The sequence below is a fragment of the Macaca fascicularis genome, chromosome 12, assembly GCF_037993035.2.
Source record: "Macaca fascicularis isolate 582-1 chromosome 12, T2T-MFA8v1.1".
Lineage (NCBI taxonomy): Eukaryota > Metazoa > Chordata > Mammalia > Primates > Cercopithecidae > Macaca > Macaca fascicularis.
The window spans coordinates 91,062,295-92,215,727 of record NC_088386.1 but is presented as its reverse complement, the minus strand read 5'-3'; the positions used below and the strand labels follow the sequence as shown (position 1 = coordinate 92,215,727).

Here is a 1,153,433-nt window from a genome sequence, read left to right as displayed (position 1 = left end):
AGGGTACTGGGCTCAGGTACAGATAAGGTGATGGCTTCGTGAAGAAAGGAAGTTGTACTTAGAAAGCAGCCAATCCACATGCTACCCACTTCATGAAGATGTAGTGCCTTCTGATCTTGAGGAAACACAAAAAGAAACAGTGGAAACTATGGATTCAGCCAAACTGTGGCCCCTGCATCAATGAGTTTGCTCTGCAAAGTGATGGGCAGTGAGGGTAAGACTGCTTCCCCAAGCTGACATATGCTAACTGCATAGTGGAAAGGTGCTTGTGTAATATTTTATCTGTGGAGTCAGATGTCTGTGGAGTGAGAAAAACATTTCCTTATGACGCTGATTAGAAATGATTTCTGTTATATCAAGTGGTATACCTAAGTCATATGCTTAGTCTGTGGTGAACCATGGCAAGGACAGAGAGGAAAGGGAGACTTATTAACAAATAAAACAATATGCCACAATCTTAGACTATGAAATTTTTTATTAGAGAGTTGGAAGTTCACATTGACTGTAAATTAAGGAAGCGATGTCTTCAGTAATAGACAGCCATTTATATAATAAGGATAGTATCTCTCAGTGACCTGCTAGAAGAATAAGAGCTCAAAGTAATAGAACTTAGACCCAGCAAGTTTTGATGAGGAGTGGACACAAGTGTGTGTATCTGGTATTTGAGAGCATGTAGAGAACCATGGCGGGAGGGACCCAGACTTTTAGGATTTTGTACCAAGATATTGGGTGGCAGGGAGTACAGGCCGAAGGAGGTAGAGAAAACTGTCAGATTTCTTTGACAGTTGGATATGACCTTTCTTATATTTTTGCCTTAGGCTTCACTTCATTTCATCCAAGTGGACTTCATACTCAAAGGTTTTCAGGACATAATCTATATTGCCGTTGGCCTAATGTAGAAAAAATGAATGATTTCTTATGGTCTTATAGTGGTCTTGGATTCTTTCCGTATAGGCCCCTACCCCTTCCTCCCTCCAGTTTTTCCTCCCTTCTTCTCTTTCTCCTTCTCCTCCTTTGTTCTCTCCTTCTTTAAGCCATTGAGTTGGCATCTGTAAGCTAGATGAGCTAGAAGAGCTCATCTTCTGTATCACTGTTATCTAGGTAGATATATGTGCTATTCAGGGAACAAGGGAAAGGAGCCCCTAGGGAAGGGAAGTTCTGTACCTTGCTCAACTAACTCATCCTGATGTCTGATATCCAGCTATAGCATGCATTTAAATGTAAACTCCCATTTTTCAATAAAGACTCATTTCTTTTTTTCCCTCTTTGGACTTTTAGTAAAGATGGAGTCATTGTCTTTTGTTTAATAAGTCGTCTATTGTGATGGCTATTATTTAATACTAGGACAAAAGTCATTCATGCATTATTCATTGAACCTTATATGCCAGGCTCTATGCTAAGTAATGGGTATAAAAGAGGTTAGTAATCAGACATGGCTCTGTCCAGATAAGACAGAATCTAATGGAAAACAGGCCACACAGATATGAATAAATAAATAAGTAGATAATTGCAAAGCAAATATGGCAAAATTATTAATGTTTGTTAAATCTGGGTGTTGGTATGTATGGTATACCGCAGTAACATACTTAGCCCACAGTGAATCATGGCAAGGACAAAGAAGGAAGGAAAAATTATTAACAAGTAAAACAATATGCCACAATCTTAGACTATGAATTTTTTTTTATTAGAAGTTAGAAGTCTACATTGACCTTAAATTAAGGAAGTAATATTTGGTATATGGGCTACTGTTATGTTAACTTCTTAACAATATGAACTTCTACATGTATATTTTAAATATTTCATAAGCAACAAATGAAAAAACCTAGTTGGAAGTACATTAAGTGCTTTGTCAAGGTGGGCTTTGGCAGATAATATTGTGTAACTGAGACTTCCTTTAGATGGAGTGCTCAGGGAAAACCTGAAGTGTAATTCATCACTTGCCTATATAAGAGGGATGGGGATAATTTGGAAAGGGTTCAGGGAAGAGTCACAAAGACGATTGATGACAGAGTTGAAAATAGCCCTATGAGAACAGTCTTAGGGAACTGGGGATGCTGAGCAGAAATGGAATGCTTAACCTAATGCAGTGATTTAGTGTTTTGTTTTTTTTTTTTTTTGTAAATTTATAGGGACTTTTACACATCTACCTTCTCTTCACTTGTCTCCCATGATCAACAGCAGGCAAGACAAGTGATTCAATTTAGAATTATGGGTTAGAAGAGAATCAGAGTTTTGTTCTGCACTTGAGGAAAAATTGGAAAGGATCTGAGAGGTAAACTAGTTCAGCCTTTCATAAAGAAATATCTCTTCAGTGTTTTTAACAGGTGGTCATCAGGTTTTTAGGAGATAGTTTCCATGCTTCCTCCATCAAGAATAGGGTGATGGTGAGTGGGACACTCTAGTTTACTTTAATTAGACAGGTCTTCTTCCTGTCCCATAAATACCCTAGACTCATCTCTACCTCAGTACTTTTACCACAGGAAGCAACTCCCACCTGGAATGCCCACCACTTCTACTTACTCTTTCAGGCCCCAGGTCTCCATTGCCCTCTGTATGCAATTTAAAAACAGTGGTTTTTGTCATTTTCCCCACCTCATTCTTCTGAAGAATATGCCATTCCTGGAATTCAATGTAATTTCCCTCGTCAGTGATTGACAGTAAGAATAAGGGTAGGGTAAGTATCTTATAGGAAGAGTTGGGAGGAATTGTGTTTAGCTTTCTACCCAGATGCTGATATGCTACCCTCTTGGGAATCACTCATTTGTAGCAATTAAAATCTTAATCATCTGCTGTTCTAGGTGGTGCACTAGTTATTGTTTTCCGTTAGTCTTCTTGCCAACTAGATTTTAAGCACTCTAAATATTTGGAAACTTGGCAGATGTCCATGTGTAATGCCCAGTATTGATCACATAGTGAATATTCAATAACCAATGCCTAATGGCTAAAGGAACGATCTATTTCTTCTTCATGGACCATTATGAAGGGTTGTTATTTATATAGATCAGATATTACTTGACACAGGATGCTAAAAAATTAACATTTTGGACTTTTAAAGTGTCAGAAAGTCAAGTCTTGTAGGCCTAATTCATTCAGATAACTCTCATCTCAGACACTTTCTTCGTAAGTCTTCTAACTCCTTGCTATTCAAAGTGTGGTCCACACAATCCAGGCAGCATCAGGATCACCAGAGAACTTGTTGGAAATGCAGAATCTCAGGCTCCACACCAGACTTATTGAATGTGAATTTGCATTTTTTTCTTTTTTTTTTTTTGAGACAGAGTCTCTCTCTGTTGCCCAGGCTGGAGTGCAGTGGCACCATCTCTGCTCACTGCAAGCTCTGCCTCCTGGGTTCACGCCATTCTCCTGCCTCAGCCTCCTGAGTAGCTGGGACTACAGGTGCCCACCACCATGCCTGGCTAATTTTTTTTTTTTTTTTTGCATTTTTAGTAGAGACGGGGTTTCACTGTGTTAGCCAGGATGGTCTCGATCTGACCTCGTGATCTGCCTGCCTCAGCCTCCCAAAGTGCTAGGATTACAGGTATGAGCCACCACGCCCAGCCTCAATCTGCATTTTTAAAAGATCCTCACATATGTTGGATGCACAGTAAAGTTTGAAAAACATCATTTTAGATAATCAGAACTCAGAAATTTAGGAGTATTTATCTTCAAAGAGAAGTAAGTGTGGAAATGAATGAGTCTATGGATGAGATCCTCAGTGCCTTCTGCCATGTGGTCTGGAATTTTGCTACTTCATATAGGAGCTTGCCAGGCCAGAAGATGCTCGCAGGAGTTCCCTGGGGTAGTTCAGGTATGTAGGTGATATTTAGGATTGGTGATTACAGGAAGAGGAAGCAGTTGTTGGCATGAGAAACTAGGAGAGGTTGTCGTAGGTCGAGGAGCATGGCAATGCAACCCTAAACCAAGAGATCGCTTTATGATTGGACACAACTTCTAACTCCCTGGACATGGACTTGTCTCAAACTCCAACATCTCCAGAGCCAACAGATCACAAATGAAACGAGCTGGATGTGTTGTACATGGTAGCCTTGTGGAGTGGTGAGGATCATGGAGAGACATACTTCATCAGAAGGAAAGGCGATGTCCCCACTTGGCTCACCTTATTGTTGCCACATGGGAATTTGGACCCACCATGGCCAAATCTTCAGATTTTTCATATGAAGCTAAACTTAATTACATGTAAGTTTTTATGTAAAACATCTCTTGGGTGTAATTTGTTGGTAAGTAATTATACTGTTTTTAGAACAGCTCATGCCAAACGAAATTCATGTGCTGTTGTGCTGTCTGTGTCTGGTTTGCAGTACCTGTTCTGGATCAACTGAATGTATGAGGTGGTTTTGATACCCGGCTTCTTCATTGCAGGGCACCAGGCACAGGCATTATGGATCTTTACGTAGAAAATGAAATAAAAAGATGTAAAGGAATGGAGCTGCATATGCTTTGATGGCCTGATTTAAAAATCTGTGATAATCTCAAGAACCTCAATGGTGTTTGAAGAAAGGGTTAGGTGCCTAAAGGAATAAAATCTAGGTTTTGTAAAAGCAGTAGGCAGGGGTTGAGGCAAGGGTAAGGAAATACAGAAACAGAAAGTACTTGGCATCCTCAAGCTAGGATCACACACTGCAACAAAGCAGTCAGGGCGAGGATGCTGGACCACAGCTGGGACCTTCTTGTGCTGGAAGAGAAGTGTGACTGTAGCTAGAATTTGAGTTAGTTTGTCTTCAGCATCTGGTTATTGAATTTGGTGGCTACTGATACTGAGTTTTGCTGAGTTTTCAATTGAAGTTTGTCGTGGCAAAATGACATATTTTGAGAGTGAAAACCAGGTGAAGAAACCAAAATTCTTCCTAAGGATTTGCTACTTATTGTATTTGTTAAAGACTAAATTTCTCCAGGGTGAGGATAGTTTATTATTATTATTACTATTATTATTTTTTGAGATGGAGTCTCGCTGTGTCGCCCAGGCTGGAGTGCAGTGGCGTGATCTCGACTTACTGCAAGCTCCGCCTCCCAGGTTCACGCCATTCTCCTGCCTCAGGCTCCTGAGTAGCTGGGACTACAGGCTCCCGCCACCACTCCTGGCGAATTTTTTGTATTTTTAGTAGAGATGGGGTTTCATCATGTTAGTCCAATCTCCTGACCTCGTGATTCACCCGCCTTGTCCTCCCAAAGTGCTGGGATTACAGGCATGAGCCACCGCGCCCGGCCATGGTTTATTATTTGTCTTTGCATCCCTAGCATCTATCACAGTCCAAATCAATGAATGTTTCTTGACTTGAACTGATTATAAGACAAAATAAAGTTTTATTTTCTATCTTGGAAGTCTTTCTATAGGTGTTCATTTTCCTGACTAAATTTAAAAAAACAACTTTATTGAGATACAATTCACATACCATAAAATTCACAATGTTAAGGTGTGTAATTCAGTACTTATTATTTTTATCTTTTATTTATTTATTTTTTTGAGATAGGGTCTCCCTCTGTCACCCAGGCTGGAGTTTAATGGCACGATCTCAGCTCACTGCAACGTCTGCCTCCCGGGTTCAAGTGATTCTCGTGCCTCAGCCTCCCGAGTAGCTGGGACCACAGGCATGTGGCACCATGCCCAGCTATTTTTGTATTTTTAGTAGAGATGAGGTTTTACCATGTTGGCCAGGCTGGTCTTGAACTCCTGACCTCAAGTGATTCTCCCTTCTTGGCTTCCCAAAGTGCTGGAATTACAGGTGTGAGCCATCGTGCCCGGTCAATTCGGTACTTTTTAGTACATTCACAACAGTATGCAACCATCACCACTATCTAATTCCTGAACTTTTTCATCACCTCCAAATAGAAATTATATACCCATTTGTAGTCACTTCCCATTTTTCCTGCTCCCAAACTCATCAACCACTACTCTAGATTTGCCTATTCTGGACATTTTGTATGAATGAAATAATATAATATGAAGTCTTCTGTGACTGGCATCTTTCATTTAGCATAATATTTTTAAGGTTTATGCATGTGTAGCATGTGTCAGTACTTCATTCCTTTAAATGACCAAATATTTCACTGTATGAATTTTGTTTATTTTGTTTATCCATCCATCAGTTGATGGACAATGGGATGATGTCACTTTTCAGCTGTCATGAGTAATGCCGCTATGAACATTTATGTAACAGTTTTTGTGTGGATGTATGTTTTTAGTTCTTTTGCATATATACCTAGGAGTAAAATTGTGGGCCATATGGTAATTCTGTGTTTTGAGGACCTGATTAACAGAAAGTAGGTGCAACATTTTATATTGTAATGAATGATGTATGAGAGCTCTAGTTTCTCCACCTCTTTCCCACTTATTTTATTTTATTTTGTTTGCCATTGTAGTGTGTGTGAAGTTGTATTTCATTAAGGTTTTAGTTTGCATTTCCATAACGACTAATGATGTTGAACATTTTTTCATGTGCTTATTGGTTATGTATTTATCTTCTTTGAGGAATTGTCTATTCAAATTCTTTGCTAATTTAAAAAATAGACTTGTCTTTTTATTGTTGAGTTTTAAGACTTCTTTGTATTATAGATACTAGACCCTTAAGAGATATATGCCTTGCAAATATTTTCTCCTGTTTTGTAGATTGTCTTTTCACTTTATTGATAGTGTCTTTTGAAGCAGAAAAGTTTATAAATTTAATGAAATCCAACTTACCTTTTTAAAAATGGTTCCTTGTGCTTTTGGTGTTATAACTGTCATTGTTGGTCTTTAGTTGTTTTATCCATTAGGAAAAGTGGGGTATTGATGTCTCTGATTATTGCTGTCCATTTCTCCCTTTAGCTTTGTCAGTTTTTGCCCATGTATTTTGCTGCCTTGTTGTTAAGTGCATATATGTTTGTAATCATTATGTTTTCCTTTTCAATTGATCCTTTTGTCATTACAGAATATCCTTCTTTGTCTTCAGTAACAATTTTTGTCTTAAAGTCTATTTTGTCTGATACTAATATTATCACTCCAACTCTTTTTTTGGTTGCTGTTATCATAGTGTATTGGTTTGCTAGGGCTGTGATAGAAAGTACCACACTCTGGGTGACTTATACAACAGAAATTTATTTTCTTGCAGTTCTGGAGACTGGAAGTATAAGATCAAGGTGTTTTGGCAGGTTTGGTTTCTTCTGAGGCTTCTCTCCTTGGCTTCAGGTGGTCACCTTGCTATGCTCTCATACAGGCTTTCCTCTGTGCATGTATCCCTGGTGTCTGTCTGTGTGTCAAAATTTCCTCTTCTTATAAGGACACCTGTTAGATTAGATTAAGGTCTATACTAATGGCCTCATTTTAACTTAATTACTTCTTAGAGGTCCTATCTCCAAATTTAGTTACATTTTGAACTACTTGGGGTTAGGACTTCAATCAACATATGAAGTTTTTTATAGGGGGACAATTCATCGTATAACACATGGTATGTATATTTTTCTATTTAAAATTTTTATTCTACTTTTATCTCTGAATATACAGTATCTCTTGTAGACATCATATAGTTGGATCACTTAAAAAGCGTTTTCTGCCAGTCTCTGCCGTTTGACTGGATTGTTTAATTTACTTCCATATAATGTAATTACTGATAATCAAGTAGCATTTGTGTCTGTCTCTTTCCTATTTGTTTTCTATGTGTCTTCTACATGTCTTGTAGAAGAGTTCCTGAGTTCCATTACTGTCTTATCTTGTGTTAAATATATATTTTCTAGTGTACCATGTTAATTCTCTTGTTGCTAATTTTTTGGAGGAGGAGATTTTCATAGGTCTTTACTCCGTAATTCCTGATGATACTGTTATGGTATTTTTTGAGTTATTTTCTTAGTAGTTGCTCTGGGGATTACAATTAAATTTCTTAACTTAAAACAACCTAGTTCAGATTAATCAACTTAAATTCAGAAGTATGCAAAACTTCACGCCAATTCTTCACTTTGCTCTTATTGTAATACAAATTACATCTTTATACATTATAAGCCCATCACTACACACTTAAAATAATTGCTTTATGCCATTGTCATTTAAATTAGATAAAAAGAAAGGGTTATAAATAAAAATATATTTATCCTTTCTGTGTAGATAGCTTTACCAATACTCTATTTCTGTGTGGATTTGAGTTAATGTTTAGTGTTGTTTTTATTTCAGCCTCAAGGACTCCTTTTAGTATTTCTTGTAGGATGTGGTGGTGACAGATTCTCTGAAATTTTGCTTATTTGAGAATGTCTTAATTTTGCCTTCATTTTTTTAAGGATAGTTTTTCTGGATATAGAAGTCTTGGTTGATCTTTGCTTTCAGCACTTTGAATTGTTATACTACTGCCTTTTGGCATCCTTGATTTCTAATGAGAAATCAACTGTTAATTTTATTCAGGTTCCCTGTACATGATGGAATATTTTTTCTTGCTGCTTTTGTTTCTTTCTTTGTGTTTTGAAATTTTGACTATGGTGTATCTTGGTATGAATCTTTTTTAGTTTATCCTGTTTGGAGTTTGTTTGAGCCTCCTGGATACATAGATTAATGGTTTTCATCAAATTCAAGAAGTGTATGGCCACTAATCTTAAAAATATTCTTTCCATTTCTTTCCTCTTTTCCTGGAACTCCCAGTGTGCATATGTTGCTTTGCTTGCTGGTGTTTCACAGGTTTCTGAAGCTCTGTTAATTTTTCTTTGTTCTTTTTCTTTCTGTTCCTAAGACAGCATAACCTCAGTTGATATATCTTCAAGTACACTGATTCTTTTTTGTGCCTGTTCAAATCTACTATTGAACCCCTCTAGTGAGTTATTCATTTCAATTACTGTATTTTTCCACTCCACATTTTCTTTCTGGTCCTTTAAAATTTTTTTCTTTATACTGATATTCTTTGGTGAAGCATCATTTTAATACTGTACTTTAATTCTTTAGACATGATTTCCTTTAGTAATTTGAACCTATTACATAGCCTATGTAAAGTCTTGGTCTAATATGTCCAACACCTAGGAGTTTTTGATTGCCTACTTTATTTCCTGTGAGTGGGCCATGCTTTACTGTTTATTTGTGTGTCTTGTAAGTCTGTTAAAAAGTGGACATTTCAAATAAGATAATGTGACATAGATTTTCCTCCCTCCCCAGGGTGTGGTATTGTTGCTCTTTGTTGTTGTTTGTTTATTGACTTCAGAATGAATTCTGTAGTCTGTATTCTTTGTCATATGTGGCTACTGGAGTCTCTGTCTGGTTATGTTAGTGGTCAGCTGATGGTTGAAAGAGATTTCCTTAATTGTCTTGGACTAGTAAATCTCAGTCTTTGCTGAGAGCTCTGTGTGCATGTTGGGAGCATACCTTCAACAATCAGCAAGACAGTTGACAAATCTCTTTAGCCTTCACTTACTGCTTGCACACATCTTCAAAATGAGCCAGAGATTAGGGCCTTCTTAGGTATGTTTTGGGTTTGAGTACATATGTGTGGCATTATAGATCTTAAGGAATATGTCAGAGCTTTGCAAAGACCCCTATGAACATGTCATTCCCCAGATCTTCCTTTTTAAATTTTTTCTTTTTGCCAGTCTTTCCCCCAACATTGGGTCCAATAAATCCCTTTTCTTTGTTAATATTGAAGCCTTAAATAGATGACTAACATTATTATATGTAGTAAAATTTAATAAATGACTTTTTAATAAAATGACTAATTTGCAAAAGTAAAAATAAAGGTATAGTGAAAAACAACATAATTAGAAGTTATAATATAAAAACTGAAGCACAGCACACCTAATTTGTTCCTCATATTTTTCTGGTTTTGAAGGCCTATATATTCCAATTGGGCAACATTCTGTGAATGCAACCAGCTTCTCCACATGTGGTGCATATGAACCTGGAACATATCCATCTTGTAAATACTGATTCTGAGATCGGATATGTCCCTAATAAGTTCTAGCCTATCATTATCTCTTTTCCTTCTTCTTACACTTGCCTTGACAAAATCCATTACTTGCCTCATTTTGAAACATTTGATGTATCATAAGTTTGTTGAAGAGTCTTCAGCCATTTTCCTTCCTGTATAAGTGGGAAACATTTTTAGTCTGAGATGCTTGAAAACTGGATTGATTGATGAATCCAATGGTTTATTTTTATTTCTACATCAATTTCCTTTTTTTCTAATAAGCCTTTTTTCAGCTTTATTGGGGTATAACTGACAAATAGAAATTGTATATTTATAATGTGTATAATTTGGTGTTTTGATATATGTATACATTGTGAAATGATCGCCACAGTGCTTGTTAATGTTTGTTATCTCACACGGTAATCATTTTTTTTTGTGGTGAGAATACTTAAGATCTATCATCTTAGCAAATTTGAAGTATAGAATTAGTGTTGATAACTATAGATACCATGCAGTATGTTAGGTTTCTTGAACCTATTCTTCTTGCATAACTGAAACTTTGTATGTTTGATGAATAAATCCCCATTTCCCCCACTTTCCTGATTCCTGGCAACCACTATTCTACTCTGTGCGTCTGAGTTGGACTGTTTTCGATTCCACATATAAGTGAGATCATGCAGTATTTGTCTTTCTGTTCTATTTCACTTAGCATAATGTCTTCCAGGTTAATTCATGTTGCCACAAATGGCAGGATTTCCTTCTTTTTTAAGACTGAATAATATTTCATTGTACATACATATACAGTCATGCATCACTTAATGATGGGGGTAATTTCTATGAAATGTGTCATTAGGCAATTTAGTCATTGTGTGAACATCAAAGTGTGTATGTACACAAACTTAGATGTATAGCCTACTACACACTTAGGCTATATGGTATATATGGTATAGTTTATTGCTCTTGGGGTACAAACCTGTACAGCAGGTTTGTACTGAATACTGTAGACAATTATAACACAATGGTATTTGTCTATCTGAACTTATATAAACATTGAAAAGGTATGTTAAAAATATAGTGTTATAATCTTATGCGACCACCGTTAGTATAGTTTAGATATTTGTTCCCTCCAAATCTCATGTTGAAATATGATCCCCAGTGTTGGAGATAGTGGGAGATTTGGGTCCCACTCATTTATGTGGGTGTGGATCCCTCATAAACGGCTTGGTGCCCTCCCGTTGGTGATGAGTGAGTTATTGCTCTGTTAGTTCATGCAAGAGGTGGTTGTTTAAAAGAGCTTAGCAGCTCTCTTGCTTCCTCTCGCCATGTGACACACCTGCTCCTGCTTAGCCTCCTGCCATGAGTAAAAGTTTCCTGAGGCCTCACCAGAAGCCAAGCAGATATTGGTGCTATTTGTACAGCCTGCAGAACCATGAGCTAAATAAACTTCTTTTCTTTATAAATTACCCAGTCTCATGTATTCCTTTATAGCAATGCAAAATGGACTAATACAGCTGTCATCTATGCAGCCCATTGTCTACGGTAAATGTAATTATGTGGCTCATGACTGTGTATATATATCTATATACATACACCATATTTTCTTCATTCATGTATTGATGGACATTTGACTGTTTCCATACCTTGAGTATTATGAATAGTGCTGCTTTGAACATGGGAGTGCAGATGTCTTTTTGAGATACTAATTTCATTTCCTTGGGTTATATACCCAGAAATGCGATTGTTAGATCATATGGTAATTCTATTTTTAATTTTTTACATTCTCACTAACAGTATACCAGAGTTCCATTTTCTCCAAATTCTTGCCAATACTTGTTGTCTTTCGTCTTTCTGATGATAGCTTTTCTAAAAAGTGTGAGGTGGTATCTCATTATGGTTTTGATTTGTATTTCTCTGGTGATTAGTGATGTTGAACATTTTTTCATATATATGTTGACCAACTGTATGTTTTTTTTTGGGACAAGGTCTTGCTCTGTTACCCAGGCTGGAGTATAGTGGTGTGATCATAGCTCACTGTAAGCTTGAACTCCTGGGCTCAAGCAATCCTTCCACCTCAGCATGTGGATATTTAGTTTTCTCAACATCATTTATTGAAATGACTGTCCTTTCCCTGTGGTGTGTTCTTGGCATTCTTGTCAAAGATCAGATGACTGTAAATGAGTAGATTAATTTCTTGGCTTTTTATTCTGTTCTGTTAGGCTATATGTCTGTTTTTATGCTGGTACCATACTGTTTTGATTATTGTAGCTTTGTAATATGTTTTAAAATTAGGAAATGTGATGCCTTCAGTGTTGCTCTTTTTGCTCAAGATTGCTTTAGCTATTTGTAGTGTTCTATGGTTCTGTATAATTTTTACGATATTTAAAAATTTCTGTAAAGAATGCCATTGGAATTTTGAAAGGAATTGCATTGAATCTGTAGATCATTTTGTATAGAGTGGACATTTTAACGTTATTAATTCTTCCAATCCATGAACACAGATGTCTTTTTATTTATCTGTATCTTTAATTTTCTTCATCGATATTTTAGAATTTTTGATATACAAGTCTTTCACCTCTCTGGTTAAGTTTATTCCTAAGTATTTTATTCTTTATTTTTTTTCTTGAGACAGAGTCTTGCTCTCTCACCCACACTGGAGTGCAGTGGTGCGATCTCTGCTCACTGCAACCTCTGCCTCCTGAGTTCAGGTGATTCTCCTGCCTAAGCCTCCTGAGTAGCTGGGATTACAGGTGCACACCACCACGCCCAGCTAATTTTTGTATTTTTAGTGGACATAGCATTTCACCATGTTGGCCAGGCTGGTTTTAACTCCTGACCTCAAGTGATCTGCCCACCTCAGCCTCCCAAAGTGCTGGGATTACAGACGTGAGCCACCATGCTCGGCCAAGTATTTTACTCTATTTGTTGCTATGTAAATGGGGTTATTCTCTTTATTTCCTTTTTGGCTAGTGTGTTGGTTGTGTATAGAAACACCAGTGATTTTATAATGTTGATTTTGTATCCTGGAACTTTTTTTTTGAAATGGGGATCCCACTATGTTGCCCAGGCTGGTCTGGAACTCCTGGGCTCAGGCAGTCCTCTTGCTTCAGTCTCCTCTTGCTTCAGCTAGACTACCCTGTCTAGCTGTTTATTATTTCTCACAGTTTGTTGTTGTTGTTGTTGAGTCTTTAGGATTTTCTTTGTATATGATTATGTTACCTGCAAACAGAGATCATTTTACTTCTTCATTTATGAGTTGGATGCCTTTTATTTCTTTTTCTTGTCGAACTGCTCTGTTTCACCAGCCTCTTGTTTACCATAGCTGGTATTGCTGCTGAGGCATCTGCAGTGTTCGGCAATTGCAGCTGATTGCTTTCAACACATGCTGTGGAGATACCGCTTTTCCCATTGAGTGGGCTCTGAGTCAGGTCCTATTAAGACAAGTCCTGAGAATGGGGCTTTTCCAGCTAACTGCCAGGTCATATAGTGATAATTTTCTGGGTTAGGGCCTTTTTGGGGAGCTCCAGACCTGTTTGCTCCCTTGTCCACGCACTCTGCCAGAGTGCTGTTTTCCATAGTTACCATGGCTACAAGGATCTGGGTTTTCAAGGGTCCTGTGATGCTGGGGAGAAAGTGATGGAAACAGGGCAAAAAATTAAAAAAAATAAAGCTTGCTATTCTTACTGAGACTCAGACATTTTTCTTGAGTAAATAATCCTCATAATGTTGTAAGCCTATTTTTGATTTCCAGAGTTGTGAAAAAGTTGATTTTGACATTATTTTGGTCAGCATTCTTATTGCTTTTATGGAGAAACACATTTCTGGAGGTCTTTATTTGATCATTCTGAAAGTGTTTTCCCCTCTTACTGAATTATAAAACTGCCTGCCACTCTCCTCATGTTTTATTTGATTGTTTTCTTTTTTAGATCTTGAAACATGGTTTGTATTATCGCCTTTCTCATCTTTGTCATCTGTTTTTTCACCCCTTCCCTCCCACAGGTACATACTTAAAAAAAAAAGTCCATGTGTAGATTTTAAAAGATTTTTAATTGTGTTAAAATACAAATCTTAGTCAGCTCTGACTGCTATAATGGAATACCATAAACTGGGTTGCTTAAACAGCAGATATTTACTTCTCACAGTTCTGGAGGTTGGACAACCAAGATCAGAGCGCCAGCAGGGTTGGGTTTTTGGTGAGGGCCCTCTTTCTGGCTTATAGACAGCTGTCTTGTGGCTGTGTAGACACATGGCAAAAAGGGAGCTAGCTAACTCTGTGGCCACTTCTTATAAGGATACTAATCCCAGTCATGAAGGCTCTACCCTCATGACCTAATTACCTCCCAAAGTCCCCACCTCCAAATACCATCACATTGGGAGTAGGGTTTCAACATGAATTTGGAGGGGGCAGGCACAAACATTTAGTCAATTGTAACATATACCATAAAATTTGCTATCTTAACTATTTTTAAATGTACAATTCAGTAATGTTAAGTATATTCACACTGTTGTGCAACCAATCTCTAGAACTCTTTCATCTTGTAAAACTGAAACTCTGGGGCATGGTGGCTCATGGCTGTAATCCCAGCACTTTGTGAGGCTGAGGTGAGTAGATCGCCTGAGCCCATGAGTTTGAGACAAACCTGGGCAATACAGTATGACTTCGTCTGTACAAAAATTTAAAAAATTAACTGAGCGTGGTGGCACATGCATATCATCCCAGCTACTTGAGAGGCTGAGTGGGAAGATCGCTTGAGTCCAAGAGCTAGAGGTTACAGTGAGCTGAGGTCATGCCACTGCACTTTAACTTACGCAACACAGTGAAACCCTGTCTCAAAAAACACAAAACAAAAACTTCTGAAACCCTGTACCCATTAAACAAAACTCGCTGTGTCCTTCTTCCATCAGTCCTTGGCAGTCACTACTCTACTTTTTGTCTCTGAATTTCTGAATCTGATTGCTCTTGCTCCCTCATATAAGTGGACTCATACAGTATTTGTCATTTTGTGCCTGGCATTTTTCACTTAATGTAATGCCCTCTAGATTCTTCCATGTTGTAGCATGTGTCAGAATTTCCTTCCTTTGTAAGACTGAAATAATATTTTATTGTATGCATATACCACATTTTTTATTCATTCATTCCTCGATGGATTCTTGGTTTACTTTTACCTTTTAGCTATTGTGATTAATGCTGCTATGAACATAGGTGTACAAACATCTCTTTGTGAGCTTGCTTTCAATTTTTTTGGGTGTATGGTTGGTTTGTTTTTGTTTCGTATAGAAGCATCTACAGAAATACCCAACTTGATAATTGATACTTTTTTTTTTTTTTTTTTGAGACAAAATCTCACCCTGTTGCCCAAGCTGGAGTGCAGTAGCAAGTAGCATGAGCTCAGCTCACTGCAACCTCCGCTTCCCATGCCTCTCGTGCCTCAGCCTCCTGAGTAGCTGGGATTACGGGTAACTGCCAGCACACCCGGCTAATTTTTGTATTTTTAGTAGAGGTGGGGTTTCACCATGTTGGCCAGGCTGGTCTCAAACTCCTGACCTCAAATGATCCACCTGCCTTGGCCTCCCAAAGTGCTGGGATTACAGGCATGAGCCACCGTGCCCGGCCTCAACTTGATGCTTTTTTAATAGGCCAGTAAACTTAATGATTTGCTCACATTTTGCTATTTTTGATACATTCTTCAGTAGACATGACTAAGTATTGTTTGCTGTTTATTCCCAAACATTAGACATTACCTCACTTGTTCTCTTGTGTTTAAAGTGATAAAGTTTAAACAATTTTAAGTGACACAAAGCCATGTCAGGGATTAGGAAATGAGTACATTACAAAATTAAATGTAATCTGACTTCTGATTCCTAGTTGAATCCTTAAACTGCTGTGCTATGTTATTATTTTTGTCTAAAAGAAGAGTATAAGGGTAAACAGTACTGTAGTTCTTTTGAATAAGCAATTAACAACATTTCATAGTCTAAGTTTCATTGATAAATTACTAGGTTATTGGGGAAATATATTTAGAGAAAGAAAGTTACAGTTTTAGTCATTGAGATAGACGTGAGTGGCCATATGTTCTTTGTACATCAGGGAAACAAACTCAAATACCTGTGCTGCACAAGCAGGTAACATAAGTCTGTGAAGCAAACGGGGTGAAGAGTCTGGCAAGCTGGACTTCACAAGCACTTTCTAAAGGGACAGCTTCTACTGGCTGTTGCTGGTTATTGTCCCCTGATGCTAGCTAGATATGACTATTTTTTAAGAAAAATCAGAAATAATAATTTTTATGTGAAATCTTTTTAGTTTGAAAAGTGAGCAAATTATTTATTTCTGTTTTTTGTATTACACTTTAAGTTCTAGGGTACATGTGCACAATGTGCAGGTTTGTTACATAGGTATACACGTGCTATGTTGGTTTGCTGCACCCATTAACTTGTCATTTACATTAGGTATTTCTCCTAATGCGATCCCTCCCCCTCCCCCACCCCATGCCCGGCCCTGGGGTGTGATTTTCCCCGCCCTGTATCCCAAGTGTTCTCCTTGTTCAGTTCCCACCTAGGAGTGAGAACATGCAGTGTTTGGTTTTCTGTCCTTGTGATAATTGAGCAAATAATTTAAACACTTTAATAAAATACTGTGCTGGCCAACCAGATAAGTTTGCAAGCTTGATTTATGACTCTGAGGTCAATAAATTTGTGAATTCAGAGGGTAGCTGGTTTGATAGACACAATATAAATGATATGTTCATTATAATCTGAGAGAATTGACTAAAATGATTATGATAATTACATTTCTCGTGTTGCAAAGTACCGTTAAGGATCATCTAGTGTATCCATTTTATCTTACAGTTGAGAAAACAGGACCTTACAAAGTTTAATGACTTTCTATGTTTGCAGTCGTATCTAGTGAGACTTTTAGAACCATACAAAGCAAGCTAAAGGGTAACAGTGCCAGCGCCGCCTTCTGAAAATACATTTGGATATCTCTTGTGTCTTTTATTTTCAGAAACAAGGTGTTGCTGTGTTGTCCAGTCTAGAGTATAGTGGCTGTTCGCAGGTGTGTGATCATAGCACATTATAGCCTTAAACCCCTGGGTTCAGGCATTCTCCTACCTCAGCTTACCAAGTAGCTGGGAGTGCAGGCACGTGCCACCCTGCCTGGTTCTTGTGTCCATATTAGTAATAACTTGGGTTTACACAGAACTTTTCCATGTGTCTTCACATAGATAGGTGTTATTCTCATTTGACCAAAGAAGAAACTGAGTCCTAAAGAAGTTTTGTAACTTGCTTAAGTTCACACAGCTCATTTATGAGAGATGGTGTGTTCATTATAATTTATCCTACAGCCTGGTACATCTTTGGGCATGATAATTACACTGGGACAACAGGCACAAATCGGGGGTCCTGGGAAGTCTCAGATATAGAGGCACCCTAGTGATAGAACTGATGTTAGGATCTAGTGCCCTTATTTGTAAACTTTCCCTGTCTTAGCAGGAAGATAAATAATATGACAAAATTAAGTTTTCTCAGGGGAAAAATATATGTGTACAGAATAGAGAAGCATAAAAAAGTATCATATGGAAAAAGTAGACAGAAGTCATTTTCTTCTTTATGGTATTTATTTATCAAGGAGAAGTTGATTCTTGAGACACAAAGCCTATGTTATGTTATGTTATGTTATGTTATATGTTATTTTAGACACAGTGTCTCACTCCGTAACCCAGGCTGGAGTGTGGTGGCACAATCATAGCTCATTATAACCTTGAACTCCTGGGCTCAAGTGAGCCTCCTGCCTCAGCCTCCTGAGTAGCCAAGATTACAGATGTGTACCACCATGCCTACCTATTTCTTTTTCAAAGTTTTTGGAGAGCTGTGTTGCCCAGGCTGGTCTTGAACTCCTGGCCTCAAGTGATTCTCCTGCCTGGCCTCCCAAAGTGCTGAGATTTCAGGCATGAGCCACCTTGCCCAGCCAGAGCCGATCTTATAATAAAGCTGTGAACATCTCGTGTAATTTAGTGAATACTGCACTGAAAGTAAAAATTAGGATGGTTGTATGGGTATTCACAATTAACGTACACAGCTGAAAGCACACTGGACCTGAAGGATGTTTGAAGCATTGAAGTAAAATTAATTGTGGGTGCTGGGGATGCTACAGCGACCGGGTTATCAATTTCTCTGTTTCCTGATGAGGCTCGAGAGTAGCTGGTAGGGGACCCTGGAGTATCTATACTTGTTGATGGCTTAGTGGGCGTAGTGCTCTTCAAGAAGTTAGTAAGTATTGGTTTTTTACCTTTGTGATTGTGTGCCTGACTAGGATCTGTGGCTTGCTGCACTACCCAGCATTGCAAGAGTATCACACTGTATATTGCTAGGCCAGGACAAGATCAGAGTTCAGAATCTGAAGTACAGTTTCAACTGAATGCATGTTGCTTTCACACCATCGTAAAGCTGAAAAATTGTAAGTCAAACCATGGTTAAGTCCAGATGCTTCTGGACTTATGATGGGGTTATGTCCTGATAAACCCATGATAAAATTGAAAAATCATAAGTAAGCTCACCTATCATAAGTAAGGGGCTGTCTTTGTTTCCTAGTTTTTGGCTTAGTGCTTTGTTAGGCTTTTTATTTTCTCCCATGTATTTTACTCATACATCAGGTCTCCATTTTGTAGTAGATAAGAGTGGGTGAAACCAAGTACTGTTTGAGTTTTTAAGTTGGCTGCACTGACTGAGATGCTTCTAGGAAGTAAGTTTTCATATAATGGGAATACAAAAGTAACTACCATAACATAGAGGATTTTAATTTAGATATATATTTGAGTGTCCTAATGACTTTTTTCCCAAATTTTTAAAAAGAAACAGACACACAGCTTTATCTTATGAGGTTCTAATGGATCCTTGAAAAAATTTGGAAACAAAAATTTAATAAAGAGAGAACAAATGTAGCAAAATATACAAACCTTCAATTAGAACAATTCAATATTTCTAGGAAATATGTTTGAAATATTATATTTATTAATTACTTTAGATATGTGTAAGGCTAAAGTAAAATGAAAGATTTACTGGATAACTGTGATTAAAATCTTTACTGGATAACATGATTAAAATATTTTCTTTCAAGCTTTAAGATAAAATATTCCATTTCTTAATTTCCAAAATGTGAGAAGACTTTATTTAGTGCTTTCAGCTTAATTCCCGTTAAGGAGGAATGAGATTAATCTAGAAACAGATTTATCAAGACATCCTACTACTGACATTTTTATTGTAGAAGGTAAAGAAGACTATGACTTTTGCCAAAGAACATAATTAGTTCCAGGATTTCTTTGTGATAATGGCCCATATCAGTGTTAGATAATTAATTCTGGTTGAACATCTGGAATCAGAGAAATATCTAATTCCTGCACTTTCCATCATCTACTTTCCCTAGAGCAATAGGCTGTATAGGCATGTGGTTCCTCCTACCTTCAAGGGAGTCTCAGGTGACAGGTTTGCCAGGCATTTTACTGTGACAAACAAGGGTCACCAGTTTATGACCTTTTTCAGTTAGCAGCATCTGCTTTCTTGTTTTGAGGGACCCAACTGCCAAACCAACACTTCATATTTTATATTTATGTAACATCAGCACACCACTTCTGGCACCCGTTTCTGTAATTATTTGGATATGAGCTAAGCTGCTATAATAGGCACTCCTCCAAAGCACAGTGGCCCAATAAAGACAGAAGCTTATTTTTGTCTTAACATTCTTTCTGTTGTTTCTCTCTTATTTCTACTTAAGGGAAACAGGTGGGTCAGGATGGACAGCACTGCCCATTTCTTTTAGTTTGTTGCTCTGCCATCCGTCGTCATCTGTGTGGTCACAGCTGCCTCATCCACATTTGCACCCCGGCCTGTGAGAAGGGAGAGAAGCACATGACGTGGAAATGGCATGTTACTTCCACTGACATTGCATCAGTGAGAATTTAGTCTTATGACTATGCCTACACTGAGTCGGGGGCGGGCAGGTGTTTTCTCCCCATGGATGGTCATGTACCCAGCTCAAGTGCTGTTACTAGGAAAGAAGGAGAGATTAGATTTTGGGGAATGCCTAGCAATCTGCCAGAGTTACTTAATTCCTTGGAATCTTAGTTTCCTCTTCTCTAAAATGTGGTGATCTATCTATCTACCTCAGAGAGTTGTCTCGAGAATTGGGCAATACGTAGAAAGTATAGTTTTGGAGGCCGAGGAGGGTAGATTACTTTGAGGCCAGGAGTTTGAGACCAGCCTGGCCAACATGGTAAAACCACATCTCTACCAAAAATACAAAAAAAAAAAAAAAAAAAAAAAAAAAAAAAAATTAGCCAGGTGTGGTGGCCGGCAGCTGTAGTCCTGGCTACTCGGGAGGCTGAAGCAGGAGAATCGCTTGACGACCCCAGGAGGCAGAGGTTGCGGTGAGCCAAGATCGCGCTACTGCACCCCAGCCTGGGCGACAAGAGTGAGATTCCATCTCAAAAAAAAAGAAAAAAGTATAGTTTCTGGTATATATAGTATGCTCAATAAATGTTATCTTTTAATTATGAAGATATTTTTCTAATGACAAGAGTAACTATTGGTTTTTAGTTTTTTAATGCATAAAGAACTTGTAAGCAATGCTTATTTTCCTTCAGAAAAAGTCTACTATTTAAAGCAGTAAAAGGTGCAGACTTAAATACATGGAGACCATAGATATTACAGAACCATACATCTGGGTTCTTTTTTTTTTTTTTTTTTTTGCTTAGTTTTGAAAAAGCAAAATTGTGAATGAAACAACCATTTACCCTGTTTCTTAGAATGGTTTTAATGTAGATAAAACATAAGTAGGTTTTGAGGTAAGTAGTCCATTAGAGTAATTTAATTTCCCTTGCAAAAATTTTAGTTAGTTTTTTTTTCCTTTTAAAATGGGTCATTGCTAGAAGCAATTCATTTATTTGGCAAGATGTTCTTAGCATATAGATTTGATGCAGAGGTGAGAATTCTAAAATGCCTATGTAATTTAAAAAGTTGTTTCCTGGCAATTGGTTGAGGGAAATAAACGATAAAGTTTTTACTAGCCTAAAGAAAAACAAAAGCTGAAACGTATACAAAAGTGGAAATAATCTACTAATATTTTAAACTGCCTGAGTTTGAAAGTACGGAAAGTAACCTAGTATTGTGACTATTTGCATGTACTGTACACTATTTGCCATTGATAGCTATAATGAAACCTTTAAATCCGTAAACAATTATTCTTTATTATAGAAAATTATTATTTTTGAATAAAGAAAGATAACTTTATTTTGGGTTTTGATTTCTTTGCTTGTTGATTTCAGCCAGTTAATTGTTAAGGTTCATTATAATTTTTGAAAGCACTTTTTAGCAGAACTGTTTTTGGTCAAGAAGCGAAGATGAAAAGTGACTAGGAAGTTATTCTGAGATTTTTCACTAGTTTTGTGAAATTGGTGGTTAATACGGTTAAAGCAGTCTGTATCCATTAGAAATATGTCTTAAAGATGAGGAAGCTGAACTTTAAATCTATCTGTTCATCAGTTCCCTACTTTCAAAGGACATATGGGAAAACAAACTAAAGAACATGTCAAGTTAAAATTTTTTTTAAACTTAGCATCTCTAAAGCATGTTCATTTGTTGCATAAGAATTCTTCTTTGGTTTCCTATTTTTTGGGCAAAATGCCTAAAGAGGATATGTGTGCCATCTGCTTTGTCATCATCAATTTTAGATTAAATTCCCCAAATTTAGATTGAGTTTTCACTGATTTAACCTGCAGCTTTTGGTAATTTTTTCCCTTGATCTCTGGAATAGCTTCTGACTATTTTGTGGGTGAGTTAAAGATGATGTTTAGATGTAGTAAGATAAGGGTTGGGTCACTGCAGCCACTGGCCTTGCAATTAGTTAAGTTGGACTTTGTTGTGAAGTTAGCGGGGAGCATTGGGCAAAAGACAGTGGTGAATTTTACCAAAAGGTTTTTCTGTTTAATTAATTCATTATTAGCTAGGCTCTGTTTAACTATCTCTGTGAAGAAATAGTTAAATTGCTTGCCTCAAAAAAAAATCAAAGCACAGAAATAAATTACCACTCAACTTTTAATGTATTGTCTGCTAGACTGTACTGCTCATTAGACCTTTAATTGATATTTATTTTTCAATTTTAAATTATAATCTATGTAAATTTGGAATATTGAATGTATAGGTTGGAGATGACTTTAATTGCTCTCAGACTTCAAGGATAAGTTAAGTAGGAGGCATGAGGCTAAGGAACATAGTTTTTATGAGAAAAAATAAGGTTAAGAGGGAATAAGAAAAAACAATAATGAATGTGTAAATTAAAAATATTTTCCTCTTTCCCTCAATTTTTAATTAAAAAAAACTTCTAACTGCAAAAAAAGTTGAAATAAAAAGGAAAAGCAGCACTCATAAGATCCATCTGTTTCTTAGCATTCTGTCACATTTGATTCTCTATGTATGTGATATATTTATTTAGAACGCTTTTAAAAATAAGTTGTAGATACCATTAAACATCCTGCCTGAATACTTCCACACTTCCTGAGAATAAACACATTCTCCTACCATCCCTAATATTGTTTTTGTGGTTATTACTGTTGCTGAATCTTCCTAATTTATCATAATTCAATAATATCATCTCATGTACATTTTATGTTGAATTATCCCATTTTTTAAGGATCCAGGATGCAATAAAATTTCACACATTGCATTTGATTGTCACGCCTCTTAATCTCATTTTAATCTGTAAAAATTCTCCTGCCTTTTTTTTTTTTTTTAAATGATGACTAATTTGAAGAGTGTAGACCAGTGATAGGATGTTCTATATTCTGGATTTGTCTGTTTCCCATTTTTTAGATTAACCTTTTTTTGGCAGGAAGGCAGCTGAGGCGATATCACTACTACTTCCCATCAGGAGGCACAGGATGTCTGCTACTGGTGATTGTGGAAAGGGATTGTTTGGTTAAGAGTTAACTACTGTAGCTTTCCCATATACAATTACCTGTGTCCTTTTGTGATTAGTAAATAGTCTCTGGGATGATAGTGTCTGTGAGATCATGTGAATATCCTATTCCCCAATAACATAATCCCAGGTACTTCTAGGCATTCATAGGTGATTCTTGCCTGAATTAATTAAATGAAGATTGCAAAGGGATTATTTTCTAATTCTGTAATCCCTTTTTCATCTAATAGATAGCATTTTGCAAGAACTTCCCTCACATCCTTCCACTCCCCCTTAATACAGATTCATGCATTTTTAAATTAAATGTATTATATTTAATAATTGATGATCAGTATTATATTTTTAGATGCACAAATTGTTCAGATCTAGCCAGTGGGTGCCCTTTCAAGCCGGTTCCTGTCTTCTTTACTTGACTCCTGTAGTCTTTGAGCACTTTCTTGCGTTCAGGAATGAACTTTGTTTGCTTTTGTTTTGTTTTTTAAGAGTCTCACTTTTCACCCAGGTTTGAGTGCAGTGGTTTGATCTCGGCTCACTATGACCGCTGCCTCCTGGGTTCAAGTGATTCTCCTGCCTCAGCCTCCTGGGTAACTGGGATTACAGGTGTCCACCACCACATCTGGCTAATTTTTATATTTTTAGTAGAGACGGGGTTTCACCATGTTGGCCAGTCTGGTCTCAAACTCCTGACTTCAAGTGATCTGCTTGCCTCGGCCCCCCAAAATGCTGGGATTATAGGTGTGAGCCACTGTGCCCAGCCAGGAATGAATATTTTTTATGTGACTAAGATAACGTCATAATATTTATTTTATAATAAAGCAGTAAAAGTGGTTTAGACATTTTACACAAACTAATTTTCTTCTATCATCAATTGTTTGATGGAAAGCTCTTCTTATAGTTTTAGTGATAACCGAAATAAGTGTATACCTCATAATTACTGAAGAGTATAAGCATATCAAGAGGCTGGTTTCTGGTGTGTTTCTCAAAGCTAGTACTTTTCTCTTATTTTTGAGACAGGGTCTCTCCCAGGCTGGAGTACAGTGTGCGATCATGGCTCACTGCAGCCTCAACCTCCCAGGCTCAAGCTGTCCTTCCACCTCAGCCTCTGAGCAACTGGGACTACAGGTGCGCCTCACCACACCTGGATAATTTTTAAATTTTTTGTAGAGGCAGGGTCTTGCTATATTGCTGAGGCTGGTCTTGAACTCCTGGACTCAAGTGATCCTTCTGCCTCCCCAAAGTGCTGGGATTACAGATGTGAGCCACCAAACCCGGCCAAAGCTGGTACTTTTCTGATTTACGATTTGAAAAAAAATGTCTGAGTGCTGCCTCCTGGGAACCTCTGTGAATGGATGTCTAAGATGGAGAAATGCTTTGGGACAGCCCTCCTTACATGTATTTCTGCTCTGTCCCTCCCGCTTCTCGTATATTTTGGAAATGCAATGATAAGGCTGGGGTTTACTTTGCCCGTTTTCCATTATCTTTCACATTTTAATTGGACACAATCTAAATTGCTTCTCTGTATCTACTTTTCCTGCCTTTTATATTTCCAAGCCCTCTTTAAGCTTTAGCTACTGAAAGTGCCATTGAAAACAGTTTAAATAAATAACTCATACAGGGAAAATATCATTAAATTTTAAATATTGTCAAAAGAATGTGCTGTAAAGTATACTGAATTCCTCTTTTGTAAAATTCTGGTGTAAGTGGCTTTACTTCTTTATACATTTAAAGTACATGTAAGAAATTTAGTATGTATCACTTGTGGTATTGTTTGTAACTTGGTTGGAGGGTGGGAAGGTTTAAAGCTGGCAAAGGGAAGGAACTATGAAGGAATCTTTTACTAGGCTGACATTTATTCCATCAATTCATTCTCCTTGGATATTCTGTTTAACCACCTGCAAATCTGTTCAGCATATCATTATTTAGGCTACATTTCTCTATTCATGGCCACAAGAGTGTTTTAAGCGACTTCATACCATGCCGACATCTAAATATGCTGTCTAAAGCATTGTCATTACCCACCGTTCTCCTAACCCTGTCAAAAAGAAATAAAGTGTTTGGCGTAACTTACTCTTAGTGAAACCCTGCTGTTTTCTACTGATTGCCTCTTTTCATTGCCTCTAAGTTCTCACAAACCATTTACTTAGTAAACTGTTTTAGAGGTCTGCAGGGTAGGAGATCAGGCTCTGTGAGACTCAGAATCTACCTTTCCTCGTAATCTTTGCCCATCCTGAGACGTCAGTTCTTTTCCTGTAGCTGGATGTTGCCTGTAAGAAGTCATTGTATGGACTTCTTAGTTGAGAAACTGATTTTCTGGACACGTTGTATCAATTATTTGTGTAAAAGAGAAGTCACTGAACTGGTAAAATATTTATTTTTTAGATTATCCAAAAAAATGAACATGCAATTAAGATTTTTTTTCAAGCTCAGTTTCCTGGGGCAGGGTTAGGGAGTGTGGGCATATGAAGATCTCACATAAGAAACAATGGTTAAGGCCAGGCACAGTGGCTCAGGCCTGTAATCCCAGCACTTTGGGAGGCCAAGGTGGGCGGATCACCTGAGGTCAGAAGTTTGAGACCAGCCTGGCTAACATGGTGAAATCCCGTCTCTACTAAAAATACAAAAATTAGCCAGGCATGGTGGTGGATGCCTGTAATCCCAGCTACTTGGGAGGCTGAGGCAGGAGAATCACTTGAACCCGGGAGGTAGAGGTTGCAGTGAGCCAAGATCATGCCACTGCACTCCAACCTGAGCAACAAGAGTGAGACCTTTGCTGTTAAAGGGTGGTCCCTGCAGCAGCGACATCATCAGGGTACTTCATAGAAATACAGACTCTCAGGCCCTAATCCAGCCCTGTTGAATCACAGTCTGCATTTTGACACCATCTCCAGGTGGTTCATATACAAATTAGGTTTGAGAAGCACTGGAAATCATTTTCATTAGACCGTCCCTCTCTGCAAGTGAACTGGTAGAGAGATAAAGACTCATCTTGTGAAGTACCTGCAGGTACTAAATAGCATAATTAGGAAAATCCTTTTAGGGTGAAAGGAATTCAGATATTTATTGTACATTGTTGGCTCAATACAATTGTTTAATATTGACCTTCCCACACTGTACCTTGTGAGATTTAAGATGTTTGCAAATACTATGACTATTATTTTCAAAAAATGATTTTTGTAGTCATTTTACTAGTCATAAGCCAGAGTGCTTAAAACCTGTCCCCCTTTTTCTGCTTTCTCTATTCTTTGTAAAGGTGGCTAAATGTTGAAGTTATGCTTCGGCATGAAGGGAAAACTCCAAGAAAAAAGGCTTCAGCTGGGACTGTGCCTCTGTTGTTTGCATCCTAACTTTGTTGGAGCTCCTTAAGCACAGTAGGACCTCATCTGTTCCATGACACTGCAGGCTTGTCGCGTAACCCTATGAATAGTAATCAACTGGACTCCAGATGTTACTATCTCACATTAGCCCAGTGTTAGCTTCAATAATGTTGATGGCAGCTTGATAAATATCAGGGTTTCCTAGTTTTCTAGATGTCTTACTTATATTGGGGGTGATGAAGGAATTGAACCTCCTCCCTTTATCTGAGACATCCCTACATGTTTCTGAGGGGTGGACATGTCTGAGGTAGGACTCTGATGGGCTGGTGTATGTGCTATTGAAGAAAATACTTTAAGCCATATCGGATTGCAGGTGCATCTTACTGGCTCACTCAGGTGGGAGGGTCTAGTGGGAACTGTGGGTGTTAGGAGCTGGCAGAAGGCATCAGTATGGTGTAGTGAAAAGAACATTGTGTTTCAAATTAGATAGATGTAGTTTGAATCCCAGCTCTCCTGCTTATTAGTTCTGCAACCTAGTAGCAGGTATTTAGTCGTTGATTTTTGAGTTCCATAATTGTAAAAATAGAGTTAATTTCTATCACCCCGGGTTGTTGTGAGACATGTACTAAGAGCCTAATATAGTGCCTGGCACAGAGTAGGTGCCCATTGAATGGTGAGTTCACATTACTAATCCATTTGGTATATTAAACAATTCCTTACAGTTTTTTTTTTTTTTTTTTTTTTTTTTAATGCCTGCCCCAGCTAAACTAAGTAAGGATTTAGGTAGCTTCTGATAGTTTTGCCCATCAAATGTATTTTGAAGTGATTCTTTGCCAGGTAAGCATCATCTTCTGTTACGGCTGCTGCAGCAGACACAGGCCTTCAAAGGCACAACGCTGTCAACCTGGCAGATTCATCAGCTGGATCAGAGCCAGCAGGGATTACATGTCCAGAAAGCTGAGAATATTCCATTTTACACATGGGATATGCCAACATGTCAGTTAGAATCAAGCAAAGGGACTGTGTGCTTAAAACAATAACAAGGGGTAAAAAGTGCTTTGGTGAATTAATCACGTTCAAATGGTTGCAGTACCTGGCATTGTTTTCTGTGAAGAAGGCTATGAAATGCAACATTTTGTTTCAAAAAGTATGCTCATGCTCATATAATATCCTGGAAAGGACATTTTTCTTTATATAAAGGGTATAGAGTTTGATGTAAAGCTCTCCAAATTCACAACTCTGCTTATATCAGGAAACCAGGAGGTGTGGCACAAAGTCCTAACTTGTTAATGTTCTACCTGTGAATATTTGACTGTAGGCCTCTTCCATTACTTTTCTCCCTCTGTCTCTGAATCTGAATCCATAGCCCGTCTGAGTTTGAAGGCTCTGAGTTTAGGTATCGATGTAGTGCCTTGCTTTTTTTTTTTAACTTTTAAGTGGTTGCTGTTTGGAAAATGGTAGAAAAATAACTTTAATCAGATTTAAGAAAACTACTGGATGAAGAATATTTTTTGTTTGGACTAAATTACATTTATTCATCTTTTAAATGGGGATTATAATGGTACCTATTCCATAGGATTAGTATCTACCTTGTAGAATAAATAAAGTATTAATAATATATGTGAAGTGTTTAGTATATAGTGCTTGACATGCCACAAGCATATTTTATAATAGTGTTAAGTATTATTAATTTTTTGCTATTGGTTTCTGTCTGCATACAAAACAAATTTTCTTTGTAGAATATGTAAAATAAAACAAAGAAAAAAAAAGTCACATTAATGCTCTACCTAATAGCAGATACTGACATTTTAGTACATCTTCCCAGCCTTCTGTTTCCCTACATACATATGTTTTACGTAAGCAAATCAAAATTATAGTAGTTTTAAACTTGCATTTTTCACTCATTATATTAGCAAATATTTTCCCATGAAATATTATCACATGATTTTAATGTCATTTTGTTTTACTTATGTCCTAAAACTTGTTTCCCCTATTGTTAGATATTTGTATTGTTTTCAGTCTTTCGTTAGTTATTAGTAACTCGCCAGTGAATTTTTTTTCCCCTTGGGCTGAGTTGGAAGAGGAATTGCTGGATTAAAAGCTGTATACACTTTTGTGCACATTGCAAAACTGTCTTTCAGGGAAGTTCTACAAATTTATATTCACACTTGGAATATATGAAAGTTGGTGCTTACTCCTTCTGACACTGGGCCATGATACCTTTTTTTTTTTTTTTTTTTTTGAGATGGAGTTTTGCTCTTGTTGCCCAGGCTGGAGTGCAATGGCGTGATCTTGGCTCACTGCAGCCTCCACCTCCCGGGTTCAAGCAATTTTCCTGCCTCAGCCTCCCAAGTAGCTGGGATTACAGGAATGTGCCACGATGCCCAGCTAATTTTGTATTTTTAGTAGAGATGGGGTTTCACCATGTTAGTCAGGCTGTTCTTGAACTCCTGACCTCAGGTGATCTGCCCACCTTGGCCTCCCAAAGTGCTGGGATTACAGGTGTGAGTCACTGCACCCAGCCAGACATTATAATTTTTTAAAAAGTCTCAATAGGTTAAAAAATACCATTTTTATGTAAAATTTAAAAATTGTCTACTGGTATTGAACTTTTTTATGTTCAGAAACTCTATTATTCTATATGAGTTTGCTTATCTGTGTCCTTTGAACATTTTGTGGGAGTTAGTTGTTTATAGAAATCTCTTTAATTTTAAGGCTATCAACTGTTGATCAGGAATACTGCAAATATTTTTCCATAGTTTTCAATTTGCCTTTTAAGTTTGTTCACAATATTTTTGATAGAGATTTTTAGTTTTTGGTAGTCAAATGTAACAGTTTCTTTTTCTTAATTGTTCCTGCCTCTGTGTTATGCTTAGGATATCTGTCTCCACTCCAAGATTACACGATCATCTGCGTTTTAGTTCATTTCTACATCCAGAAGGAGTAAGCACCAAATTTCATATATTCCAAGTGTGAATATAAATTTGTACTTTAATCCCACAGATGTTCATTGAATGTCTCTTATATGGCAGGGCTAAGACAATTGTCAGACAAAAAGTATTATACCTTACCCATTTGGAGCTTCAGTCTAGTAGGAAATTGACCTTAATAATGACATGATGCTAAGTGAAATATGCCAGGTACAGAAAGGTAAATACTGCATAATCTCACTTATTAAATGGAATCGAAAGAAAGTCTACTCATAGAAACAGAGAGTAGAAGGGTTGGGAATGGGAGAAAGTGGGAGATGTTGGTCAAAGGGTACACAGTTCTAGTTATAAGATGAATAAATTCTGGAGACTTACTGTACAGCCTGGTGACTATAGTGAATAATAATATATTGTATATTTGAAATTTGCTGAGAGTAGATCTTGCATATTCTTGTCACAAAAAACAAGGTAATTATGTGAGGTGATGGACATGTTAATTGGCTTGGTTTTGGTAATCATTTCATAATGCATACATATATCAAAACATCATGTTGTACTCTTTAAATATACACAATTTTCATTTGTCAATTATACCTCAGTGAAGCTGCAAAAAGAAGAAAATAGGCCTTAATTTCTTTTAAATTTGCACAAATAAAATTAAAACTGTGCTAAGTATTAAGAAGGAGAGGTAAATAGTAAAATGAAAATGTCTACTGAGGGTAACTGACCTGCTTGGAGAGGTCTGGGGGGGTTTCCAGCGGAAGCGGCCTTGATGGAAGGTTGTAGTTAAATCACATAAGGAGGTGGTGGAGGAAGGCATTTCAGGCCTGGCAGACGCCATTGTGGCTGAAGTACAGAGACCAAGCAAGATAAAGCAGGATTATGTCAAGAAATGGCTGGAAAGGAATTTTGAAGCTAGACCATGTGGGGACTTGTAAGTCTTGTTATGGATTTTGATACTTTGTTGTAAGAGCAATGGAAAACCACTAATGCCATTTAAGGAGGATGCTCAAAGTACACGATATGATGCTGTCTTTTCTTTTTAAAAAGTACTTAACTCTCTAATTCTTTTGGAGTTTGTTTTTATGGGGCCTACAAATATTTTTTTCCAAGCAGTTAAAGTCACTGCACCTTTTGTTGAATAATTTTTTTCTTTTCCCATTTTTCTGAAGTGTACTCTTATAAAGTAAAAATTTTGTATATCACTTGTGTCTTTTATGCAGTAAGATGTTTTGATAGGACCTATGTGCTATGATCTGAGTATTTGTGTCCCCCCCTCCCCACCAATTCATATGTTGAAACCTAACCTCCAATGTGATGGTATTAGGAGGTGGCCTTTGGCAGGTGACTAGGTCATGACAATAGAGCCCTCATGAATAGGATTAGCACCCTTACAAAACAGGCCCCATACAGCTGCCTTATCCCTTCCACCACATAAGGACACCGCAAGAAGGAGCTCTCTGAATCAGAAAGGAGCCCTCCCCAGACACCAGATCTGCCTGCTTGATCTTGGACTTGATCTCGCACCTCCCAGCCTCCACAATGATGATAAATACATTTCTGTTGCTTATAATCTATCCGGTTTATGGTATTTGTTATAGCAGTCCAAACAGAAAAAAATTGCTTGTTTTTTCTTCCTTATTTAGTCTTATTTCAGGGGAATCTGTTCATTCATGTTGTAGGCCATATTTATCTTTATTCTTGGTGTCTGTATTTTGGGCAGCCTTGAAGGTTTGACAATCCCCCTTTGGCCTTTTAAACTAGAGGGCAGAGTGTTGTGCACAGTCTGGACCCAACTGTGTTTTATCTTGGCCTTTATTGGCCTGTGGATCTGTTGTCCAGTGCAGGGATTTTTTGGTCTCTTGTTCAGGTCTTTTTATGAGGGTGGGAATTGATTCCTTAATGATGTGAAAACATAAGTATTTTGCAAGCCAACAATTTTGCACACTGCAGAGCCTACTGCTCTTCGTTCTTCTAGGCTAAACTTCTCAGATGATTGACTTAATATTTGTGGATCAAAGCTCCAGACCCATTGCTTGCTGGAAAATGAAGCTGGTGGAAATTAAAGTGGAATTGAAACAAGAAAAGACTTACTAAGAGAAAGGGACAGTTCTCAGTGATTTTAGAAAGCAGGTTAAGGGAATAGTTTGCTCCCCTTTGTGTCCAAAGCCCAGTTTCTGGGAGGTGGGACACATATTTTGGCTAGGTGGAGGAAATTCTGCTATTTGACCATCCTCCTCATTCTTTGATTAAGGTCTCAGGGCTTCAAATGAGTTTTAGTTAGTAGATGTTTCTTCAGTTTTTTTCGTAGGTCGTTGAGCCATTTGTCAAGATTCCAGGACTGTGAAAACATCAGTAAGATGATGGGCCAGTGAGTGTAAATCACAAGTGGTTTGTTTTTTGCCATTGTAATTCAAAAATCTTTTTAAGAAAAGCCCTCCAGCCCTGTCTTAGATATCAGGGAGCTACCCTTCCTGGCAAGCAACCTCTTGGCTTCTGTGACATTTGGGGCTGTACTATTTTGTTTGAGTGAGATGTCAAGTTTACTGACTGAAGAGTTTTTTATTGGTTAGGTGGAAGTGACACTAGCATATAAATATATTTTGAGGCTTGTGTGGATTGGATATTACTGATGGCTCAAGTTAATGGTGGTTTAGGTTAAAAACTTACCTAGTGTGTGGAGCATCAGTTTGATTGAATATAGAATTCTATAAGAAGCTTCCTTTGGTCTAGTGAGCCATTGGCCTGAAAATTCTCCAGACTGTTGTTCTGCAAATCAGAGTTTAAATTCAGATGTCTCCTAGACCAACAAATTGCTACAATTTTCTACCATGTTTTCTTGGTCACCGCTTCATCCTGCTGAGGAGCCTGATGGCAGTGGGGTAGTGCCTGGAAGTATAATTTTGTTGAAGGGTGTAATGCAAACACTTATTACCACTTGTAATGCTCTGCTTACTTGCTTATTATCTGTCTTCTCAGTAGTCTCTAAGCAGTGGCATGCATATCTGTTTTATTCTCTACTGTGTGCCCAGGGCCTAGCACAGTATCTGGTGCTCCAGGTATATTTGATGAATGAATGAATGAATGAATGAATTTGAAAAAGTCTCAGTACCAAGTACCCACAGGTTATAGGGAAATTATAGACAAGTTTTTGCCTTTCTTGGTTAACCTGCAACTTCAGTTAACTTGGTTCCAAAACCTCTTCCGGATGTAGTAGAATTACTGCATGTAATGCATACTGTTGGGAGGAATTTGAACAAAATGGTGTTTCTGAAGAAGACCAATTGCATATGAAATACATTTTCTTGTGACTAGCAAAAATAGTTTGTTAGCCTCTTGCTTATTTAAATTTGATTCCTAGAAAGCAGTTATAGTAAAACACAAAAGCCTGTGAGAAAGGATGGGATATTTTTTCCCTTTGGCCCTACTCACCCGCCCTTTCTGGGGCTTGGGGCACAGTCATCTCCCCTCGGGGCCTTATCCAGATTAGGTAATGGAAACAGTTTTCATCAGGTGTGATGGAGATTTGGAGACTTTCTGGATTCTAGGGTTATGCTGAAAGGGACTTCATTTTGCTAGGGCCTTTGTTAATGCTGGAGACATTTTAAAGCCATACCTGGAAGTTTCTTTCTCCTGATTCACTGAAGAGGAAGGATTCACCCTCTCACTGCCATTCTGGCCTTTACCCTTTCCACAGAAGGAAAATCTAATGGAACCAAATGGTGGAGATGCTTGGCCAGCCACAGAGAAAGTTGAGAGGAGGCCTCAGGCTCAGGAAGAGGAGGTAAGACACTTAAGGAACCATAGGGAGGGGGAGAGAGGAAGGACTTCCCTTGGCCTCTCAAGGTGATTATGTGAGAAGTTCAGCTGGTGATTTAGGGAACAATGAAAGAACTGTTTTGTACCATGCTCCTGACTTTGCACTTTATTTTATAATAGTAAGACTTCTCTGCTAATGGACTACGAATGTATCTCTGTTTTCTCTGAAGATGGAGGCTAGGTCATCTTCTGTGAGTGAGACAGATAAAGGCTGTGTGGAAATTTTGAGGACAATGGGGAAAGTAAGAAATAGTTGCATGAAAGTGGACCAGAAAGCTGCCGGGATAAAATTTGGAAGGATTTCCAGGCAGCCAAGGGCCTAAGGGTCACTTTGTTGGGAGAATATAAACGTTTTCTCACAAAACCTGATTGGTCAGCTGCACAACCTTTAAGACACTTTCTTTAACCATAAATCTTTAAGTTTGATTTACAACTTAAATATCTCTCCCTGGTACTACCATGTCAACTTGGCCATGCATTATAATTCTTATCATTTTGTGTTGAAATATTAGTTTCCTGCATCTCTCTTCTCAAGGACAGGTCATGCCTCGTTTCCTCTTTACCTATAGGACCTAGTCCTGTGGTGCTGTCTTAATACGCTCTGGGTAATGTTTGAATTAACTCAGATAGGTAGAGAAGGGTGAGAAGTGATTCAGGATGGTATGTTGTCATGAAGGCTGGGGAAGTGATAGTTGACAGTAAGAAATGCTAGGAAAATAAAAAGAAGTATTGCATATGAAGAAAGTCAGCTGATGACCTTGCAGAAGAGAGCTCCAGGCAAATTTGGATCCTGAAGACAGATTGCAGAGGCCTATGAAAAGAATGCCTGACTGAATATTATTGTTTCCTCAAAATTTAGTGTAATTTTGAATTCATATTGATTCTCTTTCAAATCAGAGAGCAATTATTGTACACTTAAGCTTAAAAGAAATTAAGAAGTCATGTTTACCATTTAAACAAAGTTATCAGATGCTATATTTAGATGAACTTAAACTGCAGAGATGTTAAATCTTTCTTTATGTAGTATGTGCAGGGAAAAATTATATTATACCTGTATAAAGAAACATGTTAAATCCAGACATTTGTGTATTTTGATTTATCATCTGGAAGAGAGTTTTAGAGTAAACAGAAGCCAAGTTCTGCTAGGTCGTGTCTATGAATATTAGTCTTTACATTTTCTAGAGTGGAGTGATTCAAAATAGTTGTGTTTTCTGTAGATTGTCACTTTTTAACAATAGCTTGGCTTTTTTTTGGTCTTTTAAGGTCTCATACAAATGTTTGCAAAAAAGAGTATTTACTTAACTATTTCTTTTCACTTAATTTTCTCCTGCCTCTGTCCTTGGCTGTAAGCGTGACTGTGTTTCTTCCTAATAAAACGAAGTGGGTGTGGCTCTGAGCTGTTTTCATTGTGAAACTTTTATTCTTTTGGTCCCAGATGTATTGCATTTCTTTGGCTTCTTCTAAACTTATGTAGCCTATGGAGCTATTTATCTGGTCTGTTGTGATGGAGATGAGAGGAACATTTGGATTTCATTTAACTTCTTAGTTGCCATCGGAGGCAGTGGAATTTTTACTGGATAAAACGACAGACGCTTAGATTTCATCCTAATTGGAAGTTTGAATGTTTGGCACTGTCTTGTGTATATGCTAGCAATAAGGCATGAAAGATTAAAAATCTTTATTGATCTTACTAAAAATTCTTTTTTAGTCATTAGTCTTCTTGGTTGTAACTAAGGTTCTTCCAGTTGACTGTATTTGGTCTTAAGGTATAACAAACTGCTAAGGCAGAAGATAAGAATTGGATGTTCTCATTGATCATGTATACATCTTCCTGAAAGAGATTATTTAAATAGATGCCTAATAAATTATAGTACATTCTTACAATAGAATTCTATTTTGCCACTTAAAATGACACTATAAGGAAAAATTTATTACCACAAGGTGGTCTCTGCAATTTATTTTTAAGGCAATAAAGGTAGTCACAAAATAGCATTTATAACATGTTCTCATTTTTGTTATCAATTTACCTGTGTATTTATGAATAGAAAAGAAAAGTCTGGAAGGATATATGGCAAAATGTCTCTGAGTATTAGAAATAAGGGTGGCTTTCACTTTATTCCTAGTAATACTTATAGACACTAAAAAGCAATAGTAATTTTAAAAGGAAAAACTGTTTTCTTAAAGAATTTTCAATGAAACTGTCATGTTTCTTAATTTTTTTTTTTTTTTTTTTTTACTTAGCTGGTTTCTACTTCATAGAGATATATCTGGAATGACAGGGAAAACAACTTCCCAACTGTGATTCATTTTGTAGAGGAGTCACATCACTGTTCGAACTTGTATTTAAATTACAATCAGAAAATACCGCTGATCATCAGGACTAGGAAATGAAGTCTGGATGGAGACTTCTAAGCAGGAATTAGAGACCAAGCTTAGAATATGAAGTGAAAGAGAGTCAGTCAGTCTATCTATGGCTGGTAGATGAGTTAACCAAACTAGTGTCCAATTCCAGTCTTTGTAGGCAAGGTCAGAGCACTGAGGAAACCTCAAGTTGAATCGATTAAGAAGCAAATATTCTCTGCTGAAAATCCAACAAGAATTGGGCAAGCCTCTAAAGTCAGCACAGTCTGGCAGGTTACATTGAAGATTCTGTGTTCATCAGTGAAGCTTGTTAGCCAGACCCTGCAAATGCCTGTCCCCTTCAACCACTGAATCACGCCCTCTTTCACCTTTACCTTGCCATTAACACACTTTGGGAGAAAGAATCTATAGGCCAGTTCAGTTTAGAATATTATAGCATTGCCTGAAACATATCAGGTCGATTGGTAAATATACTTTTTTATGAGTATCGTTTCTTTTTCAGTTTTTCTGGGAAAATATCTGTGGAGGCATTGCTGAAGAAAATTGCTTGTAGGAGCTTTAAACAAAAAGTGGTTTTTGTAAGATAAAAACTACAAAAAGTGAGTTGTAGTCATAGTAGTTTCAATGTGTAAATTTAACTTTGATGTAGACATTGAAGGATGTGAGGATGTTAAAAAAAAAAAAAAAAAAGAGCAAGACTGGCAAATATCAGAAAATGCAGTGTTGACCAGCTAAGTTGGATTTAGGATAATGGAATATTCTTTGAAACCATTTAAAAATGTAATTACATGGATGAATCTTACAAATATCTTGAGTGAAAGAAGACCCTAAATAATGTATTACAATATCGTTCCACTCACATGCAGTTCAAAAACCAAATTGTATTGTGTTTGGGATACATTTAAAAGTGGTAAAACCATGAAGGAAAGAAAAGAAGTCATTTTCCTTAAAGTAACGATAGTGAGACCTCCTGGAGGAGGGAGGGGCATGTGACCCGGAAAGGGCATACAGGGGTCCCAGACTGCTGACCGTGCTCTGTTTTTTGACCTGGATGGCAGTTATGCAGGCGTTTCCTTTATAATTATTTGTTATACTGTAGATTGATGTCTTAGCATTTTCCAAATCTATTGTATTTTCCAATAAAAAGGCTTTTAAGAGGATAAAATGACTATCATAGTGAGTATGTATTATTCAGTCTGAGATGTAAAGGGTTTCTAAGTTTGTGGGGCTGGTTTGTGTCCCCTGCAAAGTTCACATGTTGAAGTGCCAACACCTTGTAATGTGACCTTAGCTGGAGGTAGGTGTGTTAAAGAGGTAATGAAGTTGGAAAGAGGTTATTAGGGTGGGCCTTAATCTGATATAACTGGTGTCCTTATAAAAAGGGGAAATATGGGCAGAGGTACATGCACAGAGGGAAGAGTATGTGAGGAGACATAGGAGAAAAACTGCCACCTATAAGCCAAGGTGAGGGAAGAGCAGATTCTTCCCTCACAGCCTCAAGAAGGAACCAACCCTGCCGACACCTCGACTGTGGGCTTCCAGCCTCCAGAACTGTGGAAAAATACATTTCTGTTGTTTAAGCCACCCAGGCTGTGGTATTTCTTATGGCAGTCCTAATAAAGTAACAGTTCAGAAGACTGACAAACGTTTTATCTTTTAGTCAGTGGATTTACTTATTACAATGACCTGTTTTGGGGTTTTTCAAAGTAGAGCAGGTGCAGTTAGCTTTCCCATGTGACTCAGGAATTTCTAATTAAAGTGATTGAAGGCTGGGAGCAAGGATGTAGTTTATCCTCAAGTCATCCAGCTTTCGTTTAACATAATAGTTATCGAATTATCTTTCAGAGCCCTGACTATTTTTTTGGTGTTTTTTCCTCTTTTTGTAAGCATCTGTATTATGTAAGATTAGTGGATTTCTTTTTTCTTTTTCTTCTTCTTCTGTTTTTTTTTTGAGATGGAGTCTTGCTCTGTTACCCAGGCTGGAGTGCACTGGCGCAATCTTGGCTCACTGCAACCTCCACCTCCTCAGTTCATGCTATTCTCCTGCCTCAGCCTCCTGAGTAGCTGGGATTACAGGCAGGCAACCACCACAGCCGGGCTAATTTTTGTATTTTAGTATAGATAGGGTTTCAACATATTGGCCAGGCTGGTCTTGAACTCCTGACCTCAAGTGATCCACCCGACTTAGCCTCCCAAAATGCTGGGATTACAGGTGTGAGCCACTGTGCCTGGCCCACAGTGGATTTTCTTATTGGTGTTAGTTAAGCAATGAGTTGCATTTGGATTAAAATCATCCAGGCTGTGAAGAAGACCTCACTCGAATTCCCTCAGGTGATGAGAGTTGTCCAGGGAAGAGGTCCCCCAAGTGATGTCTTAACAATATGATTCCACTCAGTTGCCCCTCAGTTGCTGGTATAGAGATGAGTTTCCTCACTGACCGTGAAGCTGGATATGATCATGTGATGAGATCTAGCCAACGGGGAAAATCTAGCCATTTCCCTTCCTGCTGACTGGGAGATGGTGAGACTTGAAACAGCCACCTGGAGGTAGAAGTGGAAGCCCTTCCAGTGTCTTGCTTACCTCTTGACTGTTAAATGTGAAACATAAATATTGCTCCTGTTCAAGCCACCTTACTTCTTGGTTTCTGTGTGGTGGCACCTGAATCTATATCCACAACTAATACGCACCACTAGTTAGAGGCAGGTGAAAACTATATTATCCTACCAACACCCCCACCCTCAGACGTGAAAGCAAATCTTTATTTGTAAGAGGACACAAAAGTACACCTACAACCTATTTTATAAGTTTGATAGAGTCTATGACTCGCCCTTTTAGGTGTTCCTTGCATTGTTTAAGAGGTTCACGTGGGGCAAATATGAAGTTTTATATTATAAAGGCAGGATTCAGTTAAACTTACAGTTGGCCTTGGACAGCCAGAACCTTCCATCTGAATTGTGCCTGAGTGCAGTATCCCTCCTAGGGTACTATTCTTGAGTCCAGCCTTCTGAACATGCCAGGTTGTAGCCCATCATGGAATGCCGGGGTGCCCCTGAAGTATTTCTAGTCAATTCACAAGTCTTGAACATCTCAGATTTTAACAATAAAAACCCGTTTCTTTATTTCTGATATCCATTTTGGTAACTGAGAACTTCAGCTCTTTACTAGAGGTAAAGATAGCAGAAAACTTGAAGAGACAGTAGCCGTCTCTTAATGTGGCCCTTTTATTAACTGAGTCTTCATACTATATTGTAGATGAAGTTTCAGGTCACATAACAGTGGCTGGTTGTACTTTCCCGATGCTTACTTCAGCTTCTTTCTGTGTCTTTTCCTTCTCCTCTTTCTCCGCAGTTGTATATGGTCTTTTCTCTCTAGTGTCCTCATAGCTTTTACTTATTCTTGGCCTCTCCTGCTTTAGAGTTTCAGTTTTTACTTTCTCTTTTTTTGCTGTCCTTCTCCTGTGTGACAGCTCTTTCTGTACCAGTTGCGTTCAAATGCTCTGAAAAAGAATCTTGTTGTATTGCCTAATCACGTTCAGTACAGTTTATCACCCATGGGGTTGAGCTCTCATGCCTGACCACCTTGAAGCCAGTGGTCTTTCTCATGCCCAGTCCAGAGCTGAAACCTTTAGGTAGGTCAAGCACCAACCCCTGATCCAGATAGCTGTAGCCAGGGTTGCAGGATACATTTCGCAAAGATTGATAACTTGTGCACCATAAACTGTTTCTTAAAGGGAAGTCACACACCAGATTACTAAGTCTTCTCTCCAATACTTTCCTTGATGCTTGAAACCAAACAATGACATAAAAGCCACAAGCCAGATATTCTGGTAAAATTCTGACAAGTTTAATTAATTAAATCCATTTGACTAATGTTTACAGAGCATCTGCTAGACACTGTGCTAGACTGGTCATGAAATCCTCTGAAGTCTATTAGGGTAGACGTGTAAACAAATGATGACAAAGGTTTGAGGAGAGAACTAATTGCTTCTCTTTGTGGCTTGGGTTAATTAAGACAAGGAGCTGGGAAGTGGCACTAAGGGGGGGTCCTCAAAGAATCTAACCACAGACAGGAGTTGTGCCTATAAGGAAGAAACTTTCATTTGCGTAAAAGGTAGCTGTAATAGGAGCTAAACTTGCAAACATGCACTTTTATCTTGTCCGGTGAATTTCTTATAGCGGTGAGCATAAACAACTCCTTGTGTTCGAAATGATGTGAGTTTAAAGAACTCACCTTCATTAAAGTATGAGCGATGTGTTCTCTGTAATTGAAAATGTCGTCAAAGATACAGTCAAAGATATATATGTATCTTGGAAACTATTGAGTATGTCATTTTGCTACTGTAAGTGATTTTTTGATGCCAGAATTCACTGGAATGAATTCATTGCATTTAATTTGGAGGAATTGAGTTCTCTTGGGCAACATAGAATTTTATAATCTATTAAGTGGTTTTCAATTACTCTCAGTACTTGGGACCAAGTGATGCATCCTCTTAAGAACTTGGAAACAGGGGAAATCTGATTGCTCTCTGAGAGTTAAATTTTAAAGTTATTATGTAATGGAGCAGAGACAGAGTGACTTGCAGGCCTGCCAGAGCTGACTAAATGTAAGAGCATGGTTTCAGAGGACTGTGTTAGTGGCAGGTGCGCTTGGTTAGGTGTTACAGCAATATGCCTAAGGATGATCCCTGGCCTGCCCTGATGTAAATGCTTTCAACTAATGCTGATTAAATATTCAAATCATATTACAAACTCTCCTTAGCCAGTTCCATTTTCCCTATCAAAACTCTCATCTATTAATCAGGACTTTTTGTTTGCAAGAGATAGATACAAACCCACCTTGAAGTGGCTTAAGTAAAAAGGGAATTCATTGCCTCTTATTAGTGAAAAGTTCAGGAGGTACCTCGGTCTCAGGCATGGCTTGACTCTGATGTAAAGTGATGTTGTCGGGCTATGGCTGTCTCCATTTCTTCCTTCTGCTCTCCTGTTGGGCTTTCAGTCAATGCTCTCTCCTTGATATGGCCCTCAGTGTGTTCCAGCTCATATCCTTACCTTTAGCAATCCGACTGATTACTGAGACTGGCCAGTCCTGGAACATGTGCCCACCCAACCATCTAAACTGTAAATTCTCATCATGGGTGATGAGTGGTTCCCGCAAGTAAAATTTTGTGATTTTGTAAGAGGGCATAGATTTGAATAGGTAGACATTGCAGGTTTCCTCTGTCGTTCTATTATTTGATTTCCATGTGATGCGCTTACAGGAAGCAGAGTTTTCCCTGTCAAGGAATACATTGGCATTCTTTGTGTTTGGGTATGTGTGATCTCACACACACACATCCACACACCCACTCACATGTAGATCTTATGAGTTTCACTAAAGTGAGCTTGCCCTTGAGAGAGGGGTCTACTCAGAATGTGGCAACTCATGGGGTTCCTAAGCTTCCCTGGCTAAGAAGCAAAGTCTGAACTTGAGCAAAGCAAGGTATGAGGTTTGAGGTCCTGTGGGGCCTTTTTTCCTTTGCCGTTCCCTCTTCCCCCAGCCCCTGTTCTTTACTGTTGAATTCCCACACAGATTACCACACTGTGTGGTGGTATGCCAGTTTTTAAAAAGGGTGTGGCAACAGGAAGATGGAATTGCCACAACTGATTGGACCTGTCATCTGGCCAGCTTTGTGTTTAATAGAAATACTCTCCAGGGACCTGTGATTTGACTTGCTGTTTGAGAAGTAGCACCATTATTTATCCCATTCCTACATCGTGCTGTGCAAATGACTTGGGTTGAAATTCATTTCTCAGAAATGGCGGTACCTGTGGAATTGTGAGGTAGTTTTGCAACAGTGGGCTGAGACTTTCCAGCAACGCTCAACTGAAATGGTTACAGCAGTCAGGCATTGGGGAGTCGTAGATGTACGCTGTGAAAGGAGAGGGGATGGCTGTTCAGGTCTTGCCCGTCCATCTCTCCCCTTCCTTTCCTTTTCACACTGAGGGACTCATGTTTCTTAGCTCAAGGACAAATGGGACCTCACTAACCACTCTAGCCTGCCTTTCAGGGGCTCATGAGGCTGAGGAAGGGGAGCCAGCTTGAGTTGGGCACTTGGTCCTGCTAGAGGCTGGGCTGGAGGCATGCCATCCCACAGAGGCCTGCGTGGGGCCTTGGGGTAAGAGCAAGGCCACACTTCTGGTCTTGATCTGAGTGAAGCTGTGTCAATTCTTCTGAGGAAAACTGGTTACTCTCGTTAATGCTGGCTGTAGTTTTTATAGTGCCTGCTTTGAGAGCTGCCTGAGGTAGTCACTTTGCCTCCTTCATCTTTGTATCCCCTTTACCTAGCAGAGTCCCGGAATGTGGAAACATGGGGCTGCCTCATGGGTAGATGAATTGAATGCCCTGAGAATGTTGCCTCAGCCTCTCTAGATACTTTATTATCAATTTACCTGTCTTTCTAAGAAAAGTTCCTGGCTGGGTGCAATGGCTCACACCTGTAATCCCAGCACTTTGGGAGGCCTAGGCGGGCAGATCGCAAGGTCAGGAATTTGAGACCAGTCTGCCTAGCATGGTGAAACTACGTCTCTACTAAAAATACAAAAAATTAGCTGGATGTGGTGGCCCATACCTGTAATCCCAGCTACTCGGGAGGCTGAGGCAGGAGAATTGCTTGAACCCAGCAGGCGGAAGTTGCAGTGAGCCAAGATCGCGCCACTGCACTCCAGCCTGGGCGACAGAGCGAGACTCCATCTCAAAAGAAAAATAAAAAAGAAAAAAACAAAAGTTTCTAAACCATGCCTTAGAATATGAACAGCAGCACACCAGGTTGATTACATACTGAGAAGGATGGCAACATTAAAGTTAAATTTTTGTAATTACCTCTGCTTCTGCACATCTATAATAAGATCAATAATTTAACATTTGTGTATGGCATTTTACATTGAGTATATAATTATATGCACATTTACAAATACATTAAAAATACATTATAATATTTCCAGATTTGTGTTTCTGGGTAGGCCTTTAAAATGTATCTTGAATGTTTTGTGTAGGAAATATATAAATTTTTAATTCTAAGAAGTTGCAGGCATCTAAATATGTGACACTTCACTTGTAGATTTGTACTTAACTGAACTATTGATGTCTAAAATATTTTCTGACTATAGCAATATTTGATTACTGCATAGAATCTGGAAAATATGAAAAGGCATAAAGAAAAAATAAAAATCACTGAAATACCACCTCCCAGTGATAGTAACTGCTAATATTTGACAAACTTACTGTTGTCCTCTTTTCCTTTCTCTGTGTGTGTATGTATTACAACTGAATTTCGAGGCCTGATTTTATATATATTAGATATATATAATACCTATATATCATTAATATATAAATATATAATATATAGCTATCTGTATCTATAGATATATATTACATATGGGTATATATTAGATATATCTATATCTATGTATAGATATATATTAGATATATAATACCTATATTTTATTAGATATATAGATATATAGAGAGATAGATATGTCTTTCTCTGTGTATCCCTGTATCTATCTAGATCTATTTATATATATGCACATATAGATCTTTGTATCCTACATTTATATTATTTTCATACCCACCTGCTTGTATACATGGACTGTCCCTAGAAGCAAACAGAAGAATCTGTTAACAGTGGTTGCTTCTGGGAGAGGAATGGGTGGCTGACAGAAAAGGGTGTAAGGGAGACTTTTCAATATTTACCATCTTATTGCCTTTGAATGTTGTACCATGTGCATATGTTACTTTTTCTAAAAATATGAATAAACTATCTAAAAATCATGCTAGGAGCAATTTCCCATGTCAGTAGGAACTTTTTCAATACTTAAGTTTTAACTGCTGCTTATTTTTCTTAATGTTTATTTTTCATGTCATTTGGTTTTCCAGTGTTGGGTTTGCCTTTCTCTATGTCCTTTCTCTAGTGTGGTTTTAATTCTAGTTCTTTTGTTCTTCTCTCTTGTTTACCGTACTTTTTAAAAATGTGTGCCTTTGTCTTTTTTTTTTTTTTTTTCCTGAGACAGAGTCTCACTCTGTCGCCCAGGCTGGAATGTAGTGGCCTGATCTCAGCTCACTGCAACCTTCGATTCCTGGGTTCAAGCAATTTTCCTGCCTCAGCCTCCTGAGTAGCTGGGACTACAGGTGCGCACCACCACGTCTGGCTAATTTTTGTATTTTTTTAGTAGAGACGGGGTTTCTCCATGTTGGCCAGGCCGGTCTCGAACTCCTGACCTCATGATCTGCCTGCCTCGGCCTCCCGCAGTGCTGGGATTACAGGCGTGAGCCACCGTGCCCAGCAGCTTTGCCTTTTTTTTTGTTGAGACAGAGTCTCACTCTGTCCCCCAGGCTGGAGTGCAGTGGCAAGATCTCCGCTCACTGCAAGCTCTACCTCCCGGGTTCACGCCGTTCTCCTGCCTCAGCCTCCCGAGTAGTTGGGACTACAGGCGCCCGCCACCATGCCCAGCTAATTTTTGTATTTTTAGTAAAGACGGGGTTTCACCATGTTAGCCAGGATGGTCTCGGTCTCCTGACCTAGTGATCCGACTGCCTCGGCCTCCCAAAGTGCTGGGATTACCTTTGTCTTTTTTTATGTTACATTTCATTTCTTTTCAGTTTGTCCTGCTATTTATATATTTACCAAATATAAAAGTAAAATTTCTTTTTTTCTGCAATTATTCCTTTAAATAGTTCTTGCATACTATTGAAAATGTTGTACCTTTTTCTGAAAAGGTGTTCAGGTGTTGGAAGGAGTTTGTTTTCAAGAGATAGAGTCCCTCTGGTTTTGGACTTGTAGTTTTGGAATGAAAGCAAAAAGAAAACTTTTAAATGTTTTCTTATAGGGATCTTTAAACATAACTAATCAGTTAAAGCAGAGAGTCATGAAAGGTGATTAAATTATTCTTTATGCACACTCACTAATCTTTTGATATAAAACTGAGGTCTTCTCTTTGAGCCTGCATCTGCTAATTTGAGTTCCTCTGGGATTTCTTGCAGAAGCCATACCCATAATCCTTCCTCCATGCTTTCCTCATTAGACAAAAGACTTAAAGCCTCTTGGGAAGCAATCTGAGATAAGATTTCTTCTAGAATTTTAAGATTTCTCCCAGTCCTCTAGCCATTCTGAATTTGACAGAAGTATTTTTAGTTACCTGCCTTTTACTAAATCTTTCCAGAGCATCTAACTTGGTTTCCATAGATATAATCACTTTTTCTTTTGCTCTCAAATTTTTGTGGTTTACATAATATAAAATTATACAATTAAATTACATAATATTAATTATGTTACATAATTACATAATTACAATAACAAGCAGAGCTGGCATAAAGAGGTTTGTTAACAAATACAGTTGGCTTTTGAGGGCAGCCAACCCAGCTGATAGGTACAGAGGTGCACAGGCAGCCTGCAGAGCCACTCCTAGGAGGTCCAGTGGGTATCACTCAGCATATCTTATGGTCTTACAGAGGAAATGAAGAGCATTGGTGATTTGGGTGGTTGGTTAGTGAAGGTTAACTTGGATGAGGTGTTTTTTTATTTTTTATTTTTTTGAGATGGAGTCTCGCTCTGTCGCTCAGGCTGGAGTGCAGTGGCACGATCTCAGCTCACTGCACACTCTGCCTCCAGGGTTTATGCCATTCTCCTGCCTCAGTCTCCCGAGTAGCTGGGACTTCAAGCGCCCGCCACCACGCCCGGCTAACTTTTTGTATTTTTAGTAGAGGCGGGGTTTCACTGTGTTAGCCAGGATGGTCTCGATCTCCTGACCTCATGATCTGCCCGACTCAGCCTCCCAAAGTGCTGGGATTACAGGTGTGAGCCACTGCGCTCGGCCCGAATGAGGTTGATAAAGGAATTTGTAGTATAAAGATACTAACTGATGGAAGGGAACATTGATGGATTGTTTTATGTTCAGTCTCTTGGCAAGATGCTACATTTACAAGTTTGCTTTGTTTTTTCTTTCTAGTTCCTGATAATCACATTCTCTGTCATCAGTAAATAGGATGAACAGCCATTTCTTTGTATGATTATCCTGTGGAGAAAGTGTAGTGATTAAAAATACTGTGCTTACTCATAGTGACTCCTATTCATTATATTAGAAAAAATACATGGTAAAAGATGATGATGTCTGAAATTTAGATTCCTGGTCAGGTGCAGTGGCTCATGCTTATAAACCCAGAGCTTTGAAGTAGGAGGATTGCTTGAGGCCAGGAGTTCAAGACCAGCCTGGGCAACAGAGCGAGGCCCCGTCTTTACAAAAACATTAAAAAATTAGTCAGGCATGGTGTTGTACTCTTGTAGTCTCAGCCACTTGGGAGGTTGAGGCAGGAGGATGCTTGAGCCAGAAGTTCAAGATGACAGTGAACTGTGAGCTATGATCTTGCCACTGTACTCCAGCGTAGGTGACAGAGTGAGATCCTGTCTCTAAAAATAAAAATTAAAAAAAAAAGAAAGAAAAAGAAATTTATATTCCTTAGACACAAAAACCCCTTTCTTACTTGATTATTAAATTCTGATCTATGTCATTGACATTAACAGATTTCTCTAGGGGAGTATAATTTAAAGATTGATAAGTAAGTCATTAATAAGTAGAACAACTACTTGCTCTTTCAGTTTTTAAAAAGTTTAAAGGAGTAACAGTCATGATGATAAAATATTTATTAAAAAATTTTAAATATTTTTTCCCCCGAAAATTGTATTGAGGGAAAAGTACAAAACATTTGCAGTACAGTATTTACAGTCACAAGTTGTAGTGAGTGAATTCCCAAAAATATAGTACAACTCAAGTTGACTTGTTACATTAAAAAGCCTAGTTCTGTCAAAGTAGTTCAGACAGTACGTACATTGTGCTCCAACTGTACCTACTTACAAACAAAGTGACTGCTCATTCATCCACTGTCCTGAATAGCTTGGGAAACATCCCTACCTTTTTACATGGGAAAAACAAAACAGAAGATAACATCAGTTTTGGAATTCTCTGTAATTAAATAAGGCATATTCATGTACCACATATCCTTGCAGTGCTCAGAGGTAGCCTCTTCACTTTATATTTTTAAAAGTAGTAAAATTCCTTTCCTTTTGTGCTATTGAACCTATCTTATATTCAGATTCTCTCAAGCACTAATAAACAAAATACTTATTTGGTTGAGGAAGATTTAAGGCAAGTTCAAGCCCTTCCAAAGGGACTCTCATGTGAGACTACTCGCCCATTTTTGCTACACATAAAAGTGTTTGTTTTCTTTTTTTCCTTTTTTTTTTTTTTTGAGACGGAGTCTTGCTCTGTCGCCCGGGCTGGAGTGCAGTGGGGCGATCTGGGCTCACTGCAAGCTACGCCTCCCGGGTTCACGCCATTCTCCTGCCTCAGCCTCCCGAGTAGCTGGGACTACAGGCACCCCCCACCACGCCCGGCTAATTTTTTGTATTTTTAGTAGAGACGGGGTTTCACCGTGTTAGCCAGGATGGTCTCCATCTCCTGACCTCATGATCCGCCTGCCTCAGCCTCCCAAAGTGCTGGGATTACAGGTATGACCCACCGCGCCCAGCCCACGTAAAAGTATTTATTGACTAACATTTTACGAAACATTGTCACATGTTTCCTGACATGTAAGCCTTACCGTTTCCTGTGAGGAAGGATGGGAGGGAAGAGTTCCCTCATTTCACAGATTTGTAAAAATCAGTCTCAGAGGTTAAGTGATTTTGCCCGAGATCTATAGGGCCTGAGCGCCCCAGACAAGAACTTAGGAGTGTTCAGAGTTTCTCCACCAAACTATCTTCAGTCTGGGCTTAAGACTCCAGGGCACTTCTGGACTTCTGCCACTATTCATGCCTGTTGGGCAATCGTTCCTTACTTTTAGCACTAAAAAAGTTGAATGGAGTCTCCCCTTTCTGACCACCACTTCTCACTGTTGGAAGCACTTGGTGTCTTTTTTTCAGGGACATTTAGGAAACCCTTATTTTTTCCTCTTTGAAAGAGTACTTGAGCTCCGAGGAAACTGCTGTGGTGGTGCGTTCATTGGTAGAGAGGAGGCGGCTGGTTCCTAGGTGACTGCTAAGCTTTTATTGCTGGTGAGTTTTGATTAGCAGCCTGCCAGCTGTCCTTTCTCTCTTATCACCGGAGCTGTCCTTCGTATAAAATGAAGGTACTTGGGAGAAAAACCTATACGAGCAAAAACAAAATTGTCAGAACATGTTGGCTCATGAGACTGTTATAGTTTTTAAAACTGAAAGTTTTAATAAGACAAGTCATTTTTTTCTTACATACTCAAGGCTGGGTATAGAGGGGCACTGGCTAAGTCTGGGACTAACCAAACTCCAGGGTGGCTTCCCCGATACAAGACTAATCTAAGCTGCCATCCTAAATCTCCCAAAAATGTACTGTGGGACAGGAGTGTAAAGAACTTTCCCGAAACCTCTCTGAGGACTGCTAAGTGTGGGGTACCTTTTATGCTGCCAGAATGAATGTAGGGCTGCTGCGCCAGCTAGCATATTACCCTTTTTACTGCCCCCACCGCAGTTCAGTGTTTGCCAAAGTGTGATCCAGAACTGCTTGTATCACGCAATCTCTTGGGGCAGGGCCTGGCGTTCTTAATTTTAAACAAGCTCTCCAAGTGCTCAGTGATACTCTAAAAATTGACAGCCACTGGCTCCTTTATCACCTCCTTTGTTTGCCTTTATCAGAAAAAGTGGAGGATATGCCTCAGGTCAAATCGTTTTGTGAAACGAGGTGGGGAGGTTACAGGGGAGCAATCTTTGTAAGGTAGAGAAACGACAATGCAGGTACTTGACTATCTCTGTGGGACTCCTTTGTCTTTCTGTTGAGTACGAGTGTTACGGGACAGGGGTCCCGATCCAGACCCCAAGAGAGGGTTCTTGGATCTCCCACAAGAAAGAATTCAGGGCGAGTCTGCAGCGCAAAGTAAAAGCAAATTTATTAATAAAGTATAGTGGTGAAAGGACAGCTACTCCATAGACAGAGTAGGAGGCTCCCTGGATACAATGCTGGTATATATAGGGAGATGGGCTCTGCTACAAGGGTTTGTGATAAAGGATTAATTTTCTCAATTACTGTATTTTGCAAGAATCAATATTATTATCTTTAAAGAAAAATTAGGAATGCCTTTGTTCTCCAGATATTGGGATATCTGGACACTCCCAAGCCTGGGTCTGTTTAGTAAACATTATTAATTTGTTCCCTTAACCATAAACATCTATAGGCTAGGAATGCCTGACTTTCTGAGAATGCAGCCCAGCAAGTCTCAGCCTCGTTTTTCTAGCCCTCACTCAAGATGGAGTTGCTCTGGTTCGAAAGCCTTTGACACCAGTACCATTCAGCCACACCTCAGCGTCTCCTGTTCTCCGTCCTGGTTCATGCTGTCCCTGGTTTTCTAGACATGTTTTCATAATTACAATCGTCTGTGCCCTGTCTGGTCTGCTGGGCAGGCCAAGAGCTTTGCTGCCTCCTGATCTCCAGCTTCAACTGAATTAGAAACGTTTTGAATGTAACTCGCCGGTCTCTGGGTTGGATGTTTAAATTCCTCTTGGATTTACTGGCTTCCATTGCGAGGCTTTCCATCTTCCTACCTCCCACCCTGTCCCCATACATGGAAAGCACATTCTCAGTTTCCACACAGGTTTCCCCAGTATCGCTTTGTCAGTTTTCTGTTTATGTCTAGGAGCACATTTTCCCGGAAACTCTATTGTAGTGTTTAGATGTTCAGGTTCTTCCACCAAAGCTCATTCACTGCATATGGAACTGAATTGTTCTTTCCTAGGAGCAGGAGGCCTGAGATATGGAGGGAGAAGGAAGAAGAATAGCTTTCTTCCTTCTTCCTAGGATGAAAATGATTTTAGGCAAAATTGAACAGAAAGGAATTGGTTTTCGCCCCTGCTTTCTTTTTACTAATTTCATCTTTCCTGGCCTCCTATGTTTGAGATTAGATGATTAAGCCATGAGATGTGGGTGATTTGTGTCCCTAGTGAATTTGGGGAGCTCTGGACTTGCTCAGTTACAGTGGCTGCTGTCTTTCATCCAGCACAACCACCGATGCAGCCATCAAAGATCAAATGAGTTGCAGTGGCCTTCTAACTTGGTGTGTTGATGCTCAGTTTGAATAGCACAGTAGCCTTTTAGCAGATTAATGATGGGAGTAACTGACTCTGTGGCTCTTAGCCACTAGTCCAGAGAGTTGGATTATGTGCTCCTGAAGATTATTTGCTGGGTGACTTTTTGAGATCTACAATCTCCTTTTTTCCTTCAAGCTGGAGGTTAGTCCTGGGAGGGGGTCTAGGAACAAAATAGCAGACTCTAGTGGTTATCAAGAACAAAAGTTTTTTAAAATTGCTTCTTTGCTTGTCAGTAGAGGAATTTTGAAGGTTGGTGGGAGCAGAGATACCTAGGCAGCAGGAGTTCTGTGAGGCTGAGCATGCCAGCTTTTAGTATCTGTGGGCTTTAGATACATCCTCCGGAAAACAAGTGCCCACTGACATTTCTAATCTTTCCAGCTCTCTCATGTAGTCCAGTGGCTTTTACAGTCGTCCCTTATGCAGAATACTGTCACAGCTATTACAGTTCAGAGTGGCAAACCATGCATCTAGATGTACCAAGAAAACTAATGAACTCAGAAGTTCTTGAAAGCCAGAGGGTCCCATCCCGTGTGTTTTTATAGGAACATCAAAGTGTTTACAGATCAGGTTACTGGTCCATGAGATCTATTAATCATCGGCTTGTTCAGTGTGTCCTTCATGCCCACCCTTGGCCGTGTAGAAAAATTGGTATTTATTTTCCAAAACCTTGAGTTTTTAGGAAGTCATATAAGTCCTAAGGGCACACATTACCTTTCCAGGTTGTTCTAAAGTGCTCCCAAATTATTTAGCCTCTATCAACCATTCTTTTCCCTCTGTGATTCTTTGATAGGTGGAAAGCAATCTGATTGTATTTTTCATAGTCTAGTGATCCCCCTGGAGGTAGTTTTTTTTTTTTTTTTTAACACGTAATACTTGTTAACTCAGATCTCTAATTGATGACATCTCAGGCAATGTATCATAACAAAATGAGCCATTTCAAACATTCTAGACAAAAGTGAAGGGAAAACAGAAAATAATTTATGGCAGTTTGTCCCTGGAGTCTCTTCTTCTAAATTGTTTCTGCTTTCTCTAACTTTATTTTTGCTAGTTTTGAACTCATAGCACCTCTGCATTTCCAAGGTGACTGTGATGATTCGGGATCGATGAGGAGAGGGTAAGGTAGAGAAGATCCAGGACTATTATGTACCTGTTTAGGTTTGACTCTGCCACAGACATTAGACCCAGAAAGGTATGTGGTAAGGGGATAAGGGATTTTGATGCAGCATTCTCACTTATAGGATGTAAATGCAGTGTGCTTCAGCCTTATAATTAAATTGCCTTATAATTTACCTTTAGCAAGTCTCTTGTCTTTTAATATGTTATCCAAGGCATTATACCAAGCTCACCACTCTAACCGTTGCATGTAAATTTGATGTGGTGTGGTATTACATTTTTAACATTGATGTATTTGGAATCTTGTCCTTTCCTATGCATTATGTTTGAAGTGGTGCTCAAGAAATAACAAAACTAGCATGGTAAACAGGCTGCAGTTCTCACAGTGGTGGCAAGGATCCACCCACATCTAGTTTAGTACTGATCTTGATTTTGTGTTTCTTCATTTGGAGTCTTTGCCAGCTTTATGAATACAGGACTGATTTTCACAAACTGGGAAATCTATTTTTTTCTCTTATGGGAGTGTTGTGAAAAATGAAACTGATGAAGCTTTAAATATGAGTTTTTAGGGGCTAGCATTTTTAGCAGTTGAAGGAGAGTGGGCTTTTTTTTTGTTGTTGTTATATTGACAATTGTTTTCTTGCTAGTCATTTTGTTGTGCAAATTGGTATAGATTGAAGGGGACATACATTAGTTGGGGAGTTAGCCACTTTGTTAAGTTAGTATTTGCTGTTTCAAAAATTTCTCCATTAAGATGTGGGGAACTAAGTGGCAATTGAAATAGGACTTGATTTTGGTATCTTGTGCTTCAGTGAGACACCTACCCTACCCTGCTCATTCTAGTCAGCCACGCCCTGCCAGGTGAAGCCACTGGAGTAGGCAAAGGAAGCAGCATCTTGTTTCACAGTAGAGACTGACAATGGAAGTGCTTTCTGAGACAGGGGCAGGCGATTGTGTTAAGCAGGTTCTTGGGTGCTACTTTTAGCTCTTTGAAAAATTTATATCTCAAAGCCCCAGCTCTCCCTTCTGCGTCACAGCAGCTGGCCTACATTTACCAGAATATGCAGACTCTCTTCTGATATTTATGGGAGATGGAGTGAGGCATCAGAGACTAGAAGAAAATTCAGCTATCATTTCAACCCCGTTCTCATTTCTGAGGCTGAAAAGATTCTTCCATGCTCCTTAGGCTATATATTATTTAAAGAGGAGAAAAGTAACAAATTCCTCCCTAGTGTTTTTCACACTCAATGAATTGAGATCTCAGAGTTCGTTGCTACTAATAATTTATACCTGTTTATTAATGCTGACATACGAGTAGTTTAGTGCATGAGTCGGGAAGGGCTACATAATTGAAGAACAAAACAGAGTAAAGTTTTTTTTTTTTTTTTTTTTTTTTTTTTCCTGCGCAAGGACAGGAGGCCCTGACGTACACTGAAGACTCATTTACAGTAAGACTGAAGCTTTCCTGTGGTCAGGAAATACTTCTGTGAAATAGAACTATAAATACCCGATCTTGTAAAGGATGCTAAAGTGACACATACTACTTTCAAATTGTCTGGTCTCATTTAGTTTAGACACAAAGTTGGAACTTCTTAGAAGATACATATTATCGGTGAAAGCAAATGAAATCAGGATTCCAGAAATAGTGTGCAACAATAAATCAGGGAGCAGCAACAGAAAAACAAATCAAATCCTCAGTCCAGCTGACAGCTCATGAACACTATAGCGCAGTGGCTCACGCCTGTAATCCCAGCTCTCAGGGAGGCAGAGGCGGGAGGATAGCTTGAGCCCAGGAGTTCGAGACCTGCCTGGGTAATATAGCGAGACCCCGTTCTCCACAAAAAGGAAAAAAAAAAAAAAAAAAAAAAAAGACAAAGTAGCAGATGTACTAGGTAAGGTGGTTCATAGCAATGAGGGTATAAATTATGTACAATAATTATTTTCCAAAAGGCTAGTATTCTATTTTAGTCCCAAGCAAAATTTAGTTTCTTTTTCTTGATACAAAGCGAAATGGAAGCAGTTGTAAAGCTTTCATCTTACACACTTAATTAAGTTCTCGAATCTAGCATTGACCTTATAACTGTTTTATAGTGAGACAAGTTGAGCCAGAAAAATATCAGGCTAGTTTAAGGTGACAGTAACAGAACTTCTTGTCTAGTTAAACATGTTGTTAATGGAAAATAAAGAATGAAATTACACCTATATATTCCTTTTCCAGTGTCATGGACAAGGATACATATGATTTTGCTGAGATTAAGGAATAGAAGCTCTTCCATCCTGCAGCCTGCAAACTGAAGGGGAAGGCAGAAGGGTGGAGAAAGGATTGAGAATTAGATAAAAGAAACACACACACACACACACACAAAAGATGAGTAGTCTCTTGGCTGCTGTGATTCAAAATAATTTAAAGGGCAAGTTTCATTTGTGGTGGTTGAAGTTGCTTCCTGTTATGGAAGGGGCTCTATCCAACGTCAATAATAAACATTTATATGCTAGAAACTTAACACTGGAAATAGATAGCGGTCATTGGTTGCTAATTCGTAATCAACATAGGGATCTTTGCTACAGTTTCTCTGCAGAGGTTAAGATTACCAGTTTGAACATTTTCATAGCATTATAATTTGTAAGTTCACCAAAAGATCAGCTGGCCAATTCCTGGTTACCACAAATAATTAAAATATAGTAGCTAAGCATCTGTTTTGGTCTTAAAACAAACATGGCTAAGATACAATTGCAATCTTATTTAAGGTAAGAATAGTAAAGGGATATTCAGTTGGTCTCCACACCAGAAAAATTACATGGTATGGACCTAAAAAATATTAGTATGATAGCTGAAGAAACTGTATGTTATCTGACTTTCTTCAACTTCCTTCCCCAAATATTTTGAATGTATTTTCTTAATAAGATATCTTGGGGAGCAACCTAGACAGAAGAGTTCACTGAGCCATGCTAAGTTATGCCAAATTAGTCTGTCCCTCCTCCTCCTCTTTTCCCCACCTCTTTGCTCTCCTTCTCCTTACTAGGGTTACTGTAAGTAAAATAAAATAATTTAAGCAATAAATATAGATGATAGCAAAGTAGTTGATAAGATCTTTCCAGAGATCATTGTAGCAAGCATGGAGGAATGTGCCCTGGAAGATGGTAATTTTTAAATAAAATACTAACTTATATTCCCTATTGCACATACTATTTTTTAAATTATTATATTTTAAGTTCTGGGGTACATGTGCAGAATGTGCAGTTTTATGACATAGGTATACACGTGCTATGGTGTTTTGATGCACCCATCAGCCCGTCACCTACATTAGGTGTTTCTCCTAATGCTATCCCTCCCCTAGACCCCTACCCTCTGACAGGCCCCAGTATGTGGTGTTCCCCTCCCTGTGTCCATGTGTCCTCCTTGTTCAACTCCCACTTATGAGTGAGAACATCTGGTGTTTGGTTTTTTTGTCCTTGCGATAGTTTGCTGAGAATGATGGTTTCCAGCTTCATCCATGTCCCTGCAAAGGACATGAACTCATCCTGTTTTATGGCTGCATAGTATTCCATGGTGTATCTGTGCCACATTTTCTTTATCCAATCTATCATTGATGGACATTTGGGTTGGTTCCAAGTCTTTGCTATTGTGAATAGTGCTGTAATAAACATACATATGCATGTGCCTTTATAGTAGAATGATTTATAATCCTTTGGGTATATACCTAGTAATGGGATTGCTGGGTCAAATGATATTTCTAGTTTTAGAGCCCCGAGGAATCGCCACACTGGGAAGATCATAATGTTAGATGCCAGTTGTGTGCAGGGCACATTGCTAGGTGTTGCAAGTGCAGCAATAAATAAGTGGGATGTGATTTCTTCCTTCAAGGAGCATATAGTGCTTTTGAGACTTTTAGAAAACTAAGAGCAGTGAAATATGTTGAAGTGATGATGAGAGGGTACAGGGTCTTCTATTGGAGTATGTGATAGGGATCTAATGCACCTTCAAGATTAGGGAGAGTCTCTCTAAGAAGACGATTTTTAAATAGTGATCCAGAGGCTAATAAGTTAACTAGGTTAACATTAAGAGGTGGTAAAGTATTCTGAGCATAGGTAACAGCATGTGCAAAGGCTCAGAAGTAAGAGAGAGCATGGTCTTATCCTGAAAAACTTTTTTTTTTTTTTTTTTTTTTTTGAGGCAGAGTCTCACACTGTCGCCCGGGCTGGAGTGCAGTGGCACGATCTCAGGACACTGCAACCTCCACTTCCTGGGTTCAAGCTATTCTCCTGCCTCAGCCTCCTGAGTAACTGGGATTACAGTTGCCTGTCACCATGCCCAGCTAACTTTTTGTATTGTACTTTTAGTAGAGATGGGATTTCATTATGTTGGCCAGGCTGGTCTCGAACTTCTGACCTTGTGTTCTGCCCACCTCAGCCTCCCAAAGGGTTGTGATTACAGGCCTGAGCCACCGCACCTGGCCAAAAACATTTAATAATAATACGGTTAGTGTATTTGTTAAAGTACAAGCTAAGCTGCTGTAATAAAGTCACTCCATATTACAGTAGATAGAACAAGACAGAAGTTTATTTCCCCTCATGAAATAGTCTGGAATTAGTCAACAAACCAGGGTGATAGGCAGCTCTCCTCTTAAAGGTCATTCTGGAACTTGGGCTCTTTTTATCTTGATCACTCATTTCACTAATGAAACATTATTTCTGGCATCCCTTACACTAATTAATGAACCACAGTGCATAAAATGACAACTGAAAGTCAGAGAGAAGTCTGCTATTAGAATCCATATCAAGGGAAATGGAACCCAGTCTTAAGGTTAGGGATAATATCACGGAGGAAGTGAGAAGTGAAGTAGAAGTTGGCCAGATGAAGGTTAGGAGGTGGGAGAGTTCCAGAGGGAAGAACATGTGCAAGAACTCTTGGTAAGAGGATAGTGTATTTAAGGAAATGAGAAACACTGGGTGTAGTGTTAGAACATACTTTAAGGTACTGCAACAAGGAGGACACAAATTACAATGAATCAAACAAGACAGAAGTTTATTTCCCTCCCATAGCAGTTAGGATTTGGTATAGTGGCTTGTGGAGAGTGGACACCTCCATAGCGTCCTTGCAATGCTAGTAAGAGTAAATTACTGATTAGGGAACTTGAATTGTTGTATTTAGTTGTTTACGAATAACTAAATAATTGTCTTACTGTGTTTTAAAGTAGATTATAAGACAGCTCACTAAATCATGTTAAGGAGTTTAGGCTTTATCCAAAGGGAAACATGAAACCATTTGAAAAGAGGGAATTAAGCTTGCAATTTATAAAGGTGGCACTGGTTTTAATGCCATGAATGAATAGGAGAGCAAGATGGAAGGCTGGAAGGTCAGTTAGGCTGTTGCTGTAATCCAGGTGAGAAAGGATATGGTGGTGGTCTGGACTCTGTTGGGATGGTTATCTGTTAGGCATAATATAATTAGTAGGCAGAACTTCATGGAGAGGAGTTTGGTAGAAATTATTTTAATCTATTACTGTCTAGGCCCGAGCTTCATAACATTGTATGCATCCCTGGAATTCTAAATGTCCACACATTTATTTAATGAGGGTTGCAAAGTCAAATATTTACCAAGGCTTACTTAGAACAGGAAAACTAAATAAAGCAGGCTTGCTATAAGAGTGGGAGGTTTTGGGGAACTGGATAGCACATGCCCCCTTTAAAAAGGACAAGTCTATTCAGTTCCAGGCAAGTGTTGCCATTTGTAAATAAGAATTAATTGTTGCCAAATCTTCTGACTTTTTTTCTTTTTCCAAAGAATCTTGGATTCTTATATGAAATCTAATTTTTACATGTTGATGTCTAAGTAAAAAGTAAACAAACATGCAAACAGGATACTGAGTAGGCCAACATTGTTAGGGCCAAATAAAACAAGTAGGAGTGGGATTTGATTTGCCTGGGTTCATTTGTGACCTTCAGTTAATAACTGTATTAGTTAGGGCAGGCTGACATGACAAAGAAATCCAATAAGAAAATGGCCTTGGCCAGGCGCGGTGGCTCAAGCTTGTAATCCCAGCACTTTGGGAGGCCGAGATGGGTGGATCACAAGGTCAGGAGATCGAGACCATCCTGGCTAACACGGTGAAACCCTGTCTCTACTAAAAAAAAAATACAAAAAACTAGCTGGGCGAGGTGGCGGGCACCTGTAGTCCCAGCTACTCGGGAGGCTGAGGCAGGAGAATGGCCTGAACCCGGGAGGCGGAGCTTGCAGTGAGCTGAGATCTGGCCACTGCACTCCAGCCTGGGTGACAGAGCGAGACTCCGTCTCAAAAAAAAAAAAAAAAAAAAGAAAAGAAAATGGCCAAAAGAACAGAGATGTTTGTTTCTCATGTGACAATTCCAGTATGAGTGGGCCAGGTGGCCAGACATTGTTGCTCTTTGTGGTCACTCAGGTACTTTCCAAATTGTTATCTCCTAGTGTAGACTTGTTCACTGGCGTGGTTGTAGCTGGCCATCCCCATGTCTGGATTCCAGCCATCGAAGAGGGAAGGAGAGTATGGATGAACATGAACACACTCCTTGTCCTAAGGCCCTGGCCATCTATTCATAACAATGTAATATTTATGTATGTTTGTGTAGCATTCTTCTCTGTTAATTTTTTAAATCCTTGTGACCGTTTGAGCCTGGCATGAGGGGCATTATTTCTGTGTGACAGATGAAGAAGTTCAGGTGGGTTGTGACTTGCCCGAGATCACAAAGAGAATTAGTGGCAGAAAGACCAGAATCCACCTCAACTCTTTTTCAGTGATAATAAAATACCTTTTAAATGCATTAATAATAATTTATATGAGTTTCTATTACCAAACAAAGTTGAGTAACTCACCGAAGTGTGAAGGGAGATGGCAACATGTTTTTCCTCCTGAATATGTTACCATATTCCTCTTCCAAAATATCGTTCTTGATCACTGCTGGCAGCACGTGCGGAGATACACAAGAGCCAGAAGTCCTTTGAGTTCTTAGTAGGATGGTTTTGCTTTGGAATACCAGAACATTCTTTTGTCTGAAATATTACAGTGTAATTGTGTGTAGGCACATTGATTCTGCATGGTGTGGCTTCTACTTGTGGTTATAAGCTTCAATCTCATTTGATTTCTGTTTCTGAGAAAACGGTGAGAGAGTCATGGCCAGAATTGCTCTCATTAGTCAAATCACGTTCCTGGTTCTGGGTAACCACAACTCCCTACACAGATAAAGGAAGTCTCATTTGACAGTTTTTGGAGCATTTCACTAATATAGAAAAAGAGAAAGCCGGAGAGTTTCCGGATACCTGACTGTTCTCATTCATTGTTACCCAAGTTTTTGAATGAAACATTTAAACAGTAAATTCAGAGTTCTGCAGAATGAAAAGTTACAGGGATGTGGAATTCTTTCTCTTCATTCTTCTATTAGCATTAGGAAAAGAACCAGGCATGACCACATAATTGTGACTGCTCCTGTGAAGAATGGGCAGAACAATGAAACAGTGATGTGCTGACAATGCCTTGGATGTGCACAATAGAAAAGCCTTCCTTTTTTGCTTTGTTTTGTTTTGCTTTTGAAGGAGCATCGTGTTCTGGTTGGTTGAGGCCCGGGTTATAATTCCAGGATACCAAGGTTCTAGTCCTGGTGTTTCTGCCACTGATTCTCACCACTGACTTTGCAAATCTATTAGTGTTTGGTTGCTTCGGGCAAGAAATCAGTTTTAAATAGGGGAGGCCAAGTATGTTCTGCCTCCTGTGTGGAGAACAGAATAGTGTAATGTTGTTTTTATGTAATTTAATATATGTAATTTAAAATAATACAGTTGACTCTGCTTTCCACCAGTCAATTTTTAATAATATAGGTACCAATGTTAACTTAATATTTAATTAATTATTTGATAATGCATTTATATAATTGAAATCATTATACATTTATGTAATTGAATCATTTACAGATATATTTTTAAAATTATAGGTCATGTTTATTGAAGGAAGAATTTTGCATGTTATGTGATGGCCCAAATGATCTCTTGGTAAGTATAGGAACTCTGATCAAAGTTACTACCACCATTACACTTGCCATCACCTCCATCAACTCAAAGAGTTCCTGCTATAAGACTCATTTTCTAGAAAAGGAAAAGGAACCTTTTAGAGGAAACCAAATCACTCCATCTTTTACGGGCTTTATAAACAAGAAATTAAGGAATCCTTATCATTATAGTTTTAAAATGTGGAAACAATCAGAAATGAAACCTGATAGTTTTCAAATCTGTGAGCCTTTTTAAAAAATTAATTTACATGACTGCTTGTAAAATTTTAACCAGGACATAAAAGTCACTTAAATATGTTTCTTAAAAATTTCAAATGAACTTCTTCTAGGACAGGACTATAAACCCCTGGTGTTGAAATATGGTTCAAAGTGTGCTGTTGTAAGTCTGAAGTTTTTCTGCAATGTATTGTTTTAAAAATTCATGCAGATATAGTATTTTGTTTTGTATATTTTTTGTTTCAACATAAAAATACTGTTTTAAATTATTCAACGTAGGGTAAAATTTGACACTCCAGGAAGGTTTTCTTGTGGTTTGCCCTTAATGTTGCCTAAGACCCTCAGTGTGAGCTTGGGCAAGCCTTTATGTTGTTCATAGTGGCTGGATTAAAATGAAGGGATTCAAGTGACTTTCTAATATTCGTATATAAGTTTCTGAAACATAATTGGGAAGCAAATTTTTTGTAACTAGTCTCTATTGGAAGTTTTCTGTATAAAATTAGGTATGAATTGGCAGTGATAGTATTTTTTCTTTTTTTTTTTTTTGTTATCACGTTTCATAGTGAGGGTGAAATACAAGAAAGACTGCAGGGTAGAGGAAAACCCTTTGAAGTAATGAGCCTGGGTGTGATGCTGGTCTCACTGCTTTCTGGCTTTCTGAGCTTGGACCTATTGTTATTACTTTACCTACAAAAGAGCTTTGATTCTTCCTCCGTAAAATGGAATGGTACTATCTACTACATTAGCCTGTTGTGAAGATGAAATGAAATAATGCTTTTCTCCTGATCTGAGCCCTCCCTAGTGTGTTGCATGTCACAAGGCTGCTGGGTTTTGTAGGGTCGTTCCCCAGCTTTAAACACATACTTTCTTCTGTAAATCCTAAAATCATACTGTTTGAACTAGCTCTCTTGTGTTCACAGTATATTTTTTCTGACCTTATAGATAATTTTATGTCTTATACGTGGTGAGTTATTCTTCTTGCATGTCCTTCTGTGTGAACTGAGCATTACTGTAGATTGAATCCCCTCTGACCTACTGTTTTCATCTTAGCCATCCTGCTTAACTGTGGAACGTTGATATATGGTAGTCGTTAAAAGCTACAGTGGAAAAACTGTTTTGAGTATTGTATTACAAACTGATGTGAGACATTTTGGTTCTGCACAACTAGTAGGTTCTTTTGCTTTGGTGAACATTTCTAACCTCCAATAGTTAGGGGTGATTTCTTACCAGATTACAGTGAAAGCAATTTATAGACTTCATTCCATTTCACATAAGTGTTTTTATTAGCAAGAATGTAAAAACAAATATACAACCTGTCTTAAAAGCCCTATGAATTTCCCACTGTCTGCCCTTTTGGGTGCTCTTAAGGTGCACATTACATGATAGTTTTACCTGTGGCAATTGCAACCACATTCTATCAGGAAGATTTTGTTACCTACATAGAGTTGGGTAGACAAGAATCCATTGGAACAGAGACTATAGGTAGGGTCTTTAAGAATCAAGCCTAAGATGCCAGCCTTAATGGCACAGTCTACCATGCTCACTGGATCTTTTTTTTTGTTTTTGGTAATAGTTTGAGGTTGACAGAAAAATTGCAAAGATAATACAGAGTTTTAATATGCTTTACCCAGTTTCCTCTATTGTTAGCCTTTTACATTGCCATGGTATATTTATCAAAAGTAAGAATTCAATGTTGGTACATTACTGTCAACTAAACTTCAGACTTTTCCCCATAAATATCATTTTTTCAGTTCTAGAATCAAATCTAAGATACCACATTGCATTTATTCACTAGAGTTTTGTATCATGTTCATGGAAGGAGTCAGTCCACACATCTTAAACTCTGTTAATTTCACTAATGAAAACTTATCTCTAATATCTATAATGCCTATGATTACCATCACCAGTGTGGACTGGAGGGAAGATCACTTCCTCTGGGAGTGTAATTCTCTCGAGACAATGTCAGTTGATTACCCCTGGAGCATGTCCCAATTAGAATGGAGATTAAAACTAACACATATGATTCATATAGTTCTCGTATTTTAAAGTAAATGCCAGGTAGTGTAAGTGCCATTACACTTACTTTCTTGGCTTAAACATTAATTTTTCCCTTAAATCTAATTACTCCTGTGACCCCTGGCAACAAAGGGAAATGTCAGAAATATTTGCAGTCCATGAATCTGCATTTATCCTTCTCCAGCTAAATGTTTCTGGGAAGCTTTTACCTTTTTGCCTTCAAGGGTGGACTGGCCTGATCTCAAGAGCTAAGAGGCAAGAAAAAAAATTTTTTTTCTAATATAAAGCATTACTTTTGTTTAAGCAGTTTTTTTTTAAAAAACAGAATTTCATACTTATATATTTTAAGAAAGAAGAAGGTGTTCATTTTCTTCAGAACATAGATGGGTTACCATGCTGATGTTATAGCTGAAGCAAGTTGCTAGTGCTGTTTTCTGTTTATTTATTTATTTATTTATTTATTTATTTATTTATTTATTTTTGGTACAGTTGTTGAGTACATTGTGGGAGAAATTGATGACAATGGCTTTGCATGCCTGCTCTTCTGGTGAATCTATGAAAATGGAATAGGGTGGCAGAGGGAAGTCAGTGTCACGTGAAATGGGGAGTTTCAGTCCTAACTCCACCGCCTTCTAAAGGTTTGAGACTGGACATGCTGCTTAGCCCCTTCCCACTTTGTTTCTTCACCTATAGCATGGAGATAGCGATAAATACCTCCTCAGAGCTGAAGGTGACATGAGCCGAGATGGTCTATGTAAAGCACTTACACATATGCTAGCTATTATTACTATTAAATGTGTTGTTTGGGCAATAGTTATAAATTGAAACAATTCCAGTTCTGAAGCAGACATCTACTGAACTGCAGTTGTTAAGCTCTGGACATGGCACTAGAGACGCAAAGAAAGAAATGACACGTTCAGGTTCTCAAGGTTCTGCACATAGTAGTGGAGACAGCCGCCAACACCGTGGGATACTGTGGGCCAGGCCTAGCGGAAGGACTGGTGAGGAGGCAGAGAAGGCTGCTTGCGAGAGGCAGAGATACAGAGAGGAGACATAGGTGGGCAAGAGGGCAGCAGGCACTGAGCTAAGGCCAACTTTGAAATTATTGAGGGACATTAGGTCATATCAGAGGGGAGTGAAGGATCCTGTGGAGCTTCAGAGTACAGAATTCTCTAAAGGGGTTCTTTAAGGTGGTGCACAGAAGCCTTTTGTAAAGTGAGCCATCATTACTTAGCTCTTATCTTATAAATTTGGTTTTAGGCATCCCATTTCCCATAACGTCAGATTCAGATGCCACCGCGTGGTTTTGTGTTGTTTTTATATTATATTTTATTTGTAATCGCATTTTTGGATTATAAGAGACCTGTAACAGCATCACAAAACTTGGAAAACAGAAAAGGAGGAAAAATACTTGCAATTCCATTGCTGTGTTAGTGTAGGGGATTTCTGTCTTTTTTCATTTAATCCAAGATGTATTAAAAGCTTTCTTTCTCCCCTTCCTATTTATGTTGCTAAAATTTGATTAACACAAACATCAAAGGACATCTGAATTGTAAAGTGCATGGTCTTTAAGGGGCATTGAAGGAAGAAGGGGTGTAGTGTGAAGGGATTGTCCCATGAGGTTTTTACCTGGGTGATGCTTTGAGGTGGAATTAGGGGAAGTTATGAACCCCCAGCCTTTTTTTAGCAGTAGCTGCCCTCCCAGTCACTGGTGAGCTGCTGTGTCCTGAAACTCTGGGGAGGTTGAGTTGGAGTGGTTCAAAGTAAGCATAATTTAGCAGAATAATTTTCCTAAGCTTTTACCTTATGTGAGTGCCACCTCTACTATTGATTATCTAATATTTTTGTTCTATTTACTCACTTTTTATTTAAGAAAACATTTTAAAAGGTAACTCTGTACCATTATTATATGATTAAGACAAAGTAACTGTAACAATCTTTACTGTGAAAACAAAACAATGTCACTGACTTCTAATTGGATACTGATACTTGCCAAAGGCTCTAAGCTAAATGTCTGCTCTTTGTTAAAATGGGAGATTACCAACTGCCAAAGATTTATTAAAGCCATCTTACCATTAAATACAGACTTTATTTCAGTAAAACTACTGAAATAAAAATTTTATATAGTGTTGTCATTTCTTTTTCCTTTTTAAAATTTTATTTTTAGGAACCCTTGACCATGGTCTTATTGTATGGTAATTTAGTTTGAAAGTGATTTAGTATAAAGGGTGTGATTCTTCTCTAATTTTCTCCTTAGAGTATGGTTAGTTATTATCCCAAGAACCCTCATAAGGAATTAACATCTTTAGTATTGAATATTTAGAACTTCAAATACTGGTTTAGAAATCTACCTTAGAGGATTTAATGAGCTTGAGGGATATTAGGAATAGTTTTTCATGCATGAGATGAGTGCCTCCTTGTATGAACGAGCGGTGGGAAGCCTACGAGTCACTGTAGTTTCACCAGGACACTGGCTTATCCCGCTATCAGAACACCTTGGTGTCTCTCTGGGAGTGAGTCTGTCAAGTTAGGTAATGGCAGGAAGAAATTGGGACTTTCTAGACCTATAAAACAGATTTGGTGCCTGCTGGATAATGTATGTACCTTTGGCTGAATGTAATCCATGACTTGATATCTTTGTAACAACTTGTGAGGAATGGGATATTTTGCCTGGTAGCAAGCTTGTGAGGATTGGGATATATAGCCTGTACCTAGCTTAACTGATGCTTACTCAAAGACCCAGACGTCTTCTGAACAACTCAGCTTGCAATGACTTTCTTGCTGTCTGTTTCAATGTAATTTAATGCCTAGTCTGTTACCAAGCAACACATCCTGAATTTTGGAAAATATGGCCCTAGGGAAAACTATGATTGCATAACTGGCTGGTTTCTAGCAGTTTGAGGTAGATCAATATTTTTCAGTGAGAGACTAGTGTTTCTTTTATTAAATTTTAATTCCTGATACCTTGTGGACTGATACTGTTAATTATCAGAAAAATAAAATAAGAGCCAGGCATACAAAATAGAAGCCCAGACTTTTTATTATTTGATTCAACAGACAAAATTAAATTTTATTATGTAATACGAATAAACATAGCATAAGAAAAAAATACAAAATTATAATTACCAAAACTGTACACATGTTCCTTGAAAGTGTGTGTATAGGCAGTTAATATAAAGAATTATTATTACATTTGTAAGTTGGTAAACTGCAATCATAGCTAAACAAATGGCTTTAAGAGAAATAGTGATTCCTTGTATGTTTATATGCTTTGAACATGAACTGTCTGTATCAGTATTTAAAGTTTTTCATGCTACAGATGAGCTTGCTTCCTGCTTGTTAAGTAACCTAAACCATGTTGGAGTGATGGTAATGCTACTCACAAGGCATAATCCAACCTACAAATATTTTAGGCTTTTGTTTTGTTTTGTTTTGTTTTTTTGAGACAGAGTTTTGCTCTGTCACCCAGGCTGGAGTGCAGTGGTGCGATCTCAGCTCACTGCAAACTCTACCTTCTAGGTTCGAGTGATTCTTATGCCTTAGCCACCCAAGTAGCTGGGATTACAGATGTGAGCCACCATGCCCAGCTATATATATATATATATATTTTTTTTAATTTTTAAATTTTTGTATATATATATTTTTTAGTAGAGAGGTGGTTTCGCCCTGTTGGCCGGGTTGGTTATGAGCTCCTGACCTCAAGTGATCTGCACATCTCCGCCTCCCAAAGTGTTGGGATTACAGGCATGAGCCACCACACCTGGCCTAGGTTTTGTTTTAATAACACTCATAGTAGTGAAACCAGTTTTGTGGAGGGGATCTTAACAGGAGTGAAAGAAGAGATTTTTAAAGTAATGTCAGCAATCACAGGATATTAACTTTCCACTTTTGATTCAAAGTAAAGGTATTATTTTCAAAATTAATCTTTCATTCATTCTCAGTAAACAATTTCAACAATATTGTAGTAAATAATTTGTTGAAGAAATAAATGATTTCTGGGTTTGATACCCTTTTGCGTTATAGCTGGAAAGGGTTGCATGTTGTTACATGGTCCTGCTGCACATTACTGGCATGCAGCCTGTGCCACATGTGTTCTAACTGGTCAGTGACATGCTTGCCAAGCCAAATCCATGGAACATGAGTTTAGATGTCAGAGTGTCACAAGATCCTTAGGGTGTTGTTTTGCCAGCTGGAAACCTCTGTTGGCGGCAGCACCTTCTGCCTGAGTTTTGTTTGCACCTGCTGGGCTTATTCTGCCCACTTGGCCCCGCAGCCTGCACTTGGCTTGTACTACCAGCCTGGGTCCCACACCTGCCAATGGCAAGCCGGGTGCAGAACAGCGAGAAGTGTGTGGGTAAGTGAGCATGGGATCTGGCCACTGTGCATGGTCAGGCACGCTAGCTCCTGTGGCAGGGTGGGCAGCTTCAGGTGCCAGCACAGGTGCTGGCTCTGTGCGAGGCTGTGGCTGGACCAGATGTACTGCACATGGCTTCCACTGTGGGCACCTGTGTCTGGACAAAGGAAATGCAGTGGTCCCTGGAGGCTTGGAGATGGCAGGAACTGCAGAGCCCCAAAGAGGGTGCCACAGCCCTGGCTTGGGGAGCCTCTAGGTCTGGGATCCCTAAAGGGCCGCAACTCTTCTCTCCTTCTGGACCCGTAATGTGGTAAGCAGGGGTGTGTGTTTCAGCCCTGTTTGTGTTACAGCTCTTTTAGTCCCACCATTCGGCCGGTCCCAAGTTCTTGTCCTGCATCCAGGAAGAATGAGGTGTGCTGACAACTGGAGGGTGAGCAAGGCAGAGAGGAGCTTCACTGAATGGCAGAACTGTTCTCAGGACACCCAGAGTGGGTAGCTCCTTTCTGCAGGCAGGTCGTCCCAACGAGGGTCCAGCTCTCCTTGGAAAGGAGACCTGGACTGGGTAGCTCCTGTCCTCAGGTGGGTCGTTCCATCATCTGCCCAAGTCTGGCTGAGTCTCAGACTTTTATGGACTTCAGAGGGGAGGGAGTGCATGCCGATTGGTCCATGGGTAGCCATGGGCATGTCTGGAAAAAACACCATAAGTTCTCACTCCAGTTTAGGGAACTGACAGCCTTTCTTCCAGGCTTCAGGCTGTCCCTGGCTTGAAGGTGGGACTTCACCAGGGACCCACCCCTTTCCACCCAGGAGCCCATCTGCCTCCTGCTGGTGTTCATGGCGCCCACACTTTTCTGCTGAGGAGTGCCTGCAGGCCTGTGCCGAGCCACCCTCAGCCCCACTGTGGTCTCCTCCTGTGCTGGTTGGTGCCCAAGTCTGAAGGGGACTTTACAGACTATACAGAGGTGGCAGGGGCCAGGTGTGTCAGCGCTGTATGCACACCTGGCTGGGTCGTGACGGTGCCCAGGCTCGGCCACAGCTTTGCTCTGAAATTGGAGTGGGCACTAGAAGCAGGGAGAGGCCAGGCCGTGGGAACAGGTACTTCCGAGACTATGGGGTTGGGGAGCTTCCTGGGCCCCTGAGAGTGCAGGGAAGCCTGGGTCTGCAGCCCTTGATGGGGTGGCCGATACTGTGCCTGGGAGGGCGAGGCTCCTGCCCCTCCAACTCGGAAGTGGGTGGGACTCCGGCCTGTTGCTGGCTCCCATCGGCTCTGGAGTGGGCAGCCCCAGCAGCACCTCCCCCGCTGCCGCCTGCTTCATGGCAGTGGCCACTCCAGATGGGCTGCTGCTGCCATCAAGGGCAGTGTCCAAATGCTAGAAAGGTTTCTAACCACTTATCCTGTATTTCTGTACTTCACGGACCAGTAGCAAACTGTTTGCCAACTGGCACTGGTCCATGGACCCCTCTTTGAGCACCACTAGTGTAGATGATCCCTTTTATCTGCTCTGTCTCTTCACATGTGACTTATTTTTTCCCTATTTTATCCCTATCCAAATCTTACACCAGGCCTATTGGAATCTTAGTTTTGTGGCTTCTTACTATGTTTATTTGTTCTGCACAGTTAAAAATTTCTTTAGATGCTGTTTTTATATTGTCTTCTAGTTGTTGATGAGTTTTTTTCTCACCAACAAAAATGTAAGCCCTTTGAGAATAGGGGCTGAGCATTATGCTGAACACATATTAAATGCTTATTGAGTACTTTTTCTTTTTGAGACAGGGTCTCACTTTGTCACCCAGGCTGAAGTTCAGTGGTGTGATCATGGCTCACTGCAGTCTTGACTTCCCTGGGCTCAGGTGATCCTCCTACCTCAGCCTCCTGAGTAGCTGGGAATACAGGCATGTGCCAACATGCCCAGCTAATTTTTCTGTTTTTTGTAGAGATGAGATTTCGCCGTGTGGCCTAGGCTGGTCTCACTCCTGGGCTCAAGTGATCCACTTGCCTCAGCCTCCCAAAGTGTGAATACTTTTTATATGAATTGTTGTGAAAGATGAAATTACTGCTACCTTCATTGTGGTAGATTTATGTTTAAAAACAACATTTACTTACAAAAATATAGAATATTATAAAATATACTATTATATCTTCACTGTAATCCATTCCTTAAATGTATATGATTTTTTAGGCTTAAGTAATAAAGGACAAGAATAGTGGAATTGATTATCCTATAGTTTTTTGTTTTCTCGGTCTGAAGGCTTGTGCTAATAGTATATTAAAAAGTAAAATCAGCCAGGCATTGTGGCTCACGCCTGTAATCCCAGCACTTTGGGAGGCTGAGGTGGGCAGATTGCTTGAGGTCAGGAGTTTGAGATCAGCCTGGCCAACATGGTGAAACCCTGTCTCTACTAAAAATACAAAAAAATTAGCCAGGCATGGTGGCATGCGCCTGTAATCCCAGCTACTCGGGAGACTGAGGCAGGGGAATTGCTTGAACCAGGGAGGTGGAGGTTGAAGTGAGCTGAGATCGCACCACTGCACTCCAGCCTGGGTGACAGAGTGGGACTCCATCTCGAAAAAAAAAAAAAATAGTATAATCTGGCCAGGTGCAATCTCATGCCTGTAATAGCAAAACTTTGAGAGGCTGAGGCAGGATTGCTTGAGGCCAGGAGTTCAAGACCAGCCAGGGCAACATAGTGTTCATAGGAGTTCAAGACCAGCCAGGGCATAATTTTATGCCCCCCAAAAAAATTAGCTATGTTTGGTGGCATGTGCCTGTAGTCCTGGCTGCTCGAAAAGCTGAGGTGGGAGGACTGCTTGAGCCTGAGAGCTTGAGGTTGTGGTGAGCTGTGATTATGCCACTGCACTCCAGCCTGGGTGATGGTGAGACTATGTCTCAAAAAAAAAAAAAAAAAAGTAAATCAGTTGAAGGGTTAGAAAAGTAACATCTTCTGTACCTAGATAACTGACATAAAATATTAAAGGAAGGTTGCAAAGTGGTGGGCCTCAAATTTGCTTTATTTGCCCTGTATAGTCTTTAAAAACCAAAATGTTTCACATGAAAATATTTTCAGATGTCTAGCTTCTCTTTTGAAAGCCTGTTATGTTTGGCCCTGTGGGTCCTGCATTCCCACGTGGCCTGTCATTGTGATGGAATGACAATGACATCCTGCCTGTTTTCCAGGTCTCCACAGGTCTTTTACAAAGGCTGTGCATACATATGTCTTCATTCACTTTCTTCACCTGCTTGGCCTTGTGGGCAATGAAATTTGTGACCTCTGGCATAGAGTAGTGTGTTAAAATCTTTCCTGCTCCACAGAACATGCAGTGAGCAGGCCTCAGTGAGGGACACCATCTAAAAGAATCCATCGGTTTGCTTCATTAGTAACATCATAAATCCTATTAGCAAGGGTGCCAAGTTCCTGAATCACAGGGCCTGCTCTGAATGGCTAGTTTTTTTCTTTACCACTTCTCCCATCCTTCTATGCCCTTATTCCCCTTCTGGCCTCTCTAGAAACCTCCTTGTTGTATCAACCTTGATTGTTTGCCTGCCCCTTAAGACTCTGCCCTTTGGATCACACACTTTTCTCATGCAATGCTAACCTTGCGATGCCCCTGGGTTTGCCTTTTCTGTCTTCCTTGTTCAGGAATATTTCCTCATAGCACTTTTTGTTTCTTTAATAACATCTGTCATAGTTTGTAATGATATATTTATGTGCTTATTTATTTAATACCAGACTATAAGCTCTGTGAAGATCCACCTCTGCTTTGTTCACCAGTGAATTTGCAACCACTGCTATTGTATCTGGCATACGGTAAATAGGAACTCACATATTTGTTGGATGACTGAAATGAAGGTATCAGTGAAGTAGGCTTGAGGGTAGGTTGTGGAATTTATTTATACCTCTGCAGTACACAATGCAGCATTCAGTCTTAAAGTCCATTTCTACCTTAACGATTCTAGAAAATGAATGGAAATATTGATTGGTGTTTTGATAAGATCATTTAATTATATTTTTTGAGGTTGTGGTTTCACATTTAGGAATTTAATATTTTATAATTCCCAAAATATTTATTGTATCTATATGATTATCAGTCAGGTTACAAAGTTTAATTTTTACCTGCCTGGCCTGGCCCACATGGTGAAACCCCGCCTTTGTTAAAAATACAAAAATTAGCTGGGCGTGCTGGTGCACACTTGTAATCCCAGCTGTTTGGGAGGCTGAGGTGCGTGGATCACTTGAACTTGGGAGGAGGAAGTTGCTGTGAGCCAAAATCACACCACTGCACTCCAGCCTGGGCCATAGAGTGAGACCTTGTCTCAAAACAAACAAACAACAGCAGCAAACCCAAACAAACAAGAAAAAAACCCCAAACAAACAAACAAAAATTCTAATTCTTAGAGATTTTTCAGTAGAGTGGGGGAGTAGTCCTCATAGTCCTCACTACTAATTGCTTGTCGTTATAATCCTGAGGGGAAAAATAAGTCACCCTTAAATTAGCTTCATACTACTAATTAAAACCACAGTGCTACACAATAATTAGAACTACTTCTCTGTAAGCTCTTCTGGGCTTTTGATCACACCATCATAAAAAGATAGCTAAGTAAAAAAATGATATAACAATTCCCATATTTGTGGAAAATAACAATTAAAACCCCACCTTAAAAAATCAGTGTCTTTAGTATTGGGGGGTGAAAGACTTAAAAAAAAAAAAAGGAATTATAACAATTAAAGGAATCTTCTAAAAGAAAACCCCACAACCTCGAGATAAAAGCATGAAGGCCTATAAATCTTCCCGAGTGTGTGCTCACATTCAGCATGAGTGGGAACAAACGAGTGTCCCCACTAGATTTTCCTGTTTCTCTGGTTGATCTGGGCAAGAGTGGGTGGAGGAGGATACTGGTTAGACTATGAAATTCTTGCCAAGGGAGGAGTAAAGCTGGTTTAATGATTATACTTTTTCTTTCTTCCCGACACCACCTCAATTTATTTTTCCTCTCCCCTGCCTGATGTAGTGGTTCTAGGACTGGTCTGCAACTACGAGTACAGAATTCCTAAGGGCCTGATGGTGGTGGGTTGTGCCTTCATCCCATCTGGAAAAATTGGGACTGAGAGTGAATGCAACCATATTGCCTGGTGGTGAAGATGGCTATGTAACCTTACCCCATCTGAATGGGAGTGGATGGGGGAGGCACTTGCTAGACTGGGATTGCTGCCTGTAATCTAGACTAGCAGCACAATGGTGGATTCTCATGTTTCTTCCAAAAGTGGTAAAGTTTGGCTATTAGTGGAGAGAAGGAGGAATAGCAGTGAAGGGTTAAGAAATGAATAAATAGGTTATGAATTGAGGGGAGCACAATATTACATTAATACCTTAAAAGAGGCCCAGAGCAAGGGACTATATTGTCTTTTAGCTCACTTATTCCACATGCCTGAAGGAGTGAAGCTATGTGTTTGCCAAGATCACTCCTGCTTTTGGAACCTGGCAGGATCGAATGGAAGCCTGCAAACCTGAGTGGCCTCACCCTGGGAGTCATTTTTACAGTATGATGGACTGGACTAACTGCTAATGATAGAATGGGATTCCGGTAATGTGGTACTATCTTTTGAGTTGTATGTCCTTTTTATTTAAGGAATCCAGGTTCAAAGACTAGGAGTGGACTGTGGTACTGTGAATTTCATATTTGGTCTTTGTCCTTGTTTCCTGACATACAATTTCCAAAATCCTTGGGATCCCCAAAGTGATGCCTTTTTGTATGCTAATGATTGATTGATACCTGGAAGCCCCTAGTAGCTTCAGGATAGCCACTGGTCACCGGAAAAACAAAGGCACTGTTAGAAGATTGGGACTCCCACCCCACTCGTTGACTTCCAGGGAAATGAGAGGGGCTGAAGGTTAAGCTGATCACCAGTGGCCAATGATTTAATCAACCATGCTTACATAATGAAGCTTCTCTAAAAACTCAAAAGGTCTGGGTTTGATGAGCTTCCAGAGAGCTGAACACATGGAGCTTACAGGAAGGTGAAAGAACTCATCTGGGAGCCAGGAGGGTGGCACACTCCCACTCCACCGTTACACAAGTGTTAGCACTTGGGACCCTTCCACAGCTCACCCTATGTATCACTTCATCTGGCTGTTTATTTATTTGTTTATGTGTAGCCTTTAAATATCTTTTGTAGTAAACTGGCAAATGTTAAAAAAACCCCACAATCCTATTAAACCTATTTATTTTCCTGCGTTTGAGCTGAAAGCTTAATTAAACATTTAATGACTTACTTTTGTCCTAAGTTTGATAGATGACTCATTTTTTTTTTTTTTTTTTTTGAGATGGAGTCTCGCTCTGTCGCCCAGGCTGGAGTGCAGTGGTGCAATGTCGGCTCACTGAAAGCTCCGCCTCCTGGGTTCATGCCATTCTCCTGCCTCAGCCTCCTGAGTAGCTGGGACTACAGGCGCCCACCACCACACCCGGCTAATTTTTTGTATTTTCAGTAGAGACAGGGTTTCACTGTGTTAGCCAGGATGCATTTTTACAGAGTAATAATTGTGGTTATTTGAAAGCTTAAGATGAAAATATTCATAAAAGAGATTCTGAAAGGAAAGAGTGAAGTTTTCTTCAGGGATGGGGACACTGGAGGAGGAATGAAAGAAAGGAATGGGGGTGCTCATCCCCTGCTAAGATGCCTAATTGGGGGATGAAGTGATGGAGGAAAAAGAGAGAGTGGAGGAAGGCTGGGGAGCCCCTGGGAGTGATTTGCATACTTCACAGATATTAGTGGGAGACTGGGATGAAGGAATTAAATCCGCTCAAGAACCAAAATACTGTTCTTTCTTATTATACCCCCACCTACTCATCCTACACACAACTCTCCGCACACACTGAAGCTTTTTATAATCCGTGAACTTTGAAAGTCAAACATTTACTGCTCATCAGCTGCAGCGAGCATCCAGTAGCTTTCTGTGGCCAGCTCTTAAATGGTGATCTTGAAGAAAATGTTTAATGGTTTAGTTTTCCAATTTGTATTTTAGCTGCACCACAGGGAAAGATGGAAATACTCAGCCTGTTTGTCTTGAGCATGCCCAGAGACTGATGGATTCAGGTTTCTATATTTGACACAGATGGTTTATTAACTGTTCTTTTCTCCCTTCTGCAGTTGTAGTAAAGAAGTCAAAAACAGGTTAGAAAAAGTAGGTCAAGAATGTTAGCTGAAGAAAAGTAGTGTATTTATGTCTCCTAACTTTTTTTTTTCCAGAAAGCAGTACTCTTTTAAAGACAGTTGAAGAAAGATAAAAATACAGTTTCAAGTAATCCAGTCCCCCACCATATATAAGTTGTATAAATGGCATAAGAAAACATATTTAAAACACACTAGCCTATTATAAAAATTTCTAGAACAGTTTGAAACAATGAACGCCTGCTTCCAGAGCATATTGGGGTTGAAGAGGAATGTTAGTGTCACACGAGAAAAATTAGCTGGACCAATGCTTTGGTGGACTGCTCTTCAACCATCTGACCATTGGTTGGTGGTAGAAGGAATCCCTGAACTTCCCTTAGTGCTGGAAAAGTCCTCAGTAAATATTCATTGAATGAATTAATACATGCGTATTTCCTAGAAAGTTATCCACCTGGGTTAGAGATCCAAATTTATTAGTATAAATCTATACTGTTTTCTTGATAAGGATTAGCTATTATGTCCCTTTATGATTTTAAAGAAAACCCTGGTTTTACTTGCATGTTTCCTCTTTTGAAAATTCAGACCAGCCTGTGATTTGTCTGCTTTATTGGTCTTTTCCAAGTATCATCTTTTGGTTTAGTAATCAAGTCTAGTTTCTTTGTTTTCTCTCTCTCTCTTTTTTTTTTTTTTTTTTTTTGATGAAGTCTTGCTCTGTTGCCCAAGCTGGAGTGCAGTGGCATGATCTTGGTTCACTGCAGCCTCCGCCTCCTGGGTTCAAGCGATTCCCCTGCTTCAGCCTCCCGAGTAGCTGGGATTACAGGCACACGCCACCATGCCCAGCTAATTTTTGTAGTTTTAGTAGGGACAGGGTTTCACCATGTTGGCCAGGATAGTCTCAATCTCTTGACTTCAGGTGATCCACCACCTCAGCTTCCCAAAGTGCTGGGATTACAGGCATGAGCCACTGTGCCTGGCCTTGTTTTTTCTTTATTCATTGTTGTTTTTGTCTTAATTCTTACTGCTCTCTTGGTTTTTAAAATTACTTTAAAAGGTTTGTTTGTTTTTTTTTAACAGCAAGGTGTGGTTATTAATCTAATTTTATTATTATTATTGTGAGCAAGTCCTTAAAAGCCTATTTAAGGCATGATGGAGCTGATGTCCCTGTTGACTGATACATAAGACTCTTTGGAGTCAACCATTCATGTAGGCAGGAAAATAATACAGTGGAATGACAGTAACATTGTATTAATAGTTTTACAGATATAGGTAGAGCTGTGTTGGGTGTGGTCAGAGATGTTTTTAGCTATGTGGTCTTGAGTACCTTGCTTAATCTCTCTGCACTCATTATTTTTTTTCAGCCGGAAAATGTGTACAGTAATTATGGTTGGTAAAGTTTTGTGAAGAGTAAATGAGATAATCTATGTAAAAAGCATAGTTCCAGAGTCTGGCAGACATGTTCAAAAACTCCTTCCCTAATATTGAGCGCATAATATGTAAGGTTTGATCATACACTCTCTGTCCCAAAGAACTCACAAATAAACAATTAATTCAAGTCCAAAGAGATATGTCACATAAAAGAGAAGGGTCTTGAATTCTTGTGAGAGTGAGGGCTGACGTAGAGGCTTGCTGAACTCTAAAGAATAGACTGGTGGACTGGCGTGGACCTGTTAGCATTTCCTTAAATCCCATAGCGTTTCCCTGCTAGGTAGACAGAGGGAGAGGAAGGAGAGTTCACTCCCATGATGATCATGTGAGGCAGCCTCCCTGCCGTGTGTCCCTGCTTGGAGGGACTGAGTGGGCCTCAGTCAGGAGGATAATTGCGCAGGTGAGCCAAGGTGAGTATGTACTGCATCTCTTTGATTGGGGTTGGGCCTAACAGGGTCCCGGCACCTGTAGTTAGCCAGTCATGGCATGGCCTCCGCCAGTTTTTTTTTTTTTTTTTTGAGACGGAGTTTCCTTCTTATCCCCCAGCTGAAATGCAATGGCACACTCTCGGCTCACTGCAACCTCCGCCTCCCGGGTTCAAGCGATTCTCCTGCCTCAGCCTCCCAAGGGATTGCAGGTGCCTGCCACCATGCCTGGATAATTTTTGTATTTTTAGTAGAGACGGGGTTTCACCGTGTTGTCCAGGCTGGTCTCAAACTCCTGACCTCAGATGATCTGCCCGCCTCGGCCTCCCAAAGTGCTGGGATTACAGGCGTGAGCCACTGCGCCTGGCAGCCTCTGCCAGTTTTTAATGAAGTCGGCGTTGGATGCTCCCAGATTACAAGCATTTGTGTTGGATTTGACAGTGGGAGTCCCTGGGTTGGTGGCTCTGCAGTTGGAAGTCTCACAAGGAGCACAGTAAAGCCTATGGTGGGAAAAGTACTCTACTTTTAAAAATGTGGGGGTTTTGTATAATTTAATAAACAACTTTTAAAATGCTGCTGCTTATGTTTGAAACTTTTGTGTTTGTGTTTCTATCCCTCTGAGATAGGCAGACCTGGCCTGGAGCAGAATCTTAATAAATATCAGTTGCCTTCCACCTTTTTTCTTGTTTCCTGTCTCCCCTCCTGATTCTGCTGGGCTGTGTACTCTGCTGTTATGGGGAGACACCACTCCCTGCCACAGCAGAGTAGGGGCCTCTCCCGTTTCCCTTCCTTTTGCTGCTGTTGGCCGACTGGGTGAGGGGAACAGGAGGGCAGAAGGGGTAGGGGGATCGCTCAGTAGCATCAGCATCAGGACAGTATGTGTTTTTCCCTTGTCCCTAGTTCTTTTTCTGCCCTTTCCTCTCAATGCGGCTCTTGACTGACACTGAACAATCTACCTCTGCCTGTAGATGAACCCACTCCTGCCCATAGATCTGAGCAAGAGGCCCTTCCCTTTCTCTGGCCCTCTTCTATCTTGCCCCTCTGCATAGGGCAAGCAGTCCATAGGCCCAAGGGAATGTGTTCACCTGGAGCCTGTGCCCTGCCCACGGTACTCTGGGATATAGGATTTCCATGCCCAAAAGCCCCAAGCCTGTTTCTTGGGGTTGTTTGGGGTTCTTTGTGGGGGTTCCTACTGGGGACAGACAGAGAAGCCAGTATACACACTCTCAGTCCAAAGGGTTGTCTAAGGAATTGCAGAGATGTGAATGGAATTTCATGAGCTGGCACAGGTGCCCATGATTATGTAGAGGTGAGGCCCCTTGTGTTGCTGGATGGAGCTAGGGATGGAAGGAGAAGGGTACCTGTCACCTCCAACACTCCTGCATTCTGATCGGAATTCTCAATTCAAATCTGGCCTTTTAGGCCATTATGAAGGTCAAGGTAGAAGAATAGAGCATATTTGTTAGCTTAATTTAGAGCCTTTAAATACTTAGCCATAGGGATTTGGACCTCCATATGTACTCTTTGCAAGCATGAGGGGTAGCCCTGTGTAAGAACATTGCCCTTGCCTATTCTCTACTGCCTGGTGGTATTGGGAAGAGCAAGGCTGGGTGAAGAGCATGCCTCTCCCACCACACATCTGCTCCATTGGGCGGGACCATCCATAGTTGCTCTTACCCATTGTTGTTCCTTAGAACCATGCCTGACACGTAATTGTGGAAGGAAGGAAGGAAGAGTCATGGGATCTGAGGAGTAGTAGAAGGGAGGGAATTAGCCAGAAGTAGAAGGGAAATACTGCTACCATTGGAGTATGAATATGTATAACATAATCAATCACGTTGGAGTGTGCATAATGAATTGCATTGGAGCGCGATTATGTGTAACAAACGAAAGCCAGCTGTTCCAAGATGCTCTCTGATACTAACATGAAGTTTGAACTTTTTGTGGAATTTAGGGATCCTCAGTCATGTGAATTTGATAATATGTTGTTTGACTTTGTATCTGTAACATATTTTCTCTCTGAGGGAAGGGAGCTCCACAACAATATTTTAATTCAGATTTTCACTTTAAATATCCATTCTAGGATGATGTACAGTTTAATTAGGTTGGAACAAACAAACGAACAAAAATAAAGAAAAGTCTGGAACATAAGGTTGGTTAAATGAAGACAACGAATTAAGAAATACATTATAAAAAACTGTTGTAATTGCTTTTGATCATCGATCCTGTATGTTTTAAGCAAAATGAGAACATTATATTTTTTGACAATTTTTTCATGTAAATACCAGCACTATTTTGAAACCATTTCACAAAATAAACAAAACTATCTATGTGAGCTGGATTCAGGGGAAGTCCAAGCTTTCATACTAAAGAACGTTGAACTCAACATGACTTGAGTGATTGTAATCTAAGCCATTTGTGGGGATTGGGGGACTGTGCGAGAAGAGAACGTAAAGTGAGATTCATCCTGTGTCTTTGCTGCTTTTTGGGAATGAATGATAGATGAAGGCTTAGGAAAATGTTATATACTGCTTTTATTTAGGCTTTGGAAAAGTATGGACTTGAATGCTCAAGAGAAGTGTAACCATTCATGTTTCCAAACCAAAATATATTATTTTTCTCTAAAATTTAATTAGAAGTAAGCTTAAGTCACTTAATGTTTTGATCTATGACAGTACTTGTAGATTTAGGTATTGAGAGTCTTTAACTTCTTAAATAAATATTTAAAAAAATCTAAAGCAGGAGAAACTGTGCTGTCATAAATGTAATTGCAAAATACATGGAGAACTTAGGCTTTTGGTTCTAATTTGAGAATTGGTAGATTTTCCTTAAAAAAAAAAAAAAATTCTTGGCCAGGCATGGTGGCTCACGCCTGTACTCCCAGCACTTTGGGAGGCTGAGGCAGGCAGATCACTTGAGGTCAGGAGTTTGAGACCAGCCTGGCCAACATGGTGAAAAATACAAAAACTTATATTTTTGTAGAGACTCCCACGCCCGTCTCTACTAAAAATACAAAAATCAGCTGGGCGTGGGAGGTTGCAGTGAGCCAAGATCGCGCCACTCTGCTCCAGCCTGGGCAACAGAGTGAGACTGTGTCTCAAAAAATAAAATTCTTTTTGTCAATTTCTGTAATTGTGGCATCTCTGCCAACTGTCTCTTTAATACAATGCAACATTTAAAAGGCAAGTTTCACAGTAAAGAAACCAGTTTTTAGAAAATATTAGTCACCTTTAATAACTTACAATTTAAAAAAGTTATTCTGATATTTTAGAATTTTCATAAAAAAGATAAAATATATTTCTGCCATTATAATCAGATTACTATTACATGAAAATTCTGTTATTATTACTTCAATTTCTGAAAAGAGCCACCTTCTGGACCAGAATTAAGTAAGTCTAATCTTTAATCTTGGAAATGATTTAAGGCTGGAAAATAAGGAAGCCCTCCCTGTTGGAATCTTGCCTTCCATCTGGGGGCTTTGTTTCCCTCCAATCAAGCCTGCCTTGACCATAGATTCTAAAGTGTTGAGTCCTGGATAGGTGACTCATCCTGTTGACGAGATGGGGTGGAGGATGAAAGGAAGTAACGGGAATACAACAAGAAATGTAGGGACCATGGTTGTCCTTAAAATCCAGTGTAGTTTAGATAAGTTGTTTTCAAATGCTGTTCTGAGACAATGTTTTTATGGGCTTAGAAAAACATGGACAATGGACTGACTTTTTATGAATGCATAGGTTATTCAACTTAAGGAATTAAATGGCAAAATGGTGTTAATTGAGCTAGTTTTAAAAATATCATTGATAAAATAAAAGTTAGTTACTTTATTTCGGTCTGCAAAATGGTTTTGGAATTTTATTGTTCTTTGAAACTCAAAAGTTTTCCATTCATGCTTTTAGCGGCAGCAGCAATTACTTTATTAGCATTTACTCTTTTTTTTTCTAGCAGTGGTAATTGTTTCTATGCAAATTATTTGAACTGCTCACATCCTTTGATAGTGTAAGATTGCACGTATGTATGTATGTATGTATGCATGTATGTATGTAAGTATGATGAAGTGGTCCAACATGCTGCTAATGCTTACAGTGTCTGGAAGTCATGGGATGGGGAAGTAAACTTTGGATTTCTTCCCCTCACCTCCCATAAAAGCAAAAAAATTGATATTCACAGAGTTGGATCTACTCAAAAAACTTCAAGTTCTAGAGTTGTTTAGAGCATTTTCACATGTATCATCTCATTTGATTCTTCTTGGGGTCACAGAGGTAGCATCAATCATTTGAGAATTTTAATTATGAGCAAAAGGTTTATATAATCTTTCTTTTTTTTCCTTGAGGAGGAACATTTTTGGGGATGCTTGAGATTGGAACAAAGTATGTGGTAGAACTTTATGTAAAATAGAATCTGAGACTCATTATTCCATCTGCTGTCATATGTGTATAGAAAAGAGTAGGAATGTAATACACAAGGGAGGTTTGTTGTAACAAAGTCAGGTCTCTTTGAAAGGTCATACAGCATAGTCATTAACTCAGAATGATTCAGAACAATGGCGTTAAAAGAAATGAAACCCTTGAGGAAAAGAACTTTCTGGATGACCTTGAGTTCTTTAAAGGAGGTGTTGAGGGTTTGGTCAACATTGATGTTTTAGTTTATAGTAAGTAGTTTTGAACTAATTTTTTTCCCTTTTAAAAAATGCGTGCATTTTAATACATTGTCAAATCTTAGAGTGAGAAGTAAGTCCCAAAATTTAATCGAATATGAAAATTTGCAGAGTGGCAGACCATAAGTTTGCCTTTGAGATGGTTAGCAATAAAGATAAAATGTGTCTGGAGCTGTCTGTAGAGGCTAAGAAAAAAGTTAAGCCCCCATGTAAATAGCTTATTTCCTAATAAGCTCTTCTGAAGTCTTTACAGGGTCACCTGCTTTGAAACTGTTAGATGCAGAATGCATTTTTTATATTTGTAATGTAAGTTATTTACATTATCAAGGCATGTTTAAGTTAGGAAACCAGCATTGGTTAAAAAAAGAATGCTTAATGCTGGCAAACGTCCAGTAGAACGAATACTTTCATAACTTGCAGTCAGAATGAATTTAAGCTTTTTTTTTTTTTTAAAGAAGTTTGTCAATATGTAAAAAAATTTTAAATATATTACTTTCCTATTTCCATTTCTGGTTTCTATTGTAAGAAGTAATCATGTTACAGCCCAATGGGTTCTTCTTGCCCACTGCCCAAAAAAAGCCAATACACTGAGATGGCGAGTATTGCAGCAGAGAAAGCGTTTAATAATTGCAGGGCCAGCTAAGCAAGGAGATGGGGGATATTTCTCAAATTTGCCTCCGCCTCCCTGAGAATTTTGAGGCTAGGGTTTTTCAAGGATAGGTTGGTGAGCAGGGGGCTGGGGAATAGGGAAGGCTAATTGGTTGGATCTTAGATGAAACTATAGGGGGTCAAAACTGTCTTCTTGTGCTGAGTCAGTTCCTGGGTGCATGTTACCAGTCTGGGTGGCACCAGTTGGTCTGTTGGAATGCAAGGTTTGAAAAAAAAAGTGTTAAACACTAATCTTAGATTTTACAGTAGGGATGTTTTCTATAGAAGCAATTGAGGAAGTTATAAATCTTGTGACCACTGGCCATGTGACTCCTGTTAGTAAGCAGTTACAAAAAAAGGCAAGTTATAAAACAATGACTGGTTAGAGTTTCACTATACCTACGCCTTAGCAGAGTTTAGTCCTCTACCGTAAACTAACCCTGTGGCCTTTCATTAGTTTTACAAAGGTGATTTCAGTTCCCTAGCAAGGAGGGGATTAATTTTGGTAAGGGACTATTAGCATCTTTGTTTTAAAGTTAAACTGTAAACTAAATTCCACCCATAGCTTGGCCTGTGTGCAGGTATGAGCAAAGACAGCTTGTGAGTTTAGCAGTAAAATGGAGTCAGTTATTTTTTGTCTCTCTCACTGTCATAATGTTTGCAAAGGTGATTTCAGTCAGAAATCCATACAAATTTCTATTCATAAAGATGTTCACCATGATATTGCACAGAAAAATAAAAAAGGGACCTTCGAGCTATTTCTAATAGGAATGGTTAGAAAAATTATGGTGTAGTCATGCAATAAGATACTTACATAGCTTTTAAAATGACACATACTGGAAATTTTTTAATTAAATGAAAACAAGCACTTGTGTTATAATATTATGTGAAAAAAACCAGGCTCTGAGATTTATATAAGTTTCAGTTATTAGGAGTGACATTATCTCTTGTAGTCCAAGATGCTTTTACCTTACTGGTTAGTTGGTGCTGTCGGGGCCACGGAATAGCTTTCCCCTTGGCCCCGTGAGAGTTCACTGAAAAAGCAACTCTCAAAAGGCAGATTAATTGGAGAAAAGGCATAAGGATTTATTTAATGAGTATACATAGGGGGCTTTAAAATGAAGACCGAAAGATAGAGATGAAATTCTCCATTTTCATGCTTAGGTTCAACAAGTATGGACAGCCACGTAGAAATAGGATTGGACAAAAAGAGTATGATCTAATGTGAATGGACTGAGTGGGGAAACCCAGAAAGCCCTGTCTGTCTAGATGCTTCTTGCCCTCTATGAGCAGCATTCCTTCCTTCTGGGTATGGAGCAGGACCCTTTATGGTTAGGTAGTTTCTCTATGGCTAGGTTTTGCACAGAAGGTGGAGGTAAGTTAGGGTAATATTTTTAGCTTTTTTGGCTGGTGTTGGGGAAAAGGGGTTCTGACTTCTATGACATGCCTTGTGGAAGAGGGATTCTAGTTTCTATGGCTAGCCTTGGTGGGGAGAATGGGACTGAGAGACAGGAACATAGGAGAAGGTCAGAGAACCTTTTGCTTCTAAGGCTGTTGCTAACGCCTTCATTTGGGGTATTGTTTTTTGGATGCTGACAGTGCATTATCATCGCCTAATACTGGTCTTTTAATTCATTCAGTTAAGTCAACAATCTCCCCTCTACTCTCCCAGATATTGAGCTGGTCCTTGAGATACAAAGATGAATAGCATAAGAACTACAATATTTGAATGCAAACTTAATATTTACTCATATTTGTTTACTAGGAAGCTATAGAGTTTTAGTCAAATGTCACAGCCTGGATTTCTTTCCTAGGTGTAATGATTTGTTTGCTTTAGGAATCAAAGTGGTACAAACTAAAGTTCAGCAGAAAAGAGGCCAGGAAATACAAGTTACCTTAGGAAATCTTAAGTGGATGACTTGGTCTAAACGTTTTTAGCATGCATATTTTGGGGGAACCTATAGATCTTAGAATTGAGATTTGAGAGTAAAATTTGATATACTTTTTTTAATGTTGTATTCACATTTCTCCCTCCTTTGGGCTCCTAAAAACCAGTCCTGCTTTGATTTAGTCTAAATTATTAACTGGGAGTGGGTCTGTCTCCCCCACTTAACTGAGAATTCCTGTAAGGCAGATACCAAGACTTAGGTGCGTTTTACTCATTTTTTTTCCCCCTAGTTGTTCATAGTATCTGGCAAATGGTAGGTACTCATTAATGTTTGGAAAAATGAATTAGTGGTATAGTTATAGTTAACTGCCATGATATAGAATAGATGGATGGAGATATAACGTTTGAGTAACATGGCCTCCACAGTGCTGTCATTCTTCTGCAGTGAACTTTTAGAAAGAATATTTACTTCTCTTTTACAGGCCAGCGAGGTTATATAGTATTTCATACCTACTATCTCACAAGGACTTAGCAAATTTTAGACTAATTATAAAGCAACATAAGCTGCTTGGAAGAAAAGTGCTTGTATATCTGAATTGGAAATTTGGTTATTTTTAATTCTAGTGGGAGTTCAATAGCAAATGAAGAGTGAAAAAGGACTTAAGGTTTGGATGAAAACATGCTGTAAAAGGAATATGAGCTTTATGTGTGATAATTATAAAAAAGTGCTTGAGATTAGTCATCTTGATAGAATATAAACATATGAGAACTACTCTATATGTATGCATGCATGTATAAATGTATGTACTATATATACACACATATATGGAAAAAGCTTATCAGTGTTGCTCATATCATTCATATCAACCCAGCATACTGCATTTGCGATTAGTAAAAAGAAAATACTATCAAAAACATCAACAAATCTTCTGAGTCTTACGTTTCAAATACAGTACTAGTCTCTGAGGCCGCCATGGCCCAAGGACTTATACAGCACACACCTGCGCATGCGTGCGCGCGCGCGCGCGCGCACACACACACGCACGCACAAAGGTAAAGTTAAAAAATGTGTAAGCTGTAGAGTTTCAGCCAATTTTTTTAAAAAGCAGATCTAGAATTAGTATTTTCAACCTCTGTACTTATTGAAAACTCATGTGGTCAAGCATAAGATGGGAAGCAGATCATTTTATAATTAGAATTTCTTATATTTTAAATAAAAAGGCTGATGTTTGGAAATATAAAAGATGCTCATCTTCCTTTCCTGCTCTAAAACCTTCAGTGGCATCTCTTGCATGTAGAATGAAGTCCAAAATCTTCTTTGCTTTTTTTAACCTCTATAGTCTATTTTATACTTTCCGCCCACTGCTCAACATCATGAACTGTACACTGCAAATTCACCTTCCCCGGTTTTCTGTCTCTGTCTGTCTGCTAAATGTGATGCCAGCTGCCATGTGCCCTGTGCTAAGAGTCTTACATATATTATCTCATAGAATCCTAATGGTGACTGAAAGGTAGTTGCAGTTATTCTCATTTGGGTTCATTATTTTGTCCAAAGTCATACAGCTAGTGAGTGTTAGAGTCCTAACATAAAGGCAGGCTCTCCGAGCAGAAGCCTTTGCGCATGCCCTCTGGCTTTTTCCCAGCACGTGGAATGCGCTTTTGTCTCTGTCTCTGCATGTCTAAATCCCACCCATTCTGCAGGCTGAGTTTATATGGAAGTTCTTCCCTAGATCTTTCCTACTAGTGGTCTCTCTTTCTCTGACCACTCATCACTCTATTTCTTTTTTAGAGGTTTCTCTGATCACTCATCACTCTATTTCTTTTTTAGAGGTATCCATCATCTTTCACAGTATATTATGGTGTTTTTATGTTACATATTTCATCCTCCCCCTCCTCCCCAGCTCATAGAGTTTCTAGTATAAAGAATGATGACAGGGCGCGGTGGCTCATGCCTGTAATCCCAGCAGTTTGGAAGGCTGAGGCAGGCAGATCACAAGATCAGGAGATCGAGACCAGCCTGGCAAACATGGTGAAACCCCATCTCTACTAAAAATACAAAAATTAGCTGGGCATGGTGGTGCACACCTGTAATCCCAGTTACTTGGGAGGCCGAGGCAGGAGAATTGTTTGAACCTGGTAGGCGGAGGTTGCAGTGAGCTGAGATCGCGTCATTGCACTCCACCTGGGCAACAAGGCAAGGCTCCATCTCAAAAAAAAAAAAAAAAAAAAGTGGTATATATTACATTTTACCAACTTTTATTGATCACATACAAGGTGCTTGGTGTCAAGCCATGCCTGAGAGTTATTTAACACTCTCAGCAGTGCTAGGTAGAAGAAATCTGCATTTCGCAGAGCAACACAGTAGGTCAATGATTGTTGGAGACCACAAAGTAGGTGCAACCTGGATTTGTAATGTGAGAATCTTGACTCCAAGTTTGGAGCTCTTTTCGCCATGTACAGAAGCCTCATCAAATGCTCAGTGGAATAGCTTGCCTCTGGGAAGCTGGCAATAAAGATCTGTCAAGTGATTAAACCTGGACCTGCATAACAGTCACCTGAAGTGTTATGCACGAAGAAAATGTCTTGGGAAGGTTCAGTAGTCTTAGACTTTTGGATTTCATATATTCAGTTGTGTATCTGACATCTTAAGTTTTACAAGTATCTTAAACACAACTATCCACCCTCGATTGTCATGCCTTCCCTATGTGCTCTGTTTTTGTAAATAGTAGTACCATCCACCCAATTGGCTGGAGGAATCTGGGAACCTTCCTAAATTTGTCCCTTCTGTAACTGTCCCTCTCCCTGCCTTCTCCCCATCTGATTGAATACTAGATTCTGGAAATTCTGCCCCTTAAAAATATCTCTTGAATCTGTATCATCTTCCCTGTTACCTGGGGCCATTGCAATTGTTTTCAGGTTTTCTCCTTTCCGTATCATCCTCCACATTGCTACTAGAATGCTCTTCTTAACATGATGATGTGGTCATATCACTTTGTGGCTGGAAATTCCTTTTCAGGGCTCTTCCCAGCCCTTGCCAACATATTAGCTTGACATACTTGTTGCTTTATGATTTGGATTCCAACTCCATCCAGCTTCAGCTCCTGCTGCTACACTGTTGGCAGCACAGAAACATTTTCCTGAACAAGTCCTGTTCTTGGACTTTGGTTCCTCTATGCTTGGGATTCCTTTCTCTTGGAATGCCTCTCCTTACTGGTGAATTCCTACTAATTCTTCAGTACCGAACTCAAAGCCATAACATCTGCGAGACATTACTGAATCCTTGGAGAGACATCACACCCTTTTTGTTTCTAGTGCGATTTATCCTTAAAGTTGAATTGTAGTGTGTCTACTTACATGACTATTTTATCTCTTAGATTTTTGAACAACTCGTCTTTGTAGTCTAGCACTGTGCTGGTAACCACTGAACAATAACTCAGTAGATGCTTATATTGGGAAGCCAGTTTCCAATGCCTAAAAAGGCTTCTTCTTCCTCCCACAAATTTAGGAGCTAATGTTGACTATTCTATAAACCTGATTGTAATCTCTCACCTCCAGCCCCAAATTTGCTTTTTGAAAAGCATTCAAAGGACCTCGGAAATATTTCTCTTCTGTCTTTGGCTTAAATCATGACCAATTAAGCCCTTGACAAAGAAGAGAAACACAGACCTAATTTTTTAAAAAATTGATCACTTTTAATTTTTGGTGAATCAGTCTACTTATTCTGTTTTTGAATGTGTTTGCTATGAGGATTACATCGTACAGCTTTAAAAAATATACTTTAAAAAAGGAGATAGATAATATCGAATACACTGACAGACTCAATAGTTAAAAACAAGTATTTTCATCAGTGGCAAAGATATATCTGAGTTTCTGTTTATGTCACCTAATTTTTTCTGTGCTTTTTGGTTGCTGTTGTTCTGACAGGGTCTCAGAACAGGGTCTCGGAGCCTGTTGCCCAATCTGGAGTGCAGTGGTGCAGTCATAGCTCACTGCAGCCTTGAGCTCGTGGGCTCAAGTGATTCTCCACCTCTGCCTTCCTCATAGCTAGGACTACAGGTGATGCTACCATGCTGAGCTAATTTTTAAATTGTTTTTGTAGAAATAACGTCTTGCTATGTTGTCCAGGCTGGTCTTGAACTCCTGGCCTCAAGAGATTCTCTCACCTCAGCCTCCCAAAGGACTCGGATTACAGGCATGAGCCACGATGTCTGGCCTGGGTTATCCAATTTTGATCTTATTAGAAATAGGCACATTCTTCTGAAATATCCTGAATGTGCATATTTCAGTCAGCCATCTCTATTCTATTCCCCCGATAACTTTACAGCAGGGTTTTTGTCTATTTTTAAGACTCAAGATGTTTATTAAAGTTAACATCTCTGTTCTCTAACATCATAAACTTGAAAAGCCTTTGTTGTTTTTGTCAAAAAAAGCCTGTTGAATTTTGTTTATGAAATTTTTGTTAAAGTAGCAGCTTTTCCTGACTACTTCAAAGGTATGCATTGCAAAATTCAAGCAGAGGAAGACAGTAAAAGATGTGACAACACTTACTTGCCACTACCGACGTTAATCTCTTTTGAGTACAGTTCCCCCCTCCCCCCAAACTTTCTTTTAAATTCAGGAAAGAGAATACTTTGGTAAAAACAATGGTATCTTTGAATTAACACCTCAGAAAGAAACAAGTATTTCATATGGATTGCACTCCCGCCCCTTTTCCCCCCAATCCTTTGTTCTCTGACTGAGAATGCATTTGCAGGAGAGTTTAATAACTTCAGTTTGATAATCTGTTCTTTAACAGGCTGACACTTTATGGACTATGTGAATTTTTTTTTGCTATTTGCTCTTCCATAAGTTGTTGCAGGTTTGGCCATTCCACATGGCACTGGGCATTTTCCCTGTGGTTTGTGGGAGTAACTTACATTGGAGATTTTTAGTGAGGGGCAGGAGGTCACCGTAACTCTGTCTAGTGGCCTGGCATCATGGGAACCCATGGTCTGGACGATGGTCCAGGCTAGATGTTGATGTGTGTTGGGTAACAAAGGGACACTTGGACTTGCCCACCGTGGTGTCCCCTTTGTCCCTGGAGCATTCTGTGACAATCTGCAGGTTTTGTACTGCAGAATATAACTCTCAAAAATAAACGTTTGTTTTTCTCTATTTACCTTGCGACATTTTTGACTATGTTAAATTGTTTTGTAAGAGATTGTATATTTTTATTTTAAACATTAAATGGTTATGTGTACTATGTTTAAATCAAGATTTTATTTTAGACCTGATGTTTGAAGTATTCACTCAGATTCAGAGATATAACTTACTTGAAATCTTTTAGTTCTGTCACTATTGTATTCACTTTAAATGAAATCTTAGAAGAGCTGATCTGGAATTATAGTGCTTTGTAATTGTTATCTTTATCTTAGAAGCCAATCATGTACTTGGGAATAAATTTGTTTTCTTTAATTATTATACTAGTATGTAGATAATTATAATATTGAGATTAGACTTGAGACCATTTGCAAATGATATCTTTATTATTTTAAGTTATATCAACTATCTGATAACATCTTGAAAATTCGTTTTGATTGAGTGTGGTTGGATTTCTTTCATTAAAGACACAAAGCTCTTTGTTAATAAACAAATCAGTCAGAAGGCTTAAACTTTCTGTTTTTTTATTTTAAATGTTAACATTCTAATATATATGTGTATACATACACACATATGTATGTATATATATGTATGTATATATTATTTTAGGCTTATCCATATATACACATATATGTGTGTATATATGTGTGTGTATATACATATATACACACACACACCCCTAAGTGTGTATATATATACATATATATGTATGTATATATATGATTTTGTATTTGTTTTAGACATGGGGTTTCGCCATGTTGACAGGGCTGGTCTTGAACTCCTGGCCTCAAGTGATCCATCTGCCTTGGCCTCCCAAAGTGCTGGGATTACAGGTGTGAGCCACCATGCCCAGCCAACATTCCATTGTATTTTATGTTTGTTCAGTATAGTAGGAATGGAATAAACCTTATTTGTAAATGGTCTATGTATTCACACTTTTCTTACAACTTTATTGAGGTATGATTTATATAACATAAAACTTACATACTTTGAGTGTGTGATTTGGTAGTTTTTAGTAAATTCTCTGAGTTGTATAAGCATGACTAAAATCCAGTTTTAGAATATTTTCATCATCACAGTAAAATTGCTCATGACGTTTTACAGTTAATTATTTTCCCACCCCCAGTCCCAAGCAACCACGAATCTACTTTCTGTCTTTCTAGATTTGCTTTTTCTAGATATTTCTTATAACTAGAATCATACAATATATGGTATTTTGGTTTTGGCTTTCTTCACTTAGCATGATGTTTTTGAGGTTCATTCATGTTGTGGCAGGTATCACTACTTCATTCCTTTATATGGCTGAATAGTATTCCATTTTATGGACATACCATATTTTGTTTAATCATTCACTAGTTTATGGACATTTGGGTTGGCTTTTACTTTTTGACCTTATAAATAATGCTGCTGTGAACTTCCATATACAAGTTTTTATGTAGGTGAACATACATTTTTATTTCTCTTAGATAGATATCTAGGGGTGGAATTGCTGGGTTTTATGGTAAATGTATGTTTAACTTTTAAAGAAACTGCCTATTTTCCAAAGTGGCTTTTCTGTCTTGCATTTTCACCAGTATGTGAGGGTTCTTCTTGTTGGAATAACTTTTTAGAGTCTTTGAAATCTCATTTTGAATCAAATGAGAGCATCTTTGTGAATGAATTTAGTTTGTGCACAGATATATCTCCTGTCATTGTCAGGTGACAGTGTGGCTGCTTTCATGAGAAAAATGAAACAGAAAAGGGAGAAAAAATAAAATGGAGTGAAAGAGGAGCAACCTTTGAACAACCCCTCTTTTAATTTGTTGTTGTTTTGTTGAATTTGGGTTTAGTTGTTGGTTTTTCAGAGCTTATCAAGTGTAGTTAAATAAAATCCTTCCCAAGGAGGGCCAGCCCAGAGGGCAAATGGAGTTTGCCAGGCAATTGGGCACCTCTGTTGTTTTTTGAGGGGTGGGGGTCCATTAGCCATCTCCCACAGTGGTTGAGTGTGGGAAGGTAAGGCTACTGACATCTCCTCTTGCTTTGCAGTGGTCATAGTGGAGAGTGGCATGGACATTATGCAGTATGGAGGAGCTCCCATGTGGAGTCAGAGTGCTTTGGCTTTGAAATTTGTCTCTGCCTCTTACTGTGTAGACTTGTTTAGGTCCCTTGGCCACCCCAGTCTTCAATGACCGCATTCTTTTTGGTCACCTGGCTCTTTCCTCTTTGTAGTGTTCTCTGCAGAGGAACCTCAGATATAATAATGGAGGCTAAAGTGTCATCCACTAGACAGAAGAAAGTAGGGGACAGTGCATTCCCATTCTTTACCTTTTGCTGTGCTGCCTTCCCACTTCTCTTTGGGTTATTTCCTCAGTAACAAGACCTACTTCCCAAGGCTGGGGCCGAGTGGATGGGCCATCCTAGACTTAAAATGGCAAACTTGAGTGTGTGAAGGGTAAGCATTTGAAACAGGCTTGTGGTCTGCTCCTTCACACGCCAGGGCTGTTTTTGTTTGGAATTTTTTAGTTTAATGGTTTGAAGGAAAGGATTTGGAGTATGTTGGCCCTGTGGGACTTTCATTACAGAGTGGAACCATGATGTGGGTTCTTTTGATCTTTCTTCTGGTCACTCATTAGTCCCTGTTGAATTTAGCTGTGTCCCTTTAGCACACCACTGAACTATAATAGTGTCTTTGGGAATAAATAGCTTTGAGAACCTTAGAAGAAAAACAGTACTTTGTTGCAGAAAATGATAGCTTTGTTATGATAGGGGAGTTATATCTCTCTCTCTCTCTTTCAGTCCTTGAAAAACCTCCTCACAGTTTCTAGCCTAGCATAAAAACAAAGCACTATTTAAAAATATGTTCAGTATATGCTTCTATAAGCCTACTAATTTATGACCTCATGCTGTCTTCTGATTAACAAAGCAAAGCAATGCCAAGGACTTATTACCTCTGTAAATTCCATGTTTTTTGAGATCTTCTTTCTGTAATTTAAATAAGACTACAAGAATAAAAGGTAACTAACTCCATTTGCATTACTCCCAAGTCTCTTTTTTGTTTTAGTTAGTATATACATTTTAATATAGCATAGTATGTATAGGTAATATTTTTCCCTTTGCTTTTAACTTACTTCTATGTATGCATTTTATGCATGGAAGTTTTAAGTTAATGTTTATAGAATGCTTATTATGTAGGCACTGAATTTCGTGCTATTCCCAGATACAATCTCATTTAGTTTCCACAATATCCTATGTGAGGCTAGATCCTATTTTGACCTTAAAAGTCATGGTCATTGTAGAAACATAGGAAAAGTAAAAATAAAAAAACTATATTAGGAATTCAGCCATTTAGAGATAACTTTTTGGATAAATTTTATTCCTTTCCCCCTTAGAGTTTTATGGAATCAGGTGTGTTTTATGTGGGGTGTGTGTGTGTGTGTGTGTGTGTGTGTGTGTGTGTGTGTGTATTCATTCTTCATGATAAAATTAGTATCTCATTGTATATGTTGTTTTGAAATGTGCTCTTTACATTTTAACAAGATATAGTGGTATAGTGGAATGAACATTTCTCCATGCCATTACATCTCCTTCTATAACATCACTTTAATGATTTTCCCTGCTTACTGTAAAGGGAATAAAGCTCATTGTCATTCAGTTAGTCAATTCAGGAAGGTAAGGACGAAAGAGAAAGAACTGCTGTTCGGTGTCTATGCTTTGAGACTTTTTTTCTGGTCTCAGTCTCTTTTAAAAGAGCTATTTACATGTGGGTGGAAATATTTGTCAGAAATATAGTGTGACATATCTTAACTCTTACTGATTTTTATTGTAAGAGGGGAAGTAAGTGTTATGTGGTTTTGAATATAAGAAGGATATGGTCCTGTTTCTTACCATACGCCTTTCAGAAATGGGATCATAATAGACACCTTGGAGACTATGAGCAAGCTGACTTCTATGCATGTAGATCCATTGCTCAGTGTGGTAATGACAGTCTTACTGAATAATCCCCAATCTTGGAATACGCACGTACAGATTCTCATTTTAAAAAGGAAGCACAGTAAATGGAATTTCAAAAACATCGTAGTCTTTGAAGCTATGTCAATTGTTAATTTGTAGTTCTAGAGCTTTGCTTTATTCTTGTTATTTTTAACTAAGGTTTGTTCATATTAGCCAGCAAATTTAAAAATAGAAACGTCCTGAAAGACCTAAGGACTCCTGTTATAAAGATGTTGCATTCTGGACAGATGTCATTGATACCGTACCCTTGGGAATACTGCCTAGTAAATACGCTGATCTGATAGAATTACTGTTTTTATGTGGAAATTTTATCTTAACAACTATATCAAAACGTTTGAGCCATGAGTTTAGGATCAGTACTACAGTTTTGAGATGGTTAAATTCATGCAGTCTTTGGCCATTCTCTTAGAAGACCATGTGTGTCAGAGTCAAATTATCTAACAAAGCATTGCTCGGTGTGGTATGTAATGTGAGGCACCCCTTCTGCTGGTGCTGTGACCAAATAGGCCAATTTCTTTCCCTGGAGAGTGGGGTGTGGTTCCATGGCAGGGTCAGCATCAGCACACTGGAACATTAGTAAGCAAGGTCTGAATAAGGTTACATTTTCCCAGAAATAAACAGGGAGTCTTTCTGCATGAGCTAACTTGAGCATTATCACCCCGAGATTGGGGATGTAGTGATAATTACCCACAGCTCATGGCACCACTTGGGCAATAATAGCAGTTTATTTAAATCCTTATTATTTTGTTTGTTTTTGAGACAGGGTCTTGCTCTGTCACACAGGCTGAAGTACAGTGTCAATAGCAGGGCCCACTGCCACCTCAACATCCTGGGCTCAAGTGATCCTCCTACCTCAGCCTCCTGGTAGCTGGGACTACGGGTGGAAGCCACCACGCCTGGCTAATTGTTTTGTTTGTTTTGTTTTTCGAGGCGGAGTCTCAATCTGTTGCTCAGGTGGGAGTGCAGTGGTGGGATCTTGGCTCACCACAACCTCTACCTCCCGGGTTCAAGCGATTCTCCTGCTGCAGCCTCCCAAGTAGCTGGGACTACAGACATGTGCCACCATGCCTGGCTCATGCCTGGCTAATTTTTTTAAAAGTTTTTTGTAGTGACAGGGTCTCACTGTGTTGCCCAGGCTGATCTTAAACTCCTAGGCTCAAGTGATCCTCCTGCCTTGGCTTTCCATTAAATTCTTGTTTGAAGATTTAATATTAGCTCTGCTTTCCTAATTTTAGTGAATAGAGGTGGAGCTGCTTAAAATGATCTAAGCTTATATTTGGAATCACATGGATAAGAGGTGGACACTGAGGATTTCTGTTCTTGTTTAATAGTTCCCTTGGATGCCGGGTCCCAGTCTTTGTTACCACGTTAAAATATCATTCCATTCATTAAACCTCTCTAAAAATAGTCCAAGTTTGCAGTAATAATTAAGGGAGCTTCATTCCCTCTGTCTTCTTCCCATTTCTGTCCCTTCCAGAGGAGGGCTGCCACCCACACCCCGGACCCTTAGAGGAGGCTCAGTGTTGCCACTTCTTTATCTTTTCTGTTAGGATTACTCCTGTGTATGACGCTGGAAGAATGCATGGCGCTTGAGGGTTTTCCAGAATCATAGTTTTTCTCTGAGCCCGGGGGTGGGGGGCGTTGCATCTGTAGCGTGTGACCATGTGAAGTTTGGCCACCCTCCCTGTTCACTGACATAATGAGAAGCTCTGTGTAACCGCTAGTCCCGCTGGCTGACATCAAGGTTAGGAAACATGCAAGCAGCTCAGCGGGGAGGCTCTGGAGAGCTGTGAAAATACCATTTAGTTTGCATAGAGAAATGTTGTGACTCCATGTAAAGGCTCCAGCTAGAACTTCTAGAACATTTTCTCACGTTTAGAATTGCTCTTGGCCCTTCTATTAAGCTTTCTTTTTTCCTTCCTTATTCATAACCTACCTGCCAGACATGTTCCACGTAGCCAGAATCCGAATCTAGACTACTACCAGGCCCTTTACAAAACCCACACAAATTGCCATGTTTCTCACACTATTTTTGTGAGGGATAGTGGGGAAATTATAGGTGCCATATTTGGTATTGGTAAGAGTTAGGAATAGTGTGTTATGTACGATGAAAGCTAATTCTGAATTGATTCAGGGATTAACTTCCTGTGTTTTGCAAGTGTCTACCTCTTGAGTTGCTGGGACTACAGATGCATACTACCATGCCTGGGTGTCCCTTTTATTTTTCTAAGTATCTTCCTCCCTCACACTTTTGATCACATTTTTCTTCTTTACACTCATTTTTATTGTTTTATGAAGTACTTTTTTAAGCCTTGGCTTTTATGGTGATATATCATCTAATTTTCCTTATTATCATATCTCTGGCCAGTTCCTTCCCAGTGGCTTCCTAAACACACCTTCCTCAGTCCCCTTGTTACATGTTGACATTTGCTGTGGTCTGGATATCACCCAAAATTCGTGCGTTGAAACTTAATCGCCGTGTGATAATGTTAAGAGATGGGGTCTGTAGGAGGTAAGTAAGTCATGAGGACACAGAGCCCTTTCTGCTCTCTCACCCCCCTGCCTTCCACCTCCACCTGTGAGGACACAACAAGGCACCATCTTGGAAGCAGAGAGACATTGCCCTCACCAGACGCCAAACCTGCTGGTACCTTGATCTTGGTGGTCCAGCCTCCAGAACTATGAGAAATGAATTTCAGTTCTTTTAAAATTATCCTGTCTCAGGTATTTTGTTATAGCAGTACAAACAGACTAAGACAATGTTCTCCCATGTTTTGTCTTTGACCTGATATTTTTCTTTTTCTGGTTTCAGCTGTGTGCTATGCTCCCAACTCAGCTTCTCTAAGTCACACCTTTCTGGAGACCCCCACTTCAGTATTTCACAGATACCTCACACTCAGTGCTCCAATGGAACTCATCTTTTTTTGACATTTTCTTTTCTCCAATGGCTCTTTCTCTTGTGATTCCACTCTTAAGAAAATGGGGAGTTGTTCTGGACTTTTCCTCCTCTCAGTAATCACCCTCAGCCCTGTTAGCCCTTCCTCCTTGCTGACTGATAACTCTGTCCTCTTCTCCCCTGCTCCCCAACCATACTGGGTTGATTCAGACTTGCCTCCCTTTTGACCTAGAATCCTGCAACAGAACCTCTAACAGTTTCATCTTGCTACCTACCCAAAGTATAGCCAGAGGGTTGCTTACTGCATTGAATCTTTAACTTTCATGCTTGAATCTGTCTATCACCTTCATAGTTTTCAAGATGAAGTTGAAAGTCCTGCCTGTATATTCGGAGTCCTCTATGATTTGGCACATGGAGTGAATGAAGTATGAACTTGCCACTCCCCCAGGTTGGGGAGGGTGGTGCCTGGCATGGGGTGTGTTAGGGAGTGAATGTATGAACCAAAATAGGTTGTACCTAAAGAGACTTAGTCTAGGAGATGAACGAGAGCCCTTTTCTGGAGACCCCTTGATTCCTGGGATGGTATTATTCAAGTCTATAGGGCAGTGAAGGATAAGAACAGGGATTTGTGAATTTGGCAGCTGGGAGGGCAGGAGCAGAATAGGGTGACTGTGAGGGGGGACTGCAGAGTGAATGGTGAGCTCCGATTAAGTGTAGTCCTGCAGGCTTTAGGGTGTGCTGGGCAGCCTTGAGGATCACACTGTGTAAGCAACCTGAGGGAGATTGTGAGCAAAGTTATTTTAAACGTGAATTCTAAAGAAAAAACTAAGTTTTGATCACTTAATGAGTGTGCAGTATATGGAGAATGCAAGAGGAGTAACCTAGTTCAGATATTAGAGTAACTGAGCTGAGTGGAATCAGCAGCAAGGTTTTAAAAAGTTCCTAATCATCTTAATAGTAATATACATGGAATGAATGCTCACTGTGAACCAGGCACTGTGCTAAGCACTTCTTCATGCTGTAGCTCATAAACCTCCAACAACTTAAGGAAGCAACAACTATTATTATTTCCCATTTTAGAGAGAGGACATGAAGCCAGACTTACCCGGACCTTACCCCAATTTTTGTTGCCCAGTCTCAGAAGAGATATTTCAAATGAGAAAACGATTTCAAAGCCTGGACCCTTAACCATTACTCTGTCATGCCTCTTTAACCATACATACATCACTATTATGACATCTAAAAATGAACGGTTCCTTAATTTCATTAAATATCTTGGTCCCATTAATGTCATGTTTTGCCCCCACCCCAAAAGATTCAAAAACCTTTCACAGAAGGCCCACACTTTGCAAGTGGCTGGTATATTTTTAAAGTCTCTTTGTATTTAATAAATGTTCCTCCGCGTTGCAATTTAAGTTTTGAAGAAATTGAGTTATTTGTCCTCGTAGAATTTCCCACAGTTTGCATTTTGCAGAATGTGTCCCTTATGGTTCGGTTAATATGTTTCTTTGTCCCCTGTATTTCTTGTAAATTGGTAGTTGAAACTGGAGGCATGAGCAAATTTGGGTTTGATATTTTTGGTAAGACTGCATTATACTTTAGAGGTGATGGTGTCTTCTCACTGGATTCTGAAAGTTTGTAGGAAAAGGACTGTGTAACTCCAAGGTACTATTGGTTTTCTTGAGAAAGATGTTTCTACTACTTAATGGGAAGGGTCTGGTAAACCTCCTCCCTGTCCCACCCAGCAGGGTGAGATGTTTTCCCTTTGTGTTCCATGGCAATTGATTCTGTAACACTTACCAAACTAAAGTGTCAATTTTCGTGTCTGTCTTCTCTATTTCAATGAGCATTCTTCATTCTTCAAGGGGTTGTATATCCCAGCACTTTGGGAGGCAGCACTTTGGGAGGCCGAGACGGGTGGATCACGAGGTCAGGAGATCGAGACCATCCTGGCTAACACGGTGAAACCCCGTCTCTACTAAAAAAAAATACAAAAAAAAAAAAATTAGCTGGGCGAGGTGGCGGGCGCCTGTAGTCCCAGCTTCTCGGGAGGCTGAGGCAGGAGAATGGCATGAACCCGGGAGGCGGAGCTTGCAGTGAGCCGAGATCGCGCCACTGCACTCCAGCCTGGGCAACAGAGCGAGACTCTGTCTCAAAAAAAAAAAAAAAAACAAAAAAACAAAAAAAACCAAAACAAAACAAAACAAAAAAAGGGGTTGTATAATTCTTGATTTTTGTAACATGGAGCTTAGCATAATGCCTGGCATGTAGACACACAAGATTTGTTAAATATCTATTGAGTAAATAAATTATTAGAGATTAATGCATTATGAAGGCATGTTTCAATTCCATATTATTGTTATGCTTGTCAACTTGTCTATATTGTCAGTATTTGGAGACTACCACCAGGGTTGGAAACATGATAAATAAGATTTTTTTTTTTTTCCCAACTAGTAAATCAACACACATTGTGGATGTTGCTTAGCCTTTAAAATACTAGTCTGAAAATAATTTGTTCATTAAAGGGACACCTTAGTTTTCTTGAGGTAAGCCATTGAGTTGTAGCTGTTGGCAAAACTGGGCTACATTTGCACATTAGAGCTGTGGCGTACCCAAGGACACTAAGAAGAAAACAAAAAGCCAGAGAAGCAGAGCTGGTGTTGTGATGTGTAACCAGTGAGTCACACAGGGCACCCCACTCAGAAAGGCTCTGCATTTGGGGCTCAGTGCTCTGTGGTTGCTATCTTGAATTCTTAGTAATTTTATTCTTGAATTTGTGATTTCGTAAGTGAAGTCCAATAGGACAGTGGAGCATGCGTCAGCAGCATGGAGCTCTGCCTTCTGTTGCCTCCTTGCCTCCCAGGACAGATGCTCAGCGGCCAGCTCCCCGGGCCCCTGGTACCCTTGTCTCTCCTGGCCTCCCTTTGCCTCCACCGTCAAGAAACCACTATTACCCTCTGTCCCTAGTTGGAGTCTGGGAGCAGGGGGGTCAATGTCTGCTATGCATACCCTGTGGTATCTTGTTGTAGGCATGGTGGTGGCTGTCCCCACTCCCAGCTGGCAGTGCCATCATTCTTTCAGCAAGCAACTCAGGTGGCAAGCCTCCCACTCACTCCTGATTCAGGTGCTGAGTGCATCCCAGCACAGAGGTTGTAATCCCTTGGAGTTGTCTGTCCACTGTGAGCAGGGCAGCATGCTCCTTTGCAAGGGGAGATGCCCGGCTCAGGCTCACCACCTCCGGCTTGGCACTGTCAGTCCAATAACTTGCAGAAGGGGGAGCCCTATAGCTGATGGGTTGCATGCTTATGCCCTTGATCATGGGACAAGGCCCTTGGGTGCCTGTGAGGGTCCATATTGGCTCTGTGAGTATCTCTGTGCTCAAGGGAGTTTGATATTAATGGCAATTTTAAAGCACCATGAGTGGTTGAAAGAGAGACACAGAAGAAAGGAAAAATTTTATAGTTTGGTGCCTTTAATGGCACTTTCATCCTAGTTTTTCAGCAAGGAAACTCACATTTTTATTTTGGATTGAGCTCTGCAAATTATGCATCCCACTCTGAAGAGAAGGTAGTTAGAAGGCATACAGAAAAAGAGGGAACTTGGACATTGTGCAGGTAGTTCTTTCCATGGGGTGGGAGTGGTGGTCAATTTACTTGGATTTTTATGGTAATAGTCTCTTAAGCTATCTCATCTGAAATATCTTTGGTTAGAGCATTTAAATCCCTTTTTATTTGATTTCAGTGTTCACCAAAGCAATCTTACGATTGTGGTTTGTCTTCCATATAGCTTAGCTACTGGAGAGAATGTAGCGATTGGAGAACTTTAAGTTTTCTGATTCCTATGATAGTTATATTTTATTATAAACTAAACTAACTAGCATTTTGCATTTCTGTTTTGGTCTATAAGCTTGTTTTATGAAAGTCCGTCTTTGAAGATATACTCAGCTTGGAGGAATGCCACAATATGTTTTTGAGCTTGCAAGCCTGAGGGCTTGACCCATGGTCAGTTAATCCCAGAATGAGCAATACTCTGTGAGGTCTCTAGGGAGATGGTCTGCCGGTGGTTTCCACTGTGAATGAGTCCACAATATTGCAATGTGGCAGAGCACATATGTGCTTATTTTTCCAAAGCATTTATGCTCTGGGGCAGAGATAGCAACTGTGAAGCTTACTTGAGCCTAGAACAATACAAGCATAACTGTATCTCTTTTGGCAGCACCTATAAGCCTATGGCTTCTAAAAAGGATGAAATTAATATGTAATTGAAAGGGTTGGGGAGGCCAAGCTAAAATTGTGACATTCCTCCTAATTTTAGAAAGATAAACAAATTTGTGGTCTTCAAAAGATCTTTTAAAAAACATTTGCTGCCAAACACCTGCTTTACCATATGCCACTAGTACTTAAGCAGTCCTGAAAGCAGGCATGGGTTTTCACAGAAGAGTTTAATTGTGAATCCAAAGCCGTCTTGAAACTTGCTAATGAAAGCTTTTCAGTGTCTACTGACTACAAGTGATAAGGTGATGACTAAAGGGACTGCAAAGGGCTAAAATTAAATCCTCTTTTTCCTCCCAATGAAAATATTTATTCTCTAATTCATGTCAAAAATATTTCTTGAGTACCGGTACTTAACAAGTACAATCATGTATGTGTATGTACATGTGTCTCGTGGACAGTAACTCAGTTGAGCTATGCACAGAGGGAAACATGAGTCAGGATCAGACATTCTGCTTACTTAGCCAGTAGACAATAGAAAGGATGGTGTAGCAGGACTCTGTGATTGTGAGGGACCTTAAGCAAGAAGAGAATATTTTTTACTCAGGTCACTGAAAATTTCAGGTATAGGACTAGGTTTTGCGTGGCATTGTTGCCGAGACAAGGTCTCTCACCTTTCAGCTCTGTGTTCTGCAGTGGATCCAGCTCTCCATCCTCCCTATTCAGTGCTCTTCCCAGTTCTTGAAGAAAACTCAGGGACTGCGTTCTGTCCCAGCACTGTCTTGTTGACTTGTACAATGTCCACATCCAAGAGCCCATCACTGTGGCTGGGGGATGGAATATGCTACCTGTCCTAGGCTGGGATCCTCTGCTCTACTCTTGGGGCCTTGAGGGAGGCCTCACTTGATTTTAATGGCCTACAAGTTGAGGGGAAAGGGATCCCCCAAATAGAAGTCAGGTTGTCTCACCACCTGGCAAACAACCTCATGATGTTTTTTCACTAAAGTGGATAAATGAGCACAAGGAGAAATATGTTAGAATAATCAAGTATAAACTGTGTGTGGAAGGGCAGATAAAAGGAGAAAACATCTTATATTGAAGAAGTTGGCAAAGCTACGTGAGAGGGACCCCAAACTGATGTGATTTGACTAGGAGTGTGGAAAGATATTTCAGACAGACACCTTTTTTTGTTTTGTTTTGTTTTTAAATTGGGAGCAATGGGGAAAACATATGACTGAGATGGGAACCTGGTTGGGGAAGAATATACAGATTGGAAAATAGGTATTTTTGGGGGAGTGGCAGTGGTGTGCCAGGAAAGACAATGGGGTCATGTTATAAAAATTCTCAAATTCTAGGTCAAGGCATTTAATTTAATAGGCAATAGAGAGTCCTTTAAATATTTCTAAGCATGAATAATGCATAAATAGAGTTGAAGACAGTAGAAGTAGTTTCAGGATGCTCTGAAGGAGGTAGACCATTAAAGAGACAAGCTAAGAGTTTTTCAGGCAAGAGGATGGTAACAGGAGTAGAAAATCAGGGCAAGATGGAAAAGAAACTTGGGGCTGGTAGGAAGAGTCAGAGAGAACTCAGAGCTCTTAGTCAGAGTTCTATTATAGAAATAAGGAAATCTGGAGAGGCTGCTGGTGGAGGGAGAGGAGAGAGATCCTGAGTTTGTCCTTGGAAATATTGAGCACTGTGTTAACACAGTGTAATGTGCTTGGTTAAGCATTGGGTGGAGACTCAGCCAATGAGACAGAATGCATAGCTGTGGTCCAGTGATCCAGTGATTCAGAATCAGAGGCAGTCTGGGAAATGTGTTGGGGCAATTGTGATTGTGACTGGGAATGGCTACTGGAATTTAGTGAACTTGTTCTGCATACTGGACACATCCCTGCACAAGGAAGAACTGTTCCACCCAACTGCCAGTAGCACTTCCTATTCAGGAGATTGGCAACTCCTTACTGATGAAAGCTTCAGGACCTTGGCAGTGAAAGAGCATGCAGTCTTGCTGGCAAACATAAATTCTTGGTCCTTGTTTTTATGTCTATAACGGAATGATGAATATTGTGCCAAGTGCCAAAGGTACTTTGGGGGTTTTAGATAGGAAATTTCCTTTTGGGAGAGAAGGAGAAGATGTGTGGCCGAGATAGAGTTAAAAGTGGTGTGAAAGGCCCTGGATTCACTTTCTTATTTTGCCACCAACTTGTATGTACTCGCAGTGCTCAATTTTCTGCACTACTGCTTCTTTATCCATTACATTGGAAAAGGAGGGGGAAACTTTGCATGTTAGTGATAATCCCAGTGGAGTGAATTGATGCTATACTGTAGTGTGCTGAATTATGTACCCCTCTCCTTGGCCCTCACATTGGCTGTGTTGCTCTTCACAAGGTGGGGTCCTAATGGGTGCTGCTTGGCCTCTTCTTTCTCTTGGGATAAAACCCAGTAATCATCAAGTTTGCCGTAGGATGACCCCTCTTCTATGTACCACAAATAGAAGTTGTCTTGGCTGTAGCCCTGGCTCCTGCTTGTTCTAACTGGTGCTGTGGGTGAGTTTCTATTTGGGGATGCACATCAGCACAGAATTTCCCATGACATGGATAGGAAGGTAGCTTTCTAGGGCCTGTCCTCCATTGCAGGGCTGGGTTGCGGCTTCTGCTGAGTTGGGGGTCTCCTCTGACTCTTTTTTTTTTTTTTTTTTTTTTTTGAGACAGAGTCTCATGCTGTTGCCCAGGCTGGAGTGCAGTGGCGCGATCTCGGCTCACTGCAAGCTCCGCCTCCTGGGTTCACGCCATTCTCCTGCCTCAGCCTCCTGAGTAGCTAGGACTACAGGCGCCCGCCACCGCGCCCGGCTAATTTTTTGTATTTTTAGTAGAGACGGGGTTTCACTGTGGTCTCGATCTCCTGACCTTGTGATCCGCCCGCCTCGGCCTCCCAAAGTGCTGGGATTACAGGCTTGAGCCACCACGCCCGGCCCCTCTGACTCTTTTGACATACTTTTTAAAATGATACTGTTCTTTATGAAAATGTTTATGGGGATTATGTAAAAAGTAACTGTTGAGAGTGAAGTTAAAATGAATAGTGATGATAATAATAATTATTCCCCTTCAACATACCCTTTTAATCCACTCAGTTTGTTGGTTGTGAGCAACAGAATGTGTAAACTGAAAGAACTAGATAGATAACAGTGACTGCAAAGCTACTGGGCAACGTGAAACCTGCTTTTTATATCACTGAACAGTGAAAGTAGTAATACCATCACAGACCAGTAGCCAGGAGACCCATTTGTGGAAATGTGTTCATTGTCACAAGAACCATTGTGAGCTACTTGAGCAGGGACTTCAGTGGGATGTTTTTCCTTCTCTTTTCTGCCTGTCTAAATCCTATAGCTCCTCAGAGCCTAGATCGGGTCCCTTCTTGGCCTGAAGGCACTCCTGATGTGGTGACACTCTGATTTCTCCTTTTGAATTTTCTGCTGTTTCTGTGCCTCACAAGCAAGTGTCTAAGTTTCTTTAGAGACAGGTTTCATGAGTGCGACTTGTGTCCTCTGTGAGGTGTTTTGTTTTGTTTTGTTTTGTTTTTGTATGTTTGTTTTTTGAGACAGAGTCTCACTCTGTTGCCCAGGCTGGAGTGCAGTGGCGTGATCTCGGCTCACTGCAACCTTCACCTCCCAGGTTCAAGCGATCGTCCTGCCTCAGCCTCTCTAGTAGCTGGAATTACAGGCAAGTGCCACCATGTTTGGCTAATTTTGGTATTTTTAGTAGAGACGGGGTTTCACCATGTTGGCGAGGCTGGTCTCGAACTCCTGACCTCAGGTGATCCACCTGCCTCGGCCTCCCAAAGTGCTGGGATAACAGGCGTGAGCCATCGTGCCCGGCCTCTCTGTGAGGTGTTTAACTCCTAGAAGACAGGGGTGGTCCTCGTACCCGCTGCTTTCCAAGCCTCTTTCCAAGCCTGCCAGTGGGAGCTTGGAATGTTTTTGTCAGTTTTATTCAGATTTCATGTAAAAGAAGTATGTAGTATTCATTCAGATTTTTGTGATAATAAGTATTTGAAAAGAATTAAAGGGAGATAAATTAATAGCATAGACTTTGTATGAAATTATGGCCCTATTGAAAGTGAAATCCTCTCTGACAGTTGAAGGGATTTTGAGGAAAAATGCATTATGTATCCCATTTAGACTTTTCCTTCTGAAACACTTGAAAGCTGAGAACTGCCTGGAAGAACTGTTTTCTTTATTTTAAAAAGCATATAAGGTTTCATACAAATGGTCTATTAATTTCTAACTTTAATAAAGGAATTTTGATTGAGTTTGATGTTTTTTAATGGCAACAATTTGATGACTTGAATAGACCAAAATTTTTTGTTAGACGACTGCTGGAAAAATATTCATTACAACATTCTTCCACATATTAAATATGGCTAATTTCTCCTTTGCATGTATTCATTTAGCTTTTTCTTTTAATGAGTTAAGGTCAAATATGACTTCTGCCTAATTTTTTTTTGTTTTTTGTTTTTGCTTTTCCCTCCAGTGAAAAACCCTCACCTACACAGGAGTGCAATGGTGCAATCACGGCTCCTGTAACCTCAAACTCCTGGGCTCAAGTGATCCTCTCACCTCAGCCTCCCAAGTAGCTAGGATTACAGGTGTGTGCCACCATGCCTGGCTAGTTTTTAAAGTTGTTTTCTTTTTTTCTTTTTTTTATGGAGATGGGATCTTGTCATGTTGTCAGGTCTGGTTTTGAACTCCTGGCCTCAAGTGATCCTCCTGCCTTGGCCTCCTAAAGTGCTGGAATTACAGGCATGAGCCATTGCACCCAGCTGAAAAAACTCAAATCTTTTACAGTTTAGAATTCCACTGTTCTGTGTACCCAAATTTTAAGCTCCCTTCTTTTCTGAGTTTATCAGTAACCAAATTAGATAATTGTCACAATATAAAACCAGTGAGAGCTTTGGACAAAATGTAAATTAACTATAATCTTTTTAGATTGGTAGGTGTTTAATGTCTTGTGGATTAAAAAGAAGATCTACTTGATAGTTATTAACTGAACTTTTTCAAAATGGCTTTGTTAGAAGACTTAATTCCTAATATTTACTGAGAGATAACTTTCTGCTGGGCAGTGTTTTAAGCACTTTGCCCGTGTCATCTTATTTTTTGTCCCAACAACTTAATGATATATGTGCCATTGTTGCCTGCCTTTTTTTTTTTTTTTTTTTTTTGAGATGGAGTCTCGCTTTGTCATCCAGGCTGGAGTGCAGTGGCACAATCCCGGCTTACTGCAACCTCTGCCTCTGGGGTTCAAGTGATTCTAGTGCGTCAGCAACCTAGTAGCTGGGACCACAGGCATGTGCCACCATACCCGGCTAAGTTTTGTATTTTCAGTAGAGATGGGGTTTCGCCAGGTTGGCCAGGCTGGTCTCAAACTCCTGACCTCAGGTGATCTGCCCACCTAGGCCTCCCAAAATGCTGGGATTACAGGCGTGAGCCACTGCTCCCTGCCCACCTGCCTTTTTTTTTTTTTTTTTTTTTTAAATGAGGAAACTGAAGCACAGAGAGATTACACAGCTTGCTAAAGTGATGGAGCCAGAATTAGAACCCAGGCTGTTTGACTCTAGGATCCTTCACTACACCAAATGGGTTTTCCCTGTATCGGAGAAACGTATTGAGGGTCCTGTGCTAGATGGACATGATGAGGCACAGCGGGTCGTAGGCTGGAAAAATGTGCAAGAGGATTTGAAGACAAGGCAGAACAAGGAGAATCCTGAGATTGGCTGTGGTTTGCCTGAATGCTCTCCTGTAGCAACACCCAGTTTGCCTTTCGAAACTGTCCTTCCTTCTAATGCCAGAAGTGGGCAAATGGCTCAGGCCAGGCTGATCAGAGGAGTCCTTGCACCTCTCAAACTACAGTGATTGGTTCACAAATGGGTAGATAACCAACAGGGGCCAATTAAACTGATGAGTTTTCATTCTGGAAATTTTATTGCAGTGCTTTAGAAAGCCTGTCTTTTCATTGAATTTAAAGTTAGGAAGATGTAGGCCTGGTGCTGCTGGCAGATATCTTGCAACTATTAAGGTGAGACCCTGCTAGAAAAAGGGGATCATGCAGAGAAAAGCAGAGGTTAGAAACTTGGAAAAAGAGATGACGTTCTGATAATATCCCCTGGATCTGGCTGTGTTTGAAGATAGGAGACCTACTCCTCAATTTTTCAGTTATGTGAGCCTCCCTCCTTTTTTCCCTCCCCTCGTCTCTCTCCCCTTCGCTCCCTTCACTCTCTTCCTCTCTCCTCATCATCCTATCTCCCCTCCTTCCTTTGCATGTCCCGTCCCTCTCTCTCCCCCCATCTCCTTTATTCTCCCCCGTCCTTTCTCCTTCCCTACCATTATTTGCAGCTGAAGGAATTCTCGCATAAATGGTGATTAGATTTGGGAACTCTCCAATCTGGAAAGTTCTTCATTTCTGCCGTTGGCCTGAAGGGATAGCTGTTCAACTCTATAAGGGTACAGAACCAAGTGGATGGGGGCAGTGTTATGTGTGTGTGGGTGTCTTCTGAGCATCTCAAAGAAAACCACTGAAAAAGGGCTTTGTTTGTTGATGGTCCCTGGGAAGCAGAGCCGTGGGACCATGGACCAAGCCACGGTAGGTGTATCAGAGAAATTCGTTAAACTGTGTTAAGCGTCTGTGACGACGCTGCTCACTGGGCCCAGAGAGTTGAGGATCAGGTGTGGGAGTGTGATGATACGTAGCATATCTTCTGGTATTGAACATATTGGCCTCTGCCTTAAGAGTCTAGATGTTAGAGTGATTAATTTGCTTAGTTTCATGCCCTTGAGAGAAGAAATTAGGAATCTCAGCAAGTGCTTTTATCAAAAACTTACCTATCCTGGTATGACATTATAACATTCCATGCTGCACTTTGTAGGAATCAATCCTAAAAAAAGATGGCAATGGAGATAGAATGAGAATTGCTTCCATTATCAGATATGAAATGACAGATAGCTTTCTATATAAGCTTTGCACATTTTATAGAGCTATGTAGCTTCCTTACAGCAAGCTACCAAATAGATATCTGTGTCTACTAAAGGCCTGTGACCTCTAGTGAGATTTTCTGAGCTAGTATCCAAATGAATGTTTGTAAAGAATTCTTTGAGAAGGCTTTCTTTTGCCTGGTGTGAGAACGTCATTATTATTAGAGTAAAATGCACACTATCCTAATAAATATATTAATGTCTCTCAATTTATGACTAATGATATTTGTGGTATCCACACACCTCCATTTCTACTTCTGCCAAAATGCAAGCCATTATGGTAGCTGACTGATGTGCAGTTTCTTACATTATCTGCTCATTGTTAAATTGATAAATGGTACATGTGAATAGTCCTCTCATTGTCCCCAAAAGGTATTGGAATACTTATTTTCACCAAAAGCATGTTTATAATACTTTGCTAAACATTTGACAGAACTGTATCCTGTTTATTATGAATGCTATTGGCAGTAACCAAGATCACTAGCTTAAAGGCCAGGAGGAGGAGTTTATTTTAAAATACTGCTTCTTTAAATAGTTATTTAGTGTAAGACAATACTACTTGATTTTGTATAACTTATTTTATTGGAAGATTACACTCTCATCTAAAGGGTTTGTGAAACAGAGTTTTCTTTTTTGGCTCCTGAAGTTGGTTCTAGAAAAATTCTAGCTGCATTGTATTAGTCAAAATCCCACACTCTCACTCACATTTTCTGGTGATGTGCCATTTTCTAAATATGTCCTGCCTGTTCCAAAATGAATATCAATAGCTGGAAGCAGTTGGAGAATGTTAATTTAGCACTTGTGTTACAGAGTGGCATTCAGTTTCCTAGATTGTGTCCTGTTCCCACGTGGGCTTTTCAAGTGATTTATTATCTTTTTCAAGCAAAGCCTCCAACACGAATAAGGCCAGACCTGTTACTGCACTGGTTGGCAGTTCCATCAACCTCTGTCTTGAAGCCTGATGTGAAATTTGGTCTGTAGAAAGTTGGCAGACGTAGGCTGTTTTCAGACTGCAGTTTTAGTCATCTAGTTCAAGATTTTTTTTTGACTAATAAATTATCTCTAAAAAAATCCAGTCCTCCTGTATAATCTCTATTTTTAACTTTCAGGGTCTGAATGTAGGTTACTTGGACGGGTGGTTTAGAAAGTCCATTAATGGTCATCTCTAACAGTGGTTTTTAAACTTTTTAGACCTTGCACCTTGATCAGTAAAAAATGATTTATAAATGACATGATATACCACTGTGCAGGAATATATTATATAAATTCATTTAGGTTTGTGTCTGTTACGTATTTTCTACAACAGATGAAACCTAGAAATTGAAAGGATTTTATGGAAAAACACACAGTTCCAGTATTTTCTTCTTGTGGCCCAATGCACTCCACTTTGGAAGCTACTGATTTAGAAAACAAAAGATTATTCAGTATGCGCAAATGGTTCTTTTGGAGTTATCACGCTTATCCCAGCTTGATTTTTGAAAAGTGTGGTTTTTAGTAAACTTTCAGTAAATTTCTAAAATAAATGTGTTTGGAATACAACTTCTGGTCATGATCAATTGCTATCAGTTATCTGTTTCAGTTATCTATTATGGGAATGTGGTAACCAATTAACCAGGACAAGATTCTACAATTTCATTATGAAATATTTAAGACATACAAAAGTATAAAATGTAAGATGACAAATGTGCATGTTTTAATCTACCACCTTAAAAAAGTTACCTTCCGGCCAAGTGCGGTGGCTCACGCCTGGAATCCCAGCACTTTGGGGGCTCACGCCTGGAATCCCAGCACTTTGGGGGCCAAGGCGGGTGGATCACCTGAGGTCAGGGGTTCGGAACCAGCCTGGCCAACATGGCGAAACCCCATCTCTACTAAAAATACAAAATTAGCTGGGTGTGGTGGTGCATGCCTATAGTCCCAGCTACTTGGGAGGGTGTGGCAGGAGAATCACTTGAACCTGGGAGGCGGAAGTTGCAGTGAGCCGAAATCGTGCCATTGCACTCCAGCCTGGGTAACCAGAGTGAAACTCCATTTCAAAAAATAAAAATAAAAAATAAAAAAGTCATCTTCCTCCTGCAGAGATCCACTGTTCTGAAGTTGCCTTTTTAAATTTCCATATAACTATAGACCTATGTTTGGGTCCTAAACAGTGAGTTATTGTTTTGCATTTTTTTTTTTTTGAGACGGAGTCTCTGTCACCCAGGCTGGAGTGCAGTGGTGCGATCTCAGCCCACTGTAGCCTCCACCTCTCAGGTTCAAGCGGTTCTCCCACCTCAGCCTCTCGAGTGGCGGGATTACAGGCGCGCCCCCCCACCCTCTTACATTTTTGTATTTTTAGTAGAGACAGGGTTTCTCCATGTTGGCCAGGCTGGTCTTGAACTCCTGACCTCAAGTGATCCTCCTGTCTTGGCCTCTCAAAGTGCTGGGATTACAGGCGTGAGTCACCGCGCCCAGCCTGTTTTGAACGTTTTAAACTTTATGCAGTACATACGTACAATATATAGGACACATTTGACTACAACTATTTGTTTTTTTTGTTTGTTTGTTTGTTTTGCCCTCTCAGTGTGTTTGATTATGGGTAAATCTAGTTCGTTCATTCCCACAGCTGCATTCTCTAAAATTTGAGAATGCCACAGTATATCCATTCTTCTATAAGTGACTTCTAGGTTCTCTTTTTCTTTTTTCTTTTTTTTTTTAACTTTTATTTTAGGTTCAGGGCTACACATGCAGGTTTGTTTTACAGGTAAGCTATGAGCCATGGGGATTTGGTGTACAGATTATTTCATCACCCAAATATTATGCTTAGTACCCAGTAGTTATTTTTTCTGATCCTCTCCCTACTCCTTTCTTCCATCGTCAAGTAGGTCCCAGTGTCCCTTGTTCCCCTCTTAATGTCCATGTGTTCTCATTGTTTAGCCCCTACTTGTAAGTGAGAACATGTGGTATTTGGCTTTCTGTTCTTGCATCAATTCGCTTAGGATAATGGTCTTCAGGTGCATCAATGTTGCTGCAAAGAACATAATCTCATTCTTTTTTATGGCTGTGTAGTATTCCATGGTGTATATGTATACCATTTGTATACATGGTGTATATGTATAACATTTTCTTTATCCAGTCTGCTGTTGATGGGCATTTAGGTTAATTCTATGTCTTTGCTTTTGTGGGTAGCGCTGCAGTGAACATATATGTGCATATGTCTTTATGACAGAACAATTTATATTCCTTTATATATATATCCAGTAATGGAATTGCTGGGTCAAATGGTAATTCTGTTTTAAGTTCTTTGAGGAATCACCACACTGCTTTCCACAAAGGATGAATTAATTTACACTCCCACCAGCAGTGTATAAGCGTTGCCTTTTCTCTACAACCTTGCCAGCATCTGTTAATTTTGACTTCTTAGTAATAGCCATTCTGACTGGTATGAGATGGTATCTCACTGTGGTTTTGATTTGCATTTGTCTATTGATTAGTGATGTTGTTTTTTTCTATTCCAAATAATCCTGCTAGGGATTTAAAAAAAATTTTTAAAATAAAAATGTGTTAATGTTTTCTTAGAATATACTTAGGAGCAGAATTGCTAAATTATAAGATGTGTACTTTATTGCATTCATGAGATACTCCCACCATTGTCCGTATGAATCTCCCCTGCTCCTTGTCCTTGTTTACACTTGGTATTGTCAGACTTTTTTTTTTTTTTGCCAATTTGATGGATGTGAAATAATATCGCATTGTGGTTTTATTTTTTTGTAAACTGCTTATTGGCTTTTTGATTTTATTTTCTGTAACTTGCTTACTCATATATTTTGCTGTTTTCTTTTTTTCTTTCTGAGTTTTACACATTCTATACATATGCAGGATACTAACCAGTTATCTATTATAGATGCCTGCAACCTGTCTTCACTTTTAAAAAATGTTGTCTTTTAATGAACAAAACTTTCATATATAAAGCTTCCATATATCAATGAGTCTATTTCTCCATGCTTTATTTTTCAGTCATGTACTCATAATCTAAATTACTTTGACTGGATAATAAGTATTAGTTATGGCAGAATAAATACTTCCCTTATCTTACTCCTCTAATGTAAGATTATTTTCTTCAATCTTGCTTAGTTTTTAATGCCTCATTTAAAAAATTGAATGGGCAACCAAGAATCACTGGACATTTTCTGAAAACAAAACTCCAAAACATAACTTGAATATGAAAGCAAGAGATGAAGATAAACAGAAAAAATAAATTTTAGCACCCACAAAGTACTAATATGCATAAAGCAATATTATTTAGGACCAATCCTTACTCATTTGCAAAATATCCCTAAATTTAGCAGTGTTAACAAATCAGCCTTACTGTGACCCATTTATTTACTTAATATGTTTTATTGGAAACTCAAAATTGTGTATATATGTATTTTTTTTATTTTTTATTTTTTACTTTTTTTTGAGACAAGGTCTTGCTCCATCACCCAGGTTGGAGTATAGAGGTCGGCTCCTGGCTCACTGCAACCTCTGCCTCCCAGGTCCAAGCAGTCCTCCCACCTTAGCCCCCGAGTTGCTGGGGCTACAGCCACATGCCACCATGCTCGGCTATTTGTTGTATTTTTAGTAGAGGTGGGGTTTTGCCATGTTGCCCAGGCTTGTCTTGAACTCCTGAACTCAAGCAATCTGCCTGCCTCGGCCTCCCAAAGTGCTAGCGTTACAGGTGTGAGCCAACCGCACCCAGCCAAAATTGTATGTATACTCAAGGGTTAAGCCTGCTTGTATCCCCTGTGAGTTCAATAAATACAATAATATGTTAAAAAATACTGAGATCCTTAGAAGAAAGGTAATATTTTCCTGTATTCATGATCTCTTACCAGTCTTAATGAGAGCAAAGTCTAGAAATCTCACATTAATTCTGTGAATTAGGAGCCAGTTGCTTGCAACTGATGCTTGTCCAGATGAATAAGTAGTACACTAGAAGTATAGTAAGGTTTTTTTGTTGTTGTTGTTGTTATTATTGTTGTTTATTTGCCTGGTATCACTGTGACTTGGCTGTGTTATAAAACAGAATATAAATTTTTATTTTGCATATGTGAATTTTTTTCTGTGATCTTAGTCTTTTCTGATCATTCTTTTGTGGTGAATATGTATATTATTTTTATAGATAGAATGGGAATTTTTTTTAAAGAAAGAGTTTTAATTAGAATTTTTTTGACAATTAGGTTTTATTCTAGAAATCCTTGTAAGGTGAACTTGAATTTTGTTTTGACTCATTGTAAGAAAAAGTCAATTTCCCTTATAAAAAGTCATCGATGTGTTTTTTACTTTTATGACCTCCAATTAGTCCCCTGCCCCAGAGATAATAGCCTTATTTTTTTCTTCATTCTATATATTTCTTGGTTAATTACTTATTATCTTATATGGAGTATTTATATATTTATCTCATATGTCATCATGTTATAATATTCCTCAACTTTTTATTTGTCTTTTACCTTTGTTTATAAACTTTCTTACCACCTACATTTAATATTTTTGTTATGACTATTTAATGTCATACGTAAAGAGCCTTCTCTATCTCAAGATCATAAAACATACTTAATTTTATTTTAGTACCCCTCTACTTTTTATTACTTTTTTATTTTTAAAATATATTATGAATATTATAGATATATAAAGAATGAGATATTTAGCATCTGTGAGTCCACCACGCGATTCAGGAATAACTACAGCCTGTCCTCCTGAGCTCCGTGGGGGTTCCTCCTCAGGTGCATTTCCCTCCTTTTACCTCTGAGGTAGCCCCTCTGCCAAAATGGTTAGACAGTTGTCCCCATTTTTAAAATATATAACACTCTTATTAAAGTCTAACTTCTTACAGAAACTTGATTCTGTTTCTAGTCCTTCTAGTTTGTTCTGTTTAGTTGTCTCTATATTTTGGTACCCATAACATGTTCTTTTATTTAAGGCAGGGCAACTTCCCTTATATTATTCTTCCTTTTCACAATTTTCTTGGCCGGTCTCACTTATTTACACACACACACACACACGTTCAGTGACTTGCAATAAAAAATAAAATGGCTCTTTGTCTTCCTTCTTCACATGTAGCTCTGATGGGAAGTACCATATCACTCCCTTCTCCTTGAAAAAGAATTGTTGCTTCTTCCTTCAGGATATGGTGTAGTGCAAGTAACCTGTCCTTAGCCCGCTAAAAAACATTTTGCAACTTAAATGCTGTCTAGGAGGACAAGGCAGATGAACATAGGAAAAATCTCAACAACCCAGGCTTTCCGAAATTCGTGCTTGAACACCTGCAGGCTTGGCTTAGATAACCCATGTACGTATATTATCTTTCCCTTTGCTTCCCCGCTCCCAGAGTCCAAGTCCCATATTACAGATCTTGCTGACCCTAGAATTATTTTGAAAACACACCTTAGACCTTCATTCATTTAGAAAATCTGTAGCTTTGGAAGTGGAAATATTGACAGGCAGGGGAAAAATGGAATAGTTTAGGGAAGTGCTGCTTAAAGTGTGGTCTGCAGATGGCAGTATCACCGTCACTTGGAAGTTTGTTGGAAATTCAGATTCTCAGGCTCCACTCCAATCCTATTGACTCAGAGGCTGCATTTTAACAAGTGACGCTTGAGAAGTTTTGCTTTAAAAATCAGAATTCCAGGCAAGGTTGACCTGCCTCAGAAGTGTCCACTCCTCCTCTAATCTTTAAAAAGTAACTGAAGCATAGGGGTGGGTGGGTGTTGACAATATTGTACATACTCCATGCAATTTGAGGTTCTACCAGTGAGAGATTAATTTTAGTTAATGTAATTAATTGAAACATTCGTCTTTAAAGAAACAACCAGCTGGGCATGGTAGCTCACACCTGTAATCGTAGCACTTTGGGAGGCCAAGGCAGGCAGATCACTTGAGGTCAGGAGTTGGAGACCAGCCTGGCCAACATGGCAAAACCATGTCTCTACTAAAAATACAAAAATTCGCTGGGCTTGGTGGCACGCACCTGTAATCCCAGCTACTCGGGAGGCTGAGGCAGGAGAATTGCTTGGACCCTGGAGGCGGAGGTTGCAGTGAGCTGAGATCACACCAGTGCACTCTAGCCTGGGCAACAGAGTGAGACTCCGTCTCAAAAAAAAAAAAAAAAAAAAAGAAAAGAAAAAAAGAAACAACCAGGAGAATGAAGGATTACTGGCTACTGGCTATTTGTATTGCCAGTATGATTATTAGATGCTGTTTGTGCTGATGATTATTAGACTCTGTTGCTGTATTCTATAAGGGCACCTTTAGCAAGAGAAGAGAAAGTAATTTTGTAACATGGACACTTAGGGAATAGGCTAGGCCTGGATTGGAGGGGACTGTCAGGGAAACATGACATTTATTTAGTAAGAAGAGGAATTAGAGGGTGAGATAAAGGTAGCATGGGGGTTTTGCTCAGAAATGAGAAAATCTTCCCTTTTCCTGCTTTTATGTTGTGATAATTTGTATGCTCAAGATCCAGTGTTATTATTTTGACTTTTCAAGTTTAACCTGGAAAGTGAATTGCCACTTCCAGTATTGTTTCTGTTTACAAATACATAGCAGCCATTTCCTGCATGTAGGGTTCCCTAAGAAGAGTCAGACGCTGAAACCAAAATTAGAATGAAGGATAGTAAGCGCATCATAGAAGTATTGACTTGAGCCGCCGTGTCTTCCTTTTTCACAGGATTACAACGAGGATTAAATGGAATCTGCAAGAAAGCCCAGAGAAAGCTCTCAATAAATAGCAGCTCCTCCTCCCCTTCCCTCCCTCCTTCCTCTCCCTCCCTCTCATCCTATCCCAAGCAGTTTGATTCCAGATTCTGTAGAGGCTAGTAATAATACTAAGAATAGCAGTAGTGGTAGAAATATTTATGAGGTGCAAAGATAAGGAGGAAGTGATTTCGTATAGGAAGAGGTATTTGGGGTTCCAAGGGAATAGCTTTAAGAATGCATATGCAGAGTTTTGAGAATTGTCTTCATTTAAATTATAATAATTTATAATTACTGAAGACAAGTTAGGCTGAAATTTATCCTAAACCATTTCTTTGGGAACCCCTAACAACAGCTTTAGGAGTTAAAGCTGACATTAGCTGGTACTTGTTGTAATCCCTAGCAGGAGGTTCGGGGTTACCAAGTGACATGGCAGCAGGCTTGGTACTAGTATGCATTCTAGTCTAGCAAGTCTGAAAACTAAGAAGGTTGGAGTTATCAGAGATCAGAAAACAAGCTAAAGATCAGAAAAATCAAGGAGTCAGCAAAATTTGAAAGAATATTCTTAAAACACTTCTTTATCACTCTTATCATAGAACTTCAGTAGCTCCTTCTGCCTAGCTGATTTTTCAAGGTATTGCCAGACTGGCCCAAAGCCCATTTCTAGCTCACCTTATGCTTTTACCCATTTTTCTGCCTATTCAGTAATTCCACTGGAGATGACGCTTTCTACTTTTTCTAGCTGTCTAAAATCATACTCATCAATTAAGATCTGCTTCAAATCTCCCTTCCCTTTCCTCTCTAAACTCTTCTGGAGAATTTCAAACAATTTGAATTCCTGCTGTCCAACCCTCTCATCAACTTCAGTAATATTTTTGCACCTGCTGCTCTGTGCATTTCCTATGTCTTTTCCCTGTGAGTACTTTGGAAGTGCCCTGAGGGCTGGGAAACCTATAATTTTCCATTTTTACAAGTTCATACTTACAAGTAGTAATTTCTTAATGTAAAAGGTAACCCTTGCCAGCTAAACTTTTATCCCTGTATTATCTAAACCCAGGGACAGAATGGATTTGGATAACATTTTGGAGAGGGAAATATTTGGAGGAAAGTCATTGAAGTGTAAATATTTTCATTGTGGCTTATTTCAGGCCGAAAACCTGAGGTCTCAGGATTGGGAAGCCAACTCTAGCACACTGCTAAAAGGGATCCCCCACTTTCCAACTCTTTTTTCAAACTCTGGAACCAAATATTAATAGATTTGAGTAACACTGTTTTCCTCACTGTCAACCTGATGGATGGAGTAGGGAGAGTCATTTATACTTGATCACTGGATTCTGCTGGTATATAGATGTGACAAAGAAAATTCTTAGTCATTAGGTAAATATGGTTATTTCTAAAAAATATTCTTAACAGCCAGTCTGTTAGAGAGCCAATTAAAAGGTTATGGGACTGGATGTGATCATAACTTTGTAGCTGTATATTTGGACAGCCTATGAAAGCAATTTCTCTGAAGGACTGTGAATAGCAAATGTTCAATAAATATTGGCCAGATGACTGATAGAAGAAAAGGGCTAAAGAAAAGGGAATGATTGTATTGTACATCCGGTGGAATTGCAGAAGGCTAAAGTAATAGAAAACAAGAAATGGTGAGGCTTCATTTTCATTTTCTGTCCTTTTGGATCAGTGGTCAACCAGAATGTCCATGTATTTGCCTGGCACAGTTAGGAAACATGAGTTTATTTGAACTTAATATAAGCACAGGAATTTGTAGAGAAAGTTTACTAATCTTTATCATGGAAAAGCAAAAGTTAAGGCAGGTTCCCTAAAGTAAGATTAGGCTTAGAAGCAGTAGAAAAAATGGCGACTTTACCTCAAGAGCACCCTAAAAATCATGATGTAAGCTGGGCCCAAATTGTCCTAGGCACATGGTTATTTTTAAATCCATGTTTCTTACTTTGGAGGACTAAGAACACTGAATCCAGCATTATTTTAATTATTTGAATTTGGATTCCTAATTAAAGCTAACTACTGCTTCACAGATTAATCTAGATAAGAAAGTTAAAGCAATTCTGTTGCCTTTAATAAACACCTCTGAATCTGGAAGAAGACTAGATTAGCCAAAATCTTATTTTATAACTTGAGGTTCTAAAAAGCAATAGCAAATCAGCCCCTTAGCATTTCCCAAAATATTCCAATCCATCTGCTTAAAAAAATTACTGCCAAATACTTTAATTTGTTAGAAATAAAACACTTTACTCTTAAAGCTATGCTTTGAGTTGTTCATTCTCCATTGAGGTGCATTTAGAACCCTGCCTCTCCAGGAGAGCATATTAGGATTACAGGCGAGTAAGGGTATTGCTATCCTCTTTTTTTTTTTTTGAGACGGAGTCTCGCACTGTCACCTGGGCTGGAGAGCAGTGGCGCGATTTTGGCTCACTGCAACCTCCGCCTCCTGGGTTCAAGCGATTCTCCTACCTCAGCCTCCCGAGTAGCTGGGATTATAGGCATGTGCCACCACTGTCGACTAATTTTTTGTATTTTTAGTAGAGAGAGGGTTTCACTGTGTTAGACCAGGCTGGTCTCGAACTCCTGATCCGCGATTCTCCTACCTCAGCCTCCCGAGTAGCTGGGATTATAGGCATGCGCCACCACTGTCGACTAATTTTTTGTATTTTTAGTAGAGAGAGGGTTTCACTGTGTTAGACCAGGCTGGTCTTGAACTCCTGACCTCCTGATCCGCCCACCTTGGCCTCCCAAAGTGCTGGGATTACAGGTGTGAGCCACTGCGCCTGGCCACTATCCCCTTCTTTAAGCAAACATTTCTACAAGCATAAAGTCTTATCCTGTTTGGAGGTTTATCATCCTCTTTCCTAACATGAACTTAAAAATATTATCATTACACTAACCTTTGCCTCCTCTGAATTCTTATGGGTTCGAACATGGCCAATGGGATAATTATAAGCTGAGTTTTTGCCTCTTGTTTGTAAAATCCTGGGAATTATACTTCAGGTTTTCCTTTGGCTTTTCCCCTTTCTTGCTTATTTGGTATATAGTGGAAAGAGGATTGAATGTCTCAGCTTAGTCACCAAAAACCTGTAATTTGATATCTTGAAAGGAAACAGGATCTGCTTTAGCTTTGGTGGCATCTTCATGATTAGTAAAACAGAATAAAACAAAAATATTGATGATACTTAAGTTATCATTCTAACTCCCAGCATTACTATTGAACCCTAGTTCTACATGAAATTTTTCCCCTCCTATATAACCTGTGCAGTTTTTCAGATGGGAATTCTGGGGTATGTTTAAAGGCCCTAAAATGAGAGTTAAGATGAGGCAATAACAGCTGGTGATAAAGTGGCAGCATATGCTTTCTTAGGTGCCATTTTCCTAATGTTTTATGTTGAGAGATCCAAAATGAAATTGGAAGCAGTCGAGATGATAATGGCCCCAAAAGTGGGTAGCAATTTTAATGTATTCCTCTTCAGAAGTATTGGTTAAACCATTTCCAGAAAAAAAAAAAAAAAAAAAGAAAAGAAAAGCTGGAAGATGGAAAAGATGGATTTGAAAGTAAAATAAAAGGACCTGACTTTTCATAGGTGGAGGAAGGAGGATGGGAAAGTAGATCAAAATAGTGCTTACTTTCAGTTCCTTTATATGAAGCTTTAAGCACAGTTTGATTTGCATTTTCTAGGTCAAGGTGAGGCCCAGATATTGAGTATTGCTAGTTGGACTTGGTTGCCCCTATGGATTTTCAGGGAAAGGAAGATCACTGTACAGGCTGGTTTTAGCAGTATAAAGAGTAGAAGGTTTCAGAGTGAGGCAGATTATAACAAAAAACAGTGTTATCTAATAGAATTCAAAGAACAAAGAGATCAGGTAGTTCAGTTAATCACCTTGGAAATAGTTTCACTTTGTAATACAAAATACAATATTATATAAGCAAGTTTAAAACAATGATGAAAAAATTAGCACTTCCTCTGCAATTACTACTGTTACAGTCATAATGCAAACGAATGCCAGTCTGCATTAGTAGTCTCAAAAAGCCTAGCCTTGTAGTTTTGAACTTTCGTTTCTATTAAAATTTCCCCTTTGTAGCTGGAATTTTTCTTTTCTTTTCTTTCTTTCTTTTTTTTTTTTGCAGGGTAGAGGGTGGTGGTGGGTGGTGTGCAGCCTGACTTGCGTGACGAATCTACACTGGATCTGTTTCAGTCCACTCCCAAACATTCTAGGCACTGAGGCAGCTCCATGGTTTTTTTAGAGAACTCATCTCTCAGTAGTAACCCATGCTAACAGTTACAATTGATAATGCAATCATCTGTTACAATAATTACTGCTGCTTTTCTCCTAATCTCATGTGAAAGAGGTAAGACACCCCTTCTGTTATACACCCAACAGGATTATTGATGCTGTCACTCGTGACCATTAGAGAAGAAAGCATTGGGTTATTACATATCCCTATGACTAATTGCCACTTAGTGACTACAGAACAGTTAAATTCCTACCAAGACTCTGAAGCCCAGGCATAGTACCTCTGGGGAATGGGGGAGTTTGCAGTTTCCTTCACTGCTGGTGTGAGTGGAGGGCACTTCTCTCTTGTATCGGAGTCTCTCCAGAACAGGGGATAATGGATAAGTGAGAGTTTGTTTCTTTCCTCGGGCATTTGTACCCATTTGTTTCATCTCCTTAGGCCACTCTCTTAAGGCTTTCTCTTGCGTTTTATTTTCTAGTCTTTGTTGTTGAGATGAAAAATACAGTTGTTTTGACCTGACTTGTGTCTAAGATTACTCAGAATTGTTAAGCACCTTGAAAGATCGTTTCATTTTGTTCAACATCTTTTTTCGGGGGGAGGGGTGGGTGCTTGGGAACTGCTTCAGAGATTTACAAATTTGTAATTTACTAAAAATTTCAAAACTGTCTGCTTTGTAAATAAGTGGCCTTAAAGGAAGACCTGTTAATGAAAAAGATACCTGTTTTGGTTGTGTTTCTGAGAAGGAGTGATTATATTAGGTTTTAAGATTCTGTTCACCTAAGATCTGATTAAGGCATAACCAGAAATTGGCCGTCTGGAAAGCACTATTAATGGATCCAGAAATGTCATTGTCATCTTGATCATACAATAGAATTTGCATTGAAGAAAAATATGGTGGGCTGAGTAGAATTCAAAGTCTATGAAAAAGTCAGAGTTCCTTAATTTTATTCTTTCTTTGGGCCAGTTTATTGTACATACCATTTTTAATTACTATTTTTCCCCTTTCCCATTTCCCCCTTTCAAAATTTACATTATGATAGACTGCTTTTCAATATGTTTTGAAATATAAATTGAATGATTACATAAAAATAACAATCCAGGTTTTATTATTATGACTTGTTGCCTTTGTAAAGTTTTTGCCTTTCTTTAATATGATTCGAATTATGTTACGAAGAGGAAAAAACCTGTTTCTAAATGTATGTGTGTCACACACACACATACAGGATTGCATAGTGTATACGCACACACACACACACACACACACACACACACACATATGAGTAAAGAAAAGATCTGACAGGATGCTCACATATTGATGGACATTTGGGGTTTTTTCCAGTTGTGGGTTATTACAAATAAAGCTGCTAGTGAACATTTGTATGCAAGTGATATGATTTGGCTGTGTCCCCACCCGAAATCTCATCTTGAATTGTAATCCCCCTGGTTCCTGTGGTCCCCATAATCCCCGTATGTCAGGGCAGAGACCAGGTGGAGGTGGTTGAATCATGGGGGTGGTTCCCCCATGCTGTTCTCATGACAGTGAGTGAGTTCTCACGAGATCTGATGGTTTTGTGGGTGTCTGGTGGTTCCTCCTGCATTCATTCTCCCTCCTGCCGCCTGGTGAAGAAGGTGCCTTGCTTCCCCTTAACCTTCTGCCGTGAATGTAAGTTTCCTGAGGCCTCTCCAGCCATACTGAATTGTGAGTCAATTAAACCTCTTTCCTTTATAAATTACCCGCTCTTGGGCAGTTCTTGACAGCAGTGTGAAAATGGACTAATATAATAAGCCTTTGTGTGGATATATGTTTTCATTTCTCTTGAGTAAATAATTAGGAGTGGAAAAGCCGAATGGCATGGTGTGTGTATGAAAATGATTTTCCAAAGTGTTTGTGCCATTTTGTACTCTGATCGGCAATGTATGACATTTACAATTGTTCTGTACCCTTGTGAGCATTCAGTATTGAGGGGCTGTCTTAAATTTTAGTCATCCTAGTAATGGGCAGGTGTGTAGTAGTATATAGTATCTTGTTGTGGTTTTTTAGTAGTTCCCTGTTCATTGTTTTAATACTAGACTTTGGTTTGTAATGTAATTCTTCTGACATGTTTTTAATCTTTGTTGCTTCTTGCCTGCTTGCCTTCCTTTCTTTCTCCCTCGCTCCCTTTCTTCCTTCCTATCAGGCTGTGCACTTATCCATGTATGCTTTCTTTTTGTTATTACCCATCTTCAGCTGAAGGCCATTTTATCTATGACAACTGTTTACTCAAGTATTGAATGGTGAGGAGACAGAGAGTGAGTTGGGCCAACATCATCATTAATTCAGGCATTTTATCTCAGAATATTTTCTCACGTAATTAATTTGATCCTGTTCTGTGGTGTGTCTCCATTTAGGAGTCTCTTTATTAGGCTGGAGATAGTGGCTCACACCTGTAATCCTAGTACTTTGGGAGTCCAGGGTAGGAGGATCACTTGGCCAGAAGTTTGATACCAGCCTAGGCAACATAGTGAGAGTCTATCTTTCTCTATGAGATAGACTTTAAAAAAAATTAGCCAGGTGTGGTGGCGCATGCTTGTAGCCCCAGTTACTTGGGAGGCTGAGGTGGGAGGATCATTTGAGCCCAGGAGGTTAAGGCTGCAGTGAGCTAGTTATGGCACTGCTGTACTCCAACCTGGGCGACAGAGCAAGACCCTGTCTCAAAAACAAAAACAAAACAAGACAAAAAACAATTGAGGTTTTTCCCTGCCCTGGGAAAAAAGCAAAAAATTAGACGGAAAGAATATGTTCTCTACTCTTTAAAAGAAAAAGCTAAATGAATACATGCCAAAAAAAAAAAAATAGGTTTAGTCTGTTTTGTTTTTGTACCCTCATTCAATTTGGTTCAATTTTTACTTCATTTGAAATTATTCCTCATAACTTGTAGATGAGATGGCCTTCTAGTTAGGTTGAATATTGAGCCCGTTCTTTTTTGAGTTCTTTTTATTTTGGTTGGCTTTAGGAGGAAAGTCGAATAAAAACGCCTCTCTTCTGTTAACTTCAATCAAAAGTCTTACTTGATGTTTCTTAGAGTCTTTTGATTATGCCCATCCCCCTTTCAATAAACTGTTAGTGGCTTTAATGCATCAAGTCTGACTCCTTGGTTTTCTAGAATTTAAAAAACTCCAGCCTCATTGTCAGCTGAAGAATGACGAGGTTCATAACTTTGGAAAGGAGAGCTTTATTTTTCGTAAAGGGTTGCAGCCTGCAGGGTAGCCATTCTGACAGACTGGGAAGCATAGCCTTCGTTGGAGACCAGAAACAAACACTTGAGGGGTGAGAAGAATAAGACAGGGATTCACGCTGAAGGAGGTGGAGGAATATTCGTGGAGGAGTCATGCGTATTTAGGAAGGGAGAAACGTGCGTATGCACAGCAGAGCCTCATCCCTCTCCAGGGGACCCGTGGTTTTTAACTATGGCAGCATTAGCATGATCCAGGGTGGAGTTTTCAGATCTCTGACTTCAAAAGGTGAAGCAGAAGACGCAGAACCCCTCCCTGCACATCCTCCATGGACTGGCCAGAACCCCTCTGTGGTCTATGGTCTCTTATCAGAAGGAATGCTGGTCGGTTATTTGGTTAAAAACCACAAAAAGGAGGGGCGATTTCAGGAGGTTGATTGACATCAGAGGTGGAGCGGGCTTTCCAAAGGGCTGGTTTCTGTTTAATCCTTACGGAGGAAATCCTAATGGCGGTTATGGAGGGAGGGGACATCATGAGGCATGTCTGACCTCCTGTCTGGTCATGGTTGGAATTGAATTTTCAAGGATTTCTGCTGTCCCCTTGGCTAACAGCGGATCTGTTCAGTAGGTTGGGGGGGCTTAGGATTTCATTTTTATTTTTCACTATATCTATACAACGTAATTTTTTAACCACTTTCCAGTACTCACTTTTATACTCAAATACTCTAATCTGTACTTTTTCCCCCTTTAACTGTTTTCTTCTCCTCATGCTAAGGCTCATTGGCGCTTCTAAGCCCACTTCTGTATTTCTCATAGTCTACATCTCCAGACACGTCTTCTCAAGCTTTAAGACTCAGCTCAGTATTACTGCCTCAAAGATGCCTTCCCTGTCTAATCTGATCTGAAGTGGTCCTCCTTTTCTGGAAATTTCTCCATCACTTATGTGCTGAATGTAACATTTAATTATACATATAGTCTTGTGGTGTTTGTTGTGCTTGTTTGTTTGTTTGTTTTAGCATTATCTCCCCCAACTGGACTACTCAGAGAACTACTAGAGAACGTGGACCAGATCATTCCTTTTTCTGTAAATCCTGCAGTACCTAATGTGGAACCGGACATATAATAAATGCTTAATGAACAACTAATAGTTAATTAGTCATGTGAACATATGAGTTTTAGCCAGTGTGTTTACGCTTATCTCTTTTTTTTTTTTTTTTTTTTTTGATACAGAAAAAAATATTCTGTTGTCTTATTCTGTTGCCAGGCTGGAGTGTAGTGGTGTGATCTTGGCTCACTGCAGCCTCCTCCTCCTGGGTTCAAGCGATTCTTCTGCCTCAGCCTCCTGAGTAGCTGGAACTACAGGCACATGCCACCATGCCCAGCTAATTTTTGTATTTTTAGTAGAGATGGGGTTTCACCTTTGGCCAAGATGGTCTTGATCTCTTGACTTCGTGATCCACCTGCCTCGGCCTCCCAAAGTGCTGGGATTACAGGTGTGAGCCACCGCGCCCAGCCTACACTTGTCATCTTTATCATCTGGTTTCACAGTTTTCCATCTGGAGCTTTTTAGAGTCGTGTATGATTTGCCTCAGTACTAATAATGCCAAGTCACATATTTTCATCCCTTTGGCGGGGGGGTGTGTGTGTGTGAGAGAGAAACAGTTAAGAGCCAGAGATTCTGGCTCTGAGATATTTCCTTTTCAGAGTCTGGATATTTCAGGTGTAAAATATAATAGAATTGGTAGAGGGCACAGGAAAGAGATAGTTTCCAGTATTTTACTTATTTAATAATTCTTAGAGACAGGGTTTCACTCTGTCACTTAGGATGGAGTACAGTGGCACGATCATGGCTCACTGCAGCCTTGACCTTCTGGGCTCAAGTGATCCTCCTGCCTCAGCCTCTTAGGTAGCTCCTAAGTAGCCATGTGCTGTCATACCCAGCTAATTTTTAAATTTTTTTGTAGAGATGGGGTCTCACTATGTTGCCCAGGCTGGTCTCGAACTCCTGGGCCTAAGCAGTTCTCCCACCTCAGCCTCCAAAAGTGTTGGGATTACAGATGTGAGTCACTGTATCTAGCCAGTTCCCAGTATTGTAGAGCATGGTGACTTTTAAGAATTGTGGCTATTATCCCTTTTGATTATTTGTTTAGAGCAAATACCATGATGCTTTATTGAAAAAAAACTTTGGCATACCGGAAATACTTCCTAAGTATAGAGAGTGCTTGTGTATATAATGCTTTTCAGGTTTTGTGGTAGTAGTGGGTGTGAGTATGCCCTGAGAAAAAGGAGAATAGAAGTGAAAGACCTGATTATACTTATTTATAAATGAATCATAGACTTACAAAATTTGTAGAGCTGAGAGATATCTTGGAAATCATATAGTCCAACTTCTTCATTTTTAAGGTTTGGGAATATAAACGACCAGTGTGGTTGACTTATATAAGGTCACAGTAGTAGTAAGGAATAGAACAGTACTGTGAATAGGCTGAAATAATCAATTTATATTATTTCTGGATTTTCTGACCCAGTTTGAGGAGAGTATTATTATGTTTGAGAAACTCACATATTCTTTAAAAATAATTTTTAAAAAGCCTTTCAAAAGACCTTTCATATGCTAAAATATTGGACAACATGCTTAGAATATAGTTAAGAGGCGACAGTACCATGTAGTGGACATGTAGTTAAGAAATCTAGGTCCTCATTCCAGCTCTGGTACTTACAACCTTGGAAAAAGTCATACAGAATGAAGAAAGTCAGTTTGTATTATTCAAAATGAATGGATTAGGTGAGATTCTCTCTGAGGACCCTTTTAGTTCAAAAATTCTGTGTAAAAGTAAAGCAGTCGTAAGCCATTGAAACTTAACGTGATCAAAGCTTTATGACATCAGAGCAGAGACATATATGTAGTATCTCTCCAAAGCATATCAGCAGCTCAACATTTAGAATTTCATATCTTGATTTCATACCATACCTACTCATTAGGCACTATTAATGCTTTCCAGATACTTTCTATTTCTTAGGCTTAATTTGGATGCTTTTTGTTTGTTTGGAGCTTGGTACAGGAATATGAATACCAGGAATAGATATATATGAAGCAATAAACTTATTATTTGATCCTCTTTTGGCTCTTCCAAATGAATAGTTCACACATGTGGTAGATGTGTTGGTGTATTAAAGAACGAAGAAAGCCTGAGGTTTGCTTAAATTTGTAGCATCTTTTACTGAAAGGTACTATAACTGCTCTGTGGGCTAGTTTTGTTGAATTGGTATGTTTTGCCTGATCAATTTCCCTTATTTGACATTCTGGAAATTCTGTAAAAAGGTAAATCCAGAGTTTCTTAGCCAGCCTTATTATAATTCAACAAAAGTGTCCTGTAAGAGCAGTAAACAAGAAGACTATCTGGACACACTTCAGTGTCGTTATACCTTGTCTCCTATCACTGATGCTGGTATATGGTTACTCTTATTTGCTGATTGCAGTGGTCTCCAAGTTATCAATCTGTCACCAGCCTAAGCTCAGACCATGTTTGCAGTGAAGCTTCCCCAGCCTTTCTCCAGAGGACAAATGGTCAGCCCCAAGGAACCATTTACAATCCATAGATAGAAAGTGCTCATGGAAGATTGTGTAGCAAGGGCAATGTGAAGCCAGTAGTGTGGCAATACTTTCTTTGCTGGGATGAGGTAAATCAGTGATAGGAGATAATATATATAAGGCTTATAGCTTAGAGTCTGACTCATTTATAAGTGTTCAGTAAACATGTTCTTATTCTGCTTTACAATTTGCCTTTAGACTTATAACCCTCAAGCAATCATGTATTTTGTTAAGGCTTGGGAAATCTAGAATATTTGACTTAGTGTAGAGTTTTGATATAGTGTCCTTTCTTCTGTTGTTTAACTTAAAGAAGAGCTTAAATGTTTTGTGACTTCAGTATTCCTCATTTTGGGGCTTAGCAATTTAGGGGCATGATTTATATTAAAGACCTTCATATCTAGAAATAATTTATACTCCTCAGGGTGTGGGAGTATAGGGGTATGAATTGTGAAAAACTGAGTCTCCTTTCTGAAATTTATATGCTGTTTTAGGTCGAAAACACAAGAAGTCAAGAATACTAGATGAAAATGTTATCCTTTAAAGTTAAAGGGCTCAATATTTTTTATTGCAAATGGTGTTCTAACTTTTTAATTTATATCATGTATTTATTTGACTAAATAATTGATTTTGGATGATTGTACAAACTGCATTATTGTCTTGTGAATTTCTTTTGTCTTGCAAATTAATTTGAATAAAATAATTTTTTGTTTTATCCTTCGTATTTCCAGGGTTAAAAATTACTGTGATCTTTATTAAAAGTGCGTTCAATTTAGTTAAAAAAGATTGTTTTAATGTAAAATGTTTAGTACTTTTTTCCCAAAAGAGAATGTCACAATTTAGAAGCAGTCCAGAGTTTGTATTTAAAGGACTGTTTATAAGAAAACTATATGGAAAAAGTTGTCTGAATTGCAACATTTTATTATTTTGATGTTTGAAATATTTAAAAAATTCTTTTGTTGTCATAAAGTCATAATTGAGATAAGAATATTTATGACCACTATTATCACTCACTTTTGTTTTAGAAGTTCTAACCAATGTATTTGTCTCAGAAAAATAAATCAGGAAGATATAGAAATCACTATTATTTATAAATGATATGATTGACTACTTTTAAAAAAGTTAATAAAAATTAAGTAAAAGGGGCCGGGCGTCGTGGCTCACGCCTGTAATCCCAGCACTTTGGGAGGCTGAGGCGGGCACATCACGAGGTCAGGAGATCGAGACCATCCTGGCTAACATGGTGAAACCCCGTCTCTACTTAAAATACAAAAATTAGCTGGGTGTGGTAGCACATGCCTGTAATCCCAGCTACTTGGGAGGTTGAGGCAGGGGAATCTCTTGAACCTGGGAGGTGGAGGTTGCAGTGAGTCGAGATGGCGCCACTGCACTCCAGCCTGGTGACAGAGAGAGACTCCGTCTCAAAAAACAAAACAAAACAAAACAAAAACAAGTAAAAGGTTTTGTGGTCAATCCTAGAAAGAATCAAATGAATACAGATTAAACCAAAACCCGAGATTTGTTTTTACCTTTCAGGTGGACAATATCTCATATAATAAGTATACACTTATTGTTTATTGTACATAAAGTATTATATTAACTCATTTAATTCTAATAATAACCCTTTCAGGTAGGTAGGTACAATGATACAATCCCCATTTAACAGAAATCCGCAGAAAAGTTGAGTAGCCTTCCAGAGGTCATACAGCTAGTGCATGGCAGAGCTGAGATTTGAACTCATGTATAAAATTCTAGTTCTAGAACCTATATTTTGTGCACTAAACTGCCTCCAAAGATGGATAACATTCAGTGTTGGTGAAGGTATTTGCAAGAAAATAGCTACCTTCTCTGCACTGCAAATATGGGAATGCTTATCATGCGTCTTTGTCAAAAGGCATTTGGTAACACTCATCAATAGCTTAGGGTACAGCTATTTCACTTCTAATAAATAATTCTAAGGAAATAATCAGGCAAGTGTGCAATAATGAATGTGAGGGTGTGTTTACAGCATGGTTTATAACAATAATCTAAATGACCATCTTGAGGGAATTGTGTAACCAAATTATAGTATACATCATACAGTGGAATGTTAAATAGCTATTAAAAAGGATGATATAATTTCATATTTATTAATATGAATGCCCACTTTACATTTTGTGTAAAAACAAAGCAAAATACAAAAGAGTTTTGCTCTATAGTATCATTTCACCTTATCTATACATCAAAGTGGCTATACATTAAAGTAACTATACATGTATTTACACATGTATAAATCTGCTGAGGTGGACGGATCGCTTGAGGTCAGGAGTTTGAGATCAGCTTGGCCAATATGGTGGAACCCTGTTTCTACTAAAAATACAAAAATTAGCCATAAATTGCTTGAACCTGGGAGGCAGTGAGCTGAGATCATGCAACTGCACTCCAACCTGGGCAACAGAGCGAGTCTCTGTCTCAAAAACAAACAAACAAACAAACAAAACCCATAGAAGTATTTCTTTTTTTCTGTTCCCCCAACTCTTATTATTTTGTGGTAAAATTAGGCTGAAAATTTCAGTTTGGTTTTTTGCCTTCTGAATGTGAGGCGGTCTTACATGGAGCTTTTCATGAAGCTCCACGTCACAATTTTGTTTTTGAAGTTTCAACTTGCAAGGTTATCTCTATCCCCAAACTGCTCCAGTAATCTAGGTGTGCTGTCATTAGGTGGGGCTAGTGAGCTTTGGATGTTCTAAACTGCAGGTCCCACCCTCGTTTGCCTGAGCTTCCTGGTCATGAAACATGACTTTTAGGTAATATAATTTATAAGAAAATAGAACTCTGCTAAAGTAACTAAATATAAGCTATCACTGAATGTTAAAGCAGATGATATTTTAAACTGCATTTAAAATCAACAAATGTCATTATTAATCAGGAATCTTTTGTCAGACAGTCAGAATTTTTCTCTGAGATTCTCTGTGTGGATCCTAATTACAATACTCTTCTTTTTAAGTGTTAGGAAGAGCTTCCTAAAGCTTGTGCTCCACAGCACACCCCATCCTGGGTTCGGTCTTAGCTGGTATTGAAGGGCTTTGATGCAGTTCATTTTCTACTCAGACTTTTAGTTCACATGCTTAAAACTAATTTAGTTGGCTGCGTTCTTTCAAAGTCTTCTTTAGAAGTAATTGTATGACACATTTTAGCATCACCCCAGTCCAAAACCCTAAACTGATATGATGTAAAAGAAGAAAGAGTCGCCACTGATTTATTGCAGAGAACCCAAACTCTTGGTGATAGAGATCTTGAAATTCTGTGTCCTTAAAGAGGAATGAAGCCTACCCCTTCTTTCTTATGTGAGTGGATTAATTTGCTTGCATGGTGTCTGTAGGCAGAACAAATATAAAGGTCTTGCTGAGTTGCCTAAACATATTCCTTAGAACAGAACTGCTATAAAAAGCAAATCAGGCCGGCCTGTAATCCCGCGGTGGCTCAAGCCTGTAATCCCAGCACTTTGGGAGGCCAAGATGGGCGGATCACGAGGTCAGGAAATCGAGACCATCCCGGCTAACACGGTGAAACCCCGTCTCTACTAAAATACAAAAAAAATTAGCCGGGCGTGGTGGCGGGCACCTGTAGTCCCAGCTACTTGGGAGGCTGAGCCAGGAGAATGGCGTGAACCTGGGAGGCGGAGCTTGCAGTGAGCTAAGATCCAGCCACTGCACTCCAGCCTGGGTGACAGAGCGAGACTCCGTCTCAAAAAAAAAAAAAAAAAAAAAAAAAAAAAAAAATCAAATCAGAAAATAAGCTTTTTAAAAAAATTTGTCAGAGGCCACAATTTCATCATGGAGTCTCACTGGTTCTTATGGATGGGGTTTAGTCTCATTTTTTGTATTCCCAGCCCTGTCATTGATTTGCTCAAATTAGAGGATTATCTTATTGGGCAGTCTCCCATTGATAAGCCCTGCTCTGGAAATATACCAGGCTACATATACATATGCCCATGTTTTTTTTATTTGGCGCTTTGGGGTCAGTCACTCATTTGATCATGCGTAGAAAAATCCCAGAATTGTTTTCTGAGGAAGATTTTACCCAGAGATGATCCCTCTACCACCCTCTGTGCCGGAGAGGAGTAGTCTTTTGTGCAGGTGCACATGTTGGTCAGCTTCCTTCATGTTCAGAAAAGGATGAAGCCCTTTCAAAGTGGCTTTGCACTGAATCACATGTCAGATGTTCAAGGTCAGATTTATATTAGTGGATATTACCTTGAACTTTCTGCTGCCAGTTCTTACAAGAAACTCATTATAAAGAATTGCTTGAAAAATAGGAAGCCCAGACATGGCTTTAAGAGTTAAAATTTAAGTCTAAATTTTACCCTTGGATTAAGTTGGGAGTATGATTGTTTATGCAGCACCATTCTAGTGAGCCACACATGTTAATTTTGTAAAACAGCCACATTGAAAACAGGTGAAATTAATTTTAATCGTATATATTATTTAACTCAATGTATCTAAAACACTACCATTTGTAATCTTGTAAAAACTTGTGATCAATATAAATCTTATTGATGAGATATTTTAATTTTTTGTGCTAGTTCTTTAAAATCTGGTGTGCATTTTATACTTGCAGCGTATCTCATTTTAGACTAGCCACATTTCAAATGATCAATAGGCACATGTATCTAGGAGCTCCTGTAATGGACAACACAGTGCTGGACCATTCCTGAGCTATGTATGCTTGTTCCTGAATTGGGTTTATTTGTGTTAGGCTAATGAGATACTATAAAAATGGTAATACAACACTGTAGTATTTGACGTAGATAGAAGAATGGAGACTAATACTTCATACACCATGAAGACCAATTGGAGAAAGTTCTCTCAGATCTCATCACCAGGAAATCATTTCTTATTTATCTACTTATTGAGACAATGTCTTGCTGTGTCGCCCAAGCTGGAGTGCAGTGGTGTGATCTGGGCTCACTGCAACCTCCGCCTGCTGCGTTCAAGGGATCCTCCCACCTCAGCCTCCCAAGTAGCTGGGATGTTAAGTATGCGCCACCACGCCTGGCTAATTTTTATGTTTTTGGTGGAGACGGGGTTTCACCATGTTGGCCAAGCTGGCCTCAAACTCTTGACCTCAGTGATCCTCCCACTTTGGCCTCCCAAAATGGTGAGATTACAGGCATGAGCCACTGCGCCCAGCCACCAGGAAGTCGTTTCTGTTTATCTTATGGATGGGGAATAAGTCTGTGATTCTTGTAACTCTTTGGATGTCAGAAAGCTCAGAGATAAATTAATGGCCTGTTTCTAGTATCTAAGCAGAGGAGAAAAGCAGGAGTTCTGGGTATAAACTTTACCCCATATTTCTTACGCTTGCTTTCCTTTTTGACAACTTTCAGCTTGTTGAATGTAATACTGCAGTGTTTCATGCCTTTTAATTAATAAATAAAATAATGTTATTTCAATTTTCACAATGTTTAATTATGTCTGCCTAAATTTTATGGGAAATAGAATTTAAAGATTCTTAGAAAGACAAATCTCTTGGTTGACTTTTGGTTCATTTTAAATTTGTTTAACAAATTTGGGTATACTTGGAGAGAGAGAGTGTCAGTTATTTGGTCTAACTTGGGACTACATATAGATAATACCTGGTGATTTCTTATGTCAGCAATTCTCAAATTTCATCTTTTATCAGTATCAAATGGGGAACATGTTAAAAACCTGATATTTGGGCTGGGCGTGGTGGCTCACGTCTGTATTCCCAGCACTTTGGGAGGCCGAGGCGGGTGGATCACCTGAGGTCAGGAGTTGGAGACGAGCCTGACCAACATGGTGAAGCCCTGTCTCTATTAAATGCAAAAAATTACCCAGGTGTAATCCCAGCTACTTGGGAGGCTGAGGCAGGAGAATCACTTGAATCTGGGAGGTGGAGGTTGCAGTGAGCCGAGATTGTGCCATTGTACTCCAGCCTGGGCAACAAGAGAGAAACTCCATCTCAAAAAAACAAACAAATGAAAACAAACAAACAAAAAAACAAACCTGATATTTGGGCTGTATCTGACAGGTGGCTTATGATCAGTAGATCTGGAGTCTAGACAACGGTGGTTGAACATGTTCTCTGCTGTTACATTCCTGGTAGCTGCCTCTTCCATCTTTCTTCTTCCTCTCATCTCCAGAAAAAATGTTGTAACCCCACAATCCTTTTCCATCTTTCTTTCCCGGCCACTCTCTGGCTAAGCCCCATGCTTTTATCAGTCAACTCAGATTCTTTCCCTTCTGCTTCACCTATTATCTTGGTTTTGCGTGGGATGTATCCATTGTATTACTGAAGTTCTTTACATCTATGACAGAAACCCAGCCTAAACTCTGCAACGCGAAAAGAGAAAAGTTTTGGATGCAGAGGGATGGGCTTTGTCTCAGGCACACTGGGTTAAGGTTGTAGGGATGCCCACAGCTTTCTCTCTGGTTCTCAGCATAGCAGACCTCCAAGGCCTGCATACTTATAGCAAGCGGGAGGAGGGACAACTGTAGGCAGAGAAAATGCATATAAGAAGAGGAGACAAGGAGTGCTAATATTTATGATTCCAAGTCTCTTCTTTATTCCTGTTTCCCATGCATTATGGCAGAAAAATCACACCATTGCAAAGGGTGGGTTCTTGTCTTATCTTTCTATAAATTAAAAAAATGGATTAAGGAGGTAATGGATAAGTGTGTGGTATTTGAAAAGTTTTTTCCTAATTACAACCAGTTAAAACTGTTTTGCATTTTAATTCATTTGAAATTATTATTTAAGGCCATGGTATTTTTACATTTTAGTAGTGCAGCATTCTTAGCAAAAATAATTTATTTATAAACTGATGGATTTATTTCTTTGAATAGATTTTAATCTATTAATGAAAATGCAGCTTCTTTTAGTTTATTGAATTTACGAGCAGGAATCCAATTTCTATAAATATAATGAGTTAAAATAATTTGACTCACTAAAACAAATGAAATCTTTCAGCATCCATAGAAAGAAATTGGCAGTTTTACTTATGGTCATATAGTACTATTTTGTAAGGATTATCTAATTATCTATTCTGCAGAAATCATTCCATCAGACTTCAAGCCTTGCTTCATTTATATGGTCTCATTTGTTCCATTTTTAGTGAATAGTTACAGTGTTTCTACCCCTGCACTAGATATATTGCTAAACTAGTGAGGTGGAACAGAGGTGGGGAAGACCACGGACCATACAACTCATAGTTCCGAGGTCAGCTGGAGAGCTGTAGTATGTCCCAAGGATTAGTTCTGTGCATCAATGCGCTGGAGTGGGAGGAAACTGGTACTGTAGCCCAGCAAAATTCCCAGACTTGGCACCACACTTTCTTCCTTTTTCCGCGTATCTTTAGGCTAAGAGACCATCACTGTCTTCCTTTTGAACACATAACCAGGTGCCATGGACACTCACCCCATGGCGTGAGGTGGAAGTGGAAGGTAGAACTTCACATCTCAACTTACTGTAGGATTCCCGTGTACAAATGTTCACATGCTTGATTTACTTTGACTCAAGGAGCCATCCAAATACTTATTTTTTCCCCCCAAAAAATGGATAGGTGAGAGAGTAAGGGCAAAAAGGATGTGATTTTTATTGAGCTGCTACTCTGGAAGGGCTCTCACCACCAGAGCGACTCCTTTGGGCCTCTTTAATTATGCCTGCACATCAACGAGTTGTCAGGGTCCATAGAGACTGTCTTGAGAGGGGGAAATTGCTACTTCTCAACAACGTGATGGGCTTCTAAAGTTGACTTAAATCTGTGGCTCACAATAAATAAATACATAATTGCTTTCTATATCTGCAAAGTTAACCGTAGGTGAACCACAAGTGCGAGTGAGAAAGCGTGGAGACAGCAGAGCCAGTCGGGCAGTTCTGCTTTGGCAGTGCGAGGCTGCTTGGCTCCTGTTGATGGCACTGACTAAAACCTGTAAACGGTTGATTACATCTTTCTCCCCAAATTTTGTGGATAAACCTGGGTTCCATATGATATAGCTTTCATAACCCATTTGTAACCCAGAAGCCATAGGAGGCGTAGCATATTGGAATAAAATCAGACTTTAAAGACCTCAGAGTAGGTCTCAGCTGTGTCACCCACTAGCTTGGTGCCCCAGTCTGGAAATCAAATCTAGGATTAAGAGCTGCATGATAACATGGGAGTGAGGGATGGGAGCGGAGGATAGACAGGAGTTACAAGGAAAGCAGGCCTCTTAAAGTGAATCTATTTACATTGATTGGGAAGTCAAATTGCAGAGTAAATAGGGAGACAAAGGACTTGATCTTGACAAAAGTTCAAATGATGGGAATCAGTTTATCTTATCTTACACTAACATTTAGATTATAATCACAAATATGGCCTAATCATTAGAAGGAACAAATGACAAATGAAGTGTTGAAACTTTTTCATTTGTTTGTTTTTGAGATGAAGTCTCCCTCTGTTGCCCAAGATGGAGTGCAGTGGTGCAATCTCTGTTCACCACAGCCTCTGCCTCCTTGGTTCAAGTGATTCTCCTGTCTCAGCCTCCCAAGTAGCTGGGACTACAGGTGCGCGCCACCACGCCAGGTTAGTTTTTTTTTGTATTTTTAGTAGAGATAAGGTTTCACCGTGTTGGCCAGGCTTGTCTCGAAGTCCTGACCTCGTGATCTGCCTGCCTTAGCCTCCCAAAGTGCTGGGATTACAGGCATGAGCCACCGCGCCCGGCCCAAAGTGTTGAAACTTTTAGAGAGTTGGAGTAATTCATTTTTTTCAATAAAATGGTATGATAGCACTTTATGATATTTGACTTTCTCACCACAATCATAAAGAAAGTCATATTGCAAAACCTGTTTCAAGCCTCTGTTAACTTTCCCATGGCTTCTCTCTAATCCTAAGAGAGTCAAATTATCCTTAATTTTTTCTCCTTAAGTTATCAATTGTTCTGACTTTGCCAGATCCTTATTACTCAGTGGTTTTGCATGTGACTTTAAAATCACTTTGACTTTTATGAATTCCTGAATCTTTTACCAGTTCATGTAATTTCTCTTTGCTATCAGTTTATTGTTGGAACATCTAACATTCAGTGAGAGACTAGCAGAAATGGGGTTGACAGGGGTTCACTCTCTCATTGCATGGGAGCAATGGTTGAATGGGGACTGATTTTACTTCTTCAGTTCATCGTTGTGTGATACTTTTTGCTTTCATGTCAGCCCCTTAATAGAGTGGAGCTGGGCCATAGACACTTAGGTAATAACAATCTCTTTGTTAAAAAAAAAATTTGGAAAATACAGTGCTCTGTAGGTAGTCCTTTTGGAAAAGATTCCAAGCATTTTTTTATCCCAGTATTTGAAGTAAAATTAAACTTGGTATCAACAAGCTGGATCGTGACACTGAAGAGAACGAATTCCTTATTCACATGTTGCGTATTCATTTAGTTTTTTGGTTCTTCCAGATGAGTCTCTGCCCTCATTGGGGATCTCATAAATTGAGTAGTTTATTATTATTTTGAATTCATTCTTTTTCTAGTCTTATAACTGTAAGTTCCTTCAGAAGGAATTTGTTCCATTTGTTTGTTCTAGTGAAAGAACAGTACCTCATACTTAATAGGCATTGGATAACTATTATTTGTATGAAAAACCAGGTAGGTTTGACACTCTTGTTTGTGACTTATATATGCCTTTTCTTCCTAATGTGGTTCTTCCTTCTTGTTTGATTCCATCCCTTCTTGCTTTTTTCTGCTTTGATGCACCTTTTGTTGATTTCTGTAGTAATGATAAGCATCAGTTGATAACCTCAGACTTTGAAATTTAACCTGTGTGTTTGCAACATCCGCTTACAACCATTGCATTCTGCCAGTGAAATGACTTCAATTAAAGATCTTACTGTGGTGCCAAAGATTTTGTAAAATTAACGATAATTGATTAATTAAGTGAAACATTGTTCCAGGTGCTGTACCAAGAAAACCATGTGGGTCCAGCTGCCAACTTAGAGGTGATGTCTGTCCATCATTTCTTACTCCTCATGAAGCATACATTCTAGGGGGAGGAGATGCAATAAACAGGTGAATAAGTCATACTATATGTTACAGTATGAAAAGTGCTGCAGGAGAAAAATAAAGCAGGAAAAGGGAGTAGGTAGTGTTGGAGGAGTTGAAATTTATCATAGGGTGGTCAGGGAAGGTCCCTCTAGAGGCTGCCATTTGGTAAAACCATGAAAGAAGTAACAAAGTGAGCCGTGTGCATATTGAAGAGAAGAGCAGAGGAAATAGCATATACAAAGGCCCTGTGGTAGAGAGTGGCTGGAACATTCTAGGAGCAGCAGTGGGACTGGAGTGGTATGAACATGGAAGGTAGTAGCAAAAGATGAGGTCAGAGAGGACTAGCAGCCGGATCATGTGGGACTTTCTAGACTGCTGTAAAGGTTTTGGCTTTTTCTCTGCTTGAGATAGGGGTTATTGGAGGATTTTTGGTGGAGAACAAAATAATCTAACATTTGAACAGGGTCACTCTGGCTGTCATATTGAGAACATACAAAAAGAAATCCAGAATGGAAGAGGGGAAGGAGGCTATTCATTCAGAGGAGAGATGACCATGGCTTGGATAGAGTGAAGGTAGTGAAAGCTAACTCCTATCTATCTTTACTTTTTAGTTGTACTGTATGGCTTAGAATGCACACCATATTTTTTAGTTGTACTCTAGTATGGCCTAAAATGCATGCCATATTTCATGGCCCCTTCATATCTTTCAAGGTCTGGCTCAAATTTTCTCATGAGACTTTTCTTTACTTCAGCCCCTGCTGATCATGCCCCATAATGAGCTTTCTTACTGCCTTTTGCACTTACACATTGCAGCACAGAAGGCAGTTGCTTTGCTTCTTTGTTGACACTTGGATAGACTATGACTTCATGTATGTTTACTGAAAAATAGGTTGGAATTATTAAAAGGTAGTGAAAACATACGAAGTTTTGGCTTTCATTTTCCTAATCTGGCATGACATTTAAAAATGATTCTTGAAATGAAGTTTTGTTCTTCTTAATTGACTAACATTTTAAAAGTACAGGTTAATGTAAAAAACTGATACCTCTGCCAATAAATATTGTTTCAGTGGGGGCTCATCACAATCTATCCTGTATTGAGATAAATGAGTAAGAGATGTTGCCCTCTTTTTTCCCTTATTTGCCACTCTATATTCTTCTCTCGTTGCATATTTAAGGGTCTGTGATATTGGCACTGGTGTTTTGTTAGTGTTTTCTTTCTTTTATTTTTGTCCAGCATTCATTTTTTATTCATCTAGTAACAGCAAACCTTCGTTTTCACTAATTTAATTCTTTTTGAGGCATCACTTCTCCCCAGCTGCCTTCAGTTTTGGTAGAATTGCCCATTCAGATGCCGTCTCCTCTCTCTGTGGGTCCCTAGGCTCCTGTCTCCCACCAGTCAGTTCTGAGCAACATCATGGAGAAAGGACGGATGTTTAGGTGGATTGATCCTGGTGGCTACTGTTACCCAAGAGCATCTTTGGTTCATTATTTTTCCTTTATTTTGATTCTGTGGGCTACCTAGTATCTTTCTAGTAAATTTCCTTTCTGTTTCAGTTTATCAGAGGGGGCTTCTGTTCCTTGGAACTAAGGAGCCCTCGAACATAACCATTTATTGTAATAAATAAATAATAAATAAATAGTAGGAACCATCCTTTCATATCAGTTCTATTTTAAATAACATTATTATATATCTTATTTGTAGCAAAATTCAAAAATTGAATATCAAGAGGTAAAAACAATTGTAATCCCACTATCTATAACTTGAAAAAGTATACCCTTTTTCTATGTGTGTTATTAACACAATTTAATTATATTGTATATGTAACAGTATTTGATAATACTTAACCTTATAGCATGAACAAATTCTCATGTCAAATCTTAAAAATATGTTTTTAATGGCTTCATAATAGTCTGTAAGGTAGACATGCCATAATGTAAATACTTCTCCATTGTTGGACATTTGTTTTGTTTTTAATTTGTTCTCTATTTTGAATAATGTTGTGGTGATCATCTTTTTATAACTCTTTGCCGGCACCTCTGCTTCTTTCCTTAGGGCAGAGCCCTGGAAATGAATCACTGGGCCTAAGGGTGTGAGCATACGTAAAGTTCCAGAAAGCTTTGTAAAACCATCCTCTCAGCAACATATGAGTGTTGTATCTCACTACATTTTCACTTGAGTACTATTGTTTTTCAAAGTTGATATTTTAGTGGACAACAATTATAGCTCCTTTTTAAAAGTGTGTTTTGATATATACTTATTGTTTCAATTTTTTTGTAAAATATCTACTCATACCTTCGAAGAAGGTTTTAATTAAATAATTGAATTAAAAATCCCACTGAGTTTAAATAACTAAAAAGAGTTAAATATTAATGATTTTCTCTTTTTAATCTAGTTGCATATTTAATGATTTAAAGCTAACCCAACATCTTGAAAGCATTCTTGAACTCAGTCTTTAAAATTAACAATTTTTTGGAACCTAAAATTATTTCTATTTGTGTACATTTCTTTTCCAAATTTACATTTGGGCAATTTTTATGTTGTGGATTATAACGTATTCGTTAGTAAAATTTTGGGGAAAACAGGCTTTTCCTAAAGGGCAGCAGGCTGGAGGATAAATTGCATTTTCTGATACTTTTTTACCTGGCAAGAGGAAGTGAGGTGCAGCTCCAGTTACCCCAGGTTCTCTGTTAAGTTCTCATTTCCTAGCAGGTTGTGTAGAAGGACATTTTCTGGTTTTCCTAATCATTTTATTAGCATACTCTTGCAGAGTAAGATAAGCATGAAGTTATGATTGTCTGTGATAAACACGGAGTTTATCTGAATGCTCATTTATACTGAATGACTGTAAAGGCTCTCTCTTGCTACACACAGGGGAAATCCACTGGGGAGGGAGCTTTGGTGGAAGATTTGGTGGTGTCTGTTCATCTCAGATGCCAACTGGCCTTTCTGGGGATGGGTTACTGCTTTCTTTTCCTATAGTTCTCACATCTCTACTTACTGCAGGCTAGTTATATCTTGACTGTAAATATAGTTTTTCACCCTTTGTTTTCCTTATTTAAATAGTAAAAAAAAAAAAATTAAAAATCACTTGGAGTTTGAAGCATAGTATAGTTGAACAGGTGTGTGTGTGTGTGTGTGTGTGTGTGTGTGTGTTGTATGTGTGTCTTTTGGAATTTGAAGGGTTAAACAAGTTTGTCTTTTATTATTATTGGTTTTATTTATCAGTGCCAACTCTAGGAAGTTAGATCCTAGGATGCATTTCTTAAATTCTATAAAAATCCTCTGACAATGTTTTTCAGTACCTGCCCTTCAGGTGAGGTTTAGTAACTTGACATTCACCTCCAGATTCTGTAGCAAAACTATTTGAAATAAAAAACACTTGCTTAATGTATTTGTCATCTGCTACTGTCTATATCTTCTGAACAAAATTTGCTGGTTTTGGAATTGAAGTTGTATGCTGTTGCATTTGGTGATTTGCTTAGTAATTAAATCTCTCTTGACCTCTTGAAGAAAAATGATTTTGTTTTCAGTTGTTTGAAGCAGATGTCTTTTATCTAGGAGAGCAGCAGAGTGCAGACCAAATCCTGTTTAGAAGGAGGGTTTTTAAGATTTTTTAAGGAGCGCTCCATCATGTTACATTGTGCCCACTGGGCATGGGACATACAGCTGCAGCACAGACTCACCCTGGGCGGGACGGGTTATCTAAGGAGCTTTAAAGGACCAGCTTTCTACTTAAGCCGTATAGTGAATATTAACCTGTTTCCCTTGCCGTCGGCTTCATTTTCTAAAGCTTTTCAAAAGAATGTGGATAATTTTCTGAAGAAAATGTGTCTTTCTTATTGCAGAAGGCAATAAGAAATGTGAAATCAAGAAGCAAATTGAGAGTTCTTAGGTTTCAGTATTAGAAAATGTGCAGCAGCTGTTCTCTGTTACTGGGTAACACTGATTTTCCCATATGAAAATATTGCATTGAATAAGGTAGTTAAAACTCAAATTTTAGGTATAAAGTTTAGAGTGCTTTGATTTTTTCATTTTTATGTGACTTTGCAAATTAATTTTTGCACAGTGCTTATTTACAATCAAAACATGAACTCTAAAAACTATATTACATTTCCTATAAGGGAAAAATTAAGGTTTCCGAAGCAATTAGATAATAGTCCCTTGTTGTAATCTAAGTAAAATCATTGATTTATTTCCTTTCCAGTTGTCCTCAGTTATGTAAAGTAAAGCATCTGAATGAGGTTTTTAAATCCTGAAATAAGACTTTTAGAGATACATTGGTATAGTCAATTTAATTAATACTAAGGCTATTATTGAGCAGAGACTTGCATTTGAATATTTGTTTTATCCCCGGCCTCATAATAACTGACAATTTGGACCCACCCTCGTAAGGGTTATATTTACTTGGATATATTGCATTTACTTCCATCTCACCTGAAATGATTTTGATTTTCTCAGCCCTGTCAATGTTTCTGGGATTCTATTTACCACTTAGATTGAAAATCCAGAATTTAGTCCTAATTTCACCCTCACTTTTATCCCCTATATTCAATCTGTCATCATGTCTATGGCTTCTTCCTTTGGAACATTCTTGATTGATATTTTCTTTTCATGTCACTAAAATCCATCTTCTGTAAACAGCACTGGGTTCCGTGACTGATCAGCTTCTCACTGGTTTCCCCACCTCTGTTTTCTTCCTGTTATCATCAGCCTATTATAATCTGCATAAACTCTCAGATTATGTTTCCTCAGACTTCCCTTTCCTATTTTCGCCTCTCTTCTCAAGACCCTGGAATGGCTCCCCACTCACTACTCTTGTTTAGGTTCCAACAGGACTACTTCAAGTTCTGTGGCCAAGTTTCTTGAATTCTTGTCTCCTCTTTCTTACATCTTACACTGTCCATTCGCTGGCTTGTGGGCAGTGGGCTCTGCAATTCTTTTCTAAGGGAGTTGTTTGGAAGTTGTCATTACTTTTTAATACAGAAACAGTTCTATAAAAGCTACGGTTGAGTTCTTAAGCTATAACTCAAGGCCTGTATAACCTAATGTGGCTGATTTCTGAGCCCTGGAAGCCAGGAGCCATGTGGAATAGGTGGAGGCAGGGGAAGAATGGATGTTTTCTTCTTCTTTTCTAAGTACAGGGTCATCCAGACTAGGCAGAACTTCTAGTAGTTTTTAATATGAAAGGTTGGTCTTCAGCATTTGTTTTCTGTTCACTGCCTTCCAAATCCTGGTGTTCCTCTCCCCAGGCTCTTAGGAATAAGTAGTTACCCTAGACTAAATAATGCATTAATTAATTCAGTAGTTATAATGTTTACCTACTAAAATAACCATGGCTACTTTCTATTGAACACTTTCACCCACAGTATTTCAGTCCTTACAACAACCTTGCATGGTACATTAAAATTACTTCCATTTAATAGATAAATAAATTAAGGCAGGGTGAAGTTTAAATATATATAGCTATTGATTTATGTACTGATTTACAAATAACCTGTATATATTTGAAGGTCACTTAGGAAAAGTTTGTATCATATATGAGAGTTTGTTAAAGGAATATGTAGAAAACCTCCATCCCTTCCCCACTTCATCTCCTCCCCTGACACACAAGCACCTCTGGGACACTGTTCTGCTTTTGAAGACTATACAGCTTCAGGGTAGAAGAAAAGAAGCAAAAAGAGATATAAAGTATTGGCTGGGCCTGGTGGCTCAAGCTTGTAATCCCAGCACTTTGGGAGGCCGAGACGGGCGGATCACGAGATCAGGAGATCGAGACCATCCTGGCTAACACGGTGAAACCCCGTTCCTACTAAAAACTACAAAAAACTAGCTGGGCGAGGTGGCGGGCGCCTGTAGTCCCAGCTACTCGGGAGGCTGAGGCAGGAGAATGGCGTAAACCCGGGAGGTGGAGCTTGCAGTGAGCTGACATCCAGCCACTGCACTCGAGCCTGGGCGACAGAGCGAGACTCCGTCTCAAAAAAAAAAAAAAAAAGAGATATAAAGTGTTTCTGAGACTTGTCAACCTCCCCCCATCCTCAAGTCTATCCCGAGAAAACCCTCTACTCCCTGGGCTGGATGTCTTCATATAACAGGATTGAATAATGATTCCTATTAGAGATTTGGCTCAAAAAGCATCTTTGTGCTAAAGTGTAATAAAAAAAACCCTTGGAAGGATTAAGGAATCCTCAGTTGTTAACACATTATTGTCAGCTAGTTCAATGACATCTTCCTCTTAGCTACCTTCAGGGCCTTTCTGATTGCATAGAGTTGAAAAGAAAGTGGGGGCACCGCCATGGTTTAGATCTGTACTGCCCAGTCCAGTATGTGGCTGTGGAGCACATGAGCTGTGGTCAGTTTGAACTGAAATGTGCTTTAAGTGTAAAATTCACACTGGATTTAAAAGCCTTAGCGTTTAAAAAAAGAAATAAAAAAATTAGTAACTGTTTATATTAATGTTGAAACATAAGTTTGGATATAGTGAGTTAAATAAAATGTTATTAAAATTTTCATCTGTTTTATGTTTTTAAAATGTGATTACTAGAAAATTTTAAATTACACCCATGGGTTGTGTTATATTTCAGTTAGACAGTGCTGGTTTGGACTAATTCTCCATCTGTCCTATGTCTTCCAGCTTTTGTTCAGCCTAGTAGCCATGCTCTGTACTATGTCTCCTCTCTTTCATTCTCTCCTCTTTACTGGTCCTTTTCTCTCAGTTTTTATTCATTCAGCAAATATTTCCTGTTTTCTTAGTTCCTATGCTGGTATTAGGAACATGCAGAATCTCTTCCATCCTAAAAACAAAACAAGGCTGGGCATGGTGGCTCACGCCTGTAATCTCAGCACTTTGGGAGGCCGAGGTGGGTGGATCACGAGGTCCGGAGATCGAGACCATCCTGGCTAACACAGTGAAACCCCGTCTCTACTAAAAATATAAAAAATTAGCCAGGCATGGTGGCGGGTGCCTGTAGTCCCAGCTACTGGGGAGGCTGAGGCAGGAGAATGGCGTGAACCCGGGAGGCAGAGTTTGCAGTGAGCCGAGATGTACCACTGCACTCCAGCCTGGGTGACAGAGCAAGACTCCATCTTAAAAAACAAAACAAAACAAAACAGAAAACACAAAACAAAACAAAACATGAAAGCAAACAAACCCAACTCTGTCTCAATCCATGTCACCCTCCCTACATGCCTCTTTCTCTTCGCCATCTAGCCTTTTGAGGAAGAGCCTGAATTCTTTACTCCACTTTTACCACTCCATGCTAACTCTTTTGGCCACCAATTTTCCCCACTCCTCAGTCTTTCCCTGCAGCATTGGACACTGTCCTTGGAGTCTCTCCTTCCTTGACTTTGAAATTCTCTCTCTCTCTTTCATTTTTCTCTCTCACGCTTTAACTTTGTTTTTAAGCATGTGACTGACTCATCAGCTTTGTGACACTGGGTGGACCTAACCTCATGGAGCCTCAGTATCTTCTGTGTCACGCTGGGGCTTGCATTCGTCAGTGGGCACTGTGGTGACCCACCCCCTCCAAGGCTGGTGCTTTTTATTTTTTGAGACAGAGTCTCACTCTGTTGCCTAGTCTGGAGTGCAGTGTTGTGATCTCGGCTCACTGCAACCCCTACCTCCCTGGTTCAAGCGATTCTCGTGCCTCAGCCTTCCGAGTAGCAGGGATTACAGGCATGTTCCACCATGCCCAGCTAATTTTTGTATTTTAGTAGAGACAGAGTTTTACCATGTTGGCTAGGCTGGTCTTGAACTCCTGATGTCAGGTGATCTGACTGCCTCAGCCTCCCAAACTGTTGGGATTACAGGCGTGAGCCACTGCGTCTGGCCGGTGCGTGGTTTCTTTTGCAGAATTCTCATCATCTTCACCAGGTTCTGTGGAAACTCTACGTTTGTTTTTTAATTCCCTCCCTCCCAGTACTCTCCCTTGGTAGTTTCTTTGTATCCATGCTTCCAATTAGAATGCTCTTCATGCGTTTGCTTTTTTTTTTTAATTCTTTAAGGCTCACCTCAGATATCACCTCTGCCACCAAGTGTTTTCTGTCATCTTCAGCCAAACTTTTGCCTCACAAATCTTTCTCAATTTCCTCATATGAAAACAGACATAATGCTGTTATCTCTCGGAATTAATTCACAATATTCTGAGGCCTTACTCGAGATACTCGATGTGAAAGTGCTTTGGAAAAGGTTAAGCCCGTTATAAATATATTTTTATCCCTTTCAGATGCCCTACAACATTCATTGTCCCCACAACGTATTTGTTAAGACTAATTATACATAAAGTGCCATTGAAACCTTGAATTATCTCATATATGAATATTTGCTCTTGTTCCCCAAAATTCCATGTTCCCGCGGGGGAAGGGCTATGTTAGGAAAAGGAAAGAAAGAAATTGAAAACAAATACCTTACTCTTTTTACTATTTAGCATACACTGCAGCTTTATGGTAGACATGTATAAGCTAGCACATTCACACATTTCTAGCTCTTTTTGCTCTTTCACTGAAAACAAATATATTATGTATTCAGTTTTTGGCCCTTAGTTGCGTGTCTTTTCTTGTTAGAATGCAGGCTTTTTTGAACTAGGGACTTTGACTTTTGCTGTTGTATCCTTAATGCTTTTCACTTAGGAGGAGCACAGTAATTTGTTGCATGAACGAATGAACCCACTACTGGTGATAAAGTTGAATTTCAACTTTTATCTCTGGCTTGAGGACCAGGGAGTGGCTCTTGTCAGTGTTACGGGGCCAAAGCTTGGGCTCTGAGATATCTGAGGTCCTCACTGCCTACAAGGCTCTTTTGTTTCTGTTAGGGGCTATGTTTTGAAATACTGAAGATGCTGATTAAGTAGAAGGGGTGATGGGAATTATGGGAATATTAAAACCAGTTCTTGATATAATTAAAATAGAATGTAGTCACATAATGGTATTAATACCTAAACTTAACAAAGCTCTTACTATATGCCAGACAGTGTTGGAAATGTTTTATCTGTACTGATTTATTTAGTTCTCTCTAAAATCCTATGAGGCAGATGTTATTATGTTCTTCCTGGATAGGTGGGAAAACAGAGGGACGGAGAGTTAAAATAAATTGTCTAAGATCATAGAGTGATAGAAAGTAAACATGTAGCCAAAATCCGGAAGTTGGTCTTCAGAGCTTTTTCTCTTAGCTGCCGTGCTAACCTCTCTCTCTGCTTAAATACAGATAATTTAAAAACAGTAATGTGGGTGTACATACATGTTATTTCATTTTTTTCTACAGCGAAATAATTGTCAGTAGTTCTTCTGTTGTGGTTTTAGGCCATAAGGGTTGTGACCTATTTCTTTCTTTCAGGGAAGTAGTTTAGACAGCCTGCATTTTTTATTGAACTACAATGTGTTAGGAGTTAATTATTTATAGTTCTTGCTGAAGCTGGTGTGCTGCTTGGCTCACTGAGTTTATAAAGAAATAATGGCCTGTTGAAAGTCAGTAAAATGAAATTTCATGAAACTATCAGATTAGAAGTTGACCTGTATTTTAAGCTTCATAGATTGGAGATTTTCTAATAATTATGGATTCTTTTATGGTAGCAGAGTTACCATAGACCACATACAGAAAATAAGTGCCATCTTTATGAAGAGAGATACAGGATTTAAAACCACTGAACTGAGTAAATCAGCTTATCTGTTCATTTTTATTTGTATCCTTTTCACAAAAGGTATCTTGTCCAAGTTATTTTCATTCAAGAGATAGTGCTCAAAGTATGAGATCCACTTTATGTCAGAAACTACTTGAATAAATACATTTACAAGTGCTATAAACCTAGCACAGAAGCATGTCCTCTTCACCCAAAGTGTCTGTGAACTGAGTGAGAGGATGGGAGAAATTAGGGAACCCAATCTTCCCTTGTCCTCCTCTCAGACTCAGTAGCCAAGGTGGTTAGCTGTCACGTAAATATTGCACCCAAGGTTACTTTGTTTGTTTTTTAAAGGAAAACTCATGCTGACTTCCCAAGACCCAATAGGGTTTACCTTGAAATGAAACATGACATAATGAAGATGGTGGCAGGTACTAAGAGTGCGGAGTAAGTGTTAAATCCGTAAATGCACGAGTGGATTATGTAGTTCTGAAAGGGATGGTACAGAAGAAAATCAGATCAATTCTATATAAAGCTAATGAGATCCGAGTGAGGTAATGTAAACCCATGGCAAACAGGTAAGGCGCTGGTAGATAGAACCTTAGTTGTACTGCGTTAAAGTACAGGAGGTACTGGAGTCTCTGTGTGTGTCTGGAAGTATTTTAGAACTAGACTCAGTGAGCCAAAAAGGGGCTGTCTAAGTTCCAACAGGGAAGGCCTTGTTCCTTTGGACGGAGGCCAAGTGGGAGCCAAAGGAAATAGCTTATCATGATCCAGATGGCCCAAATAATGTGGACTCGCCAGAAAGTCAGGATGGCAAGGGGCAGGCTCAGGAAAGGGACTGGAGATACAAGTTATGCCAAGAAGTATCTAGGAGAAAGATGCTCACTCTTCCTGCATCTCTTCATTTAACAAATATTTATCAACATGTACTGTGTAGCAGGCACTGCTGTAGACACTGGGGATAAAGTAGCCAACAAAACAGATGAAAATCCCTGTCTTTGTGAAACTTACATTCTTGTCAAGTGAAGTAGACAATAACCAAATAAATAAGTAAATTGTATGGTACATTAGATCACAAAACTTGCTATAGAGAAAAATAAAGCAAGAAAAGAGGGATGGGGAATGCTGGGGTGCTGCGGTTTTAAATGCGATGACCACTATATTTAAGGGAAGAGGTGATATTTGAGCAAGCTCCTTAAAAGATTTCAGTGAGTTACATTCTTATGCTAAGGAAACTGAGCAAGTGAACTTGTACTCAGTGGTATACTTCAACTGTATTTAGCATGTGTCTTGCTGTTTTAAAATTTCATTGCAGCAGCAAATAAATATGTGTGTGGAATGGAAAAGGAGAAGAGGGTGCCATGTTTGAACATGGGGTGTTTGGGAAAGGATAGACCTAAAAGGGATGGCAGGGAGATCCTCTCCTCCTTGATTGCTAGGAGAAAGCTATGCCAAGTGAAATCGAGGGTCACAGGCATGTGACAGCCTTTGCCATCACGTGACTTGACTCTATAGAAGCTGTTTCTGACATCATCAGTTGACAGTAGAATAATAGGTTTTATTTTGACAGCAGAAGATTACATGGTCAGGCTTTAATAAACACTCTTTAAGGCTTTATGTCTGGAAAGCTTAAATCTAATTCTTTGTGTCGTAGCACTAATGTTTTATGTTTATCTGTCTCCTGCAGCTTTGTAGGCAGCCAACCCCAGAGAGGCAGACGGGATGGCTAGTTCAGCCCGGGAGCACCTACTTTTTGTGCGGCGTCGAAATCCCCAGATGCGGTACACGCTGAGCCCAGAGAACCTCCAGAGCCTCGCCGCCCAGAGCTCCATGCCAGAGAACATGACCTTGCAGCGGGCCAACAGCGACACCGACCTGGTGACTTCTGAGAGCCGCTCCAGCTTAACTGCCAGCATGTACGAGTACACGCTGGGGCAAGCCCAGAACCTCATTATCTTTTGGGACATTAAAGAGGAGGTGGACCCCAGTGATTGGATTGGACTTTATCATATAGGTGAGTCAAATGGAATGGACTTGCATGTGACTCAGAGCATACAAGTTTCTAGTCTGACATTTTTACCATTCTGTATTTTCTCCTGGAAAAAATTCACACGCATATATACACACAGCAGATTCTGGGAATTTTTTTTCTTCTTTGGGAGGAGGGGATTCAACAGTACCTTTGCTTATATTATGAAGTTTGTGGTTACATCTCTACCTAATTAAATGTCAGAACCTTCAGAACCTGTAGGTGTTACAGTATTTTCTATTAGGTCGATGCAAAAGTAATTGCACCAACAAAACTTCGCATTTCTCTTGGTCAGCAGTCCCATTTTAGAAAGAGATATCTATTAACATTTACTAACATTTTTAAACTGATGAAAGAGACGTCTAGATTTAGATGACGTATTTTAAAAGCTCTGTATTTTCTAAAATTTGAGTTTTGTTAAGAACTACTTGTAGCCTAAGATGTCTTTTTATTTTTAAATTTCATGACTCTGTCCTAGATCAATTAGGGGAAGGAAGTGTCATGTTTTCCTGACAAATGACTTATAAATAATTGCTATTTGTTTTAGTAAAAGCAGTCCAGCTCTGTTTAGCTAATTTACGCTTGTTGTTCTTAGTGAACTTACATTTGCTGAGTGAGCGATGAATGAGACATCCAAAAAGTACGAAGTCTGCCACATTGGAAAGCAGAAATCTAACCTACCAACTAAACAGAAAGAAAATTGAAATCCAACCCAATAATAAAATCTAACATTCTCCAAAGTTGGAGAACTTTTTCATTTAACGAAGACAATTCTCTCCAAAATTTAGCATCAGATACTAGGAAGCCATTGTTGCTTTCAATGTAAGTTGTAAGCCAAGCATCCCCCGCCACCCCGCCGCCCTTTTTTTTTTTTTTTTTTTTTTTTTTTTAAAATGAATAAATGAGAGGAAAAAGAAGACCCATCTGTTTATGGCAGTGCTTCTTAGCCAGGGAAGATTTTGCCCCCTAGAGGACATTAGGCAAGGTTTGGAGACATTTTTGGTTGTCACAACTGGGTAGGGGGATATGAGGCCAGGATGCTGTGAAACATCCAGCAATGTACAGGACAGCCTCCTCCACAAAGAGTGATGTAGCCCTAGATGCCAGTAGTACCACTGTTGAGAGGCCTTGTTTGAGGCAAAACAACACTCTTGCTGAAATTTTGTTAGAATGTTAAACCCACTGAAATTTATTTTTCTCTGGGATAAAGAATTTTATATTGACTGAAATAAAAACATTTGGTTTGTATTCACTTCTATAACTCTTAATGGTTAATCACGCTGGAAAACAAAAAATCCAAAATGGGCAAAACTTTAATGAATTATTATCTCTCTTTTTTTTTTTTTCTTATGGTAACCAAAAAGTCTTCACAGCATTTTCCCTAAGTGTGTTTAAAAATATAATCAAATTGAGGAAGATACACAATTTAAAAATTACATTTGTATTATTATGTTCACAAAAAATCTTACAGTTTTGATGGGACTTTAGAAGTAACCCTTTTGATTTGAATGTAATTTCACTCTTTTGCACTTCATATAACTTCTCTTTAGACTTTCTCATTTTTTCCCATTTTAGATTTTATTTTATAATCTTAATAGAAGACTTAATATAAGACTACGATACGCATACCAAAATGTGTTTTTAAAAATCCTTTTATGATATTTATTTGGGAAATAATCAATTTTACTTTTTCATATAAGGTGATTTATTTTGTGTATGAATAACTTAATCTTTAAAATGCTAGAATCACTTAAAAAATTGATTCCCATACACACACTTGCTATATTTCCCTGTTTAAATGTAATCAGGAAGGAACTAAGGAATTCCATCTACAGTGAATCTTATCTCCAAGTGACCAAAACCGCAAAATCTTGATGTTGTTGTATTTTACTTTCTAGAGGAAGAAGTATAGTTCAGAGTCCTAAGTCTGGAATTAATCCAAGGCTATCACTAGGAAAGCAGAATTAGGAAATAAATCCCTTTGGAAAAGTGGTAACTCTTCATCAGTTTATTTCAAGAAGCTTCTGTGTCTTTCTCATGTAAGTTATCGTTATCATTGTGTCTTTGTTCCCCATGTTACGTGTCTTTTTTCCCCTCCTTTGGCTGCTTTCAAGATTTTTCTCTTTTATCTTGGTTTCTAGCAGTTTGTCTATGGTATTGCTAGGTGTGATTTTCTTTTTATTTATTCCCGTTGATATTCCCTGAGCTTCGTAAGTTAATGTTTTTGATGAAATTTGGACAAATGTTGGCCATTATTTCTTCAAATTTTTTTCTATTTTTATTTTTTTCTTCTTTTTCTGAGATACCAGTTATACATATGTTAAACTCATTTCATGTTGTTCTGCAAGGCCCCGAGGCGCTGGTTCATTTTCCTTTGACATCTTTTCTCTTTGATATTCAAATTGGATAATTTCTAATTATCTATCTTCAAGTTCACTAACTTTGCCCTTTTCTTGTCTTCATTCTGTTGTCAATCCCACCCAATGGATTTTTAAACTTTGAGTTATTTGACTTTTCATTTCTAGAATATGCATTTCTCTTTTTCTAGTTTCCATGTCTCTTATGAGATTTCTTGTGTGTTAACTCATTGAGATCATATTTTTATTCAGTTCTTCAAACTGAATTGAATATGGCTACTTTAAAGTTTCTGTCTTCTAATTTCAACATCTAGGCCATCTCAGGAGGAGTTCCTATTGACTAGTTTTTTTTCATTGACCATGGTTCTTATGATTTCTTTGCATAGCTAGCACTTTTTAATTTTACACTGCATATTGAGGATTCTATGTGGTAGAAATTCTGAGTTCTGTGGAATAACAGTGTTTTCTTTTTTCTAATAGGTAGATTTATTTCTTTGAACTTGTGTAGGTTTGATTTTTCACACTTTGTTAGACTGGATCTGCGGAAAGGCCGGTGTATTTTTCTACTATTTCTAACTTGGTTGAATTCATCCTCCGAGTTTGGTCTCCCCTGTGGATTTTGTTAGGTCTTGCTTTTGGGCTGTGGTGAAATAAGTGTATGGTAGGTCTTATTCTAGTACACTGTGCTTATTCCTAAGCAGCAGCATTTCTGATGTCTTAGCTGGATGCCTGGAGTGCTAGCCAGGTCTCTTCACTCTGGCTGAGCTATAGCTCCAATGTTCACCAGCACTGCTTAACCTCTGGTCACTCTGTTGTCCTCTCAGCCCTGTAAAGCTGCTGTTTATGAAGCCTTGGTCATTTCTTTCTGAGTATGTGCAGCCCAGACCTTGGCCAAAGATTTGTAGGGGATCCCCTTTGTGGACTTCTGCCCCTCATCCTTCTGGAGCTCTTTTGCTTCCAGGACCCTGGCCTGGAGATTCTAGTACTGCAGTTGACCCAGACTCTGATCTCTGTATCCAAGCTCAGCAGAACTACTATGGACTCTAGCTTCTTGCTCTACACTCAGGAAATTGTCCTCCATCTGAGATCTGGGTGATCATAGTGTCACCTTGTGAGTTTCTCTTTTCTCTGAGATTATAGTCTAATACCATCTGTTTTCCAATGTCTGAAAACCACTTCTACTTCTAATTTTATAGTTGTGTACATTGGGAAGGCTAGTCTGGTGCTAATTACTTCGTTAAGGTCTGAAGCTGAAGTTCCTCTATGATTTGATTTAGGATGGGAGATAAGAGGTCTCAGTTTTCCCCTCTAGCCTTTTCCAAAGAATGATGAATAAAATTGATTGCTTACATCTATGTTGTCACTTCTTACTGTATTTTCTAATAGATTTCTATCCCAGCAGGAAAAAGGGGTGAGGACCTGGCATCCCAGACCCCACAAGGGTCCATTTTCTGCCCCCTTCCCTCTGTAGTCAGAACCCTGATTGGGTCAGTGGGGTGAGCAGTAAGTCCTTAATCTCAGGGTAGGTAGGCCCTCCCCAGGCTCAGGAAAGGTCTAAACTTGTATGCTAATCCAACCATTGAGTAGTCTAGAAGTAGACATGTAACTCGGTTCTTGCCCATGAGATCTAATGGGAAAACTTTGGGGGAACTTTGCTTTCCAATGAAAAACCAGAGTTTCATGAAGAGTCTTTTAAACTTCCTCTTCTATTGTCCTTGGAACTCTGGTGAAAAGATACGATGTCTTGAGCTGTTGCATCCATGTAGCAATCATGAGGCATCAATCAAGAGAATAAAAAGCTATGGATGGCAGAGCAGAAAATAGATCTTGGACTGGCACTCTGAAGTTCATGTTATATGTGGAAAAAAATGTTCTTCTCTTTGTTTAAGTCAGCAGCAGGCTTTCTTGTATCTGCAGTTGTTGCTAATAGAGCCACTAACACAGCTAGAAATATAAGAAAGGGAAAAGGGTAACAACTGCTTTTAAAGGCAAGATAAAGAGTGAGTGGGCTGCTTTGGTAGTTACTACTTCGTGGAGAGTGTTAAGGACTATTTTAATATCTGTGAAAGCCACCAGGTTTTTAAAAGAAGTAACAAAATTTTGATATAAAAATTCTGAACACAGTAACTCCAAGCCATGTGGAAATTTTCAGTGCTTTAATAGGACCAATAATGTGATGGGAATAATGTTTCAAATGAGTACTTAGTAACATGATAATGTGCAAAACAATTTTTTGGATGCTGTTAAATGAAAGTAGGTAAAATGAAACATTTGGAGAGGAAGTGAAAGAAAAGAGGCAGCACCATGCTAAATGGGAAAAGATTTTTGAGGTTCAGGTTAAATCATAAATTTAATACTGTGTGGATAAACAGGAACATGCATAATAAATTCTCTCTTGGGCTCTGTGACATAGATGTGCTGAGAATCCAGATTTCATAACAATAGCATGTGTGTCAGAAATAGCTTAAGATTTCTATACCTTTTGGTAGGAAGCAGCCTCTGCCCTTCAGTTGTGTCCTGAGAAGCTTGACTGTTTCCTAGCAACTTCTAGTTTTAGTTATGGAACAGAGAGATGGTCTCTATAGAAATAAGTCCCAAAGGAGAAGGAATTTAGTGGAACATCAAGCTGATGAGGTGTGGTTTGTTGGCACACTCTGCATTTTGATTGTGTTTCTCTTGGCTTACATTTTCTTCCCCTCTAGAAGTGTGAGTTTTGTTTTTGTTTGGCTCATTGTGCAGAATGTTTTGAACTGTACAACGCACTCCAGATGACTTGTAGCACTTCTTATCTGGAGGGAAAACATATGCATGTGAATCAGAAAAATAAATCTTTCTTTAGGCATTTTTAGGCAGTAAATAGGCCCTATTGGAAATACAAAGAAAAAAGTTGAAAATATCGAAGCATTATTTGAGGAGCCTTTGGTGTGAACACAGTTCTCAAAACATATGCTAATTATATTTCCTCCTTCCAGAAAGCCTCATATACACCCTGAGATTTCTGGAGATGATCTCAATGGAGCTATAGCCCCAAACCTCTAAATTACAACAATTCCTGCCTTGCAGATGGTTTGCAGAAATCACTAGGCTTATAATTTATTGTTGGTCTCCAAAATTAGAATTCATTCCTTACAAATTTAACAGCACTCCTTATTGCCTCCTCCTAAGTGCACCAAATAAAAAGAACCAAATGTTTGTCTTATACAAAGACACTTAGGTCATGCAACACAAACAGCTTTCCATGAAGAATCAAATGGAAACAATTTAAAGAGGACATAGATCATAGTAAATTTGTTTCAGGCTCACTGTCTAATTCCCCTTTACCTTTGGACCTATGCTTATTTTTTTGGCTGTTCAAAAGAAAAGCTTCCTTCAGGGTCTCTTGTAAGGCAGGCCTAGTGGTGACAAAATCTCTAAGCATTTGCTTGTCTGTAAAGGATTTTATTTCTCCTTCACTTATGAAACTTAGTTTGGCTGGATATGAAATTCTGGGTTTAAAATTCTTTTCTTTAAGAATGTTGAATATTGGCCCCCACTCTCTTCTGGCTTGGAGAGTTTCTGCCGAGAGATCTGCTGTTAGTCTGATGGGCTTCCCTTTGTGGGTAACCCGACCTTTCTCTCTGGCTGCCCTTAAGATTTTTTCCTTCATTTCAACTTTGGTGAATCTGGCAATTATGTGTCTTGGAGTTGCTCTTCTCGAGGAGTATCTTTGTGGCGTTCTCTGTATTTCCTGGATTTGAATGTTGGCCTGCCCTACTAGGTTGGGGAAGTTCTCCTGGATGATATCCTGAAGAGTGTTTTCCAACTTGGTTCCATTTTCCCCCTCACTTTCAGGCACCCCAATCAGACGTAGATTTGGTCTTTTTACATAATCCCATACTTCTTGCAGGCTTTGTTCATTTCTTTTTCTTCTTTTTTCTTTTGGTTTCTCTTCTCGCTTCATTTCATTCATTTGATCCTCAATCGCTGATACTCTTTCTTCCAGTTGATCGAGTCGGTTACTGAAGCTTGTGCATTTGTCACGTATTTCTCGTGTCATGGTTTTCATCTCTTTCATTTCGTTTATGACCTTCTCTGCATTAATTACTCTAGCCATCAATTCTTCCACTTTTTTTTCTAGATTTTTAGTTTCTTTGCGCTGGGTACGTAATTCCTCCTTTAGCTCTGAGAAATTTGATGGACTGAAGCCTTCTTCTCTCATCTCGTCAAAGTCATTCTCCGTCCAGCTTTGATCCGTTGCTGGCGATGAGCTGCGCTCCTTTGCCGGGGGAGATGCGCTCTTATTTTTTGAATTTCCAGCTTTTCTGCCCTGCTTTTTCCCCATCTTTGTGGTTTTATCTGCCTCTGGTCTTTGATGATGGTGATGTACTGATGGGGTTTTGGTGTAGGTGTCCTTCCTGTTTGATAGTTTTCCTTCTAACAGTCAGGACCCTCAGCTGTAGGTCTGTTGGAGATTGCTTGAGGTCCACTCCAGACCCTGTTTGCCTGGGTATCAGCAGCAGAGGCTACAGAAGATAAAATATTTCTGAACAGCGAGTGTACCTGTCTGATTCTTGCTTTGGAAGCTTCCTCTCAGGGGTGTACTCCACCCTGTGAGGTGTGGGGTGTCAGACTGCCCCTAGTGGGGGATGTCTCCCAGTTAGGCTACTCAGGGGTCAGAGACCCGCTTGAGCAGGGAGTCTGTCCCTTCTCAGATCTCAACCTCCGTGTTGGGAGATCCACTGCTCTCTTCAAAGCTGTCAGACAGAGTCGTTTGCGTCTGCAGAGTTTTCTGCTGTGTTTGTTATTGTTTACTGTGCCCTGTCCCCAGAGGTGGAGTCTACAGAGACAGGCAGGTTTCCTTGAGCTGCTGTGAGCTCCACCCAGTTCGAGCTTCCCAGCAGCTTTGTTTACCTACTTAAGCCTCCGCAATGGCGGGCGCCCCTCCCCCAGCCTCGCTGCTGCCTTGCCCGTAGATCACAGACTGCTGTGCTAGCAATGAGGGAGGCTCCGTGGGTGTGGGACCCTCCCGGCCAGGTGTGGGATATGATCTCCTGGTGTGCCTGTTTGCTTAAAGCGCAGTATTGGGGTGGGAGTTACCTGATTTTCCAGGTGTTGTGTGTCTCAGTTCCCCTGGCTAGGAAAAGGGATTCCCTTCCCCCTTGCGCTTCCCAGGGGAGGCAATGCCTCGCCCTGCTTCAGCTCTCGCTGGTCGGGCTGCAGCAGCTGACCAGCACCGATCGTCCGGCACTCCCCAGTGAGATGAACCCAGTACCTCAGTTGAAAATGCAGAAATCACCGGTCTTCTGTGTCGCTCGCGCTGGGAGTTGGAGACTGGAGCTGTTCCTATTCGGCCATCTTGCTCCGCCCCCCCAAAAGAAAAGCAAACACTCCAAAAGGCTTCGTTTGCCATTTCTCATTTGTAGGCAACTTCAGGTACTTAACAGAACTAGGAAAGTGCACATTAAGACAATTATTTATTTATTTATTTTGCATAATGAAAATGTAGAAGTGTATACTATGCTATATACCAGTAGTTATTCTAAGTACTGGTCTGCAAACTGTTACTGATCTGTGAACAGATAAGATGCTCCTTTCTAGAGTGTAAATCAATATCTGATTCCTTCAATGAGAAAATGTTGCTATGAAAAAAAATCATCTAAACTAAAGTTTCTTAATGTAAGTATTTCAGATTCTGGCTCAAGCTTCTTATATTGTCATGGACCGGTAACAAATAATTTACCAGCATTTCTTTGGACCACACTTTAAGTAGACCTCTCAGTGTCTATGGATTGATTATGTCTTCAAAAATGAATGGCAGAACAACTGTATTTTGACTGTCAGTCAAAAATAGTATCATGGTAATATATTTTGACAATTTTCATATTTCTTCACATTTGGAGAATAAAATAAAGTAAGATTGCAATAGTGAGCCAAGGCATTATGATCATGTATCTTAGAGCTTTAAGATCCCAAAGTTTAAGCTTATGTTTTATAAATAAATAACTAAGGTCTAGAATGGTGATACCCTGCAGCTTGTTGGGGGGAAGAATCAAGGCTGGAACTTCAGTGTCCTATGTCCCAAGTCTTCATTTTTCTTTCCTGTGTTCAGAATTGTAGTCTGGTATTTCCCAATTGTTAATTACTTGCTCACCACCTTCTTGATTTTTTGGCAGTTTTAGATGATTGGCTGTAGTGTTAATATTTTTCTTAAAACCATCTAATTGACAAAGGGCCAGAATAGACACTTCTCAGAGGAAGACAAGCAAATGAACGACAGGTATATGAAAAAAAAATCAACATCACTAATCACCATCAAAATGCAAGTCAAAACCACAATGAGATGTCACCCCACACCTATTAGAATGGCTGTTATCAAAAAGACAAAATATAACAAGTGTTGGTGACATTTGGAGAAAAGGGAACCCTTACACACTGTTGGTGGGAATGTAAATTAGTACGGCCATTATGGAAAACAATACAGGAATAACTCTGAGATAGTGTGGTTTTGGTTCCAGATTCCTATAATAAAGTTAATAGCAAATTAAAGCCAGTCACCCAAAGTTTTTTGGTTTCTCAGTACATGTAAAGGTTGTATGTACACTATAATCTAAATATTAAGTGTACAATAGCACTAGGTCTTAAAAAAAACTGATGTGTATTCCTTAATTTAAAAATACTTTATCATTAAAAAATGCTAATGATCATCTGAGCTTCAGTAAGTTGTCATGTTTTTGCTGGTGCAGGGTCTTGCCTCCATGTTGATGGCTGCTGATTGATCAGGGTGGTGGTGGTTGCTGAAGGTTGGGATAACTGCACAATGTCTTTAAATAAGACAGAGATGAAGTCTGCTACATTGACAGACTCTTCCTTTCACAAAAGATTTCTCTGTAGCATGAATGCTATTTGATAGCATTTTACCCATGGTAGAACTGTTTTTCAAAATTATAATCAATCTTTTCAAACCCTGGTGCTACTTTCTCAACTCAGTTTATGGAATATTCTAATTTTTGTTGTTGTTGTTGTCATTTCAACAATGTTCACAGCTTCTTTATCAGGAGTAGATTTTATCTCAGGTAACCACTTTCTTTACTCACCCATAAGAAGGAGCTCCTTGTCTATTCAAGTTTTATCGTAAGATTGGAGCAACTCAGTTACATCTTCAGGCACCACTTCTAATTCTAATTCTCTTGCTATTTCTACCACATTTACAGTGACTTCCGTCACTGAAGTCTTGAACCCTTCAAAGTCATCCATGAGGGTTGGACTCAACTTCTTCCAGACTCCTGTTAATGGTGATATTTTAGTCTACCCCATGAATTGTGAATGGCATCTAGAATGGTGAATCCCTGCCAGAAGGCTTTTAATTTACTTTGTCCAGGTTCATCAGAGAAATTACTATCTATGGCAGCTATAGCCTTAAGAAATGTATTGCTTAAATAATAAGACTTGAAATTCAAAATTACTCCTTGGCTCATGGGCTACAGAAAGAGTGTTGTGTTAGCAGGCATGAAAAAAACATTAATTTCCTTGTAAATCTTTATCAGACCTCTTAGGTGACTGTTTTTTTTTTTTTTTTTTTTTTTTTTTTTCCCAAGCAGTAGGTCTCAATAGTGGCCTTAAAATATTCAGTAAAAATATTCAGTAAATCTAAATGACAGAAGTGCTGTCATTTACGCTTTGTTGTTCCATTTCTAGAGTGCCAACAGAGTGGATTCAGTATAATTTTTAAGGGCTCTAGGATTTCTGGAATGGTAAATGAGCATTGGCTTCACCTTAAAGTCACCAGCTGTATGAGCCCCTAACAAGAGAGTCAGTCTGTTCTTTAAGCTTTACAGCCAGACATTGACATCTCCTCTAGCTATGAAAGTCCTAGATGGCACCTTCTTCCAATAGAAGGCTGTTTTGCCCACATTGAAAATCTGTTGTTTAGTGTAGCCACCTTAATCAATTATCTTGGTTAGATCTTCTGGATAACTTACTGCAACTTCTACATCAACACTTACTGTGTTACTTTGTACTTTTATGCTATAGAGATGGCTTATTTCCTTAAACCTTATGAATCAACCTTTCCTAGCTTCTAACTTTTCTTCTGCAGCTTCCTTACCTCTCTCAGCCTTCACGGAATTGAATAGGGTTAGGGTCTTGCTCTGGATTAGGCTTGGTTTAAGGGAATATTTTGACTACTTTGATCTTCTCTCCAGACCCCCATAATTTTCTCCATATCAATAATAAGGCTATTTCACTTTCTTATCATTCGTATGTACTCCGGAATAGCACTTTAAATTTCCTTCAAGAACATTTCCTTTGCTTTTACAACTTGGCTAACTGTTTGAAGCAAGAGGCCTAGCTTTTGGCCTGACTCAACTTTTGAGATACCTTCCTCACTGAGTTTAATCACTTTTAATTTTTGATTTAAAGTGAGAGATGTGTGACTCTTCCTTTCATTTAAACACTTAGAGGCCATTGTAGGGTTATTAATTGGCCTAATTTCAATATTGTTGTGTCTCAGGAGATAGGATGGCTGAAGAGAGGGAGAAAGAGGATTGTTGGGTCATTGGAACAGTCAGAACACACACAATATTCATTTTGATTAAGTTTACAGTCTTACATGGGCACAGTTCATGGTGCCTCAGAACAATTACAATAATATCATCAAAGACCACTGATCAGTGATCATCACAACAGGCATAATAATAACGAAAAAGCTTGAAATATTGCAAGAAATACCAAAATGTGACAGAGAGACGTGAAGTGAGCATATGCTGTTGGAAAAAAAATGGCACCAACTTCCTCAGTGTGGGGTTGCCACACACCTTCTATTTGTAACAAAAACACATTATGAAGTGCAATAAAGCAAAGCATCATAAAAAGAGTTTTCTATGTAGGCTCCTCAAAAAATTAAAAATATAAATGCTCTATGACCCAGCAATCCCACTTATGGGTATACATATCCAAAGGAAATGAACTCAGGATACAGAAGAGGTATCTGGATTCCCATGTTTATTGCAGCACTATTTACAATAGCCAAGATTTACCGTCAACTTAAGTGTCCATCAGTGGATCAATGGATAAGAAAAATGTGAGATACACGCGCACGCACACACATACACACACAATGGAATACTATGCATTCATTAAAAAAGAAGGAAACCCTTTCATTTGTGACAACATAGATGAACCTAGAGGTATTCTGTGAAGTGAAGTAACTCGTTTGATTAAAACAAAACAAACTGTCTACCCTGACAATGTTCTAAGCAATAGTGTTAGAGAAAGGTTTGCATTGTTAGGTATATTTCTTTCTGACATGCATTAACTGTTAAGGAATAACTTTTGTCAATGAACTACCCAGGACCGTCACAGCAGCACACTTTGAGAAGCTCTGGCATTATCAGTTGTTGAGATCTCAGGTGCTACAGTTAGACACATTGGTAAATTCAATGAATGACTAGCTGAATGACCATGGGCAGATTATTTAACTTTTTAAACCTCAATTTCTCCATCTTTAAAAAAATGACTTAAGAAACCACCGACATGAGAATTACGCGAGGTATTGCGTATAAAATGCTCAGCAAGGTGCTTGGGCAGATTGTAAGGTTATGATTATTATAAACTATCATTAATATTTTTTAGTAAATTATTAATAATAATAAAATCATTTTACTGGTAGCCTGAAGCTACAGCACAAACTTAACCACTGAATGAATTCCCAAGAAGGGATTTCCAGTTTAAAGTGACACAATGGGCCACTTCTACTTAAGGAAAACAAAATTCATTTATTTGAAGCAGAGCTCTAGAAATTATGTAAGCACTTAAAATGTGAATGCTAAATAATACAGTATTTTAATTTGAGTATTATGTAGGTTCCAAATCAACATGCTTTACAAGGCGATGGGAAATCTGCAATTTAATTTGAAATTCAATCAAATGGAACAAAGAATTAATGTATTAGGTATTTCATCTTCAGAATAGCTATCAGATACAGTTAAGAGTGGTTGATCCTAAGTTCTTTTGATTTTTTATCATGATTTCTGCCAAAGAAAAGTTGTTTTAGGTCATATCTTTAAAATATTTAAATGCTCTTAGAAAATAAGAGCTTTGAACATGAAATTGTTTTTTTGGAACAACTTAACTCTAAATTCTTGTCACCTAGTCAGATTATGCTGCAATAATTTACTAACCCTGCATCCTCAGGGCTTAACAGAACAAAGGATTATTTATTGCTAATGCTGCATGTCTAGTGTGGGTTGGCAGGGGGCTTGATTCATATTGTCATGTAGGGACTCAGGCTCATCACCTTTATTTTTTCGTTTTTGGATTATTAAAGGCTCAACCATTTTATCATTATGCCATCTGGACACATGACCTCTTTGGGCAAGTGTCAGGGAAGAGAGCGCTGGAAACTCTTATGCCAGCTCTTAAATGCGTAGGCACCAAAACCACACATACCACTTCAGCTCACAGCTCATTGTTCAGCATTGTTAGCAAAATTCTGCCTAACTGCAAGGGGAGTGGGAAATGCATAGAAGTCTGGCTATTCAGTGAGCAATCAGTGTCTCTGCCATAGTAGAATGTCTTGCTAACAATGTATCTAGTCTTCTAGTCTGTTTCAAAGCCTAAGACATCCTTGCATGGTCACTGCAAGAATAGATATTAGGGGTTAGAAAGTATCATACTTTGGAATACATTTTGCAAAGTGTTCAAATACTGAATGAGCAGGCATACCCAGGGCTGTACCAAGGACAGTGCATGACCATTGTGGATGAAAAATAGCTTAGTGGAATCTGAATTCACAGGATCACCTTGGTATCTCAGACTATCACGGATCTTCCTTTTAAAATGCGTATGGAAGTTTTGGTCCACAGAGGAGTCCACATGTTCAAAATGGTTATGAAAGACTCCCCTGGATATTTGGTAGGTTTTCAAAAATTGCATAGGTTGGTGTAACCAAAGAAGCTTTAGTGTATTTTATGCCTTAACATATTGATTGCAAGCAATACTTGATATAGGCATTCTTCTCTCCATAGATTGAGATGATTCTAGAAACATTACCTTTGTTTTATTTTTATTGCCCCCCATGCTTATTTGTGTCACTTTTCATTAAAGGAGACTCATATAGCCGAAATTAGTAAATGTTAAATACTTGTAAATATTTTATGATTGAGTTAAGATAGCTTTTGCATGAGGTTTAGAAATTCTTTGTTCTGGTTGCAACTGTTACTAACCCACGAGATAATTGCTTACTACATATACTAATTTTATCGTGTTTGTTATAATTAGCTTTTTATACTTTCTTAAGGACTAAATAGTGGGCACACCTATAAAGTTACTTATAATGCCATTATTGTATCTTGCTGTATTTCTTAAAGTCTGTTTTGTCTGTTATCAGTTGTTATATCAACTTCCTTTTGGTTAGTTTTTGCTTAGTGTATCTTTTCCCATCAATTTACTTTCAGCCATTCTTTGGTGTGCTCTAGATTTAACTGCTGTAAATCATGTAAAGCTTTATGATTTTTGATCTAATCTAAGTGAGCATCTTTTAAAATTGGTACATGTAGAATTTTTTACATCTGCTTTTACTTTTGATATGTTTGGACTTATTTCAACATCTTATTTATTTTCTGTATATCATGCTTTTTCTTAGTTTTTTTCCCCCCTATTTTTATGCCCTCAATGGAAATGATGAGTTGTCTTTACTCCCACATCTCACGTTCTTCTTGAGCGTATTTGTTGGAATTTAAACATTCTAGTCTATTCTCTTAAAGGTTTATCCTTTCAATTTTTGACATGTGTAATTGAGTTAGCATATAATGAATCGGGATCTTTAAGTGCCTCAAACTGTACAAGAATTTTAGGATCTTTTCATCCCAATCACTTTCTTTCCCATCTTTTCTTTTATTGTTGACAACATTTAATTCCATCCTATTTTAAACCCCTTCTTCCACATTAGTCATTACTATTATTATTGTGTTTCTTTCATAGACACTTTCTATGTAACAAACCTCCATAACATAATGGCTGAAAACAATAATCATTTGGATAAATAAACAATTTGAAGATGAAAAAAAAACCTGACTTATCTGAATCAGCAGCACCAGAGTCCACTGGGCTTGATTTTCTTATAGAACACAGACACATACAAAAAAAGTTGCATTATAAAATAAACGGAAGCACATAGGTAAAGTTTACAATTTAACTTCAAATCCTTGTTGGTTTACCAAACCAAAGAATATCTTTTTTTCTTGATTAATGTAGGTTATGATGAAAGATGTCAGATACATTCAAAATCTTCTCTTCATTTTCTCCAGTGGGTCTTCCCCTTAACAGGCTCTCACGTGTTCTCTATTTCATTTTGCACCAGCTATTTTTATCATTATTTGTAAAGTCAAGGCCTTAAACCAACCTTATGCTTGCAATCTTTGAGTTACAGTGGAGCTGTGATAACTATCAAAGTCATTATAATTTTTTCCGTCAATTGTTCCCCGCAATCTGGCTGACATTGTTGAATAAATACAGACCTGCTTCACAATAGTGTGCAGTTCATACGGACTTCGGAGAAACTGCATTGAGCAACTCAGATTTTCAACCTGTTTTAAGTTTTAGAAACCAGAGTAACTCAGATTTAGTGGTGATGTTAAGGGATTTTTTCCACATTTTCATAGTTTGAATTTTTGTACTTATTTTATTTAAATTACGAATTGCAAAACTCCAAATGTATGTTCATTGAGAAAGCATGATATTTCTCTTCCTTCATCAAAATGTGTAAAACAGCAGTCAAATAGCATAAATGATCACATTTTCTCAGCTACTGTAATTCATAAAATCATTATCAGAACCACGATAATGCCTTACCTACGAACAAGCTGGAACTGGATAGAGTCTCCATTAACCTCAACATTGGGTAATAATACAGTGGCCCCGAAGATGGTTTTGGAGTGGGGGTACGGGACAGTAGTATTTGGCAGTTGGAAGAGTTGCTGAACCATTCTGAGTCTCAGTTTCTTAATGTACCAACCTCATAAGATTTCACCAAAGGTGAAACAAGATAACATTTATAATTGTGATACGTGAGTAGCCAGGTAGCCACCCCACTACCCACATCCCCAGCAAACATTTGTTGAGAACCTACTGTGTGGCTGCCACTAGGCAATAGGATAAAACGTGAATCAGCTCACAATAGGGTGAGATATAAGTAGGAAGGAAATAATTGTAATGTACTGTGTTTAGAACAATATTACAAAGACCACAAGAGCATGGAGAAGGGGCAGTTTAATGCCTCAGATGGGTTCAGAGATGGGAAGGGTATAGAAAGGGCTTTACCAAGAAGATGATATTTGGACTTAGTATGAAATTGAGATGTTTTTTGATGTTCACACACAAGAAAGGTCATTCCAGGAGGTGGAAATTGTATGTGCACATGCCAGTCTTTTGTCCTGAAGGGCTTGCAGGTGTACTTGAAGAGAACAGCTCCTGTTCCCTTCCCTTTTTCTGTCTAACTTCTGTGTATCTTTTAAGTGAGGAATCAGAAAATTCTGTCACCCACTCTGTGGGTAATCTACCTAACTATTCTGGGTAATCAGTCTGTTTTCCTACTCCCTTTCCTACTCCCTTTCCTACTCCCTTTATAATATCACTGTCTCAGTGCTGATTACACTGTGTTATTTATAATTTGTCTTTCTCCATGCTTCTTCCTTCCATTGCACTCTTATAAGACTCCTTCACTGCATCTTGTTCATGTTGTAGGCTGAGCACCTTACCCAGCTCTCTGTGCTGCATCATCTGTGCAGATTCATTAATTCGTTCGAGAGTCAGTTTTAAGCTAGAGTAATTATGGTATGAGTAAATACTTTTTTACTGAGGATGATTCCATATTGTGTAGATTTCAACTAATGATTTTATTGAACAGAATATTTTGGGTATTCATTCATCCATTTGTTTAACGATGTTAGAACTTTACTATGTACCAGGCTTCTGAAAGAAGATTTTAAATATCCTCTATATCCAGGATCACAGTTAATGAGTCATCATTGCAGGTTTTTCCTAATTTTTTACAGTGTACCAGCCTTTTGTTTCCCATTTCCTTACCTATAGGATCTGTCTTCAATATTGAAAGCATTTTATCTTTAAATAGAAATAACTTTTTCCTGAATTCAGTGTGTCTACTGCTTTATACTCTCATTTTTTGGTCTTTCTTATTCTCTCATTTCTGAAAATGTGCATCTGCTGCTCTAAGCAGTCATAGATGTTTCCCTAAAAGTTATAACTTCTTTGGCATGAAGAATATCTATTATATTTTTGACACTCTGAAATATGTACCAGTGTATATGTGATATAGTTATTATACCTCTAGTACAAGCAAGTACTGTTTTGAGATTATTGATGGATCAAGAAGTGATCATCCGGCTGGGCGCGGTGGTTCACGTGTGTAATCCCAGCACTTTGGGAGGCCGAGGCGGGCGGATCACGAGGTCAGGAGATGGAGACCATCCTGGCTAACACAGTGAAACCCCATCTCTACTAAAAATACAAAAAATTAGCCAGGTGTGGTGGTGGACGCCTGTAGTCCCAGCTACTCAGGAGGCTGAGGCAGGAGAATGGTGTGAACCCAGGAGGCGGAGCTTGCAGTGAGCCGAGACTATGCCACTGCCTTCCAGCCTGGGGTACAGAGTGAGACTCTGTCTCAAAAAAAAAAAAAAAAAAAAAAAAAATAGAAGTGATCATCCTTTCCCTCTACAAAATTAAGTACTGCTTTTTTGGGGACTATATTTATAGCACTAAGCTATACTATTAGACTCAAATATGTTAATGAATGACTAACCTAAAGAATGTGAAATTTCCAACTGGGAATTTACATTAAATTAACTAACAGGATTCTAAATATTTAGTATGTATCTTTTTAAGGCATCCAAATAAATAGTAGGTTTTTTTTTTTTTTTAAGTGTAAGTCTGTGGCATATTTTTGACATTGTAAAGCATTCACCATGAAAAGGAAAGCTTTAAGAATTCAGCGAACATCTAGAGGTTAAATTCTTGGTTTTGGGCTCCGTGACAGCCACTTTTTCTCTTTTCACTTTAACTGCCAAAAACCTGTCATTTCTGAGACATTTCAAGGAGATAAACAAGGAGAACTATGCTATGCATATGACCCGATGTAACTGCTGATTTGAGCAAGGTTACTGGTCAGCATACGTAAGGTAACTTGGAGTTTTCTGGTCCATCATGTGATTCATTTGCCTGAATGGAGTGCTATGAAACTAATAAAATTCTTTTGAAAAATCAGGATTGTTTGCCTGTAGTACCAGTGACTTGGGAGGCTGAGCCTGGAGGATCGCTTGAGCCCAGAAGTTTGAGTCCAGCTTAGGCAGCATAGCAAGAGCCTGTCTCTAAAAAATTTTTTTTACTTAAAAATAATTAGGATTATTACTTGTAAAATTCTTTCTAACTGCATCAACACTGCTAGGACAAGCAGCAACATTGTCATCTTAGTGACATTATGTGAAGCTGTCTTTGGAACCTCCCGAATTCTACATTTTAAATAAGTTTCACTCAAATGTAAGGAAACTGTGTTACTTATTTAAGGAAATTGAATGCTAGCAGTGAAGTATGATATTTTTCGTCATTTGGAATCATTAAAATATTATTTATCTGTTGAAGTGTATTTTAAAATGTAGAGCCATAAAGGTTTTTAATTTAGAAAGAAAATTCATGATCATTTACTCTACTGGTCTCGTTTTATAAATTAGAAGCTGAAGGCTTAGATGGATTAAGTAATGTGTACACGGTTGTTCAGTAAAACAGCAGGGAAAAATACAGTGCTTACTAGGAATTTCCTTCATCGTGGAGGAGCTTCTTAAAAAGGAATTAGGTGCTAAAGCCACTTCCTGAAGGTGATTTTTTAGTAGAGCCAAAATTACCCATGAAAACTCCTTAGGAAAGCAATATGACTTAACACCAAATTCAATGGCAGATTTTTCTTCCCATTTTAGAACAGACTGCTGTCTCAGACTGAGTGCCAGAGAAGAAGTTAGCTTATATTTACGGGCTATTTTTATAAGAAAACAAACAAACAAATAATAACAACAAAGCCCTTGTCATCAAAAACTAAAATTCTCTGCAGCCTGGTGGGATACTTGGAAGAACTGCATATTTCACATTCCCTCTTGGGTCATGTGCAGGATTTGGAATTGTTCCCATGCTGCTTCGATTGTCCCCTTTGTCAGTCTCCTCTCTTGCACCCAGCAAGCTTGTGTGGTTACACTGAAATATGTTAAATGGGCATTTACTGGGCCTCCCACTGAACATGAATCTGATCCTCCAAGATTCAGTAGAATGTGATGATTCAGTTTCTTAGATGGAGGCTCATAGAGGTTTAATTTATAATTTTTCGCTAGTTTTTAATAGCACCATTTAAAATATCTCACCAATACTGTTTTTGTAAAGCTGCCACAGTTTTTCAGGTGATCTTTATGATCAAATACATAGAAATACTTTTTCTTCTGTTATCTCTTATGTTTCCTTTTTAGTGCAGCACACCTTCCTTGGGATTTTAAATCCATGGGGCTGAGTGCTTGCTTATATAAGCCCTAGGCATAGGAGAGAGTGAGATGATCTAACATGATTGTGTATAGTACAAACATTTCTTTGCCATAAAATTTAAAAGTTACTCATCTTTCTTTAAACTGTAACTGATGTAATTTATTGTTTTCTAAAGGTCGATGTGACCAATGCAAGTATCTATAAGCTAAAATATTTCAACATAATTTCTTTAATATCTCTATTAAGAAAAGCTATCTCTATTAAGAAAAAGATATGAAGAAATAAAATTCAAATAGAAAATTCTTATTTTTATGAGAAATTACAACTAGAACCCCTCTATCCATACTATGTACTAAAACCATGCACTTGGAAATCAACAGTAACTCTTAAATGTTAGATTACTAGACCTTTTGTTATTCTTCAACCCCCAACACCCTTTGATACTGTTTTTTGCCCCTTCTTTTCGAGACTTTTTTCTTCATTGGCTGTGACACTGTCCTGGATCTCCCAGTTTTCTGACCAATCCTTCCATTTTTACAGAAACTTGTTTCTTTCCTTACGCTTTAAATATTCTTCAGACTTTATTGTGGATTTCCTTCTTTTTAAGAGGCCAGTTTAAGCAGAAAGCTTCATCTCCAACCAAAGGTGCCTGGAGCCATTTCTTGTTGGCTCCCAAGAGCCCATTCTGCACGTCGTGCACTGAAAGCACAGCTCTGCATTCAGTGCGTGCACGTTGGTAGCAGAAAGTCAGCTGTGATGAGAGCATTTACACCACAGGAAGCAGCAAACACTACACATCAGGGCTTTCCCTCCCTCAGAGAGCCAGTGTCCCAGCATACCCCTATTGAATCCCAACCTCTGTCTAAAGCTCCCAGGATCATTTCTCTCCGAATATGCTACTCACTTCTCAAACTCAGTTTGTTCAAAACGAACAGACTGACAAGTGAAACCAGTTCTTTTTTTTTTTTTTTTTTTTTTTTCGAGACAGAGTCTCACTCTGTTGCCCAGGCTGGAGTGCAGTGGCAGATCTCGGCTCACTGCAAGCTCCGCCCCTGCGTTCATGCCATTCTCGTGTCTCAGCCTCCCGAGTAGCTGGGACTACAGGCACCCGCCACCACGCCCGGCTAATATTTTGTGTGTTTTTAGTAGAGACAGGGTTTCACCATGTTAGCCAGGATGGTCTCGATCTCCTGACCTCGTGATCCACCCGCCTGGGCCTCCCAAAGTGCTGGGATTACAGGCTTGAGCCACTGCGCCTGGCCGAAACCAGTTCTTGATTTCCCTGTTTTTGTTGGTAGAAATGCCATTTTTTCAGTCTCACAGGCTTGGAAACCTTGTACAAGATTTTGACTCCCTACTACACTTTTAACATGCACATCCAGTCTCCTACCGAGGAATTTAAGTACCCCTGCTTCTCTTCAGTGTATGTGTATGTTTTTGACAAATATAACAGGTTCCCCAGAACATAGACAATGGCCCCAGAGAAATCCCCTATGAAATCAACAACTCCTGTCTCACGTGGCAACCGGGTAAGGGTCATGAGAATGACTGGACCACCTCCTTCCATGTTCTGCTTGGACAGTCAAGCATCTCACTTTGGATTTTGGGTGTACTTGTCACCTTTCGCTTCAGGGCCTCAGCAGGGGTACTTCCCTCTACCTCAGGTCAAATAAATGATTGAGGCATGAAGGGAACTGCTCTAAGAGCTTCATGAGTACTGTCTGTAGTGGACTGGTGTCCGACCCACACCTGATGACTCCCAAGGTGAGAGGCTGTGGCTGGAACTCAGAGTGCGAGGGGCTGTGCTGACCATAACCTGCACTGTTTGAGTTGTTGAGGCAAGAACACATGATTCTCGTGGACCAGATATGGGGGATCTTCCCACAACAGAGCTGGTGTTGGGGCATTGTTACTCCTGCTGGAAAGGAGTCCCCAGGGGCTGATGTTACCCAGGGGCCACAGAGGCCAGATGGAAGACCCTGGCAGAAAGAGGCGGTGTGTGCTCCTGAAGCCCAGTGTCTAGGGCTAGTGACCACCTTAGGGGAATTTGCAAGCGCGAGTCTCCAGAAATGGGGCCTCTCTCTAGGACTTAGGAAGGCCCCTTTGAGAGAAAGAGAGATGCTCCACACTCACAGAATGTTGACACCAGATCATGGCAATACCAGCTCAATCAGCCCTTCCCTGCCTCCTAAGCACAATTTAGTGCTTTGAAGTTAGAAGGGGAGAAGGTCCTAACACATACTGAGATTTGTTTGGCTTGATTTTTCAAGTTGGAAATGGAGATGTTACAGGAATGGAGGACAGGTAGGGTTTCAGTCTCAGATTCAGAGGTGAAATTGAGCTGACTCTGGCTGAGTAAAGTGGGATACAAAACAGTGCTGTTGGGGGAAATGTTGCCTTTCTCTGGTCTGTTGCTTCTAAGTCAAGCTAACTGACAGCTGTGCTCAAGTCCCCTGGAGAGAACCACTTTTGAAGAAGTATTCATGTGGCGTGAGGCTCTGAACTATTTATGGAAAAGCAAAGCATTTCACTCAAAAGCAGCGAAGAAGAGAAAATCAGGGGACTGTCTTCTCAGTGCTTTTTGATGACTGTGTTGGTGGGGTGCAGCTGAGTGCACAGGTGAGCTGCAGAGTAGTGATCACCAGCAACATACAACGAAGGCAGAACCTGCCTCAGTCCTTGAGGCTTGAAGCACGGGGTGAGGGAAATGAGGTCATCTGTCACTAAGAACAGCTTCCGCGTTCCTATAGAGACCAGCACCAGCCAACAGGCTAAGACAAGTGCGGGCTGGTGTGGGCGAGCAGTGTAGCTGTAGGAAACCTCAGAGAATACAGGGAGAGCTCCAAATTAGAGAGTAGAAAAGAGAGCAGAAGTGAGGGTTCAAGTTTTTCATCTGCTATCCATTTTATCCATGATAATATTTTATAGTGCTTTTATATTGAGAGAGCTCTTCTAATAACATTATCTCATATAATTTTTTTTGAGACAGAGTCTGCTGGGCATGGTGGCTTACACCTGTAATCCCAGTACTTTGGGAGGCCAAGGCGGGTGGATCAGCTGAGGTCAGGAGTTTGAGACCAGCCTGGCCAACATGCTGAAACCCTGTCTGTACTAGAAATACAAAAATTAGCCGGGCATGGTGGCACGTGCCTGTAATCCCAGCTACTTGGGAGGCTGAGGTGGGAGAATTGCTTGAACCTGGAAGGCGGAGGTTGCAGTGAACCAAGATTGCACCACTGCACTCCAGCCTGAGCAAGGGAGTGAGACTCCATCTCAACAAAACAACAACAACAAAAAACAAAGGGTCTTCCTGTGTCACCCAGGCTGGAGTGCAGTGGCACAATCATAGCTCACCGTTACCTCGCACTCCTGTGCTCAAGCGATCCTCCCACCCCAGCTTCCTGAGTGGCTGGGACTGCAGGCAGTGCACCACCATGCCTGGCTAACTTTTTAATGTTTTTGTAGAGACAGGGTCTCTCTATTTGCCCAGGCTAGTCTTGGACTCCTGGCCTCAAGTGATCCTCCAGGCTGGGCCTCCCAAAGTGCTTGGAGTACAGGAGTGAGCTATTATGCCCAGCTCTATTTCATATTATTTCATATTTCATATAATTATTAGGGCAGCTCTCCACCTGATTAACTGTGCCACCTGAGGGTGGGAACCAGAGGAGGAAGTTAATGGGTTAAGTTGCTTACCCATGACAGATGATGGTAACAGAATTTGGACCAAAGTTGTCTAATAATTTCCTAATTGGGAGGGCTCCTTCCAGCCTTTAGGGCTATGTTGAACTGGGGCAAAAGGATTTCAGATGATTCATGGAGAGTATTTTAAAGTTTAATCGTAATGTGTTTAGTTTTAAATTTGCCTTCTGTTTTGGCAGAGATACTGGTTTTCCATTAATGGTCTGAGGTAAACTCACATAAATAAAAACAGCAAAGATGAAAAAGCATCAAGTAAATAGTAGCATGGAGATGTGGCAGTCATTGTGAAGGGGACTGTGAACATGAAATTTCAAAACCACTGCTCTAAAGGTTTCCTGGCCAAAACAAAGAGCTTATCATTTGATTACATTTCCTAAAGGGTGTTCTGAATGTGTCCTGTAACTAAGTCCTGACCTCAAAATGCGATGATAAACTCTTTGTGAATAAGGGCTGTGCCTTCTGTAATCCAGGTGCTGTGTCTTGGCACCCCCCAAATTCACATGTTGAAGCCCTAACCCCGGTACCTCAGAATGTGGTGTTATTTGGAGACAGCATCTTTACAGAGGTAAGCAAGTTAAATGATGTCATTAGGGTGGGCCTTAGTTCAGTATGATAGTTGCCCTATGGAAAGGGAAAGCAACATGTGACGTGAAGACAGTCACCTGCACAGCAAGGAAAGAGGCTTCGAACAGATTTTCCCACACTGCTGGCAAAAGAAAACAACCCAGTCAGCACCTTGATTTTGGACTTCTAGCCTCCAGAACTTTAAGACAATAACTTTCTGTTGTTAAAGCTACCCAGTTTGTGGTACTTTATCATGGCAGCACTAGCAAACTAATACAATAGGTTTGTGCATAAATTGTGTAAATAGTGGGGACATAAATAATGAACCTTAAACTGAATAACAGGATCTTCCCATGTAATTTTTTTTTTTTTTTTTTTTTTTTTTTAGACAGAGTCTTGCTCTGTCACCCAGGCTGCAGTGCACTGGTGCAATTTCGGCTCAAGCAGCTGGGACTACAGGCGTGCGCCACTACACCAGCTAGTTTTTGTAGAGATGGGGTTTCACCATGTTGACCAGGCTGGTCTGAAACTCTTGACCTCAAGTGATCTGCCCACCTCGGCCTCCCAAAGTTTTAGGATCACAGGCGTGAGCCACCGCATCCAGGCTTTCCATGTAATTTTGATCCAAGTCACTCCAAGTTTCTAATTAAAAATGCCTCCTCTTAAGCTTTAAGGCCTTGTTGGCCAGCTTTTCTCTCTCTTTGCATTTCCACAATGCTTCCCACTGCCCCAGTACCGCTCTCTCCTGAGCTTGGGCACTTCCTAGTATGTCTTCTTTTACAAAAGTACAGTGCCCTGGATGTCTGGACTTTGCCACTTGATTCATGGGGAGAGCCATCCTCCTTTGCACAAGGCCTTTGTATTGAAACAGGATTGCTTTTTTAAACCTTAAGTGCTTTGTGAGTTTTTTGTTTGTTTGTTCGTTTAACTTCTCTGACCAGAAAATAATTGTTACCTTTAGAAGTGATAGCACACACTAAAAAGGAAGAGCACTGCACCCTGGAACCTGGCCTTTAATTAAAAGATGCTGCTAGGCCAGGCACGGCGGCTCATGCCTGTAATCCCAACACTTTGAGAAATGGAGGTGGGAGGATTGCTTTAGGCCAGGAGTTCAAAACCAGCCTGTGTATCACAGGGAGACCTTGTCTGTACAAAACTAAAAATAAAAAAAAAATAGCCATATATGGTAGTGTGTACCTGTAGTCCCAGCTGCTCAGGAGACTGAGGCAGGAGGATCACTTGAGCCTGAGAGGTCAAGGCTGTAATGAGCTGTGGTCACACCACTGCACTCCAGCCTCAGCAACAGAGTGAGACCCTGCCTCAAAAAAAAAAAAAAAACAACAACAACAACAAAACAAAACAAAAAAAACTCCTGTCTCTAGCTGAGCCACTGCCTGGAATGGCATTATGATCTCAGAATCTGCATGTATCTTGGTGGGCTGTTGTTATCACTGCTGTCCTTACACTATGTTGTTACATTTGTGGGTGTGCTGGCCTTCTACTGTGCCCTGTGGACTTCTTGGCTTTACAGACTGGCCATGTCTGAATCATATTTGCATCAAGTTCAATACAAGTCCAATGAAAATGTGTTCAATAATGAACATTTTAGAAGGAGAACTGAAGTTCAGTGTCCTGTTGGCTATATTTCTGTTTGACATACAATTGAATTTTGTGACATGGTTCACTGGAAATATTCCTTTAGTCTTTAGATTTAAATCTTGTTGGTTTGGGAAAAGCTGTTAGTCCTGGACTGAATTTCCAAGACTTCATGGATCCTGTATTCCTAGGGAGCTTTAAGAATTGTTTTCAGTGGTTTAAGTACTGATCTGATCGGACATAACAGACTGACCTAAAAAACTCCCCGCTTTTAGTTTTAGTCTCTTAAAGATTTATTTTTATGAATTAGATTAGATACATATGATCATTTTCTAGAATTCATTCTAAGTTTAAACCGCTTTTTCTATTTTTAAGTTCAGCTCTCTCTGACTGAATTTTTAGAAATCTGGCTCCAATACACTTACAAATAGATGCTGCTAGATATTGTTCTTGTCATCACTTTTAGGATTATGTCAAAATGTGCCATTGCTATTTACTTGATCCCAAAATATGTTACATGCATTTTTCTTTCGAAGTGCATGACCATGGAACAATGATCATATTTACAAATCTTTGCATCCCTAAGTGAGAATGCTTGGCAGAGCAGAAGCAACATTTCCATTTTTTTCGTGATCAAACCTTGCACAATAACACTGCCGTCCTACATGATAGGATAAATCTGTGCTGGCTTGTCATGAGCACTTATTTTGAGGCGTCCTCTGTTGCTCTGGGAGAAACATTTAACTAAATGTTATTATACCAATCTCAGGTCAGTGAACCCCAAACTCTACCAAACTAGGGAATTGACTTTAGCAAATCTTTTTTATGATTCTTGTGCCAGGTTTTGTGGGTAATACACAGTCTCTCCCTTCAAGGGACTTACTGTGTAAGGGATTCAGGATGGGGGCTCAGGATCAAGACTGGAACTCTGGTGTTAGGATAATGTGCTTTTTAAAAATCTTCTGGTAGCATGGCACTTTTCATTTCTGCCCTCGTACCTAGAGGGCTTCTTATGGAACCTCACGACTGCAACAGGATAGAAGTAGCAAGCACTTGACAAATATGGCCAGAAATGCTCTGAGAGCCTCTAGCCTAAGTCTAAGTGTAACCCTTGAGTCAGCTGGAGGCTTTCTGAAACTTCTTTTCATGCAACTCAAAAATTAAGAATCCTGAGAACTTTAGAACTACGACCAAGTTTGAGTGTGGTGCATTGGCCAAATGCATCAGACTGAAACAGCACTAAACTGTGGTCTAGCAGAAGATGGGAAGATTGATACATGTCTTGGTGCTGCCCAGTTTTTGTTTCCTGGAGCATTTCCTGTAAGATCTCGGGAGTCAGGGTAGGTATGACCCAGACAGAGAATCATAAAATCCCAAGTTTTAGATCCTAAAGAGATACTTGAGTTCATTTGTTTAACTTCTCTTAAGATTTTAGTCAGCAACACAGAGATTTAGAAACTTGCTCCAGTTTTCATGGTCAGTTAATGGGAATATTAGAGCTAGAACCCAGGTTTCTTGATTTATGAATCTTCTCTTTGTTCTCTGTTCTTTGTTGGTGTTGCATTATCTATTTTTCCCAGAGCCTTTCTAGCCAAGTGCCATGGTCAGTAGTGTGTTGACAAACTGGATTTCTCTTTCTTTTTTTTTTTTTTTTTTTAATTTATTTATTATTATTATACTTTAAGTTGTAGGGTACATGTGCATAACGTGCAGGTTTGTTACATATGTATACTTGTGCCATGTTGCTGTACTGCACCCATCAACTCGTCATTTACATCAGGTATAACTCCCAACGCAATCCCTCCCCCCTCCCCCCTCCCCATGATAGGCCCCGGTGTATGATGTTCCCCTTCCTGAGTCCGAGTGATCTCATTGTTCAGTTCCCACCTATGAGTGAGAACATGCGGTGTTTGGTTTTCTGTTCTTGCGATAGTTTGCTAAGAATGATGGATTCCAGCTGCATCCAAGTCCCTACAAAGGACTCGAACTCATCCTTTTTTATGGCTGCATAGTATTCCATGGTGTATATGTGCCACATTTTCTTAATCCAATCTGTAACTGATGGACATTTGGGTTGATTCCAAGTCTTTGCTATTGTGAATAGTGCTGCAATAAACATAAGTGTGCATGTGTCTTTATAGCAGCATAATTTATAATCCTTTGGGTATATACCCAGTAATGGGATGGCTGGGTCATATGGTACATCTAGTTCTAGATCCTTGAGGAATCGCCATACTGTTTTCCATAATGGTTGAACTAGTTTACAATCCCACCAACAGTGTAAAAGTGGATTTCTCTTTCAAACAAAAACAAAAAATCCTGGTTTGTAGTGTTTGTAGATTTCCATGGTATAAATACTTCTACCATGGCTAATTTCAAGCTGCCAACATCTAACAACCAGCTTGCAAGTTTCTTGAAAAAGTTCACAATAGACTCCAGCACACCATTGATTGTATTCTCCTGTATGCTCGTTCTTTTTGGCATTGTTGATAGCATATCAGTGACCAACCTTTTGTGAGATAGGTGGGCCCCTTATAGCGATGGGAGATAAAATAATGGAATTAAGAGAAGGACTTGTTTCATTGATTAGCTTACTTCAAACGAGTCCAGCATTCCCCAGATCCTAATCTCTCCATAAGACTCAGTAGTCTTCTTGAGTTAACATGTGATAAAAAATACTGGAAGCTAAAGGGAGATATTTCTTTTGGTTCTAAAGCATTTTGAAACTGTTGTGTTGTGGGACTTAGGATTTGCTGTTGATAAAGATTCTGCTTCTACTTTGTATCTTGAAAGAAATTTCAGTGGAGGGGTGTAGAATTTCCCATTTATCTAGTCCTTTGTTCAGTCATTCAATTATGTTTGACTATTACCACTGTACCCTAAGCTAATTATGGCAATCCTCTAGCTATTTTGAGTTCAGAGACTGAGGGGGATAAGATACTGGATACAGTGTCATAAAAATCATGACTTCTTACAAAATAACAGATTTTAGAGCTGGGAACGACCCTACAGATGATCATCACCCCTATGCTGTAGATAAGGAAGCTGAGAGACTGACAGAAATCTGCATAGAATCACGCAGTTGTTTGGAGTCTTCACTGGGTTCATAATTTGTGATTCTTGATACCTCATTCAATGTTTTTCCATTATACCATTATAACTCACTTTTCTCCCACATTCAGAGCATGAAAAAAATATATAGCATATGTCTCTAGCCTGTGACTTCAGATGGAATAAATCTTAGATCTTCAACACAGCCTTTTGATCATATCAGGAAGGGGGAAGTGAATTGGAGTACTGATTTAGAGGACTGCCTACTGCTCTTCTAACCTCCTGCATCTTGTGGCACATACGTTGTCAGTGAAAGACTCAGAAGGTGCTGGATGCTGTGAAACAGGGCTTTTCAGAAGAATCATTAAGAGTTTTATATATTCAGAGTAAAGTCTTTAGTATTGAGATGGAATAACCAATCTGTTTTGCATGGAGAGGAAGACTTGGCTCTGATATGAGTATTCAGTTAAAACAAGCATTTTAACACCTACAAGGTACCACGCAGTGTACAAAGCACTAGGAATACACAGATGAATAAAACATCAACTTTGTTTTATAGGAACATATCGCTTGTGGGAAAAGAGACATATGAACAAATAACTTCAGTATAGTCTTCTAAGTGCAGCACACACACAGTTCATTATATTGTTTTCATTTGTTAATTTAGGCTTAGTGGGAGGAGCACTGAGCAAGGAGCCATTTAGGTTTTAGTCCCAGCACTGCCACTGCCTGACGGTGTGACCTGGTGTAGATCATTTAGCACATTCCTCTCTGTGTTGGGGAAAGGAAGGATCCTGAAGACCTTCTAAAAGGTAATCTGGAAAATTAAACAAATGTCTGTGAAAGGGTTTTGAGCCAGGTGTGCTGGCTCATGCCTGTAATCCCAGCACTTTGGGAGGCTGAGGCGGGCAGATCGTGTAAGTCCAGGAGTTTGAGACCAGCCTAGGCAACATGGCGAAACCCTGTCTTTCACCCTTCCATGGTGGAAGTATTTATACCATGGAATAAAGAAAATTAGCTGAATGTAGTGACATGCACTTCTAGTCCCAGCTACTTGGGAGGCTGAGGTGGGAGGACTACCTGAGTCCAGGAGACGGAGGTTGCAGTGAGCCAGGATCGCACCACTGCACTCCAGCCTGGGTGACAGAGTGAGACCCTGTCTTAAAAAAAAAAAAAAAAAAGAAAGTTTTGAAAGTATTATCTGCCACATAAACCTAAGTATATTATTTTTATTTTGCAAATAGGTAACTTTTTTATACCAGAAAGCTCATATTCTTTGACTAAGCTCTACTGAGAAAGCACTTATTATCAAATATTTATTGAGCATCCACTTGGCACTAGACATACTTCTAGATCCTGGGATATGGCAGTAAATACAACAGAGCATCTCTCTACTTGTGGAGCTTACATTCCAAAGGGAAAAGATGGAACATAAATACACAAGGAAAATATCAGATAGTATTTCAAGTAAGTACAATGCAGATAATAAAACAGGGTAATGCAACAGGAATGATTGGACAGACTTTAGATTAGGGGTCAGGAAAGACCTTTCTGCAAGGTGATGTTTAGGCTGAGTGACTAGACGAAACAAGCATTGCCAACATCAGAGGTAGGAGCATTCTAGGCAGAGAGAATGGTTCCTAAGACCCTAAGCAGGAACAAGCTTGGCAGGTGTCAGGAACAGAGAGGGCCAGGGTGACTAGAGCACGGTGGGCCAGGTAGAAATAGGACACAGTGGGTTCAGAGAAGAAGGTTGCGGTCAGATCACAGATAACTTTGTCAACCAGCATAAGGAGTCTGGGTTTTATTCCAAGTGCGCTGGATACCAGGATTTTAAGCAAAAGATTAATAAGGTTTGACTTTTAGAAGATGACTCTGGCTTTTGGGGGAGAATGGATTATAAGTCAGTCTTGCAGCAGTGCAGATGAGAGGGAATATGGGTTTATACTGGGCTAATAACAGAAAAGTTGATAGAAGTAGAATATGTATAGGGTATCACTGAAGATGGTATAAAGAGAAACTCCTCATGGCTTAGAGTGGTGTGGGAAACAGAAGTGTCAGGTGTGGTTCCTTGATTGTTGGCCAGAGTAGGACAGTTTACTGAAGGAAAAGTAATTGCGGGGAATGAAGAGGAAAAGGAGAGTCAGGAATTGTTTTGACCGTGGGAAATTTGACATGCCTATCAGTCATCTGGTGAATATGTCAAGAAGGAAGAAGCTGGGTCTGCAAATCTCTAGTGTGGGAATAATTGGCACATAGATGGAGCTGGAGGAGGTTACCCTGAAGGATAGTGTACACAGAGAAAGGAAGGGGTTCTAGCATGGAGGCTGAGCCCAGAGAGGAGGCACAGAAGGTTGAAAAAGAATAGTCAGTGAGGAAAACCACAAGAATGAGGTGTCCTGGAAGCTACTAGAAGAAAGTAGGAGATAATAAAGTAGGAGGAAGGTCAAGCAATGTAAGAACAGAGAAGTGACCACTGGGCTTGGCAATGTGTCAAGGGAAGCTGTCCGCTGGTGTCTTGACGGGATTGGAGGGGGCAGAAGTTGAAATGAAATGGGTTGAGAAAAAGATGTGAGGTGAGGAAGTGGGTATTTCAGCTGTAGAGAATTTCTTTAAGAAGTTTGCTGTGAAAGGGGACAAAGCAATGGGGAATGCCTACTGGAGAATTCAGAATAAAGTAAAGATATCTGGTGTGTTTGCATATTAATGGATATGATCTAGTAGACATTGTCCAGATGACATTGATGATGCACAAGGGGGGATAATTGTTGGAGATAGATCCTTGGGAAGGTGTGAGCAGATGGGATTTAGAGCATAAGATGGGGGCTTGGACTTCAACAGGAGCAGAGACACTTCATCCAAAAGAGCAAAAGGGAACATAGAGAAGAAGTATGGCAGATGAGTGGTAGAGCTGGCATTGAAAAGGCGAATCTGTTTGCTTCTGTTCTTTATGCATTTGAAAGCGGTGGGGAGCTAGAGGAGAGAGGTAGACATGTGATATCATCACCTGGATAAGTCAGGAAACACGTATGTAGAGCAGTGTGCCAAAGTTGCCTGGCAGTATTGAGTCCCCTGCAAGATTTGTGGTCCTGAGTCTAAAGTAAGACTCATGAGCATGCTTGTGTTTGGTTTTGTTTTATTCTTCTACCAGCTGGACTGCAGGTATGGTTTAAGTAGTGGCTAGTTTAATCACTGTTGGGCTTTGCCAGGGGAGTGCAGTGGAAGGGGAGATAGAAGATGGAGTTAGAAATACTATCAACAGGATGATTATAAGAATGGATCAGGGAATCTGGCAGGATAAAGAGGAGATTGATAACTGGGGGTGATTAATGGAGAAAAAGTGGATTGGAGAGCTTGAGATGGAAGGGTTTCTGTAGTGGGAGCACTGGAACTGGTGACCTGGAAGATCTGGAAATGTTTAAATGCAGAAATGTGCCAAAAGACAGGAAACAATTTCCAGGATGATAAAATAAAAATCTCAGGAGTGAAAATCTCTTTGGGGTTAATGTGAGTATTTTGAGGTTTTCACCGCAATTAAAAAGTGACACTAATTCTGAAGTTATAGATCTTTGACTAGGGGAGGCAGAAGAAGACCCTCTGAACCTTCCTGGCTGGTCAGGACAAGCTTACTGGGTTTTGGGAAATGAGAAATTCATTTTCTTCTCCTAGAAGGTCTAGGAAGAGACTTTGAAGAATCTCTTTATTACATAATCCTAGCAGACATGACAGAGAGAAGCATGACTAATGCTTAGGCAAGTAAGTAAATACTCATGGGGCAAATCATAGGGAGAATTATGCTTTTAAACTATTAAAGTTCACATAATGGGACTTACACCCAGTTTCCAACTCCAGTGCCATGTTTCTCCTCAATGATTACAAAAATCAAGAGTATCCTATGTGGATACTACAAGTTGATAAGCTCTTTATTGTATGGACTCAAACAGAAGACTTTTTTTCTGGCACTCAATTGCATTTAGTAACAATCCAGTATAACATGGTTAGCCAACCATAGCCATTGCATGGTTCCGTTGTATACTACTAGAGTGTTTTTCTCAGGTGAATGTGAGGCCTAAAACACTCAAAGTGACATAATTTCACAAGAAAGTCTGGGTTCTATAGAGAAGGTTGGCAGTGTGATGCTGAAATAGGGTAACATGCCTGATATACAACCTGAAGGAATACTTGAAGAAGTGTCTGGCTTTCTGCTACATATCTTAAGCAGGAAGACAGGCATGTTCTTTCTTGTTATTATTATTTCCTTCAAAAGATCTGAGGACCTGTTACATGTGGTCATTCTTCTTCGCTGTGTACTTCCTTAGGCTGACCAGTCTTATAGCCATGGTTATCTTCCCTGCAGAGAATGAATATTCCAGAATGTTTGGTTAATTTCCTTGAGAGCTTTTAAGCTTTAGAATTTTTTCACAGACTAGAGATAGCTGTAAAACTTTAGAAAAGTGACTCAGTCTTCTAAAATAAATAATTTAAGCCACTGAGGACTTTGTAATCAAGTCACATTTTGCAGAAATGAGCTGCATAGTATAAATGTCTTTTTAAAAGGACATTAAAAATTATGGGCATCTTGAAGATCTGGAGGTTTGTGTTTACTGTATCTCTCATATGAGGAGATGCATTTTTAATGACAGATTCTACCTTTCCCTGGAAGTCTTTTTAATAGTCTCTGTGGATACCCTATGTGGAAAGCAGAAACACTTAAGCATCTGTTGCTTTATTACTGTGATCATGTTCCTGAACATGTATCTGTTAAATACTGTCTTGCACATTACATCAGCTGTCAAATGCAGTATCAAAATGCAGCATTTAGTTGAGTGACATTTTAGTAGCCTGTGGCTATTTAGTACTTATTTGCTCTTTCTATGCCTGTGTCTCTGTCCTACCCAGCACAGTTAAAATTGGTCATCAGTGGAAAGAATGACAGAAGAATAAGAATCCCAAGGTGGACGGGTGTGGTGGCTCATGCCTATAATCCCAGCACTTGGGAGGCCAAGGCGGGCAGATCACCTGAGGTCAGGAGTTCCATACCAGCCTGGCCAACATGGTAAAACTCCGTCTCTACTAAAAATACAAAAATTAGGCAAGCATGGTGGTGCGCACCTGTCATCCCAGCTACTCGGGAGGCTGAGGCACAAGAATCACTTGAGCCCAGGAGGCAGAGGTTGCAGTGAGCCGAGATTGTGCCACTGCACTCCAGCCTGGTGACACAGTGAGACTGTCCCAAAAAAAAAAAATACCAAGGCAAGGAATCTGTTTGTTAATTGATTATTATTGATTATTATTACTTTATTTGATTTACAATATTTACATTTCCAAGTATGTATTTGGCCTCCCAAATTAAATTTTTAGCTATAGAAATTTTGTTTGTTCTTTTACAGTTTGTTTTTAGAGGTTCAGGACTATTGTCAAAGGTATACCATGACAATGTGTATTCGATACCATCAAAAATATATCATTGAATATGCTGTATCACTCACGCTGACAAAAAGCTGTTAAATGAATGACAGAGAAACATTATAGAACATAATATCTGTCAGGGGGACTGAATCAGTAAAGGAAAAGTAGCCAAAGTAACCCATGGTGTGGAGGTGCACCATGCGCAATATTGATGACTCATAGTCTCTCACTCCTATCCCCATGTTAGACAACAATTTCAAAGTTTCTTTGACTAAGAATAAAAAGTAAATCTCTTGCAAGCCATCCCCTCAAAAATGAAACTCAAGGTCTGTTAAAGGGCCAGGAACTATATAGTTGCACAATTATTGAATTTCTGAGCTACAGCTTGTCATTTCTTTTTTCCTTTTGTAACTTATGGCAAATTTCTCTTCTTATGATGCCTAGTTACTGCTGGTACCCTCTTCGTTTGAGAACATAGTAGGCCCTTGATTCAATGTCTTAATTTATCTGAGGGATTTTGTTTTCCATTGGAAATCATATTGATGAAGAAAATATTCCCGTTAGTAAAAAACTTCTCTCTAAGATTACAAATGAAAGCTCTTTAAATGTTCATTTTAAAACATCCTGAGTGGCCGGGCGCGGTGGCTCAAGCCTGTAATCCCAGCACTTTGGGAGGCCGAGGCGGGCGGATCACAAGGTCAGGAGATCGAGACCACAGTGAAACCCCGTCTCTACTAAAAAAAAAAATACAAAAAATTAGCCGGGCGCGGTGGCGGGCGCCTGTAGTCCCAGCTACTCAGGAGGCTGAGGCAGGAGAATGGCGGGAACCCGGGAGGCGGAGCTTGCAGTGAGCCGAGATCGCGCCACTGCACTCCAGCCTGGGCAACAGTGTGAGACTCCGTCTCAAAAAAAACAAAAACAAACAAACAAAAAAAAAACAAAAAAAAAAACATCCTGAGTATTCACATCTGTGTGATATATATGATGAATATATACCCTGACTGTGTATTCACACCCATGTGTATAAAACATCTGTGAAAGGTATATGTCACCTGAACCTAATATTTTGAAAATTTGATAAGAGGAACAACTGATCCATATTTTTTGATAGAATTTTTAAAGAAAAATTCTATTTAAAAATTGCACAAGAGTATTGTATTTTTTGTAAAATTTCAAATAATACTAATTGTTTCCCTTTCTTCACCAAAGGAAAGACGTGTTAATGATGGATTATATATAATACACACAGACATATATGCACAAGTGTACTTTTAAACAAAAATGTATTATGTTATATGCATTCTTCTGTAAATAGTTGCTGCTACTTTGCAATATGCCTTAGACATCAATCCATCTCAATGTTCATTGCTTATAACTTCTTGATAGTACTCCTTAATATGCTTGTACTATAATTTCTTTAACCCTTACCCTATTAATGGTCCTTTGGGTTGGTCTTAATATTTGATATTACAAATAGTGCTACAGTAAACATTCTTACACTGACATTTTTGAGCATTTGTGTCAGTATTTCAAAAATTAATTTCTAGGCATGAAACTGCTGAGGCAAAGAATGTGCACATTTAATTTGAGACATACTGATAAATATCCCTACAGAAATGTGGTTTCAGTTTCTGAAAGTCTGTTATTAATCATGAAACGAAATAAATTAGAAGTTTCTCAAATGATAGGAATTACAAGTCTGCTAAATGATTAGGGCATATATCACAGATGAAGTTTTATAACTCTTTGGTTTTGTATAAATTTAAAATTTATGTTTTAAGTAGATACAAGTTGAATACAAGACATAGAAATTATTTTAACTCTTTTTTTTTTTCTTGGCATTTTGTGGGAATGGAGGTTAGTGGCTCAGAGAGAGGAGAGTCACTATTTGGTCTTGGAAATGGAGAAATGTAGGTGAGTGAAAGCATCTTTATAAGAATATGCTGTCTGGAACAAGATGGTATTTAGTAACGTTTTCATGAGTTTTAAGTAAACCAGCTGTGACTGGGATTCAGTCCAAGAAGGTCTTTGTGCTGGGACAATACAGATCTTTAGGCTGTGGAATAGGAGTAGAACAACAAAATTTCCTGTGCATATTTGGTTTATAAAAATAACCTCTTTGAAAGCACATTTTAAGTTTCAAGTATCCCGTACTTCTGAACTATTTCTAGGCTATCCTGTTTCAGTCAAAGGGCTTGATTTTAATACAATACCTAAGCTTATCTTTTCACTCAAGAGCAAAAATTCTATATCTTTTCCAGAGTTATGCAGGCATTAGTCATATACTCTACTCTCCTTCCCCCCAAGACGAAAATCCTTCCTCTGTCTGTCCCATTTCCTCACTGATGTATGTAACAGGAGTGATGCAATTTCTCTGCAATGTTTGCAGTTATAATTAGGCTATCTCTTTTGGAAAGGCCTCAAGAATCCCACAGTGAAGGCTGCAAAGGCATCACATCCTTTTTTATTCACTGTGTGATTAGAAAGATTATTGAAAATTTGAGATTTGATTCTTAGATCTCTGAAGAAGCTCCTGTGAAACTGGCCTGAGAAAGGGAGCCAGTTAATTTCTTATAAGACAAATTCTCCATGCTTTCAGATTCTAGCATATTTTATTATTTTAGCAGGCACCCAGTTATTAATTACTGTAGTAATTCAATTAAATCTGATAAGATTGTTGAGTGCTCCTTAGGACCTTCTCCAGGAGTCTACTTAACTCCTGAGGACCCTTTCTCATGCTAATACTGGGCTTGGCCATAGCTGGTGCACTATTCTCTCACCTAGGAAATGTCAGTAGATACAGCGGTGAAAAGCTGTTGAACTGTTTGTTCAAAGATACGTTAATACTTGCTTAAAATTTGAAGTATTATCTTGAAAACTAGTTAGGCCTGCAGGTCCTATCTGTCAGTCCTACTTAGGAGACTGTGTGGTTAGAAGGAACAGTAGCCTTGGTGTTCAAATAGGCTTGCGTTCGAATCCCACTTTTGTTTTTGTTACCTAGCACAGTGGCTTCAGCTTGGGCAGGTTATGTCAGATGGGCATCGTAACTCCTGTGGGACTAGAGAAAGAAGAGAGCAAATGTTTGTAATATGCGTAACACCATACTTAACTTGGAGGAAGAGCTGGATCAACAATCGTCGTTCTCGTCATTAGCACTTCCTTCTCAGTTTTGGGGAATCCTTAAAATAGTGCTTCCCAGAGTGTTCCACAAGGGTATTCCTGCTGCAGAACATCCTAAGGTCTCTGGTCACTGGAAGTTTAGCCGAAGAGTCTGCTGCTAGGGCGAAATGACTTGAAGTCTCGTTTTACTTTAAACTCTTTGCAATATACACATGTTTTCATGCAGAAATGATATTAAAATTACCAATTAAATTACTTAGTGTAACTTGATGCTTCCCCTTCTTCAAATTGTTGGGAAAAAATTAGCCTCCAAAAATATGCTCCACATTTCTAAAGGGGCTGAGTCTGGGGCAGCACGCTAGTTGTGCTTTCGGAGTGTACGTGCTCGACCTGAGAATCATACCCAAGAGAAACTCTAGAACTACTGGGACTTGTATGCAGTTGGCCTTTTGAGATTAAGAATAGATCTTGGGGGCCAATATATCATCATGAATTGAAATAAAATCATATAATAACATTGGATTGTAAATATATGTTGTTTTAGAAGCCATACTTCCATCTCTATTTTTTTTTTTTTTTTTTTTTTAAGATACAGGGTCTCCCTCTCTGGCCTAGGCTGGAGCTCAGTGGTGAAATCACAGCTCACTGCAACCTCTAACTCCTGGGCTCATTTGAGCCGTCCTCCCATGTCACCCTTCCAGATGCAAGTAGCTGGGACCACAGGCATGCACCACCATGCTTGGTTCAGTATTTTTAAAAATTTTATTTCTCCTCAGTTATTGAGCTTCTGTATCTGCAGAATAACCTGACTCTTTTGCTCTCACTGGGGGAACCAGATAGGGGAATACAAGGTATCAGAAGATTCATAGCTATATGCGGTGGCATATGATTAGGTGAGAAATGGGGGTGTGGATCATAAATAACATGTTTAATAGAGAAAGATGCCACCTTGGACTGAAAGCCAGAGGTGGTTTCTTCGAGATGCATAGAGAACTTGATGAGTTTTGAGAATGGGTGGGATTTGATTGGTTGGAAAACAAGGCATCTTGGGATATTTCTTCTTTTCCGTCCTCGTAACTATTACTAAATCTTACTGCTTATGTTTTCTACCAGCTCTTGAAACACTAATTTATTTGAACCTATGGCAATATATCTTGTTTTTGAAAAGACCTGTAGTAACGGTATAACATTTTTGTTAAATGTGTTTATTTAAAACTGTCACATTTTACTATATGTCTGTGTTTCTCTGCATACATAATCAAAACATTATTTTTTCCCACTGACTTGGCCATATTGTTTTGTCTTCAAAACCCTTAACCATTAACCTTTCTCATCAAATTATGAGTCTTTCCCATTTGACTAAGATTATTTCTAGGCCAACGTATCCTCGCTACTCACATGGATGCATTTTGACTTCCCAGGCCATTTCCTCTAACTCCCCCACCCACCTACACACCCATCCAGCCACCTTTCCCCCACACTCACTTTTTTTTTTCCCATCTGTTGTGTCCTTCCTTCCCCTTTGCTTGCCTGAAACCACCTACCTCTTCTTATAAAAGACTCCACTTCCTGGTGAGGTATCTCAGAAGGGTATGCTTTCTGCAGGGCTGTTAGGACTTTGTGGAAATATCTTGGCTCAGTGTGGCTTTATTGAGCCCTTCCGTGACCATCTTTGGGAGCAGGTGAGGAGAATGGGGTATACGAAGCAATGCTATTGGGACTGCTGTTGAGTCCATGAACATCTTTGGGAGCAGGTGAGGAGGATGGGGTCTACGAAGCAATGGTATTGGGACTGCTGTTGAGTTTTAAAAGACTACATTGGAAGCATTTGGAAAACAATGTCTTGGCATGTGTGGAAGGAAATGATATCTAAACAGTTGGTGGAAATCCCAACCTAAAGAATTTAACATCTTCCAGGGAAAACAGATTGTTGCAATTTACTTTCTTAATTTAAGTGGGAAAACATGCCTTGGCCATTTTCAACTAATGATGCTGTCTGGTATTTGCTGGGGGATTAAAGGGGGTTCTGTCACTATTATCTGGAGGTTGTATAGAGAGCCAGCAAAGCTGTTAAGCATAAAGAGAATACATTTTTAAAAAATAATAAAAAGAAAAAACAGAAACCAGACTCACTTTTATCCTTGCCCTCTACTGCCTTCACCCCAAAAAGAATTTAAGATTTGACAAAGCCAGATCCCTAGAGGATGGCCAGAAGAGGTTTGTGTGAGTAGATGTAGATCATTGAGATGATATAAAATGGGGTAGGTTCACACTGGCCCTAGGAAGTGAATGTCAGTAAACCCTTTCAGATGTGAATGTAAAGCTTTTCAGAAGAAGATACATTTCTCTCATACCTGCATCATATTAGGTGCTACCTTATATTACCTTAGTTAGGACAGAAATCAGGGACACACAGCAGTGTCTTTCCTCTGTCACACCAATCTGTCTAAACAGCTCTGATTCTTCCATATGTAGAATTCCCAAAGACAGTTTTTTATTTTTGTTTTGTTTTGTTTTGTTGAGATAGAGTCTCTCTCTGTCCCCCAGGCTGGAGTGCAGTGGCGCGATCTCAGCTCACTGCAAGCTCCGCTTCCCAGGTTCATGCCATTCTCCTGCCTCAGCCTCCCGAGTAGCTGGGACTACAGGCGCCCACCACCACGCCGGGCTAATTTTTTTTGTATTTTTAGTGTAGACGGGGTTTCACCGTGTTAGCCAGGATGGTCTCGATCTCCTGACCTCATGATCCGTCTGCCTCAGCCTCCCAAAGTGCTGGGATTACAGGCGTGAGCCACTGCGCCTGGCCAGTGTTTTTGTTTTTTTTTTTTTTTTTTTTTTTAATTGGAATATATGCAAACCTAGGTCTGTAACATTTTTGCAAGAAAACAGTTTGCTGGAACTGGAGGGGGACATTGCCACATCCCGTCCAGGCCGCTTTACTAATTTTTGTTTCCTTCTTGATCTCTGTAAACATTTCAGAGCCTCTGAGGAAATGCCTCTAGGCAAGGCTCTAGGTTAGTTTGGGGCATATTTCTCCAAAAAGGGAAACAATGGGGATACATTTATAGCTTGTATTGAACATTTATACATTATTCTTTAGAAGATCGAAATGGTCTTATATGTTGCAACCAGAAATGTGTAATAATACCTGTTTTTATCTGTTTATTTTTCTTTACCAGGTGTTCAGGGAATCTGTAAAAATGGCACTTGTGGACTTTTCTCTATGTGATGATTTACTTTCTTTTTGGTTCTGCATATATTTGCATTCATCATTTTGTAAAGAGATTCTGGGAATTGACTATATGTGTTCATCTAAAAACTATTCCTATAGCTTGAATAGTAGAGTTCTTAGTTACTTTTGTGGTGTTGCTTGTTTGTATACTTTTTATTGCATTTAGACATGCAAACTTATTCATTCTCTCGTCTCCCCAGCCCCTGGCAACCATCATTCCACTTTCTGTCTCTATGAATTTCATTACTCTAGGTACCTCATATATGTGGAATCATATAATATTTGTCCTTCGTGACTGGCTTATATCACTTAGTGTAATATCTTCAGAGTTCATCCATGTTGTAGCATGTGTCAGAATTTCCATCATTTTTAAGGTTAGACCATGTTCCATTGTGTGTATATATTACATGTTGTTTATTCAGTGGACACTCAGTTTGCTTCCACCTTTTGGCTATTGTGAGTAGTGCTCCTGTGAACATGGGCCCCTGTGAACATGGGCATACAGATACCTGTTTGAGTTCCTTTTTAATCCCTTTAGGTGTATACCCAGTTGTAGAATTGCTGGATCATATGGTAATTCTATGTTTTATTATTTGAAAAATTACCGTACAATTTTCCATAGCAGCTGCACCATTTCACATTTCTACCAGCAATGCACAAGGATTCCAGTTTCTCCACGTCCTCACCAACATTTATGATTTTCTTTTTTTTTAAAAAAAAAAAAACAAAGTCATCCTAATGGGTGCACAGTGGTATCATTGTGATTTTGACTTGCATTTTCTTAGTGATGATGTGCATCATTAGTGATTGTGAACATCTTTTTAATGTGCTTAGTGGTCATTTGTATGTCTTCTTTGGAGAAATGTCTATTAAGTTCTTTGCCCATTTCTAAACCAAGTCGTTGGTTTTTTGTTGTCGTTGTTGAGTTGTAGGAGTTCTTTATATATTCTGGATATCAATCTCTTATCACATACATGATTTGAAAATATTTTCTCCTATTCTGTATATTGTTTTTCCATTCTGTTGATAGTGTTTTTTGATGTACAAAAGTTTTAAATTTTGATGAAGTCCAATTTATCTATTTTTTCTCTTGTTAACTGTATTTTTGGTGTCATATCCAAGAAATCATTGCCAAATCCAATGTCATAAAGTTTTTGCCCTATGTTTTCCTCTAAGAGTTTTAAGTTTTAGCTCTATGTTTAAGTCCTTGACCCGTTTTTGAATTAATTTTTGTGTACTATATAATGTAGAAGTCTGCTATGGTCTGAATGTTTGTTTCTTCCCAAAATTCGTGTATTGATATCCCCAAGGTGATGAGAGTAGGAGTTGGGGCCTTTGAGAGGTGATGAGGTCCCAAGGGCAGACCTCTCATGAATGGGATTAGTGCTCTTATGAAAAAGACCCCAAAGAGCTATCTGGCCCCTTCTATCAAGTGGGCACACGTAAAAGGCACTATTTGTGAGGAAGCAGGCCCTCACCAGACACTGAATCTGCTGATGTCTTGATCTTACACTTCCCAGTCTTCAGAGGGAAATGAGAAATAAAGGTTTATTGTTTATAAGCTACCCAGTTTATGATATTTTGTGATAGCAACACAAAGGGACTAAGACATGGTCCAACTTCATTCTTTCACATCTGGATAATGAGTTTTCCCAGCACTATTTGTTCAAAAGATTGTCCTTTTCCCATTGAATGGCAGACATTTTAAGAAGTATTTTCAAAGCCATTTTTCTCTCTCAGAGAGGTATTGTGATATTTTGAACTTTAGAATCATACAAATCTTACTTCACTACTAATTAACTGATCTGGGATACATTAATTGACCTTTCTGAGATAGGATATTGGATGGATCATTCATCTTTCTGGCTCTCGTGTCTGCCTTTAGGTGGTCTGAACTCTCTAAAGGGGGTGATGTTTATTGACTCGCTAAAATTACACCAGCTCCAATTTCAGGCAAAAAGATGAAAGGAATATTTTATTCTAAAACGTGAGATTTTTAGTTTCTCTTTATCTAATTGATCTATCTTATACCTTAGGTTATAAGAAAAATAGAAAATAAATTCTGGCCTATCTTTACATTTACCATCTGTACCCTTATTCTGGGATCATATTCTTTCTTCTTTTTTAAAATTATACTTTAAGTTCTAGGGTACATGTTACATATGTATACATGTGCCATGTTGGTGTGCTGCACCCATTAACTCGTCATTTACATTAGGTATATCTCCTAATGCTATCCTTCCCCCTCCTCCCACTCCCCGACAGGCCCTGGTGTGTGATGTTCCCCACCCTATTTCCAATTGTTCTCATTGCTCAGTTCCCACCTATGAGTGAGAACATGTGGTGTTTGGTTTTCTGTCCTTGCGACAGTTTGCTCAGAATGATGGTTTCCAGCTTCATCCATGTCCCTACAAAGGACACGAACTTATCCTTTTTTATGGCTGCATAGTATAGTATTCCATGGTGTATATGTGCCACATTTTCTTAATCCAGTCTATCATCGATGAACATTTGGGTTGGTTCCAAGTCTTTGCTATTGTGAATAGTGCCACAATAAACATACGTGTGCATGTGTCTTTATAGCAGCATGATTTATAATCCTTTGGGTATATACCCAGTAATGGGATTACTGAGTCAAATGGTATTTCTAGATCCTTGAGGAATTGCCACACTGTCATCCACAATGGTTGAACTAGTTTACAGTTCCATCGACAGTGTAAAAGTGTTCCTATTTCTCCACATCCTCTCCAGCACCTGCTGTTTCCTGACTTTTTAATTATCACCATTCTAACTGGTGTGAGATGTTATCTCATTGTGATTTTGATTTGCATTTCTCTGATGGCGAGTGATGATGAGCATTTTTTCATGTGTCTGTTGGCTGCATATATGTCTTCTTTTGAGAAGTGTCTGTTCATATCCTTTGCCTACTTTTTGATGGGGTTGTTTGATTTTTTTCTTGTAAATTTGTTTAAATTCTTTGTAGATTCTGGATATTAGCCCTTTGTCAGATGGGTAGATTATAAAAATTTTCTCCCATTCTGTAGGTTGCCTGTTCACTCTGATGGTAGTTTCTTTTGCTAGGCAGAAGCTCTTTAGTTTAATTAGATCCCATTGGTCAATTTTGGCTTTTGTTGCCATTGCTTTTGGTGTTTTAGTCATGAGTTCCTTGCCTATGCCTATGTCCTGAATGGTTTTGTCTAAGTTTTCTTCTAGGGTTTTTATGGCTTTAGGTCTAACATTTAAGTCTTTAATCCATCTTGAATTAATTTTTGTGTAAGGTGTAAGGAAGGGATCCAGTTTCAGCTTTCTACATATGGCTAGCCAGTTTTCCCAGCACCATTTATTAAATAGGAAATCCTTTCCCCATTGCTTGTTTTTGTCAGGTTTGTCAAAGATCAGATGGTTGTAATGTGTGGTATTATTTCTGAGGACTCTGTTTTGTTCCATTGGTCTGTATCTCTGTTTTGGTACCAGTACCGTGCTGTTTTGGTTACTGTAGACTTGTAGTATAGTTTGAAGTCAGGTAGTGTGATGCCTCCAGCTTTGTTCCTTTTGGCTTGGGATTGTCTTGGCAATGTGGGCTCTTTTTTGGTTCCATATGAACTTTAAAGTAGTTTTTTCCAATACGAAAACGTTTTGTATGTAAATAGTGGTGTTTTCACGTCTCCCTTTTCTCCATTTATTACCAACTGTTGTTTCAGTGTTGATTTGTATTGCTTTTGCATTTCTTTAATGTTTTCCAGAAATATTTCTGAAACATGGTGGCATTTAGCATTTTTGTATTTTATATTTTGTTAAGAGGAATGATTCATGCTTTTCTGTTACCTACTCCTACTTATAAGATTTATAATTATTTTGATGTTAGAAGATGGAACGCCTTGTGTTGCATTGCTGATAAAACACAAACAAATCTTTAAATTAATTTAAAAAATTTTTTTAAATATACCACACTTCCTTAAACTTCTCTATGTAGCATTTTAATTAAGGAACATAAAGCTTTAAAGCAAAGAACTAGAAGGAGCCTTATAGGTTACACAGCCCTGGCACTGAAGGTAGGTTTTATCTTACATTCCTATCCAAGTTGTGTAGTGGAAGCTGCATAGAGTGCTATGTTAGGAAGACTGAGGCTTCATTCTGGAAAGAGTTGTATAATCAATTAGCGATGTTTGGCATGGGCAAGAGATGAAGCAAAATATTACTCAATTTTATTCTATTCATTACCAATCTTAATATAATTTGTTTTACAGATAAAGAGATTGAATCTAAAAAGGAAAGAAGTTTGCATAGATTTACATAGCATATGTGTAGTACTTTGAATAATGTCCCCAAGTGTCATGTCTACCTGAACCTCCGAATATGACCTTGCTTGGAAGTAGGGTCTTTGCAGATATAATTAGTGAAGATAAGGTCATACTGGATGACAGTGGGTCAATGAATCCAATGAATGTTGTCCTTAAAAGAAGAGGACAGGATAAGAGAAAGACACAGAGAAGACCCTGTGAAGACAGAGGCAGCGACTGGAGCCATTCAGCTACAGACCAAGGAGTGTGAAAGATTGCCAACAACCATCAGAAGCCAGGAAACGGCAAGACAGGATTCTTCCCTAGAGCCTTTGGAGGGAGGATGGCTTGCTAGTGCCTTGATTTTAGACTTCTAGATTCTAGAAGTATGAGAGAGTAACTTTCTGTTGTTTTAAGTCACTCAGTTTGTGGTACTTTGTCATAGAAGCTCTAAGAAACTAATATAATATCTGGGACTAAAACCCATACCTCCTTAATCTAATTCCAAAGAGTTAAGCGCAGCATGAGAGAAAAAATATAGAACTAAACTTTGAAAAGTAGAAAAACTGGCCGGGCGCGGTGGCTCAAGCCTGTAATCCCAGCACTTTGGGAGGCCGAGACGGGCGGATCACGAGGTCAGGAGATCGAGACCATCCTGGCTAACACGGTGAAACCCCGTCTCTACTAAAAAATACAAAAAACTAGCCGGGCGAGGTGGCGGGGGCCTGTAGTCCCAGCTACTCGGGAGGCCGAGGCAGGAGAATGACGTGAACCCGGGAGGCAGAGCTTGCAGTGAGCCGAGATCCGGCCACTGCACTTCAGCCTGGGCGACAGAGTGAGACTCCGTCTCAAAAAAAAAAAAAAAAAAAAAGAAAAGTAGAAAAACTATGGGGTTACATGTGATAAGCTTTTGGGTTTCAAATGTGAGATCCTGTCATCTAAAACATACATTCATGAGAGTTAAACAGTATAATGACAGCAATATCAATTCAGTACAAAAAACAGTGCAAGGAAGTTCTTGGTTGATTGCTATGTCAATCAGGATCCCTGCCAGATACAGATGGCCATCTCAACTTAAATCATTTGTGTGACCTTTAATACAGGGGCTGTTTATAAAAGCATAGAGATCATAGGGGTGATACATTACAACCCGGCCAGTAACAATGGGGCAGGGTACTGTTACTACTCCTAGGCCTGAAGATGTAAGAAGAGGAAACAGTTATTAGAACCTGGGTTACAGAGACAGCTGGGTGGAGGGGTCACCTGGGGGAGATACATAACCTGCAGAGAGACTATATATTTAGGACTAGGAGTTTAAATATTCCAGTCTTACTCTTCTCCTTTCCTCCTGTCTCTTGCTGGTGCTCCTTGTTGACTAAACCCACTTGCAAATTTGAGGTCAGTGGAGCTCAGTGATTCAGTGCCTGTGGGTCAGTTTCCCAGGGCAGAGAGCAGAGTGTATGGGGGAGAGGGTGAGGCACATGGAAGATAACCAGCCAATGCCAATGAGTATAAGACAGCAGATTACTAAAGAAATTGAGCTATCGCAATGTAGAATTTCCTAGACAATATTCAAACCAGAAAGTCCTCTTGTGTGTAAGTACTTAGCCCATTCAAATAAAAACGACGTTTCTGCCTGTTGCGAAGTCTTAATCTACTTATCTCCAAGCATCTTATTGCTTATGGTGACAGGTTTTGCACAGAATGTATTTGTGTCTAGATCCATGAATGCCTTGGCCTCAAAAGGCATTAAATATGAAACTGCTGCATTAATAAAAAACAATAAGGTTATAGATGGCACTTTTTCCCCTAGGAGGCTAAACGTGCAGTCACAGTACTTTCTCTACCACATTATGAATTAGTGCAAGTGTGATTTGTGTTTTACAGGTGAGCAAAGACAGGCACAGAGAAGGCTAGTAAGCTACCTAGGGTCACTAGTGTGTTTAGTTTTCCATGCAGCGACTTTTGCTGCTCAGTTTCAGAGGTGACCAAGTGTCTGCTGCAAAGTCATGATAAGTGATGATTTGGGGGGAGTACAAGGAGTGCTGGCAAGAATATAAAAGCAGTTCCTTCTGATAATTAAACTATGAGGTTGACATATTGATCATTCCAACAACTTGAAAGGTTCTCCGATCTTTAAACCGGTAAAGCAGCTGGTGGAGAATGTGGATTCCAAAGACAGGTGGCCTGGATGCAAATTTTAAGTTGGCCTTTCTTTTTCTGTAGTTTTGGGCAAGCTACATAACTTGTTTGAGCCTCAGGTATTCATGAATAAAATGGGTATCATAATAGGGTCCACCTCATGGAGTTGTTGGGAAAATTATGAGATAATAAATATAATATAGTATCTGAGCATAATATCAGTATTTCATGCCATATCTAACATTGAAAAAGTACTAAATAAATGTTAACTATTATTATTTCAAGCTTAAGCTTTCAAAGTATCTGAAGAGGTCCTGAACCATCAGGAGAGGCTTTGGCTGGTTGTGGAAGCTTAGCACGAGCAGTAGTGTCCATCCTGTGACAGTTCAGGGAGAGGATACACTCATCCAAGGATGAGGTCTGTGGTCCCCAAGGCCAGACCTGCATGAATCAGACTCTGTTAGCTAGAAACCTTTAAACATCTGAACTTACCCCCCTCTTCTGATTTCTTACTACCAAGAAAACTTGCGATGATAAATTGGCTTTCTCTATAGTTTTCCTAGAAAGCCAGAAGATGCCAAGAATAAGACCCCTTTCAAAGTTACCTTTCTTAGTCAGCTTAGTCTGCGTTTCTGGTACTGACCAACTCTGAAGCCCTGACAAGGTCAAGTCTCTTGCAGAGGCAGGACGCAGATCCAGAATAGTGGGGAATTCATCAAGTCACAGCATCTCCGGTTACACTCCCCAGGCTGTTGTAGGTGTACTGTTATAAAGAGTTCCTGGGTCAAATCAGTTTAGGATGCCATAGAAGCCAGAGGGCTTCCGGAGCTTTCATATTTGCTAATGCATGTTGTGAACTGCTAAAAGGGGAGTATGGTATCCACCACATCCTAGTCTTATTTGACCAGGAGCCCCTTTTTCCTAGTAACTCCTCAAAACACTAGGGTTTCTCAAAATGCACTTTAGAAAATGCTGCACTAAGGAAATAACTCTCTGTAGGTCTTCTTGGTAACACATCCATTTGCCCATTTGCTTGTCACAGACAGTTTTGCAATATGACAGTTAATTTTATGTGCTAAATATTCTTTAATTAATGGTGTGAAGTGGCTGTGACGTAGGAAGAGAGAAACCAGATATGGGTGAAAAATTTGTCCTGAAGGTCCATAAAGTGACTCCACAACAGATCGCGCTTCAGTCACAATTTATTGTTTACCAATATATTTATGCTTCACATTCTGGGAACAATATGACTTTTCTGTTGCCTATAAAGGCTATCCTGTAGAGACTTATATTTCTGTTCAGTTTTTCACTGGAGTGCCCCTCATAGTGGCAGTAACCATGATTCCAAATGCTAGTCTTCCCTGTCAGCAAAAGTTAATTTATATAACAACAAAGCAACTTTGTGGACCAGTGACTCTGGTGTCTGAGAAGTATATACATCTAATAATCCTAAGATTTTCACTTTTGAAAAACGATGATGATATTTTACTTTTGATACCTAGACAAATTTGCCCCGTGTTTTTCTAGGTTTCCATTCTTAGAGATTGAAAATTATACATATGATTAGATGCTATCCATACAGTAAGGAAAAAGAAAAAAGATATATGTTGAAGTCCCACAAGTAAATATAGAGTAGCATAGCATAGCAGTTACATACCTATACTCTGAAGTCAGATATTTGGACTGAATTCTGGCCCTAGTACTGACTAGTTGTGTCCCCATGGGTATATTACATAACTTCTGTGTTTCAGTTTCCCCCACAGGTAACATGGGAATGATAATAGCATCTCACTTAGAAGATTATTGTTAGGATTAAATAAATTTACATTTGTAAAGCACTATAAACCATATGTGACAGTTAGTAAGGACTATATAAGTATTACATTGATATACCTAAAGAAAGCCATGACAAAACAAAAATCTCTAGAAATGACGTTTTGTACAATTATAATAACAAAATTGTATATATTTTTTTGAGACAGGGTCTCACTGTATCATCCATACTGGAGTGCAGTAGTCCAATCATAGCTCACTGCAACCTCGACCTCGTAGGCTTACATGATCCTCTTGCCTCAGCCTCCCAGGCAGCTAAGACTACAGGCGCATGCCACCACTCCTGGATAATTAAAAAATTTTTTTTCTTTAGTAGGATGATGTCTTATTATGTGGCCCAGTCTGGTCTTGAACTCCTGGGCTCAAGCAATCCTCCTACGTTGGTCTCCCAAAGTGCTGGGATTATAGGTGTGAGACATTGTTTCTGGCTACAAAATTGTATTTTAAGGAGGGTTTACTAATAACTCAGTGCTTGTAAGCCTTATTTAATTTAGTTGAGGTGAATTAGGGCCTTTGAATTTGATAAAACTTATTTACTGCTGTTACTCTTCAGTGAAATATGGAGGTTGCTAAATGATATTCCCAAAGTCACAGCATGGAAGACAAATGCTCTAATTTGGCATGTAATTTTCTTACCTGCATCACTCACCACACAGACCCCAGTGGTCTCTTTTCTACAATTGGCTTCATGTTGACATAGAGCCACAAGATTCTGATCCCTGGAGATATATATGTATATGCATATTTTCAGGATTATGTTTTTTATAAGACGTTTCAAGTTTTGTGTTTTTGTTTAAAATAATCCACCTGTCTTAGTCCATTCAGGCTCCCATAACAGAAGACCTTAGACTAGGTAATTTATAAGCAACAGAAATTTCTTTCTCAGTTCTGGAGGCTGGGAAGTGCAAGATCAAGGTGCCAGCAGATTCACTATCCAGTGAGGGCCTATTCCTCTTAGATGGTGCCACCTTTGTGTCCTCATACGGTAGAAGAGCAGAAAGGCAAAATGGAATGAACAAGCTCCCTCTTTTATAAGGATGCTAATCACATTCGTGAGGGCTTATCCTCATGACCTAATCACTGCTTAAAGGCCCACCTCTTAATAATGTTGCATTGGGGATTTGAAGTCAACATACGGATTTTGGGGGAGACACATCCAGACCATAGCACCCCAAAGTATTTAAGCATATTCTAACTAATAGAGATAATCAGTTTATACCCTTTGTGCTTATAATATTGCTGTCACCAAGTAATACTGCTTTAACTGTCTGAGTTTATGAGAGAAGAGGTAAGTTTAAAAAGTAAATTATGTATTTGTGCCAACAAAGGGCCAAAACAAAATATTTTTCTAATAGAGAAAAATGAGAAAAATTGAGTCATCACCTAGCACCATGCATTATTCTTATGATGGACTCAAAACAATCTTTGCTATTAGGAGTTAGTATTATAGCCTTGTTATAAGCATAGTGATTTAGTTCTAGCAAACTGGTATCATCATTCACAGTGAGCGAGTGTTGTTAATCAGAACTTGATTTTTTTCATATTTAATGCATAATTTTTTGTTTTATGAATTTGTTTAGCACTATTGGCAGTTAACTGTATTTTTTTGTACATTTAATGATACTACGATAACAGTATCTACACTAGGGATTGTGCCAGAAATTTTTTCCCCTTCATATAAGAAATCCATTCATTAGTCACATTCAAAAATCATTGCCTAGGAAGGAGAGACGGTCTTGTCCCTGAGGCCTTCAATTTGCTTAAAAAGAGACCCAGAGCAAAGAAGGCCGAGGAGACTTTTCTCACCTTTTCCTAATTTGCAGTGCTGGGATGCCCAGCTTGTCAACAGAGACGAGTCAAAACTATGCACAGTGGCTGCAGTGAAAAGCTAATTCAAACAGGTGTCTGCTTCTTTGCATTGCTGTTAATGTCTGCATTCCTTTTATCTCCCTGCTGCTTCTCAAGCATGTTAGCAAGCTCCCTCACTGGGGCCTTTGCACTGATTGTTCTTTGTGCCTGGAATATAAGGCCAAATCCAAGACCTCCCTCAATTCTTTGCTCAAACGTCCTCTTCTGAATGAGGCCTACCGTGCTTCCCTACTCTTGAGTCACTTCTTTCCCTCTCTGCTCTCTTTCTTTCCCCCAACACTTATCACCATCCTATACACTATATGATTTACCTTAATTTGTTCCTTGTTTACTGTCCATCTCCCCTTTCCATCTCCTGCTAGAATGTAAGCTCCATGAGGGCAGGTGGTTTTATTCTTTGTTGAATTCACTCGTGTATCCTAAGGTCCTGGCACAAAGTAGGCACTCAGTAAATAGTTATTTAATAAATTAGTCTTTCTACCATCTCATTAGTCCGATTATTCATGAAGTTATAGCCTAAGTTTCTCCTTTCTAAACAGTTTCAGAGTTGAGTGTAGAGGTGGCACATTTATGTATATTAATAGGAAGAAGTTCTAGATACACAACTCTACACTGTTGTGACATTTTTCACATTAAATGAGGCATTTTACATTCAATGAAACATACCTAATAGGTTTTGATAAATAGGCTTCCAATCAAGTTAGTTTCATTTGGACCAATTTGATCTAAGTAATTAGGAAAAAAAACAAAACCCATGTATTACAGTAGTTATTTTAATCTAGACAAGTTATATTTGCATTTATATTGCACTTGACAGTTTGAAGAGCAGCTTATATAAAAATATCCTTGGATTTTCTTTTCAACCACCATGACTGGTCTGAATAAGTATTTTCAGTCCCCATGCGCTCCATTTCCAGAGAAGTTAAAGGACTAGCTTCGGATCACAAAAGTGATTCTCTGAGACCTGCCACCCAGGTCTTTTAGCATCCTACCTAGGTGAGTAGAGTGCTCTTTTTAATAAGAGCCTTTGGTATCAGGGTATAAGACTGTTAATTGAGAGGGATGGCCAATGATACATGATTTTAGGAAGAAGTTCTGCAAGATGGAAAATTACTTTCTAGTGAGATCATATTTTAAAAATTTGCTTTAATATCTCCATGTTCAGTAGTTTATTGAATACTTTTCATTAAGTTACTAGAGCTTTTATATTCTGATTAAGTAAATGACCTGGTGTTTGTAAGATGGGGAAGGCTTTTACTGTCTTAATTAAATGAGATTATGATTAATTGCATATGAGATACAGAAAAGAAACCATCAGGTCAGGCACAGTGGCTCATGCTTGTAATCCCAGCACTTTGGGAGGCTAAGGCGGGAGGATTGCTTGAGCCCAGGAGTTCAAAACCAACCTGGGCAACATAACAAGGCCCTGTCTCTACAAATAGAAATTAGCTGGACATTGTAACTGGTGCCTACAGTCTCAGATATTTGCAAAGCTGAGGCAGGAGGATGGCTTGAGCCCAGGAGTTGGAGGCTGCAGTGAGCTGTGATTGTGCCACTGCACTCCCCAGCCTGGTGAAAGAACAAGACCCTGACTAAAAAAAAAATGAAAGAAAGAGAAGAAAGAAAATAAAAAACATCTAACAGGTGGCTCAGGAGATTTATTGTTAATTTCATGAAGTTATTGAGAATTGCACAGAAAAACAGATTAAATAAAAGTATTTAGGAGAAGTGATTAACATTTTATAAAGCGTGTAAAAGAAATTAATTGTCAGCCTAGTGTTTCTGTTTTTTGTAACCTTATTTCAGGATGTCATAATGAAGGAATGTAAAAAATACTAGGGAGGGGCATTATAAGTGTTTTCATCATTTCATTGTGTAAATACGTATGAATAACTCTTCAGACTTCTGTTGTTTTATTTGCCACCTTATGATTAAAACAATTTTTTTTTTTTTTTGGAGACAGGGTCTTGCTCTGTTGCCTAGGCTGGAGTATAGTAGTGCTGTCTCGGCTCACTGCAACCTCTGCCTCCTGGGCTCAAGTGATCCTCCCACTTCAGCCTCATGAGTAGCTAGGACTACTCATGATGCCACCATGCTTGGCTAATTTTAAAACTTTTTGTAGAAATGAGGTCTTTCTATATTACTCAGGCTGGTCTCAAACTCCTGGGCTCAACTGAAGTGATCCTCCTGCCTCAGCCTCCCAAAGTGTTGGAATTACAGGTATCAGCCACCATGCTCAGCCTAAAAGAATTTTTTTATGTAGCCTGTGAGAGCTAGGATCAAGCCTTAATCATTTTTTTTTTTTTTTTTTTGTCCCTGGGTTCCAGTAAATTAAAGCCCATGGAAAGGGCTTAATAAATGTTTATTGCCAAGTGAATGGGTCAGGTTAATGAACAGTGCCGAATGAGATTGTTAAACAATCTGACCTTCAATTAGGAAGGTCAAGGTTTAATTTCTTTTTGGTTTTACACAGATGGAAGAGTTAAGAAATACAATAGCATCTGAATGAGTGAGCAGGCACTAAGCTAGTTGCTCACCTCATCTAACCCTTAGTAACCTGTTGAGGTTGTACAATTCCCATTGCCATTTTACAGATGAGTAATATGGGACACAGAGATGTTAAATTATTTGCCTAAAGTCACACAAGTGATAGAAACAGGATTTTAACTCAGGGAATATATTTAACCACTCTACTAAACTGTTTAACCCTTTGCCATGAAATAAATGAGAATATGATTTCCATGTTCACGTCTTAGGGATTTGAAATGAATGATATGTGAAGGGCCACTATTGAATGATTTAGTTTTCTTAGTTGAAATGTTCACCTTCCATTTTATTCCTCAGCCCGCCTCAGCCTAGCTTTCAACTCCAACTTTTGACTGTCACTGCCCCACTGAAGCCATTGGATACGTTGTCATTGCCAGCTGGGTGAAGTGGGGGCTTTATCCTCTTAAATCTTGGCAGTATTTGATGCTGTTGATATCACTGCTCCCTTCTTAGAAAGGTCTATTCTTTAGTCTTTCCTAAGACCCTTCTTTTCTAGTTACCTGCCTGAAGTTATTTCTGCTTTGTCCTTTGCTATCTCTTCTTCCACCTAAATTGGTGTTCCACAGACTTTTCTCCTAGGCTCTTTTCTTCTAATTTTGCTCTTGGCATCCTACAATCTCATCTATTCCCATGGATTCAGTCAATTCCTATACACTTACATCTCCAATCTTCATTCTTTTTCTGAGTGCCATTATTGTATTTCTAGCTGTTGACTTGGCATCTCCACCTGGATGGGCCTCAGACTCCTCAAATTTATTGTAGCCCCAACAGAACTTGACCACATCCTTCATCCCCCTTCATATGCCTCTTTAATGGTGCTGGCAGCAGTTATGCAAATCAGACATTTAAGACTATTCTTGCATTTTTCTTCATCACTTCCATCCAGGTGGCCTGGTCAGTTAACCTCTTCAACTTTGTCTATATGTTGCTCCACTGCTTCAACTTTTATTCCTATCTTTGTTATCTTTCTTCTACCTTCAACCATTCTTCTGACTGGTGTTTCTGCCACCAATTTCCTCTTGCTGCAATTCATCCCCCATACTGCCACCAGAGCCACCTGTCTTATGAAAAATATAGTTTTATCCCTGATCATGAAAGTCAAGCTTAGTGAAAAACATGTAAAATACAGAAAATAGAATGAATAAAATGAAAGCTACTTGTGGTCCTGCTACCAGTTGTGATATCATTTTTACTAATATTGAAGCTGGTTACGTTTCTAAAGGTCAGGGTTATCATGCCAGCTACCCTGGTTTAGAACATTCATGTAAAGCAAGTGCCATTTCCATTGGAGTCAGTTGCTGTAGATGCTTTTTAAAGCCAGGATATTTATAAATAATGAAGACAAAATAGGGCAGATGTTGCTACAAGACAGAGAATACAATCCACTGTCATATTGTACAAACTCTCATTCTATCCTTTTTCATGTTATATACCTATTCAGAAATTTTTTCTGGGGTTTACTTAGGACTTCATTAACTAGGGATTTGCAAAATTTGAATACATCTCTAGTTTCTAATTTTTTAAAAAACCGTAAGATAATTTTATTACACTTTTTTTTTGCCCTATGTGAATAACCAGAGGCCTTTTTTGGATTAAGTAATGTAGTCATTTGTCTCAAAAAACTTTTTAAATGCAAAAAAGTAGTTTGAGAAGTTTCCTTTCAACCTCTCATGCATTTGCAAATTTTTCCCTTTTTTTCCTCACACGTAACAATGCTCATTATTTTCAGGTTTGTTGTTTCAAAGTTTTTATACATATATGGATGGAGATATATTCCACACATGTATATATATATACACACATATACTGTATATATATACACATACATACATGTATATCAATAAGCAAATACAACTATAGAAATTTTCACCTCTTCTAGTATAAAAAATAGCAAAATATTTGCACTGTTCTACACTTTGACTGTTTCACTTATATATTGTTCAGATTTTTCCAGGTCAGAACATAGAAAGATTCCCATTCTTATATATGTGCACACTTTTATTGTTAAGATGTAACATAATTTATTAACTGGTATACTTGATGGGTTAAGTAGTGGACATTTAAATTGTCTCCAGTTTTCACTATTACAAACAAATAGTGTTGTAATGAATAATCATACATATATGTATATATTTAAATCACATTAGTGTCTCGTCTTGTTTAATATTATGTTTAATTTTATTTCAGTTTAAACTAGTTAAAGACTATGTCAGCTGTGTCCTGCAGTAGACAGTACACCTCTGGCAGTTTAGGAAAGCTGTCTTCTTTATATCACACTAAACTTACAGTCATGGTCCACAGAGAACCTTATCACGGGGATGTTGCCTTACCAGTGACCCTTATAACCTCAGCTGGGTCTGATTGCTGGGAAACTCTTGCCCTCCTGGTAGGAGGCAAATGTCTGCTTCCTGACTTCCCAGAACTTTTCCTCTACTTTTATTTATTATGATATAAGGGACATTTTCTGGCTATTAATAGACTGGAACCTGCTTCTTTATAATCCTGACGCTACGAGAAACCAGTGACCTGCTTGAAAATTTCACTGTTGGATGATTTTTGGTAGAATTTTATATGGACATTGATTTTACTTTATTTTTCTATACTGATTTACAACTTATTAACAGCTAAGGCACCAAAGCATTATGAAATGAAGATAAAACCTTCATAGAAGCTGCTGTCATAGTCCACATGGTTAGTAGGACATGATGATTTTAATACTTTTTCTAGTAGGAGGGATGACTTTGTGCTGAACTGATCCTTAGACTCAGTGACGTGATAATCATGTGGGGTGATTGGTGAGATTCATGGTCACAGAACAGTGTCTTAAGGGACTTTTGACTTTCTAAAGAGCATCATGCTTTAAGCAACTGTGCTTATTGTAAATGGCAGCTGAGAAGCCCAGTAGGGTTTTCCTACGGGGCTTAGATCAGGGGTTTTCTTACCCCGATCTAATCTTCAAGGGATGATTGTGAGGAGAAGCACTTTGGGAATGGTAGAGTAAGAACCCCCCCACCACCACATGCTGCTCCCCCAAAAAGCCATGAAAATGCTGGAGAAAATTGCAAAAGTCAACTTTTTTCGAACTCTAGAAATCAGCCAAAAGCTTTCAAGTACATGAGGAGCATTTATTCAAGAAACAGGTTGAACTCAGCACAGTAGGCTTTGGCTGTGTAACATTTTATTACAACTTGCCTTTTATCATTCCTGTCTCCCCAACTCTGCAATAACTGAAAGCCATAGGCTCTGCAACCATGGTAGTCATGAAAACAAACACACCTTACAAGCCACTAATGGCAACAAAATGGATTTGGAGCTTCCCCAACAACCTCATCCCTGTTAGAGAATTGTCAGTAGCTGACGTGTCTGGCAGCTCTCTGGAAAAGCCCCATTTGCAAGACTTTCGTTAACCTGGCTCATTGCTTCCTTGATGCAAACAGCCCTATCACCAGAACACTTTTCAAAAACAACCGGTGGCAGTTGTTGAACACTGCACTTACCTGAGGTGGCGATACCACTTGGGACGCATAGGGGACTAACAGAAAAAAACAAAAACAAAAACAGAAAAGGACAATATAGAGAAAGAGATGTGCATAGGAGGCTTTGAAAAGCTCAAATATATTCCTGGGAATTGGGAAAGCCAGATGCATACAAAGGGCTGTGTGCATACCCAGGAGAGACCTTATTTTCTTCTGTGCCTGACCTTCAGGCTCTGTGTAAGCAGGAAGTAAAAGCTAAGGCAGAGCTATAAACTGCTAGAGTACTGAAGGAGTGATCCATCAAACACACACAGCCCATCAGCAAAGGCTGGGAGACTTACTGATTGAGTGCATTTAAGCACATCTTTGTGCATTTGTTATCCAACCACTGAGTGAACTGAGCAGGGACTTAAATAGCCACACAGGACAGCTGCTTCACCCCTATGAGCTTTTTAAATAAGCAAAATGTCATTATTATACTTACTGTTACACACAATAATGATCTAATATTAAAATTTCACTGTTTCTCAAAAATCAATTGATTTAAGCAAAATCCAGTTAACAATTTATTATGTCACCTTTAATATAGAGCAGTACCTCCTCCCTTCATCCTTTTTTTGCTGGAGAATAGCATACATGCAGAGAAGTAAAATCTTCATACATTTATGGCTCTTGCATCTTCTGAGTAACACTCTTTCTTCAAGGTAACCATCGTCCTGACTTCAAACACCATAGGTTAATTATGCCTCTTTTATTGTTTTTATCGAGGAATTGCACATATTTAGGAAAGTCCTTAAGATGCCGTAATCTTAAGTGTACTGTGTGGTGAACATTTACATATGTATAGACCCGTATAACTGCCACCCAGATGAGGATATAGAGTATTCTCAGCACCTCAAAAGTCCTCCTCATACTCTGTTCCAATCACAGCCTCCCTAAGGCTTGACTTCTAAAACTGTAGGTTAGTTTTGCCTATTTTTGAACTATAAATAAAGAAGATAATTATTTAGAGCGCATTCGTTTTATCTGACTCTTTTCACTATCATTTTTTCCTTTCATTTTTCACAGTGCCAGTGACAACTGTTTCTGTTGTCCTTGAGAATGTCCCACATTCTGAATTTGTTTTTTTGCTCACTGGTAGTGTCTTTTAACTTGTTCCACTGACTCCCTTATTTCTTATAAATTGGAGTTTAACCAAAAGGGTCTTGAATATCATCAAGTTCATGTTTTTCCCCAAGGATGCTTCTTTGGTGGTGCTGTGTACTTCATGTTGCATTCCATCAAAAGTTATACAAGAGTTTGGCTGCCCCGTTCTTCGTGATGCTAAGATTGATTAATGGGTTCAAGTTGTGGCAGCATAATCTCTTCATTAGGATGTTTCTCATTGATTTTTTTTTTTGTCTAATGTTTTCAAATATGTTATTTTCTTATGCATTGAAAAATTATGAATTTTGTAATTCTCTTATTCCTTCTATACTTATTTCCTGGAATTCTTACATAAAAAGTACTTCTCATTAGCTATGGCCCCTTAGTATCTTTGAAAAACTACTCATTCTAGAAAAGCAAAACGAGGCTTAATTCTTTAATTTTCATTGACAGTTTTCAGAATATGTGGGCATTGGTGCCCTAGTTGTCAATTGTGACTAATGAGGTTTACTTTTAGTTAGGGGCTACATATATTTTAATATTGTTTTTGACTCATGTTTAAACATTTTTTTCATGTGTTCTAATGAATTGTTGGGTTTTGAAAATATTCTATTTGGGCCAATGAGGAAATCTACACAAGAAAGTGTTTTAAGAGTAGTTTTATATTTTATCCCCGGTATCTCCACTCTGAACACTTATTCTCTGTGTAGGTAACCATTTGTGGTGGCTTCTTCTTTATCATTTCCATGTTTCTTTTCATAAATAAAAGCACATTGTATGAAATTGTGTGTCTGTATGGGAGTGGTGGTGCAGTATGTATGCTATTTCAGCCCTAGGCAATGGGAGTTAAAGTGACGTAGCCAAGATGACAAAAAGATGACACGGTAGGGCCTGGATTTAAACTTAGGAATCTCACTTTTGAGCTTGGGTTTTTAACTACTCTGCTCTACTTATGGCAGTCCCATTGATTCACAACCCAAAGAAAGGCCAAAGAGGAGACAGTTGTGATTTTGCTACTCTTAAAGTAATATGTGCAAAACTAATCTGAACACAGATTTAACAGTGGAACTTGGTTTTAAAATAATTGCAGAAATGCTTTGTGAGACTGCATCTGAGTAAACTTGTGCCAAGAAAATATATACTTGTTGATTTTCTTTTCTTTTTTCTCTTTTGTATTTTGCTTGTTTGTTTGGTTCACATTTTCTAATTTGGCTTAGCAGTATTGACTTAATCTGCTGGTAAGAAACAGTGAGAAAAACTTATTTTAAGCGCTTTCAGATGTTGCAATTGTTATTGCGTGAGGAATTTGTAAAATGGAAACTTTGCTTCATTCATGCATTAATTATGCTGAGGATATTTCAGGAAAATCTGCATGATATGGTTTGGCTATGTTCCCACCCAAATTTCATCTTGAATTGTGGCTCCCACAGTTCCCACGTATCATGGGAGGGACCCAGTGGGAGGTAATTGAATCATGGAGGTGGGTCTTTCCCATGCTGTTCTCATGATAGTGAATAAGTCTCATGAGATCTGATGGTTTTATAAAGGGGAGTTCCCCCTGCACAAGCCCTCTGTTGCCTGCCACCATGCAAGACGTCCCTTGCTCTTCCACCATGATTGTGAGGCCTCCCTAGCCATGTGGAACTGTGAGTCAGTTAAACCTCTTTCCTTTACTAATTACCCAGTCTCGGGTATGTCTTTATGAGCAGCATGAGAACAGATTAATGCACTGCATCAGGACACTTTTTAGTACCTTTTATCAAGAATACAATTGTTGCAAATAGATAACTTTAAAACTGACAAAAAAATTAAAATGAACATAATATAATTTGCCTCTTAGGTTGTGTTTGAGACTCTCTGTTCAGGATTCTCAGAATTTACTCATTGTTTTATCACTGAAAGTTTAAGCTACTTTTCCCTGGCACTAACTAGTGGATAGCTTTGGCCAACCTGGTTTCCCTTTGATTTAGGAATTAATGTTATTAAAACTTCCCTGGCATGTTTATGAAATTTGAGTATGATCAAACAATAATTTTTATAGAGTTTGTAACTCTATATTTTTACCCCAAGGAATGAAAAACCATTTTATTTAATTCATTCATTTACTTTTATGTATTTTTTTTTTTTGAGATGGAGTTTTGCTGTTGTCACCCAGGCTGGAGTGCAATGGCGTGATCTTGGCTCACTGCAACCTCCGCCTCCCGGGTTCAAGAGATTCTCCTGTCTCAGCCTCTTAAGTAGCTAGGATTACAGGTGCATGCCACCACATCTGGTTAGTTTTTGTATTTTTAGTAGAGATGAGGTTTCATATTGCTCAGGCTGGTCTCGAACTCCTGACCTCAGGTTGATCCGCTTGCCTCAGCCTCTCAAAGTGCTGGGATTACAGGCATGAGCCACTGCGCCCGGGCTTTTTTTTTTTTTTTTTTTTTTTAATGACAGAGTCTTGCTCTGTTGCCCAGGCTGGAGTATGGTGGTGTGATGTGATGTTGGCTCACTGCAGTGGCTGCCTCCCGGGTTTAAGCAATTGATACCTGCCTCAGCCTCCTGAGTAGCTGGGATTACAGGTGCACACCACTGCACCCAGCTAATTTCTGTATTTTTAGTAGAGATGGGGTTTCATGATGTTGGCCAGGCTGGTCTCAAACTCCTGACTTTGTGATTCATCCGCCTTGGCCTCCCAAAGTGCTGGGATTACAGGTGTGAGCCAATGTGCCCAGCTGAAAATCTATTTTAATTTATGTTTTGTTGTTGGATTCTTGTTTTTTACTTCCCAGTATGAGATTATTTTTGATGTGGCTTTTTGTCTGTTACATTCTCAGTATCTCTTCAATTGTTGTTTAAATAGTTGCTCTTAAATACACAGATTTGGAGACCAATAAGTTATGAAGTACTTCACACTTCTGGTGTTTGGGGCAAAGTTTGAGGGAAATAAAAGCTAAGATTCAGAATGTGTTATTACTCTTTTAATAAAAAACACGTATTGTGCCCTTCCCACCATTAGGTACTTGTTAGGAATGTGGAGATTAATGAAATATGGTTCTGATCCTGAAGGAACTTAGATTAATAGAGGGAATTGGACCTGACAGTGTATCCAAATGGACCAGATTTTCCTAACTGGCATGAGAAGGCACAAGTGAAAGTACTTTGAATAGTAGACATATAAGCTTTAAGAACATGTTCATCAGCCTTGGAAAAATGTATGGCATTGGTGACATAGAACAAGTGTCATTTATAATATCTGCATAACTGTAATAAAGTAATAAGTAGAGGCTAGTTCACTTTATTCTGGACAATCTCCATTAGAAGAATTGAAATAGATGATGTTTCTCTGTAGACGTTTTTCCCGCCTCTCATGTTTGATTCATTTTTCCTAGCCATTGAGTGACACCAGTATCCACATCTTTTTCCACTGTTGTGTTCCCACTAATAACCAATTTTGGTTCTCAAGTATACCCTGTGCCAGTCTTTTACCCATCCTGATGTTTTGAAAAAGGTTACCACTTCCTTTTCTTTCAAAACCCGTTGGTAACAAGCTGTGAAATTAAAAAAATACTTCACAAACTGGCAAAAACTATTGTCTCAATGAAAAAGTAAAAGTAGAATCTATTAAAGTTTATAGAGAAACTGGAAATATCTGTGATCATGAATGCTCACAATGATTGATTGCCGTGTGATTTCTGTGTGTGTCTGTCTGTGTGTCTGTGTCTGTTTCCAGTCAGAGTTAGAGAGGCCCTAAGATAGACTGGGACTCTGAATTCTTTTAATATTTGTGTTTGATTTAAATTGATGTCATAGTTCCATTTGGGACAGTTCTCTTTAAGTTGGTAACTGCTAAATACTTGAAGTTTAGAATACAACAGCTCAACAGATTGAAACTCGTTTCTTTTTCTTCTCTTTTTTTTTTTTTTTTTTGAGGCTGAGTCTTACTCTGTTGCCCAGGCTAGAGTGCAGTGGCACGATCTTAGCTCACTGCAACCTCTGCCTCCCGGGTTCCAGCAATTGTGCCTCAGCCTCTCGAGTAGCTGGGATTACAGGCGCCCACCATGACGACTGGCTAATTTTTATATTTTTTAGTAGAGATGGAGTTTCACCATGTTGGCCAAGCTGGTCTCGAACTCTTGACCTCAGGATCTGCCCACCTCAACCTCCCAAAATGCTGGCATTACAGGCATGAGCCACCACACCCAGCCAAAACTAGTTTTCATGTGCCGTATTTGCTGCTGCTTTTTTTTTTTCACCCTTCCCTTACTGAATGTATCCCACATCTATGCTTTGTCCCCTAGAGGTGACCTTATGGTGGATGATACTTGTATTTTTTAGAATCTTGAGACATGAGTTGTTGATAATACTTTGTGGATAGCTACAAGGTCAGTTTTTGGGGAAACTGCTTGATAAATGAAAACTTCTTTTTGAATGAGTATTTCATAAATCCACAGTACAAATAAGTTTTTCAAATGTCAAAATAGTTGATAATTAAAGATAGATTTGCAAGGGTAATGCAGAGGATGTGGAAAGATAGGAGAGAGATGCCAACCTTCATTTTTTTCCTGTATTACTGTTTCTGTATTTGTCTGTGACACTAAGCCACATTGAAACCTTTCTTTTCTGATTAGTAAAGTAATGCAAGTTCATTGTAGGCCACTTGGAAATTATGGACGAGCTTAAAGAACTTAGGTTTTCCTGCCAAGCTGTAACTACTATGAACATTTTGGCATATTTCTTTTACAACTTTAAATATAGATTGTATATATGTTTATTTTATAATCCAGTTAAGTTCATATTGAACATACAATTTTGCAGTATGTTTTTCCACTTATTATCTCATGAATGTTTTCCATGTTATTAAAAATTATTTGAGAATATCATGGGATGGCTACATAATACCCTATAATATGACTGTACCATAACTTACCTTTTCATTAATTTCTGGACAGTTATTTAGCTTCTAATTATTCTGAATCATGACATATTATTCACCATTGAATTTACATAATCTTTGGTGACACATATTTCTTGGGCATGCACCTTTTTTGCTTATCAAGCCATGGCAGATAATTTTTTTTCACGTATAATCATTACTTTTTTGTTTGTTTCCCCTTGTACGCTTATCCTTTACTGAAGGAAGTTGTTAAATTTTAAAAACAATAGCTTTTTTTAAGTTTGAGATGTTTATATATAAACTCTGAAATAGGTTAGAAGGTAAAATTACAAATCCTGATGACAGCAGTTTATGATGGAAATGCTTACGGGCCTTTAAATATAGCTTGGTAGGGAAGGGCGGGAGTGAATCAAGTTGTTACAGTTTGTTCCAGGAAGGGCATTTTGGATGAACGCCATCTACTTTTACAAAGATGTCCTGTGATTTTAGTTATATTTGCTCCACTTAACCTTTCCCAAAGTGATTGCTGAAACAAATGTATGTGGTACACTAAAAGAAATTAACATAATTATAATTCCTTTGGTTAATTGAAAACAGGCAATTCTTTTTCTCTGAAGATGTTACTTAAATTACAATCAAAGTACTGAATTTGAGCATGGTTTGGGCATGTCAGATAACCTAGATCAAGGAGACACCAGAGGTCAGTTCATCTAGCCAGCTGCCTTCCTGGTGGACTATCCTTTATCTATTTAGTGTACTTGTCAGAGTGAGAAAATTCCAAGAACTTTGCTAGATTTTGTTTCAGTGATTTAGAGTCTTCCTTGTTAAAAATAACAACACTCACATCTGAGCTTTTACTGCTGCAAGCATGGACTCTGCACCAGGCCCTATGCTGCTGACTTTATGTAGTTTCACAATCCTCTCAAAATTGTACTGGCCGTGCCCCGTTATCCCAATTGTACAGATGTGAAAACTAAAGTTTAGGAAGTTAAATCACTTGGCCAACCTCACACAGCTAAAAAGGTGTCCATTTTTGGCCGCAGAACCAAAGCTGTCCTGTACAGCCTACAAGCTGTCAGAGAGTTCTTAGCCATATAGTTAACTGATTACATGAGAAAATGGCTAAAATTGGGTTTCTAAAAAAATGTTAAGCAAATATAATGAACAAATTTAGTGTGCATCAGAAATTTAGTAAGCATCAGAAAGCAAATTTGGACACTTAATGGTTGACTTCCTAACTCTTCTAAAAGGGGGACACAATTATGTAGGGAGGAAAAAATCCTCGTTTTTATTCTTCCTGGCTAGAGATCTTGGCAGCTGGGAAAGTGGTTGCTATTATTGTGACTTTACCCATTGTATGCACAGATTCATACTTCCAGGTTCTCCATCCTACACCTTTTATAAACACCATGTTTAACTTGGAAAGGGAAAATGTTTTTCTTGGCAACACTTGTATACCAAAAGTAGAAACTGTAGGGGACTACCAAGGGATACATCAACCAGGAAGCAGAAACCGTAAAGAATATATCTAACATTTAACTTTAATACTGTTTACAATGCAGGTCTTCAACAAGGGAGAAAATTAGGTTTCAAAGTTTACAAGGAGGCAGGGAAACCGCAAAATGAGACCCGTGTCCCATGTATTTATGACTAGAATAATTTACTGATACTTTGTGCTTCTTATTACTGTTATCATTGCCACATATCAAGAAAGTCATTAGATAGTTGATAGGGAACTGGCATTAAGATGAGCAAAGCAGTTAAAGGACCTGCTTTTTGAGAATAGCCTGAGACCATAGTTTCGTGTTAGCAAAAATACATAGATAGGGTACAGATATTAATACAATCATAGCATTCGTCACTGAATCCTCAAATGTTAAGACTCAAGGGTCTCTTTGAAAATCAAAAGAAAAATAAAAGTGAAAAAGTACTGCTTTACACTGTTGAAAGTAAACTTTTAAGAAATGTTACTAAAATGTTATTCTCAAAGGGGATATAGGCTAAAAAGAGGTTGGTAGATTCACAGAAAACAGAGATCGTTCATTGCTGACAGATTCACAGTAAGTAATTATGAGAAATTGAGGATATTCACTTTTGTGTTAAAATCCTGGGTTAGGAGAGGCTCACTGGACTAACCAAGAAGGCCAATTATTTTCTGTAGAGTTCACCAATGCTTCACTGACTACCTGTGGACCCATCATGGACATTGATCTTTTAGGTAAAATAGAGTAAAAATAAACTAGTAGAAAAAGAAATGGAATAAAATATAAGATCCACAAAATATGAGCCCCAAATTTTATCATTAGATTGAATAGACATGAAATTACTCTGACAAATTTCTGTAAAACTTTCTAAGAGCTTCCAGTCAGTTTCTAGACCTATCTCAGATTATTAACAACCAATTCGTAGACCAGCACTTGCCCATGGTCCATATTTTGTGGAGCACTGTTCTCAGCTTAAATAGAACCTAAAACTTTGTTCTCATGTTAGTGCCCCTTTCTGTCTTCATTATTCCTGTCCTTGCTTGTCCTTTTACTGTGCTCTTTTATTCTTTATTTAAAAGTAGATTGAACATAATAATTGTGAGCTGTTAAGGTAAGAGACACAGTGCAGGTACAGATGTATGTCTGTTTCTGAGTTTAATAAAATGAATATGCAAAATCAAAAATGACATGTGCCTATACGTGTACATTAATACATGGTCTATTGGATTTTAAGACTCTACACCATTGTTTCTTAGAAATGTGGTTCGAAGAGTACCTGTGTCAGAATTAGCTGAGGTAACTGTTTAAAAATGCAGACTTTAGGGGGCAGAGCAAGATGGTGGAATAGAAGCCTCCACTGATTGTCCTCACCACAGTAACACCAAATTGGACGACTCTCCACACACAAAAAAACACCTTCATAAGAAGCAAAAATTGGGTGAGCAATCACAGTATCTGGTTTTAATTTCATATCACTGAAAGAGGCACTGAAGAGGGTAGGAGAGAGAGTTTTTCATTGCCGACACTACATCCCCCCAACCTCTAGCAGCAGCGAGTGGCACAGAGGGAGAATCTATGTGCTTGGGGAGGAAGAATGCAGTGTTGTGGGACTTTTCATTGAAATGCAGTGCTGCATTGTCACAGCAGAAAGCAGCACTGGGCAGAACCTAGCTGGCACCCACAGAGAGAGCATTTAGACTAGCCCTAGCCAGAGGGGGATCACTCATTCTAGCAGTCAGAACCTGAATCCCAGCAAGCCTTGCCACCATGGGTTAAATTGCTCTGGGGTAGTAAATAAACATTAAAGGCAGTCTAGGCCACAAGGACTGCAATTCCTGGGCAAGTCCTGGTGCTGTGCTGGGCTTGGAGCCAGTAGACTTTGGGGGCATGTGACCTAGGGAGATACCAGCTGGGGTAGCCAGGGGAGTGCTTGTGCCATCCCTCTCCCACCCCCAGGCAGCACAGCTCACGGTTCCAAAAGAGACCCCTGCATTCCACTTGAGGAGAAGAGAGGAAAGAATAAAGAGGACTTTGTCTTGCAAGTTGGATACCAGCTCAGCCACAGTAGGATAGGACACCAGACAGAGTCTTGAGGCCTCCCTTCCAGGCCCTAGCTCCTGGATGACATTTTAGACACACCCTGGGCCAGAAGGGAACTCACTTCCTTGAAAGGAAGGACTCAGACCTGTCAGGATTCATCACCTGCTGACTAAAGAGCCCTTGGGCCCTAAATAATCAGCAGCATTACCCAGGTAGTACTCACCATGGGCCTTGGTGAGACTCAAAGTCATGCTGGCTTCAGGTATGACCCAGCAGATTCCCAGCTGTGGCAGCTAAGAGGAGGGACTCCTTCTGCTTGAGAAAAGGAGAGGGAAGAGTAAGGGGACTTTGTCTTACTGCTTAGGTAGCAGCTTGACCACAGTGGGTGAGGACAGTACTCACTGGTGTCCTCAGTTCTAGGTCTTGGCTTTTAGATGGCATTTCTGGACCTACCCTGGGCCAGAGGGAAGCCCACTGCTCTAAAGGAAGAGTTCCAGGCCTGGCATCATTCACTGCAAGCTGACTGAAGAGCTTTGTAAGCCTTGAATGAATATCAGCAGTAGCCAGGCAGTGCTTACCATGGACCTAGGGCAGTAGTGGCCATAGGGAGAAATGCCTCTGTTTGTGGAAAGATGAGGGCAGAGTGGAAGGACTTTGTCTTGTGGCTTGGGTGCCAGCTCAGCTGCAGTGGAATAGAACATCAAGTAGATTCCTAAGGTTTCCTACTCTAGGCCCTGGTTTCTAGATGGCATCTTTAGGCCTGCCCAGGACTGGGGGGGATTTTGCCACCCTGAAGGAAAACACACAAGCTTGGCTAGCTTTGTTTTGTGCTTATTGTAGAGCTCTAGGCCCTTGAGTGAACAGAGGTGGTAGCCAGGCAGTGGTTAACATGTGCCTTGGATGAGACCCAGTGCTGTGCTGGCTTCAGGTCTGACCCAGTGCAGTCCCAGTGGTGGTGATAACAGGAGTCTGTGTGTCATTCCTCTCTTAAGTTCAGAGAGCTCATCAGAGACACACACACACACACACACACTCACACACACCCAGAGAGAGAGAGAGAGAGAGAGAGAGAGAGAGAGACTCCATTTGTTTAGGAGGAATAAGGGAAGAGAGCAAGAGTTTCTACCAGGTAATCCACGGAATTCTTCTAGATCTTATCCAAGACTACCAAGGTGGTACCTATAGGAGTCTGCAAGAGTCACACTGTTACTATAAGGCTTGGGATGCCCTGTAATGAAGATATGGCTGCAGTGACCAAAAACTTAAGATCACAATACCCAAGTCCCTTAAATATCTGGAATACTTTCAAAGAAAGACAGGTACAAACAAGCCCAGACTGCAAAGACTACAATAAATACCTAACTCTTCAATGCCCAGACCCTGAAGAACATTCACAAGCATCAAGACCACCCAGGAAAACATGACCTCACCAAAAGAACTAAATAAGACACAGTGACCAATCCTGGAGAGGCAGAGATTTGTGATCAGTCAGACAGAGAATTCAAAGTGACTGTTTTAAGGAAACTAAAAGAAATTCAAGTAAACAAAGAGAAGGAATTTTGAATCCTATCAGATAAGTTAAACAAAGAGCTTGAAATAACTAAAAAGAGTCAAACAGAAACTCTGGAGTTGGAAATGCAACTGACATACTGAAGAATGCCTCGGAAACTCAAGCAGAAGAAAGAATTAGCTTGAAGACAGGCTATTTGAAAATACACAGTCAGAGGAGACAAAAAAGAATAAAAAAGAATGAAGCAGGCCTATAAGATCTAGAAAACAGCCTCAAAAGGGCAAATCTAAGTTACTGGCCTTATTCAGGAGGTAGAGAGAGATAGTGGTAGAAAGTTTATTCAAAAGGATAATAACAGAAAACCCCCCAAACCTAGAGAAAGATATCAGTATTCAAATACAAGAAGATTATAGAACACCAAGTAGATTTAACTAAAACAAGACTACCTCAAGACATTTAATAATGGAACTTTCAAAGGTCAAGGATAAAGAAAGGATGCTAAAAGCAGCAGGAGAAAAGAAACAACATACAGTGGACTTCCAATATATCTAGCAGCAGAGAAATACACATCAAAACTACAATGAGATATCGTCTCACCCCAGTTAAAATGGCTTTTAAAATGCTGGTGAGGATATGAAGAAATGGGAACCCTTGTACACCTTGGCAGGAATGTACACTAGTACAACCATTATGGAAAACAGCTTGGAGGTTCCTAAAAAGTGAACATTGAACTAACATATGATCCAGCAATTACACTGCTAGGTATATATGCAAAAAAAGGAAATAAGTGTATCAAAGAGATATCTGCACTGTTTGCTGCAGCACTGTTCACAATAGCCAAGATTTGGAAGCAACCTATGTTTATATCAACAGATGAATGGAAAAAGAAAATGTGATATATATATGTATCATATATATACACACACATATTCACAGACACACACACACACACAATGGAGTTCTATTTGGTTATGAAAAAGAATGAGATCCTGTCATTTGTGACAACATGGATGAAACTGGAGGTCATTATGTTAACTGAAATAAACCAGAGGCAGAAAGACACACTTCACATGTTGTCACTTATTTGTGGGAGCTAAAAATGAAAACAATTGAACTCATGAAGACAGAGAATAGAATGATGGTTCCCAGAGGCTGGGAAGGGTAGTGGGTTGCGGGAAAGTGCAGATAGTTTATGTGTACAAAAATATGGTTAGATAGAATGAATAAGATCTAGCATTTGATAGCACAACAGGGTGACAACAGTCAACAATAATTTATTGTACATTTAAAAGTAACTAAGAGTATAACTGAATTATTTTTAACACAAAGAAAGGATAAATGCTTCAGGTGATGAATACCCCATTTACCCGGATGTGATTATTATGCATTGTATGCATGTATCAAAGTATCTCATGTACCATATAAATATATGCACCTACCATGTACCCACAAAAATTGAAAATTAAAAAATGCAGACTCCTAAGACCCATCCTATACCTACTAAATCACAATTTCTGTGGTTTGCTCTATGGGGTATGAATTTTAAACATGAGTCCCAGATGATTCTAAGACACAATAAAATTTAAGAACTACTCTTTCAGCATGTGGGAATCTGCGTGATATGTTTAATTCTGAATCATACACTATGGTGGTAAAGTATAAATGCCAATTTTGTTCACTAATGTGAATCTGTTAGAATCTCTGAGTGTGTTATTTCAGGAGAGCATCTCCAGGGTATATTATTGTGTTCATTGCTATATGCAAAGCATTATTGGAAAAGGGTAATGTTCCCATTTTACAGACAGAAACAACATAAATGTACAGGTGAAGTAATTTCACATCCTTCTCTACTAAGTGCTTTCATCTTAATTGAAGATTTTTGCATGCTTAAAACCTATTCTTAAATTCCCTCTGGTTTACAATAATATAATTTAATTTGGAATGAAAAATAACATAGCTGAAGAACCCATTAACTGTGCATTTAAAGAGTTATAAGTTGAATTAGAGAAGAGGGGTTGCATTTAAACCCCTTAATATTTCACTTGGAAACATTTGTGTTTCCATTAATATGGAGTTAATGCAATGTTAACACAAAGTTCACCATTAAGGAAAAATATAGTACTCATAGATATTAATATGAAATTCTCCCATGAGGAAAAATATTAAATCCTAAGAGCTTCAAGACATATGCCAGTCAAATAAAGCAGATACTACTATAGCTGGGTCTTCTGTGGTGGAAGTAGGTGAAGGGAAAAGAACTACATTTATTCTAATTGGTGTATAGCTTTCAGAGTTTTTGGCACATTACATCTGCTTGTGGGTATTGATCTGTTAAACGTAGATAACTGAGGGTCATTTATTTTTGTGTATGGAAGTAATGGATCACAATGCTGATATTTTGGCTTGAATGAACATTCCTAGAGGGATTTCCTTGTCCACCTAAGATGAGGAAATCTGTCCTTTGGGGATTTTCTTCTCTTCCAAAGCATATTGATAATTTCCCAGATAAAACTGAACAACCCTGAGAAAGCAACAAGTCCTTAATTACTTTTACTAAACTCATCGTACCACACAGATTTCTCCTGAAATTGTGCAGCGTTCTGGGAAATCTCCCTCTGCACCTTTCAGCCTTGCTGTGGTGTTCTCTTGGTCAAGTTACTGGAATTCTCTGAGCTCCGTTTCCTCATCTAGGGGCTGAGGACACTTCTCAGAATTACTGTGAGAATTCTTTCAGTGAATGATTCTTAATTACTGAGCGTAATTCTTGACATTCTGTGAATGGTAGGTAGTTATTGTGGGGGGAAGCTGTAGAAGAGTGGCAAAAGTATGGGTAAGCTTTGATGTCATACAGACCCAAGATTTGAAGTCCAACTAGTTTCTAGCTATGTGATCTTCTGTGAACAAGTTATTCAATCTATCCCCTAGTTTTCTTAATTTATGACATAGGGATTGTTACTCTCGTTACTCTGAGGATTAAGTGAGTGTGTGTACACACTTATAGGGCCTAGCATGTATTCAGTTTTTATAACATAACAAATAATAGTCATGATCGTTTTTAGTGAATTTAATGGCCTACTTTCTAAGCCAGATTTGAAAATACATGTATTTTGTACACATATATCAACTTGGGTTTAGATTTGAGGTCCTACCCTTGATATTTTAGCAGCTACCTCACTTCTGTGTATATTTTCAAAAAGCTCTCTGATTTATACACAGAATGATGTGTATTCCCATTGAAAGATTTTGGGAATCTGAAAATGGAGTGACAACGGGACAAGCATTCCTCTGGCTGCTTTAGGAACACAGGGTTGGAAGAAGAAGTCTCCAATAAAAATTACAGCAGATAGGCAGACACATGCTGTGAGGCTTCAGTAATGTATATGAGTGATGTCAGCCTCAGAGGCATGCAAAATGCAAAACACAAAGGAAATTCATAATGGGATTTTCAGGAAAAAGGTTGTTCCTTCCTGATGTGCTAACCTTGATTCTAGTTTGTGTTTTTGTACCAGCATAAAGATAGGTGGAGGAGGCACTGCTGAATTTTTCCATTGCCAATTTGTGTTGTAATCTAAGGACTATGTCTTTGCTCTTCCCTGCTTTACTCTCAATAAATATTCTGCAAGCTTTGGGAAATGAGCTACTTTATAAAGTGATGTCTTTAATTGTGTATAATTAATCCATTCAGCATCCATAAATCACATTTCTACCCATGGGCATCCTTGCTAGATCAGTAGCTTTGAATGTTGGAGACTGTAATAATCAGTTGGGCTTGCAGTAGGAGATCTGATGGAAATGGGAAAGATGATTGGGGGATAATTTCCATTCCTTCATTCTTAAGCTTCCCTTTTTCTCCTTTACATCAATTCTTGAAATTTCTAGATGCTGTTCTCCTTCACCAGCCTCATCCCTTCAGAGCGTGGTTCATATGCCAATGCCTGGAGTGAGCGCTCTCTTTTTCTCCTGACCACGTCGTGTTGACGGCCCATCCATACTCTGAGGATGTTTTCTTTTTCCTTTGTAAGCATGTGTCATAATTGTAATTAAAGAATTCATTTTCTATTTATTTAATGTTTTTCTCTCTAAAATATAAGCTCTGTGAAGGCAAGGGCTATGTTTATTTTGTTCGTAGCTACCTCCCAGTGCCTAGCACCATATGATATCATAGTAAGTAAAAACATAAGAGTGTTTGGTTGATAAAAAGTTGTTATTAATGTGCTTCCCCTTTTTATTTGTTGCTGTTGGTTTTGCTCGACTTTCACCACAACAGGGTGTGGTTTGGAGAAAGGAAAGCATATGTGAATTTATGATACTCTGGATATAGCTTCTCAATATAATCATTTACTATGATTAAAGTAGTACTGGCTGAATTACTTGTGCTTAAAAAATTACCATCCCAATGAAAGAATACATGTGTGATGGCTTGAAATCGAAGCGCCAACATTCATCAACCACTGTTGCCCTGCCTTTTAGTTTCGTTCTTGGTTAGCCGGGAAATCTAATTCCATTATGATAGTGTCTTATGCTGGGAGGAAGTAGGTTTTCTCCATATCGGAAAATAGATTGTCACATGTAGGCATTGGTAATATGAGGGTGACCCAGAACCTAGAGTGCAGATAAAGTGTTGTATGTACCAAATGTTATGGTATTTGGAAGGCAAAGAATGATGGTTTGCAGGACCAGAGTGATAGGAGCAGCAGGTGGAATTCGGAGACCAGGGATTGAGTGATAGTAACAGCTGCACCATAAGCAGAGTGGGTGAGTCTCTCTTCTACCCAACAGAGAGTCTGTTGGTCCGTAACTAGAAAGTAGTCAAGAGCTCAAGATTATATACTCTATCCCTGCCTGGGGATAAAAACAGAGAGGCTTACCTTGTTAAGAAGTCTATTTGTTATACATAGGCTGTAGCCAACTTTGATGCCAAAAAGAGGAAATGTATTTATTCTTTCTGATTTCTTATTTTTTCTTTCTCTCCTTTCTTTTTCTTTTTAGAGACAGGATCTCACTCTGTTGCTCAGACTGATTTGCATTGGCAGGATTGTAGCTCACTGTAGCCTCGAACTGCTGGGCTCAAGCGCTTCTCCCACCTCAGCCTCCTGAGTAGCTGGGACTACAGGTGCATTCCACCATGCTGAGCTAAGTTAAAAAAAAAGTTTTTGTAGAGATGGTGTCTCACCATGATCTTGAACTCCTGGCCTCATGTGACCCTCCTACTTTGGCCTCCCAAAGTGCTTGGATTGTGGGCGTGAGCCATGGTTCCTGGCCTAGATTTATTTTTCTTATCTCCCAATGGTGACTGAGCCCACTGTGGACCCATTGGCCACCTAAGTTAGTGAGGTTGCTGGTGTTTTTAAGAGTGTTATTTGAGGAAGGCAGAGTATCTTAAAAGAGCTCAGGTTTAAGTGTCTTTCAGATGAGACTTCAACTCCTGGCTGTTATCACTTCTTCTCGATGAGCCTCAGTTTTATCATCTGTAACATGGGCCTAATGACACTACTGACCTTATTATTACAGCACAGTGGCACTCATTTGATACTATTTTAAAAGCATCTCCTATGTGTCCCTGGCACATAGTTGCCATTCTGAGCGTACTTGCTATTATTGTTGTTTGCTAGGACGCTGGAAAGTCGTAGTGATTTCTTCTAAAACTGGGCTGGGTTTACATGTCCAGAAGAGGCCTGGACAGGGTGATGGTGATCCTGGAGTGCCTGGCTTGCTATGTTCACTCATCCAATTCCAGAATCAGCCCAAAGCTCTGTGGTCCTTCGAAGTTTCAGGGCAAACTGTGTCTGGGTTAAGGGAATAATAGAGAGGTAATTGCAGCCGTCAAATGTAGTGTGCAGCTTAAATCTAGTTTGCATCTTTTCACAGCAAATGTACTTGACATGTAAGACCATTTTGTCTCGTTTTCCTGGAGATTTGCTGGAGAGAGATGGTCTTATAGCCTTTGATTACATTAAACCAGCACTTTGTAATTGCAACTGCTGACCCAGGTGGGCTAACAGCTTCAGAAAGCCCCTTTCTCGATTAAAGAATGATGGATCTGAACTGGGGATTTCCCTACCCCAACTCTTTCCAGTATAAGACAAGAGCATTAGCTAGATTGATGATTGTATCTATTTTCACATTAAAAGTCAGGTTTGAAAATAACTTCTGAATTGATAACTGCATGTTTGGATTTTCATTAAAGCTATAATACATTTGAAAAAACTTTAGTCCATTTTCACAGTTTGAAATCACAAGTCCACAAATTTCACTCTGGATTAGTTAAAATACTGTAAGCCCATTTCAGTAACCTAAATGAATGCTCTGTCTGATTTATGGTAATGGTAAGTTGGAGTTCTCAGGTAGTGACCACTGTATTCTGAGTAAATCAAATAGCAAGCTCCTCTTTCTGTGACTGCAGTCAGCTTGTCTGACATCAGCCCAGGCTGTGTGTGTGTGTGTGTGTGTGTGTGTGTACACATAACTCATTCTTTGGAATTCTCCCATGGAAAAGCAAAGGAAGGAAGCTGAGGGGAGGATGGGGCGATTGCATCCTGTACCCTTTACAGGGGTGTGGCCACGGCTGCCTCGGCCGAAGGGACGTGATACATTTTTTTTCACTTAGGATGCCTGGACAGTGATAAGTCTTGATGAAAGGCAGGAGTGGCTTTTATTGTCATTCGTACTGGACAGGAGCCTCTTGCTAGAGACCTGCCGGAATCCTATCTAGTATTTCATTTCTAGAACTTTGGGGGAAGAGGAAGAGAAGCAGGAGCATCCGTGAAGTTGACCTGCAGAGCTTTCAAAGCCACCTTAGAACTCCAGACCTGCCTTCACCTCAGTTCAGCTCTGGCTGCTTCTGTGAATGAAACTGCCACATGGGTTGGCCAGGTGTATGATTTTAAGGAGAATGCCATATTTCTTCTTGCTGCTCCCTAAGTCTCATTTGAATGATGGATTTTAAAACCTTTGGATTATATGAGGTAAGATACTGGAAAGTGCTGTGGAAGGAATTCCACTGTCACCTGATTTCCTTGTCCAGCTGTTTGGGATTTACAGTTTTCTCTGCCTTACACTTTGAAAAGCTCTTAAATGTGGTCACCTCCCAGCTGGATGAGGGACAGTTATTAACAAACTATGCGGCACATTGATCACTTGACAACTGGGCATAAGAGATCAGTGCTGAGATTAAAGCATGCAAAACTTTTATATATAAATAGACAATCACCTCATTGTGAATTTTTAGGGTCTGCTTGTTTTAAATGGATTGTGATGTTACTGTGATGTTAAGTACAGGTTCTACCTACAAGAAAATGCTTTGGAAAATTGCCTTAGGTTGAGTCTAAATAGATTTCATGGCAGGTTATCTGTCCCTGGAATAATCATGGTTTTTGACACATTTTAAAGTTCTTCTCTCAGGGAGTGTGATGTGAAAACAGATTTACTTTTAAGGTAAATTTCATATGGGCAAGTATTCATAGACATCCGTATTCTAGAAACTGTTGATTGAATGACAGTCTTACAACCAAACTTTAACTTGAGAATAAAACCATGGTTTTTATATATTATCTTGTGGCAACTGTGGCAAACTGACCCAGTTTTCTATAGACCTCTAAAATTTGCAAGCAGAAAATCTACTTTAATTAATTATTTAACAACTGAAACAACTCCAGGGCAAAATTTTAGTTTTATCCTAATCCCTTGCAAGTTGGTTTTATACAGTGAAATTTTTGACTTTTTGGCTATTAAATGCCAATCAGTGATTCTCAAGAGGGGTGGTGATGTTAATTTTTATTGCCATGTAGGGTGCAACTGGCATTTAGTGCCTGAGAGCCAAGGATGCTAATGTTTCTGCAATGTATTGAATAGACTCTCACAAAGAATTGCTCACTAGAATGCCTGTAGTGCCCTCACTGAGCACAGTTTAGTGAAAAGTATGTTGATGATTTAGTAAAGACTTACATGAGCAGTCATCTCTGGAAAGGTAACTGATCTAATAAAGCAGTTTTGGGGAGGGACCCACAGGGAGCAGTCACTTTGTAACATTGTTCTTTAGGATCAGGAGCAGTGAATGTTTCAGAATTATTGCTCCCACCTGCTTCTTTTCGTTTTTTTTTTTTACTTCTGTTTTAGGTTCAGGGGTACATATGCAGGTTTGTTATGTGGGTAAACTTGTGTAACAGGGGTTTGTTGCACAGATTATTTTGTCACTCAGGTACTAAGCCTAGTACCCAATAATTTCTTTTTCTGATCCTCTCTCTCCTCCCATCCTCCACCCTCGAGTAGGCCGCAGTGTCTGTGGTTCCCCTATTTGTGTCCATAAGTTCTCATCTTTTAGCTCCCACTTATAAGTGAGAACATGCAGTATTTGGTTTTCTGTTCCTGTGTTAGTTTGCTAAGAATAATGGCCTCCAGCTCCATCCATGCTCCTGCAAAATACATGATCTCATTCTTTTTTATGGATGCATAGTATCCCATGGTGTATATGTACTACATTTTCTTTATCCCATTTGTCATTGATGGGCATTTAGGTTGATTCCATGTCTTTGCTATTGTGGATAGTGCTGCAGTGAACATACACAGGCTTGTGCCATTATGATAGAATGATTTGTATTGTTTTGGGCATATACCCAGTAATGGGATTGCTGGGTTGAATGGCAGTTCTGTTTTTAGCTCTTTGGGGGATTGCCACACTGCTTTTTTTGTGTGTTTTTTTTTTTTTTTTTTTTTTAGAGACAGGGTCTCACTCTGTTGCCCAGGCTGGAGTGCAGTGGCATGATCATAGCTCACTGTAGTCTGGAATTCTTGGGCTCAAGCAATCCTCCTGCCTCAGCATCCTGAGTAGCTAGAACTGCTGGTGTGTGACACCATGCCCAGCTAATTGTAAAAAATTATTTGTAGAGACAGGGTTTGCTGTGTTGCCCAGGCTAGTCTCTAACTCGTAGCATCAAGCAATCCTCCTATCTTGGCCTCCCAGCGTGCTGGCATTACAGGCATGAGCCGCTGCCCCCAGCCATTCCCATATGCTTCCAACTAATATTTTAAGGATGAGATTAGATGAGCTCCAACAAGTATTTGGTTTAGTTCAATAAGAGTAACCTCCTTCTTTAAATAAAGTTAACTGTTAGAGTTCCTCATCCATATTATATGAACTCATTAAAATCAAAGGAATAATTTACTCCTAACCAAAGGATGCTTTTGTACTGAACATTGTATTTCATAATGATTATATATTTCTCTGAATTTTCAGCATTAGATGCAGTGTAAAAGTAACATCCTACAGATTCTAGAGTTTGCTAAACTTCACTTACTATTAAAAGAGATTATCTTTGAGTGCAAGCTTAATATATGCATTTTGTTTGTTTGTTTGTTTGTTTAAGATGGAATCTCACTCTGTTGCCAGGCTGGAGTGCAGTGGCACCATCTTGGCTCACTGCAACCTCTGCTTCCCAGGTTCAAGCGATCCTCCTGCCTCAGCCTCCTGAGTAGCTAGGACTACAGGCACCTGCCACCACACCCAGCTAATTTTTGTATTTTTAGTAGAGACGGGGTTTCACCATGTTGGCCAGGATGGTCTTGAGCTCCTGACCTCATGATCCGCCTGCCTTGGCCTCGCAAAGTGCTGGGATTACAGGCGTGAGCCACTGTGCCTGGCCTGCATGGTATGTTTTAAATAATTAGAGGAAAGAAAGGAGGGTCTGTAATCAAATTGCTATTATCATTCCTGGTAACTTTTTACACACATAGTGACAAGGTAGAGATTCTCAAGTTGAACACTATATTCAAGATCCTGGTTTCATTGTGTAGGGAGATGAGGGCATCTCCATCTGGTTCCTTATCAAGCCAGGCCTAAAGCTCATTGACAGAATTTTAAGCTTTGAGTGACCTTCCATTCAAGAACTGGGCAGCACTGAGATACTGCGTGTGATATACTGTGCTATGCTCTTAGTGGCATAGTTTACAATCACCGTACAGTAAGGACTTCACCCGTGCTGCCTGTTCTTTCGGCATCTGTGGATTAAGAAAGCAGTGTTTCAAGAAACATTAATGAGCATGCTTTTGTTTTAATTTATGTATATTTATGAGAAATTAGAATAAAATAAATTTTAAAAGTAAAAGCTAAGGAAATGAAGTTGGTGAATTGTGCTTTTGAGTACTCAAATGAAAACATAACTCCCTTTAAAAGAAGGAATAAATAGGGTTTCATTTTTTTTTTTTTTTTTTGAGACAGAGTCTTGCTCTGTCGCCCATGCTGGAGTACAGTGGCGCAATCTCAGCTCACTGCAACCTCCGCCTCCTGGGTTCAAGGGAGATTCAAACAATTCTCCTGCCTCAGCCTCCCAAGTAGCTGGGATTATAGGCACCTGCCACCATGCCCAAATAATTTTTTGTATTTTTAGTAGAGACAGGGTTTCACCATGTTGGTCAGGCTGGTCTTGAACTCCTGACCTCAAGTGATCCACCTGCCTCAGCCTCCCAAAGTTCTGGGATTACAGGTGTGAGCCACCATGCCTGGCCTGAAATAGGTTTTTAAAACTCGTATGTTTAGCTCCTGATATATGCCAGGTTCACATACTATACTCATGTACTCCTCACAGCTTTCTGACCTGAAGTGTGATTATTGTCATTTTATAGATTAAAAAAAAACAGAGTCTATGCAGTTTTCAAGACTTGCCCAAGGTCATAAATCCAGCGAATGGGAGAAATGAAATTTAAACCCAAATCAGCTGTTACCTAGCAGTGGCAGCCTGGCAACATCAGTATCAAGTAATGTGTTATTCTCATTGCACCCGTAATGTGTGATATATACATAGAAAAGGAAAACATACTTTTGTTGGTGTATTAGTCCATTCCACACTGCTATAAAAAACTTCCCTGAGACTGGATAATTTATAAAGGAAAGAGATTTAATTGACTCACAGTCCACATGGCTGGGGAGGCCTCAGGAAACTTACAATCAGGGCCTAAGGTAAAAGGGAAGCAAGCACCTTCTTCACAAGGTGGCAGGAGAGAGAAGCTAGCAAAACCAGGGAAAACTGCCTTACAAAACTGTCAGATCTCATGAGAACTCACTAGCTATCACAAGAACAGCATGGAGGAAACCACTCCCATGATCCAATGACCGCCCTCCCTCGACATGTGGGGATTACAAGCCCTTCCCTTGACACATGGGGATTACAATTTGAGGTAGGATTTGGGTGGGGACACAGAGCCAAACTTTGTTGGTAAATAAAGGTTTATGTAGACTGAACACCAGTGGTATAGTAAACATGTTGCATTAAGGGTTTCACTGAGCTACGAAGTGGTAGAGAATCAGAGCTTTATATTTTGACTGATTAAAATTGAGTGTGGGGAAAATTGGACTTTCGGGAGTTGTTTGAATAAAGAGAGGGAGGAGAAGAGCGTAGTGGAGGTAGACAGTGAAATTACAGGATGGTGTTTGACTTGGAGAGGGCTTAGAGGAGGATGAGTGCCCCCCCGCCCCTACCACTGAGCGTTGTTGAACTGAAGAACGTGAGATTGGGTCACAGCCTTTTGCACTAAGGTGGATATTTGTATCAGCTGTAGCTCTATCTGCACAGGTAGGATGGAGATGGAGGAGAGTCATGTCCAGGTTATGGCTCCCATGCTTGGTGGTTGGCCTGGGCATGAAGCATTGTGCATCATCCTCTCTTGCCCTTCTACAGTCTGTTCTGCACACAGCAGCCAGAATTATCATTATCATTTTTTAATGCAGATCATGTCACTTCCCTGCTTTAAATCCTTCAATGACTTTCCATTATCCTCAGAGTATGGTCTAGACAGACAGTAAGGTGTGGTGTTGAGGAGCATCGTCACCGGAGCAGGACTGAGTTCGCTCTGTACATACAGTAATTCCCCCTTATCCATGGGGGATACGTTTCAAGACCCCGAGTGGATACCTGAACCTGCGGATAGTGCTGAACTGTACCATACACTCTTTTTCCCTATACATATATCCCTATGATAAAGTTTACTTTATAAATTAGGCACAGTAAGAGATAAACAATAACTAATAACAAAATAGAACAATTATAACAATGTATTATAGCAAAAGTTATGTGAATGTGGTCTCTCTCAAAATAGGTTATGTGATTGTGATCTCTTTCTCTCAGAATATCTTACTGTACTGTACTCACCCTTCGTCTTCTTCTTGTGATGATGTGAGATGACAAAATGCCTGCGTGATGAGATACTATGACAGCTGATCTGATAATTGAGATGGCTACTAAGTGATTGACAAGCAGGGAGCATCTACAGCATGGACCTGCTGGACAGAGAGATGATTTACATCTGGGCAGGATGGAAGGGACAATGCAAAATTTCATCACACTACTCAGAATGTGCACAATCTAAAACTTATGAGTTGTTTGTTTCTGGAATTTTCCATTTAATATTTTCAGACTAGGGTTAACGTTGGGTAACGGAAATTGCAGAAAGTGAAACTATGGATAAGAGGGGACTGCTGTACCAGCTTTATCATCCTAGACAAATTTCTTAACCTCTCCCTGTTTTACTTTCCTCATTGTTAAAAATTTTATAGATAATAGTTCCTACCCTAAAGGGTTGTTAGAGGTTTAAATGAGTGAATAAAAGTAAAACGCTAGAACAGCACTGGCATGCAGTAAGCTCTAGAGAGTGTTATTGTTATTATTACAGTCTAGAAGCTGGCCCCTCCCTGTTTCTCTCATCTCTTCTTCTCCCAGTCTCTGCCTCATTCATGCTGCTCTGGCTACATCACGTGGATGTTCCTTGGAACATGGTAGGCTTGCTTCCGTTTCAGGGCTTTTGCATTTTTGGGTTATGCCTTTTCCCAAAATCTCCCTGTGGTTCAGTTTCCTGCTTCATTCAGGTTCCTGCTCAAATGCTTCCCTGACCAACCTATGTAAAATTGTACTCTCCTACTAACCTGTCTCCAACCCATACCCAAGCTCTCTTTCTTTAAGCCAGTTACCACTACTTGACATTACATTTTTGTTTATGTATCTGCTTACTGACTACTTTCCCCACCAGACCAAAATCTCCACCAGGACAGGGACTTTGACTCTTTTATTCCTACACAAATCCCTGTCACTTAGAATATTGCCTAGCAGATAGTGGATGCTCAGTATGTATTTGTCGAATGAATTTTTATAAATATCATTTTCTCTATCCCTTCTATAATTGCTATTTTCATTCTGTCTTTGAGGCTTAAACTGTTCTTTTCAACTCTCTTTGGCCTGTTACACTTGTCCAAATTATCCAAATGGAAAAAGAGCATTTACTCTGCTCTTTCTTATGAAAGTTCTTTGACAGCAGGAAGTCTTGTTCTGATATTGTGAGTCTTGTTACAGGGAATAGGATTGAGGCATTTTATCATCATGTCATAGAACATTCTTGAAGGGCCTAATGTTGGATCTTGCACTAAGGTGTTTACTGAGCTACCAAATGCTGGCCATACTTCACCATTTAAAAGGGCTTGGGTTTACATATTCATTATAAAGCATAATTGCCAAAGGAAAGTAGTCATGCAAGTATGATGGGGAAAATCATGTACCGACAGCAGTTGTGTACTTGAAAGAGACTTCGGAAATCTTTAAGTCTCAAGTTTTACAAAGAACACCTCATTCCTGCTAACATTTTTATCATGAAATTGGATGCAACTATTGCAAATGCCTTATTTTATTTTCACGTGAGATTTATCATAAATTTTACAATAGCCACCATAAATTATAAGTTTCTTGTTTGATGTAAGTAAGCCTTTAGTAATTTTCCATTTGAAGCATTATCAAAGAATTTGAGTTATCACAAATTCTATGTAGTAAAACATTCAGTTGGGGGGAAAAAATCTTAATTTAGAAATGCTCTGAAAGCCCTTATCAAGAAGGAACTTTAAGATGTTTCAAAGGCCTTACTCAAAACTGGTTATGTGATCTTAGGTAAGCCTCTTTATCTTTTTTGTGTTTTGGTGTGACTAACTGTAGGACATAAACAAAGTTGAATGGCACATCAGCAGTGTGGATGAATTAAGTGTGAATGTTAATTGGAAATTATTATTATAAAGATCCAGAGTTTAAGCTGGTCTTGTGGAATTTGCCTGATAATGCTTACGAAGAATTTGCAATGTTGTCCTTGTTTTTCCCTATACTGAATAAGATGGAGATCTCTTTAAAAAGGCTTTGTATATTCCATGGTGAGCATTTTATTTCTCTTTTGTATATTTTAAGAATATAGTACTAATATTAAATTAATATAATATAATCAAAAGAAGATACCGAGATACTGATGCAGGATTTTTCTCGGCCTCTGCAGCAGGAGTCACCCTGTCTAGTTGGCCCACCCGGCCACGTTTGGCTTGCAGTCCAGTGTGGATCCTGGAGCTGCTGCAACTGTGTGCTCAGCCCCTAGAGGAAGCGGGTATGTGAGCGAGCGAATGTGTGGTCTGGCTGGCCATTTCAAGCACTGGTGCAGTGGCAGGCTCTGTGCAGAGCTTGTGGCTGGACCAGTCACGTCACCCTAAGGGGAATGTGGTGGTGCCTAGGCAGGGGTGGCCACAACCCTGAAGCCTCAGAAGGGGTGTTACAGTGTGGTAATTAGCTCTTTTAGTCTCACTGTCTGCAGCCTGACTGTTGGTAGTGTGTTAACAGCCCAGTTAGCTCCTTGCCCCACTCTGGCCCATGGCTCTGGGGCCGGGGCTTGGCCCTGGTGTTGCTTCTTGTTGCATGGGGTGGCTGCCCTCCACTGGTGGAGGGCAGAGGGCCACAGTATTAACAGCCTTCTGAGTACCTGCATTCAGTGGGTCCTGAGTTCTTGCCCCACGTCCCAGAAGAATGACGTCACACTGACAATCGAAGGGTGATGAGGTTGGAGAATTATACTGAGCAATGAAACAGCTCTCAATGGAGAAGGGACAGGAAGGTGATCTTTCACCCTAAGTCAGGTCATCTGTCACCCTAAGTCAGGTTGTCTCTCCCAGTGTGGCTGAGTCTGGGGTTTTTATAGGCATAGGATGGGGGAAGGGCAGATCATAGGCAGTATTGGAAAAGGCAGCATTTGATTGGTTTAAAAGCATTATTCAGAAAAAACCAATGAGGAAAGGGTGGGCAAACACGAACAGAGGTTCTCACTCTGGATCACAGCTTTCATCCAGAACCAGTGGCCTGGTCTTTCAGCCTTCAGGCTGTTTTTGGCTTGAAGGCGGCATTTCACCAGGGACTCGCCCCTATCTACCTAGGCATTTATCTGCCTCTTGTCGCTATCAATATCTTTCATTCAACCAAATGTGAGCACCTACTATGTGTCAGGTTTTATTCTAGGCACTTGGGATACATCAGTAAACAGAATAGACAAAATTCCTTGACCTCTTGGAGTTTACATTCAAGAGAGGAAGACAGACAATATATTAAAATGTGTAACTAGATTCGTATAGAGTATGTGAGAAGGTGATAAGGATTATGGAAAGGAAATTGAGCAGAGTAAGATAGTCCAGGAATGCTGGAGGAAGACTTGCATTTCAAAATGAAGCAGTCAGAGTAGGCCACATTGAGAAGGTGACATATGAGCTACAAAATTGAAGGGAGCAGTTGAGACATAAGGGTATCTGGGGGAAAGTTCCAGATGAATGGAATGGCCAGAGCAAAGTCCCTGGGGCCAAATCCTGAGCACACCTTTGGGGACATCAGGGAGGTCAGTGTGGCTGGAAGGGAGTAAGGAGGGAGGCAGGGAAGGCAGGAAAGGGTGAGGTCAGAGCTGTACTTGGAGGGAGTGGTTGGTCATGTCCTGTGGGCACTGGAAGCCATCATCAACACTTTGGATTTCACTCTGAGAAAAATAGGGAGCCACTGAAGAGAAGAGAGACATGTTTCTATATGCCAGTGCGACCTGTGTTTGAAATTGATTCTTTTGTAAGCCATTTCTGAACTGCACCTTATTATCTGATATACTGGGTCATGACTGTAACTCTTGGGAGGGATTTACTGAAATGAGTCCAAGTGTTTCTTCTCACTGGGCTGTCAGTAATTTTTTTTCCTTTTCAAATGAGTGTTTAATCAAATAGTTTAGGACCAATTGTTTTTATCTAGGAAGTTGCTTAGCAGAGCCTCCTCCCTTTGACTAGTACATCTAGAGGTGTGAGTGTGCAGGTGACCCCTCAGGGGTGTGGTTCAGACTTGACTATATGTCACCCAGTTTGGATCTAGTGAAACATTTCACATTCTCCAGTTGGGCCCCACGCCCTGCTTGTGATACCCTGCTATAGAGGATACAGCGATAAAACATCTCTCTCAAACTTGGTAGTGCATGATGTGAGTTCAACAATGTGCCCTGTACCTCTCCACCCTGCCAGCATTCCCTTCCAGGGTGGTGATGAGGTCCATGTCAGAGATAGTGTCTTGCACACCTTTCAGTGCACAGATATTCCCAAGGCCAGACCTTGCAGTCTTGTCATTGGCTCTTCTCAGCATGTGTTGTTTTTTTCTGCCCTGTAATGTCTTGGTGCCCATTTCTGCAATCTCGGGCACACTGTTCTCAGCAAGTCATTCTGGTGCCATTCAAGTGGCTTCAAAGCCGTAGTCACCAGTAGGTGCCCTCTTAGCAGGTGGCCTGGTGGTGCCATGACTGTAATCTCTGAACATGTCAGACACGCTCTTTTCTCCATTCAGAGATTTAATGTAAAGAATTGGGCATCTAGGGAGATTGTGTTAAAAACTAATGCTAAGTTTGCAAATTCCTAAGGAAGTTTGCCAGTGAATTATCCTAGCGCTTAATAAAATTGGTGCTTGATTTGCTACATTCAGTGGTGAAGACCCACCCCTTTCCACAGTATCGCTCAGCTCTCAAAGTCGCTGTCAGTTTTCTCCTCAGTGTTGCTCTGGGATTCCAGTAACTGGCCTGGTACGTGCTGGTAAATTTGTACCATTTTAACGGTCAAGCAGTCCCTCTGAAGGGGTGTTCTTTGCCCAGGTATGAATGATTATTTTGGTTCAACTCCTAGCTTAGTATTGCTCTCCAATCCCAAATTCCAGGCAGGCATCTAATTCCCGAGTGTACCCAGAATAAGATCAGGCATCTTTATGGTTCCAATCTCAGGACACAGTTGTTTTCAATTTATACACAAAAGGTAATTGAAAATCAATTTAGAATTTATGCCATTTTTAAAGAAAATATAGAGGAGATGGAATTACTTTAAAGCAAAATAAAATTCGAAAGTATTATTTTTCTTCTCTCTGGCACAATCGGTCACATGGCATCTTCCTCAAAAAATTTCTCCTCTATTTTCAACTCCCCTGGGTTGATTGGTAGGAGGGTAAGTGCTTTGGATACTTTTTTTGTTTCTATTTTATTTCTAGTACCGTATGGAGGTTTTGGAGATATTTAATATAGACATAAAAATGTTTCCAAATCTAGAATATGTTTGGATTGTCTGATATGTCTGGTCATGTTTCCTATATATTCTCTTGTTATCTTAAAAGGATAATTTTCTGGAAATCCAAGAATCATGTACAGGAAAAAAATTAATCTTTTAAAAATAATTTTCACACCCATCTCTCTGTGTGGAATATTATGGGGAACAAAGAACTTGAAAAAAAATTAAAGTTTTTATTTTTACATTATTTTAGCTTTGTGTGTCATTTTTTAAAAAAAAGAATTAGTTTTTTAAAAGATTACTCTTTATAATTACATTGTAGGTTAATATAATTATCAACTTTTCCAGGGAAGAAAAGGATAATCTTGTGGGGTCCAAGCAAAAATGGTAACATTAACCTCTGAATTCAGCTTTAAATATGGCCACTCCTTGGTTGTTTCTGATGACCATTCATAGAACCAAAAATGAGAACCGTGGAAGGTAAAGAAATGTATATGTCTAGGGAAAGGATGAGGAAACAGTGTCTGGCTTCGATTTGTAGACTTCTCAAAGGAGATCTCCGTAAACCCTTTCCAAAGACACTTTAAACCCAGCAGCTCAGAACCATATGAATCGCACACAGATACCAGGATGGCTAATCATTCCTCCTCTTTTTTCCTCTTTTAACAAAACACGGTTACCTTTACCATAGTAATTTTTGCATTGCAGTATATCTATGTGCCGGTCTCCCACCACTATCCTGTCAGCTCCTTATGGCAAGAAATAGATCTTTATGATCTTCATAGTAGTCAGTCAATAAATACCTGTTAAATGAATGAATGAATGAACAAGGTAACAAATGAGAGGGACAACAGTCAAAGATATATGCATGGTCCACAGCATTGCTGTGATTGCTCAATTTCCCTGGAAATAACCATGGAACAGAATTTTTCAAAATGTGGTCTTTATGGTATTTGCATCTGAATCATCTGGTTGGGGTGCTTGCTAAAATTCAGATTTCTGAGCCCAGACTCAAACCTACTAAATTCAAAATCTCTGGAAGATCAGCACAAGGATTAGCATTTTGTTTGTTTATTTTTTTGAGATGGAGTCTTGCCCTGTTGCCCAGGCCGGAGTGCAGTGGCACAGTCTCGGCTTACTGCAACCTCCGCCTCCCAAGTTCAAGCAATTCTCCTGCCTCAGCCTCCCTTATAGCTGGGATTACAGGCATGCACCTCCACGCCCAGCTAATTTTTTGTATTTTTAGTAGAGTCGGTGTTTCACCACGTTGGCGAGGCTGGTCTCAAACTCCTGACCTCAAGTGATCTGCCTGCCTCGGCCTCCCAAAGTTCTGGGATTATAAGCATGAGCCACCATGCAGGAATTAGCATTTTAAAGTAGCACCACCCACCCCCTCATTCATTGTGAGCAATGAAGTTGGGCATTCTTTGCCCTGGAGGATCAGGTAGCTAAAAGAGAAGGTAACCCGTGAGGCTGTGACAGTGAATATGCAGGAGATGTTGGTAAGTCTGCTTATATACAGATTCTATTTAAGACCCCTAGGTGTTCTTCCTAAAAATAATGTTACCTTTATGTTTTAATAATGTCACTAATGTTTTAATGAAGGAAAAGGGGCCTATTTCTCACCTCATTAACAAGCTCTGAGAAATTTATCTGAGTCATTATATAGTTAGTAGAAGAGGGTTGTGTGTTGTAATCTTTTATTTCTACTCTTTTATCTCCTCGGTCCAAACACTTTGTTTCTCCCTTGAAGAAGCAGAATTAACATAAGTAATTCCAGTGTTAGTAACAGAATTAATTGGAGTAGCCCTAAGTTGTAATTTAAAATAATAATAATAAATGAAATCACTTTGGGTAAGTATCATGTTCAGGCATGGTGGCTCACATCTGTAATCCCAGTGCTTTGGGAGGCCAAGGTGGGAAGACCACTTGAGACTGTGTGCACGTGTGCACACACACACACGCACACACACTTCACTTTTCTATTTAGAGAAAATGTGTAGCCAACTAGATTTGTAAGAGAATGAAGAAGTTGTGAGACATGAAGAGACAAGCTTAATATAAACCCTACCAAACAAAATTAGATTTAGAAGGTATTTGGGTATATATGTATTAACATCTCCAATGTTTCTTTCTTTGTAATTATATTTCCACTAGGAAGTGACCTAAGAATCTAGAATATATACTCCTGTAATATAGACTGTATTGTAACAGAAAAACAGACACTTTAATCCTAGTAGGAGAGGAAATAGGAATGAGGATGGGAAAGACGGCAAGGAAGATAATGGTCAAAGAGCAAAGACAAAAGCACGAGAGTATGCCTCATGGAAGCTGGCAGGTTTCTAGGCTGAGTGGAAGGTCCCTCTAGAGGAAAAGGTTAAATATTAAGATGAGAGGAAGTGACTGGTGGAGAGGAGGGGGCCGCAGGCACCACTGTAAGGGGGAGTAGAAAAAAAGGCAAGAAGTAGGCACAGATACAGAGGAGATAGTAGTAGGAAGATGGAGAAATCAAGGGAGATAAGGCCTAATGTCCTCTATAGATGCCACAGAATGCACGAGTTTAGGGACACAGAGTTCATACAGAGTTCCAGTGAGGGTAGAAATTAGGTAGGGGATGTGAGGACAGAGACAGATTTGGAATAGTTAAGAGAAACGAGAGAGGGAAGTGGCCAAGTGTATCTTGGTTTTAAAGACCAGTGGCATTCGATGATTTGTCAGAACCTTTACTCGGTTAAAGGAAGAAATAAATTTATAATTACTTCTGTATTACACATGTGGGGGATTCAGAATTGTTTCTTTGATATACTTATTTATATTCAGTTATTGTTCTTTTTTTTTGAGACAGGGTCTTGCTCTGTCATCTAGGCTAGAATGCAGTGGTGCAATCATGGCTCACTGCAGCCTCAAACTCCTGGGCTCAAGGGACACCCCCATCTCAGCCTCCTGAGTAACTAGGACTACAGGTGCATGCCACGATGCCCAGCTAATTAAATTTTTTTTTTTTTATGTTAGAGACAGGGTCTTGCTATATTGCCCAGGCTTGTCTCAAACTCCTGGCCTCAAGCAGTCCTCCTATCTTGTCCTACTGAACTGTTGGGATGACAGACATGACCCACTGCACCTGGGCCAGCTATTGTTCTTACTTTGGGATGGGGGCGTTTTGAAAAAAACCAAATCACCTCATACAGGTACTAAATGAGGATAAAAAAATAGTTAATTGAATATAGGAAAAAAATATGTTACGTATACAAAAAAATCCATGAACAATAGATCTGAGCAGAGAAAATGCTACCAATCTAAAAAGATTCTCAGGCTAGACCAGAATTGACTACAACCTAAACAAAGGTGTGAACAAAAAATTTAAAGGATTACTTAAAATAGATCTTCTTGGAACAAAGAAAAGGAATGAGTCATTCTAGGCATTTCTTAGTATGATGTGCCAAGGCTGGCCATGGCTCTGCTAGCCACAGTAGGAGCAGTAGCAGTTGTAGAGATTGTAGTAGGCATTTCACAGTAATGTGAACTCTGTGTCCCTAAACTTGTTTATTTCTCAGGATTCATATTTGCAATTAAGGGTTGCTGCCACTCAATGGCAGAAGTGTTTGTATCTGTCAAAGATAATGAATTATCAGGAATATGATCTCATCAAAGAAAAATTTCCATTTAGAATAATCAGAATAGTACTTGACAAGCACCATGGTTGGCAGGGAATAACGCAGCAGCTTTTCTTCCTTATGAAGGCCAAAGGATGGTCACTGGCTATGGCATTTGGACTTGTTTTCTGCAATCAAAACAGCCCCATCCAGCTTCTGCTCAGGGTCAGCTCATTCTGCTTCTGACCTATTTTTTTGTCATATATGGAACATCTGTGTTCTGTGTGAACCTGAATATTCATGGTACAATTTAGCCACTTGACTTCAAAGGGCTAACTTTTATTTCTTTAAATATCACAGATTTCACCAGGCTGAGCGTGGTGCCTCATGCCTGTAATCCCAGCAGTTTCGGAGGTTGAGGCAGGCAGATCACCTGAGGTCAGGAGTCAGACCGGCCTGGCCAACATGGTGAAACCCCATCTCTATTTTCTATTTTGTATTTTGAAAAATACAAAAATTAGCCAGGCATAGTGGCTCACACCTGTAATCCCAGTACTTTTGGAGGCTGAGGCAGGTGGATCACAAGGTCAGGAATTTGAGACCAGCCTGGCCAACATGGTGAAATCTTGTCTCTACTGAAAACATAAAAAATGAAAAAATTAGCTGGATATGATGGCAGGCGCCTGTAATCCCAGCTACTCTGGAGGCTGAGGCAAGAGAATTGCTTGAACCCGGGAGGTAGAAGTTGCAGTGAGCTGAGATTGCGCCACTGCACTCCAGCCTGGGTGACAGAACGAGACTCCATCTCAAAAAAAAAAAAGTCACCAAACAGAAATTGAATTTTTTGTTTGCTTGTTTTTTTGTTTTTGGAGACAGAGTCTTGCTCTGTCGCCCAGGCTAGAGTGCAGTGGCGTGACCTCTGCCCCGAGGAGCCATGTGATATCTTTGAAATGCAGTGATTTTTAAGTGATTGCCTGAGTACCATCTAAATATCAGCATCTTGGTTACATTTCTGTGATGAAATGGAGTTGTTTGCTCACATTGTTTGTCCAGGAGAGGATATGATGCCATGAATGGGTTATGTCTTTGCATTCTTACAAAGAACAGTGGCTGCTGCTTGGCCTTTCACAATAAAGAACCTTTGACTTATAAAGTGCTCAATGCAAATGCATGAAAGGACCGTCCCTCCCAAAGTTCTTTGGCTTTTCAATATGATGAAACTAATAGGGCAACCACAGAAAAGACAGAAATCCCTCTGACCCCTTGATTTGACCCATTTTCTGTTTCTTTCAGGCTTAAACGAAGACAGGTTTTTCTTCTCAGGACTATTCCTTTGGTCTTGGGACTTTCTCCATCTTTCCTTTTTTAGTGTAGCTCTTACTTCACCCCGTCTGCTTCATTCCAACTCTCAGTTAAAGTAAAGCGCAACCTTGATCCTTCCTCCTTGGAAAGGGATTTGGGGAAACGAATGAGGTACATCTGGCATTAAGAGCCAGGATCACTATATACTTTTTAATGTGCCTATAAAACTCCATTGGTCTTTTCATGTTTTCTAGTTTCATTTCCTATTCTAGGCCACTAAGACAGAGCTTCAAACTAGTGTAATGTGAACAAATTACAGAACATGAATCCCCAGTCTTCAGGGTGCTGGGGGCAGAGCCTGAGGAAGCCAGAGCATCCCTGCCTGTCATATTAAATTGAAAGCATGGCTTCTGTTGAATCTAGTGTGCCATACAAATATTACCATTTTCTTTGTGCCATGAGGTCAGAAAGCTTGGAAAATGCTGCTTTCAGGCCTGTTTGGGGGATCACTGTTCTTTCTATTCTTCTTCCACACGAAAGCCTATAGAAACTCTTTTTTTTTTTTTTCTTATCTTGTCTCAAGGTCTATGCCTTTGGTCTTTTGCAAAGAACTGTCCTGGCAGATGTGATGAAATTGGTTTGTGTTCCCTAAACACTGTTCCTGGCAAAGCTGTGCTGTATCTTGACTCACTTTCATAGCTTAACATTCCTTTTGTTCATCCCATCTTGAATTCCATTATATTCTCCTAGGTCTGCTCTTCCTTTCCTTTTTATAAAAGGGTTTTACAAATGGGAGCACACCCAACCACTTTGTTATAAATCAGCTCATAGCTAAAGTTGTAGCAGTTGTACCCTTCGTTCTTTGCAGTTTTGTCTTTTGGCAACATTGACCACCTTGGCCAAGCCCAGAGATGCCATCTTCTTTCCACCCAGCCCCCTTTCTCCCACATAAATGCGAGCATAGAAACTCGGGTAATACTCTGCTGGGAGGTAGTCATTAAGGATAAAATGCATTGTATTTTCTCATTTATCTTTTTTCCATTTATTTTAGAATGTATGTTAATCTTCCTGCTAAGCAGAGACAGGTTATAATTAAGCTGAAAAGTGTTTCTTTGGTTTTTCCAGATGAGAATTCTCCAGCCAACTTCTGGGATTCTAAAAACAGGGGTGTGACTGGAACCCAAAAAGGGCAAATTGTATGGAGAATTGAGCCTGGGCCCTATTTCATGGAACGTAAGTAGCTGAGTGTGAAATACAAACTTATTATTGAACATTGCATAAGTATGCAGAATTCTACGGAGTCTTTTTGAATGTTATTTTGAAATTCTTTGGTTTGAATTTCCATATTTATGCCATGATGGAAAATATATTGTTTTAGAAAATGCTCAGTAAAGAATGTTCACATATTTTGAAAAAACTGTGTATGTTTCAATATACAGTTAGCCACCCATATCCGTGGATTTCACGTCTACACATTCAACCAACTGTGGATCAAAAATGTTCAGGAAAAAAAAAAGTCAGTATACTGAACAAGTACAGACGTTTTTTCTTATCATTCCCTAAACATTATAGGGTAACAATTATTTGCATAACTTTTATATTGTATATTGTATTAGGTGTTTTAAGTTATCTAGAGATAATTTAAGTATTTGAGAGGATGTACACAGGTTATATGCATCTACTCTGACACTTTATATAAGGAACTTGAGCATCTGTGGATTTTGGTATCCCATGGGGGTCTTGGGATGAATCCCCCATGGATATCAAGGGACAGGGACAACTATGTAATATGTGCATGTGTGTATATGTATACACACACACACACACAAACACACACATTTACATATATATGCAAATAAATATTACAGGTACATACATATACATGTGTATATATACATAAATATATATGCTGTATTATATTTTACATGTACATTATGAATGTATGGTATATAATTATATGAGATTACTTTAGTACTTTACACATTTTGTATACCCTTTATATCTATAATTAATATTTATTCATATTAATTTCAGAAAGAATAATTCAAGATTTCAATTAATAACATGACTTGCCTTTGAAATACCTCATTATAATTTTTGCCAGCAGCAGAATAACTTCATGTTTGGACCCCAGTCTTTTCAAAGTGTTGATGAAATAGACTGGGGCTCACTGCCATTGAGGTCAGCTTACTAGAAAATCAGACATTGACTGCAGATAACTCAACTATTACCTAATTAATTCAGTGTTATAGTCATTTGTAAATTCAAATGCTCATATATAGTGCCTGGTTCACAAAAATATCTTGTCCCTTTTTATGTTGGGTGATGGTGTTATTTATGGTTGTCACCAATATTACTGAAAAAGTAGTAAATACTCAATACATTTTTGTGGAATATATAGAAGAATGAAGGAATAAATGATTTACTAGTTGGTCCAGGTTAACTTCTACATTTATAGAGTTTATTTTTCTTTCTTTCTGTTTTTTTTTTTTTTTTTTTTTTTTGAGACAGAGTTTTGCTCTTGTTGCCCAGGCTGGAGTGCAATGGCGCAATCTCAGCTCATCGCAACGTCTGCCTCCCGGGTTCAAGCAATGCCCCTCCCTCAGCCTCTAGAGTAGCTGGGATTACAGGCATGCACCACCATGCCCAGCTAATTTTGTATTTTTAGTAGAGACAGGGTTTCTCCATGTTGGTAAGGCTGGTCTCGAACTCCCGACCTCAGGTGATCCGCCCATCTCAGCCTCCCAAAGTGCTGAGATTACACGCGTGAGCCACTGTGCCTAGCCATTTTTCTTTAATGTAAAAAAAAAAATGGGCTCTTTAAACTTTTTCTGAGTTGTTGAGCTCTGAGTGAGCCTTAAGATTAGTATATGCAAAAGATTTAATATAAAAGAGAATGTGTGGGTACTAGTACTTAAAGATAGCACTTACTAAACGTGAACATTAAAGATTTGATTAAATGGAAACCTGCCGCAAGCATATCTTTATTGAAGCATATCAAACTTCTCTAATACACAGTTATCTTAAAAGATTAATGTCTATTACTTTGAATTGCCATTAAAGGCGTGAAATAATTTCTTTCACCATCCTTACTAGTAAATCAGCACTCTAGAACTTTCTCTAATTCTGCTTCTGTCCCATAAGGAATGTCTTCTTTTCATATTCCAATTTTCTGACTGGATTCTCTCTTAAACCTTAAAAGAAATGTCATTTTTAAGGGAAAATGCTCACAAAAAGCAGAGAGGAAGGAAGGTCGGAAAGGGGAAGCAGGTACATTTAGCAGAATCCTAGCTAATAGCACAGCTTATAGGAAACAGTTTGGAAGAAAACTTGCCAACATGTGAATGAGGATGGTTTCTGGCAGGTGGAATTATGGATGATTTGTTTTTCTGACCTACGTCTACATAACTTTCCAACATTGCCCAGCTGGCACGACTGTCTAAGTAATGAAGAAATAAGTGATAAAAGAATGTGGGAAAATGGAATGGGAAATAGCTGGTTTTACTTTCAATGTGATTCCTCCTTTGAAAGGATCCTAGTGTTTAAAAGGCTGATCTAGCGGGGAAATATTGCCAACTGAACTTCAGGGGAAAAGGTAAAATCACTTCCTTTGGAGTGATTTTAGCAAAATCACTCCAAAATGCTGAAGGCTGCTGGTAATTATTGCCTGTTGCAGTGTGCAGACTGATATTACAAGGCTCATGTGAACCCCTGGGAAGAAGTCAGTACCACATGCTGCTATAATTTGGAATATTATTTGAGAAAAAGCCCATTTACAGAGTATCCCCTTTGCTGTGATTGATTTTCTTTCTCCCTCCCAAAGTGTTAGAGATTCATCATGTGCTGGCTGATTAGGCGATAGTTAAATAGCTCTGTCTTGACTGATTTCTCTACATCTCACCCTAGTATTTAATAGAAATGGGCTTGACATTGAAGCTAAGAGTTGGGAATGAAGAAAAGAGAAGTTTTGTTTTTTTCTTTTTCTTTTCTCCGTATTTTAGCATTTCCACCTTAATTCTTCTCACATAAAATTGGGAGTATTGTGGAGCATAATTGTAAAACTGGAAATATTCAGTAATGCATTTTTTAAAGACTGAGAAATGTAGTATAAGTTAAAGTTCAGGACAATGAATAGGAATTTTAGAAAGATTCTCCTTTGAATAAGTCTTTCTTCATTAAGCAGAATGAAACACTCTCCCAAAACACTCATCCCTACCCTTGCAATATAAAAGAAGTTGTAATTATATTTATAGTGCCTAGAAATAGTCTGTGTCTTTGGGATGTCAATTTTTTTTTTTTTTTTTTTTTGAGACGGAATCTTGCTGTGTCTCCCAGGCTGGAGTGCAGTGGCACAATCTTGGCTCACTGCAACCTCCACCTCCTGGGTTCAAGCGATTCTCCTGCCTCAGCCTCCCAGGTAGCTGGGATTACAGGCATGCATCACCATGCCTGGCTAATTTTTGTATTTTTAGTATAGATGGGGTTTCACCATGTTGGCCAGGCTGGTTTCAAACTCCTGACCTCCAGTGATCCACCCACCTCGGCCTCCCAAAGTGCTGAGATTACAGACGTGAGCCACTGTGCCTGGCTGGATGTCGTTTTTAAAACCCATTGTCTGACTAGAGCATTCTTAAAGGGACTCACAAGGGAATGTTGGTTGAATCTCTGGAGCTGATGGCATGGAACTTTTTTTAAAAATTGAGAAGAGATTAGACAGCTTCTAAAATATTTTTCACCTCCAATCCTGAAAATGCAAAGTATTTAAAAATGTTTGTTTTCATCTGCAGAAAGGAAATTTGTTTATCTTTAACTCACCAGAAGTCCAAACAAAGGTTTAAAAATCTCTGAAAATTGATCTATTAAAGTTCCAGGGAAAACCTGGATTTGAGCACTATGTAGGCTATTTGTGAATTTAAGATGGTTTTAGTTTGTCTGGATAAATCCCCAGAGGAGGCAGGTAGTCCAAACTTATTTCATTATAGGGCTTACTTGAACGGATTTGAAGGACAAAACCAAGTGTAAATGTGGGTAGACGACCCTCAGGGCATTCAAGAGGAGGGTCAGCTTCATCTGCACTTACTTGTTATAAGACAGTCAAATATTCAAGAGAACTCAGGCTCACAGAACCTGAATGGGTCATCTGTGCAGTATGCATCTGTGAGTTTTAAAATTTAAGAGGGTTCAAATGTTGTATTGGCATACCAGACTGTCTGTTTCATTCTATACAGTCTTTTATGGGTTATGGTAATTCATTTATTCATATTTGCCTTTTGTTCTTCCTTCCTTTCTTCTATCCATCCATCCATCTATCTCCCCTTCTATCCTGAAGTATTCATTGAGTACTACCTTTGTGCTAGGTCTTATTCTAGGTACTCACTAAATCTTGTATCAGTGAGAGAGCTTAGAGTACTAAACTTCATCCTACATTGCTGTGTACTGAATTGTTATGTGATCATTGAGGAATATGACAAAACACTGATAAATTATGTAGCGATTTCACATACTTACCCATCCTAACCCTGGAAAATGTATAAAGGATTAGGAAACAGTATGCAAGTGACAACTGTGAGTGAGTCTTTTCTCTGAGTGGTGCTCAGTTTGGTACCTTGCCAAAATAGATGTGTCAAGGGTGCCTTTTTATTTGGTGGAGATGGGGTGACCTCGGTCTCTTGTTTTTAACTATCAGAGCCCTTTCTGTAACTTGCACCATTCCTAAGTCCCCTCCCACCAACATCAGAAAGGTCTTTTTGCCCCTTGGATGGAGATTTAATGCTTTTCATCCCCCATCCTCATACTTTATATTTTAGGCCCAGTTAGTTCTCTAGTCCTGTTAGGTTTCTGCCACATCTGCATGGATATTGTCCCTTTTGTTTTTCTCAGTTTTAGCAGAGGAAAGCCTGGCTATTTCAGGCTCCACTGGCCCTTGTTAAAGAGAAGACAACTTGCAATGACATATAACTGACAAGTGAGCATGTCACTGGTATGTGGGTAAATTTCCTCAAAAGCATGAGAAGTAAAGCTGTGAATAAGAATCATAATATTAATAGTTTAATGAAAACACATAGGGCAATGGTGAAAGTCATGTTCTAGAATAAATTATGATTAGCTTAATTTTTTAGGTTATTCTACCATTTAAGTAAAATAGAAATGATTAAAGGAAGAAGGACATTTATATTCCATCCATCTTTATGCTTCAAAATATTCAACTTCTAGAAACTTGGGGAAAATCCAGACTCTCTAAATAGGAACAGGCTGTTAACTACTGCCTAAGTGAATCGTGTAGCTATTTAAGATAATGGATGAGATCCTAGTCTGAGGCAAAACCATTTCTTGCAGGGAGTGGCTTGTGGAACCTTTTTTCAGAGAGGGCTTGAAATATAATCTTACATAAATACCTAGGGTTAATACAGCTGAGTTGAGATTGCTTTTCTAAAAACTACTTTTGAATAGGTAATATGCAAAACAGTATAATGTTTAAAAAGTATAAAAATTGAAATTAAATGTCTCCCCAGCTTCGTGTCCAGTTGCCAGTTTTCCCACCCTGAAGGCAACCACTACAACCAGTGTCAAGTTATCTATCTGGAAATATTTTATTCATATACAAACCAGAAATGTGTTCTTGTTTTAAACAGGTGGTAGAATGATTGATTTAAAATGCCATGTCAGAATTACACAGTTACAGAGACCCCTTTAGTTAAGAACAGGTTTAAGTTCCTAAACACTGTTCAAAGCCCCTCTGCCTCCCCAACTTGCCCTGGAATATGCCCAAAGTGACATCTCACAAATGATCACCCTCCAACCCATGGTAGAGGGCAGCAGGCATGCTGCTACCCTGAGGGACGTCTTCGCTTGTATTTTTGAAAATTAGTAAGTCAAAAACTTGAAAATAGAGGGCCTTTTCTGTTTTAAGAACATTCAAATACAGAGTACTAAACTGTATTTTGGTAACACTGTAAGTAAACATATCCTGAAGATTATCGAAAGGGGCCCTTATATTGCCGTGATCTATGACTGGCTTCAGCTGTTCGGAAGGGGCCGCAGAGAGGAGATGCCGCTCATCCTCTGCTGTCTTCCTCCTGAGGCTGACCTGGCTCAGCCGACAGCAGGTCCTTACAGGTTCATACAGGATGCCTTTCCCTTTTCCTGGCTCACTGCCCTCCGAGGCAACATGCTTTTGATTAGTGGATTCAAAATTCTCTTCTTTTTGTAGCCCAAAGAAGTGGAAATACATATATATATGTGTGGGGGGGGGATATATATATTACATATATTATATATTTGGATATATAAGTATATGCAAATATTAAAATATATTTCTATACAAATATGTGTATATACAAATATATATTTTATATATATTTTTTCATAATTTGAGGCCAGCAGGGGGAGATGTTGCCTGCCACATCAGGCTGTGGGGAAAGCAGCTAGGATAGATGGACTCATACATTGCTCTTTGGTCCATGTCCTCCATCTCTCCTGCTTATAAACAGGGCTGGGCTCTGTTGATCACTGGGGTCCTCCCTAATCGGATGCTCCATCATCATGCCTGTGCTTACTTCCACCTGCTTTTGTATATATTTCTCAGAAATAGCTTTTTACAAAAAAAAAATGCTCCTCTTGCAGTTAGAGGTCACACATTGTAGCTGCAACAGAAGCCCATGACCCTGGGCACCAACTTCCCTTTTCCATCCTTCTGAGTCTTCTTCCGTTACCTCTTCCAATAACCAAAATATTCAAATACATTAATCAAAATGCTGCTCTCCCCCTTTGTCAGAGGGGATGTTGCTTAGTTACACCATTTTTTAAAATCTTGTGTGACGTTCTGAAACATTAAATAACATCTGAAGATGAAAACTCCCACTCAGAGTGGAACATTCCGATATTTTGAGGGGCAGGAATCTTCACTGATGTCCTGCTGAAGGATGCAGCTAGTTTGCATCCCCACGCAAACCACTCCTCATTCTGTCCAGGACTGTTTTCCTCTCTGGTGACCAGCCTGTGTGTGTGGTTTTGTAATGGGTGATCTGTGGAAATCCCCTCAGCTGTTTGCTTCCGCGACACACAGCTCTGTAGCATTTGGGGGGATTGGATCTGCCCACAAAATCTGCTTTTGTGCAATTTAAGATACATTGATCTTAGTTTCAGGGATTCTACTTTGTCATCTGGGTTGGAGATTTTTGTTATAGCAAGGAATAAAATAACACCCAAAATGGGTCAGCCAGCAAAGTTGGCATGATTATCATCATTCTCCAAAAAAAAAAAAAAAAAATAAGCAGTCACATTTTTTTTTTATCTCATTGTCTGTTACCTAGTTGACTATTAAAACCTTAGGAAAAGCAGATGGCATCCTAACTTGAGACAGAGTTAGCAGAAGATGTCTTATAAAAATGCACTTCTCTCTGTGGAAAAAATGGCCTCCTCACTTGCTAACCGTTGATTTGATCTATGAAGTGCTGCCTGTAGACAGAGCCACCGACGTTGCTTCCCCAGCATGAAGAGTGCAATGCCAATGAGCTCATGTCCAAAGAATTCAATCCCCATGCACGTTACCACACTTTATTCCGCTCTGACAGTCCTCGTGCACACTACTTAGCTTTGTTCTTGCAGACTAAATGCTATTGGTCTTGGAAAAAAGCAAGTGGGAGAGTAAAATTTGCTCATGTCTGTCCAGCTATTACTATTTCAGAAATAACCAATAATCTGTGTTAGTGTCCAGGAAAGTCATTTACAGAAGAGTTCTCAGGGAGGCAAAGTAATAGTAAAGCTAGAATTTCTGCGTAGGTCATCTCGCTGTTCCTTAAACCCAACATGCTTCATCTGTGCCTCCCTGCTTTTCCCATTCTTTACTCTAACTCTCTCTAGCCCCATTTTGCTCATCCATTAGACCTGTTTTTGTCATGACACCTTTCTGACTCCACCATGTCTTCTCTAATCTCCACGGTCTCTATGCTCTTCGACCTGGTGCTCTTCCTTTTTACTGTGTGTCTTCTGTATTTTGCCATGCCCGTGATTGGCATCTGAGCGGCTACCCTACAGAACACCCACGAGACCAGAAACCTTTCCTTGACTCCCTTGCACTCTCTGGCACATTGCTGCCTGGCCATGTGCTATAGCAGGTACGTAGTAAAAATCTTCTGGCTGATGATGCTTATTAAATTATGAATTACTGAATAGTGATTAACATAAATAATAGAAGGACTCAATATTTTTCCTCCATAACAACTTTTTTTTTGAGATTTAGTATTTGGTCATTGGTAGGAAGAGTGTAATGATATAAATTCCTGTGAGAGGATTTTTCTTCAGTTATTATATATTTCTCTTAAAATAAGGAAACCAAAGACTGCAGGAGGCCATTGGTGCAGTTGGGAAAGTCAGTGGAAGAGGAACTTCCTTAGGGAAATACGTTGAGCAACCCCATTTTAATAGTCCTGGTGACTCATCTGAGAGAGGAACTCCCTCCCGTAGCCTAGGATTCTCCCTCCAGGGCCTGCCCATCAGCATCCTTGCATATTTAGAACACACCTTGGGAAAAATGCATCTCGCAGTGACCCTTCAGTGACTCAGGCGCTTTGTATACAGAGAAATTCCAGTGACTGTAGGTTTATCTTTAACACAGTTTGGTTTCATGCTCTTTGGAATTGTAGTTACTTTCCAAAAACCATAATTGGCATTTGTATTACTTTCTATCGAAGTGGAAGTATCAGAACAAAATTTATGAAATGTGTGGATTGCTACAAGCTGTGAGATATAGAATCAGTTGTTTGTAGATTTGATCTCTGCCTACTGGGTATATTTAAATGACTTGGAAAATTAAAATAATGTAAATTTCCAGACCCTGTCACTAGAGAATCTACTACAGTATACTTCCATGCTTTGTTAGACTGCTTTTCCTCTATTTCCACTGGGAGCTACAGTCAATGTAGGTAGAGGTTATGAGTGAAGGCTTTGGAATCAGACAGCTTGGGTTTGAGTCCTGACTCTGTCATTTCTTATCTGTCTGACCTACAGCAAACCTCAACATCTCATCTGTAATATGGGGACAGGAATTTCTGCCTCCCAAGGTTCTGTGAAGGTTCACTGACAACATGAACGTGAGGCATAACACTGTGGTACATTGTGGAGCACCTCAATAAATGCCAGCTAGTCCCATTCTTATCACTACACTGTTTCTATTTTGACATGACGTTTCTGTGCGTTATTTTTCTGATATGTTCGAGAGGTTACAAAGTTTGGGAGAAGCATATAATATCAAACAGAAATTGATGTAATCTGTTGCCTCTGAGTGGAAAAAAAGAGGTCATTCAGTCATGAGTAGGATTCCCTGAGAGGTGGGATGGTGGATTTCCACAGCTGATTCCTAAATGATGTGTTTCACTGTTTAAATTACTGTTTTCTCCAATTGCTTTGCAGCGGAGATTAAAATCTGTTTTAAATATTACCACGGCATTAGTGGGGCCCTGCGAGCCACGACCCCCTGCATCACCGTGAAGAACCCGGCTGTAATGGTGAGTGCCCCTCGCTGCCAGCTGCCTTGTGAGATCCATGCTGGGACTTGATTTCTATTTTTGCCTGTGAGGCCCTGACAGGGTTATGAGGAACAATGAAAAGGAAACATGTAACAGTGTGGGCACTGTTATAGGAAAGGAAATAGCTTACAAGGTTGACATACCCGAATTCCTAATTCAAATCAGTGGAAACGTAGGATTTGATTTGTAACAGCCGTTTGTAGAGTCAACTCTCGAGGAAACCCATTCATGAAGCAAAGTAGCAAGTGCCCCATTCTGGAAGGTTTAAACTTAGTCTGGGTGACCAGTTGGTAGGAAAGAGTGGCATTGCATCTTATGTGAATTTTAACCATTTAAAGTGTGGGTGATTTACCTGCCAGTCAACTCAAGGAGCTGTTGCTGCAGAGAGTAGAAGTGGGGAGTCACAAATGCACCGTTTCCTTAAGGTCTTAGTGCTGGTTCCTTCTTAGTGCTGAGTTTGGGTCTAGTGCCTAGAGGTACTGCTCATATTTTGGGTAAAATGTGGTCACTCAATGGAAGTCAACTTCTTTAACTTCAGAAGTTGACTTCAGAAGTCAGGCCTTCAGTTGAAGAAACAGATATCTAATTTACTTTTGTAGGAAACTTGTGGTGTTGGACTTTTGAAAGAAAACCCGCCCATTTCCAACATGGCAATTTTGTGATTTTTTAAAATTTTATTTTAGAATCTAACAGTCTCACAACACACAGCTCCACTGTATATGGGTGGTTGGACTCAGGTGGTTTGGGGAGATTCTTAGAGTCCAAGATATGTAAATTACTTCAGTTGTAATTAGTCATTACTAAAAATGAGGTCATGAAAGCATAGAAAAAATTACTCCCATGACATAGAATCTTTACAACGTTGTATGTGTGGGTGTGTGTGTATATACACAGTTATAGATGCTTGCATTTTTGGAAATAGGCAAGTAGTCAGGTTGAAATTCAGAAAGCAGTCTTTGCAAATAGCACTTTGAAATTGTTCAGACTCACCCTATGCTGTCTCTGATAGTGCTTGTACCTCTGTATCAGGCATTCTTTCCCTCTCATCTATTCATTTAAGCAAATATTCATTAAATGTCTGCTAAGTACTAAGCATTGTGCCACCACTACAGATGAAATATGAGGAAAAACGCCGTCATTGATCTCGTAGGTCTGGTGCAGAAGAGAGACATCAATCAAATATTGTATTTGTTTGAGTGATAATTGTATGAGAGGGAGCAAAATGGGGCAAGAGAGCATGTTCTATGTAGTAGGATTTGTCCTGATTGGGAAATTCCTGGAAGGCTTACCTTAAGAAGGTGTGTCTAAGAGACAAGCTGAAGAAGTTTTATAGGTGAAGAGGGAGGGAAGAGCATTGCAGGCAGAGGGAATAGTGTGTGCAAAATCCTCAATATCTAAGTACTCTGCTCACTTTAGAATTATATTTGAGTTTTCATTGTAGTAAACATAGTATAGAACATAAAAGAAAAGCCTACATTTACTATATAAGACTTTGAAGGTCACAAAGAGAATAGCAATTGTTGATTACAAAGTCTGCCATGTCACATAGTAAGCACTGGAACAGACTTCAGTTACTATTCTAAAAAGAAAAGTTACAAAGCTAGAAGAGTGGGGCTGTTTTTAATAAAATCTTAAAAAAAATCGTTGTGTCTGAATTTAGACAACAGCTTCCAAACATGATTAAGCATTTTCTGGATTTAGATTTTTATACTTGAGCAATTTCAGTATTCAGATCTCATCGAAGGCAGTGGGAGTTTATGGTTTGTTGAACACTGATCTTATTCCATTGATTTTTGCATTGAGATTGCTCTGTCAAAGCCTGTGGATAGTTTGGAGATAATTAATTTGCTTCAAATGGGTTTCAGAGCATCTTAAAAGCATCACAGATACAGCACTAGCAATCAGTATAGTGTATTTTGGTTCAGAGATTGACTAATGCAATGAGTGGTTAATCGATTTCTGACCAAGCTTGGGACAGTTTGGTCTATGTCCAAAATTGAAAGGCTGTGCCTCATGGGCACCTCATTTTGGGGATCAGGATTATGACCATAATAGCATGATGGTCACCTAGGTATATGACGTATGTTTAGTTATGTGACTGATTAACATCCTTGATACGTACACATCCCACTTAGTACAATTATACCATGACCAGATACAAAGAGTAGACCTGGAAGAAGTAATTGAGAAACTCCACATGGAATGAAATGAGCTGTTATCCTAATCATGTGGTTTCTTTTCTCACATATCCTTTTGCAATGAATTGAAGATAAAAAAAATTGTGACTTGTCTGTCATTTGTATTTTGTTGTCATTGTCATTCATCAGCATACACAGTGATATGTGTCTCAGATACTTGGAACAGGAAATCTTTCGGCTTCAGGGACAAATTAAGGCTGCCATTACTCACTACCATGTATTGTTTCAACACTTGGTTGACATTCTTGTTTCTGGGTTTTCCTGGAATGAATCTATGGAGTGAGTTTATTTTAAAGCCAGTCTCTAAACATTGAGTGCAGATGTGTTTATTATCCCTAATGTCCCTGTATCTAATGGTAATGCCTGGTTTTTCCTGGCTTTATTGTAATGAATGATAAAAATTGAATTATTTGGATATGATTTCAGATGAGCATTTTGCCAGAGTTGTTGTGCAGTACCCTTTTTCTGTGAATTCTTTGAGAATTGTTTCAGGAAGCCTTTTGCCAGAGGGTGAATTACATTTGAAAAATGAGAATTAGAGGACATTTTCTTTTGTTTCTCATAATTTCTTATAATTTTCAAGTAGGTTTTAAATGAAGACAGGTTATGAATTGTTTCAGCCTCATTAAACTCACTGAGCACAAGTATCCGTAGCCGACAGAGATGTGTTTTGAGGGGTGGCACATCTTACTGGGGCATGTGGCCCATTTGTGGAGAGGCCACAGTTTCTGGGATATCTTCCTATGCCCAGACACAGAAGGAGTGGCAGGTTACCGAGGGTGTGTCTCAGTCGTAGTCCAGCGTGGTGTGTGTGAAAGCAGGGTGAGATGGCCACAGCAGTTTGTTGTCTGGCCAGTGTACTGCTGCCTCTGCCCTAGTTAATCTGGGAATGCTGAGTCAGTGGAGTACAATACAATATAATAAACCACCTGTGTTTGTTGAGAGCCAACTCTATGATTGAGGAATTGGATTTGTAGATGGAAGGAAATACAGATACCCGGATGGACCCTGGTGTGTTGCAGAGGACATGTGAAGCAATCAGGATGCAGTTAAGTGGCACGCAAAATAGTTTGACTAAAGTACAAGAGTTACAGCGGAGGGAGTAGAAATTTATACTTCAAAATTTGAATGGGGTTTCTCAACTTTGCTTGGATTAGTGATGACTTTTATCTCCTGGGGGTATGTGATTTTTATAGAAATGTGGGGAGTGCAGCAAATATAAAGTGGAGAAAAAGTTTTAAAAAAAATCAGACCTGGACAGTAGTTAAGTAGTAAAAGCAAATTCAGGTCAGGAACTATTGCATTAGGGGAAAAGAGAACTCACTATAGAATTGGCTCAATTCCAGATATAACAAGGGAAAGTGGGGGTTAGAAGCCAAAAAGCAGGGTTGGAGTGGAGGGATTGGCAGATGGAAATTTACCAAGAGCTTAGGGGGATTCTTGTTAAACTGACCTAACAGAATTCTTGCTGAAAGAGGGCCAGAGTGATCAGTTATCGCACGGAGGATGGTGGGAGATGAGGAGTTTGATCCGATACCGAGAGTGATCACATATTGAGGGTGGGGATGGACTCTAAACTGACTTACCAGGGATTTTGCTAAAACTAAACTCTATAAGGATGGAGATAAAAGCCCAAGGCCTGCCTGGTTGAACAGAGGGCTCCAAAGAGCCTGAGTAAAGTTTACTCAAGGAAAGAATCTTTGTCAGAAGAACTTAATCTAAACTTCAGAATTAAAACGTGGTTCTATTTCCCACATTTGGGTACTTTCTGCCTTCAATTCTGTCTCTTACAGTATTGTTGACTTCTTTTGCAGAGTATTGTGAAGGTTTTTCTTCCTAATGTACCACAAATTGTGCATTAATTGCACATAAATTGAGAGAAAGGTCTAAATTTGCTGGGTGGTTTATAAATTACTGGCTTCTTGTGAGGTATAATTTACTCAAAAGCTTTCAGGAAAAGGTTATCAGTATAATAGCACTGCAAATTTTTCTTATTGCTAATTATAATAGCATGTGCCATGTACCTGCAGCATAATAGAACACAAGCCTACAAGGGAGATAGGACTCCATGTGGATTTTCAGAAATACTTGAGGAGAGAGGGTAATTCTATATATACAGGTAGGTCTGATATAAATCAATTGTTTCATTTATTCTAGATTTTCCTAACAAATCTGAAGGAACTTGATATTTGGTTTTTAACTAAAGAGAATATTTAGTATAGTAATAGTAATATATTTACTACAAATCAACTATATTCTTATCAAAGGGAAAAAAGGATGTAAATTAGTTTGATTCATAGTTATTGAGAATTTTTAAGCTTATATCTTTTTTATTTGGGGTAAAGTTTATATTTTAATCTTTCCTCCAAGAATCAGCATTTGTGTCTCTGTTCCAAGATTTGGAAATGAAAGGACACATGATACAATACCTGTTTGATGCAAAAATCATTGCATCTGGGTACATACATGGTTTCCTAGACAGATCCAGTGGCATCATACGCCTCTGAAACTTCAGACGCATGTTTTTTTCCTTTCAGATGGGGGCAGAAGGCATGGAGGGAGGTGCTTCAGGAAACCTGCATTCTCGAAAACTCGTTAGCTTTACATTGTCAGGTAAGAATGTCTTTAAACATGACATTCACTTTGAAAGTGTACAGTTTCGAAGGTATAAATAGTCACTTCTTTCTACAGACTTTCGTATATGATATGATGATATGTGAACTAGTTTTTGGGCGTCATACTTCTGAAAATTCAAGTATATCTCTTACCATGATAAATTAATTATTAACATAAATTCAGAAATTATTTCTTCTACCAAGTTTTCTGGCGATAGACAGTCTGTATAACTATGTATAGTTACTTTAAGAAAAACTGCAACGTAACATGTGCTAACCCCACTGAGGAGCTTTGATTATTGAAAATCATTTATTCTTACTTCAGCTAGAGAAAGGAAAAGTTTGAAGACTGGAGAAAAAAACCCAATATACTTCTTTATCTGTGGAGGAATACACATAAAATTTGGAAAGTGGAGAAGCCAATTGTTTTTGGCTTGTCAAATTGCTTGTATGTTTACCATACAAGTAAAGCACTGCTTTTCAAGTTATGAGACAGGACTCATTTCCAGTTTGTAAGTTTGATTTAGTTAAAATCAGTAATTTAAAAAAAGAATAATGTCAGAGTTTACCACTGAAGGGAATTTTTTTGGGTAAAGCATCAATTTATACAAACTGAAAATTTTCATATACAATAATATACATCCCTATATTTGTGTGTACTAGGTTGCAATGTAAAATGTATTTCATACATAGGACACTGTCGAAAAAGTTTGAAAGACACTGATTTTAGAAAATAAATTGGTAGTCATAAAGTCAAGAATACTCTAAGAAAATCCATATTTGAAATAGACTTTTAAAACAGATAACCATGCTACAATATATAGAAAATAAAGTCTAATGGATCTCCTTCACTGGAATATGTTTTGTTTTCATTTTTTTTGTGTGTTGTAGTACACTACAATACATAGAAAATAAAGTCTAATGGATCTCCTTCACTGGAATGTCTTTTTTCATTTTTCTGTAGTTGTACTTCCAAAATTTAAATTAGATCCACTTTTCTTGACTGCAAAAAACAAACAAGCAAACAAACAAAAACATGTTGTGAGAGTGAGCGTTAAAAGACCCGATCCTGAAACAGACGCTTCCACAACGCATAATTACCACATATGACTAAAGTGTACACATCAGTTCACTGTTGGCCCATGGCCTTCTGAGTATCTGTGTTTGGTTTTGCATGTTTCTCCTTTCCCCATATGAGCTTGCTTTTTTGCTTTGCTTCTCTGGTGAATCTCAGCATCTGTAAACTAGTGACTTATGGTTCTAGTTTGACCAATAAATATGTTCCGTTAGGAACCATCAGGGTTTAAAAAATATCTAGGTTTGTAGAAGGGCACTAAAAATAACCATGCCTGTGGTACTATCTCCCTACCCCTCTTATCTGCCTGTTTCCTAAAAACATCTTGGCTATACACCTGTGCTTTAAACCTTCACGGTACTGAGGGTCTGAAGCTACTGAAATCCCTGATGATAGGCAAGAAACAATTTGTGGACCCAAATAGCTCAAAAAATTTAGAGTATGACCACACCATGGGTTTCTTGGTTTTTTTGTTTTTGTTTTTTTTTTTTTAATTGACTGGTAAAAATTGTTTTTTTAATGGTGTACTGCATGATGTTTTGATATAAACCATAGGTTTCTTAGTTTAAAATTATTACCCTATGCTTTTAGGTGATCCGTATCGCATGACACATGCTTATTGGTTTTGACTCCAGATGGGATGTTATTAACTGACTATGTGAGAATGACCATCTGTGAGTTAAAAATCTTAGGACATTTTCCTAAAAAGTAGGAAGCAAGCTTTGAGGCACAGCCAGATGCTTCTTCCTTACACATTTCTTCCAACATCGCACCTCCATTCACATGGAGGCTAGCTACCTAACATCTGTTTTATTTCTTACCGTATAGCCAGACATTTGCAGACAGTATACAGAAATGACAAGGAGCTAAAACCAATTCTATAATGTTAATTCTAAAAAGTTAATCTGGTTATAGCATACTGACAGTGGATGATAATATTTATCTGAGAGCATTTAAGCAGTATAGAATGGCTGCCTGCAAATATTCCACTGTTGATTATATGTGGATAGGTAGGGGCACAAATACTTGAATTTTACAGCTAAAATTAAAAATGTATTTTCATTAATATTTTAAACGTGTTTCAAATAAGGCTTTACTTAGGATATTTAACACGTCAAACCTTTGTGACTTTGAGTCCTTCTTTGGCCTATTACATGGTGTGGATATTTGTGAGCAATAGCATATGTAAAAGACAAAAAAGAAAAGATCAGAAATGAGATGGATAAAGGGAACCAAATAATCAGATTACAAATAATTGGTAGTTTGTTGTATTTATTAAGGAAGATTTATTTGTTCAGTGTTCCATTGTGGAAAAATTTTGTATCAGGCTTATCTGACAGTGATATTATTTATCACAGTGACTTAATCATCTGGTGGAATGCTTTTTGTTCAAAGGAATATTTTTTGTGAGTTATTTAACTCTGTCAGACTTTGTGGCATTCATTTCTGTCTATGTTACTCTTCATTTACTACAAAGAAATCCCTTTTTTGGGCATAGATTTAATACATAAAGAAATTTCATTCTTCTGTCTGGATTCAAGGGGAACATAATCAAGAAAGGCAAGAAAATAAATGTGGCAATTGCCTTTTCTTCTCAAAGCTGTTCCCTGCTGAAGAAAATCAAGTGAAAGTAGCATCATTAAATTGACAGTAAGATGCAAATTCTGCATTTAATAATGAGTACGTAGTTTATGAAGTGTCAGGAATGGGGATTGCAAGGCTAATGAGATAGTGGCAGCCTCTCTGAAGTACCTATCTAATTCTTTACCCGTCTTTTCCTTCTCCTACTGGTTTTCAGATCAGAGATCTTACTATATATTTCATGCAGTGTTCTCAACGCACAGTGACTCACGCCTGTAATTCCAGCACTTTGGGAGGCCGAGGCAGGCAGGTCATGAGGTCAGGAGATCAAGACCATCCTGGCCAACATGGTGAAACCCCGTCTCTACTAAAAATACAAAAAATTCACTGGGTGTGGTGGTGCGTGCCTGTAATCCCAGCTACTTGGGAGGCTGAGGTACGAGAATCGCCTGAACCCGGGAGGCACAGGTTGCAGTGAGCCAGGATCACGCCACTGCGCTTCAGCCTGGTGACAGAACAAGATTCTGTCTCAAAAAAAAAAAAAAAATGCTCTTGGTTTAATTTTTATATATATAAAACTTCCCCCCTCTACTGCCAGGTATGTGTCATTAGACATTTCCGGAGTGTTTTCAGCACATGTGCCTGGGCCATGAGTTCTTGTGGGCCACTGGTGAGCCACCTCCTGGGAGCGCTCATTCAAGAATATGGTTCTATGGGCAATTTCAGGCCCATTCTGTTTTTCTAAGAAAGACCTTGTGTTTCAGGAGTGGGCTTGTGTGGGATGACCCTGGTGACCTCCTGTAATTTAGGGTCACTATCCAGGGTCTGTTTGCCAGCTGATCTGGGTAATCCAAAGGTCTGTGGAGGTTCAGGGGCCATATGCAAAATTTCTCTCTGAACCAGTGTTCAGAACTTCCCTAGATTAATCTTCCAGCATTTTCTAAGATGACTTAGCTCCCAGGCGTATCTTATTCAAACCAATATTCTCAGAAATGTTGAAGACTCAGTGGAGCCAGCTTTATTTCCTGACATGTTTGTGTCTCTTAGCCTGACCATGGAAAAACATAGTCTCCTCACTAAATGGACTTTGGCTAGGACTTTTAGCAGCATATAGTATGAAACAGCAATTTGTGAATCTAAGGTGAGTTATAGGACATTCTCCAAATGTTTAAGTTACTTTACTGGCTATTTAAAATAGCAGGTAGCACTTACATTTCAAAAAACATTTCCCCTAACATTCATCACATTTATGGAATATATATGACATTTTAAATGTGGTACAAATGGATATATGCTCTGATGTTTCATCTCCCATTAAACAGTTCTATGTATATGTAGAAGATTCATTTTTCTCTCATGAAGGAACATGTTTTTCAGTGAACTGCTTACTAAGTGTTTCTCTCAAGATGTTGTCTTGGGAGGCCAAGGTGGGTGGATCACGAGGTCAGGAGATCGAGACCATCCTGGCAAACACTGTGAAACCCTGTCTCTACTAAAAATACAAAAAAATTAGCCAGGTGTGGTGGTGGGCACCTGTAGTCCCAGCTACTCTGGAGGCTGAGGCAGGAGAATGGCATGAACCCAGTGGGCGGAGCTTGCAGTGAGCAGAGATCACGCCACTGCACTCCAGCATGGGCAACAGAGCGAGACTCCATCTCAAAAAAAAAAAAAAAAAAATGACATTGTCTGAGATTCTGGTTGTCGAATTACATTGCCCTAGGGAAAAGGTGGTGAAGGTGCACATGTTGGAATCAAAAGGGAGCTGAAAAACTGAAAAGTCAGTTTAGGGATGTGAGGTGGTGCTAAAGGTTTGGCTTCACTTATGCGGCCTGTTAGGTGACCCCTCTGCTGAAATTACTGCCATAACCCATTTGACTTCACCTATCTAAGCAATCATAGTGTGAATACTGCTATTGTGTTACTGAGTCATTTCTGTTTAGAGCTTCCTGTGTGTTTATTTAAGAACAAATTGTCTTTGAGCTGCTTGTTCTAATCAGGACATATGGATCCTTCCTTCTTCTATCCCTTGTTCTCTCCCTTCCTCCTTTCTTTCCTCCCTCCCTCCTGCTTTCTCTTTGTCCCTCCCTCCTTCTCCCTCTTTCTTTAAAGATCTTAGGGCAGTTGGGCTAAAGAAAGGGATGTTCTTCAATCCTGACCCTTATCTTAAGATGTCAATTCAGCCAGGAAAGAAGAGCAGTTTCCCCACCTGTGCCCACCATGGGCAGGAGAGACGGTCCACTATCATCAGTAACACCACCAATCCAATTTGGCACCGAGAGGTAAGATGATCCCTAGGGGTCTCCTACTTGTCAGTGAGGAAGTCAGCCCAGTCTGTCTCTTTCCTTGGGACTTTTGCATCCTCAGGTTGTTGATGAAGTGACTAGGGGTTCTGTCGGGAACGGGATACAATGAGAATGAGCTATTCCTACCTCTCCAGAGCCGGGTCTAAGGTAAGACAAATGAAGCTGTCACTTCAGGGGAGCAATTTAAGGACCCTCCGAAAAATTCAGTTGTTAAAATAAAGATCCTAATGCAGTTTTTTAAAACTCACAATTAATGCAAAAAGTTCATGAATAAAATATGAAAATTTGAAGTAAGGACAGGATCAGTAACATTGCCTTGTAGAGTCCTAGTGGGACCTGAGGCAAGAGGAAAAATCAGCAATACTGGTCGTGTTTTTCTTTAAAATTTTGATATTTTGTTGTAGCATACATTTAGTACAAATTAAAGGAATTTCTCTCTCTACGGGCTTTGGCAAATGTTTTATGAATTTCTAGATTTTCGTTAATTAGATGAGCCATTCAAGGAGTCATCATCCTGAGTGAAGCCAGATTGTGTTGATGGTATTTTAGACTTCCTCACAGCTACAGTATGCTACCAGTCATCTTAGTGCACCATATCAGTGAAATCAAGCAAAGGGTTTTCTCATTTGAACTATGGAAAGTCAGAGAATGAACAAACAGACACTTCTTATCTAGTGAGCAAAGCTTGAGCTGTCCCTCCATTTCTCAGAGATCTGAGGTGTGTTTTACATAACTAGTGTGAGAATGTTTCTGGGCTGGCATAGGAGTTACGCAGTTAATTAGATCATACCCTCAATATTTAACGACAACAATATGTTCTAACAATGTTGTAGAAATATTTAATTGGAGAGAGGTATTCAGGGGATCTAAAACCAATTGGAGAAAAGATATGGTTGTTTGAGACTTGCCAACACAGCAAGGTATTTCTCCTGGGCGGTTCCTATGGTTTTGGATATTGAATATGGCTTGTATTCTTATGCTTGGTTTAAGAAACTACTAATGATCTATCATGGTAAAAAACTATTAAGGGCATACCACTTAGTCTAATGCATTTCAAAGCCTAGAAGAAATAAAAATATATCTCAGTATGATTCCAGAAGGCACATAATAGATATGATGATGAAACAAGCAGTAACTATTTTCCTAACATTTTAAATTTGCAAAGTTTTTGACCATGTCACCAGTGCAAGCCTGAAAGAGAGGCACAAAGGATGAGATTATTATGTCTTAATTTTGGTGATTAAGAAATTGAAGCTTAAGGTGTTTATAGGACTAGGTATTCAGAGACAGAAGTGGGGCTTAAACTCGGCTTTTTTATTCTAAGCAAGTACTTTTTTCCATTAAGCAGACTGCCAAATTGCATGGTCCTTTGGAAAACCTTAATTGTTATGACTAGATAAACCTAGAGGCACCTAAGTGAAAAGTTGGCTAACACTGTTCACATCACTGTAGTTGATGGGTACTCTCAGGGAAGCAGTGAAATAATTTAGGTTAGATTCCTGGCACCATCATTTACTTATACTGAGATTCCCATCTTTAAAAAGAAAATTATATCATTGTAAAGATAAAGTGAAGATAATATATGTAAAAGTCTCTGTAAGTGAGTAAAGCTCTTCATATTTATTTTATATCTTATTAATGTTCAATCCAAATTTCCCCAGTGGCATTCTTAAAATGAAAACAACAAAACCTATCTTAACTTCATACTTTTATTTTTCTGTCCCAGAAGAAAGAAATAACCCTGTGTGCTTTTTAAACTTAAGGAAAAATTCCATTTGAACATTGTTTTAACATTTATCAGGGAAACCACAGTATTCTGCAGATGTTCCTATTTTAACCACTAAGTGGAGGAGTATTTTACACTATGTTTTGCAACTTCAGAATTTCATGAGATTAGGAATTCAAATTGTCAATCAAATATACTAGTTAATTCTAAACCATTCTATAACAAGATATTAAATATCAAAGAATTGAGATACAATAAATGTAGAGAGTACTAAAATTGCATTGTGCATAACTTAATATTTGATAACATCTCCTAAAACTGTGAAACTAGGAAGGGCTGCATGATTGACTGAGAGGGCTTCTTTTGTCATACAGATCTTTGACTGCTGCTTTTTAGTCATGGTGAATGCTTCTGCTTCTGAGTGAATAAAGGATTGACAGTAGCTGCAGCTATTTCTAGCTATGTGGAACTCTATGTTGTTAGAATTTAAGAGATACCATTTCCTATACAAATAAAATGATACAGTATCATATTTGTCTTTCTTTTAAACCAGCATGTTATCTGTTTGTGTTTTCAGAAATATTCCTTTTTTGCACTTCTTACTGATGTCTTAGAAATTGAAATTAAAGACAAATTTGCCAAGAGCCGTCCCATCATCAAGCGTTTTCTGGGGAAACTAACCATTCCAGTCCAGAGGCTGCTGGAGCGACAGGCTATCGGGTAATCAGCCCTTACCTTTGGGGATCTTGTTGAGATTAGTTCGTATAGGAAAAAATGAAATGAAACTTGGTACTCCTAGGACTTTTCAGACTGGTAAGAAGTAGTAACACAATTCTTTTAAAAATAAAGATGTCCTTACACTTACTAAAATATACTTGACAAAAAGTAGTTTATTTTAATTATATACATTTTTTGCATCTTTGTCTTTTCCATGAGGTACCCACCATTAACATTTCAGTGTCAAATCTCATAGTGTTTGATTGTTTCTCAGTATATTGGAGTTTTTTATAAAACTTACTCCCTAGGGCAGAATTCTAAGGTCAGGTTGATGCCTATCTTATCCTAATTAATTCCATCCAGAGAACTTGTTACTCTTGAAAAACAGAAACAATCTTGTTTTGGAGCCATTTGAAACAAGACCTAGACTTGAGGAAGTGTTATAATAAAACTCCTAGACATATACATTCATTCAAGCAATTAAAATTTATTCATTGACATACTCTTAAAATTTAGTTAATGTGTAATTAATGTATTTTCTTTTTGTGAGCTTTTTGTAAGTTGTGAGTAAAGTAGTAAGTCATACTGAGGAGATAGAGAAGACCAAAAACAAGTTATGCAAATTAATAATGCATCACTGACTAGAGGCTGTAAACTGTACAGTGGAGCAAACGGTAGATAGAAGAAACATGGTGTCTTCCTTCTGAAATAGCCATTAGAGGGCAGAGGTGGAGTGATTTGGCACTATCCTTCTGATGATTTTCCTTAATTAAGAATAGGTTGGCGGGCACAGCGGCTCATGCCTGTAATCCCAGCACTTTGGTCAGCCGAGGTGGGCAGATCACCTGAGGTCAGGAGTTCAAGACCAGTCTGGCCAAAATGGCGAAACCCCATCTCTACAAAAATACAAAAAAATTAGCTGGGTATGGTGGCAGGCGCTTATAATCCCAGCTACTTGGGAGGCTGAAGCTGGGAGAATTGCTTGAACCCAGAGGCGGAGGTTGCAGTGAGCCAACATCGCACCACTACACTCCAGCCTGGACAACCTCGGCAACAGAGCAAGACTCCGTCTCAAAAAAAAAAGAATAAGTCATTTAATTCAGAATAAGATTGTTGCTTGTGTGCAAGAAAATGAAATGACTGCATTTGACTTGATAAAGAGTCAGACTTGAAACAGATGGACAACTCCATCCTTGAGGAGGCAGGTGGCCTCGAGCCCGGGGCCCAGGCAAGGCAAAAACTGAACCTGCTTCCAAATCTGGGATATGACCCCACCATAGTGGCACATCTGACTTTGCCAACCATCCCATCAACACTGCTTACAAGGCACCCTGAGAATCAGTGATAGGCCAGGCTCCCCAGCAGGGAGGGCCAGCAGCTCCAGCCTTCTTTCTCTACAGGCGAGAAAGGAGAGCTTAGTGGCCCTCTCCCCATCACACAGCCAGGGCTGCTGTCTTGGGTATGAAGGGCCCTTTCCTTCTTGTGTTCTTGTGCTTCTTTCCCCTAACTCCCAGCTCCTGTTCTTCAGGGTATCACACAGTGCCCTACGTGCCGTGTTGGGTGATAATCCTTAGCTGCAAGTGTCCTTTTAGAACCAGCTTCCTGTTGTGCTAAATGCTGAGGAAACAGGCCCTCTCCCCTTTTACACCCGAGTCAAAAAACCCCTAAAACTTGAGGCCTTTCACAACTCCTTTATGACCTTCAAAATGTCCTTTTCCTGGTCACCCCTTAAAAGTGAAAGAGTGAATCAGCGTCCTTAAAAATATTCACATAGCGTGTGATATCTTATGCTCTTAATAATAATTTTTCTTTTTTTTTTTTTTTTTTTGAGACGGAGTCTCGCTCTGTCGCCCAGGCTGGAGTACAGTGGCCAGATCTCAGCTCACTGCAAGCTCCGCCTCCCGGGTTCACGCCATTCTCCTGCCTCAGCCTCCCGAGTAGCTGGGACCACAGGCGCCGCCACCTCGCCCGGCTAATTTTTTGTGTTTTTAGTAGAGATGGGGTTTCGCCGTGTTAGCCAGGATGGTCTCGATCTCCTGACCTTGTGATCCGCCCATCTCGGCCTCCCAAAGTGCTGGGATTACAGGCTTGAGCCACCGCGCCCGGCCAATAATTTTTCATATATAAATCATGCTGCTATAAAGACACATGCACACGTATGTTTATTGCGGCACTATTCACAATAGCAAAGACTTGGAATCAACCCAGATGTCCATCAGTGACAGACTGGATTAAGAAAATGTGGCACATATACACCATGGAATACTATGCAGCCATAGAAAAGGATGAGTTTGTGTCCTTTGTAGGGACATGGATGCAGCTGGAAACCATCATTCTTAGCAAACTATCACAAGAACAGAAAACCAAACACCGCATGTTCTCACTCATAGGTGGGAACTGAACAATGAGATCACTTGGACTCGGGAAGGGGAACATCACACACCGGGGCCTATCATGGGGAGGGGGGAGGGGAGAGGGATTGCAATGGGAGTTATACCTGATGTAAATGACGAGTTGATGGGTGTAGCACACCAACATGGCACAAGTATACATATGTAACAAACCTACACGTTATGCACATGTACCCTAGAACTTAAAGTATAATAATAATAAAAAATTAAAAATAATAATAATAATTTTTCTTAGGGCAACATTTCCTTTTATCCCGGGGTTTATAAGTGTTCCATTTGTGTGAATGAATAATATTACACTGGACTATAATGTGCTTGGAGCCTTTAATGTTCTTGTGAGTCTGAAAGTTTCAAGAGAGATAGGAGGGATTTGGGGGGTGGCCTGTGGAAAGAAGGCGAAGGCGAAGGCTGACTCCAGTGTAGTCAGGATGAAAGAAACATTTCTCTTCTTACAGTGATCAGATGCTCAGCTACAACCTTGGCAGAAGGCTTCCAGCTGACCATGTGAGTGGGTACCTCCAGTTTAAAGTGGAGGTTACATCTTCTGTTCATGAAGGTGAGATATCAGTATATCTGTATGAATACATTGCTATAGGAAAAACTTGTTAAACATAACTCAGTTGTCAGTTTGCTTCTGAACAGAATTGAATTCATGTTCTGTTTTGAAAGTAAAATAGCTGTCAAACAATTACCTGCTGAAATTTTCTAAGCAAGTAGGAAAGCCTGTTTGCCCAGAAATGTCTCTCAGATTGATGCCTACATTTTGAAACTGGGCTGTAGAGTTTTCAGCCATACTAACATATTTAGCTCCTGTGCCAAACCGACTAGCAGTCTCCTCGTTTAGTAGTGAGTGGTGAATCTCAGCAAGTCAGTAGAAAGCCCTCAGTGGAATGACTGATTTCTTTGAACTTAATGGTGGCAAAGCAAGTAGGTCATAAAACGTTCATTTGTTATTTCTAGTTAATTTTTAGAAATGCTGTTTTCTCATACAGATGCCTCTCCAGAAGCTGTTGGCACAATACTTGGAGTCAATTCTGTGAATGGAGACTTAGGTAGCCCTTCCGATGATGAGGACATGCCAGGGAGCCATCACGACAGCCAGTTGTGCTCTAACGGGCCACTTTCTGAGGACAGCGCTGCCGATGGGGCCCCCAAACATTCATTCAGGACTAGCTCCACACTGGAAATAGACGCCGAGGAATTAACCTCCACTTCTTCAAGGACCTCACCTCCCAGAGGACGTCAGGATTCACTCAATGATTACTTAGATGCTATCGAACACAACGGCCACTCCAGGCCAGGGACAGCGACCTGCTCTGAGAGGTCCATGGGCGCCTCTCCGAAACTGAGGAGTAGTTTTCCCACCGACACAAGACTCAATGCCATGCTTCATATTGACTCAGATGAAGAAGATCACGAGTTCCAGCAAGACCTGGGTTACCCATCTTCCTTGGAGGAGGAGGGAGGCCTGATCATGTTTAGCAGGGCACCCAGAGCTGATGATGGAAGCCTGACATCTCAGACAAAGCTGGAGGACAACCCTGTTGAGAATGAGGAAGCCTCCACACACGAAGCCGCTTCCTTGGAGGATAAGCCAGAAAATCTTCCAGAGCTTGCAGAAGGCTCCTTACCTGCAGGCCCAGCCCCAGAGGAAGGTGAAGGCGGCCCAGAGTCTCAACCCAGTGCTGACCAGGCCAGTGCTGAATTGTGTGGCTCTCAAGAGGTAGATCAGCCCACAAGTGGGGCAGACACGGGGACTTCTGATGCATCAGGAGGAAGCCGAAGAGCCGTCAGTGAGACCGAGTCTCTCGATCAGGGCTCCGAGCCTTCCCAGGTGTCCTCTGAAACAGAACCCAGTGATCCTGCCAGGACAGAGAGTGTGAGCGAAGCCAGCACCAGGCCCGAGGGAGAGAGTGACCTGGAATGCGCTGACAGCTCCTGCAATGAGAGTGTGACCACGCAGCTGTCCTCTGTGGAGACGCGGTGCTCCTCTCTTGAGAGTGCGCGGTTTCCTGAAACCCCAGCCTTCTCTTCTCAGGAGGAGGAAGACGGAGCCTGTGCAGCAGAGCCCACCAGCAGCGGCCCTGCCGAAGGGTCGCAGGATTCCGTGTGCACTGCTGGTTCTTTACCTGTGGTACAGGTGCCCAGTGGGGAGGAGGAAGGGCCAGGGGCAGAATCGGCCACTGTACCTGACCAGGAGGAGCTGGGGGAGGTCTGGCAGCGGAGGGGGAGCCTGGAGGGAGCTGCAGCTGCTGCCGAGAGCCCTCCCCAAGAAGAGGGCAGTGCTGGGGAGGCCCAAGGCACCTGTGAAGGAGCAACTGCCCAGGAGGAGGGCGCTACTGGAGGTAGGATATGGACACCACTGTGGCTTTTGGCTCGAGCGTAGCTGTGCAGAGAGAAGCTCTGTAGTTTTCCCCTCAATCTAAACAAGGCCGCAGGTTGCATATTACCTGAATTCCTCACCTTGAGGTTTAGCAGGGGAAGAGAGGCACGATTGAAAACAGGGCCAGGAAGAGAAGGAAACAGGTAACAAATGTGTGGGCAGCTGAAACCCTTCCTCTAGATTAGGCCTCCTGTTTCAGAGTGGGGAGACCGAGGGACTTCATCACATAGCTAGGAAGAAGGCAGCATGATTTGCGTCCAGATGGGCTTGAGTTCAAATTCAGTGCTCTTTTAAAAAATGGCTTTTCTGCTGCTGAAGTAACAGGCCTGTTAAACAGCAGTCTTCACACTTAAATAATGGGTCTCTTTTGGAACCTGGGTCTGTAGATACACAACCACACAGGCAGGCAGCTTCAGCCTTAGTGTAATCTGCAAAGGTTATGAGAAACACCTAGTCACTCCTCCTTTCTAAAATTTCACAGTGGAAGATTAACATATGCTATGCATCAAAGGTAATATTTTTGTCTTCTACAATTTAGTAATGTCTACTAGGTTAGGTGATGCATTCTGACTTGGAGAATAAGCTGTTTTTGTATCCAAGGATACAAATTTACACCTGAAATTTGTATTACTCCCAGTGAATGTGGCTCTCTAGAATGATTACTTTAAAATGCCCTATAAGGATGCATTAAAAATCAAAGAGCAATTTCGTATGTCTGGCTGGCATAACTCAAAAATAGGAATGATTTTCTTATTCTGTAATTTATTTTTCTACCTACATGATCCCTTCTTTTCTTCCTCCTCTTTTTTTTTTTTTTTTTTTTTTTAATTTTGTTTCCTTCATTATATCGTAGCCACCATGTGACCCTGAAGCATTAGCACATGGCCAGGACAGAGGCCATTGTGGGTGAGGGATGAGGAAGTGAAGCCGCAGGAGGGGAGGGATACATGCAGAGGACAGTTCTTCAGGAAGCCTGCTTCTAAGCATTCACCTCCTATTCTCTTCTTTTGTTTCTAGGTCCTCATATGGGAAATGAGACTAAACAGAGAAAAGAAACTAACCTTGGAATTTATGTTAGGTTTTTATATAGAGTCTGTTTTGATACTGAAAGAGAAAACAATACCTGGTAACTTTCTACCTTTAATCCTAGGTTCTCAAGCCAACGGCCACCAGCCACTGCGATCACTACCTTCAGTGCGCCAGGATGTTAGCCGGTACCAGAGGGTGGACGAGGCTCTCCCACCAAGTGAGGACCTGTTAGTTCAAAGGGCCCACCTTAATCAAAGGGTGAAAGGTGACAGGCAGACCCATTCCCATGAGTCTTAAAAGATGGATATGTGGTCTTCAAGCGGAAGGAATCTGGGGGCTGCCACTTAGCATAGCAGGTGTAGTCTGGGACGTGCTAGGCTAATGACTCTTCTCTGGCACCGTTCTGCTGAAAGAAAGGGCAGCTGTAAACCCTGCGCTGCCCATGGGGTAAACACTATAATAATGGAGGTAGATCCAGATTTTTTGGGAAATTGGGTGCATAACAGAATTTTTTAAAATTATGCCTAACCACAGCATGAATGTTCTATCAGCTAATAGACAAATTGGTACACTCTCTTAGAAAAACCCCACTCTATGTAATATACTGCCTTTCTGTTCACTTACAGCGTTTAAAATCATTAAGCACAAGGTTCTGATATTTTTCCTTAGGGATATGCAGGGAAGTATTGTTAATTTCAGAAATTAGTCTACTACTTATTTGGGACATGACAGTTATCTGGGGATTTGAAAGACATTTCATTTATTTCACTTTCAGAAAACACGTAGCACTTAAAGGAGAGATGGTGGAGGATTAGGGATGCTGGGATATAGTTACATAACCTGTGTTAAAGGTATGAGTGATACCCTCAGCCAATCATAATCCAGATGAAATGAAAACTCGTATGTAAATTTCGACAGTTCTTTAAAGAGATGTAGCTCTATGAGAGCAATGCATTTTGATGAATATTGATAAAGCCTGGTAAACATTGCTTTAAAAAAAAAACACTGTAAGGTACACCCTTTTGCCTTACCCCTTTCCTTCTTGCTCCCCCCCTCCACTTACCCATCTTATATGTGATCATGACAAGAGGCTGATGCCTGGGTTCCTCTGTGTTTTAAAAATGGTGGGACATAAAGAAGAGAGGGGACGAATTTAAAGGGTTACAATTCTGAGTGGTTAGTCTGGCAAGTACCGACAAAAGAGCTGAATGGTACTGTGGAGAATTTATCCAAATATCGCCTTGATCCTTTTGAAATTATTTTGGACACAGATCTTTCCCTTGTTTGTTTATTTGGATAACTAAGGGCTGTGACTCATAGGAAACATATTTTAAGCAGTTTAAAATAAAATGGACTGAGAGATTAATTAACCTTATGTCATCTTAGGCAGGTAGAGGGGCCCAGGGACCCGAGAGGGCCACAGAAAACTTCCTTATTGATAAAACATTTGATAAACCCTTAGAGAAAAGATGAGTCAAAAAAGTAAAATGTTCCTGGAAGATATTTAGGTATAATTGGAGCAAAACAAATTCGGAACACTAGGAGAGAGTTCTGGGAGAGCTTTATTTTTATGTATATACAGATTAATAGTCATTTAGAGTTTCAGAGTGTTGGACAGTAGCATTGCAGAAGTGCATTGATAAATCACGTCTTCCTAGCCACATCCAATTGCTGTAATTTTTGCTATGTAAGTTTGGTCTCCTGATTGTATTTAATAAAGACAGATACTTTCCTGCTGAAATTATGACCACTGTTTGTGATATCTCAATGTATTGTTTAAATACTGGTGTTTGCATTACACCTGTAGATACATCTTGGGAAATTTTTTTTTTTACAATTGGCAGTTTCTTTTAATGAGTTGATGTATTTGCAAAAGTAAAGGCCACTTAGTGACTCATCATATTTAATCAGTGACTGACAAACAAGAGGAAAATTCTTAAGAAGTATTCCCTTTTATTCAGAGGTTTTCAGTGGTGGCAGGGGGTGCCACCCACTAGGCGATGTTTAGAGTTGAGGCGGGGTGGGTAGCCTTTCAGTGTAACAGTGGTTGAAGGGTGCTACTGGCATTTAGTGGGTGGAGGCCAGTGTATCAAACATCCTGCAATGGTGAGACAGTTGGATACAACTAAGAAGTGTCCCACCCAAAATTCGACAGTGTGCCCTCTAAGAAACACTTCTCTGTGCTAATTTATTTAATGCTTGATAAATAACATTGTTTTTGTAAAATATAAACAGAATTTTTATATTTTAAAAACTCAGAAGTAGCCGGGCGCGGTGGCTCAAGCCTGTAATCCCAGCACTTTGGGAGGCCGAGATGGGTGGATCACGAGGTCAGGAGATCGCGACCATCCTGGCTAACACGGTGAAACCCCGTCTTTACTAAAAATACAAAAAAACTAGCCGGGCGAGGTGGCGGGCGCCTGTAGTCCCAGCTACTCGGGAGGCTGAGGCAGGAGAATGGCGTGAACCCGGGAGGCAGAGCTTGCAGTGAGCTGAGATCCGGCCACTACACTCCAGCCTGGGCGACAGAGCGAGACTCCGTCTCAAAAAAAAAAAAAAAAAAAAAAAAAAAAACTCAGAAGTAAAGATGCCTCCCTCTAAAAATATTAGTTATACACACACACACACACACACACACACACACACACACTCAGACACTCGTGTTATAGGACCAAGCAACTTGCACATTTGGGGATGTGTCTTCTCATGGCTAGATTGTGGATTGTGGTCTGAACATACCTGACTGCTGTTCAGCTCTGTCAACCATTCCCATGTGTGTCTCGTCCTTGTGACAGTGGTAATCGCTTGGCTGCCCTTGCTACTTGTCTGTCCTCACCTCAGCTAGGTCCCTGCCCTCCTTTTCTAACTGGACAACTCTGCTACTACCTCTGGCCATACATCTGACTTACAGCTGTGGCATCTACACTGTGGTGTCTTGTGGCTTCTGAGGCTCAGCTAGGGGTGTCGGCTGGATCGTGCAGACAGGCCCATCTCTTAAATGACCTGGCTGAATTTTAAGGCTAACAGTTGTGATTTTTAACACTGTCAGTTATTATAAGTTCATTTTTGTGGTGATTTACACTTTACAAAGCACGCTTTTGCATGCTTTCCTTTATTTTTTGTTCTTTCAATAATTTTGCGAGGTAGGTGAACAGGTCTTGTCTGTAATTTATAGGTTGTTGCATAGAAGTCAGCTAATCTGATTCTTTTATTTTATAGTTGCAGAAACTGAAGCCCAGATCAATTAAGTAATTTGTTTAAGATTTCATGCAAGTAAAAGTTGAGACAGAGTCTCAGATATTCCCTCTCCTCTAACAGGTATTCTGATCTGCGATTGGAGGGGAAGGGCCTATTGTGTGGGTAGATGAATGTAAATCCTGAAGGTCTGGTTTGAGGCAGAGGGTGGCTTACATGGTGATATGTTATTTATTGGGCACCACCAATGCCTCACATCAGAGGGTTTGGGGGTTTCTCTGAAACTTCAATATATTGCAGTGCTTTGAGGTCAGACCCACCAGAAGACTCAAAAAGTGCTCAGCTTTCTCTTCCTCTGGGATAGAGTTATGCAAAGAGGCCCTCCTCAAGGAGGCCCCTCACCTAGTAGGAAAGTGGCTGCAGTGGTTTGAGCCAACATGTTGTGGTCCAGATAGATGTGTTGTAGTCAGCATCTGTATTAGACCCAGCAGCACCTTTCCTCTCTGTGCAGGTCACTTTCTTTCTACCCTAGGGACAAGCTCCTGAAGCAGTGTAGTTTGAGCTTTGGTGGCCGCCATTCTTGATTCTTTTTTTTTCCTTGCTCTGTCACCCAGGCTAGAGCACAGTGGCATGATCATGGTGCACTGCAGCCTCAAACTCATGGGCTCAAGTGAAGCTCCTGCCTGGGCCTCCTGAGTAGCTGGACTATAGGCGAGCATGATCATGCCTGGCTGGTTTTTTTATGTTTTTATTTTTTGTAGAGAGAGGGGTCTCACTATGTTGCCAGGGCTGGCCTTGAGCTCCTGGCCTCAAGCAATCCTCCCACCTTGGCCTCCCAAAGTGCTGGGATTATAGGTGTGAGCCACTGTGCCTGGGCTTGATTCTTTTTTTCTTTTTCTTTATCATTATTATTGTTGTTCTTGTTATTTTAGCTCCTTTTCATCATATTTTCAGGGATTTATTTGTTTGCTTTCTTCTTTTTCCATTCTTATTTCTCCCATCTCAAGAAGGGAAACAGATCTTGGACTTAGTACTAAGACTGATCAGCAGTGACGGTGATCTACCAATTGGTTCTCAAAATCTTACTCTTGCCTTAGGCCACACAGAGTGCACTGTGGCCTTGTGGCTTGTGTAGCTCCAGCTCTGGTTAAGAGATATTCTAATGATTCGTAAAAAATGAGAAAGTTCCAGGCCTTGGAGGCAGCATGACACTGTTGAGAGCCTCCCAGGGAAGTAGCTTGGACTCAGTTATGCACAGAATGCCTTAAGAATTTGCTGTATCTTCTCATTCTGATGTTACTGATGGTCCTGGCAGCTAGAGCTAGTTCAGGGCTGAAGCCCTGTAGAATATTATTGGCATGACAAATGTTGGTCTTTTTAGCATTAAGATGAGTGAAAAAAGAATCACCAGCCCAGCCCTTCTGAAAAACTATTTTCTTTTTCTCTTATTGATTCCAATGTAATTGTGACTTAACCCATTGCTGCACTGGAGACAATATGGAATTGTTGTATAAATGTTTTTCCCCCAAAATGGTAGATTTTGTAGGAATAGGACTAGAATCAGGATGAACAGTCTGGGTTAGTGGACTCTGATAGGATCCAAGATGTTGCATATTGTTAGGACTAGTCTATTACTTACGTGAGGGGTTCAAATGGGTAGTTCTGGACAACTATAGGGGAACATTTATCATTTTTGTGTGGTTGTACACTTTCATTATTAAAGTGTTTTTTTAAATGAAGGCCTAAGACCATGCAGTGAATCTGAAAAGTATAATTAATCTAAACTTAGAGTTTCTACTATGTTTAGGGTTAGGGGCTCTTATTCTCTAAGCTTACAACTTTGTTTTGAGAAAAAAAAATGGATACTTTCAATCTAAAAAGCTACCTTATTAAAAATTGAAGATTAAAGTGCCGAATATGCAACTACTTGACTTTTTAAAAAACTTTTTGTTCAAATAAAATAGCAGAAAAGAGCACATACGGCCTGCTGAATTCTTTCCACTAAACACACATGGCAGCCCACACCATCAGCACTCTAGAAGTCCCCTTTGTACCCCGTTTCAATCACTGTCCGCCACTCTGTATGGGGAAATGGGCCTACCGTTCTGATTCCTAAAGTCACAGATAAGTTTAGCCTACTTTTATACTTTATACAAATGGAATTTTACTTCCTTGAGTGTTCAAATAAGAAAAAAATAATCTTTTAAACACTGTCATCTGTCATTTATCACAAAGCTTATAATTTTCCTTGAAAGTACCTTTAGTTCATTAGAACTTAATCATCTCGTCATTTTGGTGATGATACCTGTGGTTATTGCGGTTTTTTATAGTGGATTTATACATTTACTTCACAACATTCAGGGGCTTGATTTTACTAAATCCGGTGATAACCAATTCAAAACCCTGCCCATAGCCCACCCCCTCCCCACCTCTAATATGTTGTAATTCATGCCGTTTAGTTGTTGACTTTCCAATATCAGCATCTGCTGAGATGTATTCACAGCTCATGTGATTATGAGCCAAGTGGTGCGGTGGAGACCGAGGTCTGGTTTGAAGGGAGTGGGAAAGGCTGATGAGATGAGCCGAGGGATCATAGGAACAATCCTACCCCCTTCCCGCATATGTTGATTTTAAAAACTGAAACTCTAACGACCTTACCTCTTCTACCTGCCTCTGTTCCCTGCTGAGGAGACCAGTGCTGTGACAGCAGCCTTGGAGTAGTTTTATCCACTTTCTAATTCTCCGACTTTCCTTTAGTGTCCAGCCACTTAAAAGGGCCTATTTATATTTAAGTCTTAGGGTGTCTAAGAGTCCACTTGCTCCTGGATTTTAGGCTGAGGTTTAGGTTTTGTTTGTTTGTTTGTTTTTTGTTTGTTCGTTTTTGAGATGGAATCCAACTCTGTTACCTAGGCTGGAGTGCAGTGGCATGATCTCAGCTCACTGTAGCCTCTACCTCCTGGGTTCGAGTGATTCTCCTGTCTCAGCCTCCTGAGTAGCTGGGATTATAGGCGTGCACCACCACCCCCAGCTGAATTTTGTACTTTTAGTAGAGACAGGGTTTCGCCACGTTGGCCAATCTGGTCTCAAACTCCTGCCCTCGGTGATCCGCACGCCTTGACTTCCCAAAGTGCTGGGATTACAGGTGTGAGCCACCATGCCCAGCCACTGAGGTTAAGTTTCTAGTGAGCCTCCATTTCATGGTCTCTGAGAAATCTGGCATTTGCTTCGTGGGTTTGTCCAGCAAATTAGCTACCGTTTTAAGTTATTATTCATTTATGTCAGTGCTGCTCAAAGTTTAGTGTGTCTAGGAATAAGCTGAGAAGGTTGTTAAAAATGCAGATAACTGAGCTGTAGCTTCGGATAGTCCGATTCTGAAGACCTGGGGCACATCATAGAAATCTGCATTTTTATTGATCCTCAAAGTGATTCTGGCACATGTTGTCAGAGTCCCACCAGCCTTGAGAAACATTTCTCTAGGTAATAGTTTTCAAACCTTATTATTGTCATGAAGTTATTTATGCAAATGAAATATTATGTGGAACACCAGTATACACAACAATAACATTGGAGCTGTTGTGGCTAAAATAGGATTGGCAGATGTTAGTGGAGCCCTGTCCCTCGGGGACTCAAAGCTCCTGGCCCTTAAGGCTAACCTAGACATAAAATGTTGCTAAGTTCTTGCTGAACCTAATATAATAAAATGGGTGTCATTTTATAGATTCATAGAATACTAGAACTGGAAGGGACCTTTGCAGTTGATTGTGTCCTCTAATTTTTCAAAACTGTGATTCATAGAGGTGAAGTGACTTTTTTTAAGGTCTTGTAGTGAAAGTGTGACAAGCCACAGCCAGATATCAGGCCTTCTGTCTCCCAGTTCAGTGCAGAACAGACACAGACAGACACACATACCCTAACCCCCGCAAACATTGCTCTCATTTTCACTGCACCCTCATTATATAACCTATTTGACAATGTAGCAAGACAAGGAAGTAAATGTTAAGTCCCCAGTCTTCTAACTGCCTATCTCATTTTAGCATTGTCTATCTGAAAGAAACTTTGATGCTATGAAATGAGTTTTCATATGCTTTCTTATACCAAAAACAAACCAGGCCCGATATAAAGACATATAAGATGTTGGAGCAGTTGTACTCAACGAAGTAACTGTGATAGGTACAACAGAGAGCTAACCTTACTGCAGGCACCTCTGCTACCTTTGCCTGGGTAGAATGATATCAACAGTGTGGGTAGAAGTGGATACGTAGTTCATGGATAAACCAATAGCATAACAGCCCTTCCTGATTTCAGAGTCAAGCATTCACTTGAAATCGGCACTATATAATTTGTCTTTATGGGGACTTGAGTAATTACATCAGTGTGAAGATACAATATTTGATAGGGATAATTTTAATATGCATTCAGTGTTCCATGACCTTAGAAAGCAAATTTTTGGTCCTTGTTTTCTTGTTCTCCCCATTGCACATTGAAAGGTCTTTATTGAACTATAAATTAAGGTGATTACTGGCCTTTGTGGAAGGTGAATACAAGAATCATTCTTTTTTGTGGCTTTGTGTCATTTAAAATTTTTTTTTCATTTATTACATGCTATGTGCAAGACACATTTATTTGGCTGTTCTCTCTTCCACCTCGCCATTTTGCTACACATAGACCTCAAGCAAGCCACAGTCATACCTCACTTGGTAAATTCCTACTTTGTTAGTTCCAGGAAAAAATTCCATCTTTGAGAATTTTTTTTTCACTGTTTTTGTCAGAAAACGGAAAGTATGCAACAATGTGTTTTCTTTTCTGCCATAACTGCCAGAAAATTGAGAGCCAAATTTTAGTAATAATCTAATCTTGGGAGTTTGGCAGCATCTCCTCTCTCTGTTTCCTTTAGTTTGTCTAGTTGGTCTCTTATTTTTTTTATCCTGAATTGACCTATTCTACATTTTTTAAATTGGGGCTCCTGTAAACATTCTTTGGAGAAGGATTGGTCATTTCTTTTCATGTGCATTTGATTTGATGTCTATGTGCCTGAATTACCCTGACTCTAATGAGAAAGGAATGAGATAGGGGTAATTGGTTCCCAGAATCTTTGAGATGGAAAAGCATGCAAGGAGCAGAGCAAAACAGTGAAATACATCAAAGTGTTTTGAAAAATGGTTCCTGAAGATGCTTTAATGTACTTGCTATTTGTGAGCATATCAACAGGCTGAGCATGAGGTCTTTTGAAAATGTCTTATTGATGGGACTGTAGTGCCCAAAGAATTCAGATTTGGCAGGCCGTTTCATGGAAGAGTCTGTGTTACCTTGGAGCGTGAATGGCATTGAGTTGTTTATTGTCTGTGTGGTGCTTTTGTTCAGCCCAATTCCTCTTTCTTTTGCCATTTGTCATACATTACAATGTGCTTAGATCAACAAAAGATGTCTTTCTGCTCCCAGCTGAGGCGACGGCCTTCGGCGATGGTCTGGTGCAGGCTGATCTCTACTATGCAGGTCTTTCCAACCCTCCTAAGGACGCTGTTGGTAAACTTGCCCTCTTCCCTTACAGAGCAAATGCCGTAGGTGGTCAGGAGAAAATATGCCCTTCTCCTGGTCTCCAGGATTAACCCCACTGTGTCTGTTGATAAGCATGGGATCACATGGACAGTTTTGAGATAATTGAATGTGTCAGGAGAAAAATGCTTATTAATTTCAAGAAATAACTTACACAAAAATATAAATGCATAAAGAACTTTCCTGGTTAAGGAATAGATTTCTGCTGTTTTCACGTTTCCTGTGTAAATTACCCTTCCCACGTGTAATAGGTTTCAAAATTTTGCCTTTTGAAAAGATCAGCTCGTGCTCTGTGGATTTTAGTAGTGGAATGGCCTTTTAGAGAGTCACAAAGGTGGGGTGTCTGACTCTGAAGACCAGTCTGCCTTCTGAACATTCACTTGTGTATTTCTCTAGAAAGATTTAACACACTTAAAAATAAAATTAATCTGTTAAAATGTTATGTTTATTTGAAGTTGGAAGGCAAGAAATTGTCCTTGCTCTGAAAATGTAGCCTTCTTTGGAAAAGTGCAAATAGAAGTTTGTAGATAATGATACTGTTTCATCACTAGGCGAGCATAGTTATTTTAGTTATTTTTTCCTGAGGACTAAATTTACTACAATTGTGCATGAATATGCATGTGGAAGTTTCCAGCTATGAGGTTTTCGTTGAAGCTAGAAAAGACATGGAGAAATCAGGTTTTTTTGGTGAAAATAAACATCAATACCCATTTTGATGTGAATATCTAAAGTGAAATGAAACCAACTACATGTATTTTTTAAATGCTGAGGCTCATATGTGAAGGGTGAGCATAGTGGGCAAATTTGGAATGATTCTCTACATTTAAAGATTATTTAAGGTACTGGTATTATACACACAGGATAATACCAGCTTAATAATCAGTCACAACAGATTCTGGAATGGACTGGGGAGAACTATGGGATAGTGCGGTGAGATGTATGTTATTAGTCTCAGATTATAGCATGTCAGAGAAAGAAAACATATGCCGAACTTAATGAACCCCATTAATGGTCTCAGCTCCTCCTCCTAATTCCTTTCGGTGCCTCACTGCTATTTAGACTGGGAGGCACGCATTGACAGCCATGGCAGGATCTTCTACGTGGATCACGTAAACAGAACCACAACGTGGCAGCGACCGACAGCTCCCCCAGCCCCGCAGGTGCTGCAGAGATCTAACTCCATACAGCAAATGGAGCAGCTGAACCGGCGGTGAGGATGAGCATTATGCTGTGACTGTTGTATTTTGTGGTTGGGCTAATTTTTACCTGGCACAAAGTAGAAGACATGGTTGTCTCTTTGATCTTTGGGTGTCCTGTCATTAAAGTGTAGCTGTTACCTCTTTTGATTCCCAGACTTCAATTGGACTTCTCTTGATTAAAAAAAAATAATAATACCCACATATATACTTGTTTGGAAACTAGAGAACAAATAAATAAATATGACCTCTTTTGTCAACCCAAGCCTTGATTTTTAGTAAAGCAGAACATATGTATTTGCTATTTAAAGCCAAACATCTTTTCTAGTCTCTAGAATCTTTATTTGTGGCTTCTCATTATTATCAACCTAAGCTTTTTAGATGAGTTATTCTTTTTCAAGAATTAACTGCTACGGAACATAAAGATTTTTTTCCCTTTAACAATATAGGAATTTACTTTTCTTTGGTTAAGGGCCACAGAATTTTTTTAGTGTTATTAATTTGCCAGGAAAATGTTCCCCAAATAATGGACAGAAGAAATTTAATGCAGTGTAATTTAAACAGCAGATGGCCAAGAAGTCCAGGGAATGGGGGTTAGAGGAGGAAATAGTTGAAGCCGAGAAGATAGTGAAAAATGCTAGACTCTTGGGGAGCAGTTGAGTCCCATCTTTTGAAGGCTGCTGGAATGTAACTCTAGGCTCATGATTTTAGATATCAGAGTATCCGCAGAACCATGACCAATGAGAGGCCTGAGGAAAATACCAATGCTATCGATGGGGCAGGGGAGGAAGCTGACTTTCACCAAGCCAGTGCAGGTAAGAGCTTTGGGCTTTGTTTTTGTAATTTCATAAAAGTCAAAAAAGAAACAAATAAGGATTCCCAACAGATGAGGCTTTTCTTTTGGAGAACTTTTTCTCTTCAGTAAGATATGGTAATCCAACTCAAAAAACAGAATTCACCAGAAACCTCTTCTAATCCTCAACTTTTAGTTAATATTAAGAAAGAAATCACAAAACCCAAGTAGAATATAAATTACTTTAATTTCTTGATCTGTGGGATATTGGAAAAAGAATCAGATCATTTAAAACACATAAGAATGCATTAAAATGTTAATAGTGACTAGAAGTATTACTTAACTGAATTTTAGTGTAATTAAGAACAGTCATGTTTTAGGTATGAATTTGCGGCAAAGAAAAAAGCATTGGGGGATTAAAATGATAGCACATGATGTAGGTATCCTATGGTTCTTTTAAAATACAGACTGAAGTGAGTAGATAGTTTTCACATCATAGAAAGATTTCCTTGACAGCCTCTGTGGTCTGCCCTGTCTAGATTTCCGACGGGAGAACATCCTGCCTCATTCTACCTCCAGATCCAGGCTCACGTTGCTGTTACAGTCTCCCCCCGTGAAGTTCCTCATCAGCCCAGAGTTCTTCACCGTGCTGCATTCTAACCCTGTAAGTAGCAAATCTGAAAGAGTGTGAAGGAAAACAACAGGCCAAAGAAAATGATCCTTGTTTTTGTAGTAATAGCAGGAATGATAATGGCGAATGTTTCCAGAGCACTTAGTGTGTTCCGAGTTCTATGTTGAGCACTGAACACTTTAACCTGTTTAGTCCAAAGAAACCATTTGAGTTCACTGGGCTGCTGTAACAAAGCACTGTAAGCTGGGTGACCTGTCAGCAACAGAAATTTATTTCTCATGGTTCTAGAGCTATGAAGGCCAAGATTGAGGCACTAGCAGGTATGGTGTCTGATGACAGTCCATTTCCTTGTGTGTAGATAGCCATCTTCTCCCTCCATCTTCGTATGGTCTATGGGCTGAGGGCTCTCTCTCAGCCTTCTTTTATAAGGGTATTAATTCCTAATTACCTGTTAGGTCACCTCCTGCCCCCACCTTCTAATACTGTTATATTGGTGATTAGGTTTCAACCTACGAACTTTGGGGGACACAAACATCAGACCCATAACAGGAGGATTTAAAGGATTATTCCATGAGTCTCTGAGGGCTGAGGGAGTGGCTTGCTGAAGATAATAATTAAAGGAAGGTCATCTTAACTGCACATGAAGTGATTTAGAATGAGGAGAACATTGACCATAGAAGTCTAGCTGGATATAATCCATTCATCATGGCATGTGTTGTTAGGAGCCTGGACTAGGATATAAGAAAATAGAGAAAAAGGATTCAGCATGAGAGGAATCGCAGGCAGGGAGTTGGCAAGATTTGGTGGATAAATAGGTAGAATAGAAACTGAAGAAGTTGACCTTGAGTATTAATAATAATAATAATACATAAATAATGAATAATACATAATTAATAATACTGGGAAAATGTGGATGAGGGACTTGTTAAAGGAATTGAAGGAGAACATATTGAATTTAACAAGACATATCATACACTTTCAGAAAAACAGAGTAGATCATAGAGAAAAATAAAAGTCAATAGAATCCTATCACCAGGAGTTGGTGGTGAGGTAATTAGTATATATTAATACATATTTATTTATGTTAATATTTTTCTGCCTTCTTCAGCTTTGCTTTACAAGTATAAACATCTGCCTGGCTTTCCTCATCATTGTCTCCTGGTTTACAGATTTAGCTTGGAGCAGAGAAGACTTGGGAGGAGAGTAAGCAACGAATAACATGCTACCTATCCTCGTATATTATGCGAGAGGGGTTAGATTTACTGAGCACTCAGCTTAGCAAGTTTGTTGATGATTATGTACTAGGCACTGAGCTAAGACCTAGGGATACAGAGATGACAGCAACTGTGGGCCCTGGCATCCCAGACTTGAGAGTAATTATAATGTCATAACCAGAATTACAAGTGCAATAATGGATGGCTATAGAAGATACACTGCTGGAGTGGACGATTAACTCTAAAGGGAAGGCACATGGAAGGAGCCATAGACAGGTTTGTATTTGAGATGAGTTTTAAAGATTGATTAGGAGCTTGCCCCAGAAACAAGATGGGCAGGAGTACTCTAGGTAGAAGGAGCATCATTTGCAAAACAATCGATTCATGAAGCTGCAAGTCTGTCTTGATCATTACTGCAGAGGTTCTAAAACTGGATTATTAGTATTGTAAGCAATTCAGTGTTGCTGGTGTATTGAGAACATAGGACACTAGTGAAAGTCAGATTTGAGCCTGGGAAGGGATACAGAAGCCAGGTTACACAAACCTAAACTCATGTATGGGACGATTCTAGGAGGTGACAGGCTTTCATGCAAGGCAGAATGGGCTAACATTTAAGCTGTCACTGTAACACAGAAAAAAATCATGCTTTAATAGGAAGAGCCTCAGACTTGGAGTCAGATGGCACAAGCTCCCCTTTGTTTTTTGTTCATTTGTTCATGCCTTCATTTAATCAGTATTTATTAAATGCCTGTAATTTGCTTGGTACATTCTAGACTCTGGGAATGAGTGGTAAATAAGACAGTTCTAGATAACAGACTAGTGAATAAAAAAGGTAATGCAGGTACTGCAGTGTGGTGTGAGGCAACTGAAACCACACACTGGGATAGAGTTACTTGGGGATGAGGTGGAGGAGGCACTATTTTATTTTTATTTTTTTTAATCTCAAAATCTCACAAGGAGGCACTATTTTAGATCAGGTGGACAGGAAGGCCTCTCCAGTAGAGCCACATTCAAGCTGTCATAAAATGCCCAGAAGCCGCTTAGGTAAATGTCTGAGAACAGAACCTGCCTTGCCAAGGAAGTGCAGAAACTCCGGGGTAGGAATGAGTTTGCGGTGGTACGTAATACGGTCAGGGAAGCAAGCAGGGCTACAGAAGGTTGGGCTTGCATGATCTGGCAAGGCATTTGAGCTTTATTCTGAAAGAGTTTTCTATATGGGGATAATGTAGAGTTTTAAAATTTCCTTCTAGCTGTTATGCAAAGAATGGGTTTTCAAGGGCAAGATTGGCATCAGGGAGACTAAGTGAAAAAGTCCCATGGTAAGGCATGGAAGTGGCTTGGGCTAATGCAGTTAGCAGTAGGGACGGTGACAAAGTGGATGAATATTGGATATATTTTGAAGACAGAGATGACATTCTTGCTAATAGATTGGAATACGGGATAGGAGAAAAAAGACTTCAAGAAGGAGCAACTGTAGCTAGACTAATAAAGAAGAAAAGAGATAAGACTCAAATAAACACAATCAGAAATGATAAGGGACAGATTACCACTGACCCCACAGAAATACAAACAACCATGTCAGAGAATACTATAAACACCTCTATGCACATAAACTAGAAAATCTAGAAGAAATAGATAAGTTCCTGGACATATACACCCTCCCAAGACTGAACCAGGATGAGATTGAATCTGTGAATAGACCAATAATGAGTTCAGAAATTAAGGCAGCTATAAATGGTCTATCAACCAAAAAAAGCCTGGGATTAGATGGATTCATAGCTGAATACTACTAGAGATACAAAAAAGACCTGGTACCATTTCTACTGAAATGACTCCAAAAAATTGAAAAGGAGGGACTCCTCCCTAACTCATTCTGCGAGCAGCATCATCTTGATACCAAAACCTGGCAGAGATATAACAGAAAAAGAAAACTTCAGGCCAATATCCTTGGTGAGGATCGATGTAAAAATTCTCAATAAAATACTGGAATCCAGCAGCACATCAAAAAAGTTATCCACCAAGATCAAATTGACTTCATCCTCAGGATGCAAGGTTAGTACATTTACAACATACGCAAATCAATAAATGTGATTCATCACATAAACAGAACTAAAGACAGAAACCACATGATTATTTCAATAGATGCAGAAAAGGCCTTCGATAAAATTCAACATCACTTCATGTTAAAAACTCTCAATCAACTAGGTATTGAAGGAACATAACTCAAAGTAATAAGAGCCATATATGACAAACCAACAGCCAATATCATGTTGAATGGGCAAAAGCTGAAAGCATTCCCCTTGAAAGCCAGCACAAAGCAAGGAATGGCCTCTGTCACCACTCTTATTCAACATAGTATTGGAAGTTCTGGCCACGGCAATCAGGCAAGAGAAAGAAATAAAGGGTATTCAACTAGGAAGAAAGGAAATCAAATTATCTTTGTTTGCAGATGACATGATTCTAAGTCTAGAAAACCCCATAGTCTCAGCCCAAAAGATCCTTAAGCTGATAAGCAACTTCAGTCTCAGAATACGAAATCAATGTGCAAAATTGCTAGCATTCCTATACACCAACAACAGGCAATCAGAGAGCCAAATCATGAATGAACTCCCATTCACAATTGCTACAAAAGGAATAAAATACCTAGGAATACAGCTAACAAGGGAAATGAAGGACTTCTTCAAGGAGAACTACAAACTACTGCTCAAAAAGAAGTCAGAGAAGACACAAACAAAAGTAAAAACATTCCATCCCCATGGATAGGAAGAATCAATATTGTGAAAATGGCCATAATACCCAAAATAATTTATAGATTCAATGCTGTTCCCATTAAACTACCGTTGACATTCTTCACAGAATTAGAAAAAAACTATTTTAAAATTCATATGGAACCAAAAAAGAGCCTGAAGAGTCAAGACAATCCTAAACAACAAGAACAAAGCCGGAGGCATCACACTTCCTGACTTACACCTATACTAGTAACTTGTAACTATACTAGTAACTTACAACTATACTAGTAACCAGAACAGCATGGTACTGGTACAAAAACAGACACATAGACCAATGGAACAGAATAGAAAAGTCAGAAATAAGACTGCACACCTATAACCATTTGATCTTCAACAAACCTGACAAAAACAGGCAATGGGGAAAGGATTGATTCCTTATTTAATAAATGGTGCTGGGAGAACTGGCTAGCCATATGCAGAAAATTGAAACTGGACCCTTTCCTTACATTATATACAAAAATTAACTCAAGATGGATTAAAGACTTAAATGTAAAACTGAAAGCTATAAAAACCCTAGAAAAAAATCTAGGCAATACTATTCAGGACATAGGCACAGGCAAAGATTTCATGACAAAAGTGCCAAAAGCAATTGCAACAAAAGCAAAAATTGACAAGTGGGATCTAATTAAACTAAAGAGCTTCTGCACAGCAAAAGAAACTGTCATCAGAGTGAACAGACAACCTACAGAGTGGGAGAAAAATTTCATAGTCTGTCCATGTGACAGAGGTCTAATATTCAGAGTCTATAAAGAACTTAAACAAATTTACAAGAAAAAAACAACTCGATTAAAAAATGGGCAGAGGATATGAATAGACATTTCTCAAAAGAAGACATACTTGTGGCCAACAAACATATGAAAAAAAGCTCAACATCACTGATCATTACAGAAATGCAAATCAAAACCACAATGAGATGTCATCTCATGCCAGTCAAAATGGCCATTATGAAAAAGTAAGAACACAACAGATGCTGGCGAAGTTACAGAGATAAAGAAATGCTTCTACACTGTCGGTGGGAGTGTAAATTTGTTCAACCATTGTGAAAGACAGTGTGGCGATTCCCCAAAGATCTAGAACCAAAAATACCGTTTGACCCAGCAATCCCATTACTGGTTATGTAACTAAAGGAATATAAATCATTATATTATAAAGACACATGAACATGTATGTTCATTGCAGCACTATTTACAATATCAAAGACCTGGAATCAACCCAAATGCCTGTCAATGATAAACTAGATAAGGAAAATGTGGTACATATACACCACAGAATACTATACAGTCATAAAAAGGAATGTGATCATGTCCTTTCCAGGGACATGGATGGAGTTGGAAGCTATTATTCTCAGCAAACTAAAACACAAACAGAAAACCAAACACCACATGTTCTCACTTACAAGTGGGAGCTGAATGATGAGAACCCATGGACACATGGCGGGGAACAACACACAGTGGTGCCTGTCAGGGGTGGGGTAGGAAGAGGGTGAGCATCAGGGATAATAGCTAATGGATGCTGGGCCTAATACCTAGGTGATAGGGTGATCTGTGCAGCAAACCACCATGGCACACGTTTATCTATGTAACAAACCTGCACAACCTGCACACATACCCCTGAACTTAAAAGTTGAAGAAAAAAAGAGCAACTGATTGCATGGCAGTGTTCATGAGTTTTCTGGAGAAAAAAAGTGTGTGCGTATTTGTGTGTATGTAGGTTGTGTTTATACACACATGTATGTATATGTTTAAATATATGCATGTGAGATATATATATAGAAAGATATCTATATATGTATGTATAGATATAGATATCTATGTATGTATAGATATAGATATCTATAATTTACAAACAATAGTAAAAGAGACACTGAATGGTTTGTTGATTTTGGTGCCTACAGTGGTAATTGAAGAACAAGTATAGTTCCAACAAGACTATTTTCATTTGCATTAACAAGCAAAGACAACAGTGTAACAAGGGATACATGTTGGAGTTTCATATTCCTTTGTCAATAGTTTTTGCATACTAGACTTACATTTCTTCATTTTATGTGTGTTTGTGCTATTTGCAATGTAACAGCACAATTTGAAGTTTCATCTGCATTTTAATTTTCTCCATTAATTTGTTAAGTCTGGACCTTAAGTAGAAAAAAAGGCAGTAAACTTTTCCTATAAAGGACCAGAGAGTAAATATTTTAGGCTTTTGGCCCAAAGACAACATGTAAGCAAATGGCCCTGGCTGTGTTCCAATGAAACTTTTTTTTATAAACACAGACAGGTAGCCATTGGGCCTGTAGGTTGCCCACGTGTAGTCTAGACAGCCCACAGAACAATAAATTAAGCCCTGATACTGCATTTCCTGATTTCTGTAGTGTTAATACACCCACTGTGGTCAACGTCAAACCACCAATGACATCATGAAGCACAGAATTCTAACTTCTCTCTTTGGGCTGCCTTCTTTCATACAAGTTCCTCATCACTGCAGTGTTTCAAGTAGATATTGGATTAATAGTCATTGAGTTGTGGTATAAGACTGTGGAAATTTTTTTTTTTTTTTTTTTTTGAGATGGAATCTCGCTGTCGCCCAGGCTGGAGTGCAGTGGCGCGATCTCAGCTCACTGCAAGCTCCGTCTCCCGGGTTCACGCCATTCTCCTGTCGCGGCTTGCGGGGTAGCTGGGACCACAGGTGCCTGTCACCACGCCCAGCTACTTTTTTGTATTTTTAGTAGAGACGGGGGATTTCACCATGTTAGCCAGGATGGTCTCGATCTCCTGACCTCGTGATCCACCCACCTCGGCCTCCCAAAGTGTTGGGATTACAGGCGTGAGCCACTGTGCCCGGCCCAAGGCCGTGGTTTTTAAACTTGGTGAGTTTAAAAAATAAAATGCATATTCTTGGTACCCAAACCTTAGAGATTCTGGTTCAGTAGGTCTGGAGTGGGTCCCAGCAGTCTGTTTTTATTTTGCTTTGTTTTGTTTTAGGCCCTTTAAGTGATTCTGATACAATTGTTCTGTGGCCTGTAGTCTGGGAACTCCTAGGATAAAGAGATTTTGCATTAAATGCCCTTACCTTGTTTGTCACAACTATAACTCTCTTGGACTTTTGACAACTAACATATTTTAACAGTATGAAAATACTAAGCAGCTTACAGGCTTTCTTTTTTTTTTTTTTTAAACTTATTTTGTTTTCATGTTTTTGTCATGTTTCCTTTTTCTTTAGTTGAGCATGATTTTAGAATTTATTTTGCTGGATAGCCTAGTTTGTTTTCAAAGTATTCTTTCTAAAGCGTTTTAATTTTTTTCTTCCTCTTACTGAACTGCATTCGTATTAGCTAAAAAGATGATCCATGCTGTGCATTTGTACATTTCTGTAAGACTTAAATTCTGCGGGTTTAGGAAGTATTATTTTCCTGACTTATATATGGGAGCTATTGAAGTAGCTGGATTTGTCTTGCTAGAGGTCTCAAGGTATGAATTAATGGAGATAACTCAGACAATTTTTTCTAAAGGGCATTACTTGCTGGAATGTTTTCTTTTTTCCTAGATTAACAGAAACTGTTACAAAATAAACTTTTATTTGATTTCTGTATTTTAAGATTTATTGTCTAGGGTTCTTTGCTTGAATTGTTTATGATCTACACCTCTTTCAGTGAATTCCCTGTTTGTATTATTGAAAATGTTCAGTATGCAAAAGGAATGAATTTAATAATTTTCCTAACCTTTTTTTTTTTTTAATGACTTGAAGGTATCAGTTTATGTTGAAAGAAAGTCATGAAAAACAGATTACGTGTAGTTGTAATACCTAGTAATCCTCATTGGAAAGAAAAGTGTTAAATAGATATATGGTTGTCATAACACTAAAGTAAAACTTGAGAAAGAAAATTTTGTGGGTTTTTTTTCTTTCTTTTTTTGCATTGTGGTTGCTTTAGGAATTATTCTACTGCCCTCTAATGGTTGTGATCAGATTTCTTTCAAAATTGTTCTGACAAACAATTTCTCTTGTAAATTCAAGATTTAGTTATTAGTGCCATGTCTTTTATAGCTCATGTGCCTGTATTTGTCTAATTAATGTCATACATAAATATATTTCATTATATTCAATTGAATAATTTTCCAACATACATGCCAAATAATTACTACTGTGGCTTTTCATGAGCTCTAAAAATACATTAATTCTATCATTTAAGTTTCTTAGTACTTAATGAAGAAAAATACTGTTCCAAAATCCACAAGTATATTCTTAAAACTCAGGAATTCCTGCTATTGCAAAATAGAGGAATTGATCATTTGTAGTTAGTTTTGTTAATGTTAAAATTCTCTTCCATTTTACTCTAGCTAGATGAAAACAATGTAAATCCTGTAAAATTAAAAATATTATGAAGACAGACTGTATAAAACAGGACTGTTTTCATATCTGTGCATACCTATTTGCAAACTTTTCTTGATTTTGTGTATATTAAATTTTTTTAGTGAATAATGTATACAAGTGCTCAAATCTGCTCCCTTGTGAATGTGAGAGATGTTTGCTGTAGATTCGGTGACGTGCTTTTCCAGACCTGAATTCAGAACGCCTATTCTTGATGAAGGCTTTCTGAAATATGAAAGAAAGATTTTATTTATCAGTAATGTACTTAACTATGTTATCGAAGAGAACAGAATTAGGTGAAATTAGGACTGGGCCAGGTAATCTAGGACATTTGGTCATCATAACACTAAGGAAAACCTGCAAAAAAAGGAGAGGGGATTGATTATTATTTGCATTGCAGTTTGTAAGAACTGAGTATTTGCATATAATTTTCTTATTCTGCTGCCAAATGGCAATGACATTTACTTCTACAACCTCAAACAAACATGTAACCAAACAAAAACACATTTAAGTTCTAAGGAGTGTTATTTAACAAAACTCCACTCAAGAAATTCAGTTGATCATTCACTCAACCATCAAGTGTTTATTTCTTGCTAGGAAGACGAGAAACAACCAGGAGGGAGTTTGGAACAGGGATTTTTGGAATTGAGAAGGAATAACTAAAAAGAATATTTAAATTGTGTCAAAGGAAAACAAAGTGTTGTTTCCTTTAGAGATCATTTAAAGGGGCTTTGTCTACTGTTAACAATTACCAAATCTTCTTAACTGCTCGAGTCCACGTGCAGCAGCTTCCCAGGTGAATTCTGTTCATTATCATGAGACTATGTTATGAAATAGGTATCATGGGTTCTTCTCTAATCTACTTTTGTTTCAGGTAAAATATCAGATTCATTTACTGCATCTTTTTCTATAAGATAAGCAAGCAAACAAACAAACGTAGAAAAGGATCCTCACCTAGTTAGAACCACTAAACCCCAGGAGAATAAATATGCCTCTTTTCTCTTAACCCACAGCTTTGTCAATATCAGCTTCCATGAAGACTAAACTCTTGTCAACCTAATTCTATCTGTTTAGTGGTTTTGGGTCTTTGGACTGCTCCCATTCTTACCTCTGCTCGTTCTGTCAGCGTGTTTCAGTATTTTCACCACTGTCGTGGCCTTTGTTTTTCCAACTCTTTCTGCCTCCAGTGAAATCTCTTCCTTCCACCTCCCCCTATAATTCTCCCTCTTCATCCTTTTGAATGATCAGGCCTTGCTCATCTCTGTATCCTCAGGGTTTAGCATGGGGCTTGGCACATGGCTTAGCACATAACTAATGAAGCTTAGCTGGCGCAAGATCTTTAAAGACTAAAAGTGGTGAACAATTTTGCCGCTCTCTTTATCTGTTATAACACAGGTATGATGTAACACAGGTATGATAGATATAATCCCCTATATATTTTTATTTACTTATAGCCTGTATTCGTAAAGTGATTTTGACCTTTTCAAATTACTTTACCATCCTTTGTCTAACTGGATTTGAATCTCACGTGCCTATGGAGAAAGCAAGGGAGTTATTATTATCCCATATTACAGTTAAGCAAATTGAGACAGAGATTAAATAGTTTTCTTTGTCTCTCTGAGTGACAGAGCTGAGACTAGAATCTGCACTGTAGTTCTATATGGAGTATACATATCCTTCCCAAACTGTAGATCTATAAATTATATATATATACACACACACATATAAACTATATATACATATCTATACACATGCAGTTTTTGCATAAACATATATATGCACTTATTCAAACATAGTTTTGTGGTTTTTTTTATAGAAACATAGCAGTCTAGAAGTATGTTCCTGTTTGGCTGAAGTGTTTTGTGTAGACCCTAACAGTCATGTACTTACTATTCAGACTTGAAAAGACTGTGGATCTAAAGGTTGTTTACTAGTTACTGAGAGAAGTCTTTCTTGCTTTGAATTACTTTGGTAGATGCTCTTTGCAAAGATCGGATGTGTTTGGCACCATATTACATGTTTCATTGAGTGGAGAGGAGGAAGATGAAAGGGCATAATTAATTATAAGACCAGCATTAAGATTTCTGTGCTTAAAGAGCTATTCAGCCCCAGGGAATTACTTCAAACCTGAGGTTGGGATGGGTTTCTTAACTTAATTGCCACTACTTCTTGCCCTAATGAAGTTCTTTTCTAACAAAGTGAGGAGCATTTCTGGTGCTCTAGATAAGAAATCAGAATGTGGCCTATTTACTTATTTTAGTGAGAAGAGGGAGCAGTGAAGGCGACAAAAAGGTATACCTATTTAGAACAACGGTTAATGTAATGATTTATCTGACAGAATTATCCCCCAAATAATTTGTCCCTGAAGAGATTTAATATTTGTTTTACTCTTAGGTAGTTAGACCTGAAAGCTCACTATGATCCCTACACAAACTAGTGTGGTCTCAGGACTCTAACTTGCAATGACTTATGTGAAAATATATCAGCAACACTGAGCCAAATGTAGAAAACAGTTGCCTTGCTGATTGTATTTAAAACTCAAAGCAGTCAGCCAATAGAGGCAAAACTATTACTTAGCTGAAGTTAGGTTTTTTTCTGACATTGCCCAACTTCTGTTATTTCCTTCTCTGCTTTCATGGTATCACTTTCCTGTTCTCTCATGCTCTCTAATAGCCCAGAGCCCCTGCATAGGCCTGCCTCCATTGACAGTACTCTCTGCTCTGAACCACACAACTGCTCACAGCCATCAAAACCTCCTCTCATTTAGACTGTCGGTTGAAATATGACTCCAAAGTACTTTATATTCAAGTGTACTGAGGAACTAAGGTTCAAGGATGGTTCATTGTGGTCTTCTTTCTTTTTCCGTTCCTCCTCCCTTCCTTTCATCTTTCCTTTAATTTGTTTTGATAGGGAACAAGTATTTAATGATGGTGAATCAATCAGAATAGTTTAAGTTGTACTTCAGCAATAACAACCAACAAATCTCCGTGGCTTAAGCTAACAAAGGATTACTTCTCATTCCAAGTCAGGTTATCAGGGTCCCTGTGGTCACTCAGGGGCCCAGGGAGCCAGACTGGGGAGTATCCCTGTTCAAACATTGCCAGTTGCTGTGTCAAAGGGAAGAAAGCTCTAGAGGGACTCACATCAGCAATAAATGCTTTGACCTGGACATGACACATCTTGAGGGATCCTAGAAAGACTGGAGTACTGTTGACTGTCTTCATACTCATTCCTCTTTTGATCCCTAATAATGACCACAGTACTGGGCACAGCAAAGACAATAAATGTTTATTAAAATGAAATCATTTCCAGAGACTTTAGAGTCCTTGTGGTTTGCCTTGGGCTGTCTTAGACTAAAATAGATAACAGAACCCATAAAGTTTAGACTAAAATAGATAACAGAACCCATACAATGTAGACTAAAATAGATAACAGAACACATAAAGCTGGAAGACCTCCAGACTCAGTCTAGTGTCCCTGAGACACTAAAGATAAAAGGAATCCAAAGCCCTTTGAATCAATCTGAGAAGAATACAGTTCCAGGATAGATCATTCACGGCCTGGTCACTTTCATGAATATCATATTCCCTCTGATGATTCAAGGAAACAGCTGCCGTACAGTTATTCCTCTTCTGCTGTTTTGTGCATGGTATTATGCAATAAATATTTATTGACTGACTCATATGTGGACAATCATGACTTATAATCAGTTTGTGGAATCATCTTTAAAGATAGAAATGAAGACTGTAAGGTTTTAGATAAAACAATCGCTTTTCTGTGTGGTGGTGTAGTGGAGTTTTTTTTAACTTGCATTTCATTTATATACATCCAACCAAATATACACAGGGAAAAAGAGAGAAAAAGAAAAAAGAATGAGATGTACAGCCTAGGCACCTCAGCCTGCTATTCCATTCACCAAGCTTATATGCCTCTATGAAGGGTGAGATTCTAAAACCTCAGTCTATTGTGATCTCAGTTGGGTGTGATGGTCAGTGAGAGCAGCTCATTCCATTGCATGTCCTTCTAGTATAGAAATATATGGCAAGCATTTTTCCATGCAACTTGGCCCTAAAGTATATACTACTTGTGTCATCTGACACTCACTCAAAGAGCCAATAACCTAGTCCAATACTGGGGGAGAAACTGGCTATGTCAGGGCTCTCTGTAAGGTGGCATATTCATCTCCAGTGTCGTGTAATTTTGACTGTGTGTTTCTTTCCTAAAACCAGCTTCAGGATTTAATGGCCCATGTGTAGTGAGACTCCACAACATGCTTGTTCTTTAGTAAATTAGTTCCACCATTGTGGAAGACAGTGTGGCAATTCCTTGAAGATTTAGAACCAGAAATATCATTTGACCCAGCAATCCCATTACTGGGTATTGACCCAAAGGAATATAAATCACTCTATTACAAAGATACCTGCACATATATGTTCGTTGCAGCATCATTCACAATAGCAAAGACATGGAATCAACCCAAATATCCATCAATGATAGACTAGATAAAGAAAATGTAGTATGTATACAACATGCACCATGGAATGCTATGCAGCCATGAAAAGGAATGAGATGATGTCCTTTGCAGGAACGTGGATGGAACTGGAAACCATTATCCTCAGCAAACTAATGCAGGAACAGAAAACCAAACACCGCATGTTCTCACTTATAAGTGGGAGCTGAACAATGAGAACACATGGACACAGGGAGGGGAACATCACACACACTGGGACCTGTTGGGGAGTGGGGTTGGGGGAGGGAGAGCATTAGGAAAAAATAGCTAATGCATGCTGGGCTTGATACCTGGGTGATGGGTTGATAGGTACAGCAAACCACCATGGCACACATTTACCTATTTAACAAACCTGCGCATCTTGTACATGTACCCCAGAACTTCAAATACAAATAAAAATTTAAAAGAAGAGACCTAGACACCAGCTGTGGAGACTGCCTTACCTTCTGTGGTCTTTATGTTTTCTTTTGTTCAAGATATTTTGCTCTGTCTGCTGTTTCCATACATGGGTCTAGAATTCTGTCGAAGCCTATATATGCATTTCATTACTTATTGGAAGAGTAGCCATACCCATGTGTAGTATTTCTGGTGCTTCTGCATGTCACAAATGGGTTAACATGGGTTCTCCATTCTTTTCTTTAGAGTGCCTACCGCATGTTTACAAACAACACGTGTTTGAAGCACATGATCACCAAAGTCCGGCGGGACACCCACCACTTTGAACGCTACCAGCATAACCGGGACCTTGTGGGATTCCTCAACATGTTCGCGAACAAACAGCTAGAGCTGCCGCGGGGATGGGAAATGAAACATGATCACCAGGGCAAGGTAACACGAGGGAGATGCCTCAGGGAGTGCCGAATGCCTGTGGACTGCTTGTGGCTTCGGCACTTGGCTCTACCCTTCAAGTGAGGGCCAAAGCTCATTGTGAGGTGAAACATTCCACCTTCTGTTCAAGTGAAACCTGGACAGCAGGTTGTTTGTGACCACAAACAGTGACTGTGCCATTCCGAAGTCGTGGAGGGAGCGGAGGGAGGGCTGTGAAGCTGGCAAAGCATTTGCTTCTCCCTGGAAACTCTCCTGCCTGTCATCTCTCTCCATGCTCTGCTGATTAGAGAAAAGGGTTCTCAGGCAGTGCTTCCTTCTCCCTAGTGACTCAGCTTGTGTTGTAGATATTTGAATAAAAAGTTGTGGTATTGTTTGGAGAAGGTGGCTAGGAGGTCACTAACCAAGCAACTGCATGAGGTGTGTCTTTGTGACACTGTCTGGGCTTCGGCCTCAGTCTTGCTGGTTCAGAACCGTGATTTTGTTAGCACATTAACCAAAACTCACTGATTGATTAATTTATGACAAGAAATATGTAACTGTGCAACACAGGCCAGAATAGCTACCTCTGTACTTCCTCTGTAGATGGATGAACCGGAAAGCCTGGTTACAATCAGGAAGTCATTCTATGAGTAAGAAATCAGAATGAGAAAGTTAGTGCTTGTTATAAGGTGACCCTCAGCTAAGATTTAATTTTTATTTATGTAACTCTTATGTAGTACCTACTATGAGACCTGAACTGTTTAAGCTCTTTATAGATAGAAGGCCCTCACCACAACTTTGATAAAGCAGTACTATCATTATTGCCATTTACAGATAAGCAGCTCCGTGTCCAGAATGGTTCAGTGACTTGCCTGACATCATAGAGACAGGCAGTGGCTGAGCCGCGCTGTAGGCCAGCCAAGCTGGTTCCAGGAACCATGCTCTTAACCATGACATTATGCTCTCCAAGTATTGAGTAACCAACTTCAGTTTCTCTGTCTATAAAAAGTCTGGGAATATGTGACTTGAAGGGTAGGGAAAATTAAAATGGCATGATATTTAATGTATTTAACAACCCTTGGAGTGTTTGTTCAACAAATATTTATTGAGTACCTAAGCAAAACAGATAAGCCAACTACTTTGTGGAACTGCCATTCTCATGAATGCAGCATTCATGTCTCAGAGACAGGCAATAGACAAATAAACAAACATACTATTCTTTGTATACCAAGAGCTGATTAATGCTATGATTAAAAATAAAGCAACAAATGAGGTCTAGTGAAAGACAGGAATGGAGAATATTATTTCATAGAGGGTGGTTGGGGAAGGTGTCACAGATAAGGCCATAGGTGAGCAAATACCTGAAAGAAGTAAGGAGTAAAGTATATCAATATTCAAGGCAAATGGAGCACGTAAAGTACTCAGTAAATGCCATCCCTGCTCCAAAGTTCCCTCTAGCAGAGGGACCTTTACCACAATAGCCTCTTACTTATCCTGAACTCAGCTTCCAGCAGTATTACCTGAGAACCTATGAGCAGCCAAAATGGTTGTCAGAAAATGCATGTATTTTAATGCGTGGGAGGAGCCCTCAAACTCTCATCCTGCAAATGTTTTTAATAAACCTCTAATTCCCAGCCAAGAGAAGATTAGAAGTGGCAAGCACGAAGTTTAGGAGAGGTGAAAGAGAATTGGGCTTGTGATTATGTCCCTGGACCACAGGTAAAATGACACTGAATTAGAGTCAAATGGGCATGACAGAGAAGCCTTTCCAGAACACTACGCTGGAAGCAGGGACACCAGGGGAAGATACGGCTTTGCTGGTACTGCATTTGGTTCAACAGCCTGAGAGCCCAGTGTCTGTAAATGTTCCGTTGGATGGAAGGGCATAGATGGTCCAAGTAAGGACTTTGAAAAATACTGGTAGTATTATACCTGGGTATTAAAGAGTAGTAGCACAACAAGAATTCATCTGTTTTCAACTCTGACAAGATTTTACCTGAAATCGTGAATGAGGGAGCTGTGTTCATTAGAGAATCAGAGGTCCAGGGAAAACCCAAGTTAAGATAATGGATAATGCTGCATCTGTTTCTGCTCTGTGTTGAGATTTAACTTGTTAAGGCAGGGGTTAGTCCCTTCTTGCCAGTCATAACTTGCCAGACACACTTTAGGAGAGAGGTTCTTTTACTAACCCCTGGACCTTGAAAAAAGTTTCAATTACATTTAGGATACTATTGAAGAAGAGTTGTAATGTATTCTTAAGAACAAGTTCTGTCTCATAGCTTTTATAAAAGTTTTGGTGGTTAAACAGGAGTAAACATTATCTCAACAATGTTCATGACATGACTATCCAAAACGTCCTATTCTCTGGGGATGTTTTTACTAATCTGGGTGTTACAACTTGAAGTTGGCATTGTACAGAACCTTGAGTGTAGGCTGGTAGAGAGCTGACCTCACAATCTGCTGCTGGCTTTTACATTAGAATGCTGTTTGGGGTGAAAGACTTGAAGGACCCCTGCCTTGTGGACAAGACAGATTAGTAGACAGACCCAAAAGCTTATCACTTTAGCCTGATCTCTCTCTGTCATGCATTAAGACTTTAATACGATTTTTAGCTAAGCTGGATACCTTAACTAAAGCAAGTTTATCTCTGTGTGATTCTCCTATGTAAGTTTCTTTCCAAGTCACCAGCTTCCGGTAGATTAAAATAACGTAAAGGAACATTCAGGAAGGCTGGCGCTTGGTCTATCTGGCGACTCTGCTTTGGGCAGCATGTTAGGAGTCCTGTCTCCTGTCTTATGAATAGGCAGCTAATAGGTTTTCTTTCAACCCCGGAATTTTAGCCCCTTTTAATTGAATTTAATAATATTTATTTTAAGAGACTGGATCTTGCTGTGTTGCCCAGGCTGGAGTACAGTGGCTATTCACAGACATGATCCCACTACTGATCAGCATGGTAGTTTCAACCTGTGCCATTTCCAACCTGGGCTGGTCCCTCCCACCTTAGGCAACCTGGTGATCTCCAACTCCTAGGAGGTCACCATATTGATGGGGAACTTAGTGTGGACACCTGATTGGCATAGCACACTGTAGTCCAGAACTCCTGGGCTCGAGCACTCCTCCCACTTCAGCCTCCCCAGTAGCTGGAACTATAGGCACGTGCCACCCTGCCTGGCTAACCCCTTTTAAAAATGAGTTGCTGTGCTTCTAGAACATTTGAACGGAGAAAACATTTTTCGTGTAATACAACATCAAAAGCTATTAACTATTATGAAGTTATTTTCCCACAGTGATAACTGATTTTTAGAGTTGATGTGGAACAGGATGTCCATATCCTCATCTACATGAAAGGAAATGATGCTTAACAGGAATGTTCTCAGGCTAAAATTTGCCTCCATCTTGTCTTCTCTAGTGTAACATCTTCCTTTCGTGTTTTCACTTATTTAGTCATTCAGCAACACTTCTGAGGTGTGCACCATTGTGCTAACAATGATAAAAATTTACCACTTAATGTAGCATTCTGGAGTGTGTAGCATTGCCCCTGGGCCAGTTCATTTAGTGCTCACAGCAGCCTGGAGATAGGTGCTATTTTTATCGACATTATATGGAAGAGGAAACTGAGGCACAGCGTGATTAAGTGAATTGACCAAGGTCCCACAATTAGTAAGTGGTGGAATTGGATTTGAACCCAGGCAGTCCAGCTCCAGAGTCTGTGCTCTTCTCCTGCCTCTCACCAGTAAGGAGGGTGAAGGGATAGCTTCAGCAATTATAATGAAGATAGTAAGGGTTTGGCAGGATGCTGTGGGAGCCTCCTGATAATTTGTAAGGTAGGTATTATTATCATTCATAATTTACTGAAATTTAGAGGTAGAAGCAGGGATCTATATAGAACAGTAACTAAAAAGTTTCATCAGTTTGGCATTTCGTGAAAATGATACAGATTTGTTAATTGACGAATCCTTACTCTTATAGGAAATACATGATGATGTAAAAGTGATATACTGTAGAATTCATGTCAGCGTCCTATTCCTCCTCTTAAGGAACTGCTGGTCTCCCTTAACCATGGCGGTCTGGTATTTTCACAGCAGGGTTTCTTTTTGGTGTTACAGTTCTTTGCTGTCCACGTCGTTCTTGATTGCTGCAGGGTCGTCTGGCCTGGGCTGTTTGCTCCTGCCTTACACCTGTATAATGACGTGGAATGTTCTCTGTTTCTCTACGATGAGTGCTCTGATACTGTGGTGTCTCAGTGGATTTATTCTCTTGCTGTACCAGTGGACAGCTACTCTGGTGGTTGTATTCTCCATCAGCCATGATCATGAAAGTAAGGTTTTAGAAACATTCTTGAAAGCCAAATAACTTAGAACTGGAACTGAAATCAGATCCACACTTTGGCACAAAATCATGCCCTGCCTGTGTAAAGCCACTAACCATTCCTTTCCTAAACATTGCTCTTTTACCCTAAATGCCTCTTCTTTGAATTATAAAAGAATGTGCGCCTTAGCACTGGTTTGTGCTATGCAAGGGTCCACTGTCGAATGACTTATTTCTGGCATGAGATACCTGGAAAGTTTTCATAGTAACAGCAGTATTTGAGGTGAGCTTTAAATGAGGGGTTGAAGTTTGGTTAAAAGAGATTTTGGAGGAGAGAAAAAATAGGAATGGGGTGGGGAAAACACCCAAAGTAAAGGCACAGAGACAGGAAAGCACCAGGTGGGTATTTCTGGTTCCTGTGAAGAAATAATGAGTGAATTTCAGGAGAAACATAACAATTCAATGAAATCAGTGGATACTACACTGCAGAGAGTTAAACTGAGAGAATGCTACAAAATGACTTGGATAATGAGTAAACAAAACTGTGAAAGTTGTTATTTCTCAAGTTTACATAATGGGCTTATTTGATTCAATTTTGGGGGGGAAAAAAGTCTTTTTCGTCTTCTTTTTTTTTTTGAGATGGAGTCTTGCTCTGTCACCCAGGCTGGAGTGCAGTGGCGCGGGCTCACTGCAAGCTCCACCTCCCAGGTTCACGCCTTTCTCCTGCCTCAGCCTCCCAACTAGCTGGGACTACAGGCGCCCGCCACCATGCCCGGCTAATTTTTTGTATTTTTTTGTAGAGACGGGGTTTCACTGTGTTAGTCAGGATGATCTCGATCTCCTGACTTTGTGATCCGCCCGCCTTGGCCTCCCAAAGTGCTGGGATTACAGGCGTGAGCCACCGCGCCCGGCCAAAAAGTCTCTGTTTTTTAAAAAATTCCCTTTAAGATGTTAAATATGGACTATTTCCCCCTGCCTCTTTGCTTTAGACTCTCAAACAATATTAACTCAGGGTTTTTTCCCCGCATTATTCTCTTTGGGCCTAAATCGAGATGCAAAGAAACTTTGACCTTTATAAGTGACATATCATACATGTCATGGGATTTAAAAAAAAAAAAAATGTATAATGGGAACCATCTTCTTATTTAAAGTGAAATATCTTTCCCATAGTTTCTTGTGTTTTTCCCTTCAGAAATCATGTGTTACAATATCTCCCAGCTAAATTGGCTTCCATTTCTATGTCCAAGCTTTGTAACTCTAGAGGTTTTGACTTGGGGTGTCAGATTGGGAGTTTAAGTATCAGAATGGTCCAAATACTCAACTTTGAGAACCACAGCAAATAGCAGCTATGGTCACGAGGACAGATTTTAGAACAGAACAAATATTTGTATGGTAGAAATTACCACAGGCTGGGCCGATTGGAGAATTCTCATTTTACCAGACCCTAATAGCCTGTGTGGCTACAGTTGTTTCAGTAATGACCTAGACCCTGGTTTCAATCTTGCATGAAGCCGATGGCAAGTATTTACTGGGTCAAGTCCTATTTAGCTCATTGAGTAAAGTGCAACTTAATATTTGGAGGCCACAACTTACTATAATTTCAAAAGTCTCTTAGCAAGATAAGTGCTACATTTTGAAAAATACGTTGTCTACTTGACCACCACATTTGTTACTTTTGTGATACATTTTTAATTGCTTGGAAACAACAAATACCTCTTGTGGTGGGCACCTGGTTTAATTACCTTAAGTTATGCAGCAATCTAGCTGTTGATGGAATTAAACTATAAATTGATAGATAGCACTTGGTTTTTAAGGACTTCTTGTCTATTTTAAAAGGTAAAAATATGTTAGAAAAAAATAATGCATAAGTATACATAGAAGGCAAATGGCAAAAATAAACTGTCTAGGGGTTATGTACCTTTTTGAATGAGAGAATAGAGCAGAGATCAGTTTTATGAATAAATTTCTGAGTAAAATGGTAGACTCATGGAATCTTGAAGAAATTGCCTAAGTACAGAGATGGCTTTTGCCTTTTCTTTTTTAACAGTTGTCTTTATGACCTGCATGGGTTACATACATACATACATATATATATATATATATATATGATTTCAACATTTCATGGTAATGCCCTTCTACTCCACCTGAAATGTGATAATTTGGATAACTATATTCCCAGTGTTCCACAGCTGTAAGCTGGGAAATGTTGAACAATCTGCTCTCTGGGGCAGGTGGGGAGGAGGGCTGATTTGTAGCACTTGCCAATTTTCATGGTGTAAATTCTCCCAACATGGTCAGTTACATGCTGTCAGCATCACATCAACCTGCTCACAGAATTCCTTAAAATTACAGTTAGCTTTCACGAGCTGGTACAAGCTATCTCCAACATACCACTGGCTCCCCTCTTACGTTAGGTTGAATACCTAAATACTGTCACTCCCAACACATAAAATACCACTCCCTTAGCTAACATTTTACATCAAAGTGTGGTACTTATATTATATTTGTCCACAGCTACTAATCGTCTGTTTTCAGGACTCTGGCCCAAGTACCACAAATCTCTGTTTCCTCTCCTAGCACCTTTAGAGCTACAGTCATAGCAGTTAAATGTAATACTTTTCTATAACCGTTTTTGTGACTTATACAGATGTCATGAAATAATTGGGACTACTGATTCCTTCAAAAGAACCAAGTTAGCATGACGATTTTTTACTGAGGATAAGCTGTATCATTCAGCCCTTTTCATCTCCACTATTTGTGACAGAGTTTGTCTAAGATATAATGTAGAGAAAATAATAGCTTGTTTATTCCTTATAACTGGGAGAATCTTGGGGGAAGGAGCCAGAAGCTGAGAAGAGAGTTATAAGTTGGAAGGAAGAGAATGGGTAAGTAAATACAATCTTTAGAAAATGAAAGTAGATTACAATGAGCCCTTATTTGAGCACTTCTAAGACTTTGTAGGCTAAGAAACCAGAATTCAGAATAGATACAATACATAGTGCTTCTGGCTTATCAATTATTGTCCTTTCACTGTTTCCATCACTGTTTATAGAAAGAAAAATGGAAGATCAGATGTTCTGTCTTTCTGTAGCATAGTTGCAAGCACTTTTTGTTTTATTTTGTTTACATAGCCTTTTAATATGTATTCCTTAGTGGCAAAATAGTAACTGGAAACAATTTCAAACTTCTTTAACTTAGATTTGTTGAGCCTGAGATTGGTATTTCTTCATAAATAGTGATGGTTTTTTCTTTTCTTAAAATAATAGGAGTTTGTTGTTTTTTTAAAAAAAGAAAGAATGAAAGAAAGAATTGTGTAAAGAAAAAATTGTATTTTGTTTGGCTTCACTAAAATACCACTTGGCTCCAACTAACCCATATTTTTTGACTCTGACTATGCCCCGAAGCTGTGAAAGGGTAGACATTTTAAAAAATGAGATTCAAGTTTGTGTATTTGCATTCCTTTCAGTTTTTGAGTTGTTAGTTGGCCCAGCACTGTAAAGCTTGAGTGAATTTCCTTAATGAAACTTAGCATTAGGGAATCAATGTTGTTCAAAATTTGCTTTACTAGTGACCAATGTGAAAATGATCTATTTTTCCATACGATTTCTTTTTTTCATGTCCGCATTATCAACATACTCTCCTCTAGACAGTATTTATTAATACATGGTAGATACTTTCATAAATAATTGAAGGCTATTCAAAAATTGTGACATAAAGTGATCCAAATTTACTAGGTCAGCTTCATTGCTGGCTTGAACTAGGTGGCACTTCCTGTGGGAAAGTGATCCATTTTCCTGACATAATTGATATGTGTGTCACAAATAGAAATGCCATGCTTGGACTTTGCGTGCTCTCCTCTTCGTTTTAAAGTAGAATCTATTTTTCACAATTCAACTGTGACCTGAGTAATCTCCTTTAAGTGAATAAAGCAAAGCTCTAAGGACATCTGTCCAAGGTCACACAGTGGGTCCAGAGCGGAGCCAAAACTTACACCAAGGGATTGCTCCTTAGAAGTGCTATATTCAGTCAGTGCCCTAGCTGTGTGGCTTTGATGGAGGTCTTAATCAAGACTTTTCCCCCAAGTACTTGGCAGACATAAAAAGCATGTGTAAACAATATACACATTCCATTTGACTCTGAAATAGATCCCCTTGTGGGATACAAATAGGACCTATTTTCCACCCATGGCCATCTTTCCAACAGATTAGCAATGAGAATTGGGCATAGTATGTAGAGCATGCTGTCTAGGATCAGTAGCAGTCTTTCCACTTGAAATTTTGCAGTGTTGAAACTGGTGAGGCCAAGCACTGTGAGTGGCTGTTACTGTCAGTCTCATTCAATACCTACTGAAATGTTTTCCTAAAATAAAGTATGATATAAGGTGTGAGGGGAGTGGGAAGAACATAAAAAGGAAAAGATGGTAGGCAGAAAGCAGAATGGAAAAAAGGAGATGATGTATGAAAAGAAGAGAGGTGGGGGAAAAGGTATTGCTCATTGGGCTTTGGGGTCAGACAGAAATATGGGTTCAAATCCCAGCTTGATAAATTCCCAACTGTACATTTTACTTAAATTGGGAATTGTATTCTAACTGTATTAAAGGTGAATGATAGATATATCACTATTCACCAAATAGGGAAAATCCCTACATATAATGGTGTTTTCTGATTTTTCTTTTAGAGAGACTGTCTTTCCTCTGCAGTGTGGAAACTTTAGTGTTTCCAGTAGGATTTGATTTAACTGTATTGTGGTGCAAAACCCATATACATTTTAATGTACAAGATTGTATTCTTGCCGGGCATGGTGGCTCACGCCTGTAATCCCAACACTTTGAGAGTCTGAGGCAGGTGGATCATCTGAGGTCAGGAGTTCAACACCAGCCTGGGCAACATGGTGAAACCCTGTCTCTACTAAAAATACAAAAAATTAGGTGTGGTAGTGTGGTGGTGTGTGCTTGTAATTCCAGCTACTTGGGAGGCTGAGGCAGGAGAGTCACTTAAACCTGGGAGGCAGAGGTTGCAGAGAGCCAAGATGGTGCCACTGTGCTCCAGCCTGGGCAACAAAGCAAGACTCCATCTCAAAAAAAAAAAAAAAAAAAGTGCATTCTCTCCCATAAAGATGTTCAGAGGTAGGCAGTCTAGGGTTGACCAGGGAGTTCATCATGTTGTGAGAGCCCCAGCTCCTTCCAACTTTTTTTTTTTTTTTGAGATGGAGTCTTGCTCTGTCACCCAGGCTGGGGTGCAGTGGCACGATCTCTGCTGACTGCAACCTCTGCCTTCTGGGTTCACACCATTCTCCTGCCTCAGCCTCCCGAGTAGCTGGGACTACAAGTGCCCGCCACCACTCCTGGCTAATTTTTTTGTATATTTCTAGTAGAGACGAGGTTTCACCATGTTAGCCAGGATGGTCTCGATCTCCTAACCTCGTGATCCGCCCACCTTGGCCTACCAAAGTGCTGGGATTAGAGGTGTGAGCCACTGCGCCCGACCGCTCCTTCCAACTTTTTGCTCAGCCATTCTTCATCTTGTAAACCAAAAATAAAATTCTAAGCCCCTAAGCCATCTGAATGCACCCCTCCTCTCATCCAAGGACATTCCAAAGTTAACCTAAAAAAGCTAGTTCAGGCCGTGATGGAAAGTGGGGGGGGGGTTGGATATGCCTCACAGCTGACCGGCGTTAACACAACAGAGACCTTAAGACTGATAGAACAGACCCTTTGAGTCTGATAAGAAATATTTACAGCGTTTTGTCTCTGAAGCCTGCTACCTGGAGGCTTCATCTGCATGATAAAACCTTGGTCTCCACAACCCTCATCATAACCCAGACATTCCTTTCTATTGATTCCATCCAGATCTTTAGATAATAACCAACTGCCGAACAGAAAATCTTTGAATCTCCCTATGACCTAGAATCGCCCCCACCCCTACTTCCAGTTGTCTTGCCTTTCCAGACTGAACTAACATATATCTTGCATGTGTTTTTGGTGCCTTAGCCCTCTCTAAAATGTATAACACCAAGTCTACCTTGGGTAGACATTCTCAGGATCTCTTGAGGGCTGTGTCACAAGCCATTGGCCACTCATGCTTGGCTCAGAATAAATCTCTTCAAGTATTTTACAGAGTTTGACTCTTTTCCTCAACAATCCCCATGGTTCAGTATGGCTACTGGAGCTCCACTATTAAATTTGTGTTTCAGAGAGTAAGATAGGCGAAGAACAGAACGAGGGATCATCTGTCCTTCACCAGGAGATTTCCCAGAAGTACCATGTTTTACATCTTACTGGTCAGAACTTAGTCTTGGCCACACATACTTACAAGGAGCCTGGTAATAAACAGTTTTCACTGGTCCTCCTTTTTTTGAGCCTTGTATATGGGCTTTAGCAAGAAACATTGTGATCCTTAGGAAATGGTTTCAGAAAAGAAAACTATTATTTGTGATAATAATAGTACCTCATACTTGAGGTGTCACAGGCAGCATGCTCAAAAATTCATATGAACCATCTCAGTTAACCTTCCTTTAATGTAGTTATGATCCCCATTTAACAGGAAAAGAAACCGAGGTTTAAAAATTTTAACTAGTTTGCCCAAAGTGGCATTACTAGCAAGTAGCAAACTAGAGCTCAGAACCAGGCTTGTCTTTTTCCAAATTCCAAGCATTTAATCATTATGTTGCCTCCTACTTCTCAATTTTTAACCTGGTACTTTATCCATATTTACAATGGGATTTTTAAAATCTTCTGTTTGTGGTTTTAGGGTCTTTAGCTTCCCTCAATTTTTTTTCCCCCAAATCTTCAGTATTTTTGTAAAAGAACGTGCTTTTTTTTTTTTTTTTTTTTTTTTACATGGGGTCTCACTCTATCACCTACCCAGGCTGGAGTGCAGTGGTGCAACCTTGACTCACTGCAATCACCACCTCCCAGGCTCAAATGATCCTCTCACTTCAGCCTCCCAAGTAGCTGGGACTACAGGTGTCCGCCATCGCGTGCCTGGATAATTTTTGAGTATTTTGTAGAGACAGGGTTTTGCCATGTTGCCCAGGCTGGCCTCGAACTTCTGAGCTCAAGCAATCCACCCACCTCAGCCTTCCAAAGTGCTGGGATTACAGATGTGAGCCATCGCACCTGGCCCAAGAACATGCTTTTTAACACTTGGTTAGTTAATTGTTAGTTGTCTCCTTGTATTTTGGTTGGAAATTCAAGTTTTTGGCAATTTGTTTTTATCTGAGCACCCTCTTTCTTCCAGGCACAACCCTAAAAGCTATTGGGGATAACAGAGTGAGTAAGATAGAGTCACTACTCTCAAGGCTTTTGCAGTATAGTTCTTTTGAGAATGGATTTTAGACAAGCCTCTTAAAATCACATTAGGCTATGACACTACATGCAAATCACGGTTGACCTACATGTAGACACCCATTTGTCTTTATAATTACAAGTGCATCATTGTACCGTTAATGACCACCCATCCCTTCAAAACATTCCTGAGAAATTAGGTAAATAGGCCATTCTAATTTATGCTCTTTGTATTTTTCCCTTAAACAAGATGGTTAATAGGATTGTGTTAGTAATAAAAGCTTGTTACTCTCCATTTACATAAAGAGGATATGGGTTTGGTTCTAATATGTATTATTTAAAAATAGGTATTAGCCACATCCATTGGTACAAAATAATTTAATTGCTATTTTATGACATTTTGAATAGTGGCAGAAATAGTGGACAATTGTATTAGAAGCACAAACCAAATGGGACCAATGTGACATTTGGGGTCAGAACCTGTCAATGCAAGTCCACACAGGTTTTATCACTGGAGTACTTTTTCCAAGACCTGAGAAGAAGGATGTTTCACCCAAGGTTAGTGAAGAGGAAACATTACCCAGGATGTAAGGCTGATGACAAAATGTCACACAAAGCCTTTATTTTTTGTACCCAGAAATTGGATAGTAAGAGAAAGGACTGGGAAAGATTCCTGTTCTGTCCATTTTTCTGCTTTGTTTTCTGGTACATCCATTGCTTAAAGTTATTTCTTTATAAAGATGTAAAAATGTTTTCTATATGGGACCTGCCCCATTTCTTAATGATGTACATACAGTTCCATATGAAACATTTGGTTCCGTAATGGGAAAGTAGGTTTCTAAATAGGCATAAATATACTATCTGCCTCTGGCATTTGCCTAGATAGCTTCATCTCTAGGTGTTAAGGTACTTTGTTAACTGAGCTCCATCGATTTGAAAGGTCAGTTCTTTTTGCCTGTTATTTGGCATACATCATGTGCCTTGACACTTGGTTTATAGGTACTGAGTCTCCTGGCTCTCCTAATAGCCCCTTTCATCTTTGATGACCTAATTAACTATCTGATCATGGAAAACTTACAATTTCTAATTGTACTTAAGATAATGGGTTTCATTATTACCTTGAGTAAATTTTACTTTGAAAACTTACAACATTGGGCCCCTAAGGATAATGATAGATAGCACTTGTATAGTTTTAGAATTAAACAAATAGACCAAAAAATGCTTTGCTACATTGTATTTCATGTTACTGCAATGCTGAGGTAAATGGTTTATGCTCATTCCTGATTTCATGTTACCAGAGATTCTACAGTGATCATGCCAGACATGGCTTCCACTCTTCTAACACATTGTGGGGGAGAAATGTTTGTTAGGAATGAAAGAGACAGGTTTTTGTAAGAAATATATAGCTCAGAGAACTTAAGTGGCTTGCCCAAAGTTCTAGACAGTATGTGATGAATTTGAATGGGTGTGTAATGGGTGACTAAACTGGAAAGGCATGTAGGCAGACTGTTAAAGAGTCATGAAAAACTGACCAAAGAGTGGGAATGTATTTTCTGTGGACAATGGATAGTCACAAGAAGCTTTGGATTGGGTGGTGTGTAATTGATGTATTTAGAAAGAATATTCCTGTAGTAATGGGCCAGTTAAATGACTACGGTGATAGAGATGTGGAGCAGCTGAGAAACCACCAGTACTTATACACATAAAATAAAGTCCCAAAATAATGGGGTGGTGTTCAGGCTGGGAGGGGACAAATAGAGGATACTACAGTGAGAAAATGAGAAGGATTTGGTGGCTTGCTGTATAGGAGAAGGAAAAAAGAAGAGAAGTCAATGATGTTTAAAAGTTTCAAGGTGGTAAGAACTTTATAATAACCACCTATGATAGTAAGAGCTCAAAGACCGTCAGTTAAGAGAAGCCCAAATGTCCATTCTTCTGGCTTCCTTCTCAGATCATATCTTTGATGACTATCTTGTAGAGTATTTCCTAAAACCAAGCATAATGTTCCTTCCTGCTCTCTTCGTTCTGGATCTCATCTAAGCTTGGCTTTCTCTAATGTGATCTGTCCTGTGGGGGTACGGAGAAATTTCCCCAAATATTGAAAATTATGAGAAAATAGAGCTAAGATCGTGACTCAGAAGTGAGTCTTTTCCTGACCGTCTGATGTTATAGCTCAGCTAAGACATGTGAGTGGCATGTATTTGACTCAGTGTATTGTATCCTAGGCGTTCTTTGTGGACCACAACTCCCGTACCACCACTTTCATTGATCCCCGACTCCCACTTCAGAGCAGTAGACCTACAAGTGCGCTGGTTCATCGGCAACACCTGACAAGGCAACGCAGCCACAGTGCGGGTGAGGTGAGTCAAGCATGTTGGGGACTGACCTGTTGGTTGATAGAAGCTTCTAGAATGTGATGGTTTGAGGAATTGGATTTTTTTTTTTAAGTATTTTTTTGTTTTGTTTTTTTGAGTTTGATTTAGAGGCTGAAAAGCTTTCAAATGTTGACAGGGCTTCTCTGGAAATACATACAGCCTAAATCACAAATTTAAAAAGGTAGGATATGTGAGGAAAAACTGAAGAAATTTAAGATTTTTTGACTCAGACGAAGGTGAGAGGGAGTTGATAATGTACTAAAATGTTCAAGACGGGGAGCTGATAAGCCTGTTTGCACACCCATTTTCAGCCTCACAGGAAGAAATGAATATAACTTGGTTAAATATAGAATTTCTTAAGTGAGGTGTTCTATATTACATTACAATATTCATCCAGGGCTATGGGATTATGGAATCCTCACTAGTATTCTTTAAAATTAGGATATTTTTGAGAGAGTTGTTTTATATACTTTATGTGCCTGGAGAAAATGGGCTGAACTAAGAATTGCTAAAAACTGCTTAACCAGTTTGCAGGCACCAATGGTAACCACATGAGGGCCCTCTAATATCCTAACCAAAAAAAAAAAAAAAACCACACACACAAAAAATCTTATTTCACTTCTTCCTTTTGCAGTTTAAATATATAAAAGAAATGTCTTAAGTCAAGTTTTCTTCTCCTTCCTATGGGCTTATGATTTGATTATATACCATCACTTGATTCACATTGTCTCTGAAAATTCCCTTTAGAATTAGGATCCTTTACCCGCCTTTACATGCCTTTTCTGTGTCTATGTGCATGTCATGTTTTCAATATTATATTGTATATCAAATATCTTTGTAGCCGTATATTTTGCATAAGAAAAAATATGAATACAGTAAATAACTGGATCTGATTCATCAAAATTCTGCTCTTGGAATTTCCCCTCATGATTTACATACTTGCTCCAATGCATCATGTGTTCACTGGTTGTAAGTGCAGATATAGAAGGGTACACATGAGAAGCTCATATAAAAATGATATACAAATATATTACAGGATGAGATATGTACAAAAATATTTATGTTTTATGAGTAGCTAATAAATCTTTACCTTGCTGTCATGTAACCCATTAGTGGTGAACTGAATGTCGCTAACAGCATTCCATCTTAAAAGCAGAACAGACCTCTCACCTTTGGACCTTGTGTGCGATGTGTAGCACAATTAGGGCTCTGTCTGATATTTTATTGCATAGCCCGTGCCCTTTAACCACTCACCTTATCATGACTTCATAGTATGAAGCTGGCTGTTTGGTCTAGTCAGGACTATTTTTCTGGGAAAACAGACATGAGATTAATAGCTATACTTTCATTTTTTTTCAACCCCTCCACCTTAGAACATGAATTATTTTCATGGTCTAGTAGTAGTAGCCTTTATGAGAGAGGGACCCTAAGGGATACGTTAAGGCTTTTCCTCCTATGGCTGGAAACTGAGCAGTGGCCCAGAGATAACTCCGTACAGACTGAGCGTCCAGCCCTCCACGTTGTTAAACCTTCCAGGGGAGTGTCCTTTCTGACATGGCTGTTGGAATCATGCACATCTTGCAGTGCTGCCCTTCCGAGGGATTGCCCACTGTCTGCTGGTCTGGTTACAAGGACTGAGGTCTCAGAAAGAAGACCTTTGGCTTTTCTGGGAAATGATGAGACATGGCAACATACTGTAAGGAGAGAAAGTATATATTGGAGTGTCAAAATGATCAGATATCTGACTAACAATCTGTACTTAGTGATCAGATCTCCCCAGAGAGTAGCTGTATTCATCCCTCAAAGCCAGTAACTCAAGAGAAGCAGGATGAGAAAACTTCTAATTACATACATGAGTCATTTCAGCCACCATCTTGTATTCCTTCAGCAAATATTCCAGTCAGTAGAAAGATTGATGTCCTTTCCATCTAACAAGCTAACACCAAACACCTACTACAATGAAGAAACATAATGGTTGCTGTTATAAGGGATGCAAATAAATAACACATTTCCTGCATCCTTTTTCTTTTTCTTTTTTCTTTTTTTTTTTTTTTTTTTTGAGACTGAGTCTTGCTCTGTTACCAGGCAGGAGTGCAGTGGTGCAATCTCGGTTCACTGCAACCACTGCCTCCCGGGTTCAAGAAATTCTCCTGCTTCAGCCTCCCGAGTAGCTGGGACTATAGGTGCCTGCCACCACACCCGGCTAATTTTTGTATTTTTAGTAGAGATGGGGTTTCACCGTGTTGGCCAGGATGGTCTCGATCTGTTGACCTTGTGATCCAGCCGCCTTGGCCACCCAAAGTGCTGGGATTATAGGCGTGAGCCACCACGCCTGGCCCACACATTTCCCGCATTCTTAATAGGCAAGGAAAACATGAAACCATACTACAAATGAATAAAAATATGAATGAAAAATGCTTTGTAAATTTTCTTTTTTTAATAGTTGGGAAAGAAAAATATACCTTTAGATAATCATGTTTTTTTCTTTTTATTTATATCTTTCTAGCTTTATTGTGGTATAATTGACAAATAATATAAACTGTTTGCAATGGCAGCTGCTTGTTCTGCTTGTTCTGTGGGAGCTCAGAGAAGGTTGTATTTTACTTGGGCTTGAAGGAGAGGGAAGACCTTGTTGAGGAGGGGCTGTTTGAACTACTCTTTGAAGAATGAGTGAGAGCATTCTTAAAGGACAAGCAAGCGGTGGAGGGTGGGGAGGATATTTTTAGCATTAGGGTCTTTAGAAAAATCTTCAGCAAATACCCAAGTGATGCCATATGATAAAAGGGCTGCAAATGGTTGTGGGTGGAATAAAAGTCTGTTTTCAAAATCCCAGTTTATAAATCCAGTGCAGTATGTTATTTTTTCTTATTCTCTCTTATACTACTGTTCTACTATTGTCTTAAAAGACTTCTGTAATATGGGGAAAAATGCTAAAGCAGAAGCGAAAAAAACATTAGAGTTTTCTGGTAAGACTGTTGATGGATATTTTTGGTTATCTACTTGTGTGTATGAGTTTCTAAATCTATATTAGGTGCAATAAATAATTCAGGTTAGGACAACCCTATTTAGCTCCTCCGCACCTGTTCCTATTAGCACCCTGGTGTGGGAGGCTCAAACCAGAAAGATCTGTTGTACCAGGTGTTCTAATAGGCACAGAAAATTGCTCCTGAGGAGATAATATACTAACTCGGAACCCCACATGAAGATTGCTGCTCTTCAACCCCTCCTCTGCTGAGCCAGGGAATTCCCTGGCCTGCCTCAGCCAAAAGAAGAAATATCTTGGCACTGCCCCAAAACATTTTATACCACTCAGTCTTCCCTTTGATTGTGTTGTTGCAGACTGTGCTCTGTCAACGCAGAAGTTAGTCCTGATGAACAAGTCTGCTGTTTAGCTGCTGCAGCCTCCGTAATTATAAGCAGATTGAACTACTTCTGTGCCGCTTGGTAAAGAGTCACTGCCCCAGCCCCTCTCAAGAATGTGGATGCCTCAAATCCTTCCCCCCCTCCCCATTTAGCCACTAAAACAAGACTTTCAATAACTAAGAACCCTGCTTCAGCTCCACAGCTGGTGTCCGTTCTGATCAAGTGGTACTTCACCATGCTCATTGTTAATATTTTGAACAACTTGGTTTGGGATGCTGATACAGAGCATTCTGGCTCTTGGTGCAGAATATAAAAGATGCCTCTGTTTGCAGGTAGGAGAAGATTCTCGACATGCAGGACCACCAGTTCTTCCCAGGCCATCCAGTACATTCAATACAGTCAGTAGGCCACAGTACCAGGACATGGTTCCAGTGGGTATGTCATCCCTTTCCAGAAATTATCTGTCCTTTTGTGCTATTATCTGTACCATGTACATCTGTACCATGTACACACTTCTCCTGTTGTTAGCCTGCTACTTTTTGCCCTGTATTGAGAAATTGCTGCATTATCCTTAAGAAATGTACAACAAAATCCTATATACTTGAGTCTCAAAGGGCTTCTGTCTTATCATATCCTAAAGGATGAGATTGTTTTTTAATAGCACCCTACCTTTCCTGAGTAGAGGTGTTATATTAGATTATTGAAGTTAAGGAAAAATAATTTATTAAGGTAATATGTTATGCAATCATTATAAATTAAGAATTTGGACGAGCATATACTTAGTATGTATTTAAGGCCGAGACAGAATTTAAATGGCATGTGAATCTGTAGCAGCCTCACAAAATAAACAATCAAAGAGAGCACATTCTTAAGGGCTTTTGTCACAAATAGAAGGCAGCAAGAACCTCTAAAATAGTAAAATAAAAATAAATGAATGTAGGAAAAAGTCCTAAAAAACAACTTGAGTTGTTATTAAAAGGATGAGGTTGAAGTAGATCGGTGGTTGCCAAACCTGAAGTGCCTAAGGCAGGGGGAGTGGACAGACTGGTGGGAGGCCATATGGGCTCCGTGCTCCGTCTTAAATAAGACTAGGTTGGCCGGGCACAGTGGCTCACGCCTGTAATCCCAGCATTTTGTGGGGCCAAGACGGGCAGATCACAAGGTCGACAGATCGAGACCATCCTAGCTAACACAGTGAAACCCCGTCTCTAGTAAAGATAAGAAAAAATTAGCCAGGCCTGGTGGCATGCACCTGTAGTCCCAGCTGCTCAGGAGGCTGAGATAGGAGAATCACTTGAACCCGGGAGGCGGAGGTTGCAGTGAGCCGAGATCGCACCACTGCACTCCAGCCTAGGGACAAAGCAAGACTCAGTCTCAAAAAAAAAAAAAAAAAAAAAAAAAATTTAGACCAGCTCTCCATTTATCTTTGTTTTAAAACGTTTTTGTTTCTTTTTTTTATTATTATACTTTAAGTTCTAAGGTACATGTGCACAACATGCAGGTTTGTTACATATGTATACATGTGCCATGTTGGTGTGCTGCACCCATTAACTTGTCATTTACATTAGGTATATCTCCTAATGCTATCCCTACCCCCTCCCCCTACCCCACGACAGGCCCCAGTGTGTGATGTTCCCCACCCTGTATCCAAGTGTTCTCATTGTTCAATTCCCACCTATGAGTGAGAATGTGCGGTGTTTGGTTTTTTGTCCTTGCAATAGTTTGCTGAGAATGATGGTTTCCAGCTTTATCCATATCCCTACAAAGGACATGAACTCATCCTTTTTTATGACTGCGTAATATTCCATGGTGTATCTGTGCCACATTTTCTTAATCCAGTCTATCATTGATGGACATTTGGGTTGGTTCCAAGTCTTTGCTATTGTGAATAGTGCTGCAATAAACATATGCGTGCATGTGTCTGTATAGCAGCATGATTTATAATCCTTTGGGTATATACCCAGTAATGGGATGGCTGGGTCAAATGGTATTTCTAGTTCTAGATCCTTGAGGAATCGCCACACTGTCTTCCACAATGGTTGAACTAGTTTACAGTCCCACCAACAGTGTAAAAGTGTTCCTATTTCTCCACATCCTCTCCAGCACCTGTTGTTTCTTGACTTTGTAATGATCGCCATTCTAACTGGTGTGAGATGGTATTTCATTGTGGTCTTGATTTGCATTTCTTCTACCTCCCTGGCTGACTACTAATTAATCAGAAGATGGTTTTTCATTTCTGACTTGTCATTTCTGTGAGGCTGATTTTCATAAGCTTAAAATGATCAAGATCTAGAATCTCGTTGGTGACCTCATCTTGCCATTTGATAATAAATATGGCTTATCAAATGAGTTTACTAAGAATGTTTAACTAAGCCACAGCTAACAGATCTAAGTCCAATAATCATATAAAAGGTTAGATAGAAATTGGAATGTAAGCACCTACAGTGGTGAGCACAGTCTAGTTCTAAACTATAACTTTGAGTATAAGTAATATTAGCCAGAAAAACAGATTTCATTTATTTTTTTATTTTTCAGTAGAAACAAGTTCTCACTATGTTGCCCAGGCTGGTCTTAATCTCCTGAGCTCAAGTGATCCTCCCAACTCAGACTCTCAAAGTGCTGGGGTTACAGGCGTAAGCTACCATGCCTAGCTGAAAAACAGATGATTTTGAAAAGTTTGGATGTATAGTCCGGGCGCAGTGGCTTACGCCTGTAATCCTAGCACTTTGGGAGGCCGAGGCAGGTGGATCAAGATCGGGAGTTCGAGATTAGCCTGGCCAACATGGCAAAACCCCATCCCTTCTAAAAATACAAAAAAAAAAAATTAGCTGGGCATGGTGGCGGGCACCTATAATCCCAGCTACTTGGGAGGCTGAAGCAGGAGAATTGCTTGAACCCATGAGGGCAGAAGTTGCAGTGAGCTGAGATGATGCCACTTCACTGCAGCCTGGGTGAAAGAGCGCAACTGCACCTCACACACACACACACAAGTTTGGATTTATATACATAAAACTAATAATAGATTCTTTTTTAAATTGTTGTCTTTTCTGATTTTTTTTCAGCTTACAATGACAAGATTGTTGCATTTCTACGTCAACCCAATATCTTTGAAATTCTACAGGAGCGTCAACCTGATCTTACCAGGAATCACTCACTCAGGTAACAATAATATTGGTGTCTGGTTCATGTTGTATAAGCACAAACCATTAAATCTTAGTTGTACTGATATTTGTCTTGGAAATTTATTCTTTCTTTCTGACATCCTTTGCTAAAACATCTTGTATGCAAATATTTTGTCATCATCACCAGGTATTGCAGTGCTGACTTCTCTCTATTAAGTATAAAAGTTGAATAAAATCAGCCAGGCTCAGTGACTCACACCTGTAATCTCAGCACTTTGGGAGGCCAAGATGGGCAGATCACGAGGTCAAGAGATCAAGACCATCCTGCCCAACATGGTGAAACCCCGTCTCTACTCAAAATACAAAAATTAGCTGAGCGTGGTGGTGCGTGCCTGTAGACCCAACTACTCGGGAGGCTGAGGCAGGAGAATCGCTTGAACCTGGGAGGTGGAGGTTGCAGTGAGCTGAGATCGTGCCACTGCACTGCAACCTGGTGACAGAGTGAGACGCCATCTCAAAAAGAAAAAAAGGTTGAATAAAATCAACTAAACAATCCAGAATCCTATTTAAAAAAAGAAATATGAAAAAAACACAAAAAAATTAAGCCAAGAGTTTATCCTAGATGTGCAGATTATAATGAAATTAATGACATAACCTTTTTGAGTGTAACTTGAGTAAGCAAAAGTAGCATACAGTTTATTGAATTGAGATGCGTAGAGTTCCAGATTTGGTATTCACATTTTTCCATAATAAAAACAGATTAGAACCTAAGTAGGGAATGTGATACTCTCTAAAACTGAGCCTCCCCTTGCATGAACCCTCTCTTCTAAACAACTTTTCAAAGCATCATGCCTCAGGCCCGGTTTTACTTTCCTGAATACATGCTGTTCCCCTTCCCTGGCAAGCTTTTCTCTCCTTCTGAGTTTGGGAAGCAAGATTTTTCCACTAAAACCCAGCAGAAGCGTTCCCTCCTTGAAATCTTTCCAACTCCACTGTGGACTCTCACTTTCATGATCTAGATTAGTATTTCTCTATCTAAGTGTGCTAGGCATCAGTGGGAATAGGAAAAGAAGAGTTTCTGCTGACAATCTTTCTTAACCCCAACTCCAGTTGTCACCTTTACTGGTAGAAGTATATTTGCCTGGTGGTACCATCCTGGCCCACAGCAGTGATTCTCAAATACTGATCCACTAAGTTGTGCCAAACTGTTTTCATCAGTATGACCTGGGAAGCTTATATAATACAAAATGCCAGGTCCTGCCTCCTCCAATTCCTCTCCCTTCTGTGAATTTATACCCCCTGTTCTCCCATGCCCTACCCAGAAATTTAATTCAAGAGGTCTGGGGTGGAGCCTAATAATTATTTTTTCAAAACCTCTCTGTATAATTGTGATGGCACAGTTGGCTGCAATAACCTTTGGTCTTGACACTATTTTGATGATTAGCCATGAAATGTATCACATTGTCCTTTGTACTGTTTTGACTTTATGACTTTTGTGTTTTGGTTTGACTTTTCAAGTCCTTATGTGTTATTTTCCAGTTAGATTTTAAGAGCCTTGCAAATAGGGATCTTATCCAACTCATCATCATTTTTCCTCCTTACTGTTCAAATATCTAGAATAGCATTTTGCACATAGTGAATGTAAAAATATGTATGTATATAGTTGTTGATTTGAAAATAAATTACCAAATATTCTTACGATATTCTCGGTCTCATGTCTTTTTTTTTTTTTTCTTTTTTCTTTTGAGACGGAGTCCCACTCTTATTGCCCAGGCTGGAGTGCAATGGTGCAATCTCGGCTCACTGCAACCTCCGCCTCCTGGGTTCAAGCGATTCTCCTGTCTCAGCCTCCCAAGTAGCTGGGATGACAGGTGTCCGCCGCAACACCCGGCTAATTTTTGTATTTTTAATAGAGACAGGATTTCACCATGTTGGTCAGGCTGGTATTGAATGCCTGACCTCAGGTGATCCGGCTGCCTGGGCCTCCAAAAGTGCTGGGATTACAGGCATGAGTCACTGTGCCTGACCTTAGTCTCATGTCTTTAAAGTTGTCACTACCTTCTAAAGTTTGTAAAGGCTAAAGCTACACAACATTTCAAGTATTATGCTATAAACATTGAGTATATAAAAATCCCAGTTTCACCTGGTTTCACATGGTTAATAACATTTGACTCACCTCTTAGTGCTTTCCCCAACATAAGCATGCTGTTCTTAACCACAGAAAAATTATAATAATTATACAAGTGAAGATTTTGTATGTTTGTTTATTATGGCATCCACTCAGTAATCCATGTTCCCCTAGAGAATCTTGTGTAAGAAGTTTTAGCTTTAAAAAATTGCAGAAACAAGCTCGTCAGTGGTCTAATTAGAAATGTTAGCAATCCTAGACCTCAAAGCAAAACAAACAAACAAACAAAATTCTTCCTCTTTTGCTAATCACAAAATAAAGAGAACTCTATTTCCTCTCTCTTCTACCACTTCCAACCAACACACACCACACGTTAATATCTGTTCCTCTAAGTGTACCCCATCCCCCACAAAAAAGAGGAAACTCAAGAAGTTTTTCACTTTTTCTCTGCACTTCACATTAGTATGTAATACGAATTAACATATCTTTAAATCTCCACTATCAGAGAGATTAGGTGATCTAATCTACCGGGACAAGGCATTTGTCATTATTCTGTAATGATTTGACAGAATCTTAACAGATCCTAACAGAGGGAAAAGTTGCAGGCCCAAGTTGGTAGCTTCAAGTTTTGTTTTGTTTTCTTTTTGCTTTTTAGAGTCTGAAAAGTCTCTAATCTCCTAAAAATTGTTGAAGATTTTTTTTTTAGTGGCATCTAGGGTCCTCAGTTAAGCATAATCTTTCTTCTAACATAGGATTCACATGGTAATCTATTTTATGCATTTATTTGATAGGCTATGAAATATATTTCCATCTTTACAGAATGTGACCGTGGAAAGCAGACGCAGTCATGATAAGTAAAAGGAAGGGGGAACTTAAATCAATGAGATAATGCCACTCCTCCTATCCAGAGTGTGTGTCACACTGCACTTTCATTTTCTGTCGAGTTTTTGGGAGTTAAATATTTTGCTTATCATAACATTGAAAAGGGGAAGTTTGTATATCTAAGAGAACATTCTGTTTTATATAGTTGAGGAGCATTCCCACAAACACAGGGGTGGGAAATCAGCTGAGTTTCTTTAATCTCCTATTTCAGTGATATTTTTGATAACAGATTTATGCATGGAATGGAGCCACTGAGCAATCTATATGTCAAAGTTCGCTGTGGACCTTATATTCATACCTGGAACAAGGATTCCCAGTACCAACATAGCTTTGTATATGTTCTTTCTCATCTGTGGCATACCACTTACGATAAATATTCCTTCTTATTCTTCCCACAATATCCTGGTAAAAGTGGCAGCCCTTAAGAGATTGAAATAGGTATACCTCTTTACTTTGTGTTTTCCTGGTTTGCTTGTGATTCCTCCTAAACCAGAGGATAGCAGGCAATTCATTTAGTTTGCATCTATGTATAGTTTTCTCTTCCCTGAGACTTCACTGGTGTGTCTTCCTGTCTATGTGGCTATGGTTTTCCATGCATTGTGATATGGCTTTTACTTTCAACTGCTGTATCTAAATCACTGCTCCCTATAAATTCATTTATCACGTAAATGTGAATGGTACTAAGTTACTGTCCTTTTTTTAAAAAAAAAAAACAAACCTTAGGAGATGTTTATTTCTCCTATTAGAAAAATGAGCTTCCAAAAGTTAGTACCACATCTGTAAAATGGGTAGTGTCCCCATTGGATTATTATACGCTACTACTGGTTCTCACTGAAAGAAGATGTTTGTATGCTATGACATTAAAATAAAAGCTGAAAAAAAAGTTCTAACATTTTATATGAACACAGATATATTCATTAGAAAACAACCTTTAACAATATTTGATAGGTGAATGTAATGCATATTTAAAAGTTCAATAAAATTTTTAGTATTGGTGTTTGTACAGCACTGTGTAATGAGAAAGGCTATGACCCTGAGTTAAGAGTTGAGAATTTCCCCTCTAATATGATCATTAGGTCCAATCAGTAAATCTGTTCCCTGCTAGTCCAGCTCTCCCCAGGCACCAGTGATTATTTTTGGCAGCAGGCTGTTTCCTCCTTGAGTGCTTCCTATATAACTCACCTTGCCATGAGGACATGATCTGTGATTATTTTTTCATTCTGGGTAGATTAGATCATTCCATATTTTATGTTATTAGGAAATCAGTAACTTGGGAGTCAATAAATTCTGAACCACAAAAGGCAAATGGATATGTGTTTCAGGATTCACCAGACTAGAGGCAAATGCAGACTTGAACCTTCTATTTCCTTTCATTATCCTATTTGAAGAGCCCTGGGGTTTTGTCAGAGTTTAACTTTACTCCTAATTTTTTTTTTTATTTTAAAAATAATTGCCCATTTTGAAATTTTTCAAACAATACAGAATTTTAGGTAGTAAAAAGTTAAAGTATCAAAAGCTGTCTTTCATAAGATAAACCCTAGTGTTCAAAATTGCTAATCTATTTCTTTTCCAGCTTTGTGGCAAATGAATTTTTCTACATGTAATATTAGACTGGAAATGTTAGTCTTGGTTAACATCTGAACTATTTGGGTGAAAATAGCATGAATTTACTTCTGTTGATCCGTATGCATTTTCCTGTTAAAACCTGCCTAGCTCTCTCCCTTAGTCTTCTCCTGACTTGTTTACTTATCACTCAGATGTCTGGACCAACATGGCAAACTTCTGATCTTTGCTGTACCAAACTTAAATAATAGCAAATCTGGACTGAGACTATTATTTTCCTACAGACAATTCACATAGGGATAATTATTGAATTTTTAAAGATACCTTTTTTTTTCTTTTGAGACAGGGGGTCTCACTCTGTTGCCCAGGCTACAGTGTAGTGTCGCGATCACAGTTGACTGCAGCATCAACCTCCTGGGCTCAAGCCGTCCTCCTGCCTTAGCGTCCCAAGTAGCTGGGACTACAGGAGCACACCACCTTGCCCTGCTAATTGTTTTATGTTTATTTTATTTTTTCTTATAGAGATAGAGCCTTGCTATGTTGTGCAGGTTCATTTTGAATACCTGGGCTTAAGAGATCCTCCTGCTTCAGCCTCCCAAAGTGCTGGGATAACACTGGTAATTTGTTGCCATTCAACACCATGAGCCATTGCTCCTGGACACCTGATTAAAATAATTTATTGACACCACATAGTAATGGTCATTGAGAAGTCCTAATAGTAGACTCTGTCTCACTGGGAGAGCAGCAGTAATGGCTCTTAGAAGGTAGTTGAGAATAGCTCTTAAGATTTTGTTCAGGTTTGGAGTCAGAAAGACCTAGGTTTGAATTCTGGCTCTGCAATTTACCCACCAGCTGACTTTGAATGAGACATTAAACAATCCTCCAAGTTGTCATCCTCATCTGTAAAATGGGGATCAGAAATTCTAACTTCCAGCGTCTTTTTGAAGATTAAATGAAATAATATATGTATAAAGCATTTGGTACTGTGTAAGCATAGTAAGCATACAGCAAATTTAAATCAATATTATATTAGTAGTCTGCCCTTCACTTCTTTGTGCTATCAGAAGGACTCAGTTTTTTTTTTTTTAAGACGGAGTCTCGCTCTGTCGCCCAGGCTGGAGTGCAGAGGCCGGACCTCAGCTCACTGCAAGCTCCGCCTCCCGGGTTCCCGCCATTCTCCTGCCTCAGCCTCCCGAGTAGCTGGGACCACAGGCGCCCGCCACCTCGCCCGGCTAGTTTTTTGTATTTTTAGTAGAGACGGGGTTTCACCGTATTAGCCAGGATGGTCTCGATCTCCTGACCTCGTGATCCGCCCATCTCGGCCTCCCAAAGTGCTGGGATTACAGACTTGAGCCACCGCGCCCGGCCAGGACTCAGTTTAAAGTAATTTGCCCCTAAACTCTAAAAACCACTATCCCTGAAATTGATCATACGTATAAATGGAACCATGTGATTCTGTGGATATAATTTAAATGCAACTAGGATCTAGGATCTCTCTTCCTTTTGGGGGTGGGGAGCAGACGAAGTCTCGCTCTGTCGCCCAGGCTGGAGTGCGGTGGGCACAATCTCGGCTCACTGCAACATCTGCCTCCCAGGTTCAAGCAGTTTTGTACCTCAGCCTCCTGAGTAGCCAGAACTACAGCAATGCACTACCACGCCCGGCTAATTTTTATATTTTCAGTAGAGATGGGGTTTCACCTAGTTGGCCAGGCTGGTCTTGAACTCCTGGCCTCAAGTGATCTGCCTACCTGGGCCTCCCAAAGTGTTGGAATTATAGGTGTGAGCCACTGTGCCTGGCCATCTTTAATTCAACCATTAATTTGTTTATAGGAGGGCTTTTTAGTGGTGCTGTCACACTGTTTCCTACAGCGAGCTTTACTCTAAAATCTTTTACATTTATGCAATAAAACCAGCCTTGACTGCTCCATGCCTGGACTGAGGACTGAGCCTTCTGGCTCGAGGTTTAGCCAGAAATTACTGAGGGCCAAAATATCATGGCAATATCATTAAGATAACATTTTAGAAGCCATCCAAAGGTATATTAAAGTATCTTTCCAAGCAGCTAATTATATTGTAGGCCTAATAAGAGATTAGAGACTTTGTTCTTCAGGGCAGTAAGGAACACAGATTCTTAGAACCTGTCACTTATTCTATGACTTCTGCAAAAGAAATAAGTGCTAGTCATGTTTTATTTGGATGGATGTGCTAATTTATAGATCTGCATATGCTTTTGAATTATATATCATGTATATATCTAATTTTCACAGTTTTGATGCATGGAATCTCTTAACTATTAATGTCAACTTTAAGACAACTGGACAGTCAATCGCCTAAAATTTAAAAGGCCCAAAACAGGAACTCCAATAGCCAAAATTAGTTTAGGTTATTTTCATAGTATCACACTCAGATATTTGTTAAATTATTTTCCAATAAACATTGTTCTCTGATGTAACTTTGAAAGATTCCCCAAATTACACATACATTCATCCACTGGATGTTTCTCCAAAGCATTGTGGTTTTTTGCTAATAAGTGGTTCAATCATGTTTTTCAAGATGATTTTCTTACATGAGGAATAATCATGTTTTAGGTATATCTGTTTTACTGTTGATTTTTCCTACATTCTGTTATATTTATGAAGAAAACAATTCAGTAAAATGTCATTTTCCTTTAGTCATTAAACTTGGACTCTCTGTGGACCAAAGCAAAATATCAGCGCTGAAACCAGTCTCAGTGCCTTCCCTAACCCAAAAGAATAATAAATCCGCTTCTAAATCGTAGAGAACAATGAATTATTTATGATAGCACAAAGTAGTTTTTAATAAAATCTGCTTTTTACTTATATTTAAATAAATTGCCCAGTTACTGGATCAGAAGCATTTCTTACAAAGCAAACAAAATAAGCATCCCTTCTATGTTAATAATATGTTGGCAAGTTTATTTAGAACAGCTTGCCAACAATACAAACAGAAAAAGGAGTGGGTCAACAGAAATCTAGTCTGGCTTTATTTTTAATAGATCATATTATCTGTTGAAAAAGGAATAAATAATTATGGAGCCTATCTAATAATATACTCAATAGTTTAAAATTATTGAGTGCTTCCTATATAATAGGCTCCAGGCTAAGTATTTCATTTGCATTCTATAATTATGTTTATTTTAACATGAGGAAACAGAGTTCAATAACTCTCTAAGTTCTTAGCATGCAGATAACTTATATCTATTTATGACAAACTTTGTCCCTACGCATGTGGCTAATTAATTTCACATCTCTGGGTCCATGAGAATCATATGACCATAAAGGACTTAAATTCCCATAACCTTTCAACTGCTTGACTGTATCTGTCAAGTCAGACAGTGCCCTGTGACTGTAATAATGAGTGTGAATGATCCGTGCTGGTCTTCCTTTCTTGACATTATACCATTAGGGAAGTCAAAGCATTTCTCTAGAACTGCCTCAGGGCAGTTTTTAAAAACATGTATTTGTGAATGTGCCATTGAACTATATCTAGAGGAACCAGGATGTGCAGAGTCGGCAGTCCAGAGTTTTGTGGTTCTGAGCATTGGTCTTCTGGTTGTCTCCAAACACGTGCCCTTTGACTTCACCAAAATGTTGGGTGGTTTCATGAGAATGTTTTCTGTGGGAATTCAGTCTTGAGACTTTGTTCATTGTCCTCAAATGATCTAGTAGAGTTGATCTTCTGGGGTGATTTCGTGCAGAGGAGGAAGTGGTTACACATATTGTGAGAGTCTGAGAGACAGCAGTAGCTGGAGACTTTTTCCTGAGCTTGTCACTGTATGGTTTAGGTTCTCGTTTTACGTTGTGAGTTTTCATGTTAAGAGATTGCCTTTTTACCTGCCTTTACGTTTCTCTCCAGTAGATTCTGTTTTAGTAAATAATTAGACATCAGCTTTCCAATTCTTTTTTTATTTCTCTGCCACAGCAAAAAAAAAAAAAAAAAAAAAAAAATAGATTGTTTATTCCAAACACCAGGTGGATTCTTAGGGGAAATTGTTAGGAGCCACATATGTTATTTTGGCCTAAATTAATCATGTCCCTGGTTTGTATTTTACTAAGCACTTATCAGGTAGACAGAAAAGTGTTTGGTACTTGGGGAACACAAAAGATAAAGGAGGAACAACTGGGCACCATAGCTCACGCCTGTAATCCCAGCCACTTTAGGAGGCCAAGGTGGGTGGATCACTTGAGGTCAGGAGTTCACCTGGCCAACATATGAAACCTCGTTTCCCCTAAAAATACAAAAATTAGCCAGATGTGGTGGCGCATTCCTGTAATCCTAACTACACTGGAGGCTGAGGCAGGAGAATCACTTGAACTCAGGAGGCAGAGGTTGCAGTGCGTCGATATTGAGTCTCTTCACTCCAGCCTGGGTGACACAGTGAGACTCCATCTCAAAAGAAAGATAAAGGAGAAAAGGCTTTTGCCCTCAAGAAACTTGTGTTTCAAAAGGAATTTAAGTTGTACCTCACTAGCCAAATCAGAAGGTGCACCCATAAAAGTGCTAGAATGTACTCTAAGGGGCACAGAGAGATAAATGTACCCATGTAGAGAGGACCAAATGACAATATGTTGTATTAATATAACCTTAATCTTCATTATATACCACTAAGGTTGAATTGAATTTATTTGTTAAGGAAGAAGCCAGGCTAATGCAGTAAGTAACTCACTCCTATAATCCCAGCAGTTTGGGAGGCTGAGGCAGGAGGATCACTTGAGGCCAGGAGTTCAAGACCAGCCCAGACAACATAGCAAGACCCTGTCTCTACAAAAATGTTTAAAAATTAGCCGGGTGTGGTGGTACATACCTGTAGTCCCACCTACTCAGGAGACTGAGGCAAGAGGATCACTTGAGCCCAGGAGTTTGAAGCTGTAGTGAGCCATGATTGTACCACTGCACTCTAGGCTAGGCAACAGAGAGGACTGCCACAGATTCCTTCTAACTGTATACATTAATAAACTTGAATAAATATATTAAAGTAATTTTCAAATATTCCTCTAGTCATGATCAGTTGTCTTTAACAACATTTCTCAAACTTGTTATGTTATTCCAAACGCTGCGTGGACTCATGAAAATTTGTAGGAGTCACATCTGTTATTTTCCACTCTAAAAAGAAAAAGAAATATCGCAGACCTATAATGTTGACATTAATCGCTTTTATTTTAAACTTAAATGTGTACAAATATAAAATATGTATAATAAAAGCTTACAGCTTTTATAAACTACAAAACCAAAAGACATACAAATTAAGTTAAAAACTAGAAAAAAAATCAATAATATTTGAATTAATGCTATTAATGTGAGGATATTTTGTTTTGCAGAAGCCAGATCACCGATGTTGAGACCATTATCGGTGGAAAGACATATTTGTGCTTTTCTGTGCTTGTGTTTGACTTGATTCTTTTGATTTTGCATCTCTGGCCTAGCATGTGCCGCCTTGGAATTATCACAGTCATTGTTTTTCCTTCTTAACAAAAAGCTTATTTTTATCTACTGATTCATTGGTTTGATAAGCCAATTCATTTAATAATGTAACCCAAAATACAATACTGAAAGATAAAACATATCATTGAATGTGCCCTGGGATGAGTGGATTCTACCACCACTTTTCTATTTGCAAACTATTGCAGAACTTTTGTTCTTAGAATAAGCCAGGGTATCTTTTATGCATTATTTAGCATGAATGCATAATTTTCTTTTTAAATCCATCTCTTTTGTTTTCTCTTTAGACTATGGTAATTTACATATACATTACTTAACCTCCCTTGATCGTTTTCATGATGCAAGTTAATACTGTAGAAGAAAAGGTTTTTCTAATTGGTAAGCGAAGTGTGCGTAAGTGGCAGATGGGGACTGGTGTTATTATCATATTGAACATCAAGGCCCTGCCAGCCTAAGGGCAGCCAGGTGTGTTCACCGTCCCTTTAAAAGCTCATCTCTGATCACTTTGCACCAAGTGCCCTATAAATACAAACATGGGACCCAAAGTCATATGGCAAGATTCAGTCATAAATGTCATCCATCTCATCTAAAATATTATTATATTATTTCATGTGCTTTGATCATCAAAGTGAAGACACAACATTTAAAAATTCTTGCAGAGCTTGAGCTGATGTATGCAAATTTCTGGTAGACCAAGGATGCCAGTTTGAGAATCACTGGTCTATAGCATATTGGGCAAATACCTGGTAACCAAGAAGCAGTTCCTTTGTTTTTCTCAGAAAAGATTGGTGACATTTCCGGGATGTCTGCTAACTTCTGTCTCTTCCTCAGCCTTGATCTGCTCTCTTTACAGGCAGTAAACTAATGCCTTCTTTGTTTCTACGTGAAAGGACTTTATATATAACTGTTTAGACCAGGAGCAGGTATAAAGCCTAACCACAGTTCAATTAAGTGAACAGAAGAATTTAAATATTTTGACATCAAATGAGAATTACCTTTTGACTTTCTTCCACTGCACTGTAAGCTCCTTGAAAATGGACTTTCTCTTACTCCCCATTGGATTCCCGTGTATGGTACCATGACTGGCACACAGTAGGCACACAGAAAATGTTCACTGAAAGAATGAATCAATATCAACATAAGAAAGTACTTAGTGGTGTGATGTACATCAGACGACATGTTCCAGTGTCTGGTTCCTGGAAGAATATGACCCATAGCTTGTCATTGTGATAAATTAGCTGGCCTGGTAGAAAACTGGTCTCAGCCTACCTCTCATATATTCTCACCTGAAAAATCAGACCAGTTGCCTTCACAGCCTGCTAGTTTACATCTGGAAAGTGATGAAAACTTTCCCAGTTGGCATACTTCCTCTGGTGCCTTTGTCCTTTCTTTTTCTCACCCTATCATCCTTGTGACTCAAGAAGCGATGATGTTTTTCTTATTCACAGGAAACTTACAAGCCGCAGTCCAGGGCCTGATATCTACCATCACTCAACTCCTTCTGTGTAGCCCCAGTTAAGGAAGGAGAGGAGAGTGCTCAGCCTGTTTGTTTTTTGTCTTGTTCTATTTGCCTGGATTCACTGTGTTGATAGACAAAAGAGATAAGCTGCATATTTGTGGGAGACAGCTTTTGATTCTTCAAGATCAAAGCATAGTGTTACTGACCCTTATAAGAGTAGTTCTTTGGTTAAGTTATTATTCATTTTTCTTCAAGATAACTTTTCTCTGATTTAGCTTTTATTAGCCAACATTTACATCTCTTATCAGAAAAACCATTCACCAGAATGGGCCTGGGTTTCCATCACGTGTTTCAGATGTATATGATTCCAACACTTGAGGGAAAATGTTCCGCCTGGTCAAGCCTTCACTGAAATAACCTTCAGCAGAGAGAGGCTGGCCTTCTGAGCACTCCTTTACGTACATGCCTGCCACTAATTTCTAATAGTCTTTTAAAAAAAAAAAAAAAAGTAGTTAGCTGATGGCAATAAAGTACAGAAATAAAAATTTGGCAATTACTAAAGATTAGCTGCTTCATCTATCATATAAAATGGATCTAGCCAGAAGAAATCAAGGACTGAACTCTGTTTGTCATACCTCGTAAGCTGTATGGCTAAGGGCAAATCCACTGACTTTTCTGTGCATTAGGGAATTTTTCATGTGAACACGAAACCTTGTCTTCCACCTCAGGGCCTTCAAGTCAGCAAGCAATCTTAAGAAAAAATCTTTGAAATTTGGAAATACAAAAATCAGTGGAACTTGGCCAGGCATGGTGGCTCATGTCTGTGATCCCAGCATTTGAGAGGTCAAGGCAGACAGATCACATGAGGCCAGGAGTTTGAGACCAGCATAGCGAACATGGAAAAACCCCATCTTCACCAAAAATACAAAAATTAGCTGGGCGTGGTGACGCATGCCTATAATCCCAGCTACTCAAATGTCTGAGGCAGGAGAATCGTTTGAACCCAGGAGGCAGAGGTTGCAATGAGCCAAGATCACATCACTGCACTCCAGCCTGGGTGACTGAGTAAGGCCCTGTCTCAAAACAAACAAAAAAATCGGTGGAACTTTGTGAAAATATCAAAGGGAAAAACAAGTTGCTTTGTAGATAAGAACTGAATCTAAATAAACACTTGTATCAGTGATTGGTGTTTTACTTTGTGGTACAGGAATCAGAATACATTGTCCATAGCACTCAGAGTAAAATTGCGTATTTGCATTATCCTCTATATTCCAATGAAATAGAATGATTTTCATACCATAGTTTGTGTTTTTATTTTTTTCTTCACCTTATAAAAGTTAATATGGTGTGCTTTAAAATAGCACGATGTAAATAAGGGAAGAAAGCAACTAGGAAAAAAATTATTACAGTTGTATTCATTTAACAGATTGAAAATAGTGACATGATGATGACTCATCAAACAAAAAGAAAAAAAAAACTGGTGTTATCACATTTATCTGTAACAAAATAGTGGTAGAAATAACTCACCTTGTTGTGTTTGACATATATAGGTATATGTACGTTTGTAGAGGTATGCACACAATCTATTTCACCAACTGTTGTAGCAAAGTATTTCAGTGTTTATTTAAAAAAGGCATATGCTTTTATACTGAATATATAATGCATAGATACTATCTGCTTCCAATTAGGAATGAGCTCATCACATGTAACTTAACAGTATGGCCTCAGGAAAATAGATGACTCTCCCAACACAATCCTTTTTTGGAACAGCAGGGGATCAGCCTAAGACTATCGCTAAGATTCAGGCCCACAGTCAGCTTTAACTCAAAGCAGACACTGATTTTATTGGTTGAATGGTATACTATTTATAGTAGTAGTTGGGCAGCAAAATGAGGAAGCCAGTGAAAGAATCTTTTTCCCCACAACTTTAGAACTGGGAGGTGTTGATGCTTACAGGATACCCCGGTTGAAGGCAAAGACCATGTCTCTCTTGGATGTGTATTCCTAGGGTATCACACAGTAGCTGCCACATAATAGGTACCAAAAAACGTCATGACTATTATAAAAAATGCTCTTTACTACTGAGTTATAGCCTAAAGGTCTACCATATACATTTTGTGCTATTTCTTTTCTTGAATAGGGAGAAGATCCAATTTATCCGAACTGAAGGGACTCCAGGATTGGTGCGCCTTTCAAGCGATGCAGACCTCGTTATGTTGCTGAGGTACGTACATAACACTCACTCTTGAAGCAGACGGTCTCCTGTCATCAGATATCATGGAATATTGGGGAAAATAATATGCCAATATTCTTAAATTATTCTTATTCTGTAGACTTGTGGAAATACGTTGAAGATTTAGGGCACTGATTGAGTGATCATTCACTTCAGGTTGCATTTGTTACACTGATATCTGTTTAATTTTCTTTTTACCCTGCTTGCAAGGGAGATGGTACTGGAAAAGGGAAAGGTTGTAATGAATAGAATCTGCCACTCACAGAATGGAACAGAAGGGTATCTGAATAAACCATCTACCGTTTACCCCTCAGTGTTTACCCCTTCTGTTTATATATTCTTTCAAATGTTTTTCTCAAAATATGTTTTGTCCCCTTTTGCTGACTCAAGACATTATTTATTTACCTTGTGGTTTTGAGAGTGTACGTTTGGGAAATCATATCAGAAAGTTGACATTTGGTCCATACTACTCACTGCCAACTTGATAGCCCTTCATAAAACTGACCAATTGTTTTTTGTTTTTTTGTTTTTTCACCCCCCGATGGTTCAGCTTTGGTTTTAAATTTTAGAGTAGTTTAGAAAGGAAACTGGCAAGTTTTCAAAAGACGTTCTCATGTTTTTGTATTATCCCTCAAACGTAGGCAAGCCAAAGTAAAATAATGCTTTGCTCTACCCAGTGGTTGGGATGCTCATCCCTGTAACCTCCACAGAATTAAAGGGAACGTCATACTGAGCCTTTCAGGCAAGGTTCTGTTTATCCCTGAGTGCTAATAACCTCATTCAAGTATTCATGATTATCTTGACCCTGACCATTTCTAATTCGCCATTCCATAGTTGCCCTATTTGTTGCCGTATTTCTGACTGCCCATGTGATTGTTGTCAGAAAGTTACTTTTTTTTTTCTTTTTTTGTGAGGCGGAGTCTCGCTCTGTTGCCCGGGCTGGAGTGCAGTGGCCCAATCTCAGCTCACTGCAAGCTCCACCTCCCGGGTCCACACCATTCTCCTGCCTCAGCCTCCTAAGTAGCTGGAACTACAGGCGCCCACCACCACGCCCGGCTAATTTTCTGTATTTTTAGTAGAGATGGGATTTCACCGTGTTAGCCAGGATGGTCTCCATCTCCTGACCTTGTCATCCGCCTGCCTCAGCCTCCCAGAGTGCTGGGAGTACAGGCATGAGCCACGTTATTTTTCTTTATGTGTAGTCAAAGCATAATTCAAAGGGATGTAGTCACTTTCTATAATACTTCACTTCCATTGACTCTGAATAGGACCTATGGTGGGGGTAGCTTCTCAACCTAGTGGGTGGCCTCTCTCCTGTGGTATTGAGCCAGTTCTGAAAGCTGCATATAGTATGCTAGGTGGTCAGGAAGACTACTGGTCAATTAATATTAGAGTGTGATGTTTCTATCATGGTTTGGTTGGTGATAAAATAGTTTAACTTTCTGTTAACAGAATTCTGGCCAGGATATGCTCTTTTTCTTCGTTATAGAAAGCTAAGGTTTTTTTCTTTTAAACTAAGAATTCTGCTTTTGGAATTAGTAAAAAAAGAAGTCATAATTATCACTCACCTATCCATAGTTAAATTACATTTAGATGGTATAGTCTTAAATTTATTATACTATAGCTTAGAATATTTGTATTTTGATAACACAACAGTTTGCATGAGTTTCTATGTGTTGTGTAGTAGAATTCAAATGTATTTGAATTCAAATAATTCAGAACTCATTCATACATAAAGAGCAAGGCTGCATTTTCTCCTCTTTGGGAAAATAAGCAGGTTCTCTAAAGCTAATGGGCCTTTGGAGAAGTGTGAGAAATTTTCTTACATATAATAGTTCTATAATTATTGCATACAAATGATGTCATTAAATTCTAGACTTTTCATGTGGGTGATCACATGTGTTTATTATTTTAATAATAGTAAACAACACAATGTATTATATGGACATACTTAAGTAATGTAATTAGTGATTATTGAAAAATTTGGGGTTTTATTCATGTCCTCAATTTTTTATTTATTTATTTATTTATTTAATTTATTTATTTTTTGAGATGGAGTCTCACTCTGTTGCCCAGGCTGGAGTGCAGTGGTGAGATCTCATCTCACTGCAACCTCCACCTCCTGAGTTCAAGCAATTCTCCTGCCTCTGCCTCTCGAGTAGCTAGGACTACAGGTGCATTGCACCACGCCTGGCTAATTTTTTGTATTTTAATAGAGATGGGGTTTCATCGTGTTGCCCAGGCTGGTCACAAACTCCTGAGCTCGGGCAATCCACCTGCCTCAACCTCCCAAAGTGTTAGGATTACAGATGTGAGCTACAGCACCCAGCCCTTTATTTTTTATTTTACTTTGAAATTGGAACGATTTGAATTAGTGACTACAAACTTCAGTCAGCATACTTGTCACTTACATAATGGAAGCCTTTGTATCTATTTTAATGTTTTGTCTAATTTCTTAAAAGGGAAAATCACTCCTGGTACAAATTGACTTGATTATCAGTAAGTTGCAATGTACAGATAGTATTGCTCTAGGACATTATTCAGTTCAAAATAAACCCATGTAAAGTTATTTTCCACTAAGGTTATTTTAAAATCCAATAATTTTTAAATGACCTTGTTGAATTTGTTATTGATTTTTCTATTTCATGTATCTTTTCACTAATTCAATTCATGTAAAAAAATATACCTCTATCAGAGCTCATATAAGAAATGATTGATAAATTTGGCTACATAAATATTTTTAAATGGATATAATGAAAGATACCACATATAAAGGCATAGAGAAAGAAAATCAGCTGGAAGAATAGGTTTATAACACGTAAAAAAAAACAGATCAGCCGGTCGCAGTGGCTCATGCCTGTAATCCCAGCACTTTGGGAGGCTGAGGCAGGTGGATCATGATGAGGTCAGGAGATCGAGACCACTCTGGCTAACTTGGTGAAACCCCATCTCTACTTAAAAAAAAAAAATATATATATATATATTGTAGCTGAGCATGGTGGCTCACACCTGTAGTCCCAGCTACTTGAGAGGCTGAGGCAGGAGAATCACTTGAACCCAGGACGTGGAGGTTGCAGTGAGCCAACATCACGCCACTGTGCTCCAGCATTGCAACAGAGCTAGACTCTGTCTCGGAAAAAAAAAAAAGAAAGAAAGAAAGAAAAGAAAGAAAACCAGATTGTGGATACATAAAGAAGGCCTTTAAAAGAAGAGAACCCAATAGAAAAATGGATAAAGGATATGAAAAGGCATAGAAATGGAAGTGTGAATAGCCAATAAACCCATGGAAAGATGCTAGTAATTATAAGTGTAGTTTCAAATAATGAGATACCATTTCACACTATTAGATTTGTAAAAGTCCAAAAGTCTGAAATACCTAACGATACATAAGAGCTCTTGTCTGGCTGGGCTTAGTGGCATTGCAGTTTCTACAGACTTGTTGGAGTACAAATTGACGCTGTCTTGTACAGCTGAATAGAGCTCAGGTCTCTGGTAACTCTCCTTTAGGAGAATATCATAAACAGACATTTCAATATGGAGAAGAAAGAAGACAATTAAATGGTCTAAGATCCAAATCCTCACGTTTGAAAAATAGTAGCCAGGGTAAACAAGGGAGCTAATTATTTTGTGATTGTAGTTATTTAGGAGGAGTTTTGTTTTATTTTGCTTTTAATTATCCAGTTAAATCCTAAGCCCTTCGAAGGCTGAGACCCTATTGTTTATTTATTGGAATGAGGATATATAACATACTTTGTGTATTTATGATGAGTTCTCAATAAACATTTTCTATTTTGTGTTGGAATCCTGTTTCCAAATCTGAAAACCCAGGTATGATTTTCAAACAAACATGTACACTCAAACTTATATATTGAAATAGTAAAATAAAATCACGTTGTCCAAAGTTGGTAGGAACACAGTCAAATAGCCGCAGGGTTCACAAAAAGTACCACAGCCAGCCATTTTGTCCCAAGAATTACCTGCAAGAGAAAGGGGGTAGGTGCTCTCTTTGGGATGTAAACCGGATCTTGGATGGAATATTCTACCCTGTTGGGATTTAGGCTTTTCAGCACTACTTTGGCTGAAGGACCCATTTTGCTTCTTGTCTTTCCCCAGCTTATTTGAAGAAGAGATAATGTCATATGTGCCTCCACATGCCTTACTCTACCCCAGCTACTGTCAGTCCCCACGTGGCTCTCCCGTGTCATCTCCTCAGAACTCACCAGGTGAGTCCACCTGCTGCTCGCAGTGAATTCTCTGAGGAGTGAACCTTCAAGCCAGACGTTCTCTCCTCCCTAAAGACAGGACAGGAAGGGAACACTTCAGGTACATCTTTGGTGTTAGCATAGATACATGTGTGTATTTCCTGTCTCTTAAGAGTGGCTTATTTCCATAAGGATTCATTTTGACAAAGAGATAATGAATAGGAGGATTAGTGGTATGACATACTCAGATATAGAATTTACTTTTCATGATGTTATGTCATACAATATCAGGACACAAAATATTAGGTTGCTTTTTGACTTTAGAAAGTTCTAGCGAAGAGAACTTTTTTGATATACAATGAAGATAAAGTCTCCACTCTCAAGAAATAATATGGAATTGAAATTATTCAGTTTAATAGACTTGGACATTCTTTCCTACAGTATTCATTAATTGCATTAGATAGAACAGAGATGGATTGGCAAATAGAACATGTTGATAGGTAAACTGAAATGTGTACATTCAATCTCTTTTTGAAAGAGATAGGCATGAATGAGTGAGTGAGTAGGTGGATGAGCAAATGGTAGAAAATGCAGCTTAGCAAATAAGCTTTGAAAATGAAGGCAGTCATGATGTTGACAGAATATCAGCTGTATATAGGTCCTTATTATAGGCAATGCATTGTTCACACTTTAACAGCTATCAGAATTGAAAACAATTTCAGTAGAAATGCAAACTCCGTATGTGTCACTAAGCTGCTGTATGTTCTTTGGTATATATAACATGTGTTTTCACATACTGCAATGATAATGAAGCTGCAGCCTGATTGGATACTGCAAACAGGAAAAGATCTATTAATTTGTTCATTTAACACAGATTTATGGAGCATCCAACTATGATCCAAGCACTGAATTAGACTCTAGGACTACAGAGATGAATAATACAGTTTCTTCCTTTGAAGAATTCATGGTGTGGCAGTGAGTCAACAAATGACTCTGTGAAGCTCTGTAGTTAGTCCTGTAATGAAGAAATGTATGAGAACACAGCTGTGGGAGCAATTATTCTTTCAGGGCTGGGGATGGGGTATTTGAGGAAGTATGAAGTGTAGCCTTGAAGGATGATGAATAGGAGTTTACCAGGTGGACCAAAGAAAGAAGGGCATTCTAGTGAAGAGGGTAATGTGTTGGGCCATTCTTGTGTAAGTATAAAGAAAACCTGAGGCTGGGTAATTTATAAAGAAAAGAGGTTTCATTGGCTTATGGTTTTGCAGACTGTGCAAGTATGGTGCCAGCATTTGCTTGACTTCTGTTGAGGGCCTTAGGAAACTTCCACTCATGTCAGAAGGTGATGGAGAGCCAGCATGTCACATGGTGAGAGTGGGAGCCAGAGAGAGCAGCGAGGAGGTATCGCACACCTTTAAACAATCAGATCTCCTGTGAGGTCACTCATCACCAAGGGAGTGGTGCTAAGCCATTCATGAGGAATCTGCCCTTATGATCCAAACACCCCCTACAAGGCCCTACTTCTGACACTGGGGATTATGTTTAAACATGAGATTTAGAGGGAACAAACATCCAAAAAAACCATATCAGGTAGCATAAGCTAAGCCATAGAAGCATGCAAGTAGTGTAGGAAATAGATACACGTGTAGTTAATAGATACAAGGGAAGGGAAGTTCTCAAAGCTCAGTTTGGAAAGGTAGGCTAGGGCTGGTTGGTCATTGAGGCATCATCATTATTATTATCATTATTATTATTATCTTGAATCAGAGTCTCACTTCTTCGCCCAGGCTGGAGTGCAGTGGCGTGATCTTGGTTCACTGCAACCTCCGCCTCCCAGGTTCAAGCAATTCTCCTGCCTCAGCCTCCCCAGTAGCTGGGATTACAAACACGTGCCACCATGCCCATCAAATTTTTGTATTTTTAATAGAGACTGGATTTCACCATGTTGGCCAGGCCGGTCTCAAACTCCTGACTTCAAGTGATCTGCCCACCTCGGCCTCCCAAAGTGTGTGAGCCACCATATCCAGCCAACCTTATTCTATAGTCCATGTGAAGCCACTGAAAATGTATAAGCAGAGGAATACAAATAATATCCTGTTTTTCAAAGATCAGTCAGTCTGGTGGCAATTGGGAGGATAAATTAGAAAATGAGAGACTGGAGACAGATTCTCAGAGAGACTGTTTCATTAGCCAGAGTAACATGATGAAAGACTGGCCTAGGCAGTGGAGATGGAGACCAGGGAACGAATTGAAGGGATATGTAGGATGCAGAGACATCAGGACTTTGAGTAGAGGTAGGGAAGAGTCAAGGAAGATTCAAAGGCCTTCACTACGTAGGCTACCAGGCAGATGGTAGCACCCTCTGCCAAGAAGGCGAAATGGTTAGACTCAAATGGGAAGATTGAATGAGTTTGGTGTTGGATAAGTTTTATTGAGAAATCTTTGGGCCGTCAATGGCAGATTCCCAAAGACAGCTGGAAATGGCAGCCATGTCGCACAGGGGAGGTTGAAAACAAGGAGTTCAGTGTACTGGTGGCAACTGAAACCTAGAGTATAGATTAGAGCAATTGGGGAGAAAGTCATTGAAAAGGAGAGGAAATAGTGGGTGATGATATGAGAAACTTCAATATTTAAGGGATGAGCTGAGACAGAGAAGCAAGTGAAAGAAAGAGAGCCAACAGATGTTGAATAGAGTTAGGAAAGTCTTTTCAAGGGAGCCAGGTTTCACAGAGGAGTGGTCAGTAGAGCCATATGCTCAAAGGGCTCAGGAAGTCCCAGCTACTCATGGGGGCTGAGGTGGGAGGGTTGCTTGGGCTCAGAAGGTCGAGGCTGCGGTGAGCCATGATCATGCCACTGCACTCCAGCCTGGGCAACAGAGTGAGACCCTGTCTCAAAAGGGGGGTGGGGCATCTGAAAAGGATGAGATCTGAAAAGAGGCCTCATTTCGATTTGAAAATCATGATGTTATAAATGGTCTTTGCCAAAGAGATTCTGTGAGGTAATAGGTTATAAACCGGATCTTGATTGGTGACAGATGATACAGGATCTGAAGCAGAAGTCAAATGCTCTTTTCATGAAATCTGGAGGTGAAAAGAAAGCAAAATAGAACAGTAGTTAGGAGAAGAGAGAGGGAAGGGATTTTAGGTTGGGAAGTTGAGCATACGTGTGCAGAGGACACAGGACGTGAGTGGAAGGAAAGTGGTTTGTGGAATAAGGCAGGCTCGTGGACAGCATGACACTGAAGGCAGAAACACAGGCCAACTTTGAAACAAAATAGGGATACCTGTTTTGATGGCACAGGTTGAAAGGAAATGTATGACACTACAGGTAGGTTTAAAGGTTTAGGGGAAAACTTCATGAAATTCCCAACTGGCCTCATTCTTTTACCAGCTATCTGACTTTGGGCAGGGTACCTCCTTCCCTGAGCCTGGATTTCTTTTTCTGTAAAATAGGGATAATAATAATTACCTCACCTCTCATGATTATTTTTGGAGAACACTTTGGTTGGTGCTTGGAACATAACAAGTAGCCAATAAAGGTTAATGTGTTTTCTTTCTTTTTTTCTGGAAATTTGATTCTGAGAAGTATAGGTTGTTCACATTTGAACCATTAATTACTGGAACAAACAGACGCTGATTTGCAGAGCTGTCTGCTTAGATACTTAATCATTCAGAGTGGTCTTTGTCTTAGTAAGAGCCTATGCTGGGGTTTAAAGTGGACCATCCCTTTACCTATGTTTTATGGTTAAAGATGTGAAGCCATGTGGATTGTTGCTTGTGCCAGTCAAGGCTGTCCTTTTCCAGGCCTTTTGTGTGGGCTGTCTTCACTGAAGAAAAGGTAGATCGCCAGATGCTGCCCCTTCCATGCCCTTTAAAGGCATGCATTGAAGACTGTACACATTCTTCAAGACTGTATGAGCGTTCTAAATGTGGCTAAGTTTACTTCCTCATTTAGCATCGCAAATGCACATGAGTAATCCTTGGTGACAATCAAATCCATTCTAGAAACTTACATTTAAAGTTAAACATTTTCCAAAGACATGTGTAACCCAAATATATCTAAATTGCTAGCAGTGTTTGTGGTGGTTTTAATTTTCAGGAAGAATCATCTCCATATTTTTGGCCTACTCTGTTTCAGTGGGCTTTGTTTGATCTTGAAACTGGGTTGTACGGCCTGATATCAATGGAAGTCACTATAACAAATTCCACATGATACCAGGGCAGGCCTACCTAACCTCATTTCCCCTCTGGAGGCATCTTCTGTTTCTTTGAATAAAATAGCTTCTCCTTCTACCAGTATTCCTGAAGGTTTTGTGAAAGCAACATTTCAAACAGATTTTTTGAAGTGGTCTGATCCTCCTCGTGACTATAATTTCACCCCTTTTAGTGGTATGAGAATAATATTGTGAAAATTATGACAGTAATAAATTTTAATGATCTTCATTGAGAATTCCTAGGAAACTGGTAAACTTTCCACACTTTTCCTCATTCCAAGCACATTGACATGTATTTTCAAGTGCAGAAGAGAGAGGGGCTTTGGAAACTTTGACTCACTGCTTTTTGCAGCTGTTAGAGTGCTCACCAAAATTTGTCAAAATTTTGGAATGTGAAGGTTTGTTTTTCTAGGACCATTATAATGCCAATCCCAACCTCAGTGATGCCAGAAGGAAAAGATCTTTCCAAACACCATGTGGCTTATTATGCCAAATATGGGACCCAGAAGTTTATATAAGCTGCACATTTCTAGGAAATTAAATGCAGTAATACCTAATTTATCTGATATTATTGGAGATGTGCTCTCTTATGTGGATTTTCCAGGTAACCAAAGCTATGATTTTAACTGTATGAGAAGTTGTTTAACCCACTATTTACTGAAACTCTTTCATAAATGGATTATATTTCTCTTTACTTTCCTATACACAGCACATTGAGGATATTTCATGGTTTGGGGGAATCATTGTGCCCATGAATCATGATGCAGAGCTCTTGTTACTTGACTAGAGCTGGACTCCCTGGAAACTAGCACCAGCAGAAAGTCACCCTCAACAGAAGTAAAACACTCAGAGAGCACAGAAGAGCCTTGCGGGTCTTTACTAAAGGTTGTCTTGAGGGGATGGGTTGTGAGAGGGAATTATTTCTCCCAACACATTGTGTACCCTTAATGATCTTCGTTTTCTCTCTCCCACCACAAAGACTTAGCATTTTACCAGCTGTTTATGTCATCTTCTCCTCTTTTCACAATTCCTCTTCTCTGCTCATTCTCTCCTTTTTTCCTTCCTCCCTCTATATTCCTCTCTGTCTCTCTCTCTCTCTCTCTCTGTCTCTCTCTCTCTCTCTCTCTGTCTCTCTCTCGTCTGTCCTCTTCCTTTCCCCACCTTTCCTACAGTCCCTGAAATAGCTTTAGACCTGTTTTTAGAAAAGGTGTTTGATCCCTTCCCTTGACTCAGCCCTACAAAGATGATGTAGGAACCAAATTGCACAAATGAAGGATGCTCCCTGGGTGGTTAGGGATGGGGAAGTTGTGATCCCAGAGACCAGAAGAAAGCCCCAGACACTGTCTCTTTCATAATATAGAGACTTAACTTTTTGTTGTTGTTAGTCTCCCTTGTCCTCACCCATAGAGCTGTCAGAGGGTGCCTGCTATTGGCAGACCCTTTACATTTCCCTTTAATAAATCACTTCCCTGCCAAGATCTCTGTCAAGGTTTGAGAAGTCAGAGCATTAAGTTATTTTCAATAAATGGTATGTACATGAGCATCAGCAAGCTCCAAGAAATGACCTGAGGGCCTTTTACTACTCAGAGAATAAAGCAAAAATGCCAGGTCTTCAGTGCTTGTGCTTTGTGCCAGGGATTTGGACGTGTTTTTTCTTAAGTTCCAGTGTTGAGCTATGTTCCAGAAGATGGAGCCTTCCAGAAATTATTGTAGTGCTTGATGTTTTGTTTTCATTCACTCACAGGGCATTTGTTTTAAATGTCATAGGGATTTTTTGAAAGTGAAGCAGGAAAGAGGTAAGCTTCTGAGCTGTCCCAGGACAGCATGGAGCCATGCTGGATCAGGCTAAGATCCAGCCCCTGTCCAATGTGGAGAACCAGTGCTAGTCATCAGAACGATGCAGGTTCTGGGTCACACACCCAGAATCAAAAAAGACTGAGACTGCCCGGGAGTTGGATGCCAAGCTATTTCTAGTGTCTTCTGAAATATTTTGTCAGATAGAATTCTTTAGTTTGTATATGATTATGCAATTTTGTAACAGTATATGAAAATAGGGTAATACAATATAGAAGTTTTTTTAGACCTGCCTGCAATGACAAAGCAAAAACTCCCCAGTGTCTGTTACTGAAATTTTTTCCTGCACAGTATTAGTAAAATGCTGACTCTCCATGAAGTCAGCCCTTCATTTGATCACTTTCTAGATATAACTATGGATCTTTTGTATCTGATTTTCTTTACGACCATAAAGACCATGAAATTCCTCTGTCTTATAAAGTATTATAACCTAGAACTTCACTTACAGTTGTAGTTCCCATACAATTTTATTATCTCAATCTTCCAAGAACATTTTGTATTTCCAAAGTAGAAGTAACATCCTTCCTGCTCTGGAATTTCTTGGCAATTATACCTCACTTTTATTAAGAATTTGACAAAGGCCAACAGCATAATTTACTGTAATTTTATTTATTTATTTATTTTGAGACGGAGTCTCGTTCTGTTGCCAGGCTAGAGTGCAGTTGTGCAATGTCAGCTCGCTGCAACCTCTGCCTCCCGGGTTCAAGTGATTCTCCTGCCTCAGCCTCCCAAGTAGCTGGGACTACAAGCACATCCAGCTAATTTTTGTATTTTTAGTAGAGACGGAGTTTCACCACGTTGGCCAGGATGGTCTCGATCTCCTCACCTCGTGATCTGCCCACCTCGGCCTCCCAAAGTGCTGGGATTACAGGCGTGAGCCACTGTGCCTGGCCAATTTACTGTAATTTTAAAATGAAGTAATGTGTAAATGACTTTTTTCATAATGGAACTATGAGCAAAAGAATTTTTGCATTTAACAATTGTTGTCTCAGAGTTTTTATAATTAAATCCCTTTACCTAGAGTATAAACAGAATCAGAGCTAATTTTTATTGTGTCTGTATTGATATTGATGGAATGCGTTATGGCATTTCCCACATCCTTTTAAGCATCTCAAATTATACAGGAGTAGTTACTGTCTGTGCTGTTTTTCAAAGTAATCAGCTCTTAAAAAAGCATGTTTCTTGGCCAGGCACAGTGGCTCACGCCTGTAATCCCAGCACTTTGGGAGGCCATGGCGGGTAGATCACGAGGTCAGGAGATGGAGATCATCCTGGCTAACACGGTGAAACCCCGTCTCTGTTAAAAAAATACAAAAAATTAGCCGGGCGTGGTGGCGGGCGCCAGTAGTCCCAGCCACTCTGGAGGCTGAGGCAGGAGAATGGCGTGAACCCGGGAGGTGGAGTTTGCAGTGAGCCGAGATCGCGCCACTGCACTCCAGCCTGGGCGACAGAGCGAGACTCCGTCTAAAAAAAAAAAAAAAAAATGTTTGTTTTGTGTCTTAAAAGATTTTCATTCAGTTCTTTGTCCTTCATTTTTATCTTTCTTGTCAATGATTTTGCTCTTGAAAGTTGATTCATTACAGCTGCGTTCTGCACTGTCTGGGTTTTCTAGTCTGCAGTTTCTCAGACTGGAGCACTGACACCGTGACTGTGCCGCCCCTGAGTGGACTTGAACTGCACTGTCCTATTCCTCATCCATCTAGGACAGCAGCCTTGTGTTCATGCAGATAATGTTCCTTTGTATTGCAAATGATGCCTTTTGGTACACAGGAAACGTTTGCCCTGTGTTAGTCCTTGGATGCTGCCCATGTGTTTCATTGGTGATGTTTGACCTTCCAATGAGGGAATAGTGGTTCTCAGCCATAGCTACACGTTGGAATCATCTGGACAGCTGTGTTTAACACTCATGCCTGGGTCCCACCCCACATTCTGGGTCTTTACACATTTTGATGTAATGCATCTTGGGTGTGGCCTGGACATTGGAATTTTTAAAAGCTTCCTAAGGGATTCTAATGTGCAGTCAAGATTGAGAACCCCTGCCTAGAAGTCTCCTCTGCCTCCCAGATCTTTAAAGTCAAGCTTATTTGCTTGCTTTCTGACATAACTCAGCTCTTTGCCTAACTATACAAACAGATCTCCAGACAGACTGTTGGTCAATAGCCAGTTTTGTACAGATTCATTACTAAAATCTCAACTCATTTCCCCATCTTTAGTATTCACCTCTATGCAGATAACAACAGCTAATACCTATGTGGGATCTCTTATGCAACAGTCACTGCATAAAGTGCCATAAACACACTAACTCAGCTCATCCACACGTGTGGCCCTGAGCTCTCACCCCAATTCCAGCCCAGTATTTTTCAGTCTCTAGGGCATTTGGTCAGCTGTCATATCCAAGTCAACATGTATAAAGTTTCACGTGCCCTTGTCCACCTGCATCACTTCCCACACTCTTCATAGCATCAGGTAGGTAGATCTGGCTCAAATCCCAAATCTACTGTCACTGGAATATGACTTGGACAAGAAACTGCACCTTCATTTTCCTTAGTTGCAAAGTGGTGTATGACGGTCCTAGTAATACCTGCTTCGTAGACTTGTGAGGATTTCTCAAGATCCCCCGTGTAATGTGCATCACCTGTAATGTATAGCAGGTGCTTAACAAGTAATACGTGTTGTTATTGTGTAAATATACTTTATATTATCATCATGCTTCCCATTCTTCTTCCTTGGTTATTTACTCTTTTCCCAGTGCATATTTCACATTGTAGATGTTTCTCTGAGTCACCCACTCCAGTCTAGTCCTTATCCCCTTAGGCTTCAATTACTGCAACAACTCCTAACTGGGGCTCTTTCCTCTTACCCACCGTTAATTTACTCAACACACTCTGAAAATAATTTCTTAAATAAAACACCACTTGTATGTTATTCTTCTGCTCAAGAACCTGTAAAGGCACTGTTCAGTTCATCATGCCCAAACTCCTCTGCTAGGTTTTAAAAATTCTTGTCATAATTTGGCTCCAACCCTTCTGATCAATTTCATTTCCCATGTACTCCCAGCACTCCTCCTCCACTCTAGGCTAGCTTGGTTCTCTCGGTGTTTTCTGAACACACATGCAGTGCTCATGCCAGCTCTTGCTGCTCTATTCCAGTATAGAATATAAATTCTTCTTTTGCAAGGTGTGGTTCCAATTAAGCTTCCTCCCTAAGGCCTTTTCCACTTTGATCTCTACTTATACGCACTTCTTTTTTCTAACATTACTATTACTTTTGTATAACACTAATCTTAACAAATGCTTGCGGGGGTCGGGGGACAGGCAGCCGTGTCATTGAGTGACTGCCGCAGAGTGGTGAGAGCATGCCTCGTCTAACAGAGTAGCTGCAGCTGCCCGCTGGATCCCCAAGGAAATGCAAGCCAGTCGTTACAAGATTTCCCAAATAATTTTCAAGAGAATAATCTGGAATTTTTTAATTTGAAATTTAATTTGTAAATGTTGGCAATTAATTTAAAATCTTCAAAAAAGATTATGGGGCAAACAACGGGTATCTATATAACTAGGTATAGCCCCAGGGGTATAGCTTTGCTCCCTCTGCTTTCTAGTCTATATACCACCTAGTTCAGGACTTAATTATTCTCTAATTTTTGACATTTTATTTCTATTTCCCCACTCCACTCCAGCAACCCCACCTTATTCATTTTGGACATCCATTGGTGAACCTAACACAGTATTCACTATGAATAACAACTATTTAGTTCACTCATTTGTTAAAGAAATTTTTAATGAACTTACATGGTATGTAATGAACAAGACTTCCCAGCTTTTGTTTTCTGGTTTCTTTCATCGGTTGGGAAATATTTAGTGGAAATATCCAGTGTTTTTGTCATGGCTCTGTGTCTGATTTCCATATTCATCATCAGTTTTCTATCCCAGCCTGCTGCTTAGTCACCCAGTGACACAAAACCAGATTTTTCTATGGAAAGAGGAATAATTGGCTGGGTGTGGTGGCTCATGCCTGTAATCCCAGCACTTTGGGAGGCCGAGGTGGGTGGATCACCTGAGGTCGGGAGTTCGAGACCAGCCTGACCAACACGGTGAAACCACGTCCCTACTAAAAATACGAAATTAGGTGGGCATGGTGGCGCAAGACTGTAGTCCCAGCTACTCAGGAGGCTGAGGCAGGAGAATCGCTTGAACCCAGGAGACGGAGGTTGGGTTAGCCAAGATCACGCCATTGCACTCCAGCCTGGGCAACAAGAGCAAAACTCCGTGTCAAAAAAGAAAAAGAAAAGAAGGAAAGAGAAACAATGTTACTTGTACATTTTATTAGTGATAATTGCCATTGAATAACGTATGAAATATCCTTATATAATCTAGATATTCTCAGTACTTGGCACATGTTAAGAATGCAATAAATGGTCTGGTGCAGTGGCTTACACCAGTAATCCCAGCACTTTGGGAGGCCGAGGCAGGTGGATCACCTAAGGTGGGGAGTTCGAGACCAGCCTGACCAACATGGAGAAACCCTGTCCCTACTAAAAATACAAAATTAGTCGGGCGTAGTGGTGCATGCCTGCAATCCCAGCTACTCGGTAGGTTGAGTCTGGAGAATCACTTGAACCTGGGAGGTAGATGTTGTGGTGAGCTGAGATTGTGCCATTGCATTCCAGCCTGGGCAACAAGAGCAAACTCCATCTCAAAAAAAAAAAAAAAAGAATCCAATAAATATTAATATTATTTATTCTTTGTGCAACCCAGAGACAGGTGCCTTTTGCAAGTATGTGTTATATTAAGATTTTACCCTGCAATATGAAATTTATGTAATTATGTGTCTAAAATCATTCTTGGTGATAGTGCATATCTAAAAGAAGTTTTGTAGGCCAATCACAGTGGCTCATGCCTATAATCCCAGCAGTTTGGGAGGCCGAGGTGGGCAGATCACCTAAGGTCAAGAGTTCCAGACCAGCCTGGCCAACATGACGAAACCCTGTCTCTACTAAAAATACAAACATTAGCCAGGCATGGTGGCAGGCACCTGTAATCCCAGCTATTTGGGAGGCTGAAACAGGAGAATCGCTTGAATCTGGGAGGCAGAGGGTGCAGTGAGCCAAGATCACGCCACTGCAATCCAGCCTGCCGGGTGACAGAGTGAGACTCCATCTCAAAAAAAAAAAAAAAAAAAAAAGAAGTTTTGTGAGGAGTTTTTGGTTAGGAATTTAGAGTGAATGATTAAAACCTCACTCTTAGTGCCACTTACTTATATACCACATACTTTCCGTTGCAACTTCCTGTCTAATTGCCATTATATCATTTCAGCAGCAAGCAAAGACATTTCATCCTAACAGTTACTACTAGACATGAGTAACTCTGTTTGACTCATATTAGTTTGGACTGAAAAGGGGAACCATACTTGAGAAACACATGGGCACCATTGTAACTATTCAAACAGGATTTTAATTCTCAACCAAAATGCCACAAAGAAGACGTCACTTAGGACCCTGGTTGAGGTTTGTTATATCCTTCAAGTTGCAGAAGTTAATCCTTCAAATGCAGAAGTTAAGACAGTTGCCTCATTGGACTTGTTGATTGTGATAGCTTTTGTCCATGGTGATGTGATGAACATAAGAATGATGCACAAATCCATATTGTCCTCTCTCTGTGGTTTGCTGTAGGTACCCAGCGTGCCAATGCCCGGGCTCCAGCCCCTTACAAGCGGGATTTTGAAGCCAAACTGAGGAACTTTTACAGGAAGTTAGAGACTAAAGGATATGGACAAGGCCCAGGGAAGTTAAAGTAAGTCAAAGCGACACAAACCACATAATGTATAGATGGTGAAAGGAGGGGGCGCAGTTGGGCCTCTAGGAAATTGATTGTGATTTGGGATGACTAGCCTTCATTTTAGTCGGCATAATTATTTCGGCATTTGTAAATTATAGGATCATCTAAAACATAGTCCTGGAATGAAATGTGATTAAGCTTAACATTTTAAAACAAGTAGTGAAGACACTGCCTTTTCATGTAAAAATAAAGGCAAAATAAAAGGCTGATTTATTTTTTTCCTCTGAAAAGTACCTCTTTGTTGGTGCATAGTATATTCATTAGCTATAAAGCCATCCCAATGTCCTTCACTACAAGTTTCTGTCTCCTGAACTGACCTGAGTGCAGGAATAGTGCTCAGCTCTGTTCAGTTCTGTGAAACAAACTTCACAGCAGAACATGTCATGAATGTTGTTTCTGCCTTTCTTCATCTGCCTCCTCCCTTCAAATGGGGAAGCTGAAACATCATCATGTTGTTTGGCCTACAATTGTTTCCATTCCCTACTTACCCTTCTTTCTCTCCCTGCCTTCAACCCTGTCCCACGTCCCCACTGGAGATCACTCTGCCACTGAGAGAGGACAGAGGAGGGAGGGTCTCCACTGGAGCCCCCCTGTGACCCTGGGTGCCTGAGAGAGGGTCCAGAGACCAGACCAACAGCAGCCCCACGGCTCACTGCCCCACCCACAGGAAGGCTTGCTTGGTTAAATTTCACCTTCATTGCCCTAAAAAATCATCCGCCTGCCCAAACACCATACTTCTCTGAGCTTTACTTTTCTCACGCTTAATTTACAAAGGTCTAGGATGATCCAGCTGTCATGCATTCAGCCTCCCTATCATCTCTCTGCCTGTTACCATTTACATGAAGAGCAAATTGGTATCTATGGAAGAATGACTTTTAGTTGTCATCATCACAAGTAGATTAACCTACCACACACATCATTCATTTGTATCTCTCCCTTAGGGACTGTCAAGATTCACTTAATTTAACAATTAACTATTGGAAACTCCACTGCTTTGGAGGACATTGAGAATTTTTTTTTTCCTCTTCATTCTCACAGTCATCTCGCTGGGCACTTAATAATTGAATTCCTTGTCTAAGTGCATTGAGGCTTAAAACATTGCCTCATAGAGTTGTTCTTGCTTTACTTAACAAAACGTGTGTGTGTGTGTGTGTGTGTGTGTGTGTGTGGTGTTGTTTTATGATCTTTTTTTTTTCTGGGATAAACTGATTTGACCGTTTAGGTAGGATTCTTCAGTTGTTCTCACAGGTCATAGGTAGGGTGCTCTATGTACCAATGATTCTCTCATATAACTTTTGCTAATGCTATTAAGAGTTAAAGACAAATGTGTACTTTATTGCAGACAGCAATGATATTAAGTAACATTCTTCTTACCTAGTTAACTGTGGCAAATGGAAATGTTCTAGAAAGATAAGTAAATTATCTTTAATAGTAGAGTAATAATCTGTATTTTCCCAATTGTCTCATTGTGGACAGGTTAATTATCCGAAGAGATCACTTACTAGAAGATGCTTTTAATCAGATTATGGGCTACTCCAGAAAAGACCTGCAGAGAAATAAGCTATATGTCACCTTCGTCGGGGAGGAAGGGTGAGTAGAACAGAGAAGTGGCCTGTGGAACATAGGCTGTGGCCACACGGCGGATGTTTCTCCACGTTGCTGTGGTTGCCTGAAACAGGAAATCCTTCTGGCAGGAAGTGCTGTTCTCATACACTTAAACCTTTGGGTTTTTTTTTTTTTTAAAGGTCTCCTCTGGCTTTTAAATCACTTGACATAGAAATTCTTTAGTAAAAACATGTAGCTTTAGATCATTTTTGAGAACAGAAGCCTGGTTTAGTTTCTTCTCTCCAGACCTCTCTTTCTCTTAAAGGGAAAAAGTAAGGCTTTGCGAGGAAAAAAAAAAAAAAAACAAGGAATTGCATTTATGCAATTGCTTTGTGATCCGTGATCTTATTTTCTGCCCTGCAGGGCTAAGTAGAACGTGCTTCCTCTATTAAATAAGTTCAGTTTCAGAAACATGAATTAGAATCTTGCTGTTCTACCCGGAAGCCTCCACAGAAGTAACTCTTGGGCCTTGGCTCTTATTTCTCTGCCTCCAATTTTTCTCTTCCCTTGGGAGGGCAGCACACCACCAACATTACTACCTAACATAAACAAACATGTCCCGCCTTCCATGACTCTTCCATGAGTGAGCTCATTGAGATAAGGGTTAGGAAATGAAGCTGGGAAGACTCCTACACAGTGTCAGCATTGCACCCAAATAGACATAACTGTTATTATGCATCACCTTAAAAGAGGCCAGCTGTCATCCCTCCCAGACCCCTTCTTCTTCCTCATTTCAGGTCTGGGTTCAAGTCTCAGCACCTTCTTCATAACTCAGCAGCCACTAGAGGGAATTTTTTTAATACCATACAATTGTCTGGTTGCGTTTTCTGTGGTTCTTGTTGATTTGGATCATTTTAAGTCTATCCTTCTCAGTCGTGCCTCGGAATAAAAGTATATTCGATTATGGAATCATATTAGTGATATTGAACAAATCAGCCATTCAGTACACAGTGGATGAAACAGTGACTCCAAACTATAAAATAATTTGCCTGTACTGATGGAACTAGGGAATAGCAAAATCAGGATTCAAATGCAGGCCCTTTGTCTTTCATCTAGTACTGTTGGACTAGCTCTGGGACCTAAGCAATACTCCTGCACTCCAGCCCATCTGAATTTTTTTCCTATCTCTGGACATTTTGCCCATTCCAGCTAATGACTGATAACTTCTGCTCTTGTCACATGCACTGCTGTGTAGTCTCCCAGCTATGCCTACATTAAGGTAAAGTAGTATGTGCAAACACACTATGACATGACAAAATTTGTACAGAAGTTTGCCTGAGACCTGAGCCCTTCATTGCTGATGTGCATATGTGGACTTCTCACTTGTGTTAGTTGGCTTAAAGATGAAGGTGCACAGTTGAAAATGAATGCAAATGTTGTTAGCCTAATCACCGGTATGCATGGGATTCCAAGTATTTCCTTACATAATAAGTCTGGTTTGGATGAGAATACTTTTCCTCCCCCAGAACTCCAGCTGCCTCCCTTCATTGTTGGACCACAGTTTGTTGAGATCTCAAAGATGTAGGGAAGAGTCTTTGGAAGCACTGATATTTAAGTTTGAATAGAACAGACGTTTATCATGATTGGTTATCCTAAAGCAGTCTCCTCATGGCTTGGACTAATGACATCCGTTCCTAGGAGGAGGTCCAGGGTGAGTGGGGCTTGATGCCTCTGTATTTGATTACATTACATTGATGTCCAAATGCTTCCTGCCTCCATCACCTGTCTCCTTCCTGTGACATCAGAGGGAAAACAAGGGAGAGGATGTTAAGCTGTGAGCTCGGTTAGCAGGGACAATCTCTTAATCTGTTCACTCTGCATATGGTTTATTGAGGCTGGATTTCTGGACTCATGACGTTGTCAGGTCAGTATCATAAATTATTAGATATATACTTTAATTTGCTATTGAGGCACTGAGGATACATATGCTGTTTTTGAGAGATGAAAATAGTAATTGTGCTGGAAAAATAGAAAGCTGAAAAAAAAAAACGAAAGAAACCTTGTGCTACATAAAAGTAAGGAGCTCTTTTAGCCTTTGCCACCTTCTCAAACACATTGACCCTATCACATGAAAATGAATGACCCTAACTTTTTTTCTGGATTATAGTAAATACCCAAAGGGAAAAGCTACCCAATCTTTCCACTGAACTATAAAAATGGAGCTGGAGGTTTTCTGTTTTTTTTGTTTTGTTTTGTTTTGTTTTTTGAGACAGACTCTAACTCTGTTGCCCAGGCTGGAATGCAGTGGTGTGATCTTGGCCCACTGCAGCCTCCGCCTCCTGGGTTCAAGTGATTCTCCTGCCTCAGCCTCCTGAGTAGCTGGAACTACAGGCACATGCCACCACACCCAGCTAATTTGTTTCGTATGGAGGTTTTCTGTTACTGTCCCTTTACCAATTTTAATCCCCTCAAAATGTATCATTTTGTAAGTTCTTCATGTCCAGGTCTAGTAATGAGCATTTAAAAACACACATATCTGGCACCCAGACCTTGGTTTCTAGTACCATTCTTTGATAAAAAGAATCAAGGTTTTTAGAGAAATGGCTGATTCTAACACTAAGCAGGAAATATACAAGATGGAGCCCAAAGCATCTTTTGGTGTCTGCCAGAGATTAAAGAAATCCTCAAAAATCCCAGTCATGGGGGTATGTTGAAAAAACCCAGGAGCCAACTGAGAGTTCCCAGTGGACAAAACTGAAATAATTTGAGCAACAAAATAAATACAAGGCTATTGGATTATAAAACAAAGTATAAAATAGATATCCATACTGATATAAATACATGGTTGAGTATGTAAATAAATGGGGAAGAATAGAAAAGTAGAAAAATCTCTTTTGTAAAATATGGAAGCAGCCCAAATGCCCGTCAATCAATGAGTGGATAAAGCCAATGTGGTGTATATATACACCATGAAATACTACTCAACCATAAAAAGGAAAAAAATAATGACATTCACAGCAACCTGGATAGAATTGGAGACCATTATTCTAAGTGAAGTAACTCAGGAATGGAAAACCAAATATCTTACATTCTCACTCATATATGGGAGCTAAGCAGCTATGAGGATGCAAAAGCATAAGAATGATACGTTGAACTTTTGGGACTTGGGGGAAAAGGCTGGGGGTGGCAAGGGATAGAAGACTACACATTGGATATAGTATAAACTGCTCAGGTGATAGATGCACCAAAATCTCAGAAATCACCACTAAAGAACTTATTCATATAACCAAACACCACCTGTTCCCCTAAAATCTATTGAAATAAAAAAAAATTAAAAAAAAAAGAATCTCTGCTCTCAAGGTAGATATCAATTTGTTTAAGGCAAACAGTAGAAAATATGCCCTTCAAAACTGCTGTAGGTCTGGGGTAGGCACATGATGTCATCTGGCCCAATTAGACTGAAAGAAACTCTGTTATGTTGTAGTTGGTGAAAGGTTTCACTAAAAAAGAAAAAATCTATTTTGCAGAATATTTCCATACAATAGGCAGAACTCTCTACTCCTTAGGTATGGAATGTGCATAGTGACTTTCTTCCAAGTAGTATAGTATGGAAAGAGGGGGAACAAAGTAACTTCACCGTAGAGAAACCTGACAAACATTATGGCAGTCAGGTTATCAAGGTCCACATCAATAGCCACGAGTCATGTTGATAATATGTACCCTCGATATGATGCAATGAGGATGGCACTTTACCTCTGTGTTTTTCCTCCCAAACACGTAATGATAGTCCAACCGTGAGAAAAATACTAGACAAAATCCCAACTGAGAGACATTGTACAAGATACCTTACCAGTACTCCTTAATACTCCCAAGGTCATCAAAGACCAGAGGAGCCTGAGAAACTGTCACAGCCAAGAGGGAGACATGACAATTAAATGTAATGTGGTTTCCTGTATGGGATCATGGAACAGATAACGGACATTAGGTAAAAACTAAGGAAATGTAGATAAAGTATGGATTTTAACTAATAATAGTGTATCAATATTGGTTTATTAATTATAACAAATGTACTATACTGATGTAAGATGTTAATCTGTGTGTGAGGTATACAAGAACTCTCTGTTTTATCTTTGCAATCTTTCTGTAAATCAAAACCTGTTCTAAAACAAAACATTTATTAAAAGAAAACATATAGTCAGGATTCAGGGAAATTTAGGAAATGTTTCTCTGAACAACGTATTTCCTCGTTATCTGATAAATGACAGCCCCCAGGGTAAATTTTGGTAGGTATATACCTCTGTCTGCACTTGAGGTCATTAGAGTAATAAGTGTATATATGGGGTTAATTCTGTGGGAAGTCCAAATTAGTAGTGGCATTGGTATATATAAAGTATGATTTTGTGTTGCTCATGTCAACTATGTTGTCTATGAGGGAATAATACTTTGCAATTCATATTGATATCATTTCAGTGATTATATTTTACCTGTTACCATCAAGGTCTTTATTTACAGTAGATTAGCTAAAGCATAAAGAAAAGGAAGTTTATTTTAAAGAATAATGCATCAACCAGGTGTGGTGGCTCACACTTGTAATCCCAGCACTTTGGGAGGCTGAGGCGGGTGGATCACGAGGTCAGGCGATCGAGATCATCCTGGCTAATACGGTGAAACCCCGTCTGTATTAAAAATACAAAAAAATTAGCCAGGCATGGTAGCAGATGCCTATAGTCCCAGCTACTCAGGAGGCTGAGGCAGGAGAATGACTTGAACCCGGGAGGCAGAGTTTGCAGTGAGCTGAGATTGTGCCACTGCACTCCAGCCTGGGCAACAGAGCGAGACTCCGTCTCAAAAAAAAAAAAAAAAAAAAAAACCTAGAGTCTATAAATACAAATACATTAGTTGGTTAGTTCATCATCAACTAAGAGCACATTTTGTATTATGCTTTGGCTTTTTACAAAAAGTAGGTAGTTTCTAAGCACTATCTTGTAACTAGTGATTTAATTTGGTTAGAGCTGGAGGTTTTGCTTTAGTCATGAAAATTTCCACACAACTTAATCTGGTTATCTGCCTTTGCAAAGTTGTGGGGAAGGGAGATCAGCTGTGGTGGAGTGACTGAAAACTGAGTCATCTTGACTGAATGTGGTGTGAAATTGCGTACAGGGGTTGCCTATTTCTGCTGGCCATCAGTCTACCTAGAAGTTGCTTCTTTAGGGTTGAGGTCAATGAAATACTACATATTCTCTAGTGAATTATTCTACGTATTTTCCAGCTGTATTATTATATTACACATTCTCCAGTGTATTATTTTCTTTTGAATTAAAAGTCCTAGCAACTAAAGGTTACATGATTTAAAAAGTTACCTAGATGCTAGGCATGGTGGCTCATACCTATAATCCCAGCACTTTGGGAGGCCAAGGTGGGAGGATTGCTTGAGGCGAGGAGTTCCAGACTAGACTGGGCAACATAGTGAGACCCCATTTCTATAAAAAAAAAATAAAAAATTAGCTGGGTGTGATGGCTTGTGCCTATAGTCCTAGACACTTGGGAGGCTAAGGCGAGAGGATCACTTGAGTCCAGGAGCTCGAGGTTACAGTGAGCTGCGATTGTGTCACTGTACTCCAGCCTGGGTAACACAGCAAAACCCTTTCACCCTGTCTCTTTAAAAAAAAAAAAATACTGGATTAGACTGTTGTGTTCTGGTAAGGCGTGGGGCCACTAACTTCTTAATACCCAAAACATTAAAGAAATAGTGACCTGGATAAAGAGAGGAGGTTTACACTGTGATTGCCCTGCCTCTTTTTCTTCATAGCCAACCCTGTAAAAGGCACCTTTCTTAAAGAAAGAATGAGTTTATTATGTGTGAGGTGCCATCAATATGACATCAATCATGTCTTGCAGAGCCACACTTTGACTAGGGAGGAGATGTGCACAAGCAGTTTTCGTTTGGGAGTTTAAGAACTTCCTGTAATATCTTCCTTTTGTGCTTTCTATAACCCCCTGAGACAGGCAAATGAAAGCAACTAGGGAAGATGAGATCTGAAAGAGTTTTCTTCAGTCTCTGCTTATAAAGTAACCAGCCAGTTCTTACATATGACTGATCAGATCCTCACTAGAAGCTGTTTGAGGCCCTGAGCTTGGTCATTAATTTCTCAGAAATCTGTGAAGCTTCAAGGTACACTTTATGATCTTGCTTTTTTTTCTTCCAAAAAGAGACATTTGCAGGATAACCTAAATTACCCAAACCTTTCTAAAGAAGGGTGCTTCTGTATCTAGGCTTTGGTTTGGTAGCACCTGGTAAGACTTTGTTTATCATATCAAACTTCCTTACTCACCTACCAGGCTTTCTTAATTGGCTCAAGAACTAACTCCTTGCTACTATAAATATCTAAGAGTGAATCAGAAGGTGTGTAGGCCATGTGTGCCTGAACCAACTTGAAGGAAGTGATGGTGTGACTTCCCAAGGCCATCATCTTCTTTCATTTTATAGTCTGCTTTCATTAGAATACTTAGTTTTCAGTAATTCTTAGTTGAAAATAAAGAATGAGATAATAAAATTTGTTATTTTAACAAACTTTGGGTGCCACCAACAACTTGGGTGGAGTGCCATCCGAGCCATGTGATGATGTTTAAAATGCTTTATCAGCACTTGGGGCTCCAGACTACATGACCACCCCCTGGAGACATCTGTTCTTATTCAGAAATGCCCTCAGATGCAGCTGTTGTGCGGCTACACACCCGTTGTCCAGAGTTTTTACATTTCCGTGCCAAGGCTTTAGCTGTGGAACCAACCTAACTGGCAAAACAGGAATGTAACAGACAATCCTTGTGATATGAGTCATATTAACTATTTATATTGAAAGAGGTTGCTAAGACATTACAGGAAGCAAAGGCATGATGTACCCTGCTGTGACATGTTTTACTGAATTAGCCAGGCTTATTTACAAATTGTAATCTACAACCTGCTCTCAGATAGGCAGTTCTAGGCTTTGGATTATAATCAAATCAAAGTTTAAGACTATTTTGGCTTTAGAGGTGACTCCATCAGTGCTTCTAGAGTTAAAAGTCAGCAGCTAAAAACTTGACCAGTTGAAGATACATTTTCTCCTAGAAGAACTATTAGCTTTGTTTTTGCTTGGGAAAACAAGACTTTTCCTTTTCAGTTTAATTCCTCAGGGAACATTCATCTCATCTTCAGCCAGATTCAGCTATTATCATAAAAAGGGAACTAATCAGTGAGGTCAGTCTTTGTTGTTTTAGCAAACTTTACCACATGAGAAGATTTTACTTATTAAACTTTCTAAGCATAATTTACTTGTTGATTTCTGACAATGTTTTCAAATTGAGCAATCTTTTAGGGATTGGTATAACCTGTTCATGTCATTGAATCAATATACCACTCAAAGGCAAATGTGCAAATCTGCTAGATACCAAATAACAATGTAAGCAACGTTGATTTTCTTCAGAAAGCATCAAAGAGCTCCACTCATTGATTCAACAATATATATTGAGCCCACACTGTGTATCAGGCTAGGTACGGATATAAAAATGAGTAAAACATGGTCCCTGCCCCCAGTGTAGTTATAGACTAGTACGTATGTATAGGGGAGGCAGGCACATATACAGATAATTGTAATGCACTTTGTAAGTGCAGTTATTATTAAAATACTCAGAGTTAAAGCTTAAAGAAACCCTGATACTTCTAACTGAACGCCACAGCTTAATTTTAAGCAGGCAAAATCCTATTTTACTTTTACCAGTTGTCTGTAAGAAAACTGACTCCTGAAGTATTTGCCTCATGTGTCAGCTGTCTCTGACCTTATCCATTGTATGCTTTATTGTGTCTGAAAGCCTCGCAGAGAATGACCATAGCTGACCGGCGCTCACTCTGTGCCTCACACTTAGTAGTCTACCCACTCCTTGAGGTTGCGTACACCCTAGGATATTGTAAGCTAGATTTTTTTTTTTTTTTTTTTTTTTGAGATGGAGTCTCTCATAGTGTCGCCCAGGCTGGAGTGCAGTGGCACAATCTTGGCTCACTGCAAGCTCCCCCTCCCGGGTTCACACCATTCTCCTGCCTCATCCTCCCAAGTAGCTGGAACTACAGGCGCCTGCCACCACACCCGGCTAATTTTTTGTATTTTTAGTAGAGACGGGGTTTCACCATGTTGGTCAGGATGGTCTCAATCTCCTGACCTCGTGATCCACCCGCCTCGGCCTCCCAAAGTGCTGGGATTACAGTCATGAGCCATGACACCCGGCCGTACTAAGGCTTTTAAAAGATGCAGCTACATGCAGATAGGATGGGGGAGTCCTGGGTTAAAGCAGCATACATGAAAGGTTTGGGGCTTTAGCTGATGACTAGCACCTTGTAATTCAACAAAGTAAAGTTGTTGCCCCAAAGGCAGGATAAGTGAAACCAGCATCGCTGGAGAAAAGTGTTGAGGATTTTCTAAGCTCTATGCTGAGAAGACCTCACCTGGAGTGTCACCATCAAGTCTTTATTGACACCAGGGTAGAGAGGGAATTCCCACCCCTGCCCTGAGAGAAGGTTGAAGGAAGTGGCCATGCTCAGGAGTGGGAAAGGGAGAGAAGGAGGCAGAGACCAGGAGACGGAAAGTGCTAAACCTAGAGCTCTGATGGAAAATGACTTTCAAAACATTTTACATCTTTAGGATCTAGATTAGTACCCCATATGTAATCAGCACACAGACTTTTGTTAAAAGAAAGTCTCTTGCGTATGTAAAGAACGTTCAAGTGGAAGAAGTATTCTACTTGTTCCTGGCGGTGTCACAGGCCAGAAGTAGGTCAACGGGAGGAAGCCACAAAGGCCGCCTTCGTCACAGCATAAGGAGGGACAGGTAGTCTGTGCATCCCTGCACTGAGGAGGCAGCCAGGGTACTGCTTTGGGAGTCCTCAGAGTAACCTGAGGATGGTCCCACCGATCCTGGGAGCCACCTGTGAGCATGTTCTATTCAGCCGCCCCAGAGGGCAGGTCCATTGTGTCACCTACAGCCTCGCTGGCCCTGGGAGTCTGCTGTTTGCATTTTTCTTTACACAAAAGTTGCCTATCAGCACAGTATGGGTGTGAGGATTTTAATACCACTGGTGATATGTTAAATGATGTTAGCTACTACAAAGACTGATGTGTTTTATTTTAATATTCATGTATTCATTTTAAGGTATATTGGGAAACAATAGTTAGCACATCAAAACTTTATAAAGATTGTATAAGACAAAGTTTTATTAAAAAAGCAAATAGATCTAAAGTTGATTTAATGAAAAATATTAAATCAATAATAGTACATATATATTCAGATATAACAAAAATTGGGAAAGTAGTATGAATAGTTGAAGTCTGTTCTGTAAACCATTTTTATTTATATTCTGCCTGTAGTATCCTTTTTGTTGCTGTTGTTCTTTCTCCATCGCCGGGGCTGGAGTGCAATGATGTGATCATAGCTCATGCAGCCTTAAACTCTTGGGCTTAAGAGATGCTCCTGCCTCGACCTCCCAAGTAGCTGGGACTACCAGCATATGCCACCACACCTGGCTAATTTTTTCTTATTTTTTGTAGAGACAGGAGTCTCACTGTGTCACTATGTTTCCCAGGCTTATCTCAAACTCCTTGACTCAATGAATCTTCCCGCTTTGGCTTCCCAAAATGCTGTGATTACAGGCATGAGCCAACATGCCCGGCCTAGGATCCATTTTTTTCTCCATCACACAATCCTATCACTGAACAAGACTCAGATTTTTTTTCATTAAAAAAATGCATTGATACCCACAGAAAAAAATTCAAAAAGAAGAAAAAAATAAGATAGAGAAAAGAAGAAAAAGGAGAAGAAAAGTCTCTCACAATCCCTCCTCTACCCCAGCTTCTCAGTTGCCTTCATTCCCTTTTCAGCATTCCTTCCCTATCTTTGAGCCCACGTGTATACTTTTTATCCATAGGGTCGATGTACTTTGTATTTTTCATTTTAAATTTAGCACATCACATTGCTTTACTGCAAACTCCTCCTTACTTTGCGTTTTTTCCTCTCTTCATTTTTGGCCACTTGTCATTCCTCAGACCTCACACAATCTTTTCTTATACTTCAATTTGACCCTGACATCTTTGTGAGTAAAGTAGAATTTATACCATAGCTCGGATGTTAGTTTCAGCCTCTTTCTCCAAACGCCTTCCTTAGGAAGCTTTAGGCCCCCTCATTTTTCTTGTCTGTAGTTTTCCTTGGTGTTTTATCATTTAAAGTTTTCATTTGCACCTTATCACTCCATTTTTTGCTACTGATCTCCCTAAGGGGACTTGTATCTGTAATGTCTTATCTCAAATTCACGGAAGTATCTTTCTTCTCCCATTTAACAATGTTTCAGACATCCATGAGGACTCCATGTCCTGTGAGCATATGTAACTGATTGCCCCTGGTTTTACCCTGTTTAAATGAAGCTTTCACATTGTGCTCCCTTTTTGTATAAGCTTGCTCCTGACATTTGAAAGATTTACCTCTTTATACATATTTACATAATCAAAATATTAGCAGATTGCCTATTGTATGTATTAGAATATTGCCTGTTCTATGCCTGCTGTATGATGTGTGGCTTGGTTTTAGGTGTGTTCCACATAAATGTCCATTTTTCTAATCTGGATCAAGACACAATGAGATCAGAAACTATGATCATTCAGTTTGTTTTGGACAGCTCTGGCATGTGGACAATTAGATTTGTAATGAGCATCCTATGGAAACTTGAGCTCTGGAGAAAAAGTGCCCAATATCTAGAAAAAAAGTAACAGATTATTCTTTTTGTGGATTTTTGTTACAGGCTGGATTACAGTGGGCCTTCCAGAGAGTTTTTCTTCCTGGTATCCAGAGAACTCTTTAACCCATATTATGGCTTATTTGAATATTCAGCCAATGACACATACACAGTACAAATAAGTCCTATGTCTGCTTTTGTAGACAATCACCATGAATGGTAAGTATTTTTTCCCCAACACTTCTTCAGGCGATTTTCTATGATATTTGTTTTTTTATAGAACCCACATTTACACATTAAAACATTTTTTCCCTTGGGCAAAATCACATTTTCAGTTAAATACCTCACTTGACTCTTGTTTTTATTGTCAAATTTAAATATGTAGTCAGTCTCCAAGCTAGGACTAGATCTGTTGATAGCTGGGAATTGATCTGTTCCATAAGATCGATTCAAGTGAGTTGGGTAGAATTCAAAAGGTATTTCCCATTGCAAGAAAAAGATGATGAGTTCCTGGTGAGATCCCTGTATTCCTCGCTGTACCTTTGGGTGCCTATGAGCTCTAAGCTGAGGTGGGGGTGAGGAGGGAAAGGCCTGATCCAAAGATCAGACAGCCTCTAGAGCAGCCCTTGGGGAAGTGGCTGCCATGGGAGAAGATGGGGCAGCTGGAACTCTGGCTGGGGCTCTGACTCTTAACTGTGGCGATGATGGTGCTCTAGAGGGCAGTGGGGCTGGTGGGGTGACCTGGGGGCATTGACGGTAGAAGGGCAGGAGTGGGGAATCACAAGCAGTGGTCACTTACCGTATTAGCCATTTGAAGTTTGTAACCAGGTGTTGCCTCCCTCTTTCCTAATTTCTCACACAAAATCAAGGAAACTGATTTAGGATTCCCATCTGAAGATTATTTATGCTGAAAATCCCAGATTGCACTCTTTCCAAATGTCCTTACATCTTTTTTAAATCTCTGCGTTTATAGACTGTAAATATTTGTATAACCCCTGGTAGCTTGTTCCTGTTCATTTTCCCTGATAGCAACAAAGGAAAGAATATGAGCAGGATTCATGGGAAAAGCGTATTTGAATCATGAGATTAATATTGGTGGGTGGAGGGCATTATCTTTTAGGACTTACTCTTCAAATTGAACATCTGTTTAGCTGCAATTTGGAGTCCTTCTTCTAACTGTGACTATTACAGTTGTGCTAAATAAATGGAAATAAAGAGGAACCATACTGCTGGACATTGTTCTTAAAATGGCTGCCTAATACTAAAATTACAAACTTACAGTACGAACTCAGTATGGATTTACACTTTTGGAAGACATCAGACTTTCAAAGAGCTAGAAACTTGAACCCTTTTGAAAGAGAAAGTAAGTTTGCATCTCAGGCAGCAAATCCAGTCATAACAAATATGTTTAATAAAGTTTCCAAAGTGATTCAGAATAGAATTGAGCCTTGACATTTTAGAGAACAGAATGTCCCAGAAGAAACCCCCCCAAATGTCCATGTGCATAATTCTTGAATGGTGAAAATATCAGGAATGGGGCTTGATAGAGAATAGATATAGGAACTTTCTTGATCTGAGACTGGGCCTTTCCTCAGAAGAGAATTGCTACTGAGTTTGTGTTAGAGAAATCCTGCTAATATTCATGCATACACACTAGGAGGGGATAGCATTTTCCCCACTTCCAGAGGTCTCATCTGTCAACATCTCTTAGAATTGGTTTGGGGAAATGTCACTGAAATGCTCACACGGGATTCATGAATGTGGGGTGCTACATTGCTGACATGGAGTGAAGGTGGAGCAGGGTCTCTAAATATGAGGGAAACTGACTCTTCAGCAAGTAGGTACGAATTACTGGCTGTATTAGTCCATTCTTGTGTTGCTATAAAGAAATACCTGAGACTGGTAATTTATAAAGAAAAGAGGTTTAATTGGCTTATGATTCTGCAGGCTGTACAAGAAGCATAGCACCCAAATCACTGGGCTTTGGGGATGGTCTCAGGGAGCTTTTAAAATCATGGTGGAAGGCAAAGGGGAAGCAGGCACATCATATGACAAAAGCAGGAGAGAGAGAGAGAGAGGGAAAGTTGGGGGGAGGTGCCACACACTTTTATATGACCAGATTTCATGAGAACTCACTATCACGAAGATAGCACCAAGCCATAAGGGATCAGCCTCCATGATCCAAACACCTCCCACCAGGCCCCACCCCCAGCAATGGGGATTGCAATTCAACATGACATTTGGGCAGGGACAAGTATACAAACTATATCACTGGCCTGATGAAGACACAGCCCATGGTGCATACAAACTCTCACGACCTAGTAGGCAATTAATATTGGAAAAATTTAGATGCTTAGAGCTGGAAGGCATTCTAGAAAGCATATGGAACCACCTAGAAACTGCTCCATGACGTGTAAGCCATCTCATGCGTTTCCTTCACAGGTTCCGATTCAGTGGTAGGATCCTTGGTCTTGCACTAATACATCAGTATTTGTTGGATGCCTTCTTCACACGGCCCTTTTATAAGGCTCTTCTCAGAATGTAAGAATATTTTTATCACTTGTGTAATTAGCATGTAAAATACAGTATTTACTTTATTGAAAAAATTCTGTCAAAGTCATTGTTTATCTGTTCACAATCTCAAATCTGTTATTAAACCTAATAGTGGTTTAGATTTCTGAAAGTAATACAATTTCAAATACGATTACTGTGTTTTTCCTGCCTCTGACCTATTTAGCCCCCAGAGTTTTAGTTTTGCTCTATCCCCCAAAATCTATTCTCATTTGTTGCAGCGCATGTTTCTTTAAAACAATTGTACTTCAAATGCAGCCCTGGAATTCCTGTGGTGTTAATGCAGATTATTAATAGAATAGTTGTGGGTTAGTCTTAGTGACTCACAGCCCCCTCTCCTTTATGAGATACATTTTGTGTTTGGCTTGATGCAAATTTTCAAATGCTTACTCCTCATTCAAATCTTCGTTTTCTTTTGTTTTGTTTTTATTTGTTTGTCAGGGATGGACAGTGCCATATGTTTCTTAAACTTTCTCTATGACCTTAGTAATTTATTATGGAAAATGAAAATTCAGCATTCACAGAACTTTTTCTTCGTTGTTAATGAAAGATTGCGATTATTGTAAAATACAGGGCTAATTGTTTCTGTCCTGTAATCAGCAGCCATTTACAAGGCTGAACAGAAGGCAACGGCCTGTGGGATAGTAGCTCAAATCTGCAATGAGAGCTCACTGAATTCTCCCTTGGCTCTGTCCAGCCCATTCCCTAACTGAGGCCACGTACCTGCTTACTGTAAAATGGAAGCCTAGACCTCAAATGAAAGCAAACAAAATGCTTCTTGTGGGCCCTTGGGAGGGTCAGTAGAAAGACTTTTGCCTTCCTGTCTTTCAGTGTCTTCACAGCTGTAGCACTGGGAAACAGGTGCCATTTTCTGTCACTTTGGTTCTTTGTGGCCACTTTGCATCTTCCCATTTCATTGCCTTATCTCTTATCTTCTCATTTAAGCTTCCTGAAAGACTAGTCTCTACTGACTCTCTACACTTACCTCAAATTCACACTCTCAACACACTTCAGCCTGGTTTCTTTCCCACCAGAAAACCTGTGGAGGCATTTAAAGAATACTGGTTAGTCTGTATCTTATTGGGTCATGCTGCTGCTTCTGACACTGTGTACCACCCGCCCCCACCACCATTTATTCCTGGGTCTTTTCTCCAGAGCTGGCATCTATGACACTGTACTGTGCGGGCTCTTTTTTTTAACTTTTCTGTCTTCTTCATGAGCCCCTCTTCTGATTTGCCCTTAACCCTTGGTATACCTGAAGCTTCTGTCATTGGGCCCCTGCTTTTCTCACTCAGTATGCCCTCATGGCGGGGGGGGGGGGGGATTTCTTTGCCTGTCTTATCTCCTCTGATTCTCAAATCTGTACTCTCAGTCTTGATCTCCCTTAAGGTGTAGCCTCACATGCTCAACAATCCACCAGACTCCACTCGGATGTCTTACAAGGACTTCAGAATCAACATGGTTAAGACTAAGCTCATCAAGTTTCCCTACTTAAAAGTATACCTTCTCCCACAGGCCCCGTTACAGTTAATAGTGCCACTATTCTCAGGCCACTCTGGTCAGAAATTGGGAGTCACCCTTAAACAGCGATGACAAATACACAGTACATGTTCTACTCTTCACCATCTCTACTCTACCCCATCATTCCCAGGGTAGAGTTCACAAATCACCTGTGGTACTTTTTCCCACTGAACTCATTGTGGTCTTAGAAATCTTTTTAACGGATAGTGCTCAAGCTTGGCAATTAATTATAGTTAGTTTTGACATGAGTTCATTTGTCACCCCTATTTTAGATATCCTTCTTTATACTCCCCCAATAAAACTATTTCATGATTGCTACATGTTTGCCTCCTAAATGATTTTCAAATTGATCTTCTTCTCTCCAACCTTAATAGCCCAGCCCTAGTTAGAGCCCTTATCTTATTTTGGCCATATTATTGTAGGGGTCTATTCATTGGTCTCTACCCTCTAATGATAACGACCCCTCATCCCACCCCATTTTAAATAATCCTTCACACTGGGACTTCCAGAGGAGCTGGAAGTTTATGTGTTTATAATTCACATTTCACTTCTGATCATGCCATGCCCTGTCTTAAAATCTTTTGGTAGTTCTGAATCACCAGTCTCCTTAGGATGGCATTAAGGCCTGCTGCCTTGCTGGCCTCATTCTCTAGAAATTCTGTCTTGAGGTTAACTCTCTCAAACTGCCGATATGCTTGGAGTCCTCTGTACACTTCCATGCCTTTGTATTTTGTTCATGTTATTCTCTCTCCTTTCTCTTTCCCCTTCTCCTCCTTTATTTATTCCTTTTTACCTCTCTTGCTTTTAAACATCCTGAATGATTTAATGTAGGCATCATCTTCTGCAAAAAGCTTTTCCTGAATCTCTCAGTCAAAGAAAATGGCCCTCGTGTGTGCTCTGACAGCTAAATCCCTGTCCCTACCTTCTTTTGTTAAATGGAAATGTGACATACATTTAAAAAGTACATGAATTTTAAATGTTACCAATCTTATGTTATCACTTATCACTTTGTATTAACTTATCTATTTGTGTACCTGGCTCCCCAGTTAGCCCATCAGCTCCTGAGGGTAGTGACTGTTCATCAAGTAGCTATCCAGATGTCTGGTACATACTTGATGCCTAATGAATGTTCAGATTGAACTGAAAAAAAAAATGACCCTTGAAATTGGGCTTAGGGGAGTGAAATTTCAAAACAGCTATGGCAAACTGATGACTACCGCTGTACAACAGGACCATGGAACAGTAACTATACCTCATGTAGACTCTTTCTCTGCAATTAAAAAATGTGGGGGAGAAATACAGATTGAAGACAGGTTCTGTGGCTTACTGTGTTCAGAATGAGAACCATGAAGAAAAAGGGAATGTATGTGAACATGAATCATGTCTTTAATAAAAAAACAAATAAAATAGTAAAGTAAAATAAATATTAAATAAAATAAAAATCATGTCTTTCAACAAAAAAACAAAGTTAAAATATACTATAGAAATATATAAATTATTTCAAATTAAGATAACAGTATTTTAAGGTAGCATAATATAGCCAGCAAGAATACTGGATCCCAGTTGTCAGCCGAGTGCCAGTTCCTGACCTGCATTGATGATGGATGACTGCGCAGATGGCACTCATTCTTTGCACCTCCAGTTCTGTGTCTATAAAGAAAGACGCAGTCTGAATGATTCCTGTGGCATATTATATATTTAGGACTTTCTAATTTTGTAACAAATTTCTGAATTATTTCACTGGTTTAATTACTGGACTTGGACTAAGAACATTCCAGAAATCACTGCCCATGTAGTGGCTCTTGTTCTTCTCTTTAATTCTTAGTTTCTTTCCTTATTACTGTGGGTTTTTGCTAATAGCCATGCCTACATATTTGTTTCTGTCTGTTTGTCATCTTAGTCTATGTGACCTGAGTGATCTAGAATACCTTGATGAAGAGTTCCATCAGAGCCTGCAGTGGATGAAAGACAATGATATCCATGACATCCTAGACCTCACGTTCACTGTGAACGAAGAAGTATTTGGGCAGGTGTGTGTCTCTGCACACCTGGTGCCTAAGTGTGGTAACTGAAAGCTATTGACGAGTGAAGAATTAACTCCATGGCTAAGATCAGATGCTTATTTATTTGTGGTTTATTGGGTGATTTAAACTCCAGATCACACACAGTTACAATAATCGCAGTTACAAAGGTTAGAATTAATGTCAGCTGCAGATTAAGATGCTGTAAATTACAGATGGTGATAACCTTTTATGTTGTAAGCAATCTTCTTTTTATTTCCAACTGAAATATTCCCTAAAATATGAGAATTTACCTTATATAGAATGCAGTTTTTTTGAAGTCCACGCTACAGAATTTTAAAATTCCATTTATAGAATGGTGGCTGGGCACGGTGGCTCATGCCTATAATCCCAGCACTTTGGGAGGCCAAGACAGGAGGATCAGTTGAGCCTAGAAGTTCAGGACCAGCCTAGGCAACATGGTGAAACCCTGTCTATACAAAAAATACAAAAATTAGCCAGGTGTGGTGGCACACACCTGTAGTCCCAGCTACTCAGGAGGCCAAGGTGGGAGGGTCACCTGAGCTGGGGAGGTTGAGGCTGCAGTGAGCCTGGATCATGCCACTGCACTCTAGCCTGGGGGACAAGAGTGGGACCCTATCTCAAAAAAGAAAAGAAAAAAAAAAAGAACCAAAATTGATTTTTTTGAAGCTAAGGGAACATAAACAATGTTTTGGGGAAGACTTAAAAACAGAATATATTGATTTTTTTTTTTCAATAAAAAAAATTGAAAGAGTAGGGAAAGAGTAGGGAAAACATTTCTTCCAGAAATTATATACTAGTTTATAAGTAATATTCTTTTTTTTTTTTTTTTTTTTTTTTTGAGACGGAGTCTCGCTCTGTCACTCAGGCTGGAGTGCAGTGGCCAGATCTCAGCTCACTGCAAGGTCCGCCTCCCGGGTTCCCGCCATTCTCCTGCCTCAGCCTCCCGAGTAGCTGGGACCACAGGCGCCGCCACCTCGCCCGGCTAATTTTTTGTGTTTTTAGTAGAGATGGGGTTTCGCCGTGTTAGCCAGGATGGTCTCAATCTCCTGACCTAGTGATCCGCCCGTCTCGGCCTCCCAAAGTGCTGGGATTACAGGCTTGAGCCACCGCGCCCGGCTTATAAGTAATATTCTTATTTAGGCATTAATCTTTAGCTGCTTTTCTGATTTCCATGTGTTTTGAAAAAGTTCTCAATTTAACATTCACTTGAGTGTAATTCTGCTTCTTTAAAGTAAATCTTTACTCTAGATATAGTCAATTCTGAGAAATTTGTGAAAATGGGTTTTGTCAAACATTCAAATAGTAGCAGGCTGGTATCTGAAGCCAATTCGTCTGCATTTTAAAACTTAACCTGTAGTACCAGCAATATATATATATATATAAATCACCAAAGCTTTCAAGCACCAGCTCAATGCCTAGTTTTTCCTGAGTGCATGTGCTCCATGAGTGCCTGGGGCCTCACTGCCAGCTTGTGGGATGTGCCTAGGGCAGGGCTGGGGACAGGTAGCTGGCTGATTTCAGCTCACTGCTAGTCATGTTCTTATAACAGTAAGAGTATTGCTTTATAGTCATTCTTTTTATTTTTTAATCTCAGATAACTGAACGAGAATTAAAGCCTGGGGGTGCCAATATCCCAGTTACAGAGAAGAACAAGAAGGAGTACATCGAGAGGATGGTGAAGTGGAGGATTGAGAGGGGTGTTGTACAACAAACAGAGAGTTTAGTGCGTGGCTTCTATGAGGTAAAGACAATCAGCAGTAGGAGGAGTTTGCAGTCTGATATCAATGATGCCACAATCCATCTTATTGTACTTACATGTGTAGACGATTTCTGCTGTGTTTACTGTTGCTCTCTCCATGCGAAAAGTTCAATATTTTTTCCCTTATATTTCAAGAGCACCAAAAGAAGCTTAACTCACTGTTACGAGAGATCACTGAAATAAATGTTAGGGACTGAACTCAAGTAGCATTTGTTGATTTAATGACCACTAGTAACATTTAAGCCATGCATCTTATGCTTAGATACGGGTAATCAAATCTCATGCTTGCTATGTGAAATAATTATATCTGAGGTCAGAATGAGTTGGCACATATTGTATGTGGCTTTTTCTGTAGAAACACTAAGTATTTTCCTAAAGGTGGACGGGACCTAGATTAATCAGCAGTCAGTTATAAAACAAAAATTCTGTCGAGGCAAATCTCATCAACCTTAAAGAATGCCTTATATTTGTAGGGAGCTTTACAGGTTTTCAAGTGCCAGCTCAAGGTACACACATATTATTCCTGAAACTCCACGTGTCCCTTTTTCTAAGACTTAATTATAGCTGATATTTCTCCAGGCTCCTAAGCCATGCCTTGTACTCTTTTTATTCCACAGGTGGTGGATGCCAGGCTGGTATCTGTGTTTGATGCAAGAGAACTGGAATTGGTCATCGCAGGCACAGCTGAAATAGACCTAAGTGATTGGAGAAACAACACAGAATATAGAGGAGGTGAAATTTGATTTATAGATGGCTAGATTTTAAATTTCAGATTAAAGGAAGGCATTGGTTCAGCTTGCCAACTGAATATAGGACAGGCAACAGCACTTGGACTCTAATCATAGGTCTGATTGCAGGCTCCCTTGAGACCTTGGGCAAGGTACATTCTCTTCTTCTCCTAGTTACCTCATCTGTCAGATGGGAGAAGGACTGTTTACACAGCATCAAAGGATGTCATAACTCTTAATTGTTGGTGAAGAAATGTGACCATAAGAACACTAATTAATTACTTTATGGTGTTGCCAGTGAAGCACCAAGGAGCTAACATCCAGCTGGTCAAACTCCACCTATTCCATTTTGTTTCTAAAACTTAAAGAAGCACACCCTTTGAGGTTCCCAGTCAGCACAGGTTTCCCACCATTCACTACACTCCTTAACAGTTATCATTCATAGTCAGAATACTTGAATGGAATAAGACACAGTTCCCAAAATATGACATTATTGGAGAAGTTCTAAATTCAAGCATGAATTTCAAGTGAAAAGAAGACTGTAGTAAGGTTAGTTAAAAACTGCACTATCTGAAACTTCACAAAATGGAAAGCTTTAAAAGTGACCTTTCTGCAGATTAGTACAAATTATCGATTCATAACCGGGACCAAACCCATTGAAATTTGAGTGTTAAACTAATACTTTGCAAGGGACCTGATGGTAACCCAGAGTTAAGGTTTTATTAAATAATTTTAAGCAAAGAATACATGTTCTGAAATTTATCACCATGTTAGAAAGCCTTCAGAAATTCATGACAAATACCAGTTATTTTCTGGTTTGGGTTTTCTTTTTTAACTCTAAGTGTAAGAGATTAGAAGTGGTTCTGAACTTGGAGAATGAAAACTACAAACTTCATATCACTGAATTCATCACTTAGCAGAGTAAATTGAGAGCTGAACAGTTCTCTAGTTATCTCTAAGTTGAAGCAGAGATTTTTTTTTAAAAAAAAGTAGTTTTAAAAGTTTGGAGTAAAAAAATGCCTTAACATTTGCTAAATTGCTTTTGGTTATGCCTGTGCTTGCCTTTTCCAGCTCATCCCTGTACCGCAGGCTGGCCTTGCTTACACATTTAATCTGAAAGGCTGTATTTAATTGCAGTTTCCATTGCTGCTATTTCTGAAATCCAATTGCTGAAATAAGTCTTTTCCAATTGGCCCCATGTATAATCTCTTTGGTTATTACAGCTTTGTTAACCCATCGATTTCTATTGAGAGCACTATTTCTCTGACATGCTGCATAAGTTATATTTTACCATAAATATTATTAGCTCATTCCTTCCTTCCAGGAGATGATTCTTTTTTTTTTTTTCTAAGACAGAGGGCGTGCGCCACCACACCTGGCTGATTTTTATATTTTTAGTAGAGATGGGTTTCACCATGTTGGCCAGGCTGGTCTCGAATTCCTGGCCGCAAGCGATGACCTGGCTCGGCCTCCCAAAGTGCTGGGATTACATGCTTAAGCCACCGCGCCTGGACCCAGGAGATTCTAATAGCAATGCATTAATAGAATCAACCGTTTTTGTTTTTCCATGGTATACAATCTTATTCACTAAATCTGATTAATCAAGGACCTATTTATATGGTTATTGTAAATCTTATCAAATGAAATATTTGGGAGGGGGCAGAAAAATTCTGAGACCCTCAGCTGCCATGTTTGCTCACCCAGCTACTTGGCACTGAGTAAAGAAGCAGCTCTGTGGCTGCCACCTGCCATATGTTCACACACCAGCTGCTAGGAGAGAATATGATGAGACACATTCACTCTTCTTCCTCCAAAAGGTTTGGCACAAATAGCAAAAGGGAAGCAGAAAAGGGCTAATTCATAAGGTCAAAAAACTTTAAAGCTACAAAGAGCCAGTGCATTTCTTTTGTAGATGAGAAACTATTTGCTCAGTACCAAGTTGCTAGTCTTCACCAAATTCTGGGCATGGCCCATGTGTCCCCATGTCCAGTCCAGTTTTGATCACCCTTCCCTTCCATCCTTTTTTTCTCCAAAGGGGACTAAACATCACTGAAATGGTAAACAGTAAGGTGAGATTCCTCCCAAATCCTACAACTACTGAAATGGGAGGAAAAATTTGGATTAAAATAATTTCTACCCACCTTCTGTTCTGGACTACTAACTCAGTACCCATTAACTCTGTCTATTCATTGGTTTGAATCACTAAATCCTTGTTAGCCTTTTCTCTGAATTTAATTTTTTTTTCACTGAAAGGTTTTTGGAATCCACCACCACTGCCCATGAGGTGATTCCTTTGACATTTTCTTAAATTCTACTGAAGTATGGAATAAAAGTAAAATTAAGTTGGTGATTATTTAGGATTTATTTAAGAAACTAAAGGTCACTTTTCCCTTTTTATTAGTAAATCAATGTGAAGCTAGTTTGATTTTAAAATATGAATATTATATATAGCTTTTAAGAGAGCTTGCAGTTACGTACTTGTTTGTATGAATTATTTGATTAATGTGTCTCCCCTCTGCCAGAAGCCCTGGAAGGGTCTGTTTTCTTTGCCATTATGCCCCCAAGCTTAGTACAGTGCTTGGCATAGAGGTATTTGAAAATTATTTCTTATGTGAATGACCGAAAGAGTTAAGTATTTCCAGTAACAACTGTTGTATTTTACGGAAATGATATGGTTAAAATAACTCATTTGTTGTTCTTCTCTTTACCAGTTTCACTTAGTGACCACCACATGAAAACAGAGGCCTCTTGGTTCACTTAGTGTTGTTTGGTTTAACTTTTGACACTCATATGATCATATATACAGTGTTATTCGTTAGTCTTAAAGTTAGAGACAACTCTTGTTTTTCTTTTCGTTTTGTTTTTTGAGAGGGAGTCTTGCTCTGTCGCCCAGGCTGGAGTGCAGTGGTGCAATCTCGCCTTACTGCAAGCTCCGCCTCCTGGGTTCTCGCCATTCTCCTGCCTCAACCTCCCGAGTAGCTGGGACTATAGGCGTCCGCCACCACGCCTGGCTAATTTTTTGTATTTTTTAAGTAGGGACGGGGTTTCATCGTGTTAGCCAAGATGGGGATGGTCTCGATCTCCTGACCTCGTGATCTGCCTTCCTCGGCCTCCCAAAGTGCTGGGATTACAGACGTGAGCCACCACACCAGGCCAATTATAGATAACTTTGAAAGAATCCAAGAGGATGATTTATGTCTGGGGACTTTTCCTGTCACATATCTTGGTGGCTTAATATAGAAGAGTCAAAGTAACATGGGCTTTTGTGATTGGTTTGATAGGATACCATGACAATCATATTGTAATTCGGTGGTTCTGGGCTGCAGTGGAGAGATTCAACAATGAACAACGACTAAGGTTGTTACAGGTGAGATGCCATTATTTAATCTTTTGAATGTATCGATATGATTATTGTTGGAAGTATGTGTTTTTAATAACTGCTAAGTATTCTCCATAAATACATACCATGGCTATCTGGAAATATGGGATACACCATTTCCAGACTCCTGATAGCACGGTTATGTGACTCCATGGCTAATCAGAACATCCCTAGCCAGGTTAAAGCATTTCATGAGAGTTTGGGGAAGTGTCAAGTCCAGTCCAACAATCCCAGTAACAACATCTGCCTTCAGGACAGTTTGGTCCCTTCAGCAAGAAGCACCCAGGGTACCCAAAGTACAGGCCAGCATCCCTAGCAGCAGAAAGAAATGATCTTCAATTCTTTAAAAAGGGATGCAGTTAGTTAACAGTCCTTTCTTCTCTTTCATCTAACTTTCCACAAATTTGAGAAAACAGTGACATTCAAGAACATTGGGTAAACTAACTTGTGTGTGTGTGTGTGTGTGTGTCTGTGTGTGTGTGTGTGTGTGTGTGTGTGTGTGTGTGTGGTGTTTATGGTCATCCAGGACAATTACTGGTTGGTTGCAAGACACAAGGAGGCCTCTGGATGCTCAGGCAGAGCCTTACAAGTACTCTTAGCTCCTTCGGATCTTAGCTCCTTTGGATTAAGGGTCCGGGCCTCAAAATTGCAGGCCCAGACATTCTCTTTTTTAAATTCACCTGACATTGATCAGGGACTGATACTAAGTAGACTCAGGTTAATTGATATGCCCACTTTATTCATCTATAGTAGGAAATGTGCCTGGTTTGAGCTTCTGAGCTGGTCAGCTGCATCAGGTGCTTTATTTTCTACAAACCGTCCACATCTCCTTTCCCTTTATCATGCACAATATTCTCTTTCTTAGTATTCTCTTCTGGCTCTGTGTCAGAATTGTGTTGTGATTATTCCACACCTGTGAAGTTTTGTCTTCAGAACTTTCCTGCCTGCTCTTCCTCAGGAGCTCTGCCCGTGAATGATGCGATGCCTTTCCTGGCTGTTGGTCTCTGGCTTCACCTTCTCCTTCTGTTTTCTTGGGTTGACAGTTTGTTACAGGCACATCCAGCATTCCCTACGAAGGATTTGCTTCTCTCCGAGGGAGTAATGGCCCAAGAAGATTCTGTGTGGAGAAATGGGGGAAAATCACTGCTCTTCCCAGGTAAAATATAAAATAATATTTCTTTACTGTCACAATGTTTGGTGGAGACATTCATTTATGTATATATTGATTAATTACTGCTATTATATTACAAGTTTAGGAGACTGGAAGAGCTCCTAGAATGAATTTCTCCCTGATAACCTTTCTAAATGAAAGGAAAAAAGATCTCTCCGGTCACACTTAAAATATATACATCCATATCTTAAAATACAAAACACAACAAAAGCAAAGCATTTGTTAGCATCAGTAAAGCGACGTTGGCTATCATGCTTGTGGCTTATGATTGTGGCTCTAATCTAGGTGTTTCCAGAAGCTTCAGTTTTAACTTTACAACTATTTAGAATCCCTTCAGTAAAAATTACCATTGTAGTTTCTAAAGAATATTAAATAATGTGGATGTGCTCTAGATCTCTTTAGCCTGTCTCATACATGTCTTAATTCCGTACTCTCTGCATTGTATTCTCATTCATAGTAAGATCACATATTTCCTTAGAATAGAAAAAAATGTTTTGCTGCTGCTGCTAATAAAAGCAAAAGACTGATCCTTTTGCAGTTTGTAAGTGTGATAATTGGGTGTTCATGCACATATGTGAGATGTGCCACCCTCAAACCTTATTACAACATCTGCACATTACCCATCTGACATGGGAAAGAAAAGCAAGGACTAGTAAGATAGTATTTGTGAAGACAAAAAGTGTTTGAGATTGAGTGGAGATAACTGGAGCTGGAGCAACGGAAAAGGAGCAGATGAACAAAAGAGGAATGGAAGAAAATTTGTTTTAGAATTCCTTTATCCAATGAGTAGTAATACTGTAGCATTTTTGAGGTAAAAAGGAGCTGAAATTGCCTCTAACTTTACTAATAATACAACTATAGTCTAGAGAGATTAAATGATGTTGGGTACTCCAAGATGTTATCCTAAGTTTAAGTATAGATGACTTTGAGAAACCTGTTTTATTGGTGATATTAGGAGATACTATTTATATTATAATAAGGTGATGTTAGGTACCCCAAGATGTCATCTGTTTCTTTAAGTACAAGCAACTGAGCAATCTGTTATCAAAGCTTTCTTCTTAGCAATTGAAAGATGCCAGTTCTTAAGAACTGTATTGTTAGCATCAACAGATGAGAAAAGGGGGTGCTGAAAATACAAATGGAGAGAGTGATAAATAATGACGGCTCAAGTGCTTGCCTGAGCCTCCTCGGCTGCCCCACATGCATCACAGTCTGAACAGGCTCTGCATCCAGACACCTAAGTAGTACCTGGCATATTTGATTTCCAAATCTGGGAATTCATTATTTGATTTCATTATTTGAAGAACTAGCTCATTTTATTTATGCTTGGATAATGAGTTTTCTCCCCTTCAACACATAAATCAACAGATTTAGACTATCTGAATAAGACTTTTTACTCTTCTGTGAGAAACTCTTTAAGAATTTGCATTGACGAAGGAAACGGCAGATCAATGGTCACCTTTTTGTTGAAATCTATTTCTGTAAAGCCACTAAAGTATATGGAATAAAGTGTCACAATAAGCAGATATGTCAACTGTTCTTATTTAGTCACTGTAATCTTCACCAAACCTGATGGGCAGAGACAAGTAATTTGATATAGACCTGGAGCTTTAGCTTCAGAGAGACCTAGGCTGAGTCCCACCTCTGTTACTTACCTGCAGCGGGGTCTTGGTGAAGTTGCATGATCTTTCTGGCCTCTGTTTCCTCATCTACCTGGTGGATTTGAAATTCTGAGGATTATCTGAAATCATTCATGAAAAATACTTAATACTGTCTCTGGCCATGAGTAAGCATCCAGTCAGTGACAGCTGCCATTGTGATTTCTGTCACCATCATCTGTAATACATATCAGGCAGGATGTTTGCATATTGGAAAGAGGGCAGGGGTAGGAGTTAGCAGACCTAGGTTCTAGTCCCACCTCTGCCACCAGCTAACTCTGAGACCTTAGAGATCACTTCATCTTTGAGCCTTGATTTTCTCATCTGTAACAGGCCAGGAGGAGGTGGCATATTAGGTTGGGTTGAGCGAGAAGTAACACCGAAGGGTTGCTGAAGAATCTTGAGGGTCAGGCTGGATTTGCATTTCTACTTCCCCCTGGAGCCCCAGGAAGTTCATGTGCTAACTCATTGTAAATGGTGGTGTTGTTCATTATTGTTGCATACACACAGTTGGGTAACAGGCACTGTCCTTTCTTCCTGTCTTCACTATGACCTAAGTTTGCTTCTACATTCCTAGTTTTACCCAGATTATAAAACAGCACAAATGAAGATGGTCTTAGGCACGTTGAGCAAGCAGCCTCTTTTCATAACCTCTCTGCAACAAGCCCCATCTTTTGGGGTCTGATGAGAAGAGTTACTTGGCTTTTCTGCTTCAGAGCTGCAGTCACCTTATGTAACCCAGCTAACAGGCATGAGCACAGATCTAAGCCCTGTGACACACTAGTTACATCATCATCATCCTAAGCAAGACCCCTAGATCCATCCCTCTAAGGTAGGAGTAACAATGTTCAGAGTATTTTGACAATTGTAAGATAATGTATATGAAAGTCTTAGGAATACTGTGTTTACTTTGTTCTTTTTTTTTGAGACGGAGTCTCGCTCTGTCGCCCAGGCTGGAGGTGCAGTGGCCGGATCCCAGCTCACTGCAAGCTCCACCTCCCGGGTTTACGCCATTCTCCTGCCTCAGCCTCCCGAGTAGCTGGGACTACAGGTGCCCGCCACCTCACCCGGCTAGTTTTTTGTATTTTTTTAGTAGAGACAGTGTTTCACTGTGTTAGTCAGGATGGTCTCGATCTCCTGACCTTGTGATCCACCCGTCTCGGCCTCCCAAAGTGCTGGGATTACAGGCTTGAGCCACTGCGCCCGGCCACTTTGTTCTTTTTAAACTTTTTATCCTGACTCTTTTGTAAGCCACTGTACTACTTTAACTATTAACATTGGCTCCACAAAGAAAAAAAGTACATTTGGAGGGAAAAAATTAAAAGAACTTAATTGCATGACAGTATAGTTACATGAGAAGCAACTTCTTTACTGACAACATTGTCATCACCCTTAATGAAATGTGGGGCATTACTTAGATGTAAAAAAAGATCTGTAAAATTGGTTCTGGCCTAAAGAGATTCTTTTATATTATCAAGTCCTTTTCTCCTACTATCAGAACAGAAACACTAAAGCCACTTTTCCGCTATTTTTGATAGGTGTAAGTTGCACAACTGAAGAGCTGGTCTGTCTCAAGCTAGTCAGCTCCAGTGTATTTCTTTTTCCTATGAGTGAAATGATGTTTAACATTTAAAATGTGACATTGTACAAAAAAAAAACAGATGCTGGTAAGGTTGCAGAGAAAAGGGAATGCTTGTACACTGTTGGTGGAAGTATAAATTAGTTCAACCATTGTGGAAGACAGTGTGGCAATTCCTCAAAGACCTAAAAACAGAAATACCATTCAACCCAGCAATCTCGTTACTGGGTATATGCCCAAGGGAATATAAATCATTCTATTATAAGACACATGCATGTGTATCTTCATTGCAGCTCTATTCACAATTGCAAAGACACAGAATCAACCAAAATGCCCATCAATGTAGACTGGGTAAAGAAAATATGGTACATATATACCATGGAATACTATGCAGCCATAAAAAAGAATGAGATCATGTTCTTTGCAGCAACATGGATGGAGCTAGAGGTCATTATCCTTAGCAGACTAACACGGGAATAGAAAACCAAATACTACATCTTCTCACAAGCAGGAGCTAAATAATGAGAACACAAGGACACATAGAGAGGAATAACACTCACTGGGGCCTAATGCAGGGTGGAGGGTTGGAGGAGGGAGAGGATCAGGAAAAATAACCAATGAGTACTAGGCTTAATACCTGGGTGACCAAATAATCTGTAAAACAAACCCCCAGTGACACAGTTTACCTGTATAACAAACCTGCACAAGTACCCCTGAACTTAAAATTAAAAAAAAAAAAAATGTACATTGTACACGTGGGAGAAAAATGGCTAGATGTCCTTCTTACTTAAAACATGAATCCTGGCTGGGCACGGTGGCTCACAGCACTTTGGGAGGCACCAAGGTGGACAGATTGCCTGAGGTCAGGAGTCTGAGACCAGCCTGGCTAACATGGTGAAACCCGTCTCTACTAAAACTACAAAAATTACCCGGGCGTGGTGGCATACACCTGTAGTCCCAGCTACTCGGGAGGCAGGAAAATCGCTTGAACTCAGGAGGCAGAGGTTGCAGTGAGCCGAGATGGTGACACTGCACTCCAGCCTGGGCTACAGAGCAAGACTCCATCTCAAAAAGAAAAAAAAAAGAATCCCCTAAGAAGTCTGGCATGGGCTTGTGTCAGGCATGGGAGTTTCTGCCCTGGAGGGTTGGAGGGGCTGTAAATGATGAGGGCAGTCCTGGCAACCGGAGCAACGAGGGAGAGAATCTTAGTCTTTCTAGACAAGGATGATGGAGGGCCTTTCAATTTTCAAGCAGGCAAATGTAAGTCTCCTTCTTTTCTCAGATTTCCTAGTCTCACTTTGTGGTAGCAGTGGATAGTGCTGCTCACAGTGTGAGCCAAGGAGTACATAAAAGTATATGTGGTTGTCTCTGCAGCCAGTACAAGTTGAATCCATGGCTCGCTCTTTCTCTTGTGGTTACAAAGTGACTAGAGACCCAGATGATAAATAAGGATGTAGACAGAAGGGTGTCTCCATGGAGACCTAGAGCCTGAGCACATGACTGCACTTCCTCTGCTTCGCGGTTGGTGGTTAGCTCTGTATTTTGCATTTCTGTGGAAGACTTCATACCCCTGGTGCTCTGATGGACTTTATGAAAAGAGTAAATTCACTTTATGGCAATTGCTCTCAAACAGTCCAAAAAATGGGCTGCTAAGATGCCAGCCTGAAAACTGCAGAGCAGTCCTCTTTCCCATCATGGTATGAGTTTCTGTGTTCATCCCCAGGGTTCTTGCCAAGTTGGGTGATGGGACGGAGGACCTACAGAGCTGCAATCGTCATGGGGGTGTGTTGGTTTTTACCAAAGGGAAAAGCATTTTTGAAAATGGCTGTGTCTGGAGATTATTATGAATGAAATGCTAACTGAAATTAAGAAATAAATTGTAAGAGTTAATTATGAAACAGATGTCTCATGGAGACAGTTAATCTAATAGAATAGAACTTGAAAAGATAAAATTATTTTTTAAAGACATGACAACTTTTTTGTTTTTAAAATTCTGCTTTTTGGTGGAGCATAGTGGCTCACACCTGAAATCCCAGCACTTTGGGAGGCTAAGGCAGGCAGATCACTTGAGGTCAGGAGTTTGAGACCACCCTGGCCAACATGGTGAAACCCCTGTCTCTACTAAAAAAAAAAAAAAAATACAAAAATTAGCCAGGCATGGTGGTGTGCACCTGTCAGCCCAGCTACTTGGGAGGCTGAGGCAGAAGAATCACTTGAACCCAGGAGGTGGAAGTTGCAGTGAGCCAAGATCATGCCACTGCACTCCAGCCTGGGTGATAGAGTAAGACTCTATCTCAAAAAAAAAAAAAAAAAAAAAAAAAAAAAAGCAAAAAAAAACCTGCTTTTAAATTCTAATTTATAGAAAAAAATTTTACAAAAAATTGCTAAGAAATATATGGATATATTAAATATATATTAAAATAACTACATATGTATCAATCCAATATCCACTACTAGCTGGGCGTGGTGGTGCATGCTTGTAGTCCCAGGTACTTGCGAGGCTAAGGCTTGAGCATGGGAGTCTGAGTCAAACCTGGGCAACATAAAGAGATCCCATTTCTGAAGAAAAAAAAAAGGCAACTACTAAGATAAGCTGTGTTAACATGTTAGAGTATGTGATTTCACTCGTTTCTTCAGATACACACAGACACACACACATTTTAAAACAACATTCTGTTTATCACATAGAACATCTTTCCATGTCATTAAATATTGCTCTGTAATGTCATCAATAATTCAGTTTTCCCTCCTCCATTATAGGGAGCATTGTCTACTGTCAAGTGAATTATCAGCCAGTATACAGGAAAGTAACCAAGTCCTGAAATACAATGTCACTTTCCTCAATTAAAAGAAAAGCCATCAGAACAAGAGATGAGCACTAAAAGGACCCTTTGGGGCCATCTCCTTTCTGTATTTGCCTTGAGGTGTCCCTCCTTGGTCTTCCTAATTCCCTACTGCCTGCTGATTAGCTGAGGTGGCTTTTGGTGTGGGAGAGAATTGACAGGCGATTCTCATACAGTGGTCTGCTCTGTAGTTTAACCTCGGGTCCAAGACTCTCTTCAACTCCTTTCTCCTCTGCCCTCTCGCTCAGTTCTGTATAACTATATTTAAAATTTTCACTTTATTCTGCCATTGAATCTGCATGTACTAACAAAAACATATCAGAGTTAACCCATCACATCACCATATTAAAGGTTCTTAAATGTCATATACCTTTTGGATTGGTCTTTACTTTGGGAGGTGGGTAAATTTCTCAAAAAAACAGATTGTATTAAAAAAAAGGGATTCTTCTGTAATTAATGTAAAAGTCACGCCATTGAAAGAATTTGTGACTTTAATGGAATGAGATAATCATTCCCCTTGCAGTCCATCAGCATTGTTGCTGCTGACAACAGAGGACAGGATAGTCCAAGTCAAATCTACTAAAGGTCCTTGAGAGCTGTTTCACAAGTCAGATTTTAAAGTGTCTATTTGTGAGTGACAGACATTGCAACAGTTAAAGAATGCTTACCACCTTTTCCTTGGCCTCAAGAGCAAAAACCAGTTTGGGCTCATTTCTTTCTACCAGCCTAGTCCACACGACACCATCCCCCCCTCACCTGGACTGCTGCAGCAGACTGCCGGCTAAATGCCCTGCTTCTCCTACATCCCGCCATTCCTTCATTCTGCACTCAACAACCGCTGGGATCTGCAAACATCTCAAGGTCACCTCCCTCCCTTGCCTACACCCTCCGGTAGTTTAGAAAATCCAGACTCCTTCCCAAGGACTTCCTGTGGAGACCTGTCTGCCTCCTCCTGTGACCTCAACATGTACCCTCTCCCCCAACCCACGACACACACCAGCCTCCTTCTGGGTATTCCTCAAATATGCCAAACTCAATTATGCTTCAAGGCTCAGGTACTTGCTGCCTATAACACTTTTCTGCTGGTCCTTCATGTGCCTGGCTCTTTCTTGTCCCCAGGACTCAGGTTAGAGGCGATCTCCTGAGAAAGGTCCACCAGGCTTCTGTCCCTAGTGCACTTGTCACTCACCCTTTACTTCCTTCACTAGAGTTAACCCAATTCAGTCATCATGTTCAGTTATTGGTTTACTTGTTGATTATCTGTCTCCTCCTCTGGAATATAATCCTGTGAGAACAGGTACCTTATCTGAATTAATCATGACTTTGCTCCTAGCACTGAGCCCAGTGCTTAGCACATGTTCTCCATAAATATTGTTTTTAGTGAATTTGTAAACTTGAGAGATAACTTTGGACCACTCCAGATAAGAAATTCCAAAATCATAATCCAGACTTTCATATCTCTGTATCCATATCTGAAAAGTTGGGATAGAAATTAACATTTATATTACAAAGTTGTTTTGAAGATTAAATGAGATAACATGTGCAAAGTGCTTAGAATAAGGCCAAAACATCATTCAATACATTTATCCATTATTACTATTCTTCCTAATATGTAGCCTTCAGGGCTGGCCGGATACTTTACAGTCTTTAGGTGTGTGAGAAATGCGCCATATTCACCAGCGTATTTATATTTTATTTGGACTTACAGGAGTTTCCATTCCTGGAACTGTCCTTAGTGGACTTTATTCTGTTGGGTTTAAATTACTACATTTGAAATGTATGTACCCTCTTTATCTTTCCCCAGAGGCGTTCACAAGTGAAGAAGGTACCTGCTCAGAATACATAGTTTGAAGAGTTTCTTCTGCTAGTTACCCCAGATACAGGAATTCCCCCTATAGGAACATTCCACTTTGTATTTACAGATCCAAGTGCACCTTAACCAAAGTGACCTAATGAGACTTTGGAATAAAACATTAATTAGTGAGCAGATTAATTCCCCTCACCTGCCTGTAGATACTCATCATGCCTTCACTAAGCGCCGAACCTTGTAGGAGATACACATTCACCTTAAGACACAGGGAGAGAAGCAATGGATATTTACATGAACCAACATCATTGGTCCCCAAATGGCATATGACGAATGAGTAGTTGGAGTAGCAAGCACCATAGAATTTCTTTCCATGAATTCACCTTTACCGAACACCTGGTGAAGGTCAGGGCATTGTGCTGTGCTGCCATAAGTTACACACATATTTGTGCCCTGGTCTTAACAGGAATTTCTGCTCTAAACATCATGACCTAAGAAGGTATTCATGAGGATATTAGATAAATTATGAATATTTTTAAAATCCTAACAAGTTATACCATTAGTTGTGTTAATAAAGCTACCCAGGCTAACAAAAGTATAACTGGATTCTTTTAACGGAATTCTATCACTGTTTGATTGGTAACTTTGGATTTCTCATGCTGATTTCAAGCCCTTGAATTCATCATCTGTCCCTCTACCCATATCTTATATTCCCTGCCTTATTTAAAGATACCTCTGCCAACCCACTTTTCTTCCTTTCATCCATGAAATAACTAGAAAAGGTCTTTGCAAGAACACACCTGGCTTCCTGATGTGACCGTGCCTCCCCATCTGGCCTCAGGTCCAGCCTTGGCTCCTGCCCCTTAGGCGCTTGCCCCTCTCAGGTTTCCTGATGATGCAATGTCATGCTTCCGGGCCATCTGCTGGGAACATCCTTCTCCTTGTTGTTGATTCAGAAAAAAGCCTGCACACCTACAAATCTTTCAAGCCTTGGCACAAATAGCGTCCTCTATGAACCTTCCTTGGCTCTGCTGAGCAGACTTGTAACTCATTGTATTACTAACTGTTTGTAGGCAGGGCCACTAATAGCCCGTCCTTGGGACTAATGAAACAAAGGTATCTCCTAGTCTTCTGGAGAAATGCAGCCCACAGCTAGTGCTCACAGTTTGGCAGGCAGAGCCAAAGGAAGGCTGAATTTCAGTTCCTACTTGCCCCAGAGCACAGGCTACACACATTTTAGAGGGTCTGTTTGCCTGTATATCCTTGAGGACAGAAATCAGACTTTTCATCCTCATCTCTCAGGGGACAGCTGAATGCCTGGCATGGAGTATGTGCTTAGTAAGTATCCAGTGAGTGAAGAAATAAATGAAATATAATGCAAATTGGAAAATTAAGTACATTCACATACACGGAGAGAAATACATTAATCAACGAACCAATCTGTGGAAATGGAAATGGAACTGGTACTTTTGGCTCACTGGATTTGTCTAATTGACATGTCTATCTGTAGGGAAAAAGAGAGGGTAAGCGTGTGACCTCCTGGTTAACATTTCTGAAGAATCCAGAAAGCACCAAGAGATCTATTAAGTCAGACCAGATGTCTGGAGAATTTTTAAATCTTCTTAATATTGATGTCAGCATGATTTCCCAAAGATGGGTTCAGAACTGCTCTCCTTGAGTGGTTCTGGCTGCATAGATTAAAATGAGGTAAACCCATTATAGTTTTAGTGTGGCTGACTTTGAGAGATTTGAAAAATGTTCTTTTATTGAGACTGAATAGCTGGATGCACTTTTGCTGCCAACGTCAACACAGTCCAGGGCCCTCCTGTTATTTTCTGCTAGAGTTTTCTTAGGACATGGAATGGGGTGGGGGTGGGGGTGTGAAAAGCCTCCGAGGATTATGTGTTGCTTGCCTTTTTTTGTTTTTCCTGGTCTTGGCTCATAGAGCAAGTTCATGGTAAACATTGGGCAATTTATTTAACCACACTATTCCTTAATTTCCTTATTAGCAATGCTGTCTTGTTTATAAGGAGTTTTGAAATTTTTTCAAGCACACAAAACACTGGTGCAAATAGCCAATGTAGATATCATATTGCTAATCCACTTGATGTCTCTCTGTGGAGACCACCTGCATCAAACTCACTTGGCATGTTTATTAAAATGCATATTCCCCCAGGCCCAACCCAAACCTTCTGAATTAAAATCACAAGGGGTGCAACCAATAATCTCCATTGTAAAACAAGCTCCTGGAGTGATTTTGATACACTGTAAAGTATTCTTTTGAGTATTTGCCTTCTTCTGTTAAGCCTGAGATTGAACTAGAGGGTATAGTCACCTAAAAATCCCCTGGTATTTTTCAGGGTTTTCTGGATTGACCCAATCTCAGCCATTTTCCCCAGAGCTATTGCATATTGTGATTAAATTATTCGTTTAAAAAATATCTGAAGCTTTATTTTGCCAATCCTTGTCCTCAAAATGTAGACAATCTGGTAGGATGTTGAGGAATAACAGTTCATAGTCAGAGGTAGGATAAAATTAATACTCAGGCTTCCAAAAGTAAAAGAATAAAGCCAGTGAGCATTAATCTCCCTGCTTTCAGTTTAATGTTGGACTTTCCCTAGGAGACCCAGAACTGAGGTCCTGTTCTTGATTTGGCCACTGACTCAGCTCTGACCTTGGGAAAACCATTTAATCTTTCCACACAGTTTCCCTCCACAATATATGCTTTCTCCATCATCACAAAATATTTTCCAGAGGAACTGTTTAGTTTATTAGAAGGAAAGTTGTGTTATGGTAACCATATATTATGCAACCAGATGTAATTTATGAAGCAGCAATAGCTTTAGATTATGGATTGGTAATCATGATTATGTCTTATGACTGAAGAGGAACAAAAAAGGTTGTCTAGTCCTTCCCTTTGTGTTGAGAACTGGAAAGAGCATTCAGGCTTGTGGATTTACTGGATAAGCTTCAAGAGTACCTGCAAAGATACTACAGAAATGGCAAACAGACATTCGAAGTTCCTGTTTGTCTACTCAGAAACCTGGAAGAATGAAAGAACTGCTGCCAACTCTTAGCTTTGTTTCACCACCTGCCCTGGATAGATGATACTACAGTATCACACTTAACATCACATTTGCCACCTTTTCTTGAACTGTTTCACCGCCTTGAGACCTGTTAATGGTTCTACTGATGCAAAACAAATTACCACAAATTTAGCAGTGTAAAACAACACACATTTATGATATCACTGTTTTCATGGAGCAGGCATCCAGGCACAGCTGAGCTGGGTCTTCTGCTCGTGGTCTCACAGGCTGAAATCAAGCTGTCAGTGGGGCTGCATTCTCATCTGAAGGACCAACTAGGGAAGAATCTGCTTCCAAGTTCCCTTGGGTTGTTGGCAGCATTCATTCTGTGCAGCTGTAGAATTCGTGGTAGCTTCCTTCTTCAAATTCAACAACAGTGAGAGTCTCTCTTGATTTCCATAAGAAGTCCTAAGGCTTTAAAAGATGAATGGACTTTGCACCCATTACAATAGCTATTATAAAACAAACAAACAAATGAGAAAAAAACGAAATAAGTGTTGGTGAGGATGTAGAGAAATTGGAACCCTTGTGCACTGTTGATGGAAATGTAAAATGTTGCAGCCACTATGAAAAATGCAGTATGATGTTGCACTTCTGTGTATATCCCCCAAAAAATTGAAAAGAAGGACTTCAACAGATAATTGTACACTGATGTTCATAGGAGCATTATTTACAATAGCCAGACGGTAGGAAAAAAACTCCTTTTCATCGATGGATGAATGGATAAAGAAAATGTGATATATACATACAATGGAATATTATTCAGCCTTAAAAAGGAAGGAAATTCTGACCCATGCTACAACAAGGACCTTAAAAATATTATGCTAAGTGAAATAACCCAGTCACAAAAGACAAATATTTTAAGATTCCACTTATATGAAGTACATAGGGCAGTGAAATTCGTAGAGACACAAAGTAGAATGGAGGTTTCCAGGGGCTAGGGGGAGAGGAAATAGGAGTTACTATTTAATGGATACAGATTTCAGTTTTGCAAAATGCAGAAGTTCTGGAGATGGATAGTGATGATGGTTGCAAAATAATTTAGGTGTACTAATGCCATGGTACTGTGCACTTAAATATAGTTAAAATGGTGAATGTTCTGTGTATTTTATCACAGTAAAAATATTGAAAAGTTAATCAGGCAAGAGAGATGAACGCGTAGGTCACAAAACAGGAAATGTAAAAAGCAAGACGCGTGGGGGAAACATGCTCAACCTTATCGGTAACCAAAGAAATGAAAATTTCAAAATAGTATTGTGGTATCATCTGTTAGTCTAATGGGATAATAAATGTTATTTGTCTAACACACAAAGTTTGGCATATACTTATATTCAAAACATATTCCACTTTTCTGCTTCCTCCTCCCCTACCCCTGGAACAGAGCTAAATCTTTATGTAATATTTTTATTCCAATGTTTCACAGGTGATAGATTATAAACCACTCCTAGGACTCTATTTTAGTATACAAGTTGAGTTTTGACTTTTCTTGAGGCTCCATTTGGGTTCCAGGCTAAGGATATCAATTGCAATTCTGAAATGATTATTGTATCAAAAAAGGGTTTGCCTGCAAAGATTCAGTAGATGATTTCCACCAATATACCCCAGAGTTTATAGTACTAGGAGTGGGTGAGTCGGTACTATCTCTATACCCTGAAACTGATACAGTTTGAGTATCCCTAGTCAAAAAATTTTAAATCTAAAATGCTCCAAAATCCAAACTTTTTGAGTGCCGACATGATGCCACAAGTAGAAGATTTCACACCTGACCTCAAGTGACAGGGTGCAGTCAAAAACGCAGTCAAAACTTTGTTTCATGAACCAAATTATGTAAATGTTGTATAAAATTACTTTCAGTCTGTGTATGCAAGGTGTATATGAAACGTAAATGAATTTCATGTTTAGACTTGGGTCGCATTCCCCCAAAATATCTCATTATATATATGCAAATATTCCAAATTCCAAAGAAATCCGAAATCCAAAGCACTTCTGGTGACAGGTATTTTGGATAAGAAATACTCTATCTATATTCTTACAATCTAACAGATCCCCTTCACATTCCTGTTTTTAATAAGCCATGTGGCCATACACCTACTTTATTATCCTTTTATTATCTCATCGTTCTCATGGGTCATTACTCTTTGTGGCAATTCACTGAAGGCAATTAGAGTCAAATCTTGTTGATAGGAATGAAATGTAGCTAACAATACAACTATTATTAATTGGTCAAACACTACGAGCCAGTCATTCTGTTAAGCATGTTTCTGTTATTTCACTTAATCCTCACATCCTTCTGAGACAAGTTGTATAACCACCCTTTTAAAGGTGAGAAATAGGGGCTCAGAATTTTAATAACTCACTCCAAATCACACACTTGTTGGTAGAGCTAGAATCCAAACCCAAGTTATGTCCAACTGCAAATCTCTGGTCTTCCCACTACATTACACTGCATCCAGGAATATTAATTATATTTATTTCATAAGGAAAAGGGATTTATTAGAGTATAAGTATAAACATGCGACTTTGTAGAAATAGCCTGTTAATAATTATAGTTCCTAAAATTTCTTATTCATTCAGGAGTATTTTTTTAAGTCAAAGTTATGTAGGTCCCCCAAACAAGCTGTTGTACATTCAGAATAGAATGTTTCCTATTTCATGTCAAAAGTGCAGATTTGCTTCCTGATAAGATGTGCTATTTGGAGACTGTCTATTTTTTATTGTGATTCAGATGCAAATAACAGGAAAACATTTTTTTTTCCTATCTTGGCAAAAGAAGTATTTCTAAAAAAGAACACTTAATGTAATGATTTAAATTGCTTATTTTGTTATTGTGTATTGGGAGAAAGCAAATTTTAATACAGAATTCAAAGAAGTAACAATGGCCTACTGACTTAGAAAAGTCCAGCCAGGGAATTTCCCAAGACTCTAAGCCATAAGGCGGACCCTCAGAGACACTGACTGCTCTTCCCTCTCCAAGAAAATGAAAAAATGCCTAACTCCAGAGTATTGAAGAGACACCCAGGCATATGCCAACTCAAAATGAACTACTTTGCAAGGCCTTATGTCCATGTATTAGAAAAACAATCTAACATCAAAAGAGAAACTAAAACCAAACTTGTCTTTGTAATCCTTAGACCACTCAATAAATGGTCATTTATATGTAATATAGCTTTTAAATGTTGGTGAAATGTAAATAAAGTATTTTTTTTAATATCCTCTTTTCCTTAGAGAAATTCAGTTCTGAATTTTTAAGGTCAAAATGTTTTCAAAGATTTTTCAAAATGAGTGTGAAAATTGGCAACAAATAAATTTGAATGTGAAAGACAATCATACACACACAGACACACACACACACAGACACACCCCACACATTTTCATTTCACTCAGCCTGTTCTAAACTATGTGCTGTTTCTTGTGTTTTCAGAGCGCACACATGTTTTAACCGTCTGGATCTGCCCCCCTACCCATCCTTTTCCATGCTTTATGAGAAACTGTTGACAGCAGTTGAAGAAACCAGTACTTTTGGACTTGAGTGACCTGGAAGCAGAATGACCATCTCTGTGGACAGGCAGTTTCAGAAGCTGCCTTCTAGAAGAATGACTGAACATTGGAAGTTTCAAGAGGATGCTTCCTTTAGGATAATGCTACGCGCTGTTGTTTTCCAGGAACAAGTGTTCTGTCACATTTGGGGACTGGAGATGAGTCCTCTTGGAAGGATTTGGGTGAGCTTGATGCCCAGGGAACAACCCAACCGTCTTTCAATCAACAGTTCTTGACTGCCAAACTTTTTCCATTTGTTGTGTTCCAAGACAAAGATGAACCCATACATGATCAGCTCCACGGTAATTTTTAGGGACTCAGGAGAATCTTGAAACTTACCCTTGAACGTGGTTCAAGCCAAACTGGCAGCACTTGGCCCAATCTTCAAATTAGTGCAAGTTAAATAATATAATAAAAGTAAATATATTTCCTGAAAGTACATTCATTTAAGCCCTAAGTTATAACAGAATATTCATTTCTCACTTATGAGTGCCTGCATGGTGTGCACCATAGGTTTCCGCTTTCATGGGACATGAGTGAAAATGAAACCAAGTTAATATGAGGTACCTTTACAGATCTGCAATAAGATGGTCTGTGACAATGTATATGCAAGTGGTATGTGTGTAATTATGGCTAAAGACAAACCATTATTCAGTGAATTACTAATGACAGATTTTATGCTTTATAATGCATGAAAACAATTTTAAAATAACTAGCAATTAATCACAGCATATCAGGAAAAAGTACACAGTGAGTTCTGTTTATTTTTTGTAGGTTCATTATGTTTCTGTTCTTTAAGATGTATATAAGAACCTACCTATCATACTGTATGTATCACTCGTTCCATTTTCATGTTCCATGCATACTCGGGCATCATGCTAATATGTATCCTTTTAAGCACTCTCAAGGAAACAAAAGGGCCTTTTATTTTTATAAAGGTAAAAAAAAATCCCCCAAATATTTTGCACTGAATGTACCAAAGGTGAAAGGACATTACAATATGACTAACAGCAACTCCATCACTTGAGAAGTATAATAGAAAATAGCTTCTAAATCAAACTTCCTTCACAGTGCCGTGTCTACCACTACAAGGACTGTGCATCTAAGTAATAATTTTTTAAGATTCACTATATGTGATAGTATGATATGCATTTATTTAAAATGCATTAGACTCTCTTCCATCCATCAAATACTTTACAGGATGGCATTTAATACAGATATTTCGTATTTCCCCCACTGCTTTTTATTTGTACAGCATCATTAAACACTAAGCTCAGTTAAGGAGCCATCAGCAACACTGAAGAGATCAGTAATAAGAATTCCATTTTCCCTCATCAGTGAAGACATCACAAATTGAAACTCAGAACTATATTTCTAAGCCTGCATTTTCACTGATGCATAATTTTCTTATTAATATTAAGAAACAGTTTTTCTATGGCATCTCCAAAACTGCATGACATCACTAGTCTTACTTCTGCTTAATTTTATGAGAAGGTATTCTTCATTTTAATTGTTTTTGGGATTACTCCACATCTTTGTTTATTTCTTGACTAATCAGATTTTCAACAGAGTGAAGTTAAATTGGGGGTCATAAAAGCATTGGATTAACATATGGTTTGCCAGCCTATGGGTTTACAGGCATTGCCCAAACATTTCTTTGAGATCTATATTTATAAGCAGCCATGGAATTCCTATTATGGGATGTTGGCAATCTTACATTTTATAGAGGTCATATGCATAGTTTTCATAGGTGTTTTGTAAGAACTGATTGCTCTCCTGTGAGTTAAGCTATGTTTACTATTGGGACCCTCAAGAGGAATAGCACTTATGTTACACTCCTGCACCAAAGGCACGCACTGCAGTGTGAAGAAATGTTCTGAAAAAGGGTTATAGAAACCTGGAAATAAGAAAGGAAGAGCTCTCTGTATACTATAATTGGAAGAGAAAAAAAGAAAAAATTTTAACTGGAAATGTTAGTTTGTACTTATTGATCATGAATACAAGTATATATTTAATTTTGCAAACTGTTTTCACTTGTTTGTATTCTTTTCATGATAAGGAAAAGTAGTATAACACACTTTTTTTTAAGGTCACATCTTTGATGGTATATAAGATGTTTCAGGGCTGGCATTCTCTAAGCAGCAGATAAAGGTTGCATTTCTTTCAAAAATACATTCAAAGACCATGTTAGCATTCAGTTTGGTTTGAGACATTTAGTTATGATATTTCATATTATTAGGTAAAAGAGATTTGAAATAAAATGTATCTCCTTAATTATTTCTAACAAATCTATTTCTTTATTAAGGCATCCAACTTTTTCCCAAATAACAGTACACTTTAATGTATGTAGACATTCTTAATTAGTATAATCATCTAGTTGATACTGTTCTCAGATTCGGAATTATCAAAGATGTACTTAGCATATCAGAACACCATGCTAACTTATCTATTATTCTTTCTTAGTAAAACAAAACAGCCAGTAATAACTATATAAAATATTAAATAACATTTCCACAGAATAAATTAGACTTTCATATACTCTACAATTAGAAATATCCATAAATATTTTCTTCTGGACTGTGAGCCCAGATCACTAGGCTTTCTGGTCTTGTTTTAAGTGATGCTCTTTATACTATAGAAGACACTCTTAATACATCATATATGTATGCAGAATGTCTCTTAGATGAGGGAACAAGCACATCACTGGCATTCCCTCTGTGCCAGTTTGATGTTTGCTTGACGATGGAGCTACAAGAGTCTAAATCTGCCCTTGAAAAGCTCAGTTCACAGTGGTGTAGAGTAGACCCCAAGGTTCAAAAAAGTGTTTTTAATAAAATTTGGTAAGTTCTACAATCAAGGAATGAAGAGAGAAGATAACAGCTTTTTCCACCTGGGAGATTCAATAATGGCTTCATATATAGATGATAGTGTGGCTAAAAAAAAATTATATCAATGCTGTTTCTATTGGGAAGTAATGGCAAGTAATAGTGTGTCAATACTGGTCAAGTGTTGAAGCCAGGATGCACTTACACAACGAGAGTGTAAAGTGTGTAGGGAGCTGATCTGTGAAGGAGCAACTCAAGGATTTTCAAATTATCAATGAAATGCCAAAATTAAGTCAGGTTGTTTCCCTTCATCTATTCTACAATGTACCATTGATTTTCAGTGTGAAAAATCCCAATGCCTGAGCCTAAACCACTTCTGGGGTCAAAACATTTTTCTTGTGCACAAAATGAATGGATCTTGGTCAAAGAAGTATGATCCCAATTTTCTAGCATATATTGTGTTTATAATTTAGCAGAAATTCTGCAATAAATAAAGGAAAATCTGTTTTACCTGTGCAACAATCAGAAATGGTAAAAATGCATTCAAGTGTTTGAAAGTAATGGTAGAATATGCTTGCATAGTGCTTTATAGTTTCAAAGTGCTTTCAGGTACATCGTCCATTTAGCTCCTCACGCACTTTGTAGGGTACAAGCATCATGTTCCATCTGGGTTGAGGCTGATTTTCATGGATGGCTTGTGGCATCAGTTTCATTACTTCATAGTCACAATTCTGTGTTTCATCTTGAGAAATGTGGAGACTAATGTTTGTACAGTATATTCCACATTCAGTGAGGTTTCCAAGATGCTTCCTCCAAACTCTCACTTTCTTAAACAGACACATTTAAAATGTGACACCTTCTGTATAGTCCATGAAGAAATTAGTATATTCATGGAAAAAATTTCCCCATAGACTTATTTGCATTTCATGACTTGACATGAGAAATTTAAAAAACAGAAGGCAAAATGTGATTGCTTTTGATGGATTTATACAGAATAGTCGTTTACTTTTCTCAAGTATTATTTGGAAACAAGATAATGGAAAACACTAATCAGAAGCCTTATTTTATTTTTTAATTTTTAATAGGGATGGATCTAGTAAGCCCTGATAGCTGAATTCCAGTGATATCCAAGAAGGATCCACTGCAACTTCTCTTTTCCTCCCATCCTCCTCACATTCATCCTAGTGACTTTTTTCCTGACTTTCTACACAAATTTTATTTATGATTTGACCACTTCTAACAAGGCAAATATCTTATAATGAAGATGGGAGTCTGTTCAATTTAGCCTTATTCAGGAAACTCCGTATTTATGTGAAATGATGCAATGCCATTATTAAGAGGTATCTGTAACCCTGCATAATAAAGACATGCATAAGAAGAATGTGGTCTAATCTCCAAACTGAGTCTGAGTTTCAGGGTCTTTTGCTTTTTGTTTGTTTGTTTGAGACGGTCTGGCTCTGTCACCTAGGCTGGAGTGCAGTGGCACAACGTAAGCTCACTGTAACCTCCACCTCCCAGGCTCAAGCGATCCTCCCACCTCAGCCTCCTGAGTAACTGGGACTGCAGGCGCACACCACCACACCCAGCTAATTTTTGTATTTTTGTAGAGACAAGGTCTCAGTATGTTGCCCAGGCTGGTCTCAAACTCCTGAGCTCAAGTGATCCACCAGCCTTGGCCTCTCAAAGTGCTAGGAGTAATTACAGGTGTGAGCCACCGTGCTGGCAGTTGTTTTCGTTTGTTTTGTTTGTTTATTTGTGATAAGGTCTGGCTGTCACACATGCTGGAGTGCAGTGGCATGATCTTGGCTCACTGCAACCTCCGCCTCCCAGGCTCAAGCCAGCCTCCCACCTCAGCCTCCAAGTAGCTGGGCCTACAGGCATGCACCACCATGCCCAGCTAATATTTTTGTATTTTTTGTAGACACAGGGTTTTGCCACATTGCCCAGGCTGGTCTTGAACTCCTGAGCTCAAGCAGTCCTGCCACCTTGGCCTCCCAAAGTGCTGGGATTACAGACATGAGCCACTGGGCCTTGCTGCTTTATCTGCTTTCTGATTTAGTCGGTGAGGGACAGCACTCTGGACCTTAGCCATTTTACTTCCATCTTACCGTAGTGAGTTTAATGAGAATGTCACTTTTAGACTGTAATTTTCCAAAACTTAGTTTCTTTCTGTTCATTTGTGTTTTCTAAATTAATTTGTTTGTCTAGTATGGATGCAAAGGAATGCCAAAGACATTAAAGCTTTCTGAATTGTGGCTTAAGGCCAGCTGCTGCCCACTGAAAGGGTGATAAAAATAAAAAGGAAAGAGGAGTCCAGCAGTTGTGCCGCCCCCCAAGAATGTAATGCTAATTACTGATCAACTGTCAAGATTCAGAGTGGTAACTCCATTCCAAGGAGCTGGCAGGAAGGAGGGGCGTGTGTGTGCTGTCCATATCATAGCCATCCGGGCCAGAAGGAGCAAAAGGATGGTTAGGACAGGAGTGCAGCGGAGGGAAAGTTAAAACAACGATGGACGGATCATCTCAGGGCTTGCTGGTGGGGGTAGGAACATACTTCAATCTGGTTTCTGGCTGAGAAGAAGAAAGCTATGCTCCCCGATGAAAGCACAGTTTGATCTACTTGATGGGAAATACTCTCATTTTATAGCTTCAGTAATTTAACATTTTCTGTATTGCAAAATGGAATTTAGTCCCATAGTATTAAAGCTAACCACAGCTTAATCAGGAGATTCAACAATTTAGCATGAAATTATGTTGTGGATTTTTTTTCATTTAAGAATTATTGTTACTATTATTGAACACCATGTATGAAATAAAAGAAAGCGTGCTTTTACTTCATTATACTTATTTGTTTTTTTAGCAGACATCTCTTGACATTAGAGTAGCATTTGAGACATTTTCATGATTTTTAAAGATAAATGCTCTCTGTTAATCTGGAAAGCGAAATCCTAAGAGTGAGATTGCAAATGGAGACTGAATCAGTGTTTCCAAGTCAGGAAGTTAAGACCGAAAATACATTTGCTTAGATTTTATCTGCAAAGTCGCTTATTTGGCTTTCGTAATTGAACAGCTCAGCAGAATAAGATGGCCCTGGTTGTATGGTTTCTGGGAAACACAGGAAAATTAAACTTATGTATGTGATTTTTATGTCTAGTGCCCTTGGGCAGGTGATATCTTTCTGTCCGACTTTTAAGATATTACAACCTGAGGAGTGTGGATAGCCATGTTGTGTGATTCAAACTGAATCACCTCTTACTGATGCAGGTAGGGAACCATCAGTCAACTTCTGATTACTATCACCTTCGTAAAAAAGAATGGATGATGTTCAAGAATTATCTTGGAAGGATTAACCAGAAATTAACACAGAATGGGATGTTGTTTTAGGACCCTAATGCTCTAAAAGATGTAATTACAACCTATTTTTCTTTATATGATAGCATAAGTAAAATTTGGGGCTGTTAATATGTTGGAAAGTGCTTAAAATTACATGTATTTATAATAGGGATGCAGGCATTCCAAAATAAATGAATAAAAATACATGCATCTCTCTCGCCTCTTACTGAAAGTATTAATCTAATTTTATAATAATGATTACTTTTTAATATTAAGGCTCTGTAAAAAAATTATTTCTAAGATTTCAGTAGAACACAGGTGGTGTATTTTTTTTAATCTTTTAATTTCTCTTCACCAACCTCAGTCATTACGTTCACCACACAGTGTGTCACAGTTAATAGTGGTATTTCAGTTTTTGCATTGATTTAAGCTTCATATTTATTTAATGTGACTGTTAATGGAGAATAATAATGGGAGATGCTTGCTGTTAGCATTAGGGTTATACAGCTCTCCACCTTATATGTAATTTTTTTTTCAAAGTAAATCAGGCAGATTGTTGACATCCTAGAAATGGTATCTGGGTGGTACTATATGGGGCCTAGGACTGGGACTAGTTGTTTATTTTCTGGGAAGTCTGTATTCTTATTCTCAACTGAACCCCTGACTCTTTTGTTGTATTTTTTATGATTCCGAAATGCTTTGAGGGAAAGATATTTTAATGTGTACAATTTGTTTTATTTTCATACTGATCTCTATTTTTGTTTAAAACCATGTTGCATCATGAAATCACTTAATCCAAAATAAATCTTCTTTAAGAAAAATAGGTTATGACTTTTCTGTAATACTTTTGGGGAGGGAAAACTCAGAAGGGAGGAGAATAGAAGTAGAGATAAAGATTTCATGGCGTTAGTTTGCAGCTCTATAAATATGGGAAGTTCTGTTTTCATAGTATTTACAATATTGTGTTTATTTTTATTTATATTTTTATTATTGATTAATAACATATTTGTTTATATTGTTTGGAATCTATTATGTTTATCCCTACAAGAATATTTTACTATTTGATGGGCTGTTAATGTTAAAGGAATGAATTATAACACAAATCATAATTCCTTAACTCACATGGGTTGAGACTATTTGTTAAGCCATCTTAATTGAATGTTTAATTTATAAACACATATGCACACCACTGCTGCCATCACCATTACCACGCACATCAATTTAATCTAGGGGTTGCATGTGCATATGCCTACAGGGACCAGATAGGTATTTAACGAGTGAAATTGGCTAGGTGGAAGCAACACAGAGTGGTAGGGCTTACCTAAAGGGACATTCTAATATTTTGCTCCAGCAAATCCTAGCCACATGAAATTCCAGTCTAGTGTTAAAAGATCTGATATATCAAGGGAAAGCCACAAACTCAAATTTTTGTGTGCTATTTCCAGATCTTTTTAGAACTGAGTGGATCAAACCAAATATATCTACAGATTGATTTGCCCTGCACGTCACCAGTTTGGAACCCTTGTTTTAATGGATAACATTATCTTTTATATTTAGTTGACTAGTGGTGTAAATTGACCAGATACATAAAATGTTACTAAAACACGGCAGTTAATAAAAAGAGATGGGGAAGGGAGAAAGGTGCATATATATATATGGCCATATATATGTGTATATATACACACACAAACTATGAGGGCAGTCAATCACTAAGGGATGCCCTTAAAAATGTATTTACCAATTCATGTTAATTTTTATGAATTAACTTGTGAAAACCAACTTGTGTTCATTCATATGAGTTAAGAGGAGCCCTGTCAAGATTTCATGGAATACATGTGTCATTAAGCTTCTTATTACATATTCTACACTAGAAATGAATTTCGTATGTCACATGAGAGCGTTTAAAGCAGAAGATTCATCTGCTATCACTGACTGAAGTCTGACATTGTTATTGAAGGGGGAAGAGCAAGATACTGATTCACAGCACTGACTTCCTGGTTTTTGTGCCATGACATCTCTCTATATCCTTTGACCTCAATGTGTTTTTAGAATGATAAATATATCTGCCTTCATGATTTCCTTTAATCCTGAACCCCATTTAATTAGTGAGAGTTTAGTAATAAATAATAATGGATAATTCCCACTATCTGCCATCCCAGGAAGTCTTTCATACTGTTCTTTATTTCATACTTAAACCAGTTAAAGACATTCTGGTTTAAGTATGAAGTTAAGTTTAAGTACGAAGTTGAAGTATCTTCATACTTTTCTCCTTTTCTTGCTCAAAAATGTTTAACCATTAATTACCTTTTTTTTTCCTTCTAAATAAGATACCTCATTTGTCAACCAAAGTAAACTTTGGAATCATAAGAATAAAGAAATGAGAATATCTGATAAAGATATAATGTTTACCTTGATACACATGAGTTTCACGCACTTTATTTGTCCTATTATTTTCAAATCCTTGTATGGGTAGATGCTTCCAAAAGATGTTTAATCACTGGTTTTTCATTTAGACAGGAAAAACTAGGGGCCAGGAGCAGTGGCTCACTCCTGTAATCCCAGCTCTTTGGGAGGCCGAGGCAGGTGGATCGCCTGAGGTCAGGAGTTCGAGACCAGCCTGGCCAGCATAGTGAAACCCCATCTCTACTAAAAATAGAAAAATTGGCTGGGTGTGGTGGCTGGTGCCTGTAATCCCAGCTACTCGGGAGGCTGAGGCAGGAGAATCACTTGAACCCAGGAGGCAGAGGTTGCAGTGAGCCGAGATGGTGCCACTGCACTCCAACCTGGGCAATAAAGAGTAAAACTCCATCTCAAAAAAAAAAAAAAAAAAAAGCTAGAACTTTTCCAAAGTATAAATTATTGGAACAATATATATTTTCTGACAATTTATAATGTGATTAAATACCACCCTTGCTACACAGAATACCACCCCTTGGCTAGTATAATAATTCGTATCTAGGTTGGTTTTCATTTGACATGGAAAATGGACCCAAGTCCAAATTCTTGAACCTCGTCAACACATCCCTCTCCCTGCTCCTGCCCCCAAATTAAATTCCTGATTTCATAGCCAAGTAAAGACCTACTTTTTACTACTATGAGGCTTTTGTCCCAACATCCAAATTAATCTCTTTAGAATTGAATTAAACCATATGAAGTACATCTTTTAAGTATAAGTAGACTAAGGTCTAAGAAGACTGAATGCTTTACAATGAATGTTTGTGTCCCCTCAAAATCTGTATGTTAAAACCTAATTTCTAATGTGATAGTGTTTAGAGATGGGGCCTTTGAGAGGTGACTAGGTCCTGAAGGTGGAACTCTCATGAATGGGATTAGTACCCTCATAAAAGAAACCCCATAGATTCCTTCTGCCATGTGAAAACACAGTGAAAAGACAGTAATCTAAGAACCAGGAAGCCAGCCCTTACCAGACTCCAAATCTGCCAGAGCCTTGATCTTGAACTGCAGGACTGTAAGAGATAAATTTATGTTGTTTATAAACTCCCCAGTCTCTGGTATTCTGTTATAGCAGTTCACATAGACCAAGGCCCAAAAGAGGCCAAGAGGCTGCTTGTTTTTTCCTAAACCCCACATTCACAGCTTGACTTTCTACATCTTATTTCAAGGGAAGGGCAAATTCCAGAAAGAGAAAGCCAGCATATAATGAGAAGTAGGATAATATATTTTCTAATACTTAAAGCAGCTGTGGTCCAGATTGCCCACTTCAGGTCTTCCTGGGGCAAAGGAACCCTGAATGAAAAGAGTCCAGGTCCTTCTGATGGGTCCAGAAAAATGGGGGTGGGGGGCCCAGAAGAGATGGTCAGACTTGCCTAAGGATGGGTAGCTTCCCTGCACTCCCGCCTCATGGCCTAGAAATTCAAGAGAAATCTGAAGTGATCAAATCCCCAAGAACACAACTCTGGATTCTTGAACCTGTCCTAACTAGAACAGTGCTTCTCCTCTGGGAGGAAGTGAGGGAGAATGAAGAGGAGCCATACATTTCCCTTAGGGGCCAATTCTAGTCTTGAATGGTTGGCTTTCCAGAACAAAACAAGCCATTTTTAACTGTTAGCTAAAGATTATTAACCAATTAGTGCTAATTTACTGTTACTCCATATCAGCATTTCTTAAACTTTGATCAAATCACCAATAATAATAAAGGACCCTTCAAATATGAACAGGTAGCTAGCTCCACCAATATAAAATTATTCATGTTTCATTTATTTTTAAGTAAATTTAAATTTTTCATATGTCAAACTTGGTTTCAATCTGAAAATAGAATTTTACCCCTTTAGCTTTAATAACAATTTGTTATTATTAAGTAACCCTAAGTATTAAAGACATTGGATGATACGCTAAGATACTACTTTGATTTTGCCTTTTCCTTGACTTGCTGCTTTGTACCCTGAGATGTGTGTACCACTGGTTTGAAAAGCAATGTATATATCATGAGTCTCTTCTCACACTATAGTACTGATAATTTGGAGCGAAAATGTTTGGGTTTGTTTTGCTCTCATCTGCAATTAGCCTGTCTGTTATGTCACTCATAATAATGTTTAAGGAGGAATGAAGATAACAGGCTGCCTGAAACTTAGAACCAAGCAGGAATACCAATAATGTGTTGGCTGGAGTGTATGTACCTATCTTTTTCATCCTGCCGCAGAGTTTAGGTGTGGTAATGGTTGTACAAGTGCACGTTAGCAAATGTTTTCTAACTGACTTTGAACCTGTCCTTAGCTAAGCCTTTTTTACTTAAGACATAAAATCGTATATCAAAATTAGCCCTACTCCTTGGAGAAATGACCGCTTCTAGGAAACACACAAGGTAAGCCTAGAGCATCTTGTAGTGCTAGAAAATGAAGTAATTTTTAAAAATAAAACCAAAAACCACCATGAAAGTCCATCAAAGGGAAGTGAGGAGCTAACTAAAAGAGCTCCAGTGGCCAAAGCTGGAACAGTTTGGACAACAAAATAAAGTAGTATAAAATAACTAAGTTCATACTGATAAATAATTGATTGAATAATTAACAAATGAAGAGACAAATCTGGGCAGAAGAATTCCAAATAATTTATGTAGATACTCCACTCTTAAGTGGGGGCTACCCATACTGACTTCTTTCCAAAGAGTACAGCAAACGAAGGAGGAAAGGGGAGAAAAGTTACTTTACAGTGAAGAAACCTGAGAAACACTACCTCAGCCAAGATGCTTAAGTTCAACATCAGCAGTTATAAATTACGTGAATAGTGTGTGCCTTTGATATGATGTGATAAAAATGACACTTTATCTCTGTGGTCTTTCTTCCCAAAATACATAATCCCAATCTAACCACGGGAAAATCATCAGACAATCTCTAGAGGGACAGTCTACAAAATATCTCCCCAGTGCTCTTCAAAGCTGTCAAAGTCATCAAAACCAAGAAAAGTGTGAAAAATGATCACAGCCAAGTGGAGTCTAATGAGATATGATGACTAAGTGGAATGTGGTGTCCTGGATAGGATCCTAGAACAGAAAGATAACACTGGGTAAATACAAAAGAAATTTGAATAATGTATGGACTTTAGTTAATAAAAATGTACTGATTTCTTAATCATAACTATTGTACCATACTAATGTAAGATGTTGGCAAGGGAAACTGGTGTGAGGTATATAGAAACTCTCTCCTATTTTCTCAATTTTTCTATAAATCTAAAACAATTTTTAAAAATTAAAGTATTTAAAATTTAATAGCTAATTTTAAAATTAGCCCTAAAAGCAGAATATGTAACACAGCCCCCCAAATCAATTCATTAATGGTTCTTTACTCATAGGGTAACCAGAGGCCAATCTTTAACTGCAACCAAATAGCAACTATTAACAATGAGCACAGACAACTGCATAAACACCAAGAAATGAGAAGAATATGAGGAAGCATTGCTGGTTCAGTGGCAGAATTCTTGCCTCCCACGCAATGGGAAGAATATTTGCTTGATAGGTAAGCAATGTTTTCATCCTAAGCAATATAATTGTGTTATAGATATTAAATCTGATATTTTGTATTAAAAGTTTTTTTAAATAAAGAAGGAGGATGAGGAGGAAGAAGAAGGAGAAGGAGGAGGAGGAAAGAAGAAAGAAAGAAGAAAGAAGGAAAAAAAGAAAGAAGGAAGAAGGAGGAAGAAGAAGAAGAAAAGAGAATTATTGGTTACAGAGAAATACTTCAGTGACAGAATCCACCTAATAAAGTGAATAAAGTGCCAGAGACTTGGAAACCAGCTACTATGGTGCCATGCCTAGAAATGTTCTGGATTAGCTAACTCATTACACAAATGGGTGTGCAGAAATCTAAAGAAGCAGTTTCACACTAAGTAGTCAACTAAATTCATCATTCAAGCCACACATGACACTGTTTGTCAAGTAATCGATAATACATCTATTTCTCTTTTTACTTCTTAGAGTAATACCTTCACTTATCTTCTATTGCCAATAACTAAATTATTCCACATAAAAGGCTTTTACAGCTTATTATAACTCTCTAAGTGTGAAAAACCTAAACATTTTAACTCTTCTTATGGGCATCTTTTAAAAGATATACAAATTTCTATGATCTTAAATAGGACACACTGGAGAAAATGTATTTGTGATGACTTAGGGTCACCCTTATAGACAACAAACAATATTATGCTGTAAATTGTTGGGTAGATATTCCTAACATTTTAGGGATGTTTTATCCCTAAATTAAATGGTCCAGACTATGCTTTACCATGAATACCTTTCTAATTCTCCTTTCTGATTCACTAAAATTTCATTTTGACTCAAGTAGCCCCTCCCCATTCTCTACTTTGCTGCCTTAAATTAGTGATATGCTGAGAAATCAGATACACAAACTCACCTAACCTTTGACTACATGAATAGAGAGGATGTTGCTGACAAGAACCTGAGGGCTATTCTTGGATACAGGATGAAAGTGCACATGTATTAGAGAACAGTGTGAAACAGTAACTTTCTCACCTGCTTGCCATGTAGCAGCAAAATTCAGCCCCACACACACTTCAAAAGAAAAATATTGATTGGTGGGAACAGGGGAATGGCCTAGTGTTACAAACTATACGTATAGTTAAAAGGAACATTTACCAATAACAAGCAGCAATTATCATCCACCCATCATTATTGCATAACAAGGAATAAATTTTACCACATTTATATAAAGAGAAGGAGAATCTCAGAATAGCTGTCCTTTAAGGAAATTAACCTTTATTAATAAGCAGGTCGGTCCAGAGTTGGAGAAAATTTTTGCAATCTATCCATCCGACAAGGGTCTAATATCCAGAATCTACAAGGAACTTAAACAAATTTACAAGAAACAAACAACCCCATTAAAATGTAGGCAAAGGACATGAGCAGACACTTCTCAAAAGAAGACATTCATGCAGCCAACAAACATATGAAAAAAAGCTCAACGTCACTGATCATTAGAGAAATGCAAATCAAAACTACAGTGAGATACCATCTCATACCAGTCAGAATGGCAATTATTAAAAAGTCAAGAAACAAGAGAAACTGGCAAAGTTGTGGGGAAATAGTAACGCTTTTACACTGTTGGTGGGAATGTAAATTAGTTCAACCATTGTGGAAGATGGTGTGGTGATTCCTCAAAGATCTAGAGCCAGAAATACCATTTGACCCAGCAATCCCATTACTGGGTATATACCCAAAGGAGTGTAAATCATTCTGTTACAAAGATAAATGCATGCATATGTTCATTGCAGCATTATTCACAATAGCAAAAACATGGAATCAACCCAAATGTTCATCAATGATAGACTGGATAGGAAAAATATGGTTCATATACGCCATGGAATACTATGCAGCCATAAAAAAAGAATGAGATCATGTCCTTTACAGGGACGTGGATGGACCTGGAAGCCATTATCCTCAGCAAACTAATGCAGGGACAAAAAACTTAACACCACATGTTCTCACTTACAAGTGGGAGCTGAACAATGAGAACACGTGGACATAGGGAGGGGAACAACACACATTGGGGCCTGTCAGGAGGTAGGGTCGGGGAAGGGTGAGCATTAGGAAAAACAGCTGATGCATGTTGGGCTTAATACCTGGGTGATGGATTGACAGGTGTAGCAAACCACCATGCCACATGTCTACCTATGTAACCTGCACATCTTGCACATGTATCCTGGAAATAAAAATAAATATTTTAAAAATTAGGTTGGATTCTGTTATTTACAACCCAACAGTCCTAACTATTACATTCTATAAAGCGAAAAGCACTGTGTGTAGCACATACAAAGTGCTCAAAATACAATAACTGTAGTGACAGTTGTCTGACCCTCTACATGAGGCAAGCACTTCCTTACTAAGTTCAAACTAGTTCTGCTCTAATAGTCCAGTTCAAAAGGTGGACTGACTTTGACGAGGCTTTATTCACCCCTCTGTTGGAGGTCTCTGTGGTTCTGACCATAGAGGTGAAAGTCTTGCCCTTGGCTCTGACCCATTTCTCTATTTGCCTTAATCGCATTTGTGAGCCAGTTGTTAGTCTGTTTCTATTCTTTGGGGAGACTCCCCTTCACCTAGTAGGTGGCCAGAAATGTAAGCCTCATTTTATTGAGACCAGGGAGTAGTATCAAGTCAGATTCATGTAAGATCCAGAAGCAAACTCTTGGTCTTTCCTTTTCTGAGGGCTTATAACTCATTCTAAGGTGCCATTCATAGTTTATAAGAGCATGGTTTACCTTCACCAGAGCAACTCAAATGAAAAGAACTGATGATAGTAACACCTGTCAAGGATATGGAGCAATGGGAATTCTCTGCATGACTGGTAGGAGTGTAAATTGATGTAATCAATTGATGTAATCACTTTGATAAACTGTTTAGCAGCATCAACTACAGCCAAATATATGCACACCATAACTAGCAACTCCAATTTCCGAGTGTGTACCCAACACAGAAATGAGTGCTTATGTCCACCAAAACAAATGTTCAAGAACTTTCATAGCACTTTATTAATAAAACTGAAAACAGTGCAAATGTCTGTCAATAGTAGAACAGATTGTGATTATAGTAATTCACGGTAATATAACTCGGTGATGAAAAAGATCAATTGCTGCTGCAAGCAACAACATAGATGAATCCACAGACAAAAGAGTCCTAACACAGCCAGGCACAGTGGCTCACGCCTGTAATCCCAGCACTTTGGGAGGCTGAAGCAGGCAGATCATGAGGTTAGGAGTTCAAGACCAGCCTGGTCAACATAGTGAAACCCCGTCTCTACTAAAAATACAAAAAATTATATAAAATTAAATTTAAAAAAAGCTGGGCATGGTGGCGGGCTTCTGTAGTCCCAGCTACTTGAGAGGCTGAGGCAGGTGAATCGCTTGAACCCAAGAAGCGGAGCTTGCAGTGAGCTGATATAGCACCACTGCACTCCAGCCTGGGCAGCACAGTGAGACTCTGTCTAAAAAAAGGAAAAGTCCTAACACAAAGAGGGCATACTATTAAGGTTCCATCATGTGAACTTTAAAAACAGGCAACAGGAGCCGTTGATGATAGAAGTCAAAACTGTGCTTACCATGGAGATACTGGAATTGGGGAGGACTTCTCCGTAGTTAGAAATGTACTATTTCTTGATCTGGGTGGTGGTACAAGGGTGTATACATATTTGTTATCAACTGCACGCTTAAAATATAAGCACTTCTTGTATGTAAGTTATGGGTCAATAAAAAAAGGAAAACATGTTTTAAAGTAAATTTGCTTCTTTTTGAGACAAGATTTCACTCTGTCACCCATGCTGGAGTACAGTGGTATGATCATGGCTCACTGTAGCCTTGACCTCCTAGGCTCAAGTGATCCTCTCAACTCTGCCTCCTGAGTAGCTAGGACCACAGGTACACCTCCATGCCCAGTTAATTTTTGTATTTTTTGTAGAGATGGGGTTTTTGCCATGTTACCTACGCTGGTCTTGAACTCCTGAGCTCAAGCGATCCTCTCACCTTGGCCTCCCAAAGTTCTGAGATTACAGGCATGAGTCATTGTGCCTGGCCAAATTTGCTTTATATATATAAAAAAAGCATGGTCTTCAAAGTGACAGATTAACTTCGTATCCTGGTTCTGCACTTCATATCCTGGTTCTGCCACTTTGTTGGGTGACCTTGGGCAACCTCACCAGTGTAAGTCTCACTTTTTTCATTTGTAAAATAGGGGTGATTTCTTTCTCCTGCAGTGCTTTTTATGTTAAATAAGTCCATGTATAGCTATTAGGTTGGTGCAAGAGTAATTGCGGGTTTTGTCGTTACTTCTTTTTTTTTTTTTTGAGACGGAGTCTCACTCTATCACCCAGGCTGGAGTGCAGTGGCACGATCTCGGCTCACTGCAACCTCTGCCACCTGAGTTTCAAGTGATTCTCCTGCCTCAGCCTCCCAAGTAGCTGGGATTACAGGCACCTGCTACCACACCTGGCTAATTTTTGTATTTTTAGTAAAGACAGGGTTTCACCATCTTGGCCAGGCAGGTCTTGAACTTCTGACATTGTGATCCACCTGCTTCAACCTCCCAAAGTGCTGGGATTACAGGCATGAGCCACCACTGAGCCACCACATCCAGACACCATTACTGTTAATAGTTCATTGCTTTGTACTTGTTAAGGGTTCAGTAGATGTTACTTTCCTTCCTCCTCCTGTCCCAGTGGACTGGCTTCATAGTTCCTGTCTATTGTCTTTGGGAGGCCACCAAATCTCAAGGTTATTTATATGGAAATGGTGATTGAGCTCCTAGCTCAAAACGTAATCCGGTCTTCCCTAGGTCAGACGACCAAACCACCTATTTCCACAGGTCCATTTGTCCATCCATCCATCCATCCCATGAACACTTACTGAGTGGCTACTTTGTGCCAGGTACCATAAGTGCTGGGAAACACTGCTGAATAAACAGCCATGTTTCCTGCCTTTGGGGAGTTTACAATGTTATGGGGAAGACAGGCAATAAACAAATAAGTCCATAATTACCAATTGTTATAAAAAGTGCTATAAAGAACAGGGAGCAGCAAGGGGTGGAGAAAGCCTCTCAGAGGATGTAACATTTAAGATGAGAACTGAAGTTGGACAAGCAGCCAGTCATTGGAAGATCAGAGGGAAACCTCCTGCAGTATCCTATCATTGCAGTCCTATAAACATCCAAAATAATTACAGAGTATACTTGAAAGACAGAATGACTGCCAAGGAGAATCTTCTCACATGTGAACGCTGTAACATCTATTATGTTTCTCAGAAGAGTTTTGGCCTACTTCCTGTTCCTTAGAAGTTAGACAACCAGATAAGTAGGTTCCCACTATAATAATATAAACTTATTTGAATAATGAGTTACAGAGATGGGACATAATGGAAAATAAAAATGAGACCAGGTAAGCTGTACTTAGATTGTAGTGCAGTATCCTGAAAAGAAATGGGATTTGTAGTCTGAGTTCAAATTTTGTCTTCACTCACTCCCTATATGGCCTTAAGTAAGTCACTCAAACTCTGTAAGCCTGAGTTTCCTCATGTGAGAAGTGAGAATAACGATTCAAGGTTCCGTTCCAAGAATTAAATAAAATGACGAACACATTGCATCTTACGTATAAATGTATTGCCCCGCTTTACTTAGAACATTCCTCTGTGTCATTTACTGTAAAAACAATTATTTGTACTCTTAGTTCTTCATTCTTACTACAGAAATATCAACTTTTAAAAACAGCAAGTGCATTTCTTTCTCTTAAATATCTTCCTCTAACCTTAGCTCTTGGTTTGCAATTCTTAGTTCTGTGCTAAATCTTATTACTTTAGGTGGTAAATCATTCTTAATTTTCCTAAATCCCCACGTGAAACCTCCTCAGGCAATCTGGGCCGCAGCAGGGAGTGAGTGTGGCCCAGCCAGGTGGGGACATGTGAACACCGTTTTGGGGCTTCTGGTGCTGCACACACCTGCAGGTAAGACAGTCGTGGGGCTCGGTCTGGCTTGCCATCTGGACTTTGGGTCCTCCAGACAAATTATGTTTCCCTTTCTTCTGCATTGTTCGCAGCTGGTCTGTCACAGGGCTCCTATAATGCTTCAGACAAGGGGTGGGGTGAGTGAGAAGAGAAAGCACGTCTCGGGTAAGTGTGCTCTCTGGCGAGTCTTCTCTGTTAGGAGTCACTGAGAAGGGCTCACAGTCTTCAGCCCTAGACTGAGCCCTGACCTCTGATGGACAAGTCACTTTCATGACCTCTGTTCTCATCTGTAAAATGGGATAGCACTGGCTTTGCTAACAGTAATCCCTAGACTGTTGAGGCTCAGATAAGTCATTGCATGTGAAAGCTCTATATTGACTAAAATGCTGTACAGACATCAAGTGTTATTCATATTAATATATCCTGTGCCATATTCAGCATGTATGATTGACCCAGAAGCGTTCAGACCTGCTCAGGACTGAGCTACTAGCAGGGGATTTTTCTAGGTCAATGAGTAACAGAAAGTGTCTCAAAGGTACTGCCTATTTTTACTGTGAACGGACAGCCTCCTCAGAGACAGGCTTAATGAGAAGAAGAACGCGAGGACTGGTGATTGAGATAATTATATACAAAACTAGCCTATTCTGATAATTTGTATGATTTGAGCAAATTATTAATGTGCTGTTAGCTTAGGTTAAACGAAACAAAGTTCACTGAATTAATGGGAACTGATCAAATCTTTATTTCTGCAATTTCCTGTTCTTAGCAGGAAGAAAAAAAAAAAAGGCCTGGGTGAGAGACAGGAAGAAACAAAGACAACTGATTTTATGCCTATGGAACGTCTCTCAAGTAGACCAAGATAATCATCTGTCAAGTGCTCAAAAATCTCAAATTTAAAAAGGTGTGTCCATAGTTTAGGCTTGCAAGAAATAGGTTAACATTGGTCATTCCACGTGCCGGTTTTTAAATTTCTCAAGGTGGGGTGTACTAATTTATGCTTGTCTATGGATTTCTACTATACACAAGCCTTTCTCCTGAGAAGTTAACTGTGGAAATTGGAGATGAGAGGAAATAGCAATGGGTTGCTCTCCTTGTATGTTTTCCCTAAATTATTTCAAGACGCTGCTTCGAAGAATCCTTCATCTGTGGTAGTATTTCAATTGTAGAAGAAGATGCTTTTTCTAGTCAAAATTAATTTAAGTCCCTAATAATTTGAGTTAGCATGAAATGGAAAGATCTGAAGGGCCCAACTGACCTGCACACTTTTCACCTTTGATGTCTAGCAATAAGGTAGTAACTAGACTAGAATAGAAATGTGTTAAAATTTGCTTGCGAAATTGTAGAAGGCAGAAGCATTCCAGGCACTAGCAGCTCAAACAGAAAAGTGTTATATTTTATATGTCGTATTAAATAATAATGAAAGTAACCTAATAGGAACCAGTTCCAAAATCCTTTCTGGATAATTTGGTACATTTGAAATCTAGTATGCTTTTCATGCCTCTCTTAAGCACTCTATAAAATAAGATTCTCTCAAATGCGTTAGAACATTTCTGTTTTGATTGGCTCAGAGAGGCTGGAGGTACTTGAAATGATTTATAATGAACTAAGCACATGGCATGGCGTCACTAGGCATTCTCTTCAGAGTCTTTTGCCCATTTTATAGAAATTGCATAGCTGGGAAGTAATACAATGAAAATCTTACACTCTGCTTGTTGAAAGTTGGATCACAATTCCAAAGTCTAAGTAAAAGTTTATAGCCAGAGTAGAATGCCAACATTTTTTTTCATCTTTCAAAAAGCTAGATGTTTTAATTTATTTGTGTTGTTGTTGTTGTTGTTGTTTTTCTTTTTCTTTTTTTTTTAAACAGAGTTGCCCAGGCTGGAGTGCAATGGCACAACTATAGCTCACTGCAACTTTGAACTCCAGAGCTCAAGCATTCCCCCTTCTTCAGCGTCCTGAGTAGCTAGGACTACAGGTGCATGCCACCATGCCTACCTTATTTATTTATTTATTTATTTATTTATTTATTTATTTATTTATTTATTTTGTAGAGACAGAGTTTTGCGATGTTGCCCAGGCTGGTCTCAAACTCCTGGCCTCAAGTGATCCTCCTGCCTCAGCCTCTCAACATGCTGGGATTACAGGCATGAGCCACCGTGCCTGGCTGTTGTTTGTTTTCTGTGGCAGATAAAACAAAGGGTCATTTATTTTGCTTTCTTTTCATTTTGGTTAGCCATGGTTTATTTGTAGAATTTCAGAAAGGCTGATTAATGTAAAAGTGGTCAAAATATATAACCATAGAAGCTAACAAAGAAATCGGTTTTTCATAGGACCAGTCAGAGTTCTTAATTGCAAGCAACTAAACATCTCTGGATATCTGAAGCTGAAAAAGAATGTATTGTTCATAGAGAGGAGATCCAGGCTGGAGAACCAAAGTCAGGACAAGATAACTAGGAAAAACATCCAAAGTCATGTCTGTGGATTGTTCAGGGGAAGATGATGACACTATTGCCCAAATTTAGGATTCTACACCGCAGCTTGTGCCGTGGACACTGGAGATGCCACTAGACCTGCTGTTTCCAGGGCCTGCTCGCTCTGCTACGCCTCCTTCTGTCTCAGCATTCTTCATGGCCCAGACTTACTAGCGCCAGATTCAAAGGTTCAAGTGTGTATGTGTGATTGGTTGATAGAACCTAAGGTAATTGTTCCTCCCAAGCTGCAAGGAGTATATTTGTCACTTTCACTGTCATGGACTCAAAAGATGAGGAATTCTCTAAATTCAGGGTGGCCATAGAGTAACAAATGTCCCAGTCTTGAAAGAGCAAACTGGTCACTATGATGAGAATAGCAGTTCTCAAGCTGTTTGGTTCTCAAACTTTCTACACTCAAATATTACTCAGGACCTCAAAGAGTTTTGGTTGATGCAGGTTATATCTATGTAGATAAGTAATGGTAAATACAGTAAATATGATAATCTAGTAAGTATGGCCCATAGGACACGGTTAATATGGTCAATATTTACCATATTAGAAATTAAAGGAGAGGCCAAACACAGTGGCTTATGCCTGTAATCCCAGCACTTTGGGAGGCCAAGACAGGCAGATCAAGTGAGCTTAGGAGTTCAAGACCAGCCTGGGCAATATGCTACATGAAAGATTCACTTTGTGATTAAAATCAGATGATATACATGATATCAAAACACAATTTTCTGGATCTTTTTCTGGATTCCTATTGCATATACTTTTATCTGACTTGGAAATCTTGATTGGAGATTGATATTGGATTGAACCTGCATCAAATTGCTAACAGGATGGTGTTCTGAACAGATTGCAAAAATAATAGCAGGACTATATTTTGATTATTTGATTAGTTCTACATTCTCTAAATTTGAATATTTAAAGCAATAGCAGACTCATTCATTTTTCTAAACAAAGCCTTTCATTTTAGAACAGTTTTAGATTCACACCCAACCAATTTCCCTTTTTATTATAGGATCTTACATTAGCAAGGGTGCATTTGTCACAACTGATAAACCAATATTAATACATTATTATTCAATAAAGATTTCCTTAGTTTTTGCCTAACATCATTTTTCTATTCCAGGTTCCCACCCAGGATACCACTACACTCAGTCATAGCATCTCCTCAGGTCCCTCTTGGCTGTAACTATTTCTCAGACTTCCCTTGTTTTGGATGGCCTTGACAGTTTTGACGAGTATAGGTCAGGCATTTTATAGAATGTTCCTCAACTGGGATTTGTCGAATGATTTTCTCATGGTTGCACTGGGGTTATGGGTTTTTAGGAGGAAGACTACACAGGCAAAGTATCATTCTTATCACGTTATATATATATATATATATATTTTTTTTTTTTTTTGAGACGGAGTCTCGCTCTTTCGCCCAAGCTGGAGTGCAGTGGCCGGATCTCAGCTCACTGCAAGCTCCGCCGCCCGAGTTTACACCATTCTCCTGCCTCAGCCTCCCGAGTAGCTGGGACTACAGGCGCCTGCCACCTCGCCTGGCTAGTTTTTTTGTATTTTTTAGTAGAGACGGGGTTTCACCGTGTTAGCCAGGATGGTCTTGATCTCCTGACCTCGTGATCCGCCCGTCTCGGCCTCCCAAAGTGCTGGGATTACAGGCTTGAGCCACCGCGCCCGGCCCTTATCACGTTATATTAAGGGTACACAACATCATGACTTATGACTTATGACTACTGACCTTAACCTTGATCATCTGGCTTGAGGTGGGTTTCATCAGGTTTCTCCACCCTAAAGTTCCTTTCTCCCCATCTCTTCCTGTATTTCAGTCTTTGGAAGAAAGTCACTATCGGCAGCCCACACTTAAGGAGTAGGGAGTTATGCTCCACCGACTTGAGGGTGGAGTATCTGCATAAATTATTCATATTTCTTCTGTATGGAAGATTTGCCTATTTCAACCATTTATTTATATCAGTATGAATTCATAGATATTTATTTTATACTTTGGGTTATAGTCTACTACTGCTTTATTTCTTGTGTTGCTCAAATTGTCCTAGCTTTGGCCATTGTGAGCCCTGTAGTTGGCTCCTGGGTCCCTTCCCTTTGAATGCCCCCATAATTGCATGGTGGTGTTTGCTTGCACTTCCTTCTTTCTGGTCTACAAGATACTTCAGGCCCATCTGTATATTTCCATCCTCAGTCATAGAAGCAGCCATTTCTCTGAAGAGCTTTGATTCCTTTTCTTGGAGAATGATATTAGTGTGCTAAGTATGCTGTTGTTTCTGAGGTGTCATTACTTTTTAGGCACCCTCAGTTGACAGAGCAAGGAGCTATACATGTGTATATAAACCTATGTATATATACATAACTTACAAATATTTCTATATGTAAATATCTATATCTATATTAAGCTAAACAGGAGTTTCAACCAGATGTCTCTAACTCTGATCCATTACATAAGGATCATTTTAGCCCTCTCTTTTTGCATGTTTTATATACTTGTAAAGTTATTTTAACAATAAAGCAATTTTGGAATGGTGGATATGAGAAGAAACAAAAGGCTGAAAAGAACAAGGACGCCAGGAACTAGATGAATAAAACACCCAAGAAAGTGTGCTCTTTTGTTAGTAGCTAGTTATTAAATATCCACAGTAAAAGTCTGTGTAGGCTGAGTGCGGTGGCTTACGCCTGTAATCCTGACACTTTGGGAGGCTGGAGGAAGGTGGATTGCCTGAACTCAGGAGTTCGAGACCAGCCTGGGCAAATGGCGAAACGCCATCTTCACACACACACACACACACACACACACACACACACACACACACACACAAAAAGTAGCTGGATGTGGAGCACATGCCTGTAGTCCCAGCTACTCAGGAGGCTGAGGCATGAGAATCACTTGAGCCTGGGGGGCAGAGGTTGCAGTGAGCTGAGATCACGCCACTGCACTCCAGCCTGGGTGACAGAGTGAGACTCTGTCTCGAAAAAAAAAAAAAAAAGCCTGTGTAGTAGAGGATGGACTTGAATCCTGGCTCTACTCATCACTGCTTGGATGACTGCAAGCAAGTATATAACTTCCATGTCCCTTAGTTTTCTTATCTTTTTTTTTTTTTTTTTTTGAGACGGAATCTCACTCTGTCGCCCAGGCTGGAGTGTAGTAGCACAATCTCGGCTCACTGCAAGCTCTGCCTCCCGGGTTCACGCCATTCTCCTGCCTCAGCCTCCCAAGTAGCTGACTACAGGTGCCCGCCACCACGTCTGGCTAATTTTTTTTTTTTTTTTTTTTTTTTTTTTTAGTAGGGACGGAGTTTCACCATATTAGCCAGGATGGTCTCGATCTCCTGACCTTGTGATCCACCCGCCTCAGCCTCCCAAAGTGCTGGGATTACAGGCGTGAGCCACCAGGTCCGGCCAGTTTTCTTATCTTTAAAAGAGGAAGGTATAGCACTGTAACTCATAGGAGGATGTGAGGATTAGATGAATTAACATAAGCAACACATTTAGAACAGTGTCAGTCTCATTATTTATGAGCTGTTGTTGCCATGTACACTATGAGGCAAGTATATTATCTCCATTTTACAGTTGAAAAACAGAGGCATAGAGATTTTCTAACCTGCTCAAGATCTCACAGCTGGTAAATTACAGAACCATTCTCTCATAATCTGTGACCTTCTAAAGGTTCTGAACAGCTCTGAACTTACTGCTTCTTCAGTAAAAAGTGAAGCCATGAAATGCTGCTCTATAAATCTAAAGGAAAGGCCAACTACTAAAAAGACTCAAGAATCTTTGAATATTCTCAATGTCAGGAATGCTGTGATAATCAGGAATAGTACCATTTCCCACATTACTAATGCTTTTATGCCACAAAATGGCTCAACTTTCAGAGTAGATTGGCCTTCTCAATGTTCATGCTATCACCTTACACCAGTTGACACAGAGACCACTCCTAACAAGGGAGTTGCTGGGGATTAAAAGTTGGTTCTGCCTTATCTATATCTGCTACTGCCTGCTGTAAGAAGACTCACTCAGTGAAGGGTTTCTGGAAGGGTACCTGCCATGTACCCTGGAGAATGTGATAGCAGGTTGTCATTCATGGTATATGCAGTTGGTAGAGGAAGTTTCTTAGCAAAGTGAAAAAGGAAGAGATTTATTACGGAGAGCTCACAGGCGTTATCTACTCAAATCAAATAGATGGCATCCTATATTTATACCCTATATTTATTTCTTTGCACCACTTGATATCTATTTCCTTTAAACACTAGTGACTAATTTCTTTATCTCACACGGGTCCTTGGACGCCACCATTTGTTGACCTTAGAGCTTCATTCTGAACTTGGGTGTCTCCACCAGATAGATACTGAAAGGAAAAGCAGTCACCTCCCTCTCCCCTTTCCTTTCCAATGACTTTTTTTTCCCCAATGATCCCTACTAACATCAACCATAAGATTTGAGGAAAATCAAAAGTATCTTATAAAGTCATTTGACAAATATTTACATAGGACCCACAATGTCTTGAGCATCTTACTAGTCACAGGGCGCAGTAGTGCACATGGGGAGCTGGCAAACCACTGGTAAATAATAATAGCTTATAGGAATGGAACCAAGGGTTTACTCTTGTTAGGCACTGTTCTTAGTATGCATTATCCCATTTCAATCTCATGGAGGTAGCTATTATTATTATCCCCATTTTACAGATGAGAAAACTGAGGATTGCCCAAAGTCACACAACAAGGAATAGGCAGAACTGGGACTTGAAGGCAGAGCTGTCTGATGTCACACACTTAACCACACATATATCTTCTCTTTCTCTCTCACAGCTTCTCACGAGGTAGAACTTTAGAGCCTGGTGTGTTTGTGGCTGGAGCATAGCAGCTCTTCTACAACTTTGCTGTAGTTTCTACTGAATATTTTGGTTTGCAAATATAAAGGATTCTCTGAAGCACAACCTTAAACAAAGTGTGGTAGACAGCTGGGATAGGAAAACTGCAGACAGAAAAATGTGGCCGGATGCTCTGGGGGTGGGCGGCAGCGATGTTCGGCCAGGTGGCTCCAAAGAGAGGAAGCGGTGACGCATTGAGGTAAGAGGGCTGATAGATGAAACCACATGGACCCCATGACAGAGTGGAAGCAGGGTGCCTTAAATATTGTAGGGTGTGCTTTTATCAGGTTATGAGAATGCAGTTGGGATACAGGTTTGCTTTCTCTTGCCTGTATCATGGGAGTGATGATTCAGATAAATTTAAAAATTACTTTATCCTGAAGTATGTCTGATGTGAAGAGGCTTAAATAATATCTTAGGATTAAGAGTCAGGAGACCTAAATTATTGTTCAGATATAAACCACTTAGTTTAGGTGTGTGATCTTTTGCAAGTCCCTCAACTTCTCTCATTGTAGGTTTCTTCCCTTTTAACACAAGGGAGTTGGGTTACTGAACTGCAAGAACTTTTCTAGCTCTAGACTGCTCTGATTGTCTCTAGCACTGGAAATTTAGACACAATTAGAAGGCACGTTTCTAGCCCTTTAGACCTACACTGCCTAACTTAGTAGCCACACGTGGCCATGGAACACTTGAGATGTGGCTAACATGACTAAATTTTCAATTTTATTTCATTGTCATTAAATTTAGAGTAAGAAACTGATACCCTATTTAGTTATTGAAAAACTTTATTTATTTTTGAGACAGAGTCTCGCTTTGTCGCCCAAGCTGGAGTGCAGTGGCACACGATCTCGGCCGACTGCAACCTCTACCTCCTGGGTTCAAGTGATTCTCCTGCCTCAGCCTACCAAGTTGCTGGGATCATAGGAAGCTGCCAACATGCCTGACTAATTTTTGTATTTTTAGTAGAGACGGGGTTTCACCATGTTGGCCAGGCTGGTCTTGAACTCCTGACCTCAAATGATCCACCCGCCTTGGACTCCCAAAGTGCTAGGATTACAGACGTGAGCCACCGCACCTGGTGTGAAAAACTTTAGTATGTTCAAAACAACTTAGGAATGTGAATCTGCTTTTTGCAACAGTAAATTTTGTGAAATCTAAATACGGATTAAGTGTTTCCGATGAAAATTTGGCATACAAATTGGGACATGCTGTAAGTATAAAATACACACCAAATTTAAGACAATATTAAAAAAGGAAGTAAAATAATTTTTATTTTACTATAAATATTATTTTAAAATAAAGGAAGTCTCAATAATTATGTTGATTACATGTTGAAATGACAATGTTTTAGAAATACTGGGTTAAATAAAATGTTAAAATTAATTTTATCTATTTACTTTTAAAAATATGACTACTAGAACATTCACCAATGTGCATGGCATTTCTTCCGGGTAGCTTTTACAGGACAGGTTATACGCTATAAACTGCAGTGAGTGGTTGGATTGGCATACTGGCCCTAGTTGAACATGGATGTTTTGGAGAGGAAAACTGTGTCACCCTTTAAGGAAGACACTTGTACCAGTCTGAGTTATTATTCTCATCAGACAAAACATGCCCCAATTACCTTTGCTAATAGTGTTTCAAGAGAGTCAGGGAATGTGAGGTCTCTTAGAGTCTCTCGTTCTCAGTGCTTTCAAAATTGCAATTTGTTGTAGGTACCATGGGTAAATGCACTGTGACATCTCCATCTGAGTACACTCACCATTCCTACCTCCAGAGAGGGGATCTGTTTGGAGGAGCCTGTCTCCATTCAGTGAGCACCCCTGTTGGGTGGGGGGTTGAGCCACACCCCTTCAGAGGCTGTTGGCCTTGACTGTGTCTGGCTACCTTTAGCCTGGCCACAGGTTTCTGGTGTATTCAGTTCTAGACAGGTAGTAGAGCTTGTTCTGCCTTTTCCACATAAATTCTTCAGAAGGAGGGTGTGTCAGTGGCTAGAGTTTTGAGTTTGAGGCCTTCTTCTCTGTGCAAAACCCTCCTTTTCTGCATCTATAGGGAGTAAACATGGAATCAGTGAGAGTCACTTTCCTGATCATTATGTGGTCAGTATGAGGTGACTGACTTGGTGTGACTGGGGAAGGTCCCTTCCCTGGACAGAATATGGTAAGTGTCTTGCCATTACCAGAGAGGATCACCTGCCCTGGCCACATGTGGTAAGCCACTTGCGGTGACTGGGAAGGATCACTCCTAGTCAGTGTGTGATTACTAACCTGGAGTGATCCGGGAGGACCACTGCATTTGTTTGCTCGGGCTGTCATAACAAATACCACAGAGCAGACGGCTTTAACAACAGACAGTTCTGGAGGCTAGAGGCCCTTGATCAAGATATCAGCAGGTCTTGTTTCTTCTGAGACCTCTCTGCTTGCTTTGCAAATGGCCACCTTCTTGTTATGTCCTCACAGGGTTGACCCTTAGTCAGTGTTGTATGTGTCCTAATTTATTCTTATCAGGACATGGTCATCTTGGATCAGGGGCCACTCATCTCGTTTTACCTTAATTACTTCTTTAAAGGCCCTATCTCCACATACGGTCATACTCTGAGTTCCTGAGGGTTAGAATTTCAACGTATGAACTGGAAAAGAACACAACTGAGCCCATAACAACCACCATCCATGGTCAGACTGTGTCATTCAAGGAAGGTCAACTTAATGAACTGTGTGGTCAGAGGCAATGACCACAGAATGAACATCAGCTCACCTGGAGATTTCCTACTTGAGGGAATGAGAGCAAGAACATAATCTCTGACATGGTTACGAATGAGTTTAGGTAAATGAGGTGGATGAAGGAATGTGTTGACTTCTGAATTTTCCTGCAAGGCCACAGATGTACTGTCTCCTCCTCAGCACCATGAATTCCTTGTTTCTTGAACCACAGTGCCTGAGACCAAGTAAGTGCAGTTGAATGTCCTTGGGATAGTGTGATAAATCCTAGTTAACAAATCTGGGCCGGGCACGGTGGCTCAAGCCTGTAATCCCAGCACTTTGGGAGGCCGAGACGGGCAGATCACGAGGTCAGGAGATCGAGACCATCCTGGCTAACACGGTGAAACCCCGTCTCTACTAAAAAATACAAAAAACTAGCCGGGCGAGGTGGCAGGCGCCTGTAGTCCCAGCTACTCGGGAGGCTGAGGCAGGAGAATGGCGTGAACCCGGGAGGCAGAGCTTGCAGTGAGCTGAGATCCGGCCACTGAACTCCAGCCTGGGCGACAGAGCGAGACTTCGTCTCAAAAAAAAAGAAAAAAAAAAAAAAAAACAAATCTGACATCAGGCACAAGGGTTAACAACCTATTTAGGGTCATAAAAGAAACACAAACTATCAGCCCTGCACCAAAGAACATAAGGCAGAGGTGATCAGGCTGGGAAGAGAAAGTAGGAATCAGCAGAGTTCTGATTCCCGAAGAGGGTAACCTTCTTAAAGTCAGAAACTGATGAACAGGTGTGGATGAGGAGGATAGTGATAAGCTGGAGCTAAGGCAGAAGCAGGAAAATGCAAGACATGACAATATCCCTAGGAGGCTGGCTGATTACAGCAGAGGTATTGTGACCAAGAGGACTGGCTTACAGTGGTGCCAGAGAGAGAAAAGTCTGTGTCTAGGTGTGAAGTGATGTGGGACTGGATTCGTGACAGGGAGGATGGGGTGAGTGTGAGAAGGTTGCCAAAAGCTGGCAATTGATGAAATGTTGAAATTAAGGAGGTCCAAAGTTAAACACACAACCCCAAAACCCACCATAATGATGTAATCCTGTGACCACCATGAGGTTACTAGTTTTGGTACTGGTGCTGAGACCTCTGGAATGCAACACCTATGTTCATGAAAGAAAAGATGGAAACAGTCTCATTGCTTACGGATTCTTAGACCCCAGAAAAGTTAATTCCAGTGTGTGGCATTTTGTTTATTTTCATCCTAACTTTAGGCTTCTCTAGTCAGCCCAATTGTTAGCAACGAGACATTAGATAGATGGAAGCAATATTCTTCATTTGACAAGGTTTAGGGGCAAGACATTATTAAACCGGGATGAGTTTTGGTAAGTAACAACAAACAGACTTCATAAAAAGGGCTGTGATGTATTCGATACCTTTTTCTTGGGGAAAATGCAGTGGGAAAGGGAAACAGCTAGCTTCATAGGAATTTGCTTGGCTTGGTGGGATAGAACAAGAAAACCTGTCCTTTATATGTTAACTGAGCATTAAGTCTTTTGAAAGCAAGAGCACGACTCCACTCCCAGTATCTTTTCCCAAGGAAGGGTTTTCTGCAATTATCTTAAATGTCCTCTGAAAGCAATCCTAGATTACATAACTAATCCCATATATGTATGAGTATGTGTGTATCCTATACATATAAACTAGGATTATATATCTATGTAAAACATTTGTGTCTTGCACAGAACTTTGAAAATTTCCACTGTCTTCAAAGGGTAACAGATCTTGAGTACATTGCTGAGGGCTTTCATCTTTTTCCTTGGCACCATATATGCAAAATCGGTTATTCAGCCTATTGGGACCCTCCCTACATTGCCTTCAGTCAGTGCCTCAGAAGGGACACCATTCGCGACAGCAGACTTTAGCAGTGGGGTCCGGGTTCCATAAATCCCCAACTGATGTTGACGCTCCGAGGAACCTCTGCCAAGTTGAAGAAAACTGGGTTCTCCACTTAGAAGGTAGGTTCAGGTCCTAAGGAAGATTCCCAGGAAGAGTCAGAAAATAGGTCTTTGGTAGCCACTAAAGTTTGGTAACTAGTTGCAGGCAGCTGGGATTTTGCGGCTTCCTTCTCCCGGGTCTCCGGATATTCACACCTCTCGACTGACCTCTCTGAAGGTAGGAAGGAGTGCACCCAGCAGGAGCTCCAGCCCTACGTGCCTCCTCTGCAGCGCCGCCCCTCCGCCCCTCCCTCGCGGCAACCCCGGTGCGTCCCACCTGCGCCGCCACGCCGCAGCGCCTCCCCGCCCCGCCTGGGGCCGGCCCGGAGCCGCACCCTCTCACCGCCGGGCCCCGCCCCGTACACGCGCCCCCAGCCGGTCCCCCGCCCCTCCCGTCACGTGACAGACCCACCCTCCGCACGCGCTCCGATTGGCTCTCCCGACCTAGGGGGAGGGATCTGGCGAACGGCAATGCTCCAGACGCGGCTGCAGTTTTCAAACCTCAACTGCAAGCTTCGGTAGTTCACTCCGCTGCCGTCGCCGGGAGTCACTTCACGGAAAGCCAAGTCACAACCGTCGGCCCTTGTCTGGAAAAGTAAAAGTGGGTCCTGCCACGTTCCGGGCTCCCTGGCGCCTCGCCCGGCTGGAGCTAGAGAACTCGTCCTGTGGCGGCCCCCGGCGTGGGGCGGGACAGCGGCCCCCTCGTGGGGGCAGTCCCAGGAGAACCTGCAGCGGCCGGAGCGGTCAGTGTCCTGCGGGATTGGCGGGTGGGCTCGGGGCTGCGACGGAACCAGCCCCCTCGGTGCAGAGACCTGGAACGTGAGGAAGGAGGAGCCGAGGAGCGTTTAGGCGGTGCGGGGGGTTCCAGGATCCCTTCGGATCCCCGGCTTGGCTGAGAGGGGCTCAGACTCCGTCGCCGCTCAGGTAGCCGATTGCTGCTGGCGCCTCTCCGCTTTGGGGCTGGAGTCCCGGTTCCCTGTGGTTCGGCGCCGGGAGCGGCCGGCGGTCCTCCCACCACCCTCCTCAGCCCGGGCGCGTGTCTGTGTCTGTGCGTGTCCGTGTGTCCCCGTGTGCCCTCCACCCGGCCGGCCCGGGCTCTCCCCGGGTCGCGCCAGGCAGGGCCGCCTTCGTGGCGGGCCCGCGCTGGTCCCTTCCACAGCACGGCCACGCGGTCACCCTTGCCTCTCCCGAGTCCCAGCTGCGGCGTGGGCACGGGGCGCGTTCCCATAGAACTCGTGGTCGCGTCCAGCTCCCAGCTGTCTTTAGTCTAGAGAAAGTTCGTGCTCATCTTGTGGGACGTTTTCAGTTACTGCTTGGGAACAGTGTTTTAAAACCAGCGAGAGAGCAAGACGGGCTACAGCTGTTTCTGTGATTTTTTCAGCGATCTGATTTTTACTTTGATGCCTTGTAACCCACTTAGTGTGCACGACTCATCCTCAAACTATACGACTACTGGATGCCAACGATTTTTGACATTTACCCAGGCTCTTTGTTTTATTGTAGGGAAAAGCGTTTCATTTGAATTCCCTCCGAGGGAGTAGAGACAAAGTTGAAAGAGGCTTTATAGCAGCTGGTAGCTGGCATTAGTTTCTGTCCGGACTAGAGGCACTCTGACATCAATTTGGAAATTGGAGTTAAGAAACAAAATACGTTTTTAAAACCATAATACTGATCAGATTTCACTAATATTTAAACACATGAGGACTGTGTATCACATTCACCGATTGTTTTGTCGACGTAATGTTTACATCTGTGGTGCTAATGATAAGCTGAACCTTGCCAGGGACGTTTGACGTGTGTGACGTGTGGCCACTTTACGTTTTCAAGTCTATGAGAATGTCTGCGCGGAGACAGCATAGCCCTGTAGAAATGAGTGGCAGCGTTTTTGAACCCAGCAGCACAATTTTATTAAAGGAAAATATAATAAACTTACTTTCTCATTGATAACACTTTTTTAGTTTTATGGTGAACTGCTCAGAAGTAATTTTCAACAAGTGCTTATTTTATAAATATTAGACCGTATACCCGTAGGATTGTGTATTTAAAAAAAAAAAAAAAAAACTGGTCCATAGAAGCAGTGCAAAAGTTTTACACTCATATCCCTCGGATCCTCCTCCTCGGAGCAGATGCTCAATTAAATTTTTTTCTACTATCTTAATAATTGGAGGCATGAATAGATGTTTTATTTTTGAGATACATATTGTACATTTTAGATCACTTTTTTCTAAAGTAGGGATCCAAAATTGAGGTGAAATATATTTGCTTACCTGGCAAGACTTTTTAAAAGTAGAATTTCTGTAATTGGAGACCATCCTTTTTTGTGTGTGGATAGAATGGTTGCAGTTTATCTTGGGATCATTGATTGGTGAATTACAATTTGGTTAAGATAGAATCCGTTTTTAGGAAGTAGGAGGCTTGACTAATCGCTGTGTTAGCATATGAGTAACAAATTTGAAGAAGATACAAGCATTTTTATGGCGGACGTTTCTAGTCAGATAATTTTATTTTTAAGCTTGCACTGTTTTACTGCTGTTAAGTGAACATTTTAACATGTTTTAAAGCTCTTTGATAATTATAAGGGAGAATTTCCTTATCAAAATATTTTTGTTTTAATTTTAGAGACACCAGAAATCAAGGAAATCAGTTAATGACACTTTCACTTAATCCTTAAATTGTCCCCAAATTGCATGCATAGTATATTGTAATTCACATTTTCTGTGTGTAAGATTGTCAGTTAAGAATGGTATTCTGGCCGGGCGCAGTGGCTCACGCCTGTAATCCCAGCACTTTGGGAGGCCGAGGCGCGCGGATCATGAGGTCAGGAGTTCGAGACCAGCCTGACCAATATGGTGAAACCCCGTCTGTACTAAAAATACAAAAATTAGCTGGGCATTGTGGCGCGTGCCTGTAGTCCCAGCTACTCAGGAGACTGAGGCAGAAGAGTTGCTTGACCCGGGAAGCGGAGGTTGCAGTGAGCGGAGATCGTGCCACTGCACTCCAGCCTGGGCAACAGAGCGAGACTCTGTCTCAAATAAAATAAAATAAAATAAAAAAGAATGGTATTCCTAGGCTTACTACTTTTCAAGGATACTGATTGATTCTTCTTTTTGTAAAGAAATCTTTTGCACTGTATGGGTATTTGTTTTGTCAAAAACATTAGCAATCATTTATCTACTACCTTTCCACTTAGGAAAACTTCAAATGTCAGTTGCTTTAGTTTTTCATCATATTGATGACAAAATTCAGTGATTTTATGTTTAAGTACTGTAGTTTGTATTCTATGGTGGACTGTTATCAAAGGCTATTTCTTTGAATATTTCAATTAAATGTTCTTACAAAGTTACAAACACGTATTTTTATCTATGTTGTAATGTTGCAATTTTCAAGGCATACTTAATTAAAAGTTTTTTATTATCCTTTTCCCAGAACATTTAACCTCAAACTTCAGTGCCATTTAAAAGATGTATATTAGTTTCTTTTAATATTTATATGCATTATATTTTGGTTCATCCCTGACCCTTTGCAATTACTCCAAAAGAGTGTGTAGTGATACTCTAAGCATTGAAAATTTTTAACAGTGAGATGGTAATTTCCTCTTTAATTCTTAAAGGATCAGATTCCATTTTGCATTGTAATAGTTACTGAATAAATAGTACTTCAGCGGTGCTGTTAAGTAAACAATATTTTACAACAGAAACCTAATTTTCCATCTTGTGAATGACAAGCACCATGCATTTGTTGCCCACCCCCGCATCACCCACTCTTATTTCCGTTTTTCAACGTCTTGTCCTGGTTCACAATTACAGGGTTTAATTCTTTTTCTGGAGGTGGGAAGACACAGCATTAGGCCTTAGGGTCTTGGCACAGAATCAGGCCTAGGAGTCATTGCCTGACTCTTCAGCCCTTGGATAGTATATACTAGAATAGTTGGATTAGAGTTAGTTTAGCTGACTTTCTATTGTGATTTTTAGAGGATTAAATTTATGAATTATATTTTCTGTTCAAAATATTTTTAAAAACAAAACCTGTTAGCAGAATACACATAAGGAATCTCTTCCTTGAAATTGAAAATCATCATAATTTCCGTCTTGATACCAATACTTCTAATCAGTGACTAATTAAAAACAAATACTTCTGCCACACCAGGTGAAAGTTCTTCCTTTACTTTTGATGGACGCTAAATCTCTTTTTCGGTTTCCTAGGGAAAGCTTGCTAGCAGTAAATGCCTTAAACGCCTATGTAGAAAGGAGTTGCTTCCCTTACAATCTTGGGGCTTACTTTGCTTCCTATCGCCTTTCCAATTTACTTCGTGAAGATCTAGACTTATCAGTGATAAATCTTGATAGGACACTTACCTGAATTTCCTGATTTGTGGTGGCTCCTAAAAGAGTGATGTTCTTAACTGCAGTAGGTATTTGTATTAATAGCTTGTATTAAAAACAAGTAGCCGCCTTGTCTGGAAACAGTGGAAAAACAAAAGGTCTATTGGCATTTCGTTATAGTATATGACAAAATCAGTTTATCTGTGTTTCCAGACTTTGTGGCTACCTGTTTAGAACTGACATTTTGTAAGTGCAATTTAAAATAGTTACTTTATTTGTCCAAATACTGAATTAAGCAGAGACTAGCTGCATTCAGAGGTCCAGTACTGTAAATTCAAGATGGATCTCAAGTTCTCCTAATCCCTCAAAGACATGAGATGTACGTACAGTTTCTTTTTGCTCTATCTGATGATTCTGACAATTCAGTTTATCAAACATTTTTTAAATTCCTACCGGGTGGCAGATACCATGCTGGTTGCTTAGGCACAAAAGTAAAAGGATGCTGCCCTTTAAACACTAAACAGAACTGTAATCTAACATGTTACATTTTGAGGTAAGGAAGTATGCCAAGGGTCCTCTTATTTGAAGCATAAAGGAGAAGCATTTAAATCAACCTGTGGTTTTTAGGCAAAGCTTCCTGGGGGAGAGGCCATTCTGTGTTGAGTTATGAAGGATGTGTAAGAAGAGTTAGCCATTTAAGGAAAGTAGAAAGGCTTTTTCAAGCAAAGAAGTATAACAAAGATGTGGTGACAAAATATGAAATATGAGTGCCTCAGGAAATGTAGCTGGTGTATACTTGGCCTCAGAGGCCTTTATGTGTCATGCTGTAAGTACTTGAAAGCTGCTTCTACTGGGGAGCTAATGAAGGAATCAAAACAGACAATTTGATTTTCTAAATGTCTTTATTATTATATACTCTATTTTTTAAAAACTTATAATTTTGAAATAAATATCATGATAAATACTTTTAAAAATAGAGCTAGAGGTTTGTAGACATAGTCTTGCTTTTGTTCACGTCACACTTGCTTTCTGCATTCAAGTAAGTGAAGGCCCAGGTCAAGCCTAACATTTGCTTCTTTTCCTTCCTTCACTGATCTACTTCTAAATTCTTATGGCAATTATTATAATGAGAATTAATGGAAAAAAATCTTTTTTTTTTTTTTTTTTTTTTGAGACGGAGTCTCGCTCTGTCTCCCAGGCAGGAGTGCAGTGGCCGGATCTCAGCTCACTGCAAGCTCTGCCTCCCGGGTTCACGCCATTCTCTGGCCTCAGCCTCCCGAGTAGCTGGGACTACAGGCACCCACCACCTCGCCCGGCTAGTTTTTTGTATTTCTTTAGTAGAGACGGGGTTTCACCATGTTAGCCAGGATGATCTCGATCTCCTGACCTCGTGATCCACCCGTCTCGGCCTCCCAAAGTGCTGGGATTACAGGCTTGAGCCACCGCACCCGGCCTGAAAAAAATCTTTAAAAATAAGTGAGATACCATTATTTTTAGTAGCACTATGTGATTAAAAGCTTAATTGTGTCTTACCTTCTATTACACTTTTTATAGGATCTAATCGTGCCTATAAACGTGTATACACATGCATATAAATTTACTTACCAGATCCCTTAAGATTTTTTTTAACCGGTATAACCTGATAAAATGTTATGAAATGGACTTCAAATGGAGTGAGACGTACTGGTAATTTAGAATCAGTTATAGGTATATGAAGTGTGGTAGAAGACAAGAAAAGGCCTGAGAATTGTTGGAGTTAAAGAGAATTTGGTGGGAAATTTAGGAAGATACAAGAAGGAGCGACAGAGAACTGACTGATAACCTGCATGTACCTTATATGAAGGGCAACCAGATGTTTGTGGAGAGCTTGGTGGACAAAGGTGACATTCATGCTCCACTATATGCAAAATTGGCTAAAGGAGAGGAAAGGGAAAAATATCTTGGCTCTGACAATTGGTTCCAATGCAGTAAATAAAAGGAAAATGAATTTAAGAAATGCTTAATGGATGCCTAAAGCAGCTTATGATGTAGGTATATTTCCAATAAATAGATGAACTTATGAGGAAATTGGTACCCATATTGATCTTTCAGAACAATGGAAAAAAATCAGTGAAACTCAGCACTATCAGAACTAAGAAGATACACAAATAGTTAAAACAGAAAACAAAAATGCTTTTAAGAATTAAGTTTAGACTATGTTGGGATGAGAATTTTGTACATGGAAATGGTACAGCTATTCAACAATGGCAGAGAACTGCAGGGAGAGTATTTTTGGGTAGAATGTTAATTTTGTTTTGTGGAACAATAATGATATGCCCTGGTGACTTGCATTGTACCTGTGTCAGTGGATGTGAGTTCAGCATATTTTACGTTTTAATCCTTGCAGCACTGGAAGATAGATTCTTTTATCATTCTTTTATCATCCATACTTTAGAGGCAGCACAGTCGAAACTTTCTTCACGAATAAACAGGGAAATGCGAAGTAAATCGCAACAAAATTCCATTTCACCTTCATCACGCTAGAATAGCCAAAATTAAAAGTCTGAATTGGGCAAGTATTGTCAAAGTAGTGATAAACTGTCCCATCCAGTGCTAGTGGGAGTGTAAACTGGGGGTGGAAAAAAGGGGCTGTGTCTAACATGTTTTATTCTTAATTTAAATGAAATATGACCAAGTAATAAGATTGGAAAGTAAATGTTTATATATGGTGTTCCTTGTCTTATATTTGAAATATTACATGTTTTGTTTTCTTTTTAAATAACTGTGTTGCCACAGATCAGGTGACTTAACAGAAGTGTATTTTCTCAACAATTCTGGAGGCTAGAAATCTGGGATCAGGGTGTGTGCGGGGTTGGTTTCTTCTGAGGCCTGCCCTCTTGTCTTGTAGATGGCGGTCTTCTCCTAGTGTGTTCACATAGTCTTTCCTGTGTGTGTCTGTGTCCTAACTGGTCCACTTTAATGACCTCATTTTAACTTAATCGCCTTTTTAAAGGCCCCATCTCCAAAGGTAGTAACATTATGAGATACAGGGGTTAGGGTTTTTCAACTTAGGAATTTGGGGGAGGACACAATTCAGCCCATAACAATAACAAAGTTAAATAATTTAATTAAGGTCTCATAGCTGGTATGATGGATGAATGGAATTCAGACCCAGGTGTCTTTCAGTCTAAAGGTTATTCTCAGAATGCTACATTATGACCCTCCTAGAGATGTACCCCAAAACTGGTTAGAGCTTTGTTTCCCCAAAGACTAAGAGATGTAGAGACAACAATTTTACTATCTAGTTGTGTGAAAGCTGTAATTTTAATTTAATTTAATTTTTTGAGACAAGGTCTCCATCTGTCACCCAGGCTGAACTGCAGTGACGCATTCATAATTTGAGAAGAACACCAAAAAGAGAAAATGTAGAAACTGAAAACACTGAACTCTAATGACACTGCTTTTTGGCTAAGTAGAATATAGTTGGCATTTGAATTTAGGAAGATAAAGAACAGTACATGTAAGTAGAAAATAGGAAATAAAGGTGGCAGAGAAGGAACAAATGCTTAGCAGGAGGGTGCTAAAAGAATAATACTTGATATTTTATTAAGTAGGCATAGCAGTAAGTCATAAGTGTCTTGAAATATAGTATCTGTTATTGTTTTATGAATGCAATTAACATAATAGTTTTGATAACACTGAATGCATGTAAACATCAAAAATTTCCAGATACATATATGAGCTTCAGATACAGAACTTCAGAATAAAGCTTTATGTATAGATTAGTCACTCCTCCAACAAAATTATTGAGCACTTCATACATAGCAGGCTCTGTGCTAGGTGCTGTCAAAGGAGGGACTCGTAAGACCTTTGAGAAAGTTTAGTACTGAAACTAGCCAATCCATGGAAAAATTTCTGTTTCTTGTAGTCCTTCACATCAGTAATATAACTCACAGTATGTGCATTTACCACCAAATTTCTTTAGCCATGTGAAAATTAGTTTAAAATGAATAATTATTACCTTGTTGTATTAAATTACCTATTATGTGAAGCCTATAACTTTATTTATTTATTTATTTATGAGATAAGGTCTCGCTCTGTTGCCCAAACTGAACTGCAGTAGCACATTCATAGCTCACTGCAACCTCAAACTTCTGGGCTCAAGTGATGCTTCTGCCTCAGCCTCCCAAGCAGCTGGGACTACAGGTGCGAGCCACTACACCAAGTTAATGTTTAAATATTTTCATAGAGATGGAGTCTTGCTGTGTTGCCAGCACTGGTCTTGAACTTCTGGCCTCAAGTGATCCTCCTGCCTCAGCCTCCCAAAATGCTGGGATTACAGGCGTGCACCACCGTGTCCAGCTGAAGCCTCTATAACTTTAAAGAATGGAGTTTTATGATGAAACTAAGTGATTGTTGGTGTTATAATTTTATCATAACTATTTTTTTTAATTGAGAGAACTTTCACAGTAGTTTTATTCTGAAATGAAGTCAGTAACTTTGTTCAAGTGCCACAGTGTTACTGGGTTATGTGTGTGCTTTTTGTTTTTTCCTCCTGGGTAGAATGTGCTCTTTAAATCTTTTTTTTTTTTTTTTTTAGTTGTATTTTATAGCTATATTTGGAGCTGTGTAATGTAATGCACATCCTGCCCGAGATAACATCTTTTCTCTGTCTTCTCTTTTTTTGCATAGGTAAAAATAAGTGACTAAAGAAGCAGACCTAGGAATCACCTAACATGTCGAGGAGGAGATTTGATTGCCGAAGTATTTCAGGCCTGCTAACTACAACTCCTCAAACTCCAATGAAAATGGAAAACTTTAATAATTTCTATATGCTTACATCTAAAGAGCTAGGGAGGTAAGAAAACCATATGATGTGTATGCCATCTAAATTCAAATTTTGGATTTGTGTTTTTATAATTCTATAAAACTCACTTTGGGATCATTATTTAACAATGATTAGGAAGGAAAGCTGTCGTCTCTGTTGCTATTACCTAGGGTCTAGTCTTAACTGACTTGAAAACCAAATCTGAGGAGGGTTTAGTGAACTTACATCATACATCCTACCTAGCCTCAGAGCCTCTGATAGGAGGTCTCTGTCCTTATGTGAGGCTGTGCAGGGGAAGAGGTAGCTCAGCATAGTGGACTGCTGAGTTCAAGTCTGGACTCCACTATTTACTAGATGTGTAACTTCAACTAAATCACTGTACCTCTTTTTTTAAATTTTTATTTGTGGCGGGATCTCACTCTGTTGCTCAAGCTGGGGTGCAGTGACATGTTCTTGGCTCACTGCAACTTCCTGTCTCCTGGGCTCAAGGGATCTCCCACCTCAGCCTCCTAAGTAGCTGGGACGACAGGCACACACCACCACACTGGGCTGGTTTTTTGTAGAGACAGGGTTTCGCCATGTTGCCCAGACTGGTCTGCAGCTCCTGGGTTCAAGCAATCCTCTGGCCATGGCCTCCTGAAGTGCTGAGATAACAGGTGTGAGCCCCTGCGCCCTGCCTACTGTACCTCTTAGTGCTGTCGTTTCCTCATCTGAAAAGTAGGGGTGAAGGTAATTGTGTCTATCTTATATGGTTGTTATGAGATTAAGTTAGTTAATATTTGTAAAGTGCCTAGTACAATGCTCTGTAAGTTTTTGTTAAATGAAATATTTTTTTAAATTCCTAGGATATTGTGTTTGGCTTAAAAAAAAAAAAAAAAAAAAGAATAGGGAGATTCTCCCCCATCTCCTAAGTTGAACAGAAAGAATGAATTCATATTTCATAGTCTGATTCTATGTCACAACAAATGAGTGTTTTATAAGTAAAAGCCTTTACAAATTATTTTCCCTTAACCAGTGTATAAACTCTGTATGACCAAGAGTGACATGATATTATGAAACCGTTCTGTACTACCATTTTAATATATGTAAAGTTATAAAAGATATACCAAGTTATTTAAGTTATACATTCAGCATCTTTTGAGCTTTAAATTAAAGGTGCTTCATGAAGGGTTGGAAGATGGTGATCATTATGTATCTTCAGTTTGATTTTAGTTCTGCAGGTAGATGTTTTGTCGTATGTTAAATGGTTTACTAAGTCCATGTTTGTGTTGATAAATGTGCAGCAAAACAGTGTGATTGATTTTTATCTTTGAAAATCTCAATGTGAAAAGAAAAGTTGACTGAATCATGAAAAGTAGTTTCATTCTTGGTGGCCTTTTACCTTATGGGCAGAGGCAAGTCCTGGCTTTTTCACGTTGCAGATGTTGGATGCAGCCTTTCTTTTGCAAAATAAGAATTGTAATATCTGGCGAGGCGTGGTGACTCACGCCTGTAATCCCAGCACTTTGGGAGGCTGAGGCGGGTGGATCATGAGGTCAGGAGTTCGAGACCAGCCTGGCCAACATAGTGAAACCCTGTCTCTACTGAAAATACAAAATTAGCCAGGCATGATTGTGTGTGCTTGTAGTCCCAGCTACTGGGGAGGCTGAGGCAGGAGAATCACTTGGACCCAGCAGGTGAAGGTTGCAGTGAGCCAATATCACACTACTGCACTACAGCTTGGGCAACACTGTGAGACTTTGTCTCAAAAAAAAAAAAAAAAAAAGAATTATAATATCTAACTTATTGACCAAGAATTAAATATAAAAGCACATTTCATAATACCTGGCATACTAATTTAATGTGCAAAATATTTGGGTGTTTTAATGGTGTATTACAAGATATAGTTTTTAGAACCTTTTAAAATGTTTTTAAGAAATTGTTCTAAATCTTAATTACTTCACTTTGCATTATAATAGGAAGAAGAAAGGTTTTTTTTTCTTTTTTTTTTTTAAGTTTCCTGTATCTTGCATAGAACCATAGAATCTCTGCATTGGAAAGACTTCAGTGGTCCATGGTCTTACTAATACAATGTTTGTATGCAGTGCAGCAATTTTTCCTATAATTTCCCCCAGCAAACTGTTATCCAGCCTCAGTTTGAATGCTTCAGCGACGGGGAAGTGAATATTATGCAAGGTCTTGAAGAGTACACACAACAAAAGGCAATTTCTTTTCTATTTTTCTGAGTTAGTATTTGATGAGTAAATTTACTTACATTTTTTAAATTAACTTTTCAAAATTGAGGACCTTATAGGAGCTAAAAAGTCTATAAAGTGTTTTTCCTTTGAGTGCTTTGGACAATTTAAACTTTGAGGACAATACTAATAATTCTAAATTGCTTTATAAATGAAGTGCCAGCATAAATAAAGTTGAATTAGGCATAGTTTTTAGAATTTTAGATCAAAAACTCATGATAGAATTTGATTAAAACAAATTTAGATTGATTGCTAAATTCCCATTTTAAAATATCTTTATGAAAGAGACCAAGTAACATCTTTCTTTTGAATTGATATGGGCTAATGAGTCACGTGGTAGATATTGATATGTTTAATTATTAGATCTTGATAAATTAGAAATCATGACTTTTCATCTGCCAAGAAGGTACTGAAAGTTCTTTCAATATTGTTACCAATTTTAATAACCTATACTTTTGTGAAATGGAAATTAGAATCATAATCATTTCTTCTGAGGTTTGCACATTTTGAAAGTTACCTTTCTAAATCAACTTTTTAATTTCAGAGTGTTAGTGTTTAATAATTCATTTTCCTTTAGCAAACTAAAGGAAATTATGTAAAAGTTAACAGTTCATTTTTTACTATTCTCAAAAAACTTGCATTGTTCCTGTTTTTTAACATGTTGGGTAAGTTTTTTCTACCCCTCCCCCAACTGAGGCAAAGGTTTCATAGGACTTCTTGTGGTTAGAAGGGTGAGGCAGATTCAGAAATAAACGTCAGCTTCCTTTGTGGCTTACCCTCCCGACTCCTTTCACATTTTATTGTGTATTCTAGAATGCAGAAGGGGAATGCAGAAGGGTAACTACTAGACCTTTTCACTGCTGGGAAATCTAGTTAGCCTTGCCTTTTTAGGGTATGACTTAAGGATTATTTTTAAATGCTTTAACTTTTCTTAAATGTTTCAATTACATTTGATATAGAAACATATTTTAAAGATCATTTTTTATACTTTTAAACTATAATTAGCATTTTAGAACAGAAAACAAATATTTGGGTTTTTTTCCTAAGTCATCTGATAGTTATGGTAAAAATATCTACCTTCATAGCATATAAATGAATATATAATACACACACACACACATATATATATATAATTTTATTGGAATCTCAAACTTTTAAGAAATACAAACACTTTAAGTACAGGATACAGAATAGCACAGTATGTGGTATTATAGTGGATACATATTTCTGGCATTCATTCAACAGATATTTCACTTCCTATTATATGTTAATGAACTGTAGATTTTATAATTACTGTAATAATTAGGACAGACATGGTCCCTGCCTTCATGGAGCTTTTACTTAGTGGTGAATGTTGACAAATAAATAAATCATTATCCACATCATGTGGTCACCTTTGCCCTGGATTAATGAGTGCTATACTTGCTTAGGAAGGCCTCTTGGGCCGGGTGCAGTGGCTCATGCCTGTAAAATTTCAACACTTTGGGAGGCTGAGGCAGGAGAATCGCTTGAGCCCAGGAGTTTGAAACCAGCCTGGGCAACCTAGGGAGAGATACTGTCTGTACAAATTATGTAAAAAATTAGCCAGGAGTGGTGGTGCGTGCCTGTGGTCCCAGCTACACAGGAGGCTGAAGTAAGAGGATCTTCTGAGCCTGGGAGGTTGAGGCTGCGGTGAGCTGAGATCCTAACACTGCACTCCAGCCTGGGTGATAGAGTTGAGACCCTATCTCAAAAACAAACAAACAAACAAACAAAAAACCCTCTTGGTAATACCTGGAACGATTAGATAAGAAGTGTTATTTAATTTTGTTCTTTGTTTCTGGGAGAATTCTGGCTTGTAGATATAATAAATAATAAAATTATTGCAGAACTGAATTGTCACAAGCGCTACTTTAAACTGTTTTTTCAGATGCCCAGTTTTCTTGGCTAACTGGTTTCTGTTTCCTAAATTTTACAAGTGAATTTTTTTATAAAACCCAAAATTTCCTTCCTGTTTTAGACAAGTTTTTGCTTCGAAATCTAAGTAAGAATTGATAGAAGCAAGTGAGTTACATTTCTTTAACAATTTTTTTTTTTTTTTTTTTTTGAGACAGAGTCTTGCTCTGTCCCCCAGGCTGGAGTGCAGTGATGCGATCTCGGCTCACTGCAACCTCCATCTCCTGGATTCAAGTGATTCTCCTGCCTCAGGTTCCTGAGTAGCTGGGATTACAGGCACATGCCACCAGGCCCGGCTAATTTTTTGTATTTTTAGTAGAGATGGGATTTCACTGTGTTAGTCAGGATGGTCTTGATCTCCTGACCTCGGAATCTGCGCACCTCAGCCTCCCACAGTGCTGGGATTACAGGCGTGAGCCACCGTGCCCGGCCCAACAAAATTATTTTAAAGGGAGGAATTGTTTTATAGTGATTAGAACAGAAAATTAGGAATTCACATTTCACAGTTTATTCTTGGGGCTCCGATTCCATTTATGACCTTTGATGAGGTGTTTAATCTTATTCTGACTGAGTTTATCCAGGATAAAACATATGAAACACCAATGGATTGAATATAAAGTAAAGGGACTAATTTTTGTGTGTGTGTGCTCATTGAAACCCATCAATTTGTATTCCTTCTGCATACCATGAAAAAATATTTTATAGTTAAACATTCTCAAATCTTAAAACTGCTTTCAAAGAATCAGGTTTTTATATGCAGATTTATTTAGTTGATATATTAATATATTTTGATAAATGTAGAAGAGTGAAATTATAGTTTGATTTCCAGTACTTTTCGTTAGCACCAATTTTGAGGAAATTTGGGTAATAAAAAGTAGGAATCTTTGTTATCTTGACCTTCGCAAATAGCTAGTAAAATACAGTCAAGCAATTTAGTCCCACAGTTTCCACCCAGTACCCCCTAAACACCAAGTTTTGTTTTCCATGCTAAGAGTCTGATAGACTGTGTTAGAAATATATTGAAGGGAATTGGGGCAAGAGGAGTTCTGGAGCAAACATTGCTTCCTGAAGATCTTTTATTTATACCTGATTTGTTAGTATCAGAAACCAGAGAGTAATTCAAAATTTAAGGTAGAGGTTCTTAATTTCAGATCCCATATACTCAGCCTTACAAGGTTTATGGATGGGCTTTAGGATCTGAAAACCCTCTGGAATTATATGTAAAATTTCCTATTTAAGGGCTTGTGTACATTTTTCTGGGTAGGCAGTCAATAGAATAGCTTTTATTAGTTTCCCAAAATAATCCATGACTCAGAATAGCTTTAGGCCATTGTGAAAATAAATTTTGGGCAACTGTAGACTTACAGTACACACATATGCCGATAGAAATGAATTTTCGGTGTCTTTAAATTTTGGCAGAGGTTACTAAGCACTGCCATTGGAGAGAGCTAAAAGCATACTTCTTTCTAAAATGATAAACATGACCTTAATGGGTGTGCTTGTACTAGCTGTTGATAACCACTATTTTCTTAGTTTATCATGAAGTATCTTTGAATATTTTCTGAGGGACACATATACCTTAGTTACCTGTTACAGGCTTCAAAGACTACTGAGCATTACTAAGAGATATATTGCTAAAACAATTGACAATTGTGATAGAAAGTTTCGACGGTGGTAAACATTGATTGTGTTAAAAGGAAAAATTACTAATAAAATTAAATAAGTCAAATACCCATTTTTTGCATTCACTTTAATTTCTTATAATTGAAGGTAAGCTATTCTAATTACAGAGTTAATGTGATACCCTATGAAGGGTACAGTTTTTGGAAATAGACCTGAGTTTAAATCTTTACCTTGACTAAATTACATATCTTCTCTGAGGTGTGAAGAACAGGAGAGCGTTTATTATATAGGATTGTTGTGATACTTAAACACAATAATTTATACCAAGAGCAGAGCATGGCATTGAGTTGGTATGCAAATGAGATTATTTCCCTGCAATGATAATGTATCTTTTTTTTTTTTTTTTTTTTTGAGACAGTCTCACTCTGTCACCCAGGCTAGAGTACAGTGGCGTGATCTTGGCTCACTGCAACTTCTGCCTTCTGGGTTCAATAGATTCTCCTGCCTCAACCTCCTGCATAGCTGGGATTACAGGCATGCGCCACAACGGCTGGCTAATTTTTGTATTTTTAGTAGAGACAGGGTTTTGCCATGTTGGCCAGGCTGGTCTTGAACTCCTGACCTCAAGTGATCTGCCTGCCTTGTCCTCCCAAGATAATGTATCATTTTAATAGTGAAGAATAAATATAATTCTGTCTTATCCTGTTGTTATTGTTTGCCATTTGCCTTTGTAAGTGATAGCACTATACATTTTATAAAAGTACATACGATACTTGATTCAATTTAGAGAACAAAGATAAGTTCCTAATTGCACAGATATTTCAAAGAATTGACTTTAAGTTGGAGGTATAACAGAATCTGTAATATACTAACTTTGTTCTCTGCAGAAAAATTAAAATTGATTGTTCTCATCTTCCCCCAGAGGAAAATTTGCTGTGGTTAGACAATGTATATCAAAATCTACTGGCCAAGAATATGCTGCAAAATTTCTAAAAAAGAGAAGAAGAGGACAGGATTGTCGAGCAGAGATTTTACACGAGATTGCTGTGCTTGAATTGGCAAAGTCTTGTCCCCGAGTTATTAATCTTCATGAGGTCTATGAAAATACAAATGAAATCATTTTGATATTGGAATAGTAAGTATATACTAAATGGTACCTATTTTAATTGGTATGATAAGATGATTAAAATATCAAGAATAGGAATGATAAAAGTGTGACAAGAACTTGTAAAGATTCCTGTTAATAAAATGTAAAAGGGACCTAATTTATATTCAGATATTTTCATAAGACTAAATGTACAACCTCAATCACATACACAAAAACTAACAGCACAGAATAAACAAATGAAACACACAACATTTGAGGACTGTGGAGAAGGGAATATACATTATTTTGTTAATGGCTGATTGATTAAATTTTTCTGGAACACAATCTGATGGGCAAATACAATTGAAGTAATTTGTATATTTTCTTCATCTATTTGAAAAATACCTTCAAGAAAATAAGGAGAATGGAAAGTTAAACGGCATAAAACTATGCTTAGTACATTGTTTGTTAAAGAAATGCATTTAGTATGTGTAATGTGTAAAGCACTATGTTAGTTGTAGCAATAAGAAATAAATATATCTCTTGCCACAAGTCTGTGAAAAAGTGAGAACACCCCAGTATTGTACAGTTCACCAGGTGATAGGGGTAGAGGATTGTTAAGGTAACTGGTTTGTTACCGAGTATATTGACACGTGACTCTCACAGAGTGCCTTTGCTGCATGGTTGTCTGACACGTTTATTCTGAGTATGTAAAATGCGTTTGAACATCTGCGACAATTGGAAGAGATCAGCTAGATTTATGTTTAGTATGCCTTAGGTGCCAATAGTTTTTAATAAGGTGAATCTATTTTATGGTAAACTACGAAGAGGTAAATGTTTATTTTAGTAAAAAAACGTATTGCTAACTATAGTAATTCTTTTTAGTAACTAACTTGCATCATTGCCTTTTTAAATTTAAAGGTATATTAACCTTATTTTTGTATTTAGTTATTTTAAAATTAATGTTTTTGTTCCACAAAATAGATTGGCTGGAATCAACTTGTGAATGAAAATGAAGATTTTGCAAAATGTTCAACTGACAAGTAGTTCATTTAAGAATGACTACTGTGTACATTTCCCAGAACCATATTAAGGCATGTTATATAGCACTTTCAAAATAAATTAGAATTGCAGAAAAGGCCAAGATACTAGCAATATGATTTCATTTTTTATACATTTTATAATTACTTTTGTCAAAGATTCTTCAGCTGACCTTTGAAAAGTTACCTACTTGCATAACATCTGCATGTTTGAAGTGTGTCAAAAGTAGCTAACATTTGTCAAAAACGGTAGTAGAATACTAGGTTTAGAGGATGAATATACATAAGAACATTGATTACTTTCATAAAATCCTCTTTTGGGGGTTCATCCAAACAGCAGCGACAAAATACATCGGAAAGATTTGAGACATTTTATGGATGGACCTTGTTCATACTCCGGAAAATTGACCCAGGTACCTTACCCAGTCAACTGGGAGAACTTACTGATCTCTATACCTCTGGCTGAAATGCAGCAAGCACTCAGAAAATGTTTAAGTAGATCAATGTGTTAAATTTCTTACCAGAGTGACTAAGACCCACCAAAATTTATTGCTAGGACTTCGGCTTCGTTACTATGCCTTCTGCTTTTGGGCTGGCATTGTCACATTTAGTAGTCTCAGTTGAAGGTAAACATTTAATCAGGTTTAGTTGTTTTAGTAGTGTGGCATAATTTTTATATGGTGAAAATAAAATGGTGGAATCTTTTTTTTGTTTTTGTTTTTGGTTTTTTTTGAGACAGAGTCTTGCTCTGTCACCCAGGCTGGAGTGCAGTGGCGTGATCTTGGCTCACTACAAGCTCCGCCTCCCGGGTTCACACCGTTCTCCTGCCTCAGCCTCCCAAGTAGCTGGGACTACAGGCACCCACCACCACGCCCGGCTAATTTTTTTGGTATTTTTAGTAGAGACAGGGTTTCACCATGTTAGCCAGGATGGTCTCGATCTCCTGACCTCTTGATCCACCCACCTCGGCCTCCCAAAGTCCTGGGATTACAGGCATGAGCCACTGCGCCTGGCCTGAATCTTTAATAACTATCACCCAGTCAATTCTGTCCTCAAATCATCCTAAACACTTTTTCTTCCCCAACTCTTATTTTACAAAATTTCAAATATATAGAAAAGTTGAAAAAAATAGTACAATTAACATCCTTATAATCTTCACTTTTATTCACCAGTTGTTGGCATTTTGCCACATTTACTGAACCATTTGAAAGTTGTGGGTATTAAGATATTCCTTTTTATGCTGAAGTATTTGGTGTGGGTGATGATGTGTATTGTATCACATCAGGTGGCAATAAAGTCAGGTTGTTTTATTACTGATTTTGCTAATTTTGAACATGCTTAAGATGTAGTCTTCTAGCTCTCCTTATTGTAAAGGAACATTTTCCCCTTTTAATTAATCTGTGTTGTGATATTTATAGACCATGTGAATATTACCTTTTTTTTTTTTTTTTTTTTATGGAGTCTTGCTCTGTTGCCAGGCTGGAGTGCAGTGGTGCAATCTCAGCCCACTGCAACCTTCGCCTCCCGGGTTCAAGCAATTTCCCTGCCTCAGCCTCCCAAGTAGCTGGGATTACAGGCATGTGCCACCACGCCCAGCTAATTTTTTGTATGTTAGTAGAGACAGGGTTTCACCATGTTGGCCAATATGGTCCCCATTTCCTGACCTCGTGATCTGCCCACCTCGGCCTCCCAAAGTGCTGGGATTACAGGCATGAGCCACCACACTTGGCCAATATTATCTTCTTTAACAACTTTTCATCTAGTGATTTCCCTTTCCCACTTTTTAATATTTCAGTGGATTTCATGTTTTTTAAAAATTAATCTAACACATGATGTTAATGGAAAATAACCCATTATGTTTTAATTAATGAGTTCTAATCAGTTTCTGCCACTGTCTTTTTTTCATGCTCAAATTGTCCCAAGCTTATCAGTGGTTCCCTTTCAAGCTACTTCCTATGTCCTTTTGATATAATCTCATTAGTGTTTGAGGACTCCCTTGCTTTATGCACACCAAGATTTCCAGGGTCATCTTGTTATCTTCCCTGCCCCAGACCTGTAATTAGCCATCTGTCTGAGAAGTTCTGGTTCTTTTAAGCGGGGAATAGCATTTAGAAACCAAATACGGGTGTTGGACATGCTCACTTTTAACGGAGTATCATAATTTTTAGGCCTTTTCTAAGGATAGTGTTAGGAAGTCATATTTTTTCAAAATCATGAATTTAGTCTCATAGCTCCAATTCAAGTCCACCAGTTGTACTAAGTAGTTTGCTGTTGGTAGTAGTATAAGTATTGTTACACTAAAACTGTTTTGTACATATTGTTGGATAAAGTGAATGAGCAAGTATTGCTGAGAACCTGGGTTTTCACTGTGAGAGAGGGGAGATGCCATATAGAATGTGAGAAGTGATGGAAGAACCTTCTGCTCTCTTCCAACTGAACCTTTATAGGTAACCTTTATAGGTAACCACATGTATTCATTCTGGCTCATTCTTTATGTGTTTCTTCTTGCAAATTTAAGCAAACTTGTATATATTGACTATTCTTACTTACAGAAAAGGTAGTATATTAGATATACTCCTTTACACCTTGTATTTTTGTTTACTTAAGAATATATTCCAGAAATCATTCTACATTAGTTCATAGGCAACTAATGTATTAGTTCATAGGCAACTAATAATAGTTAAAAAGATTAACTATTTTTAGTTATTTTTAACTTTTTAACTATTATTATGGCTGATTTCTTAAATGGCTGCATAGTACTCTGTTGTATGGTTGGATCTTGCTTTAGTCAGTCGACCTTCTGTGAATGGGAATTATTATGGAGATGTAGCTTTAGAGTAAATTCCTAGAAGAATGATTGCTGGTCAAAGAGTAAATGCATATGTAGTTGTATTAGATGTTGTCAAATTTCCTTCCATATGAGCAGCACACAGTCACTTTTAAAAGGTACATTTTTGGCCAGGCACGGTGGCTCACACCTGTAATCCCAGCACTTTGGGAGGCTGAGGCAGGGGGATCACAAGGTCAGCAGATCCAGACCATTCTGGCTAACATGGTGAAACCCCATCTCTACTAAAAACTACAAAAAATTAGCCGGGCATGTTGGCGCACGCCTGTAGTCCCAGCTACTTGGGAAGCTGAGGCAGGAGAATTGCTTGAACCTGGGAGGCAGAGGTTGCAGTGAGCCGAGATTGCACCACTGCACTCCAGCCTGGGCAACAGAGCGAGACTTTGTCTCAAAAAAAAAAAAAAAGCTTTTTTGATTTGTTACATTTGCTAATTATATGAATCAATCTAGAACTTTCTTTTGGAACAACTATAGCCTCTTTTTGCTTTTGTGTTTTGTTTTGCCTCTGCCTAACCTATTTTTTGAATCAGTTTACTTTTGTGAATTAATCTCATTCTTGCAACCTGCTTGTCACTTTTAATGATTATTAAAATCTTTCATTTTTTATTTTAATACATAGTTCATAGGAAAGTATTTCATTGCCAGTTATGAAGTCTACATGATTGTTTTAGCCTTTCATTTTTTCAGAAAGTAATATAAATCTTACTTTTCTGGAAGGTAGTATTAGATTTATTTATACATATGGAGAAAAATTTGAGGATAATTGAGTCATTCCATCACCACCATCCATGAGACAAAGACTTTACCATACCAAGTGTCTTTAAAGCATATTTGTAGAATTAAATAAAATATAGCTATACATTTTAAAAAGCTTTTTAAAAAACTTCTGGAAGGAAGGTATTATCTAATTGGACATATTACGTTTTTAATGCTGCATTTTGAGCAAATTAAAGTTGGTTATAAAAAATACTTAACTTTGGTCGGGCACGGTGGCTCACACCTGTAATTCCAGCACTTTGGGAGGCCGAGGTGGGTGGATCTCGAGGTCAGGAGATCGAGTCCCTCCTGGCTATAACACGGTGAAACCCCATCTCTACTAAAAATACAAAAAATTAGCCAGGCATGGTGGTGGGTGCCTGTAGTCCCAGCTACTCTGGAGGCTGAGGCAGGAGAATGGTGTGAACCTGGGAGGCAGAGACTGCAGTGAGCTGAGATTGCACCATTGCACCCCAGCCTGGGCAACAGAGCGAGACACGTCTCAAAAAAAAAAAAAAAAAAGTACTTACCTTTTGGAGAGCACAGAACAAAAACATTGTCCTAGAAATAGGGAAGATCAAAAGGGGAACTTACAGTTCAGTCAGAGGCAACTCTGAGATTATGTGAGAATGCTATTTTCTTTTTGTCAAGAAATTTTGTCTACTAAACATCTCTAAGTAAATACTAAATACCCAGCAGAAAAGGATGGAGACTATAACAAAACAAACAAAACATAACAAAAAAAGCCTTACCTTCTGGAATGATCTTAATCACCAGAGAAATAACATTTTAATATGATCTTAACAATTTTACACATAACGTATGTTGAACATTTACACTCTGGCAGGCACTGTGATAGGCATATTATCTGTATTCTCATTTGATTTTTAAAACAATCCTCCCAAAAGGGAGATTGGTATTCACATCATATGTCTAGTTAATACTCTAATGTCTTTCCACTCTAAAATCCCGTGGACTGTATTTCTTCCATTAGCATAGGAATAGAATTTTAAAGAGACTCTTAATATTCAGATTTTAAAACAAGTTCATTTTGATCACTAGAAATAAATGCTTATTTTAAAAATCTTTACCATGGTTTTTCAAAGCTATATGACTTGATTTGCATTTTATGGATAATTGAGATATTACTTTGTTTTCCTGAAATTCTTGGCTCTCTGTAACTCACAGAAATCTATCATTTTTGATAGGAAAATATTCTGATTTTAATCTTTCATATATTAACTTTATGTTGTAGGAATATTTCTAAAAGAGTTTCTCTACTTGCTGTTCCCTATAAAAAACAGATGTAGATCTAGATAACATATAGCACATAGGTTTTCCTGACTGTATAACCTGTGCTAGAGTACTGTTATCACATATTCTTACACATAACACATGTATACATGCATTAGCGAGTGAACACAGATGCTGAATTTCTAAATTTTTTTGTTGATATCCCTGCAAGGGGCAAACTGTTGTTAGAGAGAAAGAGTAGAAGTCACCTGATTGTAGCTCCCAGGTCAATGATAATGATATAGGTAGCTTTTCTGACTGTAGATATTTTTTCTTTTTCTTTTCTTTTCTTTTTTTTTTTTTTTTTAGGCACTGCTCTGGGTGACTGCTCAGGGTGGTTTCCTTAACAAAAGTCTTGTTTGCCACTCACTGCTTCTGTTTCTTTTTCCAATTTCTGCTAACTTCTGCAATTTGCTTCTTGTGTTATCTGTTCTTTCCCTCCTCTTAACTCTTCCTAATTTTCCTATTTTCTGTAGCTCCACCTATGTTCCTCTGTTGTGTGAGAAATGGCAGTTCTACGAAAGACATTGGTCAGCTTGTCAAACTAAAAGCAACAGTGTGATTGGCTGACGATCATAGTATTTTATTTGATCTCATTATTAAAACAAACAGGCAAAAAATTCTAAGGATACTTTCCCTGATTATAAAAGTAATACCTATTTATTGTGTTAAATTTAGGAGATATAGAAAAGAGAAATCACATGTAAATGATGGTTACTTTATGGTATGTTCCTGTATTTAAAAATTATTGTCATTTTTTGGTCTGTGCATATGTACTTTTAGAGACAAAAGTTTGATCTATGGGCATATTCTATTGTAACCCTCTTTTTTCACTTAAGAATATAGTGTGTGCATCTTTATATGTACCATATAGTGTTTCTAAAAATAGATTTTCATTTAGCAAAGACTTTAAAACTTTCCTTCAAAATCAGTTCAACAAAAAGCCCCAAAATTCGGAAAGGCAAGACATTGGCTAGATTTGCAATTAATGTTTGTTGGTTCATTATAATAATAGCTGATATTGGCTGGGCGCGGTGGCTCACGCCTGTAATCCCAGCACTTTGGGAGGCCGAGGTGGGTGGATCACGAGGTCAGTAGATCGAGACCATCCTGGCTAACATGGTGAAACCCCGTCTGTACTAAAAATACAAAAAATTAGCCGAGTGTGGTACCATGCACCTGGAGTCCTAGCCACTTGGGAGGCTGAGACAGGAGAATCTCTTGAACCCAGGAGGTGGAGGTTGTGGTGAGTCAAGATTGTGCTACTGCACTCAGCCTGGGCAACAGAGCAAGACTCAGTCTAAAAAAAAAAAGAAAAGAAAAAAACTGCTGTCTATTGAATATTTACCATGTGTCAGACACTGTGATAAGTATTTATTGAAGTGATCTGCTTTAATTCTTCTAGGATCTTTTGTGCTCAATACTTTATGTGCATTAGCTAATTTAATTCTTAGACCACGAAGTAGGAGCTATTATATTATTCACATTACAGTACATAAACAGAGGCACATTTTGTCCCAGTTCAGCTAGCCTGGTTAGTGACAGAGCTAGAATGAAACCCGGGCAGTCTTGATTTCAGTAGGCACTCCTGTATGCTCCGTACTATCCTGTCTATTCCTAGGCACTAGGAATCGCTTTCCTTACTTTCACTTTACTTTCTTGTATTTTGTTTTTAAGTTTAGAATTGGAGGAGTGTTCTGGTTATTGAAGTAACTTTAGCGAATTTGTAATATAAAAGGTTGGTAAATAATCATAAAGTATTCAAGATTAAATTTCTTACCTAAACAATTTATGTTGCTGTACATATGAAGAATACACATCTATTTTTTATATATTTAGGGGGTGTAGATATGTAAATTCATATTTGATACTGTTTTCTAATCATTTCAAGTTATTTGGTCTGATTTTTATAAGATAGGACTAGATTATTAGTATTTATATCTTATAAAGTACATAACAAAAAATATATTCTAAGAGAATCTAAAGGGTTCTTTCTTCATTTTCTTCTTTGCTTATGATTGCATTAGTACTATTACCTAATATAATATTATTTGTAATACTATTTTGAGTGTCTTTGCAGGAATGTATTTAGACCACTTTCTATTTTGAGAGGATTTGTATCATTGAAACTAAACAATATAACCGGAAAGGGAAGGAGTGATGATGTCACTGCCAGTCTGTGCCTGGGTTCCCACTCTGACATGCAGACCAAGGGCCTCTAGGCAGTCTGTATATTAATTATTCTCAAAGATTATTTCTTTTTTTAGATTAAAAAAATGTGAATTCCCAAAATTGTCTTTCTATACCTTATTTTGGAGTTCACTACTGTAAATTTAACAGCAAACTACACTTTTCATTACTCAGATTATCTTTATCATGATATGTTGAGGCAGATATTAAAATTAATGTCTCGGCCAGGCACGATGGCTCACTCCTGTAATCCCAACACTTTGGGAGGCCAAGATGGGCAGATCATGAGGTCAAGAGATCGAGACCATCCTGGCCAACATTGTGAAACCCCCGTCTCTACTAAAAATACAAAAATTAGCTGGGCATGGTGGCATGTGCCCGTAGTCCCAGCTACTCGGGAGGCTGAAGCAGGAGAATCTCCTGAACCCAGGAGGCGGAGGTTGCAGTGAGTCGAGATGGCGCCACTGCACTCCAGCCTGGCAACAGAGTGAGACTCCGTCTCGAAGAAAAAAAAAAAAAAAAAAAAAAAAAAAAAAAATATATATATATATATATATATATATATATCTCATGAATTTACAACGAGTTTTGGTGGCTGTAATGGGGTTAAAGTGACATATATGTGATTGGAGCTTTCATGTGTATTCCCTATAAGCTGTCCTACAGTTTTTTTTCTGCAAAGTCAGAAAGTGTAAAGCAGCAAATCTTTGTGGCTTCTAACTGGCTTACTGTGTTTAGATTGCTCAATTGCAAATTATATCTGCAGTGTGAATGTCAGTCCTTGTGACTTTCAACTTGGGACTCAAATTTGAGCCCACCATTATTTTTTCTTCTTATGGTTCCCAACACTTATGACATATTTCTTCCTCTTGGCAGTCACTGAGACCTCTGAATCCCCAGTTTCAACCCCTCTAAAGAATCACCACCCATTCCATCATTCATTCATTCAACAAACATTACTGACCACCTACTGCAGTGCATGCTAGATACTGTTCTTGATGTGGTTGTAGCAGTGAACCAAAGAAGTAAAAATATAGTAATAGTATTTTCTAGAGTGAGTTCCTATTTTTCAAATAGAATATACTTGCGTATTCCCAAATATACCTTACAAATTTGACGAATAACTGTATAAATGTTTTTGCATGATCTGACTGACCAATTTTATCTTATTTAGATTTAATCCTCCCCCCAAAAAACCTGTTGATTTTATTGATATTTCTGCTTTATGGATGACCATAAGTAACTGACCCTAAGTTATATTTATTGCAGGTAAATAGAAGAGTTAGGATTTATGTTTCAATAATTCATTCCAAACCTAGGAATTTTTCACTGTGCCTTTTTCAGTATTCTTTAAATTTCAGTTCTTTAGAATTTATTTATTTATTTATTTATTTGCATTCTGGCCCCAAGTATTCTGCATGAAGCTACAATACAGGATGGTATTGGCTAAGAATGAAGATTCTTACTCATATTCACATTTGTTAACCTAATTATACTTGTTTCTAATGTAAAATGAGTGTAATAACCATGTACCTCACATGTTTGTCATGAGGCTCAAAATAGATGATATGTATCTAAGAATTCATGTATATGAAAACATACATATGTATGAATACATATAGATGTATATATATGAGAAGAGCATAAAGAGCTACTTTTTTTTTTTATCTTTATTGCAGTGAAGGCAGGCTGCAACATTATTGGGTCATAAAGCAATTCAGTTTTATTTATTAATATTCAAGTATTAGTACCCAGAATTTGAAAAAGAAGTCACATCGCTTCTTTTCTTTTCTTTTCTGTTTTGAGACAGAGTATTGCTCTGTAGCTCAGGCTGGAGTGCAGTGGTGCCATCTTGGCTCACTGCAACCTTTGCCTCCCAGGTTCAAGTGATTTTCCTGCCTCAGCTTCCCAAGTAGATAAGATTACAGGCAACTGCCACCACGCCTGGCTAATTTTTGTGCTTTTAGTAGAGATATTTCACCATGTTGGCCATGCCGGTCTCGAACTTCCAACCTTCAGTGATCCGCCTGTCTCAGTCTCCCAAAGTGCTGGGATTACAGGCATGAGCCACTGCGCCCAGCCATCGTCACTTATTTTTTTCTTAAAGATCTCTCACTTCTCTGCCCTGTCTTTAAGTGTAGTGTATTAACATTTATATAGTTGTATGTCTTTTACTTAACAGGTACAAAATATTTAAAAGTGTTCAGGTGAATGAATTTTCAAGTCTCTGTTCTTTGAATTTTATTTCAGTGCTGCAGGTGGAGAAATTTTCAACCTGTGTTTACCTGAGTTGGCTGAAATGGTTTCTGAAAATGATGTTATCAGACTCGTTAAACAAATACTTGAAGGAGTTTATTATCTACATCAGAATAACATTGTACACCTCGATTTAAAGGTAATGTAACATGTGATTTAAAGTAATGCAACATCTGTGTTGTTCTTCTGCTCTTAGTATGCGCAATTGCAAACTGGTATTAACAGGAAACAATGGTTGGTTCCTGGTTGTCGAGACTGCACTGGTGTGCTCTTTGCTTACCTGTGTGCTACATGGCCTTAATTTTATATTGGCAGAAAGGAGAAGACTGCATGTGTGAGCAGCTCAATTTACTGGGCTCTTAAAATGCATCATTCCTGTGTTCTAATCCTACATTAGATGGAATTATTATTCCATTCCATCCCACTCTTGCAACCACATCCTGGACCTTCTTATTTTAAAATGCCGTCTATCTCTGAAATGCTCAATTATGTAATCTCCATCCCTGAAAATAAATCCTGCTAATCCTTATTCATTTGCTGCTATTATTTTCATTCATTTTTGTCTTGAGATTTTCAGTCTTTTGGCTCCTTCCAGATCATTCAGGCTGTTTACCCAAACCCTGAACCTCTAGTCTCTGATCTCCATCTCTCATGTTATCCTTTTCTCCTTCTCCATCTCTCATGTTGTTATCCTTTTTCCTTATCCTTCCTCCATAGCCACACAAGGACCTTAAGATCTGAATCAGTCTGTCTCTCATTTCTTAAGCATTAGATTCTTCTATTTTTATGTGGTCTCCTTGCATGATCCTTTGGCTTCTACTACCACTTTAATAATAATAATAATTCAAAAATCTCCACCTGCAGCCCAGGCCTCTCTCTTAATTTCCAAATCCTCTTACCGCTTCTTCAAAAGATAAAACCCTGTAGTTCTGTTTTGGGCCCCACTATGGAGCCAGGGGGACAGTATTTACCATCTAGTATCCCTGCTATTTCCCCAACTGATAAAATATTGGAAAAGAAGCAACATAGTAAATGCCAAGATAATCATGCTCCCACCAGCTTCCTGTTGGGTCATTTTCCTGCTAACATCAACCCAAGTACATTACATAGCATCGCATAGCCCTTGAAGTCCGGGATGGCATATAAACCTGTGATTGACAACAACAGAACTAATTACCTTTACCTTTTCTCCTGTAATAGGCTCTGTGCTTTAATAATAAACAAGCATGAGATTGTCCCAAAATTAAGTGACTGTTATAATTCTTTGCACAGATTTTGGGAGCAGCACCTTGGCAAAGGTACGGGTTATGACAGCAGCAGGGAACTTTGTAATACGCCGTGGGCCTGCGATAGTAGTAAAGCAAAGTCACGTGGTTCTAGGAGGCAGTGGGTGAGGTGTACTATGCCTCTTACTGTCTAAGCTAAAGCCAGGGAACAGTCAGACCCGGCTCATCCAGAATCATCACATTGTACTGAACCATTTTTCGTTTCTGGAAATGTTTACATGCTCATTCCTTCATGCCTTCTTTAGTGCTGCTCCCTAGAGCACCTTTCTGTTCTTTTTTTTTTTTTTTTTCCAATTCTTTAGAATTTATTTATTTATTTGCGTTCTGGCCCCAAGTATTCTGCATGAAGCTACAATACAGGATGGTATTGGCTAAGAATGAAGATTCTTACTCATATTCAAGTTTGTTAACCTAATTGTACTTGTTTCTACTGTAAAATGGGTGTAATAACCATGCACCTCACATGTTTAACTGCACCCAGCTACCCAGAGCACCTTTCTAACCAGCATACTCTTTCTCAGCTTAAGCATCATCTGTACTGCAAAGCCTTCTTGGAATTTCTTATTGACAGAATGAGGTAGTCTTTTTATTACTGAGTATTCTATATCTTAATCTTTCCATGTAACTTCTTTTTTCTTCAAACCTAGAATCCTTTTTGGGTGTGGTTTTGGCTTTATGCATCATTGAATAATAGTTCCTCCGAAGTAGTAAGTCAGTAAATGTTTGATGCATGACTCAATATACTCAAATTATATTGACTCATGACTCAAGTGATGATTCCACTTAATATACCTCCCATCTGAGACTAGTATGCTTTTATTGTATATTACTTATCATGTTTTTGTTGTACTTTATTTAGCCACAGAATATATTACTGAGCAGCATATACCCTCTCGGCGACATTAAAATAGTAGATTTTGGAATGTCTCGAAAAATAGGGAATGCGTGTGAACTTCGGGAAATCATGGGAACACCAGAATATTTAGGTAAGAATTTCCTTTTATTTTCTATGCCATTTTGAAATTTATTAAGTAAATGATACCTCTGTACAACTATATTTTAGAGCATGTAATTCGATTCAGTTAATAGGATTTAATTGGTTCAAGTATTTTGATACATTAAAACTTGGTTACGACACATTTAAATGAAATGTATTGAATAAAAGTATGAAACATGTACAGCAATTCAGGGGACACTGAATATGTAAGTGTACAAGTTGAACATTTGTGTATAAAGGCTTTGTACATAAGGAAAAAAGAAACGAGTAAGAGGGAAGTTAGGGAAAAAGAGAAAAATGGAAAAAGAAAAAATGCAACAGTCAAGTGGCCCATGATTGTCTTTGATGCCTGGCTGTTGGCTAGATCTCACTTCTATTTCTCTCTGGTCCCAATTCCAGAGCTGTTCGCAATACAGATATCTTCAGTTTAAACTTACAGGAATTGTTAGCCGGCCTCCCCATTTTTATTGCTGCTGCTTTAAAATATAAGGTTTTGCATAGGATTGTGAAAGTAGGGTTTTGAAGAGTGCCAAAAAGAACCTTTGATTAGGTAATCTGGGTATATTGTATGAAATCAACAAATTAGATTATGCATATGAAAGGTTTTTAAGTTGTATGAAGCAGCATATAAATTTGAAGTATTTTAACTTACAATCTTTTTACCTTTTTTTGTTTGTTGTTCATACTGACGTCCCCCTGTGGACATTGAAAAGATACAGTTAAACAGAACAGATGTGACTCAGCTAGGCAGCTGTCTTTTCCAAAAATAAAAAACAGAGAAAATTACTAACTTTTGAATGCTAACTGGGGTCCTAGAATAAATGAATGTAATTATTGGTAACACAGCTCACAGACGTATGTGAAAATGTTGTAGGTGGTTTAACAGAAGCTGACTGTATATGATTTAAAGGCTTTATTAATAAAAATGTTAGGCTTTAGGAAACAGTTTCTCTTTGGAGAAATTATGAAACCGTATTATGAAACAAACTTATTTTTCACTCATAAATCCTAGTTTGAACTCTACTAATTTGAAATAATATGGTAATGTTTAGAAAGCATAGAGAATTTATTTTGCACTTTTTTTGGCAAGTGAAGACAGCAGAAAATTAATCACTTTGGAAATTAGGTCCTTGATAATTTAAGAGGAATGTTTAATCCACTTGAAAATCTAGCATTTCTGGCCAGGTACGGTGGCTCACACCTATAATCCCAGCACTTTGGGAGGCCAAGGTGAGTGGATCACTTGAAGTCAGGAGTTCGAGACCAGCCTGACCAACATGTTGAAACCCTGTCTCTACTAAAAATATAAAATTAGCCAGGCATGGTGGCGCATGTCTGTAGTCCCACCTACTTGGGGAGCTGAGGCAGGAGAATCGCTTGAATCCAAGAGGCGGAGGTTGCAGTGAGCTGAGATCATGCCATTTGTACTCTAGCCTGGACAATAAGAGCAAAACTCCGTCTCAAAAAAAGAAAAAAAAAAATCTAGCATTTCTGAGCAACAAACTTTGCTCATAATGTCATTGCAGATGCACATGATTCTATTACCCCAAAAGAAAAACCTAAATTAGTCTAATAAAATAATGCAAATTAATTCCAAAGTAATAAAACTAAATTATTTTTTAAATTCTAGCTTCTAACATTTTACTTTTTTATAATTGTTTTTTCTCAGATTAAACTTAATGAGTTTAACTACCTAGCCACTAGATACTCCAAGAATAGTATCCGTGTTTTTGAACCATCTGATCATATAATTTACTCAATATTAGGGATGTTTAAATGTCCAATCACAAGATAATTAATACTGTGCTAAATTTCTATCATCTTATGTCACTAGACTTTCCAAAATTAAATCCAGTTATAATTTTTTTTTTTTCCCCCGAGATGGAGTCTCACTCTGTTGCCCAGGCTAGAGTGCAGTGGTGGGATCTCAGCTTACTGCAACCTGTGCCTTCCTGGTTCAAGGGATTCTCCTGCCTCAGCCTCCTGAATAGCTGGGATTACAGGCATGTGCCATCACACCTGGTTAATTTTTGTATTTTGAGTAGAAGCAAGGTTTCACCATGTTAGCAAGGCTGGTCTTGACTGTGACCTCAGGTGATCCACCTGCCTTGTCCTCTCAAAGTGCTGAGATTACAGGCATGAGCCATCATGCCTGGTCCCAGTTATAATGTAATATAAAGTGATTTTCTTGTTTTAAAATTTGTCAGTATTGAATTTAAATTTTATCTTCTCTTTCAGCTCCAGAAATCCTGAACTATGATCCCATTACCACAGCAACAGATATGTGGTAAGATTTTGTTAGTTACCTAAATACTTCTTTATGGAAAGTTGGGAAATGTATATTCTGAGATTCTTTTACTCCAAGAGTAAATAATAAGGCTTTCTTCAAAAGATTTTATTTGAATATCATTATTATGCTACAGGAAAATATTTACGTATCCATTCTTTTTAAATAATACTTAAGTTCTGAGCCAAAAGTATGGAAATAAATAGGAAAATCTCTCTCTGTGATGAAAACTCAGTTGAGTAAAAGAACAAAATAACTGCAGTATAGTGCTACGTGTTTTAGGATAAAGGTGAAATGCTTAATAAGCATAGAAGCAGCAGCAGACAGTCCATTGCTGGGCTCCACCTCATGAAGGGAGACATCTGATCTAGGTCTAAAAGAGTTGGCCAGGAGTGGTGGTTTAACACCTGTAATCCCAGCACTTTGGGAGGCCAAGGCAGGCAGATCATCAGGTCAGGAGTTCGAGACCAGTCCGGCCAACATAGCAAAGCCCCATCTCTACTAAAAATATGAAAATTAGCCAGATGTGGTGGCGCGTATCTGTAATACCAGCTACTCAGGAGGCTGAGGCAGGAGAATCAATTGAACTGGGGAGGCAGAGGTTGCAGTGAGCCGAGATCATGCTATTGTACTCCAGCCTGGGTGACTAAAAAAAAAAAAAGCTAGAAGAAGGTATTTGTTAAGCAGAATAATGAGATCAGGCCCACCCAAAAATGTACTTTTATGAGAGTACATCTCTGGGAAATTGTGAGTTTTTGTGGCTAGCAAAGAGAGAATATGATAGGGAATAGAACCAGAACTGATACTGGAGCTTCAGTTGAGACCGCAAAGGGGACTGACTCCACAGACCAGGTGGAAGGTTTAGACCTTTTCTGTGTTCTGTGGAACTGCTCATGCGTTTGCCCAGGAAAAAAGATGATATGGCTAAATAAGTTGGTGAAACATGTACTATATTGTCTTTTTCTGGCTCCTGGGCACCAGACTTACCATTAACATATTTACAGATTTTTTTTTTTTTTTTTTTTTTGAGACGGAGTCTCGCTCTGTCGCCCAGGCTGGAGTGCAGTGGCCGGATCTCAGCTCACTGCAAGCTCCGCCTCCCGGGTTCACGCCATTCTCCTGCCTCAGCCTCCCGAGTAGCTGGGACTACAGGCGCCTGCCACCTCGCCCGGCTAAGTTTTTGTATTTTTAGTAGAGACGGGGTTTCACTGTGTTAGCCAGGATGGTCTCGATCTCCTGACCTCGTGATCCGCCCGTCTCGGCCTCCCAAAGTCCTGGGATTACAGGCTTGAGCCACCGCGCCCGGACTATTTACAGATTTTTAAATGTTTACAGTGAAAAAATTTGCCTGCCCAGCTTTGTGCTTCGCCAAACTTGCAGCCTCTATTTGCGCAGAACCTCTCTTTACATCTCACAAGTCATTACTTTGCCATTGGAAACCATTTAGGAAATGCTGCAGCAGCTTTGTGTATTCCACAGCAGGTATCTGTGTGAAGGATAGATGGTAGCAATAATATTATTTATTGAATACATTGTATTTATATAACACGTGCATTCCCTTGTATTCTCTTTCTGTGAGGCACACTTTGAGATCATTATTTTAGTTTTAATAATATAGGAACTTTGAAAAGCAATGTAAGTCTGTAGTTTAACCGTACCAGTTTTGAGGAGAGGAGTATGTTGAATGTCGATTATACTTTATATAAATGTTTAAAAATTAATATACATTTTAAGTTCCCCTCCCTTGTTTTTCAGGAATATTGGTATAATAGCATATATGTTGTTAACTCACACATCACCGTTTGTGGGAGAAGATAATCAAGAAACATACCTCAATATTTCTCAAGTTAATGTTGATTATTCAGAAGAAATTTTTTCATCAGTTTCACAGCTGGCCACAGATTTTATTCAGAGCCTTTTAGTAAAAAATCCAGAGTAAGTAATAATTTGTTTAAATATGATTACAGATTTGTTTAAATACTATTACAAAATAAATAATATATGCCTATCAAGAAAAGTATATTCTAAAATAGTATAAAATTATTAGAAGTATGCTCAAGTTCTAGGTAAAATGAAGAGAGAGGTGGTATGAGCAATCATTAACAAATACATAACTTCAGATACGAAATATACAACAGGAGATTTTGAAGTGAAGAAAAGATTTGAGTTATTTCTCTCACAACCCACTACTAATCTCTGAAATTACCTAAAATAATCAGACATAGAAATTTACAGTACACATGGCTGGTTATAAGACTTTATTGTAAATGATTTATAGTTAAATAATTTTACTTACATAACAAGTATCATTTACTGATTGTGAAATCTTGAAGGATTGGATGCCCTTTGACAGCCTTACAAAAGAAGCGAGTCAGCTGGGCATGGTGGCTCATGCCTCTATTCCCAGCACTTTGGGAGGCCACAGTGGCCAGATTATGAGGTCAGGAGTTTGAGACCAGCCTGGCCAATATGGTGAAACCCCATCTCTACTAAAAATACAAAATGTTAGCTGGGCATGGTGGCGTGCGCCTATAGTTCCAGCTATTCAGGAGGCTGAGGCAGGAGAATTGCTTGAATCTGGAAGGCAGGTGTTGCAGTGAGCTGAGATCGCACCACTGCACTCTAGCCTGGGTGACAGAGTGAGACTCCATTGCAAAAAAAAAAATTATTTGGAAAGCAGTTAAGCACCATCTTTCAAAATATAAAGACCCAGTAACTTTACTAGTAACTCATCCTATGAAAATAATTAGAGAAGCTCCCAAAAAACATTTTCTCAATATTCATTGCAGCATATTTATGATAGCAAAATGCTGGAAGCTTCAATGGGCATCTGGTTAAATAAATTATGGTGTATCCATATGGAAGAGTACTAAATAATACAGCTGTTAATAAATATGTTAACTCTGTACTGATGTGAAAAAAATGCTTGAAATGCATTATTGAGCGAGTGAAGAAAGCCAATTGTAGAAACGGAGTATGTGAAGCCGTCTGTGTGTGTGTGTATGTATGTGTGTGTATATGTTTGTGTGTATGTATATGCACATATATGTAGAAAAAATATCTGGAGGTGGGATGGGGGAATGAAAAAAAAAAAATTTTACTTTTTACCGTCATGAGAGATAATATGGTGTAATGCTTAAAAGCACAGACGCTAGAGTCAAAGTTCCACTTGACCATTTACAGGTTAGGAGATTTGGGGTAAATTTCAAGCCTCCTGGTACCCTACTTTGCATATTTGTTAAATGAGGGGAATAATAGTACCCATTTCGTTAGTTTCTTGTGATTGTTGAATGAGTATTTGAAGCATATAGAATAGTCCCTGGCATATAACTAAGCATTCAGTAAAAGTTAGCTGCTATTATCATTATTATTCTCTTCTGTACTATTTGGATTTTATATTATGAGTATGTTTTATTTTCACAATAATTAAAAAATATGTCTATAATCTATCCAACTGAAGACATTTTCAATTTGATTTTTAATTCTCAATTTTCTCTTTCTGCTTTCTTTCAAAGGAAAAGACCAACAGCAGAGATATGCCTTTCTCATTCTTGGCTACAGCAGTGGGACTTTGAAAACTTGTTTCACCCTGAAGAAACTTCCAGTTCCTCTCAAATTCAGGATCATTCTATAAGGTCCTCTGAAGACAAGACTTCTAAATCCTCCTGTAATGGAACCTGTGGTGATAGAGAAGACAAAGAGAATATCCCAGAGGATAGCAGCATGGTTTCCAAAAGATTTCGTTTCGATGACTCATTACCCAATCCCCATGAACTTGTTTCAGATTTGCTGTGTTAGCACTTTTTTCTTTGACTCATTTGGACTGAATTTGAAATTTTATATCCACTCCAGTGAGATTATGGTTTGTAGCTTCATATATGACATGTTTATATTGTAAATGCACTTTTGCATAGAATAATTTAGGGAGTGTTTTAATGTTAAATTACTAGTTGCTAGCATGTTATGGTTTCATATCCTGAGATAGCTCTGCAGATAAGAAAATATTTAAATATATGACAAAAAGTAAAATTGTACATGTATGTGAGTTTACATGTTAATGAAATAAGTTCAGATGAACTTATCACAATGTTTTGCATATCAACAAAAAAGTGGCTTCAGTTTTATTATGGTTGGTATAAACTGAACGCAAGACATTGGACTTTAAGGGGTTCTCTCTCTAAGGTGACTCTTATACCATGCCTTATCAACATAATTTGTTTAGGAAAGCATTATGAAGTTTAAGCCAAAGTAATTTCTACTTTACAGATGCTCAAGAGACATTTTACAATTGAAAATGTTTTTCAATTACAAATATTTTGAAACTGCATAAGATTTTCATTCTCTATGGTCTGTTATATGAGAGAGATCCTTTAACCAGAGCAAAGAGGGAGTTAGAAACCTGATCAGGGATATTCTTTACAAGTTGGAGCAGAGAAAAGAGTAGCATGGCTTCATTTTAACGCAAATGTCTTTTTCCTCCTCCCAACCTACTTGAGATCTGATAAGGTCTGGATGGAGATATTTGGTATGCAAGTGTAGAGTTTTTTAAACCTCCAGAATTTCTAGGTAGAAGATACTTAGGTAAAGTTAAATATTCTCTATTTTTAGGCAAACATATTTATTAATTGAATATAGAAGAAAATGTTGACACACTCAGACAGCTTACTGAATTTTAGATGTCTTCTGTATCTTAGAATACAAGTCAGTCATTCAGAGTTCTAAAAGTGTGCTTAAAAAATTACAGCACCGGTAGGTCTATTAACACAGTGCCGGAGTCAGCAGTAGCAAGACTAATGTGATCATAAAACATGACGTTAGGCTCGTCTGAAGTTCTTGTGTGAAATTCCTAGTGAGTGAGGAGGCTCAGCTTAAAGCCATCTGCAGAGTGGCCCCTCATTGTGGTCTTTTGCTGGGACAAATGCAAGAAAGAGACTAGGGAGAGCAAAATGTTTGCTTATGGCTAGAGACTATATCCAGCCCTAATGATGGGGACACAGTCCTTTTTGGGTAATCTTTTATGAATTTTCACCTGATGACTGTTATATTGGTCTGTTATCATGTTAACTGTGATCTCATGACCGTGTTGCTGTATCAAAAGAAATATTTTGACAAACAGTAACAACAACGTGGTGTTCCCCCTTTAGACCTTTAACTTCTCAAAATTTTGGTAAGTTTCCAAATTCTTTAATAATAACTTAAAACCGTTTTGAATAACTGTCAGGTCACTTTATTTGACCACATGGTGAATTTCTTTAACATCTTTGGCATTTGTTAAGGAAAAGTTTTTTCTATTTGTATATGTGTGCACATGTGTGTATGTATAGGTGTATGTATATATCTATAGATAGATACAATACATTCTTTAGACAGTTTTCAAGATTCTTTGCTGTGGTATATTGTGCTCAACTCAGGTGCCGAAGGAGTTTTGTTTGTTGTTGTTGTTGTTGTTGTTGTTGTTGAGACGGAGTTTCGCTCTGTCGCTCAGGTTGGAGTGCAGTGGCATGATCTCAGCTCACGGCAACCTCCGCCTCCCAGGTTTGAGCGATTCTCCTGTCTCAGCCTCCTGAGTAGCTGGGATTACAGGCACATGCCACCATGCCCAGCTAATTTTTGTATTTTTAGTAGGGATGGGGTTTCACCATGTTGTCCAGGCTGGTTACAAACTCCTGACTTCAAGTGATCCACCCGCCTTGGCCTCCCAATGTGCTGGGATTACAGGCGTGAGCCAGCACGCCCGCCCAGGAGCTCTCTTCTTATGACATATAAATTATGACATTTATATTCTTTATATGACTTTATATTCTCTTCTTATGACATTTAAATTCTTTATGTAGTTTGTTGGTCCAACAAACCAGACATCATATAATCTAAATTGAGCCCTTGTATATCTAAAACTGATGAGTTGTTTCTAAATTGTTGATTGTCCATTTACTTGCCTTTGGTATTAAGATAATGCAAGTAAAGCTTAGTAAGTCATTGGATAATGAGGAAATGATTATGTTTCTGAAGACCATATTGTATTTTTAATTTTTAGAGGAATTATGCCATCCCCCCAAAAATCAAGAAATATTTGAATTTTAAATTATAAGCTCATTTGTAAAAAGACACTTTATACCAACTTTCTCTTTCTCTGAAAATCTTAAAATAGTTTACATCTACCTTTAATTAGTAGAATACAGAGTTGTAAATTTCCATGCCTTTTTTCCTAACATTAAGTTTTATAGTAGAAAAGCAACTAGTGGTTGCACAAAGATATAAAAATCCAGTCTTTTTACAAAGGTGTGAATTTAAATAATTTTATTGATTGAAATATGAAAATAAACCAATCATTTAAGAGCTTTTTAGCAAATGATTCAGTTCTTACTCTTTTTCTCCCAAGATTGAAAAGCATAATGTATTTCTCTGAAGTAGGAATCTAGAGAGCCCCTATGAGTGGACAGATGTCAGTAACACTTGAACACATGCAAAGATAAGTGTTATATTGTGATATTTTAAAGTTTAATTTGCTTTTTGGGTAGGATCCCTAAATAGATAGGATTTTTAAATAGATGATATATACATGGCAATTACAATTGTCATTTTAATTATTTTCCCTACAATAAAAAACCTAGCTCTGAGCAGTGAAATTGTAATGGCACTTTAAAGGAAGTAAGCCGTTAACTGTTCTCTAGTCCAGCGATCCCCAACCTTTTTGGCACTAGGGACAGGTTTTGTGGAAGACAGTTTTTCCACAGGACTGGGGGGATAGGGGGATGGTTTCAAGATGATTAAAGTGCATTACATTTATCATTAGATTCTTGTAAGGAGCATGCAACCTAGATCCCTTGCATGTGCGGTTCACAATATGATTCGAGCTCCTTTGAGAATCTAATGCCATGGCTAATCTAACAGGAAGCTGAGCTCAGGCGGTAATGCTTGGCACCGCCCCCCCGCCCCCCACTTTCTGTGCAGGCCAATCATGGCCTGGGGTTGGGGACCCCTGCTCTAGTCAGTAATGAGATAAGGTACTTGTGCCAGAATATAAATCAACACATTGCTTCCTTTATTAAAGACATCTTGTTATTTTTAAAAAGTCAACTGAGCCAGTATGATTAGTGATGTAATTGATTTTCATTCTGGCACAAGCCTCTTTCATTCTGGACAGCTCACAAATAGTTAATGGGCCATGCTTTGAATAGCCTTCCTCTAAGCAACATTTATAAATATTGATATTTTATAACTGTTTACATTTCTTCTGTTTATTTTTGAATTTTCAGTTTGATATCTTGTCCTTATTCATTGTTGTATAAACAACTGTACTTTAATTTCAAGTAGTAGTAAAATTATTTGACTTCAGTTTGTGGGGATTATTATCAGTTTATAATTTTATAAAAGTAGTTTAAAGAATAATTGTAAATTTTACATAAATTACAACTTCCCTGCCATGGTTTATTAAATAATAATATTGCTTGAGGCATATAGACAGACATTATTATGAGTATTCCAGTAAGAAAACTACATCAACTTGATCATTCTGGCTAAAAATTAAAAAGCACTTTTTTATATCTGTGGTTGTCATTTATTTCAAAGCATTTCTAAATCTATTGTTCTTGAAAGTATGTCTGGATGTTCTATCCTTTGACATAGGTCATCTATGAACCCTCTTTGTGTCTAATAAACATATCTGTAAAGGCATGTAAATCTGAAAACAATTATTCACTGGCATCAAGGAATAATTTTTAGAAAATGTCAATGAATGAATTTAACTGTACTACATGTTGCACTACAGTGCACTACATGTTACACAAAACATGAATGAGGGATTCTTCAAGATATTTATAATCTGGTTGTAGACTAAGGAACAGTCAGTTCTCATTATGCATGGTAGTTATGTTCTATAAAGTTCCCACACTTTAGTTACTAATCATTGCTCCTTGGGGAAATACAGAGTTAGGTTCCTGCAAGGCTCTGTTCATAGCATTTTAAACAATTGATCAATACATAATTTTGTGTATTTCTATTTAATCGTACTTCATTTAATATATATTGTTGGTTCATTAACATTGAACTAACAGGCAATAGCACTGTAATTCATGCCTGAATGAACTTACCTAATGTGTTTTTGAGGGAGAAGGAAAGGAAAAATGATTGGAAAAATTCAGACTGCAGAAGCAGCCTGCCTGAAAAGTCACACAGCAATAGGCAAAAAATAAAACAACCTTGGGAAAAACTCAGGCTGCACATGGACAGGTAAGAAGATCAGGCTGTAAAACACAGATAAGCAACTCGGGCACAGAAGGAGGGGGCAAGTCTCCTGGGTAACACCAAACTTCACACATACAGTGGGCCCCAGTAAAAACAGTGGGCCTTAATAAGCACACTCCTTTCCTTTAGGCACACTAAGATAGGGAAGCCAGAAGTGGATGTTGGTGGGGGATGTCTGCAGCTGCAAGAAAATGTCTGGGAACGCAGGAAACTCTCCCTCCCAAATAAGTGACACAAAGCAGCACACAGTAACAGATTAAGAGTCTGCCTAAGTGATCAAGGAATTGGGTAAAGGCTGATAGAAACTCTGCTCTATGCAGATAGCACACCTGGTCCCAACGAAAGCTTCAGGCCCTAGGAAGATAAGATGCCCCCTTCCTCACTAGCCCATGTATAAAAACCGTGACATTTTTACTGGAAACCCGCTGGGGACCCCTCCCTGACAGCTGTTCTTTCCTTTTGCCTATTAAACTCTTGCTCCAGTTTCTGTGTGGGTTTGTCTGCAACCTCAATTTCCTTGGCCGTGAGACCAAGAACCTTGGTATTTACCCCAGATAATGAGGCTGCTTCTTTTTGGGGGCTCACCCAGGCTTTGAAAGTGAATTCATCAGAAGGGTAAGGTAGCAGACTCTCTACTTTCACTTCCGAGGCTTCTCATCTTCAGTTTTTATTCTCTCAAAGAACTATCAAAAAACGAGGCATCTGTCTGCTGATTAATGAGCCACAAGGGCTAGCTGCTGGTCTTAAAGATTCAAATGTCAGGCTTGCAGGGGAGGACTTGTACATCCCCAGTGCCCTCAGGGTGCTGGGAATGTTGGCTCTGTCCAAACCAGTTTTCTGTCACAGAGAACTTTGCTGTTGCATGGGGCTGGAAGAGGTCCTGGAGCAACTGAGAATTTCTGACCATGGTTACTCCTGGACTGACCCCAGCCTCCGATTGCCCAACCAGGTGTTGGCCATAGGATCACCAAGCTTTCCTATGTAAACTTTAGTTTTCTCCTTTCCTTTCCACAGTCACTGTGTCTCTTATGCTCTCTCTCTATGCACTGCTGCAGGGGTTTTTACATCCTGGGGAAGTAATTCAATTAGGCAAGTTTAGCAAGCACCTTAGCAACCAGGAATGCAGGTCAAAGGATTGCTGTTTTTGTGACTTTCTACAGACAGGAGGACTTCATAATCCACATCTCAAAGACTACTTAACTCCTAATGACAGCACTTCCTGGGGTTGGGTAGGAGGTCACACCCTGCCAGTGAACATCTCTCTTTCCATCCGGGCTGTTTCCTTTCCCACATGAGGAGCTAATACTGCCCAGTCAGACTGGATAGCCCCTCTATGAGACAAATTAACTTTCTCCTGCTAGGAGGTATGCTATGGGAACAACTTGCCACATGTCAGACTTCACTCTCTGTCCTTTGTTTAGAGGGCATATGGAGGCAAAGTTACTGCCTGGTATTTTGAGGCTTACATAGCCACCTAGTGGAATGAGAATCCTCTCCCTGGGTGACCTGTATGCCCTTTGCCAAATGCCTCTAGTTTTCCAGTTCTTCTCTTTTTCACATCTGCTAGAGACCAAACGTTATGCCCCCTCTGCAAGCAGGAGATCTCTGCTTTCAGGAGTGAGGAGAAAAATGTCCTCCAAAACCAAATTTTAGTCTCAATACTCTCCATTAACAGGAAGGCCACCAATTGACCCTTATGTTCTCTTGAGACACCTATTCTGCCTACAACTAGAATGGCATCTAAATAGAAAGGGGATTTTATGTCTGGAAGTTAACTAGAACCACCACCTAAGAATACATTCTCTAGTCTGGTCCATAATAGCAGAGTATAAAGCTCAGTCCAGTACACTCCCTCCATTAAAGGGCCTTGCTCAAATGCAACTGTTACATAATCTCTCCCAAGACTCATCCATCAAGGAGCCACACAGGTCACACAAGTCTGGGAGATCAAAGGACAGTCACCAGGCAGGGGACTAAGGCTACATGGGTATGTGTGACTATCCCCATTATTTAGCTCCTCTGGGACCATGGTTTGAGGATCATGCCTGCAACCACTGGGTGGCACACACAGTGCTGGGACCCAGTGACCAAGGAGGGAGAACAGTCAGGGGGACGTTCCCACTGTCTTCCCCTCTACCTTGGGTCATACCAAAAAGAACAAGGAGACTGAGGAATGCCTCTTCTCTTGTCTCTTTTCTAGGATGGGTAGCAAGCTATCTTCAGCCTGCACTCCTCTGGAGTGCATTTTGAACCCCTTTGACCCCAACACTCATTTTCTTTTGCCCAAGGGCATCCCTTTCTTACCATCTCAAGAATGAACAGACCCGGTCAGCCAAATGAAGCCTTGACTTTAATCTTATTCAACAATTAGATCTTTTCTGTAGACAGAAGGGCAAATGGTACAAGGTCCCCTATGTACAGGCTTTCTCTGCCCTGCGAGACAACCCAGACCTTTGCAAGTATTGCACAATTGACTCAGCCCTCTTAGCAATCATATCAGGCAGGTCTGTGGAGAGTAGTTCCCCTAAGTCAGAAGAGCAGGTTTTAGAGGAACCATTGGAGGTGGCTTCTAAGTGCCCCAGTCCTTCCAGTTTCCCTTATCCAGGGACCCCTCCAATTGTGCCATCAGCTCCTCTAGCTCCACCATCTCTGAAACTCCCCATTGCCCCAGTTTCACCCTACCCCTACAAGAAATGCCAGATGGAAGGGGTACCACTAGGGTACATGCTCCCTTCTCATTACAGGACCTTAGGGAAATAAAGGGACACTTGGGCAGCTTGGGCAGATTTTCTGATGACCCTGATAGGTATATAGAGGCTTTCCAAACTTTAACCCAAGTGTTTAATCTAACATAGAGAGAGATGCTGTGCTACCTTTAAGCCAAACTCTGTCACAGAAAAGCATTATAGGCAGCAAAAACATTCAGAGATAAACAGCATATCTCCTATAGCTGGTCTAAAGTTCTTTTTTTTTTTTTTTTTTTTGGACCAAGTCTCACTCTGTTGCCCAGGCTGGAGTGCAGTGGTGCCATCTTGGCTCACTGCAACCTCCACCACCCGGGTTCAAGCAATTCTCCTGCCTCAGCCTCCCGAGTAGCCAGGATTACAGGTGTGTGTCACCACGTCCAGCTAGTTTTTTGTATTTTTAGTAGCGATGAGGTTTCACCATGTTGGCCAGGCTGGCAGTCTAAAATTCTTGAAAGGAAAATGTCTAAAGAGAGACAGGATCCCCATTCTCAATAGAAAGAGTGCCCCTTTAAAACCCGTAAATGGAGCCCTAGTGATCCCACAAACAAATGGCTAAGAAAACATTTTCTAATGTGCATTTTAAAAGGCTTGCAAAGAACCAGAACAAAACCTCTTAATTACTCTAAACTGTCCTTGTTGAACCAGAAACCAGATGAGAACCCCTCCGCCTTTTTGGAAAGGCTGAGAGAAGCTTTAATAAAATATACCTCCCTGTCTCCCAATTCCATAAGAAACAAGTTCATTACTTAGGTAGCCCCTGATATCAAAAGAAAGTTGCTGAAACAGTGTCTGTCTAAAGATCTTCCTAGTTTTTCTCACCCTGAAGTTAAAACTTTGCAGTGTGTAAATGCCATTCTCCTCTGTGTCCCAATCAAAGAAGTCTCAGAAAGGCCCTGAGGCTCTCTTCAATTTCTTAGAAAGGGAGTATAGGGTCTCAAAATCTAAAGCTTAGTTCTGTCAAACTTCAGTAAAGTACCTAGGTCTAATCTTATCAGAAGGAACCAGAGCACCAGGTGAGGGAAGGATTAAGTCCATTTCCTTTAATAGTTAAGGGGGTTTATTCATCATTACTGAATTTTGCAGTCTGTGAGTACCTGGGTACAGGGAAATGGCTCACCCTTTATACCACCTCATAAGAGAAACTCAAACAGTTAAAACTTGCCCCCACCCCCTTTGGAAACCTGAGGCTCAAAAAAGCCTTTAACTAGCTAAAGCAATCCTTACTTAAAACACTAGCCCTCAGTCTTCCCATAGGGAAAGCATTCAGTCTCTAGGTATTAAAAAGGAAGGAAATGGCCCTGGAAGTTTTAACTAAGGCTTGACGTCCAGCTCAACAGCCAGTGGGTTACTGAAGCAAGGAACCTAACTTGGCGGCTAAAGGATTGTCAGCCTGCCTCCAAGCAGTTACAGTGGTGGCTTTGCTGGTGCCAGAGGCCACTAGGTTAACCACAGGGAATAATATAACTGTTTAACCCCCCACAATATAGCAGCACTGCTGTCCTCTAAGGAAGGGCTCTGGGTAACAGACAATTGCCCACTTATGTATCAATCCTTGCTGCCAAAAGGATCTGCAGGCCAGTTGAAAACCTGCTCTTGCCTGAGCCACTTTCTCCCGAAGAAAACTGGAGAACATAAACATGATTGTAAACAGGTAGTGGTGCAAACTAGGGGAAAAAATGGCAAGAATCACTGTTCACATTCTCTGTAAAGTTTTAATTAAGAAAAAGGATTGTCTTAAAGAGTGTTCAGCTTAATTGAAAGTGGATATCCAAGCTATGGGTATATTTAAAAGGCCTTTATGTTTTTCTCTTCATAAATCTTGTTTTCCTGGAAAAGGTTTTTTTCTCAGCCGACTGAATTACTTTTTTCACTATATGTTGCCCCTCCTGGTGCACACATGAAAGACCCTAGAATAACTTCTGGTAGCCTGGGACTTCTTGGGAAAACAGAAAAGGTGACACAAATCCCATTTTGGGAAAAATCTCCGTTTTCCTCATGGAACTCCTGAAATTAGAGGTGAATAAGTACCTCTCAAAAATCTGTCTTTGTCTTCTGTCTATACCTATTTATTAGGTCCTGGAAATTGTATTCCTAGTCCTGTTCTTAAAGGGCCTCACCCAGTGGCCAATAATCCAACTAGGAAATTGGCAAATGTTAATCGTATAACTACTGGATCTTCTGCTGTTTGTCTGTGTGATTACATATGTGTTATGTGTGTAATGTCTTTTTAAAAAGAGCTCTGATTGGCTTAAGAAAAATAAGCACTTAAATCAAATTTTTTAAGGAAAAAGTAAAAGCTGTGGTACCTTTCAGTTCACGTGACTTTAATCTTTAAAAATAAAAAAAGTATTAGGAATTATTGGTAAAATATAAATGTCTTCAAGGTGTAAAAATGTGGTCTAAATTACACAGGTCAGATACCAGATTTGCTAAATGTTTTAAGATTGTAAACTGCTTCTTTAGCCTTTAAAAACTGTCAGCTTGCCTGCTTCACAATTGGTAAGGCCTGGGAACATACGGAAGTAACTATGCCCCTAACTACGTGGAAAGGAATCAAACTTTGTCTGCATCTAGTACATAATGAAAACAACCTACCAGGTTTTACATTACAGTTAAAAATTGCTAAGAATTACCATTGTGCCATGTAATTGAAATTACTGAACATGGAATTGCATGCAAGATGTGTTAAAAACAAAAAAAAAGCAGTAAAAGATATTTCTAGTTAAAGATTATAAGAAGGCATAAAAATGGGCCGGGAGCGGTGGCTCAAGCCTGTAATCCCAGCACTTTGGGAGGCTGAGGCGGGCGGATCACAAGGTCAGGAGATCGAGACCACAGTGAAACCCCGTCTCTACTAAAAATACAAAAAATTAGCCGGGCGCGGTGGCGGGCGCCTGTAGTCCTAGCTACTCAGGAGGCTGAGGCAGGAGAATGGCGTGAACCCAGGAGGCGGAGCTTGCAGTGAGCCGAGATCGCGCCACTGCACTCCAGCCTGGGCAACAGCGTGAGACTCCGTCTCAAAAAAAAAAAAAAAAAAAAAAAGAAGGCATAAAAATGTACATTTTGCCTAGAAACAAAGGATTGCCTTAAATTAAAATAAAGTAGAAGGTTTAAGCAAATTGTAAAAAGATTATAAAAATTAATCTTGCAAAGGAAACTCTGTGTGAACATATTTACTAAATTCAAAAGGGTATTATATGATTTTTTTTCTGTAAATTAAACACTGAAATAAAAGTGCAACAAGGTTTTCTTGGATGCCAATCCCTTCTTCAGCAAAACTTGTCAAGGGTTATAACAGGTGTGTAAAAATGTCACCTCATGGTCAAACTGGTTAAGATTAAGTAGTATTGTCTATAAGGGTTCATTAAAAATTAGGGTTAATATTAATAGCAAACTAATGCAAGAGTGAAATTTAACTTTCTCTCTTGAATAGGATTTTCATGTAATAGAAAAAGCTGATGAATGGTTTTTGCTTTTTCAAATTTTTGACTCACCATTTTGGCAAAACAAATAACTTATGGTAATCTAAAATTCTATTTCATAATATCAAGTGTTTTAAATTTAAAATATATTTAACAGGCTTCCCAACATCAAACTTTAGTCTCAAGGTTGTCTTTCCTGACCCCTGTCTTTTGGCTGCTGCAGAGAGCCATGGAGCATCTGGAACATCTGGTAAACAGAATTGTAACATGTTTGGCACATAGAATTGCCTAAATGATGTTTAATACTCTTCAGGTTATATTTTAGGGAATAATATCAACATATGTTCCAAAACTGTATGGGATGTCCAAGGTTCTAATGTCTGAATATGTGCTATTAATCACAATTAAGTTTGTTATGTTGGGTTATTGTAAGCCATGGAAATAACCAAATTTGTCAAGCATGTTCTTGACTGTAACCACCCTGGACATTTTGTCATTTATGGGGAATTGTTGTCTTGTTTTATCTTCTTCTTCCTAAGAAAAAAAGTTTATAATCAGTTGTGGAACTTTAACAGGTGCTCTTAAATACAGGTTTCTGATAACAACAAAAAAAAAATGTACAGAATTCATAAAAAGCTGAAACATTTACAAATATCAAGCAGAAAAAGAGTTAACTGATCAGACTGAACTAATAGAAAACTAAAGCAATATTCTTGATTTATTCTTGGAACATTGCTGATCCTTATTTTATTTTTCAAAGTCAAGGAAACTTGTCTTGGGCTAGCTACAGCCTTTAACAACTAAGTAAAGTATACTCCTGTAAACAAAGTTTCAAGCATGTTTGTTTCTCTCTGCCTGGTTCCTCCAGAATTCAAAAACTGGTTGTAACAATATAGTTGTTTGCATCAGTGCAATAAGAATTCATTTTATTTTGCAACTGGACACAATTGGAAAAACTGGTTGTTTTACCAAGGCTTTGATTGAAAGGGTGTGTTTCCCTCTAAGAAGTCAGGCTTGACTTGCAGAACCAATAAAAGCCCCTTGGGAAACTGGCCTCATTCCTTGACTACACCATCTCCATACAGGATTCCTAACCTGCCGTGAGTAAAGAATGTCACTGGACACAGGAAGGGGAACATCACACACCAGGGCCTGTTGTGGGGTGGGGGATGGGGGAGGGATAGCATTAGGAGATACACCTAATGTAGATGAAGAGTTAATGGGTGCAGCACACCAACATGGCACATATATGCATATGTAACAAACCTGCACGTTGTGCACATGTACCCTAGAACTTAAAGTATAATTTAAAAAAAATTTAAAAAAAGAATGTCACTTTCTAACAGGCCTAGGAACTCCATGCTCTTGGAACCTCAAGAAGGAAGTTTACCCAACTCACAGGTATTTGAAGGTACAAACACATGTCTGGGCTGGGCTTTAGAAAGTCTTATCTAAGATTCCTTATGGAATAAAGTTCCATCAAAGCCAATCTAAAAGGCCTGTGTGGCTGGGCGCAGTGGCTTATGCTTGTAATCCCAGAGAGCCGAGGTGAGTGGATCACCTGAGGTCGGGAGTTCGACATCAGCCTGGCTAACATGGTGAAACCCTGTCTCTACTAAAAATACAGAATTAGCTGGGCATGATGGCAGGCGCCTGTAATGCCAACTACTTGGGAGGATGAGGCAGGAGAATTGCTTGAACCTGGGAGGCAGAGGTTTCAGTGAGCCAGGATTGCACCACTGCACTCCAGCCTGGGCGACAGAGTGAGATTCCATCTCCAAAAAAAAAAAAAAAAAAATTAATTAAAAAAAAAAAAAACTATGTAAAAATAGTTATTCTTGTTGCACTTTATGCAAATAATCAAACCAAGTTTAAAACTAAAGTCTATTTTGCAAATGACTTAGTGCTATCATAATTTGTTTTTAACAGGTATGAGGACTGGAAGAGGGAAAATATGTTCCAAACTTATCATGAATCTATTATTAACCTCTAGTCTCATTAGTTGTTTTTAAGTTTTTGCCTATGTTTAAAACTAACCATGCTTATTCCTTTGAGCCAACCACCAATCTCCAGATGTGGCTCAAAGGAGACAAAAAGGAATGGGTAATGTAAAAATCTGGATCAATATTCCAGTTCTAAGCAATTATCCTGCAGATCCTGCTGGGAAACAGGAATAAATAGGGTGCCCATAACCCAAAAGTCTTTTTGGAAGGATAAAATCAAGAAAGTTGAACAAAGCACAAAGCCAAGTCCCATACACCCAAATCTTTGTTTGTTTGTTTCTTGTTTGGTTGTTTTTTTGAGATGGAGTTTTGCTCTGTTGCCAGGCTGGAGTGCAGTGGCTAGATCTTGGCTCATTGCAACCTCTGCCTCCCAGGTTCAAGTGATTCTCCCGCCTCAGCCTCCCGAGTAGCTGGGACTACAGGCACGTGCCACCACGCACAGTTAATCTTTTTATTTTTTATTTTTATTTTATTTTAGTTTTTTTTTAGTAGAGACAGGGTTTTACCATGTTGGCTAGGATGGTCTCGATCTCTTGACCTCGTGATCCACCCGCCTCGGCCTCCCAAAGTGCTGGGATTACAGGCCTGAGTCACTGGGCCCAGCCCATACACCCAAATCTTAACAGGCATAACTATAGCCACCAGTTATCAGGGAGCGTCAGCAGCCTCAAGATTTTTAAGCTTACCCTTAACCTCCTTGTCTCCTAATAACCCAAATTATTTCTTTTTGCCTAGAGGCTATCAAGCTCCAAGTGGTAATGCAAATGGAATCATGCATAAACGTGCCTTTCATCTGAGGACCCTTAAACCAGCCCCTGGAGGAATCCTAGCTGCTGTTCCACACACAACCCGCCTCTCCAGCAGGAAGTAACCAGAAAGATTAACGCCCAATCTGCCTAACAGCAGTTAGGGTTTCCTCTCCTGAGGAGGGGAATGAGGGAGAAGGAAAGGAAACATCATTGGAAAAATTTAGACTGCAGCAGCCTGCCTGAAAAGTCACACAGCAACAGGCAAAAAATAAAACAGCCTTGGGAAAAACTCGGGGTGCACCTGGACAGATGAGAAGATCAGGTTGTAAAACACAGATAAACAACTCGGGCACAGAAGGAGGGGGCGAGTCTCCTGGGTTATCACCAAACGTCACACTCATACAGTGGGCCCCAGTAAAAACAGTGGGCCTTAATAAACACATTCCTTTCCCTTTAGGCATAGTAAGATAGCGAAGCTAGAAGCGGTCGTTGTTGGGGAATGTCTGCAGCTGCAAGAAAATGTCTGGGAACAGATACAGAAACTCTCCCTCCCAAATAAGCGACACAAAGCAGCACTCAGCAACACAGACTAAAAGTCTGCCCATGTGGTGAAGGAATTGGGTAAGGGCTGATAGAAACTCTGCTCTATGCAGATAGCAAACCTGGTCCCAACCAAAATTTTCGGGCCCTAGGAAGATAAGATGCCCCCCTTCTCACTAGTCCATCTATAAAAACCCTGACATTTTTACTACAACCTGGCAACCCTCTCGGGACCCCTCTCTCTGTGACAGAGAGCTGTTCTTTCCTTTTGCCTATTAAACTCCTGCTCCAATCTAACTCTGTGTGTGTGTGTCCGCGACCTCAATTTCCTTGGCCGTGAGACCAAGAACCTTGGTATTTACCCCAGACAACCAGACTGCTTCACTTTCTCTGTTAAGTCACAGTAGAGTCCTCTTGTGCATAGGACCACTATGCAGAACTTCAGTACTATACTTCGGGGTCATTTTAAATAGTGAAATCACTAATTAAAAGCATCAAAATGTGGGAAAAAAAAAAAAGAAGAAGAGCACTAAATTGCCCACGGAAGGGCGTTTGTTTCATAGTATGAGAGCTGAAACAAGAAGGCAGAATGTCATCTTGCTCAGCCTCAGAATGAGTTGTGTCTGATGACTTGAATTTCTTTACCACTCTGAATATGTCGGCAAATGACCATAAAAGAACCATACAGGTTGATTTTGGAGCTCCAATAAATTTTGGCAAGTAGGTAAATTCACAGATATGGAAAAACAGTTGATTCATAGGAGTAACAAGGGTCAACTGTACATAATAGAATTACCAGGTAAAGGATATGAGGTGTGATGAGAGATAAATGGTGTGCAGATCTTGACAATTGTTTAATCTGTAGGAAAGAGAAATTGGTCTGTGTTGGAACTTTTAAATTATAAACACTTCCCTTTGAGGTTCCATATTTTCTTATTCTGACATGTATGCATCTCCAAATTTTTCACCTTCACCCAGATCTTATTCCTCGATTCTGAGGTTTAGATACGATACAAGTAACTCCAGACATAAAATAGCTCTGCATAAAATTATGATCATATTCTCCCTTTCGGTATCACCTCCTCACCCAAACTTCCTGCTCCATGTTACCTTCCTTAGTTAACATAGTACTATTCACCCACACATCAACTGGAAATCTCTACATGTCGTTAAAAAGTTTGTGTTTTCTTACAGCACCCTTTCCAATTAGTTGTTAACTTCTATCACTTATATTTCCTTAACATATTTTATAGCAATCCCCTCTTGATTCCTGCTAGTAGACAGTCTTTCGTCTAGATCTAGATTGTCTAGATCATCTAGAAAGGGGTCAGCAGACTTTTTCTATAAAGAGCCAGTTATTAAATTTTACAGGCTTTCCAAGCTAGACCCTGTCACTACTCAACTCTGCAGCTGGAGCGCAAAAGCAACCATAGACAATATGCAAACAAAGGATGTTCCAATAAAACTTAATTTACAAAAACAGACATAAGGACATTTAGTTTCTTAACCTCAATCTAGATTATTGCAATGATGGTTTAACTAGTTATCCTAGCACGAGCATAATTAAGATGGAAAGAGAGGCCAGGAGGAGACAAGGCAGTACAGTGTCATAAGCTAAGGGAGAAACAAGTCTCATCTGAATTAACTTTGTCTAACAGACTTCCAAGAGGAAGAGGACTGATAGATGATCATTAGATATAACAATTTCACTTGAATGGTGAGTTTGCAAGTGGTTAAGAAAATGTGAAAGAAGAGACCACAAGTACAGATTATTCTTTCAAGAAATCTGGGAGAAGAGGAAGAGAAGCATAGTTTAAAGAGTGTTTTAAAAATGTTTTAGGATGGGGAGGACTTTAAAATCTTTGTGGACAAAGAGATAGGGGTCCACATGGAAGCAGCAGTTGAAGTGCATGAGAGGGCAAGATGATCAGTGATAGAAAATGCTGGACAGCCAGGTGTGGTGGTTCACACCTATAATTCTAGCGCTTTAGGAGGCCAGGGTGGGAGGATCACTTGAGCCCAGAGTTTAGGACCAGCCTGAGCAACAGGCTAGACCCCATTTCTACAAAAATAAAATAATTAACTCTGCATGGTGGTGCACACCTGTAGGCCCAGCTAGTTGGGAGGCTTAGGTGGAAGGATTGCTTGAGCCCAGGAATTTGAGGGTTTAGTGAGCTTAACTGCACCACTACACTCCACCCCAGTGACAGAACAAGACCCTGCCTCTAAAAAAGAAAAGGGCCAGGCGCAGTGGCTCACATCTGTAATCCCAACATTTTGGGAGGCCAAAGCGGGTGGATCACCTGAGGCCAGGAGTTTGAGACCGCCCTGGCCAACATGATGAAACCCCGTTTCTACTAAAAGCACAAAAATTAGCCAGGCATAATGGTGGGTGCCTGTTATCCCAGCTACTCAGGAGGCTGAGGCAGGAGAACTGCTTGAACCCCAGGTGGTGGAGGTTGCGATGAGCCGAGATCACGCTATTGCATTCCAGCCTTGGTGACAAGTGAAATTCTGTCTCAATAAAATAAAATTAAATTAAAAGAAACACATAAATAAATAAAACAGAAAAAGAAAAAACCAGAAAAAGTGATGAGACCACAAGCAAAAAATGGAGGGGTCAGCCTTGGGTAGAGGAAGGAAGAATATTTTTCTTCTCATGGACAAAAATGAAGAAAAAGAAGGTGGATGATAATAGAGATGTGAAGTAGAGGGCTAATCAGTTTCTCCTTTACTAAGAAGATTGCAGCCAGTCTTCTGCTGAGAGTGAAGAAGATGAAGGTGGGTGTGGCTTGAAGAGAAAAAATTTGGCAAAAGGTGAGAGACAGTATGGTCCTTGAACAGTGTGTGTTAACACTATAGAGCTTATAATCTATCAGGGGAGACAGACATTAAATACCAAATATTTTCATTTATGATTAAAGAGCTTATTGAATAATCGTTGGAGCCAAGCAATCTTTGTGATACTAATTTATCATATCTGCCTGTATTTTCCCTTTTCCATCAGAAGGCTGTCTGTCTTTACATCAGGGGAGATATATTATTTTACTCAAAATGGGGGGAAAAACTTGAAGCTTTCCTCTGGGGCTTTTATTTGCAAATACTTTAATCTATTGGGAAAAATACAGTTTAAAAAGAATAGAAAAAGCTCAGAAACAAATAAGGAGAGATCAATCTCTGGATTTTAGAGCAGTGGCGAGAACCTTGCCCAGTTCCCTCGTACATGTTGAGAACATCACAGGACCTTGTAGAGAACCGTCCAACACCAAGAATGTGGCTTCCAGGGCTAAGATAGAACCAAAAGTTGTGTAGGGGTTAACATCGCCTCTGGAATGAGCATGGGACGGGGAAGATAGCATTGTGCCTGAGAAGAGTATCTCATGTGGGTCTTATTACAGCTATTCTTTTATTTTGGACAACAACGGCATGAACCGAACGTTTTTCACTATAAAAGCAGTAGATTTCAAGTAACTAGTTCTAACCATGTCTCTTGGTGGAAGCTGAAAGTATAAAACCACAATACAAGTCCCTGAAGGTAATTCTACCATTGCTAAGGGCACTGTAGGTTGGCCAACTCACCAGTCATAGCCAAGATCTTTCTCCCTTGCCTGCCTCCACTCTAGAGGCTATTCCAGCTCAGCTGGAGTTAGGGATGAACTGGAAGTCTGGTGGGTGGCTTCTGAAAGGCTTTTGATTCCTTGATGAAAAGCAGAAATGCTGCTGGCAGCCTTATACCTCCTCACCTTGTCCTCAGGGGCAAGGCAATGTTAGAGATGCTGGCCCTGACATTATTGACCCACATAAGTCACTGGAGCAATAACAGCAGTCATCTCCTTCTTGACTTTTCAGTATATGATCAAAATAAAGATCTATTAGATTAACCTATTTTCTTTTGTGTTTTCTATTATGAGAAGCTGAAAGCATCTTAACTGACATAATTATCCATGTTTCCCAAACTCACATTCCTCATAATGTGGCAAAGGTATGTGGTACTAAGCATACTGTGCCCAATTATGTTTTGGGAACACCATATTTAACAGTGTTAAATGTGCATTTTTACCTCAGGATCCTTTAGAGACTTTTACACAAGAAATCCTCAAATGAGGATGGCAATATGTAATGTGTTTCATAATTACTTCAACCATACTGACATCTTTTTAAGTATTAATCAGGACACTTATTTGGAAAACAAGGTACTAGCTGTCAAAGCAATGTGGTCCAATAATCTCCAAAGATCTGGCTTATCCCAGAATTGAATTCAAGTTATTTTGTGGGAAGCCATCAGTTCTTGTACTGGAGAAGGGCCTGGGAAGGCCAGGCTCTTAGAAATTACTGATCCAAGTAAGACCATTTCAGTAATTGTCTTCGTAGCACTGCAAGCTTCATACCCTTGTTAGAAAGCAGCAGTAGGTTCCAATACAACATGCTCTTGTTCTCATGGGCCCTCAATATCTTGAAGCTTGAATTTCTTGGTACAAAGTCATTGTCAAGGCCTTCTGCTGGGGACTCAGCTTGGCCATGCCTTGGCTTCCAGAACCAGGAGATTGCACTCTCATGCCTCTTTTAACTCTATCAATTTACCTCTTTTGCAATATTTTCCATACCTGAAAATAAGGGTCTTTCCATATCTTATGACTTGTTTATCTATCAAAGCTTTCTAGTGAGAATAGGGAAGTTCCAAAATTTTCCCATATAATTTACACACACACACACACACACACACACACACACACACACACGCATGCACTTTTCCATCTTTTTAGATGGTAATGTAAGTTTTTCTTGCAGGAAACAAACCAATCATCCAGCTTGTTGAAAAGTCCTTCCCTGTAAAACACCTTACTAAAGGGGCTGGGTGCAGAGGCTCACACCTGTAATCCCAACACTTTGGGAGGCCAAGTCTGGTGGATCACTTGAGTCCAGGAGTTCAAGACCAGCCTGGGCAACATGGTGAAACCACGTCTCTACAAGAAATACAAAATTAGCTGGGTGTGGTGGCGCATGCCTGTAGTCCTAGATACTTGTGGGACTTTGGTGGGAGGATCACTTGAGCCCAGGAGGTCAAGGCTGAGATGAGCTGAGATCATGCCACTGCTCTCCAGCCTGAATGACAAAGTGAAACCCTGTCTCAAAAATAAAATAAAATAAACTAGATTACTAAAGAAAATTTTCAAGAATGCCTCCAATGGACAGGGTACGTGCAAGTGTGGTCGAGTCAGATGAATTGTCTCTCACGTTTAGGTCCTGTGCCAACCCTATGCTGTGGTCAACTCCCAGAATAAGCAAAAAATGGATTATTTTATAATTAGTTGCTAGGATTCCACTCTCTGTGGTTTCACCACTGGAATTTAAATTTAGTGATGGCAATACCCCTTTGAAAGGCCAAAGGAAAGATATATGCTAATTATACTGATATTTCTAGCCAGATTGTAAAATGCAACTAGGTCACCAATTACAGACACAGTTCCAAGTGGACAGTCGCTCCAGCTATACTGAATAACAAACAATGGTTGCAAAATATATGTGGGGAAAAGTATGACAGAATTATTGAACTAACAAAACATAGATTATCCATGTTCTATAATGCATATCACAATCCTTCCTTACCATGTATATATATCAATAATCATGAATAAATCTATGAGGCTTCATGATCTTTTCTCATTTCAGCCTGGATCATTTTATGACTAAATTTTGTCATTTTTATAATTGAATTAATTGCCTGTATAATCATAGAAAGTCAAATTCTGTAGATAAATTATTGTAGTTTGTTTCTTCTTTTGAAAGCAGTCGTTAGCCCAATTTAATAAGAACGTGATTGAGTTTTAAATTGGGATTTGCACAAAAAGTCCTCTGAAATAAGTGAATATCTAAGTAATCACAAACTAAAGACCATAGAAAACAAGTTTAAAAGGAGAAAAAGAGCTTGGCCATTTATTTAGAGGCCTTTTTGGCTGCTTTAACCTGTGTGAACATCAACTACTTCTTTCTTTTACAAAGCAGCCGTAATCAGCTGTTTGCTTCTTTGATTCGTTCTGGTACTAATTCATTTAATACTAATGATTAAGCATGGGATACTACAAATAAACCTGTCCCCTTTCTTCCCAGAAATAGAATAATTACAATGGCCAATGGCTAGGGACTTTTTTTATTACTAAATTTGCTAGAGATTTAATTATTTTGGCTGGGCTCCAGTACCCTTGAACAACATTAGAAATAATCCCACGATATTGCATCTAAGTAGTCAATTTAATTTCAGAAGTTGTTTACAATATACGTTTTTATGAAATGGGGTGTGTGTGTGTGTGTCTATATAGAAATAGTTCCTGTGAGTATGTTTATATTCTGAGACATATGATATATAAATTAAAAGAGAAAGAATCAAGTTTTCAAGGGCCCATTATGAATCAGGAATTATATGTGGCTCTTTTATTCAAGATGTTTCATTTAATCTCAACAACCCTGCAAATCAAATATTATCCTTATTTTGTAGGTCAGAAAACTGAGTCTCAGAGAGGTTAGACAACTTTTCAAAGTTACTTAATTAATTACCCTAAGCTGGGATTTGAGCTCAAGTTTACCTGACTTCAAAAGGCTTTGCCTTTCCTATCACACCAAATATTAATTACATTTTCTAAGAAGAAATTTTTAAACTAGGAGAAAATGATTGGAATCTGCATAATCTGTATTTAAAAAAAAAGTTTGGAGTAAAATTTTAAATTTTCATATGTTTGTTTAAAAAACCAAAAATGTAGCTGGAGATGGTGGCTCATGCCCCTCCCAGCACTTTGGGAAGCCAAGGCAGGAGGATCACTTGAGCTCAGGAGTTTAAGACCAGCCTGGGCAACACAGAAAGACTCCATCTCTACAAAAAGTAAAAATAACAAATTAGCTGTAAGGGGTGGTGCGTGCCTGTGGTCCTAGGTACTCAGGAGGCTGAGGCAGGAGGATCCCTTGTGCCTAGGATGTCAAGGAAGCCATGATCTGTGATTACTCCACTGCACTCCAGCCTGGGCAAAAAGGTGAAACCCTGTGTCAAATAAATAAATAAAATTAAAAATAAATATTAAATAATTAAAAATGTATCATTCATGAAGTCAATTAAAGTTAAAATAGAGTACTCTAAATTACAATATTTGCTGCATTAACAGAATGTAGTATTTGCTAAATAGAAGAGAGAAACATGAACAATTCACTACAATGTTTCCTGGTATGCCGTTTGTACTATACAAATAGGTGTGCAGATTGTCTATATTCACACACAATTTACTATATGTGGAGCAGAAATTGGTATAAAATGAGTCTTCTATAATTCTTTATTTGTAATGTCTGAAAACTGTCTTGTAAAGACAGATTTTTTTCCTTTTCTTTTTTTTTTTTTTTTTTTTGAGGCAGTGTCTTGCTCTGTTTCCCAGGCTAGAAACTGCAGCCCTGAATATCTGGGCTCAAACAATCTTCCCACCTCAGCCTCCCAAGTAATTGGGACTACATGTGCATACCACCATGCCTGGCTAATTTTTTTAATTTTAGCTTTTGTAGAGACAAGGTCTCACTATATTGCCAAGGCTGGTCTCAAACTCCTAGGCTCAAGTGATCCCCCAACCTCAGCCTCCCAAAATGCTGAGATTACATGTGTGAGCCATGGCACCTGGCCTATTTTGCCTACTTTAAAATGGAATGATTTGTCTTTTTAGAAAAAATTTGTTTTTAATTATTTATTTATTTTGAGGCTGGATCTCACTCTGTTACCCAGGCTGTGGAGTGCAGTGGCACATCGTAGATCACTGCAGCCTCAACCTCTTGGGCTCAAGCAGTCCTCCCACTTCAACCTCCTGAGTAGCTGGGACTACAGGTGTGTACCACCATAGCCGGATACTTTTTTGTTTTTTGTAGAGATAGGGTCTCACTATGTTGCCTAGGCCAGTCTTGAACTCCTGGGCTCAAGTGATCCTCGTGCCTCAACTCCCACACTACTGAGATTATAGGTGTAAGCCACTGTACCAGGCCTGTATTTTTATGATTGAATTGTAGGAGTTCTTTGTATGCTCTAGATACAGATAAGTCTCTTTAATTTTCGAGGAACTACATCAAAGAAAACAAATATTAGATAAATCAGAATGTCTGATGTCGGCACTCAAAATTGAGATGTACACATAGTCACAGAAATAAATAAAGGTAAAATTCTTTCATACTTTAACAGGGATGGTTTCTCATTAATTGCAATAATAAAACATTCCAACAGTGTACAGATATACAAAAGAGAGAAAACAGTTAAGCCCGATATGGTGTATTTGGGTAATGAAGCATGATTATGCCTTCAAAATGGCAACTATGTTCTCCATGACTTCCGAGAATTTCTGTGATACATTAAGTGAAAAAACTTCACTTATGCAGTACAATCTCAGCTAAGTTTTTAAAATCATGTAGAAAAATATCAAGAAATAAAAACATGCCAGTATCCACTGCCATAAAAAAAGAATGAGTTTATGTCCTTTGCAGGGACATGGATGAAGCTGAAAACCATCATTCTGAGCAAACTAACACAGGAACAGGAAATCAAACACTGCATGTTCTCACTCATAAGTGGGAGCTGAACAATGGGAACACACATGGATACAGGGAGGGGAGCATCACACACTGGGGTCTGTTGGGGGATGGGGAGCAAGGGAAGGGAGAGCATTAGGACAAATATCTAATGCATGTGGGGCTTGAAACCTAGATGATGGGTTGATGGGTGCAGCAAACCACCATGGCACATGTATACCTATGTAACAAACCTGCACGTTCTGCATGTGTATCCCAGAACTTAATGTAAAATAAAAATTAAAAAGAAGACAATATGTCAGTATGTTACTTATGTCAGCACCTGGGCAGTGGAATGATAGGTGACTTTTTTTTTTTTTTAATTCTTTCCAGTTGTCTCTGATGAACATGCCTATCTTTTATAATCAGGCGTTTGATGGGAGAGGGTGGCAAAGCTGTCTTAGGAATAGCACAAAAAGTGCAAAATGAAAATAATAGATTGTCTTTAAGGAAATATGACGATTTTAGAAGTATTTCAGGGCTTTCTGTTATATCTTTTTTGAGTAATCCCCCCAAATTAGGGTGATTTTTACCTGCAACATCCCACAACCATTTATCTTGGATTTTATTTGTCCAAATGTTTCAGTGACTTCTTGGAGGGTAGTTAGGCACACTGAGACACGTTTCCCTGCTTGGAAACAATATCTTACAGTATGAACGCCCCTCTCGATTTTGCAATATCTATGAAATCCTAATTAACGACGAATTTTCTTTGTTTACTTTGATTATTTGTCTGCTTGCTTCATATATTATTAAAAAGAGGCCCATAAGGCTTTGAAAAACATATTTCATGCCACAATAACTCCATGCAGCTTGTTTTTCTCAGAGGCCAAGGATATTCCCATGATGTAGACAAGCAATGGCTCTCTGGCCTCAGTTCTCGCAACTGCTATCATTTCAAGAGAAACCACTAATTGCTGAGGAATTCACCGGGAGCTAAAAAAGATCTTTTCTTCATAACATACTCATTGAGACCTCTTGCAGATTTCTCTTGTTCTCAGACTCCGAGTTCTCATTATTCACTACAGCTCTCATTCCTTACTCTCCACGTGAATGTATTTTCAGGCAAAACTGCTTTTGAAAAACAAAATGTTCTGGTGGATTTGGAGCCACAGTGACACACTGATACTGGCACAGAGCTGAGGACACACGTCCAGAACTGCTGCTTGTAAATGTGATAGTAATTTTACTAAAAATAAGGGCGTTCTTTGCAATTTCTAGAGGTATGGATAGAGGGAAAAGTGCCCTTTCATTTCCTGCTGTGTGCTGATGTTTCAAAGCCTCCACATGAATTAAAGTTCCAATGAGATTTGCCATAGCGGTTTCTTGGGAATGTCCATAAATATTTTTTTTCTTTGGTTTTTGTTCTCAGCAGAAAGTGTTGTTTGTGGTTATCCCTTTTCTAAATTATATCTCTTTTTAAGATCTGAAAAATGAGCTTTTGTGTGTTTCAGGAAGTAAACAACTTTTTTTCCTCTGCCTTGTACAGGACTGTGAGGTTTTACTTTTGGACCTGGAGCTAGAGTTTTCAATTACTGACTCTACTGGAAGGTGACAGAGAACTCACTAATGTTTTCCTCTTTTAAGTAAACTTTTTCTGCATTTTTCCTGTGAGCGCTCATTGTTTTAGCAGGTTAATTATTTCACCACATTAAATGGTCATTGTTCCCTATCCCCAGTGCACTGAATAATTTACAACATTTCCTTGTATTGAGAAGACTCTTTGCTGGACTTCAGGAATGTTTACCAATTTGTTCAGATTTTCACCCATCCAGGGACTTAAAAGATTTTACAATAATAAATAAATAAATAAATAAATAAATAACTTTAAAGGAGGAAAAAGAATTATGCAAATCAAAGTGAATACTCTGAAGCCGTAACCCCTGCTGGGCTCTGGGTCACAAAGCAGTGAATATATTACTCTCCAAGGCTTTGCAATATTAACTATGGTGTACAGCTCCTGTTTTCTTCTACGCCATTTTTTTAAACAAAAAATTCCTTAAGGCAAACACACACACACACACACATACACACACAGGAAAATAAAGTAGGAATGCAAGGGCATTTGCAAATTCAATTTCTTGCACTTTTTATTCCTTGGGGAACATTGAGGAACGTGGGAGGTTGTTGACTAATCTTGCTATTTGACATCAGCCGCATAGGACTGAGCAGGTTTCAAATGCACCAGTCATGTGATGAACTTATTGATGCTAATAATAGCTAAAGCTTATTGAGTATTTATTTGCCAGGTACAAGGTAAGTTCTACCCTTGTCACTCCAGTTTTCATTTAAATCTAAAACAACAGGCAGAGGTAAATATCATTATCTCTGTTTTACTGGAGTTAAATGAGTCAGCGAAGGTAACATAGCTGTCTTAGTCAGTTTGTATTGCTCTAACAAAATACCGTAATCTGAGTGGCTTAAACAATAGAAATTTATTTCTCACAGTTCTGTAGGCTGAATGTTCAAGATCCAAGTGCTGGCCGATTCTGTTCCTGACTGGCAAACAGACGCCTTCTTGTATCCTCCTATGGTGAACAGAGAGCTCATCTCTTTCCTGTCTCTTCTTACAAGGGCACTGATCCCATTCATGAGGGTTCTACCTTCATGATCTAATTACCAAGACCCCACCTCCAAATATCATCACCCTGGGAGCTTCAACACATGAATATTGGGGGAGAGACAAAATTCAGTCTATACAACAGTCAGTGAAGGACAGAGGCAGGAATTTAATGCAGGCCACCCTGGATAGCAAGAGGGTTTGCTTTCTACCTCTGTTATTTTGGATTCAACTACAAAAGTACCTACATCTGTCATTAGTTCCTGTTATTTCCATGTGCTTCCTATGGACAGGAGTGCAAGTTTGCAAATCTCAGCTGTCCATTGAAATAGTGCATAACCACTTCATGTATTATACAAAATGTTTAACAAGGGGCACTAGAATTCTATGTGTTTACAGTGTTTTCAACAAATATTACATTCTATATTATTTGGAGCTCAATTGACAAAACTAGCAGAATATAAATTTTAACAAAGTTATTCTAACAGGGATTGTAAGGTGAATGCCAGTATCTGTTTGCTTTAATAGCATTTAGAAGTTTATAGGAGTTTAAAAAGCATTATATTATATTTCATAAATGTTTTTCTTAAAAGTATTACATTATATTTTGTAAGTATTTTTATTAAAGTGGTAAATGCATTTACCACATAAAATACAGAAAAACAAAAAATGAAAAAAATTTAAAAATCAACTTAGATTCATATATTTAGTGATAATCACTGCTAACATGTTGGTTCATCTCTTTCTTTTACTTAACACATCATAAATATGGCCAGGCACAGTGGCTCATGACTGTAATCCCAGCAGTTTTGGAGGCCAAGGCGGGTGGATCACTGGAGGTCAGGAGTCCAACAACAGGCTGGCCAACATGGTGAAACCCTGTCCCTACTAAAAATACAAAAATTAGCCCAGTGTGGTGGCACGGGCCTGTAGCCGCAGTTACTCAGGAGGCCGAGGCAGGAGAATGGCTTGAAGCCTGGGAGCGAAGGTTGCAGTGTGCCAAGTTCACGCCACTGCTTTCCAGCCTGGGTGACAGAGTGAAACTCTGTCTCAAAATAAATAAATAAATAAAAGAGAAAAAGAAAAAAACAAATATATTCTTGTCACAAAACATTCTAACATAACATTATTTTTAATGATTACATACATTACATTGTATGGGTATAGTATCCTTTGTTTAACCAATTCCTCATTGTTGCATGTTTCATTTTTTAAACTAAACTAATTGTTGAAAACAGAGCAGCAATTATCCTTGAAGGCAAACATTTGTGTACATTTATGATTATTTTCTTAAGATAATTCCTTACAAGTAGAATTTCAAGGTCAAAGGATACATATTAGGATTTTTTTCTTCTGGGAAAAAAATACTTTTTTTTTTTCAGCTTTTTGATCTATCTATAGTGGAAAAATCATACCATATTAAGGCCCACTGGCTAAGTAAGAGTGCCTGTTTCTCCACCCTTGTTAACATTGGATATTACCAATTTTCAAGTCATTACCAATTTAATAGGATAAAATAGTATTTTGTCTTGCTTTATTTTTCATTTCTTTTATCACTGTGAGACCAGGCATCTTTTTGTGGTTTATTAGTCATTTATATTTCTTCTCGAATTACATTTTGAGAAGCAAGATTTTAAAATATTTTTGGCTCAGTTTAAGCAATACCAAATATCCTGATGATAGGTCAAAAAAAAAAGTTTAGGCTTTTTTCTGGAGTCTTTTTCCTTTATTTAGATGCCAAAACCGTAGCCTTTTGCGTTGGTAGGGTAGCTTAATGTTGATGCCATCTAGGTATGGCCTTGGGTAGCTTGGTGGGCTTTTCTGCTGAATGGATATACACATGGTGGGTACTAAATGAACATTTGAAGAAATGTGCAAACTAATGACTAACGTGACCCAAAGTAGAACTTTTTCTGACCTGACCAAAAACTAAAATGCTGAGTTGAGAGGTTATTTGTGGCTACAGAAATATTATTGGCAGGTAGTCTGGGGCTATCAAATTCAGTTTCATTTGTAATTGAATTAGAGACCTACATTCTTTTCTCCAAAGAGACTAGTATACTAAATCCTGCCTTTGACATTTGATAGTATTAAACAGGATTCTAGCCAATGAACAAAGTTTCTATTTATGGAAAATGTCAAGGGATAAGCATGAAAGGGTAGTAATATCATTATTTTCTATCTAACTAACTGAATAATTGAACATGAAAAGTGAGAAAATTTCTGCCAAACAATAACAAATGTTCTGTCCTGAGAAGCTGGATTAAAGATTTGTTGAATCGTAAAAGATCCAACACAAATGCAAAACAAATATTTCATATGTGGGCAATTACAGGTAAAGAGAAAACGCCATGGAAACATGCATATGTTTCATGCAGAATGAAAGGAGCCTGTTCCTGAATGGCCAAGATAAATCCAGCAATTAGTCTCCTCTTTGTGGTTCGTGTATTTTTCAGAATTTGAAAATTGTTATTTGCAGTTGGAATATCCATACCCCGTACCTTGCCTCATCACCCCTGCACATGCATTCATGTCACACACACACACACACACACTCTCTCTCTCTCTCACACACACACACACATACACCCCCACACCTGTCTAGGACTGCATGTTCCTCCAGCATGAATTACTCAAAGTAACAGATACTTTGCATGTCAGGCCTCCAACACGAGTCTGGCACAAAGCAGGTACTCACTAAATGTAAATGTGGATCATGGAATGAAAGAAGAAACCTGCCAAAGCACTCCAGAATAAAGCATTCAGGAGGCAGTCCTGGCATTGTCACCTCTATCTGTGAAGTGAGAAGACTGAGGCTGAGTGGAGACTTTCTCAAGATTATATAGTTAATGATAGAGCTAACACTTGAATGCAAAGATGCTATTCATAGAAAGAAAATTATGGTGTTTTAAATACAAAAAATACCTGTTTCTGCATTTTTGAGTCTACTCCATATCATGAAAGTAATTTAATAATATTATAAAGGTTATTTTCCATTCTATATACTTTGTTTCATTTCCCAAGTAATTCAGAGCAACCTATGACTGTGCAATGAGGTGGGGAACAGAGGTGGCGATGGTGAGAGAGAAAGAGAATAAAGATCAAGAACTGTGAAAATGTACGCTAAAATTATAATAGTTAACATTTAGTAAGTGCCATGTGCCAAGCATCATTCTAAGTGCTTGCCATAGATTAACTCATTGAATACACACAATGACTCTGAGGTAGGTACTACTATTATCCCAACTTTACAGTTACAGGAACTGAAACACAGAGAACTCCAGTATCTTTCCTAGGTCACAGAGCTAAAAGATGGTGAAGCCAGTATATAAACCTAAGCAGTTATAGCCCTTGATCCTATGCTCAAAGCACTATATATTATTCTGCCAATATATCCTTGGGCTATATTATATCCTAGTGATACGGTTCAGCTGTGTCCCCAGCCAAATCTCATCTTGAATTCCCATAATCACCACGTGTCCTGGGAGGGACGGAGTGGGAAGTAATTGAATCATGGGGCTGGTTTCCCCCATGCTGTTCTCGTGACAGTGACTGAGTTCTCACGAGATCTGATGGTTTTATAAGCATCTGGCATTTCCACTGCTGGCGCTCATTCTCTCTCCTGCAACCCTGTAAAGCGGTGCCTTCTGCCATGATTGTAAATTTCCTGAGGCCTCCCCAGCCATGTGGAACTGTGAGTCCATGAAACTTCTTTTCCTTATAAGTTACCCAGTCTTGGGCAGTTCTTTATAGCAGCATGAGAACGAACTAATAGGATCTGTATTTCTCCAATTTTGGTCTCCTGACCCATACCCTGAGAGCCTATGCCCTAAATCTACCCTCACACAGGGTTCTAACAGCCGAATCCTAGGCTCCCCTCTCAGGCTTATTACACTTCCACTTTGGTAACTGAGTATTTATTGAGATGAACATTGGACAAAGCTTTTTGATTTCCTCAGCAGGAGGGTTGATCCATATTAAGCTCCAATTTTGAGCTCCTTTATTTACTGCTGGTGTGATCTTTGGGCAAAGCACCTATCTTTGTGCCTCAGTTTTCTCATCTGTCAAATTTGGATAATATTATATGTTTAGTGTGAGTGTTAAATCTGACCATGCATGAAAAATATTAGCACAGTACCTGTCACATAGTAAAATTAATTATTAAATCAATGTTAGCTGTTATGATTATTATAAGAAAATATAATACTTTGAGTTTGTTACCTTAAGGCTCAGTTTGGTCAGATACTCAGAGAAGACTAATCAGGACTAAGAAAATAAAATCAGGCCTGGATAATATAACCACTAACTGTTTTCAGTTTAGTCTTAATTAACCTCTAGCTTTCCATTCAATTGCCTCACCTTAATTGGGTAAGTCTGGCTTATCCAGACGCAGGTATAACATATCTATTGAATTTATTTTTAATCTGCAAGCTTTCTAGATCAGTTTATTGTTTTTACATTTTAAAAGTATAAAACTAACTATAGAAATTTAGAAATTGGCCGGGCGCGGTGGCTCACGCCTGTAATCCCAGCACTTTGGGAGGCCGAGGTGGGTGGATTGCCTGAGCTCAGGAGTTTGAGACTAGCCTGGGCAACACGGTAAAACCCCGTCTCTACTAAAAATACAAAAAATTAGCCAGGGGTGGTTGTGTGCACCTGTAGTCCTAGCTACTCAGGAGGCTGAGGCAGGAGAATTGCTTAAACCTGGGGGGCAGAGGTTGCAATGAGTCGAGATTACGCCACTTCACTCCAGCCTGGGGGAAAGAGCGAGACTCTGTCTCAAAAAGAAAAAAAAAAGAAATTCAGAAATTGTAGAAATGTATGTATAATGCGAAAAAAGTCACTCATAATCTCCTATTTTAATAATGGTGAAAATGGAATGAATCAGAATTATTGGTTTTTGGCACATATTAATCACTGGTCCATGCATGGCCATTCTTCATTGTTTATTCATCATGAAATGACATAATAACAAAGACCCTCTGCCCTGTCCAAAAGTAAAATGTTTATGTCTCCTGTACTTGTTTTCCCTGGTGCCTCCTGATCCTGTGCCTTCCTGCCTGAGGTGACTGTTATCCCCAATTTTGTGTTTCTCATTCCTTTTTTTAGTTTCATAATGCACACATGTACACCTGCAAACACACATGTATGTGTATATGCGCCTAAATAATATATTTAGCTTAGCTTTTTTCCGAACTATCAACAGGCAGTTTTAATATGTTATCGAGATACTAAAATTCAACCATATTGTTTTATATGGCTGAAGTAAGATCAAATGCCAAATGCAATTTTGCCTTTTGCCATCTACATGTCCCTGCACTTGTCATATTTAAGAATTTTCTCATTTTATCATAACTGTTGCAAACAGTAACATCTCATTCAGTGGTTGTATCATAATTTGCTTAACTATCTTGCCATTACTGGCTGTTTAGATTATTTCTTGTCTTGGCTAGTATAATTACCACATGAACAAACATTATTGAACATAAATATATTTTCTGAATTTTGTCTTATTTCCTGAAAGTGACTTCCGCAATCAGAACCATTGGGTCAGATACCAAAACATTGTAGGACTCTTGTGTATTCTGCCAAATTGGTTTCCAAAGGCCTGAGACTAATTAAAACTCTACCCGCAATGATTCAACATTCCATAGAAATGTCAATTTAAAATCTAGAGATTCAGAGGAAATCATGTGTTCAGAACTGCTTGGCAAGAATAAATCAGCCTGGGAAAACTAAATGCAAAGAGGAAGTACATTCGTAATTATCAGTGAACTATTTTATTCAACTCCTTTTGGAAATAGTTATAACAAGAACAGTTTTAGAGTCAAGTTCTGAAAAGAAGAAAATCTGGATCATTACTCTTTTCCTGGTACCACATCAAATATTTATTTGGAGCCATCCAGATAAATTACGAATATTTTCTTTCTAGACATTTCATCTGTTTAAATGTAGCCGTAATTAAAACAATGTACTGCTGTGATGAAAATTGTTTTGCTTTAGGAACTTTTGTGTTTTATGCTTTGTATTTTACCATAAATTAGCCTTTTATTTCCCTTTATGTGTTTCAGGATTTTGTGTTCCTGAAGGCATTCCTTGGTTTACTTTGTATCATATAGTTTAGTTCTAATAGAACTCAGATGAGGGGAATTTTTTTAAAAAAATCTTTATTTACTCAGTATAGAAATTCCTACTGTTCAGTAGATTATTTAAAACCATCTCAATTTCCCTTACAGTGCCAAGCAGCATAATGATACCAGCATTTTCAGGCATAATTGTCTCTCCTAGAAGGAGTCAATAAATTAACATGAAGTTTATTACTATCCCTACATTTATGAAATGATTGATGAAAACATTTGGCTGTATTAAACCAATAGATAAATAGTTTTATACAATAGGCTGTATTGTATTGTATAAAATTAAACAATAGTTGTATACAATAGACTGTATAAAACCAATAGCAGTAAAATGGATAACTAGTGATTGGGAAAGTCCACTAGCCAAAACATAGTCTAGGCTTACAAGTGTAGAATGGTTATAGCACAATATTCCATATATACTTTTGAAAGAAGAGGTTAATGTAGAGAATAGTCAACATAGTTATACAAACAGTAAAAATGTTGGTCTCCAACTAGGGAAAGCCACAGGATTTTGATTCCAAGTCAACTACTTGAAATCTCACATTTTCCCTCTAGTTGATATCAGAGTTTTATGCCACAATCTATAGTTTATATTTTTCTGTTGGTTTCTTTCCCACATACACATTATTTATCATTTTGTTTTTGTCGGCCGTTTATTTAGGTTTGAGTGCTCTTTATATTATTTAATTTTATACCTAAAATAATTTTTTGGATAAAATCCCCCTGCAGTTTTTATCATGTATCAGGCATGTATTTCCTAAATTGTTATCACTGTCTTAAGAAATATAATTAGAGAGCTACCCCTATGGGAAAGGTTAAGCAATGGTAAGGGGTGGCTCTCTAATTGCTCTTTTCCTGTTACCATATCAAATATTTATTTGGAGTCATCCAGATAAATTACCAATATTTTCCTTCTAGACATTTCATCCATTTAAATATATCCATAATTAAAACAACATATTGCTATGATGAAAATTGTTTTGCTTTAGGAATTTGTGGATTAGCAATGGTTTTCCTCTCTGTGCCTAAATTTCTTCACCTATAAAATGGGAATTAAAAACAGTAGCACTTCCTATAGCTAAGGTTAAATGAATTATGTAAACTTCTTAGTATGACAGGCACAAAGAAAATGTTATATGAAAGTTAGTACTTTTATTTTTATATATCTATGCCTCATGAAATCTCCAACAGATTGTAAATATCAGCCCACATGGTTGAGAACCAAACTATAATACAATAATATCACTGGAGGCGCAAACATTGACCCCGAGTTCAGTAAACATTTATTTAGGGCTTACCCTATGCAAATAAAAATATAAATTAAATGAATGTTTCAGTAGTCAGAAGATCCTGAGCAAAAAGAATAAGAATTATAGACATTTGCACACCTTGCCTAAAAGAGCCCTCATTTACCTTGGAAGATTGTTCTGTCTGGTAAGGTTGACTGCTCACAAGGAACCTTGAGGAGGGTGTATAACAGACATTGCTATTTGCTAATTGTGCTATCCTTCTCCCCTCTTCTTACTCACTAACACAACCCAGGAACTAGGCCAGCACATCTTTCAAAAGAGGTCAGACCTTCAGTTGTCCCAGGAGGTGAATCTTGATTCTATGCCTCTTTCAGCAACTGGTTTAGAAATGGCTGAATGACTCCATTCTTGCTAATGCTATGAGAAGCAAAGCCTACTGGGAGACTTCTTGGGAAATATTCCTGGTACTTTAAAAACGACACAGGAAAGAGGAGGTTTTCTCTTCCAACTTTTAGACATTAACGTGTAAAGATATAGTGCTCAGAACTGCAGTAACCACTTTTGACCATGAGTGTAACTGCAGCAACCGCATTTGACCATCAGTGGGCCAACCCAAAAAGGTAAACGTTTGTACTGAAAAAAACAGAGCAAGGATTTGGGGAAAAAAAATCCTGGATCTTTGATGATGTCATTGAGCTGTTGAATGAACCAACTTGTAACATCCTGACTCTGTTACTCTTTTTTTTAAATATGTGAGACAATAGATCCCTTCACTGTAGAAACCATTTTGAGTTCAGTCTTCTGTTATTTGCAGCAGAAACATACAAACTAACAAAGGGAGTTAGGGAGTATGTCTCAGCTGGTTAGTCAGGTATATTAATTTCCTGTTGCAGGTGTAACAAATTATCACAAACTTAGTGGCCTAAAACAACGCAGATGTATTCTTGGACAGTTCAGGGGTCAGAAGTTTAAAGTTCGTCTGTAGGCAGGGCTGTGTTCCCTCTGGATGCTTCAGGGAGAATCTGTTTCCATGCCTTTTTCAGATTCTAGAGACTGCCTATATTCCTTCGCTTGTGGCCCCTTCCTCACATCACTCCAGTCTGTGGCTTCCATTATCACATCTCCTACTGTTGACTTTCCTCCTTTTTATAAGGATCTTGGGCTCTCCTGGATAATTCAGGATAATCTCTTGATCCGATCCCTAATGTAATCACATGTGCTAAGTCCCTTTTGTCATTGAACTAAATTAATATTTTCATAGGTTCCAAGGATTAGGACATGGACATCTTTGGGAAGAATAGTCATTCATTATTCAGTCTATCACACCAGGTGAACTAAACCAATCCTAGAGACAAACTCTGGATGAGAGCTGCAGTCACACCCAGCTCACCCATGTACTTAGGGGGAGTACATGGGGCTTTGGGAAAATGGTTTTTCTTCCTAGTAAAAGAAAGCTTGATATGACTGAGCAGCTAAATCAACCCACCCTGCAACCCTAATTTTGGACTTCTTGTATAGAGAGATGATAAATTCCTTATTGTTTAAACCCCATTAGATATAGTGAAAATTGCACCAAAAAGCCATCCTAACTGGTCCTCAGGGGTAAGAACCTGAATTTACTTTCAATTTCTGGAAGAGTATTATAAGCTTGAAACTATCAACTCCTATATAAGTTGAAAACATAAGCATTAATGGTAAACCGTGGGTATGGAGGAAATTGTGTTCATGCAAAAGGAATGAATGTGAAGAAAAAGCCCTGATCAACTGTAATTATGATCTCCTCTATATTACTTTACTACTAGCCGGCCATGCCAGGTGTCTGCCATCATCTTTCTCTTTGCAAGTGAGTATCTTTGTTCCTAGTTGGTGTCTCTAATTTAGCCCCAAATGATCAATCCTTCTTGCCTCATCTCTATAATAACACTTGACGATTAAATTGTGTCTTTACTATGTGCTAGGCACTGCTTTAAGAGCTTTGCCTGGGTTAAATTAATCATCAGGATGAAACTTTGACATTGTTACTGCTGATATTCCCATTTTACAGGTGAGCAAATTCAACTGCGATTTCTTCAATGCCCCCAGTTTAACATGGATGCTTGTTTTCTCAGCTCGTGTAGGAGTTGACAGTCTGTGGCTCATAACAGTCTTCCAGAAGTTGAAATAGATTCAGGTTCCTACCCCTGAGGACCAGTTAGGATGCTTTTTGGTGCAATTTTCACTATATCCAATGGGGTATAAACAATAAGGAATTTATTATCTCTCCAAACAAGAAGTCCAAAATTAGGGTTGCAGGGTGGATTGATTTATCAGCTCAGTCATACCAAGATTTCTTTTTCTAGGAAGAAAATACTTTTTCCAAAGCCCCTAAGCAGTGTTTCTTTTTTTGGCATGATCCCTACACCATTCACAGGCAAAGGGGAATGGATGATCCATGACTCCTCTCTGAGCCTGAGCCTAACTACCATAAGCATAGTGTTGCCTGATCCCTGAACAAAGCCTGGGGTCTACTAGCAACAGAAAAGTGAGGGAACCAAAGGAGCCTTACTCTCCAGGACATGTGCATGCCACCAGAGTGCAGAATGTAAGCTGTCTAGCATGCATATGAAAAACATAACTCTAACGCTGACCCCAAGGTCTCTCCTGCTGTGTGTAACTAATAGGCCCTGTGACTGCTTACTGCTGTGATGCAGAACAGACTTCACAGGTGCTCCTCTGCTGGGACTGGTGTGGCAGCATGGGAGGCAGGGGCATACTATCACCATGACTGAGCGGAGTATTATTGGAAACAGTGTTTGACGCCCTTCTTATTGGTGCAACTCAAAAGGGCAATGTAGTAAACAGTTCCAGACAAATTTGAAGACAAGAATTTTTTCATAAGTAAGGAAAAAATTCTCACAACAAGCCAAATGTGCATCTTCAGATAGGAGCCTTTCATATTTACTGGAATTTCTTAAAAAGTAACTTTCCACGTATTTCCCCCAAAATAACCTATTTCACTAAGAGTAAAGCATGTTATCTTCCCTGAACAGAGTAGAGCTGAGTTGTTGACAAAAGAACTGAAACCTTCACACCCAAGCAGGCTCAAGGGACTTGGCCAGAACTGATTCTCAGATAGCTCAATCCTCCCTCCCTCTCCCACAATAAAGGTTCATGTCAAAATCACACTCTGAACATTTGACTCATATCTCATGATTATTGAACATACTCTTCCTGTACCAATGTTCCTGTGGACATTTGACCATTTCCATGTTCATTAGGAAAAACAGGATTGTTTAGCCTGAAGGTTTCATCAAATCGATATACATATTGGAACCAAGGGTCTCCTCTTGCTCTCTGAACATCCAAACAAAGGTAGGAGCAGCCTCCTTACCGTTGATCAATGACCAGATAAACAGCTGTCTGCTGAGGAGAGCTTCTGCAGCAATGGCTTAGCCCACACCTCTGGCACAAGGAGGGGTGGATGGGTGGGCTGCAATTAGTTGGCATATTCAAAATAATAAGAGACAAATGGCAGGGAACACCTCTTGTTTTGACTTCAGCTTGCATCAGTGTGGCTCTTGACTGCCATTTCTACTAGATCAGAGGCTCTAGTCCATACCCCTAGGAAGTGCAATAGTGCCCTTTGTACAGGTGGAGAGCTCCATCTTCTAGTTTGAGTCAGAATGTGTTCTGTGCATAAATACAGCATTACAGGGAGTCCAAGAGATTTCTTTCCTTCTTAATTTATGCATAATCATTGTACATATTCATGGGGTATATAATGATGTTTTGATACATATAATGTATGATGATTAGATCAGGGTAATTAGCATATCCATTATCTCAAACATTTATCATTTCTTTGTGTTGGGAACATTCAATATCCTTCCTTCTATTTGAAACTACATATTGTTGTTAACTGTAGTAGTCCTACAGTGGTATAGAACACTAGAAACATATTCCTCCTTCCTTGCTCTAATTCTGTAACGCTTAACAAATCTTTCCCTAAAGGTTTCTGATAACTCCTAATATGGGAGTTGGCAGAGTCAAAAATGAGGTTAAATGGAGAATTATTGGCTTGAGGACTATGAAGACTTTTTTTTTTTTTTTGACCCATTTGGTTCCACGTGTGCCCCCAGATCTCTGGTGCTGTGGAGCAGTGCCTGTGCTGTGTGCTGCACACCTCACTCTCTTGCCACCTTCCCTGGTCTCCATCAGGACTTTACCAAAACACTCAGGTGCTGTGGCATCTGAGAATGTCCCTCTATGCAGTGTTCATCCATGTAGTGAGATAAGGGAGGTGCTGGAAACAATCGTTCTCTCCCTCTATGATTCCTGCAAGTATTGCTTTGCAATTGTGCTCACCGCCTCGAAAAATCACATGGTGCCCCACTGGCAGCTATATGATCATTTCTGTAAACGAAAGTGAGAGGTTATCGGATTTGCCTAGTTTAGTGTGAGTCACTTATATGCCTGGGAAATGAAGTCCTATCCTGTGTTATTGATATTGGAAGCTGCACAAAAGGAATGAGTCTCTGGAGTTTAGAACTCACCTCATGAATCTCACACCAACCAGTGCTGTCCTGGCTTTTCATTGGGATGGAATGAGAATCAAGTCCCCATGGTGGAGGTTATCATGAAAACCCCAGATTTTAATAGAGAGGTAATTTGAGTACATAACATATTGAACTTTAATATTATGCACTTGAAGGAAAACTATTTCCTTTGTAGTGGGCAGCCTCTATTATGTTTTGGAGGAATTTTCCAGTAAATCATCTAACAGCTGCTTTACTGTACAGGCCTTGAAATTGTATCTGTTCATTGGTTACAGACGCTTTTGCTTTTGGAAACTTCACATACTTCTCTTTACCAGTAATATTTTGTTTCCAAAATATCAGCTCCTGGGGAGGATTTAATAAAGGCTGACCCAACAAGACATGTTTTTAAGCAAACCTTTTGGATGTCTTTGGCTAGGAACCATGTCCTATGTAAGTATATTCTATGTAAGATTATTACTAAAAATCCAAAAAGGCAACCTACGGAGATTTTGTGACAAAAAGAAAATGCTAACCATCTCTGAACCTAAAGGCATTTTGCATCTGTGAATGTAGAAACAGTGATTATAGTGGGTGCTAGTAGAGGTATAGAATGTATGTGTGTGTTTTGGAGGAGTGGCAAGGAAGAAAGAATGGGACAAGCATTGGCAAAAATATGGCTGGTGGAGATTCTTTCCTTCAGAATGCAGATTGAAGACACCCTTCATAGACAGGAGCCACTGAATAAACACCTCTAAAGAGGGTAGAAAGAGAATTGCTTGCTCAATGCCATGCTAACTGAAATGAGCCTGCAATTCTTCAAAATATGTTCTATTTGAGGGTTACCTGGAAGATGCCTATTTCAGAACAGAGGCATGATGTGTTGATTTCTGGAAGGCGCTCCTGGCCAACAGGAATTGAAAAACTGAAAGAAAAATGGAGGCTGAAAACTCACCAACCATGACTTCAGTTAATGGGGCAAGTCATTATTTAAGTCGTTTAAGAAAGAAAGATTCCACATGGACAGTGCATGAAGACAGTGAACAGGGTGAAGGAAGAGAAAAAGCTTTGCTCTAAGGGGCCCATCTGACACTGGCCACAGGTCAGTATAAGGCCGAGGAGAGGAGGGCAGGAGGCTTAGCTTGGAGTTGGTAAATGAAAGAGTTTTCGAGGAGATTTTCCAACAGAATTTAGAGAGAATAAGAGCAGAAGAGGGGGCTATTTATGGAAACATTTGCAATAGGTGAATAGTTTGCAAATTATTGGAGAACCTGCATTTCTTTTTGTCTCATCTATTTATTTTAAGTCAGAATAATTCTTTATTTTAAAAATCATATGTATTGGCATATTAAAAGATCAATAAGGAAAATAGTTCTTTCCCTCTTAGGTTCTGTAGCACTCAAACCAATGGAGATAAAAATATCAGTCTGATTACTGAAAACAATTATTTTGCAGGGTTTGACTATATAAATAGTCAAATAGACATGCTAATACTCAACTTCCTCAATCTTGGCCTGGATTCAGCCCAATCAAGGGAAGTTTGGGGTACTTTTACCCATGATTCTTGTGTCATATTAACTGGGGACATGGAGAGAAGAAAAGAGAAACTCGTAGTAATTACAGGTTTAAAAAGTTTTAAATAGATAAGCTCTAGTCAAATGAAACCAATAGATTTTACATAGCAATTATTAGGGGGTAGAACAACAGGACAAAAGAGTTACCTCTTTGAGTGAAGATCATTTACTTTTAAAAATCTGTGACTTTCACATGGTAGCACATGTAGAAAATCATAATCATACACAGTAGTAGAAAAAAATGGATGAGTCGGCTTGAAGTTAGAGAAGTTAGCTTAGGGGCTCTGGCTTTCAGAAGCCCTTCACGGACTTGGTTCACCTGTAACCAAGGTTGTGGTCCACTATGTACACAATACGGGATCTGGGCAAGCTGCTTGGCAAGGTCAGCCCTAAAGGATCTGCCACGTATTTTCTTATTGTCCTTTTTGTGATGATCACGTAATTTTTCTTAATTTGTTAACCAGTGATGTGTCTTTCCAATCATTCCCTGATTCTCTGACAGCAACTGGGTGTCCTACAATGTAGTTCAGTTCTGACACAACCCAGAATGAGTGCAGATTCCACAGGTTAAGGGCTCAGTCCCACAAGACCACCCTCATTTCAGACACCATTGGTAAGATCTGGAGGCTATGCATACTTCTGACTGACCAGCTATCCATGTGGGGCTCCCTACGACCTCCACTTTGGTTTAATAATTCACTAGAATGACTCACAGAACTTAGGAAAGCTTTATAATTATGATTACGGTTTTATTATAGAGAATACAATTCAGAAATTGAGTATTGAGTGTGTGTAGGTGGGGGCGGGGAAGACACGGAGCTTCCATGTGCTCTACGTGTACCACCATCCCAGCACACTGATGTGTTCTCCCACCTGGAGGCTTCCAGAGCCTCTTGTTCAGAGTGTTTAATCAAGGTTTCATTACATATACATGATTGACTAAATCACTGGCCAGTGGTGATTCAACAATCTCCAGCCTCCCTCTCCTCCCCAAAAGTGGCTGAGTGGGTGAGTGTGTAAGGCTGAAAGTTCTAACACTCTGATCCCAAGCTTTGTCTTTCCGATGATAAACTCCCGTCCTGAAGCTATCAAGGGGCCCTGCCTTGAGTCACCTCAGCATGAACTCAGGTATGACGGAAACAAGCTCGTTATGAATAACAAAAGACACTCTGTCCCTCAGGAAAATCCAAGGGTTTTAGGAGCTCTGTGCTAGTAATCTGGGACAAAGACAAATACGTTTTATATTATACAATAATCAAAAGGTAAATTATATTCGTATATTTTTAAAAATCATAAACAGTTCTTTCATTCTTTAACTGCTTATATTTTATATACCATTTGATTTGGTATACTTGTTTTGGGTTTTCTTACCGTAAAAATGGCCTATAGTTTTCCTTGTTCATATTGTCATTGTCTAATTTTGTTAGCAAGGTTCAACTGGGCTTGTTAAATTAGTTTGGGATATTTTCTCTTTTTCTAGTCTTAGAAAGAGCTTGTTTAAGAATAGAACTGTATGTTCCTTGAATGTTTCATTGAATTCACATATAGAACTTTCTGAGCTGGAGTTTACTTTTGAGAAGTGTCTTAATTACCATGTTAAAAGAAAAACTTTAAACAAATTAAATTTAATGGGATTTAATACAGCAAAGAATAATTCACAAATCAGGCAGCCCCGACCCAGAATAGGTTCAGAGAGACTCCAGTACTGCTGTTTGGTTGAAAAATATTTATGGACAGTAAAAGGAAAGTTATATACAGAAAATGGAAGAGAGGTACAGGAACAGTCAGATTGACTACAGCTTGGCAGTTGAACACAAGAGTAGGTTACAATTTATTTACACATCCAGTTAGGTTACAGTTTACTACATACGGAGAAACCTTTAGGCTGAACTTAAAATACATATGGAGGCAGATTTGGTTAAACTTTTAACAACCAATTCAATTGCAAAAATGATTGTAAGAGCATTCAGATGTTCTATTTATTCTTGAGTCTGTTTTGCTAAGTTATATTTTCTAGGAATTTGTTCATATCATTAGGTTTTTAAACATGTGGACACAAAGTTATTTATATTTTCTTATGTCTCAATACTTTCTGCAACTGTATTTATGCTCCTCATTTGAATCTTCACACATCTCACTTTCGCCTAAGTACTAAGGCAGAAGGCGTAGCCTATAATTCAATGGAATTCTTAATGTGAGCCCTGACAAAAGTATTTTCCCTTTAGATACTGTGTGTGTGTGTGTGTGTGTGTGTGTGTGTGTGTGTGTGTGACAGAGAGAGACAGAGTCTTGCTCTGTCACCCAGGCTGGAGTGCAGTGGTGCGATCCTGCCTTACTGCCGCCTCCTGGGTTCAAGCGATTCTCGTGCCTCAGCCTCCCGAGTCGCTGGGACTAAAGACATGCACCATCACGCCCAGCTAACTGTTGTATTTTTTAGTAGAGACAGGTTTTCACATGTTGGCGAGGCTGGTCTCGAACACCTGACCTCAAGTGATTTGCCCACCTCGACCTTCTAAAGTGCTGGGTATGAGCCACCCTGTCTGGCCTCCCCTTAGATACTTATGAATGACACTAATTTCTGCCATCTGCTCCCATACTGTCCCCCTAACCCAGGATGTAATACTGGTTTTGATATTCCTTCTTGGCTGGGGGTGGGGAAAGTTCTAGATGCTTCCACCTGGCCTTCTACACTATGATAGCCCAATGTGAGGTTGTGTTAACTGCCAAGTATGCCAATCCCAAATATTCAGTAGGATAAAATAAATCTGCCTATAGAAACAGAACAAGAAATAAACGTGATGGTGAAATTAGTAGACAGGATTTTAGAACCATTATTATAAAGATATTCAAATATTTAAAGAAAAACATGAACATACTGAAAAAACAGAGTATTCAACAGAAAAATGAAACATTTAAAAAAGAAGCAAATAGAAATGATAAAACTGAAAAATACGGCATATAAAATGAAAACATCACAAGATAGGTTTACCATTACTGAGGCAAAAACTTGAAGACAGGCCACGAGAACTATGGAAAACTGAAGCAGAGAGGGCAAAGATTGAAAAAAAGTGAATGAAGCCTCAGTGACCTGTGAAACATGTAGTCTTTCTTTCTCTCTCTCTTTGGATGGATGGATGGATGGAAAGATAGATAGATACATAGATAGATAGATAGTCAAGAGGAAGGAGAAGGAACAGATTGGAGCAGAGATACATTTAAAGAAATACTGGTATAATATTTTCCAAATTGAATGAAAAATATAACCCAATAACATTGATGAATATGAAGCAAGATGAACACAAAACTGCATCATCTCATAATCAAACTGCTAAAAGTCAATGATAAAGAGAAAATATTAAAAGCAATCAGAAAAAAGGCACATTACATATAGGTAAACAATATCAAGAATAATTGCTGACTTCTGAGAAAAATACAGCCCAGAGCAGTCTGAGCTCTGTGAGGTGTGCACAATTCATCAGGCCCAGAGAGACAGGAGTATGGGACTTCAGCCACACATCCCAAACCCTTCCTGCACCCATGTTCAGGCATGACTGTTTAAAGGTATTTTGTTCCTGACTAGGCATGGTGGCACGTTTGTGTCTGTTGTCTTAGCGACTCAGGAGGCTGAGGCACAGGGATCCCTTGAGCCCATCAGGTCAAGGCTGCAGTGAGCTGTGACTGCACCACTGTACTTCAGTCTGGGCAACAGAGCCAGACCCTGTCTCTAGAAATATATATATATATATCTCCACTTGTAATTGCTGTAACTGCTGCTAACCAGAGCATATATTCAGAACAACTTGAATCCCTATGCTCCTGGGTTGCAGTGCTCAAACTTGGCTTAAATAAACTCTTTATTAATCTGTCCTCAGTTTTTTTACTTTAGGTTGACACTTCTCAGTAACAATACAAGCCAGAACTAATGGACACTTTTGGCCCATCACTTGGACCACTTCAGTCCATGTGTATCACTTCAGATATGCTGTCTGATGTTCTTAGAGACAGAATCTGTATAGTGCTATTTCTAGCCAGCCTCCAACCCCAGGAATCTGGCTTAAATAAATCCAAGGAGTAAAGCCAGGAACATATCATATGTTATGGAAATTATGCATCAAGTGGAAAAATATCTTAGATTTGTGGGAATAATTTGATATATGTTCTTATTAATCATCAATGTGCTATATAACAGAATGCATGCTGCTTTAAATTTTAAACCTATTCATGGGGGGAAAAAAAAAAACTTACCACCTGGCTGGGTGCAGTGGCTCACGCCTGCAATCCCAACACTTTGGGAGGTCGAGGCAGGTGGATCACCTGAGGTCAGGAGTTCAAGACCACCTGACCAGTATGGTGAAACCTTGTCTCTACTAAAAATACAAAAATTAGCCCGGTGTGGTGGCGTGCAACTGTAGTCCCAGTCACTCGGGAGGCTGAGGCAGGAGAATTGTTTGAACCCAGGAGGTGGAGGTTGCAGTGAGTCGAGATTGTGCCACTGCACTCCAGCCTGGGCAACAAAGCAAGACTCCGTCTCAAAAACGAAACAAAACAAAACAAAAAAACTATTTGTGGCTAATAATCTAATGTGTTCAGAAAAGGAACCCTAGTACAAGAAAAAGAATTCTGTGTGAAGAACTGTGTGAAGAAATTATGATATGGAAAGTCAGAAGATATTATACATTACTTGTTCTAAAGCATCCTGAGAAAACGATATTAAGATCTCAGAGGTAAATACCAAGAAAAAAATAATGATATAAGTTTCAAAAGTAGTAAAAGAAATGAGTTTAGGCCTGCCACAGTGGCTTACACCTGTAATCTCAGCATTTTGGGAGGCCAAGGCAGGAGAATTGCTTGAGGCCAGGAGTTCGAGACCAGCCTGGGCAACACTGGGAGACCTCATCTCTACAGAAAATAAAAATATTAGCTGGGCATGGTGGCACACACCTGTGATCCCAGCTACTCAGGAGGTGGAGGCTGGAGAATCACTTGAGCCCAGGAGGTCAAGGTTGCAGTGAGCTATGATCACACCACTGCACTGCAGCCTGAGCGGCAGAGTGAGAGCCTGTCTCGGGGGAAAAAGAAAACAAAAACAAAATGAGTTTATTCAGGCTGCAGAAGTTCAAGTCGAAGGAAAGCTTAGAAATTTTATTTACATCAAGATAAAGAACTTTAAAGCATATGATTATTAAATATTTCATTGGAGGGGAGCATTTAATGACAGAGAAAATACTTATGATATTATACAGAAATAACAAGTCACATATTAGTAATGGATGTGGTATCATCCAGTAATAGAGGAAGTAGGCTTAAAGATAATTTTTACTTTCTTCCTTTTGTTTTTTTGTATACCACTATACATTTTCTACATTAAACTTTTTTTAGGTTTGTACATTGCTTAAAAATTTTTATTAGACTTTATATTTTTAGAGCAGTTTTAGCTTTACAGCAAAATTGAACAGATGGTGCACAGACTTCCATATGCACCACCACCTCCTACCACCCACAAGCACAGCTCCCCATTATCAACACTGCCCACAGAGTGGCATGTTTGTTACAATTGATCAACCTATATTGGCACATCATTATCACCCACATTTTATAAACGTGTTATTTTTAATTAATACATTTTATTTTTTGAACAGTTTTAGGTTTCCAGAAAAATTAAGCGGAAAGTACAGAGAGTTCCCATATTCCCCTTCACTTTCCCTCACCCCAGATTCCATTATCAATAATACTAGTGTTAGTGTCATATAGCTGTTACCCTAATGAGCAAACATGGGTACATTATTAACTAAAGTCTATGGTTTACATTAACGTTTACACTTTGGGTTGTACATTCCATGGTTTTGAAAAATGTATATTGATCTATATCCATTGTTACAGTATCAATTCATTATTTTTATAATTAGAGAAAAGGTTATAAAAACAAAAGTAATGATTATTATATAGATGATAGTGATAGTATCTCAGGCTCTAGAGATAAGCTATTGCTTAATTCCACTGAAAACAGAATAGCTCTGGGAGTTCATTTCTACTTATTTCTTCTTCTAATAATATCAATGGCTTAACCTAGAAAAATATCATCTTTCCCTGTTAATTTATGTATGTGCCCTTTGGGTCTGAGAAGGCAATTAATTTCATTGAGGTCATTCTTTTTTTTTTAAAATAGAACAAAATTGGAATATTTTTACATCTTTTCAATTACATGTCTAAAACTATGCCAGGCACTTTTGGGGGACTCCAGTGCCTGAGATGATGAGAGAAGACCTTGTACAGAAGATTATCTTTGAACTAGAACTTAAAGAATAAGTAAAAATGGAAAAAGAAAATAAGAAAAGGAAAAGGAGAGTAGTATGCAAACTGTGATGGTTAATACATTACATTGGAGGGCTATACTATGTGAATTCTTGTTAAAAAAAATAGACCTCTGTTGGATGGTTGAGTAAAAGCTTAATTGATAGAGTGCCTTTAAGTTGGGTTGTGATAAAATTAGACAAAGAAAAATACAGAGGAGAAGTAAAAGTAAACTCGGTCACCTGGGTGCGCTGGTTCATGCCTATAATCCCAGCACTTTGGGAAGCCAAGGTGGGCAGATCACTGAGGTGGGCAGATCTTTTGAGGTCAGGAGTTCAAGAACAGCCTGGCCAACATGGTGAAACCCATCTCTACTAAAAATACAAAAATTAGCTGGGTGTGGTGGCAGGTGCCTCTAGTCCCAGCTACTAGGGATGCTGAGGCAGGAGAATCGCTTGAACCCAGGAGGTGGAGGTAGCAGTGAGCCAAGATCATGCCATTGCACTCCAGCCTGTGTAACACAGGGAGACTCTGTCTCAAAAAAAAAAAAAAAAAGTAAATTCAGTCAAAATGTGGAGGATCAAAATCTGAGGAGTGGTTCTATGATAAGTAATACAGAGACTGCATATAGAAGAGGTTTGTGGGAGATAAAGCTTGGTTGGTGACAAGGAAGGACTTGATGGATAGTCTTCTGAGACAGGGTTTGATCACACCAAACCTTAGATGGAGTCATTCTGCATTATCATTTTCTGCATTTAAATCTGTATATTGGATAGACTGGGGACAACAACAACAACAACAAAAAGATAGAAAGGCCCATACAATTATTTAGGTGTCCAGAGCCTACATTTAAAAAGTGGCATAGGACTAGAAAGAAAGGATGATCTGTAAGACATTTCTATGAAAAAGTAGTATCAGGAACTAATGACTTGTATTAGTCTGTTTTTTCATGTTGCTGATAAAGACATACTCAGGACTGTGAAGAAAAAGAGGTTAATAGGACTTACAGTTCCACATGGTTACGGAGGCTTCAAAATCATGGCAGGAGATGAAAGGGACTTCTTAAATGGCAGCAGAAAGAGAAAAATAAGGAAGATGCAAAAGCGGAAACCCCTGATAAAACCATCAGATCTCGTGAGACTTATTTACTACCACAAGAACAGTATGGGAGAAACTGCCCCCATGATTCAAATTATCTCCCACCAGGTCCCTCCCACAATACATGGGAATTATGGGAGTACAATTCAAGATGAGATTTGGGTGGGGACACAGAGCCAAACCATATTATTCTGCCACTGGCACTCCCCCACCAAATCTCATGTCCTCGCATCTGAAAACCAATCATGCCTTCCCAACAGTCCCCCAAAGTCTTAACTCATTTTGGCATTAACCCAAAAGTCCACAGTCCAAAGTCTCATCATCTGAGACAAGGCAAGTCCCTTCTGCCTATGAGCCTGTAAAATCAAAAGCAAGCTAGTTACTTCCTAGATACAATGCGGGTACAGGTATTGGGTAAATACAGCCACTCTAAATGGGAGAAATTGAACAAAACAAAGGGGTTACAGGGCCCATGCAAGTCCAAAATCCAGCAGGGCAGTAAAATTTTAAAGCTCCAAAATGATCTCCTTTGACTCCAGGTCTCACATCCAGGTCACTCTGATGCAAGAGGTGGGTCCTCATAGTCTTGAGCAGTCCACCCCTGTGGCTTTGCAGGGTAAAGCCCCCCTCCTGGCTGCTTTCATGGGCTGGTGTTGAGTGTCTGCAGCTTTTCCAGGCATAAAGTGCACGTTGTCGGTGGATCTAGCATTCTGGGGTCTCAAGGATGGTGGCCCTCTTTTCATAGCACCACTAGGTGGTGCCCCAGTAGGAATTCTGTGTTGGGGGGCTCCAACCCCACATTTCCCTTCCACACTGCCCTAGCAAAGGTTCCCCATGAGGGCTCCACCTCTGCAGCAAACTCTGTCTGGGCATCCAGACATTTCCATACACCTGAATTCTGGGTGGAGGTTCCCAAGACTCAATTCTTGACTTCTGTACACCTGCAGGCTCAACACCATGTGGAAGCTGCCAAGGTTGGAGGCTTGCACTCTCTGAAACCAGAGGCTGAGCTGTACCTTGGCCCCTTTTAGCAACAGCTGGAGCGACTGGAACACAGGGTACCAAGTTTCTAGGCTGCACACAGCATGGGACCCTGGGCCCAGTCCATGAAACCATTTTTTCCTCCTAGACTTCCGGGTCTGTGATGGGAGGGGCTGCCATGGAGACTTATGACATGCCCCGGAGACAATTTCTCCATTGTCTTGGGGATTAACATTTGACTCCTTGTTACTTGTGCAAATTTCTACAGCCTGCTTGAATTTCTCTTCAAAAAATGGATTTTTCTTTTCTACTGTATTGTCAGGCTGCAAATTTTCTGAACGTTTATGCTGTTTCCCTTTTAAAATGGAATGCTTTTAACAGCACCCAAGTCACCTTTTTAATGCTTTGCTGTTTAGAAATTTCTTCGCCAAATACCCTAAATCATCTCAAGTTCAAAATTCTGCAAATCTCTAGGGCAGGGCAAAATGCCACCAGTCTCTTTGCTAAAACATAACAAGAATCACCTTTGCTCCAGTTCCCAAAAGTTCTTCATCTCCATTAGACCAACTCAGCCTGGACCTTATTGTTCATATTACTATCAGCATTTTTGTGATAGTCATTCAACAAATCTCTAGGAGGTTCTAAACTTTCCCAATTTTCCTGTCTTCTTCTGAGCCCTCCAAACTGTTCCAACCTCTGCCTATTACTCAGTTCCAAAATCACTTCCACATTTCTGGTATCTTTTTGGCAAGACCCCACTCTAGGTACCAATTTACTGTATTCGTCTGTTTTCACACTGCTGATTAAAGATATACCCGGGACTGGGAAGAAAAAGAGGTTTAATTGAACTTACAGTTCCACATGGCTGGGGAGGCCTCACAACCATGGTGGGAGGCTAAAGGCACTTCTTACATGGTGGTGGCAAGAGGAAAATGAGGAAGGTGCAAAAGAAGAAACCCCTGATAAACCCATCAGATCTTGTGAGACTTATTCACTCCATGAGAACAGTATGGGGAAACTGTCCCCACGACTCAAATCATCTCCCACCAGCTCCCTCACAGAATATGTGAAAATTATGGAAATACGATTCAAGATGAGATTTGGGTGGGGACACAGAGCCAAACCATATCATGACTGGAGTTGAATTTGAAAAACAGAGAAAAACAAGATGAATCCAAGATATTGAGCTTAGAATACTGGTGAGACTGAAGGTGAAATTTAAAATATGGGGAGGAAAGAGCAGTCTTGGACCTGTAGTTTTGGACAGTAAGGTAATTAGAGGAAAACATCATGGGGGTAATTGGACATAAGAGAAAGGCATCCAAGTGAGAGAGAACATAGCAGGGAACACAAACTCAGGAACCACAAGCATCAAGGTGAGAAATGAAACTTTGAGAGTAGATAAGCACTTGGCTGAGAACTGAAGGGAGAGGGTTCCCCCAGGCCTTTAAGGGATATCTGGAAAGGGAGGAACAGGGATGGAAGAAGAGCCAGAAAAGTGTGAGAGAACTAAGGGAATGAGGCTAGACAATCATGACCAGAAAGGAGTAATTTTAAGGAGGTGACAACATCAGCTTCTGAATAGTAGTTAAGAAAAATTAGAAGGGGGTCAACGACATTAATAATAAGTTATTTCAGTGGACTCTGGAAATAGAAGCCAGGTTATAGAGGGTTTCCAAAGAGATCAAATGGTGGGGAAATAGATTCTAAGTGGGTAATGACCACTCACTTGAGGATCTGGGATTTGAAAGGAAGGAGAAAATGATGTAGAATTAGAAAAAAAAAAAATGTTGATTCAGCATATATGTTAGCAGCTAAGAAACTTGTGAATGATTAAAAGCAGAAGGGAAGGAATCTATTTCCATATTCTTTTCTGCATATATTTTTTATTTTAAACTTATAGCCATAGCCTGGTGTGGTGGTGCACACCTGTAATCCCAACTACCCAGGAGGCTGATGTGGGAGGATGGCTTGAATTTAGGTGTTTGAGACTACAGTGATCTAAGATCCTCTTACCTGAGTATTCTTTTGAAAATATATTACCAGGCAATTATTTTGAAAAGAATGTTGTTTCATTATAATTTTTACTATTTGAAAGTATAGTCCTGTATTGTCTTCTTGAAGAACATGCAACCTTGCCTAGGTGCTCCTTAGGGAAAACTGGGTCCACTGCAGAGTGGAGTCATACTGCAAGTGGGTCACAGAGCTGCTAACAAGCAGTAAGAATTTAGGATTATTACTTTTATTTTTTTCTTGAGACAGTCTCATTCATTTGCTCAGTCTGGAGTGCCGTGGCACGATCTCCGCTCACTGAAACCTCCACTTCCCAGATTCAAGTCATTCTCCTGCCTCAGCCTCCCAAGTAGCTGGGACTACAGGCACACACCACCACGCCTGGCTAATTTTTGTATTTTTAGTAGAAACGGGGTTTCACCATGTTGGCCAGGCTGGTCTTGAACTCCTGACCTCAAGTGACCCACCTTGGCCTCCCAAAGTGCTGGGATTACAGGCGTGGGCTACCACGGCTGGCCAGGGTTATTACTTTTCTGTGTTGTAGTTTGACACTCAGGAAACAGGTCATCCATTTCCTGTTTGATTTTTTATCCTTCATGAGGAAGGATACATTCAAATTCCAGCTTCAGCACACTTTTATTCTGCAGTTTGAATGATAAATAATAAAACTTCAATTTCCGCTTCAGTTCTCTGTATCATAAAACTGGAGTTATATTTACAGATGTCAAATTATCATGCACACATTTCATGACCAATAATAAGATTTGACTAAGGGATTTTCAAAGAAAAAATGATCTACTGGTGATGAATATTTATCATATACTCTTTGCTACATTATATCGTAGTTGATGGCCATTACTTCATGGCAACTGTAATTGGTTCCAACTGAAAGTGAAACTCAGCAAAAACCATGGCCTTGATCTGGATGGTGAAACACACAAAACTATGGCATGAGTACCAGAGTAAGCCACACAAATAGAAGCCTAATATGTTATATATTTTAGTTCTTTCTTTTAAATAATCTACAATTTTAAGGAAAAAGGTAATTTTCAGATGCTATCAGCAAAATAATTCAATCTATATCTACACACTTATACCCTTGATGAGTTCTGTTGTCAAACTTCATGCAGCGAAATAAATTGAAGGAAAACTGCCATGGAGTTACACTGAAGTATGTATTGAATGTCTACTTCAAGTGGAGCATTGTGAAATGTGCTAAAGTGAAAAACTATCAAATAGGGCATGACTTCTGCTTTAAAAACCTACCTAGTTGGAGAGACACAGGTAAATGAAATGATTAAGTAGAAATGAAAAGAACGTGTTGTCAGATGATTGAATTGGATAAATGTTATAGGTGTTTGTAAAGGTGATTTCAGTTAGGCTGGGAATGCCTTTTGGGGAAAGGAGAATTTGAACTGGACCTTTATGGGGGTGGGGAGGTAGAATTTACATTTATGGAGGGAAAACGGAAGTTATTCTCTTCTGGGACAAGAGCCCTTACCTGACTTACAGTGCCCCTCTCCCTGCTTCCAAGCCCATATTCAAGAGTAGCTGATCATGGACCATGTAGGAACTGCGTGAGATTCTATACCTAGCCTAGTGGTATAGAGTTGTGTAGAGCATAGGGCAATACAGCTCTGACCACATGTACTCTTGCAAGTCTGCCTTACAAATGTGACCCAGGTCACGTTCGCACTTATCACCAGCACTTGGCAAATAACTTCAGAACACATAATCTATGAGCATATGATTTATAAAACCATTTTATAATATAAGGTATTTCAGATAGAAGGAAAGAGGAAGGCACAGGGAAGTTGGAATATCTGCTTTGTGCTAGGAACTAAGCTAGATGCTTCTCATAATTATCTGAATTAATGCTCACAACAATTTTAAAAGGTTGCAATTCCAATTTAGAGAAAAGAAAAATGGTCATTTACAGATGCAAAGTAACTTCTTCACTTTCACCAACCAGTAGAGACAAAGTCAGGATTTATACCAACTCTGATTCCAGAAAACAGCCTTTTTTTCTACACCATAATCCTCCCCTAGAGATAGAAAATATATTTTTTCTCTTTAGTTATCAGAAGCACTTTAGTGTTGAGGTTATGGAAAAGAGAACTTATTAGTTACAAGGTCAAATAAAGTATTTGGTAGGCTAGGAACTGTTGGACAGGGCTCACACTCAATCTTTGATTGGAAAAAAGGACTTTTTTTTTTTTTTTTTAAGCATGTTTTAAGAAAGATTACCAAAGTAAATAAAGAGAAAGTTTTCTAGTTGCCCCAGGCAATCATGAAAACACTACATATCTATGTGATTACTTAGCAAAGTTGAAAAGCATTTTATTGGGCAAATAAAAAGTCCAGAATGAACTCTGTGCCCATGACCTTTAAACCACCTGAAAACCATGGAACGTGATGAAGTACAGCACATTCTCAAAGTCCACAGACATAAGGTCGAGAGGCAATTCTTTTGACACTTGGCTTACGGTAAGCCTATTACCGGAATTCCAAGGGAGGAAGAGTTGTTTCTTCAAATAAAAATTAGCTGGTTTATATGCTGTTGCTTCGCATTGCCCAAGATAAAAATGACTAAGGTCTCACCTGAAAACATAGCACGTTATTAGCATATGTAAAAGCCTTTTAGCAAAACCTGGTTTAAAAAATAAATCAGGCTACTTTCTAAACGTACATAATTTGTTCCAGTGTTCTTTGTTTTGGAGACAGGGTCTCCTTCGGTTGCCCAGGCTGGAGTGCAGTGGTATGATCACAGCTCACTGCAGCCTCAACTTCCTGGGCCTAAGCAATCCTCCCACCCCAGCCTCCCAGTAGCTGAGACTACAGGTGCATGCCACCATGCCTGGCTAATTTTTGTATTTTTTGTAGAGACTGTATCTCACCATGTTGCCCAGGCTGGTCTCCAACTCCTGAGCTCACGTGATCTGCCCACCTCGGCCTCCCAAAGTGCTGGGATTACAGGAGTGACCCACCGTGCCCGGCTTGTTCCAGTCTTATAATACGTGACGATATTTCTTGATGATTATAAAAAAAATCAAACTTTAAAATACTCTGATTCTGTGGTAAGAGTAGTTCTATAGGAAAAAAGTAAGGATTTTTCTCTTTTCCTGATTTACAGGTGACTTTATCTCCCTCTAGTGTTCAAAGAAACTAATGCAGTCATTTGTATTTTTTCAGAGCTGGTTGTGATTAGCCGAAGGTCAATGTGTGGTAATAAAGCAACATCATTATTTGTTTTAATGGGAATTGGTCCATACATAGCTCAGGGTTTTCACAAACAAATACCACATGCATGAACTGTCAACCACATTTTGTAGGGTTCTTTTATATCTTAGTTATCTATTATAACTCTAACTTTGTACTTGCATAACTCTTTGATAAAGGGTTGACAAAATATGTAATTTTTAAATTTCAAGTTTCAAGAAAAAGAAAACAAGAGCCCCCAGGGCTTGGTTCTTAAACCACCTTTCTTTCTTTTTTTATTTATTCTCTCTCATTTGATGATCTCATCTCATCTCATGGCTTCAATGGCCATCTATATTTAGATGAACTTTGAGTCTATACCCTGACAGGAGCCGCACCCAGACCAGGATGGTTTCCTGCCTCCTCAACATCTCACCTGGATGCCTACTAGGCAACTGAAACTTAACATGCTTAATACTGAGTTTTTAAGAAATACTCCCACCAAAAAGTGGGCAAAGAATATGAATTAGACAGTTCTCAAAAAAAGATATACAGTCAATAAAAACATGAAAAAATGCTACACATCACTAACCATGAGGGAAATGCAAATTAAAACCACAATGTGATACCACCTCACTCCTACAAGAACAGCCATAATTAAAAAGTCAAAAAACAATAGATGTTGGTGTGGATGTGGTGAAAAGGGAACACTTTTACACTGCTTGTGGGAATGTAAATTAGTACCACCATTACGGAAAACAGTATGGAGATGCCTTAAAGAGCTAAAAGTAGAGCTGTTAGGTAGATAGTTAGACATTAGCAGCTGGGAGGAGGTGAGAGAAGAAAGCAGAAGGGTGTCACTAAGACAGGCCCTGGCCCACCTAAGTTCAGCCCTCAAATCACCTTAACTCCACCCTAATGGACAGAATTTGTGGTAAAGTCTATGGCCAGCACATCCTGGGGAAAGAAAAACTGCGGCACAGATAAGAATTCCCTAACATGGCGCATGCCCAGTCCATCTAGGCCAGGGGTTTTCCAAGCTTTTGGCTTCCCTGGGCCACACTGGAAGAATTGTCTCAGGCCATGCATAAAATACACTAACACTAACACTAACAATAGCTGATGAGCAAAAAAAAAAAAAAAAAAAATTTCCAAATCAGAGCTGTCCTGGGCTGCATTTGGACAAGCTTGATCTAGGCCATAACCCTAGGTAACCCCATCCTTATTATACAGTCATTATAGTAAAATTTACATGTGGTTTTGCCCCCCTGAGTGGGCTTTTCTTAATGAAAGTTCGGGCAAAACATTCTGTTTAACTTCATCTATGTAACCATAAACTGCCAATCAAATGACATCATCCTGTCACTCAAATACAGCCCAAACCTCAACTCCTCCCCACAAACCCCATAAAAGCACCCTGAGCTCTGCAAAGAGGGGCTGATTTCACTTTGCATAAGTTGGCCCACTCTCCCTTTGAGAGCGTATTACTGTGCTTTAAAAAACTTTGCTTTGAGCTTGCACTTTGGTGTCAGTTTGCATTTCTTTGCTCACTATCACAAGAACTGAGATTGCTGGGCTAGAGTTCCAGCTCTGTTGATCTTGGTTAAAGGATCCATCCCAAGGCAGAATCCCCGGTAACAGAACTATCATTCGATCTAGCTGTCCCACTACTGGGTATCTACCCAAAGGAAAAAAAGTCATTAAATAAAAAAGACACAAGCACACCCACGTTCATAGCAGTACAATTCACAGTTGCAAGAATATGGAGCCAACATAAGTGCCCATCAACCAATGAGTGGATAAAGAAGATGTGGTATATATACACCATGAATGCTTCTCAGCCATAAAAAAGGAATAAAATAATGTCTTTTGCAGCAACTTGGATGGATCTGGAGGCCATTATTCTAAGTGAAGTAACTCAGAAATGGAAAACCAAATACTGTATGTTCTCACTTGTAAGTGGGAGCTAAGCTATGAGGACGCAAAGGCATAAGAATGATGGACTCTGGGGACTCAGGGTGGAAGTTGGGAGGGGGTGAAGGATAAAAAACTACATATTGAGTACAGTGTACACTGCTCAGGTGACGGGTGTACTAAAATCTCAGAAATCACCACTACAAAACAACTGAATTTTATATTTTATTTCCTTCTTTCCTTCCTTCCTTTGCCCTCCTTTCCCCCTCCCCTCCCCCTCCCTCTCCCTCTCCCTCTCCCCCTTCCCCTTCCCTCTTCCCTCTTCCCTCTTCCCTCTCCTCCCCTCCCCTCCCCTCTCCTTTCCTTTCCTTTTTTTTTTTTTTTTTTGACAGTCTTGCACTGTTACACAGGCTGGAGTACTGTGAGGCGACCTCAGCTCACTGCAGCCTCTGCCTCCTGGATTCAAGTGATTCTCATACCTCAGCCTCCCAAGTAGCTGGAATTTACAGGCTTACACCACGACACCCAGCTAATTTTTGTAGCATGTTGGCCAGGCTGGTCTAGAACTCCTGACCTCAGGTGATCTACCCATAATAGCCTCCCAAAGTGCTGGGATTACAGGCATGAGCCAACGTGCCCAGATGAGTTTTAAATTTTCTTTCACCTTCCAACATGTCTTCCTGCTTCCTGGCCTTCCTCATTTTAAGGCACAACCATCCACCAAGAGGCTCAGGCAAAAAAAAACCCTAGGAGTAATTTTACCTTATTCTCCTCCCTTACATCTAGTCGAGCAAGTCCTGTTAGATTTTCTTCCAAAATATATCCCTGATTTGTCCTCTGCTCTCCATCTCCATTGCCTCCTCCTAGTTTAAGCCATCATTGCTATTTCCCGAGCCTATTCCAGTAGGCTCTTAATTGGCTTTCCTGCTACCACTTTTGCCCTGTTTCAGTTTATGATTTCTCCATGTAATTAAAATAACATCCTTCCTCACTATGTTCCTGGCCTTCTTCAGGTCTTTGGACTTTTCAAGCTCATTCCCTTACTTGGACCTTTGATCTAGCTGCTCCTTACTTCCTGGGAAACTCATTTCCAAAATATTTGAATGGCTGGCTCATTTTTGTCATTCAGATCCCAGCTCAAATGTCTCCTGGAAGATGTGTTCATTGATAACAGTCTCTCCTATTACCTTGTTTCATTTTCTTTTTGGACTTTTTACTAACTCAAATTATTCATTTATTAATTTACTTATTTTTTCTCACTAATTTTCCATTTCTCTTTCCTAGAACAGAAACTGGGATCTTGGCTGCTCTCTGTATCTCCCGTGCCTAGAATGGTGTCTGGCCTACTGCAGGTAGGAAATATTAGTTGACCGAGCAAGATGAGGATAATGAGGACAAGTATCAGTTCACAAAGAAGCATGACAAAACAAACAAAAACAGATTCTGGACTCTTTTAAGTTGTACATTTGATTTTTCCAACCTTATACTCCATCCTAAGGTAACAAAAAAGCTGCCACACTGCCTCAAAGGAGGATGTAAAATAAGCTCCAGTACTCCTTGCTTCCTTCCACACATGCTACAGTTTCAAAACTAGGAGGTAAAAAAAATAAGTAGTAACAAATAACAACATAAAAAGTCAGAACTCAGCAGCTGCATAAGCTTACATAATATATTTTAAAGGAAAATAAAACATAGTCTTGTAAAAAATTCCCTTAGAATCAGCACAAGTTTGGGTATAAAATTCCTAAGCAAACATTTGGTTCATGTCTAATAAAATCATTTTAGCAAAAAACATCCAAACCATGAGAGAAAACACAAGATCGTAAATGTAACTGAAGTTCAAGCTCAGGGAACCGAAATATCAGCAAGTCAATTTCTTTTATTTGATCTTTCACATTTGGTTAAATGGAGGAACCAGTTTTAGTCCCCAGATACCTTCTTTTAAAAAGGGCTTCCATATTTATAGATTAGTAAACCAAAAGCATACAGACAGCTTTACCCAAATCAAGCACTAAGTGCAAAAGAGGATCTTTCAAGAGACAAATAACAAGTCTGATAAATTTCCTTTTTATAATTTGTGAGCTACAGTGGTCCAACATGTCTAAACAAAAACTTCATTCAGAACATTTTGAGAACTAGATTGATTCTTGTCAGGATTTTGAGCTGGTCTTAACCTGAACAGTGGTGACAGAGATTAGTTTGCTTAGTTCTCCCATCTCAGCACTCAGTAGAATTGGTGACATTACTGATTATTGTGAGAATTACTCTAAGAACTCAGTCCTGAGAGCCACATTCTTCTTGCTTGACAGGGATCACGATAACTGACAAATACAAAGGAATTGTCCTTGCCAATTTTTTAAAAAGTACTTTCCTTCCATAATTCTGGCAAGATACCCACCCAAAGACAAATTTAGAAACAGGATTCTGCAAATCAGAGGTTGACTCCAGGGGAGCTATATACGGCGGCCTAGCGGAGGCAAGAAGTCGGAAGAGCCTGATGTTTGTATATTTCAATGATGGCTTTTGAGATTGAAGTGAATGGACAGTGAGATAGAGGATTGAAAAAGGAAAGCTGGCAGATGGTAAAGAGTGGAAGGTGGATGACTAATGTTTAGGCTCATCTCTGTCTCGTGCTGCTGCTGTGAATCCCTCAATGTCTCCTGGCCTGCTCATGTGGACTATGACCCTCCATGAAGCAATCCAGTTAACCTTGAACTTTTGCCAAGAATCTGAAACTCCTTCTAAACATCTGGGAACTGCTGGGACTAGTTCTTTTGGCATCAGGTTGGCAGCCACTAAACCTAGTACACCTTTATATCTGTTGGTTATTGCCTATAGAATAAACCCTTGAGGCAATCTTGTTTTTTTTCTTGTACTCTTTCTAAGTGCTTTCTGCTTCTGAACCCCCTAGTACTTTACTGGCTTTCAAATCTTATCACTGTACCCTTAGGCTATGAAACAAAACTAGGGCTTCAACCCATTCTCAGAACTCTATTCTTATCTCCAGGTCTTTAATGAAATTTGTCTCTCCCTCAAGCCTGTTTCTGTGTAGGCTTTTCCATTCTTTCAAATTTGGGAGATGGGGTCTGCAACATTTATCTTCTGTTTTCCACTATGAATTCCTACGAATCTTAGGCTCATAGCATCTCCTCTCCTTGACTCAGCTTCATTTGTTGAAGACATTGGCTCACAGTTCTCCCCTCCACTCTGCTACTTCAGCATCCATGGGAACAGCCATAGCTTGAGGAACTTAGTTCCTTGACCTTCCATGGCAAAGTCCTTCACTTCAGTCCCCACTTCTGTGGGCACACTGGGGACATTCTCAACACCTGGAATTGCTCCACTCCTGAAATCACAGAGACAATACCCTCACTCCTTCACTTTGTGTTTTGAGAGTTAGTTTCTCCCACTATGTCACCCTCTCTGAGACCCTCTTCATCCCATTCCCTTTCTCCGTATTTAACAGTCCTTTCTTCCTCTACTCATTATTTTAGTTTCTGTGATTTTTTATTTCAACTTCACTCTTATCAGATTCTTCATTCTCTTGCTCTGTCCTCCTGTTATACCAGCCTGGGAAAGACACTGTGTGTTTGTCTTCTCTGAACCTAAGTCTGGTCTGTTGAAGACCTTTGGAAAGGGGTGCAGAGCCAAGTGGATTGTCGCTGGCGCTGATTCAGAGGCTTCAATTTCAGCTGAGCTTTTCCTCTATTTAATCACTTTTGTTCTCTCTCCATTTCTGCCACATAGTTATTGAAACTTCTTCCTCCTCAAATTTTTGACCATCCCCTGCCTCCTACCTTTCCTTTCATTCTTGGAAGGTGATTTTGCTTTCTATACCACAGAGAAAATAAAATTCATTTTTTTTGGCGGGGGGAGAAATGTCCCCAACTACACACAAGCAAGCTTTAAACACCCATATTTCCACTCATCCTTCCTCCTCCTTCCTTTTACAAGGTGTTCTTACAAGATCTCTCCGTCTGAAATTAATCCTATCTCTTTTTACTTTTTTCTCTATCTTCATCTTCTCCCTTCCTATTTGCATTTAAACACAAACAAAACTTTCCTATTTGAAAAAATATAGTGCCTCTCTCCCTGAATCCTTTTAGTCCCCAGTCTCTCTCTCTTGTTCATAACCTAAACTTTCTGAAGATTGTCTATTCTGGTGGTCTCCCTCCTTTCACTCTTCAGCCTCTGGAATCTGGCCCCAAATCCTCCCACTGCATTGTACTGAAACTCCTTTGCCACATTCACCAATGACTTATTTGGCACTCTATCCAATGGATACCTTTAAATCCTTAGATTACATATTGTCAGCAGCTTTTGATACTGTTCTCTATATTCTTTTTCCTGAAATATTGTTTTTCTTGGTTTCTATGATTCTATACTCTGAGTTCCCTGTTATCTCTAGCTAACTTTTTCTCAGTTTTCTTTGCAGGATCCCCCTCTATCCAGTTCATAAAGATTGTTAGTGTTTAGGTTTTAGTTTTTTCTTTACTAGGTTCCTTGCTGTTCTGTCCCTACACACTCCTCAAACCATTTCATGTATGCTCATGGATTCAGATGTCATTTATATGTTAGCTTCAGATCCATGTCCTTAGCCCAGGAATTATCTTCTGAGCTCTGACCAATATGTGCAATGTCTACCAGCCATATACACACTTCCATGTCCTATAGCTATCTCACACTCAACGTGCCCAATGCTGGACTCATCACTTTCTCTGTAAAGCCTGTTTATTCTTCTCCTTTTTTTTACTCAGTGAATAATACCACCATCCATTCAGGTATCCAAAGCAGTAAAATGATCCTCAACCTACTTTTACTTTAAACATCTACTACTTAATGAAGTCATCTCCCGCATATCTCTTGAATGTATCTGCTCCATTCCTACTGTCATGGGCTCAATTCCAGCCATCCTCATCCCTCACTGTACTCTTGTAATAGTCTTCTAACAGGTCTCTCTGCCAGTCCCACCTACCTCCTATCCTTCTACCATGCTGAAATTAGGGTGGTTTCTGTAAAATGGGAATATGTTCCTGTCATTTTTCCTCCTTTATTTTTGGCTTCAGTTTTCCTCCTCTTATTTTAAGGATATTTATGACAAATTTCTAAAATTATGGTAAAACATATATAGCATAAAATTTACCATTCTAATCATTGTCAAGTGTACGATTCAGCAGCATGAAGTCCATTCACATTGTGGTACAACCATCACCACCATTCATCTTCAATTTTTTTTTCATCTTGCATAATTGAAACTCTGTACCCATTAAACATTAATTCCCTCATTCCCTTTCTTGGCCCTCCCTCTTCCAGTCCCTGGCAACCACCATTCTAATTTCTTTCTATATACATTTGGTTACTCTACCTATCTCAGATGAGTGGAATCATACCGTATTTTTTTTATTTTGTGACTGGCCAATTTCAGTTGTCATAATGTCTTCAAGTTTTATCTATGTTGTAGCAGATGTAGAGATGTGGCAATGTGTCAGAATTTCCTTCCTTTTTAAAAGGCTGAATGTATATGCTACATTTTGTTTATGCATTTGTCTATCAAGGGACATTTGGGTTGCTTCACCTTTTGACTATTGTGAATAATGCTGCTATAAATATGAGCATATATATATGTTTGTGTCCCAGCTTTCACTTCTTTGGATTTGTACCAGAAGTGGAATTGTTGGATCATAAGGTATTTCTATTTTAATTTTTGGAGGAACTGCCATACTATTTTCCATACCAGCTGCACCATTTTACATTCTCAGCAGTGGTGCACAAGAGTTCCAATTTCTCTACATCCTCATTAACACTTGTTAATATTCTGTACATTAATCCTTCATCAGATTTGCAAATATTTGCTTCCATTCTGTGGATTTGTTTTTTTTTTTTTTTGAGATGGAGTCTCACTCTATTGCCCAGGCTGGAATGCAGTGCACGATCTCAGCTCACTGCAACCTCCCCCTCCCAGGTTCATGCCATTCTCCTGCCTCAGCCTCCTGAGTAGCTGGCACTACAGGTTCCCACCACCGCGCCTGGCTATTTGTTGTTGTTGTTGTTGTTGTTGTATTTTTAGTAGAGATGGGGTTTCACCGTGTTAGGCAGAATGGTCTCGATCTCCTGACTTCGTGATCCACCCGCCTTGGCCTTCCAAAGTGCTGGGATTACAGGCGTGAGCCACCACACCCGGCCTGTGTGGACTGTCTTTTTACTGATGAGAGTATTCTTTGATGCACAAAGGTTTTTTATTCTGATGCAACCGAATTGTCTATTTTTTCTTTGTCGTTTTGGTGTCATGTCCAAGAAATCACTGCCAAATCCAGTGTCGTGAAGCGGTTCTTCTAAGTTTTCTTCTAAGAGTTTTATAGTTTAAGACCTTACAGTTACATCTTTGATCAATTTTGAGATAATTTTGTATATAATGATTTTAGGTAAAGGTCCAACTGCATTTTTTCCGCATATGGACGTTTAGTTTTCCCAACATCATTTGTTGAAAATAAATTGTTAAGGTCACTATAGTTTTGTAGTAAGTTCTGAAATCAAGAAATGTGAGGCCGGGCGCGGTGGCTCAAGCCTGTAATCGCAGCACTTTGGGAGGCCGAGAGGGGCAGATCAGGAGATCAGGAGGTCAGGAGATTGAGACCATCCTGGCTAACACGGTGAAACCCCGTCTCTACTAAAAAATACAAAAAACTAGCTGGGCGAGGTGGCGGGCGCCTGTAGTCCCAGCTACTCTGGAGGCTGAGGCAGGAGAATGGCGTGAACCCGGGAGGCGGAGCTTGCAGTGAGCTGAGATCCGGCCACTGCACTCCAGCCCGAGCGACAGAGCAAGACTCCGTCTCAAAAAAAAAAAAAAAAAAAAAAAAAGAAGTGTGAGTACTCCAACTGTATTCTTCAATTTCAAGATTGTTTTGTCTATTTATGACCACTTGAGGTTCCTCGTTAATTTCAGGATGGAATTGTGCCATTTCTTAGCATAAAACTTTTCAGTGGAGGTCAGTTGCTTTTGACATCCAAACTCCTGCCCTTTTATAGGGTCCTTTAAGATATACCACCTGCTTATCACCTCAGCTTCATCTCTAGACTGGCTCCAATCCCCTTTACCCAAAGCTACTCCGTCAACCTTTCAGAACCATTTTCACTACTTCCAATAGCTATGCTCTCTTGTCTCAGGTCTTTGTATGTGACCTGCTTTTTGCCTGGCATTCTTCGCCTGGCATTTCTTCTTCCTTCACATTTCAGCTTCCACATCCCTTCCATACCCTCCGTGAGAAAAATAGCTGGTGCTTTATGTTCTCCTTGAGGACTGCCATTCCTAGCACCGTCTCTACTACATGCTAAGTGCTTGCTTGGACACCCCCCTAGCCTGTGGCTAAAGAATTATGTCTTGGTCACATTTGGGCTTAGCACACCACTTTTCATGTAGTAAACCATCTGTGAATGTTGGTTTCAAGAATTGTTGGAAGTTTCCTTTACTGGTATTCTTCCAAAGGATAGTTTTCTAGAGTGTGAGAAGAGTCAACAGCACAGGGGTTGGAAGCACATGAATGATGAAAGGTGTTTACTGGCTCCTGCCTTTGCATGCTTTGTTCGCATTATTCCACTCGCCCACATTAGCAATGAAATTTGTAATCATTTCATTCCGGTGTTTCTCCGAGACCTCTGAGGGGTTAAGGCAGCGGTCCCGGGCACCCAGCTCAGTTAGAAGGAGGGTGCGGAAGTGTGAGGATCTACTTCAGTAATCAGAGGATATTGGAGGGACCCACCCAGTGTCCTTGGTTGTTCAACGCACACCTTAGACCTCACCACCCTAGCAGGGGCGCCCCGGAAAGCTCCTCTTGCGGGAGCGCGCGCCAGCTTCCGGGTCCAGCCCCAGAAGCAACAGATAACCGGAAATGGAACCTGCGCGGGCCTGTTGCTTAGCAACAAAGGCTGCCGGGACGCTAGACGGCCCTAGCGCAGAGGGAGCTGAGACCGTCGGCAGGTCCCGGCGTGCAGCCTCTATCGTTCTAGGGGGTGCTGCGGCAGGAGCCACCCAGAAGCGCCGGTGAGGCCAGCGCGTCCTCACAGCCATGAGCAGTGAGCAGGTGAGAGGGCTGCTCTTTGCCAGGCTCGCCGCCGCCGCGACGCTTCCCAGGCGTTTCAGAAGTGGTGGAAGCCCGTCCTGCCCACCAAACTCCCCAGCTGTGACTCCACGGTGTACAGCTTCCTTCACTCCACTTATGGCCTGGGTTTCTGAGCGCTTTCCGCGAATGCCCTTATACGTTCCCTTCCCAGCTATTCGCCCTTGGTCGTCACAACAACCAAACCTAGCAGCCCAGTGGCGCGCCAGCAGGGGGAGCCACAGCCCAGAGCACCCCCAGAATGCTAATAGAAGTGTGCTTGGGTGAGAGGCGGCTATGCGAGGAGTTGCCACGGGTTTGGGTTCTAGGGTGGGAATCGAAGCCAATTCCTAGCCGTGTGACTTTGGGCAAATCTCCTAGTCTTTCTAAACCTTGATTCTCCCACCTCTTACGCAGAGCTGGGGAAACACCAGACACCAGAACAACTTTTCTTCTTTCTGAGGTTGTTGTCAATTTCAAATAAGAGACCATCCCATACCATAACAGTATTATACTATACATGAAAGGCCTTGGTAAGTGACAAATGGCACTTCTTAAGATGATATTCCATAGTATGTGATAAAATATGTATTTTGCAGTAGCTGCTTTTCTTTCTCTTTTTTCTTTCTCTTTCTCTCCTTTTTCTTCTAAGAATTCTTTCTTTATTGACTTAAGAGCAACTAACAGAAAGAAAGGCAGAACGATGGTCAATCGTCTTAATATCAGCACAGCATGAGAAGATGTTAAGCGTGGGCATTATTCTGGCTAACTAGAAAACAACCCTAGCTTTCTACGTAGTGATGAATAAGGAAAAAGACCCTATAAACTTCGTGGAAGAAAAACAGTTGTTTTTAAGCCTGCAAATTTCATTTAGCTTTTAAACAATATTAAACTATAATTATTTCTTTTTAATTGCTTTATAATGCTTTTTTCGGTAGTGTTAGAATTTACTGTGGAAACGGTATTAAGACGGATTTAGTCTCCTATCCATTGAGTTGTACATTACTCACAGAATTATGTGAAGATCCTAATTGGTTAATTAATCAAATAAGTAATTAATACCTGAAATGCCCAAGAAAATTTGGTTTGAGCCTTTTTTTAAAAAAATAAGTGTAACTTAAGAACTGAGAAATGGACACTTTGGTTCATATGCTAAAGTATGATTAGTATTGGTATTAATAATAAAAGAGTAAATGAGCAAGCAAAAAACAAAGAATTCAGATACAAGTAACCAAAAACACTGAGCAATTGTTTAATACATCTTACTAGTAATTTTTTTCTACGTGATATTAATGTGATCAGATTTAATAACATTTGTTATCGTCACCATTATTGTATATTGAGCAGCTTCTTTGCTTCTTGCCCAAATTTAGTCTTTGGTCAGATCTTGAACCATATCCTACGTTGTTAGAGTTTAAAATACACTTCTATCACATTTCCAATGGTATTTCTCAATGGCTATTTTTCACAATTCCCCTAACTTACCCATCTACAACTAAAAAATATCCACTAAAAACCAATCAGCCGTTAAGTTCTAAATTTTACTTCATCTTTATAAAAGTAGTGTTGGGAAATGACACCCTAGTCTCTCACTCCCCCTCCTGAAAGGTTGTGATTTACTGAAGAGGCAGCGGGATCTTAAAAGAATGGACATGATTTCCATTTTCCACTTACTGTTTTTGAACAGCAGAGGGCCCTCTATCACTGTTTTGGTTGATTTGTAATTTAAAAACTAATCTTGAGACTTTCATTTATGCTAATTTAGAGTGTAGTTTTCCTTTGGAAGGATGAAAGTTTTTATATTTTAACCTAAAACAAACAGAATGGATTAAACTTTTGGAAATGCCATTTTTTATGTGACATTTACTTGTATATTCATTCAGTTTGAGAAAGTGAGCAGGTGGTAAAATCGTATTTGCTGAAGGAGATTTTAACATATTCATCTCATTAGTGGAAGGTTGAGAGTGACATGGAATTTTTCAGGAATAGCAGTCTGGGCTTTTCTCTTAAATTAGGTATTTAGAAGAAATATAAATCTTTTGCAATTGCTCATTTCATTTTTAAAATGAGTTAAAACTTTAAAAGGCATTTTTAGTATCAGTTGAAAAACTTTCAGAGGTTTAAAAGCACAAATATTCAAAGAACAGGAAGCTCCCCACAGATATACTACAGATTGTGGGCAGAAAAGAGGAAAAAGCTGTCGGTCTTTTTCTACCCCAGCACTTTTTCTAGTTATGGAATCAAGTAATTTGTGTTTATACGATGTTATGCTCATTCCGTTTTCCTTCATCATGTTTTTAAAGTGTCATTGCTTAAAAAGGGGAAAGAATGAAAAAAGTTGGATATGAGACCAACAGCAGGGTGATAACTTTAACAACCACAACTCAAACATGTGACAATTGACAACTATATTTAAATCAGTACTACTAAATTTTGAGAGGTTTTTGTTGATTTAACCAGACACATTTATAGATTCTAGTCATTTGATCAGGATAGTTAATATTTGAGCTATACCAAGTTTATGACATCTCTTCCAGTAGTCAAGTAGGTGAAAATCAGCGAAGTAAAAACAAAATGCAAAGCCGAACTATTTAAGGAAGACCTAGACTCTTTAGCAATTTTAAGTTTAGAATGTAAAATTATATTAGTCAGAATCCTAACAGAAGACAGATGGCATACTCAAAAGGACTTAACTGAAGAACGATTATAAAAAGACCATTTGTAGAGGTGTCGGTAAGGTTAAGGGGACCACGAGGGATAAAGAGACACTCAAGGATTAACAGCAGTAGGACAGTAGGATGCCATTACCATGGTTAGGCCTGATTGGTCATTGAAACTGAACATTAGTCTCAGACCCTGATGAGTGCTAGATACTTTGAATGGTAGCTTCCTGACAGGAGCTGAGGTCTGGAAGAATTCAGCCACTATCAGAACTACAGAGAATAGGAAAGACTGGGAAACAAATATCCTAAACTTTCTGTCCTCCTGCTCTTCAGTCTCCTCCTGGTGACTTTTCTGGTTAATCCCTATCAGAAGTCAGAGAACTGAGGGCACAGATGATGTCCATCTGTAGAATTCAACCTCCCACGCACAGAGCAGGAAGAAGAGAGTAAAGACTTGATCTGAGGCAGAGTACAACCATCACAGATATTATTATAAATGGATGCAATCTTCATAGACAGTTCCCTGTCCATAAATCAGTTGGATTAACAGTTGTTGAGGTCCTAAGATGAATTTTTCATTTAAAATATTTATACCTAAGAATAAATCTAGAAAAGACATATGACACCCTTATGAAGACTACTACAAAATGTTTCTGAAGGATATGCTCCCAGAATCTGAATAAGTAAAAAAATATATTGTGCTCAAAAGAGAGAAGACTCAGTGTTCATTGTGTTCCTGTCATTGTCCTAAAAAGTTTATGCAATGTAGATCCTAAATTTCACATGGTAGGAAAAGATCAAGATTGTTTATGATAATTTTTAAGAACAGTAAAGTGGAGGGAATTGCCCTACAGATTTCAAGACCTATCAGGAATCATAGTAAGTTAGGCAATATAATAATTGGGTTTTTTTTTTTTTTACAGATAATAAACCAATGGAATTAATGGGACAAAAACAGAGATCCACATATATATTTATGTTATATATACACACACATATATGTGTGTGTATATATGAGATACATGCCTAATTGTGTGTGTTTATACTAAAATACATGCCCAAGGAGTTCGCTGAGACATCTTTTGTAATAGAGAAACATTGGAAATAAGTTAAATGTTCGTTTGCTAGGGAATGGAATGGATACATTGTACTATGCTCACAGAATACTATACAGCTGTGAAAATCATTGAGAAATGTGTATTAATGGGGATAAATTTCAAAAACAATATTAAAAAATAGCATGTTGCAGAAGGATACAAATTGTGTGTGATGGCATTTATATAAAATTAAAAACATGCAGTAACAATCTAGGTTGTTTGACAATCATATGTAGTAATAAGTGTAGTAAAAATTTGCTTAGGAATGATAAACACAAAATTCCAGGATGGCAAAGAATTGGGTTGAAGATACACAAGTGTTCATGATATTTTCTGTATGTTTGAAATATTTCCTAATTTTAAAGAGAATGAGACGTGAGTAAATATAGATAGTGTGCACAATCTTGGTACAGGAAACAGATAAATTAATTGGGTGATAATTGGAGTGGAAAGCACAATCAAAGAAGGTTTTCCTTTTCTATTTATTTATTTATTTATTTATTTATTTTGAGATGGAATCTCGCTCTGTCACCCAGGCTGGAGTGCAGTGGTGTGATCTTGGCTCACTGCATCCTCCACCTCCTGGGTTCACGCCATCCTCCTACCTCAGCCTCTTGAGTAGCTGGGACTACAGGTGCCTGCCACTATGCTCAGCTAAGTTTTGTATTTTTAGTAGAGATGGGGTTTCATCATATTGACCAGGCTGGTCTCAAACTACTGACCTTATGATCCGCCTGCCTCAGCATCCCAAAGTGCTGCGATTACAGGCATGAGCCACTGCACCCAGCCTCTTTTCTTTTTAAAAATAAACATTCTTGGAGCTTCCAGATAGCTGAACAGAAAACCCTGAGCCAGGAGTCATGGCAGCCAAACCCAAGCTCTACTACTTTGGTGTCAGGGGCAGGATGGAGTCAGTCCTCTGGCTGCTGGCTGCAGCTGGAATAGAGTTTGAAGAAGAATTTATTGAAACAAGATAATAATATGAAAAGTTGCAGAAGGATAGACACCTGCTTTCTGCCAAGTGCCTTTGGTTGAAATTGATGGAATGATGCTGACACTGACTACAGCCATCCTCAGCTACCTTGCTGCTAAGTACAATGTCTGTGGGAAGGACCTGAAGGAGAGAGTCGGGATGAACATGTGTGCTGAGGGCACCCTGGACCTGATGATGATGATGGCATTGGCCCACTGAGGAAAAAGAGGAGAACCTTGCTCAGTCATGAAGAAAGCTAAAACCCGGTACTCGGCCATCTTTGAAAATATTTTGAAAGAACATGGAGAGGATCTTCTCGTTGGCAACAAATTCAATTGGGCAGACATACAACTGTTAGAAGCTGTTTTAATGGTAGAAGAACTCAGTGCTTCTGTTCTTTCTGACTTCCCTCTGCTGAAGGCAATTTAAACAGGAATCAGCAACATCTCCAGAATTAAGAAATTCCTACAACCTGGGAGTCAGAGGAAGCCGCTCCCTGATACCCAATATGTTGAACTAGTTAGAAACATTCTGCAGTTCTAGTGGCAGCAGGTCACATGATGGCAAGAATTAACGATCCAATCGCAGTATCAGCACAGGCCTTCTGTAGTGGATAATAGAAGCAAACTGTAGATCCTAGGAGGAAAGTGTCTTAAAAGAACCAAACTGGTCAGGCGCGGTGACTCATGCCTGTAATCCCAGCACTGTGGGAGGCTGAAGCAGGCGGATCACCTGAGGTCAGCAGTTCGAGACCAGCCTGGCCAACATAGCGAAACCCCATCTCTACTCAAAATACAAAAGTTAGCTGGTGTGGTGGCACACACCTGTAATCCTAGCTGCTCGGGAGGCTGAGGCAGGAGAATGGCTTGAACCCAGGTGGTGGAGATGGCAGTGAGCCAAGATTGCGCCACTGCATTCCAGCCTGGGAGACAGAATGAGACTCTGTGTCAAACAAACAAAAAACAAAAACTAAACCATGCTGCCATTAATAGCAGATGCTGATTAAATGTAACATAAAAACAAAAATAAAAATGAACATTCTTTATTTCAATGTTGATGGGAGTTCTGTAGTATAAAGGGAGGCATTGCTAATTCAAGGAAGAAGGGATTATCAGAAAAGCACTGTCTTCAATAAAGTGAAAGGAGATGGAGGGATTGGTCTGTGATCGTAGGTGCGATGGTGTCCCCAACTGCTTGTAGATGAAGGATAGAAGAACAATAAAGGTATGATTGTAAGTAGGTCTGTAGACTTAGTTACAGGGAGATGGAGGCATTCTCAAGTATTAAAATGATGATGTGTGAGAAACTCTGGAGATAGGTCATTACAAAACTTAGGACACCAAATTTATTAGAAAATCTCAAAAGTTTTGAATGTCAGAGATTAGTAATCATGCACTCAAAGTGAATCCGGTGGGACTGGAGATGTGATTTTCCTCGAGCAGTATATACCTACTTGGCTACAAGCATAGAGAAGGTAAGTAGTTGAATTCCAATGGGATTATGGTTTAGTTAAGTATGTACCAGAGGGAGTTGAGGGTATTTGATAGGGTGTAGTTGTGACTATGGACTGTAGAATCTAAACTGGGCAAGGAGGAAGAGAAGATAAGAGGGAGATAGATACTGAGAAGGAGCTTTGATATTAGAGGTCTCAATCAAAACAAAGAAATACAGGAGGGCATCAGATCATACTTGCTGGGAGCAAAGGATGTGGTGATCAGAGAAAAGGATGTTTTAAAATCAAGATTTCACAAGAGCTGCCATATTTAATGATAAGATCCTAGAGGGGTTGCCATGAAAGTGGTTGGCAGAGATGAAGCAGAAGACAAGGGTACAGATGAGGAGGTTAAGCAACTGAGAGACTAGGCTGTTAGGTAGATTTAGTCACATGTATATTTTTAAGTCATTGAGACTGATGACTAAGAGTAGAAGCTTTTTTTTTATTGCAAGTAAGTACAGTGGAACTCAAACTCCAAAAAATAAAACAGATTTTTTTTTTTGGTTTGCTGAACTGGGAAGTCTAAGAGAATGGACATCAGAATAGATTCAGGTATGTAACAGACACACGATATAATCAAGATTCTTTGTCCTTTCCTTCTTCATCCCCCATTCTTTCTTTTTCTCCACCTGATCTCTCTTTCCACTCTCTGCTTTCTTTCCAGTTCCTTAGACCATGCTTATAATAATAATGGATATTGTGAGATGTTAGATCCAGGATATATATTGTAGGTAAAGCTCAGAGGGTTTGCTAATGAATTAAATGTATGATATGAGAAAAAGGGAGGAATGAAGGATGGTACCAGGGATTTTAGCTTAAATAATGGTGTTAATAGTGATGCCATTTACTGAGTTTAATAAAATATGGGGAAGTTCTGGTAGGGTTTGTGGGAATTTATTGATCAAGTAATATTTTGGACACGTTAAGTTAGAGGTGTCTATTTGACCTCTGAGTGGAGATAGCAAAAATCAAATATAGGAATGGGGACCTCAGGATAAAGGTTAATCCTGGGGAGATAAATTTGGGAGATTCCAGTATATGGATAATATTTAAAATATTTGGACTGGATCGGATCAATTAGAAAGGAAACATACCTGAGGACTGAGGGACGTCTGTCACACGAAGATCAGAACATGAGAAGGAACAGGAGAAATAAGATCAAGAGGTCTATTATACATCATGATGACTAGACTTCATAAAAATATATCCTTGAAAATTGCTATTAGAGTAGATTTTAAGTGCTCACACCACAAAAAGTAAGTATGTGAGGTAATGCACATGTTAATTAGCTTGATTTAGCCATTCTATGATTTATATGTATATCAAAACACCACATTGTACACCATAAATGTATACAATTTTTATTTGTAAATTAAAAAATGAACTTAAAAAATGAGAAGGAATTGGCAATGAAAAATTTAAAAGTGTTCATTAGGAAGTTAGGAAGAGCATAAAAAATATAATCATTCTGGAAATTGAGTGAAGACAATATACAAGAAAGAGACAGTGATCAACTGTGTCAAAATACTGTTAAAAGATTGAGTAAAGTGAGGCCTGAGAATTTACCACAGGACTTGGCATTGTGGAGGTAATCAGACCTCTTGATGAGAGTGGTGTGCAAGGATTAAATACTTCACTGGAGAACATTCTGGAGAATTTGGGAGCAGAAAAATCGGGCAATTGCTAGAGGGAATATAGGATTAAGGCTGATACTTTTTCAGATGGGATTTTAACATGTTTGCATACAAGTGAAAATAATAGAGAACAAAAGGCACATTAGAGAGAGAGAATTTCAAATTGCTGCTGCAAAAACAATGTCCTTTAGTAGTTGAGTGAAAAAATGTATTAAAGGCCAAGTAATAGAAATAAAAGTAAATACCACCTCCGCCTTTATAGGGGAAACAACAGCAGAGATAAGCAGAAAATCTTTAGACTGAGAGAGAAAAAAGAGAGATTATCTATGAATGGAGGACATGTACATTGAAAATAAACCTCATTACTTTGGAAAAGAGAGTTTGGGAGATAATGGACAGACTGTGAGTGGAGTATTTTTTGAATACTCTGCTCCAAGCTATCTCTCTTTATTGAATGGAAACATAGTTTTAATATTAACCAGAATGTTTATTTTGTGAGAGCAGAGACTACATTATAAATGAAGTCCTCATCTATACAATAGGCACAAAAGTGGTACAACACTACTTATTTTATAGAGTTTTTAAGAAAATTAAATGAGATATAGATGTCCTAGAACAACACTTGGCACTCAATGAAATAAATATAAAGTGTACTATAACCAATGTAAATAATTAATAATGAGTATTATGGGTTAAATGGTGTCCCCCCAATTCATACGTTGAAATTTTTACCTGCTGTATGTCAGAATATGACTGTATTTGTACATAGAGCCCTTAGAGAGATGATTAAGTTAAACTGAGCTGGTGATGGTAGGCTCTAATCCAAAATGACTGGTATCCTTATAAAAAAAGAAATTTGACATGACAGAGGGAAGATGATAGGAAGACATAGGGAAAAGATGGCCATCTTGACAAAGAGTGAGACCTCAGAAAGCACCAACCCTGTTGACACCTGGATCTCAAACTTTGAGAAAACGTATTTCTGTTAAGTCACCCAGTCTGTGTACTTTGTTATGGGAGCCCTAGCAAACTAATATAATGGAATAATTTGCATGTTTTGTTTTTTTGTGGTAAGTCTTCATAATCTACATTTCAACACAGCTCACTTCAGAAGGGCCACATTTCAAGTGATCAGTAGCTATAGGGATCTAGTGCATAGGACAGCACAGCTCTAAAGAAGAGAGGAATAGCAGATCTAAGGAGCAGCCACTCCATCTAGGTCTAAGGGAGAGTGCTCAAGGAACAAACTTGGAAGATGTTGTAGTGAAAAATGTAGGAAAAGCCAAGTAATAGAAATAACAGTAAATACCACCCCAGCTTTTATAGGGGAAGCAACACCAGAGATAAGCAGAAAATCTTTAGACTGAGAAAAGAGAGATTATCTATGAATGGAGGACATGTACATTGAAAATAAACCTCATTATTTTGGAAAAGAGAGTTTAGGGGATAACGGACAGACCGTGAGTGAAGTATTTTTTTGAATACTCTGCTCCAAGCCATCTCTCTTTATTTAATGGAAACATAGTTTTTGTTGTTGTTTGTTTGTTTGTTTTGAGATGCAGTCTCTCTCTTTCGCCCAGGCTGGGGTGCAGTGGCACAATCTCGGCTCACTGCAAGCACCCCCTCCCAGGTTCACACCATTCTCCTGCCTCAGCCTCCTGAGTAGCTGGGACTACAGGTGCCCGCCACCAGGCCTGGCTAATTTTTTTTTTTTTTTTTTGGGTATTTTTAGTACAGACGGGGTTTCACCGTGTTAGCCAGGATGATCTCGATCTCCTGACCTCATGATCTGCCCACCTTGGCCTCCCAAAGAGCTGGGATTACAGGCATGAGCCACTGTACCCTGCCAGAAACATAGTTTTAATATTAACCAGAATGTTAAGGGAGCAGAGACTCTCTGCTCAAAGAGAAGAGCCATCCCTTTCCCAAAGCCTTTAGATTTAAGACCTCGTGGGAGAAAGTGTGACTGTGGCCCAGTGGATGCAAAAAATATTTGCTGAGGAGATGCAGGTCTGGGCTAGGAGGTGAAAACCACCTGCTGGGATCCTGAAAGTTTGAAAGGAAGTCTTCCCTCTGTGATGTAAGTGAAACTTGTAGAAAGCTGCCCACCGGGATGCTGGTGAAACTTGCTGGAGGGTGTCTGCCTCTGAGTCAGCCTCACACCATAGATTGACAAGGATGCTGACTGCTGGCAGCCACACCATGGGAGCTATGAGAAAAAACAGTGGAATCAGAAAGAAACCTCTTCCTCTTACAGTGCTTCTTGGCACCCATAACAATATGCTGGTTATCAAAGGAGAAATGTTATAATGTCCTGTTACATATCCCAAAGGAGGGCAAAAAAGGCAGATTTGGAGCTGAGAGGCAATAAATTGACAACTAGCCAGAAGCACAACTCATGTTATCTGCTTGATAGATCAGATGTCATTTTCTACAAATGCTTCCTCTCACCTAGATGAAACTTCTACCATGGAATTATTCTCTACTGCAAAGGAGGTTAGCACTTTTCTCTTAAGGTTACTGTTAAGAGGTTCAAATGTTACTTACAGCAACTTGCCGGGGGAGAAAAACCAGAATACATATTCACCTTAGGAAGTAGACCATTCTAGGAAAAAAAATGAAGTTTTAGTTATAGAGAAGGGAGGTGGGGCCAAGTAAGTTTTGAATAAATTATATTCAGACAGACTCCCAGAAGATATGCCCAATTCCCCATTAAATTGTCTTGGAACCCTCATGAAAAATCAATTGCCCATAAATGTTTGGGTTTATTTCTGAACTCCTATTTCCTTGATTTCTGTTTATCCTTATTCTAGAACCATGCAGTCTTTATTACTGTAGTTTTGTAGTAAGTTGTAAAATCTGAAAGTGTGAGTCTGCCAAATTTGTTCCTCTTTTTCAAGATTGATTGATTATTCTTGATACATTTCCATGTTAATTTTATGATCAATGTGTTAATTTCTACAAAAAAGGAAGCTGGGATTTTGATAGGGATTTTGTTCAATCTGTAGAATATTTTCAGGGTGTATTGCATCTTAACAATATTAGTCTCCCAATCCATGAACATGGGTTGTCCTTTTATTTATTAAGAACTTTAATTATTTTCAATAATGTTTTATGGTTTCATTGTATAGGTCTTACACTTCTTTTGTTAAATGTATTCTTAAGTCTTTTATTCCATTTCCTGCAATTGTAAATGGAATCGTCTCTTAATTTCAATTTTGTATTAAATACAATTGATTTTTAAAATACTTATGATTACTGTTTTATTATAAGGGATATACATCAGGAAAAACCACATGAAGAGACACATACGGAGAGGCCTGGGAGGGTCCTGGGTGCAGAACTTCCATGCCCTCTCCCTGTGGAATTGGGATGCATTGCCCTCCTGGCACATCCTACATTCATTTGACTTTTGTGCATTGATCTTGTGTCCTGCAACCTAGCTAGATACAAGAACTCATTGACTAGTTTTAATATTTTTTGATGAATCATTTAACATTTTCTGTATACAAGATCATGCCATTTGTACAATATGTTTTAGAATATTTTGGATGATGTGTGCTCATAATAAACACTGTAAAATTTGGTTGAGTGAATCAATTTTAGCATTAATGGAGTAAACAGTTTTGTTTTTTCATGTTTTTCATACAGGATAAATCGTCCAGCAAAGAAAAATCCAAGATACCAGTAAGATTTCTACCACAGCTGTCTATGGTAATTTACCAATATACCATCATACTCTATTCTTTTATAATAATGTTTGTTTACTACTTTTCAAACTTGAAAGTAAGTTACTGAATTTCTGATTTTAAATTTTATACAATGTTAAATTCCATTTGATTCTTTTCTGATGGAGAAATTCTATGAGGTACATAGCTTAGAAAGAATAATATCAATAAAATAACTATAGGTTGTAATTTTCAAGTATGTACAGAATGGTTGGGTACAGGTTAGATTTTACAGAATAAAATTTGCTGTCTAGGTATGTTGATCTTAATGCTGTTGAGTTAAACTATTATAACTATTATAACTTCTACAGTTGAGTTTGAGTGGAGTTTCAATTCAAATATTATTTGTTTTGAAACATATTTTAAGAGCGCAGCATAAACTGTGTAATGGACTCTGGACTGCTTTATGCAGAGATGATTCCTAATATTTTGAAATTAAAAAACGTGGATGAAAATTATAAGTGTATGATCTTGGACATTTCAAAGTACATGTTTTAATTGTGTACCTATTTGTACTGATAATACCAAGATTACCAAAAGTTTCTACAAAATAGAATCAAAGCTTTTTCTTAGTTCTGCAAATAAGTATTTATCTTGTTTCTAGTTTATAAGTAAATCTGAAATAATAGATATTTTCTCTTTTAAAAAATTTGACAAATTTTAAAATTGAAAAAAATGGTATTAGTTTTTTTGGTGTGTTAAATTTAAATGTACTTGCTGAGTAAATATTCAGTGGCTGAGTTGAATAATCTCTTCTAGCCAGCAAGGCATGTAATTGTCTAAAATGCTTTTGTTGGCTGATTTAAAACCTTATATTGTGCTCATATTTGACTGGCTCTTGTAATTTTCCTTCCGTATCCTTGTTTTATGTCTTTTAAAGAAATTAGATTTTTTGTTTTTTTTGAGACGGAGTCTTGTTCTGTCGCTCAGGCTGGAGTGCAGTGGCCGGATCTCGGCTCACTGCAAGCTCCGCCTCCCGGGTTTACGCCATTCTCCTGCCTCAGCCTCCCGAGTAGCTGGGACTACAGGCGCCCGCCACCTCGCCCGGCTAGTTTTTTTGTACTTTTTTTTTTTAGTAGAGATAGGGTTTCACCATGTTAACCAGGATGGTGTTGATCTCCTGACCTCGTGATCCGCCCGTCTCGGCCTCCCAAAGTGCTGGGATTACAGGCTTGAGCCACCGCGCCCGGCCAAGATTTTTTAAGAGATATTTAAAAACATTCATTCATTAAAAAATTTTTATTTGAATATTAAAGTTTGTTCCTGGGTATAAGTTCTCCAGCAGTAATTAAGACGTAGAGTGTGGGTATAAGTTCTCCAGCAGTAATTAAGACGTAGAGTGATTTTCATTATAGACCTTCAGGCTTCTAGAGGTGAACGCTGTAGTTGAAACCGGCACTGGTGGCTCTCAGCCCCTGTGATCTGGTGACCTGATTCTCACCCTTTCTGCACACCTCATTCATATCCCTCCCATGAGTCTTCAATCTTTATGGAACAAGATTAGAGTTGGACAATGAAAGGGCAGATGGAAATGAAAGAGCACTGACTTACATGTTTTCCTAGCCTATTTTCCTGTGCACGAGGTATCTGAAACAAGGGCTTGTGGGCACGTAGTGTATTTGAGAAGCAATAATAAGAGATTGAGGAGAGTAAAACTAGGAAGAAGGAAAAGCCATACAACCATGGGCTATCAGTAGGCAACTGGTATGTCCTGCCATGACCTTTGAGCTTATAGAATGCTTCCTGGAATTGATCACCTGAGGAGGGTCAAGGAATAGCATTTATCTGTCATCTTTCATCCTGTATTGGTGAAAGATTGTTCCTGGAGATGTTGAGTCCCATCCTCTCTGGTTGCTCATGTGTGTGAGCAGAGTAGGCTCTTTCTAGAGTCCCATACTATAGCATTAGAGGATTCCCACAGCAGAACAGAAAAGACATTTTCTTTTTTCTTTCTTTTCTTTTTTTTTTTTTTTTCAGACAGAGTCTCATTCTCTCGGCCAGGCTGGAGTGCAGTGGCATGATCTCAGCTCACTGCAACCTCCACCTCCCGGGCTCAAGCAATTCTGCTACCTCAGCCTCCCGAGTAGCTGGGGTTATAGGCGTATGCCACCATGCCTGGCTAATTTTTGTATTTTTAGTAGAGACGGGGTTTCACCATGTTGGCCAGGCTGGTCTCGAACTCCTGACCTCAGGTAATCCGCCCCCCTCGGCCTCCCAAAATGCTGGGATTACAGGCATGAGCCACTGTGCCCGGCTGCAAAAGATATTTTCTTGTATGAGAAGTTAGTACAGAACTTTACTGCAGCCGTATCTGGAATCCAAAGTGAAGCCAGCAGGATGTGAGGCATCATTTGCCAGATGATTTTCTGACACATGTGTGGCTCCTTGTCTTGGTTAGCTAGAGAAGCACTATTTGTAAGATGTTCTATGAGATACATATTCTGCACTGCAATGTAAGAAGGAAACATTAAAGTCCTCACTACCTTTCTTCACCTAGAGTGGTGATGAGACTTGGAGAAATAGCTCAGCAACAGAATGGACGATGCAGAGATCTTAAAAAGTCAGGGTGGTGGCAGTGATGGGGTGGTTGTGTAGGAGGCTTGGGTTACATAGGGTGTTTTGGATATTTGTAGTGACTCCAGTACGATAGATGTCATTCAGATTACCTCTGTCCCTGATGTGAAAATTCCAGGGCACTTGGACTAGACATCCCAGAGTGGTTCCTCTCTGTCATCTATAACTGCATTCTTCTCAGGCCTTTGCCACACCCTCATTCTCCCCAAAGGGAAGGCTTCAACTCTGAGAACACCTATTGCACCTGTTAGCTTGAAAATGTTGTGCTCATATTTCCCTTCCCTTTGTGTAGCCCAATGGCAATTGTAGAAACCAGAACCATTTGGATTACAGCATTGTATATGTGTGAAACATTCCCCTAATCAGGTGCTTGTATTTCAGAAAGTACTATCTGAAGCTCATTGCACTCTTTGCTTTCTTTTCCTTTCCTTTCTTTTATCTTTAGTTATTCTTTTCTTAGGGCATGGTTAACCATTTTGTAATTTTTTTTGAGACAGGATCTTGCCGTGTTGTCCAGGCTGGAGTGCAGTGGTGTGATCATGGCTCACTGTAGCCTCCACCTCCTGGGCTTACATGAGCCTTACCAGTAGCTGGGACCACAGGCATGGGTCACCACGCCCAGCTAATTTTTGTATTTTTAGTAGAGACAGGGTTTCACCATGTTGCCCAGGCTGGCTTTGAGCTCCTGGGCTCAAGTGATCCTCCTGCCTTGGTTTTCCAAAAGTACTGGGATTACAGCTGTAAGCCATTGTGCCCAGCCTCACCATTTTATAATTTTCTAAGATAAAGCTAAAATGACTTTAAAGTCAGTTTTTCCATTTTATTAGTTCGTTCTCATGCTGCTATGAAGAAATACCCGAGACTGGGTAATTTATGAAGAAAAGAGCTTTAGTTGATTCACAGTTCCATATGGCTGGGGAGATCTCAGGAAACTTACAAACATGGTGGAAGGGGAAGCAACTTTCTTCTTCACATGGTGGCAGGAGACAAGAGGGAGAAGAATGAGAGCCAAGAAGGGGAAGCCCATTATAAAACCATCAGATCCTGTGAGAACTTACTATCACAAGACTAGCATGGGGGAAACTGCCCCCATGATTCAATTACCTCCCACCAGGTCCATCCCATGACACATAGGGATTATGGGAACTATAACTCAAGATGAGATTTGGGTTGGGACACAGCCAAACCACAGTCACTCATCTCTATAAGACTGATTTAGTAGGTGGAGGTGGGGTGGGGTGAGGGGTTAGGAGAACAGTAGAGGTAGGTGTACACATAATTCATAATTCAGAATATATATTGTTTATTTAAAGATAGGGTCTCTCTCTGTTGCCAAGGCTGGAGTGCAGTAGTGCATTCTTGGCTCACTGCAACCTCTACTTTCTGTGCTCAAGCGATCCTCCCTCCTCAGCCTCCTGAGTAACCGGGACCACAGGCGTGCACCACCATATCCCAGTTATTTTTGTGTCTCTTTTTTGGTAGAGATGGGGTTTCACCATGTTGCCCAGGCTTGTCTTGAACTCCTGAGCTCAAGCAATCCGCTCCCCTCTGCCTCCCAAAGAGCTAGGATTACAGGCATGAGCCATCATGTCTGACCAAAAATAATTTAAACAATAAAGAATGCTATGCATCTTCAAAGGAGAGTATACTTAACAGTTGGAGTTAAGAAATGAAATGTAAACTTTTTCGATTTTGATCTTAAAGGGCTAGATTTTAATGGGGAGATATTTTGGAACCTATTGGTGGCTCTGATAGGGTAATTAATACTAGCTGACAAAACAAATGGAAGTGGAAATCTCAGAGACTTAACCCAGCAAAGATTAGGCTTTGCTCACATGAAGTCTGACGGGGGTCAGGTAGTGCTCCATCTTATAGCTATGCCAGTGGGGACACATGGGCTCCATGGGTGTGAGATAGTGATGGAGGAGGCACACCAGCTCTTAACTGCCTGTCCCTCTAGCTCTTAACTGTGTTTCCTGTTGTGCTCACATTTCACTGGCCACACAAATCACATGGCTACAAAGTAGCTAAGAGAGGCTGGAAACTAGTTTGGAGTATATTGAGGAGGGCTTTGGAAACCAAGAAGAGTTGTGCCTACTTCAATAGGGGGCTTGAAAATGTTTCTGAACAGGAGAGCAGTATGATCAGAGCAATGCCTTAGAGAGGTAGAGGCGACCTTTTGTTACCAACATTTTCTGTAAATCCAGGCCCATGTCTCCTGTTGCCTGTGTCATTCTTAAAAAGCTACTAAACTAGCCTCACTGCTGACTCTAGTCCCCTGCTTCTCATGTATCCTGTTCCTATCATCAGAACTATTTATGAAATAGCCTTTTGTATGTCTCTGCATCATAAACAGGATAGCAATATAATTTATCATTTAAACTGAGATGCCATTGAGAGTGAAAGTTCTACTATTTATGCTTGGGCAAACTGAGACTAAAGGTGTAAACTGGGCCTGTCTTCAGCAAACTGAGACTAAAGGTCACCCTAAAAGGAGACTGCAATGGCTCTCTATTGCCAGCCTGGCCAGTCAAGCCCTGAAACCCATGTCCTCCATAATATAACAGCACCCACTTGTCTAGCTCTAGTTTGTTCTTCCCTTACCTTTTATTCAGGTTCCTACTCAAACCTAACCTTTGCAGAGAAGCTCTCACAACTCCGTCTAACCTAGCACTTTTCCACTCCTTCCCTCTCTATCCTTTCACACTGTTTTATTATTCTTCATTGTACATACTACTTTCTGAGGTTACATTATGGATCTTTTCGGAAATAACTGTCTGTACCTCCTCTAGAATGTGTACTCCATAAGCGGAGGGACTTAGTCCTTTCCACGACTATAGATTAAGTATCTTAAGTAGAGCCCAGCACATGGTAGGAGCTGGTAAACCGTTGTTGAATTAGGGAATGGATTATCTTCCCCATCCACTCCAACGCAGCCTCAAAGCCTGCCATTGACATTTAGACTCCAATTCTTGATGCACCCTCTGACTTCAGTAAGCTTTTTGCTGTTCTTCTCTGTGGAGATCCAGGTGTGCTTTAAGGCTTAGCTTCCACCCTTTTTCTTTTTGAAACGTTCTTAGAATACCCTGCTCCACATCCTCTCCTAGATGGAAGCACACTTACAAGAGCTGGCGAGTTTTGATTGGTGAGTGTCAGTAGTTCCTAGGTAGAACTTGTGATCTTGGAGTGATAGTTAGGCCCTTGCAGTTTTGGATTGGGCTTATGAGATAGTGTATCGGGCGATTGTTCTTGTATATGCAGCTAGCTGTCCTTCTGCTACTAGCTGTCCTTGTGATAGCTTCTGTTTAGGCAAATTGTATAAGAGAACCCTCTCTTTGTGATCTTTTTGGCTCCATTTTGTCAGGTTTGACACAGTGACTCCATTTTGAACCTGACAACTTTCACATCACCCACCAGGATGCCAGTGAAACTTGCTGGCGGGTGTCTGCCTCTGGGTCAGCCTCGCACCACAGGCAGGGAAGGTGCCTATGGATGAGGATGCTGACTGCTGGCAGCCACACCATGGGAGCCATGAGAAAAAGCACTGGAACCAGGAAGAAAGCTTCTTCCTCTTACTGTAACCCTTTAGTACCCTTCATGATATTATGCTGGTTATCAAAGGAGAAACATTTTAGGGTTCTGTCAGATTTCCCAAAAGAGGGCGAAAAGGGTAGATTTGGAGCTGGAGCTGAGAGGCAATAAATTGACAACTGGCCAAAAGCACAACTCATATTATCTGCTTTGTGGATCAAAATTGTCGTTTTGTTTTCTTTTTCTTTTCTTTTCTTTTTTTTTTTTTTTGAGATAGGATCTCACTCTGTTGCCCAGGCTAGGGTGTGGTGGTGTGATCTTGGCTCATTCCAACCTCTGCCTCCCAGGTTCAAGTGATTCTCTTGCCTCAACCTCTCAAGTAGCTAGGACTACAGGTGTGCACCATCACGCCTGGCTCATTTTTGTATTTTTAGTAGAGACAGGGTTTCACCATATTGGCCAGGCTGGTCTCGAACTCCTGACCTCAAGTGATCCACTCACCTCGGCCTCTCAAAGTGCTGGGATTATAGGCGTGAGCCACCACACCTTGCCCAAAATTGACATTTTCAACTCAACAAATGTTTCCTCTCACCTAGATGAAACTCCTACCATAGAATTTTTCTCTGCTGCAAAAGAGATAGCAACACTTTTCTCTGAAAGTTAATGCTAAAAAGCACAAGTGTGATTTATGGCTATTGGAGGGTGCATTAACCTGAACACATATTCACCTTAGGAAGTGGACCATTTTGTTCTGTCAATAAGGACAGAAATATTTTAGTGATAGAGAGGAGAGGTAAAGTTGTATAAGTCCTTGACACTAACCAGGATCAGATAACTTCTCAGAAGATGTGATACATAAAAGGTTTTGCATACTTTTTAAAGCTTTCTGATAAATATTGCTGAATATAATTTTCCTTTATTTTCTTGCTCTAAAGAAAATAATTCTGAGACAAACCTGAGAATTTTAAAAGCAGTAAAGTATATCTTTGAATATGTTGGATAATATGTACTTTTTAAATAGTAAAATTTGGTTTAGTGAATCAATTTTAGCACTAACAGAGTAAACACTTTTTTCCCCTCATATTTTTCACACAGGAGAAATCAGCCAGCAAAGAAAAGTTCAAGGCACCAGCAAGAGCTTTACCACAGCTGTCTAGGGTAACTTATCCAAATATATTCTCATTGAATTTTTGTGCTTCAAAAAATGTCTATTAGATTTCTAACTTGAAAATAAGTAAGTGAATTCCTGCTCCACTTGATTCTCTTCTGATGGAGAAATTCTATGAGGTGCGCCTATTAGGACAAATAACTATCTTAGTAAAGTAACCATAAGCTATAATTACCTTTATGTGTAGAATATTTCAGTATTCTGAATGAACGACTTGCCAAGATGGGTTAGCAGAAGGAGTATCAGCATTGGAGTAAATAAAAAACGGCTTGGGGTAAAGCTTTGCCTCTAATGGCTCTGTGCCCTTTGGGGAGTCACTTATCTCTTGAGCCTCAGTTTGAGTTTGAAAATGAGCTGAGTTGATCTGATTATCTTCAAGGAGATGGCTCCTTCAGCAGAAAAATGCCATGCTACAAAGTATTTCTTAGATCTTGGAATCTTTTTTCATTATTTTGACTATAAAGTGTCATTGTCTTGTGGAAGAGGCAGTTAATAGGTGTTTTCAGTTGATAAAGCCCTGTACAAGTTAGATTTTAATGTAATAAAATTTATTGTCTAGTAATTATGTGGAGTTTAATGCCACCAAGTGACACTCTTGTGACTCCTGAAAGTTAAGGGGAGGGTCAATGCAAATATTACTATTTTTTAAAAATTGATAAAATATACATAACATAAAATTGACCATTTTAACCATTTTTAAGTATTCAGTGGCATTTAGTACATTCACATTGTTGTATAATCATTACTACCCCTCATCTCCAGAACTCTTTTCATCTAACTAAACAAACCCTGTCCATTAAACAATAACTTCCCATTTTCCCCTCCCCCAGCTCCTGGCAAACCACCATTCTACTTCTTGTCTCTATGTATTTGACTACTCTAGGTATTTCATATAAGTGCAATCATGCAATATTGGTCCTTTTATTCTGGCTTATTTCACTTAACATAATGTCTTCAAGGTTCATCCAAAGCATTATTTGCTTTGAAAGATATTTTAAAAGCTGAGAACAAACTGTAATATTGAATTTGTGTTGCTTCGTGCAGAGAAGATTCCTGATAATTTGAAATGAAGGACAGTTTCACTTAGGAAACTTGGACTAACATTGTTAGATTAATTATATTGAACATTTAAAAATACAAATTTTAATTGAAAATATACTTTTGTTGATAATGCTAAATTATTGTAAAATGTCTGCAGAATTGAGCCATAGCATGTTTTTCTAGCTCTGCAAAATCCCTCTTAAATTTTCTAGTGTAAAAGATTAAAAAACTGAAACAATAGACATTTTTTAGTTTGTTGTGGATTGTTAGTTTACAGATGTAGAAATATAAACTTAATTTAAATTTACTTATCGAATATCTGTGGCTGAGAGGAATGACAGTTCTTGCTTGTCGGTGAAGTATATAATCATGTAAAATCTTTTATTGACTGATTTAACCTGGTTTTGCATTCATATTTGGCCGTGTCTTGCAATTTTTCCTCAGCATTCTTTGGGTCTTATGTGTTTTAAGGGAGATCATATTTTCAACAGATATTTAGAAAATAAGCTATGAATTTTTTAAAAAACTACTTTATTTGAATACAGTATTAAGGTTTGCACCTGGATAGAATTTCTCCAGCAGTAATTATGACCTAGAGTGATTTTCATTACAGACTTCAGGCTTCTAGAGGTGACCCCTGTAGTTGAAATCAAGGATGACCTGGCACTAGTGGTTCCCAGCCTCTGGGAGCTGGTGACCTGATTCTCACCCTTTCTGTACAACTCCTCGTAGCACTTTTATGAGTTTTAAAACTTTTATGGAGCAATACGAGAGTTGAGAAATGGGAAGGGCGGGTGGAAAAATGGAAGAGCACTGTCTTACATGTTTTCTTATCCTATTTTTCTGTGTAAGAGGTACCTAAAGAGGTACTTGTGTGCAGGTAGTTTATTTGGGAAGTGGAAATAAGAGATTAGGGAGAGTAAAACTAGGCAGAAGGAGAAGCCAGTACAGACATGGACTTTCAAGTTGGTTTGGATTTGAAAGGGAGAGACAGATTAAATTGTGTTAAAAATAGATAGATTGTACTTTAAAATCCGACTCTCTGGGTTTATTGAAGAACCATAGGCTTCAACAACAGTAGGTTTGTGTTCTGGTATTGCAATAATTGGCTTGAGCGAATTAGTCATTGCGTTTTTAGAAGATGAAGGTGCTCTCTCCTCTGCCACAGTCCCCACCACACACTGTCGTTTCCCAGCATGGAGCCTGAGTGCCAAGAACCTATCATCATTAGCCTTCTCCCTTTTTATGACACCTGCTAAAATTGTGTATGTATAGTAATTTGTCACCCCTGCTTTAAACAATGGAATACATTTGTGAGTTGCCAGAGCAATCTAGGGTGGTTTACAGCCATGAGAACAGGAAGACCTTTTGGAGCTGGAATGCAGAGGAGACCAGCAGAGAGCACCTCTCATTAAAATAGAAGGTTTAAAGACACTTGACAATATCTGGGGATGAGGAGCAGATGCTCTAGAATGAAGACCCTGGTTTTAGGTAACAGACATTCACATCCAACCAGCAGCAGGACTTTTGCTAATGTCCCCCACATGGTGCACACCATGACCATTCACAGGCTTGAATAAGATCTGCTATTGAGTGTTTTCTATCCAGATGTTCTGATCTGTTTGAGAAAATGTCTGTGTTTATAAACACTCACGCATTTCATGGAAAAAGGTTTTTTCTGATATTGTTTGTTAATGCTATTTAACTTTTATATTTTAGGTGAGTACAAAGCCCCACTGGCAGCAGGCAGCTCCATCGTTCCATTTGAGTATAAAGCAGGATGATGAGAGTTCAGAACCATTTAGTGTTAAAAATGAGCAGTCCTATGGTAAGAACTTCAATATTCTAAATTAGATTTAAGGATAATTTCTAGAGAGAGAGACCAGACAATATTTAGTTAATAGTGTAATAGGATTACAAAACCTAAATGACATTAATGTCAAGTAGAAAAAAATTTTCCCAAACATCTTCCCTCAGAAAATAATTGATTTTAGTTCTTATTTTAGGCTGTTGTAAATGCTCTAAGAGCTGATATTTTAGGAATTGGGATGTTGATACTAAAACTTTTGTTTATTTGGTCAGAATTTGCCTCCACATAAAAGACTGAGATTTTTCTAAGAGAGATTTTAATAAATTATATATATTTTAAATTTTTTTGTGGATTTTAATAAATTATGACCATTACTTCCAAATTAGTCATTTTAATGTTTTTATTAATTTGACTCATTAAATATAGTGTTTATCAGAATGATTACAGTTAATGTTAACTTTTTTTGTCATGGTTCTTTAAAGTTTCTCAAATAGTTTTGTATCATGTTTTTATCGTAATTTTAGTCTTCACTTTTAGAGAATTATATGTAAATATAATAGAAAATTTTTTTACTATATTAATCAGGATATAAATCAGTGGAATATTCTTGAAATAGACGTTTCTAGTTATGATGATACAAAGAGGAGTAGTTTAACTTCCTGATAGTAAAAAAAAAAAAATTATACTTAGGATTACTTGAGAATGTAATTTTTTCTTTAAAGATTATTTAGCATCTTATTTTAAGCATGTAAAATGCTTTAGCTTACCTTTTAGATGAATAATCATGCTTTTTTTTTTTTTTTTAATTTAAGCTGAATACATGGAACGTTTTGGAAAAAAGGACAAATTACCCCACCAAGTTGATGACAGTTATGCTGGACCATCTACTTCCAAATCAAAGGGCAAATCTCCACATAAAGAACGAGAAAACTTTAGAAGTACTCTTGTTAACGTCATTATGTAAGTTCCATAAGCTAACCAGTATGTGTTATCCACATTGGAGCCGCTGGCAACTGTTTAACCTAAGAATATTAGAATTCTATGCGTCTCTAAGAAGGGTGCCTCAAAGGCTTGTTGGAATGAGGTCAGAGTATAAATAATGAATGAAAGAGATTGAGTTTAGCCCTATTAAGTGTGTTCCACTTTTAAATATCATGAGTTGTAAAGGTAGCAATGTTAATACTTGATGTTGGCTGAATTTCTGGGAGTTCTCATTTTAGCCATGGTAGCCAGTGGAGGATTCTAGCAGGTTTTTTTTTTCCCCAGTCTCGTCTGCTCAGGTGATGGGGGTGACTTTTCTGGCATTGTGTTTCTCCTTGTATAAAGAAGGAATTGGGGTGAAATGGTCAGCAGTGTGTGCAAGGCCTGGTCTTATCTGGGTCTCACTGTTTCAGGACAGTTCACAAAGAACAAGGAAGACTCAAGTCACCAGTTCCTTTTTGCCTTATTTCCACACAGCTTTGTGCTAGTTGCTTAGAATTCTCTTTAGTTTCATTGTGATTCTCAGGGTGTACACAATTTGTGGGACAAATGGGGTTTCATGACCCATTGTGATAAGTAACTCACCCGCAGGACCCTGTTCTACTGTTACATGTGGGACTTTACTGGCTAGATGGTCATCTTGAAGGGAGGACGTGGGTTCTGAGTGCTTACAAGTCTAAAGAAGAGTGTGCCGGAGTCCCATGCAGCTGGGTTGAGCATATGTGCCTCTTCTAGAGTGACTTTAAGTTTGCTTTTGCCAGGTGCCACTAGGATGTTACCAGCTTTCTCCACTTATATTGCTTTCCTGACTTAAGCACTCTCAGATCACACAAGCAGTATCATCAACACCCAAATCAATGGAGGGTAGAACTCTGGTTACGAAGTTTTAGAAGAATTTTTTTTTTTTTTTTTTTTTTCCTACTTAGAGCCCTGGCCAAGAAAGATAAGCTTTCTTGACACAACTTCCTGTGCCTGTTATTTTTAGTCCTCCCTTATTTGAGGATAGGGCAGATCTTGTTTCAGCTGTATACGGGATTTCAGTTGGAATTCCCCATTTCACTCAGGCCTATGGCATCATCTTCTTCCCCAGATGGGCATGAAAATCCAAGGCCCTGCCCCCATAAGGGCACCCATAGCCTTAGGATGGCCCTGCCTGGCTACTTAATTTTTTTTCCCTCCTGAGTATTCTGTTCCTTTCTTGTAAGCTCAACTATACATTAAAAAGAAGCTTTGTGATATATTATCCAGTATTTATACAGTTGTATTGGGAGGTTTTATTTGTTGCTGTGTTGTAAGAAACAGAAGTCTATTTTAACCATTTTTTGTCATTTTTTAGTGGTGCCTTTTATAAACAGGATATAGATGAACTTACTGAAATTCAATCTTAGATTTCTGCACTTTAATTGCTTGTTTAATCCCATTTGTATTTATTGATATTTCTTATATATGTGGACTTCTACCAATATATTTTATGTATTCTATTTATCATATGTTGCTTTTGCTTATTTTTTTCTCTTTTTCTGCTTTCTATTGAATTTTCTCTATTCTTCCTTCATTTTTATTGGTTTAAAAGCTATGAAATATATTTCTCTTCTTTTAATGGTTACCTTAACATTTAAAACTACATATTTAATTTATATTTCTTAAAGTTGAAAATTCATTTTTTTCTGTCTTTCTTCTGAATAACACACAAAAACCTTAAAATGATTTAATTTAGCTCTGAGCTTTCCTTTATATTTTCTATGTGATTATTGTTTAATATTTTAATTCCACCAAGTCCTTAAGTATCCATATTCTCTTTTTTTTTTTAAGTTAACACTTACTTAGATTTACTAACATGATTTCTAATTTTTTAGAAAGTTGCTTTTGCATTCCACTTCTCATTTCTGGGTTCATTTTCTTTCTTGCTGAAGTTGTCTCTTAGTAGTTTACTCTTTCTTTCCACCTTCCTCCCTCCCTCCCTTCCTCCCTCCCTCCCTCCCTTCCTCCCTTCCTTCCTTCCCTCTTTTCTTTTCTTTCTCCTCCCTCTTTCCTTTTCCTTCCCTTCCCTTCTTCTTTTTCTTCCCTCCCTCTCTTTCTTCTCTCTCTCTCTTTCTCTTTCTTTTTTGAGACAGAATCTCACCCTCTTGCCCAGGCTGGAGTGCAGTGGCATGATCATGGCTCACTCCAGACCCTGGGCTCAGATGTTTCTCCCACCTCAGCCTGCTGACTACAGGCACATGCCACCACGCCTGGCTAATTTTTTGTATTATTATTATTTTTTGTAGAGATGGGGTTGCACCATGCTGCCCAGGCTGGTCTCAAACTCCTGGGCTCAAGTGATCCCCTACCTCAACCTCTCAGAGTGCTGGGATTGTAGGTGTGAGCCACTGTGTCTGGCCAGTAGTTCTTTTAATGAGAATAATGAGTAGTAAACTCTAGATTTTCATGTCTATAAAGGTCTCAATTTCATCCCTTTTTCTTGAATTAATGGTTAAGTTGACTGTAGAATTAAAGAATAGTAGCGGTTTTCCCCCTGCACATCTGGGAAATGATAGATTGAAAAATATTAATGATTATCTTTTAAAAAATTATCATTTCAATAGGTTTTGGGGAAACAGGTGGTGGTTGGTTACATGGATAAATTCGTTAGTGGTGTTTTCTGAGATTTTGGTGCGCCCATCATCTAAACAGTGTACCCTGTACCCCATGTGTAGTCTTTTATCCCTCACTCCCCTGCACCCCTTCCCCCTTGAGTCTCCAGAGTCCATTATATCATTCCTATGCCTTTGCATCCTCATAGCTTAGCTCCCATATATGAATGAGAACATTCAGTGTTTGAGTTTCTATTCCTGAGTTACTTCACTAAGAATAATGGTCACCAACTCCATCCACGTTGCTGTGAATGCTGTTATTTTATTCCTTTTTATGACTGAGTAGTAGTCCATGGTGCGTGTGTGCGCGTGTGTGTGTATGTGTGTATGTATGTATGTATAACATTTTCTTTATCCACTCATTGATGAGCATTTAGGCTTTTTCCATATTTTTACAATTGTGAATTTTGCTGCTATAAACGTGTGTGTGTGAGTGTCTTTTTCGTATAATGACTTCTTTTCCTCTGGGTAGATACCCAGTGGTGGGATTGCTTCATCAAATGATAGTTCTATCTTTAGTTCTTTAAGGAATCTCCATACTGTTTTCTATAGTGGTTGCAGTAGTTTACATTCCTACTAGCAGTGTAAAAGTGTTCCCTTTTCAACACATCCATGCCAACATCTATTATTTTTTGATTTTTAGATGATGGCCATTCTTGCAGGAGTAAGGTGGTATTGCATTGTGGTTTTGATTTGCATTTCCCCGATAATTAGGGATGTTGAGCATTTTTTCATGTTTGTTGGCCATTTGTATATCTTGTTTTGAAAATTGTCTATTCATGTCTTTTGCCCACTTTTGATGGGATTTGTTTTTTTCTTCCTGATATTTTGAGTTCCTTATAGATTCTGGATGTTAGTCCTCTGTCAGATGCATAGTTTGTGAATTTATTCTCCCACTCTGTGGGTTGTCTGTTTACTCTGCTGATTATTTCTTTTATTGTGCAGAAGCTTTTTAGTTTAATTATGTCCCATATATTTATCTTTGTTTTTGTTGCATGTACTTTTGGATTCTTGGTCATGATCTCTTTGCCTCAGCTAATATCCAGAAGTTTTTCTGATGTAATCTTCTATAATTTTTATGGTTTCAGATCTTAGATTTAAGTCTTTGATCCATCTTGAGTTGATTTTTGTATAAGGTGAGAGATAACCATTATGTTTTGGCATGTATTGTTGACGAGAACTCTATGTGACTTTATTTGTCATTATTTTGTTAGTAATCTGTCTTTGTTCTCTCTAAGTTTTTTGGGGGGGAACATTTTATTTTCAAAGCCTCACAGGATTTTTTTCCCTTTTTTTAAAAAAAAGGCTTTATTGAGAGTTAATTCACATACCACTAAATTAATCTATGTAAAATGTAAAATTTAGTGAGTTTTAGTGAATTTCTGTAGTTGCACAACTTTCACCAAAATCTAGTTTTAGAATACTTTTGTCATTTACAAAAGTTTCCACTTGCCCATTTCAATTAATCCTCTTGCCCACTGGTTGCCCCAGGCAATCACTAGTCTTCTTTCTCTCTATATACCTTTACCTTTTCTAAAACTTCATATAACTGCAATAATATATTTATTTCTGAGGTTTATTCATGGCGTTTATTGTGTTTGGGTTTTGACTAGTATGAATGATGCTGCTGTGAACATTTGCATGCATGTCTTCTTGTGAACATACATTTTCATTTCTCCTGGGCAGATAGCTGGGTATAGAATGAAGAGTTGTATAGTAGGTATATATTCAACTTTTTAAGATGTGCTAAATTGTTTTCCAAGGTGCTGTACATTTTATATTCCTACAAACAACATACAAAGAAGTTTCTAGTTTCTCTACCTTGCCCACACTTTGTTTTTATTTTATTTTGTTTTGACACTGTAGCCATTCTAGTAGATGTGTTGTATCTTATTATGGCTTTAAGTTGATTTCCCTAATGGCTAATATTGGGTATCATTTTTTGTGCTTGTTTGGCATTCATGTATCTTCTTTGATGAAGTGCCTATTTAAATATTTGGCCCATTTTTTATTGGGTAGTTTGCTGCTGGTCATTTCGTTGGAAGAGTTCTTTATACATTTCCTTTACAAGCCCATTTCAGGTATCTTTTGCAAATATTTTCTCCCAGTTTGTGCCTTAGCTTTTCACACTATTGGTACATAAAAATTTTATATATTTATGGGATACATGTAATATTTCAATATATGTATACATATATTGAAAATGAGGGTAATTGGCATATCTGTCCCCTCAAATATTTATTATATCTTTGTGCAGATAACTGTTTGATATACTTATTTTCTTTATTTTGAATATATATCCAGCAATAGGATTTCTGGATCATATAGCGTTCTGTAATTACTTTTGCAACAACCTAATAATTCTATGTTTAGTTTTTAAAGGAACTTCCATACTGTTTTCTCTATTGGCTGCATTAATTTACATTACCACCAGCAATGTGTGTGAATTCTCTTTCTCTACATCCTTGCCCGCGTCTGTTATTTTTTGTCTTTTCGATAATAGCCATTTTAACTGGGGTAAGAAAATATCTCATTGTGGTTTTGCTTTGCATTTCCCTGATGATTAGAGATGTTGAGCAGGTTTTCACATATCTGTTGGCCATTTGTACGTCTTCTTTGGAGAAATATCTATTCAGATCATTTGCCCATTTTTAATCAAATCATTATTATTATTATTATTTGTTGAGTTGAGTTCCTTGTATATTCTGGTTATTAATCCCTTATCCCTTGTCTATGCATAGTTGGCAAATATTTTCTCCCATTCTGTGGGTTGTCTTTTCATTCTGTTGATTGTTTCTTTTGCTATGCAAACATTTTTAGCTTGGTATAATCTTGTTTTTTTCTTTTGTTGCTTATGCTTTTGAGGTCTTACCCCAAAAAACCTTTGCCCAGAACAATCTCCTGAAGCATTTTAACAATGTTTTCTTCTAGTACTTTCATAGTTTCAGGTCTTAGATTTAAGTCTTTAATCCATTTTCATTTTATTTTTGTAGATGGTGAGAGATAGGGGTCTAGTTTTATTTTTCTGCATATGGATACTCAGTTTCCCCAGCACCATTTATTGAAGAGGCTGTCCTTTCCTCAATGTATGTTCTTGGCACCTTTGTCAAAAATGAGTTAAATATAAATGCATGGATTTATTTATGCTTTCTCTATTCTTTTCCATAGGTCTAAGTGTCTGTTTTTATGTCAGCATTATGCTGTGTTGGTTACTATAGCTTTGTACTGTATTTTGAAGTTTGGTAGTGTGACTCTTCCATTTTTGGTCTTGTTGTTGTTGTTAAGGATTACAGCTATTTGGGGTCTTTTGTGGTTCCATATAAATTTTAGAATTTTTTTTCTGTGTCTGTGAAGAGTGTTATTGGTATTTTGATAGGGAGTGTATTGAATGTATAGATTGCTTTGGGCAGTATGGCCATTTTAACAATAATAATGTTTTCAATCCCTGATTGCTTTGCATTTTTTTTTTTTTTTGAGATGGAGTCTCACTCTGTTGCCCAGGCTGGAGTGCAGTGGCTGGATCTCAGCTCACTGCAAGCTCCGCCTCCCGGGTTTATGCCATTCTCCTGCTTCAGCCTCCGGAGTAGCTGGGACTACAGGTGCCTGCCACCTCGCCCGGCTAGTGTTTTTTGGTATTTTTTAGTAGAGACGGGGTTTCACCATGTTAGCCAGGATGGTCTTGATATCCTGGCCTCGTGATCCGCCCGTCTCGGCCTCCCAAAGTGCTGGGATTACAGGCTTGAGCCATCGCGCCCAGCCTGCTTTGCATTTTTTAATGGATTTTCTTCAATTTGTTTTTTTCAGTGTCTCATATTTTTCATTGTGGGTATCTTTCACTTTTTGATTAAATTTCTTCTTAGGTAATTAGTTTCTTAGCTGTTATAAATTGGATTGCTTTCTTTTTCTGAATGTTTGCTGTTGGTGTATTGAAATGCTCCTGAGTTTTGTATGTTGATTATGTATCTTGCAACTTTGCTGAATTCATTTATTAGTTCTAATAATTTTTGGGTGGAGTCCTTTTTTTTCTTTCTAAATACAAGATCATGTCATTTGCAAACAAGAACAATTTGACTTCTACCTTTCCAGTTAGGATGTCCTTTCTTTATCTTGTGTAATTGCTGTGGCTAACACTTCTGGTACAATGTTGAATAAAAGTAGTGAAAGTGGCAACCTTGTCTTGTTCCAGATCTTAGAGAAAACTGTTTTAATTTATCCCCATTTAGTGTGATGAAAGCTGCGGATTTGTCATATATGGTCTTTATTGTTTTGTGGTATGTTCCTTCTGTACCAAGGTTGTTGAGAGTTTTTTCATGAGGGCATGTTGAATTTTATCAAATGCCTTTTCCACATCTATTAAGATGATTGTATGGTTTCTCTTTCTTTGGTTGATGTGGTGTATCACATATATTGATTTATGAATGTTGAACCATCCTTGCATTTCTAGAATAAATCCCCCTTGATTTTGGTATATTATCTTTTTGATGTATTATTGGATTTGGTTTTAGTATTTTGGTGAGGATTTTTGTGTCTCTGTTCATTAGGAATATTGACCTGTAGTTTTCTCCTTTTGTTGTATCCTTATCTGGTTTTGGTATCAAGGTAATGCTTGACTTGTAGAATGAGTTAGGAAAAATTCCTTTTGCTTCAAGTTTTTGGAATAGTTTGAGAAGAATTGGTGTTAGTACTTTAAAATTTTCATAGAATTCAGCAGTAAAGTTAACCAGTGTTGGGCTTTTCTTTTTGGGGAGACTTTTTATTACTTGATTCAATCTCATTACTCATTATTTGTCTGTGCAGATTTTCTATTTCTTCCCTGGTTCAATATTGGTAGGTTATATGTGTCTAGGGATGTGTCTATTTTTTCTAGGTTTTTGAATTTATTGTGTAGTTGTCAATCATAATAGTCTCTAATGATTTTTTCTTAGTCTAGTTAGTGGTTTGTCAATTTTATTCAGCTTCTTAAAAAACTAAATTTTAAAAACTTTTTTTGTCTCTTTTTTTTTTTTTTGATGCAGAATCTCACTCTGTTGGGTACAGTGATGTAACCTAGGCTCACTTCAACCTCCACCTCCCAGGTTCAAGTGCTTCTCATGCCTCAACCTCCTAAGTAGCTGAGATTACAGGCACACACCACCACCCCCAACTAATTTTTTCTATTTTTAGTAGAAACAGGGTTTTGCCATGTTGGCCAGGCTGGTCTCTAACTCCTGGCCTCAAGTGATCCAGCTACCTTGGCTTCCCAAAGTGCTGGGATTACAGGCATGAACCACTGCACCTAGATTTTGGTCTCTTTGATTTAGTTCAACTCTGGTCTTTATTATTTCTTCTACTAATTTTGGATTTGATTTGCTCTTGCTTTTCTATTTCCTTAAGATATGTTTTTATGTTGTTTATTTGAAATCTGTTTTTTACAGGTTTCTTACTGTAAACTTCCCTTTTAGCATTGCTTTTGCTGTATTCCATAGGTTTTGGTATACTATGTTTTCATTTTTATTTGTTTCAAGAAATTTTTTATTTCCATCTTAATTTTTTCATTGATCCAGTGGTTCTTCATGAGCTTAGTATTTAATGTCCCTGTATTTGTACTGTTTCTAAAGTTCTTCTTGCTATTGGTTTCTAGTTTTACTTCATTGTGTCTGATTTGATTTTGTTACATTTACTGAGACTTGTTTTGTGCCTAACATGTGGTCTAACCTGGAGTATGTTCCATGCACTGATCAGAAGAATGCATATTTTGTAGCTATTGAAAGGAACATTTGGTAAATGTCTATTAGGTCCATTTGGTCTATAGTGCAGTTTAGGTTCAGTGTTTCTTTGTTGATTTACTATCTAGATGATCTGTCCAATGCTGAAAGTGGGGAATTAAAGTTCCTTTCTATTATTGTGTTGGGGTCTATGTCTCTCCTTAACTTTAATAATATTTTCTTTATATATCTGAATGCTCCAGTATTGAGTGAGTATATATTTATAATTAGATCTACTTGGTGAATTGATCCCTTTTCATTATATAATGACCTCCTTTATCTCTTTTTGTGTTTTTTTTGACTTAAAGTCTATTTTGTCTGATAGAAGTATAGTTACTACTTCATCTGTAAAGACACACATAGACTAAAAGTGAAGATATACCATGCAAATTCCAAACCTGTTTTTGGTTCCCATTTGCATGGAATATCTTCACTTTTAGTCTATATGTGTGCCTTTAGAGGTGAAATGAATTTCTTGTCAGCAGCATATAGTTGGGTTTTGTTTTTTTAATCAACTCAGCTGGTCTGTATCTTTTAATTAGGGAAATTTAAACTGTTTATATATATTAAAGGTTGTTATTAATAGGTGAGGGCTTACTCCTGTCATTTTAATGATTGTTTTCTGGTTGTTTTATATGGCCTTTGTTCTCGTCTTACTGCTTACCTTTGTGATTTGTTGTTCTTCTTTAATAATAATGCTCCATTCCTTTTTCTCATTTGTGTATCTGCTCTTCTAGTGAATTTTATGCTTTAGTGTGTTTTTGTGATGATAGATGTCATGCTTTTGCTTCCAGATACAGGTCTCTCTTAACCATATCCTATAGGACCTGTTTAGTGGTGATGAATTTGCTCAGTTTTTATTTGTTAGGGAAAGTCCTTATTTCTCCTTACTTCTGAAGGATAGCTTTGCTAAGTATAGTATTCTTGGTTGACATTTTTTTTTTCTTTTAGCACTTTGAAAATATAGTCTCATTCTATCTTGGTCTTTAAGGTTTCTGCTGATAAATATGCTGTTTTTCTGTTGACAATTCCCTTATGTGTCACTTGACAAGAAAATTTTACAACAAGTTTTCTTGTGCTGTTTTTGGAATTCTTTGTCTTTGACTTTTGACAGATTAACTATATACGTTGTGCCTCAGAGAGGAACTTTTTGGATTGAATCTATTTGAGGATCTTTCTGAGTTTTGTATTTCTAGATGTTTACATCTCTTCTAAGACTTTGGAAGTTTTCAGTTATTATTTCATTAAATTAATTTTCTATGCGTTGCCCCATCTTTTCTTCTTCTGAAACTCGCCAAATTTCAATATTTGTTTGCTTGATGGTGTCCCATATGCCCCTCAGGCTTCCTTCATTCTTTTTGATTCGTTTTTTTTTTTTTGTCTCAATGGGTTATTTCAGAATACCTGTCTTCAAGTTAAAAAATTCTTTCTTCTACTTGATCTAGTCCATTTTCAAAACTCCTGATTTTATTTTTATTTTGTCTGTTGAATTCTTCAGTTTCAGGATTTCTGTTTGATTCTTTTTTTATGACATCTATCTCTTCATTAAATTTCTAATTCAGATTATGAATTTTTCTGATTTGTTTGTATTGTTTATATGTGTTCTCTTGTATCTTGCTGAGTTTTCTTGAGATCATTATTTTGAATTTCTTTTCAGGCGCTTTTTAGATTTCGTTTTGTTTGGGGCCTGTTGGTAGAGAATTATTGTGTTCTTTTGAAGGTGTTGTGTTTCCTTGATTTTTTCCATGTTTCTGTTGTCCTTATGTTGATGTCTGTGCATCTGCTATAACTGTCACTTCTTCCAATTTTATGAAGTAGCTTCCATAGGAAAATACCTTTTCTTGTGAATGTATCAATATGTTAACTGGGTAGGGTGCTTTGGCTTTGGTTCTGGGTGGACACCATAGTGTAATGTTCATGTGATTACTTTGATTGTATTTGATATCAATGGTGTCTGCAAATTAGTTAGTGGCTAGGCTGTGGGTGTTTGTGGAGGCTGTGATGAGGCTTTGCTAAGGACAGGGACACCAGGTGGGCTAGTCCTTAGGTCCCTAGGTGGTGCATGGCAGCACTGGCAGGGGATGTGGTATGACTCATGGAGGGTAGTATCTGGGTCCCAGGAGGGGTGTGTGGGTGCTGGCAATGGTGGCAGTGGGCCAGGTGGACTGGTCCTTGGTTTCCTGGGTGGCATGCATGGACACTGGCAGTGTTGAGCCCTGGGAAGGCAGTCCTTAGGTCTCTAGGCAGAGCATGTGGGCACTAGTAGGCAAGGAGATCTGCTCTTTGGGACCCAGACAGGTTGCACAGATGCCTGCAATAGTGAAGGCAGGTTGGTCCTTGAGTGCTAGAGTGGATCACACCCAGAGTATTGGCCAGCTTGAAAGGTCCAGGGTGGGGCAGGTGGGCACTGGCAGTGTCAGCAGTGGGGTGGGCAGGCTGGTCCCTGGACCCTGAGGTGGGACACACAGTGGCCCTGCTGATGAGGGGGCAGGGTCATTGTTGGTGGCAGTGGCCCCAGGTAGACTGCTTTTAGGCTCTGGGGAGTACACACTTTGGTTCCCAGTACCCTGGGGGAAGCCTCCTTGATGTGCTGGACTGCCTCTTCCTTGGGTAGTAGGACACTGCATGAACTTGGGTGCTGGTGCTATGGCTGCCCACTGGGTTCAGCCGATGCCATGCTATTGTAGCCCTCTGGGTGGATGTAGGGGGATGTCAGTGGGGCCTTAAGAATGTGGAGGCCAGGCACGATGGCTCATGCCTGTAATCCCAGAACTTTGAGAGGCCAAGGCAGGCAGATCACCTGAGGTCAGGAGTTCGAGACCAGCCTGGCTAACATGGTAAAACCCTGTCCCTACTAAAAATACAAAAAAATTAGCTGGGCATGGTGGTGGGCGCCTGTAGTCCCAGCTGCTTGGGAGGCTGAGGCAGGAGAATTGCTTGAACTTGGGAGGTGGAGGTTTCAGTGAGCTGAGATCACGCCATTGCACTCCAGCCTGGGCAACAAGAGTGAAACTCTGTCTGGAAAAAAAGAAAAAAAAGAATGTAGAGATGTAGGTACTATTGTGCCCTGGGCAGGGTGTAATCCTGTGGTGTTGGCTGTACTCTCAAATGGTGCAGTGCTATAGCAGATTGGGTTTCAGAAATGGGATTTAGCCCGAGTTCCCTCTCTGGAACAATGCAGTTGTGGGTGCTCCATGCAGCACCCTATACTAGGCTCAAGGATCCTGAGAGCCAACAGGCTTTTCTGTGTCTAGGACTGCAGGTTTCTTTGGTGGAAATGTGGACAGCTGGGAAATATCTCACTTACATTTTTCCTGCAATGGAGCATTCCTCCTGGCTGTGGGCTGAACTGGCCTACTGCCTTACTTTCCTCTCTACATTGCCATCTTGAGCTTTCCATGTCTCAGAGGGTCCCTATTTTTTCTCTGCTGGATTCCAATGTTCTCCCCTAGATGCTCTACTTGATGTGTGCTTATGTACTTGCTGTTTTGGTTCTTCTTTATAGAGAAGACAGGCACTGGGTGCCTCTCTTCAGCTACTTCACACAATCATCCTTAAGAGCAGTTTGGCAGTAAACATGACAGTCTTCTGTCATCCTCTCTTCTCCTTTGTTCATTCAGTTTTCTTCCTCCAACAAATCCAAAGTGCCTTAAAGGTGGTGGAAAGACCCATTAGACTTAATACAGTAGAAGGTGATGCAACAGTGGTTGCAGGTTATATCAATGGTTTTTGAAAAGAAACATTTTGTTAAGATATAATTTATCAATTTTCCTTTTGTTGTTCATACTTTTGGAGTTATATAATACAAATTATATATTTTGGAGTTTCCTAATACAAATTCTCAAAGATTTCCTCCTATATTTTCTTCTGGAAGCCTTATAGGTTTTTTTGAGACGGAGTCTTGCTTTGTCACCCAGGCTGGAGTGCAGTGGCGTGATCTTGGCTCACTGCAACCTCCGCCTCCCAGGTTCAAGCATTTTCCTACCTCAGCCTCTTAAGTACCTGGGATTAAGGGTGTGCACTCCCACAACCAGCTAATTTTTGTATTTTTAGTAGAGATGGGATTTTCCCATGTTGGTCAGGCTGGTCTCAAACTCCTGACCTTGGGTGATCCACTTGCCTTGGCCTCCCAAAGTGCTGGGATTACAGGCATGAGCCACTGTGCCTGGCTTAAGTTTTTAAAAATAATTTTAACTCTTGCATTTACATGCATGATACATTTCAACTTCATTTTTGTCTATGGTGTGAGGTATGGTTTGAGGTTCAATGTTTTTGGCATATAAATGTTCAAATGTTTCAACCCCTAATCCCTTGAATTACCTTGGCATACTTGTGGAAAATAATTTGACCATATATGAGGGGCTATTTTTGTTCCATTGATCTATATGTTTATTTTTACACCAGTACCATACTTGTCTTGATTACTTTAGCTTCATAGTAAGTTTTGAAATTAGATAGTTTAAGCCCTCAAAATTTATTCTTTTTCAAAATTGTTTTGAGTGTTTTAGGTCTTTTGCATTTCTATGTACAATTAGGCATCAGCTTGTCAGAGTTTGTAAAGGAAAAATGCTTACGGGGATTTAGAAAGCATTGCATTGAGTCTATGAATCAATTTTTGGAGAATTGCCATTTCAATAATATTGAGTTGCCTAGTCCATGAACATGTTATTTCTCTCCACTTATTTAGATCTTCAGTTGCTCTCAGCGCTTTTTACATGTTTATGTGTAGAAATCTTACCCTTCTTTTTAAAACTGTAATCCCACTAAAAAATTTTATTGTGAATGAAATTATTGAATTTTATTTTCTGGTTAGTCTTTGCCAGTATATAGAAAAATCAATTGATTTTTGCTTGTTGACCTTACATTTTGAGACCTTACTAAACTTATTTTAGAGCTTTTAAAAGTTCCTTAGAATTTCCTATACATACGATCATGCCGTATGCAAGTAAAACAATTTTACATCTTCATTTCCAACTTGGATGCTTTTCTTTTTATATTCTTTTTGCACTTATTAGGTCCTCTGATATATTATTGAAAATAATTGGTGAGAGTGGAATTCTTAGTCTAAGGGAGAAAGCATTCAGATTTTCACATTAATGTGAAATGTTAGTTGTAGGTTTTTAAGACACTTTGTGGAGAAAAGGAACTCTTGTACACTGTTGATGGGAATGTAAATTAGTACAGCCATTATGAAAAACTGTACAAATATTCGTCAAAAAACTAATAATAGAATTACCATATGATTTAGCAATCTCATTTTTGGGTAGTTACCCAAAAGATTTGAAATTAGTATGTTCAAGAGATATCTGCATGCCCATGTTCATTTCAACACTGTTTATAATAGCTGAGTTATGTAATCAACCTGACTGTCCATCTGCAGATGAATGAATCTGCAGATGTTTGTAGTTAGAATATCAACCGTTTTCTCTCCATATACTAAATACTTTGAGGATTTCTACTACTTTCATACTTGCATTCTCTCACTTAACAAACATTTATTGAGCACTAGCTATGTATTGAATTAAACTGAGACATTACCCAAAGCCTTGACTCTTTTATCTTGTCCATATAATTGAAAAGAATATGTACAATTCACAAAACACTGGATTCCTGGATTTGCAAAAGATAAATAAGTTAGAAGATCTCTTCTGGGTACCCACTTTGGTAGGGTATCTCAGATATACTCAATAAACCTCTAGTCTTCCCTCACTGGGCAGTTAGTGGGAAGGTGTGTTTAGTTATAAAGCATCAGTGACCTGTATCTATCTTAGATGAAGTTGAGATCCAGAGAATGATACGGTCAATTATAAAGAGGTAGAGCTATCCCAGAACAACTTATTTTTCTGAAAATGTGAACTATGCCTTTCTGCCCAGTGTAGCCCCAGAGCATGTCACAAAATGTGGCTCATCTTTGGCATATATTTTGAATTGAATTATACTTAGAAACAGTATTGTGTTATATGAACACATACCCAATAATAAATACATAGGCACATAAGAGCTTCCATGTCACTGATTGCTAACTTGTATGTCTATAGAAATCTGAGAAATGGCCTTTTGAAGAATGTGTCTGTGTCTTCTGCAAAACTGTGTTTGAAGTACTTTCCATCAATGCTCTTTTTAAAACTCATATTTATAAATAACCATACATATTTTAGGAATAATGCAAGAGTGTTCCTTTATAAGTTCAAAGAAGAGAGAGCTCGATTCTTGAGTAATGAGGAAGAATAAGTAAAGGCCAGCGAGAAGGGTGTGATTTCTGAATAGGTCTTGCAAATAACTTCCAATATAATTATCTCTCTATGAATAAAGTATTTGGAGAGGAATATAGCACCAAACAAATATGTATACTATTTGTAAAATGTTCAACAATTCATTTTTCCTTATGATTTAATAGAAAATAGTCCTGGTGTTCTTATATCCATTGTTTTATGTTCTAACTATCCCTTATCTACTTTTGAATAGTATGTTTATCGTTTTCTTAGGCAACAAGGTGCTGACTTAGACTCAGCTGTCCCTGATGGAAGTACAATTCCAAAACCGACCACTTCTGCTATAGAGAAAGACATCTTGGTAACAGGCCATTTCTTTTGTCAGTATAATTGAACATGAAAGAAACACTTGAAGATAATTTTATACTTTTGAGAACACTCTGTGCTCCTCCTTTGTGAAACTCTGTGGACATAGGAATAAATACAGAGTCCTATAAAAAGGCTCTGTGGGATTTATAGAATAAATCATTCTCTTCCTTGCTACCTAAGACCACAGTTTAAAAAAATTTCAAATCTATCTGCTCTCCATATTAAAGCCAGCCTCAGTCATGTATAGCTTCATGTGCCTTAATTTTTTTCTGAGAAATTACCCTATAATAATTATATAATGTATATTTTACAAGGCATATTAACTTACTTTAGAAATAGTAATTATTCAAGTATTTTAAATACATAATAATTTTAAAAAATGTAAATATCAAAGACTTAACACTGCTAATTAAAAGATATTTTGACATTTAAATTTTTTCTAATAAGTGATATGTAAAAATTTGTGAATATATATTGAAGTTAAATGTTCGTTATTATAGAAATAATGACTTGTTTTAAAATGAATATTTTATGAACATATCCAATAGCAGCTATAAAATTATAGTATGGAATATTAGTAGGCCAGTTGGAAATGTCCTAAATCCTATTGTATAATATTTCTGGAGTGAATATATAGAGATATTGATTTGCTTAGAGCTTTTAAGATCTCTTCTGATAATAATAAAAGGACAAAAACTAATAACACATTTAAAAAATTTACAAAACACTAATTCAGCATGGACTCTGTTAAGTACATCATATATTTGGTAATATAACTTGGTGTTTTACAGTATAGTTATAAACTGAAATAAGAGTTTTAGTTGTCATGAAAATACATATTTGTAACATTTAGGAGATATCAAATAATGCCTGTGTGAATTGTACCAAATACTTTTTTATCCTTTATAAATACTTTGTTCTCCTAAAACTTGAATTTTGCTCAGTAGTTTTATTTTTGATAAACATACTTCTTTTGTTACACATTTACATTTTTCTTATCTTTTTTTTGTAGAGATATTACTATTATATTCACCATGGAATTGATACAGACCATGTAGCCCCGATGGAAGATTCTTGGCTAGAACATGTACTGGGTTTAGTTCCACAACATCTGAAAGTCTTCACTGACAGCATAGCTACATTATCTGATGAAATGAGAGAGGATTATCTTCTTAGTGTAAAGAAATCCATAGGTAAATTGGTATTATGCTTTGATTTTTAATTTGAATATGTCTCGTTAAAGATAATTTTTGTATGTTTTGTATTAAAAATTAATACCTATACTTGAAACTATTCACAATATAATTATGCCATTTCTTACATTGCTATTATATTACTTAAGATCTTAGGCAAATTCATTAATGAGGTATTACAAAAAAAATTCTATTTCTATTTGTAGGGATATATCCCCACCACAAAGGATAGCACTGAAGAAAATTATAAAGTATTAATTTCAAGCCCTCAAGATATTTTGGGAGCATCTAATTTATGCAAGGCATTAGGCATTTAGGAGATAGCCTCTCCCTTTAAGATGGTCTCTTCATTCCAGGATCTTTTGGTGTAGACATGAGACAAGACATACATATTTAAATAATTACTTAAAAGTGTAAGCATTAACAATGAACATTAATATTACTGATGTCATAAATTAGAATGTGATTAATACTAAGTTGTTGCAGTAGACCAAAGGCTGACAAACTATAGCTCACAGGCAAATCTGGCCACTGCCTGTTTTCATAAATAAAGTTTTATTGGAACATAGCCACACTAATTCATTTGCATGTTGTCTATGAATCTGGCTGCTTTTGAGCTACAAGAGCAAAATTGAGCAGTTGTGACAGAGGCCTTGTAGCCCACAAAGTTGAAAATAGTTACAGTCTAACCCTTTACATAAATAATTTGTTGACCCATGGTACAGACAAATAGATCCTAAGGCTGACTGATTATCGGAACCATTTTAAAAATACTGACTTCTGGCCCCAACTGAATTAAAATCCCTGGAGGCAGAGCCTTGGAATCTGTACTTCTTAAAAAGCGTCTCCAGTTGGTTGTGATAGTAAACATAGTATGACAGGTACTGTGTTCAAAATTGGAGAAATAATAATGCTTTGGAGTAATGTGGGGGACCCTTCTTGGTGGAGGACATTCATTGTATTTGTGACTTCTATGGAGTATCCTGGTAATATAAAAAGAAAGAGCCTAATCCCTGCCCTCAGAGTTCATAGTGTAATGAGGGAGATAGACAAATAACTAAATAATACAGCAAAGTAGTAAGTCCAAAGAGGAGAGAAACAGAAGATAAGGAGGTAACAGAAGGTAAGGGAAGAAACAGAAGGTAAGGGAGAAGAGGTCATCTCTGACTTGTGAGGAAGGACTCTGGAGGAACCTAAACTAAGTCTTGAAGGATGAGCAACAGTCTAGCAGGGAACATGCTTGGCCTAGGAAATGGTGTGAATGATAGCAGATGTGCATGAGAGCCTCTTCGGGGCTTGTCAGTTCTGAAGCTAAAGCATAGGCTGCATTTGGGGAAGGGCACAGAATCTGAAGGGCCTTATGTGCCTTTTTAGAGCACTTAAAGGTAAAGGAGAGTCTCTGAAGGAGTGTGGGGAAGGGGGTAATACAGATGATTTGCATATTAGAGCATCTTGAAAGACAGGCAGAAGAATTCGAATTAAATGTGAATTAAAGACCGTAGAAGACAGAAGCGAGGTAGCTGACTTTACTGATTTTATAACAAGACTGTTTTATGCTCTTCTGCAGCTTAAAAGAGAAACAAAGCAATATTGTTGTTCCTTGGTATCCATAGGAGATTGGTTCCAGGACCCTCCCCTCCCCAGCAGATACCAAAATCTGCAGATGCTCAAGTCCCTGTTATAAAATGGCATAGTATTTGCATATAACCTATGTACATCCTCCCATATGCTTTAAATCATCTCCAGATTTCTTATACCACCTCATACAATGTACATGCTATGTAAGTCATTGTTGCACGGTATATTTTTGTGTCATTTTTTATTGTTGTCTGTTATTTTTTCTGAATATTTTTGATTCATGGTTGGTTGAATCCATGGGTGCAGAACCTGCAGATACAGAGGGCCAACTGTACGTACCTTTTCTCAGTGAATAGAACTACTACTACTACTACCCTGTATTGTTGACCTTCAATTCAACAAGAATATTTCTGATGGAATAGCTATAAGGGAAAATGTAACATTAGGAGCAAGTATTCCTTTCAAATGAAAGAGGAGGGACACATTCTGTTAAGAAAGGGAACATATATCCTCAAAGACACAGACATGATACATTTTCTTGTAAGATTTTAAAATTTTTCTTCTGTTCATAGATGCTCATTATTAAGCAACTTTAATATAATTTAAACAGTTAATTTTAATAGAACTAGCATTGCAATTGCTTGGAAATATACTACAGTTAATATAAGGTTATCTATCAGAATTTTAAAATTTTCTTTTAGTTGATTTCGTTTTAAAAGATCCTCGAGAGAAAGAAGATGATAAGAAGACAGATGAACTTCCAGCCCATCGTGCTGAGTAAGTGATCAGATTCCTCTAAGATGTTGATTATGTGACCATTTCTGTATATGTTTATATATTTATACACCGATTGTATTTTCTTGAATGTATGTTTATAATTTATATATAAATAAATGTGTATGTATATATTTCATATACAGGCATGCCTCATCTTATTGCACTTTGCTTTATTGCACTTCACAGCTACTGTGTTTTTTGCAAATAGGAGGTTTGTGAGGTTTTTTTGGAGCTGAAGGTCTTTGTCAGGCAAGTCTATTGGCATCATTTTTCTAACAGCCTGTGCTCACTTTGTGTCTCTCTGTCAGTTTTGGTAATTCTTACAATATTTTAAGCTTTTTCCATTATTATTATATCTGTTATGGTGATCTGTGATCGATAATCTTTGATGTTACTGTTGTAATTGTCTTGGAAAGCCACAAACTGCACCCATGTAAGATGGCAAATGATGTCAGTAAATGTCGTGTGTGTTCTGACTCCTCCACCAACCAGTCACTCCCCCATTTCTCTTCCTCTCCTAAGGCCTCCCTAATTCCCTGAGACAGAACAATATTGAAATTAGGCCAAGTAACCCACGATGGCCTCTGAGTCGCACATCTGTCACTTTAAATCAAAAGCTAGAAATGATTAAGCTTAGTGAGGAAGACATGTTGAAAGCCAAAATAGGCCAAAGCTATGCCTCTTGTACCAGGTAGCCAGGTTGTGAATGCAAAGGAAATTAAAAGTGCTACTCCAGTGAACACATGACCGACAAGAAAGTGAAACAGCCTTATTGCTGATATGGAGGAAATGGTCTGGAAGAAGATCAAACCAGCCATGACATTTCCTTAAGCCAGAACCTAATCCAGAGCAACGCCCTAACTCTCTTCAGTTCTGTGAAGGCTGAGAAAGGTAAGGAAGCTGCAGAAGAAATGTCTGAAGGTAACAGAGGTTGCTTCATGAGGTTTAAGAAAAGAAGCTATCTCCATAATGGAGCAAGGGTTGAAAAATTAACTGTTGGGTTCTGCGTTAGGCTGTTCTTGTGTTGCTATAAAGAGGTATCTGAGACTGGGTGATTTATAAAGAAAAGAGGTTTAATTGGCTCACAGTTGTTCGGGTTTTACAGGAAGTATGGTGCTGGCACCTGCTTGACATCTGGGGAGGCCTTGGGAAGCTTACAATCATGGCAGAAGGCAAAGTGGGATCACATGGTGAGAGCAAGATCAACAAAGAGTGAGAGGGAAGATGCCACACACTTTTAAACACCCAGATCTCGTGAGAACTCACTATTGCGAGGACAGTGCCAAGAGGATGATGCTAAACCATTCATGTGAAACCTGTCCCCATGACCCAGTTACCTCCCAACAGGCCCCACCTCCAACATTGGTGATTACATTTCAACATGAGATTTGGTGGGTATATACAAACTACAGCAGGGACTGTGCTGGTACCTGGGTGTTGGGATCAATTGTTCCCCAAACCTCAGCATCACACAGTATGCCCGTGTAACAAACCTGCACTTATACCCCCTGAATGTAAAATAAAAGTTGAAATTATAGAAAAAATTTTGAAAGGCTATATCTACTATAGTGATTTCTCTGAGGGATCTTGGCAAAGAGAATTGAAAACTTTCTGGAAGAGATTCACTGTTGTAGATGCCGTAAAGAACATTTGTGATTCATACAAGGTGGTAAAAATATCAACATGAGCAGAAGTTTGGAGGAAGTTCAACCCTTATGGATGACTTTGAGTGGCTCAAGACTTCAGTGGAGGAAGTCTGCAGATGTGTTGGAAGACAGAGAACAAGAATGAGAAGTGGAGCCTGAAGATGTGACTGAATTGCTGCCATCTCATGATAAAACTTGAACAGATGAGGAGTTGCTTCTTATGGATGAATAAAAAAAGTGGTTTCTTAAGATGGATTCTACTCCTGGTGAAGATGCTGTGAACACTGAAATGACAACAAAGGATTTAGAATGTTATGTAAGCTTACTTGATAAGGCAGCATCAGAGTTTGAGAGGATTGATTCCAGTTTTGAAAGAAGTTCTAGTTGGGTGCAATGCTTTCGAATATCATTGAATGCTACAGAGAAATCTTTCATGAAGAGAAGAGTCAATTGATTATGTGGCAGATGTCATTGCTGTCTTATTTTTTAAAAATTGTCACAGCTTGGTTAGTTAGAAGCCATTAAGACCCTCCACCAGCAAAAAGATTATGACTCGCAAAAGACAGATGATTGTTAGTATTTTGTGGCAATAAAGTATTTTAAAATTAAAGTGTATACTTTTTTTTTTTTTTTTTTTTGAGACATGGTCTCACTCTGTTGCCCAGGCTGGAGTACAGTGGTGTGATCTTGGCTCACTGCAACCTCTGCCTCTGGGGTTCAAGCGATTCTACTGCCTCAGTCTTCTGAGTAGCTGGTATTACAGGTGTGCACCACCACGCCCAGCTAATTTTTGTATTTTTAGAAGAGACTGGGTTTAACCATGTTGGCCAGGCTTATCTCGAACTCCTGACCTCAAGTGATTCACCTGCCTCAGCCTCCCACAGTGCTGGGATTACAGGTGTGAGCCACCACTCCTGGCTTATTTTTTCATTTGTAATTTTCTTGAGATAAAGTTTCTCTGTTTCCCAGGTTGGAGTGCAGTGGCATGATCACAGTTCAGTGCAGCCTTAACCTCCCAGGCCCAAGTGATCCTCCCACATCAGTTTCCCAAGTAGTTGGGATCATAAGTGCATATCACTATGCCCAGCTAATTTAATTTTTTTTTTTTTTTAAGAGATGCAATCTCCCTATGTTGCTCAGGCTGGTCTTGAACTCCTGGGCTCAAGAAATCCTCCCACCTTGGCCTCCCAAAGTGCTGGGATTACAGGTGTGAGCCACTGTGCCTGGCCCTACATTTTGTTTTAAAGATACAATGCCATTGCCTGCTTAATAGACTACAATATAGCATAAACATAAGTTTTATATGCACTGGAAAACCAAAAATTTGTGTGATGTACTTAATTGCAATATTTGCCTTATGGGGGTGGTCTTGAACCAAACCTGCAATATCTCCATTGTAAGCCTCTATACAACTACTTGTTCTTATGCTCTTTGTTTATTTATGTATTTAAGCCTAATGTTACATTTGTGAGTTGATGGATCAATAGGTAGATGACTAGACATAGACAGATGGAAACTAAGATGGTTAAAACGTGAGTACTTGGTGGAAAGAATATGATATAGGTTTTTTTAATCCCCATAGCAACTAGCATAGACTTCAGATATGGTAGGGGCATAAAAGTTTGATTTTTGGGAACATTGGGAACATTGCAGAATATATATATTTATAGAACATATTTCAATTTGTTATATGGATGGAAATATAGAACACATAATGGGAATATCTCCTTGCTGTATATTTTCTCTAATAATAATTAACATTTAGGAATAAATCTCTTAAATAGTTTGAAGGATTGAACTTATATGATTAAATAACTACTTCAGTTTTATTTTCTTTTATATCATTTAAAAATGCCTGTAAGTGCAGTGGCTCACACCTGTAATTCCAGCACTTTAGGAGGCTGAGAAGAGCAGATCACTTGAGGTCAGGAGTTTGAGACCAGTTCTGGCCAAAGTGGTGAAACCCCGTCTCTACTGAAAATACAAAAGTTAGCCGGGCATGGTGGCGCGTGCTTGTAATCCCAGCTACTCAGGAGGCTGAGGCAAGAGAATTGCTTGAACCCAGGAAGTGGAGGTTGCAGTGAGCTGAGATTGTGCCACTGGACTCCAGCCTGGGTGACAGAGTGAGATTCCATCTCAAAAAATAATAAATAAAATTAAAAAAATTTTAAAAGCCCCAAATTATTTCCCATTCCACACATACACACACAAAAAGTTATGTACCCATTTTTCCATATCCTCTATGGAGAAAACTTTTCTCCTGGGAAAGACAAAAATCATCCTTTATAATTGCAAAGGCAATACAGTCACTCACACATGAAAAATTGAATTAAACTTACTACATACACATAAAATATAAATGTTTAAATATGTTCTGAAAGATGAAGATGGCACAATTCAATATATAAAAGATGATTATTAAAGTCTTAAGAGTTACAGAATACAGTTGATCTTTAACACGGGGGTAAGGGCCACTGAGCCCCTATACCACATGTAAGTTTTGACTTCCCCAAAGCTTAACTATTAATACCCTACTGTTCACTGGAAGCCTTACTGATAACATAAACAGCCAATTGACACGTATTTTATGTGTTATATGTATTATATACTTAATTCTTACAATAAAATAAGCTAGAGAAAAGAAAATTTTATTAAGAAAATCATAAGAAAGAGAAAATGTATTTACTATTCATAAAGTAGAAGTGGATCATCTTAAAGGTCTTCGTCCTTGTAATCTTTCCATGGTGGTAGTGATAGAGGAGGAGGAGGAGGAGGGGAAGAAGGAGGGAAAGAAGGAGGGGGAGCAGCAGGAGGGAAAGAAGGAGGGGGAGCAGCAGGAGGGAAAGGGAGAGGGAGATTGGTCTTGCTGTAGGGGGAGCAGGTGGTAGAAGTGGAAGAAAATCCACATGTAAGTGAATGTGCACAGTTCAAACCTGTGTTATTCAAGGGTTAACTGTAAATGTGTCTTCAAATAAGAACATTAGTGTTTGTGATTTGTAAATGATGTTTACATATTAACAGGGGGTAAAGTTCAAGGGGATTTCTATAGGAAGGTTGGACTATATCCTTAAAATGTTTTAAAAATAAAAATAAAGGAGGAATTTTAAAAATAAATAAAGGGAAAATTTTAATGTATGTCCTGAAATTAGTAAAGAATATTTGAAGATGTTTATGAGAGAGAGCTGGCTGCTGTTTTCATTTGTTCATTGTAAATTATTTGTGGATTCAATAAGATCAAGTATTTGGGGATAAAAATTAGTTACCTTTTGTATTAAAGATTTAAATCTAATTTCAGAATCATTAATTTTTATAATCAAATTGCACTAAACCATAAAACATATGATCTTTATATATTTTAAAACATAATTGCTTGTTTTGTTATTATCATGAGGGATACAGCACATATTTTATTAAAATTAAACCATTATTACCCAAAATGTACAGTTACTATACAAATACTTTCTTTTGACTTTGAAATAATGTAACTGAATATTTTCTTCATTTTCAGAATGGAAATTCTGCCAAAACCTTGGAGGAAATCTTTTTTAGCTGCAAGCAGTTATATTAAGGATCACTTAAATGCAATGAACCCCACAATGCTGGCTGTACTAGATTTGTGGCACAGCAATTTTAAGTGAGTATATGTAGCCTTACAGAGGTTTTTAAAATATAGAGGGAAGTTGTTTTACTATGTCTTAATTATTTCTTTTACTATTTTAACTGCAAAGTAAAACATTACCATTTTAACGTAAGTATTCAAACATGGTTTTAAATAAACAACATAGTATATAGAGCAAAAAGTGAACATTGCTTTTCTAAAATGTTAAAAATTTTAATGTTTTGAGTACATAGTAGATGTATATATTTATAGGGTACACGAGATATTTTGGGAGAGGCATGCAATGAGGAATAATCACACTATGGAAAGTTTGGTGTCCGTCCCCTCAAGCATTTTTCCTTTGTGTTACAAACAATCCAGTTATACTCATTTAGTTATTTTTAAATGTACAATTAAAATATTATTGACTATAGTCCTCCTGTTGTGCTATCAAATACTAGGTCTCATTCATTCTAACTATATATTTTCTTGTACCCATTAACCCAATTCTGCTGTTAATGGACTCCGATGCATTCTTTGCCATGTCAATTGTGTTTTTCAACTCCAGAATTTCTCCTTTATTTGTTTTAATTATTTCGATCTCTTTGTTAAATTTATCTTATAGAATTCTGAATTCCTTTTCTGTGTTATCTTGAATTACTTTGAATTCCAAGGACATTCATTTTGCTTCAGTTTCTGATACTATGAATAATGCATCAGGAAATAACGTTGTACATGTGTTACTATTCACTGGTCCCTCTGTTTACATGGGATAGAGTCACAAAAGTGGGTATCTAGATCATAGCATATTTATGTTTTTATTTTAGTATATTTTGCCGGATTTTTTCCCAGAAATGTTTGATACTTTACATTTTTACCAACAGTAAATGAGAGCTTCTTTCCCTAAAATTCTAACTGTGTATTACACTATTTGTCAATCAATATAAAATGCTATATCATCATTACTTCCATTTTCCTTTGCTAGACTACTAGGGAATTTGAACATCTTTTTATGTATTTGTTAGTTATTTGAATTTTTGAATTCTCTACTTATATCTTTGTCAATGTTTTGTTGGTTCTTCCTCTTTTCTTATCAATTTGATAACCTCTTAGAATAATAGAGGTTTTACTTCTGTGTCTAGTACCTGAAACAAATCAAACAACTGCTAAAACTCAGGTTTATAATTTGTCCGTTGACTGAGTTTATAGTTTCCTTTGACACTTAATTTTTTTCCTGTCATCTTTGAATCTCTTTCTGTACAAGTACAGTGGGTGACTCTGTGGTATGTGCTTATATTTGGTGAGAGGAATCCCAACTCTATTTTTTATACTCTTCTTGTCTATTTTTTAAACATTTACTTTTCCTTATTAGGTTTTAGCCTATTTTATTTAATTCAAAAGAAAGATGGAAAGACAGAAAAATTGTCGATGTTCTGATTGGAATATATTAAGTTTTTATATTAATTTTAGAAAATATACATGTGTCATTAAATTAAGAAGCACTTTGAGGCTGGGTGTTGTGGCCCACGCCTGTACTCCTAGCACATTGGGAAGACGAGGCGGGTGGATCACAAGGTCAGGAGTTCAAGACCAGCCTGCCCAAGATGGTGAAACCTCGTCTCTACTAGAAATACAAAAATTAGCTAGGTGTGGTGGCAGGTGCCTGTAATCCCAGCTACTCGGGAGGCTGAGGCAGGAGAATTGCTTGAACCAGAAGGCAGAGGTCGCAGTGAGCCGAGATCGCTGAGATCACGCCACTGCACTCCAGCTTGGGTGACACAGTGAGACTCCAACTCAAAAAAAAAAAAAAAAAAAAAAGCACTTTTGCTCATATCCTACGTATCTTTCAATATTCAATCTTGTGTATATATGTCAGTAAGAGTTTGTAATTTTTATGTAGATTTTCGGTTTACAGAATTCCCTCTCATTTCTTCTTTATAGCAGAATTTCTTTATAAATTTTGAGTGATTCCCTTTTGGGAGGAAAACTTGGGCATGAAGTTTCACTCCAGTGCCTTTCTAGGAAGCTCTGCGTCCTCCATGTGGGTCAATTATTTGAGTTTATTTTTCCCTCCCCTCTTCATTTTCAGTTGCACACTGTGGAACTCTCTGAACTTACAGACTTGGCTTACTTTGCTGAATGAACCCAGGTCTGCAGAATGTAATGGGATTATACAGGGTTTCTAACACGTATTCTGACCTTCTACATACTTCAGGGGCCTCTGGTGACTTCAGAGAATGGGCTAGGATCCTTAAAACTGGCTTTAGCTTTCAGAATACATACTTCCAGGAAATACATTCTTCCATCTTTCCATTGTACAGTATGGATTTCTTTGTCTGCTTAATTTGACTTATACTAAGTAGGTAGAGTCTACTTCATTGCCCCATGTTTTTTTCATTTCTTTTCTTTTGAATACTGGAGCTCAAATACCTCTTCCAGCTGACAACGCCCATGATCTAATTTTGCTTGCAGTCATGAGGTCATGTGTATCACTTTCACAAATTATGTTTCCATACATTAGTACATTTCATTTTCAAAACACCACCACAAGTTGTTGTTTTCTTTTATATTCATTTTCACAACACACTGAGCTGGACACTGAAGGATGCGACTCCATGACCTACTATTGTCCATAAAATGCTAGACTTAGTCTGTTAGATGATTTCAGGAGGCAAGAGATAAGAAAATGAAAAGGGGGAAGAAAAAGTAACAAAGCTGAAATTTAAAAAACAATAAAAAGTGTATGTGTCCAAAATTAGGCTCCAGGTTGTGGTGACAGAGATGTTAGCAGCAACTGAAGCAAACTTCAAGGCATCCATGATAAAGACAAATGGGAAAGAAGCCTTGCAGTCTGTGGGTGAAAAGAAAGCTCCACAAGCTCCTATGTTGCCCTCGAAAGCCTAGGTTGTTTTTATTCTGTGTGTGAGTATTAAGAGTGGGGGAACAGTCAACAAGGGCTGCCTCTCAGAGTAGTAGGCAGCATTGAATATGAAGGGCATGCTTCCCGTGGCAGTCATTTACCCTGAATCTCAGCAGACCTTGAAAATATATGACATCTCTATGTGTGGCAGTGGGTCGGGGAATGTTAATGCAAAAACTTGTCTGAGTGACTCTAAAACGCATGAGTTTGGAAACTTGATAAGATGCTCTCTAGAAAAGATGTTGAAATTCATGTTACTGGTATTTACACTTACAGAACCCCCTTAATGTCATAGATAGGCTTTGAAATGCAGTCATACCCTACACAACAAGTATTTTTGGTTGTAAAATAGTGCATATATGAAGATCACAAGAGAATGTAGAAATTACAGTGTAATATAAATCATCATAGTTGAATGTGTCTAAGAAAGTTAAAGTGTCTAAGAAAGTTAAGCTCATTTTAAAAGATGAAATGGCTTTTAAAATTTATTATTTGACAAAGACGAATCTAGGTAGGAAAAAAATTACTAGATCAGAACAGTATGATCGATTTACCATACAGCACACAGGATACAAATGAAATAATTTTTAAACATGTTAAAAAGATGCTTAACCTAACTCATAATACAAGAAATGTAAAGAGATTGAAATTGAAACTATACTGAGAAACCATTTTCCCCACAAATTACAAAATTTGATAGCCCATTTTGTTAGTATGGCTTGAAGAAATGGGCTCCCTTTTGAGGGAATCCCAGCCATACCTATCAAAATTACAAATTGCAGGTAACACTTGAATCCAGCAATTTCACTTTTGGATAAGTATTGTACAGATGTACCCGAGAATGCAAGAAGTTATATAGTTATAATGCTATTTATGGTATTTGTTTATAAGAGACTGGAAACAAGCCAGCATCCATTGATAGTCTAGTTAAATAAGTTATACTATACACAATGGAGTATTATGTAGTTATAAAATATGAGTGAGAAAAATCTCGATGTGTTAATATGAAAAAGTCTCCAGGAGAAGATAATTAAGTGAAAAAAGCAAGTGCAGGACACTGCCTATAGTGTGCTACTTTGAAAGTTACAAAAAAGGAGGACTGGCAAAAGCAAAACATGTTCCTAAGAAAGGGAAAATTTTATGGGACAACCAAGAAATGTAGATAGTTCGAGTGAGATTTCTGTGGGAAACTTGGTCTTGGTAAGAAGAGAGAAGATTAGTTTTGAGAACCAGAGAACAAAGGTACAGACTGACTTGATGCTGAGTCCAGAGTATTGGGCCAGGACTATTGAAATTCCTCCTGCCTGAAAATCAGTGACAGAGCCACGGGTCAGGGTGGGTTTCAGCTTGGGGTGAGCATTAAGTGACAGTTGTGAGGGTAGGAGGGATATGTGACCGACAGATGGGTCTACAGAAATTCACTTCTGATTGGATATGGGAAGATTTATAGGAAGAGTTCAGAGACAATCCTGAGTTTCATGGTCTGGGTGATTTGAAGCTATTTGGTTCTACTAATATAAAATTGAAATCAAGAAGTTATTTTGGTGATTAGAAGACTCATCATCATGAAACTTTTAAAGAGACTTGCATTTCCTTCTGCTAACCAAATTGAAGCTAACACATAGTGAGTAGTATCTTTTTTCCTGATCCTTTCTATTGTCTTAAACCAATGATTTAAACTATTGTTCCACTGCTGGGTTATTGTAGGGACCATCCTGAGAAAGCAAGAACAGTGTCTGGTAGTATTTTTCCTGTTTTCTTAACAGTTCATCCTGTTGACCAAATGGGCAATGTTATTTGGAGAGATTTCATGGGGAAATTATTGTACTGTGTAAAAATCTCAAAACATCAAAGATGGTACTCTGTGCCTCGAATTCTGTTTCAAATCGAATACAAAGAAACTAAGGAAAATTGGTGTGGTGGCTCAAAGGCAAGGTGAATTCCAGAGCTTGTGCCCTTGCAACTACTACTTATTCAGTGCTATCTCACACCACAGGCATCTGCATCCTGATTACAGCTGCAATTTTAAAATGTAAAATAATGTTGAAAGCATTAACTAGGAAGCTAAAGAGATCAGATTATGTTTACTATGTACTATTATGCTATATTTTAGACATATTTTATTTAAAACATTACATTGCTCAATTATGCAGAATAACACATTGGTTCTCTAGCAATGGTTATACCTACTTTGTGCCTAATTGTTATCAATGTCATGTATGGAGTATATTATAACTCAGATGAATTTTTGCTTGTGGAAGAAATGTAAGGAAATAGATTTGAAATGTGTTTTGTTTACTAACCAGTATTTTACATTGGTCGTTAAGGAAACATTAAATGTGATTTTTTTTAAGAACACAATGACACAAATGCTAATATTATCTTTCATTTTTGTTAACCTGACAGAGAAAATACTTAGATGAGTAAACCATGTGTATAACAAAGATCTATAACATTGTAGTCAAAAGAGGGTTTGTATTGAAAGTTGTTGACTCCCGTAATCCCTGTATTCTTTAAAAAATCAGATAGGCTCGAAAGGTTCTTGATTAGATGTGAGACTCCTTCACCCCATGGCTACCTGAAATGAGGGCCACTTTCTTTTCAGAGAGGCTGCAATTTTTTTTCAGAGCAGTGGATCCTAGAAGCATTGAGCCCTCCCTCTTTTCCTGTTTAAATTATTACAGTTTAAAAGCAAAAGCAGTTTGAACTATTCTTCATATCCCAGTTATTGCAACTTTCTTCTACTTCACAGTGAAGTTACATATTTTGTTGTGTTCCTATTGAATTTAATTATATGAATTATTTTTAAAATTAGAATATCTCATGTTCTTTAACATTTAATTATATGGAACACAATTTTTTAATGATTAAACCTAGGAATATGATATTTTTAAGAAGGGACCAATTAATAAAATATTAAATACCAAAAAAGTCATTGTTAAATTACTGTTTATTTTATCTCTTGCAGAAAATTACGTTTAGTTGATATCAAAGAATTTCATAATCGCCAGGATGCATTAGAGCTGTCAAGTTTTCAGAACATTATCATGAGACACATGGAATCTGCCAAAGAGACTCTACTTAAAATGTAAAGGTTTGAAATTTCATGTAGGAAAGCATAAGTTTAAAAATATGATGGTGGACTACTGCATTTTAACTGCTTTTAGAAGATCCAATTTTAATATGTTTTAAATCATTTCTACATGATTTAAATATAATATGTTTAATTATCTTAGTCTGTAATATTTGTCCAGATGTTCTACACGGCATAGATTGTGCAGAAACTAAAATGTTCATGACAAATGGTTACTTTTTTCTAAATGTCTGGTTTGTACCTATCCTTTGAGAGGGGTGCTGAATACCATGAGAGAATGGTTACCTACTCATTATTCACCAGATATTTATTTGTCATCTACTGTTAATACATGCTAGGCTCGGTACCTCCTTTCATTTTGTTTTTGGATGAGGAAAGCAGAAGAGTTTAAATAATGATTAGGTGGGGAATGTATATCATTTAAATGAATTTAAAAATGTCACTGGAAGGCAGACCTATCAAATGATAATTGAATATCTCCATGGATTGGATTTTCAGAATGGAATAGCCACATATGATAATTCATAATCTGGCAACCAGATGGTATGCTTTGAAACAACTTAGGAAAATTCTTTCTCTCATGGGTCATTAAGTTATTGTAAACAGGACATTAGAATTAGGTCAAATTTAAGATAGCAGAGAACATAAAACTGCTAGCATAGCTTCATGATTTTTAGAAGTTACTTAGAAAGATATCTTCATAATTTGAGATAAAATATTTCCATTATCTTGCTTTCTTCTCCAATGTGTTAGAATAAAATTCTTTGTCTGATATTACTTGAAAAAAACTTTAGCCCTCTATTTTATATTAGTATTTAGTTACTGTAAAAACAGAGTTAAGAGGTGATAAAATGAAAACCCATAATTAATTACAGAGAAGAAAGTGACCTCTTAAGTACAGGATACAAATAAATTATCTGGATCTGTAACTTCTGGGTTCTACCCTAGGAATACATTACCGCTGTAAATTTTAGTTCAGTGGGTGTCAAATTACAGAGTAGAGTACAAACCTTTGTTGAATTATTTTTTGCTGAGAAATGCAGATTGATTAGCTATATCTCTTGATGCTTCCTGATTGATTCTCAGGGAAGAACTCTCTGACTATACTTTAAGTAGTGAGCCAGAAAGTGTTTATCATGACCAAAAGGCAGAGCATCAGCTCACAGAGGAGAAACAATTAGCAAATGATTAATTATGACTTCTACCCCAAACCCAAATGCCTTTTCGTCATCCTCATCTTCCACTTTTACTCACAGTGTGTGGTTTATCACCCAGACTTCTGGAAACCCGCTTTTCTGTGCTGCTGTGTTTCTCTAGTTCTTCTTCCATTTATCTTTTTCTGGCTTTACTTATTATTATTCCCTACAAGTAGGGTTCCCCAGATCTTTGTTGTTATCTCTCTTCTTTATATTCTCTTAACAATTTCATGATTTCATCTGCCTCAAGATTTTGTATTCTAAGCTTTAGGCCTGTCTTACCAATTTTTAAAATTGATACATAATAATTGCACATATGTATCGGGTACATATATTAATGGAATATTTTGATGCATTCATACAATGCATAATGATTCAATTAGGGTAATTAGCATATCCATCACCTCAAACATTTATCATTTCTTTGTGTTGGGAGCATTCCAAATCTTCTCTTCTAGCTATTTTGGAATATACTATAAATTCTTGTTAACTATAGTCACATTACATTGCTATCAAACACCAGAACTTATTCCTTCTATCAACTGTATTTTTGTGCCTATTAACCAATCTCTCTTTATCCTCCATCCCATCCCTGCCCTTCCTAGCTTCTCTTAACCACCATTCTACTTACAACCTCCATGACATCAATTTTTTTTAGCTTCCACATATGAATAAGAGCATGTGATATTTATCTTTATGTACCTGACTTATTTCAATTAACACGATGTCCTACAGGCTCATCCATGTTGCTGCAAATGACAGGATTATATTAATTTTTATGACTGAATAATATTCCATTGTATATATAAACTACATTTTATATACTATATTTTATATACATTTTGTATTTTATTTACATTTTATATACTATACACAAACACACATACACACGCTATATTTTCTTTATCTATTCACCCACTGATGGGCCCAGGTTGATTCTGTATTTTGGCTATTGCGAATAGTGCTGCAATAAACATGGGAGTGCAGCTATCTCTTTGATATATTGATTTCCTTTCTTTGGGGTATATACCCAGCAGTGGAATTGCTGAATTACATGGTAGTTGTAATTTTAGTTTTTTGAGAACCTCCATAGTGTTGTCTATAGTGGATGCACAAATTTGTGTTCCCAACAGTGTATGAAAATTCCCCTTTTTGCCAGGGATGGTGGCTCACACCTACAATCGCAGCACTTCGGGAGACTGAGGTGGGTGGATCACTTGAGGTTGGGAGTTTGAAACCACCAATCAACATGGTGAAACCCTATCTCTACTAAAAATACAAAAATTAGCAGGGTGTGGTGGCGCACACCTGTAATCCCAGCTACTTGGGAGGCTGAGGTGGAAGAATCGCTTGAACCTGGGAGGCAGAGGTTGCAGTGAGCCAAGATCACACCACTGCACTCAAGCCTGGGTGACTAAGCGAGACTCTGGCTCAAGAAAAAAAGAAAGAGAGAAAGAGAGAGAGAGAGAAAGCAGAGAGGGAGGGATGGACGGAGGGAGGAAGGAAGGAAAGAGTTCTTTCTCTGCATCCTTGCCAGCATCTATTATTTTTTGTACTTTAATAGTAGCCATTTTAACTGGAGTGAGATGATATCTCGGTGTGCTTTTGATTTGCATTTCCTTGATGAATAGGAATGTTGGGCATTCTTCATATACCTGTTGGCTATTTGTACGTTTTATTTTGGGAAATGTTTATTTAGATCAATTTGCCCATTTTTAGTGAGATTATTTGGATTTTTGCTGTTGAGTTGTTTGAGTTCTCTATGTATTCTGGTTATTAATCCTTTGTACAGTGAATAATTCGCAGACATTTTTTTCCCATTCTGTAGGTTGTCTCTTTACTCTGTCTAGATAGTTTCCTTTGCTATGCAAAGCTTTTTATCTTGATGTTATCCTGTTTGTTAATTTTTGCCTTTCTTGCCTGTGCTTTTAGGTATTCCTCAACACGTCTTTGCTCAGACCCAATGTAACACTGAATATCTTTAGTTGAATGTCATGGATCTCAGCATGTCCCTAGCAATGCTTATTCTCCTTCCAAATCTGCTACTCTTCCTGTTGTGAACCATTATGAGGCCAAGTTGAAAACCTTGGGACTTTTTTGTTCTCTTTTGAAATTTCATGTAGGAAAGCATGAAATTTTAGCTCTGCTTCCAGGGATACCCAATGTATTGCTATTCCTTTTTATTGAGAAATAATTCATTTACCATAAAATTCACTACTTTAATGTGTACAGTTCAGTAGCTGATAATATACTTGCGAGGTTGTGCAACCATCACCCCTAATTCCAGAACATTTTCATTTTCACCATGCAATATAGTTTGGATGCTTGTCCCCTCCAAATCCCATATTGAAACGTAATCCCCAGTGTTGGAGGTGTGGCCTGGTGGGAGGTGTTTTGGTCATAGGGGCAGATCACTCATGAATATCTTGGTTCTGTCCTCGTGATAGTAAGTGAGTTCTTGCTCTGAGTTCACACAAGATCTGGTTGTTTAAAATGTGTGGCACCTTCCTCCTTGCTCTCTTGCACTGGCTCTGGCCATGTGACATGACTGCTCCCCCTTCACCTTCCGCCGTAATTATAATGTTCCTGAGGACTTCACTGGAATCAGATGCTAGAACCATGCTGGTGCAGCCTGTAGAATCATGAGCCAGTTAAACCTCTTTTCTTTATAAATTACCCAGTCTCAGATATTTCTTTATAGCAACACAAGAATGACTTAATGCTCCCTAGAAAGAAACTCTGTACCTGTTAGCAGTCATTTCCCATTCTTCCACGCAAAGGTGCCTGGTAACTATACTAATATATTTTTTGTCCCTGTGAATTTCCCTACTCTGGACATTTCATCTCAGTATGAAATGGTCATTTTGCCTGGCTTCTTACAGGAAGCATAATGTTTTCAAAGTTCATATATGTATTCATATATGGTCATTTATGCCTGGCTTCTTACAGGAAGCATAACGTTTTCAAAGTTCATTCATATTATAGCATGTATCAGTATGTCATGTCTTCTCATGGCCAAATGATATTTCATTGTATAGATATAAGACATTTTATTTATCCAGTCATCAGGTGATGGACATTTGGGTTGTTTCCACTTTTTGGCTGTTTTTGCTATGAACAACTTATTTTGTATAAATACATTTTTAAGTTCTCTTGACTGTATACCTAGGAGTGAAATTGCTAGGTTATATGGTAATTCTAACTTTTTGAGGAACACTTGCACTGTTTTCCAAAGTGACTATAAGATTTCACATTCCTAATAATTTATGAGGGTTCCAATTGCTACACATACTCTCCAACACTTGTTATTGTCTATCTCTCTGCTTGTAGCCACCCTCATGGTTATGAAGTTGTATCTCACTGTGATTTTGACTTGCATTTCCCTAATGACCAATAATGTTGAGTATCTGTTTATGGGCTTATTGTCTATTTGTCGTTTTTGGAAAATGTCTATTCAAACCCTTTGCTCATTTTGTACTGGGTTGTCTGATTTTTATTATTGACATGTAAAATATCTGATATTTTGTTGTTGAGGTTTAAGAGTTCTTTGTATATTCTGGATACTAGATTCTTATCAATTATATGATTTGCAAATATTTCTATTGATAGTGTCCTTTGAAGCACAAATATTTTTGATTTTGATGAATTCTGATTTATGTTTTTTCTTTGGTTGCTTGTGCCTTTTGGTATCTGTATTAATCTGTTCTCACACTGTTAATAAAGACATACCTGAGACTGGGTAATTTATAAAGGAAAGAGGTTAAATTGGCTCACAGTTCCACATGGCTGGGGAGGCCTCACAATCATGGTGGAAGGTGAACAAGGAGCAAAGCCCTGTCCTACATGGCGACAGGCAAGAGGGCATGTGTAGGGGAACTCCCATTTTTAAAACCATCAAATCTCACGAGACTTATTCACAACCACAAGAAGAGTATGGGAGAAACTGCCCCCATGATTCAGTTATCTCCACTGGCCTCAGCTTTGACACATGGAGATTATTACAATTCAAGGTGAGATTTGGGTGGAGACACAGCTAAACCATATCAGTATCATATCCAAAGCCACCAAGATTTACCTGTTTACCTGTGTGGTAAACAGAACTAATCGTTCTATAGTTTTAGCTCCTACAGTTAGGCCTTTTTGACCTTTACAAACCAAATTCATTTTAACTTACACGTGGTCTGAGATAGGAGCCCAAATTCATTATTTTGCATATGGATACCTGGTAGTCTGAGCACCATTTTGCAAGACTCTTCTCATTGAGTTGTCTTAGCACCTTTGCTGAAAATCATTTGAGCATATATGTGAGGATTTATTTCTGGGCTCTCTATTCTGTTTCATTGGCCTATTTGTCTTTATGCCAGTACCAAACCGTTTTGTAGTAAGTTTTGAGATAAGGAAGTCTGGGTCCTCCAATTTCGTTCTTATTTTTCTGAGTTGAAAAATTGTTGTTGTTCTGAGTCCTTTGTATTTTATATGCATTTTAGTATCAACTTGTCCATTTTTTAAAAAATGCCATTGGCATTTTAATAGGGAATGCATTAAATCTGTGCATTAATTTTGGGAGTATTGACATCTGAATAATGTTAAGTCTTTCAATTCATGAACACAGGATGTCTTTCCATTTATTTAGTTCTCTCAAAATACCAAATGTAAATACAAAAATGTATTTACATTTTTTGGTTTAATTTTTTTCTAAGTATTTTATTCTTCTTGATGCTATGTAAATGGAATGGTCGTCTCAATTTCATCTTCAGATTATTTATTGCTGATGTGTAGAAATACAACTGAATTTTACATATAGATCTTGTATTCTACAACCTTACTAAACTTATTTATTAGCTTTAATGGTTTTTGTGTGTGGATTCTTTATGGCTTTCTATATATAAGATCATATCATCTGCAATTAGAGACAGTTTACTTCTTCCTTTCCTATCTGGTTATTTTTTTTTTTCCTTTTCTTAGCTAATTCCCCTGGTTAGACCCTCCAGTGCAATGCTGAATAGAAGCAGCAAGAGCAGACATGTTTTTTTTTATCATGCAGTATTAGATTTTATAAATGCTTTTTGAATCTATTGAGATAATCATGGGATTTTCCCTTTCATTCTATTAATATGGTATATTACATTGGTTTTCATGTATTGAACCAACCTCGAATTCCTGAGGTAGATTCTACCTGCTCATGGAATGGAGATAATCCTGTTGTTGTTGTTTTTTTTTTCTGGAGACAGGGCCTTGCTCTGTCACCCAGGCAGGAGTGCAGTGGTGCGATCCTGGCTCACTGCAGCCTCTGCTTCCCGGGTTCAAGTGTTTTTCATGCTTTAGCCTCCGGAGTAGCTGGGACTACAGGCATGTGCCCAGCTAATTTTATTCATTTTTGTAGAGACAAGGTCTCACTGTGTTGCCCAGACTGGTCTCAAACTCCTGGACTCAAGCAATCCTCCTGACTCAGCCTCCCAAAGTGTTGGGATTATAGGCATGAGCCATCACATGTGATCATATAATCCTTTTTATGTGCTTCTGGACTTGGATTTCTAGTATTTTGTTGAGGATTTTTATGTTTTTATTCATAAGAGATATTGGTCTGTAGTTTTTGTGTACATGTGTGTTATGTCTTTGTAGTTGGTATTATAGTAATACTCACCTTATAGAATGAGTAAGAAGGTGTTCTTTTCTCTTTTCCTTTTTGGTTTGTGAATTCTTTACAAACCAAACATTTGGTTTGGTGTTAATTTTTTAAATGCTTGTTAGAACTACCAGTGAAGCCATCTAGTCCTGGCCTTTTTTTCCTGCAAAGTTTGTAAATTATTAATATTAATTTGATCTCTTTTACTTGCTACAGGTTTATTGATATTTTCTATTTCTTTTTAAGCCAGATTTAGTAGTGTTTGTCTTTGTAGAATTTGTCCATTTTTTTCTAGGTTATCAAATTTGTTGGGAAACAATTGTGTATTATATTCCCTTTTAATTCTTTGTATTTCTGTAATGTAAGTATTAATGTCTCCTCTTTTATTCCTGATTTTAACAATTTGAGTCTTTGCTCTTTTTTCTTGATTAGTTTAGCTATAAGTTCATGAGTTTTGTTGATCTTTTTAAACAACCAACTTTAGGTTTGTTGATTTTTCTCTATTTTTCTATTCAGTATTTTTTTGTTTGGACTCACCTCTTTATTTCCTCCCTTTTCCTTCTTCTTGTTTTGAGTTTAGTTTTCTCTTCTTTTTATATTTTCTTTTTTTTTTTTTTTCTGAGATGGAGTCTTGCCCTGTCACCCAGGCTGGAGTGCAGTGGCGGGATCTCTGCTCACTGCAAGCTCTGCCTCCAGGGTTCACGCCATTTTCCCATCTCAGCCTCCTGAGTAGCTGGGACTACAGATGCCTGCCACCATGCCCAACTAATTTTGTTTTTGTATTTTTAGTAGAGATGGGGTTTCAGTGTGTTAGCCAGGATGGTCTTGATCTCCTGACCTTGTGATCCACCTGCCTTGGCCTCCCAAAGTGCTGGGATTACAGGTGTGAGCCACCGCGCCCAGCCCTTTATTTATTTATTTATTTATTTATTTATTTTTTATTTTGGCACAAGGCCTCATGCTGTTTCCCAGGCAGGAGTGCTGTGGCATGAACATGGCTCACTGCATCCTTGACCTTCTGGGCCCAAACCATCCTTCCACCTCAGCCTCCTGTGTAGCTGGGAACACAGGCGCATGTCACCATGCCTAGCTAAATATTTGTGTGTGTGTGTGTGTGTGTGTGTGTGTGTGTGTGTGTGTGTAGAGACAGGACAGACCCTTATCATGTTGTCCAGGCTGTTCTTGAACTCCTGGACTCAAGAGATCCTCCCACCTTAGCCTCCCAAAGTGCTGGGATTACAGGCATGAGCCACCATGCCCAGCCTTCCCTTGTTTTTGATGTAGGTGTTTACAGCTAAAAATTTCCCTCTAATCACTGATTTTGCTGCATTCCCTGAGTTATGGTATGGAATTCCCTGCATTCCATTCATCTTGTTTTCTAATTTCCCTTATGATTTCTTCTTTGAGTCATTGACTATTTAGAAATGTGTTGTTTACTTTAGACATATTTGTGAATTTCTAAGTGTCCTTCTGTTATTGATTAATGATTTTGTACCTTTTACATTTGTGGAGACTTATTTTATGACCATCAACTATTTTTTATCTACTCTCAGAAGCAACTTGCATGTGCATCCCTTCCTCTTAATCCCCAGGACTACTACCCTTGGCTGGCCCTCTTAACCTTCCATATAGCCTATTGCAAAATCTGAATAACTGCCATATTACTTTGTCTCTGGTATCTTTCTTTTTCAAGCCTGGCCTGTAAACCATTGCCGGATGAGTCTTAAAATATTCCCCAGTTCAGTGCCTCCCTTTTGTTGAGAAAGGAACTCCGTATTTCTTAATATGCCTTTAAAGGTTTTCTGCAATATCGATCTAACTTGTCTTTTCCATCCTCAGTTCTGAAAAGACTTTCACCTTGGATCATGCCTGTAGAAATAATCATGTTAAATAAAACAGAATATAACTTCTATGACTAGTCTGTAACCACACCTTACCACTGTTAAAAATCTGTGGACTAAGTCTGAAGGCTCTTTGTTCTCCCTTTTTACCAATTACTGATTTTAAAAGTAATTAGTTACTCCTTATTTGTTTTCATTTGTGAGATGGGAGTGCTATGAAAACTTGAAACTCTGGGTCTCAGCATTGTCATCTTTGTTTGCCTAATTATAAAGATTGAATTAGAGGTTAAGAGATTAAAATGGAATGAGGACTTCTTGCACACTATCAGTAGACTGTTGTGGTTTACACTATTTACAATGTTTGATGCAGGTCATTACTGGAGAAGACTCTCTTCTATCCTTTAATAACCAGCCTAAATGACCCTTCTTTCATGAAATTTTTACTGTTATCACATCAAAAGCAATCTCTTCCTTATGAATGCCTCCAGCACTTTGTTCTCTTCTAAGTCCTTTTTAAAAATAATATTTATTTATGTATGTGCCTCTTTTCCTTCACTGATATAAGCACTTTGAGAATTAAGAAATCTTTTGTACCCCAAATGTTTCATACATAATAGGGAGTCATATAAATATTTTTGAGAGAATGAACAATTGAATACTTTTTAAAATACGTCATATTTGTCCTCTTTCCAGTTCTGCAGACCTAAACTTATTTCATCTCTTGCCTGAACTGGATCTTCCCTCATATATTTCTTCCTGTTTTGTATTCTATTGTCTATTTGAGACACTGAAATGATCTGATAACCCTACCATCTCCATTTATTTTTCTTTATAATTCTTCCACTTTGAATCTTTCAGGGCCTTCCTCATTCTCTTTTCTTTTTATTTTTTTGCTGAAATTGCCATCTTCACTATGAAACCCCTCTTCATTATTTAAATGGAAAATTATATCTCTATCCTTTTATTTTAGATCTTTTTTTCTGTTATGACACATTGCCATGATACCATGTTTTTTTTTTTTTTTTTTTTTTCTTTCCTTTTTGAGATGGAGTTTCACTCTTGTCACCAGGCTGGAGTGCAGCGGCACCATCTCGGCTCACTGCAACCTCTGCCTCCCAGGTTCAAGCAATTCTCCTTCCTCAGCCTCCCAAGTAGCTGGGATTACAGGCACCCACCACCACACCCAGCCAATTTTTGTGTTTTTAGTAGAGACGGGGTTTCACCATGTTGGCCAGGCTGGTCTTGAACTCCTGACCTCAGGTGATCCACCCACCTTGGCCTCCCAAAGTGGTGAGACTACAGATGTGAGCCACCATGCCCGGCTGATACCATATTTTTTATATCTTCTACAACGCTATTCCTAGTGTGTAGTAAACACTCAACACATACTTGTTAAAAGGATGAATAAATATATTTCAAATTTAGATTTTCTCTCTTGGAACATTCAGGAAACTCCTGAAATTATATTGACTATTTAAAAAATTCATTATCTCTTATGAAAAAAGATAACATTTTAAAATTCTGTAGTGTTGGAGAGTGGTTTTATAAGTTGAAAACTTTGCTTGTTACCATCATTATGTACCTATATATGAAATTACACTGTTATCCTTTTATTAGAAGGACACATACACATTTGAAACTTTGTTTTACATCAGACGCTGTTTCAGTGTATCACATTAAGGGGAATGAGAAAATAAATACCTGATTTTGTTGATTTGTAAATTGTTTTCAAGTAACTGTAAACAGATAGAATAGCATGAAACAACCAAGAGTATTGAACATGGTATAAGCCCTCCCTTGGTTAATCAGTTATTCACATTTTAACTTTAAACTAACAAATATATTTTCTAGATAACATTTAGGAGACTGGAGAGGAGTATTTTGTAATATCCAGTAAAGTTAGTTGTATATTTCTTCAAAAAGTCAGGGGCCATAGTTCCAGGAGTTAGAATTATGTCTTTCTTACAGCATCACATCACTGAGTAATTTTCTGTTGGCTAAGATTTAAAATTTCTTTTCCTAGAAGTGAAATATTTTAGCACTTACATTTCGGAGAGTGGGTAATATCATTTAGCAATATACTCCTCTATGAAGACCTTTAGATGTCCAGAAATTACTGTTAATGCTTAATATAAAAGGAGTAATTCACTGAAAGCATTGACTTTTAAAAGTCTTTTGTTCTTTCAAGGTGGTTTCCAGAAGTGCAGAATATTTATTACCAAGGTAATAAAAAAAAGCAATTGCCAACTGGTGACAGCAGTGCCAAATTGGAATCTTTTTTCAACTGTGCTGCTGCACTTATGACTTTACAGCTGCAGGACCTCACTTTAGTCTCCATGCAAGATTTCACGGACTTAATTGCACAACCACCAGTAAGTATGGTTCAGTTCACCAATATGTATTTACGAATGTATTTAGTTTTAATTATTTCAGAGAGGAAAATAATACCCTTATCAGTGAGACAGCAGAAAGTACATCTTTAGACCTATTACATTTATCTTAAAAAAAAAATCAGCCAGGCATGGTGGCACATGTCTATAGTCCCCACTACTCAAGAGGCTGAGGTGAGAGGAGCACTTGAGTCCAGGAATTTGAGGCTGCAGCGAGCCAAGATTGTGCCATTGCACTCCAGCCTGGACAACAGAGCAAGACCCTGTCTCAAAAAAAAAAAGTTAATGTCCATTTGCATGTTTAGGATATATGATTATCATGACTAGAGGTGAAGATTAGTGAAAATAAGTGAAAATTCACATAATTGGGAAATTTGGGTCATGAAGGCTGGAGAAGGTTACCATGAGGTAACTTTAGCAAAAAAGAAGCTTTTCTGTCTCTGGAAGGAGGTCCTGTTACAGTATGAGCAGGGCCTTGGAATTGAAGTGTTCTCCTCTTGAGCTCTATCTTGTATGATTCTAGAACTCCACAGCTATGTACACTTGTTTTTCTGGGACTTTGACCCTGTAGTTGACCTGTAGGCCCAATGGATACTGGATACCATCAACTGTAGCTCAGAATCACTCTTGCTTTTTTTATTAGAGGTCTTCCTTGGCTTAACTGTCTGGGTCATAAGAGGAAGTGTGGGTTCCCATGTATTCTAATTGGGACTGGTGTACTACTTAGTCTATCACAATTCATACATATTTATGTATGTAAATTTTTTAATTTTTTTGCAGGATTCTGTTAGAGCTTTTGAACATCCAGGTTTCATCATGAGGCTGATTCTTGATAATGACACCATTAAGTTTGAACCTGAGTTTAGTGACTATATAGATATCTTTCTAAATGTTTATGATGTCATGATTAAAGCTGTCGGTTTTGTGCCAAGAGTTGAGACAAAATTATATTCCAAGTGGGTAAGTAACAAGGATATTAAGATTGCTTGAATTTGCATAATGATATTCATTTCAAGTAAGTTCTGAAAGTTGTAGACAGGTATCCTCTGCTTCACAGAATATAATAATATTGGCTTATAAGAAAGTGTTGCTAAAAAACTACCATTTTCCAAATGGTTTCTCTTAAAATATACCTACTTTCCTAGTCTAGTCTTCCTTTGGACTTAGCTGAAAACTTTCTGAGGAGAAGGAATTAAAGTTGTGATCAGGTTTGAAGCAGCCATTGAGTGTTTACTGTAGCTCTCCTGCCATTTCCTGTAAACTCCTGCCTTGCTGTAGGCCTTCTTATGCTTTTCCAGCTCTGTAAAACTGCCCTCGAATTTATTACTCCCCTCATACACCTTTTTCTGTAGTAGTGAGCTCCTTTGTATTTTCAACTCATGATCTAATCTACGACATTTCCACAATAGTTATTGGAATCTAGTATATGAAATGAGCATGTCTGAAAATTCTTCAACTTGTAATGTTTTCTTGTTTTGTAAGTCCAATCAGAAGTGTTCTCCTTATTTTTCTATTTTTAAAATAACTTATACATATTTGCTGTATATAGAAGAGTGCAGGAAACTAGTGTGTAAAGGCTTCAGTAGCAATAAAGTTAACACCTAAATAGGCACAGCCCATCTTGAGGGATAGAATATTGCTGGTACCTTTAAGCTCTTCCCCTTTGCTCCTTGTTTACATCCTTATCTTTCTATCTTCTAGCAAAAGAATCACTATCTTGAAGTTTGGAGTTTTTGTTCTTAATTTTGAAAAATAGACTTACTACTTGTCTGTTTATTACTAAACAATTTATGTTTAGTTTTTGCATGTCTTTGTATAAGTGGAAGCATCTTATAAGTAATCGGTGTTTTGCTTATTTCACTTAACATTATATGAAATTATCCATTTTGAGGATATTATCCTTTTCTTTGAGTTTCCAATTTTTTTATTATTCTATTTTTATTTTTCAGGAGTCCATTAGGTTCTTTTCAAATAGGCCTAGTCATTTTTGATAGTGTTTTATATGTAGTGATGTATTCATTAAGCTTTTACTTCCGTTTACACAGATTAAATATTTTTAATACTCTGTGTGCGATACTACCAGTATCCACAGTTTTTGCTGATCTGATTCTGCTGTTTGCTGACTCCTGCTCCTGGTGGTATATTTCTCTGGGTATTTTTCCTGTATTATTATACTTATGTTTGTAAGAAGTTTATGAAAAAAGTCTTTGAGGCCTTGGTTCAAGTTGATTCGTTTGGAGTTTCCATATTCTTGTGACAGGTGCTCCCCAGGCCCTTGCAGACCAAGGACCATTTTTAGATGAATTCTTGCTTAATGATTTCAAGGACAATACTGGTTGTGCAAATATTCACTCAAATCTGTGTGAAAATAGACTTGTGGTTACAGATTCTTAAGGCAACCATCTTTTGTTTTTTTCCTCTACAGAGAATCAAAGCAAAACCAGGACATTTTTATTTTTCTTGTATTCAAAGATCTGTCACCTTTCAGCATTCTGAAGTTTCGTCTCCTCAGAACTCTCATTTTAAGATTGTGTCACCCTTCAGTGTTCTTGGCTTTAAGTGGGGATGCCAATGATGACTTCCAACCTTGCTCAAGCTTGAGGCTTTGTTTCCTGGCAGCCCCTCCCATGCATCCACCTTGCCAGAAACTCATTAAAGCAAAGCTTAGAACACCAAGGATCAGTAGAGTCCCCAGGGCAGCTGCTCACTTCTGCACATAATGACCTCTCAACTCATGCTTTCTCTTATTTTGGTCACTTAGACTTTATTATTATTCTTTTTTGTTATTTCCTTAGCTATACATTATAAAAGATAAACTCAGCTTTATTCTCCTGGCATATTTATGTGTTTTGAATTGAGTAGTTGTTTTCTGGCTATCTATTCCTCATATTACCATAAATAGAAGTCTCTCGAGAAACATACTGCTTACTTTGTCTTTTGTGTAATTCTAGTTCATCTATTGCATTATTTTCTATGCTGTTTGTACCCTGACTTTTTCAAGAATGATTTGAAGTAACTTATGAAACAAGACAAATTTAACAAGTTAACAAGAAAAGAATTAGTAGACAAAGGTCAAGTGAAGAAAAGTAACTTTTATAATTATCAAAATGAATGCAGTTGCTATGATTTCATGGTTATAAAATATGTCCCCAAGCTTCCTGGTTTCTAAAGGAAAGTATGACAAATTTTAATTATGATTAGAACAGTTAATTGAAACTTTTCAGGAAGAGAGATGTTTTTCATGGTATCAAATTTTGAGAGATAAAGCCTACAGTTGTCATCATTCATGGGTAATGGTCCTGAAACCCTATGGATCACCATCATCTGGTAACACATTTTATTTTTCAACTTTTATTTTAGGTTCAGAGGTACTTGTGTACGTTTGTTACATGGGTAAATTGCATGTCATTGAGGTTTGGTATATGAGTGATCCAAATTCCAGGAATCACCATCACCACTCACCATTGTCCCTTGCCCCAGAGATACAGATTCGTAATGATGGAGTCAGTACTCAGAAATCAGTACTAGTAAAATATGCCTAGATGATGCCCTACAAGTGAGATGTAGGGTATCGTGAGTAGGATAATTGAACATAGTCTCAGTGATCTTTGACAACAATTGCAGAAATGGAATTCATGTAGCTGTTTCTTATCATAACCTTTGGTAGATATTGAAAGTGAACTAAAATACACTTTTTTTTTTCATGGAAGGTAAACCTGCAATGGGTTAATGCACCATGAGTCCAAGCATATCACTATCTCCTGATCTAATTTGATGTGCTTTAGAACATCTGGAGGTGTCTCATACAAAATATCATTTCTCATGAATGTTAATACGAGATGATTAGATTCATATCAAAATGAATGACTCCGTCTTGCTCTGTCGCCCAGGCTGGAGTGCAGTGGCATGATCTCAGCTCACTGCAAAGCTCCACCTCCCAGGTTCAAGCGGTTCTCCTGCCTCAGCCTCCCTGCGAGTAAGTGGGATGACAGGCACCCACCACCATGCCCATCTAATTTTTGTATTTTTAGTAGAAACGGAGTCTCACCATGTTGGCCAGGATGGGTCTGGATCTCTTGACCTCGTGGTCGGCCTGCCTCGGCCTCCAAAAGTGCTGGGATTACAGGCATGAGCCACCATGCCTGGCCCCAAAATTATACTTTTTAAAATAGTTTTGAAGTCCTAGTATTCAATTCTGTTTAGAAAGGTAGGCCTATAGGCTTTACAAATTAGGTAGGCTTTTAATAAATTTAAGAAACAGCCTATAGTGAATATTAGTTATCTTCACATGAGATCAAGTAATTTTACATTGCACACAGTACATTATATAGATTGCTTTATCTTAAAAATTTCTGTTTTCCAAAAAGATGATACCAAGTATCTAACGAGCCCAGGGGTGAAACGGTGGTGGGATTCACTGATGTTCTCATGAAGTATCTAGTTCTAAGCAAGATGATTTCCTGAAGTGCCCACTGGGGGAATAGTAGGCAAATGCCCCCTGGATAACTGAGAAAATTACCCTGTTGCCTAAAGAAGCCTTTGATACCATCAATTTGAATGTTGTAGAATGTCCACTGCAGACGTGATTTTGTTTTGTTACAATATAAATAAAATCTGGACAACAGGTAGAGCATATGTATATTTAAAAGTAAGTTGGGGACGAGCATGGTGGCTCACGCCTGTAATCCCAGTACTTTGGGAGGGCAAGGTGGGTGGATCACCTAAGGTCAGGAGTTTGAGATCAGCCTGGCCAACATGGTAAAACCCCGTCTGTACTAAAACTACAAAAATCAGCCGGGCGTGGTGGTGGGCACCTATAATTCCAGCTACTCGGGAGGCTGAGGCAGGAGAATCACTTGAACCCAGGAGGCAGAGGTTGCAGTGAGCCGAGATAGTGCCACTGCACTCCAGCCTAGGTGAAAGAGTGAGACCCTGTCTCAAAAAAAAAAAAAAAAAAGATTAGGTTAGTTCAGATAATAAACCATGTGGGCATATTTACTTGTCCTCTAAAATGGAAAGAAAAGGAGATAAACTGTTAAGGTTTGTTTGCTTATTTAAAATTATTGTCTGGTCCATCCTTGTCTACAATTATTGTAATCCTGAAAGCAGAATGCACATTTTGCAGCTGAGGATTTTCGTCTGCTCTAGTTGCTGTTCACAGAATCAAAGGTCAAAGGTCAGTGAATAAGTAAACTTTCTTTGATCTAGATAGATTTCCCCTCAATGTGAAAAAGTATTGTGTTTAAAGATTATGATGATATGACATTGAACTCTAGTGTATTTTCTGTCAACAATGAACAATGCAAGCACTGCCTTATAAAGCTAGCATATACGATTGCACAAAGTGTGGCTTTTTCTGTGTTCATAAATGGAAATAATTAACTATGTAAAAATGTCCATACTACCCAAAGTGATCTCCAGATTTAATGCAATCTCTATCAAAATACCAATGACATTCTTCCCAGAAGTAGAAAAAAAAATATTAAAATTCATATGAAATCACAAAAGACCCTGAATGCCAAAGCAATCTTGAGCAAAAAGAACAAAGTTGGAGGCATCACACTACCTTACTTCAAAATAGACTACAAGCAGGAGGTGGAAGGGATCCTGGAGAGTTAGGGAACCACTTCCTCCTGCACACCGGCTCCCTGGCCTGGGACAGTCCCAGCGCCGTCACATCTGCCCAGCACCACCACCACCACCCTTCCTCTTCTCTCCCTACTTCCCCCACTGGTGACCGCCTTCACCCCCACACCACTGGTCTGTTTGACCCTCCAGGTCCCCTCTCTACCTGACCTCCCATCTCCCCCTGCTGAGCCAGGCTGGTTTCGGAAATGCCTTTACAGCAGCAGGCAAAGTGAAGCCTAGAGCTAGGGAAGGTGCTCACAGTACCTATTAGATGGTTTCAAAACCCCTGAAGGCAAAAGAAGAGCTGCTTTATGAAGTCCAGATAGTCCTAAAACTCCAAAAATCTCCCTCAGAAAAACGCCATATGATACATCCCTTGGTCTGCTCAACAAGAAGTTCATTCAGCTCCTGAGTCAGTCTCTCCATGGGGTCTTGGATTTGAACAAGGCAAAAGAAGTGCTAAAAGTTCAAAAGAGAAGGACTTATGGTATCACTAACATTCAAAGCATCTCCTTCATTAAGAAGTCTAAAAACAGCCAGGTGTGGTGGCTCATGCCTGTAATCCCAGCACTTTGGGAGGCTGAGGTGGGCAGATCACAAAGTCAAGAGATCGAGACCATCCTGGCCAACATGGGGAAACCCTGTCTCTGCTGAAAAGACAAAAATTAGCTGGGCGTGGTGGTGTGTGCCTGTAGTCCCAGCCGCTCTGGAGGTTGAGGCAGGAGAATCGCTTGATCTCGGGAAGTGGAGGTTGCAGTGAGCCGAGATCATGCCACTGCACTCCAGCTTGGCAACAGAGCAAGACTCTGTCTTAAAAAAAAAAAAAAAAAAAAGAAAGAAAAGAAGAAGAAAAACATGCAGTGAGCTGCAGTCTGTCTGAGGATGAGGGCATGCTGGTCCAGTGTCAAGGCCTGTCAAAAGAAGCAACCAAGCTGAGTCAGGAAGAGAAAAAATTAGATGAACTGATCCAGAGCTGCACCCTGGACCTCAAACTATTGACCACAGATTCAGATAACCAAAGGTTAGTTTATGTTACATATCAAGACATTTGAAAACTTAGTGGCCTTAAGGACCAAACCGTTATAAGTTGTTAAAGCCTCTCCAGAAACAAGACTTGAAAGCCTTGACTCAATAGAGAGCCTACAAATATATTTGGCAAGTACCCAAGGAGCCGTTGAGGTTTACTCCTGTCCAGAAGAGATGGAAACACACAATCCAGTGAAAACAAACAACCAAGACCACAATGGGAATATCTCTTAAACTCAATTCCAAAGACTTGGATTCAGCCAACTCAGGACATAGCAATTGGTCAATTTCTATAGTAAACCTTTCTCCCTTGGCCTCCTCAGCCAACTTTTTACAGCAGACTGTGAACCAAATTCCTTCTAACCTAGCAGGACCGTTTGTGAACTCACTGCTTCCCCTGCTGCAAGAGGACTGTCTCCTGAGCCTTGGGGAGGAGGGAAGGCATCAGTGATCTCTTTGATGCTGATGATTTGGAAAAGCTTCCACTGGTGGAAGACTTCAAGTATGGTTGATTATGCTTCATGTGCCTTCTTACAAATCAATAAATTTTTATCATGGGACCAGAACATCTGTCATGCAGTGTGGTCCCTTCCTACCCTCTTCCTCCAAGAAATTATCATGAAGTAAACTACAGACTTCTGAAGAAAGCTGACATTTTAATGAATTTTAAAAAATAAACAACTTGTCTAAATGCACAGTTGCAGGCTCCCTTGGGAAAACCCTGCTTTGCTCCAGGCTCCATGGTCTCCTGGATAAGTAAGCAAGTGAAAAAATGTGCAATCAGGTGTTTCTCGCTCTAACTTTTTCTTCCTCCCTTCCTTCTTCGCGGATTTGCTTGCTGTGCCTGACAGATGGGCTGTAGAATGGGGTCTGGCCACCTGGCCCACTGATGAACAAAGATCTTCCTTAATAGCATTTCAAGCTGTCCCTTCTCCACAGAATATATGCCTTTGGGGTATGCTAATATGGAATAGAACTGCACCAAATGCAAACGTGAAGTCCTGCAAAAGTATGAAATGGACTTCTGCTCTTCTTAGGAATATTTAAATTCAATTTAAGCTCTGGACTCTGTGTCCCAGTAGTATGGGACATAAAACTTCCTCAAAACCCTTAAAACCTCCATAGCCTTTAGGATGAAGAATCTGTTTTGAAATATACTTGTTGCAGTTACAGAAGACTCATAGAGTTCTGCCACTCTAAGCTGTTGTGGATTTTTCTATCTCCATAAACTACGCCCACTCCCCTATCCCTAGCATATTTGTGACTTTCCAGTTGATTTGTAGCAATTGCCTACTTAGTTCTTTGTGGATTGTTTTAGACTTTTTATTTTTTAGCTGCCATTTATGTATTCCTGTGGTATTCATCACCATTTCAATTTAATTGCTTACTTTGAAGGAAATTTTACAAATTCACATTACATAAGCAGAGGGACAGAACCTCTATTGATTAGAACATCTAAACCTGTGTGATCTAAGGTTTATCAGGCTCTGCAAGAAGCATTGTCCCATCTTACTTCCGCTCCCAGCTTGGAGCAAGTTAGTCCTGGGGCTTGCTGACATGCGTGACCCATTGAAAAGGAGAACCACGTCAAATGATATAACAGTCCCAAGGAGCAGCAAGCATGGATCCCTTAGTCCTTGGGCTTCCCACACCCCTATTACTGGGAAAGGACTCTCTTAATGCTGCACTCGGAGACAACTTCTCAGGATGGGGTCAGCTGGAGAGGTCTCTAGGGAGAAAGACATCCCTATTGTGTGAGTAGGATTTTCTTAAGCTGGCAGGAACAGGGGGCTCCCACTGTGTCAGGGACTGTAATCATTCTGGCTAGACCATGTTCCCCTTCCTCTATGAAGGAATGAGTTGGACCATGGAAAGCCAGGATGTAGAAAACGGAGCAAAAGAATGCCAGGGCATTTCCCGCTTTACTCTTTAGGAATGGTGTCCCAAGTTGGAGGGTTTGTGTCAGCTGCAAATCCTACCAGTTATGTTGAAGAATAGCTTTCCCATTGGCAGGAGGCAATGGCCATCTCCCACTGAGAATACAGCACAGTATCTTCAATCCATTTTTTGGATACTAAGGACTGTGGGAATGAGGGAGTCAGATAAAGAACAAACCTCAAAATGAACAGTTAAATTGAAATGCTATGTGCCTGACTCAGTGGCAGGCACACAGTAGGCACTCGACTCATACATGCTTAATTGAATTGAAAATATCCCTTAGGAAATAAAAACAAACAAACCAAACACAAAAGTCCCAGCCAGTTTATTCCAGGTAGATTTCTACAATATGCAAAGTGGTTTTGGGGTCAAGACATATGACACTAGTGCTTTAAACTCTTTGTGTGGGTATGCATGGGTGTATGTTTGGGAAAAAAACAAAGGTGAAGACTATCTGCCTATTTCTTCTTCAGCTTCCATCTGTGGTCTCCTCCCTTCACACACACTGGACTTGGTACAAAACATCAGTGTGGTCTGAGAGGAAGCATGGGGGTGGGGGAGGGAGAGGGAGCTTTGTGTTGTCTACTGGAAATGCACTGTGGTTTTTTTTCCTTTTTGGGAAACCATTTATGTCAAGCTTTTCCCCATTTCCCATATCTATGTCATCTGGTTAGCTGCCTCTACTTTCAGCTTTGTGTAATTATCTTTACCAGCTGCAGAAAGCTGATTTTTTCCAACGTCTAAAGACCGAACTCACCTGGCTAGGTTATTGTGTGTTTTGTTGAAATTTTTGGAAGGTAATGCCATATTTATTCTTTTAAAAACTAAAGGAATCCTAGTAAATCTTAAAAGTTTCTTCATGTATAAGATTTTTCCAGGGCCGGGCGCGGTGGCTCAAGCCTGTAATCCCAGCACTTTGGGAGGCCGAGACGGGCAGATCACGAGGTCAGGAGATCGAGACCATCCTGGCTAACACGGTGAAACCCTGTCTCTACTAAAAAATACAAAAAACTAGCCGGGCGAGGTGGCGGGCGCCTGTAGTCCCAGCTATTCGGGAGGCTGAGGCAGGAGAATGGCGGGAACCCGGGAGGCGGAGCTTGCAGTAAGCTGAGATCCGGCCACAGCACTCCAGCCTGGGCGACAGAGCGAGACTCCGTCTCAAAAAAAAAAAGAAAAAAAAAAGGAAAAAAGATTTTTCCAGTTGCTGGGCTTAACTGGTGTACATTAATTAGATGTTCATACTGTATTCTTGCATTAGTCATTTTCTTTTTGACTTAGTATCTGAGCACACAGAGTGAGTTAGTAAGTACCACAGTTTTTGCATTACTTTAAGTTCTAAGTATGCAGGTTTCCTGGTACCATCGGTTGCTGCTATTAAAGCTCACATATTATATGGCTGAAAGTTACAAGTGTGCAAATTATGACTGCATGAGCCTCAGAAAATAAAATGTATAAAGGGCAACACATTAGCATGGCAGTGTTAGGTATGTGTTTGTATGTACAGGGTTGTGCATAGCACTTGTTTTATTGAAGTTGATATGTAGTTTTCTTACATTTTTATTGTTTAGCAATTTTGTACAAAAGTAGCAACTAATTTGTAAACACTGCCAGAATATTTTCTAGCTGGTTTGTAATTTTTTTTGTTATTTTGTTTTGTTTTTGTTGTGGTTCTTGTTTTCACTTTTGTTTATGTGTAGATCTGTAAATAAAATTGCAGTATTTACAGCTTAAGCTTTCAGGAAAAAGAAAATAAGAATTCACTATGTGCATGACAACTCATGTGTATGAGAAGGAGGGATTTGAAGGAAGGTTCCTTGCAGAGAAAGTTGGGTGGCAATTGTCAGCATGCAGGAATTTATTTTCCTACAGGGTACATGATTTGGTAGAAAGGAAATATTTCTCCCAAAATTGGGAGTAGGCAAACTATGAGTCAGTTTAGCTTTGTGTTGTATGCTAGTTTGAAAAAGAAAATATGTAATGTAATGTACAAAACAACCAAGAAAAAGCTTTTATGATGAATTTCGTCAATAGATTTGTTACGGGGTGACCTGTTCCCTAGCTGTGATCACTTCAAATGGGTGTAATTTGAAAAAATGTATGGTAAAGTATCAATAAAATAATTTTACATATTTATATATATACGCACACACACGTACACTACAAAGCTATAGTAACCAAAACATCATAGTACTGGCATAAAAACAAACACATAGACCAATGGAACAGCATAACCTAGAAATAAATCCACACTTCTACAATAACTTTTTTTTTCAAGACAGGGTCTTACTCTGTTGCCCAGGTTGGAGTGGAGTGGTATGGTCATGGCTCGCTGCAGCCTTGATCTCCTGGACTCAGGTGATTCTCTCACCTCAGTACCTTTGGAGTAGCTGGGACTACAGATTTACACTACCATAAATTTTGTGTGTTATTTGTGGAGATGGGGTTTCACCATGTTGCTCAGACTGGTCTTAAACACCTGGGCTCAAGTGATCTGCCTGCCTTGGCCTCCCAAAGTGCTGAGATTACAAGTGTGAGCCACCATGTCCAGCCAGTAACTGATTTTTGTCAAAGGCACCAAGAGCATACGTTGGGAAAGGGATAGCCTCTTCAATAAATGGTGCTGGAAAAATTGGATATCCACATACAGAAAAATCAAACTAGACCCCTGTCCCTCACCATATATAAAAATCACCTCAAAGTGGATTAAAGACCTAAACGTAACACTCAAAACTATGAAACTACTAGAAGGAAATATAGGGGAAATGCTTTATAACATTGATCTGGACAGGGATTTTTTGGATAAGACCTCAAAAACACAGGCAACAAAAATAAAAATTGACAAATGGGATAACATCAAACCAAAAAGTTTCTGCACAAAGGAAGCAATGAATAAAGAGCACACATAATGGGATAAAAAATTTGCAAACTGTACATCTGTGACAGGTAATTCTTGCATTGCTATAAAGAGATACCTGAGACTGGATAATTTATAAGAAAAGAGGTTTAATTGGCTTATGATGCTGCAAGCTGTATGGTAAGCATAGTGCTTGCATCTGTTTCTGGGGAGGCCTCAGGAAGCTTATGGACATGATGAAAGGTGAAGTGGGAACAGTTGTCTCACATGGCAGGAGCAGGAGCAAGAGAGACTGGGGTGGAGAGTTACCACATGCTTTTAAATGATCAGATCTCATGAGAACTTGTTTGCTATGGCAAGGGCAGAACCAAACCATGAGGAATCCACTCCCATGACCCAGACACCTCCCACCAGGCCCGACCTGCAACACTGGGGATTACAATTCAACAGGAGATTTGGCGGGGACATATATTCAAACTATATCAATGTCTGACAGGTTAATATTCAGAATATAAAAGGAACTCAATAGCAAAACCACAAATAATTGTATTTATTGATGGAAAACCTAAGACATTTATCACAAGAAGATATACAAATAGATGGCCAACAGGTATATTAAAAACTATTCTACATCTCGAATTATCAGATAAATACAAATAGAAACCACAATGAGATGTCACCTCACTCTAGTTAGAATAGCTATTTTTGAAAAGACAAAGGATGATGTGTTCACAAGGATGTAGAGAAAAGGGAACCCATGCACACTGTTGGTGGGAATGTAAATTAGTGCAGCCAGTATAGAAAACAGTAAGGAGATTCCTCAAAAAATTGCAGGTAGTACAAATTTTTGTACCGTATGATACAGCAATCCCGCTGTTGGGTATATATGCTAAAGGAAAGGAAATCAGTATGTTGAAGAGGTATCTGCATTCCCATGTTTATTACATCTGTATTCATAATAACCGAGATATGGAATTGACTTGTGTCCATCTGTGGATGAATGGATAAAATGTGATACACACACACACACACACACACACACACACAGAGTAAAATACTATTCAGCTATTAAAAAGAAGGAAATCCTGTCATTTGCAATTATATGAATGACCCTGGAGGGCATTATGTTAAGTGAAATAAGCCACACAGAAAGACAAAAACTGAATGATCTCACTTATATGTTGAATCTGAGAAAATTAATCTCTTAGAAATAAAAAGGTAGAATAGTGGTTACCAGAGGCTAGGAAGGGTAGCAAGGAATGGGGGAGATGGGGACAGGTTGGTAATTGGGTACAAAGTTACAGTTAGATGGGAGGAATAAGTTCTGGTGTTCTATTGCACATTAGGGTAACTGTAGTTAACAATAGTGCATTATATATCTCAAAATAGCTGGAAGGGAGGATTTTGAATGTTTTTACTACAAAGAAATGAGAAATGTTTGAGGTGATGGATTTACGAATTACGTTGATTTGATCAATACACAATGTATACATGTGTCAAAGCATCACATTGTATTCCATAAATATGTATAAGGTTGTCAATTAAAAAGAAAACTTAAAAATGCATATTTTCTGTTTTTTTATTCTAAATATTATTTTGTATATATTTTCAAGTGACTGTTCTTTCATCCATACAGAAAAACAAAACACAACTAGGTAGCCTTAAAGAAAACAAAAAATTGTATGAACCCTAAATTTTAAAACACTGCTGCAATTAGTCTAATCTCTTTCTATAGATTAGAGATTGAACAATTAAAACAACCTTGTGAATAAAAAGACAGGAAATATTGTAAGATTGGCATTTGTACAAAGATAAATGATATAGTTACTTTAAGATATTTTAGATACTATTATTTTTACCCCCTTGTTTAGGAAAGTAAGTCTAAACCAACAACCTTGAAGCCCATAATTCTGAATGAAATTGTAGATGCTCACAAAGAAAAGATCAAGGAAGTTATTATGAAAGAGAGTGTGGCACCCACCGAGCACCTCAGACTCTATGACAAGTATGACTTTTTAATTACCAGAAAAGCTGAGCAAGATGTTGATAACTTCCTCGCAGAAAATCATAGTTATGAAAAAATAATAGATGAAATTCGCAAATACCAGAAACTAATAGAGGAAATACAATACACATCCATAAAGGTAAATAACTCCAGTTTTGTACAACTGTTATCTCTTTCTGGTATCTTTTCCCCAGTTTCATTAGGGTGTATTTTTAGAACACAGTGAAAGAATTAGAACATTACCATCAACAGGAAAAATACTTATGGAGCTTCTGATGTGTCTCCAGCATTGTGGTAAGCCCTGCGTATAAGAAGCTAGGCAAAATGCAGTTCTTGTGTTCATGTAGCTGAGACTCTGCTACCACAACTCTGACAGGTATTTTATATAATTTGCCCTGTCCCTACAATTCCAAGAACCTATTTGATGTTTGCCTTAATGTTTATAAATCCTGTGGAAAATATGGTAATTACACCGAAATGTGGTTCTGTTTAGAATACCAGTAACTTAAAATTTTCTTTTTTGTCCCTGTTTACATTTTCTAAATTTTCTACCATGAACATGCATTTTTTTTGTACAGAGCAACTATAACGTTTGAAACCTACATTATTTATTTAGCAATATAGTAATTCAGTTCACCAAAATTATTACTATTATTGTCCTGAGATTGAATTGGTTTCCAAGATAATAAACTTTTCAAGGATATTTACCCAGAAGATAGTTGTATAATACAAATGTATTATTCAGAAAACCCTCCCTGAATTATATGTTTTTTAAAAATCTTAATCCTGTTATATCACACAAAAATAAAAATTATGAGAATGACAAAATATGAAAATCTATTTGTTTTATTTCTTATGTTGATTAAACTTTTAATCTTTTGCAGACTATTCGTTTAGGAATGTTTGAAATGCACTGTGAGGAATTAATCAGAGCTTTGGTGAAGCGAGCAGATATTATTTGTGGGAAACTTCTAGCTAAAATGTTCAGAGATCATCAGGAAGTAAATACAAGGTATTTATGTGATACTGATTTTTTTATTTTTTGGGAGGGGATGTTTAATAGAATCAGCTGTCACTCAACTAAAATAATGGATTAGAGCAATGTCATAAATGATCCAAAAGAAATGATTATGCTAAACTTATTTCTACTTGGTTTTAAGTGTCACTTTGTGATGTAATTATTAGTAGTAGTATTTTTTTCACCACAAATATGCCTTCCCAATTTTCTGAGTTAAGGTGGTATTAAAATGTATTGGTATTTCTTTTGCACAAGTGAAGTGGACGTTATCTAACTTCAGAGTTTTATATTTGTGTAATCAATATGCAAAGTGGGTTTCAAAGTAGATTTACATAGTAGTTGTTACGGGTCCTAAGGGACCATCACATTGGAAACTTCATCTTCCTATAATTACTCTTGAGGGCCATGGTAACTTTTTCTTTTATCTGGAAATTCATTTGCTGACTAACCTAGGGATTTTTGGGAAAACTGACCCATGTGAAGAAAACTCACAGAATACTAGTGTATAAAGCAGAATAGCTGTTTCTTTAAGACAAGAAGCAGAAAAGTGTAATGTTGCTCTGGGAATCTCTCGACTGGCATCAGTTACATGGGTGAAAAACTCCAAATAATCAGGATATATTTTATGATTATGGTATCAGAGAAAAAAATAGATCATTAAAAATATTTCTTTCAAGCTGTATAAGAAGCCTGAAGGAAGTTTTATTTACCTATCTTGTGTTAGGCACAAGATTAGCCACTTAGGCTCTAAGGCTCTAAACGTGAATAAAACTGCTGAAGGAAGTTACAATGTAGATGGAGAAATAGACATACAAACCAGTAAATTACAGTACCATGCAGTAAATACTGTCATGAGCCACAAGGTAGAACAGAGAGGACAGAATTAATTTCCTCCCAAGATGGAGTTTGGGGGAGGGGGAGAATCAGGGAAGGCTGCAAAGAGGAACTGACGTGTGAATTTTATTTTGAAGGATGAGTGGGAGTCCATCAGGTGTACAGTGTGGGTGAAAGAATTCCAGGAAAAGAAGACAATATGTAGAGGGTAGTGAGGTGTGAAAATGGCAGGGTATATTCCAAGAACTAGGAGTGGTTTGCATTGATTTCACAGCGTGAGGGAAGAGAGGTGAAAGGCAAGGCTGGGGATAAAGGCACCGTGTGAAAGAGGACTAGGACTTGAGTACCTTATCTAGGAACCAGATCATATTTTCAGCTTAAAGCACCATTTCCTCTAAAAGAACTGGAAGAATAGTGAAAGTGTCTTCTCATTATTGCTGTTCATGCTGGGTGAAATATTTATTTTAATTTCATAGCTACTTCCCCTGCCTCTTAATGCTCTTGGAGCTTGTGCCAGTTCTACTTTTTCCCATTGTCTCCTAATTATGCCTCTTGCCTCTCACCAGACTCCCTAGGATGGACAGAGGACATATCAGGACTATTAAAGGAGCCATTAGATATGAATGCCTTCTAATTCTTGCCCCTGCATGGTTTGACTCACCTCTCCAGAAAGCCTGTCTCCACATACTCAGAGGGCAGGAGTCTGTCGCACCGTTCAGTTTTTCTCTCTGCCTAGGAGCTCAGCGCCATTGCTTTCAAAGCCTCTGAACCTGGCTCCTTCAGTCATCTCTTCTATATTCCTTATTTTGAACCTCTTCTTACCTGTTGATTTTCTCTCTGAAGGTTACAAACATGTTGGAGGCCCTCTTTCATGTCCCAGCCCCAGACTTTAACCCATTATCCCATGCTGTTCCTGTCTCCTTCATCTTTCAGCCAATCTTACTGAAGAATTGTTCTGCTTATTTCATTTGAACTCCCTTAGCTCTTGCTACTTTTTTTTCTCTATGCCAAAATAAGTTCATGATTTATATTGGCAGCAACCCAAATCAGTAGGAAATATTTGCATATTACTGGAAGTTTCTGAGCACACAGGCCTATTTTAAACAATCCCTCTAAGTATAGTTAATCATTCCTTTCCTTTGTACTACTTTCTTTGTGCCATCTCAACTCCATTAGAGCTCTTAAAGCTCAGGTTGGAAATGATTGTTCACAGTCCTATCTCCCTTACTGTATTGTGAGTTGCTTGAGGGCCATTATGCTATCTGATTCATTTATGTATCACTGTCACAATATTATAGTTGAAAATGTAATAGATCATTAAATGTGCACTGGATAAGTAAATGTATGCAAATTTGCTTTTAATTATTAGATGTCATATAGCTAAGTTATAGTTTTTATTTTTCATGCAATGGAATATTTAAACAGTATACAGGAATATATTTTGGAATTACATTTAACCATAAATATGTAAGATTGGTTTTGCTTGGTGTTTCAGATTATGCGATGAATTTGAGAGGATAGCTGAAAAAGCTCTTAGCACTCCTCCAAATACAGCAGAACTAATGGAAATGAAGGTATTTTTTATAGCTTCTCCATAATTGTGTGTGTATCAATTAATTATTGACACAATAATGTAGAGTAATAAATCACTCCAAAAGTTAAGACAGATTAAAAATAATAATGACTTTCAATTAGCTGGGCATGCTGGGGTGTGCCTATAGTCCCAGCTACTCGGGAGGCTGAGGCAGGAGAATTGCTTGAACCTGGGAGGCAGAGGTTGCAGTGAGTCGAGATTGTGCCACTGCACTCCAGCCTGGCAACACAGCAAGACTCTGTCTCAAAAAATAATAATAATAATAAATAAAAAGTAATAATGACTTTCAAAATACTTAGCTCATGAGTTTGCAGTTTGGTAATTTAGGCTAGATGCTCCTGCTTGGTTCTTCTGGTCTCCATGGGGTCACCCTGTAGGGTCACTCACTCAGTTGGGTTGACCAGTCTACTATCCTTCAGCAGGTTGACTTGGCTCTACTTGTCCCTCAAGACAGAGCAGGCTCATCTGGGTGTGTTCTCATGTCATGGTACAGACATACAAGCAAATTCAATTGTACAAGTGCTTTTCAAGACTCTGCTTGTGTCACATTAGCTAACATCTCATTGACCAAAACAAGTCTGATTGAGAGGACCCTACAGGGCATTGACACTGGAGAAGTGAAGTATTGGAACAATTAATGCAATTATCTATCAGGTTATTTTTGAGAACACACAACAATTATTGCCATGCTAACAGGCACAAACCAGGACTGTCCTGGGTAGCCTGAGCTGTGTAATCACTTTTCATTTATTTTAACAAATATTTAAGCCTTAAGTGACATTTTATTTTTTATAAAAGCTGTATTTTGTTTATATTAAGCTTTTCTGTGGTAGTTTGTTAAAGTATATTTTGTGCATAGAATTTGTGACACTGAAAATATTAGGTAAGTCTCACTTTCATCATTTCTCATGTTACTTCTATGTTTGAAGTTGATATGGTTTGAATGCTTGTCCCCTCCACATCTTATGTTGAAACATGATCCCCAGTATTGGAGGTGGGGCCTAATAGAGGTTTTTGGTAGATCCCTCATGAACAGCTTGGTGCCTTCCTGATGGTAATGAGTGACTTCTTGCTAGATTAGTTTTCTTGAGATCTGATTATTAAAAAGAGGCTGGCACCCCCTCCTTTCTCTTCTGCTCCCCCTTTTGCCATGTGTCACATTACCCTTTGCCTTCTACCATGAGTAAAAGCTTCCTGAGGCCCTGACCAGAAGCAGATGCTGGCACCATGCTTCTTGTACAGGCAGCAGAACTGTCAGCCAAAAATCTTATTTTCTTTATAAATGTACCCAGCCTCAGGCATTCCTTCATAGCAACACAAAATGGATTAATACAGAAGACCACCTAATGGCAAATAAAATAATGTTAAACAACTAGCTAATGGCCATTTCATCTTGTTTACTTTTCATGCTTATAACATTAAGTTTTTGTGGTATTTTTTCATTTTCTATTATTCAAAAAATCCTTTTAAATTTTGTTTTATTTTTAATTTTCATGGGTACATAGTAGGTGTATATATTTATGGGGAATATGAGATATTTTGATGTAGGCTTACAATGCATAATAGTCACATCAGGGTAGATGGAGTATCCGGCACCTCAAGCATCTATCCTTTGTGTTTCAAGCAATCCAATTATATACTTTTAGCTATTTCAAAATGTACAATTAAATTATTGACTATAGTCATCCTGTTCTGCTGTCAAATACTAGATCTTTTTCATTCTTTCAAAATATTAATATATTTTTGTACCCACTAACCATCACCACATCCCCCACATTCACCCACTACCCTTATAGACTCTGGTAGCCATCCTTCTATTCTCTACCTCCATTAGTTCAATTGTTCTAATTTTTAGCTATCACAAATAAGTGAGAACATGCAACGTTTGTCTTTCTGTGCCTGGCTTATTTCACATAATGACCTTCAGTTCCATCCATGTTATTGCTAATGACAGAATCTCATTCTTTTTTGTAACTGAATAGTACTGCATTGTGTACCACATTTTCTTTTTCTATTCATCTGTTGATGGACACTTACACTGCTTCCAAATCTTGGGTATTGTGAATAGCGCTGCAAGAAACATGGGAATTCAGATATCTCTTCAATATACTGATTTCCCTTTGTTGGGGTATATACCAGCAGTGGGATTGCTGGATCATATGGTAGCTTTAGTTTTAGTTCTTCAGGAAACCTCCAAACTGTTCTCCATAGTGGTTGTACTAATTTACATTCCCACCACCAATGTAAGAGGGTTCCCTTTTCTCTGCATTCTCAGCAGCCTTTGTTATTGCCTGTCTTTTGGATAAAAGCCATTTTAACTGGAGTGAAATGATATGTCATCGTAGTTTTGATTTGCATTTCTCTGATGATCAGTGATGTTGAGCAGCTTTCCATATGTCTGTTTGCCATTTGTATGTCTTCTTTTGAGAAATATCTATTCAGATAATTTGCCAACTTTTTCATCAGATTATTAGAGATTTTTCTATAGAGTTGTTTGAGCTCCTTGAATAGTGCTGCAATAGTATAGTTCCGGTTGTTAATCCCTCATCAGATGGGTAGTTTGCAAATATTTTCTTCCATGCTCTGGGTTGTCTCCTCATGTTGTTGATTGTTTCCTTTGCCATGCAGAAGCTTTTTAACTGGATGTGATCCCATTTGTCCAATTTTGCTTTGTTTGCCTGTGCTTGTGGGATATTACTCAAGAAATATTTGCCCAGTCCAAGTTCCTGGAAAGTTTCTCCAATGTTTCCTTGCAGCAGTTTCATAGTTTGAGGTCTTAGATTTAAGTCTTTAATCCATTTTGATTTGATTTTTGTATATGCTGAGATACAGAGGTCTAGTTTCATTCTTCTGCATATTAATATCCAGTTTGCTCAGTACCATTTATTGAAGAGACTGTCCTTGTCCCAAGGTATGTTCTTGGCAGTTTTCTCGAAAATGAGTTCACTGTAGATTTATGAATTTGTTTCTGTATTCTCCATTCTCTTCCAATAGTCCGTGTGTCTGTTTTTCTGCCAGTACCATGCTATTTTGGTTACTATAGCTCTGTAGTATAATTTCTAATCAGGTAATGTGATTCCTCCAGTTTTGTTCTTTTTGCTCTGGAAAGCTTTGGCTATTCTGAGTTTTTTGTGGTTTCATATAAATTTTAAGATTTTTTTTTTTTTCTATTTCTGAGGAATGTTATTGACATTGACATTGCTTTGGGGGTAGTATGGACATTTTAACAATATTGTAGTCTTCTAATTTATGAACATGGAATATCTTTCTGTTTTTGGTGTCATCTTTAATTTCCTTCATCATTGTGTTTTAATTTTCACTATAGAGATCTTTCACTTCTTTGGTTAATCCTGGGTATTTAATTTTATTTGTGGCTATTGTAAATGGGATTACTTTCTTGATTTCTCTTTCAGATTGTCCCACCTTTGGCATACATAAATGTAAATGCTACTGATTTCTGTATGTAATTTTGTATCCTGCAACTTTACCGAATTTATCAGTTCTAATAGTTTCTTGGTGGAGTCTGTAGGATTTTTCAAATATAATATATTATCTGCAAACAAGGATACTTTGACTTCTTTCTTTCTAATTTGGATGACTTTTACTTCTTTCTCTTATCTGATTGCTCTAGCTAGGATTTCCAGTACTGTGTTGAATCACAGTGGTGAAAATTGGCATACTTGTTGTGTTCCAAATTTTAGAGGAAAAGCTTTCAGTTTTTCCCCATTCAGTATGATACTGGCTGTGAGTCTGTCCTGTGATTTTTATTGTGTCCTCCTGTGCACAATTTTTGAGGGTTTTTATCATAAAGCAATGCTGAATTTTATAAAATGCTTTTTTAGCATCAATCAAAATGGTCATATGAAATCTATCTTTCATTCTGTTGATATGATGTATCACATTAATTTGCATATGTTGGATCATCCTTGCATCCCTGGGATAAATCCCACCTGGTCGTGGTGAATGGCCTTTTTAATGTGTGGTTGAATTCAGTTTGCTAGTATTTTGTCAAGGACTTTTGCATCAATATTCATCAGAGATATTATCTTAAAGTTTTCTCTTTTTTTGATGTATCTTTGTCTAGTTTTGGTGTCAGAGTAATACTGGCCTCATAGAATTAGCTTGAAAGTATTTCCTCTTTGCATTAGTTCTCATGCTGATATGAAGAAATAACTGAGACTGGGTGATTTATAAAGGAAAGAGGTTTAATTGACTCACAGTTCTGCAAGGCTGGGGAGGCCTCAGAAAACTTACAATCATGGCAGAAGGGAAAGCAAACATGGCAGCAAGAAGGCAAAGAATGAATGAAGCACGGTGGAAAAGCCCCTTATAAAACCATCAGATCTCTTGAGAGAGAACTCACTCATCACCAGAACAGCCTGAGGATAACTGCCCCCGTAATTCAATTACCTCCCACTGGGTCCCTCCCATGATGCATGGCGATTATGGGAACTACAATTCAAGATGAGATTTGGGTGAGGAGACAGCCAAGCCATAGCACCCCTCCTCTAGTTTTTTTTTTTTTTTTTTTTGGCTAGTTTGAGTAGGAAGGTTTGGTAGAATTCAGCAATGAAGGCATCAGGTCTTGGGCTTTTCCTTGTTGGGACACTTTTTATTATGGATTTGATCTTTTTACTTGATTTTGTTATCTGTTGGTCTGTTCATGTTTTGTATTTCTTTGTGGTTCAATCTCGGTAGTTTATATGTGTCTGGGAATTTGTCCATTTCTTCTAGGTTTTCCAATTTATTGGCATGTAGTTGTCTGTAGTAGCCTCTAATGATCCTTTGAATTTCTGTGGTTTTGATTGTCATGTCTTCTTTTTCATCTCTGATTTTATTTATTTGAGTCTTCTCTCTTTTTTTCTTCGTCTGGCTAAAAGTATGTCAGTGTTGTTTAGCTTTTCATAAAACCAACTTTTCAATTCATTTTTTTGGTATTCTTTATTTCAATTTCATTTATTTCTGCTCTGATGTTTATTATTTTCTTATACTAATTTTGGGTTTGATTTGTACTTGCTTTTAGAATTATTTAAATCAGTGGGTTATTTGAAGTTTTTCTGCTTTTAATTTAGCCACTTGTAGCTATAAAATTCCCTCTTTGTGATGCTTTTGCTGTATCCCATAGGTTTTGTTATGTTGTATTTCCATTATCATTTCCTCCAAGAAATTTTTTCAGTTTCCTTCCTAATTTCTTCATTGACTCACTAATCATTCAGGAGCATATTGTTTAATTTCCATCTGTTTGTGTAGTTTCCAAAATTCCTCTTGTTATTGATTTCTTGTTTTATTCCATTGTGGTCAGAGACTATGCTTGATATTATTTCAATTTTTTGAATGTTTTAAGATTTGTTTTGGCATCTAATATATGGCCTATCCTTGAGAATGATCCATAAGCTGCAGAGAAGAATGTATATTCTGCAGCCATTGGATGAAATGTTCTGTAAATATCTGTTAGGTCCATTTGGTCTATGGTGCAGATTAAATCTGATGATTCTTTGTTAATTTTTTTGTATGAATGATCTTTTTTTGTATGACATATGGCATATGGTTTTTTTTTGTATGACATGCTTTGTATGAATGTTGAAATGGGGTATTTAAGTCTCCAGTTATTATTGTATTGAGGTTTATGTCTCTCTTTAGCCCTAATCATATTTGCTTAATATACCTGGTGCTCCAGTGTTGGGTGCATATATATCTTCAATTGTTATATCCTCTGGCTGAATTGGCCCCTGTGTCATTATACAATGACCTTCTTTGTCTCTTTTAATAGCTTTTATCTTGAAATCTACTTTTTCTGATATAAGTGTAGCTATTCCGGGTCTCTTTTGGTTTTCATTCGCATGGAATATTTTTTTCCATCTCTTTATTGCCAGGCTATGTGTGTCTTTGTAGGTGAAGTGTGTTTCTTGTAGGTGAAAGATCACTGGGTCTTGTTTTATTATCCCTTCAGCAAGGCTCTGTCTTTTGATTGGAGAGTTTAGTCCATTTACATTTGATGTTATTGTTGTTACTGATAATTTTGATTGATAAGTAAGGATAGACTCCTGCCATTTTGTCATTCGTTTTCTGGTTGTTTTGCAGTCTTCTCTTCCTTCTTTTTCTCCTTTCTGTCTTCCTTTTAGTGAGGGTGATTTTCTCTGGTGGTATGTTTTAGCTTCCTGCTTTTCATTTTCCACATGTCTGTTGTATGTTTTTTGATTTGAGGTTACCATAAAGTTTGCAAATAATATCTTATAATTTATTATTTTAAATTGTTGACAACACTGATTGCATAAACAAATAAGCAAGCAAAAAGAAAATTAATTTAAAAATCTATGTTTTGACTGTAGCCCCCTGCTTTTTAACATTTTGTTGTTTCTGCTTATATCTTATTGTACTATCTGTCTGGAAAAGTTGTTGCAGTTATTTTTTACCAGTTCATCTTTCTGTCTTTCTACTTAACATATATATATACACACACACATATATATATATATATAGAGAGAGAGAGAGACAGAGTTTACATGCCACAATTACAGTGTTATAATAGTCTGTGTTTTTCTGTTTATTTACCATAATTGATGAGTTTTGTACCTTCAGATGATTTATTATTGTCCATTATTGTCCTTTGCTTTCAGATTGAAGAACTCCTTTTAATATTCCCTGTAGGACAGGTCTGGTGTTGATGAAATCCCTCAGCTTTTGTTTGTCTGGGAAAGTTCTTCTTTCCCCTTTATGTTTGAAGGATATTTTCACCAGATTTACTATTGTAGGGTACAAGTTCTTTTTCCTTCAGCACTTTAAACATGTCATGCCACTCTTTGCTGGCTGGTAAGGTTCTCACTGAAAAGTCTGCAGTCAGACGTGTTGGAGCTCCATTGTGGGTTATTTTCTCTTGCTGTTTTTAGGATCCTTTATTTTTGACCTTTGGGAGTTTGGTTTTTAAATGCTTTGAGGTAGTCTTTATTGGGTCAAATCTGCGTGGTGTTCTGTAACCTTCTTGTTCAGAAATATTCATATTTTTCTCTAGGTTTGGAAACTTTTCTGTTATTATCCTTTTGAATACGCTTTTACCTATATTGCTCTCTCTACCTCTTCTTTAAGGTCAATAACTCTTAGATTTGCCCTTTTGAGGCTATTTTCCAGATCCTATACGTGACTTCATTCTTTTTTTATCCTTTTTTCTTTTGTCTCCTCTGTGTATTTTTAGATAGCCTATCTTCAGGCTCACTAATTCTTTCTTCTGTTTGATCAACTCTGCTGTTAAGAGTCTGATGCATTCTTCGGTATGTCAATTGCATTTTCAACCCCAGAATTTCTTCTTATTTTTAATTATTTCAGATTCCTTGTTAAATTTATATGATGAGATTCTGAATTCCTTCTCGGAGTTATCTTGAATTTCAAAGTTGCCTGAAAACAGGTATTTTGAATTGCCTGTCTGAAATGTCACATATCTCTATCTCTTTGGGTTTATCTCTTTGGTGCCTTATTTAGGTTGTTTGATGAGGTTATGTTTTCTTGGACGGTCTTGATGCTTGTGGATGTCCACTGGTGTCTGGGCATTGAAGAGTTAGGAATTGTACTCTTAGCATTCTGGCCTTGTTTGTACCCATCCTTCTTGAGAAGACTTTCCAGGTATTTGAAGGGACTTGAATGTTGTGATCTAAGTTTGTGGTCACTTCTTCTGTATCTGCATTAAGGGATACCTCAAGCCCAGTGACACTGTGGATCTCATTGCCTTGTAGAGGTACTGCCTTGGTGGTCTTGGATAAAATCTGGAAGACTTGTATTGATTACCAGGCAGAGACGCTTATTCTCTTAATTTCTGTCAAATAATTAGAGAGTCAGTCTCTCTCTCTCTCTCTCTCTCTCTCTCTCTCTCTCTCTGTGTGTGTGTTTGTGGCGGGTGGCGGGGGGTATGTGTGTGTCTGCTAACCTGCCTGGAACTGGGGGAGGGGTGACACAAACGCCCTTGTGACCATCACCACTGGGACTGTGCTTGATCAGAACTGAAGCCAGCACAACACTGGTTCTCATTTAAGGCCCATGGTAACCTCTGCCTTGCTATTGCCTGTGTTCATTCAAGGCACTAGGGCTCTACAATTAGCAGATGGTAAAGCCATCCAGGCATGTGTTCTTCCCTTCAGGTCAGTGAGTGGCCCCAGCCCCGAGTGTCCCTGAGATGCTGCCTGGGAGCCAGGGCCTGGAGTGGGAAACCTTAGGAATCTATGTGGTACTCTATTGCAGCTGAACTGGCATCAGACCACGAGACGAAGTCCTTCCCACTCTTCCCTCCCCTTTTGGTAAGTAGAGGAGACTCTTATGTCCACCACCACAGGTCCTTGGGGAGTATTGCCAGGCCATAGCCAATGTTCACTTAAGGCCCAAGGGCTCTTGAGTCAGGTTGCGGTGCATGTTGCTAAACCTAGGACCCACTTTCACAAAATAGGGCTCCCCTCTGGCCGAAGATAGGTCCAGAAATTCCTTCTAACAGCCAAGGCCTGGAATTGGGGACCCCAAGATCCCACTTCATACTCTACCACACTGTGGCCGAACTGCAAGGCCAAGGTATTTAAACTGCAAGACAGAGTCCTCTTTACTCTTCCCTCTGCTTTTCTTAAGCAGAAGGAGTCTCTCCTGGTAGCCACTACAGTTGTGAATATGCCAGATCACACCTGAAGCCAGGACATCTCAGAGTCTCTTCCAAGGCCCAGAGTGTTTCCTAACTGGCTACTGCTCCTGATTATTCAGTGCCCAAGGGCTCTTTAGTCAGCAGGTGATGAATTCTGCCAGGACTGCATCCCTCCCTTCAAGCCAATGGGTTTTCTTCTGGCCCATGTGTGTCTAGAAGTGTCTTCCAGGAGCTAGGGCCTGGGATGGGGGCCTCATGACTCTACCCAGTGCCTTATCCTACTGTGGCTGAGCTGGTATCCAAGTTGCAATGTCCTCTTTACTCTTTTCTCTGCTCTCCTCAAGTGGAATGAAGGGATCTTCTTTGGAGCCGTGAGCTGTGCTGCCTGGGGTTGGGGGAGGGATGGCGCAACCACTTCTTGAGCTGCTGTGGCTGTTATATCACTAGGTCATGTGCTCCCCAAGCCCACTGGCTCTGACCCCACACAGCACTAAAACTTGCCTAGGAGTTGCAGTTCTTGTGGTCTAGACTGCCTTTCAAGTTGTTTAGGGCCTCAGAGCACTAGCCCATGGCAGCAAGATTTGCCAAAACTCTGGTTGTAATGTCTGGAATGGGTGATTTCCTTCTGGCTAGGGCTGGTCTAAGTGGTCCCTCCATGGACATTGGCTGAGGTCTGCCCATGTTGGCAGCACCGAGTTCCAACACAAAGTCCCACTCTCGCTCCCTGAGAACACAGATTCTCGGTGCCTCGAAGCTGATGCTGGGGGCTGGGACAGGGATGGCATCCACAATTCAAGACTATCTTTCCCGCCCTCTTCAGTGCCTCTTTCAGTGACACGAAGTTATACCAGGCACTCTGATCATTCACTTGATGTTTGGTTTTCATGAAGGTGCTTTTGGGTTTAGATAGTTGTTAAAGTTGGTATTTCTATGGGGAGAACGATCAGTGGAAGCTTCTATTCAGCCATCTTTCTCTGCCTCGATCCTAATTTTAAAATATTTAAGTGCGCCCAGCAAAACGTAAAAATCATTCAAAACTTTCCATACACAGGAAATTATAAAAAAGAGTTAAAGCGATTACATATGTATTTTTTTAAATTATTCACTTAAGGCCGGGCACGGTGGCTCAAGCCTGTAATCCCAGCACTTTGGGAGGCCGAGACGGGCGGATCACAAAGTCAGGAGATCAAGACCATCCTGGCTAACACAGTGAAACCCTGTCTCTACTAAAAAATACAAAAAACTAGCCAGGCGAGGTGGCGGGCGTCTGTGGTCTCAGCTACCCGGGAGGCTGAGGCAGGAGAATGGTGTAAACCCGCGAGGCGGAGCTTGCAGTGAGCTGAGATCCGGCCACTGCACTCCAGCCTGGGCGACAGAGCGAGACTCCGTCTCAAAAAAAAAAAAAAAATTATTCACTTAAATGAAAATTTGTTAAAATCATTAAAACCAATGTTTACATATCAGTCTCTAAGGGAGTTCTGTCCTTTTAAAAGTGTTTGTACTTGGATTGAGATCCTTCATATGTGACTGTGTGTGTATGTGTGTAAAATATACACACATGCCTATATATATTCTTTTTGGAACATTTTTATATTTTATATTAATTTTTGTTGAACAGCAAGTGATTCTTTGATTATGGATGATTATAAATGTAGTTGGAGAGTTAAGTTGTAAATTCCTGTTCATTAAAGGAAAATTCCTTTGGAAAAATGAATATTGAATATGGAGAGTGTCATTTATTTATCCTCCTAGCCATTACTGGAAATATTTAGGAATTTGGGGGTTATTTATTGTGAATTTCTACTATACATAACATTGCCTGATATTTCAAATATTTCTATGTTTAAAAAAGATTATTTCCACAAGGGCAAAGCAGCAGGTGAATTTATTCAGTACAGAAATCAGTCCTTTGGTATTGGTAAGGGGAAATAAAAATCCAGTCATTTGACTACATAGAAAGCTGATTAAATTATCAAAAATGTATTTTCAGTTAGACATTTTGTTACTTGTGGAAACCACCATGGTTTGCATCCTGTTGGTTTGGATTTACATCATAAAAACATTTAGTCTAATTAGAATAATATATCAATGAACAATTTCTTTCTATTTTTTTTTTTTTTTTTGAGATGAAGTCTCACTCTGTTGCCCAGGTAGGAGTGCAGTGGCGCAGTCTCCACTCACTGCAAGCTCCGCCTCCTGGGTTCACACCATTCTCTTGCCTCAACCTCCCGAGTAGCTGGGACTACAGGCGCCCGCCACCATTCCCAGCTAGTTTTTTTGTATTTTTAGTAGAGACGAGGTTTCACCGTGTTAGTCAGGATGGTCTCCATCTCCTGACCTCGTGATCCACCCATCTTGGCCTCCCAAAGTGCTGGGATTACAGGTGTGAGCCACTAACAATTTCTAAGCAACTTTCTCCTTCAAAAACATTGTTAGGTCTTCATCATTTTCTTCCTTCTCCCTTTCTTCCCTTTCCTTCTTCCCTTTCCCTTCCCTTCCCTTCCCTGTGTTTGCCCTTGCCCTTGCCCTTTCCCTTCCCCTTCCCCTTTCCCTTCCTCTTCTCCTTCCCCTTTCCCTTCCCCTTCCCCTTTCCCTTCCCCTTTTCCTTCCCCTTTCCCTTCCCCTTCTCCTTCCCCTTTCCCTTCCCCTTCCCCTTTCCCTTCCTCTTCTCCTTTCCCTTCCCCTTCCCCTTCCCCTTTCCCTTCCTCTTCTCCTTCCCCTTTCCCTTCCCCTTCCCCTTCCCCTTTCCCTTCCCCTTCTCCTTCCCCTTTCCCTTCTTTCTTGAGACATGTCTCGTTCTGTCACCCAGGCTGGAGTGCAGTGGTGTGATCTTGGCTCAGTGCAACCACTACCTCCTGGGTTCAAGCAATTCGCCTGCCTCAGCCTCCTAAGTAGCTGGATTACTGGCACCTGTCACCACACCCAGCCAATTTTTTTTGTATTTTTAGTAGAGACTGGGATTCACCATGTTTTGAACTCCTGACCTCAGGTGATCCACCTGTCTAGACCTCTAGGTTTACAGGCATGGGTTACAGGCATGAGCCACCATGCCCAGCCGATTTTTAATATTTTCTTAAAAATATAAAGGAAGGGTCAGCCATGGTGGTTCATGCCTGTAATTCCAGGATTTTGGGAGGCTAAGGTGGACGGATCACCTGAGATTAGGAGTTTGAGATCAGCCTGTGCAACATGGTGAAACCCCGTCTCTATGAGAAAAACAACAACAGAAACCTAGCCCATGCTTGAATCCCAGCTACTTAGGAGGCTGAGGCAGGAGAATCGCTTGAACGTGGGAGGCTGAGGTTGCAGTCAGCCGAGATCGTGCCACTGCACTCCAGCCTGGATGACAGAGTGAGACTCCAGCTCAGGAAAAAAATAAAATAAAAAATAAAAAAATAAAAATAAAAATAAAAATAAAAAAAAAACTTTATAGGTCAAAACAATTCAGAGAAAGAGGAAAAAGTGGCATTCAGAGTGAAGTGAAAGTGCATCCATGTTTAGGTTATCACATTCCCACCTGCCCGATACCCATAAAACAAGAATTTCATTCCATAACACAAAGGAGCTCTTACTACCTTGAATGGTAGTCCAGAAGTATTGGTACCGTGGGACTGGAACTAACAAAAAAATTTTGGTTGTCCTTGAGTATTCAGTCCTGGGATAAATGTAACAAAGCCATCTGTCTGCTGCCCTACCACTCTGCTGCAGCCCTGCTGACCCCTCAGCCCCTTACCCCTGCTCCTTCTTGCCACTGGGCCCATGTTCCCTCCACATGCATCCCTCTCCACTTGTTTCATTCTCTCATTTCCTTCTATTTGTGCTTCTCCAAGATATGGGAACTACCCTCCACCTCTCACTACTTCACATCCTTATGATATGCTCTGAGCAGCGTGCCTTTGCAGCAGTTGTCTCTGTTGCAAGCTTGAAGTTTTACATTTGTTCTGGTGGTTATTTGGGTAAAAACAGACTCCCCAACTAGACTGCAAACTCAGGGAGGGCAGAGCTCATGTCTGTCTTTCGTCACACTGTATTGCCAGCACCTGGCACAGTGTGAGGCCCATAGCAGGTGCCCATAAAATGTTATTCTGAAAGAATAAGTCATCACTCAGTATCTGTTTCATATCTATCTTCTGTGAACCCACAGCCCTCCTCCCTGGTTTTCCATGTGTTGTTAAGCATTTTCTTTTTTTGTTGTTGTCATTTTAGTGAGATATTTTGGAGGGATAAGAATGAAACTATGCTGTAGTCCCTGATTTTGAACCAAAAATGTTGACTTCTAGTAAGTCTGTGCATAGTTATGCAATGTATTTCCACAGGCTGTTTTGTGACATGAGCTGTTCGTTAAAATGCCGCCTATAATTTTTGTTTTCCCTCAGGCTTACATTCAGAAAGTGGAGGTAACTGATATGATTGAACTAGAACAGAGATTAGTGGATTCCAAAAACTGCCTTGCCTTCCTCATCGAGTATGTCAACTTTTCTCCAGCAGACATTAGGCTAAATAACAGTGTTTTCCAGTGGTATGGAAGGATGGGAGAAATTTTTGAAGAACACAGGAAAATCATTAAAGAGAAAATAGAACAGTATCAAGAAGGTCTGAAGGTTGGCATCTTAGATATTTTATTTTCATTTTCTGGAAATGTTTTATTTTTATCTTTTTACGTAACATTGTCAATTATTTTATTTCAGAGTGCATACTTTTAGCTTTCTCATGCTACAATGTTATAATCTCATATTATAAATGTTAGTGGGAGACAGTAATACATTGGATCTTTTATAATGCTTATTGGATGATTAAGGAGTCAGTAGTATATTGATCAATATGCAGTCATTTCTTGATTTTTCAAGGTAACATAAAAAATGGAATATATTGTACATACGTGATAGTTAATAAAAATAGTATTTATCTTATATAGTTTATAGTACTATTTTCAGTTTTAAAAAATGGTTTGAATATCAAAGCTCCCTTAATGAAATGTGCTTTCATACCTCATAATTGCTCACTCTCCTAAGCATTGTGCCCAGAATTGTCACTTTAACATTCAATAACTCCAGCTTTTTTGGGGGATGGGGGGTGGGGGGTGGTCTTCCATATAAGATGGTTTGTGATTTGCCCATTTCCCTGTCCAGCTTCCTTGCCTACTTCTCCCCACTCTTTGCTCATGACTTTTCAGTAACCCTGTCAACTTCTAGGTGTCTGCTGTCCTATACTTCTTGTCTCCTCCACATTCTCCCCATCACTCCAAGGACACCCCTGCCCCACACGTGCCTGTTTGTCTAGCACACTCTATTCATTTTTCTGAGAAGCCCTCTCAGCAGACCTCAGTGCTGCTTCTCCTCTCCTGTGCTCTCACTTTGACCCCATCTCCATTGGACAATTATCTGATCGTTATGTTAGTATTTGTAAGTCTGCCTCCTGATGGGACCATCAGCTCCTTGAGAGCAGGGCTGTTTCATTGTTACCTTTCTCCATTTATATCCACTGCTCAGCACAGTGACTGACACACAGAAATGCTGTGAGCATTCCATAGCTACTGTCCTGGTAAATGACTTAATATTTACAGTCTCATTTTACAGATGAAAGAGTAAGTTTCCCAAAGATCAAGAGACTTGTTCAGGCCAGCCAGTACAGATGTCCTTTAATAGCAAGCCATGCTGTCTTTCTATTATACGTATAGCAAATATAGTTAATTGGCAAAATATGTTGTTCGGAGAATAATTCATAGGCTTAAACAAACTCTTCATTTTAAACTGTAGTTTATGTTTTTGTTTTACATTAAGGCTATATCAAATTTTAAAACCACAGAAAACATCATGAGTAGTGAATATTAGATGTTTAATTTTCAATATAATAGACTCTTAGAAAATTGCTAAGTGGCCTAGAATGATTTATGCTGTGTTTTAAATCACAAGCTATACATACTGTTGATGAACTTTTCCTCTCAGTTTGCCTCCCCTACTGGGCCAAAGCAATAAGTTTGCCAGGAAACTAGAGAAAAGAGGACAGAAATCAGCCTAGATCATCTATAAAATAGAAAATCTATTTTTGAATAACCTAAATTTTTGGAATATTTTATTGAGCTATTTTTTAGAGCCCTTTAATTTCGAATGCCTTACCAATTCCAATTATGTAATAAGGCTTTTTTACTTAAAACATACACACCTATCTTATATTAGAACACTATAGTTTTTAAGTGTTTAAATCTGGATTTATTTACCTTACATGTTTCTTGTGAAGAGAGCCCATGGGACAAGAAAAATAACCTTGGAATATCTTGCTTTAGTATTGCTAACTGAAATGATATCAGAGCACAATTAAGGGAATTCTGTTTTTTCAGTTGTTTATAAAAATAGCATAGGTAAAAATTGAAATTTTCTTTTAGTCCCATTCTTGGTTATTAAGAGATTTTTCAAATGCTGATAAATTATTTGTTTGCATAAATTCTTCAGCATATTAAAGATCACCACTGTCTAACATTTTTATTCATTTTATTAGCTAGAACTTCTTACATAGATAATACAGAGTTGACTTTTTCTAATCCGTGAGTTACAGGAATCTAAATCCATTAATTTAAAAATTTTAAAATTCTGCATATTTTAGATCTCAGTCATTTTCCAGATCATCCCTTTTTGTTTTACCAGTGACAAAATATAATAATAATAATTCTGGTAACTCCTACAAAGTTTAAATTTTTTGACACCAAAGGGTTTTAACTTTTAAGAATATTAACAACAAATTGTTTTCATTAGTTACGGTGTGAACGGTTTGTGGAGGAACTGGAGAGTTATGCTAAACAATCAGAAGAATTTTTTTCATTTGGAGATCTTCAGGATGTTCAGCGGTACCTAAAAAAGGCTCAAATACTGAATGGAAAGTTGGATTTAGCTGCAGATAAGGTATAATTCAAAAATTCTTAAAAAGATGAATTAGTTCAATTTTAAAAGCATTGAATTTGTTTTAGTTATTCACCTTTAAGAAATAGATTCAAATAAAACCGTTTAACCACATTTAATTAGAGGATAATAGAATGACACAAATAGATTTTATAGACATGCTTCAAGGCGTAGCAGTATTGCTGTTTTCTGTTGGTAGCGATACATTTTTTTCTGTGTTAAAGATGGAGTTATACCTCAATCTTCTTTTTAACCTTTGCTTTGCATCATTTAATTATTTGCATCATAGTTCTACTATGATAGTTAGGAGTCCATAGTTTTGAGCAGAAGCAGGCAAATTATAGTACCTGGTTACTGTTTAGTTCTTCCATCTTCATAGAGGATAGCTTAGATTCAGTGGCCGTGTTTTAAAATTATGTCCATTATTTTCTCTCACCAAGCAATTTTGTTCCCAATACTACTATTTCAGAAATCAGCTTTTTCATTAGAGGAAGCTGGAGGAGAAAGAACCATACCCTCTGCCGTATAAGATATTTACAGAGTTTAATTGTATTTTATATGAAAAGGAGAATGAAAACATACTATTAACTATGATGCTCTATCATTTTTCTTACATTGAAAGATCTTAATATCTTATCAGTTCAGATAATTGTTTTATAATAATCACAAATATGTCAACACACGTGGAGAAAACAAAAACTCTAGTTATTTTAAACCAAGGCCACTGAGTTGGAACAAGATGGCTGAATAGAAGCCTCCACTGATAGCTCCCCCCATCACCCACAGGAAACCAAGTTTTAACAATTATCTGCACACAGAAAAGCACCGTCATAAGAACCAAAAATCAGGTGAACAATCACATTACCTGGTTTTAACTTTGTATCACTGAAAGAGGCATTGAAAACAGGAAAAACAGTTTTGAAACCCTGATGCTGCCCCTCCCCATTCCCCAGTAGTACCCATGTGGTGCAGAGAGAGAAACTGTACATGTAGGGGAGGGACAGCATAGTGACTGGGGGACTTTACATTGAACTCAGTGCTGCACTGTTGCAGCAGAAAGCCAAAACTGTTCTGACCTCAGCTGGCACCTACCCACACAGAGAGCATTTGGACCAGACATAGTCAGAGGAGAAGCACCAATCCCAGTTATCAGAACTTGAATTTCTCAGCAGGCCATGCCACTGTGGGCTAAAGTGCTCTGGAGTCCTAAGTGAATTTAAAAGACAGTCTAGGTTACAAGGACTGCAATTCTTAAGCAAGCCCTGATGCTGTCCTGGGCTTAGAGCTGGTGAACTGGGGCAACATGTGACCTAAGCTAGACACCAGACAGGATGGCTGAGGAAGTGCTTATGCCGTGCCTCTCCCAACCCTAAGCAGTGTAGCTCACACCAATGCAGGTGACTCCTTCCTTCTGCTTGAGGAGAGTAGGGAGAAGAGAAAAGACAGCTTTGTCTTGCATCTTGGATACTAGCTCAGCCACAGCAGGGCAGGGCGACATGCAGGGTTGTGAGGCCCCCATTTCAGGCCTTAGCTCCCAGATGACATATGTAGACATACCCTGGGCTGGAAGAGAACCCGTTGCCTTGAAGGGAAGGACACAATTCTGGCAAGATTCATCACCTGCTGACCAAAGAGCCCTTAGACCCTGAATAACTAATAGTGATATCCAGGTAGTATGCTATGGGTGTTAGGTGAGACTCTGATACATGCTGGCTTTGGGTAGCATCTCAGCCATAGTGGGGTAGAGAACCAAGTGGGACCTTGGGGCCCCCAAGTCCAGGCTTAGGCCCTTCGACAGTATTTCTGGACCTGCCATGGGCCAGAGGGGCGCCCACTGCCCTGAAGGGCGAGTCCCAGGCCTGGCAGTATTCACCACAAGCTGACTGGGGAGTGCCTGAGGCTTAAGTGAACATTGGTGGTGGCCTGGCAGAACTCCCCATGGGCCAGTGGTGGCAGCAGCAGGAGAGGCTCTTCCACTTGTGGAAAGAGGAGGGAAGGGTGGGAAGGATTTTGTCTTGTGGTTTGGGTTCAAGCTTAGCTGCAGTAGAATAGAACACCAAACCTGGAGAAAGATACCAATATTCAAGTCCAAGGTTTTAGAACACCAAGCAAATTTAACCCAAAGAAGACTACCTCAAGGCATTTAATAATCAAACTTCCAAGGTAAAAAATAAAGGAGCCTAAAAGCAGCAAGAGAAAAGAAACAAATAGCACACAATGGAGCTTCAACATGTCTGACTGCAGGCTTTTCAGTGGGAACCTTACAGGCCAGGATAGTGGCATGACATATTTAAAGTGCTGAAAGAAAACACTTAGTATATCTCATGAAAATATCCTTCAAACATGAACTAGCAAGAGAGATTTTTCCAGACAAACAAAAGCTGAGAGATTTCATCAACACCAGACCTATCCTACAGGAGATGCCAAACATAGTTTTCAAATCTGAAAGAACAGGATGAGCAATAAGAAATCATCTGAAGGCACAGAACTCACTGGTAATGATAAGCACACAGAAAAATAGACTATTATAATACTGTAATTGTGGTATGTAAACTACTCATTCCTTAAGTAGAAAAACTATGAGCCCATCAAAAATAATAAATACAACTACTTTTCAAGATATAAACAGTACAAAAAGATATAAAGAGAAACAAAAAAAGTAAAAGGCAGGAGGATGAAGTCAAAGTGTAGATTTTTAAATTAGTTTTCTTTTTGCTTGTTTATGCAATCAGTGTTGTCTTCAGTTTAAAATCATGGGTTATAAGATATTATTTTCAAGCTTCATTGTAATCCAAAATAAAAACTATATACAACAGATACACAAAAAATGAAAAGCAAGAAATTAAAACATACCACCAGAGAAAATCACCTTCACTAAAAGGAAGACAGGAAGAGAAGACCACAAAACAACCAGAAAACATAAAACAAAATGGCAGAAGTAACTCCTTACTTATCAATAATAATATTGAATGTAAATGGACTAACTAATCAAAAGACATAGCATGGATGAATGGATTTTTTTTTTTTTTTAAGGAAAAGCAAGACCCAATGGTCTGTTGCCTTCAAGAAACACACTTTACCTATAAAGTCACACATAGACTGAAAATAAAAGGATAAAAAAAGTATATATTCCATGCCAATGGAAACAAAAAATTACCAGGAGTAGCTATGCTTATATCAGGCAAAATAGACTTCAAGACAAAAACTGTGAGAAGACACAAAGAAAGTCATTATATCATGATACAAGGGCCAATTCAGCAAGAGGATATGACAATTATAATTTATATGCAAGAAGCACTGGAGTGCCCAGATATATCAAGCAAAAAATATTATAGCTAAAGAGAGAAATAGACGTCAATACAATAATAACTGGAGACTTAACCACTTCACTTTTGCCACTGGACAGATGTCCCAGACAGAAAACTAGCAAAGAAACATCAAAGTTATGCTGTAGACCAAATGAACATAATAAATATTTACAGAACATTTCATCCAACAGCTGCAGAATGCGAATTCTTCTCAGCATATGGATAATCCTCAAGGATAGACCATATGTTAGGTCACAAAACAAGGTTTAAAACATTTTTTAAAAAGGAAATAATATCAAGCATCTTCTCTGACTACAGTGGAATAAAACTAGAAATTAATAACAAGAATTTTGGAAACTATACAAACACATAGGAATAAAGCAGTGTGCTCCTGAATGACCAGGGGGTCAATGAAAAAATTAAGAGGAAATTGAAAATTTCTTGAAACAAATGATAATGGAAACATAGTATACCAAAACATATGGGATCTAGTGAAAACAGTGCTAAGGGGAAATTTATAGATATAACTGCCTACACCAAAAAAACCTAATTATGCACCTTAAGGAACTAGAAAAGCAAGAGTAAACCAAACCCAAAATCAGTAGAGAAAAGAAATAATAAACATCAGAGCAGAAACAAAAAAATTGCAATGAAGAAAACAATAAAGATTAATGATATGAAAAGTTGGTTTTTGAAAAAATAAAATTGATAAACATTTAGCTAGACTACCTAAGACGTAAAGAGAGAAGACCCAAATGAGTAAAATCAGAAATGAAAGAGGAGACATTACAAATAATTCTGTAGAAATTCTAAGGATCAATAGTGGCTACTATAAGCAACTGTATGCCAATAAATAGGAGAATCTGGAGGAAACGCTTACATTCCTAGATACACACAAAGTACCAAGATTGAACCATGAAACAATCAAAAACCTGAACAGACCAACAAGTAACAAGATAGAATGCATAATAAAAAGTCTCCCAGCAAAGGAAAGCCCAGGACCCAATGGCTTCACTGCTAAATTCTAGCCAACATTTACAAAAGAACTAATGCCAATCCTACTCAAACTATTCTGAAAAATATAGGAAGAGAGAATACTTCCAAACCTATTCCATGAGGTCAGTATTACCTTGATACCAAAACTAGACAAAGACACGTCAAAAAAAGAAAACTTTAGGCCAATATCCCTGATGAATATTGAGGCAAAAATCCTCAACAAAATACTAGCAAACTGAATTCAACAATGCATTAAAAACATCATTCATCATGATCAAGTGGAATTTATCCCTGGGATGTAAGGATGGTTCAACATAAACATATCAATCAGTTTGATGCATCATATAAAGAGAATGAAGGACAAAAATAATATGATCTTTTCAATTGATACTGAAAAAGCATTTAATAAAATTCAACGTCACTTCCTGATGAAAACCCTCAAAAAACTGGCTATTGAAGGAACATACCTCAATGTAATAAAAGCCATAAAAGGCAGACCCACAGCTAGTATCTTACTGAATAGGGAAAAACTGAAAGCCTTTCATCTAAAATCTGGAACACATCAAGGATGCTCACTTTCACCACTGTTAGTCAACATAGTGCTGGAAGTTCTAGCTACAGCAGTCTGATGAGAGAAAGAAATAAAGGGCATCCAAATTGGAAAGGAAGAAGTCATATTTTCCTTGATGATTTTTTCTTTTTTTTGAGACAGAGTCTCACTCTGTTGACCAGGCTGGAGTACAGTGGCGCGATCTTGGCTCACTGCAACTTCCGCCACCTGGGTTCAAGCGATTCATCTGCCTCAGCCTTGCGAGTAGCTAGGACTACAGACGCACACCACCATGCCCGGCTAATCTTTTATTTTTATTTTTTGTATTTTTAGTAGAGATGGGGTGTCACCATGTTAGCCAGGCTGATCTTGAACTCTTGACCTCGTGATTTGCCCGCCTCAGGCTCCCAAAGTGCTGGGATTACATGCGTGAGCCACCACGCCTGGCCAATATGATCTCATAGCTGGGAAAACATAAAGACTCCTCCAAAAAAAAAAAAAAAAAACTATTAGAGCTGATAAACAAGTTACAGGATACAAAATTAACATACAAAAATCAGTGGCATTTATATATGCCAAAGGTGGACAATCTGAAAAAGAAATCAAGAAAGTAGTCCCATTTACAATAGTCTCAAATAAAATTAAATACCTAATAATTAATTTAGCCAAAGAAGCCACAGGTCTCTGCAATGAAAAGTATAAAATATTGATGAAAGAAATGGAAGGGGACACAGAAAAAGGAATATTTCATGTTCATGGATTTGAAGAATCAATATTGTTAAAATGTTCATGCTACCCAAAGCAATCTACATATTTAATGCAATCACTAACAAAATGCCAATGAGATTCCTCACAACTAATAAAAACAATCCTAATTTTTTTTTGTCTCCTGCCCATCCCCACAGTTCTACAATTTTTGTGGAGCCACAAAAAAAACTCAGAATAGCCAAAGCTATCTTGAGCAAAAATAACAAAACTGATGGAATCACATTACCTGGTTTCAAATTAGAATTCAGACCTTTAGTAACCAAAACAGTACGGTACTGGCGGAAAAACAGACACATAGACCAATGGAACAGAATGGAGAGCCCAGAAACAAATTCATAAATCTACAGTAAACTCATTTTAGAGAAAAATGCCAAGAACATACATTGGGAAAAAGACAGTCTCTTCAACAAATGGTGCTGGGACAACTGGATATTCATATACAGAAGAATGAAACTAGACCCCTATCTCTCACCATATAAAAAAATCAAATCAAAATGGATTAAAGACTTAAATCTAAGACCTCAAACTATGAAGCTGCTACAAGGAAACATTGGAGAAAACTCTCCAAGAATTTGGACTGGGCAAAAATTTGTTGAGTAATACTCCTCAAGCATAGGCAAACAAAGCAAAAGTGGACAAATGGGATCACATCCAGTTAAAAAGCTTCCACACAACAAAGGAAACAATCAACAACATGAAAAGACAACCCAGAGCATGGGAGAAAATATCTGCAAACTACCCATCCGATGAAGGATTAATAACTGGAATACATAAAGAGATCATATAACTCCGTTAGAAAATCTCTAATAACCTGAATTTAAAATAGGCAAAAGATCTGAAGAGATGTTTCACAAAAGAAGACACATGAATGGCAAATAGGCATTTGAAAAGGTGCTCACCATCACTGATCATCAGAGACATGCAAATCAAAACTACAATGAGATATCATCTCACTTCAGTTAAAATGGCTTTTATTCAAAAGACAGGCAACAACTGCTGTCAAAGATGTAGAGAAGAGGAAACTGTCATACACTGTTGGTGGGAAAGTAAGTTAGTACAACCACTATGGAGAACAGTTTGCAGCTTCCTTAAAAAACTAAAACTAGAGTTACCATATCATCCAGCAATTCCACTGCTGGTATATATCCCAAAGAAAGGAAATCAAGATATCAAAGAGATATCTGCACTCCCATGTTTCTTGCAGCACTGTTCACAATAGCCATGATTTGGAAGCCTAAGTGTCCAGCAAGAGATGAGTGGATAAAGAAAATGTGGTATCTGGGGGTGGTGCCAAGGTGGCCAAATAGGAACAGCTCCAGCCTGCAGCTCCCAGCATGAGCGACACAGAAGACAGGTGATTTCTGCATTTCCAACTGAACCTCCGCTGCTGATACACAGGCAAACAGGGTCTGGAGTGGACCTCAAGCAAACTCCAACAGACCTGCAGCTGAGGGGCCTAACTGTTAGAAGGAAAACTAACAAATGGAAAGGACATCCACACCAAAACCCCATCTGTACATCACCATCATCAAAGACCAAAGGTAGATAAAACCACAAAGATGGGGAAAAAGCAGTGCAGAAAAGCTGAAAATTCTAAATATCAGAGCGCCTCTCCCCCTCCAAAGGAACGCAGCTCCTCTCCAGCAACAGAACAAAGCTGGATGGAGAATGACTTTGATGAGTTGAGAGAAGAAGGCTTCAGAGGATCAAACTTCTCTGAGCTAAAAGAGGAAGTACAAACCCAGCACAAAGAAACTAAAAACCTTGAAAAAAGATTAGACTCATGGCTAACTAGAATAACCAGTGTAGAGAAGTCCTTAAACGACCTGATGGAGCTGAAAACCATGGCATGAGAACTACGTAACGAATGCACAAGCTTCAGCAGCCGATTCTATCAACTGGAACAAAGGGTATCAGTGATTGAAGATCAAATGAATGAAATGAAGTGAGAAGAGAAGTTTAGAGAAAAAAGAGCAAAAAGAAACGAACAGAGCCTCCAAGAAATATGGGACTATGTGAAAATACCAAATCTACGTCTGATTTGTGTACCTGAAAGTGATGGGGAGAATGGAACAAAGTTGGAAAACACTCTGCAGGATATTATCCAGGAGAACTTCCCCAACCTAGCAAGGCAGGCCAACATTCAAATTCAGGAAATACAAAGAACGCCACAAAGATACTCCTCAAGAAGAGCAACTCCAAGATATATAATTGTCAGATTCACCAAAGTTGAAATGAAGGAAAAAATGTCAAGGGTGGCCAGAGAGAAAGGTCAGGTTACCCACAAAGGGAAGCCCATCAGACTAACAGTGGATCTCTCAGCAGAAACTCTACAAGCCAGAAGAGAGTGGGGGCCAATATTCAACTTTCTTAAAAGAATTTTCAACCCAGAATTTCATATCCAGACAAACTAACTTTCATAATTGAAGGAGAAATAAAATCCTTTACAGACAAGCAAATGCTGAGAGATTTTGTCACCAACAGGCCTGCCCTACAAGAGCTCCTGAAGGAAGCACTAAACATGGAAAGGAATAACTGGTACCAGCCACTGCAAAAACATGCCAAAATGTAAAGACCATCGATGCTAGGAAGACACTGCATCAACTAATGAGCAGAATAACCAGCTAACATCATAATGACAGGATCAAGTTCACACATAACAATATTAACCTTAAATGTAAATGGGCTAAATGGTCCAATTAAAAGACACAGACTGGCAAATTGGATAAAGAGTCAAGACCCATCAGTGTGCTGTATTCAGGAGACCCATATCGCATTCAGAGACACACATAGGCTCAAAATAAAAGGATGGAGGAAGATCGACCAAGCAAGTGGAAAACAAAAAAAGGCAGGGGTTGCAATCCTAGTCTCTGATAAAACAGACTTTAAACCAACAAAGGTCAAAAGAGACAAGGCCATTACATCATGGTAAAGGGATCAATGCAACAAGAAGAGCTAACTATCCTAAATATATAAGCACCCAATACAGGAGCACCCAGATTCATAAAGCAAGTCCTTAGAGACTTACAAAGAGACTTAGACTCCCATACAATAATAATGGGAGACTTTAACACCCCACTGTCAACATTAGACAGATCAATGAGACAGTTAACAAGGATATCCAGGAATTGAACTCAACTCTGCACCAAGTGGACCTAATAGACATCTACAGATCTCTCCACCCCAAATCAACAGAGCATACATTTTTCTCAGCACTACATCACACTTATTCAAAAATTGACTACATAAGTGAAAGTAAAGCACTCCTCAGCAAATGTAAAAGAACAGAAATTATAACATACTGTCTTTCAACCACAGTGCAATCAAACTAGAACTCAGGATGAAGAAACACAATCAAAACCGCTCAACTACATGCAAACTGAACAACCTGCTCCTGAATGACTACTGGGTACATAACAAAATGAAGGCAGAAATAAAGATGTTCTTTGAAACCAATGAGAACAAAGATACAACATACCAGAATCTCTGGGACACATTTAAAGCAGTGTGGAGAGGGAAATTTATAGCACTAAATGCACACAAGAGAAAGCAGGACAGATCTAAAATTGACACCCTAACATCACAATTAAAAGAACTAGAGAAGCAAGAGCAAACACATTTAAAAGCTAGCAGAAGGCAAGAAATAACTAAGATCAGAGCAGAACTGAAGGAAATAGAGACAAAAAACCCTTCAAAAAAATCAATGAATCGAGGAGCTGGTTTTTTGAAAAGATCAACAAAATCGATAGACTGTTAGCAAGACTAATAAAGAAGAAAAGAGAGAAGAATCAAATAGATGCAATAAAAAGTGATAAAGGGGATATCATCACCAATCCCACAGAAATACAAACTACCATCAGAGAATACTATAAACACCTCTATGCAAATAAACTAGAAAACCTAGAAGAAATGGATAAATTCCTGGACACATACACCCTCCCAAGACTAAAGCAGGAAAAAGTTGAATCCCTGAGTAGACCAATAACAGGCTCTGAAATTGAGGCAATAATTAATAGCCTATTAAGCAAACAAAGTCCAGGACCAGCCGGATTCACAGCTGAATTCTACCAGAGGTACAGGGAGGAGCTGGTACGATTCCTTCTGAAACTATTCCAATCAATAGAAAAAGAGGGAATCCTCCCTAACTCATTTTATGAGGCCAGCATCATCCTGATACCAAAGCCTGGCAGAGACACAACAAAAAAAGAGAATTTTAGACCAATATCCCTGATGAACATCGATGCAAAAATCCTCAATAAAATACACACCGAACAGCAGCACATCGAAAAGCTTATCCACCTTGATCAAGTGGGCTTCACCCCTGGGATGCAAGGCTGGTTCAACATACGGAAATCAGTAAACATAATCCATCATATAAACAGAACCAAAGACAAAAACCACATGATTATCTCAATAGATGCAGAAAAGGCCTTTGACGAAATTCAACAGCCCTTCATGCTAAAAACTCTCAATAAATTTGGTATTGATGGAACATATCTCAAAATAGTAAGAGCTATTTATGACAAACCCACAGCCAATAGCATACCGAATGGGCAAAACCTGGAAGCATTCCCCTTGAAAACTGGCACAAGACAGGTATGCCCTCTCTCACCACTCCTATTCAACATAGTGTTGGAAGTTCTGGCCAGGGCAATCAGGCAAGAGAAAGAAAGAAAGGGTTTTCAATTAGGAAAAGAGGAAGTCAAATTGTCCCTGTTTGCAGGTGACATGATTGTATATTTAGAAAACCCCATCATCTCAGCCCAAAATCTCCTTAAGCTGATAAGCAACTTCAGCAAAGTCTCAGGATACAAAATCAATGTGCAAAAATCACAAGCATTCGTATACACCAATAACAGACAAACAGAGAGCCAAATCATGAATGAACTTCCTCTCACAATTGCTTTAAAGAGAATAAAATACCTAGGAATCCAATTTACAAGGGATGTGAAGGACCTCTTCAAGGAGAACTACAAACCACTGCTCAATAAAATAAAAGAGGACACAAACAAATGGAAGAACATTCCATGCTCATGGATAGGAAGAATCAATATCGTGAAAATGGCCATACTGCCCAAGGTAATTTATAGATTCAATGCCATCCCCATTAAGCTACCAATGACTTTCTTCACAGAATTGGAAAAAACTAAAGTTCATATGGAACCAAAAAAGAGCCCACATTGCCAAGACAATCCTAAGCCAAAGAACAAAGCTGGAGGCATCACGCTACCTGACTTCAAGCTATACTATGAGGTTATAGTAAGCAAAACAGCATGGTACTGGTACCAAAACAGACATGTAGACCAATGGAACAGAACAGAGCCCTCAGAAATAATACCACACATCTACAACCATCTGATCATGACAAACCTGACAAAAACAAGAAATGGGAAAAGGATTTCCTATTTAATAAATGGTGCTGGGAAAACTGGCTAGCCATAAGTAGAAAGCTGAAACTGGACCCCTTCCTTATACCTTATACAAAAATTAATTCAAGATGGCTTAGAGACTTAAATGTTAGACCTAAAAGCATAAAAACCCTAGAAGAAGACCTAGGCAATACCATTCAGGACATAGGCATGGGCAAGGACTTCATGTCTAAAACACCAAAACCAATGGCAAGAAAAGCCAAAATTGACAAATGGGATCCACTTAAACTAAGAGCTTCTGCACAGCAAAAGAAACTACCATCAGAGTGAACAGGTAACCTACAGAATGGGAGAAAAATTTTTGCAATCTACTCATCTGACAAAAGGCTAGTATCCAGAACCTACAAAGAACTCAAACAATTTTACAGGAAAAAAACAACCCCCTCAAAAAGTGGGCAAAGAATATGAGCAGACACTTCTGAAAAAGAAGACATTCATACAGCCAACAGACACCTGAAAAAATGCTCATCATCACTTGTCATCAGAGAAATGCAAATCAAAACCACAATGAGATACCATCTCACACCAGTTAGAATGGCGATCATTAAAAAGTCAGGAAACAACAGGTGCTGGTGAAGATGTGGAGAAATAGGAACACTTTTACACTGTTGGTGGGACTGTAAACTAGTTCAATCATTGTGGAAAACAGTACGGCGATTCCTCAAGGATCTAGAACTAGAAATACCATTTGACTCAGCCATCCCATTACTGGATATATACCCAAAGGATTATAAATCATGCTGCTATAAAGACACATGCACATGTATGTTTATTGTGACACTATTCACAATAGCAAAGACTTGGAATCAACCCAAATGTCCATCAATGACAGACTGGATTAAGAAAATGTGGTGCATATACACCATGGAATACTATGCAGCCATAAAAAAGGATGAGTTCATGTCCTTTGTAGGGATATGGATGCAGCTGGAAACCATCATTCTCAGCAAACTATTACAAGAACAGAAAATCAAACTCCACATGTTCTCACTCATAGATGGGAGTTGAACAATGAGAACACTTGGACCCAGGAAGGGGAACATCACACACCGGGGCCTGTTTTGGGGTGGGGGTAGTGGGGAGGGATAGCATTAGGAGATATACCTAATGTAAATGATAAATTAATGGGTGCAGCACTCCAATATGGCACATGTATACATATGTAACAAACCTGCACATTGTGCACATGTACCCTAGAACATAAAGTATAATTAAAAAAAATAAAAATAAGTTAATTTAAAAAACCAAAGAAAATGTGGTATCTGTACACAATGGAGTACTATTCAACCATAACAGATAATGAGATTCTGTCATTTGCAACAATATTGATGGAACTGGAAGTCATTATATTAAGTGAAATATGTCGGGCACAGAAAGACAAACTTTGCATGTTCCCACTTAACTTGTGTGAGCTAAAAAGTTAAACATTGAATTCATGGAGAAAGAGAGTAGAAGGATGGTTACCAAAAGCTGGGAAGGGTAGTGGTGGGGTAGGAGGTAAGTGGGAAAGTTCAGTGAGTACAAAAAATAGTAAGAATAAATAAGATCTGGTATTTGTCAATAATAATTTAATTGCACATTTAAAAATAACCAAAGCAGGGCCAGGCATGGTGGCTTACACTTCTAATCCCATCACTTTGGTAGGCCAAGGCAGGCAGATCACTTGAGCCAAGGAATTTGAGACTAACCTGAGCAACATGGCGAAAACCTATCTCCACTAAAATTACAAAAATTGGCCAGGCATGGTGGCACGTGCCTGTAGTCCCAGCTGTTTGGGAGGCTGAGGTGGGAGGATCATTTGAGCCCAGGAAGTTGAGGCTGCGGTGAGCCAATATCTTGCCACTACACTCCAGCCTGGGTGACAGAGTGAGACTGTCTCAAAAACAAACAAAAAACCAAAAGTGTATAATTGGATTGTTTATAACATGCAGGATAAATGTTTGGGGGATGGATACCCCATTTAACATGTGATTATTAGGCATTGTATACCTCTATCAAAATATCTCATGTATACCATAAGTATATACACCTACTTCTGTGTACCCACAAATATTTTTTAAAAACTGAGGCCACTGAAATTTTAAGTAACCTCATAACCGATGTATCTAGCTAATGAACACTTTCCAGTGCTCTTCTCAACTGTCCATGTCCTCACATACTTCACAACTAAATTAAGAGTAAGCGTTCAAGACTGAACTCGAGCTTCATTTTCTTTACAGAAACATCTGTGTCTGCAGTATTTCAGCACTCTCTCTCAACTCTGGGTGTTAGCATTTTATATTATATTTTATTGATTTTAAATAGTTATTTCTCTGAGATGTCTTTTCTATTTATTGCTTTATATTATTATTATTGAAAAATTAGTTAAATTTTCACCTATGTGTATCTTTTCCCCTGAGCTGGATTACTAACTCCTTGGAGTTAGTATTTTACAATATAATACTTTTTTCTGTTTTCCACAGTACCTAACACAATGCTGTGTATATTAAAAAGTACTTTAGTTCTTATTAACTAAAGAATGATGCTGTATCCTCAATGTGTCTGAACAGACAACTTTTTCTTTATATATGTAAATGTGTATTAACTCTTTTAACTAACATAACCAGACATTGTTCTCTGAAAACTGTAATAAAAAAGAAATAGGGGAATGCTATTCAGCCTTAGAGGGGAAAAAAACGGGAAATCCTGTCATTTGTAACAACATGGATAAACCTGGAGCACTTACATCAAATATGCTAGGAAGAGAAAGACAAATACCACATTATCTCAGTTATAGTGGATCTAAAAAAAATCAAACTCATAGAAGCAGAGAGTAGAATGATGCCTACAGGGGTGGGGCTGGTGGGCAGTGGGGATTGGGGAAGATGTTGGTCAAAGGATAAAAAATTTTAGGAGGAATACGTTTAAGGTATCTATTGTACAAATTGATGACTACAGCTAATAGCAACGTATTATATACTTGAACATTGCTAAGAGAGTAGATTGTGTAGTGTTCTCTTTACCAAAAAAAGTGTGTGAGGTAGTATATGTTAATTGGTTTTATTTACCCATTCCATAATATATACATTTTCTCGAAACATGTTGTGTACCATAAATATATACATTTTTGTCAATTGAAAAAAGAAATTAAATAGGAAAATGAGATTGCTGCGCAGTTTTTCTAGATTATTGAAGTTTAACTTCAGGGTTTAGTAAGGTTTTTTTGGCTCACATTTGAAATAGATACTTAATAAAACTTAATTTGCAGTATCATTCACTTTCAAAATAACTAATATATTCAATACCTGTCCTTTCAGATTGAGCAGTTTAATGCTGAAGAGGAAGCATTTGGTTGGCTACCATCTGTATATCCTCAACGTAAAAAAATCCAAGATGGCTTGAACCCTTATCTTCGTCTTTACGAAACTGCTGTCGAATTTAGCAGCAAATATAGAACATGGACTGAAGGGCCATATCACAAAGTGAATCCAGACCAAGTAGAAGCAGATATTGGAAATTACTGGAGAGGATTATATAAACTGGAGAAAACCTTTCATGATTCTCCATATGCATTGGCAATGACAAAAAAAGTAAGATCAAAGGTGGAAGATTTCAAGCAGCACATTCCTCTCATTCAAGTGATCTGTAATCCTGGTTTGCGCCCCAGGCACTGGGAGGCCATGTCTGCCGTTGTTGGTTACCCTTTGCAGCCATCAGATGACTCCACGGTCTTCTCCTTTTTAGACATGAATCTGGAACCATATCTAGACAGATTTGAAGGTATTAGCGAAGCAGCTAGCAAAGAATATTCTCTTGAAAAGGCGATGGAGAAGATGATTACTGAATGGGATGCAATGGAATTTGTCATCCATTCTTATAGAGAAACTGGGACATTTATTTTGGCATCAGTTGATGACATTCAGATGTTGTTGGATGACCATATTGTTAAAACACAAACTATGCGAGGATCTCCTTTCATTAAGCCTTATGAAAAACAAATGAGGTAAAGTGACATTTATATGGCAATGTTTATGCTCTGTTACCAAAATCACTTGTATTTAATGTAAAGCTCCTTTGAGAATTATTTCACACTTAATATCTCATGCTTAATATTTTATTTCTTTTGAGAATTGATTCTGCATTTCATACTTAGCATTTAATACTAAATATTTAAGATCTTTAAATATTTAAAGATATAATCAACGGCTTCATTGCTATTGGAAGATTGCTCATTCTTTGCTATCATCTTAATGGTTTATTAACTTCTATACTCATAACAAAGACAGTGGACAGTCAACATCCAGATACTTGTTTTTATTGCCTACAATATGATCTTATTTTTTAACTCTCAAAAAATAATTTTGTATCTGTGAACTAAAGATAATTTTATTTTTAAAATATATTAGCTTGTCATAGAGGATTGCTGAATATCTATTGTAATTTCTACTCATATGCATGAAGGATGGCAAATAAGTGAAAAAGAATGAAACTATAATTTTAGTTTGGGACTTTTAAGCATCATACACAGCCAATTAAAGTAAGCCTAGCTGTCAGTGTTTCCAGTTTTTGTAATTTACATTAAGCAGGCTATATATTACCTTTAAAACACAGAGCCCATCAAAATCAGACTACTGTCTTCAGTGGATTTTCATGGCAAGGGAATGCTAACAGCTTGGTAGTATCTGCCTATGGTGACTTAGGTGTTGTCATATGCTTGGGCATGTTCTGACTGGCCTTGGCTCATTCTCTGGTCATTCTGCCTCCTGCCAGCTTGCTCCAGAATGCACATTAAGACAAGAATTTTTGAACTACTCTGAAAGTGGTACATCTAGATTCCATTTTAAGGGACTATGCATGATATCATTACCTACTTGGAAATTTTCTGAATCAGACAAAAATTAGATAGAAAAAGAGGAAGAACAACAAAAGAAAACAGAAGCATTCAGGTTTTTTTTGTGCAAAGAAGTTAAACAAATTCACTGATAAGCATTGAAATAAAAATATTTTAGAAAGACATCTGAAAATCCCTGGTTAGTTGGCAAACTCATTAACATTTGTTTGTTTTAAAGATCTAAAATCACAGAACACTGCTTAAATGATGAGTAATATGTTAATATACGTAAGACTACGCCACATCTAAGTTCTGTTGCTATTTAATTAAATTAATTAATTAATTTGAGATGGAGTCTTGCTCTGTTGCCCAGGCTGGAGTGCAGTGGCGCGATCTCAGCTCCCTGCAACCTCCACCTCCCGGATTCAAGCGAAGTTCTGTTGCTATTAATAAATCATTCTTCCTTATGACTATGTTATCTCTGATAGCAGAGTAATTACAAATGTCTGAGTTCAAATCTTGGCTCTATTGTTTATTTTCTGGCTAAACTTGAGCCTGGCAGTTGCCTCTATGTGCCTTAGTCTCTCCATTGATAAACAGATGTTACGATGACCTTACCTCATAGAGTTGACATGATGATGGAGTAAACACATAGAGACCTCAGAACTGTGCTTGTAAAATTATTAGTTTATGGAGTAATTATATTTATTCTTGAGGAAATTAAATCATTATGTGTATTCTCTATATTTAGAAACGAACTGATAACCTATTGTAAATTTAAATATTCCACCTTCTCATGAATGCTACACTATTTTGGAGTATGTAGATTTTTCTTTAAATGCCAGTTACATTTTATAAATTGAAATACAGTTGACCCTTGAACAATTTAGGGTTTTAGGGGTGCTGAATCCCCACGCAGTTGAAAATCTGCATATAACTTTTGACTCCTCAAAACCTTAACTACAAATAGCCTACTGTTAACCAGAAACCTTACAAATAACATAATGCATACTTTGAATGTTACATGTATTATATACTATATTCTTATAATAAAGTAAGCTGGAGAAAAGGAAATGTTGTTAAGAAAATCATGAGAAAAATATATTTACTATTCATTAAGTGGCAGTGGGTCATCATGAAGATCTTCATCCTCGTCATCTTCATGTTGAGTATACTGAGGAGGAGGAGGAGGAGGAAGAGGAGGGATTGGTCTTGTTGTCTCAGGGATGGCAGAAGCAGAAGAGGTGGAGAGGGTGGAAGGGGAGACAGGAGAACCAGGCAAAGTCCATGTAACCTTTATTGAAAAAAATCCGTGTAAAAGTGGACCTACACAGTTGAAACCTGTGTTGTTGAAAGGTCAACTATATTTTAGAAATAAAGGCTTTATTCTAAAAATAAGGGGCCCAAATTAAGGGGGAAAAAAGAGCGTTGAAGGAAAGGAGTATTGGATGTAACTATCTTTCCTCAGAAGCTCAGAGTATCCTTGATTAGGAATACCTTTACTGTCAATAAAATCTCATTTTTCAATTTGTACTCTCTAGTCATGGAACTAGATAGCAGAAAGGTTTATTTCTATGTTAGAAATAACTAGATAGCAGAAAGGTTTATTTCTGTATACAGAAACCAGCCCAACAGTACATAAGTATATCTTAACATGTATATCTGTATAAGCATAAGTGTTATATTATTATCTTTAAACATATTTTATAGAACAAATCTAGTGATTTATCTTTAAATGCAACTAGATGAATGGAAATTGGAATATTATATACATTATATACAAGGTTATATACAGTTGTATAACATTATATACAAGATTGACAGTCTAGTTGTGGTTTTGAATTTTGTCATTTGAAACATTTGCTTGGTTTGCTGTCAATAAGAGCCACTGTGTTTTGCTTCTCAGAGAATGGGAGGGCAAGCTCCTACTGCTTCAGGAGATTCTGGATGAATGGCTCAAGGTCCAAGCCACGTGGCTGTATCTGGAGCCCATTTTCAGTTCTCCAGACATTATGTCTCAGATGCCTGAGGAAGGGAGACGATTTACAGCTGTGGATAAGACATGGAGAGATATAATGAGAACTGTCATGCAGGTAGGTGAAAAAATCTCCAAAAATGCCATTATTTGGTTGAAGTGACATGATTTGTGTTTTCAGAAATCCATATAAACCATTATTGTTTCCAATAAGCCATTATCTGTTTCACATGTACATTGTCTTTTCAGCTATTATTTTAGAATGCCAGGAGCAGAAAATGTTGCAAGCAAAAGTAGATATTTTGTCCTGATTACTCCTTGAAGTCCAAATTGAAATTTGCATTGTTTAACAACCTTTGGTTCTATTATTGATTCTTATCTGATACTCTGATAGGAAGACACTGTACGAGGTACTTGCTGACTCCGTCTATTCTATGGCTGTCTTGTTATGGAATACAACCCACTGAAACTCACTGTGGTGCACAAATGTCAGTATGCCAACGACTCAACACATTTTTCTGGTAGGGACCTAAAAACAGATGAGTTGCAAAGATAAATATATCTAAAAAGCTCAATAAATGCAAATAAGATACAGTAAAGAAAGAAAAATACACAAATACTGTGGAGGAGAACTTACAATTTAAACTAAAGAGAGAATTTAATAAAAACTGGTAACACTAAAAAAAAGTACCTTTTGTGTTCAATTCAGAGGACTTTTTTTTTTTTTTTTTTTTTTTTGAGATGGAGTCTCGCCCTGTCACCCAGGCTGGAGTGCAGTGGTGCAATCTAGGCTTACTGCAACCTTTGCCTCCCAGGCTCAAGTGATTCTCCTGCCTCAGCCTCTCGAGTAACTGAGATTACAGTCATGTGCCACCATGCCCAGCTAATTTTTCTATTTTTGGTAGAGACGGGGTTTCACCATGTTGGTCAGGCTGGTCTTGATCTCTTGACCTCAAGTGATCCACCCATCTCGGCCTTCCAAAGTGCTGGGATTACAGGCATGAGCCACTGTGGCTGGCAGAATACATTTATTTACTGACTCAGAAGCATGGTTGTGTGTCATTAAATATTAAAATAGAAAAAAGTTAGTTATTAAATCATATCATTAAATGAATATAAACTTCTGCATTGGTATTTTGATAAAATATAATACTATAAGGTAGGATAAGTATTATCTTAAAAATGTCCTACCCTGAAATAGAAATATGCATATCTTTATTGTTATTTAAACTTTAAGAGCTGTTACTATAATCCAAAATGTTGATAATACTGTATTGACGTCAACTATATGATTTGATAGGAAAATATTCAGAAAGATGGACATGGTTTTATTTATTTAATCTTTACCTCGTTTATATAATAGTACCTGAAATAAATCTTTTTATAAACCAAACCTTTGTAAAATTAATCACACTGGAATTAATTCCATATTTAAAGAACCCATTAGTAAGTTGCTTTGTAACACAATCATCTCTAATTTATGTCAGAAATTCAGTCTTTTATATATAGTTTCCTTATGGCGGTGCAAAATCCTCATAATATGGATATATTTTCGTTAGGAAGGTGATGAAGGAGAATTTTTTTGTTGTTTAAAAAAGCAAAAAGTAGTAGAGACGGGGGGTGCCCAAGATGGCCAAATAGGAACAGCTCAAGCCTCCAGCTCCCAGCGTGAGCAACACAGAAGACGGGTGATTTCTGCATTTTCAACTGAGATAGCAGGTTCATCTCACTGGGGCATGTCGGACAGTCGGTGCTGATCAGCAGGTGCAGCCCGACCAGCGAGAGCTGAAACAGGGCGAGGCATCACCTCACCTGGGAAGCTCAAGGGGCAAGGGAATTCTTTTCCCTAGCCAAGGGAAACTGAGCCACACAACACCTGGAAAATTGGGTACTCCCACCCTAATATTGCACTTTACCGAGGGTCTTAGCAAATGGCACACCAGGAGATTTAATCTCACACCTGGCCTGGAGGGTACCATGCCCACGGAGCCTCCTTCCTTGAGAGCACAGCAGTCTGAGATCTAACTGCAAGGCAGCAGCAAGGCTGCATAAGGGGTGCAGTAAACATCAAAAGGAATAACTGGTACCAGCCACTGCAAAAGCATGCCAAAATGTAAAGACCATCGATGCTAGGAAGAAACTGCATCAACTAATGAGCAGAATAACCAGCTAACATCATAATGACAGGATCAAGTTCACACATAACAATATTAACCTTAAATGTAAATGGGCTAAATGGTCCAATTAAAAGGCACAGACTGGCAAATTGGATAAAGAGTCAGACCCATCAGTGTGCTGTATTCAGGAGACCCATCTCATGTGCAAACACACACATAGGCTCAAAATAAAGGGATGGAGGAAGATCGACCAGCAAATGGAGAACAAAAAAAAAGCAGGGGTTGCAATCCTAGTCTCTGATAAAACAGACTTTAAACCAACAAAGATCAAAAGAGACAAAGAAGGCCATTACATCATGGTAAAGGGATCAATGCAACAAGAAAAGCTAACTATCCTAAATATATATGCACCCAATACAGGAGCACCCAGATTCATAAAGCAGGTCCTTAGAGACTTACAAAGAGACTTAGACTCCCATGCAATAATAATGGGAGACTTTAACACCCCACTGTTAACATTAGACAGATCAACGAGACAGAAAGTTAACAAGGATATCCAGGAATTGAACTCAACTCTGCACCAAGGGGCCCTAAAAGACATCTACAGAACTCTCCACCCCAAATCAACAGAATATACATTCTTCCCAGCACCATATCACACTTATTCCAAAATTGAGCACATAGTTGGAGGTAAAGCACTCCTCAGCAAATGTAAAAAAACAGAAATTATAACAAACTGTCTCTCAGACCACAGTGCAATCAAACTAGAACTCAGGACTAAGAAACTCAATCAAAACTGCTCAACTGCTTGGAAACTGACCAGCCTGCTCCTGAATGGCTACTGGGTACATAACAAAATGAAGGCAGAAATAAAGATGTTCTTTGAAACCAATGAGAACAAAGATACAACATACCAGAATCTCTGGGACACATTTAAAGCAATGTGTAGAGGGAAATTTATAGCACTAAATGCCCACAAGAGAAAGCAGGACAGATCTAAAATTGACACCCTAACATCACAATTAAAAGAACTAGAGAAGCAAGAGCAAATACATTCAAAAGTTAGCAGAAGGCAAGAAATAACTGAGATCAGAGCAGAACTGAAGGAGATAGAGACACAAAAAACCCTTCAAAAAAAATCAATGAATCCAGGAGCTGGTTTTTTGAAAAGATCAACAAAATTGGTAGACTTTTAACAAGACAATTAAGAAAAGAGAGAAGAATCAAATAGATGCAATAAAAAATGATAAAGGGGATATCACCACCAATCCCACAGAAATACAAACTACCATCAGAGAATACTATAAACACCTCTGTGCAAATAAACTAGAAAACCTAGAAGAAATGGATAATTTCCTGGACACTTACAGTCTCCCAAGACTAAGCCAGGAAGAAGTTGAATCCCTGAATAGACCAATAGCAGGCTCTGAAATTGAGGCAATAATTAATAGCCTACCAACCAAATAAAGTCCAGGACCAGACAGACAGATTCACAGCCGAATTCTACCAGAGGTACAAGAAGGAGCTAGTACCATTCCTTCTGCTATTCCAATCAATAGAAAAAGAAGGAATCCTCCCTAACTCATTTTATGAGGCCAACATCATCCTGATACCAAAGCCTGGCAGAGATACAACAAAAAAAGAGAATTTTAGACCAATATCCCTGATGAACATTGATGCAAAAATCTTCAATAAAATACTGGCAAACTGAATCCAGCAGAACATCAAAAAGCTTATCCACCATGATCAAGTGGGCTTCATCCCTGGGATGCAAGGCTGGTTCAACATATGGAAATCAGTAAACGTAATCCAGAATATAATCAGACCCAAGACAAAAACCACATGATTATCTCAATAGATGCAGAAAAGGCCTTTGACAAAATTCAACGCCCTTCATGCTAAAAACTCTCAATAAATTTGGTATTGATGGAACATATCTCAAAATAATAAGAGCTATTTATGACAAACCCACAGCCAATAGCATACCGAATGGGCAGAAACTGGAAGCATTCCCTTTGAAAACTGGCACAAGACAGGGATGCCCTCTCTCACCACTCCTATTCAACATAGTGTTGGAAGTTCTGGCCAGGGCAATCAGGCAAGAGAAAGAAATAAAGAGTATTCAGTTAGGAAAAGAAGAAGTCAAATTGTCCCTGTTTGCAGATGACATGATTATATATTTAGAAAACCCCATTGTCTCAACCCAAGATCTCCGTAAGCTGATAAGCAACTTCAGCAAAGTCTTAGGATACAAAATTAATGTGCAAAAATCACAAGCATTCTTATACACCAGTAACAGACAAACAGAGAGCCAAATCATGAATGAACTCCCATTCACAATAGCTTCAAAGAGAATGAAATACCTAGGAATCCAACTTACAAGGGAAGTAAAGGACCTCTTCAAGGAGAACTACAAACCACTGCTCAGTGAAATAAAAGAGGACACAAACAAATGAAGAACATACCATGCTCATGGATAGGAAGAATCACTATTGTGAAAATGGCCATACTGCTCAAGGTAATTTATAGATTCAATGCCATCCCCATTAAGCTACCAATGACTTTCTTCACAGAATTGGAAAAAACTACTTTAAAGTTCATATGGAACCAAAAAAGACCCCACATTGCCAAGACAATCCTTAGCCAAAGAACAAAGCTGGAGGCATCACGCTACCTGACTTCAAGCTATACTACAAGGCTACAGTAAGCAAAACAGCATGGTACTGGTACCAAAACAGAGATATAGACCAATGGAACAGAACAGAGCCCTCAGAAATAATACCACATATCTACAACCATCTGGTCTTTACAAACCTGACAAAAACAAGAAACAGGGAAAGGATTCCCTATTTAATAAATGGTACTGGGAAAATTGGCTAGCCATAAGTAGAAAGCTGAAACTGGATCCTTTCCTTACTCCTTATATGAAAATTAATTCCAGATGGCTGAGACTTAAATGTTAGACCTAAAACCATAAAAACCCTAGAAAAAAACCTAGGTAATACCATTCAGGACACAGACATGGGCAAGGACTTCATTTCTAAAACACCAAAAGCAACGGCAACAAAAACCAAAATTGACAAATGGGATCTAATTAAACTAAAGAGCTTCTGCACAGCAAAAGAAACTACCATCAGAGTGAACAGGCAACCTACAGAATGGGAGAAAAATTTTTGCAATGTACTCATCTGACAAAGGGCTAATATCCAGAACCTACAAAGAACTCAAACAAATTTACAAGAAAAAAACAACCCCCTCAAAAAGTGGGCAAAGAATATGAACAGATACTTCTCAAAAGAAGACATTCATACAGCCAACAGACACGTGAAAAAATGCTCATCATTACTGGCCATCAGAGAAATGCAAATGAAAACCACAATGAGATACCATCTCACACCAGTTAGAATGGCAATCATTACAAAATCAGGAAACAACAGGTGCTGGTGAAGATGTGGAGAAATAGGAACACTTTTACACTGTTGGTGGGACTGTAAACTAGTTCAACCATTGTGGAAAACAGTACGGCGATTCCTCAAGGATCTAGAACTAGAAATACCATTTGACCCAGCCATCCCATTACTGGGTGTACACCCAAAGGATTATAAATCATGCTGCTATAAAGACACATGCACACATATGTTTATTGCAGCACTATTCACAATAGCAAAGACTTGGAATCATCCCAAATGTCCATCAATGACAGACTGGATTAAGAAAATGTGGCACATATACACTATGGAATACTATGCAGCCATATAAAAGGATGAGTTCATGTCCTTTGTAGGGACATGGATGCAGCTGGAAACTATCATTCTCAGCAAACTATCTCAAGAACAGAAAACCAAACACCACATGTTCTCACTCATAGGTGGGAATTGAACAATGAGATCACTTGGACCCAGGAAGGGGAACATCACACACCAGGGCCTATTGTGGGGAGAGGGTCGAAGGAAGGGATAGCATTAGGAGATATAGGTAATGTAAATGACGAGTTAATGGGTACAGCACACCAACATGGCACATGTATACATATGTAACAAACCTGTGTGTTGTGCACGTGTACACTAAAAGTATAATAATAAAAAAGGGGCAAAAAGCAAATGTAGATACTTGTATTCTTTTAGTTAATATATTTAAGAAATTAAAGTCTTTTTTAATATGTAATCAAAATACTCTTCAAAATTCCATATTGCTATGAAATTTTATAGATATCTCAGGTGCTTGAAAGGGCAGCTATCTTGGGCCTTGTAAATAATGGAGGCATATTTTTATCCTATAAAACCACTGGAAACAAACAAAAACATTACTTACCCTCATTTCTTTTTTTTTTTTTTTTGAGACGGAGTCTCGCTCTGTCACCCAGGCTGGAGTGCAGTGGCACGATCTCCACTCACTGCAAGCTCCGCCGCCTCCCAGGTTAACGCCATTCTCCTGCCTCAACCTCCCTAGAAGCTGGGACTACAGGCACCAACCACCATGCCCGGCTAATTTTTTTGTATTTTCAGTAGAGGCGGGGTTTCACTGTGTTCGCCAGGATGGTCTCGATCTCCTGACGTCGTGATACGCCCACCTTGGCCTCCCAAAGTGCTGGGATTACAGGCGTGAGCCACCGCGCCCGGCCACTTACCCTCATTTCTAAATAAATAGGTATTTTCTGTTGGGGAGGGGAGAGTAACACTTCATTTACTTTTGCTTAAGACTTGATTATCTTTCTCATCTGCTTTGCATTTTCTCTTTCTCCATATATTAGTATTCAGGGAAGCTTTGGCTCATGCTCTCCAAAGAGCTGAAAATAAACATATACCCATATTCTCTTAGGAAGTCTAATGAGATGATGTGTATAGTAGAGGCCACTGGATTAATTGCTTGGTACATAAGGTTATTGCCTTCATTCTTAGGAGTTCCTAATAAACGTTCTTTTAAAAACCTCAGAGGCTAAAAATGGGACATAAATACTATTGTTAATGTAACTGGCTTACAGTGTAAACAAAGCTGCTGGGAAGTTCCAACTGGGTAGAGCCCACTGTGGTTCGGCATGGCCGCTGTAGCCAGACTGTCTCTGTAGATTCCTCCTCTCTGGGCAGGGCATCTCTGAAAGAAACGCAGCAACCCCAGTCAGGAGCTTATAGATAAAACTCCTGTCTCCCTGGGACAGAGCACCCATGGGAAGGGGTGGCTGTGGGCACAGCTTCAGCAGACTTAAACTTTCCTGCCTGCTGGCTCTGAAGAGAGCAGTGGATCACCCAGCACAGCGCTTGAGCTCTGCTAAGGGACAGACTGCCTTCTCAAGTGGGCCCCTAACCCCTGTGCCTCCTGACTGGGAGATACCTCCCAACAGGCGTCAACAGACACCCCATACAGGAGAGCTCCATCTGGCTGGCATCTGGCAGGTGCCCCTCTGGGACGAAGCTTCCAGAGGAAGGAATAGGCAGCAATCTTTGCTGTTCTGCAGCCTCTGCTGGTGATACCCAGGCAAACAGAGTCTGGAGTTGAACTTCAGCAAACTCCAGCAGACCTGCAGCAGATGGCCCTGACTATTAGAAGGAAAACCAACAAACAGAAAGGAATAGCATCAACATCAACAAAAAGGGCATCCACACAAAAACCCTATCCGAAGGTCACCAGCATCAACGATCAAAGGTCAAAGGCAGATAAACCCACGAATATGAGGAAAAACCAGTGCAAAAGGGCTGAAAATTCCAAAAACCAGAATGCCTCTTCTCCTCCAAAGGATTACAACTCCTTGCCAGCAAGGGAACAACACTGGACCGAGAACGAGTTTCACAAATTGACAGAAGTAGGCTTCAGAAGGTAGGTAATAAACTCTTCCAAGCTAAAGGAGCATGTTCTAACCCAATGCAAGGAAACTAAGAACCTTGAAAAAAGGTTAGACGAATTGCTAACTAGAATAACCAGTGTAGAGAAGAACATAAATGACCTGATGGAGCTGAAAAACACAGCACAAGAACTTCGTGAAGCATACAGAAGTATCAATAGCCAAATTGATCAAGTGGAAGAAAGGATGTCAGAGATTGAAGAGCAACTTAATGAAATAAAGCGTGAAGACAAGATTAGAGAAAAAGAATGAAAAGGAGAGAACAAAGCCTTCAAGAAATATGGACTACGTGAAAAGACCAAACCTACACGTTTGATTGGTGTACCTGAAAGTGATGGGGAGAATGGAACCAAGTTGGAAAACAGTCTTCAGGATATTATCCAGGAAAACTTCCCCAACCTAGCAAGACAGGCCAACATTCAAATTCAGGAAATACAGAGAACACCACAAAGATACTCCTTGAGAAAAGCAACCCCAAGACACATAATCATCAGATTCATCACGGTTGAAATGAAGGAAAAAATGTTAAGGGCAGCCAGAGAGAAAGGTCGGGTTAACCACAAAGGGAAGCCCCTTGAACTGACAGCAGATCTCTCTGCAGAAACCCTCCAAGCCAGAAGAGAGTAGGGACCAATATACAACATTCTTAAAGGAAAGAATTTTCAACCTAGAATTTTATATCCAGCCAAGCTAAGCTTCATAAGTGAAGGATAAATAAAATCCTTTACAGACAAGCAAATGGTGAGAGATTTTGTCACCACCAGGCCTGCCTTACTAGAGCTCCTGAAGGAAGCACTAAACGTGGAAAGAAACAACTAATATCAGCCACTGCAAAAACATACCAGATTGTAAAGATCATCGACACTACGAAGAAACTGCATCAACTAACAGCCGAATAACCAGCTAGAATCGTAATGACAGGATCAAATTCACACATAACAATATTAACCTTAAATGTAAGCGGGCTAAATGCCCCAATTAAAAGAAACAGACTGGCACATTGGATAAAGAGTCAACACCCATTGGTGTGGTATATTCAGGAGACCCATCTCATGTGCAAACACACACATAGGCTCAAAATAAAGAGATGGAGGAATATTTACCAAGCAAACAGAAAAAAAAAAGCAGAGGTTGCAATCCTAGTCTCTGATAAAACAGACTTTAAACCAACAAAGATTGAAAGAGACAAAGAAGGGCATTACATAATGGTAAAGGGATCAATGCAACAAGAAGAGCTAACTATCCTAAATATATGTGTGCCCAATATAGAAGCACCCAGATTCATAAAGCAAGTTCTTAGAGACCTAAAAAGAGACTTGGACTCCCACACAATAATAGTGGGAGAGTTTAACACCCCACCATATTAGACAGATCAACAAGACAAAAAATTAACAAGGATATTCAGGACTTCAACCCAGCTCTGGACCAAGCAGACCTAATAGACATCTACAGAACTCTCTGCCCCAAATCAACAGAATATGCATTCTTCTCAGTACCACATCACACTTACTCTACATTTGACCACATAATTGGAAGTAAAACACTCCTCAGCAAATGCAAAAGAACAGAAATCATAACAGTCTCTCAGACCATGGTGCAATCAAATCAGAACTCAGGATTAAGAAACTCACTCACAACCACACAACTACATGGAAACTGAACAACCTGCTCCTGAATGACTACTGGGTAAATAATTAAGGCAGAAATAAATGAGTTATTTGAAGCCAATGAGAACAAAGACACAACATACCAGAATCCCTGGGATACAGGTAAAGTAGTGTTTAGAGGGAAATTTATACCACTAAATGCCCACAGGAGAACGTGGGAAAGATCTAAAATTGACACCCTAACATCACAATTTAAAGAACTAGAGAACCAAGAGCAAACAAATTCAAAAGCTAGCAGAAGACAAGAAATAACTTAGATCAGAGCAGAACTGAAGGAGATAGAGACACAAAAAATCCTTCAAAAAAATCAAAATGAATCCAGGAGCTGGTTTTGTGTGTGTGTGTGTTTGTTTGTTTTGTTTTGTTTTGTTTTGTTTTTTTTGAGAGACTCTCACTCTGTCACCTAGGCTGGAGTACAGTGGCGTGATCTCGGCTCGCTGCAAGCTCCGCCTCCTGGGTTCACACCATTCTCCTGCCTTAGCCTCCCGAGTAGCTGGGACTACAGGCACCTGCCACCATGCCTGGCTAATTTTGTTTTTGTATTTTTAGTAGAGACAGGGTTTCACCATGTTAGCCAGGATGGTCTCCATCTCTTGACCTTGTGATCTGCCTGCCTTGGCCTCCCGAAGTGCTGGGATTACAGGCGTGAGCCACCACGCCCAGCCAGGAGCTAGTTTTTTTAAAAGATTAACAAAATAGATAGACTGCTAGCCAGATTGATGAAGAAGAAAAGAGAGAAGAATAAATAGACACAATAAAAGAAATGATAAAGGGGATATCACCACTGGCCCCACAGAAATACAAACTACCGTCACAGAGAATACTATAAATACCTCTACACAAATAAACTACAAAACCTAGAAGAAATGGATAAATTCCTGGACACATACACCATCCCAAAACTAAACCAGGAAGAAGTTGAATCCCTGAATAGACTAATAACAAGTTCTGAAATTGAGGCAGTAATTAATAGCCTATTAACCAAAAAAAGCCCAGGACCAGAGAGATTCACAGCCGAATTCTACCAGAGGAGTGCAAAGAGGAGCTGGTACCACTCCTTTTGAAACTATTCCAAAGAATAGTAAAAGAGGGACTCCCCCCTAACCCATTTTATGAGGCCAGCATCATCCTGATACCAAGACCTGGCAGAGACACAACAAAAAAAGAAAATTTCAGGCCAATATCCCTGATGAACATTGATACGAAAATCCTCAATAAAATACTAGCAAACTGAATCCAGCAGCACATCAAAAAGCTTATCCACCATGATCAAGTCAGTTTCATCCCGGGGATGAAAGGCTGATTCAACATACACAAATCAGTAAACGTAATCCATCACATAAACAGAACCAAAGACAAAAACCACATGATTATCTCAATAGATGCAGAAAAGGCCTTTGGTAAAATTCAACACGACTTTATGCTAAAAACTCTCAATAAACTAAGTATTGATGGAACGTATTTCAAAATAATAAGATATTTATGACAAACCCACAGCCAATATCATACTGAATGGGCAAAACCTGGAAGCACTCTCTTTGAAAACCAGCACAAGACAAATATGCCCTCTCTCACCACTCCTATTCAACATAGGATTGGAAGTTCTGGCCAGGGTAATCAGGCAAGAGAAAGAAATAAAGAGTAAGCCAGGCGCAGTGGCTCATGCCTGTAATCTCAGCACTTTGGGAGGCTGAGGCGGGTGGATCACCTGTGGTCAGGAGTTTGAGACCAGCCTGACCAACAAAGTGAAACTCCATCTCTACTAAAAATACAAAAATTAACCAGGTGTGGTGGCGCGTGACTGTAGTCCCAGCTCTTCACGAGGCTAAGACAGGAGAATTGCTTGAACCCAGGAGGCAGAGGTTGCAGTGAACTGATGTTGTGCCACTGCACTCCAGCCAGGGCGATGGAGTGAGACTCCATCTCAATCAATCAATCAATCAATCCATAGTATTCAAATAGGAAAGAGGAAGTCAGATTGTCTCTGTTTGCAGATGACATGATTGTATATTTAGAAAAATCCATCGTCTCAGCCCCAAATCTCCTTAAGCTGATAAGCAACTTCAGAAAAGTCTCAGGATAAAAAATCAATGTGCAGAAATCACAAGCATTCCTATATACCAATAATAGACAAACAGCCAAATCATGAGTGAACTCCCATTCACAATTGCTACAAAGAGAATAAAATACCTAAGAATACAACTTACAAGGGATGTGAAGGACCTCTTCAAGGAAAACTACAAACCACTGCTCAAGGAAGTAAGAGAAGACACAAACAAATGGAAAAACATTCCATGCTCATGGATAGGAAGAATCAGTATCGTGAAAATGGCCCTACTGCCCAAAGTGATTAATAGAGTCAATGCTGTTCTCATCAAGCTACCATTGACTTTCTTCAAGAATTAGAAAAAACCACTTTAAATTTCGTATGGAACCAAAAAAGAATCCTTATAGCCAAGACAATCCTAATCAAAAAGAACAAAGCAAGAGTCATCACACTACCTGACTTCAAACTATGCTACAAGGCTACAGTAATCAAAACAGCATGGTACTGGAACCAGAACAGCATGGTACTGCTACCAAAACAGAGATCTAGACCAATGGAACAGAATAGAGACCTCAGAAATCACACCACACATCTACAACCATCTGATCTTTGACAAACCTGACAAAAACGAGCAGTGAGGAAAGGATTCCCTATTTAATAAATGGTGTTGGGAAAACTGGCTAGCCACATGCAGAAAACAGAAACTGGACCCCTTCCTTACACCTTATACAAAAATTAACTCAAGATGGATTAAAGACTTAAACATAAGACCTAAAACCATAAAAGCCCTAGAAGAAAACCTAGGCAATACTATTCAGGACATAGGCATGGGCAAGGACTTCATGACTAAAACACCAAAAGCAATGTCAACAAAAGCCAAAATTGACAAATGGGATCTAATTAAAGAGCTTCTGCACAGCAAAATAAACTACCATCAGAGGGAACAGGCAACCTACAGAATGTGAGAAAATTTTTGCAATCTGTCCATCTGACAAAGGGCTAATATCCAGAATCTACAAGGAACTTAAGCCAATTTACAAGAAAAAAAAACAACCCCATCAGAACGTGGGCAAGGAATGTGAACAGACACTTCTCAAAAGAAGACATTTATGCAGCCAACAAACATATGAAAAGAAAGCTCATTATCACTGGTTGTTAGAGAAATGCGAATCAAAACCACAATGAGATACCATCTCACACCAGTTAGAATGGTGATCATTAAAAAATCAGGAAACAACAATGCTGGAGAGGCTGTAGAGAAATAGGAACGCTTTTACACTGCTGGTGGGAGTGTAAATTAGTTCAACTATTGTGGAAAACAGTGTGGCGATTCCTCAAGGATCTAAGACCAGAAATACCATTTGACCCAGCAATCCCATTACTGGGTATGTACCGAAAGGATTATAAATCATTTTGCTATAAAGACACATGCACACCTATGTTTATTGCAGCACTGTTCACAATAGCAAAGACTTGGAACCAACCCAAATGTCCATCAATGATAGACTGGATAAAGAAAATGTGGCACATATACACCATGGAATACTATGCAGCCATAAAAAATGATGAGTTCATGTCCTTTACAGGGACATGAATGAAACTGGAAACTATCATTTTCAGCAAACTAACACAGGAACAGAAAACCAAACACCACATGTTCTCACTCATAAATGGGAGTTGAAAAATGAGAACACATGGACACAGGGAGGGGAACATCACACACTGGGGCCTGTTGGGGGATTGGGGGCTAGGGGAGAGATAGCATGAGGAGAAATACCTAATGTAGATGATGGATTGATAGGTGCAGCAAACCACCATGGCACATATATACCTATGTAACGAACCTGCAAGTTCTGCACATGTATCCCAGAACTTAAAGTATAATAATAATTTTAAAAAAGAAGACATGTGGCTCACGCCTGTAATCCCAGCACTCTGGGAGGCCAAGGCGGTAGATTACCTGAGGTCAGGAGTTTGAGACTAGCCTAGTCAACATGGTGAAACCCTGTCTCTACTAAAAATACTATTTTATACATATATACACACACACTTTATATATATATATAATATATATACACACTTTATATATATAATATATATATTGTCCAGCTATATCTATGTTGTATATAATACTTCATATATATATATATAAAAAATTGGCTGTATTGAGATGTCTTGGTTTCCTTGAGGTGTAAACATGAAATAATCTTATAATTCATGCTACCAGCTATACTCAACCAGTGCCCTTTCTCACTCGGAGAGGCTTGCTTATTGATCTTTCAATCTAATTCCAGAATTTTTCAGTCACTTTTGCTTATTAAGAGAGTTTTGTCTATGAAGACTTAGTTGTACCTGTTTCAAAACCTCAGTCTTCTGTTCTACTCTGAGCTCTCCTCTTCCCCACAATGCAGGTAAACCTGAAGTTCCAGGGGCGGGGAGATATGGAGACTGCTCTCCCACTCTACTTCTCTCCTCCTGTGCTTCTCATGTGGGGTTGGGACAAGGACCAGGTGAAGAGAAGGAGGAAGGGAGGGATGGGGAGAGAGACAGTAAGAGGGAGAGGGAGAGAGAGAGAGGAAGAAAGAGAGAGTGAGAGTAAAAGAACATTTTCTGATCTACCTGATCCTGCAAAATGGGCTGTTGTTTTTTTGTCGGTGGTCATAAGGTAGATAACCTCCTATCAGTGATGTGGAGGCCCTGTGCCTTTTCTGTTGGTCTTCACAACTGGTCTAGCACTTTGGAGAGTTGTGGATATGTAATGAGCACAGATTAACCCAGGGTAGACAGGTGAAGATTCCAACACAGGTTTGGCCGCTGAGGGACTTCATCTTGAATATCTCCCCTAGGTTTGGTCATTGTCTGGGAGATGTGGCTACATTTTCAGACTGACCTTGTGATGGTGTATTTTGCCACATATTTTTTATGTGTATGTCTCTTTACCCCATACTGTAGCAGTATTTCACAAATCTTCAGCCTTTAATTTCATATGCCAGCTTACTTTTAAGATTAGGTTATGGGAAAAAAAATTTTCATCTGCCTGCCATAGCCCAAAATTGGGGTCTGCAGAAGGGCACGATTCATCTTCTGTACCCACTTTGTAACCTTGAGCACATAGTTCTTGCCCCTTCTTCACTGGCCGTTCCACCACACCATCTGCTCCCAGAGTCAGTTTCCTGCTCTAGTGGCATTGGAGCAGGTCAGCACACCTGGTGACTGACCAGACCTCCAGCTAGGAAAGATGTCAGCCTTCTCTCCTTTCAGGCACTTAAAAAATGTTTTAGGGACTCTCTTGGGCCCCCCTTCCTAAGATTCAGGGGATGGGAACTAGTTAATTGCCCACCATATGGGGATGAAATAAGTGGATAATCCCTCTCTGCATGCTGCATTTCACCCCCAAACTTGGTTTTTGACCCATCCAAGTCTTTTGTATTTCATGCAAAGCAGACGAAAACACTCTTAAATTTCTTCCCAAACATTTTCCATTTCTAGTCTAACCCCATCTCAATAAATACAAGCACTGTTCTTTCTATTGCCAAAAACTTAGTACTCATTCTTTATTTTCCTTGTTTTCTTTACTGTAGTAAATATCATTTGGCAACAAGCATTTCACCTCTATCTAGTGGGCTGAAAAGCAGAAAAGATCATCTCCCAGGCTCTCTACATCTGACTTTCTGGAAGTGAATTAGATCTTTTCAATTAGATACACTCATTTGGGATTTGGATGGAAAAAGTGAAAGTGACTGTCTTTCTGTCATTTTAGCTATTTCTGCTGTCAAGCCAGATCATGAACACATGACTTTTTTTTTCCAACAGGACTTTATCATCTGGTTACCAGTTTTATAGGTATTATGAGGCAGTGATAATGGTGGCCTCCTGATCCCGCCCACTGATCTCTAGCATCAGAGCCTCCATGATGGTTTCTTGAACTCAGTATTTCCAGTGGTGTTATCCTTTAGTCCTGATTGGGACAGAAGTAGTAAATCCTGAAAAGTCAGTTGTTGTGTTTTAGTAGTCTGTCCTGGAAGTATGCTCCCCTAGGCTTTCCAGTGATTTTGCAATCACTTTATTCCCTGTATTAAATTCCTTTTTGTTTAATATATAGAAGGGTTCTACACTGAACTTGAATAAACTATACCAGAACCTCAAGTATGAGATCTAGGATTGTTTATGATCCACTTGGGTCTTAGAGTAGTGAAGATCTAGTTATTGCTTGAAAATAGGACACTAGTAGTGTCTGGTATGCCGTATAAAAATCACTCAATCAATTATGTTCTTAGACTTCCAGAATGAACAATCTATTTTATAGGGAAGTGTTTGGTGGACCGTGAGGCTGCTGGAATAGGTCAATAGAATAAGAATTTGAAGTACCAGGGAGGTGAAATGGGCTGAATTCTTTAAAAGGCACTAGAGAAATTAAAGACATGGTATAATTTGCAGTTTTAAATTCTCTGCTCAAGATGTGGTCAGACAACTAAGAAACTTTTGTGATTTCCTAAAAGAACCTTTTATTTCTCATAGCTACAAATTTGATATAGCAAAAAATGAGTTATAGAATCTGATTCAATAGGTCACCAAATTTCAATGTAATTTAATTCATGGCCTTTCTAGATCTGTTATGTGAAAGACAGTTTAATTATATTGGAAAGCGTGGGATGGTGAGAACTGAAAATGGGGACACTTGGATGTAATCGACTCTGGGTACTCTGACCCTCAAACTCTGTTTAGCCTCTCTTGCCGGAAGCCTTGGCAGAGGTGTAGATAAATATAAGTGGCAATATATTGTAATGGTGCTTGTGTAGGGAGGAAAGAACTTAAGTTAGATGTGGTCAAATGTGTTGGTGTGGGTGCACTTACCAGAGATCCTGTTTCAACATGCTAGTCAAGGAGCTGTGAGTGGTTCTGTTTACTTGTTTTATTGACCAAACCTGGCTTCTGTAATGGCCTGTCTCAATTAGATTGAAATGGTAGAAAATCCTTGATTGGATTTAAAGAAGTTATAGAGTTGCTTGAAGATGTTTGTGCTGCATATGCTTGCACCATCCAGAAGTGGAAATTATAACCCTACTTAGGGGTGGACTTAGAGAACAGTAGGAAGGAAATTCTTCTCGTGGGCATAACTTCAATAGGTTTTTTTTTTTTTTTAACTTTCCTTGGAAAGAGTGCTTGGTCAGAAGTATGAATTTATATTGATGATGGTCAGTAGCAAACAGTTTTGCTGCATAATCAAGGACTTAGAAACAAGTTTGAAGGGTTGGGAACAAGAAATACTGGCGAAGAGGTATGTAAGGTATCAGAGAATATACCTAAATGAGCATGTTTGTGTTCCATATGATTGCTTAGTAACAGGTGCAGCTGCAAAAGGAGGAACTTAATTATATGGTCGACCAGTTGACCTAGTCTGTACATGTCAACCAGCATATGCCACTATGTGCACAGTGAGCTATGAAATGGAATAATCGTTTAATATATTGTCCAAATTGGAGAACATTTGAGAGTTAAAGCAATTAATAATCTGGGAAAGCAAGCATGAACCAGAACTATCTTCATCGAACTGGGATACATGGCTACTGTAGCTATAAATGAAGAAGTCATGATGGCAGGGGTGGGAATTACGGAAGGAATTACTATCGCAGACTACCCCTCACCAACACTGCTGAGTGCTCAAGCTGCCAACAGCGGAAATTAACATAATGCTTCTGATACAGCAGCCATTTAGAGGGAATTGAATATTACATTAGCCCTCTTTCAGTATGAAGCCAGCAGTGTTGTGTCTGCACCAAATGAATTTTTGTTTTCCCACACCAAGTTTCTGCCAATATTGTCATTCATTGACTTACTGAATGACTTACTCATTATCACAGTTTCCACACAACATGCTAAGGAATTCACATTACAAGGGAAATAAGACAGTTGACTGACATCAATAATAGTAAAAGTCCTACTATGAATATTGACCTTAAACAAAGTGAATTGGCTTATATTGAAGATTAATTTACTCTATTTGTGTGTGTTCATCTGTTCTCATGCTGCTCATAAAGACATGCCTGAGACCAAGTAATTTAGAAAAGAAAGAGGTTTAATTGACTTACAGTTCCACATGGCTGGGGAGGCCTCACAATCATGGTGGAAAGTAAATGAGAAGCAAAGTCACATCTTACATGGCGGCAGGCGAAAGAGCATGTGCAGGGAAACTCCCCTTTATAAAACCATCAGATCTCATGAGACTTACTATCATGAGAACAGCACAGGAAAAACCCACCCCAATGATTCAATTACCTCCCACCAGGTCCCTCTTATGACACATAGGGATTATTACAATTCAAGGTGATATTTGGGTGGGGACACCAAACCATATCACTGTTGGAAGATAATAGGAGTTTGGGATGCAGTTCTAGAGTATACATAATAGGAGTTTGGGATGCAGTTCTAGAGTTTGGGATGCAGTTCTAGGAGTTTGGGATGCCGTTCTGTCTGCTCCAGGCATGTGGTTTCTCTCATAGGCAGAGTACATGGATATGGGAATTAAGGAGTAAAAATGGAAGTGACATGTCTCACCAATTAACTGCATAATCTACTCACAACAATTTTACTTCTCAACTTTTGGCTTTTCTAGATGAAATCTAGTAGAGATTATCCTAACTAGATTAAGTAATCTCAGTGTCCAGGGGAGAAATACTTCTATATGAGGGACATATTAATGGTTTCATTAAATGGGAAGTTCTTGATCTGCTCATTCCACCCTTTTACCTCTCTGTTTTTACAACTTTTCACTTTACTTACTCTATTCCAGCCACACTGGCTACCTCCTCTTCTTCCTCCTTCCTCCTTCCTCCTCCTCTTCCTCTTTTTCCTTTTTCCTCTTCCTCCTCTTCATCTTCCTCCTTCTTCCTCTTCTCCTTCTTCTTCTTCCTCCCCACCCTTCCTTCTTCTCAAATAACAAACACACTCTACCCGAGGGCCTTTGCACTGGTTGGACCCTCTTCCTGGAATGTGCTACCTCTAAATATCTGCAGTACTGATGCTTTGCTTCCTTGATGTATTTTCTCAAATATTACCTTTATAATGAGACTCACATTGAACATCCTATTTTAAATTAACCCACCTTTGACTTTTTTGGCACTCCTTATCACTTCTTTCTTTTTTGTAGCATCTATCATCTACCTTACTATATAATTTATCAATATGATGTTTATTATTTATTGTCTGTCTCCCCCATGGAGGCTGGGATCTTTGTTTTGTCCACTGTTGTCACCCAAGCACTGAGAAAAGTCACTAATGTGTATTAGCCCTTGGTAAATGTTTGTTAAATGAGTAAATCAATAATTGAGATGGATGCTTGAATTATTGTTAATTCTAAGAATTCAGAGTTTATTCTGGAAAACTTCTGAAAATTCAATTTTAGGCAAATGGGCCCTGAGATTTAGATTAATCCTAGAAATACATTGAATCTAAGTGAAAGAATTTCTGCTCCTGATGATGTCAAGGAATCTTAAAATTGTAAGGGGTTTAAAGTTATACTCTGTTAACCTACATTTCCTTTCTTAAAGTGCAAAAGGTTTAATGAGGATCTTATCAATTTTCTGTTGTCCAGGGATTTTGCATTAGGAAATTTACACTTCCAGAAATTTGCTAAGCAGGCTTGAGCTTAATTCCATTAAGTGTACAAAACAGCATTTCTCTTTTTTATTTTTTATTATTTTTTATTTTGCTTTAAGTTAGGGGATACATGTGCAGAACGTGCAGGTTTGTTACCTAGGTATACATGTGTCATGGTGGTTTGCTACACCTATCAACCTGTCATCTCGGTTTTAAGCCCTGCATGCATTAGGTATTTGTCCCAATGCTCTCCCTCCTCTTGCCCCCCAACACCCGACAGGCCCCAGTGTGTGATATTTCCCTCCCGTGTCCACATGTTCTCATTGGTTGACTCCTATTTATGAGCGAGAACATACTGTGTTTAGTTTTCTGTTCTTGTGTTTGCTGAGAAGGATGGCTTCCAGCTTTATCCATGTCCCTGCAAAGGACGTGAACTCATTTTTTTAATGGCTGCATAGTATTCCATGGTGTATATGTGCCACATTTTCTTTATCCAGTCTATCATTGATGGGCATTTGGGTTGGTTCCAAGCCTTTGCTATTGTAAGTAGTGCTGCAATAAACATAGGTGTGCATGTGTCTTTATAGCAAAATGATTTATAATCCTTTCAGTATATACCCAGTAATGGGATTGCTGGGTCAAATGGTATTTCTGGTCTTAGATCCTTGAGGAATCGCCACACTGTCTTCCACAGTGGTTGAACTAATTTACACTCCCACAAACAGTGTAAAAGTGTTCCTATTTTTTCTCATCCTCTCCAGCATCTGTTGTTTCCTGACTTATTAATGATTGCCATTCTAACTGGTGTGAGATGGTATCTCATTGTGGTTTTGATTTGCATTTCTGTAATGACCAGTGATAATGAGCTTTCTTTCATATGTTTCTTGGCCACATAAATGTCTTCTTTTGAGAAGTGTATGTTCATATCCTTCACCCACTTTTTGATGGGCTTGGTTTTTTTTTTTAAATTGGCTTAAGTTCCTTGTAGATTCTGGATATTAGCCCTTTGTCAAATGGATAGATTACAAAAATTTTCTCCCATTCTGTAGGTTGCCTGTTTACTCTGATGATTATTTTACTGTGCAGAAGCTCTTTAGTTTAATTAGATCCCATTTGTCAATTGTGGCTTTTGTTGTCATTGCTTTTGGTGTTGTAGCCATGAAGTCTTTGCCCATGCCTATGTCCTGAATGGTATTGCCTAAGTTTTCTTTTTCTAGGGTTTTTATGGTTTTAGGTTTTATAATTAAGTCTTTAACGAATCTTGAGTTAATTTTTGTGTAAGGTGCAAGGAAGGGGTCCAGTTTCTGTTTTCTGCATATGGCTAGCCAGTTTTCCCAGCACCATTTGTTAAATAGGGATTTTTTTCCCCAATTGCTTGTTTTTGTCAGGTTTGTCAAAGATCAGATGGTAGTATGTGTGATGTTATTTCTGAGGTCTCTGTTCTGTTCCATTGGTCTATGTGTCTGTTTTGGTACCAGCACCATGCTGTTTTGGTTACTGTAGCCTTGTAGTATAGTTTGAAGTCAGGTAGCACAATGCCTCCAGCTTTGTTCTTTTTGCTTAGGATTGTCTTGGCTATACAGGCACTTTTTTGGTTCCATATGAAATTTAAAGTAGTTTCTTCTAATTCTGCAAAGAAGGTCAATGATAGCTTGATGAGAATAGCATTGAATCTATAAATTACTTTGGGCAATATGGCCGGTTTCATGATATTGATTCTTCCTATCCATGAGCATGGAATTTTTTTTCCATTTGTTTGTGTTCTCTCTTATTTCCTTGAGCAGTATCAAAACCGTATTTTCTATGAAGCTTCCTAGTAGCAGAAATGAGAAAGCTCTCTATATACTCAAAGTTTCGGGCCCCTGATATCACATTCGTTTCGTTTAGAAATGTAAACCTAGTAGATCGTCACTAGAGCTGATGAGATTGGTGGGTGGTTGTGAAGTAAAAGAAGACACTTAAAAATTGTCAGTGTTCTTTTAACCAAAAAAATGACAATTAGTAATTCATTTCTTCCCCTGCAGGAGACAGAAAGTAATTAAAGTGTCAAGTCACTAAGATTCAAATTTCTAGTAGCTTCCTGTTACATCTTATTGCTATATTCTGAGGACGTGGCTATGAAGTATACCAGCCTTCTATGACATGGAGACTTGTACATTCCTTGAGTTTCCCTGTATGAGCCTAGGTGTAGCTCAACTTGCATTCACTCAAGCACTTAACATGGAATGCTCAAGCATTCATTCATGGAATGCTGACTCTGTACCAGGATTTTATGGCAATCCTTAGAGGAATTTAAAGTCAGTGTTATTTTACTATGAAAAATATCTTTCTTGAAGGATGGAAGATTATACAATGTTCATTTTAACTCCATAAAACATGGAGTGATGTAAATGCTTCATTTTCCCCTTTCCCTAGGGTCAGTCCCCACCCCCACTCTCTCCAAGAGACAATTTTGGGGTGAGGAGAAGGAAAGGGGGAATAAAAGGGTCGCTTCAAGTATGTGTGTTTTAGGTACCATATTAGTCACTTGAAATACATTATCTAATTTAGTCCTCATACCAATTTTGAGAGAGGGCTCTTATCCCCATTTTCAGGATAATAAAAAAGGGACTCAGATTAAGCAAAAGTTGCACAGGTAGTAAGAAATACAGTGTGGGACAGACACCAGGTCTGTTCAACTTGGGCCCCTTTCTTTATCTGATACAGTCTTTATTATGTTTGTCTTCTCACTGGGAGAGTGAAGGTAGTTGAGTTGTCAGTCATAAGATGATTACTTTTATTTTAAAATCTTAAATCCATATACAAAGATACATAGATTATTGCCTAAGTTCATATTTGTATGAAGTACAAAATGTAGCATATTTGGTTCAGAGTTATTAAGCTAATCTGGTTAAATAGTTTGACCCTGGAAACTCAAAAATAAAAAAAAATTTACCTGAATGCTCTTCCCATGATTTGTTGTTGTTTGTTTGTTATTTTGGCAATTATAATATTTAGCAAAAGGAATATACTGGTTTAAATAACTGAACTTTTTAGCTTTCAAATCTTCGATTAAGAATGGAAACATTGTAATAAATTTTTTGGTTGAGAATAACAAATACTGTTCATATGTGAAAGGAGTTTTATTTATTAGCCACAATTCAGCTTTTTTCCCCCAACAAATACAGGCATACTTTTCCAGAAGGTGGCACTCTAAGAACACTATTTTGATATTTGGATTTAGGCGGACAAGATGGCCTGAGTCTGTTATGCTGTGTGTGTTTGTGTGTGTGTGTGTGTGTGTGTGTGTGTGTGAATGTCTATTTGAAACGTAAAACAGGAAGCATAATAAAATTCCTTTTAAAAATTATGCACCTTTAAAGATAAGCTGATCTAATTATATTACATGATTTATATATTCATGTTTTATTGAGAAAACAAGTAATAATGATAATTATTTTGTTTGATTAAATTGCTGTTTCTAAATTGCATTGTTATAATCCAAAAAAAGCAGAAAATTGTATTTTTCCTTTTCAGACACATTCAAAGTATGTTAACAAAAACATACTTTAGAGACTCCTGCAATTGAATAAAATTCCTATATGAAAAAATTTACTGCTTACATTTTTTGTTATCTCTCAGTCATGGCTAAATACCAAAAATATCTAATTAGTTAATCTTGAAATTTAATATTTAGTTTTTAGTAATATTCTCTTGATTTAATTTCATATAAATTTTCTAAAATGCCCTGTTACATTAATAAATGTCTGGTGTGTTTTCATGAGATGTGCTACTTGACGATTGAAATCTTTATTGTGTTAGCACCTTTTTTGCTTTTTTCAACACCTTCAAGCTTATTCAGTAAAGAACTTTCCTTACATTGTCAATGGTGTCAATAGTGAACACTGACTTTGGAATTATAAGACCAACAATAGACCCAGATGACATCAACCATGTGTTACAGAAAAAAAAGTAAAAATAATTCTATTTCAGCTATATCTAGGCTGTATTTTTATATGCACTTCTAAAGATTTTCATAAACTCAGTGGTTACTGTGTGGATATTTTGAGAAATCCATAAACTCTATTTACTTTTTTAAAAATATGAGTTCTTTAAGATCAGCTTTTGGTTATAATTCTTATTTTGAATACACAGGATAAAGCTCATTTAAAAATATTTGATTGTGTTTGAATCACTGTAAAGCAAACAGCTCACAGTGACACTTTCTAGTGAGAATGTTCACCTTGCCTTAAAGGTGGAACAGTCTGTCTTTAGAGAGTTCAGGAAGAGCACACCTTGAACTTGAGTCCTTCAGCAAGAAGTGTTATAAAGTAGTTTCAGGGGTCATTGTTTACAGTGTAAGATCTTCTTAGAAACCTTTCTTCTTTCTTTCCTCAACCCTTACTTTTTTCTCTATAGTTATAAAACAGGGATTCTGTTATTTTATTATTATTCATAACAAAATTCAAAATAATACTTATAATCATGACTTACTGTTTAGAATTCTTTTCCTCAAAGAATAAAAGACAAAAGAAAATATCTCATACCAGTTTGTTTCCACTGTCCTTCTTGTGAGTTCAGGCAGTGTTCTCTCTCTCACTCGTTTTCTGTTTCTTACACTTCTCAACTTAGAGGGAGAAATTATGAACAGGGCTGAGGATTAAATCGATGTGACTTTTATAGAATCAAAGAGAGAGGCCAAGTAGACTTAGAACATGCAAGACTACTTTTAAAAAACACATACTCCCCTTAAAATTTATAAAACCTTTGTTTGATTACAAACATATAATCTCAAATACAATATGGATATAAATGAAGTTAGTATCTAATATTTTTGAATTGAGTGTTTTTTATTTTTATTTTTAGGATAAACATGTTCTGACAGTTGTAACCATTGACAGAATGCTGGAAAGGCTGAAAAAGTCTAATGAACTTTTAGAGCTCATTCTTAAAGGACTTAATGAATATTTGGAAAAGAAACGCCTCTTTTTCCCCAGATTCTTTTTTTTGTCCAATGATGAACTTCTTGAGATACTATCTGAGACTAAAGACCCCACTAGGTAAGTAATTTACATGTAGAATACATGACTAAATTTATCCACTTAAACTTAATTTTTAGAACAAAGTAGAACATAAATATATATAATCATGTTTATATAATAATTTTTCTACAAGAATGTTCCAAGTATTGTATAATCAACTTTGGATAATTATTAAAAATGTAAGTAGTATCACTGAATGAACCATGGAGTCGTTTTCTTTTGTTTGTTTGTTTGTTTGTTTTTGAGATGGAGTTTCACTCTTCTTTCCCAGGCTGGAGTGCAATGGCGCCACCTTGGCTCACTGCAACCTCCGCCTTCCATGTTCAAGTAATTCTCCTGCCTCAGCTTCTGGAGGAGCTGGGATTACAGGCATGTGCCACCATGCCCAGCTAATTTTGGTATTTTTAGTAGAGACGGGGGTTTCACCAAGTTGGCCAGGCTGGTCTTGAACTCCTGACCTCCAGTGATCCACCCGCCTCAGCCTCCCAAAGTGCTGGGATTACAGGTGTGGGCCACCGCGCCTGGCCAGATTTCTTAACTTACCACATCTTACAGATTTTTCAGAACACGACTCTTTCACAGCACATTCAGAATAAAAGCCAGTGCCCTCACAATGGTTTGTGATGTCCCACACAGATTATCTTTCCCCTGTTATCCTTCCTATTCATCACCTACTAGTCTTCTTGCTCACTCTGCCTGCAGTCCACCAGCTTTTTTGCAATTCCCCAGTAAAAGGGACAGCCTCCTTTTTCAGTGTACTGTTCCCTTGCCTGGGATGCTCCTTACCCAAATGTCCATCACACTTCTTCCTTTACCTCCTGTAAGTCTTTGTGGAAATCTGCCTAAACATCTGTCATTCAGAGAGGTCCTCCCTGACCACCATATTTAAAGAGGCAGCTCCCTCCATGCTCAACTTGCCCTCTTTCCTGGACTTACTTTCGTTGCCTCATTTTCCGTCTGCATACTTGTTATCATCTGGCATACTCTATAATTTACCTATTTGTTAATGGCATGTTTTCCTCTAGCAGAATATAAGCTCCACCATGGTAGAGATTTTTTGACTGTTTTTTTCCCGCTGCTCAATCCTTAGAAGACCATCTGATATAAAGTAAACAGTGAATAGATATTTGTTAAACAAATTTGTTAATTTTGTATCTTGTGCCTTCAAAGTAGGGGATATGTAATCTAAACGAAAGGTAAATTTAGGCTCAGATTTCTATCTGAGTTTTTATACTCTGCTTCTTTTTGCCCATTTGAAAGATGAATGTGACGGGTTATTGGTAGTGTGTCAAAAATGAGGAGTTGTGTCAGTCTCATCTGTATTACATTGAATAGACTAATAGTTGGATACTGTCAATGCAGTTGACTTAGTAAACTGTAAAGTACCTAAGTTACTAAAGGTAGTCCACAATTTTCAAGCAGTCTCTGAAGATCCCAGTTGAAATGACTACTTTTGTGCATTTGAAGATTCTTCAGATTCATGTATTTATCTGTTAGTCAAGATTGGTTTTCTCCTTTTATTACCTTTAGCATCTTTTAATTCATTCTGTTGAAGACAAAGCCTTGTGGTTGTCTCTGTAGCTCTTACTGTAATTGTGATTTTACAGATGTTTTGTGATTATTCAGTTAATACTGACATCTCCATGGACTATATAATCCAGGTAGGCAGAGCTTGTGTTTTTTTGTTTGTTTTGGGGGTTTCTGGTTTTTGCACAGCATTTCATTCCCAGCAGCACCTAGCACAGGTCTAACACTACACATTTATGAACTTTAAACGAAGATTGCTGCATGAGGAACACTGGAATGTAAGGAATTGTTTTAACTTGGTTAATTCTCTTAAAAATATTTTTCCTGACAGGGTGCAACCCCACTTGAAGAAATGTTTTGAAGGAATTGCAAAGGTAGAATTTACAGAAACTTTAGACATTACTCACATGAAGAGCAGCGAAGGAGAGGTTGTGGAACTCATAGAGATCATTTCAACAGCCAAAGCCAGAGGTCAAGTGGAGAAGTGGTTGGTTGAATTAGAGAGAGTTATGATTAACTCCATCCACAAGGTAGCCAATTATACTTACGATTTTTAGAAAAGGATGCTAGAATATGAATGTTATTAGAAATATACTATTTTGTACTGTTATTGAAACAGAAATGGAGGCATGGAATTACCATTCAAATGTGATAGATAACTTGAAGGCAAAGAGATGGTCTATGATAGTAATTTTGTAGTGACTCATTAGAAAAGTGGAACAAAATACCATCCATACTACAGAACACTTGGGTTTGAGTAATGCATCTGCTCATTTCTTGCGGCCACATGCTAGTGCTTTCATCATTAATTAGATACACTTTGTTCTATGCAATCTATCTTTAGTCTTGCCTTGGAAGCACCTCTGTACATGATCACATCAATCTCTTTGACATGTATGAATCTTTTTGTTCAGTATATGTATGAAATGCATACAAAATGTTAGAAAATAATGTATACTTCCTACAATTAATAGCAACTTCATATTTTTCACATTTCATAAAACGTATTGTCAGCTCAATCATTTGTGATTATTTTTACTAATAGAGAATTTCAAGGCACACCAATAAATAAAGATTGAGCACTCTTTTTTTTTTTTTTTTTACTATAATGTGAGCTTAGCATTCAAGTTTTTAGTCAAGAATAAAAATCATGATGGAGCAAAGGAACAGAAAGGGAGTGTAATTAATTAATTAATTTAATTTTTTTAAAATATCAACTTTTAGATTCAGAGGTACATGTGCAGGTTTGTTACATAGATATATTGTGTGATTCTGAGGTTTGGGGAGAAATTGATCCCATCACCAAGGTACTGAGCATAGTACCCAATAGTTAGTATATGAACCCTGTGCCCCCTCTTCCTCCTCCTTGTGGTAGTCCCCAGTGTCTATTGTTGCCATTCCCATCTATGACCATGAGTACCTAAGGTTGAGTTTCCACTTACCTGTAAGTGGGAACATGTGTATTTGATTTTCTGTTCCTGTGTTAATTCATTTAGGATAATGGTCTCCAGCTGGATCCATGTTGCTGCAAAGAACATAATTTCATTATTTTTGTGGCTGTGTAGTATTATATGGTGTATATTTACCACATTTTCTTAATCCAGTCCACCATTGATGGCACCTAGGTTGATTCCATGTCTTTGCTATTTTTAGTACTGCTCCAGTGAACATATGAGTATATGTGTCTTTTTTGGTAGAACAATTTATTTTCTTTTGGATATATACTATGTGAGCAAGCAAGCACAAATTTAAAATTACGAGCTGAAATTGCTGTGTAATGTAGCATTCAGTGATATCACTTACTTGCCAATAGTACCTAAGCTGACTTAACCATTCAAAGTCAGAGTCATCACTAATATTTTTTTTTACAAGTGATGAGAGGACATCTCTAGCATGGACATCCAGTACCACAAGTGCTCCCAGAGTTACACGATTCTGCTTGGACAATTTGCCACGCACCAAAGTGACAATATCATCAATTTGTCTGTTACATGTTGTCAAGTATTGCTCAAGAGCCTGAAAGAAAATAAGATATGATTTCCCAATGTGATGAAAAGTATTTTGAACAAAACATTCTGAACTAGTATATATACAGATTATTCTCTGCATTTTGATCACAACTCTCCATGTAACACAATTTAAAAATAATTTGTTTTTCTTACTACAAAGATACCAGGTGAACAAGCCCAATCAGGTATAATGGATATACGTAATTTGTGTCTACTCATTATCCTTTCCTTTTCTATTTCTTCTCTATTCTCTGTGGTTTTGTTGGAGCTATCAATCATATTGCCCACTCTCCATGGCAATATGAAGGAGGGAATGTGTGACTAAACCAGAACCAATCATAGTTCTTCCTGGGGACTGCTATATAGATTGAGAGAAAAGTGCTCTTTGCTAGGCTTGGGAGGCTGTGGATATGCCAATCTAAAGTAACTACAAGCTGTCTTCTGCTCTACAGAATAAAGCCTACCAGAGCCAACAGAGATAGAGAGCAACAACAATAGAGACAGAGACCATGGCTGGGAGTGGTGGCTCACACCTACAATCCTAGTACTTTGGGAGGCCGAGGCGGGCAGATCACCTGAGGTCAGGAGTTTGAGACCAGCCTGGCCAACATGGTGAAACCCCGTCTCTACCAAAAATATGAAAAGTTAGCCGGGCGTGGTGGCGTTTGCCTATAATCCCAGCTACTCGGGAGGCTGAAGCAGGAGAATAGCTTGAACCTGGGAGGTGGAGGTTGCAGCGGGCCAAGATCATGCCACTGCACTCCAGCCTAGGTGACAGAGCAAGACTCCATCTCAAAAAAAAAAAAAAAAAAGAAAAAGAGAGAGAGAGAGAACAAGAGAGAGACCACAGCACAGTGCAGCTCTGAGGCCCTGATTCCGACTGCTCCTGTTTAGATCCTACGAGTCCCTCTAGTACTCTCACATAAGCTTTCTGAAAGGGGTTTGTGCTTCTTGAAATATAAAGATGCTAATAAACAAAACATTGAACATTTTAGTTTATAATAAGCTAATGCCAGTTCTGAAGACGAGGCTTGCTTCTCTTTTCTGATGGGTAAATCTAATGAGTAAGTTAAAAAAGAGAAGAGGACTTACGACAAAAATAAAATTACAGTCAACAAAAACCACTGTGCTTAAGAGAAGTATCAATATGCTCCAGTGGCTGCTTTTCCTACTTTAAAAACATTTAATAACACTGTACACCAAGGAGTTTATTTCACTCTGTTACAGCCATTGCTAAGTGGCAGCAAGGAAACTGAAAGTGAGGGTTCCCAAGAATGAGAAGAAGTTTAAAAGACAGAGATGAGGACTGCAAGTTGTTTCTCCAAGGGGCACTTTTCTTGTTTCCTGAAATACTTCATCGTTTTTTATTATTATTTTTAAGAAGGATCATTCTTCAAAGGTTTGGTGCCTAAACACTATTTCATTTCTATATGGTTAATTTGCTATTAATTTTCTTCTGCAGTAGCAAAAAATAAACTTCTGTCCCACCCATGTTCAACCACAAGCAGGGAGATCCCAGGAGGCTGCACGTCCCTTGGTGGCCCACCTTGGAGAAATCCCTCTGAGTGTGGTGGTTGGTGAGTGGTAGCTTAAAAGTAGAAAGACAAAATGAATTCTCTGGACTCACTGAGGAAAAAAGAAAAATACACATGGGGAGAGACATCCAAGGGCCCCAAAGGAAACCCAGGGGCTTACTGCTATTAGGGATACTCTTATGCCCCAGTGCCCTGCTTTTCACAAAGAAAGATCTGTTCCTGAAAACTCTTGACTTCCTGTCCTATACCCTATTCCTTCTTGTAGAGGAGAAGTAGGTGACCTGTTGGTAAGTTGGAGCAAATTAAACATGTGTCACTCAGTCCCTTACTCTTTGGAATCTGTCTGTCTACAGAGAACATGCATCCTTCTCAAAACCCTGTTCAACAATACCTTAAAGTTAAAGACATTTCAAATTCCATGTCGAAAACGTATTTAAAAACCACGATTTTATTTTTAGTTATTTATTTATTTATTATTTATTTATTTATTTTATTATACTTTAAGTTCTAGATTACATGTGTACAACGTGCAGGCTTGTTACATATGTATACATGTGCCATGTTGGTGTGCTGCACCCACTAACTTGTCATTTACATTAGCTATATCTCCTAATGCTATCCCTCTGCCCGACCCCCTCCCCACAATAGGCCCCGGTGTGTGATGTTCCCCTTTCTGTGTCCAAGTGGTCTCATTGTTCAATTCCCACCTATGAGTGAGAACATGCAGTGTTTGGTTTTCTGTTCTTGTGATAGTTTGCTGAGAATGATGGTTTCCAGCTACATCCATGTCCCTACAAAGGACACGAACTCATCCTTTGTAGGCTGCATAGTATTCCATGGTGTATATGTGCCATATTTTCTTAATCCAGTCTGTCACTGATGGACATTTGGGTTGATTCCAAGTCTTTGCTATTGTGAATAGTGCCACAATAAACATACGTATGCATGTGTCTTTATAGCAGCATGATTTATAATCCTTTGGGTATATCCCCAGTAAAGGGATGGCTGGGTCAAACGGTATTTCTAGTTCTAGATCCTTAAGGAATCACCACACTGTTTTCCACAATGGTTGAACTAGTTTACAGTCCCACCAACAGTGTAAAAGTGTTCCTATTTCTCCACATCCTCTCCAGCACTTGTTGTTTCCTAACTTTTTAATGATCACCACTCTAACTGGTGTGAGATGGTATCTCATTGTGGTTTTGATTTGCATTTCTCTGATGACTAGTGATGATGAGCATTTTTTCTTGTGTCTGTTGGCTACAAAAATGTCTTCTTTTGAGAAGTGTCTGTTCATATCCTTTGCCCACTTTCTGATGGGGTTGTTTTTTTCTTTTAAATTTGTTTGAGTTCTTTGTAGGTTCTGGATATTAGCCCCTTTGTCAGATGAGTAGATTGCAAAAATTTTCTCCCATTCTGTAGGTTGTCTGCTCACTCTGATGGTAGTTTCTTTTGCTGTGCAGAAGCTCTTTAGTTTAATTGGATCCCATTTGTCAGTTTTGGCTTTTGTTGCTTCTCTAGTTCTTTTAATTTGTATTTCTGTGGGGTCGGTGGTGATATCCCCCTTATCATTTTTTATTGCATCTATTTGATTCTTCTCTCTTTTCTTCTTAATAGTCTTGCTAACAGTCTATCAATTTTGTTGATCTTTTCAAAAAACCAGCTCCTGGATTCATTGATTTTTTGGAGGTTTTTTTGTGTCTCTATCTCCTTCAGTTCTGCTCTGATCTTAGTTATTTCTTGCCTTCTGCTAGCTTTTGAATGTGTTCGCTCTTGCTTCTCTAGTTCTTTTAATTGTGATGTTAGGATGTCAATTTTAGATCTTTCCTACTTTCTCTTGTGGGCATTTTGTGTTATAAATTTCCCTCTACTGCTTTAAATGTGTCCCAGAGATTCTGGTATGTTGTATCTTTGTTCTCATTGGTTTCAAAGAACATCTTTATTTCTGCCTTCATTTTGTTATGTACCCAGTAATTATTCAGGAATAGGTTGTTCAGTTTCCATGTAGTTGAGTGGTTTTGATTGATTTTCTTAATCCTGAGTTCTAGTTTGATTGCACTGTGGTCTGAGAAACAGTTTGTTATAATTTCTGTTCTTTTACATTTGCTGAGGAGTGCTTTACTTCCAACTATGTGGTCAATTTTGGAATAAGTGTGATTGGTGCTGACAGAATGTATATTCTGTTGATTTGGGGTGGAGAGTTCTGTAGACGTCTATTAGGTCCACTTGGTGCAGAGCTGAGGTTCAATTCCTGGATATCCTTGTTAACTTTCTGTCTCATTGATCTGTCTAATGTTGACAGTGGGGTGTTAAAGTCTCCCATCATTATTGTGTGGAAGTCTAAGTCTCTTTGTAAGTCTTTAAGGGCTTGCTTTATGCAGCTGGTTGCTCCTGTGTTGGGTAGATATATATTTAGGATAGTTAGCTCTTCTTGTTGAATTGATCCTGTTACCATTATGTAATGGTCTTCTTCATCTCTTTTGATCTTTGTTGGTTTAAAGTCTGTTTTATCAGAGACTAGGATTGCAACCTCTGCCTTTTTTTGTTTTCCATTTGCTTGGTTGATCTTCCTCCATCCCTTTATTTTGAGCCTATGTGTGTCTCTGCATATGAGATGGGTCTCCTGAATACATCAAAGTGATAGGTCTTGACTCTTTATCCAATTTGCCAGTCTGTGTCTTTTATTGGAACATTTAGCCCATTTACATTTAAGGTTAATATTATTGTGTGTGAACTTGATCCTGTCATTATGATGTTAGCTGGTGATTTTGCCCGTTAGTTGATGCAGTTTCTTCCTAGCATCGATGGTCTTTACAATTTGGCAGGTTTTGCAGTGGTTGGTACCAGTTATTCCTTTCTATGTTTAGTGCTTCCTTCAGGAGCTCTAGTAAGGCAAGCCTGGTGGTGACAAAATCTCTCGGCATTTGAGAAAAGAATTTTATTTTTCCTTCACTTATGAAGCTTAGTTTGTCTGGATATGAAATTCTGGGTTGAAAATTCTTTTGTTCAAGAATGTTGAATATTGGCCCCCATTCTCTTCTGACTTGTAGAGTTTCTGCTGAGAGATTTGCTGTTAGTCTGATGGGCTTCTCTTTATGGGTAACCCAACCTTTCTCTCTGGCTGCCCTAACATTTTTTCCTTCATTTCAACTTTGGTGAATATGACAATTATGTGTCTTGGAGTTGCTTCTCTCAAGGAGTATCTTTATGGCCTTCTCTGTATTTCCTGAATTTGAATGTTGGCTTGCCTTGGTAGATGGGGGAGATTCTCCTGAATAATATCCTGCAGAGTGTTTTCCAACTTCGTTCCATTCTCCCCATCACTTTCAGATACACCAGTCATAGATTTGGTCTTTTCACATAGTCCCATATTTCTTGGAGGCTTTGTTCCTTTCTTTTTACTCTTTTTTCTCTAAATTTCTCTTCTTGCTTCATTTCATTCATTTGATCTTCAATCACTGATACTGTTTCTTCCAGTTGATCGAATTGGCTACTGAAGCTTGTGCATTCGTCATGTAGTTCTCGTGCCACAGTTTTCAGCTCCATCAGGTCATTTAAGGACTTCTCTACACTGGTTATTCTAGTTAGCCATTCATCTCATCTTTTTTCAAGGTTTTTGGCTTCTTTGCAATGGGTTTGAACTTCCTCCTTTAGCTCAGAGAAGTTTGATCCTCTGAAGCCTTGTTCTCTCAACTCATCAAAGTCATTCTCCGTCCAGCTTTGTTCCATTGCTGGCAAGGAGGGGGAGAGGCGCTCTGATATTGAGAATTTTCAGCTTTTCTGCACTGTTTTTCCCCATCTTTATGGTTTTATCTATCTTGGTCTTTGATGATGGTGACGTACAGATGGAGTTTTGGTGTGGATGTCCTTTCTGTTTGTTAGTTTTCCTTCTAACAGTCAGGACCCGCAGCTGCAGGTCTGTTGGAGTTTGCTTGAGGTCCACTCCCAACCCTCTTTGCCTGGCTATCAGCAGCGGAGGCTGCAGAACAGCGAATATTGCTAAACAGTAAATGTTGCTGCCTAATCGTTCCTCTAGAAGCTTCATCTCAGAGGGGTACCTGGCCATGTGAGGTGTCAGTCTGCCCCTACTGATGGGTGCCTCCCAGTTAGGCTACTTGGGGGTCAGGGACCCACTTGAGGAGGCAGTCTGTCGGTTCTCAGATCTCACACTCCGTGCTGGGAGAACCACTACTCTCTTCCAAGCTGTCAGATAGGGACATTTAGGTCTGCAGAGGTTTCTGCTGCCTTTTGTTCAGCTATGCCCTGCCCCCAGAGGTGAAGTCTACAAAGGCAGGCATGCCTCCTTGAGCTGTGGTGGGCTCCACCCAGTTCAAGCTTTGTGGCTGCTTTGTTTACCTACTCAAGCCTCAGCAATGGCAGGCGCCCCTCCCCGAGCCTTGCTGCTGCCTTCCTTGCTGTTGGATCCCAGACTGCTGTGCTAGCAGTGAGCAAGGCTTCGTGGGCGTGGGACTCTCCGAGCCAGGCGTGAGATATAATCTCCTGGTGTGCCGTTTGCGAAGACCATTGGAAAAGCGCAGTATTAGGGTGGGAGTGACCTAATTTTCCAGGTGCCATCTGTCACAGCTTCCCTTGGCTGCAAAAGGGAATTCCCTGATCTCTTGTGCTTCCCGGGTGAGGCAATGCCTCACCCTGCTTCGGCTCACACTCAGTGGGCTGCACCCACTGTCCTACACCCACTGTCTAACAAACCCCAGTAAGATGAACCTGGTACCTCAGTTGGAAATGCAGAAATCACCCATCTTCTGCATTGCTCATGCTGGGAGCTGTAGACTGGAGCTGTTCCTATTCAGCCGTCTTGGAACCACCAATATGACCATTTTAATGATACTGATTTTTCTAATCCATGAGCATGGAGTATCTTTCTATTTGTTCGTGTCATCTGTGATTTCTTTCAGTAGTGTTTTGTAGTTCTCCTTGTAGAGATCTTTCACCTCCTTGGTTAGATGAATTCCTAGGTATTTTATTTTTTTGTGTGGCTATTGTGAATGGGATTGCATTCTTGATTTGGCTCTCAGCTTGAACATTATTGGGGTATAGAAATGTTACCAATTTTGTACATCGATTTTATTTCCTGAAACTTTACTGAAGTCATTTATCTGCTTCAGGAGTCTTTTGGTGGGGCCTTTAAGGTTGTCTAGGTATAGAATCATATTGCCGGTACAGAGAGATTGATTGAGTTCTTCTTTTCCTATTTGGACACCTTTTATTTCCTTCTCTTGCCTGATGGCTCTGTCTAGGACTTCCAGTTAATTAATATTTAAATTAATGTGTCAGACTCTCCCACAAATGTGTTGGAAAAATTCATTGGAATCTAGATGTTCAATGTTACCACGGTTTCTTTCTCTTAATGTTTCTTTCTCTTAAATATGGCTTTAATGCTTGCCTACCCAATATTTTCCAGAAAATGTAAAATCTTTTGGACAGGTCTGATTTTTTCCCTATTATGAGTTATATTACAATGAATGTACTTATGCTTATATCTGGTGTTTTTGAATTTTAATTTTTGTATGATAACGTCCCATGTATAGGTTTACTGGGCCAAAGAAGATGTGTTTTCATAGGCCTTGACAAATATTGAGAAATAGCATTACTGTTTTTGAAGCCATTAGCAATATTAATACATTCCACTTCGGTCACTCTTTAGCAGCATTGAATTGTCTTATATGATTTGCTAATTGATGTAGTATAGAGTAATAAGTCATTATTTTATGTATATCTGGTAATATTTCAATTACTCTTTTAATTTTGATTGTCTAAGTACTTGGAGAAAATATTTTGGTTGCCATTTCAGAGTATTAACATAGGGTGGCAAGAAGTTGTATAGGATATGCAGGCGTAAAAAAGAATGGAATCATGTCCTTTGTAGCAACATAGATGGAGCTGGAGGCCTTAATCCTAAACAAATTAACACTGGAACGGAAAACCAAATACCACATGTTCTCACTTATAAGTGGGAGCTAAACTTTGAGCACACATGTACATAAACATGGCAACAATAGATACTATAGACCTCTAGATGATGGGGAGAGAAGAAAGGGGAGCATAGGGTTAAAAACTTACTATTGGGTACTATGCTCAGTACCTGGTTGCAATACACCCATGTAACAAACCTGCACATATACCCCTCTATCTAAAATAAAAGTTGAAAAATACAAAAAATAAAGTTTAAAAAAATGATGTAGAAAATAAGTATCTTTTAAAAATCTTCCCGTGTAAGTTTGTGTTGACAAAATATGCAAGCAAGTGCAGTATACAACTCTACAAATAGGAGATATGTGTGTTACTGTGTTGTGCTATGTGTATTTGCATGCTTGAAAGGCTACTACATATATATATTATTCTATATATCTATATCATATATAATATGGTAAACATAGATATAATGATAGACTTTACTTACAATATTGTGGAACTTTATATAATCATATTTCTCCTCATCTAACTATATAGAAATCCTTTTTTGTGATCCAGATTTCAGTGTCTTTCTCTTGTTCTCCCCATAGTGTCCTCTTAGAGCACATTTTTACTCCATCTTCTTGGCATTTCTCTGCTGCACCTTTCTATTTTATTTATTTATTTATTTATTTTGCTTCTCTCATCCCCCAGGTGTCCATTTTCACCTGCCCTTTCCGTGGCTTCTTCTGCTCTTAAAAATGTCTTTATTATCAATACCCAGCACTCTGCCCTTTATCATTGTTCCATTCTATAAATATCCCAGCAAGACTAGAAATCCAGAATGGTTTAACCATCCTGAGATATTTCTCAGAAAAATCTAAGAAATCTCTTCTGATTCAAACATTAAAGTACATATCACCTCACAGACATCACTATTTCTGGTTGATGAATGTAACAGACTAGTGTGTTTCCCACCGATGACTGGTGGAAAAGTAGATATATCAGTCCACCGAACATAGGTAGTGAAGTACAAAATTAGACTTCCTGACTTTACAGCCCTCAACTCTCCATGAATGAATTGTACATCTGTCTCTGTCGTCATTGCCTTGGGCTTCAAACTACAGGATTGAGAGGGAGTGAGGCCTGGAAACACAGGAGTAACTTGAGAAAGATTGTGCGATGCCCGGGTGTGCATGGATACATGCATATGGCTGAGTGGAGATCAGATTAAATTAAAAGAAAATCATCTATAAATTTGATGGATCTCATTTTGGAATTATTTGAATTTGTATTTTGCAATAAAATTGCTCATGCTTGTTCAATCCAAATGTATCTAGGATGTCTTTGGCTAAAATTGTTCAAATGAATATTTGATACCATGTGGTTCACACAAATTGATAGTACATCACGAAAATAAAATGTTATATAATATGTTTGCCTTGCTCACAGGAATGTGATTAAGCTTGAATATAAATAGTTACAATCGTATGGTTTAAGTGAGTCTTGCATAAATGTCTAAGAATGTTGTAAAAAATTGAGCAGTATGAGTTAATCTAGTTTAGGAGTTTAACTCTCAGTTGTATAACTTGTTCAGGAAATGGTTAATATTTAGCATATTCTTTTTTGATTAGGTAATTGGAGATGCAATTTTTGCCTATACAAAAGATGAACGAATTAACTGGGTAAGGGATTGGCCTGGACAGACTGTTCTCTGTGTATCCCAAATCTTTTGGACAAAAGAAGTACAAACAGCTATTCCAGTGGGGATAAAGGTAAGCTTTTATTAACCCTCAGATTTTTTTTAAAAGCATTTTTTCAATAGTTTATTATTGCCAGAATACACTTATTTTAAAAACTGAAATAAATACAATTCACTTAAAAATCTACTTTATGCTGCAAGCCAAATTACTGATTTTTTAAATAAAAATTGCACATAGCAAATATGTAGGAAAAATTTATACCAATAATTTCAAACTTATTCTTTAAATCACGTTTACTCACAGCATATAAAAGTCAATGATACTTGAACCTCAATCTTGTTATTATACACATTTTTATGCCTTTAAAAATAGAGTGATAATAGGACTAAGAAACTCATAAAGATTAGCAGGAAATAAAGTAACAGTATTCTCTTTTATACCTTGAGTAAAACTACCCTATATAGATAAGGCTCCAGTTGACTTACTGTGACTGTTTTTATTTCTAATGTATTGATTTTGAATACATAATAATTATGAATATTTTAAGTGATGCTTAGTATTAAATATGTAAATAATATAATTGGATATATTAATTTAACATTAATTAGATTGTAATTGTTAATGAAAAACTAAAACTACATTCATTGTAACAGTTCTATCATTGAGACAGGATTTTAAGTGACTCAACTTTCAGTTGACTGAGGGGTCTACTGGAACCTAGCAGTTATAGATCTGTAGTTTAAAATCATGATTTTTATGGCTAGCCGTAAGTAGAAAGCTGAAACTGGATCCTTTCCTTACTCCTTATATGAAAATTAATTCAAGATGGATTAGAGACTTAAACGTTAGACCTAAAACTATAAAAACCCGAGAAAAAAACCTAGACAATACCATTCAGGATATAGGCATGGGCAAGGACTTCATGTCTAAAACACCAAAAGCAATGGCAACAAAAGCCAAAACTGACAAATGGGATCCAATTAAACTAAAGAGCTTCTGCACAGCAAAAGAAACTACCATCAGAGTGAGCAGACAACCTACAGAATGGGAGAAAATTTTTGCAATCTACTCATCTGACAAAGGGGCTAATATCCAGAACCTACAAAGAACTCAAACAAATTTAAAAGAAAAAAACAACCCCATCAGAAAGTGGGCAAAGGATATGAACAGACACTTCTCAAAAGAAGACATTTTTGTAGCCAACAGACACAAGAAAAAATGCTCATCATCACTAGTCATCAGAGAAATGCAAATCAAAACCACAATGAGATACCATCTCACACCAGTTAGAGTGGTGATCATTAAAAAGTTAGGAAACAACAAGTGCTGGAGAGGATGTGGAGAAATAGGAACACTTTTACACTGTTGGTGGGACTGTAAACTAGTTCAACCATTGTGGAAAACAGTGTGGTGATTCCTTAAGGATCTAGAACTAGAAATACCGTTTGACCCAGCCATCCCTTTACTGGGGATATACCCAAAGGATTATAAATCATGCTGCTATAAAGACACATGCATACGTATGTTTATTGTGGCACTATTCACAATAGCAAAGACTTGGAATCAACCCAAATGTCCATCAGTGACAGACTGGATTAAGAAAATATGGCACATATACACCATGGAATACTATGCAGCCTACAAAGGATGAGTTCGTGTCCTTTGTAGGGACATGGATGTAGCTGGAAACCATCATTCTCAGCAAACTATCACAAGAACAGAAAACCAAACACTGCATGTTCTCACTCATAGGTGGGAATTGAACAATGAGACCACTTGGACACAGAAAGGGGAACATCACACACCGGGGCCTATTGTGGGGAGGGGGTCGGGCAGAGGGATAGCATTAGGAGATATAGCTAATGTAAATGACAAGTTAGTGGGTGCAGCACACCAACATGGCACATGTATACATATGTAACAAGCCTGCACGTTGTACACATGTAATCTAGAACTTAAAGTATAATAAAATAAATAAATAAATAATAAATAAATAAATAACTAAAAATAAAATCGTGGTTTTTAAATACGTTTTCGACATGGAATTTGAAATGTCTTTAACTTTAAGGTATTGTTGAACAGGGTTTTGAGAAGGATGCATGTTCTCTGTAGACAGACAGATTCCAAAGAGTAAGGGACTGAGTGACACATGTTTAATTTGCTCCAACTTACCAACAGGTCACCTACTTCTCCTCTACAAGAAGGAATAGGGTATAGGACAGGAAGTCAAGAGTTTTCAGGAACAGATCTTTCTTTGTGAAAAGCAGGGCACTGGGGCATAAGAGTATCCCTAATAGCAGTAAGCCCCTGGGTTTCCTTTGGGGCCCTTGGATGTCTCTCCCCATGTGTATTTTTCTTTTTTCCTCAGTGAGTCCAGAGAATTCATTTTGTCTTTCTACTTTTAAGCTACCACTCACCAACCACCACACTCAGAGGGATTTCTCCAAGGTGGGCCACCAAGGGACGTGCAGCCTCCTGGGATCTCCCTGCTTGTGGTTGAACATGGGTGGGACAGAAGTTTATTTTTTGCTACTGCAGAAGAAAATTAATAGCAAATTAACCATATAGAAATGAAATAGTGTTTAGGCACCAAACCTTTGAAGAATGATCCTTCTTAAAAATAATAATAAAAAACGATGAAGTATTTCAGGAAACAAGAAAAGTGCCCCTTGGAGAAACAACTTGCAGTCCTCATCTCTGTCTTTTAAACTTCTTCTCATTCTTGGGAACCCTCACTTTCAGTTTCCTTGCTGCCACTTAGCAATGGCTGTAACAGAGTGAAATAAACTCCTTGGTGTACAGTGTTATTAAATGTTTTTAAAGTAGGAAAAGCAGCCACTGGAGCATATTGATACTTCTCTTAAGCACAGTGGTTTTTGTTGACTGTAATTTTATTTTTGTCGTAAGTCCTCTTCTCTTTTTTAACTTACTCATTAGATTTACCCATCAGAAAAGAGAAGCAAGCCTCGTCTTCAGAACTGGCATTAGCTTATTATAAACTAAAATGTTCAATGTTTTGTTTATTAGCATCTTTATATTTCAAGAAGCACAAACCCCTTTCAGAAAGCTTATGTGAGAGTACTAGAGGGACTCGTAGGATCTAAACAGGAGCAGTCGGAATCAGGGCCTCAGAGCTGCACTGTGCTGTGGTCTCTCTCTTGTTCTCTCTCTCTCTCTTTTTCTTTTTTTTTTTTTTTTTTGAGATGGAGTCTTGCTCTGTCACCTAGGCTGGAGTGCAGTGGCATGATCTTGGCCCGCTGCAACCTCCACCTCCCAGGTTCAAGCTATTCTCCTGCTTCAGCCTCCCGAGTAGCTGGGATTATAGGCAAACGCCACCACGCCCGGCTAACTTTTCATATTTTTGGTAGAGACGGGGTTTCACCATGTTGGCCAGGCTGGTCTCAAACTCCTGACCTCAGGTGATCTGCCCGCCTCGGCCTCCCAAAGTACTAGGATTGTAGGTGTGAGCCACCACTCCCAGCCATGGTCTCTGTCTCTATTGTTGTTGCTCTCTATCTCTGTTGGCTCTGGTAGGCTTTATTCTGTAGAGCAGAAGACAGCTTGTAGTTACTTTAGATTGGCATATCCACAGCCTCCCAAGCCTAGCAAAGAGCACTTTTCTCTCAATCTATATAGCAGTCCCCAGGAAGAACTATGATTGGTTCTGGTTTAGTCACACATTCCCTCCTTCATATTGCCATGGAGAGTGGGCAATATGATTGATAGCTCCAACAAAACCACAGAGAATAGAGAAGAAATAGAAAAGGAAAGGATAATGAGTAGACACAAATTACGTATATCCATTATACCTGATTGGGCTTGTTCACCTGGTATCTTTGTAGTAAGAAAAACAAATTATTTTTAAATTGTGTTACATGGAGAGTTGTGATCAAAATGCAGAGAATAATCTGTATATATACTAGTTCAGAATGTTTTGTTCAAAATACTTTTCATCACATTGGGAAATCATATCTTATTTTCTTTCAGGCTCTTGAGCAATACTTGACAACATGTAACAGACAAATTGATGATATTGTCACTTTGGTGCGTGGCAAATTGTCCAAGCAGAATCGTGTAACTCTGGGAGCACTTGTGGTACTGGATGTCCATGCTAGAGATGTCCTCTCATCACTTGTAAAAAAAAATATTAGTGATGACTCTGACTTTGAATGGTTAAGTCAGCTTAGGTACTATTGGCAAGTAAGTGATATCACTGAATGTTACATTACACAGCAATTTCAGCTCGTAATTTTAAATTTGTGCTTGCTTGCTCACATAGGAAATAGTAGCGGTAACCTGGAATCTTTTGCTGATGGCACACTATACCCAAATAAGCATTTCTTTAGCTTGAAGATTAAGGTGCTGATAACTATATCATCTGTATTGATATCTGTGTCCTTATCTATATCCAAATGTATAGTTATATATAAACATATATACATATATAGATACATGAAAATCATGAGTAATTATCAAAACTTACTCATTTTAAACGAATTGCTAGGCTTGCTGAATCTGCAAAATGTTGGGACTAGTCAGTTTAAAATTGTGTTTTTAGGTTCTTGATGCATCTAAAGGATGTATGAATCAAACTTTTTCAGTCTGATTTAGTCATTAATGTTTCCTCTCATTGCTGGGCATGGTGGCTCACACCTGTAATCCCAGCACTTTGGGAGGCCAAGGCAGGCAGATCACTTAAGGTCAGGAGTTCAATACCAGCCTGGCCAAGATGGTAAAACCCCATCTCTACTAAAAATACAAAAATTAACTGGGCATATGGTGGGGCGTGCCTGTAGTCCCAGCTACTTGAGGACTGAGGTAGGAGAATTGCTTGGACCCAGGAGGCAGAGGTTGCAGTGAGCTGAGATTGCGCCATTGCACTCCAGCCTGGGCGACAGAGTGAGACCGTGTCTCAGAAAAAAAAAAAAAAAGATTCCTCTAATTGATCAATTGAAGAAGGCAGAAACATGGTTTTTGCCAGGGCATCCAGGTGGATGGTGATGGTAATCATAATGGAGAATGCAAGCAGGGCAGGAACAGTTAGTAAAGTGGGCAAGATAGGGCCTATTGGGTATAGGCAGAGACAGATGCATAGTTTTCATCATATAGGCTTTTGTGGAAGTCTTGGGGGGTATGGAGTGGGAGGAGAGAAGAGGTAAGAACTAGCGTCCTGGGAAACAAATTGAGGGGCAGTGTATTTAGTACTGAGCTAGAAGCTCAGATGGTGGAATCATTTCAGATACCAGATCCTCCCATTCCCAAATGTATAACGTTGGGGAAGTTACTTATTCTCTTTAAGCATCAGTTTCCTCATCTGTTAAATGATGAGTAATATCTCCTCTATTGTTAACATACAATGATTAAAAATATGGAAGAGGTAAGGGACAAATACTAAAATATTTTATGGGAAAAATTAAAACCAGTGACTTCAATTATTCATCCATGGAAACTAGATATTTAATTCTGCCATGGAATCAAATGACACCTGAAAAGTGAATTTTGAAGATGTCTGTATTATGGTTATTACTTATTAAAGAGCTTGAGATTTCGTATTATTTACAATTTTGTTGTTTAAACTAACTTATCTCATTTATCCTAGGAAAATCATTTAGAAACAAAAATGATCAATGCTGGTTTGCGATATGGATATGAATATCTGGGTAATTCCCCTAGGCTGGTTATTACACCACTCACGGATAGATGTTACAGGTAAACCCTTTAATTTAAGGATCTATTGGAAATAACTTTCACTCATCCCTATACCACTGATTTATTTAAAATACCAAATTGTCTTCCATACTGTTAATTTAGCCTGTGTTATTTTTTCCTAGACCCTTAATTTTCCTCTTAGGTTTGTCTTCATTTCTCTTTCTCTGCTGGCTTCCTCCACTCAATACTAGGGCTCTAAGTATTAGTAGGTGTCACTTGTTGTTGACACTGTCCATCCCTCCTTTCTTCCTGAAACTTTCTTTTTCTTGGATCATTTGAGTCATTTATTGTTCCCTTGAAACACTGAATTTTCTTTTTAAAATTTATATTTTTATTATTTCAATAGGTTTATGGGGAACAGGTGGTGTTTGGTTACATGGATAAATTCTTTAGTGGTGATTTCTGAGATTTGGTGCACCCATCACCTGAGGAATGTACACTGTACCCAATGTGTAATATTTTATCCCGCATCCCACTCCCACCCTTTTCCCCAAGTCCCTAAAGTCGCTTGTGCCATTCTTATGCCTTTGTGTCCTCATAGCTTAACTCCCACTTATAAGTGAGAACATATGATGTTTGGTTTTCCATTCCTGAGTTACTTGACTTAGAATAACAGTCTCCAGCTCCATCCAGGTTGCTGTGAATGTTATCATTTCCTTCCTTTTTATGGCTGAATAATATTCCATGGGGGGTGTGTGTGTGTGTGCGCGTGTGTGTGTGTGTGCGCGTGTGTGTATACACATATACATCACATTTTCTTTATCCACTTGTTGATTGATGGGCATTTGGGCTGGTTCCATATGTTTGCAATTGCAAATTGTGCTGCTATGAACATTTGCATGCAAGTGTCTTTGCCATACAATGACTTCTTTTCCTCTGGGTAGATACCCAGGAGTGGGATTGCTGCATCAAATGTTAGATCTACTTTTAGTTCTTTAAGGAATCTCCACACTGTTTTCCATAGTGGTTGTACTAGTTTACATCCCTACCAATGATGTAAAAGTGTTCCCTTTTCACCACATCCACGCCAACATCTATTTTTTTTATTTTAAAATTATGACCATTCTTGCAGGAATAAAGTGGTATCACATTGTGGTTTTGATTTACCTTTCCCTGATCATTAGTAATGTTGAGCATTTTTTCATATGATTTTTGGCCATTTGTATATCTTCTTTTGAGAATTGTCTATTCATGTATTTAACCCAATTTTGGGGGAATTAGTTGTTTTTTTCTTGCAGATTTGAGTTCCTCATAGATTCTGCATATTAGTCCTTTGTCAGATGCATAGTTTGCAAATATTTTCTCCTACTCTGTGGGTTGGTCTGTTTACTCTGCTGATTTTTTCTTTTGCTGTGCAGAAGCTTTTTAGTTTAATTAAGTCCCATCTATTTATCTTTGTTTTTGTTGCATTTGCTTTTGGGTTCCTAGTCATGAACTCTTTGCCTAAGCCAATGTCTAGAAGGATTTTTCCAATGTTATCTTATAGAATTTTTATGGTTTCACGTCTTAGATTTAAGTCGTTGATCCATCTTGAGTTGATTTTTGTATAAGGTGAGAGCTGAGGATCCAATTTCATTCTTCTAAATATTGCTTGCCAGTTATCCCAACACCATTTGTTGAATAGCGTGTCCTTTCCCCCACTTTACGTTTTTGTTGGCTTTGTTGAAGATCAGTTGGCTGTAAGTATTTGGTTTTATTTCTGGGTTCTCTGTTCTGTTCCATTGGTCTATGTGCCTATGTGCCTATGTGCCTATTTTTATACTAGTACCGTGCTGTTTTGGTAACTATAGCCTTATAGTGTAGTTTGAAGTTGGGTAATGTGATACCTCCAGATTTGTTCTTTTTGCTTAGTTTTGCTTTGACTAGGCAGCGTTTTTTTTGCTTCCATATGAATTTTAGGATTGTTTATTCTAGTTCTGTGAAGTATGACCATGGTATTTTGATGTGGGAATTGCATTGAATCTGTAGATTGCTTTTGGCAGTATGGTCAGTATCACAATATTGATTCATGAGAATAGGCTAGAAACGCTGAATTTTCAAGAGTTTTTTCATGTAGTGATTTGTTTCATGCTTTGTGGTTTCCTGAATGTTCTCATCCAGTCCCATGCTTTAATGGCCTACATCTTGAAGACCCCATATCTGTACCTCTGGCCCTAGTCTCTCCTATAAGCTTGCTATACACAAGTCTACTTGATATTTCCATTTGATACCTCAGATGTACTTACATTTACATTTCTTCTAAAAGCAAATGTACCATTTTACCTCCTAAATTCACTCAGCCTCCCCTAGTCCCATCTCAGGAAATGGCAGTGGCTATTTATCAACCCAGTCATCTCTACAAATACCTAGCTTTGTCCTCAACTCTTTCTCAGTTCTTCACACGTAGGCACACAGTAAGTCCTACTGATTTAATTGAATTAAATGTATTTATTTAATTCTCTTCCTTTAAAAAAGTAGACGTTTTGGCCTGGTGTGGTGGCTTATGCCTGTAATCCCAGCATTTTGGGAGGATAAGGTGAGTGGATCATTTGAGCCCAGGAATTCGAGACCAGTCTGGCCAACATGGCGAAAACCCATCTCTACTAAAAATATAAAAATTAGCTGGGTGGGGTGGTGTGTGGCTGTAGTCCCAACTATTCAGGAGGCTGAGGTAGGAGAATCACTTGAACCCAGGAGGTGGAGGCTGCAGTGAGCCGAGATTGTGCCACTGCACTCCAGCCTGGGTGACAGAGTGACACTCTGTTTAAAAAAGACTCTTTAAAGAGTAATTTTAGATTTACAAAAAAATTATGCAGAAAGTACAGAGAATTCTTAACCTCTCTCTGTCCTACACAGTTTCTCCCATTAACATCTTTCTTTTTTTTTTGAGACAAAGTCTCGCTCTGTTGCCAAGCTGGAGTGCAGTGACACGATCTCAGCTCACTGCAACCTCCGACTCCCTGGTTCAAGCGATTCTCCTGCCTCGGCCTCTTGAGTAGCTGGGATTACAGGCACATGCCACCATCCCCAGCTAATTTTTGTATTTTTAGTAGAGATGGAGTTTCACCATGTTGGCCAGGATCATCTTGATCTCCTGACCTCGTGATCCGCCTGCCTCAGCCTCCCAAAGTGCTGGGATTACACATTTGAGCCACTGTGCCTGGCCCAACATCCCTCATTAGTATGGTACATTTGTTACAATTGATAAACCAATATTGATACATGCCTGTTAACTAAAGTTCACAATTTATACAATTTATATCAGGGTCCACTGTGTTGTAGAGTTCTGTGGGTTTTGACAAATGCATAATGTCATATATCCACTACTAAAGAATAATTTTACTGCCCTAAAAATGCCCCCATGCTCCACATATAATTTCCTCCTCCCCTCCCCCAGAATCTCTGGCGATCACTGACCATTTTTGTCATATATCTATTCCAAAGTGTCATATAGTACCTGAAATTATATATACTGTCTCTTTTCACCTAGCAATATGCATTTAAGGTTCCTCCATGTCTTTTTGCAGCTTGATAACACATTTATTTTTATTGATGAATAATACTCTATTATATGGGTGTAACACAGTTTATCTGTTCACCTGTTGAAGGACATCTTGGTTGCTTCCAAATTTCAGTGATTATAAATAAAACTGCTGCAAATATTCTTGTGCAGGTTTTTGGGTGGACATAAGTTTTAAACTCATTTGGGTAAATAACTAGAAGCATGATTGCTGGATCATGCACTAAGCCTATGCTTAGCTTTGTGAGAAACTGCTAGATTGCCTCCCAAAGTGGCTGTACTTTGGAACTCCATTTGCATTGCCACCAGCAATGAATGAGAATCTCTGTTATTCCACATCTTGCCAGCATTTGGTGTTGTCAATGCTTTTGATTTTAGTCATTCTAATAGGTGTGTAGTTGCATCTCATTTTGCTTTTTTGCAGTTTCCTAATGATATATGATGTTGAGCATCTTTTCATATGCTTATTTTTATATGGATATCTCTTTTGGTGAGGTGTTTGTTCAGATCTTTTGTCCATTTTGTAATTGGGTTATTTTTCTTTTGTCAAGTTTTAAGTGTTCTTTGTATGTTTTGAATACAAGTCCTTTATCTGATATGCATTTCTGCAAATATTTCCTTCCAGTATGTAGCTTGTGTTTTTATTGTCTAAATACTATCTTTTGACTGAGTGCAGTAGCTCACACCTATAATCCCAGCACTTTGGGAGGCCAAAGGAGGAGGATCACTTGACACCAAGAATTCAAGACCAGTCTGGGCAACATAGCAAAACTCCCATCTCTACAAAAAATTAACTAACAAACAAAACAAAACAAAAATGGCAAAGTATGGTGGTGCACACCTTTAGTCCTAGCTACATTGAAGGCTGAGGCAGGAGGATCACTTGAGCCCAGGAGTTGAGGCTGTAGTGAGCCATTATAAAGACACCATGTTACTGGTGGTGAATCCACGCAGGTCTGAAGCAACCTCAATTCCTGCCTCCTCAGAAGAAAGAATTTGATGGAAGGGCATAAGGCAGAAAGAGAAACTGAGGCAAGTTTTAGAACAGGAGTAAAAGTTTATTTAAAAGCTCTAGAGCAGAAACAAGAGGAAGGAAAGTACACTTGGAAGAGGGCCAAGTGGGCAACTTGAAAGACAGGTGCACGGTTTGACCTTCTGACTTGACGTGCCTCTGTGGTCTTGTGTTCTTTCTCCCATGATTCTTCTCTTGGAGTGGGCTGTCCACCTGTGCAGTGGCCTGCCAGCACTTGGGAGGGGAGCATGTGCAGTGTGTTTACTGGAGTTGTACCCATGCTTACTTGAGGTGTGCTTCCCTTACCAGCTGAATGTCCCTAGGAGATCATATACCTGTTAAACTTGTACAGTTTTAAGTTTTACATTTAAGTATGTGATCCATTTTGAATTAATTTTGTGTTTAGATTCACTTTTTCCAGTTGTTTCACCACCATTTGTTGAAAAGACTATCTGTTCTCCATAAAATTGCCCTTGTTCCTTTGTCAAATATCTGATTTTATTTTAGAAATGTTTCTTAAATATGTGTTAGGAATTTGGAATCTACATTTTTCTTCCTTTCAGAGCACCTAAAGAGCTAAAGTAATGAAAAATAAAGTCTTAGTTTGTAAGTGGCTGAGCAATTATCTGATCCTCAATTCAGAGCTCTCATGTATAATCTGGATCGAAGAATGTAGCCTAGCTTGAAGATGGCTATTTCCTGCTCCTTAAAGCTAAGCTTGCTTTCCATATGGCTGAAGAACTGAATCCAAGTATAGTCGGTCCAATTCATCCAGTTGCAGATGGGGAATGAGAGCCACACAGTGACTCCAACCACTGCTTAAACAGGGTACCACTCATGCCAGGAATTGACCTCCTAAGTACAATATGGATGGAGTGAGAAATTAGAAGTTTTGGTATAAGTTTCCTTCATATGGTTGATATAGTCAAGAAGAGAGGAAGGATAGAAAGATTCTGCTCAACACTGTTTTCTTCTCCTGGCTCTAATAGCACCATCCTATTAGCTGCTTAATATCTTCCCAATTTTTTAAGTTTTTTAAGTTCTAATATAGCATATGAGGTGCAATATAATTTGTCTATTGAACTCAATATTCCAGTAACACCAAACTCTTTCTTATGCATACCATTCTACTTCTTCACTCACTACCTGTGCACACAGCCTCTCGTTTTCCTGGCAAATTCTCTCCCTTTCTTTTGTTCCTCAAGAAATACAACTAACTCCTACTTAATCCTTTGGAACATCATCTTTTATGGGTAGCTTTTCTCTGACATTCCCTACATTAAGAATCTGTCCTCAGTGATTCTCGTCACTGAGAATGAAGAAGCATGTATCTTCAGAAGAAGCATCACTGAGACGGAAGCAGCATGTGTCTTCTTCTGTCATAGCACTCATCATAACGGATTGAAAATATATTTGATATATCTGATATTCTTTATTGTAGTCTTTTCATAGACTACAAAGATTGTGTCCTATTTTTCTCTCTCCCCCCAGCACCAACTCATTTCCTGGCATAAAGCAGGTATTTAATAAAATGTATTGAATATCCATAAACTGAAAAGCAGTTTTAAATTATATTGTTTCCTAGAGAATGATTAGAATTGTCAATGTTTTGGCCAGGTATGGTGGCTTACACCTGTAAACCCAGCACTATGGAAGACTGAGGTTAGGATCACCTGAGGTTAGGGGTTTGAGACTAGCCTGGCCAACATGGTGAAAACCTGTCTCTACTAAAAATACAAAAATTAGTGGGGCATGGTGGTGCACGCCTGTAATGTGATTGAGTTTTCTTTATTAATTTATCTCATTTGATATGGATATAACATGGGATATGATATGGGCTATGATATAGGGTGCTGTTTCTATTCTCTTAAAGGTTATCTTACATTTAACGAATGCCTGTTTCGCTTAATAAAGCCTAAAGTTAATAAATATCTCTATTCTCTTTCTGAATAATAAAATGTCTTTACTTTAACTTCAGGTTCCTATCTCTTATATTCCAAATTATTGTCAAATACTAAATTAAACTTTGTTTTTAAATTTCTTTCTTGAAAATTAGTCATTTTAACTAGTCTATTGAATAAACCAGTTTTAGGATGCAAGCAGAAAGCAATTTTATTCTTTCTTATTACTGTTCTTTTAAAGTTGCTCTATTATATAAATATTTCTCATTCCTGAATGAAATCTAGGGTAGATTCCCTAGCTTTTCTGGTCACTCTAAAATATTAATTATAAATATCATTTTTTAAAATAATAAAAGTCCACTTACGTCTAATATCAAAATTAATAATAGCTCCCATCCAATTTAAAGCTTCCTTCTCCCTCAGCTCGTCTGACTCAGGCTGAGAGCCTGAATTTGGAAAATAGATGTGGTCAGTTTTTAGCTACTTTTATCCCTATCCTTGGTTTCATCTCTCAATAGCTTATCTTTTGCTTCGCCCAGTATTAGAGGTTGAAGGGGAGAAAACAGAAACAGAGAACTAGGTTTATATGTGACAAGTGTCTTGTGTGACAACTATCTCTTGGCTGTTTAGTGATGTCTTGGTGATGGCACAAGCCCAGATGTGCCGGATCTTCCAAGGGATGTTTATGCGGGTTCCTTAAAGCCCCTGAAGTGACTGGATTCTCCCACTTTTGGAAAATGCCTTCTCGGGCTGGCCGCAGGTGGCTTTTGCTTCAGCCTCTGAGGCTCACCACACGCAGACCCTCTTTTGGGGATTTTCTCCTGTTTCAGATGGGCCTCCTGCATAGGGTCCCATTCAGTGTGACTCAAATCTGGCTCTTGGGATCTGGACCTGGCCAGGTGATAGACACACGTTTGTTTTGCCAGCAGTGGGAACACATCTCTCTGTTTCTTTTCTCCCATTCTGCCATCAGGAGAAGCTGCAGGCATCTTTTCAGCTTGAAATGTTTTTGGTTGTGAGTCAGCACTCAGTTTCTGTGCTCTAGAAAATTCAGGGGGTGGATGGTGTGTCGAGCTTTCTGAGTAGTCTCAAAGGCCCCTCAGTTAGCTTGGGAGAGGGAAAAGTGCTGCTCTTTCTTCCACCATACAGAGAGAGATAAAAAACACAACACACAAATGATTCTTTCTAAAGAAGTCCTCACTCCTGATCACTCACTTATGGTCTTCTTACCTAATTTTTATATGCTAATGTTCCAAACCAACTTCACCATCTATAAGATAAGATGAGCTGGTACTTATTGTTCTCAGCTTGGGGCTTTAGTCAAAATTCCAAGAAAGAACCCTATTAAATAGAGTGTTACATATTTTTTACTATTAATATACAGGTTTACCAAAAATGTTTTATCATTTTCTTTACTCACCAGTGCTTCTTGCTTTGCCTTACTTTTGTTTTAATTTTCTTCCCCTTACTAGGCAATGTCTTCTAGTAATTGTTCCAGGGAGGCTTTGCAAGTAATGAGCTCTATCAGTCTTTGTCTAAAAATGCTTCCTTGTGTGTCTTTGCTCAATTATTAAATGACAGATTAGCTAGGTATAGAAGTGTAGATGAACAGTGTTCCCTCAGCCCTTAAAACTCGTTCTTCTCCTGGCATCCATTGCTACTGCTGCTAAGTCCCCGTTATTCTTTTGTAGGTAATTTTCTCTGTTACAGTTTTTAAGATTTCTCTTTATTGTTGATGTTCACTGTAATGTTACTAGATGTAGATTAGTTTTTATTTATCCTATTTGGGCCTTTTTCCATTCATGTTTTTCTTGAATTCTGAAAAATTATCAGCCATTGCTGTTTAAATTTTGCTTCTTCCCCATTTTCTTCCTCCTATTTCTCTTAACTTTGCTTACATTCAGTCTCTGTATCTCTTTGAGTAATTTTTAGTGCATAATTTTCTGTTTCTTTATGTTTATTCTGCTATTTAACTTATTCACTGAGTTTTTAAATTATATTTTTATTGCTAGAGTTTCAAATTGTCTCATTTATAAAATTGGCTTCTGTTTTTCTCTCACAATTTTTTGGTGTCTGTTGCTTTATATTTAAAATCTCATTTAACAGGCCACCAGGATACCATAGAGGGTAGGACGCCATTTGTATAATAACACTCTTTGTCCATCTGCTTTTGCCACAGCAAGTCTGTCTCCTAACTCTGATCTCTCTCTCCTGTTTGAACTGTGAGCTCGTTTTAATAGTGATTGTTTCCCCAGGCTTGCATGTTGTCACCTGTGGAGGTGTCCATAAGGAGCAGTTTCATATTTATCTCTGAGGAGGACTCTAGAGTTTTTTCTGGTTCAGAACAAAATGTTACCATTTTGGATTAATGTACCCATGACTAGTAGAAACTTGGACCTCTTTTTCCCTGCACGAACGATGCAAGCTTTTCATCAGGCCCTGCATAAAGGGTAGGCTTCCTTGTCTCTTCCATAATTGACTCTTGTTTGTCTCTCTCCGGTAAGTTGCTGGAGTGATTTTAGTTTGCATTTAGAGACAAGGCAGCCTTTCAAGACTTCTAGATTTATACAGGTGGATCCATGCCAGCTCCCCACGTTGCTCACTTCTGAGGGTTTATTTTCTGTTTCTATCTGAGCATAAATATACGCATTTATTTATATACCGATCCCGAAACAATCTTTTAATGTCTAATTCTCCAGCTTTGCATTCCTTCTTCATTGGTAATTTTCTTTTCATTCTTTCAAAACTGGCCATGTGTTTTAAATTATTATTTGTTTTCTTTTCTGTAATATTTCCATGTGCTTATAGTTGGAGAATTGGGGGATTCAAGGTCAGCTGAATTCTCATATTGGCCAGAAGTCAACATTAAATTTCAAAAGTGAATTTGTTCTCAATGTGGCATATATATAGCTATTCAGAAATAAAATATAATAACAGACAAAGTAATGAACTATCAGGGATTTTCAGAGGTTACTGGGAAGGAAGAAATCAAAGAGGAAGTTGGAGGTTTGGTTCTCAATGTAACCTTTTTCTCTTCTTGGCATGTGCATGGAAAAAAATCACATTATTCTACAAAGAATGTCTATTTCATATGTTTCAGAACCTTATTTGGAGCCCTTCATTTGCACCTTGGAGGAGCACCTGAGGGTCCAGCTGGCACTGGGAAGACTGAAACTACCAAGGATTTGGCAAAAGCTGTAGCCAAACAATGTGTTGTTTTCAACTGCTCTGATGGGTTGGATTATTTGGCTTTGGGAAAATTCTTTAAGGTTTGAATTAACTCCTCAGTTCTTTTTTTTTTTTTCTTTGTTTCAAGTTTTAATCAAAGCTTTTATATAAGATTACTTCATTCCTGCATCTTCTCAATTGTTTCTTCCTTGTATTTGCCCTTTTCCTTTCCTACTTGGCGAGATTTGGCTTTCCGTTCAAGGATCTTTTTGCGGTCTTTATGCAGTTTTAGCCTAGTGATAACCACCTTGCTGGGGTGAATGCCTACGTGGACCGTTGTGCCATTAGCCTTTTCCCGCTGCACCCGTTCAATGTTGATAACATACTTCTTCCTGTAAACCTGGACTACTTTGCCAATTTGCTGACCTTTATAGTGTCCTCGTACAACCTGAACTTCATCATCCTTTCGGATGGGCATGGATCGCACATTGTACTTCTGTCTCAGCTCTTTGGAAAGAGGGGAAGACATAATCTTCCTGCGAATGTGGGAAGGTGCATTGAAATGCCTTTTGCGATTCTTGCTTCAGTTGGAAGTCACAAAGGGATTAAACTTCATTTTGGCCGCTCCCGCTTCGGTGATGGCCGCAAAAGGGAACTCCTCATTTCTTTACAACAGGATAACTGATCAGAGATGGCCATTTATGATGCAACATAATTGAATACAAGTAAAAGTTTTACTGTAACTTAAGTAAAAGTAAAAATTGAAGCACTATCTCAATAATTCTTAAAGGAAGTAAGGTTATAGCCAAACCCTATTTGCAGAGAAGCTCTACTTCCCTCTCCAGTCCCTACTGTAACAAATCATTATTATTGGTTGGAGTAAGTGGTGTCCCTTAAATACGTTGGAGCAGATAAGAGTTTGAGAACGATTGCATCGTGTAAAGGTTGTGGGATTCTAAAGACATCTTTAACCTGTCGATCTTGTTATTGAGACGTTATTTAGAGTCAGTAATTTACTTTTATAGACGTATTCTAATCAATCATTTCAGTGAACTTGAAATCTTAAGTTTTATTATTTGTTTTTCTTTTTAAAAATTTATTTTTATTTATGCATTATAGATGTACATATTTTCAGGTTACATGTGATAATTTAATAATTTATAAAGATCAAATCAGTGTATTACTTTTTTTTAATTCTAAGTTAGATTCTTACTCTTGTCAGTCCATGAGCTTCAAAAGGTGGAATTAGAGATACCAAGTCCCTGCCTATAAACCTGTAAACATCTGATCATTTCAGCAGCTTGTGGCTATAGCCTGTCATTCCTTAAAATGTTAGGTGACACAACTGAACACAAAATGATCCACTGGAAATTATATATTTATTTATATTTTTCTGTAATTTTTCAAAGCACATTTTATTTTATTTTTATTTCCAATTTTTATTTTAGATTCCAGGGGTACAGGTGCAGGTTTGTTACATGGGCAGATTGTGTGTTGCGAGAGTTTATCTGGTGTGCAGATAATTTTGTCACCCAGATAATCATCATAATAGCCAATAGGTAGTTTTTCATTCCTCACCCTCCTCCCACCCTCCACCCTCAAATGGGACCCAGTGTCCATTGTTCTTTTCTTTGTGTCCATGTATATGCAAAGCACATTTTAAAGATTCTGGAGGGGTTCTTCCGCTCAGGCTGAGTGAAGCGCTTCCGGGTCACCGCCGGCTGCAGCCTCCCGGCGCGATGAAGACATTGAGGCCCAGAGAGGTTAAGTGACTCAGCCAAGGTCAAACAGCTATCTAGGAGCCATGTCCACTTTGTTCCCCTCACTCTTCCCTCGTGTGACTGAGACACTGTGGTTTAATCTGGATCGACCCTGTGTGGAAGAGACAGAGCTGCAGCAGCAGGAACAGCAGCATCAGGCCTGGCTCCAAAGCATGGCAGAGAAAGACAACAACCTGGTTCCTCTTGGCAAGCCAGCCTCAGAGCACTATGATGACGAGGAAGAAGAGGATGATGAAGACGATGAGGATAGTGAAGAGGACTCAGAGGATGATGAGGACATGCAGGACATGGACGAGATGAACGACTACAATGAGTCGCCTGATGACGGAGAGGTCAATGAGATGGACATGGAAGGCAACCAACAGGATCAGGACCAGTGGATGATCTAGGTAGACAAGGCAGGGTGGACTCAGAGAGATTCCAGGCCAGCCCAAACTACCCTGCATCCCAACCCCCAACCCCTGCCCACAGAACCAGCTGATGGCCCCAGTGCCTGAAAGTGCCCTTGGGCACCTCCTTAGCTGCTACCAGAATCTGGTCTCCTTGGCCCCTCCCAGGCCATTGGTCTGCACTTGAAATCCTCAGGGCCTGAGCCCCACTCCACCTTCCTGGCCAGTACCTCACCCCTTGATTGGCAGGTCTGGTCTCTTTCTAAGTTTCTTTAATAAAGAGAAAGGAGTGATTTTCCAAAAATAAATAAATAAAATAAAGATTCTAGAATATTTACTTTTCTAAATTTTCTCCAGAAAAAGTTAACTTTAAAAAAGATTTAAAAACTAGCAAAATAGAATATATCACCCCTAACTCATGCTGTAAACTGTTCCTGGCTAGAATATGACTGATCTGGAGTTTGATTATTCTACATTTGTGATACTGAAACAATTAGAATTAGAACGTTTAAAAGCTCAAAATTGTAATTAATAAATTATCAAGAAAACATTTAAATGACCAACTAACATTTTAATTCATTCTTTGTAATGATTTACAACTTCGTTGAAATGAGCACTATTCCCAATAGCAAAGATACGGAATCAAACTAAGTGTCCTTCAGTGGAGAAATGGATAAAGAAAATGGATTACATCTATACAATGAAATACTATTCAGCCATAAAAAAGAATGAAATCATGTCTTTTGCAGCAACCTGGATGGAACTAGAAGTCATTATCTTAAATGAAACAAGCCAGGCACAGAAAGTCAAATATCCCATGTTCTCACTCATAAGTGGGTGCTAAGAAATCTGTACACATGGCTGTGTAGAGAGTAGAATGATAGAAATTGAAGGATGAGAAGGTGGGAGAGGTGTGTGATGAGAGATTACTTCATAGATGCAGTGTATGTTATACAGGTGATGGATACCATAAAATGGTATGGAAAGCAAAATGGTATGATGCCAGTGTATGTTATTCAAGTGATGGATACCAGATTGCATAGTGACTTAGTCGCTATGCAATCTATGCATGTAACAAAATTGCACACATACTCCATAAATTTGTACAAATAAAAATAGATATATAAAAGAAAAAAATAACAAAACTAAAGAATTCTACATGCAATTTGAATAGCCATTGCATTCTTAAATGTCTAAAGAAATGTTGGTGTATATTGCTCAGTTTTTGAATCTATGTAATGACTATCTTAATTATTTTATTTAGAGTCATAAACTTATTAATATTAAATTTGCTTATTTGTAAGTATTTGTAAATAGCTTCTTTGTGTTGGGATTGTGCTGGATAATGGGGGTAGAATATTAGAAAGGCGTGATTTTTATTATCAAGACTCTCAAAATTTATATAACGCTTGAATATGACTTCCAAAGCATTCTATTCTCTGTGATTTGTTGTCATGCATAAGAGGTCAAAGTCATTTATAGAGTCTTCTCCAACTAATGAGAATGTACTATTCTTTGACATGCATAGAAGTCGTGTACAATCCAGTGTGGTTCAGAAGAATGAAATGTGTAAAAATCCAAGGTCAGCTGCTATAATCTGTGTGGCTTTGTGCTAATTATTTAACATCTCATATGGTATAGCCTTAAAAGTGTCCTTGCATAAAAGATACAAACAAAGTGCTATGAGTCACAGTTGGCACATACAATGTACTTGATGTAACACATGCACGTGTGTGCTTGCATGCGCACACAATCTATAAAATATATGTTCAGTACATATTTGTTGAATCGTTTGATGTTTTTAAAAGTAAATCTGAATTCAGATGAAACTACTTATGCTTGATTTTCCAGTTTTTCTTTATGATAAAATAGTACATATCTGTGAGGTAGCTGTGGGTTAGGACTGTAAACCAGGGCCTTAAACTATGGTAGTTGGCTATTAAGGTGCTCAATCCACAAGGCAGTCTCATTCACAACAGAGGTCATCTTATTTAAATGGTTATTATAACCTATGCTATAAAATCCATGTGGAGTAAGCAAATAAAATCAACTTGTAAATAAAAAGCAGGAAAGGCTTTGAGATTATAGGTGTATGTCTAAATGCTAAAAAAAAATGCAGAAAGGAGAAAAATGTTAATTGGAAAATTTTCCAATTGATCAAACTCTTTTATTCATGCAGTATAATGAATTGGTAATGAAAAAATCAGCTGTCTTTAAAGATAAAGGCGAATAAGCAATTTCCTTGACAGGATATTAAATCCTAGAAAAGATCAGGTGAAAATACAACATTTCAATGCAATATTGAATCAGATAAAGTCAAAAATTTTCATTACTCTTTTCTCATAGGGACTGTTATCGTGTGGAGCCTGGGCTTGCTTTGATGAGTTTAACAGAATTGATTTGGAAGTACTCTCTGTGGTTGCTCAACAAATTCTTACTATCCAAAGAGGTAATGGACTAGTTTGTCTTTGCATTATGTGAAAATAAAAGAAATATGAGAGGTAATGAATGGCACAGCTCATGTTTATATGCGGTGTTACTAAGTCCTTTAATTCCTGATTACCTACAGGTATTAATGCAGGTACTGATATACTGATGTTTGAAGGAACTGAACTAAAACTTGACCCCACGTGTGCTGTCTTTATAACAATGAACCCTGGGTATGCTGGGCGATCAGAACTGCCAGATAACCTGAAGGTATGGAAGGAGTTACTATATAATCTGTTTCTTCTCTATAATTTACAAAGTTAATGTATGAAAAGGGCCGGGTGTGGTGGCTCACGCCTATCATCCTAGCACTTTGGGAGGATGAGGTGGTGGGAGGCTCACTTGAGCTCAGGTGTTTCAGACCAGCCTGGGCATAGTGAGACTTTGTCTCTTAAAAAAAATAATAAAATAAATATTTAAAAAGTGTGTGTGTGTGTGTGAAAAGAAAGAATATGCTATCCTCGAGTTTATGTAAAATATTTTGTTTTAGTTATAATATTTTAGAAAATTGTTTTAGAAAGCAATTTTTAAAGCTTTGAGCATCTTTACAGAGTAAATATCCACACCAGGAACAATTCCCAAAATATTTATTTTTAAAATAGTGCTAACTGTGAAAAATTACAAAATATAGAAAACTACTAATGGGGTACCCATTCTACTGCTTACTATATATTGTGTCCCCCTAATTTAAATGCCTTTTTACAATGCTGGAAGCACACTATTGTGTATGCTGGGTGGGTTTTTTTCATGTTAATATTATAACATGAACACGTTCCCATCTTTATAAGCATAATTCAAACTATTAATACATTTACCAAACTGTAGCTTACTTTTGGACATTCAGTTTGCTTTCAGTTTTCCTGTGTTATAAATAATATCACGATGAGTAGTTTTTACTAAAGGCTTTTCTCTATTTTGAAATATTTCTTTAGATGGAGTCATAGGACCAAGGTATTTGTTGCTAAATTGTGCTTCAAGACAGGTTGAAGTGATTTTCATCCCGTATCAATTCTCAATTTTCATTGACACCCAGCATTAATTTTTTAATGAAAAAGAACAAAACACTTTCTTGAATTGACCAGACTTTTAAAAAAAAAACAAACACCATTTTATTTGATTATTAGTAAAATATTTTCCCCATATTTTGGTTAACAATTTTATATCCTTTTCTGATGAATTGCATATGTATGGCACATATACAGACAGCAGTGTTGAAGAATAATGCAATAGTAATTGTGGATCCAAAACCAAATCTCCTGACTATATCCTATATTACTTCCACACTTCACCTGCTTAGACTGACAGCTTCCCAGACTAAATGAGCAGTTTTTCTTTTCCACCAAAAAGACTTGATATGACTAATTGCTGCCAAGTGTTTTTGTATTTCCATTTCATGCCCCTTTATATGTTAAGTCTTATGTTTTAGTATTTTGCCTCAGTGAAGGAAGGCATGATTAACAAATGAAAAACAGTAAATCCTCTTCTATCTAAGAAGCATTTTACAAGTTTTATTTGGCATTTTCTTTTGGAAAGCTTTTTGTTGTTGTTGTTGCAGTTCTTTTATTTGTTCACTATGTTGCTCTTTTATTTGGTAGGATCAATCTGAATGCATAAATTTGCAAAGGTAGGAAAAGCAAAAATCTCTGAGTAACTTGTTATAGAAAGCTGGGAGCCATTATTGGTTGAATTTGTTAATGCCCTCTGCAGACCTTTCCACAGTTTTATTTACTGTGCAGGTTGAAATAGTGCTAACATACTTACCTGGTAGTTCTCGGGGATAATGTATTTTCCTTCTACATGAGGCCAAAAGCTGTTCTCAATTCTGATAGCTTCTCCTGTTGTGCAGCCTTGTTGGTTCAAGCTTCTACAGTGCATCTGTTTTCAAGTATATATGGAAATACCAAATACCTAACAAGTCTGAAATGAAAGAGTTGCATATTCCTTAAAAAATAATAAAAGCCTGACAGGGCCCAGAAAGTATCATTACCAGTCTTCAGAATCATTCTCAACAACTCCATCTTCTTCACCTGGTGATTCAGTCAGTCACCAAGCCCAGGGTTTCCATTTCACACAACTCCTACAATCCCTGCTGTACCGACCTGGTCCCCTTGCCACATCTTGCTGCTCCCTGCCTTCTTTCTTCTCCCATGTGTCTCATTGCAATAGTTGACTTGGCATCAATTTCTTCTCTATTGAAATTCACTCTAATGAATTCCCCATCACAGTGCTACCAGTGTTGTCTGTCAAAAGAAATCGAATCATATAATCTTCAACTTTAAAAAACTTCTGGGCTCCTTTTTGTCTGTGGACTAAAGTTCAGATTTCTTAGTACAATCTATAAGAGCCTTGGCATGAGGACTCAGTTACATCTATCCTGCCATTTCCCTGCCTCTGTCTGTTGCACTGGGCCTCACTAGCCTCTGAAGGTCCCTTGCCTTTCTACATGCTGTTTTCTCTCTCAAGTGCTCCGCTAGGCCGCCACTTTACTGTCTGACAAATTAATGCTCATCCTTTAAACTAGCAGTGAACACTAAATATATATACAATTCAGATCTGACCTTCTGGGTGAAGTCCCTGGACTTGGCTGAGGTTTATAGCTGAATCCTATAATGTGCATGTCCGTGGGTTCTTCAGGGACTCTTCCATTAGGAGGAGTCTACTTGTAATTCCTGAGGCTTGAGTGATGGATTCTGTTTCTCCAGTTGTCATTGCCTTCTCTCTGCCTGGATCTCTGTGGTCGACTCCATGTAAACTTCACTGTTGGAGAGCTCTCACTCTGCCGGGAGGTATGTAGGGCAGGACTTACAGAGCTTCAGTGTGGGCCTTCTTTGTTGTGTACCACTCATAAATCCTTTTCCCAACAACCCCTGGGTATTAATCCTGCTACCACAGGTCACTATCCTTTTTCAGACATAAGTCGGGCACCAGTCCATATCTCCCAAAATGCAGGAATATCTACCAAGCTCTCACAGAACTTGGGTGTAGTGAGGAGGGTTGTGGGAACTCAGAGCATAACGACAGCTCCCTTCAAAAGAAATATTTTCACAACTCCTTCCTCTCTCAAATATTTTGTCATCTACCAGTAGATGAGAGGGTTCGAGGTTGTAGACATTTCCTTTGTAAATTTTGTATGTTGAGAAGATCATACTCACTGTAGTAACTGATGTGTCATATCATGCGGAAAGAGTCCCATTTTGACATCCTGTTACATTTAGACAATCTGCATAATAAAGCAGTTTCTTAAATACATCTTCACTTTAGGGAAGCTATATTTTAGATTTAAACTATTCTGAAGAATCAGTAGTCAATGATCATTTTAGAATAGTTGGCTAGATCGCTTCTCAGCCTTTTGGCTAAGATCAAGTGTAGAATAGTTTTCTAGAAGCCACTGTAAAATAGACACATTCTAGATCTCCTAGTGTCACAAAGCCAATGAAGTGATACATAGCTTTTCAGAGTATATGTAGGATGAAACACTAATAGTATTGAGGAGAAAAAAACAAAGTAGATCCTAAGTCCTCCATTTCATTCAACTAAAATCAAGCTTGTTCCTGAACAGATCAAAATATTTTTAAAATCGATTTGCAATTTCTTAAAAATAAATGGTAAAAAGTTATTGCTTGAATTTTTTCTATTGTACCAATATGTAGTCTTTTGAAAGCATGCTCCAGAAAGTATACACATTTCCTTATGTACCACCCTCCTTCTTCCACCAGTAGAGCAGAAGCAGTAGAACAGCTATTCTTGATCATTTGTTTTTGTTGAGATAAACATGAAGATTATGTTCACATCGATTACATGCACTGGAATTTACTCAAGTCTTGGCATGTTACCTGGATCTGTACCCTCTTTGTTTTCACACTCAACAAACTATGTCACTGGTTAAGCTAGAATCCAATTTAATTTTTTTAACAAAGCACTAAATTATCTTCAAACTTACTGCTATTACCAACAGATTATTTCTGGTATATCCAAAATCAAACCACAGTATATCTGTGTGCTGCACAACCTGTTTGGGAATCACTGGTTTAGGCTTAAAAAATATTTCATTCAGGATGCTTTTCATTGTGTTAAGTATCATTGTTTAATCGTTGGTAGAGGACTCCTAATAAATGGAATATCATGATACCCCTTGACACTTCTTTACTTCACTTTATTTTTTGTTCTGCTAATCAGAAATATGTCTGCTTCACCATTTTCCACAACCATATGACTAACAGTGCTAAGAGGTGAATAGGATATTTGTGAAGTAACTAGGGTGGTCAAAGGGAAACCTATAACACACAGTCCTGAATGTTGACCTCAAACTAGTAGTAATTTGGGATATTGTAGAAAAACTTTATCACCCTAACCCCGTTGACTGGCTGACTGATTTGTTAATTCAGTCATTCTCTCTTTTATTCTTTAAAAAAGTCGTTGAGAACCTACCCCTTAAAAGAGATACCAAGTATATAGCAATTCTCGTGCTCTTTTTTTCCTCATGTGTGTAGTGGTTCGAACACTTGCTTAAGCATTTTTATTTCAAGTTATTTGCTCAAATTTTTTAAACATTTTATTCTTTCCATTCTTTAATGGTAACCTTATTGATAAAATAGCAGCACTATAGCCTCTAGCTAGTAATTAACACAACACATTAGAAGGATCTTACTTGATACAAATTTTCGAATTGTTCTCAACTTAGAAGAGTTATAACAGATCATTTAAGCAAGATGTTCTTATTTTCTTTCTACCGAGTTTTTGGTAATTCAACTAATTCCCAGAATGTATTTATGAACTGACTACGATTGTCATTCACTAGAATAACTTCTTTTTCCCTTAGAATATTATTGTTTTCCATATTTTGTACAAGCAAGTCATGTTTTAATACATAAGCTGTTGAAATGAGTCCTCATACACACTAATATTCTACACCTAAATTATTATTTATTCTTTTACTTACCATCATATAACATCATATAAGCTCAGTATTTTAAATACTAAGGTTCTGTTTACTTACCATCATATAACATCATATAATCTCAGTATTTTAAATATCATGAGAAAAAGTTATCTTTACAATTTGTAAAATTGATTTATCTCTATTAATAATTATCTATTACTTATTTCCAGTTTTCTTTCCTTTATTATGCTTGCTGAAAGACTGACACTGTGACTTCAGATCCAAAAAAGTTTAAAATATCTCAAAATGGATCATTTATCTAACACTAACATAATCTGGTAAACCCTAGATTATACAATTAAGTAGATCCCCGTAGAGCCTTGCTTGAAGCCCACTTTCCCAACAGGGGGACACTCAGCAGCCCAGATGAGAAACCCAAATTTGAACATCCTGGGAGAGTCTGAGGTTCCGTAACATGTTGCTTCCCATGAAGAATATAATGTATTTGAAATTGAAATTGAACACTTAGGTGAAAGAGAATTGATACAAAAAGCTAATGATATATTTATTATATAACCACAACAGAAATTTGATTTTTAAAGTTGCTTTTTATCTATATGATTTGAACATTAAAATTTATTTTATTTTATATTTTTAGAAGCCAGGAATTTGTCTGTTTATTTGTTTACTTTTTAAACTTCCAGGTCAATGATGTTTTTATTGAGGTATGATTGACAAATAAACATCATACATATTTAAGGTATACAATGCAATGTTTTGCTATACATATACATTGTGTAACAATACCCCTAATCAAGCCAATCAACTTACCCACCACCTCATGTATATACTTTTTCTATTTTCTTTCTGTTAAGTAGATCTTAACATTTAAGGTCTACTCTCTTAGCAAATTTCAAGAATACAATACATTATTATTAATGGACTATGAACATTAAAATGTAAAGCTATTGTAGAAAAGGTATAAAGTCATAACATTATGAAATAAAGAGCATGATTATCTTTACAGTGGTCTTTTTAATTTTGTGAACTCTTTACACATTTTTGCTTTTTAAAATTATTCTTAATTGACATATAATAATTGTGTATATTTATTGAGTAGAGAGTGATATTTTGATGCATGTAAATGATGTGTAATGATCAAATCAGGATATAGTGTATCTGTCACCTCAAATATTTATTTCTTTGTGTTGGAAACATTCAAATTCTTCTCTTTTAGCTATTTAAAAATATAGAATAAATTATTTTTAACTATAATCACCCCACAGTGCTATAGTACGCTAGAATTTATTTCTTTTATGTACCTGAAATTTTGCATTTGTTAACCAGCCTCTCCCTATTGCCCCACCTCACCTTTCCCAGCCTCTAGTTACCACTATTTTACTCTCTACTTTTAGGAGACAAACTTTGTTAGCTTCCACATATTAGTGAGAACATGTGGTATTTATCTTTCTGGGCCTAGCTTATTTTATGATGATCCTTTTAAAAGTAACTTTTCTACATACCCATAGGCTCTCTTTCGCACAGTAGCAATGATGGTGCCTGATTATGCCATGATTGCTGAAATAGTCCTGTACTCCTGTGGGTTTGTCACTGCTCGGCCACTGTCAGTAAAAATTGTGGCTACGTATCGCTTGTGTTCAGAACAGTTGTCATCTCAACATCACTACGACTATGGAATGAGAGCCGTGAAGTCAGTTCTTACTGCTGCTGGGAATCTGAAGGTAGAGAACACAAATATTTCTTACTTGTAAATTTCCTATTTGTAAATTTCCAGCCTAATGGATCTTCACAGAGTTCCAATAACTTGTTGGTTTCATTAATTGATTGAAAAAAATCAATTATTACACCAAAAATATATTATCTTGTACACATGAAAAAAGAAATCTTATAATGATTTGTAAAACCTAACACATGTAATTCTTAGTGATTTGAGTTCTGTTTCATTAATGAGATACTACCAAGGAATAAAATTGCTTACTCCTGAGAAATGTTTTGAATGCTCTCAGTCTATATAAATGTATAAACAAATATAGCATTAAATGAAATAAGTATAATTAATAAATATCCACAAAAGACTCTAAATATCGTCACTTACTATAATTACACAATTGCAGCCAACTGTGGACTAGCAGTAATAGATTTGCAGTATGATGTTTACCTTCAAAATAGTCTAAATTGTAACTGTAATATATGAAAGCCCAAATACTTTAAGCTTTGGTTGACTTTTCATTGAGAGTATATTGTAGAACCATGAAATATAACTGTACATTAGTTCTTTATGAAATCAAGATAGGCTTAGTTAATAGCAAAATGCAAAATGTGACCTTGGAGCTTCAAATTTTTCACATTCATGATTTGTAGAAGATACAGATTTTAAATTATATCCTATGTGATTAAGAACAATAGGATGCATTTTTATCTTCCATAATAACGTTATCAAGAATTCTGATATATAGTAGTGATATTCTATTTCACATTAGCCTGACATAACTTCAAGTCATTGTTTTTCGCAGTAAATAAAAGGGACTAGAGGCAACAATTTGTATTAAGTTGGCATGTCAGGATTAGATTGTGGTCAGATAGTGGGAAGGATAATGCATTGTCCTAGTGTATGTCATCACTGAAATCTTGACTATGGAATTGAGCTGTTAAAGTTATGCAGCAAAGGAATCTTGCAAATACATCCTATCATTCTTTTTCAAAGCTAATATAGACTTGTTGAATGTTTTGGCCTGAATATTTTGAAGCTTGTTTCTGTTATAGCAAGAAACAATTTAAGCATTTGCTTTAAAATAATAGCCTCTCAAAGAACAAAAGAGACTCTGACACTTCATAATTTATGTACAGTTAGATTGATCCAAAAACAAAATCCAGATCAACAGGACATGCTCCGTCATTGGAGAACTCGAGACTCAGAGACTGACTCTGACTGCCAGGCATCACACACTTTGTAAGGCTGAAGCTAATTAAGTAGCAACATGGCATTTATTAGGCAGAGAGATTCTAGAGAAAAGGGAGAGGGTTCTGGAAAATTACATGCATGGTGGTAGGAGAAGCTTTGGAGTGAGATGTTGAATAATGTATTAAAGGTGGAAGAAATAATTCTGAGTTTGGATTTTTGTTAATTCATGTGAACATTGCTATAGGTATGAGTAACACGTTCAGAGTTCAGCCAGATTTGTAGTACACTTTGGGTATACCACAAATGTTTTGGAATCTAATGTGAGTTTTCTTAAACACACTTTATTAAACTAACTTAGCATGTGACACCAGCCCTCTCCACTCTCTGTGTGGAACTTGCTAACACGTGGCATTCTGGGCGTGCAGCCAGCAGCATCCCCTGCCCTTCCACTTCCGCTTCTGTCAGATGAGCTGCATTCCTTACTCAGAGCCGGTTTGCTTTTTCTTGAACCTTTTTGAAGCCACTTGGATACATTACTGTTAGTATGTCATCTAACTGCGTGGTGGGAAAACTGATTATATATAAGCATAAAAAGAAGGAATTTTTTTTCTGTGAAAACTAAGTTCATATTTAAGAAAGATTCAATAAAGATAAAATGCTGAAATTTTGACTTTGAATAAGATGATAAGAAATGTGTATAAAACTGAAGAAAAATTAAAAATGTATCAGGCTGATATACTTAAATTGTATTATAAGTATCTTTGAAGAGCAGTAACCTCTTTAAAAAACAAAAACAGAACACAGCAAGATAGAGTAGATGATGTGTTATTGATGTGGCTTTTGGAAAAAAAAAATGGTGCCTAACTCTATACTCAGAGAAAAGGCCTTGGCATCAAAATATGGGCAAATGAGTGAATGTTTATATGTTTTAAATTTAAATGCATCTTTTCAAAATGATTGCCCACTTTTAATAATTTTCATTCGACCAATATACTGCTAGTCGTGAATACATGTAGAGAACAAGCAAGCTCTACCCAATACAAGGGATGGCAGCTGCCAAACTATATTTAATTCATGTTAGTACCTCTTAGCATATCTGTGAAAAGGTAGGTAGTTTAACCTGGGTTTTTATTATAAACTAGTAAAAAAAATACAACAAGTTTAAATGTCAGTTTCTAAAATGGATAACAATTCAATATAATGAAAGAAGAGCTGCATTTGTTTAAATTGAGTACAGGGTCTGTATGTTTGTGTGTATGTGAACACGAAGGGGTTGGGTGCTATTAGCAGATGCAGATATCCTCATGAGTGTGTTTTTTTTTTTAGCTGAAATATCCAAATGAAAATGAAGAAATTTTGCTGCTTAGATCTATCATTGATGTAAATCTGCCAAAATTTTTATCCCATGATTTACCACTCTTTGAGGTAAGAACATTCATTATCCCAATGTATCAAAACTCTTATAATAATGTATTTATCACATGTCTAAGGTTGTGAAGCTCCCACTATGGAAAAAAATGACACAGTGCAGAGAAACATAGATAATTCCATATTTTATTTGAAGTGTGTTTAGCTAGCTTTGTCACTTTGAGAACTTTCAACAACTTGGGATTTTAAAATAGTATTTTTAAGTTTGTTACTGCAGAAAATAATGAGCACACGAAAGTTACAAAATATTTGCTTTATATTCCACTAGAATGTAGGCTCCGTAAAGAAAAATAATTGGTCTAACACACCACTGAATCCCTAGCACAGTATCAATAATAGTAAATGTTTTTTCAACTAATGACTGAAGAAATAAAATAGATAAATATGCTTAATTTCCTTAAAAGAATGAGATGACTTTTATGAAATTGTTTTTCATGATAAGAACTAAGCTTAATAATCTTGTTATAATTTAAGATTGTGAGTATTGAGAGGAAGTATTAGAATAATGATTAAAGTTTTCATAATATCCTTTGGTGTCATTCTTTTCCTCTTCTCCATACCAAGTAGAAGAACTCAGAGGGGTAGTGAGCTCCTCCTAAATGTTAGATGTTGGACTAACTTGCACTGTCTTGGAATTCAGGCAGTTAGCTAGCAGTATGTTACATATTTCCAGATACAGGAATCTAGTTTCATTCTTCTGCATATACTTATCCAGTTTTCCTAGCACTGAAGACACTGTTATGTCATGGGGAAGGGGAGAAGAGATGCTGTTGCTAGTATTGGCCAGTGTCATTAGCTACTGATGGCAACCATGCATGTCTCATCATTCTGAAAAGAGCTTTACTTAGTATTTAGAGTTGACATGCAAATACATTATGGAGCAAATTAACAAGGAAAGAGTTCAGATTTTCTCACTAAAGTTTTCCCTCAATTTGTTTAGTACTAGTGCACTGTACAGATTTTCCAGGAGTAAAAGCTATGTTTATTTTCAGAATATGGAAATATACCTCACTAGATGTATTGTCATGCAGTTGTATATTCATTCAGCAAATATTTATTAAGCAGTGTTTCTCAAGTGGTGGTGAGGAGTGAAGTCAACTTGCTTCTACGCTGCCATTTTTGAACTAGAAGTCAGGAGTCCAACTTTTTAACTTAAAAATAACATGAAACTAAATGTAAAACCTCAAGCTCTAAAATTTCTAGCAGAAAACCTTTGTGACTTTGTGTTAGACAAAGATTACTTAAGTACAATACCAACAACACAATCCATAAAAGAATACATTGACAAAATGGAAAAAAAAAAAAACTGCTCTTTGAAAGACACATAAGAAAATGAAAGACAAGCTGCAGATTAGGAAAAATATAAACATTTGGCCTAAGCACAGGTAAAGAAGTTACTCACTGGAAAACACAAATTGAAACCGTAACAAAATATCACTACACAGCATGTTAAAATTTAAGACGGATCATACCTAACATTGGAACTCATACATGACTGGAGGAACATGACATAGTACAACCACTTTAGAAAACAGTTAAGCAGTTTCTTAAAATGTTCAACACCTATCCACCATATTCAGGTGTTCCATGTCTCAGTATTCACCCAAGGGAAATGAAAGCATTTGTTCATACAAAGTCATACACAAATGTTTGTAGTCACTTTATTTGTAATAGCCTAAAGCTGGAACAATGAAAATGTGTGTCAATAAGTGAATGGATTTAAAAACTGTAGCACTTTGTTGCAATGAAATATCACTCAGCAAAAAAAAAAAAAGAATAAACTATTGATACCTGCTGTGACATGTATGAATCTCAAAATATTTGTGCCATGTGAAAGAAGCCAGAAGGAAAAAGTAGTATGCATGTGGTCTAATTTCATTTATGTTAAAGTCTAGACAATGCAAATAAAAATAGTAACCAAAAACAGATAAGTGGCAATCTGGGGATGGGGGTAGGAGGCAACAAGGAGAGGAGGGAAGGAGGATTACAAAAGATTACAGGAAACTTTTGGGGAGTGACGGATATGTTAATTATCTTGGTTATTTATTTTGACAGTTTTACTTATGAAATTTTATACTTTAAAATACTGCGACCTATAGTCCCAGCTACCCAGGAGGCTGATGTAGGATGTGGTTTGAGCGTGGGAGGTGGAGGCTGCAGTGAGCCATGATCGTGCCACTGCACTCCAGCCTGGGCGACAGAGCCAGACCCTGTCTCAAACAAACGAAACCAAAACAAAAACTGTTCGCAAAACGAACATGTAAGGATCACAATTTAAAAATTAAAAAAAAAAAAAAGAAAAAAATACAGGTTTGTGTATGTGAACTATTCCTCTATAAAACTGTTAAAAAAATTGTTGCACTATTATTATCTAATGGCCCTATTTCCATCAATACAAAATATGTGTACTTAATATAAATATAAAATGTAAATCCTTGAAATCATCTATCATCAGGGAATTACTTCGGATTTGTTTCCTGGGGTAAAATTACCAAAACCAGATTATAATGATTTGCTGGCAGCTATCAAAGACAACTGTGCCTCCATGAATTTGCAAATGACCACATTCTTTTCCGAGAAGATTCTTCAAGTATATGAAATGATGATTGTGCGTCATGGTTTCATGATTGTTGGAGAACCATTTGGAGGAAAAACTAGTGCATACCGCGTCTTAGCTGGAGCACTAAATGATATATGTGAAAAGGTAAGTATATTATTAATGCATTAATTTATTTATAATTGACTTTGTGCAAGGCAGAATGTACCATTATTTTAAAAGATGCTTTCAATGTGGCAACTTAAAATCATGAGAAAAATGAGTCAAAGAGAAAATAAAGTTTTAGAAAAGTAAAATGAAGCAAATAGGAAGTTCATATGAAGGGTATGCTGCAAACTTGCTTTCAACCTTTTATTTCTTTTTTAAAAAAATTATTAAAGTAATACATGTCTCTTGTAGAAAAAAAGTCTGAAAACAGAAAAATTTGAAGGTTTTCCTGTACTACTTTCAGAGGAGTCTTTTTTATTTTCTAGATAGATTTGTAATGCAAGCTTCTGTTATTGGCTGCTAGTGGTATTGAACTGAAATATGTGTGTGTGTGCATATATGCACACATACATAATGACTCATTCAGAATTCTTATACACATCACATTTTGATTGACTTTGAAATGCTGAAGGAATGGGGCTGTTTTAAATTCTTCAACTAATATTGTATTTTTGTTTACCTCTCCTTATAGATATTTCAAATAGTTTTCACTTTATAAATTTCAGTGTTCATATCCTGTATGAGACTTGTGATGATTGTATCTTTACTTGAGGAGTCTCCCCTTCAATCAATATAAAATTACTTACTTTTCTGTTATTTGTTGTGATCTACTTTGTCTAATTTCAATATTGCTACCCCTACTTTCTCCCTGTGTGTATATTTGCCCATGTCATTAATTATATCCTTGGGTGTCACTGTGATTTACTTTCTATAGAGAATAAATAGCTTGATTTTTGTTTTCTGCAGGTCCGTGGTCTTTATCTTTTCAAAGATAAGTTTAAAATCATTTGTATTCATTGTCCAGACTGATATGCTACTTATTCCTGCCATCTGTTTCTTCTGCTTTTACACTTCCATGCTATTTTGTTTCTTTACTTCCCTTCTGTTTTTCTTCCAGTTTTTCACTTCTTACTTGTCTTCTGCATTCTTTATCTTGTTTATTGCTCATTTGTATTTTTCCTGTTTTGTTATTTTATTGTCATAGGAACTGATCTTTTATATGTGTACATATATAAAATAAAGTCTCCAAAAGAACCCAACAGGTCACTGCTCAGAGTAGGAGATGAAGATGTGAGCATGTATTCCGGTCCACTTGTAAAGTCTAAATGGCTCATTTTCAGGGAATTCTAAGGGTGACATTGTGATTATGTCATAGGGCAGTCTTCCTTAGCCACCATAAGCAAGCTATAGCTTCACACTAGCCTTGCTCCGTTTAGGATAAAAACTTTTCTTTGGTGACAGCAACTTTGTTCTGATTAAGAAGATAATAGAGATTTCCTATACTTCTTAATTTAGGAAGATACATTGTTATCGCCTTCCTGAGTACACAAAAGAAAGCAAAGATATTGAACGTGTTTTATTGTTTTAAGATAACTATTCTGGGCCAGGCACAGTGGCTCACGCCTGTAATCCCAGCAGTTTGGGAGGCTGAGGTGGGCGGATCACAAGGTCAGGAGATTGAGACCATCCTGGCTAACACGGTGAAACCCCGTCTCTACTAAAAATACAAAAATTAGCTGGACATGGTGGCGGGCGCCTGTAGTCCCAGCTACTCAGGAGGCTGAGGCAGGAGAACGTCGTGAACCCAGGAGGCGGAGCTTGCAGTGGGCTAAGATCGTGCCACTGCACTCCAGCCTGGGCAACAGAGCCAGAAGATTACTATTCTTCTGGGAGTGGTGGCTCTTTCCTGTAATCTTGGCCCTTTGGGAGGCCAAGACAGGCAGATCACTTGAGCCCAGGAGTTCTAGACCAGCCTGGATAAAATGGTGAAACCCTGTTCCTACTTTTAAAAAGCCCAAAAACTTAGCTGGGTGTGGTGACGTGTGCCACGTATAGTCCCAGCTACTCAGGAGGCTGAGGTTCAGAGAGGACCACTTGAGCCCAGGAGGCGGAGGCTGCAGTGAGCTGAGATTGCGCCACTGCACTCCAGCCTGGGTGACAGAGTGAGAGCCTGTCTCAAAAGAAAAAGAAAAAAAAAAAGCTTAATATTCTCACCATTTTTTTCCCCCCGTTTGGTAGTTTGTGTCCCAAGCTCGGGAGTGCCAGGCAGAAGGCAATGTTAGAAAGAGTTGAACTTGTTATGTTTTTATGTATAAAAAATAAATGATTGCCAATAGGTGGAGCACAGAGGATTTTTAGGGGAGTTAAAGTGTTCTGTTTGGTACTATAATGGGGGATAATGATACCACACACTTGGCAAAACCCGTATAATTATGCAACACAAAGAGTGAACGTTTAGTGTAAACTGTGGACTTTAGTTAATAGTAATACATTAATATGAATTCATCAGCCGTAACAATTTACCACACCAATTCAGGATGTTAATAATAAGGAAAACTGTTGTGTCTGGGTGGTGGAGAGAGTATCTGGAATCTTTGTACTTTCTGCTGAATTTTTCTGTAAGCCTTTTTTTAAAAAGCCAATTAATTAAAAAAAAAAAAAAAAAAAAAAGCTTATGTCCAAAGGGCATTAATGTCTCTTATAATGCCATAGACCAGCTTTCAGGGTTTTGGGTAAAATTGACAATTTATCAAACTTAACTTTTTCACTCCACAAGAAATAGCTATTTCTCTGTATTTAGATCTTTTAATTTTCTCTCAGAGGTTGTTTTGTAGCAGTCAGCAAATTACAGTACATGGGCCAAATTCAGCCCCAAGCCTTTTTTTGGAATGCCAATAAACTTAGAATAGTGTTAACATTTTAAACATTTGTTAATTAAAAAAAAAGAAAAACATAGAAGAATATGTGGCGGACCATATGAAACTTGCAAAGCCTATAATATTTACCATCTTATCCTTTACAGGAGAATTTGCCAACCTATTTTGTAGTTTAGGAAATATAGATTTGCACAACATTTGCTAATTTCTCCCTAAGTATGTCGTGAGCTTTTAAATACTATTGTGAATGTTTTTTAAATTTTATTTTTCAGTTGTTCATTAGCATTGTGTGTAGATAATACAATTGATTTTATATATTGACCTTGTATGCTGGAACCTTGTCAAATTCACTACTTACTTCTGACACTTTCTTTGTAGATTCCTTAGGATTTTCTATATACACAATAATGTTTTCCATGAATAAAGACAGTATTCTTTGCATAAAAAATGTTTGATTTTTTTTTCATTAAGGGGCTAATGGAAGAAAACAGAGTTCAAATAACTGTTTTAAATCCTAAGTCTGTCACCATGGGCCAACTGTACGGACAGTTTGATTTAGTGTCCCATGAATGGTCCGATGGGGTCCTTGCTGTCAGTTTTAGAGCATTTGCTTCTTCAGTGGTAAGTTCTAACATTTTCACATGCATATCTTAAAAGGTTAAGATATTTATTTCTGACAAATTTCTTTTTTCCAAGCAAACTAATTGTATATATAAATTAAGATATTTATTTAAAACACAGTACTGGATATTCTAGCAGTATTTCTGTGAAAAAATAAAATGTCAGCACCTACAAAAATGCCAGAGACCAAGCTCCTTTGCCCTGGAGGCATACAGAAGAGAGGTAGGAAAAACAAAAGGATGGGGCAAAGTATTTCTGGTTATTTTCTCTGAAGTGAGATGAACTAGAAATGAGAACATCTGAATGACTTGATCCTTTTGCCTCTTCAGTAATGTTCTTCCTTCACCCACTCTTTGGGCTGCTGCTATTGTCATGCCCGCTAATTGTTAGATACACACCAATGCTTAGAGAAGAAACTGCACACCTTTGCAAAATGATGTCTTAAAGTTCCCACACTTTTCCTTTAGCATATTAGGAAGACAATGACTGCCTTGTGGAAAGCAGAGGAGGTAAGTGGAATGCCGGTTGCCACTGGCTGTGAATGGAGAATGGGCACTTACCTACCCCTGGCTTATTCTGCTGCCCACTCTCATGAAAAGAATCCACAGACCAATGCATGTTAACTTGGTTGCCATATTTTATTTTATTTATTTATTTTTTTATTGTACTTTAAGTTCTAGGGTACATGTGCACAACATGCAGGTTTGTTACATATGTATACTTGTGCCATGTTGGTGTGCTGCACCCATCAACTCATCAGCACCCATCAACTCGTCATTTACATCAGGTATAACTCCCAATGCAATCCCTCCCCCCTCCCCCCTCCCCATAATAGGCCCTGATGTGTGATGTTCCCCTTCCAGAGTCCAAGTGATCTCATTGTTCAATTCCCACCTATGAGTGAGAACATGCGGTGTTTGGGTGTTTGATTTTCGGTTCTTGCGATAGTTTGCTGAGAATGATGGTTTCCAGCTGCATCCATGTCCCTACAAAGGACACAAACTCATCCTTTTTTATGGCTGCATAGTATTCCATGGTGTATATGTGCCACATTTTCTTAATCCGGTCTGTCACTGATGGACATTTGGGTTGATTCCAAGTCTTTGCTATTGTGAATAGTGCTGCAATAAACATATGTGTGCATGTGTCTTTATAGCAGCATGATTTATAATCCTTTGGGTATATACCCAGTAATGGGATGGCTGGGTCATATGGTATTTCTAGTTCTAGATCCTTGAGGAATCACCACACTGTTTCCCACAATGGTTGAACCAGTTTACAGTCCCATCAACAGTGTAAAAGTGTTCCTATTTCTCCACATCCTCTCCAGCACCTGTTGTTTCCTGACTTCTTAGTGATTGCCATTCTAACTGGTGTGAGATGGTATCTCATTGTGGTTTTGATTTGCATTTCTCTGATGGCCAGTGATGACGAGCATTTTTTCATGTGTCTGTTGGCTGTATGAATGTCTTCTTTTGAGAAATGTCTGTTCATACCCTTTGCCCACTTTTTGATAGGGTTGTTTGTTTTTTTCTTGTACATTTGTTTGAGTTCTTTGTAGGTTCTGGATATTAGCCCCTTTGTCAGATGAGTAGATTGCAAAATTTTCTCCCATTCTGTAGGTTGCCTGTTCACTCCGATGGTAGTTTATTTTGCTGTGCAGAAGCTCTTTAGTTTAATTAGATCCCATTTGTCAATTTTGGCTTTTGTTGCCATTGCTTTTGGTGTTTTAGACATGATGTCCTTGCCCATGCCTGTGTCCTGAATGCTATTACCTAGGTTTTCTTCTAGGGTTTTTATGGTTTTAGGTCTAACATTTAAGTCTCTTATCCATCTTGAATTAATTTTCGTATAAGGAGTAAGGAAAGGATCCAGTTTCAGCTTTCTACTTATGGCTAGCCAATTTTCACAGCACCATTTATTAAATAGGAAATCCTTTCCCCATTTCTTGTTTTTGTCAGGTTTTTCAAAGATCAGGTGGCTGTAGATGTGTGGTATTACTTCTGAGGGCTCTGTTCTGTTCCATTGGTCTATATCTCTGTTTTGGTACCAGTACCATGCTGTTTTGGTTACTGTAGCCTTGTAGTATAGTTTGAAGTCAGGTAGTGTGATGCCTCCAGCTTTGTTCTTTTGACTTAGGATCGTCTTGGCAATGCGGGCTCTTTTTTGGTTCCATATGAACTTTGAAGCAGTTTTTTCCAATTCTGTGAAGAAAGTCATTGGTAGCTTGATGGGAATGGCGTTGAATCTATAAATTACCTTGGGCAGTATGGCCATTTTCACGATATTGATTCTTCCTATCCATGAGCGTGGTATGTTCTTCCATTTGTTTGTGTCCTCTTTTATTTTGTTGATCAGTAGTTTGTAGTTCTCCTTGAAGAGGTCCTTCACATCCCTTGTAAGTTGGATTCCTAGGTATTTTATTCTCTTTGAAGCAATTGTGAGAGGAAGTTTATTCATGATTTGGCTCTCTGTTTGTCTGTTACTGGTGTATAAGAATGCTTGTGATTTTTGCACATTGATTTTGTATCCTGAGACTTTGCTGAAGTTGCTTACCAGCTTAAGGAGATTTTGGGCTGAGATGATGGGGTTTTCTAAATATATGGTCATGTCATCTGCAAACAGGGACAATTTGACTTCCTCTTTTCCTAACTGAATACCCTTTATTTCTTTCTCTTGCCTGATTGCCCTGGCCAGAACTTCCAACACTATGTTGAATAGGAATGGTGAGAGAGGGCATCCCTGTCTTGTGCCAGTTTTCAAGGGGAATGCTTCCAGGTTTTGCCCGTTCAGTATGCTATTGGCTGTGGGTTTGTCATAAATAGCTCTTATTATTTTGAGATATGTTCCATCAATACCGAATTTATTGAGAAATTTTAGCATGAAGGGCTGTTGAATTTTGTCAAAGGCCTTTTCTGCATCTATTGAGATAATCATGTGGTTTTTGTCTTTGGTTCTGTTTATATGATGGATTATGTTTACTGATTTGCATATATTGAAGCAGCCTTGCATCGCAGGGGTGAAGCCCACTTGATCATGGTGGATAAGCTTTTAGATGTGCTGCCGGATTCAGTTTGCCAGTATTTTATTGAGGATTTTTGCATCTATGTTCATCAGGGATATTGGTCTAAAATTCTCTTTTTTTGTTGTGTCTCTGCCAGGCTTTGGTATCAGGATGATGCTGGCCTCATAAAATGAGTTAGGGAGGATTCCCTCTTTTTCTATTGATTGGAAGAGTTTCAGAAGGAATGGTACCAGCTCCTCCTTGTACCTCTGGTAGAATTTGGCTGTGAATCCGTCTGATCCTGGACTTTTTTTGGTTGGTAGGCTATGAATTATTTCCTCAATTTCAGAGCCTGCTATTGGTCTAGTCAGGGATTCAACTTCTTCCTGGTTTAGTCTTGTGAGAGTGTAAGTGTCCAGGAAATTATCCATTTCTTCTAGGTTTTCTAGTTTATTTGTGTAGAAGTGTTTATAGTATTCTCTGATGGTAGTTTGTATTTCTGTGGGATTGGTGGTGATATCCCCTTTATCATTTTTTATTGCATCTATTTGATTCTTCTCTCTTTTCTTCTTTATTAGTCTTGCTACTGGTCTGTCAATTTTGTTGTTCTTTTCAAAAAACCAACTCCTGGATTCATTGATTTTTTGGATGATTTTTTGTGTCTCTATCTCCTTCAGTTCTGCTCTGATCTTAGTTATTTCTTGCCTTCTGCTAGCTTTTGAATGTGTTTGCTCTTGCTTCTCTAGTTCTTTTAATTGTGATGTTAGGGTGTCAATTTTAGATCTTTCCTGCTTTCTCTTGTGGGCATTTAGTGCTATAAATTTCCCTCTCCACACTGCTTTAAATGTGTCCCAGAGATTCTGGTATGTTGTATCTTTGTTCTCATTGGTTTCAAAGAACATCTTTATTTCTGCCTTCATTTTGTTATGTACCCAGTAGTCATTCAGGAGCAGGTTGTTCAGTTTCCATGTAGTTGAGTGGTTTTGATTGATTTTCTTAGTCCTGAGTTCTAGTTTGATTGCACTGTGGTCTGAGAGACAGTTTGTTATAATTTCTGTTCTTGTACATTTGCTGAGGAGTGCTTTAGTTCCAACTATGTGCTCAATTTTGGAATAAGTGCGATGTGGTGCTGAGAAGAATGTATATTCTGTTGATTTGGGGTGGAGAGTTCTGTAGATGTCTTAGGGCCCCTTGGTGCAGAGTTGAGTTCAATTCCTGGATATCCTTGTTAACTTTCTGTCTCGTTGATCTGTCTAATGTTAACAGTGGGGTGTTAAAGTCTCCCATTATTATTGTATGGGAGTCTAAGTCTCTTTGTAAATCTGTAAGGGCTTGCTTTATGAATCTGGGTGCTCCTGTATTGGGCGCATATTTATTTAGGACAGTAAGCTCTTCCTATTGAATTGATCCCGTTACCATTATGTAATGGCCTTTGTCTCTTTTGATCTTTGTTGGTTTAAAGTCCGTTTTATCAGAGACTAGGATTGCAACCCCTGCTTTTTTTTGTTCTCCATTTGCTTGGTAGATCTTCCTCCATCCCTTTATTTTGAGCCTATGTATGTCTCTGCAAGTGAGATGGGTCTCCTGAATACAGCAAAGTGATGGGTCTTGACTCTTCATCCAATTTGCCAGTCTGTGTCTTTTAATTGGACTATTTAGTCCATTTACACTTAAGGTTAATATTGTTATGTGTGAATCTGATCCTGTCATTGTGATATTAGGTGGTTATTTTGCTCATTAGTTGATGCAGTTTCTTCCTAGCATCGATGGTCTTTACATTTTGGCATGTTTTTGCAATGGCTGGTACTGGTTGTTCCTTTCCATGTTGAGTGCTTCCTTCAGGAGCTCTTGTAGGGCCGGCCTGGTGGTGACAAAATCTCTAAGCATTTACTTGTCTGTAAGGGATTTTATTTCTCCTTCGCTTATGAAGCTTAGTTTGGCTGGATATGAAATTCTGGGTTGAAAATTCTTTTCTTTAAGAATGTTGAATATTGGCCCCCAGTCTCTTCTGGCTTGTAGAGTTTCTGCCGAGAGATCTGCTGTTAGTCTGATGGGCTTCCCTTTGTGGGTAACCCGACCTTTCTCTCTGGCTGCCCTTAACATTTTTCCTTCATTTCAACTTTGGTGAATCTGACAATTATGTGTCTTGGAGTTGCTCTTCTCGAGGAGTATCTTTGTGGCATTCTTTGTATTTCCTGAATTTGAATGTTGGCCTGCCTTACTAGGTTGTGGAAGGTCTCCTGGATGATATCCTGAAGAGTGTTTTCCAACTTGGTTCCATTTTCCCCCTCACTTTCAGGCACAGCAATCAGATATAGATTTGGTCTTTTCACATAATGCCATATTTCTTGGAGGCTTTGTTCATTTCTTTTTCATTTTCTTTCTCTAGACTTCTCTTCTTGCTTCATTTCATTCATTTGATCTTCAATCATTGATACTCTTTCTTCCAGTTGATCGAGTCAGTTACTGAAGCTTGTGCATTTGTCACGTATTTCTCGTGTCATGGTTATCTCTGTCAGTTCGTTTATGGCCTTCTCTGCATTGATTATTCTAGTTATCCATTCTTCCATTCTTTTTTCAAGATTTTTAGTTTCTTTGCTCTGGGTACGTAGTTCCTTTAGCTCGAGAAGTTTGATCGACTGAAGCCTTCTCCTCTCAACTCGTCAAAGTCATTCTCCGTCCAGCTTTGTTCTGTTGCTGGCAATGAGCTGTGTTCCTTTGGAGGGGGAGATGTGCTCTGATTTTTTGAATTTCCAGCTTTTCTGCCCTGCTTTTTCCCCATCTTTGTGGTTTTATCTGCCTTTGGTCTTTGATGCTGGTGACGTACTGATGGCGTTTTGGTGTGGGTATCCTTTCTGTTTGTTAGTTTTCCTTCTAACAGTAGGTCTGTTGGAGATTGCTTGAGGTCCACTCCAGACCCTGTTTGCCTGGGTATTAGCAATAGAGGCTGCAGAAGATAGAATATTGCTGAACAGCAAGTGTTGCTGTCTGATTCTTGCTCTGGAAGCTTCGTCTCAGGGGTGTACCCCGCTGTGTGAGGTATTAGGTGTTGGTCTGCACCTAACGGGGGATGTCTCCCGGTTAGGCTACTCAGGGGTCAGGGACCCCCTTGAGCAGGCAGTCTGTCCGTTCTCAGATCTCAACCTCCGTGCTGGAAGATCTGCTGCTCTCTTCAAAGCTGTCAGACAGCTGTCAGACTCCACCCAGAGGTGGAGTCTACAGAGACAGACAGGCCTCCTTGAGCTGCGGTGGGCTCCACCCAGTTCGAGCTTCCTGGAGGCTTTGTTTACCTACTTAAGCCTCAGCAATGGTGGGTGCCCCTCCCCCAGCCTCACTGCCACCTTGTAGTTAGATCTCAGACTGCTGTGCTAGCAATGAGGGAGGCTCCGTGGGCATGGGACCCTCCAGGGTTGCCATATTTTAGCAGGTTCTGCAGAGAGTGTGATTATATGGGAGACCGCTTGCTAAAGCTGGTAGTGTAGGAAAAGGGGCCTAGGCTCAGGACCTTTAATTTGTTTATCAAATCATTTTTTTTATAAGTGTTTTCTTTCTTCTGACTACCATACATTTTAAACTTGATGCTGTCTACCCACTTACGGACCTAGCACAGCATGACTCATGAGTCAGGTAATAATGGATAAAATGTGAAATCTCAGCTCTGCCCTTATTGCTGGAAAGACCTTAGGCAATGAGTGACGTTAAGAACTGACTCTCATGCAGCAGAGATCTTGCCCAAAGTCAAGTGTTAATAGTAATTTCAAGGATAAAAGAAATTGTGGGCACAGGTGAAGGAGACAGAGGCATGGAACCCTTGATGTGGCTTCTTAGGTCCTCTCTTGCCACAGTGGAGGCACTCTGGCTAAGAGTAAGAGATGAAGTCACTAGATAATATACGCAGTTACATTATTTACACAGAAATAATCATGACATACCTCTATTTTATTCTTACAGCTTACATTACATTTTTCAGGAAGCTATGTCCCACAAATACTGAGTCTCAGGGAGTTTAAGTACTTCACCTGAAGTCCACAGCTCATAAGCAGTAGAGTCAAATGAGAAGTGAGGTCCTTGGGACTGTGAAGCCCAAGGTCTCGCCATTGCACGGTAGTGTTACTCAAAGTGATGCATAACAGGCATGGGAAGCCCACAGCAGAAGAGGAAGTTGATCTCAAGATGATCACCAAGCTGTGGCTCTTCCTTGCTTCCTTCCTGAACACAGCTAGAACTAGCCTCTGAATGTGGGTGTGGGGTGGCTTGAGCCTGAGAGAGACCCATTGTCTTATAGATTAACACAGTTGGCTGCAGGGACTGAGAATGTGCTAAGGATTCAAATCCTTCACTACTTCAACTTGAACTCATATTTGCTGAAGGAAAAGAGAGGAATCATTGGTGTATACAAAAAAGCTTGAATTATAAGGATCTGAAAAGGAGAATCCATCTTTGTACACTCTAGCTAATACCTGGCTACTCTTTCATATCTGTTGAGCATTTACTATATTCTGGACAATGTGTAAATATTTTCCTATTTATTACATCATTGTAGGACTGTGAATGTTATATTGGTTGTAATTTTCTATACCATCAGGGGAGAGTTCAGCCCAAGGGGAGTGTGTACACATGTATGTATGTGTGTGAATTCATTCAGTGAAGGGGATAAGAAATTTGGTTTAGCACACAAGGGCAATTAACTTGCATAAACATTATACTATATAGAGTCAGATCATCTGAATAATTTTGTTTTTCCTGACACTTATATATTTTTTACTTATATTACTTTCTAAAACATGTTAATATATTTGAGTTCAGAAACATTGATCAAGGGCCAGGTACAGTGGCTCATGCCTGTAATCCCAGTACTTTGGGGAACCAAGGCAGTTGGAGCTCAGGAGTTCAAGACCAGCCTGGGCAACATAGTGAAACCCCACAAGAAATACAAAATTTAGCTGGGTGTGGTGGTGCGCACTTGTGGTCCTTGGTATTTGGGAGCTGAGGTGGGAGGATTGCTTGAGCCTGGGAGGCAGAAACTGCAATGAGCCATGATCATGCCACTCTGCTCTCCAGCCTAGGCAACAGAGTGAGACCCTGAAAAATTTTTTTAAAAATTAGAAATTAAAAAAAAATAAAGACAGGGAAAGGAAAGGAAAAAAGAAAGAAAAAGAAAAGAAAAGAAAGAGAAAGCAAGGGAGGAAGGAAGAGACTGAAAAAGATTGAATCTTAAGGAAAGATGACTTATTTTTGTCTTGTCCATGGCATATATAGTATAGGCTTCTTTAGTGATACGTATTATATACATGCGTGCGTGCACATACATACACACACACACGTAGTAATCTTTATTCAAAAAGTGCCTTTACATTTTCATGATGAAATTAATCCTAGTACTTGTATTTTAAAATTTTGAAATAATATTGGACTGTTTCCTTATACTATCATCATTATATTTTTGCCCTCTGTTCACATGTGCATGAAACAGACTCCAGATAGGAAATGGTTAATTTTTGATGGCCCAGTAGATGCAGTGTGGATTGAGAATATGAACACTGTGTTGGATGACAACAAGAAGCTATGTCTCATGAGTGGGGAGATTATTCAAATGTCACCACAAATGAATCTAATTTTTGAGCCAATGGATTTAGAAGTTGCTTCCCCTGCAACTGTAAGTTCTCCGTTTTGACATCTTTTTATAAATTATAAGGTATTATGAATGCATGTATTTGCTTAGTACCTTTGACTTTAAACAAAAAATATGAGCAGAATTTCTTTTAAGAGCAATCTTTGATTCTCAAAGTACAGATACATCTGTTGACTTACCTTGACAAATTTAGTGGTCAGGATGTTTTCCTCTTGGTTTAGGACTATTTGGTAAAGTTAGACACAAAAATCGAGATCATGAAATAATATAATTATAAGCTTTCCCTTCCTCCAAGACTTTGCTGAAGATTGTAAGAAACAGAGGTGCCAAATCATATTTATTTTATAAGCATTCCCTTGATGGTAACCACTTATGGCTTTCCAGGTTTCCAGGTGTGGCATGATTTACATGGAGCCTCACATGTTAGGCTGGAGACCACTGATGTTATCTTGGGTGAATATGTTACCTGCGTCAGTCAGTGTTATTCAAAAGGAATTTATAATGAGCTTATTTGACAGAATGGTCCCTGTTTCGATTGAATTTATTAGAAAGCATACAAAGGTAAGAGAAATGAGAATTTTAAGATTAAAAAATAAATGGAAAACTCAAATTAGACTTACATATCAATTTTAATGTCTGTTTTTATTATCAGTTAAGAGATATTAAATCAAAACATTTTTCTGATTAAGTTAAAAATTTAAATTAGAATTCATACAATTCACTAAAAATATTTTAAATGAGGTATATTGATGCTACTCTTTTCTCTCTCTCTGAAAAAAGAGAACTCAAAGGCCCACATAACCATGTCAAAATGTTTTTTCTTTTTTCTGATGGGCTATTGCATTTTAAATAATTTCCATTGTTACAATAGTCTTTATTATCCAAAGTTCCTAAAATAAGCCAGTCAGTCCATGGTAGAAGGACTGGAAAGAAGTCCTAAAGTAGGCAAATTCATTTTTCTTTCTTTCAGTACACACTGGGGAGGGGAAGGGAATTGGGGGGGGGGTGGTAGAAGGGAGGAAAATGACAAGGAAATGGGAGTCTCCTGCCTCTGAGAGTTGAACTCTCTCCAGCTGGAAATTACAGAGCAAGAATATTTAATTTCTGCTTTGGGAGATGCTGACCAAAGGTCTTTTAGAATGACTTTGGCCCAGGAGCAAATGTAGGGAAATAGGGTTGATAGTACTCTTACTGTTGAAGATATAACAAAAAGTCTTGAAGCAGAAGTTTAGCTCAAGGAACAGATTTGGAAAATGGAGTTTAAAACCACGTTAATATAGATTACCTAAAGAAAAATTGCAGAGAAAAAAAGAAGAGAGCAAGGGATAGAATCACAGGTACATCAGTGATTTAGACAAGAGAGAGGAAAGAGGGAAGAACATCTGAAGGAAGTGATGTGTCTTCCATACGGCTTTCAAGAAGTTTGGCTGTAACTGAAATATGTTGTAGATATGAAGTAATCATGTTTCAAAAACAATTAAACATGTATGAACTGGGGTCATAATAAAATAAGCTTCAGGGCCTTTATGACTTTTATTCTGGCATTGTCAGAGAATTTAGATAATACAAATAATAAACACATTTTCTATATAACCGAAACATCCTTTCTATAGGAAAGCATGAAACTTATAATGCAAGCTTTTTAAAATGTACTGTGCACTTCTGTTATCTCTTGAAGAAATTTTGAATGCCTGTTATTTACTATGTAGCAATAATTATCTGTTTTATTTGTAATGATAACTATTTGTATTTTAGTGTTGCATCAGTAATACTTAGTCCCACACTTAGAAACTCAGCTGTCATTTCTGATGTTTCTAATGGGGTGGCAGCTGAACATGAAGTCACCTGCTTCTAATCTTCAGGGAGTCTGTTTCAGAGAGTTAATTTTTACTTGTTAATCACCAAACACTGTGACTTTGGCAATTGGAAGAGAGCTGCATGGGGAGAAGACAAACGCCTATGAGAACTTGCTATATGCTGCATGGTTCTAGGAGCATTACACGTTATTTCATTTATTTTATAAACTATCATGGTGACAAGCAGAAAAGTAAAGTGCATGACAATTTCAGCACTCCAGCAAGGTTTTTGAGGGTTCCAAGCCTTGGAATTGTACTTCATAGTAATGAGTTTACTATGAGGATTGCTGTGGCTTATAAATATGCTCTAAAATTGATTTTACTTATTAAGCATTTTAGCTATACAAATTAACTGCCTTCTATGAAATTTTTTTAGTGTTTTTGTTTATAAAATTAATATACCTTGGAATCCATATCTTAAATTAACTACATATGTAACAGCAATTTTTTAAAATTTGAGAATCGATACGAAAAGTTAAAGAGTGCACACTACCTAAATGTAACATCCAGTTCTCCCAAGTGAATTGTAATAGGAGTACCTACTCATAGATAGTATGAATTTAAAATTATTGCTATGGTTAACATTAAATGAGCTTAATAAATATTAGCTGGGGATAGTTTAGCTAGTACCTAATTTAAATTGTTTAGACTTTTTCTTACTGACTTTTCAGGAATTATCTCCTACTTCCGACGCAAACTTGGTCCGATCCTTAATGAATCTAATAGACTGTTTTATGGATGATTTTGCTGATGAAGTCAAACTAAAGGAGAGAAGTGATCGAGAAACTTACTCTTTGCTTGAGGTAAGGTCCATTGCCTTCTGTATTCTGCTACAGAAAGACAGGTATCTACTGCTTTCCCCAAAGCTTCCTAATTTATGAAACTCATTTTGCCCCTGAAGTTGGAGACTAGTCGACGGGCGGTAGCTGAAGAGTGAGCAAAGAGCCAGGCCCCAGATTCTGAGTGCTGGTGGGGAAGCTTCTTGCCTGGCAGTCATGGTACGTCATGAGGTTTGGGCGGAGCCCACTGATCACCTCAGATCTGCTACTGAAATCTCAGGTCGTTTGACCAGCCTTAGAAATGATCCATTCCCAAAATGTCAGTGACCATTCTGGCAATGAGATTTACTTCCTTTCCAAATTATAATAATTTATTGCTTTTTTTTCCTTGATTTTTCTTCCTTTTCTCATGAGATATAAATTATTTGTATACATATGTGTGAGTATATAAATATATATTTGGATTAAGGCAAGCAAGAAAATATATAGGTAATCAATAAAGCGATTTTTAAAATGGGAATAAAAATATCAGTAGACTTTGGATTTTTTAATGAAAATATTACTACACTACTCATGGTAGCACTTCTACCATGGTCACTATGGTACTTGCTTAACTTATATGTTTTGAAATGAATTAAGTTTTAACTTAGTGTTGAATGGTTTCTGGAGAGAAAGTCTGTGAGTAAACTAGGAGTAGGTGAATAGGGTTGAAGTAGAGTCCAGAATTTTCATGAGCATAGTCCAGAATCTCTTGGCTTTGTATTTAATAAAAGACCTTGTTTTAAAACAAGCAAACAGGCTTCCTACCTTATTGGTGGGTCTTGTCTTGTACCCTGTTTCCTCTTTTTGAGTCTGGAAAGAAGAAAGCTAGTATCTTTTGCTTGCAGAATTGCAATTCTAGTTTAGACACTTAATGCTCAGATATTACAAATAAAATAATTTAAATTTGTTCTACTTAAAGTAAACCCACCATATCAAAATTTAAATAGAAAATGGATATGTATGTTATTTGCTTTATTAAAGTGTGCCTTAATACCTTAATAGTAAGTTATTTCTATGTTCCTTTTAACATCAAGCTACTGTCATGTGTTGAAAATATGAGATTTACTAGATTAATCATTCTGAAGTTTCACTATGGCCAGAATGTATTCTTTATTTTGTATTATCTTCTCTACGATTTTATAAGACGTGCGATTTGATTTTTTAAAACCCTTATGATTACAAAATCCTAAGATGACCTACTAATATATCTGAGCTTACGTGTTTCCTTTCAGAGATACTAATCTGACTGATCTGATATGTAAGCTTCAAGGACAGATTAAAATTATTTTTTAATTGTTCTTAATCTTCTCATCTCTCCAATGCAGGGCATTTTTCTGTTTTCATTGATCTGGTCCATTGGTGCTTCTTGTACAGATGATGATCGGTTGAAATTTAATAAGATTCTTCGAGAACTTATGGAAGGTCCAATTTCAGAACGAACTCGAAATACGTTTAAATTACAGAGTGGTACTGAGCAAACATCCTCAAAGGCACTAACGGTCACATTTCCTGAAAAAGGGACAATTTATGATTATCAATTTGTCACTGAGGTAAGAGTTCTGAAGCAAGATTTGTAGCTGCTAGCCTGGCAGAGTCCCCTCTCTGACACACAGCATATAATGGCTCTGTGGCCACCTTCGTCATCACAGTTTACCTTAAGAGACAGCATAGAATAGAGGAAGATGCACTGGCTTGAATTCAGACAGCTCTAGGTTTGAGTCCTAGTAAAGTCACTTTCTTTCTGGATAGCCATGGACTAGTTGATTTCTCTGAACATAGTTCTTTCCAATGATACTATGAGATAATAATATCTAATGGACCAGTTGCACTCATTAAATAGAATCACAGCAGGCACATACTGTTTAAGGACGGCTGTTAGAGGTTCATGGTGCATGTTAGTATATTAGGCACTAAGAAGTCCTGTAGGAATCCAGCTGGTGTAATCTTAATTCAGTGCTTCCCAAACGGATTGAAAATAAAACTTGGGTGGTGGTTGTTTTTGTATAACAACTCCCACAAGTATTGTACTGAAGACCAAGTTTAGGAATATATATTATTTAAATATATACAGATTTAAGTAAAATTGGGATCGTATCACATTCCCAATGGGCAGCTTTATATCCTTCTTGTTTTCTTAATAATGAGAAAAGCTTTCCATTTCACTAATGTTTCTTCAGTAAACTTGCTTTCTAAAGTCAATTTCCTGCCCTTGGACATTGGACTGGTTTTGTTGTTTTCAGATTCTCACTTTTATAAGTACTACTTTGGTAAATATTCTTAGATACAAGTCATTGGGTACATATCTGATTATATCCTTAAGATAAATTTCTAGAAAAGGCATTACTGTATTGCTTTTTGAATTTTTATGGTTCTTGCAATGTATTGCTACGTCACCCCAGAAGGCGAGACTATGCCCAACACATATTTTTTACTTTATTTAATTTCAAATTACTGATAATACCCTGCATTTTCAGGGTAGTTTACAGTTTATTAAGCTTTCTGCAATTATTTCCATTTCATTTTCCAACACCTTGGTGAGGTGGGAAGGATGAGATTATTTTGCAAGTTTTGCCATTGAGGAAATGGGGCTCAGAGATTTAAGATTTAATGTGATTGTCCCAGGATCACACAACCTGATTCTTTTTTTTTTTTTTTTTTTTGAGACTGAGTCTCACTGTGTCACCCAGGCTGGAGTGCAGTGTCGTGATCTCGGCTCACTGCAAGCGCCACCTCCCGGTTTCACGCCATTCTCCTGCCTCAGCCTCCTGAGTAACTGGGACTACAGGCGCCCGCCACCACGCCCAGCTAATTTTTTGTATTTTCAGTAGAGACAGGGTTTGACCGTGTTAGCCAGGATGGTCTTGATCTCCTGACCTCGTGATCCGCCTACCTCGGCCTCCCAAAGTGCTGGGATTACAGGCCTGAGCCACTGCGCCCGGTCAGGTTTTCTGATTCTTAATGGTTCCTTTCCTATATGGTATCAAAAGACACATGTTTGAAAAGATTAACAAGAATTTGGGAAAGGCATTATTTTCTTCATTTGTTCTAGAAATATTTCTTTATAATACAGTTTTCAGACTGATGTGAATTTAACACTCCCCCCAAAAAAATTCTGTGCTGTACACACAGCCTTCTACCTGAAGATACAAGAATGAATAAAGCACAGTGCTGCCCTCAGTGAGTTCATAACCTCTTCAGATGACAGTCATGTGTCATTCTGGCCCAAGGAGTGCCATGCATCAAAGCTCAGGCCCAAGGAAGTGGCGGGGGCGGGGGACCAGCAGGTGCCTCAGTGAGGCCTGGTTGTGAAGGAAGGATGGGTCCGAATTCTGATGTACTTTGAATGACGAAGAATTTAGATTTTATTCTGCAGGAAGGGTGGCGGCGTTTTTCTAAGAAGACAGAGTTAACATGATATTCTTGAATGTTTTGGTTATAAACACGGTCATAGCAAATTAAAATTTTAGTTTTCAAGCTAATTGGATGCAAAGATATGGCATAATGATAACTCATAATAATAATCTCATATAAAGAAATCTTGCTGTTCTAGAGATCTGTTACACAGCAATGTGAACATAGTTAACACTACTGAACTGTTCACTTAAAAATAGTTAAGGGTAAATTTTATGTATTTTTTTACTGTACATTTTTTAAAAAGAAATTTTGCCTACAATGATAAACTAATGTTATAAATACTGTTATGAAAGGCAAGCAATATGCAGCATATCTTCTAGGGAGAAAAAATTCTATACTGGTTAACATTTATTGAATGAAGTTCTTTACTCTTTACTCTTTAGCTCATTGGTTAGTTTAATTTTCTCAATGCCATTAAATAATCTGACATTTGGCCGCAATAATTGATCATTGGGTTGGCATAAGCAGTGGTTTCAGAACATCAAAAAACCACAGCATTGCTATTTCATTTGTATTCATGTAAAAGCTAGTTTCTCCTTAATTTATACATACAATTTAACCTTCAAACTGAGTATTGTGTCTTAAAAGATAAAACAAATGTATACGTATTGGAGTTTGTTGGTCTTAGTCTTTTCTACAATGGCACAGGAGTATAGAGCTTTTTAAAGTATTTTATAATATTCATTACTTGGTTGTTTATTATAAACAGGGAATAGGAAAATGGGAACCATGGATAAAGAAGTTGAAAGACGCTCCTCCAATTCCTAAAGATGTAATGTTTAATGAAATCATTGTGCCAACTCTGGACACAATTCGATACTCTGCATTAATGGAATTGCTGACCACCCATCAAAAACCTTCAATATTTGTAGGACCAACAGGAACTGGGAAAAGTGTTTACATTATTGTAAGTACCGCAGAAATCTACATATTAAACTGTGCATAATCTTCCTAAAAATGTTAATTTTAGAAATAGTAGACAAATAATTTTTTTTAAATACTCAAGTACTTTGATGTTTGAACTGCAGAGAATTTTTGAAAAATTGCCTAGTTATTTTATACTTTATTTTAGCCAAAAGACCAAGAAGTGATAATTGCCTATTTATTTTTGAAAGTTGATTAATGATATGATGCCATTTTACACCATTAAATTGTTGTCCCATTTATTTTGGTATTTTAATAAGAGTTGTTTGCTCCACATGAGAATTTCATACCTCTTGAAAAGTGTGTTTTAGTTACGCTTGATATCTTCTAAGTTATTTTATATCTGAAGGATTATTATGTAGTAACAAGACTGATTTTCCTTAATGATGTCTGGAATTGTTGTCTGTTAGTTAAGATAATGCTAGATGCTGTAATAGAAAATACCACAGTCTCAGGAGCTTTATGCAGCCTGTGAAGGAGAATGAAGATACTTTTGAGGGCCGCTCTTTGATAGTAGGTTCCAGTTAATTCACATTCTCCCACAGTACCTGTTTCTAGTTCTTTATTGACTTTAACATTACATCTTACAATCTTTCTGAAATGTATTTGGCAATATAGTTACATAGCCATCCTAGTGTTTATTGAATAATCTCTTTCATAAAAGATTGGAATGACATCTCTCATAAACTAAATGCTTGCATGTATGGGAGTATCCAAGAGGAGGGAGAGATACATTTTCACTGAGAATTTAAATCAAGGAGTGTTTTTGGCCTGGATTAAAAAAAAAAAACTAAAAAAACTAGAAGTGTACAGAAAGCTGAGAGATTTATCTAAGATATCACCACGGGTCAGGGAATGGAGACTTAACATGATTGAAGGCAGTGGTTAGAGGAAAATACAAGCCTTTTGTCATTTATAGCTTCATCAATTTCAGCCCAGGCAATAAAGTGCCTAGGCATAAAAACATTACTTTTCACAAACTTAGGAACTTAATTTTGTAATCTGCTTTTAAAACTAATATTGTAAATCTTTTTCAATTTCATTATTCTTCTACAAGATGATTTTAAGGGTATTGTAGTATTTGATTCTATAATTTTATAATAATTGATTCAAATCCCCAATTTTCCTAACATTTTGCTTTAGAAATAAGATTGCAGGCCGGGCACGGTGGCTCACGCCTGTAATCCCAGCACTTTGGGAGGCCGAGGCAGGGGGATCACGTTAGGAGAGCGAGACCATCCTGGCTAACATGGTGAAACCCTATCTCTCCTAAAAATACAAAAACAAACAAAAAAAGTAGCTGGGCGTGGTGGCGGGCGCCTGTAGTCCCAGCTACTTGGGAGGCTGAGGCAGGAGAATCGCTTGAACCTGCCAGGTGGAGCTTGCAGTCAGCCAAGATCGTGCCACCGCACTCCAGCCTGGGCGACAGTGTGAGAGTCTGTCTCAAAAAAAATTTAAAAAAAGAAAGAAAGAAGATTGTAATTAATGTTTTTATAGCTAAGTCTTTGTTCTTATTTTTGCTTATTTGTTTAGGAAAATGTCCTAAGATTCCTGGACATGGAATTGTTGATTTTTTGATGAATATTAAGTTGTTCCTCATAAAGGTTATTGTCTGCCATGCCCTTCAGGGGGATTTCATTGCCCCAATTAATTGTTAGTTGTATTGTAAATAATACAAATATACAGCTAAAGTCTCTGAAATTTATTCTTCTGTGAAAGAAAATATTTTAAAACAATGCTACATAATTTTAATTTCCCTATAGTAATTTCATTAAGAATTTATTTATATAAACTGCTTCATAAAATTTTATACATATATTTCATCTGGTTGAAAGAATTAAACATAAAATTTACAATTTGAAGTGATTTTCTCTTCAAATTATTGCATGTCTACTTATATTTTAAATAAATGATGAAAAAAAGTAGTATCTAATTAAAGATTACCTAAAAACGTAAGTTAAAACAACACTTTACAACAAAAAAAAAAACTAAGGATTTTTTCTAAAGCCTGTAATTTTTTTCTAAATTCAGTTTTAAATTATCAATACTATGAATGACAGTATCCATTGACCTCCTTCCCCTACCCAGTTAATGAGGAATAGTGAAATATTGCTATTTGTCACCAATACCTTTCACCATCTTCTGGTAAGACAGAGATGTTTTAAAACCTCAGTTTGTTTTTGCCAAATTAATATTATGCAGCAACTCTTTTGGAAGTTTTTTTAAATACTAATTACGTTTGGATTTTGGTTTTAAAACTATTTATGCTTATGATGGTTAGATTTAGTTCTGTTTTTAGATGGCCTCCATGCTCACTGCCAAACTGTTCGTGCCATGGCTTATGTATGTGTTGCATTCTTATTTTCATTATTTTATTTATTTTTGAGAGACAGGGTCTTGCTCTATCCCCTAGGCTGTAATGCAGTGGCACAATCACAGCTCACTGCAGCCTTGACCTCCTGGGCTCAAGTGATACCCCCATTTCAGCCTCCCAAGTAGCTGGGACTACAGGCATGCACCACCACACCCATATAATTTTTTTTGTAGAAGTGGGATCTTGCTATGTGGCTGAGGCTGATCTCCAACTCCTGGGCTCAAGCAGTCCTCCTGACCTGGCCTCCCAAAGTGCTGGGATTACAGGCTGGAGCCACCACACCCACCCTTTATTTTCACGCTTGTTTCATTTAGTTCATCCATCAATCCAACAAAAATGTATTGATTACCTACCATATGACTACCATTGTTAGCTAATAAAAATATATTATAATATAGTATTTACATTGTACATCATGTAGGCAAGCAAAGTGAAATAATTTTTTAGAGTCTTAAGCAATAATTTTTAAAAACTTGTATAAATTTGCTTTACTCAGACATGTCATTCCTTCATTGTAGTTGTTGCTCAGAATAGGGAGTTGTTTACATAAATAGAATAACTTGTTTTCAAACTATTATTCCTCTTGAAATAATCTATCACTTACATTATAATTATACAATCATAAAAGAAATTTTAATTATAAGAGTCACAAAAATATATTCCTACTTTTATTCTAAACTTCCCCATTCCCAGTTTTTGCTATTCTAACTGGCAATCACAGGTAAGAACACAAAGTCTTCAAAGATTTTAAAGAGCTTCCATTTTAGAATGTGCTCATTCTGTGAAAAGGAAAACAATTTTAAATTTAAAAAGGTAGCTCCTGCTGGGCTGGGATGGGAGGATTAAAAGTTAGCCTTCCTCCAGAATCTCTGACCAGCTTGTTACCCTGCGTCTTCCTTATTTTCTCTATTTGTTCTGCCTCCTGGTACTCCTGGCATGTGTGCTAAATGTAGTCATTAATGAGAACATCATAAGTCCTTTTTAAAATATGTGTTGCCTTGATGAATAGATTAATATTCCAAAGTATGCTTTCAAAATTTCCATTAGCTTAATTATGGTAATGTTTAGTATATAATCACATCATGAAAAGAGGACTTGCTTGAGATATTTTACCATTTGATATTTTGGGTTAATAATTTAGTATCTTAATTATAAAGCTGAATGCTGCAAGCATTTAATGCAAGTAAAGTTTAGAACGGCAAAAAACTTCACTGTTTCCCTTCCTATACTCATACGTGCATGTGATAGCTATTACTGTTCATTAAGAAAATATGTGATTTACTTAGTATTTTTTTCTAATAAATTGGCCTTTAATTGGCAAGGGATTGTGCCCTATACAGAACTCTTAAGGGAGAGAAGGGAAAGAAAGAGTGAGGAGAGGCAATTTTATTTTGAAGAGCTCCTCAGGGAATTCTGGTATGTCCCGTCCCTGGCATACATCTTGCTTAAGAACCATTGTAATTCCACCTGCTTCCCAGTGAATTCCATTTTGAAAATAGTTATATTTTTAAGCTTTCTAACTTACAGAAAGAGGTTTGTATGTAAGTGGAAAGATAATAGGATATATGAAAAAGAATATTCATCTGGAGAGAGACAAATGGCAGTCTGAATTCTTGCCCATTACGGAGAACTTAGGCAGGTTTCCTAACCTCTGAGTCTCTGTGACTCCACGTTAAGGAGGAATGTGTACTCTCTGGTAGCTGTGAAAACCAGAGAAGGCACATGCAAGGGGTGGACAGATGGAGACACTCCATTGGCATGGTAACTGTTATTCCTACTGATTCCATCTATTTGTACAGTGATATGGCACTTAAGGTTAAATTTGAGTCTATCAGTAATGATGCTTAGTGTTTATTCTGAAATGTCAAAACATAATTCCAACTATGGCTCATTTTATTATTTTGTTATATAGAATTTTCTTTTAAATCAACTAAATAAGGAAGTCTACAAACCTCTGCTAATTAACTTCTCGGCACAAACTACAGCAGCTCAAACTCAGAATATTATCATGTCAAAATTGGACAAGAGAAGAAAGGGAGTTTTTGGTCCTCCTTTGGGCAAGAGAATGGTAATGACTCTTTGTACAGCACCCGGGCCTATTCATATACATTGCTGCAGTTGGAACAAGGAAACCAAATATCCTGGGGATAGACATCTTTTTGTATAGTTTTTTTATGTCACAAATTTGGATTAAAAGGTTCTCCTAAAAATGTAGTTATATTTGTATGTGCAGTAGACAGCTTGATGTTTAAAACAAGGAGTTGCCCTTTGAGTTGAAGGTAGAATATTTATCTGAGAAATTATCTACCTTCCTAATTTTTTCACTGACATTTTTATTCAGCAGTCTTTGCTGCTTGCTTTTGTAGACCTTCAGCAACCCACCTCACAATAGATTTACCTGTGTTCCTCTGCAAAGAACATCCTTCTCACCCTAATCACACTTTTCTCATCTATTTTCATGAATTGAAGTGTAGTACAAGGAAAAAATATGCAGTGTATTGAGAAACAAATTGTATCAGAGGACTAATAAGTCCTAAGCTATTAACCTATGAAGATTAGTAATGAGAATGTCTCCTTATTTCTTGAGGAATATGAATGCTAAAAGCATGGAAGCTAAGGATATTATCCTTGTTTAGAAAAGAAACCATCACTTCCCCATATGTACTCTGCAAGTAGATAGCTAAGTATTTGCCTCAATATTGTTTACACAATAGGACGCTATGTTGAGATGTTAATATTTTCTATACCTCTTCTCTTCTTATTCTCAGGTTGTCTTTGTAGATGATGTCAATATGCCTGCTCGGGAGGTATATGGGGCTCAGCCTCCCATTGAGTTACTTAGACAGTGGTTAGATCACTGGAACTGGTATGACCTAAAAGATTGTTCCATGATTAAACTAGTGGACATTCAGATCATGTGTGCTATGGGACCTCCAGGTACATTTTTTGAGTTTGGATTATTAAGATGAAAAAATCACTCTAGCGATAGCTAAAGAAAAAACTGGAAGAAACCTCTTTTGAGTCCCAATGTTTTGTGTATATGTTTTCTATGTGTATCTACTGTGACCTAACAGAGTGTATCACATGACCAACTCAAAGTGGGTGACCTTGGATAGGCTATGCACCTACCAACTCTTCCAAATCTTTTTTTCTCCCACCTTCTGGAACTTCTTTCTCCCACCTTCTGGAACTCTTCCAAATCCTTTTTTCTCCCACCTTCTGGAAGTTTGCTTCCAATTTCCTGTTTCTGCTTTCTGAGAACTCACATCCTCCTGGGGCAGCTCATCTTCCTCTGTGTCATTCCTTAATGCTTCAACTGTATGGAATGGTCCCTGCTTCAGAAATCATCTTCCTTCTACCCCAATCAAGTCCCATTCAAGTCAGTCTCTGTATTTAAACAGGCTGCTGAGAAGAATTTAAGTAGGGAATGGCCAAAAGATCCTTTAAATTTTACAAGATAAATTTATATGCAAAGGAATCTCTATGTAGAGGAAATTTGCTTTTTAATGCTGAGATGTCTAAAATGGCTTGATTTACTAACCAGACATCTTTAACTGTTTTCTTCCTGACCTCAAGCCAGTATTCTATTTTTCAAAATGTTGCTTGTGTTGATATACCACTTCAGGGAATCTCTCTGGTATTTGCTCCCTAACCCTGACCTTTATCTAACCTGTAATGCAGTTTGCTCTGAGTCAGTAATTGCTCTCAACACATTCCCTGGGCCATTTTGAACACTTTCTGTTTGTTTGTTTTTGAGACAGGGTCTCACTCTGTTGCTTAGGTGGGGTGCAGTGGTGTGATCATAGCCCACGGCAGCCTCAAACTCCTGGGCTCAAGTGATCCTCTCACCTCAGCCTCCTGAGCAGCCAGGACTACAGGCATGCACCACCATGCCTGGCTAATTTTGTTTTTTATTTTGTGGAGACAGGGCTTGGGGGCTTGTTATTATTATGCTCAGGCTGTTTTTCTTTTCTTTTTCTTTTTAATAAAAGACCGTATTGCTCCTGGGTCTCAGACTTCAGTTCTACTTTGTCTCTCCCCCACCACCCCAAGCCAGGCATTTATACTCACATGTCCACTTTTCCCTGCCTCTTCAGGCACTGGTAAGAAGAGTATGCTGAAACCTTGTGGTATCTTTTCCTTTTGGACCCCATTTCTATTTTCTAAAAATACCACAATTCTGAACATTCTCTGGAAGGGTTGGAGACAGAGCTGGGGTAGATGACCTTACCATCTTTTCTTCTGCAGCCCTTTCACCATCTCCTTAAACTCTTTTACATTTTCCAAAATAAATATATAAGCTCAAAGGAATCTTTCATTATTTTATGGAAAAAATCCCCCAATTTTTAAAGATGCAAGCAGCCAGTGAAGTCACTGTATGAACTGTATAGACTAGTCTTGGGTAAATTCACTTCAAGATGTGGGGAAAGAATTTGGCTATATGTCATGGTTGTGCTGAATTCCAGCCTTAGGGGAAGTGCCCTAAACTTTAGTCAGTCAGATTCACCAGGGTTATATTAATATTATATAATATCACATCTTAATATTGTATTGAGGATGTTTACCATTTACTGCTTTAAGCTGTAAACCATGGAGAACACGGCCTGCGGCTTTTTCTGCCTGGTCTGATTTCCCTTGGTAGTATAGTTTTGACCCAAGATTATGTCTAATTAGTTGAACTCATTCAGATAATTCACCTAGAAAAGTAACATCTTGAGTTTGAGGGAAAAATAGTTTTGATGTCAGGGTTATCCAAACAATTGATTGCTCTTAACTTCATGTGCTGTGAATTTTTCCATCTTTCAAGTTACTTTAAACTATAAAATATTTGAGAAAATACTCTTGTGTATACTAGTAACATTATTAAGAGTTATACTTTTTAATATTTAGGTGGTGGTCGAAATCCAGTAACTCCTCGATACATGCGACATTTCAATATTATAACAATCAATGAGTTTAGTGATAAATCCATGTATACAATCTTCTCTAGAATCTTAACTTGGCATTTAAAAATCTGGTAAGTAATCAAAAATTTGTTTTGTTTTAATTAGGAGGTATAAAATATTTTAGAAACATACCAATATTAAGTAGCGTATTTCAAAGAGCAAGAGCATTCCTAGATAAGGAAAAGGTAACAGACAACATTGTTTGCCTCTGTCCCCTCCACCTCCCAGTGTGGGAGCATAAAACAAAGAGGTCTGACCATTCTGCTATATAATATGTTCATGTTTGAGTTATTATTTTGAATTTTCACCACTGAGTTCAATTACTGCTGGAAAGATGTACCAGGTTTATGCTGTGACTTTGATGCCCTCTAGTAGAACTCGAGTTCTGCAGGGGCATTTGTGTCCAACTCTGAGAAGTATTGCCTTGGAGCTGCCTAGCTGCAGAGATTCTGCTACTCCACAAGATGCACAGATATCAGGGAGCCAAGCTGACCTGGGCAGGAGAAGTCTGTCTGTGTCCCCATGTCCATTCTCAAGAAATTGTCATTCCTTGCCTTATCCAGTGATGGAGTAAACAGCTGGCTCCTTGACAAACCAGAAGTTAAATATAGGCAATCTTTCTAAATGAAAATTAGTTCTCTATGTTCTTTATACCCTAATCATGCCCTTTGTCTTGGCTCACTGTTTTACTTTCCTTTTTTTCTCTTTTCCTTTTTTTTTTTACATATTTTAATTTTCTTCCTTTTTTTCCTCCGAAAATACCTGTTTCACCAGTGTTCCTTATGGATTATACTTATATGCAGTTGAGAATGCCAGGGAATGAAAGAGGTCGGGAAATGCTTGTCTAGTGGATTTGGGAATTACATAATCTGGGTTCCTTGGCTGTCTCTTCTGCTCACTTACTTAAGTGCTTTTAAGTCCATTAAACTGGCCCTGCTCATTTCACAGGGTTCTTTTGGACATAACATAAAATAGTACATAGAAAATAGCTTTAAAAGGAGTAAAAATCTATTAGTATTATTATTATAACAAGATATGGTAATTTTATAAATGACATTGATTTAATCAAAATTAAAATTTTATGTTGGTCCTGCTAAGTAGCCTTCATGTCTCATAATTATATAATTGCTAACATTTTCCTTTCTTTTTATTTTAAAACATTTTAAGTTATAAATTTCCAGATGAATTTCTAGATTTGACCACACAAATTGTAAATGGCACAATGACTCTGTATAAAGAAGCAATGAAGAATCTCTTGCCTACTCCAGCTAAATCTCACTACTTGTTCAACCTCCGTGATTTCTCCCGTGTCATTCAAGGTGTGTGTTTGTCAAGACCAGAAACAACAGAAACCACAGGAGTGATTAAACGTCTTTGGGTTCATGAGGTAAATTTTCCTGTTATTGAAATGGGATTATGTGAGAAACAAAGATTTACCATGCCAACAACTGGGTGAAAAGAAATATTCTGCAATTTATATTGCTGAAATGTATTCAGTTATTTGGCATTTTGAAGGCCAATGCTCAAGAAAAATTTTTAAAATATTTAACACTGAGATATTTTATGATGTTTAAAATGCTTTATCTCCCATATGCAGATTTAGGAATTTCTGTTGATTTATAGAATATTTCCAAGTAGGTGTCACTTTGAGCCAGTTTCCCTTAAGTAGTTTAATCCTGGTTAGTTTGGCTTCAAATAAATTTGAAATGGAACACTTTTTAAGGAGTTGTTTTTATAAGAAATGAATGTGGGGTTTTTTTTTTACATTACTTATTTGTATAGTATTACTAGATGCCGAAAGAATTGCAAAGCAAATTCTTGAGAGCATAGAAACTATATAAAAATGTATTTAAGCTCTCTTGGGAATAGGTATGTGGATGAGCATGTTCTTATAAAAACTGGTGGAGGAGACCGGGCACAGTGGCTCATGCCTGTAATCCCAACACTTTAGGAGGCTGAGGCGGGAGGATTGCTTGAATTCAGGAGTTTGAGGGTGCAGTGAGCTGTGATGGCACCACTGCACTTCAGCCTGGGTGACAGAGCAAGACCCTTATTTTAATTTTGATAATGCAGTTAAGAAACATAGAACACGAGAATATGCTACTGTGTTAAAACCATGTACTACAGAGACGTAAATTTCAAAAGGTCTTTTAAAAATCGGTTTCTCTGGACTTTTTAGATATACATTTTGAATTCCTAAATCATCACACATTCAAATATACATCCAGGTGAAGATCCATTCCACTTGGAAATTTTGGCCACAACAAGGTCTCCAAAAGTGATTATTTGGAAAGGATGATATTGAGATTCTTATAGCACTCCACAGCAGGTTACCTAATTGCCTGAGTGGGACCCACATCCCGGGATATGGATGCAGGCTTGTGTTTGGGGGCCACATGGATATTAGAAATGTACTAAGAGCTGGAGAGTGTAGGGGAAGTGAACAGGGAAGATGATGCTGAATTCATTCAAGGAGCATGCCTTAGTCCATTCAGGCTGTTATAAAAAGTACCTTAAACTGGGTGGCTTGTCAACAAACTGAAATTAATTTCTCACAGTTCTGGAGGCTGGGAAGTTCAAGATCAAGGCGCTGGCAGATTTCATGTCTGGTGAGGGACTGTTTTCTAGTTATAGATGGTGCCTTCTCACCACGTCCTCAAGTGGTGGAAGGGGCGAGGGGCTCTCTGGCCTCCTTTATAAAGGCACTAATTCCATTCATGAGGGTTCTGCCCCATGACCTAATTACATCCCAGAGTCCCCACACCTCAGTACTATCACCCTGGGGGTGAGGATTTCAACATATAAATGTAGGGGGAACATAAACATTGAAACCATAGCAGAATGCATTGCTGAAGGCAGCATTTTGTCATGGGTGAATCTAACTCACGAGGAAGCATTTGGCATCCACCACCTCAGGAACTTTTCCCTTGATATTCCTTCTGCCTAGAACACTCTTTCTCTGTTATCTGCAGGCTTGCCCACTTACTTCCTTCAGATTTTTGCTGAAATACCCCCCTTGTCATGCAGGCTTGCTTTGGGCCATCCCTACCCCCTTGGCTTCTTACTGCTTACCTTGTTTTGTTCTTCATAACATTGAACATCACCTGACACCTTCTAAATTTTGGGCTTACTTATTGTCTTTACAATAATAGAAACTTTAGGAGAATGGCGATTTTATTTTTGCACTGCTTTTCCCAGTGCCTGGCACACAGAAAACCCTCAATAGATATTGGCGAATGAACGAGTGTCTCAAGAGAGGAAGGCAGGCAAGCTTGCTACACGTGACACGTTTTGTCACCTGGGATTATACAGGCCAGTGCTTTCTTCCAATCATGGGAATAGGTTGTCTGTGCTATTGTATATGTGTTAGACATAATTACTTTTAAGAGTTTCTTAGATTCTATGCTGCTTTAGATGTCAGATTATTGAGTTTTGATAATGGTTATTGAGCTCTTTGGGCATTTAATGAGGTTGACTACTTCATATTTATACACGCCTACATAAAACATAATGAATTTAGTCCTCAGCTCAAAACCTTGTATTAGCACCCACTTCATTCAGAGGAATTTAGAATAGAAGTCCAGTGGCCCATAGGACCTGGGATGTGTTCCTCTTAGCCTGTTCCCCTCAGGCTGCCTCCTGCTCTCATCCTCATCCCCCTTTCACCAGCATTACAGGCCTCCTGGCTATTCTCTCTGCCTGCAATATTTCCTCCAGATATCGATGCTCTGGAATAGCTCCCTCCCTGCCTTTGATCAACTTCCTCCTTCTAGTTGAAGCTTTTTAATACCACAGCCTGTGTCCCCTCCCCTATCCTAGTAGTTCCAGTCTTTTGTATCCTGTCCTATTTTACTTCTTTCTATAATATTTTTCAATGTCCAACATGTTGTAGAATTCATTCATTATATGTATTGTTCATCTCCCTCAGATAGCAGGCAAGCCCCATGAGAGCAGAGATTTCTCTCTTTTTTTTTTTTCTTACTGCAGTGCCAAGTAGGATGTTTGGTACATTATTCTCAATATCTTTAAAAATATGAGGTAATTGTGAGACAACAGGTGGGAAGGGATCCCCAGAGAACCTCCAGCCAGCCGGGACACTGGGGTGGAGCCACAGAAGTTCATGCTGTTTGCAGTGGGGAGGAGCCTGGCCCCTCTTCTTCCTGGATGGAACCTGGGATTCAATCTGCAGGGCGGGAAGCACTGTAGCAGGGACTCTGGCCTTGTGGAGAGTCCCTGTTTCCCCCTTTTCTTCATTTTCACTCAGCAAAACCCTGTTTTACTGAACATTCAAATAGTCTGCGAGGCGAAATTTTTGTGGCTGTGTGACAAGGACCGTACCTTTAGCTGAACTAAGAAAAAGCCCTGCAACGGTTCAACTCAACACTAATTTGTGCTTTATTTCTGTTCACTCAGAAAAGATTTCTTCAGGATTTACTATATGTTAGAGACTACTTTACATGTCTTTTTCCTTTCCAGACATCATTATCATACTAGATAACCTTATATAATTTCACTAAATGGTTTCTAAGGTATAAAACTGACTTACAACTCATTCCCTTTGGCTTCTCCACGGCTCTCAGATGTTAGTTAATGCACATATCACCTGGTTTGCTTGTTAAATACAGATATTCTGCAAAAACAAGACCCCCCAAAATAGATGAATGTGTTTCATCAAAATTAAAAAATTTTATGCTTCAAAAAGTACCATCAAAAAAATGAAAATATAGAGAATGGAATAAAATACCTGCAAATCATATAAACTGTTAAGTGTCTAGTATCCAGAATACCTTAAGAACTATTATAACTCAACAATAAAAGGCTAATAACCCAATTTAAAAGTGGGCAAATGATTCAAAGACATCGCTGCAAAGATGATATATGAATGGCCAATAAGGACATGATTAGTCATTAGGGAAATACAAATCAAAACTGCCATTAAGTACCTTTCATACTCAATAGGATGGCTGTAATAAAAAAGATAAATAATAAAACAGTATTGGTGAGCATGTGGAAGAACTGGAACCCTCATACATAGCTGGCAGTAATGTAATATAGAAAACAGTTTGGTAGGTCATCAAAAGGTTAAAACATAGAGTTACCATATGACCTAGCAATTCCACTCCTAACTATGGACCCAAAGAACTGATACATGTCCACGTGAAGACTTGTACATGAATATTATTAGCAGAATTATTTATAATAGCCAAAAAGTAGAAACAACCCAAATATCCATCAGCTGATAAGTGGACAAAGTGTTGTAAATATACACTGTGGAATTTTATTCAGTCCTAAAAACAAATACTCATATATCCTACAACATAGATGAACCTAGAAACATTGTGCTAAGTTACAAAGTCCATACACAAAAGGTCACATATGATATAATTCATTTACATCATATATCCAGAATAAGCAAGTTCCATAGAGACAGTAAGTAGATTAGTGTTGGCCAGGGCTGGTGGTAATGAGAAGTAGCCTCTATTGGGTATCAGGTTTCTTTTTGGGGTGATGATAAAGTTCTGGAGGGAGATAGTTGTGATGATTGCATAACTTTGTGAATATTCTGATTTTGTATTCTTTTAAAGAATGAATTTTATGACCCATGAATTATTTCTCAATTTTAAAAGTCTGTAATCAAGACTTTGAGGTAAATAAATTCAAAGCACAAATTACAATATAAATATGCCAGAAATTATATCCTTTGCAGCAATTTAGATTTATAATAGAAAGTTTTAAGTGTCAACTTTTTAAAATGTGAGAGGTGGTGATAGAATAATGGTTCCCTGCTGGGGAGGGAGGAAAGCAGAGATCAACAGGAGTGAGCACGAGGGAGCTTACTAAGGTGCTGGAAATTTGATATCTTGATCTTGGTGGTGGTTTCATGGATGTGTATCTGTGTGCAAAAATTCTTTGAGCTGTACACTTAAGATTGTTGTACCTGTATTAGTCCATTTTCATGCTGCTGATAAAGACATAACCAAGACTGGGCAATTTACAAGAGAAGGAGGTTTATTGAACTTACAGTTCCATGTGTCTAGAGATGCCTCACAATCATGGTGGGAGGTGAAAGGCACCTCTCACATGGTGGCAAACAAGAGAAGAGAGATTGTGCAGGGAAACTCCCCTTTTTAAAACCATCAGGTCTCTGAGACTTATTCACTGTCACAAGAACAGCACGGGAAAGACCCACCCCATGATTCAATTGCCTCCCACCAGGTCCCTCCCACAACACGTGGGAATTCAAGATGAGATTTAGGTGGGAACACAGCCAAACCATATCTGTACCTTATATAAGGAAAAACAAAAAACAAAAAGAAATGGAAAGATATTCCCAGGAATCACCATCCATGTTTTTAAGTCAACAGATCCACTGTGGGGCCCAGGAATTTGCATTTTGAATAAGTACCCCTGATTATTTTAATACAGATGTGTTGACTGTCTTTGAGAAATGCTGCTGTAGGTTCTTGCTAAACTGCCAGCTAGATAATAATATACTTGTTTCATGCTTAGGCATTGATCCTGATACATGAAGTTGACTTAATTTAGGAATATTGTCTGAGGTCTTAAGTACCTCAGTTCAAAGATTGGCTATTGGCATGTATTGGGAAATTAGATTGTCTCACAGAGAAATAACTTTTGAACTGGTTGGAATATGAAGGAAGTTTAAATAATACCATTTGCTTATGCAGACACTATTAGTGAAAAAAAAAAAAGTATAACACTATGAATTCATCAATTTGATAACAATCAATACACTAAAACCAAGATTCCTGAACACTATGATTAGCCTAATGCTAGGGCAATTTGCAGTGATTATCTATTTGAATTCTATAGTGTTTTCACATATGTTGTCATATTACTTTTTCTCCAAATCTACGAGATTTGCGAGGTAGGTAATACTACTTCTATTTTATAGGTGAAGAAGCTGATGCAGACATTTTCAGTGATTTACTCAAAATGGTAAAGCAGAGTAAGGATCCAACGTTCCACTGATGAAATATGCATTATGTATAGCATATATGTATTAGTCGGCCATTAACAAAATAATACAGACTAAGTGGCTTAAACAACAGAAATTTATTTTCTCACGCTGACTTGCTAAAGCCACCTTGTCTCTGTGTCCTCACATGGCCCTTCCTTTGTGCATATAAGGGCTGCCCAACAGAAACAAGAACCAGAGAGAGCGTGCGCTTTAATGCCTCTTCCTTTTCTTATGAGGACACTATCCTATAAGATTAGGGTCCTACGCCTATGACCTCATTTAACCTTAATTGCCTCCTTTAAGGCCCTATCGCCAAATCCAGTCACATTGAGAGTTATGGCTTCAACATAAGAATTTTGTGGGGACACAATTCAGTCCTAAATAGACTATACCCCTGGGACACTTACACTGCTTTAAGAAAACAGTAGTTACATGTAGCAAGCCTGATAGTTCTTGCAGTCCCATAACATGTGCATATAACCAGAGATTTATTTTAGTAGATTGCTCTCTGTAACGACTTAAAACAAAAATAATTAACAGATACCCCAAACAACTCTCCCTCTACCCAAGACATTTCCTATTCTAGAAAATGTGCTTTATGAAAAACAGAAACAAAAGCAAAAACTATTGATTTGTCAATAATTTTCAAAATGTTATCTATCCTAGAAAAAGGAAACATCACTGGAAAGGAGTTGGGTACCCCCTGGGTACTGGTGCCCAGCTCTGCTATCCACATCTGAGCAGCCAGCAAAGGCAGTCACTAACTTCTAAAGGCCTTAAGTCTCTCAGCATCTCTACATCTACTTCTACCACCCCCAAAATTACCTTTCATTGATTGATAACTGAATATAACCTTATTATTCTAAATATAGAGCTAAAATTAACATTTAAAATAACATTATTATGAATCAGTCCTGAATATTTGGATATACTTTTAATAAAACCCGCAAAAATTTTCTAATATTTTTTTATTACTTGAGATTAGCATAGAAATAATAACACTTTTTTAAAAATCAGAAGGAAGTTCCTAAAGCTGCTTTTTAATTGTTATACAGGTCCTTCGAGTGTATTATGACCGCCTTCTGGACAATGCAGACAGAAGCTGGCTCGTCAACTACATTCAAGAAATTTTGAGCAACTACATGTATGAAGATTTTCATGAGCTTTTTCAACGTTTGGATTTTGATAATGATGGCATAGTAGAAGAAGATGACTTACGCAGCTTAATGTTTTGTGATTTCCATGATCCCAAGAGGGAGGATACCAACTACAGAGAAATCGCAGATGTGGATAATCTTCGAATGATAGTAGAAATTCACCTAGAAGAATACAACAATATAAGCAAAAAACCCATGAACCTCGTCTTGTTTCGATTTGCCATAGAGCACATCAGCAGAATTTCCAGGATCCTGAAGCAACCTCGCAGCCATGCTCTCCTAGTAGGGGTTGGAGGGAGTGGAAGGCAATCTGTCACCAGATTAGCTGCCCACATGGCTGACTATTCTGTTTTCCAAGTTGAAATCTCTAAGGGGTATGATACTACTGAATGGCATGAAGATTTAAAAGTGATCTTAAGGAAATGTGCAGAAGGTGAGATGCAGGGTGTCTTCCTGTTTACAGATACTCAAATTAAAAAAGAGTCTTTTCTGGAAGATGTCAATAATCTGCTAAACGCTGGGGAGATTCCAAATCTCTTTGCATTAGATGAGAAACAAGAGATATGTGATAAGATGCGTCAGTTAGATCGCCAGCGGGATAAAACCAAGCAAACAGATGGCAGCCCCATAGCCCTTTTCAACATGTTTATTGATCGTTGCCGCAACCAACTGCATGTGGTCCTTGCCATGAGTCCCATTGGAGATGCATTTCGAAATCGTCTTAGAAAGTTCCCTGCTCTTGTTAACTGCTGTACCATTGACTGGTTTCAGGTATCGTCATGTATATTTTAGACAGACTTCTAGAAATGTTGATTTCCACCCTCATCATGACTTATTTTATAGACTCCTAACCCATAGTTTACCCCAAAATGTAGTTCAGCAAAATCTTCTGATCAGTTATATTTTATGAAATTAAAATTCAAGAAATTGTAATAGAAAAGTATTTATTAAGAGTATATGTGATCACTAACTTCAGTATATTATAGGAAATATTATGATAAAATTGTGTATCAGAGTCCTGACAGGAAACACAGAGCACACTTGAACCCTTCACTGGAGAAAGCATAATGAAGGAGCCATTCACAGAGGTGTAGGCAGGGTTAAGGGAACCAAGAGGGGATGTTGGAACACTCAGGAAGTGGTGGGTTACTATGCCCTCGTGTAAAAGGGCAGAGGAAGGGAAGAGTGTTACTGGAAGTCAGAGCTTAGAGCTGTGGATATAAGACTGCCCAAAAGGAATAGGAACCAGAAACCTAGAACTCAGCTACAGCTGGAAAGGAAGGGAGGATCAAAATACCCATATGTCTCCCTTCTTCGACCCTGCCCCCACTCTCTTCCCATTAGCTAAACCCAAAGAAGTTAAGAGGAAGAAAGCCAGTGACCTTTTTTTGTGGTGGACTTCGTACTGGGAAGTACGAGCAGAGCAGAAAAAGGCAGTGAATGGATGGGGGTACGGAGGAGGGGTGGGAAGGGGAGTAGCAAAGGGAGAGTACCTAGCTAGATGGGAACAGTAATTCTGGCTTTAACAGCATATCACAATGCATTCTCTACCTGTGTAGTAAGAAATCTGTGGGCTGTGGCTGAGATCCCGTGAGGGGGATTTAACAGATAAGCATTTATGACCTTGGAAAGTTTACAGAACCTCTCTGTACCTCCACTTCCTAGTAAAATTAATTATTTCATGCAAAACATTTATTGAATTCTGTTTTGCTTTGTAGCAAGTCTTAATCTAAAAGCTGGAGATGAAGCACATGAAATAGACAAGACCTCTGCTCTCCTTGGGCTTCTTGTCTACGGACAAATAAGCAAAACAGAATTTCATTAGACAGGCTAGCAAATCGGGAGTAAATGCTTTGTTGTTGTGTTTGTTGTTTTGAGACGCAGTCTCACTCTTGTCACCCAGGCTGGAGTGCAGTGGCACAATCTTGGCTCACTGCAACCTCTGCCTGCCAGGTTCAAGCAATTCTCCTGCCTCAGCCTCCCGAGTAGCTGGGATTACAGACGCCCGCCACCACGCCTGGCTAATTTTTGTATTTTTAGTAGAGATGGGGTTTCACCATGTTGGCCAGGTTGGTCTCGAACTCCTGACCTCAGGTGATCTGCCTGCCTTGCCCTCCCAAAGTGCTGGGATTATAGGTAAATGCTTTTAAAATAAGGGACCAATTATGGGTTTGAAGAGGAAACTGGAAAGACAAAAAAGTGTCAGTACTGAGATCTGGGCAGAGAGGATAAACCAGTGAAGTCAAGTGTCTAGACAGAAGGAAGGAGAGGATGGCAGAAAATCAGTGTGACAGGAGCACAGGAACTGTGGGCAGAAGTGGTATAACAGGTCAGAAATTTGGGAAGGGCCAAATCAAATAGAGATTGGCAAGCTGGTTTGGATTTTAAGAATTCTAGGAAGTCTTTGAATGGTTATAAATTGGGGAGTGTGACATGAGCTGATTTATATTTTGAAAAGAACACTCTTGCAGCTATGTAGAGAATACGAGCAGTTAGGATGCTATTGGAATCTTCCAGGCAGATGATAGTGGAGGCTTGAATTGGGATGATTGAGGTGGATAAAGGAAGAAGAGAAAGGGTTTGGAAGCTGTTTCAGGAATGATGCCTACATCATTCTCAGGGAAATGTTAGGATAATTAAATGAGACGGTACCAGTAAAATGCATACAGAAATAGACTTTCCATAAATTTAGTTCATTTGCCTTTTCTTTCTCCTGCAACACTCATGAACAATTTCTCTAATCTCAGAACAAACCACAGACAGTGAATGTTATATGCACTAACTAGCTCCTGGCTCCCTGCCCTAAGTATGCAAGTCCTCGGGAAAGTTCCTTATGAAATTGTCTCCCCCACACCGTCCCTCACACTATTCCCCTTCACCCCCAACATCCCTAAGTTGTAAAGGGCTGCAGTAGTAACAGATCCAGATTCGTAATCTTAATAAAGTGCTAAAGCATTTATCTTACATTTAGTCATGGCCTGAAGATGCACTCCAGGCAGTTGCCTCACGATTCTTGGAAGAAATTGAAATGTCAGAGGAAATAAGAGATGGCTGTATCGACATGTGTAAAAGCTTCCACACTTCTACTATAGATTTATCCACATCTTTCTTTGTTGAACTTCAAAGATACAATTATGTGACTCCTACCTCTTACCTTGAATTAATCTCCACCTTCAAACTGTTGTTAGAAAAGAAAAGAAGGTAAAAATCGAATTTCATGTTTCTAAGTAAGCTAGGGCAAATTAAAAATACTTATGTGTGCAAAAATGACATAAATATGATGTAATAGAGATTTATTTCATAGAAATATACTGTGAGTTTTGTTACATCTTTAAATGATTTAATCCACAAACATTTTGAGTTTAGGGAGGGGTCTTGTCCTTCTCATATGGGTACATTGCCTAGCACATCGTAGATGCATAATCACTCTTGGAAGAATGAAGACATTCCAACTCAATATTCCAACCAATATTGAGTAAACACTACTAGAGAGTGATTTTTCTCTGATAAATAATTAGGTAATAGTTAAACCCTCTCTTTGGATACTGAAGAGCTGAGACTCTAGGGAGGGACAGTCACTCTCTAATAAGCTCTCATTTGAAAACATCAATATAAACATCAGTGAACTTACCTGCTATAGAAAGTGTCAATGTGAGTTTTTTAAATGTTCTGGAGGGTGACTTGTGTGTGCATAAAAGTTTATTCAAATATTTCTTTTGTTCCAAAAATTAAAATTCAGTATGTATATTATAAAATTTAAAAACATTATAACATTAAGGTAGAAAGTAGGAAGTTTGGAACATTTTAGTGGTTACCTTTAAAGGGGACCTTGGATTAATGTGTGGCTCCATTCAAAAGCTTTTTTAAATACAATTTTTAATATGGTATTTATATTTCCCTTTCAAGTTCTGATTTGACAAATCAAACATTACTAGATACTTAAATAATTTATCAGTCTAGTATTTTAAACATATACATATGGTAAGCCTTAATTACTTTTAAATGTTTGAATATTATCTACAAATTAATATGATTTTTACTTAAAAACAGATGTAAATTTACTGCTCAGATACATGATTTGTATTGGAAGCTCAAGCCTGCTCTATGAATCGAACAGACCAAATTCTTTTAAAGATTAAAAAGAATACATAAAACAACAAATGTGCATAGATAATATAAAAATATGAATACTATGAGTTTGATTTTTGTATATATTTCTATGGTTAATTCTAAATCTTCCTGTGGTTAACCTACTATCTCAAGCATTTTGAAGGACCTTTTCTCATACTGGGCAGCATGCTACCTGGATGTGGATATGACACTCCTCGTCTGTATTCATAGTGACTGTGGCTGTGCCCTCCCAACCAGGACTGTCGTAGTCACTGTGGTCTACTACCCTGTGTTTGAATCATACCTTTAGGAGTTTGTCAACTACCTAGTGAAATCTGTAGCGCCCACCGTGACTGCTGCATAGCTTGGCTGGAATTCATTATTTCTTTGGCTCTCAAGATAATTGTCTTCCTGTGTCGAGCTTATGATCTTTAACATAATGGAATCTTGCTGTTTTTCATATTTTCTTATCCAGGAGGATCAAAAGCTCTTGGAGATTGATTAAATTTTGGATATCACTCGTGGCTTTTGTTTGACTGTGCACTCACAATAGTAAGGCCACCCTAACAAAAAGAAGGATTATAAAAACGAGATACAAACTTATAGGAAGAGTTTAAACTTATTGGTTATAAGTTTTAAAGTTACGAGGTTATAAGTTCAAACTTACAGGTTGAAAGAGTCATAGTTTTTAAGGTATTTTCAAATATTCTTATTTGCCTTTCAAATTTTCCATTTTCAAATTTTTTCTTTTCAAAATTCCTTGCAAATGAAAAAAAAAAAAGATACTAATTTCTCCTTTACCTCAACTAGAATTCCTACCCTATGATGATTATTCCCATAATAGCTAAAGCCTTCAGGTCCCAATAGCAAGGTAGTGCTGTAACCTAGAAGAAAGTTTTCAGGTTACCTGGCAGGAAATCTGTGGTTAAGCTAGCAAAGCGTCACTTGGGATTAGCCACAATATTGAAACTGTCTCAGGCTGGCAGGAATGAGACCTTCCCCATGCTCGTTGCACAAGGTTTCAGCTGAAACGAGACTCACAATAATACAGTGCCATACGCTTGGCGCCCTCTGTGCCCAGGTGCCCTCTGTGCCCATTACTCCCGAATACTTTGCTCAGACGGAATTTGACAAAAACATGGCATGCTCTAACTTATGAATTTTTTTAAAACAAAAATTGCAATCCTTTCGGTGTTCTCCAGGTTACCTTTTCCAGTTCAAGCCAGTTCCTTACTACTCCAGTCTATTTTTTGAAGGGGATTTTAAAAGCATGTCCTTTTTTTACTTGGAGACATTATGGTATATCAAGTATTTTAAAATGAAATTATAAAGAAGAGTTTTCTTTAGAGAGAAATTCATATATATTTGCAAATAAATGCAGATTAAATTTTTAAACACATTACAATATTTAACTTTTAAAATATGCTAAAGTATTACATTATTTCTAATCATGTGTTATTACTTTGTAATCGTTTTGCACCAAACAGGGTATTGAGCTTTATGATCTGCTCTATTTGTTACTTTTAATAAAACAAATCTCTCTTTCAAGATGTATAATACATGTTAAAATCATTTTTTCACGTTTGGAAACATTCAGAGTAATATATTTTGAGCACTGAAATGTGTTTAAAATAAGTGATCATAAAAAGGTTTAAAGCAGCAGTAGTGTTGCTGGAATCAACTTACCAACTTTAGAGGTACATCATTCATTTTGATATAGGATACTCCTTGCCTCATCTCCAGTGCATTTATTCTTTTGAATTTCTGTTGTATGCCTTGATAACGTATAGGTACTGAAAACACAAAAATGAATAAAACATGCTGTCTGCTCTTAATCGTGCACAAATCCAATGTTCTAGGTTTCATGTTTTGACAGATTGTCATATATATGAAAATCTTTTAGACCACTCCTGTAGTTATGTCTTGAAAAAGCCTAGCAAGCTCAAAAACACTTAGGTTTTTCCTTAATGTAGGATGCAGAGCCTCATGATTAACTTTGTTTTATCTATTTCCTTTCAGTGAAGTAATGAAAATGAAAAAGAGATATGAAGTGGGTTTGGAGAAACTGGATTCTGCTTCATCTCAAGTAGCCACAATGCAGATGGAGTTGGAGGCACTACAACCTCAATTAAAAGTTGCTAGCAAAGAGGTTGATGAAATGATGATAATGATTGAGAAAGAGTCTGTAGAAGTTGCCAAAACTGAAAAAATAGTGAAAGCTGATGAAACAATAGCAAACGAACAAGCTATGGCTTCCAAAGCCATCAAAGATGAGTGTGATGCTGACCTGGCAGGTGCCTTGCCAATATTAGAGTCAGCGTTGGCTGCCCTTGATACTCTTACTGCACAGGTAAGAGCTTCGCCATACACTTTCTAGGATACATGTCATCACAGCCCAAGAAAGAAATTAGCATTGTGTTCTGGTCTAGTTTGTCTCTCTGAATTAGCCTGCAAATTTAATGAAGCTGAAATCATTTTGAAATTGGCAAAAGAATTCCCTAATTGACCTGAAAAAGAAATGCATGTGCATGCAAAAACACCTTTGAAATGGAAGACAGCTGCTAGATGTTATAACTTACGTAAAGCAACAGTTATTTCAAGAACTTCATACATCTTTGCACTACAGTAATTAACAAAGGCTTAAGACTTGAGATTATATTTTGGTTCTAAGGGGTACCTTTTTCATATTTAGACACTCTTGTCATTGGGATGCATCTTATAGAGCATGTGATAAAGTATTGTGTTAATTTTGTCAGTAATTTTTTGGGAGGGATACGTAAAATAATGTGTTTTATAAATTTAGAAAGATGAAGGTTGATTTTTAAAATAAATAGTGCAGAGAATTTTGGCTAAACTTTTGGGTGGGACTCGGGAGAAGAGTGTCAGTGCAGTTCTATTACTGTCACCGTTTCTACCCAGTGAACACAATGAGTTTCTGTATGCTTAGTTTGAAAATAGGAACCAATTACAATTACTGTGTAAACAAACGTGTCTTTTAAAATAATTAACATGTTGTTATTTCAAGGATATTACAGTGGTAAAGTCCATGAAGAGTCCTCCTGCTGGTGTCAAGCTTGTTATGGAAGCTATATGCATCTTGAAAGGGATCAAAGCTGACAAAATCCCTGACCCAACAGGTTCAGGGAAAAAAATTGAGGATTTCTGGGGCCCAGCTAAGAGACTTCTTGGTGACATGAGGTTTCTACAGTCACTTCATGAATATGACAAGGACAATATTCCTCCAGCTTATATGAATATCATAAGAAAAAATTATATTCCAAATCCAGATTTTGTACCAGAAAAAATCAGAAATGCTTCTACAGCGGCCGAAGGTCTGTGCAAGTGGGTCATAGCAATGGATTCATACGATAAGTAAGTGCTGATACAAAGAAACCCGGCTAGTATGTTTTATCTTCACTTTTGGTCAGTTAGACAATATGAAATTTAAAAGTTATGTAAGTGAGAGAGGCTCCTTGGAAAATCCTGTCTGAATCTACTTTGTGTTTGCATATTTACTGGAGGCAAGATTATGCCAACTAATAGTATAATACAGTGGTTCTTAAACTTTTTGGACTCAGGAACCGTTTATACTCTTAAAAGTATTGAAGACCCCAAAAAGATTTTTGTTTATTTACCATATTAGAAATTAAAATGGAAAATTTTTAAAGTGTTTGTTAATTCATTTTGAAAAGCAATAAAAATGTTACGTGTTAATATAAGTGACTTATTTTTATTTTTTATAAATTCATATGTTTTTCTTTGAAAAATAGAAGAAGAAACAATGATAAGAGTGATATTTTATTATACCTTTACAAGTCTCTTTAATGTGTGGTCTAATGTAAGATAGCCAGACACCAAAATCTGCTTCTTCGCTCATTCTGTTGCAGTATGTTGTTTTGATTGCAATTAAAGAAAATCCACCATCACACAGAGGTTTAGTTGGACGAGGGAAGACCTTATGAGCTCCCTAAAGGGGCAAGTGTTGTCAAGATCCCCAGGGGTCCTTGGACCACACTTTAAAAACTGCTGGCATAATATGTATTATTGTGAAATAAGGAGTCTTTTTTGGTGATTATATGAGAACCGGTTATATCATACACAAAGCAGAGTAATTATTGTTTTTTCAAAAAAACAACTGTCACAGGATGTTTTTCAAACTCATATCCAATTTTAATCATTCTACATATATAGTAGTGCTATATATGTTTCAGACCATGATATATTAGTTAATGATTCATTTAATGTTTGTTAAATAACATGACTGACTCCATTTTCCAGATACTAGGGAGAGAATTTAGATCCATCCTTTTTCCTATATAATTCCTTTTATTACCACATACATATTTATAGGATAATGGTTTTTGGTTGAGGATGTATTCTAGGATTTGAGGATTTTTTTAAGTAAAATGACAAAGATAAAAGATACCTCACTTTTTCCTCATCAAAACTAACTTTTGTCATTGCAATTAGGCTTCTACTAACATTGTAATACTCTACTTGAATATCCTACTTTTCTTTCAGAAAGTTATCAAAATTCATACTGGCAAAATGTTTTTTTTTTTTTGAGTAAAAGTATTATTTTAAAACACTATGTGTATTTGATGTCTATTTTAATGGCCATTTCTTATGTCCAGGATCAAGCTTGGATGATTCTTAGATAAAACATGGAATATAGAAATCAGTTTAGATTTTTGCATAAAGAAGTGTTTTGAGTCACAGTAAGGATATTAGAAAAGTAAATTCAGTGGTAGAAAGTGTACTGGAATATTAAATGAATATTTAATTTTTCAATTTTACTTTTTGCAGAGTGGCAAAAATAGTAGCTCCCAAAAAGATAAAACTGGCTGCAGCTGAAGGGGAGCTTAAAATTGCCATGGATGGTCTTAGAAAGAAGCAGGCAGCCCTTAAGGAAGTTCAGGACAAGCTGGCCAGGCTTCAAGACACACTTGAATTAAATAAACAAAAGAAGGCTGATCTGGAAAACCAGGTATGTGCTGATACAGAAAAAGATGGACAAATTCTCAATTATCGTAACTAAGAATGATGTTCATACTAGCATGTAACACACCAGTCCTGTTTCTTTCCTGGTCAGGGATTGGCAAACTATGGCCCGCAGGCCACATCTGCCCCTCGCCTGTTTTTGTATGGCCCACGAGCTAATAATAGTTTTGACATTTTAAAATAATTACATATTAGTGGCCGTATAAGTACCCGTGTAATACATAAATATCCTCAATTCTGCTGCTTGGCTCACGAAAACGAAAATATTTATTCTCTGGGCTTTTCCAAAAAATATATATATATGCCAGTCTGTCTAGCTTAGATTACTAGAATATTGAGCTAGATTATTTAATCATTTTTCACTTTGCAAGTAAGGAAATTGAGAACCAAAATGTTAAGTGATTTAGGTTGTATGGCAGAGCAGAAATTAGAACTCAATACTCAGAGCCATACAGTATCTACTAAAAATGTTTTCAAGACTAAAAATATTACTCTCAATTAGTGATACCATTTGGAAAAATTAACTGCTAAAGTCTGATTACGGTCCAGAAAAAGGTCATAATATTTTATAATGGTCAACATTTATTGAATGCTTATTATGTACAAGGGCCTGTTGTTCCAAGAACATTACATATTATACCATTTATTCTCACAATAACCTCTTGAGGGAAGTAATCATTGTGTAGCATTTTGAAGAAAGTACAGAACAGAAAGATCAAGCAACTTGTCCATTGTCGACCCAGCTTCTGAGCATTAAGTCTAAGACCTGAACTCAGGCAGCCTGACTGTAATAGCTGTACTCTTTCCAGAACACCAGACTTTGTCTTTCTATAGTATCTATCCTGTATTCTATATTTGCACAAATGTAAGACATTATGCTAATCTTTAGAAGTGTAACCTATTATGGCATGATTTTTGAATGATCAGTTTTAGTTTAAATAATATAATCAATAAATGGTTATGCAGTTGCCCTCTTTAAACATTTTTCAACTCTCCTATATGTTTGAAAATTTTATTTATTTTTTATAATAAAATGTTAGAAACTTACGGTAATATGAAATGAACATATGCATTTATGTGTATTAAACATGTGCTTTTGGAGGCAAAATTTTAGCTAAAATATTTTTACTTAGTAGTTTCTGATGGCAACTTTGTCATAGTCTAAGACCTGATTCAGTTTATCATAAACATTGTTGAAAGAAGAATAGGTGAGGAAAGAAACTAGAAAGACAAAAGACATTTAAAGGGAAAATTAAAAGGAAAAAAATTAAATTTAGGAAGTATCACACATACTACAATTACATACCATTTGCTTTGCTTTTTTCAAACCTATCTGTAGATAAACTGATACAGAATCATGCATCTTTTAATCTAAAATCATTGACTTAATATAAATGTTAGTAACATTAGTAAAAAGCATAAGCCAAATTCTTATTCCAGAATAACCTAAATGTCTTTGCTTTTGTTGATTGTTGAATTTCTCTTTTCATGTAAATTATTTTTTAACATCATGATAAGCTTCATTTAATCTCATCTTCTTCCAAGAATAATGATGTTAAGGCACTTAAAAATGTAATAAAAATAATTCACATATTCTGCTGGAATACTGCTATTGTGTGAACTGAAATAACTTTTCACCAAGTTTGCACCTTCGTAATTATCTCTTTTTTATCACATTGCTTAATTACATATGATCATATTTGGTTGACAGTCTTATGTACCAAATAGGCTCTCAGTTATTGATTGATGTCGTAATTTAAGCTGAATTACAAGTGCCTGAGTGACACCGTTTAACAACCTGAAAATTGTCCTTTGTAAATAATCATAAATTATTAAATCTTTTAAATATTTAACCTTTAAGACCATGATAAAATCAACCATAAGTTAAATGAGGGGAAAACGTTTGTGGAATATTTAAAATAAAATGCATCTAGATATTTAAAATGGAGGGAAAACATCTATATTTGCAGAAGAATGTCTTTATTAATTAACTTTCAGTATCCTGTACTGTATGTCATTTCCTTAAATAGAGCTGTTCTTTGCATTATGTGATAAATATTCATTCATTATTAATTTCATGAATTAGACACTTTATATTTACAAATTCTAAAATAGCATGGACTTTACTATATCATAGTGATATAGGAAATCCCAGGCAGAAGTCTAATTAAAACTAATAATTTACGCCGGGCGCGGTGGCTCACTCCTGTAGTCCCAGCACTTTGGGAGGCCGAGGCGGGTGGATCACAAGGTCAGGAGATCGAGAGCATCCTGGCTAACACAGTGAAAACCTGTCTCTACTAAAAATACAAAAAAATTACCCGGGTGTGGTGGCAAGCACCTGTAGTCCCAGCTACTTGGGAGGCTGAGACAGGAGAATGATGTGAACCTGGGAGGCAGAGCTTGCAGTGAGCTGAGATTGTGCCACTGCACTCCAGCCTGGGCCACAGAGCAAGACTCTGTCTCAAAAATAATAATAATAATAAATATATCATAATATTAATAATAATTTACTTCTGAGGGTAAAATATTGCAGAATTTTAAACTTATTGTACTTGTAAATACTGATAAAAGCTCACTTTTATTTTTGAGGTTGACCTGTGCAGCAAAAAATTAGAACGAGCTGAACAGTTGATTGGAGGCCTTGGAGGTGAGAAAACTCGATGGAGCCACACAGCTCTGGAGCTAGGGCAGCTGTACATCAACTTGACCGGGGATATCCTCATTTCCTCAGGAGTGGTTGCTTACCTCGGAGCCTTCACATCCACCTATAGACAGGTAAGGGACGCTACTCCATCTCTTCCTGACCCTCTGCCCATCACAGCCAGTATTACCCTTCGAGGTTTTGTTTTACTTTGGTTTCAGTTTTTTGATAAGTATAGTGAGGAAGATATTTTTACATGATTTCTACTTGTGTATTTTAGTTATTATATAAATTAGCTGGTTAGCCAAAAGGCGCCATGTAATACACTCTTCAAAAATCTAATTGTTTTAAAAACAAAAATATCTACTTTAAAATGTAATGTGAAAATGGGGAGTCTCTGAACCTATTCTAGTTTGGGGCCGCCTGATTAAAAATAAAAAATTTTTTTTTAAAAGTAATGGGAAAATGGTACCCTATACTGATAAAATCTCAGTTCCTAAGCAAGTACTGTAAAAAGGTATCAGGACTCTCTCTCTCTCTGTGTGTGTGTGTGTGTGAGTGTATGTGTGTGAGTGTGTGTGTGTGTGTGTGAGTGTATGTGTGTGAGTGTGTGTGTGTGTGTGTGTGTGTGTGAGTGTGTGTGTGTGCGTGTACTTCATCAGCTGTTTCCTATCAGTCTCAATAACAAGCCATTTCAAAATCTTTTCAGAGAATGAAACTTGAGGGGAGGAAAAGGTGAGCCTGCCTAAAACCCTGTTGATAAGTGGCTTTGTTCCTTAGAAAACAAACACCACGTTCCCTGCCTTGCTTCCCACCTCTCTGACTGATTCTGCCTCTTTCTTCTCCCTGGCCCAACACCTAACCCTAGGAGTTAATCCTAATTATTCTTCCTGCTTTTCTCTTCCACTTTTTAGTTTTTACTGAATGAGAGACCCAGCATACTCTTCAGCTCTTTTTAGAAAAATGGAACTGGAATCCAACCGGGGTCATGGCCCTATCAAAGTGGGCAGAGAGATTTAGAAAAATTAAGATAACTGAAAGAAAAAATGGGAGGGATGATAATGAGAATAAAAGAAGGGAGGAATTCAGAACGTTTGGCAATAGTTTTTGGTGTCAAACGAGAAACAGTACATATTAAGCCTCCTTTGTGTAGGGCTTTATAATTTCACTGAGCATTGGCTTGCACATGGTCTCAGTTGAGCCTCATTTAATTTCAACACTGTCTCCTGAGGAGGGTTGACTCTTGGTGCCACTGTTATACTTTAATTGGTGGTGGTGTTTTTAACTGCATGTTTAAAACCCTCACCTAGTGGGTGCTTCTGTCTTTAGCACTTGGTGGTTACCTGCATCCTAATTTAGCACTCTTCCTACTCTCCTACATTGACATTTTGAACAATAAAAGGAGTGGCTTCAGCCACCCCTACCTTTCCCTGCTGGTTCAGAGCTCACCCCTCGGTGACTGCACTGGCTCCCGTCTAGTATTCCAGAGCTCAGCAGAAAGTGTATTAGCACTACCTCGTGCAGTAGCAGAATCCACTTTACCCAGTGCTTGGAGAGCTAGATGTATCATCCTCCCAACCAGGCCTCCTCTGACAGACTCACTCCAAGGGACTGCATCTTCAGACTTTGCCATCATCACCTGGCTACTATCAGAATGGGGGGCTGCTAGTCAGACCACCACACAAGTGCTTCAAGGGTGTCTTAAGCACCTGAACTGAGACTTTGGAAATTTACTGACAGACACAAAGCCACATTCAACTTAGATACAAGACATGCCAAAGCTCAGAGTGCCTTCTGTGAACTCATTCACTGTCCGAACCCTTGATTCAAGTAGTCACTTCATCCCATGCCACCTCATCTCTGTGAAGGATTGAAGGCAATTTTATTCCTTCCTTGCTTCACTAGATCAACCTAAGTTTTTACTTTCCTTAACAATTCTCTCATGTCACTCTCACATCACAGGAAGGAATTCCTGTGGATTAAGTCTCTGAGTCCCATTTTGTCATCTTCACTCTTTTATCTGTTTCTCTCAGGTCAAAACAGCGAGCAGTTTATTTCCCATCAAAACTGTCTCATTCAGTTCTCAGTGTAAGGGTTGGATGGCAAACATCAGGACTCTGGCCAGAGCCCTTCCTGGCTTCTGTGTGCTTTCACACTCAACAACTAGCACCTGTGGCTCTTTCTGTCAGCCTTCCCTTGGGTTCCTAGAACCCACTTTACCCAATGTTTGGAGAGCAAGAAGTGCCTGGGATTGTAATTGCCTCTTGAGCAGCCCTTAATGAATAATTGAAGGGAGCATGGGAGTCTCTCTCCCTTCCCTCTGGTTGGGACAGCTCCAAGGAATAGCTTACACTGTGGAGGTTCCCTGTGGCATCTAATGAGGCCACCCGCTGCAGAACTTAGGCTGGTCCTTTATTGGCTTCTACTCCTTCTTGTCATGCTTCCTCCTGCATCCTTTCCTCAGCATGTCACCTCATAGGAATCTTCATCCCACAATCTGCTTCAGGGAACCCAAACTAAAAGGCCTACAAAATTTGGTCCTTTTCTGACATCAAAGGGTTTCAAGTCTCTAGATATCAAGGGCCCTCAATAAATATCTGCATTTCCCCTCCAAACTTGAATATGAGTAGTCATCAATTATTTATCAACTCTTTTATAGAGTTCCTGGCACTTTTTATAAATAAAACATAGGAAACTCCAATTCTTCCAGGGTAACTGGGCCCACAGCACTCAATTACAATGCCTGTGCCAATTCCCAAAACAGAATCCTACAGTGCTGTTAAGAACATACAAGCCCTGGATTTGAATTAATTTGAACCTTCTAATTGAACTTTATCTGCCAATAACCAAAGTTGAAACTATTTTAATGGTGTTGGGTATTTTCACCAAGATGACACTCTTAATGGCCGGTTTTCCACTTCTACCATCTCTCTATCTCCCCCCTTTTTTTTTTCATGACCTTATTAAACCTTCTAATTGAACTTTATCTGCCAATAACCAAAGTTGAAACTATTTTAATGGTGTTGGGTATTTTCACCAAGATGACACTCTTAATGGCCAGTTTTCCATTTCTAACATCTCTCTATCTCCCTTTTTTTTTTTTTTATCATGACCTTATGCCAGCAAATCCACCATCACCTGCTTACCAGCCAAGGCCATTGGCTTGAATTTTGAGATGCTTGTTCAGAGTCCTCCATGCTCATTTTGGTTGTTCTCTGATATTACACCCTTATAAACATGTAATTAGGCCTCTTAAATTGCTAATCCAGAATTCGTCTGTGGTAACATACTATACCTGTCAACTCTAAACAGAGCATTCTGCAGAAAATACTGCTTCTATTTTCTCTACTTCTTCCCTATGTCACAGGCTAGCATGCCTACTCCAGCATCAGGCTAGATCCAAGAAAGCTTGCAGACCTCTCCAAAATGTCCGTAGGCCAACCTGCAGCCTGGAAACAAATAGAACAAAACATGCCAGTAGTGCTGGGTGAGCTGGCTTACACCTGTAATCCCAGCAGTTTGGGAGGCTGAGGTGGGCAGATTGCTTGAGTTCAGGAGTTTGAGACCAGCCTAGGGAACATAGTACAACCTTGTCTCTACAAAAAATATAAGAAATTATCCGGGCATGGTGGTGTGTGCCTGTAGTCCCAGTCCTACTTGGAGGCTGAGGTGGGAGGATTGCTTGAGCCCAGGAGGCAGAGGTTGCAGTGACCCAAAATCTTGCCACTGCACTCCAGCCTGGGTGACAGAGTGAGATTCCATCTCAAAATAAAATTAAAATAAATAAATAAATAAAAAATAAAACATGCCAGAAGCAACTGTGTATACAACTCAAACTGGAAGTGCTATCTGTCCCTCCTCCCTACATAGCTTTACCATCTGTTCCTTGTATCAACAACCAAATCAAATAGCCAGGCGATATTTATTAAGTACTTATGATAGGGAGAATTTGGGCCCCTATGATCTTCACCTCCAAGTGTTATACCTGTAACTATGCCACGTTACATGGCAAAGGGACTTTGCAGATGGAATTATGGTTGCTAGTCAGCTGAGCTTAAAGGAGGAAGATTATCTGTGGCTATCTTGGACTTCACTATAAGATAAAACTGAAATGTCTTTTTTGAGTAAGGAAGTACCCAGAGAAGGATGGGGTTATGTCAAAAGGACACAGAATTTAGCTTAAGAGTGTTCCCACTGTCCAAACTTGAACAATTTCAGCATCACAATAAATAGTGGCAGGAATATATTATAACTCATTGGATAAAATATGAAAAAGATGAATCTATGCTGACATAAATTAATAATGAAAAAATTGAATGTTTGACAAAAACAGGGCATTTTCATGGTTACAAAATATCTCCCTACAGAATGCTTATTACCTGCAAAAGGAATATGGAAAAGAGCAATTTAACAGTGGGGAGATTATAATATAATATTTCACAAATGCTGCCTTAACCATTTTAAATAATAGTTAAAAACTCAGAATTCTTTCTCGTAAGTAGTTTGCTAAGCCCTCACCCCAGCCATTTTCTTTATTAGGCTCGAACACTCCTGGGTTACAATAGATAGCTTCCAAAGGCCCCCAGATACCAAGGACAGCCCCTTCTTCCTTGCAACCACAGAATGATTCAAAATACCCAGTCCCCAGGAAACCTGTGAAACCCAGCTAATTCCATCCCATTTACCACATATAAACTAACTCCCACAGCTCTGGCTTGATGCTACTCTGTCTCCTGACAACACCCTGTGTGGCCCTGTGTGCAGCCTTCTCTCATTTGGAGCTATAACTAACAGAGTTCTGCCTTTCATTTATCTGAGTGTCTTTGCGTTGCATCCCACCATCTGAAGAATCTATAATCACACATAAGCTCATATAATTATGACACAGAAGCCTGGCAGACAACACTTTAATCAAGTGATAAAAATTAGTGTCATCAGTAAATGAACAATTTGAAATTGTGTGCCATCTGATGGATGCAATGAGAAGAGCACATGATTTCTGTGATATTTCTGCCAAAGATGCATAACCTGAATTATGATGGAACATCATACAGATCCAGTTGTGGGGAATTCTACATAATATTAACAGGCTTATCAAGGTCATGAATGTCATCAAGTCCCCCAAAACTGTGATGCCCTTTCTTGTGCAAACCTCAAGGAATGTTGGTCCAACCTACTCAGCAGGAGCCTGAGGGAGATGGCAATGCCCAGCATGGCCTCTCAGCCAGCGCCACCTTTGAGAACCCAGCACCCTCATCAACCCAGAGGCTGGTACCAGTACCATACACACCCACCTTCCCCTTGCCTTCTCCTAACTCCTTTCTCTCCAGTTCTGTCTTTCACCATTTCTGAAATCTTTGATTTATAAACTCAACTTGGATGTTGACTTCTGACTTTCTGAACACAAACCTTGGCTTGTAGTACCCCTCCTGGGTTCCTGTGCATCCTACAGACTGTCCTCCAGGTAGAGTCTCACAAACTGCTGTATGTACCCTGATCCTTACTGGCACTGAAATGCCTTGCCGTAGCCACTGACAAGGCATGTGAGTCAGAAGTAAATGTTTTCCATCTCTCCTACTGGTTCAAAATGGATTTACTTTTCTACTATAATATTGTATGTGCTAGATATTTGTAACATAAAGAAAATACTTAGAAAAAATGTGGTGGTCCCAACTACTTTGTGAAGTGAAGCTTTTTTTAAAAAAAAAAAAAAACAAAAAACTTTTAGGTTCAGGGGTACATGTGCAGGTTTTTTACATAAGTAAATTGTGTGTCCCCAGGGTTTGGTGTACAAATTATTTCATCACCCAGGTGATAAGTATAGTATCTAGTAGGTAGTTTTTCAATCTTTACCCTTCTCCCACCCTCCACCCTCAAGTAGGCCCCAGTGTCTATTGCTCCCTTCTTTGTGTCCATGCCTTCTCATCATTTAGCTCCCACTTATAAGTGAGAACATGCAGTATTTGGTTTTCTTTTCCTGCATTAGTTTGCTTAGGTTAATGGCCTCTAGTTCCACCCATGTTGCTGCAGAGGACATGATCTTACTCTTTTTATGGCTGCATAGTATTCCACGGTGTATATGTACCATTTGAGTTGATTCTATGTTTTCGCTATTGTGAATAGTGCTGCGATGAACATACACATATCTATCAGGATTCTCTAGAGGGACAGAACTAATAGGATATATATACATATATATATGAGTTTGTTAAGTGGTATTAACTACTAGAGGAACAGAACTAATAGGATTCTCTAAAAGGACAGAACTAATAGGATAAATACACACATATGTGTGTGTGTATATATATGGGAGTTTATTAAGTAGTATTAATTCACAGGATCACAAGGTCCCACGATAGGCCGTCTGCAAGCTGAGGAGGGAGAAAGCCAGTCTGAGTTCCAAAACTGAAGAACTTGGAGTCTGACGTTTGAGGGCAGGAAACATCCAGCATGGGAGAAAGATGTAGGCTGAAAGGCTAAGCCAGTCTAGCCTTTTCACTTTTTTCTGCCTGCTTTATATCCTGGCTCTGTTGGCAGTGGATTAGATGGTGCCTACCCAGATTAAGGGTGGGTCTGCCTTTCCCAGCCGACTGACTCAAATGTTAATCTCCTTTGACAACATCCTCAGAGACACACCCAGGATCAATACTTTGCATCCTTCAATCCAATCAAGTTGACACTCAGTATTAACCATCACAGAATGCATGTGTTTTTATGGTAGAACAATTTATATTTCTTTGGGCGTATACCCAGTAATGGGGTTGCTGGGTTGAATAATAGTTCTGGGTTCTTTGAGAAATCACCACACTGCTCTGCACAATGGCTGAACTAATTTACATTCCCACCAGCTGTGTATAAGCAGTCCCGTTTCTCTGCGACCTTGCCAGCATCTGTTGTTTTTTCACTTTTAACAAAAGCCATTCTGATTGCTGTGAGATGGTATCTCATTGTGGTTTGGATTTATATTTCTCTGACTAGTGATGTTCAGCATTTTTTCCTTGTGACTGCATGTATGTCTTCTGTTGAGAAGTGTCTGTTCGTGTCCTTTGCCTACTTTTTAATGGGGTTGTTTTATTTGCTTGTTAATTTGTTTAAGTTCTTTATAGATTCTAGATATATAGACCTTTGTCAGATGCATAGTTTGCAAATATTTCTCCCCATTCTGTAGTTTGTCTGTTTACTCTGCTGATAGTTTATTTTGCTGAAGAAGCTCTTTAGTTTAATTAGGTCCTATTTGTCAATTTTTGTTTTTGTTGCAACTGTTTTTGGCATCCTTGCCATTAAATCTTTGCCAGGGCCGATGTCTAGAATGGTATTTCCTAGGTTTTCTTCTAAGGTTTTATAGTTTTAGGTTTTACATTTAAGTCTTTATTTCATCTTGAGTTGATTTTTGTGTATGGTGTAATGAAGGGGTCCAATTTCAGTCCTCTGCATATGGCTAGCCAGTTATCCTAGCACCATTTATTGAATAGGGGGTCCTTTCCCCTTTACTTATTTTTGTCGACTGTGTCAAAGATCAGATGCTTGTAGGTGTACAGCTTTATTTCTGTGCTCTCTATACTGTTCCATTGGTCTATGTTTTTGCACCAGTATCATGCTGTTTTGGTTATTGGAGCCTTGTAGTATAGTTCAACGTCAGATAATGTGATGCCTCTGGCTTTGTTCTTTCTGCTAAGGATAGCTTTGGCTATTCGGGCTCTTTATTGGTTACATATGAATTTTAGAATACTGTTTCCAACTTCTGTGAAAAATGTGATTGGTAATTTGATAGGAGTAGCTTTGAAAATGAATCTTTATAATAACAATTGGTAATCATTTTTTCCAGATACAAAATTGTGACTTAAGTGCTTAATCTAGACTTTATCTTAATATTGAATATGTTGAGTACATAGCTGACCTTCTCAATTAGAATTTTATTTGAAATAAGAATCTGAGAGACACAAACCATTTTTGAGGTAGAGTTTCCACAATGGTTTGTTGACTCAATGAATACAGTGTAAATTGAGGAATTATAAAGCATGCTTTTGATAACCTCTAGTCTCATTTCTTTATCTTTCTGTGTATATTCTAAAGAACCAAACTAAAGAGTGGACAACTTTGTGCAAAGGAAGAGATATCCCCTGCTCAGATGATTGCTCTCTTATGGGTACCCTGGGAGAAGCTGTGACAATTCGAACTTGGAATATTGCTGGATTACCTTCTGACTCATTTTCCATTGATAATGGGATAATCATAATGTAAGAAAAATTTTTTCTCATAAATGGTCTTTATTAAATAATCAGTAGATTTATCTGTGTTCCTTCTAACAATTTTAGGTAGCAAACTTTTACAGTATTAAAAAAATTACTTAACTAGTAAAATTAAATATGAGTAATCACTTCCTTCTCTTATTAATATTATAATAGTTGAATATTAGACACTGTAGTAAACAAACCAACCAGATGACTTTTACTTAATTTTTAAACATTAATTTTTAGCAAATAGAGCAAAACCCTGCCTTAAGTAAGGGAAGTCCAAAATTTTCATTTCCATAAAATACAGGGTTTTGTTATTGGAGATTAATGAAATGTGCATTAGCATGCCATTGGCGGTTGATTGGGCAGGGTGTTCCAAATTCTCTTAATCCCTAGTGTGGGACTGTTTTAAATTAGATAGATGTATTTCTGGGTCCTACACTGATAGGGAATAGTAGCCACTATACCTGTAATTTCCTGGTTAGTAGAGAAAACCTGTGTAGACTGGGCTGGGAGACTATTAAAGGCTTGTCTACCTCACCCTCTCATCCAGGTCTCACCTCCCAGAAACCAAGGACTTCAGCCTGTCACAGTGTGAGGACAATCTTGTGTTATTTCCAAGTTCACATTACCATGAGCCTTTTTTCACTTGGCCAGTTTTCTCGGAGTTTTAGCATGTTAACAATAGCACAGATATTTCCTACTATCAGTAGGAAATTCTGTGTGTTACATGACTGTTTTGACTAGTTGTTAGGTTACTATGAAAAAGTAGTAATATGATGGTACTTTTTAAAGTAAAAATGGTTGAGGCATGTGAACTTTTAAAATAGAAGTAAACACTAAATGTGGAGGCTAGTTATTCCTAAATTTTATGTATATAGTATTTATGAAAATCAGTTTACAAATTAAAACTCTGGTGAACACATTTATTTTTCAATAAATTATCCTGACATATGGATTTCTTTAGCATTCATTTACTAAATGTTCTACAAGAATTTGAGGTATGTGCAATATGATTATAATACAAAACAAGATAAAATCTGATGAGACCACTAGAGGAAGTTAAGGAGTAGTTACTGTTAGAATTGGAGACAAGCTAATTCCTATAGCTGGGCCCTGAATTAAGTACAAAGCTTTCTGATAACTAAAGCAAAAAGAAAAAGTTGTACCGCATAGTTCTTGTTTTTTAACCAAGTAAACTGTAGTTAGAGAGACCAACTTTTTCAGGAGCTAAAGTTAAATTTATTTTGTTTATTTAAAGAAAAGATTACAAAGCTTTACTTTGGGGAACTAAAATACTGGGTACTCTGATCCAATAATCTAAATTAATCAAAGGAGAAAATAGATAATCTAGATCAATGATAAATATGTGCATTAGCTGGCTGCTAAAATAAAGATTTTAGCAGATTTTTTTTTTTTTTTTTTTTTTTTTGAGACGGAGTCTCGCTTTGTGGTCCAGGCTGGAGTGCAGTGGCCAGATCTCAGCTCACTGCAAGCTCCGCCTCCCGGGTTTACGCCATTCTCCTGCCTCAGCCTCCCGAGTAGCTGGGACTACAGGCACCCGCCACCTCGCCCGGCTAGTTTTTTGTATTTTTTAGTAGAGACGGGGTTTCACCGTGTTCGCCAGGATGGTCTCGATCTCCTGACCTCGTGATCCGCCCGTCTCGGCCTCCCAAAGTGCTGGGATTACAGGCTTGAGCCACCGCGCCCGGCCAAGATTTTAGCAGATTTTTAAGTGCCTTTTACCAAGTACAGAAAAGCAGCTCATTGTTGAATTACTTAACATGTGGCATACAGGCAGTTTGTGCTGATGTTTAGCGTTAGAATATACCTTACAGATTGACACAGGTGGGAGATTTCTGAAATTTTGGAAGTCTAACTTTTACTTTCACTTTTACCTAGCTGGACCAATTAGCTACAGCATGAAAATAGTCAAATTTTTGCTGCTTTTGTTATTGTTTTTATCTCAGAAAAGAGCTTTGGCTCTTCTCAAGCTCTTATGAACGTAGCTGGTCATGTCCTACATGTTAGTAGTTACTGAAGTGGTAGTCATTGTTTTGATTTGCAATTTATATATCATGGTTCTGCCTAGCAGGACATCTCTAACCACTATATCCATCATCAGAGGACAAATTGCATCTTGTTTTCTAGCAAGTAAACATACCCTTATTTTTGGGTCTAGTCATATTTCAAAAAAATAGAACTGTTGATGGATATATCTGCACATAAGATTCTAAACTGTTCAGTGATTATTTTTCAAGACAACACACTCACATTTTGGGAGGGACAGAGATAAAAAATGATGTTAATGAGTCATAATGCCTACATCTTTGCTATTCATTTGTAAAAATGTTGAAATATTAGCAAAAAGTTATGGTAGCAACTATACTAAAGAAAATATTAATAATTTTCATTCTTGGCTTCTTTTCAAAATATTTTTTGGTAATCTTATACGGAAAGCTTTCAGTAAACAGGTTTAAAGTGATCACTTTGAAGTATTAGCTAAGTATCTTCTTTACCTGTGCAGTGCCCTCTTCCATTCCCCGAAAGTCTTGCTTGACAATGGTAATATCTAATATTGGGAACTCACAGAGGACCTAATCCTGTGCTAAGTGCTTTTCACATATTATCTCAGCTGAGTGAGGAGATGATTATTTAGGAAACCTGGAAGAATCTATAAATTTGGGCAAGTTAGAATATAATTAACTTTTGGGGCTGTTGACACCTAAAGGTCCCTGGCTAATTAGAATTTCAAAGGTTAGTGATAACATTAAATACAATTAGATTGTATCTGAACATTTCACGGGTAAAGGATTAAGATTGTTTAACAGCTTGGTAAGTAGATCAGACCTGTATCTGATATAACTCTGCTTTTTAAAAAAGTAAGTTTTCATTTCTGTAGGAGAGAGATATATTAGGTTTAATTCAGTAGCAATAATAACTGAGAAGAATAACACCTTTCCTTGTCTGTTTTTATGAATTTATGTGTGTGTAAAAAAGAAAATATCAAAACTCTGAAATGTACTGCTGCTTTATATTCAAAATCTGTGGTCTGTGCAACTGCTGTGAACATGTATTTTTACTGTTAGAAGTTTGTGTTTTCAAAAAGCCCACAAAAGCACCAAATAACAATCCTCTCTAGACAGTAACAAAAGAATACACACTGTCAAAACTTGGAACATTGAGTGCTATAAAAATTCAATTTCCATTTGGGAACCACTGATTTTAAAGCCTTTGTAGATTCAAGAATGTTTGATGGTGGAAGTAAGAGAGAGAGAGAGATTATGTGGAGAAAAACATTTTCTTGTTAAAAAAAAAAAACAAAATAATAATGGAGAAGAAGTAAGCAAGTAAATATAGTGCTTGTTCATTTTGAATTCAGAATTTGTATTCATCCAGGGGTGAAGCTATTTAAATGAGTTTGTTGCATACAGCTTTCCACAATTATTGGTGCATTTTATAAACTAGTATTTTCTTTTTTATCTACATTGAAGAATGTCTCCTTTAAAATTTTATTCGTCTAATATGTTATTCTATGGAAGCCCAGATCTTTAAAATTGAATATAAGCTGAAGTCACAAACATCCTGTCTTTGAATAAAAAAGTTGTTACATTAAGACTGTTGTCTGGGGAAAATAAGTTTGATATAGTTATTAGCTGGATATGGAACAACAAAAGATTTGTTTGTGTATAACTGCACACACACAATATGAGGAGAGAGGGTTGGGGGTGAGGGGAGAGAGGAAAGAGAAAAAGAGAGAGAGAGAAAATACAATTGTTCCAGCACAATTTGTTGAAAATATTATCCTTTTTAAAATCAGGTTGGCTTTACATCTTTGTTGAAAATCATTGTGGGTTTGTTACTGAGTTCTCTGATCCATTGACCTGTTCATTTTGATGTAAATACCATATTTCTTTGATTATTGAAGCATATTAAGCCTCAAAATCAGGTAGTATATCTTTCACATTTGTTCTTCTTTTTCAAAATTGTCTTATCTAGTTGTTACCTCTAAATATAAATGTTTGAATCAATTTTTAAATGGCTACACAAAATCTTCCTGGGATTCGTATTGGTACTAATTGAATCTAAGATCAATTTGAGAATAATTAACAACTTAGTATGTTTTCTAATATATGAACACAGTGTATTTCTTTATGTACTTAGGTCTTCTTTGATTTCTTTCGTCAGTGTTTTGTTGTTAGATTTATATACAGTATTTCTTTTATTTCTATGTGGTACTTAAAAGATTGTGTTCAACTGTTCATTAGGAAAGCAGTTTATTTTTGAATATTGACTTTTTACCCTATAGCTTTAATAAACTCATTTATTAGTTCTAGGATATTTTATATAGATTTATTGGAATATTTTATATATAGACAATCATGCTGTCTGCAATTAGTGACAGTTTAACTTACTACTTTCTAATCTGTATGCCTTTTATTTCTTTTTCTTAGCTTATTGCACTGACAAGGGCTTCCAGCATAATGATGAACAGGGTTGATGAAATCGGACGCTGTTGCCTTTTACCTAATCTTAGAGAGAATCAGTTTTTTACTATCACATGTGATATTAGCTGTAGGTTTTTGTACCTCCTTTGTATCATGTGAAAGAGACTCCCTTCTGTTCCTAGTTTGCTGATAGTTTTTAGCATTAATGGATGTTAAATTTGGTGAAATGTTTTTTCTGCATCTATTGAGTTGATCCTACAGTTTTTTTATGTTTAGTCTGTTAAAATGGTAAATTATACTGATTGATTTTTGAATGTTGAACTAGCCTTGCTTTTCCAGATTAAACTCTACTTGGTCATAATGTATTCTCCTATTTATATATTTTTGGATTCAATTTGCTAATGTGATTTGAAGAGTTTTGCATTAACATTCATGAGGTATATTGATCTGTGTTTTATTTTGTTGTGATGTCTGTATGGTTTTGGTTTCAGAGTAATGCTGGCCTCATAAAAGGAATTGGGACGTCTTCTTTCCTATTTTGTGGAAAAGATCATGTAGAATTAGAATTATTTCTTTCTTAAATGTTTTACGGAAATGACCAAAGAAATTATCTGTGCCTGGAATTTTTATATTGTTGAAAGATTTTATCTATAAATTCAATTTTTAAAATAGTAACAGGTCTATCCAGGAGATCTGTTTCTTCCTGAGTTTTGGCAGTTTCTGTCTTTTCAGAAATTGCTCAGTTTCATCTAAGCTGTTAAATGTATGAACAGAGAGTTGTTTATAGTATTTCTTTAATATTTATTTAATGTCTATAGAGTCTGTAATGATAATCTCACCTATCACTTCTGATATTGATAATTTGTGTATTCTTTCTATTTTCTTGGTCAATCTGGCTAGAGTTTGATAAATTTTGTTGATCCTATGTAGGAGCAAGCCTTTGGTTGCATTGTTTTTCTCCATTCTTTTTTTGTTTTTGGTATTACTGATTTCTTCTCTAATATTTATTATTTCTTTGCTTCTGTTTGCTTTAGGCATAAATTGCTTTTATGTCTCTGGTTTCCTAAGGTGGAAGGTTATTGATTCTAGATTTTTCCTTTCTAATCCATGGATTTAATGCTATACGTTTCACATTGAGTATTGCTTTAGCTATATAGCACAGATTTTGTTGTTTTATTTTAATTTTCATTTCCTTTAAAGTATTTTCTAATTTTTTTTTGAAATTTCCTCTATGGGCCGGGCGCGGTGGCTCAAGCCTGTAATCCCAGCACTTTGGGAGGCCGAGGCGGGCGGATCACAAGGTCAGGAGATCGAGACCACAGTGAAACCCCGTCTCTACTAAAAATACAAAAAATTAGCCGGGCGCGGTGGCGGGCGCCTGTAGTCCCAGCTACTCAGGAGGCTGAGGCAGGAGAATGGCGGGAACCCGGGAGGCGGAGCTTGCAGTGAGCCGAGATCGCGCCACTGCACTCCAGCCTGGGCAACAGCGTGAGACTCTGTCTCAAAAAAAAAAAAAAAAAAAAGAAATTTCCTCTTTGATTCATGGATTTTTCAGAAATATATTTTTTAATTTCCAAATACTTGGAGACTTTTAGGGTATTTTTGGTACTGTTTTTAATTTCAAATTTATTTGTTATTTTCAGACTATCATTGTATGATTCCAGTTGTTTAAAATTTTTTAAGGTTTGTTTTATGGCATAAATCTTGTCTATATTTGTAATGTTCCATGTGCACTCGGAAAAAAATGTCCTGACTATTATTGAGTGAAGGGCATTTTGCAAGTTGGTTAGGTTGATTTGTTTGATACTGTTGTTCATGGCTTCAATATCCTTGCTAGTTTTCTGTCTACTTGTTCTCTCTTCAGTCTTACCAGTTTTAGCTTTATTTATTTTGGAGCTCTGTTGTTAGAGGCATACACATTAAAGACTATTATGTCTTCTTGATGAATTGACCCTTTTGTCGTTGCATATGTCCCCCTTTATCCTTGATAGTTTTCTTGTTCTGAAGTCTATTTTTTCTGACATTACTATTGCCGGTACAGCTTTCTTTTGATTAGTGTTTTCATGGTATATCTTTTACCATCATTTTACTTTTAATATAACTATATTATTATATTTAAAGTGGATATCTTTTAGATAACTAACAGTTGGATCATATAGTTTTATCCAATCTGATAGTGTCTCCCTTTGTTGATCAAATTGGACCATATATATTCATCTATCTTCAACTTCACTGACTCTTCTGTTATCTCTGTTCTGCTATTGAGCCCATAGTATGGGACTTTTCATTTCAGATACTATGTTTTTCAGTTCTAAAATTTCCATTTGGTTCTCATAATCGTTTTTTTGGGTTTTCTTTTGCTTCTGAGAATGTCTCCGTTTATTTCAAAAATATTCACCTTTATCTCATGGAGTATGGTTATATCTGCTTTAAAGTTTTTTTTTCTGGTAATTTCAAATCTGTCTGTTTCTTTGAGAATTAACCACATCCTTATTCTTTGTGTGTTGAGTAATTTTGGATTGCATTCCAGAAATTTTGAATATGAGACTCTGGGTCCTGTCAAAATCTTCTGGATAAGATTGATTTTTTTGGTTTAGCAGTCTCTTAGCTGTCTTTCTGTGGGTGATGTTGCGATGTCAGTTCAGATTTGTAAGCCTTCACTATACTGTTTGAATCTACTCCTCGGCATTCATTACTGAGGAGTTAAATGGACTAGGATTTATGATATTGTTTAAAGCCTCTGATGTGCTTCTTTAGATGTGTTCCATGCATGCACAGCTTCAGGTCTTTTCTCCTCAGAATTTCTCCCACCCCTACCCCACTTTCCATATCCCAGGGGCACCTTTTTGTATACTTTTTTAATGGCCAAATGATGAAGTTCCTTCAGAGTTTTCTCTTCCCTTGCTATTGCACAGTTTCATGCCAACATTGGGGGCAAAGTGGTAAGAAAAAAGGCAGAAAAATATTTGGATTTCCCTTACATTCTGTGCACAACAGGGATCTCTTTTTTTTACTTCTGTCCAGAAAGACAGGTTTTTTTGCTCAGTGTTTTGGGTAACTGCACCACTGCTTCTTCTGTTGTGATAATACAGCTCTGTGAGTAGGGTTAACCTTGGGGTAGAGACAAAAGAGAATAAAGAAAAAACGAAACATGAAATAAAACATGGATTTATGCCCATGCTGTGTGGTTCACATATGATCATTTTTTCAGTTATCTATTTTGAGTTGTTGCTACCTGTGCCTGCTCCACAGTTCCCCCACTAAGCCAGAAAATAGAAAGAAAGAAAAAACTTAGAAAACTCACTACCCCATTACTGATAATTCCTCAAGTTAGGATTTTCCTCCCCTTCATTTGTTGTTATTTACCTTTTAGAATCTGTAAGTAGTTGTTTTTTGTATTTTGTTCAACATTTTTAGATGTAATCAGTGAAGGAAATAGGCTGTAAAAAGCCTAGTCCGTCTCGGTTAGCATCAGATGTCCTTTCCTCTGGTTTTGAAATGCTGCTCATTGGACAAGTATTTTCTGTGCAGGGATAATGTCTTAGAGAATTTCAAGTTTTAGAATTATTTAATTTGTATGGTGTTTGCCCCATGACTTTACTATTTCTATATCAGTGGATTATCACATGCAACCTTTATTTGATCTAGGAAAAAAAAGAATAAAGAATGAGCACGGACCCTTCCTTTGAAGGAATAAACAATTTAGTTGGATGATGCAGCTAAGGAATTATAGAATTACCATAATATAATATTACCATTATATGCAAGTACCATAAATATAACATGGATGAATTGCTAAAGAAGTTCAGAGAGAAAAGAGATGGAGAGAGGCTTTGTGGACTACATAGCTTTTGAGCTGATGTTCAAACATGAATAGGACTTAAACGGGAAAAGATGGGGGAGAAGTGCATTTTGGACAAATAAACAGGATGAACATAGGTATTGTGGCTAAAAAATGTGCAAGTGATACAAGAGTGAGTAATTCAATTTATTTAGGAAAACATAAATGCTGTTTAACATTCACACATCTGGCCGGGAACGGTGGCTCAAGCCTGTAATCCCAGCACTTTGGGAGGCCAAGACAGGCGGATCACGAGGTCAGGAGATCGAGACCATCCTGGCTAACACGGTGAAACCCCGTCTCTGCTAAAAAATACAAAAAACTAGCCGGGCGCGGTGGCGGGCGCCTGTAGTCCCAACTACTCGGGAGGCTGAGGCAGGAGAATGGCGTGAACCCGGGAGGCGGAGCTTGCAGTGAGCTGAGATCCGGCCACTGCACTCCAGCCTGGGCGGCAGAGCCAGACTCTGTCTCAAAAAAAAAAAAACATTCACACATCTAATTTCCCTTCTCTCACTCTCTTTAGAGTGATTTTTCATTAGTTAATTGCATCCAAGATGTTACATTACTCTTTTGATGTCTTTTCTTACATAATTAATGTCATAGACTGAATTATGCTGCCCCACCAAATTTTTACGTTGAAGCCATAACTCCCAACGTGACTGTATTTGGATATAAGTCCTTTCTTTTTTTTTTTTTTTTTTTTTAAAGACACGGTCTCACTCTGTCACCCAGGCTGGAGTGCAGTGATGCAATCCTGGCTCACTGCAAACTCAAGTGATCCTCGCACTTCAGCCTCCCAAGTAGCTGGGACTAGAAGTGCACACCACCATGCCGGGCTAATTGCTTTTTTGTAGAGATGGGGTTTTGCTATGCTGCCCATGCTGGACTTGAACTCCTGGGCTTAAGTGATCTGTCCACTCAGCCTCCCAAAGCACTGGGATTACAAGCGTGAGCCACTATGCTGGCTCAGAACATAGGTCCCTTAACGAGGTAACTAAGGTTAAATGAGATCATAAGGGGGAGCCCTCATCAAATAGTACTGGTGTCCTTGTAAGAAGAGGGAGCAGTACCAGAACATCTTGCATGCAGCAAAGGCCATATAGGACACAGCAAGAAGGTACTTCTCTGCAAGTCAAGCAGAGAGGCTCTGCAGAAACCAAACCTGCTGAAACCTTAGTCTTGGACTTTCAGGGTCCAGAACTGTGAGAAAATCAATTCTGTTGTTTAAGCCAGTCAGTCAGTGGTATACTGTTATGGCAGCCAGAGTGACACAAGGATAATGCTCACATTGGAGGATAAGAAGACTGTTTTCTTTTTTATCTAAGCTCCTTTTTTTTTTTTTTTGAGACAGAGTCTCTCTCTGTCACTAGGCTGGAGTGCCGTGGTGAGATCTCGGCTCACTGCAACTTCCGACTCCCTGGTTCAAGCGATTCTCCTGCCTGAGCCTCCTGAGTAGCTGGGATTACAGGCACGCACCACCACACCCAGCTAATCTTTGTATTTTTAGTAGAGACGGAGTTTCACCATGTTGGTCAGGATCGTCTCGATCTCCTGATCTTGTGATCCTCCCGCCTCGGCCTCCCAAAGTGCTGGTATTACAGGTGTGAGCTACCAAGCCCGGCCTAAGCTACATGTTAATTTATACCAAGCTCTAACTAATAACTGATAAAAATATGTTCTTTTATTTTGGGGGACAAGTTATCCATTGATGTTCCAATTTCATGTTATAATGAGAGTGAATTTAATATGTTACCCTGTTTTACCCCCCTACCTTTTTTTTTTTTCAATTTTTTTGCCTCAGTCATCTTTTATTTTCTCCTATTGCTGTTCTAATGCCCTAAATGAATTTGCTCTGCTCACTTTCGTTTTTTGTTTTTTCACTTGATTTCATTGAAATGTCATACTTCCCATGCTGTGCTCACTTTTGAAGGGCGTGGCAGTATCTTTAGAAAACTGGTCAGGATTATAGCTTGTGTTGATTGAAACTTCTAAGAGAAAGAAAAAGAATACTGATTTTATTGCCAATTACATTTCACACAAGGTAGAAAGCTATGTGGTTGGATATCATATGGTAATGGTAGATACTGATGAACTCATCTGTTCACTACACTCTGGAAAATAAACTGGGTTCTGGGGTATTGCCCTTGTTCTTATCGTAAAGCAAATACGTAATGAACTACATATATGACACTAAATACACAAGTGTTTGAAACCAAGATTGGGTCAACAATTGTGTTAACACTTAAGTGTCCCTGGATATTATGAAGTTTAGATGATATAAAATTATGCTTTTTACCTTTTTGTTAGGCCGTTATTTCTTTAATGGTCTAGATTTTGAGATATAATATTCCAAACCTCTTTCCCTATTGTACAAATGATAGCAGGTGGAAACTAAGGAAGCAAAGTGACTTACCCAAGGTCACATGATTCATTAATGGGAGGGCTTAGTGAAGAGCTGGAGTTTCCTTATTTCCAACACAGTCCTCTTGATGGTTGTCACTGTGACATAATTAGCAAGAACAGCAAATATTTTCAAAAGTGTAATTTAACATTTAGAAATTGTAATTTTCCAAAAAGAGTATAATAACTTGTATTAACTTTGCAGGATGGTTTCTGTAGTTGCCATTCAGGTAACCCACTCAATCTACATGTCTCTGTTTTAAGAACATAGTTTCTCATAAGTTAAAAAGTAAAATATTACAATAAAGGGCAAACTTTTAAAAAGTGACCTGTGATGTGAACATGATTAAATAGTGTAAAAACAAATCATGGCTTGACCAGCATCATCTTTCTCCTCCTTTTCAGGAATGCAAGAAGGTGGCCTCTGATGATAGATCCTCAAGGTCAGGCTAATAAATGGATCAAGAACATGGAAAAAGCCAATAGTCTTTATGTGATTAAACTTAGTGAACCAGACTATGTCAGGACTCTGGAAAATTGCATCCAGTTTGGTACTCCTGGTATGTAGTTGAATAACTAAGACACATTACAGAACTGCCTGGGGAGGGAACAATTAACCCAAAACTATATAGATTGTTTCAAGCGATCCTCCCACCTAAGCCTACCAAGTAGCTGAGAGTACAGGCACCCGCCCCTACACCTGGCTAATTTTTTTATTTTTTGTAGAGATGGGGTTTTGCCATGTTGCCTAGGCTGGTCTCAAACTCCTGGGCTCAAGCGAACTGCCTTCCTTGGCCTCCTAAAGCATTGGGATTAAAGGCATTAGCCACCACGCCTGGCCCAGACTCATCTTAAACAGCGACTTGGTTAACATTTTTCATTATTTAATGATAATTAATCAAATGAGAATTTTAAAGATTATAAACCTCCCAGAAGGTTAGGAGATTTTCTTTGTCTCAAGATTCATTTGTGATGCTTCCCCTAATTTAACTGTTTTAATTTTTGTCTGTTGTTTCCCTTTAGTTCTCATTATGTCTCCAATTCTGCATTTAAAAGGGCCACTTGATATACGCCAATAGTATTTTAACACAACACTAGTTCAGTTATTTATGCATTCCTCTCTCAACTTACCCTATAGAAGTGGCAGAGAGGCGAGACGGGTCACGGCTCACACCTGTAATCCCAGCACTTTGGGAGGCTGAGGCGGGTGGATCACCTGAGGTCAGGAGTTCAAGACCAGCCTGGCCAACATGGTGAAACCCTGTTTTTACTAAAAACACAAACATTAGCCAGGCATGCTGGCGGATGCCTGTAATCCCAGCTACTCAGGAAGCTAAGGCAGGAGAATCGCTTGAACCTGGGAGGTGGTGGTTGCAGTGAGCCAAGAGAGTGCCACTGCACTCCAGCCTGGGCAACAGAGTGAGACTCCATCTCAAAACAAAACGAAAAAAGAAGTGGCAGAGAGGAGAGTACAGATTTTATGTGCTTGGTTATTATCTGCCATCTAAAATAGAGAGATTATAAACATGACAAAGATTTTTCAATACAACCCTCATGCAGATGTCACATTTATCAAAGCAAAAAAAACAGAAAACTGATTTTAGTAAATTGGGGTTATTAGTCATGCTTTAAATTCATGTAGCCCATCAAATTTTGACTATATGACCAAATAAAGGTAAACACTTAGGAAACTACAATCTATTTAGCTCTGGGATGGTGCAGCAAGTCTCACTTGTTATTAGACATAATATAATATAAAAGAATCATAATAAATATTCCAGGTAGTCTTATGGACACCTTATTTGTGCATATTAAGAGGGAGTTCATTTTAAAATATTAATTATAGTTTAAGGCTCTATTAGAATAAGTATGAAATGAAGACAGTCTAAGTCTACCTATGAAATTTTGTGTTTATGTAATAGACACATAGACACATGCACACATGGTATTTCATTCATTTGGTGTTCTTAGCATATAGAATGTAATATAGGAGTTACATAGAAGAGGGGAACATGATCTCTACTACTAAATATTTTGCCTGTTTAACAGTGAGATCAGATATATATGTGTGTGTGTGTGTGCGCGCATCACTGTAATAAAATTAGAAAGTGGTTATCACTAATTCTTATTGGGATCAATGTAGTTAATGGGTAGGGAACTGGCCTTGGATTCAGAGTACTTGCCTCTGTCACTCAGTGTTTGCTTCAGTGACCTTCCTGAGACTCAGTTTCCCCATCTATATTTTAACCATATAGAATGAAGAAGAAATAAATTATGTATGTTGGATACTTAACGGCAGTGTCTGTTGATCAATTTATGTTTTTTGTTGAACATTTACTGTATGATTTACGTGTATCATATTTTAGTATGATATAATAAGAAAGGCACAGATGATGTACTGTAGAAATTCAGAGGAATCGGGGAAGATGTCTTGAAGGAACTGGCACCTTAAATATTTTAAGTAGGCTGGACACAGTAGCTCATGCCTGTAGTCTCAGCACTTTAGGAGGCTGAGATGGGAGGATTACTTGAACCCAGGAGTTTGAGGCTAACTTGGGCAACATAGTGAGACCTATCTTTACAAAAAATACAAATATTAGCTGGGCGTGGTGCTATGTGCCTGTGGTCCCAGCTACTCAGGAGGCTGAGGTGGGATAATCACTTAAGCCCAAGAGGTCAAGGCTGCAGTGAGCTATGATAGCACTACTGCACTCCAACCTGGGCAACAGAGTGAGATCCTGTCTCAAAAAAAAAAAAAGAAAGAAAGAAAAAAAAACCCAAAACATTAAGTAATTAAAATTACTTAGGTTAATTTAAATATTCAAATAATTTCCTTGTCACTGTAAAAGACAATTATGATAATTGAGCATCTACCATATGCTTGACATTCTGGAGATTTCTGTGATGTCAGTCACAAATCTTGATGTTAGAATTCCATAATTTTAGACCCAAAAGGGCCATAGAGATTATCAGTTTAGTGTTTTCCAAAGTATGGGTCACAACCATGGGAGAGATAACCAATTTAGTGGGTCATCACCAATATTTTGTTAATAAGATGCAATAGGAAGGAATAGAATATAGTAGGCTGCAAGGCATAGTATAAAGGTAAGCATTATGTCATGAAATTTTTTGTTTAAATTTTATATGCATATATATGTACTTAGTCAATATTTAAAATGTATTTCCTACTTTGAGTTGTGGCCAGAAAAGTTTGAAATCCAGTGGTAAATGAGATACCATCATCTCACAGCAGTTAGAATGGTGATCATTAAAAAGTCAGGAAACAACAGGTGCTGGAGAGGATGTGGAGAAATAGAACACTTTTACACCATTGGTGGGACTGTAAACTAGTTCAACCATTGTGGAAGACAGTGTGGCGATTCCTCAAGGATCTTGAACTAGAAATACCATTTGACCCAGCCATCCCCTTACTGGGTATATACCCAAAGGATTATAAATCATGCTACTATAAAGACACATGCACACGTATGTTTATTGCAGCACTATTCACAATAGCAAAGACTTGGAACCAACCCAAATGTCCATCAATGATAGACTGGATTAAGAAAATGTGGCACATATACACCATGGAATATTATGCAGCCATAAAAAGGGATGAGTTCATGTCCTTTGTAGGGACATGGATGAAGCTGGAAACCATCATTCTCAGCAAACTATAGCAAGGACAAAAAACCAAACACCACATGTTCTCACTCATAGGTGGGAATTGAACAATGAGAACACTTGGACCCAGGAAGGGGAACATCACACACTGGGGCCTGTTGTTGGATGGGGGGAGGGGGGAGGGATAGCATTAGCAGATATACCTAATGTAAATGACGAGTTAATGGGTGCAGCACACCAACATGGCACATGTATACATATGTAACAAACCTGCACGTTGTGCACATGTACCCTAGAACTTATAATAAAATAATAACAACAATAATTTTAAAAAAGGAAATCCAGGGGTAATTCCAGCCACTTCATTTTATTGACAAGTTAAGTGAGGTATTAGAGAATGTTAATTAAATGGCTTAATCAAGGTAATTAACTACCCCTTAACTAGACTGGTCCCAGTAAGGGTTAGTGATGGATGTCCCCTTTCTATTTATGTGTGTATCATATCACCATACTATATACTAATTAAGCCAGTTAAGAGGAGTGCTGAAACTAGTCCCTAAGTCTTCTGCCTGTGTCTGGTGCTTACTGTGTTACACAAGCAAGATTTTCTTTCAGTTGATTTAACCTACTTTTTGGAATAAAATACTTTTTAAATGATTATTTACAATGCTTTCTAAGGTTAGTCATCAGAGAAGAGTGAAAAGTTTTAATCTCTTAATGGAAGGAGAGATAGATGTCAGATTCTAAAGCTATTTCTATATTTAACCATCAAGTAAAAGAATTGGTTACTGTTATACATTGACGACATAAAGACTCTTCCATTTAAGGAGTTATCTTTAAATATTGGCCTCTTCAGGGACAGTGGCTTTTGATCTATTGTCCCTCTCAGGCGGCCTGGGTTGAGCAGGCAGAAGTTTTTGCCTGCTTCAGCTGTCTGCTTCAACTACCTGCCTCTACTTCAACCAGAGCAGGTCTCACATTTCTTTTTTATGTTGCAGTTTATGATAAGATCCTCTTTGAAAAGAAGTATTCTGCTTCTTAAAAAAAAAAAAAAGTTTGAAAGCCAGCGTTCTAGAAGATAAAGGTACATCTGTATTAGCTATACCCATGGATAAGGTGTGCATAAAATACTAATCATACAAAGATTGCTGATAAAGAAATCAATTTGTAGAGAAGATATTTTAATGACTTTCCATTGAATCTGTAAACAAAACAAAACAAAACAAACAAACAAAAAAAACCTTTATATCGACAGCAGAATTTATCATATCTGAGCCTTCCTTACTTTTCTTATCTCCCAGCACTTTACTGTCTTTCCCCCTTGTGTATAATAAACCAGGGATACAAAACTACCTCTGGTTTAATGTTTCTTTCATTTGCTCATTTATTTGTCCATTCATTCATTTAATTAACATTTATTTTACAACTACCATGTACCAGGTAGTGTGGTAAGTACTAAAAACATCATGAACAAGACAGACTCAGTCTTTACTTTCATGAAGCTTATAGGTTAAAGGGGCAGAAAGAGATTACAGACAAAATGAGGATTAGAAGATGGGAGTGCAGGGTACTTGGGAGCAGCCAGTATTAAAACAACATGGCATCGTTTCAGTCTCTTAGCTTGTTTTTGCTCTTCCATCTATCTGGTGGATTCCTTTAATTTCCGTCCTTTAAGATACAGCTCAAATACTTCTTTTTCTGTGACATCTCGACCCCTCCAATGAAGTACCAACACTGAAACTTTCATGAATTTCCATGATTGCCTTTATTTTGTGTGCATAACCGTTTGTTTCTCTACTACAAGCTGTTTAAGGGGACCTGATAGGTGCTCAGTAATTGTTGAGTCTTCTTTTGATAAAATATTCTACAGAGTTGAACATAAGTTGTAGAAGAAGAATTTTTTCTGTTAATTTGAGGTCTCACATGGGATAATGTAGATAATTCATAACTAAAAAATCGACATTATTTAATGTCCTACATGCAAGAGAAATTTGAAAAGAACATTTAATTCTTATTATGTTTCTGTTGCTAAAGATAACTGTTTGTTTTGAGTGAGATGATGATCTGCCTTACTCAAAAATATTAGTGGCTGTGTGCTTGGATTCCTAGTCTTGGTAGTCTTGGTTTCCCATAAGCTTTGCAGATACTGTAATGTCTGGCACTTGAGAATGAGAAATGAGGTTTTAACATAAACCAGCAAATTGTTTATCTTGATGATAGAAACATGAAGAGAAGTCTGTCTCTTGAATTTGCTCCTATAATTTCAACATGGTATATATTTTGATCTAATTAAAAGTTAAAGAAGTCAAAATAAAATGGAGAAATTAAAGAGAGCATTCTGGGTAATTCACGTACCTATACATTTTTTTCTCTTTTTAAATTTAAAATGCTTTTAATTTTCCAGTGAGATGTATAATATAATAAACATTCAGTACTAAGGATATATTTCTTTGAAATCAAGACACTACAAATATCCTTCCTAACAGGATTAAGACTTGATTCTAGCAATAAGACAATAAATGTTCAAGTCTGTAATATTTAAGTTTCATAATGTATATTTTAGCTTCAAAAATTATACTTGCATATATTAATATAGACACTCTTAATTACATTTCAAACTAGGAAAAATGTTAGGGTGAGTAGGGGATGAAAATATATAGTTATTTTTAGCCAACATTAAATATCAGATTTTATGCAAAAAATTAATATTGATAAATGTTGAGGCAGTAAGCAAAACTGAAACATTATCTTTCTTAAACAGAATTTTGATTTAAAATGGTTGAGCAAATTAGATTTTAAAAATATGATCATGTAAGAGTGAAAATGAAAAATTGATATCTGCTATCACTTTTATTGTTTAACATTGTTAGGAAAGTTGTTTTCAATTCAATAAAACAAGAAACAATGAAGCTGCTATAACATTTAAAGGAAGAAACAATTGATTCAGTAGGGCCAGATATATTGAACAAAAACAAAAAAAAGAAACAAAATTATCATTATCATATTTATAAACAATATACCTCATCTAGACAACTAAAGATAATTAACTGAAAGGTATCAGGATTTAAAAATTCAGTGGAATAGATATATTCCAAAAAGAATATTAAATCAGTAACAACTGAGAACCAAAATAGGTGGGTAGTTATTATAGTCAACCAGTGAATAGAAACAAAGCAAAACAAAACAACAAAATAAAAACCTAGAGTAATTTTAACAATAAAAAGTGAGAAAAAGACAAAACTTTTCAGAAAAACAAGAGAAGGCTTTAGTACGACAGCTCTTTTTCTCTGACGGGAAAACTGAAAGTGTAAAGATGTAAACTTTCTTTTTTTTTTTTTTTTTGAGACGGAGTCTCGCTCTGTTGCCCAGGCTGGAGTGCAGTGGCGCGATCTCGGCTCACTGCAAGCTCCGCCTCCCGGGTTCACGCCATTCTCCTGCCTCAGCCTCCCGAGTAACTGGGACTACAGGCGCCCACAACCGCGTCCGGCTAATTTTTTTTGTATTTTTAGTAGAGACGGGGTTTCACCGTGGTCTCGATCTCCTGACCTTGTGATCCGCCCGCCTCGGCCTCCCAAAGTGCTGGGATTACAGGCGTGAGCCACCGCGCCCGGCAAGATGTAAACTTTCAGAAATAAATGTTTAGAAAATAATACTTAACCTAGAAGAAAAAAGAGTAATGAGCCACAAAACATTCAGAAGAGTAAGTTTCGAATTAACTGGAATAAGCTCTGGAATGAACCCTAATATATGTAAGCCTTTGATGCACTATAAATTAAGCATTATAAACCAACAGAAAAATGATACAACACACCAGCAAGTAGTATTAGGAAAATTGGCTTTGTGGAAAAACATTTTAGGTCAGAGTTTCACTTCACATCAAAATATGTTCCAGATGAGTTTAAAAATTAAATATGAAAGAAAAAAGAAGACAAATGCTAAAAGGAAACATAGTCCTTTGATGGGAAAGGACGTCCTAAGCAAATATACAATGGAAAAAAATATATGTTATATATATATTTGTATATATGTTATATATATTATATATGTTTATATATATGTTTATATATATAGTATATATTTATATGTATTTTTTATATTATATGTATAAATATATATAAATATATTATATATATATATTTTGTATGTATCTGCCACCCAGGCTGGAGTGCAGTGGCACGATCTCAGCTCACTGCAAGCTCCACCTCCTGGGTTCATGCCGTTCTCCTGCCTTAGCCTTCCGAGTAGCTGGGACTAGAGCAACCCACCACCACACCCAACTAATTTTTTTGTATTTTTAGTAGAGATGGGGTTTCACCATGTTAGCCAGGATGGTCTCGATCTCCTGACCTTGTGATCCACCCACCTCGGCCTCCCAAAATGCTGGAATTACAGGTGTGAGCCACCACGCCCGTCCTGGAAAAAATATTTGAAAAGAAAAAGTTTCAACCTATGAAATTTATTTGTATCTTAATTTAAGCCATAACAGTATAAGCCAAATACCTTAAGACAATGGGGAATTATGTTTTCTGCCTTGATATTTGACAAAACTGTGAATTATTAAATTTTTAAGGTGTATCAATTTTTAAACAGTTCTTAGCTTCAAGAGATTCTTGCAGCTGAAGTTTTATGATGTCTAGGATTTGTTTATAAATAATCCAGGTTAGATAAGGAATGGATGAAACTAGACTGGCCAAATTTACAAGGCTTAAAGCAGGGTGATTGGTAGGTATATCAGGTACCAATTATATACCATTCTCTTTATTTTGAGAAAGGCTTGAAAATTTCTACAACAAAAACTTAAATTATAAGAAGAAATATAAGCAAATTTAAAAGCAAGTGGAAGGTCAGGTACAGTGGCTCATGCCTGTAATCCTAGCACTTTGAGAGTCTGAGGTGGGAGGACTGGTTGAGCCCAGGAGTTTGAGACCAGTCTGGGCAACATAGCAAGACCCCATCTTTAAAAAAAAAATTAGCTGGGCCTGGTGGTGCATGCCTGCAGTTCCAGCTATGCGAGGTTGAGGTGGGAGGACTGCCTGAGCCTGGAGGTTGAGGCTACAGTGAACTGTGATCATACCACTACACTCCAGCCTGGGAGACACAGCTAGACCCTGTCTCAAAAAAATAAAATAAAATAGGCTGGGGGCAATAGTTCACACCTGTAATCCCAGCACTTTGGGATGCTGAGGTAGGCAGATTGATTGAGTTCACGAGTTTAAGACCAGCCTGGGCCACATGGTGAAGCCCTATCTTTACCAAAAATACAAAACATTATCTGGGTGTGATGGTACCCACCTGTAGTCCCTGCTACCCAGGAGGCTGAGGTGGGAAGATGGCCTGGTAGAGGTTGCAGTGAGCTGAGATTGTGCCACACTGCACTCCAGCCTGGGCAACACAGTGAGACCCCATCTCAAATAAATAAATAAATAAGAACAAGTTGAAAACTGGGGGAAATATTTGCTAAAACAGTGTTTTAAAATACAGATAAAGTTTTTAAAGTAGCACATGTGGCAATGAGTGCTGATTGTTCCTGCCGTCCACTCACCTTTGTCTTTAGTATCAGCACCCCTGTGTTACAGGAGAACATTGCATCCAGACTAAAGAACTTAATTCCTAACCTCTGTTGTGGTTATATATGGCCATATGACTGTGGTTGGGTTTGGTCAAATTACCGTATTCTGGCCAAAAAGATGAGCGTGGAAGTGCCATTTGTGACTCCCAGGAAACACCCTGAAAGGATATTTCTTCTTTTTTTTTTCTGATGGTTGGAATGTGGATGTGGTTTAAAAGGCCGTATCAGCCAAAGAGATCAAAGCCATGTGCCAAGAATAGTAAAGGTGCAAGATGGCAGGATCTTGAATCCCTCACTATTTAGATACAACCTCCTTTCAGCTTTGAGCTGACTATCTTGTGCTCTCCTGTATATGAGACATAAATTTCTCCTTGTTGTCATTGCTATCATTTTGGGTTTTCTGATGCTTGTCACTGAACCCAATTGTAAATAATATATCCTACAATGAAAAAAAGGTCAAGTATGTTAGTATACAGTTTCCAGAAAAAAAATATAGTTAGCCAAAGAACAGCTAAAAACACCCTGCCAAAAATACAAATTTAACAGTATTTTTTACCTATCAATAAAAAAAGTCACAAATATATTATTGAATGCTGACAGTATGGTATAGTGGTTAAGAGAGTGACAAAGGAGTCAGATAGCCAGTTTCAAGTCCCTGCTTTGCTTTGTCATTTACTAGCTGATTTAACTGAAAAATTTATTTTTGATTGCCTGTCCTATTTCATCTGCAAAACATGCTTTTTGAAGTTATGAGGATGACAAGAAAATACAATGCCAGCATGGTGTCCAGCATTTGTAAATACAGTGATATTTTGTAAAAATAGGTTTAAAAACAAATGACACAATGAGTGCTCATTGCAACTCTGAAATCTCTACAGCTTTTCAGGAAAGTAACTTGGAATACAAATAGCTTTTAAAATGTTCATAACTGTTGACCATTAATTCTACTTCTAGGGCTCCAGCCTGATTAAATAATTAGAGATGAACACAAATGTTTATTCCTAAAGATGTTCACTGTGGCATTATTAATAATAGTGTAAAAGTAGAAGCAATCTAAACAATAGAAAATTAACATTTAATACATTATGATGCATTCATATTATTTAACAATGAAAAATAATCCTTTTATGCAAGTAGAAAATAAAAATGAGTTTAAGAATAACCTGACATGCCTGCCTTGGCTGAGATCTCAGCAACGGAGCAAATCACCAAGAAGACAATTTTAGGAATTCATTTAGCCAGGAGTAGCCTGTGGGAAGGAGAAAATATGTCTGCATTTTCATGGCAATTGAGATCCAAATACCTGTCACCCCAGCACCCTGAGCCCATTTCTTCCCCTCCAGATTGCACACCCATCCCTTGAGGGACGTCTACAAAATGCCATCATCCAAATTTGGCTATGATAGCACCCCATACACCAAAATGTAAGACTTTAACTCAGCAAAGATATCAATAGCCTTAACAATGTCACTGATCTTTAATCCAGGGATTCCCGTTCTAGAATGGTATCAGAGGAAAATATTCTGAAATGTAGTTCTTTTAACACAGTGCTTGTTATAATATTCAGAACAAGAAACAATCCAAATATCTAATAATAGAACACTGGTTTAAAAAAGAGAACACTAATATGATACACTATTATGCAGTAATTACAAGCATGCTTATTAGAGTTTTCAATAACATAGCAAAACATTTATGCTGTAAGTCAAAAAAAATAATTAGGATGCAAAATTCAATATGTTTAGTCTCAACTGTGTATGGAGAAAGATAAATAACACTAGAGATAATAGTTTTATATTCAAGAGTTATACTATGTGTAATTTGTGTCATTTTTCTTTTTTTCCTTTTTTATGTTTGAGACAGGATATTGCTCTGTGGCCCAAGCTGGAGGGCAATAGCTTGATTATGGCTAACTGCAGCCTTGACCTCCCAGGCTCATACAATCCTTCCAGCTCAGCCTCCCAAGTAGCTGCCACCTGGTTAATTCTTGTATTTTCTTTGTAGAGACTTTGTAGACAGGATCTTGCCATGTTGCCTAGGCTGGTCTTGAACTCCTGGACTCAAGCAATCCTCTCAAAGTGCTGGAATTACAGGCATGAGCTACCGTGCCTGGCCTTCGTGTCATTTTTCTATCAGTCTATATGCTGTATGAGTCAATTATTAAAATATTAGGGAGAAGTAGAGACAGTAATTAAGCAAATCTAATTAGGAGCAGTTTTCCATTTCTTATTTATACCTTCCTTCCTGTACTTTGCAGATGTTCTACAATAAGCATTTTTAATAATTAAAAATACAGTAACAGTTTAAATAACTACAACTGGAAATGCCTTTTCTCTGGTGTCTCAGATGGATAAACTTTACTGCCATAATACCTGGACACCTAGTGAACCCCAGGGCAGGCAGCGTGCACCTGGCAGGACTATGACTCAGGAGAAAGGAAGAAGGCAGGATGACTAGGTAGACCCACCACTTAAGTCCTTCCCACAGAATGTAGCTATTTTTATGGCATTATGTCTTTATACTTTTCAGAAGACACAAATAATTTTGTAGGTATCTAGGAACAGAATTTATCTATAAGGCTGAAAGCACTTGGAGGGTTGAATGTTTATAGTCAATATTTAAAATAACATGAAATCTTTTCTGATTTTACTCCAGTGTTGCTAGAAAATGTTGGCGAAGAACTAGATCCTATTTTGGAACCTCTTCTACTAAAACAAACCTTTAAGCAGGGTGGGAGTACCTGTATCCGGCTTGGGGACTCCACAATTGAATATGCACCTGACTTCCGCTTCTATATTACTACCAAGTTAAGAAATCCTCATTATCTTCCTGAAACATCAGTAAAGGCCAGTATATGAAATGAATATTTCTTTATCAGATTTTGTAATTAGTGACTATATATTCCTCCTGAATCATAAGAAGAACAAGTCTTCCTAAGAAAAATGGATTTTGCCTTATTTTGGCGTTTCCTGAAATTATTGCTATAATAATTTCCAAATGTTGCTTTGGTGAGTACATGTAAGTAATAAAGGAACCTTCAGTATGCTGTGAGAAAAAAAAAAAAAAAAAAGTCATCAGAATCAAATTTCTACAATGGATATGATTCTTAGATTTTCGTTGTTAAAAATAGAAGACATATACCCACATTCTTTCTTTGTAATAAATGATAATATGCTAATTATTGAAATTGAAATTCAGAAACAGAACTCCATTTTTCTTTCTCAGACTAAGGTTGCTGCTATCTGATTTTATGTAATTACTTAGAAGAACTGTTTTCAATCACTGTTCTTTTAGAATACTAAAATTTCCTTTAAAGAGTAAATTTAGCTTTAAGTTTTAGTCAGTGACTAAAATGTCCTGAGATGTTGATCTGCAACTGAGCTCCTAGGTTTATGGGCTACAACTTATTCTGTTTTTAGTCCTACTTCTTAGCCTTGGTTGGCATTCATTAAATGTTTGTGGAGTGAGTGAGTGAGTGAAGGATTGCTTTCATTTACAGAAGCAAGCAGGAGAAGACATTAAGAAATGCTTATTTAGATTTTGAAAGTTATATAGAGAGGCAAGAGTTATGTAGTGAATTCAAATACTTGCCTTTATTGGAAATATTTAAATTAACATAGGCATCTCTCTGCAGAGAAAGGATCGAGATGGTGTAATTTATTCCCTCCAAGATGAACAAACATGATCCCTGCTCTCCAGAGGTCTATCTTATAAATAATGTATATGCAAAGTGACTAAATTGTGTGACTAGGAAGACACGGCGGAGCTGCAGTGTGTCCTGGGAGCTCAGAGTTGAGGATATACTTAGGGTGGACATTCAGGGATGTCAGGAAGACTAGGGGAAAATGGAGTGACCCTTGAGCTTAATTTTAAAAACAGAATGTTAAAATATGGAAATTCTTGGCTATTTTTAATTAATTAAAATCCAATATTCTTTAAACACTTTAAAATACCTACTATGTATTTACCCGCTAGGGAAGGGAATATGCAGTAGTAGTTAAGGCCATAGATTCAGGTGCTACTTGCCAGGTGTGTGATTGGGGACATTTCATTTAACCTCTCTGTGCCTCAATTCTCTCATCTGTCAAATGGGAATAATAAAAGTATCTATCTCATAGAGTGATGTGAATTAAATAAATTAATCTGTGTAAAATGCTTAGAATAAAGCCAATAGATAGTTAGAGTGTTACTTATTAGCAATATTATTTAACATTTAAATATAAGTGAAAAAGAAGAAAGCAAAGAGGAAATGATAAAATCCCAGAGCTGTGTTAGAGAAAAATGTTTAAGTAAGTGACATGGAAAATGTTTTTAACTGTTCAGTAAAATATGTGGAACTATTGAACATAACATAAACAATTCTTAGTTCACTAATAACTGGTTATGGTAGGAGTCATAAAGCGCTGTGGGGAGGAAACTGACCTATGATTCAGTATCAAAACCCTTAAGATCCCTAGAGGGTCTTATTGCTTTATTATTTTTAATTGCTGGGATTGATTAAACAGGGACTAGAAAACGTAGTGAGGCAGTTACTTGCTTTCATTTACAAATTATAATACTTCCTCCGGATCCCACTTTTAGGATCTTTTATGTACCTTTTGCTTTCAAAAGCACCCAAGTGATGGTGTCGTGCTGGTATAATCCTTTTGAGTCTAAATGAAAATAAAATTATGAAAGCATAGTTTATGGTCTTAAATGTTTATTTGAGAACAGATGACTTCATTTGAAAAGTCTTGATGTGAAAAGACCCAACATTAATGGAATATGAATGGAAACCTCCTTGTGTCTGAACACAGTGAAGTGAAAGTTGTAAAACATGCATTTTGCTACCACTGTGCCTATGGTTTTTGGATTAAAGCAAATGTAACTTGTGGACTTGGTTTCTCATGCCAATAGGGAAAATATCTTGAAAGCTTTATCCTTTTTCCATGAATAAATGGCAAAGCAGTGGAGAATTCCATAACATTTAATGAGTTTTAAAAATTGCTTATCTCATATAAATTTATGATTATATCCATGTAGTGTGTAGTTAGTGGCCTCCATGGTCTGCCATGGGACACGTTGGGGAAAAGTGTTTAACCCAGATAATATCCCATTGAGGAGGTGCCTAGGTGTGGGCGGAAGGAGGGAGTCGCCTTCCTAGGGGTTTTGCAAGAAGCTGTTTTATACTTATTGGCCACAGGTAGGACATTTTCTTACAAAAATAAAATTACTCTGTCCCTGCAGAGGAAGTGTTTTCTTATAAATAAAAGCAGGGAAACACGATATCTCCCACCCAGTAGCAGGAGCTGGGAATATGGAGATGTGGAGGCTCAAGCAACTCCATCTTGGAAGCTAATCCACCAAGTTGACTTCTGATTTACCCCTGTTCTGGGAAAGGTCTAAGATTTCCAGTTTATCTACTGTGCCTCATGTAAGAGCAGGTACTTACCGTGCGTCCTGCCCTTCCGTCAAACAACCTTCAATTATTCTACACATCCCTTCTAAATCACTTCTCCTGTGGTATACGAGCCCTGGGTCTCGTGGGTAATGGCACAGGGATCCACCGACTTGTCTCGCTGCCACCCAGGACACAGACAAGGCTTCTGTTTGTTAAGTCCCTATTAGATGTTTCTTTCTAAGACGTTGGATGTGTCAGCCTCTTTCTTCAGCCTCAGCTTCTGCTGATGTCAGGGGTAGGTATGCATAGACCCGCCCACCAGGAAACAACAGATGAAAAGACAAAAACGAAAAGTAGAGAGAACAGCAACCTCAGTAACACCATTACGTATTTTTAGTTTGTAAGAAAGGAAAACCTTTGCGCCTTGGCAATGCAAACAATTTATAAATCAGGCAACACCTCCAAAGGTGCTTTAAAAAGTCATTAAGATTAGAAAAATAACATTTTTGACTCTTTTTTTTTTTTTTAATAAGCTTCCCACCAGTTGGGAAACACTGCTTGTCTTTAGGAGGGAGAGTGATGACTGCTTCTAGGGTTGTGCAGTCTGTACATGAAAGCAAGGTGGAGTTGAAGAGGGCTGAGATCTAGCCCCAGGGTGCCTAGGCATTGGCCTGGTGTGGGCTGATTCTGCATGCAGATGACATCTTTTTCTAATCCACATAAGGTACTTCATAGACCAGCAGAGCCTTGAGAAGAATAAAACATAAAAACAAGAACAACACTTTTGCTTCACAAATACGTCTTTTGAATAAGCTGCCTATATTGGGTTTGGTTGATTATAACCTGCTACATGTAGGTAGTTTGTCCATGGAGTTGTTTCTTCTCTACTAGTTCACGTGTTTTAAAATTCAAATTAAAATTCTAATTTTTTTTTTTTTTGAGACGGAGTCTCGCTCTGTCACCCAGGCAGTAGGTCGCAGCTCACTGCAAGCTCCGCCTCTCAGGTTTACACCATTCTCCTGCCTCAGCCTGCCGAGTAGCTGGGACTACAGGCGCCCGCCACCTCGCCCGGCTAGTTTTTTGTATTTTTTAGTAGAGACGGGGTTTCACCGTGTTAGCCAGGGTGGTCTCGATCTCCTGACCTCGTGATCCGCCCGTCTCGGCTTCCCAAAGTGCTGGGATTACAGGCTTGAGCTACCGCACCCGGCCTTAACATTCTAATTTTAAAAAACCCTCAGATTTCGGTATGCCAAAATGCCTTTTTTTAGCTGCTACAATTTAGGTTAGGTCGTGATCGGAAATGTATTTAAAAGTTTTGGACAAAATTGTCACTACCATATAGAATGTGGTGGTGGTACCTGGGTTTGGGAAAGTACTTCCTATTAAGGAACCTCCTTTCATTAGGGAAACGAGGAAATCAGGAGCAAACAGAGTCACCTCTGATGATCTGTGGTAGTTGGTGAAATTTTTGTAGAATTTTCAAGGGTAAAAAACAAGTATTTCTTTTTTATTTTTTTAAATGTTACTTTAAGTTCTGGGATACATGTGCAGAACATGCAGGTTTGTTACACAGGTAAACATGTGCTACGGTGGTTTGCTGTACCTATCAACTCCTCATCTAGGTTTTAAACCCCCCATACATCAGGTATTTGTCCTAACGTTCTCCCTCCCCTTGCCTCACAGCCCCCAACAGGCCCCAGTGTGTGATGTCCCCCTCCCTGTGTCCATGTGTTCTCATTATTCAACTCACACTTATGAGTGAGAACATGCGGTGTTTGGTTTTCTGTTCCTGTGTTAAAAAACAAGTATTTCTAATATTGCCGACTGCACACATTGAATTCTGACACATGTGGTAGAAAATGTTTGCCTTCAGTTACAGGTAGTAGACGAAGAGTGCTCCTTGGGTCCTACCTGCACACTCTCCAGTGGTAGAATGGATTCCTCTAAACGTGCTTTGCCTTTCTCTGCTGCTTTGTCTATACTGTTTTGTTTGCCAAGAGCAATTGTTCTCAATCCTGGCTGAACATTGAAATCACCTGGAGAGCTTTTAAAACTTCAAATACTCAAGCCATACTCTAGACCAATTAAACCAAACTCTCTGGACACAAGACCCAGACGCTGCTGGTTTTTAAATTTTGCAGTACATTCCAATCAGCATCCAAAGTTGAAATCTTCTGCCGTGTAGAATGTTGCCCTCTTCTATCTCTTGACTAACTGCCAATCACTCTTAAGTTTTAGCTCAGGTGTCCTTTGCTTGGGGGAAGCCCTCTTTGCCTCCCTCATCTGGGTTGGGTACTCTCTGTGCTCCTGTAGCGTGCGTTGCAAGCTTACCACTCTCAGAGTCCTTATCCCATTGTATGTTGTTTGTTCTTCTGTTTGCTCAACTCAATGAAAACTTTTTGAGGGCAGGGACCAGACTGTATCTTACTCTTCTTTATATCATAGAGCCTGACTCATGGTAGCTATTATTTTATATAAAATGCCTTAGGGGAGAATCATCAAGTGACTAAAATTTTAGGAAATAGAAGTAGCAAAGAGCAACTCCATGAACGGGGAATGTGGGCATTCTGATTGTTCATTCAATAAGTTTGTAGGGAGCATGACTTTGTGCCAAACAATAAAACCATGAAGTCAAATAAGAGACGACCCCTGTGCTAAAGTTACTTTCATTCTGGTCTAGGAGAGAGTTGTGTATGCCCTTGATTGCATACAGTGTAATGTGTGCTATAAGGAGTTAAGACCCCTATGAGGAAGTACAGAAAGTAGCCTGGGGTGGTGATTGGGGTAGAACACATTGTCTGGGAAAGTGTCCAAGAGGAGCTAACACTTGATCTGCACACTGACAGATGAATAGGAGCTAATCTGGTGGATAACAAGGGGAAGGGCATCCAAGTAGAGCAAACACTGAAGCACATGGAGGCACTTCATAGACAATGTGTATGGGATTCCACAATCAGTTCTATGCAGCTAAAATGAAAGGCATGTGAATGGGAGTAGTAGGAGGTGATGCTTAAGGCATAGGTGCAATATATACAACTATTATGTATCCACAAAAATTAAAAATTAAAAAAATTGGTGATACATAGTGATAAATAAAGAGCCATCTGACTTAAAAAAAAAACATAGATGTGATTCAAGACATTAGGTCAGGTAGACTATAGTATACATGAAAAAATAAAAAATAAAAGGTGAGGATTTCAAACGAAGCCAACGTCAAGACAGTGTTTATTGACTTATGGGTTCATTGGTGACCAGAGCCAGGAAGTTACTATGGTTTATTGCAGTGTGTGTGGATGGGTGTACAGAGGCAGGGCAGGGAGCAGATTGTGGAGGGCTGTATTATGAAATGAAGTGGAGGCAGAAAATACATATAGATAACATTTTCAATAAGTGTCATTGTGAAAGCCCAAAGAGAGGTTATTCCATACCTGGAAAGGATTGTGGGAGCAATAGAATGATTTGTTTGTTGTTTGCTTTTTAAAAGAAGAAACCTGAGCATGTTTGCATGTTTATGGGAAAGAACCAAGAGATGTGGGCAATGAAGAGAGACCTGCCTGTAAGAGCAATTACGTCCCCAGATGAAGCAGTTGTTAGCAGACAGTCTTGATGGACACCATGAAAATGTAAATTCCTTAGTTCACAATAGTGGCTGATTATCAGATTGTAAAAATGCTTCACCCATGACAAATAATTACAGTGTTCCCTTTTCTCTTATCTCACTTTGTAAGATTTCCTTTACTTTTGACACCACTAGAATCCTTAAAATGTAAATCAGCTGCTCCAACTATTATGATTCTAGAGCCAGGCTTTGAACCATATATTATGCCACGGCTGCTCTGATCAACTGAAATGAAAGATAGCTTCCAACTTGATTCTAATGAATTTTGCTGTTAAAGAGTTCTCAGAAATTGGACTAGTTTGAAATGAGAATAAGTTGATCACCAAACAAACTCTTTGAGTTATTAGATTTCTGACTATGAGAAACTGAGTGGGTTTTAAATCCAACAATCATGTTTGCCTATGTCGTTAATCATAGTCTCTACAAATTACACCTTTACAAGTACTACCATATATAGTAAATGAAGTCTATTTTAAGGTCAGAACTTGACACATAAAAGCAGAGGCGTTTTTAACAGAAATAATGATATAATTTTTGTATATTTTTTCATTTATAGGTAACATTATTAAACTTCATGATAACCCCAGAGGGAATGCAAGATCAGCTTCTGGGAATTGTGGTGGCACGAGAAAGGCCAGACCTTGAAGAAGAAAAGCAAGCCTTGATATTACAAGGAGCTGAAAACAAAAGGTTTTAAATATCATAAACAGAACTATTCTTATTTGTTTCGAGATCACTAGAATGAATTAAAATACATTTTACAGATCTCTTTTGTTAGATTTATTAGGAATACTGCAAGCGAAAGTGTAACAGGAAAATATGAGGAATTATACCTCTATGTTAATTTAGAAAACTGCATTACTGAGGATATTTTGACATGCAAGTTCTTAGGCACTGGAAGAGCTAGAAGGCCTGCCAGAAGTCAGGGCAGGGTATTTTCAAATATTCCACAAAGTTTTAGCACAAGAGTTTTAGTAGTCACTGTGTAACTGAGGTAACCTGTTTTTACTGGAGCATGGTATAAATGAATAGAATATGTTGCATCCCACTTTCTGCTCATAACATCTATATCATAGGTAGAAAGAGTAAAGCTGTATAAGTCATGTAAAATTTCAGAAAATAAACAGAGTGCTGCTTTCTGTTCACTCCGAACTGCGATCCTTGATGGCAGAGTAAATTGGCTTGCCGTATTTCTCTCTAGTTAGCCCATAAATGATCATTAAAAAGGGAACTGGAGCAGAAAGGCCCATCTCTGTGACATTTTGCGAGATAGGAAATTAATTATAAGGCATCACCATTACAGATATTTGTCACAAAGTGATGCATTTCTTTAGGTTACAAGTTCTTTGTTTCTTATAAAAGAACATATACGTGAAATGATTTTAAATGATTTCTTTTTCTTCTAAGAAAATTGTGTTTTATTCCAGGCAGTTAAAAGAAATAGAAGACAAGATTTTAGAAGTTCTTTCATCTTCGGAAGGCAATATATTAGAAGATGAAACTGCTATTAAGATATTATCTTCCTCCAAGGCTTTGGCTAATGAGATTTCTCAGAAGCAGGAAGTAGCCGAAGAGACAGAGAAAAAGATTGATGCCACCCGCATGGGCTATCGTCCTATTGCCATCCACTCTTCCATCCTGTTTTTTTCTCTTGCTGACTTAGCCAACATTGAGCCCATGTACCAGTATTCACTGACCTGGTTTATTAACCTTTTCATCCTGTCTATTGAAAATTCAGAGAAATCAGAAATTTTGGCAAAAAGGTATGTAAAGGAAATACTAATTAATATTAACTAATTAATGCATGAAATTAGAGAGTAATTTGTGGCCTCCATTGTTGTCTCAGAATGGTACAAGCATTACAGCCACTTACCTAAAATGAACTTGATTAATCATTGTACCAGAAATAAATTCGAGGGTTAGAAATTGAACAGATGTGTCCAAATTCAGTCTGCCAAGAAACTGTTTACAGAGATCTAGGATTATAATGTAATTCTAGAAAGAGAAAACATTTACCTTCATTTTTCATTTGCAAAATATATTTATGAATGGAAGTATGGAAAGAGTAGTTAATACTTTTTAAAAATATGACTCCTATTCTGTACGAACTGGCATTCTAAAAGTTGCAAATTCACATTTTAATATACACATCTGTAAAATCTGTCAAATGCTAGGGTAAAAAAATCCCAAAGCTTGTTGTGATTATTTGTGGTAATAGAGCTTCTTTTCTATTTTTCTTATTCACATAAAATACTTTATATTACTGTTGGCTATTACAATAAGTAATGGAATTAAGACCTGACTTAAATCTACAAGAGAATTAAATTTCATTTGATTTTTAAAAATCAGTTAGATAATTTTCAGTTTGGTATTAAAACATGTTTTTAATAGAGTTTAATGTGTAATTTAAAAAAGTAATTAATTACAACTTTTACCTTTTATAACCTTCTTGATAAATATGAACCTAGATACTTCAGTTTCTTGACTGTTTAGACCCACAAGGGAAACTCAATTTATCACTCACAGCTAAGAATTATGTTTAGAAATCCAAAATGTTAATCTTACTTTAATCTGAATTTAATTCCTTTATCATAGTAGAGGTCTAAAATTTTGAGTGTTCTTAGACTTAGCAGTTTTTTGTTAGTAAGATTTATTATTTTACAGGTTTGAATACGAGACTAATAAAGGTATGAGTCTGACACTTTGGGCTTGGCCAAAAATATATATCAATATATAGATATCTGCCATTGAGAAAGGGAGGGAGTAGGTTATTTATTTGGAAGAAATGCATTGCATAATGATAGAGTTTATTCATCTTTATGATATTTGAAAATGTTTAGTTTATTTCTTCCAGTTCTGAAATTTCCAAGTTTAGCAAGGATTGCAGAAATAAAAAAATTTTAAGTGATCTTTCTTAGAAAAGTTCCCAGGTGTTTGCATTATAAGTTAGTTAATTAAACATGCATGTCTGGTTTTCATACTAGATTCTGAGTTCCATAAGACAAGAATAAAAAAAATAAAATTATCCCCAGCCTGGGCATGGTGGCTCACACCTGTAATCCCAGCACTTTGGGAGGCCAAGGTGAGCAGTTTGCATGAGCCCAGGAGTTTGAGACCAGCCTGGACAACATGGCAAAACCCCGTCTCTACAAAAAATACAAAAATTTAACTGGGCATGGTGGTGTGGGCCTGTAGTCCCAGCTACTGGGGAGGCTGAGGTGGGAGGATTACGTGAGCCCAGGAGGTTGAGGCTGCAGTGAGTCGTGATTGTGCCACCACACTTCAGCCTGGGCAGTGGGAGTGAGACCCCATCTCCAACAGTTACTACAGTGCTAATCACATTATAGCCACACAATAAATAATGTTCTGCTTTTCACTACTGGTCTTAATTTCTACCTTGCGTAAAAGAATAACCACTAGAATGTTACTCTCTTAATTAGCTTAAAATCAAGGTATTTTCTGGAGTCTAGAGAAGAAAATTTCTTTGGTCTGCCATTTAAAGACATTTTTCATATAAGCTTTAAAAATTAAAACAATTCTATGCTTTAAAAATAATGACGGGTCCTTTATTGTCTCTTATTATATCAAGTTAGAACTCATCCAAAGTATGGAATTTGTTTCTTCATTACTGTGCTTTTGTTCCTTAAGATGTAAGGAAAAGCAAACCCTTTTTACCCAGATGTGTGATTTGGATGAGATTTAGAAAACAAAATGTGGCCTTTTCTTTTTACTTAAACTTCTTTAATTTCAAAACAATGAAAATCATATGTATGTCTGCAGTAATACTAAAAGTATAATTTTGGAACCAAAAGGTAAATAGAGAAAATAGATGTTAAAACTTTTATTGAAGTTATCAATACACATGAAGAAACATGCAGAAATCAGAAGTATTTGCCCAGTGAATTCTCATAAGTGAGCAAACCTGTGTAACTAGCACCTAACTCAAGACACAGAACATTATCAACAGCCCAGAAGTGTCCGCTCCTGATCACTAACCCTCTCCCCCAAGGTGACCACTGTCCTGACTTCCAACACCACAGGTTAGTTTTTGCCAGTTTTAGAACTTCATATAAATAGAATCACACAGTGTGTGCTTTTTTTGTGTCTGATATCTTGCACTCAGCACCATGCTTGTGAACTTAATGCACATTGTTTTGTCTAGTACAGTGTTTTACTTAGTTAGTTTTCTATTGTCGGGGAAGTATAATTAAAAACTACATCTTCTCCCAACCCAGAAACTCTCTCCTCAAAGACAGTAGAGAAAAAAAAATAGTTTTCTTGTTGAATAAACATTAAATGGAACATAACACATAATCACAGGCAATCACAAAGAGATTGCAAAGACAGAGAGGAATCTCACCCCCTTAATTATCGAAGCAGATAAAACCCATTACATCACACTTAGTTCATCCTAACTTTACTTGGCAATTGAAGTGACCATCTGTGTTAGCAAATTGGCTTTATCCAGAGGAAAACCAAACTTTTCATATCTGTGTGACAGGAGGTAGTTTTGCAATTTGAGATAAGCTTAACTGCAGTTAGGCTCCTACCCTTCTGCAGTGAATTGGAGACAAGTGGGCTATCTCCCTTGATGTTTACATTTCAAAGAAATGGCTTCTGGGTCTTTGAGAAAGACATCACTGGGTCGTAAAACTGACAAAGGTCTGACTAGTTTCCCAAAGGGTGTATATAAATTTCAGTGTGAGGAGAAAGTACCTATAATTTTAGGTTTTCTAAATTATCTAAGAAAAAAAGGAGGGAAGGAAAATCTCTCTCCTTATTTTCGACAGAAAGAATTGAGTCTCTTATTTTTAATTTTTGCTTGTCCTAAAACTGTAACACAAATCATGTATCCATTCTACTGTTGAGGATATTTGGGTGGCTTCTAACTTGGGGCTACTATGAAATTTTGCTTCCTTGAACATTCCTGTTCATGGCTTTTGGTGCTGATATGTACCTGTCTTTGGTGGGTATATATACAGGAATGAAACTGATGATCACAGGGCATGCATATATTCCCTTTTAGTAAATACTGCCGATAGTTTTCCAAAGCATTGTACCAAGAGAGAAACTTTGGTCAGTCCTGTTTAATCTTTTTTTGTTGTTGTTAAAGTAAACTAAGAGTTTCCAATTAAGAAGCTAGCTCCCAAATCAGAAATGAAAAAGAGGAGTTCTCACAGGAATGATTTGTTTTTCTGCCAATCATTGATAGACACCAAATAACTGGTAGACTTCAGGCAGTTATTGGACTATAGTTCTACCAAAAGCATAGAAAGCATGTGACTATTAACACTAGCCAACTTGATTGTTTTAGAATCTTAATATTGGTCTAAAATTATTTCTCGTTTCTTTTTATTTAGGGATATAAACGTATTTCATTCTTGTTTGTCCTCTGGTAGTGATTATTATGTGGTACCAAGAATATATTATGTTATAACTAGTATGGTATATACTATGCAATTGCCATAATAACTTGGATCATCTGTTATTTATAAGATTTTAATGCGTTACAATTTATGTAACAGAATAAATAACTTTATATAGCAAACAAAACAAAATAAAACAAAAATAAATAGAGAAACAAAATCTAACTAGGATGTAGTTTTGTTAAATGTCCTGGAATCAATCTATTGCTGTACAAATATGCATATACATGTAATTGTAACAGCCCAGTGGGTTCTTCCTGCCTGCCGCACATAGAAAATCAACCCACTGAGACCATGACATTGTGGTAAAGAGTTTAACTGATGTGAAGCTGGCCACACCACGCGAAAGATGGAATTATTACTCAAATTAATCTCTTGAAAATTCGGAGGCTAGGGCTTTTCAAGGATAGTTTGGTGGGCAGGGTGTTAGGGAGGAGGGCATGCTGTTTGGTTGGAAATGCAATCATAGGAAGTCAGCAAGGAAAACAGTCCTCCCTGAGTCTGCTTCTGGGTGGGGGCCGCCAGAGGACTTGCTGGTCTAGGTGAGGCCATCCAATAGTCAAAAATGCAAAAGCCTGAAAAGACATCCCAAAAGGTCAATCTTAGGTTCTACAATAGTGATGTTATTTACAGGAGTGATTGGGGAAGTTGCAAATCTTACCACCTCTGGAATCATGGCTAGTAAACTAAATTTCTTCCAAAGTTAGCTTGGCCCATGCCCAGGAATGAGCCAAGACAGCCAGCCTGTGAGGCTAGAAGCAAGATGGAGTCAGCTATTTCAGATTTCTCTTACTGTCATAATTTTGCAAAGGCAATTTGATAATTATGTACACAGTTTATTTTTTTCCTCACTTCTATCAAGACCATTCTCTCATGTTATTAAGTATTCTTCGGAAACATAAGTTTTAGGAGTTGCACAATATACATGCCATTGTATGAATGTACCATAATTTTCATATTATAAGACTTTTGGCTGGGTGGGGTGTCTTACACCTGTAATCCCAGCACTCTGGGAAGCTGAGGGGGGCAGATTGCTTGAGCCCAAGTGTTCAGTACCAGCCTGAGTGACATGGCAAAACCCTGTCTCTACAAAAAATGCAAAAATTAGCCTGGAGTGGTGACATGCACTTGTAGTCCCAGCTACCTGGGAGGCTGAAGCATGAGGACCACTTGAGCCTGGGAGTTCAAGGTTACAGTGAGTTATGATCGTACCACTGCAATCCAGCCTGGATGATACAGTGAGACCCTGTCAAACAAACAAAAAACACTTCTAAGTAGTCTCCAGCTTTTGTATTGTAAGTAATGCTGCAGTAAATATAAGTGTCTGCATCATTGCTTATTTTCTTAGGCTAAAATCCCAAATTTAGGACAAAGGTGTTCACTTCTTGCAGATTCCTGATATAAATTCCTTTCCTGGAAGATGATTCAAACACACAGCCCCATCAGAGGAACATGAATGATCCTATATCACTGTATCACTCACCAGCATTAGAATGATAATTTTAATCCTCTTTTTCACCTTAAAAGGTTATTAAAATATATTACATGTCCATTTTTACTAGTGATTGAACCTGAACTTATAATATGATTAACCTTTATAATTTTCCCTTCAATCTGTCTACAAGAAGAGACTTGTTTTAAAGTGCAGAAAATTTTATTTTACTCTAAAAAGACCAAATGTGAGTCACCCTGTATTAATTGTATGGTACTGCTACAAGTGAGACAAATTCAGTGCCATGCATGAAAAGACAACCTATTAGCATAATAATGGGGACAGAATAGTATGTTTATTTTAAATGTTCTAAGAATTTGACTGTATTTTAGCAACTATTGCCAAGCCTTTCTCTACAAAAATCTTTTTTGAAGTTCCCAACTAAAAATAAGATATATTAATTTGTTGTAATTCTCTTTATGGGAATGCTGCAGGGGATAAAATAGTTAAGAAAATAGGCAGGTAAGGAAAAGTGGAAAAAAAAAAAAAAGGTAGGATGATTGACAGCCTAGAATATCAGTCAGGACATTGCCAAAATTAGCCAGGCATGGTTGTGCACGCCTGTAGTCCCAGCTACTCGGGAGGCTGAGGCAGGAGGATGGCTTGAGCCCGGGAGGCAGAGGTCACAGTGAGCCAAGATTGCATCACTGTACTCACTCCAACCTGGGTGACAGAGACCCTGTCTCAAAAATAAATAAATAGATAAATAATAAAAAGGAAATCTTGTGATTATTCATATTTTCATGTTTTGCCTCTAGCAAATAAAAAGGGAGTTTGCCAAGTTTTGTAATTTCTTCAGCTTTTATGAATTTATAATGAGTAGCACAATACTAAACTTAATGTTAATTTAATAAAGAAGCTACTAATTTTAGATTGTTCATTTAATATATAATATAAAACATTTGAAATTATTTGTTATAAAGAGGTCAAATTTTACACCCGGAAATGCTTTGTAGATAAAAAGTCTGTAAACTTTTTAATCTCACAAATTAATATACCATCCACTAACTTTTTTCCAAGAGGAAGATTAAGTTTAAAAAAAAATTCAGTCCACAGTAAAATGCATTTGGACTGAAGTCCATTGTGTAGCTCTCAACTTGGGGCACCCAGTTAATGAGGATTCTTGATTGTTTTGGGGGTAATTGACCAGAAAGTTTATCAGAAGAACATACATGTAAATGGTGTACAATGGCTTTTCTTAAGCCCATTACCTTTAAAGTACATTTTTATTTATTTCCTTTATTTTCTGTTGACCCTTAGGCTTCAGATTCTCAAGGATCACTTTACTTATTCACTGTATGTTAATGTCTGCCGGTCACTCTTTGAAAAGGATAAGCTGCTCTTTTCCTTTTGTCTAACTGTAAATCTCCTGCTGCATGAGCGTTTGGTCAGTACTGTTTTCATTTGTAAGAAAAAACCCTTAATAACACTGATTCATTAATTTATTTGTGTGGGAGCATATATAAAAAGATTGTAAGTAGTTAAACAATAATACTGTTTATTATTATAGTTAAGGCAAGATGTGATCAGGAGAATAAATTTTGCAGAAGTGAGATATAAATTAAGCACAGAATTCATTATGTTACTATTAAATTTTTGTGTATTTTAAAATAAATTGATTATATTAGATTTTCACAGAACTATGCATATAAATTTACTTAATATTGATACATTTACACCAGGTAGTAGTGTAAATGTTTTTAAAGACTTGTGCAAGTTACTGAAATCTGTGTAAAGTCACTATTTTATACACTTACGTGTTTAAGATTTATGGATTTCATATGGTGATGGTTGAATTTTGAAGAAATAAAGGCTTTATTGTATTTCTTGCAAAAGATGTATACCAGTAACTCATTATACTTTATGGAAAATAGTTGAAAACATGACACATTGGTGGGTTTCTGCCTTTCTACAATTTCTAGAGCCAATAGGACTCTAGACAGTCATTTTGGAAAACATGTATTCGAATAGAACGTATTCAGATTTTCACATTTAGACAAGTAATTCTGGAGTAAAATTGTCAAAAAGTAACTATTTAAAATGGAACTATTTTGAAAACTGGTTATCATGAGTATACTGTCATGAGAAATTCTTATGAATAAATATTGAGCTATATCACTAGCTATAGAATTTCATAGAGACCACATCTGAAACTTGCAAGTCAGCACTCAACTCTTTTATAACGGTGGTAAGCTTACTAGTTTATGATGAACTCATTTCTGACTCTTCATGCTGCTTTGTTTTCCAAAGATTAATAAAGCTGAGTGGAGATTTCTGCTAACTGGTGGCATTGGACTGGATAATCCTTATGCCAACCCTTGTACATGGCTTCCTCAGAAATCCTGGGATGAAATATGTCGATTAGATGATTTGCCTGCCTTCAAAACCATTCGTAGAGAGTTTATGCACTTAAAGGATGGATGGAAGAAAGTATATGATAGTTTGGTATGTTTTAACCCTCTTGCTTATTCCAGTGTTTTTAAATGGAGAAAAGAATATTAAATATCTTTTCATAAAGGCAAGATTTAAATAAGCTTTAAACAACTGGTCACATGTTAGAATGCAAACTTTGATTTATGCTACCCGCCCTTCTAAGTCAGTGGTTCTGTTTGAACTTCATTCAAACTCCTTGAAAGGTATTAAGATGCAAGAATGCTGCATGGTTCTTGAAAATATTCTTGTTGAATTTCCATGCCGGGTTTTTATTCATTATCAATGTAGATTTTGGCAATCCTAATAGCAGATGAGTTAAAATGTATGGAACAGCTATTGTTTAGATTTTCTGAATGCAGGATACAAGCTAATAAAATTTTTTGTGTGTGTCATTTGAGAAAAGGAAAAGCTTGTACAGTAGTTCTAAAACAATTTTCATGAGACCTTGTTTTACTAACTGGGGAGTATTATAATTGACACAGACATAATATTCACAATTTCCCATCTGGGATATATAGCAATTGTTGCTTTCTCTCAATTTTTCTTTAGCACAAGGGCTAGTATTTTTCCAATTTCCAGTTAATTGTTTCTATTCCTTTGTTTCTACCCTCTTGACTTCCTGCTTTCCATGAGTTTAATATGCAAGAGCTCTGCTTGGGAGAGGTTGGAGGAGAGGAAGCTAGATATGTGGAGAGTATGTTTTGTTTGGTTAACCTATATTTTATTTTGTCAGCTACTTGTTGTATTATATGTGATAGTGAGATTATGTCTTCACATGAATTCAAATATCTGGAAGTGATCTCTTTTGGATGTCTCCTTGTTCATAATAAAAATGTTTTCTAGAGACAAGTATGTGTTGTGAGTACCTCAACTAATTTAAAATTAAAATTTTATTACTGTATTGAAGCATGAAGATTTCTAATTGGAGATACCACATAGCTTTTCCTAAAGTTTCACAGGTACACATGTCTCCTTTTTTCCCCACCAAGGTTTACGCCTCCTGGTATCCTGATGGCTTTCTTCTTGTGATTTTTTAATAGCTCTCAATTGGCTTCTTCATTACACACATTCTCAAGTCTCTCTTTGTAAAACAAAACATTTTTTAAAAACTAAACAAATAATACAATAAATTTCAGTACAATACCCTTTTTACTTGTTTTGAAATATTTATTTATTTTTATAAATAGATGATGAGAGAAGTGGGTAGGTTTTTAAAAATGTCTTTGTTTCAGCTGGGAGCAGTGGCTCATGCCTGTAATCCCAGCACTTTGGGAGGCCAAGACAGGTGGATCACTTGAGGTCAGGAGTTCAAGACCAGCCTGGCCAACATGGTGAAACCCCATTTCTACTAAAAAAATTAGCTGGGTGTGGTGGTGCACCACTGTAATCCCAGTTACTCGGGAGGCTGAGGCAGAATTGCTTGAACCCAGGAGGCTGAGGTTGCAGTGAGCCAAGATCATGTCACTGTACTCCAGCCTGGGTGATAGAGCAAGACTCTGTCTTAAAAAAAAAAAAAAAAGAAAAGAAAATTCCAGTGTTTGGAGAAATAAAGGGAAAATACTAGCATATGCACTTTTACTTTTTTCATAATAGGGATCTTTTTGTCTGTTTATTAGTGTTCATGTCAACATTAACCTGTTTAGTTCATGTCCTTGCTTTGATTCCTTTTAAGGTATATTAACTTTTCTTCTCATTATTTATTTTATAACCTTGTCCCAACTTTACACTAAATAGTAAAATTTAGACAAGCATTCTTGATTTCATTTATATATTTTTTCTAAAAGTTGGTTTATAAGTGAAAATATTGTTCTCTTTATAATCCCCAAAATAACACTGAATTATTTACACTGTAATTTTAGGAACCACACCATGAGGTTTTCCCTGAAGAATGGGAAGATAAAGCAAATGAGTTTCAAAGGATGCTTATTATTCGTTGCTTGAGGCCAGACAAGGTAAATGTGGGCTTTGAAAACAGCTCAACGATTCCAAAGCCTTATGCCTGCTCAGTCCATCCAAATGTGCATTTCCTTATATATTCATCATGGGGGAGGTAGAGGAACCTGCAGGAAATAATCCCACTTATTTCTAATGCAGACATTTTTTCAAAAAGTTTGTATATTTTTCTAAAACCATCCTAAATTAGTAACTAATTGGATTATATTGTATAATTTTATTCATTTTGTGATTATTTGTTTTTAATTTATGGTTCTCAGTACTCACAATCTACTCCCTTTGCATGTTTGTAGTCTCATTTTTACTGTTAATACTTGAGTGAAATTAGTCAATGAGGTTAACATCAAGCTGATAGACTAGAATCTCTGGACTTCTCAAGTGCTATCCTTACGTATAGTTTTTTGTTGGAATTTGAATTTAAGACATTTGTCATTATTGACAACAAAGGAAAATATCAATATTGTTACTTTTAACTTCTTTAAATAATAAATTATATAACCAGTGAATCAGCAGACCTGTTATATTAGCAAATGTCAGTATTCATTGACATCCTCATTTGTATTAGATAAAAAAATTCACCTGTGAATATTGACCAATATCCACAAAGATATCAATATACTCTAAAAAAAAATAGACATTAGCTATGTTGGAAAAAATTGAGAAAATATCCTAGTTGTCCATTATTACCACTGAAATAAAAGTTTGACATAAATATTTCAAAACTTATTATATTCAGTTTCAGCTGTTAAGGAATAGGAGACAATGTCTCCATCCTAACCAAAAGAAAAATATAAAGCAGAACTTAGATTGTCAAAGCAATGTATTAATTTTTTAAAAATACACATCAGTGATAACATGGGGTAGGGACATTTTTTCCTCTGTGAGCCCCACTCTGTTCACTGAACACATGTAATTCTTTCATGATGTGGCAGTCTGTTCTTAGCCAAGGCCCAAGTATCCATCAGGCAGAGGAGGCACAGTGCTTGGGAACCAGAATACTTCTAGGGGGTCTATGAAAATGTTGTAGTTTCTTTTAAAATCAGAAGAATATAATCCAGTGTGTATTATATTTGTCTTTATACCAACAATGGTAAAATATAATTTTTCATTTTGTTTTTTTAATGGAGAAAGGGGCCTATGAAGTACCTTGGGTCCACGAAAGTCACTCTGCTACCCTGCTCTCAGATGCTGGAAGTAACTACAGTGGTTTAGCGTTCTTTATGACCCTGGTGAAACATCCTACCCCTTGGTAGCCCTTTTAAAAAATTCAATCTCCATGAAAATGCTAGTGTTAAGCCTCACAAGTTTTCACTTCACATATTAAATATGGGAGAATATGAGATGCTTCACACTCTTGTTTAATGTGGCTTCCTGCTCTAAAATATTTTATTAACATTTTCGGTTTTCCACTTTGTTTCCTAAGCTAGATAAAGACTGTTATACTATAATGGCTCTGGATGTACCACTGACCTTCCCCCCTCAATATTAAAAAAAGGTTCATGTTTTATGTTAAGTATAATTAAAAGTGATTAATAAGCCATTTTCTAATTGCAGCAGTTTCGTCTGCAAATATTTTCCCCCAATTCTATGTTTTTAAAAATTTGACACTTTAATCTGAAAATACATGGAGCTATTAATAAGATCAAGTATCTCTTTCTACAGTCACTCTCTTTTTAAAGTATAATCGAGGGAGGTGGGAAGTTACATAGTCAAGCTGAGGGTTTTTTTTGGTGGAGGGGGCACAGGTTGGTTTGTATGTTTTTTGTTTGTTTTTAAATCAGTGGGGGTTAAATTTATGGTTTTATACTTCTCTCAGCTACTTTGCCTAATACTTTAGCCCTCTGTCTTGTAACATCTTCATATATATTTAAAAGTCTCGTCTAGTTTCCCAATTTTACTTGGCTAGATAGATAAGTATGTAGACAATACTACTCACCAATATTTCTGGTTCTTTAAAAGCTATTATGCTTTTAAAAGAATGGTTTTCCAAAGAAGAATAGTAGTAGACTATCAGGGAGAGGAAGAGTGCTGTATGGGGCTGGTATCTGAGCTAGTACTCTATAAGAGCTTATCTGTTTGTCATCTCTAAGAGATAATCTGTATAGCCACAGACATCCAGGAAAATCAGCAATTAGTTGATCTCTAGTTTACAGTACGCTCCATGAGCACAATTTGGGGGGATCTCCTTTCCCCCCTCTCCCCTCAAAACCAGCCTCACTCAGTGGTAAGAAGCCACAAATGGCAGGCCCTCTAATGCTCCGGTTTGAAAAAATGTAAAAGCTTCTCACTAAATCACCAGTAGAAAAAAATGAGATGGGCTTGCACTTCCTTTAGAATTTAATAGTTTATAGTGTTTTATTGACAAAAGAAACATCAAATGGATAAATCCTGAGGTGTGGAATGTTTTGAGTCCATTTACAAAATGAAAAGCTTCTGGCCACAGTTCTATCCTTCTAAACAGTAAACGAACAGCAAATTAATCAGCTTTCAATAAGAAACTTGTCAAATATAAGTTAATATGTTTCTCTGGCCTCAGATAAATCCAGTAGGAACTTGCAATAAATAGCAAAACATACATAGAAGACCACAAACTTCTTTCCTGCCTTTGGGAGAATGGTTGCCTAAATTAGTCTGTAAGTTTTGTTACTGACAGATTTCATTTTACAAACCTAACGCTGGCATAATGAGATTGAAGAGGCAAACCCAATTCTGTTGCCTTGCAAACTGAATAGTTAACACAGGTTCATTTACCTCGGGAGTTACACTTCAGTCTTGGGAGCAAGTAAGTTTTGTTCAGCTTCAACATTAAGAGTGAAACACTGCAGTGTGTCTCTGATCACTCTCAGGTGAGCACCCCTAACTTGATCCTCCAGTGCCAGCAGACAGAAAGAAGAATGACATTCTGCCAGACACATTTGCCTGTGCAAAGTGACTGACACCAGTTTGAACCACTCACAGCAGTGAGGCCATTTATAATTCAGACTTGCTTCAAGTAAAACCATGCACTTAAAACTCATGTTCTTTTCATTTTGTTTGCAAAACTATAATTTCATGAAGTTAGCCTTGAGAGGAAAGAGATTACGGAGAAACTGGGGTTTTTTTTGTTAATTTTTTAAAAATCTATCGAGAAAAGACCAGCTATAGGAAAATAATAATAAAGAAAAGGGCAAGGCCAAGGCCTGGGACAGACAATTAGGATATTTTTCATTTTCCTGCAGTCAGTTTGACATCTGTGACCATTCAAATTATCTGAAACATTTACCATATGTGAAATAAGTCAGACACAGAAAGACAAATACTGAATGTTCTCGCTTATAAGTGAGAGCTAAATGATGTGTATATCTGGATATAGAGTGTAGAATGATAAAAAGAGGAGACTCAGAAGAGTGAAGGGTGTGGCGGGGTGGATGACCAGAGATTGCTTAAGGGGTACAAGGTACATTATCTGGGTAATGGATACCCTAAAAGCCCTGACCTTACCACAAAACAACCTGTGCATGTAAAAAATTACACTTGCACCCTATACATTTATACAAAGTTTTTGTTTTCTTGTTTTTCTTTTCTTTTTTTTTTTGTTTTGAGACAGAGTCTCTCTGTCACTCAGGCTGGAATACAGTGGCGCCATCTCCTCTCCCTGCAACCTCCACCTCCTGGGTTCAAGTGATTCTCATGTCTTGGCCTCCTGAGTAGCTGAGATTACAGACATGCACCACCATGCCCAGCTAATTTAAAAAAAAAATTTTTTTTTGAGATGGAGTTTCATTCTTGTTGCCCAGGCTGGAGTGCAGTGGTACAGTCTCGACTCACTGCAACCTCCATCACCTGGGTTCAAGTGATTCTTGTGTCTCAGCTTCCTGTGTAGCTGGGATTACAGGCACGCGCCACCATACCCGTATTTTTAGTAGAGACGGGGTTTTACCACGTTGGCCAGGCTGGTCTCGAACTCCTGCCCTCAGGTGATCCATCTGCCTCAGCCTCCCAAAGTACTGGGATCACAGGTGTGAGCCACCATGCCTGGCTGAAATTTATACAGATTTTAAAGAAGAAAAAAAAAAACCTGAAACATAAAATAACATCTATAAATGAAACTTTATGTATAGATGAATTAATTATTCTGTGATTTTTGTTTAATATTTTTGTAATTAGAACTCCACTTTCACAAAAGTAGGCATCCTGAGCTTTTTATCAATTTATTCATTCAACAGATGTTTATTTTGCACAAACAGTATATAAGCCATCCTCTTAGGTAAGTCCATGCTATCAGGCATTTATAGATGTGTTGTTGCATCTATACATTTTCCATGTTTGAATGAATCTAGAGAAATATTGGAGGGATTAAAAATAATCTAATCTCTAACACAGATATTCCTTCATTGGCTCTCAGCTCCCCACCCTAACACCCTCAGTATCTCAGTCACACATGCACTAGGACTGACACTTTTTAGAAGGCATTGTGACATGTCAGTTATTTTTATTTACAGATCTTGTGTAAATAAATGTTCCATAGACTATAAAATCGACGTTTGGAAATATTTGCAATGTTTTCCAGAGTAGACCATCGTTTTGAGATACTTGGCACCTGCACATTGCTCCTGCAGTTTGCTTCAAGTTGAGAAAAGTTGCAGGCTGATGGAACTGTCAACATAGTGCAGTGTGTTGTATATATACACAATTCCATTCTTGTATCTAAGCAGCTATTCAGTCGAGGTGATGCTGGGGCCTTCAAAAAATCTTTCCATTACTCCTTCTCTTGAGATACCGCTGTTGCCTTCTGAAATTGGTATGCTTTTGTAGCCCCTTATCTACTAGGAGTTTAATTTAAACTATAAGGTAGCGTTCACAATATTCTGTGAAGGGGCAATCCATTCATTTGCAAGAATTTGTTATTAAACAAACAACAAATATTTATGACAATTTTGTGCATATATATATACTTCAGAGCAGGAAAAAAGGTACTTTTGGTAGTTAATAGATGAGAAATTGAAATTAGATAATTGTTTTAGTCTGTTTTGTGTTGCTATAACAGACAACCTAAGGCTTAGTGACTTATAAAGAAGAGAGATTAGAACTCATGGTTCTCCAGGCTGAGAGGTGCAAGAAGCTTGGCATCGGCATCTGCTCGGCTTCTGATGAGGGCTTTTGTGCAATGTCACAGCATGGCAGAAGGTCAAAGGGGAAGCAGACACCCAAAGCGTGTCTTAACTTCGTATTGACTAATTCTTCGCTTCATTCCATTTGTTTTGTCAGCACGGAAGTACTGGATATGGGAAAAGATAAGCATAGTAGTAAAGGGAGTACAGATTTGAAAAAAACAAAGGAGAAAATTGAAACATGAGTGGATTCTTCTCTCCCACATTACTTTCTCTTGTGTTTTGTTCCTAGGTTTACTTTTCCCTTTCATTTCGAGACTTTTTTAATGAGTAAAAGTAGGTATCAGTTGATTTTTTTCCAGGAAAATAGAGTAGTTTTATGCTGAGTAGTTAACAACATTGTTTCAATTTCTGCCAAACTTAATGAAGGTGTCAAAATCTTTGTTTGATGTGAGTGAGGCATGAACATGGGAGCCAGGTGACAATGTCTCCTGCTTGACTTTATCAGAAGCATTGCAGACGCACCCTTGAAAAGTGAAGTAGAAAAAGATCCCTTACATTTTACTAATATAGCATTTAATCCCCTGTTCAGGGAGAAGCATTTTTAGGCCTTCTTTGCTTTGCTATATATTGAATTTTCTTTTTTGCATAGAAGACAACCAAGCTGAATTAACAATATCATGTTAGAGTGTTGAAATACCAAATAACTTCTTTAAAGTAGCTACTTTAGAGTAATAAATATACATCTTTTTTATCACACATCCACTTGCCATGATAGGAATTTATATTCAGTTTGAAAATAAATAGCAGCTACAAATATACATATGGACAACATGATGAACGCAATTTGTTTAATTATTGGTGTGCTTTGAGTTTGTCCGCATCAAAACTCACCTTGAAATCTAATCCCAAATGTGGCGGTGTTGGGAGGCGAGGCCTAATGGGAGGTGTGAGGATCATGAGAATAGATCCATCATAAACGGCTTGGTGTAGACCCTTCGTCAGAAAGCAGGAATGATGTACCCGAGGCTGTACATCAGTCATACTGATTAATGCAGTTCCGCCCCCGCATCAAGGCCTGAAAGGACCAATTAGCAGAGACACCAAGCTGCAGAGTTCTGCTGTTTCTCAAACAGGCTCCCAGAAAATTCTCAGACATGCTGTCAGAAATTCTACACAACATAGTTTTGTTTGGTTTCTTGGGTGTATGGTTTGCTTCTCTTGAACAGAGCTCTTCCTTTCCTTCTCCTTCTTTTCCACACTGACATCAATTCTTTCTTGATGATGTGGGGAAATTTTGCACAACTTACACTACAATTTCTACTTTTGAGTTGTGAATTTTTGAAACATAATTAGTGTTTTATAACTTAAGAGGTCAGGTTTCTTCTTCAACCACTATGTCTTGAACATTCATTTCAAGGGGACCAAAAAAGTCTTTGAATGTTTATGTCAATTACCACTAACCTTTTATTATCTAAATATTTTATGATATTTCCTATCTAAAAGGCATTTATATAAACATTGATGCCTTGGACTCCCCACCATTAATGAATACCTAAACTAATAGAGCTAGGGTACTTTGTTTTAAAACACTTTTGAATCTAAATTTTTAATGGTTTTAGGCAGATTTCAAATATTCTTCCAACTATATCCTTGTCTCTTTCTAGGTTGTTCCAATGTTGCAAGAATTTATAATCAACAGATTGGGGCGTCCATTCATTGAACCACCCCCTTTTGATTTAGCCAAGGCATTTGGAGACAGTAACTGCTGTGCACCACTGATTTTCGTGCTCTCTCCTGGAGCAGATCCCATGGCTGCCCTTCTAAAATTTGCCGATGACCAGGTACCTTACAATAGATGAAGTTATCGAATATTATTTTTAAAAAGCAATACTTTCTTATAATTGAAATTTTTAAGGATGTGGGAAAGGTAGAAATTTGTCACTTAACCTTTGAAAGTTATCAAAGGTTGACAGAATCCCAAGAAAATGATACTAAAATGGCAGCACTGACACTAAAAAAGAACTCCTTATCCAAATTAAAATCTAATTAAAACCAGAATTGGGATTTAAGGGGCATTTACTTTTATTTGGGGTGGGGGGACAGGAAACTCTTTGGCATTATTTGCACCAGTATATGAACTTGAGTTGATTTCATAAATTCAAGCCTGGACAGTGACCACAGGGGTGCACTTTTTCTGATCCCACCCCTCTGCCACTCTCTAAAGGGGGACCTTCTTTGACTTTCCAAAACAATTGTACATTGTGGTCACTGTATTAGATTAAAATATGTTCTACTATTTACATGCCTTGTCTGTCCTTAAAATTAATTCAAATGAATTCAGTACAAATGTTCTTACATCATATGGTCTAGAACAAGAAAATGATAAACAGATGATTGGGCATTTCCTGAGTTGAATTTTTTCCAATTTGGTACAATTAAAATAACACAGTGTGGTAATGCTACTGATATTTCTAAAACCACCACCACCACCACCACTTGTATTGAGTGCTTAATGTATATGTTGACTTTGCTAGACCTTGTTACATACATGTTCTACAACCCTATAAGGTAGATGGTGGTATCTTTATTATACAGATAGGAACACTAAAGCATGGAGAGGTTAAGTATCTCCTCAAAGGCCACGTTGCTGAGAGGTTAAAAAAAATTTACTAGGCCAAAAAAATTGATGTAAGGCATAGAAAAAAACTGAAGAAGACTTTTAACATAAGGAGGAAATAAAAAGGACTGGCTGCGTTGTAGCAACTCCTAAAATCTAAAGCTGAAAAGAAAACTATAAATAGGTGAACTTGTCCTATTTCCTCCAGATTTTTGAATTACATATTTTTGCATGAGCGTAATTCTTATATACAGAAGAATAGATAGCTTAGCACAGTACTTTCTATTTGTTGAAGAAGGCTTGGAATGTGGCTGTGGTGATTGGAGGAGATGAGCTCTGAGATATGTGAAGAACCAGATCATGTAGGGTCTCTGTAGGCCACATTAAGGACATTGAGTAAGATGGGAAGATGGAGGAGTAGGGTTTTAAGCAGCAAAGTGACATGATCTGACCTATAATTTATAAAGTTCATCCTAGTTGGAGCCTGAAGAATTTATTTGGGTGGTGCAGAATGGAAGGAGGCCACTAGTAAGGGGGGGTGGCTATTGAAAGTCCAGGAAGAGCAATGGTGGGTAGGAGTAGAGTGGGAGTGGCGGAGGTGTTCACTTTTATGTAGGACTCACCTCTCCTAATCAACACAAGCTTGACGACCCTTTGAGCCCCTCCGAGCTGCTCTTTGTATCTCTCCTCACATTGTATATAAGATTGTTCTCTGGCTCCTATGTGGGTCCTGCTCCGCGCATTCTCTTCACTTGCTGTCTCCACTTCTTCCAGAAACAGCAGGATCCAGCTCTACTTTGTTTTCTGCTGCCTCTACCAGCTAGCTAGTGACAATAAGCCATGGGCATTCGGGAGGGACTGAGACCCCACTCTTCCATATTCAGGCCTCTTCTAAAGGGGCAGTCTGGTGATAACTACCCCAGAAATGAGACCCAGAAGCCATGGACGAATTGGAATACAGTAGAACTGAATACAGGAAAACATTCCCACAGAATTCTCTAAAGAAACTGACATGGAAATCAGTGACAATTTTTAAAATTCTCTTTTATACAGTAGCCAAAATAACTAAAATATAGTTATTCAAAGATCCGGAGGAAACAGGACAAGTTCATCTGTCTCTTTTTAGTTTTCTTTTCAGCTTTGAATTTTAGGAGTTACTGCAAGACTGCCAGTGCCTTTCACCTCCTCCTTATGTTAACAGTCTATTTAATTTATTCTTTCTATCCCTTCTATCAACAACCAAAGACTACAGAATTTTCCATTTATTGCCATGACTGTTTCCTACATGAATTGACTTGCTTTTTACCTAAGTGTTTATAAGATTCTTTGTCAAAGAGAGGTTTTCAGGGATGCATGTGTTTGACTTTTTGAGACATGTGACCCAATTAAATTGTAATATAGTTAATGTTAACATTTTTAAAAATAACAATATTGATGTTTCTTAAAATGTGATTTTAAATAACATCTTTACTATTCTTGTACACAGGGGTATGGGGGATCAAAACTTAGCTCTTTATCTCTTGGTCAAGGCCAAGGGCCCATTGCTATGAAGATGTTAGAAAAAGCTGTCAAGGAAGGAACCTGGGTTGTTCTTCAGAATTGTCACCTTGCCACGTCTTGGATGCCAACCCTTGAGAAAGTCTGTGAGGTAAAAATGCAAGTTTATACTTATTAGATTGTATTCCCTGAATCTAATTAGTAATATACATAACATTCAGGTAGCTCCATTCCTCTCTGATTTGGAGAGTTGCAGGTTAGTGCTTTGACTGGATTCCAGGAGAGAGAGGCTCACATTGAAAACCAGATCTGGAGGAACAGAGGTGAGAACATAGCCAGGCCTTGGCAAATCCCTCTTAATGGGGACAAGGGCTCATCCAGTGAGATGGAAATATCCTCAATCCCGAGCAGCAGGCTCGAGGAGGAGAGTAAATCACAGGGTAGACACGTATCAACTTCCTTTTTATAACAATGGCCTAAAGTAACCAAGGAGGACTGTTCAAGGTGAAATTCATGTGGCACTCTAAACTCAAAGGCTTCAGAATGTCACTTTTCTTTATTTCTCTCCCAGTTGGCCAGTTACCCTGCCACAGTAGAACAATCTGAAACCAAAAGGGCACTGTTCCCACCCACCTTGCAGTGGGTCATGGGACTTCCCTGTTCTGGTTGGCAGAAATTCCAGGAAAAAAACTCCCTGTAGCTCAACTGAGTAAACAGAAAGCCTGGCACTTGATCTCAACAAACACAGTGAAAATGAATCCTCTGGAATTACCCGTGACTCTAGCCCACTCCTAATTCCCTCCTAAATAACCATGGTGGTGATAGAAGTTGCACCATCCACCCATCTGGCTTTGTTTTTTCTTTATGTCACTTAGCGCCAGTTTGTTCTGGCCATGTCTCCCACTAGAATGTAAGCATCATGAAGACAGTGACTTTGTCTTTATCTGTTGTATCCTCTGCTTTCCCTCCAGCACCTTGAACAGTGAGGTGCATAGGATACAATCGGTAGATATTTATTGAATTAGTGAATGGATATTGCTTCACTGCCTGACTCTTTTTGATGGCCTCCCAAGGCACGCACAACAAAGTTCAAACCCCCAACATGACCTACAGCACCCTTCAGAACCTGACCTTTGCCTACTTCTCCAGTTTCTTCTCAGGCCACTTTCATCATGACTTCTATGCTCCAGACTTTTGAACTGCTTTCACTTTTATTGGTGCAGCGCACTTTCTCAAGAATATAGGCCATCATAGTTGATATAATTTCTGCCTGAAAAACTATTCTTTTTACCATTTGCCTTACAACATCTTTTTCTTTTTTTTTTTTTTTTTTTTTTTTTTGAGACAGAGTCTCGCTCTGTCGCCCAGGCTAGAGTGCAGTGGCTGGATCTCAGCTCACTGCAAGCTCCGCCTGCCGGGTTCACGCCATTCTCCTGCCTCAGCCTCCCGAGTAGCTGGGACTACAGGCGCCCGCCACCTCGCCCGGCTAGTTTTTTGTATTTTTTTAGTAGAGACGGGGTTTCACCGTGTTAGCCAGGATGGTCTCGATCTCCTGACCTCGTGATCCACCCGTCTCGGCCTCCCAAAGTGCTGGGATTACAGGCTTGAGCCACCGCGCCCGGCCGCCTTACAACATCTCCTCATGCTCCACGCCTTGTATCAGAGGTGTGTTGTTGTTGTTGTTGTTTTGAGATGAAGTCTCAATCTCTCACCCAGGCTGGAGTTCTGTGGCACGATATCGGCTCTCTGCAACCTCCGCCTCCCAGGTTCAAGCGATTCTGGTGCCTCCTCCTCCTGAGTAGCTAGGATTACAGGCGCCCTCCCCATCATGGACAGCTAAATTTTTGTATTTTTAGTAGAGACAGGGTTTCACCATCTTGTCCAGGCTGGTCTCGAACTCTTGAGCTCAGGTGATCTGCCCGTCTTGCCCCTCAAAGAGTTGGGATTACAGGTGTGAGCCATCATGCCTGGCCTATCAGAGGTTTTATATTTGTGCCTGTCTGCTTATGATTCATCTGTCTCCAGACTGTTCTCATGACCTGTTGAATTGTATTATATATACCCATCACAGAGTCCTGTAAGAGAGATATCTGTCCCTGATGGATTGGCTCAGATTCCCATTAATCATGTTACTGAAGTCACTAGACCATAGGGCAGCTGGTAGGAGAAAAAGAATGGTGCTTTCACCCACCATATTATTATTAAAAACATAGACATCTATGCCTCCTTCCTTATCCACCCCTTCACCATAGGAATGCTCAGGGTTTTTTTTTTTTTTTTTTTTACCGATAAAGATTTGCCATTTCAAGAAACATAGATAACACTGACATGGACAAGTCGGGGAGGTAGCAGTAGGAAGTGGGACTGGACAGGAAGGGAGGGAAAGGTCCATGATAATTCTTCCTAGGCCCTATACGGCCTTGCAATGGTGCTAATTGAGTGTTTTGTTACCCTTGGCAGTCCAGGTGTGACCATCCCCTTGAATAAATAGAGCGATTAGTACTAAGTTTTGATGTTTCAGACTATCCCAGTTTTTCTCACCTTTGAAATACTCTCTCTCATCTAATCTCTGCTTGGTTTAATATTGACTTATCTGAGTGCGTTGTGTACTCTAACAACCTGGCTACAGCAAGAAAAATGGATTAGTCTTAATCTAGCCCTGGGACAGAGAATTATTTCTGTAAATATTTCAGCAACATCAGTGCACATACAAGAGTTTTGGGAATGTCTTAGTTATTTGGACCAACTCTGAATTATATAGCACTTTTGTAAACTTTATAGTCATATGAATTAATGTTACCAAGGAGAATGATAGCACGCTGGGCCTTCTCAACTATGCATTATTGTTTTAGGAGCAGAATCAGATTTTAAAGCTTTTGCCGAAAATTGTAGCAGTTACATTTCTACTTTGTAAAAATACTTCCTCCCCCTTCCAACTCATCCTTCATATGTATGCTCTTGAGATTTTCTTTGGGTTTTATTTACCCTTTTGTATCTGATTTATTTTCTTACAGGAGTTAAGCCCAGAGTCAACACATCCAGATTTCCGAATGTGGCTGACAAGTTACCCATCTCCAAATTTCCCTGTGTCAGTACTGCAGAATGGAGTGAAAATGACCAATGAAGCACCAAAAGGTTTACGGGCTAATATCATTCGATCATACCTCATGGACCCGATCTCTGATCCAGAGTTCTTTGGCAGCTGCAAAAAGCCTGTTAGTAATGGTTAAGTCTTGTTACCTCGGTCCTGTAAAGCAGTTCAAGTGGCCCCTGGTGATCATGGATGTGTGCACTGAGTAAAACTAAAAATTAAATAGGCCTCCCGCACCGCAGTGCAGTAGGTTTTGATAACTGATTATTGACTGTGCTGAAGTCAATTTTATTAATATTTTATTTTAATTTTAGCACCAGCCTCATTCCTGCTCAGCTGAGATCTTATGGGGTGTCATTAATAATGTAGCTTTCTATTTAGAAAGTCAGCTGTAAGACATTCCCAGTACAAATCTGCAAGGTTGGAGAATCTTGTTTCAGGATATTAACTGAGCCTTGTGCTATTTGGAGCCATGTCTCTAAATTAAAACATGAAAATATTTCCTTCATATAACTATAATGAGAGCCAAAATGATTTTACTCCTTGATTGATGGGACTCATAAGGGTCTTTTTTAGCGTCACCAGGCAAGCAGGGAAACCACCCACTGCTTTCATGATTAGAATTGTGTATGTGAATGTCTGTGACCTAAAATTGTTTCACAGCGTTTTGCCATAATTAAAAATGGAAGAGTTTCTTTTTAAGAGGGGTTATGAACCTTCGTAAGTTGTTGCTATTAAAAAGCTCACACACTTGATGTCTGAATTTGTTTTAAATGCACATCAAAAGAAAACATTAAAAATAAAGAAGTACTTTCATTAAACAAAAGTCTTGGGTACTAAAAAAAAAGGGGGGGGGGCCTATATTTAAAAGTAAGTCAAACCACCTCTTAAGCTTCTAAGACCTGCCATAGGACTAGCTTTTGCATTGATTAGGCCCAGAGAGAGCAGGTTACTCCCAGATAGGTGGTGAGGGCATTTCTGCATGTGATGGACTAGACAGAGCCTCTTTGCAAAATTTAACTCAAACCCTCCCTTTCTTCTAGATCAAAAGGTCTCTCCAGCAGTAGTCGCATATAGTGGAGGTCCAGGAATTTATGAAACACAGCCCAAACCAAAACCAAAGTCTCATTAAATGCCAAAGCAGCACATCATAATTTTTGTTTTAACTTTTTATTTGAAAATAATTTTAATCTTACAGAAAAATTACAAGCAAAAAAATAGTACAAGGGCCAGGCATGATGGCTCACACCTGTAATCCCAGTGCCTTGGGAGGCTGAGGCAAGAGGATGGTTTGAGGCCAGGAGTTTGTGGTCAGCCTGGACAATATAGTGAGACCCATAGCTCTATAAAAAATAGAAATAAAAAATTAACCAGGCCTGGTGGCACACACCTATAGTCCAGCTACTCAAGAGGCTGAGGAGGGAGGGAGCCCAGGAGTTTAAGGCTGCAGTGAGCCATGATCACCCCACTGCACTCCAGCCTGGGTGACAGAGCAAGAAGACCCTATTTCTAAATAAACAAATAACAATAGTACAAGGAGCATCCTACACTTTTTACCCATATTCATTTCCTGTTAACATTTTATTCCTTTTGCTTCATCATTTGTGTTTCCTCTCTCTCCCACTTCCCCTCACCATTTCTCCACCGCCCCCACATCAGGTACATGTAAATTAGATAAGTTAGATATATCATGGCCCTTTATCATTACATTTTTTGGTGTAAATTTTGTAAGAATAGGGATATTATCTTATTCTGGTATAGTTATTACTTTTAGTAAGTTTAAGAAGGATACGCTGTTATTTAATCTATCATTTGTGTTTCAGTTTTGTCAGTTGATGCAGTAATGTCCATTAGAGCATTTTCCTGTCCATGACAGCATTGGTTTAGTATTCGTTGCCTCATCTTTTTTAATCTGGCACATTTCCCCAGCCTTTCTTTGTCTTTTATGACATTGATATCTCTGAAGAAGTCATCTCCTCCTTTTTTTTTTAATGTATGTGTGTGTGTATTTTTTTTTTTTTTTTTGTACTTTCAACTTTTATTTTAGATTCAGGGGAAACATTTACAGGTTTGTTACATGGGTGTATTGAGTGATGCTGAGGTTTGGGATATGAATGATCCTGTCACCCAGGTAGTGAGCATAGTACCCAACCATTTTTCAGCCCTTGCCCCCTCACTCCCTTTCCCCTTAGTAGTCTCCAGTCTTGCTTGCTTGCTTGCTTGCTTGCTTGCTTTCTTCCTTTCTTCCTTTCTTCCTTTCTTTCTTCCTTTCTTTCTTTTCTTTCTTTTCTTTCTTTTCTTTCTTTTCTTTCTTTTGAGACAGGGTCTGACTCTATTGCCCAGATTGGAGTGCAGTGGCTCAATCACAGCTCACTGCAACCTCCACCTCTCAGGCTCAAATGATTATCCCACCTCAGCCTCATGAGTAGATGGGACTACACGCACACACCACCACACCTGGCTAATTTTTGTATTTTTTGGCAGAGACGGGGTTTCACCATGTTGGCCGGGCTGGTCTCAAGCACCTGACCTAAGTGGTCTGCCCTCCTTGGCCTCCCAAAGTTCTGGGATTACAGGAATGAGCCACTGCACCTGGCCTATTGTTTCCTTCTTTGTGTCTGTCTTCCCCGATGTTTAGCTCCTACTTATAAGTGAGAAGATGCAGTATTTGGTTTTCTGCTCCTGCATTAACTAGCTTAGGATAATGGCCTCCAGCTGCATCCATGTTGCTGCAAGGAGCATGACTTCATTCTTTTTTATGCCTGCATAGTATGCCACAGTGTATAAGTACTACATTTTCTTAATCCAGTCCACCACTGATATACTCTAAGGTTGATTCCATGTCTTTGCTATTGCAATTAGTGCTGAGAACATATGAGTTCATGTGTCTTTTGAGCAGAATGATTTATCTTCTCTGGATATACACGCAGTAATGGGATTGTTTGGTGGAGTGGTAGTTCTGTTTTAAGTTATTTAAGAAATCTCCAAACTGCTTTCCACAGTGGCTAAATTAATTTACATTCCTACCAACAGTGTATAAGCATTCCCTTTTCTCTGCAGCCTCACCAGCATCCATTGTGTTTTGACTTTTTAGTAACAGCCATTCTGACTGGTATAAGATGGTATCTCATGGTGGTTTTGATTTACATTTCTCTGATGATTAGTGATGTGGAGCACTTTTTTATATGTTTCTTGGCCACTTGTATGTCTTCTTTCAAGAAGTATCTGTTCATGTCTTCTGCCCATTTTAATGGGGTTATTTGTTTATTGCTTGCTAAATTGTTTAAGTTCCTTATAGATTCTGGACATTTTAGACCTTTGTCAGATGCATAGTTTGCAAAATATTTTCTCCCATTCTGAAGGTTATCTTTTTACTCTGTTGATAGTTTCTTTTGCTGTGCAGAAGCTCTTTAGTTTAATTAGGTCCCACTTGTCAATTTTTGTTTTTGTTGCAATTGCTTTTGAGGACTTAGCCAAAAATTATTTTCTAAGGCCAGTTTTGAGAAGGGTATTTCCTCCGTTTTCTTCTAGGATTTTTATAGTTTGAATTTTTACATTTAAGTCTTTAATTCATTTTGAGTTAATTTTTGAATATGGTGAAATGTAGGGATCCAGTTTCATTCTTCTGCATATGGCTAGCCAGCTATCCTAGTACCATTTATTGAATAGGGAGTCTTTTCTCCATTGCTTATTTTTGTCAACTTATTTTGTCAAAGAGTAGGTGGCTGTAGGTGTGCAGCTTTATTTCTGGGTTTGCTATTCTTTTCCATTGGTCTATGTGTCTGTTTTTCTTTTTCTTTTCTTTTCTTTTTTTTTTTTAACCAGTACCATGCTGTTTTGGTTACTGTAACCTTGTAGTATAATTTAAAGTTGGGTAATATGATGACTCTGGTATTGTTCTTTTTGCTTAGGATTGCTTTGGCTATTCAAGCTGTTTTTGGTTCTTTATGAGTTGTAGAATTAGTTTTTTCTAATTCTGTGAAAAATGACATTGATAGTTTGATAAGAATGGTGTTGAGTGTGTATATTGCTTTGGGGTGTATGGCCATTTTAAGAGTATTGATTCTTCCAGTCCATGAGCGTGGAGTTTTTCCATTTGTTTGAGTCACCTGTGATTTCTTTCAGCAGTGTTTTGTGGTTCTCCTTGTAGAGATTTTTCACCTCCTTAGTTAAATGTATTCCTAGGTATTGTGTGGGATGGAAGGCAGCTATTATAAATGGGATTGTGTCCTTGATTTGGTTTTCAGCTTGAACATTATTGGTGTATGGAAATTCTGCTCATTTTTGTACATTGATTTCGTATTCTGAAACTTTACTGAAGTCATTTATCAGTTCTAAGAGTCTTTTGACAGAGTCTTTGGTGTTTTCTAGGTATAGAATCATATTGTCAGCAAAGAGAGAGAAGAGTTTGTCTTCTTCTTTTTCTATTTGGATGTCTTATTTTTTTCTATTGCCTGTTTACTATGGCTAGGACTTCCTCTCTGGTTTTTAATAAATTTCTCATTTTGTTTTTTTTTAATGTTTTCTCATAATTAGATTCAGGTGATTCATTTTTAGCCAAGATATTCCATAGGTGATGCTGTATGCTCAGAGATCACATCTGAAGGCACCTGATGCCATTTGTCCTTCATTGATGATACTAATTCTGATCACCAACACAAAGTATTGCCTTATTTCCTCACTGTATAATAACTGCTTTCCCCTTTGCCACGAATAATCAGTCTGTGGGGGAGATACTTTAGCACCATGAAAATATCCCATTCCTCCTCAAAATCCAGTCCTAACCCAGACTTAGTAATCATTAATGATTCTTACCCGATCCAGTTATTCCTGTGACGATTGTAAAAATATTATTTCCCACCCGCGTGCTCCCTTCCACATTCAACACTTGGCACTCTACTATAAGCGACAGTTCTCCCTTCTCCGCCATTTGTGTATCCATTAATTGGCACAGACTATGAATTCCTAGGCTTTTTTTTCCCCCTCAATGGTACATTAAGTATTTTCATTGCTATACTTGAGTCTTTTGGTGCTCAGATTGTTCCAGAGTTGGTCAATTAGGGCTCGTTCAAACTGCTTCCTCTGTACTTGGTATAGGTTCCATATTTTTTAAAAAAATATTCTATTATCTGATGATTAGTAGCAGTAGTACCTCTTACTTTCTGACATAAGATGTTCCAGGCTCATGGTATACCTATCTTTCCCCAGCTCTGGAATCAGCCAGTTTTCTGAAGAATCCCGTTTCCTTTTAATGGATAATGGCATTAGAGAGCATGGTTTGGGTGTTAGAGGAGCTCATTGCTACTGCATTGTCTGTATTTTCTTGACGCTTTCAGTGGAGAGAACTTAGAAGTATACACATGTACACACATACACAAATGTACAAATATACATGCACACCTACATGCAAATATACAAATATACATACACATGCATGTAGACAAGTTCATGTGCACATAAATACTACATACATATTTTATAAGTGATGAATTCATACTAATGCCTCCAATTTCAGTCACTCTTCTCAGATATCTTTTTTGCTTTTTCTCATTCCATATTTGTATGTCCTTTCTTCTGCAATGAGACGCCTGGCTTTCAACATATCAGCACGTTTACTGATTTGCTCAATTCTCTAATATATTGAAAATAGTCCAGAATTAGCCCAGCATGTTTAACCTCTGTGGTTAAATTTATGCTACTTTTTCTTTTGTCTCCCACTCTCCCTTTCAATTTTATTCTATGAGGGAAACCCTTCCCCTGCTCTTGTATAAGAGGTCATTTCTGTGACTTTTCTGATTACTGTTAGGTAGTAAAGTGTTCTATAGTCATTTTAAATTGCAAAGCCAGCCTTGATTCAAAAACCAAGAAGTGTGATGTAATATATTGATCATTACTTCAACTTTTATTCAAAATCTAGGTTTCCACTTCTCAGTGTCTCACCTTGGGCCTGTAGTTGGTGGAATTCCTGCCCTTGGGGGAAGATGGAGTTGGCATCTTTCTTTGTGTGACTCCTCCTGCACTTGATAGCTGCTGATGCAGACTGCTCAGCAGCAAGTGTGTGTGAGGGTAAGGCTGGGAGAGGCAGAAATTCCTGATGGGGGCTGCTATTGCCTACAGCTCTCTGGACTTGACAAATCTTTTAAAGCTGACTCTTGAGCTCTTTGTGAAATCTCTTGTGAGTGTTTTCATGGGTTCTCCTTCGGCTCCCCTGCTGGACTCCTGTGACTGTGACTCTGTCACCTTTGGCAGTGCCTCTACTTGAGATGGCTGCTCCAAATTCTCCTCAGCTTCTGGTTCTCCAGCACTCCCTTCATACAGGCTCTTACCCTTGGGGTGTCCTCATCCTGTGGCAGAAGTGTTCTTGACCAGGGAACCTTTAAAATGACCCCCAGCTCCCATTCTCAGCCCACACTCCCTGTCTACTCCTTGAGATTCCCACTGGATGGGCCCACTGTAGGAGGAGTGGGCCCATCCTCTCCCTGCTTTCCACCCTGCCCCAACTGCAGGGGACATGTGTCAGCTCTCCATGTGGCCCCATCAATTCCTTCTCACTAACTTGAACTTAGAGGGTAGACCCCACACAACCCTCCCCACTGGGGGTTAGGGGAAGGGGACTCCCAGCATGACAGCTGTTCCCTCCCAGGAAATCTCTTCACAAATCCTCTTTCTAGTTCTATCTTCCCTGTTTCCTATTCTCCTTGTGGGTTTTAGAGATCTCTAATCAGTACGAATTACATCCTTTGACATTTCTCCATGGCGATCTGGGAGCACACATTGGAATTGTTAAGTGTTGCCTTATGATGCTTTAGTAAAGACCTCCAAAATCTGTAACACAGGATTAAGTTAGATGAGCCTCCCATGCTTCCTAAAAACCTGGGGTGCATAGCTATGTGTGCGTAGCTATGTGACCATGTACACAGATAGATATGCTTTGCATGAAGAGCTGTAGAAACATACTTAATTCTGTTATAATTATAATTTGGGATGAATATATCCCTGTGCTATTTACAAGTGAAAATAATTTGCTTTCATTTTAAAATATGGTAAATATAATGCAATATATGAAGAAAATAATGATGTGGCATCATTTCTTCTCATTACAGGAGGAATTCAAGAAATTGCTTTATGGCCTGTGTTTCTTTCATGCTTTGGTACAAGAAAGACGGAAATTTGGACCCCTAGGTTGGAATATTCCTTATGAATTCAATGAGACTGATCTGAGAATCAGTGTACAGCAACTCCACATGTTCCTGAACCAGTATGAGGTATCGTAAAAATCACAGCAAGGACATTACCTATGTTGTTCTTTATCATGCTATAAGTGTGCTACAGTAAGTGGGCACTTCTGATTAATTTCTATTCTTACAAAATGAATAGGAGAGTAGTTCCCAACAGCTTATTAAGTAGTACTTTATTATCCTAGGATATTATAACTGCTATACTAGGTAGTTAGGACATCAGTTTGTCTATTAGAAACCCATGTTATATCATTTATTTTGATTACATAAACACTTTGGGAGATCCAAAAATGATGATAATATACTTATTTTGAAAAGGACTTGAGAAGACTATTAGTCAACCGGGTTCCAAAATGTAAAAAACAAACAGACCAGTTTTCTTCTTTTGTGGAGTATGACTTTATTTTTAGGAAAATGTCATTATACCATTATTCCAAAGTTTGGACCATTTGTAAGGGAAAAAAAATCTATTTAAGCCATTGGTGTTAACCTGGAGTATAGATTCTGGAAAGAAGCCAAAGAGCCTAATCTTGTCACATCAACCATATTTCAGCCTCTCCAATTCTGATGTACTCATACGCACGCAGCATGGCAGTACCCTTTCTCTCTTTGCTACTTATTAATGGGATTTTCGACATGCCTGTACCTTTTAAGAAGCACTTGATAAATAAACCTAAATGTCCTATAAAAATATGAAGCCTTTTTCTGAAAGCTAATCCTCTAAATTTTGGTAATTTTGTTCAAATTTAGTTTGAAATCTATAACTAAATCATTTCATCAATTGAGTATTAAAAAGTTTTAGTTTTTGAAACGTTTAGTAAATTATGACTTTTTAAAAAGGCTTACAAACAGAAAGGCATTGGATTCTATCTCTACAAAAGTAAAGAAGAAACTGAACAAAATAAATACTGAGAGTTCAGATACTGTATCTAACCTTATGTGAAGAATCTTTTATTTGAGCTTCTGTGTTTCATCGGACAAATTCCTGTTCTATAGAATGAATTCAGAAAGCCTTCAATTTTGCAGAATCTAAATTTGACAAAACATTCAAAAGAATCATAAATTTAATGAGCTATTTTCTTGTAGTAACATTTGTGCAAAAAATACACTAATAAGGCAGCAAAAATGCAGTGATACAGAGCCTGAGGAAGTATTTAAGCTATAATTACACTTTTCAATACAAAAAAAAAAAAAAAAAAAAAGGATGAGAAGCTCTTCCATTTAACAGTTTGTTCTGAACACTTGTAGGGTATGTTCTAGTTTAAAATATTATATTCTATAGTGAAGAGTCAGTTAAAAGTATGCAGGTATGCAAGGCTGGTTTATATTACAAATTAAGTTAATGAATTCAAAGGCTGACGAAGAAAAATCACATGATCATATCAATAGATGCAGAAAAAACATCTGAAAAAATCCAACTCATTCATGATTTAAAACAAAACAGAGCAAAACAACAACAACAAGAACAACAACAAAAAAAAACCTCTCAGTAAACTAGGAATGGAGGGGAGCATCCTCAACTTGATTAAACAAATATACAAAAAACCTACAGCTAATTGTACTTAAATGGTGAAAAACTAGAAGTTTTCCCACCAAGATCAGGAACAAGGCAATGATATCCTTTCTCACTGTTGCTTTTTGACATTGTTCTAGAAGTCCTAGTTAATACAAGTCCTAGCTAAACAAGACCCCGTCTTAAAAAAAAACAAAAGAAACAAACGAACAAAAAACAAAAACAAAAATGAAAAAACACAGACTGAGAGAAAATGTTTGCAAAAGACATATCCGATAAAGGACTATTATCCAAAATATCCAACAAACTCTTAAAAGTCAACAATAAGGAAACAAAATACCAGATTTAAAAAGGGGTCAAAGATCTTAACAGACATCTCACTAATACATATATACAATATGACAAATAAGCATATGAAAGATGCTCCCCACATTATATGTCATCAGAGAAATACAAACTAAAACAATGAGAGACCATTACACATCTATTGGAATGACCAAAATCTGGAACATTGACACCACTAAATGCTAACAAGGGTGTGGAGCAGCAGGAACTCTCATTAACTGCTGGTGTGGGTACAGCCACTATGGAAGATACTTTAGCAGTTTCTTATAAAACTAAACTTCCTTTTACCATATGATCCAGCAATCATGCTCCTTTCTATTTTCCCAGTGCAGTTGAAAACTTAGGTCCACACAAAAACCTGCATATAGGCATGTGTAGAGCTTTATTCATAATTGGCAAAACTTGGAAGCAACCAGGTTGTCCTTTAGTAGGTGAATGGATAAACTGTGATACATTCAGACAATGGGATATTATTCCGTGCTAAAAAGAAATGAGCTATTAAGCCATAAAATGACATGGAGGAAACTTAAATGCATATTGCTAAGTGGGAGAATACAGTCTGAAACGGCTATGTAGTCTGTCATTTCAGCTATATGACATTCTGGAAAAGGCAAAATTGTGGAGACAGTAAAATGATTATTGGTTCCCAAGGCTTAGGTAGGAAAGAAAGATGAATAGGTAGAACACAGATAATTTTTATTTAGGGCAGCACAAATATCTATATGATACTATAATGATATATACACAACATTATGAAACTGTCCAAATCCATAGAATGTACAACACCAGGAGTGAACCCTAATGTCAGCTGTGGACTTTGAGTCCTAATGAATGATGTGACAGTGTAGGCTCATCATTTGTAACACATGTGCCACTCTGGTCATGAATGTTGATACTGGAGGAGGCTATGCATGTATGGGGACAAGGGAATATGTGGGAAATCCCTATACCTTTTGCTCCATTTTGCTTTGAGCCTAAAACTATTCTTTAAAAATAGTCTTTAAAAAAAAGTACAAATCAGTGAAAAACTTTGGTTACCTATGAGTGATTTGGAACATTATGCCATGCAAACTAATTTGGTGGTTATTCTATTGTTATTGGTGTGCTTTTTGGAGACTATTTTTGCCTTTTAGAAATATCACTCTTGCAACAGAATGGAGAGTGGATTAGAGAGACTTAGCTGGCAGACTGGTTTTAGGAGATGCTAGGAGTTGAACTGTGTCCCTGTAAAAGACATGTTGAAGTCTTAATCCATGGTAATTCAGAATGTGACATTATTTTGAGATGGGGTCATTGAGGGTATAATTAGTTAAGTTATAATGTGGTCATGTGGGAGTAGGGTGGGCTGTTAAGCTAATATGACTAGTGTCATTATAAAAAGAGAGAAATCTGAACACACACAGAGAGGAAGACAGCCATGTGAAGACAGAGGCAGAGATTGGAGTTGTGCTGCCACAAGCCAAGGAACATCTGGAGCTACAGCTAGAGGAGGCTGGGAAAGATCCTTATAGAGGCTTGAGAGAGAGTGTGGCCCTGCCAGTCCCTTGATTTCAGAGTTGTAGACTCCAGCACTGTTAGAAAATAAATTTCTATTATTTTAAGCCACCTATTGGTGTCATAGGAAAGTAATACAGGAGACTATCATGATAACCCAGGTGGGTAACGATAAGAGCCTAAACGAAATCATTTGAGCAAGATTAGGGAACATGGTAGAGATACAATGGATATGTAGGGGAAATGATTGAAATGACTTAGATATTCAATGGTAAAGGGAGAGGGAGAAGCCTTGGTTGATGTGAGTTTTTTGGTGTGGATTGGTGTTGTTTTCATTCATTAATCCAGACAGGGAATAGAACCAGGCATTAATAGGTATAGAGCAGATGGGTGAGGGGATATCCAGGTAAAAATGTCTTTTAGGCTCTTGGCATATAGATATAAAACTCAAGGGAAGAGAGAGCACAAAATAGAGATTTATAGATTATTCAAGTGTTAGGAGAAGCCTGAAAATAGATTTAAAGGGGAGGCCTTGTGCTGTAGAAAAAGAAGAGAACACAGATTATATGTTGGTGAGCACCAAAAAACATTGGTAGGAGAGAGAACAGAAGACATGGAGGGCAGATGGTGCAGCCAGGAAAAAAACAGGAGTGAGCAATCTGAGTAAATAAAGAGTTTCAAGAATAGTTCATCCTGTTAAATGCTGGAGAGAATAAATTAAGTGCCTGTTGGATTTGTAACAGTAATTTCAAAAGTGTTACATCTCTTTAAATGCTGAACTCCATCTAACTTTCAGGACTTTGCAGAAACAATACAATTTTTTTTTAAAAAAATGGCTAATTTGCACATGTTTTTCTGTGTTTCTTTAATTCATTTATAGTGAAAGAATATGATATTTAAATGTATTAAATAAAAAATGATAAATAGTTATGTGGTACAAGTATGATCTATTTCACTTTCTTCGGGAATCTTTAAATGACATGTTTCACTGACCAAAGTGGTTCCTTCTATTAAATGACAAGTCAGCAAGTGCTTACATTCCTCCAGCATAGTAATTATATGGCCCACTTGACAAAACTGCTATTCTTGAGTCACATATAATCATCAAGAGTTAAAGAGGGATTCTTTGCGGAATGTGGATTCATAGCTCACTTTGATATTATTAAGTCTAATACACTCCTTCTTGAACAATCGACATTAGAAAACGGAAGAGGTATTTGACAAGTGAAGTTAGAATAATTGGTTATTTGCTAAAGTAGATTCTTCATATATAATTTCTGTTGGATCAAAAAAGACTAAATAGAAAAAATTAAAAGTGTAAATGAAGAAAATTTAGGTGGATATATATTATCTACTTGGCAGATGGGCAGTTGCTTTGTCATTCTTGTTTTGGTAGGGGTGTGTGTGTGTGTGTGTGTGTGTGTGTGTGTGTGTGTGTGTGTAAGACCCACCTCTCACCCCTCATTGTGACCCTAACAGATCCCCGAGGCAACCATTTTCACATCCTGGGGCATATGTGCCTGGATATTTTCCTGTTCATATATAGATACACATATATAAACACAATACACACATAATTTTTTCTCAAAAACATTATTATAGTGTACATATTTATCTTCAGCTTACTTTTTTTTTTTTTTTTTACCTACATATGTTGTGGATAACTTTCAAAGTAGATAGAGATCTTCATTTTAATGACCGCTTACACAGCATTTCCCCTTTTTTGATAATTAAGATTTTATTTTCTTTTTGTTTTTTGCTAATTAAGGTTAAAATGAACTTCTTATATAACCATGAACACTAGTTGTTGACTTCAAGCCCTGTTTTCACCTACTCTCTCCCGCTGCTCATTGTCTCAACCCTCTTGTAACAAGGAACAGGGAAGCAATCCAAGCAGCAAACTGCCACTATTTCTAGAAACTTTAGTAATCTACATGCCCACCAACCACCCACCCCTGCGGAAAACACTCCTCAATTTAATTGGCCCTGGATTTGACCGAACTTCTGAGAGAAACAACAGATAGCATTTACCTTATGGACTCTCAGGGGCATGTTGGCCAAGATTAACCCTTATGAAATTCTCCTCCTCCACATCTCATCTGTCTACATCACAAAGCCTTCTCAGGGGCTAGCTGATCCACCTCTACCGCATTTACTACTTATTTGATTTGCATATGAGTTTTCTTACTAAATTTCATTTTCTTATTATATTTCATTTTTATGGGGTGAGGGTCTGTCAACAGCGCAAGCCCAGGCAGTGTGTGTATCTCATCAAACTCCGCTCACATTTGCAGTTGGAAGCTCATAAATGTTCTGCAATGCTTCCTGATTCGATTTGGTTTTTTCACAAGGGCTTTGTCACTGACACGTGTTCTCCTAAATTCACTGCCTTAAGTTCCAGTTCTACCAAATAACAAGCCTTATAATTTCCAGCATCTAATTCAATAAATTTCCCCTCTCTAATCACTACTACTTACCCTAGTGCTACTGTTTCTACTTGAAAGGATTGCTCAAAGTGGAATCACTAGAATGTTGGATCTATGCACTTTAGATTTTAGTAGGTAACTGTAAGGAGGACATAGAAAGCACAAAAATGATGAAAACATTCTCAAGAGATTACTATATTTTAGTATAAAAAATATATTTTTTGAAATATATATATATTTTGAGACAGAGTCTTGCCCTATTGCCCAGGCTGGAGTGCAATGGCATGATCTCGGCTCACTGCAACCTCCGCCTCCAAGGTTCAAGCGATTCTTATTTCTCAGCCTCCTGAGTAGCTGGGGTTACAGGTGCGTGCCACCACATCCAGCTAATTTTTGTATTTTTAGTAGAGATGGGGTTTCACCATGTTGGCCAGGCTGTTATCAAACTCCTGACCTCAAGTGATCCACCTGCCTCGGCCTCCCAAAGTGCTGGGATTACAAGTATGAGCCACCGCGCCTGGCCTAGCATAAAATATTTTAAAATATTGCTATATTAAAATATTATAAACTTTGTAGAAGTAAAAGATAAATAAAAATGGATAAAGTATTTAAAATTTTGTCTGAAAGACTGATTCAATCTTTACAAAGAGCTTTTGAATAAGAAAAAGAAGATAATCATTCAAATTAGAAAAACATAAAAGATCAGAGTGAATAATTTATAAAATAAAGAATACAAACGGTGAATAAGAATTTTGAAAGTGCCAATGTCAAAATCAGAATTAAAAATAATTATATTGTTTTATTGTCAGTTTTTTTCCTAAATGATAATACTCTGTTTTCTTGAGAGTAGTGAAAAATAGAATTTTCTCTACTGCTGGTGGGTGTGTAAATATTTATGCTCAGGATAAAATAAATTGCAATGTGAAAAATCAACACCATTGCATTAATGTTAAAAATTCTATATACTAAAGAACATAATAAAATACTTTTTAAAACTAAGTAGAAAAATTATTTCCACAAATTTGAAAAGTAAGTCAGTTTATAAAAGAGTATATACAAAGAAGTACTATTAAAACTTTAATAGGGCAGGATGCAGTGGTTCATGCCTGTAATCCCAGCACTTTGGGAGGCTGAGACAGTGGATTGCCTGAGCCCAGGAGTTCGAGGCCAGCCTGGGCAACATGGTGAAACCCCACCATTACATAAAGTACAAAAATTAGCCGGGCATGGTGGCATATGCCTGAAGTCTCAGCTATTTGAGAGGCTGAGGTAGGAGGATCTCTTTAACCCTGGAAGTGGAGACAGTGAGCCCTGATCATACCGCTGCACTCCAACCTGGGTGATAGAGCAAGACTCTGACTCAAAAAACAAAAAACTAACAACAACAACAAAAACCTACAATACTTTAATAGGAAAAATAGATAGGAGGCTAGTTTAAAAAGAACAACAAATGTATTAAACATATGAAATAATTGTGGACCTCACTGTTACTCTAGAAATGCAAATTAAAATAATATTATTGACCTACCATATTAGCAAAGATTTAAAGACTGGCTGCTACAAATGCTTCAGCTTTTTGGAAAAGCAGACTGGTAACGTTTATAAATTGCTTTTTATAAGCTTCTTTCTTTGGAAAGAAAATAGTAATTTCCTTTTCAGGAATCTAGACTGAAGAATCATTAGAAATTTTAAGAAATGTGTATTTAATGAACAAAATTCAGCACATTAAAAAATTAGAAGCAACAAAAGTGTTTAATATTAGAAAACAGCTATTGAAATAGTATTTTCAAAGAATGTTTTATGAAATTGTAAAAGAAATCATGTAAGAATTTGTGAAAAAAAGTATACAGTTTGGCCGGGCTCTGTGGCTCATGCCTGTGATCTCAGCACTTTAGGAGGCCAAGGTGGGCAGATCAGGAGGTCAGGAAATCGAGACCATCTTGGCTAACACAGTGAAATTCTGTCTCTACTAAAAATGTAAAAAATTAGCCGGGCATGGTGGCGGGCTCCTGTAGTCCCAGCTACTCAGGAGGCTGTAGCAGGAGAATCGCTTGAACCCAGGAGGTGGAAGTTGCAGTGAGCCGAGATCGTGCCATTGCACTCCAACCTGGGCAAAAAGAGTGAAACTCCATCTCAAAAAGAAAAAAAGTGTACAATTATATATATATTATATGATTCAAATTGTCAAATATATATGGATATTGAAAGGTGGTGAAGTAACACTGCTGATCTCTGAGTTTTATATATATTATATGTGTGTATATATATATATATTTGTTTTGTTTTGTTTTGTTTTGTTTTCAGACAGACTCTTGCTCTGTCATCCAGGCTGGAGAGTAGTGGCACGATTATCGTTCACTGCAGCTTCGATCCTCCTACCTCAGCCCTATCCCTAGTTGGGACTATAGGCATGTGCTACCATACCCGGTTAATTTTTTTTTTTTTTTTTTGGTAGGGACAGGGTCTCCCCATGTTGCCCAGACTGTTCTCAAACTACTGGGCTCAAGTGATTCTCCCGCCTTGGCCTCTCGAAGTGCTGGGATTACAAGTGTGAGCCACCATGCCCAGCCCTCTGAATTATACTGTATCTGCTTTGCATGTTACTGAGCTGTACAAAGTTTTCACAGATGACATTATGATCTAATTCATTTGTATCTGGCACACAGTGTTGAAATAATTTTGGTTGAATAGACAATAAATTCACAAGTTAATAGAGGAGTTCCATTGTCAGCATTGACTGGATGGAAATAAAAAGCCAGAAAAGAAGTGAACGGCCCTGGGAAACATGGAAACAATTAGCAGGGAAGCATACTAAGGGAAGTTGTGTTAATGCGAACTTTTTGTAAGATGTTTGATTTAATAATAGGAAAAAACAAGAAACACGATTCTGTATAACATGCTACTGATAACTGGTTGACCAACACGCGCTCTCTATTTTAGGAACTGCCGTATGAGGCTCTCCGGTACATGACCGGCGAATGCAATTATGGAGGCAGAGTGACTGATGACTGGGACCGGCGCACGCTGCGCAGCATTCTAAACAAATTCTTCAATCCCGAATTAGTTGAAAATTCAGACTATAAATTCGACTCAAGTGGCATCTATTTTGTTCCTCCTTCTGGTGATGTAAGTATGCCCTTCAAAAAAACTAAAAGCAGTAAGACATGAAATTATTTTGGTAGTGATGATATTTTTCAAATGGTGATTTTGCTGCAGGCCTTGCTTTTTGTTACCCTTGTCTGTGCTTTCTTCAGTCATATGGGATAAAACAAAGCTCATGCTATAGGTGGAGTTAGTACTGTATAGGTACAGTACTAACTGTACCTGTTCACTGTAATGTAAGAAGTATCAGAAATGTGTCTCACGCTTTTTCAGTGACCTGAAGTTCTGCCATCATAAGCAGTTCTTGGGCTAAAAAGACATTGTCCCAAATTAAAATGAAAATACATAAGAGATAGTATTAGCAAAATATTATTAGCAGTAATAGTTAATTTTTATAATTATTTGGAAGTTAGTTGCAAGTAATTATCTCACTAAAGCATCAAATTAACATTGGTATTATTATTTTATCCCTTTTACAAATGAGAAAGCAGGTTCATTACAGTAGAATAATTTGCCCAAGGCCACACAGGTAAGAAGGTGGCAGCGAGTCACAGAACCACCTGCAGCACAAGACCAAGATTCCCTTCTGCTCTTCTCCAGTCCTGTCCACTGCGTTTGATGATCACAGTGGATTTCTAGAGATTGCTAGGACAATCAAGTTGGTTCTCATTTTATTCCCAGAAGTCAAAGGGCATGTATTGAAAGTTAAACACAAGCAACAGGAACACATACTGTAACCCCCCAACCCTAACCTCATGTTCCACTAGGATTAATGCTCGCCAAGGGCAGATGTAGGTATAGATAAAGGGAAAAATCACTCCCAAAGCCTAGGTCACTGATTGGGTACAGCAAGTCAGCATGGGAGCTGGGGTAACAGGATCTCCCATGATGAATTGCCAAATGAGAAAACAGCAAGATGAAGTAAGGTGTTTGTAAAGTGACACAAATCGTAAAGCCATCCATGACCAAACCCCCTTTGCCATGTGTGTGTGTGGATGTTTGTATATGATTATATGAGCATCAAGGAAGGTATGAAATTTTAATAGAAGTCCGTTTAAATGTAAAATATGTGTGTATGCATAAAAAGAAGTATAATGATAACGGTGATTATCTCAGAATAATAGAATTTTAAATAATTTTTACTTTTTTGAATTGAGTGGATTTTTTATAGTAAGAGTAAGCAGAATAATCAGAGTAAATCAGAAAGAAATATTTTTATTGTGATAAGTTAAGAATAGTCATCAGCAAAATGTGACACAAAGACTTCTCTGTAGGTAATTTCTAAATGAAGTTACCAGGATTCCCCTCCCCCATTAAAAACCCATTCCAATTGAATGGTACTTTTTCTCTGTAAATATGTTCTTTTTTTTTTTTTCCTTTATTATTTTTTTTTTTCTTGAGATGGAGTTTCGCTCTTCTTGCCCAGGCTGGAGTGTAATGGCGCAATCTTGGCTCACCACAACCTCTGTCTCCCGGGTTCAAGTGATTCTCCTGTCTCAGCCTCCTGAGTAGTTGGGATCACAGGCGTGTGCCACCATGCCTGGCTAATTTTGTATTTTTAGTAGAGATGGGGTTTCTGCATGTTGGTTAGGCTGGTCTCAAACTCTAGACCTCAGATAATCCACCCACCTTGGCCTCCCAAAGTGCTGAGATTATAGGCGTGAGCCATCGCACCTGGCTGCTCATATTTTTTTTTTAAACTTTGGCCCAGGCTGAAAGAAAGTGAAAGCACTCAATGTCCAGTGTCACGGGCCTATCCAGTCAATAACTTGAGTATTGAAAACTGCCTCTTTTCTGCGAAAAGTTCTAGAATGTAATTGATTTCTAACCTCCTGACTTCTTGTTATTCATCTCTGCAGCACAAAAGCTACATCGAATACACAAAGACTCTGCCACTGACCCCAGCACCAGAAATCTTTGGGATGAATGCCAATGCAGATATCACTAAGGATCAGTCAGAAACTCAACTGCTATTTGATAACATTCTTCTTACACAGGTGTGTGATCTGTATAGGAGCTAGCTTCTGAGGCCTGGGAAGGATGCTTCCCAGGCACATGTGCCAACACTGAACAGGCTTCCTTACACAATTCTGTTCAAGTGGAGAAACATTTAAAGGAAAAGACAAAAATACATAACTTAAATAAGGATTTGAACACTAAGTACATGAAATTGTGAGGTTTTTTTTTTTTTTCATCAATCTTTTTTTGGGAACCAAAACATGTTCTTTAAGTATCATTCTGCTTCTAGGAGTTTCATTTTGCCTTTCTTGCCCTACCTAAATACATCATACATTATGTCCTTTTTAAATGTATTTAAAGAGGAAGAAGAATTTCAAAGATACTTGGGAAGCAGTTTGATGAGAGAATTCATCTAAAATTTTACCTATTTTATTTTCCAGTCCGCTAGTATTTCAACAGTTGTTCTAGAACATTTAACCTGATTTACATGGACACAGTTTCATTCACACTAATATTTTATCAGATTTAAATTAGTATAACATTTAAAATATGGTTGCAATAGTAAGTACAAAATGAATTTAAAAGGGTAGGAGAAGAATTTGTAGGTGCAGCTCTCCTGGAGAGTGCAAGCGTATTGGGGTGTGGGAAAGCAATCTGCAAAGACACCAAAATTTAGCTGCCATGAACACAGGTCAGTACATTTTAAGGAAAAACATTTGCTAATCTTGCTTGTCTATTAAGAGAGAGATTGGGTTTATCACAATTCAGAGGTAGAGATACCAGAACTGCAGAGCTTGGAGGGCGAGTTAATGAGGACAAGACTTTTTGTATTTAACTAATTTATCTTGGAAGAAATAAAAGAGGAAGCTATCTTGTATTGTTATTCCTTTAAAAAATATGCTCCGTTGTTAATTTAATTTGTTTTTGAAAGGAAATTAGTCCAAATGGCAAGAGTACCCATAATGATTCAATAAAATTTTGATGAATTAAGGAAGAATAATCAGTCATGCAAGTTATCCTATTAGCTGAATTGTAACTAATCTTTTTTTATGGCATCTCAGAGTAAAAATGACAACAGTTAATACTTTTGTATAGTGCTTACTCTGTGCTAGTGCTGTTCTAAGTGCTATTATGTATAACAATGCAATGCTAATGACAATCCTATGAAGTAGGGTCTAACTATGACTATTCCCATTTTACAGTGAGAAAAGTGAGGCACAGAAAGATTAAGTAGTTTGCCCAAAGTCAGCTAGGATGATTTCAAATCAGGACTCAAAACCAAGCAGTCTGGCTCCTACCAGTTTGGCTTCGGAACCTTGTGTTCTAAACCACTATGCCATATTCTCTTTCCAGATTCTGAAAGTGGGATGAGAACTAGAAGGCAGATAGCCAGAGATTCTTAAAAAGCTAAAAATTAGAAGGATAATGTGGTGTGCTATTACAAACGGAAGAGTCCATGCAACTCCTATCTCTGGTCTACCCTACTATGACATTTTCTAATAAGGGAAAAGGAACAAAGACTGTTTTTACATCCATTTTAGATATTGATAGCACTAAAATCAGTTATTGCCTGGGCATAAAAGTATATGTGCAAACATGAATGAGTAGCTCTTTAGGAGCATTAGATTGCATGTAATACACAACAGTCTGACAGCAGGACATTTACAGTGTCCTTTGGCTTTACTTAAACTTGATGAGGAGTGCCACATTACAGCATACGTAAAACAGTGGGGTCATTCCAACAGAAAATGACTCCGAACCAAACAAATACGTTTAAATACACAAGGGGTATCTTTTCAGCATATAATTAAACATTATATGTTTAATCCTCAAACTCAGGTTGGCAAATACAGTTACAGTAGTGGGTAAGCAGTGGTTCAGTGATTCTAGATTGGGTTTATCACAGTTCAGAGGTAAAGAGACCAGAACTGCAGAGCCTGGAGAGCGAGTTAATGATGACAAGACTTTTTGTATTTAACTAATTTATCTTGGAAGAAATAAAAGAGGAAGCTATCAGAGCGAAGAAGTTTGCTTGTGCAGAGCTCCTTTGTTTGTGGTTAATGGCCACACACTATTTAGAATAGGAAAATTGTTTCAACTGAGAATATTATAAAACTAGGTAACAGTCTAGGATCTCTGAAAAGGTTAAACTTTCTGATGTCTCTGAAAATGAATTCCACTTATCTTTCAGAGGAAAATAACCCTTAGAAGATTCCAAATGTTATTTGTGATAACTCTAAAGAAAGATGGTAAAGAGGAAAAAGCTAAGATAAATAATTATAAATAAATAGGACCCAATTGCTCTTAATTCTCAGTATCAGTTGGATATTACTTTCAAAAACCTATTACCCAATCATGTGATCTTTGTGTGTGAGAAATAGGGAAAGGGAATGTTTGTGTTACTAAATCATTTTTTTACACTTTTTTAAGAACTATAGACCTGGATTTGGCTTTTTTGCAGAGGCACAGCTCTTGTTAGAATATGGGAATATTTTAATGAGTTTTTACTGCCTTTTATGCACACCAAAATACTACTGGAAATCAGCATATGATTCTTTAAATATAATGGAATTAGATATTTCATTAGTTTTAGCCAAATACTCACTTTTTGTTTTCTATGATTTTTTTTAATATTTTGTTGTAAACCTGGTACTATGGAATCATAATAAAGGATTATTATATGAGAATCTCTTTTTTTTTAATAGCACATAATTAAAACGTACCAACATGTAATTATTTTGTTGTGTAACTGTATAGGATATTATGGTGCTGTGTGGTAAGTAGTGTTAAAAGTCACAGTAGAGGCCGGGTGCGGTGGCTCACACCTATAATCCCAGCACTTTGGGAGGCCGAGGCAGGCAGATCACCTGAGGCCAGGAGTTTGAGACCAGCCTGGCCAACATGGTGAAACCCTATCTCTACTAAAAATACAAAAATTAGCCAGGTGTGGTAGCTGGCGCCTATAATCCCAGCTATTTGGGAGACTGAAGCAGGAGAAGTGCTTTAACCCGGGAGGCAGAGGTTGCAGTGAACGGGAATCGTGCCACTGCACTCCAGCCTGGGCAACAGAGTGAGACTCCATCTCAAAAAAAAAAAAAAAAAAAAAAAAGTCAGAGTAGAAACTTAGGTAAAAATAATTAATATTAAAAAAAGAAAATAGTTAATATTTTCAGAATCAATTTTGAGTATACTAATATTTATAGTATAGAAACCAGGAAACAAAATCTAAAAAAAAAAGACTAAACACAATTTCCTTGGACTGGTAAAACATGAGATATATTTATTTATATTCTAATAGTACTTGTTTTCTCTCAACACACACCCCATATTCATTTGTCCTGAGGATTTAATTTTTTTTTCAGAAAATATGGATTTATTTACACAATGCCACCATAAATATAAAAAACAAAAATGGAACTGAAATTCTCCTTCCTTGCTTCCAACGTGAATCACTAAAGTCTGTCTTTCTTCCATAACTCTTCCAGCTGCTTGGAGGAGATGAGCTTATTTTCTTTGTTCTCCTGGTTCAAGGGGAAAACTATATCTCTGCTTTTGGCAACCAGTAGACACCAGAGTTATTAGCAAATATATTTTGTGGCCTGCTTTCTCAAAGCAAGATGAGATTTCCCCCATCTGGGTTTTAATGCCCACCATCGCTTGGCCACTCCACCAATGCAATGCTTTTTCTTCCACTATCTGCAGCATCTGCAACTCCCCCTGTACCCAGGCAGCCAAGCGTACAGCTTATTTGCTTTCTGCAGATCCTCGTTTGCCTCTGAACACATTACATGCCCTTCTTCCTCCTCTCTAATAAGAGTTTTCCCTTGAAAATCCATCCCCCTGCCTGTTATCATCACTTTAATAAATTTTGTGTGGAGAGGGATCATGGATAAAATAGAGAGCAATGTTCTTTCTTATAAAGATTTACCTTAGGATTTTTCATATTCTGCTATTCTTAGACCTTTATGAGGATTTTTGAGTTATAGTTTGGATTCTTCATAGTCTCGTTCAGCAGGTGCTGGTGCAAAATCATCAGATGAAGTAGTGAATGAGGTTGCTAGTGACATCTTGGGCAAACTTCCAAACAACTTCGACGTCGAGGCTGCCATGAGGAGATACCCAACAACTTATACTCAGAGCATGAATACTGTACTTGTCCAAGAGATGGGACGGTTCAATAGGTTACTGAAGACCATAAGAGATTCATGCATAAATATTCAAAAAGCAATCAAGGTAAGGTGAAAAACACCCAAAAAACCCATTAAATTATATATAGCATTCATTTATTTAGCAAATATTTGTTTAGCACAAATACTGTGTAAGCACTATTTTGGGTTCTGGGGATAGATAAGGTTAGAAAATAATTCTTGCCCTTGAGGAGCTTATAGACTTCTGAGAGTGAGAGTTAATAAACAGGGAAACAGGTATAGAGGATGTTAGATAGGGATAGGACCCTGGATTGGATATATGCTAAGGAGACACAATGTGGTAAGGAATGAGCCCTTGCCCTCATAAAGCACATTTTTTCATTTATTATTATTATTTTTTTAGAGATGGGGTCTCACCCAGGCTGGAGTATAGTGATGTGATTACTGCTCACTGCAGCCTTGAACCCCTGGGCTCAAGAATTCATTTGCCTAACCTTCCTGAGTAGCTGGGACTAGAGGTGTGAGCCACCAAACCTGGCTAATTTATTTTATTTTATTTTATTTATTTTTTTTTAATTTTATTTATTTTATTTTATTTTATTTTTTTTAGAGAGATAGGGTCTTGCCATCCTGCTCAGGCTGGTTTTGAACTCCTGGGCTCAAGTGATACTCCTGCCTTGGCCTCCCAAAGTGCAGGGATTATAGGTGTGAGCCACCAACTCCTGGCCCAAGCTCAAATTTTAGTGAGGGAGGCAAACTGAAAAATAAACTGGCCAAGTGTGGTGGCTCATGCCTGTAATCCTAGTACTTTGGGAGGGCACAGTGGGAGGATTGCTTGAGCTCAGGAGTTTGAGAACTTCCTTGGCAACACAGCAAGACCTTGTCTCTTCTGAAAAACAAACAAACAAAAAAATGCTGGGCATGGTGGTACATGCTACTCAGGAGGCTGAGACAGGAGGATCGCTGGAGCCTGGGAGGTTAAGGCTGCAGTAGGCTACGATCCTACCCAGCCGAGGCAACAGAGTGAGACCCTGTGTCAAAATAAAAGTAAACAAATACATATAAATTTTGGTAAGTGATAAGTTTTATGGAGAAAAATTAAACAAGATTAGGAAGTAGAGAATGATAGGTGAGAAGTTCTCTTAGGTTGGGTCAAGTCCCTCTGAGGAATGACTCTTGGAGAGAGACCTAAATTATGTTAAGGGGCAATCCATGGAACGTTTCAGGGAAGAGCATTTCAGGCAGAGGGTATAACACAAGTGTAAAGTCAAGAGAAAACAAGCTGGGCGTGGTCCAGGAACACAAGTAGGAGGTCTGATTGGCTAGAGTAGAGTGAGCATGAGACAGACACTACTACTAGAGAGAAGACACCAGAGGCTGGATTGTGATGGTGTTAGCCATAGTTAGGATCTGAAATTTTGTTTTATTTTAAAGTATAAATATAAAGAGAAGCCTTCAGAGGGTTTTAAGCATTGAAGTGAAATGACCCATTTTGCATTTTTAAAAATTTGCTCTAATCACTGCTGAAAGGATTATAGCAGTACAGACAGAGACCAATGATACGACTGAGAAATCCAGCTGAACTGGTCTCTTGTAGTAGCATTGGAGGCAGAGGGAGGTGGCTGCTTATGAGTTATTACTGAAAGAAGAGTCTACTAGGCTGGCTGAAAATTAATGTGGGTGTGAGCAAGAGAGTAGTCAATGATAACTCCTAAATGTTTGGCCTAAGCAAGTGCAAAGTCTGGGCAAGGAACAGATTTGATGTAAAAAATCAAGAATTATATTTTGGTCATATTAATTTTGAAATGCCTGGTAGACTCAATGGGAAGGTTGAGTTGTTAGATACCTGATTTAGAGTTCAAGAGGGAAGTCAAGTCTGGAGATAAATTTCAGAGTCTGCATCACGTTGATTATATTTGAAAATAAAATGTATAAATTATCTCAAATATTTTGGTAGTACTGATGAGCATTTTTCGGTGGCAAGCAAGTCTATGCAAACCTATCCACAAAGGCCGAGAAACTGAGAGGGCAAAGAAAGAAGCTGAACAAATCCAGTTTCTCAGAAAGGAACATTTAATAGTGACTTACGAACAGAAGTCATAATGTTCAGGCAGCCGTGAGAGGGGATGGTGGGTCCTTACAGCTTTACCCCCTAGACCCAGGGCCGATGCATCATGGGGAAGGAATGTGTAGGACAATTGAAGATGATCCCTCAGGGAAAGCAATAATGCTATGTGAATCTGCCCAGTGGCACAGTTTAATGTCAAGGTTATTTTGACCTAAGGGTAGGATTTATGGTAACAGTGGATAAAGTAGAAATCTTAAAGGCATTCTCAACACAGGGGTTAATGAGATGCCAACATGGCAGATTGGCATCCAAGATGGAGTTGCTTTATTCTCCACAAGCATAGATTACTTTGAAGCATCAATTTCTTTCCCGCAACTCATATGAACTACTTATAATGCCCTTTCTCATGCTGTTCTTTCATCTTTCTCTTCATATTTCACTAATTTGAGGAAGAAAATGTTTCAAATTTGAAAAACCTAACTTGACATGGTATCTGTGGCCAATGTAGCAATGTAAGTCCTTATATTAAACTCATTTCTTTTTCCAATATCTCAGTGAAATGACACAATCTAACTGGGACAATTTTATATCACATTCTCTAGTATAATGCTAAAACCAGGTGTATTTTTAATGACAATATCTAATACATAAGACAAAATCTATTTCTTACAGTTACACAAAAGTAAATTATGACAATAAATTCAGCAAACATGTTGAACCTATATATTTGTAAAAGATCAAAGTTCTACTAAAACTTAAAAGTTCAATATTATAAAAATGTCAAAGAATTGCAATTATAGAAGGATTCAATTTTAGTTGACCCAGGATTACAGCAAATATTTAAATACTTAACAGTATTCGCTGCTGGCAGGTCAGTCATCAGGAATTCTCATCTGTGTTATTGGAAATGTAAATTGTTGAACCTCTTTGAAGTACAACTTGGTAATACCAGTAGAAATGTTAAATCTTCTTTATCCTAAATATATATATGTTTATATGTGCACATATATGCAAAGCTATAAGCACAGGAATGGTCAGCACTGCATTGTTTCAATAAGTGATTAACCTTAAATATTATCCAGTGGTTGCATGAAATGCCCATCAATTAAGAGTAAGATAGTTTTATAGTTGCCGATGTGGAAAGATGCCAAGACATATTGATAAATGAAAAAAGGTGTATAACTTTATGTATTGTTTGACTCAATTTGTGAGTTCTTAAAAATATGCATATTCTCTGTAAAATTATATTCTCCTGAATTTGCCATATTTGCCTTATCATTTACCCTCTGCTTCTCTATATATAAAAGACATATATATTTATAATATACATTAAAGATATATAATATATATAAAGATATATATATACCCATATATAAATGTTTTCTGAATTATTTGAGAATAGTGGTTGCTTATACCCCTTTATCTCAATACTTTAAGGTATACTTTCTAAAAACAAGAATACTTTTTATAATATCATAATACAATTATCAAATTTAAGAATAAAAACCTAAATATAATATTTTTATCTAATCAGCAATCAAACATTTCTATTTTTCAATCATGCAAATTCTGTCTTTTCTAGCGAAATCTATTCTGACACAGATTTCAGACCAGGATCAAACATTTCATTCGGTTGCCATGTTTCTTTACCTTCTTTATTCCAAGACAGTTTCTCAGCCTTTCTTTATGTTTGATAATATTGACATTTTTTAAGAATACAGAGCAATCATTTTATAAAATGTCCTGTGTTACTTTTTAAATGAAATAAAAAACTAATTGGAAGTTTTTAAAAAGTAAAACAATGAACAAAAGAAATTACACATTATAATTATGGGATAAAGCTGAAGTTATACCCAAGAAAATGTATAGTATTAACTTTATTTTTAATTTAATTATTAAACAAGAAAGATTAAAAAGAAGTGAATTATTTGGCTTAAGAGATAAGAAAAAGGATATCCTGTAAGTCCAGTACTAGAATAAATAAATTTTAAATGCTAAAACTGAACAAAAAAAAAGGAGGAAATTTTGAGGAGGAGTAAAGGTATAGAAGTGTTGAACAACTCCATTTACAAGTTGAGCTAATTGGTGTATATGGAACACTGACTCCCACAAGAGTATAATATACTTTTCTTTTCGAATCAACATGGAACATTTACAAATATTGACTATATAAAAACCATAAAACAAGTCTCAATAAATTAAAAGGTCTGAGATCATCAGTCTATATTCTCTGATCAGAGAAGAATTAAGCTAGAAATGAATAACAAAAGCACAATGAGAAATATCCATATATTTGGAAATTCAGTAAAATACTTCTTAATAACTCACAGCTTAAAAAATTTAAATGAAAATTTAATAATAATTTCTATTAAATTAGAGTGAACAAATATAAACATGCCAAAAATTGGAGAATGCAGCTTCAAATATATGTTAGAAAAACAAAAAGCATAATAAAATAAAAACAAATTAATGAAATAGAAAACAAACATAATAGACTCAACAAAGCCAAATGGTCATTATTTTAAGACTAATAGAAGCGACAAAGCAAAAAGAGAAGTAACCAAAAACTAATATCAACAATGGAAATGAAGTCATCAAAATAGACACTATAAGAGATCTGAAGATGACATCATGGAAACATTATGCCAATACATTTTGATTATTTATTTCTTATTTTTGTGGCTATATAGTAGATGTATATATTTATGGGATACATGAGATATTTTCATATAGGCATACAATGAATAATAATCACATCAGGGTAAATGGGGTATCGATCACCTCAAACATAGATCCTTTGTGTTATAAACAATGAATTACTCTCTTTTAGTTATTTTTAAATGTGCACTTAAGTTACTGACTGTAGTTACTCTGTTGTGCCATCCAATACTAGATCTCCTTCATTCTTTAAAATATTCGTTAACCATCCCTACTATTAACCCTACTACCACTACTATCCAGCATCTGGTAGCCATCATTCTACTCTCTAACTCCATGAGTTCAATTGTTTTAATATTTAGCTTCCGTGGCCCGTGCACGGTAGCTCATGCCTGTAATCCCAGCACTTTGGGAAGTGGAGGCCAGTGGATCACCTGAGGTCAGGAGTTTGAGACCAGCATGGCCAACAGGGCGAAACCCCGTCTGTACTAAAAATACAAAAATTGGCCAAGCATGGTGGGAGATGCCTGTAATCCCAGCTATTTGGGAGGCTGAGGCAGGCGGATTGCTTGAACCAGGAAGGCGGAGGTCGCAGTGAGCCAAGATTGTGCGACTGCACTCCAGCCTGGGTGACAGAGCAAGACTCTGTCTCAAAAAAAAAACAATAACTCCCACAAGTTAAATGAGAGCATGCAAAGTTTGTCATTTAGGGCCTGTCTTTTTTCGCTTAATATAATGATCTCCAGTTCCATCCATTTTGTTGCAAATGACAGGATCTCATTATTTTTTATGACTGAATAGTACACTGTTGTGTGTAAGTACCATGTTTTCTTTATCTGTTCCTTTGTTGATGGACACAGGTTGCTTTCATATCTTGGCTATTGTGAGTAGTGCTTCTATAAACATGGGAGTGCAGATATATCTTCAATATACTGATTTCCTTTCTTTTGGATACATACCTGGCAGTAGGATTGCTGGATCGTACGGTAGCTCTCGTTTTAGTTTTTTGAGGAACCTCCAAACTGTTCTCCACAGTGGTTGTACTAATTCACATCCTCACCAACAGTGTACAAGCGTTCCCTTTTCTCCACATTCTCACCTGCATTTGTTACTGCCTGTCTTTTGGATATAAGCCATTTTAACTCAGGTGAGATGATATCTTATTACAGTTTTGATTTGGGTTTCTCTGATGATCAGTGACATTGAGCACCTTTCCATATGCCTGTTTGCCATTTGTATGTCTTCTTTTGAGAAATGTCTATTCAGATATTTTGCCCATTTTAAAATTGGATTATTAGAGTTTTTCCCACAGAGTTGTTTGACCACCTTATATATTCTGGTTCTCAATCCCTTATCATACAGGTAGTTTGCAAATATTTTCTCCCATTCTGTGGGTTTTCTATTCATTTTATTGATTGCTGCTTTTGCTGCGTACAAGCTTTTTAACTGGTGTGATCCCATTTGTCTACTTTTGCTTTGTTTGCCTGTGCTTGTGGAGTATTACTCAAGGAATCTTTACCCAATCCAAAATCCTGGAGAGTTTCTTCAGTGTTTCTTCACAGTAGATTCATAGTTTGAGGTCGTAGATTTAAGCCTTTAATCTATTTTAATTTTTTTAATGTGGCAAGATGGGGGTCTGGTTTTACTTTTCTGCATATGAATATCCAGATTTCCCAGCACCATTTATTGAAGAGACTGTGTTTTCCCTAAAGTATGTTCTTGGCAACTTTGTCAAAAATGAGTAAGCTGTAGATGTATGGATTTATCTATAGTTCTCCTTTCTGTTCTGTTGGGCTGTGTGTCTGTTTTTATGCCAGTACCATGCTGTTTTGTTTATTATAGCTCTGTAGTATAATTTGAAATCAGATAATGTGATTCCTCCAGTTTTGATCATTTTACTCAGGATAGCTTTGGCTATTCTGGGTCTTATATGGTTCCATATAAATATTAGGACTTTTTTTCTATTTCTATAAAGAATGTCATAGGTATTTTGATGGGGGTTGCACTGAATCTGTAGACTGCTTTTGGCAGGATGAACATTTTAACAATATTGATTCTTCCAATCTATTGACATGGAATATCTTTCCATTTTATTGTGTCCTCTTCAATTTCTTTCACCAGCGTTTTATAGTTTTTATCATAGAGGTCTTCTTACTTCTTTGGTTAAGTCCTACGTATTTTATCTTTTTGTAGCTATTGTAAATGGGATTGCTTCTTGATTTCTTTTTCAGATTGTTCACTCTTGGCATATAGAGATGCTACTAATTTTTGTATGTTGATTTTATATCCTGTAACTTTACTGAATTTGTTTATCAATTCTAATAGTATTTTTGGTGGAGTCTTTAGGTTTTTCCAAATATAAGATCATATCAACTGCACACAAGGATAATTTGATTTCTTCCTTTCTGATTTGGATGTGCTTTATTTCTTTCCCTTGTCTGATTTCTCTAACTAGGACTTCCAGTACTATGTTGATAACAGTTGTGAAAGTGGACATCCTTGTTATGTTCCACATCTAAGAGGAAAGGCTATCAGCTTTTCTCCATGGAGTATGATACTAGCTGTGGGTCTGTCATATATGACTTTTAATAAGTTGATGTATGTTCCTTCTATACCCAGTTTTTAAGTATTTTTTAATCATTAAGTGCTGTTGAATTTTATCAAATGCTTTTTCAGCATAAATTGAAATTATTATATAGTTTTTGTCCTTCATTCTGTTGATATGATGTATCACATTGACTAATTTGTGTATGTTGAATCATTCTTGCATTCTTGGGATAAATCCCACTTGGTCATGATGAATGTATTATTGAATTTAGTTTGCTAGTATTTTGTTCAAGATTTTTGCATCAGTGTTCATCAGGGATATTGGCCTGTAGATTTTTTTTTTCCTGTAGTTTTCTTTGTTTGATATGTCTTTGTCTGGTTTTGGTAAAAGTAATACAGGTCTCATGGAATAAGTTTGTAAGTATTCCCTCCACCTCTGTTTTTCAGAATAGCTTGAGTAGGATTGGTACTAATTCTTCTTTAAATGTTTGGTAGAATTCAGTACTGAAGCTATCAGGTCCTGGGTTTTCTTTGCTGGGAGACCCTTTATTATGGTTTTAATCTTATTACTTGTTATCGGTCTGTTCAGGTTTTAGATATCCTCATGATCCAATCCTGGTAGGTTGTATGTTTCTAGGAATTTCTCCATTTCTTCTAGGTTTTCCAGTTTATTGGTATAATAAATTGCTAATAGTAAGCACTAATGATCCTTTGAATTTACGTGGCATTTATTGTAATGTCTCCTTTTTCATCTCTGATTTTATTTATTTTGGTCTTCTCTCTTTTATTTTCTTAATGTGTCTGAAGGTTTGTTGATTTTGTTTATCTTTTCATAAAACCAACTTTTCATTTTGTTGATTATCTACTTTCTCCATTTCATTTTTTCTGCTCTGATTTTTATTATTTCTTTTCTTATATTAATTTTGGGTTTATTTGCTCTTTCTTCGCTAGTTCTTTAAGATATATCATTAGGGAGTTTATTTGAAGTTTTTCTACTTTTTTGATGTAGGCACTTATAACTATAAACATCCACCTCACTACTGTTTTCACTGTATCCTGTAGGTTTTTGCATGTTGTGTTTCCATTATCACGTGTTTCAAGAAAATTTTCAATTTCCTTTTTAATTTCTTCATTGATTCACTGGTCTTCAGGAGAATATTGTTTAATTTTCATGTATTTGTATAGTTTCCAAAATTCCTCTTGTAATTGATTTCTTCCTTTATTCCATGTAGTCAGAGAGGATACTTGATATTATTTCATTTTTTGGATATTTTGAAACTTTTTTTGTGGCTTAACATGTGAATGATCCATGTGCTGAGTAAGAAGCATGTGTATTCTGCAGCTACTGGATGAGATGTTCTGTAAATATCTATTAGGACCATTTGATCTGTGGTGCAGTTTAAGTCTGATGTTTCTTTGTTGATTTTCTGTCTGGATGGTCTGTCCAATGCTAAAAGTACAGTGTTGAAGTCTCCAGCTACTATTTTTATTGGTGTCTATGTCTCTCTTTGACTGTAATAGTTGCTTTATCTTGGTTTTTCAGTGTTGGATGCATATGTATTTAAAATTGTTATATCCTCTTGTTGAATTGACCACCTTATCATTATATAATGGCTTTCTTGGTCTGTTTTTGTAGTTTTTGCCTTGAAATCTACTTTGTCTGATATAAGTATAGCTACTCCTGCTCTTTTATGGTTTGTATTGGCATGGAATATCTTTATTCTTTTATTTTCAGTCTATATGTATCTTTGTAGGTGAAGTGTATTTCTTATGGGCAACAGATCAGTGGGTCTTGTTTTTTAAAAAAATTCATTCAGCCACTCTATGTGTTTTGATTGAAAAGTTTAGTCCATTTACATTCAACGTTATTGATAAGTAAGTACTTACTCCCACCGTTTTGTTATTTTCTGGTTTTCTCTTCCTTTCCTTCCTCTCCTTCTCTTAGTGAAGGTGATTTTTCTCTGGTAGTATGTTTCAACTTCTTGCTTTTTATTTTTTGTGGATTTATTATATGTTTTTTGATTAGAAGTTACCATGAGGCTTGCAGATAATATCTTGTAACCCATTATTTTAAACTGATGACAATTTAAAACTGATTGCATAAACAAAGAAACAAGCAAAGAGAAACCTAATAAAAACTCTACACTTTACCTTCATGCCTCCTGCTTTTTAACTTTTTGTTTTTCCTATTTATATCCTATTATACTGTCTGTGTCTTGAAAAGTTGTTGTAGTTATTATTTTTGATTTGTTCATCTTTTAGTCTTTCTCCTCAAGATATGAGTAGTATACACACCACACTTACAGTGTTACAATATTCTGTTTTTCTGTGAACTTAGTATTACCCTGAGTTTTATACCTTCAGATAATTTCTTATTGCTCGTTTACATCCTTTTCTTTCAGGTTGTAGAACACCCTTTAGTATTTCTTATAGAACAAGTCTAGTGTGGATGAAATCCCTCAGCTTTTGTTTGTTTGGGAAAGTCTCTTTATTTCTCCTTTATATTTGAAGGATATTTTCACCAGTTATACTATTCTAGGGTAAAAGTTTTGTTCCTTCAGCACTTTAAATATGCCATGCCACTCTCTCCTGGCCTGTAAGGTTTCCACTGAAAAGTCTGCTGCCAGACATATTGGAGTTCCATTGTATGTTGTTTCTTTTATCTTACTGTTTTTAGGATCCTTTCTTTATTTTTTTTACCTTTGGGAGTTTGATTGTTAAATGCCTTGAAGTAGTCCTTTTTGGCTTAAATCTGCTTGGTGTTCTATAACCTTTTTGTACTTGAATATTGATATCATTCTCTAGGTTTAGGAAGTCCTTTGTTACTACTGCTTGAATAAACTTTCTTCCCATATATATCTCTCTTTACCTCTTCTTTAAGGCCAGTAAGTGTTAGATTTGCCCTTTTAAGGCTATTTTCTAGATCTTGTAGGTGTGCTTTCTTCTTTTTTCTTTTATCTCATCTTACTGTGTATTTTCAAATAGCCTGTCTTCTAGCTAACTAGTTGTTTCTTCTGCTTGATTAGTTCTGCTGTTAAGAGACTCTGATGCATTATTCAGCATAATAATTGCATTTTTTAGCTCCAGAATTTCTGCTTCTTTTTAAAAATCTCAATCTCTTTGTTAAATTTATCTCATAGGATTCTGGATTCCTTCTCGGTGTTATTTGGAATCTTTTTTTGCATTTCCTCAAAACGGTTATTTGAATTCTCCGTCTGAAAGGTCACATATCTCTGTATCTCCAGGATTAGTCACTGGTGCCTTATTTAGTTTATTTGGTAAGGTCATGTTTTCTATATGGTCTTATTTTTTATTTTATTTTATTTTTTGCTACCCAGACACTATTCATTATCCTAGATGGTCTTGATGCTTGTGGATGTTTGTCAGTATGTGGGCACTGATAAGTATTTACTGTAGTCTTTGCAGTCTGGGCTTGTTTGTACCCATGCTTCTTGGGAAGGCTCTCCAGATATTTGAAGGGACTTGGATGTTGTGATCTAAGTTTTTGGTCACTGCAGCTGTATCTGCTTTAGGGGGCACTAGAAGCCCAGTAACACTGTAGCTGTTTCAGACTCATGGAGATACTGCCTTGGTGGTCTTGGATAAGGTTCAGAAGATTTCTCTAAATTATAAAGGAAAGAGTCTTGTTCCCTTCTCTTTGTTTCTCATAAACACATAGACTCTCTCTCTCTCTGTGCTGAGCTGCTTGAAGCTTGGGGAGGGATGCCAAAAGCACCCATATGGCCACCAACATTGAGACTGTGCTGGGTCAGACCTGAAACCAGCACAGCAGGGGTCTCATCCAAAGCCTGTTGTAACCACTCCCTGGCTACTGTCTATGTTTGCTCAAGGTCCTGGGGCTCTACAATCAGCAGGTGGCAAAGCCAGCCAGGCTTATGTCCTTCCTTTCACAGCAGTCAGTTCCCCTGGGCCCTGGACCAGTCCAGAGATGCTGCCTCGGAGTCAGAGCCTACAGCCTGAAACCTTAATACTTCACCTGGTGCTCTGTTCTACTGCTGCTGAGCTGGCACCCAAACCATAAGACAAAGCTATTCTCAAACCCAGTTGTGTTGTCTTCTTTCCCCTTTCCACAGGCAGAGGAGCCTCCCCCTGTAGCTACCATCACCACAGGTTCACAGGGAGTACTGCCACGCTGCTGCTGATCTTCACTCAAGGCCCAAGGGGTCTTCAGCCACCTTGTGGTGAATGTTGCCGGTCAAAGTTAGTCTGTGATTTAATAGCTACCAAGTAGCCAAGTATTGATTAAGAAGATTTTTCTATTAAAATTTGGTTAGATCAGGTGCAGGTGCAGTGGCTCACGCCTATAATCCCAGCACTTTGGGAGGCCGAGACAGGAGGATTGCTTGAGGCCAGGAGTTGGAGAGCAGCATGGTCAACATAGTGAGACATCATCTCTATAATTTTTTTTTTTTTTTTTTAGACAGGGTCTCACTTTGTCACCCAGGCTGGAGTGCAGTGGCACAATCTTGGCTCACTGCAGCCTCACCCTCCCAGGTTCAAGTGATCCCCTTGCCTCAGTTCCCCAAGTAGCTGGGACTAAAGACCTGCACCACCAACACCCAGCTAATTTTTGTATTTTTTGTAGAGACAGTGTTTCACCATGTTGCCCAGGCTAGTCTTAAACTCCTTTCCAGAAAGGCCATCCAGGAGCCAAGGCCTGGAATCAGGGACCCTAGGAGCCCTCTTGGTGTATACCCCACTGTAGGAGTAAAGCTGGTACCTAAGCTGCAAGTCAAAACCCCCTTTACTCTTCCCTGTGCTTTCCTCAAAAAAGAATCTCTTGGTAGCCGCCAAGGTGGGAATGTGCAGGGTCACACCTGAAGCCAGCATGGCGCTGAGTCTCAAGGCCCATGGTGTGTACTACCTGGCTACTGCTGCTTATTATTCACGGCCCAAGAGCTCCTTAGCCAGCAGGTGATGAATCCCGCCAGGAGTGGGCACTTCTCTTCAAGAGTGCAAGGTTCCTTTGTGACCCAATATGTGTCTAGAAATATTGTCCAGGAGTCAGGACTTAGAATGTGGGCCCCAGGACTGTTTCCGGTGCCCCATCCTACTGTGGCTGAACTGGCCCCCAAGTTGCAAGACAAAGTCCTCTTTACTCTTCCCTGTCCTCTCCTCAAGCAGTAGGAAGTAGTCTCTCCTGCAGCTGCAAGCTGTGCTGCCTGGGATTGGGAGAGGGGCGGCGCAAGCACTCTGTTAGCCACCCTGGCAGGTGTCTCACTGGATGGCATGCCCCACAAGCCCCTAGCTCCGAGTCTAGCACAGGACTAGACCTTACCTAGGAATTGTAGTCCCTGTGGCCTAAGCTGCCTTTCAAGTTTATTTAGAACCCCAGAGCACTTTAGCTGGTGGTGGCAAGCCTTGCTGAAACTCAAGTTCCAACCGCTGGGGTGTGTGTTTCCCCTGTAGTTACGGTTGGTCTAAATGCTGCTTTTTTTTTTTTTTTTTTTTTGAGACGGAGTTTCACTCTTGTTGCCCAGGCTGGAGTGCAATGGTGCGATCTCCGGCTCACTGCAACCTCCGCCTCCTGGGTTCAAGCAATTCTCCTGCCTCAGTCTCCCGAACAGCTGGGATTACAGGCATGTGCCACCACAGCTGGCTAATTTTGTATTTTTAATAGAGACGGAGTTTCTCCATGTTGGTCAGGCTGGTGTCGAACTCCCAACCTCAGGTGATCCGCCCACCTCGGCCTCCCAAAGTGCTGGGATTACAGGGATTACAGGCGTGAGCCACTGCGCCCAGCCCTAAATGCTTCTTTCACAGGCATCAGCTGAGCTCTTCCTGGTGTTGCTATCTTCTGTGACAAGAAGGCACTGAGTTCCAGCACAGTCTCAATCACTGTGCCATCCCTCCCACAAGCGACAGATTCTCAGTGCCATACCGCCATTGCTGGCTGAGGGAGGAGGGGTGGCATCAGCAATTCCAGACTGGCTTTCCTGCCCTCTTCAGTGCCTCTTTCAGTGACTAAAAGTTAAAACTGGGTACTGTGGTCATTCACCTGATTTTTGGTTCTTATGAAGTTGCTTTTTTGTGTAGATAGCTGTTAGATTTGGTGTTCCTGCAGGGAGGATGATTTGTGGAGGCTTCTATTGGCCATCTTGCTCTGCCTCCCTTCTCAAACATTCCAATGCCAATACATTTAAAATGTAAATACATTTTAAAATGTAAATGAAATAGACAAATTCTTGCGAAAACATATGTTACCAAATTGATACAAGAAGAAATAAAAATCGGAATAATCTTTTTTATGTTTAGAAGTTGAATGCATAATTGAAAAACTTTACATGTTAGAAGCCTCTTCTGGTATCTGATAATTTGAGGTTGTCTGCTTCAAGCCTGTAATCCCAGCACTTTGGGAGGCCGAGACGGGTGGATCATGAGGTCAGGAGATCGAGACCATCCTGGCTAACACGGTGAAACCCCGTCTCTACTAAGAAATACAAAAAACTAGCCGGGCGAGGTGGCGGGCGCCTGTAGTCCCAGCTACTCGGGAGGCTGAGGCCGGAGAATGGCATGAACCCGGGAGGTGGAGCTTGCAGTGAGCTGAGATCCGGCCACTGCACTCCAGCCTGGGCTACAGAGCGAGACTCCGTCTCAAAAAAAAAAAAAAAAAAAAAAAAAAAGAATGGGACATTATCATGTTGAATGAACACAATAAGAATACTGGTAATGGTTGACTGTGGTCTTCAATGTAGGTTACCTGACTAGGCTGTTCGTTTAAGAAACATTCAGCTTGATTATGTATTTCTTCTTGACCTGCTTCTTCCTGTGTCCTTCCTGGAAGATAAAGGGCTGGCTCTAGTATTCTAGGAATTAAAAGGGAAAAGAAGCCCCAGGGAATCTGAGCATCCAGTATTCATGCATTCACTTAATCCCCCTGATTTCAGCATGGTAACTTTGGCCCTAACAGGGCCTGGCATTTCCCACTCTAGGGATTTCTGCATTTTCCTCTCCAGGCTGTATTCAAGGTAGGCAATGCGTAGTTTGTGGGGTGGGGGAGAAGATCTAGAATTCTGTTTTTTAAGCCAAGTTTTAATGATCTTTAACACTGCCCTACTCGCCCCACTTTCAGAAGTATCTAGGACCTTCATTCCCAAGATTTAGGGGTATTGTGCAGTGTATGTCTGGTTGATTCTTAGCTTTTCCCCCTGCCAATTTAGGATCAGGTTTCTTCTGTATGCTAAGTCTACTACCAGTGGTCCATATGTTTTCTAACTCCCACAATTGTGTTGTCATTTTCCCTTCCCCTCTTTGTTTCCACACTTGGGGGCTTATGTCTTTAAAAAGTAAATTCCTTTACTGCTGTTTTAGTGAGGTTTTGAGAAGAAGGCAAATGAAATCTGTATATTTAGTACATCAAATTTACTTCCAAATCTTCTCCCTATGTTAGTTGGAATATTTTCAACTATAGGAAAGACAGAAATGAATAATAACAACTGGCCCAGTTAAAAGTCAAATAGGAATTTTCAGGGCCTTCAAAGTTTTAACATCTGTGCATCAGTCATTCAAAATGGGAAATGGTCAACCAGACGTCATAATTCAATTCCAGGACATTTTAACTTTTCAAAGTATTTTATGTAATTTTTCTAATGTTATATTTAGCACCATGCATTTTCAGAATGCAGTATAGAGCTGTATTACTTATCCACTTAATAGACAGTAAACTAAGTCAAGGTTAGTCTGTGATTTAATAGCTGGTGAGCAGCCAAGTATTGATTAAGATTTTTCTATTAAAATTTAGTTAGTTCAGGTGCAGGTGCAGTGGCTCATGCTTATAATCCTAGCACTTTGGGAGGTCAAGACAGGAGGTTTGCTTGAGGCCAGGAGTTTGAGACTGGCATGGGCAATATAGTGAGACCCCCATCTCTACAACTTTTTTTTTGAGACAGGGTCTCACTTTGTCACCCAGGCTGGAGTGCAGTGGCACAATCTTGGCTCACTGCAGCCTCGACCTCCCAGGTTCAAGTGATCCTCTTGCCTCAGCCCCCGAAGTCACTGGGACTACAGGCGTGCACCACCACGCCCAGAAAATTTTTGTATTTTTTGTAGAGATGAGGTTTCGCCATGTGGCCCAGTCTAGTCTTGAACTCCTGAGCTCAAGTGATTCACCTGCCTCGGCCCCAAAGTGCTAGGATTACAGGCATGAGCCACCTTGCCTGGCTTCCTATACAAAACAATTTTAAAAGTAAAAAATCAGTTGGGTGTGGTGATGCATGTCTGTAGTCCCAGTTTCTTGGGAGCCTGAGGTGGAAGGATTAGTTGAGCCCAGAAGGTCGAGGTTGCAGTGAGCCATGATCCCACCACTGCACTCCAGCCTGGCCAGTAGAGGAAGATCCCATCTCAAAAAAGAAAAAAAAAAAAATTGGTTAGATTAAAATTGTTGATATTTTTCTAAGGAATAATTCAGACTGCGTGGCCTACTTGTAAGCAAAAACAAATATCTTCACTTTTTTTTTTTCCTGTATGACTCAACCTTAACTAATCACAATGTAAACAGAGGATAATTGTGAAGGAGGTATTTAAAAGGTGGTTGCTTATAATCTATCATAATCTATACTATTATATTAACCAAGGTTAAATGTGTTTCAGGGGCTTGTAGTCATGTCTACAGATCTTGAAGAAGTGGTTAGCAGCATTTTGAATGTCAAAATTCCAGAAATGTGGATGCGTAAATCCTACCCAAGCCTTAAACCACTTGGCAGCTATGTGAATGACTTCCTTGCAAGACTAAAATTCTTGCAGGTAAGTTCATCCAAATGACCGTATATTGTTAAGTTTCTCCTGGTTTCATTTTCTTCTTCAGAATGCTTACTGTAATGGGTATTTCTCTCTAGTTTTTCTGTGCCTCCCAAGCACAACTCAGCACTACTTAATATTTCATGTAATGTATGTAACTGCTACACCGAACTGTCAAAAAGCTAGTACTAAATGAAGGGAGAAAACATCTAGCTATGTTGGTTTTTCCACTAAGTATTTAACATTAAAATAGATACCTACAGCAGAACATCTTAGAAAGCCAGTCAAGCGACCAGTGAGGGGTATTAGAGCTTCATTGCCCAGCACTTTTCTAGGTCGTGAAATCACTAGATTGCTGGTTCAGCCCAAGTCAGTAATGACCTCAAAGGCTAATTGTCTTAGAAATGTTGAGTGGGCAGAAGCCTATCTACTAATTGTCTGGTAATATTGGTGCTTAACTATGTTCTTATTAACAATTGTACCTTTTAGAAATATGGATTCATTTCCTAGATTCTGTATATAATGTGTCAAAAACTGCCTATGAAGAAATTTCTGCAGGGATAAAATGGTTAAACTCCCTTTTGATAATACAGGCCCTTTGTTTGCTACAGTCAATACTAAGGAACTAAGATTGTTTTTGAAGTTATACCTTGGGCTCTTATAGGGAAAAGCTTTTCAAACTCATGTCTTCAGATTTGCTTCTCTAATTTACTATCTAGTTAAAGTTGGTATTCAACTGACTTACCATTAGAATATATGTTATGAACAGAGAATTAAAGTATCTTGATATTTCTAAAGGCCTTAAGGTCTCACTACCCTGCTTCTTCCAGGAATTTCTTATACAATATTGTGTTCCTATATGTTGAATTTTACTGTGTTTTAGTGAAGTAGGAAGAAAAACTTCCAAAACAACCTTCTGTTGGGTACTAATGACTAATTAGAGAGAGAAAAAAAGTGAAAAAAAAAACCAGAACCATCAGACCAGACTTTATGGGGATCTCTTCTTCCGTTCAACTATATAACATGATATATTGTGTAACAATGCATATCAGATATTCAGTCTTGTAGGGAGCCTTTCTGAAAGAATGACGTATAAAACAGACATTTGTTTGCATTAATGCACATTGTAATTTCCAAGCTGATATGATAGGTATGAAATTGAAGTCAGGACAAACACCGAATATGCCACCTGTTTTTAAACATTGCGAGTATGGCTTGTTATTACCCAGAGGTCATTTATTAGTTCATCTAAAAGATAATAAGTGTCTTTGGATAAATTTTATTAAGTAGTGTTGTATTCAGAAGTTGAAAGGCTCTCTAGGTGTGGTGGCTCACGCCTGTAATCCCAGCACTCTGGGAGGCTGAGGAAGGCATATTGCTTGAGTCTAGGAGTTCAAGACCAGCCTGGGCAAAATAGCAAAACCCCTTCTCAACTAAAAACAGAGAAAAATTAGCCAGGTGTGGTGGTGTGTGCCTGTATTCCCAGCTACTTGGGAGGCTGAGGTGAGAGGCTCGCCTGAGCCCTGCCTGGGCAACCAGAGTGAGACTGTCTCAAAAAAAAAAAAAAAAAAGGTTGAAAGGCGCTACTGTTAGCCCACTTGTGTTTTACACCCTAGCAATGGTACGAGGTTGGTCCTCCTCCAGTCTTCTGGCTTTCTGGCTTCTTCTTCACACAAGCCTTCCTGACTGGTGCCCAGCAGAACTACGCCAGGAAATACACAATTCCTATTGATCTTCTTGGGTTTGACTATGAAGTGATGGAAGACAAAGAATACAAGCATCCTCCTGAGGATGGTAAGTGAGTGACAGAATAAGTCGGCTCATATCTGGGCACTGAACAAAAACATGACATTCTAGCTTACTTTCCTCAGCTGTTAAAAAAGTAATAAACATGAATGTAATTTACCCTAAATGCTGGAGAAAAAAATTATTGAGATACAAAGAGCAAATGAGTGAGCCAGGGGGAAAGAGAGAGAGAAGGAGTAAGGGGGAATGATCAAGCAAATAAGGGAGGAAAATGATAACAGCAGATGAATCTGGGTAAAGAATATATGTCGTTTATACTTTTTTGCAAAATTTTATAAGTTAGAAGTTATTCCTAAAGTATTAAGAAGGTAATCATCAAATTAACAGCACATGGGATAATCAGCCATAATCTTATGTTGACTGTGGGGACTTGACATGTACAGCATTGAAAAGAAGGTTTTAGGCCTGGCGCGGTGGCTCAAGCCTGTAATCCCAGCACTTTGGGAGGCCGAGACGGGCGGATCACGAGGTCAGGAGATCGAGACCATCCTGGCTAACACGGTGAAACCCCGTCTCTACTAAAAATATAAAAAAAACTAGCCGGGCGAGGTGGCGGGCGCCTGTAGTCCCAGCTACTCGGGAGACTGAGGCAGGAGAATGGCGTAAACCTGGGAGGCGGAGCTTGCAGTGAGCTGAGATCCGGCCACTGTACTCCAACCTGGGCGGCAGAGCGAGACTCTGTCTCAAAAAAAAAAAAAAAAAAAAAAAAGAAAAGAAAAGAAGGTTTTTCCTGGTCCCTTGAAGTGTATACCTTTGTAGAATCCTAAAATATGTATTCTTTCCTGTTATATATATGTCATTCCAAAACTTGGAGCTTACCATTCCAAAACTTACACCTAATAGAAACATTTGCTTTGTGGTTGAAGGATTGTGAGGAAATCTTTATTTTCTCAATGATTGTCTACACTTTATGGCTACCCTGATGTTTTATTTCAAATTTAGTGGACAAGACCACTATTTTAAATAAGTTATTTTTTGAATGCTACAGATTACAGAATTTTACCAAAATTGTCTATATATAAATGACATTAATCTCTAAGTGACTGTTAATGTGTACTGCTTTAACTAATGTGTTGAAGACAACTTCCTTATTCATCACTGAATGATGGATTCACTGGCTCACTCTTCTGTCAGGCACTGGAGATATAAACAGGGTACAGTTTAGGATCTTGTCCCTCAACTAATTTATACTGTGGTGGAAGACACTAACAAGTAGATATGTAATCACAACAGTGTATGATAATCACATTAGTGTGCCAAGAAGTTTTATTTTAAATTGATGTCACAAATCTCAAGATGGTTTGTAACACTATGAAGCAATCCCACTACTATTCCCGGGGATGTTTGCTTTCCTCCTGTCAAAACAACCACTTATGCCCTCTTTGCCCTTCCTTCTGCTCCCACATCTCACCTTATCCTTCATGGAAAAAAATTAAAAGCCATCTGAAGAGAGCTTTTAGCACCACTGACTCACTGCATTTGTCAACGTCTGTACCCTTGAGGAATCTAGATCCCATTTTCTTTTTCCTTCTCAAGGGCTTTGCTCCTTTAATTGTGCCCTCTCTTTCAGGAATAAATGATTTCTCTCATTAATAAATAATTCCTGTCAACCTACAACATGCTCTAGAATCTCTCATCTTAAATCAACCGTTTCAATTGTCTTTCTACATCCCCCTCAGCTGCTGTCCCGGATCTCCGCTACCATTATAGCAAACTTTCTCAAAAGAATTGTCTTTACATGTTGTCTGCAGGTTCTCACTTCCTATTTGTTGTCTACCTTTCATCCTTTCTAATCAACTGATGCTGTTCTTTTCAGAGTTAGCGATGGCTTCCATGTTGACAAATCCCATGAATTCTCTTCTGTCTTCATCTTAATTTCTTAGTGATTTTTACCACTTGCCATCTTCATCTTTCTAGAGACATGCTTCTCTGTTTCCAGGACATCACCCTCTCCTGATTTTCCTTATCTCATTGGCCACATTCATGCAGGTTGGCTGGTTTAGGCTCCCCTAATATTACAGTTTCCAAGGACTCAGTCCTGGGACTATTTCTTTTTTCTGATAGCATCCTAGCCCCAAGTGACCTTATTCTTTTTTGTATCTTTAAACATTAACTCTGCTTAAGTCCTCCAAATGTAAATCTCTGAATCTTCAATCTAGATCTTTCCTCTAAGATCAGACCTCCATACCCAATTGCCAACCTGAAATCTCCACTTTGGTATCTCCTGAATATGTAAAATGAGACATTTCCATAAATGGCACCACCATCCAGACAGAAACCCAGGAATTCTTCATTCTTCTGCTCCCTCATCTGTTCATATCAAGGGCAGTTGCTCACCTATCATCCTACTGTCAGCACAACTTTTTTATTTTTTTTGAGACAGGGTCTCACTTTGTCACCCCGGCTACAGTGCAGTGGTGTGATCTTGACTTACTGCAGCCTTGACCTCCTGGGCCCAAGTGATCCTCCCACTCAGCCTCCTGAGTACCTGGGACCAGAGGCGTGCGCCACCATGCCCAGCTAATTTTTTCATTTTTTGTATAGACAGGGTCTCCCTGTGTTGTCCAGGCTGTTCTTGGTCTCCTGAGCTCAAGGATTCCACTCATCTTGGGCTCCCAAAGTGCTGGGATTACAGGCGTGAGCCACTGCACCTGGCCCCACCACCTTTTTTATCTTGCCTTCTCCTCTAGCCTTTATCCTGTCTCCCTACTGTCATTACCCACTTATTGCCTTTAATTTGTATAGAAGCCACAGAATTTTTTAAAAAATGAAAATAGATTATATCAGCTTTTGGTCTCCATTGAAAACCCAGACAACTAAATACGTTTTTTCCCTTTGTGGTTTGAATAAAATCCAGACCCCTTATGGTGACAATGAGGCCTGGCGTGTTCTAGCCACCACCCACCCATACAAGCTCATCATGTGCCATTATGCTCAGGTCACACTAACCTCCTGACAGTTTCTAGAACAGCTCACATTCTTTTCTTTTGGGATCTTGGGAACACCACTTTCATCTGTTGGAGCCGCCCATTTCACCTTATTATCCCCTCTTGCAACTCTGCTTATTAACTTCAAAGCATCAGACTGTAATGATTTTATGTGTTTGTTTCTTTATATCTCTGTCCCTCACTACAGTACAGATACCAGAAGAGCGGTGACCTTGTTTGTCTGCACCATTCTTTCTTGAGTGCCTCTCAGTGTCTAGCACATAAAGGGCCCTCAAATGCTGCTGGGGAAATTCCAAAAATTATGCTACTGGAATCCACTAAAAATGTATGGACTCGAACCCAACCTTTTAAAGATACCTTTTATTCCACTCTCTAATACTTAAACAGTTTTATTGCAGAAACACATTTAAGAACAATGAATGCAAGGAATAAAGAATCATTGGGACATATGATATCTTAGAAATAATATTTTTCAGTCACAGATGCCTAACCTACCATTAATCTGACCATTTGTTCAAAATATTCTTAACATACTCAAAAGAAACTTTATCCCACTAGAGGCTTTTAAAATAAATAAATAAAACAAATACAGAAGGAAATTTAACAACCTTCTGCTAAGTTATTTATTGAATATAAGCTTTAACAAAATTTTTTCCCATACAGCTCACTATATTACATGTCATAAAATACACTAATAAATATGAGTTTGAGCCCCTGCCCTCATAAAATTAAAAGTATAGTTAGATAAATTTAGCAACGTACCAGAAGGATAAATAATTTGGCTCAAATTAAGTATTTGGCAATGGAGGAAAGGAATGTTTAAGTTGGGTAAAAGCAAATCAAGGAAAGGGCACGGATACTTACCGTGGGGCTGCTCTGTACCACTGCTGGGATCCAGAGAATGCCCAGTCCATTACACTGAATCCTCACAGTACCCCTATGGCTCAGATACTACTATTACCGCCATTAGACAAGGTGGAAACTAAGGCTCAGGGGGGTTAAGTAACTTGCTGTAGGTCTCACAGCTAATAATGGACAGAGTTGAGATTCAGACTCAGGTCATCTGGCTCTCATGCTTAGCTACTGAGTATTTTGGTAGAAGTTTGAAAACATCACATTTCTCAAGGAATGTTTTCTTAAAGGAGTGATGGTTACTTCTTAAGTATTTAATTTAGATGCATGAATTTTTTTCTAGTTCTTTTCATATTATTATAATAGGCAGAAGGTGGCATTTGGGTTGAAGTTTGAGCAGCACTGATGATATCTTTTAAGGGTTTTATGTTTTTGAACTCAGCTAAAAGACTGAATTTATAAGCATTGCCAGAAGCTTCTGAACTAGCTAATACCCAAGATTAAACTATTGTGTTGCCCGTTATTATATACTGAACATAATTATTCTACAGGGTAGCTGATATTTCTTTTTACATTGATTTACTAATTTAATCCACAGAAGCTCTTATTAAAGAAGATCAAGTATTAAAAATCCAAAACTATCTTGAAAACAGTGGAGTAAAAATAAAGCACAACTTATTAAAGGATCCATAAAGCCCATTTAGTGTTCCAAGATCATACACTGAAGAGCAGTCATCAGCTAATTAAACTGTTTTACTGACTACCACAGTGTTGGCCCAGGCTTAATTTATAATAGCTGATAGATTTCTGCAAAATCTCAAACTTTATTATTTTATACACTTACCAACACACACATATGCATTTCACCAATAAGCATACATATCCACAAATTAGCCTTTTTGTCATCCTAGTTTTTTCCTTCTTACTTAGCTAATTATCAGAAAGAAAAAGAGAATCCATGGAATGATTTAGATAAATGGGTTTTTCCCCAAGGAATCAATTTCTCATAGGACCCTAGTGGGAGGGACATAAATCACACCTGAGAACAGCTTGGGATAGAAGCCAAGTTTCTTTTTTTTCCAATCTCTACCCCTTCACCATACTTTATAGATATTTTTGTATGTTCCTGTTTCTAGGTTCTGGGCCTCATAAAGATGTCATCCTTATATACCTAAGATTAGGCCGGGCGCGGTGGCTCACGCCTATAATCCCAGCACTTTGGGAGGCAGAGGCGGGCGGATCACGAGGTCAGGAGATCGAGACCATCCTGGCTAACACGGTGAAACCCCGTCTCTACTAAAAATGCAAAAAATTAGCCGGGCGAGGTGGCGGGCGCCTGTAGTCCCAGCTACTTGGGAGGCTGAGGCAGGAGAATGGCGTGAACCCGGGAGGCGGAGCTTGCAGTGAGCCGAGATCGCGCCATTGCACTCCAGCCTGGGCGACTAAGCGAGACTCTGTCTCAAAAATAAATAAATAAATAAATAAATACCTAAGATTAAATTAAAATACAATGAAAAGGGGCACCTAAAGGCTACAATGCTGCTGAAAGTTTTTTAGTATTTGAAATCTGTATTAGTGAGGGTTCTCTAGAGGGACAGAACTAATAGGATATATGTATATATGGGAGGGAGTTTATTAAGGAGAATTGACTCACACGATCACAAGGTAAAGTCCCACGGGATAGGCTGTATGCAAGTTAAGGGGCAAGGAAGCCAGTAGTGATCAGTCAGACTGAGTCCCAAAACCTCAAAAGTAGGGAAGCAGACAGTGCAGCCTTCAGTCTGTGGCCACAGGCCCAAGAGCCCCTGGCAAACCACTAGAGTAAGTCCAAGAGTCCAAAACCCAGAGAACTTGGAGGCTGATGTTTAAGGGTGGGAAGCATCCAGCATGGGAGAAAGATGAAGGCTGGAAGGCTTAGCAAGTCTGCTCTTTCCAACTTCTGCCTGTTTTATTCTAGCTGCACTGGAAGCTGATTAGATGGTGTCCACCCACATTGAGGGTGGGTCTGCCTCTCCCAGTTCAATTGACTCAAATGTTAATCTCCTTTGGCAACATCCTCACAGACATACCCAGGAACAATACTTTGCATCCTTCAATCCAATCAAGTTGACAATATTAATCGTCACAGGATCCTATATTATAGATGCAACTACCTAAGCTTCCTCTGATCTGAATTGCTAGGTACTACTAGGTGACTCAGTCACCAGTTGACAGCATTGCATAGCATGAAGGGAGGCAGAAAATAGTGAACGAGAGGGGAACTGGAAAAACTGTAGCTGACACTATGTGCTGATGACATCTCACAGATGGCAAAGGGCATCACTCATAGAGCAGGACAGCTATGAACAAGGACCTGTTAACATCTGTCATTTTCTATATATTCTATATATCTGTATCTTCATGGTCCTTACTAGCCATGAGAAATAAAAATGTATTTAAAGATTCTCACCTTATTTCCTATACAATTGATGGGTTGGAAAGAATTTTTATCCCTATCACCACTTTTCTAGGTGTTGACATGAACTCTTTGGTTTACTTTCTATGATATTATCACTCTTCCCAAATGAGGAATAACTAGTCTGATTGGTTAGAGGCAGAAATTTATTGGGCTATGCTTTCGAGTCAGTCAGGGAGGGTATTTAATACCAGGGAGGGTATTAAATAGCTCACTTGGACCTGTGTATAGGTTCTCTTTCTTTTCCATTGTATTTCATACTATAAAGTTCTCCTTCTTTGCCCTATCCCCACCTGTTTTGGTGACTGGTGGACTGGCCTTAGAGCTGGCCACAGAGGTAAAGACGCAGAATGTGCTCTACAGACCCATCTCTTCCCTCACGCAGGTCCACCCCTCCATTGCCCCGGGCTCAAGGTCCATTTTGCAATCCAGCTTTACCAGAGTTATACATTGGCAGTTATTGGACAAGTGCTTTGTCAATTAATAGAACTGATACTGTATTCCAACGTATTCTTCCCATCAGTTAAAACCCAGAGAAGAGAAAGGGTCTTTCCCCAACTCCATCATTAAACTATCCACATGTGGCCATTTAAATTTAACTATAATTAAAATAAAATTTAAAATTCAGTTATTTGGTCACACCAGCCACATTTCAAGTGTTCAACTTACTAATACCAGCCTCTTGTAGCTAGTGGCTACCATATGGGACAACACATAGAACATTTCCATCATTGCAAAAAGTCCTATTGGACAGCACTGCTGAAGTAGATTTTCATATACAACTCTACAAAAAATGTAAAGCCAAAGAAAGTAACTCATGTTTCACTGATTGCCTAATTTGTACTCTTTAGCTGTTAGTGTACAACATCACTTTCTAGAGAGAGTTCATCACGTGTCTTTCATCATCAACAGACTAAGGAGAGCTCTTGGCAGTAAGAATAAATTCTAAAAGGGGAGGAGCAATTTAATTCTTACGACATTAGAGATCTACAGAAGGGTACTTTGTTCATATGCTGCCCACTGGCCACCACTCGATCCCTATTACCTTTATTAAGAACTATTTTTCCCCCTAGATTTCACAGCTTCTGAAAACACAGTATAATTATTGACTAATTAACAATGTAAATTTGATAACGTTCACACACACTGAGAACTTCCCATAGACTCATTTAAAATTTCTTTCCTCTTTCGTCTTCCACACCTAATTTTACTATTGCATTATTTCACTAGGCAAAGTTTCAATGTTCTTGAAATATGGATGTTAAAACACTCAGGAGATTGCTTTCACTGGAGAACAAGTCTTAGGCTGCAAATCTAGTATCACCTGCATAGTACTTACATTAGAAATTTCAGATTCAGAACTCAATCAAAATGCATATATAAAGTGTTATATTAACGTGTTTCTTTTATATTTAGGTGTTTTCATTCATGGATTATTTCTGGATGGAGCTTCCTGGAATAGAAAGATCAAGAAACTTGCAGAATCGCATCCCAAAATTCTTTATGATACAGTGCCTGTGGTTAGTAAATTCTAATTATATATACATGTGGAATTATTTTATACATATTTTATATATAAAATAGACCCCATCTTGTATGTATATATGCGTGTGCATATGTATATATATAAACAAACACATATACAGTCAATTCTTGTTATTCATGGGAATTACGTTGTATAAAGTTGCTTCCAACATTGAATTAGCAAATACTGAACCATTGCTCCTGGGGAAATAAATACAGGGTTATTTCTTTGGTCACAACATTTTTGTTAGCTGATCAATAAATAACCTTATTTGTGTCTGTTTAAAGACACCTTATTTAATATACAATGTTGAGTCATTAACATTAACTCACGGTCAAAATTCTATGAGCTTCGTTGAGACATGAGCTAATATTTTCTCTACGAGGCGTATCAGCCTTCTTGCACTTAGCATTGGCCGGGCGCGGTCGCTCAGCACTTTGGGAGGCTGAGGCGGGTGGATCACCTGAGGTTGGGCATTCGAGACCAGCCTGACGAACATGGTGAAACCCTGTCTATACTAAAAATACAAAAATTAGCCGGGCGTGGTAGCAGGTGCCTGTAATCCCAGCTACTCGGGAGGCTGAGGGAGGAGAATCGCTTGAACCCAGGAGGTGGAGGCTGCGGTGAGCTGAGATCACACCACTGCACTCCACCCTGGGCAACAAGAGCGAAACTCCGTCTCAAAAAAAACAAAAAAAACAGCACTGTGTTACACATGGGGGTCATTTTAAACAGTGAAATCGCCAACAAAAACACAGAAATGTGAAAACTCTGGTACTAAATAGGCCATGAAAAAGGATACTAGTTTACAGTTATGAGGTGAAACAAGAAAGCAGAGCCTCTCACCTGGTTCAACCTGAGCTGGGAAAGTGTGTTGGATGACACAAATCTTTAATGCTCTGCAAATGTCCACCAAGGAGCACGACAATGCTGCCAACTGATTTTAGGATTAGAAATAAACTTTGGTGAGCAGGCAAATTTGGAAATGTGGAATCCACAAATAGTGAGGTCAACTGTATATACATTCACACACGTGTTCATTATATATTTTTTCGTACACTTTGACTTGAAAATGTGAAACTTGCATATTAAAAGATTTTGAAAACCATCAATTTAAAAAGCTACATTTCCTAGGCACCTATCTCCAGCATTGGCAGATTAAGCTTTACAAAATATAATTAAGCTTCCCTCTATAACTGCATCATGAGAAAATGGCTTAAGAAAACAGCAATTTGAAGGGTAGGTCTGGGATGCTGTGATAAAATATAGGCAGTGGGATTTATGTGAATTCTGTTTGCAGGATTCTGGCAGCAGCTCAAAGACAGGTAAAAAGCCCTTCAGAGCAGCTGTAACAGGATCAGTGAGGGGTCAACTGACAGCCAATTGTGAGAAAGCTGTCATATATTTTAAAATGCCATGGGCACAAAAGTTTAAAATACAAGACCCAAATTGAAAGTTGCAAGGACAAGTAAATGCAATTTCAGGAGCTGATCGAAATTGAGTCTTTCACATGGAAACTCTTAAGTAGCTTGCAGTGTGTGCAAAAATAAATTAATATATAAACTGATAATGGTTCTCCTGAATAAGGAGCTACTTAGAAATAAAAATTCTCATTAGAAAAATCCCCTGGGGTTGAAATGAAATCTGAGTTCGGAAGAGTGCTTTGAGTCTTATGTTGTAGTTAATATTTCAGAAACTGCCTTGTGGATCCCCCCTTATGAAAATCTGGATTCCACAATTAAGTGGGAGAAATAGAGAAACTCGCATCCTTATAAGCTCCTTGAACAATCTGTGTTTTGACGAGAGAAACCTAAAAGAGGGGTCTGAACATTGGGGTTGTCAAGTCCTATCATCTCGAGGATTGCTATTACTTCTACTCCAGAAAAATAAATTGAATTAAATTCTAAAATATCTTTATGAACATGGTTTGTTCTTACTCTTACATTCAAAGATCAAATTGCCTCAAAATCTTATTTTTAAGACTGGTGAGATCCAATAATAAATTGTAGGAACTTGGTTAATGACTAAAAAGAATGGGGTATAGATTGTGGTTATAAAGGAATGCAATTATATTTTAAACAGCATAATATATATAGTATCTCCTTTATAATAGTCTCCTAAAATGGGAAGGTTTTCTAGTCATACAGTTGTTGATAAAAATCCCTTCAGCATTTTTTTGGGACTGGCTTTCAATTAATATAAAGGCACATGATTCTGAGTATCAGTGTGGCAATTCTCTCCTTTGAAAGTATGTCCAGTTTTTTTTTTTTTTAATCATTGTAAGTACTAAAAGTCATTTCCCAGGTAATTGTGGTTGAGAGAGGAATAGTTAGAAAATATGCTTTTAGACAGAGTAGGCGAAAACTATTTTGTCTCAGTTATGAGAGTTCTATAAAATGTTCTGAGCAATCACAGCACCGCTGGTGAAAATAAATCTGTTTGGGCCACAGAAATTTGCATACATAACCTTACTCTGAGACTACGATAGTAGGCTCAAATACATGTATATTTAACAGCCTTGACTTAAAGAGATGTTATGTATTTTCTTCCAGATGTGGCTAAAGCCCTGTAAGAGGGCAGATATTCCGAAACGGCCAAGTTATGTTGCTCCATTGTATAAGACAAGTGAGCGGAGAGGAACATTATCCACCACTGGCCATTCCACAAATTTTGTGATTGCCATGACTCTTCCCTCTGACCAACCCAAGGAACACTGGATTGGACGAGGGGTGGCACTGTTATGTCAACTTAATTCATAACCAGAAGACGTCATTTCCTTGTTCCTATTTCTTGTTGGATGGCTGAGTAGGAAGCATATTTTACTACTTAAACATTTTTTTTTTGGTTTAAATACATTAGACTAAAGTTATAATTATGAATTTACTTATGAGCAAATGCAGATAAACTTAATATGATTCATACTTAAATGTAAGGAAATGTTCTGAAATAAAGACTAAAGAAAACACATTGGCATATTTGCTCTCTCTGAGTAACTTTATTTTGGAGGAGTTCCATAAGCATTAGGAACATACATAAAATGACACACCACTGTTGACAATGAAAAAAAAAACAGCATTTGATATTTTCCAGCTTTTTAAGTTACAAAAAAAATGATTCAGTTAAAACAAAAGTTTAGATATTTTAGCAAGAATCACCTTGCAGGACCATAATCACATTTAAGCCACTGACTTTTATTGTTTGTTAATGGAAAAAATTCACACTGCATCTAGTTACTATAGTATTTCTAAGCATAATCACAGCTGATTGAATGCAATGTGATATATACCAAAATTCATATGGATGTCACACAGTGACAGCATTGTACAAGTAACATTAATGACCTCCAACAAACACACTTTAAATTAGACTGGTCAAGCTAAAAGGAATGTTGGAGCCAACAGAAATGTAGTGGAATTCAGATTGTCTAGTAAGACTTGAAACTATACATTAGAATGATGTGAAAACTAAATACTGGTGGAACCCTAATACTAGCAGCAACTGTTACAGCCCTCTTAAAAGATTTGTAAAATCTGGCAAATAAAGATAATACAATATTTGAGAGAATATAAAACTTTATATACTTCAGCACAACCCACTTGCTTTAAATCAGGTATTTTAAAACTGGGAGTATATTCCAGCTGTTGCTTTTATAAAAGTTCTAAAATGAAGCAGATTTAATGCTGGAATGCAGAATCCTATTTGGGTATAAAAACCCAAAAATGAACTATAAATATATCTTGGTTCAGAAATCAAGATACATGAATCACTTGAAGTTGGCAGTACTAAATAAAATATCAGCACCTTTTAGCTAGGTTGCTTGAAGGGCCAAGCAATGAGATGAGGACTGTCCTAATTCAGTGCCCAGTGCTGAAAATAATCTATGTATAAAACTTCTACTTATTATAAGGAGGCCATGGAGTAAGTCAGAAATAATTTTTCAGATTCAAGCATAAATTAAAGAACACCTAAGCTCCCTTGCTTACAGCATACAGAAGAAACACTGGCAATAATCTATAAATACCTGGATGCATGTGCTGCTCTCAGTTTTGTTTTTGTTTTAAAGTTCATAGAGTAGGAGGAAAGAAGAGTACTAAATGAAAACATTTTAGATGGAATGGAAAAGAGTTTGGCTCTTATATATTTGAACAATAAGATTGTTACAGCAGCTACACTGGTTGCCAAGCAGATTAAAACAAAGCTAGCTGCACATAGTTCAAATACAGTTTACCTGGCATAAATGAAGACCATGTGGCATAGGATGTAAACAGAAAGCTACATGCATATGACTAGTAATACAAATTATTAAGTAAAATTTCAGGATAAACATGGCTTGCACTTCTCACAAATCATTCACAATTACGTTAGGAGAACAGGGCACCTAAAAAAGAGACTAACCTCTATCAGGCACCAACAGCATATCTTGGCACAAGATGATCAGGTGATTTCAGCTGAGTAATTTAAATGTGTCTTCCAAGTCACTTGGGTACCATGACAGCCATGGCAATAACGGAGTTTATCCTAGTCACTGTTCTAAATTGACACTTCAGGTACAGATTACAGACATGGTAAACTTTGATTTTCTGCTTTATGACCTTGTAGCCAGCCACGGCATACGCTCTTGGTTCCAATGCCAAACTGGTAAAGCAACGTGAACATTCAGAACTTACATTTCCCAATTAACTAGTTGGTACTGTTAAAATAGGAAAATCAACTATTTAAACCATGTTTGGTTCATTTCTTTGATATTTTCTAGAGAGTTACAATTGTTTAAAAAGAGAACATTGACCACATGCTCCAAACCCTCACCTCCCCCTACCAAAACAAAACAAAACAAAACCAAAACAAAATTAAAGTAAAAAACAAAACAAAACAGAAAGAACACCCCAACACCAAGTATTATAATAATACAAAGAACCATTATGAATCTTTCATTAAACCGAAGCTCACACAAACATACAATCACAAATTTCAGTAGTTTAGGCTGCAGGTTTAAACACTATGCAAATATATACAAAAATAGTAACTCTAAATTCAAGAATAAGGGCTTTTCCCAATGCTAAATTCATACTCTAATGCAGCCTGAGCTTTCCTCTAGTTCCTATGTCTACTTTATGCAGCTTCAAAGCTGTGTCAAGTTGATCCCTATCACCACATGTATATATGTAGCTGAATTAAAGAACACTACAATTCATTCTTAAAAACACACAAAAAATGTCTCCCCAAAGTCCATTTAAAATATTTTTAAAGTTAAATGATTTTTTTTGGTTCGATCTCTATTTCTGCATAGCCACAGAAGTTTCTACTAATAAAGAGACTAGTGTTTTATATGATTATTTTGTGAAAAGTCTTAATCAAACATCAACACTGGTTCATGGAGTCCCATATTCTCCTCTCTTTATCACAAGCTTTATATTTTTAAAAGACCCCTACGTGCAGGGAAAACAGTACTAAGCACCGGCCTTTTGTGGTTAGGCTCAAATCTACGAAACTTGTAAGTAGTGCAAGCCACTGACTTTCCTTTGAGCAACGTGCATACAGTACAAGGAACAGATGCAAAGCTGCATGGTAACGTTCTCGTAATCAACAGTGATTACTGGGAAAGGTCAAAACTGGATGTCAAACACAATTTTGTCTTCATAGAGGGCAATCACCAGCATAATGGCAAATCCAAACAGCAATCCTAAATTCTGAAGGATGAATTGCCCCACAGGACAAAAGCCATGTTCTTCATTGTCACCATCACCATGCAACATTTCTGGAAGCTAGAAAAACAAATCTTCACATTAAACTTTGTATAATACTTCTGCTCAAAACAGTTTTTAAAACCATTTTCCTACTTAAAATAAATCACTAAAGTGTAACTACAGACAAAATAATTATTTTATTGAACACAATGCTACCCACCAGATGTATTTTAGTCAAATACTGAAGAAATTTTATGCTTTCGCTAGTCATTAAGGAAATACTAACTCTGTTCCCTCCTCATCATCATCCCCCACAACAAACACTTAAAATATACACATTAGTCATTTTTCAACCAGTTACTATCCACTGACCTTATAAATTCTGACATTTTACTTTATGCTAAAGTATAAAAGCAACTTATTACCAATAAGACACTCAGAAAAAAAGATCACCACAATTCCCACATTTACTAATGTATCTTAAACTCACTAAGAAAGATTCTTGAGCTGGGCATGGTGGCTCATGCCTGGAAATCCCAGCACTTTGGAAGGCCGAGGTGGGCGGATCATGCAGTCAGGAGTTCGAGACTAGCCTGGCCAATATGGTGAAACCCATAAAAATAGAAAAATTAGCCAGGCGTGGTGGGGCGCACATGTAGTCCCAGCTACTCGGGAGGCTGAGGCAGGAGAATGATTTGAACCCAGAAGGCAGAGGTTGCAGTAAGCCGAGATCACACCACTGCACTCCAGCCTGGGCAACAGAGCAAAACTCCATCTCAAAAAAAATAAAAATAAAAATAAAAATTTAAAAAAAGGAAGATTCTTTTGGGAAATAACTAATTCAAAATGGTTTCACTTCTTCACTCTTTTCCACTTGAAATTCTCACTTCCCACTGCACATGACAGCAAAGAGATGCTTGGGGACAAATCCAAATCGCCATTCTATGCCCTTAAGCCACTGCTTTCATTGCAGTAACAGACACAGAAAATAACCTAGCAGAGCTATCCAGCATAACTAGTACCAAGTCATACACACTGCCCTCACAGTGTACTCTATTCTCTTAATATGGATAAAATGTCAAAATTCTGAAAATTGTCACATCTTTGAAGGCATAGTGCTTTGAAAAGTTTATACACGGCTGGGCGTGGTGGCTCATGCCTGTAATCCCAGCACTTTGGGAGGCCAAGGCAGGCAGATCAACTGAGGTTGGGAGTTTGAGACCAGCCTGACCAACATGGAGTAACCCCATCTCTATCAAAAATACAAAATTAGCTGGGTGTGGTGGTGCATGCCTGTAATCCTGGGAGGCTGAGGCAGGAGAATTGCTTGAACCCAGGAAGTGGAGGTGAGATCGCACCACTGTACTCCATCCTGGGCAACAAGAGCAAAACTCCGTCTCAAAAAAAAAAAAGAAAAGTTTATATACTTCAATTTCTAAAGCATACCACATACTACTACATCTAAGAGTAATCTGTAGATTCAAAATATAAAAATTAAATTCCTCTAATTTGTCTAAGTAAATAAGATTTGTGGAAGAAATACATTTGCATCATTATAGGCATACATTCTTTCCACCCAAACCTAATCTAAAATTGTGAAAGAATTGCTACTTCCAATTTTTACTTTCACTTTTCTGCAAACATAGTTCAAATGTGCAATCAATATCTACAGAAAGATGACACTGATATGCTACTCTCTGGGACACTACGTTTTACTCCAAAACAGTATCTTGGTGCTTTGGGGTTTAGGGAGGAGAAATCTAGTGTTAAGTCACGTAATTCTTAATTCATACTTCTTCCTGTCTAGGAAGAAACATCATTATTTGTTATTAAATAATGGGTACAATTAATCCAACCACCATGCTCTGACGGTGCTACGGTATATTTTAGCCATCTTCTAAAGGTCATATTTAAGACCTACAGCATGCTATCATAAATTCTGTTTAAAAGTCTACAGAAATGGTATATAATAGCTAGTAAAGATTATTTTCTTGTCCAAACCATTCACAAAATCACTTTATCAAATCAACTAATGGTCTAAGAGTTGGCAAACCATACTGAATCTGGCCATGCCTATTCATTTACACATTGTCTGTGGCAGCCTTTGTGCTACAACAGCAGAGGCGCTGTCACAGGAACCACTCACTACAATGGCAGAGCTGAATAACTGTGACAGAAACCATATGGTCCCCAAAGCCTAAACCATTTACTATCTGGCCCTTCAAACTGACAGCTTCCTACATATGGTTCTAGTAAGAAGACTATTTTATTCTATCCTTTCTCCTCCTTCCCCCAAGTTTTTATTGTTACAAAGATTTTTCATTATGACTTTCCTTAAATACTTAAGCATAAACAATATGCAGGATGTTTTACAGAAATATGCCCACTAGATATATATACATACCAACTAGAATAGGAACTATAGCTTTGCCACATTTACCTGAATGTCAACACCCACACTGTTTGTCACAACCACAGCTAAGAGTCAATCAACACCTATGGGTATGGCCATACTTGTTTAAAATATTATACAAAATGCTTCAATACTGATTGATAAACAGCACCACTCAAAGTCCTCTACAACTGGATACTTCTACCTGGATATCCTATAGGTATCTCAAACTAAAACTTCTGGTACTGTTGATATCTTATTGAATGGCTTTAAATCAATAAAAGTCTTCCTCCACAGTGCCAAAGTGGTCTTTCTGAAACAAAAATGTGATCATGTCACTCTACTGCTTACACTTTTTAATGGCTCTCCAAAGTTTACAAGATAAACTCCCATCTTTTTGGTATGGCATGTTGTGTGACTGTCAGGATATGGCCAACACCTACCTGATGACAATGTGGATCCATTTTTTCCTACTTTAACATTAGAAAATACCCAATTTCTGTGTCATTAAAATCTCACAAAATATATGTGGATGGTTTCTTCCCTTTCTCTTGAACATTTAGAGTGTTTCCAATATAATTATGACATTATAAATACTACTGCAAAGAACCAAGTAGTGAGGTTTTATATTTGTTTATCAGGAGTAGTCATGTTATTTCCTCAGAATATAGTCCTAGCTACAGACTTACTGTTCAAAGGAATGATGTTATAAATCATTCAGCTTCCTCATACGACCCTTCCCCTTGCTTCTAATAAACTCCACTCTTTAGAACTCAGCTCGGATTTTTTGACAGAAAAACTTTCTATTCCCCATCTTTTTTGCCGGCCTCTCTGTAGTTCCACAAACATGGTGCAAAACTCTATCATAACATGTATGAAAATAACCGTAATTAATGACTACTTTTCTTCTGCATTAAACTATAAATCCTTTCTGTAAAGACTCATTCTTCTTGTATCTGTAAATTTCTAGTGTTACAGATGAAAGGGAATACTAACTATAAACTAAATTTCCAGTAGTATATAAAGTAAGACAAAAATGCCTGTCCTCCCAGAGCTGACATCTTAGTGGGGAAGACAAGGAACACAATAAATAAGTAAAATGGCGTTAATAGGTTGAGATACACGTACAGTGGAGAAAAAGTAAAGCAGGGATAGAGGATATGAAATGTTGAAGGGGAGATTTAAATTTTAGATAAGATGCCTCCTAAGCAGGAGCTAGCCATGAGGATGTCTGCAGGAAAACTATTCCGGAGGGGTAATCAGCAGGTGCCACAGCCCTGACGCAAAGTGTCCCTTGGTGAGAGTGGGAGGATTTGAAGTAAGGATAGGAAAACTGAGGAGGACAAGGGAGTGGAAATGTTCAAGGATGATGAAAAACTTTGCAAGTCAAAGAAAGAACTTTAGGACTTTTACCCTGAATGGGATGAAAAACCACAATGTGAAGCATACAAATGGGATAATGTGATCTATGACTTAAAAGGATCACTCTAGTTGAGCTGATACAGAGTTGGAAGGCAGGGCAAGGGCAGAGCAGGGAGAGCAGTTAAAAAGAGAAAGATGGTGGTGGCTTGGATGAAAATGATGAGGGTACAGGTGGTTAGGCGAAAGAGGTCTCAGGGCTTTCTAGCAAACAAGATGTGGGAGGGCAAAAAGTTGAGTCAAAGGATAACACTCAGGTTTTTTGAGCAACTAGAAGAACAGAAGTATTATCATTTCTGAGACAGAGAATTCTACAAAACAGGCTGGTCAAGGAGTAGTGCTGGCAATGTCAAGAGCTGTTCTGAACATGCCAAGTGCACAATGCCTTGTAGACATTCAAGTACACTTGGATTAGTCTGGAGTTAAAGGAAAGGCCTATACTAAAGATACGAATTTAGGAATCATCAGCCAATAAATATTTAAAGCCAGAAAATTAGATAAAATTACTTATGTCTTTTGCCAACATTTAGATGCAGGGGGAGAAGAGAAGGATCCAGTATAGAGTCTGAGAAAAGCCAGCAAGGTGGAGAAAAGGCCAGGAAATTGTGGTGTTATAGAAACCTACTGACAAAAGACTGGGCGTGATGGCACATGCCTGTCATCGCCCCTACTTGGGTGGCTGGGGCAGGAAAATCGCTGAACCCAGGAGGTGGAGGTTGTAGGGAGCTGAGATCATGCCACTACACTCCAGCCTGGGCAGCACAGCAAGACTGTCTCACAACAAATAAACAAACAAACAAACAAACATAAGCCTACTGACATAAAAGCATTTCAAAGAAAAGAGAATGACCAACTGTCAAGTTCTGCTGTTATGACAAGAAAAATGAAGACTGGAAAATGACTAGTAGACTTAGCGATGCCATGGTCAATGGTTAATTTGACAAAAGCAGTTCTGGCAGAAAAGTCAGGGGGAAAACCTCATTAGGTTTGGCTCAAAAACAGAGAAAAATTTAAAAATAAACAATGGGCATGGCATGGTGGCTTATACCTATAATCTCAGCACTTTGGAAGGCTGAGGCTGGAGCATTGTTTGAGGCCAGGCATTCAAGACCAGCCTGGGCTAGATAGTGAGACTCCATGTCTAAAAAAAAAGAAAAAAATTAGGCATGGTGGTGTGCACCTGCGGTCCCAGTTACTCAGGAGGTAGAGGCAGGAGGATCACTTGAACCTGGGGAGTCGAGGCTGCAATGAGCTATAATTGCACCGTTGCATTCCAGTCTGGGTAACAGAGTGAGACCCTGTCTCAAAAAATAACCCAAAACAAAACCAACCAAACAAACCAAACCAATGAAAATGTTCTAAAAGAGAGCAGCAATAGGGTGACAGCTGAAGGGGAAGTTGGAACTAAGAGAGGTCCCCAAACTTTTTAAGAAGGGAGAAGTAATATGAGGCTTATAGGCTAATAGAAATAATCCAGCAGAAGCAGGGAAATGATGTGGGAAAGAGAAAGGAGAATTTAAGGGAGTTAGCAAAAGGGGATCAGTTCTAGGGAACAGTTTGCAGGAGCACCAGCTAAGAAGTTTCCTTTTGGTAACAGGAAAGAATGTAAATGGGCATAGATACAGCAAGATAAGCAGAAGTGATGATGAGAACTTGTGGATTGATGGTTTCAGTGTTCCCCATGAAATCAGAAGCAAGGTTATCAGCCGAGGGTGAGAATAGGAAATGAGATATTAAAAGTCAGCAGGGAAGATGACTATTCCTAGGTAATTTTGTAAACAAAAAGAAACAATTGTTTACATTTTCGAAACCTTCTACGATAAACAGGCATTAATTCTGTGATTAAAAATTTAGGCTGGGCGGGGTGTGGTGGCTCACACTTGTAATCCCAGCACTTTGAGAGGCTGAAGCAGGAGGAATGCTTGAGTCCAGGAGTTTGAGACCAGCCTGGTCAACATAGCAAGACCCTATCTATATAAATAAATAAATACACACACACACACACACACACACACACACACATATATACACTTTTTTTTTTTTTTTTTTTTTTTGCTGGCTGTGGTGGCAGTCACATATAGTCCTAGCTACTCAGGGGCTGAGGCAGGAGAACTGCTTGAGCCCAGGAGTTACCATGCCATTGTACTCCAGACTGGGCAACAGAGCAAGACCCTATCTTGTAAAAAGAAAAAAAAATGGCTGCATAATTTTGAAATAAGACTGTGATGATCTTACCAGAAAAAAAAAAAGTAAACATCATATCTGGTCAAACAAACAAAAAAACCTAATTGCTAGTTCTATAAATATACAAACATATTTGGGGTATTAAAGTGGAATCAAAATAAAACAAATTGTTAGCATTTACATTTAACTTTAAGCTAAATTTAGAAATAAGAGAAATTATATAAACCCTGTGGAATACATACCACTTCCTTCCAGAAGATTGGCTTACCTAACAGGAATAGTACTTCTCTCCTGTTTGCCACAAAACAAGCTCAAAAAATTAATTTTGCTAACAAAAATAAAACACTTTTACCCCAGTATTACAAAAAGTCTTCAAAATAGTATAATAATTCTGTAATTATAACTCTACTACTAATGATTATTTAAATAGTAACATCATTTGGACAGACATTTTCAGCAACTCAACTGGTTTCCATAAAAGGAAACCTCCTACTTAAATAAATGTCTTTCCTTAAGAGATTATTTAGGATATTATGCCTTTAAAATGAGTTATATTTTTAAAAATAGTTTGGCTTCAAACCACTTCCAAGGATTTCTTTCATTTGCAGATTTAGTACTACACACACACACAAAAAATATCTTACCATATCCACCAAGGCTACATAGAGGAACATGCCTGCAGTGACTGCAAAGATCCAAAGTGTGATGTTATTGGCATACTGACCAACAGCTGTGCCTATGAGCATGCCTATGTAAGCCATCATGGCAGACAGGAGGTTGTATACAATTGCTTGCTTTACAGTCATGCCTGCTTTAAGAAGAACTGCAAAATCACCTGCAATTAAGAAACAATGGGAATGTTTTAAAACCACAGGATTTACAACACAAATCTGAATGGAGAACAACGACTAAAATCAGCACTAAAAAGATACACACTTTTAATAAAAATACTTTATGTGATATATAAAATATTTTACTTATGAAACCATAATGCATGCAAAAACTTGGATGAATCTCAAAGGCATAATACTGAAAGAGGACCACCCGAAAGGTTATATATCTATTCTGAAACAGACAAAACGGTAATAATAAAGAACAATTAGTGGTTACCAGGGGATGGTGGAAAGCTGACTCTAAAGGAAGAGCACAGGACAGGGGTTGTTGGGGGTGACAAAGCTACTCTGATGCTGATGGTGGCAGTGATTACAGAAATCTATATATATGTTAAAATTCAAAGAACTGTACTCACAAAAAGTCAATTCTACTGTATAACTTAAATGTAAAATTTTTACAAAAGAAAAAAACACAGTCACCGCTTTTCTTGTAACCAACAATCAAGACCTCCCTGCTTGAACTTCTACCCTTTCTTCAAAGGGAAATGGCCTAAGGAAGAACAGAGATAACAGGTGCTTTAAGTATATTTTATGCTATGGTTACATTTATTTATTTTTTCCCCAGAAAGAAAAATTAAACTTTCATCCTGAAAATTCTAAAAATGTAGTAAGAATAAAGAGCCACTTCCTACCACTTCCTACCACTTTTCCATGCTTCTACAATGATGCACATAAATGTCTGGCTGAGGCTCCGAAGAGCATCAACAATGCTGAAAACAGAGCAAATACCAGGTTCTTATTAAGCCATGCTCCAAAGTCTGTTTCTAACTGTGATGATGAAGAATGGTGACACTGGTAACTCTGAAATCATCCATAACCACAGAGCTGATGTAAGACAAAAGCTCACAGAAGGGAAAATACTGAAATGCTTTTTCTAAGGATCCTCAATGGACTCTCCTCCCGCCACCCCCTCCCTCTAAATAAGAAGAAAGGCACTTTTCTTATTCATCTGTCTAAAGCTGGAACATTATCTGCAAGCTTGACTCCTGCCTACGAAAAAAAATGAAGTTGAAACATTAGGGGAAAAAAAATATTGCTCAGAGAAGTGTCAGTAGAAGGGCAAAATGATGCTAGAGATAACAGTATTGAAGCTAATGGGTCAAAAGCAATAGCTTGTTGTTACACCTTGAAGAGGTATGAAAGGAAAAAACCCATTATTAGCTTTACTTACTATAATAATTTCGTTTCACTTACTACATGAACAAACATCTAATCAATTATTGAACACTCAGCATATGCAAGGTGCTATACAGAATACTGACTGGGTTTGTTTCTTTCCCTTAAGAAAGGATCTTAACAGCTACGTATCTAAAGATACATGATCTGTTCTTCTATACCTCTCATGGTTACAAGGTCATAGTCTACAACAAGGAGAAGTTAACAATAAAGAAATTACTGCAAGGTATATTTCTACCTTCCAACAAATTGCTACAAAGTAAACACTGCGGCGTCATTTTGGAAAGTTAAGATAATGTACCTAAGGAGATTATTTACCAATGGTTTCTAAGTTGTAATTGTCCAGTTTTCACCTAATGCTATTCTCCTTACATCTTTTCTCCTCTGATCCTAAATACGTTAATTCTCCTGCTGAGACCTGGATTTAATATCATCTTTTATCTCTTCTCTCTCCTGGAGTTCTGTTTAATTTTCTCCAGTCTTTCTCAGCTTTTTCTCTGTGGAAAGAGCTCCCTAACTTCCCTAACAAATTTCTTCTCCTTGTTTTCAATAAATCACACACCAACTGTGCTAGAGAGGCAATTTCATTTAGCAGGTTATATAAAACAGACTACAGAAGTGTCTTTTAGGTTACAAAATGCATTGCTTTCTTTTATAATTTAGTAATGCATTTAAAAATGAGCATTATTTAATACTCAATGAACAACGGTGTCATGGGTACAAAATAGATCAACTTTGTTGCCTTCTCTAATATTACTGGATAGCAAGATGGTTTAGTTCCTTCCTAAGTAACAACCAAACAGCATGAATTAACTAATCAAGATTCAAGGCGAACTATTTTCATTTAATACTTTTAAAAATTATGGTATAATTACACAATTATTTCATTTTTAAAAAATGTAGACTTCTATGAATTTGGACAAACACATACACCCTATAGCTATAAACACCATTAAACTCTAGAACTGTTTAATTACCCTTCTAAAATTTTGTTAGGCCACTCGCCCTTAGGCAAACAACAATCTGCTTTCTGTTCCTATGATTTTGCCTTTACCAGAACATCATCTAAATAGAAGCACACAGTATGTAGTCTTTCAAGTTTAGATTTTGTTCACTTAGAATAATGCATGTAAGACTCATTCGTGTTACTGTGTATATCAGAAAATTATTTTATTGCTCAGTAGTATTCCACAGATGAACCACAGTTTATTTATCTACATTCACCAGCAAAGAACATTTAGGTTGTTTACAGTTTTTGGTAATTATGGCAAAAGACACTGCACACATTCATAAACAGGCTTTTTGTGTCAACATAAGTTTTCGTTTCTCTTGGCCAGACACCTATTAAGTGGGGTCACTGGGCCATACAGTTAAGCATATTTCTAATTTTATAAGAAATTGCATCCCCGCCAGCAATGTATAGGAGCTCTAGCTGTTCCACATCCTAGTCAGCCCATAATTTGAAATCCAGCATCTAAAATCTCATCTGTATACTTTCTTCAGTGAAATGTTGTTCAAGTCTTTTTGTCTATTTTATTTTGTTGGGCTGTTTGTCTTCCTGTGATTGAAGTCTTCTGTCAGGTATGTATTGTCCAAATATTTTGTCCCAGTTTGTGGCTTGCCTTTTTGTTAACTGTCTTTTGTGAAGAGTTTTTAATTTGTAAGAAGTGTATTTTATGACTATTTTCCTTAATGGTGCAAGCTCTTAGTGCTGTATCTAAGAATACTTTGCCTAACCCAAAGACACAGAGATATTCTATATTTTCTTCTATTTTTAAGAGTCTCCATTTAGATTATCTATTTTGAGTTCATTTTTTTTTTTCTATAGTGAGATATGGGTCAAAGGTATTTTTCTTTCTTCCTTTTTTTTTTAATTGCACGTAGATGTCCAATTGTTACAGTGCCATTTGTTGAAAATACTATCCCATCCTTTCAACATGGAATTTTCTTTGTATTTCTGTTGAAAATAAATTGCCATATATATGAGGACTCTTTGCTTTGTTCCACTGATTGATGTGTCTACTCTTTCACCAATTCCAACTGTTTTGATTACCGTGGCTTTATAGTAAATCTTAAATCAACTTGGCTGCCCTTTTCCAAAATTCTACGGCTATTTAAGTTCCTTCCCCTTTCCATATAAAATTTTTAAAAAGCTTGTTCATCTCTGCAAAAAAGCCTGCTGGATTTTTTACTGAGCATTCACTGTGTCTATAGGAAAAAATTAACATCTTAACAATAGTCTTCTGGTCCCTGAACCTGGTATAGCTCTTCATTGAAGTCTCCTTTGGTTTCTTTTATTGATGATTTGTAGGTCTACACATATTGTTAGAGTTAAGCTAAATATTACACATTTTTGATACTATTATAATATTTTAATTTTCAACTGTTGATTGCTAGTATATAGCAATACAAATGATTTTTGTATAATTATCTTTGTATCAAGTGAATTATTTTATTTTCAAATCTATCTTGGTTGTAGTCTTATCTCAAGTTATAAATTCTCAAAGGTATCAGCATGTTTTTCCCTTTTTCCTCATTTCCCTTCTCATTAAGAACCTGTATAAACATTTTAAAACTAAGTCAAAGGAATCCTCACAGCAGAGATTTATACTAAACATGCAAATCTATTCATCTTTTGATAAATCAATATTCTTTCCTTCCTGCTGACAAAGGATATCATTAGCACAATGAATGAGGTGTGCCTGCCAAAGCTGTTAAACTAATGAGATCCAATGCTATAGATGTTAACATCTGTTAACATCCACTATTGAGGATTTTTAAAAACATGTGTATATTTTAAGGTTCTTTATTCTTGTCTTAAATAATAGTTGTATACATGTTAAAATTCTACATAAATGTATACAATGAATGTTCAATTTCCCACGGACAGTTTAACACATTATGAAAATCTCATTTTAAATTTCTATGTAATCCTTAATTTGAGAGGAAAGGAAAAATGTACAACACTATAACCTCTCTTAATTGAGTCTTAGTAATATGGCTACATATTTTTTCTTGTTCAACTTTCATTTTAGAAGCATGAGGTACATGTACAGGATTGTTAGAGGTATATTATGTGATGCTGAGGTGTGGGGGTATGATTGAATGATCACCCTGGTATACTACACAATAGTACCCAGTACCCAACAGCTAAGTTTTCTAACCCTTGCCCCATGGCTATATTTATTTATTAAAATGTTATTTCCTTGAAGTTGAAACACATTACTCAACATCAAGAAGAATGTTTGGGAAATTGTGACAGACCAAGATGTCAAAATGGAAGGTGACCCACTCATATCCCAACATCCACAAGAAGAATTCTGTATCTATCCACAGTCAAAGGCCTCTCTGTGGAGTCTCAGAATTCAGGCAGGAGTTTGTGAAACCCTCGTGGACTCCAAGACCCGGGGGGCTGTTCTGAGAGTACAGACGACACCCAAGTGGTTGATCCGTCCTAAGCTCAAACCTGGAAGCGGCTGTCTTCCTCCTGCCCCCGATGGTCCCCAATATTATATCCCCTATAGATGGCCTCCTCCTACTACAGGCTTTTATGTAAATTATTCTTCAAATGCTTATACAGTTCCTTATTGAAGGAAGGTGGAAAAAAGTGAAGAGATAAGACAAAGTAGTATTGTAACTTAAATTCAGCTACATAAGTTTGGCAAACATAGAAAACAGAGTAATGACTTAATAATTCAGGCAATTTAACCCATTACCACACCAGAGAGCAAACACAAAATGAGATGTGAGTTTGCTATTTCTTCAAATGCTTTCAATTTCTTCATGTCTCTTAGCGTCAAACTCCCTGAACTATATGTTATTCTATGGTTCTAGGGATATGTTTTTACATATCACATTTCTAAACACAACTACAAAACACACGTGCAGAAACTGCAGAGAGAAAAAGGGGTAAGTGGTAAGAAGGTAACCATCATTAATCTCCAAAACAACTCATTTTCAATTATGTGTCTCAGTGAATATACCACTGGAGAAACAGCAATCTGCTCAGAAATAGAACACTAGAACTTGGAATTACTGACCAACTGAGGGTCAGTCTCCAGTGTATTGCAATGTAATTTGAAAACATGTTTTTCCTCCAAGGGTCTGAGATCAGTATGGAAATCTCAGAATCGTTTTAAGAATTCATAATAAAAAATGTAACAGGGTAAAATTAGGTTTTAGATCAAATAGATTATCCTGAAATGTGACATACTATACTGCCTTTTCAACATCTTAACCTAGAAAGTGGGGAGTGGACTTCTCCCTGGCTCTATCTGCCGTGCTTCTAACTCAACCCACAGAGGAATGACTTTCCCTGTGCTTGGGAGTTCTGAGGAAGAACCGTGTATGCCCTTCTCCACATCTTGTTTCTCTCCGACTAAGAGTAGATGATCTGGTCAGAGTAGGAACACTGACCTGGTCCTATTGTACAAAAGTGCCCTTTGCTGTGCCTTAAGACAAAAACTAGGCTCCACAATCATATTCTTACTTCCTTTATTTATGGTCCCTAGACCACTTCTTAACTTGTTGATAGATACAAGGACCAGAGGTCTTTCTGTCACCTCCAGAAGAAGAAGCTGGGCCATTTCTTTACACTGTTTCTTCCCTAGTAGCCTATCCAGCTAGAGTATGGTACAGTTTATGTCAATTTAACATTAGGAAAAATGCACATTTTTCTGAAAGCCTACTCGTTTCCCTCTGGCAAAATTCAGTATACTCTGGCTTGACATTTCCTCTCACAGCAGTAGCAACATCTCAACCTCTGATTTCTGGGATAAAACAGGTAGACATCTGAGGTCTGAATGACTCACTAGGGGGTCCTGGCCCAAGCAGAGTTCTCCGCTCCAGTTTTTTACCAGAGCTCTGCATTGAGTATCAAGGGTTTACCTAGCCATTAATGTATATAATGCATTTGTCCTACACGTGGTTATCAGCCCTTGTGTGTCACGCCTTCAATGAGAAATTGCAGACAGAAAAAGAAGTGGTAAGAAGGTCACCATCCTTAATCTCCAACTTGTTCTCAATTCTGTGTCTGAGTGAATACTTCAAGGTTAGGGCAATTTGACAAAACCACATTTAAACTTGAGGTAGCCTGACACGCCATTCATCGGGTAGTGGGTAGATGAACAGGAAGGAAAGTTAGAGGCTTTTCTAGTACATTATGGAGGTATATGCATGATTATCCAAGTCTATTACTAAAAATAGTGGTTTTTTTTAGTGAAAGATTAAATATGAGGCAACATGTTACTCATATATAAAAACTGATAGCCTTGATTTGTGGAGTTAGACTAAAAGCAGTATGTGATAGACTAACAGCAGTATGTGATAGAGAAGAGTATAAGACATAGTATCTATGCATTAAAAAACTACAGTTTAAGAAATTGGGCATCTAACAAGAAAATGGGCGAAGGACCCCGAGAAAGCAAACAAAAAAATTTAGAGGAAACAGTAATCCAAGGCATGAGGTAAAAGACAGTAATGAAGTTGAAAGTTCTTAACATGATAAACTAGGAACAGAAGTATTTGAGCCAGCCATGTAGGAGAATGGTATAAACAAAGAAACAGATTCAGGCACCCACACTACACATTTGGTGAATTGCGTTTAGTTGAAATGAAAAACATGTAACAGGATGTACTGCAGGTAACACCAAAAAGGTAGGTAGAGAGAAGTGAAGGTCATTGAAAGCGTGACTCATAGCTGGGCATGGTGGCTCACACCTGTAATTCCAGCACTTTAGGAGGTTGAGGGAGGTGGATCACTTGAGCCCAGGAGTTCAAGACCAGCTTGGGCAACATGACAACACCCTATCTATCAAAAATACAAAAATTAGCTGGGCATGGTGGTGCTTGCCTGTAGTCCCAACTACTCAGGACGCTGAGGTAGGAGGATCATTTGAGCCCAGGAGGTCAAGGCTGCATTGAGCCGTGATCACGCCACTGCACTGCAGCCTAGGCAACAGAGGGAGACCCTGTTACAGGAGGAAAAAAAATGTGACTAATAAAGTCCAGCTCTATTTTATATGTCAGGAAAGTTACTGAAAGACTTTAATTATATGAAAACATCACATTTAAACAGATATATCTGGCAATGATATACTACAACAGAATAAAACCCGAGATACAAAGACTATGGAAACTGTCTAAGCAAAACACCACAAAGACAGTGATGACTTGGTCTGGATAAAGGATAATGGGCATGAACAAGAGATAAGATTATGTGTCTGAAGTTGGCAAGGTAAATGAAACCATGCAGAATCAAGCCCCAAGGAATCAGCACCAAGTATGCACTAATATATTTTTACTGCTTTATGTAAGAAGTTACTGATTTTTCAAGAAAATCATATGGTAAATTATATTAAAAATAAGCAAATACTACAAATCAAGACAATTACGCACAAATGACAGACATTTCATAGCCAGGTGAGTTTTCAGAAAAATTAAATTAGAAAACACATGAACAAATCCCTTGCATATTCAAAAGGTGACATTAGTATTTTTTTCTTTCAAATTAATGCCATCTCCATTTCCCTCAGATATTTTGCATGTGAATGACTACTTACATCTTAAGCTACTGTTTTCTAATTTATAAAAGAGGAAAACCCAAAGCACTACTGCATGTGGAGAGAAACTAAATTGGTAAACCAATAAATACCAACTAAAATAAAAAAGAAATGGTTTACATCCATTACCTTGGTAAAACAGAGAAAGTTAAGGCCAGGTGCAGTGGCTCACACCTGTAAACTCAGCACCTTGGGAGGCTGAGGCAGGCAGATCACTTGAGGTCAGGAGTTCAAAACCAGCCTGGCCAACATGGTGAAACCCTGTCTCTACTAAAAATACAAAAATTATAGCCGGGCACAGTGGCTCATGCCTGTAATTCCAGGACTCTGGGAGGCCGAGGCAGGCAGATCACCCGAGGTTGGGAGTTCGAGACCAGCCTGACCAACATGGAGAAACCCTGTCTCTACTAAAAATACAAAATTAGCCAGGCATGGTGGCACAAGCCTATAATCCCAGCTACTCGGGAGGCTGAGACAGGAAAATTGCTTGAACCCGGGAGGTGGAGGTTGGGGTGAGCCAAGATCACACCATTGTACTCCATCCTGGGCAACAAGAGCAAAACTCTGTCTCAAAAAAAAAAAAAATGAGCCAGGTGTGGTGGCACACGCCTGTAGTCCCAGCTACTTGGGAGGCTGAGGCATGAGAATCACTCGAACCCGGGGGACAGTGGCTGAAGTGAGTTGAGATCATGCCACCGCACTCCAGCTTGGGCAGCAGAGCAAGATTCTGTCTCAAAGAAAAAAAAAAAAAAAGAAAGTGAGTTAATGCCAAGTGTTGGGAGGGTTGTGGCAACAAGAACTTTCAGGTATCGCTGTTTGGAAATCATACTGCTTTAGCATGCATACCCTAGACCTGTCAATTCTGTTTCTGAGTATATATCTCAGAGGAGTCGACAGGTACCAAGTCTAGAGATGTTCAATGCAGTACTTACTATCTGTGACAGGAGGAAATTAAAGGCCATGTGCTGTGTCCAATAGTAGGTGCTAAATACGTAAAATGTGGTGAAAGCACATTTCTGAGTACTGGGCAGAAGCCATATATTAAATTAACTCATCGTAATTGGGATGGAGAGTTTTAAAACATAGTAAGAAGTAACATAAGGTAAGAAACATAGGGGATGTATAAGGAGAGGGAATCAAAGTGAGCAGAATGTAACCCATTTCTCTTGTAGAAAAAAAAAAAAGTGCAGCTCATTTCTAGCGTTCATTTCTAAGGGCAAATGGGAAATGCATTCGGAAAAAAAAAGAATCAAGTCCAACATAATATATATGATTACTATAGTTGAAAGTGTATCGATAAAGAAGAAAACATTTTTTAAAATGAAAAAATAAAAATACAGGTTTTCAAAGATTACTTTTTGAGTATTCAGCTCCATCCTACCAAAATCACGTAAGAAACACATACTAGATTTTTGGGTATTAAGATTATAATATTAAAATATATAAAATGAAAACAGAAATCATCCAACCTTCTTACTTCATAGATAAAATAAGAGCTTTGGAAATAAATGATTACTCTAAAACCTCAGTGCTGGTTAGTAACAGAGTTAAGAACGCAACCCTATCTTTAATAACCATCCAGGTAACTTTTTTGAACATCAATAATAACTTTCCATTATTTATGAAGAAAGACTGCCTTAGGTACATCTAGGAAAACTTTCAATTATGTAATTGCAAACTTTACCCTGATTCTTTTAAAAATATAGTCTACATGGTATATGAAATAAAAGTAGATTAACGGCAAAATGTGGCATTTAAATTAAGAAATATTTCTTTTTAAAAGTTATACTTAGTGAACCAGTCATAATCTATAATGTTCATTATAATAGCATAACTATGTTACTGAATGCAAAGGAAACCACACAGAAATGAACATTTCATCAATCTTAAGAAGCATATTTTTCATATTTTAACATCATGAAATATCTTACAATTAGTGACACTATAGTTGCCATCAGCCATTTTTTATGCTTGAACATCTCTGAAATTTGAATGCAATTTCAATTAAGGAAGTCTTACATTTGATGAAATCTGGTAAAATTTTTAAGGTTATATTACCTAATTCATGTGGCAGTTCATGACAGAAGACAGCTATAGAAGTACTGATTCCTCCCGTCAATCCAGCACTGAAAGCTGCACCTGAGGAAGATAAGAAAAAAAACAAGTGAGCTTTGCTGATCTTAACTCTTCACATTTTCATTAATGACAGATGCAGTTTCCTTTGCCTATCTAAATTAATTTCTTAATATATGAGCGACTCACTTATCTTACACACTATAGTTTTTGAACATATAGTGGGGTATAATAGGTATGTGACAACTAGAGAAATAGCTATTCAATAAAAGCAATATTCCATATTGAATTTAATTCTCTATTTTTGTAGCCTTCCAACTCACTAATATCTCAGGGATAGTAACAATTTTCCGAGCTTCAAAGTAGTAGTTTGATGGTCAACTTTAAGTCTTATAAGTCTAAGATTGTACTTGCTCTCTCACATTGATCTTTTTAAGGATTTAAATGGCTAATATCCTTATCAAAACTTTTCTAGACGTAGAAAATAAATGGCACAAAGTATTACTTGTCTGGTAGTGTTGAGGACTGAGGTCAGACGTATAAATGCATTTAGGTCTACAAGCAGAATTATTTATTCTTTAGTATTAACAGCTACTATAGGCTGAACATGGTGGCTCATGCCTGTAATCCTAGCACTTTGGGAGGCTGAGGCAGAAGGATTGCTTGAGGTCAGGAGTTCAAGACCAGCCTGGGAAGCATAGCTAGACTCTGTCTCTATTAAAAAAACAAAAACAAAACAAAAAAAACCAGTTACTGTAAATTCAAAAACATTGTCTCTGCTTTCTGAAAGAAACCAAAGCTTACTTCTGGGTGCTAACAGAGTCTGGATCTCAAAGAAAATAATGTATTGATCACACTTAATGTTCTCTTTAACTGGTAATATCAGTTTACTTTAGCAAGATACTAATATATTTGAATTTAGTACAATGGATTTTCAATGTTGTAAAATTTTTTTTTTTTTTTTTTTGCCTTTTCAAAGATACGGAAAATTTATTAAACCTAAGATTGAAATTAAACTGTTCTCTTTCAGGGACATGTAAATGCATTTGAAAATATAATGTTAAGCAGCTTTTTCAATATGGTAACTGTACTTTGAGAAATCAAGTTATTAAACAAATATACTACAGACATTTGTTTACATGTTCAAAAAAACCCCACTAAATTATACCCTCACACCTCCAAATGTAACAACTGAACACAAAACTGTAGCCTTTGGGAAAATCAACTTACCAGAGTGATACATAACAGTATATTTGTTAAGCTCCAGCCAAATTTAATCATACATATTATAATCCATAAGATTAGAACAGACAGTGGTTTCCAGTCCACTTACCAATTGCGAGCCCATCACTGAAGTTGTGGATGCCGTCCCCCATGATCACCATCCAGGCTATATTAGCTATTCCTGTTTCTTTCAGATCGGATCCAGAATGACAGGGACCATGGGAATGATGAGAATGCTTGTGGTGCCACTGGTGATTATGCTTCCTCAGTACAGTTTTGTTCTCGCCGTGGTGGTTATGTGCAGCAGCATGGAGATCATGCTCATGAATGGTATGTAATCCATCACTGTGAGAATGGTCTATGATTTTCTCCTCTTCTATACAAAGGTAATTTTTAGGAGGGGATTCTTGTTGGCCTTCTAAATCTGTCAGTTCAGTTTCATTCAGTCGATCTTCAGAAACAACTGAGTCATCAGTTCCTGTATTTACAGCAAAGGATATGCTTTATCAACATTTAAATGCATGGATATTTGCTAATTTAAACCTAGACAAAATAGCAGTGCAATGAACATTTCTTAAATGAATGTCTTTTAGAAATCTTAAATAAATATATTTCCCTAAAATTATTTAGAAGCCATTCTAATAGAAAAATGATTTCTGGAGTCCAGTAAAAAAATAAGCAAAACAAAACAAAACAAACACACACAAAGAAGAAACTGGTTTGGCGGGAGATTCAAAAGATGCTCCAGATGAGGTCAGTGGGAGCGAACTGAAATCAAAAGCAGGCAAAGTGAGGAGAAAAATTGGAAAGCATGAAGATATAAGTTCGATAAAAGTTCATCTTTGGATTGAAAGCGTCTTTTAAAAAAAAATCACTCCCTCTAGACCCCTCCTCCCTTATTGCAGCAGCCTACTGAGAACTTTATTAACTGTAGCTGGTAAATTAGAAGCTACAATAATGATAAAGAGCAGAATTGTACTTAAAGTGCAGATCCTTGTTCTCTGACAATTTGTGATGTCTGAAAAGCCAAAACCCAAAAAGCTATGCTGGTATGTACAGGCATTCTTTCAGACAGTAAATGGCTTGTAATACTCTGACACTTGTTTTCAAATGTATTTACTAACTGTAGTGTTGACTGCCTGACCAAATTCCAGTGAAATTTACCAAAATATTCCTCCTCAGTCCTATTTACTAGTAACATGCACACTGTGACCGGCTGGTATAACCACCCCAGTTAAACTGTTTTCATAATGAGTACTGCCAGCAATAGTGGCAAACACTGCAACTTTTCTGCATAAAAAGCATTAATTGCATGCCTGCCAGCCACACAAATACATCAATTTTTCTGACTTCCCATTTATTAAGTGAAATTTATTTCCCATGCTGTGGAAAGTTTATTGAGAACTTGTATTTCATAAATGGATATCCTTACTATGACTGTGAAAACATGTCAAGTGTCACATTAGTGTCATAGAAAGCACACACTTATGCAATATTGCTTATTTATATTTATTTGTAAAAATTCAATCCTAGTTTAAAAGATGATGTCGATATTACTAGTCTTGAGTTTCTTTCGTCACCCAGGCTGGAGTGCAATGGCACGATCTTGGCTCACTGCAACCTCTGCCTCCCAGGTTCAAGTGATTCTCCTGCCTCAGCCATCTGAGTAACTGGGACTACAGGTGCATACCACCACACCCAGCTAATTTTTGTATTTTTAGTAGAGACAGGGTTTCACCATATTGGTCAGACTGGTCTTGAACTCCCAACCTCTTCATCCACCCACCTCGGCCTCCCAAAGTGCTGGGATTACACGCGTGAGCCACTGCACCCAGCCACTAGTCTTGAGTTTCTAAGAGAGTTCTTTATGATTAAACCAGGTAAGTATATGAAAGAGATTAAGTGCTTTTTTCATCACTTGATTATTTTCTTTAAAATCAGTTATTATAGGATACATTTTTATTTTACACATGCTGTTTTTTAATTAAAATATAATCATTGAAGTTTACTAATTTGATTATAAGGTTTGTAGCATTACAGAATAACTAAATTGGGATTTATAAACCAGCAGTGATTATTAATGTAAAGTATTAAATACTGAACTTGAAACAGATTTTTAGGAAAATTTTGTTGTTTTTCCCCTTCTATGGTTTTAACTAATTTGAATCCTTCAAGAGGGATTTTTCCATACTATTTTTTGAGACAGAAGATAATTTGAGGGGGAGGGGTAGAGAATGCATCTATGATACTCCATAAATTCAACATTCTTTACCACAGGTAATGATTATAAACAAGATGTATCTTAGATAGTATTAATATTCTGAGCCTTGGATCACATATTTAATATAGGACCTATTTGGAATATTTAATCATATGGCTCCTAGCTTAAAAGGGCTAGATCTAAGATTATTCCCTAAGAAATGTTGAATTGATGAAGAACAGATTTTGAGGTTTCGAAAATGGTTAATTTCTCAAAAACATCAATGTCCAAACATCTACCTTTTTTCACAGGAGGAGACACTAGCAAGCTAGACAAACTATCATAAAAGTATTTGTCGGCTGGGCGCGGTGGCTCACTCCTGTAATCCCAGCACTCTGGGAGGCTGAGGCGAGTGGATTGCGAGGTCAGGAGATCAAGACCACCCTGGCTAACACGGTGAAACCCCGTCGCTACTAAAAATACAAAAAAAAAAAAACAAAAAAAACAATAGCCAGGTGTGGTGGTGGGCGCCTGTACTCCCAGCTACTCAGGAGGCTGAAGCAGGAGAATGGGTGAACCTGGGAGGCAGAGCTTGCAGTGAGCCGAGATGGCGCCACTGCACTCCATCCTGGGCGACAGAGCGAGACTCCATCTCAAAAATCTTTGTTACACATAACCTGTGGTCTGTTGCTGATTAATACAGTACTTTTTCTTGTGTAATTCTTATCATTATAGCACAAGTATTATCTCAGTGGATTATCTAGAATAACATCTGAAAGATGGGTTCATCTATGTGTTTGCTCTTAAAACTATTGTTTCTCCTATCCCAAGTTGGCTTTGCATCTATCGGTAAATAAATTATTCATCCGCCTTTTTAGGAGTGCTATGAGGGTAACACGTTTTCTGCTTTTCATCTTGTATTTAGTTTACTGTATTATTTAATTTTAGATTGAATGAATGTAAATAGAAATTAAATGTAAATTTGAATGAAAAAAGAAAAAGAAAAAAGTTTGTCTTGAGTCAGAATTGCTGTCTACCGGCAAGAGGCTTGAGTTGAAGCCAGTCAGAATCTGGTGTATTGTTTAACTTGTGATCTGAAAGTTTTCTTCCAATAGCTGATTCTTCTGTGTTCTGTTTCATAAACCATTTCTGTTTTCCCTAAAAAAAAAAAAAGTATCTGATATTAGTATAAAATGCGAGGACACAATTAGCAACAGTATTGACTCATTAACACCTAAAGGTAAAAATGGTGTTAACTTTGTATGTAAATTATTTTAAAGGGGAGTGAAAAAAATTTTCTGGGAGTAAAGCAATCCACAGACGAAAAATCCAACTAAATTTGTATTTTTTTAAACATTCAACTAAGAGGTTCCATTCATCTCCTTTGAAGTTAAGAGAGCACACACAGTACTGAATTATTAGATGCAACAAATGAAATGTGTATAATATGTGCAAAATCTCTCTTATCCAAAAGTGTAAGGTAACAGAAAGTTCCAAAAAACTAAAGCTTATTCGTTTGAATTTCGTTCATATTTAATGCAATCTATATTTCCCTGAATGTGACATAAAGAAGAGAGTCAAATTTGAGTGAGCATCTTAAAGTTTATAGTTTCCATCTGACACTTGGGCAAGTTTGTTAAATTTACTGAATATAAGAATATTCATCTGTAAAAATAAAAATAACATTCTTATGAGGATTAAATGAGGTGATGTATGAAAGGATCTATCACAGTAAGCGACTCTTACTAGTCTTATAGTAAAGACAAGCATCCTTTCTTACCACCTTGGAATTAGATGGAGAACACAATTTAATCTGTCCTTAATTAGTTACAAATACTAATTATTGTACTTCATTGTTTAGGTTTACATTTTTCTTATCGTATGTCTTCACAGTCTGGCTTTTACTGCTTTCTTCGTTTATCAATGTAACTACCACTAACAACTCTTTCAACTTAAATTTCTGCTTCTAATGTATGTTAATTTAAGAAAGCAAATAATTACTCTAGAGCAGTGTTGAAATAAAAGTCTTCTCTGGGAGATGCTTATTGACTGGCATGGCATTTTCTTCTTGTTGGTTTTGTTTATAGGCTATTAACTATGTTTCAGATGTTTAAGTCTTCTAACTGCTGCATAAGTAAGCTTGCATGGCTAGTAGAGCATGAGGTAATCTCAAAGATGGCCACTATCAATTTCCTCCCTCCCTGTAGGAGCATTCTGCTCCACCCATGAGGACCTGGAATCTACCCCCCTGCCCTGGAATTCTGGCTAGCCTTTTGACTTGTTTTGATCAACAGAATGCAGGAGAAATGACGCTGTGCCACATCCAGAACTAGCTTTATAGAGATCTGGAAGCTTTTGCTTTTGCTCAGGGAAGCCAGCCACTATCCTATGCAGAAGACTGGTCTCTCCTAGGAAGAGAAGCCATGTGGAGAAGCACTAAGGTGCAGACAGGGAATGAAGTATTCTTGGACTTTCCAGCCCTACTCATCCTAATCCAGTGGGCTGCCGAATTTTAATGTGATAGTGTTAATGACTCTAGCAAATGGCAAGTAGAGCAGAATTCCCCATTTGAATCCTGGTACAGAGAATAAGAGAAGTAATGGTTAATGGAAGCCACTAAGCCAATAGAAACTGGGAAAAGTTAAGACATTCACAGGAAAATAATGATATGGACAAGTCCTAAAGCGAAGAAAAAAAATGGCAACCATGAGTTAAGGGAAAAAAAAGGAAGGAGGAGCCAACAATAGTACAAAAATCAATGAGAAGGATATAGAAATTAAATAAAATGAAAACACAAGCTGAGATTTTGTTTAATTGCTTTAGTTCTGATTGTCCACTTTCTTAGAAGCTTGCAAATCATTACCCTCAAGGCCCCCAATTTGCTGAAACAAGTCAACATCTAGTGTATTATTTAACTTGTGGTTTGAAAGCTGAAACAGTTGATTATTCTGTACAGACTGTCAAATATCTATTCTACTCAAATATCACTAATTCCCTTTCTTCAAAAGAATGCCATAACCTTTTCATCTTAGGTTACTTATTGTCCTATGTACCATAAAGCAGATGCCCTGATTTATCGGGCCAGATTCCCTTCTCTGATATAGTTGAGAATTACATACTATTGAATATTTAGAGTACACTCCCTATATCCAAGGTGTTCCTTCCAGTGTTTTACTTCCTACAAATTCAAATTTACAAAAAAGCTGTCATGGTTTGGTGACTTCATTCTTATATCAGTTTTCTTTGCAAAAACAAATGTATAAGTACTGGTAACTTTAGGTTCAAAATGAGATAAAAAAGATCAAATTATAAAAAACAAAAAACTTATTTATCTGATATCTGAAATGTTCCAAAATCTGAAACTTGAGTACCGACGTGACGGTCAAAGGGAATGCTCACTGGAGCATTTCAGATCTTAGATTGCCACATTAGAGATGCTCAATTGGCAATTCTAAAACTTCTTTACAAACTTTGCAATACCTAATTTATTGTAGTGATGAACTTTTAAATACTTATATGTCTTACATCTAATCAACTAGGAAGTCTTCTTGATTCTCTCATCTAAATAATTCCCTTAATCATCTTTTCCACCCCCCTCCCATTTCTTCTGCCATGACCCTCATTCAAGTCCCACTACCTCTTTCAAATTATTTTGCAGTTATCTACCTAGCCAACTCTTGTTTCCCTCCAGCACCTTCTGCGTTGGCATCCCTCCCACCATATTTTATTCTCTACTTGTCCATCAGAATTAATTACTTCACCTTCCACAAGCCCCTTCAAATCTAAATACTGTTAGCTCTCTTTTACTTTTCTCTAAGTTGAACTTTCCCATTTCCTTTTATCATTCTTCTTTTCTAGGCTCACTATCTTAATCACCTCTCCCTTGGAGGCAAACCAATGTGATGATGTCCTGACTAACTAAACTAAACTATATATATAACTAAAATATACAATTTGAAATAAGATATGAAAACACAGATGAGAAGTAAGATTTCTTTCTCATGATTTAGATAACTACTGGAAATCATGAGGAATGAGTCATAGTCACACAAGTAAGTTTTATGTAAACCAGAATCACTCCCATGAATCGCAGTTCAGAGATCTGTTCCAAATCATGAAAGGAATATATACAAAACACATACATATGCAAACAAAACAGAAACAAAAATAGCATAAAATTGTATCTTAAGAGTAGACTGCACATCTTTAAGATCTTGACCATCCCAAAAAAGATACCTGGAATTAACTAACAAAACGAAGTTTCCAATTCTTTTTTTTTGTGGAAAGCTTTACTTAAACAGAATACACTGAAGATGATCAGTGTTAGTATCATAAACATGTTAGTGAGATGTATTCAGGACACAGCTTTAAAAGGCAGATGTGAACTGAAGAGAATAGGGAGGATTATAAATCATAGTGAATGGTAGCAGCCTTGAATTTACTTTCTTGGAGGATAATTCTTCTTAGATATTTGTCTTATTCTCATAAATGTGAGGTGAAACAGACAGCTGCATCACAATCAAGAGTATTTAAGCAACAGTTCAACCAAGCATCAAGCATCATCTCCAAAGTGGTGCATCATTCTTGAAAAGAGTCACCATTTCCATCATTTCATTTTATTTTCTTCCTACAAAGCCCCCTTAATCTGACCTCTTACCTCCAGTACCATCATTGGTGAGGCACTTCTGATAAAGAAATGTATTGTGTGAAAACATTTTCATTAAAAAATACTACAATAAAAGTCACTTATGATTAAAAATATTGCCTAAGAAGACTGACGAAACTTGCTTCTCTTTACATAATTTTGCATTTTTATAATAAACATAATTGGAAAATACCTTTTGCCATCCTATTTAAGTCAATTAGGTATGATGTAACACAAAATAACTGAAAATGAGACTGCCGTATCTTGATTATAAATGCCAAAATAAATGTATAATAACAAAAAATGGCAAAGATCAAAGTCATGTCAGGTGTGGTGCCTCATGTCTGTAATCCCAACTCTTTGAACTTGAACCCAGGAGTTCAAGACCAGCCTGGCAACTTACTGAGAACTCTGTCTCTACAAATAATTTTTAATAGTTAGAGGGCACCAGGCGTGGTGGCTCACATCTGTAATCCCAGCAGTTTGGGAGGCTAAGGCAGGTGGATCACTTGAAGCCAGGAATTTGAGACCACCCTGGCCAACATGGCAAAACCCCATCTCCACCAAAAATACAAAAACTAGCCAGGCATGGTTGTGTGCAGCTGTGGTCCTACCCACTCAGGAGGCCAAGGCACAAGAATTGCTTGAACCTAAGAGGTGGAGGTTGCTGTGAGTGGAGATCATGTCACTGCATTCTAGCATGGGCAACAGAGCGAGAATCTGTCTCAAAATAAATAAATACACACATACATACATACACACACACATAAAAGTTAGCTGGGCATGGTGGCATGTGCCTATGGTCCCAGCTACTCGGGAGGCGGGGGCAAAAGGATCACCTGAGCCCAGGAGGTCTAGGTTACAGTGAGCCATGATCATAACACTGCATTCCAGCCTGGATGACAGAGGGAGACTCTGTCTCAAAAAAAACAAATAACCACCACCATATGTTTAATTTTAAAAAATCAAAGTCAGCTTTTTACTCTAAAGATTAGCTATTACAAAACTGACACCAACATCATAATTAAGGAAAGCATATACCCAGAAAGGATAATTTTTGTTTTGAGTTTTATGGTATAAAATGAAATAAATAAAAAATACTTACTCTTTGTTGTTTGTAGTGCTTAAACATTCTAATGCAGTGTTCAATGATAAATAGCAAGTAAATGCCTCCTAGAGCAACAAGTCCTTTCAATACAGCATCATATTCTTCCAAAAACTTCTTCGATTCATGTCCATGAGAATGTCCATGCCCATGTGCGTGTTGGTGACTGTGATCATGTCCACCCTGAGACTATTAATAAAAACAAATAAAACTTCTAAACAAGTAATTGAAATGCTTTTTAAAATTTTGAAATTATAATCTCCTAAACAACACAGAAAAAATACCTCTCAAGTTTTAAAGTGCTCCCCTAGGTAATATCTCACTTAGTCTTCCATTTAATTTGCTTTTCTCAGTTGTCCAGAATACTACTACATTTTACAGTAACTCAAAGACCACCAACTCAAATGAATATAATAATAAGATACATACTATAGTTAGAGAATCAAGCCAGAAATAATAATAGGGAGTGACGGGTTCTTTGTAAATTGAAGTGAACACGATTTACTTACATGCCAAGTATTTAGTAAAAATGAAACAAAACACACAAACTAATTCACCAGCAGTCACTTGTGATTCCGTGTAATCTAATTCTATCTTAAACTGATTGTTACATATTTTTTTCTTTTAACTTTTATTTTAAGTACAGGTTTGTTATATAGGTCAACTTATGTCGGGGGAGTTGTACAGATTATTTCATAAATTTCTTCTCATAAATTATTTCAGAGGTAATAAGGTCACTATCTCTGCATATACTGTGGAAAGTCAGCAAGAGGGTATCCTTAAATACGCAATTTTCTATATTTTAAAGCTTTAGCAATCATAAATATATGTATAGAAAAAGTTACGTTTCAACATTATGAAATGTACAAGTATCACAATAGTAATCTTATAGAACATAAGTTAGATAACTGCACTTAAGTATCTTTCTTCCTTCTAAAATTTATTTGTATTCTTTTCCTGTTAACTAGTGGTCAACCAAAGAGATACCTAAACCTCTCAGAGGATATCAGACCACTCAAAAAGGTAACAGCTAGGTTTAGTTAACCCTTCTTAACACAAAAACAAGTTAAACAGCACTTAAATACTGTTCTCACTTCAGTAACTCTTACTAGGCCCAGTTCTAAAGGAAACTATTGTTATTCTTGATGGCTAGTAGAAATGGTGAAACAAAAAAATTCATACTTGCAGCCTTAAGATTCATTAACTCATTTATTAATTAAAAAAAAAAAGCAATGTCACACATTGCTGTAGATACTAAATCTGGAATTCTCAGCCAAGAGTGCACAAAAGAGGCGATATACACAACAACACAAATACAATCCTGTCTCCCAAATTCTCTAGAAGGAAAATACTCAATACTTCAATATTATATTTGGAAAAGAAAAATTCCCATTGTTTTCATAATTTGAAGTAAAAATAGTAAGAGTGAATTAAATACTCTTAGCTGGTGGTAGACAGTTATCTACCTAACTATTGATAGGTTATAGAGAGCAACTTGTAAAAAGGTTGATAAGCATGGTACTAGGAATATGGGTTTGTGATCATATAATTAATCAGAAGTGTCCCCAAAGAGAAGAAAAGGAGTGGTATGCCAGGTGAAAAGATAAATGCCCCCACGTGTAAAGAGCTAACTGTAAAACAGCACACTGAGTGTATCTGCCTACTTCTGCTCAAAGATGCTGATGGCATACCAGCTATAGACATAATCATTACAACATCTTTTGTATTTCTCTTAAACGCTTACCTGATACGCTACACAGATTTAAAAAGACCACTCACTGCTACTGATATTGCAAATTTTAATTCAAAGAGATTTTTATAAAGACTACTGAAAGCAAAGTTGACCTAATGATTCAATTTATTTAAAAAAATTGCTATTAAAACTCTGAAAACAGAGAAAAAATACTTCATCCTATAATCAAATGAAACAATACAAATACCAGATTACTGTGCTATAGCTTGCTAATGAAGGACCTTTCAGTTTAAATATTTTTATTTTAAATTTTTAAAAAGATTAAAAACATTTCTTACATGGGGCAGTAGATGAAGAAGGGCGTCTCCACTCATTGTTCCTACAGCTAACGCAACAAGGAATGTAAGAAGAAATTTGAAGCATCCTTGGTTAATGATAGGAACCAAGATAACGCCTAGCAAGGAAAGCAGGCTAATGACAGTGATAGAAATGATACCACAAATCCAGGCTGTAGAAAAGAAATTAAGAGTCAACATTAGCATGACAATTTAAAACAACAGACTACCAAAAAGAATAAAAACATAAGATACATGAATCATAGAAGGTAGACTATTTTACCCAGACTATGAAAGCTTTATGGCATTGTTTAAAAACAAAACAAAAATATGACACATAACTAACTTAAACATTTTTAAAAAGAATTAAGAAACTCAGATCAAATTATACATAGTACCTTCAATGGCCCACGAGATTAGAACCAGGTGACTTAAAATGACTGAAGGCTGTGATTCACTTAATAGCTAAAGTATAAATAAAAATTTCTAAATAAAATTTATAAATAAAAATAAAAATTTAAAATAATAAATAAAAATAAAAATTTATAAATTTAAAAATAAAAATAAAATAAAAAAAGTCTAAAGGCAGAGCCACAATAATAAAGCTGTTTATTTAAAGAATCTAATTATAAAACTCACCTGAGACATTAAAAAAGCCAAGTATCTATTTAATGTGTTATAATCTTTGTAAATCTTTCTAATACAGAGTTTAAGAAATGTAACATAGCCCCAAATGGAAATATGTTCATATGATAACAAAAAAGTCTCATTACTGGTAACTTTATTGTTACAAAGGTAAATTCAGTCCTATTTTTCTTGATTTTTTTTTCTCTACACCTGGTTCCAAACTCCCATTCCTCCAATTTGGGTTTCTGTAACAATCTACCACTTAAAAAAAAGTCACTATATAATTTTAACTGGCTCAGAACACAAGAGAAATGTTTTCACAGTATGACTTAAAAATAGGTATGGTGGGGAAGGGGAATTCCGTATACATGTCTTTAGGTCATTCACAAACAGGTAAGACATCAGAAATATATGCCAGTGGTTTGGGGGCTGGACATTTTCATTACAATTTCTATTACTGGCCTAAAATGAAATAGAAATGTTATTAGTTTTTAAAATTCTGCTTATTTTAAGATCTATCTACAGAAAATCTCACTGAAGAGCAATAATTTTATAAAGATTTTAATCTAAAATACTATTTTTCAAATCAAATCTAAGAGGACTATAAATCTGCAGAAAGACTTTATATTAAGTCTGTGATATAACATTGAAAAAATGCATCTCTTCATCAAAATAACTCAAAATTTTCAACAATGAGGAAAAGACAGGGAGATGATACTAAATGTCCCACTAAATGCTGAACTTTATCAATAAAACTGTTTTATCCAATGGGCATTGTATTCACAATATCCAATAATGTTAACACTATAGTCAATACTCATTAGCTCAATTATCTCACTGAATTAAAACAATAGATCATCTATCACTAATGGAAGCTCTGTGGCTTACCCTGTATCTTAAACGATAATTACTATCACATAAATATAGGTAACCTCAGAGGCAAAGTAAGATTCAAAACAACCAGTATTAGAGGGCTGAAGATCTATCCACTAGACTTGGATTCAATGGCTTCAATCCTTGTAAGGATGTTGGATTAAGGAAGGAGCAGGAACTCAATTCTTGAGGAACCAGGATCACATATTTGCTACAAAAATAATATATCCTGATTAGTGGAAAGAAAGGATGAGGAGGATTGCGGCCCGGCGTCGTGGCTCATGCTTGTAAACAGCACTTTGGGAGGCCAAGGCAGGCAGATAGTTTGAGTCCAGGAGTTTGAGCCAGCCTGAGCAACACGGTGAAACCCCATATCGACTAAAAATACAAAAATTAACCAAGCAAGGTGGCACACACCTGTAGCCCCAGCTACTTGGGAGGCTGAAGCGGAAGGATCGCTTGAGCTTGGGCAGCGGAGGTTGCAGTGAGCTGAGACTGCGCCACTGCATTCCAGCATGGGTGGCAATGTAAGACCCTATCTCAAAAACAAAAACAAAAACAAAAAACACAGGGGCGGGGGTTCGGTAGTGATTGCTGTAACTAACTATTGTTGTGATGACAAACCACGGGAAACTGAAGTCAAAAACCTTATTCTAGAAAGAAAAAATATATGCTCAAATAAGGTTTACAGACTAACTTAATGATGATCACCAGGCTAGTTTGTTAGTCCCCTGTTTATAGACAGGAAAAATAAAATCAGTGGAAGAACTTAATGAAATAAGTCAGAGAAGTGGTCATAGGTATAAATTTTAGACATGAGGTCTTACAGGCAATAAAGTTACTGGTCAGCTAAATCAAAAATGGTTTGTCAAAACTACTGCAGCTCTCTAGATCCAATCATATTGAAGAAAAAAAGGAGAGATAAAAAGGACAGGGAACTTACAGTAACCACATGGGACAAAGTGAGTTGGCAACAAAAGCACTAACCTGAAGATAAACTGTATCTTACACAGTACTATATAACTTTCCCTTTACAAATATATTTTTCCTTATTAGTTTGGCAATAATCTAATACAGAAGCAACTTTTCTAAAAGCAACAGCCTAAAAGCAACTTCAATTAATAACTTGAAAATGTGCACTAAACTACTTGGAAAAGCTAGTAATTCATACTCTAAGACACTCTAGGAGAAAAAATAAAATGTATTTACTTACTAATGTAAATATATGTGAATGGGGACTGCCAAAACTACCGACAAGACCCCAAATACACAAAATATACAGAGTAAACACAACTGATAACCCTTCATAGTTATTAGAAATTTTTATTAATAAGAATAATTTTAGCCAAGAATGCACTAGAATTAGTCACCAAAATTACCCAATAAAAATATTTATTTTAATGGCTCAGGGTCCTGGTTTATGCCTGTAATCCAAGCATTTTGGGAAGTTAAGGTGAACAAGCTGATTACGGTCAGGAGTTTGAGACCAGCCTGGGCAACATGGCAAAACACCATCTCTGCAAAAAATATAAAAATTAGTCGGGCATGGTGGCATGTGCCTGTAGTCCAAGCTCCTTGAGAGGCTGAGGTGAGATGGTTTGAGCCTGGGAGGCTGAGATTGCAGTGAGCCAAGATCATGCCAGCGCACTCCAGCCTGGGCGACAGAGTCAGACCCTGTCTCACAAAAAGAGTTCTTTTGTGGAATAGTGTTTTGATGAAAAGAAAACTTAAAATAAATCAATAAATAGTCTCTGTATTACTCTGAACATTTTAACTCTTTAAAAATATTTTTCTATTTCTTTTAGAGGAAATATGTATAGCATGTTTGCTATATAAAATATTTTAAAGACTACCTTCAAAAGATTTTTAACTGACTAAAGAAAACCCTAAATTCTAGGACTAAAATTGATCCTATATCTTTTGATAACTTTGTTTTTGCATATAAAACATAGTGGGCACAAATGGAAATATTATAACATAGTTAATTACTCCTTTGTATATACATTGCCTTGAATGACAGAGTTGAAAATTATAAAAATATTTTCAAAGATGCCAATTATTCTGCCCCTTTAAAAAGAAAATCGTTCTAAATTATTTGCTTATGAGTAGCTATTTGAACTGGCCAGATACTAGCTATTGTCATGTTATACTGCTAAAAAAAACTTGCATAATCTAGCATTTCTCAAACTGAGCTCATTAGTTCTATGAGATGGGGGTATTTCAAAGGGGAGGGAGGAGAAATTTAATAATCAAGTTTTGGTAATGCTGAATAACACAGGTTCCTTCAGAGCCTCTAACAGTTTAATAAGCAATATGAATCTCTAAAAGAAGAATACAATATGCAGCATTTTCCCAACTTATCTCATCATGGAATTTATTAGTATAGGAGAGCGTCTTCAAAAAGTTCATGGAAAATGCGTATTATGAAAAAAATCAATTTACTTGTTCCCTAATTGAAAAGGACCAACAATTAACAGCACAAACAATACTCAACTCCACAGACATCTCAGCTGGTTGAGCTAATACAATTCTGACAGAAAAATTAAAGCTGAACAAACTTTCCACTCAACTGGTGCCAAAACTCCTGTGCCCAGATCAGCTTCAGACAAGAGAAGAACTTTCCACGGAAATTTTAAACAAGTGGGTACAGGATCCTGAAGTATTTCTTTGAAAAATTAAAGAAGGAAATGAAACATGGCCTTAATAGTAAGATCCTGTAATTAATGCTAATGAACTGTATACTTAAAAATGGTTAAAGGAGGAGGATTCTGGAAAGACTGTGGAGTAGGAAGCACCAGAAATCTGTATGCCCCCTAAACTGTGAATGAACTGACAAAATCTGTCTGATGTTAACTACTTTGGAACTCTGTAGTCTACTGAAAGCATGCAACTTCTAGGGGAAAGCTCAATGGTAAAATGTGGTTAATTTTGATCAATTTCAGCTCTTAGTTTAGTGGCAGCTACCCATCTGCCATCCTTAGTCCTTTGAAAGGAAGCTGTGCCTGGTGTCCTGAATCAATCTACAGGACCCTGCAATTACAGGAGCTAGAGTAGACAAAATGGATTTTGATCCCCAAATGTTGAGGATCTGTACTCTGATCACTGATTCTGATCACAGAAGTACAGGCAAAGAGACACGTGGCCATGTTGCTGTACCTCTCCTCATTTTTGCAAATCTCCTGGCTAAAGTGTCTTCCAGGTGATTTAAAAGGCCAGCACCTCTTTTTCCTCCTTTCTTTTTTTCTCCTTTTTCCCTTTTGGGAGTCAGACAATAAATACTGGAAAATTCAAAAATAACTGCATATTTGGAGAAAATCAGAAAGTAATCATGCATGCCTAGGGAAGGGCACAGGCTCAGAAAGGACCTGTGAAGATAAACTAGGTGTAGTGTCTCATGCCTATAATCCTGGTACTCTGGGAGGCTGTGATGGGAGATCACCTGAGCCCAGGAGTTTAAGACCAGTCTGGGCAACATGACAAAAACCCATCTCTACTAAAAATACAAAAACTAGCTAGGCATGGTGGCACATGCCTGTAGCTCCAGCTACTCTGGAGGTTGAGGTGGAAGGATCACCTGAGCCCAGAAGGTTGAGGCTGCAGTGAGCCATGATCATGCCACTGCACTCCAGCCTGGGTGACAAAGTGAGATCCTATCTCAAAAAAAAAAAAAAAAAACCTGTGAAAATCTTATGTTTATACCACCGGGATAGCATAAAACAATAACCCTCCCCAACCCAAATTAATAACAGACAAATACAATTTAACAAGAAAATAGCAAACCCTGGGGAAGGGGAAGAATTGACTTCCAGAGTTAGCATATTATTAGAATCAAATGTCCTGTTTCAAATAACCAGAAGGCATACAAAGAAACAAAAAAGCAAGGCACATTTAAAAAAAAAAAAAAATGAATCACAGAAACTGTCCCTGAAAAAGACCTAATGGCAGATCTACTAGACAATGACTTTAAAACAACTGTCTTAAGGATGCTAAAAAAAAAAGTCAAGAAGATAATGTATAAACAAAATGGATGTATCAATAAAGGGGTAGAAAAACTAAAGATAAATCAAAAAGAAACTCTGGAACTGCAAAGTGCAATAACTGAAATGAAAAATTCACTAGAGAGATTCAAAGGCAGATTTGAATAGGCTGAAGTATTAGTGGACTTGAAAACAGGACAATGGATATTACTGATGCTGAAGAATAGAAAGAAAAAATATTGACTAAAAATGAACAGAGCCTATGGAACCTGGAGGGTACCACCAAGCAGACCAACATCCATATACACTGTAGAAGTCAAGTAAGATGAAGGGGAGTGGTGGGGTGGCGGGGAGAGGCAGCAAGAATATTTTAAGAAATAATGGCTAAAAACTTCCCAAATTTGATGAAGGACATGAATGTAAACATCCAAGAAGCTAAATGAACTCCAATAAGAGGAACTCAAGAGACCCACACCAAGACACATTGTAATCAAACTCTTGAAAGACAAAGAGAGACTCTTGAAAGCTGCAAGAAAAGCAACTCATCACATATAAGAAGCTCTCAATAAGATTACAAGCAGATTTCTCAACAGAAACGTTGTGGGTCAGAAGGCAACAGGCCGATATATTCAAAGTCCCAAACGATAAAGCAAAATTGTCAACCAAGAATCCTATATACTGCAAAATTGACATTCAAAAGTGAGGGAGAAACTAAGACATTCCCAAGTAAACAAAAGCTTAGGGAGTTTGTTACCACTAGACTTGCCCTGTAAGAAATAAGACAGTACTTCAAGGGGAAAGGACACTAAACAGTAACCTGGAAGTTGTGGAGATGAAGTTGTAAAGGAGCAGAATTTTTGTATGCTACTGAAATTAAAATGATATAAATTCAAATTAGACTGTTTTAACTTTAGGCTGCTAAATGTAATCCCCATAATAACCACAAGAAAACAGCTATAGAATATACACAAAAGGAAATGAAAAAGGAATTTAACCTTTTCACTATCAAAAAATGTCAACTAAATAAAATGGAAGACATTAGCAGCAGGAATGAAGGACAAAAAAAGCGTTGGGCATATAGAAAAACAAATAGCAAACTGACAGAAGTCCTTCCTTTTCAGTAATTACCTTAAATGTAAATGGATTAAACTCTCCAATGAACTGACAGAAACTGGCAGAATGAATAAAAACATGAGTCAACTATATGTTATATACAAGACTCACTTTACACCAAAGACACAAACAGGTTGAAAGTGAAAAGATGGAAAATGATATTCTATGAAAATAGTAACCAAAAGAGAGCAGGAGTGGTTATACTAATATCAAAGTAGACTTTTAAATCAAAAAAGGTTACAAGAAACAACAAAGGACGGTGATAAAACAATTATAAACATTTATGTAACTAAAAATAGAATATCAAAATATACAAAACAAAAACTGTCACAATTGAAGGGAGAAATAAACAGTTCTACAATAACAGTTGGAGATCTCAGTACTCTACTTTCAATAATGAATAAAACAGCTATCCAGCAGATAGGCAAGGAAATAGAGGACTTAACACAATAAACCAACTAGATCTAATATACATATAAGGAACACTACTCAAAACAGCACCAGAAACATTCGTCAGTGCACATGGAACATTTTCCAGGATAGACCATGTATTAGGTCGCAAATTGAGTCTAACAGATTTAAAAATATAAATATAATACAAAGTGTCTTCTCCTACCATAATGGAATAGTTAGAAATCAACTATTGAGGTAAAATGGGAAAATTTACAAATTTATAGAACTTAAACAACATATTCTTAACAACTGGATCAAGGAAGCAATTACAAGGGACATTAGAAAATAGTTGAGACAAATGAAAACAAAACCGCAACCAAAACTTATGGGATACATCTAAACTAGTGCTAAGGGAAAAACAGATAATTATTAAAACTCACATGAAAAAACAAGTAACATCTCAAACCAAAAACTTAACATTACACTTAAGGGACTAGAAAAAGAAGAACAAAATAAGCCAAGACTAGCAGAAGGAAGAATATAATAAAAATTAGAGCAGACGTAAATGAATAGAGAGCAGAAAAACAAAATCAATGAAACCTATAGTTGATTCTTGGAAAAGATCACAAAATTGACAAACCTTAAGCTAGACTGACTAAGAAAAAGAGAGAAGATACAATTACTAAATTCAGAAATTAAAGCCAGGATGTTACTACTGATTACAAGGAAATAAAAAGGATTATAATAGAATAGACCTGATAAATTCTACCTAACATTTAAAGAAGAACTAATACCAAACCTTCTCAAACTTTTCCCAAAAAAATTAAAGAGGAGGTAACACTTTCTAACTCATTCTATGAGGCCAGCATTACCCTGATACTAAAGGTATCAGACAAAGACACTACAGGAAATGACAACTACAGACCAATATCCCTTATGAACACAGATGTAAAAATTCTCAAAGAAAAAAAAACAACTAGCAAACAAAATCCAGCAACAAATTAAAAGGATTATACAACATGACTAAGTGGGATTTATTGCTGGAATGCAATAAAAGTTCAATATATAAAAATCAACATATATTAACAGAATAAAGAAAAAAACACCCACATGATCATCTCAATGAGCAGAAAAAGCACATGACAAAATTCAGTATCTTCTCATGATCACAAGACTCAACAAACTAGGAACAGACAGCAACAAACCTTACATAATAAAGCTATATATGAAAAACTCACAGCAAACATCATACTCGATGGTGAAAGACAAAGCCTTTTCTCTAAGATGAAGAATAAAGCAAGGATGCTTGCTTTCATCACTTCTATTCAACATAGTACTGGAAGTTCTAGCCAAACAATTAGGCAAGAAAAAAATTCAAAACATCCAATTTGGAAAGGAGTAAGTAAAATTAACATCTGTTTGCACTTGATTTGATCTTACACGTAGGAAATCGTGAAGATTCCACAGAAGTACTTGATTTTTAAAGTTGCCTGCTTGGCCCTCTTCCAAGTACTCTAATAAACTCTCACTTTTCTTAAAATAAATTCTCTGCTGTTTAAAAAAAAAAAAAGATTTCACACAAAAAAAGCATTAGAATGAATTCAGCAAAATAGCGAGATACAAAGTTAACACAAAAATCAGTTGCATTTTTATATATACCAACAATGAACAATCTGAAAAGGAAATTATGAAAACAAATCCACTTACAATAGCATCAAAAAGAGTAAAATACTTAGCAATTAACTTAACCAAGGAGGTAGAAGACTTGTACAATGAAAACTACAAAACATTCTGACTGGTGTGAGATGGTATCTCATTGTGGTTTTGATTTGCATTTCTCTAACAATCAGTGATATGGAGCTTTTCCTCATATGCTTGTTGGCTGCACGTATGTCTTCCATTGAAAAGTGTTTATTCATGTCCTTTGCCCACTTTTTAATGGGGTCATTTTTTCTTGTAAATTTGTTTAAATTTCTTATACATGCTGGATATTAGATCTTTGTCAGATGCATAAGTTTGCAAAAATTTTCTCCCATTCTGTAGGTTGTCTGTGTACTCATGGACACATAGAGGGGAACAACAGACACTGGGGCCTATTCCATAGTGAACGTGGGGAGGGACAGCATCAGGAAAAATAACTAATGGGCACTAAGCTTAATACCTGGGTGACTAATCTGCACAACAAAATCCTATGACATAAGTTTACCTATATAACAAACCTGCATGTGTAACGTGAACTTAAAAGTTAAATTTAAAAAAAGAGTAAAAAAGAAAACTACAAAATACTGCGGAAAGAAATTAAAGAAGACAAATAATAAAAACATACCCCATGTTCACAGATTGGAAGACTTAATACAGTCATCACTTGGTTTCTGCAGAAATTAGTTCTAGTACCCCCATAAAGACACCAAAATCTGTGGATGCTCAAGTGCCTTAAGTAATATAGCATAATAATTGCATTTAATCTATGCACATCCTCTCTTATATTTTAAATCATTACTAAATTATAGCTGACCATTGAGCAACATGGGTTTGAATAGCGTGCATCCACTTAATACATGTGTTTTTCTGCTTTGGCCACCCCTGGGACAGTTAAGACCAACAGATCCCCTCCCTCTTCCACCTCTTCCTCAGCCTACTCAACATGAAGATGATGAGAATGAAGATCTTCATCATGATTCACTTTCATTTAATGAATAGTTAATATGAATAATGAACTGAAAATCCTAAAGATTCCACACAGGCACTTGATTTTTCAAGTCACCTGCTTGGCCCTTTTCCAAGTGTTACTATACTTTTTCCAATAAACTCTCACTTTGCTTAAAATAAATTCTCTGCTGTGTATCCTTACATTATAATTAATAAATCCTACATAAATTCCTTATGATTTTCTTAATATATTTTCTTTTCTCCAGCTTATTTTATTCTAAGAATATACAGTACATAATAGATATACTATTGACATAAATTGACTGTATTATTGGTAAGGCTTCTGGTCAACAGTAGGCTACTAGTAGTTATGTTTTGGGAGACCAAAAGTTATACATAAATTTTCAACTACACGGGGAATGGCACTGCTAATCCCCCACGTTGTTTGAGGGCCAACTCTAATTTATAATATCTAATACAATATAAATGCTATGTAAATAGCTGTATTGTTTTTATTTGTGTTACTTTTTATTCTTGTATTATTTTTAATTTTTTCCCAAATATTTTTGGTCCTTGGGTTGGTTGAATCTGCAGATGCAGAACCCACAGATATTAAGGGTGGACTATATTGCTAAGATGTCAATTCTGCCGAAGTTGATCTACAGATTCAATGCAATCCCTATTAAAATCTCAATGATAGGTTTTGTTTTGTTTTTTTTTAAGAAATAAAAAACTTCCTAAAATTCATATGAAACCACAAAGAACCCAAAATAGCCAAGATAAACTTGAATAACAAAAACAAAACTGGAAGAATCACACTTCCTGATTTCAAAACTTACTACACAAAGCTACAGTAATCAAAACAGCACAGTAACGGCATAAAAACAGACATACAGACCAATGGAATAGAAGAGCGAGCCTGGAAATAAGCCTTCAAATATATGGTGAAACAATTTTTGATGAGGGTGCAAGATCATTTAATGAGAGAAAGAACAGTCTTTTCAACAAATGGTGCTAGAAAAACCAGATATCCACAAGTAAAAGAATGCAGTTGGAATCTTATATAGCACCATACATAAAAATTAACTCAAAATGAATCAAATACCTAAATTAAATATATGATCTAAAACTATAAAACTCTTAGAAGAAAACCGAGCAAAAGCTTCACAACATTAGATTTGACAATAATTTCTGAAAAATAAAAACCAAAGGTACAGGCAAAAACAAAAGAAACAGACAAATTGGATTTCAAAAAAATTTTAAAAAATTTGTGCATCAAAAGACAAATACGGATTAAGATGGCGGATAGGAGGCTGGAATAGCTTGCAGAGCAGCATGTGGAGACTCACATCGTGAACTTTTGCTCCAAGAACTACCACAGCAACATACCAAAAAAGCTGAGAGAATTCACGGACCCTTTGGAGGAACTGGATTGCCTCTGCAGGCTCCCTGAGACACCAAAAAACTGTGAGTCCACTTGCTTTCTCAGTGGGGTAGGCTGGTGATCTGGGGCAGTTCTCAGTCCTGCTCACTGGCTGCCTGGAAATAGACTCGGTGCTTCTCCGGGGGCATGGTAGGAGTGAGGCCCACCTTTAGGACTGCAGGTTGTGTGGGAGTGTGGTGAGGCCTCAGTTTTCCCCCACTTTCCTGGTGACCTGTGTGACTCAGCAGAGGCAGCCATAATCCCCCTGGGAACAAAACTCCACTGGCCTGGGAACCACATCCCCATTCCCCATAGCGGCCACAGGAAGCCCCACCCAAAGAGAGTCTGAGCTCAGTCATGCCTATCCCTACCCCTACCTGGTGGTCTTTCTCTACCTTCCCAGGTTGCCAAAGACAAAGTGAGATAGTCAGGTGGGAGTGGGTCCCCGGAAAAACTCCAACTGGCTTGCGCACTGGGAGGAATGCGCACCAGAGTGGAGCCTCAGGAAGTTGCCTCCATTTGCAGCTGGGAGAAGCCTGGCCCCTGTTCTTCCTGTGTGGAACCTGGGATGCCTACCTGCAAGGCAAGAAGCACTTTAGCAGGGACTCCCGCCCCGCGGAGAATCTGTTTTCCCCATATCTTTCTTTCACTCAATAAAACCCTGCTTTGCTCACCCTTCAAACCCCATCTGCAAGCCTAAATCTTCATGGCCAACGAAGGACAAGAACCACGTCTTTGGCTGAATTAAGGAAAAGTCCTGCAAAAAAAAAAAAAAACACAGAATCTCTTGGGAGCTCTATAGCCCCACCCACCGCCTGATCCTCCCTATACAACCACAGCTGATGCACTCTTGAAAGTGCTACATCCGGCTGGATGCCAACCAACATGAAACCAGAACGCCAAACAAAAATACAACCAAGGACCTTCAGTGTCCATTTCACTCCCCTGCTACCCCCTCAAGAACAGGTGCTGGTATCTGCAGCTGACAGACCTGAAGATGGATCACACCACAGGTCTCTTTGCAGACACTCCCCAGTACCAGCCTGGAGCCCAGTAGCTCTCTGCTGGATGGCTGAACCCAGAAGAGCAAAAACAATCCCTCTAAGGAAAGGGGGAGAACACCACATCAAGGGAGCACCCAGTGGGACAAAATACTCTAAACAGCAGACCTTGAGTTCTGACTTTAATACTCCACTGACAGCACTAGACAAATCAAGACAGAAAGTCAGCAAAGAAACAAACTATACCCTAAAACAAATGAACAAAACAGATATTTACAGAACATTCTACTCAACAACTGCAGAATATACATTCTATTCATCAGCACATGGAACACTCTCCAAGACAGACCATATGACAAGGCACAAAACAAGTCTCAGTAAATTTAAGAAAATGGAAATTATATCAAGTACTGTCTCAGACCACAATGGAATAAAATTGGAAATCAACTGCAAAAGGAACACTTAAAGCCATACAAATATAAGTAAATTAAATAACCTGCTCCTGAATGGTCATTGTGTCAACAATGAAATCAAGATGGAATTAAAAAATTATCTGAACTGAACGATAATAGTGACACAACCTATCAAAACTTCTGGGACACAGCAAAAGCAGTGCTAAAAGTTTATAGCATTAAATGCCTGTTACATCAAAAAGTCTGAAAGAGCACAAATAGACAATCTAAGGTCACACCTCACAGAACTGGAGAAGCAAGAGCAATCCAAACCCAAACCCAGCAGAAGAAAAGAAATAACAAAGATCAGTGTAGAAATAAATGAAACTGAAACAAACAAACAACAATACAAAAGATAAATGAAACAAAAAGCTGGTTTTTTGAAAAGATAAATAAAATTGATAGACCATTAGTGAGATTAACTAAGAAGAGAGAAGATCCAAATAAGCTCAATTAGAAATGAAACAGGAGGTATTACTCCTGATGCCACAGAAAAACAAAAGATGATTCAAGGCTACTACGAACACCTTCACACACATAAACCAGAAAACCTAGATGAGATGGATAAATTCCTGGAAATATACAACCCTCCTAGATCAAACCAGGAAAATATAGAAACACATCAATAACAAGCAGCAAGATTGAAACTGCCAACAAAAAAAAGTCCAGGACCAGACAGATTCACAGCTGAATTCTATCAGACATTCAAAGAATTGGTACCAATCCTACGGACACTATTCCTCAGGATACAAAAGGAGGGAATCCTCCCTAAATCATTCTATGAAGCAAGTATCACCCTAATACCAAAACCAGGGAAGGATATAACAAAAAAAGAAAACTACACACCAATATCCTTGATGAACACAGATGCAAAAATCCTCAACAAAATACTAGTGAACCGACTCCAACAGCATACCAAAACGGTAATCCACCATGATCAAGTGGGTTTCATACTAGGGATGCAGGAATGGTTTAACATCTGCAAGTCAATAAATGTGATACACCACATAAAATTAAAAACAAAATCACACGATCGTCTCAATAGATGCAGAAAAAGCATTTGACAAAAGCCAGCATTCCTTTATGATTAAAACCCTCAGCAATTTTGCTGAGAAGGGACATACCTTAAGGTAATAAAAGCCATCTATGACAAACCCACAGCTAATATTATACTAAATGGGAAGAAGTTGAAAGCATTCCCTGAGAACTGGAACAAGACAAGGATGCCACTTTCACCACTTCTATTCAACATAGTACTGGAAGTCCTAGCCAGAGCAATCAGAGAAGAGAAAGAAATCACGGGTGCTCAAATTGGTAAAGAGGAAGTCAAACTGTCACTGTTTCTTGATATGATCGTATCCTAGAAAACACTAAAGACTCATCCAAAAAGCTCCCAGAACTAGTAAATGAATTCAGCAAAGTTTCAGAATACAAAATTAATCAGTAGCTCTGCTATACACCGACAGCAACCAAGCTGAGAATCAAATCAAGAACTCAACCACTTTTACAATAGCTACAAATAAAATAAACTTAGGAATACACCGAACCAACTAGGTTAAAGACCTCTATAAGGAAAACTATAAAACAGTGCTGAAAGAAATCATAGATAACACAAACAAATGGAAACACATCCCATGCTCATGGATGGGTAGAATCAATATTGTGAAACTGACCACACTGCCAAAAGCAATCTACAGATTCAATGCAATTTCTATCAAAATACCATCATAATTCTTCACAGAACTAGAAAAAAAAAATCTTAAAATTCATATGGAACCAAAAAAGAGCCTACATGGCCAATGCAAGACTAAGCAAAAAGAACAAATCTGGAGGCATTGCATTACCTGACTTCAAACTATGCTTAAGGCCATAGTCACCAAAGCAGCGTGGTACTGGTATAAAAATAGGCACATAGACCAATGGAACAGAATAGAGAACCCAGAAATAAAGTCAAATACTTACAGCCAACAGATCTTCAACAAAGCCAACAAAAACATAAACTGGGGAAAGGACACCCTATTCAACAAATGGTGCGGGGAAAATTGGTAAGTCATACGTAGAAGAATGAAACTGGATCCTCAGCCATCACCTTATAAAAAAAAAAAAATCAACTCAAGATGGAGCAAAGACTTAAATCTAAGACTTGATACCACAACAGTGGAACACTGGAAACACCATTCTAGACATTGGCTTAGGCAAAGACTTCAGGGCAAGAACCTAAAAGCAAATGCAATAAAAACCAAGATCAACAGATGGTATTTAATTAAACTAAAAAGCTTCTGCACAGCAACAATATAATCAGCAGAGTTAACAGAAAACCCACAGAGTGGGAGAAAATCTTCACAATCTATACATCTAACAAGGAACTAATATCCAGAATCTACAAAGAACTGAAACAAACCAGCAAGAGAAAAACAAACAATCCCATCTAAAAGTGGCTCAGGGCATGAATAGACAATTCTCAAAAGAAGATACACAAATGGCCAAGAAACATGGAAAAATGATCAACAATGCTAACTACCAGAGAAATGCAAATCAAAACCACAATGTGATGCCACCTCACTCCTGCAAGATTGGCCATAATCAAAAAACCAAAAAATAACAGATGTTGGCATGGATGTGGTGAAAAGGGAACACTTTTACACTGCTGGTGGGAATGTAAACTAGTACAACCACTATGGAAAACAGTGTGGAGATTACTTAAAAAACTAAAAGTAGATCTACCATTTGATCCAGCAATCTCATGACTAGGTATCTACCCAGAGGGAAAAAAGTCATTATAGAACTAAAATACTTGGACACATGTTTATAGCAGCACAACCTGCAATTCCAAAAATATGGAACCAGCCCAAATGCCCATCAACCAACGAGTGGATAGAGAAAATGTGGCATATATGTACCATGGAATACTACTCAGCCATAAAAAGGAATAAAACAATGGCATTTGCAGAAACCTGGATGGAATTGGAGACTATTATTCTAAGTGAAGAAACTCAGGAATTGAACACCAAACATCGTACGCTCTCACTCATAACTGGGAGCTAAGCTATGAGGATACCAAGGCATAAAAATGATACAATGAACTTCCGGGACTCAGCGGAAAGGGTGGGGTGGCGGGGGGGAAGGGATAAAACTACACATTGGGTACAGTATACACTGGTTAGGTGATAGGTGCACCAAAATCTCAGAAATCACCACTAAAGAACTTATTCATGGCCGGGTGCGGTGGCTCACGCTTGTAATCCCAGGACTTTGGGAGGCCGAGGCGGGTGGATCACGAGGTCAGGAGATCGAGACCACAATGAAACCCCGCCTCTACTAAAAATACAAAAAATTAGCCGAGCGTGGTGGTGGGCGCCTGTAGTCCCAGCTACTGGAAGAGGCCGTGGCAGGAGAATGGCATGAACCCGAGAGGCGGAGCTTGCTGAGAGACGTGATCGCCTCACTGCACTCCAGCCTGGGAGACAGAGGGAGACTCCGTTTCAAAAAAAAAAAAAAAAACTTATTCATGTAATCAAACTCCACCTGTTCCCCAAAAAACCTATTGAAATAAAAAATAAATTTAAAAACAAAAAGACAATTATCAACAGAGTAACAAGGCAATGCATAAAATGGGAGAAAATATTTGCAAATCATATATCTGATGAGGGATTAATATTCAGAATATAGAGAACTCCTAAAATTCAACAATGAAAAGAATAACCAGATTAAAAAAAATGGGCAAAGAACTGTAATAGGCATTTTTTGAAAGGAGATATACAAATTGCCAATAAGCACATGAAAAGATGCCTAACAGCACTAATCTTCAGGAAAATTCAAATCAGAACTACAATGAGATGCCACCTCACACCATTAGGTTGGCTACTATCAAGAAAAAAGTGTTGGCAAAGATGTGGAGAAACCGGGAGACTTGTGCACTCTTGGGGGTAATGTAAAATGGTACAGCCATTATGGAAAATAGTATGGCAGTTCCTCAAAAAATTAAAAATGGAATTACCATATGATAGGGCAATTCCACTTCTGGGTATATAACCAAAAGAATTTAAAGCAGGGTCGAGATGCCCATGTTCACAGCAACATGTTTCACATTAGCTAAAATGTGGAAGCAACTCAACTGTCCATGGACAGATAAATGCATAAGCAAAATGTGGTATATACATGCAATGTCATATTATTCAGCCTTAAACATGAAGGAATTTCTTTCTTTCTTCCTTCCTTTTTTTAGAGAGTCTCGCTCTGTTGCCCAGTCTGGAGTGCAGCGGTGTGATACTGGCTCATTGCAACCTCTGCCTCCCGGTTCAAACGATTCTCCTGCCTCAACTTCCCAAGTAGCTGGGATCACAGGCACCCGCCACCACATCCAGCTAGTTTTTGTATTTTTAGTAGAGATGAGGTTTCACCATGTTGGTCAGGATGGTCTCGAACTCCTGACCTCAGGTGATCTGCCCGCCTTAGCCTCCCAAAGTGCTAGGATTATAGGCATGAGCCACTGTGCCTGGCCAGGAAGGAATTTCTGATGCTACAACATGGATGAACCTTGAGGACATTATGCTAAGTGAAATAAGCCAGTCACAAAAAGGCAAATAATATATGGTTCTATTTATATAAGATGCTTAATCAAAATCATAAACATAAAGACAGTAGATTGATAGGTCCCAGGGTCTGGGGAGAGGGGGAAATAGGAGTTACTGTTTAATGGGTATAGAGTTTTGGTTTTACAAGATGAAAAGAATTATGGAGGTAAATAGTATGGATGGTTGTGTAACATTATGAATGTATTTAATATTATGAATATATTTAATATCACCAAACTGTATACTTAAATATTGTTAAAATGACAAATTTTGTTACTGTATTTCATCACAGTTCAAAAAACTGGAAAAAAATTTGTCAAAATGGCAAATTTTACGTTATATAATTTTACCACAATTTAAAAACATTTATATAGCTAAAAATGGCAAAGCTAAAACTAAATCCAAAGTCCTCTTTTTTTCTGAGAGAAGGTCTCACTCTGTTATCCAGGTTGGAGTGCGGTAGTGTGATCACAGCTCACTACACCCTCAATCTCCCAGGCTAAGGTCATCCTTCTGCCTCTGCCTCCCAAGTAGTTGGGACCACAGGCATGCACCACATGCTCAGCTAATTTTTTCAAAAATTTAAAAATTATTTGTAGAGACAGGGTCTCCCTATGTTGCCCAGGCTAGTCTAGAACTCCTGGCTCAAGAGATCCTCTTGCCTCAGACTCTCCAAGTGCTGAGATTACAGGTGTGAGCCACTGCTCCCAGTCGGTCGTCTAATTTTTAATCCACTGTTTTCTCCACTAATTCACAGTCTTTTCAGAGAATCCTTGGCCAAGTGATTTATTTATGACTCCTGTGTTTACCTCACAGAGGTGGATTCACAAAAAAGAAAATATATAAGAAAATATAAAGTACAATTAAACATGAAAGTAGGAAGGAATACTAACTTTATTAATCCAAATGGCAGTTCTTCTAAATTTGAGCTAATTAGGATAGAGGCAAACAGGCAAAAGTGTATCTCTACCTTGACAAAACAAACTTATAACTACATAAAATTATCAGAATATATTTATTTCAATGCCAACTAAAAATATACATAAGCAGTAAGGTTAATTATTTATTTTGCATGTAACACACATTGTCACTTACTCCTGCCAGTCCCAAATAAGTGAAGAGCTAGATTTCCCTTTTCAGATAAATCAGAAAATTTCCAGGTATTTTCTGTAGATTGCAACTATTCCTGGACAACTATTTCATTAGGAAAACAGTCCTACTATTACGAGCTCCTAAGTATACAACATTATAAACATGGTTTCTTATCCTGAATTATTAATTTAAAAACAATTTCAGCTTTCTAAAAGCACTACAAATTCAAATGATAGTTCATTCTTCTAACAACTTGGAATCTTCCAAGGAATAATCCTTTTGACCTATGAGCAGAAATGTGAAGTTGTTTTGAACTTACTGTACTAAAATACTTTCCCATATTATTTAAATGCTTTATTTGTAGAATTTATAACATTTAAATTTAAGCTTACATAAACTCTATCCTAATTTCCCACATGTAGGAAAAAAAGCAATGATGGTAGTAAAATTGTTTTGATTTCTAACCAAATTGTTGGGCTTTTTAATCACAATTCATTTGGTATAAAGCAAAAACAAAACAAAAGGTATATTTTTAAAACTTTATATAAAACAATATACAAACTATTAAAGACCACTAATAAATGTTTTCTTTATATGTACCCAAGATACCATATGCAATAAAAAAGCACCAAATGTCTGAAACAAGCTTCACTTATTCTGCAAATTGGGTTGCTTAAAATGCTAAAGGTCTTCAAGCTTAGTTATTCACTGACTCCCTTTCTCATTATCTAGAGAGAAAATGCATTCTTTTAAAAAGAAGCGCTCATCTGTGGAAACTTTCTAATTAACTTGGTTCAAAGCATGTGCAAGATGGCAGTTTTCTACACTGCTTCAGCATTTTAATTGACAGAAAATGCTTAGCAGCCTATTCACAACCCCCCTTGGTAATTAAGCTAGGGTCAACTCTATGACTAAATGAGCCAATCTTGTGAAACAAACGATTTCTACCATACACAGTATATAGCATATTAGGTTTACAGCAGTCTTTGAACAAAGTTAATGAGGTAGTAGCTGTGCCACTATGGGAGATTTATATAGAACAAGTTAACCTTTCTTAATGGTGCAGTAGTCATTAAAACTAATTACTAGCAGGGCATTATCTCTAACAATTATTAACATCTATCAGCACATAATTAATTCAAGCTGCATTTCTGACAATGCTAATAACCACCTGCAAACAACTAATCAATATTCACTATTAGTAACATATTTGTTTTCAAAGCAAGTACAATTTCCTCTAAGGCTTTTCAGATTGAATAAGCTGTAACTTTCAATATTACTATAGTCAAGCATCTGTCAACAGCTTCATTAGAATATATTGACTATGGCAATATAATAATCCACGGGTAACATAACAAAGAACAAGAAGCTTTTCAGAAGACTTCAAAACAAGAAAAAAGCTATTAGTTTTAACTTTAGATCAGTCTCAGTCTCCATTTTTCTCTGTAAGGAACAAATAAATCTATTGTATTTTTAATTAAGTTTAATCTCAGACCTAGCTTCCCCTTTCTCCTGCCACAGTGAGAATTTACAGGCACCTGAGAGGGACTAGGCCTCTCAGGGCGCTTATTCATCCACCAAGATCAATAAGCATGAAGTCAAGAAAGAGGCCAAATTTATCTATTCAAAGATCAGAATTCAAATCTAGTGCAAAGACCCACTTTCTCTGCCTTTGCTGATCTTACCAGAGGGCCCCACTTGTTTATCAAGAAGACCATTCTTAGATTTTTTTAAACCACCAACTTATGTATACTTAAAACAATACTTGCAAATCTGTCAAAATACTAGTAAAAATAATTCTATAAAACTTGCCTCATTTCTCTGCCACTTATATTCTAGCAAAGCACTCTCCAAAACCTTTTCAGGAGGAAACAGTAGAGCAGGAAGTGTAAGAATTACAGCACAATGGTTATGATTATATGTTGTAGAAGGAGAATACTATAGTTCATAGCATGGCTCTGCTACCTGGCAGCAGTCTGTGTGACCTTGGGCAAGTTACCTGACTTACTCTCTAAGCCTCCTTTTCCTCACCAAACAAAAGTAAAGTGCCTGTTGAGTGGGTTTAATAAATTAAAAGAAACATCCTTGTAAAAATGTTTAGTACAGCACATGGTAAAGTCCCAATAAACATAGGTTTTTGTTTTGTTTTGAGATGGAGTCTCACTCTGTTGCCAGGCTGGAGTGCAGTGGTGCGATCTCAGCTCACTGCAACCTTTGCCTCTCCGGTTCAAGCAATTCTCCTGCCTCAGCCTCCCAAGTAGCTGGGACTATAGGTGCACACCACCACACCCAGCTAATTTTTTGTATTTTTAGCAGAGAACATAGATTATTATGATTCATTTGTCTAGTCTAAATTTATTTTCCTACTGCAAAGATATTAATCAGAAATAGAAATGTAGGTGCCTAAAAGACTTTACTTTTTATGTAATAATATTTCCTTTTACTTGTATCTTTATCGCAAATAAAATTCTTACGTATTGGAATGGGATGTCTACCTTATTCCTACACTACGAAATGTTTAAAAATTCTGTCCTTTCAATCCTTTATTATGACAGAATTCAGTTTTAAGTCCATATTCATACATATCATTTTGCTCATTTTACTAGTATCCTCTAAAGCCACCCTATCTGGCATTTCATCCAGAACTGTGTTCACAGTAATTCCATCAGTTTTTCATTACTTTATGGTTAAAAAAAAAGTTCTCAAAACTAATTTTGAAGACATTCATTATCAAAGTATATCAGGCTGATTGATACAGTCACATAATGATCTTCAAAGACACATTTCAACAAGTGTCTTTCCTGGATTATAACTGAACGCTTACAGACTTATATTAAGCAACTGTATTCATTCAATCAACATAAGAGTTTAAAAGGTTTAGTCACTGTATTAAAGCAACTGAAGTCCAACAAAAACAGATTAATTTAATTATTAAGATCCCCCAAGATCTATACTATGAGGGAGACATCTAGAGGTGTCAAGGAAGGGAACATAGTTTAGCCTAGTATGGTCACTAAGTTTACCCAGAGGGGCCAATACTTGAACTGAATCTTTGAGGAATTATAGCCGTCAGTCAGGCACGGGGGGTTTAGAAAGTGAAGAGGGAGAGAGGGACGGGAGAAAAATGGCACAATCTATTAACAGTAGTTTATTATCGTTAGAACTGAGAAAAGAGGAGAGAAATGAATGATGAGGGGTAAGAATGTCAAGACACACAGGGAGGATCATATTACGGAAAGCCTTGTGGGCCAAGTAAAGGGCTCTGAACAATACAGCATGATGCAGTTTCCTAAAATGCATGAGAAAAAATATAACTAGCACATCACATCAAATCCATGTTCCAGAGATACAAAAAATATATATTAGTGAGAAAATACAAAGTATTAAGTAGTGTGAAGATACATGGGAAAAATCACAAAGGTGGTATCAGAACTAACTTAATTTGGAAGACAATGTCATAGGGATTAGATACTCAGAGGTTTCATCAGACAAACCTTAGGGTTTGTGGGCTCTGTCAGTTTCCTCATCTTGTTTTTAGAAACAAGAATCATATAATCTCTCCCTCACAGGATTACTGCTAAAACTTAGTGGGAAAAAAAAATGCATTTAAAACAGCACATAAGATAGCAAAATAGTTACAGGACTGAATCCCAGTACTACCACTTATGAGCTCTGAGATATTAGAAAAGCTACTGGGAAGACTAACATTACCTGTCTCATAAAAGTGTTGTGAGGAGTAAATGAATTCAGCTTAGAACAGTGTCTGCAATATGTGTTTAAGTAAATAAGATTTTAAAAGCATGTATTAACAAAATGTTAGCTATCACTATAAAGAAAAAATTCTGTGTCAGAATCTCTTTGCATTTTAGAAAGATAAATCTAGTTTAAGTGCTAAGAATGTCTTGCAAGGGGACACAAACACAGGCAGGGAAGGTTATGAAGTTATTTCAACAATCCAATAACCAAGAAAATCCAGAATTGTTATGAGAGAGAGGATGGAGTTAGAAGACACTGAAGAGATAGCTTTAACTGGACTTCATACCTGATTACAGAATGGGAAAAAAATGAAAAGAAGAAAAAGGACAAAAAGAAAGTCAAAGAGTTCCAGATTTTATCAAAAGAATGAAATGTAATGATATTTGGGATCCATTAAGGGGTACAAATTTTGTGTGGAGTATAAGTTTTGAAATATTAAGTGGGAGGTACCTGTGAACACCAAGGTGGAGCCAAGTGGGTACCATGAAAAAAGAGCCTAAAAGAAATTTAAAAATAGTTTTGGTTTTACCCTAGTTGAAAGCTCTCTAGAAATGCCCATAATAAAGTTCACGTGCCAAGTTGATTAGGCATTTCTCAGACATTCCTGGAGTTTACACACAGTAGCTTCCCTTTTTACGTCTTTAAAATTTAAATCATCTTTGCTTTTCAACAGAGGCACCCTGATAAATGTGAAGTAATTACAAGAACAAATAACTTTAGGGGTCCCATTACTTATATTTGCTTATCAAAAATAATCAACTTATCACAAATCTGTATATCATTTTTAATCTAGTACTCCATCCACAGCAAAATATCCCTTTGTAATATGCCAAAAGAGATAAATAAAACATATTGTGCCTCCTGTCTTCCCCCAGTTTCTTTTAAACATGCATATCTAAACCTGATTAAAATATATTTAAAGTCTGATACCAAAAGAAAGCCAATAATTTAGGATTATTTTCTAATTCAACTACAGTTTAAAAAGTAACTACAGGTACTATTTTAAGGAGAAAAAACTAAAAATTTCTCTTACCTGATGCCCCTATATTTGCCTCATCTTCAGGAACCAGGTTTTTATCCTTATTTATATCTTCAACTAAAAGTTTGTCAAAATGCTCAATACAAAGTCTGCTGTCGATTTGATATAACAACGCAGGGCAAAGGTATGTAAATAAATCAGTTGAGATGGGAGAGTTGGCACCATGACCATAGTATTTTAATAACTGAGTGACATTCAAACACTGCAAAGAAAGTGATAAAACAAATTAAGTAAGAGTGTCTTTAAGGAGATTATGCAAAAAAATAAATTACTGCCTAATAAATATTCTAAATATTACTTGCAAATAATCTGTAATACATAGATATCTATTACAAATAAAACTTTTTAATAAGAATTTCTAACAGGGATACACTCAACTATATCACCCAAAACTCTTCATGGACTTTAATAATTTTTCTACGCCAACACATGAAAGATAATGACTTTTTGTCATGGATAAGGATGACTCACAACTATATCCCCAAGACTCTCGTAGGATGATGAGAAAAATCATTTCCCTATCAAATTGCAATCATCGGTGACTCAAGATCCTTATCTGTGGAACAGATTAAATAGATTTAGAGTACTTTAATGGCTTATATTAAAATATACCATAATATAGACATTTTCATTGCCAAATGCACTCCAAAAGCACATTGTTTTGGAAAATTCTGGCCCAATGTCCGTTGACAGGAACAAAACCGGAAGATAAAAATAAAGGCAGCTTCATCCACTGGTACTTTAAAAACAAACAAAAAGTAAGCTTAACACTGATGAAAGAGGAGAAAAAATAATAATAAAAAACAAAACAAAGCAGAAAACAAATAGCCAACAGGTGTGGATCCATCATATGGTTAAAAACAAGCATCTAAATTATGGCAAAAGAGACTGGCACTGTCCCTTTGTCACATATATCTGCTCTGGTTGCATGCTTGTTTATTAACTTGCTATCTTACTATATGGTTTTATCTATGGCACACAAAAAAACATGAAAAACTAAAAACCTATAAACACACAAAAATGATTCTTCTTAGTTTTTTTTTTAATTTTGATTTTTTTCTATTTAGCACCACTTAATTGCTTTTGATCTTCTTAGGTCTTAATTACCATAAGGTACTACTCTATTAAAATTATTGAACATTTCAGAATCATGAGATTCCCAGTATGCATCAGACCTATCAGAATGCCATTAACAAGTCTAATGATGCAAACCTCATGGATGTGATACAAAGAAGAAATGAACAATAAGATCTAGTAATTATCAACAAAATATTCTAGGATATTATCTTAAGTCATAATAATTATCCTAAGTCATAATAATTAATGCACTGTAATCCCAGCACTTTGGGAATTTAAGGCTGGAGAACTGCTTGAGGTCAGGAGTTTGAGACCAGTCTGGGCAATATAGTGAGACTCCATCTCTACAAAGAATAAATTTTTGAAAATAATAATAAAATGAATGCATACTTCAAAACCATACTAAGATCTTGATATATGTTATTTTAAAATCAGTGTTTATAACTGCTGAAAACCAAATAGCTGATGATTTATCTAGGGAAGAAACACAAAGATATTTACCTAGACATAAAACATATGTCAATGATAGTGACAGAAAAGGATGTGGTCATTTTCCACAGTTGATGGTGCTACTTTCTATACATATGAACAACAAATTTAACAAATTTTTCTAAACTTAGTAAGAATGCTAAAAATAGAATAAACAAGGAATCAACATCCCTTTAATGAAACTAAAATGAATGTGCTTAAGGTGAATAGTTAAAAAGAAAATCAGGGAGCCAACCAAATGTGTAAGTACCCAAGAGTATGAAAATTTTAAAGGAAAACAGGACATCCCATTACTATTAGTTTCTTATTATTATACCTTTTTATATTCATCCTAAGTCTGTGAAAGGCCTGAGAAAAAAACAATTATCATGAGTAAGTAGGCCTTACCATAAAGTGACACAGAGAAAACAAGCTAACCATATGTGCAAAATACCTGACTTTGGAGCTACATCAATGACTTGGAAACACTGAATAGTTAATTCAATAAATTAACAACTTATGAACTGGAAACTGTTCTAGTTACTTCCCAAGAGGACAAACTGAACAACAATTTTAAAAATTTAATTTTCAAATACCTAGAACGTGGCTAACAATAATAACAGTAAGAGACTAGCTTGGAGAGTCAATTCATAAGGAATACATTTTTTAACAACATTAAAATGCTTAGTCTTCAGATACGTACTATAAAAAAAATTTCTTAAAAATACATTTAGATTTGAGGAAACCAAATTTGAGAATATAAGAAACAAACAAATACAAGTGAAATTCAGATTTTAAAAATTTTTTTTTTTCTTTTTTTGAGATGGAGACTCACTCTGTCGCCCAGGCTAGAGTGCAGTGGCATGATCTCAGCTCACTGCAACCTCTGCCTCCCGGGTTCAAGTGATTCTCCCCCTCAGCCTCCTGAGTAGTTGAGATTACAGGCGCCCACCACCATGCCCCGCTAATTTTTTGTATTTTTAGTAGAGACGGGGTTTCACCGTGTTAGCCAAGATGGTCTCAATCTCCCGACCTCGTGATCCACCCACCTCAGCCTCCCAAAGTGCTGGGATTACAGGTGTGAGCCACCGCACCCAGTCGCTTAAAAATCTTTATACTGATTTTAATTCTTTAATGTATCCTGTTCGTGAACATTACCTGATGTTTCATAGGTAAAGATATGGAAATACATTTAAATATGATTAATACTCCACTGTTATTTATCCTGTTTTTAAAATGCACCACAATTATCTGAGAATTATGAAGCAGCTATCAGACATCTTTTTATACTTACTTCATGATGATGGTCATCTTCATTAAGATCTTTTCTCAAAGAGATTATTGCATTATTTTTAACATGTGGTGCTTCTCTCTTTCTAGTATGTCGAAGTTCACCTTCATTATCAGGATCAAGATCTTGGTGTCCATGACCAGGATCATGACCATTACGTTCTGGAAGATGTACATGAGAATGACCTGGGTTATGTACACGATCAGGTTTGTGGACCCGATTATGCTCATACTGTTCACCCTGATCATGGTTAGGGGGAAAACCTGGTGTAATAACCTCAGAATTTTCATTACTTTTCCTCCCTTTTTTCTTCCTCTTTCCTTTCGGTAGTTTAACATCAGATTGTTCCTGGGTTTTATTGGTCTCTGTTGAAGGTTCATTGCTAGGCTCCCCACGCTCACTGGGAGTAATGGAATCGTTATGAAAATGGTGAGTATTGTTATGATCAAGATGATGATGCAAACGATGGTGATGACGTAGGCGGTGATTATGGTCATGCATATGTTTATCATCAGATTTTACAGACACTTCAATTGTCTCTTTCTCTGGATCACATTTATGGTTTCTTTTTGTTGATACACTGGTCACAGTTTGATTTTCTGAATTTAAATGATTATGGGAATGCTGGTGGTTATGTGAGTGAAAATGCTTTCCCTCTTGAACTGCCAAAATATCTAAGTGAGAAACATGATCGTGGCCAAGATCCTCATGATTAATCTCAACTACTTTTCTCTCTCCAAGGCCCAAGTTTGTTAAAAGTTTCTCCAAACCAAAAAAGGATAATCTTCCATTTTCACCATAACGCTCAAAAAGTTTTTCAATATAGTATTTTTTTTCATTTTCAGCAGCTTGCTTTGAAAATTTGCTTGGCTCCAATTCTGTCATTCCACGATGCTGTCTGTGAAGCGCCTCAGGGCCATGGTCATGTTCTTCATGGCAATGGTTGCAATGATGAAAAATAAATGTCAGCAAACAAATGAGGCAAAATTTTGTGTGCATATGTACCTTCATTTCTATTTTTCCTAAAGAGATTTAAAGAGACAGACAAGTATTAGTTTCTACCTAGACACATTCAAAACAATCACAAATTCTCTAGAAGTTGCCAATCCACTAAAAAAAGTTTTACTCCATTTCCTTCATGATAAAATATGTTAAGAATCAGAGAAAAGTGAAACTGTCATTATTCACAAATGGTAGAATTAATTATGCAGCATGCCTTAAAGAATCTTTAAGAATTAATAAGTTAGTTTAGTACAGTTACTGCATATAAGGACAGTAATAAATTATATTCTGATACACCAGCAATAATTAGAAAACAAAACTCAAAAATAGTAACATTTACAGTAGCAAATAGCTAGGAATGTATCTAACCAAAGACATACAAGAATTTTACATACAAAAGAGAGAAATTATTGAGAGAAATATTATTGAGAGAAAATTATTAGGAGAAATAAAAGACCTAAATAAATGGATGGCTATTTCATGTTACGATTGGATAAACTATGTATCCAATACAATCCCAGTCAAAATCTCAGAAATTATTTTGTGAAAACTGATTAACTGTTTTTAATATTTATGTGGAAACGGAAAGGGCCAAGAATGGCTAAGATGTGTTCCTTGAGGAACAAAATTGAAGCATTCACTCTGTGAATTATTAAAGACGCTGTGGTATTTGGTGCAGTAACTAACAAATAGACTAAAGGAACAGAAGACAAAAGCTAAAAACCAGAAAGGATGGTCTTTTCCTTGGTGCTTGGTCAATTAGGTTTCCACACAAAAGGAAATAATAAATAAAATCTGACCCTTACCTCACATTATTACAAAAATCAATTGCTAATAGCTCGTGAACATAAATCTGAAACAAGAAATGCTAAAATGATAAAGTGTCCAGAACTGTCCAGTTCAATGGTAGCCACTAGTGACATATGGGTACTTAAATTAACTAAAATTAAATTTAAAATGCAGCCTCTCAGTCACCCTGGCCACATTTTAATTGTTCAATAGCCACATGTAGCTAATGTCTACTATGTAGACACAGAACATGTCCATCATTATAGATAGTTCTATTGGACAAGCATACTTCAAGAATCTAGAAATATAAGAGCCAATTACGTAGTTTTGAAGTTTTCCAGAATAGATGAAACTAATTTCATACTATTCTATTTAACCCATTATATCCAAAATATTATAACTTCAACATCTAATCAATATAAAAATCATTAAAATATTTTACATTCTTTTTAATACTACGTCTTTGAAATCTGTCATGTATTTTACACTTACAGCACATCCTAATTCAGTCTATTTATATTTCAAGTGCTCAATCGACACATGTGGCTACTGGCTACTGTACTGGAAAGTGCAGATCTTGAAGATTTGGAAGACTAATTTTAAGACCTTCGAGAAAGAACACAAAATTGATAATATATTACACTGAAATTAAGAATTTATGTTTCATCAAGAGACATCCAAAACAAAAACCTAACTAAAAAGGCAGGCTGCAGACTGGAAGAAGACTACCACAATGTACATTAAAAGATATATAAGGAACTTCTACACATCAAATGAAAATTACAGTAAGACGACCCAATGAAAAAATGAGTAGGTAACTTGAACAAGCACTTCATAACAGCCAAACTGCTAAGAACCAAATGAAAAGATGTTCAGCTCAGAAGTCTTCAGGAAACCAAATTAAAATCACAATTAGACACCACTATATACTCCATAAAAAGAACTAAAATATAAAATACTGCCAATATCAAAAGTAGGCAAGAGTATATAGAGTTAAATGGAACTTGTGTACAATGACAGTAAGATTATAGATTGTATCTTCTGAAAAACTGTTTGGCAAGATCTGCCAGAAGCTGAAAATAAGCCTATGCACTCGCACAGCAATTTTAGTCTGGGGTATATGCCCAACAGAAATCCATGTACATGAATACCATCATGAATATTCACATAACCATTATTTACCACAGTCAAAACTTAAAAAAGGCTGGGCATGGTGGCTCACACCTGTAATCCCAACACACTGGGAGGCCAAGGCAGGCGGATCACTTGAGGTCAGGACTTTAAGACAGGCCTAGCAAACATGGTAAAACCCTATTGTTACTAAAAGTATAAAAATTAGCCAGGCATGGTGGCACGTGCCTGTAAGCCCAGCTACTCAGGAGGCTGACACAGGAAAATAGCTTGAACCCAGGAGGCGGAGGTTGCAGTGAGCCGTGATCGTGCCACTGCACTCCAGCATGGGCAATACAGACAGACTCTGGTCAAAAAAAACAAAGAAAAAACAAACAACAACAACAACAAAAAACACCTGATAAAAGCCTAAATGTTCATCAACAATAAAATGATAAATGAAACAGAAAAATCTATCACACAGGAATAAAAATGAAATTACAGCTTCATGCATAGATGAATTTCACAAATATTGGGAAAAAAGTGACAAACAAAGAAAGCAGTATAATTCTTATATAAAGGTAAAAAGGAATAGAACTAAACTATGTGGGTTTTTTTTTTTCTTTTTTTTTGAGACAGGATGTCACTCTGACACCCAGGCTGGAGTGCAGTGGCGCAATCAAAGCTCACTGGAGCCTTAAACTCCCAGGCACAAGCGATCTTCCCACTTAGCCTTCCAAGTAGCTGTGTGTACCACCACGCTCGGTTTTAATTTTCTTCTTTCAGGGATCTTGCTCTGTTGTCCAGGCTGATCTCAAACTCCTAGCCTTAAGCACTCCTCCCAACTCAAATTCCCAAAATGCTAAGATTGAGGTGTGAGCCTCCGCACCTGGCCATGATTACTTTTTGAAAGAAAGATGGGGGTAATAATTGGGAGAAAACCAGAGTGGAGAGGACTGCAAAGTGTACTGCTCTTTCCTGACATCAGTAGTAGTTATGTAAATATGTTTACTTTGTGACAGTTCATGGCACTTATGCTCTGTGTACTTTCTGAACACATTCTATTTCAATACAAAGTTTTATAAAAATCAAATTTTCTTCACTGAAAACCAATCAAAAAATGTAATTATAAACAAAATTGTATGGTTTCTAGAATTAAGTAGAACAAGACATAAAACCATCAAAAGGAAAAATCTATTAAGATGTTACTGAAGGACAGTAAAGAACTGCAAAACCTGGAGAGAGACATCATCTATATGATAGGTGGGATACATTGCATAAGGTATATAAAATCTTCCCAAGTGTACATACAAATTTAATTCAATGCCAATTAAAATCCTCATAGCTGTTTGGTTTTGGTGAGACTTCAAAAGCACATCCAAAAACTCATAAAAGCAAAAACCCAAGGACAATCAAAACAATTCAGAAGATTAGCAAGGTATTAAAGACATCTTTTTATAAAATTATACTAATGAAAAAAACATAGAACTAGCACAGGGGGTAGATAGGCCAGTGGAGTGGAACAGAGTTCTCAAAGAGAATCAATAATATTGATTGTGAAAATACTTCTTCCTCACACTACACATACAAGTCAATTCCAAGAACATTAAAAACCTATATGTGAAAAGCAAAATTATCAACAAGTTCTAGAAGAAAATGTAAGAGAATGTCTTTATGGTTTTGGGATAAGGAAAGATTTTTTTAGGCAAGACACAAAGCACATATCATGATGAAAATTTCTGATTAAATTATTTTTAAATTACTCTATAATAAAGGACACTACCAAAAAAAGCTTGAGGCAGGAGAATTACTTGAACCCGGGAGGTGGAGGTTGTAGTGAGCCGAGATTGTGCCACTGCACTCTGGCCTGCCAGACTGGGTGACACAGCAAGACTTCGTCTCGGGGGAGGAAAAAAAAACACAAAAAAGCTTATAGCAAGCCATATACTAGGAGATATTTGCAATGCGTATATATAAACAATGTATATAAAACATCAGTATCCAGAGTATATAAAGCCCATATAGTAATAAAAAAAACTCCACTACTGCATAGACAACTATGAAAAGAACATAAAACAGGTTGGTAAAACAGCAACATGATGACTAATAATCTAGGCAATTCAAATCTAGATAAGGCTCTAAGACGGTAATAGGCAAAAATTAGTATCTCACAATACTAGAAGTTAAGTAAAGGTCTAATACAAAGAAACAAACTACCTTACCTCTGGTGGAAGTATATATTGGTACAGCCATTTTTGGAAAGCTACTTGACATTTATTACAGCCAACTATGAACACACTCTACAGCTCCCAAGTTCCACTTTTAATTACCCTTGCGCTTAGGCATGCAAAGACACATTCAAGAATCCTTATTGGGGCCAGGCGCGGTGGCTCACGCCTGTAATCCCAGCACTTTGGGAGGCCGAGGCAGGCGGATCATGAGGTCAGGAGATCGAGTCCATCCTGGCTAACACGGTGAAACCCCATCTCTACTAAAGATACAAAAAAACTTAGCCGGGCGTGGTGGCGGGCACCTGTAGTACAAGTTACTCAGGAGGCTGAGGCAAGAGAATGGCATGAACCTGGGAGGCAGAGGTTGCAGTGAGCTAAGATGGCACCACTGCACTCCAGACTGGGTGACAGAGCGAGACTCCATCTCAAAAAAAAAAATCCTTATTACAAGATTGTAAATGTTTTTCTAATGTGAACTATTGCAATGACAGAATACTCAACCAAATGATTAAAACAGAGGAAAACTTTCACATAAAAAGAAATCAAAAGAAATGGGTGATTCTAGGACAATACCAAAAATCCAAGCAATCTCAAATTTGCCTTCTCAGAGTCTCAAGATAACCCTGCATAATCATATTCAAAACTGGAAGATTTATCTTTTTTAAAACATAATTTCTTTTTTATTTTTTTTCCACAGAAATCCTGTTTGGATGGAAGGTTTAACTTCACATCTCTTTTTATCCAGGGAGAAAAATATTTCCCTCAAGCCTCTCTCAGATTTCTCTTTACCTATCTTTGATCTCTTAGGTCTCTACCACATGCCCATGCCAAAGCCAATCATTGGTTTACAGTAGTATACAGTAATGTCCCAGGCCTTCACATTCACTCACTGCCCACTCACTGACTCACTCACAGTTGCTTCCAGTCCTGCAAGCTCCATTCATATTAGTGCCCAACACTGGTGTACCATTTTTAAAATCTTGTATACTGAATTTTGACTCTACCTTTTCTATGTTTAAACATACAAATACTTACTATTGTATCACAACTGCCTACAGTATTCAGTATATCTTAAACAGGTTTGTAGCCTAGAAGCAACAGGCTATACTCTATAGGTTGGTGTAAAGGAGGCTACACCATCTAGGTTTGTCTAAGTATACGCTATGATGTTCACACAACGACAAAATCACCTAAGGTTGCATCTCAGAACATACCCAGCATTAAGCAATGTATATGACTGTATGTGGGAGAGGCAATACTCACAGAACATGCGGTAATAAGAGGCCTTAAGAAAAAAGGAGGTAAATAAAGAAAAGCAGGCCAGGTGCAGTGGTTCACACCTGTAATCCCAGTACTTTGGCAGGCTGAGGCAGGTGGATCACATGAGGTCAGGAGTTCAAGACCAGCCTGACCAACATGGTGAAACCCCATCTCTACTAAAACACAAAAATTAGCCAGGCATGGTGGCGGGTGCCTGTAATCTCAGCTACTCAGGAGGGTGAGGCAGGAGAATCGCTTGAACTCAGGAGGCAGAGGATGTAGTGAGCCGAGATCATGCCATTGCACTCCAGCCTGGGCAACAAGAACAAAACTCTGTCTCAAAAATAAAATAAAATAAGGAAAAGTGGTCAACTGTGTAACCACTACTTTGCCTGCTACAACCTAAATGCTCATCATTAGAATAAATAAATATATTTATGTAATTAAAGATTACACTGCAGTCACAAATGTGACTATGAAGACTGTGTATTAACATGCAAAAATCTCAGAAATATAAAATTGCAAAAAGATACACGCTGTGTAATTTACAGACAATTTTAAAACATGCAGAATTGCTTATTTGGGGGCATATATTCATGTAGCAAGAGAACATGGGATGACTGCATTCTGGAGAGTCATTATCTTTTCAGAAAGGGAAGGAGGGAAATCAGCTCATAGAGGAAGTACACAGATTTAACTGCGTTTGCAGTGTGCTATTTCTTTAAAAACGGGAAAGGGATCTAAAGCAATATGAAAAAACATTAATATTTGTTAAAGCAAGATAATGGGATTCGGGTTCTTGATTATTCTATGTACTTTTCTGTAAATTTGAAGATACTACATAACTTGTATCAGTGGTTAATCAAACTGTCGTTGTGAGAGCAGCATAAGCTTGCTAGAAATCTGAAAGGCAAATTCCTGCATCCCACCCAGACCTACTGTAACAGAAACATTAGGGATAGGACCCACCAATGACATATCCAGCCTTTCTAGTGAGTCTGATGCAAACTAGACAAAATTTAAGAGTGCCTATTTTCACAAATAAATTAGCAATGACTTATCCAGCCTTTCTAGTGAGTCTGGTGCAAGCTAGACAAAATTTGAGAGTGCCTATTTATACAAATAAATTACCAAACACTTCCATTTCTCTAAAATGATACTTTGGGCTGGGCACTGTAGCTCACGCCTGCAATTCCATCACTTTGGGAGGCAGAGATTGGCGGATCTTGAGCCCAAGAGTTCAAGACCAGCCTGAGCAACATGGCAGAACCACTCTTTACAAAAAATACAAAAAAATTAGTTGGGCATGGTGGTGTGTGCCTGTAGTCTCAGCTATTTGAGAAGTCAAGGTGGGAGGATCATCTGAGCTTGGGCAGTCAAGGCTGCAGTGAGCCCTGATCTTGCCACTGTACTCTAACCTGGGCAATAGAGACGCTGTCTCAAAATAAATAAATAAATAAAATAATACTTTAGTCGACCTAATGTTATGATCTATCTGAACAAATTAAGTTGAATTATCATATATGGCATATATAGGTTAAGCATTTTTTAAAATAGTCTATAAAACAATTCCAAAGCAGCATTAAGTTTGAGATGTTTTTTAATCTTAGTCTCATGGATAAAGTCACCATTTAAACTGTGTATCAATTTTACTTGTACACTAATGAAGATGAAAAGGCATGGGTGATTAAGACCAATCACTGTTAAGCAAAGGAGGATACATATTCCTTTAGCTCCTGTTACACTCCCTGCAGTTACTTTGATTTTCCACTAGAAGATGCTAATTAAAGGTGTGAGTGTTACTTCATTTGGCTGATATGCAAATACCATGAGATTTCTTTAATGCATGTTATCTCACTGTTAAATGAATAGGTACCAGAGGTGGAAACAGGACATTCATATATATTGATCAGACAACATCAAATGAATGACTCCATGAAACACAAAAGCTGTAGATCATTTATACAAGCTTTAAAACGTCATTTGTCTCTATTTTTTAAATACATCATACTCTATTATGGAAAAGATTTTAAGAATCTTGAGTACTCAAATCACTTACATTTAAGAGAATATTATAGGAATACAATGATACAAGCAACATCATGAGGTAGTATTAAACCTCTACTTTTTTTTTATTATTAAAGTAAATCATTCACTAACTTTGCAACTTTATTTAGTTTAGAACTACTATAGCAGATGCATGCTTAAGAATCATTTAGCCCAGGCATGGTGGATCATGCCTGTAATCCCAGCACTTTAGGAGGCCTAGGCAGGAGGACTGTGGAGCCCAGGAGTTTGAGGTCAGCCTAGGCAACATACTGAGATCTTATCTCTACAAAAAAAATTAAAAAATTAGCTGGGTGTGGTGATGCATGCCTGTACTCCCAGCTACTTAAGAGGCTAAGGTGGGAGGATTGATTGAACTCAGGAAGGCCAGGCTGTAGTGAGCCAAGATCACACTGTGCCCTCTAGCCTGGGTGACAGAGCAAGACCCTGTCTCAAAAGAAAAAAAAATCATTTAGATGAAATATGCATTTTGTTATTACAGGCTAAGCAGCTACTGATTCCAAAGAGACCTCTCTCAAAAGGTAGTGGTTTAAGAAATGGGCAAGTTTTTGTCTCTCTCAAAAACAGTTCAAGATGACTACTCCATATTAAATCACCTGGACCTTTAAAAAAAAAAAAAAAAAAGATGACTACTCCAGGTCTGAGTGCAGCTCTGCTCCAGTCATTCAGAGACATAACATTCTTACACAGTTGATATTCCAGCCAACGGGGAAAGATAAAGAATGGAAGTCCAGGTTCAGAAGTTTCTTCTTCAGCAGCAAGGGAAGTAGAAGTTGCAGGCATCACTTCTCATCACATTCCACTGGCAAGTGGTTAGTCACATGATCTCAATCGGCTAGGAGGCCAGGGTCTCATCAACTTACGTTACCCAAGCATTCCAGTAGATGTTAACAATCTTTTCCATCGACAGCATAAAGAGGATCTCTGAGGTGGAGACAGGAATGAGGGAAATGGTACAAGCCTACATACCACTCAATCCTAAAAACTGACATTTATAGGACGCAGCTTTGCCCAAGCCAAAATATTCTATTACGTCTCTTGTGTTTTGTAGTTCTCCAAGTTTTATGCATTAAGAATATGTTAGTTTTATAATTGATAATATTTTTTCAGTTCAGCTGAGTGATCTCTACTGAAGAGTTCTACTAGGTGTTGTAGACATCAATGGATGAGCCTACTGACGAGAAATGGGAAAAGGGATTCCGGTAACTAACTAGCCGTGCCACAAAAAATTCATTTTCATCTTTTGCTGTTGATTTCCAATACATAACCACAGTTAAAAGCGTAAGTATTCTATCACTGTGTAATTTCTGCATTAAGAGTGGGGCTAATTTACAGTTAGGAACTTAATCATTGTGTTAATTATTATACTATTTTGAATGCAAATATTTTGCTTTGGATGCAAAGAAAAAATGAAGTTCACTAATATTCTCTTGTATCTAAGACTAAAGCCAGAACTAAATGTGTAGTGAAGTGACTATACTTCAGTGTGGGGAGTGACTGGGCAGAATCATGAGAGGAATTCTGGGTTCCTATTAATGTATTATTTCCTTACCTGAGTGCTGGGTACATGGTTGCGCTTCACTTCATGAAAACTACTTGAATTTTACACTTAACATTTGGGTACTTTTCTGTTGCTGTTATATTTCATCCAAAACTTAATTTTTATTCCCCACATGAAGTTTATTCCAACCTTCAATTAGTAAAATCAGTAACACCAGTAACACGTAATTTCTAGAAACACATCCATACTTAATACTACTCAAAGGAAAAAGTGCTTTTTCAACTTCTTATTTTGAAATAATTTAAGATTCACAAGAAGTTGTAAAAGTAGTTCAGAGTTTCCATGTACTCTTTCCCCAATTTTTCCCAATAACATCTAACATAACTAGTACATGTTCAAAACTAAGAAACTGACATCAATACTATTAACTACAAACCTTATTCAAATTTCACCAGTTTTTTACATGCACTTTTAAAAATATTGTAATAGAAAATCAATTTTTTAACCAGAAAAAAATGGCATTTTTGTTAACAAAAAGATATTGCTTAACAAAATATATGGTTATACTTAAGAGAAAGGTTAACTAGATCCTTAAATGAAAGGAATTAGGGTGTTTGCTTCAGCAGCACATACACCAAGATTGAAACAATACAGAGAAGATTAGCACAGGCCCTGCACAAAGATAACATGCAAATCTGTGAAATGGTCTATACTATTAAATGTTCTCACCACACACAAAAAAAAGATAAGTATGTGAGATAATGCATTTGTTAGCTCAATTTAGACATTCCACAATGTATACATATCTCAAAATACACGTTGTACATAATATATACTATTTTTGTCAAAAAAAAAAAAAAAAAAGAATTAGGGTTGATATTCTCCATAGCAATTTCTCCTGTAAAGGCTTACAAAAACCTTTTTCACTTTATTTTAGAGACAGAATCTTGCTCTGTCACCAGGCTTGAGGGCAGTGGCGTGATCTCCACTCACTGCAACCTCCACCTCCAGGGTTCAAGTGATTCTCCTGCCTCAGCCTCCCGAGTAGTTGGGACTACGGGCACATGACACCACGCCCAGCTAATTTTTTATTTTTAGTAGAGATGGGATTTCACCATGTTGGCCAGGATGGTCTCGATCTACCGACCTTGTTATCCACCCACCTCGGTCTCCCACAATGCTGGGATTACAGGTGTGAGCCACAGCGCCCAGCTCAAAAATCTCTTTTAAAGGTATTTATTTATTTTTTTCTTTTTTTCTTTTTTTTTTTTTTTTGAGACGGAGTCTCGCTCTGTCGCCCGGGCTGGAGTGCAGTGGCCGGATCTCAGCTCACTGCAAGCGCCGCCTCTCAGGTTTACACCATTCTCCTGCCTCAGCCTCCCGAGTAGCTGGGACTACAGGCGCCCGCCACCTCGCCCGGCTAGTTTTTTGTATTTTTTTAGTAGAGATGGGGTTTCACCGTGTTAGCCAGGATGGTCTCGATCTCCTGACCTCGTGATCCGCCCATCTCGGCCTCCTAAAGTGCTGGGATTACAGGCTTGAGCCACCGCACCCGGCCATATTTTCATTTTTCATATAGAGATGAGATCTTACTATGATGCCCATGCTGGTCTCAAACTCCTGGGCTCAAGGGATCCTCCCACCTCAGCTTCCCAGACTGCTGGGATTACAGGTGTAAGCCATCATGCCCAGCCTACAAAAACCTTAGTTATAGGCTTTGCACTGTAGTTTTGAAATGTGTAAAATGCCAAGCTACAAATTTAAAATTTTTAAATAAAATTAAACACCTAAATAACAAGTTCAGTAGGAATATATACAAATGGCTAACATTACAAATCCTCCTACAGATATTTTGTCTTAGACTGTCTTTTATTTCATACAGATAAACATAATAAAAATGTAGAATGTTTGAGATTTTAAAAATCCTCAGGTATATTTAGCTAAACAATGTTATGTGTAAGGAATCTGAGACCCAGAAAAGGTATCTAACGTGATTAAGCTGTGGCATTTCTCTGACTTGAAAGACAGGGGCTCTTTAGTCTACTACAGGAGCATATTTGTATATCTTAAAACCAGAATACTTTGAGATCTTTATTAAAGTCATCATCTAAAATACACTACAAAGACTTTAAGGGAAAAGAAATTGTCTCTTAATACTACTTACTCAACAGAAAAAAAACAAAACATTGTGAATAAATTTAGATTACTTAACAAAATGACTGTCTGACATAGTAAGAAAAATAGCAGATAAATACTAAAATAATCCTAGTTCCAACTGCTGGAGAGGCCAATCAACTTAGTAATTTTTGTTTGTTTTTTTGTTTTTGAGAGAGAGTCGCTGTTGCCCAGGCTGGAGTACAATTGCATGATCTCCGCTCACTGCAACCTTTGCCTCCTGGGTTCAGGCAATTATCCTGCCTCAGCCTCCTGAGTAGCTGGGATTACAGGTGCCTGTCTGGCTAATTTTTGTATTTTTAGTAGAGACAGGGCAACCTGAACTCCTGACCTCAGGTAATCCGCCAGCCTCAGCCTCCCAAAGTGCTGGATGTGACCTAAAGTGCTGGGTGCGATGGACAGTACCCAGCCTGATCAATTTAGTACTTATTACCTGTGTGTAATCTACTTAATTCATTTCACTAAAACCAAAACCAACAACCAGAAAACAAACAAACAAACAACAACCAAAAAAAACAAAAAAAACACCTATTTTTACTCTAGGGAGTATTTTTTTTAAAGGAAAATGAAGACCAAATGAAAGAATGAGAAGTTAGTATCTGTATCACAATTCTTTCTTTCATATCCGTGTGTGTGTACACATGTGCACATGCACACAAACACACACAATATGCTAATAATGACAGGAAAAAGATACTATAAGTTGCTTAGCAAGGTTTTAAAGCAAGCTTTTTCAATGTTCCAGATTGCTAGTCTGAAGGTAAATAAGGTAGAAACCAAAAGATTAATCACTAAAACCCTCATCCTGGATAATATAACATGCTTTAAGTAAATTTAATGTGAAAATCTATTCAATAAATGTATACACAGTTTCCTAATTTCATAAAGGACTTCATTTTTTAAACGTTTCATTACAGGACTACTTTAAATGGTTGAAATCAGTTTTACTTATAGCCTCAATCATATAAACACAGCTGATATTTATAAAATGACTGAACGGCTTTATCAAACTTTATATTGACCACAATGTAGGTAGTCAAGTATCAATTTAGTTTCCTTCTGTGATTCAGTAATGGCACACACAGAGTAACAGAGAAGCAATGAGACTCTGTGCATAGTGAAGACAGATCAGCCTAGAAGTCAAAGATGTTAGAGATCTGACTGCCATCTATTAGCTATGAGTCCTTGAGCAAGTCCCTTAACCACTTTAACTCTTATTACTACTTATAAAGTGGGACTGTTAATTTCTGTTCTATTTTGTAGTAACCATAAGAACCGAATTATGTACATATTTTTAGTAAAATATTTGTTAATTTTCCTACATTATTTGCAATATTTAAATGTTATTTAAGTGCAAGCTATTAATAATAATATAAATTGAGTTCTGTCCCTACTTCTCATATATCCATTAAATGTAGTATTTTGTATACAGTACAGAACCAGGAATCAGAAACCTGTCTCTAGTTCATCCCAGTAGTGCCACTGTTTTCTCTCTGCAAAACAGGGGAAATAATACCTACACTTATCCACCAAATAAATGAACGTATATGAAACTGCTTTGTAAAGCAACTAAATATATTAACCTAAGGTATTACCATTATTAGATGCAGTATTATGTATCTTTCACTTAAATTACAAAAAGTATGGTGGTGGGGGAGGATTCTCTCTGTTGTGACTCTTTTGAAAGAATGCTAACAAAATATCATAAGAGCACATGCATCATTAGCACATCCAAGACCTGCTCTAGATTACAGGACGCACCCAATTCACTAGGATCTGAGCAGAAGTTGGAAAGACTCACTACACCTTACTAGTTTCACTGACATTAGAAAATTCTTCAAGGGATAAAAAGTATTGTAGTAATGAGTTCTCAGCAGGGACCACAAAATCCTCTTATAGCTTCATGGTTTGCTTTTTCATCCCCCTACTTCACCTGCTATCTAATCTACTGGAAATCATATTCACAGTTTGGAATGCCACTGCAACTCTTCCAATAAATAAATAAAAGCACAATTCAGGCAACCCAGTCTTTCCACTGAGATTCATTCATATAAAAAGTTAAGTGCATGCTAATTGAGCTTGGGTATTAACTCAGTTCTCCTGTTTCACTAACTTAAGAGAGAATATATTTATACCTTAATATATCAAATCAATCAACAACACATATCTGTTTACTGTATTCTATACATTCATGTACAAATCTACATTTTCTCATCAAATGTCAAAACAACTACCTACATTTCTGCTTTTCAACTTTTCATTACAGGGAACCCGGTACCATATTGGAGAAAGCTACCTGTAATATTGCTATCTCTGTAAATGGTAAATAATGCTACCTCTGTAAATGGTAAATTTTAGTAAATGCAGTCTTTGGGATGTCTTCTGAAGCTACTAAAATGTTTTTGATTTTAGTTACATGCATTATGAAGCAGACTTACTGTGCTAACCAGCCAGGTGAATGGCTCACACCTGTAATTCCAGCACTTTGGGAGACCAAAGCAGGCATATGGCTTGAGTCCAGGAATTTCAGACCAGCCTGAGCAACATGGCCAAACCCCATCTCTATAGAAAATGTTTTAAAAATTAGCCAGGTGTGGTAGCCCATGCCTGTAGTCCCAGCTACCCGGGAGGCTCAGGTAGGATTACTTGAGCCCGGGAGGTCAAAGCTGCAGTGAGCTGGGATCGTACCACAGTACTCCAGTCTGGCAACAGCTTGTTGTTCTCTTTCCACTCATCACTGACAGTTGTCTTTATTCTAAAAATAGCTACTGCTGCACTACCTCAAATCTTTATTACTCCATGCATTCTCACCCTTCCCTTTTTCAGTGTCGTGTCACTGTGATAAATCCTTGATTTTATACCAGCTTGCCATTGTAAAAACTGCCAGCTAAAATGATCCTTCTTTTCCATGAGGTCAGGGGGAAAAAATAATCAGAGAATCTCCAAGTCAATCTTTTTATAACATTGACATTTTTTATGTTTCTGACAACACAGAGCTACTTATTCCCCAACATGGGAGCTTTCTGGCCAATCAATTTTTTTAAACTACATAAAATTATTGAACATAGTCTTGACCACATTCTCCCTTCTTACACAGCTACATTCAGAAACACAGAGTTGGGGTCTTTTGATACATGCATATTAAATAAAAGGACAAAAAAAATCAAGCTAATCATTGCCAGAAAAAACAAAGTTGTGCAGGAAAGTAGCTGTTTATTACAATGGCACATTGTATAAAATAACATTTATAGCATAAAAATGTAACACCAAATACTGTTCTAAACCAAAATTACAATGAAAATTGTACTGAGAAACTGGAGTACAGGGAATAGGAAGGTATGCAGAGAAGTGAAAAGAGCACTAAAATCATTCTTCATTAAATAGATAATGGTTAGAACTGAAAATCAGCTGCAAGTAATGAACATGTTATCTGGAGACATGGTAATGAATAGCAAAATAATCAACTAAAGGAACTAAGGTGTTCCTTATCTCTCTAGGCATAACATGAAAGGAGCAGACAAGGGACTGATTTTTCCCCCCAAGAAACTTCACACAACTATTTGATTCTTTAAACTATATTCATGTATAACTTTGAAAAAAATCTAAAAGTTGGCAATTACAAATTATAGTTGACAAACCAATAAAATAACGTCACATGTGGAAGAAAATGAATTCTAGCTTTAAGATTTTCACAAGCATTTGTCTGTGGGCTTTTCTTTTTAAAATTTATTTTTTGAGGCAGGTTTCCACTTTGTTGCCCAGGCTGTAGTGCAGCGGTGCAATGATAGCTCAGTAAAGTCTCAAATTCCTGGGCTGAAGCCATCCTCCCACTTCAGCCTCCCACACAGCTGGAACTATAGGCACACACCACCACACTCGGCTAATTTTATTTTTTTGACTGAGTCTCACTCTGTCGCCCAGGCTGGAGTGCAATGGCGCGATCTCGGCTGGATGCAACCTCCATCTCCCGGGTTCCAGCAATTCTTCTGCCTGTCTCCCAAGCAGCTGGGATTACAGGCGCCTGCTACCACACCCAGCTAATTTTTTGTATTTTTTAATAGAGATGGGGTTTTGCCATGTTGGCCAGGCTAGTCCTGACCTCAGGTGATCCACCCCCTTCAGCCTCCCAAAGTGCTGGGATTATAGGTGTGAGCCACCGTGCCCGACCTCACACCCGGCTAATATTTTTTGTAGAGATGGTAGTTTCCCTACGTTGCCCAGGATGGTCTCGAACTCTTGGCCTTAAGTAATCCTCTCACTCCGGCTTCCCAAAGTGCTGGGATTACAGGTGTGAGCCACTGTGCCCAGTCTGTTTGCAGTTTTAAACACAATATGCAAACATTTTAATTCCTATTTGTACTATTATCTTTGATTACTTGCTTCAAATGAATTCCAAGATATGGGGAAAAACTATAAAAATTTTAACACTTTTCAGGTTTTGTCATATACTTACTTTCCAAATTGATTTCTAAAGAAATTAAGCTTGGTTATACTGCCACCAGCAGTATGATTATAGCACTCTCATCCGTATTATTATAAATTTTTAAATAAATAAAAGGTCTTACCTTATTTTAAATTTATATTTTTAAAGCTATTCCTGATGTCTCAATATTTTTTCCAACATATATGAGTTTTACATAACATGATTCAGTCACATTTTCTGCAAAAATCCTTCAGTTCTATCATGTTCCTTTTTATTTTGATCATGTTTTCCTTTTCATGTATAGATGTTTTCATGTACATGCAATGAAACTTAATAACATTTTTGCAATTTCTTCTATGATTGCTGCTAAATTTTAAAAGTTTTTTCTCCCCACATTTTAGTGTATTTTTGAAAAAAAGAAAAGCTATAATTAAAAATAACACAACTCCTAAAGAACTAAAACCCCTAACGTCCATTTCTTTTTTAGGAAAAACAAAAATGTCAGTTGTACTGACATCCAACACTTTCACACACACATCAGTTAACTAAAAAACTTTAAGTACTTGTGTTTAGGCAAAAATCTTCATAGAAAAAGATTTAAGAATTTGTTTTAGAAATTATATATTCCATGAAATTATATTTACAGTGAATTTAAAGAACATTTTAAAAAATATATTTCAATGATTTAACTTTAGCATACCTTTCTGATTTTCAATTTTTAACTGGCATGATTAGTTGCTCAAAAATAAATTTTATATATACACGGTACTACTTTCATAGGATGTTATATACATTCAATTATTCACTTTATTAGGAAAAAACGGAATGGAAAGAGGAAGGAAAGGGCTGAAAAACTAATTGTTGGGCACTATGCTCAGTACCTGGGTGACAGGATCATTCATGCCCCAAACTTCAGCAGCTCACAATATACCCAGGTAACAAACCTGTACATGTACCCTCTGAATCTAAAATAAAAGTTGGGAAAAAAAAAAGAAAAAAACTAGACTATCCTAATTTAAAACCCAAATCTTTTTTGTTTTAATATACAATTTACTTATTTCTCTTTTGTTTCATAACTTCTACATTCTTGAAACACCATAAAACCAAAATCTTAAAAACAGTATATTCCAAACATTAAAAAATTATGAAGTCAGGTGATACGCTTTTCTAAAAAAGGTCCATGGGACTAGAAAACATGATCTCACAGGCTTATAACGTATATACACATAGAATACATGCTGTATGTTATACAATCGCATTATTACATGTTAATTTTCTTATATTGTTTTACTAATCTCATTTTATAATGTAATAACACATCATGTATTACTTCATTTATATTAATAAAGTATATAAATCAATCTTTCCCTAGCCCCTTTCATCAAGAAGCTATGTTCCTCTGTAACACAGTGCAAAATATATTTCTTCACATTTTGTGAAGCAAAATAATGTAAGGAGTCATCTTCAGTAGAAGTGCACTGAGTTAATATACCAAAATATTTGTTCACAGGCCTGTAAGCATGCATGCAGTTTTGAATTGCTTTATGAGGGGAGTGAGAAGAGAGGAGGGAAAGGGGAAGGGAAAGATGACATGAGACATAGGCAGCATAAAAATATGATCCATTTCCTGCTCAGAGAGTTACAAGGAAGACACAATCAGCTTTTTCAACTAGAAAAGGTAAACTGTGAGAGAGCTACATAAGCAGTACAAACAGTGTGACAGTTATGTGGTAACCCACAGTTGAAGGCCAAGGGCTTCACATTCCTTTTCTGACTTCAAGCGTAATAAAGCATAATTCCCTCTGTAGAGGAAAAATGGAAAGGGGAAAGAGACAAAAAGCTTCCATACTATGTAGGTAAAGAACACCTGAGAATTCACATTACCTATGAATTGATCATTTGACTGAACATTTTTCTACTATTTTACCACAAACGCATCTGTAGACAATACACACATGAATAAGCAAGTTTTGTTCCAACAATTTACAGAAACAGGGCTATTTGGCCCATAGTTTGCTGACCCGAATTTAATTTACACATTTTTGAAAAAAAAAAAAAGTATGAATCCAGCAGACAATTATAGGGGAAACCACTATTTTAAAACTCAAAAATTCAAATATATAAAAGTGAATTTAGAAAAAAGTCTAGAGGTGGGAAGGCAAGACATATCTGAAATTGTTTCTTTTTATTTATAGATATTAAAGCAGTAGCATAGGCTGGGCACGGTGGCTCATGCCTGTAATCCCAGCACTTCAAGAGGCCAAGGCAGGTAGTTCACTTGAGTCCAAGAGTTTGAGACCAGCCTGGACAACATGGTGAAACTCTATCTCTACAAAAAAAAAAAAAAAATTAGCTAGGCATGGTGGCACACACTCCTGTATTCCCAGCTACTAGGAAGGCTGAAGTAGGAGGATGACCCGAGCCCAGGAGGTCAGGGCTGCAGTGAGCTGTGATCTCACCACTGCACTCCAGCCTGGGGAACAGACACACAGTCTCAAAAAAAAAAAAAAAAAAAAAAAAGGGAACACCACAGTAGGATACATATCTTTGTGATCTTCTTACTATACTAAAAGTGATTGAGGTTTTTCTTCCTTTATTCAATGAAAATCTAAAACCTAAAGTGATCACTGATTAAATCTTAATCATAGAGGATTAAAATTAACCTCCTTCATAGTTCACAGTTCTCATAACAATACTTCTCATCCTACGAAAGTACATAATGATATTAATAAGGATACATCCTACAACATTTTTACTTTTCTAATCCCTAAAAATCTTAATGGGATGGGGTAGTCCCCCAAAGTAGAGTATATAAAAGGGTAAAATTGATTAGAAATATTAATACAAGGATATTATCTGATATCTCTCTTTCAGCAGTATCTAAAATTGAGTAATTATAAAATATGATTATAAAAGTAGGTAATGACAAAATATTTACTTTTAGATTGTGAAAACACTACCTGAACAAGATTTTAGATTTTGTCCTTATACTTGTATAAGCCTGCAAACCTGTATCACCAGTAGCATCATATTCTAACACCTTTTAACGTAAAAAAATCTACCAGTAAAAATCTATTAAATATCCATTCCTTGTATCTGGCAATCCATAAATACCCTTACATTCTGATAGAAAAACAGTATTCGACATAGAATTACTGATGTGATACAATGAATTGTGTCCTGTTTTAACACGTCTGAACATTGCATGTGGTCTCCTAAGCAGTCAATTTGGAAATAATGTAGTATTACTGGCTGGGCATGGTGGCTCATGCCTGTAATCCCAGCACTTTGGGAGGCCAAGATGGGAGGACTGCCTAAGCCCAAGAATTTGTGACCAGCCTGGACAACATGGCAAGACCCTTGTCTCTATTTAAATAAATACATACTATTATTTAAAAATGTAATTTTGGTTCTATATTTCTTCATACCTACTAAATATACTTTTAAGTATTCCAATAATTTTTTATTGAGAATATGTTTGGGTATTTTAGAAAAAGCTAAAAGTTATCCTGTGGTCTACCCACAGAACTTATAGAGGATAATAAAAAGAAAAAGAGAGTTTGATATACTGATATTGCAATAATCTGAAAAAAACCTAAAACCTTAGGGTTTGCACTGACTATAGAAAATCCTTTCTGTAGATTTTGTAGAATGTCATGTGTTCATTGCCTTTGTGTAGTGGTATATTGTGGTATATATCTGCGTGTAAAATGAATACTTGGATTTCATTACAGCATTCATATAAAATATTAATGATATAAAAAAGGAAATCTTGTGGCTACTAAGAGGTCCTTGAAACTTGAAACTAGTTTTTAAGAATTATTCTATAAAAGTCATAGTACGAAATAAATTCAAATTTTAAAAAAAGCTCACAATGTAAATTTAACACTTTCAAACTTTATTAGTTCAGTCAAAGCAATACAAAGTTATACGGAACTAAATTAATCTAGAAAGTAGATTTTTATATCATGCAAGATAAGGAGAAGCCCATATTAAATAAATAAAATTGCTGTTATTTACACGGCTAACTTCCTGCTTTGAAAACAATCCCATACATAAATTTCTTTTTTGGAGCAAGGTAACTTTGTGATTGTTCTATCTTTACCCAAAATTCACCCCCATTTGGAAAACTGGAGGCTAAAAGCAATCATAATTAACCAGTTAAAAAACACTTATGTCCATCTTATTAGCAACACTAAGTAGACGGAGGAAACTTTAAAATAGACCAAATTTATAGCACTAAGTAAATCTAATTGTAATTTAAACATTATCTTATTTTAGGAAAAAGCGAAGGGAATCAAACGCTAGGGGGCAGCATCAAACTGTTGTGGGTTAGGCTGGGCAGCCTTGCAAACTTTAAGCTTTAGGGCATTTTTAATGAGAACTACACTTACATGAAAGAAGAATTAATAAAACTTCTGTTATAAAGGAAAAAACTAGTTTTGTTTTGATTGCCTACATTTCTCTTCCATTTTCCATTGTGTACTTACTTTTGCAACTATGACTGGTGAGTATCACTTTAAAATGCACTAGTAATAACGTCCTTCTGATACAAAACTCATGGTATTTCCAATACTGCGGTAAGCACTATATAAATACAAGCTGACATTTTTAGCCTAACCATAATGGTGAATTTAAGTTTTGATTCACTCAATTAGCATTTTAAACTTAAAGAGCATGACAAATTCTGCATATTCATGTGTCATAAGCAGAATATGACAAAAAAACTGTGCAGTATGTACTCCCTCAAGAAATTTAGTTTGGCAGGGAAAACAAGATGCACAGGTTATTATAAATTAGAAAATGGAAGAGAAGCAGAAATAAATCCATGAGTATTATATATAAGCAACAGAGCAAAAACAACAGGATAACTGTATCCCCGCCCCCGCCGCCCCCCCCCCACCAAAGGCCCAGTAGAGACCATCAAAGCTCATTCTGGAGGTAGTCAAGGAGGGGGTGGAGGAAGAAAAGGAACACAGTGCTTCAACCACTAATGAAAGAACTGAAACGTCTGTATGTAGAAAAAAGGTAAAATCAATTCACTATCATCTTCAGCCTTTTGGTTATCTCATTTAATGGTCACAATTAAGTCTGTGAGTAGGGTTTTTGTACTTGAAGTTCAAACAGAAAATTAAGATTAGCAACTTCCTCAAGGTAAGCCAACTAATTAATAGATCATGGTTTTGAACCTTTAAAATTTAACTCCAAAGCCTTCAATTTTTTCCAGTATCGGTCAACACTGAGGGTAGAAGGGTTGGGTGAACAGAGTATTAACAAGGTAAATTTCTCTAATCAGAAACAAATGATCCCAGATGCTGAATTATCCTTGCTATAATACTACATCCTATCTTCTCCAAAAATCACTTTTGAAAAAAGGCACACCCCCTAATTAGTACTTGCATACTACACTTGAGGCCTACTCAAAGTACTTCAAATCAGGTGCTCAAAAAAAAGGGAAGGACCGTGTTAGCTTTCAAGCGGTTAGAATTTAAATTGGTAACAGTAAGAACTAGTATAGGTTATCATGCAATATATTATTGATGTCATTTCCTATGAGGTCTTCCCTAACCACTCCTTTTGAAGTAGCACCAAAGTCATTCTTGCACAGGGGTTCTTATCCAGGGGTATATGTACAGAACGCAGAATGTTTGTGAATGTGGTCAGAAAAAAAAAAAAAGATTTATTTTTTTTTATAAAAGATTAAAAAAAATTTAATCTCTTCAGTTACGAATGCAGGCAAAAATTACAGCGATGTGAAATACCTGATAGGAATTTTAGATTAAATTTAAGCTAAACTCTTTAAAGATCATTTACAGTCCTCGCTAATGCTTTACTGACACATAGATGTCATATTTAGTATCTTCATTAAGTATTTCATTCCAACTGGTTTTTGTTGCAATTCTATGTATTTCATACATTTAAAACCATCATTCTGTGGTTCATCACACAAAAAAGTTAAAAATCCCTACCAGCACATCGTTGTTTTATTTTCTTCACAGCACTTATCACTGATATTATGTATCTGTTTCCAGTAAGGAGCCACTGGAGTAACCAGTGTCTGTAGAATGTGCGTTGTCTGGCATGGATCCCCAAGATCTAGAAAAAGTAACTAACTCATATTAAGGTTCTCAAATATTTGTACAAGAGTCCTAATATAAAACAATACACAGGAGTCTCGAGTTGAGGCTTTCAATTGCATACTAAGTTAGAAGGAACTAAATTCTACATCTCCAGCTTTTCCATTACTTGCTTGTTCTTAATTATGTACAATTTAGATACATATCGAAAAAGAAAACACAAAGGAAATGTAAATCTATTACACTCTAGTTTTGCTCCAAGAATGACTCAGTTCCAATGTGAAATTAGAGGACTTAACAGCAAAAAACATAAATAAAAGTTTTTTTAAAAAAACCAGTATAACCTACCATCCTTTTTGCTTTTTTCTAACATGTGTTTTGTGTCACTGTCATTTAGAATAGGTACTCGAGAGAACGACCCTTCCAACGGAGGGCTTCAGATTCTGCAGTGATATTTCTTCCTCGTGCCAGATCCTTAGTACAGCCCATGTGGACAAGCTCCCACGTGAACATTTCTTTACAGAAGCCACAGGAAAACCTTGAACGTCATGTCGCTCCTGCCCTGGCAAGGCCCCCCGCCCTTCTTAGCTAGGGCGTTCGGGGGACCCCAAGAGAGGCAAGGAGTTCAGCAGATTTCCAGACCCGGAGAGGCTGTGCACGAAGGTTCCTCTACACGCTCCCCCTGCCGCGCCCCACATCGCTCTCCACCTAAGGGCTTTCCGGAACAAAGCCGAGCTGCCGCGCCACCTCCGGCCCACCCGGCCTGTCCCACCGACCCGGCCCCACCCTTGCCCTCAGCTCCAGGGACCCCCAACAGGCCGAGATCTTCACTACCCCGCGCTCCGCCTCGGCTTTTCGGTTGGTCCGGGAGAAAACTAGTAGGAGCAGAGGCGCCGCCGTCCGTTAGCCTCGGTCCGGAACAGCGGCGCCGAGGCTCCATCCCGGGGTCCCCTGGCCCCATTATACACCAGAGGACGACTAGACAGGAAGAAACCGGGTCGCTTGGTCGCCAAGCCCCCGAAGACCTGCCCGCCCGCGCCGGCGACGCCATCCGCGGCCGGCGCGCAGCCCCCTAACCGCCGCCGCCCGCCCAGCGGTCACTCCCCCACCCCGGGCGCGGCCCGCGAGGCTCAGCCAACCTCCACAGGAGGGTGAGGGGGGCGCGAGGCTCCGCACGCGGAGCGGACGCCGCCGGCTCCCGATCCCGAGGCCCGCAGCAGCCCAGACCGCACACGAGGAGCCGAGACGCCCAACACGCTGCCCACCACGCGCTCTGCTTCGGCTCGCTGCCGCCGACTGCAGCAGCCGCGGAACCCCAGCGCCCGCATCCCCGAGGGACCCAGCCCCGACTCCCCGGTTCTGTTCTCCCTTTCTACCCCCGCGCCGTCCCGGGACTCGCAGTCTCCGCCGCGCACGGGGCCGGTTCTGGGGGAGGGAATGTAAACAAATCGGGGTTTTATAGTTACCTCACACTCGAGTGCCGTGTGCATCTCCTCTCCGCTCGGTACCAAACCCCGGCTGCACCAAATCGTGTATTCACCAAAGCCGACTGCGCTAACTGCGTCGCAGAAACCCGCGCGTCAGACACCCTGCTACGCTAGCGGCGTACAAGGGCCACTCAGCTCCCTGCGCAGCCGCACCCCGTCCGCCTATGGGTGCTACGCTATGGGCGTACACGCGCCACCTAGCTATTCACTTCGGATAACGCCAGTTGCGTAAAGGAGCCGCACTACTCACGGATTCCACACGGATCGTCCGAGCAATAGGAAATTCAAGTATACGCAAACTGCGGAGTTCCGTGTCTCCGCGCTAGTTTTGTTCCAAGAAAGAACGCCGCGGGGGAGTTGGGGCAGCTTCTTAACGCATGCGTGGAGCGCCCTTTATCATTCGCCTTTTCTCCTGGCTTTAGAACGTCGGTTGCTGAGGCCTTGGGCGAGTCGGATGAGTAATGGAAGCTCTAAACCCAAATGCTGTAGCCAAAAAGCTTCAGAGTGAGCATCTGGAATGTTCATCTGTATACGAGTTAAACATCTACGTTAAGTTAATCCCGCCCCCTTTGTTAAAGAAACCTTTTCAATCTCTTAGGGCGACAGCGAACTTTATTTAGTGCTAAGTGCGAGGTGTTTTGCCTAGCTCCCCTCCCACCCATTTAATTCTAGACCACACTTACTGCGGGTCTTCCAAGCCTGAAAGAAAGAGTTGAGTCCTGAGAACATGTCACGCATTTAGACAAATTCTCGAGGCTTTTGGTAACTTTCCAAGGTCTTCACCCCTCTACTCCTCAATTGATTTATTATTTCTTAACACTCTATGAGAAAAGAAATCCCGATCTGGCCAAGCAGTTCCATGGACTTGTGCCTACACCGTGCTCATTCTTGCCCTTTGCTCGCACCATACCTCTCATCTAAATTGTCTCCTCCCCTCTTAAGCAACCACCAACCCACATTTTCTTAAAAGGTGACTCTGGACATCTTTTGCTTCATTACTCTGCTTCCTGGCTCTTAATCCACATGTTGAGGCTTATCTGCATTCCGCCTGGGGTGCCTGGGTTTCTATATCCAACCAGAATCTACTTAATAGAGCGAGTTATGGGGGTGCCTTACTGGTGTCTAGTAGAGAACATAAAACCATGAACAGCAGTAATAGCAGGCTTCACTATGTGTCAAGTACTCCCCAAGTGTTTTACATATATATAAATTTAATCCCCATAATACGGTGAGGTAGGAAACTGAGGCACACAAATCTTTAACTTGCCTGGTATCACAGAGCAGGTAGAGAAAAGAGTTGTGATTTCCAAACCCATTCAGTATGGACGGCTAGGTAGTCCCGCTAACCTGCATATTATACCTTCATGAAAGAAGATTATTTTTTTGTTTTGTATCTCTACAAAAAATATCAAAACAACGAAAATCGTGCTTAATAAATGCCTACTGATTGCCATGCGTAGTTCAGAACACTGAACTACTCATATGCCCTTTTCCTTGTTTCAAAGCCAGGGCATGAACCTCACTTCTGCTTACAAAGGGAGAAGTGCTGACGTGTGGAGGAAAGAGATTAAGCCTGAGTCCTAGTTTCAAGTCTCACCATTGCCACTAAATGTGAGACAACGGCTGTGGTCCTCAGATTCATTGATAGATTAAGGGGATTGTTTTAAATATATTCTAAGGTTCATCCTAGAACTAAAGTCCTTAAAGTTCATAAAATCATGATAGTACATCCTTTGTGTGAAAAGTATAAGCAGCTTCCAAATTAGCTTGATAGTTTATGACTCATAATTATTTTATTGAGCACATTATTATCGACACCCTTAAAACATACATAACCTTTCTTTCAAATATCAATAAGATATATCACTTGCATTCCTTATATTTTAGGGCACCTACACTGCTTTTTTAGTTATGGATATACAAGGATAATGTTCAGCTGGTACACACAAGTACGGCTGAACCAACTAATCAAATACTGAAATACTTCCATGCAAGTTGATTCACAGCTGCAATTCTGAGTGGTATACCCCCATGCTTCTCACCCCTATGCCAGTCCTTCCTCTCAAGATTCCCCAGACCTCCACATTTTAGGAACTAGTGGGTCAATACCTGGCTAAGATAGAGCCCTTAGGACCCAGCTCTTATTAGTCACTCCCGTTTTAATTGGTTGGTGCCTATTCTTTACTAATTGTTACACATTTTAAATATCATCCCTATAGAAAACTATGTGGTGAGCAACTTGAAAATAGATACTATGTTTCCTAACACTTTTTAAACTCACCCAAACATGTATATACCTTCAAGTGTATACCCACTGATTCGGGCAGATTTTCAAGCAAAATTATCAGATAGAATAAATGATTAATCTGCATACTAGCATATTACTTTTCCTACTGAGAAAAGGAATCTCAGAAAATGACTTGCAGGCTTACCCAAAATCACCTGCTGAGTCAAATAATGGACACTACAGCAACAATATCACTATACGAATTTCGTTTTATTTTTACCAGTTTTATATACAAGTAATATGTTAGGGTAAAGAATTTCTAATATGTTAGAATCATAAAACTTTCTCAAAGTGTAAGACATTTTCTTTTTCCAGTCACCTCACTTGATTCATAAAGAGGCTCATCTGAACTATAAAAATAGTATAAATGATTTTCAGTACTGGGGGAAAAGCGCGGTACTGAATTATGTGTAAATGGTTTACCTTTCATTCTTTAGCTTATTCATACTGCTTCAGCCACAATATTAGTTCACATATGTAAAATTTCAAATGTGACAGTCTACATTTGTGAGACATGATATAGTAAATCCAAGGGTCTTTTTGCCCCTCAGAGGATTTGAAAAGAACCAACTATTAATACAAAGGAGGAAATAAGAAAACATACTTCATACCCCAATCTTTAGCAGTGGCTAAAGAAAGTCCATGTCATAAACCTGGGTTTCCCTCTTACAGAAGAGAAAATAGTCATCATACAAACAAAGTTAAGAGTCTTTAATGAAATCTATGAAGAACATGACTAATTCTAAGAAATCAGGCCTTTCAAACTCACTTGTTCTTTCTGTGATTCAAGATTAGTAATAACCAATGATAAAGACCCCTTCTTAAATTCATCTCGAGTTTAAACTATTACTTTTACATGGCCAAAAAGTTTACTTTAGACAAAGCTATGCCTAGAGAGGCTATGAACCAAAAATAAAATTTTAAGCCTCCCAACTAACTGAATGGTCACCTCTTCTTTGCCAAAGGCATTCCAAAGTCAGCCTGAAACACTAGTACCGGGCATGATGGGAATGGATGGTTGAACATGCCTCATTATATTCTCCTCACTTTAAAATTCAGGCTGGGTGTGGTGGCTCACACCTGTAATCCCAGCACTTATGGTGGCCAAGGCAGGTGGATCACCTGAGGTCAGGAGTTTAAGACCAGCTGGCCAACATGGCAAAACCCCATCTCTACTCAAAATACAAAAATTAGCCAGGTGTGGTGGTGGGCACCTGTAATCCCAGCTACACGGGAGGTTGAGGCAGGTAGACTTGCTTGAACCCAGGAGGCAGAGGTTGCAGTAAGCCAAGATTGTGCCACTGCACTCCAGCCTGGGCAACAGAGGAAGACTCCATCTCAAAAAAAAATTCAGGCACAGATGACCAGCATTAACAAGAAAACAGACCTTAGGACTGAGGAAAGAGATTGTAGCAATAAGATACCAACTTGACAGATAGCAGGCTCTGAAAGAATTCAAAGTACTTTTTCTCCAAAATATATTTCTTTGACATGTTTTGAAATGGCCTTGCAAACTGTCTCTTGTGGGGAACATCTACATTCTGTAGAGCAGCAGTCCCCAACTTTTTTGGCACCAGAGACTGGTTTCCTGGAAGACAGTTTTTCCACAGATGGGGGTGGGTGGGGACGGTTTTGGGATGAAACTGTTCCACCTCAGATTATCAGGCATTAGTTAGATTCTCATAAGGACTGCACAACCTAGATCCCTCACATACACAGTTCACAATAGGGTTTGCACTCCTATGAGAATCTAATGCCACCATTGATCTGACAGGAGGTGGAACTCAGGCAGTAATGCTCACTGCCTGACACTCACCTCCTGCTTTGTGGCCCCGTTCCTAACAGGCCATGCACCCGAAACAGTCTAGGGGTTGGGGGACCCCTGCTGTAGAGAATCTCCTTCCCTTTCCAAGTCTCTTCCCTGATCCAGGAGAGAATTAACTAAGAGTCTGGCATCTTTTAAAGTCTGATAAAAAACATTTACCATTTATTCTCTCTGAAGCCTGCTACCTGGAGGCTTCATCTACATAGTAAGAACCTTGGTCTCCATAACTCATTATCCGTTTTTAAAAATATTCCTTTTTTTTTTCTTTTCTTAAGACGAGTCTCACTCTGTTGCCCAGGCCGGAGTGCAGTGGCGAGATCTCGGCTCACTGCAACCTCTGCCTTCCCAGGCTCAGGCGATTTTCCTGCCTCAGCCTCCCGAGTAGCTGGGATTACAGGCACCCACCACCACTCCCAGCTAGTTTTTGTATTTTGGGGGAGAGACAGGTTTTCTCCATGTTGGCCAGGCTGTTTTCAAACTCCTGACCTCAGGTGATCCACCTGCCTCGGCCTCCCAAAGTGCTGGTATTACAAGTATGAGCCACCATGCCTGGGCTAAATTTTATTTCTTTTCTGACTGCTTATCCCTAAGTTATACATGGCCCCTTATCTTAACCCAAACACTTCCTCCTATTGATTCCAGGTCTTTAGATAAACTATTTCAACCAACTGCCAATCGGAAAATTTTCAAATCCACCTATGACCTGGAACCAGCTCCTGCTTCCAGTTGTCCCACTTTTCTGGGCCAAACCAATGTACATCGTACATATATTATGTCTTATGTGTCCCTAAAATGTATAAAACCAAGCTGTTGCTCAACTACCACCTTGGGCACATATTCTAAGGATTTCCTGGAGTTGTGTGACAGGCCATTATTGGTCACTCATGTTTGGCTCAGAAAAAATATCTTCAAATAAATTACAGAATTTGACTCTTTTCATTGACAAAGAAATTAGTCAGGAGTACAAGGAAGACTAAATTATATTGCTATATCAATGTGGTGGGGTGTGGGGATATTAAGTACCAGAACAGGTGTTAAGATTTGGAAAAGGGGGCCATGCGCAGTGGCTCACACCTGTAATTCCAGCACTTTGGGAGGCCGAAGCAGGTGGATCACTTGAGGTCAGGAGTTCAAGACCAGCCTGGCCACCATGATGAAAACCCATCTCTACTAAAAATGCAAAAATTAGCTGGATATGGTGGTACGTGCCTGTAATCCCAGCTACTTAGGAGGCTGAAGAAGGAGAATCGCTTGATCCTGGGAGGTGAAGTTTGCAGTGAGCCGAGATCACGCCCCTGCTTTCCAGCCTGGGTGACATGGCAAGACTCTGTCTCAAAAAAAAAAAAAAAGAGAGAGATTTGGGAAAGGAAGATGTCAGCAACATGTAGGTAAAATTCCAAACTGAGGCCTCAAAATTAATAGCTACTATTCATTTTTAGAGACTATTTCAGCCTGGGGATTAAAGCTCCAGCTCTAAAACTGATGCCAGAGAAATTTAAAGGATACAAATTATTTCCATTATTCGAGACCTGTGGCACTGTGTAACACCTAACACCGCAAACACACTGTCAGAATGGGGAAGTTGGACCCATGCCGTAGTCTTTTTCTGATCCCTGAGAAATTATGGCTCTACCGTCTCATTTTTTGTAGACTCTAAAGACTAAGGTAGGATAAATGGGCCTTGAGAAGTTCATGGGAGTTCTCACTAGAGGAGCACAGCTGCCCTTATACTCCTTTCTAAATAAAAAATAAATAAATAAATAAAAATTTTTTGAGACAAGGTCTAATTCTGTCTCCCAGGCTAGAGTGCAGTGGTGCAACCACAGCTCACTGCAGGCTTAACCTCCCAGGTTCAAGCAAAATCCTCCTACCTCCCACCTCCCTCGCCTTCCCCACCCACAGTAGCTGGGATTTTTTTTTTTTTTTAACTCCTTTCTAAAGAGCAAAAAATTGCATATCTCAGAAGGCCATCCTCTTCCACAGACCCCACCATTTTGAGATGGGCACACTAAGGCAGGGAGAAATAAACCTATACAACTCTGGTGAGGGACAAACTTGTCTGATGCACCTGAGATCATTCTGAATTGGTAGGCTTATGCAATAAAACTGAGTTCCAGGCTATCTGCAGAGACAAAAATAGATTGAAGAAATGAAACAATTGACACAAAAATTTAAGCAACTTCTCACCCAGGGGAGAAAAATTAACTTTTTTATGATTTGCCTACATGATCCTAACCTTAGAATAATCAGAACCCTTAGTTTAAAGGTTTCTATTGCCATGGCAATACAAACAAAAGGCATTTAGCATTAGGCATCTCTCCTGGAAAACACACAATAACAGAGAAGCTTAAAGTTTCTGATTGACCATGGCAAGTCCTTTCGAAAATACAAATGAGACCAGGCTCAAGAGAAAGGGAAATACCTACTCAGAAGAATGAACAAAAGCAAAAAAATCAGAGCGAAAGCCAGACTAACACGCTGACCACACATTAGCCCACGTCATAGTTCCATGAAGACTTCTCACTCTAAACCTATATTTTTTTTGAGACGGAGTCTCGCTCTATCGCCCAGGCTGGAGTGCAGTGGCGCGATCTCGGCTCACTGCAAGCTCCGCCTCCCGGGTTCTTGCCATTCTCCTGCCTCAGCCTCCCAAGTAGCTAGGACTACAGGCACCCGCCACCACCCCCGGCTAATTTTTTGTATTTTTAGTGTACTTACCAATTCCTACAATTCCACAGTTAGCATTTCATCCCTGGGCCTTGAAACCAAAAGGACTCTGAGGGAAATTGCTACAGTTGTATTACCTATTTATACCTCTGTGGGAATATATTTTCTTTAGGTCTTTTCTAAAGAGGAAGTTCTAAGAAAAGAGAAAATACAGTTGTCTAGATTCTCGAGGGTAGTGTGGTGCAAAGGGAAAGAAGAAAAACTGTAGACAGATTGCTAACTTCTTAATCTTGCTTCCAGGCAAGCTCATTCACTCACAGAATAGTAAAATGAAGAAAAACAGTAGGTGTGGTAGGTAGCCATTTTAGGTCGTTTGCAACTCTACCGGCACAGCAGAAATTGACTTTTCAAAACGTAACTCCTACTCCAAAGGAATTAGAAAAAAGTGACATAAATATCCACATGAATATGGCAAACTTCAAAAGTATTTGTAGGTGATTACACTTCAATTTAAGGAAAATTGTCAATGTGGAAATAAATGAATTAACAGTAAGTTACCATGTAAATTTTTTTTAAAAGGCTCATTTGTTAAACTGGTTGAAATTAATACATCCATTTTAAAATTCATTTTAAAATGTCATCACATGGATCAAATTTCAAATTTTGCCTAAGGCTTTAATTAATAAGGAGACCAATTTCACACCTGACATTTATGAAGATAATCAAGTACATCTTCTAAAATCAAGACACCCGTGTTCTGTCTTAGCAAATACTGCTTACCTTTATTTGACGGCAACAATGCAGCAAAATTCTAAATATTAGGGAAGGTGAGAAATGAATTGTCAAAACAAGAATAGCTTGTAGGGATTTCCGAATTTTTCTTGTACTATTTCTAGGTAAAGCTTGGGTTATATTTTGTATTTCATACAATAAGCCACTTTCACATTCTTCATAGAATCCCATCTCTTCTTTCCAGCAAACATCTTTTTGTTGTTGTTGCCATTCTTTTTTTGGTTTGTTTTTTCAAGCACACGTCTTAGAGAAGATTTGGAAACTTCCTAATGTTTCATGAGAAGTGCTTTTGGCAGTGCCCAGTAGTTAGCGACCCATCATGCTTGGCTTTTTCTTTCTCAAAGATGATCTCACCTACAGCCTCCAACAATTTCATCACACCCAAATTTCATTTTAATTACAATGACAGTTGCTTTCTCTAAGCATTTATGTTTTACAATCTTCCTTCCCACCCTAACCACATGAAGCTGTATTATTTAAAATGTGCCAGGCACCATTTAAATGCTCTAAATGGAACTCATTTAATTCTACAATAACCCTCTGAGGTGGATATTACTGTGCCCATTTCACAAATGAAGAAAACTGAGATGGTTACATAAAATATGCCAGAGCCAGGATCCCAGGCTGGCTCTGGAGGCTCTGTTCTTAACGCTTACATTATCCAACCTATTTTTATTTTATTTTTTTGAGATAGGATCTAGCTCTGTTGCCCAGGCTGGAGTACAGTGTCACTGTCTTAGCTCACTGCAGCCTCGCCCTCCCAAACTCAAGTTTTTTTGAAAACTCAAGTTTTTTTGGTCCCTCGGACCACAGGCATACGCCGCCACGCCTGGATAATTTTTGAATTTTTTGTAGAGACAGAGTTTCATCATGTTGCCCAGGCTGGTCTTGAACTCCTGGGCTCAAGCAATTGGCTCACCTCCATCTCCCAAAGTGTTGGAATTACAGGTATAAGCCACCATGTCTGTGTATTTCTTTTTTAAATTGCCAACATTTTCAGAGGAAGTGATATAGATGTTCTTGCAAAAATAGTGACTTGTGCACAGTCTTGATATAAGAAGCCAGATAAGGGTCAGGTTCAGTGGCTCACCTGTAATTCCAGCATAGGTGGAGGCCAAGATGGGAGGATCCCTTGAGCCCAGGAGTTCAAGACCAGTCTGGACAACATAGCGAGACCTCTTCTCTACAAAAAATTTGTTTTAAAAATTAGATGGGCATGGTGTTACACACCTGTGGTCCCACTACTCGGGAGGGTGAAGCAAGAGGATCACTGGAGCCCAGGAGGTGGAGGCGGCAGGGAGCCATGATTGTGTGACTGCATTCCAGCCTGGGTGACCGAGTGGGACCCTGCCTCAGTAAATTAATTAATTAAATGAAATCCATTTGGAGGATTAAAGGTACATTTACTTTTCAGTCTTTAGATTTATATGACTCTACATCCTCTGCAAGTCTACCTTGGAAAAAGAGACACATAAATATTAAGGGATATATCTTTAAGCAAAAGTTTGTGCTTCTTAGTTAATAGGGTTGCTTTAAAAAATAGAAAAGTTTGTGCTTTTATTGTGTGCAAGCCACTCTGTTAAGTAGCCGATACAGGGGTGAACAAAATGAGAGGCTGACCCTTAAGTTGCTTGCAGTCTTGTGGTGGTGGTGGTGGATGGTAATTAAAGAGATAATTACAGTATCGTGTGGCAAGTGCTATGTTACATATAGGTATAGCTTGCAACAGCAGCAAAGGCCAAAATTTGGGGATACACTCAGGCTTCCCAAAGGAAGTCACATCTGAAGTCTGACTTAAGAATGAATAGTAAAGTCAGATAAAAGGCTGGGGAAAGAGCAAACAAATGAAAATGAGATGAGTGAATGCCTGGTTTTCGGTTTGGGGAAGTGAAACACATAATCTTGTGTGTTTTGGGCATGGGGAGTTGGGAGAGATGAGACAGGACTGGTAAGGAAAGCCTTTGTGTATCACATTAAGGAATCTGAAAGAGTCTGAATGCTACCCTGAGGGCAATAAGGGCCACTGAAGAATTTTCAGTAGGCAAGTGACGTGATCATAGGCAAGAAGGGAAATCATATTATCATATGACTAGTGTGGTAGACAGAATAATGCCTCCCCCATAAAGACATCCTCGTGCTAATCCCTGGATCCTATGAACATGTAGATTACATGGCAAAGGGTACAAAGGCTGGAAATGGAATTAAGGTTGCTAACCAACTGACCTCGAAATGAACACATTAGTTTCAATTATCCAAATGGACCCAATTTAATCATAAGAGACTCTAAAAATGGAAGAGGGAAGAAGGGGAGAGTCAGAGGAAGACAGGATTAAGGAAGAGAAATGATGCTTAGAGAGATACAATGTTGCTGAGTAAAGGGAGCCACAAGGTAAGGTAGAGGTCCCTCAACCTTTTTGGTGCCAGGGACTCGTCTCGTAGAAGACACTTTTTCCACAGATGGCAGGGGGATGGTTTCAGGATGAAACTGCTCCACCTGAGATGATCAGGCATTAGATTCTTATAAGCAGTGTGCAACCTAGATCCCTCACAGGCACTGTTCACAATAGGGTTCATGCTCCCTTGAGAATTGAATGCTGCTGCTTATCTGATAGGAGGCAAAGCTCAGGCGGTAGTGCTCCCTCACCCTCCGCTCACCTCCTGCTGTGCAGCAGTGTTCCTAAAAGGCCCCACAGGCCTTACTGAGTCTGTAGGGGGTTGGTGGTGGGGGGAGGGGGGTGGGGAGAGGGGGGTAGGGGTGGGGACCCCCGAACTAAGGAATGTGGGTAGCCTCTAAAGCTAGAAAAACAGGAAATGGATTCCTCCTTAGAGCCTCCAGAAGAAACGTGGCCCGGCTGACACCCTGGTTTTGGCTCAATGAAATTCATGTCAGACCTACAGAGCTGCATGATAACAAATTTGTATTGTTTGAAGCCACCAAATATCTGGTAATGTGTTACAGCAACAATAGGAAACTAAAACAATTAGGAAGCTGTGATAGGGACAACCCACGTGAGAAGTGACAGTGGATAAAGAGAAATTGCTGAATTGGAGAAGTTTCAAGAAGATAGAATTGCTGGGCACATCACGGTACGCTTAAGTAAATAAAAAATAATAAATAAAAAGAATTGTTGAGTATGCTGGCTCACATCTGTAATCTCAACACTTTGGGAGGCTGAGGTGGGTGGATCACTTGAGCCCAGGAGTTCAAGACCAGCCTGGGCAACATGGTGAAATCCCATCTCTACAAAAACTCAAAAATTAGCCAGGCGTGGTGGTGCACACTTGTAGTCCCAGCTACTCAGGAGCTGAGGTGGGAAGATCGCTTGAGCCTGGGAGGTCGAGGCTGCAGTGAGCTGTGACTGTGCCACTGCACTCCAGCCTTTTTTTTTTTTTTTTGAGACAAAGTGAGACCCCATCTCAAAAACAAAGAAAAAAAGATAGAATCAAATCTGAACACCAGCTCTTCTAAATTATTACCTGTGGCTTTAACGTGAACATTAAGCTTCATTAAGCTTCATTTTCAATACCTGCAGAATGTTCAGTACCTTGCGAGATATTGTTTATTTTAATTTTTATTTTTTTGATCAAGGTAATCATTAACATTAGCTTTGGAATTCAAATAGAAATACATGCTACAACATGAATTAACCTTAAAAACACTATGCTAAGTGAAATAAGCCAGACCCAAAAACACAGATATTATATGATTTCACTTCTATGAGGTACTTGGAATAGGAAAATTTATAGAGACAAGAAAGTAGAATAGAGGTTACCAAAGGGTTGGGTGGAAAGAAAGAGGGAATGGGAAGTTTAATTGGTAGTGTTTCTGTTTGGAATAATGAAAGTAAAAAATCAAGCACTGCAATAAATACAAATTAAACAAATATACTATCTAATGTTTATAATGTTCAACGAATTGAACCATGTTATAGTACATGAATGATTTCATAAACCTAGAATTTTTCAATGTAATTTTGAGAATATGTTTCCAGAATTAGTTTGTAATATTCTCCCTATATTTTAAATACGAATTTCAAATACAAACGGTAGCTTTGTAGCTGGAACAGTTTTGAGATTACCAAAATGTATAGGCAATGACATTAGCAAGTATGATGCTATTATACCTCTGCCCAGAACTCATTTTTTTTTTTTTAATAAAGTAGTTAGATGGCCGGGTGCAGTGGCTCACGCCTGTAATCCCAGCACTTTGGGAGGCTGAGGCTGGAAGATCACCTGAGATTGGGAGTTCAAGACTAGCCTGGCCAACATGGAGAAACCCCATCTTTATTAAAAATACAGAATTAGCCGAGTGTGGTGGCACTTGCCTGAAAACCCAGCTACTAGGGAGACTGAGGCAGGAGACTAGCTTGAACCTGGGAGGCAGAGGTTGTGGTGAGCCAAGATCATGCCATTGCACTCCAACCTGGGCAACAAGAGTGAAATTCTATCTCAAAATAAATAAATAAATAAATAAATAAAAGTAGTTAGATGGGTCATGGGTGAGCAACTGGGCAAACCTTGAATATAATGCAAATGTGATTTTCTTTCGTTTCCTTTTTTTTTTTTTTAGGATGTCTCTCTGTTACCCAGGCTGGAGTCAGTGGCGCGATAAAGCTCAGCGCAGCCATGACCTCCTGGGGCCAAGTGATCCTTCCACCTCAGCCTCCTGAATAGCTGGGACTACAGGTGAGTGCCACCACACACAGCTATTTTTTAAAATTTTTACTTGAGGGGCTGGTGGCTCACGCCTGTAATCCCAACATTTTGGGAGGCCGAAGCAGGTGGATCACAAGGTCAGGAGTTCAAGACCAGCCTGACCAACATGGTGAAACCCTATCTCTACTGAAAATACAAAAATTAGCCAGGCGTGGTGGCGCATGCCTGTAATCCCAGATACTCAGGAAGCTGAGGCAGGAGAATCACTTGAACCCGGGAGGCAGAGGTTGCAGTCAGCCGAGATCGTGCCACTGCACTCCAGCCTGGGCAATAGAGCGAGACTCTGTCTCAAAAAAAAAATTTTTTTTTAATTGAGACAGGCTCTTGCTATGTTGTTCAGACTGGTACTGAACTCCTGAGTTCAAGCAATCCTCCCACTTCAGCCTCCCAAAGTGCTGGGATCACAGGCGTGAGCCACCAAACCCAGACACAAATGTGATTTTCAAATTAATTGGCTCCATTCCAAAACAAATCCTCTTTGGAGGAAATTTAAAATAAAACAAACTAATTTACATTTAACCTAATTAAATGTTCAACTCTGTTTAGAACTGAAGCTCTAATACTCCTATTTATATCTCCTTTTATTTGTTTTGATACTTTGTAGCACTCCACATTCATACTGAAAGCAAAACACATCTTTTAAATATTTACTGCATATGTGCAATATCTAAGCTAGTACTCAACAATGTGTGGTGTTAACAATGTTAGTTAACAATGTTAACTAACAAGTTTGGTGGCTGATAATCAGCCAATTTTAGATTAACCAGGTAATGGGGATGATGTTGAGTAGAAAGGAGGAAACAACAAATACAAAACTACTGTAACAATGAAGTTCTGACAACCTCTTATTTAGCAGAGATACATCAACTTATTTGTGGGTTACCCATGGTGATGGGTATTAGTGATGGCAGAATTTTACCAGTTTGGGGCTAATTTACAGATTATTGGGCAGTAGAGCACAGGTAAGAAGGAGACTGAGAAATTCAGGTTCAAGGTTTCAGTTTCTCCTCCTTTCTCACCTCCCTCATCCAACCCCAAACTACTGCAGCTTAGCACTTCTTTCAAGCCATCAGTAATCAGCTATAGTTATTCTGCAAAATGGTTTATCCATTCAGTTACTAGTAGAAGTGACAGTATGACTGGAGATCATTTGACTGATTTAAATATATAAACATAAATTATTTAATAAGTATGTTTATGAAGCAGAGACAGAGATTCTATGGTTTCACAGTATTGACTCAACCTACACAATAGAAATGAAATAAGATGAACACTGTGAAAGAAGGGCACACATCCCTTAGCATTTCCTAAGTGAACATCCTTGTATGCACTCTGCCGTCTCTCTCCTCCTTTTCTCTGCCAAGAAGACTTTTCTACACTAACTTGACCCACTTGTTCAACTCACCTATTGCAGTTGGGCTTGCATTCCTACCAGGTCATCCAAATTGCCACCCAATGGCCTTAGTTACTAAATCCAATTGTCACTTTCAACTGGTCTTCTATTTAATTTCTCTGTTACTCTGAGGCAGTGACTTCCTCCAAATCCTCAAGGAATTTGATAAATTTGGTGGTATGGTGAGATGACATCCCCAGGACAGACACTTTGAACAGTAGGCAAAGAATAGTGCTTTTTTCCCATGCTGATTGTCCCACCAAGTAAGGTACCTACCTAGTTGTCCCACCTTCGGTCTTGTTCCCTTTAAATAAGAATCTGCCACTCCTCTCTACTTTGATAGCAGACAGGACTCTTGGTTTTTCATTAACCTCTCTAATGACTCATTTCCTAACTTCTTCAACGGCTTTTGTTCTCTAAGCTTCCATACACTCAGGCAATCTCCTTCTGGGTCCTCTTATGTATTATTCTACACTAGTGTGTGTAAAAGAGTGTTTTAAGCACCACTTGCATCAGTTCCTAGGGGCTCTTATTAAAAATGCAATTTCTAGTCCTCTCCCAACAGCTACTGAACCAGTAACTTGGGGATAAAGACCAAAAATCCGCATTTTAAATCAGCTCCCAGGTACTTTTTGTTTTTAATTCAGGTATGAGAAATACTGTTTAATCTACCCATCCTGGGTAATTTTATCCAATCCCAGAGCTTCGGTTATTGTCTGTATACTGGTGACATCGATTTCTCTGTTTCACATGCAAACATTGCACTCAGATAATTTAAAATGTCCCAAGCAGAACACATTGTTTCTCAATCCTGCCATTCTTCCTCTTGTTTCCCCCACTTCTTAAAATGGTTCTGCTGTGTTCCTCAGGGGTTTGACGGAGAAAGCAGAAGTGAGGGGCATTCCTGTCTTCTCAACACACTTCCAATCCTTACAGATCCTCTTACAATTACCATTCTCTTACAATTCTGTTATAGATTCCTTACAATTCTTACAGATTCCTTGTGTCCAGACTTCTACTTCTCACCACACCCAGTTACTCCGCTGGTTAAGGTCACTATCATCTATGGCCTAGTTGGCTTTTGATCAAGTCCACCTATAATCCATTCTCTACTGTGAAAGTTGGAGTCATCACTAATTTGATCAGATCCTCCCATGCATAGACCTTTCACAGCTTCCCATAACCCTCGGGTTAAACAATTTCGCTGACAAACAATATCTGCCCTAATCTGCTCCCATATTATCTCTGCAGATTAATTGCTCGTGACTTCACACTAGAACTAACTATCAGGCCAGGCACAGTGGCTGTAATCCCAGCACTTTGGGAGGCCAAGGCAGGTGGATCATCTGAGGTCAGGAGTTCAAAACCAGCCTGGTCAACATGGTGAAAACCCATCTCTACTAAAAATACAAACTTTAGCCAGGTGTGGTGGTGCACGCCTGTAATCTCAGCTACTTGGGAGGCTGAGACAGGAGAATCGCTTGAACCTGGGATGCGGAGGCTGCAGTGAGCAGAGATTGCACCACTGCACTCCAGCCTGGGCAAGACTCCCAGAGCGAGACTCCATCTCAAAAAAAAAAAAAAGAACTATGCTATCTGATGTGGTAGCCACTAGTCACATGTAGCTATTGAGCATATGAAATCTGGCTAGTCTAAATTGACATGTGATATAAGTATAAAACATATGTTGGATTTCTAAAACTTAGTGCAAAGAATATAAAAAGTCCCATTAATAATTCTTCATATTGATTACATGCTAAGATTTTAAGTACATTGGACTAAATAAGAATATTATTAAAATTTCTGTTGATTCATTTTACTTTCTTAATGTGACTACTAAAAATTTTAAATTGCATGTGGTTCACATTACACTGTTATTGAACAATGCAACTCTAAAACTCTACAATCCAGCCATACTGAAAGACTTGTTACTTCCTCAGCTATCATGCTTTTCCTTGCTTAAAGTGTCTCATCTCCTCAGCACCCCTTCCCCTTGCACCCTCTGATTACCTCCTATTTGTCCTTCAGGTTTCAGTTTATACATCACTATGAACTTCCCTGTCCCTCTCTTGGTTAGGTGTCCTCCTATACACTTACACATGTATCTTCCACCACAACACAAGTTTTGCACTGTGCTGCATTTGTGGCTCACTTATCTACTCCCTTCCTGCACCAGGATGTCTCCTATACTCACCGATTCCTTGAGAGCAGGGACTGTTCCTTGTTCAATGTACTATCTTCAGCATCTGGCACATTGCTTGGTGCAAAGTAGGTACTAGGTGAATACTACTAGAATGACTGCTGGAAATGGCTTCCCTCGACCCAACACATGAAACGTAGCTGATAATAGTGTGTGTGGGAGGAGTTATAAATTAATATTTTCTCTTTATCCTTAACCTGTCCACACCCTATCAAGTAACATCCCAACTCTCTCTCTCTTCTTTTGCCTCCAGTAACATTTTAAAACTTCATCAGTTAATTTCAGGAAATGATCAGATAACAAAATGAACACAACTTCTGTTTTCTAAATATTTTAAAATTGCTTTACTGCTAGAACACATTCACTGTGAGAAAAATTACCTATTCATTGGAAAACATTTTTATAGCATTTCTGAAGATCAAGTCTTTGCAGGAATTTAAATGAGACCTAAAATCAAATCATTTTCCCTATAATCCTGCACTGTTGGCATTCATAGAGAAGCTTTAAGTACATCAAATATTCTGGCATACTCACATTATAATTAACGTTTACATTACTCCCTGTTTTAAAAAAAAAAAAATTAGTGTATGCCAAGTATTAAAGCCATAAGAACAAACAGTAACTATTTTCTTTTCTTTTTTTTTTTTTTTTTTTTTTTTGGCTCAACCTCATCAGATATAAACTTTTAGTGGTGTCCTCAGTGTTCATCCAATTTGATCACTGTGCGATTTTTAGGGTTTTTTTTCTTTCTTTCTTTTAATGCTTCAGGGCTTTTCATGACATAGGCAGGGCTTTGTGTGTTTTATGAGATTAAAATGTCTTAAGGACTTATAAAGACAAATATCAAGCCTCACCCTGATTTAAGGTGCTACTTAACTGCCCTTGTGCTTCCACTTCTTCAACACTTATTTACTTCTCAACGTACTGTTGTGCCTGTGTTTACCACTGTGGTGAAATTGCTCTCCCAAGAGTCATCATTGAATGAGGGTATGTGAAAGAGTCACAGGAGCCAATTGAAACAGCTCCCAAAAGCCAAATCTGACATAATTTGAGCAACAAAATAAATGGTTTTGGATTATAATCCAAACTATAAAACAAAATCCATGACTCCACACTGATATTAATTAATTAATTAACAATGGCAGAGAACAGACAAATATCTCCTGCAGAAGAATTCCAAATCATTTATGTGGATTTTCCATCTTTAAGGATTAAGAGCAGCCGGGCACTGTGGCTTATGCCTGTAATCCTAATGCTTTGGGAGGCTGAGGCGGGTGGTCAGGAGTTCAAGACCAGCTTGGGCAGCATGGCAAAACCCGTCTGTATTAAAAATGCAAAAAGTAGCCAGGTGTGGTGACACTCGCCTGTAATCCCACCTACTCGGGAGGCTGAGAATTGCTGGAACCCAGGTGGTGAAGGTTGCAGTGAGCAGACATTGCACCACTGGGCTCCAGCCTGGGTGACAAAGCAAAATTCCATCTCAAAAAAATAAAACAAAATAAAATAAAATAAGAATTCAGAGCATAACTTCCCACTCATTAAATGTGGGCTATCCATAGTGACTTCCTTTGAAAAAGTACAGTCTGGAAATGGGGATAAAGAGTAACTTTAAAGTGGAAAAACCTGACAAATGCTAACTCAGCCAAAAGATCAAGGTCAACACCAACAGTGATAAATCATGTTGCTAGAAGATACCTCTGATACAATGTGATGAAAATGGCACTTTACCCCTCTGGTCTTCCTCCTCAAAACCCTTAACCCCAGTCTGATCATGAGAAAAACATCAGCGACATTCTACAAAATACCTGACCAGTACCTCCTTAAACTGTCAAAGTCAGTCAGATGCAGTGGCTCACGCCTGTAATTGCAACACTTTGGGAGGCCAAGGTGGAAGGATCGTTTGAGGCCAGAAGTTCACCACCAGCCTGGGCAACATAGCAAGACTCATCTTTACAAATCTAAAAATTGGCCAAGCATGGTGGTGTGCACCTGTCCCAGCTACATAGGAGGCAGAGGCAAGAGGATCACTTGAGCCCAGGAGTTAGAGGTGATAGTAAGCTACGATGGTGCCACTGCACTCCAGCCAGGGCACCAGCATGACCCTGTCTCAAAAACAAAAACAAAAAAACCTGCCAAGGTCATCCAAAAACAAGAAAAATTTGAGAAACTGTCATAAGCAAGAGGAGCCTAGGGACTCATAATGACTAAATGTAAAGTGGTAACTTAAGATAGGATTCTAGGACGGAAAAATGAACTTTGGTAAAAACTAATAAAATCTGAATAAACTACAGTCTTTAGTTAATAAATGTATATCAATATTGGTTCATAATTGTAACAAATATACTAACAGAAAATGGTAATAATAAGAGAAACTGGATGGGTGGTATATAGAAACTCTCTGTATTATCTTTGCAATGTTTCTGTAAATTTAAAACCATTTTAGGCTGGGCACGGTGGCTCATGCCTGTAATGCCAGCACTTTGGGAGGCCGAGGTGGGTGGATCACTTGAGGTCAGGAGTTCGAGATCAGCCTGGTCAACATGGTGAAACCCCACCTCTACTAAAAAAAAAAATACAAAAATTAGCTGGGCATGGTGGCGGGCACCTGTAGTCCCAGCTACTCAGGAGGCTAAGGCAGGAGAATTGCTTGAACCTGGGAGGTGGAGGCTGCAGTGAGCCCAGATTGCATCATTGCACTCCGGCCTGGGCAACAGAGTGAGACTGCCTCAAAACAAAAACAAACAAATAAAACAAAAAGCAGTTTAAAGAAGTAGCTTATTTATTTTTTTAAGTTATTTTTGAGACTGGGCACAATAGCTCATACCTGTTATCCTAGCACTTTGGGTGGCTGAGGCAGGAGGATTGCTTGAGTCCAGGAGTTTGAGATCAGCCTGGACAACATAACAAGGTCCCGTCTCTATTATTTATAAAAAATTAGAAAATAAATAAAATTATTGTTGACCCCTTACTTGGCAAATTTTACTGACTTTTCACAGTTTTCATCCTGTACTGTACTGAGAACAATCTCCTTATGGGAGCTCTCTTCCTTTAGCATCTTTGATAATATCTTCTCTAGGATCTCTTCCTTCCTAACACCTTTTCTAGTCTCCAATATTGGATGATTATTCTTCCCATCTCTTAAGTGGTATTTCCTAAGTTTCTAACTTTGACTAACTTGTCTTATCACTTCATATTATCTCACATGGGGAAAGAAATCTCATCAACTCCAACAGCTTCAACTATGGCCTTTATGTTGCACATTCCGAGATTCTAAGCCCAATCTTTTTTAAAGGTCAAATCGTAGTTCCAACTACCTGGTGGACATTTCTACCTACACAGACCTTCAGGGATGTTAAACTCAATATGTGCAAAGAAGAAACCCTTATTTAAAACCCAAATCCTCTGGCTCCTGTTGTGCCTCAATCATGGTTAAGAATGAGCATTATAACTTCTCTATTCATCCAACAGGAACCATAGATATACCCGTTACTGTTTTCTTGACCACCATTATTCTCTGATCTCATACAAATATTGTTTGACTGTATTTCTACCTGCTCCCTTTACTGTCACTGTAAAGGGAGTCAGCAATGGTCTGCCACAGTTAAGGTGAATGAGAATTGTTCCAGTGGCATGTGGCAATCAGCAAGCTGTAACCTCTTGGAAAATGTTGAGAGAACATTCTCAGATCTCAGGGACAGAGGCCTCACACTGCAATGCTCCTGGGCTGCCAAATTTTCTTCAAAATTATTTGCATAATTACTAATAATAATTACTAATCCATCATTCAAAACAGTGTTGACTGACTGTGGAACCTGGAAGTGAGCCCCAGTAAAGCTGAGTGAACCCCTACAGTCCTGGTAAGAGATAAATATATGAGATGTTTTGTGTTCCCTGGGAAAGAACCAAAATACCTCACTCTTGGGGCAGAGACCACCATTGCTTCTGGTAGGCAGACCAGAGACTCAAGTTGATCCCCCAACTAACTGCCTCTGTCCACTTTCTATGCGCAGCTTATGGAGAAAGCTATCCCCTAAAATTTGGCAGCCCAGGAGCATTGCAGTGTGAGGCCTCTGTCCCTGAGACCTGAGAATCTTCTCTCAACATTTTCCAAGAGGTTACAGCTTGCTGATCGCCACATGCCACTGGAACAATTCTCATTCACCTTAACTGTGGCAGACCATTGCTGACTCATCAAGCCATTAGCAACTCCCTCCCCTTTTTCTTTGTTAATAATATCCTGCTCTTACTGAGACTAGAGGAAATTATGTATATAGGGGAGGACAAAACCAAGCCCCAAATGGTAAATCTTTGATTAGTCTAAACCAAATGGTTCTCAAATTTCTGGTTTCGGGGCCCTTTTATACTCTTCAAAAATACATTTTTAAATTTTTTATGGAGATGGGGTTTTGCCATGTTGCCTAGGCTGGTCTTGAACTCCTGGGCTCAAACGATCCTCCCACCTTAGCCTCCCGAAGTGCTGTGATTATTTAAAACTATTGAGGACTACAAAGTGTGTTTGTTTATGTGAGTCACATCAATAATTACCGTTTTAGAAACTAAAAATAAAAAAATTTGAAAATACTATTTCATATAAAAATAAACCTATTACATATGATACAACAATATTTTACAGAAAAATAACTATAGTTTTCAAAGTAAGAAAAAAAAATGTCAAGAAGCCTGGCCTAATAGAAGACATGGATTCTCATATCTGCTTCTGCATTAGTCTGTTGTCTTCACTGAAACGTATATTGAGTATCATACAAATATGTTGTTGAAAGAGAAAGAAATATTTTAATAGCTATCTCAGATAAGTTTGAATATTCTTTTTTAATACTACATTAAAACTCAAAAAAGTGGTAGTTTGTTGAAGGTTAATTACCAAGTGAAATCAGAAAACCTATGAGTGAAATTTTGTACTCTGTTCCCCTTAGATCTTTTGGCCTAGTACGCATTTTGAATGGATCTTTTAACCTACCCGTGATTTTGTATCATGCATTTATCATACTGGTTCACTGAGTTATGCAGATCTTTCAAACACATTTCATCATACCATGTAAAAAAATCACTTTTGTTAATATCAACACCAATCTCAGACAAATCCTTTTATCATTTGCAACAAATACTGCCTTTTGTTTTCCTTGAAATGACAAGCTCACTTTTTTCATTTTCAAGAAAATGTCTGCAAAATTTCCAAGTCTAAATAACCATATTTTCTTTGCCAGCCTTTCAAGTTAAAAAAAAAAAAAAAAAAAAGGTAGGGGAGATTCCACAAAAAAAGCAATCATTTCAGCTCACAATTCAATTACTTAAGGGATACTGTGACTTGAGATAACCAAAGCACTTCAGCATGTGCCAGGAAAGCAAGCAAACAATGAAAACATGAAACTTTGTATGGTGCCTGTGAAGAAGACTACTTCTAGTATGTGCCGCTTCTTTTATTTGTGCTAAACTACTGGCAGTGCTATCCACTATTGCTGCTTCTGCACCATCAACGCAGTGAAAAAGGCAAATAATATATCTTAGCATTATTAGGGAAAATGATTTTAACCTTGCAAACTCCCTGAAATGATCTCAGGGCTCCCAGGTTCCATGGACCACTACTGAGTTAAGCCAATTGATATTCCATTTTACTTACCAGTTAGTTCTGGAATAGATATATGACACAAGTCTGGCCATAACTCAGAGGGGCCTCCAGGAAAGGTTCTTCTTTTAACAAGATACGTGGAAGTGAAAACAAATTTCTCTTTTCTGCCTTTGGCATCTATATGGGAAGCCTAGAAATAACCTGCCCAAGAGAACAAACAACACGCTGCAACACACTGAATTTGGGAAAGCGGAAAAATGAAAAACATCTGGGTAAATTGATGTCAGTGTTCTTTTGTTTTGTTTTTTGTTTTTGTTTTTTGAAGACAGAGTCTTCTGCTCTGTTGCCCAGGCTGGAGTAGCAGTGGTGCAGTCTCGGCTCACTGCAACTTCTACCTCCCAGGTTCAAGCAATCCTTCTGCCTTAGCCTCCCAAGTGGCTAGGATTACAGGCACCCACCATCATGCCTGGCCAATTTTTGTATTTTTAGTAGAGACAGCATTGCACCATGTTGGTCTGGCTGGTCTTGAACTCCTGACCTCAAGTGATCCACCCACCTCAGCCTCCCAAAGTGCTGGGATTACAGACATGAGCCACGCACCTGGCCTGATGTCAATGTTGAACCACTGAATTATTCAACACTGAAACTGTCCTATCACTAGAATTCTTATTATGTGAGATAAAAATGTTCCTTATCAAGTGATTTTAGAAGAATGTTTTGTTCCTTACAGTTGAAAGCATCTTTACTCATACATATTCTTACATTTCTGTTAATACATCAATATTTAAAAGACCCAAAATCCTGATCACCAGAGTTTGATACATTCTAAACGCCCTGAAATAAGCAAGCAAAATAAAATTATTACAAGTCATTTAACAAGGCACGGTAGCTGGAAGGAGGCACATCAAGTTGAACAACTAAAACAGGTGGCTTATATGAAGGCAAATCAAATAAAAGAGAAAAAATTAAATTTTAATAAAAACATAATGAGAACTCTTAAGGGGGTGAGAATATAACACTAAAAATTCAAGGACTATAAAGCATTATTCCTCTGTTATATAGTAATCAGGATCAGAAAGTAACCAGGTGTTTAGGAGCAAAACCCTTGGCATATATCCAGTGTCAGGAAATGAAATCAGATTATGTAGATCAATAGAAAAGTATTCATTATTCTGTGTTAACACAACCAGTGTTCTACCACCAAAGTTGGGGATGTGGTCTTTATAAGTAAAACATATTTGTGTTTGTAAATTTTCAGGTTACAGCAGAGTTCTTTTCAAAATAAAATTGCTCTATCTTTTGAAACCTGCATGTGAGTTTGAAGATTTTGAATCTGAATTTCTTCTTTAACCTTTTTATACCACACTGTTGATGGGACAGGAGGCGGAGAAATTCTAGGCAGAAAAGGGCAGGGTCCCTGGCGAAACCCCATCCTCAAGTCAAAAAGCCTGAGACCGTGACCCAAAGTGAGAACTGATACCTCTGTTTTCCTACCCATAGCCTCACCCCACCCCACCCTGTGTCTATAAAGACTGCAGAAGCAGCTAAACATCAAGAGGAGTATAAGCAGCTGAATGTTGGAGCGAAGCAGTTTGACTTCAGAGGGACAGCTCGACAGCGGGACTTCAGAGTAGAGTCCAGCCAAAGATGGCCGGACTTCAGGGGAACACTTTCCTGCTCTATCCCCTTTCCAGCTCCTCTTCCCGCTGAGAGGCACTTCCATTGGCAATAAAATCCCCCACATTTACTATCCTTCAATTCGTTCCTGTGACCTGATTTTTCCTGGACGCCAGACAAGAGCTCGGCATACAGCATGCCTGCTGTCACACTTGACCCTCTGCCCTCACTGGCAGAGAGCAACTATCTCACGCAAAAAGGCAGAGGGCCCACTGAGTCTGTCCGCAGATGGCAAAAGCTAAAAGAGCCTCACTGTACCACTCTTCTGGGGCCTTAGGGGTCACGGGTATTCCCTCTTAGACGCTGCCTCGGTACCACATGGAGTTTTGCTCCAGCTGGTGCTGAAAACACTAGCCTCACCTCCTGCACCCGCTCACCTGCGTGCTCCGTGCTGCGGGGGCTTGAGCGCAATGCAACAGGTTTGAGTGAGTGGAGTTTGCTGCTACCACTGAAATGGCTGACTAGTTCTAGTGCCCACACTCTAGTTCCTGCCCATGAAGGGGTCAGAGAAAATTTCCCATTTCACTGTGAGATTCAGAAGACAAAATGATTACATCAGAGAAATACAAGAGAAAAAACTGGTCTTGTGATAGAAAAAATTATTTTTTTAGTTCTCTTATCCATTTCCCCTCTGTGTGACAAGCACACAGAAAAGCAGAAATGGTTCACAGCAAATTGTGCCTTGCAAGATCCAAGTTCCTATCTCTACAAGGAGAATCTAGTCCACAGTATAAAGGATGGTTTTAGGAAAATAACAATCTCTATTAATCAACTTTCAGCTCCTCCAATGTATAATAATTCTAAAACTGAATGACAACGATGTTTTAAACTCAAACATTAAATATCATTGAATTGCATATTTTAATTTAAAGGAGTTCTGAAATGAGTAGAAATTGCCACATCAGAATTGATTATTTTAGAGGTTTCAAAATAAATAAGTGCTATCTTTTCATCACCAGATGAAAAGACCAAATTCATGGGTAGAAATGGGTCTAGACTCTAAGAGAAATGGATGAAACCATGAATCTTAATTCACATCAGTAGATCAGGTACTACAATTGCTTAAAAAGAAGTAGAGCAAGGCATGGTGGCTTATGCCTGTAATCCCAGCACTTTGGGAGGCCAAGGCTGGTGGATCACCTGAGGTCAGGAGTTTGAGCAGTTTGAGACCAGCCTGGTCAACATAGTGAAACCCTGTCTCTACTAAAAATACAAAAATTAGCCAGGCGTGGTGGCATGCGCCTGTAGTCCCAGCTACTCAGGAGGCTGAGGCAGGAGAATTGCTTGAACCTGGGAGGCGGAGGTTGCAGTGAACCAAGATGGCACCACTGCACTCCAGCCTGGGCAATAGAAGGAGACTCCATCTCAAAAAAAGGGAAGTAGAATGAGAGCTGGTGACCTTTGTATTTGACATTACCACTCAAATTTAACTTCACAGAAAGAGCTTTGATAAGAATAACAAAACAGGCTGGGCATGATGGTGGGTGTGGTGACTCATGCTTATAATCCCAGAACTTTGGGAGGCCAAGGTGGGAGGATCACTTGAGTCCAAGAGTTTGAGACCAGCCTGGGCAACTTAGTGAGATCCCATCTTTACAAAATTTTTTTTTAAATTGGCCAGGCATTGTGGCACACACCTATAGCCCCAGCTACTCAGGAGGCTGAGGTGGGAGATTGCTTGAGCCCAGGAGGTTGAGGCAGCAGTGAGCCATCATCATGCCACTGCACTCCAGCCTGGATGACAGAGCAAGATCCTGTCTCAATAAATAAATAAATAAAATAAAATAAAATAAAATCCTTGAACAGAGAGCCTCAGCAATAAATATTATGTTACCCAGAGTTACAGTCGTGGTAAGACAAAGCAGCTATAGCAATTGTGCTATAAAGATAATAAGTGACAGTACATATAGTAGTAGTTGTGCATTTACTGAAATTTTTCACCCTGTGTCATAAATATAATCTAGTTGCTTTGTCCTTTATAATGATCAGCATATCCATAAAAGTTTGCATTGCTTTCTACCTTAGAATGGAATAAAACTGATCTTGTGTAAATACCAATATTTTTCCCACATCTCTGGTGCAAATGAACACAGATGTTATATACTGGTCAATATTCTTGATCACAAATTGAGATTGCTTTTAAGGATATTTTTTGGAAACTAAAGACCCAGCAAGGATTAATATATTTTCATTCAATAGCATGTTTGTTTTTTTTTTTTTTAACTATTTTGAAGCACTAACAGAAAAAAATGGTAGGTTATCAATAACTCTACGTTATGGTTAAATGAATTATGTTACAATTTCGTTTAATAATTTGATCTTTTTTTTTTTTTTTTTTTTTTTTTGAGACGGAGTCTCGCTCTGTAGCCCAGGCTGGAGTGCAGTGGCCGGATCTCAACTCACTGCAAGCCCCACCTCCTGGGTTTACGCCATTCTCCTGCCTCAGCCTCTCCAGTAGCTGGGACTTCAGGCGCCCACCACCTCGCCCGGCTAGTTTTTTTTTTGTATTTTTTAGTAGAGATGGGGTTTCACCGGGTTAGCCAGGATGGTCTTGATCTCCTGACCTCCACCCGTCTCGGCCTCCCAAAGTGCTGGGATTACAGGCTTGAGCCACTGCACCCAGCCTCTTTTTTTTTTTTAAGTACAAATTATTTAAACTTTGAAGTAATACTGTATTTTGAGGGTGTTATAAAAACTAACTGTATATATTCTATTTTTATGTTTATGTTTGTAACTCTCTAGCTCTATGTCATAAAGCTGAATATATATATATTTAAAACAGAGTCTCACTCTGTCGCCCAGGCTGGAGTGCAGTGGCGTGATCTCAGCTCATTGCAACCTCCACCTCCCAGGTTCGATCGATTCTTCTGCTCAGCCTCCTGAGTAGCTGGGATTACAGGTGCCTGCCACCATGCCTGGCTAATTTCTGTATTTTTAGTAAAGACAGGATTTCACCATGTTGGCCAGGCTGGTCTCAAACTCCTGATCTCAAGTGATCCGCCTGCCTCGGCCTCCCAAAGTGCTGGGATTACAGGCATGAGCCACCGCACCAGGCCAAATGCTGATATATTTTTTAAATAACTGTACAGCTTGGGGCCAAAATATGTTTGGTGTTTTAATTAGAGATTGAATTTTTTAATAGGATATTTGACTTGACATTTTAAACACAGGTGTCAAGCGAAATAACCAGTTCAATTCTTCCAGTAGTAGTGTGAAAATAATTTCTCCCTCAAATTCCTCCTTTTGGTTAGGTGCCTTTGGTGTTATGATACGTAATGGTTTTCGTCCATGGTTCCCGGTTCATAACTACCATTGCCCTTGTTGCAGTCTTTTGTTACACTGTTGGGTGTGTTAGGCCTCTCTGGAAGGCCTCTGACCTTCTCTTGCCCTCCTTCTACTCCAATGTTTCCCTGACTTTCTGATCAATGGTCTTAAGACCCTTCTCTGAAAGGTTCCCGCCCTATGGGCAAAGGAATGCTGATGTCCTGAAACTTCCCTAAAAAACCAAGAGGACAGGATTCAGAGAGCTTCCGAATAGCGGAATACTTGGAGGTTCTTGGAGGGTAGTGTGCCCAGGGAGGGCATGGAAGCCCTGCGTCCATTCCCCCATCCTTCACCTACACATCTCTTCATCTGTATCCTTTATAATAAACCAACAAACATGCTTCACTGAGTTATGTGAGACAATCCAGTAAATTAATCGAACCCTACGAGGGGGTTGTGGGAACCCCAACTTAAATGCAGTCAGTCAGAAACCCAGGAGTTTGTCTCAGTTTATTAAAAAAAAAAAAAAAACCCAAACCGTACACGTACACACACACACACACACACACACACACACACACACACACAAAATGGGTTTCTGTATACAGTACCACAGGGAAAAATTAATTTTAAGTTAGCCTTGGCAGGGCACAGTGGCTCATGCCTGTAATCCCAGCACTTTGGGAGGCCAAAGTGGGCAGGTCATTTGAACCTAGGACTTTGAAACCAACTTAGGCAACATGGTGAGATTCCCCCATCTCTATAAAAAAATCAAAAAGATTAGCCAGGCATGGTGGCACGCACCTGTGATCCCAGCTACTAGAGAGATTGAAGCAGGATTGCTTGATCCCAGGAATTCAAGGCTGCAGTGAGCTACAATCACCACTTTACTTTAGCCTGGATGACAAGAGTGAGATTGTCTTAAAAGAAAGTTATTGATAGCCTTATTAAGCGTCAGAAAAGAAATTTTGCTGAATCATTTGTACAATGTAAGAGCAAAGCAATTGCCATGACATATACTGAGATAAAAGAATCTCCTCCAGAATGCGGCTGTGGCTCCAGAGCTGTGGTTGTATTCAGACAATATTGAGTTTGTGTTCATTGGTGCTACTGCAGTAATCCAAGCAAAATATGCTGGTGTAGAAGCAGTGTCAAGGAGAGGAGACAGACTTGAGATATATTTTGGAGGTAGAATTGACGGGACTTGGCTATAAACTGTTTAAGATGTGGGGGGGGGGGGGGGGGTGGGTTGAAGGTCAAGGATAACACTTTTTTTTTTAGAGGAATCTCACTGTGTCGTCCAGGCTACAGTGCAGTGATGTGATAGCTCACTGTAACCTCTGCCTCTCAGGTTCAAGCGATTCTCCTGCCTCAGCCTCCTGAGTAGCTGGGACTACAGACACCCGCCACCACGCCTGGCTACTTTTTTTTTTTTTTTTTTTTTTTTTGTATTTTTAGTAGAGACGGGGTTTCACCGTGTTAACCAGGATGGTCTCGATCTCCTGACCTTGTGATCCGCTCACCTCGGCCTCCCAAAGTGCTGGGATTACAGGAGTAAGCCACCGTGCCCGGCAAGGATAACTCTTGAGTTTCTGACATGAACAACTATGTGGATGGAGGTATCTTTTACCAAAAAGGAGAAAATTGGAGGAGGGGCAGATTTGGAAGTGGCGATCAGGAATGAAGGCTTAATAATTGAGATATTTCAAGTTTGAGATATTAATACACAAGAGACATCAGTGGAGATGCCAAGTAAGTAATGGACTATGCAGGTCAAGCTCTGAAGAGAAGTCTGAGTCAGACAACACATTTTGGAATTGTCAGCATTTTAGATTACATTTGAAACTATAGGACTGGATAGCATTGCCTAAGAATAATGGGTTAGAATGTAAAGAAGATTCAAGATCTCTGCCTGGAAAATGAGAGGAACTGGTCCACCCTATCTCTTCCAGGCTAACTTCTCATATTTTCAGGTCCCTGCTTAATTTTAATTTTTATTGAAAGAAATTTTCTGAGCACCTTCCCATTCATCCTCATCCTTTTTCTTCAAAGTGCTTATCACATTTGCAATTACTTGTGATTATTTGTTTTATATTCGGCTTTCCACTAGAATGTACGCTTCATGAGGACAGAGGGTTTTGTTTCCATCTGTATCCCAGTGCCTAGCACAGTGCCAGGCATATAACATATGCTAAATACGTACTCAGTAATGAATTAAAGTGGATGTGGATGTTGGTTGACGTAAGATGAGCCTGCTAAGGTGATAAAGCAATTTAACAATCATTAATATATGTAAAAATTTAAGATGTTAGCCAGATGTTAAAAGTTCATTTATCTTAAATTTTCCTAAGGGAAAAGTAAATTAAGAAGCAAAAGATTCAAGCATTTTGGTTTACTGTTTCACTCTCCATGGAGCAACTGTGATATATGAATGTTTTTGGGGAATTTTATATGTTCAAAGTACAGACAATTCATCAACCCTACAAGTGTTATCTCATAAGCTCCCAGGGTAGAGGGAACATTAAATCTTTCTCACAGTTTTCTTATAGATGATGAATAGTCCATAAATGTTTACTGTTTCAATGTATGCTTTAATTATAACATTAAAGTAGTTACTTACATGTTTTGATTGTAGCATTAGTAAAGACGGTAGAAAAGACATTGATTTTGCTGATCTAATGCAAAGCGGTTATCTTTGTAAATTGTTCCTTATACCAGAGGTCCATATTTCTAAAAAGCATTTTAATGTCTCTTTAAAGAGAGATCTCTTCCCCAAAGGACTTAATAAATTGTTCACACAGTAGACACTCCTGGAAGCATGAGATAGCCATCCTGTCCCGTCTTTGGAATTTTTCCTCCATTTCAGTGCTTTTTGGATGCCCCTCAGTATTTAGAGATTCTCAGTGCAGCTCCTGGCCATTCAGTATACTATGCATATCTTCCTTCCCTCAGATTTACCTGACTTGTTTCCAATTCCTTCCTAGTCTCACTTTGTATTATACAACAAAATGTCTGACTGTGGGTTAATAAAAAAAAAAAATTAAGAAACATATATGGCATATTAGAACTGGCAGATCCTTAGAAGTTGCTCATCCTCACACAGTTGCTCCATGGAGAGTGAAAGAGAAGTCGCTCATCCTCATTTTTCAGCTACTCAGGTCTTCTGGGTTATGTTAATTTGGATAAGATAATTGCCTTTAGGGAGTGTTGCTAATGGTGGGAAGCTGGTGTGACTCGAATCACATCACCAGCCCTCTTGTATATGGAATGGCATAAATTTGGCACAATTTAAATGGGCATCTTCATAGCTTATTACATTTTAAAATGGAAGAATGGATAATTATTGAAGTTATAGCTATTTTGCTTTAATCACTGAGGTAGATGTGAGTCATTAGGCTGGGGATGGGGGTGTCATTTTGTTTTGTTTCAGTGCAGATTTCTAGAACTACTGTTTCAAAATGTTTTGAAAAATGGCTCAGGACTAAACTCTCTAGAGTCATTATAGCAAATTAGAACTTGCATATCTCTGCTTCAAAACTCCAGATCTAGGTAATAGTGAACTCTTCATTTAATTCAGAAAAGTAATATTTTAAAATACAATTTTAAGGCAAATCTTTGAGCTGTTGAGAATTTACTAATGCATCATCATGAATATATTTTCCCCCAGAAATACAGATTAATGCTTTGAGATAAAAACAGCCAAGGGATATGGGAAGACATTTATGGGCAAGGAGAGAAACTGTATCTCCAGGCTACAACTATTTATCAATTTTCCGGGCAATAAAACTTGCCAGCCAGTTTGTGAGCCTGGGATACAGATGAGTAACTCTATATAGAAAAATCATGTCTTTTGGGGAAATTTGCTCAGGAAAATTACTACCCAGTGATGATATTTTACCTGACATTCTTTTTACCCTCATCTGTACCTTGCACAAATACTTTCCAGCTGACTCTAACTATAGCCTATCTTCTGCAATAGAAATGCCTGCTGAGGTCTTCCCTCAAATCTAGATAGGTGGTTTGGTTTTTAAAAGGAAGCTCTTCTACTTTCATTTCCACATAATTACGTAAGTCTTGTTTTTTTTTTTAAGATAATATATAGATTAGTAATGCGTATCTTACAACCCTGAAAAAAAGTACCTGTATTATTTTCTCCATTATATGTCTAATTAAAATTTTGTTACTGTCATCTCAAGTCTACAGGAACAGAGCCATCAAGAGAAAAAGAGAGGAATTGGAAAGGAGCCCTAGTATACAGTCAGACCATTGAGACAGAATTGAATTCATTGCTGTCAGGGTCTGACTATCTGAATCTGAGCAAGACCTTATCACAAGGGGAATCTGACACATTTTAGGGTTTCTGGTCATAAGGCTGCTATCTGTAGGGGAATAATAAAGTGCATAAAACAGAAGAAGATCTCAGATACTTTTAATCTCCTCAAGACTAAGAGTGCAAGGGAAGGCCTCATTTAGAGGAGGCCTGCAGCTTTGAAGAGATTGTGATTCCTCATCTATTTTTCAAATAAAATCAGTACCCAGTTTTAAACTGGAAAATGTACATGTATACTTAAATTAATAGCTTCTCTTTGCTGATAAAAATTTGGCCGGCCAGGTACAGTGGCTCACTGCTATAATCCCAGCACTTTGGGAGGCCGAGGAGGGCGGATCATTTAAGCCCAGGAGCTCGAAACCAGCATGGGCAATGTGATGAAACTCTGTCTCTACAGGAAATACAAAAATCAGCCAGGTATGGCACAAGCAACTGGAGTCCCAGCTATTCAGGAGGCTAACATGGGAGAAATGCTTGATCCCTGGAGATTGTGCCACTGCTCTCCTGCCCGGGTAACAGAGCGAGACTCTGTTCTCAAAAAAAAAAAAAAAAAAAATGTGGTTAGGTTTATCATCACTGAGCTTTCCTCCATTTTTGGTATCACTGCCTTGCTGGTGTCGCTGAGCAATCCAGAATGAACAAAGATCTTATCTTAAACAGGCATTTTCCTGGCTCATCTTCCATAGCAATTCCTTGCACACAATTAGGTATTTAATAAATGGACTGAGAGTGGGGACATATAATGGTGAAAATGGACTCCTTATATAACTGGCTAATTAAAATAAGTTGTCAGGCTGGGCGCGGTGGCTTACGCCTGTAATTTTCAGCACTTTGGGAGGCCGAGGCGGGCGGATCACCTGAGGTCGGGAGTTCGAGATCAGCCTGACCAACATGGAGAAACCCTGTCTCTACTAAAAATACAAAAAATTAGCCGGGCATGGTGGTGCATGCCTGTAATTCCAGCTACTCGGGAGGCTACTCGGGTGGTGAGCCAAGATCGTGCCATTGCACTCCAGTCTGGGCAACAAGAGCAAAACTCCATCTCAAAAAAACAAAAAGTTGTCAACAGAGTTTTAAATCTTTTTTTTTTTTTTTTTTTTTGAGACAGAGTCTCAGTCGCACAGACTGGAGTGCAATGGTACATTTTCAGCTCACTGCAACCTCCACCTCCCGAGTTCAAGCGATTCTCGTGCCTCGGCTTCCCAAGTAGCTGGGATTACAGGCACCCCATCACCACGCCTGGGTAATTTTTGTATTTTTAGTAGAGATGGGCTTTCACCATGTTGTCCAGGCTGGTCTTGAATTCCTGACGTCAGATGATCGATCCACCCGCCTTGGTCTTTCAAAGTGCTGGGATGACAGGCGTAAGTCACAGCGCCCGGCCCCTTTTTGAAGTTTACTAAATTTTTTTCGTTTGTTTTTTTGAGACGGAGTCTCGCTCTTTTTGCCCAGATTGGAGTGCAGTGGTGCAATCTCAGCTCACTGCAACCTCCGCCTTCTGGGTTCAAGTGATTCTCGTGCCTCAGGCTCCTGAGTAGCTGGGATTACAGGTGCCCGCCATCCACCACACCCTGCTAATATTTGTACTTTTGGTAGAGATGGGGTTTCGCTATGCTGGCCAGGCCGGTCTCGAACTCCTGACCTCAGGTAATCCGCCTGCCTCCGCTTCCCAAAGTGCTGGGATTACAGAAGTGAACCACCGTGCCCTGCTTGAAGTTTACTAACTTTTGAATACAATGTTCCCGCTCCCTGCTTCTGAGTGGACAATCACCATCTTGTATCTTTAATACCTGGAAACAACAGGCCTTCTTTTATTAATTTTTTTCTTCTTTTTTTTATACGTTATTTTTTATTTTTTAGTGATTCTTTTTTGTCTTATTTTTAGGCTTTTTTTTTTTTTTTTTCTTATTTGAGATGGAGTTTTGCTCTTGTTGCCCAGGCTGGAGTGCAATGGTACTATCTCAGCTCACGGCAACCTCCATCTCCCAGGTTCAAGTGATTCTCCTGCCTCAGCCTCCTGAGTAGCTGCGATTACAGCTGGCCACCAAGACACTCAGTTAAGTTTTTGTATTTTTAGTAGAGCTGGGATTTCTCCATGTTAGTCAGGCTAGTCTCAAACTCCTGACCTCAGGTGATCCGCCTGCCTCGGCCTCCCAAAGTGTTGGAATTATAGGTGTGAATCACCGCACCCGGAGAGGCCTTCTTTATATACAAATACAGCTGACGGGATCACAAGATTTTGACTGGTAAATGATCTTTCTCTTATTTTATTCCTGAGTACAAATTTTTAGGAAATGACCAAGTCTTTAACTTTTGAATCATTAATCTAATTTTTCCCAATCTATATATCTAAGATGGTGTGTGTGTGTAGTTTTTTGTTTAGTTGATTGTATTGTTATTTCTTTACCAAATGACCAAAAACCTCCTTACTTAGATGGAATATTTTTGTGATGTTACAAGCATATTTACAGTATTTTCAGGCTTTCATTTTCAAAGGGTTAAAAAGCAAGTTGCTGAGAAAAAAGAATAATACACATAAAAGTGTATAATATGGTAAATTCATTTTGCTCTATTTAAAATTCAAAAATAAGGAAGTTTACAAAACAAAAAGTGTTTTCTTTTCTGAGACAAATTTCTGTTTTAGTGGTGAAGCATCCAATCAATGGATTGCTTCAAACTTTAGCTATGAACTCAAGGTAAAAATCTCCTTAAGATTGTAAATGTGCAGTACCAGTTATTTGTTTCATAGTAAGTATTTAGTTTACTGTGACCTCTTATTTAAGAAACATACTGAACCCTGGCTGGGCACAGTGGCTTACGCCTATAATCCCAGCACTTTGGGAAGCCGAGGCCGGTGGATCACGAGGTCAGGAGATCAAGACCATCCTGGCTAACATGGTGAAACCCCGTCTCTACTAAAAATACAAAAAATTAGCTGGGCATGGTGGTGGGCTCCTGTAGTCCCAGCTACCCAGGAGGCTGAGGCCGGAGAATCATTTGAACCCAGGATGCAGAGGTTGCAATGAGCCGAGATAGTGTCACTGCACTCCAGTCTGGGCAACAGAGCAAGACTCCGTCTCAAAAAAAAAAAAAAAAAAGAAACATACTGAACCTGAAAAGTGTGTTCTTCTAGTACAAGAATGTATCATTAACAATTTATTTACAATAAATTATATAACACTGGGTAAGGATAGGTAGTAGGGGACAAGGAAATTCTATGTTCTTATAAAAACGTACAGGGTCACTAATGCAATTCTAAATGGATCTTAAAACAGAAATATTAATATTTAAGTATTACTACTTACACTTAGGAAGGAAACTCCTATTATCGAGAAAACAACATACATAAGACCAATAATGTCATGAAAATACATGCCCTTGGGTAATTTGGCAGGATAACCTTGAATACAATGGATCTTTTTATTAAACGGATCTAAAATTTTACTTTGAAGGGACATGATTCATTTACATACAAGCTTTCACACTCACTTTCCTCATACCCCTTTCAATCATACTCTCTAGGCGTGGCTGACTTAGCCTGGGTAATCATTGCTTGGTGACATTATCTCTGTGGCATCTCTAGCTGTTGTCCTTCTTTCTGTCTATTCTTCAAGCCCAGAAATGAATGATGTTCAAACTTGGTTCTTTTTTTTTTTTTTTGAGACAGAGTCTCACTGTATTGCCCAGGCTGGAGTGCAGTGGCACCATCTGGGCTCACTGCAACCTCTGCCTCTGAGGTTCAAGCAACTGTCCGTCTCAGCCTCCTGAGTAGCTAGGATTACAGGTGCCCGCCAGCACGCCTGGCTAATTCTTTTGTAATTTTAGTAGAGACAGGGTTTCACCATCTTAGCCAGGCTGGTCTTTAACTCCTGACCTTGTGATCCGCCTGCCTCAGCCTCCCAAAGTGCTGGGATTACAGGCGTGAGCTACAGTGCCCGGCCCTCAAACTTGGTTTTAATTCACAAGTCACTATCACATTCACCACTATTTCTCCTTCAAACATTTGAGCTCTCTTTAAACTCCCTGACCTTAAAAAATTACCTTTACTTATGCCTGGAAGGTATGGCTGACTAGCAACAGTGTTGGTATTGTCATCCAACTGCTGTTAATCTTTGGCCTCAAACAGAAAATATTCACTTCAGAAGGCCTTCTTAACCCAAAAACACTTCCGGGAATGTTGAAATCTTTGAACTTAAAAGGGTAAATTCTAAATCACTCATTTTCTTTCTTCATCTTCTCTCTCTTTTATTTTATTTTTTAGAGACAGGGTCTCACTCCTGTCGCCCAGGCTAGAGTGCAGTGGCATGATCACGGCTCACCGCAGCCTTGACCTCCGGGGCTCAAGCCATCCCCCCATCTCAGCCTCCCAAATAGCTGGGACTACAGGCACTCACCACCATGCCCAACTATTTTTTGTATTTTTTGTAGAGACACGGTTTCCCCATGTTGGCCAGGCTGGTCTCAAACTCCTGGGCTCAAGCAATCCACCCACCTCGGCTTCCCAAAATGCTGGGATTATAGGCATAAGCCATGGCACCCAGCCCTAAATCACTTGTTTTCTTAAAAAAGTACAACGATAGGCACAATAGCAAGACATGATGTGATATAATGAAAAATATACAGACTTAGACTCAGACAGATTTCAGTCTAAATCCCAGCACAACCATTTACCATCTGGGCCTCAGTTTGTTTTTGTTTTTTTTTTAATCTGCAAAATATGCCTTACTTTACAAGGTGTTTATGAAGAGTTAACAGGGAAAATTTTTATGAAGCACCTAACATATTTCCTATGTGTGGTATGTTGATCACTGTATTTATTATGATCATAGGTAACTTCTCTATAAAAACACAAAGAATTAATTTCAGAATGCTTACTTCATGCTATAATTACTACTAATTTATTCTGATTAGTTTGCACATCTCTGAATTGGTAAAAATTCTTCCAGTGAAATGATCTGTTCCAACAGTGCTGGCTCTGGACCTTTCCTCCCTAATTCTATCTTCTGCCACTGCCAGCTCTTCTTTCTGAGAATCAGATCAAATGATACAGGGATGCTTCAAAGTATTTGCAGGAAAATGACAACCTATCCTACGGGCAGCTTCTAAGTCACCACAGTTGACATCTACAAAGATAAAAACAGTCCTTATCCCTATGCTGAATTCAGTACCAAGAAAGCAAACTCCATTAAACACTTCCTTCAAAGAAATCAAAGAACTCACAATCAGTATGGCATTACATTTCCAATTCTAAATATGCACTTAAGGACATTCAGCTGATTTTTCAACATGTACTTTTGTGTTAGCCTTCTTTCCAAATATTTTGTTATTAAACATCTAGAAATACACAGTATATCTACATGTACTACATAAACAACCTAAATAATGTATATTCAAATTTTGCCTGTCTCAACAATTAATATAATTCACTATGATTCCAAAAAGCACCATCATTGATCATCCTGCTGTCTCATCCACTACTGTCAGTCAGACAGCAGACAGTCGAAAGGAAATGAGTAAACCCAATGAATAAATCATATCTTAGATAAATTTGAGATAAATTAAAACTATAGAAAATTTATGTTCTATTTGAAAAATATTAGATCCAGACTCTTGAACCCTCTACTTATTTTTGGAGCAAGGATTTTCTGTCCCCTGCATTGATCTCTGAGATATCAGAGTCAGGCAGAGATATGAGAGGAAATGGATGAGCGATCCAAGAAGTGGGAACTATGGCAAGAGACAGGTTTTCAAGAATGTAGGTTTTACAAGAGCGGAGCTGCTAGTTGCTCAGTATCTGAAATGGAGCAACATTCAATGAACTTTGATTGGATACATTCCTTTCTTCTGTTTTGTTCACTCCATATCTTTGGCATCTAAAATAACAACTCCCGTATAGTGTTTATAAATAGTTATTCAATGAATGAATGGCTCTTGAAGGGGCGCTGACAGTGTAGATGACTTAGAGTGGGGATTTTATGGTAGTATTTGTGGTAGGCTTTTCCCGGGGATCAGGAACTTCAATCCTTAACTACAGAGTGCTTGCTAAATAGAGGATTTCCTGTGTAGTTCTCCAGACTTTAAAGATTCACAAGCAGAAGATTTCACAAAGTCTAGACAACTTGAACTACCAAATGTAACTCTAATATTTAACTTTCACCTCAGGAAGTTTTGCCCTATATTTCATGCATATCAGTTTATAATGTAATCCCTTCTCTTTCTCTGAACTCTGGGGAAGTATTTCTACAGTGCCTTCATGTATTTATTGTGAATGGAGTCACCATTGGTTCTTCTTTTCTCCAGGCTAACTCAAATATACTTTTATACTTCAGCTATATTTTTCTAACCCTTTAATGATCTTGGTTGCTCTTTGAATGTTCTCCAGTATTTTAATGTCTAAAATCCTGGAGGCAGGCTGGGCACGGTGGCTCATGCCTGTAATCCCAGCACTTTGGGAGGCCGAGGCAGGCGGCTCACTTGAGGTCCGGAGTTTGAGACCAGCCTGGCCAACATGGTGAAATCCTGTCTCTACCAAAAATACAAAATTAGCTGGGCATGGTGGTGGGTGCCTGTAATCCCAGCTACTTGGGAGGCTGAGGTAAGATAATCGCTTGAGCCCGGGAGGCAGAGGTTTCAATGAGTCAAGATTGTGCCACTGCACTCCAGTCTGGGTGATGGAGCAAGACTCTGTGTCGAGATAAATAAATAAATAGTAAAGTCCTGGAGACTCTGTCTCTAAATAAACAAATAAATAAAGTCCTGGAGGCCACACTTGGACATAGTATGCTGGGACTGGCAGGTGGAGGCAAATGCTAAATTATTATTCTAAGACCACCTCATACTTCCTATTCCATCTTACTCAGATTTGTGTCAGCTTTAGTTTAGTTTTTTTTTTTTTCCTGTTTTTTTTTTTTTCATTACATGCTCCATTTGTAAGTTCATCCTTTCTCACCATTGCTGAGGCAGTTCTCTTTTATATTGGGAATTCGTAGATCTAGTTTGTCATTCTATAGCTTCTGCATTTGCAATTTCCTTCCTTGAGTACATTCCTTGTGTGCATCAGCATTACATTTTCTCTTTATTTCTAAACACATCATAGCTAGGCACATCGCACCTCAGCCCTGTGTTAGGCAAATGAAAGCATTCCAAATATAGTATTGATATCTGAAATTGAAAACCACACTCATTCTCTTTATCAGCATCTTTCCATTCCCAAACTTGTTTCTTCTGCTAACTCCTCAGTCTGGATTCTCAGCAGCACCACCTGCACAAGCTAGAGAGGTCGATCAATTTTATTATATTATCTTTTACTACCTATAACTAATTGGTTTCCAAGTCCTGCTGAGTTTAATTCTGACATGTCCTGTTGAGTTCGCTCTTGAAGATGGCCTTTCCCCTTTATTTCACTCTACTACCTGAGTTTAGGTCTTCAGCAACCCTGGATTGGTCTACTCATATTAGAAGCCTTTGCTTTCTCTCATTCAATACATTATTCTTTCCTTTCTCTCTTTTTCTTTTTTTTTTTTTTTGAGACAGAGTCTTGCTGTCTTGCCCAGGCTGGAGTACAATGGTGCAATCTCAGCTCACTGCAACCTCCACCTCCCGGTTTCAAGCGATTCTGCCTCAGCCTCCCGAGTAGCTGGGATTACAGGCACCCGCCATCATGCCCGGCTAATTTTTGTATTTTTAGAAGAGATGGAGTTTCACCATGTTGACCAGGCTGGTCTCGAACTCCTGACCTCAAGCGATCCTCCCATCTCAGACTCTCAAAGTCCTGTGATTACAGGTGTGAGCCACCACACCTGAGCTCTTTCCTTTCTCTTAACACATATATTATCATGCCATTTTTTACCTTAAAAAAAAATTCACATTGTCTCTATTGCTTAATATGCATTCAGGACCCTGACATCACCTGCCATTTCAGACATATCTCTTGTTATCATTCTTTCCAAACCAAATTCTACACCAGGATGGCAAATGTGCTTATTTTTATTAATTGAAAGTTGCTGCATAAAACAATATATTGTAAGGAAAAGTGCCATGACAAATTGGCCATTCCTACCATGAAGCGGAGGTAATGACAACACCTTTGTAAAATATTTGCTATCCATCTAGCTATACAGATTGAATATTTAAATTTCCCCAACACTTCATTTGCTTTGGTACTCTATGACTTACTTTTCTAGAACTGATCTCATAGATTTGAATCTTGCTTTTCTTTCTCAATACTCTCAGTTAACTTTTTCTCTTTTCTTTTTTCTTTTTGTTTTTTTAATCTTTTTTAGTGAGACGGAGTCTTATTCTGATGCCCAGGCTGAAGTGCAATGGCATGATCTCAGATCACTGCAACCTCTCCCTCCCAGGCTCAAGCAATTCTCTTGCCTCAGCATCCTGAGTAGCTGGGATTACAGGCATGTGCCACCATGCCCTGCTAATTTTTGTATTTTTAGTAGAGATACGGTTTCACCATGTTGGCCAGGCTGTTCTCAAACTCCTGACCTCAGGTGATCCGCCCGCCTCAGCCTCCCAAAGTACTGGGATTACTGGCGTAAGCCACTGCACGCAGCCCTTCTTTTTCTTTTTCTTTTTAAAATAGAGACAAGGCCAGGTGAGGTGGCTCATGCCTGTAATCCCAGCACTTTGGGAGGTCAAGGTGGGTGGATCATGAGATCTGGAGATCGAGACCATCCTGGCTAACATGGTGAAACCCCATCTCTACTGAAAATACAAAAAATTAGCCGGGCGTGGTGGCAGGCGCCTATAGTCCCAGCTACTTGGGAGGCTGAGGCAGGAGAAAGGCGTAAACCCTGAAGGCAGCGCTTGCAGTGAGCCGAGATTGCACCACTGCACTCCAGCCTGGGAGACAGCAAGACTCTGCCTCAAATAAAATAAATAAAGTAAAATTAAAATAATAAAATAAAATAAAATAAAATAAAATAGAGACAAGGTCTCATATGTTGCCTAGGCTGGTCTTGAACTCCTGAGCTCAAGTGATTTTCCCAACTCAGCCTCCCAGAGTGCTCGAATTACAGGCATGAGCCATCATGCTCGGCCATCTCAGTTAACTTTTTTTTTTCTTTGAGACGGTATCTCTCTGTCACCCAGGCTGGAGTGCAGTGGCACAATCCCGGCTCACTGCAACCTCTGCCTCCCAGGTTCAAGTGATTCTTCTGCATCAGCCTCCCGAGTAGCTGGGACTACAAGTACAAGCCACCACACCTGGCTAATTTTTTGTATTTTTAGTAGAGATGGGCTTTCACCATATTGGCCAGGCTGGCCTCGAACTCCTGACTTCATGATCTGCCCACCTCCACCTCCCAAAGTGCTGGGATTACAGGCATGAGCCACTACGCCTGGGTCAGTTAACTTTAAAAAATAATTTTAAAAAAGATATTTGGACAGCAAATGGGCATGCAAAAACATTTTTTTTGATCCATGCCTTATATCATATACCAAATATATATGAAAGATCAGATACTTGAAAGTAAAAAGGTGAGCCAGGCACAGTGGCTCACGCCTGTAATCCCAGCACTTTGGGAGGCCGAGGCGGGAGGATCACGAGGTCAGGAGATCGAGACCATCCTGGCTAACACGGTGAAACCCTGTCTCTACTAAAAAATACAAAAAATTAGCCAGGTGTGGTGGCGGGTGCCTGTAGTCCCAGCTACTCGGCAGGCTGAGGCCGGAGAATGGTGTGAACCCTGGAGGTGGAGCTTGCAGTGAGCCGAGATCGCACCACTGCACTCCAGCCTGGGAGACAGAGCGAGACTCCGTCTCAAAAAAAAAAAAAAAAAAAGGAAAAAGGTGGAGCTGTAAATGTCCTATAATGTACTATCGAAGAATTTGTTTATAGTCTTGGAGTAAAAAAGGACTTTGTAACTATGTCTCAAAATCCTGAAATCATAACGTAAAATATTGGTAAGTTTAACTATCAAAAGCAAAACTTCATATAAGACAAAACTAATAGGCAAACAACTAACAACACAACAACAAAACAGGTAGTTTACAGAAAGAAAACATCAATGGCTCTTTAACAAAAGATGTTCAACTTCACTCATAACAAGATAAATCCAGGCCGGGCACAGTGGCTCACGCCTGTAACCCCAGTACTTTGGGAGGCCAAAGTGGGCAGATCATGAGGTCAAGAGATGGAGACCATCCTGGCCAACATGGTGAAACCCTGTCTCTACTAAAAATACAAAAATTAGCCAGGCGTGGTGGGGCACGCCTGCAGTCCCAGCTACTCGGGAGGCTGAGGCAGAAGAATCACTTGAATCGGGGAGGCGGAGGTTGCAGTGAGCCGAGATTGCATCATTGCACTCCAGCCTGGTGACAGAGTGAGACTCTGTCTCAAAAATAAAATAAAATAAAAAATAAATCCAAGTTAAAATATTAAAATATCAGTTTAAAATTTACTAGATCCAGCTGGGCATGGTGGCTCACGCCTGTAATCCTAACACTTTGGGAGGCCAACGCAGGCAGATTACATGAGGCCAGGAGTTCAAGGCCAGCCTGGCCAACATGGTGAAAACCTGTCTCTACTGAAAATAGAAAAATTAGCCAGGCTGGTGGCATGTGCCTGTAATCCCAGTTACTCGGGAGGCTGAGGCAGGAGAATCACTTGAACCCAGGCAGTGGAGTTTGCAGTGAGCTGAGACTGTGCCACTGCACTCCAGCCTGGGTGACAGAGCAAGACTCTGTCTCAAAAAATAAAATAAAATAAAATCTGAAACCCCCTCCCAAAAGATTGATCATACACTATTGGGGAACCTGTAGGAAAAAAGAGGTGCATATTTCTAGTGGTATCCTAATATGATACCATACTTATGGAAGGTAATTTAGGAATATCTCTCAAAATTACAAATGCATATACTCATAATTCAGCAATTTCTCTTCTGGAAAATTATTGTGGCATTGCTTGCAATAGCAAAATACTGGAAGCACAGTAACTATAAGGAACATATACCAGTTAATACATCCATATAGTAAAATAATATTCAGCAATTTTTATTAGAAAAAATGTGGAAGTTCTCTAATAAAATGAAAAGAAATACAGAATAAATTGTAAAGGGGGTAAAGCATGGTTCAGAGGTGAGAATACAGTGCTCATATGCATTTGCTTGAACATGTTTAAGGAGACTGAAAGGATATACAAGAAACTAGTAATAGTTGGCACCTCAATGGGGATCTGGCTGAATGGGTGGTGGGGGTGGGAAAGAGATTTTTTACTGAAAACTTTAAAATTTCTTTAAAGCATCTTGTGAATGCATTACTAATTAAAAACTTAAAACAAGAGATAAAAAGAAAACACTTCAGTGTGATTTTTCCAGGCATCATAATATTGTCTGAGAATAATGTATAATTTTTAAGGGCCACTGATACATTCCAACTGTAAGCAATCAATGCAATCGAGTCAGCCGGTTTTACTGTTAATTCCAAATGCTATGTCTATATCAATTCTGTAGCCTCCTGCTTCAATTATTATATAAGTAAATAATTAAATTTACTATACCACTCTTTACTTTTGTGGGTTTCATTATTCTGTCATTAATATTTACTAAATTTCTTAACTTTCCTTGGCATTCTAAAACATCTTTTAACCTGAATCCTCTTGATTAAATTCAGCCACAATGCCTTTCCTCCAGTTTAGTGCACACTCCTTCCCAACATGGGGAATTTGTATAGACAGATTAATCTTTCTGAATGATCTTCATCCTCATTCTTCACCTTCTCCTAGTTTCAAATTCTTCAGATCCCAATGATTTCCTCAAAATGATTTTTTTCCCCAGTGTGGAAAAGTTCAGATTCATTCCCCCATGCCTCTGTTGAGAGCTTACATTTGCTTTTGTGAGTCATTTGTGAATATCGGTCTCCCTCATCTGAATGTGAAGCTCCTAAAGACTGGGAGGGAAGGCGTCTGTTTTTGCACACCTCACCAGAGCTCAACCTGTTTTGCATGGGGACGCTATGCAAATGTTTGTTGAATGAACAAATGCAGGCTCAGGGCACTGTGTCGGGAGTGGGGGAAACTGCTAGGAAAGATAAAGAGAGGTGAGACAATCTCTGCCTTTAGGTAGTTTATCAATCAAAGAGGTTAGGATAAATACACATAATTAGAAAGCATAATGTGGTCACTGCCATAGGAATTATAAGCAAAGTTGTACAGGATTTAGAGCAAAGTAGAATTTTGTAATGTTAGAATAATTTTTTAAACGTATTATATATCTGAAGAATGCAGTGGTATTTGGAAAAGGGTTTTGAAAGACTAGTGTGATTTCCTCAAGAAAGGGCAAGGTATTTAATTCAGAAAATCACATGTCTCTAGAGGCCAGGGAAGTAATGTCTGTAAGTGAATGGACTGCCAAGTGGAAACTGAGATAAATGAATCTAGAGGTCCTTAAACTTGATGGCACATTACCATCACCTGGGAGATTTAAAAAGTCCCTATACTCAGGCCATAACCCAAGCCAACTAAATCAGAATCCAGGGAGGTGGGATGGGGTGAGAGTGGAACCTAAGCACCTGTATGTTTTTAAAAAACTGGCCAGATGGCCGGTTATAGTGGCTCACACCTGTACTCCCAGCACTTTGGGAGGTTGAGGTGGGAGGATTGTCTGAAGACAGGAGTTAGAAACCAGCCCGAGCAGCAACAGCCAGACCCTGTCTCTATAAAACAAACAAAAACTGCCCCAGGTGATTTCAGTGTGGACCAGCAACATCCTCATCACCTGGAGATTTGTTAAAAATGCAGATTCCCAAGCCTGACTCTGAACCTACCCAATCAGAAACTGCATTGTGGCATTATCTGCAGTGATTCTCACCTACACTACAGTTTATGAAGTTCTGCTCTAGAGAACTTTATCCTCCTCTGAGGGAACAAACATTCACTATCCATTATCTTTCTAGTACTTCTATGAGGGAAATCAGACCCCATCTATTTTTCCCTTTTTTTGTTGTTTATTGAGGCAAGGTCTCACTGTTCCCTGGGCTGAGTATACTGACAGGATCACGGCTCACTGTAGCTTTGACCTCCTAGGCACAGGTGATCCTCCCACCTCAGCCTCGCCAGTAGCGAGCACCATAAGGCACGCTTCACCATGTCTGGCTAATATTTTATTTTTTTGTAGCAGGGTCTTGCTATGTTGCCTAGGTTAGTCTCAAACTCCTGGACTCAGGTGATCCTGCCACCTCAGCCTCCCGAAGTGCCGGGATAACAGTCTTGAACCACCATGCCTGACTGTTTTTTTTTTCATTTATATTGCTGGCAATAACACAAATAATTGAAATCAGTTTCAAGTCATCAAAAGATAACTGAGGCTTCCCAGTTTGTAGGGGGAGAAAACGGTGAATTAGTGGAGTTTGTCTAAAGCTTAAGTTCTTTTAGAGTGGAAGTTTTTGAAGGGGGTTTTTGATATTAACATTAATACCAAAAGCCAAAACATCTCCGCCAGCAATATTTTATGTCAAAGTTTAGTATGTGACACTGGTCAAAATGGGTAGGGGTTGTGGAGCACTACCAGATGAGCAATTCTTCTCTACAAGTTCCTTAAGCAAAATGTAAAGGAAATTGAATATTGGAAATGAATCTATAAAAGTTTGGAGGGCTTGGAATGCAAAAGTAGAGCTTACATGCTTAATTTTGGCACCAAAAATTCACTCAATATTTTTAAAGCCAGGATTATAATTACAATACAAACAAAAATGAAAACTTGCTCCATCATGATCTGGTTAGATACATAACTGCTGCAAAGGAAAACAGTTGAAGGCTTTTAAGCAGCAAATACTTCTCAAGCTCGTACTATGTATCAGATGCTATTTCAAGCCCTTTAACTTAATTCCTTCTGTAGTCATGGCCTTTATCTTTATTCCTAGCCAGCCAGCCTTCTGGAAAATTGATGTAATTGCTCATAGAATGAATGATCTCACAAGATAAAAGTGTGGATGACTCAGAGCAGCTCATCCATCCAACTAGAGACTGGAGACTGTCAACAGCTCCGTAACTTCGTCTTTGAATACGAAGGACCCAAAGGACCACTGAGATTGGAGACAGAACAAAGGTAGGGACGGTGAAAATATACCACAGAAGACTCCTTTCTCCACATTGCTAATAAGTTTGACAACAGTTACCACATTTAAAAAGGAAAATAGTAGGATGTGGCTTTTAAAGAATAATAAATATTAGCAACAATTTTCTCTTGCTTCTATATTCCTTATATGATCTATTATTATTTTTTAGGTTAATTTGTTGCACTGGGTAATGTTTTTATCTACCTCTGCTGAAATACTATATAAAATCACTTGTGGTTAAATATAATTGATTAACTACAAATGAAAAAGATAGTCTAAAAGCTTTAATCTGTTGAACTTACACTTTATTAAACTATGCATTATTACTACTAAAACACACTAGGTATTTTTGTACACAATTCATAAGAACAAAAATAAAACACTTCACCAAATAGGTTTCTGTAAGAAGTCTGATAGATTTTTTTAAAAGAAACTCCTAAGCACTTTCAAAATTTTAAACACTCTAAGAATATAATCAGAGAACAGCTGTACCATCCCTTTGTAATTTTATAAAGCATGCACTCACTTTGTTTTGACAAAAAGTTCACATTTGTTTTTGAGACATGCACAAGCATAGTAACAAAGGAAATGAGGAACAATGTACTATATTAGATAGGCAAGGCACATAGACATGACAAAGGAAAAAAAAAATTCTCCTTTTGAGCTAAAAAGAGAAAAACGATTACTATCATCAAGGAGGAAGAAAGGCATCTCTGAGAAATATTTTCCCAGCAGTTAACTAGGAGGATAGAGGAGTGGGGTGGGTGAAGAGAAGGGTACCAGGTCAGAGAACATTGTTGATGGTCCCTATGAACAGAACTTTGATTTATACAACAAATCAATCCACTTACAGGACGTGCTTAACTTCACCTGTTGGGAGGTAAGTTCAGTCTCTTTCCCTTCTTTGAATGAATGGGAAAGGTTTTCCTCTCAGCCACTGCCTCCCACCACAGGAATGCTTGCTATCTGGAGAGTTGTTTTGAAACCCATAGCACTTAAAGGAGCTGTATCAACAGGTTTTTCCTTCTCCCTCACACTCAGCCAATTGTAAATGTTGAATGAGAACCTTGAACAGGTTAAACACTATTGCAGGAATTCAAAACCAGCTCTAGCTAGGGTTCCCGCCACCAATAGAATCTCAATTTACAATTTATCACTTCAACCTTTCTGAGGGAGGGCTATAGAGCCAAAGGAGGACTGTTTCCTGGCAGTATAATACGAAGCACATTTTAAGGAAAGCCTGAAAGTTGGCCTTGGAATTTAGTTGAGACAGAGAAATGTGACTTCCCAGATGGAGCTGCTAATGTGTGTCAAGAAAACTCAAAATAGCCAAAAATGTCTTTCCCAGCAACGTAACAAATTCCAAGCCCTTATATGCTTATTTTTATTTTCGAGATGGCGTCTCTCACTCTGTCGTCAGGCTGGAGTGCAGTGGCAGGATCTCGGCTCAGGCAACCTCTGCCTCCCAGGTTCAAGCGATTCTCCTGCCTCAGTCTCTCTAGTAGCTGGGATTACAAGCGTGCGCCACCACGCCCAGCTAATTTTTGCATTTTTAGAGACGAGATTTCACCATGTTGGCCAGGATGGTCTCGAATTCTTGGCCTCGTGATCCACCTGCCTCAGCTGCCCGAAGGGCTGGGATTACAGACAGGCATGAGCCATCGCGCCCGGCCATATGCTTATTATATAGAAGTATTTCTATGGTCACCACTCATCAACGTAAATATTTATCTTTTCCCTCTCAACTTTGGCCTATAGAGTTTCCATTCTATCTTGAAACAAAACTGCTTCCAGTACTTGGGTGATGGGGCAAAATATTCATCATAGAAGCTTCACTCTTCCAGCTCTAAATGCCAGAGGGAAAGTCATAGACAAACTCGAACCATATTTTAATCTTCTAATATGAATGGTAAAAACTAGAAATTGAAAAGTCATTTATATTGTTTCCTTAGATTAACCTTTTTTTTTTTTTTGGTTGAAGGGCTAATGTCCAGAACTTGGCGTGCCATGTTTGCACAGCCATTTGTCACTATTTTCATACATTTTCAATTTATTTTGCACTACCAAGTGGCTACTTTTAACAGGTTCTGTGGCTTGATATAATTTGATTTATCATGAGGCTTCTCAAACTTCATTTGGCATAAACTTTATTGGAAATGACTGTACTATGATATCAAACATTGAACAATGATGTGATAAAGAATATGAATTTTTATTATAAGTAAACAAACAAGAACACAATTAAAAATAAGCTAACATTCCAAAATGAGCACACAGTTTAAAAGACTATCCTTAATCTTAATGAAAGAAATTAATATCTTGTAATAAAAAAATAAACTACTGAGCAAATACCTTGCTATGCACAGATTATTTTAACTAGTTCCCTAGATGATCTATATACAAAAATTTAAAAGGGTCAGTGTTGGCTGGGTGCAGTGCCTCAGGCCTGTAATCCTAGCACTTTGGGAGGCCGAGGCAGGAGGATTGCTTGAGCCCAGGAGTTCAAGACCAGCCAGAGAAACACAGTGAGACCCCCATCTCTTTTTTTTTTTTCTTTTGAGACAGAGTCTTGCTCTGTCGCCCAGGCTGGAGTGCAGTGGCATGATCTCGGCTCACTGCAACCTCCACAGCCTGAGTTCAAGCAATTCTCATGCCTCAGCCTCCCAGGTAGCTGGGACTACCAGTGTGCACTACCACTTCCAGCTAAATTTTTGTATTTTAGTAGAGAGGGGGTTTCACATGTTGCCCAGGCTGGTCTCAAACTCCTGAGCTCAGGCAATCCTCCCACCTCGGCCTCACAAAGTGCTAGAATTACAAGCATGAGCCATGGTGCCTGGCCTGAGACCCCATCTCTACAAAAAATTAGAAAAAGAAAAAAAGAAAAAAAAAAAAGGGACGATGTCTAGGTAACTGGTTAATTTATTAATGTAATAGATTCTAGGGCTCAACAAAAAACTTGAATGTCTAATTACTTTGCATTTGAGGAAGCAAAATAAAGTAACAACAAAAGCAGAGACATTTAAGGAAATGAAATAAGGAATCAAAAGATAAGAGTCAGCAATGGAGATGACTTGTCATAGCACACAAACCACAGTGAATACTTAAAGATACATTTTACTGTGTTTCTCAGCCTCCCTGAGATTCATTCAACAGTTTAAAGTCTTCAAGTTAAACAACAAAAAAAGGCTTTGAGAAAAATACTCAAAGTCAACCAAATTACCTACTGAACTTTGCCCTAAAATTTGCACTAGACACTATGATTTTATCACTTTTTAAAGGGATACAACAAAGCTTTTTTAAAGAATTTCCAGAGGGCATGAAGTGTTTCCAAAAGTGAGGAAAAGAAGTCTATAATCATGTAAGCATTACTTATGTAGTCATTGCAGATTAAGATGATCAGATATCTCCATAAAATGGGAATTTATGAATTTAAAGTTTTGTACTAACATGCCTATACATTTTCTCATCCTTCCTCCCTCTCACTTTTTCTCCCTCCCTCCCTCTCTTTCTCTCTCTTTTCTTTTTTTCTTTTTTTTTTTTTTTTTGAGACGGAGTCTCGCTGTGTCGCCCAGGCTGGAGTGCAGTGGCTGGATCTCAGCTCACTGCAAGCTCCCCATCTTGGGTTTATGCCATTCTCCCGCCTCAGCCTCCCGAGTAGCTGGGACTACAGGCGCCCGCCACCTCGTAATCTGTCTCTTTTCTAAAATTTGGGACTACAGAGGAGTTTGTTTGTCTGTTTTGAGACAGAGTCTTGCTCTGCCCAGGCTGGAGTGCAGTGGCGTGATCTCTGCTCACTGCAACCTCCGTCTCCCAGGTTCAAGCGATTCTCCTGCCTCAGCCTCCTGAGTAGCTGGGACTATAGGGGCATGCACAGAGAATTTTCATCTTCCTTTAAATTCTGGTGCCAAAGTAACCAAACCAACATGGAGCAAGATTAGCTGGGAACATGTAAACCCTTTGCAGAATTTTATTTCTCACAATTTCTACAGAGAGTGGCATGAAAAAATTAAGAATCCACAGTGGAGATGTTCAAGGCATCTTCACCTATAACAGCAATATTCAGCAATAAGATTCATCAAAAGGGAAGGATATGTTGTGGTACATTCATGCAATGGAATACTATGCTATAAAGGAACAAATTACTGACACATGAAAGTACGTAGTTTATGGTTCCACTCACATGAAGGTAATAGCAGAGCTTACCAGGGAGGAGTTATTGGTTGGGAAAGGGCCCCAGGAGCCTTCTGTGGGCTAAAAATGTGCTAGATCTTGAGTTGAGTGAAGTATACAGGTATATCAATGCATAAACATTCACTGAGGTATAATATGATTTGCATACTTTCCTATATCTAGATTGTTCCACAATTTAAAATTTCAATAATGAAATTAAAAGAAAACTCACAGTAGAGGGAAAAAAGTCCAAGTTAGAAAGCCGCCACCAAAATGTCAACCGGTTCAACAAAAGTGGAATTCTTAAGAAAGAGAATTCCCACTTTAAAAAATACAGAAAACAACCCCTTCCCCAGGGGACGAAAGAATGGGCAACTTGTTTTTCTTTTAAAGTTCCCTCTCTCATTAGGCATAGGAGGGAAACTAAAGAATGACGAAACACCCCCAAAACTAGGAGGTTTGGGGGACTTCAGTTACATTTTAGAATTGCTTGGTGTCTCCTCAGCAGTTGTAGGGGGTACTCTGATTTTCTTTTGAGGGAGATGGCTGCAGAGTGACCAAGAAGACAAAGAGGAAATCGATGATCTGGGTTTCAAGTAGAGAATTACAGTTTGGCCTTAAGCTCACTTTCTATATTGCTCAACAAGAGAGAAGACTGTGGGCAGAAGTGCCATTCAGGTATGAACGACATACATTTGGTTAGACTTTCTTTTGTGTTCTTTCTGGGAAAAACCAACAGCTTAATCTGGTAGATCGGGAGTAGAAGGATAAGAAGCCGTAGTGTTTATTTCTAGTGGAACTCTTTTGATATAATTTATGTGCTCTTCTTTTTCAAAAAGCTATTGCAAAACAGATCCCTGCCTTCATAGCTGCTTTTCTTCTTTCCAGGCTTTTTAGGCACACGATGAAGGCATTTCTCCTATTCTCCCACTGGGCACTCCCCAGCCGTGGGAGGTTATTTCAGACAGTAGAGGCTGTGGCTGGTGATGAATGCTTAGAAGGCTTCAGCTTGGGCCTTGAGCTTCATGCTCTGGCGTTCCTACCTCCTGTCTGAAATGTTAACACTAGCTCACTGTCTCATTCACCCCTCAAAAGTGCTGCCTATTATGGCCTGGCTGCTTTTATGACATCGATTTGGAAATCCTAGACCAAAATGAATAGAGACAATAATGGACAATGCTAAACCTGAACATTTCATTTAAATAATATGTATGGGGTAAGAGAATTTAAAACTTAGGGCCTATGTATTAGGTGTTTTGTATACATTACTGCACTTAGCCTTCATGACACCTCTATAAGCTAAAAGTTAGTATCTTCATTTTATAAGTGGAAATCTCAGACTTGAAAGAACAAAAGTTGGCCAGATATGTATGACTGCTCACACCTGTAAGCCCAGCACTTTGGGAGGCTGAGGCGAGTAGATCACTTGAGCCCAAGAGTTCTAGACCAGCCTGGGCAACATGGCAAAAACCCATCTCTACAAAAACCACAAAAACATAGCCAGATGTGGTGGCACACACCTGTAATTGCAGCTACTGAGGAGGCTGAGGTGAGAGGACCGCTTGAGCCCGGGAGATTGGGGCTGCAGTGAGCCAAGATCGCACGACTGCACTCCAACCTGGGTGACAGAGTGAGATCCTATCTCGAAAAATAAAATAAAAAATGAAGGAACAAAGGTACTAAGTGTGCACAGCTGGGTTTCAAGCTCAGATTCACCTAACTCCAAAACCATTTTATCTTACTGTTGCTCAGACAAGATTCTTACTCAACACACACAAAGCTAAATTGTTCTTTTATCCTATGACAGAACATACATGATATATTAAATCAGCTAAAATAGATGGTAACCTCCTTGAGGGCAAAGATTGATTACTCTTCTTTTAGTGTAGCACAGAGTATGCCTCGATGTATTAGATGCATACTTCCAAATAGGTGCGCATGAGATAGATGTTGATTTTTAAAATAAATTACACACACACACACACACACACACACACACACACACACACAGTACATAAATTTTCTCAAAGCATGTATAAGCATCTACATCACTGTCAATATGGATTCAAACATGCAAAAAAATAAAATTTACACATTTAAGACGATGCAGTAAAAAGTAAAGTCAGTGAAAAGGATAGTTAGAATGCCAAACGATAACATAACCAAAAGAATTTTTAAAGCTGGGTACGGAATTACATTTGCTTGTCTTTAGCCTAAGGGCAAATTGGTTAATGTTTGTTATTTCACAATTAACAAGAAAGCAAGAATAAAGCCTTTCATGGCCTAACTGATCCTAAATACAGAATCACTTGAAAAACAAACAAAAAACAAAAACCTGCAAATACAAGATGTTCTGCTTATACAAAATGAAACCTAAATGAGCAGACTAAAATCCAGCTGTTAGTAAATTTATACCCTCATAACCAGTTCTTTACACCAAAAAATCCAAAAGCTGACTAAAAACTTTCTTTACTGGGCTTCTCCCTGATTTTATTTTCTTTGTGTGGAAGAAAAGTTCTGAAAAAGATTTAAATTCTTGGTGCTTTATTTTTTCATGAAAATTATAGTCTGAAATTAGTCTATTTACTTTTAAATTAAATCATAATTTGTCACTCAAAGAACTGTGCCTAGGCCTTTTGTTTCTGTATTGTCAATGATTCTTTGTAGTTAAAGATATGCAGATTTCCAAGGTGGTGTGCTTTGTTATTTTCTTCTTACTATTAAAATTCTCAGTTTGCCTGAGGGTAAGTAACTCAGAATTTTAAATTATTTCATAGAATGAAAATGGCTTCTTTCAATAATGAAGGCTCATTTGACTTTCCGGTAGAATTATCCAGGTTTTCAAGTTTGTGGTGGTTGTATTTGTGCTTCAGAATTATCTAAGGATGAGTTTGGTTGTGATTCTAAATGTACTCATAAGCAGTTAACCTCCATCCATATATGTTTGGTTAGGTCCAGAGATTATAAGAAAAAGAAAAACAACATCCAGTATTTCTTTCTTTCAAGACCTTGTCTTCATTATTTTGTTCATGATATGTTATTGCAGTAAATAGACATTCCTGAAATTTTAATAATGTATACCTATGCACTGTAATTTTTTTCCTCCATTATTCTAAAATGTTTTTTCTTATTGTTTACTTTTGTGATTCTCCTTTCAACATTTTTTAGAGTGGTCATTTTCTATCAAAAGGAATGTCTTATGTTGGCTAAATTTGGAGAGGGGCCATCTCTTTTCAATCATTTTGACTTACTTTTGCATACAGCCTTTGCTCCACATTATGCTTCTTAAACCAGTCTGTTTGGGCACATAAATTTCCTTCTTGTTCCCGATTCTCCATTTTTAATGCTAGTCATTGTCTCAGCATTCTCTCAGTTTTAAGTCACATTTTCTTTTTCTATTCCTTTGTATGAATCTACATATTTCTTCCTTTTAACTGGTAGCCACTTCATTCTGTTTTAAGGTCTTTAAAATTTACTTTTGGTCCCCATTGAGTCCCCTGTTGATGTCAATTTAGTAACACAACAAAGATTTACTGAATGGCACACTCCCTAAATATGACACTTCTGGTGTGTGGATGGAGGGCATGTCTGTCACTCTTTGCACTGACTCCAGGATGAGTGAAGACATTGTTACCCAAAAATCAAATACTAAAAGAAATGTCCAACTGTTTAACCAATAGTATATACTATACCATTTAACAAATGGTTTAAAAAAAAAGAAAAGAAAAGAAACTTACCCTTTAAAGATTTCAATAGATGATGTAGGATCTTTGCTTCTTTATTTCAATTCAATCCAACTCAGGTAACAATTATTGAAGCCTCTCAGGTTCAGGGGCTGTGGAGACCACAAATAGAAGGATAAAGCAAGTCCCTTCTCTTAAATTTGTATTCACTTAGATCAGCTAAGGCTTTCAAACACCAAACTTTATATAAAGTGTTTTCCTGGAAGGGTGTGTAGTAACTGTTTTCTCCAGCCAGTGAGGATCTTAGATTCCCCTACTTTTAAAGCTTCAGGTTGTTCTTCAGCTGTTCTTTTTATGTTGAATATCCTCAGGGGATTATACCCACTTCTATATTTAATGTATTTTAATTCAACCTTGTAATAATCTCTATATATGCATTCATGAGCTCATCTTTCCCTTAGGACTTACACAGGTAGCAGAGATTACATTGGCATTCTTTACTACTTCCTGGCAATTGCAAGTCTGACTTCATAAATACTTCTATTTCTGTGCTTGCATCTAACAGTTTCAGAGACACTGTGATTACTTGATTAAATAAATAAAACAAGGTCTTATGGACTGATTTGTTTTACAACACCATGACTATAGCAAACTGGCAACGCACCCAACACACAGTCTGGCTTTTCCTCTTCTTTAAATCATATTCCCACCCACCCAACCTCAACTTTTTTCTTTTTCTCCCAGTGAAAGATCCCTTTGAAATCTTGCAGGGTTTGTATCACTTTCTCATAGCATGCATTATGCTCCTACCCTGAGTATTATATTTCATGCTTACTTTGTTGACCTTATTGGCCCTAGGACAAAAAGTACATTTTGCATTTGAAGACAAAGAAAAGTGTTTTTCTTCCCATTTCTTTCTTCTTTTGGCAAGGAAACTAGGATGAAAGGGTGGATGAGAGAGAAGTAATGCCCAAAAGAGAAACCACTGAAGCCTGATACAACTGTATGTGGCACCTTCAAGGAGGGTATGGTCTGGAAGGATTCTTAATTGAAATGATATCAGATACCACCTCCTAACTCAAACAACTCAGTAGCAAGAAAACAATTAACCCAATCAAAAAAACAGCAAAAGGACCAAAATACATATTTATCAAAAGAAAACAAGCAGATGGCCAACAGATACATAAAAAAATACTCAGCATCATTAAACCTCAGGGAAATGAAAATTAAAACCACAATAATATATCACCTCACATGTTTTAGAATTGCTATTATCAAAAAGACGAAAGATTATAAGTGTTGGCAAGGGTGTGGTGAAAAGGGAACGCTGCTGTGCTGATAGTGGAAATGTAAATGAATACAGCCACGATGGAAAACAGTATAGAGGTTCCTCAAAAAACTGAAACTAGAATTACCATATGATTCAGCAATCCCACTACTGGGTGGGTGCATAGTCAAAGAAAATGAAATCAATATATAAAAGAAGTATCTGCATTCCCATGTTCATTGCAGAATATATATATGTGTAATATATAAACATATGTGTGTGTGTGTATATATAGAGTATATATATAGTATATATATAGAGTATATATATATACTATATATATAGAGTATATATATATATAGAGAGAGAGTATATATATTTTGAGACAGGGTCTCACTCTGTGACCCAGGCTACAGTGCAGTAGCACAATCATGGTCCACTGCAGACTTAACCTCCCCAGGGTCAGGTGATCCTCCTACCTCAGCCTCCCCAGTAGCTGGGACTACAGGTGCCACCATGCTCAGCTAATTTTTATATTGTTTGTAGAGACAGGGTTTTGCCATGTTGCCCAGGCTGGTCTAGAACTCCTGACCTCAAGCAATCCACTCGTCTCAGCCTCTCAAAGTTTTGGAATTACAGGTGTGAGCCACCACGCCTGGCCAGTTAAATTCTAAAGTGAAAAAAAGAGAAACTCCTCAACTTGGAAGACTAAGCATTGTTCCCTGTTGAACTACGTAACCAGACCCCCATGTTCCTGGCTTAGGGTAAGAAACAGCCTACAAAAACAGCCTACATCTGTCTGGGGGCTGTAGTCACTGTGCAGTGGCTCTTTGCCTGAAATATGGGGAGTGAGCACCAATGAAGGGAGCAAAATAAGGAAATGAATATGGAGGCCAAGACTTACTAGATTAGGTCACAATCCAGAAAGACCAAATGTAGATGGGCCATTAGATGCAGGGTAAGCAAGTTGGTCATAGGCATTTGCATTATGAATCTCTTGCCTCATATCACTTTGTTCAAAGTGAAGGCAATATAATGTTTAAGAATGCATTAATTCAGGATCTGAAACCAAAGCACATATTTTACAAAGTAAACAAGACCTGAAGAGATAAGAGTGCATCATTTGGGGTTAGATAGATCTGGGTTTGAGTCTTAGCATTGCCATTTATTGTGTTAGTTACATAACCACACACACAAACCCCACCCCTGCCATACCCTCCAAGTCTGTTTCTTTATTTGTAAAATAGGATAATAATTAAACATACTTCACAGAGTACTTGTTGTGCAGGTTGGATGACTTAATGTATGTAAATGAAGTCCTTAGCACAGTGCCTGACATTCTCAGTGGATGGTAGCTAAAAACAAACAATGAAACATCAACTGCCCGCCAACTCCTATCTGCAAAAAGGTGACAGGATTGAAGAAAGCCTGTGGCACGAGAAACCAAATAGACTGCATCCCTCTGAACAAGGGCTGTCATGCGTCCTCTGTCTTCTTGTGATTTTAGATTCCCTTCATATTCCCTGCCTTGCCATGGCCAGACGCTGCTAAAGACATTTCTTCATTTGACAAATGTCTAGTAAGTGCCAACTCCGTGTCAAGTAGTTAGCTACGGGTTGGGGATATATTGGTAACCACCTCACAGAAATATTTGAAAAGATAGTTAATAAATAAGATAACCACACAAATACAAGTAAGTGTCACTTGTAAGAAGACAAAAAAACCCAGCATTTCACTCTAGGGGGGTTGACAAAAGAAGATCTCTGTGAGGAAGGGAAATTTAAGCTGAGACACACCAAAGATCAGAGCAGCCTTTGTTTTTCTCCACCCATTATTGCCTTTCTCTGAAGAATTTGTGATAATCACCAGCCTTATCTCTCTAACTTCCTTGCACTCCCTGGCTATCATTGTCTGAAAGTAATATCAAGAGGCATCAAGGACAAACTATTTCCTAAACTATAGTGACCCTGCAGCCACACTCACCGATATAGCCACCAGGCAGCCACACACACACTTGCGCCGGCTGTTACTACGTAAGCACGCCAGACAAGCCAAGTGCCCTGGCATGAGACTGTATTCCCCTGCCTATGGGGAAGGGTGGCTTTTTCTACTTCACACAGGTAGAGCTGGCCAGTGGCCCTGGACATCCTCAAAATAAAAGCATACTCAGAAACCAGTGACAGGTTTTACATTTCTTTAACAGATGAGGTTTCACTATGTTGCTCAGGCTGGTCTTGAACTCCTGGGGTCAACCTCCCAAAGTGCTTGAGCACAGGGATTACAGGCATAAGCCACGATGCCTGGCTAAGTTAAAGGTTTTCAAAAGAAGGCTGGCAGACCAGGTGCAGTGGCTCATACCTGTAATCCCAATACTTTGGGAGGCTAAGGCTGGTGGATCACTCGAGGTCAGGGGTTCAAGACCAGCCTGGTCAACATGGTGAAACCCCGTTTCTACCCAAAATACAAAAATTAGCTGGGTGTGGTGGGTAATCCCAGCTACTCGGGAGGCTAAGAGGCAGGAGAATCACTTGAACTTGGGAGGTGGATGTTGCAGTGAGCCGAGATCGCGCCATTGCACTCCAGCCTGGGAGACAGAGCTAGACTCCATCGCAAAAAAAAAAAAAAAAAAAAAAAGACTGGCACTGAAGTGTCCTCCCAGGACAACCCAACATAATACCTAAGTACAGGAGTTATAGAGAACCCATAGTACTATAGACTTGCACCATGATTTACAACCCAATTTTTTTTTTTTTTTTTTTGAGACAGAGTCTCGCTCTTGTTGCCCAGGCTGGAGTGCAATGGCACGATCTCGGCTCACTGCAACCTCCGCCTCTCAGGCTCAAGCAATTCTCCTGCCTCCGCCTCCCAAGTACCTGGGATTACAGGCTCCCACCAGCACACTCAGCAAATTTTTGTATTTTTAGTAGAGACAGGGTTTTACCATGTTGGCCAGGCTGGTCTCAAATTCCTGACCTCTGGCGATCTGCCTGCCTCGGCCTCCCAGAGTGCTGGGATTACAGGCATGAGCCACTGCACTTGGCCTATAACCCACCACCCCCACCTTTTTTTTTTTTCAGGAAAAGTGTGTGTTTCCTCCTCTTGGCATCTTAAGGAAGACAGAGAGTCTGTGCTGGCTTTCTAGCTCAGTGGCACAGTGTGGGCACATCTGGCCAAGGGAAGGGCAACCTGGGCACCCCCTTGCCTGAGTCCTCACACAAGCCCTTCCTTCTTTCAGCAAGGGCTACTGCAAGAGGCCTCTGGCAGTGATGGCCCTCAAAACTGTGACTAATGGTCTCCTTCTCAGGTTCTGAAAACTGAACGGTTCTTGTTAGATTTGGAATGAATCTCCTTCATACCAGAGCAGAGTCATTCTTCCTGATTACATAAAACAAGGCACAAAGAAGCTCTTTGGGGTTGTAGTAAGTGGTGGGAGTAACAAGAGAAGAAATAGGAGAGAAATGTAGGTAACCATGAGCTAAAAACAACAGAATGTCAAGCGATTGTTGGCATACTCAGAGCAGTATCTAATTAAAAGATTTCAGGAGGTAGGGGAAAGATTTTTACAGAGAATCAAGTTAAGTTAGTTTCAATAGGTTTAACAACAAAAAATCCACATATAATATTCTCTTGGCTAGCTGTCTTATATATTAAAACCTAGAATTATGCAGATACATTCTCAGGCTAAGACATGTTTTGGCCTAATTAAAAACATCTCAGACTAGCATGCAGGATTCTATGATTTTAAAGATAGCACTTATACTTAAGGCAAGAACTAGCAAAACTGGCCAGACTTGATTTCTAGCAAGGTTTCCTTGGAGGAAGTTAAGAAAGATAAAGAAGAAGAAGGTATTAGTCTCTTAGAGAAGTGAAATGACAGCAGAGCTGGACATCGATAGTGTGCAAACTTGACATGGATTAATTTTGATGCACCAATTAAGAAAAATATAACCCTGGCCAGGTGCAGTGGCTCACACCTGTAATCCCAGCACTTTGGGAGGCCGAGGTGGGTGGATCATCTGAGGTCAGGAATTTGAGACCAGCCTGACCAACATAGTGAAACCCACCTCTACCCAAAATACAAAAATTAGCTGGGTGTGGTGGCATATGCCTGTAATTCTGGCTACTCAGGAGGTTGAGGAGGAGAATCGTTTGAACCTGGGAGGTGGAAGTTGCAGTGAGCTGAGATCGCGCCACTGCACTCCAGCCTGGGCGATAAGAGCGAGATTCTGTCTCAAAAAAAAAAAAAAAAAAAAGAAGAAAGAAAAGGAAAGAAAAAAAAAAAAAAAAGAAAAAATATAACCCTCCCACCACATTTGAAGACTGCAAAAATTGTAACTCTAGTTAATACATTTTAAATTTCTAATTTAGTCACAATCTCAATCCAGAAATCCTGGTTTTCCTAGCAAGCTAATATATAGTAATTTCAAGGGTGTTGTAAAAATCTCAGAATAAAACTAATTTTATTTGCCTGAATTTTAAAAAGAAATAAACATGAAATATGACTGTGTGGGGGGATGGTGAGACTATTCTAAAAAGACTGATAATCTCTCTTGCAAGTACTACCATTTTTATTCCTGGGCTACAAACATGGCTGATAGCTCTCTTGCAAAGAGTTATGCAAAGAAACAAAAGTTTTGTAAAGAGAGAGTGCAATAAGAAATGTACAATCATTCAAGATGTACTTATGATATAAAAATTTCAGGGCCATGCAGCCATAAAAAAGAATGAGATCCTGTCCTTTGCAGGGACATGGATGAAGCTAGAAATGATCATTCTCAGCAAACTAACACAGGAACAGAAAACCAAACACCACATGTTCTCACTCATAAGTGGGAATTGAACAATGAGAACACATGGACACAGGGAGGGGAACATTATACAACAGGGCCTGTCAGTGGGTGGAGGGTAAAGGGAGGGAGAGCATTAGGACAAATTCCTGATGCATGCAGGGCTTAAAACCCAGATGACGGGTTGATAGGTGCAGCAAAGCACCATGGCACGTGTATACCTATCTAACAAACTTGCACGTTCTGCACATGTATCCCAGAACTTAAAGTGAAAAAAAAAAAAATCACTGCCATCTCTCTCTTTTTGCTTTTTTTGTTTTTTTCTGGTCTCAGTCCCTACCCATCCTCAGCTGTTTACCATGAAATCAAATTTGTACTGACTTGCCATATATAGATTTGAGGTATTTTTCTCTGGTATATTTTCTTTTAGAACAGTATTGAAAGGCAGCAATCTCTTGAAGTTTAAATAATCAGAAATACAGTAAATGCTGCGGTGATAGACCTAGAAATGCAACCTACATGGCCTTTCAGCTTAATACTCATATGCAATTGCTTGGGTGCTAGTGTAGATACACTAGTTAGATTCCAGTTATTCTTCAACCAGCCTAATCTTTAGAACTCTGGGCGAGGGTGAAAATGAAAATCATCGCCATAATATAGATCATTCATTCATTCATTCATTCACACAACAGATATTTGCAAAGAACCTACAGTTCTAGGTACTTGGGATACAGCAATGAACAAACTGTATCAATACCATCAAACAACTTGAACTAGATGACATACATTGAACACTCCATCCAAAAATAATAACTCACATTTTTTTCAGTATAAATGGAACATTCAAGAAGTTACATCAAATTTTGGACTTAAACATACATCAATAAATTTGTAGGAATTGAAAATTTTAAAAAGATGTTCCTGGCCATAACAGAAGGAAATTATAGGGTTCAAGACATGTTAGCCCAAAATATGGTACCTTGACATTTGAGAAAACAGCAGAAGCATGAAGCCTTCTCTTCCGGTCGCTCTTCCCCTCTGAGGCAGGTCATAAGACTCTCTTTACAAGTGCCCTCTCTTGCTAAGTTCTCCTAGTTTATTAATATTAGTTCATACTCCTTTTGTCCTCCAATCATATTTTCCCACCACTGTTCACTTTTCATCAAACCTAAGCATGAAAATATACAGGTTTCCCTGTTTCCTTGTTTCTGTAATGAATGTACTCATGTCACCCAACACTTATATTAAATAAATGTGTATGCTGTTCTCGTTAATGTCTTTTATTTTATTTTACTTTTTGGTGACGGGGTCTCCCTCTGTCACCCAGGCTGGAGTGCACTGGTACAATCTTGGTTCACTGCAGCCTTGACCTCTTGGGCTCAAGCAATCCTCCCACCTCGGCTTCCTGAGTAGCTGGGACTGTCAGCACGCACCACCATGCCTGGTTAATTTTTTTATTTTTTGTAGGGACAGGGTCTCACTATATAGCCCAGGCTGGTTTCGAACTCCTGGGCTCAAGGGATCCTCTGCCTTGCCAACACACCTGGCTGTTAATGTCTTTTGTTATAGGGGTCTCAGCTATGAACCTAGCAGTGGATAAGAATTCTTTCCTTCTCCACAGAAACAAGGTATCAATAATTTTCAAGATGCATGGAAAATCCTCAGATATTTGAATTAAGCAATGTACTTCCAAGTAGCACATGGTAATAAGAAGAAAATACTTCGATGTGAGTACAAATTTCAAATACAACATATTGGGCCTGGTGTGGTCGTTTACACCTGTAATCCTAGCACTTTTGGAGGCTGAGGTGGGTGGCTCACTTGAGCCCAGGAGTTCAAGACAAACCTGGGCAACATAGTGAAACTCCATCTCTACAAAAAATATAAAAATGAGCTGGGCGTGGTGGCAGAAGCCTGTAGTCCCAGCTACTTGGGAGATGGAGGTAGGAGGATCAGTTACACCTGGGAAATCATGGCTGCGGTGAGCCGTGATCACACCACTGCACTCCAGAGTAGGTGATACAGCAAGACCACATCTCAAAAAAAAAAAAAAAGTTATGGTATGCTGCCAAAGCAGTGTTTGGTGAGAAATTTATAACACTAAATGCATATTTTAGAAGAGAAGAAAGGTTTAAAATGAATGCACTAAGCTTTCACATTAAGCAACTAGAACAAATTAAACTTAAGGTAAACAGAAGGATGAAAAAGGAAGAAGAGTAGAAATTAATGAATCAGAAAATGGATCATAATAATACAATTTGAAAAAAAAATAGAAGCTATATACATGACCAAAACCTTCAGTCTAATTAAGGGTAAAATTTGTTTGCAACATGTTGCTAAATCGATTTCTCACTTGCTAAGAAAATCTATAAAATCCTATCATTTCTTTCGAAAGAGGATGTTTGAAAGCAGCAGCATATTCATGTTTAAAATTGAAGTAACATAGTCACAAAAAAATAAAATGGAAGAAGCAAACAAAAAAAAAGGAACAAATTGAAAGGCTTTATTGATTGGTAAAAACACTTAAGAGAATCAGAAAAATAAACCAAGAGAAATGATATTGTTCAAAAGTAAAAAAGAAAGACATATATAAATCAAGAGGGGAAAAAAGCTTTAATCTCCTAATTAGGAGGCAGAAATAGAGAAAAAATCCAACCAGATAGACAGGGCTCTGTGGGCAGCCTTACTGTTGGATTTGTGGCTGCCAAATAGTGTAGGCCATTTCCAGAAATTGGGTTCTATATTGTAAGAATTTAGTATCTAGAGATGTGACAGTAATTAAATCTCAGTTTTTGCAACAAGCCCTATATTCAGAGAGACTCCCTAGCTTCTGCAGAACACACTTCCAGCCACCATATTAATAGTTGAGGGGTAGTTCTTCCATTTCAAAATGACAGCTGCATTCCTCTCTTTGGCAATTAGACTTTTAACTCTCTGGGGAATGAAGACTCTGCAGATTTGCAACAATTACCCTGACTTGCCTTGTACTACTTTACTGCTGCTTGGTACTGCTCCCATTGATCTGCTGGTCAGTTCCACCACTCATGTCTGATGAAGCTATTGTAAAAGACAGAAGAAATTGAGAAGCCCAGTGTGTTGACTTAGGACATTTCATTTTCTCTTTAAAAGCAGATATCTTTGTAATCTGCGCCCATCGTACTATAACTTTTCCTTCTATTTCTGTAACTTGTTAAACAAAGGCACCATGTATTGAATGATTTTTCATATTAAATGATTCTGATAGATGCTCATTCCTGAAGTACCTGCTGTCTTAAATATTTAAGGGCAAAAGATTCTGAGACGGTACAACCTTGGAAAAACATCGTTCAAGCCTAATGAAAATGAGCACATTCTTGAAAACGCTACAGAGTGTGCACAGAAGTAAGTAATTCTGATGCAATGAAATATTTCCCTCAGCAGTTTGTGAGGCAAGTGAGATTTCTGGAAAGCATTGGCAGCTTGTGGGGAATGGCACAGAGATGAAGATCGATCCTTTACCTGTATCTGCATCCAGTGGGACTGAACAGCCCACAGCACTTGTGGGCAACGGATTTCAAAGGGGTTATGTGTGCAAGAGGTGGAGCCAAATGCAGAGCCATAAGAGACCGTTAAACTCACTACCAGGAGCCTCATCTCACCAAACAACTGTGACGCTGACGCTGAAGCCATCAACTAACTCCACCGTTACCAAAGTTATTGCCCAAAGAATGCTTCAAAGGGGCTGAAGAACGAAGCCATCCAATATTTTGGCTAAGCTACATTGCTGAACTTAAATGTGTTCTAAGGTCATCATTTGCGTTCAGCTGAGTTGTTGTGACTAGTTTGTGTGAGGTTATAGCACATTCTTATAATTTCATGTTGCCTTGACACCCATTTTGAGTATAAGTTGGGTTTTCTCATACCAGAAGCAGGGCTTCCTCATCCTTGACAGTTTTCGGTTCTCTGTCTCTTCCTAGTTCCTCAGTGTGCTTGATCCAGATGTCTTATCAGCCTCTTGCTGTCCACCTCCCTATGGTAGAGCAAAATACAATCTACTTGACTCACCCCACTAACCCCACACCCTGCATGGACTTCACAGATATGCCTCAGAGTCCATCTTAGTCCACAAGTGCCTCCATTGAACTCGTGCCTGCTTGCTCTAGACTCACCAATTAGAACGCCCCACTGGAAACCTGCTCAGGTAACACCCTGGACCCCAATAAAGGCTTTAGCCCACATGGCTTTCTTTCTCCCTCTCTCTTGCTCGCCATCAAGCATGTGTGTCCTGGATGGGCCGCCACTTTGCATTTCCCCTTCCAGGCATGCAGCCCTCTTATCTCTGGGACCTGTAAGTAATAAACTGCTTTTATTTCATGTGTTTTGTTAAATGTTCTTCTCTGTGTCTCACCTGACTGATACAGCTGAACCTAACTTCTTTCCTGGTCAGAGCTCTCCTAGAGATTGGCTTTCTTGTAGGATTAAACAGGACACAGGTCAGATGAGAGCCACAAGTTTGTCTGCCAATATAAACAAGTTTCCTGTGAGAGGGACAGCTGGTCAGAGGTTGGATACTTAGACATTAGGCTGTCCACTACCATAAAGAAGTATCCTGTGAAAAGCACACTGTAAGCATCCACAACCACCTTCCATGAAGCCCCATCAGGGCAGGGCTAGAATTTATAGTCATTCTCCAGACAGACACCTCAAAACCAAATTTGAAGAAAATACGAGACATGTCAAGTAATTTGTTGTTCACAAGTTGTAAAATTGGCATAAATGTTTGAAGTTTATTTAATACATACACAAGGGTGGATTCATAGCTTTCCTTATATTCATTTGCATTCTACAATTATGAGTGTGAAATGAGGGATTTCAATACAACTAGGGATTCCTGGAATTGTGTATAATCTTGGGCACACCCAAGCAAGCATTTACCCCCTATCAACATCACCCACTATGTGCATCAGCGAGATAATTGAAAAGCACTCCGATAAAGCTGTGGTACAATTGTAAATTCAATTGTTCTGTTTTGTTTGTTTGTTTGTTTTAAAGATTTCCTAGGACTCAAGAAAAAGTACTGCACTCTTTAGGCTCTTAATAGTGAGATAATAAACTTGGCTAAATTAGAATTACAACTAGATTTTTAATTCAAAAGAGTACCTTTCCTCTGTTTAAAGGAAGCTGGTTATTATTTACCCAGAAAGATATTCTTATGGCTTCTTCAGTTAATCAAAGATGAATTAAGTCTCAGGAGACACATATCTAAATGCTTCCTTCCTTTTGTCATTTTCCCAGAACATTCAACCTCAGACAGTTTGACAAATAAGGTCAGAACTTGAACTTGCACATACTGATCATTAATTCTTCTGAAAGAAAATCGCTAATTAAGTGACAATGTCTTTAGAGTTTACATATTGTGGAAAATAAGGCATTTTGGTTTCTGATATGAAAAAGGACACCTATCAGCAAATATCACTGGAAAGTTTTCCATTGTTTTTGGAAGAGATTACTCTTGTTTTCTCTTTCAGTATCTTATCTTCCTTCTTGTCAAACCTACCAACTCTGGTCTCTACCCTTTCAGTTTCTATATCAGGACAATGAACTTGCATAAGAATAGCTTTCCTTAGTGGAGTATTAATGTAATTTGATTAATGTTTTATCTTTAGACAACTCAGGCTGTAACTTGACAATCAATAGTGGAAATAATGATTTAGATAAGAGGTCGGCTAGCTTTTTCTCTAAAGGGTCAGCCTGATCCTTTAGAGAAAAAGCTGTATATATATATATATATATATATTTTTTTTTTTTTTTTAAAAAAGATGGAGTTTAACTCTTTGTTGTCCAGGCTAGAGTACGATGGCACGATCTCAGCTCACTGCAAACTCTGCTTCTCAGGTTCAAGCAATTCTCCTGCCTCAGCCTCCTGAGTAGCTGGGATTACAGGCACCTGCCACCATGCCCAGCTAATTTTTTGTATGTTTAGTAGAGATGGGGTTTCACCATGTTGGCCAGGGTGATCTTGAACTCCTGACCTCAGGTGATCTGCCCTCCTTGGCCTCCCAAAGTGCTGGGATTACAGGCATGAGCCACTGCGCCCACCCCAGGTAATAAATATTTAGGCTTTGCCAGCCATATGGTCTCTGTGGCACCTACGCAACTCTGCCCTTGTCACACAAGCAGTCCTAGACAATGTGTAGACAAATGAATAAGGCTGTGTTCCAATAAAACTGTACTTATAGCTAAAACTCAAATTCCATATAATTTTTATATGTCATAAAATATCTTTTGATTTTCGTCAACCACTGAAAAGTATACAAAACATTGTTAGCTTGCAAGTTGTAGAAAAACAGGCGATGGACCTGATTTGGTATGTGGGAAGTAGTTTGCTGATGTTTGACTTAGAATCACACTAATCTATACTCCACCCTGTAATTGCTATAAAAAAAGAAGAAAGAAAGAGAGAGAGAGAGACAGAGGAAAGAAAGACAGACAGACAGACAGACAGACAGAAAGAAAGAAAGAAAGAGAGAGAGAGAAAGAAAGAAAGAGAGAAAGAAAGAAAACCAATCAAAATGTCATAAACTAAGTCTAAATAATTAAATAGTAATTTGGGGTTTTCATATTGCAGTGTATTGCACTGTTTGTATTGGTCCTCAGGAATCCCCAGGAGACTGTTTGAACTGTGGCTTTTAATAATTTTCCATAAAGTACTAATCGTGAGAATCATAGGGAAGTCTAAGAGGGTATAGTTGTCATGAAACCGGCCTGCCGCAAATATAAAATTTCCTTCAAGTTCTATGTTTTGTCTCAAATGTTGTGAATTTTGCATTCTATTCCACATTTCCCCCCAAATTTTCTAGAAAAGCTAAAAAAAAAAAAAAAGCCTGTTTGTACAGATTCTTATGCTTACAGAGAAATGTGGTACTTTAATATGAAAAGCCAAAGAGGCAAGCTTAGATAATACCATACTCAAATAAAATTAAAAGGAAGGTAAAAATCTAGTTGCAGGGTCCTATGAATTTAGTTAAATAGTTTCTACCAGGAATAATTGTTCCTGGTAAACTGCTGCAATGACACCCTTTTTACATTTAGCTTTTCTGTAAAAGGGAAAAAGAAGTATAAAGTGATTAATATGTATAGAAACAATGACTTCAGCCGGGCGCGGTGGCTCACGCCTGTAATCCCAGCACTTTGGGAGGCCGAGGCGGGCGGATCACAAGGTCAGGAGATCCAGACCACGGTGAAACCCCGTCTCTACTAAAAATTACAAAAAATTAGCCGGGCGCGGTTGTGGGCGCCTGTAGTCCCAGCTACTCGGGAGGCTGAGGCAGGAGAATGGCGTGAACCCGGGAGGCGGAGCTTGCAGTGAGCCGAGATCGCGCCACTGCACTCCAGCCTGGGCTGGGCGACAGAGCGAGACTCTGTCTCAAAAAAAAAAAAAAAAAAAAGAAACAATGACTTCAGAATGAAAACGAATGTAGGAAAACAGTAGGATCAAATGCACTGAATTGGAGTCTTCTATAAGTAATACCAAGAGGACAACAAAGAAGCTAATAGCAGATAGCTTCAATTCTTACAGAATGTACATATTTAAATTACCAAATAGCTCCAATTGCTTTTGACTTTTAGGTTCTTTCTTTTAGCCCTGCAATTTGGTGTGAGAATTCCCCTACAGACTTGGCAAGACTTACCAGTTGACTTTTTTCTGTTGTTTTTCTCGCAAGACATGTACTTTTTCAAAAATTGGAACCAAAATCTTAAATCAGTTTTGATCCACTTCCAAAAGACTCTTCTGTTACTCGTGTGTGTGTGTGTGTATGTGTGTGTGTGTGTGTGTGTGTGTGTAAGAGAGAGACAGGATCTCGCTATGTTTCCTGGGCTGGTCTCGAACCCCTGGACTCAATCTATCCTTCTGCCTCAGCCTTCAGATTAGGTGGTACTACAGATGTGCGCCACTGTGCCCCACTTCTCACCCATTTGATGAAAGCAATTGATATTCTCTTTCAAGAATGTATCCCAAAATTGTTCCCTAAAGCTCACAAGAGTCTTGTACCCCGGTGAGTTACCATGGCAACCTTCAGATTAGCTTCTGGAAAACAGTAACAAGGGTTTTATCTTATTTCCATCACTACATTACACAGCCCCATCCTGCCCTTTGAATCCTAACATGAGATCAGCGCTAATTTTTCTGCTTCAACTTCTTTTCTTTTCTTTTTTTTTTTCTTTTCTTTTCTTTTCTTTTTTTTCTTCTTTTCTTTTTTTCTTTTCTTTGAAGAGGTGAGATTAGGGGAAGAGGTTAACCTCTCTCTCCTTGAAATGACTACAATCAAGGAAAGAAACTTTGCCAAAATACTGGAGTCCGCATTTTGCTTTAAAAGATAGTTTTGACTTGGCTTTTGAATTTTTGGTATTAAATACTTTTTATTTTAACCCAATGGATGAGTAAGTTAAATCTAGAGTTATGTTTTACAATATTGGGCACCCTACCTTCAAGGATTTACAAATGAAGGCACAACCCATTAACTCCAGAAAGTCGCTGTCTTAACTTGAGAAGATTTTGGAATCTGACGATATACATTGCTTTTCCACAAGACTTTAGTGGCTAAAGGAAGCAAGGCAAAGCATAGCAGAGCTAGAATAAAGCCTATCCAAGTATAGTGGCTTATGTCTATAATCCCAGCACTTTGGGTGGAGGCACAAGCCTAGGAGTTGGAGACCAGCATGGGCAACACAGTGAGACCCTATCTCCACAAAAAAATGAAAATAAAGGCTGGGATAAAGGCTCACGCCTGTAATTCCAGCCTTCTGGGAGACTGACACGGGCAGATCACCTGAGGTCGGGAGTTCCAGACCAGCCTGACCAACATGGAGAAACCCCCACCTCCACTAAAAATACAAAATTAGCCGGGCATGGTGGCGTGTGCCTGTAATCCCAGCTACTTGAGAGGCTGAGACAGGAGAATCACTTGAACCGGGAGGTGGAGGTTGCGGTAAGCTGAGATCGCACCATTGCATGCCAGCCTGGGCAACAAGAGTGAGACTCTGTCTCAAAAAAATCAATAAATAAAAAAATAAATAAATAAATAAAACAATTAGCCAGGCATGGTGGAGCGCACCTGTGTTCTCAGCTATGCGAGAGGCTGAGCTGGGAGGCTAAGCTGGGAGGATCACTTGAGCCGAGGATGTTGAGGCTACAATGAGCTGTGACTGCACCACCGTACTCCAGCCTTGGTGACAGAGTGAGACCCTGTCTCAAAACAAAAAATAAAAGAGACTGACCTTGCTGGCCCAAATAGAGGGCTTATGGCTTTGCAGACTCTGAACCTTGATTCTTTCTGATTTAATCTTTCTACTTCCTTCGATCCAAAGGTCACTTCCTCTTAGCAGTTGCACAAGGGACACTATCCCACTTGCATGTCTAAAGTATAGGAAAAATAAGGAGAAACTGTGCTGGTTTGGTAGGTTGCCAAGCTTCCCTTTACTCTGAACCGTTACTCCTTATGCACAGCCTTTGATGCCAGGGTTTCTGTTCAAGGGTTCCTTGACATCTAAGAGGCTTTCATCTTTCTCCTACACAATTCCAGAATATACCCTTATTTACAAACACTATTGGTTTCCTTTGGTTTTATTTGTACACAAACCAGTTTTCCAGACAAAAGCAAAGTCATGCCCTTCTCCCTTCTCCCATCCCTTGATGTGCCAACTCTTTAGTTGGCACACCTAAAAGTGTGCTGAGTGGTTAAGGCATTTGGCCAAAGGATAGTGAGCCAGAAATAGTTCATCTCTAAGCCAGGGTTTAGCCTTAATTTATTATTTTCATAAGAAAAAAATAATAAAATGCTAATGTTGGCTCCGTTGAAAGGCTTTTAGAATTAAGTACTACACACTATAAGGTCTGGGCAGCCTGCAAATATTCCATTTTATAGGGGCATATAGTAGTTTTTGAAATTTAGAGATTCAAACGACGCAAAATACCTCTTGGTCTGCAAGTATTACAGCTGCAATCAGGGACCTGCTGACAGCGGCCTGACATTACAGGTCATTGTTACCCTTCAGGCCCTGTGCGTAGTGAGTGCTGTGTCTGAGGCTCACCTAGCCCTCTCTTCAGTTCTTGAAACCTCAATCTTAGAGTTTCACAGCAAATGATGGATTATTTACTTATACAAAGTAATGCTTTGCCTACCTGAGGTACCCTTATGAGAAATTCTACTACATACAGCTTTATTTCTGGATACAGTTTCCTAAACCATGAACATTTCGGTGTTGGACATTGAGAAACGAGAAGTTCTACAGTTTGTGGTAATCAGAAAAGAGGAATATGGGAGGTTGGGGATGGAAAACAGAGTTGAAGAGGATTAGCAAAGAGAAAGGAAGCTGAGAGGTGGGCATTCCAGGTCTCTGAGGTGCATGTGAATCGCATCCTAAGGAAAAAGGCAACTGAGACTTGAGTGGATAATCTAATGGCCGAAGCCTCAGTGTGAGGTTAAGAAGAGAATTTAAGACTAGATCAGCACAGGTTTTAGACAAGATTGAGAAATATCTACTTGGCTATATATAGTATGTCAAATAAAGACAATCTGAAACTGGGTCGGGCGTGGTGGTTCATGCCTGTAATCCCAGCACTTTGAGAGGCCGAGGTGGATATGCATGCCTGTAATTCCAGCTACTTGGAGAGGCTGAGTCTGGAGAATTGCTTGAACTGGGGAGGTGGAGGTTGCAGTGAACAGAGATCGCGCCACTGCACTCCAGCCTGGGTGACAGAGTGAGACATTGTCTCAAAAAAAAAAAAAAAAAGAAGGATAATCTGAAATTTATTTTTTAATTATTAAAATTATTGTATGACAAACTACCTGAAGATTGAATCAAAGACAAAAAATGCAACCACCACCACCATCACCCATGACAACAGAAGAAAAACAAAACAAAACTCTTCCAGTTTTACAGTACTGATGTGTCACAGTTTTACTTAGTGTGCTCATTTCATCGATTTGTTTCAGTGAATGGATAAATAATCACCAGAATTTCTCTAACGCTACTCTTGACCTTCGTTTCCAGAATATTATTTCTTCCAGAGGTTTTGCCCTTCTAAATAACATACTTTAGGGCCGGGCATGGTAGCTCACTCCTGTAATCCTAGCACTTTGGGAGGCTGAGGCAGGTGGATCACCTGAGGTCAGGAGTTCAAGACCAGCCTGGTCAGCATAGCGAAACCCCGTCTCTACTAAAAATACAAAAAAATTAGCAGGGCATGGTGATGTGCACCTGTGGTCCCAGCTATTTGGGAGGCTGAAGCATGAGAATCTCTTGAACCCTAGAGGCAGAGGTTGCAGTGAGCTGAGATTATGCCATTGTATTCCAGCCTGGGAGACAGAGGGAGACTCTCTCAAAAAAAAATTTGTTTTAATAATTAAAAATAAATAAATAACATACTTTTTTGTTAGTTTTCTGTTTTTTTGTTTGTTTGTTTTTTGTTTTTTTTTTTAATTTTCAAGGCATTCAACAAGAAGTATAAATAACATACTTTACAAGAGAGAAGTTTTCAGAAATCTAAACTTGGGATAGGCCTGCTGCTTTGGGGAGCTGAGAATATTTTGAGCTGGAAGAGAGTTTGCACCAACAGAGTTAATTCACACTTCAGCCATTCCAATAGCCTGGAATCTGTGCTTCTATCCCAGGGACTGGACACCTCCCAGTATACTTAAAAGTTGGCACTGACCTAAAATGCCTACAGAACTGTCTGGGCCTGTAAGTAATTTTCTTTTATTTTTTAAAATTATACCCTTGCCACAGCTAATCTCAAGGTGCAACATATTAACTTTTTTTTTTAAGACTACAAAGCAATTCCAGTGGAGGATATATAATATAAACCAGGATTTGAACATTTTTTACCCATTTTCAGTGTTCAATGTAAGATTCCCAGAAGGTATTAAGTACTATTTAATGACCACAGCTTTGTCTCTGTATTGTACAACTTCTCTTTGTATTACCTTTGATTCTTCAACTTTTAAGGCTAGCACTGTGAAAACTGCACATGCTTTTTAAAAGTTTTAATGTGCATACTTTACATTGTATGGAAATTTATCTGTATTTATTTTCATCATCTCATGTCCTTCCTAACGTCCTTTTACATTCATGTAATATTATTCTGTTTCACCATTTCATAAAAGGGTTTTGCAGTTTGAATCAGTGCTTCTAAAGGACTCGTTTAGAGTGGAAAAAAAATTTTTTTTGAGACAGGTTTTGGCTCTGCTGTTCAGGCTGGAGTGCAGTGGTATGACCACGGCTCACTGCAACCTCGGCCTCCTGGGCTCAAGTGATCCTTCTGCCTCAGGTTCCCAAGTAGGACTACAGGCCTACACCACCACATCCAGCTAATTTTTTTTTTTCTTTCTGTAGAGCCTGGGTTTCACCAGGTTACCCAAGCTGGTTTTGAACTCCTGAGCTCAAGCGATCCAGCCTCCTTGGCCTCCCTAAGTGCTGGGGCTACAGGTGTGAGCCACTGCTCCTGGCCTAGAAAAATTTTTAGTGTTCAGTTTAACCCTTAATTTTTCTGAATATATTCCTTCATCATGTAATTTAGGTATTTGGGATTTAATGATCACTTTAAAGACCTGAGGTCATGCTAGCAGTATATCTTTTTCATTACGATTTTATGCATTTTACTGATTTAATATTTTACTAGTTCCATTTTCTTATCAGCCTGAAAATCTTTCTTGATTAAATTGCCTTTTTTTTTTTTTTTACAGAATTACACACAAGCCTCACACAAGCCTCAAACTATTTATAAGCTGCTAACCAAAGGACTTTAGTGTATCATCCACTGTGCAAATTACTGTGATGTTATGAACCATCAGCATAGACATATGCACTACTATCTGTGTCAAAATTATATATTTCGCACAGAAGGAGCTAAAATGTTTTTGTTATTGTTTCCTTTTTCTCTGAATTCAAAAGTTTATGTAAAGTTGCCTGTAATCCCAGCACTTTGGGAGGCTGAGGCGGACGGATCACTTGAGGGAGGCCAGGAGTTCAAGACCAGTCTGATAAATATGGTGAAACCCCATCTGTAATAAAAATACAAAAATTAGCCAGGCATGGTGGTGTGTGCCTACAGTCTCAGCTACTTGGGAGGCTGAGGCACAAGAATTGCTTGAACCTGGTACCCTGAGGTTGCAGTGAGCCAAGATTGTGCCACTGCACTCCAGCCTGGATGACACAGCGACTGTGTTTCAAAATAAAAAAAAAAAAGTTTATCAGGAAAGTTAAAACAGACACAAGATTTTTGCACTTTTGTTTATTGCCTCAAATAATGTTGCCTGAGAATTGTGTCATATATCCAATATTCTGCATGATCCTAGAATCTAGACCCTCATAATTGAAAGCAACATTGAGAGGAACAAATCAAATCTATAGTCTTTGTCTTACTTGATTTCTCACAATTAAATTATGTGGACCACACTACTGACTCATAAGCTATTAGACGGAACACCACATCGCTTAGAGATGGCAAAGAAATCAGTCACCTCAGTTTTGTTTCATCTCACATTGAATTGCTTTTAAAAACATAGATCTAATAATTTAAGCTTCAAATAAATGATCTCCTGTGTATATATTAATATCTGTAATTTAGTTTTCTATGTGCCAAACACTTATTTTGTTACTAGATTTAGTCATTCCTAGATTTATTTCTCTGCTAACGAGAAAGGAGGTTGGATGACAGAATGTGGACAAGGTACATGAATCTTAGATTCAAAGTTGACAAAATTTTTCTTTGGATTATCAGTTTCCATTCTGTAGAAATTTGCATCTTCAACAAAATAGTTCATTAATACACCAGAAGCACTCTACCATCCTTGAATCTTGGTTGGGTGCCAGCCCCACAACATCAGGTTCAAGTGCTTAAATAGTACAGAAATACACAGTCACGTCAGAGAGGCACTAAATATCCTTTCCCCGGCCTTAAACCCAGTAATGATACGCCTTAAACCCAGGGTGGGTGGAGCATAAGAAGACTTACCCTGGCAACAGCTCTTCAAGGTGCTCTAGGTCCAAAGAAGAATACCAGTGTTGCTTTCCCTTAAATAAATCTCCCTCTGTCTTCGTAGGAAGAGATAGGATCAAAGGTCAAAATGGTCCGAGCCTGCCTCAATCTAAGGTATTCCTGTGATGAGCTTGTGGGAGGGGCTTGCTGTTCCTAATTAACATCACCATGGATCCCCATCAAATCCTAATCTACTGCAAATTTCTAGCTATTGTAATTTTTATAGCTTGTTAATTCTCTCTGTGTTACTTAGCACAGATAATTTGTCCCTAAACATCCAAACTGCATTTTACAATTTTATCAAACTCTGTAGGGCCAAATTTTACACTTGAGATATAACTGACGTTAAAACTTACACCTTTGAAGTGATGATTCTAAGGACTTTGCTGTGTAGTTTTCACTGCAAAATGAGCAAATGTCAAATAAAAAACAGTGCTGACTTTGTGAGTTCTCTCTCTTCAGAAGCAGCTTCCAAATAATTCAAGGGTGGCTTTTTCTTTTCTTTTCTTTTTAATTTTTACTGAGCCTCACTCTGCTGCCCAGGCTAAAGTGCAGTGGCGCCTACTTGCAACCTCCGCCTTCCGGGTTCAAGCGATTCTCCTGTCTCAACCTCCCAAGTAGCTGGCACTACAGGCCCCTGTCACTCCCGGCTAATTTTTGTACTTTTAGTAGAGACAAGGTTTCACTATGTTGGCCAGGCTGGTCCCAAACTTCTGACCTCAAGTGATCTGCTCGTCTCAGCCTCCCAAAGTGCTGGGATTACAGGCATGAGCTACCGCACCAAGCCAAGGATGGCTTTGTCATTCTTCAAGTCTACACACACCTTAAGTAAGAATTACTGAGGAACAATGTTAGAACTACTGTAAGTATGCCGGGCGCGGTGGCTCACGCCTGTAATCCCAGCACTTTGCGAGGCCGAGGCGGGCGGATCACAAGGTCAGGAGATCGAGACCATCCTGGCCAACCACGGTGAAACCTCGTCTCTACTAAAAATACAAATAATAATAATAATAATAATAAGCCGGGCCTGCTGGCGGGCGCCTGTAGTCCCAGCTACTAGGGAGGCTGAGGCAGGAGAATGGCGTTAACCCGGGAGGCAGAGCTTTCTGTGAGCCGAGATTGAGCCACTGCACTCCAGCCTGGGCGACAGAGCAAGACTCTGTCTCAAAAAAAAAAAAAAAAAAAAAAAAAAAAGAACTATTGTAAGTAAGAAAGAGTTACTGAGGAATAAAGTTAGAATTCCAGCGTCCTGTAGACATCCTGTAATTCTGCAGGACGCTGGAATTCTAGCATGTCATTTCTGTATGAAAATTGCATTCTCGGCCGGGCGCGGTGGCTCAAGCCTGTAATCCCACCACTTTGGGAGGCCGAGACGGGCGGATCACGAGGTCAGGAGATTGAGACCATCCTGGCTAACACAGTGAAACCCCGTCTCTACTAAAAAATACAAAAAACTAGCCGGGCGAGGTGGCGGGTGCCTGTAGTCCCAGCTACTCGGGAGGCTGAGGCAGGAGAATGGCGTAAACCCGGGAGGCGGAGCTTGCAGTGAGCCGAGATCCGGCCACTGCACTCCAGTCTCGGCGACAGAGCAAGACTCCGTCTCAAAAAAAAAAAAAAAAAGAAAATTGCATTCTCAGGGAGAACAAGAGAGGTGGGGAGGGTGGGGCTTACCTTTTAGTTTAGGTAAAACTAGAAACCTCTGGAGGAAGTTTAGAACCCTTGTAGAACAGGCATCATCATTACTATCATCAGTAACACTATCGCAACTGGTCATTTCATTTATTTATTTTTTTGAGATGGAGTCTTTCTCTGTTGCCCAGGGTGGAGTGCGATGGCACAATCTCGGCTCACTGCAACCTCTGCCTCCCGGGTTCAAGCAATTCTCCTGCCTCAGCCTCCCGAGTAGCTGGGACTACAGGGATGTGCCACCATACCTGGCTAATTTTTGTAGAGATGGGGTTTCACCATGTTGGCCAGGCTAGTCTTGAACCCCTTACCTTGGGTGATCCACCTGCCTCGGCCTCCCAAAGTGCTGAGATTACAGGCATCAGCCACTGTGCCTGGCCTAAAACTAGTAATTTTATAGCAGGCTTACTGTACACTAGTAAGACACCAGACATTGCACTAAGCATTTCACATGTGTTATATCATTCTAAACTTCCAAACACTCGTATGAAGTAGGGGCTATTATCTCTATTTAACAAAGAGGAAAATGAATTTATTAACTAATGAGTGGTACTATAATTAAAATACAGAATAACTCTCATCATCTAAAACTGGACTTGCTGAGATCCAGTTAAAAATTAATTTAAACATTAATTTTTTTAATTTTAATTTTTTTGTTCTTTAAAATTAATAGAGAAGAGGTCTCACTCTGTTGCCCAGGCTGGTCTTGAACTCCTGAACTCAAGTGATCCTCTCAGACGTGGCCTCCCAAAGTGCTGGGATTACAGTCGTGAACCACCACACCTGGCCGTAATTTCTAATGATAAAATGATCTAGGCATTGAGTGTCTTGTGAACTTAATGAATTATCATGGTCACATTATATATTTAGTTTATAAAGGGTTTTTAAAAATTATGTATCTACTTCTGGTAAACCCTCTACAAAAAATACAAAAACTAGCCCGGTGTGGTGGCATGCCTGTAGTTCCAGCTACTTGGGAGGCTGAGGTAGGAGGATTGCTTGAGTTGAGGCTGCAGTGAGCCAAGATTGTGCCACTGAACTCCTGCTTGGGCAACAGAACCAGACCCTGTCTCAAAAAAAAATATATATATATGTGTATCCACATTTTTTATCTACTCCCTAATTCTCTGACCTGACTGATATTGTAAATGAATCAAAAGTATCAATTTATGAACTGTTTACTTATGAGAAATTATATAAAAACCTAAAGTGCTCTGCCCGGCGCAGCCTGTGCCATGTCTGTCCCTAGTCAGAGGCCTGGCTCCCTTCGCCTGTGTCCCTCACTCCATGCAGAAGCGCCTCCAGCATGTCTGACAAACTGCCCTGCAAAGTCACTGATACGGATCTGGCTGCCTGGGGACACAAGACCCTGGACACTGCAGAGGATGAGATGCTGGACCTGATGTGTGGGTAGGAGTTGTACTCGGCCTCCAAACCACTGAAAGGCACCCGCATCGCTGGCCGTCTGCACACGGACTGTGGAGACCGCCGTCCTCATTGAGACCCTCATCTCCCCGGCTGCTGAGGGGCAGTGGTCCAGCGGCAACCTGTTCTCCACCCAGGACCATGCGGCACTGCCATTGCCAAGGCTGGCATTCCAGTGTACGCCTGGAAGGGAGAAACAGACTAGGAGTAGCAGTGGTGCATCCAGCAGGCAGCAAACTAAAAGGACGGGCCCCTCAATGTCATTCCTCCACACCAAGTTCCCACAGCTCCTGTTGGGCATCGAGGCATCTCCCAAGAGACCCCGACTGGGGTCCACGACTTACACAAGATGATGGCCAATGGGATCTTGAAGGTGCCTGTCATCAATGTGAACAGTTTTGTCACCAAGAGCAAGCCAGCATCCCTCACAGATGGCATCATGCAGGCCACAGATGTGGTGACTGCCAGCAAGGTAGTAGTGATAGTGGGCTATGACAATGTGGGTAAGGACTGTGCCCAGGCCCTCAGGGGTTTTGGGGCCCGCATCATTGTCACTGAGATTGACCCCATCAGTGCACTGCAGGCTGCCATGGAGGGCTATGAGGTGACAACCATGGGCAAGGCCTGTCAGGAGGACATCTTTGTCGCCACCACAGGCTGTAATGACAGCATCCTCGATTGGCACTTTAAGCAGATGAAGGATGATGCCATCATGGTAACACTGGCACTTTGACATGGAGATTGACGTCAAGTGGCTCAGCAAGAACGCTGTCGGGAAGATGAACGTCAAGCCCAGGTGGACTGTTCCTGGTTAAAGAACGGGTGCTGCATCATCCTGCTGGCTGAGGGCCGGCTGGTCAACCTGGGTTGTGTTATGGGCCACCCCAGCTCTTTGATGAATAACTCCCTCACCAACCAGGTGATGGCACAGATTGAGCTGTGGACTCACCCAGACAAGTACCCCATTAGGGTTCACTTTGGGCCCAAGAAGCTGGATGAAGCAGTGCTTGAAGCCCACTGGAGCAAGCTGAATGAGAAACTGACCAAGCTGACTGAGAAGCAGGCCCTGTACCTGGGCATGTCCCGTGACGGCCCCTTTGAGTCTGATCCCTACCGCTACTGAGAGCCAGGTCTGCCCTTCACTTTCCAGCTGCCACTCTTATCTGGGCCTCACCTCTCCTGCCCAAGAGCAAATGGCACCAGCTTTGTGATTGGTTTGTCAGTGTCCCCCATTGGCACCCTGAAGCTGGTCACTCAGTTTTTGGACTCTGCTGCATCCCTCATACTGTTCCAAATGTGGAAGGGGGAATTCAGAGGCCCCTCCTGAAGCCCAGGTTATGATGGAGGTATAATGGAGACAGCCACAGGGAACCATGAGCTCAGTGGTCTTGGAACTGCTCACTAAGTCAGTCCTTCATTAGCCTGGAGGTCAATAGTGGGGTCACAACCCCCATGTACTTTACCATCTAGGTCTTCACCTGGCCTATGGACTTATACCAATGTGCTTGTTTATAGGCTCAATGGTTCCTAAAACCATGACAGGTGAGAAGGAGCTATATCCAAGGGCAAGGAGGAACTGTTGAAGTTGGAATGTTATTGAAAGCCTGGCTTAGTGCTGGGGCTTCTTTTAAACTATGTAACAATAAGGTTGGTACTTTCAGTGAGTATTTTACAGAGATAAAAATAGACTGTTAAGGAACAACCAAGAGACGACAGCGAAGCAACAGCCAGAGATTGTGAGGGGCCAGAAAAAGTAAAAGCAAGCATAGATACACCACCACTTTGTAACGGGATGGTTCTTATCAGGACCCTGGGTCAAAAAGAGTAATTTGGTTTAAAATGTTTATATAATGCTTATAATGTTAAAAGAAAGCGGCGGCAGGGGGGTGGGGGGCGACCTTAGCCTCCCAAAGTGCTGGGATTACAGGCGTGAGCCACTGCACCCGGCCATACTGGTGATAATTTTTAGAGCACAATTATTTTACAAAATGTTTACTATTTATGAAAGGAGAAAACAATTGTTTTTGACAATTGCTTATGGTGATTTCAGGTTTTTTTCTTTTTTCGTTGTTTGTTGTTGTTTTGAGACAGGGTCTTGTTCTGCTGCCCAGGCTAGAGTGCAATGGCACAATCATGGGTTACTATAGCCTTGATCTCCTGGGCTCAAGCAATCCTCCTGCCTCAGCCTACCGAGTAGCTGGGACTACAACCTCATGCCACAAGGCCTGGCTAATTTTTTAATTTTTTTGTAGAAACGAGGTCTCCCTATGTTGCCCAGGCTGGTCTGATTTCAGTTTTATAAATTCATAGAAATATTAGTCAAGAAAGCCTAATCACTTTAGTTTTTATGCCAGAAAATCTGCATTTACACTTATTTCTGCCCCGGAATGCATTCTGCTAAAAATGGACTTTTCTAACTATCGTTGGTTATCTCAGATCTCCCACTATTATCTTTTGTGCATCTGCTCATCAAGTTGCACAGATTTCCAAAAGGGATTAGCAGTCTTAACAACTTTGCCACTGTATTAGCTATACCAATAGCATTCTTTGTGTTTTTCTTATCTTTTGCTTTAGCAAATGTGTTATTGTTTTAGTATCATTTGGTATGGGTAACAATCTGGAATCTACGTCTAAAACATGTCCTTTTTTCGTTTTTTTTTTTTAAAGACCAAACATACACCATTAATTATAATAAGAAATGCCTGAAGAAATTTATTTTTATTTATTTATTTAGTTATTTATTTTTGAGACTGAATCTCACTGTCATCCAGGCTGGAGTGCAGTGGTGCATTCTCGGCTCACTGCAACTTCTGTCTCCCGGGTTCAAGCGATTCTCCTGCCTCAGCCTCCAGAGTAGCTGGGATTACAGGCGCCCGCCACCATGCCCAGCTAATTTTTGTATTTTTAGTAGAGACGGGGTTTTAACATATTGGCCAGGCTGGTCTCAAACTCCTGGCCTCAAGTGATCTGCCTGCCTTGGCCTTCCAAAGCGCTGGGATCACAGGCATGAGCCACCGCACCTGGCCCTAAAAGCACATTTTTTTTCTAATTTTGGGAAGCAACAGGTACTCTGATTATTGAAAGTAGCTTCTTTTTCACTTGAAGTCATGATCTTCCCATTCTACTCTACTTTTCTTTCCTTCCTTCATTTTTCCTCCCTCTTCCACACTTCCTTTCTTTCTTCCTTCTTTCCTTCCTTTTATCCTCTTTTCCTATTTTCTTCCTTTCTTTTTCTCTTTTTTGAAAGGAAAAAGAAGAAAAAAGAATTGCCTTAGAAGGAGGCAATCACTGAATCCTAATCTGTTAAGGGTTGTTAATAACTTCTAGTAAAACACGGGGGCCATTTAGTTGCAACATGTAGCTTCATGTGTATTTGAGACAAGGAATACTGCACATTCTGTTGACTTCAATACCAGCTTTATGACTAGGTAACTATAAACTACTGAATATTCCAACCCTTGTTGGGAGACCATAGATCAACTTGTTGGACCTCAGGAGAATTGAGTAATGGCAATACTTAGTTTGAATTCTACACATGTGGTAAGATGGTATACACATGCTATTCACTATGCAAAAAGGAGAAGTTCATAATCTTTCTTGATAGCCTCATTATAGTTAGAGGACAAAACAGGAAGTGCCATTGTTAAAGGGCAGAAACATAAAAGTTATGTTCTTAAAAACACCTTGAACCTTCCTCCCCATGATATTTTGCATGCAGGAACTTTGGGTGGGACCATATGGCTTCCTGCATTTTCTTCAATCAAAGTGGTAAAATTTGTTTTTGTTTTAAAATACAGTTTAAAGGAGAGATACTTAGCCATTTCAGAAGAGAACAACATTCAGTTCCTTTTAGATTTTTATGAGCATATGTGATCATTTGTCATACGTGGCTAAAAAATGACCAGTACGGATGAAGTGCTATTTTATTTTTAGAGATATGCCTCAGTACACTTTCCCAAAATAATAACAAAAAAAAAAATCTCTGCTTCCTTCCAGGAAAGTTTTGTCCATGGCTAAATGTGGGTGCATATACTTTCATGACAAAGACTATCTTTTCATCCAAATATACTGATGATGAGAAGCTTGAGTGCTATGGTCTCTGAAACTGGCAAAGTAAAATTCCATTTCCTCTGTTCTTTGTGCACAAAAACTAATATGTCATTTTTATAATACTTGTTGGCTTGAATTAATATTTTTAATAAAGACAAAAATGTCATAAACCTGAAAAATGAAGGGAAAGTCAGGAAAGAAATAATATATTAAATAAGTATCTTGGTCTTTAAACATTTATTTCTAACCCTCTAGATTTTCTCATAGCCCATGTCTGAAGGTAAACAAATACTCTAGGATGAAACGAATCATTCAGGCTGGGCCCAAGGCCTCAGGCCTGTAATCCCAGCACTTCTGGGAGGCCAAGGCAGGAGGATCCCTTGAGCCCAGGAGTTTGAGACCAACCTGGGCAACATAGTGAGACCTCCATTCTACAAAAAAAAAATAAAAATAAAAATTAGACACATGTGATGGCACATGCCTGTTGTCCAAGCTACTCAGGAGGCTGAGGTGGGAGAATTGCTTGAGCCCAGGAGCTTGAGTCCAGGAATAACCGGGTTATTCTAATGTATTGAGGGAACATTTTCAGCCAAAATGCTTAATTAGAAGTTAATTTTGAGGGATGGGCAGGGTGAAAAAACCTAATTCAATTTAAAAATTTTTGAAAACCTAAAAATATAGAAATCACTTTTGTTTTTTCTTTGAAACGGAGTCTTGCTCTGTCGCCCAGGCTGGAGTGCAGTGGCGCCATCTCGGCTCACTGCAAGCTCCACCTCCCAGGTTCACACCATTCTCCTGCCTCAGCCTCCAGAGTAGCTGGGACTGCAGGCGCCCGCCACCACGCCCAGCTAATTTTTTGTATTTTTAGTAGAGATGGGATTTCACCATGTTAGCCAGGATGGTCTCGATCTCCGGACCTCGTGATCCGCCCGCCTTGGCCTCCCAAAGTGCTGGGATTACAGGCGTGAGCCACCGTGCCAGGCCACTAGAAAGGCCGCTAGAAATCATTTTTTTATTAGTAAGCTGTCATCATACTACAAACAGCTTAATGCAGTAACAAAGTAAAAGACATAATGGACCAGGAAAAGACATAATGGACCAGGAAATTAAGATAAAACACTTCTCTTCACACACCTAGATCCAGTCAAGTACTTGACTAAAGACACCTTTTTTTGTATCTTTCTTTTTTTAAAATATATAATTTTTAAATTTAAATTTAAATTTAATTTATTTTTTTTTAAGTTCCAAGGAACCCACGCAGGATGTGCAGGTTTGTTACATAGGTAAACATGTGCCATGGTGGTTTGCTGTACCTACCAACCCAACACCTAGGTATTAAGGCCAGTATGCATTAGCTGTTTTCCCTAATGCTCTCCTCCACCTATGTATCTTTCTTTGTGGTCTTAAATACATTTGGGTTTCTTATTCCTTACATAATGATTTCTGTATACAATCTGTGGAAAACAAAACATTTTCTGACTTATCTATTGTAGATTATGGTATGACTGGCTTTAATGAAAAATAGGCATTTTGCAGAACTATTAAGCTAGTCTAAGAATAGATGATATTGTACTGAATCTCCTAATCTAGCAATCTATTCAAACCCTTTTTGGTTTTTTCCTACCATTAAAGTGTGGAAGAGGTAATGGCCTAGGACCAGAATGGAGGTCTTTCATCTTTCATGTTTTATTGTAACAGATTTACTTGAAATTACATTTTGCACCTGCAGAAACTAAGACAAGAAGCAAGAATCAACAGAGTAGAAGGGGGAAAGGGGATAATCAGAGCATCTCAACGTTTTAGAGTTTGATGTGATCACTGGACATTTAGGTTAGCCTTTTGCCTTTTCTCTTTAGAAGATTGTGGTGCTTCTGTCCAATTTTTGTTTTACAAGATGAGTTGGAAATTTAATGGGCTTTATGTATGCAGCTGGAATTTTGAAATAGAAAACTAAAAGGGAGATGCACTGGCCTGAAGGATCAAAGTTCTATTAAAACAAACAAACAAACAAAAAAACTGGGTTTGTTATAAGAAAAAGCTTTAAAAACTAATATTTTAAAAACATTTTACAGTTTACAAAGCACTTTTCTATAAAATTATTCATTTGAACATACAATGAGGGAGGTCCAGGGTTAAAGCATGAGTTACTGGCAGAGCTGTGACCATAAACCATGCATCTTTTTTTCTTTGTTCTTTTTTTGAGACAGGGTCTCGCTATGTTGCCCACGCTAGTTTCAAACTCCTGGGTTCAAGCAATCCTCCTGCCTTGGCCTCCTAAAGTGCTGGGATTGCAGGTGTGAGCCACCACACCCGGCCTGCATCTTGTTTCCTTGTCTAAGACTCTTTGCATTATATCTCTCCCTCTTTCCTTCTCCCTTGCTCCTTCTTTCATGAATGATTCTGATATTTACTTTATGGATGCTAAACATAAAAGACTAAAAGCTTTTTGAGGACAAATTTGGTATCCTACTTATCTTTGCATCTCTGGTATTGAACAGATCCAAAGCTGGTGTTTGGTTAATGGTTTTGAATGGATAAATGAATGAAATAAAAATTAAAAAACAAATTAAAACAGAGAAACAATTTTTCAGATTTTAAAATAAGTAAATGAAACGAGCAGAGCAATATTATAGTTTTTATATAACTTCGGAATGTCAAATGCTGTATTATCTGCTATGCATTTATCTACCATATCTATCTGTCTGTCTATCTATCTATCTATCTATCTATCTATCTATCTATCTATCTGTAATTTATCTTGCTAGCTTCACTCCAAATAATTCATTTTATCATCCATTATTATTTACAAATTCTCATCGCTTCTCGGCCTTTTGGCTAAGATCAAGTGTACAAATTCTCAGGTCAGTAAGTCATAATTATAACTTGGGAAAATGTGTCCTATTTTATTGATAGCACAGAAGTTTAGAATTTATTCTTCAGTACCATAAGGTTTATGGGAACACAACAAATAAAAATGGTCACAATTATTTGTCATGTCCGGAAGAGTACAAGACTGTGACCACTAATTCATGTCATATTTATATCAGTTTTACTTACTTATGGCTATTATATTTCCTTTGTGAATTTCACAGTTTTATGAAAGCATTAACTGATCTTTTTATATTACTCTATCTTCATGGCTTATCCACATCTAGATTTCAACTGGCCATGCTTAGATAAAGCATATTTCCATATATATTTTTTTCTACCTTCATGTCTAGGTAGAGATCCTAGATATGTTGAGCTTTATTTTATTTCTGCAAATGTAAGTAAACTTTTGTACATGTGACTTGGAGAAAAATTAGAGGAAGAATTTATTATTGTCCATTTAAGACTAATAATTATTGGGTTCGTATACTAGGAAGTTATACTAAGAAAAAGACTGTCAAAGAAGACACAAATTTTACAAAGCCAAACTCATAAAACATATAAAGATGATGACATATCCAGGATCAGATTTAGATTCTCTAGATCCATCCCAAAGAAGAAAATACCAAAAAAATAGCCCAAGCTGTAACTTTACCAATTTAGTTACTGCTGTCAAGAAACATTGCACAATGCCATCTAGTGACGAGTGACCAATGTATGATTAATCACCTAGAGATGACTGGATGAGGAGGGGGAAATTCCCAGGATTTTATGTGTAAGAGGGAAAGTCCTTCTGAGAGAATTAAAATGGATAGAGATTAGTTTTATTTCTGCAGGTACACTTAGTGCATGACAATTTATCACCGATCTGAAGCTTGGTAGTTTTTATTTTGAAATACTGTATTGCCACCTACCTCCAAATCTGCAGCTCTACCTCCTTCTGCAGCTGCCCTTCATTATCCCGTCCGCAGTTGAACTCAGAACTGTGTGTTCTCCAAGCTGTAGCCCCCCATCTAATGACTGGAGGTGGAGCACTTTAGAAACCAGTCTCAACAAACTAAAAAAAAAAAAAAAAAAAAAAAAAAAAGGACTTCAAAAAAGGGAACCAAGTTGATTCTTAAAACAATCCGTGCCACATTAAAAATAAAAACAATAAATACACTTGGAAGTTCAAAGAGTAAAACTAAAATGGACTAGAGGAAATCATCTTTGTTTTTCTCAGCCAATGACTGTGCAGACCTGATGCTGTCTTGTTCTTGTACCAAATCCTCCTTGAAAATACCAGAGACCTCTCTCTGAATGGCCATAACATTATACCCTAAGGGAAATAGTTTTCTCCAACATTTCTCATCTTCTGTAAACAGATGGCATATATATATAGAGAGAGAGAGAGAGAGAGAGAGAGAGAGACAGAGAGAGAGAGAGAGAGAGAGACCAACAATCTGCCAACTGTGGAATTCTTATAGTCTGATAGTTTCTTTTTGGTTAATTTTCCATGACTAAATTAACTAGTGTTGCTGCCATAGATACATTTAAGAAAATCAGACACTTTGCTGCCTTTAGGTATATCTGTCTGAAACTCAGCAGGAATATTTCAGTTGCCTTAGAAAAATATCCAGTTAACAAACTTTGTGAAGTGAAAAGAAAACCTTATCAAAATCTCCAGCTTCAAGTACATTTAGTTGTTTTCTTTTTATTGTTGCTTACATGCTGTGATTGGAGCACAATGTGAGGAAATTGCATAACCATTATTTCCACAAATCAAAGCTATTGAGACATGGGAAGGCCATGTGGAGCTGCTGCATGAAATGTTGATTTTAAAAATTCCACTCTGCCTTTATGTCTAAAGTCTTCTCTTCTTTTAAGTATCAATGGTTTCTTCAGTCATAAGCGTCGCTAGGATGTGTTTCGTTTGTTTAACTGCTTTTAAAATCAGAATGAGCCATAGGTCAAATAACATTTTTTGAAAAGTATTTTCTCTATGTGTCTCATATTTTTCCTTAGTTCCACTTTATTTGGTTATTTTTAATATTTTGGGAGTAATCTAGGCAAAGAGTCTTAATTGTTTTTTTTCTTTTTTTGAGATGGAATCTCTTTCTGTTGCCCAGGCTGGAGTGCAGTGGCGCAATCTCGGCTCACTGCAAGCTCCGCCTCCCAGGTTCACGCCATTCTCCTGCTTCAGCCTCCCGAGTAGCTGGGACTACAGGCGCCTGCCACCATGCCCAGCTAATTTTTTTTGTATTTTTAGTAGAGAAGGGGTTTCACCTTGTTAGCCAGGATGATCTCGATCTCCTGACCTCGTGATCCGCCCACCTCGGCCTCCCAAAGCGCTGGGATTACAGGCGTGAGCCACTGCGCCTGGCCAAGAGTCTTAATTCTTAATGCATTAGAACCATCAAGAAAACTTTCAGTGCAACTTCCATGTCTCAGGAAAAAGTTTTGGTGTCCTCAGCTCGATCCATTCCCAGGTTTGTGGGGACTAGGGAATCCTTTCACTATTATTTTACATTTTAAAATATTCCTAATCAAGTTCAGGGCAGTGGTGTATGCCTGTGGTCCCAGCTGCTCGGGAAGCTCATGAGAGAGCATCACCGGAGCCCAGGAGTTTCAGTCCAGCCTGGGCAACACAGCAAGACCCCATCTCTAAAAAAAGAAAAGAAAGAAAAGAAAACAGTAGCCAGTCAGATGGCTATGTAGGTCAAAGAAAGCCTGAATGAATCATATGAGAGTGAAGAAAAACATTTGTTATTCCTAGCTTTCTGTGTTCCTCTTTTGCTCCAGCAGAGCTTTGGTTGTGTACTCTAATACTGATATAACACTGCTTTCCTTGGAGCCACAGCTACTGCTGAGAACTCAAAAACTTCTCCCTTTGCAGTGAACACATCTAGATTTGGGCTGGGGATGGGATGAAGATCTCTAACACCTTCCTGGAAATCGAGAAGTGCAAATAGGTAATTTTCCTTTTTTTTTTTTTTTTTGAGATGGAGTCTCGCTCTGTCACCCAGGCTGGAGTGCAGTGGTGCAATCTCGGCTCACTGCAACCTCCACCTCTTCCTGGGTTCAAGCGATTCTCCCTGCTTCAGTCTCCTGAGTAGCTGGGCACCCGCCACCACACCCGGCTAATTTTTTTAGTTTTAGTAGAGACGGAGTTTCACCATGTTGGGCAGCCTGGTCTTGAACTCCTCACCTCAGGTAGATCCGCCCACCTCGGCCTCCCAAAGTGCTGGGATTACAGGCGTGAGCCACCGTGCTGGCCTGGTAATTTTCTTAAGAGTGAAAGAAAGCTTTGTTTTGAGATGTTCTGCTGGGGTATTCTGGTAGCTCTTTCAGTGTTTAAACTCATTCCGAGTCTGCAAAAATGGCATAATATTTAGCTGTGCTTTGACACTTTTCAGCACCTGGGATATAATGAGCATAAATATCTTTTTAGGTTTCTAGATCAAAGATTGTTTTCTTCTGTAATGTTTATCCTCAAAGAAGTGTTTCAGTGTTCTGTAAAGTAAATTTCAGAGATTATAAGGCCAAAATAGCGATTATAGCAAAAATCTATGATCAGTTACATTGTCTAATTTTGAATTACAGTGGCAGCTTTTCTCTTTTCTTTAAATTTGGTGCTATTTCTTCCCATCATTTCCACCCCTGGGATTTTTCTGGTGAGAGATGTATATAATTGCCTCTCTGCCCACATTCTCTTCTAAAAGGATCTGTTCCTCTGCTGAACAGATGGGCCTAGTCATCTATGTTTATATCATATGACCTTACTCCCCTGGTTATGATGATTGGGCCAGTGTGGGGAGACCTACTCTGAGAGCCAATCCATAGGTTAGGCCAGGCCAACTAGATGATATTGTTTGAAAAAATTTCACTGAGACACAAAAGTCATAGGTAAGTGATGAGAATTGGAGTTGCAGGGTCATGGGTATTTAGTGTGAGAGCTCTATGGCAAGCTTCAGCTACATGGACATCAAATTATGAGGGAACCCAAAGTAAAATCCTTACACATGGAGCCAGCCTACAAAAGCAACCTAGAATAGACATGCAGAGAGAAGCAGTAGCAAGAGCTCACACTGACATTTGTAAAATCCCTTCTCACAATCCAGAGCCTTTTCTACTTTAAACAAACAGTATGTTTTTGAGCATGGCTTGGGTTGGATTGCCCACCTCCAGAGAACCTGTTTGTCTTACACTAATCAGCATTATCACATCATTCTGTCCATGTGACTGATTCAGAGTAGGCATGTGAACCATTAATGGACAATAAAGGAGACAGTTGCTGGAGTTTTGTTTTGCTTTTTGTTTGAGACTGGGTTTTGCTCTGTCACCCAGGCTGACGGACAATGGCAGGATCATGGCTTACTGCACTCTCAACCTCCTGGGCTCAAGTGATCCTCCCACCTCAGCCTCCCAAGTAGTTGGGACCACAGGAGGGGGCCACCACACCTGGCTAATTTTTTTGATGTTTTGTAGATACGGGGTCTCCCTATGTTGCCCAGGCTGGTCTCTAACTCCAGAGCTCAAGTGTTCTGCCCACTTCAGCCTCCCAAAGTGCTAGAGTAAAAGGCCCAAGTCACCAATGCCGGCCAATTGCTGCAGTTTTTGGAAAAGAAAATTCCTGTCTGATCCATGGGAGTTGCTTCAAAGGTACTCTCTGCTTTTGTAGATATGAACTAGGAAGAGTGTAACTCTGGTTGCTTCTGACTACCATTCAGCCTAAGATGAAAACCGCATCACAGAAGACAGTGCAGCAGTGGAAAGAAAGTAGGTCTTGACTGACATTATGGGACTACTGGTTTTCTTAAAATCTGCCCAGTGTTTGGTTCGTCAGTCACATCGGCCAGTACATTCCCTTAGCTGTTTAAATTGTTTGATTGGATTTTCTTACAAATGAACTCTTAAATTTGAGTGAGACTAATGATTTTCTAGGTCTTAGGAGACAAAGCAATCCCTTCAATTTCCTGGCTCCCTAAGTAGAACAGTTGTTAGTACCATCTTCTCCACTGTGTTTTGCTTGGTTCTGTACCACCTAGCAGAATATCTAGCACACATTAGTTGCATCATCGAAATTTATTAAATGATAAGTTCCCTCCTCTTGAACGCTCTCAGTAATATGATCAGCATACAATCTTTGAAAGTAGTGGATTTCAGGGAGGCCTCTGACTTTCAGGTTGTGTGATGTGCTCTTGGAGAAGATTAAAGACAACTATTAATGAAATGAAAGTGATTAAGGAAGAAGCCAATCCACTTCATCAAGGCTGGGAAAAATAAACTGATAGTGCTATGCAAACAGACATCATACCACGTTTTTCCTTATTATATATTTTGTATAGTTATCCTCATTCCTACCTTAATGAAACTGTGGTCCTCTACATTTAGAATGCAGATAGATTAAAAAAAAAAGATTACATTTTCCCATAGTCAAAATTAAGATACGTATCTGGGACTTTGGTACATTACCTCACATAATCTTGACAGTCCTGACTGGTGGGTATCATTAGTTCTATCATACAGATGAGGAAATTGAGGAAGAGAGATTAGTTAACTTGCTCAAGTTAGTACGTAATGAGAGTTGAGACTGAAGTTAAAGGGTCTACTATTACTTTATGTTAATTCCAAATACAACTCATTTATGACCTCTTTGGTCTTGCTAGGTCTGAAGCTCTTGCTGAAAGGATATCATAGCATGCATAGACTATCTCTGGTGACAGTGGTTCCCTCCAAAGATGCTAACTGGGTGACTGGGAGTGGGAGACATTTATTTTTCATTGTCCAGTGTTTTGTACCTTTTGAAATTTGAACTAAATGCTTATATTACTTTATCCAAAATATACATATTTACAAAAAAATTGTATCATGGAAATTTTATCTGATAAAACAATAGGCCTATAATAGATGATTTGGGGATCCCTTCTAGTGCTAAATGTATTTCATTGTGCGAGTTTATAAAAAGGCCTCCCAGTTTTAGAGAATACAAAGATTTCCGCACTGAATGTTCTCCCAAACCACTGAAATTGCCTAAAAGAATCTTTAAAAAGGTCATCTATAGTTTTGGCAGTATGAGTGACTTAAAAAAAAATCAGATCAATTAAATTTTGGAAATTAAGCTTCAGATTCAGATTAGGCCAAATGTCTCTGGGGCCCAGTAAAACCTAAAGGGACCTGCCAGCATTTTCACTTGAAAGGACAACTTTGTTGTGATTAACACCAAACTACCGAAGGAATGGAGAAAGGAGCGGTTAAGAATCCCGCAGTTAATCACTGAAGATGTCTCCCATGGGTATGGACAGGCTGAAGGGAAGCGTGCTTTGCACATTTTATTTTCTCAGGAACACAGCAGGCATCTTGTAAAATCACTGGGTTGGGCCTCATAACCAAAACAAAGGAGGATACAGAAAATTCATGTACATAGGCTTTGGCAATTTGCCTTTGTTCTCTAATGACAAACCCTACAGGAGACAGGAACCCCTTGGAGTCTGATCTTGCCTCTTCTTAGTGAGGACAGCTTAGTATGTGCATGTGTGTGTTTAAAGCAACTGCTTCACGTGTAGGAAATCTTTCAAGTGTCGGAGACACCAATGGTATGTTATCATAAGAGCTTTTTTGTCAAACATGGCATAATTTTTCAGTACAGCTACTTGAGTGTGCATATTTTTGAGTGGCCTGAAACAATAAAAACAATGAAAAACCTTTTAATGCCCTGAAATTAGCATAAATATGAGCTATGTAGCTAAGCTCCATCGTTCATAGCATTGAAGATAGTCACATCTAATTTTGCTGCTATAGAAAACAAATCAGTTCTGCTAACTGAAGCCCACGGTAGTTTGCACATTATTTTTTTTTAATTCCTTCGGTCTATTTTAGTGTTTGAAATGCTAAAAAATTCTGTCCCAGTATTCTTTCTGGAAAAAAGTCTGTATACTGTCTTTTGATCTCTGCTACTAGTTCACAAGTCACTCTTGACTGAAGTTATAAAGCAAGAGAGGGGATTTTATTTATGGTCTTTTGTATTTTTTTTTTCTATTCACTATAGTACATTTCCTCCTCCCAGGCCATAGGATTCTGCTGCAAATTCTAACAGGAAGAGGCAATGGCAGCCCTTACTGAAACACAACTACAGGAAGAGGATCCCTGAGTGGGATTCCTGTGTGAAAGGCATTTTCGCCTTTTTGTGTATCTTCAGAATCTTAACTTTCATGAGAGAAGAATAGAAATGCAACAATGGAACAATCCACAGTATACCTGTAGCTGGCAATTTAATAAACGTGAAGGAAATGCTACGGAGTCCTGTCAGTGTCTTTCTTGGCCCACATGGGGCTTCTGTAGGAAACCCTGTCTGTGTCAGGCCAGGAATTCCATGTAACCAGTCCTAGATTTCGCAGTGGTGGTGCTGAATGGAACGTTTCACTTGGTGTCATTGTCAGACAGTTCTGCCAAGGTTGTTATTAGGCCTCACATGGCCTATATAACAGGTTTTCCCCTACATCTTGTCTAACCAACCTAGCAAAACTTCCAGTTCATCGCCTTCTATTCCAATCTAATCAAAGCTTGAGAGTGTCTCATGAAATTTTATAGGTTTTGTTGTCTCATTTAAATCACCACCATGAAAATCTCCTGGATCTTAAGATTAATGTAAACTTTAATCTACAATGTGATTTCTTCCCTACCTGTGGCCTGATTTTTAGTTCCTTTGTAATTGTTTAATGGAAGAAGGCAAAATCCTTTGAGAAAAGTAGTTCACAACCTTCCCTGTTGCCTCTGGAGACCTCTGCTCCATTTTGCTTGTTATGGTTTTATAAAAGCATTGAGACTTTCCTTAATGAAGAGAACTCAGAGAGCCTCTGTCATGAACTTTGCTGAACTCAAATCAGAAGACCAGAACATATAAAACCGATTAATTCATGAAGACCCTTAAGGGAAATTCTTAACAGTCTGTGGCTCAAGCTTTATGTTATTTTGAAATACAGATGAAAATGCCATCCTTAAATGGATGCTTTATGATTAATGAGATAATGTGTATAATATGTTCTGAGTTCCTACAGCAATCATCCAATATGAGGCAGCTATTATTATTTATTATCAGCATCCAGATACTGGGACTATATATTTGCCAAGGACAAAATAAAATATAGGACAGATGCAAAAATTCCAGATTATCAGTAAGCTCTAGGGAAACTAGCATATGGTGGTTATCCTTTGATAAACATGCTAAATATGTATTTATATGATAAACTGACTAGTGAAATTAGAGAGATGCCTTTGAGAGTTATCACCAGAATTCAGCAAGTCCTTTGGTGCACTGACAAGTGGAGAATTCTACAGGCAGTAGATGGGTTCTTGCCAGTATTTGGAATACGCCCCTTCTCTTACTGTAGCTGGAAGCAATGATTAAGAAAAGAACCAGTGAATAAAAGATGTGCTCTTTTATTCACTGTTAGTGGGAGTGAAACTTGGCAACTCTTTAAGAACCCAATTTAACAATATCTATCAAACTGCAAACCACCTGTAATTCCAGCACTTTGGGAGGCCGAGGTGGGCAGATCACGAGGTCAGGAAATCGAGACCATCCTGGCTAACACGGTGAAACCCCATCTCTACTAAAAATACAAAAAATTAGCCTGGCATGGTGGCGGGCACCTGTAGTCCCAGCTACTCAGGAGGCTGAGGCAGGAGACTGGCGTGAACCCGGGAGGTGGAGCTTGCAGTGAGCCGAGATTGCTCCCAGAGTGAGCGAGGGCTGCTAGCACAGTGTCACCTCTTAGTATGAGCGCACTTGTGTTAATGAGACAAAGGAAAGGTGTATAACCTGGGATGTACGCAAAGTATTTTTATGTGTATATATACCAAACCACTATTAACTTTGGTTAATTCTGAGGAGAGAGTGTTATAAAAAGGAAAACCATTTTTCTTTTATTTAATACTTTAAAAACCATATATATATTACTTTAATTTTAAAAACAACTTTTTTCTTTTTTTTTGTTTTTCTTTGTAATGGTAATCAATTTTTTTTTTTTTTTTTTTTCCCAAGAAAGAAGGAATTCTCTTTTCCTTCTACTGCAGCTTAGAAGGCATCTTGAAAAGCTATAGCTATTTGGCAGCTCACACAGTGGACATTATTCCCTTGACAGAAGCACCTTTGGACACCCATGGGGTTCCAGAAATCTCATCGTTATACTAGAGTGAGCAGATCAGAACCACTTGGTTCACATCTAAAACACCTGTGAGGTAAAACCTCTCTTATTCTCTAAGCCAATGTGAAAGTGGAGGGATAAAATGGTATTTATTTTCCACTCTCATCACCAGTAATTTTGTTTAAAAAAATCTGTTTGCCTTAAATTCACCTACAAAAAATTTGTGACTATGTAATTGAGGTCACAAATCTTCATTTCTAATTGTCATAAATTTATTAAAGACTGTAAATGTTGTCTCTCTCATGAAACACCTGTTCTTTCCATAATTAACAATTTCCACTTGAGCATATACATTTAAAGTAATACTCTTCCAACAAGAATATGAAAACCTGGCTGGGTGTGGTAGCTCATGCTTATAAACCCAGCACTTTGGGAGGCCGAGACGGGCAGATCACCTGAGGTCACGAGTTCAAGACCACTTTGGCCAACATGGTGAAACCCCGTCTCTACTAAAAATACAAAAAATTAGCCAGGTGTGGTAGTGGGTGCCTGTAATCCCAGCTACTCGGGAGACTGAGGCAGGAGAATCGCTTGAACCCGGAGGCAGAGGTTGCAGTGAGCTGAGATTGTGCCGTTGCATTCCAGCCTGGGCAACAAGAGCAAAACTCTGTCTCAAAAAAAGAAAAAAGAAAAAACCTAGCAGGTATTATTTCCTGTGATAGCCTTTCTTATTTGAAAGTCAGCATGTAATATATGTTTGTGAAAAAGCACTTACTATAAAAAAAAGGATGAAATGTACAATTATGAAGGAATCCTACACTTAAATTTGTTACAATAAATGCATCATCCAAAAACATTTTCAGGTTTCTCATTTTAAAGGAATTTAAAACTAGTTGCTAGAAAGAATCACAGCACAGTCATGTTGAACACACGCTATACAAGTATGTAATTATGAATCATAGTTAGAAAATAAGTCATTTACGAGAATAGTAAGCTGATTTTCATCATTAACTGAATCTTCATTTTGAGTTCTTACACAACATCCAAGTGTTAGGGAGGAGAAATAATCCTCAAACTATTTCTCTCCTGACGTATGCTCAAATTGAAACAACATCTTTTGCTAAGGCTGAACCCAGTACCCTTACACGTGTCATTTAAACCCTCTCAGGGAAGTTTTAGGATGGCTGTGCAAAACCACTGCGATGTAGTTGAAGGAGCAAAATCTGCACGTCTGCACTTTGACCTCCCTGGGCTGGCCTTGAGACCACCTGGTATAATTGATGTGTGAAATCATTCTCCTGCTTTAGTATGTAAGGCTGTGTGATATTTGCCACCATGGATCAGAATTACTGTATTTTTCGGCCGGGCGAGGTGGCTCATGCCAGCAATCCTAGAATTTTGGGAGGCCGAGGCCGGCGGATCACTCGAGGTCAGGAGTTCAAGACCAGCCTGGCCAATATGGTGAAACCCCATTTCTACTAAAATATAAAAATTAGCCAGGCGTGGTGGCGGGTGCCTCTAATCCCAGCCACTTGGGTGGCTGAGGCAGGAGAATCACTTGAACCCCGGGAGGCGGAGGTTGCGGTGAGCGGAGATCATGCCACTGCACTCTAGCCTGGGTGACAGAGTAAGACTCCGTCTCAAAAACAAACAAAGACTTACTTTATCTTTTATGACTTTTTTTTTTTTTAATTAAATAGAGACGTGTCTATGTTGCCCAGGCTGGTCTGGAACTCCTGGGCTCAAGCAATCCTCCTGCCCCGCCTCCCGAATTGCTGTAATTACAGGCGTGAGCCCCATGCCCAGCCTATTTTTTAATGCTTTAAAAAATATATATATAATGACCAGCATGGTTTTCTTCATGTTGCTGACAGAGGAGAGCAAAGTAAGTTGACTCCGAACAACATGGGTTTGAACTGCGCAGGCTTACTTTTACGCAGATTGTTTTTCAACCAAATATGGATGGAAAACAGCATTGGTGGGCTAGGAACCCTGCGTGTATGGAGGGCCAGCTTTTCACATTCGCAGCTTGGGCAGGGTCAACTGCCGGACTTGTGTGTGTGCGGATTTGGCGTTGTGTTGGCGGAGGGGTGAGGCGTGGGGGAGGTGTGGGAGGCGGGGTGGGGGACGGGGGTGGGGGTGCGGGGGAGACGGGGGAGGGGGGGACGGAGGGGGCGGTGTCCTGGAACTCATCCCTCTTCCCCGCCTTCCCTAAGGCCACGCACACCCAAGGACTGTGTTACAATTCTGTGAAGCTGAAGAGCAGGAGTTTTTAACATACGGTCACCCGCGAGCGTGTTACAGCTAATTCTCCGACCACATTCTAGACCTTCGGAGTCAGAAATAGTGTGGGGCTCAGCAATCTGTATTTTAACAATCCTTAAAGCTTGAGAAACACTTCTGTTTAGGAATACTTTAAGTGTGGGACTAAGTACCATGAAATATCTTGCCTTGCTTTTGTGATATCCCTGATCTCCTAACCAAAGTGTATTTACTCAATATATTTACACATTTCTGAGTGATTATTTTGAAAAGTCAGCTTCCTAGGCTGCGTGCATCAGAATCACATGGAAGGTGTGTTAGAATCCAGATTCCCGGATCTCTCTGAAGGCAGGGCCTGAAAATCGGCATGTTAAACACATATCCTAACACATTTTCATATACACCGACATTCCCGCTCCAGCGCTGTAGAGTTATTGAGACAGGCTCTTACTGTACCTTCTAATATTTTTGTTTTGGCATTTTCTTAGTGAAAAAGCAGGCGATGTTGATTGATAGTGGTGGAACTGGGGAAGGTGATCAAAATAATACAATTTTTGCGAATTTGTTTTATCTACTTAAAACGCTCTCTCCAGACCAATTTGCATGAAAAGCAGGAAGCTGACTAAATTGAAAGAAAATGCTAAATCTTCATGTTACACCTTCATATCAAGAAAAATTCTATTAGGTACACACACAAGTAGGTAAAAACAGCAGGAGCTAGTGAGGAGGTTGTGCAGTGGCCTCCCACACATCTCCTGCTTCTGCTTTTGTGCTGTACTCTCTCAGAGCTCCTACTGACCCAAATACCGATCCCGTGAACTCTTCATTTGTCTTTTTTTTTTTTTTTTGAGACAGGGTCTCACTCTGTCGCCCAGGCTAGAGTGCAGTGGCCAGATCTCTGCTCGCTGCAACCTCCATCTCCTGGGTTCAAGCAGTTCTTGCGCCTCAGCTTCCCAAGTAGCTGGGATTACAGGCACACGCCACCACGCCTGGCTAATTTTTTATTTTTAGTAGAGACAGGGTTTCACCATGTTGGCCAGGCTGGTCTCGAACTCCTGACCTCAAGTGATTTGCCTGCCTTGGCCTCTCAAAGTGCTGGGATTACAGGCTTGCGCCACCGCACCCAGCAAGATCCAACTTTTGAACCAACACTTCATGTTGAGATTCTTACATTCCTTGCTGGTTTTAATTTCTTTTCTCCTTTAGCAACTTTCCAGGCTTTCTTATAGCCCCCTTCTCTTTGTCCACTGCTTCTGGGTGGATTTTTTTCCCTTGGCTGTCTTTCCCACCAATCTTTTTCTGTCTCTGCCTCTCTTTTGTCCCATGTCCCCTTTTTCTCTCTTTACAGATTATTGGATGTTTACTATTGGCCAGGCACACTTCTAAGTATATCACATAAAATAACTTAGTTAATTTTCACAACCTCATATTTGCGGGAACTGAAACAGAGAAGTTAATTTGCCTAAGATCACATGGCTAGCTAGTAATGGAGCTATGATTCAGATGCTAGCATTTTGGCTCCAGAGACTATGCTCTTAATCACTCATTACATACCTTCTTTTCTTAGTCTACAAGCCCATTTGGCTGAGCTTATCCATTTTTTTTTAGATTCAACTTCTAACTATAAGCTCATTTATCTGATATCTCTAATTCCAATCATGCCTGTCATCTGAGTTCGTCATCCCCGATGCTCACTGGACAACTTTACTAGTATTTCCCCATAGGGTATTAAACAGTTCATATTCCCACAACTGAACTCACTGTCTTTCTCGCCTTTAGTCTTCATCTTAGCTTATAGTGTCTCCATTCTCCTTGTCACCAAGGCAGGAAAACTATGAGCCATCCTACAGTTATTTTATCTGGTGTGTTCTACCTCCTGAGCATTTTTATTTCATTTCTGTTCCTTTCTGGTCTTTCCTTCTGCCACCACAACTACACTGTGGGATTATAGTAAGTATTTTTCTCATTCTTTTGAGGAAAGGATTAGTTTTTACCTTATGATATTGTGAGTCTTAACTGATGAGGTTCTCTTCTTTGATTTACCTACTCTGATGCATGGAGTCACATGTGAAAGCTATCTGTTAAAAAAATTTATAGAAACCTGGCTGGGTATGGTGGCTCACACCTGTAATCCTAGCACTTTGGGAGGCTGAGGTGCGCAGATCACTTGAGCTCAGGAGTTTAAGACCAGCCTGAGTAACGTGGCAAAACCCAGTCTCTACAAAAAAAGGGAAAAAAAAAATTAACTGGGCTTGGTGTCACACACCTGTAGTCTCAGTAGTCTCAGATACTTACTTGGGAGGCTGAGGTGGCAGGAATGCTTGAGCTTGGGAGGTTAAGCTTGCAGTGAGCTGAGATCTTGCCACTGCACTCCAGCCTGGGCGACTGAGTGAGACCCTGTCTCAAAATATATATATATATGTATATATATATGTATGTATGTATGCAGTGATTTTCTGAACAAACTTCTCTCTTGCTATTCTATTCCCTTAGGCTCATTTTTATTTTTTTTATTTTTTATTTTTTTTTGAGACGGAGTCTTGCTCTGTTGCCCAGGCTGGAGTGCAGTGGCGGGATCTCGGCTCACTGCAAGCTCCGCCCCCCGGGTTCCCGCCATTCTCCTGCCTCAGCCTCCCGAGTAGCTGGGACTACAGGCGCCGCCACCGCGCCCGGCTAGTTTTTTGTATTTTTAGTAGAGACGGGGTTTCACCGTGTTAGCCAGGATGGTCTCGATCTCCTGACCTTGTGATCCGCCCGTCTCAGCCTCCCAAAGTGCTGGGATTACAAGCTTGAGCCACCGCGCCCAGCCTAGGCTCATTTTTAAAAACTTGTTTTCAATTCTATTTTATGTTACTCTACCCACAATAAAGTACTTGCAGTTCCCTCAAATTTGCCAATGTATGTGTGAGTGTGTATGTGTGTGTACATACCTGGACCATTGCCCATGCTGGAATGCCCTTTCTTGCCTCGCCTACTTGAAAAATATCTGCATTTTCCAAATCTCAATTCAAGATCATTTTATTCTTGAAATTATTGATGATACCTAACTTATGCTACCTCAGTATGCCACATATAGTTTAAAATTTTTAACTCCTACTGCCCTCATGTGCTTAAATACTTTTGTCCCTTCTAAAGTGTAATTTCTGTGAGATCAGTGACTGTATCTCATCTTTCCATTTTCAGTGGCCTAATAAAGCTGCATCTTTAGAAGTGGCTCATGAAGTGATTCTACAAATAATAACTATCACCCTTAGGGAGCAGGTACCAGATGACAATAAACAGGCCAAACTGCAATGACATCTCAGCAAAGCCCACATATACCACTTCTATATTTGGGAGATTTTCATAGTTTTGAAATGCTTTTGACTCTTTTAAAAGCCCCGTTTCTCTGCAATAGTAAAAAAAAAAAAAAAAAAAAAAAAAAAAAAAAAAAACCTCTCAAAAACAAGTATGCGTTACATGCTGGTTCCAAGAAGGAGAGAAGTTGGGGCAAACCACATCCTGCTTTCAAAGGAACCAACAAAGACCATGAGTAAAGCATGAGCTGAGGCTGATGAAGTGCACCTGTCCTGTGACAGTTCATGAGCTGTCAGCCTCTCATAAAAGCGGCACGTTCTCTGTGTTTTTACATAGCCAAGTCAGGCATTTCTAAGCTCATTTGTGGGACAAGGACACAATAAAGCAGGGAACGGTTTTGATGCTCCCAGTTTTAGTTTCCTAGGGCTGCCGTAAGAAGGCACCACAAACTGAGTGGCTTAAACATCAGTATTTGTTTCACGGTTGTGGAGGCTGGGAGTCTAAAATCAGTGTTGGTAGGGTTGGTGCCTTTTGGAGGCCCTAAGGGAGAAACTGACCTGGGCCTCTCCCCTAGCTTCTGGTGCTTGCCGACATTTTTGGCATTCCTTGGCTTGCAGCTACAACCCTCCAATCTCTGTCTCCATCATCAAATGGCCCTGTCTCTGTGTATGTCTACATTTTCCCCTTTTTTAAACTTTTAATTTTAGGTTTGAAGGGTACATGGGAAGGTTTGTTACATAGGTAAACCAACGTCACCGGAGTTGTATGTATTATTTGATAATCCAGGTGTTAGGCCAAGTACCCAATAGTTATCTTTTCTGCTTCTTTCCCTCCTGATGCCCTCCCCACTTAAGTAGGTCCCAGTGTCTTTTGCTTCCTTCTTTGTGTTCATAGTTTTTATCATTTAGCTGCTACTTATAATTGAGAACATATAGTATTTGGTTTTCTGTTCCTGCGTTAGTTTGCTAAGGATAATAGTCTCCAGCTCCATCCATGTTCCTGCCAAAGACATGATCTCATTCTTTTTTTACAGCTGCATAGTATTCCCTGATATATAAGTAACGCATTCTCTTTATCCAATCTGTCATTGATGGGTATTTGGGTTGATTCTATGTCTTTGCTATTGTGAATAGTGCTGCAATAAATATTTGCGTGTGTGTGTCTTTATGGTAGAATGATTTATATTCTTCTGGGTATATATGGCATTGCTGGGTAGAATGGTAGTTCTGCTTTTAGCTCTTTGAGGAATTGCCATACTGCTTTCCACAATGGTTGAACTAATTTACACTCCTACCAATAGCGTATACTGATTGTCAGAATGTTCATACCTCTTTCCATAAATATACTCTAATGCAGTATAACCTCACCTTAACTTGATTATATCACTGAGCCCCATATTTGTTTCCAAATAAGGTCTCATTTGTAGGTTTTAGGGGTTCGGACTTGAGCAAATGTTTTTAGGGACACTATTCAACCCACAACACCCCATCCCACTTTAAGTCTCCTTGGACCACAAGGTCAGCATACAGGTTTTTCCACTGCTTTCTTGGAGGTGTTGGTGAGAGTGGCAAAAAGGTGACCATGACCTGAGAATCTTGGGGTTCTGGGTCATGAGTTATCCCCCCATCTACCTGCTTTCAGATGGATGAGACTAAAAAGCATTATTTATTTACTTTTATTGTTTAAGGTTTCTGAAAATATATTTGAAGTAAACACATATTTTGAATGTAATAATTTAAATTATTCTAAATCATATGTTTGCTATATAAAGCATTAGAATCAAAAGTTTATATCCCTTTTAGTTTTTTGATTTTTTTCTTTTTTTAAAGAAATGATATCTTGCTATATTGCCCAGGCTGGTCTCAAACTCCTGAACTCAAGTGATCCTCCTGCCTTTGTCTCCTAAGTAGCTGAGATTACAGGTGTGAGCCTCCATGCCTGGCTCCTTTTTAGATTTTTAAATTATTTATTTAGTAGAGATGGGCTTTCACTATGTTGGCCAGGCTGGTCTCAAACTCCTGACCTCAAGTGATCTGCCCGCCTTGGCCTCCCAAAGTGCTGGAATTATGGGTGTGAGCCACTGCACCTGGCCTGATTTTTAAAGAATTTAAATGATCTCTCAAATCATTTAGCCACTAGAAAATTAAATCAATGTGCCAAAAATCATATTTCAAAAAATAATAAAAATGAAGGAGAAAATGCAATAGATAAACTGAAGAATTAGAAAATAATAGAGCTAGAAGGCTCTTAAATATTTTTTGTTTAGGTCAGTAAATCCTGCTTTCCTCAGTGGGTAAAGTGAGGCCCATTTAAACATTTTTTTCCCAAAGTTACCCAGCTAATTAGTGGGCACAATTTAGACTATATTTCAAGTTGTTGTTGTTTTTTTTTTTTGAGATGGAGTTTCGTTCTTGTTGCCCAGGCTGGAGGCAATGGCGAGATCTCAGCTCACTACAACCTCCACCTCCTGGGTTCAAGCGATTCTCCTGCCTCAGCCTCCCCGGTAGCTGGGATTACAGTCGTGCATCACCACACCTGGCTAATTTTTTGTATATTTAGTAGAGACGGGGTTTCACCATGGCCAGGCTGGTCTTGAGCTCCTGACCTCAGGTGATCTGCCTGCCTCTGCCTCCCAGAGTGCTGGAATTACAGGCGTAAGCCACTGCACCCGGCCTATATTTCAAGTTTTTAAACTTCTATGTTGTTATTCTTTTCACTGTATCACAGTGCATTTTGGTCTTTACTGTTAGACATTCTGATGGATCATGTCAAGGTTTTTTCTTTTTGGTTTTTTTAGAGAAAGTCAACTTGCAAAAGGAATAGGTTCTCAATTTCCTGGTGTGTAGTTAGGTTAGTAGGTAGGATTAAGCATACATTTTGTTGGTGGGGCATGGTGGCTCATGCCTGTAATCCCAGCACTTTGGGAGACTGAGGCAGGCGGATCACAAGGTCAAGAGATTGAGACCATCCTGGCCAACATGGTGAAACCCCGTCTCTACTAAAAATACAAAATTAGCTGGGCGTGGTGGTGTGCGCCTGTAGTCCCAGCTACTCGGGAGGCCGAAGCAGGAGAATCACCTGAACCCGGGAGGCGGAGGTTGCAGTGAGCGGAGATCATGTCACTGTACTCCAGCCTGGTGACAGAACAAGACTCCATTTCAGAAAAAAAGCAAGACCTCCTGATAATAAAAGAAGGTGTTATTAATAATTACGTTTGGTCAACAGGTGTAAATTGGGAAGGCTTTGGGCAAACAGTTAAAAGAAGCACCCTCTAAGTCGATGTTATAATGAATAAAAATGCCTCTGGGTTGACCTTACATTGTTCATTTGTAAATATTTTGAATATATATGTCAATTTTACTGTAGTATATAACCTAACAATCCAAAAATAGGCTTTTTAATGATTGTCTTCTGGAAAATCCTGTAATTCCTTTGAGAATGGAAGGAAAGAGGGCTCCAAATTCCTGATTGAGAGTAATTAATTAATTTATTAAATAGGTGTTTATTGCTTATTAAATATCAGGCATTGTTCTAGGAGCTGGAGATGTGGTAATAAAGAAAACAGACAAAAACCTCTATGTTTCTGAGGCTTAGATTTCAGTAATGAAACAAAGGTGATCTTATGACCTATACAGTTAGTAAGATTTGGGTTTTGCATTGCTTTTTTCAATAATGCTGATAGAGGAATTACTGAAGCATCCCCATTCTTAGGCCAAACCAGATTCCTTGGTGACCTGTGCCATGTATTATAAAGCAGTAGGTTGAGATGTGGTTAGGAATACAACTGTGGTCGTAGCAGAGATAGTTTGTGTGTGAGTATCTGAGCAATGTGGAAACTATGCCTATGGCCTTGAACTCTCTAGTCCTATAGTCTGATCCAGTGAGCTGATGAGTTTACAACAAAGTAAATTCATTTGTTTAGCCCAAGGGAAACATTTGCCAATTTTACAGTTGGATAATTCCTTTAAAAAATACATTAGTAGTTATTTCAGTATTAAGATTTCCCATAAATTAAATCTGTGTAGATTTCCAGCTGAGTTAGAATTTTACCAAAATGATGGAATCCTACTAATTACTATGTTAAGTAAATCCTCATCCTCTCTGTAAATAACATAGGTGGTAATTTACCCTTCTGTAGATGTATAAATTAAGCCACCAGGAGGTTAAGTAATTTGCTCAAGGCCACAGTGTGTGGTAGGTTAGAAATTGAATTTAAAAGCCTTGATGCCTAATTTTTTTACATCAGATAATTTCTTTCCCACATTTAGATGTATATAATAACTGATGTCTATAAATAAAAAACTTTATCTATAAGTAATAGGCAATATTACCTATCTAATTATTGTAACATTGATATTGATGCAATATTAACAGTGCTGTGGTTTATCCCAGGAAGAGCTATTGAATGACTATTTTATCTTAATGATTTTCAAGAACAGCAGACCTCAGGGAGATGGATGAGTTTTAGATCAAGAAACATTTACATTCCCAAACTTATTCAGGCGTTTCAGCTTGTAAGAAAAAATTTAATTGAATTTTTCTTGTTAAGTTTTATTCTCCTTTTAGGCCTACTCTAGACAAGAGTGGCCTATGAGTGGCTTTTCTGGGCTATGCAGAATGCCTGGTAGTTTACTTTCTGACACTTGATGAGGTCTCAAGATTTGGGAGTTAGGTATATGAAACAAGTTTTCGCTCTTCTGTATTTTTTATTTTTTATTTTTTTTGAGATGGAGTTTTGCTCTTGTTTCCCAGACTGGAGTGCAATGGTGCAATCTCTGCTCACTGCAACCTCCGCCTCCCAGGTTCAAGTGATTCTCCTGCCTCAGCCTCCCAAGTAGCTGGGGTTACAGGCACATGCCACCACGCCTGGCTAATTTTGTATTTTTAGTAGAGACGGGGATTCTCCATGTTGGTCAGGCTGGTCTTGAACTCCTGACCTCAGGTGATCCACCTGCTGCAGCCTCCAAAAGTGCTAGGATTAAAGGTGTGAGCCGCTGTGCCTGGCTGGCTCTTCTGTATTTTACAGGACAATAATCCACGTTATGAATGAGAACTCAGTTGTGTATTTACTTATTTAAATGTAGTTAAACAGCCACCAGCATTTGAATTTCTCTGCCATTTATAGTGATAGATGAAAGAGAAGCAAAATAAAACAAAGACCCTAAAAGATAGCTCTAACTCTTGTAGAAGAAAAATGAGAAGCCTTTCTCAAATTCTCTTGTACCCTACAATAATGAATTAAAATAATTTTCTTCCGACTACTCACCCTAATGTTTGTACTAAAAGACAAACGAGTTTAAGGATATCTGAGTACAAATAATATATAAATCACAACTTCTTTTTTTCTTTTTTGAGACAGTCTCGCTGTGTCACCCAAGCTGGAGTGCAGTGGCATGATCACAGCTCACTACGGCCTTGACCTTCGGGGCTCAGGTGATCCTCCCCCTCAGTCTCCTGAGTAGCTGGGACTACAGGTACAGGCCACCATGCCTAGCTAATTTTTGTATTTTTTGTAGAGACAGGGTTTTGCCATGTTGACCAGGCTGGTCTTGAACTCCTGGACTCAAGCTATCCACCCTCCTTGGCATCCCCAAGGGCTGAGATTACAGGTGTAAACCACCACTTCCAGCCTAAATCATGACTTGTAAAGAATAAGTTTGCAATAATTTTTCTTGAGACCATAGGCCCAGAATAGCAGTGTATAAATATAATATCTTAGACCAAACAAAAAAGTCCCAAACACCAAACAAAGCAAAACTCACATAGGCATGATTTATTCCACATACAGGCATACCTCATTTTATTTCATTTCACTTTATTGTGTCTTTTTTTTTTTTTCCTTCTGTTTGAGATGGAGTCTCGCTCTGTCACCCAGGCTGTGGTGTAGTGGTTCGATCTTGGCTCACTGCAACCTCCACCTCCTGGGTTCAAGCGATTCTCCTGCCTCAGCCTCCCAAGTAGCTGGGATTACAGGCCTGTGCCACCAGGCCAAGCCAATTTTTGTATTTTTAGTAGACACGGGGTTTCACCACGTTAGCCAGGCTAGTCTTGAACTCCTGACCTCAGATGATCTACCTGCCTCAGCCTCCCAAAGTGCTGGGATTACAGGCGTGAACCACTGCGCCTGGCTTGTTGTGCCTTGTAATTTTTACAAATTGGAGGTTTGTGGCAACCCTGAGCTGAGTATATTGGCAAAGTATATTGAAAGCATACAAAGCAAAGTATATTGAAAATCTTGTGGGAAGGATTCACCATTCTAGACGCCATTAAGAGCATTAGTGATTCACAGGAGAACATCAACATTAATAGGAGTTTGGTTGGATAGGAGGAGGTTGGATTCCGACACTCATGAATGATTTTGAAGGTTTCAAGATTCAGTGGAGGAAGTAGCACCATTTTCCCAACAGTATATGCTCACTTTGTATTTCTGTGTCAAATTTTGGTAATTCTTGTAATATTTCAAATTTTTTCATTATTATTATATCTGATATGGTGATCTTTGATCAGTGATCTTTTGTGTTACTATTGTAATTGTTTTGGGACATCAGGAACCAAACCCATATATGAGGGTCAGCTTAATCAAAAGTCTTGTAGGTGTTCTACTGCTCCACTGACTGGTCTTTTCCTTCCACTCTCTCCTTAGGCCTCTTCATTCTCTGTGACAGAACAATGTTGAAATTAGACCAGTTATAGCTGGGTGCAGTGGCTCACACCTATAATCCCAGCACTTTGGGAGGCTGAAGCAGGCGGATCACTTGAGATCAGGAGTTTGAGACCACCCTGGCCAACATGGCAAAACCCTGTTTGTACCAAAAATACAAAAATTAACTGTGCATGGTGGCATGCATGTAATTCCAACTATTGAGAAGGCTGAGGCAGGAGAATTGCTTGAACCCGGTAGGTGCAGGTTGCAGCGGGCTGAGATCCTGCCCCTACATTCCAGCCTGGGCGATGGGAGTGAGACTCCATCTCAAAAAAAAAAAAAAAGAAAAGAAAAGAAAAAAATAAATTAGGCCAGTTAGTAATCCTATGATGGCCTCTAAGTGTTCAAGTACAAAGAAGATCATACATCTCTGACTTTAAATCGAAAGCTAGAAATGTTTAAGGATGGTGAGGAAGGCATGCCAAAAGTCAAGAGAGGCCAAAAGCTAGACCTCTTGCTACGAACAGCTAGCCAAGTTGTAAATGCAAAGGAAAAGTTCTTGAAGGAAATTAAAAGTGAAACTCCAGTGAACATATGAATGATAAGAAGGTGAAGCAGCCTTATTGCTGACATGGAGAAAGTTTTAGTGGTCTTGATAGAAGATCAGCCACAACATTCTCTTAAGCCAAAGCCTAATCCAGAGCAAGTGTCTCTCTTCAATTCTATGAAGGCTGAGAGAGGTAAAGAAGCAGATAAAAAATGTTTGAAGTTAGTAGAGGTTGGTCCATGAGGTTTACGGAAAGAAATCGTCTCCATAACATAAAAATACAAGATGAGGCCGGGTGCGGTGGCTCACGCCTGTAATCCCAGTGCTTTGGGAGGCCGAGGTGGGCGTATCACCTGAGGGCAGGAGTTCGAGATTAGCCTGGCCAACATGGTGAAACCCCACCTCTATTAAAAATACAAAAATTAGCTGGGTGTGATGGCAGGCACCTGTAGTCCCAGCTACTCAGGAGACCGAGGCTGGAAAATCGCTTAAACCCAGGAGGTGGAGGTTGCAGTGAGCTGAGATTGCACCATACACTCCAGCCTAGGTGGCAGAGCAAGACTCCATCTAAAAAATAAATAAATAAATAAATAAATAAATAAATAAGGTGAATCAGCAGCAAGTGCCAAAGTAGAAGCTGCACCAAGTTATCCAGAAGATCTAATTAAGATCAATAATGGAAGTGGCTACACTAAACCGCAGATTTTCAATGGAGACAGAACAGTCTTCTGTTGAAAGAAGATGGTGTCTGGGACTGTCATAACTAGAGAGGAGTCAATGTCTGTCTTCAAAGTGTCAAAGAATAGGCTAACTTTCCTGTTTGGGACTATTGTAGCTGGTGACTTTGAGTTGAAGACAATGCTCATTTGTCACTTTGAAAATTCTAAGCCCCTGAATAATTATGCTAAATCAACTCTGCCTGTACTCTATAAATGGATGACAGCACTTCTGTTTACAGCATGGTTTACTAAATATTTTAAGCCCAGTGATGAGACCTACTGCTCAGAAAAAAAGACTCCTTACAAATTATTACTGCTTATTGATAATGTACCTGGTCACCCAAAAGGTCTGTTGGAGATGTACAAGAAGACAAATGTTGTTTTCATGCATTCATTCTGCAGCCCGTGGATCAAGAAGTAATTTCAACTTTCAAGTCTTACTCTTGAAGAAATACATTCTGTGAGACTATAGCTGCCATAGATGGTGACTTTTCTAATGGATCTGGGCAAAGTATATTGAAAACTTTCCGGGAAGGATTCAGCATTCTAGATGTGATTAAGAGCATTGGTGATTCATGGGAGAACATCAACATTAACAGGAGTTTGAAAGAAGTTGATTCCCACTCCCATGAATGACTTTGAAGTTTTCAAGATTCAGTGAAGTAAGTAACTGTAAATGTGGTAGAAATAGCAAGAGAACTAGATTTAGAAGTGGAGCCTGAAGATGTCACTGAATTGTTGCAGTCTCACGATAAAACTTGAGCAGATGAAGAGCTGCTTCTTATGGATGAACCAAGTAAGTGGTCTCTTGAGATAAAATCTATTCCTGGTGAAGATGCTGTAAACATTGTTGAGATGATGACAAAGGATTTAGAATAACCCATAAACTTAGTTGATAAAGCAGCAGCAGGGTTTGAGAGGATTGAATCCGGTTTTGAAAGAAATTCTACTGTGACTAAAATGCTGTCAAACAGCATCGCATGCCACAGAGAAGTCTTTCATGAAAGGAAGAGTCAATCTATGTGACAAACTTCATTACTGTCTTACTACAATTAGGTTGTCTTACAGCCATCCCAACCTTCAGCAACCACCACCCACTATGATTGGTCAGCAGCCATCAACATCAAGACAAGACACTCCACCAGCAAAAGATGATGACTTGCTGAAGGTTCAGATGATTCTTAGCATTTTTTAGCCATAATGTATTTTAAAATTAAGGTTTCTACTTTTTTTTTTTTTTTTTTTTTAAGACATAATGCTCTTGTACTCCGAATAAAGTCCCACTGCTGAATTTGACTGGCTTAAAAAAATACACTACAGTATAGTGTAAACACAAATTTTACATGCAGTGGGAAACCAAAATATTGTATGACTCCCTTTATTATAATACTCACTTTATTGGAGTGGTCTGGAACCAAACCCACAATATCTCTGTATAATTTATGTGTATATGAGAGAAAAACACACATTTGGGGTTCACATTGCTCAATATATTTCTCTAAGCAAAATTCTGTCCAGTTGAAAACTTATTAGCCTTTTAAGAGGGTCTTGTTCTGCAGTTGATCCATACTCACAAATTTCAATGAATTCTTTGTAAAAATCTGCGCAAAATATTACTAGAGTCAGAATCTTAGAAATTACGCATATCTAAAGTAAATTTAATTTTTGGAGGGTGTTCATTTGGAAAGATCAGGGAGATTAAGGGAGAAAAATTATGACATAAAAAGGAAACAATCTTATTTTCTGGGTGAATTATTTTCCTGAATGATCAATTTCTCTTTTTAGGAGTTTGGTCAAAATGAATTGCACATTTTAGGCTTTAAGTAATATCCAGTTTGCTTTCAAATCTCTCTCTCTCACACACACACATGTGCAGAGCACACCTTTAATTTTCAAGTCTTTACTAATGATTCCAAAGCACACAAGATATGAAAATATTTAGAAAAAGCTAATAGAATATATGTTGTTTATTTTATGAACTACTGTAAGGCAGTTCATTAGCAAAATGTAAAAGCAAATGGAATACTAAGAGACAAATAAGTCACTCTGGTGCATCTAGAGACTTCTAAGGGGACAGAGTCAAATTCATCTGAATCTACTTTGTAATTGAAAAGTGTTATAATGCAATGAGAAAATATATCAACAAGTTGTAATTTCACCTACCTTTAAAACAGCAAACACAATAAAAAACCCCAAAACCTCTCTTTAGGTCCCTATATTGACCCTGGTTGTTTCTTCTCAATCTTCTTTGCTGGTTCTTTCCATTCTTTGTGACCTCTGAATATCGGTATGTTCTGTGAGCTCTTCTTTTCTCTAATTACACTTACTCTTTAGATGACCTCATCCAATGCCATGATTTTAAATACACTCTATAGGCTGACAGCTCCCAAATTTACATTTCCAGCCCAGCCGTCTCCCCTGAACTCTTGACTCATATATCCAACTTCTTACTGACAGAGCCACTTTGGTGTCTATCAACAGGTCCTGGTATTCCTCTCCATGCCATCCCACCCCCAACTGCTTCCAACCTCAAATCTGCTCCTCTTAAAGTTTTTTCAATCTAAGTAAAAGGCAATTTTATTCTTCCAATTGCTTGAGACAGTTTCACTCTGTCACTCAGGTTGGAGTGCAGTGATGTGATTTTGGCCCTCTGCAACCTCTGCCTCCCAGGTTCAAGTGATTCTTGTGCCGAAGCTTCCTGAGTAGATGGGATTACAGGCATGCATCACCTTGCCTGGTTAATTTTTGTATTTTTGGTAGAGACGGGGTTTCACCATGTTAGCCAGGCTGGTCTTGAACTCTTGAGCTCAAGTGATGTACTTGCCTCGGCTTCACAAATTGCTGGGATTACAGGTGTGAGCCACTGAACCCTGCCCCTGCTTTATTTTTTGTTATGTGCTGCAGTGAGCCAAGATGGCACCACTGCACTCCAGCCTGGGCAACAGAGTGACACCTCGTCCCAAAAACAACAAAAAAAGTCAATTATGGTCAATTATGGTTTTGCTTAACCAACTTTCTTTTATTTTTACATTTTTATTTACTTATTTATTTATTTGCAACAAGGTCTCGTGCTGTTGCCCAGGCTGGAATGCATTGGTGTGATCATGGCTTACTGCAGCCTTGATCTCCCAGGCTCAAGTGATCCTCCCACCTCAGCCTTTTGAATAGCTGCAACCGTAGGTGCCTGCCACTATACCCGGTTTACTTTATTTTTGTTTTTGTAGAGACAGGAGTTTTCCTATGTTGCCCAAGCTGGTCTCAAACTCTTGAGCTTGACGAATCCTCCTGCCTCAGTTTCCCGAAGTCCTGGGATTACAGGCTTGAGCCATGTTGGTTACATGCCCAGCCCTAACCAACTTTCTCGATATTCTGGCCAGTTCAGAATTTCTTTCTGCAGCATAAAAAACAAAACAAAAAACAAACTGTAATTTGAATCACAATGATTTATTCAGTGAACTAAGAAGCATAGCTTTTTCTTTGTTATTTTGTTATTGAATTTATAGACTGTTCACCCTAAGAAGGAAAGCCAGCAGCACTGTATAAGAAACATTCATTTAAATTTTTCTTTCTTTCTTTCTTTTTTGAAGCAGAGTCTTGCTCTGTTGCCCAGGCTGGAGTGCAATGGCACCATCTCGGTTTACTGCAACCTCTGCCTCCCAGGTTCAAGTGATTCTCCTGCTTCCGCCTCCCAAGTAGCTGGGATTACAGGCCTGTGCTACCATTCTTGGCTAATTTTTGTATTTTTAGTAGAGATGGCGTTTCACCATGTTGCCCAGGCTGGTCTCAAGCTCCTGACCTCAAGTTATCCTCCTGCCTCAGCCTTTCAAAGTGTTGGGATTATAAGCATGAGCCACTGTGCCCAGCCAATCTAAATTTTTCTTTTTCTTTTTCTTTTTTTTTTTGAGACAGAGTTTTGCTCTTGTTGCCCAGCCTGGAGTGCAATGGCATGATCTCGGCTCACCACAAACTCCTGGGTTCAAGTGATTCTCCTGCTTCAGCCTCCCGAATAGCTGGGATTACAGGCATGTGTCGCCACGCCCATCTAATTTTGTATTTTTAGTAGAGACAGGGTTTCTCCATATTGGTCAGTCTGGTTTCAAACTCCCGACCTCAGATGATCTGCCCACCTTTTCCTCCCAAAGTGTTGGGATTACAGGCGTGAGCCACTGCACCCGGCCTGAATTTTTCTACACTAAAATGTATAGCAATTTTAATGAACCAACCAGTTTCATTATTGCCATAGACTAAAAATCCAACTACCTAATCTGCTTGCCAATTTGGGTTGTTGCCAAGAATTTCTTCCAAATTTGATTGCATTGACTCAATAGACTTTCCTAGGTTGAGATAAAAGATAGGTAAAGAAAGATCACAAACATGTTTTTAGAAAGTATTGGGAAAAATGAAATACAGTGTATCTATTTATGTACTTGCTTGTTATCACCATTTGTATGCTTCAAGTCAAATCCAGGAACCTACATAAAAAGATGAAAAGATACAAAAACACCAAGACTTTGTTTTATGTACTTTCCCTCACACTCATTTTTTGCTTACACTCTTATTGCTGTTGTTCTTCCAGTTAATGTATAACTTAGTGTTATTTTTTGAGATAAAAAAGTTTACATGATATGAATCACTTCCTTCTTTGTATACCCCATACTCCTGTAATACACTTAACGAATCTTACTGCCTTTCAAATACTCCTCACCAGATTGCAAGCTCCTTGGCAGGGCCCATGACTAACCCTTTCTTTGTATCTCCAGTGCATAGTACAGTACTGGTACATGCTAGGAACTTTATAAACATTTGTTGAAATAAATTGATTTGTAGTAACAGCAGGAGGGTAATCACCTGCTACTTTCTTGTTTCTGGCATGGCATATATTAATTAGCTGCTGAGGTGAGTTTTTCTAGTTAAATAGCTTTCCATGGAAAATAGGCAAATAATAGTTTCTTTTTCTGTCCAACTTTTATTTTAGGTTCATGGGTACATGTGCAGGTTTGTTACATTTCATGGGCATTTGGTGTACTGATAATTTTGTCACCTAGGTAATCAGCATAGTATCAAATGGATAGTTCGTTCGTTCATTCCTTCCTTCCTTCTTCTTTTCTTTCTTCTTTCCTTTCCTTTTTTTTTTTTTTTTTTTCAGACACAATTTCGCTTTTGTCACCCAGGCTGGAGTGCAATGGCATAATCTTGGCTCACTGCAACCTTTGCCTCCCGGGATTCAAGTGATTCTACTGCCTCAGTCTCCCGAGTAGCTGGGATTATAGGCACCTGTCACCATACCCTGCTAATGCTTGTACTTTTAGTAGAGACATGGTTTCGCCATGTTGGCCAGGCTGGTCTCAAATTCCTGACCTCAGGTGATCCATCAGCCTCAGCCTCCCAAAGTGCTGGGATTACAGGTGTGAGCCACCGTGCCGGCCCCCAGTGGGTGGTTTCAAACCTTACCTTTCTCCCACCATCTGCCGTCAAGTAGGCCCTAGTGTCTGTTGTTCTCTTCTTTGTGTCTATATGTACTCGATGTTAATAATAGTTTCTTACTCGTAGAATTATGAGGAATAAATAGAATAATATATGTAAAACGTTTTGCAAAGTACAGGGTAAACATTCAGTTTTTGGTTAGCTATTATTGTAGCTGCTACTTTTATTATTGTTCTTATTACTATTAATAATTTTGATTTGGTTTTGGTAACCCATGCACTATTTCAGATGAAGAGCATAAGCATGATGGACTGTTTGTGTCCCCCCAAAATCCATACATTGGAATCCTAATTCCTAATATGATGTTATTGGGAGGTGGAACCTTTGGGAGGTAATTAGGTCATAAGAGTAGAGTCCTCATGAATGGGATTAGTGCCCTTATAAGAAAAAACATGAGGGAGATGATTTCTTTCTTGGCCAGGTGAAGATACAACAAGAATAGAGTCTTCTGCAAACCAGATAAAGAGCTCTCATTAAACACTGAATCTGCTGGTGCCTTGATCTTTAACTTCCCAGCCCGCAGAACTGTTAGAAGTAAATGTTTGTTGTTCAAACCACCCTGTCAATGCTGTTATAGCAGGCTGAACTGACGAAGACAGAAATTGGTAGTGGGAGTAAGGTGCTGATGTAACAATTACTTAGAAATGTGGACATGGCTTTGAAGTTGGGTAGTGGGTAGAGGCTGGAAAAGTTTTGAGGTGCATGCTAGATAAAGCCAACATTGCTAAAGATATTTTAAAGGTGATTCTGGTGACAGCTCAAAAAAAAGAGGAGTGCTGTAGAGAAAGTTTCCATCTGATTAGACAACACATAAATAACCATGCACAGAGTGTCAGTGGAAATATGGACGTTAAGGACAATGCGGTCTCAGAATGGGGAAATATGTTATTGTACTATGGAGAAAAGACTATTCATGTTATAAATTGGCAAATAGCTTGGCTGAATTTTGTTCATGTTCTAGTGTTTTGTGGAAGGTAGAACTTGCAAGTGAATGTTGAAGGAGTGGCTAGCGAGAAGAGAGAAATAAAGAGAAGATAAAATTGTTAAGCAAAAAGGAGGCAGAACTTAAGGATCTGGAAAATTCTCAGCCTGTCTACATTACAAAAAAATGAGAAAGTGTGATGGGAATGGAAGGGTGGGGTGTGGAGGAGCCACCATTTGATGTGGAGATTAGCATGGGTATGAACCATGGACCTAATCAACCACCCCAACAGAAACACTGACAGTCTTTTTTTCTTTTATTTTTACAGATATACTTTCTGCTTTTGAAACACTGACAGTTTTTATTTTTAAAATTAAAAAAAATTTTTTTGTACCATTTAGTCAGACTTCAAGGAGAAGCACTGACAGTTTGTGCTGAAGGAGACAGAGAGAGAACAAAATGAAGGAGGGCTGTTGAACTTCTCAGACCCACAGGACCAGACCACAACACTATTCAGCGTCGAAAGGGGGAAAAGATGACTCCAAAGGTGATTCAGAGATCATCAGGGCTGCCACTCTCACCACAGGCCCAGAGTGCATGGGCCAGGGGGCAAGGCTGCTGCCACCTCAGTTTCAAAGGGAAACAAAGGGGCAGAGCTGTAGGGAAACAGCTGCTGCCCCAGTGGGTCCTTGGGGTGGGACTGCTACTCCAGTGGGTCCAGAAGGCAGAGCATTGAGCTAAAGAGAATTATTCTTGAGCTATCATATAACATAGAGTTTGCCTTGTTAGAGTTTAGACTTTCTGGGAACCCATCACCACTTTCTACTTTCCTGTTTCTCTCTTTTAGAGTGGAAATATCTATCCTATGCTTGTCCCATTATTGTATTTTGGAAGTATGCAACTTGTTTGGCTTTATAGGTTCACAGCTGGAGAGGAACTTAGCCTCGGGATGAATGGTACCTTGAGTTTTACTTGTATCTGATTTAGATGATGTTTAGCTGAGACTTTGCATTTTAGACTTTAGAGTTGATGCCTCAAAAAGTTAGGACTTTGGGGATTGTTGGTATGGAATGAATATATTTTGTATGTAGGAAGGACATAAATTTGGGGAATCAGGGGTTGCATGCTGTAAACTGAATGTTTATGTCCCTCTAAATTCATATATTGGAACCCTAATCCCCACTGGATGGTATTTGAAGGGAGGGCCTTTGGGAAGAAATTAAGGTTTGGTTAAGTAATAAGACTGAAGCCACCATAATAGGATTAATGTCCTTAAAAAAAAAAAAAAAAAAGAGACACAAAATCTCTCTTTCTGCTTCCTGCACTGAGGAAAGGCCATGTGAGGAGGTAGAGGAAGTCGGTCCTCACCAGACACAGAATCTGCTAGCTTCTTGATCTAGGACTTCTCAGTCTCCAAAACTGTGGGAAAGAGATGTTTGCTGTTAAAGCCATCCAGTCTATGGTAATTTGTTGCAGCAGCCCAAATGGACTAAGACAGTCAGCACTGAGGTCATATTGGCTGTTGTAATTATTACTATCATTGGTTTGATTTTAGTCTTAAGGCATTATAGCCAGTTGCAGAAAAACAAGGGTTTGTATACCTCTTCTTTTCATGATTAAGGAAGACCGAAAAGAATTTTCAAATGTAGAAGGCTACCCTTCTCCAAATTAGACCTAGAGCATGAGTGAGTGTGTGAGTGTTTTCCTCTTTTTTTTTTTTTTTTTCCTGGTTGTTTGAAACAGAGTCTCGTTCTATCACCCAGGCGGGAGTGCAGTGGCGTGATCTTGACTCACTGCAAGCTCCGCCTCCCGGGTTCACGCCATTCTCCTGCCTCAGTCTCCCGAGTAGCTGGGACTACAGGTGCCCGCCACCAGGTCCGGCTAATTTTTTGTATTTTTAGTAGAGACGGGGTTTCACTGTGTTAGCCAGGACGGTCTTGATCTCCTGACCTCGTGATCCGCCCACCTCGGCCTCCCAAAGTGCTGGGATTACAGGCATGAGCCACCGCGCCCGGCCTCCTCTCTTTTCTCTAACAAAAGAGTGGCAGAAAATTACTTTGGCCTCTCTTAAGAAAGCGACCGACCTCTGAATCACTGAAGATAGCTCCCTGAGCAATGTGGATAACAGGTTCACTGGAAACACTAAGGTTAGCCACACTTGGGTACGGACGTAGAGGGCAGGTGGCAACGTTGTGGATAAAGAGATGTAATCAGAAACACCTTATTTGCGCCAAGCGCAGTGGCTCACGCCTGTAATCCCAGCACTTTGGGAAGCTGAGGCGGGTGGATCACTTGAGGTCAGGAGTTGGAGATCAGCCTGTGAAACCACATGTCTACTAAAAATACAAAAGTTAGCTGGGCATGGTGGCATGTGCCTGTAATCCCAGCTACTCACTCAGAAGGCTGAGGCAGGAGAATCGCTTGAACTTGGGAGGCAGAGGTTGCAGTGAGCCGAGATCACGGTACTGCACTCCAGCTTAGGAGACAGAGTGAGACGGTGTCTCAAAAAAAAAAAAAAAAAAAAAAAGAAGAAGAAAGAAAGAAACACGTTATTTGGAAGATGGTAAGAGAATATCTGCCTGGTTGCTGGTGGACTGTTATTCTGGGTCTTCAAGTAACAATTCAGTGCTCTTGAAAAATGGAGACCTTGTTGGGAGAGCATGGGCACCTGGTTTAAAAGGACTGAGCTCTAAGTTTTGTAATCTAGGAGTACCGCTCCCGGCCTTGGCTAAGTTTATATGGAAGATGAATGATGGAAGGAGCACAGTGACCCTTGCTGTAATATAAATAAATAAGCATCATTGAAGAATGTGATGTTAGAAGGAAAAGTCATTTCTGTAAATTGAAAGATAAACAGTTTAAAAGCATAATCAAGGAAAGTTAAAACCACAAGTAAGGTAAAGTCCATAGGATGTAAATGAATGCCTTTTAATTGAATCTTTTATGATAGCTTTTAAATTTTTTTATTGTAGTAAAATATACATAACATAAACTTTACCATCTTAGCCACTCTTAACTATGCAATTAGTGGCATTAAGTATATTGACAATGTTGTGTAACTATTATTACTATCAATTTCCAGAACTTTTTCATGATCCCTAATAAAAACTCTGTATCCATTAAATAATAAATCCCTATGCCCTTCTCCTCCCAAACCCTGGTACACCTGTATTCTACTTTCCATCTCTATAATTTTGTTTATTTTATGTATCTTGTGTAAGTGGAATCATAAAATATTTGTCCTCTTCTGTCTGGTTTATTTTACTTAGGATAGTGTTGACAAAGTTCATTCATGTTATAACGTGTATCAGAATTGCAATCCTTTTTAAGGTTGAATAATATTCCATTGTATGTATATACCATATTTGGTTTATCCATTCTTCTGTTGATGGAAATTTGGGTTGTTTCTACCTTTTGGGTATTGTGAATAGAGCTACTATAAACATTGGTGTGCAAGTATGATACCATTTAATCTTTTTTTTGGGCTCATGAATTCACTATAACTTTTTTTGTTGTTATTTTAGTGTTTTCTATAACTTTGTAGGGCTTATACATCTCCTTTTCTTTTCTTTTTTTTTTTTTTTTTAATTGAGGCAGGGTCTGGTTCTATTCCTCAGGCTGGAGTGAAATGGTATGATCATGACTCACTACAGCTTTGAACTTCTGGGGTCAAGAAATTCTCCCACCTCAGCCTCCCTAGCAGCTAGGACTACAGACATGCACCACCACGTCTGGTTAACTTTTTTACTTGTTGTAGAGATGAGGTCTCACCATGTTGCCCAGACTGGTCTTGAACTCCTGGACTTAAGTGATCATCCCACCATGGTCTCCAAAAGTGCTGGGATTACAGGCGTGAGCCACTGTGTCTGGCCAGGCTTCCACTTCTTTAGCTTATTATAGTTTAACTTCAAGTGGTATTATAGGACTTCATGTATAGTACAATAAATTTGTAACAGTATACTTCCTTTTCTCCCTTGCCTGCATTTATGCTGTTAGTATTATGCGTTTTACCTTTACATATATTATAAACCCCAAAACACATTGTTACTACTGTTGGGTAAACAGTCAACTATCTTTTAATAGATGTAAATAACAAGAACAAATACTTTATATATTTACTTGTGTGTATTGGTCAGAGTTCTCCAAAGAAACAGAGCCAGTAGGGTATAGTAAATATGTTTATTATGAGAAATTGGCTCCCATGATTATGGAGGCTGAGAAGTCCCACAATCTGCCATTCATGAGCTGGAGACCCCGGAAAGCAGTGGTGTAATTCAGTCCAAGTCCAAAGGCCTGAGAACCAAGGGACCTGGTGTTGTAAATCCCAATGTGAGTGCTAGGGAAGATGGGATGAGATGTTTCAGTTCAACCAGATAGGCGGGAAGCAAAAGGGGTGAATTTTCCCTTCTGCCACATTTTATTCTATTCAGGCTCCTAACAGATTGGATGAGGCCCATCCACACTGGGAGGGCAATCTACTTTACTGAGTCCACTGATTCAAATGTAGTCTCATTCAGAAACACCCTCACAAACATGTCCAGGAATAATGTTTAATCTGGGCACCTCATGGCCAGTAAGTTGACACATAAAATTAACAATCATGCCATGTATTACCATTTTTGGTTCTCTTCATTAATTTGTGCAGATTAAAATTTTCATAGAGGGTATTTTTCTTCTGCCTGAAGAATTTCTTTAACATTTTTTGTAGTGTGGATTTGCTGGTGATGAACTCTTTCAGCTTCGTATGTCTAAAAGTGTCCTGGCCAGGCACGGTGGCTCACACCTGTAATCCCACCCAGCACTTTAGGAGGCCAAGGCAGAGAGTTGTTTGAGCTCAGGAGTTCAAGAACAGCCAGGGCAACAGAGTGAGAACTCATCTCAAGGAAAAAAGGAAAAAAAGGAAAAAATTCTTATAAAGATATTTTTACTGAGTGCAGATTTCTAGCTTTTTTCTTTCAGCACTTTAAAAATGTTCTACTGTTTTCTGGATTGCGTTATTACTGAAGTTAAATCTAATGTCATCCTTATCATTGTTTCTCTGTATATAATGTGTTTTTTTCCTTCTGGTTGCTTTTAAGATTTTCACTTTATCACTGATTTTGAGCAATTTGAGCAATTTGATTATTGTGTGCCTTAGTGTAGTTTTCTTCATGTTTCTTCTTCTTCTTCTTCTTCTTCTTTTTTTTTTTTTGATAGGGTCTCGCTCTGTCACCCAGGCTGGAGTACTACAGTGGTGTATTCACAGCTCACTGCAGATTCAACCTACTGGGCTCAAGAGATCCTCCTGCCTCAGCCTCCCGAGCAGCTGGGACTACAAGTGTGAGCCACTGCACCTGGCTTCTTCATGTTTCTTGTATGCTTGAGTTTTTTGAGTTTCCTGTGTCTATCATTTCATCAAAGTTGAAACAATTTTAGTCATTATCTCCTGTAATTTTTTTTCTCACACCCTCCTTTCAGCGACTCCAATTGCATGTCTTTTGTTCTAGGATGCAGTTAAATTACTTGAAAAGCATTTACTCCTTTTAAGTCTGTTTTTAATACTTTTTTGGTGGTACCAGTACAGTGTTTAGTCTACACCTATTTATTCCCCACTACTGAGGTAAGGTTAACTAATGAGTAGACTTTTTTACCCAAAGCCCCACAAATACGAAGTTCAGTCAATCTGGATGGGAAAATAGGTTATTTCTGACCTTGTGTGAGTGCTAAAACACTCTTTCCTTTAATCCTCTTGGGTGGTTTTCTTCCTGGCCCCAGGTAACTACCTCAAATGCCTACATTGATTAATACTCTGCTAAATACTTAAGGGAGACCCTTTACAAATCTCTGGAATTTATCTCTGCTCAGCTCTCTTTTCTCTGGTACTCTGTCTTGCAAACTCCAGCTGCCTTGGGTCTTCTTGGACTTTCAGCTCTGTCTCCTCAACCTGAATTATTCACTGGGCTCTGCTTGGATATCTCCTCTTAGTGTCATGGCCTGGAAACCCTGCAAAGCAGTAAGTTGCACCTGTCACAGGGTTCACCTCATTTGTTTACTATCTCACAGGGATCACTTTGGTTTGTTGTCTGATGCTAGTATCTTGAGAGCTGTTGTTTAATATATTTTATCTGTTTTTCTTTTTGTCGTTTCACCCAGGGGAATTTGTGCTCCCTTAGTCCATCTTTACTGGAAGAAGAAATTCCAGATTAGTGTCTTAAAAAATATGTCAATGGAAGAAGAGGCGATAATGTAGTGGTGCTAGAATGATAGAAATGCCGTTTGCTAGAACGTTGTTTAATTGTGGCTGTAAAATAGTATTTTTGCCTACAGTAAACAGCCTGATGAAGTGAAGAGAATATGAACCTTGTAGCTGGTGGTTTGAATTTCAGCTCTGTCACTTAGTAGCTGCCCGACTTTGAACAAGTTACTTCATCTTTCTGAGCCCTGGTTTCTTTATCTATACATATAAAAATGAGAAATATGAATATCTGACTCACGGTGTTACGGTAAGATTAGATAAGATGGTATATACAAATTGCCTACTATAGTGTTTGGCATAGTAGTCCCTAAACAAAAGTTAATTCCTTTCTTCTTTTTATTTATTTCTGTATTTATTATCACAGCTCACTGCAGCTTCAACCTCATGGGCCCATGTGATCCTTTCACCCCAGTCTTCCAAGTAGTTGGGATTACAGGCATGCGCCACCACGCCTGGCTAATTTTTATATTTTTTTGTAGAGACGAGGTTTTGCTGTGTTGCTCAGGCTGGACTGAAACTCCTAAGTTCAAACGTTTCACCCACCTTGGCTCCCCAAAATGCTGGGATTACAGGCGTGAGCCTCCCTACTCAGCCATAAATTAATTCCTTTCTTTAATAGCCTCTTTTATTCTCTATTTTCTCCATTTCTTCTATAAGATAATTGTGCATGTTTCCGATCATTGAATTTTATACAATCTGGGAGAAAAGCAATAAGCCTCATTATACATTTCTTCGGGATACAGGACATAGAGTTTTCCTTCCTTTCTTCTTTTATTTCTTCATATATCAAACACCTGTTATATAAAAGAGAATGTGCTGCAAACTGAGGGATAAAAATATGCATGATAGTGTCCTTGCTCTCCAAGAGCTGACAAACCAGCAAGTGAGATGGGCATGTAACCCACCGTATGATAAGATGGCACTATAGAAACACCATGTCTCTTTGCAAAAGAGAAAGTTGGTGGCTTGCTGGCTGACAGATAAAAGCGCCATGTCTGTATCCAGTCTGTCTTCAGCTTCTTTTGTTGTTTACTTCTTCAATATCTGATTTATTTCAAGGCTGAGGCTCTGATCCAGCTGACCCTGTCGCTGCAGAAACCATTTGATTCTTGCTACTTAGTGTGTTCAAAAGTCACTTTGTGGTAGACAGTATTCTTAATGAGCTGACAAAGCTGAGGTCAGAGTTCCCCGAGTCATGGCACCTCATCTGGGGGACACATTGCCTCTGGACACGGAGTGATTACCTAAGGCACTGACTTTAGGAAAAGATGAAAGGCATCTCTTTATAAGCCTTCCTTGATCTTGACACTGAAGGCCTAAATGGCATTCTCATCAAGCATTTACTAAACTCATCACCAGCCAATCAATAGGAATTTGGCAGAAGGGAAGAAAGAAGGACACAATTCTTCTTCAGGCAGGGAGTTAAAACTAACACAGTTAAAGAAGGACAGTCTTTCAGTGGAAAGGGTACAGGACTGGAAATGAGGAGACAAACGTTTCAGTCTAATCTTTTTATGTAAAATGGCATTAGATAACTATCTAGGAGTTTTAAAATTCTAGACTCTGACTGTGGAAACAATTAAGTACTGTAGTGCTATGCATATTAGTAAGAAAACCCAATAAAAATGTATGATCATTGATGTGATTTTTAAAGGTTTTATTTCTGCAGTGTAGCTTTAAATTTATTTATTTCAGACGAAACAAAATGCAATTTTTCTTCTGACTAAAGAACAGCAATTGTTTCTTTCTTTAAATGCCGTGTTAGTAGAAATAGAAGGGAAAGTGCTTATAAACCAGAGAGGAAGTGGCACCACATGGCCAGACGGACTATCACTAGTCCCATCTAAGTATGGGTGACTCTGGTTGTGGGTGTGTCTCTTTTGGTCTTACATCCTAACAGAGGAAATTACTCCACTTGCTGAAGACCCGGGGTTCATTCAGATCTTCCAGGGTAGATGCAAAGAGCAATCTGACCCTGCATATCTCTACACTATGACTTTGGATATGAGGTCCTCAAGGGCGGGAACTTGTGCACTAAATACATACATGTGAAATGAGTGCTGGGCACCCAAAACCTACCTGTTTCTAAGAGACAGCTTAGCATAATGGCTAGGCACATGGGCTTTGAAGTCAGATTCCTGCTCTGCCACTAATCAAGTGTGTAAGCTAATTAACCCCTCAGTGTTTCAGTTTTCTCATCTGTAAAATGGGAATCACAGTTACCTCATTAAGTTGATATGAGAATTACATGAGGTAATACAAGTTGAGACCTGACACAAGGCTGAAGAAACACTCATTAAGCCTGAGCAATATAGGTGGAGCTAGGGTACAGCAAATGACAATAACCATCAGTAGCTTAATCGTGCAAGAAGAACGGATATTGTTCTCATTGCATAAATGAGGAAACTGAGGTTCAACAAGCTTAAGTAACTTGCCCAGGCCATACAGCTAGGAAGGGAATGGAACCAATTCTAGATCTCATGGTTTTAGACCCCTGAGTCAGTCTAGTGCTATCTCCACAATGAATTGCCTCAGATGACTAGAGGTCGTGACTTGTCCAGTGGGCCAAATCTGACCCTGGAACATGGGGGTAGTCTCACCTCCCAGATGTTCCAGGGCGAATGGTACGTGCCATGTTTAAACCAGGGACTGCCTAGAGCTTTCTGTGATAGGAAAGTGGAAAATTGATATTTCTGGGAATTCTTGATATTTCTGAGAGTTCTTCACAGCATCCAGTGCTCAGATGCCTTCAAGAATTTCCATTTTCAAATTATAACTGACATTGATTTTCTAAACAGGAGAGACCTCCTGACAGTATCCCTTATCTGATCTGCCCAACACTTGCTTAGAGAAGTGACAGACACTGACCTTTTAATCCTCATTGCATATAGCCATAAGAACAATCTTTATGACTTTAAAAAAGATGGTCAATTCCCATTGAAGCAGACATTATATGAGATGATTGACATACTTACCTAATTTATCATTACAACATTCTGCAGAGATATAATTTATTATCTCCATTTTATGTTTTTCTCCCAAGGTTAAACACTTTGTAAGGGAAGTAGAATGTGAACCTATGACTTCTTCAAAGAAGCTTCTTCTAAGTACCTTTTCTGAGTATATGACACTGCCTTGCTCTTAACAAACAAACCAACAAACAGATACTTCATTCCACTTGATTCATCAAAATTCAACTAAAAAATTATCTACTGATGTGTTACTCTATGACCAGCCCAGTGCTACAGTTCTAAGCATCTTAAAACCTTGTTATGGAGTCTTAAGATCTTTATGTTTTAGGTTGTGCTATTTTAGGGAAAGTTATAATTTACACTGTTCAAAGCTACTCCCTGGCATATCTTCAAGACTTAATAAAGATTTTGTGGAGGTGGGAAGATGGAAAGATAAAAAACAATCAAGGCCAAAGAAAGACCTCCATGCACAAGATCATTGGCTCTGTATAAATGGAATAAAAAGCATGAGATGGTCTGTATTTTATTAGGATAACATACTTAAGATGTAATATCAAGTCCTAAGCCAAAACCATGCAGTGTAACTTTTAGACATTCTTGTATCACTGCGAAGTAATTTAGGGCCGGAGCAAGGGTGGCTAAATACAGCCTGCAGGCCAGATTAAGCACATAGGGATATTTTGTCCACACTCAGCTCCCACTGAGAACAAGCAACAACCTTCAGCTGTGGGCGGACGCTGACTCACAGACTCTGTTGCTACTCAGAGCCTTGCCAGCACCAACTAGCTGCAGAGAGATGGGATAGGAGAGTGTCAATCTGGCCTCTAAGGCCCCTTCTGGCTATTATCCCCTGGGACTTGATGATTCAGTACTGCCACAGATCCTGGATTTGTTGGCTAAGCACACCCATGGAGAGAGGTGTGGGAGAATGGAAAGGTAGCTGTAGCAGAGAGAGGACAGTAGCAGTGGTGCCTTAGAGGATGCTTCCTCTTGCTTTTGCAGGATTTCAGTCTCATGAGAGCGACCCTTCTGTGTGTCGATGAGTCCCCAGGGAGGGGTTTGTGAATGCTGGGTATGAGTTTATCTGCTGGCTGCTGCCCCGTTTAGCAACCTGTTTCCAGTCGTTTGTTAGGGATCAATGTGATCTTGTGTAGCTGAATCAGACACCCACAAGAGACCACAGATACGCCTTGCTCTGCCACATAGTGGGAAAGAATGTCTCTCTTCTATTTTGAGTTACACTTAGATTTTTTGCTCGTGGACTCTTTCCGCCCTGTGACTTAGACATGAAAACTTGGGGAGCTGCCACGGGGACAAAGCAGACATGACATTGGACTCAGAGACACCACTCTCCTCTAGTGGCCAAATCTTTTGTCCGACTTCTTGTTCTGATAGGATGAGCTCTTTTTCTTTTTTTCTTTTCTTTCTTCTTTTTTACTTTTTACTTTCAACCAACTCACACCAGGATGAATTCTTTTCTAAGGGACTCATGGTTGCTCACGCAAAATGACTTTTGGACTACAAAGCTACTAGCTTGCCAGGGGTATCTATATTTGTTGAAACCTCAAGAGTGGGCACAATTTAAGACAAACAGAAACTCGAATACACAAGTTATTAATGAAGTGTCAAATCCACCCTTTATTGTCCTTGAGTCTATAAGATGTAAATAATTAGAATTGTAAGATATGCCTGTAATCTGGGAAATTTATTTTAGAAAAATCTCTCTGAATACGACATAACATGGAGTCAAGAAATGTCAAGGGAGAGCAAAAAAATGGCATAGATGATATGGCAGGAATGGTGGGATAAAAACTTTAAAAGAAATATTTTTAACCCCTTCTGGCTTAAGAGGAAAATTACATTTTTGCAAAATAGTCACAACATGATGCACTGATATTTTGTAAATAAATTGTAACTTTAAATTTAGTTTTAGAAAAACCAGTGTAGACAATAGAAAACTTTGACTTGTTAAACTATAAAAGAAAACCAATTGTAATACAGTATGGAGAAGACTACATACCTAATTGTATCAGTCTCTTTTCGCTTTCATTTTCAAGGTTATCACCCTTCAGTGAAGATAAACACTACTAAAAGCTTGTCAGCTCTTTTTGAGACAGGAAAAAGGATTTGTTTCTTTGCCTGTCTCAAGGAGATAGATGTGGACATCGGTGTCCTTCTATAAAGCAGTCGATGAGTCTAAACAAGATGAAGTGGCAGCATGTTGATGGAGTATATTCAAAGGTGACAAGCAGCCTTGCAGACAGCGATGTTTTCTTCATTATTCTGCAAACAAGACTTCAGAGAGCGCTTACAACAGGAAAAAAAAAAAAGTGCCCTTCCAAGGTTAGAAGTTAGGAATGCATTGTGCCTTGAAGAAGACCAGCGCACAGATGAGGACATGGAGTTTTCTTTTGCCTGAAGGGTATTTTCTTTTAAAAAATGATAGACATATCCTAAACATTAATTTAGCGTTTTCAGAGAATGAAATAGGCTTTAGATCTTTTTTTTTTTTAGGTTAGAATCAGAGGGTTCTTTTACAGGAAATATCACAATTTACAATTTCTTTGGCAAAGTGTGAACTGGGTAGCTCTTGAACATTAGAGATGGTTAGAGTTGTGAAAGTTTTAAGATATTATCTGGTCCAATTGCTTCTTTTAAGAGAATAGAAAGGTGAGACCCAGAGAGTGTTAAATAACTTGGAGTAAAAAGGTAAAAGGGATAGTGTGTAGCAGGACCAGATTAGCACTTTTATTCCTGGTCTTGTAAGTTTCATTCAATCATTCTGTCCAATACTGAATATATACTATGGCATGCAGAATTACAGAACTCTCTCTCTCTCTCTCTCTCTCTCTCTGTGTGTGTGTGTGTGTGTGTGTGAGAGAGAGAGAGAGTGACAGAGAGAGAGAGAGAGAGAGACTAATCAATAAGCCTGTTTGGCTACCATGTAGTGGCTGCTATTTTTTCCTTCTGTTTGGGCTCCCCGATGGGTAGTACTTTTATGGGACATTCTCTCCTAAAAACACATGGCCACCATTTCCTCTGTGTACTTCATTGGAACCCTCAAGGTGCTAATAGTGTCCTGTGAACTGGGGGAAACTACCTCTACCCTTCTGCTCCTTTTTGTCTTAAACTCTCTTTGAATGCTCTATGGGTAGACTTTTAACATTTTTTTTATAACGTAAAGTTTTTGGTATTAGCTGTCATGGGGCAAAAGACTAATTGTATTTCCTCCCACTCTTCTATTACTGTAACTTCCACTGCTCAGTGGCCTCTGGCATCCATACAATGGACAGTTGGCAGGAATTAGAGTGACATGGGGGATTGCTTGTTGCTTACTGCTTGAGTAACTTTTATAATTTCCAGTGGGTACAAAAGAAATCAAAGGGTTATAGCTATACACTTTTTTTTTTTTTCCCTTGGGTAAATTTGGACCTCTAGGGGAGTCAAGAGTCTTGGCAAGAAATCTATCTTTACTGGCCAACGATTGATACAGGAGTGGGTTAGGGAAAAAACCCCTGCTGTTCTCTTCACTTCTCCTGCCATGTGATCCTGAGCAAACAACTTATTTCCTTAAAAATGTACTTTTGTCATTCATGATACAGGAATGATAAGAGTAGCTCCCTCAAAGGTCTGTTTTGGATAAAAAAGAAAGACTGCATTAAGACATCTTATATCACACTGCCTCAATAAATATTGTTATCAGTGTTCCCAACTATCCCTTTCAGCAGGCAGAAAGACTGGCAAGGATTAGGGGTTGCAGGGAAAATATTTGCAAATAACATATATAATAAAAATCTTGCATCCGGAATATATAGAGAACTCTTACAAAAATAAGAAAACAAATGGCCCAGTTTGAAAATGGGCAAAGATTTAAGTAGACACATCATTAAAGAAGGTATGAAAATGGCAAATACAGATGCTTATTAATCACCGGGGAAGTGCAAATTTAAATGCAGTGAGATCGCACTACATATCAACTAGAAAGGCAACAATCAAAAAGACATAATATCAAGTGTTGTGAAGGATGTGGAGGAACTTGAACTTTCATCAGTGCTGGAGGGAATGTAAAACGTGAATTGGAAAGCAATTTGGCATTTTCTTAAAAGTCAAAAATATAGTTTCCTAGAATCCACCCAAAAGAAACGAAAATTTAAGTCCACAAATTCTTGTATGTAAATATTCATAGCTGTATTATTCAAAATAGCCAAATAAGAAGTGTCAAAAAAATCTAAATGTCCCTCAGTTCATGAATGGATAAACAAAATGTGATATATCCATTTTGCTGAATTCTACTGAGCAATAAAAAGAAATAAATTATTAATACATACCGCAACATGGATGAACCTCAAAAACATTATGCAAAGTGAAAGGAGCCAGGCACAAGAACGACAGGTGTTAACATTCCATTTATATGAAATTTCTAGAGAAAGCAAAACTAGTGCCCCCAAAAACAGATCAATAGTTATGTAGGTATGGGTATTGTAGTTGGAACTGATGGCAAATGGGCACAGAGAAACTCTCTGTGGTGATAGAAGTGTAAAACTGAACTGTGGTGGTAGATGCACAAATGTACACATTTATTAAAATTCATTGAACTGTATACAGAAAATGGATAAATTTTATAATAGGTAAATGATACCCGAATAAAACTGTTAAAATATATTTGAACAGGGGATGCAGTGGTCATTGATTGACTTTTGGCTTCCTAGTATGCCTTTCACCATTATTTTGGTAATAGCAGTGTAATCTTTTCCCCATTGACGAAAGCCGAGGGAAGGGCAGTTAGTACTCTCTGTTTTGAAAAAGGGAAAATCTTACTTCAAACTTTCTTAAGAAATAAAGAAGACATTAAGTTGTTGGTAGTATTTCAAGCCTTCAATGGTGGAATAAGGGAAGTCCCACTGGCTATGATTGGTCTACCTTGGGTCCTGTGCCTTTCCTTGAACCACTCATGGTTTCTAGGGAAATACGGTTTAAATGACTGGTCAAGAGCAAGTCACATGCCACTTTTGGCAACTTCACCAGAAACTGACCAACTTTGGGTTTTCTTTCTTTGGAGAGAGGTTGAGTCCTTTGTCAATTTTATTGGCAATACTTACAAAATGTTGGATAGGGACATTTTGGATCCATAATGTAAAGAAGGATGTATGAGGATATCGGGAAGCCAAAGGGCTGGACCAGGGTGGACACTCCTTGTTTTCAGCTGCCTAACATCCATTCCAACTTTTGGTATTACTAAATTTCTCTTTTCAAGGAATAGCCTCTCTCCATTTTGAAAAATGGGGTGAGGTGGGGCATATGATTGCAGTTACATTAATCAGATGCTTGTTCCATTAACATGAAACTTGAGTAGATTACAGACAAGACTAAAATTAATTGGAACAAATTCATTCAAGGGAGGGTGTGTCCTGGTGACTCCTGGAGCTCCTTTGGAGCTGTTCAACATTCCCATCAGTTCACTATTGCAAATCTTTCTAACAAATTCTTTTTTATACCTAAATAAGACAGATTTAATGGACAAATAGCAGGTATTATTAAAGTAAACTAGCAATTATTTTGTTAATGATATGAACAAAATTGATGAATTTGTATGTTGAGAACTCTGCTTTGGTTTTTAGTTCTCTGCCACATTTGTGTTTGTCATTCATGAGCATACGTGAAAATGTATATCTTCATGAAGATGCATTCATCATATGTCAGGAGTGTGAATTTCAAGACAGGAAAGGGTAATCATGAGAGTCTCAGTCTGCGGTGTGAATCTTTTATATAATCTATATATTGTGAGGCTAGAAATATGGCTTAGAAAGTCTAGTTTGAAATAATATGGTTTCTAGAGATACGGAAGCAGAATAATAATAAAAAAAATTCCTTCTTTGAAGAATGCAACAAAGAAGTTAGATATGTGAGTTTTGCTTTAAACAGACCTAAAAGAACTCTGTTGATTCAAGCACTATGTTGTTAATTGTTTTTCTTTGATGATAAAGAAAACTATGCAAATAGAATATGTCCACCCTTAGACTTAAAGCAAAAAACTTGCCTTCTAACAGATCAGTTTGTGACAGCCTCTCAAGTAAGACTGAAACTTGGTTCTGCTTAACAGTAATTGGCAGATTCCTGAGATGTATTTCCCAGCTATTCACTATTAAAAGAAACAGACTCTCCTGCTCCATCCTGTTTTATTAGCCATCTAAGATGTCAACCTTTGGGTTGTCAAAACCATGAAACATATTTGGGTAATTATGAGAGGACAGAGAGCATGACTGGCATAGAAGAGAAATGATGGTTCAGAAATTGAACTTAGCTTTCTTCAGACATAACAAAACTTAAAATTAATTAATTTTTTAGTTACTAGTTTTACCATCTATAAAAATTTGGAATATATTTTTTAAAAGGTGTTCCTTTTATTTCCCTGTTTCCTTTTTGTTCAAGATGAAAAACAAACGTAAAATGAAAGTGCCCCTGACAATTTCTAAATCTAAAAACAAACAGGAATTTTGTGTATACATCTACGATATGCAATGCCTATTTCTCTGTGGTGGGGGAATGGAGATATTTGCTGATTTTCTTCTTACTAGATGTGAGGATCTTGAAGGTGGGCCTGAAGGTGGGCTTGAAGGTGGCAGAGCTTAGAGGCTCATGATAGACCAGGCTTTTTATGTTAATAAAATATCATTGATGTGTTTTTCATATTGTACTTACTAATTTTAAAGTAATTTCTATTCTGTCATCACTGCTAGGATTATGAATAGTAGGTCTGCATTTGGAACTGAAAGGGCCAATGGAATCCTGGAGTTGGAGTAGTAATTTCATTTTAAACCACAGTCATTAGTTACCCACGTATTGTTTGACGATGTCTGTCATGTGATTATTTAAGGACATTTAAAAACATATCTGAATAACTTAAATGGAGTTATATGTGTCAGTGTCAATAACTTTTAACTACTTTCTTTTCTAGACTATCATACACCCATTATGCATTAAAAATGTGAAATATTTAGGTTTCCTTATTAGAGTGGAGAGGTGAATACCAATTCTCAGATGTGTTTTGTGATAAGGTGGCACTCTTTCTTAAGCATTACCATCAATCTTAAGCCGGGAAATTCACCTCTACAAAGTGTCAAATCACTGGCTCCAAATCAAATTCTAGCGAGTATTCCCCATGAAATCAGCTGTCATCCTCAGTAACAAGGAGACAGTCCTCTACTTTCACTTTATTCCTACTTGAGAGCCCCAGCTTGAGAGTCTGGATAAGGCTGAAGGATGGAATCAGGAGTCTGTCTTCTATAAATAAAGAGAGTAAAATAGCTGCTTTCCTTCCTCTCCTTCCTCACCACTACCTTCTCTGTCCCCCAGCACATTCTTATTTCTCCCCAACATCAATGAAGTTTGGTAGAAAGTTGTCTCTCATCTTAGTGCTCTATCTTACTTTGCTCAGCCTTATTTTCATCCCCTCTTCATTCATTGACTTATCCAGGAGCTTCATCTCTTTAGAGAAAGGAGTGGGTACACAGGCAGTTCTCTTGGGAATTCAGATTAATTCACCATCTTGAACCACCTTTCTATTGGGTTGCTGGATGTGACCATAGTGCTGATCACATGCTTCTTAGCTCCCCATGTAATGAAACTTAACACAGGCCAAGCAGATTTCCCAGACAAGGCTTTTATGTGCTCAAGGGCAATGGAGACAGTGGAGGTGAGGTACGAGGATCCTCAAGCTGGCTCCCCAAAAAAGCTAGTAGAGACTTTTTAATCAGACAAAGCATGGGGAATTGACACAGAGGTAAGGTATGCAGGCTGGGCTGGAAGAAGCATGTGTGGGGGAGGGTATGCAGGTCCATATATCTGGTCCTGATGGTTATCTTGAGTAATAGGCCACCTGGTCGTCTGGCCAGCGGCAAAAACGCTGCTTACAAATCATTCTTTCCCAAGGTTTGACATTCTGCCCTGTGGTTTGATATTTAGGTTTCCTAAGGCCAGTTCCGGGAATTCTTTAAGTAAAAGGCATAGTTAAACATTATGAGAGCATAGAAGAGTGATTCTTTTCTTTGTATGACTAAAGCCTTGGGGTTAGCATGTGTAACGTCAGCGAGGTGGTGATGTGGGTTTTGTGATCAGCAGGAATGTATGAAAGAATGTTCCACCAGCGGGGGTGGTGGGCTGGGGAGCTGAAGCCAAGCGCCAACCTTACTCTGTTTCATTTCCTTTCTATACTTGGTATATTTGCTGTCTGTATTTTTTTTGAAAGAGGCTACTCCCAATTCCCTAGATCAACTATGTTCTCTTTTTTTGTTTTTTGAGTCAGAGTCTTGCTCTGTCACCCAGGCTGGAGTGCAGTGGCACAATTTCGGCTCACTGCAACCTCCAACTCCTGGGTTCAAGCAATTCTCCTGCCTCAGCCTCCTGAGTAGCTGGGATTACAGGCTTGCATCACCACACCCAGCTAATTTATTTTATTTTATTTTATATTTTTGGTAGAGAGGGGATTTCACCATGTTGGCCAGTCTGCTCTCGAACTCCTGACCTCAAGTGATCTGCCTGCCTTGGCCTCTTAAACAGAGAAATACATAACCATAATTTATGGGTAGTGTGTTATAAACCAGAAAGTATCTGAGACAGATCTCAATTGATTTACTTACTTACGTTTTTGAGACAGGTTCTTGCTCTGCCACCCAGCCTGGAGTGCAGTGGTACAATCTCAGTTTACTGCAACCTCTGCTTCCTGGGCTCAAGTGATTCTCCCACCTCAGCCTCCCGAGTAGCTGGGACCACAGGCGTGCACCACCACATGTGCTCAGATAATTTTTAAATTTTTTGTAGAGACGAGGTCTCCCTATATTGCCTAGGCTTGTCTCAAACTCCTGGGCTCATGCAGTCCTCCTGCCTCAGCCTTCCAAAGGGCTGGAATTACAGGCATGAGCCACCATGCCTGGACTTCATTCAGTTTAGAAGTTTATTTTGCCAAAGGTAAGGACTGGCTGTGACACAGCCTTTGGAGGTCCTGAGAACATGTGCCCAAGGTGGTCAGGCTGTATCTTGTTTTTTATACATTTTCAGGAGACATAAGGCATCAATCAATACATGTAAGATGTACATTGGTTTTTGTGGAAAGGCAAGACAACTTCAGTTGGGGGCTTCCAGGTCGCAGGTGGATCCAAAGATTTTCTGATTAGCAATTGGTTGAAAAAATTTATCTGAAGGCCTGGAGTCAATAGAAGGGAGTGTCTGGGTTAGGATAAGGAGTTGTGGAGACAAAGGTTCTTTTTTTTTTTTTTTTTTTGAGATGGAGTCTCACTCTGTTACCCAGGCTGGAGTGCGGTGGTATGATCTTGGCTCACTGCAACCTCTGCCTCTTGAGTTCAAGTGATTCTCTTGCCTCAGCCTCCCGAGCAGCTGGGATTACAGGCGCCTACCACCACGCCCAGCTAATTTTTTGTATTTTTAGTAGAGATGGGGTTTCACCGTGTTGGGCAGGCTGGTCTCGAACTCCTGACCTCAGGTGATCCACCCACCTTGGCCTCCCAAAGTATTGGGATTACAGGCGTGAGCTACCATGCCCAGCCTAATTTCTCCATTTCTTTATGGAACATTATACATCTGATTTAACATAACAATGTGATCATTTTAATTATCTATTTCCTTTTTCTCTTTTGGCAACTGTCATTCTATCCTCATAACAACCTTGTTCCAATTCTTCTAAAATTCCCCACCTTCCCTTAGTATGTGTTGATTTCATTTTTGGAATAAGGTTTGTCTAAAGCTGCTTTAACTTGTTTAACTTTTGTGGAGTCTGGCACTGAGTTTAACATTTAAATATATTTGGAGGAACCTTTTGGATGTCATTTTAGGAGTGTTGGGAAGAGCTTATTCTTCCTGTGCCCCCTCTCATTCCAACCCATTTCTCTCTGATTTGATTGTTAATATTTGCAATTTTATCCTTTGAATTTGCTTCCTCTGATATTAAAATACAGACACTCCTGGGAACAATCAGTTACTGACACTTGATTGTGAATGAGGCTCAGAGGGTGGGATTTGATAAGGGGGTAGGGATAAGAGCAAGACAACTCTGGAAGCTGGTACAGATGTTGTTGTCAGGCTATTTGTGGAAAGACTGCTAAATACAGAGTCTGGTCTGCTACTCACTACCTGTAAACTCGTTGGAGTCACTGAACACTCCTGAACCTCTAGTATCACATATGAAATATGGGATAATCATGCTTGCCTGGTTTACCTAACAGGATTATTTGAAGGCCCAAATGAGAGTATATCTGCAGCAAAAAGTTTGTAAACTCTGATGTGCTATGCTAAGTAAAGATACCAAAGGGCTCAACGAAAGGGAGAAGGAAATGTGGCCAAGGCAATGTCTACTTATGCCACAACTAAGGTGGATTCTGGTGCCACTCTATGATCATACTCAGAATTATGACAGTTCAGATGACCAGGAATCATATATTACCTTCCATATATCGTTGCATTAAAGTAAGACACTTCCAGCCTGGCCAACACAGTGAGATTGCATCTCCACAAAAAAATAAGAAAAACCTAGCTGGGCATGGTGGCGCTTGCCTATGGTCCCAGCTACTTGGGAGGCTGAGATGGGAGGATTGCTTGAGCCAGGGAGGTTGAGGTTACAGTAAGCCTTGATCCTGATTGTGCCACTGCACTCCAACCTGGGCAAAAGAGTGAGACCATGTCTCAAAAAAGGAAGCCACTTTTCTTTTCTCTTTACTTTTCTTCTCTAGGACAGTCCATGCCAGCCTAGCTGCTGTCCCTGAGTGGCAGCATAGGGAACTGTAGGGGCAGGGACTGTGCCCTTCCTAGGGAAGAAAGGAGAGGATGGCTACCCGTGCAGAGCTGATCCTTTGCCTTCAAGGTTTACCTTTATCTGAAACCTACTCTTTTTTTTGAAACAGGGCCTCTGTTGCTCAGGCTGGAGTGCAGTGCTGTGATTACAGTTCACTGCAGCTGCGATCTCCCGGGCTCAAGCGATTCTCCCACCTGAGCCTCCTGAGTAGCTGATACTACAGGTGTGCACCACCATAGCTGGCTATTTTGTTTTTTTATTTTTAGTAGAGATGAGATAACACTGTGTTGGTCTCCAACTCTTGAGCTCAAGTGATCCTGCTGTCTTGGCCTCCCAGTGTTGGGATTATCAGCCTGAGCCACTGTACCCAGCCTGAAACGTACTCTTCAGTAGGAGAAAATTATGTAGCTTTGTGGGGAACAGCTATTCTCTACGAATAGGCTTCTTCAAGATCAAACTAAGATCAGAATTGTTAAAGTAGTGTAGCAAAAGGAAAGATATTATATTTCAGAGAATGTCGTAATAGCTCAAATGAAGATGCCATCACTTAAATATGACCAGACTCTACATGTGTTAGTTGTTCTTCTTTCTTTTGTTCAAGGACTATTAAGCATCAATAAATAAATAAATGCCTGCTACCACACATCCAGGATCACCAAATGGAGCTCTACATGTGTAATAGGCAGAAAAATGGACCCCAAAGGTGTATATACCTTAATTTTTGGAACCTGTGAAAATTCTTTGCCAATGTAATTAGAATAGGGAAATTAAACTGGATTACCCATGTGGGCCCAATCTAATCACATGAGCTGTTAAAAGCAGAGATTTTCTGTGGCCAGAGGCAGCAGAGAGACATAGCAGAAAAAGAAGTCAGAGAGACTCTAAGTACGAGAAGAATTTGACATGTCCATGCTGACTCTGAGATGCAAGAGGCCATTAACAAGGAAGAGATATAAACCTTTCAGAGCTGAAGGTGGTCCCTAGCTGATAGCCAGCACAGAAATAGGGACCTACAATCCCAAGGAAATGAATTCTGCCGGTAACCTGAATGGGCCTAGAAAGAGTCTTTTCGCAACCCCAGAGGGCTGACACCTTGATTTTGGCCTTGTGATATTAGGAGCAGAGAAGCCAGCTGAGCCAACCTGGCATTCTGATCTATAGAAACTGAGAGGTAAGACATTTTTGTTGTTTCAAGCTGCTAAGTTTGTGGTAAGCTGTTATGATGGCCGTAGAAAATTAATATGGCTGGGCGCAGTGGCTCATGCCTGTAATCCCAGCACTTTAGGAGGTTGACATGGGTGGATCACCTGAGGTAGGGAGTTCGACATCACCCTGACCAACATGGAGAAACCCCGTCTCTACTAAAAATACAAAATTAACTGGGCGTGGTGGCACATGTCTGTGATCTTGGCTGCTGGGGAGGCTGGGGCAGGAAAGTCACTTAAACCCAGGAGGTGGAGGTTTCAATGAGCCGAGATCACGCCATTGTACTCCAGCCTGGGCAAAAAAAGCGAAACACCATCTCAAATAAAAAAGAAAAAAAGAAAATTAATACGCTATGTGAGAGGTAGCTGGACAGCAAATAGCTGTTTCAAAGAACTAACTTTATGATTTTCCATTTAGCCTCTGTATTTGAATATTTTTTTCTGATAACGTCATGTGAACATGTAGTAACATGACTCTTTAAATCAGCAAGTACCTCAGTTTCATATACTTTAGACCAGGGCATGACTGCCTTTATTTTTTATTCCCCTGATGCTCCTTAAGGTGAATTTTGTGCACAGCTCTTTGTCTCTCTATATAACTTAAACCCAAGATATTACATACATTCAGTATATGTGCTATTATTAAGTATATAGCTTGATGAAGTTTTCATACGTAAATACCTGAGAACCACCATCCAGATTGAGATATAGAATATTTTCATCACTTTAGTAGATGTTCCTGCAAGCTTAATGCCTTTTTCTAGTCAATACTTGCCGCATTCAGAGTCATCCACTCTTCTAACTTACACCATCATTGATTAGTCATGTCTGTTGTTGAAATTCATGTAAATGGAATCATGCAGTGTGTACTTTTATGTCTGGCTTCCTTCACTCAACACACTGTTTTTGAAATTCACTCATGTTGTATAAACAGCTCATTCCTTTTAAAGCACTGTATAGCATTCTGTTGTATGCCTAAACCTATATTTGTTTATTCAGTCTCTCACTGATGGTTATTTGGGTTGTTTCCAGTCTTGAGCTTTAATGAGTACAGCTGCCATGTGCTTTCTTGTACATGTCTTTTGGTGGACACATATACACATTTCTCATGGGTACATTCTTATGAGTGGAATTTCTGGGTCTGCTCGTAGGGTAGATTAACCTATATTTTAAGTCAGATTATTCCAAACACATAATTCAAAATTGGTGAATTATGTTTAGCCATTTTCATGTGATATATTATTATTATTGTTAAAAAAATGTTTTTGGAATGCTTCATGAATTTGCATGTCATCCTTGCTCAGGGGCCATGCTAATCTTCTCTGTATTGTTCCAATTTTAGTATATATGCTGTCTAAGGGAGCACTTCATATGATATATTATTGATACAAATAATTAAAAAAAATTTTTTTTGAGATAGAGTCTCACTCTTTTGCCCAGGCTGGAGTACAGTGGCGTGATCTCAGCTCACTGCAAACTCCGCCCCCTGGGTTTAAATGATTCTTCTGTCTCAGTCCACCGAATAGCTGGGATTACACAGCCATGCTAATTTTTTGTATTTTTAGTAGAGATGGGGTTTCGTCATGTTAGCCAGGCTGGTCTCAACCTCCGGTCTTCAGGTGATCCTCCCGCCTCAGCCCCGCAAAGTGCTGGGATTATGGGCGTGAGCCACCACACCCAGCTGAAATAATTTTATTTATACAAATAAGCTAAGAACCTATTGCCAAGACCAGCTCGGTCGGGGAGACCCTAACCCAGCAGTGTTAATGGTATTAAAGACACATACACAGAAATAGAGAGGCATGAAGTGGGAAATCAGGGGTCTCACAGCCTTCAGAGCTGAGAGCCCCGAACAGAGATTTACCCACATATTTATTAACAGCAAACCAGTCATTAGCATTGTTTCTATAGATAATAAATTAACTAAAAGTATCCCTTATGGGAAACCAAGGGATGGGCCAAATTAAAAGAATAGGTTGGGCTAGTTAACTGCAGCAGGAACACTCCCTTAAGACATAGATCGCTCATGCTATTGTTTGTGGCTTACGAATGCCTTTAAGCGGTTTACCACCCTGGGCAGGCCAGATGTTCCTTGCCCTCATTCCTGTAAACCCACAACCTTCCAGCTTAGGCATTAGGGCCATTATGAACGTGTCACAGTGCTGCAGAGATTTTGTTTATGGCCAGTTTTGGGGCCAGTTTATGACCAGATTTTGGGGGCTTGCTCCCAACACCTGTAGATGTCATAATATAGGTATGTTATCTGCATGTAAGTGGAGCTCTATTCTTTTGAAAAAGAGCACACAATCAGAAAAGCTATTTATGACTTAAAACAAAGCAGCTATAAGAAAGTTTGATTTCTCAGAACTTAAAAAGCCACACTAAAGGTGACCCTGTATCTGTGTTATATTTAGCTTTGCAGCGTTTTCTGCTCTACTCGACGTAGTAAAGACTATACTTCCCATCTCATGACCTTTCTTTATCACTAGATGTCATTCTCAGCATGAGGAGGCACAGCATGAACATTCCTGATTTCACCGAAGCAGCAACTTTCCCTTCCTTTTCTCTGAGTACCCAGGAACCCAAATCTCTGTTTGCAAAGAGGCTTATAAGTGCCCTGGCCATTGATAAAGAGGGGTTCCTTCTACATTGAGCAGTTTGAGTGGGCCTCTGAAAAGTCTTGCAGCACAATTCACAGGCAACACATGGGCAGCTGATGGCCACACTGTAATTACCAGATTGCAGTCAGTGTGGTTCTCCATCATCCAGGTGATGCAAGGTGCTCCCTCACTTGGTCTCCTCCAGGCCTTGGCCTGGCTCCCAAGCACTGACCATCCCCCAAGTGTTCTTTGGGCTCTCGGTATTAGTTCTGCACCTTTTCATGGGATCCACCAGGACCAGACCATTGTCTCTTGCCCCACGCCTCTCACCTTCTCTACTTTCTTTATAATTTTTCTGTTATCATAGATACTCTGGGTGTTACTTCCCTTAAACCTTCCCTTTTGATTCTTTGACAATATTCAGGAGTCAAAAATAAATATTGCTTTCCCTTCTCAAGGCAATGTGGGTGACTCTGCTGACTCGGGGAAGAGCGTGTGAAGGGCAAGAAAACATACATATTGTTATTTCTATTATGCCATGTATTCATTAGGATTCTCCAGAGACACTGAATCAATAGTATGTATATACATTATATATTATAAGAATTGGTGCATACAATTATGGAGGTTGGTAAGTCCACAATCTTCAGTGTGGGCCAGAAGACTTTAGACCCAGAAGAGCTGATGGTGCATTTCCATCTCAAGAGAGTCTGCTAGAATTTCTTTCTTGAGGGGGTGGCCAATCTTTTTGTTCTTCTTAGGCTTTCAACTGATTGAATGAGGCCCACCCACGTTATAGAAGGCAATCTACTTAAAGTTTACTGATTTAAATGTTAATCTCATCCAAAAACACCCTCCAAATTGACACATACAGTTAACCATCACATGTCATTACACTCATGATCTTCAGCAGCATGCCATGACTAAATTGGCAGCTATCTAGTACAAGATTTCCATTTTATGGGAAAGACAATGCATTGTGGATTAAGATGATGTGGATTTGAATCCCGGTGATCTTTGAATGTGAATCCTAATTGTGTCATTTGGAAAAACCTTTAACTTCAGTCATCACAGAGCTGTAGTTCTCAACTGGGGCAATTTGTCCTTCCCCCTATATCCCCAGAAGACATTTGATTCCATCTGAAAACATTTTTGGTTGTTACAACTAGGGTGGGGGTGGGAGGAGTTGTTATTGGCATTTCTGGTGGGCACAACTCAGGGATACTAACATCCTATGATGCATACAACAGCCCCCCACAACAAACAATCACCAGGCCCCAAATATCAGGAGTGTTGAGGCTGTGAAATCTTGCAGTAGAGGTAAACAGACAATGCTAGGATATAAAAAGCTGGGCATGAATGGAACATGGGAGGGTTGTCAGGCAAGAAACCTAATCTTATGGTTTTTGCCAATTTCTAAATAGAATATTGGGAAGGTGATATTTTAAATTGGGAAATGAATTATTGGAGGCTACGCTATGATTTGGGGAAAAGAGATCAGACCTCAGGTTGGCAGGAACATAAATGTGTTAGTATTTTACTGAATTTCCCCCTTGTGTCATTGGCTCACAGGATTTCACAAAGGTTTGAAGGTCTGGGATGGAATGGTGAAGGTGACATCACTGTGAGCAAGTGTGGGTCAAATGAGAGGGATGAACTGTGGCTAAGAAACCTAAGAGAATATTTTCATAAGAAGATGTAAAAGGATAAATATAATATGACTTACCAAATGCCTTTAAGTAATAGGTTACTATTTTGTTAGCTCATAATTTATTCTGGCAGTCTGTTTAACCATATGCACAGTCTCCTGAATATGATTTAAATGTTAAGTCCTAATTACAAAACTCTAATTCAAAACAATTTTAAGTAAGGCTGTTGAAAATTAATGTGAATGCAAATCATGAAGTCACTCTCATTAGGGAAATACACATTAATTTTAATTTTGGGCCTCTCTGAACTAATATCAAATAGAATTACATAAAAAACAAAAATGGCCAAAACTTTTGAGAGATTATATTCTGCAAACTAAAGTTATCCAGGAATATGTAACAGCTACATAATCTCTTTATAAACAATTTTGAAATAATTTAACAATATATAGATTATTAGGGACCTTCTAAACTTTTAGAACTGATTTTGTTGGCTTCATTAACTCCTGTCTTGTTTTAACAGGCTTTCTTTGTATATGTTGAATTATTGGAGTCGACTAAGTTGGTCAGTGTGCTGTGAGGGTCACTACACATGCCCTTTTGTTTAAATTAATCAGTCTCTGAAAAGAAGAAAGACAATTTAATTTTACCAACTGAATCCAGGAGAAAAATGAATACATTAAAGCAAGTGTGAAATTCTTTCCAGTTAGCATGCACAGAGAATGTAGCTAATAATAGCCACGAGTTTTCTGTCAAGCAGGTCAATATATCTCTTTATCTATTATAGTAATATTGTAGCATTCATTCATTCATTATTCATTCACTTACCATTTATTGAAACCTTAAATTTGTGCTCAGTCAGTGCACTGTGAATGGTGATAAAGAGACAACTAAGAATCTAATCATTGTCTGGTGGGAGAGATTGACATTACAAAGTGCAGTGGTACATGCATTCTGTGAGACAGAAATTCATGGAGGAGAGCTGGAAGAGATTCACCTGGACAGGTAGCCTGTATAAAGAGTAGGCCTAGAAAGCCCAAAGGACATTAGGATTTATTTTGAGAGATGATGGTTGCTTAGTTAGGGTGACAGCAGGGTGGTGATGAAAAGAGGTCTTAATCTAAATATGTTTTAAAGGTGGAGCTAACAAATTTTGTGGCATGAAATCAAAGAGAACAGTTTAGAAAGGCTTTAAAGATTTTGGAGCCAAGCACAGTGACTCATGCCTATAATCCCAGCACTTAGGGAGGCCGAGGTGGGTGGATGACTTGAACTCAGGAGTTCAAAACCAGCCTGGGCAACCTGACAAAACCCTGTCTCTACAAAAAAAATACTAAAATTAGCCGAGTATGGTGGCATGTGCCTGTAGTCCTAGCTACTCGGGAGTGTGAAGTGGGAGGATCACCTGAGTCCTGTAGTGAGGCTGTAGTGAGACATGATCGCACCACTGCACTCTAGCCTGAGTGACAGAGTGAGACCCTGACTCAAAAAAGAAAAAAGAAAAAAAAAAAAAAGATATTGGCAAGAGCGAGTAGGTTGGTGTTGTTATTTACTGAGACTGAGAAGAACTGGCATGATCTAAGTGTGACATGATAATTATATATCCAAGCGGAGATTGAAAGAGATAGTTGGGGTAAATAAGCTTGGAATTCAGGGAACAGTCTGCATTGGGAATATACATTTGAGTATCTCAGGCATTGAGATAATATTTAAAGCCATAAAACTGGGATAATCCCCTCATTCAGCAAAGTGATGTGTAGTGACTGGGAAGATGAGGAGCCAGCAAGGAGAACTGGGACCATTAGAGCAGGAGGAGAATCTCAAGAGGGTGTGTGCTATTCAGGACACCAGACACTTGAGACGGTGTCCAAGGAGGAAGTGATGGACTGTGTCAAAGGCTTGTGACAGATTTAGCAATATGCGGACTAAGTCTGGCAATGTCGATACCACTGCACCCTTGATAAAAGCATCTTTGGTTGGAGGGTTGGGATAAAGGCCTGATTAACGTAGGCTCAAGAAAGAATGGAAGGTGAGGAAATGGTGAAAGCATATACAATTAACTTTTTGAAGACATTTGCCTGAAAAAGGAGCAGAGGCATAACTCAGTAGCTGGAAGACGATGTAGCTGGAGAAGAATGTGGGGTTGAGATTCTTCTTTTTGTAAAGAATGGAGACATCTCTGGCTGTCTGCGTGTTAACGAAACAATACAGTGGAGAAAGAAAAAGTAATGGTGCAGAACAGAAGGGGACATTGTCTAGAGAGAGGTCCTTGAGAAGATGGGATCCATTGCACAGAGGGAGAAGCTGGCCTTGACCAGAAGTACGAATAGTTCACCCACTGGAACATGAGCAAAAGCAGAGGTGATGGGTGTGTGTGCAAATCGGCTAGCATATTAGGTGGTGGGAACATGTTTTAGCATACGTAAGCACAGGCAAATGCAGCAGAATCCTTTTCTCCCCCCTTGGTTAGTTGTATGTTTTTTCCTGAAAGCATTGAGTGTTCTCAATCCTGGCTACACTTTAGAACCCCATGGAAAGCTCTTAAAAAATACAGATTCCTAGGGCCTATTCCCACAGTTAATTGGTCTGGATCCTAATATTAAAAAAAAAAAAATCTCTCCAGTGGTTCATTTAGAACCACTAGGTTAGATGGTTTATGTAATATTTTATGCTTAGTGAATGACTAGAAAATCAGATAATTGTTTGTTATGGTATCAGTACTGTAAGAAACAGGACTAATATTGCAGAAAAGTGAGATTATGTGGCAGCAGATTGAGTTCTCCAGAAATCAGCCACCAAGACTGAGATTAGTATGTAGGAAGTTTACTGTGGAAAGAAGGGAAAGGATGCAGGATTGAGCTGAGAGAGAAGCCAAGCGTCAAAGCAGGCCCTGTGATAGCCTCTGCAGACTCCATGGAGAAACTTGGAACTAAAGATGCTCTGTCAGTGTGGCTCTGCATGGGGTTGAAATGACCCAGCCTCCATGTATCAGTCATTGGAGGTGGACCTTCTTGGGAAGGGCATTGACCTAGACAAGGAGGCTCTTTGCAGTTGTGCCTGACCCTGAAGGACCTGACAGCTGAAAAAGCTGTGGCAAAAAGCCCTTCCTTGGCTCCAGCCTGACAGTGTCTACTACATTGGTTAATGTTGCAGGTCCACATAGAGCAGATTCTAGTCTATGAGACAGGTTAACTGAAAAATGAGCCTCCTCCATGAGTCCTGGAAGGTTCACCAAGAGTTAGGTTTTTTTTTGTTTGTTTTGTTTTTTTTGGTTTTTTTTTGAGAAACACACGTTTACCAGTTTATTAGTCACTACCACTATTTTTTGAAAATGTTTGCTATACAAATACACAAACAGTCCACATATCTGATCAACTTTCTTCTAGAACTACAGCCAAAGGAAGATTAGTCTGTAAACATGTGATTACTGGTATGCTTGGCTCTACTTCCTGCAGTATTCTCTGACAATATGGAAGTAGTGATACTGTTTGGAAGTTTTAGATAATTTTTCTGTTAGTCCGTTTACATTTTAAATGTGTAATAATGGAAAATTATAAAAACAATTGGGAATGAAACCACCTTTGCAAAAATTATAACAGGAAATTATGACAGTGAGAGAAATCTGACATGGCTGATTCCATCTTGTCTCTAACTCACAGGTTGGCTAATCTTTGTTCATTCCTGGGCGTGGGCAAAGTTAACTTTGGGAGAAATTAAGTTTATAGTTTAAATAATGGCCTTTCCCCCAAATTAAACTGTTCTTGTAAAACTAATGAAAGGCTACCAAGAAAGGATGAGAGGAGCTTGAATTCTAAATAATTACCAGCCATTGTTCTGGAGGTCATAAGATATGCAACTTCCCCAATTACTCTTGAAGATAACACGACTATTGCAGAACCTAAGATTGACCTTTGAGATGTCTTTTCAGGTTTTTGCATTTCTGACAGTGGGATGTCCCCACCGAGACCTGACAAACAGTCCTGTGGCCTTCACCGAGGACCTGAGTCAGCATAAAAGGACAGCTTCAACTCCCTATCAGTTCATCTCTGAACCAACCAATCAGTGCTCCAGACTCACTGGCCTGCTACCTACCAAATTATCCTTAAAAGTGCCAGTCCCTGAGTTCTCTGGGAGACTGATTTGAGTAATAATAAAACTCCAGTCTCTCACACAGCTAGCTCTTCATGAATTAAACTCTTTCTCTATTGCAATTCCCCTGTCTTGATAAATTGGCTTTGTCTGGGCAATAGGCAAGGAGAACCCATTGGGCAGTTTCAGGAACATAGAGCAGTGGACAAAAATAGGATGCTTAAAGCCAATATAAATATTCATGGTAATAAGGAAAGTTTAGAGCAATCTGACCCTGGCATTGACACTGGCAGCAAAGAAGGTGGGAACATCATGACAAACACAGCTAGAAAATGCACAGAAAAACCAAATTAAAAGAGATAAGATTAAGAGAGAGAGAGATAGATAAGATGTTTGTTTAAAACATGAAACTTGCGATTGAGGAGATGTAAATGAATCTACAACACGATGCCTCTTGTAGCCATTACCTTTGTAGTAATATTTAAAAAACCAGATACATTTCAAAGGAGAAAAATCACAAGAAATCTTGCAGCTAAATAGAAGAACGTTGTAGGTAGAGACAATACTATGAAAAGCACAGTTCCCAAGCAAAGGAAAAATTGCTCGATGGTCTTTTCAAGGTTAAATAAAATATAGAGGTCCTGCTTCTTGCTATGACGCTTTGAAAAGCTTACTTTGAATGCAGACTCCATCTTAGGAAAAAGGAGGAGGAAAAGAAAAATGCCCTCATGGGAAGGTATATTTTGAATTGACTGAAAATTTCCATGAAAGAGAGTGTTTTAAGCAAGGAAATGTGAATTAGGTTTAATCAGCAAATTTAAATGCACGTTGCTCTTCCTCCATCAGTGAAATTGGGTTTCATAAAATAGTTTAATTTAATTATAGAAAATAAAGAACATGGCCTTATTGAACTCTTCTATGAATACTATATTAATTTTTTCATGTTACAAATGTATTATTTATTTTACTGAAAAAGAATTATTCTTTTTTCTTTTTTGAGATGGAGTTTCACTCTTGTTGCCCAGGCGTGAGTACAATGATGTGATATCGGTTCACCGCAACCTCCACCTTCTGGGTTCAAGCATTTCTCCTGCCTCAGCCTCCCAAGTAGCTGGGATTACAGGCATGCACCACCACGCCTGGCTAATTTTTTATTTTTAGTAGAGACGGGGTTCTCCATGTTGGTCAGGCTGGTCCTGAACTCCCAACCTCAGGTGATCTGCCCACCTCAGCCTCCCAAAGTGCTGGGATTACAGGAGTGAGCCACCATGCTTGTCTGAAAAAGAATGATTATTAAATGAGTTTAGCATATATTTTTTACATGATGAAAATTATATTTACAGTAAAATAAAGAACATCATCAGCCATCTTTATACACTGGAAAAATGATTTAATAAATCTTTCCTTTGAAAGTAAAACACATTGTATCATTGATCATAAGCAAGCAGAGATTTTACTCCTTTATAAACTGGTACAGGTTAAATATATCCACCAGCAAATACCTAAAACTATTTTTCATTCACCAACACTTTTGGCAACGTTCTGACAATTATTATTCTGACACAGTTGTTAAAGTTAAAAAAAAAAAAAAACAACGAAACCATTGCCATTATAATCCCATGCTTAGGTGAATCTCAGTTCTCAAAATATGACACTCATACGCAGAAGGGAAATTGATTAGGTGTAAAACCTGATGTATGTTTCAGCAGCAGCAACAATCATTCATTTTGATGGATTTTCTCAAATTGTTAGTGGTTAATTTCATTAGTGGTATCATTAGTGCAATAGCTTCTCACCTGTTGATCAGTGAAGGACGTAGGAAATTTTTGTTCTTTTATATGATGGCAAGATAGTTTAAACCTTTATGTCTTAAGACAAATTTGGTTATGTCACTTAGAGGATGGCAAAATTTACACATATTTTAAAGATAAAAAGAACATTAAGTTAATTTCCAACTTGTCCAGTTTTTAAGTTTAACTTCTGTACTTAGGAATATGCTTTCCAGTCTCAACTGTTAGTTGTATTTTGACAGGGAAGTTTGAGAAACAGCGATGTGGTTGTATGGGAGACAAACTTTCACCTTTATCTCCTAAGAGTTTTTGTCTGGGCCTAAGAATTAAATTAAGACATAAGCAGGAGAAAAACATACGTATTTATGTGTTTTACATGACATGGGAGCCCTCATACGGAAATGAATACCCAAAGAAGTGGCAAAACCTAAATGCTCATATAGTAGGTTGAATAAAGACTAAACTGTGTGGGAAGGCTAAAGGAAGATAAGACATCTTTAGCGAGGTCTGGTTGTACAGAATTCTCTTGGCCTCAACTCATCCTTGATAAGAATGTTACTTTCCTTCTGGTATAGGGAGGCCATCTTTCACATAGAAATTTCATCTTCTGCTCTTAAGAGAAAGAAGAAGGTCAGAGTTCTTCTTTTATCTGCTTCTTTTCAAGTGCCTCAAGCTCAAAAGAATGCTTATGCCAAGGTAGTATATTTTGGGGTGGCATATTTTGCTACCTCTCATTCTCAAATGGGATCTGGGAGAAATTTTTAAGCAGGGCAGCAGAGTTGTTTTGGGGACTATTACTTTGATGGTCATGAGGTTGTGCTGTAAAATATGGTAGCCATTAGCCATATGTGGATATTTAAATTAAAATTTATTAAAATGACATGAAATTAAAAATTGAGTTACTTCGTTACTATAGCCATATTTCGTGTGCTTAATAGCTTCATAGCTAGATGTTGTGACTGCATTGGATAGCATTTCCATCATCACAGGAAGTTCTAATGGACAACACTAATATAGAGGGTCAATTGGAGAGAAGAGAAACTAGTAACTAGTAGCAGGAAAAACTATTAAGAATTTATTAATGTAGGCCAGGCCCGGTGGCTCATGCCCACCATAATCTCAGTACTTTGGGAGGCCCAGACGGGCAGCTCACTTGAGGTCAAGAATTTGAGACCAGCCTGGCCAATACGACGAAACCCGTCTCTACTAAAAACAGAAAAATTAGCCAGGCGTGGTGGCTCGCACATGCCTGTAGTCGCAGCTACTCGGGAGGCTGATGTGGGAGAATCGCTTGAACCTGGGAGGTAGAGGTTGCGGTAAGCTAACATCTGGCCACTGCACTCCAGCCTGGGGGACAGAGCAAGACTACATCTCGGAAAAAAAAAAAAAGAAAAAAAAAAAGAAAGAGAATTTATTAATGGCATAGAGTATTCTTGAGACAAACATTTTCATGTCATTAGGCTTTGTTTTTTTTTTTTTTTTTTTTGAGACGGAGTCTTGCTCTGTCCCCAGGCTGTATTGCAGTGGCAATATTGGCTCACTGCAACCTCCAACTCCCGGGTTCAAGTGATTCTTCTGCCTCAGCCTCCCGCATAGCTGGGATTACAGGCACGTGCCACTATGCCCAGCTAATATTTTTTTTTTTTTTGAGACGGAGTCTTGCTCTGTCGCCCGGGCTGGAGTGCAGTGGCGTGATCTTGGCTCACTGCAAGCTCCGCCTCCCGAGTTCACACCATTCTCCTGCCTCAGCCTCTGAGTAGCTGGGACTACAGGCACCCGCCACCACGCCCGGCTAATTTTTTTTTTTTTTGTATTTTTAGTAGAGACGGGGTTTCACCGTATTAGCCAGGAGGATGGTCTCGATCTCCTGACCTCGTGATCCACCTGCCTCAGCCTCCCAAAGTAATTTTTGTATTTTTAATAGAGATGGGATTTCACCGTGTTTGCCAGGATGGTCTTGATCTCCTGACCTTGTGATCTGCCCGCCTTGGCCTCCCAAAGTGCTGGGATTACAGGCGTGAGCCACCACACCCAGCCTGCTTTTTTTTTTTTTTTTGAGACAGAGTCTTGCTCTGTCACCCAAGCTGGAGTGCAGCAGTGTGATCTTTGCTCACTGAAGCCTCTGCCTCCCGGGTTCAAGTGATTCTCTTGCCTCAGCCTCCTGCGTAGTTGGGATTACAGGCATGCACCATCACACCCAGCTTATTTTTTGTATTTTTTTTTGGTAGAGATGGAGTTTCTCCACGTTGGCCAGGCTGTTCTCAAACTCCTGGCCTCTAGTGATCCACCTGCCTTGGCCTCCCAAAATGCTGGGATTACAGGCGTGCGCCACTGCACCTGGCCACCATTAGGCTTTTTGTACTCAATTCTTTTTGCATGTTGTTTTTTACTTTTTAACAATCATAGTCTGTAAGGAAGAAGAAAATGAGAAAGCAATTTACTAAAAGATATTGTAGTTTAGACTTTAAAATGTATTTTGTTATAATCACAGAACGTCAGTAGTAGAAATGACCTTCCATGTCTTCGTGTCTAACCACCCATTTGACTGAATCCACTTTAATTAGCCATTCAGTTTATGATTGAACACCCTAGGAGCTGAGAGGCCATGGTTTCCTGAGATACAACATTTTACCTTGGTAGACTGTCTAGGTCGAGTCTGTTCTAAAGTGACTGATCCAGCCTTCTTGAAAGCTCAGAGCAAGAAGTTGTGAGTACTGGCTGCCAGTCAGGGAAGAAATGGAGCCAGAGTCCAAAAGACCCCTGCTGTTTGGTCCAAGGCTCCATCCCTAAGAACACAGGCAGTCTCTTTCCTCTCTGTTTTCAACCTCACTTTTAAACAGAAAAAAAATACCATTGGCAAGGAGTCACAGGGTAAAACCGATACGGGTTAATACGCTTTGAAATATTTAAAGTGCCGTACATGTAGAAGTTTTTATTATTACATAGCCATGGGGAATTGTAGTGACACAGTGAAATCCAGGAAAGCTGATATTATGGTAGTGGAAACCCTTAGGGAGCTTAAGGTTATTGTTTCAGCAGGGCTGGCTTACAAAAGAAACTTGTTAAAGAATAAGACATAAAGTTATATGAGGTTATCAGAACATGTGTACATAAAGATGAATATATTCCTGGCCTAGGGGCTCAGAAAAAGGCACCTTCTTAAATATACTTCTTATTACTGGCTCAGGTGAGAACTGGAAAAATCCAGGTCTGTAATGCATTATAAAAAGTCTTGAGACAAGTAGACTTGGAGAATGAAACACTGCTATAAAACAAAATCCTAACGTTTCTATTCAGCTTTCCATAAAAAGAACAAAAAGTTCATTTTCCAAAGGTAAAGACCATGGCTAAGCTGACAGAATTTGTATTTTAATGAATAAAAACTTACCGAGGTGTTTGATTATATTATCTCGTAAGAAAATTTAGAAACAAATGTCTACAAATCCTGAACTTTGCTCTTTTTTTGTTGAGATGAAGGGAATAAAAACTGCTGGTTTTCAAATTGGGACTAACAGTGTGACAAAGAAAGGTATATGAAATTAGAGTATATTGTTAGAATTTGCCTATGCAGTTTGCTTTGGTAATTGAAACTGTCCTCATTTATGAAATAGTAATAATATATGTAGAATCTCCCAGGTGCAGTGAAGAGATAAAAATAAAGTAGAATCGTAGGTGATTTCCTTCAAATGTTTAAAATCTTTCTCTTATGAAAAGGGGACTGGTCTTCCAAAGCCCTCACTCTTTATCTAACAAGCTGCTCTACGTCTACTCTGAGGCACTCTAGACACTCACTTTTCTTGACCTCAGGTTTCTCATCCATAAAATTCAGGATTTGGCTAGGTAAGCGCTGAAGTGCCACTGTGGCTTCATTTCAATTTCTTTGTTTTTTTTTAGATTTATTTTATTTTATTTCATTTTTTATCATATTTAAGTAATTTATTGCTTCGCATCAGTTACCCTTACACAGATAAAGGCAAGACTAGAGCAAATTGGTGAACTAGTTCAACACTGTCTTTGCCCCAGCCCCTATCTCACTAGCTAATTACATTAGCAGACATTTATCACATGTTTCCTCTGCGCTGCCCATTGTGCTGAGCTGTGAGATTTGGCCCTGATTTCAGTCTGGGTTCTAGTAGGGCTTCCAGCACCTGCTTCTCCCTTTGGGGCTTCTCTCAATTCAATTCAACAAATATTTATTGAACTCACAGTGGGGTGAAAGAGGCTTCATTCAATTTCACAGCAATAATTGTTTAATCCTTTACGAAGGCCATTTATTTACCTTTATGTTTCAAATCACAGTTAATTTTTACAAAGTTCTGTTAGATATTATTCTTACACCATTTTACAAGTCTGACTTTGAGAGTAGGCAAGTCACATATTCTATTTCACAGCTTGTGCAGGAGACAAAGCCAGGACTCGGTTCACGCCCATGACACCACTGACCGTATGCTTTCTCAGCACCGAATCACCTCTGTGGCAACACCTATGATTAACGAAAACAAATTCCTCAACCTGTTAGCGGTCACAGAGCATAGCTGGAGAAAGTAGCCCTCAAATACTATTTTTCATGTCTTTTATTTCTTAAAGGGCTACAGTAAGGCAAAATAAAGGCAATTTTCTGTTTCAAATGGTAGTAATGGTATGAGTAGCTCAGCCGAGCGTGTCTAAAAATCATTTGATCATTCAACTTTGTGTGCCATCAATTTGCTTTTATTAAACTCTTTTTTAAACTTTTGATAATTGTAGATGTACATGCAGTTGTAAGAAATAATACACAGAAATTCCATGTACCCTTCATCCAGTTTCCTCTATCGTAATCTCTACATTACTGTGATACAAAAGCACAAACAAGAAACTGATGCGGAGACAAGCCATTCACATTCAGATTTCACCAGCTTTCCATGCACTCACTGCTGGGTGTCTGTGTATTTTGTCTATGTATTTTGCCCTATGCAATTTATGACCTGGGTACATTCATGTGACAACCACCACAGTCAATATACAGAAGAATTCCATTGCAAGGAACCCTCCTGCTATCCTTGCATGGCCACCTAACTTCAATTCTTGGCAGCCATTAATTTGCTTTCCATTATTTTGTCATGTCAAGAATGTAATATAAATGGGATTATATAGTATGTAACCTTTTAAGATGGACTTTTAGTGGGCTTTTTCTTCACTCAGTGTAATTTTCTTGAGATCTATCTAAGTTGATTAGTGCATCAATTCCTTTCCATTACTGAATAGTAGTCTATGGCTTGATGAACCACAATTTGTTTAACTGCTCATCCATGGAAAGACATTTGGGTGGTTTCCAGTTTTTGTCTATTATGAACAAAGCTGCTATGAATATTCATGTACAGGGTCTGTGTGAACATAAATGTTCATTTCTCTGGGATAAATGTCCAAGAGTGCAATTTGTGGTTCATATGGTAAGTGCATCTTTAGTTTTGTAAGAGACTGCCATGCTCTTTTCCAGGATGACTATATCATTTTACAGTCCTGTCAGCAATGCACGAGTGGTCCAGTTTCTTAGTATTTTTGCTGGAATCTAGGGCCCCATCTAGGGAAGACTCTCTAGTCTACAAGCTGGGTAAGGAAGGGAGCTGCTGACTGCTCAGCTGCACTCACCTGGAATTTAGCCTCTGTAACATGGAACTGGAGAAAGGATGAGAAATGATGGTGGACTGCCCCTCCTGGGGAGATAAAGGGAGAAGGATTCACATGTACTTGACGGTACCCATCCGAAGTGAAGTTTCTGTTTCACTGAGGTAGGAGGGGGATGGTGAGAGTGAGCTGTAGTTCAAATGTCAGAAACTCAGAGGTTTTGTTTTTTTTGTTTTTTTTTTTTTTTGGTAATTTTACTAGTTATGGTTTTTCTTTGTGGAGTAGGTCTGAAGAGTCCTTCAAGCCCTTCAATTCTCAAAGTGGAACCTAGTACTGTTGAGTTTGAGGATTTTAAATATATTTGATATTACAAGTCCTTTGTCAGAGATGTGAGATGTGATTTACAAATACTTTTTCCTAGTCTGCTGCTTGTCTTTTCATATTCTTCACAGAGACTTTCGCCAAGCAAAAAATTTTAATTTTGATGTGGCTCAATTTATTTATTTTTTCTTTAATAGATTGTGTTGTTAGTATCAAATCTGAGAACTCTTCATTTAGCTTGCGGTCCTGAATATTTTCTCCTGTATTTTTCTTAAAATTTTCATCGTTTTACTTTTCCATTTAAATGTATGATCATTTTGAGTTGATTTCTGTAAAAGTTATGAAGATTAGGGTGAGGATTCTTTTTGTTTTTTTTTTTGCCTATGAATGTCTAATTGCTCCAGCACTATTTGTTGAAAGGGCTATCCTTTTTCCATTGATGGCTTTTGCATCTTTTAAAAAAAAAAAGTCAGACATATTTGTGTGGGACTATTTCTAGGTTTTCTGTTCTGTGGATCTATGCACCTATCCTTCCACTAACACCACATTATCTTGATTACTGTATCTATATAGGAAACTGTAATAGTGGGTGGAGTGATTCCTATCACTTTATTCTTCTTTTTTGAAATTGTTTCAGCTTCCTGTGCCTTTTAGTATAAATTTTAGCATAAACCTGTCTGTACCTATGAAACACCTTGTTGGGATTTTGTTAGGATTTACATTAAAGCTATATATCAATTTGGGGAGAATGGACATCTTTATTATATCAATCCACTTCTGAATTAATAGAACATTCCATTAATTTTTGCTGTTTTTACAAATATAAGTAAAGAATACAAATAAAGTAAAGAAGCTTTCCACCTAATTCATAGTAAAAACACACTGGTATCAATTTACTTACTTAAAAAAGTAAGAGTATTTTTTTTCGACTGAACTCTTTGGGTTGATTTAATTTTCTACATTACTGTTTACAAGCAGAACTTTTGTTTCTATGTAGACACAGCCATGGATAATCAGAGCAACTATGACTCTACCTCCAGTCAGACTTCAAATAAATGCTTGCATTCAATTTCCCAGCCAATGCCTGGGAAAGGTAAGTTAGCTAAATAGGAGTAGTTGGCCATACAATAACTAACCATTCTTCTGATTAAAGAAAAGTCTGGAACACAGATTACTTAGCCAAATGACTCATGGACTGTGGCCCTCCAGAGAAAACTGAGAGCACGTTAAACCTTCCAGAGCTCTTCGGGATGGGAAAATGTGTTGCTAAAAAAGAATTTTTACTATATCCTCCCTTTTAAACAGGGTTCAAATTGGAAAGCTCTTATCTCGGTGTACCTTTTCCATTTTGTTTTGCTAGTTATTATTATTTCCAGCTCTATTAGGTGAGTGATCCCACACAGAGAAGGGAAAATTGAACTTTTCTGGCTGGGCACTATTACTCTGCCCAACTGAAAGCTGTTATGCTGGACAGCACCTTTTCTGTAGCTACATTTGTAGGTCACAGGAACTGTGGATAGTTATGTATGCAATTGTTACAGTCATCTATTTATTTGCCTTAAGAATAAAAACAAATCTTCCAATTGACCTTAATTTTTTTGCAGCTGCAGTTTTAAATAATTATAGTATCTTTTTATATTAAAAACTTTTTTATACGCCAGTAAAAATGGAAATTTGATCCACGAGGTGTTTTTTTCTAGAACAATTTACTGGTATTTATTTCTCTTAGAGACTGGGATAGAAGAAGAAATGCAGATGATTAAAACTCAAGCAGTAGATCCCTTGCTTTAAACCAGAGCCCAGAAACTTACTAACTATATATTTGTACTGCTTCCAGTTTTAGAAGGCTGGTCATCTTTACTAAAGGCAAGTCAATATGGAAAGCTCTATTGTTGTGTGTTCTGATTATAACCCTGTATTTGTTTTCTTCTGTACATTTATACAACACTCTGCAGTTATTTCTTAGTTCATACACTTTTGGTGGCAAGTGACAGAAAACTCAACTCAGTGTATTGACCCAAGTAACAGAAAAATCAAGGTGTAGACATAGCTGGATAGTTCATTCCATCTCTTGTCTCTGCTTTTAATTGTGTTGGCTAACTTTTCAAGTAGGCTTCCCCCTGGTGGCCCACTGAATTTTCCTCTCTTGTTGACTCTTGTAAGTTGGACTTCTGAGTCCTGCAATTAGTGCTAATTGGGTCAAGTATTCATCCACAAACCATTTACTGTGGAGAGGGCTAGTCTATTCCCCAGTTAACCAGGCTAGGGTCAGAGGTTATTTTCCTGTCTATTCCCTAGTTAACAAGTCTAGGGTCAAAGGCAATTTTCCAATCTGAACCTTGCCATTTAAGCCAAGAGCTTTGGAAGACTACATAGATCTGTAGTTTGGAAAATATGTAGGAGTAGGGAGAATGCAGTTGTAGATAGCATTTTTGCGTTTCTGGTTATAATCAGGGCACTTTTCTTTGTTCAGAAATTTCTCTTCATTATAAATTACTCAGTCTGTGATATTCTGTTATAACAGCATGAAACTAACTAAGAACTACGGAGGCATTCTGTATCTGAGGACGGTTTCAGCTCCATCCAAGGACTTAGCCTCAAGATGTGGAAAGTTAGTGATTTAGAGTTGTGTGTGTCTGGGGAGGAACTGAGGGTTACTAAGCAGGCAAAAATCAACAGCCATTCACTACAACAGGTTCTAAAGAGTTGTTCATTAAAGAAACAACTGGAAAATAAACAAAACAAGTTTATGCTTGTTACTATGGTTTGAATGTGTCTACAAGTTGATAAGTAAGAAACTTGATCACAAATTCAATGGTGTTAGGAGGTGGGACATAATGAATGGTGTTAGGATCATGGGGATCTCTGCACTCATGAATGGATTAATGCCATTCTCACATGAGTGGATTCCTTATAAAAGGATGAGTTCAGCCCCCTCTTGCTCTCTCTTGCCTTCTCTTTTTTCTTCAGCCTGGGTGACACAGTAAGAAGTCCCTCATCAGATGCTGGCGCCCTGATCTTAGACTTCCCTGCCTCCAGAACTGTGAGAAATAAATTTCTCTTCCTTATAAATTACTCAGTCTGTGATATTCTGTTATAGCAGCATGAAACTAAGACCCTTGTAAATCAACAAAAATGGGGAAAATGGTAAATAATGTCTTATAAACAAAACCTTTTTATAAAAGTGTTTAATGAAATAGTAAATGTTCATCAGTGGCTTCTTGTTTTTGGGTCTTGATCTGCTTATATATAAATTTAGGCAGCTGATTAAATAGCTTCTTAGGTGTCTCAGGTTTAACATTCTGTCACTCCACCATTAGCAGTCCTCACTCCTGTTGAGAATAATGTGTCTCTCTAAGCCTTAAAGGCTGCAGTGTGATGAAGGCGAAGATGCTGCATCCGGGAATTCCAGTAGCTTTAAGTAACTGCCATTTCAGCCAAGAACTTTGGAAGACTATATAGATATGCACAATTTGGAAAATATATAGGAGTGGGGAGAGTGCAGTTTTAGATAGCAATTTGCGTTTCTGGTTACAATCAGGGCACAAAGTGATAAGACAAAAGTTTCCATACTCTCATTTAAAAAATCGCTGGTTGTCAATTTTCCAGACTTTTCTTTGTTCAGAGAAATGTTTAGTTATTGTATGGCCAACAACCATTCTCTGGGATTGGCTGGTAAATTTTGAGGTGATAGAGGCCAATTTTAACTTTAGGCTTGTGATTTGTGAATATTTTCTTTGAAATGTTCTTTGAATGAGCAGTGAAACTGCTCATCTATGTAACACATATGGTGAAATGTGTACTATAAGCAATGCACTGTTTAAGAAAATAAAGCGGTAAAAAAAATTTCTTGCCCTAATGGGGCTTACAGTATCCTAAGGAAGATAAGCAAATATATAATATGATTCTGAGAGTATTAAGTGCTGTGATAAAAAATGAAGTGGCGCAATCGATTGTGTCTGGAATGCTATTTTGTGGCCACCAGAGAAGATCTCTTCCTCCAAGAAGGTGACATTAGAGCAGAGATGGAGATTCGGTGAGGAAGTCAGCCATATCTCCTCTTAGATGAGGGCTTTCCAGGTAAAGAAATCAGCAGGGATGGAGGATTTGAAGTAGGCACATGCTTGAAATGTTTGAAAAATTACAGGGAGGTGAGAGTGACAGGAGCAGAGTGAGTGGGGTGGAGAGGCGGGGAAGACTGCCAGGAAATGGACCAGGGAAGCAGCCAGGGGCAAGATCATGCAGGTCTGGTTAAGGACTTAGAATTTTTTTTTCAAAGTGTGGTGGGAAACCTTGGAGAGTTTTGATATGAAAAGCCACAAGATCTAGTTTTCACTGCAAAGAGTCTCCTGGGCTGCTGTTTGGAGAGCCTTCTTTACGGGGAGCAGAGCAGAAGCAGCTGTGAAGCCCTTGGTTGAGGATCCCTTTGCTCCCAGCAATGAGCTCCTTCGTGGGGGCAGCTCCCGGGAGAGCAGCCTGCCCCTGGACATCCTTGGATCCCCACTCTGAGCTACTGTGACCAGAGCAGAAATTCTCTGCTCTCACTATGAAGCTGGGACAACTGTTTCTAACCCCCACCTGGAGGAGCGGATGTGCTTAACCACTAAAAAGCACCACACTTGGTGGAAAGATGCTGTAGTGAATTTCATTTTATGTTGGTTGTATAATCTGGGCTGGGAACAAAACCACCACTTATAAGATTGTTTCTCTGGGGACATTATTTCCAAGATCAAATCAACTGACTTAAGAATGTGTTGTATACTAAGAATTAATTTTGGTAATTGGAGAACTGACTCTTTTTCTAACGAAGAGTTGAGAACATTATCCTAAGGAAGATGATTAACACATTAAGGATTAATAACACCTAGTGAACAACATTGACATAAAAAAGAAATTAAGGTTTTTTTTTTTTTTTTTTTTTTTTTTTTCTTTTTGAGAGAGAAAGTTATACGAATGACTAGAAATACAGGTGAAATCAAATTGATGTCTGAAAAATTTTCGTCTTCGAAACTAAATAGAATATTTCAAGAAAAGTAATTCTATGGGGAAACTTCTTACAATAACCTTACAATTAAGTATAAAGGCTTTGGCTAGTGTCCTTTGAATGATCTCTGCTTCTCTCAACTAGTATGGGTAAATGGTATTGTATAATATGACACTTGTTCAATATTGAACATCATTCTGTTGGGGGTGGGTGGGCATACATTCTCCAGTGTTCAATGATTTTTAGCAATTTTATATAGTGTCTCAGATGTTAAGATGTTAAGTTCGTGTAAGTATTGTTCCTGAAGTACTGTATATATAATAATAAACATATTGAACAGTATTTATATGTACTTTATTTGAGACAACAATTTAGTGGTAATTATTTCTTGTACTTTGTTAAATTACAGATGGAAGGTCTTCTTTATTATCATTGTTGTCTGGACCAAATCTTGCAAAATGGTTCACAGACTGTGATGTTAACATTGAACCAAAATTTTACTAAATGCTCTGCATTTTACAAGGCTTACATCTGTGATGTGGAAAAAAGTCCCAGTGGGACATAATATGTTTTTAATTAAATCTTGTAGATTACTCAGCTCTATGGTTCTTATTTGGGTAATACCAAAGAGATTATACCAGTATCTTTGCAGCTATAAAAATGTATAGCTGACTGCTAAATTTCCTAGAGAGATCCTGTTTGCTTTTTCAAGACCAGTGAGGAGAATTTTAACATGTAATTCCATTTTTTTTATTACATAAAAGTTTGAGTTAAGCTGTAACTGAATGACTTGTTTATTCATGTAATTATTTGAAAGGAGAAAATGACTAGTGAAGGAAAAATAAGTGAAGAAAATAACCTTTCAGCCAGACTGGAGAATGTCTGTATCCCCAAGCACAGAAATCACTTTCCTCTCTAACTTCTCTTTCTCTGTTAGTAAAAAGTGACTCTTGACTGTCAAATTTCATTAATTAAAAAAAAATCCCATGAGGTTGGATTGAAGTAGCCTAAAGGTAGGGGAGAAATGTTACAGCTCTTAAAGGTGGTGTGTCCACAGTTCTTTGTTCCTCCCAGTGGGTTCGTGGTCTCACTGACTTCAGGAATGAAGCCGCAGACCCTCATGGTGAGTGTTACAGCTCATAAAGGTAGTGCCGACCCAAAGAGTGAGCAACAGCAAGATTTATTGTGAAGTACGAAAGAACAAAGCTTCCACAGCGTGGAAGGGGACCTGAGCAGGTTGCTGCTGCTGGCTGAAATGACCAGCTTTTATTCCCTTATTTGCTCCTGCCCACATCCTGCTGATTGGTCCATTTTACAGAGTGCTGATTGGTGCGTTTATAATCCTTTAGCTAGACACAGAGCACTGATTGGTGTGTTTTTACAGAGTGCTGATTGGTGCATTTACAATCCTTTAGCTAGACACAGAGCACTGATTGGTGTGTTTTTACAGAGTGCTGATTGGTGCATTTACAATCCTTTAGCTAGACACAGAGTGCTGATTGGTGTGTTTTTACAGAGTGCTGATTGGTGCATTTACAATCCTTTAGCTAGACACAGAGCGCTGATTGGTGCGTTTTTACAGAGTGCTGATTTGTGCGTTTACAATCCTTTAGCTAGACACAGAGCGCTGATTGGTGCGTTTTTACAGAGTGCTGATTCGTGCGTTTACAGTCCTTTAGCTAGACACAGAGCACTGATTGGTGTGTTTTTACAGAGTGTTGATTGGTGCATTTACAATCCTCTAGCTAGACAGAAAAGTTCTCCAAGTCCCCACTCAACCCAGGAAGTCCAGCTGGCTTCACCTCTCATAAAGGCTTCTGATACTGAAAGAGAACACACATGTTGTTCCCACATAAAAGTAACTCCTTTATGTAATTTTCCAGAGCAGTATTTATAGGGGCAGAAGAAATTTTTGATCTGTTCAGGAAATCTATAATATCTGCCTACTTATTTTGTAATAACTGGGCTGGACCAGGTATCAGCCAACTGATCTGATATGGAAGTCAGCCTGTGTACTGCACCAATCTAATTAAAACCATTGGCTTGCATGTCTATGCAGTCTGTAATAGAGGAGACAACAGTCTCATTCCAGGGTTAAACCCAATTTGAGTAAAAATCACTTTTACCTGACTTTTTCAGCTGTTTTGTTGTTTGGAAGTACTTGCAGCATATATTTGTATCTTCTTTTGCTTATTTTTTACTTGTATAGTGGTTGGCTAAAATTTTTGCTAGTCCTCCTGAAAAATAGAGCCAAATGTTACAGAGTCTGTAACAACATATTTCATCATGAGAAATGCATTCTTGTTGACTTGGTTTGGCTACTTTTTCCTGTGCTGCTGAGATAGAGATAAAGTTAATCATCTGGGCTGAGTGTTTGTGTGGTCCCTTCTTTCTTTCCCTCCTCAATTATGGCTTTTAATGAGTGGACTCTAAAAATTTTTTTGGTGCTCTTAATCCATCCATCATCTTTTCCTAGTACTATTAAATACATTAAGTATTTTTGTTAAACAGAACTTATCTTGTATCTGGATGATATTTTAGTGCATCTTGGAATCTATCTCGGGTATGTGCCTGGGCAGAAAGACATCAAGGCTTGAGCATCAGTAAAAATAATAATATATTTTCAGAATACAAAGATTTTAGATTACATAAACTTAATAGTATCATGTAGTTTATTTTATTCTAACAAGGCCCACTGGCACAGTATTTGGAGGGCGTTAATTTTGAGGACAGATCACCCCAGAAGCTGTTAATTTACAAACAGTGAGAACTTGGACAAAGGACTTAAATTCTCTAAGCTTCAGCTAAAATAATAATAACTGTGTTGTACTGTTGAAAGGAAGAGTTGATATACACAAAGCATTTACCATCATCTCTAGCACTTAGTGACATTCAACAAATTATATATTTTTAGCAATGATACAAGTTAGAATAATCCAACAATGACCAACCTTCAGCAAATTCTGCCCAGAGTATAGTAATAACACGGGTCTTAGGAAGCAGATTCTAAAATTAGACTTAAGAATTGGTTTACCATCACTGTTGGTAGTTGGAGCACTAATAGAGCCTGGCATGAATTTGCATTGTAAATTTTAAAACTTTCATGAGTGATAAAAAGTAATGGGATAGTGCTGAAAAGAAATACACTGGCAGGTATGACAGGTCAGGCGTTTGAGAGGTTCCGGTGAAATTGTAATTTATAGACTTTTGAATGAGAGGGCTATTGCTGGGGTGGATCAGTGCATTACAGGAAAAGAATAAAAGGGTAAGAATGATTTTTTTTAGCATTATAAGGTTAAGGGTAAAACCCAAGGGCCTCCTTGGAAGCATAAACTCTAATTTTCTGCCAGAGGTCAGAACAGGCTGAGGATTAAACTCAGGGCTTAATTATAGTTGTGTCAGAGCTCCAAAGAAAGTTGAATTTTCAATCATGGTAGGTCCATTTACAGAATCCACAGCCCTGTGTGGAAAGGAGTGCGATTACTGACAGGAACATCTGGGTCAATACACTTGCAAATCTAAAATTCTTATGTTTTCCTAAACCTTTGGCTTTATCCTTCTTTTAGACAATGTAGAGAGGTGTGGTTGCTTATAGACAATGTAGAGAGAGGTTTCTTCCTTGCAAAAATAGTGTCTACACCAACCCCCCCATCTCCTCCAGAATATACCCTTACCTTCCTTCCTATATTTCTTGACAAATAGCAAGGGGTCAAATTACAACATGAAATGTCTGGGGAAGTGCTGAGCCCGGTAAGCAAGCAAAGGGATGGAAGGAATTGCAGGATCTAGCCAACATACACTGGCAGAGACTGAAGAGTCTATATGGGACTGGATTCTAAGGGTGCTAATTCAAGAGACAAAGTTGAATAAGGGAGACTTTACTGATATGAGATCACTGTATCATGATACAGGGTTTAACACTGACAAGACCTCAAGAGATGGTGAAATAGCACTCTGCGTTGGAGCTTGGAAACTTGGAAAATGTTATGGTCCACATTGCAAAAAGTAAAAATGCCACAACTTCCATAGGAAAAAAACAATCAGAAAGCTCAGAGAATTTTAGAATGGATATACTATGTAAGGCTAGACCACCCACCAGCTGACTATGTTCTGTGGAATGGACTTTACTTGTCAAAGTACTAAGGGATTTTGGATTCTGCTCAGCATATAAGAAGCTGAAAAGGTCCAGGTGTGGTGGCTCACACCTGTAATCCTAGCCCTTTGGGATGTTGAGGTGGGTGGATTGCTTGAGCCCAGGACTTCAACACCAGCCTGGGCAGCACAGTGAGACCTTGTCCCTACTGAAAATACAAAAATTAGCCTGGTGTGGTGGCACATGCCTGTAGTCCCAGATACCCGGAAGGCTGAGGTGGGAGGATCATGTGAGCCCTGGAGGTTGAGACTGCAGTGAGCTGTGATCATGCACAGCACTCAGCCTGGGCGACAGGGTGAGATCCTGTCCAAAACAAAACAAAACAAAAACTTGAAAAGAGCATGCTTCTACCCTTATAACAACAACCACCACCACAACAGTCACACAATAGTTGATAATTTTCTCAAATTAATGACAGACACTAAAGCAAAGATTCAATTAGACACCAAAACCAAAGAATACCAAGCATGATTAAAACCACACACACACACACACACGCACACACACACGTATCTTTAGGCATGTCATACTCAATCTACTGGAAGTAGTCTGATGAGAAAGTCTTGAAGACAGAGAAAAAAAGACAAATTACATAGGGAAGAACAAATACAATAAATCACAATTCGGTCAGGCACGGTGGCTCACACCTGTAATCCCAGCACTTTGGGAGGCTGAGGGGGGCGGATCATGAGGTCAGGAGATGGAGACCATCCTGACCAACACGGTGAAACCCCATCTCTACTAAAAATACAAAAAATTAGCCTGGGGTGGTGGCAGTGCCTGTAGTCCCAGCTACTCAGGAGACTGGCGTGAACCCAGGAGGCGGAGCTTACAGTGAGCCGAGATCATGCCACTGCACTCCAGCCTGGGCCACAAAGCGAGATTCCATCTCAAAAAAAATAAAAATAAAAAATAAAAAAAAATAAATAATAATTCTTGTCTAGAAAAGATGCAAAACAAGCAAACAAAAAAAACCAATGGGGTGACATCTTTAACTTGCTGGAAGAAAAAAAAAAAACAAAAGCTATTTGCCATAGTGATGCGAACTGCAGTAATGAGAGTGGCACTAGCTTTGTTTTGAGTTCAGTGGTGGCACTCTTCTGTAGGCCAGGACTGGCAGTAGAAGATATTATAGAAGTGGGATCATGACTAGTAAAGAGCATGAAATAATCCCAAAGTAACAGAAGTCAGGTCGTGCACTTAACTATCAGAAGCAAGGTGAATACAATTATTGCAATAATCAAAGGTCAGAGTGGAAGCCAAGCACATCTGACCTAGAGTGAGCTGTGGAGATAGAGTATGATGTTCCCAAGGGCAAAACAGATGGGTAGTCAACAATGGTATTTTACAATCTATACAACCAAAAGAAATCAAGTATTAATGATTAGGAAGCTAAGAGCAGCCACTGCAATGAAACCTCATAATCTTTTGGTCAGTTAACAGACCTGAGCCAGTTTGTAGATCCAGAACCCATTGACTGAAAGGAGGTCAAAGTCTTAGGATGAAGTATCCTGCAATATAGTACATATAAGGAGTAACACTTTCATCATTCCTTACCCAAAGCGACCTATGACCATTTACTTGGATAATCATATCTTTTGGAAAGGGTAGTACTCAAATATTTTGTTAATTTTTGGAAATAGGGTCCAAGCTGACATTGTTACCTGGGGACTCAAAACATCATCATGTCTACTTGTTACAGTAGGACTGTGTGTTCGTGAGGGTTAGGCAGAATAATGGACACTTAAAAGTGTCCTAATATCTAGAACCTATGAATATGTTAGCTTACATCCTAACATATGTTAGGTCACATGTCCTTTTTCTACAAGGATAACATCCAACTGAAAACAGAGAAGATGAGGATTTCCAAGATGTGACTGTGTCTTTGTAAACCAACCCTAACAATGACTCCTTGTTTATTGTCAAGCATTGATTCTGCTGGAGGTGGCTCCTGTCAGCATTGGGTTCTGTCGGGGAGACCTCTTTGGAAAGCTTATGACAATGGCAGGTCTAAAGAGTCCTGCTATTTTTCATGTTATTAAGCAGCTGACAATTGTTTCCACCATATTTGGGCAGAGCTCTCCACCATACTTTGGCAGAGCTATCTATGTAGCTCATCACTTCTCTCATATTACCTGGCAAAGTCCCTGCTGATTCCATCAGAAGTTTTGATGCATCATTGCTCAGTAAGTAAGACGTTTCTAAAGATCCAGGGATTGCATTAAGGGAACAGGCCTTTTGATATCTATGCTGAATTTTTACTCACTCAGATCTATTTTTCTCTTATGTTCCCTAAGAAGTTCTAATGAAAGTGTCAATGTGCTATACAATATGATAGTGTTAGCCACGTATGGCTATTTATGTTTGAATTATTTAAAATAAAATAAAAATTTGTTTACTCAGTTGGCACTAGCCACATTTCACATGCTCAGTAGTCACATGTTATCTAGTCATTATCATATTTGATGGTGCAGATACGGAACATTTCCATCATTGGAGAAAGCTCTATTGGAGAGCTTGTGGGCCTCTCTAGTAAGTATCTAGCTGACTTGTTAGAGGTCTTAAATTCTTCAATACATATATTTTCCTTCCCCATCACAAGAGGGCAATGAGTGATATACACAAAGAGAGCTTCAAAAGGCACTCTAGTTTCCCCGAATTTCCCAGGAATAGGTTTAATAATTACTTTGGGTTATAAGGAGACAGCAACAATACACTTACAAATTTTTTAAACTATGGCATCCACTACAATTTTTTTTTTTTTTTTTTTTGAGATGGTGTCTCACTCTGTCACCCAGGCTGGACTGCAGTGGTACAATCTTGGCTCACTGCAACCTCTGCCTCCAGGGTTCAAGTGATTCTTCTACCTCAGTCTCCTGAGTACCTGGGACTACAGGTGGCTGCCACCATACCCAGCTGATATTTGTATTTTTAGTAGAGACCGAGTTTCACCATGTTGGCCGGGATGGTCTCGAATTCCTGGGGTGATCCACCTGCCTCAGCCTCCCAAAATGCTGGATTACAGGCCTATTAAAAATTAATAGTTAGCATTTTTTGCTCATGAACTATATGCCAGATACTTGACATGCATTATATTTCATGGCATCATGAATTGGATATTATCCCCATTTTGCAAACAAGGCAACTAAGGCTCAGAAAGTATGAATAGCATCCCCAAGATCATATATATTCTAAGTGGCTCTTTCTAATTCTGGAGACCATGCTTTAGGTCACACTGTGCTATAATGGCTTAGTTATAGAAAAGCAATCGGCAATAAATGTCATTTGGTTAACATAACCTGAAATTCTACTGCAGGCTATTTCTGTTTCTCTGTAAATTCTCCTGTTTTGATACTTTATGTTTTCTTTCCTCACTATCTTGGAAATTACTTCCAGAAAGCAAATTTTATACAGATTTTAATCTTTGTGGGATGAAGCACTCATTTATTTATAGTCTTATAGAATGTTATCGATACTTTTTTTCTGTTCCATGTAGTATTTGTTTATTTTTCCCCTTTCAGTTTAAAATACGGGCATGCACTTAAATATTTCTATCTAATAACAAGATGTGGCAAGGGGCTGGGTCTCTGCAGATCTAAGATCCTACTGTACCAAAATATAGATCAACGTGATGGCTTGTGATAATAAGACTGCTCCTCACTCCCAGAGGAATTGTCAAATCCTTTTGTTGGTTGAAGCTTTGTGTTCCAACTTAACTATCCCTGACAATCTGTTTCTTATCTGTTTTAAGATGCTGCAGAATTCTTTAAAAACAAGATGGATTTTGTTTCTAATAACTATAATTATTTTTAAAAAGTACCTTTGTGATGAGTGTGTTGCCTATCATGTGCCTGGTGAACTGAACTTTAAATGACCTTTTTGCCCTTATTATTGCAGCTGTTGCCTTCCAATTTTATATAGAAAATACGAAGGAAAGGGAATTTAAAATAGAAATTTTTATTGAAGTATACACAGTTTCAGCAGCTGCTGTTACAAGGGTATCATCAAATACCAACACTGACAAAAACCCATGGGGTCTATTTTCTAATTCAATCTTGAAGGAAATTTACAATAGTGAGTGTCTATGACAGTTGAGGTTGGGTAAGATTTAGATGACCCATTTCCCTTATCTAATGAATTCAGGTCCTGCAAACTTTGCAAAAGCTTTAAACTGACAAAACACCAAGAGAGTTGATGTGAAATTGAAAGACAGCTGGCATGGACTCAGAGCCTCTTGAGTTTAGCTCAGAAAGCTGCAAACCTGCACAGCTGCAAAACTGTCAGAATAAAGATTCCAGCATAAAGATAGTCAGAATATTGCTATAGATGAAGAACTTTATGTCTAAAGCCTCTATTCCACAAGGAGGAGTCATTTTAAATAAAGAATGCACATGACATTTTTACATTTATCTCCATTTTGCTAAGATAAAATAGGTGAGAATGTTTCAATCTCCAACAACTTAGGTTAAAAAATTCAATTAAATATGAAAAAGGGTTTAAAAAATTTTAAATGATCAAATCGTTTTCCTGGAAATAAAACCACTTTGATGTGGTTTTCCTTTTCAGGCTGTCTTTTTCCGATTCCTTGGTTTTGACTAATCATGAGATTAATATAACACTTTGTTTTATTATGTGGTGAGAGACTCTTCAGAATGTTTCTGGGTAAGAACACACTTAAATTATTAGGTGGGGAAACGAAGCTTGCTAGGCTTGGTGTTTTCATGCAATAAAGGATATCATCAATTATAATTTGTATACCTTTCTTTTAAGCAAAAACAAAACCCAAATCAAATGGCATTTATGGCACAATTGACATTTTACTGATGGGAAGATACCTCAACATTAAAGATATAGTTTGCTGAACAGTGATTACAAGACTTATTGTATTAATGAGAGCTAAAATGTTTGACTGCATATTCAAAGGATCCCAGTCATGGCCTTTTATATTGCCCATCACAAAATCCTTTTCAAGCAATTTAAATTGTACCACGATTGACTATCGGTATTTGAGAAATGGTGTTAAACTCAGGCAAATAGTGAAAGTGCACTGTATAGAATGGTATCTATAAAATAAAATATGAATGCAAAACTGAAAAAATAGGAGATAAAGTCACATGATTTTTACAATGACAGTATGTTGTTTAAAATGCAGAAAAAAATATGCATGGTAGTTCCAAATGTTTATTTTATTCTAGGTGTTTTATATCTTCTTAGACTGTTAGATCTGAAAACTCCCTTTTCAATCCTACTACATATAAAGAGACTAAATCACAAACTATGTTTAATGCATTTTAAATTCATATGCAACTTGTCAGCACCTCCATTTTAAAAATGATTTTACTTTTCGTAATTTTATGACTGTTTGGCTATAATATAAAATGCTAACTGTATCAGTGTATGAAAACAAATTGAATTTGTAGACTGTGGACTCCTATACATTACTCAAGATTTAGGTGAAATGCATGTAAAACTTTTTCTGGTCTTGCCTAGAAAGAAGAGGGAGAGCCAAAAAACAAAGAGGAGAGTCAGTCTCCTCTTCTTTGTTTTTTCATTTCTGTACTAGTATCTATTATGGTACTTTTCATTTATTTTACTTTTATTTTTTAATTTCTTTTTGAAACACACTTTTGGTCTGTCGCCCAGGTTAGAGTATAGTGTTGTGATCATGGCTCACTGCAACCTTGACCTCCCAGCTGCATGATCCTCCCACCTCAGTCTCCCAAGTAGCTAGGACTACAGGCATGCCACCCCACCCTGCTAATTAATTTTTTTTGGTAGAGATGGGATCTTACTATGTTGCTCAGGCTGATCTTGAGCTTCTGGGCTCAAGTGATGTTCCTACCTTGGCCCCTAAAGTGCTGGGATTACATGTGTGGGTCACTTTGCCTGGCCTACTATAGTACTTTTTAAAGTGTTTTGAGATTACTGTATATATGCCTTCTTCCCTATAAGAATGAATGACCCCGTTGACATTATAAACAAGGTCTTATTCTTCTCTTTAGCATTGGTTGATCCAGCAATTCAATGATGGCATCAAAGACTGGTTCTTTCACCTTTCGCTCTGCCATCCATCCTTATAATATCATCCTGAGGTTGGTTCTTGTAGTCATAGGATAATTGCCCATTTCCTGCAGCATTTAAGCTGTATTTATTCTCACTTTAGCCTTCTGGGAGAGAAAGAGTGTTTTTTCCACAATCATGGAACAATAGTACTTCTCTTCAGTCTGATGTACAATTGACCCTTGAACAACACAGGTTCAAACTGCTTGAATTCATTTATACTTGAATTTCCTCCCCAATCTGCCACCTCTGAGACAGCAAGACAGACCCCTTCCCTTTCTATTCCTCCCCGTCAGCCTACTCAGCATGAAGATGATGAGGATGAAGAGCTTTATGATGATCCTCTTACACTTAATGTGTAGTAGACGTATTTTCTCTTCTTTATGATTTTTAAAAATAACAGTTTCTTGGTATTATTGGCAAGGCTTCTGGTCAGCAGTAGACTGTTAGTAGTTATGTTTTTGGGAAGACAAAAGTAATATGCAGATTTCTGTCTGTGTGTAGGGTTGGTGCTTCTAACTTCTGTGTTGTTTCAGGGTCAACTGTAATTGTTTAGGTCCAACTCTGGACCAGTACAACTGTCACCAGGAGAATGTCCTGTGCTGATTGGCCTAGGTCACAGTTCCTTAACCAATCTTGGGCAAGGGAGATATATTATTATATTTGCTTAGACTCATCAGGGCCCTTCTCTGGAGAGGGAATCAGTTCCTCAAGCTGCAATGAAACTTTATTGAAAAGGTGGTGAAATAGATGTTGGCCCTTACCTGTGATGTCTACTATGTAGAATTTTAGTATGCAGTATTTCTCGAGCTTAGTGGATTGAGCATGAACATTTATAGGAATTCAAGGGAGCTTTTTGTTCTTAGGGTAGATAGCTTAGGAAACGCTGACCTGTAAGATTAAGTTAAAATTCCTTATTATAGCATAAAAAGCATTTTGATATGGCCCTGAGTCTAGCTACTAGTTCTGTAATCACTTCAAAGTCATGCTCTAGCAATAGCATGTTTATTGCCTTTCCTGTATCTCTCCAAGTTTCTTACTATTTCAAGGCCTTTATTATTTGTTTTCTTGGCTGGCAAGTTTTTCCCACTCTGATTACCTTTTCATCTTTCAAAGTCAATCAAACATCCATCTCCTAAGAAGCCGTTCCTTCCATATACTAGTTCAGCATCCTGTATGTAATTCTTTTATTGCTTCCCATATACAATTATAATTAGATACTACGAGGCCTCTAAATTTTGAGTGACTGGAAGGGGAGCACCTATGTCTTATTCATCTTTCCAGCCCCAGAATTTGGTAGAAGATTATTGCTAAATGTCTGCTCCATTGAACGGTGCCTTTAGTATGTTTTTGAAAATATAAGATCAATACTACATGTTTATACTTTTATTCATGCACAGAAGTATTAAATGGCTTAGTAGTTAACTGCAAAATCTTTATCTGATGGCCTGAATAGGAGTTCCTAAATCAACCTCAGAATCTGAGCTGTACAATTTTTCAAATTTATTTTTTCTGCCTAATTCATGCTGCCTAATTTCAAAGCTCAAAATCATAAATTAGATGTAGACTTTCTGATCAGGTAGTATTTGCAAAAGTTTAGCTAAAAAATAGGCAAGATTGAGAATGAATTTTTTTGAGAAATGTCTGCATAGTTGAAGTATCATTATTATTTTTATTTTGGTAGGATGGGGGTCCCACCATTTTGCCCAGACTGATTTTGGACTCCTGGGCTCAAGTGATCCTCCCGCCTTGGCCTCAAAAAGAGCTGGGATTATAGGCATAATTCACTGTGCCCAGCCCAGATTACTGCTTTAAATCCTTCTTGGGATCACACCTCAAAGAGTCCTAAACATATTTTCATAGAAAACAGTCCATGGTCCTAGAGCCTGTACTATCACACAGTGTAAGGTGAGATAATGTCAAGGCACGATTTCAAAACCTAAGTTTTGAAGTATTATTCTTAAAATGCACAAATATCTGTTTCTTTATACTATAAAACTTCAAAAGTACATTCAGGAACTACTTAACATATTCATGCTAACTTGCGAATATAGGAGAATCTGCAGGTAACTGGTTTTTGGTTTTTTTTTTTTCTTGTTTTTAGTTTTTTATTTAATTTTAAATGAAGATGCGGTCTCATCACATTGCCCAGGTTGGTCTTGAACTCCTGAGCTCAAGTTATCCTTTCGCCTCTGCCTCCCAAAGTACTAGGATTACAGGCATGAGCCACTGCACCCGGTCGTTAACTGTTTTTTAGTGTGTCAAAAACTTTTACTTAGGTTAATTGTAGTTTTAATAAACATTTTAAAAAGTTCACTAGGCCTTTCATATAAAGTCATTGCTAGGTGAAATGTAAGTTTTAAAAACTTTCTCTCCAAAAATACATAGAGTATGTATTATACTGTGATGTGAGCTTAAAGAGGATGTTTATTTATTTATCTATCTATTTACTTACTTATGCAACCCAATATCCATTTTTCCTTCTCCTCTTAAACACTTCTCAATTTCTCTCTCCCACATTATGAGCAACCTTGGTCAAAGGGTTCTTAACTCTTCTAGGTGAGTAACCAAGGTAGGCTAATCAGATTTTTCCTAGACTTAATTTTGGTGGAAAAGCAGTTAAAGTGGATTTATACAATGATAGTGTCCAGGTAGAATGCCCATTAGCTCTGGCTACCCAGATTGCTAGAAATATTCTGCTCCTGTCCTTTCTGGCTGTTTTATTATTTGAGCTCCACCATATTCTTCCTCTAAATCCTCCTTCTGCTTAAGTTAGACAGAGTCAGTTTCTGTTAGGTACAAAGAACCCTGACTATTAGGGTAGTCAAGGTCATTTTACCTTTGGTTTGTTTTCAGCCACATTTTCAAACTGTATCTTTGTCAACTTTATTCTTTTTACTTCATTTGAATTTTACTATTTCTCATATGGGAAAAATGCCAGGAATTAAGTAAGCAATATTCTTTTTATTAGGTGCCAAATGAAGTCAGGTTTTAAAAGCTGAGTCTTGTCATGTTTAATCACTTTTCTGTAGCTCTTTCTACCTACAACAAACACAATCTGCCTGTTAAGATGTGCTTTAGCCATCTCTTTTTAAATTGTGTAAATATTTTTGGAAGAGAGTTTCATTCCTCATTGTTGAGCTAATTTTCTCACAGTTTAGAAATGTCTTTATAGGAATGAGCTTTCCAAAATTAGGATATCTATTTCTTGTGTTTCAGGAGAAAAACACAATAAAAGAGATATGTTTGCCTGTTACATACTCATTCTCTGAGAGAATTGCAATCTATTCTTACTGATATCTTTTTGGGAAACTTGGATCTGCAGGAAACAGAAAGTTTTATTTTATTTTGGGTTATAGATAACTGTTTAAAACCATGAATAAAGGAAAAAAGTATAATTGTATACCTCCTACAACTTTTAAAACATATTGCAAGGGCTTGAACTCTATCATAGTGAAAGAAAAATGAACATTTTTATAAAAATGAACATTTATTTAGATGAAGGTTAAAAGGTAGAAATGCTGTTCTGAGTGAAATGTCTGTAATAATTGAACTTTTGAGCCACAGGGGCAAGTCAGTACTTCACCAGGTACTCTCCAAAAATCTTTTTGTAGGCTTTAAAATACAAATGCCTTTAGAATGTCAAACTTATATTTCTTCAAAGGAAAGAAAACCCTTCTGGAATATTAAATGGGCTTATAAAGAAGAGTTTTGGCTAAAAGGAGATCAAATATTTTATCAAAAGTTCGGTTCATCATTGCGAGTGAAAAGATCATGGAATAGCTACTTAAGATTACAAAGGAGCTGTGATAGCTTTAGTTAATGATAGTGCACAGCCAATTTTGTCTTTGTACTTGCTTTATAAGAGTTCTCACCATTGGTTTTCTTTTGTACTTTTCTTTTTTGGTGATTATAGAACTTGATTATTATGGGTTTGAAAATTGTAGAGGCTTTTCCATATTACATCTAACTTTGTGAGGTAAGATTACCCACTGATGTTAAAAGAAGGCAAATGGAATGGCAAAATTTATAATATACATATGTGAAGTAATATTTTTTATTTCTTTCTTGGGAAATGTTGGAAGAACAGGGTTGAGGGATGCCTGGAGGAAAATGCTGAGGTGGAGTATAATAGTTTCCTGGGGCTGCTGTAACAAGCAGAAATTAACTCCATAAACTCAGCGTCTTAAACAACAAATATATTGTCTCACAGTTCTGGAGGCTACAACTCTGAAATCGAGGTGCAGTCAGTCAGGGTTGATTCATTCTGAGGGCTGTGATGGAAGAATCTGTTCCAGGCTACTCTCGTTGGCTTGTAGATTGCCAACTTCTCTCTGTGTCTCCACATGGCATTCTCCTTCAGTGTGTGTCTGTCTTCAAATGTCTTCTTTTCTTTTCTTTTTTTTTCAAGACTGAGTCTCACTGTGTCGCCCAGGCTGGAGTGCAGTGGCACGATCTCTGCTCACTGCAAGCTCTGCCTACAGGGCTCATGCCATTCTCCTGCCTCAGCTTCCTGAGTAGCTGGGACTACAGGTGCCCGCCACCATGCCCAGATAATTTTTTTGTATTTTTAGTAGAGACAGGGTTTCACCATGTTAGCCAGGATGGTCTCGATCTCCTGTCCTCGTGATCCAACTGCCTTGGCCTCCCAAAGTGCTGGGATTACAGGCGTGAGCCACCGCACCCGGCCCAAATTTCTCCTTTTCATAAGGACATCAACCATATTGGATTAGGACTCACTATATGGACCTCATTTTAACTTGATTACCTCTGCAAAGGTAATCTTGTCTCCAAATAAAGCCACATTCTGAGATGTTGGCGGTTAGGACTTCAACATACACATTTTGGAGGAACATAATTCAACCTATAACGAGAGGCAAAGAGATGCTTAAGGGGAAGAACACAAGTCAGTTTTCACACAGGGCAGGAGAGGGAGAAAGGGTAATTTCTGTATGTACTTTTTTTTTTTTTGGTGAATCTAGGCAATAAGGGGCTTGCTGCTGAGTTTTTTCTCATGGCCTTTTGCCTTTGCTTCTATTAAGAATTAAATACTTTTGATCTTTCTTGATTTATGCACTATGGAAGTTTGTCACTATTTCTGTACTAATTTCATAATCATAGAATAGAAATAGATCCTGTTAATTTCTTTTGTGTTAAGTCTTCAGTGAGAAATATGAAAAGTACTGTACATTTGAATAATCTATAGCTACTGAGAATTCTCTTCCATTGACCTTTGTTCTTTTTGTCCATCTCATTCCACAATTAGCATTTTAGACTAAGTTTAGTCCAGTGTTCTTGCTTGAGTTTGTTCTTCTTTGTAACCACCTGGAGAATTATCAAAATGTGGTTTCCTTAGTGAGGAAAGTCGAAAACCCTCTTGTCTTCTGCTTATATTAATAGGGGCTGCTTTTGTATGTGTGTTGTTAACATTGGATAGTGGCTCTGATTAAAGGTCAAGGAAACATGGACTCACTGTGACAGCTGCAGGGAAGGAGGGTACAGAGGATGTTCCACTTACCTGCTGCATGGCCAGTAGTTCCAAGATGATGTCTTGCTCCTCCGAGGATACTGCTTTGGATTTTATTTTAGTGATACATATGACTTGCTGCAATTCTAGCCAACATCTTTCTTGGCTATATTGTTAGTTTGTAGCCAATAGGTTATTTGTACAACAAATAGTCCCTTTTTGAAGTTGCTAAATGAGATTCCCCTATTTTAAAGGTCATTTAAATGTAAACAATTATTTACTGAGTATCTGCTGCGTGCATGCTAGGTATTGTGCTAATGATGAGCAAAACACTGAACCTGTCCCTCAAGAAGCTTACTCAGGTTCATGAGGTGAGACAAATCCAAACACAATAGTAGCAAAATGTGATAAGGACTGTACTAGCCCGCCCTCACACTGCCATAAAGAAATACTCAAGACTGGGTAATTTGTAAAAGAATTTAATTGATTCACAGTTCCATGTGGCTGGGAAAGCCTCAGGAAACTTACACTCATGGCGCAAGGGAAGCAAACATGTCCTCTTCACAAGGTGGCAGGAGAGAGAAGAATGAATGGTGAAGGGGGAAGAGCCCCTTATAAAACCATCAGATCTCATGAGAATTCACTCACTATCATGAGAACAGCATGGGCGAAACCGCCCCCATGATCCAATCACCTCCCACCGGGTCTCTCCCTCGACATGTGGGGATTACAATTCGAGATGAGATTTGGATGGGGACACAGAGCCAAACCGTATCAAGGAGTATTAGAAGGACACACACTGGACTCCAAAGAAGCAGATTCCTCAGTAAGGTCTTGAATGATGAGATGGAAGTTATCAGTTCTTGGTCAGAATTGGAGAAGGTTAAGTGAGGGAAAGGCTTTTAAGTGAGATAAGTGTAGGCAAAGGCCCCAAAATATGAAGACAAATGTGCCAGAGGAGAAAAAGGACAGCAAGGTTGGGGACTGGGTATCACCACAGAAAGTGGTAGGTGGACAGGGATCAGATAATGAAGAGCTCCCTGAGCATTGCTGGATTTAGAAGTAGAAGACCTGGGACACTACCTAAACTCTGCTCCTGAGTAAGGATGTGACCTTGGGTAAGTCACTGAAAAACACCTGGTCCTTAGTGGTTCTTATGTTCCTCCCTCCCTCTCTCCCTCCCTCCCTCCCTCCCTCCCTCCCTCCCTCCCTCCCTCCCTCCCTTCCTTCCTTCCTTCCTTCCTTCCTTCCTTCCTTCCTTCCTTCCTTCCTTCCTTCCTTCCCTCCTTTCTTTCTTGCTTTCTTTCTGGATGGAGTCTCGCTCTGTCACCCACGCTGGAGTGCAGTGTCATGATCTTGGCTCACTGCAAGCTCCACCTCCTGGGTTCACGCCATTCTCTTCCCTCAGCCTCCCAAGTAGCTGTGACTACAGGTGCCTGCCACCACGCCCGGCTAATATTTTTTGTATTTTTAGTAGAGATGGGGTTTCACCCTGTTAGCCAGGATGGTCTTGATCTGATCTACCCACTTCGGCCTCCCAAAGTGCTGGGATTACAGGCGTGAGCCACCGCACCCAGACAGCTTTTCTGTTTATAAGATGAGGATGCTGGCTCTTGCTCCTCTTCTGTCTTTCCAAATCCAGTCACTCTATAATGATGAACATGATGGCACATGGCCTAACCCCATTCTCCTTCTTGCCTAATTTTTTGCACCACCCGTTTTTCTGTAAAGCTTCCAGTGAATCTCCATTACTTTTGGAAGCCTTTCCTCTCTATGTTTTACTTCAGACATTATGTTCCCACAAACGCCATCACTGAGATTTGAGGCCAGATGAAATTTCCTTCTTCCTCTGAAGACCTGACCATATTATAAGCTGTGAACAGCAAGAGAGCACAGTTGTGTTGTATTCATCTTTGTATTCTCAGTGACTGCATAAATGCCTTTTTCAGGGAGGCATTCAGGAAATAAATGTTGAAGTGAACTGACCCGAGAGGCCAGGGGGAAGCATGGGAGGCTGAAGGAACGCCAAGAGATGCACTGAATTGTAATCTTGCAACATGAGAGACCTATGCTGCTGGGTCTGGCCTGAGGAGCTTCCAAGCCCAGCTCTTCTATAGCTGGAATAAGAACCTCAGCAGGACAGCAAAAGAAACTATCAACAGAGTAAGCAAACAACCTACAGAATGGGATAAAATATTTGCAAGCTATGAATTTGAAGGTCTAATATCCGGAATCTGTAAGGAACATAAACAATTCAGTGAAAAAAACTCAAGTAACCCCATTAAAAAATGAGCAAAAGACATAAACAGGCATTTCTTAAAAGAAGACATACACATAGCCAACAAACACGAAAAAATGCTCAACATCACTAATCATCAGAAAAATGCAAATCCAAACCACAATGAGATACCACCTTACACCAGTCAGAATGGTTACTATTGAAAAGTCAAAAAAGAACAGATGCTGGCTAGGCTGCAGAGAAAAGAGAACACTTTACACTATTGGTAGGAATGTAATAACTTAGTTCAGCCACTGTGGAAAGCAATTTGGAGATTTCTCAAAGAACTTAAAACAGAATTACCATTCAAGCCAGTAATCCCATTACTGGGTATATACACAAAGGAAAATAAATTGTATGTATGTTCATCACAGCATTATTCACAATAGTAAAGACATGAAGTCAACCTAGGTGCCTATCAACAGTGGATTGGATAAAGAAAATGTGGTATATATACACTATGGAATACCACACAGCCATAAAAAAGAACAAAATCATGTCTTTTGCAGCAACATCAAAGCAGCTAAAGATCATTATCCCAAGCAAATTATTGTAAGAACAGAAAACTAAATACCACATGTTCTTACTTACAAGTGGGAACTAAACTTTGGGTATACATAGACATAAGGATGGGAACAACTGCAGGCTACTAGAGTGGTGAGAGGGAGAGGAGGACAAGAGCTGAAAAATTACCTATTGTGTACTATGCTCAGCACCTGGGAGACAAGATCATTTGTACGCCAAATCTCAGCATCATGCAATCTACTCATGTAACAAACCTGCACATGTACTCCTGAATCTAAAATAAAAGTTGAAATTTTAAAAAAGAGAAAGCAAGGTGCAGTGGCTCATGCCTATAATCTCAGCGCTTTGGGAGCCTGAGGCCAGTGGATCGCTTGAGCCCAGGAAATAGAGATGAGCTTGGGCAAGGTGGTGAAACCTTGTTTCTACAAAAAAAAAAAAAAAAAAAAAAAAAATTAAATTAGCTGGGTGTGGTGCTGCATGCCTGTAGTCTCAGCTACCCTGCAGGCTGAGGTGGGAGGATTGCCTGAGTTCGGGATGGGGAGGTTGCAGTTAGCCGTGATTTTGCCACTGCACTCAGCCTGGGCAAAAGAGCGAGACCCTAAAAAAAAAAAAAAATGAAGAGAGAGAGAAGCTTAGCAGGGGTTTTCAGTGAGGCTGCATTGACCCTCCAGAAATTGCTGGAAAGCTTTTGAAGAAAAGAATCAGGGAAGAGAATGGAGGGGAACCCACAGGGTGAAGAGCAGTGAAGGGGAGTGGGTTTTGTGGGACTAGTACACCAAAGATAGCACTCCAGCTCTGAGAATGACAGCAGTCACTTTGTGTACGTGTTTCAGAGCCATATGTATGCATTGGTAAACTTCTACTATGAGAGAAAAGCAGTATGGCTTTTTGTTCTTTATACTTCTTTTAACTGCTCCCCTAAACGTCATGTTTTTTTTTTTTTTTTTTTTTTTTTTTTAGCCAAACCTATTTCTCCTGCTCCAGAAGAGAGAAGGAGGACTCTCTTTTCGTTGTTCTGGTGGAGGGGGAGTAGAAAGAGATGTTAGAATGTGCATGGGTGCCATTTTGACTATCATGCCTCTTCCAGCAGGAGTATTTACTTGAGGCATGGCCAGGCAAAAGATGCCAAGGGGCAAGTTCATGTCTGGAGGGCAGATTGAGTACACCTTATCTGAAATGCTTGGGATGAGAAGCACTTTGAATTTCAGATTTTTCAGATTTTAGAACATTTGCTTATATATAATGGGATATTATGAGGATAGGACCGAAGTTTAAACATAAAATTTATGTATGTTTTATATATACCTTACACACATAGCCTGAAGGTAATATTATACAGAAGTTTTAATAATTTTATACATGAAGCAAAGTTAGTGTACACTAAACCATCAGAAAGCAAAAGTGTTACTGTCTCATGCCAGTGTACTAAAAGTTTTGGATTTTAGAGGATTTCAGATTTCAGATATTCATATTAGGGATGCTCAATCTGTAATACCTTTAAAAAATATTAACCTGAATTGTTTTACTATATTTCCCCTCATTTTTCTTTTCCTCCAATTAAGCTGGTAGTTGCTGGGTACGTGTTATCTCAGCGGGGGCGGGGTGGGAGGGATATGACAAGGCAATTCACAGCAATAACGGGAGTCTTCTTCTCTGATGTTGTTTCAAAAAAACCTCCCAGCTACTAGGGAAGCTGAGGCAGGAGAATCGCCTGAACCCCAGAGGTGGAGGTTGCAGTGAGCCGAGATTGCACCACTGCACTCCAGCCTGGGTGACAGAGTGAGACTCTGTCTCAAAAAAACAAAACAAAAATAAAAAACAAAAAACAAAACAAAAAACCTCAGCTTCACAGTGGGGAAGGGAGTCTCAGAATAGGCAAATTTTCTTGAAGTCTGAAATTTTCTTCAAGAAATATCCTTCCCGCAGTGGAAAACAATTCTCCTGGAAATGGGGAGACAGGAAAGAAGAACAGAGCTATTGTGGGTCCTGGATGCAGGGCCCTTCACCGTGTTCTCTGGCTGTGCTGCTGGAAAACGTCACCTCAGAGGGGTTGGAGGAGTCTCCTTGGCACGTGGAGCTGCAGGCAGCTACGGCAAAGATTCTAGTGTCAAAACAGGGCCCAGAGGAACAGAAAGACACTGACCTGGACATTATGTGAGCTAGGACAATGGACATGTCAGTGGCACCTGTTTGCACTGACAGCTGAGAACCTGGCGGTTCTCTTCCAGTGCTTGGAAAGATCTCAGAACCGGGTGGCACAACCTATGGAAGAGGTAGTACAAAGAAAAGACAAATTAAAATTCTCCTTCCTTATGGCAGTCTCAGAGAATGGAGATCTTCAGTGTCAAAAATTAATTATAAGGGCTGGGAGCGGTGGCTCCCGCCTGTAATCCCAGCACTTTGGCAGGCCAAGGTGGGTGGATCACGTGAGGTTAGGAGTTCGAGACCAGCCTGGCCAAAATGGTGAAACCCTGTCTCTACTAAAAATACAAAAATTAGCCAGGCGTGGTGGTGCGTGCCTGTAGTCCCAGCTACTCAGGAGGCTGAGGCAGGAGAATTCTTTGAACCCAGGAGGCAGAGGTTGCAGTGAGCCGAGATTGTACCACTCCACTCCAGTCTGGGTGACAGAGGGAGATTCAGTCTCCAAAAAAAAAAAAAAAAAATTAAACTTGATTGTAAAAAACAGTAAAGAAGGTCTTTAGTCCACCTATGTGTTTCATGTCCTCTAGAAGTTTGAAGTTATAAGCAGTGATGTGCTTGAGCTGGCTGACACTGGCTAGTGAGAACCCATCGTTAAATGTTCAGGTATTTTGTTAGCTGACTATAAAACAGAGCTGTTATGAAAAATCAAATAATATCAAGTATGATTAAATACAAAAACAAAATAATAAATACTTCAAACTGGTGTCTATTTCTTTCTCTACATTTTACTATTATCTATACTATTACTATATCTTTTGTATATGTAAGGTATGATGGAAATCCTATAAAGTGATGTTTTACTGCACATCTCTTCCCAAGTCTTTTTTCGGTGACATCACAAAGATAGCTTGAAATCAGCATGGCTGGAGTATTTACACCCTGGGAATTGGCAAATGCTACAAGCAAACCAGAAATTTTCTTTCTTTCTTTTCTCCTTTCTTTCCTTCTCTACGTTCCCCCTTCCTTCTCTCTTTCCTTGTTCTCCCTTTCTCCCTTCTTCTTTCACCCTCCTCCCTCTTTCCCTTTTGAATACTTCTGTTAAATCTTTAGCAGCATACTAATGAGTACAAAGAAAGAATAACAATAATGAAACAAAAAGGTAAGTACAAACTGGAAGCAGGAGGGTTAGAAACAAAAAGGGAATAGGTTCAAGGGAATGACTGAGGAGTACAATTTGGCACTCGGACTCTATATGGTACTGACGGAATTTTACTAAGGCATATAAGGCAGCTAAACAGGACCAGTTGACATTCACCCACATTCTAAAGTATTTATTTCAGACAATCCACAACTGCTGTGGATGAAGTTAGAAACAGATATACTAAGAAGATCAGTTGAACAAGAATGATTTAATGCAATGTGACGGAAGCTAGAGAATTACTTTATGTCCAGTGAGTGTGTGGGCTGAGGGTGCCTGTGGTTCTGTGCCCACTCTGCTGCTGCTGCCTTGGGTCTTTGCCTCCTTAGCTTCCTTTTTAGTCTTGCCTTTTTTGCTTTGTGCTTTGTATCTAGTCTTGCCTTTTTGCTCTTGTTGTTGAGTGTCCTTATAACTTTATTATCCTGTCCTTCTGTTTTTTTTTTCTTTCCTGTACTATTTAATTTTTCTGCAAGTTTTCTGTTTTCTAGATTTTCTTTGACCTTTTCATGCACAGACTTCTCTAATCTCTATATTATTGCTCCCCCTCTTTTCATGATCTGTTACCTTTAAGTACTTTGAAGCCCTGTTCAAAGTGTCACTTTTTAGCAGTATGCCCTTAATCAAGTTAACTTCTTTGGGGCCTCAGTTTTCTCTTTTGTAAAATGGGAAGATTTTATCTATTCATAGTGCTTTTTGTAGTTTTAAATGATGTAATGTATATAAAGTACTAAGTAAAATTCCTGGCATCTAAAATAACAAATATTACCTACCGTTTTAAAAATGTTAATCCAAACTGAGTTGGTTACCTGCAGGTTGAGTATCTCTTATTCAAAAATACTTAGGACTGAAAGTGTTTCCGATTTCTGATTTTCTTGGATTTGAGGGCTCTCCACCTGTATTAGCATCCATGCTAAACTCTTTATCAGTGGATACAAACTCAAATGCATATAGGGCCTAGGCAGAACAGGAATGAAGTGGTCTAGCCTGGTGTGAAGTGGTGGTAAATCAAAGAGTTTATTATTTGTTGGAAGGAGGCAGCTACTTTTTACCATGGGCCAATTAATATCATGTTAATTTTTCAGGAAATGAGTGAAAATTGGTAATTTTATGAGTGGTTTTATTGAGGTAAAAAAGGGTGGCTTAATATTGGAAGATAGCACTTCAAATAAATGGTCTGTTGGCTGTATTTGGCCTGCTGTCCACTGGTTTGAAACCTCTGCAGGACATATTTATTGAGCTGTTGTTGAGCAGTTGGTTTCTTATTTATCAACAGGAAATCCTGGCTTGCACATATGGCATTGCTGATTTTCTAGTAAAAGTGTATTTGGATGAAAATCCTTTTGTTCCTCATATAATTCCCCCCAACAGATACATTAGAACTGACCTTCCTGTGGGGAGACCTCCAAATGGAATACGAGAAGTAACAAGTGACCTAATTGTGCTGCAATTGAGTGATGTAACCCCAGTGAAGGTGGTAGGGAAGAGAAAGACCAACCTAAGTAATTTTGGGAAACAACATTTTGGCTGTATATCAGAGATTAAACAAATAGAACTGTGCACAAATACTGTATTATAGTTACTGAGTTTTTTTTCTCACGGTATGGGGCAGCAATTCTGAAACTAATGTGTATATAAGGATTGAGCAAATAAGTAAATATGTCATAGATAATGAGAGCCAGGTTTCTCATTGTCAGAGAAAGAAGTTTCAAATAAAGAAAGGGGAAGGATAGAGTGAGCCTTGAAGTATTGGATTAGAATGGAAGCATAAGTGTTGTGGGAGACAGATGAATGCTCACCCCTCTCAAAATATACATGTCCTAATTTCCAGAACCCATGAGTGTGTTATGTTACACGGCAAGAAGGAATTAAAGTTGCAGGTGGAATTGAGATTGCTGATCAGCTCACTTTAAAATCGAGGTTCTTTTCGATTATCTGTGTGGGTCCAATGTAATAATAAAACTCATTATAAGTGAAAGAGGAAGGTAGGATAGTCAGTGTCAGAGTGATGCAATGTGAGAATGACTTAATCAGCCATTGCTGGCTTTAAAGATAGAAAGGGACAAGTAGCCAAATTTAAGAAGCTCCAGAACCAAAGGCCAGAGCTGAAACAATTTGAGGAACAAAGTAAATAATGATAGTGATGGATTATAACTCATAAAATAAATATTCATGAGTCCATACTGATTTAAATAATTGAATAAATTAATGAAGGAGAAAGGAAAACACTTCCTTATAGAAGAAATCCAATTAATGAAGTAAAAGAAGTGAGAAAAATAAAATAATAACCATTGGGTATACACTGCAGTAGTAATTGTTGTAGGCAAGATTCATTGTTGGAAACTAAAATTCATGGGCAAAAGTTTGATGAGAAATGGAATATTTGCATAATTTAAAATTATCTCCCACCAGCTCTTTATTAATTATAAAAGGAAAATAGTGATTATACAGTGAAGAATTCTGTTTACCATCAACTCAAATAAGACATATTAGCACCATGTTCCTGGTCACCATCACTATGATATCCTGAGAAGGGTACAGCCTCACTTCTGTCGTGTTCTTGTCAAGAGTGCATAATCTCAGTTGAATCATGAGAAAACATCACTCAAACTGAGAGCCAGCCTACAAAGTAGCTCTCCAGTACTTTTCAGAAATGTAAAGGTCATGAAAAACAAGACGAGACTCAGGAAGTATCACAGAGTGAAGGAGTCTAAGGAGGCCGGGCAACCAAATGTAATGTGGGCTTCTGTATTGCTCTGGACCAAGGAAGGGACATCAGAGAAAAAGGTGGTGAAACTAGAATGAGGTTGTAGTTGATAGTATTGTATGAATGTTCCTTTCCTGGTTTTGTAAGATGTTAACAGAGGAAGCTGCGTGAAGGACGTTTAAGAACTCTCTATTTCTGTAACTTTTCTGTTATTTCTAAAATTACTGTAAGACAACAAGTTTAAAAAAAAGGGAGTACCATGAAAGCAGTCCAGAAGAAAGTGTTAAAGGGCTCCACAGAGGGGACAGTTCATTCAGAAGGATTTCATGGCAGAGGTGGGATATGAGTCTGTTTGGTCTTCCAAAACAAAATACCACAGACTGGGTAGCTTAAAAAACAGAAACTTACTTCTTACAATTCTGGAGCCTGGAAGCCCAAGATCAGGGTGCCAGCAGATTTGGTTTCTTTGTGAGCCTCCTTCTGTGGCTTGTGCTATGGCTGCCTTCTCACTGTGTCCTCATATGGCCGGTCTTCTGTGCATGCACACTTCTAGTGTCTCTTCCTTTTACACAGACACTAGTTATATTGGATAAGGGACCAATACTTATGACTTTATTTAACCTTAATTACTTCTTTAAAGGCTCTGTTACCAAGTATAGTCACACTGGAGATTAGGGCTTCAACAGATGAATTTCAGGGAGACATGATTCAGTCCATAACAGGAGGCAATTATGGAAACTCTGGAACAATAGACATCAGCAATGTCAGAGGGGACAATCAGTGATTTAGGGACTAACAAGTGGCTTGGTTTCATAGGAATGTTGAGAGTGTGTGGAGGAGCTGAGGTAGACAAGTCTAGTCAGGGAAAGTGTGTGTGCACACGGGAATCCTAGCCATATTCCTGGGATTTTGAATTCATCAGGCTGGCAAAGAGGAGCTATTGAGAACAGTTAGGAGGTGACTGTAGTAGTGTTGGTGAAAATAACAGAGACCTGAATGGAGGTAGTGAACAACAGACAGAAAAAAAACAAGAACGAGAAGGGAAGATTTGATTATAAGAAGCACTACATGAAGACTTAACACTGTTACTAAATGGAGAGTTAATGGGTGGTTCCCCTGTGGAGTGTTCAGAGACATGTTGAGTTGATAGGTTGTTTCAGTGAAAGCTTTTGGAAATGTAAATTTAAAGATTGGGGTTTTTAGAAATGGGAATGTAAAGATTGCAGAGAGGTTGGGGCTAGACATTTAGTTTTGGGAGTCTTCAACATAGAGATGATAGTAGGAACATAGGAGTAGATCTAGGATTATCAGAGGTAAGTATCTGGCAGGTGCTGTGTCCTTACTGGTCAGGTGCATTAGGTGTTTTGAAACGAGTGTCATTTATGCTTCAGAGACATTACAGTAGATTAGGTTTGAGGAAAGACCACTGAATTTGGCAAATTTACAGTCACCAATCATTAATGACCCTTGAAGATGTTTTAAAAATAAGCATGGTAAAAAAAAAAAGTGGAGAAAGCAACCACTCTAAACCCATCCTCCTCCACTCCCAACACACGTTGATGACAAATAGGTAGCCAGAGACATGGTGCCTTTTCACATGCTAGCACTGTTGATAATGCGAGTATTCAGTTGACAGTGCTCAGTGATTTCATTTAAAACATCAGCACTGGCCTTTTACAGTGGCCCATAGCATCCCCTGTATTCACTTGATTCCTGTAGCTCATATGATAATTGCTGAGAGAAATAGCACTTTGAGTCACTCAGTTGTATAAGAGCAGTATGTTTGATGACTTTTTCATCTCATAAAACAAGGCTAAAATTTTCCTTACAGTTGGAAAAAGCTTTAGATTGGAATAAACCTGACCTCAGGCTCCAAGTTTATAGGTCCAATTTATTCCCTCTGTAAATTCATGGGACAGCTCTATGTGAATTCTCCCACAGGGTGTGAAATCTTATTTTGGTCAGATGTTCATGTCTTTTCATGTAATTAAGCAATTATTTTCAAATGGAATAAAAAGTGTAGAAAGCTTTGAAAAATCTTAGTAAAAATAGCACTCTACTGTGTTGATGTTGAGTCTTAATTTTAGTTGTTCGAAGAGTATTTACCAGTTGAAGATATGGCAAATATTAGCATTTCTACTTTGTAGACAGAGAAATTATGTGATGCACTTGAAGTGCTACTGAAAGTCAAAAGTGGGAGATTCTTGACTGGAGCTTTTATTATCTGTTTCTGTTCTCTATTTATATCTGTTTCTTTGTTCTCCATTAATACCTTCTTCTCTTTTTCATCTTTGCTATACAAATAAATCCATATAAATATTATGGAGAAATGGTATTGAAAAAGTGGTGGTTATATTCTTAAATATTTTTGAAACTGCTATTTGAGAATGGTGATTGTTGCTATGGGTTACCAGCTTGCTGTGTTATCAGCCAATTACTGACTCTTTCTATAATACATTCTGTATCTCACAGCCACATTCCATTAGCCTACTCAAAACTCTACCAGCGTAAACATATAACCTAAGTAAAAACAGCATTTTTGTAACACAGTTACAGCTTGAAGATAAGTGTCCATTCTGCCCTTTCAAGTAGCCTCATAGATATTCTGCAGTTTCCACTAAGGGAATAGATTGCTTGTGTAATGGTCAGTTCACCAGGTGAAAACAAAGGAGAACCTAACCCTCCAGGTGCTCACTCCAATCCACTCAGTCAAGGTTCAAGAAAATCAGTTTTCCAGACCTTGTGAAGTGTCAAGTTATTTCAAGACAGAGAGGATGTACCCATCTATTATTAACTCAGTGGATTTAAACAGACAGGAAGTTCCAAATGATTGTATGAAATGATGCTAGTGCACCATTGTCAATAGAGAATAGAGTACACATACTTTTCAGGTATTTAACTGGGATTAAAGAGTGTATGAACATGCACCAGACCAATTCCGTCCATCTGAGGAACAATGGTCATCATCTTGGACTCATTTGAAGGAACTCAAATCTTGTAAGGTGACATTCCCAATTTAGACTAGTAGAAAAAGAGTGAAAGTTTCCAGTGAGATGCACATAATTCCTTCAAGGAGAGCTAGAATGTAAATGATGATGGCATAGACATCAGGCACCATTCCCCTGACTCCAGCTACAAATACTTATAAGTGACAGGAAACATAAAAAAAGAAACTAAAAGGACATAATCATGCTCAAGAGACATGTTTCATGGACTACAAAGAGAACATAATGGCAAAGTATTGAGAGATGCTAAAGCTGTGGGACTCTTAGGAGTTGGTGTCAGGTACAGGAAGAACAAAACTTTACACAAGATAGAGCACTAGAGCCAGGGATATCACTTGAAATTAAGGGCTACATGGCTCTTTCCTATGAAGGAGGCTATAAAGAGTTGCTAATGACAATTGCCTAGAGCTGTATTAAACTGGGGCAGAGGCAGAAGGATCTGGATTAGCTTAAAGGCAAGATCTGAGAAAAACTATGCATTCATTATTACCACAAGGTGGGACCCCTAAGCCCCTAACAAAAGTTTCTAAACTGGTTTCCCACTATTGAATAGTAGGTTATGCAGAGGGTTCACAAAACTGCTAGATTGGAAAGAATGGGTAGACTGGAGACAGGGAGAACACTTCCCACTAAAAATGAATCTGCAAACCAAATTATAAAACATATCAAGACTCTAAATTGGCCGGGCCAGGTGGCTCACTCCTGTAATCCCAGCACTTTGGGAGACCGAGATGGGTGGGTCACTTGAGGTCAGGAGTTTGAGACTAGCCTGGCCAACATATTGAAACCCCATCTCTACTAAAAATACAAAAATTAGCCAGGCATGGTGGTGGACATCTGTAACTTCAGCTACTTAGGAGACTGAGGCAGAAGAATCGCTTGAACCCAGGAGGTGGAGGTTGCAGTGAGCCGAGACTGTGCCACTGCATTCCATCCTGGGTGACAGAGGGAGACTCCAACTCAAAAAAAAAAAAAGAAAAAAAATATATATATATATGAATAAATTGGAAGATAGTATTGATGACTTTACTCAGAACACTACATAGAGGATAAGGCATGGTTAATAGATAGGAATTTACCCAGCACACTATATGGAGAAAAGAGAGATGAATAATTAAAGATATGAACAGTTAAGAGCAAGAGAAAGAACAGTTAAGAGCAACAGATCATCAGACTGATATGTTCTAATTTATGTTTAGTAGTCATCTAGGATAATTTTAAAAATTAGATTTGAAGAGATGACTCTGATAATTTTCTAGAAATAGAGAAACCTATCCAGGTTGTTCTAACAGGTTCTAACAATGAAGCTAAGGGCTATTAATTTAGCTAGACAGAAAAGAGCTGAGTTCTTAGAATAAAAATACATATGCAATGACTAGGTGATAAAAATACATTTAAACTTAGAGATACATAGTAAAAATGGAGAGTAACAATTATAAATAGAAAATGTTGAAACATAAGTGGAGGGAAAAGACAGATTACTGCCAAAGGAATGGTGATTAAAGTGACATTAGATTTCTGTTAGTAATAAAAGCCACAAGGCAAGGAGAATAATATTCTTGGGCAAAAGTATCATCCAAAATGGAGGGCAAAATAAATCATTTTTTAAAAGACTATGTTAGTTTACCACCCACAAATTTTTCTGAAAGAACTACTAAAGGATGTGCTTCAATAAGGACAAAAATTAACCTAGAAAGAGTGAGAGAAAAATACAATGTGAACTGGTTGTTCTGGTTACTAAGAAAATATCTGTTAAAAATCAGAATTATATTACACAAGTGAATTTCTTTTGGGGTTAGATATTATTCAGCTTGATTCATTTGTAAATTAGCTATCTAGGAAAGCTCCACTTTATCTGCTAATTCAGAATGTCTTTCAGAAAACTCCGAGCCTCCAGTAATACTTCTTTCAACTCCAATAGCTTTTTAATCCTGCAATTAATTGGAAAAATCCATTTAAAAGCAGTTTATTGATTCTTGCTGTATTATCTGCTAATGTATATAGTGAATTTTTATTAGCATTGAAGTAACTGAAAAAATTAGGCGTAATGCAATCCTGTTGATGACAAGTTTATAGTTCTCAATATTGGAAATAATTAAAATTGGTTTGAAAGAAGAAACATAGAGTCACACACATGGAAGCAAGCACACACCCACAGAGTAGAACAGTGGAGGTAAGAGTTATTTCAGGAAAGAGCTGATGGGTATATAAAGTAAGGAGAAATCTACCAAGGTAGAGAATAGGACAAGCAATTGATGCAGGGTTTAGTTAGATCTAATGTACAGATCACAAAGCTAGTTTTAGGGCAATGGAAAACAAAGTCATTGGCTCCATAACATGGTGTCAAGATATCAAAAAGCCTTCAGACAATAAAGGCTAAAGTTTAGTTGAGATAAACAAATGTTTGTTAAGCACTTCCTGTGATGCTAAGGAAGAATTCAATAACAAGCAAGATAAAGGCCATGGTCTCTAAGGGTAGTCATTTTTGTGCAAAGACAGATATACATAAATCATTTTATAAGACATGCTAAAATTGTGGTCAGGCAAGATGCTAAGAGAGTAAGAGAAAGGAGAAATAAATTTTAAATAGGGGTGATTAGGAAAGTGTTTTAGAAGATTGGTTTAAATTGGATCTTAAAGACTGGGTAAGGATCTATCAGGCAATGGCAATGGGCATTCTAAGCAAAGATATATAGGTAAGGTACATGAGAAAAATAAAGTTGAAAATCCAGCTGACAGTTTTTCTAGATAGGTCTTCCTATTTAGTTTCCTCCCAGGACAAGACTCATCTTCGTGAGGATTTCACCAAGTTCCCAGAAAAGAGCAAATAGGTAGATCTGAACAGAGGAGACAGTGAAATGACAAACAGGAATGCAATTCTTGAAAGAAGAAACACAAACATAGAAATATATATATGTGTGTATATATATACACATATAGATATGTATAGATGTATATACATATATACATGCATATATGTATAGATGTATACATAAATGTGTACATAATCTGTGTTTTGCAAATGTTCATACGTGACATCATATTGCATATACCATTTTGCAACTTGTTTTTTTTTTCACTCAGCTTACCTTTTGTGACCTGTATAGCTCTATATAGATCTGGTTCATTCATTTAACCTTTCTGCTTATCTATGTTTCTACTTATGGATCTTTAGATCCTATTCATTTTTCAGTATAAGAAATAATACTACTGTAAATATCCTCCTCCTTGCCTCCTTATGCACATGTGCAAAACTTTTAAGTCTCAATTTTTGGCCTAAAAAGTGAGATAATAAAAAAAACCCACACAACAGAACAAAACAAAAACCCCAGAAAAACAAAGGCAGCAACAAATAATTGCTCTGGAAATTGTGAAGGTTATGCAAGAAAAACTGGCTGAAAGTGTTATATGTCTGTACTAATGACTACTTAAACATTTTCTTATTCATACTCCATGCTTTTCCTTTTCTACCGTCTCAGTTTTAGTCTTATAATCTCTTTCTCCAATGTCAGGCTACTAGTCTCCTAACAATGTTTGCATTCCTCTGAGTACATTTTTAAGTGTGGGACACAGACTGATCAATATACTCTCCGGATTTGACCAACTATGTAGATGGACCAAAATATTAACTTCCTGGTGTGCGATATTACATTTTAATATTATAGCCATTTTGGCAGCCACTCCCAGTGTTGACTCAAATTGGACTTTTAAAAATCAGCTAAAAACCCAAGAGTCTTTGATACATCCTGTTGTTAGGCTATATCTTTGCTATATTATAGTTAGGTATAGCTTTAAAAAAAAAAACAACTCAGTTGGGATACTTTACATTTATGCCCATTAAATTTTATCTTAATCAGTTTGTTCTGTTTTGACTTTTGATTTTGACTGTCTTACTCAACATATACATTATTCCTGTTTTCCAAAACAAACTCCTTTTGTTCAGTTTTTCTTTTTCCACTTAGGGACAAACGTGAAAGGAGACGTTGTTTCCTTCTTTCTTCCCACCTTGGAGCCTTTACTTCAGTTCTGCTCTCTACCTGGAATGTTTCCCCTTCATCTCAGATGTTTGCACAGTCAGCTTGCTCACTCCCTTCAAGCTTTCTTTGGCCCTTGGTTCAAATTTAACCTTCTCAATGAGGTGGCCTTCCCTGACCACCTGTTTGATTCTGCACCCCCCATCCTCTGCCAGTATTTCCTTCTGCTTCCCATTTTATTTCACAGCACTTAACACAATTTAACGTACCATATATTATATTTTATTTATTATGATTAATTTTTCTCTATCCCCATGCTCTATCTGGATGAGATATTTGTTTTGTTTACTGATAAATCCCAAGATCCTAGAATAATGTTGAGTGCATGTAGGCAATCAATAAATTGAATCACATGAATATATTTTAGGCTAGTATTGACTGTGATACATTACTGTAGAAGCTTCTTAAGTTGTATTGATAGTACAAACACCTCTTAAATTTCCACAATTCATTGCTCTTCAGTTTTTGGTATTTTGTTTATTTTTTCACAGATACTTTAGAGAGAAGCTAAGAATGGCTGAATTGGGTAATGTTAGATGCCATTTTATACAAGATATGTTAGGTAGTCTTTAAATGTGATAAATCACTAACCAAAACACCGACAAAAATATTGATCAGAAGAGGCCAAAAAGAGACCCCTGAGGTATAGCTCCTGAAAACTCCCTGAATCATTTTTCATCAATGTTTCATACCATCACTTATCCAGTTGGTATTCACCTAATAGAACCATCATTCATCCCATATTTCTCTCTGTGAGCCATAAAGACATAATGATTAAAGTTGATAAATACCCTGCTGGATTCCAGACCAATTACAATAACAGTAAATGATAATGTTTATTAAGCACTTACTATGTGCTAGATACTGTACTAAGTTTATTATGTACCATGCTTTATTTAATGAATTCCTAACACTTTTATTCCTTTTTAATAATGAGTTAGGTCATAAAGCTAGTAAGCAACAGAGTGAGTATTTGTCCTGGACGGTCTGACTCCAGAGTCTAATCCCTGACTCTATTATACTGGCTCACCAAATGATACATTTCATTTGTGGATGACTCTGGCTTACAACCCTGATGATTCTGACATCAAATATTTTTTGGAAAGCCTGTTATGTGCCAAGACGTGCAGTGGGAAGAAGGAAACAAATAAGAATGTGATCTGAATCCTCCTTTTAAGGGCTAAAAAAGGAAATTTAGGATTCTAGAGAACGTGAATCATTTACCTGTCTTCTACAGTTATTTTTAATTTGGGGGAAGGGGAATAGTGTTGTCTTCCTTTATACCAATGATACTTAGTTCTAAAAACCTGTTGGTGGCCAATAAGGACAAAACTCTGGAGTAAATACAATTCTCCCCAGTAGTTTCTGAAAAGTAGAAACTGGGGACACTTTCTTGACTGAGCCTGCTTATTTGTAAATCTACGTAAATGTCAATTGTTTGAACCATGAGAGTAGCTGTGCTTAAACAGGTCCCCCTGACCTGCTGCCAATGTGCTGTCTTTGATTTTGCGCGTCTTTTACTAAGTTCTCATGTGATCTCATCTCACTGCCCCTTAACTGAAAGCAGTTTTCATGTTTTATATTTAATCCTTTTGAGGCACGAAGCCAGGTGGCGAATTAATTACTTTTGTAGGTTGAGAAAAGATCCCAACTTAGTTGTTATATTCAGCTAAAGTTGGAAGGCTATATTGATACCATTTATGGTTTTATTTCATTAAAAATTGTTTAAAAAGTAGAGCAGTATGGTTTGGTGCCTGATTCTAAATGTTTCTAGGTAAAAATTGCTTTAATCACTGATAAAACCATGAAGGGCTATTTTTGGTTATAAGTCAGTTTCTTTTGGAGTAGATGACTGATTTCCTTGAAGGTGATATGGTTATGAGGCTTTTGTTGGCTGGAGGTAGAAAAGTCTAGTTTGAAACTGGTAGAATTTATAAAGAAGGTTACAAGACACACTGAACAATTTGGAGAGAACACTGTGACAATAGATAGCATTTCCTGGAGAGGGAGAGATGGAAGAGTTAAGAGAGCTCTGAATTTGAAGTCAGGACACACAGTTCTAAATCTTTTTTCTAGCAGTTACTTGAAATGTTACCTTGGGTAAACTCTCTTAACATTGCTGAATTTTAGTTTGTTTGCATGTAAAAAGGGAGTTATATTTTTTAAAAGTTATTTCAGAATCTACTAAAATAAAGTTAATAAATTGTAACATTTAAAAATGTATAAAATTACTTGATTTTAAAGAAAACCTGCAATATATAAATTGCAGACAATTTGAAACATGCTACAGATATCTAAGTCTGCTGTACTCAAAATACATGACAAATTACTGTGGTTCTTGATGTACCAAATACTATCATTGCAGTTAGAGAAGAGATAAATGTTGCTACCCTATTTTACAAATGAAGAAATTGTATTTTAAATGACCTGCACCTCATTCTTTGGAAAGAGGCAGAGAACACTGTTTTCTGACAAATACCCTCCCTATGAGTTCCTGTTCAATAGCAAGCAATATAGTAATACAAGGAAAGTCCTCTTTTAAATCAAGTGGAATACATCCTCCTTGAATGATTGAATGCAAACCTTGACTATGTAAGCATTTTCAAAAGAAGGTCATTGTCTATGGAATTAATTTTCATTCTTGGCTCAACTATGCCTGCTGGCCATCAGAGCTTGCTGAAAATCCCATCTGTTTAGTTAGGGACTGGCCTGATTGATGGAGAAAGATTGATAGGAGTTAGAGGATAAATCTCTGTACCTAGGAATAAATTATTTAAGTGTTCTTTAGTTCTAGGTAGAAACTAAGTCTCTCCAGACATGTAATATAAAGCAGGAAGTGAAAGCTTTTATCTGAATATAGCGAAATAATGAAAGCCCTTGTGTGTGCCACACATAATAGATGCTCAATGAACTTTGTTAATTTTGTGAATTAAAAAACTTTTCCTTTCTTGAATAATCCAGATTGTTCTTAATAGCTACTGGTCTCATATATACTAAGTATTAACTCCTCTATGTTTTTTTACTCTATCTCTGTGTTTCTACCAGCCAAGAAGCTTTAGCCAAGCCTTGTTTTGTGTAGTTTTATTCCAAAAAATTAATATATAATGCTTAGGTCAAATAGATGCTGAAACAAATTATTCCCCATTATCCCCAAGCCCATTCTGTGAGAGCTGTCACAATATAAGAGTTTATCATTGGTGCATATATAAATGCATGTCTTATGTCACATTGCTAATGTATTTAACACATCTTTTCTGAATTACAGCTAGAATGTGATTCCAGGACATAAAGCCAGTACTGAGAGCTAATTCTAGTGTGTAAGTCCAAGAAAGCTGAGTTCAACTTAAAATCTGGCATGAAAGGAATCCATATTTTAAATTATAAACATTCTAAAATTTAAAAATATATACCAAAAAGCAAAACATTAAAAAATGCATAAAATTACTTGATTTTAAAGAAAACCTACAATATATAAGATTGACAATTTGAGTTTCATTTCTACTAAAAATCTATGAAACAATTGCAGCAAATTATCCTGTATTTGGTCTTCTCTTTCTAACATATCAGCATCTGTACCAAAAAGTAATTAATTCAGTAAAAATTTAACAAGCAATTATTGGTGACCTGTAGAGGTAAAGAATCTTGGCTGGGCATGGTGGTTCACGCCTGTAATCCCAGCACTTTGGGAGGCCTAGATGGGCAGATCATGAGGTTTGGAGTTCGAGACCATCCTGGCCAACATGGTGAAACCCTGTCTCTACTAAAAATACAAAAAAAAAAAAAAAAAAAAAAGAGCCGGGCATGGTGGCACGCACCTGCAGTACCAGCTACTCAGTAGGCTGAGGCAGCAGTATTGCCTGAACTGTAGAGGTGAAGGCTGCAGTGAGCCGAGATTGCGCCACTGCACTCCAGTCTGGCTACAGAGTGAGACTCCGTCTCAAAAAAAAAAAAAAAAAAAAAAGAATCTTGGCTGAGTGCAGTCGCTCATGTTTGTAATCACAGCACTTTGGGAGGCCAAGGTAGGAAGATCACCTGAGCCCAGGAGTTCAAGATCAGTCTGTGTAACATAGGGAAACCCTGTTTTGCTAAGTATTGACGAAAAAGGGCAATGACCTAAGTCCTATGTTAACAGAGGCCATCAGTCTAATAACAGAAAAGATTAGACATGAGGATACTCTAAATATGAGGTAAAAGTTAATAAGTGACTGGGCGCGGTGGTTCACGCCTGTAATCCCAGCACTTTGGGAAGCTGAGGCGGGTGGATCACGAGGTCAGGAGGTCGAGATCAGCCTGGCCAACATAGTGAAACCCCGTTTCTACTAAAAATACAAAAGTTAGCCAGGTACGGTGGTGCGCACCTGTAGTCCCAGCTACTCGGGAGGCTGAGGCAGGAGAATCGCTTGAACTCAGGAGGTGGAGTTTGGGGTGAGCTGAGATCGTACCATTGTACTCCAGCCTGGGCAACAGAGCAAGACTATCTCAAAAAAAAAAAAAAAAAAAGTGGTAAGTATACAAATATAGTATTTTTGAAGATCAAGGGAAGGTGGGATTTTTTTCCTTACATGGGGGGAGGGGAGAAAGGGAAGATTAAAGATCTTGATGGAGGAGTTATCGTTTGTGTTCACCCACCAAGAAACCAAGAATCAAACAGTAGAGTAGGAAAGGCAATTATATCTCATTGCCTAATGTACGGCTCCCGTACCCATCAATCACAGTGAAACTTGCTCCTTTCCCTTGCAGGCCAAGCTTCTTTATACTTCCCCCAACCTGCTGTGCTCTGCCATGCCTCTGTGCTATGCCACAGGCTTATTTCTTTTCCTGGAATATCCGTTGTCCTTTATATTTCTTGTCAACTCCCACCCTTCCTTCATGACTATCTAAAGACTTAATTTTCTTCTCCTTGTCTAGTGTCCCAAAAGTTTAGTCACTGCTTCCTCTGTATCTTTATACATTTTGTGCATTCTCTATTACAATAATCATTACTCTGTTTTGTCATCAATTTTTCAAGTCTATTGGGAGTTTTAAGAAACATGACATATTTGTATAAAAATTGCTTATCACAAAGCCTGGTATGGGGAAAATACATGTAAGTTGAGTGAATGAATGAAAGAATAAATAAGGTGTGTTATTTCATTGTGGTTTAACATTTAAAATTTTTTTCACTAAGGAATAACAATTGTATGTATTTATAGGATACAACGTGATGTTTTGATATATGTAATTTTAATTTGCATTTCCCTGATGACTAATATTGAATGTCTTTATATGTGCATATTTATATATCTGCTTTTTGGTTAAGTGTCTGCTAAAATTTCGCCAATTTAAAAATTTTTGTTTGAGTCGGGCACTGTGGCTCATGCCTGTAATCCCAGCACTTTGGGATGCCGAGGCAGGCAGATCACCTGAGGTCAGGAGTTCGAAACTAGCCTGGCCAACATAGTGAAACCCCCATCTCTACTAAGAATACAAAAATTAGCCAGGCATGGTGGTGCATGCCTGTACTCCCAGCTACTCAGGAAGCCGAGGCAGGAGAATTGCTTGAACCCAGGAGGTGGAGGTTGCAGTGAGCTGAGACTGCGCCACTGCACTCCAGCCTGAGCAACAGAGCAAGACTCCGTTTCAAATAATAATAATAATAATAATAATAATAATAATTTTTTGTTTAATGGATTGTTTGTGTTTTTCTGGTTTCTTGGGATTTTGATTTATTTGTGGTAACTGATTATATGGCACCCATGTTTATTAACTTTCTTATTTCCCAGAGGTGGAAGATGGTTAAATATGGCCCCAAATTTCTATTACCCTAGAAAGTGACAATGCTACTCACCCAATCAAGAGGGGTAGAGTCTATTTCTTCATCTCCTTAAATTTGTGGTGGCCTTGTGATTTGCTTTGGCCAATAGAATATGTGACTTCTAAGACAAGGCATCAAGAGGTCTCACCTCTACTGATTTCATCCTTTTGAATCTAGCTGTCATATGAACTCAGACTTATGAAGCAGCCCAGTTCTACTTCCTGGAAGATAGAGAGATAGGCTAAGTTATCCTAGCTGAGATGTCAGAAGACCCACCCAATCAACTCACAGAATTGTGATAATAAATGGTGGTTGTTTGAAGGCACTTTTAGGTGATTTGTTTAGGTGAGTTTTTAGGTGATTTGTCACAAAGCAATAGATCACTTTTTGAGCACTTTTTGTGCTTTGAAAACATTTGTGACTGTTTCAAAGAATACTATGTTCTTTGTACCACTGTATATATGGTGCAAACTGTTGCATTAGGTTGCAATAGATGCATTAGGATTGAATAACACTGAAGAGTGTATTTCATTGGATTGGGGTTGGGCAAAACTAACATTAAAGCATTTGATACATTTGAAAAACAGACCAAGTGGAAACACAACCCTATCTTATGACCAGTGTTGTTTGCACTACTTACAAAGTATAACTAGGGAGAAAAATAATACAATTTTTACGATTTCAGGTAGCATGAAGTTAATTCTCAGGGTCTGTGCTCTAACCTCATCATAAAGTAGCATTTAGGGAATCTTCTAGTACATGGAAAAAGTGAAAAAATTAACAGTTTGCACCATGTATATAGTGGTACAAAGAACATAGTATTCTTTGAAACAGTCACAAATGTTTTCAAAGCACAAAAAGTGCTCATATGCCAAATATATAAAATTTTAAAGCCTGGAACGTTCTGACAAATGTTAATCTTTCTTTGTGCAATCTAGAAAATTTATTGAGTAAATTTGCAGACAATACAAATGAATGTGCTATCCTTGGGAGAAAAAAGTTTTGAGAGTGTTAGGTACTCAGTAGACCCTCAAGCATTTGTTCATTGGATGAGCTGTTCCTTTACTCTGTTGCCTTTCTTCGTCTGTTAAGCTCTATCACATTTTAAAATTCTACATTAAGAAAATGAGAAATGTTACTAAAAACATTTGTTTATTGGCAAATACGCAGAACTCCACAACCACTATGCATTTAGAACCTTTATCCAGGCAGACAGCCCCTTGTGAATTAGTAGCTAGATAATAGAGGTACTCCAAATAACATCTGCAGAAACTCATTTAGCACAAAATTATATTTCCACTCACTAGACAATTAGAACATAGTGCATGCAGGGAGGAGGGGGAGGAAATTATCTATCAAGAATATCTCAAGGCAGTTGGCAAATGTCCAGGTTTTAGATGAACCTAGTTACTGTTCTGTTCTAAGCATTACAAAAGTAATTTTCTTTCTGAAATTGAAAATTAATGTAATGTTCCTGAAGGGAAACATTTAATAATAATCAAGTCAAGGCAGAAGGCACTTGATTCCCTTCCATGACCTTAGTCCTAATACATTAGTAACCCTGCGGCTCTACTCTTAACTAGATTGTGGTTCAGAGACTAAATCAGGAAAGCATGAAGTTCTGATGCTCTCTTTGCCCCATTTCTTATGATAATCAGTGTTGAGCTGATAGATATTGCTAAAAAGTATAGTAAACCTTTTTGTCTCAATTTTTTTAAAGGAATCAAGATTTTGGTCTAATAACATCACTCTATATTAAAAGAGAAAAATCACTTTAATGAGTTATGTCAAGATCAAATTCTGGTTAATATATATCTATTTAATAGATCATAATTAGATATATAAAACTGAGATAGATAATATATGTCAACATTTAATAAGAACACTGTTTTGCAATAAAATACCATGCCAATAGCAAAGGAAACAATTATAAATAAATTTGCTAGACACAGTGGCTCATGCCTGTAACCCCAGCACTTTGAGAGGCCTAGGTGGGTCAATCGCTTGATCCCACAAGTTCAAGACCAGCCTAGGCAAGATGGTGAAACCCCATTTCTAAAAAAAATACAAAAATTAGCCAGAAACGGTGGTGTGTACCTGTGGTCCTAGCTACTTGGGAAGCTGAGGTGGGAGGACCTCTTGAGTCCAGGAGGTAGAGGTTGCAGTGAGTGGCAATTGTGCTACTGCACTCCAGCCTGGGCCACAGAGTGAGACCCTGTCTCAGTCAATCAATCAAACAATCAATTTATTAGATGCCCAGAAAATTCAATTCCATTATTACAAAACCATTAAATAAACATAGAACTTAACTGCAATCTTATTACAAATCTAATAATTTCTTGCTGTGAAAAAAACTCTACAACCATTCAAAATGACCAAATAGTATTTTACAAAGTTGTAACAAGAAAAGTGAATATGTTTAAACAGGAGATATCTCAATAATTATAGTTTTTTTATTTAATCCATTATATTTTAAGTTCTATAGAACTCCATATATCTAGAACAATTATGAAATCTTGAAATCATTTCTTCCAAAGCATTCCTGACAAGTAGTCTTCCCACTCGAAATTATTTTCAAAGACGAACAAGGAATTAATTCCACACGAGACAGGACACTTCACTGTTTGACAATTTTAATTTGTACCAAATTTTCATACCAGGAGTTCTGGTTCTGCCTGACAGTGTAGATTCCTTACACAACTTAGTCCTTTAAATATTTGTCAGTAACTATTATAGCATGAGCAAATTTGCCTTTCAGAAAGTTCTCTTTGGCTTCAGGGTGAAATAAACTGAAAGGGACAAAGACGAAGGAAGTTAGGAAAGGAACTAGACTGACAAAATATAAGAAAGGGAAAGAAGTAACAACTTCTGGCTTCACATTTCCAAACTGTTAATTTTATTCCATTTATAAATTCTATATGTGGTTGAGATAGTAATTAAATTGGCTAACCATTTGGGAAACAACTTTTAAGTTACATTCCTACTACACACAAAATACACCAAAATTAACTCGAGATGAATTAAAGATTTAAGAATAAAAATAAAACCATTAAAGTAATAGAAAAATTATAGAATAATTTTTTTTTTTTTTTTTTTTACTTTTGGGTGGAAAAACCTATTTTTGGCATTACATAAAAATTAAAAATATAAGAAAAGATTTTTAAGTGTAATCATTTAGCAAGTGTAAATCTGTGCCCAAACTTGAGTATACAGGTAATAAAACTTTGTTTCCTTTAAATTAATCTAATTCTAACCTTATTATAGTTGGTACTCTTCCCTAAGATTGCACTGAAATTAGAGAGACTTATATGGTAGCTAGAAAATTAGATGGGTTAGGAGGTGGAATGGGGTGGCATGATGGGAGGCAAATATCAGTGCTTTTAATTTCCAGGGAATTTCTCACATTGCCATCCTCAATATCTAAGTCCATGGATGGTCTTTAAGTCAGGTAGCTCTCTCTATGACTTCTGTGTCACATGGGGACATAGGGAACCAGCCTCCTTTGCCCGGGTGCTTAACATATCCCTTCTTCTGGGATCCTGCCACCTCACCAGCGAGCTGCCAGAGGCAGCTCTGAAACCAGCTCCTCTGAAAAGCTCCTTATAGGGATGGGAAAGCCCCAACACTACTTCCTGTTTCTCTACTCTACTTCTCCTCTGCCACCTGTCTTTCCCTTTTCCTGTTATTATAAACTTTGATGGTACATTTTAAAATACCCAAATTATTTAAAATTGCAAAAACTGTTAACATTTCCCTCAAGGGCACGGAGGGCTTGATCTTCCAACTCTCTTTGGAAAAAATATTTGAAGAAATAAAACTGAAAGGTTAGCATTCCATACTAAATAGTCTTAGTATTCACATCATAACTATAGAAAAATTTCAACCTTCTGTGTAAAAACAATCAGGTCAAACAAACATTGAAAGTGAAAAAAATACTAGGGGAAATTACCACAAGCTATAGAAATCTGTATAATAAACAGAGAAAGAGTTTCTACAAATAAAAAGCAGAAGACAGCATCTCGTGGAAAAGTTGGCAAAGAGTATAAACAAGCAATTTAGGGGAAGAAATAGAAATTGTCATTAAATGGGAAAAGTTGCTTATCCTCATTAGAAATTAAAAAATATAAACTAAAATAACTGTTATCATATCAGTAATATTGGCTTTTTATATTATTTTTTAAATAATTTTTTATTTTAACTGAGCCAGATAAATACAGTTTCAGGTGTTTACTAGGGTCACTATTTACTTATTTATTTAGAGATGGGGTCTCATTCTGTCTACTAGGCTGGAGTGCAATGGCATGATCATAGCTCACTGCAGCCTCAAGCTCCTGGGCTCAAGTGATCCTCCCATATCAGCCTCCCAAAGTGCTGGGACTACAGGTGTGCACCCCCATGCCTAATTTTTGTATTTTTTTGTAGAGACAGTGTCTCACTATGTTGCCCAGACTGGTCTCAAACTCTTGAGCTCAAGGAATCCACCTGCCTCAGCCTCCCAAAGTGCTAGGATTACAGGCATAAGCCACTGTGCCCCACTGGCTTTTTTATTTTTAAGTGTGAGACCCAATATTCAGGCTGGGGACTAGAGTAACACAAATTACTTGCCTCCAGCACAAAATTTAGTAAGGGGCCAAAAACTCAGTAACCAGGATGAATAAGATTTTGATGCAAATTAATGCAAAAGATCCATAATGAACAAAATATCAGCCCTGCACTTATATGATCTTAATTCTGGCCCTGCAAATATTGGTTAATATCAGGAGAAATAAACACTCACATACACTGTGAATGACCTATGAATTAGTTGGCAGTTTGGCAATATACATTTACTATGGAGATATACATAGCCCTTGATATAAAAATTTCATTTTTGGGTATATATATTAATTTTCATTTACACATTGTTTAAAAGAGAAAAACATTGAAAAGAATGATAAACAATCTTTGAAATAAATTGTCATAGCCATTCACCAGAATGATATTGAACAATTAAAAGTGATGTAGATATATATGTTTTTACCTAGAAACTTGGGCCAATACTATATAAGTAATTGGAACAATCTGCTTTCATTCTTTGTAAATGAAGTAGTAACAAAAAAGGTTTGTGTTATACACTCACACAGATATATCTGTATGTCTATCTTCTATCTATCTGAATGTAAATTTAGAAAGATGAACCCAAAAGTATTAACTGTGGTTATCCTTGAGAAGGTATAATTTTGGTTCACTTTTTCTGATACCTGAAGTTATTTCCATCAAATAGAGGAGGAGAGAGAACTCATCTGAGAGACTTCCCTCAAGAATAGTTACAGGCCAGGCGCGGTGGCTCATGCCTGTAATCCCAGCACTTTGGGAGGCCAAGGCGGGCGGATCACGAGGTCAGGGGATCGAGACCATCCTGGCTAACATGGTGAAACCCCGTCTCTACTAAAAATACAAAAACATTAGCCGGGCGTGGTAGTCCTGAGTAGCCTGTAGTCCCAGCTACTCAGGAGGCTGAGGCAGGAGAATGGCGTGAACCCGGGAGGCAGAGCTTGCAGTAAGCCGAGATCGCCCCACTGCACTCCAGCCTGGGTGACAGAGCGAGACTCTGCCTCATTTAAAAAAAAAAAAAAAAAAAAAAAAAAAAAAAAGAATAGTTATAATATCAAAATGCTCAATCATGGAAAAAAAAAATCTAAAAGCTGTTTAGCTCACTTTTGCCTCTTAGAAGATGGTACACAAAAGAATCTAATAGTTCTTTTAGTCTCTGGGACTTTTCCCTAAGTCCCCTTTCCTTTTGTTTTGAACAAATATGTATACATTCCTGGGAGAAGTAATAAAGGAAAAAATATATATATGTATACAAGTCCTGGATTTCACTTCACTTTACCCTGGGATGCCCCAGTTCTGAATTAAGCAGTGGATCTATTATGATTATGGTAACTCACATTTATAGCTAAGCATTCTTTCCTGTTAATCCTTCAACCACATTTGGGAACAGGAAAGAAAGAAAAAGCCAATACCGTGGACTAAAGCCTTGGGCAAAGTCTAGTGTAACAGATGCCAAAAGAGAAAACTTTAAGAAAATGCTGAACAATGCCAAATTCTACAAAATGTAAAGGCGTGAGGACTAAAACTAGATTGTTGAATTGGGGAGCTGGAGATCATTGGGCACTTTCCAGGGTACATGTGGAAGTAAAACGCCGGGAGTTGTCATGAAAGGATGCTCTGAAAAACAAGAACATGGATTAAGAACATGCTAAGAATCTTTTAAGTGTAATGTGAGAATTGGTGAGAGAAAAAAAGGACTTACAAGATAGAGAAAAGCTATGAGCATGTATTAATAAAAGGCTAACAGGAAGAAATTGATATATTACAATGAAATTAAATAATTACAAGAAAAATAGTCCTGGGGAATGTAAGGCTAGACTCTACATTGAAATGTTAAATGTGTGTACAGATCACCTGGGGATCTTTCTAATATCCACATTTTGACTCCTAGGTCCAGCATGGGCTCTGAGAGTCTGCAGTGGGAACAAGCTCCCAGATAAGCCTGATGTTTCTGCTCCTCAGGCCATGCTTAGAGAGGCAAGGAGCCAGACAGCAGTGAGCTTTAGAAAGAAAAGGAGGCCAGGCACGGTGGCTCACGCTTGTAATCCCAGCACTTTGGGAGGCCAAGGCAGGTGGATCACGAGGTCAAGAGATCAAGACCATCCTGGCCAACATGGTAAAACCCCATCTCTACTAAAAATACAAAAATATTAGCCGGGAGTGGTGGCATGTGCCTGTAGTCCCAGCTACTTGGGAAGCTGAGGCTGGAGAATCGCTTGAACCCAGGAAGCGGAGGTTGCAGTGAGCCAAGATCATGCTACTCCAGCCTCACGACAGAGCGACATTCCATCTCAAAAAAAAAGGAAAGACCTCTGTCCCTGAGACTAAATTAGGGAATGGGAAGTGATGTCTAGAAACCAAAACTGAGAATAGAACAGAGAAGTTTATGCCAAAGGACTCTTAGCTCCTTCATGAAATAGAAGTGAGCTCATTTGTTGAGAATGAGAGAGTGTGAAGAATTAAGGATTTGGAAACAGTAGGGAAGTTTTGAATGAACTGTTGTACGACGCTTATTAGGAGATCAAGAAGAGATGAACTGCTTTTTTGGTGAGATGCATTAATAACATAATTAAACCATGGAATGAAGTGTAGCCATTCGAAAAAGGAAGTAACGATGACTTTCCCCAATTAAAATTAATGAGATAAATTTCACCTGCGGTAGCCACAATGCGCTTGCTAATGACTACCTTAGAAGCCTCAGGAATGCAGTTCACTCCATCACCTACACATTTGAAGCAGCCTACTTCGAATCTAATTCAATTGTCTAAACCTTTTCTACTTACCCAGTGTTCTGTGTGAATATCATAAAAAACACATCCATCTGTAATCAGGCTGCCCAGAAACAAAAACCATATGGAAAAGCGAGAGCTTCCAGATGGTTTAATATATGGGCAAAGAGCAGTTTTCAATTTATCCAACTTAATTTTTCCCCAAGCAATCATTCTAGTTGGCATCCACCCAGGACCCTAGGTTGACATTAATCCTTCAGCAGCAAATGGCTTGAGGATCCCGGATGACCTGAAGTTCTCCTGGTGTCAGCTTGGCTCAGCTGCACCTCATCTGAAAAACAACTTCCCCTCTCATCTTCTGCACAGTCTCCAGTGCTCCAGATTGAGGACTCACTCTCAGATGTTGCCTTGGAGTTTGGTTGCAAGTGTGGAATGAACATTGTTAGAAAATGAACCTCCCTTATGTGTTATTCTGCTCATTAAAAATGGAAGAGAAAATAAATTGCAGAAATTCATCAAAAGGAGTCCCTTGACTGCCTCCAATATTTACAATATTCACGGGGTTCGCTATTGAAATATGAAAAGACAAATGTGGAAGAGCAGAATATGAACAAACCTGAGACAGGGGCTGAGGGCAGAATCATAGCCTGCCGGTCTCCCCTGACCGGTTATAGCAGTGACTGCAGCTTCTCAAGTTTAATAATTTTATGTTATGATCACTCCTTCATTATTAATAATTTTATGTACTATGAACTTCCTTGCTTTTTTCAACTTCTGGTTATTTCTACCCAACTAATTCCCAAAACTCCTCTGCTGTATTCCTCAGCAAGCCTTATCTGAAGCTGTTTTCCTCTTCACTGAATTATCCCAGCTGTTCATTTCTCAACACCCATCATCCCTCTCTCATGGTTATTTACATATCTTATCTCCCATATTAAACTCTGAGCTTCGCAAAGACCAAATTCAGAGCATCCTTGTTTTATATCCTCCGTAACATCTAATTTTATTTCTAAAGTTTTTATCTGTATGAATGTTGTTTATAAAAAATCCAATTAGAGACTGACACAGAGCTAAAATAAACGGTAATTATAAAAACATGTTTCCATTTCAATTCTGGAATTCAGTAAGTACAATCAAGGATACAACCTCAGTTTTCCCTATATGTATATGTGTGTGTGTGTGTGTGTGTGTGTATATATATATTTATGTATATATATTTTTTTTGAGATAGAGTATCGCTCTGTCACACAGACTGGAGTGCTGTGGTGCAATCTTGGCTCACTGCAACCTCTGCCTCCTGGGTTCAAGCAGTTCTCCTGTGTCAGCCTCTCAAGTAGCTGGGATTACAGGTGTGCAACACCATGTCCAGCTAATTTTTGTATTTTTGGTAGAGACAGGGTTTCACCATGTTGGCCAGGCTGGTCTCAAACTCCTGACCTCAAGTGATCCATCCACCTTGGCCTCTCAAAGTGCTGGGATTACAGGCCTGAGTCACCACTCCTGGCCAGTTTTCCCTATATTCATCCATATCTTTACTTCTAATTGCAGAGTGTGTGAAATGAATTCCAAAAGATCTTTGCAAGAAGGCTAAAATCTTTACTTCTAATTGCAGAGTGTGTGAGATGAATTCCAAAAGATCTTTGCAAGAAGAGTAATCAGACTTACATAATATGCTTTTGATGACTTAGGCTTTGCACCCATAAACCACAATGAAGTGCATTAAACTTTACAGCAAAAATTTCCCCCACATCCTTACAGAGAACAGAAGGAAAAGATAAAAGTTATAAATTTAAGGATAAGAATGTGAAGAAAAAATTCCAGGTTTTAAAAGTTCTCTGTTCAGCAAAAACATTTAGTACATTTCAACAAATGTGAATACTATTTTGAATTTTACATATATCACATGGAAAATTACTTTTTAAATGTGGAATTGACACGACAGTTTGTGGTTAGACTATGGTAATCTCTTGCTAGGAAATTCTAGAATAACTCATATAATTTGCTATCAGCAGCTTTCTAGTTTAACAAACGCAGTAAAATTTTAAAGACAACTGCAAGCTTTTCTGTACAGAATCACCTTACCACACTAATATATCAACAGTGGTATTTTTTTCAAAAAGGAAAAAAATGGTAGTTGTCATTCTTTCATTACACTGCTTAAAATATTTCTGTCTAATCTCAAAAATTTTGTCTTACTCTTTATAAATCAGGTCTAGTTTCTTTTCAACAACTATAACAGTTTTTTTTTTCAGTGTATTAAAATGTTGCTGCTTTATAATAAATAACACTTAAACTGAAACACACTATAGCTCCTTTCCTTGCGATGAAAAAATTTAAAAAAGTTATGTAATTGGCACGACACTTTCTTTTTTTTTTTTTTTTTTTTTTTGAGACGGAGTCTAGCTCTGTTGCCCAGGCTGGAGTGCAATGGCCGGATCTCAGCTCACTGCAAGCCCCGCCTCCCAGGTTCACGCCATTCTCCTGCCTCAGCCTCCCGAGTAGCTGGGAGTACAGGCGCCCGCCACCTCGCCCGGCTAATTTTTTTTTTTTTGTATTTTAGTAGAGACGGGGTTTCACCGTGTTAGCCAGGATGGTCTCGATCTCCTGAACTCGTGATCCGCCCGTCTCGGCCTCCCAAAGTGCTGGGATTACAGGCTTGAGCCACCGCGCCCAGCCTGGCATGACACTTTCTAAATAAAACATACTAAATAAGGCTCACAATGTGCAGTTTTTAATATGTGACATGTATTAGTCTGTTTTCACACTGCTATAAAGAAATACCCAAGACTGGGTAATTTATAAAGGAAAGAGGTTTGATTGACTCACAGTTCCACTGTGAGTTTAGGCTGAAGAGGCCTAAACTTGCAATCATGACAGATGATGAAGAGGAAGCAAGGACCTTCTTCACATGGTGGCAAGTAGGGGAAATGCTAGACGCTTATAAAATCATCAGTTCTTGTGAGAACTCACTCACTATCATGAGAAAAGCCTGGGGGAAACCTCCTCATGATCCAATCACCTCCCTTCCTTGACGTGGGGATTACATCTCAGTGATAAAGGAAGCCCCCAATAATTAGCTGCTAAATTCCAAAAACAGGGATGTTTATTTTACATGATATGGTGAATAGAACATAGCAGGACTTAAGACAGTCAACTGGCAATTGTAGAATAATTTAATATATCTGTCTTCCACCAGAATGACCAAAAGAACATTTGCAGACTTCTGATTCTTATGTGGAATTACTGCATAATGTACAATTTTCTAATCCCAACATGTGATATATTCTTTGGTTCATAAACACCTGAGAGAAGAAAAAAAAATTGAATTATTCTAAATGCTATAGTTAGTACTTTACTCCATTGTTTTCAATTATTTAGTCTAAATTGGTGTGACTAAGGGAATTAGTCTAAGATTGTAATAACCAAACAAGGTTGTTATGACCCAAATCTAACTCAAATATTCGAGTTATTACTTGAATAAAGTCAAGTGAGTTTTTTAAAGTAATCAGGAATGACAGTCTTTTTTTTTTTTTTGAGACAGAGTCTTGTTCTGTTGCCCAGGCTAGACTGCAGTGGCATGATTATAGCTCACTGCAGCCTCAATCTTCTGGCCTTAAGCAATCCTTCTGCCTTGGCCTCCCAAAGTGCTGGGATTACAGGCAGGAGGCACCATGCCCAGCTGGAATGGCAGTCTCAACTATGTTAGCAGAAAGAGAGTAGAGTTCATCCTTTCCAAATTACTTTCTGGTCTGTGATCATGGAGACTTTGAACTAAGCAGAAGGTAATATAATCTATGTCTTCGCTAAAAGCATCACTGCTTTCTTTTATCTACTTAGGTGAGTCATGCTTGGGGACATTAAAAAATCATCAATAGGATCATTGTCTTGAAACAATGGGCAAACATAATTATCCTTTGTAGCAACTGTAAATACCAACTTAAAATGCCATAAAAAGGATCTGGTCTGCTTTTCTTTTCATCTCCAACAATATCCGGGAAGGAGATTTCAAAATGGAAAGCCTTCTATTTTTGTTTTCACAGCCTGCACAGGCATTTGCTCCCACAGATGTTCCACATTTGCACACAGGAAAGGAGCATGTCTGAAACCCACCTCCGCTGTTACAAAATGATGACGATACTCAGTAGCATTTTCTTCTTTCATAGAAGTTTTATTAAATGGTTTAAGATACTCATCCTCTATGACCATTGGGACTATCTGTCCTAGAATTACATTTTGGTGGGCCTCATCACCCCTCTACCCCTCTAGGACAATAATGAACTGGTTGGTGTCAGAAAAGTGCTAAATATATGAAGATATTTTCTGGCTTATCTCTAAAGGAGGTTAATAATGGTCTTAAAGAGACTTAAGCATCAATTAAAACAAAATGCAATTATTTTACTGCCAGCTTATGTATCCAAAAATGATTGTGCTTTATAAAATAGTAATGTTCAGGCATGACAAAACTATTTCTAACTGTACATTTATTTCATCATTTAGTACTTAGTGGAGGAAAAAAGTTAATTGAAATATGAAAAATGTTTAGTAAGGAATTATAGTGATTTACCAAATAATGTTGGCTCCAGTCACTTTTACAACTAGAATTTGCTGAAACACCTAGCAATTATTTATACATAGTAAAAAATTGTTGAGTTGGCTAATCAATAAAACATTCAGCTCTTTTAGAAGCATTTTTTTAAACACCAAGCAAAAAAGGAAAAGCCTGTAAACACAAATGCACTGAATTTTATTTCCACTGAATTAAAAAAAATCCCATTAGGTGTTTAACTTCAAACTTTTATTGACTCTAACATTGTCACCAGAATCCACATAAAATCAGTATTTTTCTACATATGGGCCCCTGCAGAGAGGAAGATCCTTTTCCCTTGCTTGGAAGTACTTGCGTGTCTTAAATAAATGGCTCAAATTATACCTTGTTCATTAACACCCTTAGCAACTGAACTGTTACTAAATGAACAGTGGATTTAAACCATATCCTATAAACAGCAATGTGTAAGAGCACCTAAATAGCAATTTAAATGCATCCGTTTCTGGAAAAGGAATTCTTAAAGGATTTGGTTTATATCGAATATTGTGGTTTACCTGATCCAGCATCTCCCCATTGTCATGTTTGTGTTCACTGTCATTTTCATGACGAGTTTTCCCTCGTATATCATTTTATTTGAAAAAGAAGAAAAGCACAAATCCTATTTTACATTATGATGATCACTATTAGAACTTTATAGGCATGAATAATATTTTTCAACTGACAAAGGAAAAATTCTTTAGGTATCTAAATAGGATAGCTATATTCTGCCTGAGTTAAAAAAACACATGTTAAAGTAAATCTATAAAAAATTGAATAAAGCTTGGAAAAAATTCAGGAAAGAAAAGATATTATTTAAGGAACATTTTACTAGTAACTTTTCAATGATTTTTATTGTTATTTTGATGTTCCCTCAGTAGGGGAGCACCATTAGCCATATTTCAAAAAGGAAAGAAGGCTGGAAGTTTATATGTTTGCATCAAGAGTGAGTTAGTGACTAATAATTTAACCATCAAATCCCTCTCATTAAAGTTCGTCTGTTGCTGTTTCTCTTTAACTGTCCAGTTCCTTATCTAGAGTTACAAATGAGAACATCAGGATATCCCCAGACTGCTTATTCTACTCTTCCTTTCCTCCATTGCATCTACCCCTTAGGACACTGTGTTTTCTCAAATATTGCTGGAATATTTCTAAGATTTATCTCTTTCCATTTCAGTCCTACCAGGAACTATCTAACTCTTCCTTTGTAGTTTCCATGACCTTCTTCCACTGTGTGACTGCAAGTTAGGAATATCTATATCTCACTCCAGCAACTAATAACTCTCAGCCTCCTTACAGAAAGATGCTACATTTGAATGATATTATCATTTCTCAGGGCACCTTTATCATAGGAAGAAAGAATTGGAGAGTAATTTTTTTTCTTTTTTTAAAAAAATTTAAGTTCTGGGATACATGTGCAGAGCATGCAGGTTTCTTACATAGATATACATGTGCCATGGTGGTTTGCTGCACCTATCAACCCGTCATCGAGGTTTTAAGCCCCGCATGCATTAGGTATTTGTCCTAATGTGCTCCCTCCCCCTGCCCCCAACCTGAGAGTAATTTTAAGAAAAAAGTTGATACTGATTTTGGAAACTCAGTTGGCAAGCAGAGTATGGGGCTGACTGTACATGAAGTACTTGAACTGGATTATCTATATACAAAGTAGGGTAGTAAGTATATTGGGGAGGGTGCAGGGGGAGGAGGATAAAAAAGGAAATAGAGAGGAGATAGGTGTGAGAAAACAGTAGCGGTAAAAGAGTAAAAATAGTGTCTATTTCCAGAAAAGATCTTTCCTGAAAGTCATATGGAACTGAGTGAGGCAGAAGCTATTATTGCCCAAGTCCATGAGGTCGGTCAGCCGTGGAGATGAAGACTCTTTTACTACTAGAGTCCAATCAGCAGATATTGGGAAAAGTAAGTATACTTTAAAAGAGTCATCTGTTCTCTGCATATTTTAAGTCTGTTTCTTACCCTTTTCCTTACTTCAATGATACCTATTTTTTGATCTGAGTTCTTCAAGGATAAGAAATACATCTGTTATGCTTTATTGGCACAGCACCTCACTCAGTAAAAGAGGATGTTAAATAAATATTATCGAAAGAGGAGAAAATGGAAGAGGAACAGTAAAGATTGATTAATCTAACCTTTTGACCTATTTCTTCTCCTGATAAACCTTTCCTTTATGAGACTAAGTGTTAACATACTAGTTTATCTTGTAAAATTTTTTGAAACTGATTGAATACACATAGGAATATTTCAGTCCTCCCCGACCCCAGATGCTGCATGTTGCAATTGAAGGGCAGATATTTTAAGTGAATCCCTCACCTAATGGAAAACTGTAATTCTGAATGACTTTGACAAGCTGAAAAAAATAAGTACACTGAGCTCTCTGGGGATAAATGAAGAATAATCTGCTTTGTGAAGAAAAAAAACCTTTCAAATGGGAATGCAAAAAAGTTAGCTATACACAGATATCCATGAAAAGTTAGTGTTTCACTGAAAGAAATCAGAAAATTATACCATCTTGAGACAAGAAATATATTTTAGTCCAATTCCTATGACCTACATATAAGTAAACCAGGATAAAGATAAATTAGATGACTTACCCAATACAAAACAGCTAATACATTGGAACAAGGGGAGTAGATACTAAGTTTCCTGACTCTAAAACCAGTACTCACAAGGGGGAGTGATAAAATGATAAAGACATTTTAATAATAAATAGTGGAATGTGTCCAATTTGGATCTCAACAATTTTTAAAAGACATGAAAAAGTGAGGATAACTTGGCAAGAACCCTTAACAAAGTAACTGACTAAAAGTTTGGGAATTGGAGTTTATAAAGAAAGTTTCAAGACTCATAATTACTAAGGCTTCAGGAGAAACTTAATTACCAACTTCAGTTATATGAAGTTATCATATAGAGAATGGCAATCAGACAAGTCTCTTCATCAAAATCAGAAATAGAGAACAGAATTTATGATACCTACTAGTCAAGTATAAGGTGGTTTCCTGTCTAGTTATATGGAAGTTGATTGTTTGGGGGTTATAAAATTCTATTAAAAATGTTGAAGAGAAAAAAAGACCCTAAAATTGATGAGATTAGATCATTGATGACATCACTTTTTTTGGATTATTTTTTATTGATATAAATATTTGTACATATTTATGGAATACATGTGATGATTTTTTTTTTTCCCTGAGACAGGATCTCACTCTGTCACCCGGGCTGGAGTGCAGTGGCATGATCTTGGCTCACTATAGCCTTGACCTCCTGGGCTCAAGAGACCCTCCTGCCTCAGCCTCCTGAGTAGCTTGGACTATAGGCATATGCCATCATGCCTGCTAGTTCTTGTATTTTTTTGTAGAGACAAGGTCTTGCTATGTTGTCCAGGCTGGTCTCAAACTCCTGGGCTCAGCGATCCTCCCAGCTTGACCTCCCAAAGTGCTGGGATTACAGACGGGAACCACCATGCTTGGCCATAATTTGTTACATGCATATTGTGTAATGATCAAATCAGGGTATTTGGGATATCCATCATTTTGAGTATTAATAATTTCTGTGTGTTGGGAACATTTCAAGTCCCCTTTTCTAGCTAATAGCTAATACAATACATTGTTGTTATCTGTGGTCACACTACTCTGCTATTGAGCATTATAACTTATTGCTTCTAATTGTATGCTCGTTATTTATTAACCAACCTTCTGTTATCTCTTCTTTGTCTCCTTCTACTGTTTTTGACATAAAGTCTGTTTTATCTAATTGTATGGTTTGGTGCTGTGCCCCACCCAATTCTCACCTTGAATTGTAATCTCCATAATCCCCATGTGTCAAGGGTGAGACCAGGTGGAGGTAATTGGATCAATGGGGCAGTTTCCCTAATGCTGTTCTTGTGATAGTGAGTCAGTTCTCATGAGATCTGATGGTTTTATAACCATCTGGCATTTCCCCTGCTTGCACTCACTCCATGCTGCTGCCCTGTGAAGAAGGTGCCTGCTTCTCCTTTGCCTTCCACTATGACTCTAAGTTTCCTGAGGTCTCCCCAGCAATGTGGAACCATGAGTCAATTAAACCTCTTTCCTATATAAATTACTCAGTCTTGGGTATTTCTTCATAGCAGTGTGAGAATGGACTAACACATCCTATATAAACATAGCTACTCCTGCTCACTTTTGGTTTCCATTTGTATGAAATATCTTTTTCTGTCCCTTTATTTTCAGTCTATGTGTGTCTTCACAGGTGAGATGTTTCTTGTAGGCAGCATACAGTTGAGTCATATTTTTAAAAATTCATTCAACCAGTCTACATCTTTTAAGTAGAAAGTTTAAACTGTTTAAATTCAAGGTTAATATTGTTATGTGAGAGCTTATTCCTGTCATTTTACTAATTGATTTCTGGCTGTTTTGTGTATCCTTTGTTTCTGTCTTTCTCTCTTATTATTTATCACAGTGGCTTGGTGATTTTCTGTAGTGGGAACGTTTATGTCCTTTCTTTTTCTTATTTCTTATTTCTTTTACTTATCTCTGCTATACCAGTGGGTTTTACACTTTCATGTGTTTACATGATGGTAGATATCACCCTTTTTTTTTCAGACGTAGGATTCCACTAAGCATTTCTTGAAGGATTGATATAGGGGTGATGTATTTCCTCAGCTTTTGCTTGTCTTGGAAAGACTTTATTTCTTCTTTATTTATGAAGGATAATGTTGCTGGGTATACTATCAGTGACTGTCAGTTTGGTTTTTTTTCCTAGCACTTTAAATATATTAATCCATTCTCTCATGACCTGTAAGATTTCTGCTGAGAAATGCACTGTTACTGTGATGTCCCTCGTAAGTAATGACACACTTTTCTCTTGTTATTTTTAGAATTCTCTGTATGTCTTTTCCTTTTGACAATTTGACTATAATGTACCATGGAGGAGATCTTTTTGAGTTGTATTTAATTGGAGATCTCTGAGCTTCCCCTACCTGGATGTCTAAATCTCTTGCTAAACTTGGGTAGTTTTCAGCTATTATTTTGTTAAATAGATTTTCTGTCTCTTTTGTTTTCTCTTTGCTTTGTGAGACGTTGAAAATTCAAATATTTGCCTGTTTTATGGTGTCCTGTTTGTCATGTAGGCTTTGTTCATTCTTTTTAGTTCTTTACTTTTAAGTTATTTATTTTTGTCTGACTGGCTTATTTCAGAAGACCATCTTTAAATTCTGTTGTTTTTTCTTCTGCTTGATCTAGTCTATTATTGAAGCTTTCAAATGTATTTTATATTTCATTTAATAAATTATTCAGTTCTAGAATTTCTGTTTTTTTTCTACTGCTTGATCTAGTCTATTACTGAAACTTTCAAATGTGTTTTCTATTTCATTTAATAAATTATTGGGTTCTAGAATTTCTGTTTGATTTTTTTTTTAATGATATCTATTTCTTGGGTAAATTTCTCATTCATACCGTGAATTGTTTTTGTGATTTTTTGTATGTTTTTTCTGCATTCTCTTATATTTCATTTAGCTCTTTAGTATCATTATTTTGAATTCTTTTCCAGGATTTTGTACGTATCTTTTATGATAATTATTGTGTTTTTTTGGAGGTGTCATATTTCCTTGCTTTTTCATGTATCCGCACATCTGGTATTACAGTTGCTTCTTCTAACCTGTCGAATTTGCTTTCTTAGGAGAGAATTTTTTTCTGAAGATGTATCTGTGGTATTGGTTTGGTGGAGCACTTTGGCTTTGATTCTGGGTGTGTGCAGTAGTGTAGTCTCTGCATGATTTCTTCAACGTCAGTGGTATCTAATTTCCCTAGTGGCTTATGGCGTGGTTATTGGTGGAGGCCGTGGTGAAGGTTTGCTGGGAATGGAAATGCTAGGTGGACCTATCTTTGAGCCCTAATGGTGGCAGCTGTAGGCCAAGTGTACTTGTCCTTGGGCCCCAAGGCAGTGTACATGGCACTGGTGTTAGCAAGTCCAGGCAGGCCAATTCTTAGGCCTCCGGGCAGCTTGCTCAGGTACTGGAAGTGGCAGCAGTGGGCTGACCAGGTGGGCACGTTTTCAGTCCTGAGGGTAGTCAGCATGCCATGGGTGATGGCAGTAGCATTGGCCGGACAACATTCTGGCTTCCAAGTGGTTTGTGCTGATGTTGGTGGTGGCTGCAATAGGCTTGACAAGCCAGTTTCCAGGCTCACAGGTGGTACATGTGGGTGGGTGCCAACTGTGGTTGTAGTGGCAAGTTAGGTAGGCCTGATCTCAGGCCCCCGGGATAAGTGCTCAGGTGCAAATGGTGGTGGACTGGGTTGGGCAGCCTCCAGGCCTTCAGACAGCAATCCCATGCACTGGGGGACAGGGGATAGAGCCAGACTGGGTGGACCTGTCCTCAATTCCCACAGTGGTGCATGTAGTCTCTGGCTGTGGTAGGCAGGGGTTGGGTGATCCCTAAGCCCTCAGTGGAGTGCTTTGGTTGGGTGTGGCAGTGGCTCTGCTTCAGCCTGCTACTTGGGAGGATGGGGTTGCTTTCAGTGGCAGCAGTCATACAGGTAGCTGGGGAGCGCCCTCTTTACTAGCACTTTGGCCGTGGTAGCAGCAGCCCACAGTGGTGGCAGCTGAAGGTGGGAGAGTTTATGTTCAGGTCTGTGAAAATGCACAGTGACTTTGCTGCTGGGGGAAGTGGGGTCTTTGCCAATGACTTGTGTTTCAGCCCTAATGCAGCAGTGCTAGTGGGTGGGGTATGTCAATGGGGCTCCAAAGATGTGAACAGGCAGGGGCTGTTGGGCTCCTGGGCAGGAAGCAGTCTGGTGGGGACTGGGCTCTCAATATGGTGCCTTGCTGTAGTTGCTTAGGACTGGGCATGGGGTGGGACCCAGTGTGAGCCTCCCCTCTGCAGCGATGCAGTTGCTCTGTCTCCAGGCAGCTCGCTATACAGTCTCAGGGCCTGTGAGGGCTGAAGGGGTCTCCTAAGGCTAGGATTACAGGAGTTCACAGTGGGGATGTGGGGCATTCAGGAGCCCCTCCAGGCTCCCAGCAGATCCTGGCCTAGAAGGCTGCCTCGCTTTCCTCTCCTTCCTTGATTAGATGTTTCCCGTCACTTTTCTGTTGAATTCCAGTATTCTGTCTTAGATGATCTATTTGAAGTGTGATTATCTGCTTGCTATTTCAGTTCTTCTTTGTGGAGGAGGTGAGTACCAGATGCCTTCAGTTAGCCATCTGGAAGCCCCTCCAAATTTTTTGAATTATTGTTTGTCTGATGCCAATTCTGGATTTTCAAAAAATAATCTTTGATTAATGTACCTGTGGTTTAATGTGAACTGTGTATGGTTTTTGTCCTGGTTTCCTGATATAGACCTTCTAAACCCTTGTTTTTTGAGTGATAAGAGTGACGGCAGCATCTTTTGTTATAATATTTGGTTCTTATACAAACTTCCTAAAACTCTTGGAATTTCCTGAGTAATAAAAGTGTCTTTTGTTTCAAGACCTTTTGGTCACACCTGAGTTTATACTAATGAGGTGACAGGGTGGGGAAAGGAGGGATAGGGCCAAAGATAAAGCTCTACAAAAATGCTTGAATGAGATTTGAGGAGGTTCTGGATAATTGAACATGTGGAGGTTCCTAGAAGGTAGCATGCCCAGAGAAGGCATGGAAGCTGCACACCTCTTCCCACATGCCTTGCCCGGTGCATCTCTTCCATCTGCTGTTCACCAGTTTCCTTTGTAATGTTCTTTTTTCTTTTTTTTTGAAAAAGCAAAGCAACAAAAGCAGAGATTTATTGAAAATGAAAGCACATGCCACAGGGTGGAAGTGGGCCCAAGCAAGTGGCTCAAGGGCCAAGTTACAGAGTTTTCTGGGGTTTAAATACCCTCTAGAGGTTTCCACTGGTTACTTGGTGTACATCCTACATAAATGAAGAGGACGAAGTTACAAAGTCATTTACTCTGGTACACCCTATGTAAATGGAGAGGCTATTTCCTGTCATAGCTGAAGTGTTTCCATTTGATTTAGTTCTAGGAAGTCCTTAGGCTCCCTGCCTGCAAGTCCTGTTCTCCTGCCTCATTTCCTCCCTGAAAGATGGGACTCCAATAAATCTTTATGGCAGGTGGAGAGACTGATGGCCTTTCTTCTGTAACTGCTTCATGCGGGCTTGGGGTGTAGTCCCAACCTACTGGAGATCATGGAACTTTTGCCCTGCTCTGTCTCATGGAGGAAGGGTAGCTCCTTGATGGCCAGGGGTGGTGTCTCCACCTGGAACTGGCTGGAACCCTTGTAGCATGTCCTGAAGCTTGATGGTCTCTAGGTGAGAGGAAATGAATTCGGTTAAAAGATTTAATGGGAACCTCACAGGGTGGATACCTATGCTGTGAGGAATGTTTGTTATGGAGATTTGAGGAAGAAAAACAAAACCTGGTCCGTGGTCTGTTCTAGGATCTATGTGTTTCCTTAAAGTCTCAGCATGAGGGACTCCATTTTGGTTTTGTTTGGTCTGTTGGGGACCAGCTCATGAACTCAGTCCAAAACAATGGCCTCCCATAATTTTGTTTTAAAAAATTTCCCTTTTGGTCAGTTTCTCATTTAGGTAAGAGTGTGACCAAAACTTACAGCCTTTGTGCTACTCTCAGTTACCGTGACTTTGTATTTCTGGTTTCAGCAGGTCATTCATAGGTTATGGTGTCCTCATGGTCACACCTTTCTTTCATCTCTTGTCATTCAGTTGAAGAGAGACCATTTGACATTCTGGAGATGGCTGCATGGAAGTACTTAAAACCTTTGAGAGAATACAGTACACCAGGGGGACTATTGTAATGCCTATTAGAAAGATAACACCAAGTTTGGAATATTCTCCTTACCCAGGATCCGCATAAACCAAATCATCTGAAATCAAATAGATCAAAGAGTGAGCTAGACAAAGACTCTACTCACTAAACTAAGCAATCACTTTGTTAATCTCCTACCACGGAATTCCTCTACTCTTCATCTGATGTATTTCTTCACATGCTACGTGTGCCAGCAGCTGCACGGGTACTTTTTTGTTCAGCCAATTCTACCATAACTTTCACAAGAGAATTTAAAGTCTGTCATGTAACTGTAGGCTTCACAGTGGAATCTGCTGTAGAGCCTATCATGAGGGATACATTTCCAATCATTGCTTCTTTTACTCCAAATCATGGAAAAAGGACCTAACAAATGATGCCCTTCTAGAAGAGTGAAAACCTCTTAGCAATGTTCTCTTTAACCCATGATGTGGGTTAAGAGACATGAGCCAATATTCTGTTTCTGACTATGAGGCCATGCATGTACCATTAAAGTTTCTCACCTACATTGGGCCTTCATCTTTTATCTATCAGAGTATAAGATTATCATATATAAAGCTGGCTGCAAAATCCTTCACAAATAAAAGTGTGCCCCAGAAGTGCACACTACAGACCCCTTTTCCATTTCTGTTGTTCACAGAGGCATAAGCAAGGAAAAATATTCAAAAACAAGGGTCTCATGATAGTGGAGAAGTCTTGATCTGTGATCTTGGGAAAAGCTGTTCACATCAAGGATACCATTTTCTTCTGGGGAGAAACTTCCCTGGTTAGCTTGCCTTAAGGGTTCCAATGGGTGTACAGTTCCAAGAGTGTGGAGGGACCCTTTTCAGTTGTGAGATTATGAACCCAAAGTTCATGGTCCTGAAGTTTGCTATAGTGTGGATGGCAAGGACAGTCTTTCTCTGATGTTCTCAGCAGACCCAGTCTTCAGGTTTCAGAGGAGCAGATGCCAATCCCTGCTCCTCTGCTGTGCTTCTTAGGAGCCTGGTTGGACTTGGAGCTGATGGATTGGGGCATCATCTGTCAAATGCTGCTGCAGAGGCTTTGCTCACATCTGCACCTCCGCTGCGTGTAGGAGCTGGGTTGAAAGACTCTGCTAGGTGCAGGAGCTAGGTTGAAAGGCCGCCCATGGTCAGGCTGGCCACCTGCTTCATGAGGTTGAACTGCTTCTTCACGGCAGCGTGGGCGGCAGCCCGCCGGGCTCTGCCCGGCAGGCGGGGCTGCACCCAGAGGGCTCCTAGAGTGCTTCACAGCTGAAGTGACTGGCGGCGGGCGGCTACCTCTTTTTTTTTTTTTTTTTTTCTTTAAGACGAATCTCTCTCCGTCTCCCAGGCTGGAGTGCAATGGCACCATCTCGGTTCACTGCAACCTCAGCCTCCCGGGTTCAAGCGATTGAGTAGCCTCCAGAGTAGCTGGGACTACAGGTGTGCACCACTACGCCCAGCTAATTTTTGTATTTTTAGTACAGACAGGGTTTCACCATGTTAGTCAGGCTGGTCTCGAATGCCTGACCTCAGGTGATCCACCCGCCTCCACCTCCCAAAGTGCTGGGATTACAGGCATAAACTACCACACCTGGCCTGTAATATTCTTTATAATAAACTAGTATATGTAAATAAAGTGTTATGAGCCACTCTTGCAAATTAATCAAGCCCTGAGGAGGGGGTTGTGAGAACCTAGTGGTCATTCAGAAGCATAGGTAACAACCTGGGGCTTTCAACTGACATCTGAAGTGGGACATAAACTTGTGGGATTGAGCTCGCAACCTGCAGGATTTGACATCATCTCCAGGTAGGTAGTGTCAGAATGGAATGAAAGGACAGCCAGATGGTGTCTGCTGGAGAGTCTACTGCAGGATTGATTGTTTTCTCACACAGTGTGTGTGAGAAAGAAATCCCATACATCTGGAGCCAGAAGTGTTGTATTGAGTGTGTGAGTAGTGAGTACAGAGCAGGAAAAATAGCTTTTTGATTTTTCTTCTATTTCTTCAATATCTAGAAATTATAGTGTCTAAATGATAGTGTATCTATTTTGCTTTGGGAAAAGTGAATGTTTTCCTATAAGGGCATAATAAAAAAAAATGTGAGGATCTTATTGGCCCCTTCCCAAGGCCTATCATGCACCCAGCTAGGTGCAATGTCTCATATTAGCCATTTTTTAATTTCAGAAATTAAAACCCCATAGGAAGAGAAAAAATATCACTCTATAGAGAGGTAATATAGCATAGCGGTCAAGAATGCAGATTGGAACAAAGACCTCTGTAGAACTTAGGACAAAGACCAAATATATTACACATTAAGCCCCAGGTACATTAATCAAAGATGATTTTTGAATATCCAGAATTGGATTAGAATTACAATAGAACCCAAGAAGAACCAATATTCTGTTTGGATTCTTTTCCCAGCTCTTTTACTTACAAGCTGTGCAAACATGAACAAGTTATTCATTTCTGTCTGTGCCACAGACAGTTGTAAAATAGGGGTAGTATTGGTAACTACATCCTATGGTTATAATGATTAAATGATTAAATAATTTAAAAATCATCAGGCACTTTGAACAGTTCTTGGCATACAGGTGCCCATTTATGGAAAAATTCCAGTGTATGGAAAATCCTGTTCACAAAATTAAATACTCAATATACCCCCAAAATATATCAATAAAAAGTTGTGGGAAAAATTTAAATGGTCATGTTTATAATCCTTAATGCCTAAAAGAATGAAACTACTCTGAAATGTTTCAGTGCATTCACCTGAAAATTGTAAAACTTTCAAATATGAAGAAAATTATGCAGATATTTGAAACTTTCCAAGTTTTATTTAATACTGAACCCATAAAATGCCCAACCGGGAAAATCTGTCCATGATCTCAGGACTTCTTATCCTCCATAATTGCATGAACTAATTCCTTATTATAACTTATAACTTACACACACAATATACGTACAACATAGATAGTTTTAAAATTATATCTATCTATCTATCTATCTATCTATCTATCTATCTATCTATCTACCTACCTATCTACCTATCTATCTAATCTCCTATTGGTCTGTTTCTTTGGAGAACCCTGGCTGATACAATAGCTAAAATTAAAAGATACAATACTAAGTGTTGACAAAGATAGATGGCAAATAAACTTTTATACATTGGTTAGCATAAAATAGCACAACTGCTTTGAAAAATAATTTGACAGTCATTTATGAAGTAAACATACCCTTAACATGTGACCCAGCAATTGTAATCCTCAGTATTTATCCAAGATAAATGAAAATATATATTCACAAAAAGATTTATACACGAATATTCATAGTTGCATTATTCATAATAGCCCCAAATTAGAAACAACCAAAATTTTTATCAATAGGTGAATAGATAACAAATTTGTGATATATCCCTATAATAGAATATTGTTCAGCAATGAAAAGAAGTAAACTACACAAGAAGCCAGGCACAAAAGTGCTACTGATGCATATAATATAGTTGAAGAAGGATTGACTGGAAAGTGTGCTGGTTACATAAGTGTATACATTGTCAAAATTCATCAGACTGTACACTTAAAATGTTTGGAATTTTACTTTATGTGTATTATAAATGAATAAAGTTGATTTAAAAAGAAAAATTCTCTAGGGAAAGTTCTGAATTTTAGAACATTATCACAAGCCTGTTTATCTCTTTAATTTTTATTTCAGGGAAGATTCATATTATCAGTGCTGGAAACTAATTCCTAGTTCTGATATTGCTGCCTCTAGTAATGAAAAATTGTGTCAAATTAATATGGAAAAATTCTTTCTTAAATGCCTTTTGTATTACATGTCAAAGCAATGATATTTATTGTGCCATAATTGAGGTTTCAATTGTACCACATACAGAAAAAACAATTCCTGCTTATATCATCAATTCTAATAACAATTTAAAAGTTTGCTGATATACACAGACATTGTGAGCTATTCTTATTGATGTAAGGCTAAGTAGTAGTTATGTCAAAAATTGTATGTCAAAGGTTTTAAATTAGTCTCATTTTCTAAGAGGTACATATCTAGGTTTATATAATTTAGTAAAACAATAGTCTCTAAGAAAATATTTTATGAATTTTTCCAAAGCAAAATTGAACAATCAAGAAGGAGTAAATTGTGAGAACAATAACAATTTTGTAAGTCCCCGTATTAGTCTGTTCTCAAACTGCTGTAAAGATACTACCCAGGACTAGGTAACTTATAAAGGAAAGAGGTTTAATTGACTCACGTTCCACAGAGCTGGGGAGGCCTCAGGAAACTTAGAATCAGGGTGGAAGGTGAAGGGGAAGCAGGCACCTTCTTCACAGGGCAGCGGGAGAGAGAAAGAATGCAGGGGAACCTGCCAGACTCTTACCAAACAGGTCTGGGGGGAACTCACTCACTAACTTGAGAACAGCGAGGGGGAAATCCGCCCACATTATCCAGTCACCTCCCACCGGGTACCTCCTGTGACATGGGGGGATTACTATTTAAGATGAGGTTTGGGTAGGGACACAGAGACAAACCATATCATTTCCCCAGAGGAGAAATATGTGGTTAGAAAATACTCTCCAACTATAGAAGGAATAAAAAGTGACCAAAGAAAAATTCTTGATATTCTAACAGACACCTATGTTTTTCAAATGTTTTTCTTTAAGCATTTATACTTAGTAAAAAATATATTTTATCTTGACACACACATACTTGTATACAAATAATTATCCAGTTCATACATACATATATATGAATAACAGAAACAAGTTTCATGAATCAAGTTTTTTCCCTTGCACAATGAGTGATATGGTTTGGTTGTGTTCCCACACACATCTCATTTTGAATTCCCACATGTTTTGGGAGGGACTCAGTGGGAAATAATTGAATCATGGGGTCAAGTCTTTCCTGTGCTGTTCTTGTGATGGTGAATCAGTTCATGATATCTGATGGCTTTAAAAATGGGAGTTTCCCTGCACAAGCTCTCTCTCTGCCTGCTGCCATCCATTTAAGATGTGACTTGGTCCTCTTTGCCTTCTGCCATGATTGTGAGGCTTCCCCAACCACGCGGAACTGTTTATACATTAAACCTCTTTCTTTTGTAAATTGCCCAGTCTGGGGTATATCTTGATTAGCAGCATAAAAATGGACTAATACAATGCACTCTGGTATTTTCTATTTCATTAAAGTAAAAATGTCGATTGGACTACAGTTTGATAAACACTGGTCTAGTTTATGAAAGATTATTTGTAATTTCTTCAGAAGGTGAACCAGAGGAAAAAGCAGAAAGAGAAGAAAACTATTCTAGAGGTAATTAATAAATCACTGGGCCCTAGAATTGATGTCAGGGAATGTTCCAAGCATTTTTTAGAAGAATGATTGACAACTATTTGTCTAGGATGACTTTTAATTATAGACTTATCCACAAATGGTAGATGGACCAAATGACCTTTTGATTTACTTGCAGTTCCAAAAACATTCCAAAACTTTTATTTATTTAGTAATTCATGATAAATGGGTAATTCTGCTTTTTAGTTATTTCCTAGTGATTACATTCATACTTGATTTTGTTTTTCTTTCAGGATCTTATCTGCTTTTAAAGTTATTCATTTTATCTTGATGGTATACTTTATAAAACTATCATATAAATATTTACTTTTCAAAAACATTTTAAAACACTCAGGAATTCTATTAAAACAAAAGGTACATATATTGGTTATTAACGTTAAATTTAAAAGATTAAAAGAACATAGGCTTTTTATCTGAATGAGTATATATATTTTGCTCAACAAATAAGAATGCATTAGGTGGCAAAATCTAATTTTTTTTTTTTTTTTTTTGAGATGGAGTCTCGCTGTGTCGCCCAGGCTGGAGTGCAGTGGCGCGATCTCGGCTCACTGCAAGCTCCGCCTCCCGGGTTCCCACCATTCTCCTGCCTCAGTCTCCCGAGTAGCTGGGACTACAGGCGCCCACCACCTCGCCCGGCTAATTTTTTGCGTTTTTAGTAGAGACGGGGTTTCACTGTGTTAGCCAGAATGGTCTCGATCTCCTGACCTCGTGATCCGCCTGCCTCGGCCTCCCAAAGTACTGGGATTACAGGCGTGAGCCACCGCGCCTGGCCGCAAAATCTAATTTTTATCTAAATTATTGATGCTTAAGAATATTTTGACCATATCCTGCCTATGTATATCTTTACTTTTTTATGTTATGATACTTTTAGTGCACTTAGTATCCTTGCCTATAAATTGATTATTAACTTCCCGGGAGCCATTAACAACCAATTTCATATTCTAAACCATTCTTTTCCGAAAACATTGTTTAATGAGCTACTCACGACTTTTCCTAGTAGTATATTACTGTCTTTTGATAAAACAAATTTTCAGAAAATAAATATCCCTGACTCACTACCTATTTGAACATGAATTTGTTATTAGAAAGTAATAGTCTTTTCGGTTCAATGCTAATAGTTGTTTAAATAATTTCATGAATCAGAGCATGTGTAGTAAATTTGATCTGTTTTGCTTGGCCATAAAATTGATGAGGATTAAATACAAGGGCATTCAAAACAAGTGAGGGTTCCTCTCATAAAACTAAAGTGACAACTCAAAGAATAGCTCAGTCCTCCACATTAATCATGCAGAGTGAGATGGTGATAATCATTGTGTCCTATGACTGTTTTAGAGGTGAAACTGGGACAAAGTCAGGTTGCAAATGTCCTGGATCAGCTGGAAAATGTGCATTATTATTTTCAAGTACATTGTTGTTCAGGTTCCTTCCTGAGAAGAATATTAGTTCTATTTTTTCCTCCATGTTTAAAGGAAAGACTATAAATGAGTGATTTGATTTTTTTCCCTAAGTAATCCTAATTCTTCAGTTTCATCTCAAGATAGAAATATTTGAAATATAGCAAGAAAATCTATTTCAATCCTACTGTAAAGGTAGGTGAATTTGCCTCTCCATATACTAAGTTTAAAAAAATGAATAGAAAGTCTAGGAGCAGTGGCTCACATCTGTAATCCCAGCACTTTGGGAGGCTGAGGTAGGCAGATCACCTGAGGTTGGGAGTTCGAGACCAGGCTGACCAACATGGTGAAACCCGGTCTCTATTTAAAAAAATACAAAAAATTATCCGGTGCACCATGTGGTGGTGCAAGATATAGTCCCAGCTACTTGGGAGGCTGGGCCAGGAGAATCGCTTGAACCTGGGAGGCAGAGGTTGCAGTGAGCTGAGATTGTACCACTGCACTCCAGCCTGTGTGACAGAGCAAGACTCTGTCTCAAAAAAAAAAAAAAAAAAAGAGTAGAAAGGCTTGTTCTTAAAACATAAAGGCTAAACAGATAGCACATCAAAGAAGATAAACAGATGACAAATAAGCATATGAAAATATGCTCAATATCAAATGTCATTAAGGAATTGCAAATTAAAATGAGATACCACTACACACCTATTAGAATGACTAAAATCCAAAACTCTGACAACAGCAAATGCTGGTGAGGATGTGAGCAATAAGAACTCTCATTCGTTGTTGGTGAAAATGCAAAATGGTGCAGCAGCTTTTGAGTACTATTTGGCAGTTTGGCAGTTACTAATCTAAACATAGTCTTATCATATGATCCAGCAATTGCCCTTTTTGGCATTTACCCAAATGATTTAAAAACTTATTTCTATACCAAAACTCGTGTATTTGTTTGTTCTCACATTGCTATAAGGAACTACCTGAGACTGGGAAATGTATAAAGAAAAGAGGTTTAATTGACTGACAGTACTGCAGGCTGTACAGGAAACATGGCTGGGGAGGCCTCAGGAAACTTATGGTCATGATGGAAGGCAAGGGGAAGCAGGCATGTTCTTCAAAGGCATCAGGAGAAACAGAGAATGCAAAGGAAACTGCCAGACACTTATTAGACAACCAGATCTCATGAGAACCCACTCACCATCACAAGATCACCAAGAGGTAGGTTCACCCCAGTTATCCAGTAACCTCCTACCAGGCCTTTCCTCCAACACTGGGGTTTACAATTCAACATGAGATTCCGGTAGGGACACAAATTCAAACAATATCAACCTGCATGTGATGTCTATAGCAGAAATATTCATAATTGCTAAAACTCGGAAGCAACCAAGATGTCCTTTAGTAGATGGAAGGATAAATAAACTGTAGTACATCCAGTCAGTGCTAAAAAGAAATGAGCTATCAAATCATAAAAAGACATGGAAGAAACTTAAATGCATATTACTAAGTGAAAGAAGTCAATCTGAAAGGCTACATATTGTATGATTTCAACTATATGTCATTTTAGAAAAGGCAGAACTATAGTCAGTAAAAAAAAAAATCAGTGGTTGCTGGGAGTTAGTGGGGAAAGAGGGATGAATAGGTGGCAGAGTGCAGAAGATTTTTAAGATAGCAAAATTATTCTGTATGAAAATACAGTCGTGGATACATGTCATTATACATTCATCAAAACTGATAGAATGTACAGCTCCAAGAGTGAGACGTAATGTAAACTAAGGTCTCCGGATAACAGTGATGTGTCAATATAAGTTTATTGATTGTAACAAATGTACCACTCTGGTATGAGTTGTTGATAGTGGGTGAGGCTATGCATGTATTGGGACAGGAAATAGATGGGAAATCTCTGTACATTCTGCTTTATTTTGCTGTGAACTTAACATTATTTTAAAAATAAAGTCTGCTAAAAAACTAAAGGAACCACACAGAATTATTTTAGCAATTGAAAAAAAAGTGATTCGAAGATCTAGAGTTGAATGTTGGCCTGACTGGGAAGTATTGAGGTTTAGAACCCTCCAGAATAGTCTTCATTCTTTGTATGTTGAAGGGGTTCTTGATGTATATCAATAAATGGAGGTGCATAGCCCTGTAACTAACAAAGAATGTGTATGGGTTTGAATGATCAAATGTTCATAAACACATTTGCTTCAAATACCTCATATATGGAATTATTTATTTCCTTTCTCTCCATGTGACCTCCCTTGCCTTATAACATACACAGAGCCCTGCACTGGCTTGCCCACAGACTGTCCCTATCTTGGGACAGCTTGAATGCAATCTGATAAACTGTTATGAGTCAAGGAAGATTACCCTATACTTATTCCAGGAGCAGCCAACTCCTCCTTTGTTTAATAGATACATATTACATACATATTTAATAAATACACACCAAATTCATACATATTTAACTGGTTCTAGCCTTTAAAGAGAGAATTAAAAAAATTTTTCAAGGAGCTTCCAGGGACCAGGGCCAATGTGAAACTGTGACTGTGCCTGGGACATCTTTCCTGGGTTGGCCTGATAGGTTTGATCTGTCTGCTACCAATAGGAGTCTTAGAAATACTGGCTGTATATATGCATCTCTTTCTTGGGACAGTTAAAAATAAGAAAAGCAGATACAAGTAACAAGCCAACAAATTAATATTAAGGGTGAGTTAAAGGATGTCATGCAACTGACTTTGTTGTTAGAAAAAAAGCTCCTTAGCATGTTAGTAATGGCCAAATCAATAAAGTTACCTTGAAATAACAGTGACATGTTTGCATGTACATACAAACATTAATACTCTCTCATAGAGGAACAGGGTATTAATTTATGGAAATATGATGTTAATTCTGGTTTCAAATGAGTAAAATTTTATTCTATAAGAAGCAAGTTTATGTAGCAGAGTTGATTTACATACAACGTACATGGTCAATGAAAGTTATCCTTATTTCTAAAGACTCCAAACTTTTATGATGGAGGAGAGGAATTAACTTAATCTTGACAAATAAAGGTAGATTTGAATTTAATATGATCTGTTGTCTATTTAGGATTCACCCAGTGTATTTTATGTAATAGTAAATTGAAAGTACAAATTTTATATGAGGGCTATTCTTCTCTCTCCAGATCCCCCTTCCCATGAAGGGTTGCTCAGTGAGAAACTGATGTGACCTGGCTGTGAAGGGCTAGGAGTGGGAGACTGGCATATGAGCTGTTTTTAGTGTCTTCCCTATTTTTGTGGTATGCTTAATCTGTGCTGGTCGTTGGGTGTTGTGAACAGGCGTCCTCTTTGGTGTGACTTGCTATTTTTGAAGTCATTTGGGTAGATGCTGCTGAAATCCATCAAGGTTGCCATTTACTTTGGTCATGAAGTTTCTGTTTTCTGAATTCTGAAGCCTCCTCCTGACTTCTAGTCTCAGATGGTCCACTGTTCTCTCTGTATCTCCTAGTCCTTTACCCAGGAACTCCTGGGCTTCCTGCATGGCATTTTCATGCCATATGGGCTCAAGGGGATATTTTAGACTTATTTACTGTATTAGTCAGGGTTTCTTTAGAAAAGCAGAATCAATAGGATGTGAGTATATATTAAAAAAATATTATTTTCAAGGAATTGACTCACATGACACAGGGATTGGCAAGTGTAAAATCTGTAAGGGAAGCTAGCAATCTGGAGACCCAAGGAAGAGCTTATGTTATAGGTCACAGGTCCAAAGGCAGTCTGAAAGCAGAATTCCTTCCTTTATAAGGGGCCCCAGTCTTTTCTCCTAAGGCTTTCAACTAATTGGGTGAGGCCCATCCGTATTACTGAAGGTAATCTGCTTTACTCAGTCTACTGATTTAAATGTTAATCATGCCTGCAAAATACCTTCACAGCAATATCTACACTGGTGTTTGACCAAGCAACTGGCCACCATAGCTTAGCCAAATTGACACCTAACAACCATCATATCTAGAGTAGTTTACATCCATCAGGTTTTGCTACCCTACTGCTGCCTTGCTGTGCTGGACAGGGTTGGGTGAGATAACACAAGTTAGATGCTGTCATACTCTCTCTGAAACCTCTCTATGGCTATATTAAAATTGTTATACTTGTATACTTGTTCCTTTTGGATCAGACCCTAGGAATCAGAGAAAATAAATTCTTCTTCTAGAACCTGAATAACCCTTGCATTATCTTGTCCTCTCTGAATCCTTCTTTCTTTTCTTTTCTTTTCTTTCTTTCTTTTTTTTTTTTGAGACGGAATCTCGCTCTGTCACAAAGGCTGGAGTGCAGTGGCGCGATCTCGGCTGACTGCAAGCTCCACCTGGCAGGTTCACGCCATTCTCCTGCCTCAGCCTCCCTAGTAGCTGGGACTACAGGCGCCCGCCACCTCGCCCAGTTAATTTTTTGTATTTTTTAGTAGAGACGGGGTTTCACCGTGTTAGCCAGGATGGTCTTGATCTCCTGACCTCGTGATCTGCCCGCCTCAGCCTCCCAAAGTGCTGGGATTACAGGCGTGAGCCACCACACCTGGCCCTCTCTAAATCCTTCTTATTCTTACTATTTTAGATTTCTTATTTTCTCTTCATGGTAGAAACTTCCTTTACCATACATACACATATGTTAGACAGTGTTTCACCCTGTCACCCGGGCTGTAGTGCAGTGGTGCAATCATAGCTCAATGCAGTCCCCCCGGACTCAGTTGATCCTTCCGCCTCAGCCTCCTGAGCTAGGACTACAAGCACGGGCCACCACGCCCAAATATTTTTTTATTTTTATTTTATTTTATTGTAAAGAGGAGATTTTGTCATGCTTCCAGGATGGTCTCCAACTCCTGGACTCAAATGGTCCACCCACCTCAGCCTCCCAAAGTGCTAAAATTATAGGTGTGAGCCAATGTGCCCAGCCTACACTATGTTTTTCGTTATTTCTACACCATAACTCTTTAATTTGATTCAGCCAGCCTTGGCTCTTAATATGTAAAGGAATAGTTTTGAAATGTAGAAAACTCCTTTCTTAACAAAGGCTAAGAGAAAATTGGGCTTTACTTTTTTACTTTGTGATTCAAAAGCCGCATATGTTGACTCTGTATTTATGCTAAACATTCCAATTCATCTTTGAACAATGGATTAAAAGAGACAAAGATAACACACAATGAAGGCAGCAGAAAACACAACCACCACCACTCTAATCTCTTTAAAAATGTATTTTCCCTGTTACGCAATAATTATACACTAGGCTCTGTAAGATTCAAGAGAGTTTTATAGAATAATTGGGAAAATATTGCAAGAGGATAAACGCCAATATAAACTCAGGAACAAATAATATAAACAGTAGTTCAGAGAAGAAAGCAATTTAAAAAACACACACTAGGCTGGGCGCGGTGGCTCATGTCTGTAATATCAGCACTTTGGGAGGCCGAGGCGGACGGATCGCGAGGTCAGGAGTTCAAGACCATCCTGGCCAACAGAGTGAAACCCCGTCTCTACTAAAAATACAAAAATTAGCTCCTCGTGGTGGCGCGCGCCTGTATTCCCAGCTACTCGGGAGCCTCAGGCAGGAGAAGCACTTGAACTTGGGAGGAGGAGGTTGCAGTGAGCCGAGATCGAGCCACTGCACTCCAGCCTGGCGACAGAGCGAGATTCCGTCTCAAAAACAAAACAAAACAAATAACAAAAAAACTCCACAAAAACACACACTCTATTTCCTACCCGCTAACAAAAAGATAAAACCATGAGTAATTTTCGGCTTTAGCCCTTTGAGGGAGCTGAGCCTTAAGAGAATCTCCTAGGTTCTCAGCTCTATTCAATTCCCCTATGGCTTCTTTTTCACCATATATGGGTCTGTCCTGCCTTTAGGCTTCCCAATGCTGATATTTTTATACACTGAGTCCTAAACAGATACTTGACAGCTTTTGGAAGTCTGAGAATGTGATAATGCACATCCATTTTGAATCAGAATGGTAATTCTTTTAGGGTTCATTACTTAACCATAAAATAAAACTAGAGGGTCTTTCACATTTACTTTCTTTCTCTAATAACGCAAAGGAGAAAGCAACCTGAATAATAAAATAATCTTGCAAAAATTTCATATTGCTTTTTAATTCTAATATTATACATACAATAAGCTACTAATCTAATATCTATTTAATCAACATTTTTGGAAACTTTATTAATTTATAATCTTTAATGCAATTTTTACAATCAGGGTGTAATTTCTCTTTCCTGTAAGTAAATAAATATTTATTATTTACATATAAATATATACTTATGTATTTAAATATATTGATATATACCTATATATTTAAATAAATTTATTTAAGTGTTTAAATATATTTATTATTTATATGTGTATAAATATATTTGTTTATTTGTAGGAGGTAGAGATTATACCCTGACCGTTTTTTATATATATATATAAAATCTAGATTTCTTGTTCAACCAAGTAAACCTGAATATTATCTTGTTATTCTTCTTTGTATCTCCCATAGTTTTGAGCACAGATCAGCATGTCAGAAGATGCTCAATGAATCTTTTTGGAATTAATCATGTAGACAAAAGTATGCTACTTGATATCGTGAGCAAATATTCTATATCTTTCTTTTTTCTTCAACACTGAATTCTCTCAACATTGTTTATCTTATCCAGATTGACTAGCTAGTAAGGAATACGGATGTGGGGAAAAGTGTGAAATCTGCAGTTTATAGCAATTTGTGTGATTTAGAAATTTTAAATAGTTAGGTGGCAAAGTCCCTTTTCATATTTAAAAGTTATGGACTAAGAACTTGTCATGCAATCAACAAATTATAAAAATGCGACATACAGAAGTAAAATTTAGTGCCAACTCAATGTACGAAACGAACCTAATGTTTATCAAATTTTAAGCAGCATTGGGATATTGAGATATACATTAACTAACTTTAAATAGTCTCTTAAAAAAGTGCTCTAGTGATTTTTGAACAGCCAGGTTAAACATCTGTGGGACAGTGGGTAGAAAAGATGGCGTTGAGGAAAGTGAGACAGAGATACACTTTTCTTTCCTAAGGAGGCAGAAGTGCCCTCTTCTTCTGTCCAGTGACTTGATGTTCAGTGAGCTCTACAGCTTTTCCAGGTGATCTCGGCTTGTAGGAGGTGAGAAGTAGCTCTCTTTCAGAAAGGCCAGTGATATCCCCTAAATGAGTCCATTAAAGTGCCATCATTCCATATATTCAGCAGCACCAGAGCCTGAGTATTTAGATTCTTTCTTTCTACAAAACAGAGTAGTTATCACAACAGGAGTGATAAAGCTGTGGTGTTAATACAGCCAACAACATAATAGCAGAGATTAGTCTGTTGGTTCTCTAATAATTTTTCAGCCCGAACACTGCCCAACTTCTCTTTATCTCCTGCTGATGTTGTTCTTGCCCTGAAGCCCACCATTCATTATACTGCTCTTTCTTTTTCTCACTGAGGCATCCCATTACTGCTTGTTCTCATCAGTAAGATTCTTCCGAAAAATTACAAGGAAAGGTAGCCAGTGACATTTATGGCTTGTTGGCATGCATTTTTATCCACTTTAAGAGTCATGTCAAGAAATACTGTGTATGAGGGTCATCCTAAACAATTGCTCAGACACAGTATGACTTCTGAAAACAACAACAACAATAACTACTACTACTTCTCTTATTGCTAATTGCCATAGAGACAGAAAACAATATTTTGGACAAACACACCTCCATTTGGCTGATTTCTTGATATCCTAACACCCTTTCAATTTCCAGAAAATCCTCTTCTGTGAGAAGGTAGGATGATCAAAAATGTCACTCAGGAAATGCAATTAATGATTTTTCTGCCTCAGCAGCTTTAAGATTACCCACCAGCCTGAACTTGTTTCCTCGGCATATTTTACAAGCTTTTCAGCTTCTCTTGACCAATCCATAATTTTATGGTGTTGAAATCTATATGATAGGTTAGTCCTAAATGGATTTACTTAAGACAATCTTATTTTGCTTCTGATGCTTTCCCGAAGTTATCTCCTTATGGATACACATCCATCACATTTTTTACTGCAATACTTCCTGTGAAATTACAGCCCTCAGCACATAGCTTCAGGTTGGTTCTGATCAGTGCACTAAAATTGTAAGAAAGATACTGAAAAAAAAAATGCATAGAGTTCACAGTCTTCCTTTCATATAAACATAATAGGATGAAATTACCTGCAGGGTCATTTTTATTCTGTATTCTCCCACTGTGTCAAATTCAGCTATATCGGACATGGAAGGCTAAAGGTATGAAATGGTGGCCATTTTTCTAAAAGCCATTTCTCTGAGCATCTCAGCGGTAGTCTCCAAGGTATATAGCAATCCTTTTCTGTTGAAAGGTCATTTCTTTTCCTTTCTTCATCTAATATCCTTACTGGTCATTTGTTTGTTTGACAGTTCCAGAAGGTAGGGATAAAAGGCCCATGTGCTTTAACATATTAAGTAAATAATACCTACTATCTTATTATATATATTTGTGCATCTGTATATACTGATATACATATACATGGAATACACTTGTATACATTAAAAGCTTAAAAGTACTTTTACTTATCTCCATTCATATAATTCTCACAACAAATGGGGTGGTTATCATTTAAATTTTACAGTGGCTAAAACTGAGGATCAAGAAGATTAAGCAAGTTACCCATACTTGTGAAGCCAGGTGTTTTGGCACCTTGCCTGGTACTTTTTTCCCCCCCCAACAAAATCACTTTAATTCTCAGCATTAGGATAGCCTACTTATTTTAAAATAGAAGCTGTAGATGATAATTACAGAAATTCATAAATGTACTTGGAATGGAACTTAGTTTTAGCCTTGAATATATGTAAAATAAT

At 38.5% G+C, this 1,153,433-nt stretch overlaps 4 protein-coding genes, 1 long non-coding RNA gene, 2 other non-coding genes and 7 pseudogenes across 28 annotated transcripts in view; 11 read left to right on the top strand and 3 right to left on the bottom strand.

Moving 5' to 3' along the window:
* Positions 1-381,229, top strand: part of HECW2 (HECT, C2 and WW domain containing E3 ubiquitin protein ligase 2) — a 388,630-nt gene extending 7,401 nt beyond the window's left edge. For 3 of the 7 annotated variants that reach the window (XM_045367419.2, XM_015432516.3, XM_015432517.3), the window contains exons 2-29: positions 144,679-145,005; positions 235,128-235,235; positions 244,413-244,507; positions 249,264-249,339; positions 254,107-254,276; positions 256,604-256,746; positions 259,610-259,710; positions 260,147-261,499; positions 262,688-262,783; positions 272,374-272,524; positions 273,222-273,325; positions 273,843-273,967; positions 287,449-287,634; positions 301,432-301,566; positions 305,277-305,379; positions 308,007-308,103; positions 321,699-321,782; positions 325,905-326,014; positions 337,729-337,849; positions 339,371-339,484; positions 350,258-350,410; positions 352,634-352,732; positions 356,184-356,313; positions 357,923-358,069; positions 358,705-358,819; positions 362,097-362,182; positions 363,238-363,350; positions 377,760-381,229. In XM_045367419.2, coding sequence (XP_045223354.1) covers positions 144,714-145,005; positions 235,128-235,235; positions 244,413-244,507; positions 249,264-249,339; positions 254,107-254,276; positions 256,604-256,746; positions 259,610-259,710; positions 260,147-261,499; positions 262,688-262,783; positions 272,374-272,524; positions 273,222-273,325; positions 273,843-273,967; positions 287,449-287,634; positions 301,432-301,566; positions 305,277-305,379; positions 308,007-308,103; positions 321,699-321,782; positions 325,905-326,014; positions 337,729-337,849; positions 339,371-339,484; positions 350,258-350,410; positions 352,634-352,732; positions 356,184-356,313; positions 357,923-358,069; positions 358,705-358,819; positions 362,097-362,182; positions 363,238-363,350; positions 377,760-377,871 — 4,719 coding nt within the window. In that variant the 5' untranslated portion in view covers positions 144,679-144,713 and the 3' untranslated portion in view covers positions 377,872-381,229. Of the gene's footprint in view, positions 1-144,678; positions 145,006-218,381; positions 218,729-235,127; positions 235,236-244,412; positions 244,508-249,263; positions 249,340-254,106; positions 254,277-256,603; positions 256,747-259,609; positions 259,711-260,146; positions 261,500-262,687; positions 262,784-272,373; positions 272,525-273,221; positions 273,326-273,842; positions 273,968-287,448; positions 287,635-301,431; positions 301,567-305,276; positions 305,380-308,006; positions 308,104-308,253; positions 308,671-321,698; positions 321,783-325,904; positions 326,015-337,728; positions 337,850-339,370; positions 339,485-350,257; positions 350,411-352,633; positions 352,733-356,183; positions 356,314-357,922; positions 358,070-358,704; positions 358,820-362,096; positions 362,183-363,237; positions 363,351-377,759 lie in introns of those variants that run through there. The other 4 variants (XM_074009607.1, XM_074009608.1, XM_005573806.4 and 1 more) reach the window with 3 other exon arrangements.
* LOC123568179 (small nucleolar RNA U13) lies at positions 363,892-363,995 on the top strand. The gene has a single exon (XR_006691399.1). It is a non-coding gene; the product is annotated as a small nucleolar RNA U13 (small nucleolar RNA).
* A 15,518-nt stretch (positions 381,230-396,747) lies between the features above and the next one.
* On the top strand, positions 396,748-399,566 carry LOC141408204 (uncharacterized). The gene is made up of 2 exons (XR_012421327.1): positions 396,748-396,883; positions 398,313-399,566. It is a non-coding gene; the product is annotated as an uncharacterized lncRNA (long non-coding RNA).
* Positions 399,567-408,529: 8,963 nt separating this feature from the next.
* On the top strand, positions 408,530-446,537 carry STK17B (serine/threonine kinase 17b). The gene is made up of 8 exons (XM_005573803.4): positions 408,530-408,775; positions 417,026-417,191; positions 423,876-424,088; positions 434,418-434,562; positions 436,569-436,695; positions 438,945-438,993; positions 440,749-440,928; positions 442,509-446,537. The coding sequence occupies exons 2-8, from the start codon at positions 417,070-417,072 to the stop codon at positions 442,789-442,791; spliced, it is 1,119 nt and encodes a 372-aa protein (XP_005573860.1). The 5' UTR covers positions 408,530-408,775; positions 417,026-417,069; the 3' UTR covers positions 442,792-446,537.
* A 58,213-nt stretch (positions 446,538-504,750) lies between these two features.
* DNAH7 (dynein axonemal heavy chain 7) lies at positions 504,751-845,235 on the top strand. Its single transcript, XM_005573795.5, has 65 exons — positions 504,751-504,892; positions 516,421-516,483; positions 523,698-523,760; positions 526,531-526,639; positions 527,434-527,581; positions 542,465-542,552; positions 543,573-543,753; positions 546,033-546,108; positions 551,263-551,388; positions 557,241-557,360; positions 568,218-568,401; positions 569,200-569,379; positions 581,737-582,009; positions 582,755-582,882; positions 585,218-585,296; positions 598,304-598,528; positions 600,677-600,823; positions 615,168-615,853; positions 618,588-618,774; positions 642,765-642,958; positions 644,799-644,997; positions 655,559-655,699; positions 659,615-659,827; positions 661,227-661,336; positions 670,849-671,017; positions 675,433-675,535; positions 675,656-675,783; positions 681,982-682,194; positions 684,702-684,800; positions 687,259-687,507; positions 690,696-690,845; positions 699,323-699,505; positions 699,866-700,042; positions 702,009-702,140; positions 703,484-703,708; positions 706,282-706,479; positions 710,783-710,938; positions 711,639-711,807; positions 713,761-713,887; positions 714,984-715,203; positions 721,854-722,726; positions 724,927-725,156; positions 728,085-728,415; positions 729,091-729,437; positions 730,872-731,052; positions 733,659-733,844; positions 741,784-741,947; positions 753,039-753,193; positions 764,482-764,672; positions 771,382-771,515; positions 772,253-772,588; positions 779,004-779,130; positions 779,994-780,188; positions 782,036-782,128; positions 788,887-789,063; positions 791,326-791,487; positions 794,351-794,551; positions 801,531-801,692; positions 810,384-810,569; positions 812,405-812,542; positions 816,507-816,737; positions 832,536-832,688; positions 834,299-834,476; positions 842,160-842,263; positions 844,821-845,235. The coding sequence occupies exons 1-65, from the start codon at positions 504,878-504,880 to the stop codon at positions 845,025-845,027; spliced, it is 12,075 nt and encodes a 4,024-aa protein (XP_005573852.2). The 5' UTR covers positions 504,751-504,877; the 3' UTR covers positions 845,028-845,235.
* LOC123567931 (glutathione S-transferase A4 pseudogene) lies at positions 509,493-510,183 on the top strand (annotated as a pseudogene).
* Positions 574,824-575,585, top strand: LOC102132283 (transcription factor E2F3 pseudogene; annotated as a pseudogene).
* Positions 671,037-671,562, bottom strand: LOC102132656 (large ribosomal subunit protein uL24-like; annotated as a pseudogene).
* Positions 672,610-673,407, top strand: LOC102133040 (anaphase-promoting complex subunit 15 pseudogene; annotated as a pseudogene).
* An 8-nt stretch (positions 845,236-845,243) lies between the features above and the next one.
* On the bottom strand, positions 845,244-1,009,551 carry SLC39A10 (solute carrier family 39 member 10). 16 transcript variants are annotated; one of them, XM_074009605.1, is made up of 13 exons: positions 1,009,451-1,009,551; positions 980,605-980,762; positions 978,488-978,585; positions 947,297-947,446; positions 901,660-902,678; positions 898,815-899,022; positions 875,855-876,024; positions 873,824-874,012; positions 869,111-869,231; positions 865,983-866,351; positions 864,635-864,715; positions 854,592-854,782; positions 845,244-848,030 (listed from the first exon to the last, which is right to left on the bottom strand). In XM_074009605.1, the coding sequence occupies exons 5-13, from the start codon at positions 902,665-902,667 to the stop codon at positions 847,872-847,874; spliced, it is 2,496 nt and encodes an 831-aa protein (XP_073865706.1). In that variant the 5' UTR covers positions 902,668-902,678; positions 947,297-947,446; positions 978,488-978,585; positions 980,605-980,762; positions 1,009,451-1,009,551; the 3' UTR covers positions 845,244-847,871. The 16 variants fall into 16 exon arrangements, with proteins under 16 accessions (XP_073865706.1, XP_073865707.1, XP_065381869.1 ...); XM_074009606.1 differs by lacking the exon at positions 947,297-947,446 and adding an exon at positions 910,802-911,039; XM_065525797.1 differs by lacking the exons at positions 947,297-947,446; positions 980,605-980,762 and adding an exon at positions 988,390-988,496.
* LOC123568100 (U6 spliceosomal RNA) lies at positions 912,227-912,333 on the top strand. Its single transcript, XR_006691329.1, has one exon. It is a non-coding gene; the product is annotated as a U6 spliceosomal RNA (small nuclear RNA).
* On the top strand, positions 1,001,395-1,002,741 carry LOC102131507 (adenosylhomocysteinase-like; annotated as a pseudogene).
* LOC123568210 (U2 spliceosomal RNA) lies at positions 1,008,484-1,008,634 on the top strand (annotated as a pseudogene).
* A 50,450-nt stretch (positions 1,009,552-1,060,001) lies between the features above and the next one.
* Positions 1,060,002-1,060,114, bottom strand: LOC123568234 (U6 spliceosomal RNA; annotated as a pseudogene).
* Positions 1,060,115-1,153,433: the final 93,319 nt, after the last annotated feature.

Excerpts from the sequence above, each read along its gene's own strand:
- STK17B (XM_005573803.4), top strand. The coding sequence starts at position 417,070 with ATGTCGAGGAGGAGATTTGATTGCCGAAGTATTTCAGGCCTGCTAACT. Across the intron at positions 434,563-436,568 it reads TTGTACACCTCGATTTAAAG|CCACAGAATATATTACTGAG; the intron begins GTAATGTAACAT and ends TACTTTATTTAG. Across the intron at positions 436,696-438,944 it reads GGGAACACCAGAATATTTAG|CTCCAGAAATCCTGAACTAT; the intron begins GTAAGAATTTCC and ends CTTCTCTTTCAG.
- DNAH7 (XM_005573795.5), top strand. Across the intron at positions 526,640-527,433 it reads TAAAAATGAGCAGTCCTATG|CTGAATACATGGAACGTTTT; the intron begins GTAAGAACTTCA and ends TTTTAATTTAAG. Across the intron at positions 812,543-816,506 it reads ATAACATTCTTCTTACACAG|TCTCGTTCAGCAGGTGCTGG; the intron begins GTGTGTGATCTG and ends GATTCTTCATAG.
- SLC39A10 (XM_065525791.1), bottom strand. Across the intron at positions 874,013-875,854 it reads TTCTTCATCTACTGCCCCAT|TCTCAGGGTGGACATGATCA; the intron begins GTAAGAAATGTT and ends TTTTATTAATAG. Across the intron at positions 864,716-865,982 it reads CAGTGATGGGCTCGCAATTG|GTGCAGCTTTCAGTGCTGGA; the intron begins GTAAGTGGACTG and ends TATCTTCCTCAG.